We start from the raw sequence: 1153433 nt of genomic DNA on the forward strand, positions 1-1153433 counted from the left end.
CACTAACCACTGAGCTAAATCGGCCGAGGTGGGGCCAGTTTATTTTTCATCTTCAGAGATTTGCTTGTTTGACAGAGGTGTGGAGCCCTGACGCTCTGATTACTTCTTAAGTGAAGAACTTCCTCAGGATATCTAAATAATTCTCTTGGGTGGACGCCTGAAGTCAAGACCCAAGAAAACAGAAGCAAATTCTATTCAGTTCCTCAAAACCCCAACGCATAATTCAGGGTCTGGTTCCAGTATATATCTCCCCAATACATAAATCTACATTAATGCAGATTTGGGCTTACCCCCTATAATCTCTTAGCTAAGAAGCTATCTAAAATAATTTTCTGCTACGATGGAAATGTCCTATTTTATCATGTCCACCTGCTGTACGTAATTACTGAGCACGTGGCTAGCGCGTTTAAGGTACTGAGTATTTAAATTTTCATTTTTATGTAATTTAAACGTCCATAGCCACATAAGACTTATCGTTGGCCACCACGGGAATTGTGAAGGCTGGTCTGCCTCTCATTCGCATGCACATCCTTGGATCTCAGTTTCAATAGTTCATTATCGTTGCTGAAATCAAAACATTTGACTTTGCCAGGCATTATGATTATACTCGGCGGTGAGGGAGGACCGTGGAAGGAGAACAGTTTCTATTCTAGGCTTGCAATTTAAGGAAAGAAAAGGTCCGCTTTTAACCTAGAGATGAGCCAGATTAACACTCTCTGGGGAAACGGGCCCTTCGTGTTCCACAGTCAGCACTAGCGAGGGAGGCAGGCACTGTGCCAGTGCGACGAAGGGGAAGAAAGAGTCGCCTCCAGCGGAGGGGACACGCGGGGCTTACGGAAGGTCAGTTCCCCTCACAGCGGAGGTCCCGGCCCGGGGGCGCCGGAGCCGCTCCCTCTGCTTCCTCTCGGAAGTGGAGAGAGGAGGCCGCGCGGCCCAGGCGAACGTCTAATTTATCCACCCCGGAGGGAAACCGAGGGCCCCCTCCCCCACGGGACTGGAACTAGGATGAACGCGCGACCGCCCTCAACAATGTGAAAAGTTAAATCGGGTTTAAATGGATTGGGGAAGGATAAACCGTGGGAAGGGGCGGGGACGAATTGATAACGACTCCTACAGACAGAGTGGGCAACAGACACAGAGGAAAGGGCAGGAGGCCTCCAGCGGGGAAGGTGTGGGAGAACCAGGGTTCTCTGCAAGGTGACCCCAGGGTGACAGGAGGTTCGCGGCTCCACGTTCGCTGCAGCAGGGTCACAAGATGGCCGCTGCTTGGCTGGGCCTTTACGTGCAGGACCCCGGCGGGGCTGGGTTAGGGGCTACAGACCGGGGCAGTGGCCGGCCACGGAGAAGGAGTCAGCCGCAGGGAACTCACGCTAAGGAGAAGCGAAAACTCGCTGTCGGAAGCTGGAGAGGAAGGAAGCGCGCGGGCGCACGGTCAGGGGAAGGGGAAAGCGCGGGTCGCCACAGCCGGGGGCCTGAGGTCAGGCGGCGCGCCCGCGCGAGCGACAGCGGGGCCGCGCACTGGGCCTCGGCGCGGCGGCGGCGGCGGCGCGCGGGCCGCCGGGAAGTTGGGAGAGTGACGTGCGGGGACGCGCGCGCGCGCGCGCACGCGGGCCGGGCTGCCTGGCTCAACCGCGGTCGGCTGCGCTCGCGACTCCGCTTCTCCCGGTGGAGCGGCCGGTGGGTCGGCGTCCCTGTCAGCGGGGTTCGCGCCCAGCTGGCCGCGCCCGCTTCCTTTTGGTGCCTGGGCCGCCCTGAAGAGCCTGGGCAGGGGCGCGGCGGGCTGACTGGCCCCAGAGCCGGGACCGCCGGGGACGCTGGCGGAGGCGCACTGAGGCGGTCTCCAGGGTGTCCGGGAGCCGGGAGGAGGCCGAGGGGACCATGTCCGGGAGTAACTTCCACCTCTCCACCACCGAACGCGTCGTCAAAGGTGCCGAGCGGGCTGGCCTTCCTCGGCGGAGGGAGGGAGCCGAGGAGGGGAAGCGGGAGGGCGGCGGGGGCACCCAGGCTGCGCCTATCGGAGAGGAGGACCTGGAGCGGGGTGTGGGAGCGGGAGGACGAGACCCGCACGGGGGCTGCCCGCCGGGGCCTCGCGTGGTTTCTCTGGTACCTAGAGGCGTAGCTAGCAGGACTTCCAGGTGGGGTGGGGATTTCTTCTCCATCAGCCCCAAAGGGCCTGGATCCCATCTTTTAGAAAAGAAACCCTTCCTCCTCCTCGTCTCCCATCTGGGGAAGCCGTCTAGGGCGACGCGGGGAGGGGATTCAGTCGATTCTCCCGAGTCAGATCCTTCCGCCGCTCCCCGTGCCGCAGCATCACATCAGCTCGCCCCTTCCCCCACTTTCAGCACGAATACGGCGTACCTTTTGGCCCACTTTCTCCAGATCACCGCGAGTCACTGCCGCTGTTGAAAGAAACAGTGTGGTGCAGTAAATACAAATACAGCCGTTTTATGGTGTTTGAAAGGGTTTATAGGTCTCTTTGCACGATGTTGGTGTTTTATTTTGCTTTTGATCATGGAGACTTGGGAGAAGGATGCTCTCTGACCCAGAGGTCCAACATGAACTAAAGCGCTCCTTCCTGATGTCTGTAGGGTTGTCCGCTGTGGTGGTTTCTGCCCTTAAACTAAGAATAGTGGCGTACACATACCGACTGATTTATGTGCTGCTTTTGTTCAGCCATAAGACTTAAGTACAACCCTTCTGAGTTTTAGCAATCCGTTCGAAAACCCTGTTTTGTGAGAAGGGAATATACCTAGACCAGCTGTGTTAGTGGCCTTTGGATGAAGGGGTTAGCTGTAAGTGGGGAACGCTATTACAATACTTTTATTTTTTCATTTGGGTAATTAGAAGGAGAAATCAAACCAAGATTAGAGACAGTACTTTTTCTTTTTTTAAGTGGAAAAGCCTATGAAATGGTCAATGAAAGGGGAGAATTTTAGTGTTGAAGTAGATGTTTTCCCTCTAAAAACATTTAAGCATCATAAATATTGTCTACACTATGTCATTTTAGTGTGTAACTTAGTTTTCCCTCCTAAAAGGTCAGCATCGTAAGTGTTGATTGTCTACATTGTATAACATTTAGTAAACACAATGGGATTTTTGAGGTTACTCAGCATTTGTCTGGTATCATTAGGGATTTAAATGAATTGTTCATATAACTGGCAGCCCTTTAGCTGCTAAAGTATTTTGGCCATTTCAATGTCAGTTTTTATAATATATAACCCATAAAGAGTATATAACTGTCTCTTAAAATCAGAATATACTAAACATAACCTTTTTTGATAAATCAAGGTCATCATTATGTACGTTAATTTCTGTCCTGTGCTGTTAATATGGCCGGTGCATTCTACTGTAGAAGGGTGTTGGCAGTTTCCCCCTGTACTAGAATGACTCGTCGCTGCTATACCAGTTCAGTGCTTTTGTCTGTTTTTAGTTTATCTCCTCCAGTACTGTTCTCTGTCAAAATATGCCCTTCTCATCTACCACTTCTAAACTGAAGTAGACGGGAAACCAGATAAATCAGAATTGTGTATCAAGTCAGAATAAATGGGATGCGAACGAAGCTTAGTGGCAGTCCTCAGACTTTCATGAATCTCATTCTGATCGCCACTGTAACATGTAATTTCCACCATAACATGCCATAGTCTTAAAGGAAATTTTAAAATGAACTGTTCAGACCCTTAAATATAGGCGTAAAGTAAAATAAAATGCTGTTAAAATGCAGGTGCCGGCTTGTTGCTAGGCATGCTCACAGTTAAGTGAACACCCTCATAGTCTGTATGATTCATATTTGTTTTTTGGTGAAATTATAAATTATTACATGTTGCATACTTTATAAGATTACTCTTAAGTAAATGAAACATATGATTTTAGGCCCTTAGAATGTGTAGATTTAACTTGTGTATAAAAACTTTAGCATAAGAACTTGACCACAGCATTTTGACTTCTTGGTGACTTATGTTGCTTTTTTTCTGGGTTTTCCGGAGTTTGAAATACTTGAATTTTGTTCTAAGACAGTAAGGAGTCAGTTCATATATAGGTCCATTGTATTATACAGGGTGCTAAATCCTGATCTAACCATTATCTTGTCTGGCCAGAGTTGTCTGCATTTATTCACAACTGGAAATCTTTTTTTGAGGTGAGACCACACCCCAGTTGTTTTTGGTTCTGTCATTTCCTGTTAACTTTTAAGTCTACTTAATTGTTTTGTTTGAGCAAATCTTAGAGAAGAGTGGGTGGGTGGGAGTGACTTGTATTGTGTCTTTAAAAACAGCAACTTAACTAAAATGAAGGACTAGACTAGTGGTCAGAAAACCTAGGTTTTACTGCTGCTCCTGGAGCTTACTTGTGACCTTGCCTGTTTTTTGCTTTTGTTTTTTTCTAACCTTACATTTTTATTTAAACACTCTTTTGCTTCAATAATCTGTTCTGCAAAATATGGTTAATAATACTTTGTCAGACATCTGAGCCATATGAAAAGCTTAAGACAAGGTAGTATTATGAAACATGATACGTAGTTTGATAATAGATCGCTTACTATATAAGTGGTTAGAGAAATTACTAACATTTGGAAAATACTAGAAGTAGAACATATATAAATTAGAAAACTGTTCCCAGTCTCTGGGAAGTACCTCTTCTACAATATAAAGGATATCTGGGTGGAATCCCCGGGGTAACAACATGAATTGGCCAATACAGTTCTGTCTGGTACTTCCTTGGCAGCTGGTTTCTTCTCTAGCACTTGAAGATGTGTATTTTATGTTTAAAAATGTAACAATTCTTATGATTTCACTCATTAAATGTTTATGGAGAGCCATCTGCAATGTATGCCAAGAGATAGGTGCTCATTTGTTTCTTCTTTTTTTTTAAAAGTGACATTTCTGTGAGCTTCTAGAACACTGCATATGCACTGAGGCATCACTACTGGTATCTGGAGCAGAAAACTAGAATCTCAAATAATTGAACTCTGAAAACCTTTCAGCTTGATTTTTCCCCCCCTGGTTTCCAAGTTTCTTTTCCTGTGTGAAGGAATTTATTTGACAGATTTTGATTTTTTTAAAAAGTAACAGTTTATTCCTCTAGGCTTAATCTTAGAAGCAACAGGGAAATTTCACTAGGAATTATGTGACAGAGATGGCAAATCTATTGTCTCAGTTTGCTAGTTGGTGGTCAAATGGGATTTAACAGAAAAGTCAGACTTAAGTAAGATGCTGATACAGTTCTCTCATTCTCTTGGAATTCAAATACGTTGTATATTCGTAGAATGTAGTAATTTGTAGTGCACACAGGAAGCTACTAGTTTTTTAATATCCTGGCACCGTGAATAGCATGGCTAAGGCTTTCTTAAGAGATTGTAAGCCCTAGGCAGTGTGGCTCACTTGGTTGGGCATCCTCCCGTGCACTGAGAGGTCTTTGGTTGGATCCCCGGTCAGGGCACATGCTCAGGTTGCAGGCTCCATCCTGAGTGGGGGGCCTGCAGGAGGCAGCCGATTGATGTTTCTCTCTCATCAATGTTTCTCACTCTCCCTCTCTCCCTTCTTCTCTCTCTAAAATCAATTTTAAAAATATATTAAAAAAAGAATTTTAAGAAGTGTAGTATGGACAAAAATTGCTATTACTACAAGTATACCTTGAACCCGTTTCAGTCTCTGGTACCTATACCTCACTTATTTCCACAGCTCTTATCCCCTTTCCTTCTCTTTGATGTTATGAGGATTTACCAAGTTAAATTTTTTTTTTCTTTTAAATATAAGCTTAACCTTGCTAATTATAAAACTGGAAAGGTAGAAAGGGAAGAAAACAAAGATATATTCTCTCCCTCCAAAAACAATTGCTATTAATACTTTTGTTGTATTTCCATGTGCTCTGGTGTATTTTGTATTCAAAGGGAAATGGATCACATATACTAAAGCTTTTATTATGCAAATGTTTTCATATTATTTTAACAGAAATATTGTAATTTTACCTAAATTTTTCCATGATGGTTTCAGTCATCATGAAAATGGTTTGAAAGTGCTTATGTTAATATTTTGGTCCTTTATGTTTTCATTCATTTGCTACCATACCAACCCAGAAGAAATATTTTCAGGTATAAATGTTCAGTGTGAACAAGTTCGATTCTGGTCAAGGGCATGTACTTCAGTTGCAGACTCGATCTGTGGCCCTGACTGTGTGCGGGAGGCAACCAATCTATCGATGTTTCTCTCTCTCCCTTCCACTCTCTCTGAAAAGCAATGGAAAAAATATCCTTGGGTGAGGGAAAAAATAAAAAAGAATTAATTGGAAACCTTTTCCTAGGCTGTATTTGGTAATAGAAATAGAACATCCATTAAAGTGATATTTTGGGGAAAAGCTAATTTTTAATTTTTAGGCATATGTCTATAAGAGACAAACTTAGCTAATTCTGGTATTTGGAGTCACTTTAGGGCTTTGCTGCTACTTAATTGCCTTGATTGGGAAAACAAAAAGCTATAGAGGACATTTTGGGGACAACTGGGAAAATTCAAATATGGAGTATATATTAGACGTACCAGTGTTAAAAGTCTTGGGTGTGATAAGAAGGTATTGGAGAATGTTCTTATTCTTAGGCAATACCTGATGAAGTATTTAGGCTTAAGTGTCATGACATCTGCAGTCTGCTCTCAAATGGTTCAGAAAAAAGATTATTTGTTGAGAGAGAAACCAAAAGTAGCAAAGTGTTCATTATAGTGAATATAGGTAAAGAGCAAATTGGTGTTTATTTTACTCTTCTTTCACTTTTCTTTAGGATTTCAGTTTTTCCAACTGTAAAGCTGGGGAGAGAGAAAAAAAAAATTACAATTGAGAAGTGCCTTGCCCTGGCCAGTGTGGCTCAGCTGGTGGCAGGCTGATCCCCAGTCAGGGCACATGCCCAGATTGCTGGTTCAATCTCTAGTTGGGGTGCTTGTGGGAGGCAACTGGTTGACATTTCTCTCTCTCTCCCTTCCTCTCTCTGAAATCAATTTTTTAAAAATGCCTCAAAAGAGTTGGGCTTGGGAAAGGCAATCATCATATTTGAGGATTCAGTAGTGTCTTGGTGAGGGAAAGATAAAAAAAGACAATGAGTTTTAAAGTATATTATAGCCTATGTGAAGTGGAAGCACCTTGTTTAGCAGAAAAAGAGGTGGTTTCAGCTACATGTTGTGGCTAAACAGGCAGAAATAAGGATGGAGACGCAGAGTATACCTGCCTAAGGAGTAGACAGAATGGGTAAACCAGAAGTGTCAGGTATTGAAAGAGGTAAAATGAAGGAAAGGAGGAAAAAGGGACAGCTGAAAACTGCTAGAGCAGTTGACTGTGATTCCATGAAGGAATTTGGATTATTTGGATTGGCTATGTGTTACACACACACACAAACACACACGCTCTCTAAAGCTTAATTGGCTATTAAACGTAATCCAAAATTACAGCAAATTCAAACATCATACAAATAGATATTGTGAAAAGTAAGACAGACTTGTTTTTATTTTATTGGAGAGATTGAGGTAAAAAAGGAGGTAGAGGGATAAAGTAAACATTAAAAAGCACTAATAGGTAGAGGAGATAGAAAGGATTTTCTAAGTGTACTTCCCATCCCTGTTAATCACACCGCTTACCCATTTAGTCACTGGCTCAGATGACAAGCCTGGGAGTCAGGCCAGACTCTTTCCTATCCCTTTCACTTCAAATCCAGTTCCCAGACTCAGTTCTGTGGACTTTTGGTCTCTACATAACCTTCTACTTCATCTACTTGTATCACTTCTTGCTTATCCTATTGCAGTAGCCTCTTGCTAGGGCTGTTTAGTCTCCACTCTGCCATTGTGATCTGCAGGTGTAATGTAAAGGATCATTCTTGTGCTTGAAATCCTTCATGAGCACTTTCTGCCTATAGGATATACTCTAATTTTGTTGATGTGTAATTCCTTTCGTGCTAAATCTCTAACCTTGTGCAGTAGGCCCCTCTTATCCTCAGGGGGATACGTTCCAAGACCCCTGTAGATGCTTGAAATGGTGGATAGTACCAAACCCTGTATGTACTATGTTATTTCCTATACATACCTATAATAAAGTCTAACTTATAAGTTAGGCACCGTTAAGAGATTAACAATAATAAAAAAGAACAATTATAATAACTTACTATAATAAAAGTTATGTTATTTCTCTTTCTCTTACCTCTGATTTTTATATTTTTCAGTCCAAACCTATTCTTGAATCTGTGTAACCATCCCTTACTTGCAGTAAATGACTGGTATCACTTTGTTTCAGGGGATCCCTTGCTGAAGTCTCTGTATAGACACCATGCTTTCTGGTGCAACATGATGCTGTCACTTGAAGCACGTTTTCTGTTCAAGACTTCCACCACAAATTAAATGCCTTTTCCATCTTAACTAAGTACTTATCACACACTATGGCCATAATTTTGCAGTTTGAGGTGCAACTGCAAAACTAGCACAAGCTTCTTTTTCCTTCACAATTTCATGGATAGAAGATTTGTTCTTACTGTAGATCTTAGCAACCTCAGCATATGATTTTTTTTTCCTTGTTAGGTGGAGAATTTCACCTTTTCACGTACAGGAAGCACTTATGGCTTATCTTTGGCATATCCCAACTGACAGTATTACCACTCGTGCACTTTGGAGTCATTATTAAGTAAAATAAGTAAAATAAGGGCCATTATTAAGTAAAATAAGGGTTATCAGTGGCTCTGATAACCAAGATGACTACCAAGTGACTAATGGACGGGGAATGTCTATTGTGTGAAGATGCAGCACATCCCCAGTGGGACTGAGCAGGACAGTGCAAGATTTCATCAAGCTACTCAGAGTGGTGCACAATTGAAAACTTATGAATTGTTCTCTTCTGGAACTTTTCATTTAATATTTTTGGACTATGGTTGACCACAGATAATGAAACCAAGGACAGTGGAACCATGGATGAAGGGGGACCACTGTATTATTTTCTCTTCCTCATTTTCATACCCCCATTCCCAAACCTAGTTTACTAACACTTGTATTTCTCTAGAGTGCCATGTTGTTTTATGTATGTGAATGGGTTGTGTGCATTACTTCTGAGTAGAATCTTGCCCCCCAGCTTGACTAGCCTCTATTTCTTTATCTTTCAAGATTTAGCCACTTTTAAGATTTAGTCTGAGATGCTTTTTCTCTTTTACTAGAGAGTAATGATTTTAGAACATGGGCTTTGAGTTAGACATATATCTGGATTCAAATTCTGTCTCTTTTAGTAGCTGCATGACTTTGGACAACTCACTTAACATTTTTAAAGCTTCAGTTTCCCTACCTGAGGAAGAGGGATAATAAAGCCTAACTTACAGGGTAGTTGTTAGGATTCAATAAACTCCACAAAGTACAGTGGTAGGTACATAGTAAGTGCTCACTACATGTTAGCCACTATCATCATCATCATCAGGGTTAGATATTGCCTGGTATATGCTTCCATGAGCAATCTCATTGGTTTACACATGTCTTTAAATATTTTTGTTCCTTAATGCACATTCAGCTGCTCTCTTCAAGGATAAGAATTGAGTGTTCTTAATGCTCAATTCAGTGCCTAGCATATAGGTGCTTAGCAAATGTTTGAGTGAAAGCATAAGAAGCTTATTTTGTTGAAGACCATGTAGGAAAGAGCTGTGACTTTAGTTACTTTTCTTGCTTCAGGTTTAAATGGGAGATAACAGTAACTTCCTTAGAATTTAAAGATTGCATTTCATATTACATGTAAAGTGCTTAGCATAGTGCCTATACTGGTGCTTAATAAATATTAGCTATTCTTTATTAAATGAGTTAATCTTCGATCTTGGTGAGATTGGACAGCAGATCTGTTTGACTTTAAGTGGCATGTGTGAAGGTTTAAGAGTGTATATTTTCCAACTTTCATCTCCTTAGCTTTTGAAAGGGTTTAAACCTAAAATGCTTAATAAGAAAAATGGTGAAATTTTCCTTTTCTGTAGTATAGATAGAATTTTGGAAATCATGTATTCATAAACAAGTATTTATTGAGTTCCTACTATAGCCAACATGTTTCTGGTTATACTTAGAAGCTTAAATACTGTCTTGAAAAGTACTCAGGATAGCATATACCAGTGTAACAGAAATTTAGAACTATGGAGTTCCTATGACTAATACCACTAGGAAGAGCAGATGACTAAACTGTAGACTATATCTGGTATGAAATGTTTGCTCCCTCTCTCTATAAATTGATAATCCTTTCAAATTTAAGCTTTGGCTGTTGATTAGTGGCCTAAAGAGATAATACTTACTTTTTGTGGGTTTTTGTGTGTGTGTGTATGCCTAGGGACATTTTATTCTTGTTATCTAAGGCTTTGTGGAAGTTTCAAAATAAGAGGTTGGTTTTAATGAATGGCCAGGGTAATAAAGGTGGGTTTGTCTATGAAAGCAAGTTGGCTAGATTTTCACTATTTTATTGAAAACATGATATCACTATAAAGTTATTGATTCTGTCAGACTAACATAGTGGTTATTAATTAATTGGTTCTAGGAGGGTCAGTTTCTAATACTTTGAAATATAAGTTCTGTGACTATCAAAGAACGGAAGGAATGATCTCAAAGAGCTAGGGCAGATTATTGAAATAAAATTACTTGTTCTAATAGTTTATGAAAGGATATAAAAGGTACACATGACTTTCAGTAATAATCCATACTATAACCTCTTCAGTGGTTGTTAACTGGTTTATGATTGGAAAAGCAGGTGAGTAGATTAGGAAATAAGTCTGCAAAAGTAGGGCAGGCTTGCGGGCTTAAAATAGGAATGAAAGCAGAGTTATTTGCAGTGAACAGAGATGGCTATTTAGGTAAATCCTAGTGTCCCATGAAGGTAAGACCACACAATAATCTAATAGTTTATAGCCCTGTAATTTTTAAGGTTTACTTTTCATACTTAACTGCAGGATTAAAGTGGTCATTGCCAATGTGGCCTTTCTCTTTTATGTGATCTGCATCAGATGCTAGGTATATTTATCTGAAATATGTATCATTTATGTGGTAGATGTCTATTATAGTAGTATACTGAATTGAATTTGACTTGAAAAGGCTGCAGAATTTCTTCCTTGTACTTGAGAAACTTAGTTTTAAAAATTTGTTAAATTTTTATTTTGATAATTACAGATTTACAGGATGTTGCAAAGAAATGTACAGGGAAGTCCTATATACCCTCCTCTAGATCTCTGTCCTCCACAGTGTCAGCATCCTACATCATTACCATACTGTACCAAAACCAAGAAATTGACATTGGCACAATTCATACAGCTTATTCAAGTTTTACCAGTTACACACGGACTTGTGTGTGTCTGTGTGTGTGTAGCTCTTCAATTTCACATGTAGTCTTGTGTAACTATGATCACAATCAAGATAATCAACTGTACCATCACCACAAAACTCTTGGGTTACTACCCCTTTGTTGCCACACCCATCTCCTTCCCCCACCAGTTTTATAATTTGGTGGTTTTGAATCATGTGCAAACCTGGTTTGATTAGGGTTTTTGTTTCTGAGTTCGAGAATTTAAAAAAAATTTAAAATAACTTTAAACCTTCAGTTTATTTACAGCACTGTTGTAAGCCATATTTATCAAGCATAGCTCCATTTATGAGGTTATTTAATGACAGGCTAAAGGGTCTTTAAATTTGATTTTAATGAACACATTGTATAATAAAATTGGTTGACATTAGATGTAAAGCTAATTATCACTTCTCACTCCTCGCTGATTTAGATTTAGTTACCAAACAGTAAGAAATTTTGAATTTTGACGCAAAGATCTGTTGATAATGTATTGATGATCTTATTAATGTTCTGTAATCTTTCTAGCCTTGTAGAAACAGGTGGTGAATTTTCCTCTCTGCTGACATTTAGTAATACCCTAATTTCTGGGTGCATTGCAGCTGGATTGGATATTGGTAGTATTACTATTGATTGAATCATTTATAATAGAGTTATATACATTTCTAAATTCTAATTTTTTAAAAATAATACAATAACATGGCATAAAAGATTTATAAAGGTGTGTAGCAAAAAGTCATCTTCCTATCCTTAACTCTGGGCCACCAGTTCCCTGCCTTGGGGATGTTAAAGCCCACCACCAAAGACCACCAGGAACATACCCATAGTAAAACAAAATTTACGCTTATTTAGGTTGCTGCAGCAAGGAATAACACACCAGAATAACTGTGGGGCATCTCAGAAGGGGCAAGTTAGGAAAGGGAGGGGATATGTCGGGTTTCAGGAACTGAGGTTAGTCATAGAGTGATTTGGGGGTGGAAGTTAGTAATCTGGGTAGGGATTGGATAGAATATGTAACTCAGATGAGTTACTGGAACAGTCAATGATTTTATCTTCAGTATACATGAGTCCCTGAGGAGTTACTGTCAGTTGAGTGTGTCTGTGGTATTGGAACATAATGAGCTGATATTTAAAAAGGTTTGAGCTTAGGTAGTCTATAATGCACATTGTGGTTTGATTGGTTCAGTTTATCTGTTTTATATAGTGTTTTTTAGAGCATTTGTGAGCAGTCTGGTTTCTGTTTCAATTCTCAGTCTCCTCTTCTGATCATTTGTTAACTAAGCTGGAGGAGTTACCATTTAGGGGAAGTGATCAATCAAGATCTGAACCATTATTAGATAGGTTGTGAATGTTTATCAAGTTTTTGTTGGTAGTAATTTGGACTTCCATAAGCACCAGCTCATTTTGTTCTTTTTCTTAGATAATCATTTATTGAATCATCTGATATGATAATGGCTGACTATAGCCTTTAAGGCCCTGGTGATCACACACACATGGCATCTGCAACAGACAAAACCTCAAACAAGATTGTTATTAAAGTTTGAAATAATATCCATATGTCCCATATCATCTCTAATATGGATTATTCACCTTTGCCAGTGTCTGGAAAATTAGTCCTATATTTGGTGATTGTCAAGGATGAAGGTCTTGGTAGTACTAAGAATAAAGGACAGGATGTTTATTTATAGTCTAGAGTCTTGAACCAGCAGAGAAAAGAAAATAGACAAGAGAATAAACGGCAAAATTGTGCAACGTGTGTGGTGGTCAGTGGCTTCTTGCATCTGGGAGGATGTGTTCTGATAATCTTGGATGTAAACAGTCTATTCACATTGCCTTCTGCTTTTAGACCAAAATCGTTCTGGAAATCCTGGCTCAGCCAAAATCTCTGTCCATAGCAATGATGTCAGCAATATACATAATTAATTCTTTGTGGTATCAGTAGTTATGAGTGTATGATGCATACCTGTATGGAAGTTCTTTTGATAAATCTCCACAAGGCTTAATTTCTGAACTTTAGATGATCGCTGGGAATTTTAGGAAGAAACAGAAACTACTTGTGCATGTTGTTCTATAGGTTTTAGTTAACTTGTTTTATTAAACCATCATTATCAGAATGGAAGAGAGTGGAATCCTCTATTAAAGTAAAGTACATAATCAGCTTTGTAAGGAAGTTAGTCAGTGATTATCTAGGAAGTAAGGACATGTTATGAACAGAGAGGACCACTGACAAATCTCCAAGCCTTTGATTTATCCTATGAATTTCACTAATTAAGTTTATTTAAAGAGAGAGAGAAAATATTTTTGTAGATAGCTATAGTGTCATCTTTATATATGAATGTATGTTTCCTTTAACCTGAAAGATATACAAACATTGAAGCACATTTATTTTTAACACATTTTACTTATACATGATTAACTTAGGAAAGCAGAACTTCCAGTTTTATGTATCAAGTTTTTTTTTCTTTTAACCCAATTTTAATAAAGCAAAGAGTTCTCACAATAATTTTGAGTTAATTAAAAGTTGGAGAATGCCAAACAAAACTAATCGTTTCTATAATCCTTTAAAAATATTTTTAATAAGGTAAAGAACCAAATTTTTGTGTTACAACTGATCATTTAGTATAAACCCGAAGATATTGTAGATGTGAGAAACATCTTAACAGTTTTATCATTCTGAATTCAGAGAAGGACACTATCAAGAGAATTGTCAAATGATATGTCATGACTATCCAAAGGTAAGAAATAGCTGCAGACAGTATCAGTATCTTGAAAAACAGTACTATGTGGCAGTGATTGTTAGAAATGTTAACTTTTTCCCAAAAGTAAAGAACTTTAAAAAAAGATTTTTGAGTATGTGAGAAAGCACAGAGTTAACAGAATATTTTGATGATTTAGGAAATGCCTTATCAAGGCACAGAAATAACTTTGCTCTTTCAATGGAAAATAAAATTCTGGTTTTCATCTATTTATTATTCATGGAAGAATTTGCATTAAAAAGATCTGTAAAAGGATCTATTATGATAAACCTCCCACATTTGACCAATTTTGTCAAAAGTTTTACATATTTTATTTCTCTCTTGAAATTTATTGTTTTCAAACCCAGACAAAAAAAGTGTAGTTATTCGCAGACCTTCTACCCTTGTGGTATACTGTACTACTGAATTTGTCTTTCGCTATATTCTTTCACATCTTGGCATGAGCAGAAATTTCTCCCTTCTCCCAGCTTTATTGAGATATATAACATTGTGTAAGTTTAAGGTGTACGATGTGTGCATATATTTTGCAAAATAATTACCACCATAGCATCAGCTAACAGCATATTAATACAGACGTTTCTTATTTTAAAACAAAATTATCCTCTTTATTCCTAGATAAGCAAAGACACACCTAATGCTATGCATTCACATTCCTATCTTTGAAAGAATGTAAATCCTTCAAGGTCAGTATCACTGAAAGACATTGTTACAGTTAAAAGCTGAATAAGAGGAAAAGGAGGATTTTAGAAATTCCTGCCACCCAAGTAATCTTCTAACTTCCAAGAGTTACAGATTATAAGGGCTTTTCATTGTTTCTTAAGGATTAATTAATCTCTAAATTCTTTTTAGGGTGATACCGAATAGCCTTTTCCAGGTTTTGCATCTCCTGGTCACATCAAAATATGGACTAGTTCATAGAGATTCCGGAGGCCTATACAAGCCTGAGTTTGATAAATAGTTCTTTTTATCCTGTGGTTTGGGAATTCTTTCAGGGAGGCAGTTTTAGAATTTGAATTGCATTTGGAATCCTCCTCATGTTAATAATGCAGACCATTGGATATTCAGAATTCTGTTTCCTTTTTTTTGTTTTAGGGTGCATCTCAAATAAACAATTTTTTAAACATATATCTTTATTGATTTCAGAGAGAGGAAGAGGGAGAGAGAGAGAGAGAGAGAAACATCAATGGTGAGAGAGTCATTGATCGGCTGCTTACTGCATGCCCCCTGCTGGGGATCCAGCCCTCAACCTGGGCATGTGCCCTGACTGGGAATCAAACTGCTATCTCCTGGATCCTAGGTCCATGCTCAACCGCTGAGCCATGCCCAGCCGGGCTCAAATAAACAATTTTGTTCATGTTAAAAGTTCCCCAAGAGGTCATCTGTAATTCAGGTTTTTTTGGTAAAATTTTATACCATTTGTTGAGTTATATTTATAATTGAAAATGTGAAGGAAGTGAAGGAGTCACAGAGGAGACAGATTCAGACTGAGAAAACTCCATGTGACCTGCAGCCATTGGGGGGCCCATCAGAACCTCTCTCCAGGCAGACAGAACTAAGCAAAAACACTTCTCAGGATTATAAGCACTAAGGAAACTCTTTAGAAATTTTAGAAAAAGTGACCTAATGCAAAGTTTGTCTGAAGATTCTGATCTCACTAGCGAGACCTTCTGAACTTGTCAGCCTTTTGGGCTGGCTGGAAGAGACATTATTGTTAGGCCCATGTGTGTCCTCTGCCTGTGGACGTTCTCTTATAGATGAATCACACTCAAGATACTGAACAAGCAGGCAGATGATTAGGTGAAAGCCAAATTTCACTCAGAAACAGTACAATCTAATAAGACTTAAAGTCAGAGGACTCAGATATCACCTTGACCCTGAAGTAATAAAATTATTGAAGCTCAGATACCTCACTGTCAGGCAGAGGTGCCTTGGGCAGGTGGAAATAAAGCGGTCTCATATGTACATATTTACAAAGTCATAGGTCTCCCCAGAAACAACGAGGTCAGCTGAATCTTAACGGAAGTGCCAGTTGTTAAATGGTTTGGACACCCCAAAACCACCTACCAAAGACCATCAAGGGTTTATTTGTAGTTAAAAAAAAAAAAAAGTTAAGTCTATTTAACTTGCTACAACAAGCAGAGAAAACCAGAGGAACTAGGGATTGTACAAAAAAGGGGGAGGCAGTTCAGAAAGGCTCCTTTATTGGATACTGTTAGATTAGGGACTGTTAGATTTTAGGGTGAAAGTTTATAATCTGGGCAAGGATTAGTTAGAATTTGTAAACTAGATGAGTTGCTAGAACTTGAAATTTTAGTGTTAGGTCAGATCTAGTATCTCTGCAGGTACTGTTAAATTAGTTTGCCTGAGGTCTTATCATGGAACATATGGATTTGAAGGACCTGGTGGTAGAAAGAATTTGAGTTTAGATAGTCTGTGATGCATGTCATGGTTTGGTTTGGTTCAGTTTATCTCTTTTATGAGTCATATAGTACAGTAAGGTTGTGGTTTTTGTTTCAATTCTCAGAGGCAGCTGGTATTAGTTTCTTGTATATACAAAAGTGTACTTGTAATTGTTGAAAGGCCTTAGGAAAAAAACTTGTGACTAAGAATTCTGTATTAGTTTTCTGTTGCTTTGTAACAAATTACCACAAACAGTATCTTAAAACAACACAATGTTTTAGCTCACAGTTCTGTGGGTCAGAGTCCAGTACTAGCATGGACTTCTCTGTTTAGGGCCTCAAAGGCGGAAATCAAAGTGCTCACCAAACACTTTTTCATCTGGGGGAAGAATCTGCTCCTAAGCTCATTCAGGTTGTTGGCAGTTCCTTGTGGTGGTAGAATTGAAGTTCCTATTTTTTTGCTGGCTGTCACCCAGGGACCACTCCCAGTTCCTAGAGGCTGCCTGCATCCCTTGCTTTGTGTTCCCTTCTGTCTTCAAGCCAGCAAAGGAGAACTTGCACTTCCAACCCCTCATGTTTCAAATCTCTGAACTACATATCTGATCTCTAGATCTAGATTTAAAGGTCTCCTGTCAGGTCCACCTGGATAATCTCTCTATTTGAAGATCAACTGATTGGGGACCTTAATTATGTTTGCAGACTTCCTTCACAGCAGTACCTAATTATTATTTGATGGAATAACTGGTAGAAGCTTTTTATATATCATGGTCCAGGAAGCATCTACTTCCTGTCTACTATAACTTATTTTTAATGTTTTGAAGCATAAGCCACAGAACTTCCTCTGTGTTGTCTTAGTAACTCTTGGTTGTTATAGGTGTAACTTAAACTTGAGGTTGAATTTTTGAATATTGCTGTTTAAAGTCAGTTTGGGGTACAGCTCTGCTGATCTGAGAAAAGTCTTATTTAGTTATGTATAAAACTGATTAACATAGGGAAAGTTACTGCCAATGGAATTGCTCTTTTTTTTTGCCCTTGGCATGTTACTTTTAATAAAGTTTATAAAACTTGAAAAAATTAGAATGTAAGGCAAAGCAGATAAAAAAAACAAAGCCAACTGTAGTCCAAATACTCTTGCTTATGCTTTTATCATTTTCTTCCAGTTTTTATTGTTCATTTAAAAGAATATTATTGATTATCTAGTATATAAAATACACTGACTTCTTAAATATATTTTTTGTATTTCAAAAGTAATATAGGGTCATTGAGAAAGTTGAAAAATAGAAAATTAGGAAGAATAAAGTAATTTGGAATTTTGTTACCTGGAACTAATAATTAGGTATATTTCCTTACTGTCTTTTCTAATGCATTACTTAGTTACAGTTTAGAACATATTGTATGAATTTTTTATTTTTTAATCTTCACCTGAGGATATTTTTCTCTGTTGCTTTTCAGAGAGAGTGGAAGGGAGAGAGAGAGAAAAACATTGATGTGAGAGAGACACATTGATTGATTGCCTCCCACAGCCACACTCGACCGGGCCAGGGATTGAGCCTGCAACTGAGGTATGTGCCCTTGACCTGAATCGAACCCGGCGTCTTCAGTCTGCAGGCCGACGCTCTAACCACTAAGCCAAAATGGCCAGGGCTGTATGGATTTATTTTTAAGTAGAATTAACACTGATACACTTGTGAAAGATTTAAAATAAGAGTTAGTCCTGGCTGGTGTGGCTCGGTTGGTTGGGCGTTGTCCTGTGCACTGAAAGGTTGCTGGTTCGATTCTGGGTCAGGGCATATGCCTGGGTTTAGGGTTCAATCTCCGGTGTGTGTGTGTGCAGGAAGCAGTTGACAGATGTTTTGCTCTCACATCAATGTTTCTTTCTCCCCCTCTCTCTAAAAATCAATAAAAAAATCTTTTTAAAAATAAGAGTTATTTGACATACTACTTATCACCTAGTAGTTTTTTTTGTATTCTAACCTTTAAAAATGACTTCACTGATGCTATATGAATTTGTTTTAGATTATAAATGTGCCTTTTATTTTTAAATTTTTACGTATGTATGTATGTGTGTATATGTATGACATATATATGTAGGTTTATAATCAATACTTAATGAAATAGTAAAAAAAAAGAAGAAGAAGAACGAAAGAAAAATTGATTCACTCCCTACAGGTCCCTGACAGCTGAATTTTTATTATACCTTGTATATTATTATAATTAATGGACCGAGGACATCTGTGTTTCCATTGGCTCCCCTTGCCTCTGGCTCCTTGAGACAAGACACCCATGGCTCTGGGATCCCTATGGGGAACAGCAGCTCAGGAGAAGAAAATGCTTTGACGAGAGGTCTTAAAAGAACTTGAAAAGTAAAACAGAGCACCATATGCCTCCTTTCACCTCTTCTGGCTTCTTATACTAACTATAATGCCAAAATATCTCAGCTGAAGATGCAGACTAATACTGGACCTCAGTGCAATAGTATTTCCCTGCTGAAACATTGATAGACTGGGCTGTCTCTACGAATTTTTAAAGAGTACAGAAAATCATTATTTGAGTTACTTGGTAAGGAAAATTGTTTTGTTACTTACTATCCTTCTGCTTTTGAGGAGAGAGGGTAGGTAAAGACAAAATTTTGTTTCATATTTTTCCTTGCAAAGTGTCCAGAATGTGATTTGGATGTGCTCATCAACCATATCAAGAGAGATTTTTTTAACAGTGGGATGAAAAGCATCATTCTATAAACATGTCCTAGGATTGGGAAGAAGATGTGCACGTGAGTGAAAGTTTGGTCTCTGGGCTACATAATCTTTTTGAGATCACCCTGGACTTCTGAGTGTAGGGTTCAAAGTGAACAAAGGTAGATTTGAAAATCTTTGGTACCATGACTTCAGTAGTTTTTTCTTACTATTACTTCAACTCTGGCTGTGGTCAGCTAGACTTTAATGTTTTTGCATTAAAAAGTTCTTATAAAATTATTGAAGTATAATATACAAAAGTGCACAAATTCTAGATGTACAGTTGATGAATTTTCACAAAGGGAACTTACTTGTATAACCACATCCAAGTCAAGAAATAGAACATTAACTAAAGAGCTGAGTTTCAAGAAGGCTGTGTTGGTGATACATTTACTAGTCCCTTTGATTCTGTAACCTTCACACATAGCACGGATTATTTGGCTGTGCACAAAATTTACAAGTCACAACCTTTTCTCCTTAGAGATCTGTACATGTTATTCCAGGAATTTAATATTTCAGGGGGAAAAGCCTGTAGACCATTGTGATTTACATTTTTTCTTTATCCTTGTCATTCAAGGTTTTGTCAGGAATGTGCCATTTGATTAGCTTTCCCTGAAATGCAGTAATCCAATTTAATTAGTTTAAACAAACTTTCTAGCTCAGAAAAGTTTTCTAATTTATTTTGAGTATTTTTCTTGTTACAGTGGTTCTAGTTTATTTCGAGAATATCATTGATTCTTACTTTGACCCTCTATTCTCTGCGTGTCATCATCTCGCATCATTTTCATAGTTGTCCTTTTCCTTTGCACTCTAAAAGCTTCTCTAGATTGTCTTCCATATTACACACTTTTTTTTTAGCAGTTTGATTTCTGCTCTTTTCTCTCTCCCAGCAATCCTCCTTTTCTCAGCCACCCCTCCCTTCGTCTCATCATTGCCTCTGTTCCCATTACATAGAGGAGGCCATGCTGTCTTGTTTTTTGTTTTTGTTAGCTTCATAAACATGTCTTCTGAACCTTTCCTTTTCAGTGCTTTGCTCTTTCATTGAATCTTTGGGATGGTATTCTTTTTCCTTTGTCATGCAGAATTTTTTTGTCTTTTTTTTTAAACTGATGATCCCAAGAGCTTATTTAGTGTTTGGCACATATTTAGTGTTTGGCACATAGTGCTCTATAAATATTTGTAGTCTTTACTTAAGCTTGAATGAAGTGAGTTATTCCTGGGCTGAGATCACTCAGAGCCTGGCTCAGCTGGGATTATTGATGAGAGCCCCTGCTGGCCTGGAGAACAAGCATTCCAGGAGACCAAGGCAGAAGCTGAAAGTCACTTCTGCTGAAATATATTGGTTAAAGCAAGTCACTAAGGCTAGCTTGGATTCTAGTGGAAAGGAATTAGACACCACTCTTGGTAGGGGAGGGACAGTGTCACATTGCAGAAGAGTACATGGAGTGGGAAATGTTGGCTGCAGCCATTTTTGGAAAATAAAATCTGCTACAGACATTGTAACAGCAAAATAGGGATTTCTAAAAACTGGAAATTGGTTAAATAAATTACCATATAAGTAAATTATGATATCTGCCTATGAGGAAATATTTTATTATTTTAATAGGTATTTATGCATTAAGATATATATCTTGATCAAAACTCTATTACTAGCACATAGAACAGTGCCTAACATAGTAGCAGTTTTCAATAAAATTACTTGAGTGAATTCCTTGAAGATACTTCGTGAGTTGTCAATCATTTATAGTTTTTATGGTGAGAGCTTTAATTTTGTTCTCTTATTTTTGTATGTATTTTTGTTAGAAGTTAAGACCTATTATAATCAGGAGTTACTAGTCATTTTCCAGTGGAAACTACATTTTATTTTAAATCAAGTATTTCTAAAATGTGTGCTTTAGATCAATAGTTTATTTTTGCATTTTTATCCCTTTTTATTTAGTAGGAAAAATGATGAGTTTTTGTTTTGACAAGTGTCAAAACAAAATATTTAGTATATACAATGTCTGTTGTGGCATTCTAAATTATTTTGAACCATTTGAAAATAATCTACTTTAATATTTTTCCTATAGTAAGTTAATAGATATTTTATAATAGCTTGGAAAATATGGAATGGCCCATTTAAAATGGGGTCTGATTTAAAGGTATTTGTTAGAGGCATTGATGACTTGCCTTTTTTTTTCTTCTAAATAGAGAAAATATTGACAGGTTCTATTTTCAAGAAATGGCCACAGGAATATTTCTCGTCTAACATACTCTCACAGAATTTTTCCACTCCATATCAATAGGTGGAATCTATTTACTCTTCCCTTGAACTTGGGCAGGCTTGTGATTGTTCCAACCAATCGAGTGTGGTAGAAATGATGCAGTGTGGCTTCTAAGGCTATGATATAAAAAGGATACAGGTTCCTTCTGGCTTTCTGTTAAGATGAATGCCCTTGGAACTTAGTCACCATGGTGGGAGGTAGCTCAGTCACATGAAGAGGTCACACATAGATATTCTCATCCAAAACCTGAGCTAAGCCCCAGCTGATGGCCAGCATTAACACTTAGAGAAGTGAGTGAGAGGGCTTTCAGATGATCCCAGGCCCTGGCTGTCGTGTGTCCAGGGGAGGCCCCAGACATCATGGAGTAGAGACAAGCCAGCCTCACTGTTTCTATTATCTGAATTTATGGTCCAAAGAACCTATGAGAGATAATAACAATCATTATTGTTTAAAGCCACTAAGTTTTGAGGTAATTTGTTACACAGCAATGGATAATTAATAAATAAAAGTTCTAGAAACCTATCAGAGAAATAATCAGAGATTTGGATAAAGACATGAGAATGTTCACTATAGTATAATTTATAATAGTAAATGAAAAATTAAAAAATAGTCTAACCTGCCCAGTCAGGGTGGTTCAGTTGGTTGGAGTGTCGTCTCATATTCCAAAAGGGTTTTGGCTTTGATTCCCAGTCAGGGCACATACCTAGGTTGCAGGTTCTATCCCCAGTTGTGGCATATGCAAGAGGCAACCAGTTGATGTTTCCCTCACATTTATATTTCTCTTTTTTTTCTTCTCTCTCCCCCTCCCTCTATTTCTCCCTCTCTCCCTCTCCCCCTTCCTCTCTCTCTAAAATCAATAAAAATTTGAAAAAGATAGTATAATCATTCAAGTGTAAGAAAATGATTAAATTACAGTGTATCCATCATTTCTCTGTTTTCAAAAAGAAAGTTGAAACAATTGCTATACAGTCCTCTTATGATTGTCAAAACTCATCGAATTGTATGTTTATGTAAATAAAGATAATTAAGAAAAAAAGTATGTATCTAGTAAAGGACATATACCCAGAATATGTAAGAACTTTAATCAGTCATTGGAAAAATATATGAGCTAAATTTTTATTTAAGAAAAATGTTTTATTGGAGAGAGAGACAAACATACATTGGTGCATCAAAGTGAGTGAGAAACACCAATTGGTTGCCTCCTGTACACACCCCGATTGGGGATCAAATCTGCAACCTGGGTATGTGCCCTGAACAGAAATTGAACCTGCCACCTTTCGGTGCACAGGACAATGCTCAACCAACTGAACCACTCCAGCCAGGCCCAATTTTCCTAACTTTTAAAATTGTTTTCAAATTTCTTAAAATTTTTCTCTTTAAACCAGTTAAATGAGGAGATGATAGCTAATTTAAAAATGTCAAAAATATTTTTTGTTAAAATTTCTAATTCACCATGATGTTATATAACTTTATATCCAGCATAAACTAAAGTTAGTTGTTAGCATTTCCACATTAGAAAACACATCTAGACCTCCCATATCTGTTCTCAGGATTATGCTCTGTTATTATAGCAAGTTATTCTCAGGGAGAGCTTCATCCTATTAGTAGTGTTTTTGTTATCAGTAATATTTTAAGCAACTACCTTTTAAGAATGAAGTATACAGCTTTGATTCCTCTGATCAGGAACTGAAGTCAAAGTTCTGGAACAAATATTTAGTTTCCTTAGGTCCATTCTTTGGAAGAAGTAAATGCCCTTTTAGTGTTGTGATTTCTTTTCCTTTGTGTTCTTTAACCACAGTTTTATTTGTAACATCTTTTCCATAGATGAAAGATACTCATATCATCTAGTCCCTTGTCTTTTAGTTTATTTACTGAATCAACTTCAAATCTTTAATATTTATATGAAAAACATTATACTTTGTATACATATATCTCTTAAATGACTGACTTTAATTTTTTTATTATTGATTTGAGAGAGTCCGAAAGAGAGAGAGACACAGACATCAGTTTGTTGTTCCACTTATTTACGCATTCATCGGTTGATTCTTATATGTGCTCTGACCAGGCTTTGAACCCGCAACCTTGGTATATCAGGACAATGCTCTCACCAACTGAGCTAGCCAGCCAGGGCTTCTTAAATGACTGACTTTAACTGTGGCCTTTTAAAAAAAATTAGAACCACCTGGCCGGGTGTGGCTCAGCGATTGAGCACCGACCTAGGATCCAGGCGATCGGGGTTCGATTTCTGGTCAGGGCACATGCCCGGGTTGCGGGCTCGATACCCAGTTAGAGACGTGCAGGACGCAGCTGATCGATGACTCTCATCATTGATGTTTCTATCTCTCTCTCTCTCTCTCCCTCTCTCTGAAATCAATAAAGATATATTAAAAAAATTTTTTTAAAGCTATAAAAAAATTTTTTTTTAAATGAGAACCAATCATTTATAATATAAAGTGTTTTGGAATTTTTCCCCACATAGGTCTGGTGGTATGTATGTGAAATCATGGTGATATATTGTGCTTAATTTGTTACATTAAAAAAATGTGTTCATGGTTGTTCTCTAAAGTATTTTAAATGATTTTTTTCTCTTTCTCTAGCTGTCCCCTTCCCTCCAACCCAACGGCTTACTTTGAAGGAAGTCTTTGAAAATGGGAAACCTAAAATTGATGTCTTGAAAAACCATTTGGTGAAGGAAGGGCGACTGGAAGAGGAAGTAGCCTTAAAGATAATCAATGATGGGGCTGCCATCCTGAGACAAGAGAAGACTATGATAGAAGTAGATGCTCCAATTACGGGTATGATAAGTATTTGCATGGTGGCACTTGGATTTGAGCTAATTTAAGAAATGATCACAACCAACTAAAATGTGCTGTAATATTTCTAGGAATTATGAGACAGTTTTAGGATTGTTAAGTATGTTTTTTGTTCACTGAAGAAATACTATTTAAAATGTCTGTTATTTCTAGTAGGACTATTCAGTGTTGGTAAATTGACTACAGTTATAGAGAAGCCCAGTCAAAAGCAAAAGTGATTTAAAAGTTAAAGTGTGATCCATATTGGATCTAACACATAATTTTTTTCTCACCCTATGTCTTTTTTTTCCTAGTGTGTGGTGACATTCACGGACAATTCTTTGACCTGATGAAGTTGTTTGAAGTTGGAGGATCACCTAATAACACACGCTACCTCTTTCTGGGTGACTATGTTGACAGAGGCTATTTCAGTATAGAGGTAAAAATTAAACTGGATGTGTTGGAACTATCATATTGTCTTTTTTTTTTTTTAATTGCTTTCCGTACTTTAATAGAAAAAATTTAAATGAGAACATCGGCAAAATTTATAAACTTTGTTACTTTCAATCATTAAAGTGATAGAGAAATATTTTAATTGATATAAAAATTCTTTTTTTTTTTTTTTTTTTTTTTTTAGCCAGTAGAAAGTCTGACAAGTAGAAGGCTATATTAACCTAGCTTTGCAAATAAATTAAATGTTTACTAACCTTTCCTCTTTGAAGATAGTGTACAGGCTGTATATAAATGACATAAATTGCTATTCACCTTAAATGGGGCTTGAATTAACTGACCTTAATTATAAGACCATAAGCTGCTGGGCTATAATTAACTCTTAGATTAACTGCCAATGCTAAATAAGCAGGCAGTTAGCTTATTGAAGGAATAATTTCTGATGCTGTTACTTATAGTAAGCACTTAATGTTCATTGAAGGAAAAATGATTAAGTAGTGAAGTTAAGGTGAAACCTCACAATTTACTTTTATATATTTTTAAAATTGAATGATGAGAGAAAAAAGGTTACAATTAAAACAATGTTTTTATGTATAAAAGGTAAAACTATTTTAGAACCTAATGCAAGGACTTGAGTACAGTGGAACCACAACACATTCATATTTAATGTCCATTGATTCAGCTGTACATGCTTAGCAAATAAAAGAGAAGTAACTTTGAAATAGTGTGGGTAATTGAATTTATAATGTGCCCCAAATAAGCATGAGACGAAGAAATCCAGTCTGCTTGCTGTTCTTGTAGTCTTCAGTTTCCCCTCTCCCTCAGACTATGAGAATCTCACTGTACTAAGTGTGTTTCTAGTGGTTAAAGGTTTATTGTTCATGCAGCATCACTCCTAAATAAGCTCAGCTATCTCACCGGGTGCGCAGCCAGAGAAGCAGCAGCTCTAAAATTGCCCGAAAAATAAATGACAAGAAAAATAGACCGCACTCTTTAGTTAGATAAGCGGTCTAAATTCATGAATCAGCCCGACTGGGTGTAGCTCAGTGGTTGAGCATTTACCTGGGATCCAGGAGATTGAGGTTCGATTCCCAGTCGGGGCACATGCCCCGGGGTTGCAGGCTTGATCCCCAGTCAGGGGTGTGCAGGAGGCAGCCGATCAATGATGACTCATCATTGGTGTTTCTGTGTTTCTCTCTCCCTCTCCCTCCCTTTCTCTGAAATCAATACAAAGACATTTTTTAAAAATTAAAATTAAAACAAATTCATGAATCAAAGTTCAATATTATCTGCCAGTGCCTCAAATTCATTTAGTGTTTTCTATGAGGACAAAGATTAATGATAGAAACTAAGAAAATAAGCACATTTTTCCTACTAATCAATAAATTCCTACTCTCTAAATAGGTACCTGGGATAGGTAGAGATCATACTTGTAGACTATATCATTGAAAAACTGTCCTATTCCTATTTCCTATTCACGTTTCAATAGAGAGTGAGTCAAAAGTATGAGTGTTTGAGACACACATTGAAAGTTTACTTCTTTGTGTGTTTGCTAGCATGAGGAGGTTTTAGAGGCTGAAGAGAAGAATACAGAACTTAGTGAAGTTTTAATTAGTCATTTAATGAAAGAACTTTTTTTTAATCCTTATCTGAGGATATGTTTATTGATTTTAGAGAGAGAGGAAGGGAGGGAGGGAGAGAGAGGAAAAGAGAGAGAGGAATAGAGAGAGAAACACCAATGTGAAAGAAACATCAACTGGTCTCGTATGTGCCCCTACCAGGGATGGAAACTGCATACTTTCTGGTGTATGGGATGACACGCTAACCAACTGAGCCACTTGGCCGGGCTGAAACAACCTTTTTTTTTTTTTTAAATGTTTTTTATTGATTTCAGAAAGAGGCAGGGAGAGAGAGAGAAACATCAGTGATGAGAAAGAATCATTGATCGGCTGCCTCCTGCACACCCCCAGGAGATTGAGCCTGCAACCTGGGCATGTGCCCTGACCAGGACCTTCTTGTTCATGGTTCGACATGCAACAACTGAGCCACACCAGCTTGGCTGAAACAGCTTTTAAAAAGATAAATATTGTACCAAATTGTCTTCCAATTGTTAACTCATACTTTAAAAAAGTTTCAGTGCATCAATATATTCAATAAAGGATACACAGAAAATCCACAGTGATTTTTATATACATATAGTATATTCTGAATATTTTGTTATGTATTGTTTTCCTCACTTATCAACAAATGCTTCTTGAGTACCACCTTTATTTTTAATCTTTATTCTTGAGAGTATTACAGATGTATCCCTCTTTTTTCCCCCTTGTCCCCTACCACCTGGTTCCTGCCCCACCTTAAGCCTTCACTACCGTATTGTCTGTGTTCATACACAATGCATATATGCATATAAGTTCTTTGGTTAATCTCTTCCCACCCCTCCTCCCTCCTTCCCTTTGAGATTTTTAGTGTCAACTTTATGGCAAGCTCTTGAGAATAAAACAGTAAGATTCATACTGTCTGTAGGTGCTGACAGTCTAATATAAAAGATATACTTATGAATAGGTCTTTCAGTATAATATGAAAGTATGTATTTAATTATCAGCAGTAGTCTTCATATTAGGACCTTGTATAGTGCCTGACACACAGTAGACACTCAATTTCACCATTCCTCTGTGGGATAATTAGGTTTGTAGCAGGTTCTGCTTATTGCCTACCTTTTTCTCCTTTCTTACTGTCAGAATTCCTATTTTGTTCAGAGAAATGGAATGGGGTGTTCAAGGAGAACCTTTGATATCAGGGAGGGAAGGCCCTTATCCAAGTCCCAGGGAATGAATTCATGTTGGTCTGCACTGGTCATGACAGTCCATTCCCTGTCACAAGTGGATTGGTCTAAGGGTAAACATGGGTCCTGTTTTGCCCAGTAATATATAAAGGAAACTCTGCTAGGTGTTTGCTTTGTTTTGTTTTTTGGTTATTTGTGTGTGTTGTGTGTTTGTTTTGAAACATTTTTTTCCAGATAAAAAGATTCTTATAAGGTGAAAGCTTTTGGACCCCTTATTCCACTATGTCATTTTAAATTTGTACTGTAGCAGCTATTTTGTGACTGAGGAGGTGCTACAACTGGATGAAAAGCAGACCTGCTGTGAATCACAGATCAAGGAGGTAGAGAGGGCAATGGTTTTTGGTGGTGATGTTGAGCTGGTACACTAAACCTGGATATCCCACCTCTAGACTTCTGGTTTCGTGAGATACTTAAAAGTCTATATGGATTAAGCAACAGTTAATTGGCTATTATATCACTTGTACTGTAAGTGGTACAAGGTGGTTTTTCTGATTATTTCTGTACTACGTACTGCTACAGTTAACATCTTTTTAAAATACATCTTTGATGGCATTTCTGCTATTTCCTTAAATCAGATCCTTATAAGTGAAATAACTGGATGAAAGAATGTTGTCATTTTTAAGACTTTTGATACGTATTGCCAAATTGTTTTCAGAGAGCCTCATTCACTTTATTTTCTCTTTCCATACTTAATAATTTTGCTTTCCTTGAGTCTATCTGAGAGAATCAAGGCATGATGATTTTTTTTTTATGGCCAGAGTAAACATTGATCTTTCCTGAAGCAATGTGGGTTTTGATTAGTACACCAGAGACTCATCCAAATGTCACTGTTAAAACAGTGTAGTAAAGTCTCACTTTTTCTGAGCCCTTTGATGTTCCTTTTTCATTGGTACCTATTATAAAGTATTCCTCTGTGGTAGGGAAGCTAAATTTTAGTTTCCTTTAATTAATTTTGCAATAAAAGAAAGGGTTAAAAGGAACATTATCAGCATAGGATATACTAAGTGCACAGGAGCCACCAAAGAGAAAATGATATGAGCCTGGCCGGGTGTGGCTCAGTGGTTGAGCGTCGACCTAGGATCTAGGCGATCGGGGTTCAATTCCCGGTCAGGGCACATGCCCTGGTCGCGGGCTCGATCAATGACTCTCTCATCATTGATGTTTCTGTCTCTCTCCCTCTCCTTTCCTCTCTCTGAAATCAATAAAGTTATATTTTTTTTTAAAAAAAAGATATGAGATGTTCAAGTGATGTAAATGTTATCAGATGACCAACTGATGAACAATTGTTGACATGCAGAAATGATTCTTGGAGTAAAAAATCTGTTCACATAGAAATAAAGGAGTGATTGAGTGTCTGAACACATCTTTTGATAATTATGACCTTGTCATTGAATTGTACAAGATAATTATGCAATTGCATCCTGATGGATAATTTAAGGAAATAAAACTTGAGATTAGAGGCCGAGAAGTATGTCAAACAAATTACATTGTAGTGTGGATATGGATTATACTTTTATATATCTCATTACTTCAAAAAGGTGAGTTGGTTTTTTCAGGAGTCAGAAATAAAGACCCAAATAAATCAAAAGATATATAATGTTCTTGGTTTGGAAAGTAAGTATAGAAATGAGAAAGTGCTTTCTAAGTTTCTGTATGGATTTAATATAATTTTTCCTTGGAATATTTTGTGCAAGTTATGTCAAAAATAAAAGTCAACCAAAAAAAGTCATCTAAGTATATTTCTATGTCTCTCTATATTTAAGTTTTATAATGTTTATTTTGCATACTATAGATACTCTTTTGTACTGTGCGTTTTTCACTCAACATTATATCCTGGAAATCACTCCAAATCAGTTTAAAGAGATCTTTCTCATTCTTTTTTTTTTTAATATAGCTTCATAGTACTTCATTGTGTGAATGTATCAAAGTCTGTTTAACCTCTCTCCTGTGTATGGCCGTTTATGTTGCTTCCAGTATTTTGCTATTACAAACAATGCTACAACCTTGTGCATATGTATTTTCTTATTGTTGGAGGTGTATCAGAGTAGACTCTTAGAAGTTATCAAAAGTTAAGTGAATATGTAGTTTTGTCAGTGTTTCCCAAATTGTTTTTTACCATGCAATTTTTTAAATGTAGTCAGATTTACCCTATTTTTCCCCCTTCAGATTTTTAGTTATTAGTTACAAAGTTTTCCCCCACACTAAGGCTAAAGAAGAGCTCACCCATGTGTTTTCTTCTACAATTTTATGGTTTCATTTTGAAATGTGGCCAGTTGTCCCAGGACATTTATTAAGTACATCATTATCCTAGTGATTTAGGATGCCACCTTTATTATATGCCAAATTTTTATATGGACTCAGATTAATTTCTATTTTATTCCACTGGTATATTTATATATGTGCCAGTACCATTGCTTTAATTGTAGAAACTTTATAGTATGTTTTAACATTCAGTAGGGCTAGTCCTCCTCATAATTTCTCTCTTTCAGTGATTTTTTTCTGGCTGTTTTCTGACTTCTTGCATGATTTTTTTTCCATGTAAATTTTAGTATTGACTTGTTTAATTCTGTAGAATAGCTTGTTGGTATTTTTATTGGAATTGCAATGATATTATAAATTAAATTAGGAATAACTGTAATCTTTTAATGTTGAATCATCCTATCCAAGAATAGGGAATGTCTCTTTGTTTATATCTATTTGTGTCTCTTGAGAGGATTTTAAATTTTTCCTGGTATGAGATTTGCAAAGTTTTCCTGGTATGAGATTTGTACATAAATTTATTCCGATGTGTTTAATCTTCTTTACTACTGTTTTAAATGGAGTTTTCTCTACCATTGTGTTCTATTTATTGTTTGTGTATATGAAGGCTCTAATTTTGTATGTTAATTTTATATTCTGCCCTATTACTGAATTTTTTTATTATTTGAGTTTTATCATTGATTTTTCTGAAGTTTTTCAGGTATATTATCATATTATATTATCTGCAAATAGAGATAATTTTTTTCCTTTACCCATTCTTAAGCCTGTAATTGATTGCTTTTATCTAATTCTATTAGCTAATGCCTCTAAGTACAGCACTGAATAATAGTAGAGATAGTGGATATCTTTGCCTTGTTCCTGATTTTAGTGGAAATGTCTCCAGTGTTTCTCCGTTAAATAAAATGCAGGTTAGGAGTGATTTATATATTATGTATGTGTGGGTTGCTTTGTCACAGAGTTCTAGATAATTGTATAGAACATGGGAACAGAAATTAAGGAGATTTCTATGAAGGCTACTCTCTATGCTATGTCAAATTCTGGGGCAATGACATATCACATTCACAAGCTGAAGGTTTCATGTTTCAAGTTGGGAATAGTAATAAGATATGCCATTACAAGTCATTTGAATTTATATAAGTTATCTCTGTGCGTTGTCATGGTCACAAATAAAAGTTTTATGCTTGTATTTGTCTTATAGTGTGTACTATTTTTATGGAGTTTAAAGATTAATCATCCCAAAACATTGTTTCTGCTTCGGGGAAATCATGAATGCAGGCATCTTACAGAATATTTCACCTTCAAACAGGAATGTAAGTATAATCATGTCTCCAGAACTTTTCTAGTTGCCTTTACCCAGTCCCAAAGTGAGTCAAACATAAAGAAAAAAGAAACTAATGGAGTTCAAATGCTTCCTGTTTTGTTTTTTTCTGGCAAAAACCAAAATTCCACATTTTAACACATTTATTTTGAGAATAACTTTTGGGTTTTCCCCGTTTTATAGTGTTACATTTGTTATATTTGGAAAACAGAAAAGTCCAAAAAAGTTAAAAATTGTCCACAATCATACCAGTGAAAAATAATCACTACTATCTCAATATTTAGGATGCAGTCTTCTGTTCTTTTCTGTATACATAAAAACCTATCATGAAATAGTTGAAATACATATATGTATATATACTTTTAAAATAAAATTTGGCTCATATGAACTTTTTAATAAATTTCACTTTATGTGATAGCATTTTTCCATATCATTAAATATTTTTATGTGATTTTAAAATGTTATTTTATTGTTTTTAAAGTATTATGTGTGTAGCCAATTTAGTAACAATTGTAGGACATTTAGGTTGTTCCCAACTATATTTACTGTAATAATAAAAAATGTCTATTATTAAAAGTAGAATTTTTTGAAAGTCAAAACATTACTAGCCAATTAAAAAACAAAAACCCTCACTGATTTCTTTGACCAGAATATAGGTACTTATAATTGGCTCTTAACTAACATTCAGTGTGATGGTGACTCTATTGGGGATATTTGGAAGAACTTGTCCCAGGGCATTTATATGTACTGTTTCTTATTTCCCCAGAGACCTATCTGCTTGCAAGACCTATATCCTTACTTTATTCATGACATCTCTTCAGAGATTTTCTTCCCTGGTTGTTGATTCTAATTTTAGGTCTCATCATTTTACTCTCACACCCTGCTTTTTTTCCATAGTGTTTGGCAACACCTGAAATTTTTATGTATTTTATATATAAAATTTACATGGTTTTAAATATATTTACTTGTTTATTGTATTTATCTCCCACGAGAATTTAAGCTCCATGATGGCAGGGACATGTTTTGTTCACTGTTGTTTTCTGAGAACAATATCTAATAACTCATAGGAGATACTTACTAAATATTGGTTGAATTAATTTGTTGAGTAGAATGATCATCTATGATGTATCTTTAGGACAAACTCTCAGAAGAGAATTACTAGGTCAGAGGGCATGAACACATTTTTATATTTTAAAATCCTCACAAAATCGACAGAATATGTTTCTGTCGATTTTGGAGAGAAAGGAAGGAAGTGGTGGGGGTGGGGGAGAGAGTGAGAGAAAATGAGAGAGAGAGAAATGTCAGTGTGAGAGAAAAACATCTATCAGTTGCCTCCTTCACCGACTGGGGATCAAACCCACAACCTTTCTGGTGCACTGAACGATGCTCCAACTAGCTGAGAGCCACCCAGCCGGGGCAAAGGGCATGAACATTTTTAAAGCCTTAGGATTATTTATTTATTTATTTATTTATTTTAATCCTCACCTGAGAATATTTTTTCCATTGCTTTTCAGAGTGAGTGGGGGCTGGGAAGGAGAGAGACAGAAACATCAATTGGTTGCCTCCTGCACGTGCCCCAATCAGGGTGGGGGATAGTCTGCTACCAAGATATGTATGCTTGGCTGGAATCAAACCCGGGACCTTTCAGTCCATGGACTGACACTCTAACCACTGAGAAAAACTGCCAAGGGTGATTAATACTTTAAATAGCCCTCCAAAAATGTTATATATCAGTTTACACAGTGAAAGGAAAATATTGAAAAATTTTTTAAAATTACGCCTTTTTTGATTTCTAAAATGTTAATCTCTATAAAAACAAGAAAGGTAAACTAAATCTCTTGGGTCCTCTCTGGCTCTAAAAATCTTCCCTAAATAATCCTAAACATATAAAAATACTTTGGTGTTTATGGATTTCACTTTGTGTCCTGTTCATATTTTTCTTCAGATTCCTATCTTGGGGGAATATGTTCTAAAATATTTAAAGCTTTATTCCCAGAAAAATATTCAACATTGAAAAAAAACTTTTAAATTTGTTTTCAGAGACTCAGAGTTTATTTACCCCCCTCCACCCACCAATCTCTTTACTTGTAGGTGGGTTATAATTTAGTAGTGTCCCATATGCTCATATTAACTTTCATTGCCAGCAGCTTCCTGTATTGGAGTTGGTAGTTGTAATGACAGTTCTTCCTCCTAGTAGAGCCTAAGAGGAAAGGTAGTTCTTCTTATAAGAAATATTACAGTATAAACACTTTAAAAAATCCCTCTGACAGAAAAGTCAGCTACAGGTGGACAAGATACAGTATAGATCACTCCATCCCTTGGGACTTAATGGCATAAACACTGTAAATCACTAGGTAATAATCGGGGAGTTAGAAAATTAGATCTACTGTGGTGAGTTTGTTTAAATTGATGTAAAGTATTTGAAGAGCAATTTTGTAATATCTGTAAACATTTTGACCCAGTGGTTTGACTTCTAGGAATTTATAGTGCAGATTATATTGGTTTTTTAATGCTGCATAACAAATTACCCAAAATTTATCTGCTTGAAACAACACACTTATTACCTCACAGTTGCTGGAGGTCAGGAGTCCAGGCACAGTATGGCTGAATTTTCTGCTCAGGGTCTCAATGAGCCAAAATCAAGGTGTCTCCAGGTCTACAGTTTTCATCTGGAACTTGGAGTCTCTTTTTTTTTTTTTAAATATATCTTTATTGACTTCAGAGAGGAAAGGCGAGGGAGAGACAGAGAGATAGAAACATCAATGATGAGAGAGTCATTGATCGAGCCCGCAACCCGGGCATGTGCCCTGACCGGGAATCGAGCCCTAATCGCCTGGATCCTAGGTCAGCGCTCAACCGCTGAGCCACACCCGGCTGGGAGCTTGGAGTCTTTCTACAAGCTTGCTAGTCACAACCGTGAATGGAGAATTAAGGTCCCCATTTTCCTACTAGCTATTGGCCAGGAACTGCCCTCAGCTTCTAGAGACTATCTGCAGGTCCTTGCCATGTGGCTCCATAGATAGTTTATAGCATGAATGTCTGCTTTCTTCCAGGCTGCCCGAATGTACTTCTCTGCCTTCCTCTTCTGTGATTAGCCAGCTGGAGAAAACCCTCAGCTTTTCAAAGGCTGGCCTGATTAGGCGGATCTCTTTTGCCATAATGAAATGTAATCATGGGCCCAGCCAGGCGTGGCTCAGCAGTTGAGCGTTGATCTAGGATCCAGGCGATCAGGGTTTGATTCCCGGTCAGGGCGCATGCCCGGGTTGTGGGCTCGATCAATGACTCTGTCATCATTGATGTTTCTATCTCTCTCTCTCTCTCCTTTCCTCTCTCTGAAGTCAATAAAGACATGCTTTTAAGGCCCGGCCGGGCGTGGCTCAGCAGTTGAGCATCGACCTAGGATCCAGGCGATAGGGGTTTGATTCTCGGTCAGGGCACATGCCCGGGTTGTGGGCTCGATCAGTGACTCTCTCATCATTGATGTTTCTATATCTCTCCCTCTCCCTCTCCTCTCCTCTCTCTGAAATCAATAAAGATATATTAAAAAAAAAAAAAAAGACATACTTTTAAAAAAAAGAAGAAATGTAATCATGGGAGTCTCAACATATCCACAGGTTCCACTCATTCAAAGGGGCACAGATTATACAAAGGTGTAGGTCATTGCAGGGCGTTTTAGAATTATGCCTACCACACTGTCTACTCATAAACAGACAATAAGATAGGGATTTATATGGATGTTCATTGTAGTGTTAATTGTAATAACAAAAAGAGATATATGTCAATAAGGGACTACTTAAATAAGTGATAATACATTAAAATATGAATACTAGGCAGCTGTTGGAAGATCAGTGTGGATCTAGATGTACTGATATGGAGAGATGTTCAGGTATATTGTTAGGTGACAAACCATTTGCAGAACCATGTATAGTGTGATCTCCTTTGTAAATTAAATATATAATGTGCAGAAGAAATTGGTAATAGTGATTACCTGTGGAGAGTTGGGTCAGGAGGATTTGCACTGCTTAAATTATCTTTCATCACTACCATGCACTACTATTATATTGTTTTAAATGGTAACTTTAAAATTACCCAATTGGGGCCCAAGCATTTAAAATGCTTTTTAAAGTGCTCCAGGTAATTCTGCTACATGCTGCTGGTTAAGAAGGCCAGCTCTCGAGGTTTGGAAGGTATCTACTGCTTGTCATTGGAGAATCACTGCGCCAAATAGTTTTAAAATTGGAAATATTTTACATTATTTTTCAAAGCCAAATATTAGGGTATTCTTCATTCCTCTATTGCTTTACCTGTGAAAATTAAATAACTCATATCAAGCAGTAACAAAGGCCCTGGAATGCTCAGTTGAGAAGTAATGAGGAAAGTTGTCTATGGATGCCTCTGTTCTGAATTAAGGTTCAGTTTTTTTAGGTAACATTTTATCTAATTCTTCCTCTATTTTCTCAGAGATTTTTTTTCTTTTTTGACTAGTATAACTGATTCAGGCTATTTTTAGAAGATGGAACAGTAAGTTCAGGAAACATTGAACATGTCTCATTTTGCACAGCATACTCTTCACATGCCTTAATTCAGTTAAACCAGGTTTCTTTCTTTTTCTCTTATCTACCAAGATACTCTGTTTCATTCTGACGCTGCATCTAAAATGTAAATAAATCTTGGAACAAGCACACAAATTCAAGTACAATTTCAAATTTTATTTCTGTAAGGGAAGAACATGTGTGGTGCTTTGCATGATTGTTTTTACTGATAAATTGATCTCTTAAAGAGCCACCATGGCTTTTAGAAACAGCGCCTTATACTTAGTAATAAGTGATGCTTAGTTCCAGATTGTGCAGCTGCAGTCTTGTTAATATTTATAAAGGGGACAGATGGAGGCTTTTCTTTCTTTTCTTTTTTTTAAATTCTCACCCGAGGATATTTTATTCATTGCTTTTCAGAGAGAGGGGAAGGGAGTGGGGGGGAGAGAGAGGGAAACATCAATGTGAGAGAGAGACATCGATCAGTTGCCTCCCGCATTTGCTCTGACCAGGGCCAGGGATCAAGCCTGAAACTGAGGTACATGCCCTTGGCCGGAATCGAACCCAGGACCCTTCAGTCCGTGGGCCGACACTTTAACCACTGAGCCAAACCGGCTAGGGCAAGGCTTTCCTTTTTATTTTTTTTATTTTTTAAATATATCTTTATTGATTTCAGAGAGGGAGAGAGAGAGATAGAAACATCAATGATGAGAGAGTCATTGATCGGCCGCAGCCCGCAAACCGGGCATGTGCCCTGACCGGGAATCAAACCCCGGCCGGGCAAGGCTTTCCTTTTTATAACATCAATTCTTAAACTGCTTTATGTTGCAGAGGGTTTTTTTTTTTTATTTGCTTTCAAATCCAAAGATAACTTGAGTAGCAGAGAAATGTATAACAGTTAATTTTTGACACACAGGGTGTGGCAAAAGTAGGTTTACAGTTGTGTGTATACGAAACGGTTTATTCCTGTATTATTATTTATTAATTGTATTATTTTCCATATGAACAACTGTAAACCTACTTTTGTCTTACCCTGTATTCACCTTTGCAAAAACATTTCTTTATATATCTGGAAAGCAAGAAAACTAGTGCAGACACCAGTTTAGAGGTTTGCTGCCTCTCACCTCTCTTTTCTTCATCCCCTCCAAGTCACAGTTTAGGTACAAAGAAACAATCTCCACATAGGGCACTTTAGGGTGCCACCCTGGCTTAGAAGCCCCATGCATCACAAGCAACAATATCTCTAGTAAAACTTTCTTGGCATAGCTTCCGGTCCCAGAAAGGACATACCTTATGAGTCACTGCACTCAGAGAAGCCCAAAGCTATAGCTCCCTGCCAGGTAATTGTGTAACTTTTACCCTAAGCAACTTTGCCTAATAACACAGCTGACATTCACCTTATCAGGTTTCCAGGGCAACAGAGCTAGAAAGTTAATCCAAGGTCACCCTTGTATTTAGAGAAGGAGAGTTTGTTTACTCTTTATCCACAACTTTTCAAAAATATCTTTACAGCCCGGCCGGGCGTGGCTCAGTGGTTGAGCGTCGAACTGGGATCCAGGAGATCGGGGTTCGATTCCCGGTCAGGGCACATGCCCGGGTTGCGGGCTCGATCAATGACTCTCATCATTGATGTTTCTGTCTCTCTCTCTCCCTCTCCTTTCCTCTCTCTGAAATCAATAAAGATATATTTAAAAAAAAAATCTTTACAAAGATGATTGTGTTTTCAAATTTGCCTAAAATAAGTGGCTTTTAAGTAACTTCATAATCTTCATAGTCTTCTGGCCTATATCCTTTTTCATAGATGATAAATTTTAGCTTTTCTTCCTTTTGACTGTTTTTCCCTTTTTGACAGGTCGAATCAAGTATTCTGAACAGGTGTATGATGCATGTATGAATACATTTGACTGTCTTCCTCTTGCTGCCCTCTTAAATCAGCAGTTTCTGTGTGTACATGGAGGGATGTCACCTGAAATTACTTGTTTAAATGACATTAGGAAAGTAAGTAATCTTTTATTATTCTCATTTTATATATATATATATATAAATCTTGTTTTTTTGTTACAGACAACTAATATGTTTTTATTGCTGAATATTGTTAAATATAGAGAATCAGAAGTAAGAAAATGGAAATTTCCTGTGATTTCATTATTGGGAGATGACTCCTGCTAACATTTTGCTATATATCTTCCAGAAATTTTCTGTAATTTTCAATGAAATCTGTGTTTTTACCAACTAGAAACATAACATTTTTAAATATATTCCTGAAACTTTAAATTTTGTAGCAGTGCATAAGGAAGGAAACCAAGTTTCTAATCCCTGTCCTGCCATTGTGTAAACTTAACCAAATCACTTAACCTCATAGTCATAGTTTCTTCTTTGAAATGAGGAAGTCAGAACGGATGGTCTGAAGACTTCCAGCTCTGAAATTCATTGACTTTGACATTTTTAGATGATAGAGTTTAACTGCTACACTTCCTGACTTGTGATTATTATTTCTAGGATTCTGTATCTTCATAATTGAAAAAAGATGACCAGTCTTTTTTCACTTACATTATTCTACATTACCATCATTGCTCCTCTACCTTTGTGTATCTCACCTCTCTCATATAGGTACTAAAATGAAAGATATTTCTGTTTATAAAACTGGTTACTCTCCTTAGGGTAAGAGGTGTGTCTATGTGCACTGCCTTTTTTGCTACTTTATTGTCTTTTAAGTAACCAGCATTTCTCTTTTACATAGTAAGTCTTGAATTTTACAATTCTGAATTGATTGTATTAATTTCACTTAGTAGAAATTCTCTTCTTGGCACTCAGCTATTCTACTTATTTGTGTTGTTTTTGTTTTGCTTTTATGCTTTTAACCACAGCAGTGACTAAAGGCATAAGTTAATAACTTATATTGAAATGTTTCCATTGCATAGGATGAGAGCCCTTTACAAAATAGAACTAGCATGCTTTAAAGTAAAGAAATTTCCATTGGAATTAGGTAAACATAGAACAGAACCATTGTAAAACCCTCCCTGTTCTCATGGCAACATTGGCTCACCTAGTCAGTTGAAACAAACTCACAGTCTCTCTAAATAATAGTATATCTCTATAGTGGTTTGATTTCCCTTTCTAATTAAATGAATATACTGCTTATAGGATTAGCACATAAGGAGTCCTTTTCTACAAAATGATTAGATAATAGGGATATTTACTTAAAAGATACAGGGTGGGGCAAAAGTAGGTTTACAGGGTGTAGGTAAGTGTGGTACTCTCCTGGTCCCACAACCACATTAAAATTACAACTACACTGCAGAACAGCCATCATTCAGAACCACCTGAAATCTGGCTGAATGGAAGTCCTACAACTAGGGAATTAAAGAAGAAGCCACATCGAGACTGGTAGGAGGGGTGGAGATGTGGAACGGGCTGGTCCCACACCCACATGTGGCAGATAAAAATCAAGAGGGATATCTCAGCAACAGATGTACCCCCTGAGGAGCAAGGGGTCCAAGCCCAACATTAGGCCCCCAATCCCAGGATTCCAGTGCCAGGAAGAGAAGTCCCTATAACTTCCGGCTGTAAAAACCAGCAAGATTTGAGGCTGAAGGAGACAGAGGGCTGCTAGAGTTCCAGGCCAATCCTCTTAAAGGGCCAATCCTCTTAACTTACTCTGACTCACTCCCTTTGAGCTCCAGAGCTGGGGCAGAGAGACACCAAAGAGAGAATCTTAAAAGCAGCAAGAGAAAAGCAGTTAGTTACCTACAAGGGAGCTCCCATAAGACTGTCAGCTGATTTTTCAACAGAAACTTTGCAGGCCAAAAGGGATTGGCAAGAAATATTCAAAATGATGAAAAGCAGGGACCCACAAACAACATTACTCTACCCAGCAAAGCTATTATTTAGAATAGAAGGACAGATGAAACACTTCGCAGACAAGAAAAAGCTGAAAAGAGTTCATCACCACCAAACCAGTATTATATGAAATGTTAAAGGCTCTTCTTTAAGAAGAAGAAAGAAATTAAGATAAAAAATACGAACAAAAAAATGGCAGTAAATACATATCTATCAACAATTGAATCTAAAAGACAAAATAAACAATCAGAAACAGACTCATAGATACAGAGAACATTTTGATGGGTGCTAGATGGGAGAGGGATGGGAGGAAAGGGTAAAAAAAGTGAGGGGATTAAGAAGTACAAATTGGTTGTCATAGAATAGTCATGGGAATATAAAGCACAGCATAGAGAATATAGTCAGTAATATTATAACTGTGTATGGTATCAGATGGGTTTGAGATTTATCAGGGTGATCACTTAATAAGTTATGTAGTGTCTAATCACTGGGGTGTACACTTGAAACTAATACAATGATGTATGTCAACTATAATTGAAAAATAAAAATGATTTAAAAATTGGGGAAAAAGACAGGGTGGATAAGAAAACAAGACCCATGCATATGCTGTGTAAAAGAGACCCACTTCAGATTGAAAGACACACACTAACGAAAGTAAAGAGATTGAAAAGTTATTTCATAAAAATGGAAATGAAAAGAAGAAAAAAAAAGCTTGGGTGGCAATACTCATACCAGACAAAATAGACTTTAAAACAAAGGCTATATAACAAGAGGCAAAGAAGGACCTAGCAATTCCACTTCTGGGTACTTATCTGAAGGAACTCCAAAAACACTAATTCGAAAAGACATGCATCCATGTGTTCATTGCAGCATTATTGACAATAGCCAAGATATGGGAGCAACCTCAGTTTCCATCAATAGATGAATGAATGAAGAAGAAGTGGTGCATATATACAATGGAATATGGCTCAACCATAAAGAATGAAATCTTGCCATCTGCAACAAACATAGATCGACCTAGAGGGTATTATGCTAAGTGAAATAGGTCACACAAAGACAAATACCAGTTATTTGTCTTTCAGTTATATGTGGAATCTAAAAAAAATAAATGAGTAAACAAAACAGACACAACCTCATAGATACAGAGAACATTTTAATGGTCACCAAATGAAGGGGGGGATTGGGAGAATATGTGAAAAGGGGGAAGGGATTAAGAAGTACAAATTGGTTGTTACAAAAATAGTCTTGAGGATGTAAAGTACAGCACAGGGAATATAGTCAGTAATATTGTGATAACTGTATATGGTGTCAGATGGGTACTAGATTTATGGGGTAATTACTTTGTAAGTTATATAAATGTCTAATCACTATGTTATATACCTGAAACTAATATAATATTGTATGTCAACTATAATTGAATGATAAAAATTATTTTTAAAATGAAGCAATGAATAAAAAATTGTAGGTTTACAGTTGTGCATACACAAAACAGTTCTTGTAGTTTTATTTATTGATTATTGTATTATTTTCCATATGAACAACTGTAAACCTGCTTTTGCCTCACCCTGTATTATAAAAAATGATAAAATTGTGTATCTAAATTTGTTAAATGTTCATTTTCTTGCACAAAAATCCTTTAGGATCTTGTTACCTTCTCTCCTGATACATTCTTGTGGGTAGAAGGGTTTGTTTTTTTACTGATACGAGTTTTCAAAAGCTCTTTTGTTTTCATGATTTTTCTTCTTTTGGCTTTTGCTTGTCTTCTAGTTAGACAGGTTTAAAGAACCTCCAGCCTTTGGGCCAGTGTGTGACCTCCTTTGGTCTGATCCCTCAGAGGACTATGGCAATGAAAAGACCTTGGAGCACTATACCCACAACACTGTCCGAGGGTGCTCTTATTTTTACAGGTAAGCTGATCCTCAGAATTATAAAGTTGGGAAAGGAAATGGCAATATATTTAATAAAATTATTTTAAGTATTTTATATCTTGAATTCATGTAGTATAGGGACTTCTGTTTAATTTCTTGATAAATAGAAGGCAGAAAACTCTTGTTTATTTCTTTTGTTTATAATAGATTTATTAGGTATTATGCCTTAATAAGCATAATAGACTGAACATGACTGAGCAGAATATCTTGCAGTGCTTTAATGTTGTTGTCTGACTCTAAATTATGTAGATTATTTGTTTCCAAACGTCATCTGTAGACTTTTTAAAAAATTAACACTTCTTGGCTGTTCCCCCAGACATTCTGATTCAGTAGGTCTGACCCAGGGGAATCCTCTTATTTTTTTAAAAAGCTCTCCAGCTTTTGAAACTACTGGTCTAGGCAAAGATATAAAAAGAACAGGACATTGTGAACTCAGGACATTCCTGGAAGTTGACTGTTGTCTTAAATCTCATATGTAAGCTTTCATTGTGCTTTGCCACTTAAAAATAGGGAGATATAGGGAAGTTTGAAGTCTAAATTTTTGATCCCAATATTTTATTATGACAAATAATACATTTATTTAGTCCTGTAAAAATCTAATTGCCTAAGATAATACACTCATTAAATGAAATCCACATACAAAAAGTAAGAAGCTTCAGTTTTAACATAGTTTTAACATTCTTTAATCAACCTTTTTTCATTCTTTCCTGTCAACTATAGCAGTGACTAATATGATGAAATCATATAAATTTTACTTTTCTTTACAATGCTTAAAATACTTCTTTGTTGTTAGCACTATAAAAATCAGTACAATTTCTATGGAGGTCAACTTGGCAATCTCAATTTTAAATGCCCATGGCCTTTGATCCAGAAGTTCTACTTCTAAATCATAATCCTGTGGCTATATAGTTGATCTTTATTATTCACAAATTCTAATTTGCAAATTTTCCTACTTGCTAAGATTTATTTATAACCCCAAAATCAATATTCATAGCACTTTTACAGTCATTCACAGACATGCATGCATACAGAGTGGTGAAAAATCTGTCACCCCACATGTGTTCCCAGCCAAGGTTGAACAAGGAGCGCTCTGCCTTCTGTTTCAACTCTCATAGCTGTGAGCAGGTATTCTTTTGGTGGTCTTTTTAGTGCAACATTTTCCACATTTTTTTGTTGGTTATTTTGCTGTTTAAAAGAACTCCAAGCGTAGTGCTGAAATGCTGTCTAGTGTTCCTAAGTGTAAGAAGGCTGTGATGTGCCTTATAGAAAAAATACCTGTGTGTTATAAGTTTGGTTCAGACATGAATTATGGCATTGCTGGCCATGAGTTCCATGTTCATGAATCAACAATATATATTAAAGAAGGTGTCTTTACTCAGAAACACACATAAAACAAGGTTATTGATCGGTTGATAAAAGTGTTGTGACCAGAGGCTCACAGAACCCTAACTCTGTTTCCCTGGGAGCAGTATTCACTATTTCAGTTTTTGCAGCAACTTTACAGAGCATAGCTACTGTGAATAAAAAGAATCACTGTACTTGCAAATATGTAAAATACCTGTAACAAGGTTATTCATTGCTACATTATTTATGATAAAAGATTTAAAACAGCCTAAATGTTTAGTAGAAGACCAGTTAAATAAATTGGTACATTCAGACAATGGAATGTACTATATGATACAATGAAGCTGTTTTTAAAAAAAGAAAAAAAAGAAACCCTTTGTAAACTGGTATGGAATAATCACTAATGTAAAGTGAAAAAAAGATATAGTGTAGAGCTCTGTGTACCATCTGATAATATTTCTAGAAGTTGGAGTGGCTGTGCATGTGCATATGTGTGCAGATAATGCTTGAAGTTGCATAGAGTGTCTCTGAGAGTGTACCCAAGGAAACCAGGAGCATCAGTTGCTTCCAGAGTAGCTGAAAGATAGAAGTAGGAAGTAGAGAGGTGTTTCACTATTCCCTTTTGTATCTTTCAATTTTATATCGTGAATGTACAACCTCTTTTAAAGGTTAATTTTCTTCTAATGAGCACAATTAGAAAACAAAGATTTAAAAATAAACTTAGTAATTAACAGTTGGATAATTCCAGGATAATTTTGTATTATCTAGTTCTTCTTATCAGGTATTTGTCATTCAGAAAGATAATAGTTGTAAAAGAATATGTTAGGTGCCAGTACCATACCTTTCATTAGAATAAGGTTGGGTGTAATATTTGCATTTACACCTAAAATATTACTGCATAATATTATCTTGGTGTTGATGTTACCTGTGAAGCTATAAGTAGGTTCTTTAACTATTCTAACAGTTTGACAATTTGAAAATTGCATGTTCAGTTTTTAGCACCTATGAACACTCACACACATAGCCATACTACTTTTTAAAATATCAAGATAGCAAGAAAAGTTTTGGTGTATTATTATTGTTATGGGTTAAGACAAAAAAAAGAGGGGGAGCTCCATTTCTGTCCTAGGGTTGTCTATTATCTACATATTTGATCTAGAATGAGATATATTAGTGAAATGGAAAAACAGAATTATGATTGCTAAGCTATTAAAAGTTCAGTGGTATGTAAAACCTATAATTTCAAAATAAAATCAACTCATGTCATACTAAGTTACTCCCTTCCTCCTATTAAAAATCAGTTGTTTTTATTTTGGATTAATGTTTTCTAATTTTCTTTTTCAGTTACCCTGCAGTTTGTGAATTTTTGCAGAATAATAATTTGTTATCAATAATCAGAGCCCATGAAGCCCAAGATGCTGGGTAGGTTATATTAAAATTATACCAAATATCACTGCAGAGTTTTTGCCTTTAATATCAAGACAGATGGGCTGTCATTTCTCTTCCAGGTATCGAATGTACAGGAAGAGCCAAACAACAGGCTTTCCATCACTCATTACAATTTTCTCTGCCCCCAATTACCTAGATGTCTATAACAATAAAGGTAAAGGAGTCCAGCAGTATTTGAGTTTGACTTTGTGAGTAAATGTGAGCTCTAGTTTAATCATATGTTTGTGTATATGTATTTTTAATATGTATAAATTTTAAATAAGAAAAAAAGAGGTTTTAATTAAAATGAAGGCCAAGAAACTCAGAATTTAGGCTACTGCTTAGTTTTCATCTAAGGATTCTTGAGCTGTTTGTGGGTATAAATAATGATCATAACAGGTCTGATTTGTACTGCTGCATGAAAATATAAGAAGAATAAATTATCCCAGGTTCAAGTTAGAACTGTCAGTATAAATTATTGGTTTTACTGAATTTAATTTATTTATAACAATACCTCAATAAAATATCACCATTTGGTGTTTTAATGTTTGTGCATTATTAAACTGTCTTTGCTCTTTTTGAAGAACGGTACAGGTAGAATGAATACTATACCAAAGTGAGGAAAAGCTTAGTTTTAGTCCAGGCCCTTCCAGAAACTAATAGCGTGACTTTAGGTAAGTCACATAAGCTCTCTAATCGTCAGTTTCCTGAATAGAAAAAGAGGATTAGCTATACAGATGCCTTTCAGTGAGGAAATTCTATTTCTAAGACTTTATCCTATTACAGTCTTTTTTTTTCTCTTCTATGTTTTAGTTGTAATTCAAGTTTGGTCCTGGGAGAGGAGAGTATCAGCGTAGCTTCCACTCAATCTGCCACCATCTTGGAATCTCCTTTTTTTTTTAATTTAACTTTTATGAGTCATAGCTCCTAAGCTTTGTATCAGGGCAGTGGTTCACCTGAAAACTTCATGCCTCTGTAACTATTTTGTTGTTTATAAAGTATGACTATAAAATAATAGAACTTTTGAACAAACATGCCAGAACATATATATCCAAGTGAGTATTGTCCTTGAAAGTAGTTGCCTTGGGAGGCTATACACTTATTCCAACAATGCTGCCATTGTTCAAAACATTTTTGGAACTCCTCTTTTGGCATTGCCTTCAGAGTCTGCGACACATTCTTTTCATAATATCCACAATGATGGGAAATCTTCGTCCTTTGAGGGTGGATTTGATTTTTGGAACAGCCAAAAGTTATTCGGAATGAAGACTGATGAATGAGTAAGGTGAGTGACGAAGCTAGTCGATACCAGTTGGGGTCAGAAACAAGGTATGATTGTAAGGTAATGAGACTGGTTTTCCTTGTGTTGCTTATAAAATGGCTCTAGAGGCAATTCCAAAAGAGGAGTTCCAAAAATGTTTTGAGTAATGGCAGCATCTTTGAATTAAATATATCATAAGGCAGCAAGGTGTATTGAAAAACTAGGAGTCACAAGTTCTAGTCTAGTCCTTCATTTTAAATTCACAGTTAACAAGATAACTTCACTTTGCATTTAAGTTTACTTCACATTTAACAACACTTCCCTGAGCCTGTTTATTTTTAAAATATCTGTCATATAGGGTTGTTGAAGATAGGTTGGAATAATAAAAATGAAATTTAAATCATTAGTCAAACTGTAAATTGCTATAATACTATAACATTTTACTGTTACTGTGTCTGGTGTGATTACATCAAAGGACCATGCTCATCTGATATATAAGGTCTATGTGTTTGTAGTCAGTGGTTTCTTAAGTCTCATTACTTTATAGTCATACCTTGTATATGCAGTTGGGGAGAGAAGTTAAGAGAGGTCCACAATGCACTTACTATTTACTCTTTTTAAAAGTAAACTATGGAATGGCACATCACATTTAAATGATATTTGGATCAGTCATCTCAGCATATCCTTCAATGACTTGCTGTCCATTTTAAAAAAGCATTTTGTAGACTTTTCTTTCCCAGCCTTATGTTTTCTTTTTACTTCTTACCATCTTTTTCTGAGTCGTAGCAGTCCTACAGTGCTGTTTTTCTTATTTCACCCCCTAATGTTTCCAGTATATTAAGGGTTTGGTTTTGTTCTTGCCTCCTCCTGTATGAATGGTATGCACTGCTCATGTTGTTCAACTTACTCAAGGACACTTAGTGGTTCTTGTCTTCATATTTGTAAAGACTTTCCCTTCTCTTTTTTAAAAAAAATATATATTTTTATTGCTTTCAGAGAGAGGAAGGGAGAGGGAGAGAAAGATAGAAACATCAATGATGAGAGTCATTGATCAGCTGCCTACTGCACACCCCCAGCTGGGGATCGAGCCCGAAACCCGGGCATGTGCCTCACAGAGAATGTAACCACAATCTCCTGGATCCTAGGTCGATGGTTAACTGCTGAGCCACGATGGCCAGGCACTCACTTCTTTTTTTAGCCTTTACACTATTAAGAATATTGATTGCCCAGTGGATTTATCATGTGCTAGGTTGAAACTTGTCACCTAAATCAGCAATCACCTTACTAACTGCCAGCTCACTTTTTGCCCCATTCTAATCATGTTTTGTTCTTGATTATTACTTTAGTAAACTTTTGAAGTCACAATTCATTCTACATGAGTTTTCTGTAGACTGTGACATAATTGGTAACTTTATCTTGAAACAATCGTATTTCCCTTGGTTGTTCCTTAAGCATTTTTTTAGGGAAAAGGCAGAAAATGTGGCACCTGAATCGGTGGTTACACTGAGTTACTCCCCATACAAGTACCTCTTTTCTTGAAAGAAGGCAACTCCCTCTCTTTCTCTTACTGTGGCATTTCCTTCTTGAATACTCTCTAGACTTATTGGTACCAACAGGTATTTCTTAGTTCCATTGGTTATGTGAAAGACACTTAAGTCATGATCTTTAAAGATTTCTATTCCTGTTTTTTTGTGTCCACTGGAAGCATACCCCAAATCAGTTTTTAATTTTAATCATTCACTGTTGAAACCTATCTCCCACCCCTTTTCCTGTGTAGATTGGGGTAATTGTTGAATAATTATATATTCATCTAACTTAAGTAAAATACATGTACATGAAAATAATGGAACATGTTCATTGTAGTCAGTGTTAGGTTTTTAAGAGCTGGAGATACTATTCTCATGTATTTTTCTTTATAATCTGTGTTGTAGATTTTAGACATTTAATAACTTAAATTTGAGAACAGTAGGCTATTCTATAAGAAGCAAAGAAACAGGAGCCAGGAGATGACATATATCTGTCATTTCTGGAGAGATGTTACACCCTATTCTATTTACGGTCTCAGTAAGAATCATTAAGAGAACAATACAAACAACATTATATTGCTGATGATGAAGATGAAGGAATTGGATGTTAAAACTTTTCAAATATAAAAAATAAGTTTGGTACCAACAAATTTATGAACTGGTTAATATTAAACATTTATAGAGTCTAGCAATATACTGACTGTGGAGAGATGGACATTTTTTTATCCACGATTTTGTGTATAGAGATTATGTAATCTATTTTCGAACCTTGTAAATTACTCCAAGTTTACTATCTGTAGAAAACTGCTATGTTATAAACTCCCAGAGAGTTTATAAAGTCTTTGGCTCTGGCTAATGACTATCAAAACAGGCTGTGTCCGTTTAGTGAGAAATGTTTGCCCTCAAAGGAGAGTTGCAATTGTAACTATTTAGCATATAAAGGGAAATTATGATAAATTTTTCTCAGGTAGAACCTGAGATTTCTATAGGTAGTTACTGTGCAGTAACTCTTTGAAGTTTCAGAGCTCAGGGTTTTTTTTATACTTTTAAAATATGAGCTCTTCAGGTAACTTTGTTCCTTGGGATAATTGTTAAAAGAATGAACTATATATAAAATGCTTTTAGATTTTCCATCTGCCTTTAAATACTGAGTCCTAAATTTACAAATGGAAAGTAAGTTCCTGAATTCTGTGTAGTAAGTACACAACTATACGAAGCATACTGGCAGCCATGTCATGTTCCTTTGTGTCAAATTTTCTTACTTTTTACATTTTTAGCTGCTGTGTTAAAATATGAAAACAATGTCATGAATATCAGGCAGTTTAACTGTTCTCCACACCCCTACTGGCTTCCAAATTTTATGGATGTTTTCACGTGGTCTTTGCCTTTTGTTGGGGAAAAAGGTAAGAGAACTAAAGCATCTGGACCATCAGTTGTCTTAGCACACTTTTATATTTGCATGAGCCCCCTAATGGTTCAGAAATGTCTTTTTAAGGTGATCAGAAATGTTTTCTAATTTTCTTTGTTTTTCTATAAATGACACTTAATTGGTTTTTAAATTATAGTTCTAGCTGATTTATGCTTTTCTTCTTCCAAAATATCAACTTAAAAGTACTATCCTACTGTGATCAAGATGTTAAAATAACATGTCATTATACCATTCCTTCAGTGATTTCTTCAGTGATAAGAGATTTAAATAGGAAATATTGCCCTTAGAATTTTATTTGTGCACCTATACAAATACGCCATGCAAATATAAAATAAGCCTGTTTAATATAGGCCTGGCCTGGCGGCTTAAGTTCTTTGCAAAATAGGAGGAAGTCTTCTCATGTGCATATCATTGTAGAAAAAGGCTCTGGATAGTAGCCTAATGAAATCATGTAATTGTGCAATAGCATTTTCAAAGACTCCAGACTTTTACTGGAGCAAGTAATCTCCCCAAATTTTATATAAACCGGAGGTCTGTGTATAATGCTACTCTGTAGCTACTCTTAATAGCCTAATGACTGGTCTTTTAATCTGTGTTTATTTAGCAAGTATGTTTATTTAGATATCCATATCATTTTAAAGAAAGTACCTTATTATTTAAATTTGAGGCCTTTTTTAATGAATTTATTGTTCCTAAAATTGGAGCTATTTTGTTTATCTTGTAGTCACAGAGATGCTGGTTAACATTCTCAACATATGCTCTGATGATGAGTTGATTTCCGATGATGAAATTGAAGGTAAACTTGCCTTTTCCTCATTTGAACTAGAAATGAAGAAGTTTTGGTTTTGGTTTGAATTTGTTTTGAATAATTTTTTTTGTGTTATTAAAAAAGAATTGTTTTCAATGCAAAGAAAAAACAAAAGGAAGCCATAAATAAGAATTTTTTTAAAAAGTCACCAGTAATCCTGTCATCTCATATTCACTGATAACATCTTGGTGTATATATACTGTTAGTTTTTATGTTTACATATATTTTTGTCCATTCTTTTTTCTTTTTAACAAAAATGAGGTCATGTGATAGTATCATGACATGTACTTTTTTCTGTAGACTAATTTTTAATGGTTACTTAGCTGTCCATCTCAATTATCCTTTGTTTTAACCAATCCCCTGCTGTTAGATACTGGATTTTTTTTCAACTTTGTTTTTTAAGCCCATAATTTTGAACTCTTACAGATAATTCTGCACATTCTGTCAAAAACCAACATTTGTTACATGCTTGATATGTGTCAAGTACTGTTTAGATAAGTACTGCTTTCAATAAGCTTATATTCTAGTTGAGGGAAGCAAACAATATGTCAGATGTTGATTTGTTGTATGAAAGGAAAGAAAGCAATGTTAGGATATGAACAATAGTATTTTCTTGATTATTTCCATAGATAAATTTCTAGAAATTGAATATCTGTGTCAATTAGTACTTAAAATTTTAAATCAGATACAGAAAACCTCAGGAGAGGCCGTACCAGTTTACATTTCATGTGTGATGCATAGTTCACAGTACTTTCCTCAGTACTGTTTATTATACTTTTTATAGTCTGGTGTTTTTTAAATTTTAATTTGTATTTTTATGGTGACTAATGAAAATTTTTTCTTGTGTTTATTGACCATGTTTATATCTTTTTTGTGAATTGTCATTTCATACCTTTTCCCCATTTTTCTACTGGGTTATGTGCATGTTTGTTTGTTTTTCTTCTTCTTGGCCAGTGAGGGACTTAATATAGTAACATTTTGTTGCATGTGTAGCCAAGAATTTTTTTCCTAGTGTGTTTTGGGAGGTTTGATTTTATTTATTTATATATGTATTTAATTGAATTTAGAAAGAGAGAAACATCAATGTGAGAGAGACGCATTTATCGGTTGCCTCCAGTAGGTGATCCAACTGAAGATCAAACCCACAACCTAAGTATGTGCCCTGACTGGGAATCGAACATCAGAGGTGGCACTGCAGAGTAGTAGGGAAATGATAGTATTTTTCATAGATTGTTTGGGGATATTTATTTGAGTAAAAATTAAACTTGTCCCTTGCCCAGCCAGCATGGCTCAGTGGTTGAGCTTTGACCTATGAACCAGGAAGTTACAGTTTGATTCCCAGTCAGGGTACATGCCTGGGTTGCGGGCTTGATCCCCAGTAGGAGACATGCAGGAGGCAGCCAATCCAGGATTCTCTCTCATCATTGATGTTTCTATCTCTCCCTCTCCTTCTCTCTGAAATCAATAAAAACATACTATAAAAAAAATTTTCACCTGACCCCTATCATATTCCAGCCACAAAAATAAATTCCAGATGGATTCACATGAAAGGCAAAATAATAAATCTTTTAGTATTTATAATATAGAATATTTTCATGACCTTGGGGTAGAGAAAAATTTCTTCAACAGGATGCAAAAAGCACTAACCATACAGGAAACTGTAAATAACCTGGACTAAGGTAAAAGTGAGGACTTGTGTTTATCAAAAACTATAAAAAGTGAGAGAGAATATTTGCAGCACAACCAACAAAGGACTTGCCAGGATATATAATGAACTACATAGAGATCAATAAGATGAGATTTGAACAAGCACGTCACAAAAAAGTATGTTCAAATAGGGTAAAAATATTAAAATGGTATTCAGCCACATTGGTAATCATGAAAATGCAAATTAAAACAATGGATGATTTTAGACACCCACCAGATTGTCTCCAAAATTTAAAATGAGTAACACCAACTTTGGCCAGGATGTTGTACACTAAGTTTAAAATTGGTACATCCACTTTAGTAGATAATGCCAAACTGTTACCCAAAGTTGAACATACATGTACCCTATAACTTAACATTTTAATTCTAGAAATATACTTAACAGAAATACGTGCAGTAAAGACAAATGCACAGGAGTATTCACAGCAGCCTAATTAAAAATAACCAAAAATTAGAATCAGTCCAAATGATCACTGACAGTAAAAAGGAGAAATAAGTTGTAGCATATTCATACAGTGGAATTATTTACACTAATGACAATGAAGTACAGCAACAGGGGAAGCACAGATGAATCTTACAATGTTGAGCAAAAGAAGCTAGACACAGAAATACATATTTGATTGTTCCAATTACATGAAAACAAGCGCTTGTGGATGTATGCTCACATGGTAAAACCTACAAAGAACAGCAAGAAGGTGATTTCAATAAAATTCAAGAGAATGATTTTTTTAGAGGGAGAGAGGGACTATAATTATTAGGAAGGGCCCAAGGGGGGCATCTGGGGTTCTATTTATTGACTTGAATGCTGATTATATGTCCATTTGCTTTTTAATAAATCATTGGGTTACATGTTTGTGTACTTTTCTGTATGTTTATCATACTTCACAATAAAAAAGGTTAAAAAAAAAAAAGTGCCCAGTCAGAGTGGCTTAGTTGGTTGAGCATCATACGTCCTGTGCACCAAAAAGCTGCCAGTTCGATTCCTAGTTGGGGCACATACAGAAGGCAACCAATCGATGTTTCTCTATCTCTCTCTGTCTCTCTCTCTCTCTCGCACACACCCCCCCCTTAAGCATATCCTCAGGTGAGGATTAAAAACAAAAACAAAAAAGGTTAAAAAAGTTATAAACCTACAAACCCAGAGATTTCTATAGGACTTTTTGGAAGCTGAAAAGCAAATGAATGATTATTATTAACTGACTTAGCTGATTCAAAAAAGCTAAAGTTCAGCTTTCTAGTGGGGAATGCTGAGTTCCAGCACAGAATCCTCCAAAAGCAAAGGAATTGGTAGCACCAATTGAGAGAATTGGGAACTGTGGGTTGCGGGAAGGAGGGACTGAGCTTACATAAGGAGAATGGGTGAAAGCTTTTGGAAAGGCAGTTAAAGTCCTAGTTGCCAGTGAGCAACTGCCTCTTCTCCAAGTCTGGAGGCTAATCTCTAAAATGTAAACCAGTTTCTGGACAAGGGATACAATTGAGGGCATCAGTACCTTGCCCAAACAGGTGAATTAAGTGACCATATGCATGCGTACTCAATACTGAGAGAAAGAATTCCCTAAAATAGGCCCACTCTGATCATTCTACGTAAAGCTCCAAGTCAACAAAGTCAACAACCCATCCACCAACTCTGAAAGCTTTTTTAGTCCCTCATCCTCAAACATTAAGGATTGCCAGACATCTCAGGAAAGCCTCAGAAGAGAGACAACAACAGGAACAGCAAAAAGCAACTTGAATGAACTTGAGATTCTGAAGAAAATAGAAAATTTAAAAAAGGAAGAACTATAATATCTCTAGAAAAATATGGGAAGATATTGAATCCATGAAATAAAAACATAATGCTCTTACTAAGAGATTTGTAAGCTGTTTTTTCTGTGCTTCATTTTTGTTCCTTGTTTTCAGCATCTTTTTTTCCACAAGTAATATCTTTTTTTAAATCTAATTTTATTTTTATAATCTCTGGGGATAAAACATATTGGGTAATAATAGATGTGAATTAATGTAAAACCGTAAACTTTCAAGAAGTGGAAAAATGACAAGAAATCTGTAATTGAACATTCTGTCATGATAACAAGGATTTTTCTCCTGAGCTGGTGAAGATAACAGCCTGCTTCTCCCATTGCATTTCACTTTGATTTTTCTCTCTCTTCCATGTAAACTTAAATTGCTCTTCTCGTATTTCTATCTTCATCTCCTTGTTTCTTGGTGTCTCCTCTCCCTGAAGATCACTGCATTTCAAGCTATCAGCAAGGTATCTGACTAAAATGTGCTGAGAGAGAATGTTCGCTGTGTGCCTTACAGTCTGTTGGTTAGACCTTTTGGTTGTAGTTGAATAATTTCCGACAGGCTCTCCGTCTTCCCTTTGTTTTGATGTGTGTGTTCTCTCTGCACCTGCTGTATGATCCTGCAGGAGAACGAGAGCTGGGGTAGGGGTGGAGGGGCAGTCTGGAAGGAGAGGCCATGTTTCTTTTTCTGACTTTTAAATGTGGTCACATGGTGGTGCATGCTGGACCTTGGCTTCTCATGTGTGAGCTGTTTACTGAATCTTAGATGAGAAAAGGCCACAAAATCTTGCATTAACTTTTGTGATATTGCTTTATAAAAAACCTTAACTCATCATCATTTGTACTGTGCAGTTGTCTATGGTGGGAAATACCAGTTTGTAAGTGAGGATTATGGAGTGAAAGCCCTCACTAAGTTTTAGAGAGCTAGCTGTGCATTTGTTTACATGCAGAAGACAACTGCTCAAGTCATCACTTGCCATTCGCAGGCCACGCCCTGCATCCTCAGGTGACCCACAGCATTCTTAAAAGATATCTTTGCTGTCTTTGTTTATATGTGCGTGTTACACTCTTCTCTGTGTTCTACATTTCCGAACCGCAGTAAGTTCCCACCTCTCATGGCTGTGCCCAGGTGGCCCCTCCACTTTTTACTTCATCTCTTTCTCTTCTGGGTTTTTTCTCTTGCTCCTCAGAACTTCCTGAGATTTTTGTTTAAACAAACTTGGGCCTTGATTTCTTTCTTTTAAATGACAGTTTCTTTAACTTAGAAAGATACTTCATCCTGCATTTTTAAAAATTAATCTGTTAACACATTCCTTTAAGTCACTTGTTCTTTGTATTCTCAAAGGAGGCACTACGGTTCGAAAGGAGATCATCAAGAATAAAATCAGAGCCATTGGGAAGATGGCACGGGTCTTTTCAATTCTTCGGTAAGGATAAGTCTGTCGTTACAGTGTGGGAATAAAAGCCTTTTGAGAGTAAATTAGAAGCTGGTTGCTGAACAGTTTTTTTAGAATTGGAATTTGTTATTAGAACTTGAGTACAGATTAAAATCAGACCTGTATGTTGGAATGACTGGGAATGTTCTGGTAAACATTCATTTGGTATGAGCTCAAATGTAGTGGTTTAGTGTGGATTCTGGAGCCAGATGACCTGTGAATACATCCTGCCTCTGCCTCTTTTTAGCTGTGGGATTTTATGCCTCATTGTTCTTGTCTATAAAAGAGTGATTAAAAACAAACCTGCTTTATGTGGTCATTAAGAGGATTAAATGAGATAATATATAGCAAGCATTAGAATAGCAGCTGGTTATTAAGTGTCATTAATTGAAAAGCAAGACCTGGCAGGTTTTTTAAAATTGGAGTATTTATAGAAAACATCCCTTTCTTTGGGGCAGGGAGAAGGACAACCTGTCCTCCATCTCTGTGCATCTTAACTTCCTTTGACTTGCTGAATGGTGGACACCCTGTCATTAACGCAAGGCTTTGACCTTCCTTTGCAGGGAAGAAAGTGAGAGTGTGCTGACTCTCAAGGGCCTGACTCCTACAGGTACACTCCCCCTGGGTGTCCTCTCAGGAGGAAAGCAGACTATTGAGACAGGTGAGTATGAGGAATGCTCTTTTCAAGGAAGGTGTGCTGTTACCTTGCAGTCAATGTAGAAGGAAAAATTGGGGCTTCCTCAATAAAAATAATAAAATCTTGCCATTTTTGACAACATGAGTGAACCTGGAGGGTATTATGCTAAGTGAAATAAGTCAGAGAAAGACAAACCCCATATAATTTCACTTATATGTGGAATATTTTAAAAAATGAACAAACTAAAACCGAATCATAGATACAGAGAACAAACGGGAGGGGGATAGGCAAAAAGATGAAGGGGGGAAAAGGTACACACTTCTAATTATAAAATAAGTAAGTCACAGGGATGTAATGTATAACACAGGGAATGTAATCAGTAATGTTGTAATAACTATGTATGGTGACAGATGGTTGCTAGATTTATTGTGGTGATTGCTTTGTAAGGTATATAAAGGTAGAATCACTATGTTATACACCTGAAACTAATATAATGTATATCAACTATACTTAAAAAATAAAATAATTTTTTAAAAATTGGGGCTTCTTTCAATAAATGTTAGAGGGGGAATTAATCTTGACCCACCCCCCCTCCATACACAAAAATTAATTCAAAATGAATTATAACTTAAATGTAAAAGAAAGCATGGAGGGCATGCATTGAGGCAGATAAAGAGCCCTTAAATAGAACACCGAAAGTACTAACCTTGAAAGAAAAAAGTAATTAAATTTTATTAAAATTAAGAATTTCTATTCATAAAAATACATGATTAAGAAAGGGAAAAGGTAAGCCATAAATTAGAAGATTTTTGCAATACATACATCTGACTGTATGTATTCAGTCAGGACTATATTCAGTCAAGGACTGTATTCAGAATATAATATATAGCCTGGCCGGCATAGCTCAGTGGTTGAGCATCCACCTATGGATCCAGGAGATCAAGGTTCAATTCCCGGTCAGGGCACATGCCCGGTTTGCAGGCTCAATCCCCAGGGGGAGCGTGCAGGAGGAAGCCAATCAGTGACTCTCTTATCATTGATGTTTCTATCTCTCTCTCCCTCTCTCTCTGAAATCAATAAAAATAAATCTGTTAAAAAAAGAATATAATATATAAAGAACTACAACTCAATAAGAAAAATGCAAACAACTCACGTTTTTAAAATGGTCAAAAGATTTTAACACACATCACAAAAGAGGGTATCAAAATGAAAATGTCTGACAATACCAAGTGTTGGTGAGTTTGTGGAAAACTAGAACTAGATACATTGTTGGAGGGCTTATAAATTGGTTCAGCTACTTTGGAAAACTTTACTGGGCAGTAAAGCAAAACATGTCTACCCCTTAACCCAGCAATCCCACACCTGGTGTATATGAAAGAGAAATTAATGTGTATGTCCACCAAACGATGTGCATTACAGTGCTCACCTTAGCTTTACTCATAATAGCCCCAAATGGGAAACATCAATAAGTGTCCATCAATAAATAGTAGGATAGATAAATGTGTTATATGTATACAATGGACTACTACTCAGCAATAAAAAACAGCATTATAAATACACGTCAAAACATGGTTAAATCTCACAGACATGGTGAACTTAAAAAGCTAGACCCAAAAAGGACACCGACTGTATGATTTATATAATGTTCAGGATCAGGCACACTGATCAGTGGTAATAGAAGTCCAAATGGCACTTCCTTTGGTGGGAGAATATTGGCCCAGAAGGGACACAGGGGACTTCCAGAGTATTAGGAATGTTCTGTATCATTATCTGGGTGGTAGTTACACAGGTATAAAATGTATATGTATGAGCTGTACACTTCAGAATTGGGTGCATGATATTCCTCACTTGTGTATGTTTTATACCTTGATTTTTTTTGTTAGTTTCTTAGAGAGGGAATTTGTCTGCAAACCATATCCTACTCCAGTGCCAGTCACCGCTCCAACTGGAGTGTCCCTTCTAAAAATTATATGGGCATTGACTTCTAAGGGAGAGGGCTTTATGGAATACTAGAATGAAAAGATTGATGTTTGTCAGATTAACATATATCTGGTCAAGCAAGAGGAAGAGACTTGAGATCATGCCATTAGATGACTCATTCTGGGCATGAAAACTGGAGTTGAAGCATTAACAACTTAAACCAGAGTTTCATTGCCCCCCACCCCACACACACACACACTGTATTGAATTATTTCTACTTAAGTTTTTTCTCTTTTCCTTGCCATCCTACCATTTAGAGGAAGTAAAAATTCTGCTGTTGATTAATAGGAACAAGCCTCCTTTTCCCCCATTTAATAGGATTGAATTCCTCCTCTTTCAAATTGAATATTGAAATTATTAGTTTAGCTATTTAGAAGGAAGAATGAACATTTTCTCCTTGAAAGTATATAATTAATTTTCTTATGTAGTTTCATAGAAACTTTCAGATTGAATTTTTTCTCTCTCAAAACGTGCAGGTTTTTTGGTAAGCAAAATACTTTGTCATCATTACTTTGGTAATTAGTCATGTGAGCTATTCTGAGAGCAGCTCTGACAAGGAAATGGAAAGTTAGTAGGAAGTAACATGGGTAAAGAAAAAGAGGAAAGTCCTATAGCATCTTTACTTGAAAAGTTTTGAAAATTTGCTGATCTACAAAGTAGTTGTTTTAATCTGAACCAATTTTTTCTAAACCTTGACAGCAAATCTGGAAATCTGGGATGAGTAACAAAAATAATTTTATAGATATTATTTGGAGATTTATTTGTTTCATAATCCTTGGCCTACCTTTTGTTTTTAGTCCCTAATATATATATATATATATATTTTAGTTTCTAATATGAGTATGAGTGTTTCAGTCAATATAGGATTGTTTATTGATAGGAATGTTCAGGAATGCATAAGAAGAACAATACTAAAGTTGGAGCCAACTTTTTAGAGCTGCTTCTTTTTGATTGACAGGAACTGAGCTTATTTTGTCATTTTCCCATCAGAGTCTCAATTCCACGGGTTCATTGACAAACTCTGGAGCATTACCTGAATAAGACCTTTTACTTGTTCATATAACTTTACTTGGAGAGCTTTCAATCAACAATAGCCCATATGACCTTATAGCATATACTCATTTATGCTCCATCTTGTTCCTAGAGGGACTGGAGTAAATTACAGTATATGTACAGCACAGTGAAATAAAGTAAATATACTTGGAAACTGGAGCACAAAGCAAAACATACAAAAAAGCCAACAGGCAGTCACAGATGTGATTCTAAGTTTTTAGTAGCCAAAATAAAGAGGAAAGCCAAGAAATGAACAAGATTCACAAGGACCATAAGATAAAAAAACAGATCAGATATAAAGTGGACTACATCAGAATTAAAAACTTCTGTGCTACAAATGGAACCATGAAGAAAGTGGAAAGGCAACACAGAATGGTTGAAAAGATTTACAAATTATACATCTGATAAGGGATTAGTACCTAGAAAATATAAAGAAGTCTTATGACAATAATAAAAGGATAAATAACTCCAAAAATGGGTAAGAAATTTGAATAGACATTTTTCCAAAGAAGGCATACATATATGGTCAATAAGCACATGAAAAGATGTTCAGTGTCATTAGACAAAGAAATACAAATCAAAATCACAATGAGATACCACTTTAAACCTACTAGGATAGCTGTGACCAGAAGACAGGTAATAACAAGTGTTGGTGAGAATGTGTAGAAATTGGGACCCTCGTACACTGCTGGTGGGGATGTAAAATGGTGCAGCCCTTTCGAAGCCAATCGGACAGGTCCTTGGATGATTACACATGTAATTAACCATGTGACCCAGCGGTTCCACTCCTAGTTGTATATCCCAGAGAAATGAAAACATCCAAACAAAAAATTTTACACAGATGTTCATAGCAGCATTCATCATGATAGCCAGTAAGTGGAAACAACCCAAAAGTTTATCAACTAATGAATGGGTAAACAAAATGTGGTATATCCATACAGTGGAATACCATTCAGTCATAAAAAGGAATGAAGTACTGATACATGCTGCAACATGAATAAACCTTTAAAACATTATGCTAAGTTAGTAATTTTCAACCGATGTGCTGCAAGAATTTTTAAAACATGCAATACCTGACTAGTCCAGGGCACTGACCTCTTTTCCCTTAGATTGTCAAAAAAAATGACAACAGCCACCACAATAATAGATGTCCAGTGTGAATGAATCAAAAGTACACCTTTTTGGGGTTTTTTGGTCAGATCAGCAAAAAATGTATTTTTGGTGTGCCGCAGAATTTTAGTAACTAGTTTATGTGTGCCATGAGATGAAACAGGTTGAAAATTGCTGTGCTGAGGGAAAGAAGCCAGTAACTAAAATCACATATTGTATGATTCCGTTTATATGAAATGTCCAGGACAGGCGGATCTAGAGTTAAGAGGTAGGCGTGAGAGAAGGAAGTGGGTTTATTTTCAGAGTGATGAGAATGTTCTAACCATAGGTTATGGTGATGATTGCACAGCTCTAAATACATTAAATCATTGAACTGTATACTTCAAACAAGTCAATTTTATGGCATATGAATTGTATTTCAGTAAATAAAAAAGGTCAGTTTCTCAGTTTTAGATGACTATTTCTTAAAACATCCTTCAGTACAGGCCGTTATCATCTTACCCAATGCAAAAGGCAATTCTAGCAGGGCCCCAAACAATGTAATACTAGTACACATTTTGCCACATAGCTTTTAAACTCTAATTAGGCCAACACTCGGTATCAATTTTAGGCAATGCTTTGTTCTCCCACTTCCTCACAGTTGCATCAGTGATACACTGTTTGAAGGCACTATCGTTTTCTTGTGAAAGTTGATTTGTTCTATTTGAGGAGATTAGAGAGGGTGTGACATTGCTCTAACACATGCCTACATATGGTTGACAAATGTAAGCACTTGGTAAATTGATTCCAAGTTTCCATTTTCACATTGCATTAGGAAGTTAACTTTCCATTCTCTTTCCATCCTCTCATGTTGATACAGAAAGCCCGAGGAAGGGCAAAATGCTACTACTGTTCGTTACTCTTCCCTGCCGCCTTTTTAAAAGTTGGTATTGGAGGGACTGACAGGGTTCTCCTAATAGGATCTTTTTTGCTACTACAACCTATAACCTTTTCATATATTAGGGCTTTTACTGTCTTAACAGAGGATGCAAGGAAGTTTCCCCATTGGTACTAATAGCTTCCTTTTCTATCACTAAAGGAGAAGAGGGCCTTCTTAGTAATTGGCATGCGCACTCACACAGGGAATGGAAGCCATGTTGGTGGAAATACCAGCCTCTGCTGTATCTAATCCCTAATGGTACATGAGTTTGTAGCCTTTGCTAGCTTAGTACTTCATCCCCTGGACAAGAAATAACCCTTCACTTATAACCCATTTTTTTCTTCTTCCAAATGTCAGTATGTTATTCAAAGACCTTTTTGTTGTTGTTAAGTAATTTAAAATGACAGTTGAACTCCACATGAGTTGCTTGAGAGCAATAAGAAATAGTTTTAAATAAGTTTTTTGAATAGGACCCAGCAGCAGCTCATTTAATACCATCTGAGCTATTACAAACCCAAGAATGGTTGTAATATTAAATTGAGTTTTTTTGATATGTGAATGTCAAGACATAAATTAACATCTGTCTATTTAAAATCAGGGAAATAACCCTAGCCAGTTTTGCTCAGTGGTTAGAGTGTTGGCCTGCAGACTGAAGGGTCCCGGGTTCGATTCTACACATACCTCCGTTGCAGGCTTGATCCCCAGCTCCAATCAGGGCATGTGGGGGAGGCAACCAATCAATGTGTCTCTCTCACATAAATGTTTCTCTCTCTCTCTCTCTCTCTCTCCCCCCTCCCTCCCTCCTTCCCACTCTTTCTGAAAAGCAATGGAAAAAATATCCCCGAGTAAGGATTAAAAAGTAAATAAATAAATAAAATCAGGAAAATGACATAACTTGGTTTCTATGGTCAGCTTGACTGACCCAGTTGGCTTCTGTATAGATGCCATTAGCTAGAAGGTTCCCATGCTACCCGAAATGTTGAAACTCCCCACCTCACATTTCCCCTCTCCCCAGTTTAGTTTTGCGCAGTAATTCTCTCGCTTCTCTAACTAGTTGACTTTCATTATGGATGGGAATAAGCTAAAAGGTGGGACCCTAGGATATCTGCTGGCAGCATTGCTGTTGGTTTACTCACTCTTTGTCTTCATTTTTGCATGCCACTGCTCCTGCCTCTTACAGCCACAGTAGAAGCGGTAGAGGCCCGGGAAGGTATGGCCATATTCCTGTGATAGATGTGATCATGTGTCTGTCTACTGGTTTTAAAGCTTTGTCAACATTTGAAAACTTTTATTATTGCATCACCAGAACTGTAACAGTGAGAAAAGGAATAGATATTTCTAAGCATGCTCACAAAGTATCCTGTAGTTGTATTAATTTAAAGGACCCTCTCCACAGCTAAAGTCCTTTCTGGACTGTTTTAATACAATGGCTGAGGCTTAAGCAGCTGGTCAAAAGGAATCAAGTGGTTTAATCCTATAGCTCTTCCCTATATGAGAGACGTCCTTGTGATTATTCAAACAGGTCAGCCTCTTTATCTAATGGTTCTAAAGGATATCAGGAGCAGAGGCAAAAGTAGACAGGAATTTAGTTTGGTTTGTTTCTGAGATTGCCCTAAGGCAGTTAAGCTAAATTGTCTTTGTTTCTATGAAAGCAAATTTAAAGTAACAAATTATCTGTGAATCTGTGGATGAAAACCGTTGGAATTGATACTGTGTTACAAATTTGTTTTGTTAGGTAAGGTGGTTCAAAATGGGGATAAGTTTCCTTGACAATACACAAGTTCAATCTAAGAAAATATCTAGAAGCTATTGTGTAGATGGCTTTTAACTTATGTTCAGCTCCTGGTTGTGCAAGATAAAAAGCTGTCCTTCTAAACAAAAAGGCTAGTTCTTTTGTTGCTTTTTTTGTTTTTTGTTTTTTGTGGTCAATGTGATGTTTGTGCCAAAGTAACTACTCTGTTTAACTTGTTCTATTATTCTGTAGTGTTTCCTTTTTTTCTCTTGCATTGAGCACGTTTCTGGCCCATAAGAAACTCTTTCCCAAATGTACTGGGGCTAAGTAAGAACTTGTTTCCTTTTTGTCAGGTATATTTCTGCTATGATTAATTGTATTGAACTCCTATGAAAATTACTTTCGCAGTTTCAGCTGCCCTGGGGGCCTTAAGGAATTAGTAGCTTCAAGACAAGGCTAATTCAAATAAAATATTGACTGTTATCCTCACCAGACATGTGCTCCCTAGCCACCCTTCTGTGTTTTTCTCTAGGAGGCTGCTGTGTGCTAAGAAACTTTAAGCTTGTTGCTTTGCTGTCTAATTGAGTGCCTCCCTTTCCTGTTTTTCTGTAGCTATCAGAGGGTTTTCACTTCAGCACAGGATCCGGAGTTTTGAAGAAGCCCGAGGTCTAGACCGAATTAATGAGCGGATGCCACCCCGAAAAGATGGCCAGTACTCCGATGGGACAGGGAAATTCGTAACCCCTGTACAACCAAATGCTGCACACAGGAGTGAGAAGGGGAAAAAAGCCAGTAATGACTCAGAGCCCTCCTGTGGCACAGGTGGATCCAAAACTTAGGAACAAATTTTATTTATAATTGGAAAACAAAACAAAGCAACTTAACTTAAACCTGGAGGTGCATTCATAATACACTCTGCATTTATTCTGTAAGAAAGGTGACCATTTTATAAATTCTTTTAATTTATGCCTAATATACATATATAAGCATCTGTTTTGTTTTCCTTTTTCTTAATTTTTAGGAACTGATCTGATTGTCTGATACATATGTGAAGTCTTGTGCTATAAAGGGGACCTTCCCCTAATAAAAGGGCCTGGGAAACCTCCACCCTGGGTTTCTGACTTGAACTAGCCAGGCTTTTCTCTTGTCTTTAGAAGGTAATGTCTTTCATTGTAGACTAATAACTTTTCAAACACAAGGTTTTTTCCTTTCTACAGGGTACCAGTGAAGAAGATATCTTAGATTTTCGGTGGTTTAAACTTCTCTTCTTATGGAAAACTTGATTATAGTAGAATTTCTAAGTAAATAACCCAAACCCAGTGATTTTAAGAGCCAAGGGGAATGTTTTCCATAACCTACTTTCTTCTGGACTCTCGGTTCCTTTTAATATGTTCTAGTAAGGCAAAATAAAAGGTAATGAGGGATTTTCTTAGAATTGCTTAAAATGTGTTCACCGCCCTAGCTGGTTTGGCTCAGTGGTTAGAGAGTCGGCCCCCAGACTGAAGGGTCATAGGTTCAATTCCGTCCAAGGGTGTGTACCTCGGTTGCAGGCTCAATCCCTGGCCCCAGGGCTGCGTGCAGGAGGCAACCAATCGATGTGTCTCTCTCACATCAATGTCCCTTTCTCCCCCCCTTCCACTCTCTGAAAAGCAATGAAAAAAAATATCCTCAGGTGAAGATAAAAAAATTTTTTTTGTTGTTCATCTAGCTATGGGCATGATTGGTTTAAACTTCCCTTAGAACTTTGGAGGTTTCTTAACTGTTGCCAGGTCCTTTTGCTTTCATTTTTGGAGCCCAGGTGATTTATTCCACCTCCAAAGGAAGCTGCATGTCTACATATTTTATAAATGCCCTGTGTACAGCCCTCAGCAGAAGTCCCTGTGCCCTCTGTAGATTGCATCAGCTGTTAGAGCAGCTGTTCTCCCCATTGCTTTCTTCTGTGTCAGCATTTTCTTAACCCACTAGGGTAATGGAAACAGACTAGGGTAGAATGATCCCTTTATGAATTGGAAGTCTTACTAAAGGGTATTGGATGAGTGAGGAATTTCATATCTTCTATATCAATTGCAGGGTGTTTTTTAATCTTTCAACACTCGTCAGGTTGAACTGTGTGCCATTGTCTGCCAGCATATTCTGGAAGACAAAAACAAGTGTTCAGATGCAGTGTTTGAATAATCTCCCCTTGATTTTTCAAGTCACAACCAACTAGTGAAGGAATTCTTGGGGGTCCTCAGGCTCCCATTTTTGGTTTTACCTGGTGACAGGTACTATGTCATAATACTCATTGGTCAGCTTTGCAGTGAGTGTGCATATGTGGGCAACACTACACCAAAGTGCATATTTATGGAATTCTTTAATGTCATTTGGGATGTAGGAATCCAGCACAGAAGCAAGGATCTCAGATGGTAATACCTTATGTTGAGAGAGAAAGAAAGAGGGAAACATCGATGTGAGAGAGACACATTGATTGGCTGCCTCCCAAATGCACCCCAACCGGGGCCAGGGATCAAGCCTGCAACCAAGGTACATGCCCTTGGCCAGAATCAAACCCAGGACCTTTCAGTCTGCAGGCCTACGCTCTAACCACTGAGCCAAACAGGCCAGGGCTATCTCTATTTTCTATATCTTTTGCTAACAGTTCCCAATTTGTTTATGACAAAGATCAAAGCATTTCGAGGACTGGAATCTGGTGGCATCAATTACTGTGTTTAAAAAGATAGGAAGGAGCCCTGGCTGGTGTGGCTCAGTGATTGAGCGTCATCCCATGCACCAAGAGGTTGATGGTTTGATTCCCGGTCAGGGCACATGTCCAGGTTGTGGGCTTGATCCCCAGTAGGGGGTGTACAGGAGGCAGCCAATTGATGTTTCTCTCTCATCAGTGTTTCTACCTACCTCTCCCTTCCTCTCTCTTAAAAATATCAGTAAAAACATATTAGGGAAAAAAAGATAATAAGGATATTGGGGACAGAGATAAAAGATCTCTTGTTGGGTTACCAGTAAGACCTGTGCAAGAAGGGAGAAAAGTCTTTACCGATCGTCATTTCTTTAAAAGCGGAATTCATCACCTGGATATCCTCAGACTCTGCCCTCAGTCCCAGTGTAGAGAAGACCACTGTTTCGGAAATCTCACCGAAAATGAAAGACAGTCCACATGACGCATCTGGTAGATGGGGATCCCGTATTCCTTTCTCCTTTTCTTGGAGGTGGTTGTTTCATATACACAATCCACAGGTAGACCACTCTTACCGGTTTCAATCAGCAGGCAAGTACTGGAATAGTTGTTATACATCCATGTAAGCAAAAAATAATGTTGTGCTAGTAAAAAGGATGATTATTTAGGACTGTCTTTATTATCTTCTCAAAAAGAAGCAGTATGATTAAGCAAGTTTCCTTGACAGAGGCGTGGCCAAAGGATGTATCATAAGGTGCCTTTTGAGCTGTTGAAGGATCGATCACAGCAGAGAAGTGAGGAGTCTCATTCAAGAAAATTGGAGTTTAAAACAGCAACCACAGCTCTTGAAGGAAGTTAGGTTTGAAAATCCTGTTGAATTCTAAAGGAAAAGGTATTTCTTATATTCTGTAGAAAGCTGGGGTATGTATTTCAGCAATTTAGAAAGCTGTGTGTGAAGCGTGTCTGTAAGATGCAGAGAGCTTCTTAAAGCGACACAGTCAGTCAGTGTTCCTACATGGCTCGCACCTGTGCCTGAAGAAGGCATGTACCTCAGGAGTATACGGTCGCCCTGGCCGGGTGGCTTGGTTGGTGAGCGCGAGGGCCCAGCAGGCCAAGGTTGCAGGCTCGATCCCGGTCGGTACACACAAGCAGCGGCCAGTGAACGCATAAGGAGGAAGGATGACAACTCGATGTTCCTGGCTTTCGCTCGCTTGCTCTCTCTCAAATCAATCAATAAAATTATATATAATTTTATTGCTTTGTAAACATTTGTGAAACACCATTTTAGACATGATACTTCTCAAGTGCTTGTTCTTTACTCTAGACTTTGTTGAAGGGTTTTATCATGTTTTTAACGTTTTACTGTAACCAGTAGCTCCCCAGATGGCTGGCTGGCTGCCCTGGACTTACCTTAGGACTCCTGGTTAGCTCTGTGGTTTCCAGCGAGCACTCTAACTCGGTCAGAGATCTGAGCATCGCTGTTTCAAAGCCTCTTCTTTTAAGTCCTCCCCCTGCATGTCCTAAAGATACTAAAAATACTCTACTCTTGTTCCCATCACTTAAAGGTCACAGGGACCTTATTTTCTTCAACTTCTCTTATTGGGGGAAAAACTGAGGGCTGCTTTGTAAACATTTGTGAAACACCATTTTAGACATGATACTTCTCAAGGACAAGTTTTCCCAATTTCATCTACATCCACATCATATGAAATTTCAAAATGATCAGATGACTATTTTTTAAATAAATACTTAAAAACTCTCTCTGGCCAGTGTTGTTCAGTGGTTAGCGCACCGGCCCATGCACCAAAGGGTCAAGGTTCAATTCCTGGTCAAGGGTACAGACCTGGGTTGCAGGTTCAATCCCCAGCCCTGGTCAGGGCAGGAGGCAACCAATCCATGTGTGTGTGTCTCTCTCTCTGCCCCTCCCTCCTTCCCTTCCACTCTCCAAAAATCAATGAAAGAATATCCTCCAGTGAGGGTTAACAAAAAACAAACATCAGATCAAAACATACATCCTTTTTAAATTTGTGTTCTGAATATTTGGAGCAAAAAAACAAACCAATAAGCCATCTGTGTGTGTGTGTTCAATAGAATGCTAAAACAAAAGTAGCCTCAGCTTTCTTTAAAACCTCAAGGTCACACTGGTTATGGGTACAAACACTGTTGATTCCATGGCCTTTTGTGACTAGATACTAACCTGTGAAGTAAAAATTGCTTATCATACTCTGATGGGCGTGCTTGATGTGGCTTCTTGCCTAAGGACAGAAGAATCAGACTCTCCAGGAATATCAGTATTTTTCATATCCTTTTATCTCTGTTTACATTGCCTTTTCTGTTCCTACAGTTTCTTGTCCTGATTACTTAGGTATAAATTCAAAACAGGTAAAGAAAAACCCTTATTATTTTGTCACAGAATATTATTTTTTAATGACATTAAGGAGTAAGGGTAGGATTTCTTCAGTTGGATAACTCTGGGACCTTTCAGCCTTGGCGTTGTCCCTCAGATCCTCTTCTGAGTAATTTTAATACAAAAAGTTTGAGGCAGCTGCTTTCTGTAAGAAAACTATTATAAACCATGCCTGTGTGATACACAGCAGGGCGCACTGCTCATGGCATCACTTGAGAGCCTCCCCAGCCTCTCAGAATGATTAAGACCAAAAGTGGTTTCTTCTGCCCTCTTGTTTTATGTAAATATTGTAGACAATTGCCAGAATTTTTTACTGTGCCTTATCTATAAATAGAAAACTGTCAGTCTTGAGAATTAAGTTCATCCTGACCAATCTGGGTGAGCAGTCAGTTAAAATGGTTTTTAGGGAGAGCTTGCCCCAGGTTGACTGATTTAGAGTTTTTCTTTGTGTTAATTATCAGATATTTCCCTTCCAGTTTTGGTATTGAAAATTACTTCCAAACCCATAAAGACTTGTTGAGGTATTCTAGAATCCCCCATATTATTGCAGTTGTTATAGTAACAGTGGAACCCACTTTTTTCAAAGCATTATTCAGTGTTTCCTACCCAGGCAGAAAAGAATTCAGAGGGAGGGTGAACCCCCTAGTTGTGGGGATGAGGCTCCCGTTTTCTAAATTACTTATGGATGTAACCATGGATACCACCTTGTCTAGCACCTGGCCTGTGTCTTGTCTGAAATCTGCTGTGAGAGGGAGTAAAGGGCAGCCTCGGGAGCCCCAGCAATAGCTGGAGGAGGGTCTGGATTGCCGGGAGGACAGTTCCCAACGCTGTATTACCATAGTCCCTCTTCAGCACTGCTGTGATCAAGCGCTCGTAGGGAAGCCATAGAAAGAGCAGATGTGTGTAGAGGAAGAACGTTGTGTAGTCAAAAAACAAGGTGGTTACTCTTATCCGGAGTCGAGCAGGGAACTGTACTGACAGTAGTACCTCGTGCCATTGGCAGAGTGGGAAAGGGGGAACCTGTGCTACCCTGAGACTTGACCCGACCTGCCTGTGTCCAGCCAGCCGAAGTGAATGGGTTCAGGGTTAGCTGCCTTCATCTATGCAGTCACAAAGGTGAAGGTGATCCTGGAGAGTGTATTCCCTCGGCCTCACGCCCCGGCAACCTTGCTAAATACCACCTTTGTCTGAGACAGGGTTATGCATCGTCACTTCTACATCCTCATGACAAGTCTAGGTGGCTTCAGATCAAGAAATGAGGACATGGACATCGCCCATCCCTCTGAGCAGCTCTAAAGTAGGGCCATGCACCCTGCCTTCCCGTAAGTTCTTGCCCGGATTCCCTTCACTCCCTTGACACAGCTTTCTCCAAATAACTTTTTTTTTTTTTCCCCATGTTAAAGTGAAGTGCAAGTACTAGGGAGGAGGCCTACCATAGATCTTGATTTGCAGCAGTAAAGATGTGTCTTTTGTCTGTCAGGGAACTGTTTTGAAAATGCCAGCATGAACCCTCACTTTTCTTTCTCAGTGCTCTGCGACCAATAGTTGTTTTTCCTAATAGAAATGTCTGCAGGTATTTTCCAAGAAAGGATCAGGTTTTGCTTCCTAATGAGGGGGTCAGACATACGAGGTTAACGTGGTGTACTTTTTTTAAAGGTTTTTCTGGATGATGGGTTATTTCCTTGTGCTTAGAGATTACTTTTCAGTTACGTTAAAGAAAATGGTGGAAATGTTATTTATTGGCAGAAATCATTTATTAACTTTTGTGAACAAGAAATTGATTTGTTAAAACTTTCTTACTGTAAATTGGAAGTCATCTTTTAAAAACAAGAAAGAAAAACTCTTAAAATTAAATTATAACTTTATTGGCTCCCTGTGTCTTTGTTTCCTTTATTTCCTGGTAGAGGCCCTTATGGTTGGCTCTTACCATTCTGTAATTCCACAAGTCAAGGGAAAGAAAGCCTGCTGTTGGATGTCTGGTCTGGTCTCTGATGGTGCCAAGGAATCCCCCTCTTGAGGAAAGGAATCGCCTCACAGTGAAAGACCGCTTTCCTTCACCTCTTCCACCCTTTAGCTTCAGAACAGCTTGGTGGCTGCAGTGGGGTTTCTATTTCTCCCACTCAGAATCCACTCCCTTGCCCGGGCTCCTTCCTGGCGCTCTGCCCACTGCTAACTCACGCTCAAGACCCAGCTCTTTGGCTTCTCCGGGAGAGGCTACTCCTTACAGACAATGAAGAAAGACATTCCAGAAAACGAAATCCTTACAGAAGATACAAATAATTATTATAGTAATTTAATAACTCTGCACGTGATCCTAATAATAGACATGGATGAATTCCATTTTAGGAGGAGGAGAAGCCAGAGAAGAACTGAACATGGAGTTGAGTTGCACTGCTAAGGAAAGGAAGGGTCAGGCCAGCCTCTTGACTCCTCTGAGAAGTAGCAATATGCAGACTCACAAGGAAAAATAGCCTCCACCGGGCAAGGGGGTGGAGGGGTGGGGATAGGAAAAGCACCAGGGCCCTTGGAGTGGAAAACGTGTCCATGAGGGAATTCTTTCGGTTATGGCAGTAAAGGTAGAAAGTCTGAATCCAGGGCCTACCAGGCCTGAGTAAGGCAATTTTACTGTAAGTACAGCAACATCAGGCCACAGTGCAACTTACCAGAAAACGAGCCCAGATTTCTAATTTCAGAGAAGCCGAGTATGCCTTTTGGGATCTTCCCCAATAAATAGAGTCCTGACTTAGCAATGCCCTTATACCTCAGCTAAACCTTCAGTCAAGTGAGGTCATATTTACCCTTATTTCCAGTGTTATGAAAAAGAATGTTTTTTAAGCCTGGAAATTAAGAACTCGTGCAAATTCACATTTACCTCTCCCTGTACATCCAACTCCCACTTTCTTGTCTGCTCTATGTAATTGCATGGTCTTGTTTTTATATCAGGACTTCCCGGTTTTAGAAGGAAAGTCGGTTTAATTTTGATGCAGTGGATTAATAACTTAGTGGTAAGTGAGGCAGTCTTTATAATGTCGCTGCAGTTCAGGAGAAGGTTCATCACAGAATTCAAGGAGGTGGGGAGACAAGGCTATTCTTTGTTTGGAGGCCAGAGCACTACCTCACGATGTCCACTGGCCAACAACCCAGCCCTCTTATCCTTATCTGAGCTTACCCGCTCTGGGAAAGAAGGCTGGTGCAGACCTAGTTTTCCAGCGCCTGGTCTGTGCGCCCTTTGTGGCTGAGTCAACTTGGCTGGGCTTTCCCTCTGAGGTCATCACTTATTTATCCTTGCCTTATAAAATCTGCTTTCTCAAGAGCTGACAGCCACTTGCTCTTATTTTCCCGAGAACTAAAAGAGGTTCGTCCGTCCAACTCAGTTCTCAAAGACACCCCCCCCCCCATCTGCGCCTTGTGCTTGTGTGCTCATCTGTAAACGGAGGGAGAGAGCGAATGGCGGCTGATGTCAGTGTAAAGGCTCCCTTGAAAATAGACCAGATAATTGGACAAAAGGCCAAGTCCTTTCACAGCTTTCGGGACTTAGATGTGATTGACTCTGAGAAGCCTGAATAGATCCCTGTTGCATCATGTGCTCTATGGAAAGGAGGTCTGTTCTTGATTTGTACAGGTACCCACTCACCCTGGCTGCCTGGCCCTCACGCTGACCACACTTGACCTGGAGTGGGTGTTTTTTCGCTCACAGAGATGCCTTACCTTACAGGGACTATACCAAAAATCTTGGGATTCCAGATGGCCCAGGCCATGCTCTTGTCAGCTTAGGAGAGTCTCCCATGCCTCACAGTGGGCCTCTTGTGTTCCTCTTCTGTCGTTTCTGTTCCCACGAAGGTTTGGCGTGGACAAGGGCCATCAGGAGGACTCAGCATTAGCAGGAGCTGGAATCAGGAGAGGACCCAGGAGGAAGGGATGGGGCCCAGAGGATGAAACTTAGTCCAGAGTTGTACTGTCACGTCTGATGTGACTTGGTTTCATTCCCTCACGATTGGGCGACTGTGGTCTTCCTCTCTAGAGAAGTCCAAGCTCCTTGAAAGGGACAGTGCCTTCTTTGCTAATCCCCTGTGGTCTGCATGTCCAGTTCCCCTGGCAGGAAGAGAACACTTTTCTGAGAGCACAAATAAAAACCTGCTGAAATCCTAACCAAAGGGTATGTCAGAGTCCGTCCCTGTGGAGGAGGCGAGAAGGAATAGCAGGCGGCCCTCCGTTGTCCAGTACAGGGCCCGAGGCACAGTGCCGGGTGCCACTTGGCTGCTCAGGGTAGATCTGAGGGTGACATTTGAATGCCAGGCTCCCTGCGCCAGGTAAAGACACTCCTCAAGAAGTGAAAGTTCAGGCTTATGTCTTCTGGGAGCCCTTGCTTCCTTTTTCCCACCTGAGAAATAGAACTGAATTCTCTGCTCAGCCAACTCACAATAAAAAGCCACCTCCGTGCTATGCCCACTCATCGTTTCTCTCGGTCATAGCGGTTGGTTTTCAGAGTGGCCCGCATTCCTGTGCAGCCACCCTCTCCCCCATCCTTGGAAAGGGCCGCGGCACCTACGGCAGTCTCCTGGCTAATCACCCTGTTAGGGTCTTGGGCGTGGACAGACCTCGGTGGACTTGGGTGTCTTTGGGGGGTAATCCTCAGAACAAAAGGATGGGGGCAGGGCATACTGCTGACCAGGATCAGATAGCTAGGAAAACAGAGCAGTTACATAACTGTGTTTACTATGGCTCAGGTGGCTCTGAGAAGGCAGAGGGGGCCCCCTGACAAAAGGCAGCGCCAGAGCCCGGGAAGAGTGAGAGGGAGGGAGGGCCTGTGAGATAAGGGAGCCAGGAGATAATGCATTGGGATGAAAGGAATCTGCTCTGTTGCCGACAACAGCCACGTTACCCAGGACAGCCTTCCCTAGCCCCCGCCTCTCGCTAAAACCGCGCCAGGCCAGCTGTCCGCGGGTTGGGGCAGCAGCAAGTCGAGCTGAGGCTGGAGGGAGGAGCCCAGAAATCAGACACCTGGTTCTTGGCTGAGTCCCTGGACTTGGCTACTTTTTTCCCATTAGTCTCCCACTTTTCAAAGAGGAGGGATCCTTTTTCCCTAAACACAGGCAGAGAAGGAAGTGTCGGTCATGGTGCCTTATGCTCTGTTCCCACCGGTCTCTTATCCTCTCTCCTATGAGGCTGGTGGGCCTCAGGGAACAGGGTGGAGGGAAACCTGTATGGCTCCTCCTCGGGCCACACACACAGTCTAGGACTCTGGGAAGGAGAGCGATTTCCACTGGTACCAGGGCAAAGCCGGCTCTGAGCTGAGAGAGGTGATGAGCCCAGCAGAGTCCGGGTGTCAGCAGACAGGCAGAAGTCAAAACAGCTCTGGAGGAAAGCTCAGGTCTCCAGCAGAGCCTACCCCACCTCCTACAAAGCTGTGTACTGGGCTCCCTACTCCCCTAGAGATGACGCTGGTAGCCAGTCCCCCGCTCCTTGCCTGTGGCTGCCCCCCCCTTTGTGAGAAACAGGAAGTTGGGACCTTGGTCAGCTCAGTTGCACCCTCTACATTAAATATTTATCTTGGAGTCCAGGTCAGAGCCCTAGAGAATAAGAGAAGCTGGCTGCTGGTGAGAGGGGGGCATGGCCAGGATTCCTGGAGTTGGAAGATCTTCAGCATCACCATCTTTGGAGAACAAGGAAGAACACGAACGAGATGTGGCCCTTAGTCGCGAGGACCGTGACAGGTGGGGCACGAAAGCGGCGGCAACAAGGGGAATGGGCACAGCTCTTGTCCCCAAGAGGGGGAAGGGGATGGTGATAAGGGGTGTCCAAGCTGTGGGGGGGAAGCTCGCTGCCACCAGCCCTCCTCTCCGCAGCTGTCTCTCGGGAGGGCCGTAGGGGGGATCTCATTCAGCTCCCTGCTCAGTGCAGTAAGTGCCTCTGCAAAGGTACCTACCCCGCAGCCCGCAGACTCGGAACCCCTGTAATCATTTAAAAGCCCTTCCTTGGAAACCTTGCGTCTGCTTCCCAATGGTCTCACGTGTGCTAGTGCAGCCCCCCCAGACCCTGGAAGCAGCCAGCAGCCCCTCTCTCCCCAGCTTCTCAGCGTACACGTCCCTCCTGCCGCTGTCCCCTTTGTGACACTGCTTCACGCGGGTTCACCACCCCCGGTAGCCCACTCCCTGAGCTGAGGGAAGGTCAGATAGGACCTTACTATGCAGCGTGACCAGTAAGATGCCACTGTAGTACATGGCCTGTGTAGTCACGGTTCAAGACAGGGCATTCACACCAGAGGGCTATTGCTGTGCTGGCTGTTGTGTTTTTTCACTTGACAATCTAAGGGAAAAGAAGTCAGTGCCCCCGAGTAAGCAGGTATTGCATGTTTTAAAAATTCTTGCGGCACATGGGTTGAAAACCGCTGGGCTAGTGCATGGTGGCCTCAGGACATCAAGCTTACCCCCTAGTAGGTATGCGATGAATGTTTTCATATTTTCCTAATTTCTCCCAAAATAGATCTGAAATTGCCCAATACCTCTTTGCTATTTGGTTTGGGGCTTGGGGTACCAGAGCCAAGCCAGGGGCTAGGAAGTTCTCCGGAGTCTTTCGGGTTAGCAGTGAGCGGCCACTGAGGACCCGCACTTCCCACCGCAGCCCCCGAGCGCACAGAGCCCTGGGGGGGGGGGTGTCGGGCGGGAGCCAGGGGTGCGGGCTCCGGGGACCGGTGTCAGAGCAGCGGGAACAGCGGAAAGGCAGCGAGATCAAAACAATCGCGGTGTGTGGGAACACGGGGACCTGGTCACCCCGTCCCCGCCGGAGGGAGCCGCCCTCATCCTCTTCAGGGGCGTGGCTCTCCCCGGGGGCCGCTCCCGGCCGCGGATTTCCTCCCGGGCTGCCCTCCACGGGGTTTGCACGTGCGAGCATCGCCCGTTTGCCAGCGCGCGTGCGTGCCTGCGTGTGCCTGCCAGTGTGTGCATGTGTGCGCGTGTGCCTGGCCGTGTGTGTGCATGTGTGCGTGTGTGCGCGCGTGCGTGCGTGTGCCTGCCCGTGTGTGTGCATGTGTGCGCGTGTGCCTGCCCGTGTGTGTGCATGTGTGCGCGTGTGCCTGGCCGTGTGTGTGCATGTGTGCGTGTGTGCGCGCGTGCGTGCGTGTGCCTGCCCGTGTGTGCGTGCGTGTGCGTGTGTGCATGTGTGTGCGCATGTCTACTAGTGTGTGCATGTGTGCCCGCGTGTGCGTGCGTGCGTGTGTGTGTGCGCCTGCCCGTGTGTGGGCGTGTGGGCGCGTGTTTGCACACGCCCGGAGGCGCGCTTACGCAAGCCCAAGTTCTCTCTGCCTCCGTCCGCTAGGCCCCGCAGGGCGCCTTCTCCTGACCCCAGCCGGTCTGCGGCGCTCGTCTCTGCGCTGCCGGCTCCGTATCAGTTGCCGGCTACACCCACTTTTTAATCACTCGCGCCCTCGGTCCTGGCTCCGCCATGCGCCGCTCCCTTCCCACCCGCTGGAAATGTCGCTGGAAACTCTGAGTGGCGCTCGCCCCCCCCCCCCCCCCCGCGCCTGCCCCGACGCCAGCCGGCGGTGGGGGCCGGGAGGCAGCTGGGAAACCAGAGCGGTCTCCCTGGGGACCGCGGCGGCCCCTCCCGGCGCCTCCGCGCGGCCGGCCCGGCCCCCTCCGCCAGGGCCAAAGCGGCTCGGCTCCGCCGTGCGACCCGACGGAGGCCCCTTGCGCGCCGGGCCGCCGGCCGGAGCCCCCGCCCCGCAGGCCCCCTGCCGCCCCCGTCCGGGCTCGCGGTCCAGGTCGGAGGCAGGCAGCCGCCGCCCGCCCGCGCCTCTCCCGTCCTTCCTCCCCGCGCGCGCTCGGCGCGGACCGTCCCTCTTCCTCCTCGGGCGCCGGCCTCGCGGAGCCGGTCCCGACGGGTCACGAGGGCAGACGGCGCGGCCGGGCCGCTCCCCGCGCGCCCTGCCTCCCCCCGCGAGGGCCCGCCGCGGCCGCCCCGGGCTGCAGCCCGGCTGAGATGCTCCGGTCCCCACGGGCGCCCGCAGCCCCCGCCGCCCGCTCGCCCGGGAAGGTAGGTGTCGGGAGCAGAGGGGCGGGGGCGCGGTCGGGCGGCACCTGCGCCTAGCTCGAAGGGAAGGCGCAGAGCCCTTCCCCTGGGTCCTCGCCCCACACTCTGGGGTGGAAAGAGGTGAGAATCCACAAAAAGCTAACTTTGAGAAAATCCGTCCTGTCCACGTGGACTCAACTAGGAACTCCCCCGGGAAAGCACCTAGGGCAGACCTTTCCGGTGGGAACCAGCCCTGGCACCACAGCAGTGCCCCTTCCCCTCTTCCCGCCCTCTGGAGCTGGCTGCAGGGGCCAAGGGCTGCCTGAGCTCTGGAAGGACCCTGTAGATTTCCTGGCGCCCTCTGCCCTCTGCCAGATGTGCATTTCCCCCCATGCCTCCATGTCCCTCGGAGACATCTCCCTTAATGTCCCCTGACCGGACTGCCAGGTGAAAAACTCAGCTCACCCTTCCACACCCACCCCTGCGCGTCCCTGGAGCTGTGCCACAGGAGAGCCAGACTGTACCCCCACAAGAATCAGCAACCCCTGAAACAGAGGGTGCTGTAGGGGGGACTTCCTACCCTCCCCATCCTGCTGAGAGGGCTGTTCTCACTGAGCACAGCAGGGTGGGACAGATCTGGAGGCTGGGAAGGGGGCAGGGTGGGAAGGAGGGAGGGTCAGCTGACAGTAAGGACTGCTGATGCTGACCTCGAAACTTGGCCTCAAGCAGTCAGCTGGGCTGGGAGGGGTTGCTGCTAGGAACCAGTCTGCCCTGGCTGGGATCTCCCACTCTCCTCTGCCTCTATTTCCCCCACAAGGGGAGGGAGAGCAGCAGGAACTGGGGTGTGTCTGGGTGTTTTGCTTTTGGTGGGAGTCCTAATTGGATCCAGCTGGTGAGCTGCCCCTCCTCCAGCCTCAGCCTTCCTTCCACTTCTCCCTGCAGCCAAAGATGGGCACAGGAAAGCTATGTCCCCAATATGCCCTTCAAGAGTCAGAAGAAATCCCCACTCACACCAGAGACAGGAACCTGCCCCAGCTTTGTCTGAACCCTCCAGCCCCCAATGGCCTGAGCAGGGACTGGGTACATAGCCCCTCTTGTCCCTGCACCCCCTCTGTTTTCCCTAACTCTTGTGCTGCTCATATGACCCACCTCCAAATGGCACCCGCCCCCTCCCATACCTGACACCCTTCTATACTCACAACCCTCGTGCTGCTCACATGCCCCACCCACACCCTGCGGTACCCCCACAAGTCATATTCACAGCACTGCACTTACATTCCAACACACACACACACACACACCCCTCACCAGGCCCTCACAGCCCCATCGGGAGCCTGTGGACCCCACAGGCATACACAAGCCTAACTGAACAAAAACACCAGGATTGGTCCAGCCCCTGAAGGTGGTGATGGCTGGTTCAGCGTCTGGCCCAGTGCAACAGCACAGGTGAGGGGCCAGCTCTGTACCACCACTCTCCAGGGAGCAAAGCCCTGTTGGACAGCACCACCGCCTCCATCCCCTGGATGCCTGGAGCCCCTTCCCCTGAGTTAACCTTTGCAGGGGGCAAAAGAACCCAGATGGCCAGTCAGGCATACTGCTCCCAGGAAGACCCCCTGTTGAAAAAACAGCCTGGAGGTGTAGGAGAAAGTGGTGTGTGTGTGTGTGTGAGTGAGTGTGTATTGTGTGTGTGTGAGGGGGGGGATCAGCAGCACCCCTCACGCACAAGTCCAACTTTGCCCTGACCCGCTGCTTAGTTCTCTGCTCCCACCCTCACTGGCACCTGGAGCCCTCTGAGGCCTCAGTTCCAGCCAAAGAGGCCAAACTCAGGAGCTGATACTGCTCTGAGCTCAGGAGTGGTTCCTGCGGCCTGGAAATGCCCTCTCGCTCTCCCCCTCCCTGAACCTTGGCCCTGCTGGGCAGTAGGTGGGTGGCCTTGCTGTTGCCCAAGGCCTCTCCCCAGCCTGAGAAACCCCTCGTGCCTGCTGGTGAGCAGATGCTCACGCAGGGACTCGGGAAGGCAGAGGGAACTGAAACAAAGTCCCGCATGCCTCAGCCTCCTCCACCAGCTGCCCCAGTTCCCTCTGCTGTCCCTCTGGGGGAACGGGCTGACTGTGTAGTGAGAGCCCCAGAGGGGCTGGCCAGCAGGCCCGCCAGAAGCTTTGTCCAGCAGGCCCGCTCCTGGCCAGCCTCCCCTCCTCCTCGCCCGGCCTCCCCTCCCCCACAACCACCCGGAGCTCCGGCCCCGGGCCTAACAAGCAGCCCATTGTGCCTCTGGGAGCCAGCACTGGCAGCCTGCAGGCGGGTGCCCAGAGTGGCCTGTTTCCTGGGTCCTGGAGCTCCCACCCAGCTAGCCCTGACGCCCTCCCACAGCGTCCCCTCCTGCCCACCCCCAGGTCAAGCCCAGAGGGCACAGGCTGCTGGGTTCAGCAGGGCTTTTCCTTCCTCCCTCCTTCCCCACAGAGGACGCGCAGAGGAACTGCTGGCACACCCGCAGTCCTCTGACCTCGACCCAAGTATGCAGGCCTCACCCTGCAGCCACCCAGCTGGGCTCAGCCTGGACGACTTCATCCCTGGCCACCTCCGGGCCCATGTAGGGTCATCCTCCAGGGGGACTCGGGTGAGTGAGACAGCAAGGGAGAGGGTTACTGTGGGCCCACAGTTGGTGGGGACCTGGCAGCACAGGTGGGGAGCAGAAGGATTAAAGGACTGGAAGCAGGGATGGGGGTCAGAAGAGAATTCTAGGGATCCTCACTGATTTTCTGCAAAAGGGTCAAGCTGGCCCTGGGGCCCTCACCATGGGGTATGGCTGTGCCCTGGCAGCCATCCCTCCCACCCTTCTATGGAACCTTCTGGGCCTGAGCTGCCGCTCCTGGCCCCTCCCCACAGGTGCCTGTGATCCGGAATGGTGGCTCCAACACCCTTAATTTCCAGTTCCATGATCCTGCGCCCAGGACCGTGTGCAATGGGTACTTCCCAACGAGGAGAGATGCTTCCCGGCACCCAGGTGGGTCTGCTCAGGAAAACCTAGTCCAGAAGCCCCATGAGGGGTGGGGACCTCCGAGCTCAGCTAACTGCCCCTCCCTGGATGAGCATGCTGGCCTGTGAGAGTGAAAGCTGTGGGAGAGAGCAGGCTGACACATTCCCCCCACCCCTCCCACCCCCGCCCAGTGCCAGGGGAAGGAAGTGTGCAGGGACACTGCCGTGGGGGCTGGGGCATTTCCCGCAGGACAGGGAGTTAGCTTGGACTGAGGAATGGAAGGGTGGAGGAATGTGAGCATGCGTTGGCTGTAGAAGGGCATGGGGGCCCGAACCCGACAGCGGGCCCCTAAGGACTGCTGCAGTCTGTCCTCACCAGCCCAGCACGAGGTGGACAGGCGGCTCTGAGAGCCTGTCAGCTCCAGGGCTCCTGTGAGTCATTGCAGCCTGGGCCACAGGGCCCGGGAGATCCTGGGACCTCCTGGATGCGGGCCCACTCTGGGGCCCCTCTCCTGAGGAGGCTGGCATCTTTGTTGCGTGGTCCCTTGAGGCAGGCACTCTGTCAAGGAGTTTATTCCTTTAACAAATAATTGCTGAGCACTTAGACTGTGCTGAGCACTGTAAAGACGAGTCATAAGTCTCATCTTATTTAATCCCTCGACATCCTGGCAAAGCATGGGCATCTTCCTGGTGAGGAACTGAGTCTCAGGGAGTTTCAGGCACGGAGGCAGAACTGAGATTCACACCAAAGCCCTTAGGCTGCTGCCCTGGGGACCTGGGGGCTGAGGGTCTAGGGAAGCTGAGGGCACGGCAGCCATGTCTGGTGAATGAGTTTCTGTCCCTTACTGACAGCCTCTCTACTATGTGTCAGGCACTGTGCTGGGCACGGTCGCACCCACTACATCTCCCTGAATCCTCACCATGATGACCCTTGAAGTGGAAACTAAGGCACTGAGAGGTTGACTGTTGTGCCCAAGATCACATAGCTAGTAGGTGGCAGATCCGGGGTCTGAATTCTCTAAGCCCGGCATCTTTTCTGCCCCACCCTGCTGTCCCTGAGCTGGGACAGCCCCAGCATTCTCTGCAAGGAATGATTCCCAGCCCTCATTCTAGAAGTTCTTAGGACAGCCCCAGGAAAGCAGATTTCTCAAGACAAAATCCATTTTTATTCACTTTAACTAAAATATAAACAAACAGGCTCATGGTCCTGCTTGGAATGGGGCGGTTGGTAGAGTGAGTCATCAGCTCCAACAGACAAGGATGTGTTGAGTGTTCAAACCCACGGGGATCAATATTCTGAGGAGCTAAGGGACAGACAGTGTCAGCTGGGGCCCCTGCCCATTGCTAATGCTCTCATGCACACGCCTGCAGACCCTGCTTGGTATCAGACCTGGCCAGGCCCTGGGAGCCGGCCCTCGGGGACCCAGAAGACCTCCACCTCCCAGCATCCCCAGAACTGGTCAGCCACATGGACCAAGGACAGCAAACGCCGGGACAAACGCTGGGTCAAGTACGAGGGAATCGGGCCCGTGGATGAGAGCGGCATGCCTATTGCCCCCCGATCTGTGAGTCCAGGGCTGGGGGCCACGGACGGATGGGGCCCAGGGACCCATGCTGAGCACTTTTGTGAATTAAAGTCGGGGCAACTAAGACTGTACCCAATCATTTCAGACTAAAGCAGGGGTTCAACTGTGATGGGTTTCAGGGGTTCTGAGCCTCACAGGGTTTCATTAACCTCACTTGTGTGTCTGAGTTGCACAGAGATTTGTGGAGTAAGGGGTAATCAAGAATGCCCCCTGGCTCTCAAGGTGGAGGGCCACTGCTGTGAGGACTGACCCTGGGAGGGACCTCTCTCAGTTTCGGGTCCCAGGGCCTGGCACAGCACTCATGAAATGGTTGGGGAGTGGATGACTGGCTGAATGAGTGAGCAGAGTCCTGAGTGAGAAGACCTTACACCATGGATGAGCGTGAATGGATCCGGGCTCCAGGCTCCCAGGGGCTCTGCCCTCCTTCCATCCCCAAACCTGTCTGGAGCCAGCTACCTGCCTCTAGTTGAGCTCACCACTTCTTCATCTGAACCCTTTCTGCCTTCCAGGGCCATCTTGAGTGTCAGGTGAGGCAGGGATATGAAATACCATTTCCACCTACATTATTGTACTTACTTTTCATTACCTAGAAGCACATATTCTTTGTGGAAACAATGTGAAAAAAAATGTGAACCACCCTAAATGTCACAGCTTAGGGGTCACTGTTGGAGACCCTTCCCCACATCTTATTCACATGTGATGTGCTACACGGAGTCATTGCCATTAAAGACACCACACAGCCCACTGACTGGGACTCACAGGAAGAGGGCTCGGTAAGGAAAAACTTCTGTGGCTCGATATTGGGAGGGTGGCCTGACTTTGTCTGTTCTGATCCCAGAGTGTTGACAGCCCCAGGGACTGGTACCGGAAAATGTTTCAGCAGATCCACCGGAAAATGCCAGGTGAGACACCCTTCCAGGCCCCGTCTCTACCAGAGTGGCTTCGGAAGGGAGGGGCAGAAAGAAGAAGTTGCCTGCTTATGGAGCTCTTCTGCACCCCCCCCCCCCCAGGCTCTGTGATGAGTGGTTCCTAAAACAGGCGAAAGAAGTATCCTCCCAGACACTGTCCCCAGTATCCTCTGAAGGTATTGGGAATCCCTGAGGTCACTCATTCATTCAGTTAGTCCCTTGGCCATCCATTGAGCACTTACTATATGCCGAGCACTATTTTAGGTGCTGAAGATAAAACGGAACAAAAAAGGATGTCCCTGCCCCAGTGAAGCTTAAACACCTCGCTGACTGGCTATTTCGAGCCAGAACTCGCCCGTGTGGCCGGCTACTTTTCTGCTCTTTTAAAACTCTACATTGCTTTCAGGCCTTAAAATTACTTAAATTAATGTAAGCGCAGACACGAGTTACCTCGTGACCTGTCAACAACATTTGACACTGGAAGTACAAGTATACTGGTGACCGGCCAACCACATTCGGACACGGAAACACGTGTATACTCGTGACCGGTTAGCAAGGTGATTAAGACAGAGGAGACAGAGTAAACAGATAAATGCTCAGTATGGCAGCTGGTGGCCAGCACTAGGGAGCAAAAGGCTGGGGTGTACCCAGTGCAGGGAGGCTGGCAGGGAAGGTCCCTGTTATGTGGCATCGGAGCAGAGAGCTCAGGGAGTGAAGTAGAGCCCTACAGGGCAGGGGAGGAGCGCTGCACCAGAGATCCAGGGGCAGAAGCAAGGCTGGCATGTTCTGGAGCATCCAGGAGAGGTCGGACTGGAATGAGAAGGGGGCATATAGTGGGAGATGGGATTGGGTGCCAGAGGGCCTTTGGGGGCCATTATAAGGACTTTGGCTTTTATTCTGCAAGAGCTAAGGAGCCCCTGGGTGGTTCTGAGCAGCAGAGTGACATACTCTGACAAGTGATACCTGGAAAGGCTCACACAGGCTGCCAGATGGGAAAGCGATAGGGCAGGGGTGGAAGCTGGGGACCAGTCAGGAGGCCTGGCTTTAATCTAGGCCAGAGGCCACAGTGCCTCAGACCAGGGCAGTAGCAGGCCTGGTGGGATCTGGAGACAGAGTCCTGGAAATTTGCTGACGGATTGGATGTGGCACGAAAGAGGAGTCACGGCTGACTTTAACCTGAGCAGGTCAACAGATGGAGTTGCCACTTATAAATGCAGGGGGGACTGCAGGAGGTGTAGATGTGAGAGGCCCGCAGTTTTAGATGTGGTGCATCCAAGTGGACATGTTGAGTAGGCATCTCAAAGAGATTTGAGGCAAATCTGCCCAAGTAATTCTAATGTGCAACCAAGGTCGAGAATCCCTGGAACAGATGTTATTAATCCTTACCCAAGGATATTTTTTCCATTGATTTGCAGAGAGTGGAAGGGAGTGGGGGAGGGAGAGAGAGAGAGAAAAAAAGAGAGAAACATTGATGTAAGAGAGACACATCAATTGGTTTCCACCTGCATGCATCCCGACTAAGGCTAGGGATCCAACTTGCAACCCAGGTACATGCCCTTGACCAGGAACTGAAACCGAGACCCTTCTGTGTGCAGGTCGATGCCCTAACCACTGAGCCATGCCTGGCAGGGCTAGATTTTATTTTTTTAAGTCAGAAGACTAGATAAGATCACCTGGAGAGAGGGAGAGACAGAAGCCCAAGGACTGAGTGGGTGAGCAGTGGGTGGTTCCCAAGGTGAGCAGGACCTGGCCACACAGACTGAGAAGGTGCACCCGGGAGGCAGGAGGAGAACCAGAGTGGTCTCCCTGAAGCCAAGTGGAAGAAAAATTTCCAAAGGAGGAAGGGACCCACTGTGACAAATGCTGCCGATGGCCCCATACCGTTGACCATTTGATTTGGCAATGTGGTAGTCACTGGGTCCTTGAGAAGAGCAGCTGGGGCAAGAATGGTGGGGCTGAAGCCTGCCCAACAAGAAGGGAAACTGGAGACAGTGAGTGGGTTAAGGCCAGCCATTGACTGCAAAGGAAAGCAGAAAACTCCAGGAGTTGGAGGAAGGTGTGGGATCTGGAGAGGGGTATTTTGGTTGGCGTTTGAGGAGCTGTTGGGACAGGTCTGCCTGCCTAGGAGACTGAGTGGCTTGGCTGGTCATTTGCTTTTCCTAGGAGGCCCCAGAAAGTCATGAGCACCATGAGGAGCAGGTCTGGGCTAAGGGGGAAGGACAAGCATTTAGGAGAGGGTGCAAAGGGGAAAGAGGGAGAGGACAAAGTGGAATTTGCCCTGCCCCACATGGTGAGGGCAGGTCTACAAAGGTCAAGGAGAAGGTTTGTATGGGAACCAGGGAGGGAGGAGCAGGAGTTTTGGGCAAGTCCACTGCCCTGGTTGGCTGGCTCAGGCCTTAAGTCTGCCAAAGGCATTTCAAGCCCTCCCCAGAACTGCCCTCCTAATTCCTTCCCTCCCTCGGGACATTCTTCAGGCCCTGACTCAGTCCCTTGGCCCCTGCTCTAAGCAGGAGGGAGGCTGGGAGCAGCTGAGGCAGCCTCACGGGGCACACCGACCTCGCTTGTGTCCCATCCCTCACCCGGTCCTTTCTGCTCCCGCAGACCTGCAGCTGGACTGGACCTTTGAGGAAGCACCCAAAGGTGAGGGGGTGGCCTACCCCAGCTTGGCCCTGAGTTTGCCCCTCCCTGTGGCCACATCTGGCTCTAGGGCTCCCCAGTTGGCTTAATTCATCTTGAAAAGTTTGTATAGCCCATTTCTGGTAAGCTCCACAACCCGTTAGGTGGTAATTAAGAGCCTCAGCTTCACTGGCCAATAAATGCCCAGCCCTGGCTGTGATTTCTCTGGGCCTCTCTTTCCTCATCCATAAAATGGGAATACTACCTACCCCAGAGCTGTTTTGAAGATTTCTTAAAGAGTACAAAGTACTTAGTGCAAAGCCCACATTAAGTGGTCCAGAACATCACCCCTTTTCCCAGGAGCTACCCAGGAGTGTGGGTGGGCATGGGTACCTGAACCTCCAATAGTCAACCAGGTGACCTCAACCCCTACTCTCACCTCCCCCCACCCCTGCCTGTCTTCTACCTTCAGTGGCTTCCTCCTGTGCCACCTCTGCAGACTCAAGGAGGCATCCAGGGCCCCAGCAAAGACCTTCCTCCCGGCCAGGCCAGGCCTCCACTGTGAGCGGGTAAGCCTGGGGTGGGGACGGGGCCTGAGGGCTACAGATGGGCCCTGGCATCCTTGTGGGGACTCGCACCCCCTGGTGGCCACAGCTGGCACAGCCTCAAAGCAGGCGAATGGGGGGGTCTGGCTCCTCTGATGGCTCAGCCCCTTCTCAGGGTCCCCACCGCTCCAGATAGTTCCTTCCCCACCAGGGCCCAAGGGGAATGGCAGGCAGGGGAGGACTTTGCACCTATTCCTGGTCAGGACCCCTGTGATGCTTTTGTGGTTGGCAGCAGGATTCATCACCCCAAAGATCCCCAGGTAACGTGGGGTGGAGAGCCAGGTGTCCCACGACTAGGTGTGGATCTGTGGCCGTCCACACTGATGCCTGATAGAAAACAAGGGGTAGAGGATCCCAAGTTTCCTCCCAGATGCCCCTGAGAGAGGAACCTCCAGAGAGGTGAAAGATGTAGCTGATTTTCTCTGTGCAAACCACACAGGCCAGCCCCAGCTGCCAGACCTGGAGGGGCTCAACCCCACCTTGGGAATCAGGAGCTTTCCTCTCAGTGAAATCAATGAGGTTCTTATTCCTTTCTGGGGAGAGATTAACCACATTAACATTGCCATAACTGGCCTGTGGCTCTCAGCATCATCGATAAGATAGAGGCTAAGAGCTCAGAGTTCTGGATTCAAGCTGCTGTGGCTTGGGCAACTTAACCCATCTAAGCCTCAGTATCCTCATCTGTTAAGTGCGGATCATAGAGTGGTTGTGAGGATTAGGGCTCATAGCAAGTCTCCACAAACATTATTAATATACAGGCTTAATTATGACTAGAGCTTCCTTAAGTTAGGAATGACATATTCCAGTCTCATTATCACAAGTATTATTTTGAAAATAGAGAATAGTCATGATTACAGCCAACAAATCCTGACCCTGCAGTCAGACATTCCATCATTTGATAAGCTTGGTACAGTCATTCCACTTAGTGAACACATTCCAATTCAACAGAGGCTGGAACATTTAAACTAGCCCAGAAGGGACCCCTAGAGGGACTAGGGCAGATGTGACCGTGCAGTGCCTGGAATGTGGCTGGAGAGGTCTCCAGATGAAGTCACTGAATTCAGCACCCTCAGAGAACTGAGCCCCAGGGCTCTGAAATAACTTGCCCAGGGCTCCAGGGTCAGGGCTGCAGACTCTTTCCCTGCCTTGGGTTTTCCTCGGACTAGGATGTAGTCCCACACCCGTGGGCACAGGTGCAAGACTACGCGGTGTGGCAACCAGAAGGACCAGCTTCACCTAATAAGCACAAACATACATAGCCACAGTCATGGGGCCAGACTGAACACAAAAGCAGGCTACTCACCAAGGCCAGCAGGAAAGGGACTGACCACTCATGGAGCAGATGCCTGCGTCAGGCCTTCTCCTGGGCGTGTCAGGTATGTCCTCTCACATAAGATCCACCACACCCTTGTGCAGGTGGGAATCATTCTCACATTACAGGCCTTGAATCCGAGGCCCTGCCAGTTCAGTAACTTGCCAAAAGGTAGTGCAGCTAAGTAGCAGATCTGGGATTTGAACTCAGAGCTCATAACTTTCCACTATTTAACACTGCTTCAGAGCTTGGAGCAAGAGAGGATGGGGGTGCAGCTCCCTCTACCAGGGCTGTGTCCTCATGTCTCCGCTTCCCTGAGGAAAGGAAACTGAAGAGATGCATGCCCTTCCCTTTCTCTAGAAGAAGCTGGGGCCTCTCTGAAGAGTTTCCTAGAAGTACCTTCAACTGTAATGCTGGAGCACCCTCCTCTCTGCCCCAGACCCCAAATCAGGTAGCCCTCCCAGCACCCTCCCCACACTGTCCCCAGTGCCTTCTTGGCCAGGTCCCTCTGTGAAGAGAGCACAGATAATGTCCTTTCCGTTGGGGCCTGTACAGCTAGGCGAACCCAGAATCCTTAGCAGGGGACTGGTGGTCACAGGGGTGGGGCAGTGGCCTGAAAGCCTGCCCAGTGTCCCAGTGTCCATCTACTCAAGCCGATGCCTACCCACCTCCATGCAGGTGCCCAGACGCCGAGAGAAAGCGGACAATGTCTGGACAGAAGAATCTTGGAACCAGTTTCTGCAAGAACTAGAGACTGGGCAGAAGGTGAGTGTGGGCCTGGTCCTCTGGGAGTGGATGCACCCTCGCCAGCGCATTTTGGCAAGTGAGTTCATCCCCTCTGACTCACCCTTCCCATCCTTAGCCCAAGAAACCTCTGGTGGATGACCCTGTTGAGAAGCCCTCCCAGCCCATTGAGGTGAGTGCTGAAGGGAAAGTGGGGTGAGGGGAGACAAGCAGTGTTGGGGGACAAAGGAGGGAGATTCTGGGTGATGTTGGCCCCAGTCACCCTGGGCAAAGGACACAGATCCCAAAGCTCCGATCTTCCAGTCCCGTGCAGTTTACCTCTGTATCCCTGGCACCCACCACAGAGTGCCTGGCATTCAGTAGGCACTCAAACATGTGTGGAATAAATGTGTGTTGACCAAAGCAGGAGCTGAGAAAAGAGTGGTCAGTGTGGACTGGAATTTTCAGGACCTATTCTTAGAGGTGGAGCTGGGCTCTGAAGAGTTGGGAGGGTTTGGCCAGGCAGAGAGAGGGCGCTCAGGATGAGGGAGGTGCAGAGGCAAAGTCTGGACGGCGTTGGGATGGGCAGTGGAGGGAAAGCAGTTGGGTACAGTGGAGCCCGGCTGTGGAAGGCCATAGACGACTTGGTGGGAGAGGAAATGGGGAGCCCTGCAGGCTTTTGAACAGACAAGTGACATGACAAAAAATGGCAGTGAGGCACTGTCCGGAAGTCCTAAGGGGCTATCGTGGGCGTGCCAGATGGGTGAGTTGGGTCAGGAGGGTGGGGCCAGTGAGAGGGGTGGCAGGGCCCCCCTGACACCCGGAGGCACACCTCTGGGCAGGCACACAGGCAGGGAGCCTGTCCAGCCCGGGGCCCTGAGCCTGCCCTTTACACTAGGGCAAGCACCGTGCTCCGGCCGGCTGCCCACTGGCTACTCACGTCTGACCTTTGACCAGTGCCCCCCAGCCGTGCGCTGCTTCCCCTCCCCTCCCCCGCTTCCCCACTGTCCCAAGTCTCTCCCGATCACCTGCCCCAGGTCCTGCTGGAGAGAGAGCTGGCCAAGCTGAGCGCGGAGCTGGACAAGGACCTGCGGGCTATAGAGACCCGGCAGCCGTTTCCCAAGGTACCGACCCCCCAGCCCCCCCACCCGGGAGACTCCGCTGGGCTTGGGCGAGAGGGGCGGACGAGACGTGCCCCGCCGGCTGCACTCGGCGCGCGCTGGGGCGGACTTCACCCCGACCGAGCGCGCTCCTCTCCAAGGCTGGGCGCGGACTTTCCCGAGTGACTCCCGAGCCCTCCGACTCCGCTCCGGCCTGACGTCGGAGGCCCGGCCCCCGCCCGTCCGGGACCTCGGCCCGCAGGGATCTCCCCCCTCCCGCCCGCTCTCCCGGGCCGCCCCCCCCTTCCGCACCCCCCTCCGTGCGCTTCCTCCCCGGCTCCTCGGCTCCTCCCGGTCCCCGCCCCGCCCATCATCCCTCCTTCCAAGCCGCCAACTTTTCCGGAGGCGGTGGCCTGGGCTGCCGCTGCCTCGGACGCGGGCCCTGACCGCCGCCTCCCCGCAGGGTTCCCAGGTGCCCCGACGGCCCCAGGAGCCGCGGCCCCCCGCGCGGTGAGTGGCCGGGGCGCGCGGGACCCCGGGCCGGGGACGTGGCGCGGGGAGGGACGGGGCGGGGGGCGCCTAGTGGCCGGCGGGGACCGGGGCACCACTCGGGGCAGGGGGCCGTGGAGGGCGCCAAGTGGCCGGCCGGGACGGGGGCACACTGGGGGCAGGGGGCGGCCCCGCCCGGGGGGGAAAGCTGCCCTCCCCGGGCACCGGTGGCCGCGGCCAGCCCTTCTCAGCGCACCCGCCTCCCCGCGGGCCGCACCCTCGCCCGGCCCACGGCTTGGGAAGCAGGACGTCCTGTGGCGAGCCCGGGGGTGCCTGGAAGGAGGCGGCGGCCGGTGGGGGGGCACAGGGCGCTCAGGGCTGAGCCCGCGAGGGCGGGAAGCCAGGCAGGTGGCTCACTCGCTGTGTCCCCGCAGCCCAGCCTCTGCCTGGAGCCTCAGCAACCCGAATGCACTTTACCGGGGCTCCTCCTGGCCCCTGAGTCCCCACAGAATGGCGGATGGAGGAAGCCCCTTCCTAGGTCGTAGGGATTTCGTCTACCCTTCCTCAACCGGAGGTAAGGACCAGACCCTGCCCCTCTTCTCACCCAGGGGCCCTCCCCACTCACCAGATCTGGTGCCTGCGGGGCGTGGCAGGAAGATCCTAGAGCCCCGGAGCCTGTGGGTGGGAGGGACCCCAGCCCAGCCCCACCCCCGGGCATGGCCTTCCCAGGCTGAGCTCAGGCTTCTCCACAGACCCGAGTGCCTCTGAGCGAGGGGTCAGCCCTGCCAGGAAGGAAGAAAAGAAGGTAAGGGGGTGGGAGCCTTAGGGTCAGGGTGCAAGGGGAGCCTGGGGCGCCAGGGTCCTGGGGACTGCTTGACTGGGGTCACCCCCGTGTTCTCTCCCCCTGCATAGAGGAAGGCTGCCAGGCTCAAGTTTGACTTCCAGGCACAGTCTCCCAAGTAAGTGCCCTCCTCTCCCCTCCCCTGTTCCCTGGGGCAGGCTCTGCACTCTGGGGGAGAGGGGAGGGCGGGGGGGGGGGCATCCCCAGAGGTGGAGGGGACCCTGGGTGTCCTAGACAGGGTCTGCCGATGTCCTTGCTCTGGCCTGCAGGGAGCTGACCCTGAAGAAGGGCGATATTGTCTACATCCACAAGGAGGTGGACAAGAACTGGCTGGAGGGGGAGCACCATGGCAGGCTGGGCATCTTCCCTGCTAATTACGTGGAGGTGAGCAGGAGCCCAGGGGGCAGCTGGGTGTGCCGAGCCCTTATCCGTCCACAGCTTCTCCCCTTAGCTGGCTGCCATATCTTACAGGTTCCCTAAGATGTGACACTGAGAGCTCCAGGGCAGGGGCCATGTCTCAGCCTCATTCGTAACCTTGGCCCCCACAGCCTGGCCTGGCACTTTGCCTGTACTCAGGAAATGCCTGTAAAGTGAGGGCTAAAGGTGGAACCAGTCCAAGGGGGAGAACCAGGGCCTGCCAGCCCTGTCAGTGTCCCAGACTTTCACCAGGCAGAATCCATCTCTCTCAAGCTGTCTTTGGGATGAATCCTAATTACACCTGGCAAGAGTACAAAGTGTGCGATGTTTACAAATCATTCATTTTCATGTGTACAGCTGACCCTTAAACAATGCATAGGTTGGTCCGCTGACCCCCGCACAGTCGAAAATCCACATGTAACTTTGGACTCCCCCCAAACTTAACTACTAACAGCCTACTGTTGACCAGAAGCCTTACTGATAACATAAACAATCGATTAACACCTATTTTGTATGTCATATGTATTATATACTGTATTCTTACAATAAAATAAAGTAAGCTAAAGAAAAGGAAATGTTATTAAGAAAACCATAAGGGAACGAAAATACGTTTATTTTATGCATTCATGACATAACCTTTTTCTTAATTTTTTAAATATTTCTCAGCTACACCGTTCATGTGTGTGTTTTTACAAAATGTTGCAAATCTCCAAAAAATTTCCAGTATATTTACTGAAAAAAAATATGCGTGTAAGTGGACTCACACAGTTCAAACCCATGTTGTTCCAGAGTCATCTGAATTAACCTCCCTGGTTCCTCTCATTAACTTGGGAAAGTAATAAATCTGCCCCATTTTACAGATGGGCTTGCTAAGGTTCAGAGACAAGTTATTAAGTAGAAGATCCAGAATCTGAATCCAGACATAAGTTCTGGATTTGATAGATAAAGGACTATCAGTTATGTTTGGTATTTGTATCTTTTAAGGAATTTCAAGGTATCTAATTTATTATAGCTTAAGGTTGTTAATGATATTTCCTTATTATTCTTTTAGTGTCAGTAAAATCTGTAGTGATGTCCTTTCTTTCATTCCTGATATTGATAGTTTGTGTCTTCTCTAATTCTGACAAGAGATTTGTTAATTTTATTGATCTTTGCAAAGAACCAACTTTTGATTTTATTGATTTTTCTCTATTTTTGTTTTCCGTATTATTGATTTCTGCCTCTTCATTATTTATTATTTCCTTCTGTTTGCATTAGGTACAATTTTGCTCTTTTTTTTTCTAGTTTTCTAGAGTGGTAGTTTAGATGATTGATTTGAAACATTTTCCCCTAATATATGCATTTTTAATGCTATAAATTTTCCTCTAAGCACTGCTTTAACTGCATCCCACAGATTTTGATATTGTTTTTTCATTCAACTCAAACTATTTTCCCATTTCTTTTGTGACTTTCTCATTGACCTATGGGTTGGGTTGTTGTTTTAATTCAGGCTCTTGATTTGGCAGATATCAATAGGCCTCCCCTACCCTTAGAACTCTCTCTCTGATCCTGAAATTTCACAGAGTATGTAGAGTATTCCATGTCATCAGTCATTTACATCTCAGTATTAAAGAGTTTATTATCGCCCTGGCCAGTGTTGCTCAGTTGGTTGAACGCTGTCCCATGCAGCAAAAGGTCACCGGTTTGATTCCTGGGCAGGGCGCATACCCAGGTTGCAGGTTTGATCCTGGCCAGGCTGTGTGCAGGAGGCAACCGGTTGATGTTTCTCTTTCACATCCACGTTTCTCTCTCTCTCCCTTCCTCCCTCCCTCCTTCTCCCTTCCTCTTTCTCTAAAATCAATAAAAATAGCCCCAGCTGGTGTTACTCAGTAGTTAGAGCATCAGCCTGCAGACCGAAGGGTCACGGGCTCAATTCCTGGTCAAGTGCACCTACCTGGGTTGCAGGCTTGATTCCAGGGCCCGAGTTGGAGTGCCTGCAGGAGGCAACCAATTGTTGTCTCTCTCGCATCGTTGTTTCTCTCTCTCCCCACCCTTCCACTCTCTTTAAAAATCATTAGAAAAAGTATCCTCAGGTGAGGATTAACAAAAATAAATAAATAAGATAAAGTCAATAAAAACAGCCCTGGCTGGTATCTCAGTTGGTTAGAGTGTCATCCTGATACACCAAGGTTGCAGGTTTAATCCCCAGTCAGGGCACATATAAGAATCAACCAGTGAATGCATAAATAAGTGGAACAACAAATCGATGTTGTTCTCTCTCTTCTTCTCTGTCTATAAAAATCAATCAATAAAAATTTTAAAAATCAATAAAAACATTTTTAAAAAATATACTTAAAAAAATAGTTTTTTAGCTTCTTGATTTTTATGAGTAGGGTGAAGCAAAGAGAGCATGGAGATTCTGGGCAACTGGAAGGATAGAAGGGGAGGAGGAAGGAGGACGCTCGGTTCTCAGCAGTGGTAAAATGTTAGATCCTCACTTGTAGAACAGGCCAGCAGGTGTTCCCTGCTCCTTGGGACTTGTTTCCTTCTGCCCTCCAAGTTCAACTCTGTTCACTGAATTGGCTTCCATCTCTGCACTGCTACTGCCCACTCCAATAATGCCCACTCCACATACCTCTCTCTAGTGGAAATTCTTCCTCCAAGGGCCTTCTGGGGCTCACCAGCCCCTTGGCTGTGCTCGCCCTGGCCACCATAGGCTTGTGTCTGGTGTCTGCCTTTTCTTTGGCCTAGGAACAGAGCTTACCATACCACCTTCTCTTTGTTGCCTCACCCTCCCAGGAGCCCCAGGCCTGTGACCAATTAATGTCTAGGCTGAACCTTTTTCATGACCTTTCTCCCTGTAGGTGTTGCCTGCAGATGAGATCCCCAAGCCTGTCAAGCCCCCGACCTACCAGGTGCTGGAGTATGGAGAAGCCGTGGCCCAGTACAATTTCAAGGGGGATCTGGAGGTGGAGCTGTCCTTCCGAAAGGTGCGGCCAGGCCAGGCAGGAGGTGGGGGCGGGCGGGGGCTAGTGAAGACATAGGGAAATATGTGTAGTAGAACATTTTTTTAAAGAGTCAGGTGTATCCATCTTCATCCAGTATTTCCAATGTTTTTCTGGGTCTCTTTGCATATATTTCCCTTAATTTAGCCCATTTTTTAAAAGTCCAGAACTTCTAGAGTAGTTGTGCTTTTTTCAGTTCCAGGTTGGTAGGTTTTGAGGATCACAATCAGCATTTTTAAAAGAATAAATTGGAAATATTAGAAGGGCTTGCATGTAGCCCTGGCCAGGTAGCTCAGTTGGTTAGAGGGTCAGCCCAATACACCAAGATTGTGGGTTCCATCCCCAGTCAGGGCACATACAAGAATCAACCAATCAATGCATAATTAAGTGGAACAACAAATCAATGTTTCTCTCTCTCCCCCCTTCTTCTCTCTATCTAAAGTCAATTAAAAAAAAAAAAAGCCTTGCATGTAGAAAGGGTATTCTCTCAAATATTTAGGCATTTATACCCTGCCTGGTGTGGCTCGGTTGGAGCATTGTCCTGTGTACTAAAAGGTTGCCAGTTTGATTCCTGGTCAGGGCATGTGCCCAGGTTGTGGGTTTGATCGCTGGTCAGGGCATGTGATCCATCTCATATTGCTGATTATCTCTCCCTCTCTCTCTGTCCCTCCCTTTCTAAAATAAAAAATATATATATTTTTAGGCGTGTGTGTGTGTGTGTGTGTGTGTGTGTGCGCGCACGCGCTGGGTTACTATAGGCTATGTTCAAGAAAGCTTGAAAAATGTTGTCCTAGAAAGCAGGGAACTGGTCTCCCTTTGGTTGCTTTTGGGGGCAGAAGCCATGAATCCCCCAGAAGAGCTGGCCCAAGGGAGAGAAGGGACAGGAAGTGGCTGGATAAAGAGGTGGGGGCGGGAGAGGGCTGAAGACCATCTTCCCTAGGGCAGCCCCACCTGACCTCAGTCACGTGGGCCTGGGGAAGCACTAGCTGCCATCAGGGAGTTTGTTTGTTGGCAGTGGTGACAGGATCACTCAATGTGGAGGCAGGGAAAGGACCCAGTGGTGGTTAGTGCCTGTCCAGTGCTTCTTACCAATCTACCATTGATCTCCTTTGCTACTCACAGCAACAGTATTATCTTCACAAGTGAGGAAACCAAGGCTCAGAGAGGCAAAGTAAGTTGCCCAAGGCTACACAGCTTGAAATTGGCAGAGCCTGGTTTGGACTTGTGTTATTAGCCACCAGGCTCCCATATGACTGGAAGTCTGCAGAGAGAGAGAGCTTGGAACTCAGAGGGGGATGCATGTAGGCTGCCCAAAGAGGCAGGACTTTATCCAAACCCAGCGCCACATATTGTGGGCATTGTTTAGACTTCTGCTCGCTCGGCCAGGCAGCCTGGGTTTGGCTTCCGACGCCTCCATTTTCTAGCTGTGTGACCTCTGCAGGACCTGCTGACCCCCCCTGAGCCTGATGCCTCTGGGCATCCAGGTAGGCACCCTTGGGTACGTGGTACCCAGGAAGGCTCTCTAGATACTGACTTCTTTCTCTCCCCCAGGGGGAGCGCATCTGCCTGATCCGAAAGGTGAATGAGAACTGGTATGAGGGACGCATCTCAGGCACGGGGCGCCAGGGCATCTTCCCTGCCAGCTACGTGCAGGTGGGCCGTGAGCCCCGGCTCCGCCTCTGCGACGAGGGCCCCCAGCTCCCTGCGTCTCCCAGCCTGACCGCAGCCCGGCTAGCTGCCCGTCACCCCAGCTCCCCAGTAACACCACGCAGTCCAGCTGATCCCACCGATTGGGGGGGCCGGACCTCCCCCCGCCGCACCGGTTTCTCCTACTCCACTCAGGAGCCCAGACCCCAAACCCAGGTAAGATGATAACCTGTTTCAGGTGGAGAGCTGATCCCCGCTCCCTACCCCATACCCCCCATTCCTATGATGGGGCTGCACTTCAGAGCCCTTCCCAGACTGCTCTAGGACAGACAGGTGGGGTGACTAGGCAGAACCTGGCATTGCAGCCCCACCCTGGCCTTGTGGACCTCTGAGCCCTCAAGTTGGTTCTGGCCCTTGAGCTGCATCCCAGGGAGAATGGGATAGCCAGCCGGCCCTAGGGGGGACCCCAGAGCCAGCCCAGGCCTCCTGACCCTTCAGACTCCAGTTTTGTGACTTGCCTGTGTCAGCCTCTGCCACAGGGTGAGGCCAGGAGCTGGGGGTCTGCTGGTAACCTGCTGTGTGACCTTGGTCATATCATTTACTGTCTCTAGATGTGGGATTTCTCATCTATAGAGTGTTCCTCACCTGTGAAATGGGGTGATAATTCCCACTGCAGAGGGTAGTTGGGTGGGTTTGAGCTACAAGTTTATACTTAAGGGAAGTCATTGGTCCTGGTCCTGACAGCTCACAAACAAGCTCGTTCACTCCTGCAGTCACCTCTCCACTCAGCAAACCAGTGTGAGCAGGCACAGCCCGTGCGTGGGCCCCTCATGCTGGCTTTGTCCGCAGTGTTCAGAAACCAGCCACCTGCCCTACCTGTGGAGTGAAATGGTCACAGAACCCCTGTGCCATGGGGACTGAGGGGTCAATGAGCAGTGTGGGAAGCGCTGCCCCGGGGAAGTGGGAGGCCATTTCACTTCTCCGCCCTCATGCGGCTTGTGCCCACACCTTTCCTCCTGTGGTTCCCCAGAGTCTCAGCACCCCTGGGTCTTCTCTGTCCCATCCTGGAGGCTCCAGCCGTCCCCTGGACCCAGGGACCTCCTCCCACAACACCGCTCAGATACACTGGACCCCGTGAGTACCGCCTGGGGGTGCTGGGTCAGGGGTGGGAGCTGCCATCAGGCAGTATCTAGCACACCGACCCAGTAGCCCGCCCTGGCTCCCCGAGGTGGATTTGGTAAGCCCCTGATAGGTAGCACTTGTTCTTGCTCTCACTTAAGGGTGACTTGGTGGCTGGGGTGGGGGCTGCTTGTCTGCAGTGCTCCTGATCTGTCCCTGTCAGCCCTTTAGCCTTAGAGCAAGCCTCCCACACTCAGCCCCCAGCCTCAGTCTCCCTATTGGGTTTCCAGCCCTGAGGTTAGTGTGTGGATGCATGAAGTGTGGGAACTGGTAGAACAGACTGGAAGGCACTGGGAGTGCCGAGGAGGCAGGGTTTGGGTAGTTAGGGCTTGGAGTGCGGGGGGAGGCCTGGGGAAGAATGCCCTGGAGCCAGACAGAGCTGCCATCCCCGGACCTGGGCCAGGGCTGATGGGGGCATGGAGAAACCCTGGGAAATTCACAGGATGTGGCAACACTTGGGTTTAGACTCTGGGTCTGTCTCAGGAAGGGGTGAGGGCTCTGGGTTGCCATGACCGTGTCTCCCGCAGGTACCGGGCAGTGTACCAGTACAGGCCCCAGAATGAAGACGAGCTGGAGCTGCGGGAGGGGGACCGAGTGGATGTCATGCAGCAGTGTGACGATGGCTGGTTTGTGGGTATGTGGGCCTGGTGGGTGCGCTGGAGGGCAGCCTCGAGGGGGGTATCTCAGGGCCCCTTGAGGGGTATTGGTTCAGCACAGATTCATGGCCTGATCCAAAACACATGCCTTCTGGCCTGGCTCCTGGAGAGGCCTGGCCTGATGCTTCCCCAGAGCCAGCACTTCTGTTGCTGCCTTCATTCCTAAAGAGGGATGAGGCCCAGGTCATCTATTAAGTCAGTGCAGACTTGGACCGAGTCTCACACCTGTGTATCCCCCACTCCTACCCCCAGCTAGCAGCTAGCTCCCCCCAACCCCTTCCACCAAAAGGAGAGAGAGATCCTGGCCCTCAGGGCAGCTCAGGCAAAGAACTAATGCAGGAAGCCTCAGGCTGGCCTTGGCCTGGTTCAAGGTGACCAACCCAGCAGGTTTCACATGGCCTGCTTCACCAGAGTGGGCAGGCCCTGTGCCAGCCTCAGCTTCAGAGGCTGGGGCCGTCCTCAGAGACTAGTGAGCAGCCAGAGCGCCCGTGCTAGGCTGCGGGGCCTGAAGTGTTGGAGGAGTGGCCTTGGGCAGGGGTGGCCTCAGGGGCAGTCCCTTGACCTGGCAGCCCATCCTTTCTCACCTGAGCCCCAGCACCTGGCTGGTGACCAGGCTTTAGACATGCCAGTGATTATGAAGTACTAACTTGTTAACGTCCTTACCTCGGAGGGGTGTGCAAGAAGAAAAAGCACCGCCTTTGTGGTATAAGCTGCATGTGCTTTTAGAGGAAAAGTTTAGAAAGTTCAGTTTCTTGGTTACACTAACATACGTTATATGCTCAGTAGCCACAGTGCAAGTCAGGGAAGACTTCCTGAAGGAAGTAGGGGAGCTTGACCTTGAAGGGTGGCAGAGCAGAAAAGGGAGGCCCTCCATGCAAGGGAACAGTATCAGCAAGGCCTGGGTACAGGGTGGGCATGGGCTACTCATAAGGAAGTCAGGATGCCAGTGGGCCAGGACTTTCATTCACATTCCTATGTCTCCTAGCATTCCCCCTCCACACCCCAGGACACAGGTGCCTTTGGGGGTGTGGCAGGCCAGAGGCCTGAATTTTAGGCCCACCTCTACTCCTAAGCAGCTGAGTGCTTTGGGGGAATTCGTTTAGCCTCTTAGGCCTTATATGCCCCATGTCTAAAACGAGGTGCCATACTAGACCGGTGAGAGTCCTCAGGATTTAAGTTCTGTGATTTACCCTCCCGCCTCCTTGCTCCCCGGGGAAGGGTGGGGTGGTTCTGTGCTGTGTGCTCAGATTGGCGGAGCATTATTGACTTTAGCAAATGTAGCTTTGCTTATCTCGGCTCCTGCCACTAGGCGGCAGGAATGAGGCAAACGAGTCCTCCCTGGAACAGGGACTCCACCGGCAGTTCTGGCCACTGCCAGCAGGGGGCAGGGCCCTCGTTATTCTCTCCTTTCCTCTTTCAGGTGTCTCCCGGAGGACCCAGAAATTTGGGACATTCCCTGGAAATTATGTAGCTCCAGTGTGAAAGGTCTCCGTGGCAACTCAGAGCCCAGCCAGGATGGGGTGGGGAGCAGTAGCACTTCTCAGAAGGAGAGAGGACCCCCCGGCCTTCCCAACTTCTCCTCACCAGGACCTGGCAGCTGGCATCTGCAGACAACCCGGCAGCCTTTCCCTTGGAGCCCCCTCGAAGCCCCCTGGACTGATTCCCACCCAAAGCTCACAGGCATTCCTCTCACAGTCCTTTTATTTCCTCCCCTACCCAATTCCCCAAATATAGAGGTCTGCTTTGAAGTGGAGACTGTTTCCAGGCCTTATTGAGACCAGACCCGGGAGTCTCCCACCCCCACCCTGCTATAGCGTTTCCTCTAACAGGGACTGGCTCCCAGCTTTACCCCCATGGGGTTCCTCTAACAAGGACCAGCTTCCTAACCTAACAGAGACCAAAGGCCGCCGCTTGGAGGGGGTGCCTCCCCTTCCACTCCAGCTTGCCCGCTGCCCCCTTTGCCTTCCTGCTTCCAGCTGGGCCTGGGAGTGAGGTGGTGGGTGGACACCACACCTCTTTAGCATTTGAGGCCTGGCAAGAGGTCTTGCCTGAAGGCCCCCTCTTTCCAAAGGTTGCCAAGCCCTGGGCCTGGGCTGTGCATATGTCCTGCTGCTGTAGTGCCCAGGAAGGATGGGCCTCAGAGGTCCGGCCGATCCCAGATGTTTCCCAGGGAGACTGATGTGTGCTGCCCTCATGCCTCCCCTGCTCCCCCCAACTCTCAAGTCCCCTCTGCAAGAGAATGTAAAATAAATCGGGATACCAGGGGCCTTGCCTTGCACTCCTTTTTCGGCCGGGGGAGTGAGAGAGGGCTCCTCCTGTTTAGGATTATGGGAATTCTTTCTTCAGTGGGCTGTGCTGAATCAGGTGGCATGTGAGTGTGTGTGCGCACACGTGTAAGGGGAGGCTGGGAAAGCAGCACGATTATCTCTAAAGATCTTGGGCCTCAGGTCTCAGGCAGCATTGGGCGGCCCCCAGTATTAGGCAGCTGTCTGACAAGCAGCGCAGAGAGAGAGAGCACTAATGTCACAAGGACCACGGTGAGGCCCGATTGTGGGGAGAAACCAGAGATGGGAGCTGAATGTGGCCTTGTGTGCAGGCTGTTTTGATTCTGGAGCCAGCGTGGGGCTGCTGGACTGGATGACATGTCTCACTGCTCTGAGGTTCCTAATGTTTTCCTTCTGTGCGTTTATTTGCTTCTTTAGGCTCGGATTTTTGAGCAATAGGTGGGAAGTTGGGAGTGGTGGGCCACAGCTAGCCAAAGTGATTTCTCGCCCAAGGTTTCAGAGTCCTGGGGCTTGGTGGTTCCCGTGGGGCGACAGTGGTGGCACAGTCTGGGCTCGGCTGCCCTGCCCAGGAAGGAAAGCTCCATTCCTTGGCAGCAATGGGAGCTGAGCAGGGCATAAGGTACTACACACCCACTATCTGCCGTAAGCATCACAGCAGGCAGGGCTGACTCCACAGGAGAGAAGGCTGAGAAATTCAATTGTCCGGGTCACATCATTATAAAATGCTGAAGTCAGGTGCATGACTGTTGCCACCTGTCTGCACAAAGTCAACCAGGCATTCCTTGTCCAGAGGCCACTGAAGAAGGAAGGTCACGTATGAGGTCAAGGACTTCTGTAGGGTGGTCCCAGGCTGGGCTTCTTTTACATTCTTTCTGGCAATGTCGTCTTCCAGGCCTGTCACTTAAGGTGCCCCCACCCCAGGTGGGTGGGAAGAGGTGGTGGGGCCCAGTTTAGTTGAGGCAGGTGGGTGAGGCCTGTGAATGACAGGACTGTGGCCTGGCCCTGGCTGGTTCCTTGAGCCTGGGTGGGGCTGGGCCCCAGTGGCGGTTAAACAGCAGCTGGAAGAACAAGACCTGCGTGTCCTCCTTCAGCCATTCTGGCCACTCCAGTCCTCACCACAGTCTGCTTCTCAGTAGACAGGTCCACCCTATCCTATAAAAACAACCATTCTTCGGGACCCCGCTGGCTTGTTCCTGATTCCCGTCTTTGCATTCCCTGATACCCTCATGTAAGATGTCAGGGCTGAGTCTGCCTTTACCTGGGGCAGAAACCAAATCCACACCCTCTCTTTGATGCAGACCTGAAACCTTGGCAGCAAACCAGCCCTAGGCCCCTGGGCTGCCTGCCACGAGAGCCCTGATGTATGATGACCACTTCTGTGCTGTGATCTGGCACGATGGGGGAAGGGAGGGGAGGGTTAGAGGCCTGAGGAGGGAGGGGGATCTGAGGGGTCAGAGCCAGAAAGGACCGTAGGCCACTGGGCCGCTCCTCCCATTAGAGAGGTGAGGTGCCCAGAAGCACAGAGTTGCTTAGAGCAGAGCAGTACTCCCTTCTGTTCCCAGGGGTCATGCCTGCCGACTTTGTCTTTGTCCTGAGTTTTGTGAACGCAGAACCCACAGAGAAGAGATCCTATAGATGGACCTGTCCAAGGCAAAGTCAGGAGCACCAAAAGCTATAAAACAGATTGGGGGGTGGAAGGGAGAGATTAATCCGTTCGATCATTAAAACAATATTCATTCACCAAATATTTATCGAATGCCCTACTGGGAGGGAATGACTGACTGTGCTAGGCCATGGGAATGGAGCAGTGAACCAAACAAAAACGCAGCCTGCCCTCCAAGGAGACTGTGTAGCAGGCAGCTTTATATGGAAGAGCAATTGGTACAACTATGCATTGTCCCATTTTACAGATGGGGAAACTGAGGCCTAGAGGACATGAGGAACTTGTCCAAGGTCACACAGCTAGTAGAGGCAGAAAAGACCTGGCATTTGAGGTGAGGTCTGTGTGAGCCCAAGGCTGTGTTGGCCCTAACGGTAGCTTTCTGCTTCCTCAGGGCTTCCAGCCTGGGTGGGGGATTGGACAGGTGCATCAGGTGAAACAAGCACACCGCTAGGCTTGGGACTAGTTAGTGGGAGAGCTGCTTACATACACTGGGGACAGAGCTGTGGGAAGCTAGGGACAGGGGAGGTAGCAGGCTAGAGGCAGGCTGGGTTGTGTATGTAGAGAGCCAGAGACCCATAGGTAGGTGAGGGGGGAGGGGACGGGATGGGGAGGGCACTCCTTGCAAAGGGAACTGGGAGGGAATGACTACCTGAGGCAGGCAAGTTATAGCTGTGCCCACAGGTGTGCCCCCCTCCCCCGAAAACAAACCAGCCCCTCAGAGAAAGTGCAAAGTGGAGACCAATGGGAGATGGGGCCAGCTCTGGTGGGCCCTGAAGTCCCCAGGGGGAGGGTTGCTAGGTACGACTCCAGGGAAACCCTTTGCCAGATGGTTCTGAGCTGGTGCCTGGAGCCTCTCCTTGGCTGTCCCCTCCTGATCCCTGGAGCCTGGGTTCCAGGAGGCAGCAGACGGCTGGGGCCTGGGGGACAGACGAGGGCCAATGGAGGTTGTTGGGGTTGGCCAGCCCCAGGCAGGACAGCAAGAGAGAGTGAAGGCAGCGGGAATGGAAAAAGCATCAGCCCAGAGGAGGAAGGGACATGTACATCCCAGGAGGGTGCGGGTGACCTCCACCCGGAGTCTCTCCTCTCCTCCTCCTGGACCTGGCCGGTCTCCCTGAGTGGAGCCGGTCTGCCCGGCATCTCCAGCGGGAAGCTCTGCGCCGCTGCCCCCTGAGCCTCTGGCCTCGGGAAGGCGGGGGGGGGGGGGGGGGGGGGGGGGGGGGGCTGGTTGGGGATCTGAGGTGTCGGCGGCATCTGCGCTGGCGTGGGAGCCTGGAGCGGACCGCGAGCGGAGCAGGCCGGCCTCGCGGTCCCCGGCGGGAGCTCCGGGGCCCCTCGGAAGGGGGCGGGGCGCCGGCCGGAGAGCTCAGCGGTCGGCGAAGGGGGGCTTGTCACCGCCACCAGGACGCCTACCCTGCACGCGCGGGGGGGGGGGAGTAGTCAGGAGGATGGCAACTCGGGGAGGACAGCTGCAGCTTCTAGAGCGCTCTAGGGAGAGACACCCCCAACCCTCCCATCCCCCCCGCGGGGCGCGGACCAGACGGCAGCGCAGGGGCCGGGCTGCATGGAGGAGGCGGCTTCCCCGGCCGGGGCGGCGGCAGGGGCGGCCCCGGGATCACATGGGCGGAGGCAGGTCCCGGGTCCCGGGCGGCTCTCCCCGGAGTCGGGCAGGCGGCGGCGGCGGCGGCAGCGGGAGCCGCGGTGTCTCCTCGCCCTCCCTCCTGGACTCGCCGCCCAGCCCGCAGGTGAGCGGGGCCCGCAGAGCGCGCCCACCTGCGCACGGGCCGCTGGGCCCGCGGCCGCCTGGCTCCCGGCTCTCCCTGGGCTCTGCGCCCCGCGCCCCCTGGGCGCCCCTCCGCGCCCGGGCCTTTCCTGCGCCCCCCGCCCCTCTCCGTAGCCTCGCCTCGAGGATGGCGCCCCCCGCTGGCTGGGCTTCCCCCGTCCGGGGCGCTGGTCCTCCAGCCCCCCGCCCGCGGGTACTTTGGTTTTAAAGCGCAGAGGGCGCAGGAACTGGGAGAGCCGGGCGGACGGGCTGGGCACCTCCTGGCTGCGCCCGGCGCGGAGTCCACTGGCCAGCTCAAAGGTCCGGGAATCCAAGGCGTGCGAGTGGCCTGGGCCGGCCAGGGGACCCGGGGAGGGACAGAGGCCAGGCCTGGGCAAAGAGGAAGCCACAGGGCCAGGAAGAGGGCTGGCAGCCCCAATGGCCTGGGCGTGCACTCCACAGGCGCCTTAACGCGGGAGGTGGCCCCGGTGCCCTTGGATAGATTTGGGCAGCCCTTGCAGCCTCTGGGCCTCCCCAGGCGCAGCTCCAGGGTGGGTGCTGGGCAGGGTGGTGCCCTAGTCTGGCAATGCAGCTTTCTGCCTGGGTTGGCTCCTGACTCCAGACCTACAGGCTCCGGAAATCCTACAAGGGCCGGGTCTGCAAGGACACTCCCTTGCCCAGTGGAGGGGGCAGTGGATGGGAGGCCTGCGGCCCTAGCTCACGGGCAGCATCAGTCAGCTCACCCTGCTGGCCAGGGCCAGGGCGTGGGTGTACCTAGCTTGGCAGATGAGTTTACCCTTCTTTGAGTCTATTCAGAGGGCATCAGGCCCCTGGGGGCGGTGGGAAGCCCAGGCTTGCCTAGCTGGACCACATTGTCAAGGGTCAGGCACGTAGCAAGAGGCTCCTCTGAAGACCCTCACTTCTAACACTCGGGTGGCACCCCTGCTTCCTTGCTGTCACTTTGTTCCCACAGCGCTCCCCTCCCCCAAAGCGGGAGGAAGTACCTTGTGCTGTGGGTTTTGGGGACAGGAAGTGAGCACTAGTGGGACTTAGCCCTGATGGTGGAGGTGGGGGAGAGGAAATGCTGACATCTCCTACCACCTGCCAGCCCCTGCCACCAGTTCCCCAGCGAGCCCCTCTCTAACACCCTGAAGGCCTGCCTCCAGGGAGCCGAGCTGCTGAGCACAGTGAAAGGGAACTCGGAGTCATGCCTTCCCAGGGTGGGGAGGAGTGGAACTGGAGGGCCAGGGAGGGAGTTGGTCATTTCCTCCACTCCCACCCCCAGCCCCTGACTGGCTGCCCCATGGACCTGTCATCCCCTCTTCTCCCTTTGCTTCTCTCCTGCCCCCTTACACTCACTGTCCCTGGGGGGCTGGGGGTAGGCTCCACCTCTCAGCCTCTCTTCCTCAGGTATGGCACTGACTGTGGATGTCTTGGGGCCCGCACCCTGGGGCTTCCGTATCACCGGGGGCAGGGATTTCCACACGCCCATCATGGTGACCAAGGTAAGGGCTAGTTCCAGGAGATTAAGAGGTACCCCCATAGTTAGGGTCAGCTCTGTTTACCGGGTCCCCACAGGTACCTTTCTTTTTTTGTTCTGGAACCAGAGGTCTGCTTCTAGGAGTGCTGGCCCAGGGAAGGCTGGGACCCTGTTGCCATGGGGATGTGGTAGCCAGGTCAGGAACAGGCTTCTGAGTAGTGAAAGGGAGCTGGGCCCTGTAAGGGGCCTGCTGGTTTCCAGCATCGTACCTGCTGGTAGCCATTTCGGGTGGTTATGAGAACAGGAGCCCCCAAGTTCTTGGCAGTTTCCCCTTGACCCAGGCTGGCTGGGAAGCATTCACGCTTGTGTGTGGGCAGCCACCAGCACTGCACGGTTTGCATTGGCAGGGCTCACTATCCAAGAGTATCTCCAAGGACAGTTCCTGAACCTCCATCACCACATGTTCTTTGGGGGCCCCCATTAGCATGCCAAGGAGGAGGGGGGCTGCCACTCCAGTTTTGGAGGGCATTAGCTGATTAGCTAGACAGATACTAAAGGGCAGGGAGAGAAATATTAAAGGGAGACATGGGTCAGCCTGGTTCAATCCAGCTTCTGTGTTTCTTGGGCAGGACAGAGGGAAATGCCCTCTCCTTCTTCCCTACCTGAGTGTCACCACTGTCTGAGCAGGGGTGCCTCAGCCTACCTACACCTCATCCCCTACAGGTAACGGAGCGGGGCAAGGCTGAGGCTGCCGACCTCCGGCCTGGCGACATTATCTTGGCCATCAATGGGGAGAGTGCGCAGGGCATGCTTCACGCGGAGGCCCAGAGCAAGATCCGCCAGAGCCCCTCACCCCTGCGGCTGCAGCTGGACCGGTAAGCCCTCCGCTTCTGCTGGGCTGCCAGCATTCTTCTTCCCCCTGCCAGCATCCTGCCTGGGCCACCCTTCCCCCCCGCCCTGCCCTTTCAGCTCATCGGTGAGAAGGTCCCGGGCTCCTGGCCTGCAGCCTGCAGCAGGGTGGGCTGAGGGGTGTCCCTGTGCCTGGCTGGGCGTGTAGCCACAGGCAGGGCAGGTTGGCATCAGCCACCTGGATGCCCGGGTCTGACTGGTTCCCAAGTGTGTGGGGTACAGGGCGCGGGCATGAAGTGGGTTGAAGAGGGAAAAGGTGTGCCTTGGGCTGGGTCTCCAGGGCCTCTGCCACCAAGAGGGCATGACCTTTGTTCAGCTAGGGGATTGGGAGAGGGAGATGAGGCGTTTGGGGGGTTACTCCTCAGAGAACACTCATCTTGGTCCCTCCCTCCATTGTCTCTCCAGGCCCTGATGGTGGGGCTGATTTCTGGCTAGTGGGGTTTGCAGCCTAGAGGCCTGGGTTGGGGGGGGGGAACAGGTGGCTCCCCAGGGTGGGGCATCTCGGTGAGTCACAGGGCAGGAATGCTGGGAGATTCCCTCAGCCAGGAGAGCCCTTTGGTCTGGCCTTGAACCTGAGTCAGGTTCCTTCTTCCTCTCTGCCACGCCCCCCACCGCCAGGCTCTCCCTGGACCCCGACTCCCTGCCCTCTCCTGGCCTCGCCGCCCCACAGTGCTGTGGAAGTGGCTCCCACGGTGCTCTGGCAGCCCCAGCCCCTTCAGCAGCTCCTTCTTGCCACTCTGGCTCAAGAGGGTTTGCAGGAGTGGGACCTAGAGGAGGAGGGTGGGGAGTACCTCATGGCATCTGGGAAGGGGACCAAAATCTACAAGAGACTGCAGAGCGGGGCGGGGGAGGGGCAGAGAGCTGCTGACACCATCACTTCCTCTCAGGTTCCTCTTAGAGGGACCCAGCCCCTTAGGGAGGTAGACCTGGCCAAGTACCCCCAGGCCTCCAGCTCCACGTTGGGCAGGTCAAGATTCCCTGTTTCTTCTTTCTTTTGCCCAGCCCCCTCTTAACCCTCCTTAAACACCACCCTCCCCACCCCCATGACCTTTTAGGCACTCAGAGCCCTGTGGCAGGAAGCAGTACTCTGGCCTGGAGCCACAGCCCAAGCTCCCCTCACTGTGACTCCACACCCCTCCCTGGGGGGGAAGGGGGCTGAGGCTGAAGGGCTGAGGCTGGCGTGGTGTGTGGTTCCTGCTGACCTCTCTAGAAGTGGCCAGACATCCAGGAATGGTGTAGTGGGGATGGGTCATGGCCGGTGCTTTTCCTCAGCCAGCTCTCAGTCCCCCAATGGCCTCTTTAAGGCTCCATCCAGCTGGCTCTGTTGGGAAGGGCTTTAGAGGACAGTCCTTGGGGGGGTTGCGATACAGGGGCCCTCTGGCTGACTGCCTTGGTGATTGCGGGGGAGCTGGTCTCTAGGTCTTACAGCTGCCTGCCTGGCGGAAAGGGGAACCCTTGTTTTATGGAGGAGAAGCCTGTGGAAGGGACCAGGAGTGACTCTCTCAAAGGCATTCTGGCCATTGTGGCAGAGCTGTAAGGGACAGGCCTCTGGTTGGGGACAGTGGGCAGCTGGCCCAGCCAATCCTGGGCTTTAGGACTTTGGGTAACTCACTTTCCCTCTCTGGGCTTCAGTTTCTCCATGGACAAAAGATACAGGATTATTTTATGAAACCAGCAATCTCCCCCAAAATCGATCTACAAATTGATGCTGATCAGTGACAAAGTCTGGATAAAATGCCAAAAAAAAAAAAGCAAAAAAAAAAAAAAAGCAGGGGGATAGTACGAGGAGTTTTTTAATGCAATTGAATATATGGAAGTTTTTGCTGAAATTATTCCTTTCTACTTTTTGGTGCTAACCTGTCCTTTCTTTTAAGAAATAATGGTGGTTTAGGATGATAGTTGTTGATTTTAGATTTGACAAAGTTAAAAGTTGACAACCCACGGTCTGAATGTTTTGGACATTTTACTAGTCTTGAGAACATGGTATGGGGACAGCTGAAATCTATAGCCCCTACCAGCTAAGCAGGGTTCCAGGACCCCTGTGACACTCACCTCCTCTGTCCTCTCCTCAGGTCCCGGGCTGCCTCTCCTGGGCAGACCAACGGGGAGAGCTCCATGGAGGTGCTGGCAACACGGTTCCAGGTAGGATGGTGCCTCCGGCTGGGAGGCCTGAGGGACAGGGCCCAGGGGGATGGGCAGACCACTCTTTATGGTCCTTGTCTCCACAGGGCTCAGTGAGGACACACACCAATAGCCAGTCCTCCCTCTGGTCCTCCTGTTCCAGCCCAGCCTCCCTCAGCCCCCCGCCATGCAGCCCCTTCCCTACCCAGCCCCCCACCAGCCCGCATGTCCCTGCTGGAGAGGCAGTGATGAGCCGAAGGTGAGTGCAGGGGCTGGGCACCCTGGCTGCCACGCCCAGGCCAGGCCTCTGAGTCTCAACAGCTGTGTTAAGGGGACCCTGGAGGTACCCTCTGTTTTGGGGGGGCAGTCTGGAGGTGAGGCTTGGCACACACATTATGCATTTTCCCCTTCAGTTTCCAGAGCCTGGCACACACCCCGGGACTCACTGCTGCTGACCGCCTGCCCTATGGAGGCCACCTAGGAGGCCGACAGGTGAGGGGACTGTGGGGAGGAGAGAGCCTCTCAGCCCATTGATTGTCAGTGGTACCTGTGGGGCTGTAGGTGGTTGATCCCACCTAGGCAGCTGGGCCTCTGTCTCCTAGCAGCAGACACTCCCCTCTCCTGAGCCAGGAGGTCATCCTGTCTGCTGGTGGGTCACCTTGGCTGTTCCAGCCCTGCCCCACTGGTCCCAGGTGGCCTTCTACCACCTCGCTCCCACTCACCGCCGCCTCCCTGCTCCCAGCTCCCTACTCCCCGTTGGCTTCCTCCCTTCTTGAGTGTTTCTCTTGGGCCTGGACTGACATAGTTTTGCTGCTGTTGTTGGGATGGTTCCCTTTGGCTCTGGCTGCATCCCTTGAACACATTCCTCCCCGTTCCAGCCCCATGCCTGCCCCAACCCCACCACCCCAGCCCCTTCTTTTTCCTCTGGCTCAGCCCAGGGAACCACCAGCGGGACTGTGGTTCTGCCTCAAGTTGCACTTGGCCTACTCTCTGTCTGCCCCACCCTGCCTTCCTCCCCTGGGTCCCCCACCCCAGGTCCCACTGTCCACTAGTGACAGCCCCTCCCCCCACCCTTGGTGGTATTTCTCTTCTCTAAGGGCCAGGGTGGGGAGGTGAGGGAGTGAGGCAGCCAACTACTCTGGGCCACAGCTGCTGGGGGCAGAGTTGGGGGGGGGGCATGTCCAGCCTTTAGGGTGAAGGGGATGAGGCCCAGCTGCTGGAATCCTAACTCTGGTTGATCTGCATTCCAGAAAGCAGAACCTTTGGGGATGGTTAGGGGAGGGTATAGAAACTGGGCGCTCCAGAGAAGGAAGGGGGTGTCCTCCAGGGGCTCCATTGTAGGGGTTCCCTGGTGACCCGCTGTGGCCTACCCAGTGGCTTCCCAGGCATGTGAGCGTAGAGATGTTTTCCATGAGATCCCCTTCTTTAAACAATTCTAAATGTAGTTGTGGAGATAAGACAAACATACAAAACAATTTTGGAACAATTAAGCACCAAACAGTATGGTCTTAATTATAAACGCAGGCGGCCTTCTTGGAGGGGAGAGATGAGTGTGGACCAGAGTGGCCTGAGAAGGCTTTGTCAGGAATGCTGGAGGGTCAGGAGGTAGGGCTTGGGAGGGTTTAGATGAGAAGCTATGAGCAAGGGAAAGGGACAGCAGTGGTACAGGCTTGTCCTAGGGCATGGCTGGAGAGGCCAATCCATCCTGGCCTCCTTCCTTGTGGTGTCCCCAATCCAGGCAAAGGGGACATTTGGGTGCTACAGGGAGTGGCTCTCCAACCAGCAGCAGTCCCTAGGAACTTCTTACAAATGCAAATTCTCAGGCTCCAGCCTAGACCTACTGAGTCAGACACAGAGGGTAGGGTGGGGACACCAATCTGTTTTAGGGAGTGCTCAGGGATTGGATGTATGGGAAGATTTGAGAACCACCCCAGTGGCCCCAGCTGTGTAAAGAGGAGCCCTAGGCTGAGTGGCAGGAGAAGGCTAGTCTCACCTCCACTGTGTAACTTTGGATGAGCCCCTCCTCTCTCTGTCTATTCTTTGACCTGAGGCCCCTGGTCATTCCTTCAACAAATACTTACGAACAGGTACCATTCTAGGCTCTGGGCTTGCAGTGGTGGAAAAACAGAAATTCCTAACCCAGCTAAGTTTGTATTCTGGTCTATAAGCGAAACTGGAGTCAGATGGTGTAGGAGTCACAGGTCCCTTAGCTCCCTAGTGGGCATCACTGTGCACGTGGGCCCTAAGAAGCCCTAGAAGAGAGAAACACATTTACTTTTATTAATTTCCTCAACTTATTTAATTGCAAAATTTCTGATGGCCTGCCCCCTTCCCTGCCACTCACTTATTCATATCCTGTATTGTCCAGAACACATTTCCAGAGGTGTTGGCCACAGGCGGCTCTTGATGGGCAGATGAGCAGGTTTTCTGGACTTGGAGATGAAAGGTCTCCTCTGTGAAGGCAGGTGTCCCATCCTGAGCTGACTGAGAGGAAAGGAGGGAGGAGGATAGTGGGGCGGCTCTGAGTGAGAGAGCTGGGTGCCTCTCCACCATGTGTGCTGGTCTGGCAGGAGGGAGGGGGCGGAGCTGACTGCAGATGTGCTCCCGCCCCAGCCTGCCCTGGCCATGGCTATGCTGCTGACTCCTGAGCAGGCTGAGGCTGCCCTGAGCCGAGGCCCAGGACACCACCAGCCCTTGTGCCCTTCTGGAGACTAGAGGTTGCCCCTCCTGGAAGGCAGAAGCCTTGGTGAGCAGATGTGAAGTGGGAACAGCACCTCTCCCTCTGGCTGACATGAGGACTTGGCTTTTGAAGGAACCAGGGCCAGATTTCAGGCCTCCCTCTGCACTGGCCGGAGCGCCGTGTAGGCATGTGCAGGCCTGTCCGGGACAGCAAGATGGGATACCATTCTTGAGTAACTAGCTGGTATTGGCTGTCATTCTTGAGATTTTCTCACCATCCTCTGTTGACCACATGACACCAGCTGGCACCCAGGATCTGGGGTGTGGACTCCCAGCCCTGCCTCTGATGCCAGCTGCTTTGCCCTTTCTCACCCTCAGTGTCCTCACCTGTAGAAGGTTTTCCCAAGGAGCCTGAGAGCAGATGAATGCAGGCTGATGGAAGAGGCAGGGTGAGGGCCTAGGACTGTCTTCTCAAAGCTCTGATGTTTCCACTTTTAGCTTAGGAACTCATGCATTCAACCCCAGAATTCAACCCCAGAATTCATTCCTGACTTTGAATTTTAAGATGGAGGGGATTTGGCTTTCCAGGAAACTGTGCTGCTTGCTGCCCCTTGGTCTCTGAGGCTCTCCTTTGCATGGGGATGGGACAGAGAGGGAGCAGAGTTGGGGAGGCTGCGGAGGCTGCGGAGGCAGAGCAGCCTGAGGTGGAAGGGAGATGTCCAGGTGGGGAGCAGGTGGAAGAGCCCGAGATGGATGGTGCACACCAGGGAGGGGCCGCTGTGGCTGGGCGGTGGGCCCAGAACCGGCCTGACTCCCCAAGGCTGTGAGGGGCAGGACCAGACGCCCAGACCCTGGCCCTCTTAGGAGGGCGACCAGCGCATGTGGGAGAGAGGTCCTTTGTGCAGCTCCAGCCCTGACTCCCAGAGGGGTCTTGGCCCCTTCACTCCTCCCCTTTATGTTGCCTTTTCCTCAGGGCAAAAGGGTTGGCTTCTTTGCTTGTTGTGTCAGAGCAGCCAGGCCCCAACATGCAACATCATTCCCAACACATGGCCTGCGATAACAGAGGAATTTGCATTTTGTCTGAACTTAGCTGGTTGTTGCCCCCTAGCCTTTATTCTTCCCTCCCCCCCAGTCCCCTTGCAGAACCCTCCTGCCTCCATAGCCTCCACAGCCTCCACAGCCTCCACAGCCTCCATAGCCCAGTGCTGCCTGCCTCCCCTCTGGGACCCGCAGGAGCAGTCTCTGGTGCCCTGGCTCTCATGGCTGTGGTGAAGGTTCCCATGGAGGGGAATGGGGGAAGGGGGAGGGCGCCTGGCCATCGAAGGCGGAGAGCCCTCTGGTGTTGGGCCTGGGAACAGCGGCCTTGGCGCCCGCTGGGTGTGCTGGCCCAAGGCTTCAGCGCTGGCTCCTCCCTGGTGCCTCTCCTTCCCACAGGCTGGCCTGGGCCTCCCCGGCGACTCGGCTGTATTGGTGCTGCCGCCTACCCCGGGCTCCCATCCCTCTAGCCCCAGACTCAGGTACCAGCGGGCCCTGGAGGGTGGGTAGGATCTTGGAGGGCTACAAGGGACAGGAGACAGACTGGCTCCCGGAGAGGGATGGGGGGGTCCCCGCTCCCTAAGCCCAGGCGACTTCCCTCTAACCCCCAGAATCCTGTCCCTCTGAGACACCTATTCCCTGCCCCCATGCTCATCCTGACACCCAGACCAGACCCTCACTCCTGGCCGCCTCCTATCCCCACAGAGTGGACTCAGAAAGGGGAAGCCATCCCTTGGCAGAGAACTCAGAAGTCTTCAAGATGCTGCAGGAAAATCGTGAGGGGCGGGTGGCCCCCCGGCAGTCCAGCTCCTTTAGACTCCTGCAGGAAGCCCTGGAGGCAGAGGAGAGAAGTGAGACTGGGGCAGGGGTGGGGGCGGATGGTGGCCGTGGTGGTGGTTCGGGTAAGGGAAGGGGATTCCCCAGGACACCCCTGGACCCTGAACTAGCTAGTGATCCTTAAGTGCTCACCAGGGGGGTAGGCACCAAGAGGTACTGAAACCACAGGCCCTGCGCTGAAGGAGCAAGCTGGGATCAGGAAACTACCAAGGGAACAATAGCGGTGGGCGGTGGGGTCTCCAGGGAGGGCTTCGTGGAGGAAGAGGGATTTGATGTGGCCCTTAAAGATGATGCCTTTACCAAACAGCCTTCAGATGGTGGCAGGCTAACTTTGGAATGTGGAGACTGGCAGCCGGAGGGCTTTTGGGTGTGGGAGCAGAGGACAGCGGGTCTGGCTGGGGGAGGGTGGCTTAGGAGTGGCCTAACCCAGGAAGGCCAGTTAAATAGTGCCTGAGATGCCGAAGTGAGCAATACAGATGATTCTGGCTCTTGTCAAAAGTTTACTGTGCTCCCGATGGACCAGCCATGTGCAGTGTGGAGAGGAGAGGGGGTCAGGACCCATGTCTGTCCATAAGGAACTCTCTTTATTGGGGCTGACAGGCCTGCTTAGCTCCCAAGGAGCTGCACACTGCTGCAGGAGTTCTTGTGCTGGGGGAGGGGAGGACTACTGCCCTGCTTCAGGGGAGAGATGGGGAGGGCCTGGCCGGGGAATGGCATCAGGGAGTTAGAGGATGGGATGGCCGGGAGAAGTATGTGAGTGGCAGAATCACTAGAACCTGGTAGCTGGTTCCAACTTGGATGTCTGTCTCCTAGGGGTGTTCACAGAGGCAGGGGTTGGGGTGGGAGGGTTTGGAGACAGTTTTGTCCACCATGACACTGAGGGGGGACCAGGAAGAGGCAGTGGGGTGAGGAGAGTGCATACAAATGGTGACATCACCACTGGAGTCTCCGTGGTGTCAGCTGCAAATGGGGACCTTACCTGCCTTATCTTCAACTGAGCATGGTCCAAGGCTCAGAGGCAATAATGCACATAAGAGCCCTTTGAAAACTGTACAAAGGTACCGTGGTGCTGTTACCTATTATTACTGTCCATTAATATCATGAGTGGGCCATGTGAAGGGAAATGTCTGCCTGGCCTGCTGTGTCAGACACCGAACACAGATGCTCCCAGCTTGTTGCCTTAGCTCGGACAAACCCAGCCTCCAGTGTGCTTCCTGCACTTGCCCAGCCTCAGCCGAGGATCTGGCATTCCCCACGCTCACGCCCAGTGCGACCCCAGAGGCCCGCCTGCGGGTGTGAGCGGCCTCCGGGCTGTTGGAGCAGGTGGCATGGGCGTAAATAATCAGCCTGCTGCTGCTGCGGTGGACGAGCTCTGATGTGTCTGTCTGCCCTCACCCCCCCAGGTGGCACACCTGCCTTCCTGCCCAGCTCGCTGAGCCCCCAGTCCTCCCTGCCCACCCCCAGGGCCCTGGCCATGCCACCCAAGCTCCACACGTGTGAGAAGTGCAGCACCAGCATTGCGTGAGTGTTGGCAGCCAGGGAGGCAGGGTGGGGGGCAGGGCACAGGGTGCTCCCCAGAAGGGCCTGAATAGGACAACCAGTCAGGGGCTCTGGAGGGGCGTACTGACCAAGTGAATCCATGAGACATCCTATGGGCCATTGTCAGCCTTCTTAGAAGGCCTGCACTGGCTTCGTCCTGCCGCATCCCCCTCCTCCCCGATTTCTTTTCACCCTCCCGGTGGAGTAAGACATGCTCCTGCTTTTGATTTCTCTCCAATAATCTCTCCGCCTCTGGAGATCTGCCTCTAGATGAGGTGCCTCCTCCTGGAAAATCTTGCTCTTTCCTTCCTGTACCTCTGTTGGAACAGGATGAGTTTACCAGAAGTAGGTTCATTTTTCTCAGTGGGTGGCATTACATTGTAGCCACATTCTCTGGAAAACTGCTGAAAGGCTCCCCTGGAGAAAGTCCCTCAGTGCACAGTGCAAGGGGGAGAGGACTCATACTAGGCAAATCCCTTTGCTCCCTGGGCCTCAGCATTCCATCTGCAGAATGGGAGACTCCCCCTGCAGCGCTGACAGAGGGAATGTGTCCTACTGGGAGACTCTCAAAGAGCAGCAGCGGAGCCCCTGGGCTTGTTGGAACACTCCTGGGCCCGCACCCTTAGTTTCCTCTTCAGAGGGCCCTGGCCCCAGAGTGTGCATTTCCAGCTCATCCCCAGGTGATGTGATGCTGCTGGTCCTGGCTCCTGGGACCACGCTTTGAGAACCACTGCTCCATTAACAATCCAGAAGATTCCGGATGGAGTTTATCTGCCTTTGGGGGGGGGGGGGTGGCTTTTTGTTTTCTGTTGTTGTTTTTTTTTGATTAGTGGTACTGGGGGTGGAGGCTGGGGGTTGTTGAAGAGAGATTCCTGGGAAGTCAAGTGTCTGAGATTTGGGCATCTTCCCAGGTCCTGCCTCTGGGCTCTGGGGGGCATCACGCCTGGTGCTCCGGTCGTCCCTCCCGGGCTAATGAATGGCTTTCCGGCCTCCCTCCCACAGGAACCAGGCCGTGCGCATTCAGGAGGGGAGGTACCGTCACCCTGGCTGCTACACCTGCGCAGACTGCGGGCTGAACCTGAAGATGCGCGGGCACTTTTGGGTGGGGGATGAGCTGTACTGCGAGAAGCATGCCCGCCAGCGATATTCAGGGCCCCAAACCCTCAACTCCCAGGCCTGAGCGCCCGCTGTGCTCTCAGCCTGCCCATGACTTTGCGGGTCCCTCGCACCAGGGCCCTGCCAATAGCAAGTTGGCATGGAAGGGCGGCGGTGGGTGAAGGGCCCCTTCCTCCTCACTGGGTGAGGCCGGAGGCTGGGGCCTGTCTTGGGCTGTGGGCGAGGACAGCCTCATCTTCCCAGGCTTTTGCTAGATACTCTCCCTTCCTCCTGCTGGACAGGCTCTGCACCAAGTCTGAGGTGGACACTGAGTCAGACACCTTTGAGCAACAGGGGTTAAGCAGGTTGGGCCACGGAGATTAGTATCTAGGAGAGGGGTGGGCCAGAAGCTAAAGGTATTCACGGAGTAAAGTTTCTGACATGTGAGCTCAATAAATATATACAGGTGGACAAAATAAAATAGCTTCCCCTCTTTCCTGTCCTGACTTCTCCCTACCGCTGGGTGGAGAGGCTTTATTTACATATTCTTCCCCTCTTACTTTCCCCTCCCTCAACCTCTTGCCCTACCAGGCGATGAAGAAGCTTGTTTCTTCTGCCTGAGGGTCCTGCTCTTGGACCCTTCTGTAAAGATGCCTGTTTTACCAGGATGATCCCTGGTAGTTTACAGGAAGGAGTTTCTCACGGGGAGCCTGGGGAGGGGAGGGATGCTGGAAGGTGGGCCGCAGGCATAGGAGGCGTCCCAGACCCATTCTGCCCCGGCCCATCCCAGTGACCATCCCCTGCTCTGCCACCACTGGCTGGGCTGGCACTCTCTGTGCCCCTTGGTGTAGATGCTGCCAGTCCTGCTGACTTACCCAGAGGATGGGCAGAGAGGGGCAATATCCAAAGTACCCCCTCCATTCCCTGAGGCTTGTCTGCAGCCATTGGAGAAATATAATCACCAGAATCACTTTGGGACAGGGCTGCAGGTTAGCCTTGCCTGGAGGGGGACAACCCAGCAGAGGCCCCACCCTGAGGGGCCATCACCCACTGAGGGCCTCACCTCAAGCCAGGGTTGGTCTGTCCGCCCCTTTCCCTGGGGCCCTGCTGGCTTTATTGGTGGTCGATTTCAGGGGAAAAAACCTATATATATAATGCATGGCCAGTGCTATGTGTATATGTGTGTGTGTGTGTGTGTGTGTGTATTTGTGTATATAAAATGCATGGCCAGTGCTAGCATGCCTGTCCGGGGGTATATATGTTTGAGTTGAGGCAGGGGCAGTAATTCCTGCCAGATTTTGGGCTTGATTCACTGCCCCCCCTTCCTTCTAATCCCAGAGGACATTTCAAAAGGTGCATAGATGCTGCTGGGTGCTCCAGACTCACCCTGCCCCCAAGTCAGTGGAGGGATGGGCAGCAGCCTCAGCTTTATTTTCACTGAAAAGATCAAAGCTGGGCTTCAGAGGGTGCTTTGTGCTAGCTGGCCCCTTTTGGAAGGAATCTTGGCAGAGACTGTGTTGCCTCCTCAGGCACCTGTTGATATAATTTACACCTTGATATAATTGCCTCACCTTTTACCTGGATGGCTGCCTTTATTTTCACAGGAAAGATCAAGGCTTTCTGCGGCTCAGGAGTAGGTCTGGCCAGAACGCCTGGTCTGAAATGGGATACCCACCCTGGCGCCACCTAGTGTCAGGGGTAGCCTGTGGCAGGGGAGACCGCTCACTCACAAAAGGGGAATTCACCCTGCTGGAAATACTTGGGTTCCAGCAAAGTGGGAATATAGAAAGATCTAGCATTTTTCTTGCTCTTCTGAAGATAATAGTCAAGTGGCAGCAGCTGAGTGGCATGACTGAAATAATGCTATGTGACAAGTGCTTAAGAGCTAATGTGGAACACACAGGTGCCCCCTGTGAGTTCAGAGCAGTGGCCATCTGTGTGAAAGGCTGACCGGGTGGAGGCGAGAAATGCCGAGTGATGGGGGCAAGTGCAAGGGAAATGCTTAGTTTAGGGCAGTGTCTGAAGGGGATACTGAGATAAGATTGCAAAAAAAGGTGGGAGCCTTGAATGCCAGGAGAAATGACTCGAGCTTCACCTTGAGGCTCTTGGAACACTGAAAATTTTAAGCAGGGGAGTGACAAGTTGGAACAGGTGGGTTGGAATATTAACAGTGAGAACCTTGTCTATAACACACTATGCTGGGTATGCCTGTGAGTTGTTGAATGCCTTTCAAAGGCTGGATGGGCTCAAGTTAAAATCTACCTCTTTAGTTGTGGCAGCCAGCTCTTCTACCAGGGGCTCGAGGGTTTCCAGAGTTCTCGAGGGTTCCAGAGCTCTCTGCAGCCACAGAGCCAGCCTGAATTTGGGAGAAAACTTCTTTGGGAGATAGAGTTACTAGCCAAACCCATTTGTCAGCAGAGAAGGCTGGGCTTCACCTCAACCCCACCCACTTTGACTCAGACATGGGGTCGGGGAGACCAACTGCAATTTGTCCAGTGCAGTGCCCTCCTTATTTTTCTCTGCATTTGAGGGAGTACCTTCAGAAATGATGACAGATCTGAGTTAAAAGTCCCACGAGAGGGCATCTAATACAGCGCCCCCTTCAGTTGAAGGTGAGACAGTGACTTTCCCAAAGTTCCACAGCTAGGTAATGCTAAAGTGCTTTAGCTGTAATCCTCCCTGTTGGGTAGGTACTGCTGTGATCCTGTCTATAGATGAAGAAACTGAGGACAGGGAGGATGAGTACTGGTCTAAGGACTCCTAGCTGGTAAGGGGAGAGGGCCAGGGAAGGAACCTGGAGCCAGACTCCCCCATTTCTGGCTTGTCCAGGGGTGGGGGTGCTCTTGCCCCTCCATCACCAGGGGTAGCCTTCCAGGCCACAAGGGAGGTCACCATGGCTCCCAGCCACCTCGTCTGGCAGGAGCTACCCCCAGGCTCTTAGCTTTGCCTGTGGTCCCACAGGGCCTAGCTCAGTGCTGAGCTTGTAGGAAATGTGCTTCCTGACGCTGGGACTTCCCCAAGGAGGTGGAGGGGCAGTTACACACCCCTGGCCTCAGCCTGAGGGATGACTCTTGCTCTGGCCACCACATGTCTCAGGAACTCACGATAGCTGCTCACCCCTCAGGTGGCTGTGCTGCCCTTCCTATTTTAAGCATCACTCAAAGGGAGATGATTCTCCTCCTGCAGTCCTCAGGGTGGAGGAGAGACTGCAGAGGTGGTCATGTGGGGGCACGGGGCTGCCAGTCAGGGCAGCAGGAGGCAGATGGCAGGGAAGTGTGTACCTCCCCCATCCCTGCCAAGGTATCCTGATCAGCATGAGGGCCCTGCCATACCTGCATGGTGGGGAGACAAGGTCTGGAGTGGAGTTGCATTGGGGGGGGAGGGTGTATGGGGCGGGAGGTTCTTTTGAGGCCACACAAAGCCTTGTGCTGAGACATTGCATTCCTGCTGGCTGGCTTCCTGTCCAGATGCATTCCTGCCCTAGAGTCACCGAGGAGACTGCCGCTTGGAATTTGGCCCCACATTCTCCAAATTCAGGGTGAGATCTGGCAAAGTTTCCCTCCCCATCCTCTCACTTTGGAGGGAGGAAGTTACCTGATTGACTAGCCAGTCCTCCTACCCTCCGACCCAGGGAGGCCGGTCCTGGGGTCTGGCAAGGCCTGGGGGGGGGGTGTTGGTACCACACATCCTGACAGTTCCTGCCAGGCCCCGTGGTCTCTGTTTCTCTATATCTGAGAAAGAGGAACGGGGAGGGGTTGTTGTCCAGAATAGGGCCAGGAGGAGGCAACCCAGAGGACACACGGCTAGTGGGGAACGGGCTTGCTTGGCCTGAAAATCAAGTGTTAAGAATGGCCTGTAATTCAAGCACCCGGACATCATTCTTCCTTCCCTGAGCTTGGCTGTAGGCCTGTTTCATCACCTTATAAAGTTAGAATCTTGTAGTTTGTGGTTTTCTGATGAAGGCTGCTGCATAGGGTGTTTGAGAAAGGCTGGGAAGGGACCGGGAGCAGGAGAGGGGGGCAGACCCCGCCTCCCTCCCTTAGCAGCCACTTCCTCCCAGGCGACAGCTCCAGCCTCTGCCGCAGGGGCTCAGGTGCAGGTTTGCAGGTCCACCAGCTTCTCCATCTGCTTCCCGAGGATTCGGGTCCTGCTGGGATTTCTCCAGCCAGGTCACCTTCCTCACAAGGACGAGGTTTCCTTGGAGCTCCCCGGCTCCCCTGGTCACCAGGCCGGCGCCCTTTCCGCAGCTGCCTGGGCTCCCAGCCCCTTTCAGGCCCCGGGGTGAGGGTGGTGGGTGGCAGAGCTGGAATCCCACGGGGCAAAGAGGGCTGGGGTGGGGCCAGGGAAGCACCACATCCAGGCTGCTCCCCAGTCCCCAAGTCCCACCCAGCCCCGGCTTTAGGGTCCCCGGGGAGGGAGAGGTGTGGGACCAGGGCGGGGACCCAGAGCCAGGCCCGGGGCCCAGGGCACTCACTCCGCAGCTGTTGGAAAGGATTTCCCCCGGGCAGAAACCATTTCCCCCGTTTCAAAGCGCCAGTTTCTGAGGGGCGGTGCGACGGGCTCCAGCGCACAGCTGGGAGCGGGGCCTCCGCGCGGCCTTCCCACGGCCGGCGCAGCACGTGGGGCTCCGTTTCCTTCCTCGCGCCGGCCCAGACCCCGCCCGCCGCTGCGTTTCGGCGGCTGGAAGGTGGACTCCGAGCGCGAGCCGGGGCGCAGTGACCCCGCCGGGAGCCGCAGGGGACCCCGGGCGGGAGCCTGAAGGACGGCGGACCGGAGCCCCTCATCCGCACCCAGCCAGCGGGGGGGGCCGCCCCGCTCACACCTGCGCCCCTCCTTCTGCCTCGCCCACTCCTCGGACCCCAGCCCCGCGGGGAGCGTCCGGGGGCCGCGCCCACCCGGCCGGGACTCGCGGGTGAAGCCCCGGGGGCCGCGGGCTAGGGCGCCCCGTGGGGCCCGGGCGGAGCGGGGCCATCGGGGCCATGCTGGGCCGGCGGCGCGTCTTCGCGGTGGAGCCGCTCGGCGGCGGCCGGGGTGAGTCGCCCAGCCCCCGGCGGGCAGAGCCTCCAGCCCCAGCGTCGACGCCGGAGCCCTGCGCCCGGAGCCCTGACCCCCGGAGCCCTGCGCCCGGAGCCCTGACCCCCGGAGCCCTGAGCCCTGAGCCCGGAGCCCTGACCCCCGGAGCCCTGACCCCCGGAGCCCTGAGCCCTGAGCCCGGAGCCCTGACCCCCGGAGCCCTGACCCCCGGAGCCCTGACCCCCGGAGCCCTGAGCCCCGGAGCCCTGACCCCCGGAGCCCTGAGCCCTGCGCCCGGAGCCCTGACCCCCGGAGCCCTGACCCCCGGAGCCCTGAGCCCTGAGCCCGGAGCCCTGACCCCCGGAGCCCTGCGCCCGGAGCCCTGACCCCCGGAGCCCTGACCCCCGGAGCCCTGACCCCCGGAGCCCTGACCCCCGGAGCCCTGAGCCCGGAGCCCTGACCCCCAGAGCCCTGCGCTCGGAGCCCTGAGCCCTGACCCCCGGAGCCCTGACCCCCGGAGCCCTGACCCCCGGAGCCCTGCGCCCGGAGCCCTGAGCCCCGGCCTGCGCCCCTCCCCACCCCGCACGCCGAGGCGCCCGCCGGGTGGCCTCCCTTTGGGAGGGTCCAGCGATGCGCCTTGCGCGTGAAAAGCCTCTGAGTCCGGGCGCTCAGTCGGCCCCCACCTCCTCCCTCTCCCTCGACTTCTCTTTCCGACCTGGATCCGTGTCCCGCCCCGGCCCCGCCCGCCCGCGGTGCCCGAGCCCCCCCCCCGCAGCCCCGCGCGGCGGTCTCCGTCGCCCACTCCCCAGCCCGGGGGCGTGGCTGGCACCCGCTCCCGCCTGGCTGGCGGGGGTGCGGACGGTCCTCCGCCCTCTCCCGACTCAGCTTCTGCATCATTGGTAACGATCGGGGCGCCCACATCGTAGGGGGCCCGGCACCGAGGGCAAGGCCACAGCTCCTACCTCCCTTCCTTCCGTTTAAGTTTTTTCTTTTTTTTAATGTATCTTTATTGATTTCAGAGAGAGGAAGGGAGAGGGAGAGAAACGTCAGTGATGAGTCATTGATCGGCCGCCTCCCGCGCGCCCCCCGCTGGGGATCGAGCGGCCACCCGGGCCTGTGCCCCGACCGGGAATCGAACCCGATCGCCTGGATCCTGGGCCGACGCTCCACCGCCCAGCCCCGCCCGGCCGGGCTGAGTTTTTTCTTTTCAACTCTCCACAAAATCTTCACTATTTCTCACTGAAAAGAACAAAAGCCCCCGATGGTTATAGCTGTTGTTATTTTGAATTCCCCTCCCCCAGGAGCTCCAGCAGAGACTTCCTCCAGCATCCAGATGCCCCTTTGCACCCCAGGCTTCCCTCTTGATGCCTTCCCCCCTCTCCCTGAGGAGGGTGCACAGTCATACTCCCCCTTGGGGGACCGTGTAAGGCTTCAGCTCCCCACTTTTGACTTGGAGGTCTTAGGCAGACCTCAGGGGCTGGAGGGCAAGGGCTCCCCGGAGGAAAGCACCCACCTCCTCAAAGGAAGCTAGGCCACCCCAGGAGCTGGTGGAAAGGAAATCCTTTCCAACAGCCCACCACACAGCCCCTACCCTGGTGGGATCGCTAACAGTGACCGCAGTAAGAACCCCACGGAACACCTCCTAGGCAGGGCCAAGAGAGACCCGGCGGGGCGTGGCTGCCGGGCTCCTCCCTTCACCTCCGGCCCAGGACACTCCTCCCCAGGGAATGCTTTCAGCTGCCAGGAATGCTGCGGGTGGTGGGGGCAGCCTGCCCAGCCTGAATCGCTCTCCTTGCAGATGGGGCTGTCGAGAACCTGGCACGGGGCTGTGTAGTGCCTGGAGTCACCAGCACCTACAGACGGATTCCGGACGCCTCTCAAGAGTGCTCACTGGACTCCTGGGAAGGGGATGGCAAGCTGAAAGGTCTCCAGAGGCAGGTGCCGCTTCTCAAACTGGCCTTCCTGGACTCAGGAGTGGAGATGGCCGTTGGGAACAGCTCCCTGGCCACTTCTCGGGGCCTTTCTCAGGACTCTCTGGACATTCAGCCTGTGGGGAGTCCTGAGCCCATGGCTCTGCCCATGGAGCCTTCTGCTCACCTGGGCCGGCTCCTGGCCAGCCAGAAGCTAGAGCAGGTGCTGGAGCGGTCCAGCCAGCTCCTGACTTCGCCTGCCAGCTTGTCACACCGCCACAGCTCCCTGAAGCCTACAAGGAAGCCTGAATGTGAAATGCCCCTTTTTGGAGCAAGGGACCAGGAGGCCACCAAGGCAGACACTGACCTAGAGGCAGGACCGGAAGAAGCAGAGGTGGTGAGTGTCAACTCTTAGGCTGGAGGAAGAGTGGGATGGAAATGGCCCTTTCACACGGGGGCTGGTGGGCCCCCCTCCAGTTGTTTTCCCTGGAGCTCTCTTGGGGTGGGGCATTTCTGTCCCTAATTGATGGGTTGTGTCAGTTTCTTGCCTCACCCCATTCCCAGCTGTGTGGAGGTGGGCAGGGCAGGTATGAGGTTTGCCTGGTACCATGGCTGGCTGGGCACTGGGAGGTCAGTTGGGTGCATGATCCTCCATTTCCTGCCCATTCTGCTTCCATCTGATGGCTCCCAAGGGTGGGAGTCTGATTGAGTTCAAGTCTCTGCTACCTAACTCTGTCCCACAGGCAAGGGGCGTGGGGCCTGAAGCCTGGGCCTGCCTTCCAGGACAGGGACTTCGCTACCTGGAACACCTGTGCCTAGTGCTGGAGCAGATGGTGAGACTCCAGCAGCTCCACCTGCAGCTGCAGACCCAGAGGCCCCCTGGGGTGAGTGAGCCATGTGGTGGCCAGGCCATCGGGTGGGCAAGTGAGTGGGGGAGGCACAGGAGGGTGGGGTCCCGGCACCAGGGCTTCCTTCAGAACAGCCTAGGTCTCTGCTCAGGTCCTGAGTGCCCTTCTCTCCTGTGCACAGGACCCTGTAGAGGAGGAAGAGGAGTCGACCCGGGCCCCTTCACCTCTACCCTCTCATGCCCCAGGCGGTGAGGTGCGGGGGTCATGGGAGCTGCTCAGCCAGAAAAAGGAGACAGGTATGGGGCAACTGTGTCTCCCTCTGTGTTCTGTCTGCCCAGAGCCCCAGGCAGACCCCCTGAGCCCTGGGCTTAATGGTTGTGTTCCTGTTCCTGGCCCTGGGTAACCTGATTCTCTCTCTGAAGGTGCAAAAAGAGCTTCACTCCCAAAGGTAGGGGTGCCCAGTGCCAACCCTTCCAGGCTGTCCAAGGCCCCAGCAGAGCCAGCTCACACCTTTCAATCCTCCCAGAGTCACAAGGTAGGTGATGGGTATGTGTGGGGCAGGTGATAGGTGGGGGTGGGGTGCTTGGCATGTGTGGATACCCTAAAGGCCAGAAACTCTGGGAAAATGAGAGGATTCCTGTTTGGAACAGGTGACTTCTCCTGGCTGCGGTGACAGCTGTCTCTGGTAGTATGGGGTATGTTGTGAGGTGGGGCTCTGTGGTGACCCCTTCATTCTCTGCTCAGCGGGATCTCTCCCACTGGAACAAGGTCAAGGTCCTTCTCAATCGGATTCGCTGGAAGAGCCCTCAACACCCTGAGCCCCCTGCCCCTCCTGATGGCCCTGCTTCCAGGTAAGTACTGTGGCCCAGGCCGGGTTAGGGCAGAGGAAGGAGCCCGATGAACCAGGATGCCAAGATTGTACTCCTAGTTCTCTTTGTCCCTATGAAATAAATCTGAGTGACATAGACAGAGGGTGCTGGAAGAAACAGAAAGTAGTTTAAACTCCCCATTGATAGATGAGGAGGGTGGGGACTGAGGTGGGGAGAGAAGCCACTTTCCTGAGGCCAGACCGTGAGTCAGTGGTAGACTTCCCTGTATATGGGAAATCTCCTTATGCCAGCCTAGCAAGTCCTCAACTCTCAATGCTGAAACTTAGGCTACCTTCTTGGATTTGCTGGGCAAGCAGGGTGGGGGCAGAGACAAAGGATTCCACAGTGGATGATGGGTGGACAGCGATACTGAATAATTCTCCAGGGGGATGAGGCACTATGTCAATTACCATCCCCAGGCTCCCCACAGCACATAGGCAATGCTGATCCCCTCTGGAGCCATTGTTACCTTCGGTTCCTTCTCCTAGCCTAAGGACACCTTTTCTTTTTCACAGGATTGAGTCAAGGGACCTCCCCGAAAGACCTCCATGTCGCTCCCGCCGGAAGACCTTCATGCCATCATTAGTGGTGATGAAGCAACGAGCAAAAAACCTTTCTGTCTCCTGAGACCTCCTGGTGCAGGGACATGACTCTGGGTGGAGGGGTGTGCAGTGAAGTCTTCTTCACCTTTTGCCCTGTTGCTGTTTTGGGGCACTGCCAGGAAAAGCTGCTGATCCTCACCCTTCTCTCTGAGGTGAGGGCTGAGTCTTTCTCCTCTGAGCAGCTTGGCAGAGAGACCCCAAGGTGTGGCAGCTCCTGGGCGCCTCCCTGGCTGCCAGAAATCCCTGAGCTTAGACAATGTGAACTAATTTACCAGGCATCCATGGGGTGTCTTTGGCATGGTGATCTGTTGGGGCCCAGTGTGTTGCAGATGTGAATATATGCAAAATGATATATACATGTATCTCTGTGAGACTGTCACTGTTGTGAACTGACTGGATTCCACCATCTCTCCTGAATCACACACTCTTCTGGGTGAAGTAATTGCAGAAAGATGGAACTGACCATTCTTCAGGGGACAGTTACTGATCCTGGAGTTCTGCTTTCCTCCTCATACCTGCATGGGAAGCTCCAGGACAGAGAAAGGGCACTATACTGGGTGCCTCTGCATTGAGTCTTGCCTGTGGAGCAGAGTCCCTGAAGACCGCACCAGGAATGGGAGGGTTAGGGGAAAACGGGGAATAGCAGAGTAACCTTCAAGGTCTGTTCTTAGCTGCTTTGCTCCCTACTAGCCTTTACACATCAGAGCTGAAACCAGAGGCCCATACTAGCTTTAGACCTTGACAAAATCCCTTAACTTCTCTGAGCCATAGCTTCCTACTTAACCTCCCAAATGGTATAATGATGCCTGACCTACCTACCTACCTCATAGGCTTGTTTTGAGGATAAAATGAGATTAAACTGTCGCAAAGAGTGTTGTGAATGTTACATGAATAGGGGAGAGTATGGGTGTTGGAGGGCAGATATACTGGAGGGGTGACTGGAAGGTCAGGGACTGGAATTGGTAATGGGGACTGAAATGGCCAGTGATTAGCAGCAAGACTTCGAGCAAGTCATTTCATTGAGGTCCCTTAGGTGTCACATCTGAGAATTACGGCACTAATTCCTGACTTGCTTACCCCCAGCACTACTGTGAGGACTAAAGGTGAAGTCCATGAGAACTCTTCATAAATGTTTACCTAAGTATTGTGGTGGTTTATCTTACTATAGCCTGTTAGATTCCTAGCTCTTTGTTAATTGAGAAAGAGGAAAAGCTTACCCTGCAGGTACCAGTGGATGGGAGGGCTGCGTGCGTTTGCTACACTTAATGGATGGGCAGGGCTGGGGCTGGGGTCGTCGGCTTGAGTCAGAATTGGCCACTGACCAGGCATCCTCCTCTCGTCAGGAGGGTTTGGTTCTCTGGTGGCTGCAATCCTGGGGTCTGCTAGAATGAGGCAAGGTTGGGTGCTTCCTTAAGTCTGGGGTCAGCTCCAGCTGTCTTTGGATAAAGAACCAATTCTCTGATGCCCATTTTTCTAATGGGACACTTAAGCAAGGACACCACCAGGCGTGGCTTCCTAACGCCCATCGGGTCGGGGCAGGAGTACTTCCGCCCCCGGGTTGGAGCGGGCCGCAGGCCGGCGGGGGAAGGGAGACTTCGCTCGGTGGAGCGGAGGGAGGGACTATATCCGGGAGAGTGGCAGCTTCCGACCAGTGGTCGCGCTTCCGGAGAGGCGCTTCCGGTGGCGGCGGCAGCAGCGGCTGTGGTGGTTCCGGGTGTCTTTGTCCCCCCGGTGTCGCGGCCCTGGCCCGCAGGTGGGTCTGCTGGCCCCCGCCGCCCTTCTGCCCCTTCGCTCCTCCCCCAACCGGGGGGCTGCGAGGGCCTGGCAGCGAAGATGCACGGGGCGCGGAAGGGGCCGAGGCCCCCCTCGGACTGCTAGTCCGTCTCCCTGGCAACGGTCTCGGCCCTGGGGGCGGAGGGGCGGGAGGAGGAGAAACCGCGCTCCTCTGTCCTCTCACGGTGGGCTGGCCGCGGCCCGGGCCGGGAGATGCGGCACCCGCGGCTCCTGAGGCAGGAGCGAAGGGCCGGGGAGCGCGGGAGCCGGAGGGCGGGTGCGCAGCCGGATTCGAGGTCGGCAGGGCCACACAGCTCCCTCCTAGCCAGCCGGGCCGGGGGACAACGGGCCGGGCTTCCGGGGAGAGGACCCACACCATCTCTCTCCGGCAGCAGCCTCCTCCATTTTTTCTGGGCCTTGTGTGGAGCATTTTGGCGGATGTATTTGAATGAATGAATGTCTCCGGCCTCTTTCCAGCCTTCTAACCCCCCAGCCATCTGGGGTGGCGTGGCATAGTGAGAGGAGCCCTAAATTGTCGGGAGACCTGGGTGTGAGTCCCAGTTTTGTCACTAACTGGTTGTATGGCCTCGGGGAAGTCTCAGCCTCTGAGCTTCAGCTTGGTTTTCTTTAAAATCGCATGACAGCATCACCCGCCACTAGGTTATTTGTGAGGGCAAACTGGAACAATGTAATTTATTTTCTGCTACTCTTTATATTACCTTCATCCATCGTCTCCATTCATTCTACCTACTCCCCTCAAGATACTTAGTTCCTGTTTTGGGGTTGATGGAAAATTCCCCTATGAGCTGTTCATTTATTTCTTTTCTCATTGAAGGTTTTCCCCCCAAGACTCTGAAAGAAGACAGCAATCCTAATGTCCCAGTTTAAGCGCCAGCGGATCAACCCACTTCCTGGGGGACGCAACTTCTCAGGTGATCGCCTTTATCCCTGCCTGGGCTCATACTGGAAAGTATGTGCTTTGGAGTTAGTCTTGTAAAACTACGGCTTTTGGGTTTTCCCTGGCGGAGCGCAGTTTGCTGCTGATATTGCTTAGGAAAATAGGAGCTGACCACAGTGGTTGCCAGTGAAACCCTGTGGAGGAGTTGCTTGGAGCCATTTTGCCTTTTGGGTTTGCCATATCCTCTAGTTCAGCGATTTTCAACCGCTGTCCAGCAAGAATTTTTAAAACATGCAATACCTGACTATGAAGTCAGGGGCAGTGACCTCTTTTCCCTTAGATTGTCAAATAAAAAAAATGACAATAGCCATCCGGTGTGAATGAATCAAAATTATACCTATTTCTTTTTGTCAGATCAACAAAATATATTTTTTGGTGGCCTCAGACTTTTAGTAATTATATGTCATGAGACGAAAAAGGTTGAAAATTGCTACCCTAGTTGACTGTAGTGCTTGAAGATGGTAGGTGCAGTTCCTGGAGATTGCTTCTCTGTCCTCATAGGCACAGCTTCAACATCTCTTCTGGGTCCTCCTCCTGGTTTGCTCACTCCTCCTGTGGCCACAGACCTGTCCCAAAATGCCAGGCACCTTCAGGTAGGTTGGGCATCCTTTCTAGTGAGTTTCAGCCCTTGGGACCACCCCAGCATGCATGGATGCCTGATGCTGTCATTTTTACATCACAGTGTTCATCCTTCCTGACATTCCTGTCCTGGGCCAGTATGGAGGTGACTGGACACCTCTGACTGGGGAATCCTAAGTTTTGGTTCTAGGGAAATCTTTAGGGTGCTTCTTGGAATAAAAGAGCTGGGAATCCTAGAAGAAGCTTATGATGCAAGAATCAGCATAATGCCTTCCTCCCCAGGCAAAAAGATGGGTTATGTCCACTAAACATGTATGCTTCTTTCCATTGGAATCTTTTTTTAAAAAGTGTTTTTATTGATTTTTAGAGAGAGAGGAAGGGAGAGGGATTGAGAGAGAAACAACATCCATGGACTGCCACCTGCACGCCCCCTACTGGGGATCGAGCCACAAACCTGGGCATGTGCCCTGACCAGGAATCGAACTGTGACCTCCTGGTTCCTGGGTTGATGCTCAGCCACTGAGCAATACCGGCCAGGCTGACTCTTGATGCAGTACTCTGGTTGAGCTGGTTGGGAGGGGAGTGTAGCTCGAGATGAGATGCTAATGGCAGAATGTGGATAAATGCTATTTTAAACTGCACTCTTCTCTTATAGGGTGGGGAGAAGCAGCGGGTCTTCACTGGCATTGTTACCAGCTTGCATGACTATTTTGGGGTGGTGGATGAAGAGGTCTTTTTTCAGCTAAGGTAGGTTTGAGGCTGGTCTCCTTTTGGAAATGCTTGTTGGATTCAGTTCTGTCACCATGCTCATGGGGCTCCTCTAAAGTCATTGCTTTCCTGTTTTTATGCAAGGTGTGAGAAATCTTGATGGGAAGGGCTCATTAGGGTAGTCAGGGTGACTTGGCCAGGGTCTCCTGACTAGGCTTATGTGCTGGCAGTGTGGTGAAGGGCCGGCTGCCCCAGCTGGGTGAGAAGGTGCTGGTGAAGGCTGCATACAACCCAGGCCAGGCAGTGCCTTGGAATGCTGTCAAGGTGCAAACACTCTCCAATCAGGTATTTATCTCTCCTTGTCACGTGCATTAGAAAGGGCAGGGAGGAAAGCCCCTATGTCCTGAAAGCTGGGCAAGAACCTTACTTTTGTTGAGAGGATGGGGACACCAACCATGGGATGCCCTGAATTTCCTGGTTACTGTCCTGCAGCCCCTACTCAAGTCCCCAGCACCTCCCCTTCTACATGTGGCAGCCCTGGGCCAGAAGCAAGGGATTCTGGGAGCTCAGCCCCAGCTGATCTTCCAACCTCACCGGATTCCCCCACTCTTTCCTCAAAAGCGTGAGTACCAGTGGCATGGATGTTGGGGTGTAGCTTTATGGGGTACTCTGGATGAATGGACTTGTAACTATCAGGTTGCTGTTCTATGAATAGAAGTGGGTACTTCTGTGCACTGAAAGAAAGGGGCAGGGGAGTTAGATATTTAGAGTTTTGGAGTCACCAGCCATTTCCTCTCTGCAGCTCTGAGTCTCTTCCAAACATCCCACACACTTCATCTGAGCCACCTGAACAGATTTCCTGCTCGGGGCCCTCATGGCAGATTGGATCAGGGCCGAAGGTAAGAGGATGTTCAATAAGAAAAAATGTTTTTTTCTCTTTATTTGCCTTTAGGAGCACTGTCCCTTTCTTTGCCACCTGTTGATACTGACATTCTCTTCCTGTAGTTGGATCCTAGTCCCAGGCAGACACGTTGTTGGGTATATACAAATATTGGAATTTTAATAAACTGGTTCAGCAAGCAGGGATTTGATGTAGTTCATCTTTCAAAATAATCATATTGAATATTTTCTTAATATATAATTTACTTTTTATTTCTAGTTCCTGAGATTGAGATACTAAGAATCAAAACTATCAGGAGGCCCTGGCCAGGTAGCTCAGTTAGAGGGTTGTCCCAATACGCCAAAGTTGTGGGTTTGATCCCTGGTCAGGGCACATACAAGAAACAACCAATGAAGGCATAAATAAGTGGAACACAAATCAATATTTTTTTCTCTCTCTCCTGCCCTTCTTTGTCTCTTAAAAAAAAAACTTTCAGGAAAACAGTAATTGTCCCAAAAAAGTAACTTTGTAGCATATGTTTTAATTCCTAGTATAAAACATTTCTTTATATACATTGTATATATCAGTGTGGGTTTAGAATGTGTATGTTGCACTCTGCCTAGAAGTCTAGGTCTGTGCCTTGGACATGCAGACAGTTTCTTGGCCCTGTGGAGCAGCATGATGGATTTGGGGCTTTGGGGCCTCCTAGGCCATCCTGTATCACCTGTGAGCATTGGGGACTGCCAGGAGCATGCTACCTGTTTTCTCTGGCTCATAGGTTCTTTATCCTACCCTACTCTTTCCCTAAAGGGTTTTGCTTATATCCCTAGGAGTTAAGCTCTAGACTAGTTTGCTTAAGACTTGTTCTAGTTCTATCTGTTGGTTTTATTTTAACTTTTTTTGTGTTGAAAATTTCAAGTATATGCGTAGTAAACAGAAAGGGATGAAGAACTCTCATATCACTCAGCCTCGAGATCAACACCTGCCATTCACTTTTATCTCTACCTCTGTCTACTCCCTGCCTTGTACTTAATTTATTTTAGGTAAAATTCATAGGTTAAAATGCACAGATCTTAACTGGACAGTTTTGGCGAGTGGAAAATCCCATGTAACCCTCACTCACATTAAGATGTGGAACATTCCATCACTCCAGAACATGCTCTCATGTTCTCTTTCTCTTTTGAAGTGAGAACTGTACTGAGAAGGAAACCCTGATCCCAGATGTCAGTAGATTATTATATGGTCAGAGCTGAGAATGCAGTCCAAGGTGAACATTGAAAGGTTCCTGGAGTACCTCAGAACGTTTAGGCAATGATGTGGCTAGTCTCTGTGCTGAAGCTAGTGTGTGCTCCCTCTGGATAGGTCATTGTGAATTCTAACTAGGGGGATGCTTTGATTGTCCAGGGTTGTCTTCCAGTGTCTTCACTACTTTGTCCCATTCTCAAGTCACTGGTATATATTTTGCATACTCCCACATCTCTCATCTGGTGCCTCTTCCTAGTCTTCAATTTCCAGGACTTTCCACTTCTCATATTCTGCAGATTTATTAAAAACTTCATTACAAAATCATAGCACGTGTGCTCAGGGATGATGTAGCCTGGATGGAAATTGGTGGCTGCTATGAACTTTCTGCTTTGGTTTCAAGTTCAGTCTTTCTGTACAGTCAGTGGCATTTGATTGGCCTGGATATTTCAAGCTCTGTGCAAAGGCTATGTTATATTACTTTGGCTATAATGCTTCAGTGTCGTGGCTTCTAGAGAAAGTAGAGATGTTACCATCAGTAGAGAGAATTTGCCGAGTAGGAAAGGGGGTAGTAAGACTTAGGTCATTCTGGGGAGAGCAGCAGTTTATAAAGGAGTCAGCCACATTAGCGTTTTGGCTGGAAGCCAAGCTTTATTTTGAATTTTAGGCTTTGGGATGCAGGAATCAATGTCTCCTCCTGCTGATGTCACTGAGATGTGTTCCACTGGTACTACCTTGTAACCTGTTTCTGACAAGTCACAGTAAGGAGGGAAAACTGGTCTTCGGATTCACAGGATTCAGATTGACAGCATTTACAGAAGCACTCACTGCAGTCAGGGGCAAGCTGAGAGGTTCTTCTGTTAGAAACGTGGGAGCACTGACAGCCCATTAAGGCAGAATTAGAAGGCAGAGATGGATAGAGATGCAAATGAGCAGGGAAGTCACATGGGCAGACACAAGAGAAAAGAAGGAAAACTTTGTGTTAAATATAACCAACCTAGTTCCTGGGGTGTAATGACTAGGGAAGGAACCCAGGCAGGTCTGAAAGGAAAGAGCAGAGACCTGGGAAATATAATCCACTCAGTTACCTCAGCCCGAAGTGATAGTTTTTTTTTTTTTAATCCTCACTTGAGGATATTTTTTCCATTGCTTTTCAGAGAGAGTGGTGGCGGGGGGGAGAGAAACATTGATGTGAGAGAGACTTCGATTGGTTGCCTCCCCGTGCACCTGACGGGGGCTGGGGATTGGGCCTGCAACCAAGGTATGTGCCCTTGGCCAGAATTGAACTTGGGACTATTCAGTTTGCGGGTAGATGTTCTAACCACTTAGCCAAGCTGGCTAGGGCATGACAGTTGATTTTCATTCTTGAGGCATGGGGTTCCTTTGTTTTTTTTAAATTTATTGGGGTGACATTGGTTAATAGGATCATATAAGTTTCAGGTGTTGATTTTTATGTTACAAGATCTGTATATTGCACTGTGCCCACCACCCAAAGTCAAATCATCTTCTGTCATCATATATTAGGCCCCCTTCACCCCCCACTCCCTCCCCCTATCAATGTGGCATTTATAATGGTTTAAAGGTTTTTTCTCTTCTACTGTTTTTATTTATTGCACCCATAACAGTGATACAACGATAAATAATTTATTACAAGAATATATAGAGTAGTGCAGACTGTGATAATAAAGTTAAAAAACTATAAAAACTTTGAAGAGAAAAATTATTGCCACTTTTTTCCCCCACATTATTTTCTAGTCTTTTTACAATTTTAATCTTAGAGTTCAAGTTATTTTTATACATTCTTAGTGAACATTTTTCCATGTAAGCCTCATGATTGTTTTAATGGCTGCGTGATTATTTTACTTATTTATGATAAAAATTCAGACCTTGTTGGAAGTGAATATGGTTTTCTTACTCTCAGCTGGATTTTTTTCACTATATATAGCCTTTTTTTTCTTCTTTTGAACTAACTTCCTTGGGATACATTTTCCAGAGTGGAATTATTAGATCAGAGGGTTTGAGTATTTTTTGACTTTAATGTGGACTGCTAAGGGTTCATTATGAGAACTCTCTCTCTTTCTCTCTTTTTTTAATATGTTTTTATTGATTTCAGAGAGAGAGGAAGGGAGAGGGAGGGAAAGAGAGAGAAGAAACATCAATGATGAGAGAGTTATTGATTGGCTGCCTCCTGCATGACCCCTGCTGGGGATTGAGCCTGCAAACCAGGACATGTGCCCTGACCAGAATTGAACCTCGATCTCCTGGATCATAGGGGCGATGCTCAACCGCTGAGCCATGCTGGCTGGGTGGGAACTGTCTCTTTTAATAAAACTTACTTTATAGGACCCTTACCACGGTTCCATATATGTGCCTCTTGTTAAAAAAAAAAATTAGCCCTGGCCAGTTTGGCTCAGTGGTTACAGCGTGGGCCCCAGCATTGAAAGGTCGTGGGTTGGATTCCTGGCCAAAGGCATGTACCTGGGTTGCAGGTTTGATTCCCAGCCCCAGTTGGGGCTGATGCGGGAGGCAACCAATCGATGTGTCTCTCTCTCATCGATGTTTCTCTCTCTCCCCCCGTCCACTCTCTCTAAAAAAATCAATGGGAAAATATCCTCAGGTGAGGATTAGCCAAAATAAAAAATAAAAAAAAAATCAGTTAAAGTCTTTTCTGTTCATTTCAAAAAAATTATATGTTAACTATAATTTATAAAGTTCTGAAAGTAAAAATTATTCGTAAGTTTTATTTAGTCAGAGGCAACCACCATTAATATTTTATTTCTTTGCAGTCTTTTCAAGGTTTTTTTTTTTTGCAGTTGAGGCACTACTGTATATATAGTGTTACATACCATTCTTTTGGCTTAACATGAATGGTTATTAAAAGCATTTAAATACTCAATGTAATATCTTTACAACAATCTGTTATACGGCTATTAGTGTGGTTTCTTTATCTATTTCTTTAATACTAGGGAGTCAGATCATTTCCAGTTCTTTTTAGGCCAGTATATATAGAATCTGTAAGTAACTGTGGCTTCTTCCTTCTGGTGATGGCTCAACTTCCAGCGATGACTATGACTCCAAGAAACGTAAACAGCGGGCTGGTGGAGAGCCTTGGGGTGCTAAGAAACCGAGGCATGACTTGCCTCCTTATCGAGTCCATCTCACTCCCTATACTGTGGACAGGTGAGTGGCAAGGCTGGGGTAGGGGGCTGCTGCTTGCATCTGGTAACAGTTTCTTGTGTAAATGACATACAGTCTGTGTGAGAGTGTGTGTGTGTGTTCTTATGACCTTTCCTTTGTTTGCTGTTTTTGTTTTTTAATGTGACAAATTTTTTATTTCAAAACCTCAGATTTTTACCAGCAGAGTACCACTGACATAGGTGCCCTGATAGAACTTTATGATTTGATCACCAGAAATGATTATGCCAGGCTAGAATTGAGGCTTACTAATCAAAATCTAGGTGCCCAATAGCAGTTTTAATTCAGGTAGAAACCACATCTCATAGGAACGCTGGGACTGGTTTTCTGCATTATTTTTTAAGTGCTACAGTATGTAGCCTGCAAGCTTCTCACATGTGGAAACTGACTGACTAAGAGGTAGATGAGTGATTCCAGATTCCATCTAGCAGTGGAGGCAGGGCTCCAGCTGCTGTATTAGATAGACTCCCAAAGCGAAGTCCACTGAAACACCAGCCAAGGTGAGGGGGCAGCCTCCTGCCATCTCCTCAAGATGGAAGAGAAGGAGGGCTGTCCCTGCTCTTCCCTGGGTCACTGGTTCCCCTCCCCTGGCCTAGGCAGGGCCTCTTGTTCTCCAAGCTGATCTACCTGGCTCCCCTCTCCTCACGAGACACTGGTTTCCAGGTCACAGCAAGTCAGGACATGACTACTAACCATTAGCCACATACATAGCTGTTTTTTTAAACACAAATGTCAAATGGAAGCCTGCTGTACATACTTTGCTTTTTCGCTTAATATATCTTAGAATTTATTCCATATTAATGTTTATTAGCTTGAGCTCATTCTTTTTAGCAACTACATGGTATTCCACTGAATGGATGGACTGCCATTTATTTAACCAGCTGTCTTAACATTTTCAGTCTTCACTTGTCCTAAATATTATTGTAATAAACATCCTTCTGAATACATGTGGACAGTTACAAGCTTTTTATTGAGATAAGTTCCTAGAAATGGAGTAGCTGGCCGAAAGAGTCTGATTTTAAACTTTGATGGATATTGCCCGTTCTTTTAAAGAGGTCATATCCGTTTACATTCTCACCACTGGGGCTTGAAGTACTTGTTTCCCCAGGCCTCTGCCAACACTTAATTATCAAACTTTTTCATCTTTGTCAGTTGGATGGGTGAAAAGTGATATTCTGATTTGCATTCCTTTAATTATAAGTGAAATTAGATTGAGCATATTTTTATGGGCTTTTAAGTCTCATTTCTGTTGATGTCAGTTTTCCAAGTATTCTCTTAGACTTGTTAACTTTTGGTTAATGATTTTTGGGTTAAGACAGTGACCCTTTTCTTTGTTACGTATTGCAAATGCTTTCCTATTTTTTTCTTCTCCAGTTTGACTATTTTGCCTTTAAATGTCATAACATTTTGGCGGTCAAATCTAATCCATCTTTTCTTTCCAGATGTGTCTTATTTAGGAAGTTCTTTCCCAGATTATATAAAATAATTTGTCCTTTTATTTTTGAAGTTTTTTACGGTTCCATTTAATAAATAATTTAGTCTTAGCTCATTCTGGATCTCCTTGCTTTCTTCCTACAGCCCTACCTGTGACTTCCTAGAACTCCAGCGTCGTTACCGCAGCCTCCTGGTTCCCTCAGATTTTCTGGCTGTGCATCTGAGCTGGCTGTCAGCCTTCCCTCTGAGCCAGCCCTTTTCCCTCCATCATCCAAGCCGTATCCAGGTATCTTCTGAGAAGGAGCCAGCTCCAGACACTGGTGCTGAGCCCATCCCTACAGACGGTGACCCCACTTATAGTTCCAAGGTAAGTTGGCTGGGGTTCTGCACTTTCTCCCATTGTTGGAGGCTGAAAAATCTCTCAAGTATGTCCTTCCCACCACCCCTGCACAGGTACTGCTGCTCTCTTCCCCGGGATTGGAGGAACTGTATCGTTGTTGCATGCTCTTTGTGGATGACATGGCTGAGCCAAGGGAGACACCAGAACACCCTTTGAAGCAGATTAAGGTGAGAGCTGGAGTCCACGAGGCAAGATGCATTCATTGATATTGTCGTCCCTGCCGTATTTTCAGCAGCTCAGCTCCTATTCATGAACTCCTAGAAATGGAGTTTCAGAGCTGAAATACCTCTCATTTTACCAGGAGCATAGCATTGCTCAGAGGTGTTCTTACTTGTCAGAGTTATGTGGCTGGGTCGTGTTCATGGGTGGAGAAGGCACCTCCCCCACATTGCCATGTGGACTCTTCACCACATCCTGCTGCCTGCATTCCCTAGTGCTGGAAGACTGCCTCCCAGTGGGAGACCCAGGTAACTGGTTTTTCGTTTCTTATCCCTGATCTCATTTTGCAGTTTTTGCTGGGTCGGAAAGAAGAAGAGGCAGTGCTGGTTGGGGGTGAGTGGTCTCCTTCCCTGGATGGCCTCGACCCCAAGGGTGACCCGCAGGTGCTAGTCCGCACTGCCATCCGCTGTGCGCAGGCTCAGACCGGCATTGACTTGAGCGCCTGCACAAAGTGGTGAGTGGCTGCCCGTGGGCCAGCTATTGGTGAGTTGAATTGGCGACTGTTCAGGCACCTTTTTGGCCTGATAGCTCACCTCTGTTCCCTAGTCCCAGCTCATTGCTCCCTCCATCCCTCACAAATGGTCACCTTGATCATGAGCATGACTAGGGATGTGCATGTGGAAGGGCAGCTGAACCCTCCCCCACAAAGGCTTGTCAGATATGAACCCCCCCCCCAAGGACCTTCAGTGCTCCTCCTTGTTGCCTTAGCACCTTGGAGAGTAAATGTCTGCTTACTTGTGTCTCCCATCGACTAACCATTTCTTGAGGACTTGGTCTGTATCTTTTGTATTTGAACTTTCAAACCTGGCTCTCAGAATGTACTTATTAAATGTTGATTGGCAACTGAGGCACTTGCTTGCAAATGTCTTGGGTCATGACTTCCTTTTTTGCTTTGCTGTGAGCAGGTGGCGCTTTGCTGAGTTTCAGTACCTGCAGCCAGGACCCCCAAGGAGGCTCCAGACTGTGGTGGTGTACCTGCCGGACGTCTGGACCATCATGCCTACTTTGGAAGAGTGGGAGGCTCTGTGCCAGCAGAAAGCTGCCGAGGCAGCTCCCCTGGCCCAGGAGATGCCAGTGGTAAGGCATAACCTTACTTACTAACAGGTGGGGAGAGTAGGTACCCTGACCAGAGCCCAGGTGGTCACAGCTCTTGGCTTTTATCACAGGAAACAGAGCCTACAGAACAGGCAGCTGATGCATCGGAGCAAGCAGCAGACACCTCCAAACAGAATGCAGAGAACACGGAGGTCACCACACAGCAGGAAGTGGACACTGATCTCCCAGAGGCCCCTCCACCCCCTCTAGAACCTGCTGTCATGGCACGCCCTGGCTGTGTAAACCTCTCCCTCCATGGGATTGTAGAGGACCGGAGGCCAAAAGAAAGGATCTCTTTTGAGGTAGGTGTAGGAGTCTGGGGAGGCTGTGGGGTAGGGTGTGTGGGTGTGTGGCAGGTCTTGGAACACTCCCTTTTCCCTGACGCCCATGGGCTCTTCCCGCCTCTTTCACCAGGTGATGGTGTTGGCTGAGCTGTTTCTGGAGATGCTACAGAGAGATTTTGGCTATAGGATTTACAAGATGCTGCTGAGCCTTCCTGAAAAGGTGGTGGCCCCACCTGAACCTGAGAAGGAGGAGGTGGCCAAGGAGGAAGAAGTGGCCAAGGAGGAGGTGGCCAAGGAGTCCAAGGAGGAGGTACAGAGTGAGGGCACAGCCGCCGAGTCAGACGCCCCGCCGGTGAGGACCTTGGCCCCCTGTATGGGCTCTGGGGTTACACACGGTAACGCTGAACAGACAGAACTCGAGTGCTGCATGGTACCAGGCGCTGCTCTGGGCACGTTATGTTCTCTTAGAACTCCTCTCATTCACTACATGTGCTCAAGAGCCTGTGTGTCCTGTGTGTCGCATGGGGCTACACAGCTAGTGAGTGCTGTGCTGGGGAGGGAAGCGGACGGAGGAGGGAAGGGGAGCGTGGCTGGTGGGCAGCACGGATTTCCGCGAGTGAGTGTGCTCTGAGGAGCAGGGTGTGGTCAGCCAGCACACTGCGTTTTCTTAACCCTTCGTAGGCACATGGGGCTTCCTGCCTAACTAGTCTCAGGTCAGCATATTCTTTATGAACTGAGCTAGACACCTGAGGAGGGTCCAGGTGTCTGGAAACTGCCCTGGTCGGCTCTAAACCCCATGTAATGAAATACATTACAGAAGATGGTACATACAGAATCCTTAACAGTGCCTGGATGTGGTTGATACTCAGTGTTAGCTGTAGTTAGTGTTAGTAACTACAGGGGACAGTCCTCCTCATTTCAGTCTGCTTCCCTTAGAAGGAAGATGGGCTTTTGCCCAAACCCCCATCTTCTGGGGGAGAGGAAGAAGAGAAACCCCGGGGTGAGGCATCCGAGGACCTCTGTGAGATGGCCCTCGATCCAGAGCTGCTGCTGCTGCGGGATGATGGGGAGGAGGAGTTTGGTAAGTGCAGAAGGACGGAAGCAGGTGGGCACCGGCCAGTGGCTTCGGGACTCTGGCTCTAGTGCTCTCCTGTTGGAATGAGTCAGCCTGGCCGTGCGGTCCCTGCTCCGAGCTCATTTCAGGCTTTCTGTAGCAGGAGCCAAGCTGGAGGATTCCGAGGTCCGGTCTGTTGCCTCAAACCAGTCAGAGATGGAGTTCTCTTCCCTTCAGGACATGGTGAGACCTCTGTTCTGCCCCTCCGGCCTTAGTGACAGTGACACTCAGCAAGGCCTGAGTCAGTTCTTGGAGAGGGATATTTCCACCAAATGACTTCCAGTGTCTGTTGACTGACAAGACAAACTGGCTCTTGGCTTACAGAGCAGCACTTCTGCAGGATCTAGGAGACATTTCAGTATCTCTATCAGGGTAAATCTGAGCGAGATATCTAGTCTAGGAGCACATAAGGTTCCTCTGTGTGTGACAGCCGTGGGGCCAGAAATGCCCCAATAGGCCTTTGGTTATAGGCCCAGGGTCAGGTCTCCAACTGGAAGGTGGGCCTGGGTGTGACTGTCAACCAGACCAGTCAGGGCTATGTCCTGGGGGATTTAGCTGTTGAGAGAACTATTTGTAATCCTGCTCATCCCTGTTTTCTCTTTCAGCCCAAGGAGCTGGACCCCTCTGCTGTGCTCCCTTTGGACTGTCTTCTTGCGTTTGTTTTCTTTGATGCCAACTGGTGTGGCTACTTGCACCGTCGAGACTTGGAGAGGATCCTGCTTACCCTTGGCCTCCGGCTCAGTGCAGAGCAGGTGCCTTCTCTCACATCCCCCTTGGTCCTTTTTGAGGTGGCCTCACCTCACATAACGTGCACAGGCATGCATCTGACTTCCGTGGGGGACTTGGGATGCTCTAGTTCTAGGTTCTTCCACATCCTGGGGCAACGGCTTGCACCTTCTCATCAGAGGGGATCTTGGGTGTGTTTTCTGTAGGCGAAACAGCTGGTGAGCAGGGTGGTGACCCAGAACATTTGCCAGTACCGCAGCCTTCAGTACAGCCGCCCCGAGGGCATGGACAGTGGGCTTCCTGAAGAGGTGCTCTTTGGTGCGTACCAGTGCTCTGCAGCCTTCTGTGAAGGATGGGCAGGACAGGGCAGGCTGCTTTCTTCTCCTCAGAACCGACCCTTAACTCTTTTCATGTCTCTGCTAGGAAACTTGGACCTGCTACCTCCTTCTGGGAAAAGCGCAAAGCAAGGAGCTGCCCCTCTGGAACACAAAGGCCTGGTTTCCCACAACGGCAGCCTGATCAACGTGGGGAACCTGTTGCAACGTGCAGAGCAGCAGGACAGTGGACGGCTCTACCTGGAGAACAAGATTCACACACTGGAACTGAAGCTGGGTGAGTGGCCTGGTCCACAGGAACCTGTGGTGAGGGGCCTTGCAGACGTGCACATGGAGACCAAGGGGGCATCCTGCTCCTTAGGCTTTAGGCCTCTTGCCCTGTGCTCTGATCCTTAACTTAGCCCTAGTCTTTCTGGTATGTTCCCCACCAGAGGAGAGCCATCACCGTTTCTCAGCCACTGAAGTAACAAACAAGACACTGGCAGCTGATATGCAGGAGCTGCGCACCCGGCTGGCCGAGGCCGAGGACACGGCCCGCACAGCTGAGCGGCAGAAGAACCAGCTTCAGCGGCTGCTGCATGACTTCCGGAGGCGCCTGACCCCCCTGCAGCTGGAGATGCAGCGCATGGTTGAAAAGGTGAGCATGTAGGAGAGCTGGCATTGGTCGAGAGGCTTGGTCAGGATGACGCCAGGATGGAAGCCCCTTGTGCCTGTGCCCAGGTCCACCTCGCCTTCTCCCCCATCCATGGTTTCTTAGGGAATCCATCAGTCAGCAGTTTGCAAACTTGAGTCCCCCTGGAGGAAATGGGTAGTAGTCCTTTCTCCTTGGGTCCTAATTCTTGTGCCATCTGTTACAAACAGGCTGACAGCTGGGTAGAGAAGGAGGAGCCAGCACCTAGCAACTGAGGGGCTTGGCGCAGGAGCTGCCGTCCTCTGAGGTCAGCGATGGAGCCTGCTGAAGTTAGAGCCCTTTGGTTCCAGAAAGAAGCTGGAGCAGGACCTGGGAGCCATAGATGGGGCGGCTGACCCGTGCTCAGCCTGTGTAGGGGAGCTCAGGCCGTTAGGGTGGGGTCTGCCTGTGCTATGTGGGACGGACGAGTGAGGAACCAGTTCCACTTACAACTAAGTCCAACATCTTCTGCACCCCTCGAATGTCATTTTGCCCTCTACCTTGGGTTTCTCCTGGGACCCTTTAGTCTTGTGCTTTCTCCTGTCCTCTTCCAGTTTAGAGTAAGACGGGAGGAAAAGGCTTTTTGACTGTCATAAGGTCTGATGCCAATAAATGAAGAAACAGACACGGAATCTGGCTGGGGTAAGAGCCCCTTCCTCTGGATGGCACAAATCCTGCTAGGTTACAGGAGCAGGTTCTTGGGGAAAGGGTTTCCTGTGGCCTTTGGAGGAATGGAGTCGGTGCCAGCGAGCTCTCGCTGTTGGGCTGTTTGCCAGTGAACACTGTTCCAGCCGCCCGACTTGCCAGAAGAAACCAGCACTTCTGTTCCCTGGCTCCCTGTGTTCAGAATGTGGTATTGGCTCTGGCCCAGCCTTTTTCCCTGTTCCCCATAAGTCTCACCTCTTTCCATAATCCGTGGTTTCAGTTTGATTTTGTATATAAAGTTGGTTTTTTTTTTTTTTTTGCTTTTGTTTTTTAAATAAACCAAAGTCAAAAACAAACCAAGTGTTCTCCATAGCTTTTCCCTTCTTCCTCTTCCAGGTCTGCCTGTGCTCCCACCCTTCCTCCTGGCCCTCAGCCCAGCCTCTGCTGGATGGAGGTGTAGTCACCTCCAGAAGCCCTTTTGCCCTCAGGACGGGCTGCTAGCTGGTCAGGAGAGGATGCTGTTGGGGTCCTGCCAGCTCAGCAGGGGGCAGCATTACTGTTAAAAAAACCTGGGGTGGCTCCTCCTTTCCTTAGTTACAGCACAATACAAGGACATTTTTTGGAAAACTTTACTTGAAAAAAATAAAATTCCAAATATTCAGGTGAGAGAAACCCACTGTTGCTTTGAGGCCTGTGAATTGGACATTTACATGAGTTGAATCCATTTTTTAGGGAACCTACAAGATGGGAGGGGGTCTTCCCTGCACTTGACTGAAAGGACAGGAGTGGGCTAAGCCAGCCCTTGTGCTGGGAGCCTGGAGTGAGGGGCCTGTTGGCTGGCAGGCCACAGCACTCACATTCTCCAGAGCAGTGCTGTGGCCTTCTCCCAGAAAAGGAGAGATGTGGGAGGGCAGCAGGATGGGTGGACTCCCCAGGACGGGTCTTTTGGAGGTAGATGTAATCCCAACCATGCAAACAAGGTGGAGACTGCAGGTGAGCTGACAGAGCCCATGCCCTTTGCAGGCTGGGAGCCTGTTCTGGCCCTGGGCCAGGAGGCACTTTGGATGGTTCTTCTGGAAATAAGAAAGCCCCTTGGGTTTTTATAGGCTGCTTACCTGTCTGCAAGCTCCTGCTATGGGAGGGGAGACAGTTGCCTGCTTGGGGCTCCAGGTGCCAGGCTCATTCCAAAAGGCTGGTGAAGTAGGGTGGGGGCCACTAGCCCCACACTTCTCTCAGGGAGGGCCTTTCGCTGGCTGATGCCTGAGCCTAAGCTTGAAAAGGGCAAAGACTAGAGATGGTATGTTCAGGAGTCTTCCAAGGGGCAGGACTCAGTCATCAGCCACAATAGAGAGGGCTCTGAGCTCGCTCAGTTTAGCTTCATTCTCCCGCTCCCGCTGCTCGTCGGGGTGGCCAGGCTGGTCAAGCTGTTGGGTCAGGTCTCCAAAGATCTTGTGCATTTCAGAGTAGTACACGACCTGAGTGGGAGGCAGGAGGTCAGCAGGGGCTGGGCTCCGGCCACCAAGCCCCCCACAGCACTGTAACCTCTGGGTTGGTTTCCACTGTTCCCTCCACTGCTGCCCTTCCCCTCAAGTGCACAGTAACCAGGGAGGAGTGAGCCACTGCCTGATGTCCTTCAGGACTGTCCACTGCTTGGGGTGGCAATAAGTCAAAGGGCGAGGGAAGCAACAGACCCTTAGGCGGGAGGTGGAGGTGGGGCTGTGCCCTTCTCTCCAACCAGCACAGGGTGTGTGTGTGTGTGCTGGGTGGTGGAGGAAGACAGCATAGTCCAAGGCCGGGGCTGGGGGGAGTGGGAGGACCCTGGCAGGTCCAGGGGAGACCACGGACTGAGGCACTGTGACTAGGGGCTCACTGCTTCATAGAAGCTAGGAGAAGCCAAAGGCTTTTGTTCATGGGGAGAGGGCACGGTAGGCTCCCAAAGCCCTGAGAATTGGTCTTTAGGAGGTGAGAATGGTGACACCTTCTTAGCCTTCTGTTCCCAACTCATCTCATTGATAATCATGCCTAATGTGCACAGCCCAGAGGCCAGGCCAGGCCATTTCCACGTTTCCTTCTAAGTAGGCCCCAGAATGGGATGGGAGAGGCCTACAGGAATGAGAAGAATGGGGGCCCATCAGCAATTCTCAGATAAATGGCTAAGGGCAGCTTAGACCCAGGGCCTGAGCAGGCCCAGGACCAGCTTTTCCAGGGGAGGGGGACAGGAGCCATTTTTGCCTCAGTCTCCACCTCGTGACAAATGAAAGCGCTTATTTCCATGAAAGTGTACCACACTATTCAAACCCCTAAATTTTATCATTTCCAGCTCCAAGTTGTCTGGGGAAAAGGAACTCTACTACTAGAGAAATTTGGAGTGCTGCTATTGGCAACCAGGCCTAGTGGTAGGTTTGGTGGCAGGGCCACGGCTGAGCTGCTTCTAAGAAAATGTCTCACACAGCTAGATTTGAGTGGAGCTAAATCAAGGCCTTCACATCCTGCTGTCACATCAGGGGACAGGGGCCTAGGCTGGTGCTGGGGATCATGGGGGATGCCCCTTCCCCCCAGCAGCACTGCATAGCTGAGTCACTAGGAATGCTCACTTCTCCAGTGACTAATGGCAGCACAGCCTCGGGAGGGGGAGGCTGGTGCCAAGGATGCAGCAACACCCCCGGCCACCCCGCTGCTTAGTGACAGGGCATCCTGAGCTCCCAAACTGCTCCACCCTGGGCAAAGCCTCATACCCTGGAGCTTCCTCCCTGAGCAACAGGACAGAGGAGGCAGGGCAGTCTGCAGGGCCTGGGGGGCTGGGAACAGGGGCGATGATGGCGCAGGAGGAAAGGCGTGCAGGAGGGAAGACACAGGGCTCCTTAACACATCCCTCCAGGCCCAGGGTGAAGCTGCTGGAAGGAAGCTCTCACCTATAGGGGCAATGCTCTGTGGGCAAGTGTGGGAGCCTCCACTCCCTTGTGCCTGCTAGCTTTCTGCGTTTTCCCCTAGCGACCAAGGACATGGTTGCTAACAAGTCCCAGCTCCCACATCAATCCTGCTCAGGGTTCCTGATCTCAAGTGTCAGTCCCATGGGTTTGGTGTTCTCCAAGGATGGCAGGTGGCGAAGTAAAAACCAGGTTTTTCTTTGGGTGCCTGTGATCGAGAACTCTGCAAGGAATGACAGTGTCCACTGGAGGGCGCCAAATACCCAGGCCAAGAGCAGAAGTGGGCTGGAGGCACGTGGGGAGTGTTGAGCCTTTAGCTTTGTTAACCAGTGGGGACAGGTGGAAAGATGCTGAGCACCTGCAGTCAGCTGGGGGCTCCACGTGAAGGAGACCTCTTAGCTTTGGCACCTCAACCTTTTGGTCTTTTACAAACAGGAGGACTAAACCCTGCAAACGGCCTGAAGGATGGGCGGTGAAGGGGCAAGGAGGGCAGCAGCTACACCCATCGCACATTTGGAGTCCTAACACCCTTGAGTAGCAGGGTTGTGCGACCCTCTAACTGCCTGGCTCCAGTGCTACCGCTGCGCACCTCCACCTCCACCCAGCCTGCCCTTCCTGCTGGCAGGTGCACCATGGCCCAGGGCCCCTGAGCACGGCTCTCGCCAGGGTTCAGGACCCTCCGGGGTTGCTAGAAGTAAAGATGCTCTGTGGTCTCCTCCCAAAGGAACAGGAGTAACTAGGGTGGGGATGGAGGTGTTGGGTCCTCAGAAAAGGGACATCACCCCATGACTTCCTGAGCACACCAGGCCAAGAACCCATCCATTGAAGTGAGGTGCTGATGGTGCAGACTCACTCGTTCTTGTTGCTTGTGGTGAAATGTGAGAAAGAACTTGAGGGAAAACCTGTTAAACACGGAACCTCGTCCTAGGCTGGGATTAACCAAAGAGCAATGCAGGAGCCAAAACAGACTCCAGCAAAGCCGGAGGCCCCTGGCTTCCTTCCCTCAGGGCAGTGCCGTCCGGCGGCAGGGTGGCTGGCTGCTGTCTTAGCGGAGAATGGGTAAGACTCCGGTGTGGGGAGTGGGGGCTGGCATGAGATGTGTCCACAAAGCCCATGTCTCCCGAGGGAAGGTGTTGGGCCAGCGTTCAGGGCACATGGGAGCAGCCTCACCTGTGCTCTGATCAGGGACTCAAAGCTGGGCTGGAAGTAGTCGAGTCGGCTGTTGTAGAACCGTGGCATCTCGTCCAGGAGCTGCCTGTTCTTGGCCTCGAAGTCATCCCGCACAGGCCGAAGCTCTTCTCGGGCCTGGGAACAAGACCCTGGCTGTGAAGCTCTCACTGGCTCATCCAGCATTCCTGCTGGGGTATGGTGTGTGTGTCTGTGGGGGGGCTATCAAAACACCTGGTGTCTTGGCCCTACAGCCCTGAGTTGGTCCCCAGGTAAAGGAGGAGCTTGCCATGTGTGCCACCTGGCCCGCTGTCTACCTTCCACCCCTCTCCTGGGTACCTGGTGGAGTTTGGCCAGCACTGGCCCCGTCTTCTCCTTCTCCTCGTATTTCTCCACCTTGGCCTGAAGCCTCTTGTAGTCCTGCAAGGCCTGCTCCCGCCGTTTCACTGCCATGTTGAGGCTCGGGAAGACACTTCCAAACCTGCTGAAACAAGTCGGGTTGAAGCTGAGAGCTGGCAGCTGATTGTTCACTCAGGAACACATACTGAGTACCTACTAAGTGCCAGTTCCTATTCTAGGTCTTGGGGGTTCTGCTGTGAACGAGACAGATGAGGCCTTGGCCCCTGTGGAGCTCACGCTACGGAGAACCTGTCTTAGGGTCAGGCCCAGGGAAAGAACACAGGGTTAAGGTTCACGCCACTGGTCTGAGCAAGACACATGGGTCATGAATCCACGATGCCACTTATGTGGCCACTGCCCCTCCCCAGGCACTCAGGGGCCCTGTCCCACGCTACAGAGACCTGTAATGGAGCAGGCAGCGCTGAAGACTCCTTGTCAGTCATCTGGCCAACATCATCTTTTTAAAAAATGAAAGAAACTGAGGCCAGAGAGAAGACACGACATGCCAAGGCCACAGTTGGGTAGTGATGGTCCAGAAGAGAATTCACACGTCCCAGTCCTGTCTGGCACCTCCTTAACATCCCAGATGCCACCAGCAGGGGACAGAATTGCAATCAAAACCTACCCCTGGTGATCATTTCATAAGGTGGATACATGTCCCAGCAGTATGTTCACACCAGAAAATGGTACAATATCCTATATCCACGATCCTTTAATAATAAACCACCCACTTTTAATAAAGAAATTTCTAACAAGCTCCCCCAAAACAAACCAATCCCTCCCCCCCCCGACTCTTGGCCTATCCGACTAGCTGAGCATAGGGAAAGCAGGAATCCTCTGGCTCTACCACTGAAATGGCCAAACTGTCCAGCCAGATGTCTGAGGTAATGACTCAGGGGCTCTTCTACCTCACAGTGACTCAGGGCCGTGGGCCACTCAGAAAGAGCAGCAGCAGACGCCTCCGCATTTTTGGCCCTGGTGGGCATATCTTTGTGACTAGTGTCACCTCTAACTGGGAAGGTCAATGATATCTTGAGACTGATGAAGGCAGGACTCATCCCAGGCAGGGATGCTGCATGTCCCTCGACTCAACTGAGTCTGGACGAGCCTGCCAGTAGGGTTTCTGGAACAGGACAGGAGAACACGAGGCAGGAGGTGCTACCACGCAGCCAGTGGAGATCTGGCCACACAACCGAGGACAACGACAGTGTGGCAGGTCTTCAGGTTTGAGAAGCCTGGAGTAGGCGACCCAGGACCAGGGGAAGAGTCAGTTCCTCCTGGAGCAACCCAGAGACGAAAGATGGGGATGGGGCAGCTTCTGACTCCTGCCTTGCACCGTGCCCAGGCCAGGAGGGCGTCTGAGCTCATGGGTCTTTTGGTAGTTCAGATGCCATATGAAGAGTGATCTCCAAGTCTGCCTCTCAAAGGGACATGACCATGAATTTGGTTTTTAAAAGCCTCAACAAATCAAGATATATGTGACATAAGAGTAATGGATATACACTTGCCAGAGAATATAAACTTGACCAAAGCATTAAATGCCCCAGACAAAGCTTTAGACCCAGGCAGTAGATTCTGATGAAACGAAGGGTTTATCTCCGAGAAAGGTGACTAAAACGAAGTCTTCTAACTTAACAGGTGTCTGTAATGGGCTCCACTTCTAACTGGAAATGAGGACGTGGATAAGACCATGCAAACGTCTCTGAAGCCTCAGTCACATGCCCCTTCACACATTAATCAAATTAATATTTTTAAGTGACTGACTTGCCAGGCAGAAAATGTACACCTATTTGGTGCCAAGCAAACTGGCTGGGGCAACCAGCCACCTCCAGGACCAAGGGTCCCCGGGAGGAGGTCTGAACAGGTGAGACCATTGGGAGGAGCTGGATTTACTGCCTTTGCCACAGGCGGCTGCTATGATGGGGGCCTCAGTTGCTAGGACAGCCTGTTCCTTCCTGGGAGGAGTGTGAGCAGCAGCTGAGGGGGAGCAGGTGCAGTTGGGCCTGAGAAGCCACCATGCCACCTCCCCGTCCACCCCAACTGGAAAAGGGGCCACCAGCAGTCACCCTGATTCTCTCATTAGAAGCGATCTGCTGCTTGGGTGGCCCCAGTGCCTGGGCCTCTGCTGTCCAGGGGTGAGTAAGGTGTGAATCCAGTGGTTTCAGGTTTCCACGCAATGCCAGGCAACCGCAGTGGCTGTGTCCTCAGGATGCTACCTTCAGCCTTCTGGAAGCAAGACCACCTGTCCTCTGTGAGGACGAAGTGGTTTTCTTTACCATGATAACTCTGCCTCCCAAAGTAGCACCCCTCAGTCACACCAGAACGCCACACGAGGCTCAGGTGACTTAGTTCACTGTATATGGATCGCTAATCACTCACCACCCAGGTGGCTTTGGGTGCTGGCTTTGGGACTCTTGAGGGGTAAGGGCGGGTGTCACGCTTCTCACAGTAAAGTGAGGAAACTAAGGTCAGACAGGAAAGATCAGACAGTATATTCTGAGTGGCTGACAAAAAGAGTCGTGGGACTCTGCAATCCTGGTTCTGGGTTACTGCTTACTGAGGCCCTACCTCCCCATTTTCTACTCAGAGGCAGCAGAATGGACTTGGCCACCCCCACGTGTTGGGCGTATAAATAGCATGATGCTGTGTGAGGAGAGGAGCTCATCTGGTGGCAGGACCCCCTTCTCCATGTGGGGTGCTTTACTGCTTTCCTCCACCTTCAGATCAAGGGAGGGTCAGTGGTGAGGTGGAATATAAGTCCCTGTGTCAGGGCCCCAGGAGATTCTCAGCCCTGCACACAAGGATCAACTTGACACTTCAGTCCACTGACACTTCCCTCCCCTGCTGAGCACTGGCTATGACATTCCAAGAGTTCAGGTGGGAAAACAGACTCAGAGGAGCAGGACCTGGCCAAGGTGACCGGCTGGGTGGGGCAGGCTGGGACTGTCCGTCTAGCCAGTCCCCTACTCCACCCTGCCGCACCACCTTGGCAGGTGTTATAGTCGTCATTTCCTTGAGAATGTTATCAAGGTGTCTGCACTAGATCATGAGCTCCTAGGATATGTCTATCCTCAAAGATGGGAGAACGGGGCAGGGCCTACACCAGGCACTGACTGAAGCTCTGCCCATGGTGACTGCTGGTTTCTCGCCTGTCCTAAGGTTTGACAGCAAAGTGTCTCCCCTGGGTAAGCTTGGGGTGAAGAGGCAGTGAGAGAGGGAGGAGGGGAAGAGGGAGGCAGAAAGAGGCCGGCTGGGAGGTGGGCTGGGAGCAGCCGGCCCTGGTGGGGAATGCCTGCCATTCCTCAATCTGTGCCCACACAGCCGGGATCTTCCACCCACCAGGAAAGGGAAATTGAAAGCATCCCCATCCGACCATGTGAGTGTGGCCCAGGGACTAGGGATTAGAGGCCGAGCCCCTAGGGGAAGGCTGGGGGCGGTGGGGTGGCCATGTGGCAACGTTCTTCATCAGAGGACAGGAAAGCTGCAGTTTCCTGTTTCCAGTGCTGGGGTCCCTGGGAGCCTCTCTCCTGGCAAGAGGAGGCAACAGGCAGTGCTGGTTTTATGTGGTCGGGGGAGATCGCATGTCGGCTGAGAGGCACAGAAGCCAGCCTGGGTAGCCAGGCAGGCCAGGGGCTCACGCAGAGGTCAGCGGATCTGCTGCGGAGATGGTGCCCGCCCCCTCTGCCACTCACCCACCTTCCTGGCAGGTGGTGGGCTGCTAGGGTGGTGGGAAGCAGCCGGGATTTCTCTCCACTTGGCTCCAGTAGCCAAGCATCAGATTTCAAGGCCGCCTCGTTGGTTGTGAAATCGAGACAGGAGTCCGTCCCCCGTTCTCTGAGCTGGTGTCCCCTGCCTAGTTCTGCCAGCCGTGGGTGCCCATGGCAGTCTCCATGGCAGCCCCTGAGACCCCCATGGGCAGGGTCTGCTCTGCCCTTGCTCCTTCCCAACCAGCTCTGAACCCTTGGTCCTAGAGACTGGTCAGCAGGCTATGAGCAATGGAAGTCCATCTCATCTGATGCCTGAGCCACTGGCCTCCTCAGCACCAGCTGCTCATGTGACCCTGTGACCTGGGGCTGAGCAAGGTTTAGGGCCCAGGGGCCCAGGGAAGGAGCAGCGGTGCAGGGAAAAATCCCTTCTCTCACCAGATTCAGCCTCCCTACCATGGCTGAGCCTCAGAGAGCCCGACTTAGAAAGAGCTTTTCTGAACCCCACCCCTTGGACCTGAGCAGGGAGCGAGGAGCTCAACAACCCCAGCACCAGGGGCCAGAGGATCAAAACCTGCTCTCTCATCTCCCTCTGGGCCATGATCCAGCCTAATGGTAATTAGCAGAGCCTCATTACCCGGCCCTGGTGTGGCAACTGCCAGGGACCACCACAGAGAGGTAATAAAGTGCAGCTGCCGGGCTGGAGCCGAGCCTTTCTAGGTCAGAGGCTGCCTGGGAGAGGCCAGGGAAGAAGATGAAGTGATTCGGGAGCTTCAAGGCAATGCCCACCCCCTTAGGGGACCCAGGGAATAGGCCTGTCTGATCACTGACCAGAGTCTGCCTGACAGAAGAGGAGTCTCACAGAAGAATTTCTGACCCTGACAGGTCATGAGTTAGGGGACCTTCCCAGGCGGGAACCCATGGCTGCGCCCTTCCCCATGTGCAGCCACCCCCACATTTCAAAAGCCGACTGCTGCAGGCAGCTGCTCTCCAATCCGGCTGGGAGAGATGAAAGGCCTTGCTCATCTCCGCTGAGGGCTGGCCAAGATCTCTGCTAGCTTAATTCAGCAAGCTCTGGTCCCACTGGTCCTCCAACAGGAACAAAGGGAAAATGGCAAAACGACCCCCAGAGCAGTGGCCAGCTGCTGTGGAGGATCACACGCGCCCTGCTGTCACTGAGCATCAGGGCAGTGGCCGGCACTCTGTCAACCCTAGGACCACAGACCATGTAGCTGGCAACCCCATCAATTTCCTGTCCACCTCATGTCTAAGGACAGGCTGCTTGAAGTGACAGTCAGTCCCCAGGTGACCAGCTGACCTGCCTTTCCCATGAGTGCCCTGAGCTAGTCCCCAGATGACCTTTACTCACTTTTTCAAGGGTTCGACCACGGTCTTTTGAATCTGGTTCACCTGTCAGAAGAAAAACCCAATGACATCAAAACCAGGGGGAAGCCAGACTCTTCCTAAAGGGGGAGGCTCCAGTTCCTGAGAAGAGGAAGGGGACCTGTCAGGGGTACCCCAGGAACCCGGCAGGGAGAGGACCAGAGTAGGACAGGCAGGGTGGGCACCCCTAACTGCAGCTGGGGCAGGGCAAAGGTGGTGACCAGGAAACCTGAAGGGCAACAAGGAACAGTGTCCTTGTCCCTGTTAAGTTCTTATCCTGCCAGCTGCTGTCTGCCAAGGTCGCTAATGGCCTTGCTCAGAGAGAAGGCTGGTCAGGCAGAGCTAACCTGCGTCTCCCTCATGGCCTCCTGTGAGTGATGTGAGCTTGTGGGAGCCACCGAGAGCAGGTCCACCAGAAAGAGTTCGCAGGGCTTGGGCATACAGGCCTCAGAGGGTTGAGGGCACCCAGAGAGGAGCCTGGGCCCTGTTAAGGACGCCATGCAGGTGCTCCTCCAGACGGAAGTTACGGGAAGAGGAGACCCAGACCCCAGTCACCTTCTCCTGGTTGAAGGCGTCCATCCGTTTCATGGCTGTGTCCAGGGCTGTCACCATGTTCAGAAAATCCTGGTCTTGTTCACAGAGGGGATTGGAGAGCAAGTCCAAGGATATCTTCACCGCAGATTTGGACATGGCTGTAAGAAGTCAGAGTTGAGGGAACTTGTGAAGGGACAGGCTTCCAAGCCTTGTCGTCAGGGCTCCCCGTCTCCCTCAGTCCAGGGGCCTGCACCCAGATGACCTACACCTAAACTACAAACTACAAAGTATCACAGAACGTAGACACTAGTCCTTACTGCACAATGCTCATTCCTGACCATCTGATGCTGTTCTGGATAATTCTTTGGGGCAGTTTTACCTGTTGCAATGACAGTGTTCTAAACTCTGGGTTATAAAAGAATCACCTGGGTGGGAAGCTGTAAGAAATGCAGATTTCTAGCTGCAAAGATTCTAATCTGGTATGTAAGTCTGGAATCCAGGACTATGTGTTTCAGAAGCCCCTCTAGGTAGCCAGGAGGTGCAGTGTGGCTGGAGAACAAGGGTAACATAGCATGCTACACCAGGGCAGCAGACTTACTGTAAAGAGCCAGTGAGTCCAGATTTTAGGCTTGGAGGGCCATATGGTTTCTGTTGCAACTATTCAACTTTTCCACAGACAATACCTGAAGAATGGGCGTGGCTGTGTTCCGATAAAACTTTATTGACAAAAGAAGGCCAGGTTGGGTGTAGCTAGGCAACCCCTGGTTTCAGTGACACACAGTAATAAGAAAGGAAGCAACAGGTCACAGCCCTGGCTGGAAAGGCAGTAGGGAGTGATAAAGAAAGATGCCATCCAGGTAACTCAGAACTAACTTCAAAACAAATAACAGACGGTCTCCAAAAGCAGACCCTTGGCTTGCTGCACGCATAGTTTGGAGACGCTAGGGGCCAGGAGTGAGGGCTGTCATGCTCAGACGTGCCCACATTCTCTGGATCATACTGGCCTGAGGCTCTGAGGCACAGACCGCAGGAGCCAGCACTGCACCTGGCTGCGGTGGTGGCTGCTGTGCCCTGGAAAGGGGTGAGTGGGGCTCTGCTCAGTGAAGCCTGACCTCAGGCCACTTCTCAGGGACATCTGTTGGACATCTACATGAAGTAAGTTGGGCACTTACTTCAAAGCCAGCCCTAAGGTGACTGAGGGAGGAGGGCATCACCTGTGCCCCACCCAGTCCAGCTCAGGGAACATGCTACCTACCCAGGTCAGCATCTGTGCTCTTCTTCAAGTCCTTTTGCAGCCTCCTGGTCTGCTCTTCCAGCCTGCAAGGCAGGGGCACGGGCCTGGTACCTGGCATCGCCAACTGGCTTTGCCAATTGTCCCCTTTCTTCCCATCTACCTAAGGGAGGCCCAACTTGGGTACTCTGGATGCCCACCAGGAGGAGAAGGGACCCTTCTCTGTGGGAACTTTTTCCCACTGATTGAAGGGCCACTATAAGCTCTGCATAAGGTCAAGCACCCAAAGGCTATGAGTTAATGACTGCCACCAAGCCATCAGTTAGGGGAGACCTTCTGGCAGGTGGTGAACTGAGCTGCTCTCGGCTCCCGGGGTGGTGACAAGCAGAGGAGCAGCCTACTAACGGGTGAGCAGACAAAACCATGCGGGGAGTGAGTCCTGGCAGAAGGCTCTTGTCCTTCTCCAATCCCAGCCCCCATCCTTTTGGGGTGTGACACTCACTGCTGCAGTTTTCCATACTCCCTCTCAAAGTCTCTCTCCACCTGTAATGAGAGAGATAACTAACTCAATCATCAGAGAAATGACAACACATTGGAAAAAATCTGCCAGCCTCCCGACACTCCCTCCACACCCTCCCCTAGCCTACAGAAACAACACCGTCCAGTTCACACAGGCACCGGCAGGTCATTAACGACACAGTACCCCTGTGTTCCCAAATTAATTAAGTGTCTGACTTAGGGTGAGAGACTCCCCTCTCAGATGTGCCAGCCAGGCAAGTACCAGCGGATTGCGGCTCCGTTCTTCCACCACAGGGAGTGGGGCACTAAGCTGGGCTCCCTCTTCTCACCCTCCCTCCTGGGACAGGAAAATTGCTCAACATGTGACTGACATTCACCAGGGAGGCAGTGGGGGGCAGAGGCAAAGGGTGGTTATGGACTTCAGCTCTGTCTCTGCCACTTAGCAGTTCTGAGGCAAGGCCCGAGCAAGTCACCTCCATGGTCACAGGCCTGGTTTCCTCACAGGTCCTACCACCTGCTAGCTCCAGGGTAGATCAAGAAACATCACATATCCACGCTCTGTGCACTGGGATGTACCAAACACAAATATTATACTGCTGACTCCGGCAAGACTCTAAATTCCTGATTAGTTATCAGATTTCCCCAATGCCAGCAATATTTAAACCAAATGGGAGTGAGTCCTGGACCTAATTCTGCCACCTACATGTCAGGTGAGGTGAAGAAAGTGACTACACTTCCATGGCTGACTCTCCCCATCTGTAAAAAGGGGCCTCTGCAGTGGCTCTCAGGCACATGGCCAGTGAAGAAAGTGATATCTGAGAGCCCAAAAGAGGGATGGGCGAGAGGCTTCTCCTTCCTTCTCTCCCATGAAAGTGGTACCACTCCCTGGCCGCCTCGTCGAGCCTCTGGGCCGAGGCGCTCTGAGAAATAAAACCGGCTACGTTCATGGAACGCTTGATGCAGGCTTCTGGGACCGTCTTCACCTCCAACTCAGCCAGGAGGCAGGTGTACCCATGGCCTTCACTGTACTGCGGAGGTCATGGGGACAGAGGTGAAGTGACCCGTGCAAGGTCACACCCCTAAGAGCAGCCAAGCTCCTGGGCCTGTGCTCTTAACCGGCATTCCACTGAAAGGGAAATGGTGTTTGCTGAGGAATATAAGCCATGGCCTCAGGAAGATGGCTCAGCTGTGCCCCCGAGACCTGTCAGTGTGAGCCCTAGATCCTGACTCTCACTCTGGTACAGGCTGGAGGTCCGGGAGTACAAGTTTGCAGATGTCGTCAAAGCTACACTGCTCTTCACCTGCAGGCCCTCCCATCAAAGGTGCCCAGTGAAAGAGTCTTCTAATACCATCAGCCTCAGACTCCACGTTTGGATCTGGGAAAACTCCACATAGTCACAGAAGGGCAGGACATGATTCAGGCCCATTATTTCATGTTATACATGAAGAGAGTGAAGTCAAGAGAGGGATGCGATTCACATAAGGACAGCTACAATTCAGACTCCTAGAATTCAGGCCTTTTATTTATTTTTCTCGACTATATTTATTCATCCCATAAATATTTAAAGAACATCTATTAAGTGCAATGCATTCTGTCAGGTGCTAGGGATACCCTGATGGATAACAGAGACATGGGCCCTGGTGGGGAAGGTCAAACAAACACACACAGGTAACTGTGATCAGTGGGAAGCCCTGTGGTGGGCGAGGGCGGGGGCCATGAAAGGGTGATGTGGGCCAGACTCCGCTGAGGTTCTCAGGGCACGAGAGCGTGTCACCTTCCACATATGAACTGGGAAATTTAGAAGCAGAAACACACAGTGTTTTCCTTACTTTATGATCCTAGCATCTAGAACCCTGTACCAAGAGCAGACCCATTCTTTCTCTATCCAGGAACCCAAAGTTTTCATCATCGCCTTCCTTAGGATCCACCAAAAGCTACTCTTAAGAAAAAAATTCACTCCCACTACAGCATATGTACTGATCAGAGTTTAAAGTGTTATCTATCACAGGGGATTTGTAGTTGGGCAGGAATCAGGTCATAGCTAAAGGCAGGAAAGACCTCCGGGGGACTGCAGGTGGGAGATTTGTTCTGGGGCAAAAGGGCCCTGTAGAGTCAGTGCTGCAGCTGGTCCATCCTTTCTCTAGCAGTGTGGAAGGAAGGTGGGGAGAGGAAAGGCAGAGATGGGTAAGGCGTAAACTCGGATACAAGCCGTGGAGCATTACCTAACATTCTGAGTCTTAGTTTCTTGTCTAGTACTGGGATATTATATTTGGCCTCCCCCCATGTAAATTTCAGGGTCTGACAAAGAAATGGGGTAACAGTGTCAGCCTCACCTACTTGTCTTGAGGATTCGCAAAAGTACACATGGAATGCAGGGCAGGGAGCCTGGCCCATGCACGGTGCTGGACTGTTCCTCCTCCACACTGAGGTGGTGAGAGGACCAGAGCAGTCTGGGGGTGCAGACTGGTCTGTGGCCCTCTGGCAGAGAGGAGAAGCATCACGAAGTATGCAGTCCAGTGACAGTGAGGATACCCCTGATTTTGGCTAAGTCTGGGGTCCTGTGCGTGGGGGGCAGTACTGGGCCACAAATGTGTACTGGGACACATTTCTTTTCTTATTTCGTAGGATGTAAGCAGTGTCTTTACATAGCAAAGGTATTTTTCTCCCAAAAAGATGAGATTAAAATTAAGGATGTCCTGCCAGAATGCAGCTCTCCTAAAGATCAAGACCACAGAGTAGGTTCTCTGAGAGGGGAGGCTAGCGCCTGCCAACGCACCGGGGCTGCAGCCCTGGCCCTGCGCTCTCTGCTGCAATCTCCATGCTGGTGTGTGTGTGGGATGTCAGCGAACACCTGGGCTCCTGGCTGGGACTGCTTGGACTTGCACAGGGAAGGACTGCAGGTTTCCAACTGGGTTGGATCATTCTGGTTGATGAGAAACTCAAGGTCTCACACTGGAAACTGAGAAGCATGTCGGAGTGAGAGACTGGTCCTCCTACTTTTTGCCCTTCCAGGCCATCAGACAGCCTAAAAGAATGTTTCACCTCCTCGGCCATGGCTGCTTCTATAGCTCACAGTCCCGAGATCTCTCTCCTCCACTGGAGATAGATCTGGGGGACACCACCAGGACTCTAGCCCCTCAGATGGGGATTAAAGGGACATACTGGAGTCTCATTCCAAGGTCTATCCATTCTGAGGGAAAGAGCCAAACACAAAAGATCAGAACATCTCTGAATGCTTGATGCCTTTGCCAAAAAGGCAGCTGGACAGCAGTCAACAATGCGAGTGTAAACACATGTGCACGACTGTCAGCGGGTCAGAGCGGGCGGGTGGGCCAGAGAGGTTAGTGCCGGGAGAATCAAGCGCGGGATGCCGCCTCGGCTGCTCCCTGCATTCTAGCAGGCTCAGGGCGGCAGGGAGGGGCTGTGTGGCTCACTGCAATCTCTCTGGTGCTGAGGTCAGGCTGGCACCTTGCAGGAGCCCAGTACTTGTTAACTGAATGAACGGGCTGAGTTCCCACCCAAACCTACATTCCTGGTGACGTGAGAAAGGAGACCAGCTGAGAAGCCTCTCTGCAAGGCTGCTTGGCTGGAAAGCAGCTACCCTATGGCCCGTTACAACAGGACAGGAATGAGGCTGAGGGCCCCTTCATGTTGCACGTGGAAATCTTTCCCAGTGAAGGCTCCACGTGGTGGGACTCTCTTCTGCCTGACTTCACAGAGCGCCCACCTAGCTAGGGATCGAAGTGTGTGCTTTCCTCTGGGTGTGAGACCCAGGGTAACTGCATCAGCGAGCTCTCCCAGCCTCCCAGGCTATGGAGTGGGGTGTGGCTTCTTTTGGCCACATCAAGATGCTCCAGCTACTTTATGGGACCGGGGGAATGGAGGGGGCTAAGCAGGAGGTTAGGATGCGGAGTGGGGAACCTTCCATTTCAGTTCCACTGGTCAGCCCCTGCAGAGAACCAGGCCATTCCAGCCAAAGCTGTGACAATAATGGAATCTGCCTTAACAACCTGGGCACAGGAGAACAGTGAGGCAGACACACAATGCCTTCTTTGTGTCTGAAAGTTGGGTGTCTTGAGCCAAAAACCTCCTGAAACTCCCTGAAGATAACATGAACATTTCTTCCCATGACACGGTGCTGTGACTTCCAACAACCCAGGCAGCCCCATCTGCTTCCCTCCCTGAATTGCCTGGGCAGGAACAACAGGGTGCGTCACCACTGCTGGGGGCAGCTGCGAAGATGCTGAGAAAGCCACACAGCTCTGGCCTATTTGCGGGGCCAGGAGTTGCTTGGGAAGTAGAGAACAAGACTCTGAAGGGGCAGGGTCTTGCTGCAGACATCTGGTGACACCTGGGAGTTGAGGAAGCAAATTATCCCAGTTGACACTGCACTGGGGAATCTAACTGCTGGGACCGGCGTAGTCCTTGGTTGTTTATTAAACTGACTTTCTGCCTGCAGTGTAGTTAGTATTTATTGAGGCCTTACTATGGGCCAGAGCCTGTGTGAAGTGCTTCGTATACACCACCTCATGTGAGACTCATTAGACAACGACATAGGGCCTAGCATAACCTTCACTTTACAAAGGAGAAAACGGAGCCTCAGAGAGGGTAAGGAACTTGCCTAAGGTCATATGCAGCATGCCAGGGCCAGGATGGGGATCTAGGCAGGGAATTTTCCAAGTCTGGCTTCTTATCCACTACTCTATGCCTAGACTGTGCAGGGAGCTGATGCCACAGTTGGAGGACCACAGTTTCATCCCAAGTGAGACAGTGCTAGGAAGGGGAGAGGGAGCCATGGCCCACAGAGGGCCATACGGGCACAGAGGGTTTCCTCACACTGTGTATCTGCCCTTCCCCTAGGGAGTCCTTGCCACTCCTCAGACTAAAACACCCACAGATCTTCCCATCAACAAACTGGCAAAGAAGCTGGAAACTGCATTCTAGGCTGTATTTTCTGTGAAGAACAAGACCATTTCGATAAAGGTTGAGGAGTCTAGAGGGTTTCTGTTTGTTTGTTTTGTTCTCTGGTAGTGAGTGTTGGGAATAAAAGACCCTTTTCAAAACCACTTCCTTTTCAGATCTGCCCTGGATTAAACTCTGGAGACTCAAAGCCACACCTTCGCACTTCCTGTAGCCGGCTAGAGCCCAACACTTGCACGCCCAGGTTCTCTGTGCTTCGGCTGAGAGCCTCCACAGATGGTCAGCCTCTGCATGGGAGGTAAACTCTGAGTCTCTCCGGGCCAGCCTTTGCTTGAAAAAGGGGGAGGGCTCTCTTAACACGGGCCTATTTCCTTTTAAGTGACTTAACTTTGGACTTCCCAAAGATAGAGCCATTGGTCAGGTGTTTGCTGAACTCCCCTTCCTGCCAACTGAAGCAGTATTTTTCCTGTAGCTCTCAGTCCTAAGCTAAGAAGGGACAGAGAACCACCAGGGGCTGAAATGAGTCAAGGGCCTCCACCAGGCTTCCTGGTCCACCAGACCATTTTTACGGTCTCCCACATGAAAACCAAGGGCCTCGCTCAGACTTGCAGGGGTGGGGGCTACAGCAGCCATTCTTTACTAGAATCCCCAAACCTTGGGGGATCTTTACAGCCTGAGTGAGGCAGCATAAAACAATGGAAAGGGTATTGAACAGAGGCTCACACTTGAGTTCTAATTCCAGCTCTGTCAGCATTAGCTTTTTCTAACCTTAGAAAGTCACTGAGACTCTATGGTTTTGGGTTTCCTCATCAGGAAAAATCAGGAGGTTGAACTAGATGATCTCTAAGGGCTCTAGCTCTAACTTTCTAAGAAGCTATGATTCTCTTCCTCTCCCATTCTGGAGATAAAACTGTGTGTGTGCCCAGCAGGGTGTGGCTCAGCGGTTGAGCATTGACCTAGGATCCAGGAGATCGCAGTTTGATTCCTGGTCAGGGCACATGCCCAGGTTGTGGGCTCGATCCCCAGTCAGGGGTGTGCAGGAGGAAGCCGATCAATGATGACTCTCTGATTGTTGTTGTTTCTATTTCTCTTTCACCCTCCCTTCCTCTCTCTAAAATCAATAAAGATATATTTAAAAAACAAAACAAAACAAACAAAAAACCGTGCGTGTGTGTGTGTGTGTGTGTGTGTGTGTGTGTGTAAGGATTCAATTATCCCCTGTGCTGAGTGACTCTGGGTCTTGGCTAGGAATGCACTTAGCAGTGGAGGCAAGTGGATGTGGAGTCTTGGAGAAGTTTCTTGGTCTTTCATGTGGCCTGAGGTGGCCCAACAGAAAGGCCTGGGATGTGTCCTGGGCAGGGGTCCTTGTTTCAGGCTCCCTCTTAGGAACATGCAGACTGCATGCCAGATCCCAGAGATGAGCAGTCAGAAGCAGTGTGCTTCTCCTCGCCTGTGTAATCTGCCTCTTCCACCTGCCCAGGCTGAGCTGAGGAACGACGATGTCCCAGGACAGGAAGTCCCTGGGAGCCCCCGTCTATGCAAGGTTCTAGAGCTACACAACTGAGGATGACAAGGGCGAGGTTCTGCCTCTCCAGCCCCATGATGTGTTGAGTCAAAGCTCTGGTACTATGCAAAGGCCATGTGAGACAGCACTGAGTCTCAGAATGAAAGAATCGGTTACTCACTGTTTTGGGGACAATCTGTTTCTTGGGCTGCCCAATCTTGAAAGGAATCCTGTAAGACAAAGAGACAAAGAGGGATGTTAGGAGAAATGGGGAAGGATGTGGTTAAAAAGAACTGATGAAATACAGGTCTCTTATCCCCCAGAAGGGTAAAAAACAGTGGCAGTGGCTCGCTTCCCACCACTTGTACCACATGTCCTGTGGGTGTAGGACCATCAGCTGCCAGGATAGGCTCTGGGACAGTCATCCACCCATGGACAGTGTCAGATGGAGGTCTTGGGTACCACCTTCTGCCCCAGAGCATCTTTCCTACTAATAGTCAGTTTAAATACATTACAAAGGCAAAGACAGGAAAGGGGAGATACTGTACAAATAACAGTCACCATGAACCTTGTGTCTCAAGGAGCGAAGTCAGAAAGTACAAGCTCACTTGGGTCACTATTATCCTAGAAAATACGCCTTTAAAAGCACCATAAAAACCACATATCTGTATTAGGTGCTTCACCACTTCTCTTCAGAGGGACAAACTGTGGCTCTGAAGGGCTTCTTCTATGGCTGGGGAGAGATGACAAATTGTAGGGGCATTAAAGATCAGCCAGGCTGGGTATTTCCCGTGAGAACTGACACAGTCTAAATGCAGCTAGCTCCAAGAATCTGAAATGCAGCCCAACTTTGCCATGAACATGCTAGGAGACTCTGCAACTCAGGTTCCACACTTAGAAATGGAAGACAGCTCAGCATAAGGAAAGGTCATGATCTAGGAGTCTCAACCTGAGCACTAACCCTGCCTCCACCTCTGCCATGCAGGCTGCCCTTCGGCAGGTAACCACTGCCCTGTGCCTTAATTTCCTACTCTGTGAAGCAAAAGGTTAAGCTAGATAATCTAGAAGCTTCCTTAAGGTGCTGAAAATTTTATGATTCCACAATTCTGAGAAGAAAAGCAGTGTGGTCAGGCTAGAAAGCAAACATAGTGCATCCCAACAGCTATAGAAATGTCAGTTTCGCCCCCCCTTCCCCAGGGAGGGGTGAGGTAAGTACCCCTGGGATCAGCTCAGGGAAGAAGGTTCTAGTAGGAGCCCTGAGGGTACAGGTTAGACCACCACCCTCACTACTTTCAGTTTCTTTCATTCAAACCTCCCCTTCCCACTGCTGCACCCACCCCACCCAGCAGGCCCCTTCCCTCTACACCTTCTCCCCGAGCCTGGTTTCTCTTGGCCCAAACTGACCAACACTGTCGCTAAACCCAATGGTATAATTAACCACCGATAATAACCCCAGACAGTGATCTGGTTAGAGGATGGGCCAGCCTGAGTCACAGTGGTTTAAATTTAATTTCTGAAGGACATCCTGTTTATTGTTAACCCACCCCGTAATTTGGGAGTGTTAACCCTTTGGGGGCTGGCTGATTCACGTGGTCAGGCTTTTGTAAACAAATAATCTCTGGCTATATAATTACTGGGGGAAAGGTAAGCTATGGAACTAAAAAGGGAAGAAAAAATGAAATTGCTATTTCCCTTTCCCAAACCTAAAGAGGAAAGGGTATGGACAGATGAGCCCCTTGGTCCCTCCCTGGGCCTCCAGTTCCTTTCCCTCAACTTGGATTAGAGTTGAATGACACAATGGTTTTGGACAGTGAACAACTGCCCTCCAGGACCATTTTGGTGACAGTGCAAATGAGGTCCTGGTGGCATTGAGGAAAGATTGATCCTGTTGTGCATGAAGCATATGTGGTATAAAAAGCTGCAGACCAGGAATCAGAAAACCTGTCTCTGCCTCTGACTAGTTTTGTGATTTGAACAAACTGCAATCTCTCTGGAGCTGTTTTTGAAACTATGAAACGAAATAGCTGGAAGAGATGGTCCTTCCAGCTTATCTAAACTGAATCTCCACCCTAAGAACATGGAGTGTAGGATGAGACTGCTCAAGAATTCTCAGAGTGTTCTTCAGAATGATTCTAACTTGGAGTCTAGTACTACAGACTAGACCAAGAAATTAGGAACTCAGAGTCCATTATTTGTGGAGCCACAGCCTCTCACTCAATCTTAATTTAGAATCGCAGTATTTTTAGAACTGTGTTACCACAGAAATTTTTCCAGTTTACACCTCTCATTTGTAGATGAGAAAGCGATCTGGAGAGGTCCAGTGACCAGCCCAGGGTCATTCTGCTGGTTCACAGCAGAGCCAGGAACGCACCAGCAGGGCTGTGACATCCAGTCCAGTGTTCTCTCCACTACTCAGTGTCATACTCTCACATGCCTTTGTTATTACAGTCGTCCCTCGGTATCTGGTGGGGATGGGGTCCAAGACTCCCTCTGGAGACCAAAATCTGCTGATGCTCAAGTTCCTTATATAAAAAGGCATAAACAGTGGCCCTCCGTATCCGTGGGTTCCCACTGTTTTTAATATGCGGTTGACTGAATCCACGGATGTGAAACCTGAGGGTATGAAGGGCTGACTGCATGTGTTTTAAGAAACTATATGTATTTTAAAGAACACTTTATCCCTTTAAAAAGTAAAGCATGCTCGTCAGAGAAAACTTGAGAAATACAGAAAATTATAAGAGAGAAAAAGGTGGGAGTAGGGGGGTGGAGAAAGAAAAAACCCAAAACAGTCTACAGTCTCATACCTAAAAGATAATCAAGGTTATTGTTTTGGTGTTAATTATATTTTAAAAATTTGCAGAAAGAAAAAAATGAAAGCAAATGTGCCAAATGTTAGTAGTGGTTAACTCTAGGTGGCAAGAATATGATTACTGTTTTCTTTGTACTTTCCATATTTTTCAAATAAATTTTTAAAAATCCCCCTTTTTCTTGATCACAAAAATAAAATCTGATCAGTGTCAAAAACTTGGAAAACACAAACGACAAACACACACAATCACCCCAAATAAACAGTAATACCCTGGATTTCAGTGTGTACCTATATGTGTACACATGTATCTATGCACATTTACATAAATTTTAAAAATAGAGAAATCACAAGTGTTTTTACCTGCCAATATAGTTTTCATTGCTCTGACTTTTAAGAGCTTCCTAGTGTTTCATTATACACCTGTACTACTAGTTTTATTTTATTTTTTAAAAAGTTTAATCATCACCTGAAGACATGCTTTTATTGGTATTAGGAGGAGGAAGGGAGACGGAGAGAAACATTGATTGGTTGCCTCCCGCACTCACCCCCACTAGCCTGAAACCTGGGTATATGCCCTGACTGGGAAGCAAACCCATGACCTTCTGGTGTACAGGATGATGTGCCCACCAACTGAGCCACACTGGCCAGGGCTAGTTTTATTTTTGTAACCCACATTACTTACTGGTGATCTCTTGAACTCTTTTTTTTTTTTTTTTAAATATATCTTTATTTATTTCAGAGAGGGGAAGGGAGAGAGATAGAAACAATGATGAGAGAGTCATTGATCAGCTGCCTCCTGCACACCCCTGACTGGGGATCGAGCCCGCAACCCAGGCATGTGCCCTGACCTGGAATCGAACCGAGATCTCCTGGATTCTAGGCCGATGCTCAACCGCTGAGTCATGCCACAGCCGGGCACTGAACTGTTTCTTAGAATTGAAATTGCTGGGTCAAAAGATATATACACGTTCAAGGCTTTGATATATTTGCCAATTGCCCTAGAGACAGAATGAAACAGCTTGTTTTTTTTAAAGGTCAGAAATAGTTAACATTTTATCACTAGCCCTCTGGCCTGTTTATTGGGATTTTTTCCTGGCTAGGGGTTTGTCTTTCCCCTTTGGACATGTGCATGTTTAAGGTACAGAAGCTTTTGCTGAATATGAAGTCTAATCTAGCAAATTTATATTTTCCTTTATGATTTCTTCTCTTGGTGTCAACATACTGAGAAAGGCCTGCCCCTTCCACAACAGCAAAAAAATTCACCTATATTTACTTTATTACTTTTATGATTTCCTTTTATTAATCTAAATTTTACTTTTCTCAAACATATACATGGGAATAGTTTAACAAGGCACAAGGCTTTGTTAAGTAAAACATTAGGCTCTAGGCCCCCAAATCTCATTTGCTGAGACAAGCACTTTCATCTGTGCTGGATTTTTGGTCTGTACCTTTGGATCTCCACATAAAAATGCTTGTATTGCTACCTCTTGAGTATTTGGTTTTAGGCACTAGCTTCTGACTTTTTATTTTGGAGGAGGAAGATTTAAGTAAACAAAGAAGCCTTTTTAAGGTTTCCATCTCTGTAACACAAAGGCACATTTGCAACCCTCCTTCTATATTATGATTTGGATAGGGCAATACTAAGCAAAGTATTAGGAGCATAATGGGATGCATTTTCCTTCCTGCATGGCAGCCAGCAGTTGTTCAGCTCAGCCAAGCCTTCAGAAGACTGCAGTTCTGGCTGATGCACTGAATTGTAATCTCCAGAGTTCCCAAGCCAGATCCCCCAGACAATCCCACCTTCCCTGACCAACAGGTATTGTTTTGAGACACTAAGTTGTGGGGCAATTTGTTACACAGTAATATATAACTAGTAGCACTGCATAATTTTTTGCTTTCATTACAATGAGTAATTGTCACTTTTCTTTCACATGCTTAATTTTCTATGTATTTACTCCTAATTCTATCTCAGTTGTCTAAATCTATTCCCAATACATTCGTTTCTATCAGGTATTCTATTGTTTCTACTTTAGCCTGCTCCAGCCTGAATGGGTCATCTCCACCTGGTGTACAGCAAGCATCCTGGGCTCCTCCCTTCACCTTCCTCAGAGGTTCCTTTTACCTCTTTCCCAGGAATTTTGACGCCTGGATTCCATGTCTTCCTCTTTCTTGGTTTAATCCTCATTTGGATGGAGAAAAAGTGTGTGGGTGATAATTTTTGAAATTTTGCATACCAAAATGCTTTTACTCTACTGTCACACTAGTTTGACTGGGTATAGAATTACAGGTTGGACATAATTTCTTTCAGAATCTCAAAGGCATTGCTTCACTGGCTTCTCATTCCCCAATACGCTGTGATTTTCATCCTCTGTATGTGGCCTGCTTTTATTTTCTTTATGCACGCTTGTTGGTTCATGCACCTTGTGGGTCTAATTTCATCCATTGTGCTGGGGTATTCAACAGGACTCTTTCAATTTGGCACTTTACAATCTTTAGTTTTGGGATTAAAAAACCAACACCTTTGTTGTTATTGACCCCCCCACACCCATTTTCTGTTTCTTATTTTTGAAATTCTTATAATTTTGATGCTGACACTCCTTGGTTTGTCCTATAGTTTCTCTATTTTTCAATGTTTCCTTATTTTCTAACACTTCTAGAGTTTTTCATTTCCATCACATTTTTAATTTCTGAGAGCCCTTTCACATTTCAAGATGTCCTTTTTTTAAATTTTATGGTATTGTTTTTATTTCATGGATGCCTTATCTGAGGATCTTAATAATAGCTTTACAAAAGTTTCCTCTTCCTCTGTAGTCTGTTTTCCTTCAAGTTGCTTTTTTTTCCTTTTCTGTTTTAGTCTCCATTTTTCATACTGGACACTTCCCTTGGATGTGTGGTAATTCTTGGTTATCTGCCCACATATGACTGGAAGCTGTGAGCATGTGAATAATGTCTATTGTGTAGGGTGATCTGGCTGAGTAGTTTTGTGGTGAACCCCTGATGTCAGTATCTAGTCTTTTCTCCTGGGCAGGTAAAATTCCCTAGAGAAGATTCTTCTACTCTCTTCACTTGGGAATAAAGGCCCAGCTCAGCAATCTGGGAGCTCAGTGAGTAGAAGAGGTCCCGTGTATTCGTGTGTGCGCACACTGCATGCATTCATTCGCTTCACCCTCCTGCCTCAGTACAGGAGTCCTACCCTCAACTGTGCTTCACGTGGGTCTCAGTTTTGTGGGCCTGAAACTTATACAATGGCCTCTTAAAAAAAAAGAATACAAAATTACAAATATAAAAATAGGCATGAAAGTGAATATTTAGACAGAGAAAAGAGCATAATAAATTACAAGTTATAAAAGCTGACATGAACATCAGAAAATCAAGAATAACTTAATATTTTTATTAATCATCTGCCTGACACACCTCTGTATTTATTTCCCTGAGTTTTTTGGCTGCAAAGTCTATGATTGCCTCTTCATGTGACACAGAGTTGGTAACATAATATTCTTAGAGAAAAAAGAACGATAATTCAGTCTTTCCTCAAGTATGGTTGACAAATTTTGTCTTCTACTACTGACAGTTTAGAAAAGCTTTTTTTTTCAGCTTACTGGTAATATGTAAACATAATATAAATTTTAGGATTGCTATAAAATTTAGGAAAATTTCGTGTTTCTTTCATGAATTAAGATTTCAAGTTTTCTTGTACAGTGACTAATCTTAATGCTCTCTGAATTAATGAGTAACCAGTTTGTCATTGCTGCCCTTGTAGGAGAGTGTATCTTGAGTTCTAGGGTATCCATTATGCCTTTCATGTTAAAACCACCAGGAATTCACGTTTTATCAATGTGTTCTATGATTTGCTTCTCCTCTTCACTGGCTATCAAACAATCATAACTCCTATTTAAAATTGATCTCATTCTCTTAATTACTAGTTTTTGATATAATTAAAAAATGTTTTGTTACACTTTACTTGATTTTAGAATATCTATTAATTTAATGGCTCATCTCTATTATTTTGTGTCCCATTATTATTATTATTATTTAAAATATGTTTTTACTGATTTCAGAGAAAGGGAGAGAGATAGAAACATCAATGATGAGAATCATCGATCAGCTGCCTCCTGCTCGATCCTCCTACTGGGAATTGAGCCTGCAACCTGGGCATGTGACCTGACTGGGAACCGAACTGTGACCTCCAGGTTCATGGGTCGACGCTCAACCACTGAACACACTGGCTGGGCTGTGTCCCATTATTTTTGATCCAATTTTCCCCTTAGTTTTTAAATAAATTTAACGATGGTCCAAAAAGGTACCCTTTGTGTATTTCCAACTCAGGAATCTGTAATTTCTCACTTGTTTTATTAAAGTTTTCTAAAAATGTCTTTACAAATTACAGATAAAACAGCATACTGCCAATTCAACCCCCATCCCACCCAGTCCTATCCTCCAAAAGGCATAAGCTACCCCAAAGCTTCCTGACCTAAGGAGGAGGGAGTGAAGACAGAGGTTTTAACTGAGTGCAGTATAAATACATTGTGAGGTTTACAAAAACACAAGATCATGTGAACACACAGCTAGGGTTTCCTGCAGGGCTTTGGACAAGGCCCATGCAAGCAAGGGACCCTGAAGGTAAAGCTTTATTAGTGTCACACCAGTATATCTACATTTGTGTGCCCTGGGATAGAAACTCTGTTTCACCCTCACCAGGGGAGTCCCTTCTTCATTATTCTGCTCCCATGAGGCAGGGACAGTCTCCCAGTGAAATGGGGTTGGGGAGGAGGTGACAGGGCTCTGAATTTGGTCATGAACAGCTTCTAACCAATCCCCCTGAACTGAGTGCTGAGCTCATCCCACTTCTAGAGGCACCTAGTGCCACCAATTCCTGAACCTTTGAGAATTCAGTGGTGAAAGGTGGATGGCTCCTGGTTTTCCTAAATGCCAGTTTAGGCTTTGGCCTTCTTGGAACTGCTGAGTCAGTTACCTCATGTAAGTGCAATCCAGTTCCCAAATGTTGATGTCACTTCTATTCTCCCCAATTTTGCAGATTTATGCCTTTATTTATCAATTTATTTTTAAATTTTTTTGTTGATTTTTAGAAAGTGACAAAGGGAAAGGGAGAAACACTGATGTGAGAGCACAACATTGATCGGCTGCCTCCTGTACACCCCCTACTGGGGGTCAAGCCTGAAACTGGGGCATGTGTCCTGATAGGGAGTCCAACCAGCAACCTTTTTGGTGTATGGGAGGATGCCCAACCAACTAAGCCACACCGGCCAGGGCTTTTTATGCCTTTAAGTAAGTTGATTTACTGTGCTTTTTGTGGGATTTGTGAGGGAGATAAATTAGATGTATGTATTCTGTTATTTTTACTCAGAATCTGGTTTATTAATTTTTAAATAACAGCTTTTAATTCACATACCATAACATTCATCCTTTTAAAGTGTACAATCTGGTTGTTTTTAGTATATTCAGAGAGTTGTGCAGCCATCACCACTATCTAATTTCAGAACACTTTCATCACCCTCAAAAGAATTCCGTATCTATTTGCTCCCCATTCCCTCCCTCTGTCCCCAGACTCCTGGCAACCATTAATCTACTTGTCTCCATGGGTTTCCCCTTCTGGACATTTCATATAAGTGGAATTATATAATATGTGGCCTTTTGTGTTGGCTTCTTTCACTTAGCAAATGTTTTCAAGGATTATCCATGTTGTAGTATGTGCCAGTACTTCATTGTTTTTTTTTATCACCGAATAATATTTTTATCCATTCATCAGGTAACCGACAGTTGGATTGTCTCCACTTTTGGACTATTAGGGATACCGCTGCTATGAACACTCACGTACAGGGTTTTGTGTGTATATATGTCTTCATTTCCCTGGGGTACACCTTAGAGTGAAACTGCTGGGCCATATGCTAAGTCAATGTTTAACTTTTTGAGGAGCTGCCAGGCTGTCCTTCAAAGTGGCTGCACCGGCAGCATGTGAGGGTTCCAACTGTTCCACCTCCTCACCAACACTTTTCATTGTCTGTCTTTTTTCACTTTTGCCATTCTAGTGAGTATGAGGGCTATTTCACTGTGGCTTTGCTTGCATTTCTCTAACGACTAATGATGCTAAGCATCTTTTCATGTGCTTATTGGTCATTTGTATATCTTCTTTGGAGAAACATCTCTTCAAATCATTTGCCTATTTAAAAAATGGCCTTTTTTCTTCTTTTTATTGTTGAGTTAGTAAGAGTTCTTTATATTTTCTTGGTACAAGTCCCTAAAGATAGAGGATTTGCAAATAGTTTCTCTCTTTTGTGATCTGTTTTTCATTTTTTTAATGGTGTCCTTTGAAGCACAAAAGTTTTAGATTTTGAAGAAGTCAAATTTATTTTTTCTTTTGTTGCTTGTGCTTTTGGTATTATATCTATGCATTCTTTGCCAAATCCAAGGTCATAAAGACTCACCCCTATGTTTTCTTCTTAGAATTTTATCCCTTAAATTTAGGTCTTTGACCCATTTTGAGTTAATTTTTGTATATGGCGTTAGGTAAGGTCCAACTTATATTCTTTTGCACGTGGATATCCAGTTATCCCAGCACTGTCTGCTGAAAAGACTATTCCTTCCCAGTTGAACTGTCCTGGCATCCTTCTTAAAAATCAACTGACCATAAAAATACAAATTTATTTCTGGACTCTTAATTCGATTCTACTGATCTATATGTCTATATTTATGCCAGTACCACACTGTTTTATTTATTGCAGATCTGTAGCAAGTTTCGAGATTGGGAAGTGTGAATCCTCCAACTTTGTTCTTCGTCATCAAGACTGTTCTGCTATTGTGTCCCTTGCAATTCCATATGAATTTTAGTGGTTTATTTTTTATATTTAAATATTTGCTCCCTTTAGAGCTTGAGTACATGGCAAGCCAACTGTACCAACATGATTTAAAAAATTGTCTTTGAAAAATCATTGTGCCAGTGTTAAATACTTCTATTCCACACTGTAGACCTGTCTACTCTTTTGCCAAATAGCAAAGATTTAATTATTTAGGTTAATTAATTAATTAGCTCTTAATACCCAATCAAACAAATCCCTTCTCATTACATTTCTTTTATTTCTTGGCTCTTTTAATTCATTTTAATATTTAAGGTGAACTTCAAAATCATCTGCTGTGTCCCCTCCCCCCTCCTCAATCAGGATATTTATTACTGAAAATGCATTATATTTACAGATTAACTTTTGAAGAACCTACATCTTTACAAATATTAGGTTTGCTCATTCAGGGGCATAATATTTTTTCCCATTTTCATTCAAGTCTTTTTCTCACACCCTTTAGTCTTGAGAGATTTTTTTATATAGGTTCTCCACATTTATTTTGTTAAGTATTAAGATCCCAAAGTAACACATATGAAATTTTTAGCCTTACACATGTCTTAGGTTAGTTCCATGAAATTTTATATTTTTGGTTATATTGTACATGGAATTCACTTTTTCATTTATCTTCCTGGTACATAGGAAAGCTACTGGGTGTTAAATAAACCAGTCACCACACCTACATACTTAACCTATATAGCCCAAGAAATTCAGCTAGACAAAGACAAACAAACAAACAAGACCAACTGGGTTTTCCAAGTATTAGTCATTTCATTTGAAAATAATAAAATTCCTTTTTCTTTTCTAATATTTATTTCTTGTCTTGCATTATGGCATTGGCTAGAAATTATAGAAAAAATGTTTCTGACTAGTAAAAATACTTCATCTTTCACTATTAAATATGAAAGAGGGCGATGGTTTCAGCCAGAAAGCCTCCTGAGAATAAGGAAATATCTTTCTGTTCCTAGTTTACTAACAGATACAAAGATTGGATATTTGAATTCTATCAATGTGTTCTCAGCATGCACTTAGATGACCAGTTTGTTCTCCTATGACCTAGTATGGTGATGAACTATCAAATACATTTCCTAAGACTTAGCTATCCTTTTGTTACTGAAGTAAACTCTACTTGGGTGCAGGTTAACTAACTTTGATGTGTATATATCTGCTTTCTGATTATGACATATAAGCACCTCAAACGCAGGGACCAACTGTTATGCTTCTTTGTAACTCCTGTAACTCTACACTATGCACTGCGCTACTTTCAACTTTTCACTGAATAAGTATTCTGTAAATAAGGACCTCCTTTATGTCTAGCACTAGGCTAGGTCCTAGGGAATATCAGGATGAACAAGACAGACTCATTCTATGATCTCATGGAGCTTATAGCCTAGTTTTATGCACACAGTAAGCACTGAATGAGTAAAATAAGTACATTGCCCCAGGAGCCCTATATTAAGGTTCCTGAAAAAGGCTATTCTTGGATTGGGCTACATAAAGAACAAAGAAAGGTAATATCATTGTCTTTGGTTGCCGAACCCTTATCTTACTAAAACAAAACCTAAAAAGGGTATCACCAGCCATAAGTACCAGCTGGGGTCAAGGGAAAGTACATTTAGTGGAGACCAAGAAAACAGAGCTGGCCTTTGGCATTGGCAGGAAAGCCTGGTGAAGTTATCAGAGTACTGGTCAAGGGAAAACATTTTAAAGAGCCTAAGAGGAAAATACGAAGGGAGAAGAGTCTCAGGGTTTATTCTGAGGCTGCCAAATGGCAGATGTGTGCCACTCTGCCAGAGAAATAGCCAGAAAACTGGGGCAGTCACCCTGATGGATGGATCAGATTCTCTGTCACTGAAGTTGTGCATGGTGGTGAGGGGACAGTGAGAAGGAAGAGCAACAATGACACTTCAACTGGCTCTTCTGCCTCTTCTCATTGATTTCCAGATTCCATGCCTGGGGTTCTAGTCGCCTGCTGGAATGCAGGGCCTTCCGCAGGGGAAACAGCTGCTTTGGAAAGCATTGGGCAAGAGTGACAACATCCCAGCATCTCCCAGAGCAGCGTGGCCCTGACACAGCTGGGGCTATGGGGCTGAGGCTGGCAGTCCTCCAGGCCATGGACAGGCTCACAGGGCTTTAGGACTTCTGTTTCCCCTCCTCCCAGCTTTCCTCAGGGTTCTCCCCTTGGAATCGGGTGGGTCAGCAGAGGTCCAGAGAGAAGACAGGGCTTGTTCCCCAGAGAATCTCTGTGTTCCGGAAGAAATCAAGAGGGCTCTGAGCTCCCAGCCTCTGGAGCAGGATTCCTTCCTTGGTTCTGCTTCCCATTCCATAAATATGAGCACCAGAGGGCAGGAGAAGGGATATTTTGGTCTCGGCAGCAAAATGAAGAAAACATTTCTCTCAACCCTACTCTTCTCCAACCCCCAACATGCCCCACCTCAGAAAAGAAAAAAGTTCTGTGTACAGAGGAAAAAGGGGGAAAAAGGTTCTATTTTCCTTCACAATAAAGAAAAGTCAACAGGATGTTCTCCAAAGCTACAAATAATCTTTTTCAAACAGTAAATATCTCTATTAGCAGCATGATGCCAGTTGGCTAATTCTGTCTGTCTCAGTAAAACCTTTCCAAAAAAACTCCTGCTCTTGTGTAATTTCTATTTACAAAAACAGCTCTTTCGCATTTTCAATTTGCTAGGTTTCTCAATCTTTTGTTTCCCCACCCCCTCGACTGCAGAGGCAGAAAGACAAGAGGCAGGCCCAGATGGCAGTTGGGTGGGGATCTCCTGGTCACCCCAGCAGATCCTTCAAGCCCTGCCTTCTTTGGAGAGTTCTCCACTTCCATTTCAAAGAGTGTAAAGAAGCTAAAACCCACGTATTCTTCCCTGGTCTTCACTTGGCTTCCAGAATTTGTTTCTACTGAACGTGAATGAGCCTAAGCTTGGCTTGGGGGTGGAAAGAGCCTTGAAATGATTCAGTCTACCCCCTATATCTTTCTGATATCTTTAGCTGGGCAAAGATCGAAGTAGTGGGGGAAGGGGGGAGGTGAGGGAGGTGACAATGAAGGGAGGGTTGTGCGAAGAGTAGGCCGCAGTTGATAGTGGCTGAAATCCTGGCTCCCGGGGGAGTGGTCTGGGCCTGAGTCACTGTCTCGGCAAGAGCAGGAAGGTGGGCGAAAGGCAGCAGAATCTGCAGGCTGGAAGGACAAGCCCTCCTCCCCCCATCCTTCTGTTACTCGATCCTTGGGTCACTGCCTTGTCTGGTCTGAGGCCTCACCAAGGCTACCACCACCTTGACAATCAGAGAGAAAACCAAGGGCCTGGGCCAGGGCAGGGCTTATGGAGAGTCAGCTGGCTCCGGCAGAGCAGCTGCTGTTGGCTGCCATCCTCTCTGAAGGGGCCAGCTGTCCACAATGCCAATGGGCCAAGGAAAGTTCAGCCCAAGCAAGGACGCGAGAGCCCCCAACAGAATGGGAAATGACTTGAACTATAAATGATCCTTTTCCAGTGCCTATGTCCAAAGCCTGTCCAGCCCCACCTCAGCCCTTTCCCTAAATTAGCTGGATCCAAAACCAGAGCACAGGGAACACTACCCTGACTTGCCACCAGGCTGAGGAAATATGTGTGTGCTTAAAAATAAAAAGCATGTCTCTGTGACTTGGAAAGAACAATCACCCAGCTCAGCTGTGATCCCTCCTTCACCACTGTTCCCCAGGCTAACCTCTGAAAGTAAAGACAGAATGAATCAGAATATTGAGTGAGATCATCTAATCAAAGTAGCCATTTATTGAGTATCTGCTATCGAAGGTTTCTGTGCTTGGTGCTTCAGATCTGTCAGTTCATTTAAAGTGGTACACTACTGTATTTCACCCAAGAGAAGTTCACTGGATAAAGGTATGGACTCTGGAGCCAGACTGCTTGGGTTCAAGTCCTGGCTCTGAAAACTGCCAGCTGAGAGACCTTGAACAAGTCATCTCACCTTCCTGTGTCTCTATTTCCTTGTCTATAAAATCGGACAGTAAGCCTGGCCGGGTGTGGCTCAGTGTCAACCCAGGAAAGACCGGTCATGGTTCGACTCCCAGTCAGGGCACATGCCCGGGTTGCAGGCTCAATCCCCAGTAGGGGTGTGCAGGATCGATGATGTTTCTCTCTCATCGGTGTTTCTATCTCTATCCCTCTCCCTTCCTCTCTCTCTAAAATTCAAGAAACATATTTTAAAAAAAGAAAAAGAACAATACACCTATTTTACAGGTCACTGTAAGGCTAAATGAGTTTTTAATGCTTAAAACTGTTCCCGACATACAGTAAGCAGCCTGTAAGTGTTGCAAAGATGGTGGTGGTGGTATTTTCATGATGATCAAACTGAGGCCCAGAGGAGTGACTTGCACAAAGTTATACAGTGATAGTACAGTTGGCGAACCAGAAATGATTTTTTTGTTTTCGGGGCAAGAAGCGGTCTCATACCAGATTGCACCACTACCAGGCCCAAGTTAATATACTTGCTCAAAATTGAGTGGTGACTTCCTCCTGAGTAGTAAAAGGGTTAGTGAAAGAAATCTAGAGGCCAATGGAGCACCTGAAGGTCAAGAAAAGAGAGGAAGGCAGGCAATTCAGTGAGTTAGTCTGAAGTTTTTGTTTTTTCTTTTTCTGAAAGCTCTTTAAGCAACTCCTAATATCTGACAGACAAGTTATTACCTCTTTTCATTCTAACCTGTTAGGACAGGAAGAGGTAGAAAGTGGGTTTCTACATTTTACAAAAGGAAAACATAAAGGTGAGAGATGAATCCTGCTTACTCGACAAGCCAGAGAGAAGACCCTGACGGTTGAATGCCACTCTGAGGGTTTACAGTGGCTTAGACACACACAGACTCTGAGAAGCACCAGCCCAGCTGTTTAGCTTCTGAGGCACTATCTCTAATCTCATTTTCACCTACCAGGAATCTTAAAAAGAGCTTTCACTCTTCCTTTTCCTCTCTGCTGAAGGTTTGGCCCCTAAAAAGCAGGAGGTCGAAGGAGGAGGGCTGAGATAGAAGCTCACTTCCATCCCCACCTCCCTAGAGGAGGCAATAACTCTCTTGCTATGAACAGTGAGGTGAGCCCTAGCCACAATGCTTGGCTAGGCCAGGCATGACAAAACTTATAAAGTATTGTAGATAATTAGAAAAACTGTAGAGTACATGTAATACTACTGATGTACCTACCACCTAGCGTTGTCAAGTTCTCACACAAAGCCATACTTGTTCTTTAAGTGGTACAGCAGCACAGATCCTGAGGAAGCTCCCTGAGGGCTACAGCCTGATTCCTTTCCCTTCTCTCCCTCCTTACCCTAAATGTAACCACTACCCTGAATTTAGTGTTTAGTATTCCCACACTTTTACTATATAAGTTTATGTCTATAAGCACAATGGAGTATTGTTTTAAAGGTCTGAGCTTTATATATGTAGTACAATACTGAATGTATCATTTTGAAACTAGTTCAGCATTAGGTCTCTGAGATCTGTCCATGCTGATACACACAGCTCTACTTCATTCCTTTTAACTACTACATATTTTATTATGTAAAGATATCACATTTTATTTACCCATTCTTTAGAGGCTGGGCATCTATAATGATGAAGCAACTAATATCCTGTGTCCTTGTGCATGTTTCCTGTTGCACAGGTGCAGGGGTTTCTCTGGGTGAGGGGTAGGTCCGTCTCCAGCTGTGGGAGGTAATGTATAAATCTCCAAAATGGTGGCATCATTTTATACCCCTCCCAGGCCCCAGAGATGGATGCTGGTTCCCACCGCTTCTTATCCTCAGATGCTTGGAACTGCCAGTCCTTAAAATTCTTGCCAGTTTGATGGCTGTGAAATAGCATCTTATTGTTGGTTTAATCTGCTTTTCCCTGATTACTAACAAACCAAACATCTCAGCATAGACTTTCATCTACCTGGGTTTTCAAAGTGATTGACAGTTTGAAAATCTATGGAATAAGTTCTTATAAAGAACATGGCCAGTGTTTGCTACAGTTGGCCCTTTTGTGTTTCTTATTATAACCCATGGAAAACAAAGAAACAACACTATCTGTAACCTGGCTGAAGTCATAGGTGTTAGCTTATAGTCTGAATATTTGTAATTAACTCCTAGATAAGTGTTTTTCAAACTAAGGTCTATGTAGAGTATCTACCCCTCATTGACATGTAAAGTACTACCAATTAGTCCATTGTAAACGTATATTAAAATTAGTCATGAAATCAATTGAAGTGGGTCATTCTATAGAAAATGAAATAGAACATAAAAAAAAATATCAGAGTGCATTGCACGTATATTATGTGGAACTTCAAGTATGTGTGTGTATGTGCTGTGATATCAAAGGTATTTCTGACTGCAAGTTGGAGTAAAAATATTTTGGAAGCCATTGTGCAAGTTAGCCTCTTTAGCGCCATTCTCTCTCTTCTCTGAGTTATCCGGAGGACCACTGCAAAATTAACTTGATTGAATCATTGCTTTTGCCATTCCACTTTCCTGCTTAAAAACCATCCATTTTCAAAAGCCTGGAGTCAATTTCAATTCCTCAGCATGGCACTACAATGTGGCCCCAACCAGAGTGCCAAATCTCAACAAATCAATCCTCTTACTCAAGTCACTGTTTACCCCAACTGGCCTCCTGACTAGACATCCATATGCCCCAAATACTCTTGATGTATTCTGTCTCCACACACCTTTCCCCCACCATTCTTCTTACTCCCCACTGAAACAGTACATACTAGGGAGAGGGGAAGGTTCAGTCACAATCCCATCCTTTACTTGAAGTCTTTCTTGACAATGCCCCACAGACATTTAGTGACCAACTGTCATTCCTGTGAGTCCCTGACATCTTCCATACTCTGGCAAAAGACAGGGATCAGTTTTTATAGCCTTTTGAATGTCCCCCAACATTTAGCATGGGCCCTTGTACATTAAAAATGTTCGATATTCATTAAACCAACAAATATTTATTGAGCATTATCTATGTGCAATACACTACACTGGGCCCCATTTAATGGATTAGCCACCAAAATAATGGGTTTGTGAAAACAATTCTAATAGCCTAATTTCCAACTCTAAAGCTACCGCAACAGACTTACTTAAAGAGTAAAATACATAAGAAAACCTTTGACTAAGAAGCTGTGGGACTCAAGATACTTGACTCTTTATAACTACTTCAAAATCTGGAAAAAGTCCCTTCCCCTCTCATTACCAAGAGTGAAAATAAGAGTGAGATGTTTTATGTTTGTGCCCAAAGCAATGTCTCAAATACAGAATCTCAGAACCTCCTCACAGGGTCTCCACCTTTTGGACATTACCAGGCTCTTTAGAAGAGGAAAGGGCTTGGGAAAGCTTGTCATGTCCAAAGTCACAGAATGTGTGAGCGGTATGGCTGCCCCAGGTGGGGAGGACCAGAGTAGGAAGCAGCTGAGATGGTCCAGAATACCTGGAGGTCTGCCGTATTTCCTCTGTCACCTTATGTATGAAAACTGATAACTTCCTGTAATTCATTCCCAACCTGGTAGTGTCAATACATGCTAGCAAAGCGAAATAAGTTCCTTTGGGATCCAATCAGTTTGAGAATGGTATTCCATTTTGCCAATGTTCCTGTTCAAGCAGAAAGAATACTCAGAAGATGCAGGTTATTATTCCAGTTCTGCCAGGTACTATCTAACTGAATTCCAGTAAGTTGTCAAAGGGAGATAATAAGACTTGAACCACATACTTCAAAGGGTAAATGTGAGGATGAAATCCAATAATGGGTGGGACAGCCATTTAAAAAGTCAAAAGCACTATACAAATGTAAGATAGCAATGGTAATGCTAGAGGGAAAGAGACTCCACTGAGAAAATGCTTGAAACTGAATGGATGGTTCTGTCGGATCCAGTAGTCTGCCATCCTTTCTTCATATTCCATTCATTTCATTTCACAATTACCTATTAGGTACCTACTATGTGCAAGACAGTATGTGAACACAAAGATGAAGTTGTAGATCTTGCTCTCATGAAGTTTATGGGGGAGAGAGGTGCACATTTGTGATATCTAGAAGAGAGGGGAAGTTGTACAGGAGAAAGCAGTTGGGGGGGCAGGCAGACAGGAGGGGAGAGCACAATCAGAGGCAGCCTCACAGAGTCTTGGATGTCACCTCTTCCATCAGTTAATTTAACAATGACATTCTTTTATTTATTATTATTATTTAAAAAACATTTTTATTGATTTTGGAGAGAGGAAGGGAGAGAGAAACACTGACCAGCTGCTTCCTGCATGCACCCCAACTGGGGACCGAGCCCACAGCCTGGGCATGTGCCCTGACCAGGAATCAAACCAGTGACCTCTTGGTGCACAGGACAACACTCAACCAACTGAGCCACACTGGTCAGGGGCAAAGATGGCATTTTTTAAAAAATGTATCTTTACTGATTTTACAGAGAGGAAGGGAGAGAGAGAGACAGAAACATCAATGATGAGAGAGTCATTGATTGGCTACCTCCTGCATGCCCCCGACTGGGGATTGAGCCCACAATCCGGGCATGTGCCCTGGCTGGGAATCGAACCTCGATCTCCTGGATCCTAGGTCGATGCTCAGCCGCTGAGCCCTGCCCGGCTGGGCAACAATGGCATTTTTATAGGCTTTTCATTTCAGGAAGTAGGTTTTCCACATTTTTATCTTACAATTTTTCCTGAGCTAAGGCAAATCAGTAAATGGGAAAAAAGCCCTCATTCATACATTCAATACACATTTACTAACTGTCAGGAATAGTGCTAGGGAGACAGTGGTAGACCAAGAGACAGTCCCTCTTTTCAACAGCTCATAGACTAGTGGGTTTCCTGACAAGTAAACCAATAATTCAGTACAGACGCTAATGAGGTTCAGAGGGCACACAACCCAGCTTGGCAGGGTGTGTGGGGCCATTCAGGGAAGACCCTCGGCAGAGGAGGTGAAGCCTGCCCTGTCTTTTGAAGGATGAGTAGACATGGCCCGGTGGACAGTGGAGATGGGGAATAAAGGCATTCAGGCAGAGGAAATAGCACATATAGAAAAGAAGAAGCAAGAGAGACCAGGAAAAGTTTGGACACAGGACTAAAGAGACACAGCCACATTCAGAAGGGCCTTATAAGCCATGGGCCAAAGTTAGGCCTTTAACCTGAAGATGATGGGGAGAGTATAAGGGGTGAGAACAGGAAAAAAAAAAAAAGAGAGAGAGAGAATGGACCACAAGAAATTCTAATATTTGGCAGACAGAGGTAGAAGAGCCCAGAAGAGTTGGGAAGAAAACAGTATCTGCATAGTCTACATCATTTTCAAAACAGACCTGGGTGACAAAGTGTCAGCTGGGATTACCTATTCTATGCTATAGTTGGAGGAAACAAGACAGAGGAAGGTTAAATGCTTGACCAGGCCACACTGTGAATGAGGGAATCAGAACCTGAACTCAGCACTCGAACTCCTAGCCAAACTTGGCTGCACTGACTCTAATTTCCTTCATACTGAGTTAAATTCCTGGACCTCTAAGTATAAGAGTATTTCCTTCAATACTCCCTTTCTTTGTCGCTTAAGGTGTGTGGTTTCAGGGAAGGCTACAATCCCTGGAAACAGCTAAACCAGATTAACGTCACCATTCTTAATTCTACTTATTTCTCCTTCCATGCCATAATCAAGACTCACACACACACACACACACACACACACACACACACACACACACACACACACACACGAAGACAGAGGGGAGAGAGAGAAGCACTGGCTTGTATCGGTAATCTGAGATGTGAACATCTGTGCCTCCTTTCTAGCAAGGCACACCACTGGCCCACCTTGCAGAAAGGCGACGGGTGGATGAGGTGCAGGAAGGGGGCAGATACCCACTAAACAAACAGGGAGTGGGCGGGCTGCATGCACAGAGGAAGCAGAGAACAAAGACCTCTAGCTCTTCATGCAAAGTCCACAGTGTGCAAAGGGCATCAATATTGGACATTTCTCACTGTGACATTTTGAAAGCCCAGAACAATGGTTACCCTCTTGGGACTGTGGTCTGCGTGTCCCTAAGCCTTATTCAACGATAGCTGGCATATCCTATGTGCTTGGTGAACTTGACCTTGGGCATCAAACTCCCATGATGGCTCTACGTCACTTTGGTCGCTTCCCCCACTGAGAATTCCAGTCTCGGATGAATGGGTGGATTCATTCTGGGAGCAGAAAAATCACTCCAGGAGTGAATCAGAAGGATCTAGCCCCGGTTCCCTTGCCAGCCATTGAGCCAGGAACTGAGTGCAATTGTGTGCCCAGGCGCCGGTGCTGTTCCCCTCTCAGGGAGAGGGGGTCAGGGTCCACGCAAGAGATGACGTAGAAGCCCTCTAAGGAGGAAGAGAAAGGAATCCCAGCTTTGAGGGACAAAGCTGCCCTTTTGGTTGTGACCCTCAGTCCAAGGAGGTGCCAAGATGTGCATGTACTGGTAAATTAATTCTACTGGATAAAAATTTCAGCTTTTGCTAGACAGCTAGTTGTCAATTTCAATTTTCTCCAACCTGACAGACTTTAGAAAATAGGCTACTAGTTTTTCAGAAAAAAACTTCTGCAAGGCGGGTGGAAACAGCGTGCCTCGGATCACCCAGAGAATCCTTCCCCTTTAGCTGTTTCTGTTCTACTCTTCTCCTGATTTGTGAAGAAAAGATTGATTCACTTTTTTAAAATTGTAAACTCCGATCTAAACAATATGAAGCATCTGTACTTTCTGCTTTTTACCTTGAAAAATTAGGTGAGAAAACCAAAGTTTCAAGATGCAGATGGTAAGGGGACATCTATATCACAAGGTCAGGGGACCCACACTGACACTTTAAGAAGTAATTCCCCTAGGAAAGGGAATCGAAGGACTGCCACCTTTCCACCACTAACTAGGTAATAACAAGATGGGAAAGTTAGCTTTTTAAGGCTCCAGCCCCCTATTGGTCTCCTGGAGCAAAGGTGGTGGGAAAGGAGCAGCTCCTGCTGGGGCTTATTAGGGCATTGCTCGGGGCTTCCCTCCATTTGCTAGCCAGTATTGTCTGACATTTGTCCATCAATCTTCCCCTAAGAAGCAGGGGGAAGAGGGGACAGATGTTGCTTAAATTTTACATTAGAGAGCTGTCCTTGACACTGACTGACATAAGCTGCTTGTGGTCAGAGCTTTTAGTCTCCACTGATGGCCAAATGTGACCCTTTCTGAAGGGTCTTCTACCATCTTTGTTCACCTTAACTAGTTATTATGCACATACTTGGTGTAAAGAAATAGGCTACACTCTGAGGATAGGATGGCAAATGTTCCCTATGCTAATGAAACCTGGAGTCCAAAAGGGTTGATTCATCTTGTATACCCTCTGGGGTCCATGTACTCATACAAGCACACTTAGGATCCCCTGAGGCTTAGGTTTGTGGACATACAGGTCCTTGGCCTGCAGGTAAGGTCCTTTGGGCAAACTGAGTCTTACAAAATAAATCAACCATTAAACGTTATGAAGTGTTTACTGGAGCCAAGCACCATATAGTCCTGTAGCAACCTACTTTCCAGCTATGGAGTTGTGACTCTAGTACTCTGAGTCTTCCTGGCTTCTTCTCACAGCTTGATAGTTCCCATGATGTTTAAGCTTACCTATGTCTATTTTAGACCGAAAGCAGTGAGTGGGTAATGGCCCTGGAAATGATTAAAACTAGTCCAACCCTATTGTGGGAGTGTGGGTGTGGGTGTTTCATTCTGGCCCTTTCCAAAAGAGAAGCAAGTTTTGTCTTTGAAAGACTGTTAAATGGTGCAAAGGCTCGTCATCTGAAAGCAAGTGGGTTTTGATCAGTGAATGGGGGCCCAGGCTGCCAGACTGAGGGCCACAGCTCTGGTGGAAGCGGTGGACAGGTGCCCACAGGGGAGAAAGAAGACACTTCATCTCAACAGATACTTAAAAGAAAAGGGAACAAGGAAGCCCCTCACTTCTAGCAGCTGGGAGACGACGGGACTGGCTCCTTGGAACATTAAGAGTCACGAAACGAGAGTCAGACGCGGGATCTCCGGCCCCACCTCCCGGTAAGTCCTGCGGAGACGGAGGCTCCGGCAGAGCACCGGGGGAAGGCCACTCGAACGACGCTCGAACTGGGCGGAGGGTCCGAGGGGGCAGCGCGGGCGAGGGGACTCAGAGGGACGCAGGGCAAGGCTCCCCGTGGGCCTGGGGCTCCAGCGGCCCTGCCGCCGGGGCCTCACTCACCAGCTCATGGTCCCGAACCTGGCCCTGCAGCCCGGGTCCGCCGCCGCCACTCGGTCCTCTGGGATCACTTCCGGATTCAGCCAGTCTCCAGGAAGTGACGTGACCCCGCCCCTTCTGCCCGGAAGAGGCGGCTGGGAGGGCGGGGCCCGGGGCATTAACGCTTCCGGCGCCGCGGGCTTCCCCGAGAGGTGGCTCTGGCGCGCGACCCTCGCGTGTTGTCTTGGGGGCTCCGCCGGACTCGGCTGTGGCGGGGGCACGGGGATCCCTGGGCGCGTGTTCTGCCTTCAACACTGACTTGTAAATTCTCTTCCGCTGACTACACGCGTAGCTTAACCGGGTTATTGCCTTAATTTTTCTGTCTGTAAAGAGGTTTCTAATCCAAGGACAATCGCTTGGATTGTTTAGGGGGGAAGGAGCCAATGCGGAGGGAATCGGAGGGAGACTTAAATTCACTGTACGGTCTTTTGTCTCCTTTAAGTTTTGTTCCCCATACGTGCTGCTACCTGTTACAAGCCAACAAGTGGATCTTTTCCCGCCTTCAAGATGTCACGGGGCTGGTTCTGAATATAAACAGAATAGGTACTTTTCAGGTGGGAATGTTCCGTGGATTTACTCAACACAAGAGGACAAAGTAAGGGTTGATCCCTGTCTTCTAGCCCTTCCCTCTGGGCACCCCTCCATAGGACCGGAATGATGTGACGGGTCTCATTCTTTCTACTCATTCATTTAACAATTATTCATTGAGATCCTACAATGTGCCAGGCACTGTGCCAACCTCAAGGATACATTCATGAAAAAGAAGTATGGATCCTGCCCTTATGCCCTCCTAGACCTACTTACTTGGAGGGAGAGATAAACAGGCAACTAAGTCATAATAGGTGATGGGAAAGAACGCAGCTCTGGCAGCCCGAGCTGCCCTTGGGGTTTTAGTAAAGGCTGCCAGGCGGAGCCAACGTGTAAGCCAGTTCCTGAAAGCGAGTCATGCTGGCCAGGAATCTGAGGTGAGGGCTGGGGAGGGTCCAGGCAGAAGGAACTTATCTAGGCTGTGAAGAGGACTGAGTTCCAGGTAAGCAGCTCACTTGCCTTGGGTCTCCCAAAGTCAGAATTCAGGGCCTTAGTCTCTCATAAGCTGCCTGGGGTTCTGGGGCCTCCTCACCCCCAAGGACATCCTTGCCTTAGAAGTGAGAGGAGCAGGCAGTGGGGCCCGTGTGGGTAACTGCTGGGCCTCCAGAGGCCTTCTCTCTGGGAATTCTCCTCCTTCAAATGGACTCCAGTGTTTTATTGATCAAACCCCACTTGCTTGGAAAGTAACTAAGCCAATGAATTAGAGCAGAGGACATGTATAATTTGTTGTGACCTCCCAGGCCAGGGTAGAGGGCTTGGCCAAGAGGAGTAGGGGAGCTCAGAGGATTGTCCACAGGAGGTAGTATCTTATTTGTGTTTTCTGCTTCCTGTCTTGAGGGTCTAGAGTTTGACTCAGTAGAGGTTTTCCATTAGAGGGTCGGCCTCCAAGCATATCACACAGATCAGCTTCATCACCATGTTACTCCTCAGGAAACAGGCTAAAACAAGCAATAGAGCGGGGTAAAGAAGGCAGGGAGAAGTCACCAAAGGGCAGCCAGGGCAGAGAGTATAGGCAAAAGGAGGGACAGTCCTTGCTGCTTTGCACAGGGTGTGATGAATGGGGATTGAGGGTGCTGGGTTTTGTTGTGTTTTTTTTTTTTTGGGAGCAACAGGGTTGGACCCTCCAAACATGGGGAAATGGTTTCAGCATTTCCTCTCCCTGTACTACCAATGACCAGGACATGGGCAGCCCATGATCACTTTGGAATGCAGGTGTGCTGTTTTTGTGAGCCTCCTGGCACTTTAGCACCTGCGGAGGACTATCCCATCTGCTTCTTCCTTTCTCCATACTCTGTCTCCCTATTTATTGCCCCGTAGTGCTAAAGCATTTCCAAAACTGTTAGGCTAGGCAGCCCCCATATCCCAGGGAAAGTCTATTTCAGGGTTGGGGAGGGGTAGCGGACTTCCCCCAGAGCAAAAATGATGAGTTCTAGACTAAGAATCCAGAGGGGTCCTGGGCTATAGTTCCATCTTTGGTACTATGACTGACCTAAGACAAGTCACATCCCTCTCTGGGCCTTCCTTGGTCCTCTCATCTAGAAGATGAGGGGATGGATGACACCAGCGAAGTTGGAACATTTTGATGTTCCAGGTTAATGCTCTTGTTGACTTCAGAGGCCCTTGGGAAATAAGAGAATGGGGGAATATGTGAGGTGGGGCCTGAACAGAGAGCTAAGCCCAGAGAGCAAGTCTGAGTGATGTCTAGAGATGACGCCAAGCATAACCTTCTGGGAAGGAAGGATTCATCCTGAGGCCCAGCTGGGGCTGTGCTTCTTACCTCTAACCCTGAATCTTTAATGTAGCTAGCAGAAACTTTGGAAGAATGCTGGACTCCCAGGAGTCTGTCTGAAAAGTTCCTGCTTTGAGCTGAGCTCCATCTCCTTATCTGAGGCTCATTTGTTCAGCTTGATGTGTGCTGGGCTGGGATGGATGGTCAGGTATCCTGCTGTCCTGTGGACCAACAGTTTCCCTCTGTGAGCACGACGTGCCATGTAGCATTGATGCTGGGGAGGTGAACTCAAGGAAGCACAAGCACCTCCCACTTTCGTGGAAAACTCAGCTGCAGGGTCTGCAGACCCAGGCTTGGGAGCTATGTCTTTGTCTTTTTGGAACCAGAGGACAGCACCATACAGGTTGATCCTGCCCCTTCAGGGGAGGGATGGGAAGGGAACAAATGTGGTTTCTAAGTGGAAGCTGAGAGTGAAAGAGCTTTGGGTAGAGGTGGATGCTCCTGTTTTCAGGCCCGGTGAATACTGCTTTCTCCCCAGAAGTCTGAGCCTGCAGTTAAAGAGTGTTCAGGTAGCAAAGATCTACTTCAGGGGACAAAGTGGTTGACCGGAGGGAAAGCAGCTGAAGAACCAACTCTGCCACCAGACAGACCCCTGACCTCTACTTGGAGCTTTTCAGAGATTTGTAAGCAGGTGCCCCCACTGTCCTCATCTCTGGTCTTGTCTTATGTGCCCTCCTGCAGCCTTCCCCACACAGAGGCTGACCCTTTGATTCTTTCACCATGCTAACCCCTAATCAGCTAAGAGCAAAGATTCCAGGAATGGACCTGGGCCATTAGGAACTTCATTAGAGCATGAGGGCTGAGACCAAAGGGACTGAATGTGAAGGGACCAAATCAATGGGTGAGCTCCCTTGCAGCCCTAACGGTCTCTGCCTCAGGGAGGCTCCTGTAGCATAAATGAACACCCAGACCCTCAGGTTTCTATGTGGTTTTACTCCCCATTTCTCTCTGCTCTGCTCCTGCTCAGCAGATGTCTCAGAACAACAGCATCTTGGGCAGCCATGGGCCAAGGACATGAGAGAGAAGCAAGGGTGGGAGAAGCAAGAATTAGACTTTCCAGTGGTGGGAAGCCCACATTGATGGCTCTAAGGCCAGGGTAAAGTGACAAATCAGAAGCTGGGTCAAAGCAGCAGTGAGGGCCAGGAATCGCTGTCTGGACTCCGGCTTTGCCTTCAAGTAGCTTGAGGGAGTCTCTTCCCTCCTTGGGGCCTCATTTTCCTTGACTGTAATGTAGAGTCTGGGCTAGATCCCATGTGCCAATTTGGATCACTTGTTACTGGCTGCCTGGAGTGCTGTGTTGAGGATCCTGAGGAATCTGCTGTTGGTGGGGAAGTACTGTGATTGATTAGCAATGTCTGCCTTGGATGAGTAAAGGGGCTGTGATAGTACACATTCTAGTTCAGCATTTTGTTATTTTTATTACGAGTTAATAATTGAGCACTTACGATGTGCCAGGCACTATTCTAAGCAGTTCACATTTAATATTTGCAACAACTCCATGAGGTAGGTACTGTTATTATTATCAGTGTGGAGGAGTTGAAGCACAGCCAATAAATGGTGGAATGGAGAATCCAACCTGGCCAACCTGGCCCTCACCCTCATGGTTTTTGCCACCATGGCATACCACCTCTTGTTCATGATTCCTGAGGTGCCCGACAATCTATGGTTCTGCCAGGGCCAGGTGAGGTCAGAAGCCAGCAGACAGATGGATGGAGCCAGGGGAAGTGCAGCACTGAGTGGCTGGGTTGGGGGTGGAGGGAAGGCCAGCGCATGACCAGGCACCTAGCAAGGAATCTGAAGCTCGGCCTCATCCTGGGAACTTTTATATGCTTCCTCCAATTTGGAGATGTCAGGACCAGCAGGTGGCAGCACCTGGCAGGGTGAGAGGAAAGGGCAGATCCCGACTTGGCATGAAGTCCTTCAGGGATGAGGTAGCCCAGGTGTGGAGCAAAGCAAGAACAAATGAGGGTGTGGGAAAAGGCCATCCAAGGGTCCAAGGAGGAGGAGGGCCTGAGCTCAGACCCACAGGGAGCCGCGGTGGCCAATGCTTTAGTTCCACAGTCAGCGTGAACCTCTCAGCTTGCATTTCATGGTGCCTGCTGTGGGCTTTTTTTTCCTCCACTCTGGGAGAATGACTAACTTTAAGGACTAAAAAAAAAAGTGTTTTGATTACACTGCCTTTTTACCAACTGGGAGCATTAGTCACCGTGGATTGCTGCAGATAACGGGGAAGGCAAGCAGCATCCCCCTCCTCCCCCTCCTTCTCCCTGATTAGCTCACAGAAGCCAAGGAAGAGCCGCCTGTGAGAGAGAGTGCACCCAGGAGGGAAAACAATTCCCTCTGGACGACATGTGTCCCAGGCATCCATCCAGCGCTGCTTGGTCAAGGCTGGGCAGCCCCCTGACAGCTTGGCTCCCCGTAGAAGGCACCCATTGGAAAGAGAATTGGCAGGAGGAGCACTGCGCCCGCAGCTCCTGGGCTCTGAGTTGGCTCTAGGTAGCCTGTTTCTTGAGGTGGGTCCAGGGCACACCTGGGAAAGGGGAAGTCAGAGGAAGTCACTGAAGATGCAGCTCCTGAGGTGGGGCATTGGTGGCTGAAAGGGGTGAGGGAGAGAGTGCGTGGAGGCCATGATGGCTGTGATGTGGAGCTGGTGCCTAGGCCATGGCAGGGGTGGGGGATGGGGGGTGGCTAAGAACTGCTGCCTTGGGCTAGAGCCTCAGGGCTTGGACTGGGGTTAAGGAGTTCCTGCAGGTGGGGATGGCACCCACTTTGCCACACCCTACACTTCAACATTTTCCCTTCCTCTCCATCCCCAAGGAGGCAGTATCTGATGATTTGGGCTACCTTCCTACCCAAGTGGCCTTCTTTGCTCCTGCCATGCATGGTGCTGGTGGGGCAGGACAACTAGGGTGCTCGCCCGGTCTGGCCTGTTGGCCAGGGTGCCGGAGGTGGGAGCGCTGTGCTTTGTTGGGGAAGACACTAAAGCAGGGAGTGATGGAGCTGGGCTGCCTCCGGGACAGGCCAACCCTGCGAGTCCTGTTCTTTTGACCCAGCCCTTCAGCCTCCCCTCCCCATGTTGCTCCATCGTGGCAAGAAGACACTTATCTGAGTGGCCCATCATCTGGGAGGCCATTCATGGATATCTGTCTGAAGAATCCCAAGGATTAAGACAAATAACCTTTGGACTATAAAAGTAAAGAAAAAGAAACAATGCTATTTTGACATCTCCCAAGATTAAAGTACTTCATCTGGATTTTGCTGTTGGTGATTCTCTTTTAAAAGTAAAATATCCGCAGGTGTTTGATGTTCTGTGACCTCAAAAAGCTGATATGGCAAATGGGGTTGAAAGAGGAAGGAGTGGCCTCTCCCTCTGGGAGAGGCCTGAGAGAAGTCACCCTTATTCCCCAGGGCCAGAGCTGCCACAGAGGATATCCAGGTGTTGAGATGGCTGTGTGGTTTGTCCCATCAGTCCCGGCGTGTCTCTTCAGACGTCACTCTCCTGTACATTCTGCTGCAGGCCTTGGGGCTCCCCACCCCATCTCTGCCCTTTGTAATTCCCCAATAATAATAACTACCATTGCAGAGTCTTATTGGCACCGGGCTCAGCATTTTATATGTATTAGATAATGTATTTTTCACAGTAACTTGATGAGGCAGCTCCTCTGATTATCTTTTATAGATGAGGAAACCGAGGCTGAACCAGTTGCCCAAGGTCATAGAGTTGGCCAAGTGAGAACGGCAGGCATTGAAACCCAGGCTGTCTAAATTGCCTTGGAGTAGAAAAGAAAGTACTCAAAGGGGGCATACATACTAGAGGGAGCTGGCATTTATTGAATACTCATTCTCACATGGCATTTCGTTAACCCTTGCCGCCTCCCAGATGAAGGACAATGAGGCTTGGGGGCCTTGACCCCAGGAAAGCCTGTGATGAAAGTTGAGCTGAAGTCCTTCTAGCTACAAAGTCTATGCTCCAGCTGTGGCACTGCCCAGAGGTCAGCTTGTAGCCAGGAGGGGTACCCACTGCTATCAGAGGGCTGTATGGGGAGGTCAGGCTTTGAGCTAACTGTGGGTGATAGAGTAGCCTCAGGACTTTTCTCCCCTGGCTGGGATAGTCATCTACCTTCAGCTATAGCCACAGGGTGTCCCAGGTGAGCACAGCCTCCAAGAGATCATGGCTTTCCTAGGGAATTCTTGCAGGTCCCACACCTGGTGAGAAGCAAATCTAGGGAGTGGGAAGGACTGCCCTAGCCTGACCTCCAGGCCTGGCTACCCAGTGTCCGCCCCCTGCTGCTGCGGCCGAGACAGCCCCCAGACACCGGCAGGGCAGGTGGCAATTATCCCTGGGCACTGATTACACCACAGGGCCGGCCAGAGCCCCAAATAGCCCAGCAGCTCAGCCTGGTACAGGGAGTGGGGGAGGAGAAGGGTCCTGCTGGAGAGGAAGAGGCAAGAGCGAGGGGATGGGTGGGTTGGAAGTGTTTGGAAGAACTGTGGGGTGGGGGAGGAGTTTATATGCCAAGCTTCTGCCTCTCGGGCAGCCGATGACCCTCAGAGAAAGGGATGAGGTCCCCATGGCAGCTGGCCGACCCAGAGAAATTGGATGGGGCAGACACCACTACTCCAGCCTTCCGAGGGTCACACTGAGAAGATGGTGCCCAGCAGAACAGGGTGTGTAAAGAGGGTCACTTCTGTATAGGAGGAGCCAGTGGTGCCATTCAGGCCAGACCAGCTGCCCCCCTCCAGACCTGGCCCACTGTACCTCTGAACTGATCAGGAAAGAATCCCCAAAGAAGGCACACAGTATGTGGGGGAAGGCACAATGCCCCCTGCCCTGGAGGGCCAGGCCAAGGTCGGGGCACCGTCCAGGCCTCAGCTGTCTTCCAGCCTCAGCCAACCCTCACCTTGCATGGGACTGCAATTTCCCGGGTCCCATGGACCCTCCCTCAGGCCCTTTTCAAACAGACCAATGGAAAGCAGCTGCAGGCTTCAGAAATGAGTCTGTAGCTAGGGCCGGAGCCTTTGGGACGAGGGCCTTGCTAAAGTACCATAAGGGCAAGAAGGCCTGGCTTCTTGTTCTCCATTTCTAACCGCTCTCCCCTCTGTCTGTCCAAGTGCCTGGTCTCTGGACCCCTCTGAGGTCAGAAAGGGCTGAGACCTGTGGGCCAGCACCTCCACGGCGAGGGCCAGGGACAGAGGGGAGAACCCAGTTTCTCAAGCAAGTCATGAGGTTCCGTGGGCTGGACCCTGCAGGCACTCGGGTGGAGTGAGCCCCAGGTTCCTTCGGGGGCCTCTCTGATCCACCCCCACCCTGGATCTGGCACCTGTAGAGGCTCGCTTCCTGGTGCACCAGCATGAAGCCCAGAATGGCCGACTGGGAGGAGGTTTTGGATGGAGACAAAATGGAAAAATAGAAATATACCCAGCATGTACCCCAGCATCTGTATAAGTACAGGTTCCTCTGTGTTGATGCCCCCATCTGCTTGGAGAGTCTGCAACACTGCAGCATCCCCTCCTGTCAGGCATGGGAGGGGGCTGAGCTCTGGTCCTTTCCCCTCACCCAGAAGCTACAGCTGAGGGACAACCAGGGCAGAACTGTTTCCAGTATTTGCTAACTTGGGGACAAAGCCTGGCAGAAACCTGGTTTCCCAGAAGTCTCTGATTGGGGGGGTGGCCTGGACTCACCACGCCCAGCATCTGTGCTCCTTCCCTCCACCCCGTGGGACCCAGCACCCATGTGGCAGCACCTGCTTGAAAGCCACCGAACCCAGGCCAGAGAAGGAGACTGTCTGTGGCTCCAAACCACCTCTTCCAGCAACTCTGCTAATCCAAATAAGATAGGGAGAAGGCAGTGGGAGGAAATGATAGTTTCATGGTTATTTTCAGAAAGGAAACAAAAAAAAAAAATGCAAACAGGAGCACACCCTGCATTTTGGTATAAAATCTAGGAGTCGCGGGGAAAAGAACCTACAGTTCTTGCTGCTGCTTGTCCTCTCACCAGATGCTGGGGAGGGGTTCCTGGGCCGCTGGGGGCCTGGCTGCTTTTCCTCACTGGGGAAGGGAGGTGAGGGGATTAGGGAGGAGCCTCGGAGACCCTTCCTACCAAGGCAGGAGGAGCTGAGGCATCTTCGCCCTGTGGGCAGACAGGACCCACCCTTTGGAGGTGGAGGAGTTGGAGGGGTGGGGTGGAGGCGCAAGTGGAGAAGTGGGAAATTCTGGAGCTGATGCTTGTAAAGCGCAGTGGCATGTGTAGGATTGGTGGGCCGGGAGGGTGTGTTCCAGGAGCATGCTGCAGAAGGAGAACTGGAGAGGGGGAGGGAAAGCAGGAGAGACTGTGACTGTGAGAGAACCGAGTAGGGCTGCGGTGTGCATGTGTGTGCAGGGCACACACAAAGATCGAAGCCAGGCAACCTGGGCTGCATGTAGAAAGGACTGCTGAGGGCCTGCCAGCTCCAGAAGGCTGTGTGAACAGAGAACAGAGCCTGTCTTTTGTCCCCAGAGGGAAACTGGGCCTTGCTCTCTAACCCCTGGGTTTCCCTGGATAACGTGGGGGGAGCGAGGAGGGAAGTGGTGACCTGAACCTGTGTGTGGGGGGGTGTTTGTCTGGAGATCTGGTCTCAAGGATTTGATTGCATTCATTTGGAGACTCTTACAGGAAAGCTAGCAGTGATGGGGGTAGGAGGGTGTGGATAAGAGAAAGCTGGTGAACCCCAAAGAGGGGCTCAGTGGACTAAGAAAGTCCTGTGGTTGCAGAGGAGGTGTTCTGAGAGTAAGGAATGAGCAGAACCAAGAGAACTGGAAGGGACCTCAGGAAATCAGCTGGCCCAGTGTCTTCCCTGAGGTGGGAGAGGTATTATTATCCCCATTTTACAGATATGTCATCTGAGGCCCAGTGAGGTTAACTGCTGTGTCCGTTTCCATGAGTAGTCAGAATAGGGGCTGGGGTAGAGAGAGAGACAGCAAACACACGCACGTGACCTGTTTTGGGTGGTCTAGTTAGGGATGGGGGGTCTATAGTGCTGAGGACAGAGGAGGGCCCCCTAGGTATTGTTCTAGGGAAGACAGAGTTAGGCTGAATATCAGGAAAGTCCTGGTCCCAGGAGGCCTGTGGGTCTTGGAGGCTATGCACATGGAAGGGAAGGAGCCCTCCCTCCCAGCCTGCTAAACCAGACCAAGCCTGGGGACCTGGGAGGGTTGGGAGGAGATGGAGTTAATGACTCAAGCCATCCGACACAGGCTTGACCCAGAGGATGTTGGGTAACCCAGCAGACGCTCCAGTGGGGTGAGGGCTGGAATAAATGGGTGATGTTGGCGATAAGGGAGAGAGGTGTGTCGGCAGGGCGGGGCTGCTGGTTCCAGGCAGCATGTTGGGGGGAGGATGGGGAGGAGCACATTTGCGCTTTGGATTGAGAAGAAGAAATGAGGTCCCAGATCTCCTAAGAGGCCTCTCCTGAGATGAGGTCCTGGAAGGAGAGTCAGAGCCTCAGGTGGTGGGTTTGGGGTTAAATCCAAAAACAGAGGACTCCCAGCAGTAGGAATTCTCAGGGTAGAGACCCAAAGGCAGAGCCTCTGAGCCCTCCAGGCCCCTGCTACTCCCTCACCAGGGCAGTGGCTCCCTCCAGGAGCCAGCCACCCTCTGGGGCCTTCTAGTCCAGGGGTATGAGGCTGACCCATCCGTGCACCTCAAGCCACTGCTGAGAATATCTGGGTTGAATGGAACCCCAAACCAGGAGACTTGACTAAATGTCAGTTTCTACGTAGTTTTCAGGCAAATATGAGAGAAGACGGGTTAAAAAAAACACATTCCAAGAAACACAGCTAGAGAACATTCACCCCAAGGCCTCAGGCCAGAGGAACTAGAGTCAGGGAACAGAGGCCCCAGGGAGCTGGTGGGGATGGAGAGAGGCCGGCCCTTCCAAGTAGCAGGAAGCAGGATCTTTCAGTTTGGGCCCAGGAGGACAAGAGCAGAGGCCTCTTCCGCATCCTGTCCCTGCTGGGCCCTGGCTCAGCCTCCCAGCTGTGAGGTGAAGGGTGGGTCTTGTGTACATAGAGTGGTGGTCCTGGAGGTGCTGTCTGGATCTATCACTAGCACCACTCATTTTTCTCGCAGGGACTTTAAGACCCAGAGGGGAACTTTGACTTTGCCAACTAACAGCTTTGTCCTAATATCAGAGGCAAAGCCAGAAACCAGGTCTAACTCCTGATGCAGTGGAGCCCAGAGGTGTACAGCTGTTTGACAACATATATTCTCATTGGATGCAGATTTCAGCGCTTTAAGACCCAGAAGGTACAGTTTCCAACAGTGGATTAGGGAGCATTCCTGGGCTTGTCACCTCTGAGCCATCTGGATCCTGCGTGTGTTGTTTTTTTCTTTCACCTTACCTAGAAGAGTTTAGACCCTGCTCCTAGCTCTGCCCAGAATATCTGCCCAGACGATTCACCCGTAGAAGTAAAAAAGCATCCCTCAACAGTCTTTTTCAGGATTCTGGGTCAGGAATAGCTTTCTTTCATAATTTTACATTGCAGTGGTACTTCTCAACAGCCTTGTGGAGTAGATTATTAACCCCCTGTACAGATGGGAAAATACAGGCTCAGCCAAGTTATGAGACTGACTTACAGTCTAACACAGAGAGAAAGACAATGCTGGGCCTGAAGCTACAGCTTTGGTCTTTTGGCTGCGAGGCCTGAGCTCTTCAACCAGCAGCAAAGGAGAGGCAGGTGGGTGGGCTAAGAGGGGAAAAGGCAGAGGTCTGTTCATGCTTGGAACTGTGGAAACAAAACTCTAAGTGCCCAAAGGGAAGGAGACATGGGGGGCTTTTCCTCTCAGCTCACCATCTCAGGTCTGGTCTGAGGAGCAGGCAGAGAGGTCAGCCTGAGAGATGTTATGCAAAGAACAGAGAATCAGAAGCTGGAGCCCCCATCCTAACACCTTCCCTAGCCCTGGAAAAGTCTGTCCTATAGCAAGAAGCAGCAACCAGAATGTAACACAGGGAAGTGTTACCTGGGTTGGACAACCTCCACCAAGCCAGCTGGGCAGTCTCAGGAGATGCCAAGCTGCTATGTTGTTTCCCAGGGCCTGTGGGCCACTGGGAGCTTCTCTCCTTCCTCGAGGGAAAGGACATGAGAGTAAGAAGCCTCATAGACCACCAGGTGAGCATCCTGGGGTAGATCCATTGTACCTAAAGTCTGATGGTGTAATTCAGGAAGAGACCTTAGCACAGAGCTGGGCGTGCACTAAGTTCTCGGTTACTTAGTGGTTTCATTATTATTGCGGTATCTGGGAGATGCCTTTCTGAGATCCTCCAGGAAGTTTTTCCCTCACCCCCACCCCTGTCTCCCCCACCTCCCCTGCCTCCCACCAGACACTGATTTAGGCCCTCCCTATGAGGGACCACCATCACGTGACGCCAAGTGCAATGCCCTGAGATCGCCTGTTTATGTGTCTCCCTGACGGAATGGAAGATCTTTGAGGGCAGGGACTGTGTCCTATTTACGTTCATCTTTGTATTGCCTGCCCCGCCCCCCAAGGGGTAGGCGCTGTGCCTGGTTTAATACAGTTTTGCTAAATTAATGGATGAATGAACGAAATGAGAAGCAGCTCTGGATGATGCCAAGTTGCCAGGGAAAGGCAGACACTGAGGGAGACTTTTGGAAAGATGTGAAGTGGAAGACCAAAAACAGGTGGGTGGCGGGGAGGAAGGATTTTTCTCCTCCAGAATGAAACTGCTTAGATAAGTCTATAGAAATGATGCTACAAGATTAAGATTTGCAACAATCCAGGGAAATGAAGCTTGTGGTAAGGAGTATTATGGATCAAGTGGCTTTAGGGGTGTCCCGTCTTGCATGTTTAGGACCTGAGGTGGGGGTGAGAATGTGACCATATTGGAGGAACCTGGCCATCCACCAGCTCTTTTCGAAGGCAGGAAACATGGCCAATCCAGCCACAGACTAGAGGGAGCTGGCTTTGTGGGAGCGATTTCTGAGAGATGAGGCCAAGGGAGATTCCCACTCTGAGCAGGAAGAGTCATCCATCTGATTAAGGAACTTGGAACCAAGGCAAATGTCAACAGGAAAAGAAGGGGCTCTCAGGCTGTGGTTCTCAAAGGAGGCACTTCTGTCTCTCCTTGGCCCAGCTGGAGTTTAGGAATCATCAGTGGCCTCTGAGAGGACATGAAGGAAAGGTTAAGAAGGCTGCGTGGTGGGGGAGGAGGGGCGAGGAAGTCAAGCAGATGGGGGCTCTGAGGCTCTAAGGAGAGGCAGCTTGGGCAGAGGGAGAGGGTACTCATCCTATGGCCTGGCAGCCCAGGCACAGGTGGTGGCTGTCCCAGGGGGTCAGGGGTCTCTCCTGACTGTCAGGCTTCAGGGTGTGTTTTCTTTCTCCAGGATCTGGTCCCACATGCCTCTGACTCCTTCCTATGGCTAACTCCCTTGCTCACTTCTTTCCAGCCACCCTGGCTCCATGTGACTTCTTGGAAGTCCAAGACCACCATCACCAGGACCTTAATACTCGCTGTCCCCTCTGCCAGGAGCACTCTCGGCCAGATGTCCACGTGGCCCTCTCCGTCACTTCCCGCATCTGTGCACAAGGGCCCTTCCCCATGAGGCTGTCCTGGACCACCCTACATATAACTGTAACAACCACCCCAGCATTCTTACTCTGCTATACTTTTCTCCATAGCATATATCACAATCTGACATAACATCTATTGTGTTTTTCACCTGTTTCTGCTCTGGAGAAAAGTTTTGAGAACGGAGGAATTTTTTGTTCACTGCTATATCCTCAGTGCCTAGAAGAGTATGTTGCACATAGCAGGCCCTCAACCAATATTTATGAAATAAATAAAGCAATCAGCACATTTCCACGGATGCTCCAGTCTGGATCTAAAATCCTGGTTCTGCTCTTGCTGGATGTGTGATCTTGGACCAGTCCCAGAACCTCTGGAGGCCTCTGTGCTAAATAGCCTCTTAAGTCTTATGACTCTACAAATGTAGGGGAACCCACCCAAGGGGATTGGTGAGGTAAGGACTCTAATGTCCACGATTCTCTCACAGAACATCACTTCCATTAAAGCCCTGGATGGCATCTCTGCCTCAAAACTAGGGTTGGGCGAGGGCAGCCCCACCTGGCCTCAGACTAGAAGCTGAGAACTGGCCAGAAGGCTGAGGTCGAGGACTGATGACTAAGAACAAGCCTCAGATTCAGGGAGAGGGATGGATGGGGAAGAACTAGGGCTGCTGCGTTTTATTTAAATCCCTGATAAGGATCAGGAAGCAGGCAACAGCCCAATGACACATTAATTAACTTTGCAGATGATACTGGATCAGGAAGGTGTTACATCCACCCATCTAAGTGAGAGAGACAAAAGGACCTGGGAAGGGTTAAGGAACCAGGCCAGGAAATGGCAACAATAACAGCAGTTGTGGCCAAGAGGGGTAAGGACTCCTGTCCTCTGGGAGGTGGTGTGGAGGATCCCCCTTTCAGAATACAGGTGTCCAGTGGGTGGCTGGAGTTGGAAGTGGTGGTGAGGACAGAGGTTCCTCTGGCTGTGTTTGAATCTGCACTGATCCCTGGTGGAGACAGAACCCCTTTTCTTGAATCTGTGTTTGGAGGACGGGGAAAGAGGACAGGGGCAAGGGACAGGGAAGATAAGTCACATTTACGGAGCACAGACAATGAACCGGGCATCATATGGTAAGACAAGAAGGAACAGGTTCAGAGAGACTAAGAAACTTGTTGACAGTCACACTGCAAGAAAGCAGCAGAGTTGAGATTCAGATCTAGGATGGAGGTGACAATTTCAAAGCTGGTTAAGGGCCCCAAGGAAAAGCCGGAGTGCTGCTGGGTTATCAAAATGGCTCTCAATTTCCAGGACAGAGACTTGAGTAAGTAACAAGTGCCCCCAAAGAAGGCTTTCCTTAGTCCTCTGGGACCACACAGGCACCCGAAATTTTCTGCCTTCCTGCTCCCATGGCCTGAGTTTCCTAAGCAGGAGAAGGGAGTAAGGAGAAGTGGAAGACCTTTAGGCACCTGGACAAACTGAAAGGGGCAAAGTGCTGAGTAGAAAGTGCCAGAGCTCTTGCACCCTGTCTTTGAGAAGAAGACAAAGGACCTAGAGGCCCAGTTCTGTTCTGGTCACTACTCTCTCTTTGCTGGAGACAGGGACCTGATGCATTCTGGGTGGGGCCACCCCCTGGGGCAAGCCACCCCAGAGAATACAAGTCCACGGACAAGGGTAATTTCCGTTGTGGAGGGCTGGGATGTCCCTAGCCTCAGGGGCGTCAGACTTCTTTTTTCCTCCAGGGAGTTGAGAGGCAGAAGTGTTCCTGAGACAGTAACCAAGAACTTAGTGGGTAACCCAAGAGGGAACTCCACTCTGCTGCTGGTTGGGTCAGAAAAGAACAGTCTGTTTCTGGTTGGGTCATGATGTCTCCATAAAGCTTCAAGGTAAAGATGGCTGAAGGCCCAGGGCAGGTATCCCAGGGAAAGCCAGCCTGTGATCACTCTTCATGCGAAATGAGCAGGGCCCAGAGGACACCATTAGGGCAATGATAGAGCTGGATGATTGTGGAGTGCTGGCCATGAGAGAATGTGCTGGGGGCCTCCCTGGAGACAAGAAGTAGGTTAGGTGACATTAAAGAAACCATATGGTGGTCTAACTCCCATCCAACGTAGAAGTTAGAACGTTGAGTAGCCACTGCCATCTAGAACCTTGTGTTCTCTAATTCTTGTTTGCGGCTTTGTGGTCATGTTCTGTTTGCTTTAGCTTCTTAGTGAGATGGTTCAGAAGCCTTTCTTCTAGCCATCTGCATGTTTGCCTGAAGGGAAGAAATAGTATTTCCCAGGGAGATCAATGGACAGAGGAGCACTGTGCCCCTTGTGGTCAGCAGGGGCGGTGACAAGGCCACCCTTCCAGATCCCAGACAAAAGCAACCATGATGAGGTTGGGGAATGTAGATCCTCAGCAAGAGAGTCCAGGCCTGGTCCCTTCCTGCTTGAGCATGGATGTGTCCGAGGTTTTAGTTTAAGTCGGGGAAAGCCTCATCACACCTCTGTTCTTGCTGTGAAAATGTCCAATCCTTGAAAATATTACAGATGGGTTAGAGGGGAACCTTAAAGCAGAGAGAGTGGTGAAGCTTCAAGAGCTGGGATGCTGGGAGAAGCTGACAAGGCCAACCTGTTCCTGGCCTCGGTGGATGACTGAGGGAGAGTGATTGTGTCCTTAAGGCTGTCCTAGGGACTGGTGGGACCAAGGGGCTCTGAGATTCACTGGGATCCTTCCTTTTCCTCTGGAGACCTCAACCCTCTCTGCACAAAGAGTAGGTTTTCTAAAAAGAACCACTTGGAATAGATTTAGGATTACGACCTATTTTTGAAACCCCGTGGCACCATTTAGAAAGTCATTTTCTCCTAGTTAAGATTTTTTTCAGTATGATTTCTAGTCTTTGGGACACACAGAGGCCTCCTACTTTCCCTAGGTTTATTATTCCAGGACACCAGGGGAGCCAATCACGGCCAGGAAAAGGCAACTCACAACCTCCTCATCTATAGCAGGCAAATTCCAGACTAGCAAAAGGGAATCAGTAGTGACTGGCCATCAACTACTGCCTTCATTCACCAGAATCCACCTTGCTATTCCATTTTATATACTTGTGAATACTACATAGGCACATTCACCATCACCACCACCACCACCATATAAAGACATATGCCACTCCTTGCTCCCAGTTCTCACTATGTGTATCCTCATTTGTACCCAACTCCAGTTCACTGAGTGCAAATTTGTGGAGTCATTGCCTTCAGTATGCCACTCCCAAGGTCTGTGTGCGTGTGCGTGTGTGTGTGTGTGGGGGGGGGTAGTATCCTTTCGTTCATTCCCAAACACCTTAGGGGTTGCTTAGCAGCAGTGAGGCCTCTACCTCTTCTTTGTATTTATGCCTGATTTTGCTCCTGAGCCTCTCCTTTGGAAAGCCTCCATAGAATCCTTGTCATGATGCCACAGCCAGGCCTTTCTTCCACCATCTTCCCACTTCATCTCTAAGTTTCAGAGTTGAGTTTCCTCTCCCCATATTTACAAACCCAGGCAGGTTGGGTTGCTGGTGCGATGCCATCAGAGACGGCCTTATCTAGCTACAAAGCGTGAATCAGAGATTACACCACACAGGGCTGGTGCCAGCTAGACGGGCTGCCATACTGTCAAGTAACCCAGTGGTCGAACCAGGTCTGGTTGAGTAATATGCACCAATGGGAAGTGAGTTTATTAATCATGCAGCATAGTACACTGTTGACGAAAGTGCAACTCTGAGGGCCTGGCTTGATTGGAGAAGGTGCAGGTGGGGCTGGATGCTAAGAAGACACCCAGTGACGCTATCTTCCTCTGACAATATCCATTTGAAAAAACATAGAAATCTGGAAGGAACCATCTAGCTTAGCAAAGAGATGGATCATTTGCTCAGTCATTAGGACTTTTTGGCCATCTTGAATTCCCTTTGTTAAAAAAAAAAAAAGGAGGACACCTCCTGTGGCTGCATGTAAAGTTGTACTCTGGAATTTTGCAAATTTCGTGAGGCGAGAGAAGGGAATTCAAGATGGTAGCCGGTGACCTAGAATTGTGTGGGTGAGAAACTTTAAGATTCCATACTGCATTCTCTTTATTGATCTCTCACTTCAAAAACATTCTTTTCTAAAGCCACAGCCCTCCTCCTCTACCCAAGTCTGCCTTCAACTTCTTGGTAACTATAGCCAACCAGAAACACCACCCACATTTTTCACTGTGATGGGCCTGCACTGGGGCAGCAAGAGCAGTTTCTGAGCAGGGAGGCTATGCATTTCTGTCACTGTGTGGCTGGCCTGGTTTGTACCTCAGGCACTGAGACACCGCTCCCAGTCATATGCAGTGCTATACTTACATAGCTCAGTATCATGCACCAAGCCCCTAAACTTTGCTGAGGCAGGTAATATGGAAACGCATGGGAGAGAAGCCCAGGTGAGTGTTTTGGAGGGGAGGCAGGGAGACAGGGAGAGGGACAGGGCTCACTTGTCTAAAGACTGCTCTAGGACAAGCCTCACAGTGATAAAGGATCCTAAAGCCTACAGAAAATTAGGTGAGGGGGGTGGGCTGGAGATATTGACACAGGAAGGTCATGGGAGGTACATATCTCTTCAAGAGAAAGCTCTAGGGCTGGCAAATAAACCCAGTTAAGGACAGGGAAGTTTCTGGGGGAAGAAAGCTCAGGGAGGGGAAGAACCACTTTTACGAGAGACAGAAGTTGTAAGACGTGAGGGGTTAAAGCATTCCCTGTATGTTCTCCAAACCCCAAATGTTCTTTCTTCTCTTAAAAGCATCAGAACCCTGGGTAGTTCATAAAAGTAGTTTTTCAGCCAGGATCTACAAATAGTGAGGCCTAGAGAATCCTGTCCAAGTGAGATTGAAGTTATAGAACTTTAAACCTGACTTTCCCGTTATCCTACCACAAAAGAGCTTCCAATCTCTCTGGTTATCTGGCCAACCCTGAAGAACCCCTCTCAAGTCTCCACCTGTTTTTCAAGCTTCAAAAGCTTTAGCAAGAGCACCGCTCACAGTGGCTGTAGAGATCCTCCGGGTCCTGTTCTGGTGCTCCCGGTGATCATCAGAGAAACAGTTCACAGATCAGGAGACATCCTCCTTTCTACCCTCAAGCACCCACTGGAAGCCAGAGAGAAGGGCTCTAGAAGGTTCCAGCCACTAGCCCTGAATCCCAGGGGTTTATCTAATCTGTTCACCGAGTCTTTCAGCAGTTTGAAGCTCTCAGTAGGGTGGAGGAGAATTCTATTCTTTTGCAACCGCAGCGAACACGCAACACTGGAAACACCAGAACCACACAAAATTCTGACCAACTTCCAGTAACACTGAATTCCACGTTTCCACACTGAGAATTTTCAGAGCAAGAACGGCAAAGCCAGGCATAAGAACCTATCAAACCAACCACCAGCCAAAAACAAAACAAGACAAAGAACAGGCCAAACCAAAACTTTATGCTATGAAAACAAGAAATAAAATAAGGAGATTTATAGGCCGGCTGATTGTCAGCAAACACAATATATTTACTGTATTAGCATTTGCTCACAGTGCAAATGGTACAACATTACACCATTTCAATATTTCGGTTTTTAAAAATGCTGTTTTCATGAACTATATTATATTGGCATAACAATGTGACAAAGGAGCAGATGAAATGTTGGTGAAGAATTTCACCTTTTCACAATATCAAGCATATTTTTTAACCTTAGTATAAGGTACTATAAATCCAAGAAATAAAAACATCCACAAAATATATTACATCTGGTTTGTCTTTTTCTAAGTACTCAACTTTATACAAAAGTCTTCCAAAAAATATCATTCCCCATAGGTTTTCCTGTTTAAAACCTGATTTTTTTTTTTCTCTCAGTTCACATAAGTTAGAGTGCATTTTCTTTTGCTGTTTTTTTAAAACATGCAGACATATAAAAAAAATCTGGATAGCACAACCTTTTGGCAACAAAGTTATTTTTTCTCTTAGTTTAGCTTAAATGTCTGAGAACAGTTTTATTAAAACAAAGGAAAACTCAGAGTTATCATGCAGTGACATGCACAAGCCAGAAGGAGCAAGGAAAAAATATTAAAGGATATCTGATTCCTCCTTCCGGCTTTGAAGTGACCAAAATTTTTGTTTTTAATAATCATCACATTATAAAAAGTATTCAGCAAAATACTGTCTCTACAAAGAAAGATTTTACCCCTCAGCTGAAAAAATATGAGCCCTCCTGGCAAACTTCATCACCCTCCTCTCTCCTTCTACAAAAAGTCCAAGTACCTGGAAATCCACAATCCCCCTGCTTTTTAACCGCCCCCCCCTCCACTGGACTCCTTTTAGTATTATTATTATCCTCCACCAAAAAAAAAAAAAAAAAAAAAATCAACAAAGAAAAAACAGTGCTTTTTTTTTTCTTAAAAAAAAAAAAAAAAAAAAAGGTGGGTAATGCATAAAGTGACTTTAAAAACAGACATTCTGTAAACTCCAGACCTTTGTTCCTTCTCTCTGGGCAGCTTATTGACCACAGGAGAAATAATGCAAACAGGGAACAGTACATTCAGTCAGGGCTGTGCTGGAAGCTGTGTCAGAGAGCAGCCTTCCCTACTATTATACTTCCAAAGAGTCACCCTGTGTGGAGACGGGCTGGGGAGGAGGGGGTGCCTGAGAAGAGGTGAGGTAGGGCAGGGAGAAGGTGCGACTGGGGTATGAAAGAGATACGCCTCATTAACCAACACGGATTAATGCAAAAATCCCCATCTTTTGAGGAAAATTTGGACAGAGATGTGTATGTGTGTATATGTGTATATATACACATACATACATAGATAGATATGTATATATATTCACGCAATACACACATCTATAGATATAATCTCATCAGTTAAAATTTTCATAAAAAATAAACCATTTAAAGATGTATATGCCTACAAGTCCTTTATTCCAGTGCGCTGCACTGGATAGCCAAGTACCTTAGAGATTTTATTTTGCTAGGAATACATATTGTTTATATGTTATATATATGTATGTGGGGTGTGTGTACCCACCCCCCATATACATAAACTTGAAGTCTACCTGTTGGTGACCAAGGGCAAAAAAAGAGCCTGCTTTTTCACCAACGGTGGGAAGGAGAAATGGGTATGTGAGAGAAAACAATGGGTATGTGGTGAAATGGGGTGGCCGGTTGAGGCCTGCCTTTCTGGTAAAAGATTTTGAAAGAGATGGGAGAAGGCTTAGGGGGGAGAAGGGAGGAGAGGGTGGGGGAAGGGCAGAGGGCAAGCTCAGGACCTAGATTTTAAAAAGTGGGGCTGAGGAAATCCATTTTTAAAAAGGCAGGTTCAGAGATAGCTGCTCCTTTCTCCCCGCAGACAAGCTGCTCTGAGGCCTAACAGGCAAGCGCTCGGAAAAGGTGGGGTTCCGAGGGGCCAAACTCTACGCGGCGGTGCCGACACCGCCGCGGTGGCATCCGAGGCATTTCTGTGCGAAACATTATTTCCGAGCAGATGGAAGACCGTCTCATCTGGCTACGTGCGGGCACCCAGCCCGGGACAGTCCCCAGCGGCCTGAGAAGCCGACGTGGGGAAGAGTTTGGGGTGGACACAGCCCAGTTCAGCTCAAGAGTCTGACACAGACGCGTGCGCGCGCTCGCGCGCGCTCACACAAACACACACACACACGCGCACACGCACACACACTCACGCGAGCACGCACACTCGCGCGCATCCCCGCACGCAGGCGCGCGTGCGTGCGGCGGGCAGCAAGCTCTGCGCTTTGGTGCGCTCCTTACCCTCTCCCCCTCTCTGGTCTTCGAGGGGGAACCGAGGGAGACGTTCGGGGACCAGTGAGGTGCTTAGGTCAGGCGAGGCTTGGTCGGGCCCCGCCTTCAGTCCCCTGCAGTTCCTTGGCACGGCCCAGTGGCCCCTGGATCAAGACGATCCGAACTGAACAAAGCGGGCTAGACGCCACCTTTCCACCCCCGACGCCTTGGCTAAAGGGGGGTGGGGGTCAGCGAGGGGAAGGCGCCTCCTGCTCTGGCCCCCGACTGTTGGCCGGTGTGAAAGGGTGGAAACGGGGGACATCGAAGAGGGACAAGGGACCTTACGTCCATGGAGAGGCCAGGGAGGGCCCCTGCGCCTCCGTGGCTAGCTTTCCCGCTGCTTTCAGGCTGGCAGCAGGGAGACACTGGAGGGGAAATGTAGGAATCTGGGGGCCCCGAGCCTCAGGCACAGGTGGTGACCACAGGGGCCAGGGACACCGGGGGCGCTGAGGACGCAGAAGGCGCACCCCCCTTCTCGGCCTTCTTCTCCTTTTGCTTGAGGTGGATCTTCGCATGGCGCTTGCGCTCGTCGCTGCGCGCAAACTTGCGCCCGCAGAACTCGCAGGCAAAGGGCTTCTCGCCTGTGTGCGTGCGGATGTGAGTGGTAAGGTGGTCGCTGCGGCTGAAGCTCCGCATACAGATCCGGCACTGGAAGGGCTTGTGGCCCGTGTGGATGCGCAGGTGCCGGGTCAGCTCGTCCGAGCGGCTGAAACGGCGGTCGCAGCCCTCCGCGGGGCAGGCGTGGGGCCGTTCGTGGAGTGGGGTCTTGCTGGGTCGGTTGGGGTACTTGCGGGGCCGGATGGGCTTGAGTGTGAGCGGCGGCTGGGGCAGGCTGCTGAAGCCTGGGTGGATCTGCTTGTCTTTGAATGCCTTGATGGTCTCCAGGGGGGTAATAGGGGGCGGGTTCACTCGGATGGGGTCCATGCCCTGGAAGGGCTTGTGCTCCGGAATAGAGCCCATGTCGTTGGGGTGGTGGTACAGGTTGTAGTCGGGAATCATGGGGAAGAGGTTGCTGTCCAAGGCCGGCTTGGCCGATTGATAATCCTGGGGGGAATAGGCGAGCCCAGGGTTGCCCTGGGGATCGTGGAAAGACACAGGCTCCGAGTAGAGATCACTGCAGTTAGAATAGGGGGGCAGCGCCGGATACATGGCCTCCACGTCGCCCTGAGGTGGCTGCACCATGCTGGCCGTGGAGGTCTGCGTGCTGAGTGCCCCTGAGGCCGGGGGCACCCCCAAGATGCCGGCGCTCATGAGGCTAATGATGTTGTCCTGGCACCAGTTAGAGGGGGAGTCGAAGGCGAACTTTCCCAAGTAGGTCACGGTCTTGTTGCCCGGGGCTGGCTGGAAGGAGCCCGAGTAAGAGAGTTCCGGGTTGGGCTTCTCGTTGGTCAGACCGATGTCCATCACATTCTCTGCGGAGAGCGGAGGAGAGAGGGGAGGGGTGAGTGAAGCCGAGCCGGCTCCAGGGCCGGGGCGCCCAGGTCCTTGCCCAGGTGTGGAGGGTGCGGCCGGGTGGAGCGCGCAGCGCGTGGGGTAGGAGGAAAACTGCGCCCGGCGCAAAGCGGGCGGTGCCGCGCTCCCAGGCGCAACCTGGATACAGCAAAATACTACGGATCGGGGTGTGGAGTGGCTGCTGCACACACACCGCACACGCCGCGCACACACTCACGTACCACACACACACTCACATGCGCCCGCACGCGCGCGCGCGCGCGCGAGAAGCATTGTTGTTTCGAGGTGGGGCGGGCAGGTAGCTGCAGCTACAGGTAGTTTCAGACCCGGAGCGCGCCGGGCTCTTGCTCTCTAGCGCACACAACTCGGCCTCTTCCCCTAGCCTTGTCCACGCCGGGACGCCGCGCCTTTCCTGCCCGACCGCAGCCCTCCTTGCGCGCTGCGCTCGGGTCCCTGACCCCGAGAGCTCCGACGCGCTGTCCTCCTCGCGTAGAGGGGTGCTACCCCCAAGGGAGCTCGCCCACCGCCTCCCCCCGGCCCAGCCTCCTCCGGGCCTGAAGAAGCTTTAGGCTCTTGCTGGAGGGAGAAAGCCCAGCCCCAGCTAGCGAGGGTGGCGGAAAACCGGCCCGTGTTTCCACGCGGGAGTGGCCGCTCTTCCCAAGCTCCTCGGCCCAGAGATCGCCCCCCCGGGGCAGCCCCTGCGCGGGTGGGCCCCCTCCCTCTCCCCACCGTCCCCACACCCCCACGGGTTTGCTGAACGCCCCAGAAAGGCAGCGTCGCAGTACCTCTCCCACCGCGGGGACTCCACGCCGCGCTCGGCTCCATCCCAGGTGGGGGGCTGAGGGAGTAAGGGGAGAGAGCGCGGGTGAAAGGGACGCTCGGCTCCTCCTGGGAAAGGGGGCGACGGCACCACGCCTTGCGCGCAGCCCGGCGATCGCGCCCCCTGAGTGGAGAACCCCAGGGCCGCTCGCACCTACCTCCCTCCGGTCGGCGGCTGCCCCCACCCGGGAGAACAGAAGCCTCTACCGTGGCGTCGCCAACCGAGCCTTCCCGATTGGGGAGGGCGGGGGGGGAGGAGTGGGTGGGAAAAGCAACTCGCCCCCTGGAAAATTCCCAGCGCGCCCCCATCTCTCCATCCATCCATCCATCCATCCATCCATCCACCCATCCATCTATCGCTAGCTGGTGCCGTCCCTCGCTTCCTCTCCCTTTTCTTCCTCGCTGCTTCGCCGCCTCCCCGCCGCCCTTACCTGTAGCCATCTGATTGTAATGGGCTATTGAATCGTTGCTGCCGGAGAAGAGGTTGAGCGCGCTGGGGATCTCCTCGGGGTACAGATTGTCGGGCAGTTGGTTTAGCAAACTGCTCATGGTCACCGGCAGCTTCTCGGCTAGTTTGCCGGTCATAGCACTCCCGAGCCGCCGCCGCCGCCGCCGCCGCTCTCTCCTAACGCAGCTTCCAGGCGAGCGGCATCCGAGAGGCGATCCGTGGTGCAGGAGAAAAGCATGCGAGAGGGAAAGTTCGGGGGGAGGGGAAGGGGTGGGCCAGAGGAGGGGATCTTCTCTTTTTGGGGGGTGGGTGGGAGAGAGGGCAAAGAGGGGTGATCTTCTTGGGTAGCCTGGCCGGTGCGCTACGAGGCTGGGTCTTGGGCCGGGGGCGTGTGCCGGGGGTGGGCTGGGGTCTCGGGCGGGGTGGGGTCTCCGCGGAGGGCGTCGGACGCGGCCTCGGTATTGATCTTACAAACAGACTCGCGCCGGCGGCCCCCCCGCCCCCCGATCCGCCACTGCCACAGCCGCCACCGCCGCCACTGCCGCCGCCTCTGCCGCCGCCGCCGCTGCTCCCACCGCCACCAGCCCCGCCGCTTCCTAGCAAGCTCACTGCTGCCCAAAAGCTCCCAGCCAGGGAACTCCACCAGCCTATTTATCTGAGCCCCGGGAAAGCTCCGTGACGTAGCTGCCCATATATGGACAGACAAAGCCCAGCCGAAGGGGCGCGACGTCACAATGGAAGCTCCTCACAATGGAACATTAGAAAGCAGGAAGCGGGCCGCAGCCGCGGCGCGGCGTCCGCAAAGCTCGCGGATCTTGAAAAAAGAGAGAGAAACAGAGGGAGAGAAGAAAGGACAGTTCGAGAGAAGAGAGGGAAGAGGGATGCCGCTGAATGCAAAGCGCAAAGCGCGCGGCGCGGGTTTGAAAAAGCCATAGCCGTCTCTAGGTTTATTTTGGATCTGCACTAGGAGCACGCTCTGGGACAGCGAGGGGGGTCGCGGGAGGGGGTGCGTGTGTGTGTGTGTGTGTGGGGGGGGGGTTGTTTGCTAGTGGCCTCCAACACCCGTAGCGGGAAGAATGAGAAATGAAAACCTCGGGCCGCGTCCCTTGGCAGCCTGGGAACTTCTGGGGAACCCGGAAGGCGCGCGCTCCTGCTCCGCTCCCGCCGCTCTCCTCGCGCCCAGGACCCCGGGAGGCAGGAAGCGCGTCCCTCCAGGAGGACTCCAGCGCGTCGGGGATGCCTGGTCCCCGATCCTGAGAACTTCTGTACCGTCCTCTCTCTGATTCGCCGCCCACACCCCTGCCTCTCCCTGTGCCCCTGACCCTGCGCTGACTCCTGGCTGAGCGCCTTGGCGGGGAGAGTCGTAGCTGCAAAGAGGCTGCGCGGGAGGCGAGAACCACGCACATTTGAGGTTGGGGATGTGTGGTTTTGTTGGTGAAGAAGGAAAAACGAAGTTGAGCGGATAGGGAAAACACGTGCGCCAAACCCTCGGTTAATTCCCTAACGGTTCCCAAGCACCCCCTTTGGCCATGGAGGCCCTAGCAGGCCCGGGCGCAGCCGCTGTCTGCTGCCTGGGAAGGGCCCGCCAATGAGTTGCCGCAGGATCTCGCTGAACTCACAGCCTGACACGACGGGGGCCTCCCCGCGGCCTCCCCTAGCCTCTGCCCTAACCGTCACCCTCTGCTGGGCTGCCCCTGGCGCCCTGCAGCCGAGGGCCGTCTGCTCGCCGACCCTCAGCGCTGTCACCTCCCGCAGCAGCAGCAGATCCCGGGGGCGGCCGATATGTTCCCCGAGGCCTGCTCCCGGAGCGCGCGGCCAGGCCCGGGAAAGGGGGAGGAGAGGAAGGGAGCGTGGGGAAGCGACCCCGAATCACACCGGCTCGGCGTGGGAGGATTCCCTCCTCGGTGGCCGCGTGGGTGCGGTGAATCCCGTGTCCCCCGCTGGGGAGTCGGGTTGGGGGAGACGTGCATTTCTCAGGGGGAGTAGGAGTGTTGACAAGGAGGAACAGAGGATCCCCGGGCCTCATGCCGTGGGAGGGCCACGCGGGCCGGGAGCGCGTGGGAGGAACTCCCGAGCTGCACATCGCGGTGGGGGTGGATGGCAGCCTCGCTCTCCTCCCCGCCACTGCACTCGGTGGAGAACCGGGAGTGGGAGGGGCCAGTCTCCCCCGGATCTTCTCAGGTTCTTAGGAAAGGAGGGATTCCCGCCGCCAGCGAGCCCCTTCTCCCCCGCCCCGGCCGCCCTTCCCGCCGGGCTCCCCACACCTATGGCGCGGAGGCGCCGCGCCCCGGGGCTCTCCTCCGCCCGCGCCGCGCTGGGAGCGATTGCTCCGCAGCGGTCCCGGCTCCGGCCGGAATTAGGGCGTGCAGCGCCTCCCGCCCCCGGTCCCTCCCGGGGGGCGGGGGGGCGGCGGGCGGCCGGCCCGGGGACGTGGGCGGCAGTGTGAGCGGGGCTGGGCGCAGGAGGGGCTCGGGCGGCTGCTGGGAGGGTCGCCGGGCGGCGGGCCAAGCCGGGAAGAGCCATACAAGGAGCGGATCCGGTGACGCGCCGGCCGCGCCCCTTTCCTTCTCGATTTGGCTGTAGATTCCGGTGCCCGCATTTGCATATTTTGGCATCCAGTGGAAAAGGAAAGAAGAACGGAACCCGCAGCCTTTAAAGGAACCGCACAGGCTGTAGCGTCACCTAGAGAGGCGGTCTGGGGGCCGTGAGATCTTAGCCCTAGGCTGGGGCCGGAGGGCCGCAGACCCGGCCGAAGGGGCGAGGCGGGGAGCGGCGTGGACCCGAGCGCTTCGGCCGCGCCAGTCCCAGTCCCGTCCCTCGGCGGCGCCTCCTGCTGCGCGTGACCCAGGGGCGGCGGGGTTCTCTGCGGGTTCCTGCGGGCCCAGAGACTCCGCGAGGCCCGCGGCCTGGGGCGAACCTCAGGCCCCAATTTGACTGCAGTGCCCGCGTTTCCCCGCGGGAGGCACAGCTCAGCCTGCAGGGGTGGCGGGGAGGAAGGGCGAGACCTCCGGGCCGCCCAGCTCAGCTCCGGAGGACCCCCCTCCTCCCCACCAGCTGAGACCTCTCCAGAGGGCAGGAAAATGAGAAGCTGGAACCCCCAGTTTTGTTCCACAGAGACCCGCGTTAGAAAAGGCAGAGGCGGTGGGAACGTTTGGGATCCCTGAAAGCTGCTAGGGCCCCAAAGACCGTGGAGGAGGATAGCCTCTCCAGAGACGGCCCCCAAACACGTTTAGGCTAGCTGGACTTGTTACCCCCGAGGAGGGCAAGTGGGGCTTGCCGGCTTGCTCTGCGGCCTGCTTACATGTTGGTGAGATTGGAGTTTTTTGGGGGGACAAATGTCTTCCCCCTTCTTCCTGCTAGTTCTTGACACGAAACTGGAGTCTTCAATTAAATAAATATTCATTAAAACTTCAGTGTGCTCTTGGACAAATTTTTTAGCCTCAGTTTCCTTGTCTGTAAATTGGGATAATAATAGTACCTTAGAAAGGATTAACTTAGATAATCCTCATAGAGTACTTAGGCTAGACCCCCTAGCCAGCACTCGCTAAGTGGCAGTTATTACTGTTCAATTGTATTCTCCCTCACACTATCGTGTGACAGTAAAGCCCTTTCCTTTTGTGTGTCTTAGGAGTGAGTGTAAGTGATACAGGGAGTCAAAAGGGCCAGGCAGGGAACTCCATCCCCTATCAGTGTGATCATACACCAGAAGTATTAATGTTTATTATTTAGGGGGAAAAGGAAAGTTCTATTTGAGTGCCAGGTATCTTCTGGGTACTGCACCAATGTAGAGATGCTTAAGGAATGGTCTTCACTCTGCAGGAGCCTGGCAAGGACTGAACCCCCAATAACTGCGGTGAAATAAGGCAGGATACAAAGAAGTCACTCAGTTGCTCTAAAGACAGCACTAGAGCATCCTTCTAGACATTTTTGGAGGGTGGCTGTGGCTTTCAGGGTGGGGTAGGGGATTCTGGTACCCTTCCTTCCCTTTTCTGCTGTGGAAAGAGCCATGCTGGGGAAAGCCTGCCTCTGCAAGCATAGGCCCTCACTGCTGGCTCCTGCTCAGGTTGCAAGCACACACAGGTGTCCCCTGTCACTCGGATGGTGGTGGCAGAGGGAGGCCAGGATTCTGTGGCGGGAGGGGACAATCCTGGGTATGGAGTGGGGGTAGGGTATTTGGAGTGGCTGCTTGTAGAAGAATAGCATTTTCCCTTCTGGTTGCCGTTTTCCCTTCTGAATGCAGCCTCGAAGCCTTGAAGGAGAGAAAAAAAGTTTTTCTCCTCCCCTCCCTCCTTCTCTCTCCCCCCTGAACAGGGGCTGGGGTTGATTGTCTGTTTTATTGGCGGGCTCAGGTGAGATTGCCAAGGGCCTAATTACCTGAACTCCAAGCCCTGGACTTGTTGGGGAGCGAGTAGGCACTGGTTCAGGGCGTCCTTGCCCTGGAGATGGTGAAAGGCAGGCCCGACCCTCTGCAGCAGGGCCAAGGCCGTCCAGCCTCTGGCTGCTCTCTCGAATCCAGCTAGCTAGCCTTATCAGCTGTACTTATGGGCACTGTGGCTGCTTGTAGGGGCAGTGGGTGTGTTGTCTTGGTGAAAGGATAAAGGAAGGGGGAGATGTGGCCCTAGACACCGACCTACTGCCGAAAAAGGCCAGGTTGTTGCTCTGTCTTGCTCCTTAGTTCTGCAGTCACTTCTACCCTCTGAACTTTAGCTCCCCGTTTTGCTAAAGATGTCCAGGCCTTCTCTACTGTTTTTTAAAAAAGAAACCCCCAATTAACTCAGAGGTATTAGCGATTTAATGCATTGCCCTTTTCTGAGGGTATTTGCATTTCAAAAGGAAATGCTTAGAGAGGGTAATATATAACCCAATGGAGTTAAGCCCAATGTTTAGCACGATGCCTGGAAAATGGTAGGTACTTATATATGCTAGTGGAATGAGGTCTGATTGTGGGATATCAGGCCCAGTGACAAAGAGTGGGAGATTTGGGCACAGAAAGTATCTGGGATTCCTCAAATCACACCAGGCACGTATGTACAGGGCCCACCCTGGTGGGATTACTCCTGAATGATAGTTCTCTCGAGGGTCTTCAGATGCTTCCCATTTTGGGGTGCCACACGGGAGACTGGTAGGTTGCTGGTAGAATCTCCCTGGCCAGCCTTCCCTGGTGCTCTAGAGGTCACTGCCATTTCTTTGGTAATGACAGCCAGCTCTGAGGCTAGGTGGGTTTTGCCTAGAAGCTTGCAGAAGGGACATATTGTTGACAGCCAAGACGACTTTGGAGGGTGGGGCTCCTGGCTCAGAGCTGGAGCTGAGCCTCTTTTGGGCACTGCTGGAGGCTTCAGGCTTGCAGAGCTTCTGTACCCACAGAAGATGGGGTGACAGGGGCCCTGGGGACATACTTCATTTTCTTCATTCTTTACAACAATCACGTGAAGAAACTTTTAGGACTGCCCCCTCAACTTTTTTTTATTTTTATTTTTAATTTTTTTTAAAATAAAGGATTTAAGGCATTGGAAAGAGTCTGAATAGTTAGTTGGAAGATACTTGGCCAGGAAGTGGCTGAGTTGACATTTGAACTCAGGGCCTTGTTACTCCAAAGCTACTGCTCTTAATTGCACTCTTTGTCCCCATTATGGCTGTCAGGGGAAAAAACTGAGATGGCAGATGTGGGTAAGAGGAGGGCTAGGTATAAAACCGGTGAAAGCTATGAGTAGAAGAAAGGCTAGCTGCAGCCTTGCCTCCCTATACCCTTGGGACCCAGCGTGGGGTAGAGGAGGAGCCCTCCCAGGGGAGAGTAAGGGGTTACAGCACTCAGGGAGGTCGAGGGAGCAGCGTTCCCAGGACTCCCAGTGGGTGGAATGGCAACTCCGCCACTCTGAGCTCTGTCCTATTACCACAGGCTGTCTCAGAGGTCATAGAATCCTGTCCCAGCCAGTCATGTGTGTCCATTTTACATACCTGTTTGTGCCTAAATTCAAACTAACTCATTATAATCATGTTGAATTGGGGTGTTTTTTTATCACACTTCAAGCAATTTGAGGAGTCTGGTAACCAAAGGGAGGAAGTCTTGTTACCAAGTACTTTTGTTGGTCCTGGAGACCCCTCCTCAGACACAAATCCAAGGCAGTGAGTAACTTCAAGGGGTGGGGATGAGGAATGTCCAGAGGATGAGAGTTCAGGGCCAGGCTGGGCTGGGGCAGAGAGGGAAGAAAGGCCTTAAGATAGAAGGTGAGACTTGGAAAAATTAAAGTACAAGCCCTGATCTGGGGATCAGGAGTTTTGGGTTATGCCGTAAGTTATCCGTGTGACTTTGGGCCTTGCACTCTTGTTTCTGGGCTTCTGGCAGGGGCCGGACTGGATAACCTATCTTTAAGTTCCTTCCAATTCTGTTAATGCACAAGTGTCAGATTCTATTGTAGAGATGGTTGGGAGGAGACACATCTTAGTGTTCCTAATAAGTTTGGGGTCTTGAAAGGGTTGGGCTGGGATCCTCAGGGGAGAGGAGGAATGGGTCAGGGGATGAGAACTTGCAATGGGAACTTTTCAGGGGTTCACACAGGGTAAGTGGAGTCATGTGCTCAGATGACCTGTTATGCCCTTGGGGGCCACCATGGGACAGCCCCCCTACTCAGCTGGGAAAGGATGGTGTCTCTGCAGAAAGGACTCTTGGTGGATGGGGCTTTTTGGAAAGAGGAACTTAGTCATCTGAAATGAACCAGAAAAGGTGTGAGTGTGGAGGGACAGAGGGGGAGGCAGTCAGGGGAGCAAAGAGGGCCCTTGTCAGCCTCAAACAAGCAGGCCCTTTGCCTCATTCCTCACTGTGAGGAGTTGGAGGTAGCCTTTTGGGTTCTTTGCAATTCCATGCATTCAAAAATCTATCAAGGGAAAAGCAGTTAGTGACTCATTTGGGCCCAGAATTTGAGCTCCTCCGTCATGTTAGCAAGCTCTTTCACTAGACAGCTTAGGCGTCTTCCCCACCTTCACCATGCCTTAGCTCTCCTAGAACATGAACCGCTTTTTACAGCCACTGGAGTAAAGGTTGATGCTGCTCCTGGCCCCATCCCATCACCCTGAGGGCTAGGGGTACAACGCAGCGAAGTCTGCCCATCCGCATGAGCTTCCCTGCCAGGGATTCACGGCAGGTGGGCAAAGAGAAGGGGCATGATCTCTCAGCCTCCATACTGCAGAATTATTTGGCCCAAGATCATCCAGAAAGTCCCTGGAAGACAGATGTTATCAAGCTCCCGAAGGGCAGGGACAGAGTCTTATTCCTCTTTGTCTCCCCAGCACTACCCCCTGTCCCTGTCCCTGTCCCTAACGGCTGCTCCATCAGTTTGTTGACCCAATTCAAGCGTCCATGTTGGTAATTCTGAAACACAGTCTATCTGAGGGGCAGCTGGATCCACTTGGCCCTTCCCACCAGGTCCTTTCTTTTCTATCACCCAGCAGCACTGACTACCCCTCCCTGTGCACAGGATGGGGGTCCATTGCCCACCCAAGTTCCAGTGTGTGTGTGTGTGTGTGTGTGTGTGTGAGTGTGAGTGTGCTCTCCTAGGTAGGTCTGGGATTAGCTCTCTCTTTCAATGAGACAAACATGGAGGGAGCACTTCCTCTGCACTCTGTGGAGGGAACAGACTCGAGGAGACTGGGGTCCTGCTGTCTGTCAGGAGCTGGCAATTTAAAGGGAAGTGAGGAATGACACTCTGGTGGAAGTGATCATACGCAAGACAGTGTCTCAAAGGAGGTGTAGGCAGGGAGCTCAGAGGAGGAAGGGTCACTGCTGGCTGGCTGAATGGATTTGTTCGGGGAGAGGGGGAGTCCTGACCGGGAGTAGGGAGGCTTGATGAAGTCTTTGAGGTGGGGACTAAGACCTATAAGCGAGGAGAGGAGCACAGGAGAGGTGTGAGAGGGGGAGGGGAGAGGAGAAAAGGGCAGGGGGTGTTCTGTGCTAGGAGCTGTGATCCCCCCCACCCTCATTTTCATGCTAATTTTATTTTTTTTGTCTCTAAAACTAGGACCCATTAGCATTGTCCTTCCAGGACCTCTCTTAGTGCCTGGCCTAGCGCTGACTGTGGTTTGTTGTGTGGACAAGTGAGAAATCTTAGACGGGAAAAGGGAGGCAGCACTGGCCTGGGTGTGCTAGATCCCTGCAGAGAATGGGAGTTCCAGGAAGGCAGGGGCTTGGGTCTGTACTCCTGGCTGTTCTATCCCCGGGCAGAGCCGGGCTTATAGGGGTCCTCCATAAATATTTGTTGAAGAATGACTGCGCCAGACACTCTACCAGGCCCCATTCCTGATGCTGTTATGCCCTTGGGGGCCACCGTGGGACAGCACCCCCCTCCCTCAGCTGGAAAAGGTTGGTGTCTCTGCAGAAAGAACCCTTGGGGGATGGGGCTTTTTGGAAAGAGGAAAGGGGGTGTGTGTGGGGGGAGTAACTCCAGGTGTGAAATCCAGAAGAATAGAGCTTGAGGAGTCCAAGGCAACATGGATTCCAGGCTTGGGGTGGAGCAGGATTAATCAGACATAAACTCGAGTGGTAATAGCCCCGTTAATTGAGTGGTAATGATCCTTGGCATTTTTCATCTTCAAAGCCGGGAATAAACTGTAATTAATACTCGCTCCACCCCGGGGGGGGCAGGGTGGGGGGTGGTGTGGAGAATCTTGAGCTACTGCTACTCAGTCCGGGGAAACTGAGGCACTGGTGGAGAAAGTGGAGTTACGAGGTTGGATGCAAAGCTCAGCAGAGCCCGGGATCATCAGGGGGTGCTGAGCACACCAGAGCTACCCTCTTCCCTCCCAACCCCAGGCAGGGGGGGAACTGAGGTCATGAGCAGGGAGGAGAGGCGCCGGGGCAGAGCGAGAAGTCTCAGCACCGCCGGCCAGGCCAAGGGTGACAGTGGACGCGTGGGGTTTGACATCCGCACCCAGGCGGAGCCTCGTTCTTTAGGCCTCGCCCTGCGCTCCCCGAGGGGCGCTGGAGGGGCGCGCGGAGCAGGGAAGGGGGCCAGGCGCACTTGGTGCCCAGTGGCGGCGGGATCCAGGCACAGTCAGCGTGAGTCACTGGCGGCTTTCCTCATCGCAGTCTGGCTGCTCTGAGCCCCGAGGGAGTTCTTCATTAGGGTGATTACCCTGCCTTCATTAAAAGCCGGTAAATATCATTCAGGCACCGAGGGCGCAAGGCCGCCTCTGAACTGCAGCTGAGTTCACAGGCCCTGGGCCACCAGTTCCAATCCAGCGGGGGGGGGGTGCCAGCGCTCAGGAGCCCCATCCCGGCGCCGCGCCCCGCACTCCCCGCCCCTTTTCTCTTGGACTGCGATGTCCTGAGGTCATTCATCCTGCAGCTGGGTCACCGCTAACCCAGAAAAACCTTTTTTTCATACCCGTTCCAGGTGACACACCAAACACTGCTCCTAAGTCGCCTTAATCCTACTGACCTTTTTACATTTATTTGTGCAATGCTTTGATAAATGTCTGCCTGACACCCTCCTGCCCTGAGCCTTCCAGAATGTCCAGAAGCACTTCTGATTTTGCATAGTATTCCCATTGTAACCCTTCTCAGTCCACTGTACCTCCACCACCTAGCATGAGTGTCTGGTGTGTGGCAGGCCTCAGGAGTTTTAAATGAACAAGTCCCCACAAGGTAATAGGACTGCTTGATGACCGCCCCTCCTCTCTATTGTTTTCAATAGTTGACAATCATGTATTGTGCACCTGCTATGGGTGAGGTATTGGGAGCACAGCTGTGGGGAGAAGAACCTAAGTCTTTTCTTGCTGTGGGGAGACTGGAGATCTGATGAGTGGTCAGGGTGGGGATAGGCAATAAGGAAACATATGTGAGGTGGTGATAAGTGACACAGGAAAAATAAGTCAGTATAAGGGGAGAGAGTGATGGGAGTACATGTTGAGATTTTGGAGCCAACACAAGTACCATTGACCTTAAAGTCTTGAATAGGAGTATGTGGGTCCAGCCAATTTATTGGATGATCTTTAAATTTGTTTATGTAAGTAATATATTTGTTTAAAAAATTATATCGGAGTTCACTAAGGAAAATCACTGAAGGCAAAGTTGCCTGCAAAGTTCCCTAAAGCCCTCTGAAGGCAAAGTTCTCTAATCCCGGCATCAGCCCCTCTTCCCCAAGGCTTTTCCGCCTGCCACCAGGTGGCCTGAAAATTCTGACAGTGCATGAGGTTGCAGTCCGGTTCAGAGGCCTCCAGGGAAGGGAGGGCAGCGGGCCCAGGGTGACTGTGGCTGTGGGTACCCCAGCCCCAATCTCAGAGCCACACTCCCCCTCTTGCACAAACACTTTCTCAGATCATTGGGAGAACTTATTCTAGACCCCAAATGAAAGAAAAAGTCGCCGCAATGGAAACTAACCCTCCCCTCTCGCCCCACTTCCCTCCCGCGGTCACACTTCCGCCTGCAGACAACACAGGGTATTTTGGGTTCGAAAACAAAGCGTCAGATCTATTTGGGCAACTTTTTTTTCCATCGGAGTAGAAGCCCAGGGGCCTGTGGCCACCCTGGGCTCGGCCACTTCCCCAGGGAACTGACGTGTTTCCCCTTCTCCACTGAGGACCAATTTAGCAATTCAGACTGGCCACTTTTAGCTTCTTCTTTCCCTGACCTGGCCGCCAGGGAGGGCCCAGAGGCCAGGCTGTTGTGTCTGGGTGCCTTCCTTGTGGACTTCAGGAGAAGGCCTGGGTCCTCTCCTCTGCAGAACCTCCCCTTACCCCTCCACTTCCCCCTCAAACCCCTGTGCACACACAAATCCTCCACTGCTGACCACCTCCCATCCACTTGCTACATCAGGAGACTGAAAAGTGAGAGTTGGAGTTAGGCCTCCTCTGGTCCTTAGTCCAATCCAAAGGGCAGTGTGTCTGTGTCAATGTGGGCTGGTGTGTATGTAGGTTGTGAACGAAGTGGGTGTGCATATATGGAAGCTGCATGTGCGTGCAAATCCTGCATCGGCGATGGCCCAGGCTGAACAATGCACGTACACACAGCTTGCATGCATGTCTAGAAAGAGCTTGGCAGAGTCGAAACCTTGGAGTGTCTAGCGGGTGTGTACACCATGTGATTTTGTGTGGGCTGGTGTATTTACAGTGTGTGTGTGCAGGATGCGTATAGTAGAGGTGTGTCTAAGTGTGCGCGCATGTTTGGATATGTGTGGATGGGCAGGGCCTGGTTCTCAGGGTGTGGGGGAAGAAGGCAAGCTCTGGACAGTGGTGATCAGTGTCCTCGTGGGGGCGGATGCAGGTGCCATCTGTGGATCAGGGTTTGGGGGCAGGCTAGTGAACTGCAAGTGTGAGTAGATCCCTGCAGGAGCACTGGCTAAGAACCAGCCAGTTTTTTCTTCATGTGTGTCTTTCCTTCAGGACCCTCACTACCTTGTCAGGCCTCCCTCCTTGAGCCCCTTTCCCTCCACGGGCTGCTCCATCCCTCCAGCTGGAATGTCTTACCCTCCTACTTGCCAGCCTGTCTTCCCATCGCCCTCTTCTAGTGCTGGACCCCTACAGGACTCACAGTCACATGAGTCTTGACAGTCTGTGTGTCTGTCCATCCACATTCTCTCCCACCACGCAGGAAGAGCTTCTGGAAGGCTGAAACCTTTGAGGTTTCTCTTGTAGTCCCTTCAGTTCTTATAATACAGCCAAGTCCCCACTGCTACTAAAGAATGGCTGACTGCACGCTGGTGTCACAGCCATGGCACACGCGTAAGGAACCCGCCGCTTTGTGCTAACTTGCATGTGTATGTCCAATTATTTCCGTGTGTGTGTGTGAGCGTGTGAGAGTGAGTGACTGTCTGTGTGAGAGTGTGTTTGGGTGTGTGAGAGTGTGTTTGGGTGTGTGAGAATGAGTGAATGTCAGAGTGTGTGACTGCGTGTGGGTGAGTCTGTATGTGTGGGTGTGTGTGTTTGAATGAGAGTGAATTTGTGAGTGTATGAATGTGTGTGTGTGTGAGCGGATGTGTGAGTGTCGGTGTGTCAGTGTGGGGGGTGGAGGGTGTCTGACTCCTTTAGGGCACTGCCCATGCTTTCCCTTCTGCCCAGGCCCCAAGGGAGGCCCACTTAGCCCCTGGTCCCCTTTCTTCATGAGAATGAAAATGAAAGTTGGAACTCGGGGCCCTGCTGTGTTTCTGACGGGCTCAGCCTCTTGTCTTTGTATCCTCTGCTCCCTGCCCGGCTGACTTATGCCAGGGGGAAGCGGGGTGCATTCCAGCTCATGAAGAAAAACAGAGTGCTTCTGTACCCTGTCCCGGGCTGGAGTCACATTTCTACCCTGTGTCCCTGAGTGCAGCAGACCCAGGGCCTGTGTGCAGCTCCTGCAGCCTCTCCACCAGTCTCTGACTGGGTTTCCTGAGGCTGGGATCTGGGGAGGATGAGCTCTGTCACTGGCTGCTGCTTGTAAGAAGGATTCCTCTGAAATCCCAGGGTCTCCAGCTCCCACATCTACTAACTCCTCCTGGTTGGATTTTCTGGCTCCTGCAGCCAAATACTCCACCCTGTTCTGGTTGGTGGCTTCTAATCACCTCGCAGCCAAAGGGGTGGTGGTAGTGGCTTTCTCTACCATTCTCCCAAATAACCGTAGAGAATTGCAGAACATTCAGCTAGAATGGTGTCTCAGAGAACACCCATCCCCAACTATTTTATAGATGAGGAAATGGGGGGCCCAGAGAGGGCCGCTGACTTGCTCAGGCTTGCCCAGCAGTGGCTGACAGCACTGGTACTCAATCAGGCCTCCAGCGGTTCTTTCAGCTACATTAGACCAGATGACCACGTCCTTCTTTTCTGTTTCCTTCTCTTTCTGACTCTTTCTCTTCCTTTCTTTTTATATTAAAATATTTCCTTTTCCCTTTGAAATGCCCTCTCTGTGTTAAGCAAGACAGCTTGCATGTGGGGGCACCAAGGTGGCATTCGGAGCCAAGACCTCTGTCCTGGCAAAGTTTCCCATAATCCTTTCAAAAGGCTTTTCTCCCTCCTGGCCCCCTCATCCCCCAAGACACTCAGGGACCCCGTCTCCCTTCTCCCTGAACCAGGATCTTTGGCTCCTATTTCTCAGATAGGAACCCTGAAGGAACCAGATCCTCTTCCCAGTCTCAGTTTCCTGTCCCTAAAATGGACATGTGTGTGTGTGTGTGTCAGAAGGGGAAATATGGGTATTTGCGTGTGTGTGTGCATGCATGTGTGTGTGCGCGCACATGCACGCACCTCATGTGTCTCCCAGCAGCTCCTGGGGGTAAATGTGAAAGATAATTAGCACCGGGATGAAAGGTGCTGTGGGATAATTACAGGTAATATATCAGGACTGCTGGGAGGGTTGGGCAGGAGGCCCCTAGACCTCTGGGGGGTGGGCAGCCTCTAGCCTCCTCCTCCACTGAGGCAGACACCTGGAGAGGCGACAGGGTGGGGGAGGGAGCGTTCTGAGTGAAGGGTCTTTGTCTTTACAGGGGAATGCTTGTTAGTTGCTAAGGAACTGAGTTATCTTTCCTGATCCAAGCCGCCCAGTGTTTTGCTGAGCTTGGGAGGGGGATGCGGGGCTGGGGTTTGGTCCTTTGATGGGTCTCTTGGGAAGGACTCTCATCTGGGGAAAGTGACTCTTTCCCATTACTGAGCTGGGGAGTAGAGCAGGTGAGGTGGAGGCAGGAAAGGAGAGGAAAACCTGCATTTACTGAGCAGTCTGCGTGCCAGTCATTGTGCCTGGCTGCCACCTGTGCTATCTCATTTAACCATTGTGACAGATCTTTAAGGAAGGCACTTATTTTTGTTTTTTAAAAATTTACTATTTTTGTAGTTGAAACCCAGATCCAGAAAAGGTATGTTGCCTGAGGTTACTAGGAGTTCTCTGGTAGGAATTCTATGTGAATTTAGGTATACTAGGTAAGAAAAGTTGTGTTTTTTAAACTATACCATCTAATGCATTTACCAGGCTTTCTTCCTATGCCAAGGCTGCTCTGCCCTGATACCTGGACCCACCATCATCATCGTCATCACCACCACTACCACCATCAGGAAGTCTTCCTATATGGCTCCCCCTCCTTTCCCACCCCTCTGCCTTCCCTAAGAGCAGTTATCACACAGGAGGGAGGGGGGTGGTTCAGTGGGTGAACCGTTGGGGTAGTTACCTTGGGCAGGTGGGGTGGGGGGATGGTAATGATCTTGAGCTCAGCCAAGCCATTGCTGTGAGTGTCCAGGAGCTGGCCTTCTCCAATAGTCACACTTGGTTGAGAATAGCTGAAGCTGGGGGATGGGAAGATGCTTGGGGGAGAAAACCCTTTAAATTCTTCTGGAACTTCTAGCCTTCCCTCTTGGCCCATTTGGCTTCTGAATGAATGAAAGGTCTGCCTTTATTTTATGTAGCCCAGAGAGTAAAGTTAGAGTACTCTTGGCCTCTGAGCACTGAGGGAGAAGGCTTGAGCTAGCCCCAGATTTCATCATTACTACAGAACAGGGAGTAGGTTCCTTAGCGTATCAGAATGTCAGTTTCCTCATCTGTAAAAGGAGAGTAACAACACCTATATTATGAGGTCATTGTGACAACTGAATGAGAGAATGTGTGCAAAGGCCCACGGGCTGTGAAGCTGTGCAGGGATTCATCAAATGAGGCGCTGCAAGTTAGGCATTTGGCACAGTTCCTGGTATGCAGAAGGTGCTCAACAAATGGCATCTGATGATGTTGATGATAAAAGTATCAGCTCTCCTCATCCCTGTAGAAGGGTCGCTAATGCTCCCTGATTATTTTTCTTAGTTGCCTCATTAGAGATCTCCGAGCAATCTACGCGGCGTTTGTTTTGTTTCTGCCTGGAGGAGGCAGTGAAAAGGGACAAGGGCCCCAAAGTGTTGTGCAGGCGGAGAGAGAGCTGAGGCAGAGAGGTGGGTTTCCCCGAGGTCTCTTGGCCTCCAGGTTTTCTCTCCCTGCCACTGGGATCTCCTTTCCTGTGGCTTCCAGGGCCTGTCTGGCTAGGCTGTCTTTAGTTTAGAGGTTGGGCCAGCTTTGTTCTTTTACAGGGGGTCTCTCCTATAGCTGAACTAAAAACCCAAAAACACCAGGGGAAAAGAAAGGGGGGGGGGGAGGAAGGAAAGCAAGCCGATAATTTCCTCGAAGGATAAACATCCGTTTTTTTCCCTCACCCAAAATAAACACACTAGCCACAAGGAATTAAAAGCAGAAGAGGGGAGGATGTGTCTCGATCTGGGACTGCTCTAGGAAGCTGACCTGCTATTTATCCCAGCCTTGGGCCCCAACCGGAGCTGCCAATTACACTCTGGGCCTGTGGGGTGGGGGCTGCGGGGAGTGTGAGGTTTGCACACACCCAGAAAGTTCCTTCTGAGGCTGCCTTCCATGACACTGCAAATGGACACTTCCTTTTGCTTCTTTTAGCTCTGCTGGCAAGCTTGTCTGGTGGGTAGAAGGGAGTAGGGAATTTCTACTGCCTGGGCTGGCATCAAAGGACCTTCTCCAGAACAAGAGCTTGATGTCCATCACCTGGGCAGGGAACAGAATTTATCAACAAAGGGGGAAGCATAGTCCAATTCCCTCCCTATCCACACACACAGTCTCCCAGCCCATTGCGTTCTTCAGATCCCACCATGAAAATCTTCCAGTTACTTAGGAGTGTGCTCAGCTGGGCTGAGGGGTTGGCCAGGGCCCCTCTGTTTCCAGCTAATGTGGGTCCTGGCTCTAAGGGTAATAACCGCGGTGCCCGGCTGCAGCCTGCCCCTTTCATCTGGGGAGCTCAAGGCACCATGCACACATGAGTCACCAGCATTGCTGTATTCTAGTGAAGGAGAGGGGTGGACATTAACTCTTGGAGGGAAACTGAGCAGAGATTGGGGGGCTGAGAGGACTGGAATTGGGGGGGGGGAGTTGATGTAGCAGGGTTTAGGATATGAATGAGACTGTAGCTAAGAGGTGCCTCCAAGGGGTCCTTGGTGGGAAAGCCAAGAGATATACAGAGGATATCCAGGGGAGGCAGTCACAGAAAATCCTCTCTTTGCAGAAACCAAAGAGTTTCTTCATAGCTTTCTAAAAGCATAAATCAGATTATGCCCCCTCTCCCCCTCCAATCTACTTATCATTTAATGATTTCCCATTGCTTTCAGGGTGTAACCCAAAACTTTACCATGGTTGTAAGGCCTGGAATGTTCTGGTCTTTGCTCAGCTGCCCAGGTGTCCATACTACTGGCCTTTCATTTCCTGGACGATGCCACGCATGCCCCTGCTAACCATGGGAGCTCAGAGATATTCCCTCTCTTTGGCATGCAATTCACCCCTGTGCCCACTCATAGTTAATCTCTACCCTGCTTTTCAGCTCTGAAGCTAAACATCTCTTCCTCTGAGAGGCCTTGCCTGATCACTGCCTCCATCATAAAGTAAGTCCCCTTTGCACCCTCAGAGCGCTTGTCACATTTGTTATAATTTGCTTGTGGTCACCTGATGAAACTTCCCTCCCCTATTGGATTGCTCCATGAAGCAAGCCTCCTGTTCTGTCTGCCCTGTTCACTCGTGGATCCCCAGCACCTAGCAGAAGGTGAGGCACATAGTAGGTGCTGACAGTAGTTGTTGAATGAATGACTGGTGTTGAATATCGGAGCTGGAAAAGACCATGGTGATAAACCAGCTGCCCCTACCTCTTCTTCCTACCTCAATTTTACAGCTGAGGAAGCAGAACTCTAGAGAGGGTGAGTGATTTGCTCCAGGTCACACAGTGCGCCTCAGTGACGGTTCAGGGCTGGGGATCTCCACCTCCTGCCTATCTACCTATCCCCGCCATGTACTTCTCCGCACTTGCATTTACAGGCCCCAGTGCTGGACACTGATTGATTTCCTGTCCTTGGTGTTTGAGGACAGGCTAGGAAACAAAACATTCAACCAGTGAGCCCTGGGTGATTCTTTAATTCAGAAGAAAAGGTGTTCCATACCCGGAGGGAGTTCCATACCCAGACTATAGGTGGTGTGGACACACACCTGCAGCGTGAAGCCTGAGGTCTGGGAGGCAGTTATGTCTGTTTGCATATCTCGTGCGTAGTCCTGTTTCCTCCGGGAACCTGGGGACCTGGCGAGTCCATGTGATTTTGGGTCATGAACTGAGTCCTTGCTTCACTTTGATTTAGTTTGTAGCGACTCAGAAATCCTTCCAGTTGCCAAGCGCCTGGAAGGACAAACAGACCACAGAGAGGCAATGAGAGAGAACCATGGACTTGATAGCTGCCAAGGCTAAGAGGGAGGCCAGCTCTGGGGGAGTGGAGACAGCAGGTGTTGGCCTTGGACACTGGGCTGAGTACCTGGGGGTACTTCTGACTCCTAGCTGCAGAAATGCCCCTGGATATTAGCAGAGCACCTAGGAAGGGGCTGGGCCTGAGAAAACAATGTGGACACGAGTCTGGGCTGAGTTAAGAGCAGCCTTTGGTCTGTCCCCGGTGCCCTTTGTTTAGCATAACTCTGCCTCCTCACTCACATGCAGAAAGGAAATGCCCAATCAGGTGGTCTGCGCACTTCCTCCACCCACCCCTCTTTTCCTGCAGGCTCTCTTAGCCCCATGACTGAAGACTGAATGCTTTTTTCTTTGCACCTTGTTACCCCAGCTGCTGGGGCTGAGATTGGCAGAAGTGTGTGTGCTATTCACTTAATCACCTCCCAGGAACCCCAACCACCGCCTCAGGGACCCTGTGCAACAGGGTTCCTTTCCTGGCTGTGGCAGAGGTCAGTGGCAGGCAATATGGCCAGAGCCCCTTCTCCCTGCTCCTGAACACCTGGATCCTGGAGGGGAGCTGAGAGTAGGTGAGACATCCCCAGGCTGGGGCCTAGAAAAGGCCAGTCGGTGCCCAGGTTAGAGGGGCCTCCTCAAGGGGAGAAAACACAGGGGTATCGAGGGAGGTGTACCTTCTGGGGCAAGTGTGAACAGGCCTAGCAGCAGGGCAGGGAGGACACAGCCCTGGGCACTGGGGAGAGGCAGAGGGAAGTGGTCAGAGGCATATTCCCACGCTCTTGTTTCCCAAACCTTGGGCCTCAGCCACCCTTGGCAGATGGTACCAGAGAAAATACAGGACACCCAGTTCAACTGGCATGTCAGATAAGCAACAAATAATTTGTTAGTGTATGTTTCACATATTGCATGGAACATACTTATAATAAAAAATTATTCCTTTATTTACCTAAAATTTGAATTGAACTGGGCATCTTGTAATTTTTTTTCCCCTCTCTCTTTTTTAAATCCTCACCTGAGGATATTTTTCCCATTGCTTTTCAGAGAGAGTAGAAGGGAGAGAGAGACACAGAGAGAGAAAAACATCCATGTGAGAGAGAAACGTTGGTGGGTTACCTCCCGCTTGCACCCCAACTGGGCCTGGGATGAGCCTGCAACCGAGGTACCCGCCCTTGGACGGAATCGAACCTGGGACCCTTCAGTCTGCGGGCCGACGCTCTAACCACTGAGCCAAACTGGCTAGGGCTCTCTCTCCCTTTTAATCCTCACTTGAGGATATGTTTTTATTGATTTTAGAGAGAGAGAGGAAGTGAGAGAGAGAAAAACCTCAATCGGTTGCCTCCCGTATTTGTCCCAATTAGGGATCAAGCCCTGAAACCTAGGTATGTGTCCTGATCGGGAATCAAACCCGCAGCTTTTTGGTGTACAGGACGACTTTCCAACGGAGCCACCTGGCCAGGGCTTTCTTTTCTCTCTCTTTTTTTTTGTTTGTTAAATCTAGCGACCTTCCCTGGGTGGAGGGAGTGCTTGGGGAAGACCTTGTCCAGAGCAGAGCTAGGCAGTGGAGGGTATGGCCTGGACCAACAGAGAACAGTAATGCACAGAGAGCACAGTGCGAGCAGCTGGCATCCTGGAAATCCACAACCTGGGTATGTGCCCTGACTGGGAATTGAATCGGCGACCTTTCAGTGCACGGGACGACGACCTACTGAGCCACACGACCAGGGCTGATATAGAGCTTTCTATGTGCCAGGCATGGTTCTAGGAACCCCATGCATATTCAGTCAATTAATCCTCACAAAGGGAGACTATTTTTATACCCAGTGCACACATGGAGTTCTGGTGAGGTTGCTTCTTAGTGGTGATGGGGAAAAGGGTCTCTTCAGGTTCCCTCAAATTTTATCAGGCTCAGTGGCTGTGCACTCAGATTGGGCTGGAAAGCAGGAGTTTCAGGAGTTCTCTTGGGGCAAGGGTGGCTGGGCACTTGTGAGAGTCTCTCCTTCAGACAGGCTGGTGCCGGGCTGAGAGGTGTGTGACTGACGCTGTAGATCTTCCACTAGGAGGCCTGGCCATGGCCTTTACATTCAGGAAGCCTGGCTGGCTAAAAAGATACTGTGGTTCATGACCCTGGAAAAGTATGTGCACATATGTGCACATGTGTGTGCATGTTCACGCCAGGGGAAGGGCTCTGGGTGAACTGGTGTGTAGCAGGCATGGGGACAAGGGGGCCTTCCCCCACTAAGCAGGGCAGGAAGGAACCCGGGTGTCAGGGAGGGAATTGAAACTCATCACAAGATCAGTGCAATGACAGGAAGAAATCCCCTGTGTCCTGAGGGAGACCTCACTTCCCTCCCCAGCAGTGTGCCCTCCCCTAGCTCAGATGACTTCTCTTGATGGAGCTTGGAGGGCCTTGGCAGCCTCACAGCTCCTTCCTTGTCCCATTTCAGACAACCCTGTGGTTCTTGGGCTTCTTGGGCAGCTCCTCAGACCAGCCCCTCTGTCCCTCAGGAGGTAGCCACTAGCCTCCCGCTGCCTCCTCCTCTGGCTTGGCTGTGACTCCTTACACCCCCCGTTTCCTGCCACAAAGGGCAAGAGGAACTGACCCTTTGCAAGTTCTAGAAGGAATGGGGGTGAGTCAGGCCCTCAGGAGTGTGTGGGGAGAGATGGGGAGCTGGGAGGCTGTGGTTTCCGTGGTCACCGTGTGGAGGAAAGCCCCATCCTGTATGGCACTGCTGGTCCCAAGCTGCAGGGAGGCCACTGCCCTTGCAGGAAGAGTTTGTGCTGCTGTCTGAGGTCTGGCCACTCCCCTTGTACCCTGGACCCACCCAGGCTGGGCTCTTCCTGGGACAGGGCACGGGTGGTAAGTGCACTTCAAAGGCCTTCAGCTGGAGGGAGAAGGAAGCAGGGTGTCTGATGCCTGTCTCCTGAGCCACCCAGGACTGGAACATAGAGGTCTGGTCTCCTTGGGGCCAGGCTGCCACCTATGATGAGCAGGTGGGTCCCTACGCAACCCTAGGGAGCATAATTTCCATCTTGCAAAATCAGACTCAGGCATCCTCTCACCTGGTGGTTGAGGAAGGTGTTAGCAATGAGAGATTTTAGATGTTAGAGATGTTTCGGGAGTGGGCCAAGAGGAGAGTTAGGGAACTTTATCTAAAGCCATCAGTTCTGAGGCACCCCTGTGTGCCTGATCTCTGCCAGACCCTGGGGGGTGGAGAAGTGAATGACCCTTATCTTCAACAGCTGGGAGAGGGGCTCCCAGCTCTCAGAGACTCATCTCCTGAGTTGGAGTTCCAGGGATTGCCAAGGCTGGAATGTTTGGGAATGGCCCCAGGGCAGGTATTGAGAGTCACTGTCTCTACCCCCCAGGTTCCCAGATTTGCCTGCTTACCATGGTTTGGGAGTAGTTCGTCACAGTCATGCGGGCCTATTAGGGTTATCCAGGCACCAGGAGACAAAAAGTGATGCTACACCTAGTCTAGCAGTCCCCGCCCTTGTAGGACTCAGCTGAATGGGGTAGACAGCTCCTCTGCTAGAATGTGGAAACTTAAAGCTGAAGGGAATCTCAGACCCCGGGGTCTAGGCGCTCCATCACTGAAGCCACCTGCTGGGGTCTGCCAGGCACGGAGGGGAGCTAAATAACCCAGGCCCATTCTGGCCCTCGATGAATTGATAAGACAATTAGCACTGGACTAATAAGCTAGGCCTTCGAAGGGTGGCCTTGGCCAGCAGCTCAATGTGCCCTCCCATCCCAGCAGATGAGGTCTCACCCCTAGCAGTACCCCCAGAGTCTCTCCAGCAGGCCCACTCTTAAGACTTCCCCATTTGTAATATTTTAAACAAACAAACAAACAAACAAACAAAACGACTTCCCAACAACATAGGAAAGTGTTCCCTGAGTGTCCTTCTCTAGCCAAGGGACATTCCCCACCTGACCTGTCATTTGGTCCTTAGTAGGCCCTAAAGTGTCCCCCTCTCAGCCTGGGAAGAGGGGGTTGGGAAGCCCTCACTGGGAGGCAGGCTCCCATTCAGGTGGGCTGTAGAACAAGGGGCAGGGTACCAAGCCTTGGGTACCAAGCAGGGGTGACCTCCTAAAAGCCACCATGTGAGCTGCCTGAGTCCCTCTATGCTGGGACCAGGGGTACCTGACTTGGAGCTGCCCTGTCACCCTAGATGGGTGAACTGTGTCTAACCAAGGTGGCCCCTCTCTTCACTGGCCTGCCCCTATTCTCCCCCTAGGCAGGGGCACCATCGCTTCTTGTCAGGGGAAAATACAAAACTTGACTGCGAGCCTAATAACCGCCACCCTGAGTGTGGACTCGGCCGTAATTTGTCTGGCGCTTTGCCGGCTGGCTGTGGTGATAGAAGCGCTGATGCCTTCTGCTGAGATTAATGATGTCCTGGCGGTGGTGGGCGGGGGGGCCTGAGCCTTTTATTTTTGTGTGCCATTAAATGACATCCAGAGACTTCCACTCAGGAGCTGAAAAGCCCATGTTCCATCGCATCCAATTACTCCTGGGGAATATCTGCTGAGTGGCTGATGCTGCGGGCTTGAGAGGCTCAGGGCAGAGGGGACCACTTTGACTTTGGCAGGAGTGAGAGGTGGGGATGCCGGGGGCAGTTCCTGGGGTGGGGAGGGGTGAGCCCTGGCTCCTCTGGAGAGGAGACCTCAGGAGAATCACAGTAGGTGGATCACCCCCCTCTGTCCATCCTGTGGCTGGAGTGGGGATGGGGACGGGAGTGAGAGAGTGGAGACTTGAAGCTGTCAATTTAGCTCCCAGTTATCAATTCCACTATTTGGTGGTGGTGTTGGCTGGCTGAAGTTTGGGGCAGAGTTTCACCATTATACGTGGTTTCCCTGTGGGTGATGTGTTCAGTATGGCTTTGGACGGTTGGTGTTGGCTTGTTGAAGAGGGCTGCTTGTGGCCTGTGGAGAGTGCGGGCAGTGCCCAGCCAGTGTGCCTGCCTGAGAGTTGCCCAGGATGGCCCCATCTGAGTCGCTGCCACGTCCCCAGTCCTACCAGCTCTGCCAGGTGGGTGGGGCTCTTTGGAGGCAGAAGAGGGCTGCCTGACACAAGCCCACACAGTGACTCAGGGGCTGAGCCCTGGGGGGTTCTGGGGCCTGGCCAGGTGAACCACCATGGGAGGTCATGGCGGGGAGTAAGTAGGGGCTGTTTTGCGGTGGGCTGTGTGTGTTTGTGTCTGTCTGTATGTGTGTTTGGGGCTCGTTTCCAGGCAGGGAGCCCCCTTCCCTCCACCTTTGCCTACACTGGCTGCTTTTTCCTCACTGCTACCAGGCCTGGTAGATTTCCTCCCAGCCTTTGTCCCTCCACACCAAGGCCTTCTCCTTTGACGCTGCTTGGAGCTCTGCTGCGTTCATGCCCTTGGCCTGGGCTTTCAAACATTTCCACATAGCACCCCTCATCTGAATCACCCACGGTGTCCCAATGGCCTTTAGGTGCCGCGAGCAAGACTTAAACCCAACTGGAAGGCAAGTCTCTGCCTGTCTGTCCTCTTTGACCCCTGTGGGTGGGTGGCTCTTCAGGAGCTGCTCAATTCCACTGACTAAGGAGCTGGAGAGCAGATTGTGCCTGTCTAGTCCAGAACTCCAGACCCTTCTCTGCCCCTTGCATCCAATTTTGCTGGGAGCAGTCTCTCTGCAGGCCTCCGAGGCTGCCCCTGTGAGGTGGTGACCCAAGTCTGGCATGGCCCTGGTATGGCTGCACTGTCCTGGGCTCATAGCCTTGTAGAGGCTTCCAAAACAAGCTGTGGCATGTCATCCTGATGGACAGAGAGGGGATTTCCCTGGCTCACTTGCCAGAGGAGCGGGAGGCCAGCTCGTGACACCTCTGGGTGAGGTGGCTGAGGTGTGGCATGGCGCAGACCACAGCTCCACACAGTGCTCAGCCACAGGAAAGGGGCGTGTGGGTGCACTGCCTGGGGCGGCTGCTGCTGCTCGCCAGGGATGCCGAGGGCAGAAGATTGGAGTCGCTCCCTCTCTGTCCCCACACCAGGCCCAGAAGTCTGGTGGTCCGGGTGGGAGGAGAAGGAATGTGGGTGTGTTGGTGACAGGCACAAAGAGCTTTGCTCCAAAAGGAAGAAGAAAATTAATTTGCTATTAACTGAGGATCCTTGATCAACCAAGCCACTCACTGCTCTGGGCTTCAGTTTCCCCGACAGATGCTGTCCCTGCACAGTCAGGAGTGAGGGAAGGCCAGGCTGGCGGAGAGGCTGGGCATGTAAGTGGTCCTGCCTGTGCCGGCACTGGGACAGGGGGTGTGTGGATGCTGAAATTGTCCTTTGCAGGTATGGCACTCACAGAAGTGACTGTCTTTTCAGGTGTTAAAGGAAGTCAACGGTGAGGTGTGCTGGGAACGTGGGGGTGTGAGAATGGGCAGGTTCGTATGCTCAAGGCTTGTGAATGTGCATACATGGGTGTGTCCCATACACAAACACACTCATTGACAGCAAGTCCACAGTGGGCTGAGCACAGGGACAGGTGGTAAAAGGGAAACATAAGACAGAGGTGAGCTCTTCCCTCGAGGAATTTATAGGCTCGCGGTGGAAGTGGGGCCTATGCAAGTGAAAGATGATTGAGCAATACAGAAGAGATACAAGCAGGTGACTAAAGAAGCACAACAGAATGTTATATGAGCATCTCAGAGGAGTAGGAGAGGGTGGGTTGGGTCAACTGAAAGAAGACAGCCCGAGATAATGCCAGGTCCAAATTTGGGGAGGTGAACTGTGGCCTTTGGAGCACGTCAGTGAAACTGAGCCAGCGCTTGTCAGAGGGCACCAGTTCAGGCTCCATGAGCTTCAGCGCTCTCCTCTGTTCGGAATGTGGCCGTGCTTGAGCTATGTGAATATCCCCTTCTCTTTCTGTGAGCTACCCCAGGTGACACACACATCCATGGGTGAAGGGACTCGGTCCACATGGCTCACTTCTGTGCCCACGTCTCCTACAATGGTGTCCTGAACACGCAGCTCCTAGTGTTGTCGGAATAAATGTGGAGGGCATTTGTGAATCAAGCCAAGCATGGTGGGGAAAACGGCGTACACAGGAAGGAGCTGTGTACAGGCTGGAGGAGTGGGGTGGGAAGGTAGGAGGTCATAAACCAGAAGCAAGATAGTTCCGAATCCCCTTCCAGGGCTGTTGCTCTGGTCCTGACAGCCCAATAGCTGATGGAAGGCCTCTGCCGAGAAGTGTGTGGGGTGGCTGGGTGAGTCGAGCCTCAGCACCTGCTCCCTGCATCTGTCCAGAGGAGCTGGGACATGGGGAGAGGTTGGTAAGCTGGGAGCAAATCTGCTCAGGGTCACTCAGCGGTAGACCAACTAGTTCAACCCCTCATCTTGATGATGTAGAAATCGAGGCCCAGGGATGTGAGGTGGCTTGTCCAAGGTCACACAAGGGTGTGAGTGTCAACATCTTCCATTTGTTGACCCCATGTATGTCGTCCTGGAGTCATAGAACAAAGAGGAATCCTGGAGAGGATTCCAGCCCCTGGATCTGAGCAATCCCCCACCCCCAGTCACACAAGTTCAACTAGAATAATCTCACACTCCCTTCTCACCCCAAACCTGTTATTCATACCTAAGTCCCAAGGAGAGAGAGACCCAATAAGACTGGGTCAAGTTAACTATCTTCTGTGGATACCCTCTACCTTCCTTCTGCATACTGACCTTTCCCCTCCAGTCTCTAGAAGCTGTTTTTCCCTGTTCATCCAAGGGACACAGTGGCTGGTTACACTACTCCTACCCCAGGACACATGGCTCCTTCCACAGATACCTTCCCATGGAAAGAAAATTAGACCAAGGCAAGCCCCAGAGCCCATACCCATTGGCAGGGCTTTATGGTCCAGCCTAGGGCTCCACGAGTCCCCCAAGCTCTGTGTAGGTGCTGCAGAGAGCGCCAGGCCTTTTGGAGTTGCAACATTGTGCAAGGGCTGCTTTTGCTTTTGCAATCAGTCACCCCTGGGTTTATCCATGCCAGACGTCTCCATGCCCCTGGTGCCTCCTGTTCTCTTCCTCTGGTCAGCTGTGCCCACCACTCCAGCTCAGTCAGCTCTGAGGAGTGCTTTTGTGTGTTTCTTCTCCCATGGCCATTAGCCAGCGGCCCTCCATCGTGCCCATCAAAGTCACGCCTCTGCCTGGCTTTCTAGAACCTCCACAGCCTTCCTCAGTTTTCTCCTTTCATCACCATCCCTGCCCCCTCGCAAAGGGTACTCCTCACTTTTTCTTTTCTTTTTCACATCTTTGCGTCTGCAGGTTTCCCAGCCCAGAGCTCCCTTCCCTCTCTCCTTCCCTCAAGGATTCAAATCTCCTCCTTTTCCAGGGCCCAGCCCAGGCCCCACCTGCTCCTTGGAGCCTCAGGGCCACATAGGTTTGTAGATCATCTAGATCCAACCCCTCATTTTCTAGATGAGGAAACTGAGGCTCAGAGAGGTCAGTTGATTTGCTCAAAAGTCAAATCACTAGCTAGGGACTGGAATCCAGATTTCCTCTCCCTGCGGCAAGATACCTTTGCACCCTTCCTGGCTGAAGAGGGCAAGTGTCCTGGAGGGTAGGAGATGCTAGGAAGGGACAGGCCTAAATCTACACCAACCGCCACATACACACAATTAACTGCTTAATTATAGGCTGCTCTGCATTGTTACTTGAGAGTTTCCAAAGTAGACTGTCAGCCCCTTAAGGGCAGGGAACATTCCCAGTGCCATCTTGTCCTCTCCGAAGCCTCTAGCACAGTGCTGGACCTGTGGAAGGCATCACACGTGGGACCAGTGCCCTGACCTGGTAGGATAATCTTCCTGCCTCCATGTCTGGTGGCAAACAAAACAACAGAGAAGCCAAAGAGACTATCCCCTGATGCAAGTCCAGTTCTAAGTGCTCATGTAGATGAGAGGTGGATGGCGGCAAGGTATACAAGAAATCTTGGTTTTGACAAAGATCCAAAAGGGCTAATAATGGGTTTCAGGCAAGGAAGGTTTCCAGAATCCTTGCCTGCTTCCTTTCATAGGAAGGGCACACAGGCTGCTGTGTTTTCTGGAGGGTGGGCTGGGATCAAACCTCAGGACCCAGCCATGGCAGGGGTGAGAGTGTCTTTGGCACACACCCTTCCTCCTCTGTCCTCTTCACTGCTCCTCCTGGCATCGCCTAATGCTCTCTCCTTCCCCTTCTGTCCTGCCCGTGGAAAGCACTTGATCCGAGGGAGGTTCCTTCAGGGGACCGTCTGAGTCTTGTCCTGCCCAGGGCAGGACACTGGGACCCTGAGGTCTAACGTGGGACGCATAAGCACTGCTTTACTTCATGAGACTCTCATGTATGGGGAGCCAGGTGGGCTCAGGTGCTAGTTCCCGGCCCCAGAAATCAGGTGGAAGGGGCTCCATGATGTCTTAGGTGAGAAGGGGATCCAGGGATATGGAGAAATTGAACTTGGCCTGGGTAAGATACATTTCTTTCCTTTCTTTCTTTGCATTCAAACTTCAAAGCATGTCTTTGGGAAAGCTCTTGAAACAGATTTACAGATTGGCAAGGTGCTGAGGGCACCTGGGGAGGGTTCACCAGTGGAAAGGTTGCACCAGCTCTGCTTCCAGGGTGGCTGGAGCCTTCTGTGATTGGTGGCTTCCACTCAGCACATCTGAAGGGCTCCATCGCTCAACCAAGGCCTTTCTGGGCTCCCAGCTCCTCTCCTCTGGGGCCTCGGGCATCAGGCTTGTAACAATGCCTTCGCCAGCTTCCCAGTGGGTGGAGGTTGGTCAGGGTCACTGGGTGAGAGGAAATGGCTGACAACACCCACTCACCCTCCTGCCAGCCTGGGATGTGCTCTTTGTACTCTCAGGTTGGCATTTGTGTGTTCCACATTGTCTTCCCTTCCCTAAAATGGTGTGGTAGTAGAGTGTGTAGGAATTTTCTTTCCCTAAAGAAGGCCCAGAGAGGGGCTGTGGCTCACACTGGGACAGGTGAATCACCTGTGGCATTGCAGTGGCCAGGTGTCCGTGAATCTTCCTGCCCCCTGCTCTGGAGGAGGAGTGAGGTCAAACAGTCCGGGTTAGCCATTAGGAAGCTATGAGTGGTGGGTCCTCTCCAGAGTACCAGGAGGGCTGCTCAGAAAGCTGGCGCAGGGGCCATGGCTGGAGAAGTCTTTGCCCCACCACTGAGATGGCACCGGGCAGAAAGAGCAATTAAAGACCAATGAAGACAGACCCGCAGGGTGGCATTCCAGGGCCCTCTTGCCCAGATCAGACTCAATTACAGGGCACAATTACTTGTAGAAATGTTGTGGGGTAGCTGCCTGCACATGCCATTGAAGGCTGTTGGGGAGATGCTTTTCTCCTTGGCTCCAGTTACTCCCTTTGAGACCCTACCTAATAGACTCCCCCATCCAGCTAAAGCCACCATCTTGGTCTGTGGGACCATATCTGACACCACCAGCATTTCTTTTAGGACACTCATTCCAGTTCACTCCCAAGAAACGCCACCCTTTTACCTTAGCCTTCAAGGCTCATGGATAGAGGTCAAGGTCCCAACTTTCCCATTAATGCATGGAGCATCGGCTTTATCCCAGAACTCACCCTGGCTTTGAAGGATGGAAAGGCCTTACCTAGACTCTGCATTTCGTATTGAAGGAGAGTTATGTTCTTTTTTCCTTGAAGATAGACGGAGAACTGGTAGCGATGGTAGCCAGTTTTTGGTGGTGGGGTGGGAGGCTGGTAGGCTATGGGCAGAAAAGAGAGAGAGGGTGGGCTCCACATGCCACAGGACCCAGGAGCTCCTGGCTGCTCTGGGCAGGAGGAAAAGAGAATTATTTGTGCCTTTCATGGTCCCAGCTGACCCTCCTGGGGTCCCAGATGGGGGCTTACCCATTTCACACCATTAGGATTTGTCTTTGGCAGGATCTTGTCCTCAGAGGCTTCATTTAAGAAGCACATTTTTGGGGGTGGGTGGGAGAAGGAAGAGGTGTGGTCTGTTTGAAGGTCTCCAGTGCTGGTGGGTACCTGGGCCTTTCTGGGCCAGTGGGTGTTGCCCTTTGTTTTTTCTTTAGTCTATCCTGATAGATTTCCTGCTTTGAGAGAAACCCATTTTCCTCTCAGCACATTTGGCAATGGATTTTTATTTATTTTTTCAGCATTTCCTTATGAACTCAATCCCCAAAGAAGTAAATTTCTTGGCTGGATCTGGAGGATCTGGAAGTGGTTACGGGGGTGGGTCGGACTTGGTTCAAAGGCTTGATCATGGAAGCTGTAGGACCTGGGTGCTTGGGGCAAAGGGAACCAACTCAGGCTCTTCCGGAGAAGGCCTTCTCCCTTCCTTTCACTCCCTGCACAGGAGGCAGATCTTTTCTGGGAGAAAAGCAGAGTGGGGGACGTCTTTCATTCTCCCCCCAAGACTCTGAAGGGCCCCAGGGTTTTGCAGCTGGACCTGGCCATTCCAGCCTGGCCTCCTTCCGAGAGTGCTAGGCCTCTTCCTCCTCTCCTTGCTCTCTTCATCTCCCTCTCCAAGGAGCTGAGAATCTCCTGGGGTTGGGCGAGGATGGAGTGTTAGCAGTGAAGATGCTGGTGGGAGGGAGCATTGGTGCTCTATGGCCACCTCCCTCTCCTGCAGATCATTAGACAAGAGCTGCTGGCTGCTTGGAGAGCTCCTCACGGTGTGCTTCCGGCCACGGCCTCCAGCGAGCCCGCAGCCAGGGGCTTTCCTGACTATTCATCTCTCCCAGAGTTTTTGGACTACATCAGGGTGTGTGTATGTGTGTGTGTGTGTGTGTGTGTGTGTGTGTGTGTGTGTATGTGTGTTCAGAGTGAGAATAGCACAGGGTGTTCCAGGAGCTATGTGGGTTTGTGTGACTTGGGGTCTACACCGGGGCAGGTGTGGGTGCTGGAAGAGCCGGCTGTTTGGGAGGGTCTCTGTCAGTGTGTGCAAAAGTGGGCAAGTCAGCGTTTTGTCACAAACATGGCCAGTGCTGAGAGACTTCTGAGCATAGGTGGGTGCCGCAGTGTCTCTTCGCGTGCGTGGTGTGTGGAGGGCAGATGTGGCTGGGCCAGCTTTCAGCAAGGTAGGTGGGTGTGAGGGTGGTTGAGTGCACTTGAGGGTGGGTGTGTCCCATGCTGCCAGAGGCTGGTGACCGTGATTCCCTGTGGATAAGGTTGTAACTCACTTGTTCTATGCAGCTGGGAATTAGCCTCAGGGGAGATGCAGACTGAATCCCTTCACTAGGAAGCTTTCCTGAAGAATCCCCCCTCCGAAAGTAGAGATGAGAGATATGAGGAGCCAGGGAGGGGCACACAGGTTGGGCCACCTCTCTGGACCAGGCCTTGGCCAAGTGCTTCCCTTGTGACATCTCTTTAACTCTCCCCACAATTTGGTAGGGTGGCCGTTTTCGCCACTTTCTGGGTGAGGAAACTGAGGCTCTGAGAAGTTAAGTCAGGCTGACAGTAAGTGGTGGAGCTGGGGTTTGAATCTAGGCGTACTTGGTGCCTGAGCCTTGTTGATTTACGAAACCATGCGGTTCCGCTGGCTGTTTTGCTCAGCCCTTTGCCAGAGGCCAGCTTACCCCCTGAGCATTCCCTGTAAGTCAGTGGAGGGCCTGCTCTTGTAGCCGGGATCTGAGAGGGAGGGGGAGCTGGTGGTGAGGATGGGGTGAAAAGAGAAGGGCGTCAGAGGAGAGAGAAGTCTATGCAGCCACGTGCAGCCGCATCGTGGGACTGGGGGAAGGAAAGAAGAGACGTAGGCAGAGAGAAGAGAATGACCCGCCCACCCCTTCAGGGGAGCCGTTATGGGTGCTCTCCAGCCATCACCTGCATTAATACTGGCTCCGTCACACTAGCCATGTGACACAGGCACGTGGGTCTGGGCCTCAGTGTCATTCTCTTTAAAATGGAGATATTGATGGCAGCGACTTTAAAAGGAAATTGTGAAGATTAAATCAGAGTGTACACACAAACTCTTGGATCAGTGCTTTCCGTGTACACGGCAAAGTAACAACATGACATTGTACTGTTATCTGGAGATCATCATTGTTGCCCTGGCTGGGGGGAGGAGTGTTGTAGGGTCTTACTCACCTGATAACACCCTGCCCTGTATATTCCCCATCTTCAAGTCAGAGCCCTGAAACGAGACAGGCACGGGTGTGGGTAACTCCTGAGGCAGCAGAAGGCCACGCGATCACCCTTCAGTCCAAGGGGGCTCTGTTGAGCTCTCTCTCGGGGAATGGGATGAAGGAGGAGGAAGATGCATGGCTGCTTCTGGGACACCTTGCCAGAATGGGCTGTGGGGTTTAGAACAGTGCCTCAGGGGATCTGGGAAGAGAAGGCAGACACAGACTTTACTGAGGATGGCTTGGCCGTGAGGGGTGGGCCCCTGACCTCTGGAGAGGCCTGAGAGGACACTTCCTGATGATTTTCCCCACTCTGGCCATCTGCGCCCCCAGACTAGGCACAGGACACACTCTCATCCTCTGAGGTCTGGTCAGATCTGAGGCGGGGGCTGACAGTCCTCAGAAGCTTGCTAAGCCAGGTCATCCTTCAGGCTGTCTTTGGGCCTTGAGAACATTAGACCAGTGACCGGCTGAACAGCCAGAAGGAGAGGAAAAGGCCTGACTCTGAGGCAGATTCTTCCCTAGCCTCCCCCAAACTCAGCCCATACTCTCCAGGAAGATTCTTTGGCTGCTGGGACAGCCTCAGTTTCCCTCCTTCCTTTCCTTCCCCTCCCTTCTCCCCTCTGCTCAATGTCTGTGGGATAATGAGGTGATTCCGGGGGCGGGCGCTAATGAATGTTTGTGCAGGACTGGGAGATGCTCAGATGAAAGGGACTGGAGCCGGGCCCCTGGGTCCGTGCCACAGCTCAGGGCTCCGGGCCATGCCAGGGAGCCCTGCGGCCCCTAGGTGTGAGGTTTTATAGCCTTAATGATGGTGATTAGCGTGGCTCTTCATTGATTCTGCCAACACCTAACTGTGCCCTGGACATCTTTCCACCAGGTCCTTCCTGGTACGGCCCCGCTCCTCCCCAACAGAGGTTCTCCACATGGTGGTAGTGGTGGGGGTGCTCAGGGTGGTGTTGGAAAATGGGGGTGCTCAGGGTGGTGGTGGGGGATGGCGAAGAGTGGCAGGGGGTATTGAGGGGGAGCGTGAGATTTAACTCAGTTCTCTGTGGAAAATCGCAGGGTCAGCTCGGTGACTCAAGCCCTAGTGCGGTTTACTTTTTACAAAGCCCCACCCTCCCATTCTAGAAACCCCCATCTCCTCTCCTTTAGGCTGCAGCTTGCCCATTGACTGTTCTCACTTTGGGCCTCCTTTGGTCTGGGTAACCTTGGTTGGGGGAAAGGGCAGGAGACCAGAGGGCTGGGCCCCTCCACCTTGGGCCCTTTCCCACTTTGCTTTCACCTCACATAGGTGAGATCTCTTTCCTTGGATATCCTTCCACCTCCCTCACCCAGGTCCTGTCTGCTCAGGAGCATCCAGGCAGCCTTCAAATTCAGTCCCTCAGACACAGCAGAGAGTATTCTGGCTCTGCCCGGGCTCTCTCAGCTCAGTCCCCAACTCCCCCAATATTGGGTCTTGCCTTGTCCAGGGCTGGAATGAGGCCCAGGTGTGGCCAGGGGCTGAGATGCTGGGGCACCAGGATGAAGGGAAGGGGTTGTGGAATGGAGGGTCCTCAGTACTCATCTCTCCTAGGAAAGGAGCTAAGGCCTTGAGGTCTAGCAGCCACTTTACCAAAATAGCTCTCTGGCCACCCTAGCAAGATTGAGAGAAGGAGGCTGAATCCAGGGAAGCCCAGCCCAGCTCTGAGCTCCCAGCCTCCCCCTCATTCCTTTCCAAGTCAGTCCAGCCAGCGGTTTGTTTAAATAAAACAATAGCAACCTAAGCTGGCTGTTTTTTTTTCAATTCCCCACAGGCTTGGTCCCACCCAGAGTAATAAACAGGCCTCTCTCCTCTGTGTGGTGTGGGAGGGGTGGTGGTGGGGGCTGCGCGGGTAAGGTCAGGGAATTAGTGTGTGCAGAGCAGTGTGGAAAGTCTGATCTGCAGCTTTGATCAGGGTGGGAAGGCTCTCCTCCCCTCCCTTTCCCTCTGGGGAGTCTTTCCTCATCAGCTGGGGCCAGCTTGGCAAAGACACATGCAAACCCTGGGACTTACTGTGTAAAGCCAGCGGCCCTTCCTGCCGCCTTCACTGGGCCCGCTGCCCCTGAGCTCAGCGGAGGCAGCTGCTAGGGGGCCCTGAGCAGAGAGCTTCAATGGCCTTCAGAAGCTTTTGGGTCTCTCTGGACCTTGTCATATGGACAGGTGCTGGTCCCTGCTGGAAGGGGGAGCAGGGAAGGAAGGCTCTCAGGAAGGACAGAGCATGTGGTCAGGATGGCTGGTATTTGCTCTAGTTGGGTTGAGCATCAGCTAAACTCCCTTCTTTCACTGGTCTGTCCTGGGGGCACCTAAAATATCTACCATTGAACTAACACCTGGGAGGAGCCTTAGGAAACCAATTCAAAGAGTGAGAAAGTTGAGTCCCCAAAGGGGTCAAACTACTCATCCAGAGCCACAGGAGCAAGTGGGAGAATCCTAGAATGTTCTAGGAGGAAGAGGTGTTAGACCCTTTGACCTTTGAGACTCGCTAGCTCAGGGTCTCATGCCTTTGGACCTGCAGCGCTGTCTTGTGCTTTATTATTATTATTATTTTATTTTATTTTTTAAAAAATATGTCCGTATTGATTTCAGAGAGAGGAAGGGAAAGGGAGAGGGTTGAAACATCAGTGATGAGAGAGTTGTCATTGATCGGCTGCCTCCTGCAGGCCCCCGACTGGGGATCGAGCCCGCAACTCAAGCATGTGCCCTCACCAGGAATCAAACCTCAATCTCCTGGATCGTAGGTCAATGCTCAACCGATGAGCCACACCCGGCTGGGCTCTTGTGCTTTTTTTTTTTTTAATGTGATTTAAAAAATTTTTAAATTTATCTTTATTGTTGAAAGTATTACAGGTGTCCCATTCCCCCCTCAACTGACCCCCTCCATATTGCTCCCACCCCCTCCCCAGGCCTTCACTCCATATTGTCTGTGTCCATGGGTTATGCATATATGCATATAACTTCTTTGGTTAATCTCTTCCCACCCCCACCCCCCTTGCCTCTTCCCTCTGAAATATGACCATCTGTTGCATGCGTGAATGTCTCTGGATCTATTTCATTTGTCAGGCTCTTTTGTTCATTAGCTTCTTCTTAAAGAAGACCCTTCAGCCTTTCATGTAGTACTGGTCTGGTGGTGATGAACTCCTTTAGCTTCCTTGTCTGAGAAGCTCTTTATCTGACCTTCAATTCTAAATGATAGCTCTGCTGGGTAGAGTAATCTTGGTTGTAGGTTCTTGTTTTTCATCACTTTGAATATTTCTTGCCACTCCCTTCTGGCCTGCAAGGTTTCTGTTGAGAAATCAGCTGACAGTCGTATGGGTGCTCTCTTGCTGCTTTTAAGATTCTCTCTTTGTCTTTAACTTTTGGCATTTTAATTATGATGTGTCTTGCTGTGGGCCTTTTTGGGTTCCTCTTCTTTGGGACCCTCTGTGCTTCCTGGACTTGTAAGTCTATTTCTTTCCCTAGGTAGGGGAGGTTTTCTATAATTATTTTTTCAAATAGGTTTTCAATTTCTTGCTCTCTTTCTTCTCCTTCTGGCACTCCAATAATACAAATGTTGAGCCTCTTGAAGTTGTCCCAGAGACTCCTTACACTGTCTTCATATTTCTGGATTCTTTTTTCTTTTTGCTCTTCTGGTTGGGTGTTTTTTGTTTCCTCATGTTCCAAATTGCTGATTTGATTCTCAGCGTCCTCTACTCTACTGTTGATTCCCTATAAATTATTCTTCATTTCAGTTCGTGTTGCCTTCATTTCTGATTGGTACTTTATTATGTCATCGAGGGTCTCACTTGTTTTCGTAATAGTCTTACTAATATCCTTGAGCATCCTTGTAACCATAATTCTGAACTCTGTATCTAGTAGCTTGCTTGGTTCTATTTCATTTAGTTCCTTTTCTGGAGATTTCTTCTTTTCTTTCCTTTGTGACATGTTTCTTTGCCTCCACATTTTGGCTGCTTCCAGATGTTTGTTTCTATGTATTAGGTAGAGCTGCTCTGTCTCCTGGAATTGGTAGAGTGGCTTTGTGTAGTAGGTGTCCTGTAGGCTCCAGTGGTTCAGCTTCCCCAGTCACCTTAGCTTGGCCTTCTAGGTGCTCCCCTATGTGGGCTGTGTGCACTGTCCTGTTGTAGTTCAGCCTTGGTTGCTGTTGGTGTCCCTGGGAGGAATTGACCCCGAGGCTAATCAGCTGTGAGGACGAGCTGCAACTACAGCCAAAGAGCTGCTGTGCTGGAGACACCCCTGTGGAGCAGGATTTACTTCAGTGGAGCTTTGGTGTTCACCAAGTGTGCCCCTTGAATGTGTCACTTGTGGATGTGGTAGGGTTGTAATCCAGCGTGGTCAAGTCTGACCACCAGGTGCACTGTCTCTGGGGCCTCCTGGAAGGTGCAAAGTCAGCCTCTGCCTGGGCCTTGCCCAGGGCCACTCAGCATGAGCTACACAGCAAACTGTAGTTGGCTGCTACTTGTGCTGGGCTTGGCGTTGTCCAGGAGAGGCCAAGCTATGAACCAATACAGGCTGCCGCTAGTGCCAGGCCTAGGGCCACTTATCAAGCTGTATGGGGCCCGCTGCTGCTTGTTTGAGAGATTTTAGGAAAGTCCTAAGCATGAGGCTCGAGAGGCCACTTGCACAGAAAAGCCCCTGGAAATGGCCTGGATGAGCCTGCAGGTGGGGAGGGGCGGGGCCTCTGGGAATCACGGGGCGGGGCCAAAGGTGTGAGTCAGGTGCTGGCGATTCAAATATGGCGCCTGCCTTCCGGCTGTGTGCAGGGAGGGACTCCCCACAGGAGCAATGGCCTCTGCCAGCTCTTCTGCCTGGGAGAAAGCCGCCCCTCCACCTCTCGCCCCAATTTCAGGCAGGTTAGTTCCTCCCCAAGTGTCCCGGGTCCTTTCAGGCTGCTGCCCGGCGCTGGGGCTCAGAGGGAGCATGTCTGAGTCAGTGCGCAGGCCCTTTAAAAGGAGAACCTGGGACTCCCTCAGCCTCCATGACCCTCTGTGACAGTCCCCACAGGTTTTCACAGCCTGCAGTTGTGGGGACTTCTCTTCCCGGCCCTGGAGCCCTGGGCTGGGGGCCCAATGTGGGGCTGGGGACCCCTCGATCCTCCGGGAAATCACCACCACCGAGATTCCCTCCCGGGTTTAAACCGCGGCACTGGGCGTGGGCCGCAGTCAAGTCTCTGGGATTCAGCCCTGATCTGCCCGCATTTCCGCCCCTCCTACTGGTCTCGGTGCTTCTTCAGTGCCCTGGTTGTAGGGCTTCTGTTCGGTTAGATCTCAGGAAGTTCTGAGTGATGGTGGTTCTGTATTTTAGTTGTAATTTTGATGTGGTTGTGGGAGGCTGCGGGTGCAGCGGTTACCTACGCCGCCAGCTTGTTTCTCCAGTGATGTGTCTGTTGTTTTTTAGTTTGCATCCTTTTGTGTGTGTCTGCTTTTTCTATGACATCATGACAATGCCATCACTTCTCTAGGAGGATTTTTAAAAAACACACACCTATTATTAAATACACAGATATTACCAGGAGGGCTAGGGCTATGGTGGAAATGGTTTCCGCACCCCCCATGAAACATGAGCTCCCCTAAAGCACCTTTGTGGATGGCAGGGTCACATTTAGCCTGAGATCACCTTAGAAAGCTGGACATCTCTGGGGATGGATGGAATTCAGGGATGTTTCCAGAGGGCAGAGGGAGAAATCTATCATTCTGAGCACTTCTCAGGGAGACTGGACTGAAGGAAGCGCCCTGAGGATTGAAGATGAGCCCAGGGTTTGAGGGACAGACCTCAAACCTGTTAAGTCTGAGCAGAGAGGCGCTTTGGAACGAGAGGCTGCAGGAGGGGAGGGGCTGAGAGCTCATGGGAACCTTGCTGCCTCACCTGGCCTCCCACCCCTGGCCCCCAGGTATGCTGCTCCTCTTTAAGGTGGGCCCGGGGCACAGACAAATCCTCCTTTCCCTTACTATAGCTAAAACAGGTTGACATTTTCAAAAGGAACTTGTCTAAATGCTACGGTTAAAAAAAGGAAATAATTACAGAAATTACAAACGGTGTAGAAATAGTCAGCTTTCTGATCAAGAGCACTGAGAAACCCAGGATACTTTTGCAGGCTGTCAGGACAGGCGCACTCCAGGTATTTGGGCTTGGGAGTTGTCCTAAGCCTTCCTCCTAAGTGTCAGGGACTGGAGGACAGTGAGAAGGCAACTCTTTTCCTTATCATGAGATTTCCTCTCCAGCGCTCTCCTGCCTCAGTAACCACTGCTTCTCTGTCAAGCTAGTTTGGAACTGGCATGTGAGATGCTTAAGAAAAGTTGGGGCTCAACTGACAGTCATAGCAACTCCATTCTTGGACCACGGTGATGTAGATGGTCTTACCAGATTTGTTCTGACTGACTTGTCTTAGGCCAAGGAAAGAGCACAGTGCTGGAAACTGGGCACCTGCCCTGCCACTATTACCTTACATTGATAATGAGCTTTAAGTGTTTATTCCCGGGGGGGACTGTCCAACTGATGGCTCTCACAGCAGCCCTTGCATGAGAAGGGCAGAGATTGGTTTCCCCATTTGACTGAAAGAAACCCAGAGAAGCTTCTCAAGGGCAGGGACTGTATCCTGCCCATCTTTGTAGCCTGTAAGGTTTTGCCCATCATTGGGGTAGTAGGTATTGTTGATGCCCTGGCCCATCTCCTGACCCTTGCCATGTCAGTGTTTACCAGTTCCACTTCCAACCTGCTTCTCCTGGCCTCCAGAGCCCTCTCCACCACCTGTGCAATAGGGCAGACATGCTGTGGTATTAACAGCTCCTGGCAACAGCTCTCAACCAATGGCTGATGGGAACTGGAGCATGAATAAATACTTCAGCTCCTTGTCTTTCAGGGGGAATGACTGAGCAGTAATTTCACACTAGCTCCAGGTGCCCAGAGTGGAACTTGTTTGCTCATGAACCTTGATTGGGTCTTCCTCTTCCTGTCTTACCCATTCTGTTACTGGTGCTCCCTTGTGTCCCCTTGAAAATAAACTGCTTGCACTAGAATCCTGGTGTCAGGATCTGCTCCTGGGGGAACCCAAGCTAAGACAAAAAGGGTCCAATGGACATTTATGGAATGAATAGAGAGGTGAGTGAAGAAGACTTTGTTCCAGGTGCCACGGGTAGCTAGCCTCACTTCCAGGACGATAAATCTGTACTCCTGACCCTCTGCCCCAATCTCTTTAGACAGGTCTGAACTGCTTCATCTATACCTGGATACTTCCGTCCTTCAGGCCCAGGCCCCAGGGCTCCCTGACAGAATTGGTCCCTGATATAGTAAGCCCTTGGAGAACTACAAACAGATGAGCCAACTTTGTTTCTTGTCCCCACGCGGAGAGCCAGACAGCTACATTTTCTGAGAGAAATGAGTGTCCAGAGACACCCCTCACCTCCCCAAGCCTGGGGACCGCTTTAGGTAAGAGCTCTTTGAGACATGGTGGCCAGATTTGTGAGGTCTGGTGAGCATGGGGAAGGGGCCTGGCTCAGCCCTGAGCCCAGCAGGGAGGTCGGCCCAGCTTCCTCATTTCACTTCAATTACCTGCAGGCAACTGGCCGCCCACCTGGGTGTTTGTGAAGGACCCAGGTACTTGGGCTTGCTGACCCCCGAAGCGGAGGGTCATCTGCACATTTCCTTGAGTTTGAGGGAGAAGATTTAATCTCTTTACCCACCTCCTCTCCCCATCTGGACAGGAAGATTCAATTTCTTCTGCCCGACTGCAAACCCTAGTCAGGATGGGCAGTTCCACTTTTTGATCTCCGGGTAGGGGGCCATCAGAAGAGTCCTGAACTTGAGAGATGTCACAGAGATAAGGGCGAGTGGAGGGAGAAATGAGTGAAACAGAACACTCAGCGGTGGTGGGAAATGAAAAAACCGGGTAAAATAGAAACAGAGTTCCAGGCTCTGTGACACTGGCACCGAACGAGAAAGCTCCTTGCTGTTTTGCACAGCTGCCTGCAAGCTGCCAAGTGGCAAAGGAGCCAAGAAAAGGCACAGGATTGGGAAGTGCTACCCAGCAGCCTGTGTGTTCTGCAATTAACAAGGGCTAAGTGAGTGGAAGGCACTGACAGCTCCGGGGCTCGAGAGCCCCAGGGGCCTAGCACCAGCCTGGAGAGGACCCAGCCTCGAGACTGGAGCTTGCTCCAAGGGAAAAGCTGTGATCAATTAATCTTATGGCCTGCTTTTTTTGCCCCAGGGCCAGGGAAAGGAGGGCCAGCCACTGCAGTGGGTGGAATGGAGTCCGTGGGAAGTGGTGAGCAAGAGGCTCAGACCTGAGCCCTCCTGGGAGCATCTGGACTCCAGGATGTAGGGCGGCCAATTATTTTGTGCACCAGTTTCCCTCAAGTGTTAACGTCAAGGACTTGACGGGCCTCTTCCTGGCACCTTCATGGGCAGTGGGGGCTGCATGTGAATATCATTTTTAGAACACACCAACGATGGCCAGTAGATTCTGGTATCTTGGCACCGACTGGCAGTAGGGCTTGTGTGTTTTGCCTCCTACTTTGGCTTTGGATCTGGAGTCAGTTACTTCCCTAGATCTCCAGATGCCAAAATGGGGTGGGGTGTGGTGTGGCTGAAGGGGAATGATCTGCTTCCTGGAGTAAGTAGTTACCCAGATGGGAGGGGCTTCGCCACATTCCGTGACACTGGGTTAAGAGGCATGATTTCCCAAGGCCAAGGTTGTCTGTGACCTAAAAAGTACAGGCTGTCCAGGCCCTTTGTTCCAGGCCATGTGGAGGTGCATGTGGTTCCCAAGTAAGCCATGCGGTCTTGCACCTGTGTGTGTAGGATAGCATCTAGCAGAGACTTGGCCCCAAGGAATAATGGCTGAGGAGATGGGTCGGTAAATGAAGCAATGAAGGAGAAGCTGTGTGTTGGAGATAGAAATATGAATGAGACACATTTTATGGTATTGAGGATCTCAGGGTCTAGTGGGACAGGTAAATCAACAAAGAAATAACTGTCATAGGCCTAAATAATTGAAGTCTATAGAAAATGCTGGAGAAGCATAGAGGAAGGAAGTTGTCACTGCTTGGGGGTAGTAATCAGAGAAAGCTGTTGAAAGCATGCTATCTGGGCCTTGAAGGGTGTGTAGGAGTTTTTCAGTTTTCTAGTGGACAAGATAGGGGAGGGGAAGGGCAGCTTAAGTTGAGGAAACTGCATAAGCAGTATAAAAATATGTAAATAAGGCATGAAAAAAACACACAGTTGGGTCTGGAAGAAGCTCAAGATAAGGTTGGAAATGTGGGCTGGGGTTGGGCTTAAATGGCAGGCAATTCTTCTGACTTCTGAGAATCAAAGCTACCAGCCGATCTATAGACCCTGGACAAGAATTCTTTTGTTATCCAAATGCTCAGCAACTGTGTCCCAGGAAGGTCATCAGAAGGGGCTGTCGGAGCTGCTTCTCTGGTCAAGAAGGGATCTGGGTGGGGCCAGGTTTGGGGACACTGACTATGTGGTAGCTCAGAGCTGGATGGAGCTGAACCCCATTACCATAGCCTCACTCAGAGCAGGTGAGTCTGTGATCCCCAAACTCCAAAACCTTCCTTTTACAAACTAACTTTTTTTCAGGTCATTAAAGTACTTGTTCATTGTAAAAAAAAAAATAATAATTTTTAAACATGGAAAAATAAAACTAGCAGTAAAAAGACCCCTCATGGACCATTCCCCATAGAGATAACTGCCTTGAGAGGACACATGACTCTCTTTGCATTTGAGTCCCAATGTTTCTCATCACACAGGTGCCAGCTTTGAGCCCTTGGTCCCCTGGAGCCCATGTTGGCTAGACTCCCATCTGACCTCCTGTTTGGAGAAATTTGCCCAAGTTACTTTCAGTGTCTGAAGCTCAGAGACTGGTTTGGACCTCAGGAGATGGTGGACCCACACCTCTTTGGCCTTTGCCTGTTACAAGTCATCCATTCTCTGACTGTGGCTCTAAGGTAGAGTTAGGAGGAAGGTGGGAAGGAAAAAAGGAATAAGGAACACAATGCGCCATCATATTAAACCTGCTCCATTTAGAAATAGATAAGAAAAGCTGTGGGACATTTACACCATGGAATACTATGCAGCTGTAAAAAAGAAGGAGCTCTTACCCTTTAGGACAGCATGGAGAGTATTATGCTAAGTGAAATAAGCCAGTCAGAGAAAGATAAGTATCACATGATCTCACTTACATGTGGAATCGAATGAACAAACTAAACTGATGAACAAAACAGATCCAGAGTCATTGAAGCATGGAACAGACTGAGGGATCTCAGAGGGAAGAAGGTGGGAGGGCGGGAAGAGGTTAACCAAAGAACTTACACGCATATATGCATAACCCATGGTCAGACAACAGTGTGGGGAAGGCTGGGAGAGGGGTCAGGATTGGCGTGGAGGGGTCAATGGCTGGGGGTGGTGGTGAAGGGGACATCTGTAATACCTTCAACAATAAAAAAAGAAATAGATAAATAATATTAAGATAGACTGAAAGCAAGTATCATGAGTTGATAGCTAAGTATAATTATTATGCATCAATGTCAGTTTAGGCTAAAGACTGCCATTTCTAGAAGCAAGGAACAAAAGCTGAAGTTTTTAGTATCAACAACAGTTTGCTGGAATGCCTCATTTATCTGGAATCCTGTAGGGAATTGAGTATTCTTTACAAGCACACTTCCCTGATCTCTTGAATCTTATATTTTTAGCTTCCCAACAACTTTTATCTTAACTATTTTGGATAATGATCTTATTAAAACACTAGTTCTTGTCTTCTAATATACACACAGAGAAAACCTTATGTAATTTTTAACACCACTGTGGCCGTCGCAGTGAGTAACCAATTTTGCACCCTGCTGCAGCACCCAGCTGCCACGCTGAAAAATAAAAAGAATGGCCATTCGGGCTTCCTCCTGCTTAAACCTCCAGAGGAGCCAGTAATTTAATATTTATGTAGTCGTGGCCAGTACATAAAGAAAGAGGAATCACCTCTTGGGGCAGGCATTTTGCATTCAGCATCTTTACACAAGTTAGCTCAGTCTGGTCCCCGCCTTTCAGGACACTTTCTGCTAAGCTAAGGGACCTCAGGAGCTCCCACACTGGGAGGGCAGAGGCCTGCTGCCCTCTGAAGAAGTTGTGCTTCGTGGTCTGATTTCTGGCAGCTGCAAGAACTAGGGAAATCCGGCTGAGGCACCCCCACTTGATTAGGGACTGAGCTGTTACCACAGCCGTTCTAAAGGGCAGCCTGGGCTCTGGTCCAATGTCATTACCAATTAGCTACATGACTTTGAGCAAGACACAATTTCTCAGCGCCTCAGTTTCTGCACCTATCAAGTGGCAATGATAATGATACCTGCCCTGGTTTCCTCAGAGTTTTTGCGAAGACGAAATTAGGAAATGAAATATTCTAAAGTCCCGCAGTGCTGTCCAAGTGCATGGGTCATTATGGCTCCCCTTCCCTGGGCATTGCGGCCAGAACTCATCCTGCCAGCTTTCCTTTGCTGTGATGGGCCTAAGGAGTCTCCCGGCAGGGTCAACCTCATGAGGCTAATGGCTGTGCCGTGGGCTCAGAGATTACTCAGCTGTGAACGTAGGGCCGTCCTGCTGGGTCTGCACTCACCCAGTGTGCGCGGAGTGCATGGCACATAATGTTTATTAATATGCCTTGATGAGGGGCATTAATATCTCCTAATGACACCATCTGAGCCCAGCCTCCTTTCTTCCCTTGCTCCTTTCTCCTTTTTCTCCCCACTACCCCGGGGAGACACACACACATTCACAGAAAAAGAGCGATGGACACAGGCGGCCCAGAGAGGGTCAGGAGAGTGCCTGGGGAGGAGGGGGCTCGGGTGGAGTCCAGCCACAGGGGTCAGGCAGAGGGTCCTGGGCGAGGGAGGAAGGAAGAAGCCGCTGGCTCCGCTATCAGGTGGAAACTTGGCCAGAAACTGCTTAGTGATGGAAGCAAGGGAAGCAAAACAGTGGCAAGACTTTTCCAAAACCGAAGGGGAAGGATCGGGAGTGGCAGGGGATGAGATAGGAGCAGCTGGGGCTGGAGGCCTGGGCTCCTTGAAGGGAGAGGAAGGGAGGGAGACCAATGGCTGCTAGGTCTGAGAGGTGGGGGGCAGGGGTGAGAGCCAGAGAAGGGGAGAGCGGTGAGTCACACTCACTCCCCCTCACACATTCACACACTCACAAAGACACATGTTCACACACTCACACAACACTCACATGAGCTCACACTCATGCTCACATACACACACGTACAACACATTTACATGTACACTCAAACATGTTCACACACATGCTCACACACTTAAGCACACATGCTCACTCACCCATGCTCACACACATATGCACTCATAATGTTCACACATACTCACATATACACAGACACACACACATATGCTCATGCACATGCATTCACATACATATCCTCACATGCACATGCTCACACACACATATACACTTAAACATATTCGTACACACACACTCACATATGTACACTCACACATACACTTATACATACCTGCACTCATACAGTCACACACACTCACATATACACTCACATACAAACATAAGACACAGACGTATTTGCTCACACATACATATATATTCACATACACACACATATAACACCCTCTCCCAAGCAGCCTTTCACTGTTGGGCATGTCAGGGCTGAACATGAGGAGAGAACCAGGGTGGGGGGCATTTGGGAAAGGGCCAGTGGTGAGGCTAAAGATTGGACCGTGGGATTGGGAAGAACGGCTGGGGAAGAAATCTCCAGGCCCCTGGCCAGCTACCAGGATGGAGATGACTGATTAGGACTGAGGTCTGTGAGTAAGAACTGAGCTGGTCCGTTTCCCTCCTAGAATCTGAGCGCCAACATCAGGGATGTAGGAGGAAGGCGGAGCCTCGGTGGGAGCTGGGAGCGGCAGTCGCCCAGGAGCAGGCCCTGACCCTGCGCTCCTCTCCAGCCCTGTGCTCCTCCCCATGTGGTAGCGGAAGGCTGCAGATTGGGCTGCTCACCTCTCCTTGGAGCAGCAGGACAATTAGGAAATGGGTGCAGCTAATCCCCCTAACAAACCGGGTTTAGGAAATTATGACCCAATCAGAGGGGAGAGAGCAGCAGGGCTGCCTCCTCAGGCCTGGCTCTTATCACCTCCATCTCTCATCTCCAGTATGCAGTCTTTCTGGCTGGGTGGCTGCAACCCCAGGAGGGGAAGACAGGAGGAACTTGGGAGGACCCATAAGCTGAGAGGAGGTGACCTGAACAAACCTTGGTTTTCCAACTTCAGCTGCACATAGGGGGCCCAGCAGTCCCCTAGCCTGGGAAGGGTACCCCAGGGCTTGTGAATGGTCAGGGGGCCACTGTTATCTGGACTGCTCGCAGCGGTGTCTGTGAGAGCTGCATGGGGGCTCTCCCAGGTTCTATGGCGTGGGAACACCTCCCCAGGCTGCTTTCCAGAGCACCTGGCTCAGCAGCCTCCTCTGGCTTCTGCTGTACTAATCTTTCTGCCCCCTCTCTTTTTGCCTAAGAGGCGTCCCTCAGCCTCCCACCTTGTCCCACCCTGCTCTGTACTGCCACCCAGGAAACGGTCTCTGGGCTGCACTGCCCTCCTGAGTACCATCTATGAGATTTGGGTAGTTCTAGAGGACCCGGGCCACAAAGGCTGGGGGAGAGAGAATGGGTGGGTGGGGGGGATGGAGCAGGGAAGGGGAGCCCAGCAATCATGAGCCTCTCCATGGCCTCCTTGGGGGAAGCTGGCAGTAGTGGTAGGAGTAGGGCTCCTGAGCTCTCTTCTCTGCTTTGTCTCCCCCCTTCGCCCTATCTTAGGTTCCCATACACAGCTCTAGTGAGAAGATAAAGCATAAGCCATACTTTTGGGCCTCACTTCTCCTTCCCCACCAAAGAGCCCAGGCCTGGGGCTGCCTTGTGAAAAGGAGGGAGGGAGGGAGGGAGGAAGAAGAGAGAGAGAGAGAGAGAGAGAGAGAGAGAGAGAGAGAGAGAGAGATTTTCCGGGAAGAAAGGTTGGGGATCAAGAATTTTGAGCTAGAAAAGATGCTGGCAAGATTTGGAGGCTCTGTGAAACCCGGTGCTCCTTAGAAAGTGTGACAATAAGGAGAAAGAGTCGAAATTTCATTCCAACCACCTCTTGTTCTTTTTAGAGGGACTGAGAGTGACCTTGGTCCTAGTCCCCTAGTCCCTTGCTACTCAGAGCAACAGCGCCTGGGAGCTCTTTAGAAAAGCAGTCTTAGGGCTCTACCCCAGACCTAGTGAACCAGATTCTTCCTTTTAACCAGAACCTGAGGTCATTCCTATGCACCTTAAAATCTGAGAAGCGCTGCTCCACGGTCCTGCTCTCTGGTCCCTAGGGCCTCTTGAATGGGCAGGTAGCTCCTCATTAGACCTGTGGTGGCAGCAGTGGTGGGACCATCTAATCTCTTGTCCCTGAACATGTCCCCTTTTAGGTCCCTTCCAGGCTCTGAAGTGCCCTTGGCATCACCCTTTCCAGGGCAGCACCTGGCTGACCTTTAGGTCCCGAGGTGGCTCCAGCTCCCAACTCAGACTATTCGGACTGGTCATGCTCCTGGTCAGAGGAGGTGGGTAGACTGGAGGGGCTGGGGCTCGGCCAGGACCGGGAGACACCAGAGCTGGGGTTCACATCCTCTTCCCTGCACCCCTTCTTGGAGCTGTGGAAAGCACCCCCAGCTCAGTGACCCTTGGCACTGCTCCCTGTCCGAGCCTCTGAGTTTCTGGAGTTGGGCAAGGCAGCGGCTTCCACCTGTGTGGCCAGACCTGGATGTGCTGTTGATAGGTGCTCCAGGGAGAGAGACATTCTGGAAGAAAGACTGAGGATCGAGAATTTTGAGCTGACACACCTTCCCCTGTTCATGCTCCGCGCTTCCAACCCTATTTGAGGAGAGAAATGGTCCTTCCCCAGGAGTTCAGGGACCGTGGGAAAGGAGAAGGCAAGAGAGCATGGCTCTTCCTGGTAGCCTGCAGACCAGAGGAGGGTGTGTGAGGTGGCCTAGGTTTGTGGGTCAGGGTCTGCTTTAGGGCCCTGGACCCAGCAGGAGACCTGTGGCCAAGTGCCGTCCTCAGTTTTCTCTCCTCAGAGGCTCCTCAGCTAAGCTGCCATGCTGACAAACTGCCAGGCTGCTCTCACGCTCCTTGGCCATGCTTGGACCTATGTGGTGGGTCTTCGTGCCCCTGCCTGCCTGTGTCAGGCCAAGTTAATTTGTCTGGGCCAGGGGAGCAGTGATTGTGGCCCACCAGCAGCCTGCTGGGGTCCAGGGCCACTCAGACATTAGTCGGAACCAGGGTGTGCTCTCATTCTGTTGTGTCACCTTTTACAGTGCCTGGCAGGCAAATGCCAATCTGGGGAGCTTGGCAATTACAATGAAAAAACAACCGAGACTGAGCTCAATAAACTCCACCCTGACCTCACAGTTGGTCCCATCCATCTCTGGAATGCTTGGGGACTGACATAACCCCAGGGAGACGAAGGGAGACCTACAGTCCTCTCTGGCAAGGCCAGCTGAACCTGGGTCACTACACTGCCCCCTTAGTAGGTGGTCATCTGTTAAGGGCCACTCAGCTGAGCCCCATAGGCCAATGGGAAGGTTTGTGTGCCGAGGTCCCTGGCTTCCCCGGGAGCCGGTGCCCGCCTTCCTCCTGGCAGTGGGGAGCTGGGCTGGGGACAGTGGTGGTGCTTGGCTTCCAGCCCCACGGGAATCATCATCTCAGAGTGTGTTGAAACAAGTCTTTGCACAACCTTGAGGAGGGCCCAGCAGTTCCAGGTGATAGTGCCCAGGGCCATGAGGAGATGGGAGGAAAGGGGACAGGGTGACAGCAGGGAAGAAGCCCAAAGGGGTCAAGGACCCGTGGCCTTGGGCTCCCCAGCTGCTGACTCCCCAGGCTTCTGGGTCTGGGGCTCAGCCTGTCCCCTTTAGTCCCCACCCATGTGGCTGGCCCTCAGAGGTCTTCCACCTTAGGAGTCTGGGATTCTAGGCTTCCAGGCCCATCCCTAGGCTATGCCCCAGGGAGGTGACACAAACTTCTCCCCAGAACTTTGTGTTGTGAGCAGTGAATTGCCCTGGCATCCTAGGCTGCAATACACAAGCAAGGGGCCTTTAATGAATGCAGATGACAGCTGATTAATCTGCCAGCTCAGGAGTCCTACTCCTCTCTGTGGGGTCTGCCCACGCTTCATTCAGCCTCGTTGGCCTGCACCAGCGGAGTGAGCTCCAACCTATTACTCCTGAGGCTTCCAGCCCTAATGGGTAAGGGGGCAAGCCCCTGCCCCTCCTCTGCCTCCTGAGCCTGCGGCCCTGTCATGCATAAGGGGCTGGCTCTAGAGGAGTGGGCTTGCCCCCACTTGCTGGACTCTGTTACTGGGTGTTCCCCTGCAGGAAAGGGGCTTATTGCATGGAGAGACCCAACTAGCTGCTCAATGAAATTTGTGTGAAGGAATCAAATTTAGGAGGTAAGAGGGAGCATTGTCTAGACAATGGAAGATGGCTTGCTTTCCAGTTACTGGCTGACTATGGGCTTGAGAAAGCAGCCAGATCATCAGATCATTCACACTGTGGGAAAAGGCAGAGAGAGAATAACTGGGGCTAGGAGAGAGTCCCTCTTTTTATCCCAATTCACCTGCCCTGTCTCCTGGCTACTGTCAACACAACCCACTTTCATTGAGCTCCTGCTAACTGCCAAGCACGATGCCATGTGTGGGTAGCTTACAGTCTGGTGGGGACACAAGAGTAAAGAGGTAATTACAGGTGTGATGAGTTCTAGAAGAAGTCTTACAGAGGGCCTAGTCTGGGAAGCAGGGAGGACTTCCTGGAGGAGGCATGAATAGGCTCTCCACCTGAGAAGACTGGTACTTGGCAGGGGAAGGGGAGGGAGAGCTGTGTGCTGGGATGGAGAGGCCCCTATTTCCAGACTCCAGCTACCAGGCCTGGGATCTTTCAGGGTCTCCTCGTTCCCAAGAGGCCCCAGACCCTTATCACCTCCTCCTTGAGCTGCCTGACCCTCCCCTTGGGCTGCCTGGCTTCTGGGGAAGGAAGGATTGGGGTTGGAGGAGCAGAAAAGGGAGTGAGAGTCAGGCCTACTAGAGGCTACTGACCTCCTGGGAAGGCCCCCCAGACAGGAAGAGAAGCAGAACTCCCTTTGGGGGAGAAACATCTCAGTTTCTACTGCAATAAAGAAGGGGCCTGAGCTCTCCCTGCAGCCTCTAATGATGGGGTTGGGGTGTAATGAATATCTGTGTACTCATAAAACAGGCTAATGACCGTCCTCATTTAATGGACCCCTTTCATCCTCACCTGTTCCCAAACCAGAAGGGACCATCCTAGGGGCCCAGGCCAGGAGCCTGGTGGCAGCCACACACCTTAGCTGTTTGGGATAGGGGCAGTTGGTTCCTGAGCCTCATTTCCTTCTCCATCTCTTATCTGTTTGAACCAGCCCAAGGAATTTAGGTCGATAGCTGAGCAGCCTTAGGAAGTGGGCAGGGGATGGGGAGGGAGAAGCACACCCTGATTCTTTAGAACAGTGTCGACATAGTGGTGGCGGCAGAGAAAGAGCATTTAGCACCGCTGGAGGCACCACGCCCCTTTCCTCTGCCCAGGTACTGATAGGATCTCACAGAATCATCCCAGCCTCAACTCAAACACCTGAGAAGCCCTAGACTCGGGGAAGGAGAGACTGGCCTGCTGAATCACCAGCAACACCTGTGTTTTGCTTGGGAGGTCTCCCGCTCAGGGACTAGCCAAGCCTGACCCTGTTTGGCTTCCTGAGCTTGGTGAGATCACAGCCTGGGGTGTTGTGGCTGCAGGCCAGGATGACCTGCTATGCAGGGAGGATTTTTAAAAGGGATACTTGCCCCTGTGTTCCCAGGATAAGCTTAATGAGAGACTCAAATTGTTCTTTGCCCTGTCCTCCCCCCCCCCCCATTGGATTGTAAAAATTGGTCAGGGATCATGAAATCACTTAGGATAAAAATGTGTAGTGGAAGTAAACAATCCACTTGCCATGGACAAGCTTCTGGGTGGTTGTAGGGTTCTTGGTGACTGGTAGCATCCCAGGGAGGTGGGATGGGCAGAAGCAGAGTCCCCAAGTCCCTGAGGATGGAGAGACAGTCTGGTTTGCTTACCCCAGAGCTCTGGAACTACCTAACTGTGGTCTTCTGGTCATAGCTTGGACAGGAGCCATGGGCCACCATGACAGGGTCTGCCAGTGGCAAGAAACTCATTAATGAGTCAGCTGTAGCCTCAGTGTTCCCATCTGGGTGCTGGCCCAGCCCTGCCTCCAGGCCATCTGTAGATATAAGGGTCCAGAGAGGGGAGGATCCCAAGACTGCAGGTTCCTGTGCCCCTAACCAACCTCCCACCTTCCTCCCCTTAAGAGGCAATGTCCCCCTTACAATGTAGGGCAGAAAAAGCACTGTCCCAGGTCCCACTTAGCCTCTCAGCTGGGGCAGCACAGTATGAAAGGAACACCTAGAGAGGCACAGGTTTAAATCCTGGGTTTGGGAGAGTGGGAAGTAACAGGTAAGGTGAGTCACTCAGAGGTGGTGCCATGGGTATTAGAGAGTTACAACCACCATCCTAGACGCGTGGCAGGCACTCTCCGCTCTCGAGGCGTTTCAGGCACTTTTATGCCACTGTATCATTTAATTCTTCACAAGGAGGCAGAAAGGGCAGAGGTGATCACCCACAATCTGCAGGTGGGGACACGGCCCTGGAGGGGTTAAGTGACTTGCTCTAGATTCTAGTCCCAATCAGTGGCAGATCTGGAAACGGAATCCAGGTGTCCTGGCCCATGATCTAAGTACCTGACTCACAGTCCAGTGTTCTTTGGCCTGCACCTCACAACAGAAGGGGCTGTATTAAAGAAATCCATTCTGAAGAGAAGAGGTGATTTCTTTCCCCTTTGCTGAAATTGCTTGGGTGTCCTAATGTGCTCAAGCTGGGCTAAAAGACCAGTCTAGAACTTCCTCCATCTCTCCTGGGTCATGCCCAGGCTGGGGGCAGGAAGCTTTTTGAAGAGGGACAGGCACTTTCTCCAGCACTCTCCTGACTTGGAGGACCCTGAGTGTCACCCTGGGGAGGTCGGAGAGGGGTGTAGGCTTCACCAGCCTGGGGTCCTGCAGAGACGTTGGCCACCTGATGGGGAAGTGGGACCTGAAGGGACATGGGTGGCCAGGTGACTTGGGGAGGAGTTCCCAGGTGCCCAGTAGTGAGAGGTTTAACCATCTGAGGCTGAGGGCTCTCCTTAGGGCCCTTGTCAGCTGGATCAATAAGAGTTGAGGTTCCTTACGAGCTTGGCTATGTGTTTTCTCAGTCTCAAAGGCCCTCTTCTGGTTTTCCTTCTTTCTGGTCTGGTTCACACGTCTCTTCTGCTATGATTCCTTCCTCAACTGTTCGCCTCCCGTTGCTTCCTCCCTCACACTCTGCTTGGCTCTACGGTGGTGCGGGCCCCACTCGGCCTAGAACTGCAGCTGCTAGCTCTTCTCTCCTTTGGCCATGAGCTCCTCCAGGGCATCTTGTCCCCATACTTCTCCATCTCGCACTCACAGTAAGTGCCTGGGGCAGCAGGGAGGGTCCGACGCACACTGCCTTCTCCGAGATCCATATCCATTAGTGCCCTTGGTCATCCCAACGGCCCTGCAAAGCAGGAAACTGAGGCTGGGGGAGGGCAGCGACTTGTCCAAGTCATTAGGTGGCAGAACTGGAATTAAACCCAGGTATTCTGTTTTCAGACATGATGCTCTTTGCCCAGCTCAATGCTGTCTCTCAAATGTTTGCTTAGAAGAATGTGGGAGAAAGTGACAAAATGGATTCTGTCTATGGAATTGAATCAAGGTGTTGTCCACTGGCTTGAAAAATCCACCCAACTTGTGGCAGGAGAAGCAGACTCATTTCACTGGATTCAGCTTCCTCCCTCCTCCCCTCCCTTTCTTCCTTCCTTTTGTCCAAGAAACATTTTTGCTGCAGTGAACTGTGAAAGGGCTGCAGGGTCATCCCTGTTGGCTGTGTCCTCTTGTTGGAAGGAGCAGACCCACCTCTCTAAGAACCCAGGGACTCAAATGTAGAGCCACCCTGCGTGATGGAAGAGCCCTGGGCACAAGGGCTGATCAGTTTGGGGACAGGTTGGGCTCTTTAGGTCTGGAAAATGACCAGATGCTGCAGCTGTGGGTCCTGGCTGTGGGTCTGCGATTCTGTTTTCTGGCCCTTCCGGAGTAGGGTAGGGGGACAGTGTTGGGCCCCCGGACTAGGAACAGTTGGTTAGATCTCAGCCACACAGGAAAGAAAGCCACAGGATTGCCCTGCCCTTCTTTCCTCTCCTGCCTTATTCCAGCCTCTTCCTCCTCCTCTGCCCTCTCTCCTCTCTCCAGGCTCTTCCCCTTCATTCCTCCCCTCTTCTCCCTCTGTCACAGGGCACCCCAGCCCTCTATCAGGAAACGAAACAGCTCCTTCAGACCATCTGAGCTCCAAGTCTACCTCCTCCTGACCAGCACTGTCCAACAACATTCTGTGATGAAGGAAATGTCCCAGCTCTGGGCCATATAGTAGCTGCTGGCCACAGGAGGCTATTGTTGAGCACTTCAGTGTAGCTAGTGCTGCCAAGGAATTGCATTTTTAAACATTTCATTACATTTTAATTAACTTTCATTTTAGTAGGCATATATGGCTAGTGGCCACTGAGCTGGACATCAGAGCTCGAAATGATACCGAGTGCTGAACTCCCAGGAGGTCCTTGGAGGTACCCCTACCTCTGTCCAAGCCCTGACCCCCTAGCCCAAGTGCCTTTATAATCAGCTTCCTGATCCGCGACTTGTGAGAGGCCCTGGAGGCCTGGGTTCTGGGCTTGGAGCTAGGTGACCTTCACCACTGGATCTGTGAGCCTCAGTGACCTCTTCTGTAAAACAATGAGGATAATTTCTTGCAGGCCTCAAGGTTTCCTTTCAGCTTTAAGTTCCGTGCTTCTTCGGGTCAGAGCCTGCTCTGATCCGATCTGGGTGAGTCAGTTTGAGCAGCAGGGCAGGCAGTGTGTGTGTGTGTGGGGGGGTGGGGTGCTTGCGCATATGCATAGATGTGTGTACATGTGGGGAGGGGGCTATGAGGGGCAGCAGTGAGCCCCTAGGAGATCCTGCTTATCATGCCTACTGAGCATCCTGGGACTAAGAAAAGGGTTAAAGGCTCTGTCATTAGGGGAGGTTGCAGCCTGACTACACTGTTGGCAGCATTTGCCTGCTCCCTGGCCCCGGGCTGTTCCAGTGATGCCCCAGACTTCCTCTTCTACCATAAAAGTATCCCGGAAAGCCTTCCCACAGAGGCCCCAGGGGCTTTCTTAGGGAATGTGTAAGTGTGTGCGCGCACGCAGACGCTGTGGGGCAGGAGCCCAGGCCAGGCTCATGCTCCCCAGCCCTGGCACTGGAGGGATGTCTGTTCCAGCCTGAGTGGAGGGAGGAGGAGGGGCTTCACCAGGGCCAGGGCCCTGGCTTATGCAATGCTTCGCCTCTTAGTCAACTTGGACAACTTGGGCATGCGTGTGCATACACATGTGTGTGCACACACTGCACACACTGCACTGTGTTTGGGAGGAAGATAAATTAGCATTTGGTGCTTTGCCCCTGCCCAGCCTCTGCTGCAGATTTCCCTCCACATCTGGAAAGAAGGGGGAGATGCCCCAAGAGAGGGCTGTTCTTAGGCCCCGTGAGTGTGTTGGAGGCTCCAAGCCTGTGGCTGAGGTAGGAGGGACCCTGAGAGGAGGCCTCTGGGGGAGGAGAGAGAAGCCCCACTAGCCAGTCTGTGGTGGGACATGGCCAACAGCGTGGAGAGAAGAGGCTGCCTTCTCCTCTGCCCCGGAAGGTGCCCAAGCCTCAGGGATCCTAGGTCATAGAACCCGCCTGGTGGAGAGTTGCGTCAGAGTGAAACTGCATGCTAGATGCCTTGGGGGAGAGTGCACTGAGGGCTTGTGATCCTAATTTCCCAACCTTCAGGTGCTTAGGGTCAAATCCCAGTCCTCCAGCAGCTCTGCCCCTCCCCAGCATTCACTAGGCAGATGAGGGTGGTCTCTGGGGTGAGTGAAGAATGGGGGGGGGAGGGTGAATCAGAGGTCACCAGGCTTTAATCAGCCCTGAGTCAGAGAGGTGGGTGGAAACAACTTCAGGTAGTCTTGGGGATCCCCACAAACAAGAGCTTCCTAGGAAGAGAGAGCCCTGACTTCACACTAGGTCTTTCTCCACCACCACTGTACACTCCAGGGGAACAGAGGTCACTACAAGTGAATGATTTAGAAGCAGACCCGCCTGGAGGCAGGGAGTTAGACCAGAGGACCCATTGGGTTTTTCTCTGTAATTCCACACAGAGGACTCATCGCATGAATGTCTCTTGGTTCTGCAGACCTACACTGTCCATTGAGAGTTTGGGGAGGTCCACTGTTGGGTGGGTACAGAAGGGGGTACCCTGCAGATCTCTGTTGGACTTTCTGAATTTGCTCCAGTGTTTTCGCTTCCCCAGAAGTAGGTAAGGGAGAGGGGATGGTTGGAAAGGTCTGCAAGTTGCTCTTTGGTTACACATGGTCTTGGCAAGAAAGCCATGGGGTGTGTTCCTCCATTACTATAGCTGCCACCAGGTTCCCCACAGTACAGTGAATAAAAGCCCAAGGTCTGGCTGGTTGGTAAACGCCCCCTCCCCCCATTTCTGGGGGCCTCTGTGTAGCTCTTTTTGCTTAAATCTGTGGACAAGAGGCTCCCTCTACGTAATGTCAGTCGTAGGAGCACAGCCGCTTCCCTGGGTCCTCCCCCGCTGCCCTGCTAGAGCTGAAAGCTATGCCTTTCCCAGCCCCTGCCTCTACCTGTCTCCTCACTCCCTGGACAGAGGAGGCACTATCCAGAGCGTGGCCACCAAATGCAGCCTGTACCTCCCAAGATGATCCCTATCTGCCTCTTGGTCTGAACATTGCCATGCCTTTCCTTCCTTTGATTAGATTCCCCGTTTAGGTGGGTAGCTGCAGGCAGCTGTGGAAGCACAGGGGAGCCATGGATGACGAGATCTAAAAGGGGTTTGGAAATCCCTTAGCGAGGTCCAGTTCAGGGCCCCAGCACCACAAGGCCACTTATAGGGTCTAGAACCTCATTCTCCTGATTCCCAGTAGGAGATAATTTATAACAAATTAACTCTTTTAATTTTTTTTAGGGGCTTGGGTGTGCAATGGAGCTGGAATTTGGAAAAATTCATCTGGGCAGAAGTTTCCCTTTTTCCAAAACCCAGGTGGATGGTTCTGGGCACATGGCTGGTATTTAATAAATGACTGTTGATTGACCTGAATCTCTGGTGATTCCTCTCTCACCTTCTGTAGGAAGGAGGGGTTTTCCCTGGGGGAGCTTAGTTTGTTCCTTCCCTGCTCTCATCCTTCACATTCCCACTCCTGCTGGGCAGTCAGGAAGGAGGATGCCAGGTGGCCCATGTCCCCATCCCGTGGGTCCCACTTTGCTCTCTCACAGTTACCTTCAGTGCTAAGACCTGAGCGAAGGAGCCAGTCTGTACAGTGCAGCCACTCTGATTAACTAGAGAAATAAACAAGATGGTATTGTGCCAGAGGAGAGGAGTTACATCAAAAGTATCTCAGAAAGGAAGAAAGCCAAATTTTTATATGAGATGCATGGACAGGGGGAGAGTGAGAAAAAAATGCCTGGGTAATTAAGTTAATAGGTTTCTTAAAGAATGCCCTTGTGAGTGATGTTCAGCACATTCAAGTGTTGACAAGAAGGTATTGAACTTGACGCCCACGCAGCGGGCAGAAGCATGCTCTCGGCTCCGACACACCTTCTTTGTCTGAAACTTGTAGTAAAACTCAGCGCTGGGTTGTGAAATCTGTCCCAGGGGATCTGCGCTGCAGGGGCTCCAAGGTAAAGCCCCCTGCTTCTAGATAGGGTTGGGGGGGGCAGGGTGGCCACCCCGAACTAAGAGCCCAAGATTAAGATAGCAAAGGCTGGGGCCCACTCAGAAGCCTTGGAATGCTGTGATGCCCCTGTGAGACCTGGGGGTCTCTAGGGGCCCCCGAGACAAGCTGTAACCCTTGTGGGTGTTCAGATTGAAGCTTTGTCCCTTCCCTCTGAGCCCCAGTTGCCTTGGGTAACTTGGGTCTGATACTCAGGAACATCTCTTAGATCCTAGGGCTTCCCTGATGAACTAGTGGGAGAATCTAAGCGAATATGTGAATATGGATTTCCCCTTTCTCTTAAATCTGTAGCAGGAAAAGAAGCTCCAATAATTGGTGGGCTGGTGGAAAGGACCCTTGCCTTAGAGGAGGAGGAGCCCCCCCCCCCCGTCTACATATTTGTATTTAAAGAAAGCTTTGGGTTGAAATCACAGGTTATAGGTTGAGCATAAATTGAGCAATTTTAAAACAAAGTAGCAACTCCTTTTGCCCAGCAGCCTGCCTCAAAGGCCCTGGCTGAGGATGGGGCTCTTTGCCTGCTGCCGGCTTAGTATCTCTTGCTCTCGACATCAGCCATTCGCCCCATCTTCTCCTTTTGTTTCATTGGACTCAGACTTATCGGGCAATCAGAGTTTTCAGGTTAGGACCTGAATCTCAGGGACTCCTTCACAGTTACAGTGGCCAGGTTTGCAAAGTGAAAAAATGGTGACAATTTCTATCTTTGTGAAAGAAATTTTCTGTCTTAGATACATAGCAAAACACTTTGAAAATAAAGTAACCTAAGTCTACGGTTGTCTGGTCACCCTGAGGCAGCTCATCTTAAGGGAGCAATTTAAAAACACCTGACTCAGCGCCAGCAGCCTGGCAGAAAGACCAGTACTGCCCCTCACCTGAAGTATTCAAGGCCGCGTGTGTCTGTGGATGGGGGAGAGCAGAGTGAACTGGAATTTCCCCTCATTTACAAATGGCAGTCAGGGAAGGCCAGCCCTCTTGCACCTGGACAGCTTGGGTGAGCTCTTTGCTCTTGTTCTGGGTACCAGTCCTTGTTTTGGGGGCTCATTTCTGCCTGAGGAAGCCAGTTCCCACCCCACAATCCCACTGTTCAAGAGGTGTAGGGTTCTGGGATCTGCACACACTCCTAACACTTTTCTGTTTCCAGGAAAAGGGAACAATTTATCATCTTTCTGCCTAACTTTCAACGCATTAGGACAGAGTATTAAAGCAAAGGCTCTGGATTGAGTAGGGGATACCTGTTAACTTTACACTCAAATTTTCCATTCCTCCAATATTCCCGCTCTCACCCATTCTCCATCACAGATATCTATGGCTGCTGGTCTCTCCTTTTTCTGTTTGCCCAATTTGAGTTTCGTGTGAGCAAACTGAGATTCCCCACTTGCCCTGATGCAGCAAGCGGCCAGGGAGTAAGTGGCCTGGCAGCCCCGTTCAGCACACTTTTATTGGGTGCCTCCTGTGTACAGAACAGGGCTGGGGGCTACGGGGTTACAGGCCTGGCTCTTAAGGAGTGTTTGGCCCATGGGAGCCGCAGAGCTGCCTGCACCATTCCTATGGTCCCAGAGAACAAACACCCTGCTCAGGAGCCAGGAGGGAGCTGTGAGCACCCCCGAAACATGCAGGTTTCCAGACAAGTCACCTCCTCAGGTGATTTCCCATTTCTACCACCTCCCAGCTTAGAAACTGGGGGAGCTACATGGATTTTTGACAAGGAGTCAACCATTCAAGGGCACAGGGACAGACTTTTAGCTGGGACATCTTCTTGCATCTACTCTCTTTGAAAATAGTTTTTTCTTCCCTTGGAGACACCTAGGCAAGAGTGAAGCAGACTTCTTAGTCTTGACAAAATAATGACACCAGATCTGTGGTGTTGTTCATGTGTCTCACGTGGACAGATGGTGCTGGGAGAACTTGAGAGCTGGGCAGATGCCACAGCTGCCAAGAGGCTGAGGTTGGCCTCCAAGGCAGAGCCCTCCAGAGTGACTACGTTGCTGCAGTCCTGCCCAGATCACCATTCCTTGTGGAGCATGGTGGAGGGCAGCAGCCAGGGTCCTGGCCTACAGGCTTTGCTGTGCTGCCAGCGGCTCAACATTGGCTTTTGGACCAGACTTCCCCGCCCCTGTGTGGGAGGTGTGAGGGGCTGGAGCCGGGAGGCAGGAAGTGAGCACAGATGGGCTGCTGGGACAGCTGTGCAGGGAACAGAGCACATCTGTCCGGGTGAGTCTGGTGGGGCCCCACCTCACAACTTCTACACCCAGTCTACTGGTTCATTGATGGGGTGTGGACTGGGTTTGGGTCCCAAATGGGGAAAATGATGGAAAAGGAAACTCTGAAGATAGAGGCTGGAGCTGGGGGTTGCTGAGGGCCTATGTTCATATGAAAGAAAAAAAAAAAAAGAGTGTCGCTGAGCTCTCGAGGAGGACATTGGGCAAAGTGAAAAGTGGAAGCAAATGGGTCAAATTGCATCTGCTCAGGATGGGCTTCTGGCGACCAGGGTTCGGTGTCTCCTGCTCTGTAAAGCTGCCCAACCCCTCACCTCCCCAGTAAATGGATGGTCTCCCCTTCTTGCCGCTCCCCAAGAGCTTCTTTCCGTCTTACCTGCTAGACTACAGGTGTACTAAGACCAGAGACCCCATCTCCTTCGTAACTGAATGCTCACAGAGTAGATACTGTAGAAGTTTATTGAATGAGTGAATGATTTTGTGGCTTAAACTGACCCAAGCTTTCCTATTTAACCCCTTAAAATTTTCTCTAGTTGGCTTTAAGTATTGCTGGGAAAGTGTGTCCCAAGAAGACATCCGGAAAGATATCTGGGACGCAGAAGCTGGATGGACTTTTCATCAGGAACTTGCTTGCTTCCCCCATTAGCTCTTTTCTAGGGAGCTGAGCAGAGAGGAAAGGCTCATTGTTCTAGAAACTGTGCACAATGACTTGGCATCATGATCGTTTGCATGTGCTGGTTGGGGCAGTTGCTCCTCCTTCTGCGCAGAGCTGTTACTTTCCTGGGGTTGGGCCAGACAGGCAGGAATTGCGGATCAAGTGGACCTCTAGAAGTGGGGGGGGGGCTGGTGGTTTCCTCCCATCTGTCCTCCCCACCCTCCACCGCCATCACTTCTCTCTGTCTGGTTTTCACATTGTAATGAAAGGAGATGGGAGTTTGAATCCCAGCTCTGCTGTGCGGCCATGGGTGTGTCATTTCTCCTCTCTGGACCTCAGTTTTCTCACCTGTACAATGGGAAAGCTGGACTAGATGACCTCTGAGATCTCTTCCAGTTTTAATTGTCATAAACCTGGTAGGATAATAAGTAGGGAATGATGTTTTCCCTTTCCCTGGAGAGCCTGGGCTGGGGACTTTCCCTTAACTTAGGCTTGGGAAAGGGCGGAGGGGCCAGAAAAGGCCCCTCCCCACTCACTGACTTCTTTGCCCACCTCTCGCTGCAATGGGGACTCTTCCTGGATGAGTTAGTCCTGTTTGGAGTCAGAAGGTCTTTGTGAATGATTCTTAAATTTCTCAAGTGTCTACTCCTGTTTTCTATGATCTAATGAGTTTAACAGGAGTGCCAGTGGGGAGGAAGGAAGGATTGAAGTCCCAAGGGCTTGAGGCCAAAACAGGACACGTATACTCATCTCTAACATTTTCGTCATTGTCATCATCATTGCCATCACCCATTATTAATATTGTTAAACATTTATTGTTCATCATTTGGCTATGTGCAGGGGAATGAATAAATAAGCAAGGAAATCTGGTTACAAGAAGCCTGCACTATACTTGGTACATCTCAGGTCAGGGCTGGCTACTCTAACCCTCCCATGGGGATGGAGTCTGACCCACAGCGGGCAGTGGGCCAGTGACTTAGAGTTCCTCTGTGAGAGAGTGCGCTCCTCTTTGGGGGAAAGGCATTAGGATCCCAAGACCTTTCTGTTGCTGCACATCTGTGTCACACTCATCTTTGAAGCCCCGACAATGCCTTGAATAGAGCCACAACTAAAGGTGCTCACTAAATGCTTACTGGTAATTATTACCATGATGCTGTGTAATAAACTCAGTAGAGGAAGTGGGCTGGCAGTGCTCAGAGTGCTACAGAGCTGCCGTGAGCTGAGAAACATATTAATTCCTTGGCATTTTCCCTACGAAGGCCTAGAGTCCTGGGTTGTAAGACTAGCGTGGGATTGTTTGGAAGGCCAGGTAGCCGAGACTCAGACCGGAGGTGAATGGCTGGCGCCTCCTTCTGGCCCTGCAGAGCTGGAGCAGGCCTGGGGAGGGCTTGTGCCAGCACCTAGCCCCTGGGCTCCCAGACCCTTCACCTGGAAAGCCCAGCTCAGGAGAGCCAATGCAGAGCGAGGGAGGCTGTTATGCAACCCACTTAACTCCTTGTCAAAACTGGTGACTAATTCAGACCGCCTGGGCCAGATCTGCTCAGCAGCTTTGCTGTTAGCTGCAGGAGGCCTTGGCCAGCTCGCGGCTGCTTCTCACCCCCTCTGCTGGATGGATCTCTCAGCTTCCTTGCTGGCCTCGCTCGGCCAACCTCTACCGAGCCCCTTCACCAGTCCTCCCCACTTAGACCTTTTCCGTGTGCATCCAGTCCCCACCTTTATGTCCCTTCCTGCCCTGCTAAAAGAGGCCAGGGAGAGAGATCATTTATGCTCGTCTCCAAGAGCCATTTACCTGGGGCCCTTCATTCTGCATCCAGTGCTGTGGGAGCGATGGCCGGGCCGGGCCGAGGTCGTACTGTTGGGTTTAGAACTCAGGGGCTTCTCTCCACCACTCTCCAAGGGGATAGGGCTTCAGGGAACATCTGGCCTCATCCAGTCCCCTGGCTTTACACCCCTGGTCCAGCAGGTCGCTGGCTGCCTGGGTGACGCCTGGGAGAGGGCTATGCTCACTCACTCAGTTCTTATTTTTCTTTTCCAAACGGAGGTGCTTGGTAAGGCAGCCCATCCCGACTGCAGAAGGCTGCCCGAGAGGGACATGGGTGGGGGGCGTTTGCACTTACGAGACAGTTCATAGAGAAACCCTAAGAAGAGTCCTGACAGGGCCCACAGCATTCATAATTATGAGTGTCAGAGATTACTTATTTAATCTGTAACCAAACAGCCTTTGGTAGTTGGGCTTACTCCCATTTTACAGGTGAGGATATTGAGGCCAAAACTGTTTGGGTGGTTTGGCTGAAGCTGGGAAGGGGCTAAGCTGGGCTTGAACTCACACTGGTTCTGACACACTGCCTGCCCATAGCATTCCTGAGACAGTTCCCAGGCCTTTGAAATGCTTATACATCTTAGCAACTTCATGGCAACTGCCCAACTCGACCCAGAAAATAATGCTACCTTGTACTCCTCCTGCTGCTTCCTTCCACCAAGCAGCACACAGACATGATCTCATCCACTCTCAGAGTCCATGAGGGCTAAGGGGGTGGAGGGAGCATTGACTCCATTTCCTCGGAGGGAAGGGAGGCACAGAGAGGGACAGTGGCCTGCCCTAGGTCACACAGCCAGTTGGCAGGAGAGCTGGGACTGTTATTTAGCTTGATGGGTGTGAGCTAGAATCACCCCCGAGATATAGAAAGTTGGGGTGTTCTTGAGGGGTGACTCAGTGGCTGAAATAGTTCCAAGATACTGAGGCTTGTGTTGAAAAAGGAAATCTGAGATGCATATAAATTCAATCTGCATGAAAAGAGGGAGGCAGCTGGAACTAACAGTCACCAGGATTGCTCCCCTCATGGCCAGTCTCCTGTAGCCCTGCATCTGCCTCTGAGCCCCAGCTCCCCTCCCAGATGCCTTGGGGCTCAGGGGCAGCTGTGATGAAATGGAAAGAACACTGGCCTTGAGGTCATGGGACCTGGGGAAAATATTCACCAGGGGCCCCTAAATTACTCATTTCACCTCTCAGCTTTTCCATTTTTCACTCAAAAAATGGGGATTCTAACTACATGAAATAGATATCATGTGTGAAATACACCATCAGAAACTATGCATAGAGAGAAATCACTGGTGTTCTCTTTTGCTCAATTTCATCTCTACTAAAGACCTTTTTAAAAAATGGTTTTGAAGCTATGGTGACACAGCAGAATTGTCCTGGGCAAACGTCAGTATTCCTTACTGTGGCTTTTTCACTTGGTGTCTCTAGTACCCAATGTCCAGCACCAAATAGAATGTTCCATGGGCTCTAGTTCAGGGTCCAAAAACTTTCTGTAAAGGCCCAGGTGGTAAATATTGGAGGCTTGTGGGTCACGTATGATTTTGGTCACGTGCTCTTTTTTTGTTTTTCTTACAACTCTTCAAAAATGTAAAAACCACTCTTAGCTCACAGGTCCTACAAAAACAGGCTGATTTGGCCTGTGGGCTGCAGTTTGCTGCCCCTGGTCTAGTAAGTGTAAGGGTGGTGGGAACTGGAAATAGACAGAGGAGGCCTAGATCCCCAGTTTGCCACTTGCCTGGTTGTATGCCTTCGAACCAGTCACTTAACCTCCCTTGGACTTAGTCTGTCTGCCTTATGGCTGTAACAGTGCCTGCTTCAGAGGGCTGTTGTGAGAGCACTACACATAAAGTTCCTACCTCACAGCAGGCACCCAGTAGATGGGAGCAAATATCATTATTACTGTTTGATGAGAGGAGAGAATAGAGGACCTGGGGCCGGCCTGCCCTGTCCTTGCTGTGGCAGGGTGGACAGCACTCTCCCAGCATCTAGGATATTTTATAAGGTGACCAAAGCCTTGGCTAGGAGGGAAAGGTCTGGGTTTTCATGAGGAAAGGAAGACTGGAGGTTGTGTCAAGGGGCCGGTTGTGAGGGATGGAGACATGGGCGCCCCCACCGCCTCTGGCTTGGGCAGGAGGAGCGCTAGGGGTCTGCAGGGCTAGAAGAGACCCAATGCAGACCATGGCCCAGGGAGGCCCAGGGGGCTACCTGGACCTCTCGAGTCCTGGCTTCTTGTCAAGTGAAAAACCAGAGAAGGACAGCAGTTCTGAAAAAGGTGTGGACCAGAACAAACTCTTTTCACTAATAACACAAGCGACCTCGTACTTAGGGTCTTTGGTGTCCCAGGGCTGTGCTGGAGGCTGCGTGCTGTCCTCAGCAGACCCTGGCAATGCCGAGGGGTTAGGGCTCATGGCCGCAGGGGCCGGAGTGGGGTGGGAATGGACCGGAGTCAGTGGTCCTGCTGTCTCCGATGTCCTGCTGCCTCCCTGAGAGCCTAGCTCTGCCTGTGAGTTCACCTTTGGGTGGATACCCAAGCCAAGGGTGTTTGAGACCTTAACTCTCTTTTCGGAGAAATACAGTGCAAAGCGACTGGTTTCTAGGCTGTGGGAAGAACCCATTGTCACTCACCTGGAGCACCCCCTTCTGTACACCTGTGCAATCCCATGGCTTGGTTTTAAAGGGCTCACCTGGGACCAGCCTCCCAGGCTGTGACAGTGATTCCAGCAGTATGACACTGAGCTCAAGGACCATGTCTTCATATTCAAACACCTTTCTCAGCCCGCTCCCTTCTGTAACACGCTGTTCCTCTTTCTAGAAAGCTCTTCTGTCACTTCTTTACCTAAGTAAACTTCTACTTCGTCTCCTTTAAAATGCAGCTCAAATGTCACCTCCTTTGGGAAGCCTTCCAGGACTACCTAGGCACAGTTAGTATCTCCTTCTTTTACTTTCAGGCATTTTGATTGAGCTCCTATTGTTGCACTATTTTTTGAGGGGAGCAAACATTAGTTGAGCACTGATTACACCCTAAGCCTTGCACTAGGCACTTTACTGAATTATGTTGTTTAACATAAAAAAAACCTATGAGGTAGATATTCATACCTTCATATTACAGACAAGGAAGCTGAGGCTCAGAGCAGCTAAATAACCTGCCCAAGATCACTAGCTGTTAAGTGGTAAGGTTGGGATTTGACTCTAGTGCCCTCCCTCCTAACCGCTAAATTACATTGCCTCCCTTACACTACTTATAATTACCCCAAACTGTAATGGTTGGTTTATGGGTATGTAAATGCCTCATGTGCCGAGGCCATGACTTAATTATCTTTGTGGCCCTGGAATGTAACACAATGCAATGTACACAGTAGGTGCTTAGTGGACACCTACGGAATGAATGTTGAATAAAGAGGCTGTAGGTGTTGAGGCCACTGAAGGAAAGTGGGGTGCCTGGGAGTGGGGAAAGGAAGACCTGTAGGGGGAGACAGCTGAGGGGCCAGTGGGGGGCATCTGACCCTTGGGGGGGAAGGAGGTTCCTGCTGCCAGCTGCCATGCCATCTTGTCATCATGGGTCTGGCAAGAACAGCAGAATATGTGCTGACCCACTCTTAGTAAGCATCACCAGTATGCCAGGAAGTGCCTCACACATGGGCATTCTGAGTCCAGAATGTAGGAGAGCTAGTTCAAGTCCCTAGACGGCGCACACAGGCAGAGCCTAGAGCCCGGCTTTGCAGGACACACTTTGGCAAAGGTTCACCCTGGAGGCAGGGCCTGGAAGATGTGCCTGTGGATGCAGAGCCTGGCCAGCCTTTCATGAGTCTGGGGTGTAAAGGAAGTTGCATGTGTGTGAGTTTCCTTGTGTATGAGTCTCTCTTGCACTGTGCAGCTCTGTTTACAGTGGACTGAGCTTCCAGGTGAGCGGGAAGATGTGAATCAGGATGCCCCCCTTCTCCATCTCTTCATGGCCCTCTTCACCCACAGGAGAAGGAACCCAGCTGGCCCCAAAGCTCGCAGCCTCCCAGTAAGCCCAGGTGGGCCTGTGAGGTCATGCTTCCTGTCACACCTTGCAGGTGGCCCCATTCCGGGGAGCACCAGGCCTCAGGGGCAGAGGTGGTGGTGTGGTGTGTGGGGAACCCCTTTAGCATTCACAGTACCCTTTAGGGGCTGGTGGTGCCCCATGAAGCCAAGCAGAAAGCTCTTTTCTTGCCCGGAAGAAGTCCAAAGCCCGTGTGGTTGCTGGCACAGGGGAGGCGGAACATGGGGGAGGCAGGGAGAGGGAGGAGACCCCCCTGCAAGCCGCGTTCATACAAAATGCATTTCCCAACGTATCCCTCTGGCCTGTCGGAGCCCCTTCTGCTCACTGCTCTGTTTATACATGATAGACAACTAATTAACATCCAAACCTCTTGAAAGGTCTTTTCAGAGGTAATGTTCTGACAGATTATGTCAGCAAGGAGCACTGATTTGTCTAAGCATGGATCACATTGTTTCAGATTGAATGAGGTGAATATTAAACTGCTTTAAATGTACTCTTCATAAAGTACTAATTACACACTCCCAAGGGAGAACAGCCAAGGAATACTAAACAGTAGAGAAGTCAACAGAAGGTTCTTTTTATAGTATGTTGCTGGGCTCTGTGTTTTTCTGTCTCCTTTCTCGCGCTCGCTCTCTCTTTTTACAGTAAAATCACAGCACGCTAAAGAATACACATTTATAGCACAATGCTTCTCATCTAATTATATGGCAATCATTAGTTTTAAGCTGGATGCATTATATTTTCTTTGATATATTATGCCTGAGGCATAACTCTGCAGTTATTGCAGCTACAGGCAGATTCCAGTCCCCCCAACCCCCTTTCCCAGCCCCATCTCCTCTCTACTCCCCACCCTTTAACAAATTATTTAACCCCTACTATTAGTTTGCTTATTGTTTTGAGAGAAAAAAAAAAATCTCAATTTAAATTGGCAAAAATGGGAGAAACAACACACCCTTCGTTATTTAAAGGAAAAATAAAAAAAGAAAGGAAATCTTATGTGTTCTTGGGAGCTGTGCAATTTTTTATTAACCAGGTGATGTCCTGAATACATAATCTCTACCCCCCACCCTGGTGAAATTCCTTCACAAACAATTCCACTAGATCACACTGAATTCCCACTTGGCTGAGCTTCATTGTCCCTCAGGGAAAGAGATATTTATATGTATATAAATATATATCTATAAAAGCAACAGGGGGGTGGAAAACCATGTGTCAGGGAGCATTCCAGCAAAAAATGCAGGGTGGTCCTTCAAAATGCCTGTCTACAGATGTAGTCAGAATTCTGCTCCATTGGTTTTCCTGGGTATTTCTGACATTGACCCTGGCCCATGGTTAAGAAAAAAGCATGATCCACTTGAGATGCCCTAGACTGTCAGGTTCTCAGCCCTGGGAGGTAAAGGCCAAGTTCTATGGGGATGGGTGGCCTGATAGTGACCCAGCTTCTTTTTTCTTGGTCAGGCCTCCAATTATCATGCCTCTAAAGATAAAAGGGACTGCAGGGTCCCAGAGAGGTAGTAACTTCTGTGAAGCAAAATAGGGCCCTGTTTCCCTACCATAATCTTTGCCTCCCCCACACCAAGTCAAAGAAGTGTGGGATCTTGGAGTCGAAGGAATTAGAGATTTCCTATCCTCTTTGTTTTATGCTGAAGGATCCATGGCCAAGGGGAATTTTAATTCACCTGATATCATAGGGCTGCCTGCAGTTCAGGCTGGAACCTGGGGTCGACCCCAGGCCAGAATTCTTTCTACTTCAAATAGTAACTCTGAGCAACTCTTACCTTGCAAGAATGACCAAGGACAAAGGAATAAAAGGACAGAGTGCAACAGACTGAATGTTTGTGTTCCCTCCCCCGACCAACTCATTTGATGAAACTTTAACCTCTAGTGTGATGACGTTAGGAGGTGGGACTTGGGAGGCGATGAGGTCATGAGGGTGGGGCTCTCATGATGGGATTAGCGCCCTTCTCAGGTGACAAGAGAGAGCTTGGTTCTTCTCTGCTCTCTCGGCCACTTGAGGTTACAAGGAGGAGGTAGTTGTCACCAGACACTGGATCAACTGGCACTTTGATTTTGGAGCCTCCAGAACTCTGAGAAATAAACATTTGTTTTTTAAGCCACACCATCTATGGCGGTTGTTATAGTAACTCAAATGGACAGAGACACAGTTATCTTCTTTGAGAGCTGGGAGAAGTCTGGAAAGTCATCTAGTCCACCCCTCTGGTTGCTGCAAGACTCGATCCTTGGTCTCATGGAGTTAACACTCCAGAACTTACAGTCTGTCTGCAGAGCTTCTCTTCCCCAGGAGAAGTACTCATCAGTTTCTTTGTATGTTCCTCACTTATATTTTTTTCCGGCCCCTTTTTCCTTATGTGAAATCATTTGAAGAAATAAACCAGGGATGAGAAAAAATGGCAGCATATCTGAGCTTCAGTCCTTGTGTCTGTTACCCACACAGCCTATGGTGCTTGTTAAATAAAACTGGGATTCCACTGGGTGAGGAGGGCCCATGTATGGTTTTAGTTTTTAAAGCTCCTCATTCTTTAAAATTTTTTCAATTGCATTGACATTCAATATTATTTTATATTAGTCTCAGGTGTACAGCATGGTGCTCAGATAATTTTATAATTTATGAAGCGATCCTATAATTCTAGTATCCACCTGACACCACAGGTAGTAGTTCCACTATTATGGCACCCTGCCCACCCTCTTCCGTCTCATCCCGGCCTTCAGAGGAGACTGCACTGGGCTCGAATGATTGTTTCTGCAACAGAATAGTCGTGTGGCCTTAGGCTAGTTATTTCATCTCCCCAAGCCTCAGTTTCCTCATTTACAAAATGGGGATAATATTAACATCCTCATGGCCTCGTTGTGGGCACGGGGAGAGGCAGTTTGGGGAAAGTGTCCCACAGAGTGCAAGGAGTTTCCAGTTCCCCTGTAAGTCACACTAAGGTAAGTGGGTTTAATGGATTCTCTCCCCTCAGGAGCTCTTGCATTTTAGAAGAGGACCCTGGGGCTGTTTGTCAAAGCACAATAAATCCACTGGGAGGAAACTTCAGGGGAAGCAGTGGGGTAGAGGAAAGAGATATTTTGGGGACAGGAAATGACCTTCCTTTACCTGAAATCACACCACTTAGCCTAGCAGTTCTCAGCCTAAAAGCTGTGACACGCTGGTGTGGTACCAGCAGTTGAGAGATGTATCACAAATATGTTACTAATAATAAAGTGCGGCTGTTTTCGAACAATCCCCCCCTTTTTATGTAAATTAGAGGGAATTCAAGGTAATTCCCATGATATCATTATAAACACTCACATTCCTATGTGATTTTTCTAGTGGGATAGAAACGGGTGCACCCAGAACTGAGCACAACCTGGGCATGGAGGTCTGCAGAACATGTGGCCTGGAGATGACAGCTGCAAGGCACTGACTTGGAGAAGAACACAAATGTGAAAGCCCTTGAGAAGTTTAGAAACACTAGGTATACCGTGTAGTGAAAGAATGAGCCACTGTCTTCTACAACCCCGGGGTTGACCCTCACGACAGCAATCCGTGCAAGCAACCAGACACAGGGAAGCACCCATTCTATGGTCCCGTTTACGCGAGCTAAACAAGCCTAACTGATGTGACAGCAGTCAGAATAATGTTGCCTTGGGGTGGGGATGTTAACTGGGAAGAGGCAAGTGGGAGCCTTTTGGCATGTTGGAAATATTCTGCGTCTTTAACTTGGTGGTGGTTACATGTGTCATGGATTGAATGTTTGTGTCCCCGCAAAATGCATATGTGAAAACCCTACCCTCCAATGTATTAGGAAGTGGGGCCTTTAGGAGGTAATTAGGATTAGATTATAAAAGGGGGGCCCTTGTGACTGGGATTAGTGCCCTTGTGGGAGTCACAAAAGAGCTTGCTTCCCTCCTCCCTGCTCTCCTCCGTATGAGCACACACTGAGAAGTCGGCCTTGCTGTACCCTAATCTCAGACTTCCAGCCTCCAGGGCTGTGAGAAATAAATGTCAGTTGTTTAGAAGCCACCCGGTCTATGGTATTCTGCTAGAGCAGACGGAACTGATTAAGACAATGGGTAAAAGCCATGCAGTTTTACACTTAAGACCTGTGTACTTGGCACATATATTTATAACTTAATAAATTTTTTTGAAAAGCCCTTTGGAACCTTAGGCACACACCTGTCAGGGTTTTTCTACAGCACCCACTGAAAAGTCCCTAAACTTGCCAGGGCCTTGGTGAGGACATTTAGTATAGGAGACCTGGGAGTGCTGGGGTCACGTCAGGCCATTACTGGCAGGCACTGACCTGCAGTGGCTGGCCAGGAGCTCTCCCCAGTGCTCTGTGCTACTCCTGTCTGACAACTTTTGGGGCTGCCATCTCAGCCTCATTAGCGCCCAGTGCGTGCAGAGGCAGGACCCTCACCACGAGATAATGGTGATAATCTCCTTTCTCCTGGCAACACAGCTCCTAGCGGAGCAAGAGCGCGCATGCTGCGGTGTGTTGTGAAGTGCTCCTTGCCTGGGGCTTGGGGGGCTCATGGAGCCCCCCCTCGAGCAGCCTCAGCAAGAGGAGCCCCATGATGCTGAGGTGACTCTCCCAGTCACCCATGTGGAGCTCATGTTGTTTGCTTTGCGAGTTACTTTTCAACTACCCCTTCAGTTGCCAAGGAAACCGTGATGCAGCCTCGGGTGGGGCCTCAGGCTCAGTCTACACAGAGTCTTCTAAGGCAATGGTGGTTCACTGAGTGCTCCAGGGCTGGTGCAGGGGTGTAGGGGCAGGGCTGATGGGGACCTGGAGAGAGGTGACCCGCATGGAAGAGGTGGCAGGTTCACTGCTGGCTGCTGGGTGGCGCTAGTCAGGGTGCAACTTTTTGCTCAGGGGCCTCAAGAAACACACCCTTGGCCACGCACCCCAGATACAGGGCAGTGGTTCTAGAGGCCAGAGGGCGTTTGCATGACTTGGGACACCTGGTCTCCCAAAGCCCCTGCAGACCATCAGATCAGCAGCAGGCAGAATGGGTTTCTGGGCACTGACAGTGCATTTGTGGACAGTTGGGGGTGCAGGGCTTGGTTGGGAACTGAAATTCAGGGAGACCCTTCTCAGTGTGGGAAACGGTTCCTGTATCCTTCAGAGATGAGTTGCCTCGCTTTACATCCCTCCATCGCCATCACTAATGACATTGGGACCTCCCAGGCAGTGTGTCTGTTTCCTGTAGCCTCAGCCTGCAGGGCCTCAGGCCTAACGGCCTTCACTCCTGGCCTGGCTCTCTGTCAGCATTAAGTTTGGCCTGGCGTCCTGGCCTGGCCTCCTCAGGCTCACGCTTCTCAGACAACCAAGCAGCCCAGTACCAAAGCCTGGAGAGCCAGCTGGTCCTCAGGCGGGGGCTACCCTTAGGGCCTTGTCTTGGGCCTTCCTTTTAAGGGCCCTGCAGAGAAGGGCAGGTCTGGGGCTCTGGACTTTAGCATTTTGGCGAGGAGATCCCAAATTCCTTTCTCAACCCCGGGCTGTCCTGAAGCCTGGTGAGCACAGCCTCTCCCCTCTGTGCCTCAGTTCCCCCTCTCTGCTGCATGAACACCCCCAACCCCCACCGCCTTGCCTGCAGCCCTGGCTGCACAGTCTGAAGCTGAAGGGATCATTCCCCGGTTCTCTGGCTCCCGCACTTCACTTCCTTTCCTCTGTCATTTCCCACATCACCCAGTCTTGAAACCTGAGTTATTTTCGATTCATCTCTCTCCTTTATCACCCTTATCTAGTCACTTATCAAATTCTGTCAGTTCTTCCTTCAAAATGTCTCTAGCATATGTCCCTTCAATTTTTAATAAAAGTTTCATTGTTTTTCTTAGTATAAAAGAGAAATATGCTCAGTATAGAAAACTTAGAAAATACCAACAATCAAAAAGAAAAAACCCCTAAAATTACCCACAATTCCTCCCACCACGGCTAATGATCAGTATTATTTTGGCACATGCCCAGTTAGCCCCTTGTCCATCTTCAGACCTACCCCTTTCTTTCCGCGCCTTCCCATTCCTGCCCCTGTCCCCTCACCTCCATTCTACTCCCCCGTCTCTGACTCCTCCCCTCCGCCCGCCCTGCCACCTTGGCCAGGCTAACCTTTTTAAACACTGCCTTCCAAACATGTTGAATCGAGGGCAGCCACTAGCCGACAGAAAACAGGGGTCCCTCCGGTAGAAGCCTATAGCTTGGCAAGCATGTGGTGGTTGCCTCTGTGGGATTAGAAAGAAGGCTCCCCTTCCTCGGAGTGGAGGCAGCTCCTGGACTGGGTGCCCCTTCTGTGGGGGCAGTAAATAAGTGTAGGAGGTGGCCCTGATCAAACCTGCCCTCTGCCATGTGGTTGCCAAAGCCACCTTGTTAACCCCGGTCCCTCCCTTCCCCAGCACCGACCCTCTGGAGCTGCCAGACCAGTCTCCTTGCTGCTTCTCATATATTGTGCTCAGGCCCCTCCACGAGTCTTTGACAAAGACGTGCCCTCTACACCCTCACTCCCCCTTCCCTACCTTCATACTGCTCTTTCTTGAAGGCCTGGCCCAGGGGTTGTACCTCACATGCCTACAGGGTCCAGGCAGGTCCCCTGTGTGGGCGGGGTGGGGTCTGTGAGAACAGGAGATCGCCTGGGTTGCCAGATTTTCAGCCAGATTATTAAATGCAATCTCCCAGTTCTCAGTGTTGCCTACTGATTTAACACGTTTCCTAGACCATGCCCAGGCTGAGCAGAGCTGTCCAGCCCTGTCACTGCCCATCACTCCTCTGGAGATTTCCGAGTCCACCTGCCTCTCCTTCCTCAGCCTAGCTCCTCACACAGCAGTACCACATACCAGCTGGCAGCTTAGGTGACAGGGTTTAGTGGAAAGCGCACTCATTCATGCACTCATCAAGCATTGAGTGAGTGCCCATGCAGGTTTTGCAGTCAAAACCCTGGGTTTGGGTTCTGACTCCACCACTTTCTTGAGCAAGTCACTTAAATTCTCTGAGCCTCGTTTTCCCACCTGTAAAATGGGGTTTAAATAATTCTCAACCCACTCACCTATGAAACGGCATTGAAACCATACATGTGAAAGCATTTTGTAAACTGCATTTTGTAAAAATAGCTCTGAATTGCCACTGTTATCCAGCTTCTGTTGTTCTGGGTGAGCTAGCCTTATATCTCTGAACGGTGTGAGCAGGCTCCCTACAGCAGTGCGGACACTTCGGGCACTTGGTACAGTGGCTTCATTAATAGAAGGTACTTACAGTACCACAGCTACCTCTTTCAGGAGAGAATTTGTGTAATGAAATAATATAATAATAGTGACAAAGACAATGGAGCCCCTGCTCCATGACAGCTGCTGTGCATGAGCTTCTATAATCACTATCTCCTTTAATCTTCATAGTAAATCCATAAGGAAGGTGCTGTTATTACCCCCATTCCATAGGTGAGGAAACTGAAGCTTAGTGAAATTAATAATATCTCAGAGTTGTACAGCTGGTGAAAGGTAGGACAGGAGAGGAAATAGGGACATAAACTAACTGGTGAATCAGCCACATGGCTTTGGAGGGTTAGAGATAATACAAAGTCTTCTAGAGGAGTCCCAGGCAAATTGCAAGCACTCAGTAAACCTATACCTATTATTACTGGGTTCTAGGCCCATTATAAACAGGATTTTATTTGATTCAATCCCTATATGTCTGTCCATTTTGCAAATGAGGGAACTGATGTTCAGAGCCTCCACCAAGAGGCTGGAAACTGAGAGGCTGGCCTGGGACCCAGGCCCCTCTGTCCCCTTTACCCTGTGCTCAGCTGTTTGGGGCTCATGACCCTTTCCCCAGACAAATCAGACTGCTCCGATTACTATAATGCTGCTGGTGGTACTTCAGTGAGCCTGTCAGCTGGAGGGTCCCCATTAAGGCCTTCAAGGCAGCCTCTAGCAGAGCCCACCTGCCTCTCAGAAATACCTGGGCAGTTCAGGTGCTGAGGGCTGGGATCTCAGAACTCACGTGGGCCCTTTCTTTAAACTTCAAGGGAACAAAGACTTACAGAACCCATCTTGGCTTTCCCCACCCCCTACCCCCTTTTTTCCCTCCCCCAAAGAAAAATGAAAGAATCTGATAATTACTTCTATCTACCACCCAACTGTACTAATTACCAACCTATTTCTTCACAGTGTGACAGACACCAGCTCTGGAAAACACATAGAGATAAATTAGCACTAATTGGTTTTCCTCTGGCTGTTTGAATTAGTATTTAAAGCTCCAATTACAAAGCAGAATAATTGCTATTAATGTCCTATTGCAGTACAAAAGGCAGGTCGCTGGAGGACCAGCCCAGGTGTGCTATTACTCTGATTGCAGCATATTTAACCTGGCTTGTTAGGAGGAAGAGGGGGGGGACAGTTTCAATATGGCAGACGGGCCTCTTCCTGCGTGATGGAGAGCTGAGGACAGGACTGTGGCTCCAGGGAGGAAAGAGGAGGGAACAGGAGAAGGGAGAGGAGCGAAGTGGGAAAACCTGGGTCTGGAAGCCTGTGGGATTTCTTAGCAGGGCTCCTGGGGTCTCTTCCTGCTCCCCTCGCTGTCTCCCTGGGGACCTTTCTGGGTCCAGCCTGCCCTAGTCTGCCTGGCACCGGTCTCCTCCACACACCCAAGGTCAGCAGAGTGCCCCTCAGGCCTTCTGGACCCCTGTGTGGATGCTTGGGGAGTGCAGCTGCCGACAGAAGGACCCAGGGGATGCTCCAGCTGTTGGCATCAGACTTGTTACTAGTAAGCAAGTGGGGGCTCTGACCTTCACCCATGTCTCCTCTCCACGTTGGGTCTCTGTGGGGAACTTTGGGACGTGTAGTGTGTGCTTGCCGCCCCCAAGGGGGGGGGGCTTGCATGTCTCCCTTCTATCCCCCTGCACCCTTCCTGGCCGTGCTTCGTTCTTGTTCCCCTCCTGGGACTTTTCCTGTTCTAAACAGGGGACTGTGGGTGAACTGGCGAGAAGGCGAGCTCGCTGAGGGTACAGGTTCTGTACAAGGGAGGTAGAGAGAACTGGCAATCCCGCTCACTGCCTAGCTGATAAGTCTCCAAACTCCAAGAGCCTCCGTCTCTTCAGTCGTAACATGGGCACGTGAACCTCCCTCTTTCTGGCTTCACAGAGCTATGAGGATGGAGACAGAAGTGTTTTGTAAATCACAGAGGGCTGCACTAAATAAAGGGGTTTTCCCTGAGTCATCGTGAAACAGCGATGACCTGGGAAAGGCAGCCCACGAGGCAGAACGGAGGGGCCGCTCGCTGTTCCTTTCTGTCGTCTCGTCTCCTCTTTCCGTAGCTTCCCTTCTCTGTCTCCTTCCACTTCCTCCTTTCCTCTCGGCCTCCTAGATCTCGTCTCTATCCCCATTCACTCTAGGATGTAAAGAACTCAATGAGTTACCCTTTCCTAGAGCAGCTGGGATGAAAAAGGGAGGGCTATGTTTAACCCAAAGAAATGAGTCACTAATGGTGAACTTTCAGGCAAACTGAGATGATATTTTGTGGGGGAGAATGAGATGTCACAGCTCTCCTCAGAGCCCCACAGGCAGCTGTCTACTCCCTGACACCCAGGTTTGGTTTGGCCTTGTGCCAGGCTCAATGTGACAGAAGAGCCAGCCAGAGAGAAGCCCCTCCCTGGCAAGGAGAGGACGGCAGTCACCCATTGGGGGATTAACTGAGGTTGCTGACCTTGAATGCCGAGATCTCAACACGAGGCTTGGGGTTTCCTGTTCTGGAGGGGCTAGCAGTCAGCTTTTCTGACCCATCTGCCCCCACCAGGATGTGGTTCCTGAGCAGAGCTCTGGTTGGGTGTCCCTGAGGAAGTCCTAAGATGTACAGCCTCCCTACGCCAGCCACCACCCTGACCTTTTGTTGGCCCAGACTGTTGGCCCAGACCTCCCTCTCTGTTGTCATATGGGAAATAAACCAAGCAGACTTTCCCCATAAGGGCTCCTCAGTGTGTTTCACTCCCTTGTTGGTCCTGCCCTCGTGTGCCCTCCAGTCTCTCACTTGCTTTCCCTCAGAGGTTCCCTTCCTCGGGCCTACAGCCTCCCACACCCCCACATGGGGAGAGAAGCCACAGCATAAGGAGAATGGAGAACCGGCTTGGGCCCAGCTCTGGGTGACAGGTTTCCCACCTGTGCCGTGACAGGTGGGCTCCCAGAGCTCCTCTAGGGCACTGTTCTCCTCTCCTTCCTTCTTCATATCACCTGATATCTGATACCCAAACAGCCAGCCCCACTCAGCACCCTTCAGGGACCCTGGGGCCCCAAGAGCTTTGGCTGGGGGTTCCGGCGGTGGGCAACGGGGAGGCAGTCAGGCAGGGTCTGTCTGCCAGGGAGAAGCTGCTGGGTGGTCTCTGCCGGGTGGGCCCAGCTGGAGCAGCCCAGGAAAGGAGCATCACTGCCAACGAATCTCTCCTTTACAACCATGCTGGGAGGGACGTGTGAGGGCTCGTGGGTGGGTGTTCACGTATGGGGGGGGGATTTCTTTTTAAGAGACAAGGTGGGTGGAATGGGGGAAGCCAGCTGGCTGTGGGCTCTATTTCTACTGACAAGGCTTTACCCTGTAGGTGTGAGGAATTCCAATTAAATATGCAGCCTATTTGTCTGTGTGTGGGAGAGGGTTTGCTGGGAAGGAGGGGAACGGAGGCAGAGTCTCTGTGGCATACCAGCAAACCAGAAATTAGCTCCGTTCATCACAGGCGCACGGGGCTTCCCTCAGCCCTCCTGTGCACTCACAGGAGTCTCGAGAAGGAGACAGACAGAGGAAGCGGGAGAGAGGTTGGGGAGGCGGGTTCTCCAGACTCCAAGGGCTTCCGGAATCTCTGAGTGGGCAGGAAGGCTTGCCTGACTCCTTGGCTCTTGGGGGGGTTTCCCTTTCTGGAGGCGCTGGCAGTGAGCTTCTCTGGCCCATCTGTCCCCACCAGGACCACTTGGGCCCTCCCCTGCACCCCCCTCCCAACACCAGAGGAGCACTTAGAAAGCCTCAGTTAGAGGAACGGTTTCTCTGAAGAACAGAATCCTGAAAGGCTGGTGCTTGGGGGCTCACATGTTGGGTGGAAGGGTCACACCAAGGAGTTTTGGGGGTATGTGGGCCTCCAGAAGCCATTGCAAACCTTTTGCCATCCTTTCCTCCCTGTTTTTACTCATAGGTAGGATCTGGTAGAAAGCATGAATGCTCTCCGAGGTTCAAAGAGCAGTCCATGTTGAAGCTGGTCTTTAAACAGCAACATCATGTGGTTTCAGGGGCTTTCCATGGGTGGCCCACACGTGGGACCCTTTGAACAGTAGCTAGGCTGGTTTCAGGGTGTGCCGGGCCCCCTGGGCATGCCAGGTGCTTTGTTCTTAACCTCCAAACTACTGGCCTTTCGTCTAGGCGGCCACTCCATTCTCTTCCACCCTCCTCCACCAACACTTTCCCCACGAGTCCAGTCCTCTCTGCGTTTTTGCTGATCTTTTCTTGATGTTATTGCTCGTTCTGTCTTGCAAACGCTTGATTTCTCCCTAACTGTGATTCTACTGTCTCTTTCCCAACTGGTTAAAACACAATCATTTGTTGACATAATGAACTTAGAAACAGGTTATGGAATGGGAGATGGAGAAGACGTGGCAGGGAATTTTTCTGATCCAGGCATCCAAGGTGGTGGCCAACATGACCTCCCCTTAGTAGCTGGCCCTACCTGAAAGGTGGCATGGGGGCATGGCTCGGGGGTGGGGTGGGGTTGGGACACTGGGGTGGCATGTGACGGGTTCCAGGGAGGGCAGGCTTGGGTGGAAACAGGGGAAGGGGAGGGGGAAACACCAGCTGAGGTCTGAGGGGAGGGGTCTGCAAAAGAGGCAATTGTGCAGATAAGCAGCATGGACCAGAGAAAATAAGGGAAAGGCTGGAAAAGAAGTTTGGTTGGGCAGGTGCACCTCCTTCCCCGTTCTCTCTGATTTTCTTCATTCCAACCACTTGGCCTTGGTCCACCCTCCTTTCTCTCCCACTTCCCCAGCCATATCATTTCTCACTTTCAGAATGGAAAAAGGGGGTGCGGCCGCTCCAGGAGAACTTCTGGGGATGGAGGTGAGGAGACCTGCTGCCCTAGCCCGGAAGATGCTCTTTCAGAGTTCCTTATTCTGCCCCAAAAAGATGAAGGCTTGGGTTTGCCCAGGAGGACAGGTGGGCTCCTGCACTAGCAGCTGCAGCCCCTCCCCCTCTCTGCCTCCCCTCCCTTGACAGAGAGAGGCCTAGAGGAAAGGGGGGGAGGGGGAGGGGGAGGCAGGGAGGCAAGGGGGTCAGAGGAAAAGGAGAGACTAAGGGGAGGGAGCCGTTTGTCTGCATTGGGAATGATAAAATGGTAAAATCAGGCAACATGTAAGTTGTTTTGTTTTTGTTTTTTAGTATTTCCTTAAGTAGGTATAGGGCCAGGAGGGTGAAGAGCGAAGTGTGTGGGAACTTTGCTCAAAGGCTATTTTTGAGTGTCGGTGGGATAAACCAAGTCTTTTGATGTCAATGGAAACTTGGGAGACAGGTGAGTGCCTCACCCGAGTCACACAGCCAGGTGGCAGTGCTGGGAGACCACAGTGCAGTGTGGCTCGGGCAGTGCCCAGAATCTCCTCCTGACCCTCTTCTCAGGACCTGGGGCTGCAAATGATGATTTCAGAAAACATTTGGGTCTGCTCCCTGTTGGGCCCGCTAGGCCATCTGGGGTTGGTAGAGACACAGCACTGGGCTCCATTTGGGACAGGCAGTGTGGCAGAGGCTTGGCCGAGGTTGGCTGTCCTCGGTGGACATCAGTGACACTGTGTGACCCATGAGGTGAGGGGGCAGTGCCATCTCACTTTCTTGTGGCCCACTTCCCTTTGTGGAGCCCCTGTGATAAGTGATGTCAGGTGTTGTGCGGCTCCCACATGACCCAACCCTGCCCTCTAGGAACCCTAGACCCAAGAAGACACCTCTCTCTGTCGGAAGAAGTTCCTCTCTGCTTCTGCTCCCTAGACACAGGTTAAGCAGGCGCTGTGGGCCTTGGGTCCTAATAGTGCACAACCAGTCACTAACAGGCCTCTCTGGGCCCAACCTCATGAGGGAGCTCAGAGAGGTGAAGGAAGTGGCCCTGTCCTAGGAGCTCTCGGGCTGGGGATGGAGCACACGCAGCAGTTAGATCGCTGCAGGAAATTCCATCCAGATAGCTGTGGTCACTGCACGTGGATTGGGGAAGGAGAGAGCTCTGAGGGGCGGGAGGAATTTATATTAGATTGGGGGGGGGGGGAAGAAGCATGGGTGGGATCCCCTCTCTAGGCTGTGAGAGCTACGTGAGCCAGAGTGGGCTTGGTTCGGGGTGTAAGAGGGGCAGTGAAGACAGTGGGGATGCAGCCCTTGGACCCTTAGTGGAGAGGTAGGCCCCTGAAAGAGGTAGTGTCCTCGTCAGTGGGACTGCATTTGGCAGGGTCTCCAGGTAACAGCTCAACCCCTGGCTACCACCCTGCCCAGCCCTGCTGTGCCCTGCCTTGTGGTGGCCAGATTTCTATCCTCACTTACCCTGCATGACACTCCTGTCACTCCCAGAGCTGGGGGCAGTGACTGGGGGCCAGCAAAGTTGTCAATGGCAGAGCTCTCTGGGCTCCAGGGAAGAGAGAATGCAACCATGACACATTTTTCTGGCGCTAAGAATGACCTTGCAGGAGGGCAAAGGATCCAAATAGGGCAAACTGAGGAGGCTGAGGGCACGTGGAGATTTTCTTTTGCTCTCTGACTTCCCTGGGCCCTAAATGAGAAATTACAATCCGGCTCCCTCATTCCAGCCCTAACTACCCTTCCCAGAGCCATCATCACTTTCTGAGTCCTCTCATCACTCATCTCCCTGTAACTCAGGGTGGGACAGTCCCCCACAAGCAAGACACAGAGCTCCACAGTGGGAGACCCCTCAGCAGCACTCCCACCGAGCAGCCACCATGGTTCCCTTCATCTCCGCTGGCCTCCTGGCTCTGGAATGGGGGGAGGGCTGCCTCCTGTACCCGAGCTGTGTGCCCCTCTGAACCTGGGCTCTTCTGCTTGTTCTGAGCTCATCAGAGCTCTGCAGTGAGTGTCCATCTTGCCCAGCTCAGCATTGGTAAGGTGCCAAGTGACTTCATTCCCCTGGTGCCAGCGACCCCCAAGGGCCTCAGACAGCCAAATCAGTAAACCCAGGATCCTGTTGCCTCTAAGACATCTCTCTCAGTCTTCTTTGGAGGCAGTCATGGGCACACAGGAGCATGTGTACAGGAGGGTGAATGCAGCACACATGAGTCCCTCTGCCTCCTCTAGGTCTCCCCAGGTGCCCTGCACATAGTAGGAGCTGCTCTACCCAAATGATGTCTCTGCCTTTCTGCTGTCCCCACTTCCCTCTCTTATAATCCCAGGAGGGGGAAAGAGGCCTCTGCTGATGGAGCTGGGCTGGGACCACTCTTTCTACTGAAATGATCAGGCCTGAGGCCTGAGTGGAGATCGTCTCAGCAAGCCTCTTAGGAGAAGATTCTAGAAGTCCTGTCTTGTTGGAATGCTAGACACTGAGACAGGTTCCCAACCTTCTCTCCCTGCTCTGCTGAGGCCACCTGGAGGTGCCCTTTTGGAGAAAGCAAAGCCCTTGGCCCATTGTTGGCACCCCTTCAGGCCGGGGCCTGCCGTGGGGCTCAGAGTCCTTGTCATCTTGTAGGAGGCTGTCCTGGGAGGTGTGAGGAACTCCAATTAAGCATTCAGCCAGTCTGCCAGTGTGGGGGCCTAGGCTGTGGGGGCGGCAGCCTTGTGCTGGGCTGGCACGGTGACTAATCCTCACAACTCCAATGATGAGCCTCTGGAGAGGAGGTGGTGGGAAGGTGGTGGGAGGCGGGGGAGGTGGGGGCTGGGGTTCCCTCACCTCATCAGCTGCCTGGCTCCCTGTGCAGGCTGCTTGGGCCAGAGGAGAGTCTCAGATCCCAAGAAAGGAAGCCCATGTGGACTCAGACTCTGCACAGGAGAACTTTGTGCCCCTGTTGGGTCTGGGGTGCCCCCTGTTTGGACTCCCCTAATATTTCCCAAGGACCTTGGGCTATCCCAGGGTCCTCACAACCCCGAAGTTGCTGGTACTGGCCTCTACATACAGAAGAAGAATCTGAGGTTCAGAGAAGTAAGTGCCTTGCCAGAGGTCACCCAGCCCAGAAGCGGTCAGGCTGGATGCATATATGTCCCTGACTCCAAGACTGGTGTTTTTTATAGTTGATTGGAGGTGCCAGGCAAAAAGCTCTAAGAGTCTTAGAAGATCATCTAGGGTCCCGGCCATAAGTTGCACCCCCCCCCCCCAATTATATGAGGGGAACTGAAAGACCCTGCCTCCCCACTGCCTCCCATCGAGAGGAAGAGTAGTTCTTCTGGAGGCCATCCACTGGGAATGGTCATTGGCCCAGCGGCTACCTGTCGATTACTTATTTCGGGCCTAGTACCATGCTTAGTTAGTAGTGGGAAGGGCGGGAAGGGTCACATGAATTCCACAGCAAATGGCAGGGGTACTGAGGATCGCAGAAGAAAACCTACAGTCTGCTTGGCTGGGCCTGGGAGGAGGTGGATTTGAACCCGAGTGAGGGGCAGAGTGGAACAGGGTCTGCCAGTGGGCAGTGGGGAGGAAGGGCGGCCAGGGACCCAAGGTGGCCACACCTCTTCTCCCAGGGCCTCTGCTGTGGAGTCAGCCCAGCTGCTCCATGAGCATGGCAAACTTGTCCCCATGATCCACGGTGCCCTTTTGAAGTTCAATCCAAGAGAAATGCTGGGGACAGTACTTGAGAAGGAACTAAGGGCTTTCCCAACCCCTTGGACTTCCAGGAAATGTTAGGTTTCAGGCTTCCATCTCTAAATGATGTTTTTTCCTTTGTATTTTGGGCCTATGAAGTATAAGCATACAGAAGGTGATTAGCTATTTTTGTTTTCCAAGGAGGACAGATGAGAAGACATGGGGCTTAAATGACACCCCAGGGTATGTTGACTGCATGTGCAAACCCTCCTGAGGGAGAACCGGCACTTTGGCCTGCTAGGGATAGTATAAGTGAGGTCACTTTCCAGGTTTTGGTATCCTGTGGCAGGCGACAGATCACAACTCCCCCCTCACTTAGGCTTGGTCACTTCCATTGGTGACAGATGCCCTTGTTTTCTAGACCCCTTTCTCTAGCTTTTTGAGGCCCAGAGTAACTCATGCCTTGAAATACATTTGTCCAGAGTAATCAGGTTCTCTTCTCTCCCTGGGAATGCACTGGAGGGAGAAGGGAGGAGCCAGAGGTGCTTGTATTTCTGCCTAAACCACAGATAGGGGCTTGGGGGGCAACATCTCATGGATGCTGTGAGGTTCCACTGCTCTCCTGGGAACTGGGAGAATACCTGGGGTGGGAAATATGAGGCCAAGGCACAGGCTCACCCTGCCACATACCCACCAGGTAGATAAGGTGCCTGGATCAGCGGCCCTTCATCAGTGGACAGAAGCACTAAGGTGACAGACTCCTTAGATCCTGAGTGAGTCTAATGATCAGCCTCTGACTTTCCCTCCCATGAAGACTGGAGAATCTCTGAAGTTCTCCCCACCGTGGGGAAAGGAAACTAATGGGTGTCAAGTGCCTGCCCTGTGTCAGCGCTGTGCCTGGAACTGTACATGAGTTGTCTTAGTTTCTTACCCTAATAGCCTTGAGGGGTAGATGGTATCTCCCTCCCATCTACAGCCCAGGAAACTGACTCAAAGAGGTTCGATAACTTGCTCAAGCTCACAGTTAGCAACCAGCTATGCCAGGGTTCAAATCTGGAACTCTCTGTCTTGGGAGTGGACTAGCCCTGGATTCTGGGATGGCAACTGACCCTTTGCCCCTTGTTGGGCTGACCCTGGGTGCCCTGTTCTGAGCAGAGGTCCCCCCAGAACTGTCACAAGGGTCTCCTTTGGGAAAGGGAAGGCACCCCTCTTCTGTGCCCTGCCTGCCACCTTTGGGTGCCCTTGGCAGTGAGAGCCTGCCAGGGCTGGGGCTGGTCCTGTGGAGGAGTAGGGAGTTCCGGGGAGAAGAGGGGAGGGCTGGTGGAAACTCCCCGAGGCAGCAGGAACTGGGCTGGGAGTGGGGAGGAGGGACACGGGGGTGGGTTCCAGGCTTTTCCCCACACTTCCTCAGGGATCGCTTTACATAACCAGGGCTGCTTAGTCACTGCTTTTTACTTTTTTTTTGGAAACAATTTTCTCAGCATCACAGCTCCCATCTCCATCCCTTACTAGTCACCGGTGCTAGGGAAGTCCCTTTCCTTCCGTTCCCTAGGCAACCCAGCACATTTGCCTTCCAAATGATCCAAGGCCTGGGCGGGGGTAGGAGTTCCCTCCCCCTGTACCCGGCCTCCCACACAGCCACACCCCGCCTCAGTGGGCGATGTCATGTGGCTCAGCCACAGAGAAATCTGGGAGACCAAATGCCCTGCCTGGTGTCAGCCCCCATTCTAGACCCTCACATTTCCAGGCCTGGAGTGTGGCTTGGGCTCAGGGCTCCCAGCTCATGTCTAGAGGTGCCCAGTTTGACTTTAGACATGGCAGGCTCTCCTCATTTCTCTCTTGGGGGAGGTGGCAGAGCTGGGCCTATTTCAATAAGGCACCCAGGAAACCTAGGGCTGGAGCTGCCCACTGTGCCACCACACCTAAGAACAGGGCCTGTGGGCCTGGGTCCCCTCCTTACTCTCAATGTCTTCTGGGGCAGGGGGAGTAGGATTTGGGGCGATGTGTTCATTCTTTAGGCCCTCTCTGGCTCTCTTCATATTGCCCATGCCATCCTCGGCTCGATGGAGATGCCCAATTGCTAGTGAAACAGACTTGGGTGAGGGTGAGGTAGGGAGGCCCCTTGGGGTAGGCAGAGGACCAGAAGCCTAGGCCTGGTTTGCCCTCCCACACTCCCCTTTCAGAGGCCCTGATGTTGGTCCTGAGGATAAAAGGTGCTGACCACTGGGTTTGATACCACTGATTAAGGGCGATTGCGTGAGCTATGAAAAAAACATGGCGCAGAATCATAGAGCATGTGGGAGCTTTTCACTCATTCATCCAGCACGAATCTTTAGGGAACCTACTATGTGCTCAGCTTTGTGCAGGTTCTCGAAAAACCATCAGGCCAAGACCTCTGCCTCCAGAGCATGAAAATACCCAAACCATCCACCAGAGCATTTTAGAGCACTTCAATTTTTAGGCAGGGTCCATGCACCACATATAGAAAATCATATCCGGGCACACAGGGGTTCTAATCAGGAGAAGTCTCTTAGAACTCCTTCAAGCGGGAATTCTTAACCCAAGATTCATGAGCAGGTCTTCAAGGGAGTCTGTAAATGACCAGATTTACAAAATTATACACATTTTCATATGCTTGCATGTGTATTTCTTTAGGGAGAGGCCCATCACTTTAATCAGATTGGGGTCTGTGATCCTGAGAGGGTCAAGGACCCTTCCTGATATTAGAGTCTGGGCCAGCTTTGGAAGCAGCTGCCTTAGGGCACTCCTTAGAGTGAGAGCCCACACGCGTGGCATGCCTCAGGGGCAGTGCTACAGTAACTTAGTGATCAGCTTCCCAGGATCCCAGAGCTCATCTCTGCCAGTGTCACAAGAAGATGCATTGGCTCCCCTAGTCTTCCAACTCAGGCCCCAGCTCCCACCTTAGTGAGAGCATACTGAGAGGGCTCTCTTATCCCATAAGCTCATACCTGGCCTCTCTGCTGAGCAGGCCTCACTGAGGTTTGGGTCCAGGGGAGGGTTTCCTGCTTCACTGGGAAGGCCTGGGCAACCTGGGGCTTGTCAAGGCTCTGTCTCCCCTATTTTGACCTCACTTTGATTTCCTTTCTATATTTAGATCTTTTCTCAGTTTTTTCTTGAGAATAAGCAAATGATGCTCAGCAATTCACTTTGTGTTTCCAGTCCTCCTTCCTATAAGGAGAGATGGTCACATCCATCCAGTTGGGAGGGGCAGGAGTCTGCAGAAGCACGTCTTATGGGAGTTCTGCATGGCCCTCTCCCTCTGGCCCTGGCCCAGCTCAACTTCCTCACTAGACTAGGGTGCCCGGCTGCCCTGGAGAGACTCACAACGGGCCAGGTCCTCTAAGAGCTCCTCCTGCTGGCTTGCAGTGGCTTACTTATGGCTGGTGGTCAGGTGCCTGCGAGAAGCCTATAAGATCCAGGTGGAATCAGATTCTAGAATTAAACTAGGATTCAGGCAGGGCCATTGTGCTCCACAAGATCTCAGAGCAGTGATCACTATGAGTAACAGTCTCTTAATAAACCTGTTGTTCAAGTGCTTGTTGTACACATGGAGTGGACAAGGCACAGGCCTCAGAGCCAGGCCTGGAGAGTGAGACCCAGAGTGACTCTCACTGCTGAGTGACCTTGGGAAAGCTACATAACCCCTCTGGGCTCAGGAGGCCAAAGACACCCCAGCTCTGGGCCACTGTGACGATCACACAGATCACTCATATTAGTGCTCGCCTGGACCCTGGAGGCAGCAGGTGCTCCATCTTTGTTGGAGCACCTGCTTCCTTCTGTCCCCATCACTGGACACCCACTCCCAAAACAGTACACAGTGACATGTAAGGGGAGAAGGTGCCAGAGAGGGGTGATGGAACATATGAAGAAAGGCTCAGCAGTGAGGACCAGGTAGAACAGCAACGAGATGAAACACAAACACTACATTTGGAAGTGGGGATGGGTTCAGACTCCAAGGCAGGAAAAAGGACCAGGACAGCCAGGAAAAGACAGACTGTGGCTATCTTGCAGTTGTTTTTAAGATTTGTCATCAACGCCTATTTTTAAGGAAACTGAGGCAGTGAGGTAGCCGGGTCAGGCCTCCTAGCCTTGAATTCTTGCCCTGCTTCCAGCCGCTGGATGTGACCTCGTAGCCAACCTCCTGTCCCGGGAGACATGCCAGGCTTGGGTGCTGCCAGCTGGCTGCCTGATTTAGCGCACGCCTTGTTAAGAGAAGCTAATTAACAAACCTGCATTTAAATAAGCAGCCGCCTGGGTGTTTGTAACCACCGCCTTATTGAATTGTGACAAGTTATTAGCCCTTGCATGTTAAATGAAACAGAAGCATCCAGGAGAAACCCCTAAATCCAGTCAGCATAAAGCAGAAACCTGCTGAGAAAATGATGGCAGCCAGAACAGATTCACTTGCCGCTCTGGGGAGAACTCCAGGCCTCCCTTCCTTTGAGGTTACATAATCCTCTGTCAACAGCGATGACATCAGGAGAAAGGCAGGGGTGGGGGGGAGGACCATCAGACATGCTCTGAGCTCCATCTGGGGCTCCGCCACCTCTTGGAGATACTGGAGACACAGCCTGGGCAAGGGGGCCGAGGTGGGCCACGCAGCAGCACCTGCTCAGGCCACAAACAGGCCCCGAGGGCTTGTGAGCTGTGGCTGGGCCTGCTTCCTCAGTAATCAAAAAAACTCCCAGCCCACAAAAGCCCTGGTCCGGATGGCTTCACAGGGGAGTTTTACCAAGCATTCAAAGAAGAACTAACACCTCTCCTCCTCAAACCATTCCAAAAAATCCAAGAGGAAGGAACACTTTCAAGCTCTTTTCACGAGGCCAGCATTAGCCTAATTCCAAAACCAGATAAAGACACTACAAAAAGAATTACAGACTAATATCCCTCATGAACATAGATGCTAAAATCCTCAACAAAATAAGGTGTGTGGGCTTAACTCCACATGGGAAGCAGTCGAAGGGTTGAATAGGGGAGGGTCTCATGAGGAAGTCTCCAGTGATGGGCTAGAGGACAGGCTAGGGAGCACAGGGACTTAGACACAGGTGACCAGTTAGGAAGCAGCTGCTTCGCTCCCAGCCAGAGCTGGGTGAGGGCCTGCAAAGGAGAGGGTGGGACAAGAGACCCAGGAGGCATGAGGAAGAGGCTGATGGGAGAATGGGTGCATCAGGGGAGAAAGGAGACTCCAGGGTGAGTCACAGTTTTCTCAGGTGGCTGTGATAACTTCAGAGGACGAGGGGTCTGGGGCAGGGCGGTGGAGTAGAGTGGGGAAGAGAATCACTTTCATTTTGGATGCACTGCAGAGATACCCAGGCAATCAACACCCAGGTCTCGAGCTCAGGAGGAGGGAAGGGGTGTGCTGGAAGCTGTGCGAATGGACAAGCTCATCCTGGGAAAGCCCGATGGGAAAGGGATGCCAGGAGAACCCCGAGCAACAGCCCTTGGAAGTCAGATGGAGGGAAGCTGGGAAGAACATCAGAGTAGCCCAGGAGAAAGCAAGTTTCAAAATGGGAGATGTCATCCAAGGGTCACAGAGATGCCACTGGGATGAGAACTGACAAGTCTGCATCAGTTGTGGTAGGAAAAGGATCTAAGGAGGGACAGTTTCAGTGTGGGAGAGATGAACGGGAAGAGAAGGGAAAATTGTGCATGCAGCCTGCCTGAGAAGCAGCTTGGCTGGGAAAGGCAGGTAAGAGGCGGGGTGGCCACGGCTGGGGTTGTGGGGCTCTGGGAACCTGTGTTCTGGCAGTGGGGACTGAGGCTGGCAGGGCTGGGTTGGGGCATGAGCAATGTTGGCTGCTTCCCGGCTGAGTTCAAGTCTCACGCACGCTTGTGGGAGTGCCCAGCACACACATCTAGTCCCACACCTCCCGGGGCTTCCGTTTCCCATGTGGAGGAAGAAGGGGCTGGACGCAGCCTTGCGAGGTCTCCTCCTTTCAGCTCTAAAATCGGATGGTCCTGATGGTTCTTCATATGCTATTGGTAGGATTCTAAATGGACAGAATTTCTAAATTCTGGATGGCATTTCAGTAATAATTAACAAAAAGGCTTCAAATGAGTGAATTGACTTCTGAGAATTTATCCTAAGAAAGTCACTACAAAGGTGAATGAAAAGTGAGTATTCACAACTCTGTTCATTGTAGTGTTGGTAATAATATATATATAAAAAGACACAACCTAATGTCCAATAGTAAGGGATTGGCTGAGTAAATTATAGTACATCCATATGGTAAACCACTTCTGCACTAAAAAGCATGGTTTAGAAGAATATGTGTTGACATGGAAAATGTTAATGATATATTGCTAAGTAAAAAAAGCAAGCTACATCACAGAATGTACAGTATGATACATTCATTTAAAAATTTTTGATTAGGACACAGACCAAATCTTTAATTAATGTCATTTTTTTCTTCTCTTGGCAAGCAAGTAGAGTATTATCTGGAGTAATGTAACTAAAAATCTAAACAGAAAGACAGAGTTATACACCAAGTGCGTTTGTGTGACTTTTTAAGTCATTAGGATGGAAAGTAGGCTGTCACTGAATCAAGGAAGTGGAGAAAGTCTGAAATTATAGAACTTTAGAAGTGGAATTCACCCTACAGATCATGGGGCCCAAAGTCCTCACTTTTCAGATGAAGAAATTTAAGCTTGGGGGATGTCTAGGACAGTTACTAGTCAGGGAGGTGGTTGAGAGGGGCCAGGCCTAGACCAGTCTCAGGTTTATGCCAACACGCCACCCATCAGAGACACCCCCCCCCCCCACATGCTCACAAGGTGACTGCATCCTAAGCAGCTGGGGGGCTGTGGGCTCCTCCTCCCTTCAAGCCCCAGAGGCCTGTGCAGCTCCAGGCTGCAGAACTGTTCCTGGGTTTACTGCACACTTCATTTTCACCCAGCTGAACTCTGGAGAGACCAAATGCCCTGTTATGTTCGCGCAATGACACTGCAGCCCTCTTTCTAATGCAGGAGAGAGGGTGTTGGGCCTGGTCTCTTCTCTGGCCCCATGGCCAGTTGACTGCCACGGCCACTCCACCATCTCTTGCCTGGACAACCACAGCAGCCTTCTGACAGGCCTCTGTGCTCCTACCCCTCATCCAGAGCAGCCGGAGAGATTCCGCTAAAACCCAAATAAAGCATGCCCCTGCTCTGCTCACATGCCCCAGTGCCTTCCGGTACACACAGAGCAAGCCTGAGCCGGGACCAGGCCCTGCTTCATCTGGTTCCCTCTCTTCCCAGATCTCCTCTCACATTTCCTCACTTGTCATCCCCCACCGCTACAGCCACACCACCTTCCCAGATCTCACTTGGACACAGCAAGCATGCACCTGCCCAGGCTCTTTGCACTAGCTGGTCCCTCCTCCCAGATTTCTGAGCTTTGCTCCCTCACCTCCTCCAAGTCTTTGTCTCCATTCCAATCTCACCTTCTCAAGGAGCCCCACCCTGAGCACAGTTTTAATCCTGTAAACTGTGCATCCCCCCTTGCCCCGCAATCCTATTCTGCATCCCCTCGCACAGTACTTACCACTTTCTAATTCACCCGGTTCTTTATTCATTATGCTTACTGAGGCTTGTTTTCTCCCTCCTCTAGAAAGTAAGCTCCACGGAGGGAGGGATCTTTGCTTTGTGCACTGATGTACTCAAAGTGCCCAGGATAGAGGAGCACAGAGTAGCCACTCAGAAAATATTCATTAAATAAAAGCAACACGCAGGTAAAAGTTAAGAACTTAGAAACATTTTCCCCATCAGGATAACATCCAGAGGGAATTTAAGATTGCCCTCAATGAGAAGCAACTTGACGCTCAGGGGTAAAAACCCTGGTTTAAGTCTACAGGAAAGTTTGCCTGCCCCACACCTGGAGCTCTAACTCTCTACCCCGAAACCACAGTCTTCATTCCATGTACCTGGAATCCTCCTTCTGTTGGCCTTCAACAACCCAACCTTCAATTGTGTTTCGTCACTCACTCACGCACTCACTCGTGTATTCATCACACGTGCAGGCACAGAGCCAGGTGCAGTCACGCCCCTGAGATAATAGTCGGTAGGGGGTAGAAACTGACTGCCCCTCAAGGCACATGGAAGCACCTCGTACGGGGCCGCAGACGAGCCTTCCTAAGTCAGGAGGAGTTCGAACGTGCCTTGAAGTATGGGCAGGTAAGAGAGGGACGAGGAAGGGAGGCGTCTTAGCAAGCACACCTGGCAGAGGCTTAGCTGTGAGAAAAACACTAGAAATATTTTGGGGTTGCTGTGGCTGGTTGGGATGGTGGGCTCCTGTGGGGTTGGGGGAGGGGGGGTCGTGTAAGAACTGGGCTGGGGCCTCACCTTGAAGGGTCGGGCGGCTACCTTGGAAGTCTTGGTTTTCTTTTTCTGAATTTGTACATTTTACAGGCTTCTTTCTGGAGAAACAGAGAGTTGGCTCCTTTCTCAGCAAACAGACGGGGTTTAATTGCTGTTACTGTCAGTGTAGTTGCAAATACCATATAAAAAGGGCTTTTTGGCTAATTGTTTTTAGAATAAAAATTCAAGAACTATGTATAGATATTATGCATCCAGGGTACTTTAAAGATCAAACTGTTTATATTACCCTTAAATGCAGTCTTTAGCTTGAGGCGCTAGGATCTGTGAGGGACTGGGACACACAATGATCCTCCGGGGCTTAAGATGCTGGGACAATGTGACAGCCGCAACCTTTTTACTGGGGGTGGGGGTGGGGTCGGGGAGGGTACAGCCAGCGCCCTTTGGTGGGCCAGGGGCCCAGGAGAACAGGCAGCTAAGCTGGGTGATTCTCAGGCGCCATTAACCTAAAGTGCTGCCTTTATGCAGACCTCCCTCTCCCCTCAGAAAGCTGAATTTCATGGATTTGGGGGGCCAGCCTGGGGGGCAGGCGAGGAAGAGGCTGCAGGGCCCCGGGCTCCCGGAGCAGCTCGGGCTGTGGGGCAGCGGGGGCGGCTGGAGGCAGCCAGGTGAGCCTCAGCACTCCCCATCTTGCCTCCTCTCCTCAGCCCATATGGCACCGAGAGGATTTCTGAGCCACACAAATAAAGCAGACTCATATCTAGTCATTGCCATCCTGTCTTCACGTTCAAGCCTCTCTCAAATTTTAATTCGGGAGCTTTTAGAAAGGCAAATTTATCTGCGACTCCGTCCAAATTCTATTTTATTGGAGTCCTATTCTCAACGGATGCAACTGGCTGCTGAGAAAGCTGTGGGCTTCTCCTTTTGATACCTTCCCAAACTCCGTGTGCGGGTGCGTGTACGTGCGTGTACGTGCGCGCGCGCACACGCACTCACGCATGCGCATTAGTTTTAGGGTTCTTCGCTTATGGACAAACGCAATGCATTTTCACGAGGCGGCTACAGAAGTGTATATACATCATATATACCATATATATCGTATGTATTCATCGCATACATGTGTAATCCAGCACAGACTCCCGAAAGCCAGTATTGAAGTTATATTTAATTTCTTCAACAAGCCTTTAATCAGCACTTCCTATTCCTGAAACACTGTCCGAGCCCTGGGCGTAAAGCCACCCACAAGAGAGAGAAAGCCCTGCCGTAGGGGGCTAACTCCGAGTTCCCCTGGAACCCAAGCGCAAGGTTGCCAACCCATGTGCAGAAGTCTGCACCGACGGCCACCCGGCGAGCTAGCAGGACACGTCCCCTCCCGCGGGAGAGGCGGCCCTTCCGGGTGGCAGGTAAGGGTGGCACCGGGGCTCCCTGAACAGATGACCTCTCAGGGTTTCGGGGGCCTCGTCCTGTAGAATACTTCTGGGTGCTTTTAAGTGTTAAAGTGGAGCAGGCAGAGCTGGGGTGGGGAGGAGAGGGTGGCGTATCCCATCCGTGCTTCCGGGGGCGTGTCCAGGCCTTCCTCCTCCGTGAAGCCTTCCGTGCTCATCCCGGTCACCACTGACGTCTTCCTCTCAGGAGCTGACCCTACTGTGTGCAACTCGTCAGACACTCACCATGTCCTGCCTTACGTTGATAGGTATCATTTTTGTTCTGAGCTTATGTTGCGCTTTCGGAGAACACTCAGGGGGTTTCTACTCGGGCCGGGGCCTGGGCCTGTGCTCTGCAGGACACGCAGGCGGAGGACCCTGGGTCTGCCCATAAAGAACTCCCAGCCCAGGAGGGGGACAGGCGAGCAGACCTGCGATGACAGAGTGCGGGGGGTGCACAGGGCGCTGTGGGCGCAGCATGAAGGGGCGGGGCCGCTCTCATGGCTTTGTAGCCGAGGAAAAGCAAAGAAACTACAGGCTCCTGGGAACAGGGACTTACCTAATTCTCTTTATAGCCCCCATAGTTGTAATGATAGTATTTTCTTTCCCTGCAGTTTAATTTTTAAATAGTATTTTAAAGTCTAATTATATATATATAAAAAAGGTATTATAGGAAATTTGGGAAAATAGCTAAGCCCAAAAAAGAACGTAAAAGTCGCTCGTAATCCTACTACCCCGACCTAACTACTATGAATATTTTGGTGCACACATTTTCCAGTTTCTTCTCCTCATGCATATTTCCCATGCAACACATACGGGTTGTACTCTATATAATTATTTTTAATTTGTTTTTCTTTCCTCATAACAATATGGCACAAGTATTTTATTGTTGTCTTTACGTATTCATCTTCAGTCATTTTCATGGCTGCATAGTACTCCCTAGATCATTTACTTGCCAATCATCTCTTGTTGGACAAATAGGCTGTTTCTAGCTTTTCACTATTATAAGCAACACTGATGAATAGCATTGTGAATAATCTGCTTCTCACATCCATTATAATTTCCTTAGCACCAATCTCTAGAAGGAGATTGTTGGGTCAAAGGCTATATACATTTGAAGGTGTTTGATGGTTGATACATATGGTCAAATAACCCCACAAAAGGGTTTTTAACAATTTACACTCCCATCAGCACTATGTGAGAGGCCACTGGATGTTATTATTATTATTTTTAAAGAAATAAAGCCCACACATTGTCAATTTAATGCCACAGTTGGTGTGGCGCTTTCTTGTTTTCATTTGCATTTCTGACTACCAGTGTAGATTTTCATTTTTTATATGTTTGTGTTGTATTTCTTTTTCAGAATTTCCTATTTATGTCCTTTGCCCATTTTTCAATTTATTAAACAAATTAATAAGCGCTAACATTTATTGAATGCTTACTACATGTCAGGCATTGTCCTAAGCATTTTATATACCGCTTTATTTCCTTAATCCTTCCAACAGCCCCATGAGTTACAATGACTGTCTTATTGATTTGTATGTGCCTTATATGTTAAGGACAGTAACCCTTTCTCCTATATATCACTTTTGTCTTTCAAAATGTTGATTGTCTTCACTTCTTTGCAAATATATGTTAAAACATTTTCTTATCTTGAGATCAGAGAAATACATACTAATGTATATTTTCTTTTGGTTTCTTTATGGTCTAATTTTTTTAATCCCCGCCCAAGGATATGCTTCCTATTGATTTTAGAGAGAGGAAAAGAGAAAGAGAAAGAGAGGGGGAGAGAGAGAGAGAGAAACATCAATGTGAGAGAAAAACATTGATCACCTTGCCTCCCACACACACCTCAACCAGGGATTGAAACCACCACCTTTTTGGTGTATGGACTGATGCTCCAACCAGCTGAGCCACACCAGCTGGAACTTTCTGGTCTAATTTTAACATTAAAATATTTAATCCATTTAGAATTTATTTTGATTATGGTATGAGAAAGAGCTTCAACATTATTTTTTCCCCAAAGGGTTAGCCAGTTACCCCCAAACTAGTTTTGAAATGACTTCTTTACCAGCCACTGAGTATTTATGTTAATCTATTTCAGATCTTTCTCTTCTGCTTCAATGATATGTCTGTGTATTCTCTCATGAGTACCATACTTTTTAATAATTATAGTTTTAGAATATGTATTAATATCTAGAAGTAACCTAAAGTTCCAATAAATATTATCTTGTCTAGTTCCAATAAAAAATCCCTTTCTTATTAGCTAGGAGCACATATGAAAATTAATTTGGGAAATATTAATTTATATATTAAATACTTTATATAGTATATGTTTATCTATTATATATTAGATATACTATTATTACATAATATAGTTATATATAAAATATATTTATATAGTTAATAAATATATACAAAATTTTATTCATATTTATGTATTAAGACTTTGTATATTAAAATCTTTCATACTTTCCATAAGAGATTTAAATAGAAATTCTTTACATTTATTGGGCAGTTTATTTATCAGTATTTTATACTGTTTATTAGTATAAAATATAAATGGATTTATCATGTTTTCTGAACCAAAAATCAACACTCACATTGATAAGTTTTTTTATGCTTCTCAGTGTCAAAGACATTTTAGGAGGTACAGTTTGTATGCTGAAATGGGGTCATTTGGAAGCATTTCTATAGTTAAGAGGACAATATTTAAAATTGGGAATTTAAAATTTAGAGTGGGAATATTTAACATTGGAAGAGTATGGCCACATCCCAAAGGTCTGGTCTCCCAGCTCAGCGTGCCCAGTATAGTGCCTGCCGCACTATGGTAGACATCAATATTTATGGGTGGTTGCACATTGGCATAATGTCAGATACTTAGAATTGAATGTCGACAAATCCAAAGTAAGGATTAAAAGCAGCAAAAAGTTGGCTCTTTAACCTATAGTTTCACCCAGTTCCTTTGGCAGTTCTCAAATAGTATATATACAGACAGTCCTCTGCATCCATAGGTTTTACACTCTCCAATTCAACCAACTGCAGATGGAAAATATTAGAAAAAAACATTACATTGCTGCTAATGTGTACTATGTAGTTAGGCCTATGATGGTTGTGTCTGCACTGAACATGTACAGACTTTTTTCTTGTCATTTATTCCCTAAACAATACAGTATAACAACTATTTACATGCATTTACATTGTATTAGGTATTATAAGTAACCTAGAGATCATTTAATGTGCATAGGTTATACGCAAATACTATGCCATTTTACATAAGGGAGCCGGGCATCCTCAGATTTGGGTATCTGCAGGGGTCCTGGAACCAGTCCCTTCCACAGAGACAGAGGGACAACCTTACATGTATGTATGTGTAACTCATTTCTCCAGAGTTTTAAGTTCCTTGAGGTCAGGAATTTAATCCTAGCCTTTTCAAGTCCCCACAATGCCCATCAGAGAGCTGAACTCAGATGGAATGCTCAGTAAATCATGGTTGAGTTGAATGAAATTGTATCTTGTTATAACCAGTGACAGTTTGGTCAGTAATAAGCAGCTGAGGGGGCGTCCTTGGGCTGCACTCTGCACTGGCTCTGCGGTGAGGACAGGCCAGGCATAAAAGACCTATTCTTTGCCTACATGTTGCCTAAGAAGATACACTTTCCACTTATCAAGCAACAAGTCTATAGAGAATGTCAGCACCCCAGATGGTTAGAGCTAAAAGGGATCTAAGGGACCCTGTAGGCCAACTCTCATTCTACCTGGGAGGGCACCAAGGCTCAGAGAGATTCCTCTCAGCCAGTGAACTAGCTATCAGGAGTTCAGTGTGATTCTGAAGGTGACGTGGTAGGCATTTGGAAACTGTGGAGGCTTTGATTTGGGAAAGGAGAAGGGAGAGGATACTTTGGGATAGGGGATGGCAGAGAAGAATTTTGGAGGTAGGAGTAAGTCATCGATTGTGAGCAGAAGTGGTGGTCAGTGGTGGGTTGTCAGTTGGTGGAGCAGGCCATTGGCAGACTGCTGCAGGGTCCGTGTGGTCAGAAGAAGGAGAGAATACAGTCTTTCTGTTGTCTGTGGGTGGGACAATGTAGTATATTGTGACACACTGGCCAGGAGATGAGAGCATGAAAGACAAGGTGGTGAGGGTGACAACCCTGGCTAGGATGGTGGCTGGGAAGGAGTGATGCTGTGCAGAATGGTTACCCTCTGGGTGGAGGCCTGGGTGTGCCCCAGGGCAGGAGGTAGGTGAGCAGAATCTTCCCAAGAGGCTGGGAAACTAGGGCAAGTGCCCTGGGACAACTAGGAAACCAGACAGTGTGGAACCCAGTGTTCAATTGTGCGGCACAGACTAAGTGCTAAGTGGGAGGCTAGAGAAGGGGAGAGGTCTTGGAGTCATAAGGAAGGCATGCTGAATAAGGTGGATTTTGTGCAGAACTTTTTAAAAAGAGCAGCTTTCAGAGGGAAGAGCATTCCAGGTATATTGATCATGCTTTTTATTTTCTGTATTTTAAGATTCCTTGACATCTGAAGGCTTACTAATCCTGGAGAGACTGCCCTGGGCTAGCTCATTCCTAGAGAGCAGACGACTCAATTTTGAGCAAGCCTTTCATGCACAAACCAACCAATGCAAAGCCCATACCTCACCACCACCACCTCCTCCTGCATTTTTTACCCACCAAGCCAATACCTCCCCTACCCTAATCACCTCAGGGCCAGGTACCAGGCAACTAGAGAGCACTCCTATAGCCCAGAGCCTGCTGACATTATCCAAACTCTCCAATCCTAAACTTGTTCAAACTTGCCTGCCTGCCTTGCCCATTCCTTCCCACAGAAATCACAGTAAGGGCCCCGGGGCCATGCTTGCATATTCCTCCTTCTGTCTCCTGACCAACCCTGGTGCTTCCTTATGTGGCCCTGCATGGTGTGGCATGGTAAAGCATGGCAGGCTCCCTTCTCTTGGGAATTGTGAGTAATAGATGGCATTGATCTCTGTGTCATCACTCAGTCACTTCTATAAATTAAATTCTGGATACAACCAAAACAGTAGGAAGGGAAAGCCATCGTATTTTGATGTAGAGGAAAGAGCATGAACTTTGGGAGGTGGCGGACACAGCTAGGTTCAGATCCCCCTCCTTTCCTTTGGCTCCCATCTTGCTCAGTCTCCCCATATCTGACTTTCCCTCACTGCCCACTGGCCTCCTGCTCTGCTTTCCAGCCAAAGTTCCAATATTGCTTTTTGCTCATTCAAGTTTGGGGCTTTAGTCAGCCCATGACCTCCCCCAAGGAAGCAGTCCTTTCGGCCTCACCTCCAATCATGGTATGAGGCTTTCCCTGCTGTGAAGGAATTTTAGACACCTCTAAAGCCAATGGGAAGAGAATTGGGGAGGCAGGGATGGGTGGGTTGGGAGAACTTACCTAGAATTGCTAAAATTGTAGTCCTTGGCTGGAGGGCTAGGTGAAACCCACAAAATGCCAAATTTTGATTTTGAAAGGGAGAGGAGGTGAGAGTTGAGCAGCCCAGGGTGCATAGTCCCTTTCTCCTTCCCTGGGGACTTGGTTAATCACCCAGTGACTGCCCCAGGCCTGAGGGGCCTATGCCAGGTGGTAGCTTCTCTCATTCAGCAAGCTTGGGGCAGTGAAAGGAAAGAGCAGTAGGACTAAGAGTAGGGACACCTCAATTCTGGCCCACACTCTGCACTGATAAGGTTAGATGACCTTAGGCCTCAGCTTCTCCACCTGTAAAGTAGTGGAGTAGGACCCCATAAATCTGAGGGTCCTTCCAGCTCTGGAGATCTAGAAATCTGTGAGGCAGGGAACAGCCCCTTGGCCATGCTGCCAACCCCTCCCCAGCTCAGGTGTGTGGAGACTCTGCTGCGCATGGCAAAGGAAGATAAAGGTCCCCCTGTGTGGTACCCTCCCAGGGCACAGCTCCTGGGCAGGCTGGCTCCAGCTTGTTTCTCTGGGGCAAATGGCACCTCAGGCTGCACTGCATACATGGCGGGGCCACATGGGACTATTCCTCAGAGCCCCAGGGACGACAGTTCAGTTTTATTTCCTGGAATTGGAGCTGGCCTGGGGCTGGGTGAGTGTCCTGCCCAAGGCGGGGCTGCAGAGGGCAGCAGACCTGCTTCTTGAAGCCAACACGCAAGGCTCCCAGATCCTGCAGGAGTGCACCCGTGTCTTATTTACCTTTCATAATGTAGGAACAGTCCAGGATTTGGCCCACTTTGCCTGAAGAGATGAACATACACCCCTTTTCTTGTACATCTCCTCCCTGCCTACCCCAATCCTACCTGGCCTTCAAAGCCCCGCCCACTCCCTGCCCCTTCCACTCCCTCCCTGCCCACTCCCTCTGAGCGGCTGTAGCTCTTCTGTCTATCCAGTTCAGTACCTCTGGGTGGTGTCCCTGAGTTTTAGTCTTCTGTCCCCCCATCCCCCAAATGATGGTAGCCCCCCTGAGGGTAGGTTGTGTGTCCTAACATCGCTTATACCTCCCCCAGAACCTTGCACAGCAGGTACGAGTGGAACCTGGATGAACAGATAATGCCGGGGAAAGATTAACCTCAGCTCTGGAAAATCTTTGTGAGGTCACAGCTATGCCTGAGAGGAGAGACCACCCCCCTCCCTCAGCCCAGCAGGGAGGCTTGTCACGGGCAACATACATTTCATTTGTCATCTTATCAGCCCTGGGAAGTGTGTGGTGCTTCTGCCTTTTATGGATTGGGGCTCACAGAGGCAGGTCACTGGCTCAGAATCACAGAGCAGCCATATGGATGCAGGTCCACCTGATGCCAGTGTCCCTGCCTCCACCACTGCACCACACAGCATCCTGGGGCAGAGGGCCCTGCGTCCTGGAGCTGGGTCCTCCGGGTGCACCTGGTCCTGATGTACAGTAGGTGCTGGAACTGGAAACAGCAGTGGGAGGAAGAGTTAGAGGTGGAGGCAGGGCTCTTGGCCTCTGCTACCTGGAGGCCAGATCCTAAGGAAATGGAGGGGTTTTGCGGGTGTATGTGTGAATTTCTTAAGGAAAAGGCAGAATGAGTTTACTCCTTGAGAAACACTTTTACAAAAGCACACGCAGACACCCATCGACACACATATGCACACCACACACACACACATCTACACCCAGAGCCATGCAGCACAGCTCCCCAGCCACTGCGGCCCTCCCCCCACCAAACCCCGCTCTCCCTCCTACCCTATATGTGCAATCTTGTGAAAACTCCACCACTCTTAAGGTTAATAAGGCTCATTTGCTTAAGATAGCACCTGTTTCTATGGTGACTCTTGCCACCCAGAATCTGTTCATCAACGGAGACAAGAAAACAGTGACTTCCACCCTCTTTGAAAGGAAAAACCTAATTCTTAGCCAAGGGCTTGACAGGCCAGCAGTCCAAGGAACTCTGGGCGCTGTCCTTCCACCCCATTTGAGTCCCTCCCCGCTGCCCCTTCACCATACCCAAGCAGAGCCCCAGATTCTTCCTGAGCTCTGGATGGTGGCTCCCTCCTCTTCACCTTTGGGAAGCAGCAGAGCCCACTGCTCTGAGGGGGGCTGCTTTCTCCTGCCCCTCCGTCACCTCTGATGTCTCCACACTGACATCACCATGTGGTTCTGGGCTGAGGCAGGCCGGGGAGTGCCAGGAAGCACCCTGACCCTCCTCCCCATCCTGCACCCCATCCTCACTCAAGGCCTGCAGAAATCCAGCCACCCCCAACACGCCTCTTGTCCTGGGGTTGCCCTCCATTTGGTGCAGCAGGCTGCTCGCTGACTCCTTCCTAAACCAGAGCTGTTCAGGCCTCGCTCTGTTCACTGGGCTAGTCTAGTCTGCTCAGGTCTGTAGCTGAAGTTTGCAACACCCACCTGGGGTTCGCAAATCACTGGGGAAGTAGGTTCCAAGGCAGGTGTTGCTAATAAGAAAGCTCCAGCTAGTGATTTGCCTTTTAAGATAAATGGGAGCAGCTTCCGCATTCTCCCTCTAATAATGTCACTCTCTCTGGCGCTCAGAAATGCTTTGTTGGCTGGCAGAGCAAGTGTGCAGGGAACTGCCCGGAACATGGGGCTTGTTCTATGTGTGTGGCGGCCTAGGGGAGTGTGGTGTGCATATGAACAACATTTTGGCAGAGGACAGGTCGAGGACTGCTGGTCAGAGGATGACATTTGGAATCATAGACCCTCAGAGCTGGTCGTTATCACCCGAATCTACCTAACTGTCTCGTTTTGCATGCTCCCTGTGGCCTCCAAGGCCCTCTGCTCTCGTCCCAGTATGGTGCTCTGCTCGCAGCAGTCTGTGTCAGGCTCATTAATAAAATCAAAGCAGCTGAGAACTAGAGGAAGCTGCTTAGAGCCAATCATGCCCAACCTCTTGCCCAGTCCCTGGCAGATGGCTTTTTCTTGAACATCTCCAAAGACAACTTAGCCCACTCCTCAAGAGACAGCCTTAACCGGCTGCCGCTCAGCCCATGGCTATAAATTCCCCCAGTGTAGCCCAGGGTCAGGCATTTCTCCTGACTGCCAGACTCATTTCAATCTCCTACTTGAAATATCCAATGGAAATCAGAAGAGCACCTCAGAATTAACATGTCTGAGACAGAACTTTAGATTTCCTACCTTGCACCCCAACCTGCCCATCCTCCAGTGTGGCCCATCTCAGTAAATGGCACTGCCATTCATTCGCTCAGGCCCCAAATCTAGAAGTCATCCTTGGACTAGCCTACACCCTCCATACCTAATCCACTGGCAGGTCTTAATCTCAAAGCAGACCCCGAATCTGTCCTCTTCGTGTCCACTACTCTCACCATGGTGCAAGCCACGCTCATCTCTCCTGTTTAACGTCCTCTAATAGCCCATGTGCCAGACTCCTTGCACAGGCCTGGATACAAGGCCCTACAACATTCTCAATTCCAGGTGCACATTGTTCTTCATTATTTATTTATTATGTTAGGAACACTTAACATGAGACTTAATGCTATTAACACATTTCTAAGTTTACAACACAGTAGTGACGTTGTACAGTAGATCTCTACAACTTAATCATTTTGTATTACTAAAACTTTATACCCATCCAACAGCAACTCTCCTTTCCCCTTCCCTCGCCAAGATGCACATTTGTATCCCCTGGGGAGTCTTAAAAATAACCATGCCTGGGCTCCACTCCCAGAGATTCTGATTGAGTTGGTCTGGGTATGGACTCCCAGGTGAGTGTGCAGTCAGCCTCCCGGCTGCCCTCACTAAGCATATATCCTGTACGCTTCCCATAGATCACTCTGTTCCAGCCGCACTGGCTTTCGTTCTGTTCTTGGAAAACATCCAACCTGTTCCTACCCCAGGACCTTTGCTCCCGCTGTTCCCTCTGCCTAGATGCCCTTTCCTCACTTGTTCACCTGCTGAATTCCTACCTGCTCAAGGCTCCCCTCCCCTGTGGTGACCTTCTTCCTTGCCAGCCTTCTCTTCTTCCATGGTTCTTGGGACTTAGTTCCATCTTAACACTCCCTACTCTGTACTGTTGTCATTGATTTACTTCTCTGCTCCCTTGCTAGACACTGGAAGGGATCTGACTTTAAGAACTTTCAATCCACAGTGCTTGAATAAAACTATTGCCAAGGATGTGCTGAACACAAAATGAATGAATGAATGAATGAATGAATGAGCAGAGGTGTCTGACCAATGCAGAAAAAGGGGAACTATAATATTCAATGATCTAAAAGCCTCTACTTCTATTGATGTGATCTAAGATTATATTAACTTTCTTAACTCCTCTATTACGGTTTGACATTCTATTATTAGCTTAAAATTAGCTTAAAAATTAACTAAAACTTTTGTGATATTTTCCCCTGTGATGTTTCATGAACTCCTGCTATGCCAGATCTTTCTCATTCTGTCCTTGTGCAATTGATTTGGAACCTAAATATAGAACTTTAGAATAATCCCCATTAAATTTAATTTTTTTCAGTACAGGCCCACCATTCCAATTTGCCAGAAGTAACTGTTTTGTGCCACTCATCAGCTTAGCAGTTCCTTGAAACTTGTAGGTCCTGAACATTTGGTGAGCAAGCTATCTATAAAGATTCTGAACAAGGTGGGGCCTATGACAGAATTCTCTGGCATGTTGCCAGGGATTGCCATTAAGGTTGACACTAATTTATTAGTCGACACTCTTCAGGAATGGTTGTTCACAAGCCACAAACTCACCTAACACAATAGTCATTGAAGCCATATTTCTCCCCCTTGCCCACAAGGTTACCATGATTGACTTGGTCTAATGCCTTGGTTAATCAAGCTGTGCTGTGCTTACTTATAGCTTCCTCCTGGTCCACTAGACCAGTGCATTTATCAACAAAGAAATCTGAGTGGTCAGCTGTGATTTGTTTTCAGTGAACCCATGCTAACTCCCAGTGTTCACTGTTTTCTATATAGCCTCGAACCATCTGCTTATTAAATTTAATGGAATTTTGTTATGGATTGATATTACACTCACCAACCTAAATTCAGGAATCCACATTTTCCTCTCCTATTTCTGTAAATGACTTTGTGATTATAAATCTAAGTTCTTGGGTGGACCTCGAAGATGTAATTCATCTAGAAATCTTAGCTCACGTAAAGCAATGAAGTGTTTGCAGATTACAGAAGGACTTCCTAGAGAGGGGAACAGTGCAAATAATGGTCAACAGAGGCCAGAGATGCTCAGAAATTTGAGATACCACGTGGGCTGGTGGGGCAGGCAGGGGCCAGAGCCTCAAAGGCCTTGAATAAAACACTGACCAGATAGAACTCTGTCCTGAGACACTGAGGAGTCGCTGAAGGGTTTCCACTAGGGAAGTAACATGATCATATTTCAGTTTTAGAAGAATCACCTCTTGTAGGAAAGATAGATACTTTAGTGTGTGTGTGGAGGGGGTGGATTACAGGAGGGGGATGAGTTATAGCCTTTTGCAATAACATCTAGAGAGGTGATAAGGACCTTAATTCACTTAGCCATGTTGAATTTTAATTCTGTGTTTATGTTTATTTTTTCTACCCCAGTCAAATGTCTGAGTTTTTAGTTAGTCTGTTCCCTTCCTGGAATGCAGTCTCTTGTATCCTTTGACTTTGCCAGGGCTGCTCATAATTAAAGCCCTAACTCAACTCCTATCTCCACTGTGAAGTCAACACAGAATGATGTCACCACAGCTGTCCATCCACTCACCTACCCACCCACTATCCATCCACCCATCTATCTATTTCTCCCTTCATTTCTTATCCAGCCATTCTATTATGCCTTCACTCATTGACTCACTCGACACATACTGAGAACCTTCTATGTTCTGGGCGCTGCACTAAGTACTGGGCGTAGAACACGAATAAGACACAGTTCTGCTTTCCTGGAACGCACGCTCCAATCAGGAAATGGGACTCATAACTAATAACAAACCCATGTGAAGAGGGTACTAGTGAAGGTTTGACTGACCAGTAGGAGCACAGGGCAGGACCGACTACCTGTCTGGGGGCATCAGGGTGAGCCTTTCAGAGGTGACATTTTAACTGACACTTGAAGGAGGGGTTGCATCACCATAGAGGGGAGAGTGCTCTGAACTCTCACAGCCATTTGAGTCTAAAGAATCCAGTTGATGTTATACCCCATGAGTTCCTCTCTTTATTTCCTGTGTGTGGACCTTGTCTTTCCAACTGGGGAGCAGAGAAAACACATTTTGAATTCATTTAACGTTTATAAGTATTTGTCAAATTATCTTTTATCTATCTACCCACATATCATTTTTTAATAGCCACAATGCTGAGCACAATAAGTAAGTAAAATAGTTGGTCCCAACACATCCCTATTAAGTCCTGTGCCCAGGTGCCTTTTCCCCTCAAAAGCTCTTTAGGTGGTAACCACGCAGGCAGTTCTTTCTCCTGGCCAGGCCCTGTCCTAGCTCTAGGGGGCGACAAATGCTCCTCATCATCAAAGGCTCAATTTTCTAAGCTTCATGTGGGGGGATTTAGGGCAATAGCAGACTGAAGTAGAGAACTAGCAAATCTGTAGCACCTACTATGTGCTGGGTGCTGGGTGCTTTATAGATTCATCTCACTGAGTCCTCATAGCATTCCTGTGAGGTCGATGCTAGTGTCTTTTACAGGTGAGGGAGCAGACTCAGTGAGGTAAATAATTTGCTCACAGCAAGTCAGGGAATCGCCCTCCCTGGGTCCATGCTGCACCCCAAGGGTCAGGCTCAGAGCTGTACTATATGGCTGAAGAAGGCGCGGCCAAGAATGGAGGCTAAGGGCCAAGGGCCAGGAACCTCACACTGCACACCACTCACACCAGCACCCGTGCCTCCAGGAGCCCTTCCCGGCCCTGACATAAGCTGTCACACGAGCTGGGCCTGGGGAGTGGGGGTGAAATCTACCTGAACTCTGGAGAGGTGATAGGAGTCATGATTATGCATGTAGGCCCTGGCTTCAAATACCAGTCAGCCACTTGCTAGCTGTGGTTAGCTTAGCCCCTTTAGGCCCTAATTTTCTTGTTTATGTTACCTTTCTCTTTGGGCTTTTGTGAGGATTAAATGAGATATTCATGAAAGCACAGTGCCCATCACCGCATGCTAAGTGTACGAATGATGTTTTTTCTTTCTTCCCTTCCCTTTCCTTTTTAAAAAATTCTTCTTCTTTAATTATTATTGTCGTTAATATGTGATATAGATATAAGCTGTAAGAATAGTGTCTCTAGCCAGGAGAAGAAATAAGGCAGGTGGAAACATTGTTTGTAGATGCCAAGGGGCACATCTTCTAGGTTTTCTATCTAGCCTTCTACGCAGGGAGTAAGTTCGGGGTGATCCATGAATAAGTCCTTTCAGTGATAAAAAGCTTCCTCTCCTACAGAATGTATGCTCAGCTCTTAGGCAGTTTGAATTCTTAGAAAGTTTTTTCTTATATGCAGCCAAAATTTACTTCCATGCAAATGCCACCCATTGGATCTCATTGTCCCCAGTGGAGCACAGCAGGATCGTCCCCGTTTTCCAATTTGATTACTTCAGATCTTTTAGGAAATCCTTAAATAATCTTCAAGGGCAGTTCTCATGTCCTTCTTATCTCTTTCTGTTCTTGTTCACCTGATATGATTTCTTAGAGTCCCACTGTTCCGGTTGCTTTCGCTCACTATCTTTCTGACAATAGTGTGGCCAGAGCAGAAGACATTGCTTCAGGTGTGGCATAGGCGATGTACACTAAGAGAACGTTCCTGGGATTAAGGGTCACAGTTTTGAACATGCCGTCCCCACCCCCCTTTGTCTCTTCCTAAGCGAATATGCTCGGGGTGGAGGCTGAGGCCCATGGACAGCCATGAGCCCGGGGTCCCTATGTTAGGGCGGCTGGGTTCGGACTGTTGGTCTCAGTCTCATCCATTTTACAGCTTTTCCCACTGAGGAGAGCCAGGGTGCCGCCCTCTGTCCCCGTCAGAGCTGAGTTTAGAATTGAGTGAGCAAGACTGTGCTGTACCTTTTGGGCTGTCTATGAGTGTGTGTGTGTGTGTGTGTGTGTGTGTGAGAGACAGAAAGAAAGAAGAAGAGAAAGAGAGAATTTTTTTGCCCGATCCAGGAATTCTCCTGGATGGCAGAATTGGTTTCCATAACGACTTTCTGATATAAACATATTTGATAAAAATAAGTTAATAGCGGAGAGTACAGAATCTCAGAGTGGAGAGAGAGAGAGGGAGGGGGAGAGAGGGAGAAAGAGAGAGAGAGAGAATTTTTTTGCCTGATCCAGGAATTCTCCTGGATGGCAGAATTGGTTTCCATAACGACTTTATGATATAAACATATTTGATAAAAATAAGTTAACAGCGGAGAGCACAGAATCTCAGAGTACAGAGAGAGAGAGAGAGAGGGAGATTGGGCTCTTCGAAGAACAGCATTTTTCTTTTTTTTCCACCCCTCATGGTTGGCCTTTCTATACATACTTTCCATGAACCAAGTAAAACGCTTTGTTTACCACATTCCTGTCTGTCCGGGCCCCTCCCTGCCTGTACGCATTACATTCCTAGTCTCTCTCCCCCTCCTTAGATACCTGAAGCACTACAGTACGCATGGGATAATATGATAAATTCATTTCCAATTCACTGCATTATCCCTTGAATATTTTAATGACTCATTGAATGGAGTAAAAAAAGCTATTTCAAATGAACAATTATGCTGCATTAGTCTAAGGGCTGATTATATTTAAACACTGCTCACATGGATAACAGGACACGGTGACCTCAGTGTATGAGAGCTAATTTGGCTCTTATCTCCAAATAATTTTACACTGCAAATTACCATGAGAACCTAAAGGGCTTTAAAAACATTCAGCAAAAGATAATATTCCACTTTGTAGCAACATTTTATTTAAATTATTTTGAATGGGACCAAAGGCATCTCTGGGGTGGGACAGTGACAGCAAAGTGGGGACTGTGAGTGAGAAGGAGATGGCGAGGGCTGTGTTAGCAATAAAAGCTGCAAGTATTAGGGATGGAGCACAGCCCTGGGTGTGAGAAGCACACTGTGGGCCTAGCCTCTTGCCTTGGCTGTGGTCTGGGATGCCTCCAGGGGGCCCTGGCCTGGTCCAGAGGGTCACAGGGAATTCCCAGAGGCTGAGTTGTGGGACAGACCCCCTCTCTCCCAATTATGATCTCCAAAAAATAAGTATGGGTCAGGTCAGGTCCTGCAGGCTGGGCTGAATCCATCTAGACTCAACAGGCAAAAGAATAAGTGCCCTGCCCCCAGGGTTTGTGTGCTGAGTGTTGTCTAGAATTCTTACATGGCAAAACAGGAGTCCAGTAGCCTAAGGGGAATTGCTAAATCATACGTGGCTGCTGGGGTCAGATTTCAAAGTGGGGGTTGGGGGACAGAGAATCACATTTACCCAGGTCCTACTCGTATTCGGTTCTGGTTCAGGAGTCTTGATCTTATTGAGCCCCGGGAAATAGATATTATTATCATGCCCATTTCAATGGCAAGAAACTGAGTCTCAGAGATTACCATCTGAAAGTGGCAGAGTCTGGAACCTCCCCTGGTTCATAACCCAAAAGTGCAGGCCCTTTCCCCTCCCTCTGGCAGCCACGCACAAGTCTGGTTTACAACCAAGGCCCCTCAGCGTTGTCCCCATCACCAAATGCTCGTGCAAGCCCATAGATCTAAACCCATGTGCTCTTAGGGAGCACAAGCCATGCGTTGCAGGTGCTTATTACTTTTAAAACCTACCCTCACAGTACAGGGCAAAGCATGCACAGACAACTGCACAAGTATCAGCAGCGAAACTAAAAATACAGATCTAAATAAAGAAATTAATGCATTAATTCTATTTCCTTGGCCTGACCTTTTTGAAAATGTGGTCCCGACAAAGTTTGTTTATTCTTATTTTTATTATGATTAGCTTGCTTATGAGCATATAGAAAACCCGATTATGTAAATATATATTTTAAGTTTCTATAGGATCTACTGCTCAATTGATTAGAAACAAGGATACATTTGCCAGTTTCCACAGTGCCTCTCTCTAGGGAGGCTTCTCCTCTTTGCATATGTAATTTCCTTTTTTCCTTGTCTCAGTCTTGAAGAGAAGGGATTTGTGTCAGTTTTACAGACAAGAAGCAGTCTCAGAGAGGTCAAGTAACTTGCCTGAGATCTCTCAGGAATGGGAGTGATATTCAAAAACATAACTGGAAAGCAGGGGGCTGCAACCTCGGCCCTGTTCATTGGGTTTCCCATTTATCTCATTCACACTTAGAGGTCCCTTAAAAACACTTCCCTGATTATGGAAAAATCCAACCCTATAGAAAATTGTAGACAGAATAATGAAACCTTAGAGGTCCTTCTAATTCAACCCAGAATTGGTTGCACTTACAGCTGCCAAAGGTTGAGGGCACCGAATGAAAGGGAACCGCGAACTTGCCGTTTCCTTTTCTTTTTTAAAACAAAAAAGATATTCAGGACAAATTTTTGAATCACTGATGGTTTCTAGGAAGATTTTCTTTTTTTGGAAGAAAAAAGGTACTCTTGTCTCCTTAATTGTTCTTAGGGTTCTTTGTCACCAATCATGATATTCTTTGTGGAAAGTATTAATATACCATCTTCCTGTGTTCAATATTCTCATTAACAATAAAAAGTCTAATGAAAATATCTGCATGAAAAGCTCTGAGCACTACATTCAGAGACAAATAGAAGATGAACCAGTGTCTCTTCTGAAAGGAATGATGCAAATTAATTGATATCTTAATTAGGCTTTAGCATGAAGATCATTAGTTAGATTGAATCAGAACTGAAAAACATCTTAAGGAAAAGCTGAGGATGTGGCACTGGGGAGAGGAAGATACTATGTGTGTCAGTGCTCTGTTGAAAATCTCTTTTGCTCAAGGAGAGATTTTCCAAGGGGGAGCACGAAGGATGCACGTTTTATGTAGCAGTTACCTCCTGCCCCAGTCTGGCCAGGTTTGGGGACAGAAGCCTAGCCCTGTCCCTGAGCTCATAGGAAGTTCTGCCCGGAGTGAGCCCAGGTGCCCTCACAATCCCACCCCATGCTGCCACCTCCTTCCCCTGCCTCACCAGAACAGAAGCTCTCGCAGGACAGAGACATCCCCTTCTCCATTTGCCTCTGTAACCCCAGTGCTAGCATAGACCTGACTTCAAGCAGTAACGATGACGTCACAGCAAACAGGTATGTAGAGCTTACTATGCGTTCTGGTTACTGTTCTAAGCACTTGACTTAAAATAACTCGTTTAAGCTTCCTAACAACAGTGTGAAGTAGGGGCTACTGGTATCTCCACTTTACAAGTCAGCAGATTGAGACACAGGTTGAGCAACTTGCCCCCTGAAGTCATATGGTTAATAGAGGTGGATTCAGATTGGAGCCACAGCAGTCTGGCTCCGCAGTCCTTGCTCTTCTTAAACAAGATGCCACAGCAATTAATGGTCAATCCATATTTGTGAAATTACAGGAGCAATGCGTACCACATATGATGTGTTCCCTACTGATGGACTTCTCTCTAGTTTTTAGTTTTACTTAAGGACTACTCTGTCATAGACCCTGCCAGCCTCTCTGTGCAGGGCAGTAGATGCCACCTGTATTGTTAAGAACTGATTGCTGTCTTGTTTCAACCTGGACAGACAGTCCAAAAATTGTCCCTACTAAGGGGCTCCACCAGGCATGGCCCAGTCCATCACCCAACTAGGCCTGGGTCCCTAATATCCAGGCCAACCAAGGTTCCACCAAGTTTCCCTCTGTGGCCATTGTGAATCGCAGGGCCATTGTCACTCCATGTCTGCTGCGACTTTATGGCATGCCTTATTGCTGAGGCCACTTACTGCTGAGGGTAATGATAATATGTAGGGTTTACTTTTATGGGGTTCAAAATCCTTGTCAGGGGTACTTTATTTCCAAGATAGCATTCCCTGGGGAGATTGTCTGGACACATCCACCCATAAAAAATAACCAGAAATAGGGCCCTAGAATGGGGGGTGGGGGAAGCATAGAGATCACGTTTCCCATTTTGCAGAGAGCATGGTGGCATGCCCCTGCCACAGTGGAGCTGAAAGAAAAGACGTGCTGTGAACCCAGACCACAAGGTATGGCAGGAAATGAGTATGGTTTGGAGTTGGGGTCCTGGATGGAAGACCCACCTCTACAACCCACTGACTGAGACGCTGCATCATTCAATTTCTCCAGGCCTTGCTCTACCCATCTATAAAATGGGGATGATGCCCAGTTCACAGAGTCACTGTGAGGATCAAAAGAAAGTTTCAAAGTGCCTTTCACTTGAAAATTGCTCCTCAAATGGGTGCTATTAACAATGACCCAGGCATTCTGACACGGAACTCTTCAAGCTGCTAAACTCTTCCTGGATGCTCATTAAATGCAGATGCTGAGCCTTCTCTGATTAAAGTGGTGCCCTGGAATCTGCATTTTGATAAGCTGATTTGAATGTGCTCTAATATTTGAGACCACTCAGCAGCAGCTAACACCAACACAAAGGAAGTGTCTCTGGGTGTGATTAGAGCCCTGTTTTCCTTTGGCCAAGGTCCACAGCCTGAGACCAAAATTAGACCTGGTTTATGTGGGCTTTGGGGGCTGGTGGGCAGGTCAAGTGGATATAGCTGAGAGCTGCTGCTTCCTGCTGGCCTCTTGGATCAGTGAAAGTGGGTGAAAATGCAACCGAAACCCAAGCCTCCTCCGGCCCGAGCGGGAAGGCCGAGGGCTGTACCCGGGCAGGTGACCATGGTAAGTTCGGTGATTTAGCAGTCTTGCCAGACAGCTGCCACCTGCCACCTGCCACCTGCTCTGCTTCTGAGCTGGGCTGTTGAGGCAGAACCTATGCCTACACCACAAGGCTTGTGTGAGAGAACTGTCTTGAGTGAGGGGAATGGGCAGGAGAACTGCAGGCTTGGAAGAGAGGCAGCCTCAATGCTGAAATTATTTCACCCCCAACAGCTTCTGATTTCTGGCCTCAGAATTGCCCAGTAGAACCCTCTTAGAGACTGCCTTGTGTGGATGGTAAACTGAAAGTGTAACAGCTTTTTTGAGAGTTTCAGCCCCTTATGACCCCCAGGGAGTCCCAAGCACAGAAAATGGCAATGCTCTAGATTGGGGCAGGATCCAGTGTCTTCCTTTTGTGTCCTCAGCTCTCTTCCCTCCCCTGATGGCATGGACCTCTCCCAGCTCTGCACCTTCAGATGCTTATGGTGTTTCCAAGGCTCCTCACCAAACCGAGGGATGCTTGGCTGGGCAGCGTGTGGAGCAGTGTCGCTGTTTTTCCTCAGGGGCCCACTCAAGCTCTGCCCAAGGCTGTAGCCAGGGCTGCCTCAGGATAGCTGTCCACCTGAGCATCCTGTGAAGGACCTGTGGTCACTGGGCAGGGTTGGTTGCCAGGGTAACTCCCCCCACACCCCTTGGACTGCACAAAATCACCCTATGCCCCCCCCCCCCGAATTCAGGCCCCTGGCAGTGGTGTGCCAGAGACAATTGCTAAATTTTCAGAAATTGTGAGTCAGTCAATAAATCATCAATAGCTTGAAATTGGCCGTGGTGGGAGTATTTGCATTACAGAAATCAGCAAATACTACAAATTGGGGCTTCTTCCACCCCGTTATTCTGACAGCTTATTTGTCTGTGCACCATGGATCCTGGGGCATTTTTTGAAATTGTTAGAAAACTTGGGAGGGGCTGTAATAGCTGGGTGCTGGGGGTGACCTGATACAGAAGTCCTTGCTCATCAGAGTCCTCAACCCTCATGAATGAGAGCTGAGAACAGCGGAGAATGATAATAATCTTCCAGCTATAACCCCCAATGAATCAGAAAGTGCCTCCTGGCTAACTTACTTGGATATCTGCCACCAGCCAATGTCTCCAGTACCGAGCGAGGGGATTAACCCTGCTAGGGGCGTCTGGATCCACCATCACCAGCAGGTAGGTTGAATTCTGTAACACATTCACCAAAAAGAAATGTAACGTTATGGCTAGAATCGTGAGAGGAAAACTACCAGGTGCAGACCCTCCTTTACCTCTACTCTCACCTAGACTGGCTGACCTGCCCCTGTAACTTCCTACCCAGGCCATCTTGGTCCCCACGACATTCCTCTTGTGCCTCATGTTTACGCTCAGAGAAATGAAGCTCGTTAGGAAGACAGCTTAGTGAGTTGGGTTTCCCTGTGGGAAAAGGAACAAACCAGGCAAGCATATTTGCTCAGCACCTGCAAACCCCGATCATCATGTTAGGTGCTGTGGAGGAAACAAAGGAGCCTGGAACAGGGCTCTGCTCTCAAGAAGCTCACAGTGTAGTTGAAGCGACTTATCCATTAATTCAGCAAATACAGAAGAGCTTACTGTGCATCAGGAACTATGCCAGTTGCAAGGAATGCCGGGGCTTACCCCTTCAACAAGCATTTACTGTACACCTACTATGTGCCTACAACTGTTCTAGATGCTCGGATTCCAGGAGAGAACAAGACAGTGTGATCCATGCTTTTATTCTAGGTAAGAGATACAGATTAAAAAATATCTATCCCCCCTGAAAAAAAAAAAAAGAAATGTTAAGTTGTGATTAGTACTATGATTAGTAAAATAGGGTGAGAAGGAGTAGGCATTGCAAGAAGAGAAAATAGCTGCTGCAAAGGCTTTCAGGTGGAACAAAGTTAGGGTTGGAGGAACAGGAAGACCACCATGTGGCTAGTGGCAAGCAAGGGGGGTGAGGGTAGGGGCTGGCCTGGGAGGGTCGGGGAGGTGGGAGGGCAAAACAAGGAAGGCTTCGTGGGCCTGGGTGAGGAGTGGGGCTGTATCCTAAGTGCAATGCAGAACCATTGGAAGGTTTTAGGAGAATGATATGCTGTGATTTCCTTTTTTTAAAAAAAATATATCTTCATTGATTTTCAGAGAGAGGAAAGGAGAGGGAGAGAGATAGAAACATTAATGATGAGAGAGTCATTGATCGGCTGCCTCCTGCATGCCCCCAACTGGGGATCGAGCCCGCAACCCGGGCATGTGCCCTGACCGGAAATCGAACCCCGATCGCCTGGATTCCAGGTTGACACTCAACTGCTGAGCCACGGCCGGGCTGATTTCCATTTTTAAAAGATCATTTTGGTGGCTGGGAGGAGAATGAATGGTCGGCAAGAGGCAAGAGAGGAAGCCAGGAGGCCAGTTCGGAGGCTGCGGCGCTAGTATAGTGAAAGAGAGTGGCGCCTTGGACCAAAATGGTAGCAGCCGAGACAGAAACAAGTAGAACGATCAGGGAAGAGTTTCTTAGGTAGAATCAGCAGGACTCGCTGATGAACGGCTTTGCAGTAGGGCAGTGGTGGGGGGGCGGGGAGAGAAATCAAGGTTGGTGCCTGGGCCTTTGGCTTGAGCAGCTGGGAAAATGGTACCGTTCAATGGCGTGGAGAAGACTTGGAGAGGAGAGTTGTGAAGGGCAGCCTCCAGGGTTCTGTCTCAGGCATGGTAACTTAGAAAGGCCTCCTAGGAGACAATCAAGAATGTAAGTCGCAGTCTGGAGTTTGGGGGAGCGATCTAGACTAGATGTATAAATTTGGGGGTCATTAACATATAGCTGGGCCTACATCTATGGAATAGTGAAGCTGTTCATGGATTAGACACGGACAAGAAAAGAGGCCTCCTGACTGAGCTCTAACACTGAGAAGGACCCCAAGGGCAGGTGTCCTGAAATCTGAGACAGGGAGTGTTTTAAGACAGGGAAGGTGGTCGACTTTGCTGAACGCAGCCGAATGGTAGAGCACGCTGAGGGGACAGTTGTGACAATGTGGTTTGATGACTAGATGACTGTTATCTTGGCAAGACCAGTTCCAGTGGAGCAGAAAGGACTGAGGTTTGATTGGACTAGGTGGAGATGAGACAGGAGATGAGGAATTGGAGATATTTATTAAAGGTGATTTTTTAAAAGTTTTGATGTGAAGGACAGCTGAGGCATGGTGGTTCTTCTTAGAGGGCGAGGAAATGTCAAGAGATTTTTTTGAATTTTTATTTTTATTCTTACATTTTAAGAGATGACAGTGAGGCATGCTTGCAGGCCAATGGAAATGACCCAGTAGAAAGGGAGATTATATGCTATAGGAAATTAAATCGGGAAATATGAAGATAAACACAAAAAAATCTCCAAGAACTCAGAAGAAAAGGTTAAAGAGATGAAAATATTAGGAGGAAAGTAGGATTAAATCATAAATTGCCCGTGTGTGTGTGTGTGTGTGTGTGTGTGTGTGAGATCCCAATGAAATCCCAGAGAGAAATGCTGTCTAATTGATACACCCAGAATTTGTTCTAGCCAAGGCAATAAGAAAATAAAAAGAAAAAAAGTGTAAATACTGTAAAAGAAGAAAGAAAATAATCCATCCTCTCTCTGTCTTTTAATTAATTTTTTTGCAAATGACACCATTGCCTACATGAGAAATCCAAAAGAATCAGCTGGAAACAATTAAGCTAATATTTAGTAAAGTGAGTTGTTACAAAATGAACACAAAATGAGTATTTTCCTACAGTCGATAATAACGATCTGTTCGAAAATATACTTTAAATTTTTCATTTAAAATTGTAATAAAAAATATAAAATATCTAGGAATGAACTTGATGAAAAATGCAAGACTTACACAGAAAACAAAAAAAATTACTGAACGTACATAAAAACAAAACTTGATGAGATGGAGAGAGACATACTATGCTTTTAACTGAAATAATCATCAGCAAATTATGTTACTAATCCTTTAATTAATTAATCAGTTTTACACAATCCAATCAAAACCCTAAATAGATGTCTTGGGAAATTCATAGAATGATTCTAAAGTTCAGAATAAATGAAAAAATATTAGCCAAGGCAATATAGAAAAAGATCAAATGGGATAATATTGACTTTGTAGATATTAAAATATAAACTAAAATAATTACAACAATGTGATGCTGATTTAGGAATAAATAAACAAATGAAGCAAAATAGAAAATCTAGAAAGAAACCTATGTTCTAAATATAGGTGTATTTAATATGTGATCAAGCTGTCATCAAATGTATGATATTAAATCTACGATTGAGTTATTTCAAATCAGTGGGGAAATGGTAGATTACTTTATGTGCTATTGACACAACTGGCTCAACACGTGTAATAAATAAACTTCAGTCTCTATTTCTCTCATACACCCAACACTTCCAGATTTAAATGTGAAAATGAAAAAATATCTTTAAAAATTGATTTAAGAAAATTATAGCAGTTCATATAATGAAATACTCCATTAGCGTTAGAGTTTTATATTTTAATATGGGAGAACATTCTCAATTGTACTAGTAACTGAAATGAGTAAGTTGCAGAATAGTTTGATATCATCTAAAATGTGCAGGAAAACTTTATATATTTCACTATATATATATTTATAGATATATTTGCACATGCATAGGAAATGTCAGGAAAAGTACACACCAAACTGTTAACAGTAAATGGCATGAAGGAAAGGATTATGTATTTAGGTATAATTTTGAAACTTTTCTATGACAAATAAAGCAAAATAAAATTCAATGATAATAAGCTGGAAGAAAATATTTACAATATCCTTACTATATAAAGTAGTTTTTAAGTCAATGAGAAAAAGAGTTATAACCCAATGGAAAAATAGACAAGTGACATGGGTAGACAATTCATAAAATAAGAAACGCAAATGATAAATAAAAGTATGATCAATGCAAGTATGAACAAATGTTGATTTCAAAGATACACAAATAATAAAGTCTCATTTTTGCCTATAAAATTGACATGCATATTTTTTTTATGTTTGCCCCCAGAGTTTTTAAGGCATTGTAGAAACAATGGGTAGGTTACACAATCTTATATAACGTATGATCTCATTGCGTTTGCTACCCAGAAGACAGGACTAAAACGTACACCATGCAGCCAATCCGTGTGAGGGATGGCTCAATATGGCACAAGAGTGGTCATCCCCAGAGGCCAGCCAGCGTGCCACCCTCTCTGTAACTCGTGGTGCCCGGGCACAGGGGCTTTCTTGACCTGCAGGTGAAGTCTAGAGGCTCCGAGACCCCCTCCTTCCACCTTGCCGCGTGAGGAGCCTGTGCGTAACTGCCTTTCCCAGCGAGGAGTGAAGGTATTCTTTGGACAGAATATGACAGGATATCTGTGGGACCTGTATTGATCATGCATTTTGTTTTCTGATGCTTTGACATGGGGCCTTGATGACCCAGAAGAGGCTGCCGGTTCCTAGAGACAGCAAACACTCACCTGAGAGCGGACTCTTCAAACGCAAACCCCTACCAATCCAGAGCTTCACCCTGCATCACCTCCATTATTGGGCTGAGCCACTATCTCCCTGACATAATCATCCCAGGGCCAGGAGTCAGGAAACTAGGGGCAGCCCCTATGCCCCAGAGCCCACCAGAAATATTCAAACCAGTCAATCCTGAACCTATCTACCCTGCTAATCCTGCCTCACCCATTGCTTCTCACAAAAATCACAAAGTTTTCACCCATGCTTTCCCCTCGCTCCCTCTGCCTCCTGACGGACCTGGTGCTTCCCTGTGTGGCCCTGTGTGGCTCCCATGACTCCTGTTTCTGGGGACCTGTGAGTACAGACTTCTTCCTTCCTGACCATCACTTCCATCTGTGAGTCTTACCATACCCAATTAAAACAAACCCCAGGTACATTCCAGAACACGGCCTTTGGCTCCTTATGACTCAGATATTCATCCAGCTCATTTGGAGACCACAGGAACCTGGGGAGAGTCTGGCTTTGTATTTCTCTCATTTTCTGATATGATTATATATGCTGTTTATTGCCTACAGCACTCACTTATCCTTGAATGAGAGTCTGAGCTGAGCTGATAAGGTTCATGGTCAAGTTGAGTGGAGAGCCAACCTCTTCAAAGCAGTAGTGCTTACCCCTGACTCAATATCAGAATCACCAGGGGAGGTTTTCAAAGTTACCAAAGCTGGACCCTTGACTTAAGGGATCTAGAGTGGGGCCCAGGCATTGGTGTCAATCTGGAAGTTTCCCAGGTGACACTAATGTAGAGTTAGGGGCGAGAAATATAGTCCAAAAGTCTGGTTCCTGAAAGTCCCCAATCAAACCCACTACTGACTAAAACCCAGGTTTCTCTTCCTGGTTGGTGCACTCTCAGGGAAGACCATGTGTCCTCTACATAAAGACGACAGGCTTCCACGACCTCAGCTGGGGTCCCATATGCCGGGGCCCTGAAGATTTAGGGCCTCGGGCACTGAATTGAGAAGCGCTCCCACTATTCATTATGGTGTTGGTTGGCATACAAATTTAGCCGATGGTGGGTTGGTTGTGTTTGAGCCTCCCCCACAGAGTTCTGCATGGGAAATCTAGTTAAGAGCCTTCTTCCTGGGGGAGGCTGAGTGTAACAGCTGCTCCTCACTGGGCTGATGGTCCCACCAGGATGCGCTCGGTGGTGCCCCTTGAGCCTAAAGCCTTTCCTTTCCGAGGACGGACTCACATTTCAGGCTGGCATCCAGGAGGCCATCCTTTCTCTCCAAGCTGCTGACAAAGACACTTCCTGGGTTGTGCGGACAGAGGCATCTTGACCCCGGAGCTGGGGCTCATGTCACTCTTTGACACACTTGGGCAGAGGTGTTATGTAGTTACTGTGGATCAGCTACCCTTTTTCCTTGCCTTCCTCTACAAAAGAGGCTGGGAAGCTACAATACTGGATTTCCCAGCCTTTCCTGCACCAAGGGGAGGTCATGTTCTGGCCAAGAAGATGTAGGAGAAAGTCCCTGGGAAGGCACTGCCTTCTGAATACAAGACAAAGACCCACCAGGAGAAAACGGTTGTAGTTTTTTGTCCCTTTACTCATGCCCTTCTTCCTGTCTGGGATATGGACGTGATGTTGGATGTATAGCAGCCATCCTGTGACCAAGAGGGGGCAAGCATAAGGTTGAAGGCCTGTGTATTAAGGATGGTGAAGCAGGAAGATGGAAAGAACCTAGGTCCTTGAGCAGCTGAATCCACCCAGGATTGCCAGCCCCTAAAATTGATGTTGCATAAAACAAACCCCTCAAGCTCCTGTGGCAGGGATTTTTCTTCCTCGCACCCAAACACATTCCTACTTGGTGCATACTTCAGTTTTCTGTGCTGGTTTTGGCAAGTGAGTGCCAGAGGCTGCTCTTCAGAAAGGCATTCGATGTTGTGGGAAGATGACTCACGTGAATGACAGAGGCCTGAATGGTTCCGTGAATAGGCTGAGCGTGTGGGGCTAAGTTATTCGCTCTTACCAAGCTGCAGTTTACTGATCTGCAAAATGGCAATAATTTGTGTCTCACACAACAGGGATATTCTAAAACGAAAATGAGTCAAAAGTGTGAGAGTATTTTTAAGACTGTGAAGCAACGTCCACGGGCCATGTTTTGTCATTGTGAACAAATGGCCTCCGTGTCTGTTTCCAGCGGTCCCTGGAATAGCAGTTACCTTGACAGCCAGAAGACTTGCTCCAGAAGGCCTGTCTCCAGTGCCTGGAGCCTGAGAGACTGAGCTCCTGGCATCGCCAGTGCAGCCAGCCTGGGGACAGCGGACTGCAGAGATAGTGGGCCAGGTGACTAAGTTTGCCTGGGAATGGGACAGATCACAATACCCTGTAACAGTGGAGGAAATTGGGGCCACATTTCCTTTACAAAAAACCTAGTGGGCAACCACCCAGCACCGCCCTAGCACTGCCAGCCAGGGGTGTCTCTCATTCCCTGCGAATGTAACTCATTCAAGTACAGCTAGGCCACATCTCACGGAGCCAAAAACTGCCCCTTAAAGCTCACATTTGTTCCTGTTCCTTCTTTGAGAACCGCATAGAACAAGTCCTGTCTTTCTTGCACACAGCAGCCTCTCCCCTTTTGCGCAGGCTGAAGATCCCCATTTCTTCAATGAGTTCAGCTACCTGGCGCAACATCCTACACTCTGTCTATACAAAGATGCCCTGGCATGGCTCCCAGACCAACAAGGGAGCCAGACCCGTAAACAACAACAGTGCAGTATGACATGCTGGGGGGAGGCTTATAAAAGGGCTATGGAGACACAAGTGAGGGATAAAACGCTCCTGTACGGATTGTGGGTGGCAGTGAGGGTGCATCTGTCTAGAGAAGGTCATCATAGGAAGAATGAAAGATGAGTCAGCAGGGGCCAGATGTTGTCGTCAGAGGTGGCAGGTGATATGGGTGTGAAACAGTTAAGGCCATAATTTGGTGTGGCCAGAGTCCCATTACTGGAAACAAGGGGTCACTGCAGGAAAAATCCTCTAAGTAGAGGTTATTATTCTGAGTCTACAGATGGAAAAGTCGAGGCCCAGAAGGATCAGAGAATCTGCTGAGGCAATCTACCTTAGTGATATGAATCCTATCTAGTTACTGTGCAGCCTTGGGCAAGTTGCCTAAACTCTCTGGGCCTCGGATTCATTGTATAAAAGAGAGATTATAATAACCATCATGCTTTTCTCTTAGATTGGTATGCACATTAAGTGAATTAATAAATTGCGCAGAACAGCACCTGGCATGCATTAAGTGATCAATAAATGCCAGTCATTGTGAACAAGTGAAAGGCTTCTCCGGGACTTAAAACCATGTCCCTTGTCTCCCGATTCCACCCTTTTCTCCCTGCACAGACAGGCAGGCGCAGGTCAGGAGGCAGGGGGACAGAATTGGGCTTGACTCACACAACAAAAAACAATATGTTTTTTGTTTGTGTGTTGCCAATTCCTCTACACCTAGGTCTCTGGACACTTGTGTCATTTAAAACATACATACTACAAAGATGTACTTATTGGCAACATGCTCCAGCATCTCTGAATCAAATGCTTTCTGCCACTGCGCTGCCCAGTCCTCTGGGGATGACGGTCGCTCCGTAGCATCTGCCCACTCAAGATGGCTGGGGGAAGGAGAGCTCTCGCCTGGCTCAGCGGCTCCTGGCTGCATGCCAAGGGGACTCGAGCAGCGAGTGGTGAGTTCAAATCCTGCCGAGTTCGCTGTATTCTCCCCACTCCCCAAAGCCTGCACTCTGTCTCTCTGGTTCAATGCAACTTTTCTGGCTTAATAAAGCTGAGGGACTTATTTAAATCTCACAGCCTAATACACAGCCAAGCAGGCGGCAGAAGTCCCCACATTTCAGGTGAAGAATGTTTTATTATCCGTTCCGCTCAGTGGGGAGGTGAAAAGGAAACCGAAGAAAGTAAAAGGGAAAGGGGAGTGTGTGAGAAACACAGTGTGTGGATCCTTCCTTTAATTCGTTATCAGATGAATAATTCTACCTCCGAAAGCTACATTCGTCCATCCCACTCGCCAGGTCCTCCTCTGACTTACCTGTTTCTATGAATGGCACAACCATTTTGTCAGCCATCAAATTCAACATACGAATCATCTTCTGCCTCCTCCCCCTCCAATCATGTTCGACTCTTTTGGGATCCATTCTCTGGGATCCATTCTCACCGTTCCCCGTTCTCTCTGACTCCATGGGTGAGGTCTGACTAGCTCTTGCCTCTCTTATTTCAACGGCCTCCAACTGGCCTACAACCTGTCTGCCCCCCTTCCTACTCGTACCTGTGCTGCCTTCTACTAGAGTAAGCAAGGGGTGTCCTGGTCCACAAATTCTTTGGAAAACAAAGAAATAAAGAAACAAACATGCTCCCTGATCTGCAGCGCTAGCTCATTTCCGTGAGAGAACATTCACACCATGGTCCATCCAAACTGCCAACACGAGGTCACGGGACCCGCTTTTGCAAGCGCACAGCTGCCCAATCATCTTTCTGAGGGACGGCTCTCTACAGACTTTTGACTTCAGTGTAAACTTGGCGACCTGGCACTGGAGGCCTTCTATAGCTTGCTTTCAATCAGGCTGCCAGCCAGTCCCACCATCACCCCACACGTGCCCACGCGGACTGGAGACGGTTCTGACCTCAAGGGTGAGTCTGCTTCCCCACCTTTGTGCCCACCAGAAAACCCGTCCCGTTCTTCAGGACACATCTCAAATGCCACCCACCTCCTCCATGAGGACTTCTTCCGAGCCCCTTGAACAAGACAAGCTGTCCTTGCTATTGGAACCCCAGGAGCATTTTGTTCATACCTGTCCCCGGGCACTTACCACGGTCTGCTATGTACCTGGTTATATGTAGGCTTCTCTTGGTCCCTCTTATTAGATTTTAATTTTCTTGAAGGTGGGGACAAAGATTTCTCTGTTGTTCCTAAAGGGCCTAGCGTATTTTCTTGCACACAGTAGGTACTTAAGAAATATTTGTTGGAATAAATGTACCCATTTCCTCTGTCATGATAAGACATTGTGGTCTTTTTGTGTTCTGGAAGGGAGAAGACATTTTTGGTCCCAGAGCTGTGCCTCCCAGGAAGTCACGATCAGCCCAGCCAGACCTAACGCTTCCTCCCCAGAGCACCGATATAAAGTGCTGGTTGGATTGGCTCCTTGCTAGGGCCAGCGTTTGCCTAGAAGCTAGGTCTGGGCCTCAGCCAGCCCAGGAGGCCCTGGCATTTGAACCAGAGCTTGGGCAGTTCTGCTAGGCCGCGCACTGAGCTGTGGCTTGGCTCCCTCTGCTCTCGGCCTGAGCCACTGCAGTCGCCAAGGCTCCTAGTGTGAAGGAATTTGAGTTCTAACTTTAGGTGGCTACGTGGCTGATGGCTGTGTTTGTGAATATCTCATTCCTACTTTGGTTGCCCAGCTGGTGGGAACAGAACGGGTAGTCATGGGACTGTCATCATGTGCTGTCCAGGTTAACATGTAGCATTTCTATTACTATTAACAGACTTTCTGCTCCTCACTCCATCTGTTCTCTGAAATAATTGCAGTTGTACAGACCATGCCTTTGCTACAGGCAAGCTCTGGGGAAGAGGGTAGTGCTTTTATGAGAAAAAAAAAAGTGTTAAAAAATAACAGCAAACATGAGAAGAGAGTGGGAATGGAGCTAACAGCAGGTTTCCAATTTCTTTCGGATTCAGGCCTGCAAAGGTGGTGTTTTCACACTTGCTCGGGTGACCAAGCCCAGCCAGATGGGGGTGAATGGCTAGGCTGCTGGCTTAGCCTTTCGGAGGTGGTGTTGGTCACCAGGGGATTTGGCCCCGGTTCAGGTGGGTGGACCTGTGGTCATGCTGCCCAATGAGGAGATGCTGAGAAGGGTGGGGCCCTTAGGAAGAGACAGAAGCATTTTAGATGGTGTGGCATGTCCTGCTTGAAGAAGCGAGGTGATATCAGGGCCTGGAGGAAATTCTGGGGAATCGAGACGGGCCGGTGGGGACGTAGAGGTTTTAGCTAAATGGCTGGGCCATTTCTCACACAAGATGGGAGGGGATCATCTCAAGGACCTCCTGTCCTGAGGGACTATTAGGAGAATGAATGGGTTACTACAAAATATTAAGGATTTTCTGATGGAGGGTTAAGAGAACTATGAAGAACAATTAAGACTTGGTGTGTGAAATACAATAACTATTAAAAGTATGAAACCAATACGTGTGGGTTTGAAGCGCTCTGATTTGTAAGTATAGTCTGTGGGGTCTCCGTTTCTTTGTGGGGTGCTAAGCAAGGCATAACTAAGTATAATGGCTTGATGTGTCTTTGTTCTTGGGCCTTCCCTCCCACCGACCAGCTTGTTCATGTGAGGAGCCTGACTCTGAGTGTCACATCTCATCCTATGAAGCTGAAAACAGTGGTCTTATCCTCTTGCCCAACCCCCACTGGAAAGGTCAAGGGGGAAGGCACTGCTGAGATTTTCGAGTTCATTTGATGGGGAAAGAAAAAAAAGGAATCGAGAGAATACAGCCATGTGATTTCTAAGTCTTCTTCCAATTTCAAGGAAATATTTTCATTTGAAAGAAACCTACAGAATGGGACTGGTCAGCTGCAAACAAGACATTTATTGGGGAAAAAGTGTGTGTGTGTGTGTGTATTCAATAGTATCCTCCAAACCCATAAAACCATTTTTAAAAATTTCTGGAAAAGCTCAGGTGGAGAACAAGAGGGACCATCATCTGATGATGGTCACCGTGCCAAACATCTTCCAGGTATTTGAATAGATCTTACCTGTCTTTCCCACTTCCAATCACCCTCAAAACTGATCAGGACATTCTAGATCTACTATAAAACTGGGTTCAGTGAGTCACAGAGACTGACGGGCCTTCATCTAAGAATTTTCAAAATACATAGGTGTGAATGGATACACTATTGTCTGGGAAGGGGAGGGTTTTGAGCTACTTCTGTTAGGAATAGCTACATCTTCTTTGGCTAAAGACTTGATGGGAAGGGATGTGAATCAGTTCCTTGAGAGAATGTCTGTGTTAAAGACTAGTTACATTATATTAGCTTGCGGTGTGCTTGCTTCTATCGCCAGCCTTCGGACCAGCAGCTGAGTCTCAGGGTCCTCTCCATACATGAGATGTACACACATGTACGTGCTGAATGCATGAATAAAATACATAATTAACTGTGCTAACAACACGGAGTTCACCACTAAGTAAATGCCTTTCCATAAAAAAACAAATCCTGGATGTTAATTAAAGATTATCAAGCAAGTAATAGCTACCATTAATTGACCCCTATTGTATTATATGTCAATCATTTCATATATTTGACCTCATTTAATTCCAGAGCCAACATAGAGGCCACCGCTATTACTCCCACTTTAAAGATGAGAAAACTGAGGCTTAGGAAGATTGAGTAACCTGTCCAAGGGCACGTGGTTAGTAAGTGGCCAATGGAGACGTCACTCCAGTTCTGTGTGATTCCGGAGAGGGGCTCTCCCCCACTCTGCTCTGCTGCCCTCTGAGGAGGGGAAGTGGGACTACTCTAAGCGCAGTCATGCCTCCTCAATTGGTTACAGTTCTTTGAGGAGGTCAATAAATTAGTGGGAAATGAAATTGTATTTAGTCTTTCAAAAGCTTTTGACAAAGTTGCTTTCAAAATTATGAACTTTTGGTGCCAAATATTTTGTTATTGACAGGGAACTGCTTGGGGACAGCAATAAGCAAAACCACGGAAGGATCTCTTTCTCTGTTCACTTCTAGATTAAATTGTTTGGGGCTCCATTTTAGACCTTTTATTCTACACCTTTACGTAGATTGCAGTGAAACCCCAAGTAATCAGATGATGGGGGGAATCCTTTCTCAGGTGGAAATGCTCCTACTCCCCCCTCCCCCATGGGGAGAAATCCAAGCTGACCCTGAGAGGTTGTGTGAGAGCAGAGGTGGGCAGATGGGCTCCCGGCAGGCCTGTGCTTGGCTGGGCCTTGGCAGAAAGAGTCCTGGGTACTTTTGGAAAGACAACTCAGACAAGCATATCACAGTTGCTCGCTACAGACGGTTCTCTAAAGACACCAGCCCGAGGGGTCCCTGTGACAAGGAAGGACAACAGGCCAGGCTTAACTGGAAGGAAACACACACAAATGAGTGTGCTTCATTTATGAAGAGCCACCATATGCTTGCATGGAGGCACTGTCCTCAGTTTCCAGTGCTGCACAAAGGGGCCACTAAAATGGCCAAATAGAAGGAATGGGATGGGGAGAGGGAGAGGCCAGAGGAGGACAGGAGGAGGAGACATGGAATGAGCAAAGTCTGTCAAATCACTAAGAGTGTGAATGTTCAAACACAGTCTTGGTCGGCAAGTCCTGGAAGGCAGGACTGCAGGGAACTTTTGGCACTTGAAAAGGGGGCAGTTAGTACAGACAAAAGGAACTGCTAACATACACTGTGGGTGGTGAACTCATCCACTTCATTACCCAAGAGGTGAGACGGGTTGAAAATATAAACTGCTCTTTAAAAGGTTTGGAGAAACCTGTGGGATATGGCTGCAGCGGCTTCTTGGGTAGATTGTGACTTCTAGGAGGTGATCCTTGAGGACTGATAGCAGAACAGAGAATTGGGGCCATTAAAAGTCTCTGGGTGTGGTGGCCAGAGACCATCATAGCTGGACAGACTGTGGTTCGTTTTGACCCAGGGTGCCAATTCTGAATGTCTTGGACTGAAGGAGGCAAGAGCTACTGTGCATATAGTATGAGTAGAGTAAATATGGTTTTCAAAAAGTAATGCCTGGTTCCTACAATTACATATGAGCCCTGCCTCCCAGGGGTCAACACAGAGAGCCTGAAAAATCTGTAGGTTGAGTGTATGGATGGAGCTTTTTGAAGCTGTTGTGATAATGTAGAAGCATGTCTCTGACACCAGGACAGGATCCTCATAGCCCTGCAGAGCCATAGGGATGTGTGTGCAGGGCCACTCCTACTGCCATTAGGAGCAAGGCCTGGTCCACAGGCCCACGACCTGTGCAGCACTGAGAAGGGCAGGGCTCGGTTTAGTGCTCTGTTGTTTCCATCTTGGAATTCTCAATAATGTTTCAACTAGGGATCCTGCGTTTTCATTTTGCACTGGGCCCCTCAATTTATGTAGCCGGCCCTTGTTAGGAGCTACTCCGTTGGCATAAAATGGTGGTGGGGTGGTGTCCAAAGAAGGCTAAAGAGGAAGGCCAATTGAGGCAGCTGGACCCCAATGATACCAGGAAGTGGAACATGTGTAGAACGGACAGTTTCCTAGGCAACTAGTTGCTCTATCTAAGTGTCACACAAATGCTTTGCTATAAACATTTCCTAATGGCAGGGAATAAAACAGGAGAAATCAGGTCCGGGGGAACCTGGGGCACACCTGATGTTGCTCAATAGCCTGCTGTGTAGCCAATCCACGAACAGAATCATACAGAAAAGGGGAGAAATAGGTCTTCCTGGGCCTGGTCTCCAGTGCATGTTTTGGGGCTGAATGGCAGCCTTTTCCTTTTCTTGGCCTCACCCCTCCAAACATACGTATTATTCGGAAACATTCTTAAGTAATGAGTTTAGCTTCTGACAAGGGCCACTCCTGAGTTCTCTGGGAAGCTTGAAGACCTGGACTCTGAATCAGGAGTAAGAATGATATCATGGAATGAGAAAAAAGAGACACTCATAGGAGCCCTAGGCCAGGCTGTGCCTCTCCACTCCTCTCATCTCTCCTGTCTCCACACTGAAGTGACATTTCTAACAATCGCTCCACTCTCGGGGGCCTCGGCTTCTCCATCTTCAGAGCAAGTTATCTCAAAGCCTCCTCAGAAAGTACAAAGGTGCTGATTCTTACTAGAATCATGGTTGAGAAAGAAAAAGAAATGGAAATCATTAACTTTAGCGCTCATATTGTCCCAGGAATCATCGGGGAAGAAAAACCAAGAGGAGGCCCCAGAAATTCTCCACAGACATTTCTGCAACTCGAGACTGGCATTTTTCAGCTGAGAGAGAAGAAAGTTGCTACAGATTATGATGAGGTCAGGGCACAAGGAAATCCCAAACCACGAGGCTTTGCCCAGTTAGAAAGTTTCAAGTATTCCAATAAGGTTTTGCATGCTTTCTTCCTATATTTTCACTGAATTTATCCTACTTTTTCTTTTCTTTTTCATTTAGAAGATGAGCACTGATGGAGTCTCCAGATGTTGAGAGAGAGGGGGGTCCTTTCTAGCCGAGGGGGTGTTAGAGGTGGGCCCCCAACCCACTCACAGGATAGCCGCCTTATCTTGGTCCTTAGCTGATTGGACTACGGTAGACACTTGACCTGGGGCAGGCAATCCATAAACCAACCGGTGTATGCCCAGCACAGGAAAAGCTGAGCTGGGCCCGTCCTATGAACCAGACTCATTAGCACTGGGTGGTCAAAGTCAGGGCCACAGCAACTCAAAGTCATATACAGGTGAGAGTCATGAGGAGTGAGGGGAGCAGAGTTTGCCACCCCAAAATATGATTTTTGGGGGATACGGATTATTTTAAGTTGGTTATTTTAAGAAACAAAAGGCCCCCACTCTGCGGCCTATTGGGTGAAATGTTTTGCCATCCTTAAGGTAGAGGATCCATTCTAAATCCCATGGCTATTCCATCGGATTCCCCCTAATCCTAAAAGGATTTATAGGGCCTGCTCCGGGATAAGAGCTATTATCAAAGATAACTATAATTTAACACGAACTAGGTGTGATAGGAAGGAACTTAGCAAGGCCGGGTTTGTCAGTCCTCTGTGTGCCGTTGTTAAACGTGGCCCTGCACCATTTGCTTACCAAACATCTCCTTCTTCACCCCCATGTGAATTTCCTTCCTGCCCTTTGAAGTCCAAACCGTGAGCCCCCTTTCTCAAAGCTCAACGTGGCATATAAGCGTCAACTGCCACTTTTGTTTCGGAGCCCCATATCCTTATGGAACGCCTATCCATACATATGGAATGAAATTTCATTGGTTTTCTCCTGTTTATCTGTCATTTTAATTATTTTACCAGCCAGAAGAACTAAGAGGGGAAAAGGGAAGTTTTCTCCTCCCCACAGGAGCCAGAATGACCAGAGTCCAGGGGCGAGGACAGGGGTGCAGAGGGAATCCTGCTCCCAGGGCCACCTGGGGCCTGCAGGCCTTCCACTCCCTGTTGGGTCTTCATGAATCCCGCACACAAGCCTTCTTTTTCTTTCTCTAGAAGCAGGCTCCTCAGTGGAAAGGATGTGGCCTGAAGGACTTCCTGAGTCCACCCTTGGACCAGTGAGCAGACATGGAATGGGCTGCTGGGAGTGGGGGTGGGTGGGCAGAAGAGTAAGCTCGCCACCACACAGTAGGGATGTTGTAGGGGAAACTGTAGGCCCTCTCTCATTCTGCCATCCTATGAGTCTGTGTGTATTGAAAGGATGGTCCGTTCTGTACCTGGCCTTATGGTCTATTGGGGAAGGGCTTTCCCATCCCTAAGGTTGAGGATCCATCCTAAATATCATGGTTATTCCACCACCATTGCCCTGCCCTCTCACTTCCCACACCCCATCTCAACTTCTCATCAGACATCATTTCTTTAGAAGTCACGTCTATCTTCTGACTAGATCACGAGCTCCTCTGGGCGAGCAGACCAGTTATCCTTGGGACCTGGCACAATGTCTGGCCAGGTGTGGAATGAATGCATGAATCAACACATGAATGAATGATGTGGCTCGTAAGGTCTGGGATGTATGGGTTCCCTGCTCCTTTCCTCCTGCTTGTTAGGGTCAGACCTGCCTGGAAGATAACTTGGGTGGTAGAGTCTGGGACAGGGAGTAGCACATGGAAAAGGGTAGAAATGCCAGGCAGAATGCCCTTTGACTTGAGTTCAGTGGCCTTCTCCTACATGGACCTCCACCCATGGATGGGCGCTGGTGACGCCCTTCTCCTCTCCGTGTCCTCTGAATGTCACTCCCTGACCACACACACATGCATGCATAGATCAAGGTGTCTGGCTCCCTCCCACGGTCACCGGAGCCTCAGAGGCACCGGAAGAGGCAGCTTACACAGAAACAGATTTGTTTAGCAGGAGAGTCTGGTCACCTTAGCCACACTGACACGGGCTCCTCACCACCCCATCCTGAGAAATCATGTCTTCCCCAGCCAAGGCTCACCACCTCATCTGGCTGTTGAAGCAGTGGTACATGAAGTCACCTCACCGCCATTCTCACAGTCCTTTTCCTCTGAGAGAGGAGAGGCTGGAGTGACAGAGCGCCTAGGTCTGTGTCCGCCAAGGCCAGGTAAGAGGCACAGCACCAGTCCCCAAACATCCCAACTCTGCTCCCTCCTGAGAGGAAACCATGTGGGCCTGGGGGCTCCTGGTCCCTGTCAGTCTCAACCAAGAACCCGAGAGTGGCCAACGCTGGGCAGCTGCAGGAAGGACACTGGATGGAAACAACATGTTAACGCAAACACTATTTGCTCAGCCCTTGCTCAGCCCTTGCCTTGGGCTCAGGTGAAGCACAGACACATATGCAGGAGGCGATGGAGAGGAGCAGAGGAAATATATAGATGGGTATCTCGGTGGACTGGGCCTCGAAATATAAGTAACATGGCTCCTATCCCCATGAGTGATGTTCATCTCTGGTCCCCACTCCCTGAGTCATGTATTTTTCTTTACATTTCTTGACTACAGGAAAGGCAGGTTGGGCCCATCCCTTTGAGGCAGAGAGAAAGGAAGTCTGTTCAAATGCCCACTGTAGGGAAGTGAGGCTCAGAGCTGGAAGTTGGATCTTGTAGTTTTCTATCCTGTCATACCCTGTGGGTATGTGGGGGGTTTCTTCTGCTTTGGAGGTCTCTACACTTAAAGTATATCCTTGGAAAAGAGACCCCCATCACACCTACCCCCATCTCTCCGGTCCCTTTAAATCCCCATTGTCCTAGAGGTGTTGTGGGGTCTGGCTGGCAGGAACAACAGAGTACCGCCATGTGGCGAGAGGAACAGCCATCACGAGGGAGAGGACACCCCGTTCTAGTTCTGGTTTGGTCACTGACTGTAGCTAACTTTGGGCCTCCTCGTTGAAGAAAGGAGGGGTGTGTGAGGCCATAGGCTAGGTCCTCTCTGGTTCTCTCAGGCTTTACTTTTAAGTAAGTGCAAGAGCAGAGGCACCAGCCCCAGAAAGCATGACCCTGGGGAGGTGACCCCCAGCCCCAGTCCCCTTCCCGGTGGGGATGGCTACCACCCACTCCACCACTGTTCTGACACCGTGATGTCCCTTGAACACCATCAGGGAACACATTGTGAGTGGAGGAAACCAGACGAAGGCTTGCGTCCCATGTGGAGGAACACTCAGGGCCCCCCTGAGCGCCCAGCTCAGCACCACCCCCGCACCCCAAAATGCACCAGGAGAGATGTTGGGGTCTGAGGCGGCTGCGGAGATACTTGGGACCTGAGCTTGCCACTCTCAGTGGGGATAATTGCTGAACACTGTGAGCCAAACACCTGGAAAAAGCTAAAATGACTTTAAATGCCTAAACATTTTAAAACAAACCTTACAACACAGGCTTTTAGGGTGTGTTTTTTTCTTGCCCCAGTGCTAAAGCTCTTTCTCTCTCTCTCTTTCTCTGTCGCTTTCTCTTTTGGGGGGAATGAAAAAGCCGTTTTATGCCTCATTACCTGCACACTGTGAGTGATGTCTGTCGGTCCGTGTGCTGTAAATACCTTAAATCATGCTTCATTAAGAATATCTATGGTGCTATTAAAGAGCTATAATAGACAACGAGTTAACAGATGATTAAAGATGAATTCCATTTGTGTCAGTCACCAGCCAGAGAGAGACGAGAGGCAGCAAGTTCTCAACTCATTATCCAACAGGGTGCAGCTCTCCCGCCCCCCACCCCAGGCTGGATTTGCGAGGGGTGGGGGGCAGGGGAGGGCTGTCTGCCTGCCTGCAGCGGAGTATGGGCCGCATGGTGGAGTGGGCTGGACCAGGGCAGAACGGGCAGGTGGGACCCGCCAAAGGGGGATGGAGAGGAAATCCTCTGGGGGCTCAGAGAAGGGGAACTGTGTGTGTGTGTGTGTGTGTGTGTGCGCGTGCACTCACTCCCATGCACGTATGTCAGGAGCTGTGCTCACTGTCTGACAGCACCGTCAGCTCTGCCTGGCTGTTTCCATGCACATAGTCAAATTCCACTTGGCGCCGTGAGAAACAGATCAATCTTAAATGCCTGGTAGCCAGAGAAAAAGAGGTGAGTGGAAAGGACAAGATGGGTCCCAAAAGTGGAGACACTGGATTTCTGATAGTAGCAATGGCAGGTAGGAAGGAAGGGAGAAATTTCCTTTCCTCAGCTGTGTTTTCAGGGAAGAAAAGGTGAGTGTCACCAAGAAAAAAGGGGTGTGGCCAAAAAGGTGGGATGCCTGCTGAAGGAGTGGAATAGCTTCCCTTTGAATAACTATCCATTAAAGGCAAAAGTGCACTGTCTAGTCTCTGATCTCTTTGCGAAGCACTGGCAGCTGCCACTCCAGAGAGTCAGGAAGGATATCTCACCCCCCTCCGCCCTCAGTAGAGTTCACCGGCAGAGATCTGGGGAGCACCAAGCACCCTAATTCCTGCTTAGTGCTTAGGACCGCACTGACTTCAGGCAGGAATGGATGGCGAAGGTCATCATCAGAAATGAAGACTAGCACAAGGCAGTTATAATGGGTGGCTTCAGCATTCTCCATGGATGTCAGATTTTCCCCCATTCAGCCTTTAGGAGAGGATTCAAATTTTTCTCCCACTTTATACTTGCAGAAGGTAGTGGGTAAGAATGGATTATGGCTACTGCTTGGTGAATAGATATTAAGTGTCTTCTACCTGTGAGACATATTTCTGGCCTGGTGGAGACCAGAGGCATTGAAGACATGGTCCTTGCCCTTAAGGCAATTTACGGGGTAGATGTGAAGGTAGAAATGCCACTGCATGGGCAGGGGGGAAAAAAGCTACCCACCAGAGACCAATTAGAGGGCAGCAAGATGGGGTGGGAGACATGCCTCTCCATGTGAGCAGCCTTAGTGGAACGTGCGTGGTGCTTGAGCTAACGGTAACACACCAGCCCTTCTTGGCATCTCCTGACCCAGACGGTATTTCCATGCCCATTGCCAAGTTATACGAGCTCTGCTGGCAACGCTGATGTGTGGCATTATGCTATTCACGTCCCCACTGCTGCTGTCATGCTCCCTGACATCCTGTGCGTCACCTGCCATGCTGTCTTGAACGTGCTACTTGGCCTGGGGTGTTACTACAAGTCTTCACTCTTCACATCTACTTTTTATGCAGGAAAAAAAAACTATAAAAGATGTCAAAATCCAATGCTTCTGATTCCTTTCACATGGAGCCACGTGTCCGTGGCTTTGGTCTGTCTTCCCTTGCCGTGGAATGCAACCACCTTGTGGGGGTGGCTGGGAGAGGGGACCGGGCACCCACTGAGAAGGAGATGGCATGTGTGGCCATTTGATAAATGCCGGATGAGAAGCAATAGAGTGAATTAGGGTGGCGGTAGTGGGCACAGAGGGACTTGGTCTGGCCTGGTGATTTACAGTCACCAAGTACATCCACACCTATTGACTCACTGGATCCCCCAGAAACCCTGTGAGAGAAGACAGTGTTATTACTGTCCCCTTCTTAAGACAAAGAGATCTGTGGCTCAGATAGGACAAGTGGTGAGTGCAAGGACACGAGCCAGTGAGCATTAAGGCTGGGGTTGTTGCTCTTCTTAGTCTGAAGCCTCCCCCAGTTTAGGGTCAGGGTGGATGGGAGCTGCAGAAAGCCATGGCCATTGCAGCTGGGTGGGCTGTTATGGGGCTGGTCTACACTGGTCAGCATTTCCAATGAGAGTGATAAGACCAAAGGGACTGCCCGGCAGTGGGAAGGGTTTGAAGGAGGAACTGGGAAAGGAACCAAGCCAGGGCCTCCTGACTGGAGAGAGCCAGTCTGCTGGGAGAACTGTAAAGCCTGGGAAGAAAGCTGTGTTCAAATAGCCAGGAAAATACGCAACAGCAAACCAAAGTTATGATCTGGCCCAGGGGCTGTAGCTGCCTTTTTAACAAAGTGACTCAAAGGTGTGCCACCTAGAAGGGGCTCTCCTTTGTCTGAAAAAAAAAGCACATCTTCAGTGTGTGTGTGTGTGTGTGTGTGTGTGTGTGACGTTAGAAAGAGCTATAGGCCTAGGTCTGGATGTGGAGTCTGCCGTTTACTCCGTCTAGTCTTAGTAGTTCTTCATGTACATAATGGAGGCACCGATACCTTCCTCTCCATGCGGTTAGAAGATGATGGGAAACGGAGATGCATGGAGCAATGCCTAGTGCATAAGCACAAGATTGCCGCATGCATTCAGTGCCTACTAACGACAGCTTCCTGGGACCTTCGGGAGGGTTCGGAGGAAGGGGCCTCTGCTGCGTTCCCAAATCCTCTTATTGCAATGGGATCCAAGTTTAGAAAGGAGTTGGAATAGACTCGGGTTCAGATTCCACCGGCTTCATGCCATGTCCCACTTCCAGGAAAAGAAACGTGTGTGTTGGAAAAAGAAAACAGACTCAGAAGGCATCTTGGGCATCCAACAGCTCTTAGGAAACAGCATTTGGGCAAACATCACTGAATCAGCAACACTTGGATCCGGTTTCCATTGATAGCTTCATAAGCTGAAGAGGGAGAGGCTGGAGGCCTGGGAAGGCAACCTCTTGGAGACAATGCCAACGAATGTTGCCCTGGGTGATAGTCTCTACTTCCTCCCTGCCATCCCTGTCTGGCCTGCAAGCCGCCTCTAAGTTTTACCATGTGGGACTCCAGGGACTTCCTGAGGAAGGGGATGCAGTAGACCCCGGGTGGGGAGCCAAGCATCTGGCTTGAATTCCAGCCGCACTAGTTACAGGGTCACCGCATACCCTTTATTCATGACTTTGTCATCCAGTTTCTTCTGAATTACCTTTTGAGACTGAACACTCTCTTTTCAAGGAAATGCTTTGGGATCCTCAGCAAAATGCACTAAGACTCCTTGGGAGTTTAGAACTAGCTGCAGAGACTGAAGGTCTTCTGGTATATTGTACAGAGGAAGAAACTGAGGCACAGGAAGGTTAAGTGGTTTGCCCAAGGCCTCATAGCTAGAACACTCCAGTGCTCCCTTACAGTGCCAGCGCTGCACACTGGAGTCAGCTATGAAGCTGACAATGAGCAGAAAAATCCTCTCTCTTCTTGCTTGTTGGAATTTCATCACCCACAGCTGCCAGTGAAAGGGGACACCACACAGCTCCCCAGAAAACACAGGTGAGGACTGGGGTGGGGGAGGGGGAACATGCATTGTCTCTGATAATTGAATCTCGGTGTAGAGAGACAGCCAGGTGCACCGCAATGGAGTTAAGTGGAAAATGCCATTTCCGTATTGTTAGAAGCCTTCTCGGCCCAGGGCCCTGATCATTTACTCCAAGCTCCTGGTGGTCTCACGCATCTGACCCCAGGTCCCAGCTGAGCCATGGGCCAGCTGGGATCAGCTAAGTGGGGCAGGGAAAGAAATTAATTTTCACTCCCCAGGGACCACAGTCAGTAGCTCAGCAGCCAAGGATTACACAGATCTGGAGAGAACAGAGCACAGCCCTACTGGGGGAGTTATTGAACTCCCAAAAGCCACTGGTGGAGATGAGGTGAGGGGGTGGGGAGTGGGGGCCCGAAACAGACTTGATTGGCAAACCCATCACTGAGACTAAATGGCCATCTCTTGCTGGAGATTTTGCCTCTTACTGGTTTCTCTTCCGCATATTTAATTTCAAACTCCTGCCCTCCACCTCCAAAGTGGTAACCCTTAGAAAGTAAAAGAGCTGTTTCTTTCTTTCTTTCTTCTTCCCTGCTCCCACTTGTTGCTCTGAGATAAGAAATTGCTTTTGTGGAATAGCCTGCTCTGATTATACGAGCGAATACTGTGGGTTCCCATTCATTTCTGCCTTCAAGGAAGCACAGACCTCCCAATTTCTTCTCAGAATCCATGTAAAAAGGAGCAGGCCTGGGGCTACTTTCCGTCCGAGCCCACCTTTTCTATCAGTTGCTAAATGAACAGCAGTTAGAAACACAGCACAACAACGCCCAACCAGAAAGAGCCTAGAAAAATCTGTTTCCCAACACGCACTTGGTTCCAGCAGAATCTTTTGTGAGTGTGAAGAAAATATGAATTATGGTTCCTGGCCATGCAAAGTCCTCACTGGAAAGAAAATAAAATAAGAAAGAAAATGCTACATCTGTTTCCATTTCACTGGCTCACATGTTTAAATACATGGTTGAGGCATCCATCTAAATTTACCAGGTCTTAAGCAATTAACAATTAAAAAAAAAAAAAAAAAAAAAGAAGACTAAAAGATGATGGCAATGTTTTTGAAAAATGCAAAACACTAAGCTGTGCATGTTCATGCATTCATGCCTACCATGCTATGTTCCTCTGCAGTCCTGGCACTTACGTGAAAAGCAGAGTGAGGCCTGAGAAACTGGCACGGGGCATCATTAGTGCACTGAGATCCCCATGTCAGCCCGCAGCAATTACATCCTGAGAAGCCTGCAGGCCGCCAGGCACTTTCATAACCGGGGGACTAAAGGGGAGTAACGGGTCACTCACTTCCAGCCCCCATCTTGGGCTAAAACAAGCATTTTCCGCAGTAAGGATGCCAGCTTCGTTTACGTCTGTAATTGCTTTGCTATCGGCCTGTGTGGAACACAGAGGCTTCATGACTAAGGATTCTGTTAGTCAATAAGTTTGCTACTTTGATGAATCATTTAGTCAGCCCTCATTTTGGTCCTTCCCCCACGCTGGCCTGAGCGTGTCACAGATTTCTTTTCCCTTCAAGACCACCTGTTCAAGGCTAATTAGTTTCTCTAGGTCACAGAGGTGGGGTGAAATCGGTGGGTGCCAACGGGGAGTGTTATTCCTGCTTCCATGCTAAAGGAGGTCAGTGCCGGGCACCGGAGTCTACTGCAAATTCCTTACATTTATTTAAAGCTTTTAACTTTTCAAACTCCCTTAACATCTACTAGTTCAAGGCTCCTGAAGTAGGTAGGCAGAGAGAGTGTTGCCTACCTCTAGGCCTGTGCTTTGTTCTTTTAAATCCTTGGCCTCGGATATTTTTCCATTGATTTTTCGAGAGAGTGGAAGGGAGGGAACAGGGAGAGAGAGAGAGAAACATCGATGTGAGAGTGACACATTGATTGATTGTCTCACCCACGCACCCCATGCACCCTGGCCCAGCCAGGGATCAAGCCTGCAACTGAGGTACATGCCCTTGACTGGAAATCAAACCCGTGACCCTTGGGTCCTCGGACCGATGCTCTAACCACTGAGCCAAATTGGCCAGGGCTAGCCCTGTGTTCTTTCAGTTCTACAACCTCCCTCACAGTAAATTCCTTCCGTGGAGGAAACCCAGTATGGCGAGCCATTGTTATATCCCTTTGGGAATTTGGAGTCCAAATGCTGGACGTGGTTCTTCTGTTGCCTCCTGGAGGCCTGGCGCTCCTCTGAGCTAAATGAATTCTGGCCTAAATCCAAGGATGGTTCTTATCTTGTCCAGAGATACACTCCCTCCAGACCTCAGGAGGGATTGGGGCCCACAAATGAACAGATCATAGGAGATGCCTCAGGTTGGGACAATTATGCCAGTTACTGATTGTTTTTGATAAATTGGCCACAGGTCCCACTTAGCAAGAACAACCAACCTCCCCAACACTAGAATCCAGAGATGACAAGACAATGAAAAATATTCATAAAAGAAAACCACCCATCCAGTATAATTAATGTGCACAGTGATGACCACAGATAGGGGGTATCAGAACCTCACTATGGCAGACCCACTGTGATCCCAGGTGCTAGAGAACTATCTGGATGTAGTCCTGCCTTTAGGAATGTACTGTTACAAAGTGGCTTGGAGATTAACAGCAGCCTATAGGCAAGGGAACTGCTTCCAAGGTATCCATCCCACCATGAGGCCAGACTTCCACCAGAGATGGATCCTGACCAGCACTTTCTTTGTATTTCCCTGCATCTCCCAGGACTGCACTCATCACTGAGGGCACCAAATGCATGTTCACAACCTGCCTGCCTCAGGAGCTCTATTAGGGCCTGGCAGCCCCTCCCCCCCAACATCCTCTCACACAATCAGCACACACAACAGTGTCATAGAGGCAACTATGACAAAAGTAAGTGGTGTTGCTGCAGGGACCAGTCTCGGGAACATGCTGGTGGAAATGAATGTAAGTGTGCCTCAATGATACCCAGGAACCAAAACTGTCAGGAAAAGACAGAAGAATAACCAGGCGAGGGCCAGTCGGGCAGCAGAGGAGCTAATGTGTTTTTCCCCAGCTCGCTTAGGGAACTTGAGTCCTTGATCAGGCAATTTGTCAGCATTGTTGTGTATTTACTGTAATTACAGAACATCAAATGTGCATTGACGTAATTACCATAAATAGTGTAAAGACATTATAACGTGTAATTATGTCATATAATTCTTCAATAAAGCATGCAGAGGAGAACTTATTCTACACATGCTCAATGAACATCTTTTTCTTACTATTTCTACTGAATGTTTTCTTTGCTCCACTCTTCCTCCCCCTCTTCAAAATTACAGACTTTTTCCCATTTAGAATTAAGTAGCAGAAGAGTGAGGTTAGAAAGTGTGTGTGCAAGCTTGTGCAAGCGAGCATGTACATGTATGCTTACACACACACACACACACACACACACACACAGAGGAAAGAAATGCATTTACAAACCCAGTAGAGGTGTCAGGGCCTGGTGTGAACAGCACATAGCCTGCAGTCAGTGTCCCCTTTGCTGACGGTGCAGCAGGGCCATCATCATGGTGGAGGTCAGTCCCTCTGCTCTCTCAGTGCCTCTTCCACCTGTAATTGGCTGGGGTGACCTCTGCCCCTGCAGGGTGGACATGTCAGGGCACAGGCCAATTTGTTTGGTAACACAAAGAGCTCCTGGGAGGCAGATGTTTGGGGGACTTTTCTAAAGATTTGAACAAGAAGGAAAATTCCAGCCAGGATAACTACTGATGTTTAAGCAGACCCCGGACTTGTCAGGTGGTCACTGGGAGCCTAAAGAAGGTTTAAATTTCTTTCCTAGCCCTCAGAGAGTCTATGAGCCATGGGATCAGTGCTCAGACCTACAACTACATTCTCTACATTCCTCCCTTTTACGATGTAGGTCTTCTGGAGGCAGTTGCCTACCTGAAGTTCAGGATTCTGGAACTAAAGTAGCTTGAAGTATCATGTTCCTAGAATTCACAGTTAAATGAAATGAGAAAGAATGCTCTAATGAGTAGGGAAGGCCTTTCCAATCATGATATGAAACAGAAATCATAAATGAAAAGGAGTGATAGGTTAGACCATGCAAAATGTACAATCCCTCTACATCACCTCTCCCAACAACCCCCCCAAATATATATGTGCAAGTTATAATACCCAGAGTTGGTAAGGTATAGGAGTAGAAATTGGTTTAACTGTCTTGGGGCTGATTTGGCAATGAACATAAAAAACCTTGAAAGAGGATCTAGCAAGATGGCAGCAGACCTAATGGAAGCTACACTGACACTCTCCCAGGACCAAACCTGAATACAGCTAAAATATAGAAAAACCACCCTGAATAATCAACTGCAACTGAAGACGAGCTGGAGAGCACCCTCATAACAAGGACAAAAAGTGGAGACCGCATAGAGACTAGAAGGAAGTGTGAAGGTGCGAGAGGGCTGGCCGGGCTCCCACAGGCAGCAGATGAAGGTCCAGAGGGAGAGCTCAGCTGTGGGGGGTTCCCACTGAGGACTCTGGGGCCTAAACCCCAAGCTGGGCTCCCCAGCCTAGAGCACGAGAACTGAGAAAGGTGCCCACATAACATCTGGCTGTGAAAAACAGCCGGTTTCTGTCTGCTAGGGAGAGATGGCTGGAAATATAGGCACCCTCTTAAAGGGCCAACACACAAAGTTTTGTGTGCAGCCACTCATCTTGGGCTCCAGCAGATGGAGGGCAGTGTGGACTGAAGCTGGCTGGGGGAATAGATCTCACAGGACACCCATCTGAACCCTGGTCCTGAGTCATTCCCCCATACTGCAGAGTACATCTTTCTCAGGCAGACATTTATTTACCTTCCAACTAGCTTTTGCCGGGACACACACACACACACACACACACACAGACCGACGGAGGACACGGACCGACGGAGGACACGACAACAATTGCCCCACCCTGCTGGAAAACCTCTGGCCCCATGCTGTGGAGTCTCTACAGCTTGAGGCTCCTTAAGAGACTGATAACAATCAGCCACCCTACCCTGTGGAGCTTCGATAGCCTGAGGCTCATTAAGAGACTGAATAATAGCCTCTGGGTGCTTTTAGTCTTTGCCTGATTTGCTTCTGGACCCAGGGCTTGGAAAAGGAGACTCTGGTGCACATCTTGGCCCTGTCCAAATACACCCAGCCCTAGAGAGGGAATCACAAACTGTGGAGTGCAGAAAGCTTTAAACAGGGTACTCAAGGCCAGTCACAAAGAGCGTCTGACATTGGTCTGCACCAGAGACCATTCAAAAGACTGGGAGTCCTAGCAGATCTACCTAATACATAGAAACAAATCCAAACAGGCAGCCAAAATGGGGAAACAAAAAAAACAAGCCCCAAATGAAAGAATGAAAGAATTCTCCAGAAGAAGAGCTAAATGAAATGGAGATTAACAATCTATCAGATATAGAGTTCAGAATACTGACCATAAAGATGCTCAACAGCATAAGAAAAGAAATGGAAACTATGAAGGAAATTAAGAATGACATGGTAGAAGTTAAAAAAAACACTGGAAGGAATGAACAGATTAGGGGAAGCTGAGGATCTGATCAGTTAATTAGAAGACAGGATAGAAAAAAATCACTCAATCAGAGAACCAAAAAGAAAAAACAATTAAAAAACAGGACAGTTTAAGGGAGCTGTGGGACAACATAAAACATAACAATATTCACATCATAGGAATGCCAGAAGAGGTAAAAAATAAGCAAGGGTTAGAGAACCTGTTTGAAGAAATAATGGCAGAAACTTCCCTAATCTGGTGAAGGAAAAAGTCACACAAGTTCAGGAGGCACAGACAGTCCCAAGCAAGAAGACCCCAAAGAGGCCCATGCCCAGATATATCACAATTAAAATGCCAAAAATCCAAGACAAAGAGAGAATCTCAAAGGCAGCAAGAGAAAAGCAAGCTGTAACCTACAAAGGAGTTCCCTTAAGGCTGTCAGCTGATTTCTCATCAGAAACTCTATAGGCCAGAAGGGAATGGCATGAAGTATTCAAGGTAATGAAAAGCAAGGATCTGAAACCAAGACTACTCTATCCAGCCAGGCTATCATTCAAAGTAGATGGTGAAATAAAAAGTTTTCCAAACAAAAAAGGCTAAAGGAATTTACCACCACCAAACCAGTATCGCAAGAAATGTTAAAGGGACCACTGTAATAAGAAGTTGAAGTAGAGAGAATGAGAAACAAAGGCATAAAGAAATAAAATGGCAATAGATAAGTACCTATCAATAGTAACCTTAAATATAAATGGATTAAATGCTCCAATCAAAAGGCATAGGGTAGCTGAGTGGATAAGAAAACAAGACCCAAATATATGCTGTCTACAAGAGACCCACCTCAGAACAAAAGACTCACACAGGCTGGGAAAAAACAAACAAACTTCTGGAGGACTTTAAGGGAGAGATCGACAGCATTAGTCATAGTAGGTGACTTTAACACCCCCACTTACTTTACTGGATAGATCTTCCAGACAAAAAATCAACAAGGAAACAGTGACTCTAAATGACACACTAGATCAGATGGCTTTAACTGATATTTACAGAACATTCCACTCCAAAGCTGCAGAATAGGAATTCTCCTCAAGTACACATGGGACATTCTCAAAGATAGACCACATGTTAGCACACAAACAAGTCTCTACAAGTTCAAGAAGACTGAAATCATATCAAGCATCTTCTTGGACATTTACACCATGGAATACTATACAGCTGTAAAAACGAAGGATCCCTTACCCTTTGAGACAGCATGGTGGGACCTGGAGACTATTATGCTAAGTGAAATAAGCCAGTCAGAGAAAGACAAGTGTCACATGATCTTACTCATATGTGGAATCTAAAGAACAAAATAAACCGATGAACAAAATAGATCCAGAGACATAGAAGCATGGAACAGACTGACTAATCTCAGAGGGAAGGCAAGGGTGGGTGGGTAGGTGGGTGGGGAGGGATTAACATAAGAATTTACATGCATATATGCATAACCCATAGACACAGACAATAGAGGGTGAAGGCCTGGGGGGAGTAGTATAGGGTGGAAGGGGATCTATGGGGGAAAAAGGGGACATTTTAATACTTTCAACAATAAAGATAAATTTAAAACAAAAACAAAAACCTTGAAAGAAAGCATACCCTTTGACCTATTAATTCTTCTAGAATTTTATCCTAAGGAATTAAAAATATAATCAAAGATTTAGGTCTAAGTTTTCCTGATACCACATTATAATCCCCAGAAACAACCCAGTGTCCAAACAAAGGCGGTCAAAAGAAGTCTGATAGGATCATAATCCCATAGAATACCATGCAGCCATGCAAAATGATAGGTGAGTGTTTAGTGTCATGAATAAATGCACAATTTATGTGAAAAAATTAAATTATAATCCAGAATGTAAAGATATAATTTATAGATATAAAAGCTTGGAGAAATTTACACCAAAATATTATTATTACTAGTCATCTTTTAGTGTGGGAATAAGGGTATTTCCTTCCTTCCTTTTTTCCTTCCTTCCCTCCAAAAAGAAATTCTGGGTAGTCCAAAATCTTAAAATAAATATTTGGGCTACTTTTAAAGTACACTAAGTGGTATACACACACACACAGACAGACACACACACACTTTAGTTTACGGCCCTGATGTGGCTGAAAAGAATTCCTAATTTATAGACAAACCCTCCATACCACGTGGGGTTCCCATTGTACACCAAAGGCTATTTTCTTCTCTCTGCCTCTTGCTCTCAGTCACTCATTCCAGAAACACAGCCAGGGTCAAGTTCCTGGAGAACCACCTGGAGTGGAAGGGTAGAGGCCCAGTGTATTCTGGACGCCATGCAGTGAGCAAAATTCAAGTAAATAGCAGAACCAGAATTAGAAGCCAAGACTGTGGGCTAGGAGCTGGCCTGTTCAGTAAGGTCCCTGAACCCAGGACTGATGTGATGACTCATCTGAAGCCACAGGAAAACCTTAAGTTGGGGCAGCTTATAGAGTTGATTGTAGTGGGATGTAGAGTTCTAGAATCAAAGAGGAGGTGGAAGTGGGTTTCTAAATGGAAAAGCCAGTAATTGATATCAAATACTGAGGTATTCCTGAGGTACTGAGCTTCTCTCTCAATATCTTTCCTTTTGTACACGTTTAAGGCAGGGCACTGAGTCAGGCAGCAGTGGACCGTGGAGATGAATAGGAAGTGATGAGTAGGTAGGGTGCAAGAGGGGAGCCATCTGTGAGCACTACCTGAAATAGGGGCTGCCCATGGCTTGACATGTGGACGCTCCCTGGTATGTGGTGCAAGGTGCATAGTCCATTTTTAATGGACCACAGATGGGGCAAACTCTTTGCTGTTACCCCAACTGCCTCCTCCACCATGTTCTAGAGTGTGGGGCCAGGGTGGTAGAATTATTTGAGGTGACCAGGCCTGAGGCATTTTGTTCTTGCTGCTCTTACAACTAAGGGGGGATGTCTTCTCCATGTCCCAGTGAGAAGCTGTAGTTGACAGACATAGCTGGTCAAAGCGGGATGTGGGTGTGAAAATGGTGAAAGGAATATTTCAGATTCCTGCATCTCTTTTTATCAAGTTCCTTTCTCAGATGTTGTGCAGCAAAATCGCTAGGGCATCAGAGTTTAACTGGTTTGGTCACTGTGGCCCAAGAAGGAAACTAGCCTGGCTTTCACCAGTGAGCACTCTGTGTAAGGCTTATCCTCAATCTCACAACAAGAATTCTGTTTTCATTTTGGTAAATGTAGACATAGGGGCATACAAAATATACCCTCAGTGGCAAATGTTTAGTTCCAGAATCCTTGGAGAATGCATAGTATTATGTATACTTCCTGTTATTTAGATTTCAAAGTATGTCATCATCTCTTCGCCATTCATCTTGATATCCTTAGAAAGCCAGAAAAGGGTTATTACACTCATTTTGGAAATGAAAACACTGAGATGTAGAGAAGATTTTTTAAAAGCTCTAAAATTTCATGTTAAATAAATAAGAGAGGTACATGGAAAGGCCTGTCTGTGGCTAGCTGGTTCACAGCTCCATCTAGAAGTCAGCATGGCATGCGTGTCCTCATGACACCCCGACACTTAAAAAGTAAACTCCAAAATGTCATAAGCCAACTCATCTCTACTCTCTCAACAAGTAAGCCTTTTGTCTTACACTGAGAACAGCCCAGCCTATGAAGCAACACAAGACAGCATCTACCAGGGACCCTATCATCTGGCCATCACACTCCCCCGTGGGGCCTCACGCTGGGGTTGGGGGGAAGTCAGGGTGAAAAATCCAAGCAGCTTCTTATGCAGAGCCAGTAATTTGCCAAGTTCGAGCTTGCAGACTGAGGTTGCTTACTAATATTCAATTGGAAAGAAGTCACGCTAATCAGGCTGAGATCTCATTAGTTTTCATTAGTGCAGCTGGAGCTTGAACACCCCAGGGGACATAGGTTCAAACCAAAGGCAGCAGAGGAAGCCCCCCAGAGGCACCCAGGTGCAGTGGACCCTTGCTGACCCAGGTGAGGTGAGCCTTGGGGTCTGCTTAGCAGAAGAGGTTGGATTGGAGGAGAACTGGTATGACAGCTTGACATTTGTATAGCAGCCAAGGTTGGAGAGAATATTAGAAGGACCATCTCAGCCATATATGAAATCAAAGCCAAAATGTAAAACTCCATACTCCATGGCTCGGCATTCAAGGCCCATTGGTTCCATCTGAGCTCTTCTCCTACCATGTCCCTCCCTCCCTGTGCTTTAAGTTCTGACCCTAGCAGTCAATCATCCTTCCCTTGCACCTTCCCTAACACCTTTGTCTTTGCAGGTTCTCTTTACCTTCCCTAACACCTTTGTCCTTGCAGGTTCTTTCCCTATCTGCTTTTTATTAAAGTGTGCTAGAATACTCATAAAATGTGCCATCTTAACCATTTCCCCATGTACAGTTGGGTAGTGTTAAGTATATTCACATTGATGTGCAACCCACCTCCAGAACTTTTTTCATCTTACAAACCGAAACTCTGTACCTATTAAACAGCAATCCCCCACGCCCCTCATCCCTAGGCCCTGGCAACCACCATTCTACCTCCTGTCTGTAAGAATGTGATAACTCCAGGTGCCTCACAGCAGTGGAATCCTATGGTATTTGCCTTTTTGTGACTGGAATAATGTCCTTAAGTCTCATCCAGGTTGTAGCATGGGTCAGAATTTTCTTCCTTTTTAATGCTGAGTAATATTCTAGTGTGTGTATATACATCTTGCTATCCGTTCCTATGTTTTTTCCCTCTCAAAATCTGACTTTGTCTTCAAAGCTTAAAACCCAGGGTACCTACTTCCTGAAGCTTTCCTCAGACCCCCAGTTACATCTGGTCATTCACAAAGGTCCTTTGAGCATCTGTTCTGTACCGGCCACCATGCTAGGCAACAGGGACACAGGGGTGGGTGAGCAGCCACGACTCTCCCTCATAGCCCATCCAAGCCCAGCTACCTAGCATGGAATTTTAAAGCTTTAGTTATCTTCTCCAAGTCTCACTTTTTTTCATTTCTAAAGTGAGTGTAATACCCCCTTTCTGGCTCTCTAAGGATATCAAGAAGATGAATGGTGAAGAGATGATGACATACTTTGAAATCTAAATAACAGGAAGTATACATAATACTATGCATTCTCCAAGGATTCTGGAACTAAACATTTGCCACTGAGGGTATATTTTGTATGCCCCTATGTCTACATTTACCAAAATGAAAACAGAATTCTTGTTGTGAGACTGAGGATAAGCCTTACACGGAATGCTCATTGGTGAAAGCCAGGCTAGTTTCCTTCTTGGGCCACAGTGACCAAAACAGTTAAACTCCTTTGATGTCCTAGCTGTTTTTCTGTCACAGGGTCAATTAATGACATAATGACATTTTCAAAGTATGTCAAGGAATGACCCTGTGATATCCCTGCCTGTCTGTGTTCATGACGTACCATGCTGCCTGGACTCTGCTTGGTGGTTTCCACATTTGTTGCCTAACTTGTAAGCTCCTGAGGACCTGGGCCACATCTTATCTCAGCCATCCCAATACCCAGCACAATACAGTGAACATAAGAAATGATCAATAAATATTTCTTCAGATAGTTAAATTTTCACCCCTTGGGATGTGGGCTTCTTGACTTCTAAGTGACTAACCAGTGACCCAACTAGACAGAAAGCAGTGCCACCTCATTACCAGAGCTGTTTCCTGATCCAGGTGCAGAGCACCTGATGGTGGGGTGGGTGACTTTACCAAAGTGTCTTACCTTAGCCTACTGATGTCAGCTTGTGCAGAGGGAGACTTGGAGGTTCAATTTGTCCTGTGTTGGCTAATAAAAGTAATAGCTAAGATGCACTGGGCTCTTTCCTCATGCCAGGCTTTCTAAGTGCTTTCCATAGACTGAAAATCCTCACAACAAACCTAATGGGTTTTATCTAGGATAAATAAACATTTTATAAATGATGAAGCTGAGGCACAAAGAAGCTAAGTACCTTATCCTGTGTCTATACAGGAAATTAAGTGATACCAGATTTGCTGGAAATTTGTCTGCAAACTCAGGAAGGCAAACTTTTCATACTCTGCTGTCCTGGTATGAACATCTTGCTTTGGCAAGATCCGATATAAATTACATTTAGCAGAACCCACTGGAGGATCTCTTTAAAACATTAAAAGGAGCATGCTTTGATGTCAGGGATCTGTTTTCTGTTTTGGCTCCTTCAGTGTTTGCATCCCATCTCGAGTCCGATTTTCCTTAGGTCCATGGGATGTCAACTTGATTAAAAAGAGATATCACAAACTAAGAACTCCTGACAGAAAGGTGTGGGGTGGAGGCGGTGGGCAAGGGAGATGAAAAGAAATGGAGAGAAAATTGTTTCAGTTGCCATGTGTAATAACCTAGACCCAATTTTTCACTTTAGTAATAAGATCTTAGGAGCAATTTGTTAGGGTCTGACCAGCGTCCTGGCTGGTTTGGGAAAAGGGAGGGACAATAAGAGTGATTCTCTTCCCCCACCTCATCAATCCTGAGTTAATCTCTCCTGCTTGCTGGGCTAAGCAGCAAGTGAGCAAGGAGAGAGTGAATACCTGAGGTGTAGGAACGAGGGATGGAACTCAGGGGGCTGCCGTGGCCGCAGGGGGCTGGGGGGGGGCACTTTGAGGCAGGTACCAAACAGAATGGCCTTGAAGGGAGGGGTGGGGCTTGGGCAATGGAAAGTGGCAGGATGAGGGAAAGCTATAGAGATGGTTATTGTTCAGGGGTAAGGAGGCTGGTTTGAGTAGAATGGAGGGTTTACGTGGAAGAGAAGTGGGTGTATCTCCCACTTCCACTGTATCTGTCTGTAGGCAAGCTGGGCTTTCTCTTATCACCCATGGGCCACCATGGAAAACTTGAAAGGGGGCAAGGTAGAGATTTTGGAAGATTAATGTGTAGAGGTATGTCAGACAGGAGAAGGACAGAGACCACCAGGGGACTGTAGTGGTTGGTTTTATATGTCAACTTGGGTAGGCTACAGAATCCAGTTATTTATTCACTTAAATATTGGTGTTGCTCTGAAGGTATTTTGTAGCTGTGATTAATGTCCATAATCAGTTGACTTTAAGTAAAGGAGATTGGGGGGGGGGGGCTGAGAGAGCCTGATTCAGTCCCTTGGATTTTCCTGGAAGAAGTTCCGCCTGTAGACTGCAGGGTCAGCTCCTGCCCCTGATTTTCTAGCCAGCCCTTCCTGACAGCCTGCACTATGGACTGTGGGTTTGCCTAGTTGCCCTCTGCAACCTCATAAGCCAATTCCTTGCAATAAATCCCCAACTCTCCAGCTCCTACTGGGTCTGTATCTCTGGTTGAACCCTGACTGATACAGGGACAGATTGGCTGGACCCAGAAGTAGAAATGGAAGAGGGAAAAGCAAAGACCAAAGGGGTCAGGAAGGTGTGGGGTGGAAGCCCAGCAGGGATGATCAGGGGACCTGGGTTCCTGCCCTCCATCTTCCACTTATTACACAAGCAACTCAGTCTCTCTGGGTCACTGGAAAATGCAGCTTAAATTAGTACCTCCAAGATGTCTTCCAGCTCCAGCATTTGATGATTCCATATTTTAACCAATTCTCTACAAGGTGTCTCAAATCTTCAATCAAAAATGCTACTTTCCTTTTAGATGAAGCATATTTTTTTAGCCTCCGAAGATTGATCCAGTGACTATAGGGTCACTAGTTTTCTTCCTAAGTATCCAGGACTTAAAGGGAGGGACCAAGGGAAGACTACTTGGGATCCCAAAACAGCAATGCTGGTTGATTAGCTGGTAGAGGAGCTGGAAGTGCAGCCATACTAAATATAGGATAGAGGACTCTGGCCATAATAATAATAATTAATATTTATTGAGAGCTTGCAATGTATCAGACACTATTCTAAGTGCTTAAACAGCATTAACTCTTTTAAACTTCAAAATGACTAGTATAAACCCAATCTAAAGATGAGGAAACTGAGGTTTTAAAACGCTCAGTGAGTCACTTCTCTAAGGTCACATAGCTAGTAGGAGGAGCCTGGACCAGAGCCCACCCTCTTAACTAGTATGCTGACCTTTTATTACCACAGCAGACCTACTGGGATTTAATATTGGAAAGATGACCAGGGGAAGTGACTTGCAGTGAAAGGCAGCGGTGGGGATCTACTCGTACAGCACATACAACATGGAGAATTAAATGAGCAAATTCTTCCATTTCTGCCACTCCAATATACAAAACTGCTGAATGTGGGTGAGTCCCTCCAAGTTGCCCTCCTCTCTGTGCAGCCCAAAGCCCATTACACAAATGCCCATGTTCTGCACAGCCTGCTCCGGAACACATTTCAGGTGTCCTAAGAACAGTTCCATGATTTTTTGGTTGGAAAACAAGGCACTGAAACTGGTAAGGAGACTTCCTACAGATTCTGAAAGTGCATTCGTTGCAGTTGGCAGCATTTTCTGATTCTCAGTTAAGGTCAGCTTCCCAATGAAGGGTGCACTGGGCTTAAACTTTGAGGATGAGAGCCCTGCATGCCTACCTCCTTCTACCTGCAGACGCTGAGAATATTTCCCACTCCTTTTCATTACCCTTATCTGATTAAAGCGCCGTGCATTCAACCAGCCTTCCCAAACGCAGACTGTTTGCATCGCTGCTAGTTGCCATGGCAGAGAGAGAGGGCAGGTCCTACCCTCCAGGAGTTCCAGGCATCTAGCTCAAAAGGAAAGAGTACCACCTGAGTGATGTTTGCCCTGCTAGTATACCAGTGGGCCACGGGGGGGGGGGGGGGGGGGGATTGTATCAGCCTGGGTTTCCAGTTAAGTAACTGTTAAACATTTTCTCAGATGCACCCTGTCCTCTCCGTGGCACCTGAACCAGGCCTTTATAATCTCTAATTGGTCTCCCGCCTTGCACTCTTAACCTATTAAACTCACCCTGCTCCCAGCCAGCAGAATGAAGTACTTAAAACTCCAATCTGACCAGGTACTTTCCAGGCTTGCACCCCACCTCACTTCCCATCTCTTCAGGGGGAGCATTTTTTACCTCTAGCAACTCCAAACTGCTTCTTTCTCAATCCTGTTTTGTTCACAGAATGCCCATGCCTTTCTCTTGATTAACTGCAATTCTCAATTATAGACTCAGCTCAGATGTCACCTCCTCCGGAAAGCCTTACCTGGTTATAAAGTAGGACACTAATAGCACTTACCCACCCTCCCTCCCTCCCTGGGTAAGCCTTCTGTGCAGAAACTGCTCTGTTGGACCACCTATTTGTATTGCAATGGGTTTCTCTGCTCACCTCTCCACTGGACCTCAGCCCCCTGAGGAAACAGACCATGGGGCCGCTGAACTTAATGCAGAACCTGTCACTGACTGCAAAGTAGATGTCAGAAGGCAACGGAGAAGGCTGAACCACCAACAAACAGTCCATAGGAAACTGGGGGGCCCTGACCCGGGCTTGATCGTATCTGCATACCCTAACTCCAGGACTCAGTTTCCCCACTGGGAAAGCGTGGGGGGATGGGGAACAGGGAGCAAGAGGAATCTAAGTTACTCTGGAGACAGCAGCTTCCATTCATTAGCATTTGTAAAGGGCTCTGAGTGCTGCAGATGGAAGCTGCTCAGGCAGGCAGCTTGTTAGGACTAAAAATAGAGTTGTGTAGCACCTTCCGGGCGGAGAGCTCAGCAAAGGGGGTAAGGGGTGACAAAGGAGGTAGCCAGGGGTGGCAGAAGCTGGCCGAGTCCTCAGGGGGCGCACGCACCACAGTAAACCAGCGCGGGAGACGCTGGGGCCCCGCGAGGCGCTGGGCTCAGCCAGGCCCCCAGCGCGCGCCATCTGTTTGGGAAGGTCAGGGGCAGGTGCCTGTCGTGCCCGGAAGCTAGGGGACAAACTGTGGCCCTTTCAGGGTCCGAGGACCGGATGGCTGTCTCCAGAGGAGCTGTTTTCACAGCATGAGGGGTGTTTTTGGAGGGTGGGGAGGGTCGCTCCCCGGGAGGGTAGGCAGGTATCACAGAGGAGGTTGCGGGGTCCCGCAGGGTCTGAGGCCGCGGTGCTGGGGGTGAGTCGCCAGGCAGCGGCCCTGCGGGGGTTGGGGGTCGAGAGCTGGGCTGCAGGCGGGACGAGAATGAACCTCAGGGGGCGGGAAAGGGGGGGCACTTTCTCCTGTGACTCAGTTCTGACTCAGTGCCACTTCTGAAACAGCCTGGGGGCGCGGGGGTAAGGGTTTTGTGTGTGTGTGTTTTTTCAAAATGAAAAAACCAGCCCTGGCTCCGGGCAGCCCTGGCAGCGCTGAGGGCGGTGGGAAGCGCCCGGGGTCCCCCTGCAGCCAGTCTCCCGGCGCCCCTCCCCACCCCGGGCGGTGACGGCGGCGGAGGGACCCCAGCCTTGGGGTCCTGACACCTCCCACGGCCCGGCGCCCGGCAGCTCCGGTGACGGTCCCCGCCGCGAGGGGGCGCGCGCCGTCACTCCCGGCCGGGCGGAGAAAAGGAGCCTCGGGGAAGAGCTAAAAAAAGGGCCGGCGCTGCGGCGGGCGCGGCGGGCGCGGCGGGCGCGGCGGGCGCGGCGGGCAGGAATCCCCTCCGCCCGGCGCGGGCCCGCCCCGCCCCCGCCCCGGCCCGAGCAGACGGGCAGCGGCTTTCCGAGGAGAGTAGGAGGCAAAGGAAGACTCAGTTGGAGCCACACCTCCCTCCCTCCCCCGGCCCGATCCAGTGAAGAGGAGCCAGGATCCCCCTCCGGATCTGGTGGGCAGAAGGATGGCCCCGGGGAAGAGGAAGGCGGCGGATCAGAAGGTGCAGGCGGCGGCGGCGCGCGCAGGGGCCTCCGGGCTGGGACCCGGGCCGGGACTGGGGGTGGGGGCCCCCTGGTCCCCCCAGCTTGGGCGCCCCCCCCCCCCGCAGGCTGGCCGGGCGCCCGCGGGCCTGGCCCAGAGCCGCTGCTCCCGCTGGGTCCTCTCCCGAATGAGGGCGCGCGCCCCACTCCTGTCTGCGTTCGGAGCGCAGCGGAGCCCCTGGAACTTCGGGGAGAGCATCTTCGCTCACGAAGCTCTAGGGTTTGCAGAGCAGGTCCACGAAGCCGCCGTGCCCGTCCCACCATCGCCCAGCCCGCGTCTCCCTTTCACCCAGCAGGACGGGGGTGGGCTGGGCTGGGGGGCTCAGGAAGCTTAACTGGCCCGCGTCGGTTCGTAGGGGTAAAAAACAAGGCCGCGACCGCAATGGGTCCCCTGTCTCAGGAACTCTCCCCCGGTTCCCAGCGCCAGGGCCTTGTTCTTTGGGGGTCTTCCCCGCATTTAACATCTTGGGGTATCTCCTATGTGGGAGCGAGATGCTGTGGACAAAAGGGATGGACAAAAGCCGCTCTCTGACCTCAAGGAACTCACGGTTGAGTGAGAGGAAAAAAAAAAAAAACAACACAAAATTACAGATTAAAATTCGGTGTAAACCACACTGTTCTAAACACGGAAACGGATTCAGTAACTTGCTCAGGTCTCGGGGCTGTAGTGGTGCCGCCAGGATTTGAACCCAGACAGCCTGACTCCGGAGCCCACCCACACGTAACCACTGCGCTCAGCTGCCCACCCTTTTTTGCTTAACTCTGTAGCCTTAAGTGGGGAAAAGAGGAGATCACAAATCGGTATGTACGGTATGCTCCCAATTAGAATACATATAAACACACAGGGCGGGGAAAAGAAAAGATCGGAAGAATATATGTCAAAATGATGGGTGGCTTTTGTTTTCTTCATTATTTTATAAGCTCCATCTTTTCTACACTGAACATGGATTTTATAATAAGGGTGGGGGGGGGAAGCAATATGTGTTATTAAAGTACAGCTTGAATGCAAGGCTTCCAAAAAATGCTGATGCTTGACTTTGCCCTCAAGGAAGGAGAGGAGTTAGGTGGAAAGGCTGGGAAGGGCCCCTCTACCCCCAGGAGAGAACTGGGTACCCCAGAGGTGGGAAGGCATGGCAGGCGGACAGAGGCCCGCTGAAGAAATTGCAAGGAAGCCTGTCTGTGCGGTAGGAATGAAGAGGGTAAAGCTAGTGGGCATGAGGCCCCAATGGCATTTCTTGGGAAGCCCCTCCAGTAGGGAATTCCAAACCCCCAATATTATCCTGAAACCTTCCCTTAGGGGTTAAGTCCCTTGTGGAGGCAAGAGAGCAGTCCAGGAGTGGGCTGAAATTCTTGAAGGTTATTATTGTGTTATAAATCTTTTTTGTCTTTGGAGGTGAAAAGGCTGAGTGTAGGACGTAAGGCGCTGTCGATAGATTTGGGTCAGAAGGTGCCAAAGTGCTGGGTGGAAATCATTGAGGATGGGCTGTTGCCATGCACATTTTCATTAACCTGGCCCCGTTTCATAACTCAGTGTTGCTCTCGCTCAGATCTCGCGCCATGCTGCCCATCTCTCTGAGGTCCCTGGGCGCAACGGTTCTAATATCAGCCTCCGCTTATTAAAGCACTAGATTTTCAGGTTGTGGATGGCAGGTCTTGTCTTCCACATCCAGCCTAGGCTTCACACAGTGGCCTGCTTCCCCATTCCCTGTTAAAGAACCTGGGACAAAGGCCAGTTCACTGCTCTCCCTGCTCCTGGCCCCTCGCAGGCACATTCTGGGTCCTCGGATCCCACCCCAAGAGCTGCAGGGTTCAGTGCATAGGAGGCAGAGATGCAGCTTCTCCACTTCTCCACAGATTCTGAGTTCCAGGCTGCAAATAGAGGGGCCTTTGCTCACGTCATCGCATGAAATTCACCATCTGCCACTGGAACAAGAGAGACTCGGGGATATTGAATGTGAAAACACTGCTCTTGCTTGGGCAGTTGACTGTATTTCAGGGTGAGGACCACAACTGGCATGTTAATGAGGATTTGGCCTAATATTGGCCTAATAAGTGGTGAACCCATCGTCATAGGTCTTCTCCCTTTAAGCAGCTAGCTCTGTGCATGCCAGACCACAGGCAGCAGGACCCAGCCCAGCCTGGTGCTATCTGGGGCTGTTCTGCTGCTTGATGGGTGGCTAGGGAGCAGAGCCAAGGTTTCAGAGAGTTGAAATGACTACCCCTGCGGCTGGTGGGCCCCTCTCAGCCTCCCTCCTCTTCTTTTACCTGCCTTGTAGGTGAATGGGAAGGCAGGCGGACCGTGAGAAGCCCTTGTGATCATATTTAAACATCCAAAGTGTTTATTCTACTGCAGCTGGAGAAGGCAAAACACTACCTGGTTTCCCCTTCTAGTTACCTTCTTAGTTGTGGGCAGTCAAGGTGTCTTGGGGTTGTCTATCACCTGATTGCCTCTTTAGTGTAATCTGTGCTAGCTTGGGCTTGTTCACCTACCTGCCAGCCTCAAGAGAGGCTGGGGGCTCCTGCCTCTCTGGGCTGTGCCTGTTCTATGCGTTGCCTTCCCCACACTCCCTCCAACTTCCCAATGATTCCCTGAACAGAGGTAGGGGTGGAGGAACTCGGTTTTATTCTTCCTTCTGTTCCCCATAGCACTCAGCCCAGAGTCTTAGACACAAGCTCCCTGAACTGCAAATCCATCTATCCAACAGCCTACCTGGCGTCTCCACCAACATGTCTAATGGTGCACACTCAACATATCCAAAACAGAACTCCCGATCTCCGCCCCCACCCACTGCCACTGGGAGACCTGCTCTCCCCCATCGCCATTAATGACATACTTCCAATGGCTCAGGCGTCTTGTGTGATTCTCCTTCCTCTCACCCTCACATAGAGTCCATCAGGAAATCCTCTCCCGATCAGCACTCTACTCCACTCCAGCCACATCAGCCTCCTTGCCATTCCTCAGGCACACCAGGCGCACTCCTGCCTCATGGCCTTTGCACTGGCTGATCCCAATGCCTGATCTGTCCGCCCTCTTGGCATCATCGTCTTTGCTTAAACGTCCCTTTCTCAATGAAGCCAACCCTGTTTAGGTGGCAAATCTGTCCTATGCTGACATCTCTAATCTCCCTTGTTCTGCTCATTTTTTTTTTCCACATTGGACTTCTAGAAGGCTGTGTAATATGCTTATGTACCATTGTCAGTTATGCCTCAATGTGTATTTTTTAGTATGCCACCGCTACCAGAAAGTGTTCTCCGCAAGACTCGGAGCTTTGTCTGTTTTGTTCACCAATGCATCCCCGGGACTTAGCATTTGGCACAACGTAAGTGTTGAAGGAATGAATAAACATTGGTTTGAAGTGACCAGTGGTCACAGGCCCACACATTTCCCTAGGAAGCCATGCCCACTTCACAGTTAGTCTGGCTTCTTCGTATCTGTTGCAGGCAGATAAGGAGATGAGGGTCTGCTAGACACATAGCAAGAGGAAACAAAATTGAATGGGGGCAAGAGACTGAGAAGACAAGCCACAGACTGGGATCAAATCTTTGCAAAAGACATAGCTGATGAAGGACTGGTTCCAAAATATTCCAAGGACTCTTAAAATTCAACAATAAGAAAACCACCCAATTAAAAAATGGAAAAGATGTGAACAGACACCTCACCAGAGAAGATATACACATGGCAAGTAAGCATATGAAAAGATGCTCAGCATCATAGATGTTGCAGTCATTATGGAATTGCAGAATAAAACAACTTTGGAATACTATTAGAATGGCCAAAATATAGAAAACTCACAATGGCAAGTGCTGATGAGGATGTGGAGGAACAGGAGCTCTCATTCACTGTCCAGTGGCAACGAAAAATGATACATCCACTTTGGAAGACAGTTTCACAGTTCCTTATTAAACTAAACATACCCTTATCATACAATCCAACGATAGTGTTCCTTGGTATTTACCCGAAGGAATTGGAAATGTATGTTCACACAAAAGCCTGCACATGAATATCTATAGAAGCTTTATTCATAATTGCCAAGACTTAGAAGCAACCAAAATGTCCTTCAGTAGGTGAATGGAAAATAAACTGGTACATCCAGACTGAATATCATTCAGTCCTAAAGAGAAATGAGCTATCACGCCATGAAAAGAGATGGAGGAGTCTCAGATGCATATTACTAAGTGAAAAAAAGCCCATCTGAAAAGGCTACATACTATATGGTTCCAACTATATTACATTCTGTAAAAGGCAAAACTATGGAGACAAAAAAAAAGAGTGGTTGCTAGGGGTGAGTGGGGGGACTGATCAATAGTCAGAACACAGAAACCCTTCTATATGATGCTGTAATGGTGGATACGGTCATTATACATCTGTCCAAACTCACTGAATTGTGAATCAATTGAGTCCATAATGAAAACTATGGACTCTGGTGATAATGACCCTTCAGTGACAATTCATAGATTGTAATAACTATAACATTCTGGTCCAGGCTGTTGATAGTGGGGGAGGCTATGCATGTGCAGGGACAGGGGATATATGAAAACTTCGTGTATTTTCCACTCAGTTCAGCTGTGAACCTAAAACTACTCTTAAAAAAACAAAAACAAAAAAACTTGAGTGGGCCACTTGAGTGGGATTCACAGCCGTGTGAAGCTACTGCTGTGAATCCCGAGCAGTAGATTCACAAGCTCTGATTGGCTACTTCTCACCTATCTGAAGAAGACCCTGGTGTCTGCTGAGAAAGGGCTTTGTTCTGAAACAACACTCATCTGAAAATTCTCAGCATCAGGGGGAGCCCCGGAATGGGGAATGGGCAGAACACCCTGGAAGATGCTGTGCAGATGCCCTGGACTTGTTCCTTTCCTGCTCAACCGAAGAACTAGAGCAGAGGCATAAAAGAAAGATTCCCTGTTGCTGCCTCAACCCCCCAGTCCCAAAATTCCAGGGCTAAGCAGGACCCTTTAATCCACTGACATGTTGCTGGGCCCTGGGGGTGAGGGATGGAGAAATAGAGAAGCAGAACAGCTGGGACAGATGACCCCAGAAGCAGGAGCTGGAGCCCAGTCTCTGTCTAGAAGCCAAGGTCAAATAAGCGTCCGGTTTCTCTCCTTTCTTGCTCCTCTCTAGTATTTAGCAGATCAGATGTCCTAGTCCAACACTTTTGGACTTAAGAGCAGTTCACATCCAGGCTTGGGCCCACATTTTGTCATTCCCGTTGCTGTTGTAAAAAACATTTTTACTCCTGCCTCTCATGGGTACTAAAGACTGGAAAGGGCCTCTCTGGAATAGTCACAGTGGCCACAGATTGAGCACTGAAAGATTTGCATATACTATCTCAATCAGTCCTTGCAGCATTCTTATGAGATGGGTACTATTATGTATGAAATCAAGCTACTTGCCCAAGGTAATGTGGCTAGGAAAATGGTGGAGTCAACATTCAAACCTGGGGCTTCCTAACTCAAAAGCTGCTGTCAACTGCCAGCAGGGTTGAGCCATGTGTGTACTGCCCAAAGGCCCCTAGGCAAAGGCATGGCTGGAGCCTAAAATCCAGCTCTTGCTCCCCTTGCCAAACCACAACCTAGGGATGCATCAGGGAAATAGGCAGGACCCCTCTCTGTCTTTTCCACAAAGGGGCTGAGTCTGCTGGCCACAACCTGAATATGAGCAAGGAGCAGGGGAAGCCAGGGCCGTGTGTGAGTTTTCTGACAGGATGGGGGGGGGGGGACGACACACAGAAGTCAAAAGCCATTTCATAAGTACCTTGGAAAATACAGATGCAGAAAAGTGGTATATCCATTACTATAAGGAAGGGCATGGCCTCGGAAGGCTTTCGGTCCTCTGATTTTCCTGGTCAATACTCTCAGGTCCTGGTTCCTGACTGCCAAGCCCCTTTTGCTAGATTAGGAAAGACTAGACGCAGGAAGGGGAGAATTCCTACCGGCAAAGTTAAATTATCGTTTAAACTGAGCAAGGTTCCACCAAAGTCACTCTTCCCTGGGTGGGCATGAAGAGAAAGGGGCCAAGAAATTCTTCCAAAGCTGGGACGGGTACTAGAGAGGCTGTACCGCAATCGTTCTTCTTAAGCTCATTATAGTCCTACTTATATTTTTCTTCTTTCTCCTCATTGTCAACCGCGAAGGGAAAGGATGAGAGGAAAAGATATCTTAGGAGCCAGCTATTACATTTTTCCGTTCAAGTTCACGGGCATAGCATTAAAGTGACCCTGCTAACAAACAGCTGCAGACTAAATACATTACACTCGGTGCAACATCGTCACTGCCCACATCACCCCTCGCAGATTTTATTCTTGAGAAGGTAATGCTCTCATCAACACGCGGATAGTCACTTAATTCCTGGGGAAGAGGTCCCCAGCGCCCTGAGGAGTATATGCAGAATGGGGGGGATAGCCCCTGATCTTGACCTTGGGGGTGTTACGGGAGACTTAGGGGTCAGACCAATGTGCTAGCTTCAGGACTTGAAAGGTTCAGGCTCCCCACTGCTGCCTGGTTACCACATTCATCCTTCCCTAGGGGACAAATGCTAAGCAAATGGAGGTGAAAAGCCAAACCCAGCTGAGAATCCCAGGCCTCGCTGTCTCAGTCCCCCTCACTAGCTCTGCGGCTGTGCAGCCCACCCTGTGGCTGCCGAGGCTGTGGGAGGCCTGCACCCCACCCAAACACAGACGCCAGGAGCACAGACCCTGCGTCTCCCCGGCTGAAGGAGTTTCGATGAAAAGGAAAGCAGGTCAGGACAGGGGAAAGGGGGAAAAGTCAAGAGCCCCCCCTTTTAAGTACCTGGGAAAATGAAGAGGCAAAAAATTATTATTTCAATTACTATGAAAATGTATTTTATTAGAAGACGGGGATTCATCACTGACACTCAAAAGCCTGCAAAGCAATATCTGGCACTATAATACCCCTGTCTCCAAGCAGGGAATGAGGTATTAAGTCAGAAGATGAATGTTTTGCAGTTCGGTTAACTGCATCCATTATAAAGAAATGCTAGTTATAAACTTACGCTGGATCCCCGACCCTCCCCACAAAAGCTGCCCCTTGCTAGCCCCTGACGCCCTGTATCTCCAAGGATCTTGACCATCCACCTTCACATTTCTGCGGTATAGGGAAAGTCAAGACTGAGAAAGGGGGAAATCAGCAAGTTAAATGCAAACCAGAGGTGTTTTTTTTATTATTATTAAGAAAAACACAGTTGTGTATAGTTCAATTGTTGCAAAGTGCGACAATGTAAATGCGGTGCATTCTTATGTATAACAGCTTTTGCTTCCGCTCCCACAGCAGCCTCAATAACGCTGCACTTCTGTTCTGCATGAATAAATATGTATAAAATGTAACGCTGCCTAGAAATAAAATCCGATAGCTGAAAGATACCATTTCTTAGGTTCTGGGAGCAACATGAGGCACCAGCTTTTTGGGTTTTTTGGTATTTATGTGAGGAGCCATTGAAATGATAATGAGGAATTTATTATTTTATTTTTTCAGGGGTAAGTCATTTTCAGCTGCTCATCAGGGCTTTAAGAAATGGAGGTTTGGGTGGTCCACCTCCCCATTTCATTTTCTACGTGGGGTCTCTGGCTGCTTCCCTGCTTCCCCATTCAGGCCATATAGCCACGACCTCTCAGTCTCTTCCCTTCGCCGCCCTGGGAGTCGACCTTGTTAGTGAAATAATGAATTTATCCCTGGGAGCAGCTGTGCACAGACTGCTTACCTGTGAGACTCACAGGCAAGGATTCCCAAGCCTTGAGCGCAGACCTTGGCTATTAGGCACAATTCCCTGCCCCCAAATGGTAAATCCACCCCTTTCCTCCCTAGTCAAGAAATCATATAGGATGTTATTTTAGTAACAACCTTAAATATGAGCCAATTTTCTTTTAAAGCAGAGGAAATGGCTCATAAACTTTGGCACCTTCTTGTCTGTACCTCAATACTTGGAGCCCTTCTCACAGCCTTGACTTGCTCCTCAGTGTCTGAGAGGGCAGAGCTGGCAGGAGGGGCCAGGTTGTCCAATTCCAGCCCCCAAAGCCCCGGCAGGCTGGCCCTGCCCACTATCCTCCTCCCTCCTGTTCACACTGTCCTGAGCTCTCGAAGTCTCATGCTGTGCTTGAGAACACGTCCTGGCCTTCTGGGTCTTCTAGTCACTGCCTTTACTCTCCCCTACGCCTGGAACCCTCTTTCCCATCTTTCTAGACTTGGTCTTCTTGGCTTTCAAGACTCAAATGTCCTGTCCTCTGTAATCACTTCTTTGGTTACTAAGCAGCTCCTTACGCATCCCATTCAACTATAGCAATGTGTCTGCTGACTCTTTCTGCCAGGTTCCCCTAGAGCAGAGGTGTGTCTTACAACTTTCTGATCACCAGCACAGTGTCCACCGTGATGTTCAGCCAGTGTTGGCCGAAGGACTGAACGAGTGAATTACCCAGGACAGATGGTATCCAGTTCATTCTTTGGCTTCTGAGGATCTGTCTTTGGGCCGCATGCCAGGAAAGGATTTGCATGAGATTACTTAGGATCACTAGAAGAGCCAGAAACTCAGGAAAGAGGGAGGTTGTTATCCAGGGATGAGGTGTCTATGCAGCCGTGACACATGGCGTCCGGTCTCCACCTCAGTACACAACCCAGGCACCATCCACCAACACGCTTCACTGATGACAGTGCGTGTTTACAGTTCTCGGGTTGTGTCAATACGCAGGACTTACGTATATAAATGAGAAGTTAATGAATGAGCTAGGAATTGCTTCCTCCAGTATTTAAACAAAGCTACTTCTTGGTGGGCCATTAGCTTCCATGGAGCAAAGCCAAAACCTGTTCAGTCAGCAGGAAGATATAAACAAGTTTCTGTGACGTTCAAAGTAGAAAGGAAGACTCTGAGTTTCGATGGATCCTCTCCTTCAGCTGCTGTGTGACCTGGGGCCAGTGACTTACCCTCTTTTATCTTTAAAATGGGGTTGATAATAGGGCTTCCTTCATAAAGCCCGTTGAAGATCTAACTGTAAATCATATAGCACGTGTCTGGAATGAAGAAGCCCTCCCTGAACATTAGCTATTTTATTTATGGTTTGGGTTTCAGGGATTTTGTTCTGCCCTCAGGCATATATCAAATGGACATCGTGTTTAGCGGCTCTCCTAACAGTTGGAAGGACAGCCAAGCAGTGACGAGGCTCTGGGACACCTCTGTGCTGGGCAGGTTCCTTAAACTGAGCCCCTCAGCCTCAGGGATAAGGTTTCTGAACCATTTCTACTATTTTGGTGGCCTCTGCTTAAAACCTATACTGCAGGTCAAATTCATATGGAAACTATTGGAGAGACCGGAAGGTCAGAGGATGTGGAGAGAGAGGGGGCTCTGAGAGGTGGCAGAACTGGGTGGTACCGAGAAGGCTCCTGTCTCTGGGTTACACTTTCACACTTTTTCGGGTGTCAGTTTACCTGATGAGCTAAATCAGTGAGATTGCTGCCGGTGGAGACTCGGAGTCATTGGTTACTCCATTGTGATAAATCTGATTGCAAAGTAGACAAGGGAGCAGCGCTTGGCACTCCTGGAGCCGGAGCCAGTGGGAAGAGGGTCTCCTGGCTCCCTCTTCTGGGCTGCTCACAGGGCCTCTTCATGCCCGGCCAGCCCGAGCGGAGCACGAACAGGGTGCACTGCGCAGTTTCCTCAGAGGAGGCTCCGAGTGCATGGAATAGGTGGCAAACTGAACACCCCTGTCCACGCTGGAAGCCGAGGGGAAAATATCCCTCCTTTTAAAAGTGTTATTGCTCCTTAAGTGTAGTCGTCACCGTCAAGCTACCATGCGTGGACCCTCGAGGCTGTAAGGGGCGTTCAGAATGATTCAGAAATGACTGGTCTGAATTCTTATCAGAGAACAATTGTGTGAGCGAGAGCTACAAATTATGATTCTTGTTCCCAAGTTCGTGTGGCCCTGGGACCCACCCATGGCATCTCCTCTATGTACTTGGGGTAAGCAAAGAGCATGGCCCTTCCCCATGAGAAACGCTCCATCGTGATCTTCCCACAGCTGATGGTGTCACAAGGCAGGCAGCCCACACGACGCAAGTGCGTATCTCTGGAAAGGCACTCAGCATATTTTCTTATGATGTGACTGCATCTGGGCTGTCTGGCCCACCAGACCCAGGGCTCCCTAGAGGCAGGGCCAGACATTAGGCATCCATGTATTTCCAAGCCTAGTACTGGGCCAGGCATACCCCAGGCACTCAATAAGTGTGTCGTGGACACACGAATCAGTTAGGAGCAGAGACAAGATTAAAACCCAGTGGGGAGACATGACCAGCTCTCAAGGGGAATGTCAACTCCATGAAGCATCAAAAACGGTGGAAAGAACCTTGAGATTATTGAGTTCCAACTCCAGTTTACAGAAGAGAAAACAGATCCAAGAGGTTAAGCCACGTACTCAATCTCACACAGCTAATTGGGGGCAGGCCCAGGACCACCACCCAGTGCCCTGCACTCCCCCACTGGTTGCAGAGGACAGTGAGCAGGACGCAGGGGTGCTTCCCGCAGCAGGGGTAGGGGGAGCTGCGATTCCAGGCCTGGGGGGGGGGCACGCACGCTTGAAAACAAAACTGTGATTCACCACCCATGTGCAGCAGCAATGCAATTATCTCTGAGACCTGAGCGTTGATCGACGGAAGTTCTAATTACCAAGATCTCCTCCCCCTCCCCCACAGAAGAAAAGAAAAAAGTATTTTCTGGTATGTTTATTTCATCGTAAACTATGGACAATTCTGCACCACACAGAGGCGCATGCTTGCTGTATTTGCATAAAAAGGGGTGCTAAACACCCTTCTTTTTTGTTCTTGCAGCTGAAAATATTGTTCAGATTGCTGCATGCACTGTAGTTTGGCTGCAAATTGGAAAAGCTGCACCCAAACTTTGGCCTGAGTAAGGGACTGAGGGAGAGGTGCAGCCTGCGGTGCCAGGGCCACAGCGGTCCCCACTCCGGACAGGACTGGACCGGACCTGGGGCCTGGGCCCAGAGGACAGCAGATGATGGGGAGTAGAGGACAGAGCAGGGAGTGTGAAATCGGGGCCTGCAGGGGGGAAGCGCACACACACACACACACACACACACACACACACACACTCAGCCAGGAGAGAGAAGCTTGGATCTGGCGCCACCTGTCCGGGAGCACTGGTGTCACCTGGGCCATCTATGCACTGTCGCTGCCCACCTACCTCGCAGGGGTTTTGTGAGTCAGATGACTTGTGAGCTTATTCTGAGAGACTCAAGTGGCTGCATAAATGGGGGGTGTTCTTATTCTGCCAGGACCATGGTGATCGGGTCTGTAGATGGCCACCCTGGAGTTTAAAAGGAGAAACTACTCAAACCTCTCCTAAGGCTGCTATATTTTGCTTTACACTTGGACTGACTGTCACCACAGCTATCTGGGTATTTATTTTGTTCCTGGTACTAACTGAGGCACTTTAATGCGCGAGTCTCCACCCTCCACTGAGCAGGTAGGTACAGGCCCCGTAGTCAGCGCCTCCAGCCCTCAAAGACACCTCAGGATGCCTGTGCCCTTGTTTCTGGCCCTGCTTTTCACACTCAGGGCTGGGGGCGTCCCCACTTGCCCCTCCCCCTTCTCATCACGTCTCAGAGAGCCAGGGAGCTGGGAGAGGCCTTTCTCCCCATTCTGCAGTCTTCAGTGGGCTGTGCAGAGGTGGGATACAGGGTGCCCAAGGTGGGGCAGTGAGAGAGGGAATGGGCACAGGGTCCAATGGGACCCTGGTGGGGAGGAGCCCCAGCCCCAGACTCCTCTCGGAGCAACTGGTTTCCCCACGCGCCCCACCCACAGATGTTGTAGGCCCCAAGACCCTGATGTGTCCCTGCAGAGGAGGGGAAGTGTGGGGCCTGGGCCTGCTTGCTCACCATCAAGTCCACCCCTCGCCTTTTCCTGCTCTTTTCTGTGTGGGGAAGAGGGGCTCAGACTGGCTCCTGTGGGCTGAGTTCCCCAGACTTTCCACAGCATTTGGATTTAGTCTGGGCAGGGTCATGGAGAGACGCTGACATGGAGAGGTGCTGACAAGAGGGAGGGAGAAGCCGGGATATTTCTACCCCTCCTTCTTGGCTCTGGACAGTGTCTCCGGCCTTGACTGTGTCTTCCAGGCCCTCAGGGCTCCAGCATCCCCAGGGACACCCCAACCCTGGACTCTGGTGACTCCACATCCTCCAGTTGTCCCTCTAGCCTGGGGGTAATAGTGACCTTCTTATGTTGCTAATTTTGGGGTTGCCTTCTATCCTTTCTCTGGCTTCTCAGACATCCTATCACCTGCATAACCAACTCCCTGCATTAAATCCTCTCTGTTTTCAGTACTAACAGTGGTTTTTTTGTTGACCTGTTTCGAGCCTGTTGGTGGCTCCCTGAGTTCTAAGAGAAGCTCTCCTGGTCACTGAGGGCAGTGGCAGCCCTCTGGCCTCTGATGGAGGACTTCCCTGGTGTCCAGTTTTCTAGCCTGTAAGCCTCGACACAGGAAGGGCCAGGGCCTGCCCAGCTGGTGCTCATACAGCCATCATATTTATTCGTTCACTTTTCTCCTGTCTGTCCCCCTCCACCCGGCCGAGTGCTCCCCTAGTGCAGGGACCTTAACTGTCTTACTCAAGGCTGTGCATGCTCCATGCCTAGAGCATCTAAAGGACACAAACTATTTGCTGAGAGAAGAAATAAGTGAACCCCCTTAAGTTTGAAACAGTCTTCCCCACGGGGCAGTGCCTTTCCTTTGGGATTCATGCTCCCTCTTTGGGGTTGCCCGCCTGGAACTGATATCTATTGCTGCTTGGGACATACTCCATCAAATCCTTCTTGGATGACCCTGCCCATGACAGAAGAGGCAGCAGGGCACGGTGAGTAGGAAAGGGCTTTGGGCTTGAGACCTGGCTCTGTTACTCACTGCCTGTATGACTGCCAGCAAGTGGCGTAACCTCTCTCTAAGCCTCAGTTTTCCCAGCTATACAATGGTGCTAAGAGTAGCTGTTCCATCCTAGAGTTGCTCTAAGAATAAACAAGGTAATTCATGTAAAAGCCTGGCTGCCCTGCAGGTGCTGAAGTCCTGTTATTCTGATCATCACCATCATCATCATCACCATCAACACCACTATCACCATCATCGGGAGGGTCTCAGCTCCATGGGATGGATGCAGGAGGAGGGCTGAGGGGACTTGGGTGGCTTCTTTGGTTTTGTGGCCATCACTGGTTTTATGTGAGGATTAGAGACCTCCCCCCACAATCTCCTTAGTTTTCTGCTGCTTCTCCCCATCCTTTCCCCGAGCTTTTTAGAGAATTGAAGCATTTAGAACTGGATCAATCTTATTTCTTTGAAGGAAAAGAAACTGAAATCCAGAAATGTGCGGCAGCCTTGCCACGGCCACGTGGGCTTGTTGGTGGTGGAATTGAGAGACCAGGATTTCTGAGCCACACTCTAAGACAGCCTGGGGGACACGGCCGGTGCTGTCCACACCCAGGCAGCCCCAAAGAGGAGTGATGGGGAGAAGCTTGCAACGGCTCTGCCGGTCGAAGGTTGGTGAAAGTCTTCCCCCCTTCCTGACCCCACAGATCCAGGCTTGGGGGGGGGGATATATGGGGCTTTTCGTCCTGTGTGGGTGGTGAAGTCACCATGCCCTGTTTGCATCAGGGATCTTGGGGTGCTCCAACTGGCAGGAAAGGGAAGGCAGCTGATGGTGTGGGGCTATGAAAGTGTGTTAGTCACGTCTTTTAATTCTGAATTCTGAAGCTTTGACATCTCAGGATCTCGCTGACTCTAGGGGGATTGTGCCTCTCACAACTAGTGAATTCCTACAAGCAGAGCATGCTTTTCTTCTGCAAACCAGCCAATCCAGAGTCCTTACCCCTCAACTATCTCCTTTATCAGTTCTCACACTCTTGGCTACTTTCGCCTGCCCCAGGTCAGCACCAGACTACCAAGGACAGCTCCTACGCCCCAGAGCCCGCTGAAATCATCCAAACCAGCCCGTCCTCGGCGAGTTCACCCTGAGGCGCCCACCTCCTCCTGGGAAACCGCCATAAAGACTCTTGCTCCCTCTGCCTCCTGACCAACCCTGGTGCTCCCCTGTGTGGCCTGCTGTACCTCCTGTTTCTAGGGGCCTGTGAATATAAACTGCTTCCTTCGTGACAGTCATCCTCACGTCTGTGTGTCTTCCCATACCTGATTCAGACAAATCCCAGTACCCTTCAAAAAATGGGGGCACCTGTACAAAGCAGGGGTTGCGATGCTTATTTAGAGGTTCGGAAATTTAGGACCTGAAGGATCCTTATCACACCCTTAATTATACCCTTGTTCCAAATCATTTCTAATGTGGGAACAGCCCCTAAGAGTCAGTGAGGAGTCTTGTCTCTTTCACATTGAGATTGGCTTGAATAGTGTGTGTCACCGTCACCACTGTCTGCCCCATGCACGCCCTGTACACACCCAGCTTACCGTCTAATATTGGCCATTCAAAGGCTGACACCAGGGACCTCCCTGTGTCCCAAACCTCTACCCTGCCTTCCTCTCCAGGGACGGTTTTATCTGCACACACACAAAAAAAGTTGAGCTGAAGACGGCACAAAATTAGTCCCTCCGACAGACAAATTTTCTCCTGAAACACTCTGCCAACCTGCTAATGAGTCGTCTTGAACCTTACGTGGTGTTACCTCTAATTTTGCAGCCTGCTAGGATTTGAGTTCTGTGGACAGCCTCGCATTTGGTTTGGAATTATAGGCTGAATTGCTGCTCACTCCTATTATTGGGCTGTCAATCCCGCATTAGCACATTAGAATATGGTACATTGAATGCATCTGTTCTGTATATCACGGCGCCTCATTGTCATTTGTTGAATCATTTCATCTTATATGATTGTTAAGCAATTATTTCATCTTGGGCGGCTTAAACTCTGATTACTGTACACTATTTACGGGGAGCATGAAAAGAAGGGAAAAAACTCCACCATCAGCTGATTTCACCAGTCCTCAGCTCTGGCATCCACGCATGCTCATGTTGAAGTGCAAAGGCTCCCTGACACCTGGACATATGTCCTTGGATCTGGGAAAGGAGCTGGGGTGGGGACTCAGTGGCCACAGTTTGGTTCGAGGGCTGAGGAGTTTGCAAGTGTGGAGGCACTCGAAGAGGCGTGTGGGAAACGTCCCTCTTGCTCCCACACTGCAGAGAGGGCTCAGAGGCAAACCGCAAACGCAGGGCCTCCTTCCGATGAATGCGAAGTGCTCCCGGTTCTACCACCTAGTTAGAAGCAGTTAAGAAGGTTGAAGAGCTGCTATCTGAGATTCATAGCCCCAATCTGTGAGATAGGCTCTCCTAATTAATAAGACAAGGGAGGCTAGGAAGTTGCGAAAGCTACCTGGCAGGGCTTGGAGCCCGCTGTCCCCACCAGGGTATGAGAGCATTTCCTTCTGAGCTGAGCCTATTATAATGTCAGGGCCTGTGTTCCCGGATCCCAGTGGGATAGGGGAGGGCACTGGTTATTAGGTGGAAGCCAGTGCAAATTATGACTGAGTCTCCAGGAGAGAGGTTAATCAGGGAAGAGCCAGCTGATCAGATGCCCTCAGCTCACGACTGCTGAGAATGCCAGGAAAAGAAAAGGGGGGAGGTTGGCGTGCGTTTCGAGCGTCACCACCCATGCCCTTGACTTGACCAGTTCAATTCCATGCCGCCTCCAGTTTCTCCCAGTGTCCTCCCTTAATTTTGCTGCATCTTGCACTGTGAATTTCTGCCTCCAGGTCCTGGCTGTTCTTATTCCCTTGCCTTTTTTTTTTTTGTCTGACAAGCCTCCCCTTCCTCTCTGCTCATGTGAGCCCTACCCATCTTTCAAGGTGTAGCCAGGTAAATCGTCCTTCCAGGAAGCCCCACCCTGCAGTGCTATTCTGTCCTGACTCACAGTGACGTTACTGTTGGAAATGATCAGGTTACATCTAGCACGCAGTCACTGCCCTGCACACACACTGCGTGGAAGAGAGAATGGAACACAGGCAGCTGGCAACCCAAGTGGAGATTGAGATAATAGTGAGAAGTTAATAAGACAGCTCTTTCTTACGAGAGCTTGTGACTGCTGAGTACTTTATGTAAATAATCTTATTTAGTCTTTCCAACAATCCTGTGAGGCTACTTCTCTAATTTCTCCCTTGACAGACAAGGAAACTGAGGCTTAGTGAGTTTAGGTGACTTGCTCAGGGCCACAGAACTCACACTCAGGTCTGGCCTATCCTCTGAGATCAAACACAGAATCAGGTAGGCACTGGTCTTTTCCATGAGATGAGCTCTGAATCAGTTATGCCAGCTGCCAGTCCCCATTTGTCTACCCCTAACCCCAGGCTCACGACACTTCTGTGATCCCTCTCTATTCTTCCAGGAAGCGGACACTGCTTTTTTGCTGAAGCAAGGGAGCCAGATGAACTCTCTAATCCCATTTAGGGTTTTTTTTAAAAAATGCTCTGATTATGCCCAGCTTAGAAGGACATTCCACAGGCATCATCTCCAGTTTCCGGCCTCTGCCGTTATTGCTGCTGTTGAAACTGCTCAGGCAAATGTTGCCAGTGGCTTTCTGAATGAAGCCAGGACTTATGCATCCAAATGAATACTCCTCAGTGGAGTTCACTGGGGCCCCCTGGGGAAGCCAGCCTGTGTCCCGGGCACATCACCAGGATGCAGGCGTGTGGGAGCACGCGTGCCTGGGAATTGCCTTTCCTGTCAGTTTATAGGTCCCTCCAAGAATCTGCCTCGTGACTTCCACTGTGTGAAGAGCTGACTTATCCATCCCTTCTGAGGAGTCAGTCTCACTTCTCTCCTGTGATCTTTAAGCATAATTAGCATGGAAGTACAATTTAGGAGGGAAGTTATGTTTGTCAATTCACTCATTCACTCACTCGCTCGTTCATCAACCCTTTCTTCAATAATACAACCCTTACTAGACAAATACCAACTGCTGCAAATTAGCCCTCAGTTAGGTGCCAGCACCATCTACCTTTGCACTTTACAGATAGATTGGATGAGACCGAAAGCAGCCACCCACCATGGGCTTCAACAGGGTGCCCGGTGCCAGGGTATGAGGGATCATCTAGGGCTCCTGACCAGTGATCTGGCTACAGTTTCCCCTTCTCCAGCTGCAAGTCACCACATTTCTGGAGTATGTGAAAGACACTCTTATACCAGGCTGGTTATCAGGAGGCCACTTAGTGCAACCCATGGCTATTCGAACCTGGCACTCAGTTTCTCAGTATCCGATCACCCTGACTATTGGTTCGTAGCTGGGGGATGTTGAGGGCTTCTTAAATGTCTTGAGCCGAGACTTTCTCCTCTTTAAAATGCAGCTGGAAACAATGCTGACTTCATGGAGTTGTAAGGGTTAAATGGAATCATGGGTACAAAGCATCCAGCACTTCTGAAGGTCTCGGGTCAAGGCCAAGACACAGGGGCAGGGAGAGGCGGGACCCCTTTCTGTCCTGAGCCATGCGAGGCCCTGCCACTTGGCCACCCTTGGTGAGGAGACAGTCCCCCACCAGCCTGCCTGCCCCAGAGCAGTGGGGAGGGGCGCTGGCCACTCTGGGTAGTAGTCCAAATCCTCAGCTCACCTAGCAGAAACAGGATAGAGTGATAGCATCTAAGAGGAGGGGCCGCCTGAGATGTGAGAGCCTGGGGGAGGGGGACACTCAGGGGCCACAGCCATAGCCCTGGGCACATTGAAGCAGACAGGGTACCCTCAGGCAGGCGCAGGGGCAGAGGTCGGGGTGGAGGGTGCAGTTAGCAGAGCTGTCAGCTGCAGCAGGAGTCTAGTGAGAGAGGTAGAAGGGCTGGAGCGGGGCCAGGGACCACCCCCTGGGGGTGCTGCTCGAGTCAGGAAGAGCAAAGCTGGGAAGGAGCGCGTCAGTCTAACTGTGACTCAGCCTTCCTTACTTTACTCCTAGGACTTGTACTTCTTTATGCTTCAATCCTCCCAAGGTGCTGGGCCATAAGGAAACTCCTAGTATATCTTTATAGTATTTTACCAAATGAAGCTGTATGAGGTTCTCTGACTAAAATACTTCAGCTTTTGTTTTCTTTAGAAGAAAACTCTAAAACATCTCTGGAGGACATGCAAACATACAAACTGGTGACAGTGGCTGCTTCAGAGGTGGGAAGCTGAGCATGAGGCTCACTCTTCACTGTGACTGTTATACTAAGAAATATAACACCAGTGACAATGACAATAAAAAAAAAGGGAGTTAGTGCTGAGTTTAATTGCTTTCTATTTCTTTACATTTAATCGTCTTTCCCACGTGGTCTGTCTTCAATTGACACTTCTAACAGGGTGAGCTTCTGGAAGAACAGTCTCTGCCCCTTGCTCTGAGGCTGGGGCTTGCAACTGAGGCGGCTGCCCAGGTCTGCCCACTTCCAGCCCACCCACCTGGAGTCCTTCTCGGCAGGGCCATGCTGGCTTGCACGACCCCTGGCACAGCTGCAGGCACTTTCTCTGAGTCCCTGTATTTCCAACCAGGAGTAAATCTTCCTGAGCCATCATTTCCATGCTATTCTTATCTATATTCAACTCTACCAGGTGTCAGGGTCCTCCGCCACCACGTCCCACATGCCCATCGGGCTCATTCCTCACTTCCCCCCAGCACAGAGCCTGGCCTGCTCTTCTATCTGTCAGGAACATTCTGGGCTCAGCTTTGCTGGTGTACATTCCTTCTCCTTGTTCCCTCTGCAGGGAGGACTGTCACCTCTCCCCTCCCCTGGATGACCCGGGACAACCCCAGCTATCCCTCAAGGCCAAGCTCAAGTCCTCACTCTGCCAAGAAGCTTTCCTGGCTTTTGCCCACCTGCCATGCTCTTTCTCAAACTCCCACGAATGAGGGTCAGTCACTGTGTGATTTCAACACTGGTAAGTGCCTCCCCTAGTTCATTGAAAAGCACCTTTGTGGTGTCTCCCCAACTGGATTACAGTCTCCCGGATAGCCCTGCTCCTGCCTCAGCTCTTGGCGTTCCCACAGCACCTGCTTCCTCCATGCACACCTTCCGGCCTCAGAAACGACTCGACTTGAAGTCAGAAGATCTGGGTTTGACGTCTTTGAGCCTGAATTTGCACGGTTATAATGGGCTGAAAATGCACAGGATGGCTGAAAATCAGGGCTTGGGAGAGAGATCACATAGGAGGGTCCATGGTAGTGAGAAACAGCAGGAGGGAGGGGGCAGGCCGTGTGAACCCACAGGAGCCCCTCACAAACCAGAGCAACAGAATGGGGCTGCAGGTAGAAGGTGGGCTTTGGGGAGAGACCCCAGCCTTATTGGGAGAAGATGCTCCCCCTTCTTCTTTCCTGCTCTAAGGCCCTGGGGAGTTCAGAGTTTAGGGAGATGATAAGTAGGAGAGAAAATTAAAGACAAGAGAAATCTAAGGAAGTCGTCAAAGCACAGCCAGATGAACAGAACCCTGAAAAAGGAGGTAAAAGGTAATGCCGTAAATTATAGCTTAAAAGCCTCGTTTTGGGCAAATTGCTTTTTAACAAGCAGACAAGCTCTATCAATAGCATCTACCGTATGTTTTTATAAAGTGCAGAAATATGTTTTTAAAAGGCCAGTAAATAAAGTTCCTATCGATTTGAACTCCAGTGTAATCTGTTTTTCTGTCTGCCACCAACACTGGTAATAAAGCAGAATCATGTAATACGGTATTTCAGCTAATGCGACTATACATCACTGCAGGGACGCCCCGCTCAGCAGCGATCTATCATTTTCTATTGGTATTGCTTAGCTGCAGAATTTATAAACTTGCTCCAAATTGATGCAATGTTCAATTTTCTTTTCCAATTTATTTTTGGTTGAGCCAAGCAATATTGAGGTCTCTGAGCAAGCCACGAGCACTACCAGATGTTACCTGCAGACCTCACGCTCCTTGGGAGGAGTGAGGAGATTCAAGCCAGCACTCACCACCCTCAGCAGGCAGGAAGGCACAAGGCCCTTGAAGGAGATGACGATGGAGCAGAGGTAGCTCCTGGCCTGGGGACCCAGCAACGACTGTGCTCCAGAGCATCCAGGGGCTGAAGGGTGAAGGGTGGGAGAATTATCCAGCAGAGAAGCTACAGTACAAGCCCTCTAGATCCTGGGAATTCTGCTAAGATGTAGGTGCTGATTTGGTAGATCTGGTGAGACTGTGCATTTCTAAAAGCTCCCAGGGGTGCCAATGTGGCTAGTGCATGGGCCATACTTTGGGTACCAGTTCTCCAGACCATGAGTGTCCTTGAGACATGGAGTCACAAGTCTCAGAGCTGGGAAAAAACCCATGAACTAATCTGGTCCATTCCCTGATCTTCACATGGGGAAGGTATCATTAGCTCTATGTCCAACTCCCTGCTTCCCTCCTCTGCACTTCAGCACACTGAGGGCACCTTTGTGGCTCTTCTCACTGACTCACAGTGCGTCAGCCACTGGACAGTGAGCGCCTGGAGGCCACTCATGTTTGGAGACTACCTGGCAGGTGACAGGAAGCAGTGCAGTCAGGTGGAAAGAGCAAAGTTTGGAATTAGATAAAGATAGGTTTGAACTCTCATTCCACTTGCCGACAAGCATGTTACTTTACCTTCCTGAGTCCCAGCTTCCTCACTGGTGACTGGGGAATGAAGTTCTTTCCTCAAAACCTACCCATATTATTAAATAGGATGACACAGAGAGAGAGCTTGACTTAACTGGCTGTTCAAAAATGGCCATCTCCCTTTTGTGTTTATTCTGTATGCACCTACCAAATAAATGAATGAGTGAATACTTAGGCAGCTGAGACAAACAAAGTATAAGTGGCTCATACTAGATCCATACAGTAGAAAGGAGCTGAGGCAGAAGCCTGGCTCCTCCTGCTCTCCATGACACCCCACATGCTCTCTCCCACATCCTCACCTCCCTTCAGTGAACCCCAAGTGACAAATGCATAACATGTTCATTTTGACTTCTTGGTCAGCCACAAACAATTTATCATTCAGAGGGTAAAGCTGTTTTGGGAACAAGGAGTCTAGGTGTGGGAATGACAGTATGGTTAGGCGTGGTATTGCCTCTAGCACACAATGGGATGTTCTTTATGTAGAATTCACGGTTATGAAGGCAAATGTTAGAGTTCTTAGAGAGCAGTCTCAGGGAGATGACTAAGGCCTTTAGTAAAAGTTCAGTTAGGGGGACCTGCCTCACACATCTGAGGAGGGGTGAGGCTGGGATTATAACTGGGTCCTTTAACTCTGATCCATCATCTTTCCACCACATATTGTAGCCTCTTTCATATAGTAAGAAACCAAGAAAAGAGAAAGTAGATGTCCTAAGAGTTATACTACATTAAACCAACTTAAGAGAAATGAAAATTTAGCAGTCAGCCTATTTAGTGCTAAAATATTTGAAATAATTTTCCAAGTAACACCTTTTTTGAATTTTTTAGAAAAGATTCTTAAGTTGATTTCTAGAGAGAGGGGAGGGGAGAGGGAGAGAGAGAGAGAAGCATCCATCTGAGAGATTAACTTCAATTGGCTGCCTCCTGCATGCCCCCTACCGGGGATCCAGCTCACAATCCAGACCTGGAATCAAACCAGCAATCTTTCAGTGCACAGAAGGATGCCCGACCAACTGAGCCACACCAGCCAGGGCTCTGAATTGTTTTTAAGTGACATGTATAGGTTGTATTTTTTTTAATTGTGAAAAAATACATCTAACGTAAAATGTACCATCTTAACCATTTTAAATGTACATTCACATTGTTGTGCAACCAATTTCCAGAACTATTTTCATTTTGCAAAACTGAAATTCCATAGTCGTTAAACAATGACTTCCTGTTCTCCCATCACCTAGCTCCTGGAAACCACCATTCTACTTTCTGTCTCTATGAATTCGACTGCTCTAGGTGCCTCATATGAGTGGCATCGTGCAGTATTTGCCTCTTTGTGACTGGTTTATCTCATTTAGCATAATGTCCTCGAGGTTCATCCATGTTGTAGCATGTGTGAGAATCTCCTTCCTTCCTGAGGCTGAACAATATTCCGTTGTATGTATATAACACATTTTGTTTATCCATTCAGCTGTCAATGGATATTAAGTCATTTCTGCCTTTTGGCTATTGTGAATAACACTGCTCACATAGGTGTACAAATATCCCTTTAATATGCCACTTTCGATTCTTTTGGATATCTACTCATAACTGTAATTGCTGGGTCATATGGTAGTTCTATTTTTAATTTTTTGAGGAACCACCATACTGTTTTCCATAGCAGCTGCACCATTTTACACTTGCAACGCACCAAGGTTCCAACTTCTCCGCATCCTTGCCAATCCTTGTTTCCCCCCACCTCCTCCTTCTCCTCTGTAGCAATCCTAATGCATATGTGGTAGCATCTCATTGTGGTTTTGATTTGCATTTATCCAACCATTAGTAACGTTGAGCCTCTCTTCATGTGCTTGTCGGCCACTTGCATATCTTTGGAAAAATGTCTATCCGAGTCTTTTTTCCATTTTTTAAATTGGATTCTTTTTTTGTCGAGTTGTAAGCCTTCTTCGTATATTCTGAAAATTAATCCCTTATCAGATACATGATTTGCAAATATTTTCTCATTCTGTAGGTTGCCTTTTTACGCTGTTTGACTGAATCTTCGGATGCCATTTTAAAATTTTGATATTGTCCAATTTATCTATTTTTTCTTTTCTTGCCTGTGCTATTGGTGTCATTCCCACAAAATTGTTACCAAATCCAATGTGATGAAGCGCTTCCTCCATGCTTTCTTCTAAGAGTATTGTAGTTTTAGCTCTTGTGTTTAGGTCTTTGATCCATTTTGAGTTAATTTTTATATATGGTATAAGGTAAGGATCCTAGGTTATGTTTTGATGCAGGGTTGTTGTTTTTTTTTTTTTATATTACCTTTATTATCACTGTGACTATAGCAATGAAATGTCAATTTCAAGTTCCAAAATTTAGGAGGTAATATTTTACCAAAGAGTGGCAGGAATGTTAATAATAAAATAGGTACAGGTAAATAAGTCTACATTTCCTGGATTAAAATTTCTAAAGTTTTGTGTGTTTTCCTTCCATTTTAGGTAGGTTTTTGTTTGCTTTTATCATGATTCACAAATATATTATGTTGGACAAGCTACTTACCTCTCAGAGCCTCAGTTTCCATATAAATAAACTAGAGATAATTGTGTCTCAGCCTTCTGGGACTGTGATGATTAGATGAGATTCAGTAGAGTATGTGCTCACGTAATGCTAGTTTCCTTTTGTCTCTTCAGCCTCTGAGCTCTGCCCTACACCTTCACCTTGAAAATCCAGCCCTTTCTTCTTCATGACAGTACCAAGTAAACATCAAGTGGCTTAAAGGCTCATCTCTACCAAGAAGGCTTCCTTGACTCAGGGTAATCATTCTAGTCTTTCCCTCCTTTGTATGTCCTGGACATCTAAAGGTGACCTTTTTGCTTGCCCTGATTTATGGTAAGCAAAACCAGAAGAGGAAGCCCGTGTTCTGCTTCTAAAATTGGTCTTGACAGGCAGTGGGTGATCAAATCAGAGACTGTTTGCTGGCACGTAGCGTGATTCAATGGGTTAAGTGACCGCTGAGAAATCCAGAAGATTCCAGGCTAAATGATAGCTCAAGTACTAATTTAACATGCAATTAGAACAAATTCAATTTTCTTGAGCTTCAGTTTTCATAGCTTGAAAATGGGCATGTTAATACACTGTTGTGGCATTAATAAAACAACAGCTTCAAAAACTGCTCAGACAACATGCTTTGCAAAGGCAGAAAAAGAAAGAAAGAAAGAAAGAAAGAAAGAAAGAAAGAAAGAAAGAAAGAAAGAAAGAAAGAAAGAAAGAAAGAAAGAGAAAGAAAGAAAGAAAGAAAGAAAGAAAGAAAGAAAGAAAGAAAGAAAGAAAAAAAAAAAAGAAAGAAAAAAAGAAAGAAAGAAAGAAAAAAAGAAAGAAAGAAAGAAAAAAAGAAAGAAAAGAAATAGAGAACGAATTTTAAATGGCAATTTAAAATTGGGAATTCTTAACTTTTAAAAATCACAGAGACCTAAAGAGAATTTAAAAATATGGACCCCAGGAAACACTTTGCAGAAGTAAATTTGCAAATAATTTAGGGGGTTAGTGGCTTTTCCAGAACCTGCCCAGGGTCTCCAGACTATTGCTGACCCCCTAGGGCAAGGGCGTGCTCTGGACTAGCGAGCACGCCATCAATAGAACACCTATTAGGTGTTTCCTTTGCTTGAGGTGTTGCTTTTCTTCCTTTCCAATCCCTTTTAAATCAAGGTTGGCACTTGTATCAGGTTGCTGCCTTCAAGTGTCACTGCTCGGAGAAGAGACTAGGAAATTGTCACTAAAAATGTCACCCTAATTCTTTTTGCTGATGGATCTGGCTGTATATGGTGGTCCCTGTTTGTGCTGTCACCGGCTGAGTACTTGGGGACCACCCCGCGGTGAAGGCCTGGGGCGCACAGCCCTCCTCCATCTCTGGGCACCTCCTCACATTTACCAAGTCCCACTCTCTCTAGCCCACAGACTTCCTCATCACCACAGTGAGGACGTTTCAGATTCATAAATTCTATACAAGGAGACTATTAACAGGACACAAGGTAAAAAAAGCATCCAGCTTTGTCCTGATAAATTATGGTTCTGTGCATGTTAGTCCAACCTCCTGCATCCGTCACGTTCCTGAATCAGTCTCTTCTTTACTGAGTGGTGATTGTCATCTGGGTGCAGTTCTGTTTGCTCAGTGGGTTATCTGATGTCATCTGTATCCTATACTGAATGAAATTCAGGTGCAGAAATTCCTTGATTTAATATAAAGGATAGAATATAAATACCTAGAGAACTACAGAAATGTTGGCGTAGATTAACACATTTGGCCCCCTTGTGCACTTCCTAACTCTGACCCCTGAGAACATATTTCCTTCATGAGTATTCAGAAATACTTTGGTGAGGGGAATGCCAGCATTATTATTTTTTTTTCTTTGTTTGTTTTCAAAGTTTCTCTTTATCTTTGATTTTCAGCAATTTGACCATGATACGTCTAGGTGGGTTTTTTGGTGGGTTTTTTAAATTCCTTATTACAGTTCTCTGAGCTTCTTGGATCTATGGTTTGTTGTCTTTCATTACTTTACAAAATTATACAAATTCTTGGTAATTATCTCTTCAAATATTTCTTCTTCCCTGTTCTCCTTTCTCTTCCTGGGACTCCAACTATGTGTATGTTAGACCATTTTATATTGTCTAACAATTCTTGGCTGCTCTGTTCTGTGCCTTATACCCTTCTTCTCTCTCTTTATGTGTATTTAGATAATTTCTATTGATCTCTCTTTAAGTTCATCAATTCTCTAATCTGCTATGTCCAGTTTGCTCATAGACTGAACCTAGTTCCATTGCAGTAACCTGCCTAGTTTTCCTTGATGGAGGTTCTGCCGTTTTTGTGAAATTGCCCCTATGGGGATGAAACGTAGCCTTGAGCCCGGCCTAGTGGCATGGGCCCTGCTTCCCATGGGAAGCTTTCTTCATGCCAGCTTGCCTCAACTCCCAGTTACTGCCTGCCTTGTGCTCCCTCTGCCTCCGGGCAGGTCTGATGTGTGGGGTAAGACACTGTCTTAAAGTTGCTGGTGACATACTCATGGAGATGAGACATGTTTCCAAACACCACATTCTGAGGTAGAGTGAGATAAATGAGTTTAGAATATCAAGTCATACAGGTCCCCAGAGGAGGAAGACATACTGATCTTGGAGAAGACGCAGGGAGTTAGTTTAGAAAACCATTGTCATAGCCCAAGAGTGGCATAATGAAGCTCTGAACTGGAGCAATGATGGGTCAGGGCTAACATCCCTTAACAATCAGGATTTTTCCCCCTGCTTTTGGAGTTTTGCTCCTGCTTGCCTATCAGTTCTCACCCCAATGGTTTATTTACCTGATGGCTGCAATGTTCAGTGGGGATATTATTGGGGTTCCATCCTCCTTGCTGAGATTACCCTCAGTTTCCTTCCACCCCCTCACCCCATGGGTTCTTGGGCTGGCTAAGGTATGATCCGACACCAATTTTCCTGACATTTGTCCAGAAAGATTTTTCTGGTTCTGGATACCTAGAGAACCACATCATCTATTTCATTTCTCATTTCCCCTACCTGTCCTTGGCCTCTCTGACTGTCCAAACTGAGGCTCAGCAGTTAAGACTCTCCCAACAGCCCAGCCAGAGTGGCTCAGTGGTTTAGTGTCAACCCATACACCAAGAGGTCACTGGTTCAATTCCCGGTCAGGACACATGCCCGGGTTGCAGGCTTGATCCCCAGTACAAGGCAGCCAATCGATGTTTCTCTGTCATCGATGTTTCTCTCTCTCTCTCCCTTCTCTTTCTCCCTTCCTCTCTCTCTGAAAATAATAAAAAACCATATATTTAAGACTGTCCCAACCTAATTTGCTCATTGGTAGAAACAGCATTACACAGAGGTTAGGAGGTGACAATATATGATGGGGCAGAACTTCAGAGGTGTCAGATGCCTCAGCCATCTCACCATCTGATGAAATATGATGCCTGAAAATCCACAATTGGTGTTTCTTTTCTTTAGCACAGTAGTTCTAAACTTATACTGATGCACAGTATTATGATGGTTTTTTCTCTCTACATATATATTTTTTTACCCAAATATACTTAATAAAATGTATATTAATATATACATACTAAATAGACATACTAAAGCTTATGTAGATATTGATGTGGAAAGGAAAAATTTAAGAAAAATATGGGAAAAACCTTAAATTGAGTAAATTTTATAGTTTTTCTGCTAAATGAAAAATATAGCCCTTTTCCCTCTTTCTTCCCTTTTCCTTCTCTTTCTTCTTTTAATTTAAAACTGTTCAGTCTCTTTGCATGTCAAGTCCCTGGGGGAGGGGGGGCATTTAACATTTTAAGCTGCTATCAGCCACCACACTGGGGGTGGGGTGGAGAAGAAAGAGGGTGCTGCCATGTTTAGGGGGAAAGAGATGTGGGAAAGGACACGATACGCGGAGAGCCGATGTACCAAAGTCAAACTGTCCATGTCGTGTTTCTAGCCAGACTCATCTTGGCCATTTAACTCTCGAGAGCCAGCTCTCTTGTTTTAGCATGCATAAAAACATCACCAAGCATTTGGTTTTCTTATTCAAACCTTACAACAACCCCATGAGGTGGGTATTATGGATCCTATTTTATAGTTGAGAAAACTGTAGCTTGGAAAGGTTAAGTTTCCATTCCATTTGTATCTCCAGGTTGGGTCTCTTCTTTGAACATCGAATGCATATATAAAAACTCACTCATCATCTCTCCCTGGATGTCCGATAACACCTCAAACTCAGCAAGTCCAGATCAGATTACCTGCGTTCGGTTTAGCGCAGCATCCCCTAAACTGACTCTTTCATTTATTATGGACTGAATGCTTGTACCTACTCGAAATTCATATATTAAAGCCCTAACCCCAATGTGATGGTATTTGGTAGTGCGGCCTCTACCTGGGAGCTAACCAGGTTTAGAGAAGGTCATGGGGGTGGGGCTCTCATGATAGGGTTAGTGTCCTTATAAGAAAAGACATTAGTGTTCACGCTCTCTCCCTTCCATGGGAAGACACAGAGTTAAGGCGGCTGCCTGCAAGAGAAGACAAGAAGAGAGTTCTCACCAGAAACTGCACTGGCTAGCACCTTGATCTTGGACTTCCCAGCCTCTAGAACTGTGAGAATAAATTTCTGTTGTTTAAGCCACCCAGAATGTGGTATTTTGTTATGGCAGAAAATGTAATTCTAGCCTCGCAGTCATCAAACAGCTCAATCTAATATGAAGGGATCGCAACCAAAGTGCGCTACCCTCCGGTTTTGGGTAAGATTTGAAAGACAACCATAGATGTTCTTACCCAAGGGAATTAGGTGTATGCTCTCATGCTCTGCCTCCCAGGAAGAAGCCAGAGTGGTCCCTGGGATGTCTGTTACTTCCTCAGCGTTTCTCTCAGGTCTGGGGTATATGAGACACTGCTTGTAAGAGAAAATTTGTGGTTGAATGAAATACGACAGCCAGGACAGAGGCCTGTAAGGTAATGAATGGGTGAATTTTGAGGGGCTGAGTCCTGAGGAGGTTTCAATGCTCCCCAGAAGGGGAGCCAGAGAGGGATAGGCCTCACCATGGAAACTAGGCTAGACAGGGAAACTGAGCCCAACCAAGTCTCCCTTGGCTGGTCCCTACTGTGGATGTTTCCAGGGAAATGTGGCTTGATGAATTAAAGTCCATTGTCCTAAACAAGCAGACAGCATGGTTATTAATATACAACCTCTAGAGCCAGAACACCTGGGTTTAAAGGTTGGCTCTGATGTTCACTAGCTGGGGCAAGCTAACACCTGTTTTCTCATCTGGAAAATAGGGATAACAATAGCAACTACCTCATAGCATTGAAGCTGACACATCGAGTCAGCTCTTATCCCACCTGCTCTCTGGAGGTGCAAGAGCTGCCCTAAGTAAGCCGGCCTCAGACCAAGGGAGCCAAGGACTGCTGGGCATCTGGCCACCATTACCCTTTCTTGGCCCTTCCCAACCCAAGGCCCTTTGGGCAAGTGCCATCTGTTTTCTGGGGAGACTTGGCCCTGGGATGGCAGAGAGAGCGGGAGCCCGTGTCTCTGTCTGAGGGGTCTGAAGTGCTTGCATGAAGTAGCTGAATCTTCAAAATCATTCATTCTGAAAAGCCTGAGCATGACAAGCACCTCTGTTTTTCAGGCAGCAAAAACCTATTTGTTAGCTTTCTACCTGGAAAACTCTTTCTACCTGGGTGCCCTGCTGTTTAGGGCTGGATGCTGAGCTCCCAGCCCCTGCCACTCACCCCGTTACTGTGGTGTGTGCTGAGCAGCACCTGGAGTGCTGGCACCTGACCCTGGTTGCTTTCTTCCTAGCCAGGTCGGGACAGCTAGAGGAGGGTGTCAGCCATCACACCCAGCCACTGTTATTAGAAAGGGATTAAAATATTGCAGGAAAGTGGCAGAATTTCCATGTGTACTGCTTTTAATTTGTCAAAGAGCTTTCACGGGTTTCATGCCTCTTGAATCACATCGCAACGCTGGGATGGGAGGGGTGGCACATGAGGAAATCAAGAATGTGAAGAGGAGGAGAGAGGCACAGAGAAAGCTCAAGAAGATGGTCAGGAGATGTGGCTTCTAGTTTGAGCTCTATCCCCACCTGCCTGCGTGACCTTGGGCCTGCGTGACCATGATCCTCATCTGCAAATTGAGGATCATGAAACCCATTGCACCAACCATTATGAGAGGATAAGGAATAGGACATATAACCAGCTCTCCAAACGTAAGGCACAAGACAAGCAAGCCTGGGGGGCCCTCCTCCCACAGCCCCACTGTGCACAGCACAGCTGAGCCCAGAATGGCCGGAGGGAAGGCGAACACCCGCTATGGGAAAAAGCTCTCTGCACTGTAATTGGTTCCTACGAGTACATTTCTCCCTCAGTGCTCTCAAGATGGGTAGATATTATCCACTTTCAGAGACGAGGGAAGCGAGGCTAAGAGGTTGAGAAACTAGCTAAGCTGGTCAGGCACAGAACTAGACTCTGAACTTGAACATGTCTCTCTAGACCTCCACGGCTCATGCTCAACTTCCTTCTGCCGCTTTCCTGGTCCGTACCTTGAAAAGGACACACACGGGTATCTTATATATATCACAGGGCTCATAGGCTAAAACTTAGGCACTTGGCTCACACCCTCATTTTGAGCCTATTTACTCTTAGTTTAGGAATAATTCTGACATACTTACCAGCTTTCCCATCCTGCCACAGATCAGAAGGGACATAAGGATACTAATCATCTTTGACAGTAGCAAGAAATGACAGATGATGGGAGGAAAACAAATTTTTAAAATAATTTTAGCAGTGTTGGGTGGTTTTGTGTACAAGCAAATAACCCTAGAAATTTCTTTGATCCCTACAGATATCACTTGTGAATGATCTAAAAGTTAATTCCTTAGGAAAATAAAATAAACCTATATTCCCAAGGCAATCCTAACTCCAGAGAAGAATCTCTACATTGGACGGGGCAGCTCTGACTCCTCTGCCTGAGGTCCGTTCTCGCCTTTCTGAGCCCCTGTCCCACCTTCATATCTAGGGCCAAGCACAAAGAACCTGGGCCTTTGTCCTCAGTACCACTGTGCAATGAGAGATGCATCAACATAGGCACTGAAGACCCCGACACAGCAGAAGGGAAACCGATGAAGAGAATGACACGAAACCAGGTGATCTGCTGCACAATGGCCCTTTGTTCATCATTTACATAATCAGTAAACAGTGACCAGGCACCAGCCAGGTGCCAGCACCGTCCTAGGCCCAGGGCTCTCAGCTGTGAAGTTGACCAACCCTCTCCACCCTCTTGGAGCTACCTATGTCCTTGCAGGGAATGTGCTGTTGGGTTTTTTTAATTTATTTTTAACTTTTTACAAAATATATCTTTATTGATTTCAGAAAGAGGAAGGGAAAGGAAGAGATAGAAACATCAATGAAGAGAGAGCCATCACTAATCCACTGCCTCTTGCACGCCCCCGACAGGGGGTGAAGCCCGCAACCCGGGCATGTGCCCTGACCGGGAATCGAACTGCAATCTCCTGGGTCCTAGGTTGTTGCTCAATCACTGAGCCATGCCGGGCCGGGCTAGTGCTGTGCTAATCGGTCGTGGTCCTGCCTGCCTCCGTGTGGCTGAAGTCATCTACAATACCACCCAGCCACTCTACACTGCCCAACACCACTGTGGCATAAATAAGAAATACATATTTGGTCTTTGTCCCAGTTCTTGGCAACACAGCTCCAAAGACCCTGGGAATCTCCAGAATGAGAAGAGTGTCTTTTGTATGCTAATGAGACGACTGGTGGCTGGGGGCCCTTGGAGAGCTTCAGGATGAGAGCTGGTCAAAGACTTGATTAGAGAGTTGGGACTTTGAGCCCCAACTCCAGACCTCCAGGGAGGGGAGAGGGGCTGGAGATTGAGCTAATCACTGGTGGTCAATGATTTAATCAATCATGCCTTTGTAATAAAACCTCCATAAAAACCCCTAAACAACAGGGTTCAGAGAGCTTCCAGGTTGGTGAACACGGCGAGGTGCTGGGAGGGTAGTGTACACCCAGGGAGGACATGGAAGCTCCAGGCAACCCCCTGTACCTTGCCCTACGCACCTCTTCCATCTGGCTGCTCCCTCAGTTGTATCCTTAATAGTAACTAGCAATCATAAAAGTAAGCTGTTTTCCTGGATTCTGTGAGCTGTTCTAGCAAATTATTGAACCTGAAAGGGTGTGATGTAGTGGGGAGCCCTGATTTTTTAGCAAAGTCAGAGAGAAGTGTGGGTACCCTGGGCGCCCAATACTTTAGACTGGCATCCGAAGTGGGGGATGGTCTTGAGTGACTTGAGCCCTTAACCCGTGGGGTCTGACACTAAGCCCAGTAGTTAGGGTGAGAATTGAATTGAATTTTAGGACTCCATGTTGGTGGATGAAGAATTGGAAAACTGGTATTAGGGTGGAGAAAACCCCACACATTTGCTGTTAGACATGTAGTAGGAGAAAACCCCACAGAGCGACTGAAGTGGCCTCCAGAGTTCCAATTCCCTGTCCTAGAGGATTGATAACCAGGGCACCCTCCCATCAGGGTTGAGCTGGACCTGCCCACGGGGTGTCAGAACACAGCTCAACTTCTGCACCACAAAGGGCTCATACACAGCAAGGGCACCATTCTGTGACAGATGCTGATGGTGACGACATGGCGTCTTTTAACAGAGGTTAATTTAAGTGTGTTAGACTGTTTAAGAAGGCAAGGTCATATGTAATCTCTGTTAGAAAAACTGCCATACAAAACACAGTTAACACAAGAAATTTGACTATGTGAATGAACCAGGGTCAATCATCCAGAAGCTGAGGTTAGAACAGCTCACTCTCAAATGTGGCATTACTGTATTGCCATCTGGTCCTTAATAGACCACCCAAGTTCTCTCGGGTCCCCAGTGACGTTAGGCATGAGGCAGCATGTTCCTACATGCACTTGTGACCCTGGTGAGGATGTGACAACCCCCACGCTGCTTCATTTAGGGTCTGATGCCTCATTGCCTGTCCCAGATGAGAGCCTCTCCCTGCACAGCCTGGGTGCCCTGGACCCCAGACCCTAACTGCAGCCATGTAGCAGCCCTGGGCCCCAGTGAGTGCTGAGCTCAGGTCTCTGTCCAGCGCCTGCCTCTAAGAGGACAAAGAACTATGCTGACATTCTAGAGTAAGGAACAGCTCCTTTTCCTGGGAAGCCTAGGATTCTAACATTTCACAAAGGTTCAGAGAGCCCTGCATTTTCTGCTCCCTATATAGGCAAGAGAATTTGCAAAAGGCAGTCCCCAGGACCCCTGCTGGAGGGACGCTGTATGTGACACAGAGATTTCTAGTAAAACAAAAGTTCTAAACTCAGGGACCCCAAATCCTGCCAGGCACCCCTGGGTTTGCATGCGCTGCCGGTGGAGAGGAGGTGGGCACTGACCCCAAATCCTCTCTCATTACATTGCACAGACCTTGTAATTTAGAGATTTTGCAGTCTGATGGGCCTGAAGGAGACGCTGGGGTCTCAGGTGAGACAGATCCAGGATGGCAGTGATGTTTCAGGCACAAATGCCTGGGACACAGATTTCATCTCACTCCAACAGTGCCTTACACTGTGGTAGCTTGAGTGCAAAGAACCACCCCAGGAGCTCTGAACTATCAATAGCAGGATTCATTTACCTGCTCTCTTAGATGCAGCCAGGATTTTGTGATTAAACACACAAACTTGAGGACCACACAGAGGGCTTCACACCCTAGCCTGATCACTCACCAGCTGTGTGACCTTAGGCAAGTTGCTTAACTGACCTGTGCTTCAGTATACTCATCTGTAAAATGGGGATAAAAATGATTGTGAAGAGAAAGTGAGTTAATATTTCTAAAGCACTTAGAAAGGGTGTCTGACACATGTCAGTGTGTGCTAAATAAAACAACATAATCCAGCAATGACAGGGGATGGAAACGATGAGGCATTTCCAAGAAATGTCACTGAGGCTCACATGCATGGATTCTCACTCATGCTGACTCCTCGCCCCAAAGGCAGCGATTCCTGAATGGGGCTGTGGTGGAGGGAGTGCACGAAGGGTTAAACCCCCAAGTGAGCAGAAAAACAAGTTCCATCTGGTCGCTGGGACAAAGCGACAGCCTGCAAAGCCCCCAGCCCGGGCTCCTGCTCAAAGGACACATTGCTTTTTAAAATTCCAACTTGTGGCTGCCTCGATCTATAAATCAACCAGTTCTCCACACCCAGAGCTCCGAGCAGGATTCACAAATGGCAGCAAGACATTCACATTCTGAGTAAAGGCATATATGCAAGTGCCTCTGCACTCAGGGTGCCCAGCCCCCAGCTTCTGGAAGGGCCTGTGGCTTGTGACTCTCCTTCAGGGCAAGGATTGCTCTCTAGGTGGCAAAGGGAAGGACGGGAGACGGAGCAAATAATCAAGGCTCACGCTGGGACTGAGGCTTCTTTTAGATGCCTCATTTAAATGACTGTCCCTGGGACTCAGTTGCACCCCCATCTTTGTCATAGATACTAAAAGAAAAATAAAGTCACTTGCCCTACCTCCCCACACCACTGCTGGGAGCCCATCTTGGACAGCAGGCTGGGAGTGGGGCAAGGCTGATTAATATTAGAGAACCATCAACCACTCTGCCCAGGTGCTTGGGACCCCTATTTGGAGGAGCAGTGGGTTTCTTCTTGGCTCCCCAGCTGATGTGCAGCTTGTGCCCCAGCACCACCTGTGGGACACCAGGTCCCTCTGTACCTAGAAGGGGAGAAGGGGCCAGAATGAAACCTAGGGCCCTCCTGTGGGCCTTTGCTTAAGGCAGGGCCCCTCAGTTTTTTACCACCCCCCGACACATGCCCACGCGTGGGGAAGGCTGAATCTAGCCGGAGCACTAACCCCGCAGAGCAGGGAAGTAATTCACAAAAAGTTGGGCAATTCAAAGTTATAGTTTCCACAGCAACCAGCACTCAGACCATTTGGGTAGCTGAAGCCTTTTCCTCTTAGCATTCACTTTTTTTCTCCCCAAATAGCATTTTTTCCTTATTATTAAAGTAATACACATTCATTGGAGAACATATGGAAATTACAGACAAGTGTAAAAGAGAAAATAAAAATCACCCTTAATCTCACCACTCGAAAGGATCCAATGTGAACATTTTTATGTATTCTGTCTAGTTTTTTTTTTTTTTTTTGCATGCATAAAAAGATACAATTTTTGAAAATTGGGACTATAGTGAAATTACTGTTTTATCACTTGGTTTCTTTCTTAAAAATATATTGTAAGACTTCCAGTAGCCTCACATATTCCTCGAGAACATGATTTTTAATGGCTACACGGTACTTTCTCATATGGATGGAGCATATTCTATTTAGCCAACCTATTGTTGAATGTTTCGATGGTTTTTCTTTTGCTATTTTAAATAACACTAAAACAAACATCCTTTTACATACATTTGCGGGGATGTCTCTGATGAAGTAATCAGATTAGAATAAATTCACAGAGCTAAAATTACTGTTCAAATACCATGAACATGCTAATGATTTTAATTCAAATCATCAAATCGCCCTCCAGAAAAGACAAAACAATTTGTGCTTCTACCAGTAATGTATACTCTCTTTAAACTAACAGATAAAAAATACAAAAATCAAAGTGCAAATTTTATTGGTTTTAAATGTCCATACTGTTTTTTAAATTACAGTTTTTGAATTACAAATGGAATTGAGCTTTCCCCCCATATTTTCAATGAACTTTCTTCTTTCTATAATCTCCTGTTAACAAGCTTTGCCCTCTTTCTCTGTGGGGCATTCGTCTTTTTCCTATCGATCTGTAAGCACTCTTTACGCATAGAGATAATAGTCCTTTGCCATATTTGTGGCACATATGTTCTCTCAGCTTGTCGTTGGAATTTTATTTCTTTATGGCATTTTTTAAAGTGTAGAAGTTTCAAACATTGTTGTAAATCATACCCATCCTTCTTTTTCTTTATGGCTTTGCCCTTTGATTTTTATGCCCAGGCAGACCTTCTCTACTCTGAGATCAGATAAATATTTACCTGTATGTTGCTTTTCTAGTCATTTGATGGCTTTGTAGTTTTGGGGTTTACGCTGGGCCCTGGGCTTTTGCTAGTGAATGGAAGAAGTGAACAGGGAGGAGGAAATAGCTGTTCCACAATTACATGCCGGAAAAGGTACGCTTCGCATGGCTCTGGTTCCCTTCGGAAATGAGGAAGGGGGAGGATGGCGAGTGCCAGATGTATGGAGAGCTGGTGAGCAGCTTCCTTCTTAGCACGTGAGATAGAAATCAAGGGATTAGGTTCCTAACCTGAAATTAACCACTATTCAATCTGCAAGATGAATAATGGCAGTTTTGCTGGCATTATCACCTAATACCAGTTTTTCACGCAGAGGCACTGGTGGAAGAGGAAATCTGGGACTTCAGTTCCCCAGAGATGTGCATCTTCCCTCCAGTCCAACCCTCCCAAGGGGCCCCAAGAGTTGGTAAGTACCAGGTGGGATGGTGTGACCCTGAGCAGAGGGTAGGAACCTCTGGCCAGGAGATGGCTGCTTTTCATCATCCCTATTTCAATCCAGCCCCAAAAACTTTTTGCCAAGGATGCTTGCCCCAAGATTCCAAAATCAGCTCTGCATGTACTGGCAAGGCAAGGGGTTTGTTCATTCATTCTTCAGGTTTACTGTGTCTGCTATCTGCATAGCCCTGTGTCCAGCCTTGTAGATCTGTTCCTTTTCAACCAGGGATAAAATATTTCCCTTCCAGCTCCCCGTCTCCATTATCTATCTTTAAATCCTTAAAAAAAAAAAACAAAAAAAACCCACAACCCTCTACCTTGAATGCCACGCCCTCTAGTCCATTGCCTGCCTCAGCTTTCATGTTGCAGGCTGCAGTGGTCACCTGAGCTTCAGGAAAGAGTACCACCACCACCACCATCATCACCACTGTCATCACCATCACCACCACCACCACCACCACCATCATCACTACCACCACCATCATCACCACTATCATCACCATCACCACCACCATCACCACCACCATCATCACTACCACCACCATCATCACCACTATCATCACCATCACCACCATCATCATCACCACCACCATCATCACCATCACCACCATCATCACCACCATCATCACCACCACCACCACCACCACCACCACCATTTACTGAATGCTTCCTGTGTCAGCACTGCCAGACTTTACATACATAATCTCTCGTAATCTTCATCAAATAATCTTTATTCAACAAATATTTATTAAATTGCGTACTATGTGGTAGAGACTGTTCTGGTACTTACTTGGGTGAATAGACCAGAGATTCCTGCACTCATGGATCTCAGATGGTAACTGTGAGATGGGAATGGATAAAACCAACAGACAAACATAGTAAATGAAGAAATTATGTGTAGGTTAGAAGGTGCTAAATACGATGGAAAGAAGTAGAGCAGGTAAGGGGGCTCAGGAGTGCCGGGGCAGGGCAACGGGAGGGCCTCCTTGAGAAGATGACGTTTAAGCAGGGACTTGAAGCAGCTGTGACAGCGCACCACAAAGATGTGAAGAGGAAGAGCGATTCAGGCAGAGGGAGCTGCTAGTGCAAGGGCCCTGAAACATGCCTGGTGTGGTCAAGAAACAGAAAGGATGCCAGGAGGCCCGGACCAGATGAATGAAGCAAAAAGGATGATTAAGAGTTGAAGTCAGAGAGATGACCGTGTGCTGGCTTACGCAGGGTCTTGTAAGCCATTGTGAGTGCTTTTGCTCTTCCTCTGGTGACTTGGGGAGAAATGGAAGGATTCTGAGCAGAGGAGTGACATGATCCGGCCTGCAGATTTAAGGGCTCACTGTGACTGCTGTATTGAGAATATGCTTGGCGTTTGGGGCAGGCATGGTAGTTGGGAGACCAGCTAAAAGGTTATTGCAATAATCCAGGTAGAAGGGGGTGGCCCTGGCCAGGGTGTTAACGGTGGTGGAGAGAAGTGGTCAGCTTCTGGATATACTTTGAAAGTGAAGCCAAGAGGGTGTCCTGGTGGGATGAATGCATGCTGGAGGGAAAGGACAGTTGTTGATGACTCCAAGACACTCAATCGACACAGCTGGAGGCTGTAGCTGCTCTTTGCTGAGATGGGGAAAGAGGCAGATGGAGCAGGTTTGGGGGAACATAGAGACTTAGCACCCGGGATTGGACATGTTGCCTTCGAGGGGTCTATCAGATACCCCAGTGGCCCTGAGAGTAGGACACCATGTAGATGACACTTAAAGTCATGACATTGGATGAAACCACCAAGGGAGAAAGTGTAAATAAAGGCGAGAAGAAGGATGAGGTCTGATCCTCTATGCCCTGAACCTTTCGAGGAGGTGCTGGTTCACTCTCTCATCCACCCAACTCCTATTCATCCTTCAAAGCCCTGTTCAGCAGCATTCTAGGCTGGGCACTGGGTATGTGGGGTAGAGAGGGCTAGACACTGGAAATTCAGATACCAGCTCCCTCTTTCCGTCTGTCCTCTAGGCTGCCACATGCTAGGATGTGCCAACCAAGCAGCTGTCACGTGCGAAGCAACCTGGGTCACCCTGTGTCATTTTTTTAAGTTGCTGGTTGCAGCCCCTGAATTGATTTTATGACCACAGGTGTATCTGAGCCCTCCGTTCTAGAAACTACTCTTGCCGGTATCCTTCTGGAAAGCCATGGACACTGATCCCAGGTGCTCAGCACCTACTGATGGGCGGGGATCAGCACAGTGCCATACCTGGGAGCCCAGGATATCTACGTGAAGGAGACTGGGAAGTGAAGAAGCAGGAAAATCCAGAGCATGGGTCCCAGGAGCCAGGTGAAAAAATGTCACCTAGAAGGCGTAAGTGACCCACTGGATCAAATGCTACAGGTCAGTGAAAAAAGATGAGAATTGAGAATTGGCTATTTGGCCCTTGCCCAGAAATGGATATCATACCCATTTAAGGTGAAGAAAGGAATCTGAGGGCGAAGTAACTTGCTCTAGGACACAGATGAGCTAGGACACAAGATAAGGGCTGTGCAAAGCCAGGGCCTGGCTGCTTCCCTGCCCCCCCCCCCCCCGAGACTCTGTAAACCCAGGGAGTCTGCTTGGTGCCCAGCAGCGCTCACTCTCACTAGGCCGCTCACACTTAGAAAGTCTGCAGGTCAGGGAAACGTGATAAACAGAGAACCATCAGCACAATTTAAAACTCTTTCTAATGACGGCTGGGATGTGAGGAGCGTTTTTCAGTGCAAGTGGTTCTGCTCAGCATTCTTCCTTTCCTTTCAACGGAGGGGGGCACTTCATCCACCAAATTAGGGGCCTGGAGCTTGAGGGCATTTTGAGTTAGTGGCCCCTGGTTTAAGGAATTTCAGTCCAGGGATATTTATATTTGAATAGAAGAGCATTTTCACAACTGACTGGCAAAAGGAGTGATGGAGCGAGGGGCTCAGAGGTATGCATACTGGACCCTCTGATTCTCTATACCAGCCCGTCTCCTCTGCCCAACTGCCCTGGGCAATGCCTTCCTGCTCCAGAGGCCCATCAGCCTGCCTGCTCTAGTTTCATGGGGCAGGATGATGGTCACCTGTCTCCCCCTGGTGTCAGCTCTTCCAATGGCAGCCCCAGGAGATAGCAGGAGGCTATCTAGGCCTTCCCAGGAGCAGGCCTGGAGAGCCTTGCCTTGGGGTTGGCCTGGCTCTCCTCCCTCCATTCCGGGTCCCTCTGGGTCTTGTCTTTGTCCGCCAGGGGCTTGTCTCTACCCACTGGCATTGACCCTCTGAATTCCCAATGCTGCAAAAAGAACTCAGGGGCATTAGAAGGCCCGATGGCTTACCCAGACTCTACCTCCTGTTAGTGATGCGGAGAAACCAAGGATCTCTGATTTGTGCAGGCCCTGCATCCCTGCATGCCCCCACCTCCCTCCCATCTTTCCCTTCGCTAAATCATTTATTATCGCCAGGCCCAATTATAAAGGGAGGTGGTGGAACGAGGGGAACTCCACATCCCACTCCTTCCTGGCGTTGGCTTAGGGTCTAGCTTCTTCCCTGGACCTGCAGCTGGTGGCTGAGGTGACAGCTAGGAAACAGCTCAGCCCATCTGGGGTAAACACTTAGGGACTATGGGGATGGAGCAGGAGTAGGAAAGAGCATGGCACAGGAACCAGGGGATCTGAGTTCCAGTTTCACCACCCCACTTAATGTATCCGTGCATTGGAGCAAAACTAATGTCCATGAGGTTGTGAGAAGACTCAAATGAAGTGCGAGGCGGCATGTGGACAGGCGTGGACTCAGGCTGAGCATCTGCCTTCTCCTGCTGACCTCTGGCCTCGGATTCCCCACCGTGGACAGAGACACCTGCCTGGCTTACCCCTCAGGACTGTGGGAGAGAAGGACTGTCCTCACAGGGAAAGTGGTTTGAAATTGTAAAGCTTGCCCGGCTGGGCGTGGCTCAGCGGTTGAGCGTCGACCTGGGATCCAGGTGATTGGGGTTCGATTCCTGGTCAGGGCACATGCCCGGGTTACGGGCTCGATCAATGACTCTCTCATCATTGATGTTTCTGTCTCTCTCTCTCCCTCTCCTTTCCTCTCTCTGAAATCAATAAAGATATATTAAAAAAAAAAAAAATGAAATTGTAAAGCTTACACTCTTGTTACCAAGAGGCAGCCCCCTTACCCGGCACCCTGCACTTAGCTCCCTGCTGGGGAACTGGCTACTCTCTTGTCCATCTCCTAAGCATGCAGAGGTCTCTGCCCTTGGGGAATTTACATTCTAGCTGGAGAGACAGGCAGGAAAACAAAGGGTGAGAACACCAGCGTGGCCACCAGGGGCAGGAGTGGGTGGATCCTGTCCACTTCAATGTCTTAGCTTCCCCAGAAGTGACAACTGGCCACTCACTGGGTTGGGCAAGGATGGACAGTGTTACCAAACCCCTGTGTGGTGAAGAAGGTGCTAGAATTGGAGTCAAGGGGCTCAGGTTGCAGCCTAGGCTCTTTATAATCTGAAAAGGCTACACACTGTAGGATCACAACACTATGACTTTCTGGAAAAGGCAGAAAACGGTGGAGGCAGTAAACAGATCAGTAGTTGCCAGGGTTTAGCAGGGAGGGAAAGTTGAGAAGGCAGAGCACGGAGGAACTGCGGGGCAGTGAAAACTACTCTGTATGATACCGTGATGGTAGGCACGCGTCACTGCACGTAAGCCCAGGCCCACAGAAGGTCCAACACCAAGAGCGAACCCTAATGCAAACTCCCAGCTGTGGGTGATGACAAGGTGTTGGTGCAGGTTCGTCATTGTAACCAACATACCACTCGGGTGGGAGATGAGAGTGGGGAGGGTTGTTGGGGGCAAGGGGCATATGGAAATTTCTGTACGTTCTGCTCAATTTTGCTGTGAACCTAAAACTGCTCTAAAAAATAGTCTATTAAAAATAAATAGATATATCATTTCCCTCGAGCCCTGCCCTGTCGGCTCCCCACGGCTTCGGTTAGGGCCACAGGGGCTCTAAAATAGAACAATGCACCGTCTGAAGTTGGGGTGCCCTGGTAAGAGAGAGAGACCCCCTCAAAGTCCAGATGATATGACAGCTCCTCCCCTCACTGCTACCCCCCAGCTGCCACCCTGCCCTGTTCTTAGCCCCTTACCCACCAGGAGACTGTCAGACTGCAGTGGGTGCCTAGCAGCTGCTCCACCCAGGAGGGCCTCCTTACCTCCTCCTCTCCTCCCCTCGCCCCCAAGTCTACAAGCTTGAACAAATAGTAAGGGACATTATTACTCATTTAAAAATCCTCAAAACCTTTGTCTGAACTCTTTAGGCCACCACCTTCCCTCTTCAGTGAGAGCAAGCAGTGAGTCACTGCAGCCTTCAAAAGTTGACCGGTTGTCCATTTAAATGGCTCCAGTGAAGGCTGGGCAGCTATTTTAAAATCCCAGAAGCCTCTGCCCACACTCCCAACAGACCGCTGTGAACAGATCCCGAACCTGCAAAGAGCCCCACACAGACACTTGCCAAGTGACCTTTTTTTTAAGCCAGGACACAAACCCACTGAACTCTGCTCTTGGGTGCCCTCTGCCCCCTCCACGGAGCAACCCACACAGCTTTTCAAAGAAACATTATTTGATCTGAAAAACATCTGGAGCCCTCTTCCCCAGCACTTGCCTGGGAGCTTCTGGCTGACATCTGTTGCTCAACTGCAGAGCAAACATCCTGTGCGCCTCCAGGGGCACCTCTGGACTGGCGGATGGGGACAGGTGGCTTTATTACAAAGTTCCTGGAGGGCTGGGCCCAGGGCTGACCAGGGGTTCTGCACACCCTGGGGCCATGAGTATAACAGCAGGAGAGGCAATGGGGGATAAGGGCTGGGAATGCAGATCAAGGCCAGGCAGCTTCTGATGAAGTGCCCGGGGAGCCACAGACAGTCACACAAGTGCTTCTGAGTCCATTCTGTTCACAGTGACCACAGTTCACATTCTCACTACTACCAGGTGCCCATGTGGGCAGGGCTGCGGTTTGGTTTTATCTGTGTCCCTGGCTCCTGGAACAGTGTCTGGCAGAGGGGCAGAGAGGAGAGCTCCACCAGGATCTGCTCTGGCGAGCCGACGCGTGACAGACCCTGAGTCTGACCCTCATTGGGGACTGTTTCCCAGTAATCAGAGTGGCAAAGAGCAGGGGCTGGGAAACAGGAAACCTGACATCTTGGGCTGCTTCCTCCACGTCCCAGCTTTGGCAAGTGTGACTTTGGGTAGCGCCCCCAGTCTGCAGTTGTAGGGACCATCCCCGCCCTGCCAGCTCCCAATGCTGCTGGAAGGATGCTGTGGAATCCTGGAAGTTTCTTTGCAACCTAACAATCCCACTGCCATGGTTAGAAATGGCGATAAGCATTGCTCCTCTTTAACCTGGTCCTGTTGTGGTCACAGGCACCCCCTTAACAGATGGCTGAGCAGCCTGGGCTGGGATGAGACACAGATGGGTGATTTTAGCAGACTTTGACCAGGGACAAAGGGATAAAATGACATGTGAGCATTCTTGTCTAGGCGCTGGGTGCTGCCTCCCCAGGCCTGGCTCTACCTGTCACTCCACCCCCTCTCTATTACAACCTCACTGGCTCCTGCCTCTGGACCTCAGACCCACACAGGCCTCCCAGAGCCTCCCGCAGCCCAAATCCTTCTTCTGCACCTTCCACCCCTTAGACTACAAGGCAGCCTCTTATCACAATGACAACTAATGCCATTTATTTATTAAGTTCCTGTGCTGAGCACTGGGTTATGGTTGAATCTCACTAATTCTTCCCTAAACCATCACTGGTACATTGGTGGGCCCTCCCCACCTTGAGTAGACCCCTCACCCTGTCCTGACTTTACCCACTGTCCTGGAACTCTTGTCCCCATTGCTCAAGACCAGTGGCAGGCTGTCCCCCAGCCTGGCTGTGTGGGAGCCTCCCGGTTGTGTGTCTGACCTGACCTCTGCAGGTTGGCCACTGTTGACCACTCCATATCTTCACCTCAGTAAGCTCCGCCACCTGGAAGATTCCATTCCGCACCACCGAGTGCTGGGGACCCAAATCTAGGCCTCTAAGCAACACAGACACTACAGATGCAGGGTGGTGTAGGGAACTGCCTGCCCCTCCTGGTGGGAGGACAGAGTCACCTGCTTCCTGGGGAGGAGACCTAGGGCCTAGCTGAGCCCCATTAGAAAGCAGAGGGACAGCGGGACAGGACTGCAGTGGTCGGTGTTTTCCTTGAATGCAATGCACATTCCCCCGCTTAAAGGCAGTCTTTTCACTTCCAAAGGATTCCAGCTGCTTAAATTCAAGGTAAAGAATAAGCCCTGGTCAAGAAGCTTCTCGGGGGGCCTTTCGGTTTTCATGGGCTTGAGAAGGGACGCACTTTAAGATGTTTGCCTTACGACATACAGATGGCCAAGAGACACATGAGAAAATGCTCAGCATCGCTAATCATCAGAGAGATGCGAATTAAAGCCACAGTGAGGTATCACTCCATGCCTGTCAGAATGGCACCATCAACAAATCAACAAACAACCTGTGCTGGCGAGGGTGTGGAGAAAGGGGAACCCTGGTACACTGCTGGTGGGGATGCAGACTGGGGCGACCACTATGGAAAACAGTATGGAGGTTCCTCAAAAAATTAAAAATGGAGCTGACTTTTGACTCAGTGATCCCACTCCTAGGAATTTATCCTAAGAATCCTGAAACACCAATCAGAAAGGATATATGCACCCCGATGTTCATAGCAGCACAGTTTACAATAGCTAAGATCTGGAAACAGCCCGAGTGCCCATCAGTAGCTGAGTGGATAAAAAAGCTGTGGGACATTTACACCATGGAATACTATGCAGCTGTAAAGAAGAAGGACCTCGTACCCTTTGGGACAGTGTGGATGGACCTGGAGAAAATTATGCTAAGTGAAATAAGCCAGGCAGAGAAAGACAAATATCACATGATCTCGCTTATATGTGGAATCTAAAGAACTTAATAAACTGATGAACAGAATAGATTCAATGACATGGAAGCATGGATCAGACTGACGAATGTCAGAGGGATGGAGGAGGACGGGTGGGTGGAGGGGGAGAGAATAACCAAAGAATTTATATGCATATATGCACAACCCAAGGACACGGACAGATGTCCCTTTTTCTCCCCAATGATCCGTTCCACCCATCCCCTCCCCCTCCCCAGTCCCTCTCCCCACCATTGTCCGTGTCCTTGGTCACCCAGTCAGCCAACATGGGGTTTGTGATGCTGTTAGGGGCTGTGGGTGGCTCAAAGAAATACAACACACAGTCTTGTTATAAATGAGTTGAAGCTATGAATATACAACAACAATACAAAACAGAAGGAAGTAAACGCTGAGTTTGGAAGGTAGACGACATTGAAAAGGCTCAGAGAAAGAAGAGATCAGCTAGGAATGGGGGCAGATCCCAGAGGGAGAGAGGCAGTCAGGGAAGGCTTCTTAAGGAGGAAGCATTTTGGTGGGTGCAGGGTGCCCCAGAGTGCAGGGTCCAAATACAGGGAGTAACCTGAGCAAAGGTGTGGAGGCAGAGGCAACCTGTGCCCACTGCAACCCTCTCTCCAGGGCCTGGGAGCCTGCATATGTGTGTGTAGGGGGAGGTGCTCCTTGTAATGTCCACTGACATTCACTGCTTTGGTGACACTGCTTTAATCACCTTTTAAGGAAGGCATTGTCCTCTTCCATCAGGCCCTGGGCCCAAAGGAAATTCCTTTATCTTCTTTGTCACTAGGACTCAAGCTCCCCCCCCCCCCCCCACACACACACTTTTGAGCAATAGCACCCATTTCCCCTTCAACTTTCCTGGTCATTGTCTCTCTAGAGGTGTGTGTCCCTCTACCCTTAAAGAGAAGCTAGCCACTGTCTCATTTCTCACTGTCCCTGGACTGTCGCTATCTCCTTGCCACCACCTTCCTTAGAACACTGCTCTTTCTGTCCTAGGAAAGCATCTTCTCATCAAGCCTGCCCTGACCATGCCAGCTCCCCAGGGTGTCCCTGGGAGCCCTTGCCAGTGGCCCAGGGGTCAAGCCTCTGGAGATGGGTAGGCCTAGGTTTAAACCCTGTCTCTGCCACTTTCCAGCTCTGCGCTTAGCCTAGTTACTTCCTTCTGTAGAAACTCTTTTTTTCCTACCCAACACCTTTCCCATTCTGATAACCAGCATCTTGCTTCTCCTTTGGGGGAAGCATCCTCTTCTGCTTTTAGCCTTCATAGGTTAAGGGGGGCTGCCCAGTTCACTGTTTGGTTCAGGGATGGGCATGTGATCCAATTGGGACAAATCTTGGGACTTTTAATGGTTAGAAAGGGTCAATCTATTCCCACTGGGATTGATAAGCTAGTAAAACAGAAATCTGAAGCTGGTGAGAGTAGTCTTTGTCACCACAAAGAAAGTCTAATTTATACACATAACCTGCAAATTAAAAAATAGAGAAAAGGAACATAGATAGATAGATTCCTGGTGATGTTGTTTGAGCACCTGGGTACAGCAATGCCTGAAGGCATCCCCAGAGTTTTCAGTTTGTGAACCTATAACGTCTTCCTTTTTTTCTTTTTTTGGCTCAAGCTAGTTTGAGTTGGTTTTTGTCACTTGCCACAAACAATCTCAATTAAAGAAAAACTTAACTTGCAGGCTTGATGAGAGCATTAAATGAAATGACACATGCATAGTACTCGGCAAAAGCGGGTACCACCTGATGAATGGTGGCTTTTGATAACTAACTGAATCTGCCTTCTTGAAGGTCGAATTTCCATAATGTGTAGTTCTATAGTAGTACAAAGCTACTTTTTCTTTCTTTCCACCACTTCGACCAACCTTTCTCTGTGAAATCTCTGCCTTCCTTGACTTTCTTAACCGCAGCTCTGTGTCCTTCCTAAATGTTCAGGTCTTCTTTCTCACCCCACCTCAGGGATGAGACAGGATGGGAGATTCCAGGATCTGGAGTGGGTGATATCTTCTCTGCCTTATGTGCCCATACCCCAGGACAATCAGTATGAACTAAACCCAACCTAAGGCAAAGATTTTCCAAACTTACTTCAAATGTATCCCTCGCAAGGACACCAGGTACTCAGGGAAAGTCTACACTGCCATCTAGTGGACATCTGCAGCAATACCATGAGTGTCAGAATCCTTAACCCTCTGCTGAGAATCCCTCTTAGGACAGTTAATAGGCTGTAAAATCATCTGGTCCAACCTCCTCACTCCTTAAGTGACAAACACCAGGATGAGTGAATTAATGGTGAGCTGAGAGTTCTGTCCCACCAGGCGACATCATTCTCATCTCCAAAGGACTGGGCTCCTGCCCTGCTTCTTCAGCCCTCCACCCCCTGTCCCAAGAGTTAGAATCACAGCAACCTACATTTCCCCTGCTTCTCCCACCTGTCCATGGTGTGGCCCAGGCCAAGGGTCTCCACGGGGGGAGAGTTGACATTTGTGCATCAGTGTGCATGCGTGTGCAGAGGACTTGGAGGGTGGAGGGAGAGGAGACTCAGCAGGTCTCCTGGTTACTTGCTTGCTAGGACTCCCAGAGGAAAGGATTCTTGTCACATTTGCAAACACATACTGCCAAAGCCTGTCAACGCTTCGGTCCCTGATAGTGAAAAACAGTCCAAGAAAGAAAGAGAAACCTACCCCTCTGCCTCCAAGTAATCTGCGTGACCCCACCCTCACTGACTACCTTGCTCTGCCTGCTGTTGCAGGCTGCGCTGACAGAAGGGAGGAGCCTGCCATGGCCTCTCTATGTCACCATGCAGAGGAGCCCTGGAGGCTGGCCTTGGTGTGCCTGCCATCACACACTGATGATGACCCTTTGTCTCCACCCATTCGTGGTCTGAGCCCTGGACATATGACAGTCCTTGTTCCTGGGTTGACACCGGCACCTTCCACTAAAGCAAAGCAAAAAGTGAAGGTCACCTTTCACCCCTGGATGCTTTGGGGACTCAGTCTGGCCCAGGAGTCAAGGAAGAAATAAAGGGCGACCAGAACACTGGAGCAGCTCTGCCAGGACATGGCTCGGATACTGGGAGCAGCAGCCACAGACCCACTTCCCGGTTCCATGGCCCTTCCCCAAACCAAGGGAACCTTCCAGATCAATATGATACTAATCATTTCCCAGTAAAAGGAATAGTTATTTCCAGTTTCTAAAGTTCTCCAATCTTCTATTTTAGACACCTTCAGGTGAGCTTCTGAGCATGTTTCATATTGTGATGACTGAGTCCAGACACACTGACCCCCACTTGTTCAGCCTACATGAGATGTGCTGCCCTTTACAAACAAGCTCCTCCCCATTCAGAAAATCATTCTGAAAGCCCAGCCACCTTGAGCCTTGGGAAAGAACTCCCCATACCCCTCTCCTCCTTTCCCCTGTGGACTCCAAAGCATGCCCCGGCTGGTCTCTGCGATGACCGAGGGGCCAGGCTTGGGGGCTCAGGAACTGCAGAAGCAGTGAAAGGCCCCGGGCAGAGTGGCCCCTGAGCCTGGACAAAGCTCTCCCAATCTGCAATCCGCCTACCCACCGAATCTCCTCCAAGGCTGTGGGGCTGCTCTAAGGAAGGCACATGTTTATGGCAACAGCCATCTGTCACCACCAGACTCAACCCAGATGGCTCTGCACACAGCTTCTAGTCACTGAGATGAGCAAGCTCAGAGGCTCTCATCGTCCAGGCCAGACCTGCTCACTTACCTCCATGGCCTCTGGGAACGTGACATTTGGATGGGGCCATTTGGTGATCTTCTCCCTGTAGTTGTTGCATTCAGGAACATATATGCAGGTGAGATTCTTCAACTCTTCGTAGGAAATGTGAAGGCCCCTACAGAGAGAGAGAGAGAGGTGGTTGGCCCATGTCAGGGTTTTAGGGAGCCTGGGGTTTATAAGGCTTCAGTCTAGCACTGTTGGGAATGTAAAGTCAAGTGGGATTGAATCCTAGACCTGCCACTAACTAGCTATGTGACCTGTGTGGCCGGCCTAAGAGGTACTTAACCTCTTGGTGCCTCAGTTTATTCACCTGTAAAATGGGGATACTAACAGTATCTTAGTACAGGGTTGGTGCTAGAAGTAAGTGATTAGTGCAAAGAGATCAGGAAGTGTTAGCTATCATCAGGGTTTCCTTCTCAAAAAGAACATACATCATAGGCAAACATGGTCAGTGTCTTTAAAGTAGTATTTGATTTATAAGACTAGTATTTAAACATTGCTTTTCAGGAATTTTTTATCACATAAAGAAAGGTTTAGCAAATTAACACAGCCTTCTTCATGGGCACAGACTGTTCTTTCCCCTACACAATTGAGATCCTCTCAATGTTTGGAGGTCCCACCACTTAAGTAATCTACTTCTTTGGGTCAGGTATTGCCCATACCCTAGGCTCCTGAACTACTATTCATTGCACTTTCAAAATGCAAATATCTCTCAGCGGGTGAAATACCTAGTCACTAAGACTATAGTATGCATTTATTTATCTACTTTCTCTCTGAGAAGAATGGGTCTGAACAGCCTGAGTGCTCTGAGGATTGGACTCAATGGGAAGGCTGATCCCACACCACCACCAGGTGAGCCTTAAGGGCTCACCTGTATTTGAAACTCAGAGATGTAAGCCAGGCTTTCAAATAGATTTTTTAAAAATAAAATCTTTGTGTCTTTTTTTTTTTTTACTTGCTTCTTTCTTCTTGCCCTTCCGTGATGTTTTGTCACAAATACCCAGGGTCTCCATAGGGTTTGTCAACTGATGGTCATTGGTGCCAATTCAAAACCAACAGTAATCCCCAATTTGGGTTATGGTGAAGGAGACGACTTCTTCACAGCTCAGCTGTGATACAGCATGACTGTGGAACAGCTCAATAGTGTTACATCTCAATTACGAAGCAGCAAGGCTGCAAGGCACCCTGGGTGTGACGTGGCATGGCTCCTTTCCAGCTAGACAGCTCTGCTCCACTCAGGTAAATTCCACTCCGGCGAGGAGTAAACAGTCTTCGGTGGATAGAAAAAGTGTGCTCTCTGAGCTGGAGGAGAGCTGACTTCTATGCAGAGAAGTCCACATCCCCTGGTTAGTTTGTTCTCATGCAAAAGAGGACCCCAAATCCTCACAATTTGATTGGTCCAAAAAGCACAGTTCTGCCTGGCCAGGCGTGGCTCAGTGGTTGAGCATCAACCTAGGATCCAGGAAATCAAGGTTCGATTCCCAGTCAGGGCACATGCCCGGGTTTCGGGCTCGATCCCCAGCGGGGGCGTGCAGGAGGCGGCCGATCAATGACTCTCTCATCATTGATGTTTCTCTCTCTCTCCCTCTCCCTTCCTCTCTCTGAAATCAATAGATATATTTTTTTTAAAAAAAACACAAAACGCTGTCCTGATTGGTCAGAATGGAGCTGCTCTGATTGGTTGGTGAAGATGCTAATGAGGATATAGCTGTGCAGCTCCAATTGGACAGGAAAAATCTCATTCCTATTGGTTGAAATACAATTCGGGGAACTCCTTTATAAGGGCTGGCTCAGATGGCAGGAACACAGTGCAGGCGGGCAGCTTGCAGGCTTGTGTTAAAAGCTCCTGTTGGCAACAGCTGCTAGGCTCTGTTTATAAATTTTAGCCCAGTTAGCCACCAGGAGCCCTTCTCAACAGGGGCATTCATTCTCAGGTCAACAGATTCACTTGGTTAAGATGATTCATTGAGAGAAGGAGGTGTGAGTCCTCAGCCTTTCCAAATAGCCTAGCATGGCTGAGCAGCTCCGTAGCCCACCATTGGTCACCCAGAGCCGCCCATGGTTTCCTGCTGGGCATGATGCCTGAAGGGGATCCAGTGAAAATTTATTTGGGGTAGTAGACCTGGAGGGGGAGATCCCAAAGTCTGAACCTGGGAGAAAGGCAAGGACAGCTTTCTGGTGAGGAGCCCCACATTCCCCCTTCTGACCCCACTCTTCCAGAGGCTTCTGAGGTCTTATCTAGGCAAAGGCAGCTGGGACATGCAACACTCGTCAGATACAAGATTACTCCTCAGGCCAGCACCCCAATGCCAGCACGCAGGCCAACTGAGGCAGGACAATTCACTGATGCCACGTAGCTGAACCACTGGCTTGCTGAGCAAACTTCCAAGTTTACAGTCATTGCTTTTGGATGGCATGGTTATAATAGCTTTTGAAGAACTTTTAGAGGATGGGTTTTCATTTATCTTCACAGCAGCCTTTCAAGGATCATTTGGTTTGTTTCTACCACAACTCCTGCTGCTGCAGCTTGTGAGAACTGAGGCCAAGAGAGATATAGAGGTGGAGATTCATCACATGGCACAGAACTGGGAAAGGCCAAGGTTCAGGGAGGAGGGAAACTGAGGGCCAGAGGGGCCTTCCCTGGGGAACAAACAGGTCTCGTGTTTTTATCCGGGTAGAGTTGCTGCATGTGCTAAAGTAGTGAAATAAAATCAGCAGGTTGACATTTGGTGAATGGGCCTAAAGCCACTGAGAGTGGACTTGCAAGGTATATGCCAGGGGGCCAGGGTCAGTGCCCCAAGCCCCAGTCACACCCATGGGGCACTGCCAGGCAGGGTGTGAAACTTCCTGTTGCTTGACATAGCAGGACAAGCCAAGGGTCATGCACGAGCCTCTGTCCTGATCAGCAGCTTCAGACGATCAAACCAGCCTAAAAGAAGATCTGGACAAGCCGAAGATGAACGGAATCAAAAATTAAATCTAGTAAAAATACACTTTAAAACTTGCATTCAAGTTCATAAACCTTGAAGGGCTATCTTCCTGCAGTGAGTGCTTGCTCTGCTCACGGTATTCCTTACGTTGGGCATGTTCTAATCTCTACCCCAAGATTTGGGGCAGCTCCTGTTCTCTTGACAAGACTAGAATGCATCCGAGAAAGTGGGGGGAATCTCACCTTGGGCATTATCTGACACTGCAATACAGATGGGGTGGGGGTTCGGGGGAGGAAATGTCATTTATTAGACCACCCCAATAGATCAGGTGCATCACATAATATTATTCCATTTCATACAATAATATCTTGTAGCAGCTACTGTCATTGTTCTCATTTCCCAGATGAGTACACTGAGACCCAGAGAAAGCTAAGGAACTAGCCCAGGTTCTCATAATTCGTGAACTGAGGTAGAAAGAGGGACATGGGTGTAGCAGACAGTGTCCAAGATGCCTCCAATGATCCCTGTGCCCTCGTGTTACCCCTCCCCTTGAATGGGGGCTGGATTTATGACTTGCTTCAAATAAAGAGAATACAACAGAAGTGATAGGATGTCACTTCCAGAATTATAAGGAGATGATGGCTTGTGCTTGGAGGCCCTCTTTCACATGTTCTTCCTCTCAAATCCTTACTTTGAGCTGCTATGTTGTAAACAACCCAATGGAGAGGCCACATGGCAAGGTGACCAAGGCTGTCACAGCCACATGAGCAAGCGCAAAAGCAGAGCACCCCACCAGTCCAACCTTCAGATGAGACTGCGGCCCCATCAGCTTCACTGAAACCTCCTGAGAGACCTTGAGCCAGAGACACCCAGCTAAGCCAGGCCCGGAGGAAATGTGAGACAGCAAATGTGTGCAGCTGCTTCATTTCAGGGTAATTTGTTGTGCAGCAATAGAAAGCGACTACAGCAGGCTTGTCTACACTTTCCCCCCCATACCACACAGCTTCCCCAGGGAGTCACTTATCTTTTCCAGGCTTCTGTTTGACCCTTTGTCCTTGTAAGAATTGGATTAAAGAAAAACAGCTTCCCAGCTGTGCCCTTAGAAACGGCTCAGAATTCCAGCTGCCCGAAAGCAAGGGTGGAGATGAAGCTGCTTTCACAGAGGCACGAGGCTTCTCAGTGGGCAACCCCACCCCCTACTGCATGGTCCTCAATGTGAAAGTGTGGGATGCCACACTTAAAAAAGAGCAATGGGTCTGTGTTCAACCGACCCTTCCTGAAAGTGCAGGCCCAGAGCCAAGGCCCCTGAGGAGGAATTGACAAATGGAGGTGGAAACCCAGCTGTGGGGGAAGACAGGGGCAGGGGGCATGACATCTGTCTCCAAACATTCAAAGGACCATCCTGACCAGGTAGCTCAGTTGGTTGGAGTGTCGTCCCAATACACCAAGGCTTCAGGTTCACTCCTCAGACAGAACACATGCAAGAATCAACCAATAAATGCATAAGCAAGTGGAACAACAAATCAATGTTTCTCTCTCTCTCTCTCTGGCTCTCTTTCTCTCTTCCTCTCTCTAAAATCAATAAACAAAAGAAAAAAGAAGAAAGGCAGCCCCTTTCTTGAGATTAGGATGTACTCTGAAGGGTGGAGATTTTTCAGCACAGAAGAAAGGGCTTTGGGGCCACTTGTGTGGGGCAGCAGGGAGAGAGAAGATAGTTGAGTGGACTCACCCAAACAAAGGGGGTTGTACAACTATGGTTCTTTTGATTCTGAGATGGAGCCAGGGTTCTGACTCTATGTTTTTGTCAGTCTGGAGTAGGTGAGCTTTTGTTCCAGAAGAGCTTTTCTCTTAATGTTTCCAGCTGCTGTCACTATACATAAAATTCCTCCTTTATAGATCAGTCCCTTTAGGTATCAAGTTCTTACTTGAGGAATTTCCTGTTAGACTCTAAATACGCATAGGAGGAGTGGCTTCAGGTTGTGGGGGGTTGTCTCTCGTAGGTCAGAAGCCTGAGCTGAGTAGGTTTCTTGGGGCAGGGCCCCAGCGTAGGATGTACTGATCCCTGCTCAAGGCTCTGATGTGTCCATGATGTGCTCACATTCAGTGATGAGCTTTCATAAGCAAAAATCTCCAGCAGGAATAAAGATAAAGCTTCCTTTTTGCAACAATGATTTACAACCTGAAGACATTTCCTAGCACACAACTTTAGTGTCAGGAGTCTATGTTTCTCAAACTGGTGTGTTCTGGGGAGTCCTAAGAATGGCTCCTGCTATGGTCTGAATGTTCATGTCAACTCCAGTAAGCACACACATCTGATCATTTCTTATGCTTTCCACAGTGTGGGAGACACAGGGAAGCACAGAGGCACCCCACAAGGGGACAGTCACCATGGTCCAGCCCTGCATGCCCTGCCCAGTGGACCTGCCAGCTGTGGGGACTTGACCTTCTGCCTACCGGAGGAAGAAGTCAGTTCACCGCTGAAGTTTCCGCTCAGCAGAGCACCTAGAGGGCCGGCGCCCATGTGTGAGAGGCAGACATATTCCCTCGTTTCTCCCACACAAAACTTCACCCAGGACTGTTTCACTAGAGTTTAAAAAATGTACTGATGGGGACAAAATTTGTTGGGGGGGGGGCTTCAACTACCTAACTTTTTAAGGGAAAAGATGTATTTATCTTTCTAAAAGCAATGTCTGTAAGAATTCAAACATACATGAGAAGATAGAGAAAGAAGTTCCTCCTCCCTCTCTCACTTCTGTTGGCTTCAGTGGGAAAACACACTGGCCACTGGGGGGGTGGCAAAGTGGCTGGGGCAGCCCTCAGGATGACCCATGATGAGTAAGACTGACTTTTCTAACCAGCAGTCTATGAGGAGGGAGCTAAAATCCCACACAGCCAGAGAGAATCTCCTGCCCTGGGAAGGGAAAAATCCAGCCTCCCCACCCAGCCTCCTCCCTGGACAGCAACCAGTGGCCATATCCCCTGAAAGGCCAGCCCATCCCAACACTCTTGGGGCCTGTTACTGAAAAGCAAACAAGCAGCTCTCAAACTGCCACTTTTCTTTAAAATGCCATTTTGTGGGGGGTGGGAGCATTTCAGGCTATAGCGCAGGATGGTCTCTCAGGGTCCCAGGAAGGAGGGTGAGGCCTGCCCCTCAGAGCCCCAGGAAGGGTCAGCCACATCCACATACTGTCCTAGTCCCAGGAGAGCAACCCTCTGGAAGGCAGGAGCCCAGCTCAGAGTCCTCTATTTTCTCAGTGCCGTCCCCATCAAGGTGGTCTCATTCTCTGCCTGTCTGCAAAGGCTGCCTTAGGAGAAGGTGCTCCTCGGTTCTGGAAATACCCTTCCCGAGACCTCTGCCCAGCTGCTTTCTGGGGTCCCACCAGCCTTACGTGCAGAAGACATTATCCTCGGCAGGCAGCTGCTGGTACACACACACGTCCCTTTTGTCCCAGCCTCTGGTGATCATCATTGTGAGGCCCAGAAACAGGGCTGTCGTGACCAGCCTCATTGTCCAGCCCATGGGCACCTGGAACAGAAGGAGACTTTAGCTCTGCCAGCCCCTGTCACCTCGCAAGCCCCACCCCAGGAGCCCACCTGGAGGAACAGAGCCCTCTAGAGAGCAGAGGGAAAGCAGCGGGCAGCTGCTGGGCACAAGTGCTTTAGGAGGACCTGGGCCTATGCCAAATTGGACTCAGTTTGCAGTCTTGGCCGAGGCCCCTCCGCTGTCAGAGCAAGGCTCTTCTGTCACTCAATTCCTGGCTGCCAGGGCCCGGAGCAGGCTGCAAAGCAGAGGTGCTTATACAAGCCCCGGCACAGTGCTGGTGCATGCTGCCCCCTTTCCTGCAGCTCTACAAGCCGCCTTCTCTGGAGACAATTATTTTGGGAGAGTGCTGAGTTCAGCACTGCTGCAAGGTGCAGTCAGACGAGCCCTTCTGTCCTCAGCTGGCCCTTCAGCGCTGGCCTCAGGGCTGAGGTGGCCCTGCCCCACGTGAGCAGCTCCTCCTACACAAGATGGCTGCATCCAAGCACATCCACTACTGGGCAGCCGAGGCTGTCAAAACAAGTGAAGGAGGAACTGTGGGCAGGAAAAGCAGAGCTGTCCAAGAGGCACAGCCCAGCCAAACCCCTGCTTGAATTAAAACAACTAAGGTCAGGTTCTTGCAAGCACCCCAGAACCTGCCCCCAGCCCGAAGCCTGGGGTCACCAGCTTCCCAGGGTTTTCCTTAAAGCCAAAGGAGCAGGCTGGGCCTTGACCAACCAACCACACACAGGGCAAGTGGTGAGGGCAGGGTGAGGAGCTGGTCTGAGGAAGGGGGGCCCAGGGCTGAGACATACGAAACTCCTCCTCAGGAAACAGGCCTGCAGGAAGGGGCGGGTGGGACTCTGATTGGAAACAGAACTGGCAGGGGAAGGTCAAAGGCGGTTCTCCTACAGCCTTTCCAATTGATCTGCTCTATTCTATGAGATAGGGGTGTGGGGAAGTTCACCAGCCCTGAAGGGAGGAAGTCGGAGCTCTGCTCTGAGCTCCTTCAGGCTGCTGGTGGAATGGGAGTGCTATTCCACTCTAACATGCACCAGCTCCCCCTTTCAGAAACAAATAATATGACCTTGTGGCCCCTGTGCCTTGCTAAGGAATATGAGATTATAGCCATAAAGTTATGCAGCTAGATCTTTAGAGAAACTATTTCAGCATAGCTTGCTTTTTGGTTGAATTCCTGCTTTCAGGATTCCAGCTTCCAGCAAAAAGCCCTTCTTTGGGGCTACACTTCTTAATAATGAGACTCCCTGAAGTATGACGAGGGCTCCCCCACAGAGAACTCATTCCCAAGAACTCCCCAACTGGAAAGTGTCTCCTGGTAGCCTCCTCACAAAATGGTTGTGAGAATGAAATGAAATTAATTAGGTAAGGCACTTAGTGAACTACCTGGCACCTAGGGAATGCTCAATAATTTATGGATGGTATAGGTATTCTTCCACAGATCCATCCATTCATTTGCTCATTCATTCACAATCCAACAGGTATTGAGTGCATCCCCTGTGCTGGGCCCATGCCTGTCCCGAGGTATAAGGTTCCTGCCCTCATGGAGCTCACAGGACAGCCAAGCCAGAGGACAGTGCTGCCAGAATGATCGTTCAAGGTCAAGAGTCTCTTGTCTTCAGAGTGGCAGCCACTAGAGAAGCCAATACTTTCCTGGGTGCCAATAGCCCTTAGCACCAGCAATGAATGTCTGTCTGGAGGAGGGGGAGCATCCTCAGTGCAGGGTTGCTCCTGGTGAGCCCACTCACATCGGCAATTCCTCCTCACTCAGTATGCTCCAGGCTTTTATCATTGAATCCTCATGATGATCCTCTGAAGTACCAGAGACTTGGGTAGTAAGTGGCTGACCTGGGACTTGAACCCATGCTATCTCACTCCAAACTCGATGCTCCTTAACCACTCTGCTCTACTGCCCCCTCTTACAGCGTGGTTGTCCTCTCACTTGCTCCACTTCTAGTCCCTTTGTTCTTGGAATAGGCCCAGAATCTTCCACGTAGCCCACACTGCCCTGTTTGATCTGACTCTTCCTGCCTCTCTAGCCTTGGCTCTCTACTCTCCACTGCTCACTTCTTAACTCCAGCTATTCCCTCAAGCTCCTTCTTGCTCCAGGGCCTTCCTATGCCCTGCTCCACTTCCCACCCCCTTTTGGTAAATAGCAGAAGCTCATTTCCCTAGAGAAACTTACTTTGACCGCCAGGGTCCATTAGATTTCAGTTAGACAGAATTGGAGCCCTTGAGTCCTTTCCTTACTGTTCTTATATAAATTCTTTTGTAATTATTTGCTTAGTGATTTGCTCATAGTTCCAGGCAGCACTCAGTCTGTGTCTAGCATTCCAAGTGCAGTCCCCAGCCTGTCTAGATGCTTCATAAATTCTTGTTTGAATGCCTGACAGACTTGACACTTCTGTTTCTCATAGTCCTTCTATTCACTCAATAGCTCCTAACGCTCTATAAACATCTGTAGGAAACTAACCACACAGGTTGGCACCTGGCCCTGGATTCCTTTTGCTTATTTATCGAACCTTCTCTGGCTTGTTTTCCTACAGAGATATCTGACAGAATATAGTGGTTCTTGGTATTTTCAAATCTGATATTTCTCTTGGGGGTTCACAGGATTTTGCTTCATGTTCAGTCTTAGATCTAGGAGGGGCACATTCAGGGCCAGGGAGGCACAGCTCCTCCTCCCCATCACCAGTCTGTTTTACTCAATTGACTCACTTCTGGAAGCTCCCATCTCCAGATCCATCTCTGAAGCCCCTTTTTCTTATTTCAGTCACCTGGGCTGGGATGATTTCCCGACATCATCAATCAGGACAAACCTGTGAGCTTTTTGAGATGCCTTGATCCATCCAAACCCCGGGATCTGCTGGACCAGTGCTGCTGAACGCTTAAGTCCCTCTCTCATCCCTCCAGGCCTCCTGTGCCTGACACTCCCTGTCACTACCCAGGTGTCATCTCCTTTCTTTATCCAGACACAGACTCTTATCCTTTCCCTTTCTCCTAAACTTTTCCACTAATGCCCTCTAGAATCTCTGAACTGTAGTGACCAAATTCCTCCTGGATGCCAGGGGAACCAACCATGTGATTGGAGGGTTGAAACTTCCATTCCCCACCTATCACCACCACCCTCACCCCCATGGAGAATCAATGACTAGTAGCCAATGATGTAATCAATCATACCTATATGATGAAACTTCCATAAAAACCAAAAAGGACAAGGTTCAGAGAGTTTCCAGGTTGGTGAACACATGGAGATTTGGGGAAAGTGGCACACTCCGAGAGCATAGAAACTCTATGCCCCTTCCCACATACCTTATCCTATGCATCTCTTCCATCTAGTAAGTAAAATGTTTCTCTGAGTTCTGTAAGCCACTCTAGTAAATTAATCAAACCCAAGGAGGGGGGTCATTGGAACTCCTAATCTATAGCTAGCAGGTAAGAAGCCCAGGTGATAACCAGGACTTAAGATTGACATCTGTGGTATTTTGCTATGAAAGCCTGGAAAACTAATACATTTGTCTTGTTCCAGATCCTCAGGAAAATTTTTTCAGTCTTTTACTATTGAGTATGATGTTTGCAGTGGGGATTTCATATATGTTGTCAGCAGGGTTGGTTTCTCTTGAGGCCTCTCTCCTTGGCTTACAGATGGCCACCTTCTCTCTGTGTCCTCACATAGTCTTTCCTCTGGTGTCTCTTTGTGTGTCTAAATTTTCTTCTTATAAGGATGCTAGTAGGATTGAATTAAGACCTATCCTAATGGTCTCATTTTAACTTAATCACTTATTTCATCACTTGTATCTTCAAATACAACCATATTCTTGGCACTGGGGTTAGGGCTTCATCATGTAAATGCTGGGACGGGGGTGGGGACACAATTCAGCCCATGATAATAAGGATGCCCACTTTCACTACTTCTATTCAACACACTATTAGAAGTTCCAGCCAGAGCAATTAGACAAGAGAAACAAATAAAAGGCAAATTGGAAAGGAAGAAGTAAAGTTACCTCTGTTTGCAGATGACATGATTTTATATAGAAAACTAATAATTCAAACAAAGCTAAGAAGTGAATTCAACAAGGTTTCAGAGTACAAACTCAACACACAAAAATCAGCTGCATTTTCATACATTAACAAAGAACAATTTGAACAGAAATTTAGAAAAGAATTCCATTTACAATGGAATAAAAAAGAATAAAATACTTAGGAATTAACTAAGGAGGAGAGAGACTTGTACATGGAAAACTACAAAACATTGCTGAAAGAAATTAAAGAAGACACATATAAACGAAAAGAAATCCTGTGTTCATGGACTGGAAGACAATGTTGTTAAGATGCCAATACTACCTAAAGCAATCTACAGATTCAGTGCAATCTCTATCAAAATACCAGTGATGTTTTTCACACAATAGAAAAATCCATCCTAAAATTCATATGGAATCTCAAGGGAACTCAACTAACTAAAACAATCTTGAAAAGAAAAATAAAGTTGGAGGAATCACAGTTCCTGATTTCAAAAGTTACTACAAGTTACTTTAAATGTAAAGGCACAGGGTGGCTAAATGGATAAGAAAACAAGCCCATACATAAGCTGCCTACACAAGACCCACTTTCAGATTGAAAGACACACAGAGACTGAAAGTAAAGAGATGGAAAAAGATATTTCATGCAAATGGAAATCAACAAACAAAAAAAGTTGGGGTAGCAATACTTACATCAGACAAAATAGACTTTAAAACAAAAGCTATGAACAAGAGACAAAGAAGGACCCAGCAATTCCATTCTGGGTATTTATCTGAAGAAACCCAAAACACTAATTTGAAAGGACATACGCATTCTTATATTCATTGCAGCATTATTTACAATAGACAAGATATGAAAGCAACCACAGTGTCCATCAATAGGTAAATAGAGAAAGTTGTGGTACATACATGTAATGAAATATTACTCAGCCATAAAAAAAGAATGAAATCTTGTCATTTGTGACAACATGAATGTACCTATAGGGTATTATGCTAAATGAAATAAGACAGAGAAAGACAAATACCATAAGATTTCACTTATGTGTGGGATCTAAAAAACTAAATGAACAAACAAAATAGAAACAAAATCAAAAATACAGAAGACAGAATGAGGGTTGCCAGGTGGAAGGGAAGTTGGGAGAACAGGTGAAGGAGATGAAAGGATTAAAAAGTACAAATTGGCAGTTACAAAATAGTTACAAGGATGTAAAGCATAGCATGGAGAATATAATCAATAATATTGTAATAGCTATATATGGTGCTAGATGGGTACTGGAAATATTGGGGGATCACTCTGTAAAGTATATGCTTGTCTAACCACTATGCTATATACCTGAAACTAATAAAATATTGAATGTCAACTGTAATTGAAAAATAAAAAATATATATATAACAGGAAAAAATCCCCTAAGTCTCCCAAAATGCATCTGGGCCATATTTTTTTGTTATTGACTACTATTTATAGCTTTTTATGCAGCATTGATATCAGATAACCAAGTTGGAAATTGTCCTGGAATGTAAAATATCAAAATGTACTTTCTTTTGTTGTTATTTTATGAAATTCTTGCTTTCCTTCTATTGTATTTTCAACTGTAGATCTTTTAACTTATCAAACAGAAGATACAGGAATTGGTGGTGGTGACAGGGCAGGGTATAAGGCAATAGCAGAGAGAGCTCCAGAATCCTATTTTTTAGCAGGTACATTCCCTAAGAATGAGGAAACTAGGAGAGTGTCTATGGGATAAGCCCGGCGATGCCCCTGCCCCAACCACTCCTTCAGTCCAAGGGTTCTGTTAGACTCTGGCAGGAAGTTGGGGCCCTGGGCCACTTCTTTCCAGGGACAAAAATTCTCCCTTCCAGGAGCCTCAGTTTATTGGTCTCAACCATTAACTAATAAGCCCATTTCTTCAGCCACAAATTTTATTAGCAAATTACTTCATCCACAGGACAGAAGGCCCAGTGGCATTTTTCAGATTCATTTGCTGCCATCCTCAGAAGGTTGAAAATTTGTCTGTCCTCATGGAGTTCAGAATTGAACTCAGAGCCTACAGAGCTGTGTATTTACCCCTTCCTTTCATGAACAGATCCAATCTCTAGTTCTCCTTACATGTCTAAGGATGGGAGGAAATAGGATTCTTCCTTCCATGGAAAGGGAAATCGGGACCCCCACAAAGGATGGAAATTTCCTAAGTCTGTTGGAAGTAAGGCCTGTCTGAACTGAAATCAGCAATGCTCATCCTAGTCCAGAACTCTAACAGCAAGAAATGTGTCAAAGTGCCCTTTTTTGGGAAACGTAGATGCTCAGAGACAAGCATGCAGAAATGCCACAAGTCGCCTTAAATTATCAGAGTGAGGAAACCAAAATACCACCCTAAACACTAACTCCCTTAAGTTCTCCAGGTCACAGCTCTGTCCAGAGGTGTGCTCATTCTCTCTGTCTCTCTGACTGGTCCTTATGGAAAGTCCCTCCTCACACTGATGGGGAAGAGCCCCTGTCACTTACCCGGAGCAGTGTGGGAGTTGCTGGGTGGTGACTGCGGGGAGGTGAGAAATCTTGGCAGGTTTCTGGGCTGAAAAAGATGAGAATTCAGTTCCCTCCAGGATGCCCCACAGTTTAGGCCCTTAAGGCAATCAGAGTCTGACAGTGTTGAAGATGTGAGGGTGTCAGGGGCAGTTCCTGGAGTGGCAGGAGAGGAGAATGCAGCAGTTGGTCGTTGGGGAGGCAGTTGGAGAAAGTTCTAGAAAGTTCCAGGGAGGAGCTAATATGTAGGGTGGGAGAGAATAGGAAAAGAAGGTATTAATCTTCCTTGCTCAGTTATGAGTTCATCAAGAGCATGTTGTTCATTTTTGTATCTTGGGTGGGTTTTTGGCCTTTCTCCTTCCAAAGATTCAAAGGAAAAGAGTGGAAACCACAGAGATGATTGATTATCTTACCATTTCTCCCACCTTTCAAGATACACTGTGAGACATGAGGGAGAGGCACTAGAGAGGCACACAGAGAATGCCAAGGAAGGACAGAGGGAGAAACCATTGAGACCACTCTGGAGAGATGAACAGCATTTGACTGCATAGAGCAAAAGGTACATGAACACTAGCAGGAGAGAGATGGGATTGGGAATCTCATGCCAAGCAGCACAAGAGTCCCTTCCTCAATGAGTGTGACCTGGAGCCTCAGAAGATCACAGAACAATCCTGATTCAAGTCCAGGGCCTGCCAGGCCTGCCAAAACTCAGCAGGTAATGTTCTACCAGAATGGGCAGTTGATGCTCCTGTAACAGGCAACCAACCCAGAACAAGTCCCTGGTTTTCAGGAGCTGGGTTTCCTGCTGTGTTTTTAATGACCACATCTGGGACCATGGCCTTGGTTTCCTTCTGGAAAATTTCTCCCAGGAAATTCAGGGAGTCAGTGGAAATTCATGTACTCCACATGAATTAAGTCAGAATCTCTGAGGGTGAGGCCTAGACATCAGTATGTTTTAAATGCTTCTCATGAGATTCTAATGATCAGTCAGGCCTGGGAATCACTGTATTAAACACAGATTGGTGGCAGGCACTTGCCAGATGCCCAGGGTACAAAGATGAACAACATGATCTTGATGAACTCACAGCTCAGCAAGGAAGATTAGCATCAAAACAAACAACCAGCCCGGCCAGTGTGTTTCAGTGGTTGAGCATCAACCTATGATCCAGGGGATTGCGGTTCAATTCCCAGTCAGGGCACATGCCCAGGTTGCCGGCTTGATCTCCAGCAGGGGGCATGCAGGAGGTAGCCGATCAATGACTCTCATCATTGATGTTTCCATCTCTCTCTCCCTCTCCCTTCCTCTCTCTGAAATCAATAAAAATATATTTAAAACAAACAAACAACCACAACAAGATTGCCAACAGTGTGCTGAGTTCAGCCACAGAAGCATACGTAGGGTGAAGAGGAGAGTATAGTAATCCTGTATTGTATTTTATGCATTCTATCTTGGTTTGATATCTTGAGGGCCTTGCTGACTGGGGAGAGACTGCTCTTCCCAAGGTTAGCTGATGCCTAGAGATAGTGAGCAAGTCTCCTTGAAACATACCTTTCATATACAAACCAATCTCAAGTCTGTACCACAAACACCTCCTTTGTCTAACTCCCACCCACCAAGCCAATATCTCCCTGCCCTAATCACCCCAGGGCCAGGTACCAGATAACTAGAGGTCTCCCCTATAACCCAGAGCCTGCTGATATTATTCAAACTACTTCACCCTAAACTTCTTCAGCTGTTTCACCTGCCTCACCACTTCCTTACCTCAGAAAACACAATAACAGCTCTGGGACATGCATGCTCCTCATTCCTTCTGTCTCCCCATAGATTCTGGTACTTTCCCAGGTGGTGTGGTATGGTCCTTTATCTTGGAAACTATAATAAATTCTTCTTTCAATGGCATTGACGTCTCTGTGTCATCACTTGGTCACCTCTATAAATTAAAATCTCACTATTACAGTCAAGACAGAGGCTATGGTTATCTTATAGGAATGATGATCAGCAAAAGCTTTGAGAAAGGAACTGGAGAAGGGTATCTCATATGCAAAGGAACTGAGGCTTAGAAGGGCCCCAGGTGGACTAAAGCGATGGAAATGCTGGAGCGCTGAGCACAAGTAACCAAGTGGAGTTAGGATGGGAACAGCATGCAGGTCTTAGGCTGGATCAGAAAATCTCAGGGGCGTATTCTTTAACAAGATCGGTGGCGTAGGTAACCAATGTACCCACCACCTCCCACAACCACATCAAAATTACAACTAAAATACTGAACCATCACTCAGAACCTCCTGAAATCTGGCTGAACAGAGAAGCCCTACAACCAGGGCACTGAAGGAGCATTGAGACCGGTAGAAGGGGTGGAGACGCAGGCGGATTGGGGCTGAATCCCAGGGACGCAGACACGGGCCCACAGCCGGTGCCGCGGTTTAAACCCGGGAGGGATAACTCAGAGGCAGACGTTTCCCGGAGGAGTGAGGGGTCCCACCCTCACATCAGGGCCCCCAGCCCAGGGCTCCAGAGCCAGGGAGAGGTCCCAGAACTTCAGGCTGTGAAAACCAGCGGGGACTATGACTGAGGGTCGCAGAGGCTGCGGGTGTCCCAGGCTTTCCTCCTAACGGGCCCGCGCATGGACTCAAATGCACTACCTCTGAGCCCAGCGCCGGGCAGCAGCTTGAAAGGAACCTGGGACATTCGGGGAGGAATTAACCTGCCTGAAATTGGGGCAAGAGCTGGAGGGGCGGCTTTCTACCAGGCAGAAGAGCTGGCAGAGGCCACTGCTCCTGTGGCAAGTCCTCCCGGCACACAGCTGGCAGGCAGGCGCCATATTTGAATTGTCATCATGTGACTCACAACTTAGGCCCCGCCCCCCCAATTTGCAAGCTCATCCAAGCCATTTCTGGGGGCTTTTCTATGTGAGTGGCCCCTCGAGTTTCATGCTTAGGACTTTCCTAAAATCTCTCAAACAAGCAGCAGCAGGCCCCATACAGCTTGATAAGTGGCCCCAGGCCTGGCACTAGCAGCAGCCTGCACTGGCTCATAGCTTGGCCTCTCCTGGACAACGCCAAGCCCAGCACAAGTAGCAGCCAACTACGGTTTGCTGTGTAGCACATGCTGGGTGGCCCTGAGCAAGGCCCTGGCAGGAGGCTCCAGAGGCAGTGCACCTGATGGTCAGACTCGACCACGCTGGATTACAACCCCACCACATCCACAAGCGACACACTCAAGGAGTGCACTTGGTGAACACCAAAGCCCCACTGAAGTAAATCCTGCTCCATAGTGGTGTCTCTAGCACAGCAGCTCTTTGGCTGTAGTTGCAGCTGGTCCTCACAGCTGATTGGCTTGGGGGTCAATTCTTCCCAGGGATGCCAACAGCAACCAAGGCTAAACTACAGCAGGACAGTGCACACAGCCCACACAGGGGAGCACCTAGAAGGCTCAGCTCAGGTGACTGGGGAAGCTGAGCCACTGGACCCTACAGGACACCTACTACACAAAGCCACTCTACCAATTCCAGGAGACAGAGCAGCTCTACCTAACACATCGAAACAAACATCTGGAAGCAGCCAAAATGTGGAGGCAAAGAAACATGTCACAAAGGAAAGAACAGAAGAAATCTCCAGAAAAGGAACTAAATGAAATACAACCAAGCAAGCTACTAGATACAGAGTTCAGAATTATGGTTATAAGGATGCTCAAGGATATTAGTAAGACTATTATGAAAACAAGTGAGACCATAGATGACATAATAAAGTACCAATCAGAAATTAAGGCTACACAAACTGAAAAATAATTTACAGGGAATCAGCAGTAGAGCAGAGGATGCTGAGAATCAAATCAGCAATTTGGAACATGAGGAAACAAAAAACAACCAGCCAGAAGAGCAAAAAGAAAAAAGAATCCAGAAATATGAAGACAGTGTAAGGAGTCTCTGGGACAACTTCAAGAGGCCCAACATTCATATTATTGGGGTGCCAGAAGGAGAGGAAAGAGAGCAAGAAATTGAAAGCCTATTTAAAAAAATAATTACAGAAAACTTCCACTACCTGGGGAAAGAAATAGACTTACAAGCCCAGGAAGCACAGAGGGTCCCCAACAAGAGGAACCCAAAGAGGCCCACAGCAAGACACATCATAATTAAAATGCCAAAGGTTAAAGACAAAGAGAGAATCTTAAAAGCAGCAAGAGAAAAGCAATTAGTTACCTACAAGGGAGCACCCATGTGACTGTCAGCTGATTTTTCAACAGAAAACTTGCAGGTCAGAAGGGAGTGGCAAGAAATACTCAAAGTGATGAAAAGCAAGAACCTACAACCAAGATTACTCTACGCAGCAAAGCTATCATTTAGAACTGAAGGTCAGATAAAGAGCTTCTCAGACAAGGAAGCTAAAGGAGTTCATCACCACCAGACCAGTACTACATGAAAAGTTGAAGGGTCTTCTTTAAGAAGAAGCTAATGAACAAAAGAACCTGACAAATGAAATAGATCCAGAGACACTGACGCATGCAACAGATGATCATATTTCAGAAGGAAGAGGAAAGGGGGGTGGAAGGTGGGAAGAGATTAACCAAAGAAGTTATATGCATATATGCATAATCCATGGACACAGACAATAACGGGGTGAAGGCCTGAGGAGGGGGTGGGAGCAAAATGGAAAGGGTCAATTGGGGGGAAAATGGGATACCTGTAATACTTTCAACAATAAAGATAAATAAAATTAAATTAAATAATAATAATAAAAATCTCAGGGGCAGCACAGGATGCCTCCTTTGGCCTTGTCACACAGCTTACAACATCTCTAAGAGCTGGACAGAAGGTAAGAGAACATTCTACGGGTAGAGAAACTGGTATGGTGGGGAGCTGATCCTGAAAGAAGATTTTCTTTAAAAATTAAGAACAGAACTACCATATAACCTATCAATTCCTCTTTGGGGTATTTACCTGAAAAATATAAAAACACTAATTTGTAAAGATATATGTACCCCTGTGCCAAGTTCCTTCCTTTTGATGACAATGACAGCTTCCATTCACTGAGTACGACCATGTGTCAAGCAGTGTGAGGGCATGCAACCAGCACTATCTCACTTAGTCCTTCCCGTGGCCCTATGGCCTTGGCACAATTATCCTCATTTTGTAGCTGAAGCTTGGAGTTACACAGTTAGCCAAATCTCAAATCTCTCAACCAAATCTCCCTGAATCCAAAGCCTGTCTTCTTACTCCCGCACTAGAATATCCTGAGCCACCTACATTTCCCAGCTTCAGTCCAAGCGCCCATTGACACAGGCATCCCTTTGTTGCAACAAGCTCTATCTCTGATTCATGATTCACCCAAACTGCAATGGCCACAGGATTATTTGGATTCTCCCTCTTTGACACTTATCTCCATGTCTCATCTTGGCCCTTAGTTCTTTCTGTTGACAGACATTTACTGGGGTCCTCTCTGGGCCAGGTGCTGTGTACCTGTGAGGATGCATCACCCCCTGCCACAACTGTGTGCAATTAGAAAAACGTAAGTGCTAAACTGGGTCTGGAGACAACTTTAATTGGTCCCTTCTGAGAGAGGTGACTGGAATAGCTGCAAATTCAATTTAAACATCCACTGGGCCCATCATGTGCAAAGTATTCTAAACTCTAGGGATTTCCTCCAGGATAAATACAACACAATGTTTGCCTCCACAGTTTAATGGGAAAGATGGGTATTTACTTAACCAACAGTGAAATCAGGCAGCCTGTGATAAAAGCTATAATAAGATAGACCTGTGAACAGACGGACACAGAAGGGAAATGAGACCAGAATTAAGGAAGACTTCACCTGGAGGAGTATTTGCAATGAGTCTCTGAGGCTGCTTATTCTGAGCTCATCCATTTCCCTTGAGGGGGACTGGAACTCATTCATCAAATCCTCCAGCCTGCCTGAGCCCCGAGCTGTGACATCTGATTGTGTCCCTGCAGAGGCTCCTTAGATCAGCGACCCTGAACACCTCATACCTGCCGCTGGCTCATTGCTTCTGGTTGGGCCTACAAAGCACCTCTCCAGCAAGTCCTTGCACCAATCAATCCCTCTGAGCAATGTTTAGTTTGACGGCTGATTGCTTAGTGCTGCCCAGTGCAGGAGTGAAGGCATCCAAGTCATTAGGCCTGAAACCACCAACAGACACCAAGTGTGCTCTGGGAGCTGCCATAAGCCTAGCCCACCACTCGGGCAGACTGTCTTGTTCTATATGTGGCATATACGGGTGTAATTATTTTTCAAAGCAACACCAGGTGGATGTGGGCGGAAAGGCTGGGGAGCCTCATCCTCCATGGCTCTAGAGGTAAAATGGATCTAGTGACCAGAGGCAGTTTTCTGCCCAGGATAAAGCCAGCTCCCAACAATGGGATGGCCTGTCCCCCTCCTGGGCCATCTAGGGAACCACAGGGACCTATCAGCAAATGTTTAGACATAGGTCCCATGGTGCCAGGTTGGGGCCACGCAGAAGGAATTCCACTGTCAGGTCAGGGGTGGATTTGGAGCAGTGGCTTCAACCTGAATTCTGTGGAGCTGCTTCAGGAATGATTCTGCTAGTAAATATTTAAAAACTCACCTGAGCCTGGCTGGCATGGCATCGACCTATGATCCAGGAGATCATGGTTCAGTTCCTGGTCAGGGCACATGCCTGGGGTTCAGGCTTGATCCCCAGTAGGGGGGTGTGCAGAAGGCAGCCGATCAAATGACTCATCATTGATGTTTCTACCTCTCTCTCCTTCTCCTTTCCTCTCTTTGAAATCAATAAAGACATATTTTTAAAAAAAGAAAAGAAAAAAGTTGTTTAAACAAAAAAATAATAAAAATTTTAAAAAGCTCACCTGATTTATTAACTTATTTCTTTTGAGACTTGGCTATCTGCTCATCTACATTCTCTATATGTTATCAATTTTTACCCTCACAGCTACTTCATGAAGTTTGGAGTTATATCCCCATTTTTCAGGTGAGGATAGTAAAGCTCAGAGTGTGTGAGAAACTTGCCGAAGGCACACAGCTGGTGAATAGAAGTCTGAGCCTGAAACTCTATTTTTTTATTTTTTTAATATATCTTTATTGATTTCAGAGAAGAGAAAGGAGAGGGAGAGAGAGAGATAGAAGCATCAATGATGAGAGTCATTGATAGAGCCCACAACCCGGGCATGTGCCCTGACGGGGAATCGAACCCTGATCGCCTGGATCCCAGGCCGACGCTCAACCGCTAAGCCACCCCCGGCTGGGCTGAAGCCAGAGACTCTAGGCTTCTGCTCTTTCCCTCCATGTGCTCTTGATTCTTAGAGCCTCTCCAACTCTAAGCACTGGGACTTGGTGTTTCTGTGTTTATCAGATGACCCTAGACAGCATCATGAATACCTTCCCTCTGACAAGCCCTGTGTCCCACTTTCAGGGTCCCCTCCAGGCCACCAAGGACTTCCCCTGTTGATCCCATGGGAGAGGAAAGCAATCTGGTGGGAGGAATGGGCCTTCCTGAAAGGCCGGCCTGGGTCCAGCCCATTGCATCTACAGTCTGGGTATTTTCTGATAGATGTGAGAGGGAGAGGCTTCTGAAATGAGTGGCTTTAGGGGGGTTTCCTATGCTGGTTGGCCAAGGAAGGAGCACTGGTCACACGGGGGTAACTCTGACTGCCCCTTCTCAGGGAGAGCACCACTGTAGGAGCCACCTCCCAGTTCTATTCTCATGCTTGAGAAATAACATTTTCCCACAATCAGGCACCCCCACTGCACTGCCTCTGAGAGCCCTCTGGCTTACTCCCCACTCTGTCCCAGGGTGCCACTCTTCCCTGCCCCAGAATGCCCTCTGCCCTCCTTTATCTTGCTTCCAAAGCTGACCTCTCTCCAATGCCCACCTCATGCCTATTTCCTTCTTGAAGTTTTCCTTAAGTGGTCCTCTGGGACTATCTATAACTCATAAGCTGACATGTCATTACTTGACTTTCTACCTACACAAGTCTTGCCTTCTCAAGTAGATGGTAAATACCTTGAGAGCAGCTACTCTGTTTTCAGATTGACAGAGGTCCTTGGGAAAACCCTCCTTTAAGGAGCTTGCCCCCCCCCCCATGCGAATGCCACTTGGTAATGAGACTGTCTTCCTTTAGTCACCAAACTGTATACTAAATTAGAAGAGCCCTCAGACCTTGAATTATAAATGACACAATGGCCTCCCCGAGGGGACCCTTGAAGGAGGTTCTTCTCTGCAGGACAGCTAGTCACCACACCCACTGGAGCCCCCACAGATGACCAACTCAAGAGCATGGGGTGTCCAGAAAAGTGCCAGCCCCTCTCTGCCAGCACTGACAATGTACCCCTGCCCACAGTGGGGAGAAGTGGAACTCCTCACTCTCCTCCAGGCTGGGCTCCTCCCTTGTCCCCAACCTGGTTAAGACAGGGGTCAGCATTATGACTTGATTTTTCACCTGTTCACATCTAATGAGTATATCTCTTATCTTGTATCACTTCATGATAGCCTATTCTATCATACCTCTCTGTGCAGGGCCTATGGGGTTAGTTCCACCTGTGAAATTAGGAAATTAGTTTAGAGATGACCAGAGACTTTTACTTTTTAATTTCCCTGCTGCATTTTAGCACTGAGTGCTGCATTTTGCAGGTACTCAGTAAATATCTGTTGAGGGATAAATGGACGAATGGGAGCTTCTGGAAAGCTCATGTCTTTTCCTTTGTTGAATGAGGCTCCTTCCTTCCAGATGCTTAGTGTTGATTATACCACCAGCACAACATTGGAAAGGTTCCCTGTAATGCTGATGAAACATCAAAATATGTATTCTGCTTGTTTTTTCCCCTCACCATCCAGAGCACTGTCAGATGTACATGTGCTCTGTACTCAGGGTTGTGCTCCTGAAAAAGGTCTAAGCACTTGTGAATTGGATCCTATTGTAACTGCTCACATGGGAAAACCTATATGAGTAATTATCACCTAATAATCGTTTCTCTTTGGGTTTGCTTAAAGTTATTTGTCATTGATATGCAACTGTTAAAAGTATAATATTTAATAAGGGTAAAATCATCACTTTCACACAGATATAAAATGAACACGTTAAAATTTTTATATAAGTCATTATGAATGAGGGAACTAGTAAGCTCTTACAACCAAACCAGTTCAAAGAGTAACCCAAAGAATGGACACACTGATAGGTCAGGAATATTGAAAGGAACACGCAAATGGTGGCAAAATTGGTTTCTTCCACAGTGGGAGAGGGAAGTCAATTGACTTTCCACCAGGCAGAATTTATTTACTTGTCTATATACAAGAATTATTCTGCACTGCTTTTAGTTATCTACAATTTATGGACTTGGGTAATACCTGAAGTCAATGAAAGGCACAGAATCAGAGAACCTGGAAGAGTGCACTCTATGCAGTTTTCCATTGCAGGCACTCAGAAATCTTGTTTGCTTATTACAAACTTTCTACATGACAAAAATGATGTTCGAAGTCAATGGATAAAGGAGACACTAACCAATAAATGGTGCTGGGACAACTGAATTTCCACATGTAAAAATAAAATTAGACTATGACACCATACTTTACACAGAACAAATTTCAGGTGAATTAAAAAACAAAACAAAACATTAAAATAGAAATTTCTAAATGTTCAGAGGAAAATACAGGAGAGTATCTTTTTGACCAAAAGCTAGGGAAGGAAATATGATAGAAAAGACAAAAACTATATGACAAAAGATTGATAGATTTAACTATATTAAAACAAAAAAATCTTTTTTTTTTATCAAGAGACCCCACATATAAAATACTGCATTGCATATAGCCAATGACACCTCCATATCCAAAATTCATAAAAAGCTCATACAAATCAGATTAAGAAAAGATCAACAAACCAGCAGAAAGGAAAGGAAAACTACAGGAAGAGACTGGGAGTACAGGTTTCTCAAGAATTATTCCACCTGCCCCTCCAATGTCTTTCTGATGAGCACCAGCCCCTCAAACCATTCCAAGTAGCCCAGAGACACAGTGTAGCCTAGACATTCCCTCAAAACCACCTGTGTCCCACTCTGGCTCCAGGCCCAGTTCCTCAGGACACCAGACTGACCCATAAATGTAAACAATAGAAGTTTCTTGGAAGAGGGTCTTGGGTACTTACCTGAAATGATCACCAAGACCTAGTGGCTCCTTGATTATTATGCTAAGTGAAATAAGCCAATCAGAGAAAGACAAATACCACCCTGTGGAGTTTCTACAGCCCGAGGCTCATTAAGAGACTGAATAACAATCAACCTCTGGGTGCTTTGAGTCTTTGCCTGATTTGCTTCTGGAACCAGGGCTTGGAAAAGGAGACTCTGGTGCACATCTTGGCCCTGTCCAAATACACCCAGCCCTAGAGAGGGAATCACAAACTGTGGAGTGCAGAAAGCTTTAAACAGGGTACTCAAGGCCAGTCACAAAGGGCATCTGACATTGGCCTGCACCAGAGACCATCCAAAAGACTGAGAGTCCTAGCAGATCTACCTAATACATAAAAACAAATCCAAATAGGCAGCCAAAATGGGGAGACAAAAAAAAGGCCCCAAATGAAAGAACAAAATAATTCTCCAGAAGAAGAGCTAAATGTACTAGAGATAAGCAATCTATCAGATATAGATTTCAGAATACTGATCATAAGGATGCTCAACAGCATGAGAAAAGAAATAGAAACTATAAAGGAAATTAAGAATGACATAGCAGAAATAAAAAATAAAAAAAACATTAGAAGAAATACACAGCAGATTAGGGGAAGCTGAGAATCTGATCAGCGAATTAGAAGACAGGGTAGAAAAAAAATCACTCAATCAGAGAACCAAAAAGAAAAAAACAATTAAAAAACAGGAGGACAGTTTAAGGGAGCTGTGGGATGACAATATTCACATCATAGGAGTACCAGGAGAGGTCAAAATAAGCAAGGGTTAGAGAACCTGTTTGAAGAAATAATGGCAGAAACTTCCCTAACCTGGTGAAGGAAAATGTTACACAAGTTCAGGAGGCACAGAGAGTCCCAAGCAAGAAGAGGCCCACGCCCAGATGCATCATAATTTAAATGCCAAAAATCCAAGACAAAGAGAGAATCCTAAAGGGAGCAAGAGAAAAGCAAGCTGTAACCTACAAAGGAGCTCCCATAAGGCTGCCAGCTGATTTATCATCAGAAACTCTACAGGCCAGAAGGGAATGGCATGAAGTATTCAAGGTAATACAAAACAAGGATCTGAAACCAGGAATACCCTATCCAGCAAGGCTGTCATTCAAAATAGATGGTGAAATAAAGAGCTTCCTAGACCAAAAAAAAAAAAAAAGGCTAATGGAGTTTATCACCACCAAACCAGCCTTGCAAGAGATGTTAAAGGGACTGCTGTAATAATAAGTTGAAATAGAGAGAATGAGAAACATAGGCATAAAGAAATAAAATGGCAATAGATAACTATCAATAGTAATCTTAAATATAAATGGATTAAACGCTCCAATCAAAAGTCATAAGGTAGCTGAGTGGACAAGAAGACAACACCCAAATATATGCTGTCTAGAACAGACCCACCTTAGAACAAAGGACTCACACAGGCTGAAAAGAAAAAACTTCTAGAGGACTTTATGGGAGAGATCAACAGCAATACAATCATAGTAGGAGACTTTAACACCCCACTTACTTTATTGGATAGATCTTTCAGACAAAAAAAATCAACAAGGAAACAGTGACTCTAAATGACACACTAGATCAGATGGATTTAGTTGACATTTACAGAACATTTCATCCCAAATCCACAGAATATACATCCTCCTCAAGTGCACATGGGGCATTCTCAAAGATGGACTACATGTTAGGATACAAAACAAGTCTCTACAAGTTCAAGAAGACTGAAATCATATCAAGCATCTCCTAGGACACTTACACCATGGAATACTATGCAGCTATAAAAAAGAGGATCCCTTGCCCTTTGAGACAGCATCGTGAGACCTGGAGACTATTATGCTAAGCAAAATAAGCCAGTCAGAGAAAGACAGGTATCACATGATCTTACTCATATGTGGAATCTAAAGAACAAAATAAACCGATAAACAAAATAGATCTAGAGACATACAAACATGGAAGAGACTGACCAATCTCAGAGGGAAAGCAAGGGCTGGGTGCATGGGTGCATGGAGAGAGATAAACCTAAGAATTTATATGCATATATGCATATATGCATAACCTATGGACACAGACAGTGTGGTGAAGGCCAGGAGGGGGGTGGTAAAAGGTGGAGGGGGGAAAAGGGGACATTTGTACTAACACTTTCAACAATAAAGATAAATTAAAACACTTTTTAAAAAAGGCCTAGTGGCTCATCCCAACTCTACTTTGACTCCTGGTTACCTTGCACTTGGAAAATGATGTCAGATCCTGGTCCTTTTGGCCTGTATGTGGTCATGGTCTTTGTTTTTACCCTACCTCATGGAGTTTTGTGAGACATCATTGAGGTGATTTTTGCAAAGAGCTAAAAGGTGGGGTGGGGGGGGAAGTGAGTCCATAGTAAGGAATCCCTGAATGTCCACATGTGCCCTAGGAAGGTGGCTTTGAAAGTTCAACCTTGACTGTTTCTTCAGCCTTCCCAACAATTCTGTAAGTTATTTTCCACACTGACATAGTTTCCTTTCTGCTTACCCCAGTAAGAAGTACGTTATTTTCTGGAACTGAATCCTGACAGATGTGGGTCAAAGAGAAAAATGACCAATAATGTAAGGAAAGAGATATTATAATCATAGATAGAAAGATATTTTTAAAATTATGAGTACCATGTATAAGAGTATGCTAATCAGTTTGAAAACACTGACAAAACTAATAGCATTTCAGAATATAGAAGGTGTTCAAATTTATTAAAAATACAAAGAGACAAATAACAATGGAAAATTTGCAAATGTTATCAAATAATAATTACCTTCTGGACATGTACTAGACCCAGGTGATTTTATGAGAAAATAATTTCTAAAATTAGCGGAATAGTTTATTTAACATTAACTGATTTTTTTTTCTCATTAAAAGTGACTCCTGATTTCTCCTACTTTACCAGAGACTCATCACCCATCCTTAACTCAAGGGCACTCACCACTTTATGGCTACAGTAAGGAGAGTGGAACAGAAAGTTCTTGCTCAACTCAAAGTTTCAAAGCACATTTTACCTTATTGAAAAGATAATGCTTGAATGCCAAAAAACACTTGATTTTTAAGAGTTATATTTTTAAGGGGAAAAATTATTTTGATTGTTTTGTATTTCAGAGAACTTGACTTTACAAATGAATGGCCATTAATGAAACAAATGAGAATATAGAGTTTATGATCACAAAAGGACAGTTTTCTCACCCCAAAATGAATGAGGGTAACCAGCTGAGAGAACGGAAGGAGATTTGAAGGTGATATTGACACCCAAAAGAAGAGTCTCTAAGAGTTCTCGGCACCCCAGCACTCTCCTGGTTGAAACTGAGGGCAGAGTCAGAGAAATCCCGGGTAGTCTTAAAGGAATCCCAGAGCAGAGAGGCCCATAGACTGGCTTTCCACGGCCGTGAAAGCCTTGGAGGATCGAGGGTGGTGAATCAAATGGCTGAGTGGGTTGTCTGGTTGAATGGAAGCCTTACTTGCTCCCTATACCCTGGGCAGTTAAGGGAAAGCATCCAAGCCACAGGGGTCAAGAGAAGCAGTGAGTAGGCAAGTAGACAAATCTGAGGAGTTCTGTCATCAGGACAAGGATCTGCAGTGTTCACGGGCCCATGGCCAATCTCTAGAACTGAGCTGGGCACATGGCAACAGGACTCAGAGACAGTAGGTGGCACAAGGACCAAACAACTCACCTCAGACTAGAAAGACAAGCAAATCTCCTGAAATTCAGATCACCATGGGGAAGAGAGAGGAAAGGGGAGAAAATTGCATTGATTGCAGTTTATACTCTGGATTGACATGTTTTGGTACAAAAGTGGCAAAATTTATAAGAGTAAGTTTTCTTTCATTAGCAGAAATGGGCTGTCCTGAACTAAGTGTCTGTTATGAAGAAATAAAGACAGTTACATGTCTATATCTCTGAACCTCTGTCAAACTCATACCCACTACATAAACTTAATGGGTGCAGATATTCTCCATTTAAAAAGATCATTAAAAAAATATATAGGACGTTTCCTAATACATTTTTAAAGCTAGCACAAGTGTAAGAGCAAAACTTCACAAAGTCAAAAAGGGAACAATTACTGAGCTTTCTTATTAATAGAAAAGCAAAACTCCAAACATCCTGGCAAGTCAAATCCAGCAACATGACAAAAGAATAGTTGGCCATGACCAACCTTGTTTCCAAAAAAAACATTTGCAAAGATAACAATAAATCAGATATTATGACTCCTGGGGTCACAGAGCCCTGGTGTACCGTCCAGGTTTGGGTAAGTGCACTCTGTGACATTTGCACAATGACAAAAGCACCTAGAGACAGATCTCTCAGAACGCATCCCTGTCATTAAGCAATGCGCGACTGTACTTCAGTCCTCTCCCTCTCACTCAGCCCACCAGTTGTTTCTATCCTTTCCTGTGTCTTTAATCTCTTTCACCTTGATTCTTTCTACCTGTACTTAAATACGCTTATGACTCTTCCACCTTAACATCCCTCTGTAGTAGATGCTGTGATTCATAACTCCATGGCCCCTACTGGACTGAGGCATTCATTCTCCAAGCTGCCAGGAGTGTCAGCTGCTCACAGCTCACAGTTCAGTCCCCCTCTGGAATTGCCCAAGGTGACACACATTCTCCAGGGCAGGCCACATCCCATGACTGGTATTTAAGGATACTCAAGATTTGTTTTGTTTTTAAACAGGTATAGTAAGACATGTAGACACAGAGATGACTGTCATGAAGGAAGAGCTTTATACTCACAGATCCCTAGAAACAGTATACACAGCACATCACGCAGGGCCACACAGCACCTGATTTAGTCACAAGGCTGAGAAAATGAGGAGAAAATAGGGGGGAAATGTGCACAGTAACCTCTGTTATGGTTTCCACGGGCAAGGCTAGGGCCGGGCAGAGTAAGCAGGTTTAGGATAGGCTAGTCTGGTACCTGACCCTGGGGTGGTTAGAACCGGTGGACAGTGGCTCCCACTGTAAGTGTCTCTCAAGTGTGGGGGTGTGGACTCTGGATTGGTTGGTTTGCATCTGAAAGTTGTGCTCGCAGGGGAGTCAGTTTCTGTCTCTTGGAACTGGCTAGCTCTGGGAGGGGCAGTCTCTCTAGGATCAGCAAGGCCCCGGACATCAAAACATCAGAAAATAAAATGGTATGATTAATACATGTTGTAAAGGCCCAGCCCCACTTGCCTTGATTCTGGGACAACTCTGAAGGGCCATCATAGCTCCCAGCGCACTGCTGAGGCCTGGGTATCGCTATGTCACAGTCCAGCTTCTTCCTCTGTCCGTCATGCCGCCCCTGCTCTTGGGAGCATGCCCCCAATAATGTCCTGCCTGCAGACCTCCTCCGCGCATGTTTCCCAGGGAACCAACTTGACATCTTAGTCTCTTACCGCCACAACCCCACTAACCACCACCAACCTCTCTCCTTCCCTTCACAGCCGAGCTTCTTGGAAGTACAACCTCTACTCACCGTCTCACATCTACAAATTGACGCCACACTTTTTGCTCAGCTGTTCTCAAATCTGAGCATGAATCAGAAGCATGTGGAGGGGGGCTTGCAAAAACACAGACTGCAGGACTCACCTCTGAAGTCTCTGATTCAAGGAGATCTGAGGTGAGGCCCAGCAATCTGCTTTTCCAACATGCTCCTGTGTTAAAGAAGTCCCTGTATCAGCAGCCCCCCAGTTCTGTCCAGATGAGGTCCACACTGCCTCACAAGGCCCTTCCGGATGTGGCTTCATTTTACCCTGCCTGCCCCACCTCTCTCTGCCGGAGCCTGTCATCGGTCCCTCCACTCTGGTTGTTTCTCATGGCTGTCCGCTCTCCCTTTCACCTCTGGGCCTTTGCGCATATTTTGTTTGCTCTGTCTGTACTTCCCCCGCCTGGCTAGCCCCTTTCCAACTTCCCTGTTCTTCTCAAGTCACTTCTCCAGGGAAGTCTTGGTCCTCTGCTTGCCTCCCTTCATAGGCAGCCCTTACAATGTTACCCCAGAGTGAGTGTAAAAATGAATGCTGGGGGAAGCAACTCTCTTTAGTTATAGAAATCCCCCTCCTCCTGGCTGAGACAAAAATGGAAAAAACAAAAGAAGCCACTATGGGTAGTGCTGGGCCCACTGGTGGCCCCTGGGAAGACAGTGGGGAAAAGGCTACAGGAAGAGGGGCTCAGGGTAGTTTTACCCTGCTCCCTTCTGCTTCATTATCCCCCTTAACCCCTCAGCCCACCACTTCTCTCCACCCCTCCCGCACCCCCTCATGGGGGTCAGATGAAACCCACCCCATGCACCTGGCCTCCCAGGGGAGCCACCTCCCCACTCTGGTGCTTCCAGCCAGCTCTGATGGGAGTCATGTGATCACTTTGGTGTATGACAAGCTCCCTGGAGTGATGCTTTGATGGGTGACCTTGATGTCTAGGATAGAACCGGCTCTTTGTTAGTTTGTGAGGTGAATGGTTGGGCTGCTTCTTGGGCAGGGCAGGGTGGTGGTGCGAGGCGGGGGAAGGGGCAGACTCACTTTTTCTCTGGCCCTAATTTTCAAGCCCAGGTTACGTAACACCTGGGGAAAACTACACTCCCCTGTCACCCACACCTTCTCCCCTTCTGTGGAGCATTTCACAAGCCAGCTGCTTCTCAGAGAAGGTCTATTTTGGGAGCTGTTTTCATTTGACCTATATTAAGCACAGTCACAAGGCAGAGGCAAGTTGCAGGGTGCAGAGTGGCCTGCTTGCTCTTTGTGCTTTTTCAGTGTCACGGGTGAGAAAACCAGACAAGCTGGTGCCCAGAGCTGGGGAGCTGAGACTCAAGGGCATCAGGCTACAGATAACTGAGGCTTAGACAGTCTACCTAGTGCAGGCCCAGGCCCCCTTCCTATTCCATAATTCTGACTTGCCTCCCCCTGAGGTCACTACAGAACTGGTCTGGGAGAAATTTAGGTTCCCTGTAGGCCAAGCATCTACCAGGACAGGCCAAGAAGAGTTTGGGCCTGTGAAATGTTAGAAGAGTTTTAATTCCTCTCCATAGGGAATTCTTCCCTGAGTTAATAATTAAATCATATGACCAGCAGGGGGAGAGAAAGGGCTGCTGGGAGCCCTCTATGCACAAACAGGTACTACTCCAGAGTTCCCAACACTTTGAGGGCCTTGGATAAAATGACAACAGAAATGACTCACTAAGCATCCCACTTGTCCCTCTTCAATGGGGGTGTCTCCTGAAGCACAATTTTCTCTCCTGAGGCTCTTTTTATCATATCCCAGGAAGCAGAGGTCTGATTCCAGGGTCTAAACCTTTGCCCCATGCTACTGACCCCAAAACCTACAGCTCTGGTGCCTCCTCTCTCCTGAAAGTCAAGCACCTATCTCCAAACAGCTGTCCCACTGAAATGGCACATTCAAAAATTTCAAAGCAGAACTGCACACCTCCTCCACATGCAAGTCAGGGCCTCCCTGTGGCTGCTGCTGCTGGCCTGCCACTTCTGTATGCCTCATGCTATTTCTACCTTTGGGTAGAAAGGACCATGGTGGAGACTTCTCCAGCCAGCTGGGGAGATGCTGATATTGGAAAAGAGTCCTGGCTTTGTGCCACACAGCAGACAGCCAAGTGTCTGCTGCCAGAAACCTTGTAATCAAGTTGGTAGAGGGCTCTCTTCAAGATGCTGAGCTTCCCCTGCACACCAAAGCGATTATGTCACTCCCACCATAGCTCGCTGGAAGCCTCTGAGGAAGCAGGGGGATGACGCCCTGGGAGAGTTGGTGGCTGGCATGGGTGAGGAGGGAGAGGGACAGAGAGCTAGGGGGCTGCAGAGGTTGAGGAGGGCTGGACAAGGGGGTGTCAGCTAAGTGTAGAAGTGAGAGGAAATTTAAAAACTTAAGTTTGACCTCAAGGGGTGGCAGAAATGAGAATGGAGGAGAGAGTGGACAGCGCATTCCAGGCAGGGACACAGCTCTGAGAAGGAGCAGAAGCAGCTAAGGCACAGCAGGCCCATCGCACAGGGCATGTGGGATGCTCTGCGAAGAAGGGTGGGTTAGGATAAGAAGGTGAAGGGGGGGGGGCTTGAATTCAAATGTGTCATTCCAGCTGGGTGACTCCTTTCCTTCCTCTTGTCTCTTATTTCTTCCCATTCTCTGTGGCATGACAAAGCCTGGATGACCATCACCCCCAGTGGAAGTTGTAAAACATCATCTCAGGCTGAGATTAGACAGCTGTAGAAGAGGGCTGTCAACCCCCAGTCTGTGAGCCCACTGCCTCCCAGGACACCCCAGGCAGTAAATACTTGGGTAGGGCCTCCTCTCTCCAGGAGCAGGAATGCTCAAGAGGTGGGGAAGCCGGGACAAAAGGACCAAAGGAAAAGACCATGGAAGCAAAGTCAAACAGAGGCAATTGAGGGATTTGGGAAGAAAAATCCACTCTGCTTCATCAAGGACTAAAGAAAATGCAATATAATTTTCTACCCAATGAGATACCAAAACAAAACTAATGAAAAAAATCTCAATAAAGGGAATATTGTCATAGGAAAATAACTTTCACCCCATAATTTCAGTACTCAGCACTTTGCTGGAACATGGTAGGTGCTCAAAAAACACTTGTTGAAAACAAATTTGCAAAGGAAGAAATTTCTCGTTAACTGCAGGTCGGCGCTAGGAATACTGGCTAATTCCATACAATATCCACTGTTGGTAATGTTAGGCAATTGTTAAACAGGTATGAATCAGCAAATAGCTGTAAAAGATATTTGAGGACACTCAGGAAACATGAATAACAACTAGGTAGTAGATGACATTAGGGAATTTTTGTTAATTTACTTAAATGTGATGGTGGTTTTGTGGTTACATAGGAGAATGTCTTTTTTGAGAAAATGCATGTTAAAATACTTAGTAGTAAAGTGTCAGTATGTCTATAAGTTATTTTGAAACGTTTTGGCAAAAAAAAAAAAAAAAAGCAAATAGGAGAAATGTTAACAATTGCTAAATCTAGGTAATGGGAATATGAGTATTTATTGAACTTTTTTTTCATTTTTTCTGTGTTTGCAAAAATTTATAATAAAAAGATTAAAAATATGTATATCATACAACATGAGGCTAGAAGAAACAAAAGAAAGTATTTGTTTTAAGATTGATAAATAAAAAAACCAAAAATGTATTAAAAGCATATAACATGAAAATAGAAGATCTGAAGATAATTGCCACATCAACCAAACCAAAAGACAACCTACTGAATAGGAGAAGATATTTGCCAATGATACAGCCAACAAGGGCTTAATATCCAAGATATAGGAACTCATAGAACTTAACGTCAAAAAACAAACAATGCAATTAAAAAATGGGCAGAGGACCTGAATAAACATTTCTCCAAAGAGGACATACAGATGGCCAATAGACACGAAAAAATGCTCAACATCACTAATCATCAAAGAAACGCAAATTAAAACCACAATGAGATATCAGCTCACACCTGTCAGAATGGCTTCCATCAATATGTCAACAAACAAATGTTGCTGAGGGTGTGGAGAAAAGGGAGCTCTAGTACACTGTTGGTGGGATTGTAAATCAGTGCAGCCACTGTGGAAAACAGTATGGATTTCCCTCAAAAAAATTAAAAATAGAACAAACATATAACCCAGCAATTCCACTTCTGGGTGTTGATTTGAAGAAATCCAAAACACTAATTCAAAATACATATGCAGCCCAGCCGGCATGGCTCAGCAGTTGAGCATCGACCTGTGAACCAGGACATTGCGGTTCAATTCCTTTTTTTAAAAAAAATATATCTTTATTGATTTCAGAGAGAGGAAATGAGAGGGAGAGAGAGAGATAGAAACATCAATGATGAGAAAGTCACTGATGGAGCCGGCAACCCGGGCATGTGCCCTGACCAGGAATCGAACTCCGATCGCCTGGATCCTAGGTTGACGCTCAACGGCTGAGCCATGCCCAGCCGGGCAAACGGTTCAATTCCTGGTCAGGGCACATGCCCAGGTTGCGGGCTCAATCCCCAGTAGGAGGCATGCAGGAGGCAGCTGATCAATGACTCTCTCATCATTGATGTTTCTATCTCTCTCTCCTTTCCTTTCTCTGAAATCAATAAAGACATATTTTTTCTAGAAAATACATAGGCACCCCTATGCTCACTGTGGTATTATCTACAAAAGCCAACATAGGGAAGCAACCTAAGTGTCCATCGATAGGTGACTGGATAAAGATGTGGTACATATATACAAGGGAATATTACTCAGCCATAAAAAAATGAAATCTTGTCACTTGTAACAACATGGATGGACCTAGAGAGTATTACACTAAGTGAAATAAATCAGACAAAGACAAATACCATATGATTTTGCTTATAAGTGAAAGTTAAAAAAACAAAATAAACAAACAAACAGAAATAAACTCGTAGACAAAGAAAACAAAGAAAACAAATTAATGGTCACCAGATGGGTAGGGGGTTGAGGGAGTGGGTGAAAAACATGAAAGGGATTAAGAAGTACAAATTGTCAGTTATGAAAACAGTTGCAGGGATATAAAGTACAGAATCAGGAATATAGTCAATAATATTGTAATAACTATGTATGGTATCAAATGGGTACTAGACTTACTGGGGTGATCACTTAGTTAGCATATAAATGTCTAATCACTATGTTGTACATCTGAAACTAATAAAATATTGTATGTCGACGGTAATTGAAAAAGAAATTTTAAAAAGTTTGTTTCCATATCTATTTTCTTTTCTAAAGTTAATCATATTTGCATGTTCTTTGCCTATTTTTATTTGCTAAAAAAGTTTACTAGAAAATTAAAATCCTTCAGATTTTAAATGCCCAATTGTTGCATTAGAATATTTTTGAGGACAGTGAAAAATTGTGTATTTATCTTACCAGTGAGAAGAGAAATAAGAATTCATTTAATCAGGACAATTTTTATTGTTATCCTAGCTATCTTCAAAGTGAAAGTTTGAACTAATGTCCAATACCAAGTTTTCTTTAAAAACAAACTCTGTGGATATTGAAAATTAGAGCTCTAAATTCCAAGAAATCTAATCTAACAATTTTATGTGAAGTCTCGAATACTTTAGAAATTCCAAATTACAACTTTGTATTTCGATTTGATTACCTTAAGTGCATCTCGCTCCATAACTATGACCCCAAAACAACATTTTAAAAATTTGTTCAAATCTCCTATATTTAACTTTCTCTTTTCACCATAGCCAATAAAAAGAAACCACTAAATTGCTTTCAGCTGCTCCTTCTTTCAAGGGTGACACATCATGTTTGTAGAGATTAAAACAAAATAATTTGTTCACAACTTTGCTGATTTTTAACTAGTTACCAATTCTCTGAGATTTACAAGTATTTTCCAGAATTCTACTGCAGGATATATAAAAGGTCTGCTTGTCAAATATATTTTTCCCCTAGGATCTCATTTCCTATTGTAAAATATGCCTGGCACAGTGCCAGCCATAGCCAGTTCAATAAATGTTTGTTGACAGGAGTTGATTCAACCACTGGTATAAGTGAACCATCTCTTTAACTCTGGTTGTTTGACAATTGCTTCTAAACCTATGCTGAGTTTTATCGCTGACTGAGATGACTGAAGGAGAGCCTGGGGAAAATGTGGAGGAGCTACCCTCAGCTCAGGAGCCTCTTAGACTACAGTCACCTCCCCACCACCATCCCCACCCCACCCCCACCCCCACTTCCACCCCCACCCCACACTCTTCTTCGCTTAGATGGAGCCAGGAGATGCTCTCCTCACTAGGGCAGACCCCTGGAGATCTTTCCAAGTAGGCTGGTTTTGAGAACTGAGTCCTCTGCTAACCAGAGTCATTTGAATAAGTCACCATTGTAGTCTGCCAGGAATTCACAGCCGCAGCCGGGGCAGGCTCCTCCTCCCTGGTTTGGGTGGGGGAGGGGAGAGGGCAAGGGTGGAAAGAGACAGAAGGTAGGTACCATCCGCTGCTCCTTCTTCCTCCTACCTGCCCCTCAAGCAACTCCATCTGCTCTCCAGAGTTTGCAGAATGAGCAGCGGGCCCCCTCCGCCTGGCATGCGCTTACAGAAAAGTGCCAGCTTTTGCAGAGGAGTCTAGGCCCTAAGCTTGGCCCGGAGCCCAGTCAGCTGAGCTGCAGCTGCAGCGGCACCATGCTGCTCAGCCCAGGCAGCCCATATCCTGACCTTTTCCACTCAGGTGCAGCGGGCCCCTCTGCCCACTCCCCGGGCCCCAGGCCTCCCCACTGAGGCTTCAAAGGCCCCAGTCTATAAAAGGCTAAGAGCTGGGACCTAGCCAGGCATTTATTTCTTCAGCAGAGCTAGAAGAGAGGAACCTCCCCTTGCTCCCAGGGATCTCTGGTCCTGTCCTCCCACCAGTCCACCTAGCCCAGGTGCAGGACACTCAGGCCACCTGCTTGGCCATGGTTTCTGCTTTCAGCATGCAGGCCAAGGGAGGCCCTGGGCAAGATGGCAATGTCTAGTTTGGAACTTCTCCCCTAGCTGGCCTCTGCCCTTCCAGTCACTCCTGATTCTCCAGTCTTTCTTACATACCAGGTGGAACTATCTAACAAACTAGACTTGCGATTTTGTGCAAACTCCAATCCACTGGTATGGACACTGTCCTGTGGATCTGCCTGCCACGTGCATGAATGGAAATACAGACAGCATGTAGACATGTTTGCACCAATATGTGGACTACTTGTACACCAATCCAGTGAAACAGAGTCCAGATAGTTTTGCTAAAAAGAGCTGAAACTCTGAGGCTGATAGTTGGGCCACAGAAAAGCATAAACAAAATGGAGGGAAAAACAACTTGGTTTTGGCGATGGTCATGACCTATGTTTTTATTTCCTACCTAAGGAAATCAAGGGTTTTGGTAGAGGTATGACATATTTATCATTTAAGTAACTGATTTACGTACCTTGGATGATTCTGTTAAATAAATATTCAATAGCACAATTTTTTTCCTGGAATTGGAATGGGGCCATTTGGAATTAGGTTGTATTGTTGGCGGTTGTTGATGGTGCCCCTTCTCATGATATGCTTATTCCAGTGGGTGTATACAAGTCTCTCCCTGACCAAAGATATGGCCAGAAAGCCTTTGCACTGGCCAGGGTGATGGGCATGATCTGAAATCTTCTTACCTGTGGAGAAGGTTGCTCTTGAATAACCAGTTATAATGCTGGGAGACACACAAAGAAGTGTGAAACACACAGTATTTTTTCTTTGTTTACTTTCTACTGTCTAAATATTCTACTAAGAACCTGTATGGCCAGAAAAAATAAGATATAAAAAAGGATATAATGCTATATATATAGTGCTACACACATCATATTATAATAACTATGTAGTTTAGATATTTCTATCTACTGGTGGTGAAAATTGTAGTCGTTTTTAATTTTTTTCATATTTTCCAAGTTTGCTGCAGTTATTAATATTTATTAATGAACATCTGTGAATTATAGAACCAGGGAAATATTTTTAAAATAAAATACTGTTTTTTCTTATAAACAAAAACAAGCAAAACAAAAAAACACCCAACTGATAAAAATCAATTACAGATGGGAGATATAAACTATATTAAATCATCAAGGAAATTGATGATTTCCTTGATGATTTAATATATTTCCTTACCCCCACTCTTTGCTCCTCTGTATCTTCCCAAATGATCATGGTCACCACCTGTGGCTAAGAGGGAGGGAGGTGACATGAGTGCTGAAAGCATGCCTCTCTAGCGCCCCCTACTCTCCGGATCTACCCTACCAACGAGTAGGGTACTGGCTAGGCCTCAGGGCGTCATCTTCACTGACAGGCCAACTCGCTGGCCTGGCTGATGGGTCCTCTCACTAAAGTCACTTTTGGGGGCTGGCCAATGGTATGAGGACTTTGCTTTCAGAATCCACTGAGGATCTCTGTTGTTCCTTTTGTGCACTCACAGGGGTCAGTCAAGCCAAGTGGCACAGAGCCTTTTACTTCTCAGCAAAGCAGCTGGGAGGGCCAGAGTGAGCTGTGAGCCCTGGGCAGTTTGGAGAGGTAAGAGGTCAAGGACAGTCTGGTGAAGGGGTGGAAAGAGTCGTCACTTTCTGAAGGTGTGGAGGTAGGAGAAACATACAGAACAGGGGGCCCCTTTGAGCTACCTGTAGGAGGTGACTGCTATAAGGGCTGTGGGGGTGTCTGCTCCCTTTTCACTGCTGAGGTGCCTGATGGGGAGAAGTTGGGGTGATCGCAGACCTGGAAATGAATCCAGGTTTGCATTCCCAGCCCAGTGCATCATCATGACAACTCTCCCCTCAGTCTCACCTGGGGCCACCCCTCACTAATATTCAAAATGAGGAGATAACAGGGTTCAAGCTATTAGGAGTGATATGGAAGCTTCATCAACCCAGTAATGAGGCTGTCATTCTTAGCATTCAAAATTAGGGGCTAGCAAACCTTTAAGACACGAAAGAGTAAACTGAAGTCCAGAAACCCATTCTAAAAAGCACAATGGCCAGTCTTGGTTTTGAACTCAGTTGCTCAACAGTCATGAGTTTCCTGGCTCACCACTACAAGCCCATAGCTTTCCCACTCTCTGGTTTCTGTCGGTGTGCAGGTGAGCAGAAGCAGGAAGAAAGCCTTGCTGTCCACCAGCAGCCCTACCGCACCAACCTTGCTTGCTCAGCCTGCTTTCCCTCTCCACAACTCTATATAGCCCCTAGTTCAGGGGGCCAAAATTAGCCACCATGGGGTTGAAGCAACAGCACTGTTCCCTGGCCCCAGGCCAGGTTTTCAGGATGTGCGTCAGAAGTGCCCTGTGTGAAATTCCAAAGCAGTGTGAGCCACCCGGGACTGGAGGTAGAGAGGCCTGGGCAGAAGCTTGAATGAGAGCCTGCAGGCAGACCAAAGTGTGGCCCTGGGGATCAGAGGCTGGGCCATTCCAAGAATCCTCACCTTATTACCAAAGATGATAATATGGCCTTCAGGCAGCTTATCTCTGGGCTCTGCACAGCCTTAGATGGGGAGGGAACTGACCAGGAGGCTAGCCTGTTGGTCCCACTCCTGGATACAGTAACCATGTCCCTCACCTGGCTCCCCATAGGTTGGCTTTGGGTCCCAGCCCCTAAAATCCAAGTATCGTTTCATCATGCATTCACGCCCACTGACCTGGCCCAGAACACTATTTCTGGATAGGGGATCAGTTGGTCCCAGAGGAGAGGTAGCAGGTAAGTGAACGACTCATGCCCCACTAGACCACAAAATCCTTAAACCTGGGCCAAAAGCAGCAGCAATCCCCAACTCATCTCTGGTTACTGACACGCAGCAATGCTCAAGGGGGGCTTCAAGTTCAGGGTAAGCTGACCTTGACAAGAACACTGATCCCTCTAAGTATTTACTAAACAAACAGTGTCCACGCAGTGAGGCAGCCTAATTTAAACCAGCCTCATTGCAACTCGATTTGTTTTTAAGATGCCTGGTTCTGTGCCACCCGTTCCTTTACCTGGAAGCAGTAAACAGCAATCCACACTCACAATGGACCACCCCTGAGGGTCAACAAAAAGCTTCTCATCCCTAACATCCGTTATTAGCCCTGTGAGCTATAGTGAGATAAGCTACTGAGGGACAAAGTGGGTCAGAAGAGGGGAGACTGAAGGGTCCTGAACACATACCTCTTCTGTCCCCTCCCTCAGCCTCCTCCCTGGCCCCTCTAGAGCACCACAGCCACATGAAAACTCATGGGGGAACAGTTGGGGCTTTTTATAATCTTTATTTGATAACAGTTCAGGCTATTTCTTTCCATGCTGCAAGAGATGCCAATGCTTCATGAAAAAGTTGTGAAAACAAAACCAAGTCTATTTTGGGGTGATCAGCTTCCTCAGAGCTTCTCCCTTGCAGCTCTGCAGAGCTCCAGGAATGGGCCTGCCCTCTGTCAGGTCTGCAGCTTGCTTGAAGTAAAGGTTCTTAGTTCTGGACATGCTGTGGCTAGGGGTACATTTTTGCCCCCCTCTTATAACTTTTCTGCTTATAAAACAAGGCAGAAGTAGTAACAACATCTAGTTTCTTTCTGCCTGCCTGGTGGTGGTTTCCAAAGTGTCCTGTCCTAAGAAATTAACATCTGAGGAGACTGGAGGTGGATCATGCATTTCCCCCATGGCGTTAGTGATGGTGGTATTTGCAGCTCTTTAAAGACATAAACCAAGTGCTCACGTTTTTCTGCTGAACGAAGAGCTGCTTCAAAGCTGCAGTATGTGGAGTATATGGAGGCCTTAGCCAGCTGTGGCTCCCCCGGGAAGCAAGGCCAGGGTAGAGGAGCATGGGTGAGTGGGCAGAGGGTCTGCATGCTCATATGTCTACCAGTTTGGGTATGGATTTTTCAGTTCCTACCCTGAGCAGCCCTGCCAGCCCATAGTGTGGCTATAGGAAGTCTGCAAAAGGCCAGCTGGGGTTTAAGGATCCCAAGCAGAATTCTCACTTGTGTTCCCTTTACTGCCTCATCCTGTTTGTTCATTTCTTCAGGAGACCTACTAGGCACTAGGCCCAAAGTGGGCATAGATTTTCCAACCCTGCTAGTTAGATTCTCAGATATCCAACACCCCTCCCCAGTTTTGCCTATTTCCTCTGTGCTATCTGCTCTCCATAGGCAGCCCAGGTGGCATAGGCACAAATGGGGTTGGGTCCCGATTTACGCCCAGGTGCTAAGCATAGGTCTGTGAGGGGGAGCAGGCAGAAATGGAGGAAGAGCTAGAAGGATCATACAACCTCTGATCTCAGCCCTGGAAGGTGCCATGAGAAGATCATTTGGCCACCCCCTGTCTTTGGGCAAGTAATATTGTTATCTCCAATGGAGGATCAGAGAGCCTAAGTTCATTGTCCAAAATTGCACAGCCAATTCCTGGTGGAGGGGAGACTAGAAGGGCTGCTATTGCCCACATCTCTGCGCACACTTGGGGACTCTTCTTCCCTTGGCTTTCTTCTGTCTTATCACCATCCTGCTCCTTGGGGACTGTGACAGAGATGCCCTTCCATTACCCTTTAACAACCCAGTGCACACTACTTCCAGAGGTGTCGGGCTGGCCTCTCCAAGCCTGTCCTTGATTATGCCCTCTCTCTCCTGAAATTCTAGAAGTTTCTTTGTCCAAACTAGTCCCAATATTGTGACTGATCATTTAAGAAAATTGAAAATAGGGACTGAGAAAACAAGATGGCGGTGTAGGTAACAGCTGCACCCGCCGCCTCCCACAACCACATCAAAATTACAACTAAAATATAGAACCACCGTCACTCAGAGCCTCCTGAAATCTGGCTGAACAGAAGCCCCACAACCAGGGAACTGAAGAAGCACCAAGACGGGTAGGAGGGGCGGAGATGTGGGCGGATCCGGACTGAATTGGAGACTCGCAGCGGGCCCACACCTGGGAGGAACATCTCCGGTTTCCCGGAGGAACGAGGGGTCCCAGCCCCATAGCTGACCCCCAGCCCAGGGCTTCGGGGCCAGGAAGAGAAGTCCCCATAACTCTGGGCTATGAAACCAGCGGGGACTGTGGCTGAGGGTCATGGAGGCTGTGGGAGCCGTAGGCTTTCCTCTCAAAGGGCCCGGCACGGACTGAGACGCGCTCCCTCTGAGCCCAGCGCCGGGCAGCAGCTTGAAAGGAACCTGGGACATTTGGGGAGGAACTAACCTGCCTGAAATTGGGGCAAGAGCTGGAGGGGCAGCTTCTTCCCAGGCAGAAGGGCTGGCAGAGGCCATGGCTCCTGTGGCGAGTCCTCCCGGCACACAGCCGGCAGGCAGGCGCCATATTTGAATCGCCAGCGCCTGACTCACGCCTTTGGCCCCGCCCCGTGATTCCCGGAGGCCCCGCCCCTCCCTACCTGCAGCTCATCCAGGCCATTTCCAGGGGCTTTTCTATGCAAGTGGCCTCTCAAGCCTCATGCTTAGGACTCCTAAAATCTCTCTAACAGCCAGCAGCAGGCCCTGTAGAGCTCGATAAGTGGCCCCAGGCCTGGCACTAGCGGCAGCTGCATTGGTTCATAGCTTGGCCTCTCCTGGACAACACCAAGCCCAGCACAAGTAGCAGCCGACAACAGTTTGCGTGTAGCTCATGCTGGGTGGCCTTGGGCAAGGCACTGGCACAGGCTGACTTTGCACCTCCCTGGAGGCCCCAGAGACAGTGCACCTGGTGGTTAGACTCAGCCATGCTGGATTACAACCTTACCACATCCGCTAGTGACATACTTAAGGGGCGCACTTGGTGAACACCAAAGCTCCACTGAAGTAAATCCTGCTCCATAGGGGTGTCTCCAGCACAGCAGCTCTTTGGCTGTAGTTGTAGCTGGTCCTCACAGCTGATTGGCCAGGGGGTCAGCTCCTCCCAGTGACGCCAACAGCAACCAAGGCTCAACTACAACAGGACAGTGCACACAGCCCACACGGGAGCTCCTAGAAGGCCCAGCTCAGGTGACTGGGGAGGCTGAGCCACTGTACCCTACAGGACACCTACTACACAAAGTCACTCTACAAGTTCCAGGAGACATAGCAGCTCTACCTAATACATAGAAACAAACACCTGGAAGCAGCCAAAATGGGGAGGCAAAGAAACATGTCACAAAGGAAAGAAGAGAAGAAATCTCTAGAAGAGGAACTAAATGAAATAGATCCAAACGAGCTAACAGAGAGTTTAGAATTTTGATTATAAGCTTGTTTAAGCAGACTATTAGGGAAATAACAGAAAATTGATAACATAATAAAGTACTAATTTGAAATGAAGAATAATTTACATGGAATCAACAGTAGAGTAGAGGATGCTGAGAATCAAATCAGCAATTTGGAACATGAGGAAACAAAAAACACCCAACCAGTAGAGCAAAAAGAAAAAAGAATTCAGAAATATGAAAATAGTATAAGGAGCCTCTGGGACAACTTCAAGAGGCCCAACATTTGTATTATTGGGGTGCCAGAAGAGGCAGAAAGAGACCAAGGAATTGAAAACCTATTTGAAAAAAATAATTACAGAAAACTTCCCCTACCTGGGGAAAGAAATCGACTTACAAGTCCAAGAAGCACAGAGGGTCCCAAACAAGAGGAACCCAAAGAGGCCCACAGCAAGACACATCATAATTAAAATGCCAAAGGTTAAAGACAAAGAGAGAATCTTAAAAGCAGCAAGAGAAAAGCAATTAGTTACCTACAAGGGAGCACCCCTATGACTGTCAGCTGATCTCTCAAAAGAAACTCTGCAAGCCAGAAGGGAGTGGCAAGAAATATTCAAAGTGCCCACAGATTAGAGAAAGCTAAAGGAGTTCATCAACACCAGACCAGCACTTCAGGAAAAGTTGAAGGGTCTTCTTTAAGAAGAAGCTAATGAACAAAAGAATCTGACGAACTAAATAGATCCAGAGACATTGACGCATGCAACAGATGATCATATTTCAAAGGAAAGAGGGAAGGGGGGTGGAGGGTGGGAAGAGATTAACCAAAGAAGTTATATGCATATATGCATAATCCATGGACACAGTTAATAACGGGGTGAAGGCCTGGGAACGGGGTGGGAGCGAAGTGGAGGTGATCAATTGGGGGGAAAAATGGGATACCTGTAATACTCTCAACAATAAAGATACATTTAAAAATTAAAAAAAAAAATTGTCCAGAGGTAATCAACAGGATGGATAAAAGCAGACTGAGATAACTATTGTAATTGCCAGCAGTCAACATCATTATAATCAAACTAGCCTTGGACATGGAAACTTCCTTTGAGGACCACTCATATTACAGATGTCATCTCTTAAAACCTCTCTATTTTACAGAGGAGTAAATTGAGACAGAGCCCAGAGGTGTCTTGGGTACCATCTCCAGGGCTAGTGTCTTCATGGTATATTTCTTTCAGAGGTCAAAAGATACTGGTGAACTCCAGGCGGCAATAGGATCGGGTGGGATGGAAGTGGAAACTGGAGAAGAGGGAGCCTGATGATGGCAAACAGGTGCAGATGGCACCTGAAACTTACTAAGGGCCACCGCAGGCAGTCCGAGGCATAGGCTGCCCCTGCAAGGGTGGTGATGGAGAGAAGACCCCACGCGCTGTGAAAACTCCCAGGTCGGCAGAGGGCGTGTATAGGAAAACTGTCTCCCTCGCCCCACCCGCAAGCAGCGGAGGACTGGGTTCAAGGGACAGGTGAACAATGTCGAGTTCCCCTCCTCTAACTTGCATCCCTTCTAGGGCTGATTAGGGTGCCCCTTGGAGTTCTTTCTCAGCTTCCCGAAGGGAAGGGGCAAATCCCTTGGGAGTCCAGAGAGGGGAGGGGGGGGGTTTTTTTTTTTTTTTGCGCCTCACCAGGTAGAGAGAAGGACGCGACCCAGCAATAGGGGGAGTCGAGACTACTCGCGCCGGGTCCCTCCGGGAGGGGAGACAAAGGGAGGGAAGAGGGGAGCGAGGGAGCGGCGCGTGGGCGGGGCCCGGGTCGCCGGGGCTCCCAATCCCCTTCTTTCCCCGCCCCCCAGCCCTTTCCACCAACGGCGCGCCGCGGTGGGCGGTGCCTGTCACGCACCCTTCTGGTGCGATTCATCACCCCCTCCCCCGTGTTTTCTCGGGTTCATCTCTCTCACTCTCTCTTTTTTTTCCCCCCTTTCCTTTTTTTGTGAATGAAAGAAGGAGGTCGCGAGCGGTCCCCGGGACTGCAGCGCTAGGCGTCTCGGCGGCCGCGCCTTCGGAGCCGGCCGGGCCTCGCCCCCGTCCCCGCTCCTGCGCGCCGCCTCCAGCCCGGCTGCCCGAGGACCCGCGGCGGCGGCGGCGGCAGCGGCGCGGCCCAGCCGCCCGAGGTCGGGGCGGCCGCGCGCAGCCCGGGTCCCGCGCGCCTCCGTGACATTGGGCGCCCGGGGCGCGGGCGATGCTGATCCGGAAGAGGCGATGGCTGCAGTGGCGCGCGCGCGGCCGCTCCGGGCCCGCCGACCTGCCCCGGCTGCTCCGGCGGAGTTTCTGATCTAAAGCGCCAGGGCCCGGAGCCTGTAGCGGGAGCAGCAACAGCAGCAGCAGCTCGGCGGCGCTGGCATCGTCCTAACTTGCACGCGCGGAGTGACCCCAGACATTTCACTAAAATGAGCGTGCTTAGCAGGAAGAGATGTGTTCCTTACACTAGAAATCACCCCGTCACATGTAGTGGTGTAAGTAAATGATTAATTTCTATTATGGCCGGGTTGCAAGCAGCCTCTGGGAACGCGCCGCTTCGCCCTCCTGCGCCCTCCCGGCCCTGTGTGCGCCCCTCCTGACTTCCCCTGGGCTCCCACTCTTCCCTGGGCTGTAGTTTCAGCGGCTGGGGTCTTAGGTGGCGGGGGACTAGTCTTTTCCGGGTTTTTCTAGGGAAAGGAAGACGACTTGATTGCCTTGATGTGTGGAGGCCTTCCCCCTTCCCTCTTTAAAATTATTTTTATTTTGTGTGTGTGTGCAGAGCAGCGTGTCAGGAAAAACGGTCCAGAGTGGTGCAAATGTTTCCTTTAAAAACCAACGGGATTTGGGTGCTTTGCCTGTCGTTCCAGAGATGTTTATTTCAACCCAACTCCATTGCAGTCTGTGCATCTGAGTTCTGGCAAACTACTGGGAGAAATCCTTGGCATTGTTTGAGAAAGCTTAGTCTGGTTAGGCTTGCATTTTTGTTAATATGGTCATTCAAAATCCCTTTGGGCCTTGCTGACCACTGGATCTTCAGTGGGACTCATCTCTCGGTCTCCCTTCATATTACAATGTCAGAGACTCTGGTGGGAACCTCCTTTAATTCTAAGGCCACCCTCTCCGCTCATCTCTTCCCTATCCAGCCTTCCCACCCATCCTCCTTTATTTTTACCTTCATTTGTAGGATATTCCTCTCCTTCGCATTTTGTAAGATGTGGGGTGTGGGATATTGGTTGCTAGGAGACAAGCCAGGCTCCCAGGGAGATTCTGTCGTTTCCTTGACAACCAGACTAGGGCAGCCGCAGATGAACAAGCCTCCTATCAGCTGTTAGGGAGAAAGGGGGACTTTTCTGAGCTCTGCAAAGAGTGTTTGTAGGGGTGTGGGGGTGGGACTGGGAGCTGGTGAGGGTTGTAGATAATCTGAGCACACCTTGCTTTTTGGTCTGCCCTAAGTACAAAGAGCTGGGAGAGCAGTAGGCGAGAGGCTGTTTTGGGAAAGGGAACAGGGATCATGGGACCAAGTGGGGAGGGAGCATTTAGGTGACTCTAGGATCACTGAGGGACAGGAATGAATTGCGTGTTGTGATGCCAGGGAAGGGTGGCATGGAAGCTGTAGTTTATGGAGGTTGTTACTCAGGAGTCTCAGAAGGCATGGGGATGAGGCAATTTGTGCAGAAAAGTCAAGAGTCATTGAAGGAGAGAGTGCCAGAAGGAAATGGGAAGTTGACAAGCTCATTGAGTGGATTATATCATCATACATCATCAATGATACAGTAAAGTAGCAATATTTTAGAGCAAAAATCACATTATTGCTGGGGTGGCACGCTATCTTTGTTTAAGACTGGCCTGATGAGACTAAAAGTTCTGCTGACTTAATTGGGCCAGGCTGTATTGTAAAGAGCGATATAATTACACATATAGATATGTAATTTAGCATTATATAATCCCACATTACATAAGAAGGCAAGGACCTCCTTTCAGCCCAGCCTCTATTGGCACAAATTCACCAAGATTCAGGAGACTTTCTTCCAAAGCCCTCATACCCATTTTCCAGAAGGACAGACTGACACACAGAGAAGTGGAGTGATTTGCCCTTTCCTAGATATGATAATGAAGTTTAGCAGTCCAGGCAGTTGGGATGGGTGGAGGGGGTGGGAATGATGAAAATAGGGAGAAAGTGGAAGGAGTGGTAGGGGAAGGATGGGGAGAGGTGGTCCAGTCTGAGCAGCAACCAGCAGGTCTGGTGTCTAAACTCACAGCACAGCGTGTGCCACTCTCCTACTTGGGTGGCTGTCCCTACTTTACCCTAGACGTGCATAAGGCACTTTAAACTCAAGTGTTTCTGACTCGCAATTCCACATTATGTAAAGATCACACTGTCTTTCCAACACAAATGGTGAGGATCTTTATGGCCATGATGATCTGGAAAGGGAAACCCAGCCTTGAGGGGACTGATATAAAGTTTGGACCAAAAGCAGGAAGATGACCTGCTGGGATTCGTGCTGGTAGCCTTGCTTATGCACTTGTGCGTGAGGGTTTTAATCATAAACTTGCTGATCTTGGACCAGCTCTGCTCTGCTGTTCTGGCATCCTCCCCGCTATCAAGATGCTCCTGGACTTAAGAACTGATCCTCCTCCTCTGTGCCTCCTCACCGCCCCCCCAATCTAAATTTGAGAAAGAAGTTCTACTGGCTAGTGGGTTTTGTTTTTCTCCTATAGCTGTGTATATGTGTTCTATCTCTTTTGTTCTTCAATTGATACAACAGAAACCACAACCCAGAGGATTCCTCCCAGCTGCCTGCTTCAGTCCAGGAGCCGTCAAAGTAGGGTTCCTGGGCCTCAGCTCAGGAGAGATCAGGGAGGAGGCAGCATGATGATTAAAATAAAGGCTGCCTGCTAGGGAGGTAAGAGGGGGGTGGAGGAGGGAGAGGATGATGCAGACAGTTACCCTGGAAACTGGGGAGGGACCTGCATGGAGACCCTTGTTGTTTGGGGTCCAGATCCTGTAAAATTCCAAGAAGGAGGAGGCACTTGTCTCATTGAGAAGTCCTTGCTGCACATTTTGCTTAGGTTGCTGAGATGCATCCACTTGTTCCTTGGATATCTGGGCTCCGCATTCCTGCATGCTGGCATCCAGTTACAGCCCGGCAGGAACCGAGCTGCTCTGTTGCTGCCAGTGGCCTGGCTCTCCGGCTGGGTGGCTCAGCAGTGAGAGCACCTGGGCAGCCTCCAGGACTCCTCTGATCTCAGCCTTCCTTGGCCTAGGAAGGATTTCTCCAGCTTGCTCCAGCCCCCAGCGGACTTCATTCACACAGGGCATGTGAGCAGGGGCGGACCAATAACACTGACCAAACGAAGGCCTAATAATAATAATGCCTGCCTTGCCCCAGCTTCCACGAGGATGGTGCCAGCAGGGAGGGTGCCAACGAAAGCCCCCTCAAGCCAAGGGCCCCTCCTGGTGACAGCTTTTTAAACACTGACATGACATTTTGATTACAGAAGGTCCTTCTGATTGTTAATTTGAGCCATCCCTTCCTGAGGATGGACAAACCACGTCCTCTCTGCCCAACACAGAAGGAAAGTGAGGCAAACGTTTGCCCAGAAATTCAGGTCCGTTTCTGACCCTGCGCTCCCTCCCCCCAGCTACCTCATTACCCTTGCAGCCAATTCAGGGAGCATTCTTATAGGAGTGTCAGGTGTCTGGGGGCTTCCAGCCTGAGACTTCTCCCTAGGAATGGGGGGTGCAGAAGGGGGTGTAACTCGCTCTCCCTGCAGGAGAGCATGGAGGACAGGCCTGGATAGGGGATGGCAAGGCCTATGGGCCATGGAGCATATAGTCATAGTCCCATGGTTACCCCCCGCCTCCATCTCAAAACTGGGCCTACAGCTGAGTGAGCCAGCCACACAGGCCACATGATAGACCCAGAGGAGGGATGGGAGGCCTGTGGGCTGCTCAGGTGCATCCAGAAGCCTCCCCACCCAGAGAGGTTGGGAGGAAAATCTCTGGCATCTCCATCAAGGGAACTGGGGGCTTGGAATCCACAACCAGAGGAGAGAGGGCAAGGTGGAGGCCAGGAGAGCTGCCTCCCAGCTCTGACAAGTCCATTAAATTTTAAAGTGGCCCTGCCCTTGGGCGTGCTGGGAAGGGGTGGGGACCTGGCCCTGACTCTGCTTCTCTCAGCTATTTGTTGTTCTGCTGCCACAGCCCTGCCGCGGGAGGAGAGTGGGTGATGAGCGAGCTTCTTGGGCAGACTCTCCTCTTTCTGGGAGCGAGGGGACAGGTGCTGGGCAGGCTCTACCTGGGGTTCTCTCATGGGCTCCTCCATCCAGAAGCCCCGTTGGAGGATGGTGGCAACCAGAGGGAGACAAGTGGTTCATCCGGTAGAAAGGGTCCTCTCAGCCTGAATGGGCTCCTGGCTCCTTGGGCTCCTGCAGAGCTACTGCCCAGAAAGCTGCCCACTCCTTTCTCTTCCTCTCTGCTCAAATGCTGGAAGAAGGGGCGGCCCTGGCCAAGGAGAGCTGCTGGCCCTGGCCCTGGCCCTGGCCCTCTGGGACCTGGTGTGCGAAGCCGTTTTGACCGCTTCTCTCCTCTCCCTCAGGTCCCAATTAATGGATTCTGACATGGATTATGAAAGGCCAAACGTAGAGACCATCAAGTGTGTTGTGGTGGGGGACAACGCCGTGGGCAAGACCAGGCTCATCTGTGCCCGGGCCTGCAATGCCACCCTCACCCAGTACCAGCTGCTTGCCACCCATGTGCCCACAGTTTGGGCCATCGACCAGTATCGAGTGTGCCAGGAGGTAAGGCTGCAAGGCCACTGGGCAGGGGTGCATACCATGCCTCTGGGCTTCTTCCAAAGCCCTTGCTTGGTGTCTCCAACCTTGGCCTGTGCTGAGCTCACAGAAGCCCCGTGGGGGTAGGTAGGGCGGCTGAAGAGGAAGGAGCCCTGGAGAGAGGGCTGAGGAGAGCCCACCCCAGTGTGTGTGTGGGGTTCCTCCACCGTTTGTGTCTTGTATGGCTGACCTGATGCCTGGGCACAGCATCTTGTGCAGTTACAGCCCCAGTAATGGGGAGCAGTAGGGGGTGGGCTGGGGTGGGGGTTTGGAGAGATGAGAGCTGAGAGAAAGAAAGAAACGGCTAGCTGATACCAAAAGGTCAGAGGCTTCTAAACAGGTGATCTGCAGGTGAAGCTGGAAACAGGGTAGGCTCCCTGAGGGATACTTTCCACGCCCATGACCGGCTGCCCTCTTAGAGTCTCTTTCCTCGTGGTCAGCTTGGAGGATGCCCTTGTTACTGAGTCTATGGAGACGGCACCAGATAAAAGTGTTGTGTGGGACACACGGGGCAGTGCTACCTCCTCCTCTCCACTCATCATGCTGCCAGGATCCTTGGGGGTGGGCTGGCACCACCCTGAGCTGCCACGCAGGGACCCCAAGAACTCTTGCCTTTGAGTTAATTGCATTCTGTCTCCCCCACAGGTTCTGGAACGCTCCCGAGATGTGGTAGATGATGTCAGCGTCTCCCTGCGCCTCTGGGACACCTTTGGGGACCACCACAAAGACCGTCGATTTGCTTATGGGAGGTAGGGAAGCCTCTGCTGCTTGAAGGGAGGCCAGGGGTGGGTTTCCCAAAGAACAGAGCAACTCTGAGATATTCTGACTGAGAGGAAGGAGTAGAGCAGGCAGGACTGGCAGATCCTCACAGGGGAGGCAGCCTGGAGGTGAGAAGAAGGGGTTTGGAGTCAGGAGGCCTGGTTTCAGTCCTAGCCCTGCTGCCGACTAGTTCTGTGACTTTGGGCAATTAGGGGAACTATTCAGAGATGATTTTTCTTAGCCTCAGGATGGTAAAAATTGTATTTTCTAACAAGATAGCCATGAGGTCAAAATGAGAGTCTTTGAAAGCTCTAAAACACAAAATAAAAGGTACATAAATTAGAGGTACTGTTATTATACATTTTGGGTAAGATCATGTGAACAGATCATATGACAGATGTGGGACTGTCATGTAGGGGTGGGATAAGAATGCTTGTTGTCCCTTGTTCCAGGGGCAAGTAATCTACTGCTAGCTTTCTCCACCCCTAACCTCACTCTCCCACCCCCAGGTCCGACGTGGTGGTTCTGTGCTTCTCCATTGCCAACCCTAATTCCCTTCACCATGTCAAGACCATGTGGTACCCAGAGATTAAGCACTTCTGCCCCCGAGCACCTGTCATCTTGGTGGGCTGCCAGCTGGACCTGCGCTATGCTGACCTGGAGGCTGTCAATAGGGCCAGGCGACCCTTGGCTAGGTAGGGATGCTGGTGCCTAGGAAGGGGCAATGAGGAAGACAGAGGGAGAGGGTATGTGTCTCTAGCACTCTCTGCTCAGCCCTGAGGGAATCCACTTAGCCTTACATCTCTCCCTTCATTTGTAACAAGTCCATGTAGGGAGCCAACAAGAGTGTTCAGTCTTTCATTTACTCCACCCATCTATTCATTTGCTCATCTATTCATTTATCTCTCACACACTGTGTTGGTAATACTGGACTAAGCAGGACGAAAGAAGGAGAGAGGCAGTCTTTGCGTGAAAGGAGCTTATAATCTTGCTGGGAGATGAACTTCATATGAGAACATGTTAAAAAACAATATGGAGCCCTAGCTGGTTTTGCTCAGTGGTTAGAGTGCCAGCCTGTGGACTGAAGGGTCCCAGGTTTTCGATTCCGGCCAAGGGCATGTACCTCAGTTGCAGGCTCTATCCCTGGCCCTGATTGGGTGGGAGGCGACCAGTCGATGTGTTTCTCTCACTTTGATGTTTCACTCTCGCTCTCTCTCTCCCTTCCACTTTCTCTGAAAAGCAATGGAAAAAATATCCTCGAGGGAGAATTAAAAAAAAAAAAAAATGTGGAAAACTGCCTGCTGACTGCCAGAGAGGGAGTTAGTGCTAACCCTACTTTGGGCTGGGGAAATCTCTGGGGCCTGACAGATACTGAAGGCTTCCCGGAAGAGGAGGGGATTGGAGGTAGGCCTTGAAGGACTGGTAGGATTTGGTCAGACAGAAGAGAAAGGGCAGAGATTCATTAGAATTGAGCGGGGCAGGAGTGGGGCCAGGAACATAGATCTTGAACAGAGACTCTCCCCACCCCCAAGCCTGGTGAGCGGGCAGGCCCTAGGGACCTGCCACTCCCTGTCCCCCACCCTCCCCCACCAACATGACTTTGCTTTGCCCTCTTGAACGTCCAGGCCCATCAAGCCCAATGAGATCCTTCCCCCCGAGAAGGGTCGGGAGGTGGCCAAGGAGCTGGGCATCCCCTACTATGAGACCAGCGTGGTGGCCCAGTTCGGCATCAAGGACGTCTTTGACAACGCCATCCGGGCGGCGCTCATCTCCCGCCGCCACCTCCAGTTCTGGAAGTCCCACCTCCGCAACGTGCAGCGGCCCCTGCTGCAGGCGCCCTTCCTGCCCCCGAAGCCCCCTCCCCCCATCATCGTGGTGCCGGACCCCCCCTCCAGCAGCGAGGAGTGCCCCGCCCACCTCCTGGAGGACCCGCTGTGCGCGGACGTCATCCTGGTGCTGCAGGAGCGGGTGCGCATCTTTGCCCACAAGATCTACCTCTCCACCTCCTCCTCCAAGTTCTACGACCTGTTCCTCATGGACCTGAGCGAGGGGGAGCTGGGGGGCCCCTCGGGGCCAGGGGGCCCCCGCCCGGAGGACCCCCGGGCTCCCCCGGATCAGTACCACCACCACCACCACCACCACCATGGCCGGGAGTTCCTGCTGCGCGCCGCCAGCTTCGACGTGTGTGAGAGCCTGGAGGACGGTGCGGGCGCCGGGCCCGCTGGGCTCCGGGCCTCCACCAGCGACGGCATCTTACGGGGCAACGGCACGGGGTACCTGCCTGGCAGAGGCCGGGTGCTGTCTTCCTGGAGCCGAGCTTTTCTAAGTATCCAGGAGGAGATGGCAGAAGATCCACTGACCTACAAATCCAGACTGATGGTGGTGGTAAAAATGGACAGTTCCATCCAGCCGGGGCCCTTCCGGGCCGTCCTCAAATACCTGTACACGGGGGAGCTGGACGAAAACGAGCGGGACCTCATGCACATCGCCCACATCGCCGAGCTGCTCGAGGTCTTCGACCTGCGCATGATGGTGGCCAACATTCTCAACAATGAGGCCTTCATGAACCAGGAGATCACCAAGGCCTTCCACGTGCGCCGGACCAACCGGGTGAAGGAGTGCTTGGCAAAGGGCACCTTCTCAGGTAGGGACTGGGCTTAGGAACTCGTAGCCAGAAGGCGGAGGGGTGCCCTCCCAGTAGCCTTCCGAGGAGCCCAGGTTGGTCCCGTTAGCACTCAGCGGCTGACGTCCTGGAGGTGTGTTGGCTCTGCCTGGAGTTGGAGAGTGGTCGCATAGGGCTTCCCAGCTGCAGCTTCGGAGGGAAGCGTGTTGTCTGGGTGCAGTGCTGACCCTTGGGGTTGGTTGTCCCACATTCTTTCACCACACCCTCATGTGATGCTTCGTCTCCTCCCGGACAGATGTGACCTTTATCCTGGATGATGGCACCATCAGCGCCCACAAGCCCTTGTTGATTTCTAGCTGTGACTGGATGGCTGCCATGTTTGGGGGGCCGTTTGTGGAGAGTTCCACCAGGGAGGTAAGCCTGGCCGGGGGACCTAGACTCTTGGCGTCTGAGACCTCTGTCATTTAATGGTGCTTTCTTCAGCGTTCACTGTGTGCTAACCAGTGAGTGGTGGGCCTGAGGGAGGTTTATGAGATGGTTCCCATAGCCAAGGATTTTACTATAAACCTGGATGGAATTATAATAATATCTTGACTTTGTCGTTTAGAAAGCACTTTCAATACATTATCTCAGGTCACCTCATGCATGACTCCTGTACATGGCTTAGCATTCCCACTTTATACATAAGGGAAGCGAGGCCCTAAAAAGTTAATGACTCGTGCAAAGTTGTCTAAGTGGAAAGGAGGGGCTAGAACTTGAACTTAGGACCTCTGTTTCTTTGTACCTTGCTTTCTCCCTGACACATGTGAAACAACTAGAAAAAAGTTCAGGGTGTCCCAGGCTGAACCCAGCAGTGTTTTCAAACGTCAGTTTTATTATTGAGGCATGCTGAACATGACAGCAGATCAGGACGAGATTGCCATTGAAAAGATAAATTGTTACACTCAGATCTAATAAGCAATGACATGCACAGCGGGGTGGGGTGGAGTAGAGCACCAGGGTTGATCAGGGGACAGACAGAGCAAGGGGCACTGTGGGCTACAGCCTTTATTGTGGTTTCCCTGGGAACGAAGGGAAGGGAGAGGCAGAGAAAGCTCTCAGTTTGCTGGTTCGAATAATTTCAGCAGGCTCTGGGGCATAGGGACTGTCCTTAGTCACCTGGCCTGGGTGATTAGGGCAGGTGAATAGTGGCTAGGAGGGAGAGCTGATGAAGGAGGTGGTAGGGGCGTGGATTCTGGATTGGTAGGTTTGCACACAAAAGGCGCGCTTGTAGGCGATTTCTGTTACTGTCCCTAGGAGTTGGCTAACCCTGGGAGGGGGTCAGTCCCTCCAGGGTCAGCAAGGCTCCAGATGTCAAAGCATGAAAATACAGAAAATAAAAAGAAATGCTTTCCCTCTGATTACGGCCATTCCAACTCACCTTAGGCATAGAGAGTGTCAACAGAGTTGGAAGGGGCCTATCAGTGTGTCCGTAGAGATACTCTCTTAAGCCTGTTCTTGGCATTCTCCCAGCTAAGCAGAGTAGCCTAGGCCATGGCCCTTGGTTTTCTCCATCTTCTCTGAACTTCTGTAACATTAATTATTCATTAACTCAGCCTTGCTGTTAACAAGGTACTACTTTGTGCAGCTGCTTAAAGTGCTGAATGTCCACACACAGTTTTCCCAACTGGTCTGTGATGTCCTGAGTGCGGGGACTAGGTCTTTACTTCTGCCAAGTGCTCCCTCAGCCAGTGCTGGCCCCTTAGTAAGTGCTCACCAAGTACCTGAATGAAAAACCGGACTAAGAACAATGCAGCACCTCCCTGCGACACAGAATAGGAATTTCCTAGGAGCTCTGGGAAGGAAGCCCTTACAGAAGAAAAGCTAAGCGGAGGGTTGAGCTTTGATCCTTGAAGCGGGCTGGGATATGCTAAGTGAGAGACTAGGAACTCTGAAGCCCCAGGGTCAGCCAGCCCTGAGCTCTTCAGTACCATAGAAGCAGCTTCAAAGCTCTAGCTGATTCCAGCACGGCCTGAGAGACTTGCGTCTCATGAGAAAGCAGTTTTTGAAGCAGCGCTGCTCGGAGGAGTCCTGGAGGCCCAAAGTAGCGGCTTCGGGAAGCCAGCTGATGTTGGCTTGATCATGCTCTATTCCACTTGCGCTGCTCCCTGCAGGGTCGGGAAGGGGCAGGGTGTAGGTTTAGGTGATCGGAAGGACTCCTTCCGGCATCTTCCAAGCCAGAATGGCTTTGGAAGGATGCCAGTGAGAATCCAGGTCCTATTAAAAGCTGTTAGAGCCCTGCTCACTGGTGCTGCCAGCCGATGGGCTTAGCACAGGGTGTCTTTCTGGGAGACAGGCCTATGGGTGCTCCTCAGCAGGTACAGGGGCGGCACAGGGGTGGCTCCCTGCTTGGGGGAGACCGGCTGCGTGCGCCAGGGCTTTCTGAGTTTCTCAGAACCGAGCGACTCTTTTCGTAGCCCCGGCCCTCACTGCGGCTGCTGCCCTCCCCCTGCAGGTGGTGTTTCCTCACACGAGCAAGAGCTGCATGCGGGCAGTGCTGGAGTACCTGTACACGGGCATGTTCACCTCTAGCCCCGACCTGGACGACATGAAGCTCATCATCCTGGCTAACCGCCTCTGCCTGCCACACCTGGTCGCCCTCACAGGTAACCATGCGGGGAGCCTGCAGGAGTGGTGACTTCTCTCACCTGTCTCCTCCTTGGGGATAGACCGCGAGCACCAAGGGACCCGAATCCGTACAGGGAAGCATGGTGATGCGTATTGGGGTTGGGTGGGGACACAGATGTGAAGAAGTGTGTGTGAGAAAGATGCTCGATGGGGTCGCTGGTGGGTCATCTCCAAAGGTGAGTTCCGCCCAGCAAAATGGTGTCCAGGAGGTGACAGCGCCTGCCTGGTGTTCCATCAGCTGGCTTCACTCAAGCCTGCCTGAGAGGCCAGAAAGGGTCGGGCACAACGCCACCTTTCTACCCTGGTCCCCCGCCCTCTCCGTGTTGTTTGGTCACATAGCTGTGCTTTCCTTCCTGTTTATTCCTCTCCTCTCCTCCCTTCTCTCTTCCACCTTCATTTTCTCTGTCTTCTTCCAGAAACAGACAATGAACATTGACCCGCCACTCCTAATTCCTTGAAAAGATTGTGAGAGCTGGAGCTCAGCTTTTATTTTACTTAGTTATTATTTTTTATTTTTTAATTCTTACCCAAGGATTTTTTTTTTTTTTTATTGATTTTAGAGAAAGAAGGAGGGGGAAAGAGAGAGAGAGAGAAACATCAATGTGAGAGAGAAACATCGATTGGTTGCCTCCTGTATGCTCTCTGATGGGGGATTGAACCCACAACCCATGTATGTGCCCTGACCAGGAACCAAACCCACAACTTTTTGGTGTATGGGACAACGCTCCAACCAAGTGCGTCACCTGGCCAGGGCTGGAGCTCAGCTTTTATTTTATTTTATTTTTAATATATCTTTATTGATTTCAGAGAGAGGAAGGGAGAGGGAGAGAGAGAGAGAGGTAAAGAGAGAGAGAGAGAGAGAAACATCAGTGATGAGAGAGAGTCATTGATAGGCTGCGTCCTGCACTCCTCTACTGGGGATCAAGCCCGCAACCCGGGCATGTGCCCTCACTGGGAATTGAACCATGATCTCCTGGATCCTAGGTCAATGCTGAACCACTGAGCCACGCCCAGCGGGGCTGGAGCTCAGCTTTTAGAAGGGACCAACCTTAGGGCCTCAGATGGAGCAGGGACTGAGGCAAGAAGGAAGCCAAGCAGCAGGCAGTCAGGTCCAAGGGGCTGGAAAGAGAAATGGCGCTATCCAGACCCAGAGAGTCTGGGGCCAGCCATGCAGGCAGACAGACAGCCCCTGATGATACTGGAATTGGAATTTGCGTGATATTGGTGTTGGTGTTGGTACCTATGCTGGTGTTGGTATCAGGGTTGTATTCTTCAGCAGGTAGACTGACGGGCAGAGAGCAGGGCCTCTGATACTGAGTTGAGGTTCAGGGAAGTCCTCAGTGTCAGGGCTGCTGGGGCCCTGGGCAGATGACCAAATTTGAGACTCAGGTATGAAGGAAACATCAGTCTTATGATGAGAAATGGTTATAAGGTGGGGCTTGGTCGTAGAAAGAAGGCAGAATCATTGACCTGAACCAGCTGTTAAGTGCTGAGCCTGCAGAGGGAGTCCAGGGCCCCAGCTGGGGACACAGAGGGCGTAAGGGCAGGGAAATGAGAGAGAGGCTTCTAAAGATCACAGCTGTAACAGCATGTCATGCACGCTGTCCATGGAAAGGGGTGCCATCTGCCCAGAGCACATAAAGCTGTCCCAACCCTTGGACCAAGTAAGTCAAGTTTAGAAAGACTATCTCCAAAGAAATGACTCAAAGGAAAAAAGTATGTAAAGGTGCTTCTATGAGTTTGCTTTATTATGGCAGGCAATCAAAGACAAGTCAAATACGCACCATTGGTTAAGCACACATGGGTGATTTTCATGATGTAGCTGTTAAAAATTAACGGCACTGATGCATGAAGAGGCTCATAGAAAATAATGTTGAATGACTTTTCCCATGAAATGGTCTATGCACGCCAGAAAACATGGACAAAAATGTGTTGTACATATCTTGTCAAGGATCAGCAGAAAATGCTGGGTATGGTATAGTTGGTGATGCTTTCTGTTTTGTGGGATATGCTTTCTCTGAAGTTATAAATTCAAACTTAAAACTTTTTTGTTAAATACAATACAAATACACGTTATGTTCAGCTTAATGAACTATTATAAAGCAGAATGACCCATATCAGGAGCTAGAATCTTCCAGCCACACCAGAAGCCTCCCATCTGTCCCTTCCAATCACAGGCCTTCCCTCCTCCCCAGGAGTTACCACTTTGCCTATTAGACTTTTGGGGGGTGGGTACTTTTTATCGCCTCACTTCCTTGTTCTTCATAGTTTTATCATCTAAGTGTGCATCCTTAAACACTATGGCATGGTTTTATTTTTTATATACCTCTTAAGGTTTTTTAAATCTATAGGTACCTTGTTCATTAAAAAAAAATTTCCCACCCTGGCCAGTGTGACTCAGTTGGAGCATTGCCCTGTGCACCAAAGAGTCACAGGTTCGATTCCTGGTGAGGGTACATACTCGGGTTGCGGGTTTGTTTCCCGGTTGGGGTGCATATGGGAGGCAACTGATGGATGTTTCTCTCTCTCTCTCTCTCTCCCTTCCTCTCTCTCAAATCAATAAAAACATATCCTCAGGTGAGGGTTAAAAAAAAGAGAAAATGTTCCCTTGCAATTATTGGAAAAAACCCACTGATCTAGAAAATCTAGATTTTAGTTGATTGTATTTTTATAACGCACCATATTTTCTATAAACCGGTTATTGGATATAGAGGCTAGATCACATGCACATTCAATTTTCTTTTAGTAAGAAAACTTAATAGGTTGTTTCTTTGTTTTTTTCTCTTTTCATGATGTTACCAGCCATTGTGTATCATTGCCTGGATCCATTAACTTATTAGGTGTGAAATGGTAATGCTCCAATTCAATCATTCCATCTTTGTTTATCTGTTGGAATACTTCTAAAAAGAGGAAAGCTTCCCCACACCTACTGTTTGGTTAACCAGTGATATAATTGACACAGGAAAGGCAGGCGAATGCTTGATTCTTTCCTTTTATCTACCAGGTGTCAAGATAAGTTTGTTTCCTATTATCCTCTCATCCTTTGAGGGTGACCAATTAGGTTTGTTTTTTTAAAATATGTTTTTATTGATTTCAGAGAGAAGAAGGGAGAGGGAGAGATAGAAACCTCAATGATGAGAGTCATTGATTGGCTGCCTTCTGCCGCCCCCAACTGGGGATCGAGCCCGAAACCCGGGCATGTGCCCTGACCCGGAATTGAACCCCGATCGCCTGGATCCTAGGTCAATGCTCAACCCCCGAGCCACGCCTGGCTGGACCGTTTTTATTTTTAAGTATTATTATGAGCCCTTAGATTTGAACATACTTGAGTTTCAAATGTTTGCATTTATCCTATTGAAGCTCAAATACTATACTGAACCTTTAACCAGTAGGAGTCTCTTCAAGCTGGCTCCAGAGTCTCTGGTTATATGGAATGACAAGATGTTCCAGGTTCCTTTGTGTTCATTTCCTGCCCCAGACCTGGAGTCAGCCGTTTCTCTATGAGATCCTGGTTTCCAAGAGCTGGAAATGGCATTTCAAGGCTGTAGCCTGTGCACTAGGAATGCTCCTTGCTGCTGTGATGGCTGTTCTCACTGGGTCTTTTCCACGGACTGAGCTGGGAAATATATTTATATATATTTTTTTTTATTATTATTATTTTTATTTTTATTTTTTAAAATATATCTTTATTGATTTCAGAGAGAGGAAAGGAGAGGGAGAGAGAAATAGAAACATCAATGATGAGAGAGTCATTGATCAGGCAAAATATATTTATATTTTTAAAGATAAAAGACCTCAGTTTATACTGATACTGTTAAAATTCAGGAGTGCCCGGCCGGGCGTGGCTCAGTGGTTGAGCATTGACCTGGGATCCAGGAGATCGGGGTTCGATACCCCGGCAGGGCACATGCCCGGGTTGCGGGCTCGATCAATGACTCTCTCATCATTGTTGTTTCTATTTCTCTCTCCCTCTCCTTTCCTCTCTCTGAAATCAATAAAGATATATTTTAAAAAAAAAAAAATTCAGGAGTAAAAGCATTGGCTTTTTCAATGTAAAGGCTTTAACTTAAAATGCAACATTAGTACACAATTTGTTATAAAATTTAAACTAATACAAACAGCTAGGTTTAATTGGTAGTTCTAATTCATAGTTCTCAGCCAACCTGAGACTTCATACCCTCTCCTGGCAGTTTCAATGACTGATTCCATTGGGGGCTTTCATCCTAGGTGTATCAGACTATTTGGTGCAGCATATATAGCTTGAAAAAATCCTCTTAGACAATAGTGATATTCTCCTTCACTTCCTACCCTATTCCACTGCGGTAGTCTTGCTCTAATTCCAGTTTCCTCACTGGTGGGAGCAGACTTAACTCGCCTGTGGCCTTTCCTGGGCCTGTTGGGACTTGCCCTTGGCCTTGATCTCTCTCTGCCCTACAGTAGGCCTCTGCTGGGGGAGTATAAGTGAGCACATGTCCACTCATGTGGTTCTTCAGCTGATTCCTGGCTTTGTGTGTGTCACAGAGCAGTACACAGTGACCGGGCTGATGGAAGCAACTCAGATGATGGTGGACATCGATGGGGACGTCCTTGTGTTCCTGGAACTGGCTCAGGTATGATGTCAAGGGAAGGAATCTCTCCAACAGGCTCGACTCTGGGCTCTGTCTGCCCATCGGCAGTGCATGGGGAGGGGCTGGGAGGTGATGGGTAGGAAGGGAACCCATTGTCAGACTCAGTTCCCTGACTAGGTAGAGTCCCTCTTGTCCTCCAGGCCAGAGGATACACCCTGACCTGCCAAGAGGAGAAGCTGGCATGGGGGCATGGGGCTGAGACTTCAGGCAACCATAGGGCAGGGGAGCGGACCCCAGCCTCATGTGTAGACGTGGTTGCTGCCTGCCCAAGGTCAGTGAAGGGACACTGAGGATGCCCTCTCTAAAATTAACTGCCCACCTTTTTATTCCCATGCAAACTAGCAAAATCTCCCACACCAGCCTTGAGAGTGTCAGAAATTCTACCATTAAAAACTAGTTCTGGAGTTAAAGCGTGGCAGATTCGAGGCTTGCGGACACACCTGGGAAAGCCAGCTCTAAGCCTAGTCGCCGGCACCTTAGTACACACTGCTTTGGCCCTCGATGGGGAAGGGAAGTACATCACCTGGAGTCAGATCTGAGGAGGTGGACCTGGTAGGAAGCCTCCACATGGGGCTAGGGGTTTCCATGGATGCTGGCACAGGACAGAGCCAATCAGACGCGGTCCCCTCACAGCGCTGTGCGGATGTGCCTCTCAGGTGGGCCCTTTCCCGCTCACTACAGAGCCTTTGCCCCTGAAGCTTCCGCTCTGACAGCAACTGGAGCAGTCTATGCTGACCCCGCCCTGGGTCCCAGCACAGGCGCCCTTCTGTGTTTCCCCAGTTCCACTGCGCCTACCAGTTGGCGGACTGGTGTCTCCACCACATCTGCACCAACTACAACAACGTGTGCCGCAAGTTCCCCCGAGACATGAAGGCCATGTCCCCAGGTGAGCATCCCCGGCAGGACCTGCTGATCCCACGCTTCACGTTGAAGGGGCCTCAGCTTGGGTCCAAATCTCTGACCTGACCCCAGGGCACTGGGAAGCTGCCAAAAATCCTTGGGCCTAACTTGACATTGCGGGAGGGGTGTAGCCTACAAAGTTGCATCCAGCCAAGCAGAAGGGGGCCCAAGAAAAGCACTGGTCTGGTGGGCAGGGCAGCAGGGACCTATGGCAACAACTCACTCCACCTGTCTGGGCTTCTGTGTCTCACAGGTATAAAGAGGATGTTGGACTATAGGTATTTTTTTTTCCAGACTTCTTGGTGAGGCCTCTACACTAAGAACTACATTTTATATTGTGACCCAGTACCCATGTAGAAAAATACATAAATTGTCTGTAATTCTGCTCATGACCTGCTACACTGGTTTCACAGCCTAGGAATGGGCACAAGTCACAGCGTGGACAACATGAATCCCGATAGCCTCTGAGGTCCCTGGGGCTGTGCCTCTGCTTAATTAATATGTCAGGTCCTGGGGCCTAATAAGAACTGCACAGGTACCAGGGAGAGGTGTCCCTGGCCTTCCCGAGTTCCTGCCACTCAGTGTCCTTGAGGTCTTCACTGGACAACCTCCACTCCGCTGGGACCCTCCTCCCTGCTACCAGGTTGTCTCTGCACCCTTCCCATTCTCTCTCTTTCACCCTTCTAGCGTTTTCTTTCTAAGGCACAGCTCCAATCACACTCCCCTGATTCCAACCTTCCCACGGCCCCCTGCACCTTTCAGAATCAGTCCCAAGCCCTCAGCCTAGCCTTCTCCGTTCTGACCCTCCTGCTCCCCTCCAACGCCATGTCCCCCTTCCCCTCAGAACCTTAGCTCTGCCAGGTACCGCTGGCCCCCATGCAGCACCTGCTCCCTCCTTCATTCTTTGTCCCAGCCTATTTTATACCCAATACATCGGAAACTCCCATTGAGACCTTCCCATGGGACTTTGTTTAGGGAGCTCTGCAGCCAGACTGGGGGCTCTGTGAAGGCAGGGGCTTACACTTGTGGCCCCAGGGACTGGGATGTGTCCCCCACCGACAGGGCCAGCTGCAGGTCCCCAAGGCATCGGGGTGGGGGTGGGTATCCCTGGACACCCTCCACATCCCAGTGCTCCCCCCTCCCCTTCGCTGCCTTCTAACCAAGCCCCACTGCATTCTGCTCCAGAAAACCAGGAGTATTTCGAGAAGCACCGGTGGCCGCCGGTGTGGTACCTGAAGGAGGAAGACCACTATCAGCGGGCACGGAAGGAGCGGGAGAAGGAGGACTATCTCCACCTGAAGCGGCAGCCCAAGCGGCGGTGGCTGTTCTGGAACAGTCCCTCGTCACCGTCCCCTTCTGCCGCCTCCGCGTCCCCCTCTTCCTCCTCAGCCGTGGTCTGAGACGCTGCCACCCTCTCCTGACCCTGCTGCTCTTGTGTCCACCTGCCCTTGCTCCTCTGCTCTCTGCATCCCCCCCTCCACCTTCCAGGGACAAGGGGACCCACATAACCAGGACCCTAAGGGCCGGGCTGTTCTCACCAGGCAACATAGCTCAGCAGGAGAGGAGCCGGGCCTTGTGGATCGGCACAGGGACCCCCTTCAGAGGTCCCCAGTTCTGAAACAGGGCAGGGGACATCTCCTGGGAAGTGGGAGCAGGAAAGAGCTGAGAATACTGGCATCTTGTCCCTGGGTTGGAGAACCCTAGAGTCAAAGGGAAAACTTTTCCAGCCGTGAGAGCTATGGTCTGGGGAGGCAGCCCCCCCCCCCCCCCCCCCCGGTGAGCGGCAGTGCACAGGGAGGACCCTGCCTCTGTTGGCCATGTTTTTCCACCAGTGGACTTGAGCGTTGCAGACGTTTTGTGGGTATTTCCACATGGAGCCTACGCAGATCCTCACTGGAGAAGTCAGGGTAGACATTAAGCCTTCAGAGCGCAGCTCAAGGCTTCCACTCCTGGGTGCAGAGGCCACACGTGGAAAGGTTTGCCCTGTGCCGGCATGTCTCCCGGGGCGGTCAGCATCCAGGCCTGGTAAAGGGCGGTGGAGTTTGTTTAGCGCTCCAGGCCTAGAAGCAGGGCCTCTTGGTGCAATGGGAGACTTCTCCCTCCCCTCTCCTTCACCACTTCGAGACGGGAACCAAAAGAAACAGCTGGAACAGGGGGAAAGAAGGAAGGGGGTGATGGGGGTCTGGATTGGGGGTCTGGATGCAGCAATCCTGTGCTCCTCTGGGCTCTGCCCCCTGCCTCTAGTTAGCACGGCTTCTTATGGGGTGGGAAAAATTTAGGGGGGGAGGGGGAAGCAACAAAATCACCAACAGTAACACTCTAGCCTCTATCCCCTCAAAGAAAGAACAGAAAAAGACCCTATTATGGCTTACATTTTAATAAAACCAAACAGGGGCCCCCATGCTGAGAGAAAGTTTAGATTATAGTATTGTTTCCAGGGCCTATCAGGAAAGGACTGAGGATGGCCTGGCCTGCTGGCAGGCTGTGGGGCAGTATGAGTCCCATGCCTTCAGCCTGCTGGGATTGAGGGGGCGGGGGTGGGGTGGGGTGGGGATGGGAGGGACGGGGCGGCCTCAGGGTTTGAACATGGCATTAGATGATCACTGTTGCCCATCACGAGAATCAGGTTATCCTCACCTTCAGAGGTGACCCCACAGGATGTGCTTAGGAGGCAGGGTTGGGGTAAGGGTCAAGGGTCAGGAAAAAGGTCACTGACTTGGGAATAGGAATCTTGGTAATGAAGGATTAAAGGACAGGACCTCACTTAGTGCTGCTTTGGGGTAAAAGGGAAGGAGAAAAGGGAGAACTGAGGAGGAGCAGCTCCAGCATCAGTCCGGAGAAGAGGCTGGATGAGGCTGGAGGGTGAGGGCGGTGGCTGGTAGCCCCACAGGGAGAAGCTGGGCCACAAGGATCATATTTTACTCCTACATCCTTTTAAACTTAAAAGAGCGTCCCTCTAATGATGGTGGGGCCGAGGGACACTGAACTCCCAGGATCAGAGCTGGGGAGTCGCCTGGCCTGAGAAGGAGGGACTGGCTTTAGGTCCCAGGGCCCTGGAGTGGGTTCCACCACCAAGAGTCAGGCATTAGGTCTGGGAGAGAGCAAACTTAGAAACAAAGGAAGACTTTGTAACGATTTAGTGGTGCCAAGACCTAGAGATTTGAGGTTAAGTCTTAGTCAAAAGAAGAGTCAGGAGGTGGCAGGTGAAGCAGACCTAGAGCGGCTGTGACCCATGCTGTCTGAGCCCAACTTCCCCAAGGCCCTGGCTGCCTCCCCTGCAAGTCTCCTCCAGGGTGGCTGCTGGGTATGCCCGATGTGTACTGTCCTCTGCTGGCCGGTCCATGGCCTCAGGGAAGGCTGAGGGGCAGGGGGTAGTGTAGGGTGGGAACAGCTCTGCCCCCAGCACCTTTGTTCTAGAGCTGGAAACAGGAGGAGCCACAGGGTCTGCCAGGAACTAACGTCCAAGGGGAGGGGAGCTTGCAGGGTTGGAGCCATGGGCCAGTGTGGGGAGAAAGTGAAGGTGACCCAGAAGGTGCAGGAAGCCCACAGGGGAGGGACCACAAATCCACCCCAGCAACCAGGGCCAGCTCAGCCCTCAGGGACCCACCACCCCATCCCAACTGCTCTGTCAGAGATGGTCTGCACCATGGGGGAGCCCAGTAGTCCCAGGTGTAACCCACAGACACCACCTGGGAAGCTGTGGGGGAGCCAGGCCAGGACTGGGGTCTCTCTCCCAGGGAGAAGGGCATGGAGAGGCTATAATTCCAGTCCCTCATGGCCCTGACACTTGGAAATCCAGTTAGAGCAGGAAACCGGGCCATGTGGGGCAAGTCTGAAGGTATCATGGGAGAAAGGAGCGAGTCCCACAGCAATACACAGCCCTGTACTCCTCACGTCACTCAGAGCTGTTCCAGAAGAGAATAGGAGGGTGCGGAGGGAAGAAAACCCACACTTTTTTTTTTAAATGTCTTTAATTTATTTCAGAGAGAGAAACATCAATGATGAGTCATTGATGAGCTGCCTCCTGCACGCCCCCTACTGGGGGTTGAGTCCGAGAACTGGGAATCAAACTGGGATCTCCTGGATCATAGGTTGATGCTCAACAGCTGAGCCACGCCAGCCAGGCACAACCCACACTTTTTATATAAGGTTTCATATTTGATTTGGTCATGAATTCATAAATACATGAGTATTTTGTAAACAGTGGTCTTTGCATTGTTTGATATTTCCTTCGAAGGTGGCATCTTCCACTGGAGAGAAGCATGGAAAAATATCTAACCACTAATGAAACAGTAAGTACCTCTTATGTGCCAAGTGCTATTTGGACGTGATATAAAACAAAAAGGCTCTGCCAAGGCAACTGCAGGCAGGACTCGAAATTCAATAAATTCAACTAAGTGTTTGACCAAATATAGCAGGCTAATATTTTAAGTCCGATAATTTTGTATGACCTGAGAATGATGTTATAAATATCCAAATGGCCCTTGGAAGAAAAAAGGTTCCCCACCCCTACTTTAGATGGACACTTAAGTTCACTAACAGAGACAACTAAGCTGAAACCTGATTGATGGGGCTGAAGGTCACTAATATGACCTGAAATGGCATATGACAGAATGTATCTGGTGTGCCTCCCACCCTCATCACCCATATCCATAGCTGAGTTGTGAGTATGGAAAGTAATACAATTAATAAATAATAATACAAGAATAAGCTTTCACAGATGCATATCACAGTCATAAATAAATGGGCATACAGCAACATTGGTTTTACAATACGGCAACAAAAAAAGTGCAGGTCTATTAAAAATGAAAAAATACCACAACTAAAATAACTTTCAGTTCACATAAACATATAAATATCCATAGAAAACAACAAACATTGAAAAAGTTGTAGGACATCTCAAGAGCTGTACGCTTTTGGATTACAGAACTTCAAATACTGTTCCAGTACTGGTAGCTTCGTCCAGGGTAGTGTGCAGTTTTACACCCCTTTTGAGGAGAAAAGGTAAGCTAGGAAAGCTCTGGTCTCCTAAAGAGAGTCTTTTCACTAGGAAACCACAGAAGCTGCCTCACCTACTTCATAGACATACTTTCCAGATTTCACCAGGTGGTCGCAAATCCTCTCCTTTGCATTTCTGTTCCCCAGTCTTTCCAAGGCATCCAGCAGGGTGTTGACTGAGGCATCTCGCCCCCTGGTGCTGACCCAGGTCACCAGCATTTCATACAAGGCTTCCTTCTGGTCCGTGGTTCGTGCTCTGGCCACACAGATATCATTGTCCGTGAGGCCCATCGACCTCATGAGTGGGTTCCAGGAATTAAAGGGAATCATGTTTGAGAAGTCATCGAAGAAGTGCCTCAGGCCTAGATGGAGGGAAAGCCAGAGACAATTAGGCAAGGTACGGGTGCCCCCTGCTGGTTACCTGATCTCTGCGTCCCTTACCTGCTTCCCATTGGCAGAGAATCAGGCCAAACGGTCTGGGCCTCACCTACTCTCATGGCACTTTCTGAATTCAAAGTCAACAGGATTTTGCCCTAAGGGGAGGCCAATAGCCCACCTGGGAAGGGAGATGGAGATCAAGGGAAGGGAGAGCACTATGTGATAGGAGACAGAGGGTGGGACAGACTGTGGTGCAACAGGCCCTCAGAGGAGGGAACCTGCACTTATCCTGAGTGAGGTCCAGGGGGGCTGCCACATCTGCACCAGTGCCTGGAGGGGGGACAATCTCTCGCTTCACACCCAGCTCGGCTTCACCCACCAAACTGGCAGAGTGAGACGGAGACCAACAGACTCTGGGCAAGAATTTAACCCGTAAGACAGGGCAAATTCCACCCATTTCATGAGACTGTACTGAGGATTAAATGTGATGTGTGTGGAATACACTGCATACCACCAACCCACAGAAATATAAGGTGAGCCAGGAATACTTATTTATATTTTTCTAATAGCTGAACTGAAGAAAATAAAAAGGAACAGGTGATATTAACTTTAATACTATCTGGTACTAACTCAGTACATACATTTACATTTGCATGTTATTATATTTACATGCAATCAATAACAAATTTTCAGTGGGATATTTTATATTCCTACTAATATTTGAAATCTGATCTGTAGTTTATAATTACAGCTCTTTAAATTTGGCCTAGCTACAGGTCAGGAGCTCATAAGTCTCCTGGGGCTAGTGGTGCCCTGTTGGACAGCACTAGCCCCTTAGGTGCCCTCACTGTGGTGAACCTTGCCCTGAACAAGGGAAGGGGGAAGGCGGTGGAGGGAAGGACAGGGAGATACAGAACACTCGTGATGGGATGGGATGGTGTGCAGTGGGAGGAAGGCAGTGGAGGGAGAAAGGTGGGGGAGGGGATTTAGTGTCCTGAAAACGGATGGTCCAGAGACAATCAACATAGGCCCCCCTGTTTCCAGCATCCCTGGCTCTGTACTGCCCTAACAGCTATGGGACAGCAGTTAGGACACTGCTCCACATCCCCCAACAAATCACTCACTTTCTACGGGATCTTCGTCATTTGCTGGAACCAGTAGCCCCCTTCTCATCTGAGACCCATCCGTGCCTGCTGGTCTCTGTAAAATAGAGCGGAAAACCCCCTTGGTTCATCAGGAGTCCTGGATTCCATAAGTGAGCCTGTGACCAGCCAACTGTGACCAGGGGCAGCCACCTTCCCTCCTGGTCTCTATAGAGACAAAGAGGAACCTCCTTGCTATGCCTCTCACAGACTCTGTGCTTGTGTGCTCAAGGAGGCCCATGTTCCCTGGGGTAATATGCTCCTTAAGTGTTTGTTCCAGCTCTGAAAACTGTATACACCTGAGCAACCATCACCCAATCAAGACATGGAACAATTCTCACCACTCAGCACAGCCGCCTCCTGCCCCTTCTAGTCTACACACCCCACCAGGAAACAGTCACTCCCTCCCAGGTGTGTATATGACTCAAGGAATATATATGAGGGCACTTTGCAAAATCTAAGTAAGGCTTCTTTCATGAATGTGAAGGTGCTTCGATCAGTAATAATGTACCATATCAATAATCTAAAATAAGGAAGTGAAACTATTAGATTGTCTCCATGGAGACTGAAAAGGCATTTTGTAAAATTAAACATGAATTCTGATCTTTCAAAACAAACCTCAAAAATAGGGGGCTGCGTTGATAATGATAAGATTTTCTCTATGAAAACAGGAGTCCACATCATTCCTTAGGGGGAAGCACTGAAGGCCCTCCCAATGAAATCAAATCAAGATCAGAACAAGTGCCTTCTCTAAGCACCTCTGAACACTGTAAGTTCTGGAAACAAAAAAGGAGGCAGGACTGGTGGAAGGGGGCAGAAATAATCATCATTATTTTAGACGTGATTAAATATCTTTAAGACCCTATGGTTTAAACTACATTATTCAAAAATAATGCATGTCTTGATGAATGTTAATAAACACACTAAAAACAATACATTAGAAAACAGAATTGCAATGAAATCCAACCAGTAAGGGTAACAAAACCCATAAAAAACAAAGACACAGCTTTTACTAGAAATAGGAATCATTAATCTGAAGAAAAACACAAACCTTAATTGAGTCATAATAAAACCCCTGACCTGAAATGCTATCTTCTTTGATAAGAAAAATATTGAATATTGTAAGATCTCAATTCTTCCTGGTCTAATGTAAGGTAATATAAAAAGAAGTTCCAATGACTTTTATGGAAGGGGGGAGGGGAGAGAAAAATCTTTAAAAATAATTCTAAATTCTATCTGGGTAGAAATAATAAATTTTGGCAAGGTGAGGAGGAGGTATGTGCACTCTCAGATATTGAGACATATTAAAAAGTTTCATTTGGTAGAGTATCGTACATGGATGACATATGCACAAAGATTTCAGCAAAGAATCACGAAGAATGGTCTCTCAATGAAATGAAAAGGGTGAGGGGGCTGGAGGAAGACTGCAGGAGGCTCCCACTACTCCCCGAGTACAGAACCTTTCTGTACTATTCACTTTTTCTCACTGTGGGTAGGTACTACTTCAAAAAATGTGAAATGTGATTAATCAAGATTGAGGGATTATTGGCCTTTTTGGTTGGTTTGTTTCCTTTTATACTTTCTCTTTATTTAAAAAGAGCATACTGTAGGCCTCACTGGTTTGGCTAAGTGGTTAGAGCACTGGCCTACAGACCAAAGGGTCCCGGGTTCGATTCCCGGTTAAGGGCATGTACCTCGGCTGTAGGCTCGACCCCAGTCAGGCGAGTGTGGGAAGAAACCAATCGATGTGTCTCTCTCACATCGATGTTTCTCTCTCTCTCCCTCTTCCCTCCACTCCACACTCTCTGGAAAAATCAATGAGGAAAAATATCCTTGGGTGCGTACTAAAATAAATAATTAAATAAAGCATACTGTAGATACAGAAAAGGACATTCAAGGTGGAAAGAGATCTGTGTCTTCCTAAACATTTCACATTAGATAAAGGAGCAGCCAAAAGCAGAGGGAAACGAATCAGTTGTGAAATGGGGTTGGAGGAAAGAGACAGTGACTCAGAACAATTCAGACACTCATGTCACATCATGTCACAAAATCAATTCCATTTGGATAACATTGCTATATGCCAAAAATCATCATAAAATTTTAAAACTAACAAATTAGTGAATTTCATCTTATGTTAAGGGGAATGACTTTCTAAGCTTATGAGGAATAAAAAATTTAAATGTTCCTACATATTTACCATTCAATGTCATATTAAAACTGATGAACTGACATACGAACCAAAATTGTATGCACGCATATATGCGCATACAGTTAAAAAACATTCCTACAAGTTTACCCAGAAATTCTACTTCTAAATGCCACCATACACATGCGATTAGATATCTAGGCTCAGATTTATTTTCATATAGGTTCAATGTAATAATAATTTTGTAATAAAAAACTGATGTTCCTATTGTTAAGAGGAACAGCTTACTAAATTATTTTACAACTACACAGTAGACTATTTGCAGCCCTCATTCAATCATTCAGCAAAGACGGGGATGCCCATTCTGTGCTTGCCTATTTCAGACTCTAAGATAGAGTGACAACTGGACGGATAAGAAGACCCAGACAGTCCATAGAGCTGACAGCTCCCTGCATGTGCAGCCCCTTCCCCTTCAGGTCCTGATCTCCCTTTACCACCACTTCCCCCGGACAGCAAACCTGACCAGCATTGGCCTTTCCCTGTTTCTAACAATCAGAAAGGCCAGGGCCAGGCCTGGCTGTCACCCACTCACCAGCAGATGCTCTGTTTCTCCTGGGGACTCTACCATGACACCTGCCAGCTCTGCATGCTCCTGGTGTTCCAGTTCCTGTTCAGAGGCCAGCGTAGGTAGCAAATCTCCGTTGCTCAGGGCCATGTTGCAGGCATTGTCCAGAGCCTCAGGCCCTCTTGGGGCATGTGAGCACCAAAAAAAGAGCTTGGGAAGGCAAAGAGCTGACTCAGGAGTCCACACCTAGGCTCCCTAAAGAGTCTCAGGGAGCACGGTAAGTTCCACTGCTCCACCCCTCCCACGGCTATCCCTCTCCTCAGGCTGGCACAGGCTCAGCACATCCAGGACTTTGCTATTGGCACCAGGACCCTGATGCTGTGCTAAGGGGGTTCAGCACACCTGCCTGACACTCCCACAGCCCAGAATCCACAGCTGTAGGTGTGGGTGTCACAAGCAGCAGGAAGGATAGGGCTCAGGACCGGTACCCAGCCTTTGGGCTACTCAGCAGGCCAGCTGTTCTCTTAGTCAGCCCAAGGGCCCAGGCCATTTTAGAGAGCCAGGGAAAGCAGCACAGGACAAAATGGGACCATGCCCACCCAGGGCCTTATTATGGGCAGGAAGCAGTTCCTGAGGGCATTATGCCACCAGGTCCTGGAGAAACCAACTCACTCTGTTCCTGCACATGGTGGCCGCTCCAGAACCTAGAAGAGAAGGGGTGTCTGCCTTAGCAGTGAGGAGGGCCTCTCTGCAGGATCTCCCCCCACAAGGACAGTGCCGGGCACAGCGTATGGGCTGGGGCACAGACACTGAACAAGATGCCTTGGGTATGGTGACAGGGTATGGCAATCCAACTCTGGGACACCCTCAGAAAGGGGAAGAAAAGAGGGAAAGAAGTAAAAAGAAACACTTATCAAATCTCTGTTGGGTTCTGTTCTGACCAAAGCTGTTAAAAAAACAACACTACCTTGACCTTCTCCTGACTCTTGTCACCCAGTTGAGGCACTGACTACGTCTCTGCCTTGGCTGGGAGCCCTGAAGACATGAAGAACTGGCTTGCCCTCCCAGGCTTGGCCAGGGAGAGGATGCAACCATCAGCCCCAATGATCCTGGCCCTCCAAAGGTGCAGGTGAGGTGGGAGATGGAGGGGTGATCCCAGGGAACAAGATCAGAGCCAGGCCAGAAAGACTCAGAGGATTTGGGAGGCAGAGAGAAGGACCTTTCTGTCTGAAGAAACAAAGCGGGAAGTGAGGGAGGCAGCGGAGAGTGCCAGTGCCTGCCCATCGCCCCTGCCAGCCTCACCTTGAAGGATACAGCTCCTGAGACAACAATATACAAATACAGCCAGCCCGAACACCAGGACAATCACAACTATGACTACAAATGCGAGGATCACCCACTCTGGAGTGCCTGAGGAGGGAGAGAGAGCTGTGGGAAGACTGGTGGTCACCAGCTGTCCAGGATCCGGGGCGTCCCCATGGGCCTGGGTACCTGATTCTTGGTCCACACACTTGAGGTCGTTCCAGGGCGTACAGGACTTGGCCTCAACCTTGCCATCAGGGCACCTAGGTTCAGACACAGGGGAGATGTGAAAGGGTACTGTGAGGTAAGAAGAGAAAGAGGGAGCAAACCTCCCACCCAGTGTCCCCTGACCAGAGGGTGGAAAAAAACCAGCCTTCTCCTGTCTGTGTGATGGGTCCCCTCACCCTCTTGCAGGGTTAGGGAGGGAGCTGGGCTTGACACTGGTGCCCGAAGAGCTCCTGCTAAGTGTTCAGAGCTGCACCCTCAGGAGCTGGGCCTCCCTGGGCTTCGGGGGAGCCGAGTGAGGAAGTATCTCACTCCAGGGCAAGGGTCAGAGCCCTTTGGGCATAAGCTGAGCCTCACCCTCTGGTTAACCTTCAATACAAGGACTCTCCTGTCCTCTACCTGTTGACTGTCCCCACCAATCACAGCCACACGAGGTCAGAGAAGAGCAAATTACTACTGGTCCCTAAATCCCAATAAGAGGGAAAACACAGTCTTATTGAGGGATCAGGGCCCTGGGGGAAGACAGGTTGAGCTGGCTCAGGGGTTTGGGGAACCCTGAAGGACCTACAGGCTCTGTCTCGCTATGACCTGGCTGTGGACATTTAGGTGTTCAAGGGCCCATGCCTGCACCAAAAAATATTAAAAAGAACATTTTATGATTGAATTGTTAAAAAGATGATTATAGCCTGGCCGGGCGTGGCTCAGCAGTTGAGAGTCGACCTAGGATCCAGGCGATCAGGGTCCGATTCCCAGTCAAGGCACATGCCCGGGTTGCGGGCTCGATCCCCAGTGACTGTCTCATCATTGATGTTTCTGTCTGTCTGTCTCTCTCTCTCCTTTCCTCTCTCTGAAATCAATAAAGATATATTTTAAAAAAAAAAAAAAGATGATTATAAGCATGGCTGCATTCTACACAATTCTTTCCTTCTGATATTAAAAAAACCCTAAAACTTTGCATGGGCCACTGACAGGCTCATGGGCCCTACCTAGCAGCCTACTGTGCCCAGTGGAAAGGTCAGCCCGGCCAGAGGGAAACGGAGCTGAGGAGGGTGGGGAGAGGACACTGCAAGGGGCAGCGTGAGGACATGCAAGTGGACAAGAAAGGGCCACTGCCGGCTCAGAAGACCCCACAGACCCAAGGAAGCCCTGAGGGTGTGGCCAGGCTGCATGGAAGCAGGAGAGAGAAAGGGGTGCAGGAGACTTGGGGCTTCTGTGGTTGGGGGCCCCCTGGCACTCATGTCTTACCTAGGGCTGCACTTTTGGCAGAACTCAGTAGAATCTTCATCCTGGTAAGTGCCAGGTTTACATCGACACTGGGTGTTCCTCGTCCCGGTGCATGGAGCTATTTCTTCTTTATCTGAAGACAAAGGATAAGGTTTTGAGGAGATGTTTCCCTCATGGGTCCCTCAACCCTTTTTCATCACCCAAACCCCCTCCCACTCAGCTTCACTCAGTTCGCCATAGATTTGAGGGTTGGTTTCCGCAGCAATATGTGTGAGGCGCAAAAAGGGCAACCACTGCTCACCTGTCCCTAGTAACCAGGTGTACAGAAAACACCACAATTTATTACTTATTACATCAGGTTTCAGAGGAAATACCTATTGGCTTACAGGATGATTAGGAAGGGCGGGGTATAATCTGAGAGTCCCTGGGTGGAGAGGAACCCTTGAGTGACTTTCTGCAAACCTAACCCTGAGGAGGGGCCTTAGACTGTGAAGACCAAGGAAGGCGGAGCACTTGCCAGGAGGCACAGGGCTGAGAGGGGTCAGGCCCAGGACAAGACCCACATCCCAGCTCCAAACCAGCACGTTTCTACTCAGCCACATCTTCCATGCTGTGGCCATAGAGTCCCCCCATCAAGAGCAGGTTATTTTCCCACCACTTTCATCTGATGGTTTAAAAGATGTCCCTACTGTGTGGCATGCATTATAAAAATAATTTCTGTTTTCATCTTATTTTATTGACTTAAGTCATATCGTGAAAAAGGGTATGATGAAGACCACGCTGGGCTGGCAATCAGGTTTCTGACTCCCCGTCTGATACAATAATCATCTCATTGTCCAGCACCCTAATGTAGGCAAGGACTCCACATGTTCTTCACCTGGAGGGCATATAGAGCAGAGGTGGCAAGAAGGGAGGGTGTTCGAGTGATCGGTAAAATCCTCTTTATCTGTGCGTGTTGTACAATCTCCACTGTGTTTTGATAGATAGAACCCTGGGAATGGAGAGAAAAGCTGGTGAGTGAATGCCCACAGGACTCCTGGAGGCTGGCAGTGGTAGCTAAGGGACCACCGGTGGAATCCAAATGGAAATCCACTCATATACCTTAGACCAGCACTGCCAAAAGAAATGTATTACACATAAAATTCAAATTCATAGTTGCCACGTTAAAAGGGTGAAAAGAGGTCCAATTAATTTTAACTATGTATTTTTTAACCTAAAATACCCAACATAGTATCATTTCAACATGTAATCAATATAAAACATTGAGATATTTTAGTTTCTTGAATACCTCACTCAAAAAGTGAAACCTATGCCCCCCTCCAGAGTGTCCAGGGTTTGTGATCTGTTCCCACCTGCCCTTGTGACCACTTCACCCTGTACTCATCCCAGCTGCCCCCTAGCTTTGCTCAAACAAGCTCAGCTCCTGCCCCCTGGGGCCATAGTTCCTGGGGAACCCTCTCAGGACCACTGTACCTGGCTCTCTACACCAAAGACAGTGGCTCTCTGCATCAAAGTCACCATCCTGGGGACGCCTCACCAACCCAGTCTCTGTCCCATCCATCATCACTCAGTTATCATCATGGTTCCTATCTCATCTCTCTGTCACATTCATCTGTCTGTCTAGACATCATCTCAGAAGGAGAGCTCCAGAAGGGCAGGGGCCTCGTGCCCTCCACTAGCACAGTGCCTGGAACACAGAAGGCATCTAATAAATAAATAAATACCTGTGGATTAAGAACCAGGAACTTTGGAAATCATAGGGCTGGGAGGACATGGAGACAAGTGGGGTAAGGGTTGGAGATCACTATTAGAATGTACCTGGAGGACACTTCTCTGAGAGTGTGGCATTCCATCTCTGTGGGGCAGCTAGTTGCTGGTGAACTCTGTTCAGTCTTGTGGTTGTGAGTGAGGCAGCTAGCACCTGTGGGGACAAAGCAGGGACGGGCATCAGTGGCTTCCTGACTCTCCTCCCTCCCAGGATCCCTCTCAAGTTCTCTTCATCCCAGCTGCCAAAAGCAAAAAGAGCTGGGACCTTTCTTCCAGCTCTACACTCTGATTCTTCTGTTTCATGTTTGCCCTTTAGCCTTTGGGACTGACTAGCAAGTAAGTTTCACTTGAAAACGTTTCTGGTATTCTTTTCTCTTATACTAAAACAAAATATATTTATTCCACATGTGCAAACAAAATTAATCATAAAATTGTAAGAACCACTTCAACTATATCAGTAAATCCCCAAAACACTTCAATTTAATGGTAAAAATGCTTAGTATGGATGTAGAACAAGACCCAATTACATACTGTCTGTTAGAGATGCCATTTAAAAGCAAGACACAGATATACTGAACACAAAGGGCTGGGAAAAAGATATACCATACAAATAGTAAGCCTAAGAAAACTGCTGTGGCTCTCTTAGTATCAGATGAAGTTGGTTTAAGACAAAGAGCATTACCACAGGTACAGAGGGACCTTTTGTGTGTTAAAAGGGTTAATTCACCAGAGAGTCCTAATAATTATAAATGTATATGTGCCCAACAATAAAGCTTCAAAACACACGAAGCAAAAATGGAAAGAATTAAAATGAATTTATAACACCCTTTTCTCAGCTACTGATGGAATGATCTGGCAAAAACAGTAAAGTCATAAGAGATTTGGACACTTAATTGACATTCATATAACAGATGTGCAACATCTCCAGAAGACACATCCTTTTCTGGTGAACATGGTACTTTGCGAATCCAAATAAACTTAAAAGAAGTGAAATTATATCATATATACTCTGATCTCAATGAAAATACACTGGAAATCAATGTCTAGAAAGACCTCCAAGGTAAATAAAACCACAATGAAATACCATCTCACACTTATTAGGGTGGCTACTACCAAATAAGGCAAAAAAAAAAAAGGAAAGAAAAAAATAAGTGTTGGCAAGGATGTAGAGAAATTAGAAGACTTGTGCACTGTTCATGGGAATATAAAAGGATGCAGCTCCTATGGAAAACAGCAGGGTGGTTTCTTACAAAACTAAAAATAAGATTACCAAGTGATCCAGCAATTCCACTTCTAGGAATTTAAACAAAAGAATTGAAAACATGGACTCAAAGAGATATTTGCATACACATACTCATAGCAGCATTATTCCCAGTAGCCAAAAGGTAGAAGTGACTTAAGTATCCATTGATGGGTGAGTAGCAGATAAACAAAATATGGCCTGCACATATAGTGGAATATTAGCTTTAAAAAGGAAGGAAATTCTGATACATGCTACAACATGGATGAAGCTCAGGGACATTATGCTAAATGAAATAAGCCAACCCCAACAAAAACAAATACTGTATGATTCCACTTATGTGAGGTTCCTGGAGTAATCAAATTAATAGAGTCAAGATGTAGAATGGTGGTTGCCAGGGGCTGGGTTGAAAGGAGGGAATTGAAAGTTATTGTTTAATGGATAGAGTTTCAGTTTTGCAAAATTAAAGATCTCAAGATTGGTTGCACAACAACATGAACATAGTTAACACTACTTAACCATGCAATAAAAAATAGTTAAGATGGTACATTTTATGTGCTATTAAAAAAAAAAAAAAAAAGGAAAAGTGCCTTATAAGCTGGTCCCTAATGGAACCTGTCAGTGTCCTGCTAAATACCCAAGTCCCAGAATAGTGATGATATGGTCACAATTTCTGAGCTATAAATGACATAAGAATTGAAGAAATTTGAATGGAATTTGAGAACCGGTGGTAAATTATCTATGTTAACGTTCTGATTTGAAGGTTGTTCATGTTATTGCTGAAGATATTCTTGCTTGTAGAGAGTACACACTAAAGTGTTCAGGAATGCTCTTCACGTTAGCACCTGTTTTTCAAATGGTTCAGAAAAATTTCTGTATTGTTTTTGCAACTTTTCTGTAATTTTGAGAGTGTTTTAAAATAAAAAGTTAAAAAGTCAGAATAAAAACACTGTTGAGTGTAGTACAACCGACTGTATCTAAACAAGATAAAATGCAGCCGCCTTCCACAGAAAAGCCTTTCGAGTGTTTAATGACAGCTAAGCTCATGTGTGTCCCTCAGTCCTTCCTTTCCCAGGCTGGGCCTCCTCTGATGCAGTCTCCTTTCTCACTCTCACGGTGCTATTCCTTCCTGTGCTTACTGGCTCTGTCTCTTATCAATTCTTTTTTGTTATTGTTTTAACATAGTTTTATTGATTCAGAGAGAGGGAGGGAGAGAGAGAGAGAGAAACATCAATGATGAGAGAGTCATTGATCAGCTGCCTTCTGCACGCCCCCTCCTGGGGATCGAAACCACAACCCAGGCATGTGCCCGGGAATCAAATCTTGATTTCCTGGATCATAGGTCGATGCTCAACCGCTGAGCCATGCTGGCCAGGCTCTCATCAATTCTTTCCCTCATCATTTTATTATGAAAATTTTTACACACTCAGTAAAATTTACAGACTCATACAATGAACAGCCACAGAGAAATGAATATTTCTTAAGTGTATCATCAATGAGTTTATTAATTCATACATGTGTGTACCCAAATCCTCTATCTAGGTCATAGAACATAGCATGACCACAGAACATCCCCTCATGACCTCTCCTAGGTAATCCTAATCTGCAACACCATCCCAAAAGGTGATTATTTTTTTTCCAATATGGAATCAGTCTTCAATAGATGTTGAGCCTTTTCTTTGAATGACAGTTAAGTCAAGGTGGTTGATAGTATTCAGATTATGACTTTACCAAGTAGTATTCATCTAATTGTTTTTATCAATTACTGAGGAAGGTTTGTTATAATTCCCATTGAATCCTGTAGATTTTTGCTTCATGTATTTTGAAGTTCTATTACTAAGTATACACACATTGATAATTATTTTGACTTCTTGATAAGTTAATCCTTTAACACTACAAAAGGTCTCTATCTCTGGCAATATTCTTTGTCCTACATCAACTCCATCTGATATTAAGATAGCTGCAGCCTGCTGGTGTGGCTCAGTTGATTGAGCGATGTCCCATGCACCAGGAGGTCACTGGTTCAGTTCCTGGTCAGGGCACATGACCGGGCTGGGCTATGGGCTCAATCCCCAGCAGGGATGGTGCAGGAGGCAGTCGATCGATGCTTCTCTCTCTCTCTCCCTCTCTCTCTGAAACCAATAAAAACATTAAAAAAAAAAAAAGATAGTTGCATAACTTTTTTTAAGCTTACTATTTGGATGTTATTTTTTCCCCCAGCCATGACTTTCAATATATCTGTCTGGCTTTTGAACGGCATCTCTAAAAGACATTATACAGTTGGGTCTTGTTTCTTCATTCATTCTAACCTTTCTACTTTTGAATTATACTGATTTGGAATTAATACGATTACTGATAGGACTGAAGTAGATCCAGAAATAAATTAAATCACGCAGTTCCTGTTTCTCCAGTCTGTTCTTTTTCTTGTTGCTCCTTCCCTGCAGACTTTAGCATTAACAAAATATTTTTATTATTATTATTTTTTAGAATTGCATTTTAATTCCATGTTGGCTTTTTGCCTATACGTTTGGATTATTTTTTAGCAGTTCCTATAAGAATTGCATTACATACTTTTAACTGTTTACAGTCTGTCTATTTAAAGTTCTAATAATTGATTTAGAGGTATAATTGACACAATAAACAACATAATTAAGGAATAAAATGTGATAACATTTGACATATGTATTCATTTGTGAAAATCTGACCACCATCAAGATAATGACCATGTCAACATCACAACAGTTTTCTTTTGCCTCTTCTGCCCTATCATTCTCGCCCCAGGCAACTACTTTCTGCTCTCTAATGTTAGAGATTACTTTGTACTTTCTAGAATCCTATAAATGGAATCAGATAGTATGTTCTTTTCTGCCTGGCTTCTTTCACTCAAGACAATCATTTGGAAATTCATTCATGTTGTCATGTACCTCAATACTTTATTCCTTTTCATTACTGAATGGTATTGCTGAATTAATAGTGTTACATTAATAAAAAATTTTGGCTCTGGCCGGGTAGCTTAGTTGATTAGAGCATCGTCCTGACACACCAAGGTTTCAGGCTTGATCTCCAGTCAGGGCACATATAAGAATCAACCAATGAATACATGAATGGGTGGAGTAACAAATCAATGTTTCTCTCCCTCCCTCTCTCTCCCTTTCTAACTAAAATCAATTAAAAAATAAATTTAAAAAAATCTTTAAGCCCTGGGCGGTGTAGCTCAGTTGGTTGGGCGTCGGCCTATGCACGGAAAGGTTGCTGGTTCAAATCCCGATCAGGGCACATGCCCACGTTTCGGGCTCAATCCCCAGTAGAGGGTGTGCAGGAGACAGCCAATCAATGTTTTGCTCTCACATCGATGTTTTTCTCGCTCTCCCTCTCCCTTCCTCTCTCTTTAAAAAAATCAATAAAAAATGTTTTTAAAAATCTTTAAAATTTTTGAGATTTGCAACAACATTCAACACCTCCCATTCAACCCTGTCCCCTGCTCCCCACCCCACCATTCTTGTTGCTATTGGATTAACATGGATATAGTTTATAAACCTCACAAATAATGCATAATTTTTTTATGTGTCCTTGGCCAGAATCGAACCTGGGAACCTTTAGTCCACAGCCCAATGCTCTACCACTGAGCCAAACCGGTTAGGGAAGTGATGTATAATTTTTGAGAGTGTATAATATCACAGAATTAAGGGGAAATAACAATCCTTTACATTTGTATTTCCACTGATTTTTCTTCTTTCATAAGATCCGTGTTTCCATGGTGTTCATCCTAAAATCTTCATTTAGCATTTTGTGTAGTGCAGGTCTACTTGTCACTGGAAAGGGATGGGGCTGAGGTGGGTCTGTCCTGGCACATCTTGGAATGTGTGGGTTCTTGACTTTGTGCAGGAAAGAATTCAAGACACAAGTCCAGAGGATGATCTCAATTTAACTAAAAATAACTCACAAGGGTATTCACATCCTAGGCCCGTAGATTCCTTGACAAAGGTCAATCTTTATCTTAAGTAAGCCTATCTATTATCTTTTTGTATCTAAGATAAACACACCCTTGTAATAATGTCAGAGTAATCCTTGTTTCCCTCAGGGCACACATACCCACAACCAGAGGCCACAAAACCCCACGGTTAACTTATTCTCCAAATACCATCTCTATTTGCTGTAAATGTTCATTGTTAACTATCCTGTACCCATCAATGTAAAAGAAGTATGTGTCTCTCCATTTTACTCTTTATCTAACCTTAAAGATTTCCCTGCTTTGCTTCCTCCCGCCTCCATGGGTTTCATGGAACCCTCCTTTTACTCTAATGTGTAAAATAAGCTGTAAAACTGCCATTCTACAGAGCATTTTCTCAATCTGTTGAGATTTTGCTTCCCAGCAACTGTCGTCAGTGTGGTTCAAATAAACTCATAAAAATTCTCTACAGGTTTGGATGTTTCTTATGTTGACAGAAAGGACCGGAGGCACACCCAGGCCTGGGAAAATTGTTCATGTTCCCCTTGATCAGATCTCATAAAAGGGGTGTTCGATAGCTATCAGAAATTAGTTATTACATCCTTGGTAGTGATAAAGACTAACTGGAACCTTAAGAAAACATAATCAGCCCAGCCGGCATGGCTCAGTGGTTGAGCATCGACCTATGTGTGATCTAGGAGATCGAGGTTCGATTCCCAGTGAGGGGTTGCGGGCTCGATCCTCAGTGGAGGGCGTGCAGGAGGCAGCCGGTCAATGACTCTCTCCTCATTAATGTTTCCATCTCTCTCTCTCCCTTCCTCTGTCCGAAATCAATAAACATGTACTTTTTTTAAAAAAAAAAAGTTATGAACTCTCTGCTTACGTTTATCTGTGTTTCTATATGTATGTTCTAGAGATAGCATATTTCTACCATTGAATGTTATTGTAAAGTTATCAGAATTAAATAATACTTTTATTCTACCCGGGCTTATTAGTTAAGTAAATTCATGTTATCTCTGTTGCAAAATATGTCAGCAAGAAAAATAACTGGGTATGATAAATTTTTGGCCTCCCACACGTCCCCTGCTGGGGATCGAGCCTACAACCCTGGCATGTGCCTTGACCTGGAATCGAACCTCGATCACCTGGATCCTAGGTCGATGCCCAACCACTGAGCCACGCCGGCCGGGCAAAACTGTATGTTTTAAGTAATAGATGGCATAAGGTATGAAAATACATTTTTGAAGTGATTTAAAAAATGAGGTTTGTACTAAAATAAGGTTGGTTATTTCAGATTGAGTAAGAAGAGAAAGACTAAGAGGGACTAAGAAAGTTGTAGAGGGTTTGTGGAAAAGGAATCTTAAGAAAGAAAATTTTATGTGGAGTTTACTTCTTTTTCACTTGGTTAAAAAGTTTTTTTCCTGTATTTACTCTACTCTAGACAAGATATTATAAAAAGTTTTCTACCTAGAAAGCAGGAATTCTATATTTTATTAAAATAGTTTTGCTGTCTTAATCAGGTCCTTGATTACTTAAGAAAATTTCTCAATACTAAGAACTAAAGTTTTGCTAATCTGTGTTTTTACTTGATGCCTTTTTATTATCACTTTACATAAATGGGTAATTTAATGTTGTTTTATAATAATATATGATTAAAAAAAAAAATACTTCTTTATTGATTTCAGAGAGGAAGGGAGAGGGAGAGAGACAGAAACATCAATGATGAGAGTCATTGATCGGCTGCCTCCTGCATTGCATGCCCCCGACTGGGGATCGAACCTGCAACCTGGGCATGTGCCCTGACTGGGAATTGAACCCCAAACTCCTGGAGCCCAGGTTGATGCTCAACTGCTGAGCCACACCCAGCCGGGCAATATATCATCTTTTTGATCAACTGTGTTTGACAGACTGCCCAGGGTTCAAATTTTAACAGGAGACCTTTTTCTTAACCTGGAAATGGCTTTAAGTTGTTCCACTGGCTCCCTGGAACACCTGAAAAGATCTGTTTTCTCTCCTTGCAGGGAGTAGTTTTGAACTAATCAGGCCTATTTGATATGTTTAAATGGCACAGGAAGTTTTGTCAACTAAGGAAATAGTAGTGTTGTATTTCTGTGTATACATTATTATTCACTGGATATTACATATTGGAGATTATCTCCGGAGTCTACAAAGTCCTGATACAAGTTTCATATGGCTCCTAAGGCTGAGTTATGAGCCACTGTAAAGGAATTCTGTGGGGTAACTGAGGATCCTCACAAGTTTGCTGAGGAGTTGGATATTATTATTCAGGCCTATCGGTCTGGGCTTTCTGATTTATATCAGCTAGTTCTTTATACCTTAGTTGAAGGCCAGGCTCAGCACTGGGTGAAAATTGCCAGAAGGAAACATCTTGAATGGGACTTAGAAAAGTAAACCTCCAGTTTGGGGGAAGAAGCTAGAGAACTTGCTTGAAAACAATACCAAGCAATTCCTAAGGCTTTCCCAAAGCCAGGGTGAGGCAGGAAAGTTAAAATAGGAAACAAAGGCCTTAAGCTTTACCCTCCCCTTTTCTGTCCTGGCTGGAACATCAAAGGCATGACTTTTATTTACCACCTGATCTCCCACTTCTCCCTCCCCAACTTCCTATAGTTGAGACAAACAAATCTGAACTGGTCTCAACCAGATTCTACAGGGCCAACAGGGCCATTTGCATTGTGACACCCTGAATTGCCATGACAGTTCTGGGAAGACCAAAAGAGAAATTGCTATCTGGAGAGTAGGGACAAGGACAAGCCACGTCAGCAGTCACCCCCACCAGCATCAGAAGCTGAGGGCTACCCTATCCCGCCCTTGCCTATGTTTAATAAAAACCTTCCATCCAGACACCATCAGGACGTCTCGTTCTCTAAGGTCGCCCGCTCTCACTTCTTCAGTGTATACTTTTGCTTTAATAAATTTACTGTGCTTTGCTAAATCTTCCCATCCAATTTTGAATCCTTTCCTGGGCAGTGACAAGAACCTGGATCCAGTATTGGGCTGAGGCCTCCCTTGGCCTCCCTGGGCGCCCCCCTCCCCCCACTCCTGGGCGCCCCCCTCCCCCCACTCCTGGGCACCATTTTGATTAGAACAAAATTCAGACTTATTCACAAAAGTCTGATGAATGTGTTCATGAACGTTACAAAAGACTTCAGGCTGTTTTTAAGGAAAATCCTGGTCTTCCTTCAGATGTTGACTCTACTCGGGTAACTTTTAATTCTTTGTTTTTGAATGGGTTGAACAGAGATCTTTCCTTCCTAGTTGAGAGAACCAGGAGGGAATGAGAAACCACAGCCACCCTAGATTTGTTTAATTTGGTCAATCAGCTTGCCCATACTCTAGATGAGCCACCTAGAAGTAAGATTGCCAGAATTATTAATTTTCAGCCTTGGCAAATGAGGGGCCCTACGTGAAAGTAAAAGACTCCAAACTTTTGCTATTGTTGCAGAGTCAGTACAGTGGAAAAGGGATTACTGAACCATGTTTAATTATTTCAGACTCTCTCAGCCTTCAAACCGTAACCACGTAGAAACTTCACTAATATGACCTTTCCTCCTTTCTTTCGATTCAAACTAGCCTCACCCACCATCATAAATCACCTGCCTTCTTCTGCCCTGCACACTCTACTCCCGTATCATTAAGTTCTCAGGACAGTCAGATACTGGCCAGCATCAAATAATCTAGGAAGAAAGCCTCAGGACTATGGACCCCCAGAGACAGAGTTTCGTTCAAACTAGAGATAACATCTAGGCCTCAGTTGTGTTTCAGTTCCAGGTCAGAAAAGCAGCAAAACCAGATGAAGCAATGCCATGGTTGACATCAGGACCAGATACACTGGACATTTAAAATTGCCTTACAGGCCTGGCTGGCATGGCTCAGTGGTTGAGCATTGACCTAGGATCCAGGAGATCTCAGTTTGATTCCCAGTTAGGGCACATGCTGGGGCTGCAGGATCGATCCCCAGGAGGGGTTGTGCAGGATGTGGCCGATCAATGACACTCTCTCATCATTGATGTTTCTACCTCTCTCCCTCTCCTTTCCTCTCCCTCTGAAATCAATTAAAATATAAAAAAATAAAGTAAAACTGCCTAACGGACCATTTGAGGTTTGGCAAATAGATTATATACAGCTTCTCCAGTTCATGGATATAAATAAGTTTTAGTTATGATATGTATGTTTTCCCACTGGACTGAAGCTTTCCCTTGCAAACAAACTAATGCCTCTACAGTAGCTAAAGTCCTGTTAGGAAAGATTATTCCTACTTGGGGGACTCCTACTGAACTTCAGTGATCAAAGTACCCATTTTACGGGTCAAGTGCTACAATAAGTCTGTGCTAATTGGCCACTTCCACAACATTTTCATTGTGCTTACATCCTCAATTCTCAGGTTTAGCTGAACATACTAATGGCATTATTAAGATTCAATTGGCAGCCCTGGGTGGTGTGGCTCACTTGGTTGAGTATTGTCCCACGCACTGAGAGGTCACTGGTTTGATTCCATATTAGGGCACATGCCCAAGTTGCAGGTTCAATCCCCAGTAGGGCAGCTGATCAATGTTTCTCTCTCTCTCCCTTTCCATTCTCCCATCCTTTCTAAAATCAATAAAAAACATTTTTATTTTTTTTTAAATCCTCTCTTTTAAAAAAAATAAGATTCAATTGGAAACTTTGTAGAAACTCTTCAAATACCTTAGCCAAAAGCATTGCCATTAGTCCCTTTTGGGACTCATAAGCTTTCACCTTTCGAGAGAATTACAGGATGCCACGTGCATTTGGCTACTGCTACTTTTGATCCACAGTTGGTAAAGGAGACATATTTCAATATTGTAAAAGCTTAATTGCTTCTATTGAAAATAATCATGCTTTGGTAGAACAATATTTTCACAGTGCCCTCCAAGAAAATGAAAGACTTAAAATCCATACTCGACAACCTGGAGATTTTTTTTACTTAAACATATTGCCAAAACGACTGAATCTGGCCTGTACAACACTTACTTACTGTTCCCTTTTCTTTGAAAGGATTGTGCCCTTGTTTACATTTCCTAAGCTATTCTGAAAGGGAGAGACATAAAAACAAAAACAAAAAAAAAAGAGGGAAACTTTTCCAGTTATTGAAGCCTTCATCAGGAACTTGGACCGGCCCTGTCCCCAGTAGCACAGTTTACCTGATATGGATGGAGCAGTGCACCTAACACCATGTAAGGTGGTGGGTGGGTTCGATTTCCAGCCAAGGAAGGCTTCTAGTGTGTGCATTTGATTCCCGGGTCCAGGCAAGAATGGGAGGCAATGAGTCAGCTTTTCTTTCAGATCAATGTTTCTCTCTCTCCCTTCCTCTCTCTCTAAAAATCAATTTTTTTTAAAAAAAAAGAACTTTGATCTATCCAAGATAATAATGGTCTTTGTTTCATTATCTACAGGTTTGAGCTCCTAGTTTAAATTCATGTAGACTGGGTTATGTTGTCCTAATTCTGTTTTGAAATCTTCTTACACCTTGCTGACTGCCTAGCCCGTGAAGCTGGCTACTTTGGTCAGCAACATGTTTAATATTACTTAAGTTGCCAGGCCGGGCCTGGCTCAGCGGTTGAGCATCAACCTAGGATCCAGGAGATCAGGGTTCGATTTCCAGTCAGGGAACGTGCAGGAGGCAGCCAATCAATGACTCTCTCATCACTGATGTTTCTATCTCTCTCCCTCTCCTTTCCTCTCTCTGAAATCAATAAAGATATACTTAAATATATATATTACTTAAGTTAATGTAAGTGCAGACACAAGTTATTGAGTGACTGGTCAGCAAGGTGTTAAGCATGCACCAGATGCCTGTTAACCTTGGACAGGATCCATGCTCTTCCTCCTCTTTTGTGAGAGACAACACCTAGAAAAGGTCCTTCCTAACATGGAGGGGCAAAAAAGCTGAAATTGGAAGACCTGACTGTTGATCAGCAATGTTTTCAGAAAGTTCTTGATCAACAGAGGATGGGGAATGGTAAAAACTGGAACTTTAAGAAAACCTAATCTGTCGGGCAGTTGTATGACAGAAGCTGGGGCTTATCCAACGCTCTCCTCTACAGCAGTCTCGGGAGAATAAGGGAAAGGAAGCCTATGATTCAGCTTCCTCTTCCCATCTCGCCAGGCAAAGGGTGCAGGTGACTTACAACCATTTTCTTCTTTCCTAGTACGCCTAGTCAAGAGCAGCTAACGAATTTAGCCAAGTAAGGCAAATGTAGCTCAGGCATAAAATTTAAAAGCAAATACCTTCTTAACTGTGACCAAAACCGTACCCAAACCTCATTAAGAGAACACAACAAAAGCAAATACCCAGAAAAATAAAAGTAAAGGTCCAAGGAGGCTGTCTAAAGTGCTAGCCCACTAGGCTGTTAGGAGATCCTTTCTCCCTTTCCCAACTTCTCCCAGTTACTTGAACAGGAATGGCAGTAGATGCTTTCCCAGGCCCAATACAGCTGCTATTCTAAAGGAGATCAGGCAAAAAAATAATAAAATTTTTTTCCTTCCGACTCAGTTCCTTCGTGGGCAAAGTAGAGAGAAACTATCCCTAATCTCCCAGGTTGTTAGAAAAATTACATGGAATAATGAAAGCACAGTGCCCAGCTGAGTGCGGGACACAAGCTGCTGGAAGAGACTCAGTGCCTATTTCTGCTGCCCACTCCCCACCCTGATGTGGAAGGTATTGTAGCTTTTTCTTCCAGCCCAGGAACTACGCAGCTATAAATAAGAAGGATCGCCTACCGTTTGGGACAGTATGGACAGACCTGGAGAGTATTATGCTAAGTGAAATAAGCTAGGCAGAGAAAGACAAACATCACATGATCTCGCATAAATGTGGAATCTAAAGAACTTAATAAACTGATGAACAGAATAGATTCAATGACATGGAAGCATAGATGAGACTGATGAATGTGCCAGGGCAAAGCCCTGCTCCGGGATTTCTGAGTGGCATTTCTTCTGAAGTATCCAGCCAGCCCAGGGGGGACCGGGCAGGGCGAGGCGGGCTGGAGTGCGGCTTCGGGTCTCAGCCAAGGGTCCCCTCTCTTCACCACGACTCTGCTCACGGTTCGTCGTGCCCGAACAGGCTGGGGCAGGGACCCCCACCCCACCGCGTCTTGTTCCCCTCGCCTCCTCCCTGCCAGGCAAGGCGGCGGGCACTCACCAGTTGCAGGAGAGCAGAGACAATCAAGACCGGGGTTTTGGGTCTCCAGCGTCTACGCCTAGCGCTCACCTCCTCCGACCTCAGGGCTGGGGCGCGCCCAACGTGGCGCTGCCAAGTGCGCCTCGTGCAGCGGGAGAGCACGGGCGGCGGGGGGTTACAACCTGGCAAATTCATCAGGATCCTTAGTGTATTTCGGTGGGGGGTCGTGTCCCTTCAGCCTGCCGGAGGTTCGGTACTTAACTTGCGGGGAAAGCCTCCGATGTCACTCCAAAGTCTCCACAATGTCGGAGAGGCTTCTGACCAGTGCAGCAAGTTGGGAAGTCACCGGAAGCTTCACTTCCTCGTTGAGCGACAAGGGCGGGAGGGGCAATCTGATGCCCTCTGACACATCCAAAGGCAAGTCCTTAAAGGGAAAAGAGAATAAGAATTCTAACAGCTGTCTTTGGGGAAAAAGTTGGTCTCAGCTAGAGAGAAAGCAGCAATTGCTCCCGATTTTATCCTGGACCCTGATGGGTTCACAAAGAAATTTAACTGTTAGAACATGTAATCCTGGCTATTGTGACCTATTCCAATTAATACACCTACTGGTTTCTGAGAGCAAGGCAACAGAATGGCTGAATACAGTTCACCAGCATACCCCTGTAGAAGATTTTTTAAAACAGAGACAGATGGAATTAGCCCACCGGCTTTATCAAGCCATACCTGAGATTTTTCCTCAGAAAATGGACTGGACCAAGAGCCAGAAATGTAAAAGAAAGCCTGACAAACCAGTGCTTGATTTCTTTGCTTTGAAAAAAAAATTTTTTTTCAAAAGTAACCATCCAAGAGGTAACTAATTTCGAGACTCACTGAATGTTTGCTAACTATCTTCTCTTCGTTATTAACTTTCATGAGAGACTGAGAGACAGCTTAACAGGGTACCAGCCCTACTCGGAATGGCCTAAAACAGCCCAGAGACTTGCTGAGATGTCTCTAACTCTCAGCTTGCTACATATGTCTCTCTGTAAACAGGGAACCAGTCCACAAGACGTTGAGAGTCCCCTTTGGGGGTACATACTTGCCAACTGGGAGAAATTTGACTCTGTCCCTCAAGAAAAAGGCTAATCTTCTTTTGTAACATGGCCTGGTCCCAATAAAAGAGAGATTGGCCAGTTAATGGCACCATTAATTTTAATACTATCTTGCAGCTAGGACCTGTTTTACCATTTCCAAGGGAAATTGACAGAGATTCCATATATCTAAAAGCCTTTATGGCTTTCAGAGACAACCCAAAGCTATGTGTTTTCTGTAAACTAGAAAAATATACCCAAATGGGAAGAAACATTCTAAAAATGGGTGAATAGATTTGTCAGCCCGATGTTGAGGTATTAAAATAAATAAATAAAAAGTACTGTCCTTGTTTTACAAAGCAGTCTTTACTGGGACAGAGGTGTGACTCCAGAACATTAGAGCCCACTAAATCCTTTTATCTTCCCCAAAACCTCCCCTGTTTGGCTCAAAAGTTTATGAAACCAAAGTCCTAAGACCTTTGAAATGCAAATGCCTAGTAAACAAACAAACAAACATAAGAAAAATCTTTTATCTGGGCCATTTTATTTATTTATTTTTATTTATTTTTTTAAAGGTGAGCAATTTTAATTTTATTTTTGTTTAAAATATTACAGATGTCCCTTTTTCTCCTCAATGACCCACTCCACCCCGTCCCCTTCCCCTCCCCAACCCCTCTCCCCAACATTGCCCGTGTCCTTGGGTTGTGCATATATGCATATAAATTCTTTGGTTACTCTCTCCCTCTCCACCCACCCGCCCTCCTCCGTCCTTCTGACATTCATCAGTCTGATCCATGCTTCCATGTCATTGAATCTATTCTGTTCATCAGTTTATTAAGTTCTTTAGATTCCACATATAAGCGAGATCATGTGATGTTTGTCTTTCTCTGCCTGGCTTATTTCACTTAGCATAATTTTCTCCAGGTCCATCCATACTGTCCCAAAGGGTACGAGATCCTTCTTCTTTATAGCTGCATAGTATTCCATGGTGTAAATGTCCCACAGCTTTTTTATCCACTCAGCTATTGATGGGCACTTGGGCTGTTTCCAGATCTTAGCTATTGTAAACTGTGCTGCTATAAACATCGGGGTGCATATATCCTTTCTGATTGGTGTTTCAGGATTCTTAGGATATACTCCTAGGAGTGGAATCACTGGGTCAAAAGGCAGCTCCATTTTTAATTTTTTGAGGAACCTCCATACTGTTTTCCATAGTGGTCGCCCCAGTCTGCATCCCCACCAGCAGTGTACCAGGGTTCTCCTTTCTCCACACCCTCGCCAGCACAGGTTGTTTGTTGATTTGTTGATGGTGCCATTCTGACAGGTGTGAAGTGATACCTCATTGTGGTTTTAGTTTGCATCTCTCTGATGATTAGCAACGTTGAGCATTTTCTCATGTCTCTTGGCCATCTGTATGTCCTCTTTGAAGAAGTATCTATTCAGGTCCTTTGCCCATTTCTTAATTGGGTTGTTTGTCTTCCTCTTGCTGAGTAGTGTGAGTTCTTTGTACACTTTGGAGATTAGCCCCCTATCAGACACATCCTTGGCAAATATGTTTTCCCAGACCATGGAGTTCCTTTGTATTTGGAGGCTGTTTTCTTTTGCTGTGCAAAAGCTTTTTAGTTTGATGTAGTCCCATATGTTTATTTTTCCTTTTGTTTCTCTTGCCCTAGGAGATGTATCAGCGAGAATTCCACTACATGGGATGTCTGTGACTTTACTGCTTATGTTTTCTTCCAAAATTTTTATGGTTTTTTGACTTACATTTAAGTCTTTTATCTATTTTGAGTTTATTTTTGTGTATGGTGAAAGTTGCTGGTCTAGTTTCATTTTTTGCATGTATCTGTCCAATTTTCCCAGCACCACTTATTGAAGAGACTGTCTTTACTCCATTGTATGCTCTTCCCTCCTTTGTCAAATATTAATTGATCATAATGGCGTGAGTCTATGTCTGGGGTCTCTGTTCTGTTCCATTGATCTATATGCCTGTTGTTGTACCAATACCAGGCCATTTTGATTACAGTGGCTTTGTAATACAGTTTGAAGTCCGGTAATATGATCCCTCCCACTCTGTTTTTTTCTCAGGATGGCTGCAGCTATTTGGGGTCTTTTTTGGTTCCATATAAATTTTCAAAATATTTGTTCTAGGTCTGTGAAATATGCTGTTGGTATTTTAATAGGAATTGCATTGAATTTATAAATTGCTTTGGGAATTTTAATGATATTAATTCTTCCAATCCATGGGCATGGTATATTTTTCCACTTGCTTAAATCTTCCTCTATTTCTTTTTTCAGTGTCACGTAGTTTTCTGAGTACAGGTCTTTTGCATCCTTGGTTAAGTTTATTCCTAAGTATCTTAGTTTTTTAGTTGCAGTGGTAAATGGTATTGTTTTTTTAGTTTCTCTCTCTGAAAGTTCATTGTTGGTGTATAAGAATGCCATTGATTTCCAGATGTTGATTTTGTATCCAGCTACCTTGCCAAATTCATTTATCAAACCTAGTAGTACTTTGATGGAATCTTTAGGGTTTTCTATGTACAATATCATGTCATCTGTAATTAATGACAGTTTTACTTCCTCCTTTCCAATTTGGATACCTTTTATGTTTTCTTCCTGTCTGATGGCTATGGCGAGGACTTCCAGTACTATGTTGAATAAGAGTGGTGAAATTGGACACCCCTGTCTTATTCCTATTTTTAATGGAAATAGTTTTAGTTTTTGCCCATTGAGTATGATATTGGCTGTAGGTCTCTCATATATGGCCTTTATTATGTTCAGGTATGATCCCTCTATTCCCACTTTGCTGAGAGTTTTTATCAGAAATGGGTGCTGGATTTTGTCAAATGCTTGTTCAATATCTATTGATATAATCAAATGATTTTTGTCCTTCATTTTGTTTATGTGATGTATCACATTTTTTGATTTGCGATGTTGTACCAGCCTTGCATCCCCAGAATAAATCCCACTTGGTCATGGTGTATGATCTTTTTAATGTATTGCTGGATCCAGTTTGCTAGTATTTTAGTGATGATTTTAGCATCTATGTTCATCAGGAATATTGGCCTGTAATTTTCTTTCTTTGTAGTGTCTTTATCTGGTTTTGGGATTAGGAATGATCCTGGCCTCATAGAAAGAGTTTGGGAGCTTTCCCTCCTCTTGAATTTTCTGGAATAGTTTGAATAGAATAGGTGTTAATTCTTCTTTGAATGTTTGGTAAAACTCGCCTGTAAATCCATCTGGTCCAGGACTTTTGTTTGCTGGGAGTTCTTTGATTACTGCTTCAGTTTCATTAGTTGTTATCAGCCTATTCAGGTTTTCTGCCTCTTCTTGATTCAGCTTTGGAAGGTTGTATGCTTCTAGGAATTTGTCCATTTCCCCCATGTTGTCCAATTTGTTGGCATATAGTTGCTCGTAGTATTTTCTTACAATCCTTTGTATTTCTGTTGGGTCAGTTTGTTATATCACCTCTTTCATTTCTGATTTTTTTATTTGGGTCCTCTTTCTTTGTTTCTTAGTGAGTCTGGCTAAAGGTGCACCAATCTTATTTATCTTTTCAAAGAACCAGCTCTTGGTTTCATTGACTTTTTGTATTGTTTTTTTTTTTAGTCTCTACATCATTAATTTCTGCTCTGATCTTTATTATTTCCTTCCTTCTACTTCCTCAGGGCTTTTCTTGCTGTTCTTGTTCTTGTTCTTTTAGTTGTTGTGTTAGATGGTTCATTAGATCTTTTTCTTGTTTCTTGAGATAGGCCTGTAATGCTATGAATTTCCCTCTCAAGACTGCTTTTGCCGTGTCGCATAGATTTAGGGTTGTTGTCTGTTCATTTTCGTTACTTTCCATGAAGTGTTTGATTTCTTCCTTAATCTCATTGGTAATTCATTCATTGTTTAATAACATGCTGTTTAGCCTCCATGTGTTTGAATATTTTTGAGTTTTTTACAGTGGTTGATTTCTAGTTTCATGGCATTGTGATCCGAGAATGATTTCAGTCTTCTTGTATTTGTAGAGACTTGCCTTGTGCCCTAACATGTGGTCTATTTTTGAGAATGTTCCATGTGCACTTGAGAAGAATGTGTATTCTGCTGCTTTAAGATGAAATGTTGTGTAAAGGTCAATTAAATCCATTAGGTCTAGTGAGTCATTTAAGGTCTGTGTTTCCCTGTTGATTTTTTATCTTGATGATCTGTCCAATGCTGACAGTGGGGTGTTAAAGTCCCCCACTATGATTGTGTTGCTGTCAATACCCCCTTAAAGTCCCCCAAGAAATTTTTTATATATTTAGGTGCTCCTATATTGGGTGCATAAATGTTTATATAAGGGTTATTTCCTCCTGTTGGATTGATCCCTTTAGTATTATGTATTGACCATCTTTGTCTCTTGTTATGGTCTTTATTTTGAGGTCTATTTTGTCAGAAATAAGAATTGCTACTCCAGCTTTCTTTTCCTTTCCATTTGCATGGAATATTTTATTCCATCCCTTCACTTTTAGCCTGTGTGAGTCTTTTGCTCTCAGGTGGGTCTCCTGTAGACAGCATATATTTGGGTTCTCCCATATATCCATTCAGCTACCCTATGTCTTTTGATTGGACCATTTATTCTGCTTACATTTAAGGTTACTCTTGATATAAACTTATTTAATGCCATTTTTTCCCTTTATGCTGACGTACCTTTCTCTCACTATTCCTTCTTTTTCTTAGTGCAGTCCTTTTAGCATTTCTTGCATTGCTGGTTTGGTGGTACTAAACTCCTTTGGCCTTTTTTGTCTGGGAAGCTCTTTATTTCACCTTCAATTTTAAATGATAGCTTTGCTGGATAAAGCAATCTTGGTTGCATGTTCTTGCTTTTCATTACTTTGAGAACTTCATGCCACTCCCTTCTGGCCTGAAGAGTTTCTGTTGAGAAATCAGCTGTCAGCCTTATAGGGGTTCCCTTGTAAGTCACTGCTTGTCTCTCTCCTGCAGCCCTTAATATTTTCTCTTTGTCCTTGACATTTGCCATTTTAATTATGATGTGTCTTGGAGTGGGTCTCTTTGGGTCCTTCTTGTTTGGAACACTCTGTGCTTCCTGAGCTTGTGTGGTTTTCTCCCTTGCCAGCATAGGGAAGTTTTCTGTAATCATTTCCTCCACCAAGTTCTCTATCCCTTGCTCTCTTTCCTCCCCCTCTGATCTCCTATAATGCGAATGTTGTTGTGCTTCATGTTGTCCCAAAGTTCCCTTAGACTGTCCTCATGCTTTTTAAGTGTTTTTTCTTTTTGCTGCTCTGATTGTGTGATTTTTTCTACCTTGTCTTCTAAGTCACTTATTCTATCCTCTGCTTCATTGAGCCTGCTTTTAATTCCTTCCAGTGTATTCTTGATATCAGATACAGCATTCTTTATTTCTGTCTGATTTTTGTTTATGTTATGTATCTCTTTTATCATGTTTTCCCTAAAGTCCTCGATCTTATCCTCTGTTGCCTTGTTTTTCTCTTTAAGTTCCTGGAACATTTTCATCATCAATACTCTGAACTCTGTTTCTGATAGCTTGCTTAACTCCATTTCATCAAAGACTTTTTCTGGTGATGTTTCCTTTTCTTTAATTTGGGGGTTGTTTTGTTGTTGTTTTTTTTTTAATTTCCTCATTTCTTTCTTTTTTTTTTAACTTTTTATAATTTTTATTTTTGTTTAAAGTATTACAGATGTCCCTTTTTCTGGGGGTTGTTTCTTTGTCTCCCCATTTTGGTAGGTCTTAGTGTTTGTATCTATATATTAGATATATTTGCTGTCTCCCAGTCTTGTGGAATGGGATTTTGTCTTGTGGGTCCAGTGGAGCCCAGAGATATGTCTTCCTTATACTTCTGAGCTCTTTGCTCAAGGTGTGTCCCTTTTGTGGGTGTCCCTTTTGTGGTTTCTTTATGTTCTCCTGTTGTGGTTGGGTCTAGATTGTCATTGACCAGTCTTTGGGAGGACTCTCCTCTCAGGTTGGCTGTGTCTCAGCCCCAACTTCATCGTGTAAACTGTTGTACGGGTGCTGGCAAGGCAGGGCAATACACAACTAAACTTCCAAGAAACAAGAGGTATCTTACAAAATATCTTGACAGTCACAGTGAAAACAACCAAAGTAAAGATAGAACTGGAAGAGTAAAGGGAGAACACACACAAAAAAAAACAGAGAGAAAGAAAAGTAACGCTTAGAGACAGAGATGTATATTGTTGTTAACAGTGATGAAAATTTAGAAAATAATAAACTAAAATGTAAAAAATAGAGAAACTACTGGGAGATAACCGAGGCAGAGAAAAGATTCTGAAAGAAGGGCCAGCAAAAAATTAAGGGAGAGAATAGGAATAAATAGTTGAAAATGAGAAAATAAAAATACAATAAAGAGAATAAGATAAACTAACAATCAAACAAAAAGACAGGAAGACAGAATGGAGGATAACAAAAGAATGAAAGAAAAGAAGAAAAAGAAAAAAGAAGAAAAAAAGTTATGCCAATGGATCGAGAGGAGAGAGATAAAGCCTGGGCAGGGAGGGAGTCTGGTAAGAGATGTGGGGGAAACTACAGAGGAAAGCAGTAAACTTGGTTATAATGATAAAGTCCCAGTCATTAAGCAGGGATATCAAGAAAGTCTTGATAGTAGAAGCAAGGATAAAACAAAACAAAGTAAATGAATAAAACAAAACAGAGAAACAAAACTAAAAACAAGCTAAGCAAAACAAAATTCTTTTATAAAAAAAAAAAAAAATTTAGTTAAAAAATGTTTTTAAAAAAATATATATCTTTATTCCAGATAGAGGAAAGGAGAGAGAGAGAGAGAGAGAGATAGAAACATCAATGATGAGAGAGAGTCATTGATTGGCTGCCTCCTGCACGCCCCCCGGCTGGGGACTAAGCCCACAACCCGGGCATTGTACCCTGACCGGGAATCGAACCCGGATCGCCTGGATCCTAGGTCGACGCTCAACCGCTGAGCCATGCCCGACCTGGCAAAAAATGTTTTTTAAAAAATTACTATAAAATTTAAAAAAGAAAAAACAAATAAATGTATTCCCCCTTTCTCTTCTTCCTAAGGGAAAAAGAGAAAAAACAAACAAACACATACACAATCATTAAAAAAAAACCAAAACCAAAACAAAACAAAACAAAAACAAAAAAAAAAGACAATCAGGTGAGTTTCTTCTGGCAGCTTGTGTCGTCTGTGGCTCACTGTTTTGTGTGCTGATTTCCACTCTCCTGGGAGGTACTTGTGTATCAGCCAATGTCAGGAGCTGTCTAGGTTTGGCTCTGGTGTCCTTAGGTAGATGGTTAATCTGAAGCTCTCTGTGGACCACCTCCTCTTGTCAGCTACTTTCCAACTTTGTAGTTGCCTGGTCTTACTCCAGAGTCTTCTGTAGAGTCTTTAGGGTGCAGGGTGGCTAGTGTAGCTCAGGGTATCACTCCCCTTACTTAGAGGTTTCGCTGTCAAGCACTCACTGAGCGGGAGTTAGTCTCTGCTCCACCACCAGCTCCTCAGTCCCTACCCTGTCCTCTGATTCTAGTTCCCCATGCTCTGGCCTGCTGCAGTTCCAGACTCACTTCAGTCTGTTGCCTTTTCTGTCTGGGCCGTTTCAGCAGCCTGGGCTGAGTGGGTTTGATTAAAGAACATTCCAGTGAGCTCTTTGCCTGCCCAGCCCCCAGCAGGGGTTTTCATCATTTCCTCCAGTTCCCAAACAATAGTCCCTGAGAGTCTTATTCCTGTAAAGCCCTCCTGTGAGCTGCTCTTCCTTCCCCCTCAGGGCTGTGCCCTGCGGGGGTGTCTGGGGCCTCAGTGAGCCGGACCCCGCCCCTTTCCTGTTGGGAGCAGTGCTCCTGGCTGCAGGAGAGGCAGGTGGGCCCCGCTCCTCCCTGCCCAGCTCTGATTGGCTGGTCGCACCAGGGGTCCCCTCAAACAGTCTGTCCGCCCAATGCACACTGGGAAGGTGGGAGTTCCAATCAGAACTTAAAAAGGCACAAAGCAACGCACAAGCAGAGAGTCTGCCCTACAGGGTCCCACGCGCCAGGCACCCAGCGGGAGGGGACCCAAAGTCAGCTCCATGCAGCTCCCCACACCGCTGGACTCAGCAAAGTTGGGGTGGCTCCACGCGCCACCTGGGCACCCTCAGGGCTGGTCACAAATCCTAGACGCTCCCCACTGGGAGCTCAGGGCCACCACAGCACCCCTCAGGTCTGGTCACAGGTCCCAGCCTCTTGGCACCGGGAGCTCAGGGCAGGAGGGCTCTCCTCCCCTCCCCCACGCCACACAGATTCAGTGCTTTCTGGGGCTCAACACAGTGCCCCACAGGGAGCCAGAGGGTCCCTGTATGCAGCTGCTCAGCACAGTCCTCTGGTCCCTTACTACTCAGGTGCCACACACTTTGGGACAGCCTTTCCTATGGTCGGCACCTTGAGCATTAGATGCTGGTCGCATCCGCCACAAGCAGCTTTGTTTCCTAGGAAGGCACTGTCCCCTCCTCGTGGACTCACTGCTTCCCTGGGTCCCTCTGCCTACCATGCGGGGCGCTCCTTCCCCTCTCCTCCACTCCAGGTGTGAGATCCCCACTTTTGGAGGCCAGTCCACACTCCAAGGGGAGGGGAGGGAGCTTTGCAGCCTCCAAGCCTCGGAGCCCAGCACTGGTGTCAGGGGGGATCCCCCTTTCTACACCCCCCTCTCTTACCGGACTCTATGATATTTCTTCAATGCTCTCTACTCGCACTCCGTCCACTCAGGTATGTTTTTCTGGTTTTTCCAAGCTGGCTACATAGTATTTTAGGAGTAAATGGAGTCTGTGGCTGGGAGCGAGGGCCTCTGCTGCTTCTCACAGTGCCGCCATCTTCCCTTTTGGGCCATCTTTTAAAATGCAAGTTTCTGGGAGGTAGTCCTTATTGAAAGAAAAGCAAAACAAGAACAACACCACCTTAGCCATCAATTAAATAAACATATTTCAGGGTTTCCTTTTTATTTTTTTATTTTTAAAATATATTTTTATTGATTTCAGAGAGAAGAAGAGAGAGAGAGAGATAGAAACATCAATGATGAGAGAGTTGTTATCGATTGGCTGCCTCCTACACACCCCTGAGGGGGATCGAGCCCAAAACCCAGGCATGTGCCCTGACCAGGAATCAGACCATGATCCCCTGGATCCTAGGTCAATGCTCAACCACTGAGCCATGCCCAGCCGGGCCCTTTTTAAATTAGTGAATTTTAAAGTTACTGAATATTTAGATATTTTGAAATCACATGAAATACTAAAACACTGATTGCTAGACAGTCTTAAGTTTCTCACCTGCTTTTTTTTTTATGCCTTCAGGAACATGTTTATTGTGTTTGAGATGACACATCAGGTGCTCTCTGAGCTACAAAAGGTAAAAGGAAATCCTCTCATTACAAACTGAAAAACGTAAAATGTACAACATTTTTCATAGCAGCATTAACCACATACTCAGAAACAGATCTGGGTTTAATACAAATGACATAATTCCTAGTCATCCATAGCAACTTTTATAACTTATACAGATAATGAATTAGGCTAAAATGCACTATAATATCTGGTAGGCTTCAGGACCAGTATCCTTAGTACATCACAAAATACATTTTGATATCCCAAAGAAGCAAGACTTGCAAGTAGGCATTTTAAACATAACTAATCTACAGCTACAAAGTTCTACTATTGATAGCATTTACCTTTTTGGGGCGTCTCCCCGTCTCCACAGGATAAAAGCAGAGAGTAGAATCAGTATAACATATACACAGAAGTCTACATTGTAAAGGCTTTTATAAAGATTTGCAGCCCAGCCTGGCGTGGCTCAGCGGTTGAGTGTCGACCTAGGACCCAGGTGATTGGGGTTCAATTCCCGGTCAGGGCACATGCCCAGGTTGCGGACTCAATCCCTGGTGGGGGGCGAGCAGGAGGCAACCAATCAATGACTCTCTCATCATTGATGTTTCTATCTCTCCCTCTCCCTTCCTCTCTCTGAAATCAATAAAGATATATTAAAAAAAAAAAAAAAAAGATTTGCAGCACAGTGAGAAGATGCCTTCTGCTCCTTCACACTGCATACAAATTATGTGAATTATGTCACATATCTCTTGGTCCACTGTCTGGCTATCTTGTCATGTTCTGCTCTGTTGGTTAAATACTGAGTGGCTATGCTTCCAACCAGAGGATCTGCAGGGTTGCAGTCTGTCAAAAGAGAACAAATTGACAGCAAAACCTTTGAAACAGTCAAAGCATGACTCCAGTTGTCTTCGATGATGTCCAGACAGATGACTCCCTGACTACTGATGTTGCAGTGATAGATTCTGGTGGCTTAAATGGATAATCGGATGAAAATGTGATATCCAGAAAAAACACCTTCATATGCAAAACTTGGTGGACCAAGTATAAATGTTATCTCCTTTTGGCCCAGCACTGCAGTGAGGAGGAGGATCGGGGTGGTTTCACTAGCTCCTTCTGAATTCTTTTACCACTAGTGGATAACTTAGCAGTGGTTTTGCTAGAGTTTGGTGTTTTTCTTCTGCTGGGTGGCAGAAGGTTTTCTTTCTTCTTGTTTTTCAGGCTCTGGAGAGGCTGGGTCTCGCTGGTCTGCATCTGAACTAGCACTGCTGGTGCTGGGGCTCTCATCATTGGACCTTTGCCTGTCATTGGGCATCTTGATGAAGTTAGTACTTGGAAAACGTGGCCACCCACCCGACCAGCTGGCGGGCCACTAAGGTGTAGGGGAGGGAGAGAGATAAAAACTCTTCCTTCCCTCTCATCTACTTTTGTCTTTTCATTGCAGAACGTCCATAAAGTAGATTTGGAGATATTGATGTAATCGCTTGTGCTTTGTTGAAGGTGTGTTTCTTGAAAGTGAGAATGTGTTTAAAATGTGTTCATAAACCTTAATCTAAGGAATGCTGGTCATGTATGCTGTTATCATTGGAAATTGAGGCTTCTAAGAGTTAAAAGTTCAAGTTAAGTTGGAAGAAATTATATGGTTGTGATAATAGAAGGCATGAGGTATGAAGATTCATTTTTGAGGGAAAAGGAAGAAAGTAAGTTATTCTAAGGACAGTTATTTCTAAGTGGGTAAGAAGGTTTGTGAAAGTTGTAGAAAGGTTTGTAAAATGTTGTGAAGGTTATAAAAGTTTGTGAAAGTTTTTAAGTTTATATAAAAAAATTCTTGCATCTTCTCTACAAAAAGTAATAATTTGGATTACATATATGGTCTTTAGGTATTAGTATTCATGTGTACAGTCTTTACATGTTTTTCTGTGTGTTATATGTGGTGTGTTTTCTGCCTCTGGATGGCATTACTAAAGGGTGATATTTTATTGGCCTAAAAAGATTAATTATTTATATAAATTAAGCAGAATTCTGTGGTCTGGACAAAATATTTAATCTTAAAACTGGTTTAAGTTTGATTAATGTCTTTTAGAGTTATTACCATAAAATATATGTTTGTTTTTACCTAGATTTACAAAGAGTTTAAGATATAACCTTTTGGTTAAATATATTTGACAACCTTCCCAAAATTCAAGTTTTAGGAGACTTTTAACTGAGAGATGACTTCGAGTCATTCCAATGGGCCCTGGAATACCTCAGGGATTTATTCTCTCTTTTTATAAAAGAAATGTTTTAGAAATTTCATTCTGCTCTAGAAAGGAACTTGCAAAGATTCAGAGCCAAGTTCAAACAGGAAACTCTCAGGGGTAGCAGGTGTCTAGTCAGTGACACTGGGCAAGCCAAGAGTGATGGTTCCCTGTGGGGGTGTCAAGCAGTGGTACTTCAGACATTGGGAATCTATGAATTATTTCCAGTGCTCAATATACACTTCCAATAAGCCATGTACAACATTTTAAAAATCTTACATATTATTTGTCCTTTAATTTTTTTTTAAACCTCACCTGAGGGTATTTTTTCCATTGCTTTTCAGAGAGAGTGGAAGTGAGGGGAGGGGAAGAGGGAGAGAGAGGGAAAGAGAGAGAGAGAGAAACATCGATGTGAGACACATCGATTGGCTGCCTCCCACACGCTCCCCAACCAGGACAGGGGATTGAGCATGCAACGGAGCTATATGCCCTTGGCTGGAATCAAACCTGGGACCCTTCAGTCTGCAGGCCCGCTCTAACCACTGAGATAAACCAGCCAGGGCAAAAATAAACCCAGCCCAGGCGAGTGTTGCTCAGTGGTTAGAGCACCAGCTCATGCACCAAAGGGTTATGGGTTCGATTCCTGGTGGAGAGCATGTGCCTAGGTTGCAGGTATGAGCCCCAGCCCCCGTTCACTTGGGGCGCATGCAGGAGGCAACCAGTTGATGTGTCTCTCTAACATTGCTGTTCCTCTCTCTCTCTCCTTCCCTCCCTTCCATTCTCTCTATAAAGCAATGGAAAAAATATGGGTGAGGATTAACAACAACAAAAAGAATAAACCCAGCCACACCACAATCTCCTGTGCATGGATCCTTGAAATGCTTTTCTCAAGATTCCGTGGAAGCCCGGCCGGGCGTGGCTCAGCGGTTGAGCATTGACCTAGGATCCAGGCGATCGGGGTTAGATTCCTGGTCAGGGTACATGCCTGGGTTGCCGGCTCAATCCCCAGTTGGGCGTGTGCAGGAGGCAGCCGATCAATGACTCTGTCATCATTGATGTTCCTATCTCTCTATCCCTCTTCCTTCCTCTCTCTGAAATCAATAAAGATATATTAAAAAAAAAAAAGATCCCATGGAAGAGCCTAATTTCCCACCGACAACAACTTAACCATGGATGCAAGAGGCACCCTGGAATAGGGCCCAGAAGATGCAGCACCCTAATCCAATGCCCCACCTGAAGATAGCAGAAAAGAAACTAATTTGCAGTAAGAATGAAACTCTGGTCCCTTTACAAAAGTGAGACAGCTAATCTGTAATACTGGGTGGTACTGAAATTGAAATTCTCAACATGACAAAGACTCTGAGATAGAAGAGGATTTAGATTTAGAGAATCCCAGGACAACTGTCAGCATGTCAGTAAGAATATACTGGCTTGTGTGTCCCTAAGTTGTGTTGGCCACTTCTAGACACAGGCCCAACTTATCTGCACTAGTGTCAGGCAGAAAACCAGAAGGGAGGCTGACTTCCAAAACCAAGTTCTCAGGATAGAAAATCAAAAGTGTAGGGAGAAACTCATCTGGTTTTATTGGTGATTCGCAGTAGAGTTTCACCAAGTGCAAGAGATTGTCTGTCTGGCAAAGTCTACAAACTCCCTCTCTGTGAGGTCAGTGTTGAACAACTCACTTATAAAACTGTATTAGTTGGCTTGGGCTATCATAACAAACATCATAGACTAGGTGACTAATAATGGAGTACATTTTATGAAATGTTGCTGATAAGAAAACTCTACTGTGTATAAGGATTATGGTTGTATGTTCATATGTGTACTGAGAGTCTTTTAGTATATCATTCTTTTCGATTCATAATACTTTTTCATCCTAATAGGCTTGCAGTTTTTACTCATATTTATTATACAGTAAGATCCATCCATGTTAATAGGTATACATTTCCTTATGTCTAGCTATGGCTTAATACTATGGGATGTGCATCTTTCTATTTTTCTATTTGTTTATAGGAGGATGGAAATCTTGTGAAAATGTACTTATTAGATTTTTACATGGATTGATCAGAATGGGAATATGCAGAAAAAAAATGTAGAGAAAGGAGGGGAAAACCCTACCTGTGGGAGTAGCCTAGTGGGTCCCAGTTCTCTCATATGCTGTTTGAACTTGTCCAGGATTAGATGACTGGAAAGTTCTACAGGGACCACTCTTTTCCACTTGACAGGTGTATTTTTAAAAAATTTATTTAATTATTGATGAGAGAGAGAGACAGAGAAACATCAATTTGTTGTTCCACTTACTTATGCATTCATTGGTTGAGTCTTGTATGTGCCCTGACTGGGGATCAAACCTGCAACATTGGTGGATTGGGACAATGCTGTAACAAAGTAAGCTATCTGGCCAGGGCTGAATATTTATATATAGGTAGATGTTTACAAGTAAGCAGGGAAGTGGTATCCATGTGCCGAACTGTGTCTGGGTGTCCCTAAACTGAGCAGTCATGCATGGGTCACTTCTCATCTACGGATGTGGGTGGAGATGGTGAGACATGGGTTAGATAGGAGGTCAGATATGTTCCATGTCATGTACCATTTCCGGTCATGTTAGTGAATCTTCAGCCCCATCTGGCCTCAGGAGAGAGGACAGGGATCTGTTCCCGCTGTCTGCCCTGGTCCCAGAGAGGGAGAGTGGATGGATGGTGCTTCTGATTTGTGTTATGTGTTTGCTAACTTGGTACTAGATGAGTCCTTTCTCTTCTGGTGGTTTGTGAATCTGAGCCCCAGAACAACTTTTAGACACAGATTGACTATTTATGGATCTTAGCCCTTATGTAAGCATCTGTTCCTGAATGCAAGTCTCACACAGAAATACCAATTCCTAAATGCTGTGAGATCTGGCCTAGAATTGCTGAAACATTAGGTTTTGTCCTTTTACTGCTTTGTTTTTGTGTGTTTTAAAAATAAAATTCTTCTTCCACTAGCCCTGGCCAGATGGCTCAGTTGGTTGGAGTGTTGTTGTCCCATACACCAAAAAGTCTGTAGGTTCAATTTCCAGTCAGGGCACATACCTACCTTGTGGATTTGATCCCTGGTCAGGGCATGTATGGGAGGCAACTGATCAATGCTTCTCTGTCCCTCCTTCCCTCTCCCTCACTCTCCCTTCCTCTCTCTAAAAATCAATAAAAAAAATATCCTCAGGTGAGAGGAAAAAAATTCTATTCTTCCATTAAACTCTTCTCCATAGTATTCCATTCATGTCAGGATAATTTTACAGAGGAAGCAATTCTTGGGGTTCTTGTTTTTTTCCAGCTCAAGGCTATGTGTGTTGTCTTGTTCCAGGACTAGTGTGGCTGGGCCGAAAATGGAATTGTTTAAACATTTAGGCATGTTCAGGGTATGGTGTCAATGGAGTTTTAGGAAGGGGTGGCCCCTGTGGCCTTGGTGCTTACATGCCTCTCCCATTCCAAGGTTCTGCCCTTGATGGCCCCTCCCATTTCTTCTTTTTTTTTTTTAAATATATATTTATTGATTTCAGAGAGAGGAAAGGAGAGGGAGAGAGAGAGATAGAAACATCAATGATGAGAGAGTCACCAATCGGCTGCCTCCTGCACGTCCCCGACAGGGGATTGAGCACACATCCTGGGCACGTGCCCTGACCAGGAACCGAACCCCGATCTCCTGGATCCTAGGTCAACTCTCAACCGCTGAGCCACGCCTGGCCGGTCAGCCCCTCCCATTTCTGAAAGACACAGGTGTTTATTACCTTTGCTACTCCTTCTGTGCAGAATGCTCTGCTTTCATAGCAGCTCGAATACTGTGGTGGGGGTTGACACTTATAGTCAGCCAGCCTGAGGATCGACCCCATGCATGAATGGGCCAATAGCAACCAGGACTCAATTACAACAGGAGGGCTTACATAAAGCACACAAGGGACATTCCAGGAGCACCCGGCTCAGGTGATCAAGGAGACTGTGCCACTGGATCCAACAGGACACCTACTATATAAGGCTACCCTATCAAGACTGGGAGACATAGCAGATCTATCTGGTGCACAGAAACAAACACAGAAGGGCAGCCAAAACAGAGAGAGACAAAGAAATATGCCCCAACTGAAAGAACAGGAGAAATCTCCAGAAAGAGCTAAATTAAATGGAGGCAAGCACTCTACCAGATACAGAGTTCAAATATGGTTATAAGGATGCTGAAGGAACTCACTGAGAACGTCAACAAGGAGATTACAAGCATAAAAACGGACATAGAAACCATAAAAAAGAACCAGTCAGAAATGAAGAATGCAATATCTAAAATGAAGAATACGCTAGAAGGAATAAACAGCAGGTTAGATGAAGCAGAGGATCAAATGAGTGATTTGGAAGACACAGTACCCAATCAGAGCAGCAAAAAGAAAAAAATAATTTGAAAAAATGAAGATAGTCTAAGGGGACTTTGGGACAACATAAAGTGTAATGACATCGGCATCATAGAGGTACCATGATGAAAAGAGAGAGAACAAGGGATTGAGAACCTATTTGAACAAATAATGACTGAAAACTTTCCTGACCTGGTGAATAAAAAGACACACAAGTTCAAGAAGTGCAGAGAGTCCCAAACAAGGTGAACTCAAATAGGCCCACACCATGACACATCATAATCAAAATGCAAAAGGTTAAAGACAAAGAGAGACTCTTAAAAGCAGCAAGAGAAAGATAGTTACCTACAAGGGAGCTTCCATAAGACTGTCAGCTGAGCCCGGCCGGGCGTGGCTCAGCAGTTGAGCGTCGACCTAAGATCCAGGCAATCAGGGTTCGATTCCCGGTCAGGGCACATGCCCCGGTTGTGGGCTCAATCAATGACTCTCTCATCATTGATGTTTCTGTCTCTCTCTCTCTCCCTTTCCTTTCCTCTCTCTGAAATCAATAAAGTAAATTAAAAAAAAAAAAAAAAAGACTGTCAGCTGATTTCTCAACAGAAGCTTTGTAGGCCAGAAGGGGTTGGTATGAAATATTCAAAGTGATGAAAAGCAAGGATCTCAACCAAGACTACTATACCCAGCAAGGCTAGGATTTAAAATAGAAGGAGAAATAGAGAGCTTCCCAGACAAAAAACACAAACTAAAGGAGTTCTTTACCACCAAACCAGTATTCAAGAGATGTTAAAGGGTCTTCTTTAAGAAGAAAGAAAAAAAAAGGGGAGGAAAATAGTTATAAAGAATAAAATGGCAATAAATACATACCTATCAATAATCACTTTAAATGTAAATGACTTAAATGCTCCAATCAAAAGACACAGAACTGAATGGATAAGAAAGCAAGACCCATATATATGCTGTCTACAAGAGACCCACCTCAGAACAAAAGATGCACACAGCTAAAAGTAAAGGGATGGAAAAGATATTTCATGAAAATGAAAATTTTTTTAAAAGTTAAGGTACCAATACTTATTTCGGACAAAATAGTCTTCAAAACATCTATAATAAAAGACAAAGAAGGACACTACATCTTGATAAAGGGATCAATCCAACAAGAGGATATAACCCTTGTAAACATTTATGGACCCAACATAGCAGCACTTAAATATATAAAGCAAATTTTGATGAATATAAAAGGGGAGATAGACAGTGATACAGTCATACTAGGGGATTTTAACACCTCATTGACATCAATGGATAGATCTTCCAGACGGAAAATCAACAAGGAAACAGCGGCCTTAAGTGACACACTAGGTCAAATGAATTTAATTGATATTTTCAGAGTATTTCACCCCCAAATAGCAGAATATATATTCTTTTCAAGTACACATGAAACATTTTCTAGGAGAGACCACATGTTAGAACACAAAACAAGTCTCAATAAATTTAAGAAGTCTGAAATCATATCAAGCATCTTCTCTGACCATAATGGTAAGAAGCTAGAAATCAATCACAAGAAAAAAAACTGAAAAACACTCAAACACATGGAGTCTAAATAACATGTTACTAAACAATAAATGAGTTAACAATGAGATCAAGAAGAAATCAAAAGATACCTTGAAAAAAATGAAAATGAGAACACAACCCAAATCTGAGACACAGCAAAAGTAGTCCTAAGAGGGAAATTCATAGCATTTCAGGCCTAACTCAAGGTACAAGAAAAATCTCAAATAAACAATACAGCCTTACACTTAAAAAAAAAAAAAACTAGAACAAGAACAACAAACAAAGCCCAAAGTGAGTAGAACAAAGGAAACAATAAAGATCAGAGCAGAAATAAACAAGGTAGAATCTAAAAATTTAAAAAAGTACAAAAGATTGAGGAAACCAAGAGCTGGTTCTTTGAAAAGATAAACAAGACTGAAAACCTTTAACCAGGCTCATTAAGAAAAAAAAGAGAGGACCCAAATAAATAAATCAGAAATAAAAGAGGGAAAGTAATACCTAACACCATAGAAATACAAAGGATTATAAAAAAACATTATAAATAACAATATGTCAACAAATTGGACAATGTGGAAGAAATGGATAAATTTCCATAAACATACACTCTCCCAAAACTGAATAAAGAAGAAACAGAAAATCTGAACAGACTGATTACAACTAATGAAACTGAAGCAGAAGTCCCAAGAAACAAAAATCCTGGACCCGATGGCTTCACAGGTGAATTTTACCAAACATTCAAGGAACTAACAACTACTTCTCAAACAATTCCAAAAAGTTCAAGTAGAGGGAAGACTCCCAAGCTCATTTACAAGGCAGCAGCATTATCCTAATTCCAAAACCAGATAAAGACAGTACGAAGAGCCCAGCCAGCATGGCTCAGCAGTTGAGCATATCGACCTATGATCTAGGAGATCTCAGTTCAATTCCCTGTCAGGGCACATGCCTGAGCTGCAGGCTCGATCCCCAGCAGAAGGAATGCAGGAGTCAGCCAATCAATGATTCTAATCATTGATGTTTTTCTCTCTCTCTCTCTCTCTCCTTCTCCTTTCCTCTCTCTGAAATCAATAAAGATACAGTATATTAAAAAAAAAAAAAAAAAGCCCAGCCAGGTGTGGCTCAGCGGTTAAGCGTTGACCTAGGATCCAGGCGATCAGGGTTGGATCCCCAGTCAGGGCACATGCCCGGGTTGTGGGCTCGATCCCCAGTGGGGGGCATGCAGGAGGCAGCCAATCAATGACTCTCTCATCATTGATGTTTCTATCTCTCTCTCTCCCTCTCCTTTCCTCTCTCTGAAATCAATAAAGATATATTTAAAAAAAAAAAAAAAAGACAGTACGAGGAAAGAAAATTACAGGTCAAGATCCCTGATGAACATAGATGCTAAAATCCTCAACAAAATATTAGGAAACTGAATCCAGCAATACATTTTAAAAAATCATACACCATGATCAAATGGGATTTATTCCTTGGATGCAAGGTTGGTGCAATATCCACAAATCAATTAACATAATATACCATATAAACAAAATGAAGGATAAAAATTATATTATTATATCAATAGATGCAGAAAAAGCTTTTGACAAAATCCATCACACACTTATGATTAAAACTCTCAGCAAAGTGGGAATAGAGGGAACATACCTCATCATAATAAAGGCCACATTGGGGCATAAGCAAATAAATATCACTTCCATGACATGGTATGTTTGGATGACATTTTGTTCTTCGAACTCTCCAGATCTAAAGAGCTCCTAAAGTCATACATCTACAGTAGATATTAAATTTAGAATTAGAAAGTGGGTGCTAAGAAAAAACCTCATGAGCATAGTGTAGAAACCTTTAATTTATAGAGGAGGAATCTGAGAGGAAATTGGCCGATCTGAGGTCATACAGCTATTTATTAACAGAGATGAAACCTCAGCCGGCCCACTACCTGAAACCTCAAGTTAGAGGCAACACCACTTGCCGCTACCAAACGCTTCCACAAACTGACTCTGGAAAGGGCGGTACCGCTACCGACGCTTCTTTCTGAACCAAGCCGCTGCAAGAAGGAGCGACGCAGGCGCTGTAAGACTTCCGAAAATAGTCGCCATTCAGCCTCCTGGAGCAGGGCCACGCATGCGCCATAAGGCACGTAAGACACGTCACGCTGGGGCGGTGGTGACGTAATGACAGAGGGGGCGTTGGTCAAAGAACGGAAGCCGGGAGGGACCCAGGGCAGAAGGGGACCAGGTCCCGGCTAGTGTTTGGAGCCTTGGCCAGGCTGGGGTTCCGATGTGGTCCCCGGAGCGGGAGGCCCAAGTCCCGGCCGGGGGGGACCCGGCGGGCTTACTGCCCCCCGAGTGGGAGGAGGATGAGGAGCGCATGTCCTTCCTGTTCTCCGCGTTCAAAAGGAGTCGCGAGGTGAACAGCACCGACTGGGACAGCAAGATGGGCTTCTGGGCGCCGTTGGTGCTGAGCCACAGCCGCCGCCAAGGGGTGGTGCGCCTGCGTCTGCGGGACTTGCAGGAGGCTTTTCAGCGCAAGGGCAGCGTCCCGCTGGGGCTGGCCACGGTGCTGCAGGACCTGCTGCGGTGAGGGCGGGCCCGGGCCTGGGGGGGGGGGGGGCGGGATTCCCCCGGTTCTCCGACAGCGCGCCGCGCACCCAGCCCGGCGCCTGCCTCAGAGCAGCCTCTGTGTTTGTGCGTAAACGAAGGCAGAGGAAGACCGGAAGGAGGCCTGGATGGGCATGTGTGGAGGGGAATGGAGATGGGGTATGGGGATAGTCCGATTAGATGAGACCCAGATGGTAAGAGGAGAAGCCAGCCTGGCAGAGGTGACAATGGCCTGTCTGGACTGGAATCCCGTTATGGAGTTATTTTATAGGGCCTTCCAAATTTTAATTACCCCATAACGGAAGGTCTGTAAGATTTATTGAATTGAGGGAGGTCAGAGCTAAGAGGGCAGTGGTGGGGAAGAGGCCAAGTTGTAGGGATCTTGCCAACAACCTCAAGCAGAAGTCATGTGTCTGGCCTATCTCGGCTTGTCCTTGGCACAGGCCGTTTGGAGCAGAGTACATGACGGATGGTGAGGGCTTTACTAAATATCTTTGTGCTCTGAGAAGGTCCTGTAGGTGCTACCTGTGCGACAGGTACAGTGTTTTGAGGCAATAACGTAGATATCTAATAGATATATTGCACTTCACAGTGTGTAGATACTTTCACACGCACCGTTTCGTCTGACCCCCTCAGCAGTTCTGTGGACAAGATGATAGAATTATCCTCAGCAGACAGGAGAAACTGAGCCTGAGAGAGAACAAACAACTTACTTGGGGTTACACAACTAGTTAGAGATATAATGCCAGGACTGGACCCTTCGTCTTCTGATTCTAAATCACTTGCACTTCGCATTGTGTGTATCACCCTGAGAGCAGCCTAACCGGCCTAGTGCCTGCCTCCCTCAGCGAATGAAGAAGAAAGTCAACTTTGAAATGTTGCTTTTAGCTTGCTGTTCTTCCCAATTCGGAAGTGTCCCTTCTCCCCAGTACCTTTCCATTGGCTGAGACTGATGGAACAAGCTATTTCTCAAACTTCTCTTTTCTGAGCAAGTGCACTGTGGACAAAGTTTTAGTTCGTGTTTGAAGTGGAAGGCAGGGGAGGTGGTAGCTGAAGAAGTCACTTAAGGACAGGAACAGTCTGGGCTTCCTTGTTGCAGCAGGACCATCCTCTACCACTTCCAGTCCAGAGTCCTTTAATACCTCAGTTTCTCCTTTCCTGACTGCTGGCACTCTGCTGACGCTTCCTGGTGTTTGATGGCATCAGGCACCTGAAGAATTTCTTGAGAAAGATACGCTCCATGGAAGCGACCTTGCTTGAGGGCCAAATGGCCTGGGCTCAGATCCTAGTTCTGCCACTTGCTAAATTATGTGACCATGGATGAACTGTTACCGCAGACAAATTATGTACCCTCTTTACGCCACAGTTTGACCAACTATAAAATGGTGATGATTATTGTACCTAGGTTTATTGTGAAGATTTGAAGAGAAATTCCTTGCATAGCCCTTAGCATAGTGACTAGCCCATGGTAAGCTTTCAGTAAATGTAGCTACCACTACCAGTACCATGAAATGCTTATGTCTTCTCTCCACCCTACCTTGGGAATAGCAGAAAACCCTTTCTCTGACTTCTTTGTATTCTTCATTATGCCTTGCATTTCACAGTGATCCATTATTGTTATTTTCATTTTATCGTTTTTGAGCTTCATTTGTAAAAGTCTCATCATAGGCCCTGCAGCCTTCTATGCCTCTGCAGTCTTAGTGGAGAGCTTCTGTTTTGGAGCCAAATTATGGTTTAGATTTGGCCTCTCTCACCTTCTCACCTCTCAGTTTTCTCATTAGCTAAAATGAGTTGTGTGGCTTAGAGCTGGAGTGTAAACAGTAGCTGCTCATCATAGCTGGCACAGAGTGGCTGCCTAATAAATGGTGCTGATGGTGATCATGATCAGATTCCTCATTTGGGGTAAGAGGGATCTAGCGACTGGAATGGGACATTGCATTACGCCTACTGTATGCCCCTTTCTTTTTTTGCAGTCGAGGGGAGCTGCAGCGGGAGTCAGACTTCATGGCCAGTGTAGACAGCAGTTGGATCTCCTGGGGCGTCGGAGTCTTCCTGCTGAAGCCCCTCAAGTGGACTCTTTCCAACATGCTAGGGGATAATAAGGTTCCTGCTGAGGAGGTGCTTGTGGCTGTGGAGCTGCTTAAGGTAGGTATTCAGAAGGGACAGGTCTGGGTGTCATCTTGTGTGATCACAGGCTCCTCAGCATCTCTTGTATGTATCACTAGAAAAAGAACATATCTTTTTACATGGTGATAGGCAATAACTGAGTTTACCTGACCTCCCTTATTCTATACTTTATTCTGTAGCATGATCTGTGTATTCCATCTCCCTCTCTTTTGGTGCTCACCATCTTCAGCCTCTAAACCCACTCGAGTCCTGTGTGGGACCTGGGCCCTTGCCTAGTTCCCACTCTGTCTCTTTCTGGTCCAAGCTTTTGTTGTCACCACTTTCTCACCTCCCACACTCTCTTTGACTGAGTGCACACCTACTGCAGTCCTACCAGTCTGCCAAAACTGCTGTGGACAAGGTTATAGTAACCTTTGAGAGAGAGAAATATTACACTTGTACAAGATGGAAGTGCTTCTACTCTTTCCCCTTCCTGTCTGATCTGTAAACACCATATAGACTTATACTCCATATCATTGCTCTTTTATTTATTTATTTTTTTAAATATATATTTTTATTGATTCCAGAGAGAGGAAAGGAGAGATAGAAACATCAATGATGAGAGCGTCATTGATCGGCTGCCTCCTGCATGCCCCAAACTGGGGATCGAGCCCACAACCTGGGCATGTGCCCTGACCGGGAATCGAATCCTGATCGCCTGGATCCTAGGTCAATGCTCAACTGCTAAGCCACTCCCAGCCGGGCTCCTCCAGCATTTGAAAAACACAAATCCTTGCCCCAGCCTTGTGGCTCAGTGGTTAGAGTGTCTGCCCATGCACCAAGGGGTCTCTGGTTTGATTCCCAGTCAAGGTCATGTACATGGGTTGCAGGTTTGATCCCTGGCCCCGGTCAGGGCACATGTGGGAGGCAACCAATCGATGCGTCTCTCTCACATTGATGTTTCTCTCTCTCTCTCTCTCTCTCTCCCCCCCCCTTCCTCCCTCCTCCTCCCTCCCATTCTCTGAAAATCAATGGAGAAATATCCTCAGGTGAGTATTAACAAAAAAACATAAAACCTTTTTCTTTATTTTCTTCTTTAATCCTTACCCGAGGGTATTTTTTCCATTGCTTTTTCAGAGAGAATGGAAGGTGGGGGGAGGAGAGAGAGAGAGAGAGAGAGAGGGAAACATGGATGTGAGAGAGACACATCGATTGGTTCCTCCCACACACGCCCTGACCAGGGCCAGAGATCGAGCCTGCAACTGAGATATGTGCCCTTTGTCAGAATAGAACCCAAGACCCTTTAGTCCAGGGGCCAACACTCTAACCACTGAGCCAAACTGGCTAGATCAACACAAATCCTTTTTCTTTTCAAAGCCGTGGCTTTAGGGAAGATGTCTCGATTTTCCCTGTTCATGCCCTGCATGATCCTTGTTTGGAAGCAGGGGGTCAGGGCTTGCCGGGTTCTGTGGGTGGTGGTCAGCGCTTGTGAGCATGTTTTGCCTTGCCTGCAGGAGAAGGCTGAGGAGGTGTATCGTCTGTATCAGAGCTCACCTCTCTCCTCCCACCCTGTGGTGGCCTTGTCAGAGCTGAGTACCCTCTGTGCGGGCTCCTGTCCCGACGAGAGGACCTTCTACTTGGTGTTGCTACAGCTACAGAAAGAGAAGAGAGTCACAGTCCTCGAGCAGAATGGGGAAAAGGTATGGAGTTCAGCTGTTCATTCACTGACTCCCCAATTACTTATTAAGCATCTACTGACATGCCCACCAGCATTCCTGCCTGGGGATGTCTCAGCATTTGTGGTTGGGGCAGCAGTAATTTGTCCCTGTCCCTCAGATTGTAAAGTTTGCCCGGGGGCCACATGCCAAGGTCTCTCCTGTCAACGACGTAGATGTTGGGGTGTACCAGCTGATGCAGAGTGAACGGCTGCTCTCGCGCAAAGTGGAGTCCTTATCCCAGGAAGCAGAGAGGTAACTACCCCTGAGCCTAGCACCCCAACCCCCACCCTGCTGGCCCTCAGTCCCAAAAAGCATTGGTGTCTGTGGGCTCTTTAAAAAAAGGGGGGGTATCTTTTTTTGCTAATTACAAGAGTACTCACCGGTTAATACAGCAGTCATGGAAAGCACAGAATATCACAAAGGAGAAAAAATGAAATTTTTAATATACTTTTATTGATTTAGAGAGAGGAAGGGAGAGGGAGAGAGAGTCATTAATTGACTGCCTCCTGCCCTCCCCCCCCCCCCCCCCCGCTGGGGACTGAGCCTGAAACCCAAGCATGTGCCCTGACTGGGAATTGAACCAAGATCTCCTGGATCCTAGGTCAATGTTCAACTGCTGAGCCATGCCTGCTGGGCGAAAAAATGAATTTTAATTCTTCCTCCAAAGATTATGACTGATAACATTTTTATGCTCTCTCATGCTGGTATCCATTTAACCAATATTTTTTGAGCCGGGCCTTGTCTTGGGGACTTGGATTGGGGACTTGGGTACAGTAGTGAGCAAGACAAGTCTCTGCCTTTGAGAGGTCTCTGAGGGACTCCTGCTCTTCCCCTTGGATGACCGTACAAGGCATCCCTGCCAGAGGCACATGGACACTTCTCTAAAAAATAGGGTATATAGACACTGGATTAAGATTGATTTATTCACTCCATCCTACTCTGGGAGAAACCTAAGGGATATGTCCAAAGTCATTGCTGGTGTTAGGAATTGATTTCCGCTCTCCTGGCACCCAGGGGCCTTGTTGGCATGCTCTCTCCCCCTGTGGGAACTCAAGCTTATTTCTCAACTTGCTGCAAGAGTTTGGCAGTGGGCTGCCGGGCATCATTTTTCTTGCCATTGGGTGATATGGATTTGATCTTCAGATGTGGACGTACCTTACCTTGGGGACTTTTCAGTGCTACTCTTGGGGACTTTTCAGGACCCTGCCACCCCATCCTATGAACTTTTATTTCATAGGTGTAAAGAAGAAGCCCGTCGGGCATGCCGAACAGGAAAGAAGCAGCTGGTGAGTTTTCTTTTCCCCCCCTCCAACTGTGTACCTCCACCCTGAGCTGGTGACAGGTGCCCCAGAAGTTCAGAGAGGAACTTGGGGCTCAAGGGCAACAGTCTGCGGGTGGCCAGGCACCACAGCTTATTTTACAAGTGAGAGGGAAGGAGGCCTGGGATGATCTTAGCATCTGGGAATGGCTATCTTCCTCTGGCCCTTTGTTCTGCCCAATCTGACTCTGACCAAGTCTCCATGCACCTCCTCTAGGCACTGAGGTCCCTCAAGGCCAAACAACGGACAGAGAAGCGCATTGAGGCCCTGCATGCCAAGCTGGACACTGTTCAAGGCATCCTGGACCGGATCTATGCCTCCCAGACAGATCAGATGGTAGCCACTGCCCCTCTGCTCCAATACTTGTCTGGTCTCTCTGGCACCCACTCCTTATCCCCTCCACTGTGGCTCTGCTGTTTGGAGGAAGCATGGTTTCTTTTAGGATATGGTTGCCTTAGCCTCTTCTGTTGGGAAGTTTTGGCCTAGTGGATGTGGGGTGAATCAAGCATGGGTAGCAAAAAAAACAAACCCAAAGCTGTCTTTTGGAGGTGAAACAATATTATATGTATTTTTCCCAGTCTTCTTCATTTGCACTGATAACTGCTTTCTCCTTAGGTTTTCAATGCCTATCAGGCTGGGGTAGGAGCCCTAAAACTCTCCATGAAGGATGTCACAGTGGAGAAGGCAGAGAGCCTCGTGGATCAGATTCAAGAGGTATGGGAAGGGGCTGGGGAGGGACTCTGTAGAAGGAAGTTACTGAGGACAGATGGGACTATGCTGCACTTCCTCTTTTCCCAAGCTGGACTCTTTACCTTGTGAACTTGAGGAAGCTTTCCTTGATTCTTGGATGGGGTAGCATTACTTTGTAACCCTGAACACTGAGACCAAAGGTCCACAGAGACATCACCCGGAGTTCAAGGCCTGTGTTTTTCCCTTACAGCTGTGTGACACCCAGGATGAAGTGTCTCAGACTCTGGCTGGTGGGGTAACCAATGGCTTAGGTGAGTTGGCAAGGTGGTTCTTTCTTTCTTCCTAAGAGGACTTCATTCCCTTGTGCTGTGGTAGGTTTGGTCATGGATCTGCCTTTCCTGGTGCAGGCAGGGCTCTCCTGCCCTCCCTTCTCTCTGGGGCTTATCCACAGGGCTATTTGGAAGGAGTTGTCATCTCCTCCCACTGTGCTCCAGCATTCCTTACTAACTAGGCTTCTGACTGGAAGATGCTTCTTTAAGGGCAAGAGGAAGCAGGGTCAGTTCTGTGGGGTTAACAAAATATACCTTGTTAATGACTTAGCTCCGTGTATGGAAAAAGAGTGTTTGCTTGAAGGTGCCCTCTGCCTTCCAAGTCATGTGATTTTTTTGGTTTTTTTTAAACATTTTCATTGATTTTAGAGAGAAAGGAAGGCTGAGGGAGAGAGAGAAACATCAATGAAAGAGAAACATCGATCGGCTGCCTCCTGCACATCCCTACTAGGGATGGAGCCCACAACCCAGGCATGTGCCCTTACCTGGGAATTGAATCAGCAACCTCTTGGTGCATGGGGCTACGCTCAGTCCACTGAGCCACACTGGCTGGGCACATGATTTTTTTTAACCTGCAAGGAGGCCTGGAGTTGTTGTTTTTTAATCCTCACCCAAGGATATGTTTAGAGAGAGAGAGAGAGAAATACCAATGTAAGAGAGAAACATCAATTGGTTGCCTCCCTCATGCGCCCTGACCAGGGACCAAACCCACAGCCCTTTGGTGTATGGGACAGTGCTCCAACCAACTGAGCCACCTGGCCAGAGAAGGCTTGGGCTTCCTTTGTAAAGCTGAACTGAGATTTGCTGTCCTCAGTCCTTGACTCATAAATACATTTCCTCCCTGGACTGTATGTGTCCTCATATTTTCTTTTCTTTCCAGATTTTGACAGTGAGGAACTAGAGAAGGAATTGGACAGCCTTCTTCAGGATACCACCAAAGAACCTTTGGATCTGCCCAACAACCCCCATGAGTTGTTTTATACCAACAGTGTGCCTATCCCTAGGATCTCGGATGCTGAACTTGAAGCTGAACTTGAGAAACTGTCTTTATCAGAGGGAGGTATGGAGCTGTATTCCCAGGGTTGCTGGTGGGCATGGGGCCCTCTGGCTGACAGGAGCCACACAGGGTTGATGAATCCCAGTCCAGTTACTTAATTGGTCAGGGTACCAGAGCCCAGTAATGGAGCTGCGGACTCCTTATTTATTTATATTAGGACTCAATGCCTTAAACACTGGGATGCTTCCATCTTAAAGATCTTCCTGATACTGTGTTCATCATTTTTTCTCCTTGCAGGTTTGGTCCCAAGCAGTAAATCTCCAAAAAGGCAATTGGAACCGACTCTCTAAAGCCATTGTAGGACCCTCAAGTGAAGGACCTTCATATAAAAGAGAGACCAGGCTTGTATGTGTGTACATAGTTATTTAAATGAGAAACTCAGAATTTTTGGGAAGAGGAGGAAGGAGAACCACTCTGATTTATCTGGATGCTACTACTTACTACAGGACAGATACAGTTTCTGGAAGCGCGCTCCAAAGGCTTGCTCCCAGCTGGTATCATGGACCTGCCTTCTCATCTTTATAGTGCCACAATTTATACAGTTCTGTGTTTGACCTGTCGTCTCTCATAGCCTGCAGTTCTTGCCATTGGCTCAGTTAGGTTTGTCTTCACCCACCAGCTTTGTTCCAGCCAATGGAGGTGAAATTTTGCAGCTTTGCTAAATCAAAATCAGTCTTCTTCCCCCACCCCTACTGTTTCATAGAGGAATGTGTTCTGTCTGTAAGGTCAGTTAAACAGCTTGTTCCGGTCCCTCTCTACTTTCACTGCAACGAGAAGAATGAAAATCACACAGCTGCCACTTTATGCAGAAACATACAGTGTAAAAGGTTTTTCTCTAGGTCATTTGTCAAATTTTCCAGACATTCAGAAAAAGAGGTCACCCTGAGTGGCTGAGAATCATGACATTTGGAGGGGGCTCGTGGGGTTGATGGTCGCTGCTGCCTCTTCTGTCTTAGTGGAAGAAGATCTGACTGGAGAAAAGGTTATTCTTGGACTGTTGAACTTGAAGGGGAGAAGCCCAGGTGACTGCAGGGCCCCCAGTGTCCAAACCCCATATGCTTTTTTAAAGAGGCATAATCTTTGCCCTGCCCCATCATGGAATAACTTAAAACGTAACATATATATCAGAACAAGCCACACAACAACACACCTCCCCTTCTTGAGCCTGGCACAGCAACAGGTTCTTTGAATTTCAGAGGTATTTTGCTTTGTGCCCACTGCTCAGGGCAGGGGACCTAAGCCAGGCTGTGCAATAGAAGCAGAAGATTGGGGGGCCTTCTGCTGGATCTGCTGCGTACCTCCAGGCCCTGCTCTCCACCCATCCCTGCCTCCTCAAGCCCCATCTTCCTACTTCCTTTGATGAATGGGGGGAGGATAGCATAGTGGGACAGACAAGAGAGTCTGAATGCTGTGGCAATGGAGAAGAGAAGATGACAGCCACACTGCCACTTTGCTGCCACAGTGCAATGCAAGTACTTCTGCCTGGAGCCCACCCCTGGCCCTCCTGCCTGAGGTGGTGTGGAGCAGAGGGAAGAGCTTGCTCCAGGCCAGGAGCTCAGATCACCTTTCAACAGATTTCTCTCCCACTGGACCTGGGTCAACTGAAATGTTGGGGGTGAAGAGAAACAATCACTATTTTTTCTTTTTTATCTGGTAAATAATTAAAAGAAAAAACCCAAGTGCTTGTCCTTGTTCCTTCTTTAGGTTGCATAAAGTTTCTTGTTCCTTCATGCCTCTCCACTCCCACCTCCAACATTCACACTCACAGTACTTTCACTTGGGGCCACAGGAGAATTGTGCAGCTTCCTGGTGTGAGTGCTGAGCTCTTTGAAAGCTGGCGAGTCCCACTGGTGACTCGCACTGACGCTGTTCTGGGGGAGGCCGCGTCCATTGAATAGTCTCCTTGGTTATAGGAGTGTTCCGTCTTTGAGTTCTTTTACTTTGCCTGTTTGTTTAAATGACCCAATTTCCTCTGGCCATGGGATCCTACCATATTTTAGTATGGCAGCAATATTTACTCAGCACCTGCTACATGCCTGGTGTTTGTCACTGCCTGGGTGGGGGTGGGGAGGAGGGATGGGCTTTGTTTGAGTCTGAGTGCAGAGCTAGGAACAGGCTAGATCTGCCACAGCACTAGGTTCACAGCTCTAGGTAAGTCAGCAGGTGAACCAAACAGGAAAAGCCCAGAGCACAAACCGTTTAAACAGAGAAAAGTGAAGATAGGCCAGGTTCTCACAGAGGCTCCAGGAAATAGGGAACACTACCCCCCAACTTTTACTACCCTTATCCCCACTGTGCCCCCCTCCCCCGCTGAAAGCAAGAGATCTGGACTTGATGAGCGTCTCATCTGGTCTCATTCCTTGCTGACCTGAGCTGCTGAGGGGTCCTTGTTTAAATGTCTTGGCCTGGTTCTTTTCTGAGGTACAGAAAATTGAAAAATGTTGAGTCCAGGTTGAATCAGTTGAGAAAAAGGAGCCTCTGGCCAGTGATGGCTGCATTTTCAGCATGTGATCCCAATGGGAGGGGGGCAGACTCTTAATCAGGATTCTCCTCTCGAAGGAATGGATCTGGTTTATTAAGGGAGCAGATGAATTGTCTTCCATATGGAGAGAGATCAGGCCCAGAGGGACCAGGTTCAGATACTGCCTTTTTGAAACAGAAGTATCCTGTGGGGGGTACAGAGAGAGGTAAGGAAGTTTGGAGAATAAACACTTCAAGTTGGAGAGCCCAGGGATCTTCATTGAGAGATGACATCCAAGCTGTTGTTTCCCTTGACTATTTCCTTGGGTATTCAAAACCTTGTAAAGCAATCTACAAGTCTTAAAATCTTGTCTATGCGTGATTCTGCTGAGATCAAGCAGGGAGTCAGGAAATCAATCAGGTAGGGGCTGGTCCTGGCTGGGAACCAAGAAACCTGGTTCCAGTTTTCATCTCAGCCACCTTTGGAGACACCAGCCCCTCGTTTGCCATCTGTAATGTAAAGCAGATGACTCCAGAAGTTCTGATTGTCTTAGTGTCCCCCTGTGTATGGTCCACTTCTCCCTTCTCTTGAATCCCTGCTGCCTCTGGACAGATCAGAGCAGTATCATGGCAATGCCGAGCCTGGAAAGGTGGCTAGGGAATCCCCAGTCACTGCTGCCTGGGGGATGGTCATGCGGTAGAGAGAGAGGCGGTGTGGGAAGAGGGGAAAGTGTGCATTTGGGGAGGTGGGAGGAAGGGCGAAGTCTCAGAACCTTCTGGGCTTCTCTGAAAGGGGCTCTTAGCCATAGGCTGGGGACCTGGGTGGGCTCTGAGTCAGAAGCCCTGCTGGTGAGACGGAAGAGCAAGGGTTAAACTGCATCTATTGATCACTGCCTGCCTGGAGGGCAGAATTCAAGTTGAGCTGACTCCTGTACCTCTGCCCCCAAGAGGTGGAGATATTTTGGTTCAGTCTGCTGGAAATGTAATCGAGGCAATTCGGAAAGCAAACCACCAAAGCTCTTCAGAAGAATGAGGCTGCTGACAGCACTGCTGACTCACAAGGAACCAATGAAGCTTGGCTTCGAGGTTCACGGCTGAGCTTGGCAACCCTCTTTGCTTTTGAAGTATTTTACTGTTTCCTCACCAGCATCTCATTTTTATTCAAGTTGCAGCTACTCTTAGGAGAAAAGTGTGGTTCCTTATCTCCTCCTGCACACAAGCAATGCACAGTAAGAGACACCTGAACGTGAGAGCCGTAAGGAGCCCTAACAAGTGCAGAAAAAGCCTCCGTTTTACAGGTGAGGACACTGAAGCCCGGTGTCTTGCCTAAGGTCACAGAGCTTGCAGGACAACTTTGGGTTTGTTGGTTTCCAGTTTGGTATTCTGTTACCCTAGGCTTCGCTCTCCCTCTTTTTTATTTTTTAAATCATTTTTTATTTTTCAGTTGTCATACAGTATTATAGTAGTTTCAGGTGTGCACACCAGCGATTAGACATTCTATAACTTACTAAATGATCATCCTGATAAATCTTGTACCCATCTGCCACCATACATAGTTATTAGAATATTATTGACTATATTCCCTATGATGTACTTTCCATCCGCATGACTATTTTGTGACTACCAATTTGTATTTCTTAATTCCTTCCCCTTTTTCACCCATTCCCCCAACCCTCCCTCCCATCTGGCACTCATCAAAATGTTCTCTGTATCTATGAGTCTGTTTCTGTTCTGCTTGTTTATTTTGTTTTTTAGGTTCAATTGTTGATAAATGTGTATTTATTTCCATTTTATTGTTCATATTTTTAATATTTCTTCTTTTTCTTAAAGAAGACCCTTTAACATTTCTTGTAATACTGGTTTGGTGGTGATGAACTCCTTTAGCTTTTTCTTGTCTGGGAAGCACTTTATCTGTCCTTGGATTTTAAATGATGGCTTTGCTGGGTAGAGTAATCTTGGTTGCAGGTCCTTGCTTTCATCACTTTGAATATTTCTTGCCACTCCCTTCGGGCCTGCCAAGTTTCTGTTGAGAAATCAGCTGTCTTATGGGAGCTTCCCTATAGGTATCTAACTGCTTTTCTCTTGCTGCTCTTAAGATTCTCTCTTTGTCTTTAATCTTTTGCATTTTAATTATGATGTATCTAGCTGTGGGCCTCTTTGGGTTCATCTTGTTTGGGACTCTCTGTGCTTCCTGGACTTGTATGTCTATTTCCTTCACCAGGTAGGGAAAGTTTTTTGTCATTATTCTTTCAAACAAGTTTTCAATTTCTGGCTCTCTCTCTCTCTTCTCCTTCTGGCATCTCCATGATGTGAGTGTTGGTACACTTGAAGTTTTTCCAGAGGCTCCTTACATTATTCTCATTTTTTGGATTATTTTTTCTTTTTGCTCTTCTGATTGGGTGTTTTTTGCTTCCTTACATTCCAAATCACTGATTTGATTCTCATCTTTATGTACTCTACTGTTGATTCCCTGTAAATTATTCTTCATTTCAATTAGTGTATCCTCCATTTCTGACTGGTTTGTTTTTTTTATGGTTCCTATGTCCTTTTTAATGCTGTTGAGGTTTGCTCTAAGTTCATTAAAAGGTTGTGCTGAATTTGCATGTAGTGCCACTTTGAATGATTTGGGAAAATAGGTGTATTATCTCTGCTTATAAAAATAACATACATTTATACATATATTATAGAATTACACATATCCTATACATATAGTATAGAAAATTTGTGTCAGAAGTCTAAAGAAGAAAACAACATAATAAAACCACTCAGAGGGAGCTGAGGTGGTGGTGGCTCTGCAGGCCTCAGTCCCGGTCCTGGATTTGGCCCCAGCCCCACCATGGTGACGCTCACTGAGCTGATGGTGCTCCTGGCCACCCTGCTGGCCATGGCCTCAGGCTACTTCATGAGCATCTACGCACATGCAGAGGAGTGCTTCTTCAAGTGAGTCACCTCAGCACCAAGATGGGCCTCATCTTCGAGGTGGCTGAGGGCAACTTCCTGGACATCAATGTGGAGATTATAAGACCTGATAATAAAGGAATTTATAAAGGAGACTAGGAGTCCAGTGGGAAATACACATTTGCTGCTCACATGGCTGGAACATGTAAGTTTTGTTATAGCAATAGGATGTCCACCATGACTCCAAAGATAGTGATGTTCACCATTGATACTGGGGAGGCCCCAAAAGGACAAGGCATGGAAACAGAAGCTCACCAGAACAAGCTAGAAGAAATGATTAATGAACTAGCAGTGGTGATAACAGCTGTGAAGCACAAACAGGAGTACATGGAAGTTTGGGACAGGATACACAGAGCAATCAACAACAACACAAACAGCAGAGTGGTCCTTTGGTCCTTCTATGAAGCTCATGTTCTAGTTGCCATGACATTGGGACAGATCTACTAACTGAAGAGATTTTTTGAAGTCTGGAGGATCATTTAAAAAGCCTTTTCCTGATGATCCAAAACTCATAATTCACTGTTTACCAAACATCTTGGTCAGAATAATGTCATTAGTTTTTACATTTTTATTTTCAGAATTGTACATTCACAGCCTGTTTCTTTGTGATTAATAGATATTGGGGAAAAACCTTTTAAGGAAAAGGATAGTGAAAATTTGACATTTGATCAGCACAATTTCTTTCTTTCTTTTTTTAAAAAAATGAATCTTTATTGATTTCAGAGAGAGGAAAGGAGAAGGAGAGAGAGAGAGATAGAAACATCAATGATGAGAGTCATTGATCTAGCCTGCAACCCAGGCATGTGCCCTGACCGGGAATCAAACCCCGATTGCCTGGATCCCAGGTTGATGCTCAGCCGCTGAGCCACGCCTGGCCAGGCAGCACAGTTTCTTATTTGAATTCTGCCTCCATTATACAGGCCCTTCCAGAGCCTGTAAGTGATACGTAGGCACGTGGTCCTTATTCTCTCATCTCCTGTTTTCATAATAAATGCAGTTTGTTCAGGACAGTACTTTACTAAAACAACTGCATTCTATTGACCCCTTATCCTGCAGTTCAAGTCATTAAAGATTCATTTTGTTTAGTTCTTATGAGAAACAACAGTCTGAATCTTGGCATTTTCTGCTCACCTAATGGCAGAGCTCTGTGACTTTGGAGTGTGCTGCCAAGTTGGTTCTTTTGCACTTTGTCTATCTTGTTTTTGCTTTAAAGATAAGACAACTCAACAACAATTTCCCCCCTAAATTTTTACTTTGAATCATAGGACTTCACTTTTACTAAACTGATGACACAAGCAGCTAATAACCCTTTTGTGATTTCTGCCTATCCTTGTCTCTATTAGAGCCAGTTCTCTGGGTATTTCGGCTAATGGTAGCTCTTTTTCTTTCTGTGCTAGCACACACTTGCTCCACTCTTGGCATTCATGGGATTGGGAACCTGGGTTTTTCTTGATGGCAAAGGGTTAAGCCTCTTGGATTTCATTGCAGTGAGTGATATACAGCCACTATTTTATTTTTGATCAGTGGCATTTAGCCACTTGTTTGTTAGGGTCCTGACAGCACTGTTTGTACTAGGGTTTTTGTTTTTCTTGGGTCTTTTTTGGCACATGTGAATTTTGTTTTTTATAAAACGAAATGATGTCTTCTTGATCTCTGATGATGGTTTAAAATGGAAGGAGCATCAGGTTTGGTGTGGGGATGATCCAGGATTACGTAGTGGCTGATGTATATTAGTTACTTGTACTTTTTTTTAAATCTTTGCAAAGGTAAAACTAAAAGTAATGAGTTCTATATAATTAATTTAAATTTGTTACAGGTTTTCATGTTCAGGATGAAAAGTTTTTCCACCTTGGGCAAAAAAACTTGTACCTTAGGACAACTGTTGCAAGATTTATGTGTAAGAAAACACTTCAAAATTGAATTCAAATATGTAAATTTAAAATTGGTTGTGTATCAAATCTGCTCCAGGTTCAGTAAATTAACAATTCTTTCTAAAAACAAAAACCAAAACAAAACAACCACTCAGAAACAACCACTGCCCACAATTGAGTGTGTTTCCTTCCAATATTTTTTCTTGTTGTCGTTCTTTAAATAGAGGAGATTGATGTTGCTCCCCTGAGCTCTTTAAACAAAGGCATTTCCTATGCCATTACAAAGTCTTAATATTCATCTTTCCTTATGTCCCTTGGGGCCACTGAAGCAGAATGTGAAGTGGTGCTTGAACTGGGGACAATGGATGTGGGTTTGGAGGTGGGTGTGTAAACATCTGCAAATTCACATCACCATAAGGAGTCCCTTCAAGTCACTGTAAGGAGTTCCTGCAGGAGTTTGGAGGCTGAGATGAGGACATGCCTGAGCCCCACAGACCATCTTCGAGACTGCCCCGCCCCCTTATACCCCATCTGGGTTCCCTTACTCTGGCCCTTTAAGGAAGATGGAACTCTGGGCAGGCCTGATGCAGTGGTCTCCCAGGAACTGAGAGACAACAAACACAACAGAGATTGGGGGGTGGAGTGAGTGAGGGAGACCCTCCTCAGCAGCTTTTGCCACACCAGAGGCCAACCAGGTAGAGCAGGGACTGGGGGGTGGATTTCTCATTCCTTTCTTCCTCTGGTCTCTTCATGTCTCCCAGCTCTCTCTCTTCTCCGCATTTTCCTTGTCCCAACTTTCTCTACACCTTCCCCATTCCTGCCCCTTTCTGCCCTTCTGTTGTCACTCCCACATTCTCTGCTGCAGATGGTCTTCATTTCTGGAGATAATTCTTGCTTATAGTAATTTCTTATTTGATTTCTTTTGGACTTTTAGGTAGAAAAAAAGCAAATATTCTGCAAACAATGGTAATTTAATCTCATCACATTTCCAAACATCTCTCCCTCTCTCTCTCTCTCTGCCCCCTCTCTCTCCCCCCCAGCCTCCTTCTTTTCTTTTTTCTTTTCTTTTCTTTTCTTTTCTTTTCTTTTCTTTTCTTTTCTTTTCTTTTCTTTTCTTTTCTCTTTTCTTTTTCTTTTTCTTTTCCTCCCCTTCCCTCCCCTCCCCTCTCCTCTCCTCTTCTTTTCTGCCTAATAAATTTTCCTAGTGTCTCTAAAAAACAAAACAAAACAAAAACAAAATGGTAAATAATAGAGGTGTTAGTAGATATCCCAGTCTGGTCCTGAAATTAATGTGGCACCTCCAGTGTTTCCCTGTTAAGCCGGATGTAGTGTTTTGACTATTTCATTTAGATCCTTAAATGAATTTTTATAGAGTTGTTCCAGATGTGAGTTTGGTAAAGAATACAGAATGACATTTTGATTTTGAATCCATTTTAATGGTTATGATATCATTGAATCTATTCCATTTATGTTTTGCCATGAAAGTTTTTTTAGTGTTACTTCTATCACCGCTTTTCTGTTTGTTTGTTTTTTTAAGTCCCCCCCCCATGTAATATTTTGCTATATGGTGGGCGTTTCTTTATTAACCAACGTCCCACGACTTTGTCAGTTACTTGGAGAAAATAGTACTTGTTGACTTTGCTACAGTTTTATTCCCTTCTTTTCTCCTCCACGCTTTAGAATGCATTCTGATTCCTGTCCTAATCTATTATGATAAGAACAAATGCTTTTGTTTTTACATTCTGTAGCCCTCCTTTCAAGAAATATATTTGTATACCGTTTTGTTGCTGTGATTGTTTCAGTTAATTAACTGTTCAAGCAAGTTAAATGTTCATCATGATACGTTTCCTCCCATGACATCCAAGTTTGTGAGTCATTTAGTTTGATTCCTCTCTTGGTTGTCTGGATTATGTTTTCTCATAGCTTCCCAAGAAGGATAATGAACGTCAAAACATAACTTAGAAACATTTAGTGAGTTATATAACTAACTCTCAAGTACACCAAGGAGTCATTAGATTCTTATCAATGAACAAAGTAAAAAAAGGGGGTGCTAGTGGAGGGAAGGATTTATATAAGAAAGTGGGAGAGGAAAAGAGGGGGGGAAAGGCGCCAGTCTAGGAAGAGTGAATTTTGGTTTGTGATTAGCTGAAAGATGTCAAAGAGACCTTTAATAACAAACATAAACTGGATAGTCTTAAACTTAACCTTAAACATGAAGAGAATAGTTTGTCATCTCAAGCCAGCTGAGGTTACTGGGTTGACAGTTCAATGCCTGTATTCCATTTCAGGCAAGTTGAGGTGGCTTAGAGGAGACATGACACTGGGACAAAGTCTCCAGAGCTGCAGGCACCCACAGCGATCCTGCCCATGGCAAGGAAAGGTGTATTGGTCTATACTTTAGGGTCACTATGGCAGCAGGGGACTCTAGGTCCCTCCCTTCAGATAGGACTGCTTGCAACCCATGTCCCTGCATTAAACCTTTTCATGCTCTTTCAATCATGCTTCCTGTTTCAGATGAAATTCTACAGCACACACCTAGCATACTTCTCCAACTGCCTGATTCACCTAATTTATTGAATTCCTGACTTCTGCATCTGGCCACTGGCCAGAGTGTCAAGGCAATTCTAATGCCATTCTAAAGATAGACAATTTTAATTTTGTAGTGTTTAGTGGCAGTCAGGCTAGATCTGGATTTGAATGAGTTCCAACTGTGCTCTTCGTAGCTGGGTGCCCTTGGAGAGACCTGGGGTTATTTTCCTACAATAAGGGTAATGATCTCCATCTGAAAGGGCCGCTGTGAAGCTTAAACATGTGCAGTTTATATGGCAAGTTTTACATAACCAGTAGTTATCTTTATTTTCATGAGCCTTTTCTCTGAGCCACTGACTTGTTTTCAGCATCAATGGCTCTAGTTTCTGCTGTTGCTGTGATGAGCATGATTGCCTCTTTTACATCTTTCCATTGCTCTGACAGTTCTCTTTCATCTCAATCTGGTGGCTTATCCGTTGTGACATGGAAATCAGGCTTTCTTTGATTTCCTTGGGAATGTGAAGCAGTTATTAACTGAAATTTCCTTCTTTTTTTCCTCCAAGAAAATCTTTCAATACACTCTCCTCCTCTTTTTTCTGCTATGCTTTTCTTTATTTCTTTGCTGTAGAAATTCTTCTGCATATCCTTTGTGCTGCTCTTTTGTTGTTTACTTTCCTCTGAATGGGAACCATTCTATCTTCACCTGCTATTTGTCCCCAAACAGTGTGGGTAGATGCACTCTGATCCCCACTTGTTTAGGCATCCCACGGTGGAGATCTGTATGCTGACACTTCTTCTGTTCAGCTTCTGAGTTACCTGAAGAGGCTGTGGTAGAAACAAGGTTCATGGGCAGCCTTTCTCTGAGAACTTTGCTTCTTTCTTTTCTTTTTTTAAATCCTCTCCTCACCCAAGGATATTTTCCATTGATTTTTTTTTAATTTTTATTTTTTAGAGAGAGTGGAAAGGAGGGGCAGATAGAGTGTGTGAGTGTGTGTGTGTGTGTGTGTGTGTGAGAAAGAGAGAGAGAGAGAGACAGACAGACAGACAGACAGACAGAAACATTGATATGAAAGAGACACATTGATTGGTTGTTTTTTGCATGTGCCCTGAAAGGGCTAGGGATCGAACCTGCAACCTAGGTAACTGCCCTTGACTGGGAATTGAACTCACAACCCCTTCTGTGCACGGGTCAAGGCTCTAACAACTGAGCCACACTGGTCAAGGCTGAGAACTTTGTTTCTGAATGTGTTGAATTCCTCTCTCATGGGCCAGCTCTAAAGAGATGGAGGCGTGGCTTGTTTCCTGGGTTTTAGGTTTGTCCCTCCATTTTGAGGAGAGAGGGTAGCTTTGTTGAGAAAGTTGGGCCTTTGTTTTCCAGTCAGCATGTATATGTCTCCCAGGTTGTATCTGGTCCACAGCTGCTAACTGGGCTTGCCTCCAAGGCTCACAGGCTCACACCTATTGTCAGGAAAGCCTCATGGACAAAATAACACCATTATATGGATACTCAGCATTCTCTCAGGTCTGCTCCCACTTTAATTATGCCAGCATGGGGGGGGGGGGCCTGTCAGAGTCGGAACTCAAATGGGTGCCCCATGTCCTTCCTGCTGCCCTCTCACCCTTTGCCCTCCCTCCCACCCATCCCTAGGGGCTGGATGCCCCTCCAGGATGGAGGCTGGGGCCAGAGGACCTATCAAGCCTTCAGAATCTCCTCTCACAGTCATGCCTCCCACCCAAAGGATCATGACTTGACTCCTAAGTTCTCTTTGCACTTAGTCTAGGTCCTTTTTATTCCTGAAAAATTATTGGAAAGATAGTTTTTGTAAATGTGATCTAATACCACCATCATTTTTAGAAATACTCTGGGAAAAATTACAAGAGTGCAAAAAGCATCTTAATTTTTCTCAATTTTTCTGTTCCCAGTCTCTTCTCTCAGCCAGCCTTCTGAGGTATACTGACCTCGCCCACATAGCCTACATAACAGCCAACTCAGACTATCCCACCCTGTCCTAAGACCTGGAATTTACATGCTGGTAGCTCAGTTTCTGAATTCAGGATGACCAAGGGGCTTACAGTTCAGTGCCTTTCAGGGAACAGTAGGATGGATTTCAACCTTGGTCTCCTAGGTTACTATAGCCTCTGTTCCATGGCAAGAATTACAAGCCCTATTTAAGGTGGGTGCAGGAGTTTTTTCTAGATGTAGCAAGGTAGAATAATTTGATTGCCTGCAAATCACCATGTAAGTGGTTACCCTGGCCTGTTGCCCACAAGGCTGGTGCACCTTATAAGTGACTCTTTGATGTGGGTTGGACCTCTTTGCTGGTTCCATCAATGAGGACCAAGGAAGGGAAGTGATGCACAAAAAGTAGAGAAATACTTGGTGCCCTAATCAAAAGACATAGGGTAGCTGAATTGGATAAGAAAATAAAATGCATATACATGCTGTCTACAAGAGACTCACCTCAGAGCGAAAGATACACACTAACTAAAAGGGATGGAAAAAGACATTTCATGCAAATGGAAAGGGGAAAAAAGCTGGGGTAGCAATACTTATATCTGACAAAATAGACTTTAAAACAAAGGCTATAGTAAGAGACAAAGGAGGAATACATAATGATAATGAGAGCAATCCAACAAGAGGATACAACCCTTGTAAACATTTATGCACCCTCAATATATAAAGCAAACCTTGATGGACATAGGGGGAAAGATTGACAGTAATACAGTCATTGTAGGGGATTTTAACACCTCATTGACATCAATGGATAGATCTTCCAGACAGAAAGTCAACAAGGAAACAGTGGCCTTAAGTGATACACTTAATCAAATAAACTTAATTGATCTTCAGAGCATTTCACCCCAAAGTAGCAGAATATACATTATTTTCAAGTGCCCATGGAACATTTTCTAGGAGAGACCACATGTTAGAACACAAAACAAGTCTCAATAAATTTAAGAAGATTGAAATCATATCAAGTATCTTCTCTGACCATAATGGTATGAAGCTACAAATCAATCACAAGAAAAAAACTGAAAAACACACAAACACATGGAGGCTAAATAACATGTTACTAAACAATGAATGGGTTAACAATGAGATCAAGAAGAAATCAAAAGATACCATGAAGCAAATGAAAATGAACATACAACAACCCCAGATCCATGGGACACAGCTTAAATAGTCCTAAGAGGGAAATTTGTAGCATTACAGACCTACCTCAAGAAACAAGAAAAGTCTCAATCTAACTTTATATTTAAAGGAACTAGAAAAAGAACAATAAACAAAGCCCAATGTGATTAGAAGGAAGAAAATAATAAAGATTAGAGCACAAATAAACAAAATTAAATCTTTAAAAAAACAGTACAAAAGATCAATGAAACTAAAAGCTGGTTCTTTGAAAAGATAAACAAGATTGGCAAACCTTTGAACCAGACTCATCAAGAAAAAAGAGATCACCCAAATAAATAAAATCAGAAATGAAAGAGGTTAAGTAACAACTAACACCAAAGAAATACAGAAGATTGTAAAAAAATATAAACAACTATATGCCAACAAATTGGACAATCTGGAAGAAATGGATAAATTCCTAGAAACATACTATCTTCCAAAACTGAATCAGAAAAAAATCAGAGAATCTGAATAGACACATCACAACTAGTGAAATTGGAGCAGTAATTTAAAAACTCCCAACAAACAAAAGGCCTGGACCAGATGGCTTCATAGGTGAATTTTATCAAACATTCTGGAACTAACACCTATCCTTCTCAAACTCTTTCAAAAAATTCAAGAGCAGGGAAGACTCCCAAGCTCATTTTATGAGGCCAACATTATCTTAATTTCTAAACCAGATAAAGACACTACAAAGAAAGAAAATTATAGGCCAATATCCCTGATGAACACAGATGCTAAAATTCTCAACAAAATATTAGCAAACTGAATTCAGCAATACATTAAAAAGATCATACACCATGACCAAGTGGGATTTATTCCTGGGATGCAAGGTTGGTACAATATACACAAATCAATAAACATGATACACAGCATAAGCAAAATGAAGTATAAAAACCACATGGTCATATCAATAGGTGCAGAAAAAGCATTCGTTAAAACCCAGCACCCATCTGTGATAAAAACTCAGCAAAGTGAAGATAGAGAGAACATACCTCAATGTAATAAAAGCAATATATGGCAAGCCCACAGCCAGCATTATACTCAATGGGCAAAAACTAAAAGCATTTTCTTTAAGATCGGGAACAAGACAGAGATGTTCACTTTCACCACTCTTATTCATCATAGTACTGGAAGTCCTAGCCTCAGCAATCAGAGTACAAGAAGAAACAAAAAGCATCCAAATTGGAAAGGAAGAAGTAAAACTTATTATTTGTAGATGACATGATATTGTATCTAGAGAACCCTAAAGAGTCCACCAAAAAATTACTGGGATTGATAAATGAATTCAATAAAGTAGCAGGATACAAAATAAATATCCAGAAATCAGTTGCATTTTTATACGCCAATAATGAACTTTTAGAAAGGGAAACTAAGAAAACAATCCCATTCACATTTGTTTCAAAAAGAATAAAATACCTAGGAATAAATTTAACCAAGGATGTAAAAGACCTGTATTCAGAAAATTATAAAACACTGAAGAAGGAAATTGTAGAAGATACTATAAGTGGAAGCATATACCATGTTCATGGATAGGAAGGATTAACATCATTAAATGTCCATACTACCCAAAACAATCTGTAGATTCAATGCAGTTCCTATCAAGATACCAATGGTGTATTTCACAGAACTAGAACAAATATTCCAGAAATTAATATGGAACCACAAAAGTAGATGAATAGCCACAGCAATCTTGAGAAAGAAGAACACAGTTGTAGGAATCATGCTACCTGATATCAAACTATACTACAAGGCCATAATAATCAAAACAGCATGGTACTGGCATAAAAACAAACATACAGATCAATGGAACAGAATAGAGAGCCCAGAAATAAGCCCATGCCTTTATGGTCAATTAATATTTGACACAGGAGGCAAGAACATACAATGTGGTAAAGATAGTCTATTCAATAAATGGTTTGGGGAAAATTGGACAGATATGTGCCAAAACAAACAAATTAGACCACTTTCTTATATCATGCATAATAATAAACTTAAAATAGATTAAAGACTTAAATGTAAGTCTCAAAACCATAAAAATCCTAGAAGAAAAATCCTTTAAATAGGCAGTAAAATCTTGGACATTTCTCATAGCAATATTTTTTCTGATATATTTCCTCAGGCAAGGGAAATGGAAGAAAAAATAAATAAATGGGACTACATCAAACTAAAGTTTTTGCATGGCAAAGGAAACCATCAACAAAATGAAAAGACAACCCACTGAATGGGAGAACATATTCACCAATACACCTGATAAGGGATTAATATCCATATTTACAAAGAACTTACAAAACTCAATTCCCAAAAAACAAACAATCCAATTTAAAAATGGGCAGGAGAAACAAGATGGTGGCGTAGGTAACAGTTGAACCCACCGCCTCCCACAACCATGTCAAAATTACAACTAAAATACAGAACCACCATCACTCAGAGCTTCCTGAAATCTGGCTGAACAGAAGCCCCACAACCAGGGAACTGAAGAAGCACCGAGACCAGTAGGAGGGGCGGAGACTCGGGTGGATCCAGGCTGAATCAGAGACTCGCTGCGGGCCCACACCCGGTGCCGCCATTTAAACCCGGGAGGGACATCTCGGCGGTGGGGGTTTCCCAGAAGAGCGAGGGGTCCCAGTCCCACAGCAGGCCCCCAGCCCAGGGCTCCAGGGCCGAGAAGAGAAGCCCCCACAACTCCAGGCTGTGAAACCAGCAGGGACTGTCCCTGAGGGTTGAAGAGGCTGCGGGAGCCCCAGGCTCTCCTCTTAAAGGGTCCGCGCACGGACTCAGACGCGCTCCCTCTGAGCCCAGCACCGGGCAGCAGCTTGAAAGGAACCTGGGACTCTTGGGGAGGAACTAACCTGCCTGAAATTGGGGCGAGAGCTGGAGGGGCAGCTTTCTCCTAGGCAGAAGGGCCAGCAGAGGCCATTGCTCCTGTGGGGAGTCCTCCCCACACACAGCCAGCAGGCAGGCACCATATTTGAATCGCCAGCACCTGACTCACGCCTTTGGCCCCACCCTGTGATTCCCAGAGGCCCCGCCCCTCCTCACCTGCAGCTCATCCAGGCCATTTCCAGGGGCTTTTCTGTGCAAGTGGCCTCTTGAGCCTCATGCTTAGGACTTAACTAAAATCTCGCAAACAAGCAGCAGCAGACCCCATACAGCTTGGTAAGTGGCCCCAGGCCTGGCACCAGTGGCAGCCTGCATTGGCTCATAGCTTGGCCTCTCCTGGACAATGCCAAGCCCAGCACAAGTAGCAGCCAACTACTGTTTGCTGTGTAGCTCATGCTGGGTGGCCCTGAGCAAGGCACTGACAGAGGCTCACTTTGCACCTCCCTGGAGGCCCCAGAGACAGTGCACCTGGTGGTCAGACTCGGCCACGCTGGATTACAACTGTACCACATCCACGAGTGACACTCAAGGGGCACACTTGGTGAACACCAAAGCTCCACTGAAGTAAGTCCTGCTCCATAGGGGTGTCTCCAGCACAGCAGCTCTTTGGCTATAGTTGCAGCTGGTCCTCACAGCTGATTGGCCTGGGGCTCAATTCCTCCCAGTGATGCCAACAGCAACCAAGGCTCAACTACAACAGGACAGTGTACACAGCCCACACAGGGGAGCACCTAGAAGGCCCAGCTCAGTTGACTGGGGAGGCTGAGCCACAGGATCCTACAGGACACCTATTACACAAAGCCACTCTACAAGTTCCAGTAGACATAGCAGCTCTACCTAATACATAGAAACAAACACCTGGAAGCAGCCAAAATGGGGAGGCAAAGAAACATGTCACAAAGGAAAGAACAGAAGAAATCTCTAGAAGAGGAACTAAATGAAATAGATCCAAGCAAGCTAACAGAGTTCAGAATTTTGTTCATAAGGATGCTTAAGCAGACTGTTAGGGAAATAACTGAGAAAATTGATAACATAAAGTACCAATTTGAAATGAAGGCTACAGGAACTGAAATGAAGAATAATTTACAAGGAATCAACAGTAGAGTAGAGGATGCTGAGAATCAAATCAGCAATTTGGAACATGAGGAAACAAAAAACACCCAACCAGAAAAACAAAAGAAAAAAGAATCCAGAAATATGAAGATAGTATAAGGAGCCTCTGGGACAACTTCAAGAGGTTCAACATTCATATTATTGGGGTGCCAAAAGGGAAAGAAAGAGACCAAGGAATTGAAAACCTATTTGAAAAAATAATTACAGAAAACTTCCCCTACCTGGGGAAAGAAATTGACTTACAAGTCCAAGAAGCACAGAGGGTCCCAAACAAGAGGAACCTAAAGAGGCCCACAGTAAGACACATCATAATTAAAATGCCAAAGGTAAAGACAAAGAGAGAATCTTAAAAGCAGCAAGATAAAAGCAGTTAGTTACTTACAAGGGAACACCCATATGACTGTCAGCTGATTTCTCAACAGAAACTTTGCAGGCCAGAAGGGAGTGCCAAGAAATATTCAAAGTGATGAAAAACATGGAACTACAACCAAGATTGCCCTACCCAGCAAAGCTATCATTTAGAATTGAAGGTCAAATAAAGAGATTCACAGATATGAAAAAGCTAAAGGAGTTCATCACCACCAGACCAACACTACAGGAAAAGTTGAAGGGTCTTCTTTAAGAAGAAGCTAATGAACAAAAGAACCTGACAAATGAAATAAATCCAGAGACACTGACGCATGCAACAGACGATCATATTTCAGAGGAAAGAGGGAAGAGGGGTGGAGGGTGGGAAGAGATTAACCAAAGAAGTTATATGCATATATGCATAACCCATGGACACAGTTAATAACGGGGTGAAGGCCTGGGGAGGGGGTGGGAGCAAAGTGGAGGGCGTCAGTTGGGGGGGGGGGAATGGGACACCTGTAATACTCTCAACAATAAAGATAAATTTAAAAATTAAAAAAATTTAAAAAAATGGGCAAAGGACCTGAATAGACACTTCTCCAGAGAGGACATAGAGATGGCAATAGACATAAGATGCTCAAAGTCACTAATCAGAGAAATGCAAATTAAAACCATAATGAGATATCACCTCACAACTGTCAAAATGGCTATCATCATTAAATCAACAAGTGTTTGTGAGGATGTGGAGAAAAGGGAACCCTCGTGCACTGTTGGTGGGAAGCTGACTGCCCTGGCCAGGTTGCTCAGTTGGTTGGAACAACCCAGTATGCCAGGGTTTCGGGGTCTCAACCAGGTCAGGGCAAAGGCAAGAGTCAACCAATGAATGCATGAATGGGTGGAGCAGCAAATCGATCTCTCTCTCCCTCTCTCTCTCTTCCTTCCCGTTTCTCAAGACAATAAAAAATTTTAAAACAAATTAAAAAAACAAAGAAATCTTACCCTTTGCAACAACATGGATGGACCTGGAGAGCATTATGTTAAGTGAAATAAGCCAGTCAGAGAAAGACAAGTACCATGTGATTTTACTCATATGTAAAATCTAATGGACTAAATGAACTAACAAGCAAAATGGAGACAGAGTGATAGAGAGCAGGCTTACAGTTGTTGGGGTGGGGGTGGGGCTGAGCGAGTGGAGGGATTGAGAAAAAAAAAGTAGAAAAAACTCATAGACAGCTAACAACAGTGTGGTGAAGGGGGGGGATAGGGGAGATAAGTGGTGATGGACGGAGACTTGGGGTGGTGAACACACAATACAGTGTACAGATGATGTGGAATTGTGCATCTGAAACCTGTATAATTTTGTTAACCAGGGTCAATAAATTCAATACAAAGGAAAAAGAGAGAAATACTTGGCGCCCAGAAACTTCCTTTCTCTTTATTACTCTGTCACTTCCCAGGGAGAGAAACAATGAGCCCAAAATCTGGCACCCACACTACCTATTATTTAGGTGCCACTCAAAAGTGTTGGCTGGATTTAATTGACCCTAGGACCCAGTGAGCGTTCCTGGGTAATAAATCAATTACATGCCCTCTATTTCTGCGATGCCTCCCCCGGGCCGCGCGGTGGCGCTGCGCCTCCGCCGAGGCCCTGGCGAGAGCCGCGAAGGGGCGCGCAGCCTTCTGGGGATCCTTCAGCGGGCAGTGGCACGACGGGGGCCTGCGGTGAGTGCGGCGGGCGGGGATGGAGCGGGTCGCCTCCTTCGCGCCAGCTCCGCGTCTGGGGAGGGCCGACGGCGCCCGCTGAGAAGGCTGGAGGCGGCCCCGGCCTCTCCGACTCTCTGCCCCAGCCCAAGACCCCGTGAGCTTGGGGCGGGGGGGGGCGGTGACTGGGGCACAAAGGCCCCGAAACGTCGGGCTCGCGTGCGGGGGCAGCGTGCTCCAGCGGGGACCAGGAACCCCTCCAATGCCCAGCCGCTGTTGTGCCGGGAGACCTGGGCACGTCCCTTCCCCACCTCGGAGCCTGCTTCTCTCGTCGGAGGCGAGACCTGGACCGCGGTGCCTCTGAGTCCCTTGCAGCACCGACACCGCGGTGCTGGAGTGGCTGCGGTCTGTGCTCTGACCCCGGCCCTGGCCCTCTGCCCCACAGGCTCTCCCACCTATCACCCTGGCCCATCTTTGCTTGGATGGCGTTTTCCTCTCCCCGACCGAAAATGACTTTGTGCACCGCGTCCAGGAGGAGCTGGACCGTTTCCTGCTGGGGAAGCAGCTGTCAAAGTAAGCTGGAGCGAGGTGTTGGAGGGGCCCGCCCTGCTGCTAGGTAGGGCAGGGTGCACCTCGCCCCCTCTGCTCCCTTCCCCAGTGGTGCATCCAGGGTAAATGGCCTGCATTTGCCTTTGACCTTGGACTTTAGGTTTAACGATCTGCTCTCTGGCCTCTCCCAGCTATATTTTTCCTGTGTAATTCTGAGCATTACCTCCAGACTGAAGGCCCCAGCCCAGGAATGGGGATGGGACCAGTAACTCCCTGTGATAACCTCTATGCTCAGGTCCTTTGCACTCAGCCTGGGACTCAAAGGGGCAGAGGGAGCCTAATGTTAAGCCACCTTTAAACCGAGAGTGCACCTGGTGGGGGTCAGGCCTCAGAGGCTGTACTTGGAGCTCCTGCTCAGCACTCCTTCTGCCCCTTCCCAGGGTACTTCTTTTCCCCCCACTCTCCAGTCGCCTTCGGTACCTGATCCACAGGACAGCAGAGAATTTTGATCTTTTGAGCAGCTTCTCTGTTGGGGAAGGCTGGAAGAGGAGGACAGTGATCTGTCACCTGGACGTCAGGTGTGTATCCTACTGCCTTCGAGGGCTCTCTGTAGTCCCTTGTTGGTGTGGGCAGGTGAGTGATCTGGTCAGTTCCTGGGAGGGGAGAGCTTGTCAGGAAATTAGGGTGGGGAGCCCCCAGGCTGCTACCTCTATCCCCAGCCTCAGTTGCTTAAAGTCAATGCTGCCTTTTGTTTCAGTAGTGGTGTAGACGTGCATTGTTTGTGGAGTTCATTTAGCAAATTCAACTATACATGTTGGGCCAAAAGAAAGAGACAGCAGTTTAAGCAAAGAGGGTGTCTGCCCATGACGCGGAGCATTGGCCCCTGAGGCCATGGAATGAAAGTGAGAAGCACATCTGAGCCTTCACTCCTCTTTCCGTGTGCATCTCTCAGGGTCTTATAATGACTGTGAGCCTAGTGTTTGATTTTTTTGTTGTTGCCAAAACCTGGGATCAAACCGTGTTTAATATTTTTCTAATAACATAGTCCCTAAATGCAAGTATTTATCTAGTACGTAACTGGAGGTTCAGCCATCTCTAACTCAGTTTAAACACTGGAGGGAGCGTTGGTCTGCTTTAGCTAGTTTAGAAATAGCATTCCTCCTCCACTATGATGCCTTCCTAAGGTATTTTCAAGGGTTATTCTGGCGCTGTGTTTTGCCTAATGCTGACTTGAGGGCCTCATTTCTGAAAGGCAGGTAGCTCCAGTAAATTATTTTCCTTGGGGCGCAGACATGCTCTGATCACCTTCTCTGTTCCTGCTTCAGGTCGCCCAGTTCTGATGGACTCTCTGGCCCCCGCTGCCCTCCTGCCTCTCACCCTAACAAGTACCGAGGTCCTTGGCCCACCTCAAACCAGGGACTGGCTGCTGGTCCCCGAGGGGCTCGGGCAGGCCGGGGGCGGGGGCATCGAGGACGCAAGCCCGACCAGGCTTTGTATGTGCCTCGGGTACTGCGCAGGCAAGAAGAATGGGCGCTAACCCCTACCCAGGGGCACAAGGCTGATGTTCTTGCTGGCAGCCTCCAGGAAGAGCCTGGAGATGTTGGTGATGGGGACCCCAGCTCTGATCTGGAACACCCTGTGTTGATGACTCAGGCAACAGAGGACCTAAAGGGCTCGGGCCAGCATTGTGAGAATGAGCAGCTGCTGGACCCAATGAGCATTGAGCCCTCGGAGCCCAGGAGCCACTCAGGGATGAGAGACAGCCTGGAGAAGGTCACACAGCTTTTGCCCAATTTGCAGCTGGACTTGGAAGAGGGGAATGGAAGTGAGCTGGAGAAGAGCCTGGCAGCAGAGGAGGAAGAGGAAGAGGTGGAAGTTGGGCCTGGCAGCTTCTCCCAGGAAGATTACAGTGAGCTGCTGCAGGAGGTGATGAGCTCTTAAGCCCGGAAAAGGGAGGGCAGAAGTGAGGTGGGTGCAGTTCTGGGTGGAAGGGACCAGAGGTTGTGGTATGGAGGGGCTGGGCATGTGCTGGCCGAGCAGGGCTGTGTGTTGGGTGATAGGGGTCCCTTGGGAGACATGGGGGAAAGCATGGGACTTTTGCCCAAAGGAGTCAGGACTGACACAGTGGAGGGGAGGAAGCTCATGGATACTGGGTCAGGGGTGTGGATTTGGGTCCCAGCTCAACCACGTAGGAGCCATTTGACTATGGGCAAGTCATTTTGCTTTTCTGAGTCTCAGTTTCCTCATTTGAAAAGCAGATGATAATACATCCTTCCCAAGGTAACACAGATAGGACGTATGTGGACTTGCTTTGTGAGGGCCTATAGATGCTGGTCATGAAAATTATTCTTCTTTCTGAAGCTTTGTCTTACAAACCTTGTTTCCTTGGAACTGTGTTTCCCCCCGAGACTGTGGTGTTCAGTTTGGAGGGCAGGTGTCTTATTGGTATTTTATAGATGAAGGATGGAGACCAGAAAGACTTGCTTAATATCACATCATTAAGGAGGGAAGGAAAGATCATGGACTTGCCTAGCTCTGTCTCTTACAGCTCTGGCTCCCATGGGAACTCACCCTTAGCACTCTTCCCCCTGCGCACCCAGAAGCCCGCAGGACTCTGTGTGTTGTTTGAAAGCAGTTGTGTGGAGCCTTGTGTCAGAGCTCCTCTCGCTAAAAGGCACAATCTCACCCAGATAATGGACAACCTGACCCAGAAGGAGATTCAGGTAGAGAAGGTCCATGTGGACACATCCTTCTTCGAGGAGCTGCCCGGAGAGCAGGATTTTGCCCACGTGGTGGAGATCTACGATTTTGAATCGACACTCAGGACTGAGGACCTGCTGGCAGCGTTTTCCGAGTTCCAGTGAGTACAGGCGAGGCTTCGGGGAGGCAGAGGAAGCAGGGTGCTCCCTCTTAAGAGGAGCTAGGACATCCCTTTGTGGTTGGGTATACCTGCCTGCCCCTCTCCCAAGTGCCTAGCTATCTAGAAAGAAAGGCAGAAAGTAGATGCCATTGTTCTGGGCTCCATACTTCTGGGCAGTTCAGCCTACTGGCCATGACTGGGGAAGAGGAGAGCGATTTTTGGTTGTAGGCCTGTTCCTGAGGCCCTAGAGCTGGTCCTGCTGGTGCACGCACACCTCCATCCTGCCCCTGCATGCCTGCCAGGCCCCAGTGGGACCCTCTGTCTGGATGCAGGACGCAGGCAGTCCACCCCCCACCCCTAACCCTTGTTCCACATCCTAGCCACCCAATCAGTCGACAGACTGAGGGCCATCTCCGTGCAGGAACCACCTCTGGGGGTGCTGAGGTGGATGTCCTGGGAAGAGTCGGAGTGGAGATGGGAGCCGAAGGGATATGCTGAAGGAAAGACTTCTGTTCCCCCAAATTCCTTAAGTCCAACTTGTCTTTTCTCTTTTTCTTTTCTTTAATGTTCACTTTTCTTTCTTTAATACTCTTCTTTTCCTATGTAGGCTTTTAAAAATCCCCTTTCTTCATGGCCCCCTTTTCTGACTGCTTTGCAAAAGCCCTCCCATGCCCTCCTGGAGTCTGAGCTGGAGGGGCAGCTGGTGGGGCACGAGGGGCTCACCTGTTCTCGACCCCTGAAGGTGGCCAACCCAGGGCTACCCGTGACTTCTTCAGCCAGCGTAGTCAGTGCCCGCAGAGGAGCTGGGGGTGGGCGGCACTGCTTTGGGCCTCTCCTGGCCCTCAAACTCAGTGCTGCTTTCCTGAGCAGTGGGAAGAAAGTTGAGCAGGAGCAGGAACAGAAACAAGCATATTTTAGGTCCTGTCCCTTGTCCCTACCACATAACCCTTTTGTCTCCAGCCGCAGACCCCACGCCCTTGGCCTGGCTGTGCCAGTGCCAGTAGGAGCCCCCATCTCCCTTGGTGGTGTGCTCTGTGAGCTCTTTTAGTCCGGGCTTCTTCAGACCTAGGAATGAGGGCCCACCTGATCAGCAGGACTGATTCCTGTCTTTCTGAAGCCAAACACATGGTCTTCAGAGAAAGTCTGTTGCAGGTGATTGTCTCCTTCCCCGAGGAGATGGAACTTGTCTTGGGCTCCTAGTGTTTGAGGACTGGAGGTGGGAGGGGACTTCTTTTAGCACAAAGGGTTTTGCCCATTTGCTTTCTTAATCACTCTGCCGTCTCTTCCCCGTCTCAGGGAGGAGTTCAAGATTCAGTGGGTGGACGACACGCATGCTCTCGGCGTCTTTCCCTGCCTAGCCTCAGGTAATGCAGCTTCACGGTGGGCTGGGCCCTTCCTCTGTCACTGAGAAGGGAAGGCGCCTTGGTCTCCCTGATGCAGACCATCCATGTCCAGGTTGTAGCCCCCTCCCAGCCCACCTAATTCAGAAGTCCAGGGGCAGAGGGCTCTGGGCCAGCAGCTCACAGCCTGTCCTATTCACGTTAGTCCTTCAGTCCAGAGGCTTCGGGTTCAGGTGACACTGAACACATGTCACAGGCCAAGCCCTAGGCACTTCCACGCATTAAATGAAACAATATGAAATACTGTTTTTATAGGTCAAAAGTGTTCAAATACTGGCCATTTCGTGTGGTTCAAGCACACGCGTTCTTTTCCGTTTTTATTATATCCTCAAGAAGTGGGTCAGGTCACCTCTATTTTCTAAATGGGGAGACCGAGGTTATGAAGATCCTCAGTGTCAAAGCTGGGGACACGAGCCAGCCTCCTGTCACTCCAGTGTTCCTGCTCCCTCTTGGCCACTTTCCTAGGCCGCCCCCGTCACACCACTGCTCACTTTGGGTGTATTTATGAAGAGTAACACTCCTGCCCCTCTTGGCTGGGCTTCCAAATGCCGAAGCTGAGAGGCCATAGCTGGTGTGGGCTCCGTCCTCAAGAGAACCTGAGGGAAAGGGGGTGGTGTTTAGGGAGCAGAGGCCCGGGGTACAGTGGGGGCTCCAACCCCAGAGTGGGAGCTGACTGAAAGGGAGGCAGGGAGGCAAGGCCTGGAGCTATGGAAAGAAGGAACACTGGGCAGGGCCTGGCCAGGGCTGCCTGTGTGCTCTGCAAGCTGTGTGGTGTGAGCAGGTCATGCCCTAGCTTCAGTTTCCTCATCTATAAATGGGTGGCTTGGACATGAAGCCCCTCCTGGCTCTGACATACTGTCTGTAAGTAGCTCAGGCACAACTCAGAGTGAGGGTGTGCGCCCCGGGAGGGTCTTGAGTCAGGGGAGGGGTACAGTTTGAAGTCCCCAGGCTTTAGAAGGCGGAGGCTGCCTCTGCTGTGCTCCTGAGCAGCCCAGGGCGGAGGGTGGAAGCTGGAGTCTGCGGGTTTTCCTTCTGAGAGCACAGGTGGCCCGTGCAGGCATGTGGGGCTGGGGGCAGGGTGGGCGGATGACACAGTGGCCTCCAGGCTTCCTTGTCCCAGGACTTTGAATGGGTGCATGAAGCGGCTGCATTCGTTTTGGGTGGCGTGTGTGTTCCTGGGCCCTGAGGGGGCCTTACCAGGAAGAGGAGAGGATGGCTCCAGATCTGTTTTCTTTCCACAGCTGCCGAAGCCCTGACCAAGGATTTCTCAGGGCTCAAGATCCGGCCCCTCATGCAGGGAAGCAAGCAGTCCAAGCTGAAAGCCTTGCAGAGGCCAAGTAAGGGAGTGGCTGTGTCTCGCTGGGGAGGCTGTGTGTGGGTGGTTAGGCCGTGGGGCCTTTTCTGTGATTCAGCCCCCTTTGTTCAGCTCTCTGCTTTAGGACCCCCGGGCTCAATGGCCAGTGGGGTGCTCCTCTCACACTGCGTGTCTGGGGACGCCCTGGGACGGAAGGGCCCAGCAGAAAGGGCTGTGTGCCAGCTCCTCTGTGTAGGGCTTGCCCTCCTGTTCACACCTCTGCTGGGTGTTGCTCAGGGAGAAGCTTGGTCTTTTCTGCAAGTTCCTAGGAACTGCATTGTGCAGTGGGGTAAAAAGAGTCCTCACTGCGTGTGATCCTGGCTTTGTCACTTATTTAAATTGACTTTGAGTAAGTTACCTCTTGTTTGTCAGCTGGTTTCTTTCTCTATAAACTAAGCAGATCATACAGATTATGCTACAGGCATGGATTAAAGGGCCTGGAAGACCTGCCAGGAGAGGCGAGAGGCACACAAAAGGTGCCAAATAAATGATAGCTCCTCCCCTTCGCTCTTCTTCCAGAAAGCATGATGGGGACTTTTAGAGGCCAGTTTTCTGTGGCTGCAAAGCAGTGGCCAGAAAAACTGGCCCAGAAGAGGTCTGCTGATGCCATCCATGCTCTCGTGGATCATATGACCTTTCCCCCTTACTTTTTGGGGACTATAAATATCCTGTCTGTCCAAGAGCTCTAGGTGTCCCATCCTGACATGGTGATTTCCCTCCCAAATGGCCCTACAAAGCAGGGAGGAGTACTGTGCAGGTGGAGAAACAGGGAGGGCACAGAGAGGTAGCAGGGTTAGGGCAGGACCCAGAAGCCCTAAGTGGGCCCCCTCACTGCATCTGGCCAGGCTGTGGGCACAGCTGGTCTTAGAGGTTGGCTCAGATGGCCTCTGAGGCTGCTGTGTTGCAGGGAGGGGAGGTGGCCATGGCCTTGAATTCAAATCCCCACCCCATGGGGCTTTCCTTTTAGAGCTCCTGCGTCTGGCAAAGGAGAGACCACAGACAAGTACAGCAGTGGCCCGGAGGCTGGTGGCCCGGGCCCTGGGACTTCAACACAAAAAGAGAGAGCGGCCTGCTGTTGAGTCTCCTACCTCCCCGAGGCCCTGAGAGGCCCAGCCAGCCTGGATCAACACCCTCATGACAAGCTGGTGCCTCAACACCACAAGCCTTTACGGAGACCAGAATGGCCCTGTATTCCCGTTGCAGCGTCACTGTGGGGCATGGGCTTTAGCTTGGTTTAGTTCCAGAAGCTGAGAAAAAATAAAAACTTAAAAGTTGTTTTAATCTGCCCTGGCTGGTGTGGCTCAGTAGTTAAGAGGGTCGGCCCGTGCACTTAAGGGTCATGGGTTCAATTCCCGTGAAGGGCACATACCTGGGTTACAGGTTCAATCCCCGGCCCCCCTCTGGGCACATGCAGGAGGCAACCAATTGATGTTTCTCTTTCTCTCTCCCTCCCCTCACCCCCTCACACTCTCTCTCTGAAAAAAAAAAACAATGGAAAAAATATCCTCCAGTGAGGATTAACAACAAAAGCTGTTATGATTATTTCAAACTATGATCAACTGTGGGACACTAGGGGGTGCTGTTTGTCTTCCAGTTTAGACCTGGATGCTGAAGAAATTGGTCATTCCAGACTGGCGTGGAGGATTCCGCTGGGCCTAGAAATCATTTTTGCACAGAGCCTGTCACCTGTTGTGTGACACCTGTGCAGTCTTCCCTCACAAGTCAGGTACCCTAACCTGCCGCTGGGAGCTACAGAGCTGTGGGCTATGGCAGTGCTAATGGCTCTGCCCCGTGGACTTGTCCTAATGTTTCCTGTCAGTACGAGCTACAGAAGGGCTCCTTGGAGAAATAAACATGAACAAAGCCAAGAGGTAAAATCTGACGTGACCACTGAGTTTGCCTCCCTCACAAGAGCAGATGTAAGGACATCTTTGTGGGGACAGGTCCCCGTGCACTCATTTTTCTAGTTTGGATGGAGTCAGTGCCGAGGCTAGGTGTCCCTTCTCGTCCTAACACAACTGCTGTGCCTGCCCCCTGACACATTTCAATAAAAACTAAGAGCTCAAGAGAAGTTGTGACTTGTATTTTTGTTGATTTTGTGACCTCCTTGGACAGATCTCAAGGGGCAGGGTTGCTCCTTTGGGGGTGTAGGGAAGGGGGGCCCCTGTAGCCACACTGGACCACAGCTCTCTGCAGGAGCGGACCTGAGTGTACAAGGCTCCCTACGGCCCGCTGGGCAGGAGCTCTGCTGCTCGGCCTGGGTGCAGCAGTCCAAATGAAACACAGACGAGAATCATAGATCTTTTATTCCAAGTTTCAAGTATGTGTAAGTGTCCATGATGACACATGGTGTTCGGTAGTGTCCTTGTCACCCAGGACCCTGGTTATAGCACCGTTAACAGTTACCCGCAGAATCAGAATGACAGAAACGTGAGTCACTTACACAGGTGGGCGGGCTTTCCTTTTGAGCTATATTTTCAAAGGCCTAGATCGCCAGTATTAAATACCACTACTTTGTATTTCAAAGTCCATGAAAATATAATATAATAATGGCATCTTGAAAAATAAAAGGACGCAAGGGCTGGGGGAAGAAGCACCAACTCTTGAGCTCACCGCTCAGAAAACATGGCAGCTTATTTCTATATGTGAATAGAATGGGGTGGGGGGGAGGCAGTTCGTTTAATTGGAAGAGAGCTCTAGACATTCAAGTTGGCTGGAAAGGACCTAAGAGGGGGAGAAATGGGATTCAGCCTGACTACCTCGGGCTGGTAAGCCCCGTATGATCAGTGGTGAGCTGAGCAGGGTGGTGTCAGACTTGGCGGGGACGGGGGCTGGGGTTTGGATGGGACAAGTTGATGACAACCTGGGGTCCCGGACAAGATGGCTGGTGGCACTGCTGCCATGGCCTTGCAGACAAGCTCGTTCCCAGAGGCCTCCCAGGCTCTATGTAGCAGCGCCCAGCGAATGTCAGGAACACCCCTTCCTCCTGGGCTCGGACGCGGCCGCAGTGTTCAGACGGGGCAGGGGCTGGGCTGGGCGAGGGGGAGTGTGGCGATCCAGCCATCAGCCGGCGGCTGGGGAAGATGAGCTGTGGTCCGGAGGCAGGAGGTGGCCCGCGGGCTGCCTTACCGCGTGGACAGCTGGTTAGTCAAGAGTCCACCGAAGTGCTCGAACTTTTTTTCCGTCTCTTCACTGAGGGAACCACCTGAGGGGTGGGCATCAGAAGACAGAGCTTGGCAAACGGGATGCTCGGCCCTCGCCCTGGGTGGAGCGGCCGGCCTCAGGGATCCTGGAGCCACCACCCTCCACCAGGTGGCCCGCTGGGGCCACTTCTATGTCACGCCACCAGGACAGCGCTAGGGCCGGGCACACGCCAGGTGTTGTGTCAGGTTAAGCGAAGGAGTGAATGAATACAGTGTGCTCAGGTTGCCCTCCCCAAGTGAGGACCTGCACTCTTCCTGCAGAGGAGAAAGCTCCGCTTCCCTGCGTGCCCCAGGCTGTATAACGCAAGGAAAAGTTCCTTTCTTTGGGGCCAGAAGCCACATCAGTTCACTAGCTTCTAGTTCTGGACCGGAAAACTGATACACAGAACCACAAATCGCTGACGCCCACATTTTTGAGGTCACATGCATAATGAGGTGGTGGCCTCAGCTCCCGCCCTTAAATAGCTTTGGGGTCCATGCTGGGCCAGCCGGTTCTGTACCGCCCCCTTTGCCAGAGCTGGCTGTGAAAACCCAATCCACAACCAGGCCTTATGTCTTCCTGTGAGTGGAAAGGCTAGGCTGGCTGCATTCCCCGAGCTCTATACCCAAATTAGGAAGTGGCTCCGGCTCCTCGAGGAAGAAAGGAGGCTCTTGCCTGTCTCCTGCAAGGGGGGACCTAGTTGGCCTGGGGAATCCCAACCTGGGGTGCTTGTCCAGGGCCCTTACCTATGTGGCAGTTGTACATCCAGATGCGGTGGCCATCGTAGCGGGTCCTGCACTTCATGATGTTGTTGGTGTAGTCAGACTCTGCCACCTCGTAGTTAGGGTTAATGACAACCTGGGGGAGAGTCAGGACAGACTGGTTGCCGAGTCCTGCCTCAGCCACCCACCACCCCAGCCCAGGGCCCTGCTGAGGCCAGTGCAGCCTCCAGAGCCAGGTGACCTTAGGAAAGGGAGCATGACAGATACTGTGCTCCGAGAGGAGCCAGAGCAGGACTGGCCAGAGCCGAGGTCAGGGAGTGAGATATCCATGTACCTCTGTCTGTCTCAGTGTGATTCACACACAACCTACTAAAACAGCCTTTGAAAGGGGTCTCCCTCTCCTGGGTGACCTGGGAGGCCTGAGGTTGGTAGAGAGGTGGGAATTGGGGCTTGGGGGAGGGCACAAACAGGCTGTTGAGGAACAGAAGGGGGCTGGGGAGTAGCACATGCTGAGACAGGGTGGGGACAAGGACAGGCACTGCGGGGAGTGGGAGAAGGGCTGCCCTGAGCATTGGAGACCAGATACTGCTCCTGGCAGTGTGACTTTGAACTGTCCCTCCTGCTGTCAGGGCCTTGGGGTTGCTCTAGGGGCGATCCCCAAGCCCTCCCTGCTCAGCCAGTCCAAGGGCCTGGACCCCCTTGCACCCCTTCCTCTGATCGCCCCAGCTAAAGGGGTGTAGCCCAAAGGAGCCAGAATAGGGAGCGTCATCATTTAGAGGTTTCTGTGAGTGGACAGAAAAGGGAAATCAGAGGTGAGGAACCAAGAAAGGAGAAAGGGGAGGGGGAGGGGGGGAAGAGACAAAAGCTGCACCTGGGCTTTTGTGAGGTATGGGGGAAAAACGAAAATTTTCCTTTGAGGGCCCTGCCACGCCCAGTGGGCAAGAAGGACCATGCTGTCCAGGGTCTGTAGAGATAGAGGAAGCTGCATCCTGACAGTTAAGGAATAGTTTCTAGTTTGGGGCCCTAAGGACCCTTCCCTCCAGGAGGGCTTGGGCATGACCCTTTAGGAGGCTGGCTGGGCCTTCCCAGAGGGAAACAGGCCAGCACAGCCCCAGCCCTGTGCCGGCCATTCTTGGGCCCTGTATCTGGCCCTAGGCCATCTGGCTTGCCAGACCTGCCCTAGGCCATGTCCCACTTTGACACTGTCTCTTCTGCTAAGGCTGGTAGACATCTCACTCTGGGATGGCCTTACTTTTCTTTCTCTCTTTTCTACCCAAAAACCTTAGCTGTCCCGTCCCGTGACCCCAGCCCATGCATGGCCCATAGTGCCGGGCAAGCACACCCTGCACAATTAGACTTGTGCAGCTCCTTGCCCACAGATAGTTGTGCCCCCAGGGAGCACACCCAGCCACCCTCACAGTGCGGCCATCAGGGCAGTAGGTACAGCACGGGCTTACCCCAGGGGCACCAGGGTCAGCCTGACCCACTTGGGGGCAAGGGTGGGGACTGAAATGTGTGGTCTCCACAATCCCATCTGACTCTCATTCTATGATTCTAAATCTACGGGATGTGGCTGTAGTTTCTCAGACAAAAGATCTGCTGTGAATCCAGGAAATGATAAGTAGGAGGCTAGAGCAAGGCCACCAGGAACTAGTCACCCACAGAGCCGGCTTCTGAGCCTTGGCCCCTCTGCCTGGAACCACTTCGTCCTGGCCAGGCTCCCCCCGCCATGTGCAGGGTTACTGATGTCTGCATGGGGATCCATGGAATGGGGAGGGCCAGGGAATCCCAGACCAGGGCTTGAACACAAGTAAAGCTCCGTGTCTACCCCAAGGGAAACATTCTTTTTCATTAATCGGAGGCCTTAACATGCCCATAATGAGTTAATTTGTGAATTGCATAGTTTAGGGGTCAAGAACACAGAATGAAATACAGAGTTATTATGAGCTGGGTTTGCCTGGCTGTCAGGTGAGGGTACTAGCAATGGCCATTGCTGGTGATGACACAGGACAGTGCATCCACAGGGCTTCAGCAGGGCCTGCCTGCCATCAGTCTTCACTGAGCCACAGTTATTACACAGATGGCATTTGTCAGAACAGCTTGCACGATGATACATATTCACCCAGCAAAGTGACAGCAAACCTCAAACGCAAGCCACCCTCCACAGTGTACGTGCACAGACACCGAGCTTCGTTTTTAAAACACAGAGCACTCAGCTCTTTCGCTGGGCCTCTCCAAGTCTGTGGTTTTGGGCTTGTGGGTGGAAAAGTGCTTGGCTGTCTGATTTCTAGCCTCTGAAATTGCCCAGTGAGACTTTTAAAGCCCCTCTGTGGTCACTTCTCTGCAGGTGTTGGTTAATCCCAGGGCTGTCTATAGGGTAGAAACTATGGGCCAGGCCCGGGGCTGGCTGAATGCCCCCTTGGGAAAGCTTTCAAGGCACAATGACACATTTCTGGTCATCTACTTTGCCACCCATGGGGCAAGTTGGAAAGCAAGACGGGTGGGAATGTGGAGAAAATGAGAGGGTGTGAAGAAGCCTCTGTAGGAGCAAGTGCACCTGTGCACGGGTCAGGGCCCTGGCTGGAGCATCAAGCCATCTGCAGGAAGGTAGGAGGCCAAGGCTCCTTGGATCCTCCCCAGGGCTGGCGTTCCACCCAGACAGAGTACGTGGAAGCCCTGGCAAGTGCTCACACAGTCACTGGACAGGCTGTCTCTAGTGCCAGACATTCTACCATTATAGATGAATTTCTTTGCATTGAGAAGTGACCCCTCTGCAGATCCTCATTTACGAGGCAAACATTTCTGGGAGAGGCAAGTCACAGACATTTGTAAGAGCCTGTTTTTAAGGTTGCTTTCTACACTAGGCAGGGTGAGGACACCAGGAAAACCTGCATAGAGGTGAGAGTACAGCTCTAAAGGAAGCAAAAGGTATAGGTGGCCTTAGAGTCTGTGGGACAAATTCCTGGCCTGAGGATCAAATCTGGCTACAGATGCATTTTGATTTGAAAGCACCAGATGTTAAATGAATTGAGTGCCAATGTCTCAGGAGGTCTGCAGTCCACCTCCCCCCCCCCCCCCCGGCCTGCATACCCTACATATTCAGGTTACCCGACTGACCGCACAGGCCTCTGGGTATAGGGCTCCTGCACTTTAGACAGCCTGGCCTCCATGCACCTGTTTTGTTTGGGCACCAAGAGAAGGGAGGTTGCCTTCCCCTCACTGGGAAAAAGACCCTTCCTTCCACCTGCAGGGTCCTGGAATGCCTTCCCACGGCCCTCACCTGAAACAGGTAGTCTCCAGGAGGCACGTCGGTGATGTCCACCCACTGGCAGTCGATGTCATGGCGGTACACGTCCCAGCAACCCATGGTGATGCCCTGCTCACCAAAGTTGGCACACTCGTAATTCTTCTGGATGTCTGCAGGCAGGTGCCGAGGGAACCCCAGTCACCATGCACACATGGTGCCTCCACTCTGTGTGCCACCCCTCTCCAAAATGCACCCCAAACAGCCCTGCTAGGCAGGTGATATCCCAGACCCCACCCTCAGCATTCGATTCCTTCCCCAAGGCCTTTAGCCTCAGCTTCATCAGGGCTCAGCATCCCACCCACATTGTGTGGTGTCTAATCCTCTCTCCTTTCTATAGAATCCCTTGCCCGATTGTCTACCCACATCCCAGCCCTCTTTCCAGACCCAGCCAGGGTCCCCCTCCTCCACGAAGCCTTCCCTGACCACTGTGGCCCACTGTGGCCTTTCTGAGGAATCATTAGCCTGGGAATGAAGTGCATGCTTATTGGGGGAAAGCTCTGGTATTTATCATTTAGCTTAATGTGGGGTCATCTTGTCTCTCTCTGGATAATCAGCAGTTGAATTTGGCCTCGGGTCTGGTTTGTCTGTCTGACCCTTACTGGACCAACCGCTTGTATGGCACATGGGAGTTGCTCAAAACCCATTTGCTGTGTGGTTTCACGGCACATCAGTGGGAGTTACATTTACTGAGAGGCTGCCACGTTGGGCACTACTCTAAGCACTGGGTTTATCGAGAAGAATCATGTGTCTCCCCTTGAAGAGCCCCAGGCATGTCAGGATGGCAGGTGTGCTCACAGAGCAGGTGCGGTGGCCTCCTAGCAGTGTGAGCAGGGTGCTGCCTCTGAGAGAGTCTGGGAACTGCACAGGGGCTCATTTGAGCTTGATCTTGAAGGGTAAGAGCCTGAGGGGCAGGGGCACTAGGCATCGGGACACAGGGAGAATGGCTGTGGCAGCCAGAGTGGGAGAGGCTGTGTCTGTGGTCCAAGGGTTTGGGCCTTACCTGGGATACTGTGTGGCCCCACTGGTGCCCATCAGCATAACTCTGGGGGATCCAGGTGCCTTTTTAACCAGGCCCTGCCCACACCCCCAGCCCCAAGCATAGCCATGGAAGGCCCCATAGAGAAAGGTCACGTGGAGAGTCAGAGGTGGCCAGAGTCCAGCATCAGACCTGGGCTCTGGGCTGGGTGGGCACAGCTGGTAGAGTATTGCATCCCTCTGCAGCCCCCCAGCCCCCCTACAAAGATACCTCCTTCACATTCTGTGTCCTCCAAGCAGAAGCTGGCTTTGTGGCCCTCTGCCACCTTGGTGCCATTGAGATTCAGGAGATCATAATGGGTGAATACTTCCATGCTGTGGTAGTGCCTGGAGCGGGAGACAGGACCTGGGGGTCAGTTTGGGGAGCAACTGCCACCTGCAAACAACTGCCTGGCTGGCGATTTACTTCTGGGGACACCTTGAGTAGCGTGGCCCAAAGGGGTGGCCTGTGGGAGAGGAGGGGGTGACCTCATGAGGCGGTACCATGGGGCTTACATGGGCTCCGGAGTGGGGCAGCAGCTCCCCTTCCTAGGCCTCAGTTCTCTCATCAGCTAAATGGGAATAATAACGGATGGAATGCATGAAGTGCCGTGGGAATAAGTGAGGTGAACTGACGGGCACAGGGCCTGGCATAGAATAAGCTCAATGAACAGATATTTGTACTCAGTGCCTCTGATAACCCTCCTGAGCACTACAGTGGCTCTCACAGCCCGTTCCCTTTTGGTATACTTTCTGCAGACTAGAAAAAGTTACTTTTCGCTGTCTTTTGAAAACTTTTTAAAGTGGGAATATGGTAGAGAGGGGAAGAGAAGAGAATGGGGGAGGGTCTGTGGAGTGAGGGGGAGAGGCCGAGCCGGCACTAACATGTCCCAGGGACAGGCCACCAGGAGGCGGGACCAGGGTGGAAGGGGTGACCAGCCACAGCGGGAAGCCAGCAGCAGGAAGTCTTGCTCTTCGCAGGAGAGCAAATAAAAAAGAGGGGAAAGAGCTCGGGAAGCCTGTGGGAAGGAGTGAAGCAGAGGAGGGAGCTGAGCAGGCGGGCTGATCGTTTACATAACGGTGCCCCCTGTCCTCACTGGGCGGCCGGGGGCGGAATTGAGATCAGATGCAGATTCCTGGAAAGTGATGCATTTGGTTCAGAGCGCACAGGGGAAACGGGGCTGCCCTGGAGCCGGCCTGCTGCGGCACTGGGCTGGCCAGGCTGCAACGTGTGTGTCACAGTCTGCAACTACCAGACATGCTTGTCTCTCTCATTACAGGGGACATTTGGAAAATGGGTGTCTCCTGGGGAAGAGAACGGTCACATGACCCAGCCTTAGGCGTGCGGAAAGGACCCAGGAGGAGAAATCGCAGAAATGCCTAACACGCGGCAGAGACAGAGGGGTCCTGGGTACCCGTCAACTCCCTCATTACCACTCCTCCCTGCAGTGACAGGAGGAGTATTTTTATTATGACCCCCACCACTACCATTCCCACCCTTATTCCCAGGCCCAGGGTGCCTTCCTTGCCTCCCAGGCCGCCTGTGGTTGGCCTCAGGCTCCCTGTGCTGGGCAGCAGAAGGCCGGGGGAAGAGGGGAATTAAGAGGGTGGACTTTCGGAGAGGAAATCAGAGGTTCTTTTCCAATTCCTCCTGTGTTTGCCTTTGCTAAAAATAATGTCATAAGTTCCTACGCTGGGTTTTTCCCAGGTCACTCATGTTTCTGGGTAAACGATGCTGAGCAGTCACAGGGACGCATTTTGTGGCAGCTGAAGTGATGACTTTGAAAGTCTCTTTTGGCTTCTCGAAGGAGCAAGATGAGGCATGAGGTCTGACTCACTGCCTAAAACATGTCTGCATCTTTCAGGGAACAGCTTCTGTTACCCTGTTTACCAGCTGGAAAGATGGAAGAGAAATAGGTTTACGTTCCGTTGTCTAAACAGAACTCAGACGGAGACCACAGACAAACTGTTGTGAGGCTGACCTCCTCCTGCTCCCCCTGCTTCTGCAAACTTGATTTAAGAGTCTTCCCCAGCTCTTCAGATTTTCCCCTGTGAACCCTGCGAAGGAAACAGCTGGGCTGGAGCCTCCCAGCCGTAGCTAGCTGCAGTCCTGGAGCCCTCTGCTTTGCTCCAGTGTATGTGGACACCCCCACCCCCCGGGCCACGTCTCCCTCTCAGAGAGCCCAGGGGCACCCCACCCCACCCCACCACCCATACACGCCCCACCCCGGGAGGCGGGAAGGCGGGTGCTGGTGACGAGGGTACACCTCCTCTCTCCAGGCTGAGGTGTCCCAACCTTTGGAAGTCTGAGACGTGGACTGAGGGGGCAGAGATGGGAAACTTCACCTGGAAAGGAACCAGCACACTAAGGAGACCATCATCTCCCCCGGTGGAGGCCCCTGTAATCTGGATAAAGGGAGGACTGCCTTCTACCGAAGACCCCGGGGCCCAGTATTCGAGGACACAGTACCCCCTGAGGACACATCCTCGTGACAGACAGAACTGGACCAGAGAAAGGCAAGATGCTTGGGTATTTTCTTTGTTATCCTAGGTCATTGGGACCCAAATAGAACTTTTAACCGGAGAAGCGGCGCAGGTTGGAGGAGCTGTTTTTCACCCCTTGTCCTTTCCCACACCAGCCACCCGTCCCCTGCGCCCCCAGAACGGATGGACCTGGCTGCGCTCCGCTGAGCTGGGACAGTGCTCCTGCCCCCATTTCAGGATGTGTTCCAGTCTCAGGAGGTGCTGCCACTTGGGAAGGGACCCTTCCGCTCACTCCATCCTGTCTTCCTGATGTGAAGGCAGCCCCCCAGCTGGAAGAAGGCCCCCCAGATGTGATGAGGCCTAAACTTGGCTCACAGAGGCCACATTACATTTCTGGGGCTTTGACCCAACATAGGGTCTGCTCCACACATGGAGGAGGCAGGATGGAGCAAACAAAGGTCTCCCCTTTGTAGCAAAGACACCCCTGACTCGGAGGGCTGGCCCCGGACCTGGATGTCCACCTTCCTGCCTCTCCAGCTCCCAGCAGCTCTCCCGGGTTTTCCCAAGGTGGCAGGGCCAGCCCTGAGACACAGCTCTGTGTCTTGGTGTGCGCGTCTGTGCCCAGCTTGATCTTGGCCCTGTCAAAGCTGTGACGTGATATGCCAGGTAAGCACGTTTGGCCCCTCTACCTGGGGGCACAAGCAGCAGGAGGGGGACCTCTTCAAGATCATCAACCAAGGGCCATGCACGTGAGAGAGAATGATGCAGGACATTGTCCTCTGTGTCTCGTTGGCAAGGAGACTCCTAAGGTGGTCAATCTCTGTGTCATTTTGGGACTTTCAAAGAACAGAGCTCTGTTTCTCATTGTAGCACTAATTAAACTGGGACTGATAGTTTCCCCCATCTGCACTAATTTGAGCCAGGTTTCTCAACTTTGCATCCACAGATGGGCTCAGAGTATCTGTACATCTGCTGAACCAGGATGTTAAATATTCTAGAAAAAAATATTTTTTGAGTGGAGGAAGGGCCAGGTTTCATCAGACTCCCAAAGGGACCCAGTAGAGGTTTGGGGCCAGGAGTCCTGTCAAAAGGTCCTCCCACAGAGCCTGGAGAAGTCCCAGAGCCCTGGAGGCTGGGTGGGATCCTATGGTCACAGGGTCTCAGCTATAGACCAGCAGGGGAGGTCTGAAGGGACATATGCTTAGCCACATGTTCTTCCCCACCCTTCCCTCCCAAACCACTTACTGGAACATGTGTAAGCAAAGAAATAACACAGACCACAGGAAACACAGGGGTGGGGCAATCAGAAGCAGTTCCACGATGTCACGCTCAGAGGGGAGACCATTCCCGGGAGAGCAAGCATGTGTCACACAGAGGCTCCGGCCGTGCAATGTCTGGGTGGACCGCCATGTGTGGGGCAGAGATCCAATTACCTTCCCCTTATAGATGCGCAGACAGCGTCAGCCCTGCAGGCCCGGGCCTCCATCACGTGTCCCCAAGGAACTCAGGCACCAGCACGGTCATGACTGATTTTACCCTCGGCCTTCCACCCCGCAGAAGACCGACATGCTTCTATATAAAGAGCAACAACTCTGGCTGATGATTACGGCTTTCAGAACATACAGACAGTCATTATAAAGAAAAACCAGCACCCCTACCTTCTGTCCTAGTCCCTTCTTTTGAAACGAGTTGAACAACTCTATCGCCAAACCGATTCCAATGTGACTAGGCCACCGGATGTCACATAACAAAGCAGACAGAGAGATTTCTGACGAAGAGTCAGCAGAGGTGACAGAAAGAGCTCACACTTTGGGCTCAGACAGGCCCAAGTCGGGTTCCCCACCCATAACTTCTTGTGTTACACAAACACCGAGCCTTTGTTCCCTTCGCAGTGAAAATGAGGGTGCCCCGTGCCTGGCACTTAGAAGGGGTCAAGAAATGTTAGCTCTTGTGCCCCAGTGATCACCGCATTTTAGGGCAGGAAGAAGGCTAGAGATGGCCTAGATGGGGCATCTCAGACTGCGATGTGCACATGAGCACGTGGTGATCCTGTTAAAACGCAGATCCTAATGCACCAGACCCCGGGGTGCAGCACTGACAGACACACCAGCCCACGGGCCTCCCTGGGAGAAGCAGGGACCAGGTGCCAAAGCTCTGCGGTGTAGGTGGGATTCTGAGCACAGACATGGGCACTCACTGGACCCACGTCTGGGCCTCCCCCCTTCCCTTTTCAGAAGTGTGCTCGCTTCTGTTCCCTTTATCTGCCCAGCTCAGGTCTGAGCAGGAGAATGCGAATGAGCGGGGGCAGCAGGTTCTGGATTAGAGTGAGAATCAAGGCAAAGAAGAAAAAAAAATAGAAAGGCTGGGAGATGAACGGGGTGGCTTCTGTTGGCTCCAGCTAGGGCTGGCTCTAGGCTTTCACTCTGTTCTTGTCCAAGATTTACAGCCCTGGGATCAGATCCACAGACTGAGGCCCGGAAGGGACATCAGAGTAGATGACATGGTCCGGCTGTCCTGACACCACACAGCTGGTTAGAGGTGCAGCTGGGTTGAGAGACCAGATCTCATGACTCCTGGGGCTAGAACTGTACCTCCAAACCTACTGTCTTCCTAGAAATATTTAAAATACATACTGGTATTTAAAATATATTTCTAAATGAACTCAGAGTCCAATCACTGCAGAACCCCCAAGCACCCGGTAGAGCACGAACTTCCTGTGGACACACCTGAAAACCGATGACTGAGGTCCGTGGAGGGGCATGGGGTACTCAAAACAAAGCTTGTTTCCTAATGTTGGAGGCATGGGAGGCAAGAGAGAGAATGGCTCAGGGAAGGGGAGGTGGGCCAGGGCAACTGGGAGTGGAGAATGGCAAGTCAGTATGGCAGACAGACTCCCTCCAGCTTCCCATCTGGGCCCTGCAGCATGTTGGGGTGGGGCAGCTGGTGGACGGTGGAAGGGAGGCCTTACCGGTGGCAGTCGTGCCAGATCCACGCATGGCGACCGTTCTTGGGCCTGAAGTCAGACTGGCCATTGTTGTGGATCTGGGAGGAGAAGCGCAGCAGCCGTCGGTAGCCCGTGGTGGGGTTGGTCTGGGCGGCCGAGGCCGAGAGGCAGCTCTCCTCCATGGCGCACTGGAGTACGAACATGGGCCGGTCCTCCAGGTAGGTGGTCTGCTGGACAATGTCCGCGTTGAGGACCAGGTCAGGGGCGGCTGTGGAGGGCAGACACAGTGCTCAAGCAAGACACGAGACCCTTCCCCCCTTCCCGAGTATGTGACTTCTGATTCCTGAACTGGGACAACCCCCCAACCTTCCCTGCCTGGCACCACCTTCTGGAACTGACTCATGGTCTCCCTCTCAAGGTCACCTTCCTTGAGGAATGCCAGCCCCAATTCCTCCTCTCCTTCTCTGAGTGTCCTCTTGGACACCTCTGCAGGTATCAGTGCAGGTGGGCAAAATGTTGGAAATTGTGCAATCTGCGTGATGGGTACATGAGGACTCATTATAATATTCTCTCTACTTTTCAGTAGCTTGAGATTTTCGGTAATGAAAAGCAAACAATGACAAGGACAATGGCAAACAATAACAATATCCTCTGTACCCAGAGAGAACCCTCTTAATACCTTGGTCTAATTCTTCTGGGAGTGATACAGATCTATTTTTCAACATGTGCAATATTGTATGCAGATTTATAGTCTGCTATACTGTTTCCCTTCAAATACATCTTGACATATTTCCTTGTTAATAAATATCCATTACAACATTCAAAACATAGCTACATATTTAATTCATAACCCTAGTCCATATTTTTAAATACACTGGTTGCTGGGAATTTTTCCCAGTTAAACAGAAAGCTGCAACAAACATCCTGTAGTAAATCTGTGTATATAACTTAAATTATTTGTCTAGAATATATTTCTATCAGTGAAATTGCTGGGAGGAAGGGCTGCGTATCTTCAAGGCTCTGATGTATACTGCCAATCACTTTAACAGGTTCTTCCAGTTTCTGCTTGCAGTGGCTCTAGGCTGGGTTTTTTCAAAGTGCATCCTTTAAAACAGGATGACTTACTCAATTAGCACATTGCACATAGTGTTAAAAAATTACTGATGGCTACAATCTATATTTTCGGTATAAATATATTAGGTTTTACTTCTTTACAAAGGATGAACTAAGTTTCCCTTTACAAGTGGGATTCCATTGAATGTTTCTAGTACACGTCATATCACAAAAAATGTTGTATGTGAATTATTTACAAGATCCATCCATCTTTTTTTTTTTCTTCTTCAAAGAGAGGAAGGGAGAGGGAAGGAGATACATCAATGATGAGAGTCATTTATTGGCTGCATCCTGCACACCATTTGGAGTCATTACCCTTTTGCCAATATCTATTTTTCTTTCATCTGCTTTTATTTTATGCTACCTTGAATTTTATTTAAGTTTATGTTATCTAAATTTCCTTTTGGGGAAAAATTGGTATATTATAAATATAAATGGGTTAACAGGCCAAGCAAAGTCCCCTGACAGTGGTGAGACGGCTTCTCTCTGCTTGGGTGGCCGGTAAGGGTGATGCTCTCAGTCTCTCCTCTCGGACAGGATGCAGTAGCTTGGGATGTCTGCCCAAAGAAGCCAGCGCCGGCATCCACCCACAGTCCTGCCTTACAGGACTTAGGAAAATGCTGAGTGAGTCTTAAAGGGGTTGATGGGAGAATCGAATTGACTGAGCTCAAGGTTTAATCTTCTCCCTAGTTTTCCTTGATGGTAAAAGACAGCGCATTGTTTTTTACTAAGCACCTGCATAGATTCATTGTCATATTTAATTTTCAGTTTCTAGAAAAAAAAGACAACTGTAGATCATAGCAGTTAACTAACTTTGCCAAATCAGCAATAAGTGGCAGGCAGGGGCTGGCCTCAAGTTGCTGGGCCAGATCCTGGGCCTTCTGCTTCCTTGATTCACTGGGGATTGGTTTTATTAGGCCAGGGGTGGGAAGAGCAGAGTCTGGGGATCAGGAGAGTGACATGCCTGCAGGATGGCCTCTGGTCCTTTCTCTCAGCATGGAAGGGAAACTTCACAAGCTGGGTCATTCTGCATCCTGGTGGGGCTTCCCCTTCTATATTTCCAGTCTTTCTAGAATACCCGGGGAATCGTCAGGAAGGTAAATCGCCTCCAGGGTGTGAAACAGAAAATGATCCGGGGAGGAGGACAGTGGAAGGAAGAAAGCTGTGTGTACCAGGCAACTAGCATAGGCTTCATGCTTCACTAACCTCAGAACCACCTCCAAGGAAGGTGTTCTCTTCATCATTAACTGCTAAGAGCAAGGAGTTCGCAGCCATGTAATTTGCCCGAGGTCGCTTAAATAGTCTACAGTGGCTCTGAGATTTGAACACAAGGCCCCCAGACACCCCGGCTTCTCCCTCCTGTTTTCTTCTACCCCCTATCCGGCCATCAAGCAAGTTTCTGTGGTTGGGGTTGGGGGAGTCCTTTTTGCCTTTTGCCCCCACCTTCTCACCGCACAGGAATTAACCCTTTGCTTTCTTTTTTGACTCAGCTCATGGCAGAGGCCCCAGAGCCTTGCAAGGAAACACCAGTGAGACTGGTCCCTTCCTGGAGCCTGGCAGGGAGGGCGGATAAGACTACGAGGAACACTCACTTTCTGAGCAGGCGACTCCAGCCCCATACTGCATTTGGCCCTGGGGGCAGGCCACGTCCTCATCATGGCGACAGTGCGTCAGGGACAGCTCCGTTCCCGAGCACTTCACTCCGCTCATGACCACTTTGTTGGCATTGATGTTTTCGTGCCAATACCAGGTCTCCTGGAGAATCAACAGAAGAAATGGCCAGGATGTCACCGGCAATGCTCACTTTCTCGTATTCTATTAACATTCAGCCTCACAAAAGTCTCAAAGCTTAATGATCCCATTTTCCAGATGGAGACAGCTGAGGCACAAAGAATCACCTAAGTCATGCAGTTTGTTAGTGATTGAGTGAGAATCCAGGTCTTCTCACCATGAGAATTAATTATTTCACTTCCCACCCTCCCCCCTCTGGAGAGCATTGCTAAGGTAGCTTTGGTCAAACAACTGTTGTGTGTTGTGTGTCAGGAATGGCAGGCACCTGCAACTCATGCTTCCACTGACTTATCCTGACATTATGAATCAATCACGGCACTCTCTCCTCTAAGCCTGACTGTGATCTGAGTCCTTCTCAACACAGTGCTCCAGGAACACACTACCAACTGATCACAACTGGCAGGAGAGAAGAAATTTATTCATATATGGCAGTAGTTAGTTTGATATCCATACATTTTATTGGGTCTGTTTCTCTAGAGAACCTGACTATACATTCCTCATCTTCTAGATGGAAAACCGGGGCCTAGAGAAGGGACAGGACTTATAATCGGTGACTGATGTCAGGTGCAGGCCCATGTCACAACCTCAGCTGAGGCCCAGATGTCGTAGCAATGAGTTGACAAGGAACAAAAACAGCTGGACAGCCACTAGGCTGTAATGAGCACTGTTTGTCAACTTTCCTCAGAGAAACAGAGAGTACCCTGGCTTGTCCTAAGCAGCATTAGCAGAGATCCTATGCTGGCCCGGGAAGCTGGCTCCCAGAGGGCATGGGGAGCAATGTCAGGGGCCATGGGGCAGCCTCTGCTCAGGACTCACTGCCTGGACCTGGCCGGTAGTCAGGGTCAGCAAGGCTGCCAGAGTTCTTCCATATCTCACCCTCGTCCCAAGCAGGGCCACCTGGGCACAGGAGCCGGGGTCAGGGTTAGCAAAGTGCGGGAGGGGGTGCTCCAGCCATTTTCCTGCCCTGCGAGAAGCTGAAGGAAAGTGTTTAGAGCCAGGACACTATGAACCTGGGACTATTCATTCCGTGTCACAGGAGGGAAAGTGAGGCCTGCGAAGGTGGCTGCTTTGTCCCAGATCATTATGCCGCGGGCTGCTGGGAGTGTAGCTGGGAATAGATTCCAAGCCTTCTGTCCCCTGCCCCGCACTCCACCTCTGACACTGTTCTATGCTGTGGGTGCCTGTTCCCTCACAGAAGAGTCCAGAGGGAATAATTTTAGAAGCCAAATGCTACTTGTCTTTCTTCTGCTGCCTTTTGGGGCAGGAGCTTGGCTGCCCTCCGCTGAGTCACTCTCTTTGAGGAAGGGGCCCCTGGGAGGAGGGTGCAGGCGCTGTGACAAGGGTTCTGGAAGGGCTTTGAAATTTAGCAGCTGATCAACCAGAGAATGCATGAGCATGGACTACAGCTGGGAACAGGTTCTGGCCTGAGGGGCCTCCAGGGGAGCAAGCTAAGGCACATGGCATGTTGGGCCTTGGCCTGGGTGGTCTCCACTACCCCATAGGACTGAGTTGTTTCCCTCTGCAAAGGGCAGAGGACACCCCAAGATTAGCCCTCAGCCTAGGGTGAATCCCAGTGCAAGCTGAGTGAACTGGGAAACCAGTCTAGGCCCTCATTCTACAGAGAGGAAAAGCAGGGTGTGTGTGTGGGGGGGGATGACTCGCTCAGGGACTTGGATTTGTGAGGGGCAGAACTGAGGCCAGGATGAGGTTCCTGCCTCCCAGCCCACGGCACTTGGCTTTCCTCCTTCTGGGTAGCTGGGGAAGGTCTGTGGAAGATGGGGGCTGACTAGAGGTGGGCAGGATAAGACTGGATGGAGGAGCTGAAGCTGGGACTTCTCACCTGGAAGGCATTGCTGGCGAACCCCAGGCCCAGCTGCCGGCAGACCACCATGGCCTCCACAATGCCCCAGTTCTCACCACACACCGTCCCCCATACGAGGGACCCGTTCCTCTCCGCCAGCACCTCCACCCGGCCCTCGTAGGGGTTTCGGCCCCCATTCAGGCGCAGCTGTAGAGAGAAAGGCAGGCACGGTCACCAGGAGGAGATACAGAGGAGCAGCCCCATTGTATTGCCATCAGTCCCAATTCTCCCATGCCACAGGGTCCTGCCTGGGACACAGAGTCAACAGCATCACTGAGAGCCTACTGTGCACTTCCAATAATTCATGCCTTTGGGATAAGGCATGATACCTAAAGAAAGCCTCAGCAAGTTAAGCTGCCTGGTCAACAGTCCTTAACAACAGCACAATAGCTGACCAATCCTTAGCAACAGCATGGCCCTTGGGCCACAGGTCTTAATTCCTGTTATGGACTTAGGGGCTGTAAGGGTCAATGAGGTCAGCCGTCAAACAGACAAGCCAAGGGCAGCCATGATATTCCATCTACCTCCCAGGGTTGTTGAATAGATGAATGAAATGAGACAGTTCACAGAAAGAGCTCAGGCAGGGCCTGGCGCTCAGGAAGTGCTCGAGAAATGCTAGGCATCATCACGGCAATGATCCTTTTTAGCTGGGAGTCCCATCAGAAAACAAAACTTTCCTCAAAACAGATAGAGGGGCTCAGAACAGGCAAGAGGCCTGACCTCCAGGAGGCCAACGCTGGTCTTCCTGAGTGCCTCTGGCTGTGCTGTGGCTGGATAGACAAAACCAGTTCCAGCCTGTGGCCTTCATTAGCCATTCAATGAAAAGTCAACTGATTTTTCTAGGAATCATCTCTCTTGAGCCTATTTTTAGAGGAGCAAACTGAAGGCTCAAAGAGATTAAGGAATCAGCTAGTGAGTGATTGTTTAAGCTCATTTGTGTGTGTGGTGCCCCCCCTCCAATCCATATGCTGGATTCATACTCAAATCCCCCAAATGACTGTATTTGATGAGCCTTTCAAGAGGTAATTAGGCTAAATGAGGTCATACGGGTGAGGCCCTAATCCAATTTGACTGGTGGTCTTACCAGGAGAGGAAGAGGCACCAGGTATGCACAAGCACAGAGGAGAGGCCATGTGAGGACACAGTGAGAAGTCTGCAAGCCAAGGAGAGAGGCCTCAGGAAAACCAGACCTGCCAGCACCTTGATCTTGGACTTCTAGCCTCCAGAACTACGAGAGGCTACATTTTTATTGTTTAAACCACCCAAGTTTGTGGTATTTTGTTCTGCCAGCCCCAGCAAACTGACACAGTGATAAAACTTAGGAGTCTCGATTATTCTGCCCAGTGTTGTTGCCAGGACCTTTGGGGGCCCCAAGCCAGCCACACGGAAGCCTGACCATCTGCTGTGGCAAGAACTGGTGCCATAGGAATTTCTTCCACAGGTGACTATCCCCATTTACTTTCCAGGGGTAAGAAACAGATCTAAGTGTAAAACTCTCCCACACTCTGTAGATGAGAGCAGGGGCCACCTCCTGGAGCCTGGAGGGCCCATGAAAGGGTGAGGGCTGTTTGTGCTGGGAGTTCCGTGCCTCTGGGGCATCACTGGGCCTGGCTCAGCAATTCCCACCATAAAATAGTTCTGCAAAATTTCACTTTCTTTGGCCCAGATCTTTCATTTGGGTTGAAAACCCCACTCCACCCAACTCCAATCTGTCTGAAGTGAACGGTGCCACAGCAAGCCAGACTCAGAGCACGTTGGCTTTTATAGATCTGTTATGGCTATTAGAATGCTGCTGGGCAATTACAGATGGCCCAGCCCCTCTTCCCACAGCTGTGAGGCCCTGACCCACAGTCCTGCTCACCCATAAGCGAACGCATGGCTTGGCTGAGTCTATCAGGTGCACACCTTTGGCCTGTTGGGCAGTGAGTTGCGCAAGTTCAATAGTGCCTTTGGCATGCTGGTGCCAAGGTCAAGAATCACTGTCAGCTGGGGAACCATCCTGCATCCTGTTGTGTCTGAGTTTGCTCATTTTAAAATAAGCACCCAGGAAGCTCTTCCAACGTGCCACCCACCAGATGATGCACAGACCCGACCACATTCATGGCATAATGAAGGACATTAAATAGGACTTACTGGGCCTTTTGGTAAGACTGGATAGACTTCCTGGCAAGAGGAAGTCATCTGCTGGCTACTCCCGTGGGCAAGGACATCCAAGCTAGGAGACACTACATAGGTTTTTTGAGGCCCCATCTCAGGATAGGAAGGTGTGCCTCTGGCTTAACGCTGTTAAGGTTCCCTTTTCTTTCCCTCTGGTTACTAAAATACTATCTGTATTGTGCTTACATCTGTGTGACTTGCAGATCTGATGTCAGTTTGGTTCCTCTGGGTGCTTGGAAAAGGCCCATGCCAAGGGTGCCACAGGTGCTGTAGACCTGGAGTCCCTCAGAAAGAACTGTGTTGGGATCGCACATACGTCCAGCCCCAGTGCAGGATGCAGCACCCAGTGGACGCTCAACATCTGCCACTAAGGACAGTGGTGCTTATACGTATGTTTTCTCATTCTGGCACACTTACAAATGCTAGGTGGCAATGTCATGATAACAGCGGAGCCTGAGCCCTTCCTAAGATCATCGCCAGAGTACCCTAATACCACCACCTAGAAACCTTCCAAGTGAGGCCACCAGGTCTGTACTTTCTGGGGCCTCAATGACCTAAACATAACACAGTTCCGTCTGTGCGTCCAGTCTCTTCACCTTCTTCTGGAAGCCCATGGCAGGGATATTACATCTCACACCAGCATCTTCCTCGTGGTTGCAGCCCTGGGACTCGGCATTGAATTTGCAGTCTATGATGGACTTCTCATTCCCAGTGCACTCAATTTCATTGAGATGGATGGGTCCTATCCCTGGGGAAGAAAATAAACATGGGCTATGAAAGCTTCTGAAGGAAAGTTTCTGCAATTGGCAAGAAAATCCCAGATAATAAGAACACGTCTCTCCCACCTTCAAAACTCTCCCAACTGCCCTCCATGGTCAGCTCAATGACTCAGCCTTTCCTCCCTGGACAGAGTTGCTTCTTGTCTTGGGATCCACTTTTCCCATAAGAGCTAATGAGGGGTGTACTAACTTGTGTGACCTTGGCCAACTCATTCAGCCTCCCGAATATTGGTTTTCTCCCTTAAATTAAGGAGCTGGACTAGAAGACATCTAGGTTTCCTCCCCAACTTTCATCTTCCATGCATTTATGAACCTGAAAAGGGTGCCTATTGCTGTACAGTCTGGATCCCTTTAGGACACAGAGGACATGCTCAACTTGGATGATCTGAAGAAAGTTAGAAAAATAGACCTTTACAATAGAGGTATGAACAGGCTGTAGGGAAATCACAAAGGACAGTCCAGTGCTCGGGGTCTAATAGCACTAGGGCACAGATATCAGCCCCAGGCCTGCAGACGTGAGGGGAGGATGCCAATATCTAATCCAGGAGAGCAAAGAGCTGTGTGAAAAGGCACCTGATAAGAGCTGTTACCCTTGGCTGAGGGACATGGTGGCCAAAAGGGACCTTGCAGGGAGAAGAAATACCTGGCTTCTCTCCTCTCCGCACCTCCAGCCTGCCGCCAGGGCTCCCTGCTGGTCACACCCAAGCGTGCCTCCTCATTTTATGGGCAAGGGTGGAGAGTGGAGCTGGAGGGGCAGATGGAAGAATCCAGCAAATGACCTATGGTGAGCATGGGGGAAGCTTCTTTCACAGGCAGAGATAACAAGGGAAAGCCTCCCACTGCTGGGGAGAAAGAATTCCCAGGCTGACCAGCATTCAGCTCAACTCAGCTCATAAAACCACCTCTCTTTTGTCCAGCCCATCACGATGGATCAAAGCCCAGTTCCTCCTAGGAGCTTTGAGCTGCATCGACTCCCATCTTGGTCCCTGCCCTGCCTGTGACCTTCTCCCTCTCCTGATCCTCACCATCCTCCTGACCCTCATCACTCAGATACCTGCTAAAACCTCCCATCTTTATGACCACCCTCCCCTGCCCCCTACGCCTCCCTCTGGCCAGTCTCTTTCGTCCCCTTCAGGGAGAACTTCTTGAAAGCGACGTCTGTTTTGCTCTCTACTTCCATGGCCAACAGTAGGATCGCCCCCAGTCTGTTTCTCCGCCAGCTCTTCCCCACCCCAGGACACGGCTCCCCCACCCACCTGGCGATTCTCACCACAGCCCAGAGGTCATCTCTAGCACCCCTTCCTTTGTCACCAACAAGCAATCCATCACCACGTTCTGTTTATTCCCCCAAAGCCAAGTGCTTTTGTTCTTTCATTCCTGCCACGCGACACTAGTCCAACCCTGCCATCTCCCACTTGGACAAATTCAACAGCCTCTAGTCTCCCTCCCCGTTGCTTATTCCAAAATATTTTCCACACGGCGGCCCAAGAGATTTCCTAATGCAAATCGAACCAGGTCACTTCTTGCCTGAAATCCCTGCAACGGCTTCTCACTGTGCTTAATGGTAAAACCCAGTCACAGGGAGTCACCTCTACCTTTTACCACATTACATTACAAGTCTTTGCATGGCTGCCTTCAGATGGCCTACGAGGCCCTGCAGAATCTGACCTCCACTTAGCCGCCTGGCTCTGCCAGCTCCTCGCCTTTAGCCACATCGTCTCCTTCGGCTGCTCCACTGAGCCGAGTGTTTCCCTCTGCATGGACCCCCCTGCCTGGACTGTCTTCCTTCCAGTCCTCACCAGCCAACTCCTGCTCACCTTTCAGGGCTGGGCTTCAACGCCATTTCTTTGGAGAAGCCTTTCTGACCCCCTCAAGGCTGGGTCTTCCCGGGAAGCACCCCCCCCCCCCGAGCACTCTGCTTCACGCTCATTCAGGGGGCTCTCTGTTCAATGTCTGTCTGCCTCCCCACTAGGCTAGAGGCCCCACGAGGGCAGGTGCCTTGCCCTTGTTCCCTCTGTATTCCTGACCAGGCCTGGGCAAAGGGGAAGTGCTACAAACAGCATCTGAATGGATCCTGACTCCACTGAGAACCTGTTGTATGTCGGCCTCTGTGCTAGGTGCTGGGGACTCATAGATGAAGGCAGCCCCTGCCATGAAGACCTTACAGGTAGTTCATGGGGGAGGCAGACACTTATGAATAGACTTGTAAATATAATGTGGTAAAAGATGGAGGTGACTACCTATGTTTTCTCTTAAATCCGCACCTGAGGATGTTTTATTGATTTTATAGAGAGAGAAAGAGAGAGAGGAACCATCAATGTGAGAGAGAAACATCGATTGGTTGCCTCCCATACGTACCCAACGGGATCAAACCTGCACCTAGGTATGTGCCCTGACCGAGAATTAAACCTGCAAACTTTTGGTGTACAGGACAACACTCCAACCAACTAAGCCACCCAGCCAGGGCCTACCTATGTTTTGAACCCAAAGGAAGGGCCCTTGGCTCTGTCAAGGGGTTGTGAAGAAACCAGTATCTAGGCTCACTGAGGCCAAAAATTAACTTCTAAGACCAACCCATGTTGTAAAAGCCAAGATCCATTTCCTTGGAAATTCATAAATGATGATGCCTCCAATTCCTTGGAATTTTATAAAATTTATCAAAACACATCAGTGGCTACGGCTGGAAGCATCCAAGAACTCGGAGTGGGAGAGCTATGACAAAATACAGATCCTAACCAGGGCTCTTGGAGCAAGCGGAGGCCACAGCTCATGAATTAAGATGGGCATAGAAATGAGCAGCAACCTTGGACCCCAGTTCGATCAGACAGAAACTGTCTGATGATTGTGAGGATGATGATGATGGTGGTGATGACTGTGGTGATGATGGTGGTGATGGTGATAATTATTGTGGCGACGATGGTGGTGGTGATAAGGATATCTAATATTTATTGAGCCCTTACTCTGTGCTGAATTCCGTCCTAAACACAATGCTTCTATTAACTCATTTAATCATCTCAACAACCCAATAAAATGAAGACAAAAGATTAAGTAAAGGGCCCAATGGAGGAAGCAGGATTCAGACTAGGCAGTCTGACTCCATAGAATATCTTGCTAAGTTTCTGAAGCTCATTTAGGACAGTCCAGGGAGGTGGGGGGACGGGACACCCTATGTTGGAAAAGAACAGAGGTTGCTCCGGGAAAGAGCTGAACGTTCAGAAGCACTACGTCCTCTTGCCTCCTAGAGCACCTCTGCCTTCAAGGACACCTCAAAGCCGTCCTCCATGGCTCAGCTTGAAATGACCTCACCCTTGTCTAAAAGTCTGCAGTCTTTACTTTTTACAATGCTCCCTCACCAGGCAATGAGCCGGGCAATCAGCCTGATACCGAATTCAGCCTGCGTCTCCTTTGGAAATGACGGAAACTTTCTGATCTGCACTCTCCTCATCTGTAAAAAAAGCAATGATGTCTATCTTGCAGGGTTGAGATTTTGAGAAATAAATGAGACAAAGTATGTCAAGTTACTAGGGACGCTGAATACGGTAGGTATTATTTTCAGTATTATTTCTTACACATCATCACCTGTTAGTGTAAGTTATCTTTGGGGTTGTATCGTTTTTCTCCACTTGAAGTGAGCTCCTGGAGAACAGAAATGATTACTATAAATGATTGTGGAATAAATAAATTCTCCATTCCGCCACCCAGCCCAAATACTACTCAATGAGTGCTTGTGGATTGTTAGACTGTAGGGGAAACATTAACACAAGATCTTAGCACGCTTTAGACTCCAACTAACACCTGGTTAAGTCTCCTTCTGGCCTGATGTAAACTTACATGTCTTTCTCAGACCCTGGGGGATGTGGCCCAGAGAGCAGGGCCCACTTTCCTGAAGCACGCATACTCATGGGACACCAGGGTCAGAGCACAGAGATGGGCAAACCAGTGTTTATCACCCTTTTTTCTGCACCACCCGGTTCTGTGGTGGGTTGGGCAGGGCAGGAGATATCAAGAGAGGGCACTGGCCTGGGTGTTCAGCTGCAGCACACCCAGTGGGATCTGCAGGCCCCTGGCTTCTCTTGTTGACCTGGGTTTGACCTGCATCCTGACCCCCAGCTTTCCCTTACTCCTGGGTTCTGGACTGTACCCAGAATTGCTCCACACCTCCACCTTGGCCCTGCTCTTCCTACTTGTACAAGCCCTGGCCCCAGGTGACCACAGGGAACAAGGTATGGACTCCGGACTCACAATCAACTCAGCAGGTTACAACTAGATTTTTAAGAGCCCAGTAGAAGAGAATAGGACATAGCAGTGTTTTGCATGTTGTAAAGGTTAGCATTGTTTCACAAAGGGTTATTTCAGCTTTATGTGTATGGCATATACTGTCACATGTATTTCTGATCGGGGATTGCAAGCAAAAGGGTTTTAAAGCCAGTGCTCTAGAGCAGCGATTTTCAACCTTTTCATCTCACGGCACATAAACAAATTACTAAAATTCTGCGGCACACCAAAAATTTTTATTTTTTGCCAATCTGGCAAAAAAAAAAAAAAAAAGAAGGTACAACTTTGATTCATTCATACCAGACGGCTATTGTTGTGCTGGCTGTTGTCACTTTTTTATCTGATAGTCTAAGGGAAAAGAGGTCAGTGCCTCTGACTCAACAGTCAGGTATTGCATGTTTTAAAAACTCTTGCAAACACCTGTTGAAAATCCTACTCTAGAGCTTCCCTGTCCAATACAGTAGCACTTGGAAAGTGGCCAGTCCAGACTGAGGTGTGCTGTAAATGTAAAACACACCCTGGAGTTCAAGGAGTTAGTACGCAAAATGTCAACTATCTCATTCATAGATTTTTATATTGATTTCATGTGGAAATCAAAAGATTTCATATGTATTAGGTAAAGAAAATAGACTATTAAAATTAATTTCACCTGCCTTTTAAAATACTTTTATTGATTTTTTTAGAGAGAGGAAAGGAGAGGGAGACAGAGAGAGAAACAACAACTTGAGACTGAACACACAGCAACTGATTAGCTGCCTCCTACATGCCCCCACCAAGCTGGGCATGTGCCCTGACTGGGAGTTGACCCAGCAATCTTTTGGTGCATGGGACAATGCCCAACCAACTGAGCCACTCCAGCCAGGGCTCCCCTGCTTCTTGTTTATTTATTTATTTATTTTACATGGCTACTAGAACATTTAAAGTTATGTCTAGAAAATGTTAAGTTATGTATATGGCTTGCATAGTATTTCTATTGGACAGTGCAAGTCTTGAAAGTTGAAACTTCTTTACTAAGTGTTAGTTCAGCTGACCCTACTTATGCAACCGGAACGCATTCCTTCATTCCTTCATTGATCCGTCCATTCATTCACTCTTGATGAAATGAATATTCTTGGAGCACTACAAGCTGGGCACAGGCTCAGCACCAAGGACACAGAGATAAAAGACACAGGTCCTCCCCGCATGCAGCACTTGGTCATGGGGCCAGCGGATGCATAAACAGACAGCTGGAATGCTGTCCGAGTGCCGGGGTCCCGCAGCACAAAGGGCACCGCCTGACTCTGACCTGACATCCATCCTGGTGAAAAAGACAAGTTTCGGAGAATCACAGGAGACTGGAGTCAGACAGAACCTCAGGCATCATAAATCCAGTAAAGATTCTGAGGCCCAGAAGTCACTGTGCAAGTAGGGGCAGGGCCGGGACTGGGATTCAGACATCCCAACTTCCGTTGTCACCCTTTCACTGCCCTCACTTGGGTGTGGTCACTTGGTCCACCAGCCACAGCAAGGACTGAGGGACTGACCCCATCTGCTCTGTGACCTGACATTGAATGTGGACTTTCCCTTTTCTGCCAACCAGAGTTGACCACACCCAGTGTGGCAACAGACAGTAAATCATCCAATGGTTCTTTCAAGGACAGCATCAGAAATGCCAGACATCACATTCTCCCAGGGTTCCGCAGGCCCTCAGAAACTTTTGGCTGCTCTGGGCAGTGGAGTAATTAGGTCAAATAGCACATACCCAGGAGACATGGAATGTTTATGTCACCCAGGCCTTGTTTATTCCTCAGAATCAGTGGTCTCTGTCCTGTTGGCCTTGGGAGAGCCCAAACCATCACATCAGCAATCAATAAAATGGAACTGTAGGAATATTTGAGACCTAAGGGAAGCCTGAATTACTCACCATGACCAGAGAGGACTGCCATGAGGCCTAACAGCTGCTGAGTGGCATACTGTGACGTTAATGTCCACCCCAGACGCCAAACCAGTGCATGCCCAGGAAGTTTGCAGGGGCTGGAGAGTGCAGGTAGAGAGGTGTTCTGAATGCGAGCGCGATGGGGTGCAAAGGGGGAGGCCCAAATCTGAGTCAGAATACTGGGGTTTCTGTCTTTCTCTACCATTAACTATCTTGATGACCTCAGGCTTGTTCTCCTGAGCCTCAAATTCCCCATTGTTTGGATTAGATGGCCTGAGCTCCCCTAATCCCAGGACTGTCTGATCCCAGGACTCTCGCCAGTCCACTGGGCTATTATTTCCTCTCCGCTGTGATCTATGACCTCACCACATTCCTTTCTGTGGGGCAATGGCCCTGTCTGACAGCATGGAAACATCCTCTCCCCACAGGATAGGACACCGCACGCCTCCTCCCCAGCCCATTCTCCCTCCTCCCCAACCCCTTCCAGCCACAGCAGCCCCTGGTTCTCTGCAGCCTCCCTGCTGCTCAACACCCAGAGGGCTGATTTCCATTGCTCAGCCCACAGCTCCCCAGGAGAGGGCTGGGCACTCACTGGGCTGCAGTGTGTCGGGATGAAGAGCCTCCTTCTGAAGACCAGGGGCTTGCAAGGGTCAGTGGCCTTCACAGGCTCAGGGGGAAGGGACATTCTCTGTTGTGTTGTCATGTCAGGGTCATAACATTGCTCTCAGGGGATTGACCCGCTTGAAAGTTTCTTATATTTTGTTCTTTGCTCAAATGGAACATTTGTTCAGGACACTTAATAAAAACCAGGCCCCTTCTCCTTAGCATCTCATGACATCCGAAGGGGGGGCATCATGTTCCCAGTCTTCAGTGGCAGGGAGTTTTGTGGGGCTGTGCCAGAGTGGAAGAGTAAGAGGACACGGGACTCCTTTGTGTCCAGGGTGGTCCACAGTCTGATGAACCCTCAGCTCTCCTCCTGGAGGACCTTCCTGAGATTTCAGTTTCTCAGTGGGGCAATGGGAGCCCTGGGTTAGGGGTTGGGAGCCCCCATTAAAGTATTCCTTGACTGCTAATATGTTGTCTCATCTTGGTAACTTACTCCCTTCTTTGGGCCTCAGCTTCCAAAACTGGAAAATGGGGCCTCAGTGTTCCCTAAGGCCCTTCCAGGGAGAGGCCTGAGAGTCTCTAAGAGAAGCAGCTGCTGGGGGCAGGAGGAGAGCAAGAAGAGCTTGGGAAGCCCCAGGCCGGCCAGCCGGGCTGGGCTCCCATGCCATGTTCTCTGTGGAGAGGCTATGGGATGTCCTCCCTATTCCTTACCTTGCCCCAGCCGGGAGCCAACGATGGCCTCTTTGGCACTCCCAAAGCCCAGCTCTCTGCAGACCACGCTGGCAGACACCAGGTCCCACTTGTCATCGCAGATAGTACCCCATTCACCATTCTTGAGCACCTCCACTCGGCCCTCCCCGATGTTGGCACCACCTCTCAACCGCACCAGGGGCTGCTGAAGAGACAAACGATTCTGCTAAGTGCAGAGGCTGATGCACATTCAGCGGGCAGTCACTGCCCACCCCGTCCTTTCCCAACCACCCCCACTCCAAGCCCAGGCACCAGGCTGGAAGCAAAAACTGTACTAGGTGCGTGCGTGCATGCGTGTGTGTGTGTGTGTGGCAGGGCTCACTCACTCTGCAAGGTCGGCTCTGCTTCAAGTTCCCCTGGCAGTCTCTTGCGGCACTTTAGTCCTGGGCCACTGGGGAGCCCATTGGGACCCTCATCAACTCGTCCCCCCAACCCATGCCTGGCTCAAGGGCCTTACCACCAGCACCTCCCTCCACCCCTTTATCCAGAACCTCAAGCTTGAGAGCTATAGAAAGACACTCCTACCCCCCAAAGTCTGCAGACTCCAGACGGATCATCATTCTACCTGATTTATAACAGTGCTGTAAAACCAGGGCTCCTGCCTGGCCACCACTCTCACCCCTGACTCTATTCCAAGTCCAATCGGTCCCACTCTTCAGAAGATGCAGCCCCACAGGCATGCAGACAGGGTGGGTGGTTACAATTTAAACACCCCTAACTGCTCACTGACTGCCTGGAAGCCTTATCTCCTGTGGGGTCTACTTCATTGCTTAGGAGTAAGATCCACTCCCCACCAGCATCATGATCCCACTGGATCACATCTTCCAAGATGAGATCCAGGTCACTGGACTCCATCTGCCCACGTACCCTGGGCTGCATCAGTTTCTGTGCATCCATGAGTGTGTACCTGTGCATATGTGTTGGGGTGAGGGACTCAGAAGGCTTTGGGGCTCTGAGTTACTGCTGACTCTCATCCAATTCAACACAGGGGGAGTAAGGGGTGACTGTGCAGCTAGTCAATGTGTGTTGGATCAGACCAGTCACTGTCCTACTCTGGCCGTGTAATCCTCAGCCCCGGACTCCCTTCACCCTATCTCCAACCCCCAGCGATGGCCCAGGCAAAGCAGGCCTGGCTAGAGATGGTGTGTTTTGTTTTTTAAAAATATGTTTTTATTGATTTCATAGAGAGAAAGAGAGAGGGAAAGAGAGATAGAAACATCAATGATGAGAGAGAATCATTGATCGGCTGCCTCCTGCATGCCCCCTACTGGGGATCGAGCCTGCAACCCAGGCATGTACCCTGACTGGGAATCGAACCAGCAATCTTTTGGGGCACGGGACAACGCCCAACCAACTGAGCCACACTGGCCAGGGCTGGAGGTGGTGGTTTTTAAACATTCACCTTGAGGGCCAAGGGATCAAATGAAGCCCTGTGTCTCCATCATCCAGCCGAGGTTCCCACCCGGGCACATCTCTGTACCCCACCAACTGCGCCTCACGGCTACCATGGCAGGATGGGGTGCTGTGACAGCACCCAGTTTTACAGATCTCAGGGACTGCTCTGACCCTGGCTCTAGGGGGAGAAGAAAAAAGAGATGGGGTGGGTGCAAAATACCCTCTGGCTTCAGGACCCGATTCTAGCTTTAGAAAACAAAACAAGTACAGCTGTTGGCTCCGGCCCGTTTCCTGTAGTCTGTGACCCCTCCCATCTCCCACCCCCCTTCCCAAGCTGTCTAGCTGATGCCAGGGCCCCTTCCCATGGAACGGACTATCCACGACCCAAGCTTAATGGAGGCAGTGCCAACAGCCTCACCGCAGCCTGCAGTGGCCAGGCAGAGCCACTTGGCCCTGGAGGAAAGAGAGGAACCAAGGGAAAATATGATGTAAGGGTTCCCGGCCCTTTTGCTTTTTTAATTGGTTTGGTATGAACTTGATTCCTTTGCTTTAAACCACACAGTAAGAGGAATTTCCAAACAGTAGGACGTGGGATCTGGGTAACACGTGAGGAAAGCTCAGCGGCTCAGGCTGAGGTCACACAAAGGATGTGGCCGTCAAATCACATGGCAGGGGACCAAGTGAGGCTGTGGTGGGATAGCAGGGGGGGAACTGGCACTGTCCAGTGCGCCTGTGCCGCCAGGCTGCACACCTGTGTGGCCAGGTTTGTGCACTTCGGAGGCCCCCGTGGGGACTGAGGGGGCAGTGCTGGCTGCCCACCAGAAGTGCCAGGAAGGCACTCCAAATAGTTCCCACACCCTCTGGCTGATGCGGGGCTGCAGCCTTCGCTTCACCCCTTTCCTTGCAGGTCTCTTCTTTTGTCCAAATACACCATCCCCAGTCTGGGAGGGACCTTGGTGTGGTTTATCTGTCTCCTGTTCTGGTTCCCCTTTCCCGGTGGGTGAGCCGGTTGTTGATGTTAGTGGGGAGGGGCGATTGGAGAGGGCAGAGGGGAAAGACAGGAGGGCAGTCAAGGAGAGGGGAAAGGAGACAGAATAGAATGATGCTGCCTCGGCCAATAAAACCTGCCAGGTTTGGGGAGGGTCTGCTACTCCGGCCCCACCGCCTGGACACGCCATCTGCCCCTATCACGACCTTTCCCCCTCCTCCTACCCCTGCTGTGATCAGAGCGGACTTGGAACTCACCGCTGCCCAGCTGCCTAATTTCAAAGTTCCAAGGTTTTATCTGGCACAGGGAATCGTTCCCTAATACATGCTCAACGCTCTGGCCTACTCCTCCCTCTCCTCTTCCTTGTGCTATTTCCCACCCACTATTCCCAACCACCGGCCACGTTAGCAGTTTCCAGAACATGCAAATCCCAGGGACACTTTGGTGAACAGAGGAAAACAGAAGAGCAGGAAAAAGGAAAGTTTCTCCCTGATTCTCGAGGGAAGACAGAACAGTGCACGATCTCTTTCTCAGGAAGTGTCAAGCCCACTCTGGTTGGGGTAGTTCACTTGTCCTAGGAAATCAGTCTGTTGAAACGGGGGTGTTCATTTCTGTGAGCAGACGTGCAGGGACATCTCCTGAACACACTCACACACACACATGCACACACGCACAGGTGCTAGTGCACAAACATATTTGACTAATGGGTACAGGTAACATGGTAATGGCAGGTTTTCGTTTTCTATCTTTGTGAGAGTTTTTAAAAATTTTTCTCTGTTCTGTTGCAGAATAAACCAAAATATGCTTTGTGGCTGAGCTTAGGTGCTTTTGAGGGTTGTATTGCATTTCCAAAGGCTCTAGAGCATTTTCTCCTCTGGAAATTTGTGCAGAAGCACCAGTGTCGATGAGTCACTCTCCTCTCCTGGGCACTTGTCCCACACAGAGGGGACTTGGGTCTTATAGTGGAGCAGCGGTGGTGGAAGGGGGTGCTAACGATTTGGGGCAGGGGCTCGGTTGCTTGCCACACCCTGCAGGTGGTATCTGCTGATGAGGCTGGTCCTGCCCTCTAGAAAAGTGGTCTGAGTTGGGGCTGGCTCTCCTCACTCTCTCCTGGGGGTCCCTGTCTGTTCCCTTAACCGCCACCACCCACCCCACCCCACCCCAAGTGCCCAGTGGCCAGACTCCTGCCCCGTCCTCACCTCTGGCTTGTAGGCTTTCCGGAATCTCGAAGGTCCATCAGGGCTGAAGACCTGGCCAGGCACGCAACTCACCACAGCCGGCAGCCCATTCTCACAGGTGACATTCTTCACGGGGTCCCGCGTCACCTGCGTGCCCAGCTTGCAGCTGGAAATGTGGGCCTCTGTGCCCGTGCAGTCCATGGAGAACCGCCAATAGCGCTGCTTCTTCCGGGCGGCAAACATTCTGCAGAGGGCAGGAGGGGCAGGTGACCAGGGTGTCATGGCACCCCCCCCTCATTCCTTCTACCACTGGGCATTGGGCACCTGCCCTGGGCCAGCCACTGGGTTGCTCCTGGGGACCTGCTGGGAGAACCAGACGACATGGTCTCTGCTCTTGGAGCTCAGGTGGCTTCCCAGACAGGGATCTGCACAGCGTGTCTGCAAGCACTCCCTGAGCGCCTGTCATGCCAGGCTCTGCGCTGGGGAGCAGGACCGGGAGAGGGGCACGGCCTCCTGTCCCCCCCAGGCAGCTTACATGCTTGGAGACAAGGGACTAGCTCAGTGTAGTGAGATAATACTAAAGCCTATAGACACAAAATGCAAAAAGGGATATAACAGAGACGAGACCCTGTTAGGGTACATACCTAGGTTATGGGTTCAATCCCCGGTCAGGGCGTGTAAGGGAGACAACTGATCGATGTTTCTCTCTCTCTCTCAAAGTCAATCAATAAATAAAACTGTATTGCTGAGATAATTTTAACATTTTGCTGTTGTCTTCTGCCTTTATTTCCCTTTGTCTATGAACAGTATAGCTTGATTGTTAAACTCTCTCCTGATGATATACAAGATCCCCAACAATGTGAATCCAGTGAGAACAGTCTAAAATGACCCCATCTGCTGAGTTAAAGTATACTTTGCTTGGTAAAAAAAATTATAATGGTGATGAAACTCAGCCATGGGCCTTGTCAAATCTTTACCCAGGAGCAGTGAGGCTGTTTGTCTCCGTACCACGAACTAAGGAGGCTCTTACCTGTCCTTTTTCTGGAAGGCAGAATATGGATTAAGGTGAGTCAAAGTTTTTTTAAAACAATAACCAATCAATGAGTAAGGAACTGGTTAACAGAAAGGGTACTGTGCCTCAGTTTCCCCATCTACAAGTTAGAAGTAGCATTAGGATCCACTCAATAAGATCACCAGGAAAGTTAAACAAGTTAATACTTGTGAAGCACTGAGCACCATGTCCAACACATAGGAAGGGCTACATACAAGTTTGTAAGATAAATTAAAAAAAACAGAGAAGGGTGGGATCCCTGTGGTTGCAGTGACAAGGGACAACTTCACGGAAGAGCAGGGTTTGAACTGGGCCTTGAATGATGGTGTTTGTGACAGCAGAGGGCAGAGAGAACACCCGTCCTTTCATGCTGTCCTAGCTCTTTGGGGTCTGTGTGCTTGTCCCGGCTTGCCAGAACCCAGAGAGACGACAGAGAGAGCCAGACAGCATTGTTGCTGGCGGCTCAGTGGAGGAGCTCCAGGGCGGCCTGGCCCCTGGAGGGAACAGAAGCAAGGTCCTGTCCCTGCTGGTCCAGCAGACCTGGGAGTTTCTGCTTTGCCTCAAAATGAGTGGGATGTGAACACAGAGGGAGGAAGAACCCTACAGATACCACCAATATCTTTTCTTAACCAAAAATTGAGGCCTGTAACAATTCTAGTATACTTGCAGACACCCTGACACGGAATCTTTGAGAAAAGGACTGTCCTGGAAAATTCTGGGTGTGTGCTCAGCAGAGCTGCAGCCCAGAGTGAAGAACTACCCACGAGGGCTATTGACAATTCCCAGAAGCACTGCCCCTTCCCACTTCCTGCAGGCCCCTGCGCTGGGAGCCGAGGCTCCAGTGTGTTCCCCACGACACCCCCACATCAGGAAAGGGAACACGCTCCCGGTATTAGCTGTACAAGGATTGGTCAGCTCGCACAGGCTTGGAGAATCCTCTTGCTCTCAGCTTTCAGAGAACACCAACTCTGCCAGGAACAGATGTGCTGAATGCTGCGCCTCCCAGGCAGCCCCGCCTCCCACTTACATCAGCTCACAGTAATGCTCCCTGACTCTCCACAGGCTCCCATCACACAGCGCCCACCCCTCCCCCATGATTCATGCCAGACAGGCCCCAGGGGGTGCAGATGAGCCCTGGGGAGAATGGGTGGGCAGCCCACTCCAGGCCTAGTGATTGGAGAGGGACCGGGGTTAGGGGACAGCCATTGGTATGGATGGGAAGCCTGCGTGAGAAATAAGTGTCCATGTCTATGGCTGGGTAGCAAGAACACGGGGCTGGGCTGATTCAATTAAAAATAAAAAAAGTCCTGCTGGCTCTCTTCCAGCCAAGGGGAACCCTGCTTTTGTAGGAATTCTGCCAGCTGCTGAGCATGTCTGTTCCAATTACATACTTTGGAAGTAGGTGTGAAGGAAAAGGGGCCACATACTAAACCTGACACGCTCAGGGGAGGCCTGCATGGCAGCCTTACAAACTCAGAGACCTAAAGTAACCACACAGAATGATCTGAAATGAAAACTTTCCAGCTAAAAGCAGGTCATGGCAGGTAGTCATTTCCTAAACCGGTATCTTCCCTGATAAAGGTCAATCTTTACTTTAACTGAGCCTGTCTAGTGCCTTTTTGCATCTACCTTAATATACCTTTGGAATGTCAGGGTAACTTCCCTTTTTCCCCCCCAGACCCCCCCCCCCCAGGCCACAACCACTGCACAAAGCAGAGAACACAAATCCCCTGACTGTTATTGTTATCAGGTTAATTGTTGACTGTTAACTATCCTGTACTCACCTTGTGAAAGAAGTATCTGTTCCTTATACTTTTTATCAAATTCCAAAGATTCCCTCCTCCTTGGCTTTCTCCCACCTTCCTTAACGTATGAGTTGCATGTAACCCTCTTATGCCCCTTCCTCTTATTGTAATGTATAAAGTAAGGTGCAAAACTCCATTCTCCGGAGCATTTTCTCAGTCCATTGAGATTTTGCTTCCTGGCAATTATCAGTTTGGCTTAAATAAGCTCGTAAAAATCTTACCCATTTGGACGTTTCTTACGTTGACACAGGGATATTACACAGGATGGGGGTACAGGACCCACTTTGAGACAGACTTGAGCTGAAACTCAACTGATCACCTGACATCCATAACTCCCTACTCTGACTGGTGGTGTGATAGGCAGTTAGGCAGACCCGAGTAGAGCAAGGACAATGGGCCAGGTACAGAAGGTCACCAGCTGGGAAGCCCCAGGTGCCTAGCAAAGGACAATTGTAGGGTGGGACCTCGCCTCCAGGGTGACCTTTCCTCCCCTAGCACATCATTGGTCATTTGGTTTGGACCCCCTGACCTTTCCTCCCTAGAGGTAACATCTAGGACTCAGTTATATTTCAGCTCCAGGCTCAGAAAAGCAACAAAACCAGACCAGCGACCCCATGGCTGACTTCAAGACCAGCAGCATTGGGTAATGACCCTGGAGCCAACCAATCAATCAGTGGAGACCTAGACCCTGAAAGGACACACCTGGAAAATGGATGAATATTCAATTAAGGTCTTCTCCTGGGACTTGCCCTAAAATCTCCACCCTTAAAACCCTTAGGACTGAGGACCCAGTGCACTCTCCCTCCTGAGAATGTGCTCCAGCCTTTCCTTTTCCCTTCCTACCCCCAAGCCCTCAACCCCGAGTTACCATTACCTTTCTCACTTCAAGCTCCAATGCCCTTCTTTACCTCTATAACTTGTTTCCTAAGCCAACCTCTTCTATGTATTACTTTTTCCACCTCTGTGATTTTTCCAAATAAATGTTCTCTTATAGCTTGAGTCTTGGCTCTGAATTCTCTCCTAGCCAGAACTCAAGTACTGAGGTTGCTGAACCCAGGTCTGGTCTGACCCCACGGTTCTAACACACACCGCCACCTACAACAGTGGGACACAGTGACATTTAGGTCTCCGTGTCGTTTCAGTTCAGAGCCAGTACCCGGAAGTGCCCCAAAGTTCTGATTATTTCCTCTCTCCCAATGGACAGTTTATCCTGATAAAAGATCCTAGATCCCTTTGAGGAAGGCTGGGAGAAAGATTAACAGTATAAAATTTGAGCGGTGTACCAGGGTCCTTCCTCAAAGGGACCCAGCCTCCCCTTCATTCAATGGGCTCTGGGTCTGTAAATTGGCTTAAGTCTGGGAATTGATTGAGGGCTGTGACTCTCTGTTTTTATGATTCAGGTTAGACTTCCGTTCACATGACCCAGAACTTTTCTGCTTATACAGAACAAGTAAGTACTTAGTAGGCTTTCTATCTATAGTCATTCGCCACATAGGACTTTTGGCCAATGATGAACCGCATATGACGGTGGCGTACCATATAGCCAAGGTGTGCAGCAGGCTGTACCATCTAGGTCTGGGTGAGCGCACTCTGTGATGTTCGCACCTAACGACACAGTTCTCAGGACGTACCTTTGTTGTTGGGCAGCACACGACTGTACTTCACTTCTAGGAACACCATGATCATCCAATCAATGCCTTAGGTCTGTGCAGGTCAGACTACTTCTATTGCTGCTTTGACTCTGCTGTCCACCCCATAACCAAGCCTATCTTGCCTTTGGTGGCTAAGTGCTGCCACTTGCCACTGCCACCTCAGGATCAGTTATCCCCATTGCATTGAGGTTACCCAATTCAATGACTGTAGTCCCACTGTGAGGTCTGGCCTAAAGAGAAGAGCAATCACAGAGCTCTCCATGGGTTCCGAGACTCCACTCACAGAGTTAGTCCTCAGGTGTGGTGACAGGTATGTCCTCTGGACCCTCCCCGGGTGAGTGAGTAGGTCTCAAATGACAAACCCATTGTAAGCTTCCATTTGATGGACGAAAGAGGCCACCTACTAAACCTGACAAGCTCAAGGGAGGCCAGCACGGCAGGCCCTACAAACTCAGAGACCAAAAGTAACCACAGAGGGTGGTCTGAACATAAAAATTCCTAAATAAAAGCAGATCATGGAGGGTAGTCACATCCTAGGCCACACCAGAGTATGAAACCACAGAACCCCTCATTGTTATCTTGTTGCCCAAATGCCATCTTTATGTGCTGTAAACATAAATTGTTAACTATCCTATACCCACCAATGTCAAAGTATTTGTCTCTTCATTTTATCCAGTCTCAGAGATCTCCCTGCCTTGCTTTCTCCTGCCTCCCTAATCTCTCACCAATGGATTTCATGTAACCCTCACGTCTCCCCCTTTCACTCTAATGTATAAAATAGGCTGTAAAACTGCCCTTCTACAGAGTATTTTCTCAATCTGCTGTTATTTTGCTTCCTGGCAATTGTCCTCAGTTTGGCTCAAATAAACTCATAAAAATTCTACAGGTTTTGGACATTTCTTACATGATACTTTGAATTCCTTCCTCTACATCAGGGGTGGGGAACATCCGGCCCTCAGGCCATATTTGGTCTGGCCCTGCGAAGGCCTTACCAAAGAGAAGCAGTTCTAGCCATCATATTAGGGGTGAGTTAATTAAATGTTTGACCAAATATAGCAGGCTAGTTTTTAAGTCGATAATTTTGTATGGCCCTTGAATGATGTTATAAATATCCAATTGGCGCTTGGCAGAAAAAAGGTTCCCCATCTCTGCTCTACATGAAACCAAGAGAGGCTGGCATTTTCATTTCACTCATGGACCTTTGGTTCCATGTTTCAGCCAACCAACCAACCAAGCAAACTGTTAGAGCCCTTCCAAACTCCCCAGATGCAACGATAGATGAAGAATTCCTGTTAAGTGAGTTTGTGTCAATAGTGGGATGCTGCTTTCAGAAAGAAAAAGAAAAGACTAAGGTACAAAATGCTCCTGCCCCCAGGGTGGACCCTGAGGCTTCAGCTTCACTGGCTTGAAGGTACACGTGAGGCTCAAGAGCAGAAGTCAGCTCATAGCAAAGCAGCCAGTTTTGGGGAGCCCTGGACTCCACTCTTGGGCAAGTCTTGGGGTTAAGAAATCTTTGGGGACATGTGGGTAAGCCTCCTGGACTCCTCTGACTTGGAGGGCGGGGTGGCTAGCAGAGGCTCTGAGGAAGAGCTGCAGTTCCAGCCTTGGGGAGATTCTGAGTGGCCACCAGACCTAGGAGTCAGCAGAGGGAGCCAGGGTGGAGAGGCCTTGGTCCCTGCCCTGGTGAGTTCCCAAGCCTGCAAAGCTCCTTAGGGCCATGGTGAATGCACAGAGGTTACTAACACCATCTCAGACAGAATTACTTTTCCAACACTTTCCTTCCTAGAGTGAAAGGCTTCCCTGGGAAGCCACTTCCCCTGGCTGGGTGAGAAGGACATAGGGGAATGGGGAAAGACGTTACTGGCCACGGATTCAGGGGCCACACAGGGTGTGATCTTCTCTCTGGCTCCCAGGCTTTTGTTTTCCTCAACTCCTGAGCAGGGCTCACAGACATGCCATCCTCAAGCCAGCCCTGCTCCAGCTCTCAAGTATAACAGCCAGCCTGTGGTGGGAGCCTGGGCTGAGTGGCCAGAGCTGGAGCAGGGTCTGAAGGTGGAGGAGGCAGTGCGGACAGCTCTCCCTGAGTAGCCCTGCAGGCTCTGGCAGGGGTGGGCCCTGTGACCCCCAAATCCACTGCCCTTAAGGCCTGAATCTCTCATTGTGCAGACTGAGGACTTGGACCTGGTGACCTCTGAGGCTGACCCATGCCCCGAGAGTCCCCGCTCTTTGCTGACAGCTTTCTCCAGCTGGCTGCCATCTCAATCCCTAAGAGCACCACTGACGCACAGATAACTCTTCCCAGCGCACCTTTCTCTTTTGGGGCCCAACTGTCCGCTGAGTCCTGGAGACTAACACAAAACATCAGAGACAAGCAGAGAAGGTTTTGCCCCGCGCTCCTGCTCCTCCATGCCACCTCCAGCTAGAAGTCCTAAGGAAGAGCTGGTCTCAAGCAGCCTTAGGCAAAAATATCACCCATCACCACTTCAGATGCTCCCAGCCTTTGAAGTCCTTTTCTGCCCCCATGTGAAAGACCAAAGGCACAGACTGAAGAGTGGGAGGGCCAAGGAGGGGGTTTCAAAACCAGCATGTGAGAGAATCTGCTGCCTAAATAGATCTGAGATCCCTCCTCAAAATCAGAAAAAGGACTCTGGACCCGCCACAGTTGGGAAGATGGCTTTCAAAGGCCTTTTGAACAGGCACGTGCTGCTGGCCTCAGGTACCCCATGAACCCTGGGCAGGGCTGATGGCAGCCTCCCCAGGCCCGGGACTGGACTGAGACCAGTTGTCAGGCTAGGACACTGTGGGGCAGCCAGATGGGAGCTTGTGGGGGGTGCACGAGTGAGGTTTGCTTTTCTTGGCTCCAGGGGTAGAAAAAGCTGAGAAGGTGTCTCCAGGGAAGGAGCTGGCCAGCTGGCAGGAATTCTCCAAAGTATTCAGAGGACGGGAACCTTGGTGCAAACAGGAAGGTCTGGGCCACATCTGAGGGTGTCTGGGGTGGGGATCACCACTAGGATCATCCCTAGAGGGTAGGTGAGCCCGCCCAGCTGAGCAGCTCAGCCACCAGCACTCAGCCTCACAGTGGGCTGGGGACTCTGACCCAAAATAGCCAGGCCAAATCCAGGGACTTGCACTATGCCCTGACCCCAGGGATCTGGAGGGAGAGCTGGGTCTGGATCCCACATCTCCTTACTTCCCCAGGCTTAAAAGGAAAGAGCTGGGAGTCTACACTCACTCTGTAGGAAACTGGACCCCGTAGCTGGAGACCTATGTTTGGATCTTAGATCTGCCATTTTCCTCTCTGATTTCGTTTCCTCAACTGTAAAATCAACCCCTACTTCTTAATACTGTGAGGACTCAATGACTAAGAACAGAGCCTGGCTCGCAAGAAGCACTCAGAAACAGGTCATCATTAGAGACAGGAAGGCCCAGCACCAACCAGGACGCCCGCCCGCCACCCCCTTCTCATGGGGGAAGCCCCTTAACTTGGAGAATTACTCTAAGTCCCGATATCAACCACTCCTTTCCCCCCGGGAGACGTTAACCTTGGAAACCATAACAAAATTGTAAGATTTCATTGAGGTTGGTATAACTGATCAAATTTCCTAACAGTTAATTTTCCAGACATCGTTTACTGAAGGCAAGCAAACATCTCTCCTTAAGTTGGTGGTGCCCTGGTCCAGCCCCTGTGGTCACCGAGGTGGCTGTCAGCACTGAGAGAGGGTTTTTCTTGCAGGTCCCCTCTGCCGTCCCCTCCCCGCGCTCTGCCCTTGTCATCCATGTGGGTGTGTCTCCCACAGAAGTGTGAGCTCCTCAGGGGTGAGGCCCGCACATGACGGCCGGCTGGCGGAGGCCTCTGCCCAGCGCCCACCGCAAGAGCCGACTCTTCACAAAGCGGGCAACGGCCCACCCAGGAAAGCTCGCTCTGTGCGGGCCTCTTACTTGTACACCTTGGTGTTGTACGTCTTCTCCCCAGGGAAGCCAAACATGCCGCAGACCACGCGGGAATTCTTGGCCGTCCAGTGCTTGTCACAGATCTGTTTCCAGGCCTTGCCCTCCTTCACCTCCACGTAGCCCTCGGTCACGGGGGTGCGCCTGCGGTAGGCAGAGAGGATGGGTCGGATCCGGATGTCCTCCACCTGGATGTTCAGGTTCTGGGAAGGAGGCGGCACCAAAGGACACGGTTATTTTCCTGGCCCAGCCATGGAGAGGGGACGCATCCAGCCTGCCTCCACCCTCAGGCCCTGCAGGGGCTATGGGCACTCCCCATGAGCACAGGGCACAGAGCACAAGGCCATGGTGATAAAGCAGCATTACACATGGGAGGGAGTGTGACTGCGGGGACCCAAGGAGAGGGGGCAGGGGTGACCTGTGCCCTCAGAAGACTCAGAGGGCCCCAACAGCCTCCTCCTGCAGGGGGTCTCAAAATTACAGCAGAAGAGAGGTGTTCCTTGAATTTTCATGTTCTATACTAAAATTAATTTGGATTTTGTATTTTACTCCAAAGCATATGTGTGCACGCATGTGTGTGTGTGTGTGTATGTGTGTATCTTTCCTAAGACTGAAGTTTCAGGCAGATGAGCCTCGGCTATCCTGAGGCTGGTGGTGCCACCTTGCACACCACCTAGTATCCTGGGGAGGACATTCCTGAGTGAGAACATCCCAGGAGAGTATGGGTAGGGCTTGGAGAGAAAAGTGGAGGGGAGGAGTGTGTGCAGGGACCCAGGCATGCTTAGTGGAGGGACATGTTCTGGGGACCAGAAGGTAAGGGTGGACACAATCTGTGGCAAGAAAGGGAAAGATTCTGAATGTCTTGAGGCCTTTGGAAAGCACCCTCCTCGCCCCCATCCCATCCATCGTTCTGAGGCTGAGTGAGAGAGGCAGGACCCTGGGGAAGGAGGGAGAAGCTCAGTGGGGAGTAGACTCTTGTCTCCCTGCAGTGTGGGCTCTCCTCCCCATACCCTGACACTGAGCAGCAATGTCCCTGCCCCATACCTCCTCCCAGGTCACAGGGATTTGGCAGAAGGACAGGGGGCCTTGAGAGGCCAAGCTGAGTGGGAGGAATGGGGGGCTGCCCCAGAGCTTACGCTTCTCCAAGGCTCACCCAATCTGCCCTCAAACACCAAGGAAGCTTCCTCCTGAATCTCTCACTTCCAGCCCCTCCTCTCTGCCCCTGCCCCTGGCCCCACACATGGGGCCACCAGCTCTTGCGAGGCTTCTTGAGTCCCTGCCTCCATCTTTCCCCTCCACTCATCTGCCACAGGCCAGCCACCAGAAAACTCTTTGTAATCTTTTCCCTTGACTGCCCACTTTTGCCTATGTAGTAATGTCCAAATTACTTAGCGAGGTGCCCACAGCCCAACATGACTAATTCCACCTCCCCTCTAGCCACCTCACAGTCCCCAGCCCCAAATCTATACTCAGATCCGATGAATTAAAATGTAATAATAATAGTTACTGTGTGTGAGTCCTACAGTAAGGCTTCAGGTGCTTTCTCTCACTTAGTGCTCAAACAATAGAACAAGGTGCTTTATAGCTATTGTCCTCCCATTATCCAGGTGAGAAAGCTGCTTGGCTCCAATTATCTCCCCAGGACCACCTAGAGGCAGGAGCACCCGAGGTCCATGGTGAGAAGCTCTCTGAGCTGGGCCAGGGTGGGAGAGGTGGGGCTGGGCATGGGTGCTGGCAGGGAGAAACTCGGAGACCCAACCCAAATGCCAATGAAGGTTGCAAACGAACCACAAGGTTGAACAGGACCGTTATTTGGGTGCCCAGGGATTCGTGTTTCCTCACTACTGGCTTCAGGGTGCGAAGCCAGGCCTGCTCTGCCAGGCCTGCAGGGCGGCGGAAAGTATGTGGGCCGGTGGCAGTGATGGCATTTGGCCCTGGTTCCTTTCCACGAAGAGTGGAAGGAAGGAAAGCCGCCAGTGGCAAAAGGATGCTGGCCAGCTTGGATCCGAGATTCTTTACAGCTTCCATTCAGGCCACAGAACCCGTGCCACCAAGACACGTGGACAGCGGCAAGCCAAGAAAGTGCCTGAGGTCTAAACCAGCCCATGGGCCAGCCCCTCCTGCCTCTCCCCACCTCGGAAGCCAGGCTGGAATTCCAGCCTGAGATGCGTAATGCCCAGAGGAAATTTACCGCTGCAACGTCAGCCCTGTGGCTTCACTGGGCAGGCACAAGGAGGACTTGATTACATTCACAGATCCTCCCTCTCACCCCACCCACACCCCCACCCCCCACCATGGGGCAGCAGGCAGGCTGGTTAAGGGAGGTGTGTCATATGGACATCAGCACCCCAGTCAGCACCCCAATTACAAGAGAAGAAGGAAGTCCCAGGAGGTAGGCGGAGCTCAGAAGACCCCAGTACCCCTGGTCCTGATGGAGGACAGCATCCCCTAAGCAGAAGTATAATGGCTGAGGAAAGCCAGGCAGGCTCTAGGATGTGGAAAGCAAGCCTTGGAGAGCCCTGGCCAGTGTGGTTCAGTGGTTAGAGTGTTGACTTGCACACCAGAGGGTTAGGGGTTTGATTCCCACCCCTGGTCAGAGCATGTGTGGGAGGCAACCAATCGATGTGTCTCTTGCACATTGATGTTTCTCTCTCTCCCCCCCGCCTCCTCGACCTTTCCCTTCCACTCTCTCTAAAAATCAATGGAAAAAATACCCTCACCCCCCCCCCCAAAAAAGGCTTGGAGGAGTGAAAGTGCTAGAACAGATGTCACTGTTCTTGTTCTTTCACCAACTCACTGCTAGTGTGTGTGTGTGTGTGTGTGTGTGTGTGTGCGTGTGTGCGTCCATGTGTCTGCACAGGTCTCTGTGGGATGGGCCTTTTTGTGTGTGTCTGTGAGGGTGACAATGTATATGTGCCAGGTTGTGCATCTGTGTGTTTGAGGGTCTCTGTATGTGTGGAGTATGTGTCTATTTGTGCACCTATGCGGTCGAGGACAGAACCAGAGGGACTGGTTTCTTTCAAAGCCTTAGGAGAGTGGTCAGGGTAGGTTTATATTTGGTTCCTTCAAAATGAGTCTTTCCTTCACCCTCCACAGAACAATTCCTTCCCATTCTGTTAGACTCAAATCCATCTCATTTGCTCATTCATTCATTCATTCAACAGAATACATCTCTCTCCTTCATGGACCCTGCCAGGCTTCCCCCAACCACAGGGCCTGCCTCTTCTATGAATTATGACGCCTGCAAGGGCCCCCATTTATCAAACACCAGCCAAGTCGTTACACGCCAGGCTCTCTGCTCAGAACTTTCCGTCCATCCCCTCGCTCAATTCCCAAGACAGTCTATGAGAAGGCTAATGGTCTACCACACTCTAGGGGAAAAACGAGAAAAACTGGCAAAGTTTCACAACTTCTCCAGGCTTACACAGCCAATCAGTAGGAAAGCAAGAGCGAAAACCAAATTCTGACTCCAAGCCCGTGCTCTAGGCTCCTAACTACTGGTCTCTGGGGGGTACTTGCGCCCCCTCCCCCATGCCCTGTCCACTGCCTGCTGTGGAAGGGCTACTTGGGGAAGGGCCTGGGGCTCAGGCCTCTGGGTGGTCTCTTGGGGTCCTGCCTAGTGCTGTGCACATTAGAAGTCCACCCTGCGCCCGACTGGAGGAGCTGTGAGTCAGACCCAAGTGCACACACTTGAGGGCAGAGCCGCTTCCCAGCTGCTCTTGACTCATGGGGGGGGGCGGGAGCAGGGAAACCCTGCGTGGCTCAAATTCAGCGCTCACTGCTAGTTAAGGAGCTCACACAGGCTGCTCAGAGACTCCTGTATAGGAAAACATGCAGACACACATCACTTCCTTGCTTATTTCACTGCTGTGGAATCCCTTCCATAACCACAAGTGTTGGGATTATTTTCCCCAGAAGTTCAACTCCAAAAGAGAAGAAAAGACTTGAAACACTAAAACATACACACATTTTTCTTTTCTAACAAAGGGCTCTCTAGACTTGCTAGTTTTACATTAAGCTCAATAGCCCAGAAGCTGGTAACACATTTGGCACATTTAAAAATTCAAATTAAGATCTGAATTCTGTTCCTCTTTCCAGAGACAGTAGTTCCCCCAGCTCTCCTAAAGGATCTCCTCCAGGGAATCCACAGAAACCTTCTGTGTATGTCCTTCTCAGAGCTCATCACATCCCCAGGGAGGGCCTGAGCCCTGGGAGTGATTATCACCTGCTTCCAAAATGGAAAAGCCAGGGCGGGACCCGCCTGCTTCGCCAGTGGGCTGGGAAAGAGCTTGGAGCCCAGTCATGTGCTTGATTGATATTTCACACTTGTAGCTTCTGTGAATGACTTGCAAATTCTACAATGTGACTGTGTAGGGCTGTTGCCAATGAGGAAAAATCACTAGTTTTGAAAGTCTAGTTGGAGATTGCATCAGAGAAAGATACAGGGGGAGGCAAGGCAGCAACACAAACAAGCCTACAATGCACTTCAATCTGTCTGAAAACTGGGCACCAACACAGCCTTCCCATGAAAAGCCTCCCTGATCTTCCTCTCTCATTCCCTCTCTCCCCTTCTTCCAGCCAATGAGCTTCTCCCACTGCCGTGCCAACATCAGTCACTCTTTGAACACCCTGGGAGGCACGTTTGCAAGGACAAGGTCTTCGCCAAGGATCCTCCTTTCCTCTGCTAAGTCATAATTTAACATCAGCCCAGCCTTCTCACCTGAGATGGGAAGGAGGGGTGCTGGGGTGGGAGGACCATGATGGAGATACACCAGTCCTCCATCATCCCAACTGGAATGCACGACTGGCGAGTTCTACACAACCTCCGCTCACTCAGCAAGCCCCTTCCCTCTGCTGCTAACAGGTTTCTGCATCTTGCTCTCAAAGCCTGCAGCTTTCTTTATTCAGCTCTTTTTTAAAAATGGCCTTCCAGATAGAGATTCCTTTTCCCAACTGCCAGCATGGCACCTTCCTCAGCACCTCAACCCCAGCACATCCAGGATGCACTCAGTCTTCTCTGTTTTCGCTAAGAGAGGCTCCAGCCCATCCAGTTCACAGACCAGAAGCCTCACATGCCTTTTGCATGCTCTCTCTTCCTCACTCTTATAGCCCATTCTGCCCAGCAAGGCCTTTGCTATCCTTCCACCACCTTTCCATCCCCACTTCTGTTTCCCAGTCAGGTGTGCAGTGCAAATCGTGCAGGTAGAAGGGCATTATAATTCAGTCATTTCACGAGGGCCCGGTGTGTCTCCTCAGTCTGGGCGAGTTACTGGCACATTCATCCACCATGACCATTGTGTCTTCATGTGCCTTGCTCAGAACCTTCCTGTGACTCCCCAGGCCTTATGCTCCAGTTTAGAGTTTCCCTGATCTTTCCATCTTTCCCTCCTTTCCCATTTTCCAGCCAGTGAACTCCCACTTTCCAAGCTCACTCTCTGAATTCCTGCAATTCTCTCTTCTCTACCAGAATCCTACCGACCCTCAGGAACAATTTCATTCATTCATTCAAAAAATATCTGCTGCACCCTGGCCAGTGTGGCTCAGCTGGTTGGGCTTTGTCCCCTGCACCAAAAGGTTGCCGGTTAGATTCCCAGTCAGGACACATGCCTGGATTGTGTCTCAGTCCCCAGTAGGGGGCATGCAGGAGGCAGTTGATTGATGTTTCTTTCTCATTGATGTTTCTCTCTCTCACCCTCTCCCTTCCTCTCTAAAATCAATTTATAAATCTTTAAAAAAAAAATTCTGTTGAGGGCTATAACTTCCCAGCACTGTTCGAGGCCCTGGGACATAGGTCAATGAGGCAAGCCTTGCTGTCACTTATGACAGAGGGGAGGCCACCTACTGCATGTAGTCCCCTCAGCCAAATATCTCAACCACGTAGATTTGATTTCTCCTATATCCTTCTAGCATTTGCTTTCTGAGTTGCTCATTTAGTCCTTGGTTATACTGACTATCTTAAACTGCTCTTTATCTGTCCACATGTTTTTGCTGCCTCATTGGACTATGAGTCCCTCAAGGACAGAACTGTGCCTCCTTCATTTTTGTATTACCCACAGCTCCTACTGCCAGAGAGACACATAGTGGGTCCTCAAATATTTTTGGAATGAACCAATAATAATTTCTAAAATATCCAATTACAGGAATTCAGTTTAGCTAGAGAAGTTGGGCTCCCAGGCCAAAAATGTAATAAAGACTCCCTTTATTCTTTGTTTACTGCAACGTAAACAGTGAGGCAGCGCTTGCCTCCCTTCACGGCATGCGCACTACTTGTATGACTTATGGACAGACGAGGAGCATGTCTGCCCTTTATCCATGCGTTCTCTTGTCATCTGGCCTATTTAGCACCCTCCTTTCCCCCCTGAAACCTGACGTGAATAAACAGTTATTGAACTGAACTGAAAGTGGATCTGACCATCAGCACACATTTAGACAGTTTAGCTAAGTGGGTGTTTTTGTAAAGCATACGAGGCACGTTGTGTTAGAAGAGTCTGGCTATGCTGTGATTATCCCCTTTGATGATCAAATTGGGAATTCATAGTAGGAATTGACTGTAACATTCTCCAGCCCATGACTTGTGTCGGATGAAAGGGGAGAGGGAAGGCATTGCCAGGATGTCTGTTCCTCAGCTCTGTGATGGAGACTAGTTGGGCCAGTGGGGACAGGGCTGGGGTGGTGTGGAGAGCTGAGGTCATGCTGAGCTACCAGAGGAAAAAGCCACAGTCTGTCTGGGCCCTCCTCCTATAAATCAAAAGCTTTGCAATGCTGCTGGAAAAGCAAACGCTCTGTTTCATTTTCCAACCCAAAGCACTGGGATAGGTAACAGAGGCTGCTTCTTTGGAGAACAGGCAAGCCCTGCTGTCTGCAGGAAGCTGGCAGGACACCTGCTCCAGCAACCAGTCCCTCTGACCCAGCAGGAGGGCTGAGGCCACAGACCAGGCAAGTCTTGGGCCAGGCTCAACAGTTCACCACACTCCCAGGTGGGGTATCCAATGCTTCTCATAGCAATCATCGCCATGGTAACAAAGTAATGATCTGTGAAATCATCTTTCTCCACTACTAGACAGCAAGCTCCAGCAGGGCAAGACTGTCCATTCATTTCATTAATCCCTTTATTCCCAGGACCTAGCATAGGGTCTGCGCTCAATTGAAATATATTGAATGAATGAATGAACAGATACAGCATCCAGCTGCTTCAGCAACAGCCTCATGGGGATGGGGTGGGTGGATTCCATGGCACTGACCCCTCCAGCACGGCTGAGGTGACTCAAATGAACCACTGGGGCCCATTGTAGAGCCAGACTGGACACTATCAGCCTGCCCTAGTCACATCAGCAGGTCACCAGACAGAAGCATCCTCTCACCCAGCTCAGCCCCCACTCCTTCCACAGGGCATCCCTTATACTTTCTTTTCCCATTAATCTCTCCCTTTCCAAACTGCCACACAACTTACCATCTACCCCACACTGCTCAAAGTGTGAGTACTTATTTCATCTAAAACAATTTATATTGCTTCTTATTCATGTATTTCATCTCACAAACAATGATAATGGTATTTATGCTTTTGAGAGGGTTGCATGTGCAATGCCCTGGCCACGAACCAGATTCCCAGACTTGCCAGGATGTGTGTAATTTCAAACATTTTGTGTTCGCTGCATAAATGCCCTTTTGCTTTTCAGATGCTGTGACCTATTTTTAGTTGGGAAAATAGGTCACCTTAGAACGACTTCTCTTGTGTCCCTTGCGGTGGCTGGCAAGCCTGGCCACTTGGAGGCCCTCGATAAACAGAATCATGGAATGTTAGCACCGGACAGGCTCCGTCAGCTGGAGACACCAAACCCAGGATGGCTCGACAGTCCAGCAGGACTGGGGATTTCACTGCCTTGCTGAAGAGTCCGGCACACACTGCCCACTTGTTACCATTTCTCCTGCCACAGACGGAGGCCGTCCAGCTCTCTTGTGGCCATTCAGGGAAGCAGGTCTATATTTAGGCCTGGAGGGACCACCACCTTCTAAACTGTGCAGAGATGAACACAGCCTCCCTTTCTCTCCTAAACCACCCAGTGCAACCTGTTGCACCCCCTCTCTGGTGGGAGAACAAAACTCCTGGCTGGGAATATGGGACCTTTTAAGAGTTGATTACTCCCTTTGGGCTCCAGGCCTCCACCCCCAGATGCCTCCGATGCTGGTGAGATAAGGCTGCTGCTAAGAAAAAACACACTTGAAGCATTTGGCAGCTGTCTGTGACTAATAAAAACCTGGACTCCTGGAATTAACATTTTTGCAACAGCTTCAGTCTCTGGTTATGAGAAGAAAAAGCTTTTTCAGGTCTCAGTGCCCTTCCAGAGGGATGTGAGAGAGTGGAGGGCAGGGGCACCCGATCCTCCTAGCTCTGTCCCCCTCAGCCCTCTGTTGGACCCTGCAGACCACCGGGGCTGCCTGCTGTCACCAAGAAAAAACTGAGGCTCCGGGGCCACTGGGGGATAGGCCACACCTAAATCTCACAGCCTACAGATTTCCAATCAGTTCTGGTAACCTAACAGCTTTTGCAAAAGAGTCTTTAAAAAGGGGGTGGGGAAGAAGGTGGGGTGGGGAGGTAGAGAAAAGGAAAAGACTTGACTATTCCCTGATCTAACCACACATGGCCCCAGACGCAGCCCTTCTATGAGCGCATGTCTTAGCAATGCACAAAACAGCCAGCGCAGAGAGGTCTGCTCAGAGGGCATCTGGATTTGTAATCTCTCCTTATCTAATGCTTTTTCCAATCTGTCTACCCGCCACAGACAGGAAACAAAGCCTCTCCATTTAAGAACCTCTGGAATCCTGCGAGGCTTGGTTGGGGCTCTGTTTTCTAGGTTTGAAACAGATCTGTTCCGTTGGAACCAACAGCATTTCCCATTTTATTTTTTTCTCCTGCTTACCTCTCTGCAAGATTTTTGTGGTTTTAGAGTTTGAGACCCCCTGTCCCTATGAGAACACTATTTTACAGTGAGGTGTCCAGAGACAGAAGGGCTAGTCACTCCGGACATACAGCTGCAAGTCTCAGGCTCCACTTGGACCGGAACTCACGTGTCCTGCCTTCAGCTCTGGGGCCTAAAACTTAGAATACATAGCAAGAGGTGACAGAAAAGGGAGAGCTGAGACTCTGCCTGGCTAATTTTCTGGATGAAATGAACCCAGGCTGGAAATCAGTGGTAGGAATAACTCTATACAGTCTACAAGCATTTTTACAGAAGTCACTGGATTTGCTTTCCTTTACAGAACATGTAAAACTACCCTGTAGATGATGAATGCACACTGTGCCGATCTGATGGCGAAACCATTGCCACCCTGGATTACAGACCGTCATAGCTAGAAGGGATTGGATTCAACCCGCTCATCGTAAAGAAGAGAATGGACTTGCCCAGTGTCCTACCTGCTGGTCAACAAGTAGCTCAGGATCCACACCTGTGAACTCTCTTGATGGGGTCATTCACACAAGAAGGTGTGCTCTTTCCCTTCTTTAGAAAGGAATTTATGAAATGTCAAGGGGCCACAAGGATGCCCCAAGCAGATGCAGAAGGAGTCCACTGGGAGCAGTGAGCTCACTGAGTGAAATTCCATCAGCTAGGCCCCAGGGCTTAGTGACTCATGTCCCTGGTATCCCAGAGTGGGATGAACTTGGTCTAGACTGATGCAGTTATCTTCCACTCTTGCTTCAGAAATTCCAGTGTGTTCCTGAGGAGGCCCACGCCTATGAGGGTCATCTCTAATGGTCTGTGATCTGTCCCTAAACTCCAGAGGTCAAGGAGGATGGATATTATAGAGCTGGTTACATCCCTGCAAAGTATGGCTGTGAAGAGATGGGGTGGCCGCATCCCATTCATTGAACTAGTCCAGTCATTTACACCTGAGGTTCCAAGGCACAGAGAAGGCATTAACTGACCCTTTGCTTTGACCACACTCCACTCTTGGCCACTTGTGAATGTATGGGCCCCTAACCGGGGGAAATCGAGAGACAGCTTTAGCTCTTACACTTTGATGTAGAAGAGTGAGGGCAAGAAATCTGCTCCTACTTTCAAGGCCAAGGTTGTGAAGAGGCAGGGAGAGAGGCGAGCACAGAGCACACACACTACCGGCATCCCTTCTGTGTGTGTGTGTGTGTGTGTGTGTGTGTGTGTGTGTGAGAGAGAGAGAGGGAGAGGGAGAGGGAGAGGGAGAGGGAGAGGGAGAGGGAGAGGGAGAGGGAGAGGGAGAGGGAGAGGGAGAGGGAGAGGGAGAGGGAGAGGGAGAGGGAGAGGGAGAGGGAGAGGGAGAGGGAGAGGGAGAGGGAGAGGGAGAGGGAGAGGGAGAGGGAGAGGGAGAGGGAGAGGGAGAGGGAGAGGGAGAGGGAGAGGGAGAGGGAGAGGGAGAGGGAGAGGGAGAGGGAGAGGGAGAGGGAGAGGGAGAGGGAGAGGGAGAGGGAGAGGGAGAGGGAGAGGGAGAGGGAGAGGGAGAGGGAGAGGGAGAGGGAGAGGGAGAGGGAGAGGGAGAGGGAGAGGGAGAGGGAGAGGGAGAGGGAGAGGGAGAGGGAGAGGGAGAGGGAGAGGGAGAGGGAGAGGGAGAGGGAGAGGGAGAGGGAGAGGGAGAGGGAGAGGGAGAGGGAGAGGGAGAGGGAGAGGGAGAGGGAGAGGGAGAGGGAGAGGGAGAGGGAGAGAGAGACTGATTCACACAATGGTAGACACTGCCAATATCCAGCTGTGGACGCCCACTGTGTGGGCTGGGTGCATTTTCATAAGTGCAGGGTAACAAGGGATCTTAGAACTTGGCAATCACTTTAGCCTGCTTCCTTCTCAGTGCAGAAATCTGGCTGCAATTTCCCTGGTCAGAGGCCATCCAATTCCTGTTTGAACTACTCCAGTGACAAGGAACTTACCACTAATTGGGCAACATCATCCACTGCAAAAGGCCAGCCCTCGGTGTGACAGAATTTTGATGCTGAGCTGAAATCTACATCCCATTACCTTCCCATCCATCTTAATTCTGGGAGTTAATACAAATCATAAGCATTGTGTCTAGGGTAGCACTTCAAGAATTTGGAGAGAGCCACCATATCCCCCACCACCAGATTGCTTTTCTTGATACAATATCACTTTCTCATATGATACGGTTTCCAGACCTGGTCCCATCCTGCTGGTCCCTCCTCTGGGTGACCTAGTTAAGAGATGGCCCCAGAACTAAACCCTGCACTCATTTCTTGGTCCATAAAGCCAAGACTTTAGGAAAATAACTCTTCTATCAATGCATGAATTTATATTCACTTTTTTAGCTTACATCATACCTACAGCTTATACTGAGTTGCTAGTCAACCAATCCCCTTCAGGGATATTTTAAATATAATCAACACTTTTCAGGCATTCTCTCTAGCTTTTGCTCTGTGGTTGATTCTCTCCTCCATGAACCTTGATACAGGATCTTGTATTTATCCCTTATATGTTACAGGGCCTATTATTTCAGCCTATTGAGGTTTTTCTTAATCTCATTCCATAATGTTCTATTCCAACAAGCCCTCCTAGTTTTGTGTCTCTTATGAATTTGATCAGTACTCATTTTAATCTCCATGCACATTTCTGATAAATGATGGAAAGGCAGGAGTGGAGCCCTGGGAGACACCATAGAGCCCATCCATTGTGTTCACACTGACCACTCAGCAGTCGTCCTGGGTTCCATTAGTCAGCACACTGTGACTCCACCCAACGGCATGCCCACCAAACCTACATCCCGTCCTCTCATTCACAACGTTAATAAGAGACATTTCTTTACCTAAGAGGGGTGACTCCATCATGACTTCAGCTCCTGACACAGGCTATTACATGAGGTATTTCAGAGAAACTTCTCAGCAGCCCACAAAAATCCCTTTGGTGGTCTGGGCGGCTCCCTGCCCATCAGGCCAGTTCTGCCAGTAAACACAGGCTTTAGCCACAAAGTCCTAGATGGAAGAATCCTTTGGCAACTCCCAAAGGCTCTCCTCAGATGTCCTGAGATCTGGGCCCTTTCATGACCTACTTTCATCCGACACCACAGGGAAGAGGTTACAGGGCACTGCCCATCAGCTGAAAACTTCCTCAGTGTCTGTGGCTGGATGGGAACACCCCCAGTCTGGCTCGAGGTAACCAGTCTGATTTGCATGACAATAAGAGGGAGCCCTTCTAGGAAAGTGCAGAGCTTGGAAGGCTGTGGAAGTCAACTGGCCCTTCAACTCAGATGTCCCCCAGGTTGTCCCCTCTGAGTTACTGTAAATTCACTTAGGATCTAGGCTCCGTGCCTTGGAATTACCTTCCAGGTTTCTCTAAGGCATGTATCTCGCCTTCTCAGATTATAAGGGCTGGAGGACAAGGGCCATGCTTTCTTTCCCTAATGGTTTCCCAGACCGTGATATGCATGCAGCAGACACCCAACAAATGTCTAGCATTAAGGCAGGTACCAACATTTCCTATCATGGATTCTCAGCCCTTCCAGAATAAGGAAACACTATCCAACATATTTTTTCAGTCCCTTATCTACCTGTTCTTCCCTTAAGGTTTTGCTTTTCATATGACCCACCTCATTTCCCCTTCAAATGCTCAGCATTAGAACTGTCCATAGAGGTAGCCAATGAAACTTCTCTGTTGAAGCGATACGGAGTCCTTTTCCAGAATCATTTTCATATATTTTGGTCCACCTCCTTTGCTTCAAACCATCAGTGACTTTCTTATGCCCAGAACCCTGGATCTTTACTTGACAATCAAAGTGGATTATCCTGAGGCTCTAGGCTGAACAGAGGCCCATTAAAGGTGTTATAAATAAAATCACTGTCCTAGTAGGCAGGGCAATGCTGTAAAGGAATGACTTGCTTCTATGTACTTCTCATTGCCGTTTAGTTTGATATTTTATCCTGGGAGACATTTCACCTAAGGGGATAATGACCTTTGATTTGCATTCCTGGGAAGAAGGAAATCTGGGAGTTGGAGATACTGTTCCCATCAGGTACCTAGCATTATTTCTATTGGATAAAATGGAGACTTAAGATAGCACCCCTGCCCTCCAGAAGCTTCCAATCTCATTGGAAATATGGAACACATAAACGTGGGTGCTAAGTATTCTGTATGAGGTTATGAAGAGTAGAGATGAAAAGTGTGAAACTGGGCTGGAAAAGCCCAAATCAAAGAATTCATGGTAAAGCAAAGTTGTCATCAGTACCTGGAGCCCTAAATAAAGTACATCAACTCTATAACAATCTCTTCTAGTTATTCCTAATAAAATAGCAGCATTTGAAGAATGTTGGCTAGAAGTGGTCTCATCCTGCCAGCTGAGAGAAGGCTGGAGATCATTTTCCAAGCTACAATGCAGGTTTGGACAAGTTCCCAGCATGCTCTAGGAATATATGAGAAAAGAGCAGGACAGTGTGAGTCCTGAGAAGAAAACGTGAAGACCACAGTCTGGGGAGAACTTCCTCTGGAGCCTGCATAGGGCAATTTCAAGAGTCACCTTTCCTGAGAATTCATCTTGGGGTCAGCTGGAGGTTAAAGCACAGTGAAGGCTCCTTGGCCTGGACTCAAGGCAGCTCCCACTGCCCCTCGGGGGTAACATCCAACACACTCCTTGAGGAAGGAGTCTTGGCTGCCTCCTCCTCTGGCCTAAGCCTCACATTCCCTGCACAGAAGAGCAGCACCATAAATATCTGCTAATTTCATTGTTTAAGTGGGGAACTTGTTGAAAAGATAAATCTGAAATTAAGCCATAAATGTAGAAGAAGGGTCACGAGCCTTTTGCCGTTCCCAGATGCTGGCTCAGGTTAGGCTGGCAACATCAGAATCATCTGAAAGAGCTGAAAAAAATAACCTGGTCCCACAGTGGGAGGTTCTGATTCAGTAGGTCTGATGTGAGACCCCAGTGTCCGCATTTTAATAAAGAATGAATTGTACTTTTATACACAACTGGAACAAACAGTTTAGAAAATGTTTTCTCTAATTTTTTATCAATGTCAAGAAACTTTAATATACACACTATTTAAACCCATGATTCCATAAATCAGCTTCTTGTAAAAAATTCTATTGAAATTATAAAAAATGCAATCAAAGATTATGAACAGTATGATATGTATTATAATTCTATATATACTAATCTACACATGTCCAATAGGCAAGAAAGGTTAACTACATTATAGCAGGTTCATAAAACAGAATATTTGGCAACTAATAAAAATAATGGTTTGGAGAATACTTGATAATATGATAAAATTTTCATGATATATAACATTAAATTAAAATTTTAGATATAAAACTTTGAGTCATAAGATTTCAACATTATAAATATCACCCAGTATCTGCATTTTTATTTTTTTATATATATCTTTATTGATTTCATAGAGAGGAAAGGAGAGGGATAGAGAGATAAACATCAATGATGAGAGAGTCACTGATCGGCTGCCTCCTGCACGCCCCCGACTGGGGATCGAGGCCGCAACCCGGGCATGTGCCCTGACCCGGAATCGAATCCCGATAGCCTGTATCTTGGGTCGATGCTCAACCGCTGAGCCACGCCCAGCCAGGCCAGTATCTGCATTTTTAAAGCGATTCTTATCCCCAGCTAGATTTGGGAACAACTTGCCTATGGCAGCAGCCTCCAAGATGGACCCCAAGTGACCTACACCTCCTGCATTCACCCTCTTGGGTAATCTCTTCCCACGCTGTACACGGTTGTTTTGTGTAACCAACAGAATACAGCAGAAATGATGGGGTAGCACTTCCAAGATTAGCTTAGGAAAGACTGTGGCTTCCAAGTTTTGCTCCCTCTCTCTCTTTCTCTTTTGAATCACTTACTCTGGAGAAAGACAGCCGCCAAGTCCTAAGGAAACTCAGGCAGCCTACCGAGAGGGTGTGTGGAGAGGACCACAGGGCTCCAGCTGACAGCCAGAAAGAAACTAAAGCCTGCCAGCAACCACATGAGTCAACTCGGGAGAGGATCTCCCAGCTCCAGCAGACAGCCTGACTGTAACCTCATCAGAGACTCTGAGCAGAATCAACCAGCTAAGCTAAACTGATCCTGGAATCCTCACCCTACGAACTATGTGAGATAATATAAGCTTGTTGTGTGAAGCTGCAAAATCTGGGGGGATAACTTGTTATGCAGCAATTGATAGCTAATACATTTTCCTATTCCAAAGGGTAAAAACCCAAACATAGCTCAAAAGGCCTTTCATGCCCACCTTTCTAGCTGCATGTCTCATGACTCCAGATTCACACTTTTTCTTCAGCAGTACTGACCTGCTTATCCCCAGTTCACACCTCCACGCCTCTGTGCCCTTGCCCGAGACATTTCCCACTGATGCTCTTTCCCCACTGATGGCATTCCCTTCTCCAGAAATCCTCCCTCAACTGCCCCCACACCAAATCAGGTTGGCTTGGGTCCCCCTCCTTAGTGCTCACATACTTCTTGAAATCAGTGAACGAAAAGCGAGTTACATGTAGAAAAGAAAACGTCTACATGAAGGGGTCATCAAGAGCACATGACTTGCCTCTACGTGGTTGATCAATGAATTGTCGAATTTGAACCCAGGAATCCTTTTCTCACTGCACACCACACCCACGTCTTCTGTGTGCTGACAGTCGGTGACGCCCCAGCCATTGGAGGTGCAGGCTGCAAGGGTCGCCTCTTTGCCAGTGCAGTGGATATTGTCCAACCAGATGGGCCCTGAAGGAAGCCAAGAAGAGAAAAACCAAGCACTATGTCAAAGTAGGTTTGAATCTTTGGGGGCACCAAAGTCATACACAGAAAGAGAATTTTTCTCTAATCTTGGCAGCTGTGTGTGGTCATCAAGTGATTTTTAGTATATTAAGATATTGTATATACCTCTAGACCATCTGGATTCCCTTGCTAGAGGGATGTGGTAGATTGAACATGATCAGCGTAGAAATCAGAGTTGAGCCCGGATGTCACATGGTCTAAGAGAAAGAGCAGGGCTTTGGATACTAAGCTAGATTTGAATTCTGGCTCAGCCACTTAGCTATATAACCCTGGTCAAAGCCCTTTTATCTCGTCAGTAAAGTGGGGATAATAATGACACTTGAATTACAGGAGTATGTGCAGATTGGAGATAATGCAGGGCACGTGCCTAGTTTATTGTTGGCCCATAGTTACTAAAAATGATAGCAATGATGATGATGATTTTAGGTACTGACTATGGCACAAGCCAGACTCACCTTCCACCTGTAGCAGAGGCTGAACAGTGACCCCTCAGGGAAAGTCTAAGCTATCATGAGGAGACACTGTTATTCACACACTTCACAGATGCAGAGCGCTGGCTCAGAGAGGGCAACTCACTCTGCAGGCCACCCCCGGGGCCTGGTGCCCGGGTCTGGTCAGTGTTCTTCTCACTTCCTGATATTTCCATCCACTGACTCAAAGACTAACCCACAGAGCCGCCTCCTTGCATTTCAGGAGTCAGGTGAAGGCAGGGCTGGGTTGTAGCAGGGCAATCAGCCTGGGAGGCCCTGTGCAATTGTGCTCACCTCCTGTGCCTTTACCTGATTTGCACTGAGTAGAGTTCTGTGTGCAAAGCACTAGAGGGTTAATCACAACGAGACACCACCTCACACCCATTAGGATGGCTACTATAAAAAACACAGCAAATAACAAGTATAGGGCTGGGGGAGAGGGGATGGGGAGTGGCTGCTCAATGGGGGCAGAGTTTCAAATCTGCAAGATGAAAAGTGTTCTGGATATTGGTTGCACGACCATGTGAACGTACTTAACACAACCCAATTGTACACTGGAGGGTGGTCAAGATGGCGCGTTTTTAATGCTATGTGTATTTTACCATAATTAAAATAAAAAAAATTTAAAGTGCTACAGGGTTTTTCAAATAGTGATTTTTATAAGTGCCACTACAAAATGAAAGGAAACAAAATCAGGTAAAACTGTCACTTTTCTTAATGGCTGCATGTAGAACTTTATAGCATAATCGGGTCAGATACCCTGAGTTCAAATTCTCTCTCAGGCTTGGGTGCTTCATGGCTAGTCAGCTACTTAAACAAGCCTGTTCCCCATTTCTCAAGTGAAAACAATGATACCCAACAAACAGGTTGCTATGGATATGCAATGAGCTAATCTTGTTACTAGTACAGGTCAACCTCCCACTCCCCTTTCTGACCAGGAAGTCAGAAAAACAATGAATACTGTTGTTTGCATGATGTCAGAAGAAGCAGATAAAAGCAGTCCCATTGTAGAGATGAGAAAACCAAGAAGGCCCTGAGGCTCTGAAAGGTCAGGGAGGGACGCAGGGCCAGCCTCCTGACATCGAGGCCCTGATGAAATGTGTCCCCTGTGACAGATGGCTGGTCAGCGCTCCAACGAGAGTGCTTTGGACGCACGGAGGAGAACAAAGAGCTATTGAAAACATCTGGGCTGAGGTTTTCCAACTGGTTTCTCAATTTGGCCTGGTTTCCAAGCCATCAAGTTCCACTGAAACACATGCTCCCTAACCGATTGCTGTTTCAACAACAAACCAATGTTTGTCTTGCTAAGTAGCAGCAACGGAAAAGACCCTCCACGGTTGATGCAGGCCTCTTCCTTGGAATGTTCTGTAGCAAAGCTGCTGACGGGACAGAGGTGGTGAAAAGAAGCAGCACCCTTATTCCATCTGCAATGAGAGGAGCCACCCTCGCTAAGGGGGTGAGGAGCCAGACAGCACACAGCTAAAGGCAGCGTAAAGAGCTAAAAAACACACTCCAGGGCCTGCTTAACTTCTCATAAGGAACAACTGAAATTAGCCCCTGGAGTGTTCCTGGGAACGAACTTACCTCAAAGAACTGCTTCCTTAAGGAGCTTCAATTCACCCCCAATCATTCTACCCTCTGTATATTCTCACCAGTTATTTTTTTCTTAGACGGTGGAAATACAAATTTCTACTTAGCCCAAGATACCATCGCCATGCATGGTATTCTTGAATGGCCTAATTTCATGACAATTTTTTTCTGTATGCTCAATGCCTCTCAACTAGACTGGCCTGATTCCAAAGCAGCCAGCTCTGGCTCTGTCCACTGGGAGGCAGGGTGATTCTAGGCACAGTGCCATAGATGCCATCGCAGAGTTGCCAGGAAAGTGGCACCTGGGACACATATGGGACTCAAAACCAGGACACAAAAAGCCAGTCAATCAGAAGCAAAACTTCGTCTTACCCTTTCCACTCCTTTACTCTGATGAAAGGAGAAGGGATGTATAAACAAATTAACAGACCATTCAGAAGAGGAAGATCATAAGTGAATTTCTACTTGAAGGCCAGGACGTTCCCCTGGGCTCTGTCAGGGAAATGGAAACTGTTCAAGTTAGAATCCTCGGGGCCTCACTTGGTCATCTGCTGGCTTTGTCACTCTGATCTGTGTTGGGAATCAGATCTGATCTCAGATCTAAAGACAGGCAGAGGAAAGCAACCGTCTTAGGCTCAGGTGGTTGTGAGACCCACCCAGAGGGTGAGCAGTGGAGTGGGGCAGCTGTCCTCTCTAGAACCCTCTAACAGGGCTGATGATTTCCCTGAGCTCAGAGACACTTTGGGAGAAAAGACCCATTGGTAGGCAAGGCTGGAAAACCCGGGAACTGTGGGGGCTCTCCCTGGCTTCATTACTATACCTTGAACTTGAGAGGAGAAGGTGACAGTGAGCACTCCTGGAGGGGTGGCCCCTGAGGGGCACAGCTGCAGCATTCCCGGCTCACCTACAGAGCTGACGCTCAGGTTCAGCCCTTTGGGAACACACCTCAGGGCCCTGGTTGCGTTCTCTGGTCACTATGCCAAGTACTGTTTGCTGGATGTTCTTAATATTCTCCCAAATTGACATGAATCAATCAGCTAATATTTACTGAGTTCCCACTCTGAACCCAGTGCTAAAAATCCTAAGCTGATGAAATCAAATACATTTATATTTAAAAGGTCTCTCATGATGTAAACCGAGTTCCACATTATGCGGACAGCCTGATCCTTAAAGTTTTGGAGACAGGCCAGTTAAAATTATTTTAGCATCGGTTTCTCCCTTCCTCTCTTTGATACCTCTTGATATCAAACCGTCTTGACGGTTTCAATATCCACACAAAGACCTTTCCAGTCCTCTTGGACTCTGTCACTCATCCTCCTCTCTCCAGTGACTTTCCTCCCCACTATGTCAGCTACTATCCCATGGCCATAGCTTAGACCTTGTCATTACCAATAATCACACCCCTCTCCCATCTCCATTTGTATCCTGTGCTGCATCCACGCCCCCATCCCATCTTTTCAGCATACTTCTTCTAGCATTGCAATCCCAGCAGACCCACAATCCGTCGATCCCAGCTTGCAACTGTCCGTCACTCCTCCATGCAGTACCTTCTATGGACCATGATTAAATTCCTCTGCTCCCTTGAACTTTCCTCCCTTCGTCAGACCTAAATGGCACAATCTGAGCCAGGTCACCACCTCTCTAGCCACCCCATGTCCACTGCCAGGCGGGTGAACGTGGGAAGGGAGGACCCCACCCATCTTGTCTGATGACAGGTAAATTTTAAGTTTGGGTAGAAATAAAATAAAGTTGCCATTGGAAAGTACTTGTTATGAAATATTTAGGCTTAGACAGCCTGGAATAGAAAACACCAAGTTGACGTTACCCCCGGATTGCTCAACTAGCAGAATAAACGGGGATGTGGGACTATGGAGAAGTGTCTGGAGTTTTGTAAAGAAGACAGAAAACGGGTTTAAAAGCCCAGCATTTGCTAACTCGTCTTCGCTGCTCTTACCCTGGTCCCTGCTAAGGAACTCAGGGTCAGCGCCACAGAGCATTTCACTCTAAGTGCAGTTACTCCAACAGGAACAGGATATACTCAGTTGCACAGAGGTGAGATGTGTACGGTATGGGATTTCCTTCTCCTATGATTTCTGGAATAACAGAAAGCCAGGGTTGGGTGGGACCATAACAATGATCTAATTTAATGAATCCCAAACCTAGCTTCCCATACACCACTTGGGTGTTTTTCAAAAGCCACAGGGCCTTAGACTCCAGTTCAGAAGTCATGGGTTAATTCCCCCAGGGGATGCTTATGCCATCAGTGTGGCATTTCTCCATTAGTCCCAGGCAAGACTTGGGCACCTCCGCTTTCGCCCAGCCAGCCAAGGTGCTTTACCAACTCAAGGAGGGCAACTCTCAGTTCCTGGATTTTTAAAACAAATTTTTTTTTTTAAAATAATGCTCTTCACCCTTATCTACTTTCCCACTTAGGATCATAAACTGTGAAAGTTTCAAAAGTACTTGAGAGCCCAACTTCCAGATTGGGAAACTGAGGCCAGAGAGGATAAGCATCTTCCGCTAAAGGACAGAGTTAGTTAGGTCAGCAACAGGACTGAGCTCAGGTTCTAGGCTCTAACACCTCCCCTCCCTCAAAGCTGTGACCAAAAAAACTTAAATATATATATATCCAGGGGAGAAAGAAAAAGCCAACCAAAGTGAAAAACCCAAAGCAACTCTGTTCCTGCTATGGCCAAGCTCAAAATAGCATGTGAGTGTTGAACTACAGGGCAGGAGGGTGTGGAGAGTCAGAAAGCTCACCTATGGGCAGCCTTTGCGAGAAAGAGCAAAAGGAACTCCTTGGAAGGATGAAGGGGAGAAAGACACCAGTTCCCCTGGCTGATACAGCCCCAGGCAGGCAACTTGCTCTCGGGGAGATGAGCAGACTGACTTCAGCCCCTCCCTAAAGTCACCACCCAGTCTGGTTTGCCCAGGCTATCAGACTTTGCTGCTAGAACCAGGAAAGTCTGCGCAAAACAGGACCGCTGGTCACCGCCCCCTTCCCCAGCACCCTCCACTCCGGCCTTCTTCCCACAAACACAGAAGGCTGCCTAGATGGAGTATTATCAGGAATTCATACTTGACAGTAACTGCAGATTTCTTTACCAGGATAAGCGCATGCAAGCCCATTCCAGGGCTCCCAGGGGACACGAGCACTAGTTCCAAAGCACAGAGTGTTTACCTTCCCCCTTGCCATAGGAGGAGCTGGCCGTCCAGGACTTGGCCTCCACGTATCCCAGCTCCCGGCAGACGACGTGGGCAGCGTGGATGGAGAAGTCATCATCGCAGACGGTGCCCCACTGGCCTTGATAATACACCTCTACCCGCCCCTCGCTGTGCTTCCGCTTCTGTCCCGCCAGGCGTAGCTGGATCTTGGCGACATCAGAGGGCACCTGAGGCCGGTGGTACTCGGGAGCGGGCTGCTGGAAGTACTCCGGGTAGTGGTACTGCCAGTTCTCGTACTGTGCCACGCTCAGCAAGGGGCAGAGGCAGAGCACGGCCAAAGGGCTGAGAAGGCAGGCGCCTCCCCAACTCGCCATGCCTACCCTCTGGCTGGAGGGCCTCATGGAGGGCAGGGGGCCGTGGGCGCTTCTGGGTGCAGGCAGGAGTCTCCTAGAAGAGAGGAGAGATGTGGGTTACAGAAATCTACAAAACGTCCAGGGACTTCATACTCCTGTGCTTAGTATTTAAAGCCCTTCACATTCTAGACTCCAACCGCCTCTCTCCTCCCACCTTTCATTTCAGCCAGAAAGCTCTGTGCACGCCCACCTCTTTGCCCCCCTATCTCTGAAATACTTTTCTTCATAAGGCTCCTGGCAGGAAACAAAGCACACTGAGACTTAATTTGAGGAGAGTGTTTTAAAAGACTATCTAGAGACAGGAGCAGAGATAACAGTAATACCCTACTGGGGCTGGCCACAGAGAAGAGCTGTTACCACCCCCAGGCTGGCAGCGCTGAGGAGGGAGTGGCTCAGCTCTGAGGACCACCTGTTTGGAGCTGTGGCCTTAGTGAAGGGTCTCAGAGCCCACCCACAGCAACAGAGGCAGGGGCAATAAATACCTGACCTTACTGTCCTCCTGTCCTCTCTCCCTTTCTGTGCCTCCTATTGGGCAAACCCAAACCCACTGATGGAGTCTGCATGGGTTGGCCTCCTGGGCACAGGGGATAGTGTGGAGGGAGGGCAGCAGGTTGGCAGGGTGAGCAGAGGGTCTCCAGCACGCTCTCTCTGACTCCCTACCTCTTACACTTTCTCAGTCTCCAGGGCTCAGCTCAAATGCCACCTCCTTGGGCAACATCCCTCCTCCAAGACAGGACCATTATCTAGACATTCTTCTTACCCTTCTCAGACATTTTCATGTCCCCCAGCAGGTCACAGGCTTCTTATGGGCAGGACTTCTCTGGCTCCTCCAGAGTGAATACTACAGGTTCATGGCCCTGCTTCTTGAATGAGAAGGTGATTTGTTCCAGGGCCTGAGTCGCTGGGGAAATGCTACACTGACTCTCGGGTTCTGCCGTGTAGGTGTCCTCCCTCCCTCTGGACGTTAGCTGACCTGGATGGAAGTAGCCTCTTCTGGGTGCTGAGAATAACACGAGGAGGCTTGGAGTCTATCACTATTTGCTCACAGGCACATCTGAAGGCCTGGGGCTCTGCTTTCAGGCTCCAGGCCTTCAGACATACCAGCCGCACCTCTGATCATGGTATATCTTATGCTCTGGACCACAAGACAGCTGGGGACACTGAGTGAGAAGGTCAGTGGCAAAGCCCCTTGAACAGCTTGTACACAGGGCTTGTCCTTGGCTGAACTGTGGCTTCTGCAAGCAGCAGCCTCAGAGTGCAGCCTTCACGCACATCTCTCACCCTCGGCGGAGCCAAGGATGTCCTACTGACAAATCCATCCCTTTTCATAGATTCTGTCCCTGAGGGGTATAGGGATTGAGAGCAGCCTGCTCTTTGCACAGAGGGGAGGCATAAAGCTCTTTGTGGCAAAAGGAAAAGAGGCTGAGTGGCCTGTCATCAGGGAAAGGAGGGCTGGGCAGCAGAGTGGGGAAGAGCACAGATTCTAGAGCCAGATAATCGGAGTTTGAATCCTCATTCTGATACTAGCTGTGCAACCTTGGGCAAAATACTTAACTTCTCTGTGCTTCAGCCTCCTATCTGTAAAATCGGGACAATAATTGTATCTAGCTCATAGAATCGTTTTGAAGATTGAATAAATGACACCTAATAAACACTATAGGAGCATGTGATAAATAAAAATTTAAAGTTCTCAAGACCATGGTCACCATATCCAAATAGAGCCTGCCTCGAAGAGTTCCAGAGTAAGGTCAAATAACAATACCATGTGCCTTGGCCCTTTCATAATTCAGAGAGGGAAAAAATATTTTAAAGGGACTGCAGGTGTGTCTCATGGAAAAGGAAACAGACTTGGGATATGGGGCCCCCACGAGCAAAACCAGGACCAGTAGGTGGAAACTCATTGGTACATTTCATTTCAACCAGGTGCAGAGGGTTAGGCTAACCGTGAGGGAGGCAACCAATTGATGTGTCTCTCTCACATCAATGGCTCTCTCTTTTTCCTCTCTCCCTCTCTCCCTCCCTTTCTAAAAAAAAAAATCAATGGAAAAATCTCCTCAGGTGAGGATTAACATAAATAAAAATTTAAAAAATTAAATAAAAAATGTCCAAATTCCACCTGGGACATAGACACCTTTCAGTTTGGCATGTATCTACATTTCCTAGCTTCAGTTCCAACTACACTTCTCTCCCTGCCCCCACTCCAGCCCTTCATACGTCACCCATCCCATCAGATCAGCCAATATTTGGTTTAAGTTTTTCCATCTAAATCAAGGTACCTCCTTTCCTACCCCTCGCCTTCCCTCCCAGTAGTCTAGGTCATGATCCTTCCCATTCCTCAAAGAAACCTCCCAGATTCTAATGAATGTCTTCTCTGCTTCCCTTAAAAATAGCATTTTGCTTGTGCTTTACACTGTTGTCAAGTCAGGCTCTACCAAGCCCACAGCCCCAAGGGGCAGAAGCCATCTCTTTGTCATTTACACACGGTACCTCGTGTTTCTGGCTTCGGCAGACTAGCTTGTAGATAGACTGGGCAAGAACAAACTGGAAGGGGTAGATAACATTCTAAAAGCATATATTTGAAGACACTGGAAACCTACCGTGGCAGCAAGGACTCGAGGGCCAAGAATCCAGAGATAGGATGTGCACTGAGGTGAGCCTACCTACCGCCTCTGCGTTTCCCCTCCAGGCATCCGCCAATAGGCTGGGAAGCCAGCTTTGGGCAGCCTCCCAAAACAAAAATAGGGAGTTCAGGGCCTTCTAACAGGAGGCGGGGCTCTGTTAATCAGTCCCAGGCTTTCAGAGAGGAGGCCCCACAGGACCAAGACCAGAAGTGAGAGCACAGAGTTGAGTTCTATTGTTAGAAAGCTCTAAGGTCCACATACTTGGAATTCCCCAAGAGAGGAGAGAGAATGTAGGGAAGAACTGTTTGAAGAGCTAATAGCCAAGAATGATACAAAATTGATGACAGATTATCATCCCAAACGGTCTAGTTGACATAGAAACCACATCTGAGCACATCAAAATCCAGCTGCGGAAAATCCAAGCCAGGGAAAATCTTAAAAGCAGCCCGAGTGTAAGAGGAGTGTTACTTTCAAAGGAGCAGCAATAAGGCCAATAGTTGAACTCTTGACAGGAAACAAGGAACGAGGAAGGTGTTGGGATGACACTTTCAAAGGGAGGAAAGCGACAGCAGCCAACTGAGAATTCTGGAACTGCTGGAGAGAGAGAGAGAGAGAGTAAAATAAGGACATTTCAGGCAAACAAAAATGGAGAGAATCTATCAGAGGATCCACAAGATGTTAATAGTAAAAAAAAAAGTTCTTCAGGCCAAAGGAAAACTGATCCAAGATGTTAGTATGAAGGGTAGAGAAGGGGCAGCTATTGGGGTAAATCTCAATGAAGGTCAACCTTGTAAAAACAATAAAAATGACTCATGGGGTTTAAAATATGGGGTGGGGTATATGTATCATTGAAAGCACAGCAACAACAGCACAAAAGGCAGAAAGGGATTAAATGAACCGTGTTTCAAGGTTCTTGCCTTGTCTGGAAGTGGTAAAAGAACTATTTTCTATTAGAGGTCAGAAAGTCTAATAGGTGCATGCTGTAATCTTTATGTAATCACCATAAACAGAGGGGAAAAAAAGTGGAATGAACAGGGCAATAAAGGGAGGGGGGACAATGGAATTGCAAAAAATGGTGATTAATCCAAATTAAGGCAGAAAAAAAGTAACGCAAAACAGTTGTCACAATTAGAAAAAATAGTAAGATGGTGGATTTAAACCCCAATATATCAAGAATGACATTAGATGAGATAAATATTCCCATGAAAAGACAAAGATTGTCAGGATGGATTTAACAAAACAATATTACTTTATATTTCTTACAGAAGGCACAGAGGTTTAAAGTAAAAGGATGGAAAAAGATATTCAATGTACACATTAACCTAAGAAAGCTGGTACAAAGTCAGATAAAGTCACTTTAAGAAACATACTACTGTAGACAAAAAGGGACAGATGATGATGATGGAAGAGCTAATCTACCAAGAAGATAGAATTCTTCTCAATTTGTATACATAGACTCAATATGCATAAAATAAATATTGACAGACTTAACAGGAAAAAACTGAGAAATTGGTAATCACAGTGGGAGATTCTGCATACCTCTGTCAGTAACTGATAGAAGCAGCAAAAAGATCCTTGCACTGAAGATGTGAGAGGCATGATTAACAAACGTGACCTAATAGACAAGGCTTTATCAACTGTATTCAGCAACTACAGAAGACAGATTCACTTCAAGTCCACTGCAAGATTAACCAAAATGGAACCAATGTTGTGTCATAAAGCAAGTCTCATCGCATTTGATGAAATCACACAGAATGTGTTGCCTGACTATGGTAGGATTAAGCTATAAACCAATAGTAAGAGAATAGCTGGAAAATCCACAAATATTTGGGAACGAGATAAAAGGGAAAATAAACTATTACGGCATTCATTCACTTAATAAACACCATTATTATCCTCAGGAGGAAAATGAGGCACAGAGAGGTTTGACAACTTGTCTGAGGCTGCACTGATGGTAAGTGGCAAGCCAGGGTCTGAACGAGGGCAGCAGGCTGACCTGGGCTGTGTCCTCCACTGTGCCCTACCGCCCTGGGGCAGGTTCAACACAGTCCAGCCCATGACTACTACCTCCCACTGTCTCCCTCAAAGGAGAACTACAGAGACCTCCAGGTCTTCTATTCTTATCTCAAAAAGAAATGGAAACAAGTGTTCTTAATCTCTGGACTTGCATATCTATAAACTGTTCCATCCATCTTCTTGGAGTCTCTAATCTGTGGGAATGGCCCGTGTTCAACTCCTAAATCTTTCTAGAAAAGTGCTCCTGAATTTTTTGCTTCTTTTGTAGGGACTGCTCCTACTCTTTACTCTGGGGAATTGTAAGTGATTGGACCCAGCTGCTTCTCCCCTCTTTTAAAAATAACTTTTATGGGGTTTTGTTGTTGTTGTTTCTAATTGCAAAAGTTATATGAGCTGGTGATAAAAATGTGGAGAATGCCATAAATGAAAGAAAGAAAATAATCTGCAGCGCCACTGTCAGAGGTAACTGTTAACAACCCTGTGGTGTATACTCCTTATTGCCTTTTTTTCTGTACATACATATTTGCTTTTAAAAATTGGAACGGGTCAGGGCATGTGCCCGGGTTGGGGGCTCAATACCCAGTCAGGAGCGTGCAGGAGGCAGCCGATCAATGATGACTCTCTCATCATTGGTTTCTCTTTCTCCCCCCCCCTCCCTTCCTCTCTCTGAAATCAATAAAAATACATTTTTAAAAAATTGGAATGATCTTCTACATAGTACTCTGTAAACTGCTCTTCACATTTCACAGTATATATTGCAAACATTATGCCTCTTCTTTATGTCTATTCTTTTAGAAGATTTTTATTACACAGTATTCAATCTTATAATGTACTAGTGGGAATTGTAACCCACTCCACCATTTGATTGTTTCTGTAAATGCTGACTCTGACTAATATGTAGCTTGTAGATAAACAGCATGTTTGTATAAGAATTGCGGGAACTAACATCAGAAGATACAGACTCCAGTCTTCAGCCATCCCAGATTTGCTGACCTTCAAACAGAACCAGAATGACAAAGAACCAGGGTGATGAAGACCAGGAGGATGAAGACCAGGATGATGCACACCAGACCATCACTTGACCAGTTTCAAGGTCCTTATTGGAATGAACTGTGCTGGCTGCATGTAGAGAACGTTTCAACCCCCTCCCCTTGATCTCTTTGCTCTGTTTTGCCTCTCCCTTCTTACAAAAACTTCTGCCTACATTGAGATGTAGAGATGGACTTTGTGACAAGAGTCTCCCATCTCCTCAGGTAACCGGCACGTGAATAAAACTTTCCTTTTCCACCAGCACCTGTCTAACCAGTTTGGTTTTTGTGGCAGCAGACAGCAGAACTTGGGTTATGGTTACAATAATCCTATCACCATTTAAAAATTTTTTAAATTAATTGATTGATTTGAGACAGAGAGAGAGAGAAACATCAATTTGCTGTTCCGCTTATTTATGCATTCATTGGTTGATTCTTTTATGTGCCCTGACTGGGAAATCAAACCCACAAACTTGGCATATCCTGACGATGCTCTGGGGCAACACTCTAACCAACTGAGCTTCCTGGCCAGGGCCATCACTAATTTTTTATTTTTTATTTTACTGCTGTACAGATGGTTGAAATGAATATATTTGTAGTTAAACGTTCATAATCTTGGAATAAATTCCTAATAGTAAAATTGCTGGGTCAGAGGGCTGGTAAAAAGTGAACATCTTTGTATATTAACTGCCCTTGAGAAAGACTGTGCCAATATTCATGTTAAAGGCAGGATGTAGGTTCCCCACATCCTCAAACATTCTAGCTGTGACCATGTTTTCAAACTCTTTCCCACCTGATAAGCAGAAAAAGGTATTTTGTTTTAACTAGCATTTCATTTGTTACTAGTGAGGTTGAGCTTTTATTCCCAATGCTTATTGGACACTTGTATTGCTTTCTAAGGAAATTATCTCTTCATGTTTTTTATCCCTTTTTCTATTAAATGTTCATCTTTCCCTTAATGCTTTGTCAAATTCATTTTTCATGGGCATCCATGCAGACCTCAGGAGGGAAAAACCTTCAGGTAGAAGCCAACGTGAAAGCAGAGCCTGGGTGGATGGAGAGCAAAATGTCCGGTCCCCCTTCAATGAGAAGCCTTCATTCTACCACCCACTGAAGACGCCAGGCCTTGCCCCTCAAGCGCCAGTTTCAGTTCTGAGTTTGGGCTCAGGTTCAGCCCCTCCTCCGCCTAGACCCCAGCTGCAGGGGGTGAGGTGGCCTATAGGGAATCTGATCAGGGAGTTTCCACCACTACAGCTCATCGGATCACCTGGGCATTGGCAGCATGGGCCACCTGCGAGCCTGATGATCGTTTGTTTAAACCTGAGCCCTGGTTCGAGGTGCAGAGAAGACAGGTGGTGCAAGGTCAGGTCCAACTGTGTTGGGCGGGGTGGTCCTGTGGCTGGGGCGGCAGCTGCACATGTGAGCCCCTGGGGAGCAAGCATCTCCTGACCAGGGTCCCAGAATGGGAACTGCCCACAGGCTCTGTGGCTCGCTTTTTCCACCAGCCTGCAGCTGTGCTGGAGCTGTGCCCGGGCGGGCGCCTGCCAACCAGGCTAGGTCAAGCTGTTTCCTAGTGGCTGATATGTCATCTCTCTCCAAAAGTTGCAAGGGGCGCTATGCGCCGCCAGCCTAGCACATGTCCAGCGCTTGTTAAAAATGGGTTGGACAGATTGATGGTTGCCAGAGGGGAGGCGGAAGGGGGGCTGGGTGAAAAAGAGGAAGGGATTAAAAAGTACAAATTGGTAGTTACAGAATAGTCACCGGCATGTAAATTATAGCATAGAGAATGTAGTCAACATTATTGTAATCACTATGTATGGGGCCAGGTGGGTACTTGAAATATCAGGGGGACCTCTCTGTAAAGTATATGACTGTCTAACCTGTACACCTGAAACTAACACAAAATAATATTGAATGTTAACTGTAATTGAAAAATAAAATTTTAAAAAGCAGAATGCAAAGTTGTACAAGTTTTCAATTTTAAATTAAAAAAAGAAAAAAGAAAACCAAACAGAATTGCACTGTGTCTCTAATCACGAACAAATACGGAAAATTCATTCTCCTTCGATCCTTCTGAACATTTGATGACATTTGGATTGATGAAAGACACATTTCTCTTTGTCACACCTGCTATTAGTCCTCTCTCAGAAAGTTGTATTTCTCTAAAGACATAAAAAAGCCTGGTGGAGCCCTGGCCGGGTGGCTCAGTTGGTTGGAGCATGGTCCTGTACACCAAAAAGTTGGGGGTTCGATTCCTGGTCAGGGCACATACCTAGGTTTTGGGTTTGATCCCCTGTCAGGGCATGTGCAGGAGGCAACCGATAGATGTTTCTCTCCTTTCTCTTCTGAGTCAATAAAAACATATCCTCAGGTGAGGATAAATAAAAAAATTTTAAAAAGCCTGGTGGAAACATCTATCTAGTAAACAGTTGGGAGAACTTTTAAACAACAGGAAGATCTATTCTCAACATTCACCTCTGAAAACCTCCAATGTCATTGGCAACCCAAGAAGAGTCTGCACCAGTGAGATTGCACTACCACCCATCATGGAAATTTCAGGACCATCCTCTACCCTGTCCACAGCCAACATTTCTGCAGCTCATTCGCTCATACCAACCAAGCTCAGGTCTCACCAATCCTCTCCAGGTACACAGAGGAACCAGGCACAGGAGGAAGGCGCACCTTGGAAAGTATTCTGTGAAAACCCATCCAAGTGAAGTCTAGAAACTATGGCAGCAGATGGTCTCAATTTTTCACACAGTTTAGCTTGGGGGTGGGCCATTCATCAGAGGGTTACAGGCACGATGCCCAGGGACTACCATATTTGACTGACACAAATAAGAGCCAGCACATGCTAGAGGAGTGTGGCTATGGCTTAGCAGAAAGTGGTAAATTCTCTCTCCCAGTATTTTGTTACAGGGCTCTTGACTAAGATGTTGAAGACATTCTTACAATCAATTCAATCCACTGGAGAACACAACATTCATACAGTTGATACTAGTATAAGCTTTGCCTACAAGAGGCACTTGGACCTCAGGGGGTGTCTGGGACAGCTAGGGAAAGAATTTCTTCCTATCACTGGGATTCAAGGTCCTAAGCATTCCAGACAAACACCAGCTAGCATCAGTTCACCTTCCCCAAGGTCTTTGAACACCCCCCGGCATTCAGGCAGCCTGCACGTCCTTCCTCCACAAAGAAGGGGCTGGACAGGCGGCCCCCTCTCTGTTGCCAGTAAGAAAATTGGACCGCTGGCTTAGAGACACACAGAAGGGAGTTCAAATCCCATTTCTACTATTTTTTAGTTCTGCAACCTCAGGCACACTCAGATTTTCTAAGTCTCAGTATTTCATCTATAAAATGGAAATACGTACTTAAAAGCAAATGTTTTAAGGGAAAATGAAAAAACACCTACTTTTCAGGATTGTTTAAAAAAAATCAAAGATTATGTTTCTTAAATTCCTGACTCATAGTATGTGGTCAAAAAATATTGGGTAAAACATTTTGGTTCAAACATACACTGCTTGCTAGAATTGGGTCATGCTGTCCAAGTGCCAACTACAAGATGCTAAGCTGCATTATGCAGTTGGTTGTATTTGATTTTGATATTCAGATTTCCCCAAGTGTTATTTAGGGAACTAGGAACTCCCAAGAATGAGCTTAGGTAGTTCCTCCTGGATCCATCTCTTGCAACAATGTATTTGAAAACAAGAAATAAACATTTGCTCCAAAGAATACACACTATTAGAGAAAAGCTTAATTACTTAAATAAAAAGGTATCTTTGCTTGTGCTATATAAATTAGGCAGGTGACAAACTGTTTTGAGTTCAATGGGAGGGTGGGCTCCAAGGAGTCTGCAGTGTCTACAAATAAGACTTTTAAGGAGGACTTAAGTCAACCTGTGCTTCCTGGTCTGGTGAGAAGTTGAGGCTGAGAGTGTGATCAGAGGGGGAGAAAGAGGTTTTAAACCTGGATCCTGCTTAAGTTTCTCAATTGATCATGAAGAGTGCCACTTCAATTGTCTGATAATGGGGGACATCTTTAGTTTTAAAGCATATGTCACCCAAAGAACTTTCTAGTACATTCTGGAAACAATGATTTCTATGATTTCAGGAGTGGAACTGTACTAATGAATGAATGTTTGAAAATCCTTTATTTAATTTTGACCCAACAAGTTTCCAAAAGGAAAAAGAGAAAATGTAAAATGAGAATTTCCAGGGTCCTTTTCTTAGGTCACTAGTTTGACAGCTGAATCATTCTTCCTAGGAAGAAATGTGAAAGGTCTGATCCCAAAAATATCTCTGAGCCTCAAGATATCCTTGGGACTACTCAAATGTTTTTCTCCCCACACCCAAAAGCAATCCCAGTTAAATCACTTCACCACCTATCTGAAGAAGGCATTCTGTGTTGTAGAATTAGCCTATCTAATAATATTTTCTGAAAATCAAGTAGCTATTGACTTCCACAGCACATTCTTAAATAATATCACAAACTATGGCCCCTTACCACTGACATCTCATTTTGCAGCCCAGTCAAAAAACTGAGTGTGACCAACTGAGTCCTAGTTAGTAACAAGGGCACACACAGGTAAGGGGAAAAACACATTGTAAAAATTGTACACTATTGTGCATAGTGCATTTCATGCATTTAGCAAAAAGCACTGTTCTTACACAAGCTGGTTCTCTTAACTGTTCTCCCTCCCCATGCCCACCAACATGACTATCTGGGGCATAGGACCGTCCTAAAGCAAGCCTCACTTCCAGCTCCAGCTTTGCATGACAGCTCTGCTGCTTCTGAGGCCCCTGGTGGGGAAATGACTCATTCATCCCATCACTTGCTCCACACCGTGTGCTCTGGAGCTCCCAGTAACTGGCTTGTCTAATCCAAATGGGACACATCACATAAACAACCACGCCACTCCCCAGCCGGGATCAGTAGTCCACAATGTAAAGGACACTTGTTTACTGCATTCAACAGTAGAGTGTGGGGTTCGACTGAATTCTTTCACCCAGGTGGAATAGTCTGATCAATGTCTCTGCCAGATTTAGGCATTCAGATCTGGGGTTAGAGGGTGGGGTGGTAGCTGTCTCCTTCATCTAACATTCCCCCGAAGGGACTCCTGCTTGACCAGCGGCAGTGATGAATGATTCTCATTCAGGGCCCAGAGTGCACCGCAGAGGGGTTGCCCCAGCTGTGGTCCGGGTACTGCTCTGACCTCACACAGAACACATTCCTTTGTGAAGGAAGGCTGTTTTGGGTGAATGGGGTGTGCTCAGAGAATGAGGGAAGTGAGTGGCAGGCAGGGGGCCTTCTGAACCACATCAGACAAGATCACCGACTTTGACACCATGCTTGGTCAGGGCTGGTACGCTGGGCCCCTGGCCAAAGATTCCACCTCAGTCCCATTTTTTCTGGCCACATAGCAGGAATGTTCAGGGCACAATTTGATAATGAGAAGTTAGACATACAAAGCTGAATTTTTTCACCCCAGAAAGAGGCCTTTGTGAGGAATAATTTGTTGTGACCAATGGGGGTTCCCCACATTCCACCTCCAGCTCTGGGTGGAATCTCATTTTGACCAGGCTGTTTCCTGGGGAGGCTGAGAGTACAATTTCAAACACTTTAAAATGTGCCTGCTTGCAACTCTCAAATTGGATCAGAAAGATAGAACCAAATATATAGTATCAGTAAAAGACACATCTTATTTCTACAGCACATAGCCCATAAAGAAGGGGCAGGGAAAACCAAAATCAATGTTGCTGCTTAAAGGTAATGCTACTACAATATGCCCTGGCCAGGTAGCTCAATTGCTCAGAGCATCATTCTGATATGCCAAGGTTGTGGATTTGATCCTTGGTCAGGGCACATACAAGAATCAACCAATGAATGCATAAATGAATGGAACAACAAATTGATGTCCTCCTCCCCTGCTCCCTCTCAAATCAATAAAAATAAAAATTTTAGGGCATTTTCTGGCTTAAACCTGAGCATCTCAGTCCCCATTCCTACACACATGAAACTTTAGTGTCACTTCCAGCATTGAAATCGCTGCACCTGCATCTCCTACAGTGATTTAATGCTAAAGACTACTGTTTACTGAGGCAGAAGACCAGAAAAGAAGGAAGAGGGGAAAAAAGAGGGTTCAGCAATGGCTCTTTCACCGCACCTGTACAATAGCATGCATGATGTGGTTGGGGTTGAGCCTCAGAGTCAGCTAGCGTGAGGGGAGATCCCATCCACAAATGGGACAATAGCAAGCATGACACAATTACAACAGGAAAGCCCAAATAACCCACACAAGGGACATTCCTAAAGCATCCAGCTCAGAAGATCAAAGAGATTGAACCACTGAGTCCCACAGGACACTTACTACATAGGCCACCTCACGCAGACTGTGAGACTTAGCAGTTCTATCTAATACATAGAAACAAACAAAGAGACAGCTAAAGTGGGGAGACAAAGAAATAGGCCCCAAATGAAAGAAAAAGAAGAATATCCAGGGGAAAAAAGCTAAATGAAATGGAGGCAAGCAATTTATCAGACATAGAGTTCAAAATAGTGGTTATAAGGTTGCTCAAGAAACTTAGGAGAATTACAAGGAACTTTTTAAAAATATATATATATATATATATATCTTTATTGATTTCAGGGAGAGGAAGAGAGAGGGAGAGAGAGACAGAACCATCAATGATGAGACAGTCATTGATTGGCTGCTTCCTGCATGCCCCCCACTGGGGATCAAGCCCACAACCCAGGCATGTGCCCTGACCAGGAATCGAACCTCCATCTCCTGGTTCATAGGTCGATATTCAAACGCTGAGCCATGCCCAGCCAGACACTAAGGAACTTAATGGGAACTACATCAGTATGAGAAAGGACATAGAAACCATGAATAAGAATCAGTTGGAAATGAGGAATAAAGAACACACTGGAAGGAATTAAAATTAGGCTGGATGAAGCAGGTGATAGAATCAGTTATTTGGAAGACAAGGTAGAAAAACACACACCCAATAAGAGCAACAAAAAGAAAAAAGAATTAAAAAACAAACAAACAAAAAACCACAAGGATAGTTTAAGGGAACTTTGGGACAACTTGAAATGTAACAATATCTGCATTAGAGGGTACCAGAAGAAGAAGAAAGTGAGCAAGGAATAGCAAACCTGTTTGAAAAAATAATGACAGAAAACTTCCCTAACCTAGTAAAGGAAAAAGTCACACGAGTTCAGGAAGCACAGAAAGTCCCAATCAAGGCAAACCTTAAGAGACCCACACCAAGACACATCATAATTCAAGTGTCAAAGGTTAAAGACAAAGACGGAATATCAAAGGCAGCAAGAGAAAAAAACAGTTACCTATAAGGAAGTCCATAAGGCTGTCAGATGATTTCTAAACAGAACCCTTCGGGCCAGAAGGAATCGGCATGAAGTATTCAAAGTAATGAAAAGCAAGGACCTGAATTCAAGACTACTGTATCCAGCAAGGCTATCATTTAAAACTGAAGGCAGCCCAGCCGGACGTGGCTCAGCGGTTGAGAGTAAACCTAGGATCCAGGCGATCGGGGTTCGATTCCCGGTCAGGGCACATGCCCAGGTTGTGGGCTCGCCCCCTAGTCAGGGGCGCACAGGAGGCAGTCAATCAACGACCCTCTCATCATTGATTTTTCTATCTCTCTCTCTCCCTCTCCTTTCCTCTCTCTGAAATCAATATATATTTTTTAAAATAAAAAAAATAAAAATAAAATAAAATAAAATTGAAGGCAAAAGAAAGAGCTTTCCAGACAAAAAATGGCTAAAGGAGTTCATTACCACCAAACCAGTAATGCAAGAAATATTAATGGGACTGCTTTAAGAAGAAGAAGAAATAGAGAGGAAGATAGGTATAAAGAAAAAATGGCAATAAATAAGTACCTATCAATAATAACCTTAATTGTAAATGGATTAAATGATCCAATAAAAAAACATAGGGTAGTTGAATAGATAAGAACACTTGACTCATATATATATACTGTCTATAAGAGACCCACCTCAGAACAAAAGACTCACATAGACTGAAAGTGAAGGGATGAAAAAAATATTACATGCAAATGAAAAACAAACAAACAAACAAAAAAGCTGGGTAACAATCCGACTAAACAAACTTCAAAACAAAGGCCATAAAAGAGACAAAGAAGGTCACTACATAATACTAAAGGGATTGTTCCAACAAAAGAACATAACCCTTGTAAACATATATACAGCCAATATAGGAGACTTTAACACCCCACTATCATCATCGAATAGATCTTACAGACAAAATGCCAACAAAGAAACAGTGACCTAAACAACACACTGAATCAGATGGATTTCACTGATATTTACAGAACATTTCAACCCAAAGCAGCAGAATATACACTTTTTTTAAGTGCACATGGAACATTCTCAAAGATAGATCACATGTTACGACACAAAATAAGTCTTAACAAATTCAAGAAGATTGAAATCATACCAAGCATCCTCTTGGAACACTAGAGTATGAAACTAGAAATCAACTACAATGAAAAAAACTCAAAACAGTCAAACACATGGAGGCTAAATAGCATGGTATTAGCAATAAATGGGTTACCAAGGAGATCAAGGAAGAAATAAAAAATTATCTGGAAATAAATGAAAATGAACACACAACAACCCTAAATCTATGGGACACAGCAAAAGCAGTCCTGGCAGGTAAGTTCATAGCATTACAGGCCTACCTTGAGAAGCAGGAAAAATCACAAATAAACAATCTAACCCTACACCTAAAATAACAACAAGAAAAGCCCAGAGTAAGGAGAAGGAAGGAAATGATAGAGATCGGGGTGGAAATAAGTATCATAGAGTCTAAAAAAACAATACAAAGGATCAATGAAACTAAGAGTTGGTTCTTTGAAAAGAAAAACAAGAGATTGATGAACCTTTAGCCAGACTCACTAAGAAACAGAGGAACCAAATAAATAAAATTAGAAACAAAAGAGGTGTAGTAACAACCGACACCACAGAAATACAAAGGATTGTAAGAAAATACTATGGGCAACTATATGCCAACAAATTGAACAACCTGGGCGAAATGGACAAATTCTTAGAAACATACAGTCTTCCAAAACTGAATCAGGAAGAATCAGAAAACCTGACTAGGCAATAACAAATGATGAAATTGAAGCAGTAATAAAACTCCCAGCAAACAAAAAGTCCTGGGCCAGATGGCTTCACAGGTAAATTTTACCAAACACTCAAAGAAGAACTAACAACTATCATCTTCAAACTATTTCAAAAAATTCAAGAGGAGGGAAAACATCCAAGCTCTTTTTACAAGGCCAGCATTATCCTAATTCCAAAACCAGATAAAAACACTACAAAGAAAGAAAATTATAGGCCAATATCCCTGATGAACATAGATACTAAAATCCTCAACAAAATATTAGCAAACCAGATCTAACAATACATTAAAAATATCATACACCATGACCAACTGGGATTTATTCCAGGGATGCAAGGCTGGTACAATATCCACAAATCAATGGATAAATGTGATACATCACATAAACAAAATGCAAGATAAAAATTACTTGATCATATCAATAGATGAAGGAAAAGCATTTGTTAAAACCCAGCACCAATTTATGATTAAAAAAACACACCTCTCAGCAAAGTGGGAATAAAGGGAACATACCTCAACATAATAAAGGCCATATATGACAAACCTACAGCCAACATCATAGTCAATGGGCAAAAACTAAAAGCATTTCCCTTAAGATCAGGAACAAGACAGGGATGTCTGCTTTTACCACTCTTATTCAATATAATGCTGGAAGTCCTGGCCACATTGATCAGACAAGAAGAAGAAATAAAAAGCATCCTAACTGGAAAGGAGGAAGTGAAACTGTCATTCGCAAATGACATGACATTGTACATAGAAAACCCTAAAGATTCCACCAAAAAAACTACTAGATCTAATAAATGAACTTGGCAAAGTAACAGTACACAAAATTAATATCCAGAAATCAATGGCATTCTTATACACCAATAATAAACTCTTGGAAAGAGAAACTAAGAAAACAATCCCATTTACTATTGCAACAACAAAAAATAAGGTACCTAGGAATAAACTTAACCAAGGAGGTAAAGACCTGTACTCAAAAAACTATAGGACATTTAAGAAATAAATAGGGGAAGATGCAAACAAGTGGAAGCATATACCATGTTCATGGATTGGAAGACTTAACATCATTAAAATGTCCATACACAAAGCAATCTATAGATTCAATGAAATTCCTATTAAAATATCAATGGCATATTTTCATAGATCTAGAACAAATATTCCAAAAATTTATAAGGAAACAAAAAAAACCCAAATATCCTCAGCAATCTTGAGAAAGAAGAACAAAGTTGGAGGCATCACAATACCAAATATCCAACTATATTACAAAGCGACTGTAATCAAAACAGACTGGTACTGGCACAAGAACAGGCATATAGATCAATGAAACAAAACAGAGAGCCCAGAAATCAACTCATGCCTTTATGGTCAATTAATATTTGACAAAGGAGGCAAGAGCATACAATGGAGTAAAAACAGTCTCTTCAATAAATGGTGCTGGGAAAACTGGACAACTATATGCAACAAAAATGCAACAAGACCACCCACTTACACCATATACAAGAATGAATTAAAAGTGGATAGAAGACTTAAATGTCAGTCATGAAACCATAAAAATTCTAGAAGAAAACACAGGCAGTAAAATCTCAGACATCTCTCGGAGCAATATTTTTGCCAATATGTCTCCAAGGGCAAGAGAAACACAGGAAAAAATAAACAAATGGGACTACATAAACTAAAAAGCTTCTGCACAGCAAAAGAAACCATCAACAAAACAAAAAGGGAACCCACCATATGGGAGAACATATTTGCCAATGATTCATCTGATAAGGGGTTAATTTGCAAAATATATAAAGAACTTATACAACTCAACACCAGAAAGACAATCTTTTTCTAAGAGATGGCCCCTCAAAAGTGGCCAAGGTGACATCTCCTGAGCTCAGTTCCTAACTGATAGTTTCCCCAAGCCATTCCTGTTTAGCTTCTTCGTGTCTCAGGGAACGTTAATCATAGCAGCACTCGCCCTTGGCTTTGTACAGCTTCTATGCTTCAGGAGCTTCCAGGCCAGGCTCTCATCCAAGCGATGCAACCTGGGCCAACAGTCAATTCTTCATGCCTGAGCCCCTCAGACGAGAACGAGACCCGGGGACTCAGAGAAGGAAGGAGCAGTTGGTATGGAGACCACAGCCACATCTTTGGCTTGTGTAGAAATGTCTGGCTACCTGGGGTAGAGGGCAGGAGTGCTTTTCTAAAGTTTGTTAAGAGCCTGTGATCTGGGATTCTGCTGTCCATAGAAATACTGTCTCCCTTCCAGAAGCCCAGTGAGTAATAACAGGCACCAACTGCCACATCACCAAAGCTGGCCAGGCTCGGCTGCACAGTGCCAGCTGGTACTGTGTCACTGGCACTCATTCCTGGAGATAATGGCATCCAGAGAGTAGTGACATATACTTAAAGAGACCTATAAGTTCTTGCTCTTACTGAGGAAAGCAGACTTTCTCAGCTACCTTTGGGCCTGATCAGTGTTATACATGCTGATCATAAGTCTTTTCTGGGCCTCCTTTTAAGAATGACTCTAATATTCTTATTAGAATGGCATGGCATGGCTCCCACTAGCCTCCACTGTCTTAAGCATGACACACACTAGTTTTAACCCTGAACCCTTAGCTCTAGCCAAAGTGACCTGAGTGTGTAGGGTTTCCAGAGACAACTGCTTCTACACTACGCAGCCTTTGGACTTGCTGTTCCCTGTTCTAGGACACCACATATCCACGTTCTGAACACCTACTCTTTGTTTAAGAATCTACTCACATGAGTATGGTGGTTCCTCAAACATTTAAGAATAGTTACCATATGACCTAGCCAACCCAGCAATGCCTCTTTTGGGTATCTACCCAAAAAACTCAAAAACATTTATTCGCAAAGATATCTGCACCCCTATGTTCATTGCAACACCATTCACGGTGGCCAAGACATGGAGATAACCAAAGTGTCCTGTGATTGAGGACTCAATAGAGAAGATGTGATACATATATACTACCGAATATTACTCAGCCATAAGAAAGGAGGAAATGCTGCCATTTGCGACAACATGGGTGGACCTTGAGAATATTATGCTAAGCGAAATAAGTCAGTCAGAAAAAGCTAAGAACCATATGATTTCATTCATGTGGGATATAAAACCGAAGCTCAAAGACACAGACAACAGTCTGGTGGTTTCCAGAGGGAAGGGAGTGGTAGGTGGTGGGTGATGGGGTTTAAAAGGGAGCCAAATATATGGTGATGGAAGATGATTTGACTTTGGGTGGTGGGTGCACAATACAATATATGGATCATGTATTACAGAAATTTAAACTTGAAACCTATATAATCTTTTTTAAAAATATGTTTTTATTGATTTTAGAGAGAAGAAGGGAGATGGAGGAAGAGAGAGAGAGAAACATCAAAGTGAGAAACATAGATGGGTTTCCTCCTGTATGCACCCCAATAGGGATCAAACCCACAAGCCAGGCATATGCCCTTAATAGGAATCAAACCGATGACCTTTCAGTGCAAGGGACAACGCTCAACCAACTGAGCCACACTGGCCAGTGCAAAGCCTATATAATTTTATTAACCAAAGTCACACCAATAAATTTAATTAAAAATTAAATTAAATTAAAAGAAAGAATCTACTCATACAAGTAAACAACAAATCCTAAGGAATCTACTAAAAGACTGAGAACTGATAAAAGAATTCATCAAGGTTATAGGAACAAGATCAGTATGTAAAAATTAACTATTTCTATATATTTTCAAAAAACAATTCAAAATGAAATTAAGGAAATAATTCCATTTATAATAGCATCAAAAAGAATAAAATATATAGAAATAAATTTAACAAATGAAATGTAAAATTTATACTCAGAAAACTATAAAACATTGTTGAAAGAAATTAAAGATCTAAATAAATGGAAAAACATACCATGTTCTGGGGCTGGAAGACAATATTGTTTGGCGTTGTTTTTTTGAAAGACTTAATATTGCCTGGCCGGGCGTGGCTCAGTGGTTGAGCATCGACCTAGGATCCAGGAGATGGAGGTTCGATTCCCGGTCAGAGCACATGCCCGGGCTGCGGGCTCCATCCCCAATGACTCTCTCATCATTGATGTTTCTGTCTGTCTCTCTCTCCCTCTCCTTTCCTCTCTCTGAAATCAATAAAGATATATTTAAAATAAAATTAAATTAAAATTAAAAAAAAAAAGAAAGACTAAATATTGTTAAAATGAGAATAGATATTGATCTACAGGTTCATCACAATCCTTGTCAGAAACCCAACTGACCTTTTTGTGGAAACTGACAAACTGATAAGGAATTAGTACTCAGAATACATAAAAACTCTTACAAGTCAATAAGGAAGTAAAAAGCAACCCAATTTAAAAGTGGACACAGACTTGAACAGGCATTTCCTCAAAGACATACAAATGGCCACCAAGCACATGAAAGTTGCTCAACATCATTAGTCAGTAGGGAAAATGCAGATCAAAACAGCAATGGAACAGCACTTCACACCTTCTAGGATGGCTATGATTTTTTTTTAAAAGAACAGGAAAAAGGAGGTGTTGGCAGGGATACAGAGAAACTATAACCCTCACACATTGTTGGTGGGAATGTAAAGTGGCTCATCCACTGTGAAAAACAATTTAGCAGCTCCTCAAAAAGTTAAACATAGAATTACCCTGTGACCCAGTAATTCCACTCCTACTTATATACCCAAGAGAACAGAAAACAGATGTTCAAACAAAACTCATACACAAATGTTTAGAGCATCATTATTCATGATAGCCGAAAGGCAGAAACAACCCAAATGCCCACCAGCCACAACTGGATAAACAACGGGGTACAGCGAACAACGGAACATCATCTGGCCATAGAAAGGAGTGAAGTGTGTATACATGCCACAGCGTGGAGGAAGCTTGGACGTGAAGTAAAAGGACCATATATTATGATTCCATTTATGTAAATATCCAGAATTGGCAATATACCGACAGAAAGTAGATTAAAGGCCATTTAGGAGTGGGGATAGGGAGTTGGAGGAAAAGGGGGCGATGGTTATGGGGGGCCAGTTTCTCCTTGTGGTGACGAAAGTTCTAAAATGGACCGTGGTAATGGTTGCACATACCCGTGAATAGACTAAAATCCATTGACTTGAACACTATAATGGGTGGATTATACGGTATGTGAATTATATCTCAGTCAAGCTGTTTAAAAATTGACTTAAACGACACTTTAGTTTAGCAGCATCTATCTAGTGAGCACTGTATTGGGCACCAGGAATCCCCAAGGAGTCCGCAGTCACAGCACAGAAACAGGCACCGAAACAGGGCTGGGAGGCAGCAACTAGGCCTGGGGATGAGGGACAGGGAACACTTCAGACAGCTAACACCTGAGCTGGTTTTAAAGGAAAGTTTGAGGCTGACAGATTGGTGGGGGGTGGGGGGGTGGGGAGGTCATGCCAGGCCAGTCGGAAACAACACAGGGCATTCTGGGGGCCCCGTGGGGTCCAGCATTGCAAGGGCTGGGCGGCGGGTGTGGCCAGGGGCCTGGAAGGCGTGGGGCTGGAGAGCCAGCAGAGGGGTGAGGAAACCGAAAGGGAAACGGGAATGTCCTGCTGAGAAGTGGCCAGTTTTCCTTTGGGGAATGAGGGCAGAGCCAGGGAAAGGTAAGCGGGAGGGTGAGGGGGCAGACAGTGATCTAGAGCAGGAGTCAGCAAGCCGCAGCCCACGGGCCCAGCCTGGAAATAGTTTTTGTAAATAAGGTTTCAGTGGAACACAGCCACGCTCGTTTCTTTCCTTGTTATCTCCGGCTGCTTTCTCACTAACCCAGCAGAGTGGACCCGCTGCGACATAGGCTGTGAAATCGAAAATATTTGCTACCTGGCCCTTAGAGAAGTTGAACAACCCCGGCTCTAGAAATATCACTGTGGCTGTTGCATAAAGGTTGGTTTTGCACAGGTTAAGACGGAGGGAGGCGAGGCCAGTTAGGAAACAGGCAGCTCCCCAGGCAGTGGGTGACAGCTGGGGTACGTCCTGACGGCATGACACGGTTGCAACAGATGACGTAGGGGTTGGGAGTTGGGTGGAGAGGCAGGCCTGGCTTCGAGAGCTGCCAGGAAGAAAAAAAACAACAAAAACACGCGAGGAATATCAATTTCAGAAAAGGATGAGAGACCCCACAGGGTTTCGCTGATGTCTAAATTGTAGTTTTTTCTGCTCAATCATTAAAATGGTACCTAAACATCACGTTCAGCAGAGGGCTGTCAGACAGACCACCTGAATTCAGGGCAGCTTCAAAGTATTTTAAAAGATTATTCTTACAACTTGGTTATGGACATACCAGAGCAATTCCAGATAACCTGATGATTAAGGGGTTGGGGGGGGGGGGCATCTGTAATACTTTCAACAATAAAGATCAATTTAAAAAACAAAAACCAAAAGTCTGTCGAGATACATGCTTGGGATTGGTGGTGTTTACTCACGTACACCATCATTATTTTGGGGGGGTTGTTTACTTTAAAAATGTACTTTAATGTATATTTGTATTGGTTTTATAAAAGCTTTGGGAAGATATTTAGGGAAATATTTCTTCCTAGATCTTGGCATCGTGCAGGCACTCTGGAAAGCTGTGCTGTCTGTGCCAGGACAGCAGCGGTACCCGGGACAAGGCTGGGGGTGAGGAACGTTCATGGATCCAAACTCAAGGAGGACAGTGTAAAAAAGCTGTCGAAGAAAATGAAGCAGTTCACAAGTCATCGATATAAGTTATCTTCTCATAAAGCACATGCTTTACAAGCAAGCGAAGTGATTTCCTCAGAAGATATTCTTATTTAGTATTATGTTGGTGACACATCAAGGGGAACATATGGGAGTTGTTGCCCCGGGACATCCACGTGGCCAGATGTGTCTGCTTGTCTGACAGAGATTTTGACAATGAAAAAAAAAAGAAAAATCACCATTCACATATAAAATTATAATATTAAAGGTATTCCAAGGAAAGGGATCAAAAAGCCTTGGGCAAGAAGAACGTATTAGCTATTATCCTAATCACATCCTCATTACACACTGAGTTCTTACACTATACGTGCACTTGCCACACACAACTTGCCTGGGTAGATTGTTTCTGCCAAGGGAAATGCAAACATTTTTTAAAACTCTGGGCAGAAATCTTATCTAAACTGTCACCATCATGCTTTACCACCCTCGGACAAGTGGCTATTCTGAAAGGGTAGTCCTGGTGCCTAAACACTTCTCCAACACCGGTGGCACACCAGGTGTGTTCCCTGCCATCCATGCACCATGCTCGCTAGCAGGAGTACAGCTGGAATCGCTAGGATAAGACGGTCTGAAGACTCACTTCAATGCAGACACAGCTGGAGACTTAGGAGATAAGCAGCGCATTGCTGTGGCTTTGTCTCTGTGGACATCTGCTTGGCTCTGCCTTTCTGCCCACAGTCACCAGTCCTGTTGGTTCTGTGGCCTTGCAGCAGGACAGAATCCAGCCATGCCATCTGAGCCCTCAAGGCCCATCCAGGGTCCAGAGTGCAGGGGGCTCTGTGTGGCACTGCCATGAAGACTGGTATGGAGGGTTTTCTCCAGGGGGAAATAAACAATAGTAATTACAAGCTGTGCTTCTCAACCCAGGCAGGTCCCTGGACAGGGGAACTGCACCTCCTAACAATCCCAAAACTATAAAAGGAAGCTACTGACATTGATCACCTAGAAATTCTACCCCAAGGAGACGACAGCCTGTTAGCTAAGGGGGAAGAGAATGTCTGGTTGCCAGAAGACGGTGGGGTTCAAGGCTGATGTTTTGCCCCTTTTGAGTTCTGCTGCTGAATAATGGGGTTGGAGCAACCCAGTTCCTCCATCCTGACTGGCTGTTTTATGGAAGGTCTGCCCTTTCCCTGTCTGTTTCAGGGCAATGAACAGAAGAGCAGAAAAATCTAAGGGTGAAGAAATGAGATTCCATCTTCCTACATAGCCAGCCAAGGAAAGAGAATTCTGACTCAAGAGCCTCATGTATAAGATGTAAAAATGATTTATCACCCCATTTCAAAGTGAATGAAGTTGCTAAAAGTAAAAATTCTGCTGTTCTATATCCTTACCAGACAAAGGCAGAATAAGCAAAGTTTTCCATAAATGAAGAAGGACTGTGGAGAATGTAGGAGTCTCCGATTAAAGATGTCTCCTGCCCAAATCCCTAGTGATGATCAGCGAGGGGTAATTGCTCTCAATGAGATTTCTTTCTGGGGCCTTTGCCTTTGTCTCGTCCAGGAATTCCAGCTGCAGGCATTTCACTCATCCTACCTATTTTCAGATCCAAGAGCCAGAGGGTGGGGGAAAACTATACCTCCTAATTCAGAGGGCCACCTCTGAGCCCCTGAGACATAAGTTGCTTTTGTACAGTTTAACAATAAACTGGAAAAGAAACCCAGGCTTCCTGGCCTTGCAGCCAGTTTATCTCCAGCACCAAATGGCCAATTACTAAATATTTCCACAGGGATTTATCACGGCAGGTGTATAAGAAGTGATAAGCCCAGGATGAAGCCACAGCCAAAGTGAGTGCTTCAGAGAGAGAGCAGCTGATATTCCCTCACAGCTGTCCAGGGGTGAGGAGGTTAGGGCAGGTCCTGGCTCCATCAGTCGCCAGCTGTGCCATCTGGACAGCTTATCTGTTTGTCATTTACTCAACTATAAAATGAACTCAAAAATACCCATCTCAGAGGGTGGGTGGAGGAGGAGAGAGTAACCAAAGAATTTATATGCATATATGCACAACCCAAGGACACCGACAATGGTGGGGAGAGGGACTGGGAAGGGAGATGGGACGGGGTGGAACGGGTCATTGGGGAGAAAAAGGGACATCTGTAATATTTTAAACAAAAATAAAATTAAAAAAAAAAATAAATAAAGTGGTATTTTAAAGTTTACAAAAAAACACACAAAACTGATGTTTGCCAAAAGAAAAATGTTTTCAAGCTTAGAGGATTGCTAACAATGACAGGAAAAGTAAATAAGCATTTAGATGTACATATTGTTAAATCTTGTCAAGGAAATGTTAATTGAAGTCAGGACTTCTTTTTGAAAGCATAACATAAAATTTCCACCAAAAGACTAAAAAAAAAAAAAATACCCACCTCACTCTTTAGTGGGACGTTGCAAGACTCAAACAAGGAATAGCACACAATGTGGATAAATTATAAAAATCAACGGAACTCAGGCCATCTGTAAAAAGGCATTTGGGGGGAAATTAGGAACATTTTGAACATGGAACTGGGGATTAGATGATACCAAAGAATGATTGGTAACTTTCTTAGGTACAATAATGGCATAATGATTATTTAATATTTGTAGAGATGCAATGATTTGATGTCTGGGATTTGCTTTAAAATACTTCAGTGAAAAAAGAGAAAAGAGATAGATAAAGCAAGGGTGGCAAAATATTAATAACTCTTGAAGCTGGGGGCCTTCTCTCTATTATGGTGTATATTTGAAAATTTTCAGGAAAATGATTTTTAAATAAACAAGGCAGAATTTCTTGGAACATTAGATAGCTTCACTGATGGTCACCTCTAGAGCACAGAAAATCTGTTTACTTCACAAGGTCCTTCCACGTAGGCCAACCATTGGTCAGAGGACAAAGACTTGGGACAAGGCAGGAAGAGACCCGGCCAGGACCCCAGATGTAAAGAGATAGAGGGAAGTGATGTCATGGGATTTCTGATCTGCCCTGCATCAAAATGTCAAGCGCATACTTTGTCTTCGGACCTAACTTTCATATTCAGCTTTGCCACTTAATGGCTAAGTGGCCTTAGACCAAGTCACTTTTTAATACAAAATCACAGAAACAAACAGATTCGAGCTCACGTGCACGTTCTCTCTGTCTCACACACGCACCACTGAGACTCAATCCCCAGGGGTCCACGGGGTGTGTGGGTGCATTTTGCCATGGGTTTGATGGTCATTCCAAGGACAGATACTAGGGGCCAGGAAGGGAAATAGGACAAAGGGGTGAAGGGGATTGATAATTTAGCTAAGGCATCGGCGGGTGAGTCAGTCATGCAGCTGAGGCAAATGAACACTCAGTCTTCCTCTGAAACCGCATCCCTAACCATGAAGCACACAATACACCATAAACAAAGCGAAATAATTCCACAAGAGTGACAAATGGGCTTTGGGGGTTCCAAGACAGACAGGCTAGTCTGGTGTAAGGGATACGAGTTCGAGTCCCACCCACACTGACTACTAACCCAGTGGCCTTGATTTTCAGCACTTTTCCTCTTCTGCAAAAAAGAAACGACTGGACTGATCTCTACAGTTGCAAGATTTTGGACGGCGAAATTAACTTGGGGCATGTTTCTGACTTTCAGGCCTATCTCTCTGAGGTTTCCTACACGAGGAGTTGAGTCCCCCACCCCCACCCTACCGAGTCTCGCGCCTTGTCCCCTCCCCTCCCCTCCCCTCCCCTCCCCTCCCCTCCCCTCCCCTCCCCTCCCCTCCCCTCCCCTCCCCTCCCCTCCCCTCCCCTCCCCCCTGATATTTGGTGATGTTTACTGGGGTGGGAGGCTGAGAGAGAGCAAAGAATCCCAATCATGCTTCTTTCTTCCAATCATTTCTGTTCCTATTCTGGCGCTGATTTACGGCGCTACCTCAGGCAGGCGGCTACACCCGGAGGGCTCCCCGAGTTTGGCGGGTGTGGGGGCGAAGCGCAGTGGCCGAAGAGCCTGCGTAAAAGTTGCAGTCACCGAGGACCGCAGGAGTATCTCGTAAGGCTAGGATTAGCTCTCCCCCGGAGCGATCCTGCACACACGACCCGTGGGTTGTCTGCGCCGGTTCTGTCCTACTCCAGGGCCTCTCTGTCCTAACGGCGGGAGAGGCTCCCTGGGCCCCGGACGAGCCACGGCTACCGCGCCTCTCCTCCCACAGGACTCAGGGTGCTGGGGCGCTCAGCTGAGCCTTACTGGAAGGCCGAGGAGAAACTCGGGTCCGGGCAGTGGACGCTGGAGTTCCCAGGCTCAGCCCCAGTAGCCCCCACCCCACCCCCACCCCGCTCCGGCCCGGTGCGCTCCAGATTTCCAAAGCCACAGCGCACTGCGACCCCTGTCCTCTGCGCGCCCCACATCCCTCAAAGCCAGAACTCCGGGCACGAACACAGTCCCAGTGTCCCTGGCTCCACGCTGCACCCCCTAGACACCTATCGCACACTGAGCCTCGACTGGCTCCGTCCTGCCTGGTTGAAGGCGTCCCAGGCGAGCACGGAACCGAGCGCCCCACTCGCTCCCTGGGGCGCGCCAGCCGCGCCGCCTGGCCCCGGCTCCAGCGAGGTGGGGCTGGGTGGGTCTGCCCGAGTCCGGAGGGGGGACCCGCTGGCCTGCACGGCCCCGCATCTCTCTGAGCTAGAAACCTCCAGTGTGTGTGCCGCCGTCCAGGTCCCGGGAACCCCACGCGCGACGGAGAGACGGCCTCGCGGGGAGTAGAGCCTGGAGACCCCGCGTGGACGCTCCCCTTCCCCTCGAACCCCTGCGCTCCCTGCGCTCTTACTTGGTAGAAGGGGTCCTCCCTGGCTTGGCTGGGGCCAGGTTTTCCACGGTGGCCCCTGTCCGTGCCCGTCGCCGCCTAGCCCCTTTCCCGAGCCGAGGGGCCGTTGGAGAGGGCGAGCCCCAAATTCCCGGAGCCGCGAACTGGAGCAGCTCCTTCACTCGTTTCCCGGTACTTTTAAAGGAGACCAACAGCAACCCCTCCCCCGGCCCCACCCCCTTCCCGAGCCCGGCCCCACCCCCTTCCCGGGCCCGGCCCCGGCCCCCAGCTCCTTTTGTTGTAATTGCAGCGCGGTCACCCCCGAGGCCAACGGGGCTGCAACGAGGGCGCAGCCCAGGCGCCGCCCCTTTACACCCGGCTTTCGGGGCCCGAGTCTCGAGGAGCCAACTTTTCCTCCGGAAGGTTCCTCCGCTCCCCACCTCCACAACGCTCCCGGGATTTAACCCTTTGGCTGCCTTCTCTGCCAGCACGAGGGTCCGAGACTAATCCAGCTCCCGACCCAAAGAGCCCAGCACTGCCGGGCACCTAGACGCTCAATAAAACCCGATAAATAAAGGAGTTCAGAAACGTTCATCCGTCTCGCCTGGGTTTCTCCTCGTGGGGAAAGCAGATTCTGAGCGTGACACAAGCAACCCCCTTTCTTCCAGCAGACCACATCGCCGGTCTTCTCCAGAGATCTCTCCCTCCCCTGAGGATCAGTAACCTCCAAAGTCCACCCCGCTCCCGGAAGGGAGGCAGGGCCAAGATGAACAAACCCTGCTCTTAGGGGACTGAACAGGCCACAGCTAAGGGGCTGTGTTGTGCAGGGACATTCCATGCCTGCCTCAGAGGCTCACACGAGGGGCAGAGTGAGGAGGTCAGGAGGTTAGGGGAGCCCCCTCTGTGCTGATTCCCAGGGCTCCTAGAACAAGGGCCAGGCTTCACCAGGCAGGAAGCAGAGAACTATTTATTTATTTATTTATTTATTTATTTATTTATTTATTTATTTGGACTTTATGCAGCCCCAATGGGGCAAGAAGAGACTTTAATCAGGGGAGGGAGTCAACCAGAATCAGAAAAGGTACAGCGAGTGTGAGAGCAGAGGAGCCAGAGCGGGTGGGATAGGACTGCGCCGGCAGACAAGGCCAAGCTCTGGCCCCTCTCAGCTGGGAGGGCTTGAAGCGGCCCCTGTGGCCAGAGGTTGCCTGGCTTTCTGGCTCCAGCTCCTAGGCATGGCTGGTGGCCACTCCTTCGGCCCTTGTCCCCAACCAGATTTGGGTGGCCGTCTTCAGGCAGAGCTCAGGAAGCTGGCCACTGCTTCAGCTGGGCCCAAGGAGGCTTGAGGATGACAGGGAAAGGGAGAGGAGCTGGAGTCTGAAACCTACCTCCCTCCCCACATGGGGTTGCTTGGGGAAGGAACAGTTGGGGCCACTTTTAATGTGTGGACACTTCACGGAAGTGGTTGGGGACAATTCACACTTTCTCCTAGGAGGCAGCGCCCCCTCGTGGTCCACGTCTCATACAGCATTGAGCTATTTCAGGTTTCAGGGCCAAGTTATCAAAGAACCAGGTTCGAGAACATCCTGGCCAAGCCTCTTGTTTCGACATGGAACCAGACACCCAGAAAGCTGGCGACGGGACCACGGTCCCTCAGCAGGTTAGCAGCAGTGCTGCACCCAGATCCAGATCGAGGTCTTCTAACCCCTGGGAGGATCCCACATCTGCTCAGAAAGCACACGTGTGCCCTCCGGAGCGGTTAGGATACCTCTGCCTTTTCCCCACGAAGCGCGTTTTTATATTTAAAAAGTAATTTCATTTATAAAATCTATTTTCTAGGGTGTGAAAATTTTCCTTTGTTGAACACTATGGGCTAAGCTCCTCCCATTTCTTTGCTTTTCTTACTTTATTATTACCTCTCATAACAGCATGTTCGACGGTACAAAACAATTTATGTGGGAGCTTGAAGGTTCTCACAGCATCCTCTAATGGAGATACCAGGGCAAGGCAATCCTTCACATTCTGCAAAGAAGAAAGTTAGGCATAGAGAAGGGCAAGTTCATTTCCCATGATAACCTGCTGTTTCTGACCAGAGCTTGGGCTGGCAGTCACTGGGCCCCTGCCATAACCTCCCTTGCTTACAGCTTATTTGGGGCTCAGTTCAGCCTGATGTCACAGTGCCTCCCCTCCCCTGCAGCCTGACCAGGGTCAGCACAGTGGAGGAGCCTACATAAAAGTATTCCTTCCTCTCTTGGGTGTTGCTGTGTCTGAAATCCTGCCGTTAGAAATCAGTCCCTGGTGAACAAACTATCAATACACGCAACAGTATGGTTGAATCTCAAAAATATTATGCTGAGAAAAAAAAAGCCAGTCACAAAAGAGTAATTTACTGTATGATTCCATTCATGTGTGAAACTCTAGAGAACTTCAAACTTAGTATTAGCGACTGAAAGCAGACCCATGGTGACCCGAGGCTCAATGGGCATGGGGTCTGCCTGGGGAGGAGCATGAGGGGACTTGCTGGGGTGATGAAATAATTTTTTCTTAAATTTTTCTTAAACAATTGATTTTAGAAAGAGAGGAAGGGGGGGAGAGAAAGAGAGAGAGAGAGACTTGTTGTTCCAACCATTCACTCACTCAGTGGTTGCTTCTTGTATGTTTCCTGACCGGAGATGGAACCCGAAACCTTGGCATATGGGGACGACACTCTAACCAACTGAGCTACCCGGCCAGGTCAGAAGTGGCCTGCCTCTTGATTGTGGGGGTGCTCATATTGGTATATGCGTTTTTCCAAAATTCAAGAAACTGAACATTTTAAGTGGGTGAATTTGATTTCATGCAAATTATTCCTGAATAAAATTGATTTAAAACTTAGTCTTTTGTCCCCTCTCCCCCATGTCCTTCTCTTTTAAAATGAAAGCAGTTTGGGGGAGGGGAGGGCAGCTCAGGGCAATATGTGGTTAACAGTGCAGTAGCCTGGGTTTGAATTCTGACTTCACCACTTAGCAGCTGTGTAAACTGAGCACGTCACTTAACCTGTCCGGGCCTCAGTTTCCTCATCTATAAAATGCAGAGGTGCCTCACAGAAATCTTGTAAGGCTGAAAGGAGTTCAGGCATGTGAAGTTCTTAGGGTGCAGTGTTTGGTACACAGCCAGGGCCAGCTAGTTTTAAGCTAATTTAGGTGGAGTTGTAAAGGTCACTTCAAGGTCACTAGTTTTTGTTTTAGTTACTTTTTTCTTTTTTTTTTGAGCAGTGTTAAGTTTACAGAAAAATTGAACAGAGGGTTCCCATATACCTCCCTTCACACAGTGAATTTCCCTTATTAACATCTTGCATTAGTGTGGGACCTTGTTATAATTGGTGAAATAATACTGATACATTATTATTAACTAAAGTCCACAGTTCACATTAGGGTTCACTCTTGGTGTTGTACATTGTATAATATATAATGACATATATCTGTTGGAGGTGGCAGGAACGGGCACCATGTGTTAGACCAGTGGGCTCAGGCTGGACCTGGATTTAGCAATCTCGGTACTTGGGTTCTGGCTAGGAGAGAATTCAGAGCCAAGACTCAAACTATAAGAGAACATTTATTTGGAAAGTTACAGAGGTGGAAGAAGTAATTTGTAGAAGAAATGAACTTAGGAAACAAATTATAGAGGTAAAGGAAGGGCCCTTGGAGCTTAGAAGTGAGGAAGGTCAAGGTGACATGACTGGGGGGAGGGGAAAGGGGGAGGGAAAAGCACAGGCATGTTCTCAGGAGGGATAGCATGCTGGGTTTTCCTTCTGAAGCATTTTAAGGGTGGAAATTTTAGAGGAGGTCCCAGGGGAAGATCTCAATAGAGGATATTCAGCAGCTTTCCTTTCAGGGTTGTGGTCTCCACTGATTGATTGGTCGGCTCCAGGGCAGGAGCTCATTACTCAATGCAGCTGGTCCTGAGGTCATCTTTGGTGTTGCTTGTCTGGTTTTGGAGCTAAAATACAACTGAGGCCTAGATGTTATTTCTAAGGAAGAAAAGTCAGGGACTTCAAACCACTTGACCAGCCATATGCTGGGGGAGGAAAGGTCACCCTGGGGGTAAGGTCCCACCCTACAGTTGTCCTTTGCTAGGCACCTGGGGCTTTCCACCCTGGTGACCTTCTGTACCTGGCCCATCAGCCTTGCTCTGCTCATGTCTAACTGCCTACCACATATCCACCATTACAGTGTGGTGCAGATCAGTTTCATTGCCCTAAAAATCCCCTGTGCTTTACCTAGTCACCATTCCCTCCCTGAACACTTGGCAAACACTGGTCCTTTTACTGTCTCCAGGGCAAGTATGATAGGCAAGGGATCGATGTTTTTCTCTCACAGCGATGTTTTTTTCTCTCTCTCTCTCTAAAATCAATAAAAACATATCCTCAGGTGAGGATTTTTAAAAGTTTCTTTGTGTCTTTTCATGTCTTGATAGCTCATTTTTTTTTATTGCTGAATATTATTCCATTCTCTGGATGTACCACAGTTTATTTATCCATTCACCCACTAAAGAATATCTTGGTTGGTTCCAAGTTTTGGCGATTATGAATAAAGCTGCTGTAAATACTCGTGTGCAGGTTTTTGTGCGAATGTAAGTTTTCAACTCATTTGGCCAAATACCAGATTGTGCAATTGCTGGATTATATAGTAAGAGTATGTTTAGTTTAAATGGTATATACGCACAATGAAATATTATCCAGCCTTAAAAAGGAAAGGAAATTCAAAAATATGCTACAAGATGGATGAACCTTGAGGACATTATGCTAAGTGAAATAAGCCAGTCACGAAAAAAAGACAAACACTGTATGCTTCTACTTATATGAGATACTTAGAGTAGTAAAATTCAGAGACAGAAACTAGAATGGTGATTGTCAAGGGCTGGGGGGAGGGTGGGCAGGGTGTTATTGTTTAATGGGTACAGAGCTTAGTTTTACAAGATGAAGGAGATGGAGCTATAAGATGTCATAGAGAGTTACAGAGATGGGTAGGGGTGGTGGTTGTACATTACAAGTGTGTTTAATATCACTAAACTGTATGCTTAAAAATAGTTAAGATGGTAAATTTTATGTTATATGTATTTTACCACAATAAAAACAATTAGAGCTGTGGCTGGTGTGGCTCAGTGGTTAGAGCACCAGCCCTGGAACCAAAGGGTCTCAGGTTCCATTCCTGGTCAAGAGCATGTACATGGTTGCAAATCAGGGTGTGTGCAGGAGGCAACCAGTCAATGTGTCTCTCTCACATCGATGTTTCTCTCTCTCTTCTGCCCTCCCTTCCACTCTCAAAAAATAAAAATTTAAAAAATCAATGGAAAAAAATATCTTCTGGTGAGGATTAACAGCAACAAAAAAAATTAGAAAAAAAGTCACATAATTCAGAGTTACTGTGGGGGGGAAAAGAGTGTTTAATTTTGTAAGAAACTGCCAAGCTGTCTTCCCAAGTGGCTGTACCATTCTGCATTCCCACCAGCAATGAGCAGGAGTTTCCGTGGCTCCACATCCTTGCCAGCACTTGGTGCTGCCGGGTTCCAGGTTTGGGCCTTTCCCATAGGTCTGTACTGCTGTGTCATTGTTGTTTTAACTTGCTTTTCCCTGATGACATATGATGTGGAGCATCTTTTCAGGTGCTTGCTGGCCATCTGCTTATCTTTTTTGGTGAGGTATCTTTTCAGATATTTCCTCCTCTTTAAAAAAATATTTTTATTGATTTTAGAGAGAGAGGAAGGGAGAGGGAGGTTGTTTGTTTTCTTATTGTTGCGTTTTGAGGTTTTTGTATATTTTGGACACAGTCCTTTATTAGATTTGTTTTTTGCAAAGATCTTTTCCTGGTGTGGTTTGTCTTATTTTCTGAACAATTCTCACCAAGCACTTAAAGTATCATCATACCTTCCCATCTCCATGTGTGTGTGTGTGTGTATTAGGAATAAATAAAACTAATGCAGTACCCAACGGGTTCGCATTGTGATTTGGGGGAGAAGATAACATTGAGATGAAATGGCAATACAAAGCCATATGAGACGCAGCTCAAAATGCCTGGCAACATGCTCTTACTAGGGGCAGGAGAGGGAAACAGAACAGTGGGGACTAGCTATAGTTATAAGAAATATTAGCCATGGTCTGTTAACAGTGATAGTTTTGTCCTGACTAAGAAAGCACATTCTGACCTGGCTGGGAACTGCACACTCGGGGCCTGGGAGTTGACCTCTAAGTGTGGCCCATCCTTCTTATCCCAGAACTGCCAACCATCGTGGGAAGACCAGCAACCTCCTTGCTGCCGAAACAATGGAGTCCTGGAGGCGCCTGCCCTTTGCCTGGACTCTGCAACCATTTAACCGGTTCTTATTCCTTGTGCCCACTTCTCCATGTAACCTTTGTCCTACTCAATATAAGCAGCTGACTTGGGGGGGGGGGGTGTGAGCATATTTTTGTGGATGACCTGCTGCTCTCCCATGCATGCTGCCCGCAATATTGGAAAATAAAAACGCTCACATACTTTTCAACCCTCTCTCTGCTTCAGTGACTCAGGTAGTGACAGGCAGCCCAGACCCATTCGTTGTCTGGTTTCACAGTGAGTGGATATCTGAGGGGCTGAAGGGTGGGGGAGGAGTGAGAAGAGCGTAGAGACCAGGCGGGTGGGAAAGAAGAGGCAATCCTTCCCAGGCTAGGCCAGGTGGGAGCTATGAGAGAAAGACAGCTTAATCCTTGCTTAGGGAGGAGCCCTGGGCCACCAGGGAACAGGTGGGATACGGCCGGGCATAGAATGAACCCTGGAAATTTGGCAAAGGCACAAAACATGGGACAGGCTCTGAAGACAAGCTTTGCCCACATTACAATTTTGCTGTCCCCTCACTTCCCATATGCCCCCTTGACCAGGAAAGTCTCCTGCTAAGAAGGAGACTCACCTAGCACAGGGGGAAAAAAGTAAAAAAATAAATAAGTAAACTGGTTCAAATCTCATTTCCAGACACCTGGCTTCTGCCAGCTCTGACCACCTTGTCTCAAAGATGCAGCCAAAACAAGGAGGGGAGGCGAGGGGGGGACAGACAAAAAGGGAAGCTTTTCTGTAGCTCGATGCGTTGGCATCTGGCAGGGCCCCCACTCCAGGCCACAGACCAGCAAAGTCCTGCCGACTCCCAGAAAGCATTTGAGCGGCCTGCCCAGGTCACTTGGGGTTGGCTGAGGACACAGCCTGACTGTTCATTCCAGTCGCTGGCATTTACGAGGCATCTGCATGCCCAGACCCAGCCCAGCACCTTAGGGCAGGAAGAGGAGGTGAGGATCTCGCTCTGCTTACCAGCCCCCCAGCCCTGGAGGAGAGGGCCCAGGACAAGCCCACAGGGCAGTTACATTATTTTAAATATCTGGAGAAGGTAAGAGGTTCAGAAGAATCATGGTTCAGGAAAAAGTCCCCAAACCCAAATAGGGCTAGTCACCAAAATGCCAGGAACACTGCTGTGGACCGAACTGTGCCCCCCTAAATTAATATACTGATGGTATCTGCACCTGGCCTTTGAGAGGTAATAAGGGTTAGATGAAGTCTTGAGGGTGGGGCCCTCATGATGGGTTTTGTGGCTTTATAAGAAGTGGAGGAGATACTAAAGCTCCCTCTCTCTCCTCCTCCCATGCAAGGACAGAGCAAGAAGGCTTCCATCTGCAGGCTGGGAAGCAGGTCCTCACCAGGGGAGAGGTCCTGTGGTAGGCAGTTAGACAGACATGAGCAGAGCAAGGACGATGGGCCAGAAACAGAAGGTCACCAGGGCGGAAAGGACAATTGTAGGGTGGGACCTTGCCCTCAGGGTGACCTTTCCTCCCCTACCATTTCACTTATCAAGCAGTTTGGACCCCCTGACCTCCTCCTGACCTCTCCTTTCTAGAGATAACTTCTAGGCTTCAGTTGTATTTGAGCTCCAGGCCCAGAAAAGCAATAAAACCAGCCACAGCTGACCTCAGGACCAGCTGCATTGGATAATGACACCCCTGCCCTGGCCCCAACCAATCAATCAGTGGAGACCTAGACCCTGGAAGGACACGCCTGGAAAGCTGCTGAATATTCTATTAAGATCTTTCCCTGGGACCTCCCCTAAAATCTTCACCCTTAAAATGGTAAGAAAGGAGGACCCAGTGCCCTCTCCCTCCTGGGAGCAAGCTTATACCTTTCCCTTTCCCCTTCCTCTCCCCCTCCCCCCAGGCACATTATCATCACCCTCCTCATTCCCAAGCTCCTAGGGCCCTTCCTTTACTTTTAACTTGTTTCCTAAGCCCATTTCTTCTAGGAATTACTTCTTCTACCTCTGTGTTTTATAAATAAATATTCTCTTATAGTTTGAGTCTTGGCTCTGAATTCTTTCCTAGCCAGAACCCAAGTACTGAAGTTGCTGAACCCAGGCCCTGTCTGACCCTATCAGTCTAACACCCAGTGCCCTTCCAGCCGCCTACAACAGTCCCACCCTACAGTTGTCCTTTGCTAGGCACCCAGGGCTTTCCACCCCAGTGACCTTCTGTACCTGGCCCATCTCATGTCTGTCCAACTGCCTACCACACCTCCATGATCACACTCCCCTCCTCATACACAGCTCACTCACTGAGTCTCTGCCGCCTTCCCGCCAAAAGGATCTACCTTGCAAATTAAGGGACGCTAAGAGATGTGTGGACAATGCTATGTCTCCCCAGTACCCCTCTGTCGGCCACTGCCTTGACTTTCCTCCGTCGATCATCCGTCTTGAACCCTAATGCTCTAGACTAGCAGTGCTTCTCAAAGCCTCCTTGGGGGAAATGACTATGGGGGGTTACCGAGACCCTTCCAGGGGGTTCACAAGGTCAAGGTACTTTCATAATAAAACTAAGATCTTCTTTTCCTTTTGTGCTAATTCTCTGGAGTGGACAATGTGCCAGGTGCAGCCAGAGCCACTTCCTCCAGACTGATGGACCAAAGGCGAGCTCCAGGAACTCCCGGCAACTGGGGTTCCAGTCCCAGGCTTTCTACTCAGGAAACAAGGGGTTGAATTAGATAAGGCCCCTCCCAGCTATAAAAGTGGCATTGATCTCTTTGCTCTGTATCTTGATGTTCTTTCTTGTGCATTGAACAATAATTGTATCTTCCCCACATACCTCACAGGGCTGCTGAGGAGGTAGAAGGAATGAAACGTGCATGTGCTTTAAAGAGGAGAAGTTGCTCCTTTGTTATTAGGAGTGATTATGAAGTGAGGGGCAACCCAAGGGAAATCACTGTAGTCAGAGGCCCATCCCCAGCAACCAGCCTCTGGCATTGCTAGGAGACCATAGCAGGGATGCTCAAGCCAGTGCAGCATTTGTCTTTGAACATAGCCCCTCTCTCCACCGGCTTCTACCTGGAGAACTGGAATAATTTTCTCTTAAAGGATCATGAGTTTTCCTGGGCTGAAGTAAATTAATAATAATAAATAGTAATAAATAATTTTTTAAAAACAGCTGCCTGTGGCTCAACATAAATAATTTCTGGCCATTTGGTCTCATTCACCTGGTTTTTCCTTATTAGGCGGATGTCTAGATATCTCAAAATTTTTTAAGTTAAGACATATAACTTATACACATAAAAGTGCATAAAATATAAGTATGAGCATAATGAACTAATATAAAGCAAACACCCATAGAATTACCATCCAACTCAAGAACTAGACTATTACTGCCATCCCAGAAGCATCCCTTCAAACCACAAGCTCTTTCTCAAAACTGCCTCCCTGCCCTGAAAGTGAACATTCTACTTTTTTTTATGGTAATGACTTCTTAATGTCCAGGGGTCTCCAGGGCTCAGCATGAGTGATCCCATCTGGGCTCCTGGGTCTAACTACTTCTAGATGCTGCCAGTTCACAAATGTGTGCCTCCAGCCTGCCCTCTCCCAAATCCTTCAAACTCCTGTGTCCAACTCCATGCTTAACCTCACCACTGGGTATCTAAGTGACAACTGTGTTATGTCCCAAACTGTGCTCCTGACCCCCTCCCCCATATCTGCCCACGTCAGAAAGGGTAAGGCCATCCTTCCTGCTGTCTGACTCTTGATTCACTCACTCCAAGGCTCGTGGGCTCTGCCTCTGCAGAGCTAACTGGTCACATTCCCATATTCTCTGGCTCCCTATTAAGGAATAAGTGATGAAAACGAGATGCAGTCAGTATAGGTAAGCCGACTTAAAATGGAGTCTGTTGAGTCAAACTGACAAAACTGGTTCATATCAAATGGCCTGAGAGGCATGGGGAATATATTTTATTTTACTTTAGCCTGAGAACTTCAACTTTTGAACTTTCCAGTTGTGCATCAATGCCTAGGGAGACATACAAACCCTATAGATAACCCTCTGAAGAACTTAGGAGAGAATAGTCACGTATCCAGACCCACTGAGAACCATTATTCAGACCACCGGTCATCCAGAGGATGACCATCTCGGACCAATCCAGAGACTAAGAATGCAAGACTGATTCTTCTCAAGAATGTACTTTTTACTATGATAACTCTTAGCATTTCTTTCTGTTTCGGAACATTCTGCATATTGCATAGTTTTGTTTCTGGTCTGCAAACCCTAAAACCCTTGAAGAAATCTTTGCCGCTTATTTTTAGCCAAAGCCTCCTGGCTGCATTCCGTGGATACCACTAACAGTTGCAGCGATGGCTACTTTTAGTTCAGAGAGTGAGCGAGCTAGTGCCGACACGCAGCCACTAGGTGGCAATATCTCTTTCTGTAGCTGACAGCAGGCGGATCCGCCTGATGAGGGGATGCCCCAGACCTGCCACTCAGGCCCTTGGTCAGACTCTGAGTGGAAACTATCCAGATGGAATGACTGAGCTGCACCTGGAACCTTACATCCAAAAAATAAAATAAAATAAAGTGGATCTGAAACTTGATTGGTGCCTGATTACATGGAGAGAGAGGGTAATAAGAAATCATATAGAATGAATTCCAGGTTTCTGGTCTGAGTTGCCAGGTGGTGCATAGTGAGAACAGTGGTGCAGGAAGGGTTCCTATTTAGATATGAATTTTAGGATCCTATGGGCCATCTAAGTAGCATCTAGTAGGAATTCTTAAGAGGACTTTAGAAGGAAATGAAAGGCAGAGGATGGTATCGTGAAGGCAGGGGGGGTCCTTGCTGAATATCAGGCCCAGCATAGTGTAGTGATCTAGTGTCAGGGTTGGCAAACTACTCACCCACCAGCTGCTTCTTGTAAAGGAAAAACGTTTTGCTAGAACAAAGCCACACCTATTCGTTGGCATATTACCGATGACTCATTTCACACTATAAAAGCAGAGTGAAGTAAGTTTCAGACAAAAATCATATGATCTGCAAAGCTGAAGTATTTACTACCTGGCCCTGTGGAGAAGAATTTTGCTGACTCCTGGTCTAGACAGCACCTCTCAGTGTCCAGTGTCATCGTGAGTGACCTGGAGACCGTGTAACGTGAAGAGTCTGGCTCAGGTCTGACACTGGCTTGGAGGTTCAGCATTTCTATCGGGCCTCTGACTCTCTCAGTCTTTTTTTAGAAAAAGGTTGTGCACTTATTTGTTAGTGTCCATGTCCATTAAAGTGACTATGAACCACATTCTCATGTTCACTTTTTCTTTTCTTCTTGTTAAGCATTTGGACTCGCTCTTCTGTGAATCAACTATTACCTACAGCCCATTCTTCTTTCGATCTCGTTTTCTTGTTGATTTGCAAGATATCTTGTGTGATATATATTAATCCCTTTGAATTTTAGTCACTGCAAATACCTTGGTCTGCCATCTGTTAGCTTTGACCATGACGGCTCTCGAACTTCTGATGTAGCTAAATCTATCCTTTCCCCCCTTACATTTAATACCTTTGGGGGAAGGTTTCACAAGTAACTAACTTTAAGGACAATCTGAGTAACATTCTGAAGCTATGCTTAGAATGAGATCAATATACAGAAATTATTTTCTCTGGGATTCAGGAAACACTCATCTTACTTTGCCCCTGCTTATCACTACCTGGTCCTGGGGTTTCTCTTTCCTGTTTTTTCAAGACTGAATGGGTTAGGAAAGGAAACCACCTGAACCAAAGTAAATTTGGTTCTCCTAGTTTTTTCTATGTATAGCTTTATTTATTTATTTAAATATATCTTTATTGATTTCAGAGAGAGGAGAGGAGAGGGAGAGAGAGAGATAGAAACATCAATGATGAGAGAGTCATTGATCGGCTGCAGCCCACAACCCGGGCATGTGCCCTGACCAGGAATCGAACCCTGATCGCTTGGATCCTAGGTCGACGCTTAACCGCTGAGCCACGCCCGGCCAGGCATGTATGTATAGCTTTAAAATGCAACACTCTGCCCTGGCTGGTGTGGCTCAGTTGGTTGGAACATCAGCCCATGCACGAAAAGCCACAGGTTTGATTCCAGGCCGCAGTGTGTACAAAGGCAACCGATCAACGTCTCTCTCTCACATCCATGTCTCTCTCTCCCCCTTCCTGACTCTCTAAAAAAAAAAAAAAAATCATTAAAATGCAACACTCCCTTAATAAACTTTATGGTGGGGAGGAAGAAGTGGACAGATGACTGAGAAAGGCTGGGAATCCATTTCACCGTTCACATCACATTGTGTGTGATTTGAAAACTGCACAAAACTCTGCAATCTGGCAAGAAGCTTGAGAATAAAATATTTGTAAACTACTTGTTTCACAAACTCTAGAAACCTAGAGGTGATCTGACAAAGAAGCCAGGTTTTGATCACTATGAATATATATGAAGCACTACGTTATAAATATAGAAATATAGAAAGTTACCATGTCATGATCCTTGACCAAGGAGGCTCAGGGATGGTACACATACACTGGTAGAAAATAGGGCTACAGAAGACTGAAGAGAACTTAAAAATGTAATTTGAGCCCGGCTGGGCATGGCTCAGCGGTTGAGCCTCGGCCTAGGATCCAGTAGATCAAGGTTCGATTCCCAGTCAGGGCACATGCCTGGGTTTTGGGCTTGATCCCCAGCAGGGGTCGTGCAGGAGGCAGTCCATCAATGACTCTCTCATCACTGATGTTTCTGTCTCTCTCTCTCTCCCTCTTCCTTCCTCTCTCTGAAATCAATAAAGATATATATTTTTTTAAAAAAAGTAATTTGAACATTATGAGAACAGCCAGAAAATTCTCTTGTGCTGTCCTGACCAAAAGAAAGGATGTTACAAATGCTGAGTAGAGCCCATTAAACATTTACGAGTCTCAGCCTTTTTGAATGTATAATCTAGGGCTAGGTAATAAAGCTCATGCCAGGTGGAGCAGACAGAATCTTAGGAGGAGAAATGCTGAGTCTGGCTCCTGGAGTTTGTATCATCACAGGGAAAAGGAGGAGGACTCCATTTTTCAAAAATGCCCACTTCCAACTGATTATCATTAAGACAAAAAAGGGTGAAAGGTGGTATTAAACTACCAATTATAAACCTATGAGAAGAGCAAGAGAAGCCAGCCTGGGTACCTTCTAGACTTGATAAAGTGAGAGAGTAAGTCCCACACTGGGAATTAGGAAGACATTCTTGTTTTCTGATGACCTGGCCACAAACTAACTTTTCTCACTCTTTTCAGGAGAAAAACCAAAAACGTTCTTTCCCTCCTTTTAGTTACGTATTTAAACAAGAAGCCTGTCTTTTGTGGCCATCACTATTATGTTCTGTAGGAGCTTTCAGTATTTTCCTCAAAGCAGGAATCCTTCGTAGGGCCTGGTTTTCTTGTTGGGGCTTCTTTGAGTCTCTTACACACAACAGGCTGCTGACAGAAACCTCTAAGTGGCCATGAAATCTGGGGCCGAGACCCAATTCACCTGTCAAACAGGATCAAGGGCGATGGGCTCAGGTGGAAGGCCAGAACAGTGCTAGGCCCCTCTGTGGCAGATCTTAGTCAACCTTAATGGATATATTAATAGAAAGAGGCACTACATCTGGGAAGGGGGCACTAACCTTGTTAAAAAACAAATGAAAATGCCTCAACAGATCGCCTTCTTTTGTGAAGAGCAGGCGGGAGCACGGGCTGAGGCAGTCGGGCTCCGACAGGCTGGGCTGGGAGGACACTTCGAGGTATTGCGTTTCAACCTGAGCCTGAAGCTTCAGGCAAACTGCGGTATCTGCTGATTTGGTCTTTGGAATTACAGGTCCCTCCTGTCTTGTTAGGACCTTTCCAGAAGACAGTCTGACTCTGATAGAGATGACACTCACTTCTCTGCCCCCAGACCAGTGTAAGGGCCACAAACCCCTCTGTGCAGCCATTAGGATTTCAGGATCTCAAGAAAGAAAAAAAAAAAGGATCCACTTGTGCATTCCAGATTCATGGGACAAATGGAAACTGGTGAAAAACCAAAACCCAAAACCACTGTCTTTCAGATCTGTAACATGGCTAATGGTTGGAAACAGGCAGTTACTGCTCTTCAATCATGTGGAGAAAATGTAGGTACCGTTAGGTGCCTGAGATATGTATCTACCCTCAAGCACAGAGACCTATACTTATTGCACTGCCTCAAAATTACTTGAGAAAGTTCTCTTGGGACATGTTATCCTGGTCTCCCTGCCCTCAGTGGCTGAGCACTGTACTTTCTGCTCACTCACTCTCAGTGCCATCACGCTCTGTGCCAATGTGTCTGCCTGCCCCACCCCTCACACACATTTTTTAGGCTTTTATTTTTGTTGTTCTTAACAGCCGGTCCCCTTCCCTTTCCATCTGTCTCGATCATCTATTTTCAGCCCCACCTTCCTCCGCCAGGAAGACCTCTATTTATATATTCTTACAGAGCTGAAAAAAGCTCCAGCTTAGTAACATTAATAAGATTCATATTTCTCTGGAAATAAGCCAATGTCTTTATGCTTAGATTGAAATGCAAAATGGTGCAACATAAAGTCAGCATTTGTCTTTACTGTAAGAGGAAATATGTTCTTTTTCATTTCTTTTTCTTGTCTTTACATATAGTTAGCAGGTACTTTAAAATACCTTAGACAAAGTTGTCTTGGTGTGGCCTTTTGTGAGGAGTGCTTAGTACTGTACCCCTTGGTAAATACTTGTCCTTGTGGAGTGTTTGGTGTCTGTGCCCTGGGATATACAGACCCTCCCTCCAGGAAGCACATGGGCGCTTTGCCACATGCACACCGGACACAGCAAACACACAGAGTGCCGTCAGACTCAGACCATTTATTTTACTGAATTTAGAATCAAGTTCAACTAAGCATTGTAACAGGTAACAAGATTCAAAGGCCAGAGAAAAACCTAGTTAAATCACAAGAAAGCAAGCTCACACAAGTCTGTGGGTCACTGATGGACTTTGATTTTGATTCTCAACACTAGCTGATGTGTAAGTGTGGCCACAAGAGGTTACCAACAATGGAAAGTGACACAACACCACAACAATCCCCCAGAGAGAACTATTCTTACCTCAAATGGAAAACATCATTTAAATAAAACACACTGAAACTCCCTTAGCTTTTGTAATTCCGAACTGTAAAAATAACCTTAGAACAAAGAATTCTCCTTGATTGGTTGCATCATTTATTATTGAAAGGGATAATCAGTATCATAAAAACCCCCACTGAAATAGAAATAAATAATCAAATAACTTACTTGCAGGTAGTTTTGCTGCATTGCACACCACCACACAAAATCCTAAAGCTGATTTTTTTTAAAAGCTTGGAAAACACATTTGCCTTTTTGAGTTTCTTCTTAAGTGAGACGCATGCTTCTTATAAGGAAAACTATTCTACGTAGGCCTGAGTTTAAAATTTGAGTATCTGTTAATCTAGAGCTTTCCACAGGTGTGGACAATGGGAGGTGAACAAGTGATCTTGGCCTCTGGGGTGGCCAGACAGAGCCATGGGCAGCCTCTTCAGTTTACCCCCAGGTCGGGGAGTGCTGCCTAAAGCCAGGAGTATAGGGTGGAAATGTGCAAAAACCAATGGTACAAAACAGTATGTTTGTACTTTCACTCTTATTTCCTTAAATGGACTGTAAAATCTTGAGAACTCTTTCTGGGGGTCTAAAAGGAGCAGTACACAGGGTGACGGGACTAGCAGTGGCTGCTGCCAGGACTGAGCACAGAATGTTTTCCTTCGACAAGGCTTCTAGCAAGTGCCCACCAGTCTAATTCCTTTTGCTTTCTATTACAAGTATTCAGAGTTTATGGCCTTCTAGAACAACCCTTAACCAACATTAATTCTTCCCCTGAATTAAGCTCCCCCTGGCTTGCCTCACACAGAGGCCCATCCCTGCACCACTGAGAGGAAGCGCCTGCTGTCCCTTCTCCTGTGGCAGAAGGGGGTGAAAAAACAGGTGAGCTTCTCCCGGCTGCAGAAGTTTCAGCACAGAACAGTGAGTCTCCTGAAGAGTACTTTTTAAATGGGGGCACGACTCCTGGTTTATTGGAAAAATAATCTTGAAATTAATCTAGATGAAAAGTTTAGGGAGTGAAACTCCTCTGGTGCATGAACAAGTATTTTTAAAATTGAAGTTTCGTCACTTCTCAGACTTGCCCATCTGTTTTGTGTCCATAAATGGTTAACTCCCTGAATTAAGAGGAATTCTATATGTCCTTTCTTAAATGTGACTGTTAGTGCAGCGGTCAGCAAAGGGGCAGTTCTATGAAGGGTCAGCACATGTTTTAGGCTCTACAGGCCACAGCATCTCCATTGCATATTCTTCTTCTTCAACTTTCCTTTAAAAATGGAAACATTCTCAACTCAAGGGTCTTCCAGGCTTTCCCCATGGGCAACAATCTGTCACTCTCTGCTCCAGGGAGCTCTTTGGCAGGGAACATGGGCACTGGACTGTGCAAAGTCTAAGGCTGTTTGGGCCTTGGAACCCTAATTTGGGGATTTCTTTTAGCAAGTGAGGTGGCTCCTTCAGAGGGGTCCTGAGGCCAGAGGTAAAGCAGAGCTCTTGGGTTTGTCTCTGCACTGCTCCCTGAACAGTACAGAGCTGTACCAAACAGGCATCCTTTACTCAAAAAGCAGCTATTTATGGCAGGAAGTCTTAATTAAGGCCTCTTTAAATCTGTGCCTGTGCTGGCTTAGCCTCACCTTGATTGGAAAGGCAAAATCATGTACCCTAAGCATTTAAAATTCTTCCTCCTACAGTTTAGGGCCGTACTACTCAAATGGTTGGTGGGAGAAAAGCTAAAGTGTAAACTTAACTTCCTCTTTACCACTAATGCCACCCACAGTCTAAGAGCAAACCCATCTAAGAACTCAGAGGACACACATGCCAGCTCCTGCTCCCAGGGAATCTGTGACAGCTCGTTCATGGCTGGGTTCTCATGAGAATAGTGCTTACCAGGGACCACGGATTTACTATCTGGAGACCAGCATTTCAGAAGCTGGCTCTTTCATGTGACATTCATCTCCACACTCTCTGAAATAAGACTCTCTCCACATTAGCTGCTGTAACATCACACAGCTGCTCCAACCTTCTGAATATCTAAGAGGCAAATATTCTACCAATAATTTTTTTCCTTGTAAGACTGTTCACTTTGAGGAACAGAATAAGAGAACTTGTATCTTTCATAAATTTGTAATCTTTTAAATCATCACTATACAGGATGCCATAGTTTTAAGTAATTAACAAACAAAATTAAAAATCCCACTCAGAACCTAAATTCCTCTAATTAATGATTTTTTTAAAAAAGCAGCTGATGGTTCTCAAAATATACATCTGCTACCAATGACTCTTCTGGGGTTAAGTAGTGCGTGTGCGAGCATGTGTGCGTGTGCACACATAGGCACAGAAAATAACTAAAAAAGCTAAGAATCCCAGTGGTTCCAAACTAAATGAATAGGTGAAAAACTGATCTCACATATGCCTATCCAGTTGCCTTTTTTAGGTTTTTGTTTAAAATGTCAAACTTGTTTTCTTCAGAATGTGGATTTATTTTTTGTATTAAATTCAGACCCTTCTCTTAGTGTGGATTTAGTGGCACTGCCAACACAGCCTCACCCCCGAAGTAATAAAGAGAACTTACCAAGCTAAGCATGGGGTCTTTGGAATAAAACTGCTGAGACCCTTTTTAATGGAAGGGGGTACCAACTAAGTTGGAAGAAATTGGAGCACAATTAAACAAGCAAAGATGCACTATTCAGAAATACTGATGTTGGCACCAGCTCAAGTTCTAATAACATCAAACCAGTGAAACTACACATTTTCCAACTCATTCAAAAACAGTATTCCAAAGCCACCAAAAGATGGGATAAAGACAGTAACTACCTGTGGTTAGGAAAAGATAATGGCAATGGGGATTTTTCTCAATAAAATAAAATGAAACAGTAAATTCTGTTTCTAAAAGACAAAGCACTGCATTCCTCATTCTGTTTCCTCAGCATCTCTCTCTCTCTCACACACACACACACACACACACACCACTCTAGTCATTATTTCACATTTTCCAGGTCTCTTCACTATCAATTTTAAAAATAGTTACCTCCCGGTAACTAGTTTTCTCTATTTTGAATATAAAAGATTTTGATTTTTTAAACCTGCAAAGAAAACATAGTGACAGACCTAAACAATAAATAAAAACTAAACATCATCCTCTTTAGGTTAGAGCTTTCAAGATAGAGGGGCAAAAAGCATTTTAATTTCAGTCAATAGGTTTTTGGGTCTTCCCTCCAATATCAAAGTGCATCTGTTTAAAATGAAACAAAGAAAACTCAAAACGCGCCTTTCGGCAGGTGCGCTCTGCAGCGGAAAGGAAGGGACTCCCCCTCCCTGCTCCTCAACCTAAAGCTGGGCACAACCCAGGGCTAACCGCAGCTCTTCCAGGACAGCAGCTCACAAACAATGGACTCTGTTTTTGTTTCAAGGAACAAAAAGGAGAGGAAAAATGAAACCGAACGGAGACGGAGAGAAGAAACCCTGAGGCAAAAATGGCTTTTCCGCTGGAAAGTCTTCCGGGCGCTCCACCCGCCGGCTCCTCACGAGGCGCCCGCGCTCTTCTGGGCCGGAAGTCCCGCCTCCAGCCAGAGCGCCGCGGCCGCGCCGCCGCGGAGCGCGCGCCGGTGGATGCGCCGGAGCCGCAGCAGGTAGAGGAGGATGGCGAGCAGGACCACGAGGAAGCAGCCGGAGAACAGGCAGTGGTTGTACACGAAGGAGAAGCCCCGCCAGTGGGCGTGACTGGCCCGGAAGGCCTCCTGCTGGATATCTCTGCCCACAGGGAAACAAAAAGAGACGGACCAGGTGAGAGGCGCAGGGCGCGGCCGGCCGGGAACGGCTGACGGGGAACAGGCGGGCGCAGGGACGAGGCTGGGGCGGGCTCTGCCCACTGAAGCTAACCCTGCGGCTCGGTTTCTCACCGCTGAAACAAATGTGAGCTAACGAGGCCTAACGGAGGGCACTTGTCAGTATTCACGAGGCAGCATGTGGAAGTGGATTCGTAAGTCTGCAGCAGTTACCATCATCATAATGTGGTTCTAACAAAAATCAGAGAAATTTAGAACTGTGAGGGCTTCCCAATACCTGGAAGCCAATGTGGAGTCAAACCATGTTTCTGCTCAGTAATGCCCACTACTCTCAATTTTTGCAGTTAACCCAGCTACATGTATTGCGTACAGATGCTCAAGGAAATGAAGGGGGGGGGAAACTGAAAAAGTAAGACCCCATTTATTAGTGAGCCCGGGCGCTTATGTGGGGGTCAACTGACAGCCAGTCTGAACCTGAATGGGGAAAAACACCCATCTTTCTTTCATCCATCTCCGGCTGTAATGTAGTATTTCCACTGAACATGAATGTAGCCAACAAACTACTGTAGTCTCAGCATGATTTGATTTTGTTCCTAGTGAACTCAGGTCTTTCACTGGGGGTGAAATACCTTAAAATATCGACATGCATCCTACACTGAAATTACAGAAGATACCACTTCTGCTTCCAGGCCTTGTTATTTCATGTGTTAATAAAGAACATAGGCTACTACGTTACAACTTGTTTTCTGTAATATTTTGATAAATATTTTTCAATACAATGGTTTCCTCTGTAACCTATATTAATGTTATGCATTAAAAACGGTATTTTGAGCTGGGCTCCAAGGCCATAAAGGTTAAGAGCCCAAGAACTGACCCTTCTGTGGAGGGCTGGGGAACTGACACTTGAGATAATCAAACCCTTGTGATGCAGATGATGGGATTGGGGTGGGGGGGGGAGGATTAGAGTGGGGGGAGCAAAGTCAAATTCATTTAGTCTGCAATTCTGCCCAAGGCCAGTGCTAACAAGAGTGCCCCAGACACCCACACACCACAGCTGCCACGATGCATTACAACTGAAGAAAAGCATCTTGTGTTTGACTCTTGTTACCAAATTTACGTCCTTACCTTAAGGGTAAAAAGCGGGTCCTGTAAAGGATTGCTCCAAGGGTCCACTGAACCTCCTTGTCATAAACTTGCAAGGCTGTCTTTAAATTTTTATAGTTGACAGGAAACGAAAAGCCCCTGTGAAACACCTCGAACATCCAGGCAGATTTGAAGCACTGATACCTACAAACACCAAGCACAAACAGAAGGGGGACTGACTCACGTGTCAAAATAAACTGTACACAGAGACGGTCTTCCCTTCTGCCACCCGGAGGCTGCGAAGGCTTCACCAGGCCAGCGCTCTGTGCAGCCAAACCGGCTGCATACGTTTCAAGTTTATTTACTTGGTCTATTCTAGCTCCTTGTCCCACAACACACAACAATTTACCTGTCACATCAACCAGCTCATGAAACTTGGTTTCAGGATAATTTAGTACATTGGCATGACATATTTTTTTCTTTGGCATTTCAAATCTTTTATTCATTCAATAAATTCTGAGCAGGTTTCAACTTCTTAGGACCTCAGTTTCTTTATTATAAAATGAGAAGGGAGGAGGGTCCTTTTCTCTGTTATTCTAAGACTTTAAATATTTATCAGAGGCTTACTTTTTGCAAAGCACTGGGCTAAGCAAGTTAATAAGACATAATAACAAATAATAAGATAGTCAATGCACTTAAATAACTTACAATGAAAGGATTTTTAAAAAGTAACAAGTAACTATAAACAAAGCAGAAATGATAAACACTACAAGAGAGATGTACGGAGTGCTCTGGAGGCCCAGAGGGAAGGCTGGAGTCTGGCTGGAAGGGCAGAGGAAGACTCGAAAGGGAAGCGCCCAACTTGACTCTGATGTCTGGGCAGGACTTCAATAGCCAAACATGAAGAGGGGAATTCCAGGTGGAGAGACCAGCAAAAGTGAGCAAAACTAAGTTTGGAGCAATGTGTGGTTGGGCACAAGTATCTGTCATCGTGTATGAAAGGAGGCCAGGATAGATGAGGAGGAACAGTGACTACAAGGATAAACCTGCAGCTGGGGCCAGGGTGTGGCAAGGCAGGGGCCCTACGGAACCTCAGTTTCCAAAAACACCCTGGGCGTGGTCGTCCATGACTTACTTTAGCCTGTGGAGGTCAGCGTGAGAGGCATACAGTCCTCTGTCAAAGCGCTCTCGTAAGATTGACCACTTTGTTGCACAATAATCCTGAAAGAAATTTTACCCCAAATAAATCATCAGTAAAGGTTTACTAAAAATTGTTTTCATTACAATTTTTTTCCCATTTACCAAATTCATATTCAAAACAACTGTATCCTTTCAATTAGAATAGAAGCTTCACTTATATGTGTGCACCAAGCAGATAAGACATACAACCACTCAGTGAATACTACTGATTAGCAGAATGCTCACTCTTTGTCTTAAAATCCTGTCAGTTATCGTTAAAGAGAATTTCGCTGCCCACAACCAACCTTTCCAAAATGGCTTAGTCTCTCCCTCCAGGACTGCATGGGACAGACATAAACCTTTGGAAAAGTGAAGTGGTACTTAGCTAGTTCACACTGAGTAGCTATGTCTGTGGCTACACGGCACGAGGTTCTGGGAACACAGAGATGATACAAAAAGACTGTCTTTAAGACAGGGAAAGAGGCGCCACCTTTTCTTGAAGTTGATTGTAATCTTATTAATAGCTAACATTTATTGAGCACTGTGTAAGTACCTTTCCTGAATGTAACACTTAAAATGACTCAACATGGCTACTATTCTAACCTCTATTTAAAAGATGAAGAAACAGGCTCAGAGAAGTTGAGAAACTTGCAACAGGGAATATGGAGAACAGCACTCAGCCTGAAATGAGGGTAAGGACAGGCATTTCAGGCACATGAAACACCATGAACAAGATGGGAAGTAGCACAGACATGAGGGAAAACAAACAGCTGTCTGGCACAATCACAGTATAAAAAGCTAGGTGGGGAGATGACGCTATAGGGTGCGGATGATAGGCTAAGGGATTTGAAGTTTATCCTGGAAGGAAAAGCGGCAGCAGATTTTAAATAGGAGGGCAGGTGACCGCACTTGTGTTTTGACAGAACACTCTGGGAATTGCTGGAAGGTGAATGATGGAGGAAGACCAGATACAAGACCAACTGGGAGGCTCCTGCAATAGTGCAGCGACTGACAGAGGCCTGGACTAGGACAAACTAGGACAGAGCACAGGGAGGGGTTTGAGAAATATCTATGACATCAGGTAATGTGCTTGATTATAAGGGGGTGTCCAGCCAGGGATGAACAAGTGACAGGAGGAAGTCTATAATTCCTGTGTTTTCTGGGAGGGGGACTGGATGGTTAGTGATGCTGTTAACTGAGATCATAACAGGGACAGAGCAGGGAGGAAATGGTAGGTGTATTTGGAGTTGTGAGATACAGCAGGCACTGGGTGGGGGTCAGGACTACAGTCTCTTCTTGAGAGATAGCAGCAAATCATGAGCATGGATGAGACTATCCAAGAACTTGAGGGTCAGGCCAAGAATGCAAGTTTGGAATCACTCAGGTTTAAGGGGTATGAAGGGGGGAACCTTTGAAAGAGTCTAAGAAACTGTCAGAAAGGCAGGGCGACCAAGAAAACAGAAGTCCTGGAAGGCTTTGAGGAGCACCATGCGATAATAATTCCATTATTACACACCAGTGTAAAGGGCTGCAGTCTGGGTGCCACTGATGACTAGTTCATGGAGTAGGGGGCAGAAGTCAGCTCACAGTGAATTTCTTGCTCTTGCAGCGAATACTCTCTCACCCAACCAAGGGAACAGGGTTCCCAACGTGCTACCTGAGAACCTCCCAGCCTCCACCTTGCTCTTCTCTTGACCTGGGTCTGAGCCTCTAATCGTAAAGGGAGGACATGACCCACCACTGTCTACACCCGTCTCTCAAAGCACACAGAAGACGCTTTATTTGAAGGTTACCTTTGCAGCTTTAGTAAATGCAACCGCATTGTAGTCTCCTCCCATTCGTAACACATCCTCAGTGCAATAGTAGAATTCAGAAAAACCGTAGAACTCGCTGTTCTGGAAGTGAATCGGGGGCTGGTAGACCCCATTGAGGGAAGTCTGCGTCTCATTTGTTTTGTTCATGAAAGGCTGGAGAGTTTCCCGACACAGGTCAAAGTCTCCTGTTCCCCGCAGGTACATGGTCTGCCCATTTTGCTGGATTTCATCTTTAATGTCTAGGGGTAAGCAGGGGTCCAGGTATGGTGTATCAGGAGCTAGACCAGTCGGCTTCCCCAGGAGCCTACGGGATAAAGAGAAACTTTATCATGAGACTGACAAAAACCTGTTCCGAAGTGGCTCTAAGTCAGTGCCTCTCAGTGTGTTCTGTGGAACACGAGCCCTGCAAAGACTTCTATGGAACACAGAGGTTCCAGGATAATTAGGTTAGGAAACAACACACTTGAGCTCCACCTGGAGATTCATGATACACACTTTTATACGGCAGACACCTTAACAGAGTCCAGTGAAACAACTACCTGGTCAGGTGACCCAATGTCTTTCGGTCCCTGCACACAGATTGGTGTCCTCACTGCTCGGTGCTCGTGGTAAGCTCCTCCCACTCCTATGCTCACTACTGTCACATGCCCACCAACTGTGTTGTTCCCAGACCCATTTTTGCCACTAGCATTTGTGATTTTTATTATATAAAGATGAAATATGACTGAAAAAAAGTAACAAGTGAAAATGTGTCCTTTGAAATCTATGTTAGTTATCTTAGAAAAATATGATCAAGTCGAGTTTGACAGAAAACTGCTGTCAAATTAGGTGTTAGCAAGATTTTAAAAGAATTTAGAAAAAGGAGTAAAAATCTAGACAGATATGGTATCAAATTCTTCACAAATGTCTTTAAGTCCTTGGTGTTCTTTAAAGAAAGCCAAAATGATATGAAGTTCAGTGAGGGTAGAGCATGCCAGAGAAATGATGGACGTGGCTGTAAAAAATACTTTAGTCCAGAGCAAAAGACTGGCAAATAAACACGTTAAAACAAAATGCTTGAGATTTGATTCTAATTTTTATGATTCTCCACTTTAATTGATTTTTAAAAAATTAACTACTGATCCCAACTACTGCAGATAACAGCATGTCTATTGTATTACTTTGCTCACTGGACTGTACTATACTCACTAAACTTCCCAGTGACACTTCCAGGCATGAAGATCTGTCATCCTGCTATGTACACTTACTGTCAGGCACCTGAGAAACAGGGAAGAGCTCCCAACACTGGAGTTGTGTTAGTGTTTAATAACATGAAATCACAGGGACCTAAAAGGTGTTTAACCAGTAGGAGAGTACCTGATTCAACATTCTGTGACTGACAGTAAGTCAAGTGCTTGCTTAGTATTCAACTGACAAGTTGTTTATGCCTAAGATCAGGAGAACTCAAAATGCACTTGAATGTAATAAATTAAGGTCTTTGCTACTAATTAAAAACATTTAATTAAAAAAGCAATCACTACTAATGGCAAAAAGATAAATATGAATTTCAAAGCTTAATTCATAACATGTCAAAAGTGGTGACTACTATTTATAATTATTATAAAGTCTAAGACTAGTCAAATGTATACTTCACTCTACTGTTTTTAGTTGCCTGCCCTATATCTAAATTAAGAAGCACCACTCAATTGTCCATTCTACAAGTTTGTTGACATTAAACCAATTAGTAAAAAATTAGAGCTGCAGAAGAAGGCATTTTTCCAAAATTCTGATTCAAATATCACTTATAAAATATTCCTATTCTAGGACTTCTGTAAAAATAATTATACCAAAATGTGCTATATAATATACTACTTTAGGAAGTAAACCATGGGACTGCCAATCTTTTAACAACACTATTCAATTAATGTCTGGAGCAGACAAAGGACAAGTTTTCACTGCTTTTGTATTCACATATGTGGTTTTCTGGAAAATGTGGTACCAAATGGCTTACTTCTTGGTCTTCCTTAAAGTTCAGGCTTCCATAGGTTTAAGATTAAATTGATCAAGGAAATTATACTATCATTTATCTCTATGAATTAGAATTCCCCCCCTCAAAATTGTCTCATCAAAGAAAAGTAAACGAAATAGTAACTAATAGGATATTTTACTTAACTCCACATTTCAGATATTTTTATCCATCCAAATGGCTTTTCTGTTTTAATGGACTAATTTCAAATAAATAACTGTTATATACTTTAACTTATAAAATCAATTTAAACTGAGAGAGTGTTGCTTTTATTTGTTTTATATATTTTCTACACCAGAATTCTTCATAAACTCATTTTTAAGTTCCACTGATATGTTTAAAACCAATAACTGACTTCTAGATCATTTCTTTCTCCTGCATAACTTCCTTCACTATCTGCTGAATAACTGCATAGGCTGTTTTTCCAGAACATCCCATAATTCAGTTTTATCACCAGTGACATCTTATCACACTTCCCACAGGCTCCAGGACATCTGCTGTGGCCCAGGTGCTGAATTTCCCAAGGGCTCTGCAATCTGGAATGCATTACGAATGCATTACCCAGGGCTCAAAACTACTGTAATTTCCTGATAGTGAAATTTCTAATCCATCAGGGGAGGTGTAGGTCTGAGGAACAGCAAGGCTCCTTTGGAGCCTGGTGGAATGTAGGGCTGAAGGCAGGACCCTGGTGTCCTCTCACTTCCTCTCCCAGCTCAGCTGGCAGGGGAATAAAAGCTAACAGTGCTGACAGGCTTCTGCTTACCGAGGCCTCTGCTTTGCCTGAATATGTTTTTCAGGAGAGACCTGGATTTGAACGTGACTGCTGAGCCATGAAAAGTGCTTTACCTGTTCTTCTGAACCGTGTTGGCAAATATCTTATCTTCATATCTCTGTCGAGCAGCATTACCACCAAACCCAAGAAATGTGGCCACATAGACTCGGTACACATGCTCAGTCTGGTGAACATCACATCCAAGGTTAAATTCAGCCAGCAAATTCTTAGCTACTTCTTCCTGATGACGTAAAGATAACAAATTTTTAATATTTTAAGCAATACAAAAACAATTACCTTCTTTAAAAAGAAGGATCTAAAAAATCCTCATCTAAATGGAGTGAAGATTTCTGCTTCTGTATTCCCTTCTAAGCATCCCTCCTAAGTCAATGTGACAATTCTGACTTAAGAAATTTCATCTGTGGTATTATTTCACCCTCTGTGGTATTATTACAACTTTTTGAAAAAGGAAGTTAGCAATATAGTTCATATCTGCTAACCTAGTAAATCTATTTATGGAATCCTATGCTTTCGAAATAATCCTGAACATTGAAAAGTCTCTATACACAAAGATGTCCTTTGCAATCCTGGGACAGAATCCTGTAAGCTGGATGTCATTTAAATATACAACTCCTAGGAGGGTTTATAATTTATGCTAATCAAGTTTATGGAGGGTCATACTTATGTGCTGTTAAATAAGGACACAAAACTGCATAAACAGTAAGACTGTAACAACCATATTTTTAAAAACTATAAATAGGGAAAAAAGAATGAAGGGAAACACCACCAAAATGCTAACAATGATTTCTTCAGATGATGCATCCAAAGGAAATTTTTAATCCTGATTTTTCAGTATTTTTTCCAAGCTTGCTGTAAATGTATTTTAACTTTATTTTGAAGGGAATGACATGACTTTTTACAGAGTATAACAGTTTCTGAAGGCATGTCTAGGTGGGAAGTAGGAAACATACACTGTAATATTTGAACTTACAAAGCATTTTCCTAAAGAGATTAATAAATGTATCACTTATTGGGCGAACACTAGGCGCCCAGCAATGCGTTAGATATATTATACGCACTATTTCATCTAAACCTGGTAGTAACTCTATGTTAGAGGCACTTGCATTCACATTTATAGATGGAAACCAGCTCAGAGACGTTAAGGTCACACAACTAGCAAGGACAGGATGGCGCTGCAGCCTAGGCCTGTCCAGTACCACTCTTTCTTAACTACGAAGCTACGCTGGGGGACAGTGGAAGATAGGCTTTGCTATTAATTTACAGTCGAATGGAAACAGGGTGATAAGGACATGTAGCAATTCAGGAATATATCTGGAAATCCTTCTGCTGCTCTCCACACAAAGCCACCATCCTCCTGGGAAACTGCAGTGACAGTGAGCACTGCAGGAATGGAGAAAAGGCAGCAAACCCAAGTTCAGAAATGTGGAAGCAGAGGATACAAACCTCAGTCCTTTCCACAAAAGTCGAAAGCTATCTGAGCCATTAAAAAAATATTTTCCCCAATGATAACTTAAGAAATCTGATGCTATTCTATGTAAGTTTTATAATCCCTGATGAGAAAAGAAGTTACTGAAGAGAAAATATAAACAAAACTCAAGCATGTAACTGACACGTATACCGAAGAAAAACTCCATGTAAGTTCAGAAAACAAACCAGCAGATTCAATGAACAAACACAAACGGCTTAGGGGAGGTTTGCCTTGGCTTCCTGTCTCCTTTCTCCTGGGTTGAGAAGAGGTACCTCGGCAAGCACAGTAAAGACGTGTTCAGACTCAGAAAACAAAACAAAAATGGATGGAGACATGTTAAATGAAACCAAATCAAAAGAAGGAAATTTGTACAGATAATAACCTGCTGTGAGGAGGCAAAGCTTACAGTTTTGGGGACTTCGTATGCTATCTGAGTTGACACGCCTCCCATGTCGAGAATACCGGCAGTTCTTTTACGGAGAATGGCTTCACTGCTCTGACTACCAGGAATGTTAACTTCCACCACTGCCTGGTCATCTGCAAAGAATGAGAAATACCCATTGGAGCAGAACAAAGCCAGACAACTGGATCTTTGCAAGTCCTCTTGCTCTCAAGGTACATTTCAAGCATTTTTGGGCAGACCCAGCCGCCTCTTCCCAACTGAAATTGAGCTGTGTGAACAGCCTTCTCTCACTCTATCCTACACACTTGCTGTGTCATAAAACTTACCTCCTTTTTATCCATTAGACTAAATAGAAAAGCCCTGATTTCTGGTTCGATACATTAGTTGAAAACATGTGGACACTTACCATCTTCAATGTGCTCAAATCGTCCAAGGACAAAATTAATGCCAATCCAAGCGTACACACCTATTGACATTGCACAGGGTAAAGATAAGAACAGAGTTTTAGGATATTCTGTATAACTCTGATCAATGCTGTTTGTGCAAACATCTTATTTATTTTACTCCCTGACAACCTGTGAAAATACCATCTGAAATAACACATTTCTGCTGATGTATTTTATCTTTTCCTAGTTGATTTCCAAGAAATCTCTACTTAAAAAATTTAGTTTCATATCATTTACATAGGTTGAAAATGTAATTCCCTAGGGGCTGGGTTTCCTTAGTAATCTATAGGTTGTTTTCAAATACTGGCGTTTTTACTTTTTATGAAGTCAAACCTACCAATTGCAAGGTTGTACAAACAAGTTAACTGACTCTTCCACTTCCTCTATCCCTCACTTTCACTCATTTCCAACACCCGACTCTTTTTACATTTCCTACATCCAATCTTTACCCATTTTCATTACCATCTTGATTTAAGCTGTTAAAGAGATCTACTCAATCTTCCTACCCCTACTCTTCCACTCCAACCCACTTCTTTGTCTCTTCTTACCCTTTTTGTCTAGAAGTCTGTTTTGTCTGATGTAAGTATGGCTACACCCACCTTCTTTTGGTTTCTGTTTGCTGGGAACACCGCCTTCCATCCTTTCACTTTGAGCCTATATGTGTCTTTAGAACTGAAACGAGTCTCCTATAGGCAGCATGTAGTTGGGTCTTTTTTATTTCTTAATACATCTAGACACTCTGTGCCTTTTGAGTGGCGAGTTCAAACTATTTTCGTTTAAGGTGACTACTGATGATGTAAGGATTTACTACTGCATTTCATCTTTTGCCGTCTGCTTATTTTGTCTCTCCACTGTTCCCTTATCCTTCTGTTCCTGTTCACCTTTGTAAGTTAGTTGTTTTCCATGGTCATTTGCTCAGTCTCCCGTTTCTGTTTTGTTTTGTAGCTCTGCTCTAGATTTTTGCTTTGTGGTTACCATAAAGTTTACATAAAACATCTCATAAATAAAATAGTCCTTTTTTGTTGACCGCAAATTTATCTTCATTTGCTTATAAAGGTTCCATCTTTTTACCCCTTCCCCTTTTATATTTTTCATGTTACCAATTATCTCTCTTTATGCTGTGAATTTGTTACTCAACTATAGTAGAGTACTGGTTACTTTTAATTCTTTCCTTTAACTTTGATGCTATAATTGTTTGATAGACTATTCTAAAAAAGTTACAATTTTCTAATACTATTTTTCACCTTAACCAGAGTTTTGTGTACTTTTGTCTTTTCATTTCAGCCTGAAGAGCTCCTTTCAACATTTCTCATAAGGCAGGTCTGGTGGCTGGTGAAGTCCCTCAGCTTTTGTCTGGGAAAGCCTACATTTGTCCTTCATATCTGAAGGATAACTTTGCCGGATTAAGTAATCTTGACTGGCAATTTTTCTCTCTCAGTACTCTGAATAGATCATCCACTCTTTCCTGGCCCCTAAAGTTTCTGCTGAGAAACCTGCTGATAGCCTAATGGGAGTTCCTTTGTAGATTACGATCTTTCCCAACCCCCCCCCCCCAATGCCTTTAAAATTCTTTATCATTGATTTCTGGCAGTTTTAATATAATGTATCTTGCAGAAGGTCTTTTTGTGTTGAGATAATAGGGTGTTCTACTAGATTTGTACACTTGTACATGCAGTTCATTCCCTAGATTTGGGAAGTTCTCAGTTATTATTTATTTAAATACACTCTCCACTCCTTTTTCCCTCTCCTCTGGTGTACCCATTAATCTTACGTTAGCTCTTCTAATGGAATCTATAGTTCTCGTAGGATTCCTTCACTTTTAAAAACTCTTAGTTCTCTCTCCTCTTCCACCTGGTACATTTTTGTATTCCCATCCTCGAGCTCACTTACTCTCTCTCCCCCTGATATGGTTTTCCCAAGGTGTCATTCATCTCATTTATTGAGTTCAGCTCTAGAATTGGTTTCGTTTTTCAGAATTTTAGTCTCTTTGGTAAAGTACTTCTTTCTGTTCATTAATTTTATTCCTGAGTTCACTTCATTGCCTTTCAGAGTTTTCTTGTAGCTTGTTGAATTTCTTCATAATAGCTTTTTAAATTCTTTATCAATTAGATCACAACAGTCCATATCTTTGGGTTCAGTTACTAGAAAATTGTCATTTTCTTTTTGTGATACAGTGTTACCATAGTGTTTGATGAAAAGTGCCTCTGGTGAGCATTTCAAGTAGTGAATACCTTTCTTATTTAGGTAAAGCTTGGTTTATTTTGATTCTGACCATTTAAGAGGTTTCTAAGTAGGAGGCTTTCTTTTACTTTCCAGAAGGTGGCGCTATAGCACAAGTTTTTGCTTTCTCTTACCAGAGCTGAGTAGGTTGGGAGCTGCTCATAAAACAAAAAAAAGGTGGGGGGTGGGGAAAGGGTGGCCACAGAGTTAGTGGAGGTGTGTGCTTAGCACCTGGTGCTTTGGGTGTGTCCACAGACCAAAGAGGGGTATCTTCGAGTGGGGGTATCCCAGATGTCCGTGGGTGGTCCTCTTGCAAGAACACTGGGGCAGACTGCAAGGAGCTGCATTCCTTCAGTTTTCTTTGCCTTCTTCCCCTTCCCTTCCCCCAGTCACTGTGATGTCTTCTCAGAGACAACAGGTTCCTCCAGCTGCCTCACGCATGGCCAGGTGGACCCCACTCATCACCTCCACCCTCCACCTCCCTGCCAGAAAGGTTGTCCTGGCCTGCTGCCACCCCTGCCACTACTCGCCTGGCTCTGCACTCTTTGGCCTCCTCTAAGAGTCAATCCACCCACTTCTGGGTAAACAGACGAGTAGATCCCTCAGGTGCCCTGGTGTGCTGTGCAGAGGTGCTTTGTGTGTGTGTGTGTTGTTTTGATGTCTGATTATAAATCAAAGGGGAGAGAAAAAAGGAATGACTCGTGTCACCATGATGATGTCACCAACACCTGTCCAACTTTTACTATTATTAATACCTTTCAAAAGGGCCATAATACAAACTAAGTTATTTTTGTTCCTCCAACTATAGTGTTCTTTCAACCCGTGTTGACTCAATTTCTTCTGCCTGGAATGTGCTTCCTACCCCTCTCAGAGCCCTACCCATACCATGGTCTGACATGCTGTAACTACCTTGCCAGGCACAGTTCAAACATCATTTTCTCCATGATGCCCTTAGTCCCCATAGCTAGAAAAAAAAATTCTCCCTCCTTCCAATTTCCATGATACTTTTTCCTTACCTTCCTTATGGTACCTAAAACTGTACCTCACATAACAGTTAACTGTGTACCTCCCTTGCCTCTAAACATAACAATGGCAATATCTGAATTTCACACAATTCTGTATTCTCTACAGCGTCTTTCACAGAGGAGATATTTGCTAAAATGATAGATGATTCTGAAATAAATGTTTTTTTGATCTCCACTTCTAACAAGCTATTACCCAAATAATGTCATTAACTCATCATTTAATTCTCAAAAGAATCATGTCTTTGAAAACAGAACTAATATTTTCTCAGTGTATCAAAGTCAAGAATAATTTCCCCTTCTTAGAAAATCAATAGAAGGCTCCAATAGCTCAGTAATTATCGTAATTCCAGAAAGCTGTTTATCTTAAGGAGCACAGAACTTTCCTATCAAAATGATTCCAAAATTTGTGTGGTGAAGATAAACTAAGTTATTTTTTTAATGGCTTAATGTTTGGATAATAAAGGCCAGCCATGTAAGAAACTAATTTTGCCATTTAAAAATTACAACAGTTCAAGGCTATGGTTTTCCAAATTTTAAGATATTAGGAGTAATTTAATAAAGTATACACAGGGGGAAATGGAGGATTTAAAGCAACAGTTTCCTAAATTTCAAGGTGAAGACCAGTGTACCAACCTTCTTGTTTTCCTGAAATTACTTCTGCATGAGAGTCTGAAAACAGGAAGTCAAAATGCACGGGGATGTCAGTCAGAAGGTCTTCCAGGATGGCTTTCTGCTGGCTGTAAGGCAATCCAAAAACATACATATCAAAACATGAGATACTCAATTTTTGTTTTACAAGAGGAAAACCCCCCACTATGCCTCTGGTATATCCTATATAAAGTTTAAAACCAAAACAATTCATTGAAGATTGTTTATTTTAGGAAGAAATTTTCAAGAGTTGTGTGAATTATGTGATTCCTAGATATAAAACTACAAATAGTTAAACCAATAAAATAGAAAATTAGTTTTGTGGGTTTTTAAAAAAATATCTTAATTGATTTCAGAGAGAGAGAGAGAGGGAGGGAGAGAGAGAGAGAAACATCAATGATGAGAGTCATTAGTTGGCTGCCTCCTGCACACCCCCGAATGGGGATCGAGCCCGCAGCCCCGGCATGTGCCCTGACCCAGAATCAAGCCGAGATCCCCTGGATCCTGGGTCGATGCTCAGCCTCTGAGCCATGCTGGCCGGGCTGGAAAATCAGTTTTTTAATGACAACTTTATAATTTGCTATTTTCAGTCATAAACAAATATATTAGAAGATATTTGGTGAGTTCTAGCTAAGGAAATAGTTCTGGCATTATTCCAGATTTGAAAAGAGAATTGTGAATCTCTTCCTTTTGCGGACAGCGATGGGAGAGGGTGAGGAGGAGAAGGAACAGGAGGGAAAAGAGGAGGAAAATAAACCCCGCCCCGCCCTGCCCCACCCCTACAGCCTGGCCTTCCCTCCTGCGCAGGATCACCTTTCCGGAAGAATTCTCATTCCTGCAGTGCAAAGAATGTAGAGAGGGGTCTCTTTGTGTTTTGCCCGTGGCACATGCTCTGCAGCAAAGTTCAAGAGCGGAGAAATGTAATCACTGACTTTCTCTGGAGAGGTAGCAAATTCTGAAATGCCTACAGGAAAAAACACTTCTGTTAACAGCAGATATTTTAGTTAATAAGTTATACTTCTTCAATGTGGCTAATTTGAGAGAAATTCAGTCTATACACCATACTCTCCTACTTTTTTCCTATCCTCTGGCAACACCTTTCACAGTCTCTATTCTCACTCATCCAAAAAAAATCACAGACCTAATTGAGCATCTATTATGCACCAGACACTTGGAGTTGATTACACGAGCTCGTCCCGGCCCTTGGGAAACACGCTCCCACTTTCCTCACTCCCATGGTTATCATCACCAGCAGATTTATCAGATCTCTTCCCCAATCTGCAGATCAGTATGTGGTAACTGCCCATTGAACAAGGCAATATGCTTGTCCTCACTGCCCCATCATAACTCAACATATATAAATGTGAACTCAACATCCACTATAAACCTGCTCTTACTGCCTGTTACCCACCTCAGCGACCACTATCACTAGCTATCCAGTGGCCCAGCTAGTATCCCGAATAAAATCCCTCACCCTCACCCCAACATGTGTTCTGGGTTTCATCGATTGCTTCTCCTTGGTTCCTCTCACATTTTTTCACTTGTCTTCATCTCTTCTAAATACCCCCTGCCTACACATCCTACTGTCCAGCCTTGAAATTCACCCACCATTCCCTCTGCAAAAAGTAACTTTTCCTGGCTTAAAATCCTTTGGGGTTCCTCAGTGCCCTCCAGATGAAGCTCAACTGTGGAATGGTATAACCTGCCCTGCATACTCACCCATCCTGTCTCTTCCCACATTCCTTCTGTTTGGCTTCAACTATACTGAGTAAAGTTTCTACACCATACTCTGGCTTTATGGCCCCTGTACCCCACCAGTAGTAGCTGTCCCTTTAATTTCCTCGTACCCACTTCCCCCCTCTTTTTGTCTGGCTAACTCCTCATTCCCTGAGCTGCTTCCTCTACAGAAGTCTTCCCAGCAGAACCTGGAGATGGACGCACTCTACATTCTATGCTTACCCCAACCTCTAGTCGTAGCATTCATTACCTTAGCAAAATTACCTGTTTATTTCCTGTATGTCTCATTCAACAGGAAGTTTTCTCAAGGACACAAACTGTCTTGTTCAAATTTGTAGTCTCAGCATTAACACAGTGCCTAGCAAATAGTAGGTGCTCAGGAAACATTTGCTGAATGAGTACATAAGTAAATGAATATTTCTAACTGCCACTGAGCCTACAATATTAAAGATGAGGGGAATTTTAGAAATCCAAAACTTCCTTATTTCACAGACTAGCAAATTGTGGACCCAGAAAGATTAATTTGTCAAAGCAATCAGCAAAAACCAGACTAAAAGCCCGTGTTTTTGACTCCACGTACAATACTATTTCAATGGACATCAAGCCCCAAACTACCCAGAATCTATTAAGGAAATTTCTAGAGGGTTGCTGTAATGCTATACACGAGAGACCATGCTTCAGGACAGAGAAGAGCCATAGAAAGGTTCCTGATTGTCCACTTCAAGCACTTCTTGCAGCATCAGAGAGAACCAGTAAACCTCGTTTTAATGAGATTCTGGCGCCTGTCCTGGGATGCTGTCATAGCTGTCCCTCTCTCAAAGGGACACTGTAAGGTGTGAAAGTTTTTGTCTCATTCCACCAGAGCAGTTTAACCACGGATGGGACCTAGCATGCAGAGCTAGTGGAAATGCAAAGTGCTTTAGAGAGTTTGTTCTTGAAATCCTAGTGAATTTTTTATTTGAGCAGTATTACGTTAACCCTGAAAACGTTTCTAGATCAGGGATATGTAAAAATGTCAGGAGTGGGAAAATAGAAAAGTAAAATTAAAAAGTCATCCACTAAGACTTAAAGAAAAAATGCTTTGTTAATGAAAATGTACTCTGATATCAAAATAATGCTGTACAAGAGACTCAGATTAAGTTCCCTCTCTTTATCCTGAAAAATGGAGATTTTGAATTTTCTGAGCACTATGCTGCTGTCCAGCTGCCCAAACATCAGGGAACAACAGCCTGCTGGGGCTGCCTGCAGGAGGAAGCGCGGTCTGCATTAGTCAGTGAAGAATGAGGAAGGCTCAAGGGGTCCGCAGTCTATGGGTTAGGGACAGCTTTATGAGGACAAGTATCCTAGTACACTGACACGGAAGCTCCCTCCCCAGCCAGGCAGCTCTGTTGGTTAGAGCGTCATCCCGATACACCAAGGCTACAGGTTCCATCCCTGATCAAGGCACATATAAGCAGCAACCAATGCATGCATAAGTAAGTGGAACAACAAACCGATGGCTCTCTCTCTCTCAAATCAATAAAAAGGTTAAAAAACAAAACAAAACTGGAGCTCCTCTTCACTTGTTCTTTAAACAGGAGATAAGTTATGATCATTATTTTTATCAACATTCTCTAATATTTAAAAAAATTAATTCCTTGGATTGTCTGCATTTAATATTTTACTATCTAACACATTTGGCAAGATGAAATTAAAGTACTGAATCTCTAAGATCTATTGTTCAATGTTTTAAATCAGTGATTATCAACTGTCAAGACATAAAAGGCTATTTTGAGGTACTCCTGACACCTTCTATTCCTAATGCTATTGAAGAAGGGCACTGTCCATGGAAATGATATGGATACAGAAAAAGGTTGAGAATTACTGATTTAAATTCTCTAACAGGGAAGGCACATTCCAATGTTTCTATAACACACTGACTTAGAAATTACATATCTTTAAAAACTGGACATAGCCATGGCCAGTGTGGCTAAGTGGTGAGAGTGTCAACCTAAGAACTGAAGGGTGGAGAGTTCAATTCTCAGTCAAGGGCATGTACCTGGGTAGCAGGTTCGATTCCCAGCTTCAGTAGGGGAGGCAACCAATCGATGTGTCTCTCACATAGATGTTTCTCTCTCTCTCTCTCTCTTTCTCTCTCCCCCCCTCCCTCCCTCCTATCCCCCCTTTCACTCTCTGAAAAAGCAATGGAAAAAATATCCTCAGGTGAGGATTAACAAAAAAATAAAACAGAGATCAATTAGGTCCTGCTATGAGAGAAAAGAAAAAATGTGAAACATTACAGAGTATGAAAGGACAGAACGTGGTTATCAGTTAGGTATTTATCATTTACATACCTGGTTTTATTTTCATAACCACCGGCTTTCGGTTTTTATCCCTCATTTGTCTGATATCCAACAGATCATGAGGATTGCCATTATGTCTGGGCCAGCAATAGACAAATATTCGAGAGCCACTGCTACCACAGTCCACCACGATCCCATAGTTCACATTAGGGTTATTGGTGTCTGTAGCTTCAATGTCAGTAACTCGTGCCAAGTACCTTGTTTAGAAAAACAAACATATACTTTTGAGACAGAGAAGATCATCCTAAGCCTAAAAGAGTAAATGCAATAAACACCAAGTCAGTGATTTCTAAGTGCAGTTGCACCAATATAACATTTTTACAACTGCCAAAATAATCAGTCAAAAGAAAACAAAACAAGTGACAGTAATAAAGATAATCTAAATCAGATACACACCCATCATTCCTTTAGAAAAGTTCAAACAAGTTCTGAAAAGCAAAACGACTTCCAAACTATCAACATTAACTAAAAATCAGCTTAAAAGATATCACAGGAGAAGCTTATGTTAAATCCTCTTATGATGTGGATCTGCTGGTTAATGACTAAACAGTTTCAGACAGTTTAATTTTTCATGCCATGCTGTACTAAGCATCTGTTTCCCACAGCCACAGGCTCCTAACATTCCACCTAATCCCAAAGTCCTGAAGCCATGAAATGAAGGTGTGGCATCCCATCTAGAAGATAAATGTTTTTTCTCTTACCTTTGAAACTTTTTGTCTCTGGATAGTCGCCCATATTTATTTCGGATTATGACAACAGAGAAGTATAAAAGTGAAACAGCAGCAGCCAGAATACTAATAACAATAATTTGGCGTAAGTTGGTATTCAAAATTCGAGGACATCCCACTGGAGAAATGCTAAAATGCCAGGAAGCAGGAAAAAGACAGGAGATGCCAATTCTGAAATTCCAAAAAACAGATTTTAAAGCAATCTGCTCCAAAGAGGCCTCCCTTCATCTAAACTGCTCCAAAGCAAGACGTTCAGTTTGAGGTGCCCCTACTTCCCTGCTAGGAGGTACCTGTATACCAGCATCTTCCATATTGCTACTTAGCTACATAACTCATTACAGTCATGCGCTGCGTAATGATGTTTCAGTCAACGATGGACTGCAGTTATGACAGTAGTCCCATAAGATGATACTGAAGCTGAAAGATTCCAATCACCTAGTGACATCATATTGCAACAACACATTCCTCATATGTTTGTGGTGATACTGGTGTAAACAGACCTACTGTGCTGCCAGTCATATAAAAGTGAAGCACATACAATTATGTACAGGACATAATACTTAATAATGATAATAAATAAATATGATAATAAATGTTACTGGTTTATGTATTTACTATACTACTTTTATCCTAACTTTAGAGTGTACGCTTTCTACTTATTAAAAAAGTTTGCTGTAAAACAGTATCCCATGTTATGCGGACAGCAGTTTATTGCATTTCTTGATGACATCATTTTTTCTTGTGCATGATTTAATCTTGTGTTGTTTTGTACAGTAACATGCTGTGCAGGCTTGTAGTCTAGGAGCAAAAGGCTATAGTTTATAACCTAAGTACACAGTAGGCTCTGCCATCTAGGTTTGTGTAAGCGCACTCTGTTTGCACAATGAAGAAATTGCCTAAAGATGCATTTCTTACAGAGTATCCTTGTAATTAAGTGGCACATGACTGTATTATAAAATTATATGAATGAAAATTAAGCCCTGATGGTTATGACACTTCTGCATTTTCCCCCTTTCTTGAGAGAATTATGCAGATTATATATTTATATCCTGCTTTGTTCCAAAAAATTAGAGATAGCTTGGAAGAGTAAGTTCATTAACATAAACATATAAATCTATAATAAAATCAGATTTAAGGGTGAAGAAACCAAAAGACAATTTAGTACATAGGAATGCAAGTACTAAGATAGGCCTTGAAAGGTGGACGAGCATTCTCGTGGCCAATAACATTACCCATTAGATTAGAAACATATAAATATCTTAAAAGGAGTAAGATTTTCTTAACACTGAATTCCAAGGCAAATGTCTCCCTGATGATTAAGAAAATAGTATCTTTAACAATATCCCCATAACAAAGTCAGTAAATGAGTTACGTATGTACTGTGTTTTTGGAAATATTCCTGAAACATTTTTGCAAATACACACTTTTTGTCTCAGTTTATGTCAGGAATGTGAGACTTCATTAGGCTTAAAAAAAACAAAGTCTCACTTTAGGATAAATTTTACTGTTTTACAGTTAATTTCTATACTCTTCCCTTTAAAGAGTGCTTCATGGACTCACAGAAGGGGGAGGTATCCTACTAACCCAACAGAAATTTCCATTTGTAGTTTCCTGTCTCCATGTGGGTTCTTGGCCCAGACCATGGAATTATTATCCCCTCCCCACACCTCCAAGGCTTAGAGACAGTTATCCTGTGCTTAATGCAACCCCTTGCAGACTCCAACACACATGCCCTTTATGATAAACTAAATTCACTCCTGCAGAATCCACCTGGCATTATCACCTTCTTTCTGTGACAGGTGCCCAATGGGGCCCTGAAAGAACAAAGGTATAAAATAGAAGTGTAGCACAACTTTGAAGACTTTTTACTTGGGATTTACATTTTTTTCTCCCCCTCTCAAAACCTGTTTCTATGGCACCAAAATCTCAGGTTTCCACTGCAGTGATTAGGTACCATCACTCACCTCCCCATACTGACGGGTCATAGGTCAGGCAATGTTCTGGGGTCAGTCCTCAACCACCATTACAGAAACAATGAGATCCTCCTGGAGTCAGAAGCTTCCTGTTACTGGAAGTAAGAAAAATCACAAAATTGGCACAATCCAAGAAACATCTATGTTCTTTATCAACTGTGTGTTTAAATCCCACCACACACAATCTGGTACATGATCCTTGCACTGCAGCTGTTAAGAAGGGTTTATTTTGAGCATGTAGCTTCTGCATTAGCACCGATCTAGTCCCTATCTCTCTAGTCGTATCTCCTGACAAGAGAGGTATGTACCTTATGCTCCGGCCATCTTAAACACAAGCTGCAAGTCACTGAAATGTCCTGCATTCCTCTGCATTTATAGAATGACTTTTTTTGTCCGTCACTGACGTTCCTATGTAATCCTCATGACACAAATCAAACATGATTCCTCTGTGAGGACTTCCCTAATCCTCGTATCTCCAGAGTACTTGCTCATCACAGTAGTGGGCTGCAGTATTACACTTGTGGCTGGCTGACTTTCTCATCACATGGCAAGACCCTCATTGGCTGGGAGAGTCACTTATTCTTCTGTTTCTCCAGTGACAGTGCCTATCACACAAGTGATGAACAACCACTGTTTGTTTCACGGATGGCTGGGAATGGGAGATACAAAAATGAATCAGACATGGATCCAGCCCTTAGATTTATAATGCAGTAGAGGGGAAAACACACACACACACACACAGACACACAGACACACACACACACACACACACACACACACACACACACACACACACACACACACACACACACTATTAGTAAGGCCTACCTGACAAAGGGGACAAATCACTAATTAGTTCAGGTTTTAATATAGTGTCTACATTATACCATAGACCCAAAACTTACGACAAACAATACTTGTGATTTACAAGTTTACACAAAAAGGGAAATTCTGTCAGTTACCTAGGTATTTAAACGAATTTTAACGTTTTCATAAAGTAACTACCTTTTAGCATTTGACTACAGTGAGATTACTTCATTATAACTTTATTAGAACTCCAATGGCTCAAAGATTTAAATATTTAAAATATCCATTAAAATGCAAGATGAAAACGTAGGCAATTATTTACACAATCTTGGAATGGGTAAGGGTTTTCTATAATGATATTAGTTTGCCAAAACCATAAATGAAAGAAAATACATCTACACATGAGTCTAAAACTTCTGAATGTTTAAAAATAAAAATCCTTTCCCAAATACACATAGCTTGGGAAAATTACTTGTAACATACATGACAAAAGGTAAATATCCCTTACATATAAAAAGTTCACAAAATAAATACATAAGAGAAACACTGGAACAAATGAGCAAGGATAATTGTAAATTAATATAATAAGCAGCTAGACCTTCTTGATCTATCCAGAAGAGGATAGTTATTTGTAAAAATAACTTCATTACTATTTAGCGAAATAAAAATTATTAAAAATAAGACTTTACCACTATCAGACTGGCAGAAATGAAAGTCTGAGGATACTTTGCTAACAAAGGGGAGGAGAAAAGGTCATGAATACTGCTGGGGAGAATCTAAATAGGTACTAATCTTCTGGGGGCATATTGATAACAGGTATTACAATTTTTAATATGCTTACCTTCTGTACAACCTATCACATAACCTATCACACTTCCAGAAACTCATCCTTAGAAAATAACAGGGTAAAACTAAAATATGTATCAAGATGTTCATCATAGTACTGTGTATAACAGCAAAACATTGCTTCTAAATTAATGTGTATTATAGAGCCTGGATTAAATTAAACATGGTCCATTTATGCAACAGAATACAATGTGACTATTAAAGGTGGTCATGCAGATTTATATTTATTGACATGGAAAAGATGTCCATGATATATTAAGTGAAAAAAATTTCCCCATGCATAAGAGGGGGCAAAATGGAAGGAGAGAAACCAAAATGTTAATAGTGGTTAGTATTTTTGACTAGTGAGATAAATCTTTATTTTCTTCCCTAGTCTTACCTATATTTCTTAAAAGGCATATGCTAATTTTATCATCAGAAGAAACAAAAGAACTATTTTCAACAAGCTATCTTTGACTGATATCTTCAGTTTCCAGCATCAAATCCTCTTCTGGATAGATCAAGAAAGCCTAGCTTACAAACTCTTCATGACATAGGAATTCCGATCTGAATATTTTTTTGTGATAGTTGAACTAAAAAAAAAAAAAAAAAAAAAAAGAATGCTTTAGTTAACAGCCTAAAGTCAAGGTCCTTTGGGGAAGGAAGGCCTTTAATGATTCAGTGATGATAAGCACTACAAAGTGATATGAAGGGCACTGAGGAGTAACGAACCTAACTCTAGATGTCAAGATGTTTGCAGACTGGTTACAGAGAAAACACTAATACCCAGGAAATAATCAAGAGTATAACAGAAGGTAAAGTTAAATTATTTGGACTAACAGAGTTCAGAGAAGAGCACAAGGAACACTGGTAAATAAGAACAGCTTCCTGAAGGTTAGAGGCCAACTTTGGATGGGGGAGAACAGATAATACATTTCAAAAGATAAGATGCAGTGTTGGAATGATCACAGCAAACTTAGCAAACGTTATTTAATCTGGTGTTTGTCTTAGGACTTTTTTTTTGAGATGTGAGCATTTCGGCAAAAAGGATAGATACTTCTGTAAATTACAAAACTTGTATTTAAAGACAGAGAGAAAATAGAACAGCTTATAAGTTGCTGAAGTAATTACTTTTATTTAGGACAAAAGTATGGCTGAATATTACCCAGCAGTCAATGATATGGTAATTTGATCTTAAAATGTAAACTCCTATTGTATTTGCAGCTAAGAATCTTGGCACCAAAGTTTAGGGAGGCAAAGTCTTACTAACATTACATAAAAATCCCACGTTTTCAAAAGGCCTAAATTATGTTAGGCCTATTATCAGAGAGATGCACTAACTGCAGTATGATTTCAGCTAGTGCAGCCCTCCTTAGCCGAATACTCTTTAGTAGAGTAAAGCCCATCTTTCTCACTGAAGAAAACAATATAAATCAACTGTAAAGTGAAATGGTTCCTGTGGTAAAAAATGAATGATGCAATAAAACGGATATTGGCAAATTCTCAAATCATATGCAAACAAAAATCATAGACAAATGAGACTCTGGAAGAGCTAGACCTCTGAGTAAGAAAAGGTAAGATGACAGGAAGGGTGCTTTAAAAAGGAATGATATGAATATTGAAGGTTACAAGGGGACCTTGAAAAATCAAAAGGGCCCACAAACACTTAGGTGGGATTTTGTAAGAAATAACTGTCTTTCTGAGAGTGACAGGCGAAGGTAAAGTGGCACTCTGTGGCACTCGGTTATAGAAAAAATACATGAAAACAACTTGATTCATTGTTTTAAGAAGAAAGCACATAGTTGCATTATGATCTACATTTTCTTTAATATTTATTTTTAAATTTAAAATTTTATTTTACAACATCAAGTCCAAATGAAACCTCTTCCTCTCACTATTCATTTGCAAAATTCAGGTCTCCATTTTAAGAGATCTTTTTTTGGTTACACTTTTTCTGAATCACCTCTGCAGTTTCCCAAATCTGCAACTCTGATTTTCCTCAAGTTCCAATTCCATATCCTGAGCTTACTGATGCCTGTTACCGCAAACTCATTTAGTCTAAGCCTGCAGTGATAACCTTTTGGCACAAACTAATATCACCTTCCAGGTTCTCTAGGTCTAAGAGGGGCATCACCATTGACTAGAGTCACCTGGTTATTAACTTTGATTCCCACTTATCTGTGTGCTATCAATTCCTCAAAAAAAATCCACACATCAAAAATGACCACAGCTTTGTTTGGAATCTAAAGAACAAAATGAACTGATGAACAAAATAGACCCAGTGACACAGAAGCATGGAACAGACTGAGGAAACTCAAGGGAAGGCACCGGTGGCTGGGTGGGGAGAGATTAACTAAAGAACTTATAAGCATGTATGCATAACCCATGGACACACACAATAGTGTGGGGAAGACTGGGGGTGGAGGGTAGAAGGGGTGAATGGAGAAAAAAAGACGACATCTGTAATACTTTCAACAATAAAGATAAACTAAACAAAAAAATGACCACAGAACACATTACAAGACAGATCTCTAGGCAGGTCACCCATCTTCTGCTTTCACTGTGAACACCACCCTTCCAAAACAACTCTTTGTAAAACACTACTTTCAAAATATGACCAGCTCAAGAACCTTCTGGAGCCTATGGGGTCAACACCGACTTTTCCTCAACTGATCCCATCTCATTTCACCAATCTGTTCTCTTCTCGGCCCCAGGTAACACCTTTCTGCTCTAGTGAAGTGGGTCTCTTCCCTCCCACACAAGCTGTTCTCATTTTAGCCCTGGGCCTTTCTTTACTAATGTCACTTCCTCCTAATATGTCCTGCTCTCAACATTATACTTCCTTCAAGGCACAGGTCAGTATTTTTCTTTGCAAATATTTAAACTGTTATGCTTTCTAATGTTTTCCCACATTCTAAATCTTTGTTCATTTTTTAAAACATGCTGAATATGTAGGAAATAAACATTAATATAAATAAATATATAAATCCTCAGATGCACTTTCTTTGTCTCTTCTTTCTAGATTGTATACAAGGGTTGAGATCATGCATTTCTACTAGGGCTAGAAGAATGTAAACCACAAATTCAGTAAGCAACAGATACAAGTGATAAATCAGTGTTAAGGTAAACACAGAAATAAACTTCTTATACGAACTATTTCATTCTATAATTCTGCTCATGCGCCAAACAATGAACAAACCTGATACAAAGACAAGATAATGTCAAATATAAGATAACACAGAATATGATTCTTTTAAGTCTCTTCAAAGCTGGAAAATTAAGTATTATCATTACACAAGGCAGGACAGGCAAAACTGCAAAGTGAAATTAAACTAGGGATTTGAGCCGCTAATGTAGAATTCTGTAATAACCTCTAGTTTGTCTTTTAGCACGGAAGCTGCTGAATTGTAAAGCATCTCTTTGCTTTCCTAAGAGTGAAAAATGTTCTGCACCAGTGTTCATACAACTGGGTTCTGGGACATCACAGTCCCTAGGGTAAGAGAACTGTTCCTTTAAAAGGTGTCTGTGCATTACTCAAGCCTGAGGAACACTGCTCTCACCAAGACTTCATTGCCCAATCGGTTCCATTTTTTTCAAGGATGAAATTTAGCAGAAGCAAAGCAAAGCAGAAACGATGCTGCACGTGTAAACGTTAGGATAAGGCGCCAGGCGAGAACCCCGGGTCCTCGGCGCGGCAGCCCTTCTCCCCGGCCAGCTCCCTCCCCAGTGCGGGCCAGGTCCGCCCACACGACGTGTAAAAGGGAAAAGACAGCGCGGTCACCCGAGCCGGCGCGACAGCACGACCGCCAGGCTTCCCCTCCCAGGGCTGGGGGAGAGCACCTGCCGCCCAGAGTCACGGGCGCTGACGGCCCGGGCGCCCGGACGGGGCCGCGGGGCCGGGTGGCGGGGGCGGCGATGGACGCGGGGAAGACAGACAGCGGAGGGCTCGCCCCCGGTCCCCGACGGTCCAACGGTCGCCGCCCTCCCGACGTCCGCGCCGGGAAGGCCGCCTCACCTGTTCTGCAGGGCCTGACTCGGCGGCCCGGGCTCCCAGGGGCGGGGAGCCGTGAGCCGAGCGCATCACGGCCGCCACCGAGAGGCGGCGGCGGCTACGCGGCAGCGGCTTCCCGGGGGCTCCGCTCCTTCCCGGGAGCCACTCCGCCGGCCGGCCTCGCCCGCGTTGCGTCCCCGCGGTGCCGGGAGCGCGCACGCCGGGGGCGGGGCCTGCGCCGAGGGGCGGGGCCTGCGCCGGGGGCCTGGCGTCACGTGCAGAGCTGCTCCGCGCCGCCGAAGCCGAAGGTGAGTGTTGGCAACAAAGCAGCCAGCCCTGCGCGCTGGTCACCGCGGGCCCTGCCCCGCGTGGCTGTGGGCGGGGGTGCGCCGTGCCTGTGACGCTGCAGTTTGTCTTTCCTTGGTGCGCCTAAGGGTTATGGAAAGTAACACTTGAAAACCTAACTAGAACTAGGCATTTTTGCTCAAGTCTTGACATTTTTACCCAACCCTTGACATTTTTACAACGTTAAGCTAAGACGCAAACTCATTCCGTGAATCTCTTAATAGCCACATAACTAGTAAGAGCCAGGATTTCATCCTTGCCAAAACCTGCCCATATCGGCGCCTATTCTGGGGGAGACAGGCGGCCCCAACACACCCGTGAGGAGAACGAGAGAGGCGAACAGCACCGTTCCCGCGATCGACCCCGTGGCCTGACACTTAGCTCAAGGCCCCTCTCTCTAGCTTCACAAAAACCTGCCTTGGAGTCACACAGCTGGAAGAGACCTTGAGAATCATGGCTTCTATCTTTTCCCCCCTCTTTTGTTATCGGTGAATAAAATGCTTTCCAGAAAAAAGGAAATGACTAGCCAGCTACTTAAAAAAAATATATATATATATATATATATATATATATATATATATATTTTGTATTTTAATGAGAGCCCTAGAAACATCTACTCCGTTACTTTTGTCAAGTGAAACAAGCTTGGACAGAACTAGTAGGTATACATTTTAAGCAGAATCCTTCTTGGTCTGGCATCAGATTGGTCCATCTCCTCGTGGTAATGTTTCACCGCTGGATTCAGATACTCTTCATGGAAGAAGGGTAGCAGTGACCAGGAACCTTGTGCTTTAGAACTAAATACTACCTTTTTTACTATTGCTCCTCATTACAATCATAAAACCACAGAACGTTCTAGCCAAAGGGACTGCGGGAACTGGCTAGTCCAACCACCTCCTTTTACTGTTAAGGAACCTGGGACCCAGAGAGGTTGAATGACTTGCTCAGGATCCCTTGGAGGCAGAGGAGAAAGCGGAATAAATGGTTCCAATGTCTACTTCAGGGTCCATCTATGGTAATCTGTTGTTGTTTCTTTTTTTAAAAAAAGGCCAGTTTGAATAGCTTACACAATAGAAACCTCTGTGACGTGTACCTAAGGCTAGCTCTGAGGAGCTGAAGTAGCTGGCCTCTGACATGCTACCTCAAAATTATGTGCTCTTCAGAGTCCTTACCATTTGAGATACTGGTTTAGATTATGATAGGCTCTCTTAAGGAGGCCTCCACAAAAATGCCAGACTAGTATTATTGTACCATCAATATTTCCTGATCATTCATATGTAATAATTATTTGTTAAGAGCTGGGAAAGAAAGTATAAAGAAGTATGAAAACATGTAACATGGTGAATTAGTTTTCTAGGTCTGCTGTAACAAATTACCCCAAACCAGGTGTCTTTAGATGACAGAAATTTGTTCTTTCACAGTTCTGGATACTAGAAGTCTGAAATCAAGGTGCTGACAGGGCCATGCTTTCTTTGAAGACTCTAGGGGAGGATTCTTAGTTTCTGGTAGTTGCTGGCAATCTTTGGCATTTCTCAGCGACTTAGCTAATAATTATATATATTTATACAGCCTTTGTTTCCAAGGAGATCATAGTTCTTTACAGACATGATGTCGTTTATGAGCCCAGCATTCCTAAGGCAGGGAATGGGCCTAGAGAATTCTTATTTTATGGTCTTTTGTTGTGGAGAGCAAGCACTTAAGGTGCAGAAAGAGCAAGTGACTTGTTCAAAGCAACACCAGAACTTAGGGTTTTTTTCAACATTTTCTCATCATAGCAGTGTGACCAACTGTACCCTAAAGGGGTCATATGGGCTATGGATCATTAAACACACATGCGTAGGGAGAGGACAGGACACACCCTTCTGATTCTGGTAACAGTACCTTATATTTCCAAAAGAATATGCTCAGATCACACTCAGTCCATTTGAATCACCCAACCATGGCCCTGGGCTGGTTAAGCTGAGTAATTTCACCTCCTGACCACTGAGATTGGCACATGAATCATGCTGTTCTAATCAGATATAAAACACATTTTTCAATAGCAGCTTCAGCTGCACAAAAGATATTTTGGTTTTCTTACAGTTTTCATTTCATTTCTCAAATCGTCCAGACTTAGACAGGAAGCAGTAGGTTATTTATTGGACCCCTTGAATCTCGACACTTCTGTGTTCCTTTCTCATCCGGTCTAACATACCATTCTCCTTCTCAGCGTCCTGCATTAATTTCTCATCACCTCTAGGTGACGAGAATTCCTAGCAAATCACCTGTGGGAATCAGTGGGGTGATAAGATGTCATTGACAGGTGGGCCTCACACCCACCTCCTTAATGTGACACCCCAAGGCCATGACTGAGACCCCTCCAGCGTGTTAATCGTATGTCCTAACACTTCCCTGTGTGTTCCTTGTGTACTAACATGCATCACGACTTGCTTGCTCCCAAATAATTCCTTATTTTAATGCCTCTGTGTCTTCACACATGCTTGCTATGACTGAAATAATTTCTCTTTCTTAACTGCCTATTAAAAAAAAAAAAAAAAAAGTCCTTCAATTTGCCCCTCTGGAGCTATGTTATCCTCAAGTTTTCCCTAACCTCCCCAGGCAGAAGAGTGTCTCTCCTTTATCCGCAACAGTATTGTTTGGTTTAACTGTTCTTGGCCTTTGCTGGCTGCTGTCTTTTTTTGTGGTTATCAATCCTCACCGGAGGATATTTTTTCCCATTGAGTTTTTAGAGAGAGTGTAAGGGAGGGGGAGAGACAGAGTGAGAGAAATAGCAACGTGAGAGGGACACATTGATTCGTTGCCTCCCCATTGGTTGCCTCCCGCATACTCCCTGACCAGGACCAGGGATCTCCCAAGCTGTGCCCTTGACTGCAATCGAACCCATGCCCCTTCAGTCCAAAGGCTGACACTCTAACCCCTGAGCCAAACCGGCCAGGGCTTTGCTGCTGTCTTTTTCCCCGTGGTATTGCTCACCTGCAGCAAATGTGAGTTCAGTTCAACAAACATATTTCATGTACCCATGACCTGTTCCTCCCAGGCCCTGCGGAACTAATGAGACTCTAGCTCCCAGGCCTTCCACAAGCAGAAATAGGTGTCATCCCATTTCCTGCTACAATGCTTTTGCCCTATCTCCATATTCATTCCTGTTTGAAATCATGCTGTATTTTCTAGAATAGGTGCTCCGTAATGTCTACTTGAACGGAATCGAATATGTTTTCTTGCTCAAGTAGGGCTAACAGCTTCATCTGCCAGAATCTTTGGAACCCATATTTTCTTACCCAACTCATTATTCTTTTAGCTTTGAGTAACGCTTAGTTGCATATGTGTCTTTTTCCCATTACCTCTCCCATTGGACTGTAATCTCTTTGAAGACAGGGACTGTGTCTTCTGCGTCACACCGTCCAGAGTGCTTAGGACAGTGCTGGTGCGGAGGAAGTGCTCAGAACATGTTTGCTAAGTGATTATGGATGGATGAGTGAGTGAATGCATGAATATTATTTTCCTTCTTGATCAGAGAATTTATGAAGATAGAACTTGGCAAGAGAGGTCACTCTTCTGCTTACCACCCTTCAGAGTCACTGAAGACAGAGGACAGTAGAGGGAGAGAAAGCAGTGGATGATCCAGAGAAAAGCTCTATCTTTCCTCACAGTGCTCTGCGCCTACTTGCCTTGTGTACCCAGCAGGAAGTTCCTTAGAGTTTGGGGGCTTTGATGAAGCATTTTCCACTTGGATGATGCAGGTCAAACCCTACTTTTACATTTTCTTGCCATTTCAGTTGGAATTGGGAACAAGGAGTCAAATGTGAATTTTCAACCTAACGTCTTTCTCTGTGAGGCCTTCTGTGACCTTCATTTAACATTGCAAGCGGTAGCTTTGACCCCATACTCTTTATGCCCATTCCTGCCTTATTTTTCCTCTGTAGCACATACCCCTGTCTATTTTGTTAGTTTACTGTTCATCTCCCTATATCAGTAAGGAGACGGAAAGCACACAGGTTATTTCAACAGGAAAAATTTAATATAAATGATTGTTAATTTAATATAAAATCTATTATTAAGAATTTAATATAAAGCGGAAGGTGGTTGACTAGTAAGAGAAGTAAAACAAAATAAAAAAGATTTCCCGGAGGGGTCCAGAAGAAGTGGGTGCAGAAAAGCAGCTACTACCTCTAGGCTGGGGGAGAGTGGACGGGAAGGAACTGAGGACGCGAGGAACATCCCCAGCCCTTCTGTCCCCATCCCAGGCTGAGGTTCAGAGGCCTCCCAGGAGGGAATGGCTACCTAGGACTAGCTCCATAATATGCAGATTCAGTGCAAAATGGAAATGAAAGGTTCCTTGTTAGAAAATTACTGAGCATTTAAAAAGTGTGACGGCAGAACATGAAACCAAATGCAAGGCTAAGTGCCAGGCCCCGGGCGGCTGACACAAGCTCTGTGCAGCTCTGTCGCTACTGCAGGAACACAGAACCTGCTGCTGGCAAAGACACTTGCTGGAGGGCTCAGGCCAGTCTTGATCTGTGGAAGCCACTGCTGTGGCCCGAGAGCGTGGCCTGGCCGGGGCTGCTCTGCCAGCAGAAATGGGCAGTGGGGTGGAGGCTTAAGCACAGGGCTGGAGCCTTGACAGTTTGCTGTTATCAAAACCACAGCTGTACACACTGTCCCATTTTGTCATTACAAAGCAATATTTTTCAAGTTAGAATGATGAAACATTTTATTTACTCGCGTGTTACCTGGATTTATAATCTTAAACATTTCTAAACATATGCACATACTCTTCCCCTACTCCCACCCCCGCCCCCAGCCCTCAAATATCTGTGGCAAACCTGGAAGGGGGAAAGCAGAAGAAATAGCCTTCTAGAAAAGGTGGCACGAGATAGGATGCAGAAAGCAAAGGGAACAATTAGTGTGAGGAGGAGGAAAGACTCCTTTTTTATTTTTAATTGTGGTAAAATACACACAACGTAAAAATTTCCATCTAACCATTTTTAAGAGAACAGTTCAGTAATGTTAAGTATCTTCACATTGTTTTGCAACCAATCTCCAGAACTTTTTCATCTTGCAAAATTAAAACTGTGTCCCCATTAAACAACTTCCCTTTCCCCCTTCCCCCACCCCCTGGCAACCACCCTCCTACTTTCAGTCTCTATGAATTTGGCTACTCGATGTACCTCATATAAGTGGAATTATACAGCATTTATCTTTTGTGATTATTTCACTTGGCGTAATGTCCTCCGGGTTGAGCCATGTTGTAGCAGGTGTCAGCATTTCCTTCCTCTGTGAGGCTGGAATGAACACGAGTGTACAAATGTATTTTTGAGACCTGGCTTTCGGTTCTTGTGGATAAATACCCAGAAGTGGGATTGCTGAATCAGAGTAATTCCATTTTTAATTTTTTCATAAACTGCCATAGTGTTTTCCACAGTGACAGTACCATTTTGCATTCCCGCCAACAGGGCCCAAGAGTCCCACCCCGTTTTCTCCACATCTTCCCCAACACTTGTTATTTTCGGTGTGTGTGTTTTTATAGCAGCCACCTTGATGGCAGCTCATAGCTGGCCTCAGTGGTTGTCCGGTCCTCTAAATGTCCTTCACACCTGCACCATCATAAAGTGTCTTCGGACTATAACCTAGTGGCCAGGTGCCGTGCTTGCTTAGAATTCATCTCCCTCGGCCTGGAGCCCAGCCCAGCTCCTGTAGCTGCAGTCCTTAGAAGGCACTTTAGAAAGTGGCCAGCCCTGACTTCCCTTGTTCACGCAGGAAAACTGAACCGGGCCTGGCGTAGGTGGCTGGCCTGACACGGAGAGCAGCATAAAAACAACGAGTAATGCGCATCTGCTTTCACAGTAACCTCTCCGCAGCCGAGGATACAGGTAGAGACAGGCGTTGCTGACCCTCAGGGCCATGCCTCGTGCAGTGAAAGTTTCCCAGATACACAGAGGTGTCAAGTCAGGCTCAAGTGTGGCCTCCTGGAGCTGTCCCCACGTGGGAAGGGCCTGTGTGTCCGGCTGGATTCCTGCTGCCTGCTGGGGACGAGCCTGGCCTCCTGACCTGCCGAGCTGTTGTCTGTTGTGTCTCTAAACAGTATATTCAGACCCTCCGTCCTCAGCAAGGAGCCTGCTCCCACTCCTGCTCTGCTTCGGGACTTAGGGGCAGAGGTTTATGCTTCTTCCTGCCTATCCCTTAATATAATGGTTATTAACTGAAAAGATAGTTTAAGAGGGTTAAGTAGAATATTTTCTGTGCCCTAACATAACACCTTGCTTCATTTTTTGCTACATCTTTCACATGTATAGATCATTTCACATTTTCAATCTTGGGGTACCTCAGGCTACAGGGTGGAGAGTAAATGTACTTGGGCTCCCCTTAATTATTTGGTACTTGGTACAATTCCTGATACATAAAGGATTATTGAATAAATACTATTTTATAATATGCTGTTCCCATTTTGCATAATAAGAACCTTTTCCTATGTTTCCATATTATGAATAATTGTAAATTCTAATGGTTCTATATTGGCACAGAATAGTAATTTATTAAAGGCTTCCTTATGTTGGAATTTTGACTGTTTCCTTTGTTGTTTCTTTTACTATAATAGATAATCTTACAAAAATTTCAATGTACATTTTATTTAGAGTCTTTGGAATTAGTTTCAAATAAAAAAGAATTCCAAGAATGGAATTACTGTGCTAAGGAGGTTTGGACAAGTTTATGATTCAAAGAGTATTTCTTTAGGAGCCAATACCTCCTGGTAGAGACAACCCATTTGTGCCCTTTCTGCAGTACATACTCACATGTCTATTTCTAGAGTGTGTCTGAGTCAGTGATGAGGGGCACTGAAGCTCTCTGATGAATGATCCTGACAACAGGTGGTGTGTGTATGTGTGTGTGTGTCTAACACCAATGGAAAGCCTGGAAGGTGAAGATGTGGGCTGAGGTCACTGAGTTCAGAGATACGGATCTTGTGGCAACATGGGCAACAAATACGTTTCTGGGGGGAGGGTGCTATGATGGGTTCTGGGCCTGGGATTCAGGCCCCACCCATTACAGCTGACTCTGAATCTTGGTTCTTCATGTATCATGAAGGCGCCTTGGCACCAGATCCCTTTTCAAGCCCTGCAGTGAGTCTCTGCTCTCACCACTAGATGGCACCTGAGCTATGGCTGTCCCCCGCGGGGCAGTGAGCCCGCGGGTGCTTGGCGGTTTGAGGTACCCCTATGGACCCGGGCCTATCCCGTGCCTGGACAGAGTCACTCACAGAACTCCACCTGAGAAGACACAGGCACTCCTGTCCTTGCTTTTGCTGAATTCAATGTTAGCATCCCCTCAGACTAAACTAGGCACTTTTTGCTCCGTTTTCTAGATCTAATCACAGGTAAAAAATATAGTCCTTTTTGTTCCTGGGCCCTCAAAAGAAAAAGTGTGTCTTTCCCAATGAAAAACAAATTGTTTTGTGATTGTATTTTACTTGTTTATAGGCAACATAGAACCAGAATGACTTGTGTTTGAGTTTTGGCTCTCATTTTCTGGGCAGTCCTTTCTGGGCCTTAGCTTTCTTCTAAAACGAATCTAATCACCCTTGCCTGATGGGGTTGGGAACAGGGAACTGTGATAATGATGCAACGTGTCTAGCATGGAGCCTAGTCCTTAGCAGGCACTTTCTGTCTCCCACCTTCCCCAGATGGAGCAGGGGCTCTGTCCTACTCACCGCTACACCCTGTCAGCATCACAGTGCCTGACATGTAGACGGGCCTCTGCAGTGTTTGGAACAAATGAACAAACCAACTCATGAATGGAGCTTACCTTGACGTCAATCTACTCATCTCCTGGTACTGAAATACAAAGTTGTGTGGAGGATTTGGAAAATTCTATCATAAAACTCCAGCCTGCAGTTCCTAACAACCTGATTGGAGGAGACAAGACTAATCAAGGCACATTTCACACTGAACACAGAAGCTAAGAAATGAAAATAACTAAAAATGTATGGTACAGACTGCTTATAATTAAGTTTATGGTTCCTTCAGTAGGGCTCTGTTTCTCAAAATCTGCCATTCGTGGGGTTAGCTTACATGTGTACTGTTTGCTGACAGTAGGCTGTGTGTCACATCCAGGACATTGCGATGGGAAACAAGAGGACTCATTTTGCAGCAGGGGCATTGTGTCTGAAAGGCAGATGTGGGTGGAATTCCAGTAGGATCAGGAAGGCAGCAGGCTCCGAGGGATGTGATGGAGGTGTCTGGAGGCAGAAAAGAGAGTCCAAAAAGGGAAGTGAGAGGACATGGAAGACAACATGTAGCCGAGGCACTGTTTGGATGATGATTACTTCCTCTTTCCTATTTGTGGCTAAAGTCATAGAATTTAAATCTGGAAACTACCTTGAAAGTGTTTTGGCTGATCTCACCTCCAAAATAGAAACCTGTCTATATATCTCTGACTAGAGGCATTCAAATCACTGCTTAAACACTTTTAGGGACAGGGAAGTCAGCTTGGAAGAAGGCCCACTTCAGTAGACGTTTCTAATTGTGATTATTAGCTTGGAAACTTTCCTCTGGCTTCTACACATTGGTGCGGATTCCCCTGGAGCCACGTAAACAACATCTCCTCCCTCTTCCAGAGGTCAATTCTTCAAAGTGCCCAGAGCAGCTATCAGATATCCCGGTATTTTGGGTGAGAGTCTGTGAAGTGTGACGCCAAGATCTGAGCGCTGGCCCCAAATCACATAAGACTTCAGGTGAGGCTTAGTGAGAGGCCACTTTACTGCTTGGCTCCCCCCCCCACCCCGCTCCTGGACACAGCGCTAGACGGTGCTATGGCCAAGGGCCCATTCTGGTGCTCTGGGTACTCAGGACTAACATAAAGATTGCCCACTTCCCCTAAGAAATTATCATTGCCAATCCCATCATGCCCAATGCCACTGTTTTCCTTGGTGACCACCAGAAGTCTAAACCCCAGCCTCTGCAGCAATGCAACGTGACCCTCACCCTCAACCCTATCCGGTTCTGTGTGTACCTGATGTGAACATAGGACCCTTGCCTGCCCAGTACCCTGCCCTCTTCCTCTTGATGACAGCATCACAATTTTCCTGTGAAGAGCAATTCCCTTACTTGCCAACATGTGACTCTGGTGGGTTCTGCCCACCAGGCCTGGCCACGTGGAGATGCCCCCACACTAACCACAGTGGAGGGTTCAGCTTGAGTCTCACTGGTGTGATGAGGGAGAGGCAGGCACCAAAGACCATGCCCACCTGGAGCTGTGCGCACCATGCGCTGCTGTGTGGGGAGAGGCTGTCAGAGAAAGTAGCCAGCACTGGGGAGCAGAGCGGAGAGACTGTAGGAGAGCATCCTGGGACATGGTTTGCGTCCCTGATGCACCCGGGACTGGAGCCAGCAGCCCCGTTGGATTTCCAGGTGTATGAGCAATTCAATTCTCTTTTCTTTTGCTTACTCTAGTTTGACTTGGATCTCTGACATTTGAAACTGAAAAGTCCTAATATAATCCCTGAGCTGACACCACCCCCCCCCCGAGGCCATTTCAGTGTGCCCTCTTGGAACACATGCGGCATGATCAGCCCATTCTCCCCTATTCTCACCTCCTCCCTGAATGCAACCTCCCACCTCTTTAAGTGAAATCTGGCCCTCCCTTCACGACACTGGTTCCCCTGCAGGGTCCTCCGAACAAAGTCCATCTTCCCCCTCAGATCTTTCCCCTCACCGTCGAGTACCATGAAGTGGGTAGGAGCTCTCCTTGCTCTTTACTGCCATTTAAAAACCACTCTTTTCCTTCTGCTTCAAATTCCCCAGCTTCTTTCAAGCTCTGTCTCCACCTAACTGTACCTAACGATCTGCCAGTCACCGCCACACACTGTGAGAACTTCAGCTCCAGCTCACTGGCTTCCTCTCTGGCCCTCTCCCAGCCACTATTCTCAGCAAGTTCCACATCCGATTCTTCCAACATGCGGGCCCCCATCACCCCAGCCACCTTACAGCTCCTTGTCACTATGGTGTTACCATAGCACCCGAAATCTTAAATTCCCACTTTCTATCATCTTTTATCCTTACTGCTCGCTTACTTTAGCACCTCCAGTGCTAAACTAATGTGACCTTGAGACTGCCAACTAATGTGATTCCCGTATTCTGGATTCTATGGTCCGTCATTAGAGTCACCCCCCGGAAAATACCCTAAATTCCTTTGTCAGCCTTTTCTTTCATTATACCTACCTTGCCGTCATTTTATATTGATGACGTATTTATCCTGGGAACTTAGAGGTACACACAGAAGTGCCAGAGGTTCCAGTTAGCCCAGCTGGCCAACAGTGACCCCAGGCACACTCCAGACACTTCAGTGTGAACTACAGAAGCAGTGGTTATGGAGAACTGACACCATCCAGGGACTCCTACACTGGCCCTTTGTGGTCCTACTAAAGCAGCTAGGTGTGGCTGGCGTCTAGAATTCCTGCACATGCCCACTCATTCCCCAGTGCCAGGGCTGGTTAGTGGCTTTTCTCGGATCCATTAGCTCCAAATTTGGACTTTTACTTCTCCAGCCCCTTCCACGATTGTGTAAGGTCTGCTTACTATAATAAGCTACTTATTCCACAGTGCTTGCTTAGCACCCAGTGACCCACTTTCTTTGAGCTTGCCCCAGAGAGGCTGAATACTGCTGGAGAAAAAACACAACCTAACTGACTGTTACACTGTAATGCATGACACACACTAGTCACCTGACTTTGTCCAGAAGAAGCCGTTCCCTCTTCATATAATGACATCACAATTTTGCTGGGTGAAGTATCCACCCCCCACTGAACAGTCTTGGTGAGACTTTGAATCCAATTGTTCTTTGCCTCGGTCTGGCCAGTCGGATGCACTCTCCCTGGAACTTGAATGTGGAGGGATGGAACTCATTCACCCCAACAGCCACATTCTAGAACTGCCATCCCCGAGCTCCTGCTTGAGACCCCCCCCCCCCCCCCCCCCCCCCGGCACTAAGCTAGTCCCTGGTACTTTGCTCCTTCAGTTTTTCCTGTGACCATGTAAACTCTCTCTATTCTTCCAACAGATCTGTGGCCTTACTTAGCCAGAGCCAATGTCTGAGGCTTGCACAGACCTCAAATGGGCACTTGATTCTGCCCAACAATCCTGCTACATTGCCCTAGTCAGTATGGACTCTCACCTTCCAAGGCAGTGACTTGTACCTTTCCTGTCTTCTTAAACCTGCATGCTGCCCCCAACTCCAGTCTCATTCTTCATTAAGAATATGGAAGCATTTGACATCTTACTATCACCAAGTCTACAAACCTTCGGCAGCTGAACTCACATTTTCTGTTCTTTCCAGTTACAATGCTTCCCTTGTAAGCATTCTGTCTCTCTGCTCCTACCAAAGGCCAAGCCCCCCACCTGGGCTCTGCACCCATCTCCATTTGCTGTCTCAGAGATTATGTGTCTGCATTTATCTTCCCTCTCTTCTGATCATCACTTCCCCACCCTCTCCTGGATCCTTCCCATTAGCACCTAATTATGACCTAATACATCCCACCTTTTAAAATATATCTTTCCTTGACTCTATATCTGCCAGTAGCTACCATCCTAATCTTTGTTCCCACTCCCAGCAAAACTTCTGGAAAGGATTGTTTCTACTTTCTTACTTCCCCGCTCTCTCTTCAACCCACTCTCGCTCTCAATACTCCAACTAAAGCTGCTCTTGCGTTGTGGTCACAGATGACTTCCATCTTGCCAAATTCTGTGGTTGCTTCTCTGTTCTCATCTTGTGCTCTCAGCAGCACCCAACACAATCAAGCTCTCCCTCATTTTCTAAGTTTCCTGCCTGTATCTGTGACACCCCAAGCTCCTGATTGTCTCCTGCCTCATTAATTGCTCTAGAGATTATATCCAACTCTCCACGGTTTTCCCGCCTTTATTTCTTTCACACTATAATTATCTTGCTTATTTTTTTTCACATACTAGATTGTTTTCAGTCTTTTCCTATATTCACACCAGAATGTGAAGGTCTTTGGGATAGGAATCTAGTGTTTGTTGTCCACACTGTTCGATTGGCGTATAGTAGGTATTCGATAAATGTCTTTTGAAAGATAAACATGCCATTTCCCCCTGGCCTTTTGTCATCCAGGTTACCTTTCTTTTGGTATACCCAAGTTGGTCAGTATCCCTCTAAAAGTATGGCCCTGTTTGGAGGCCCAGAGGAGCATAATTACTTTGGACCCTGACAGAGATTCTCTGCTTGTCCTAATTCTACTCACACTCCTCCCAATTCTCTTCTCAACTAGGCCCTGTGTTCATCTCTGCTTAGTCTACTTCTAGCAAGAGTTCTGTTGGGTCAGTTTCGCGAAAATCCCTCACCCTCGAATTCTTAACCCTCAATACCTTACTCCCTGGCCTGCCTCCAGCAAAACTGCTGTCAGATTGGTTTAGCTGGAATCCCCGTTACCCCTGATGTTTCCTCTTAGTAAGTTTTCAACCACCAACCCTGCCTTGACTATACATTTCCACTTGTCATTTTTGTGTTCAGAGTTGAGCCCCTTTCCTCTCCCTTACTGCAACACCCCGTTATAGTATCCCCCTTGAATAAAGTCTGCTTCATCGTTGGTAGCAGTTATCATGAAAAAATTGTTAACAACACTGAAGTTCTATTAACACAGCCTAATATCACTGCAGCTTTTTGAAAGCTGTATTCAAGGTTGTCTCACAAGAAGTACGTGTAAATGGTGCCCCCTGGAGTTGTGCGACTTCTGGCTCCCTACGTTACATGTTCACCAGCACTGAGTGGGGGAGTTAAGTGCGTTTTCAAAACTTTTTTAGTAGACATGCTATAGGTTAGTGTCCTCCTTTCTGTGTATAGTTTCTTTCTTTTAACTTGTTGTTGTTGTTGTTAGAAAGGAAATCTCCACAGCTCTTCCTAATAGGAAGAGTTTTGGTCCATCCTCTGTGTCTCTCAAGTTTGGAATATTGCTTTTGTCATTCAGCGTATTAATTACATGCTACCTGAAACTTTTGTAATCCTACTTTACCCACCTTCCCGAAAATCCTGGATGGGATGGAGCCAAGGACCGAGGGCTGTGACACAGCAGTAGAGAGACCTTCCCTCTGATAATGAATGGAAGATCGATCCTCTTTCGGCTTCTCTCGGCGTATTATCATCTTGTGCACTTCTAGCTCTCAAATACTCAAAAAACAAGAATGATTCAGAATTAAAAACAATCAAATTGAATCGTGTGGAAGGAGCACTGGACCCGACGTACTAGGTTTTAGTTCTTATCTCTGAGGCTGAACTGTATCTATGAACTTGCACTCGCCGCTCACATTTTCAGAACAGCATAGCTCGTGTGTAAGGTGAGTGTGTAAGACTGTGAGCCTAGCTGCCGGGTGTGGATAGCAAGTCTCTGAGGGTACGTGAGTGCTAGAGATCTATGATCCCTGACTCCGCCTGCGACAGAGTCCTCCTCATGAATTAGTGGCCTTTCAGCATCTGCGTTAGTGTCATTTGTAAGAGTGAGGCTTTGGGGGGAATATCCCAGTTACCACCAATAAGATATAGATTATGATACACACACATTGGCGATTGTGCAGTAATTAAAAATCATGTTCTAGAAGGCTTCTTCAAGATGTGGAAAAATAAGTGAAAAATATTACTTTTATTTATAAAATAATCCCAGAAAAATGTGGAAGGGAGTATATAAAAGTGTCCAAAGTGGTTATTTTGGGGTGGGAGGACTATTGATTCCCCCCCCCCCATTCATTTTATTTAGCTCTATGACTTAACATTTTTAATATAAGTGTATATTACTCATAAGAAAAAAACTGGAAAAAATTTTGGGATGCCTAATACATGTACACAAAGTTTTATAAATGTTCATGCCCTTTTAACTACATGAATTCCATTGTGAGAATTTGACCTAAGGAAGTAATTCAAATGACAGAATCCGCTGCATACTAAGATGTTAATGTGATGCAAGTTATAATAGTGTAAAGTTGGGAACAGTCTAACAAGCAGAAAAGATGAGATAAAAACACATGAAATAATTACACTCAAAAGTGCACTTTTAAAATTGTGTATATAAAGTCCGTAATAGCAAAAGCTTATGAATCAATGTTAAGTGAGAAAGTAGAATAAAATTATATTCTGATTACAACTATATCATTTTTTAAAAAGCAAATAATAATGCACTAAAAAAAACTGGAATACAGAGGAGTGATTATTTTGGGTGATGAGACTCAAGGTAATTATAAATGTCATTTTGATTTTTCTATATATTTTTTTAAATATATGCATTTATTATTTATAAATAGAAAAATGTACAGTTATTTAAAACTAAAAACTACCTGCTCTATGAGCAGGAGACTGATAAGTTGAATTTATCTCTTTCTGGGGAGCCTCCTGGGGTTGGGTGGCAACCAGGCTGATAAATTGCTGTTCATATTCAAGGGCTCCAGGGCCCCACCCCAGGGGGGGCTCCCCAGCCCCAGTCACTCATTGTCAGATGGGACACATTCCCTCCCAGCTGGAGGCAGCCCAGGCCCTCAAAGTCCAGCCCAGGATGTGGGTCTCACCCATGGCTGCTTGAGATCCCTAGAGAGAAGGGAGGGGGCCTTCCACCCACTCACTCCTCCTCAGGCTACCCCAACCAGAAAAACCGCCTCGTTCTAGCATTGGCAAGACTGTGGAGGAAAGGGAGCCTTCATACACTGCTGGTGAGATTGTGACTGGTACAGCTACTGTGGAAAACAGTTTGGAGTTTCCTCAAACAAAAATAGAACTACCATGCAATCCAGCAATTCCACTTCTGGGTATTTATCCAAAGAAAACAAAAACACTCACTCAGAAAGATATATGCACCCTGGGTTCATTGCAGTATTATTTACAATAGCTGAGATATGGCAGCAATGGAAGTGTCCATCGATAGGTGAATGGAAAAAGAAGATGTGGTGCACAGACATACGGAATATTACTCAGCAATAAAAAAGAATCAAATCTTGCCATTTGCATCGACATGGATAGACCTAGAGCTTATTATATAAGTGAGATAAATCAGGCATAGAAAGACAAATACTGTATGGTTTCACTTATATGTGGAATATAAAAAACACAAACAAAACCAAACAGAAACAGACTCATAGATACCAGAAGCAAACTGGTGATTGCCACAGGGGGGAGAGGGCTGGGGACTGGGCAAAATAGGTGAAGGGCGGTAAGAGGTAGAAGCTTCCAGTTATAAAGTAAATGTCATGGAGATGTAATGTACAACATAGAGACTATAGTCAATAATATTGTAATAACTTCGCATGGTGACAGGTGGTAACTAGACTTATGGGATCACTTTGTAATGTCTATAAATATCAAATCACTATGATGTAAACCTGAAACTAATGGATATTGCATGCCAGTTATATTTCAAGAAACAGAAAAGAAAAATCCCCTTGTTCTGTCATTGTCACCTTTTTCTACACCTTCTCTATGGGACACTTTTGATAATCTTGACCTTAAACAAACGGACAGCCAGATATTTCTCCATCAAAATGGGTTTATTTGGGAACAACAAAGAATTGCAATTTGGGAAATGAGGTCTAATGGGGAACCATGTGCAGGTCCAGAGAAACAAAGGAGAGGAAGTTCTTTTTTGGATTGGGGAGGGGCTGTTGTAAAGGAAGAATGCATTGGATCATCCTATTAAAGAAAGACATGTGGTTGTTGTTAGGTAGGTTGATTTACTTGCAGCGAGTAAAGGAGACTGGGGATTCACATCCAAAGCTCTGTCTCTGGGAAGGGAGGCTTAGTTAGACATTACTCACATACACTATTTGGCTAATTACACATTGATTTCTTCTTTGCAGTTGGCTACACTTAATCCTGTTGGGTTCCTGTCAAACTCATCCTGTTTACAGCTTCATCTGCAAAATGCGGTGCCACGTTGTAACGTTTAACAAGAATCCCCTAGACCTTGAGACCCTTGTACTATCTTACACTTTTGCTGATGAATGTGGGTTTAAACAAAATCATACAGAAATCTACTTGGCATAGGCTAAGGTGTATGTCGTGGCTCTCATTAGGTATTGATCCACCTGCTTTGCAAAGCAGCTATGATCACGAGGGCTCTTTTAATAAGAAGGTAAGAGGCAGACCGTGGAAAATCACTATATTCTTAAAATGATGTTTACCATTTTTTTCCTGGTGGCAGGATTGTCCACTTTGTGAAGGCACCTTGGTAGGGCTCAAAAATGTATCACCTCTTACACTCTGTACTACAGTAGAATCATTACCTAGTTCTATCCTAACAATAGTGACTTGGAATTGGAAGAGCAGTTGGAGACATTGCTGAGGAGTAGCAGATGTGAAGCTTGAACTGGACCTTTGAAAGAGAGAGAGAAATATTGTCAGTTAGGAGAATACGCCCAGCAAGTGCGAGGTGGACCTGTGGGGTATGAGGCCTGCACTGGGACCCTGCTAGGAGCAGCTGGCATGCTGTGGACATGAATTTTGCGTCGCAGTAAATATCTTTTCTGTTGTAGGCTGTCCTCAGGGAAGGACATATATAAACCTGGCCACGCACATGTTTAAAAGGTCCAGCTCGTGTTGCTTACAGGTGGACACTAATGCACACCCAGAATGCCCAGGCCTGGTACCGGGTGGCCATCCGATGTCTCCTGCAGTCTAAGGCAGAGACCACCCCACGACACGTTCATGAACAGCCCAGGCTGGTACAAAGCTTACAGGGGGTGCATTTTCGGATTCTGTCTATATGCTTTGCTTGGGGGAGGTGTTCATTTGGAACGAGTGTACTCGTGGAAACTGGTATGAGAACTGTAGTCTGACCTGCTCTGGGCACGGTCAGCGCATGGCGTGGTTCTCATCGTTCCTCTGGATCGCGGTCACTGGGACCAAGTCCTGTTTGTCTGAAACACCCTCTTCCACACCTCGCCCGGTGCCAGGCCCAGAGGGGTGCACCGAAACCTGGATCAGCCCGCAAATACAAACCGACGCAGATGGGAGGACCTGGTGGGATTTTAATAGCAACCTGTGGAGGAAAACTTAGAAAGCTAGTGAGAAAGGAAAATGATTCTTTCCTGCTGCCCAAATCCTCAGAGTTGCTCTCCTTCCAGATTCTTGCCTTGAAACCACTGCTAGACACTCCCCTTTGCCCAAAGCCAGGCAAGTAGGTGCAGTACCTTCCGACACACTGGGGGCACCTCTAGAGCTGCCAGGGCCATATGTAAAATCTTAATGGCAACAGGCTATTGATAATTTCTTTTTGCTTCTGTCCCACCTGTGGGGGGAAAAATGCCTAAAGTTCATTTTACTCTGAGGCCAATGGAAAGATACATGAATGTCCTTCTGGAGGGTGGCCACGGGCCACTGAGCCACTCAGCGTGGACTGCAGGGAAGACGGTCCAGGCCTGCTCCACTCACACACAGAGCAAGGCCAGGCCAGGAGCTGCCAATCCAGCTCGAGCCTCCCCTTGTGACAATGTGGGCTGGGCGGTTTCCTCACCTGCAGATCTGCAAGCAGCGAGTCTGACTGCAACAGTGATCCGCCCTGACAACCGGACCCAAACAGGCAGAGGCAGGAAGGCCAGACCAAGCACTGTTTCTGTGGGTATCAGGGCAGACATGTACTGCTAAGCTCCCTTCCAGGAGCAAGGAAACCTTCCCCTTTCGGTGACATATGCCTCTTGTGGAAGGGGAATTGCCCGGGAAGGGGATATATATGCCTTGGATCATACAGTCGCAGGCAGTAGGTAAAATGGACACTCTTGGTCCATGACTTCTAACCCACAGCCTTGCCTGTTGGGCCACACCACCCTCCCCTGCTGACTGTCTCCTGGGTTGCCACAAAGTCCCAACTACTTCATCTAGAAAATGCTTTTTTGTTCATTACATTCCACCTATGAGTGAAATCATATGGTATTTGTCATTCTCCGACTGGCTTATTTTACTTAGCGTAATGTTCTCTGGGTCCATCCATGCTGTCGCCAAAGGGTAAAATTTTCTTCCTTTTTATGGCCAAGTAGTATTCCATTGTGTAAATGTACCACAGCTGTTTTACAGAAAATGCTTTCTTTTTTTCCCATTCTTTCTTTTCTTTTTTGTTCCCTGCCTCTATTTGTTTTTGTTACTATTTTATTTTGTTCCAGACACACTTGTTGGGGAAGTAGATTAGGGAGGCCCAAAATATTTGGACTGGGTGGGCTTCCTGCTATCACTTACAGACACATCTGCCTGTAGCCCTGACTCCGCCCTAACAGCTGGCATCTGGGACGGGGAGATGGCTGCTGCCTCCGAATCTGGAGAGGCCCAGCTGTAGTGTGGCCCAGCTGAGGACTGGCTTCCCCGCCCCTACAGATGGCCAGATGGTGCCTCTGGGGTGCCGAGCATCCCCACCCTCGCCCCAAACACACACAAGGCCCTGCAGCCCGTTTCTTCTCTCCTCCTGTGGCTTCTCGCTGCTCTTTTGTCAAGAATGAGAGGAGAGGCTCAGAGACTGCACTCTGAAATTACGTGACAGTCACTTATAGCCTCGAGCATTAAGTAACGGGTCAGGGATGAACCCCAAGATGTGTGGGCAAGGTGTGTGTGGAGCCAGATAACCTTCCTTCCCACTTGTGCCTCAGTTTCCCTACTGGAACCATTTTCCTAAAAACAAGATTATTCTCAGAGTAGAATGTCTGGAAAAGCCTGAAAAATATAAAGAAAAAACACCCCCAACTCTTTCATTAACATGTTACCGTTTTCACATATCTTCTATATAACCGAATCACTCTGCATATACAATTATGTATCCTGTTTTAAAACAATAACCTTTCCTTATTGTAAATATAATACATGTTCATTATGTGGCATTCGGAAAATTCAAACGCAAAGAAGAAAGGAAATGACTTTTTGTTGCTCCATTGAGAAATAACAAACATTAATATTCTGATGTTATCTTTCTAGTCTTTTTAACAAGCATTAATATACCACAAGGGGAAAAAGTATAGTAGACTCATACTTTAATTACTTTTTGGAACTTCTCTCTTCCACTTAACTCAGCATGGATACTTTTTATATCACTGAGTGTTCTTTTGCCTCATTTATGATGACAGAACACACAGATGTGCTATGTTTTAATTAACCAGTCTCCTGTTGTCAGACCTTTGGTTTGGTTCTAATTTCTTCTCATCATAATGAGGGCTATTTGGAGCAAAATCCTTGCATTACGCTGTTCTGCATTTACACCTCCGAATCCCCCAGCCCGGTGCCCTGCTAGATTGTGGCAAGACTGCACCTGGTAATGTGCATGAAAGTGCTTTAAGAAATACATACGTTGCTCTGCATATTGAGGGGTTATTGCTTGTCAGTTAATCCAGGGAATAAGTGTTTGTGGAAATGGTGCATGTACTAAGCAAAGAATGATTTTTTTTAAAAAGCAAACATATGGTACTTCCTAGGTGCCAGGTACTGTTCCAAGAGCTTCATTTTATTTTTAACATATTTAATCCTTATAACAACCCTATGAGGTATGGATTATGAATTAACTTAGCTTTCAGATGAGGACACTGAGTTAGGGAGAGGTTAAATATCTTGCTCAAGGCCACAGAGCTGGGAAGTGGTGGAGCTGGAATCCCAAACCAGTCTGGCTTCCAACTCTGCATTGCATGTCAGCCTCTCTTAAGAAGCTGGTTCCCGCACCCCTCCCCACCAGCCCCCAGGGCAGGCCCATGGGAAAAGGTGGAAGAGTGGCAGGTGGGCATGAAGTAAGATTTCAGTGCCCTGGTGACATCCCGTGTGATTGTAATAGGGGCCTGACAGACGCATATTTTAAAGGAGCTCATCAGCTTTCAGGCTCTGCCTCAAAGGTGGAGCACTTTGATAGTAGCACAGAGCTGGTCATTTAAAACAAGAGCAGCACAGTTTACAATAGCTAAGATCTGGCAACAGCCCAAGTGCCCATTGGTAGATGAGTGGATAAAAAAGCTGTGGGACATTTACACCATGGAATACTACGCAGCTGTAAAGAAGAAGGACCTCATACCCTTTGGGACAGTATGGGTGGACCTGGAGAAAATTATGCTAAGTAAAATAAGCCAGGCAGAGAAAGACAAACATCACATGATCTCACTTATACATGGAATCTAAAGAACTTAATAAACTGATGAACAGAATAGATTCAGTGACACAGAAGCATGGAACAGACTGGCGAATCTCAGAGGGAAAGTGGGGGTGGGTGGGTGGGGAGAGATTAACCAAAGAACTTATATGCATATATGTACAACCCATGCTCACAGACAATAGTGTGGTGAAGGCCTGGGATTGGGGAGTGGGTCCCGGGTGGAAGGGCTTAATGGGGAAAAAGGGGAAATCTGTAATATTTTCAACAATAAAGATAAATCTTAAAAAATCAAATCAAATCAATAAAGACATATTACAAATAATAACAAAAAAATAAAATTCATTTTTCAATAAAAAACCCCCCACAAGAGTCCTTACCTTTTAGAGACACACATTGTATATTGTATTATAAAATGGCATGATGTGTTTTGTTTGCTCCGAAATAATCATGGGGGGGGGGGGCGCATAATAAATGGAAGGAGTATAAATGATACAAAATCAGCCATGAATTTAATCTGTTCAACTGGGAGGTGGATATATGGGAACTCTCTCTTTGCTTGCAATTCCCTGGAATTTGCCACGCTAAAACATTTTTTCTTTTTAATCTGAAATAACTGGATAGTTTACTAATGCTCTTTGCAGGGCTATTCCAACCCAGAGTGTAAACGTTTAGAATAGAATATAGGAACTAACCCAGCTCTTGATTGCAGCTTTCTAAAAAAAAATTAAAGGGCTTCCCTAGTGTTGTTAGTGTGTGGAAACATCCCTTAGGGGCCCAGCTCCTCTGCAGGAGCCGTAGAGGTCTGTTCATTCATTCATTCATTCATTCATTCATTCAAGAACTGTTAGTTTTTATCTTGAGTGCAAGGATGAAGTGTGACACACTGCTGAGTTTGGGAGATAAGACACAGGCAGACCTCGTTTTATTGCTTTATTGCACTGAAGGCAAGACCCTCCCCCGGCAAGATTACAACTTGCTTTATTGTGATACTCAGCTTATTATGGTGGGCTGGAACCGAAACCATAATATCTCCTAAACCGTAATATCTCCGAGGTATGCCTGCATCGAAATAGAAAGTAAATAAAATAGAAAGCACAAGGTGACAGTTCAGCAAATGTTCCAGACCTTATAGGAGGCTGAGGGTGATAGGGGAGGAAGGCAAGGGCTGTGTTCCCTGACCAATGCTTAGAGTTCTGGAGGGAGGCAGGAGGTTGGGAAGAGGGAGCACAGCGCAGTCTCTTCCCCACTCGCATCCTTCGCATCTGAGGGCCCTGGGGCTCAGCGCTGAGCCTAGGTCAGGGCAGGATGCAGATGCTGCCACCTTTTCCCTGCCTCCCTCCCTATTTTTATAACCACAGCCTGGGCTCGGGCTGTACTCTTTGCAGAGGGAGACCTACTTTCCACCTGGCTGAATCCAAAGAGAGAGAAAGTACCCCTTCTCCCACACCTTCTCTCTGCCTTATATGGTGGAAAAGTTACAACAGACCAGGCCGCTTAGTATTTCTTCAGTGATTTAATTTGCCAAGAATAGCAGGGGGATATATGTAATCTACCCAAAAGGGATTTTACATTATTAAGGGGTAGATTAATAGAAAACAATGCCCCCAAAAGGTGAGGTGGGCCAGGCCCACTGACAGTAAGCTAGTTGAAGAAGCTTCTGTGTGCTGGAAGATCCTAGCTTCCCTTCTATCAGTAGAAGCTCAATGAGGGTGCACCTTCCCCTAACGCTCCTCTAGCCTCCACTCTCACTTGAAAGTCAGTGTTTAGTTCCTGACTTAACTCACTATGGTCAATGCCAGGATTTAGGGTAAGAGAGAAAACAGGCCCATAGTTCTGCAACCAGGCCTAGATTTCAAGCCGGGTCGATTTGTGAATATACCTGATTCTTCCTGTCTGAAGGCAGCAGGAGAGGGCCGGTTAGATGCACGTAGGGAGGCCAGCAGTTTCTTGATCTGCCCCACTGCTGTGTGGCGGGGGCCACAGCTCAGTGGCGAGTCACTGCAGCCGCCTGGCCATGCCTGCGGAGCCTGCTGGGGTGCTGATGGCCTTGCTCCGGAGGTGAGGGAAAAGTGAGCAGAGGATAGTACCCCAGGAGTTAGGCTCTCTCTGAATCACAGGGAGGCTTCCAGAAGAGTCCACCAAAAGCTCTCCAGGACCCCAAGGGTACCAGATGCAGAGTATTTGGGGTCCTGAGTATTAATTTCCATCTTGCATGATCAAGCACGGAAATTTCAGCTCTCATTGCTCCTGACCAATCCTGAGAAACGGAAAGTAAGGCTGAAAAGTGGCAACGGTGGGGTTATCAAATGCTTGGCCTGCCTGTGCAGGGACCTGTGCCTGGAACAAGTACCTGAAGGTGATGGCCCAGGGGTTTCGTCACTGATGGGCAGGCACCCCCTCTTCCCTGTGAGACAGCACAGGGACTTGGGTCCAGGAATGGGAAACACTGGGTGGTCAGAAAACCAAGTTAAGGCCTGGTGGTCAGAAGGAACTCCGGCAAAAATGTCACCCCCACCCCCACTCCCTACTCAAAAACGCAGAGGTAGCTGACTTTATCTCCCTTCTAACTTCCTGCTTCAACTACTGACCCACGTGGGCAGTTGATGGAGGTTTGACTGTTATAGGACCTTCCTAGGGTGGCAGGAATGAGCAGCTCACCACCTTGCCCCCACAGCCCAAGCGCTAAACATGGTTACCAGCCAATGCAGCTGGAAAATGAAGTCACCTGACCCTGAAATGGAAAATTCCACATGCCTGCCTTTTTCAAATAGCCTACTTTTTCCTGCGATCCCACTTTATCCTCAACTTATGAAAGCAGCCAAGCAGAGCCGGCCCCTGAGCCAGTTCAGAGGACCTGCCTTTACTCAGTGCTGCCCCCTTTTGCTCGAGCACAAAGCTTAATAAAATCTGTCTGGAAATTTCTCTGGGGTTTCCTCCCAGTTTCCATCTTGGGGAACCCAAAAACCCCAATCTGGTAACTCCTGAGTACAGACGCTTTCACAGCACCCACATTCCACAACAAAGAATCTTCCGTTTTTACGTGGAAAGGTCTTCTGTTTCCTTACTCCTGGCTTTGAAGGCTCCTCCCAAATGTCACCAAAGCCTATTAGGACCGCATCATCTTCCCTGCGAGGTTTGTTCTTCGCTATGTAAAAAGGGCCTAAGCTAATGTCTTGACGGCATGGCCAACTAGCTGAAGCCAGAGTCTGCTATCTCAAACACGAAGGTAACCTTAGGTGCTTTCACTTAAAAAAGTGCCAAGGAAGGAATGAGTTTCTTCCAAGTGACTGCACGGGTTAGATGGAATTTGGAGAATTATGTTAACTTCTGAGTTTCACTTTTCAAAGAAATGTTGGCTATTTTGCTGCATCTCCAGAGGAGAAAGCAGGATGTTGAGAAATCTAGACTGTGTCCTAAAAGGTCTAGCTTGAGGAATCAGGAATGACAAGACTGTGAAAAGATAAAACTGAAGGGAGACACGAGAGCCACCTCCAAAGCAGCGAGGGCCTATGTTGGCTCCAAAAGGCAGAACCAGGGCCGGGGGGTGGGGGTGGGGGTTGGAGAAATACTGGGAGACAGAGTTTGACTTTGTAGCAGCAAGAACCTTCTAATAATTAGGCTGTTTAAACATGGAAAGAGCTCGGTGAGGTGGTGAGTCAGGGCCTGGTCAGGCTGTCGCCGAGCAGAGTCTGCACAGCCACTCCTGTAAGCGCTGCAGGGCCATTCCTGCGACGGGCAGAGACTCACTCTAAGGCTCTGCTGCTCTGCAACTCTCTGAAATGCACCTTACATACATCCTACACAAGAGAAGGGGGTATACTGAAAAATCTCAGTGTCTTCTTAAAAACATTTGGCCTTTTTGTTTACAGAAATGAAAAATAAATGAAAGGAAACAAATGCAAACCATGGGTAATTTGTTTAGTTTACTTTCAGCACTTTGATTTCATGAATCTTTGTGTTCCTCTTAATTTTGGATTCTGTTTTCTTTCTTTTACTTCTACCCGTCTGTCATTAACGTGCTCTCTCTCTGTCTCTCCTTTTACACAGGTTTTCATTCATGCCTCAGATGGTATAGATTTGGTTATTTGTGATATGATTTAGATCAAAACATTTATAACTTGCCTAGTCAGCTGTTTCTTTATACTTTTTTCTCTCTTCTCCAACCACATCTTCTGGTCAAGACCACGTTTGGGTTTAAGAAAAATCATTAATGGACAACCCTTGACATCTCTTGGGCTCCCCCAGGGCACCCTCTGTTAGTGTCCCTCTTTGTTCATCACTGACTGTGAGTTGCTGAATTTTTATTAACTTTTGTATCCCCCTCTCCCCCACTACTTACTTTCAGCCAGATGTGGTACAGGGGATGCTCTCAATTATAGTGCAAATGAATTAATGAATGCATAATAAAGGGATTAGAAGACAGAAGAAAGAGAAAAGCCATTCATGCTCATAATGTTACAAGTATAGAGAAAAAATAGAGTTGAGAGAATGATTCTACAGGAATGCAGGTACAACCAAACTAACATGGAAACAAAGAGAAGAAAGAAATAATGAGGACTTTCCATAGTACTAGAAATGACACATACCATAATTACAATAATTAACATAATGCTGGCAAAATACACATCAATTAAAACAGAAACAGAAGAAAGTTTAGAAACAGACTCAATTTAATATATAATTAAAGTCCCATTTAAAACCAGTGAGAAAGAGGTGACTTGCTCATGAAATGACTAACTTTGGGGGGAGGGGGAGAGTCCCATCTCACCCTTCAGAACTAGGAAAAAAATTCAGAAATAAAACCAGGGGAATATTGGAAGAAAATATAGGTGAGCATTTATATAAATTTTGGAGAAAAGAACACCAAAGACAAAATCTGAAATGAGAAATATTAATATGTTTAAATAAAAATATCTGCATCTCAAGACACAATAAATAAAGTGTAAAGGCAAATGGCAAAACAAAAAAGAAAGTATTAACTACACACACGAAAAAGAGTTAATATCATAATAAATAAGCAGCTCTTACTAATCGATAAGAAAAAGAGGACTGCCTCCAGGGAAGACAGAACAAAGCCCAGGGAGAGTAAATCAACCAAGAAACAGAAACGTCCAATGAACATATGGCAAGTGAGTTTTGTGACTGATGGCCAATTGAGACTATGAGATTCCTTTTTTTGTCTAGCCAATGGACAACATATTTTTGTTTAATGTGAACACTTAATGTGGCTTCAGTTTGGGGAAGGAGACTCTCACATACTGATGTGTGGGTGAACTGATGCAACCTTTTTGGAGGTGTATTTGGCAATATATCTCAAAAGCCTTGAAAATATTCAGACTCTTTGACAAAGGAAACTTCTACTTATGGGCATTTTTTTCTGAAGAAGTAAATTGTATGCCAGGGGTTTGCTGTAGGAACGTTTGTTTCAGCATTGAGCAGAAACTGGGCTGGGGTTAGGGGTGGGGGGAAATACTGGGAGACAGATTTTGACTTTATAGCAGCAAGAACCTTCTAATAATTAGGCTGTTTAAACATGGAAAGAGCTCGGTGAGGTGGTGAGTCAGGGCCTGGTCAGGCAGTCGCCAGCAGAGTCTGCACAGCCACTCCTGTAAGCGCTGCAGGGGCATTCCTGCGACGGGACCAATCTAAATGTCTAACAATAGTGACTGAATTGGTTGGCTGAAGTTTGACATTTTCTATGTAGCTGCTACAAATGTTATAGAGGAATATTTAATCACATGGAAGTATGTGGATAAGGTATACTTCTGTTGCTGGTGTTGAAATAACTGTCATTTATTTATTTTGTTCTAGTTGGTTTGCTTAAAAAAGTTTGGTTTTGTTTGTCCTTTTATTTTGGTTTTTAGACGGTTGCCAGATGGGAGAGGGGTGGGGGGCTGGGTGAAAAAGGTGAAAGGATTAAGAAGTACAAATTGGCAGCTACAGAACAGCCACAGGGATGTTAACTACAGCATAGAGAATGCAGTCAGTAATAATATAATAACTGCGTATGGTGCCAGGTGGGTAATAGACTAATGGGGGGATCACTTTTTAAGTTACATAAATGTCTAGCAGCTGTGCTGTGCACCTGAAACAAATATAACATTGAATGTCAACTGTAATGGAAAAAATAAAATTCAGGAAAACTGGTATAATCTTTGAGTAAAACAAGTGAGATTTAGCCTGAAGCTCAAAGAAGTGGAGCGGAACTCCGGTGCCTTAGTGTCTCAAACCATCCTCCCTCCCACTCAGCCTCTAACACAAATAACACACTCGGGCTGGAAGAATGGGCCGGTAGCAGCTGGCAGCACTCCTGGGAACTCCTCACTGTCAGGTGGCTCCTGTTACATCTCCTCCAGGCCTGGAGCTGTGCTCGGCACTGAAGTGTAAATCCAGTCACATCTAATCCCTGTCACATCCTCTAGTTTACAGTAAACGTACCTTCAGGCACAAGTGCCCAAGAGCTGGCCACTATGCCAGGGCAGGCTTGAGGAGCCAGAGGTCTTTTTGGAGAGACTCTGTTTTCCCCCTGTTCCTCCCCTTCCCCTCCCTCCCCTCTCCCTCTCCCTTTCTGTCCCCTTCCCTGTGTGGTTTGTCACCTGATCCTCTGTAGGTGAAGCTCAGTCTGAGGGTTGGTTCCCCTTCTAGGAGATTTGGAACACCCGCAGCCTTGGGAGGGCATTGTGGATGCGCCTACACTTCTGGAATATTGGTCCTGGAAAGGGCCTGAAAGAGCAGTTCCCTCATTCTATAGATACAGAGACGGAAGCCCAGAGAAGTGAAGGGCCTTCTCCAAAGTCACACAGCTACTGCAAGACTAGGCCTGCAGTTTAGAAGCCCAGTGCCCTTTTCCCAGACTTCCTCAGAGTGGTGTCCTCTGCTAGCGCAGGTCCAAGTCACCTGGCGTGGGTATGGGGTGCAGGGAAGATGGTGGCTGTGTGAGGAGAGTGGCTAAAGTGCAGAGTCCCGGGTCCTACCCAAGCCTACTGAATCAGCCTCTCTGGGGGTGGTACCTGTATTTTAGTATGAAGCAATTCTTATGCAGCCCTGCTGTATTTCAGCAACGCCTTCAAGTGTGGCTTCTAAATGATCTATGTAGAGCAGCTACCATTTATAGACTGTTTCCTAGAGAACATAAAAAGAGCATATGCTCTTAGTTGCTACTGGACAATACCATGCCCTCAATTAGCTACAATGTATGCCAGTTAGCTCTTGTCCTTTAAGCCACAATCATACAGTTAAATATTCTGAACAATCAAAGCAAATAGGAAACAAACGAACCTATGTGGCCCCTTTAAGAGCCTTTATTTGCCTGGGTTCTGGGATGGGTGTGCTCACTTTGGCTGGTCGCACCCCGGCTTATCTCACCATACCTGCCACCTCGTTGAGACATCTTGCTTCATACAAGTATCTCTGGCCTGAGAGCAGATAGTTTCTCATACAGGGCTGAACCCACCCTTCCCCTAATCAACCAAAAGGCCCCGGCAAGTCCCTAGGAGATAAACAGAGCTGGGATCTCTCTGTCTAGGAGCGTCTTGGGGGAGTTAAATATGGCATGTGGACAAGTAATGCACAGGCCAGCAGCTTCCGCTTAAGGCCTTCTGAGGGCCCTCTGCACGACTTCATCCGCTGTGCTGGACCGGTGCTTCCAAACAGAATTAAATGGAATGAGAAAAATATCTGAACCCGGCTGGATCCCCGGGGACTCCACGATGGCTGGGACCTTGGGGAGGGCTCGTCTCGTGGTGCCCACGCCCCTGCTTGCGCCCCGCCTGCCCCCCAGCAGGCCCTCGCCTGGCTCCAGGCAGCCTCTGCAGCTCTCCTGGGGGTCGGTCCAGGCAGCATGCAGCCAAGACAGGGCTGGGCTTCCAGAATGGCCCCGTTAGCGGAGGCCACTCGTTCAAAGACAACCTGCCTGTCAGCAAGACCGCAGGCAGGCAGGACAGGACTACAGAAGTTTCCTTCAGCTGCATTTATTTTATTTTTTAAAAAGGTGTGGGTTTTTTTTGGCTTGAGAAAAGGTAGGAAGAGGCTGTTAATTTAATTTCTCTGAAAGTTGCAGGAGTAAACAAAACCGGAAGGCTCCAAGAGAGCAGGGGAATGGTGTCCCCTAAACCCAGCTGTGTCCCACACTAACAAGGTGCTTCACAACAATGTATCAATGGATAAGCCACTGTCTGGCGTGGCCATCGAGGGAAGGCCACTTCCTGCTGGGTGGCATTAGTGAACGCAGGGCAAAAACTTCCAGATGCAGAAGCCCACTTGTGTTGGTGCCCCGAGGGTACTTCGATTTGTCAGGGACTGTTTTGTATTTATCAAGCACACAGGATTAATATGTGGGGCTAGAATGCCAAGTTACCCCGGGGTTTACATGGAGAATTAAGTGTGCCCAGCCCCGGCATGTTCTCTCTCTGCAGGCAATCCTCTTGGGAAACAAAGGTGACCCAGATGGTGACCTGGTGACACTGAGCCAGACATAGGGGAACTAGATGAATCAGAGATTCTTGACATCAGGATGACTAAGGGGCTTTACACACTCGCCCAGCCAAAGGCAGCGAGATGCTGGCATGCCACTGGCACTATGGCCTGTGGGACTCGGCATCGGGGAGGCTGTGGAAGGATGGGGCCTCGAGGTCCTGCCTGTCTATTGCTGCATCAACAGGTGCCGCTGAGGTTTCTAACTGTTCCTCTCCTTTTACTTCTAGACTTTATAACCCTTTCTGATTAACTCCCCCCCCCCCAGTTTTATAGAGACATAAATGACATACGACACTGTATAAGTTTAAAATATACAGCCTAATGACTTGATTTACATGTATCATAAAGTGGTTACACAATAAGCTTAGATAACATCCATCTCCTCCTATAGTTACAAAAGAACTTTTTTCCTTGTGATGAAAGCTTTTAGGATTTAGTCTCTTAGCACTCTCAAATGTACTATCCAGCAGCGTTAACTGTAGTCACCGTGTTGTACATCACATCCCCAGGACTCACGCATCTTATAAGGGCAAGTTTGTGCCTTTGAACCACCCCCATCCAATTCCCCCTTCTCCACCCCTGCCTCTGGTAACCACAAATCTGATCTCTTTTCTTATAGGTTTGGTTTTCTAGATTCCATATATAAGATCGCACAGTACCCTCAAGTGCTAATGGACCTCAGTTGCACATCAGGCTTCTAGACAGATCAGTTTAGGGGCTTTTGTTTGGCCTCTTGCTCCCCTGCGCTCTCGGAGCTGCGGTGCATGCATAGTGCAAAGAGCTTAGGCGGATGTCAGTCAAAACCTCCAGCGCCAGCTAAGGAGGTCACCGTACTGAGGAAACTCCTGAGTGGCAATGTGTAGCTGGCACTGCTCTGGCCCACCCCGTTAGTGCCCACTTCCTCCTCTCCCTGTCCCTGCCATTAGCAGGGACACTCTAAACCTGCCTGAGGGGCCTCTGGCTTCCTCAGGGAACAGAAATGTTCAGCCTGTGACATCCAGCACATGGCAACAGGGAAAGCACCACCCAGAAGTCATGGGGAACACAAAACATTAGAATCAGGAGGAAGCGACAATCAGCACCTGGAACAGTGGTCAGGGCTCATTAGGTACTTGATACCTACTGTCTGAATGAAAGAAAGAATGAATGAATGGAGGAAACCGAAGCCACAGGGGATGTTGATTTGTTCTGAGTCACACAGTTGAGCGAGGGCACCCGGGACAGACTTGCAGGGGTGGAGAGAAGGAAAGAAGGGTGGGAATCAAGACTCACAAAAAGAGTGAAATGATTTTAAACAATGACAGAAGAGAACCCGACTGGCATCAACCTCAGAGTCTTGAGTCCTTGACGCCACCACCTTTCACACTGTCTCGTCCATGCCCCCTTCCCTCCAGGCTCGCCCTGGATGAGGCACCATCATTTGTCATTGTCACCTTCATCTGTAGTTTCTCTTTTCTTTGCCCCCTGTGGTCGATGTATACGATCCTGCATCCCATATGAAATGAGAGTCTCACTAGATCCAGCCCCCTCAGAACACGGCCTTATTTCTCTTTGACTTCACATCCAAGCCTTTGGGAAAGGAGACCAGCCCTGTGCGGCTCGCTACACTAGGCCCCGGCTCCATGCGGCTGGGAAGCACGCGACAGGAGGCCGGTCTGAGCCGGGATGGGCCGGGAGTATAAACACGCGCTGATGCCAAAGACGTGAAATATCTCATTAATAATTATTTTGGATAAATGGAGATTAAAAAAATATATTGCCAACACTAATTTCACCTGTTTCTTTTTACTTTTTTTTTTCCAATCTTCACCTGAGGATATTTTTTTTATTGCTTTTCAGAGTGAGAGAGGGAGAGAAGGAGAGAGAGGGAGAAGGAGAGGGAGAGAAACATCGATGTGAGCGAGACACATCGACTGGTTGCCTCTCACACACCATCGACGGGGGTTGGGGATCAAGCCTGCAACCGAGGTACGTGCCCTTGGCTGAAAGCAAGCCCAGACCCTTCAGTGCGCGGGCCGACGCTCTAACCACTGAGCAAACCGGCCAGGGCTCTTTTCACACTCTTGATGTGGCTACCAGAAAATTTAAAATCACGCATGTGGTATGCATTGTATTTCTGTTGGGTGGTGCTGGTCTGACTCTGCTTCAAAGTGATTAAAGACCACATCATACATAAAGAAAGCACAATGCTCATAAAATTGAAATGGGTTTTGAGTCTATGAAGAGCTTGTGTTCTCAAGCCATCATTTACAACCACCTTTTAAGCGAGGGAACACAGAGGCTGTGACACGGGGAATCGTGATGGAAAGAACAAGGTAACTTGCTAATTCACCAGTAAAATTGACCCTGAGAGAACAGTAGTGGTAAAGCCAATGCTGGTGCGGCTTCTGTCGCTTACGAGACAGCCTGGCCTTGCTAACAGCCTCAGAGGCTGCGGGAGGGTGTGCCCTCCTGCGGGCAGCTTAGGGCCCGTGTGACAGATCGGGAGCGCCCATGGGGGGGAGGCAGCGCGGAGTTCCTGGAGGAGCCCCAGACAGCATCTGAGGACTGGCCCTGACAGCCACTAACCCTCTGGGCCCCTCCGGGTGCGGCCTCTGCCCTGTAGCAGTGCGGTCTCTGGAGTGCCCATTCTTCCTCCTACACTGAGACCTGGGGGCCTCAGTAGGTTACCTGAGATCTCTCAGGCTCGGCTTCCCCGTTTGTAAGATCGAGACTATGATAGTGATGCCTTATGGAGTGGTGGAGTCAATGCGATCAGATAATCCATGCATAAATGTTAAAACAAATAAAAACTTAAGAACCGAAAGGGTCTTTAAGGGCCATCCAGTCCAACTCTTACCCAACTCAGGAATGCCTGTGCATTTTCCCTGATATCCAGCCCTACTTGTTTACTACCAATGGTGGGAAGTCCACCACCTCACAGGGCAGACCCTTGCGTACCTTAAATTTTATTTATTCTTATTGTGGCAAAATATAGTGTGTCCCCAAAAAATGTGTGCACACAGTTTGAATAATTATAAAGGCACTGTTTATTAAAATACATTTCATTTTTTAAATTGAGCTATCAGCTGTTAAAGTGTGTGTATATTTTTGGGGAACCCTGTTACATAACATAAAAGTTACCATTGTAACCACTTTATTGTTGTTGTTACTTTTCACCCGAGGATATTTTTTCCATTGATTTTTAGAGAGAGTACAGGGGAGGTAGGGAAGGAGAGAAAGAGAGAGAGAGAGAGAATCATTGATGTGAGAGAGACACACTGATTGGTTGCCTCCCTCACGAGTCCTGACCAGGGCTGGGGATCGAGCCTGCAATTGAGGTATGTGCCCTTGACTGGAACTGAACCCAAGACCCTTCAGTCTTGGGGCCAACACTCTAACTACTGAGCAAAACTGGCTAGGGCTCATTGTAATCATTTTTAAGTTTACTGTTCAGTGGCATTAAGTACGTTCCACCATCCATCTCCAGAACTTTTGCATCATTCCAAATAGAAACTCTGTACTCATTAAACACTGACTCCCCACTCCCATCTCCCTAGGCCCTGGTAATGACTCTTCTTCCTGTCTTTATGATTTTGATGACTCCAGGTACCTTGAATAATTGGAACCCTACAGTATTTGTCCTTTTGTGAATGGATTATTTCACTTAAAATCAAATCTTCAAGATCTATCCATATTGTAGCATGTGCCAGAATTTCCTTCCTTTTTAAGGCAGAGTAATATTCCATTGTATGTGTAGACCACATTTTGCTTATGCATTCATCCATTGATAGACACTCAGTTTTTTAATGTTTCTGTCAGTTCATCCACACAGTGAGCTTCATGAAACATGCCTTCCTGTGACCTACACCAATTTGCCCATCTCTGTCCTTGGGGCCCACAGCATCCAACTGGCCCCTTCCCACAGGATTCCCTAGAATTGAAGAGAGGTCCTGAATCCATAGTTTCCAGACTCTTTGCCATTACGGTTTAGGTTTTTAGATCTGCTTTAATTTACTGATCGCCTTTAAAATAAGAATTATCCTAAACTGAGCTAACCTGAACTCTACTCTGGGACTACAACTTCCCTTATCTCAACCCTTTACTAACACAGCCTATGAACACATTGCCTGTTTTTTGGCAGTGAAATTTCATTGATTCGTTTATTGAACAAGTTTTATTGGGTGCCTTGTAAAGGTGATGCAATTCAGGGTAGCAGCTTAGAGCTTGAGCTCTGGAGTCAGACTTCCTAGGTCAGATTCCAAGCTCCATCCCTTGCTATGTGCCATTGGGCACGTATATTAACTCCTCAGAGCCTCAGTTCCCTTACCTATAAAACGGAAATAATAACAGAGCCCGCCTCATTGGGTGGCTGCAAGGACGAAATGAAGTCGTGCACGCAGAAGCATTGCAAGAGTGCCTGGTGCTCAACGAGGGTGCCCTTCTCTGTGCAGGACACTGTGCCAGGTGCTGGAGGCACAGAAGTCAGCGGCAGACCAGCTACGGGCTCTTTGTGGTTTACAGTCTAGTGAAAGGGCTGGACAAGTAAACCACTACATGGCAACCAGAATTTATTCATGGGCAAACATGTAATTAAAGGATACCACTTTAAGTAGAAATAAACCCCAATTACACTATGATGTATTAAGTCTTATGATGAGAGATTTACAGGGTGATATGGGCGCTCAAGAGGGGGGCATCTCACCCTCATTTATTCACGAAAAATTAATACTTATCATGTTCCTACCATGTGTTGGTTGCTGTTGTAGATTTTGGGAAGTAGCAGTAGAACAAAACAAAGATCTCTCTCTTAAGAAGCTTACATTCTCTTGAAGCGAGACAGACAAAAGCATAAATAAAACTATACATAATAAAAATTATATAATAAAAAATAAATGCAACTACATTTACCCTTCTACTGGGTGGTAGAGCTGGTGTGATTTTCATAGGTTCCATGTTCTATGTGAATGACATTGGCGACTTCGGGATGACTCCAGGGTTTCTGGCTTGAGCAAACATGTGAGGTCATGATGGCTTCCAGGGGAGGTGCATCTAAATGGGGACCGGAAGGACAATAGCAGCTACCCCAGTGAGGCGAGCCAGGAGCTGGAGCTTACACTAAGCTTACGGGCAACTACAGTGTCCTGTGAAGTCTTTCCAGTCCAGGAGTGCTCTGTCCTGTCTGGCACATCCAAGATATAAGGGTAAGATTTTATTTTTAGAGATTGGAAAAATAGCCTTGACTTCTAGCATTCCAAGAAGCTGCTCCCCCTAGTATTGTGTCTTCTAACAGGTTGATAGATCTGCATTCCATTGTTTTCCCCAGTAGCTGATAAAAAATATATGGTTGAATTGAACCTGGTCAAGGACAGAGTCCTGTGTCACACCTCCCTTCCTGCTGATATTGGCCCCATTAATCAACTTTGAGGTACAGCTACAAATCAAGCCAACTGTAAGATACTATCACACAGCCTGCATTGCTCCATCTTACTAATAGCAGCCCTAAGGATCAAACAAGATAAGATATGTGACAGTGCTTGCAAGTTCTCCAGAGTTACACAACTGTTGTTACTTACTATGACTTGGCCACCAACTGCTGGGAACCGAGCGACGCGGGGACTAAATGAGCACGCTGTTGTCATGGAACAGAGGAGCTATGCCATATTTCTGCCCGAATAAATGTGTTATATTGTAATATCCTCTATGTGTACCAAACCTACCAGTTTTGAGGGACTGCTATTGCTCTCGAAGTTACTTTTGTGGATGTGAAACTAATGGTGGGAATCTGAATAGGTCCTTTTTATAACATTGAAATGAAATTGAGCAAGTTGTGCTCGTGCCCTGATTTTATATACATACTTGCATTTTTTTTGGGGGGGGGGAGAATATTTAAAAAGGAGAATTAACTGCTCCTGGAAGGCAGAAAAATCTTTGGTGAACATAAATATGCTATGAAATATGTCCATGGCTACAGTAAGAGGTGACAGACATTTGTCAAACACTAAAGGGGAACTGACATTAATACACACACACACACACACACATACATGTATACACATACATAAATATACTTTTTATAACTTCTCTTTAATCCTGTGAAGAATTCCTATGGTCATGTTATAACTGAGAAACTAGACTCAGAGATTCTAAGTAATTTTTAGCTAGGTAGGAAGTAGTAGGTTAGGACTTCTGACTTCAAAGTTCACCTTTTCTACTATTATCTGCTTCCTACTTAATCAACTGAGCACAGGTTTATTGCTCTCCTGCCATGTGCAGGAAGCTGTGCTAGGTTCTGGGGCTATAAAAGAGTATAAACCAGGGACTCTGCTCTCCAGGGATGTAAGACCTGGAAAGGGGACCAAGGCATGGACTGAAACAAACCACAGAACATGGTAGTAAATGACAACCGTCATGTGGGTGATGCAGCACACACACCCTAGAGAAGTTCCTTGGAGAGAGATGCCTGTGCACCGTTGGGGTCAGGGAAGGCTTTCTGGAGGAAGTGGCATTTTATTTATTCTTTTGCATCTCTTTTGTGATAGCCAACTCTGTACCAGGCATGGTCCTAGACACTGGGGACATAGCTATGAAGACATGACACCCAATGTCTAGTCTCTTGAAGCTTACAGTGTGTGTGTGTGTGTGTGTGTGTGTGTGTGTGTGTGTGTGTGTGTGTATGGGGAGGTAAAGGAGAGAGAAAATAAAACAAACAAAAAGATAATTTAAGAAAGCAATGGATGCTATAAAAAATGTGCTAATGATGGGGGATGGTTTAGCTTGTCTTCTCTGAGGAAGTGACTAGGGCTGCTATTTGAAAGACAAGAAGCCACCTGGGAAGAGCTGGCGCTGTGCATCCCAGGAGGGGAAAGAGCAAGTGCAGAGCCCCAAGGAGGGAGCCAGACAGAACATGGGACTGGAGCCTGGTGCGCGCGGGCCTGGGAGAGTGAGGGGCGAGGAGCTAAGCTGGGGATCAGACGATGCAGGGCCTGGAGAGCGGCTTTGGAGACTGGGCCTTCGGGTCCGAGGGCAACGGGAACTCCCTGAGGCTGCGCGCTCCTGAACAGCTCAGGGAGCAATAAGGAGCGTAGAGGTGCGCCGGGGACTGAGGGTTCCTCTGTTCCTAACTAGGGGATGATGGAGGGACAGGAAGGGGGTCGCTCTCGATCCAATTCTAAAGTGCTGGGGAAGCCCTGGCCAGTGCGGCTCCATTGCCGGTTCAATTCCCGGTCGGGGCACATGCTCGGGTTGTGGGCTCGCTCCCTGGTAGGAGGCGTGCAGGAGGCAGCTGATCGATGCTTTGCTCTCACATTGATGTTTCTCTGTTTCTCTCTCTCTTCCTCTCTCTCTAAAGATCAATAAAAATATTTTAAAAAATTAAATAAATAAAGTGTTGGGGGAGGAAGAGTTCTTCAATGAATCTTCCATAGCCCTGGTTCCCAGACACCTCACCCCTGTCTGCACAGAGGGAGGAGAGAGAATGGATAGGGTATTTTAGTTCTGGATCTGTCATCTCCAAGTCTCATCAATACATGGGGAGATATATTTTCCTTCCAAAATATGTAAATATTTCTAAATTTATAATTAAGTATTGACTTATACATACGGAAAAGTGTAGAAATCTTACAAATTTCCACAAAGTTAACATAACATACCTGTGTAGTCAGTACCCAGGGGGAAAAACAGAACATAACCAGAACCCAGAGGTCCCTCATGTTTCCTGCTGTCACAGGGTAATCACTGTGCCAATTTCTAACACTAACACGTAGTTTTATCTGTTTTTGAACTTTATGTAAAAAGAGTTATATTTTGCCCTGGCCAGTGTGGCTTAATCGGTTGGAGCATCGTCCTGTGCACCAGCGGGTCGCAGGTTCGATTCCTGGTCAGGGCATAAACCTAGGTTGCAGGTTCGATCCCCACTTGGGGCGCATATTGGGAGGCCAACCTATCCACGTGTCTCTACCACATCAATGTTTCTCTTTCTCTCTCCTTTCCACTCTCTCTCAAAAACATAATAATAGTTATATTTTGCCTATATTTTGTGTCTGGCTTCTTTTGATCAATATTATGTTTTTGCCTCGAGCTGGGTATCATTCATTCTCGTTGCCACATAACATCCCATTGTGCACTATATTTATTTATCCCCTCTGTTATTGATGGATGTTTTGGATGGTTTCCGTTTGGGGCATACTGTGCTGCCATGAGCATTTCTGTGCATGTCTTTTGCCACACAAAGTATGCATCTCTGCTGGGTATATATTAGGAGTGAACTGCTGGGTTAAAGGTTATGTGTATGTTCACTTTTAATAAATACTGTCAGGTTGTTTTCCAATTTGGTTGTGTCAGTGCCAGTTAGTTTTAAAAACCAGACTAAAAATACTCCTTCTGATTATTTGACTAAATACCCTGGTTTTTGATAACCTGTCCTAGATAGGCATATTTCTTGGGACAAGCTGCTACGAGGCATATTGCTACATAGACAGACTTTGCGAACTACCACATTTGGGCTACATTTAGAAGGACACATCAAATGGGACTCTGGTAATTAACAAAGCATAGTGAAAAACTTCACAGTTTGTATGTGTCAGGGTTTTCTCATAGCCTAGTTTTCTAATTTAGGGAAGAGGTATGTCCAACCCATTGAAGCAGAACCACGTTGAGGGCCTTGGGTACTGGTGCCCATCTCCTGACACAGCAGCTGGGGCAGGCAGTCCAGGAGCCTGAGAGAAGGGAGAAGACCTGGCTGTTTTCTGAGGCCACTCACAGGGCTCTTCCCTGCTACCATTCATTCTGAAGGAACTGTGGAGATGGGTAGCTCGGTGGCGATCCTTGGTTAACCCTTCGCCCTCATCTGAGAGACTCTCACTGCTAACTCAGCCTTTGCTTTGTTTGATAATGACCCTGGGCACTTCCAACAGCACTTGAAACTGAGGTCCACACTTGAGAAACATCCCATGCATAGCAGGATGCCTTGGACAGGAAAACCAGATAAGAAACCTAAAGGGAACATCACAACAGCTGGAGCTCCAAATCACAAAGGAGCTGCTTCTGGCAAGGCAACTCTGGAAAGTTAGTGAATCCCAGCCTGCTTCAAAGCATATGCTTTTTACTTTTATGCTACATCACCTCCATTCCCCTAAAGAGCATCTTTCCCAGAGCTGAGTGGTCTACATGAGGTATTGGAAACAGGCAACTATGCTGTTTGAAGGATCATGATCAACGAACTCTTATTAATGATGCTTAGAGCTCAGTGTAAAACTCACCTGTGCTAACGAGCTGTGTTAGGCAAACCTGGCCAAAGTGGAGAATTGACGACTATTGATTTTTACAGAGCAGGCATCTGAGATATAACTAATGACAGCAATAAAGAGGTCTTATCAGCCTTAAGTTTATTTCAAAGGTAGGTGAAGGAAAGAGTACTGAATAAAATCCGTTGTTTTTTTATAATCCCACTTCTGCCACTAACCACTTTTGTGTCCTTGGACATGTTACTTTACCTCTTGGATCTCTTTTGCTTACCTGTGAGTTGGGAACAGACTACATCATATTCTAGGTCTTTTCCAGTTCCTGGGCTTTGCAACTCTGTATTCCTAAGAAAAGTTGCATCCTAATTTAGCATTTGTGACATGCTCTTTGGAAGGAAAGGAAATGTCATTTCTCTCTTCTCCACACACTGTGTCCAGAGCTTCAGGATCTGAGGCACAACATGGTTTAATTTCCTAGAGATTATGCATGTTTGCCATAATATATTATATTATTATAATAAAATAATGCTCTTATATAGGAATATGGAGCTCTTTTGAAGGAAGCTCTTACTCCTTTTTAAAAAATAACTTTTTATTTTTAAATTCCAGTTGATGTACATATTATATGTTTCAGGTGTACAACCTAGTAATTAGACATTTATATAGCTTACAAAGTGATCACCCTGATAAATCTAGTACCCGTCTGACACCATACACAGTTATTATAATATAATTGACTATATTCCCTATGCTGTACTTTAAAACCCCATGACTGTTCTGTAACTACCAATTTGTACTTCTTAATCCCTTCACCTTTTCTTTCACCCATCCTCCCAACTCTGCTCCCACCTGGCAACCATCAAAATGTTCTCTGTATTTATGAGTATGTTTCTATTCTGCTTGTTATTTATTTTGTTTTTTAGATTCCACATGTAAGTGAAATCATCTGGCATTTGTCTTTCTCTATCTGATTTATTTCACTCAGCACAATACCCTCTAGATCCATCCAGGTTGTTGTAGATGGCAAGATTTTATTTGTTTTTTCTGGCTGAGTCATATTTCATTGTATATATGCACCACTTCTTCTTTATCCATTCAACTATTGGTAGACACTTAAGTTGCTTCCGTATCTTGGCTATTGTCAATTATGCTGCAATAAACATATGGATGCATATATCTTTCAATTTAGTATTTTAGGTTTCTTTGGATAAATAATCAGAGGTAGAATTGCTGGGTCCTTCTTTGTCTTGTTATAGCCTTTGTTTTAAAGTTTTTTTTGTCAGGTAGAAGTATTGCTATCCTGGATTTTGTTTGTTTCCATTTGCATAAAATATCATTTTCCACCCCTTTGCTTTCAGTCTGTGTGTATCTTTTGATCTGAAGTGAGTCTCTTGCAGACAGCATATATATGCATCTTGTTTTCTTATCCATTAAGCCATCCAATATCTTTTGATTGGAGAATTTAATCCATTTGCATCTCAAGTAATTGTTGATAGATATGTATTTATTGCCATTTTATTATTCATATTTTATATATTTTTTCTTCTTCTTAACAAAGACTCTGTGCTATTGCTTATAATACTGGTTTGGTGGTGATGAACTCCTTTAGCTTTTTCTTGTCTGGGAAGCTCTTTATCTGTCCTTTGAGTCTACATGATGGCTTTGCTGGGTAGAGTAATCTTGGTTGCAGGTCCTTGCTTTTCATCACTTTGAATATTTCTTGCCATTCCCTTCGGGCCTGCCAAGTTTCTGTTGAGAAATCAGCTGACTATCTTATGGGAGCTTCCTTGTAGGTAACTAACTGCTTTTCTCTTGCTGCTTTTAAGATTCTCTCTTTGTCTTTAACCTTTTGCATTTTAATTGTGATGTGTCTTGTCTTGCTGTGGGCCTCTTTGGGTCCATCTTATTTGGGACTCTGCACTTTCTGGACTTGTATGTCTTTTTCCTTCACCAGGTTAGGAAAGTTTTCAGTCATTATTTCTTCAAATAGTTTCTCAGTCCTTTGTTCTCTCTCTTACTCCTTTAATAAATATTTATTGTTTACTCAGTTTAAATCCTCAAGGAACTTAGAGTGTAATGGGACGGGAAAGACATGGTTACTAGAACTGTAGTATGAGGTGGAAGGTGGTGAGGACCATGAAGGATGCATGAAAAAGTGCCAGGGTTCAGCTTATGTCTTGTGGGTTAGGGAAGGCTTCATGGAAGGGGAAGCATTTGAGCTGAGAAATCAGTACCATTTTGACAGAGGGCGACATGGAGAGCCCTCCCCTAGAAGAGGGTGCAAGGAGGGGACAGGTAAAGGGTTAGGGAGATGGTTTAGGGATAGAAAGCAAGGCACGGCTATAAGTGGTGCGACCATTGTCCTAGTTTTCCCAAGACAGCCTCAGTTTATATCTCTGTCCTGGTGTAATTACCCACAATGCCCCTTTTCACTCTCAAAAGCACCCCAGTTTGGATAAATTATATAATCACCGCAGCTATAAGAAATGCTCTCTCAGAGGCTGAATCTATACATGGCTAATAGGATCTAAGAAGCAGGAATGACTCTAAGCTTTCCAGCTGGTTGCCTGATAAAACAGAGGTAAATACAGAAAAGAAATGGCATTAGAAGGAATTGCCAATTACAAGGAAAGATTTCAAATCAGTTTTAGATCAGAAAGATATAGCTGGAGGGGGCCCTGCACACTATTGGGTCCAACCCTTCCTTTCACAAACATATTCGACAGGACTGGGACTCAGACCTCCTGCACCTTCGTTTGCAGTTCTTGCCTCTTTACCTCACTGTACTGAGTTAAGGAGTGTCCCTCCAAATTCATGTCTGTACGAAACCTGCGAATGTGACCTTATTTGGAAATAGGCTCTTTGCAGATATAATGAAGTTAAGATAAGGTCATATTGGAGTAGTATGGGCCCCTAATCTAATATGACAAGTGTTCTTATAAGAAGAGGGAAATCTGGACATAGAGACACACTGGGAGAAGGCCATGTGACAACAAAGGTGAAGACTGGAGCGGTGCATCTACAAGCTAAGGAATGCCAAGGATTGCCAGGAACCACAAGAAGGTAGACAGAGGCAAGGGAAGATCCTCCCCTGAGAGCCTTTGGAGGGAGCATGGCCCTGTCAACACCTTGATCTTGGTTGTCTAGCCTCAAAAACTACAAGAGAGCATGTGTCTGTTGGTTCAGACCGCTCAGTTTGTGGCCTTTTGTGATGGCAGTCCTAGTACATTGATGCACTTTCTAAGCTTTAGGTTCAGGTGGAGTATTCAGATGGAGCTGTCTGGGACGCACATGAAAATGTGGGACTGGGATGCAGAGGAGGGTCAGGATTTAAAACAGAACCAGTGTTGGTAACCTGAACGTGGACATGGAAGAGAGAACCAAAGAGCAGCCAAGAGAGGAGCTCTGAGGACAGGGTATGGAGAGGAAGGAGAGGCAGAGAAGCAGGCAGAGGGCCCTGTGGGAAGGGCAGGAAGAGAGCAAGTGAGGGAGGAATTCCTGAGGCGGCAGAGGTCAAGCAGTCACACTGGGAGAAGGGGCTGATTTAGCATATGTGTTATGGATGGCCTTTTCAAGAGCTCGTTTAAAAAAGTGCAGGGGTTAGAAACTACCAGACCAAGGCTTCAGGAGTGAGTGCATTGTGAGTAAGGAGAGACTGGCAAGGAGAGATCATCCTTTCAGGGATTTCAGGATCAGGAGAGAAATAGGACCTTTAACTTAAGGTGAATAGTAGGGAAGAGGGATTTCATTAGGCTGTAGAGAATTGAATATATTTGTGGGAAAAGGTGAGGAGAGCAGAAAATGACAGATGTAAGCTCTTGGGGTGGGGGTGGGGGTGGCTAAGGATCACCCAAGGCCCACCCATGCCAACACACAGATATGTCATACCCTACCCAGAATTTAGCCAATGCTTTGCCTCCACTGGGGTCTCAGCTCTCCTCTGTCCACTTCTGGGGCCTTGAGCCATCGTATAGGGGATGGGCTCTTGAATTAGAGTGGAAATGAGAGCAGCACAGATTACAATGTGGCCCCTGATGTGATGAGGGGGCAGCTGGAACCATTGGGTCTCTTCAGTGAAAGTGCAGGGGGCAGCTGGCAAGGGGGATGGCACAGGAGTCAGAGGACTGTCTCACAGCAGTGGAACCTGGTCTACATCACATGGGATGACTGGATTCAGCAGGCATGTCTGTGGAAGGATGAGTCTGGCAGGCTCTTGGGAGGCAGGGCAGGTCAGTACTTCTCTCAGCCCCCAGCTCTGTCCCTGGCTGGTCAGTGCCCTTTGTAAGGAACATCTGGTAATGCAAAACAGCTCTGTGTTCTCTGCATCTGATGGCTCTTTCCCACTCGCTCCTTATTTGCCCTGGGGTTCCAGGGTGAGGCTAGCTTTTTGTTTCCATTTCTTCTTTCTCAATGGGAGACTCATGCCTAAGTATGAATGACAGATAAGCATTTAGCAAATACAGTGCCATCCTTGGGAAATCAAGTTATTCTGGGATTACAGGACAGATTTGTATATGAGGGAGGGATCCACATGTCCAGAGGCCCTCACAGCCCTCTCGACATATAAAGTTGACTTAAAATGAATGGGCATGTGGATGGCGTACATTGAGAAAAACAGACAGAAAGCACATTTTCCATCCTGGGGCCACACCACATGGTGCTCCAAGAGGCATTACGCCCGCTGCAGTTGCTTCATGGCCTCCTCTCTGGAAGAGCAATGCTAGGGCAGGGGAAGGGTGGCAGCATTGGCTAAATTCTGGGTAGGGTGTTAAGGTACCTGGGCAAGCAGATGGCAGGTCTAGAATAATTACTGTGAAAGAAGTAGGATTTTGGAGAAAGCCTGGGCCTCTTCCCTCTGCACCCGTAACTACTTCCTGTCCTCTTTCCTCCCAATCCCCCCAAATTATATACTTCATCATGAGACTTTTTTCTATATTTCGTTCACCATTTGTTAAGTATCAGTGCCCATGGTCAATAGATGAGGGAGCATACCAACCAGATGGGCCAGAGACAGACAGGTAGTAAATGGTAGAAGCAGGGCTTGAAGGGCCCATGACTCCAAATCAAGTGCTCTTCACCTGACACCCTCTGTAGCTTCCCCTTTCTGTGTGGAGCTTGGCTCCCAGTTGGGCCAGGGCAGTATAATGACATCTTCAGAACTTCAACATTCAGGAACTTTACGTAAGACTTGGGTGGAATGAGCAAGTCATTCTGAGTCTTTGGCCAAAGCACTGGGTTATAGTGTCTGGGATGTCACCCATCTCTCAGCAGGCTTTGTCTACTGTACACAATATTGTTGGAATGGGCAAGGAGCCGACCATCTGCTGGGCCTCCAGGGATAACTCTCAGATCCAAACTGGCCTCGGAAGGAAACCTCCACCACCTGGGTGAGAAAGGCCATCTACTGAAGCTGTGGTGCAGGGATCAGGAGGATGCCACCATCACTGCTGCCACCCCCACTGCTCCACTGCCTTACGACACCCATGAACATGGTGGCCAGACACTGAAATGCTGTTGCAATAGGGAAGCTACTGCCCACCCCAACAGCCCATGACCTTGTGTCTATGTGTCTATCCAAGTATCTATACCTTGCTACGCAACAGAACATCAACGCAGCAAGAAGGTGGCCTCTATCTCCCTTCCACCTACCAGAGCTGCCTAATTCATCTAATTGGCAGAATATAATTCACTCTAGACTCCTAGCTGCAAAAGAGTCAGACAATTGTAGTTTTAAATTTTCTAGCAACTGCAGTACAAAGAGGAGTTTAAGATGGATGCTGAGTGCCAGACCACTATACCTACTATATATGGTGAGAAAAAAATACTGCTTATTAAATATTTCAAAGATGTTTTAAGTGGTTCTGGATTAACACTTATTTAATAAAATTAAAGAAACTATGTCTCTGAAGATTATGGGCATGTTCGTATTTGCCAAGAGTCCTCTTAACCATCCCAAGGTTGACTTCTCTCTACCAGTATCACCATGGCAAAGTTCAGAGGGTTTCTCATCCATTGGGAGATTATTCCTAAAAAGAATGATTCATTTTCATGCTTTTCATTTTTTAAATTATGAAAGTAATACAAGTATTATTTAAGTATGAAAAGTATAGTAGAAATAGTTATCTGTAATCCTACATCACTATCACTGCAACCACTTCACTTCTTTGATGTACATATTTACATTTTGTAGGTGTAACATTTGTAAAACCTTTTGTTTTTTTTCACCGAACATGCACCAGTAACATTTCCCATGCTGCATAATGTAACCACAATTTTTAATGGCCCTATAGCATTTCACTAACACATGTGTCATAATTTACTTAGTAATTCCTCTCTAGTTGAATGTTTCGGTCATTTCCAATTATTTATGACTACAAATAATGCTTTGAAAGAACAGCTTCATGCATTTTCAGACTTTTGTGCCACATTTCCAGAAGTTGGATAATAGGTTAATATGCGCTGGTTAAGGGGTATTAAATGAGTATCAACAGCTCTTGATCAACGTTTCTTAAAAATCACGTTTGGCAAAAGCAGGGAAATTCTTCTTTCCAAATAGTAAACACAGAGCTTGTTTTTATCACATCCTTAGCACTCATTTTGGGAGCCACTATTGGCAGCTACCAAAAATGGGGCAATGGGCGCCCTTGGCCTTAAAGCCTCTATTGACAATACTCACATCACTGTATCTCAAATCCCTGAGAGCTGCCAGGGTTGTTGTAACTTGAACCTTGGGACCAGGGTGAGGGCAAAGTGTGGGCACAGCATCTTCAGGGTCTCCTCCCTTTCCTATCTCAGGGCCCAGCTTTCGTGACCAGGAGCTACCTCTGGATAAGGTATCTGGTGTGGTAGAAACTGATCAGCTAGAACCAAACCTTCAGCCCCTAACAAGTACATTTAGACTTGCAAATATCATGCTTCCATGGCGACTTCCATAAACAGGTCACTCTCCTACTTTCTGATTCTTTCCCCTTCCCACAGATGGAGCAAGACAGTACTATTTAGGTTAAAATAAAGCCAGCTTGGGCTGGGTTTAAGAACTAGGAGACCAGAGTCTTAGAAGACAGGCAAGATGTTACTCTCAGCCACGTTGCAGCCCTATTACAGGATCAAGCCTCTAAAGACCTTCCAGGCATATCAGCCCGGAGGAAAATGGGCTGGAGGTGCCTGCTCAGAAGGGACCCATCTTGGTCACTACTTACTGTCTTGGTCAGTCCAGGGCAGGGTGCATTTAGCCTCTCTGTGGGAATAAGGGGAGGAATGACTTTAGCTCTCTATTATGATGTGTTTGCAGTGAGAGGAAAAATTTCAAATAAATGGGTATTCTCCCCTACCAAGCAGCCTATCACAGGGCCTTGCGTTTTAACTCTGTCCCCTCTGGTATATGCCCTCGAGTTGCACAAAAAGAGGAGCATCCCTGCTATGGCGCGGCGTATTATCAATTCTAGAACCCCACTTCCACGTGCGAACCCTCTCCCCATGCAGCCACCATAACTGCTCCATAAGTGACACTGGCAGGGACTCCCTCCACCTCAAGGCCTTAGGAATGCCAAAGCTTGCCGAGCGATACTGTTTGCAGAACCCTGGGCTCAGGGGCCAGTTCCCCCTGAGCCCCTGTCCCTGCGCCCTGCAGCCCCAGGCACAGCCCCTGCTGGCCAACCCTCTCCAGGGACCGCCCCCACCGCCCGCCGGGAGCGAGGCGGCACCACCCTCGAGGGGGTACAACTTCCCGGGACTCCCAGACATCTCTTCTCGCCCCCCTCCGGTTGCTTGGAAATTTGCGCTGGGCAGTGACGTCACACAGGGAGGCGGGCCCCCGCCGGCCCGCACACCAATGGCGCGGCCGCCGCCCGCCGCTTCTTTTCCAGTGATTGGTGTCCCGGGCCCCTGCGCCCCGCCCCGCCCCTGCCCGCCATGGCGTCAGGCGCCGCAGCCCCGGGAGGTGGTTCCCACTTTAAGAAGTGAAGTTTTTCGTCCCCTCCCCCTCCCTGCCCACCTCCTGCAGCCTCCCGCGGCCGGCGGAGCTGGCGGATGGAGCTGCGCTGCGGCGGCATGGGGAGCCAGACGGTGGGGCGCAGGATGGATGGGGACAGCCGAGATGGCGGCGGCGGCTGCAAGGACGCCGGGTCGGAGGACTATGAGAACCTGCCGACCAGCGCCTCCTTATCCACCCACATGACAGCCGGAGCGATGGCCGGGATCCTGGAGCACACGGTCATGTACCCGGTAGACTCGGTGAAGGTGAGGCGCGTGGAGACTTTAGGGGCTGAGCGAGCGGGGAGGAGAGCGCGCGCGCGTGCAGGGTCCCCGAGGGAGGTGATCGGTGCAGCCTTGCACAGTCTCGCCACGCCTGCCCACGCGATCCGACGGTTCGGTGCCCTGGCTCATCGCGGCTCCCGCTCGCGCGCCCGGTGTCCAAGGCGCAGCGAGAGGAGTCCGCGGGCCGGTGCGGGGCGGCCCGGGCTGCCCACACGTGCGCGGGTTCCCGAGGGAGCCGGCCGCCGGCCGCCGGGGAGCGCGAACCACGCTCGCGTTTAGAAACGTGTCCCCCGACGGGCCGCGTGCCTTCCCGCCCCGGCGTGTGGCTGCTGCTCCCCAGGTGTTTTGGGGGCCGTGGGGGTGGCAGGGGTCCTATTGGGTTTGGCAGCTCTCTTGGGGGTGCAGGTTTGGCGGCGCCCTGTGTGATCTCCTGTCCTTAGTGTTTCTGCACCTCTTCCCCTGGAGTTTGAACAGCAGGGAGGCAATGAGACCTGCAGTGACATTGGCCTTCTCTTTCTGTAGCAGGGAGGTGGGCAGGCAGGGAGAGTGTGTGTTATATATCCCTTAAATGTGGGGTGTGTAATGGGCACTCAGTTTGCCCGACACTTCCTCGTGTAGTTTTAAGTGCATTTCTGCAAGGAGACAGCTTTAGCCAGGCAGATGCTGTATGTCTGACAGAGTGCCCTCTGTCAGTTTGTTCAGGACACGGAATGCCTAGGGATAAACTAGTGCAGGGAAGTAATGCTACTATAGACACATTGCATCTGTGTAGGCATAACTCATCTAATTCATACAGCAACCCTGGCAATTAACAGATGAAGAAACCAAGGTACAGAGAGAGAGGTGAACTGATTAACTTGCCCAGGCTCATACTCCACCTGTATCCTCTGACTCCAGCCCCATTGTGCTTTGGAAATTGGGGCCCTCTCTAGGTGGCATTTATCTTGAAAGGCAGGCTCACAAAGCCCTCCCTTCCCCTTCCCGGCTGCTGTATCTTATTGCTGATGCTGGCCCCACGTGAGCCTTGTGAAGGCCAGAATGTCTAACTCAGAGGGTTTCCCTGCCTGGGCAGCTCTCAGAGCTGGCATTCAGTGGCTGGAGAGGCACCGGTCCAGTGAGAGAAGGCAGGGGCATTCACAGTAAGGTGAGGCCCAGGGTCTGTGCTGTTGGGTCTGAGCCATCACCCTTTCGGTCCCTTCAGTGTCCCTGTGGGGAATTAGAGGAATGGTCCTTGCTTGCCATGGTTACGGAGGGGATGGGGGAGATCTTGTCTGTTAGGTTTACTGAGCTCCTCCACCAAACACCCTGGACAGAGACCAAGTGGCATTTGTATAGGAAAGAATCCCTCCCATGTAATAAAATTCCCCATATTTGAAGCCATTGTCTCAAGTGCCTTGGACAGAGTGTAGGGAAAGTTAGGAGCAGAGAGATGTTATTTGAGCAGGCATCAGACCCACAGGGTCGGGGAGATGAATGTTCCATCAAGGAACTCTACCACTTGGGACGCCCTTGGCCTCTGAGCTCCCTGAGTTTGGTTCAAAGCATCATTTTAGCTTATCTTTAGGATTAGTGAAAATTAGTCATGCCTTTTGAGCTCCCTTGGACACTGTAAAGAGACATTTGTCTCACGTATTTAAATTGTGTGATCTATGTTTAGTCTCCTCCCTACCCTCCTCCTGCCTTAGATGCCGGTATATTGTGTACTTAGTATTACTTTCCCTGGCAGTTTTCACCAGTGGATGGGTTAACATAGTGTGTGTGGTAGAAGGAGCTGGTCTGGCTGTCACCTTATGGGGTTTGATTGTAAAATGAAGGCATGGGTCAGCTAAGGTCTTCTGGGTTCTGGGAGTCTAACTCTGACCCTGAATAAATGACCCATAGGGTTTCTTTTTTAAGCATGCAGGTTTAAAGCATGTCTCACTTTTTGCTACATTTTTGGAAGGGGTAGCAAGGCTTATTCTTTTATATTTTTTCAGCTGAGACAAGAGGCACAGAGAGAGTTAAGTGTGTGAGCCCCTTTGCAGAACCCCAGTGAGGCTGCGCAGAGTGCCAAGGTCTGCCAAGATCAGCACAGTTGTCTGTGCCCAGCATGAGATATCAGGGACTCATCCATGGTTCAGTCATGGCAAAGCTTCACTTGGAGAGACCTTAGACTGTGTTTTTAAATATTTTGGATGATGGAGACTGTGAGTAATTGAGCCCTGGGTTGGATTTCAAGCCCTGCCCCTAACTTGCTTCATGCCTTAGGCACTGTTCTGTCCCTTAGTTTTGTCACCCGTAAATAAAATGGGGGCTGTGGACCAGTTCAGTATATCTCCCCATTTTTAACCTACCCCCCTTTCTATAAACACAGAACACCCATTGTCCTCTTTTATGTTACTTGAAATTTCAGGTAATTATGTCAGTTGAAGCCACATCAGCGTAAACTGCGTCTTGAAAGGAAAGTTTTCTGTGATTTTTCTAAGGCATGCATTTTTCACTGTGATGCTGAGAAGTTAAATGAGTGTCAGCTGGGCCTGCTTTTCCCAGTTTTTCTCTCTTAGATAGTGTGGACCATAGAGCTCAAACAAGCTACTTGGTTTTATGGTACATGTGCAGAAAGCTAGCCTTGATGATGCTTAAAATTATAATATTCAATACTCTTTCCCATAAAGTCTCATTCACCCCCAATGCCACTTAAAGAACTTGTGTATTTCAAACTTTGGGTCGTGACCCATTAGCAGGATCAACATTTTTAAAAAGACAAATGGGTGAGAGTATAGGATACAAGCATGCATGACATGCAGTAAAGGGAAGTGTTGTTCCATGAAATTCTGTTGGGTTTTGTGTGTATGTGTGTGTTCCTGAGTGGCTGTGTAAAGTGCTCTTTGGGCTGTGGGGTTATGGCCAAAAAAGTATGAAAAACTGAACCTGATGATCACTGATATCTCTCAAGCTTCCACTGACATCAGCCCGTGGTTACTAAATAGGTGTTGGAAGACCTTTGGCAACTTTTCTGCCCCTTTCTGTGTCCTCTCTCAGCTAGTTTGACAGTGGTGGGATGTGAGTGTTCACTAATCTGTGAACGGCCAGGCTCCTGGGACCCTCGGCTGCATGTTTTCTCCTGTCAGCTCTGAGCCCCCGCAGTGGCAGGAGGGAGAATGCATGGGGACTCTCTAGGGCTTTACCAAACGGTCAGCAAGTGCTTGTTCCTTTCCACCTGGGGTTTGCAGCTGGTTTTCCATGACCTTCCTGGTGCTCCAAAGTGACAAGTGGCGTGGTCGCCTGGCCTTGCACTTGGGGTGGATGTGAGAACCCCTGGTTGGGAGTGCAAAAGAGAGTGGGGAGAATGCCAGGTGGGCGGAGGAGGAAATTCCAGCTAGATTAGGCACACCGCTCGTAGGCCACGCTGAGTCCCGTGGTGGTGAAAGCAGGGGCCAGAGGAAACAGGAAAGATTTGAAGCGAGGGAACTTCCGCTGACCCTTTCACAGCCCTCTCTTGCTTTTCTTGTCGGGGAGACTGCTGCCCTGAACTCTGCTAGGAAGAGCCCTCCTGACCAGCCAGGGTGCAGGTGGGTGGCTGGCAGCGTTCTTTCCAGGAGCTGTGGGTGCTGAGCCATTTGGAAGCCTTGGGTTGGCCTCAGGGGTTTGTAGCTGGCTCTGCTGAGCTCTGAGCAGCCCTGAGCCAGGCAGGTGCCAGGACAGCCCAGCGTTCCTCAGCTTTCGAGTCTGCTCCTCGTGGCTGGAGCAGTGGGGTTGATTGGTCGGAAAGGTGCTCAGGGTGGTGAAGTCAGCTGCCAGAGTCCCCTCCCACCTATTTCTTTGCTTTCCAAACAAAGTACAGTGTGGTGGATGTCACTGAACTTCAAAAGGACGTGAGATCCCAAATTGCCTTAGTTCTTGCTGTAAAATTATAGTGATTTTCCTGTCTCTCTTCTCCAGTCTTGTCTCCTTCAGATTCCTCCCCTCCTTTTCTGTCCTTCAATGGGAGGTGCTTTTCTAAAAGGTGGATGTGGGAGGGGCACAGAGTCAGAAAAGGAGCATTCTTGAACTTCTGTCTTAGTCTTGGTGTCATGAACTCCCAGGCTGCATGCTGGTACCCAGTGTGGCATCTTTGCCCTGCAGGCCTGCCGCTGAAGTAGTGGGGGTGGGGATCTTCCCCAGTCCCAGTGTCTGCACTTGGACCCACATGGCCACTTTGCTGCCTGCTGCTAGCTCCCTCTGCCTGGAAACGGAGGAGGGATAGGCTGGGGCAGAGGGCTGGGAGGGAAGTCCCTAGCATTACAGTGGGCAGTGAAGGTGGTCTTAGGTGACTTCAGTTCTCCCATAGGGAGAGGCATTTGGGGCTTAATGGGGGGGTTGAAGTGACTGTGACCATGCAGGGGTGTGCATGTGGATGTTAGGGGCTGTCACTTGAAAGGGAGAGGGGTGCTCTGCGCAGTATACTTCCCATCCCTTTCCTGGTTTCCACTTGAGCATGTTTCAGCTACCTGTGGCCATCTCATTCACAAGGGCTTTTGTCCCATTGCTCTTTGGAGCAGTGACCCATCTCAGGACTTCAGTCCCATTTCCCCTTTGTGACAGGCTTGGGTTCTTGACCCCCTTCCAACTTCAGGAGGACTGCCTTTCCCTCACCCACTGGATGAACTGCCTTATGTGTGTTGAATGAAGCCTTTGAAAGTCTCATTTGAACCCTAGAGCTTTCTGAGTCTTTCCTATCCTAGTACCCAGCGTTTCCCTCTCAAAGAATTTTCTTTGTGCTTGTTTTTCATCTTCCACGAGTTGTCTGGTCCCGTGGGTGCTGACCATAGACATACTTGATGGAACACTCCAGGCGGCTGGGAGCTCTGCCTCTCCCACAGCCTGCCCTGCCCTCCCCTGCCTACCTCCACCTTGAGTGTTCACAGTGGACATTTTTCATAGGAGGGTTGTGTCTAATCACTTTTTCTTTGTTGAACTGTAATCCTTCCCTCTTAACGCCTTCTGAGCTGGGATTTCTCACTCTCAGAGGAAGATCTTGGGGACATTCAGAACCCAGTCTTTGACTAGTTGGGCAGGACACTTAGCTTTCCTGAGTTTTAATTCCCTTATCTGTAAAATGCAGATACTAATTTTCTTCCTACTTTCTCTCTCCCAACCCAACTTTCTATTGCTTCCTCCTTCCCTTGCTTTCCACTGTACCTGTGGAAGTTCTTTGTAACAAGCTCCCTTACCTCTACTGAGTGGTCCTTCCATCTCCCTGTCCTGATAGAAATTCAAATAAAAGTGGTTTCCATCAGCTCAAACCCAGGCACCTTTGGCTCTCGGACAGGGTGGGACTGCTTCCTTTTCTTCTTTACTCAACTGCCCTCCTATGAACCTCTCCTTCCCCTTTGAGGCTCCTGTCATCCACTGTCACCCGCATCAGCCCCTCCTCTCTTTTTTGTCATCTACTCACCTGAGACTCCAGCCATGCTGAGAGGCAGGAGGGTGGAATGGTTAGAGCATGGACCCTGAGCCAGACTGCTTGTGCACCAGTGTCTCACCTCTCTGTGCCCAATTCCCATCTGTAAAAAGGGGAAAATCTGGTACTGATGTGAGAGTTAAGTCCTTAAAGCACTTAGAACAGTGAGCAGTAAATGCTCTCTAGGTGTCATCGTCATCTTCTTCGTCATCACTTTCCCTCATTCTCTGTGGACCTTGGTGTTGGCTCACAGACTCTTCTCCACAAATCCCATCATCACCCTGAGAACGTGTCTTATTGGTCACCACCTGACTACCATGCAAATCTATCTGTTCTTTACACCCCTCAGGTTGATGGCCTTTACCTCCTGGAGCCTGGTCCTAATTCAGAACCTTCCTCTGAAATCCTAAATTTGGACATCTCATAGCCTGGCCACAACTTTCTCATGGTCACATTAGGTCCTCGCCTATGATCCTGTCTTGTCTTCTTCATCTAGCCTGGACCCTGCTGCCACTGGGCCCTCAGTTTCTCTGTCTTTGGTTCTTCTAACACTGGCTTGCCCAAACCCCGGTCCTTGACAGACTGTCTGGCTACTGGGCTGTGAGCCCTTCAGGAGAAAGCCATGGCCCTTGGTGGCTCTCCGTGTGCCCATGCCTCCCGGGCCCTTAGCCCGTCCTTCCACGTGTGCGGTCAGGCTGCTTCTGTCCTCCCCAGCAGCTGCTTCAGACCATGCTCTTGCTCCGTGAGCAGCTCCCATCCTGCCACTTTTTTCAGCCTCTGTGTGGCATCTTGCTTCCTAGTTCTTAGAGGAACCAGGACCCCAGTCAAAGTCATCTTCCTGTCACTGCCCATTCCAAATTGCCTTCTATCGTCCACCCCTCCTCCTACATAAGGTGAAAGGGTCCCTTCTTCCTCTTGGGTGAGTCAACGGGGGCAAGGAAGGGCGGTGAGAGGGAACCACCCTCACGCCTGTCATTGAATCCTGGTTGCACACCTGGGGCACACTGCTTGACCTCTCTAAACTCAGTTTTCTTGTGTGCAAAGTGGGGACATGAATACCAACAGCTACCTTCCAGGGTTGTTGAAATAGTTAAATGAGGCAACATATGCAGAGCTCCTGCTGCAGTGTCTGGTGCATACATTCTCCATAAAGGGCCATCGCGGTGGTTATTTTGGTCATCCCTCTCTTGGGTAACCCCGTTCCAGTATCTTGAGCTTCCCTGCATTGCTTCCCTCTTAATATCATTTATCCAGGCCAGGTCTGTCCCATGTAAAATAAACAAACCACAAACATCTTACCTTGACCCCGTGCGCCCCAAGTACCACCCTCTTTCTTCTTGGAAACAGACACACTCTTGTTGCTCTTTATTTCCCCCTCTCCTTAACATAATAGATGTTATAAAAGGATCATTGACACCCGGTCTCTACTCCCTTACCTTGTTGCCCTCCCCCGGCCTCTGGCTTTTGTCCCCACCACTCCGTTGCGACCTAACCGGAGGCTGGATCTCGGTGATGAACTTAGTCATTGTTCTGCTGCAGCTGCCCCAGCCCCTGCCGAAGACACCTGTGTCTGTGAGGGGTGTCTCGTGACCCTGTGACCCTGCACCCCTCTTTCCCCTTTGGGTCTGGCTACTGCCGGTCCCTTTGCAGCCTCTGGTCTTCCTCAGAATGCTGCCCTCCTCTCTTCTCTTCCCCCAGGACACGTCTCAGTTTTCGCCTGGGTCCTGATAACTCGCAGATCGGTGTCCGTGGGCCAGTCTCTTCAGGAGCTGGGTATCCAGTTGCCTCGCACACGTGTCCTCTTGGCTGCCTCATGGGCTCCTCGGCCTCGGCGTGTCCAGTGTGGACACCCTGACCTCCTCTCGGCCTGCGCCGAGCCTGCGCCCCTGTCTCAGGAACTTGGTGGCCGTCTTCATTTCTCCTCCGCCCCTGCCCCCTTCTCCCCGCCGCATGCTCCCTAGACCTGGCCATTCCTCCCATCTGTGACGCCTCTTTAGTTTGTTGTCTTCTCCCTGTCCCCACCGCTGTGACCTTGGTTCAGGGGATGCTGCAATCTCCTTTTCATTGACAACTTTCCTGACTACCCAAGACACAACCGAGCCCACCTGCCTTCACCCACCCTTCCCTGTGGCCTGGGCGGCTTTGTGTTTCTCCACAGAGTTTATTCCCTTCTAAAATATGGTACCATTTACTTACGTTTATTATTTCTGTTGTTTATATATTTCACTTGTATCCGTAATATTATGTCTGTTGTTTATGTCCTGTCCCTAAGTCACACGGAAGCTCTCAGCGAGCCCGAGTCTTGCTCTCTTGCCCTCCCTGGTGTCTCCCCATGGCCAGAAGCAGGAGCGGGCAGAGTAAGTTGCTCAGTGAGGTGTTTGTTTACTGAGCTACCGCAAATATGTAGCCAGCCCTGCTCACTCCCGCCTCGGAGCCCTCCAGCTTCCTGGCGGCCTGCACTTTTCCCTTCCTAAGTAGGGTAGAGCAGCGATTTTCAGTCTGTGTGCCGTCTTCAATGTGTGTGCCGCAGGCCTTTTTAAAACATGCTATGTAGCCAGGGGCACCGACCTCTTTTCCCTTCGATTGTCAAATAAAAAAAATGACAACAGCCAGCATAGTAGCTGTCCAGTGTGAAGGAATCAAAACGATACCTGTTGGGGTTTTTTGTCAGATTGGCAAAAATATATATATATTTCTTGGTGTGCCGCCGAATTTTGGTAATTAGTTTATGTGCCATGAGATGCAAAAGGTTGAAAATTGCAGGGGTAGAGTAATAGTGCCCGTCCTGCCCACTTAGTACATATGGGGAGAAAATGCAGCCAGGTTCACAGTGAACAAACCTTTCTACCGTTTAAAAAGTTATAAGGCTCTGTGTAGGTGCCAGGTCATGGTGTTTATTAACAAACTGGGATCCTGCTCAAGGAAAATCCAGCCCCCTTTTCAGGGTGTAGTGGAGACTGAGGGGGGGGGCACGGAGCAGCCCCGTGTCTGCAGTTCACAGTGGGTGGTGGCTCCCCACTACTGTCCCCCTAGCTGTCCCTGCTGCCTTCAGAATGAATGCTGAACTCCCTCATGTGGCGTGGTGTGCACAGAGACCCAGACCCCCCCATGCACAGCTGTCCATCAGGGCGAGGCAAAGGTGTTCTGTGAGCCGTGGCTGAATGAGTGAAGGCGCTGTTGTTTTCAAGGTATGAGGAAGAGAGCTCTTAAACAAACGATCGCATTTATTTTGCTTTGTTTGTGTTGGTTCCATAATGTGTCTTGGCCACAAAAAGACTTTTTCTGCTCTTTTGTTTGTCCCGAAAGCCATAGTTACATCCCAGTGAGACTATGAATTCACTTGGCCGCCCACTTCATTCATTCTACACATGCTGAGTCCCCTCTCTGCCAGGCTCTGTGCTAGACACCGGGCAACAAAAATAAGTCCCCGTTCCCCAAGTGTGCTCCCTATAATTAGACCCTGAGCTTAGGCAATAGGACCAGGTCCCTTTAAAAAGAAGAATGGCCCAACTTGATTTTTACTTTCAAATGGACATAAGGTCTGGGGTGTCTGGACTCGGGTGCTCAGGCTTCTCTTGAGGGTATAGAGCCTGCCGGGAGCATCACTCCTGGCTTCTCTACGGGGCACTCTTGAGTTGGCTCCTTTCCCTGTAACAGACAGTGGCCCTCAGTTGTACAGCATCCCCCCTCTCCCCTCCCCCCACCCTTCCTCACTCCTGAGGTCATTAGTCATTCTGGATTCTGGAAGCCAAAACTGGTTCACAGAAGACAGCTTTGAAAACATCCCCTACCCTACCAGTAATCCCAGACAGGTGGGAAGGGCCGTTGTCTGGTTACTACGAGGTGTCATGATCTCACATTCATGCTTTCTCTCCGAAAAGAAAACAGAATATGTTGAAATTGAGAGAAATCCCAGCAGCAACTTGGTTGAAGCAATTGTTGCACAATAGGTTTAGGAATCGTCTGGCCATTGTGGGTCAAGCTGGGGGTTGCAGCTTCGTGTCACTGAGAAGACTTCCTCTGGGGCTGCCAACCGGATCCACTGGACACATCCAGTGGGAGACTCAGAAAGCTGTGGTACCCAGAGGTTTGGCTGGCAAAAGCCCCTTACCTGGTCTCTCATAGTAGTCACAGCTTTTGTCTCCTGGCTACATTGGAGATGCTCCTATGGGTGGGGGCTGGGGAAGGATGCGTGAGTATTAGGCTGGTGCTGGTGTGGAGGCCTCTAGAAAGGGCCCCAAAGTGGGGGAGGGAGGGGAAAGCCCGTAAATTTAAGTCCAAGTTCCACCATTAACCAGCTTTGAAACCTTGGGGGAGTTATTTCTCTGTGCTGCTGTCTTCTAGAATAATATCATTCGTTTACCTATTTGATGGGCTGTTGAGAAGCTTAGGTGGGATCACATTTGTGGGTGGCTTTTGTAAACCTTAACATGCCCAGCTAATGACAGATCATATCAGAGGCATTATGCTTTTCAGTTAAGAATAGAATGATTCAGATTAGCAGCACAGGTACTGGGGCCAGACTGCCTGGGGTGGCACCTGGTCAAGGTATTGAAACCTCTTTTTGCCTTTTTTTCTTGTCTGTGAAATGGGAATAATAATAGTACCCACCTGTTGCTATGGGAATGAATTATGGCACACCTAGGGTGTTGAGAATGCGGTCAGGTACATGGTAAGCACTCAAATAATATTAGGTCCTATCATCATTTCTAAGAGTCCTGTTACTTGAATGCCTGGTTATGCGTGTATGTTGCTGTTGCAATTACATATTGCAATATTTTTGTATTTCAACCTATATTCTGTCACTCGATCCTCTTAGTTCTCCTTTGAAGGTGGGAAAAGGCATGTACTGTGTCTCATTTCATAGATGAGAAAACTGAGCTTCAGCAAAATAACATGCACTGGAACTCAGATCTCTTTCTGCTACACCAGTGCTGAAGGGAGAAATCTAGGAAGGGAATCGGGTGGGAGCAAGTGAGTGAGGTGTTGGGGTGCCAAGTCAGATGTTAACGACATCTGACGGAGCCCTTCAGCTGGGTTCTGAGAGAGAAGATAATGGAGCTCCAGCTGTATTCTTAGGAGGGAGGATCTGGAGTGGAAGGAGTGACAGCAGGAAATCAGAGTAGGGCATGGAACTTAGGGCTCTTAACATATAGGTAGGAGTTTCTTGGTCAGCTACTCCACTATTGAGGGCAAAGGGAACATGACAAATGGTTATTGCTATAGGTTATTTTTCGCCTTGTCTGGCTTCTCTGCTATTGTACCTTCTCATTTTACCAGGGGTGAAAATTGGACTCAATATAGTGATTTGAGTTTGGACTGGCCCTAGGATTCCTTTCCAGATCACAGCATAAAAATGGCCTTTTGGGAAGAGCACTAAATCATAATTACTTGGTCTGTTAGGGCTGCAGTTTTCTCTTCTTAAATAGGGAAGAGTAATAGTGCCTGTTTTGCTCACCTTTCAGGCCCACTTACTGAATCTAGGAAGAAAATGCATCCACGTTTGCAGTGAACACAGTTTAAAAATTATAAAGCTCTCTGTCGGCGCCAGGTCATGGTGTTTATTATCAAACTTGATCCTGTTAAAGGGGCGAGGTTAGCTTGTTGGAATGGAAAATACAGGCTCTCATCCCAGGGACTGTAGGAGTCACTACAGCTGTGTGGCCTTGGGCACCTAATCTCTCTCCTTACACAGTGTCTCCCATCTGTTGGGTAAAGACCAGGGTGGCCGTCTGCTGCTGTCTGTTTAGCTGGGTAATGAGCGAGAGCCAGTTATACTGTGAGGGCGCTCAGAAATACATCTAAAATTGATAGTGTAGGACCGGCGATGGGAGGAGCTGCATACAGCCTCTGTGATGAAGGCTAGTGAAGGACCAGGTCACCATCAGAGAGGACGGCAGTGTGCCCAGGGCAGTTAGGGCCCGGTTATTTCTGTAAGGTTATTTTATTTGTTCACTTTTACTTTTTAAACAAGTCTGCCCTTTTGAGTGCCAGGCGGATGAAGCTGGGGACATTCCCGCCTTGGTCCTTCCCAACTCTGTTTTCCTTTCTGCTCATGATGCTGACACAGTCAAGTAAGAGGGGAAGGAGGTAGGACACAGATGCCTTTGTCTTGGGGTCCCTCCGTTCTCCTTCCCTCATGCCGTCCACGTTGAGGGTTCGCTGGCGCCTTGGCAGCTGGCAAGGAGGGTACAGGGTGGGTGTGGCAGCCTGCAGGGCCATCCAGGCTCTCTGGGGCCAGCACACGCAGGCACTGCCCTCCCCGTGCTCCACTCCCCTGGAATAGAGGATGTCCCACGGGTGTCCTGGGGCTGGCGATAGTCTGAATTAAAAGAGCCAGTGGCTGGCTGATCAGATCTAAGAAGTCAGACTAGAGAGGTGGGGAACCGTTTCCAGAGCACAGAGGGTGCTCATGTCTGTGTAAGTGTGTGAGGGCAGAGGGTGTGCTTTAAAGAACCAAGGTGGTCTTTCCTTAGTCACTGTCTCCACGGCTTGTTTGCTGGATGCTGGCTTGTGTTAGCTGGATTCATAGAAATGTCTACTGAGGCAGAGAAGAAAGGTATTTGCAAAAATGCAACTTCAGCCCTGGTCTTCACTGTGCAACTCAGTTAATCAAGGAGTGGGGTTAAGTGGGGATGTGACCACATGGACCAGGCACTAGGGAGCCAGGAGGTGGACACCTCTGAGGTCTCTCCCCACAGAGGTCCCTGTCTGGCAGGGAGGACAGACGTATGGATGGAATATTCCTGAAGGGTGTGATGAGCCTATCCTCAGGGACCCTGAACCTCCTAGGAAGGGGTCCAGAAAGGGCTCCTTGAGGAAATAATATCTCATAGCCCATATCTAGACTGGAGGAGACATAGATGTTCATACAAAGCTGTATGATTCTCTCTGTTTCCCAGAATGTCACAGCCTGTCCCCAAGGTGCCTGGCCATCATCAGGATACCTGTGCGCCCCTGACAGTCTGATTTTGGGGGTTCTGCCCTGAGCCTTCTGACCATAGAATCAGCTTGGAAAATTTTTGTGGTTTGGGGTCACCACACTGGGGCCTCCCTCCTTTTCTGAAATTTCTTCTTCTTTCCCCTGTTCTGAAATTTTAATTCCCTCTTTGGTCACCAAACAACACTCTGGTGGCTTCCAGGGAAGCCTACCCCCCTCCCTGGATGGGAACTTTCACTGCTGAGCCCGAGGCCAGAGGAGGCTGGAAACGAAGAGGAAGGGAGGAAGGCTGTTATGTCAAAGGCCTTTCTGCTCATAATTCATTCTTAATTAATGGGTGACATTAGTGGCACATGCCAGCTGGAGCAGCTGCCAGATAAGTGGCTAAAAAATTAAATGCAGCCATGTGATCTGTGGAGGTTTAGGTATTGCCTAGTGATCTTTACCAGCCTAGGTCGCAGCCTACAGGGTGACGAGAGAGACTTGACAGACAATGTAGGTGACAGAGCTGGATCTGGAGCCCACAGCACTGTTCTGGACACTCAGATTTGTGTGTCATTCCTTGTCACTTTTTAAAGGCAACCGTGCCGCTGCACATTTCCCCTGCCCTCTTTCCTTTTTGCTGCTCTCTGGTGGAGCCTCCTATAAAATGCAGAGCTTCGGCTCCCTGGGCTTGTCCATCAGTCTCCACTGATTCTGGTAAAGGGCCTGAAACTGGGTCCTAAGATTTTTCTCTCAGCGTCTATATCAGTCCAGTAGACGCTTCTGGATCTTAAAGCTTCTGGAAACTGAGGCCCGTTTCTCCAAAAGGCCAGTCTGGTGACATGGGCAAGAACCAGCTGACCCCAAGGCCAGCTCTCTGTTTCTGTGTCAGTGGATTCCCTTGGCACAGGAGGTCTTTGTTGCTAAATCTGTTTGCTGGGTGTTTTAGGGAGGACATGTGTGGGCCTTTTTCAGTGTCGTTAGACAATGCTGAGCTGTTACCCAGACAAAACAGAATAGAAACAAAGATTTGGTCTGATTTAAGTTACGCCACAGAAAACACTGTCAGGGGAGAGGGGTTGTCAGTGAAAGGGTTAAAACCCTAAAGTGTATGTGAGACTAGAGAATTCTTTTGTAGTGTAATTGGATTTATTTTTTTTTTCTCCTTGCACCTTGGCTTCTCAATCAGTGTCCATTATTTATTATGTGGGCCAGGAAGGGTGATGTGTTCAGTGAGCTTACTTTGAGAATGACTGAAGACTTCTAGTTAACCACTAGAGCTTCGAGGATATCAGCTTCAGAACTGACTTTTCATTGTAAAAACAATATAATAACAACTGGGAATGTAACGACAGGTTGAAATGACTCTTAGCTCCCTCTTTGCTTCCAAAAAAATTCTTTCAAGTTTTGGAAGAAGGTAGAGGAGAAGTTGAAACTGCAGTTTGTTGTGATGGGGTGCCAGTTGGTACAATTTTAGGTGGCCGTAGGATCCATTTATCTTTGGAATTAGTGTCCTTCCCACCACAGGCTTCTGAGAGAGGGCTGGCCAGGGATGCTTCCCCTCCAACCGTGGGAAAGAATTCCTTTTAATAAGCTTCCCTTGAGTGTCTCTTCTGAGGATCTTCTGTATTTTCTCATCACCCATTCATAAGAAAGTTTCTGAAATTCTCCTGCAGATCCTAAAAACTGAAAGTTGCCACAGAGCTGGGCCTTTTCCAGAAGCTGCTTGAAACTGGAAGCAGATACCTGATCTCTGAGCAGCCCGAGTTTAAGGGTCAGCCCAGAAATGGCCACGCCCTGTGTTCTCAAGCAAGGAGGGCAGGGGACGAAACTTGGAGAAGCAAGGCCAAAGCGGGCTTTCTGTGTATGAGCATTCGTGACATTTGTGTTTGCATTTAAGGGTGAATTGTAATTAGGTTAAGACAACCAGAGGCCTACCAACCGAGTGACCTGGGAGAGACACTTCGCTTGTCTGAGTCTCAGTTTCTTTATCTGTAGAATGAATGGCAAGATTGAACCATGGTCTCGTAGGAAGTTTTTAGTTCTAAAATTTCCACTCCCTATTTCCCCACGGAGCAGTCTAACTTTGGGGCGCCCTCTTTTGACTTTGCTTTAGGGGACATACTGGAGCCCTTCCAGACATAATTATGATGACTTTGAATGTAAAGTATAGACTTAGAAGCACTTTTTTTGGGGGGGGGGGTGTAGGAGGAAGCTAGGAAGACCCGTGCCTGGAATTCTACCCAGGGCTGAGGAACAGGGAGAAGACCCAACTGCCAATATGCCATTTGGGGACCTTACACCCCAAAGCACCTGACTAGAAATTACAGTTTAATTTTTTGAAACCTCCAACTACAACACTTAAGGACTGCAAACCATTCATTCGGGCAATTCCAGAAATGCTGACTGGCCACAGCCCCACCCTGGAATCAGGGGAGCCAGGGAGCAGATGCTTCTGGAAGGCCCTGTTTATAGCTCTCTGACTCCTTCCTGACAGGCAGGGCCTTTTACCAGTTCACTACCAGGAAGCTGAGTCATCGAGGGGGTCAGCCGCACGGCCGAGGTCACCCAGTGTTGCCAGCAGCACAGATGGGGTTGGCCCAGACGCCTGAGCATTTTGGGGCGGTGGGAGTGGCAGGGTGGGGAAGGCTTGCAGCAGCGTCTCCCCCCATGGTGACAGGAGTACCACTGCTCCCCATGGTTTGTGCTCCCTTTAGGTTTCACAGAGCGAAACCTGTTTCATCCACCTGATTTCTTTCCCCATTCACAAATCCACGGCAGGGCGTCAGGACCAGACAGACTGAAACACAGCTCGAAGGACAAAAATGACCCTCCTGTGCCAAAGTTTTCAGGGCTCAGCGTGGGCGCTATGTCCTTATGCCCTTTTCGGGCTCATCTGCTGGTACTCAGCAGGCTGCCAGTGACCCCACCCTTCTCAGGGCCTCTGTCCCCATCCCACCTGCCAGTACCTGTGTGCCCAGGTAGCCCATTTTCTCCTATGTGTCACCTGCCTGGCTGCCCCCAGCCTGCCGGTCTCCATTTCAAAGTCACTCCAGGACCCCTTGCTGAATCTGACCTATCTGGGTCCCTTGCCTTTGTTCTCACTGCACCTCCCACTTTGCTTCTGGATGTTTGAAGTTTGTAATATGCTTATTTGTATGATTTTTGGTTTACTCTTTCTGCCCCTGCTGGTCTAGAAATACCTTGAAGGCAAGGACTCTGTGCCTGCTCTGCTCATCCCCAGCAGATACACTGACATTTTTGGAGCAGGGAGAACTTTTTTTACCAGAATGACCCTGTTTTACCAACTTGAGGCTACTGCAGTCTGGCCACTCACGTGCACTCCCAGCACCAATCTCCTCTCACTACTGGAAACCCTTCATCAGACGGCTGTGGTTTAAATCGTACACCTGAGCTCTTGTTTCCAGGGCGAGGGTTTGAGTCAGCAAGAAATCTCATCCAGGATTGAGGGTTCCTGCCATTCACTTTGGCATCCAGTAAAACTTAAAAATGATGCCCCACAAAGTTCATGAAATAATTTGTACCTGCAAATATTTGTGGAGGCAAGTGGGTTCCAGAGGTCGAAAGGTAAGTCTTCTGAATACTTCCTTTGGAGTCTTTCCCTGAGAACATCAAACCTGGTGTTTCTGGTATTTTATCATCTTTCTTGTTTTTGGCTGGTGTGAAAGGCCTGTGAAGAAAGCAGGAGAATGTCCCCTCCAGCTGTGACCTGGCCCCACCTACATGTAGATCATCCAGCATTATGGAAATAACTGAGTAGTCGTGTTTGTGGGAAATCTGGCCTCCATAACGTCTGGGAATTTTACCCTGAACACCTACTTAGACCTCCAGACCTCCCTGAGTTCTGGAGCTGGCTCTGATGGGCCATGTCCTTGGCTGTGTCCTGGGTGATAGACCCAGAAAATGGGGAGGTGCACCAAACTTTAACACACATCCGCATCAGGCCGATAGCCATTTGGGGAAGGGGCTTTAAGTGCCTGCTTTATGTATGCCTGTGGGTGAAATTTAGTGCATCTCCGAGTCCTTGACAATTGGTGGAGCGCCTGTTTTAGTCAAAGCACAGAGCTGGGGCCAGATCTGAGGCCACAAATGGATGAGGCTTTCCTTTCCTTTGTGTTTCTCAGACTTGAATGGGAGATAGGCCTGCAGACACGTCACCTGATATAATTCCAAGTAGAGGAATGAGCAATAGAAGGCTGGCGTCAGGGGTGCTTTGAAAAGTCTTTTTTTCCTGAGGATAATAGGTTAATAGTGGGGCGTGCTTTAGAAGGTGTGGCTTCTGTGCAGGGCGTGGAGGCCGGTATTGCAGAAGCAAGCTGGCAGGACCGCACTTGACTTGAGAACCAGCCGTGCATGGGGCTTCTGAGGTGCCTAGCTCCCTGGGTCTGTCCAGGACAGATTCCAGGAACTCTGTCGTCCCTGGCACTCAGGGCCCCTCAGCTCCCTGTCTCTGGTAGCAGGCAGTGCCTGGGAGCCGCTGGCATCAGCCCCAAGTCTCTCCCATTTGGCTGCTCTTCAGCAGCTACCTCCATGCCTGAGCAGCTGGAGTACTGATTCTGGGAAAATACCTCTTGGGGAGCACAGGCCAGTGTGTATCTTTGGGGCCAGGAGCCAGTGTGTGGGAAAGGGCAAGGATTCAAACTGCATCTTAAGCATTTCTGCTTTCCGTTCAATCTTTGCCTTCCGACCAAGAGCCCCTGGGCTGACCTTCCAGGTGCTTCCTTCCAAGGAAGGCTCTGGAGCCAGGAATACTGCTGTGTCCAGGGGATCACACTGCATGCACATTTGGGGCCCCTGGCTGCCTTCACCAAAAACAGACAAACAAAAACTGAGGAGATAAAGGAAACTGAGGGAGTTATTTGATTGTCACGGGATTTCAGACTATGATTAGATTTAGGATTAAAAAAAACTACAGTGAAATACACCAAACATAAAATTTACTATCTTAACCTGTTTTAAGTATACAACTCAGTAGTGTTAAGTATATTTATCTTGTGCAACCAATCTCCAGAACTTTTTTAATCTTCTCAAACTGAAACTGTATGCCCATTAAACAATAATTCCCCATTGGCCCCTGCCCGCCAGTCCCTGGTAACTACCATTCAGGCTTTCTATGAAATTGACTCTTCTAGGTCCCTCATGTAAATGGAATTATACAATACCTGGCTTTTTGGATAATGTCTGTCTTATTGCATAATGTTCTCAAGGCTTATTCGTGTTGTATCCTGTGTCAGAATGTCCTTCTTTTTTTGAGGCTGAATAATATTCCATTGTACATATATACCACATTTTATCTACTCACCTGTGGATGGACACTTGGGTTGCTTTCACCTTTTGCGTTTTGTGAATAATGCTGCCTTGAGCATGGGTGTACAACTGTCTCTCTGAGTCCCTGCTTCCAATTCTTTTGGTTATATACCCAGAAGTGGGATTGCTGGGTTGTATGGTAATTTTATATTTAATTTTTTTAGGAACCTCCATAATGTTTTCCATAGGGGTTGCACCATTTTACATTTCCACCAGCAATGCACAAGGGTTCCAATTTCTCCTGGAATTTTCTTTTTTATAGCTGATGTATAATAATGTAGATCTATCTTCCCCCACATAAAACACACCTGCACACGTTTTTCATAGGAGTCTTTCCCGGTTTCATAGATTGAGAATGTTAGAGGTCAAAAAGGACCTTCTTAGAGACAACCCAGTAACTCCATTTATTCATTCGACAAATATTTACAGTTGTCGTAGCTGGGTGAACAAAACAGAAGAAGTCCCTGCCCTCTTGGGTTTCCCTGCTGGTGGGAATTCCCGTTGGTGCCCAGGCAGCCCAGGTGAAAGGATTGCTGGGAGCTCCGTGGGGATTTGGAGGCAGAGCTCATGGGAGTTTGGGTCTTCTGACTCTTAGATCAGGGCTCTCCATTCTGTCATGTTCACATGCACTTAGGTGCATGTTGGGGGGATTGTCCCTTTTGGGAAAGTGAATCACACTTGGTGGAAACATCTGTGTTTTGCAGATTCTGGGGATTAATCCCCCAGAATCCAAGGGACCTGCTGAGTCCCTTTCAGGGTGACTGGAGCAAGGGGAGGGAGCAGAATCCAGAGAGGGCTCCCCTTGCCCGATCCTGTAGCTCAGCTTGGCCCCATCTGGCTGTTTTCTACAGTTTAGAGGCCAGTGAGTCCTTGAACAGGGAGGGCCTTCTCTATAGCAGTGACCTTGTGGGGATGGGTGCCAGTCAGTGGTGTCAGGGAACCTTGGTATTTAAGGTCCCTGCCCCAGCCTCAGACTTTAGCACCAGTTCAAGGTCTGCAGAACTGCTCTTGGCTCTGAGCAGTCAGACCAGGTGAGCGAGCTTCCGTAGCCCTGTCATCTTGGACCCTTTGTGCCTGTGTAAACTTGACACTGGTGATTTTCCCCTACCTCTCTAGCTATCTAAGTTCCCTTTGTTACATAACTGGGATTATTTTGTAAGCTGCCAGGTCCTTTCATATAGAAATGGCAAGGGAAGAAAGGTGACTGTGGGAGTGGCTAGATGGGAAGGACAGAGTCCCTTCGCAAGTCCCCTCACTTTTCTGGGCCTCAGTTTCTCTTCTGTCAAAGGGGCAGTGGACTAAGGGGGCTGCTCAGGCAGTCTTGACAGTGACTCAGGTCGTCCAATCTGTGTGCAATGATAGCTGGTGGGTTTGCTCCCAACCAGGGCTGATCCTCAGGGAGTGAGAATGAGAGTTTTATGAGGGAATTAGAGTAAATGTGACATCCTCCTAGGAATTCACTGTTGATAAGAGAAAAGAAATTAATAAAAAATAGGCATAAGTAAAAGCACCAGCAGCTATATGCCAGCCCTCAGGCAAAGGGCTCTTCATTCATTATTTCCTTTAATCCTCACAGAGACTTTAGGAGGTAGGGGCAACTCTGAATTTACAGGTAAGGAAACAGGCTCAGAAGGATTGGATAACCTGCATAGGTGCAAAGGCAGGAGGAGGAAGTGGCAGACCTGGAATGCAGAGGGAGGTGGGGCGGCCACTGTGAAAACTGGAATCCTCCTCACCTTTGTCCAGCCTCTTTCTGGTCAGAGGGAGTTGGGGTTGGGTATCATTCCTGCCCCTTCCCTGTGGGGTTGTATGAACTGTGGCCTGGAGTCCCAAACACCAGTGCCCTGTAGCTGGTAGCTTCCTTCTGGAACCCTGGGGTTTATGGCTTGTCCTGTTGTGTAGTCTGATGATTCATTCAAACCTGTAATGAGATCCTTTGTTTCAAATTGCCATTTATCAGCAAGCAGGGAAAAACACCCGCACTTTCTAGGCACATCAAGCTAGTTTTGGTGGTGGTTCTTAATAAGGTTTCAAAGCCATCTGTATTAAATAGGGGGTGGTTTAGGGGACATACTGGAGCCCTTCTAGAAATAATCACAACGATGATGAGCATTTATTGAGCACCTACTGTACTGTACTAGGTGATTGGCGTGCTTAAGTTTTCCCACTCATCCATTACAGTTGGCATGTGAGATAGGAGTTTTTATAGATTGGAGAGCGGAAGTTTGGAGTTCAGTTACTTCCCCAAGTGCATCCAGCTAAAAAATATAATGGGATTTTTATTGTGAGGTGGTTGAGGACAGGGGCCATCTTTGTGTCCTCAGGTCCTAAAACAGCCTCTGACATAGAGTTAGAAACTCAGTATGTAATTGTTGAGTGAATGGATGAACTGCAATGCCCAGGGACTGTCTGAGTATTGGGTGGGTGGTTGAATGAGGTTTCTTAGAGATTCCATGAGTGGAATTTTCAGCAAAATATGCTTCAAGGATGGTCAGATGGGCTGGGAGTTGGAGGGCTCTAAGATTCTGGCTCAGTGGTGATGAGCTCTGGGAACTTGGACAAGTCACATAACTGTTGCCTCACTAACAAAGCAAGTTGGGGTGAAGAGGCTAGGAGGGTGGCAGAACTCTGTAATCAAACAGGCCCATAGGGAGCTCTGTCATGCAAGACAGATGATGGCAGAGCTGCTAGGGCTAAAGTAGGGAGCAGGGACAAGAGCTATTGTGTAGAGAATCTTGGAGCATTCCTGGATTCTGTTCTTCTGCATACAGTAGGGATCCTGGTGCTTGGGGCTTCATGTGCTTATAGGACACTTCTATGTGGATTCTTGTATTAAAAGTTTGTTTTCCCATGTGGCATTACAATGCTTTAGCGAGTTGACCTATGTGCCAGGAAAGTAAAATGCTTTTGAGAATGAGGTGTTTCTCCAGTTCTGCCTCTGACATCTTGTCCTTACTTGTAGGCGGGATGTTTGTGAACCAGTGACATGGACAAGGCTGCTGAGTCAGGGGAGGCTCTGGGGAGGCCAGGACTAGCTGTAAATTAAAGCAGCCTGGCTACTGAAATATTCCCTCTTAGCCTTTGAATACCGATGGAGTGCCAGGCTTTCACTGGTGGGCAAACGGTTCAAGCATCTTTCAAGGAGAGAGAATGGGTTTGTGTTGAACCAGCCAGTTCCATTTGGGACCAGTGGTCAGGGTGATAACCGCAGTTGGGAAACAGTGAAGCCGTGTGACCTCCATGGGACAGTGCTTATGACTGCCTTGCGTGTATGTACACTTGCTTGCAGGGTGGATGCAGACAGACCCCATCAGGAGCTGCATACACTTAACCAGCGAGGATGGGTGACTGACAGTCAAGACTACTACTCCATCTTCAGAAGCACCCAGGGGGTCACATATACATGACTTAGCGTGGTCTTAGAGGAGGGGTGGGGAACATCTGGCCCATGGGCCGTATAAGCCCTGCGAAATCATTTGGTCCAGCCCAGTGCTCCTTCTGTCCTCTGGTCTACCAGTGAGGTCACCAATCCCACCCATGAAACACGAGCCCCGTTACCTGGAATCTTGGGAATTTGCCCATCCATAAAGCAGAAATAATTTAATCCTTTGGGCGGGCCGCAAACTGAATGTGTCCTGGGTACACTGGGCCTGAGCCAGGCACAGATTCTTTCATCCCTCCCTCCTTCTGCTGTAGAATTTTCTAGAGAAGGGGAGGAGTGACCAGGTTTGGCTTCTAGGATGAAGGAATGTGAAAATAGTTCAACCACAGGCAGGGTGGTGAGCTGCTGGTGCCCAAGGGTGGGGATGGGACCTCAGTGCATGTGCCATTACAGGGGCCTTGCAGGCAGCCACAGCTTTGAAGAGAGTGGACAGCCTGTAACGAGACCCATGGGGAGAGCTTCTGTTGCAGAGACCAGCTCCCTCCTCCCTGATGCAAGAGAGCCCATCGGTCTTGCTTACCATGCAGCTCTTTATGGCTCCCGATGTTCTTTGCAATAAGTAACCGTGGAAAACACTTGACTATAAAGTAAATTCCAGACGCCTTAACAAGTTATGCAGGGCCTCCCATAGTCCAGCCCCAACCTGCCTTTCTCCCAGCAAATATGTATTGATCATCTAATGCTCAGCCACCTTCCTGAGCTGGGGCTCCCTGTCCATCCTTACTTCACCTCTGCACCCTGCGTACATCCACTCCCTCTACACCCTCCCCTTCTTCCCAGGCCCCCCAGCACGTTCACATCCCCCTCACCCAGACTTGTTCTCTTCTTCTCCCTGCTCTCTTGGCCTTCTTTTTTTTTTTTTTTTTTTTGGCTCCAAAGTAACACATGCACACAGTAAAAAAAATCCAATGGTATAGAAGGGATTGTGATGACAACTCCATTCCATATCTATTGCGATGTCTTCCCTCTGTTTAGGTGCAGCTCAGATGGCTCCTCTGCCATCCCTCCTGGGTAGGCTGTGATCTGGGATCTGACTCTTCCCACAGTGGCCTGTTTCCAGGAGGAGTGGTGTTTGGTGCTGGGCTTGGCATTTTCCCTGAGGGATCCAGGAACTTGTTTTTGGTTGTCTTGATGGAATTTGTGTTTTCTACCAAATTTGATCCGTGATCCGTGGGTGGCGCCTCAGCGAGTGAGGCCTGTGTGGGAATGGGCTCTTGGGCCCAACATTCTCTGCCCTGGGTGGTCTTGGGTGGGAGCTGGGGTGTCATCAGCAGTGTCCCCTGGTGCCTGCTCCTAATGAGCCCTGGAGGTTTCAGGATTGTGGGTGGAGAGTGTTCATGACAGGTATGAACCCTTTGCAGTCCAGGCTTGCACCTCAGAGGCAGCAGGTGACAGAATGTTGGAGTGGCTGGTCTGTTCAGAAGGGCGAATGTGACTTCTGACATTGGGCCCGGTGGGACACAGTGAAAAGGCTGAACAGCCTTGATGGTTTGTTCTCACGTGTGTGAGCCACTTCCTCCCCCCATCCCCCCGTCAGTGTGACCTGGAAACTGAGGGTGTCTGGGACTCCTAGAGGAGATAGGGAAATTGGTTCCCATATGATTTAACTACCACCTGTCATCTTTTCTCTATACAGGTCTTCTGCCTGGTTTTCTCATGAGCTGGCCCTTTGCTTGCTCTAAAATCACGGTTCTCACCAGGGGCTTTCAGAATGGCTAGGCCTGGACTCCCCTGCACACCTGCCACCTGCTTCCGATCTGTAATCACTCCCCCAGCACCTCCTTTTTATTTGGGGGAGGCAAGGGCTGTTTTGATGAGTCATTTTTGTCTTGCTGATTCTTAAATTTCAAGAGGACCAAGTTTTCCTTTTGATTAAAGGAAAGAGAGAGACAAAGTATATTCTCTTTGTGCACATTTTTGCCAGTTTGGGAATTTATGAAGAGATATGATTTGGAAATTAGAACTCATGAATTTGAACACTTTGACGTTCCTCCGCGTGCTGTGAGTAGCCCTGCTCCCCTCAGAGGCTCCTTAGCTGGAGTGTGTGTGGGGGGCAATGCCAGTGGTATCCTGATGCCTCATTTTGGATGACTTCTGCACATATTTTGAAAGGGCCAGGCCGTGATTGTCGGAAGCACCATGGGGAGTCTGTCTTCTGTAACGAGCATTGTGGGGGCACAGGTTCGGAGTGGCCACTGGCAGATTTGACCTCGGAGCACTGAAAGTTTTACTGTGCGTGGTTCTCCTCCATGTGGTCTGTGTGCCTCCAAGGATTCTGGAACGTGAGACCAGGCTTTCCAAGCCCTCAATGAGGTCTGTGGCTTTATTGCAGAAGGCTGTCCTCTCCCCACAAAGCACTGTCCCAGAAATGCCTCTTCCTCCCCAGCCTAGCTGTGATCCATGGCTGGCATCTCAGCAAGTGAGGCCTGTGTGGGAATGGGCTCTTGGGCCCAACATTCTCTGCCCTGGGTGGTTGTTGGTGGGAGCTGGGGTGTCATCAGCAGACCCTAGAGCAGCAAGCACACAGTGCCGTGGTGAATGGGCCACGGAGAGCTGCCAGCCACGGAGTTATGGGTGAGGCCTGTAACTGTGGGTGGGGGGCTGGGGTTGGGCCCTGCCGTCATCTTAGACGTTTTGCTATGGTTCGACTTACTGACTGTTAGTGCTACTTGGCAACAGCTGGCAGACAGGATAGAATTGAACTTAGCAATTTGGTTTCTGATTCTGAAGCAGACACTGGGTGGCAGATGCTAACAGTATTTGGCTTTTTTTTTTTTTTTAGCACTTTCTAGGTGCCTGGACCTTCATTCCTTTCTCTGGGAGAACATATGGAATAGAAATTCCTGGCTGCCCCTCTGGAGTGCAGCCCTGGCCCCTGGGGGGGAGCCGTGTCCCTCTCTGTGCTGTGATGTTTGTTCACGCACACCAGGAACCAGGAGCCCCACCCCTGCCCCGTCTCCCCATTTCACCAGCCTCAGAATAGGGTCTCAGCAGATGCTTTTGAATGGGTCAGTGGGCAGATATTGTATTATCTTTTCCTGGTCCTTTAGGTACCACATGTGCCTTTAGAATGCAAAGTTTTTTTCTACTACTCTTTCTTATTTTGAGAATGGAGGGCTGGAAATCCCCAGCTGTGTCCAGGTCATGGGGATGGAGGGAGGCTAGTGAGGCTGCAGGGGCTGGGCTGGGTGGGGCTGTTCTCTGCCAGGATGCTCACTGGGGTCTGAGGTCTCCTTGCCAGGCTCAGCTCGATCCCTTCACTTTTGTTTTCTAGTCCTGGCCCAGACCCCAGATCCCAGATCCCAGTTCCCAGATCTGTGCCTCTTTATCTGAATGATCTTGGGCAAGTGGCTTTCTCCCTCGGGTCCCAGTGTCCATCTGAAAAGCCAGGTGCTGAACTAGATGTGCTCTGTGCCCAGGGCCCTTGCGACTCCCGTCACCTGATCCTGCAAGCTCACCTAGGACAGCAAGCGTATTTTCCACTCACTCCCCTGCTCCTCCCTCAATGAGAGGACAGGCCAGCAAGGCAGGCTGATCCTGTTTTGTCTTCTTGGGGGAGTATTTGAGTAAGGGGCTTGACCAACCCTCACTCCATTCTGGCCAGTTCATTGCTGGTGCAGAGTTTATATCATTGACGTGGCACCTGCCTATAGCATCACCGTTCTGGAACCAGAGGGGACTTGCTCAGGTCACACAGTGAGTGGCAGAACAAGGCCAGAGACCCAGGTCTTCCTGGTTTCCGAGCCAAGGCACTTTTCTCCATCCTTCCCCTTTGAAGGGCGGACAGCAGTTATGCAACTTGTGTGGAGTAACATGACAACACACAGCAGAGGGCTCCTCCTGCTTATTTCCACTACGCTTCTCAGGCCTGTCCGCCAGGCTGCTCCGGCTGACCCCTCTGCCGGGGCTGCCGGGCCCGGCTGATACCTGGAGCTGATCGGCTGATACCTGGAGCTGATCGGCTGATACCTGGAGCTGATCGGCCGATACCTGGAGCTGATCGGCTGATACCTGGAGCTGATCGGCTGATACCTGGAGCTGGTCGCTGCCCTTCCTGCTTCCGGGGCTCGCTGCTGGCTGCAGCTGTGTTTTCTCAAGCGCGCTCTGCGAGGTAGAACTGGTTCTTCAGTGAGCCACGGCTTCCATTGCCAAAGACAGACGTTTAAGAAGTGCCTCGTAAAACCAAGTTCAACAGGCTGCTTTCCTGAAGGACTTCCAGAGCCTTTAATACACCGATGTGCATGATAAATTTATAAGAAGGGAGAATTAAAATGCAAAGAGTGGGAATTTATTATTGGGAAATGGAGAGCCATGCAGCTAGGTCTTGAGCAGGAACTGAAACCCAGGACCGGAAAGGCGGTTTGTGAAATTCTGTCTCCAGTTTTTTTGGGTTGTTTTTGTTGTTTTTCCCCTACTCTGCCCTCTTTCCATGCATTCTACTTCATTTTATTTTTCCTTTTTTTCTTTTTTCACCTTCTCCCTGACGTTTTAAAAAATTATGGTAAAATGCACATAACATCATAGGAACCATCTTAACTATTTTTAAGTGTGCAGTTCAGGGGCCCTAAGTACATTCACATTGTGCTACTATCCCCACTGTCCAATGTGTAGAACTCTACAAGTTGCAAAACCAAAACTCTGTTCCCTTTAAATTTTTTAAAAAATTTGTTGATTTATTTTTTTAGAGAGAGATAAACATCAATTTGTTGTTTCACTTATTTATGCATTTATTGGTTGATTCTTGTATGTGCCTTGATCAGGGATCAAGTTGGGATGCTCTAACCAACTGAGCCACCAAGCCAGGGCAACTTTGTCCCCTTTAAACACTAACTCCCCCCTCTGTCACCCCTTTGGCCCGGCAACCACCATTCTACTCTTTGTCTCGATGAATTTGACTGCTTTAGGTACCTCATATAAGTGGAATCATACAGTATTTGCCCTTTTGTGACTGCCTTATTTTACTTAGCATCATGTCCTTTAAGCTCATCCACGCTGCAGCATGTGTCAGAATGGCCTTCCTTTTTAAGGCTGAGTAATAGTCCATTGTACGGATGGACTACATTTTGCTTATCAATTCGTCTGTCCATTGATGAGCACTTGGGTTGTCTCTACCACCCTGAATTTGTCTTCTTCTTTGGTCCACAGGTAGATAGAAAATGCCCGGCTCTCAGTTGTTTGTTTTACTGGCAGAATCATTGAACAGGAAAAAGAAACTAAACTGATGATTTCCTTTCTGGCTCCAGCCTCTTCTGCCTCACTTCTTACCTGGCTGCCCCCCTGCTTCTCTCGGCCTCCCTGCTGGAAGGCACCATGACTGTCAGGGAAGAGCTGATGTTGCAGCTCAAGTCCAGAGACCTGGTCACTCCTGGTCTCTCCTCTGAGCTCCTTTTGGGCACCCTGAACTGTCTGTGTTATTCTCCCCTTATCTCCCACTTTCCTTGTTTCCCCATGGACTTTTCCTGTCTGTGTCCTGGTGCCTGACCCAAGTGGGTGCCCCCTGCAAGCAGAGAAAGAAACAAAGGTGCTGTAGGACTAAAGAGGCTCTGGCCCAAAGCCTGGCCACCACGGCTGTGATGGGCCCAGAGGGGCTTTGACTGGATCCTCCGAGCTCACTGGCCACTTGCGTCTCTCTGTTCTAAGCATGTGTCGTTAAATGTGGCCTCCCTTTAAGTGGAACACCCACGGAAGATAGAGAAATCTGCTGAGTATGCAAAGATACCCAGTTGTTCTTCTCTTTCCCATAGGAGGATGGTGGGTTTTGGTTCAGTAATATTCACTCCTCCCATGTCTCACCCCTAATTTTGAAAGGGGGAGGTGAGAAATCAATCCGGAATTTCCCCTGTAAGTTTACATGAACAGCTTTGTAAGGGAGTGACCCTCCTGAGGCCTTCACATCCATAAAGGGTGGGTAGGAGCGGAGTTGGTCATTGTTGACTGCCCGTCCATACCAGGTGTTTCCATGTTACTGTAATCTGCCGGTGGCTCTTGGGGGGATTTCTTCATGCCCCCAAATTAAGGAACCTGCTCAAAGCTCCAGAGCTAGAATTCAGATAGATGGAGTTGGCTGGGATGGCTGGCTCTAGAGCCTTGGCACCATGTGCCCCACTGCTTTCTTCCTCCGCCCCCTCCACACACACTGCCTTCTCCCACGCACCCCCTCCTCACATAACCGGAGGTGACTCCCTTACTGCACAGGCTGGATGGAGGTCGTTACTAGAAAGTGCTAGGACTGGGAAGGGTCTGGTTCTCCAAACTGAGTGATGGTGGAGACTGGCAAGTTCAGTATTTGCAGGGCAGGTTGGCTGGAGACTCAGGGAAGAAAGAGTTGATGCTGCAGCTCAAGTCCAGAGACTGTCTGGAGGCAGAATTCTTTCTTCCTGGGAGGACATCAGTATTTTTCTCTTTAGGCCTTCAGAGGATTAGGTGAGGCCCACCCACACTGTGGAGGGTAACCTGTTTTTCTCAAAGTTACTGATTTAAAGGTTAAGCTCATCTAAAAACTACCTTTACAGCAACACCTAGACTAGTGTTTGACTGTGTTTGGTGCCAGTGTGGGTAACATGGCCTCACCAGGTTGAAGTATTAGATTAATGGCCACATCTACTTAAGTGCCTGGGAAGAATGATAGCGCTAACAGATGGGGAAAGCCAGTCTCTGCCTCCAGGAAGCGAGACTACACATGAAAAAATTAAGACCACCACCATTGATATTTAGGTGCTGTGTTTTAAAGACAAAGTGTAAAAAGTATTTAGAGGAAATGAGAGGGGTTCTAGGTATTTTTACCATAAGCATTTTCACTGCAAAAATTTTGCTGTAAGGCAGTTTCACTCTAAAAGATAAAAATAGCTAGTTGACAGTTCGGTTTACATTTTGGCAGGCATCATGTATTTAAGGTAGTTGTGAGTTTGGTTTCATTTCTCCATTGACAAAGTTCTCACATTTACTCTCATTTTTATATTACATAAATCTCAGCCCTCATAATGGTCTATACAGTGACAAGGTCATGTGGTGGTCTTAAAATAGTGGATGGTAACAAGTATGTATAAAGCAGATTACAAGACTGCGTGTGAAGCCAGATTGCATCCTATTGTAGAAAATGATCACGTATCAGTTTACAAATCCTTTGGGGACCATAGTCAACCCTCACACCTGTCAGCACCAAAAGTTTATCAAGCTTTGCAAATAGCAAAGAGTTCACTACTGATTCACGACAGTCTTCAAGAGCATTATTGATTTTTTAGCTGGAAACTGACACCTCTCGCAAAGAAGGAAGAAATTGTAGCAAAAAAGAAAAGGTGTGATGCCATATGAGGAGACAGATCAACAAGCAAATAAACATATCATACTAAAGACTTGGAAGACAATGCATTTTCATTTTGTGCAATAAAGTCTTAAATTTTTCATGTTTTATTGTGTCTTTTTTAATGTCCCTCTTTTATTTTTTAGTATTTTTTACAGCAAAATTGCCTTGTGGCCAGTTATAGTGCCACAAAAATGATTGTGGCAAAGATGTTACAGCAAAATGCTTATCGCAAAAATGCCAGGCATGGGCTGGAGAATTCTGGGGCAATTTCATGGTAGGGGCTATACAGGAGCTTTCAGAACATGAAGGTCTCAGATAAGTGAGGACATGGAAGAGTTTAGAACCAGAGTGGGAACAATAGGATAATAATAATGATACTCAGTTTTTTAAAAAATATGTTTTTATTGATTTTAGATAGAGAGGAAGGGAGAGAGAGAGAGAGAGAGAAATTGACGAGAAAAACATCAATCGGCTGCCTCTTGCATGCCCTCTACTGGGGATCAAGCACCACCCAGGCATGTGCTCTGACCAGGAATCGAACCAGTGACCTTTCGGTGCATGGGACCATGCTCAGCCAACTGAGCCACATCTGCCAGGGCAATACTCAGTTCTTATGTTTGACTAGGTAGGTCTCTGAGTTTATTGAAGATATTCATGTGCAGTGCTTCATTTAATGCTCATGAAAACCTGTTTTGTATTTTTAAATTTATCAATTGCAGTTGACATTCAATATTATATTCGTTTCAGGTGTGCAGCGTAGTGGTTAGACATTTATATAATTTATGAAGTGATTCTTCAGATAATTCTGCTACCCACCTGACACCATACATAATTATTACAATATTATTGACTCTCTTCCCTATGCTGTCCTTTATATCCCCAGGACTATTTAAAAAAATATATGTTTATTGATTTTAGAGAGAGAGGAAGGGAGAGGTTGAGAGAAAAACATAGATTGGCTGCCTCCTGCACGCCCCCTACTGGGGATCAAGTGTGCAGCAACCCAGGCATGGGCCCTGACCAGGAATGGAACCTGCGACATCTCCGGGTATGGGAGGACACTGAACCAACTGAGCCATACGGGCCAGGACTATGTGTTTTTGTTTTTTTTAATAGAGGATCTCGAGGCCCAGAGAGGTTAAGGGACTCATCAGAGGTCACACAGCTTGCCAGTGGCTGGGCAGGTCTTCCTACTCTGAATCCTGCCCCTCATCCTTACCCCCATTTGCTGGGTATAATGAAATCCTTGTGAATGTGCGTATGCCTGGGAGGGAGAAGTGACGCGTGAGCAATCCAGGAAGGAGGGGATCAGTGTTTTCTTCACCAAGAAATTTTGTGAAACTATGAAAATGGACTGTTTTCTCTCACTCTCTCTGGGTCTTCCCTCTTTACCACCCTCATTAACACCCCTCTTTTCTTGTCTTGCTGTCCTCCCCCAGACACGAATGCAGAGTTTGAATCCAGATCCCAAAGCCCAGTACACAAGCATCTACGGAGCCCTCAAGAAAATCATACGGACTGAAGGCTTCTGGAGGCCCTTGCGAGGGCTCAACGTGATGATGATGGGCGCAGGGCCGGCCCATGCCATGTATTTTGCCTGCTATGAGAACATGAAAAGGACTTTAAATGCTGTTTTCCATCACCAAGGAAACAGCCACCTAGCCAACGGTATTTGAAAGCATTTGTCTGGAGTTAGAAAGTTATGTCCTCAACAGACCCTTCCCCAGGGTTCTCCTCCCTGTGACCCAGCAGCCTGATGCCTCGTCTCCGCCACGCTTGCTTATGAATAAAGAACTCTAGAGTCGTGTGTGTGCGCACACACCCAAACACACGCACACGCACACACATGCTTTTTTCAGTTCCCCTTCTTCGCTTTTTGGAGCCTGGGGAAATTGGTGCCAGAGGTGTTTCAGTTTTCATTGTTGTGTGGGTTTTTTCGTTTTGTTTTGTTTTTGTTTTGTTTTTTTAAACATTCAAAAGCCATTAATGATCAGATCTAGGAAAAACACCCTGAATAGACACAAAACTTTTGAATGCTGGATTCCAAAACAAAAGTTATCTGGACAGCTTCTTTGAGACTATTTAAAAACTGGTTCAACAGGTCTCTACAACGTCAAGATCTAACTAAGCTTTAAAAGGTCAAGAAGTTTTATGGCTGACAAAGGATTTGCTCCAGCGCAGACGACCTTTCCCACCTTAAGCTTCTGGGGATTTGGGAATTTCGCCCCCATGCTCTTCTGTTTGTTTGAGTTGCATCTCTCTGCGATCAAGGGCTGACATAGTTTTCTTTTGTTGTGTTGAGGGAGCTGGGTGGGGGCTGGAGTTTGGAGCGCAGCTCTTACCCAGACATGTCTTACTGGGCTCGCTGAGTGGTTATTTTTGCTTCCTGTTTGGGGTTTGGGTTTTTTGGTGTCTGTTTGGATGTGGAATGGGACTGTGGATGCAGTATACGGTGTTCTTATTTTAACAATTAATTGTTAAACAATGGAGAGGTGGATGTGACCAGCAACAGTTTTTTCCCTTCTCTTTATGTTCTGCTCAGAACTCACAAGTGTCCCTCCCATCAGCCAACCTAGGCAGTAATAACTATAGCTGGCTGGTTTGCAGACATCTGTTTTGCTTTTTAAAAATTGGGCGTTAATTGCATTTATTGAGATGGTCTGAGGCCATCCCTGAGTCCAAGGCTCTCCTTTTGCTGAAACTGCCTTATGTAATGGTTTCACTCCTTGGTCACTGAACCCCTTGACTGTGGTTTGATGGCACTCAGTTTATGCCCAATTCTGCCCAGTGCGTTAACTACTTCCCTGTGGTGTGCGCTCTGGTTGCACTTTGATCTTTCTGGGGATAGTCATAAGTGTGTGTAGAGGGAGGGGGTGTATGTGCACTCCTGAAGCCTTATCCTGGGGTCCCTCATTTCTTTCACTTTCCAGCGGGGCACTCTTAATTAGTGGGCAAGTGATCCCCAGAGAGAGGAAACCCAAATCCAAGAGCAAAACCCCAGGCCTGAACCAGGCTTTTGAAATTCCTGGTTCTTGAAGCCAGGTGATTGGGTCAGCCATCTCCAAGACAAGTTCTGTCTTTGCAAATGGACCCTGAAAATCTACCACGTGCAGGTCTTCCTCTTCCTATGCCCATTTGCTTAAAAATGCCTTGGTTTTATTAAGAAATTTTCTTAAGGATTTTTTTTCTGGCGGTTTCTCTCTCCCAGCTGTGTACATGGTGTTGTTCCCTCTGATTGACCCAGCGTAAGGGCAGAGTGAGTTCATCGGTAGACAGAGGTGAGGGACAAGCTAGAATTTAAGCCTAGACAGTGGGAAAAGCCACAAAGTGGCATCCAGCATTAGCAGGTTGAACCTTTGCCCAGGATTGACTACCAGAGAGAAAATGAGGTTTCTACAAGATGAAAACGTGGGTACCTGTGCTTGTTCCCTTTTGCATTTTTATCTAGTGTTGCCATGATTACTTGAGGGTTTTAAGGGTCAGCGCTCACCTGGGTGGAGTTGGTAGTGAATTTTTCTGCTTAGAAAACTGCGCCCAGGGTTCCGTCTGATTTTTAGGTTCCAGGAACTTTCTCAGAGCGCCTGGTCCCAGAGGGTAATTTTCTGGAGTTTGTTTTACAGGGATAGCTGGGAGTATGGCCACCCTGCTCCACGATGCAGTAATGAACCCAGCAGAAGGTAATGTTTCATGGTCCCAGGGAGTGGCAGTGGGGATGCCAAAGGGGCAGAAAAAATGGGGGTGGGATGGGGGACGGACAGAGGTCAGGCAAGGGGACTCCTGGCCCCCAGCAGAATAAGCAGACACACACACACACACTTACCTCTGGCCTTGTCAACCTTCCTCAACCCTAGACAGATTTAGGGGGAATCCATCAAAGGTCCTTCATGGAGGCATATGTTCAATTTACTTTTTTAAAAGGAAGTTGAAATTATGGAGAATTTCAAACATTTGCAAATGTAGAGACGAGAGTATTTGAACCCTCACGTATGCATCGCTCTAGCGTTAGAGGACAGTTCTCAGCTGTGCGGACCTGAGTTCCATCGGCTTTATCTGTGTCCTGGTGGCCCCAGCAGCCTGGGTCTGAACAGCGACGCGCCTTGGGACCTGGTGCTGGCCTGCTTTCAGCTGGGTTAGGCTCTGTGAGATGAGGGGCTCTCTCCCCACCTTTCTCCCCCACAAAACAGCCCCTTTCCAGAAGGGAGAATTAGAGGTAAAAATGTCAACATTTTAAGTCTTGTCTTACAAGTTTGTTTTTGTTTTTTGAGGTTAAGATTTCTTATTTGTACTCAGCTGCCTCCCGTGCCCTAGCAGGCAGGGGACTTGTTCTGTCCTTCAGGGACGTGACGGGTGCGACTGGGAGGTGGGTTTCTCTCTCGTGTGTGTTTAAGGCGATTCATACAGGGACCTGGTCAGTGACCAGTTAGCCCACGCCAACCGGGCAGGAACTTTGTTTCTGTTTTTCAAAGGAGAAGAAAATGAGTTTCAACTCCCACATCTTCTCCTTGACATTATGTTGATTTAAGGACTTTGTTTCTTTAACAATAAAGGAAAGCAATCTGTGTGTGTGCATTTTGGCAATGCGTGGGGATGGCTGCAGCTCCAAGCTTGAGGGACCGCAGTTGGCTCGCATTTGCCTCGTGACCTTTGACCCACAGTTCCTTTTGTATTAACAAAGCCGGGTCTTCCCTGGAGGCTCTCAGTGGACGCGGGCTGACATCCTCCTAGTATCTTCCAAGAGCACCGTGACACAGGAGCTAATGACACTGCCAGACATACAGACCAGGAAAGAAAAGATGGGACATGTGTCCAGGAGATGTGTTAAGGCAGAGGGGAGCAGCAGGGCCGGGCAGGACTTAGGTTTGCGGTGGGAGTGCTGCCCCCGGCCACCTTCCTGGAGCTGGCCCCCTATGGTCTCGGGCTGGGGTGTGTTCTCTCTCTCTGTGACCTGTTACCAGTGTGTCTAAACTTGCTTGTTTTTCTTTATGGCTTGGCTTCCCATTGCACTCCGACCCGGGGTGGGCCCAACCAACCCACTGCCCCCTGCCTGCCCGTCCGCCCTGCCCCGCGCCCACTGCAGTCGTGAAGCAGCGCATGCAGATGTACAACTCGCCGCACCGCTCGGCCCTCGGCTGCGTCCGGGTCGTTTGGAGGACCGAGGGCTTGAGGGCCTTCTACCGGAGTTACACCACGCAGCTGACCATGAACATTCCCTTCCAGTCCATCCACTTCATCACCTATGAGTTCCTGCAGGAGCAGGTCAACCCTCACCGGGGCTACAACCCGCAGTCCCACATCATCTCAGGTGGGCTGGCCGGGGCCCTGGCCGCGGCCGCCACCACCCCCCTGGACGTCTGTAAGACCCTCCTCAACACTCAGGAGAACATGGCCCTCAACCTGGCCAACATCAGCGGCCGGCTGTCGGGCATGGCCAACGCCTTCCGGACGGTGTACCAGCTCAACGGCCTGCCCGGCTACTTCAAAGGCATTCAGGCCCGCGTCATCTACCAGATGCCTTCCACTGCCATCTCCTGGTCCGTCTACGAGTTTTTCAAGTACTTCCTCACCAAGCACAAGCTGGAGAATCGAACTCCATACTAAAGGAACAGGCTGTGGGCAGTGATTCCAGAATCTTGTATTTTTCAAAGGTTTTCCCTGCCTGATTCCACGTCCTCACTCACACCAAGATTATTTTCGCAGGGTGTTCTCAGGGTGGGCCTTCGGTCCCCCGACGCCTTACAGAGAGGAGAGGATGGGACAGCCGCTTTCCAGGAGGCCGTCCCATCCGCAGGGACATCCGAGGTGGTGGTAGGTGGGGAACGACTTTGGAAGGGGAATGTCTTCCTCTTCCCTCCCCTGAGAGGAATGTAGCTTTTCAGCTTCACTGGGGCAGGCCCCTCCCTAGAATCAGGTCACATGGGAGGCAAGAAAACGTGCAGTGACTGAACACATTAAAGCAAAAAGCAAACAAAATTATGTATATAAAAGTTCCAGGACACAGGATAAAATAGATGGATAATGTTTATTCTTTATTTTTCTATGTAGAAGTTTTTGGGTTTGTGTGTGTGTGCCTGTATGCGTGTACGACTAAGTGTGACAGCTGGGACTGCAGAGCTGTTTTTAGAAACAAGGGCTGAATTCTTCCATCGGCTTGAGTAAAAAGGCACCAAAGTCATACATTGCTCAGTGTGGCCTGAAGTTGTGTTGAGCCCCCAAATGGAAGTTTCACTTGAATGTAAAATAGTAAATAAAAGTTTATATTTTGAATTTTTCCTTTTATGGGGAGCGGGGGAAACGTCCGATGAAAACAATCAGAATAATATGTATGTTTCAGCTACTTTTTCTTCTTTCAGTCACCTTCGTGTGCCTTTAGCCTTTGTGTTTCCTTAAAATTCCAGGACCAGACACCTGGCCCTGGGACGTTTTCTCTCGCTGTGCGCGCACACACGTGCCGGGGGACAGCATCACACGCGGGAGGACAGGGGCCCCAGCAGAATTATGGTGACTAGGCTTACACCTGCTGAGACCATCTCCTTCCCTGGGGATGGGAGCGTGTGCCTCCCTGGGCCAGCACTTGGAAGCCCTTGAAATGCCAGCGTCTGGCTACTTGTTTTCAGGCAACTGGGATTAGTCCTTCCATTTCCTAGGACTGCTTTCTGCATCCACCTTTTAACTCAGGCGCTCCAGGTGTTCTTGTTTGTGTGTGTTTTGACTAAATCTCCCGATCTGTTGCCCTGTGCAGTTTTAGGGATTTCAAAAAACATAGCAAGTGTATCTACGACATTTGTCTGTCCCCCCGCCCCCGTCAGAGCCTCTGACTGAACAGTACAGAAGGCAGGCCCTCTGTCCAGGGCCCAGCTGCTGAATCGAGGCCCAGACCCTCGTGCACAAGTCAGGATGCCTCTGGAGCCTTCTTCAGCCTCCAGAGGTCCCCGTCAGCTGAGAACACGAGGCCTAACTGCCTTGTTTTCTGCAATGGTGAGTCTGAGCCAGTTTATCAGGGGGAGAGGGGGAGCCTATTTCCTCTAGCCACAACTTTCCATTGGCTGCCAGACCTTCAAGGGAAGACCTAATGGCTTCCTTTCGGAGCCCAGCTTTTAAAGGGAGCTGGAGCACTAGTGTGCTTCATTCCCGCAGGCCAGGTCCCAGCCTTTGCCCTTGGCCCTTGGCCTTAGGCAGTCAGTGCTGAGCAGCTCACTGAGGCTCAGCACCTGGCTCCTGTAACTTCCTGGGAAGATCTCAGGTGGCACTGGGACAATTTTCATCGTGGGACCCTGCGCACAATGTTGGTAGTCTCAGACGAGGGACAGGAGAGCGGCATGGGCAGGTCCCATGTGTGCCTATGAGCAGGGCCATTCTCTGGGCTGGGGGCTCAGCTGCTAGCCTGTCCCACCTCAGGGTTAACACCCCAGTGGAAACCACTTGCAGTAAGTATCTGTCCCCCTCAGGCTGCAAAATCCCATGGAGACCATGCTGTTGTAGGAAGTGTTTACATCTCTAAACGTCCTGTGTTAGTGTTAAATTCTGTGAGTGGGAAAAAACATCGAATTCTAAAATAATTATCCACCTCTCCCCCCTTTTTGTCCACTTAAGCTTACCACATTGGTGCATGTTTCTTTAAGTTCATATAGGATTTTGTTCTTGATATTATTCAGAAAAGAAGCTGTTCATTTCTCTGAGAAAACTCCTTGGGGGGGGGAGATGCAAGAAGCAGAGGAACGGGGTGGACTGCAGAGGTCTGGGCTGTCAGGAGGTCTGGTCTTGACCTTCCTCACTGTATGATGGATCCACTGGGAGGTGGGGGTGATGCCACCTGTCTTCCTGCCTTTCCCACTGGGTCTCCCTGGGGTTGAATGAGTACTAAACAAAGATAGTGGTCGCTGGGGAGGGAAGGAATTAATTTTCCCCCACTCACCCTGAGCTCCAGAGTTTGTATTGTTGCCTCATGCAGGCTGCAATCTACTTGCTGATCGTGACTTTGTCATTATGAAGCACTAAACAGGGAAGTGTTCTCCCCACCCCCAGGGACGGCCAACAATGTAATTGTGGCATATACTTGGTTGTTAGTATCTTTGGAGTGACATTGGCAGGCAGGCAATGCCACTTGAGTACAGTACTCAGCACTGTGTGTGTGTGTGTGTGTGTGCACATGTGCATACGTGTGCATGTGTGTGCTCAGACCGTGCGTGTGCATGTGTGTGCTCAGACCATGATTTGAGATTCAACCACATCAGAGTTTTATTTTTTAATAAAAAATTGATTTTCTTTTTTTTCCAAATGGGGTAAATGTTCAATCCATGACTATGTTTTTAAAATTTTGGGTTGAGTCTAGCTATTTACAGGCCTGCATCCTTTTGTCTGGTTTCTTTTTTTAATGCTGATCTTACTCCAAGCCCCGTCCCCCAAAGGCTGCATCTCCAACACGTTGCTATGCCAGTAACTTTATTTAAGGACGATTGTGCCCGTTAAATGCGAAGGTTCTGCTGCTTCCTACCCGCTGGGCGCACCTTGTATGTTATAAGGGTGTTGTTTCTTAACCGCCTGCAGTAAAATGTGGTCGTTCCTGCCTCAGTTGTTGCCAGATGTTTGAAGGGGGAGCTGTGTGTTTATGTAGGGGAGGGGTGTTCCTGATATGCTGCTGCTACAGTTGTGACACTGGAGCTAGAGAAAAATAAAGCCTTGGTCTTTGAAGTGTTGTGGGCTCTCTGGGCAGAGAGAAGCAGCGAATTCGTGGGGTTTGTCCCCATTCCAGCCTCGCGTGTCAAGGACCGGGGTCTATGGCAGAAAGGTCACTGTCCGCCCTCCTATGAGAATGGGAGCTGGTTGCCAGGGCGGCCAGCCCAGACAGGCACGTTACCGTGTCCGGACAGGGCCTGTGCTCCGCCTCTGGCCTTACTCATCATGCAGGGCGGGGCCAGCTGTTGTCCCCTAGTGTGGGAGCGTGAGCGCGACAGGCCCCGGGCGCGTGGTGTGCCAGCCCTGCTCATGCTATGCTCATGCCCGTTTCCCTCACACACACTAACCCCTGCAGAGGGTCAGTCACAGTCCCTCTAAGTGCAAGGCCCCGAGGGTGATCGGAATCCACAGTGCTTCCTAAAGGCCCCAGAGAGCGAACCCTTTCCCGGGGTGGGGTGGGGCTTCATCCATAATTGCCAAAATTGGAAGCAACCAAGGCTCCCTTCAGTAGGCAAGTGGAGAAATAAACTGGGGCCTGTCCAGACAATGGAATGTATTTCAGCACTGAAAGGAAAGGAGCTGTTGAGCCATGAAAAGACACAGAGGAACCCAAAATGCATATAAGTACTTGAAAGAAGCCCATCTGAAAAGGTTACGTACTGTATGATTCCAAGTAGATGGCATTCCCGACAAGTCGGAACTATGGAGAGAGCAAATCAGTCCACGGTTGCCAGGAGTTAGAGGGGAGGGATGAATAGACACAGATACATAGATGCGATAGAGACAATCGGGAAGGGAGCACGGGCTCGGGCCAGTGAAACAACCCTGCATGATATCTGATGTGGACATAGGTCACTATACGTTTGTTCTAACCCATAAAATGTGTTACACAAAGAGTGAACCCTATGGACTCTGAGTGATGTGTTAATGTAGGTTCATCAGTTGTAGCAAATGTACCACTCTGGTGGGGGATGTTGATAATGGGGGAGGCTACGCATGTGTAGGGTCAGGGTGTATGGGAACTCTACCTTCCTCTCAATTGTACTGTGAACCAAAAAGTGTTCTAAAAAATAACACATATATATATAGTTTAGTCATATAGACTCTGCTATAAAAAAGGGCCACAGAAAAACCACATCGTGTACAATGTGAAAATAAGGGCATTGGTGCCCTCACATCTCCCAAGCTGCAGTTACTCAATCTGACCTGTTTAGTTTCAGGCACTGTGCTGGGCCTGGGTTCAACCCAGAGCAACAGTTCTCACTCAGAATTTAGGTAGACATTTAGGCAAATTATTTAATTGCCATTGCACTGAGCTGTAGCAATTAAAAACATATAACAAACATTAAAAGGGAGTGAAATACACTCATATCCATCATTTTCCTATCCAAACTTCCTGGAGTTTTATATTTTATTTGTAGTTTAGGAAGTGAGAAGTGAAGTACAGTGAGCGATTTTTCATGGCGGGCCGGCTGAAAGGCCTGTGAAGATGCTCTTCCGAATCTTACATAAAAAGCACGTAAGCGTATTTTGGTGACAGACTTAAGAGACTGGATGAGACGCTATCATGGGCCATTGCAGCTGGAGGAACAAGCACCAGCCATCTGGCCCAACACTTTCGTTTTCAGGGTGAGGAAACGGTACACTGGAGAGAGGAAAAGATATGCCCGAGATCATTCAGGATCAAGCAACCATTTAGTGACCTGCAGGGCTAGTGCTCGGGCCTCTGGGCACTCTGACTGATCTGCCGTGTGCTCAGTGGGTAAAATGGGCCAGAGAAAAATTACTTCATCAAACCAACAACAAGACAATTATCCTTGTGTTGGTGTTCACTGTAAGGTATGCTTTGCAAACTTGGCTTTCAGGAACATGCAGATCTTAAAAGAGTTCTGCTCTAGAGGCCAAGGTGGAAATTCAAGAGAGCATCAATAAATATTGTTATTTATCTAAGTCAAATCGGTCAAAATAACCTCTTCAACATAGAAAGCTGGATCAGACCAATCCTGAGAGTAAGAATCTAAGAACATTTACAAATGAATCAGTGCTTTTGGTCATTTTACATGGGGACACCACGAGCCTTAAAACCTCGCGTTTCATTTTGTGTGAAGGAAGTTTTTCTACCATGATGACTAATAGGCTCAGGACATGTCCAGTCTTCCCATTCAGAACATTCTTTTTTTCTTGGCTGCTCCTCCCAGTATGGCTGCTTTCTCAATACTATTACATGACCCTCTTAATGTGTAATTTACCCAGATTTTACTCATATTATGAGCTTGAGGGGACACATGAGAGGGAGACATACATGACGATTGGCCCTCAGATCCTGCACTGTGCCTAAAGATTGTGAACTGATAGGGTTTCATTGTTATGGTCACAAACTAAACCAAGGATAAGATTACTAGTCGTGCTAAAGAAGCTGCCAGCACTTGGGTCTTACCAGCCACCAGGCTGCTGGTGGTGGTTTCAGTCTTGGACCTAAGGCTGTTGAAATTTTGACATTGCCTTGAGTCCTCGGGTATTTCTCTTGTCAAGGACTTTCATTATTGAAAGTGCTCACCGTAAAGCTGTGCCAATTAAGATCTTGAGAAGCCTAGTGCATCATTAACATTTTCACATTATTTTATTCCAAATTTTACATAGATATAATCAGGGGAAGGGAGAGGATTTGCTGCAATGTTGCGCTCACCTGGTTGCATTCAGCTGAAAGTATGAATCTTGGGATATATATTTGTCACTGCCAACCCAGATATCTGCAATAAGGCATGATTATGTTTATATTGACTTTTTTTTAGAAAAATGTTTTTATTGATTTTTAGAGAGAGAGGAAGGGAGGGATAGATAGAAACATCAATGAGAGAGAAACATCATCGATCAGCTGCCTCCTGTATGTCCCCTACTGGGGATCGAGCCCACAACCTGGGCACGTGCCCTGACCAGGAATTGAATCAGTGACTTTTTGGTTCATGGATCAATGCTCAACCACTGAGCCACACTGGCTGGGCTGAGCTTTTCTATTGAATAACTCTTAGTTTGAGGGAAGTTCTGAACTTTTCAGTACTCTCAAAATTGGTCACTTCCATGTGACTATAAAGTATCACGAATTATTAATTTTATAAAATATAAGTAGCTTAAAATATTTTTAAATGGAAATGTTTATAAAGTATCACAAAATAGAAATATTACAAATTATAAAATTTTAAAATTACTTTGTATAGACAACTTTTATCAGAGCATCCATTCACTTTAAAATTTTCTTTTTTCTTTTTAATTTTTAAAAAATTTATCTTTATTATTGAAAGTATTATAGATCTACACCCTTTTTTTCCTCCTATTGATCTCTTCCACCCCCCCCCCCCCGCCCCAGGCCTTCATCACACTATTGTCTGTGTCGATGGGTTATGCATTTATACATATAAGTTCTTTGGTTAATCTCTCCCCACCCACTCTCCCACCCACACCTTCCCACTGAGATTCATTAGTCTGTTCCATGCTTCTATGTCTCTGAATCTATTTTATTCCTCAGTCTGTTTTGTTTATTAGATTCCACATATGAATGGGATCATATAAAACTGAATCAGGAAGAATCAGGAAACTGGAATAGGCTAATAATAATTGATGAAATCGAAACAGTAATGAAAAAACTCCCAGCGAAAAAAAGCCCTGGTCCAGACGGCTTCACAGGGGACCTTTCTAATTCTTTAAGTTGTAGAGTTAGATAGTTCACTAAAAATTTTTCTTGCTTTTTGAGGTCAGCCTGCAGTGCTATGAGTCTCCCTCTTAGGACTGCTTTCACTGTGTCCCATAGATTTTGGGTTGTTGTGTGTTCATTTTGTTTCTGGGAAGTTTTTTATTTCTTTCTTGATCTTTTTGATTACCCATTCACTGTTTAATAACATGCTATTTAGCCTCCATGTGTTTGAATGTTTTTGAATGTTTTTGCTGTAGTTGATTTCTAATTTCATGCCCTTGTGATCTGAGATGCTTGATATGATTTCAAACTTCTTGAACTTGTAGAGACTTGTTTTGTGTCTTAACATGTGGTCTGTCTTTGAGAATGACGCATGTGCACTTGAAAGGAATGTATATTCTGCAGCCTTGGGGTGAATTGTTCTATAAATCTCAATTAAACCCATCTGATCTAGTGTGCCATTTAGTCACTGTTTCTGTGTTGACTTTTTGTCTCTAAGATCTATCCAGTGAAGTCAGTGGGGTGTTAAAAGTTCACGACTGACTGCATTGCTGTTGATCTCTCCCTTAAGGTCCTTAAGGTTATTATTGATAGGTCCTTATTTATTGTCTTTTCATTCTTTATGCCTATGTTTCTCTGTTTCTTATTATTATTACAGCAGTCCTTTTAACATTTCTTGTAATGCTTTTATTTCTACTTCTAATTACAACAGACCCTTTAACATTTCCTACAATGCTGGTTTGGTGGTGATAAACTCCTTTAGCCTTTTTTTTTTTTTTTTGTCTAGGAAGCTCATTATTTCACCATCTATTTTGAATGATAGCCTTGCTGGATAGAGTAGTCTTGGTTTCAGATCCTTGCTTTGCATTACCTTGAATACTTCATGCCATTTCCTTCTGGCCTGTAGAGTTTCTGCTGAGAAGCCAGCTGACAGCCTTCTGGGAGCTCCTTTGTAGGTAACAGATTGCTTTTCTCTTGCTGCCTTTAATATTCTCTCTGTCTTGGATTTTTGGCATTTTAATTATGATGTGTCTGGGTGTGGGCCTCTTTGGATTCTTCTTGCTTGGGACTCTCTGTGCCTCCTGAACTTGTGTGACTTTTTCCTTCACCAGGTTAGGGAAGTTTTCTGCCATTATTTCTTCAAATTGGTTCTCTATCCCTTGCTTTTGACCTTCTCTGGCACTCCTATGATGCAAGTATTGTTATATTTCTTGTTGTCCCACAGCTCCCTTAGACTGTCCTCCTATTTTTTAATTGTTTTTTTCTTTGTAGATCTCTGATTGAGTGATTTTTTCTAGCCTGTCTTCTAATTCACTGACCTGATCCTCAGCTTCCTCTAATCTGCTATTTATTCCTTCCAATGTCTTCTTTATTTCTGCTATGTGATTCTTAATTTCCTTCATAGTTTCCATATATTTTTTCATGCTATTGAGCATCCTTACAATCAGTATTCTGAACTCTGTATCTGATAGATTGCTTATCTCCATTTCATTTAGCTCTTTTTCTGGAGACTTCTCTTGTTCTTTCATTTGGGACTTGTTTTTTTGTCTCTCCATTTTGTCTGCCTATTTGGGTTTGTTTCTATGTACTAGGTAGGCCTGCTAGGACTCTCAGTCTTTTTGGATGGTCTCTGATGCAGGCCAATGTCAGATGCTGTTTGTGAGCTATCAACAACCCATGGCTTGAGTTCCCCTCCGTTGGGACTGGGTGCATTTGGACAGGATCAAGATGCACACTGAAGTCTGCTTTTCCAAGGCCTGGGTCCAGAAGCAGATCAGGCAAAGACTCAAAGCACTCTGAAGTCTGCCTCTGCCTGCAGGCTGATTAATCTGATTCTCTTAATGAGCCTCAGGCTGTAGAAACTCCACAGGGATAGTGTGAGAGGTTTTCCAGCAGGGTGGGGCAATTGCTTCCCCCTCAGGCAAAAGCTGCTTGGAAGGTAAATGTCTGTCTCTGTAGTATAGGGGAATGACTCAACACAGGAATCCAAAGGGATGCCCTCTGAGCTCTACCTCCGGAGCCCACAATCCTAGATTCTCCTCATGCAGCTCCAGTCCACTCTGCCCTCCCTCTGCTGGAGCCCAAGGTAAGTGGCTACACATGAAACTTTATGTGTTGGCCCTTTAAGAGGGGGCCTGCATTTCCAGCCATCTCTCCCTGGCAGCCAGAAACCCTGCTGCTTTTCACAGCCAGATGTTATGTGGGCACCTTGCTCAGTCCTGGTGCTCTTGGCTGGGGAGCCCAGCCTGGGGTTTAGGCCCCAGGGTCCTCAGTGGGAACCCCCCAGCTGAGATACCCTCCGGCCCTTCAGCTGCTGCCTGTGGGAGCCCGGCCAGCCCTCTCAGGCCTCCACACTTCCTACCAGTCTCTATGTGGTCTCTGCTTTACGTCTTTGGTTATGAGGGTGCGCTCCAGCTCGGCTTCAGTTGCAGTTGATTATTCAGGGTGGTTTTTCTATATTTTAGTTGTAATTCCTGTTTGGTCCTGGGAGAGTGTCAGTGTAGCTTCCACTCAGTCCACTAATCTCCTCTAAAATTTTCTTTGCTTATATAATGAAACCGTGTTTCACTTAATATCCTTGAAAATATCTGTGATGTCATCTTCACTCTTCAGAGATCAAAATTTTTCTGCGAGTTTTTCAGCGGTGAATTACCAACACTGGATTTAGGGTGAGGTGACAGCAGCCTTATGGATTAGAGAAGGCAGGCTTTATTTAGGAGGCTTGTAAATGTCTTGCGTGTAAATTAAGGATTATGTCTGTAAGGACATTATAGATTAGAGAAAAGAAGTGTTTTGAGGGTAAATGTGGAAATACACTGTCTCTGCTGGGATGGAGCGTGTTGCTTGTGGAATGTAATTCTACAAGAGATTCTCAAGAGCAATAAATTTTTTTGCCTGGCTAACTCTCTGCATTTCTACTTCTGGCCACAAGGTGGCATCTGATTTTCATTAATACACAAGTCACACACCTCATCTCTCACCCTTCAAAGTGGAAACACGTGTCTGACTCAGCTTCTGGACCCTTATTGCACCAGATTTTTTTTTTTCTTCTCAAATGGAAACATTTCTAGCAGAACTTGCATTACTTCTGTTTGTCTAGGAGCCTTGAACCAAACCTCTTGTATCTGGTAAGTCATCAAGGCGCATACGCTTATGCATTTTTAATTTTTAAATTGATCATTTAGTTGACTTTCCTTCATAGTTTGGGAACTTTGCCCATCTATTTCTTTGTCCTACAGCCAAGAGCAGAGGCATAAACTCTTTTGACATATGCTTATTATATGCCACATGTTATTTTGCTCGTGGGTGGGAGGATGCAAAGAGCCTTACTGAAAGATCTAGCTTTCGAACTGGGTCTAAACAAGGTGTGTGCATGGAATAACTATAAAGTAAAACCTCACGAGGCAAATTGTCTAAGTTCCAGGCCATTATTACCAGTAAGGTCTCTAGGTCCATGAGGGAAGGGATCAACTCTGATAGGTTCACCACTGTGCCCCCTGCACCTGGCACAGTGCTGGCTGGCACCTCGTAGACACTGAAGACGGGAAGTACAGAATGCGTGGGCGAAGGGGCCTGCGAAGGGTTTCACAGAAGAGGGGAGTGAAGCTGACTCTAGAATGATGGGCGCCAGTTGGATGGAGAAAGTCAAATTGGTCGTGTGTTGCAACTTGGGGAGACAGCACTCGGGGTGTGGGGAGCAGTGTGAGCAGGCCAGAGGGCACGCGAAGGAGAGTAGCAGGTCTGTGCTGGCATAGCCAGGTCTCAACCTGTGCCAGGCCCTGAGTGTCATGCCCAGGAACCTGTACTTTCTCCAGGGAAAAGTTGAGAACAACCTTAACAAAGTGTAAAAATGCAAAGTGCAAGAGACTGTAATCAGTGGGGGACACCAGAAAAGACACGTGATGTCTATGTCAACAATAATACAGGGCAATATGGGACATACGCCCTTCGGTGGTGCAAAACCTGAGCTGGGTGTTTCAGAGAAGGAAGGGATCTGTCTGTCTGGGCACATCAGGGCTTGTCACAGGGAGAGGGAGCCCCATAGCCAGGCCTGCTATAGTCATAGCTGATAGTTGAATAGCTTTTTACTGTTTACCAAGCATCTTTTCAAACACCAGCGTATTTATGCTCAAAATACCCCTGTGATGTCAGCACAGTTAGTGCCTCTGCTTTACGGATGGGGAAGTTGAGGCTCAGAGAGGTTAACCCTCTGGTCTGGCCCTGCTTTTTGAAGGATGGGCAGAATGGGGGCAGCAAGGGATCTAATGGACAAAAGTAAGATTTCCCCACTAATACTTCCCTGTATTATTATAGCCCAAAGATGGTGGCAGGCACAGCTGCTGCCTCAGTGAACAAAGGAAGACAATTGTGTTTCTTGTGCTATTTCCTTATCTGATGTTTTTGCCATATAAATGGTCTGAGGGTTTTACTTTTCAGTGAGAGCACAGGGGTAAGGGACTGACAAAATGCCATCAAGTTAAAACAACAAAGAGCAGATGATCTCAAGGTTTTAGTCAAAGTCATGCTAATATCTAGTTAAAACCATTTCCGTTGTTTTCTTTCTTCTTTTACGTCTTGGCACACAAGGCGCTTGGAGCCTTTTTTGCACAGAGAGCACACATGTGGTCACGGCTGCGGACCTGGGACTGGCGTGCACTGCGTCAAAGGAGCAGCCCTTGCTACGTCAGGGCTTTCTCTGAAGCTGAAGGAGGTCACTGGGCAGTGCCAGGTGTGACCTGAAAGTACAAAGGTGGATGGCAGGACTTAATGCCCCCCAAGGCAACCCTAACCCTTGGGGCAGGACTGCGTGGCCAGATGCCCCGGCTGCCCCCTTTAGTGGGCACACCGCCCAGGAGTGTTCTGTATGGCCGCTCAAAGGGTCCCAGTGGGTTTGAGGCCCACTCCCTCTCTCTTCCCCGGGGAAGGAGGTGACACTGAGGGGTGATTCTAAAGAAGGACCTCAGCATGGGAGGCTCCTCTCCCTTTGGAGAGGCTTACCCTCCGGATGACCCCACCCTGGCCTCCACGTGGTCAGCTCCAGAGCATGTTCTGCCTGCAGAGGGGCAGCCCGCAGTTCTGAGCAGTAGGCCTCATGGGTAAATTGAACATTTTTGATTTGATGTGGGAGGAGGGCTTGGGGACTGGGACCTGTGTCTACAGTGGTTAAGCAGCTCTGCTTCTGTGGCTGGTGCATTGGTGGCGTCCTCAAGGCTGGGCCTGGCTCAGCATGTCCCATGAGGCAGGGTCTGAGGCTGCTTGTCAACCCCGCTGACCTGTCCTCTCCTTCAACAGAGATCAGGCAGCATAGCCAGAGCTTGGTGGAGAGCAAGGGAGTGATTGGACCCGGGTTCTGCGGACGCTTTCTTATTAGTGGACACTCTTTGGCTTGTCAATAATAAGCTAATTAACCACTTAAATATGACTTACATTTTACTGTAAACATTTAGCAGTATTAATAGATCCCTTCCAGTTGAAGTGAGATTCCCAGAGTAAGAAATAATTAAACTCTAGGTGTATTTGGGCATTGTGAGAGGACATGCATATTATAATCTATTTCTTCTTATTTGCTAAATGCATGCTTTTTAAAAATATGTTTTTATTGATTTCAGAGATAGGAAGGGAGAGGGAGAGAGAGAAATATCAATGATGAGAGTCCCTGATCGGCTCCCTGCTGCATGCCTTCTACTGGGGATCGAGCCCGCAACCCAGTCATGTGCCCTGACTGGGAATCGAACCTTGATCTCCTGGTTCATGGGTCGACGCTCAACCACTGAGCCACACCGGCTAATGTAAATGTAAATGTAGGAACCAGGAGGGTGACTGCTGCACTGCTCCCCAGACAAAAATACCCACTGTGTACCAGTAAGGAGTAAGTAGCTAGAGAAACTGGCAAGTGCATGCGTGTGTGTGTGTGTGTGTGTGTGTGTGTGTGTGATGAGAGGGGAGAATTAGCTCCTTTACAAACGGAAGCTTCAGTCTGTAGGAGGGGCTTGCTGTATAGGGAACTCCCCGACGACGCATTTATTATGCTCCGTGACTGATAACAATGAGATTTGCACCTATTGTTTTTTCAGGAAGTGATTGAGCAAAGGAACACCTTCCTAGGAGGGGCAAAGGCAGGACTGTGTGTAAGTTTTTTGGAAGACTACTGACCCTGAAACACAGCTTGGGAAAGTGAGGCGTGAGGAAAGGTGACCAGGATGTGCAAATTGGCGAGCACAGCACCTGAGCTAACTGTGGGGCCAGACGGCAGCCAGGACAAGGTGCACACGTTTACCTCGTTTGTTGAACAGGTGTCATCTCTGACATACATCACTGAGCACCAGGCTGAGACAAAGGCAACTTCCTCCTTCTCATGGTGTTGCTGTTTGCCCTTGACATCAGGGAGCACTGAGGCTGGCAGGCTGAGAGGAGGCCTGTGGCCACGGGCTCAACAGGGCTCAGGCCCGGTGACCTTTAGCTGCTAGCACAGCCTAGCAAAGGGCATGTCCTTGTGCACCTGGCTGCCCCGAGCCCCCCTCCCAGTGTCCTCTTCACCGAGTTGGGGAGCTTGGGTTTCTCCAGTGGCAGGTCCTGGGGGACTTGGGACTGCCCAGGAGTGCTCTGGCTCTTTGTCTTCAGTCACGGCATTGGGAAAGGCTGAGAGAATGACTTACCCTATCTACTCTTGGTCAGAGCTGTCAGACAAAAACCTCAGGAAAGAATATCCTGAAAAATCACCAGAGTTGCATGCTCACTTCACCTTAGACAAAGCAAAAGATGGAGTCGACTACATAAAAATGTTCTGTGTAAGCATATAAAAAACATACAGTATTGCTAAGGGTGTATGGGAACTTGGCATTACCTTTATGACTTTTCTATAAATCTAAAATGATTCCAAAATGAGTCATGCACATACACACACTCAGACACACAATATCTTCAGAATTACGAATTTGTATATACTTTTCCACTTCTGAGAATTTATTTTCCAAGGTACTTGCACATGTGCAAAATGACCATTGTGACAAGCTTCTCCTGGCTCCATTTTTGCCAAGTTATTTGCAAGAGCAAAATATTGTATCCCACCTAAATGACAATTACACAGACATATTTAAAAATCACGGTGTGTTCACACAATGGAACACCGTCCAACTGTTCAACTAACAGAAGGGTGTCAAAGACACCCATTTTTTAAGTAAAAAAATTAAGATAGCTCAGCCGGGCATGGCTCAGCGGTTGAGCGTCAACCTAGGATCCAGGCGATCAGGGTTCGATTCCCGGTCAGGGCACATGCCCTGGTTATGGGCTCGATCAATGACTCTCTCATCATTGATGTTTCTGTCTCTCCCTCTCCTTTCCTCTCTCTGAAATCAATAAAGATATATTAAAAAAAAAATTAAGATAAAAATACACACACACAAGTAAAAAAAAAGACAAAACAAAGTTTTATACTATGTTAATTTTGGGTGAAAGGGGGGTGAGAAAATATACATTTATATATTTATTTCTGTGCAAACGAAGCTCTGGAAGGAAGCAGAACACTAGTGACCACGGTGGTGAGAGGACATGATAGCAGCTGGGTGGTGAAGGACACGCGTGGGGTGATGTAACTGAGCTAAAAAGTTATATTTACCGTGTCGGACCATGGAGGTGCAGTATTTATTTGAATAATTACGTTAAAAAATAAGCTTGAATGTATCTAGAAACAACCAGAAAAATACTCGGGGCTGCACGGTCAGTGCTCAAGGCGATTGAGCGCGGCGGACGGCAGGATTTCAGACATCTGTCGGGGGCGCGCATGGAGGAATGTTTTTAAGTCCTGGGACTTCCCCTCGGCACTCAGAACCTCTGATCACATCAACACCCATTTCCTCTGCCTCCCTGGAGGCTGTGTTTTCACTTCTGCGGCAGGCTGGCTATTCCAGACGCCATCAGGACCAGAAACCCCAGGATGGGAAAAGCGATGCAATTCCTCTCCGAGCCCGCCGATGAGCGCGCCCGCCCTGGGCCAACTGTCCACTTCCCTCCCCTCTCAAGGTGCAGCGGCCAGGAGGGGCTTCCAGCTGTCCCCACTGGAACGTGCCCTCCTCGTGAACTCAGCAGATCCAGCCAGACACACATACCTGTTTCCCAGGAACGACCATCTGGTGCTGGGAATGTGCAGCAGAATCATCTTATTTGCAACAACATAGTAGTATTTCTTTTTTCATTGAACTTGTGGGGGTGACACTGGTTCACAAAGCCATATAGTTTTCACGTGTGCAGCTCAGCAGAACATCATCTGCACACTGCATGGTGCGCCCGTTGCCCCAAGCAGAGTCTCTTTCTGCCCCCGTTTATCCCCGCTTTGCCCTCCCACCTCCCCCATCCCGCTTTCCCTCTGGCTATCACCATACTTGTCCAAAGCAGGGTTTCTATGACCATCTCCCCCAATCTTCAGGTGGTCCAACCCCTCACGCCTCCCCCTGGGCCTTGGGAGTTCCTGCAGTCTCACACAGGCCAAGATGTGCCATCTCGATCGGACCATTGCGTTCCCCTCCTCGGTGGCCTTGAACGTGATCAAGCGGCTTTCATTCTTTGCAATAATTCCCTCCCCAGGGTCCTGGGATGACACCGGGCTCCCAGCTCACGAGGAGCCTCCAGGTCTCTGCATCCAGGTGGCCTCATACACCCTGCCTCTGCGCGCCGACAGGGAAATACAAGGGGAGAAACTGCCGTCTCGTTACAACCTTGGGCTGTAAGACTGCAAAGCCCTGTGCTCTGTGTGAGCACCAGGACTCAGCAACCCTGGGCCCCCAGCCTCAACCGCTAGAGCCTGGTCAAGAGAAGGCTCCCAGCGCGTGCCTTGCTGTATTTACAATGAAAATTTCCCTCCCCCAGGACCAGCCATTTCCCCAGACAGTGCTGTGACCCTCCTCACCACGCCCCTGACCTGATGATTTCCGTTTTTATCCATTTGCTTTCCAGGCGAGTGAGGGGGAGGCTCTTGTTATAGGAAGGTTAAGAGTCTTGGCCCTGAGGGCTACGAGTCAGACTCGGGAGTCGCTGTCTAGCTTCCCTCAGGTGTCTGGACGTCACTGGGTTTACAGTGAGAACATGGGGTAGGCCTTCCCCGTGTCTCCAGCACACACACACGCACTGCAACAACTGTACACTTACGGAGCATGCAAAAGTGCAAACAGCTTCAAATAGCATTTAGATACCTTAATGGGTCACGTTGCTATCATCTAGAATCTCTTTCATGTTTTTTCCTCCTAGCTGCTTATCTCCGGATTTAGGGCTGAACTGAGACATGTGGGCACCCAGGCAAGCCAATAAATTAACATCCCTTTAAACCATTTAAAAAAAATGTTTACCATTTATTTAGGGGAGTGGCTGATGGCTCTATGGGGTAAGATCAGAGAATAGGAATGGTGGCAGTAGCCCCCAACCTCTTTAACATCCTCGACAATTCAGCTCTCCCCCCAAACCTGCGTCCCCCAGCCCTGCCTCCTCAGAGGAAATAAAGTGGCCATGTGTTGCCATTTGAACATGCGCCTTTCGAGTTTTCTCCTCACAGTTCCGCAGAGTTTTACTTCATTCATTTCTCATAGTATCCTGGAGAGAAGCATGTACATGCACAATCAGACATTTATCCATTTGGCTATATTTTTGGTGATATTTTGGTGCCCCTTATAATTAGCAATTTAGACAGCTACCTAGATTTCCTTTTCTTAATCTGGTCTCGACTTGTTGTGATCTCTCTCCTATGTATAAGATTGTATTTTTGTCTCTCAGCTTTATATCAATACCTTAATTATATGGCACTTTCTTAGTGAAGCCTTTTCGAGGAACCCAACCCCACGGCGTCCTGTGCTCCTCTGCAGGCACAGCCCTTCTCAGGTGTCAGCATTACATTCATGGGCCATCCAGCCATCTGTGTATCTGTTCAACAAACAGCTGATGGGACCATGATTGCTGGTGGGCACTGAAGATACTCAGATGACTGAGACACTGGGCCTGCCTTCAACAGTCTCATAATTTATAATCTGTCTTATACTGTTATTATTTATTTCTGTGAATATATTTGATTGTTTTAGTTAAATTGTGTCTTGAGATCATGAATCTGGTCTTTAGTTTCTTTGACCAGTGTTGCAAGTTGGGTTTCCTGGAAGCAGATGCTGAAATGGGTAGTGTGTAGGAGGCTCAGTAGGTGGTGTTTTGGGGAGAAGGAAGCACACCTGGGCTAATATGTATATATTTTTGCAATGGGATCTCTTAGTATTATCCCTAATATCACTGTAATAATCTTTAAAGTGTCTCTACAACCTGCCTTTTCAAATCAGACTTATCCTTTGTGGCCCAACTAAAGTTCACTTTAAACAAATAATACTGAGCATATACTATGTGATAAGTACCGACTGGGCCCTGTAGAAAGGTAACTTTGAGAGAGCTGCCTTCCCGACCTCAAACCTCAGGACAGGGAGGGAGGGAGGGACAGAAATGGGTACAGAAATATTAGAATAGAAAAATTATATACATGGGGTGCCCATATAATTTGAAGAGTGGGAAGACTGTGGATTCTGACCTGGACTAGACGTCTTGGCTCAGTCACATGCGGGGGAGGGAGAGGCCTCCGGACTGGCCGGCGAGCTGAGCGCTGCCATGAGCTGAAGCAGCGGGCGTTGGAGGAACAAGTCGTTGAGGCTGGTGGAGGGTGAGCTAGTGAATTGTGTTAGGTGCCGGTGGGCTCTTCTGTGCAAGGACAGAAGGTGACAAACAGCTGGGAGCTACCCTCTGGGGGCATGCTAAGGGAGAGCAGTGCAGCCAAGGCCCTTAAGTGGTTCCCGCGAGCAGAGGTGCGATATGAGGAGCACAGGACCATCAGGGGAAAGGCCTGATTGCCGGGAGGTGCCGCCAGTCCTTGGGCATTGCAGCTGAGGACAGCTACCCGCAGGAGGGTGGCAGAGTCCCTGAGATGGGGCCACAGCTGGGGGCTGCTGAGGCAGCTCACTTTCGACCCACCCATCCCGGGCTCCCTCTGTCACCATAGCAGAGTCACCAAGGATATCTCATCAAAGGCAGAAGCGGGTGGATTGTCCTGAACGTCAGTGCTGAGGAGCAGGCTGTCTGGTCGGCTGGAGGCTTAGGCACCGTGGAGCCCGGGGCCGCCCTTTCTCACCAGCTAATCCCTAAAATGATCAAAGGTATGACCATGGCTATTGTATCTGTGCTCCCAAGGACAGAGCAAAGGCCTTGGTATTTACTGTTTACACTGACTGCCACCCGGTTAGTCTGAGGCCTATCCCGCAGGCCAAAGTAACATAACCCGTGGTCTCTCAAGCCAAGGGCGTAGCCCAGAGGTGATTAAGGGCAGGCTCTGTCCCCTGAGATGCCGAGGCAGCCAGTCCCTGTCCTTCTGAGTGAGACGGGACGCCTCTAGTCTATTTGCCCCAGGCACTGACATCTCCTTCATGTCTAAGTAAGAAGAAATTGTGGTCTACTGGAAAACCTTCAATTAAGAACCAAAACCTGCTTTGAAGACCTGTGGGTTAGACAGCTCAGGCTGCCACAACAAATACCGTAGACGGGGTGGCTTAAACAGCAAACACTGATTTCTCAGTTACGGAGGCCAGGACGTCCAAGATCAAGGTGCCTGCAGATTTGGTTCGTGGTGATGGTCCAATTCCCAGCTTGCAGATGGCAGCCTTCTCTGTGTGTCCGCACATGGTGGGGAAAGGGGAGGGGAGATGGGAGAGGGAGAGGGGGAGAGAGGGGGAGAGCAGGCACCCGTCATCTCTCTTCTCCTAAGGGTACCATTCCCATCATGACCTCATCTAACCCTGATCACCTTCCAAAGGTCCCACCTCCAAGTACCATCATGCCGGAGGTTAGGGCTCCAACATACGAATGTGGGGGGACACAAGCATTCAGTCCATAGCACCTTGGAGCCTCTTTTTGCCTCATTTTGTCACTCGCTGGAAGCAGCGAGGCAGCAGGGGGGTGCTGGGGAGAACGGTTTCCTCTGTGTACTCTCTCTTTAAAAGAGAATCCTAAACCGAATAATCAAGATTAATCCCCATCTTAAGTGTGTCTCTTAATTGCACCAGAACACACTTTAAAATGGGCACGTCTTATCCCTGGAATGTACGTTTAGGATTACAATCAATTTTAGACATGTCATTTCTTTAGCTAAAGTGAAGGGAAAACAAATTTTATTTGATCTTCCATAAGATCTTTCCTCAGTGTCTTCTACTTGTCCTGCCATCAAATTCCTGCCTCGACTGAAAAGCCATGTTGAGTACAAGGCAAATTCCTTCCCTCTTTGCACAGAGATTAGCAATTCTGGGCGATGGGAGAACCTATCGGTTTAGCGCTGCCAGGACGAGGTGTGTGACCTTAGAAAATTTGCTGCGCTTTCTGGGCCTCGGTCCTTCATCCCTACATTTACAGGTCATCTTCATCACTGAAAATCGTGGTTACAAAACCTGCTCGAAATCGGGAACAAGTTAAAAGTGATAGGGGCTATATCTTGAAGAATCCAATTAAAACTCTTAAAAATAAGTTTATCTCATTTTGTATATAGGATATATATTTAAATTAGGACTGTGTTTGTTTCTTAGAAGGACCAAAGAGTGACACAAATATTTATTCTCTTTTGGAGTGTTGGACTCTCTCTGGCAAAAGTATACGCTGGCATAATAGAGCAGCCTCCACTTTTTGTCTGAGTTTCATTCTACAATGGCAAAAAGGATCTATATTGGAAAAATATTCAAGAACGTCATTTCTTTCTTTTCAAGGTCTTCTCTTAATTTAAAGATACTCAAGACCATCCTTTTTAGAAATAACGTTTATGCCATTATCCTTGCAATCTTCTTCTAATAGCCATTTCGTTTCTAGCAGCTTTTCATGTATCAACAGTTGGCATGTGATAGAGCAGTTCTTCAACATCAATTAATTTGACTGATTTTATCACGTCTTTCAGCAAGACTTTCAAGTTGATTTGCTACTGGTTTGAATTGCGCTGATGTGTAAAATGATCTGGGAAAGACTGACCAACAAAGATGTGACCCCAAGAGTGAAACCAGCCTGGCAGGTGTGGCTCAGTGGTCGAGCATCGACCTATGAACCAGGAGGTCATGGTTCGATTCCTGGTCAGGGCATGAGCCCTGGTTGTGGGCTTGATACTCAGTGGGGGGTAGTGCAGGAGGCAGCCGATCAATGATTCTCTATCATCATTGGTGTTTCTATCTCTCTCTCCCTCTCTCTTCCTCTCTCTGGAAATCAATAAAAACATACATATATATATATATATATATATATATGTATTTTTTTATATATGTATATATATATATTATTTTTTTTTAAAGAGTGAAACTAAACACTGGTGCTGAGTGAGGAGGGCACTAGTTTTTAAGTGGAAGTTCATTTAGTAACATTTTCTTGTGGAAGCCACTTTGCTTCCTTACACAGCCTCATAGCTTAGCCACCTGGATAATTCATGCTGGGATAACAAGAATCCCCTTTAGGTCTTAGTGCCTGTAGCACATTATTGCCGCCTCCTGAAGTTGACGTGGCTGAGACGAAGTGAGAGTTGTGTGGGTAGCAAGTCGGGTTTTTCTTAACCAACAAAAGTGTTAAATATTTAACATTTTCCTAAAACCTAACTATGAGTAATCTGCACCTACTTGAATGTGAACTCCCTGAGAAGTTTTTCCATCTTGGTAAATCCAACGTCAAGAACATGCAAATTCCTGACATTGGCAAGGTCTTCAACAAATGTTAGCTGAGGGCTCATGAAGGTGAAAACATTTAGGGAATCTCCCACTAATTAGCCATGTTATTTGTCAGTCTCTTAATCTCTCAAAATCTCAACTGTAAAATGAAGACATGGGGCTGAATAATCTCCAAGGCTGTACAGCTAGAAAATTCTATGGTTCGGTTCTATCTTAGGTATTTAGAGAAAATCACTCTTTAATGAATTTTCTAGAATCCCAGAGTAAGTCATAATCTTTGTGACTTGGAAAGAATCTTAGAGATATTAGTAGGCCAGTGAATTAGCAACATTAGAGTGGAAATTTATTAACTTGTTATTAATTTTTAAACTTAGTTCGAGTGATGAAAATTTAAGCTGCATGGACTTAGATTTTCAAACCTAGAAACTGCAGATATAAATGAAAAGATCCCAGCTAACCAAAAATTCCTGTGCCTGGACAAAGCAGGCCCCCACACCACTTCACAAAGAGAGAAGGGGCCCAGCATCAAGGTGGAAGAGCTTTGCACTGAGTAGGGCATTTGGTCCATGCCTTTCACAGATAAAGTGCCCATTTTAAGAATTTCCCAGCACAAATATGCATGATTGCCTGCTTCCCTCAGGCTGTCATTTGTTCTGGGAGAACAGTGAGGACTTAACATGCCCAGGGTTGGTGTGTGTTTTAGTATCTGCCCAAATGATCAGGCCTAGCTTAGAGTTTGTTTTGGCCATGACTCTACAGAGGTGTCAGGCCATCTCTAAGCTGGGGTGTAACCAGAATAGAGCTTTGCAACGTCTCATAGCCCAGCTTGTTTGAAGGTTTGGTTGCATCACAGTTGATGAACTAAGAATCCTTTTCTCCACCTGGCCAGTGGGTATTACTGGTACCGGGAACATTTCCTCAATGCTTGTCGTTCAACTAGCAGGTCACTGAAATAGAGAGTTTTGTTTTTTGGAACATTTTCTCATACTTTGGGCATAGTTTTTTTGTTTCTTTTTTTTTTAAACCCTCACCGAAGATATTTTTTCCTTTGCTTTTCAGAAGGAGTGGAAGGGGGAGAGAGAGAGAGAGAGAGAGAAACATCGATGTGAGAGAGACACATCGATTGGCTGCCTCCTGCTCATGCGCCCACCAGGGCCGGGGATTGAGCCTGCAACCAAGGTACGTGCCCTTGGCCAGAATTGAACCCGGGACCCTTCATTCCGAGGGCTAATGCTCTAACCACTGAGCAAATTGGCAAGGGCTGGGCAAAGTATCTTGAAGCACTTTTGGAGGCAAAGATTCTATAGGCTCTGTTTTCTCTCCTTTGGAAATGTTCTGTTTAGCACTTGGTTACACGTGGTTTCACCTTGCTTTGCAACTACTTCAACTGTGTAGCTCTTGTGTCCTTTCACCAAGATTCCCAATTCCTCCCGGGCAGGGACAGGGCTCTCTACACAGATTCTGTACAAGTCTATACCAATAGTCTTGTGAGGGTGGTGGGAACATGGGTCATTTTTTTCTTTTTCTTTAATTTTCCAAGATGTTTTATTATCATAGTTATGCAAAGATAAATTAAATATATTAAATACTTTGTGTTCTATCAGTTTGATATCTTCTACCTCCATAGCCGCACTTTAGCCATTTAAGAACACAGCAGGCTCATTGACTTGTCCCAGAATTTTACTAAAGAATTAATCATAAACGAATACTCTCCTTTTTCCATTCTAAAATATTTTGTCATAGAAAAGCATCGAATGAAAATATTCCTTTGTAAGTGCTTGAATCCTTAACTCCCTAATTCGTATTTCCTAAGGTGTTTTTAAACACCCAAATACCTACAGGAAACTGTAAAAAAAATCATTACAAAGACACGTTCCACCAAGACACAAAAATATGTAATCCAAGACAACCACTTGATGTGAACATAGGAGAAAAGAGAAAATAAAATATAAATAATTAAACCCAGTCTCTAAAGGATTCATGTCAATATGAGAAATTTTGAGTGTGAGGACCATAGGGGACAAAGGCCATGGGAGTTTGGAATTCACCTTCCATGGGATTGAAGAGAAGCCATCAGACCTTTCAGGGAATATTTGGACATTTATAGGATTTCAGAGATTATTTTAATTGTGTAGGGAGGTGGATTAGTAAATTTTGGGGAGAAAGAGCATGGCAGTCCAAGCATATAATGATGCTTTGAAGAAGACACAGGGATCGCGAAGTCAGTAACTCAAGTACTTCTTGAACTGCACAAGACAGATCATTCATTCAACCAGCGTTACTTGAGCACCAGCTATGTGCCAGACTCTGTCTAGGCACTTGGGTCCTTTACCTGAACTACACTCATGGGAAGGCAGTGCCATTAATCTCATCATGACACAGATGAAGATGGTTGTAGGGGAGGCACAGAGAAGTATATAACCTGGCCTTCCTCACAAGGAAGTATGGTTGAATACCCAACATTTACACATATGAAACAGCTGCTAAATAAAATATACTATAGTAAACATTAGCTTTCCAGAACTATCAAAGGTTGAGTCATTCTGGAGAATCTATCCAGCTGTCTGCACATCTGAGAGGTTGTCCCTTAAAATATAAGATAGTAGTATTAATGAACTTTAGTGATTGTACTTAGCTCCAGTAGAGTAGATCTCTCAGGACCTATTAAAGTATGTGTATAGGACAGTTTATTTTCTACACTAGAATTATTTGTATTTTAGTGTACCTATGTTTATGGTTTTTCTCTCTTCTCCCTTGTAATTGGTTTGTCAATGTACCTTTTAATTTGCTGATGATTATCTAGCATAGATTTGAGACCAAATAATTTATCTTATTGGATTTGGATATAAAATACCCCCTAAATTAACCCTAAGTAAGCCTATAGGTTTCTTCTGTTTAGAAAATTTTCTAACATTTGAACCAACTTCTCAGAGCCCCTCTGTTCCTTCTTGTTTCAAAACTTCTTATGTGATTCTTGGTTTTATTCTGGAGAACTGAGACATCAAGAGAACTAAGTAACTAGATGGAGAGGTATTATTGTATATTATATCTACTGAACTGAGTATAATGGGGCATCAAAGTATTACAGGAATGATTTTTGAAGTTATGAGTAGATCTCTTCTCAGCCTTTTGGCTAAGATCGAGTGAAGTTATGAGTAGAAAGCAGATGAACAATTTTAAGCAATGAGAGAAGAGCAGTAGTTGTGTAGGAGTCCTTTCTCTAGAAAGTAAAGAATCTAATTTTATTGGAAGCACGTTAGGAATTATCGATCCTCATTTTTTGAAGGGTGATATTGAAACAAATTGTTCACTTCTTGAAGCTCACACAGATGCAGTTCTAAAATCTGGTCATTTGACTCCTAAATCCAGTTTTTGACATATTTATTGTCATTGAGAAATGAATACCTGTTTCTGAATTGAACCAAAGAAAGTATATCTGGAGGCCCAGCCTTAAAGATTTACTTACATGATGAAAGAAGGAAATGAAGGAAAGAAGCCCATCATCAGAACCCAAACCCTCCCACTCCTCCCACTCTACTCAGAGCCTGAAATTCATGCTTCTTCTTCTCTTAGAGACTCTCCATTGAAAAAGTCAACATTGAGCATCTTTTCATATGTCTATTGGCCATCTGGGTGTCCTCTTTGGAGCAGTGTCTATTCAGGTCTTTTGCCTAGTTTTAAATTGGATTGTTTGTCTTTTTGGTGTTGAGTTCTATAAGTTATTTATAAATTTTGGATATTAACCCTTTATCAGTTGTATCATCAGTGAACATATTCTCCCATTCAGTGGGTTGTCTTTTCATTTTGTTGATGGTTTTCTTTGCTGTGCAAAAACTCTTTAGTTTAATGTAGTCCCTTTTATTTACTTTTTTCTTTTGTTTCCCTTGCCTGAGGAGATATGTCAGGAAAAATACTGCTATGAGAAATGTCTGAGATTTCACTGCCTATGTTTTCTTCTAGGATCTTTATGGTTTTGAGTCTAACATTTAAGTTTTTAATCCATTTTGAGTTTATTCTTGTGTGTGGTGTAAGAAGGTGGTCTAGTTTCATTTTTATTTTTTTTTGCATGTATCCTTCCAGTTTTCCCAACACCATTTATTGAATAGTTCATTGTATGTTTTTGCCTACTTTGTTAAATATTAACTTCCTGTAAAGACATGGATTTATTTCTGGGCTCTCTATTCTGTTCCAATGATCTGTATGTCTGTTTTTATGCCAGTACCATGCTGTTTTGATTGCTATGGCCTTGTAGTATAGTTTGATATTAGGTAGCATGATTCCTCCAACTTTGTTCTTTCTCAAGATCACTGTTGCTATTCAGGGTCTTTTGTGGTTTCATATAAATTTTTGAAACATTTGTTTTAGTTCTGTGAAATATGCCATTGGCATGTTGATAGGCATTGCATTGAATCTATGGATTGCTTTGGGTAGTATGGGCATTTTAATGATGTTAATTCTTCCTATCCATGAACATGGTATATGCTCCCACTTATTTGTATCTTCCTCAATTTCTTTCTTCAGTGTCTTATAATTTTCCAAGTACAGGTCTTTTACATCCTTGGTTAAATTTATTCCTAGGTTTTTTGTTTTTTTTTTTGAAACAGTTGTGAATGGGATTGTTTTTTTAGTTTCCCTTTCTGATAGTTCGTTATTGTTGTATAAAAATGCAAACTAAAACCACAATGAGATATCACCTCACACCTGTCAGAATGGTTGTCAATAAGTCAACAAACAACCAGTGTTGGTGAGGGTGTGGAGAAAAGGGAACCCTCGTGCACTGTCGATGGAATGCAGACTGGTGTAGCCACTGTGAAAAGCAGTATGGAATTACCTCAAAAAATTAAAAATGGATCTGCTTTATGACTTGGTGATTCCACTTCTGGGAATTTATCCAAAGAAACCTGAAACACTAATTCAGAAGGATATATGTAGCCCTGTGTTCATTGCAGTGTTATTTACAATAGCCAAGATTTGGAAGCAGCCCACATGTCCATCGGTAGATGAGTGTTTATAAAAGCTGTGGCACATTTACACAGTGGAATACTACTCTGCCATAAAAAGGAAGAAAATGTTACCCTTTGCAACAGCTTGTATGGACCTGGAGAATATTATGCTAAGTGAAATAAGCCAATCAGAGAAAGACAAGTACCATATGATTTCACTCATATGTAGAATTTAATGAACAAACTGAACTACCAAGCAAAATAGAAACAGACTCATAGAGAGCAGGCAGACAGCTTTGGTGTGTGTGTGGGGTGTGTGTGTGTGGAGGAATTCAACAAAAAAGAAAAAAAGAGAGAACTCATGGACATGGGCAACAGTGTGGTGATTGCAGGGCGGGGGTGTGGAGGTGGAAGAGGGCATTGAGGGGATAAATGGTGATGAAAACAAAAGAAAAGAAAAGAGAAACAGAAAAGAAAAGAAAAGAAAAGAAAAGAAAACAAAAGAAAAGAAAAGAAAAGAAAAGAAAAGAAAAGAAAAGAAAAGAAAAGAAAAGAAAAGAAAAGAAGTCAACAGCGGACTCCCATTTCTGGTGGTGGAGCCAGGGCATTGGGACCAACCCTCGGAAGCTGATACTGTCCTAAAGCATCAGTAGGCTCGAAAAGGAAGGGAAAGAGGGGACCTAGAGAAACAAGAGGATTATGGAAGCTGCTTTTGCCATGAGGGCATCTGCTGATTTGGGCCCAAGCAATTTTTATATTTTATTTTATTATTTTATTTTATTTTTTATCCCCACCTGAGGATATTTTTTTTCATTGTTTTTCAGAGAGAGTGGAAGTGGGGCGGGGGGGGGCAGGCAGAGACATTGATGTGAGAAAGACACCTCGATTGGTTGCTTCCTGCATGTGCCCTAACCCGGCCAGGCATCGAGCCTGCAACCAAGGTATGTGCCCTTGGCTGGAATTGAACCTAGAACCCTTCAGGCCGATGCTCTAACCACCGAACCAAACCACCTAGAGGGGGGCCGAGCAATTTTTAAATCAGCCTTATTGAAGTATAATTTACATTCAGTGAAATTCCTCCATTTAAGTGTACAGTTTGCTAAATTTTTACAGATGTTTCATAACTACTTCCACTATCAAGAAGTGTAATATTTCCATTATACCCCAAAGTTTCCTCATTCCCCCTTGCAGTCCATCCCCTCTCTTCACCCCAGGCCCAGACAGTCACTGGTCTGCTTCTTGCCACTGGTTTTGCCTTTTCTAGAATTTCATATTAGCGGAATCATACAGTATGGTTTCTTATGTCAGGCTTCATTCATTAATGTATTAATATAGTGAATTATATGGATTTTCAAATGTTAAACTGACATTGCATTCTTAGGATAAACCACACTTGGTGATCATATATTATTCTTATATTGACTTATTAATATGTTGTCAAGGATTTTATATCTGTGTTTATGAGGGATATTGGTGTGCATTGTCCTTGTAAAGTCATGTCATGTTCTTCTCTGGTTTTGATAGCAGAGTAATGCTGGCCTCATGGCATTTTGAATTAAGTAGTATTTCCTCTCTTCTATTTTCTAGAAGAGTTTGTATAGACTTGATTTTATTTCTTCCTTAAGTGTTCTGTAGAATTCAGTGAAATCTACTGGGCCTGGAGTTTCCTTTGTGAAAAGGCTTTTGATAATGAATTAAACTTATTTGAATTAAAGCTATTCATATTATTATGAATATTATTGTGTTAAGGGCTGGATTTTGTTGTATTACACTTAAGAGTATTGGACCTTAATTTAAGTAAGTTGGGGTTAAGTTACTCGTAGATCAACCTGATCCTTTTGAGGCTTGCCTGTTTTTATTTTTGTTTTTGTTTTGAGAGTAGATTTTGTTCTAGGACAAAACTACTAAACTACTAAAGCAAGGTTCTTCGAAAGACTCTACCCAATGCTTAGTAGTGTGCTGGTCAATATGTAACAGCTGGTCTCCAATAAAAAATAAAAACCTGTTTGTAGTGTTTATTTACTTGCTGTTATGGCCAGTTTCAATCTGCCGATGTGACAGCAAACACCTCTCAAAATCCCTGAATATTTAATAATCAGCTGTCTCAGGCCTGGACGAGCCAGCTCCAGCACACCACCACCGATGTCCCATATCCTAGGAGGACTCTCCACCCTCGCTGGTCAAAACAGGAACTGTTCCTAGCTTCGTGTAAGCTCCAAAAATAGTTTTGTCTGCTGCTTTCTGATGGTTCTTTTCCCAGCCTCATGGGATTTCATTCCATACATGTGCAGCTAAGTATTCAGCTAAAGGGTCCAGTAGACATCTCCGTGTGTCCCCAGGCTCCTTTGCTCTCTCTTTTTGTACAGCTCCCTCCTCTCCAGTACTCTGCCTCACAAGCTGTGGTCACTTTATCTTCCCCCGCCTCCTAAACTTAGAGAGCACCTGCTCTGTTTGGGTCCCCTCTCCTTTTGCTGTAGCTTTGAAGCTGTTTACCAAGGTAGACAGCAGGTTGGGTGATTGTAGGGTTTGCCTAGTTCGTTTTGCTTCTCTCAGGGAATCAGAGTCCTAAGCTGATTGTTGTCCAGTATCTGAAAATGATTGTTTTATGTTTGGTCCAGTTTTCTAATTATGTTAATCTAATTATAATTATATAAAATATAATTATTTTATATTAAGAGGCCAATTCCTTTAGCATTTAATCCTCAATTTGGGCAAATTTAAACTTGAGCATAAGTTTAAAGATGTCTCCTCACTTAGGTAGGTAGTGAACTGCCTTCAGCTCACCAAGGAAGCACGACCGACTGTCCAGTTTCTACTTTCCACCCATCTCGTCTTTTTTCTTTGTCAGAGAAAATGATCTTCCTGCGTAAACTGTAAGGGAAAGTAAAATTGAATTCAGCGAGGAAGCACAAGGTGCCTACTCTGAATGATTGCAAGTCTTTTGGCCCTAAAAAAATTACGTTGTGTGCCCCATAGAGAACTTTCGGTTGAGATTGCCGCTGCTGTTGCCAGTGACGTTTGAAGGGTCGCGGGGCAGGATCAGAAGTTTGGAGATGGGCAACTGTGGTTCGTAATAAATTCTGAAATGGTGAGCAAGGTATGTTGGTCAAATTATAGGCCAATGAGCTTGACATTGATCTTAGGAAAAGTTCTTGAATGAATTACTAGAGGAAGCATTTCTTAGAACCCGGAAAGTGAGTTAGTCACACTAGGCATCGACTTGGGTTCCAAAGAAACAAGTCATATCAGGCTGAACACGCACAGCGTCTGGCACATGGTGGGAACTCAGAAGATATTAATTAAGTGAGTGAATAAATTACTGACTGACCAAATGAATAAACAAATTCTTCTCTTTTGACAGACCACAAAACTAGTAGTCCAGGAAAGTACAGCAGAGAATTCAGTTCACTTTTACTAAAACATGGGATAAAGTTTGCACAGTTCAGTTTAACTTAGTTTATGGAGTGTTCACTGTGGACCAGACATTCTGCCAGTTATTGGAGATGCAAACATGACCAGTACATGGTTCCTACAATTTAGATTTAGACTTGGACTTATAAACAGATAGCATCAATACGATGCAGCAATGACATGGTAGAAGAAAGCAGAGGCTGCCCTGGGAACTCAGATGATGACCGAAGAGGCCATGGCTCAGTTTTGAGGGTTTACAGGAAAGCTTTCTAGTCTTGCATGACGCTGGCGTTGTCTCCAGCGCTGGTGCTGCTAATACGGCCTCCAGTCTGGGTTTTCGGTTTGGTACTTTCCACTCTAACTTCCTGATGATCCTGGGTAGGTTTTCCCTTCTCTTTACCTCCATCTGCCTTGTCTAGGGGAGATTCCCCCCAGATTTTAGTATTAGTTTCAATCAGCATTCATTTTCGTTTCTCTGTTCTCCTGGCTCTCCTTGGATTTTTGTTGTTAATCCTGACCTGAGGATATTTTTTTCCATTGATTTTTTTTTTTTTTTTTTTTTTTTTAGAGAGAGTGGAAGGGAGGGAGGGAAGGAGGGAGAGAGAGAGGGAGAGGGACATTGATGTGAGAGGGACACATGGATTGGTGGCCTCCTGCACCCACAGGGACTGGGGGCAGCGTATCAAACCTGCAACCCAGGTTTGTGCCCTTGACTGAGAATCAAACCTGAGGCCCCTTTGGTGCTCGGGCGGACGCTCTAACCACTGAGCAAAACCAGCCAGGGCTCTCCTTGGATGTTTTAATGGGACATCCAGAAGCCAGAGTTAGAGTCTGTGTCCAATTGCTAAGTGACTATTGTCATTACATTAGGATTATAGTGCTTCCAAGGACTGGGTTTTCTGAGTGGGTGTTTCCTTTATGGATTTGGACAGTGTGTCAACACAATGTAAATAAGAGAATCTTTTAAAACGCCCCCAAAACAGTGATTTTCAATATTTTCACCAGTAATCACTCCTTTTTTTTTCCTCTCCCTTATACAAACCAGGTTTTAAGAGATATCTTATAAATATTTTTAATAATTATAGAAATTAATATGAAACACACTTACCTTTCCAAATAGAATTTCTGATTAACATAACATATCTGGTTGGAATTCATGTAATTTAGCTATAAACAAAGTCAGCATAAACACTTATGAAGGACCCACTGAATGCCAGTCCCTGCCCAAAATGCTTTCTGTACTTCACATCAGGGAAGCCTCACAACCACCACACGATGTACATGCTGTGGGCAGCTCTGTTTACTGATGAGGAAACTGAGGTTCAAAGAGGTTGAACAAATTGGACATGATTTCACAACTCGTGAGTTGAGTTATAGGCAGTCTGGCTCCACATTCTAGACTCTTAACCTTTATAATGCATAGTTGAGGCTTGGATTAGGCCGAGTGGTTCCTTGAGGGTAAATGAATGATTTCTGTTAGACCGTCTGAAATAATGAGAATAGCACATAGACATCCATCACTTACCTTTAGAGCCTCTGCTCTAAAACCTATAATACTGTTTAGTATCCTGAGTCTTGCATTGAATAAAGGCTGCCTACCGTATGTCATCCTTAGGGAACCCAAAGGACACTGAGACACGATCAGATACAACCGTGATGAGTTAACTGGTCACGCACAGAAATGGGGGTGGCCTTGCCCAACGTGCTTGTAACCTCATCAGAATTTCCTTTGCAGAAGCTGGGCTTATTCAAAAGAGGAACACCTCGCCCAATAGCCTGCTATCCTGCAAATATGTATTTAGGGACATTTGAAGTTATTCTGTTTACCTAATCATTACTAATGGCTACTTTGGACCTCTGACAGCTGCATGTGTAAATATGGCTCTTAGATCTTTCTTGAGGTAGGACACTGGTCCAGTAGAGCATAACTGCTCCTTCAGAGAACAGGATTTCCTTAAAGCACCGTCGGCTGTGTGTCAAGCAGAGCTCATAGCGCTTTAGGGGTTTCTTGTCCTTTGGGGCTACTCTCCTCACAGCTAAATGTCAAAATCCACCAGGAAACTGGGTACCACTAAGAACTGAGTATTAATAAAGGCAAAAGCTAAACATGGATTAAGAAAGAATCGGGTCAGCATGATACTTTGTGGGCAATAAATAGATAATAGGGAAAGAGAAGTCATTTAAAAAGAGTTTGTGCAGCCAAACCAAATACACTCGGGGCAAAGTTACGGTAATTCTGATTACTAGACAGTAAAACAGAAATTATCGATCGTATCCACAGGAACACAGGTATTATTCCGGCGTATTACAGCGTGTTGAGAAATGATTAACTAAACTGGTGCAGCTCCCGCCTTACACCCTCTGGGGCCTGTCATCAGACAGAGTCTCCTCTCCCCTCCGCTGCGCCTGTGGGGAGGCAGCTCCGCTCACAGGCCCTGCCCGGCTCCCCTGTTCATGTGCCCGGCCTGCTGCAACAAAGGGCCACAAACTGGGGGGCTCATAACAACAGAAATTCACTGTGTCACAATTCTGGGGTCCAGAAGTTCCGAAAGCCAGGTGTCAGCAGGGCGGTGCTCCCTCTGGAATCTGGAGGGGGGCCGCCTTCCTTGCCTCCCCCTCGCTTCTGGTGGTGGCTGGCAGCCCTTCGCATTGCCTGGCTGGCAGCTGTGTCACTGCCTCTGTCACCACATGGCCTTCTGTCCCTGTGCGTGTGTGCATGTGTCACTCTTTGCCCTTCTTATGAGGACACCAGTCATGTGGGATTAAGGGCCCACCCTAGGACACTATGACCTCATCTTAACTAACTACATCTGCAAGGACCCTACTTCCCGACAGGTCCTGAGGGTTAGGACTTCAACATATCTTTTCGGGGCAGGGGGACACAATTCAATCCATAATAACTCCCATCTGTCCAATGAGACTCCCCAAGTCACTCTTCGCTCCCCATGCGGACAGCTCGTAGTCTGCAGCTCCTCACCTGCACCTGCCCCACTCATCTGTCCCTCGCCATATGCCCCTCGCGTTATTAGCTTTTAGAGCAGCCTGTGTGCCGTGTCTCCCTAACTTCACTGGAAACTCTTTGGTTGGTAAAGAATTTTTACTCAAACTCATTTCCACGATGCACTTAAAACAGTAACTTGATATCTTAGAGTAATCTATGCTTTTTAAAAAATTCTCTCACATAGATGAGAGATGGTGGCTCTTTCGATATCCCTCTGCGGTGGGTTGGCTCGCCGGCATCATCATAATTTTATATCCAAGGGAATTCAGGTGCAGAGAGGCGCAGTGACAGGCAGACTAACGAGATGCGTGGCTTGGGCTGGTCCCAGCTGCCTTTTATTGGAAAATTTCTCCTTCCTCTTTTCTCAGTCTCTGTAACTTAGTAATAAGCCAAGAGGCCCCCCGGAGGGGGGGTCTTACTCTGAAGCACAGTGAGTGAGCGGAGAGAGAGGAAACGTCTGCCTTTTCCATCAGCCAGACGTGCGCAAGGCCACCACGAGGCCGCCGGCCCTGCTCCTTTCCCTGCTAGGTGCTGTTCCTTCCCTCCAGCGTGACAATGTCCAACCTCAGCTTTCTTCAACTTCGGCTGCCGCTCCTACTCTCTCAGTCTAAGAAAATAGCTGCTCCTCCTGCTTTTTGTTCTAATAAAAAGTATCTGGTGGAAATCCCTTCAACATCTTCCAGCTCCTTCACAGATGGCTGGAGGTGGGAGGGGGAAGGAAGGAGGTGGGTGTGAGCAGGGACAGGATCCAGTGGCCTCCTACCCGGGGCCAGCTGGCCGGGTGCATCCCCTGCCTCTGTGCACAAGTGCCATGTCCCCAGGCTCCACGCCCGAGGGAGCCAGCCCCTTTGGCCAGGAGGAGGGGAGCCGGAGGAGCGCCTGTTTGGGGGGGCCTGCTGGGGACGCCTGTTTCCACTGTCTTCCTCTCCTTCCTGGGACTCACAGAGGAGGATTTGGAAGCCACAGTCAGCTTAGAGAAGGAAAGACAGGTCTTCCCTGGTGGGAGGTGGAGGGGGGAGGGAGACGGGTTGGGAGGGAGGGAGAGAGGGGAAGGGCCAGGGGGAGGGGGGGCAGAGGGAGAGGGGAGAGAGAGCCCAGAAGGAGATAGTGAGAAAATACTAAGGAGAAAGTGGTGAACTGATAGCTCAACTGCGAGGTGGTGCTTGCTACTCCAAACTGATGCATTGTAACTAGGCTCTTTCACTCTGAATTCCCTCCTGGATACTTTTGTCTCAAAACTTTCTATTCATATAGGCTGAGCATCATCTGCAGTAATGAGTAAAGTTATTGGAGAAGAGAGAGGGAGAGGAAATGTATCAACAACAATGGAAAAATTTAAGTCGAAAGCCATTCCAAGTTTAGAAGTACAACCTGGCCCTGGCTGCGCTGGTCAGTTGGTTAGAGTGTCATCCTAATGTGCCCAGGTTGTGGGTTCAATCCCTGGTCAAGGCACATACAAGAATCAGCCGATCAATGCATAAATAAGTGGAATAACAAATTGATATTTCTCTCTCTCTCTCTCTCTCAAATCAATAAATAGAAATATTTTTTAATATAAAAAAGTAGTACAATCTGCACAGACAAGGAATGCAAAGAGAATTTGAGGGCAGGCTCTTTGGGACTGTGGGGCAGGGTGAGCGGGCGGCTTAGATCCCTAGGAGAGTGGTGCAACCCTAAATAAAAAGACAAGTAGAAGAGCAAGATTTGCATGGGGTATGATTTTTTCTCTCTACACACCTGTCCTTGCCTCATGTGTGTGCTAGCACTGTGATGTGCATGCACACACATGCTCTCCAGTCTTCCTCGATGGTCCTAGCCTGGGGGTCTAGCTAGAATCCAAGGACTGGAGCACTGAGCAAGATCAGGCCAGGGGCAACTCCATGGCTCTGTGTCAGATAGAATCCGAAGATCCCCATTCAGAAGTGAACAGGGAGTCTTGGAAAAAAGATGTCAGAAGTCTTGAGGATTCCAGGAGCCTTTGAATTGGAAAAGTAATGAGGGATCCAGGCCATGCGTCCTTGGCTGTGCTACTGCAATAAAATAGATTGGAGATCATAAAAGGTTATTATTAGCCTGGAAAAGCCAGGAAAGGGCTGGAGCCCAGGAGATCTAAGTGCACCCCTACCTCTTCTCTAAGCAAAGATACTCTCCTGTGTGTCTGTTTCTCCTTCTGCAAAGTGAACTGTGTTCTCCTGGGCTTTAGGCCAGTGCTCCTCAGACTCTCATGAGCACACAAGTCATGCGGGATATTGTTCATGGAAAGTTCTGATGAAGGAGTTCTGGGTAGGCCTTGAGATTCTGCCTTGATAATAGGCTCCTAGGCTGCCTGTAGTCTACATGCCAACTTTGCCTGAATCAGAAAAAGGTGCCTCCCTCTGGGCAGCCCTGCAGATGCCTTCGCACAAACAATCCTTTCCCCTCAGGGTGTGGCTGGTGATAGGCAGGCTGGATTTTAGCGCCTGCCCTCCTACAGGCAGTGTACAAGCTGCCGACTGTGCAGGGCAGTCCCGACCACGCAGGCAGCTGTCTCCTGGCCTGCTGCTGGGACAGCCCTGCTTATGATCCATCACAGATGCTCTGCTCCTCTCTCCTTCGTGGCACAGCTCAGCCAAGCCCGTGGCGACATCCTTTCTAAATATCCTTCTGGCACAAGAATACGCGTGTGTCTTTGAGACGGCCAGCTGACCCATGGGCACGAGCTGATGCCTTCTTTGAAGAGCAGTTTGGCCCCTGGTTCCTCCAATGCCCCCTCACTCAGCCTGGAGCGCCGAGCAGGCCGGAGACCCTGCCTTTGGAGTTCTGTAGCTCATGCCGTTTGTTAATCCGGGATCTCAACAATTAAGCTCCTGTGTCTATTCTCAGTACGTGATTATTATCTGGTTTGCTCAAATCTTTTGTTTTTCGTCAAATATAACTCCTGCTTTATAGGGGATCAGACATGAAGGCAAAGGGCCAAGGGCCCAAAATTTCCCTAAGCTGCGTGTTTACCTTGGATGGCAGGACTCAGTGCAGTGCCAGATTCTGGAAAGTTCTCCTAGCCACACCTCTGCCCCACTGCCTTGTTCTCTCCCCTCTACCACTGGGGAGAAATCCAAAATTTGCCTGCCTCCCCAGTGTTGCTAAATTCTTCCCTTTATAGGAACTGAAGGTCAGGGTTGGGAGAAGCACCGGCGAGGCAGCCCTGGCTGTCTTCGAAGGGCCTGGTGCTGCCTAGCACATATCTCACAAAAAGAAACTTTCGGCCAAGGACAGAAAATTCTGGTTTCTCTAGTAGCAGATTAAAAGGAGCAACAAAGTAGACTATAAGATTGCTGGAGGTTTCGGTTCTGCTAACTAAGGCTGCTTGTCTTGATTTCTTTCGGTTATAGCTATACAATGAAGCAATAGAATTAAATAATGGGGAAGGTTTCCTCCGGTTTTCGAGTTGTAAGAATCTATGACATTTGGTGGTTTTAGCAATGTACCTATTCTCTGTTGAGCCAAATTTATAAAGATAAAAAACATCCTGTATATTAAGATAGTGGAGTTAATTTGTAATCTAAATGCAGCTACATTGTATTTTAGTTCAGAAATAATGAGCGTGGGCTTTAACAAGTTTTAAGTCTATTACTTTTTAGCCCCTAAATTTAGATGTTGGATTCCTATCGATAATAAAAGACCAACAACCCAATGGGGAAAACAGGAGAGATATAAACAGACTGCTCGCAGACAAACAAAACAAAAAGAAAACAAATGGCTCTTAGACACTTGAAAAGATGTTCAGCTTCACTCATAATAAGATAAGCGCAAAATGAAATTACTTCCAATGAACACTTATCACCTGCAAGATTAGTAGAGACCAGAAAGTTTGATAATACAACCTAAATTATCTACCAGGAAGAGAATGTTTAAATAAACAATGATACATCAGTACTATGAAATAATACATAGCTGTAAACAAATAAAAACCAAACCAGGAATAAGGAAGCTTTTCTATGTACTGATATGGAAATTTTTTTCAATCTCCGATATTCAGTGGTTAAAATATAGGGTCAGAAAGCAAGGTACAGCATGGTGTGCGCAGGGCACGTCACCATTTGTTCGGTTTGTGGAAACAGTTGGCCTGGATTTCTTTTTCGGTTAAAGGCATGTTTCCTCGTTAGGCTTCTTGGTGGGAGGGACGTGTCAGTTGTCATGTTTTTCCTCAAGGTGTGTAGATGCGACGTGCGCAAAATGGAGAGAGAGTGTTCATGGTATCAAAGGCCGGGCATGTTGGACACGGTGTGTCTCCCTCTCCAAAGGGGCTCCCCCCCTCTCCTCCCTCCGTGTCTGCTCTGTGCGACAAACTGCAGCCCTTTTAAACACGAACCTGCTGCTCTTAGACTCTCCCGCCCACACCAGGGAGCCCCGGTGGGGCCTGGAGCCCGCTGCATTTAGCCTGCAGTTAAATCCTGAGCAGAAAGGATGCCCAGCGTGGAGGGAGGGAGTGTGGGGATGGGAAGAGCCTAACCGGCCGCTAAACTCCAGAAAGGGCTGGGGAACTAGATTTGCTGAGCAAACGGAATCTATTTCCAGGGACCTGTGAGCCCAAATCCAGAACTTTTGGGGCCAGCTGAAGTCAAGAGAAGAGTTAATTCCCTTTCATTATGAGCCCTGAAAGTTGCCCGGGTGGCTCTTCCCATTTGCCCCAAGCAGGTTCTGATTCCTAAGTTGCCCCGGTGGCTCTTCCCATTTGCCCCAAGCAGGCTCTGACTCCTAAGTCTGGATCAGGGCCTGAGGTTCTTCATGTCTAACAAGTTCCCAGATAACGCCCAGGCTGCTGGTCGAGGGTTGCACTTTAAGTAGTAAAGGGCTGTATTTCCTGGCTAAAGGCAAAGACGTGGACAGAACTAGGACCAAAACCACATTCCCCGACTCTTATTCGACATGGTCTTTCTTTTCCACGCTGGGTAAAGCTTGGCGTCTCCCTTCCCTCCCCAAATACGAGCATAAAAGGCACAGAAGGGAGAGGGCGGGAGGGACAGAGAGCAGCTGCCTTTGGGTGGCGGGCATGGCCCGTAAGAACTCTCTAAAGGAGAGATTTCAATAGAAAGGGGAGCCGAGCACAGGAAGAGACGGGTGCAGAATTTGCAGGCTGACGCCCTGGGCTCCACACCCAGCCAGCCCAGTCAACTCGCTTTGGTTCTGGCCCAGAAAATGCTTGTGCTTTAACCTGTCATCTTGAGACTGTGTGATGCTTGCCCCAAGCAGGGAGATAAAATAGATTCCCACCTAAACTTTTCAAAAAAGGAACCACTGCTTTGAAATTTAGAATACGTATCTTATAAAGATAACCCGGCGTTTATCTGTTTACCTGTTGGTCACAGGTGTGCATTACAAAGTCCTCCCCCAAAGATGGGTCAAGTAGAAATTGATGTGGGCATTTTTTGCCTCAAGTAGAATCTTGGAAACACCAGTGATTAAATCGTGATGCATATCCATAAAACAAGGCCACAAAAATAGGGGGGAAAAACCATATTAGAACAAAAACATGCTCTTGGGAATGAAAAATATATGGTTTTAGAAATGAAAATATTAGGGGAAAGATACAGGAAAAAAGGTAGAGAATCATGTCAGAATGGTCAACATCAGATTAATAGAAATTTAAGAAAGTACATGGAAGGTGGAGGGAGGGCCTGTGAGGGTGTGGAGGCCACTGAGACAGGCCAGCTGAGGTCCTGCTGACCAGCCGGGGTAGAGTCCCACCGCAGACTAGAGAGATCTCCCTCTCATTCGAACGTCTTAACGACTCTAGCGTATTTACCGTCTGCTAACTGCTTTCATGTCAGTCCTCTCTTCCTCACCAGATAGTAAATTGGTAGAAGTCAGGGATCATGCTTTTACTGAGGCAGTTCTCCGCTTCATATTTTTCACTAGATATAAATTGCCTACATGGTAAAACTTTGTGTTGACTAAAGTGATGGCTGATTAGATTTTTAACAATTTCAGAGTATTTTTTTTTTTTTTCTAAAGCAAAAATTTGAAATTACTGCGATGGCCCTAATAAGGACAAGCTATCTCTTCAGGGACACTATACTTTGAAAGCTGCCAGACTTTTCCTTCCTTCCTGTTCCTCCTTGAGGTGACTTTCAGAAGTTTATAATTAGGGCTTTGTTCCTTTGGCACAAATCAAAGAGCTTTGTGCTGAGTGAAACACCTGGTAGAGCTCATCCATAAAGCCATCGCCAGTCATTTATATGGCAAAGTGAACGAATTCACCGTATCTTTTCCTGAGGGAGAGTTTTGCAAACGGGATCATCGAGGAAGAATTGGGCATGAGGTATCTGAACCCCTCCCTCAAATAAGTTGGCTCAAAAGCGTGGTCCTGAGGGAATTTGGGAGAAAAGCCAAAAAAAGGGCGATGAAGAAAGGAGGGCGTTTTCCCCACCTCACAGTTTTGCTAGGCCTGGCTTGGCTCTCACCCGAGACACCCATCTTGTTGGCTCCCAGGTCCCACTCTGCTGCCTCAGTTTACTCACTGAAGAAGAGCGAGATTCAGAGCGGAAACCAGGAGTCTCGTCAGCAGAGCCAGGCGGGGAGAGCAGAGAGGAAGCTTCTACGGGTTTGGGGGGAGGAGGTTGATTGGTTCAAAAGTGCACAGGACCGGATCGGGTGAGCTAAGCAAGTTTGCTCAGGAAGTGGCTACGAGAGAGTAAACAGGGGATCAGGATGCTCTTGATTCGATGGGTCCAACCCTCTCACTTGGACATGCATTCTTAGCAGAAGGAGCCTGGCTGGCACTCGGCTCTGCAGAGAGGCTCTAGCCAGGTGTGGAAGGCTCTGCCCCCACCCCACCCCCACCTTCTGGGCCTTGGCAGCCTCCCACAGCCTCCTACAGATCTCTCCTTGTAGCTGGGGCAGACAAGCCAACCCAGCGCTCATCGTTTCCTCGGTTGACACCAGTCAGCCGGTCCATCTTCTCTTGTATGTAGGCTGTGATTTTGGAGTCAGAGAAACTGGTTTCTAATCCTGGTTGCGCTGTTTGCTTATCTACCGAGTGGCTTTGGAAAATTCTAAGAGCTGGCACTCTGTCTGCCTAATGGAGCTGTGATGATGAAATCAAAGGATTCTTCCAAAGCGTTAAGCACAGTGCTTAGGACATAAAGTGTATCTTACTAATGTTAGTTAAGAGCCTATTTTGTTCTTCTGCAACCCAACCCGTTTCCATGCTTCTAGGTGCAGGGTGCCCAGTGCTGGCCCAGCCTTGTCTAGAGACGCAGACTCACGGGGACCTCCCAGTGCCACTGCCAACTCAACACAGCCCAGATCAAACCCCCAAATCTTCACCACTCCCCTTTATTTCAGGAGAAGCCCTGGTGCTGCTTTGGAGCCTACAGCCTCCTGCCCTGTTGCCCACCCTGCTGAGTTGCTAAACCCTGTGACTGCCCCCGGCAGTCCTGCCTCCCTTCCTTCGGCCCATTCCCTCTCTGCAGTCGCACTGGCTCAGGGGAAGATCGCTGCCTGCCGTAGCCTCCCAACAGGCGTCCTTTCTTCCAGTGCTTCTCTCCTTTCATCTGCTGATAGCCCAGCCCCAAAATATCGCCCTGAAGACTTTCCTAGTTACCCCAGTGCCTCTCCCCTTCTTCTCTCACTGGGAATGAAACCCTCAGAGGGAGGCGAGTCCCGAAAGAAATGACAAGAGCACTTTTTATGCAGTTTTTGGGGCTCAAACGCGCCGTTTTAACCAATAGCATACCATTCCGTATAACCTCTCAGTTTGGACTTGTTTTCACTCTACTTAAAGTCCTCTTTTCCTGTGTGTCTTTGAAAAGGGGTTTATGTGTCTTGGGGTTTATCCATTTAATGTCCCGGGTCTGACATGCAAATAAAACACTCCAGCTCAGTGTGTTCACCTGGAGAAAGGTTTTATTAGGTAAATACAGCAGTAAGAGTCACCTGCTCATCAGAATGCACACAAAGACAGTCGGCCTTTTGGCATTTCTTCTCTTTTGCCAAAGGAAACGATCCACTCGCTTCGCTGAGTTTCCCTTGTGTGGGTTCGGGGGGGGGGGGGCAGGATGTCCGCAGCGAGAGGACAAGTGCCATTTGCTGAAGAAGAGACTTTCTGAGTAGAGGCTTCTGCTTTTAACTTTGTTGGCTGGAGTAGGCGGTGGTTTCCTGACTGTAAAATGGGGTGCATTTACAGACCTGCGCCCAGGGAAGGAAATCCTCGGCCTACTACAGGCAGGAGGCTCGGGGTCCGCTCTTGGGAGTTAAAGCAGGAATGCTCTTGTTATAAAGGTTCAGTACCATTTTCCACAAAGACACAGGCTGGATTTCCTTTCTGTCTTCAGTTATTTGCTAGTGTTAAGATTCAAGAACGCAAGTTACGGTCCTGGCCTCAACCCCGGCTTATTGTGGAACTTTAGCCACATCTCAGCTGCACCGAGCCTCAGTTTCCTTCTCTGTTAAATGGAAATAATGATGATGAGAGTAGTAACGTCTTATTAGTTATACCTGTTCTAGTCTCTTCATAGATATTGGGGGATTTAAAAAAACATAATTTATATGAGTACAATTTAAAAATATAAAATTATTGCCCAGCCAGGCATGGCTCAGTGGCTGAGCATCGACCTAGGACCCAGGAGATTAGGGTTCGATTCCTGGTCAGGGCACATGCCCCCGTTGCGGGCTGCAGACGATCAATGACTCTCTCATCATTGATGTTTCTATCTCTCTCTCCCCCCTTCCCTCCTCTCTCTGAAATTGATAAAGATATATTAAAATAAATAAATAAAATAAAGTAATAAAATTATTTTATAAATTCCAATCATTAACATCAGGCTACCTTGGTGTTACTTGAAGTTCAAGGAATTGGTGCCTTAAAAAGGCCGGCACTCCCTATTTATATTAGTTCCTTAAAAGGTCAAAAAAGCAGAGCTCAGGGTTTCTGTTGGTGTAGATGAAACCCTGGAGCTGAAACCCTGCTCATCTAGGTGATCAGGTGTTAGCTGAAGAGCTTACGGGTAGGAGAGTTGGAGGTGCTGCTCTCTCATCCTCTGGGCCAGGACACAGCTCATCTCTGAAGTTCATGTCACGAGCCCTCCACTCCCAGTGTGTGGCAATGTGACTACAAAGAAACCACCTCCACGAAACACTCCCATTGGCAACATTACTTTGGCTGCTGCATTGAAAGTCTGGAAGGAGGGTTATAATAATCTAGCACTAACAGAGAGTGGTTTTGAAGACCTGCTTTGTAACTAGTTACATTGGAGCTGATTTATCTCTGTATGACCTTCCCGAGAAGAAACTCAGAGAGTGGACGAGGGGCCCTCCCCTCCTAGAACCCGAGGTTGTGGGTTTCTCCTGATCTTCTAGATCTGAGGGTTTCTGTGTTGGCATTTTCTCTGAAGAAAAAGCCCAAGTTATGGGAATATTTGGATTTCAGCAAGCAGATTATAAATCTCCAAGATATTTGTTTCTCTAATCCCCCCTTCCTTTCTATTCCAAAGAATCCCAAATCAAAGTACCCATGGCTCCCATCCAATTTAGACACTCGGCGTCTGTCTGAGGAACCATGGAAGTATCTGAGCTATAATATCCCAGGCAGAATCAATGCCACTGCCAGAGTTCACTTGGTTTCCCCTTTTGGGTATTGTGTTTTGATCAGAGTAGCAGAGGAAATTAGATTTGAACCACTGAGAACCACTCTTCTTTCCCAGGGCTCTGGAAGTTTTGTGGCAGCCCCTTCCTGTCCTGGAAAATTACTTCTTTGGGGAGGAGAGGGCAGCAGAGAGCCTTTCTCCATGACCCACAGCAGCAGGTGCTCGTTTGGAAATACCCAGCCCAGTTGCTGGGCTGGTCATGCGGTTGGAACCCTGGCTCTCCTGAGGGGCTGAGGTGAGCAGTTGCGTTTATTACTCTGTCGCTGCCCAGGGTAGCTGGAGAACAGTCGGGCATTATAAGGACCTGGGTGCGTGGGAGCTGAGAGCTCTTGACAAACACTGTAACTGACAAGGGACGCAAGTGCGTTGTGGGTGGGGCACATCCCTGCCAAGGTCCTTGCCTGGGATGCATTGTCTGCACTTGGCTACTTCACTCCCATGGGAGTGGGGAGGGGGGAGGATGTTGCGGTCTCTGGGTCAGTGGGGTATGTGGGCCGTGCACATGTAACATTTCCTGGGAGCCCAGCACTCCCAGGTTCTGCTTCTGCCTTGTCTTGGTATAGGGCCGAATTGGAGATGACTGCTTGATTTTCCTTCCCAGACACTCAGGGTCCCTTAAGGACTTTTCAAGTAGGGCAGATATTTGTGTTTCCAGACTCTTCCTGGCTCTGCCTGGGTGGCTTGTCCTGCTGGAGGCATGAATTAACAAGGGCAAAGGGCGGTCCTCCTTGCGGGCCAGCCAGCTTTGTTCTGTTCCACGGCTTTGGGCTGCACCTCTAGCTCCAATCTGGTAAAACGTCACAGGTAAATTAATGCAAATCAAATGCCTAACATAGCACAGACTTAGAGTAGGTATTAATCTATGTTTTCTCAATGAATGATGCAAGTCCCTCAGAGAATCATAGAATAACAATAAAAATGATTTTAGAGGCCACCCGCTGCATTCCTGGACAATACTATTTACAAGAGAAAACACAGTTCTGTCCCATTAGATTATCTGCAGTTACTATTTAACTTTGCTCAACCAGAGGCCTCGGCCATACAGCTTCTAGCTTTCTCTCACAGTTTCTTTCTACTTTAAACGCTCTCCTTCCACCTCTCCATTCCGGTCCTCCCCAACCTTCAGAGTTCAGTTCCAATCCCGAGGCTGCCATGAAAACCGCCAGACCCGCCAGAGAACAGCTTCCAATTGTCTTTATTGCTCTTCTATGATACTGCACAAAGTGATTAAGTGTCCAGTTTGCCAACAGCGTGGCTGAGTTGAAATCCTGGCTCTGTCATTTGTTATCTGTATGACTTGCCAAGTTACTTAACCTCTCTGAGCCTCAGCTTTCTTATCTGTAAAATGGAAATAATTGTAATGGTAATAATAATAGTATCTCCTCAGGAGGCTATTCTGAGCACTAAATGAGATAATACATGCAAGCTGCTATTAAACACATAGTGAGCATTTAATAAAGGTAACTTTTATTACTAATTGTTTGACACCCTAATCAGACAGCCTTGTATTACTGATATTACACGTGTGATGTTTTATCTATCCATAGTGTATAATTGCCTTGATTTTAAGTACTCTGTCATTCATTTACTCAATAAACATTTGAGTGTTTTATATCGTATATTTTTAAATAGACTTTAATTTTTGGAACAGTTTTATATTTTCAGAAAAATTGATAAGACAGTATAGAGTTCTCAGACACCCCACACCCAGCTTCCCTATTGTCAACATCTAATATACTACTATAGTGTGTTTGTTACAATAACTAACCAATATTGATACATTATTCACTGAAGTCAATTTTTAAAAAATTTCCTTAGTATTTACTTAAGATCTTTTTTCTGTTCCAGAATCCCATCCAAGATATTACATTGCACTTAGTTCTCATGTTTCCTTAGGCTCATCTTGGCTGTGAGTTTCTCAGACTTCCCTTGTTTTGTTTTGCTTTTTAAATATATTTCCACTGATTTTAGAGAGAGAAAGGGAGAGGGAGAGAGAGAGACAGAAACACCAATGATGAGAGAGAGTCACTGACCAGCTGCCTCCTGCACTCTTCCCCGCACTCCCCTCCTCTGGGGACCGAGCCCGCAACCCAGGCATGTGCCCCGAAAGGGAATCAAACCGCGCTCTCCTGGATCCTAGGTCGATGCTCAACCTCTGAGCCACACCAGTTGAGGAGTTTTGATCAGCCGTATTGTAGGATGCAGTTCTGTTGACATTTGTTTGATGTTTTCCTTATAAGATTGCAATGATGGGGTTTGGGGAGGAGGCGAAGTGCCATTTTCCTCGTGTCATATTCAGGGTACATAATATTGACATGATTTATGACTGCCGATGCTGACCTCGATCATGTGCATGACGTAGTGTTTGTGATGTAGTGTCCACTGCAAATTTGATAAGCTGTTTCCAAGCTGCACTTTCTGGAAGGAAATCATCACCTGTGGCTCATATGTAGGAAGTGGGGAGCTGTGTTCCTCCTCCTTGAGGGCAGGGTAGCTCCATTGATTATCTGGAATTGTGCACAGATTTGTCTCTTCTACCCAATCTATTTATTTATTCATTCACTTATTGTTATTAATATGAACTCATATGTTTACTTCATGCTTTGGGTTATAACCCACTGCTGTGTTATTTATTTATTTATTTTTTTTTAAATTTTTAAAAATATATCTTTATTGATTTCAGAGAGAGGAAAGGAGAGGGAGAGAGAGAGAAACATCAATGATGAGACAGTCATTGATCGAGCCTGCAACCCGGGCATGTGCCCTGACTGGGAATCAAACCCCTATCACCTGGATCCTAGGTCGACGCTCAACCTCTGAGCCACGCCTGGCCGGGCTGTGTTATTTATTTTATTGCTTTATTTCTTTATTCCAGCTTTGGTTATTGGAACCCCCTTCACTTGGATCCTGTGTCCTTGTGGGATCTTTTTATTTTATTACTTTCTTATTTTCTGGCACGACAGGATGCTCCAGGCTCATCTTGTATATTTCTTGTGCCTCTTCTAGAATTAGCCATTTCCCCAAGGGGTCCTAGTTCCTTTGATTGGAAAATGGCTAGAAACCAAGATCTATATGCTATTTACACTCTTGCCATTTCTGATAAGCCTTCTAAGCTGACAGAGTAAAGAAATACATGTTGTATGCTCACCCATGTATATACACGCATCTACAAATATTTCTCTATGTCACTCTGTGTATTTACGTTTAACAAGCTAAACTTGGCTCTTCCTGGTGTCTCCACCCCTGGTGAATTAGTGCATGAGTCATTTTAGCCTCTCTCCGTTGCTTATCGGTAAATGCCCCACCCCGTCAGTGGGGGACCCTTCCTCCAACGGTGAGAAACGGGCTCCCGCCATCTGCTAGTCATTTAATTAATTGCTCAGTCCAGCACACGTGCATAGCAGTGTCAGAATTTTAAAACTGTATCCCCGGTGGAAACAACTTTATCAATAAGAGTACAGTGCTGTGGCAGTTCATTTTGCCTTTAGGGTTTTTAATATATTTTTTCAATTTTTTTTTTAGTGTGGTAAAATACACCAACCTAAAACTGACCATTTGAAGTGTACAGCTCAGTAGTATTAAATGCATTCATACTGTTATGCAATCATCACTACTACCCACCTCCAGAACTCCTTTCAGTTTGTAAAACTGAAACTATATTCATTAAACAGTAACTCCTCATTGCTCCCTCCTCCCTGCCGCAGCCCCTGAAAACCAACATTCTTTCAGTTTCTAGGAAAGTGGAATCATACAGCATTCTCTCTCCCCCCCCCCCTCTCCTGGGAAAAGCTTTATTGTTTCTATTTGGTCCAGGGCACGGGAGAGGGCTCCAGGGTGGTTAAAAGGCCGCCTGGCAGTTGTTGGGAGAGTCTCTGGTAGAAGCCAGACACCAGGGGGTTGCAGAGGGGCCCCTCAAAGACCTCTGGGCTCCAAAGGCTCCTAGTTGTGCTTGAGGGGGAGCCTTTTAAAGAGACACGCACCCAGCCCAGCCTGGGGCCCGCCAGCCTGGGGAGGTGCCAGGTGTCGCCTGTCTTCTTGATGAGTTTCTCCTGCTCGTCCAGGAAGCCGGTCTGCAGGAGGTCACAGAGCTGAGGGTCTGTGCGGGCAGAACGCAGGGCCTGCGGATCCAAAAGGGCCTGGTTCAGGTTCCTCTCGAAGGCCCTGGAGGCTTCCATGGCGTCCTGAGTTTTAACCCACTCATCTTGGGATCACTTCTGCTTGTTCTGAAAGAGGTCGTGGCCGCCAAGCTGGTTTTGCATCTTTAAGAGATGCTTGGCATCCTCTCACTTCTCCTCTGTCAACTCACAGAAGAAGTGACCCATGCCCTCCAGAGTCACATCGTTGAGGTGGAAACAGAAGCCCAGAGAGAGGTAGGTGTAGAGGGTCTGTGGATGCAGGTTGACCAGGTAGTTTATGGCAATTCAACAATTGAATCTAAAAAACACACTAAACAAACAAGAAGAACAGAAACAGATTCATAAATACAGAGAACATTTTGATGGTTGCTAGAAGGGATGGGGGTTGGGAGGTTGGGTGAAAGAAGTTAAGGTATTAAGAAGTACGACTTGGTAGTTACAGAATAGTCATGGGGATATAAAGTACAGTATAGGACATATAGTCAATAATATTCTCATGACTATGTATGGTGTCAGATACGAGATTTATCAGGATGATCACTTAGTAAGTTATATAATGTCTAATCACTCAGTGTACACCTGAAACTAATATAATATTGTAGGTCAATTGTAATTGAAAAGTAAAAAATGATTTAAAGTAAAATTAACAGAAAAATAAAGACCCTGATTCTTCATAATATTAAAACAGTGAGTAAAAGAATAAACCATGAAAAAAATCTTTCAATTTAAAAAAATGGTGTTGGTGGCCTTGGAGACTGAGGATGGCTGAGATGGTTTGGAAGGTGGTGACTGGAAAAGAGATTAGATGGTAATGGAGGCTGGAAGAAGGGGTGTCCCTGGGTCTGTTCCATCCAAACACTGTTGAAACAAGAGACAGATCTGGGAGAATGCCTAGGGCGCTGCTGTATTGTGTTTTTGCGAATTGCTTATTTCACTTAGCATAATGTTATCAAGGTTCATCCATGTTATAGCATATGACAGAATTTTCTTCCTTTTAAAGGCAGGATAACATTCCATTGTATGTTTTTTTTTTTAATCACATTTTGATTATTCATTCATCTGTCACTTGGATTGCTTCCACATTTTAGCTGTTGTGAATAATGCTGCTATAATGTGGGTGTAAAAATACCTCTTTGAGACTCCGCTTTCAATTCTTTTTGATATATAGCTATAGAATTGCTGGATCATATGGCAATTCTATTTTTAATTTTTTGAGAAACTACCATGCTGTTTTCCATAGAAACAATGTATTTTACATTCCCACCAACAATGCACATTTCAATTTCTCTACATCCTCACCAACACCTGTTATTTTCTGTTTGTTTTTTATAGTAGCCATCCTAATGGGTGTGAGGTGGTATCTCACTGTGGGTTTGATTTGCTTTTCTCTGATGATTAATGATGTTAGCATCTTCTCATGCGCTTGTTGGCCATTTGTACCAACAAATGGTGGGGGAAAAGTAGATGTACAGTTGTTTGTATAGAAAATAACACAAGAATTAATAAATAATAATGTAACTCACCCCACCATTCTTTTGACGTTGTCTAAATGCTGACTCTGACTAATATGTAGTTTTTAGATAAATAGCATATTTGTATAAGAATCCTAGGAACTAAATTCAAAAGATACAGACTCTGACCTTCAGTCATCCTAGCCCTGGGAGATTTGCTGACCTTCAACTGTAAACCAGGATGATGAAAGCCAGGATGACGCACACTAGACCATCACTTGACCAGTCTCAAGGTCCTTATCAGAAAGGACTGTGCTGATCTGCATGTAGAGAGCTTTTCAACCCCCACCCCTTGATCTCTTTGTTATGCTTTCCCTCTCCCATCCTATAAAAACCCCTGACTGCACTAAGATGTTAAGAAGGGCTTTGGGACGAGAGTCCCCAATCTTCTCAGATTGCTGGCACTTGAATAAACCACTTTCCTTTACACCAGCACATGTCTCACAAGTTGGGCTTTTGTTGTGGCAGGCAGCTGAACCTGGGTTTTGGTTACAATAATACAAGAATAGCCCTGGCCAAGTGGATCAGTTAGTTGGAGTGTCACCCCATACACCAAAAGGTTGTGGGTTCGATTTCTGGTAAGGGCACATACCTAGGTTGCAGGTTCAATACCCAGTTGGGGAGCATATGAGAGGTAACTGATCCATGTTTCTCTCTCAAAATAGTGTTTCTCCCTCTCTCTCCCTTCCACTCTCTAAAATTAATAAAAACATATTTTAAAAAAAAAATACAAGAATAAACTTCATGTTTCACATATAACTGTAAATCTACTTTTGCCCCGCCCTGTATATCTTATTTGGGCAAAAGTCTACTTAAGTCCTTTGCCCATTTTTTAAATTGGGTTGTTTGGTGTGCTTTTTGTTTTGTGTTATTGAGTATAAGGAGTTTAAAAAATATATTCTAGGTATTAATTCCTTATCAGATATGTCATTTACAAATATTTTCTCCCATTCTGTGGACTTCCTTTCTACTCTATTGATAGTGTCCTTTGATGCATTAATTTTCATGAGGTCCAATTTATCTATTTTTCTTTGTTTTTCATGTCTTTGGTGTCATATCCAAAACAACTGTTGCAAAATTCAATGTCATGAAGATTTTGCCCTATGTTTTCTTTTTAGAACTTTATAGTTTTAGCTCTTATGTTAGGTCTTTGATCCATTTTGAGTTAAATTTTGTATTTGGTGTTAGGTGAGGGTCCAACTTCATTTTTTTTTTTTAAATGTGGATATCCAGGTCTCCCAGCACCATTTGTTGTAAAGACTGTTCTTTCCTCGTTGAATAGTCTTGGAACCTTTGCCAAAAATAATTTTACCATATATGCAAGGGTTTATTTCTGAGGTCTGTACTGTATTTATTGCTCTATGTGTTTGTCTTTATGTCTTTGTTTTGATTACTGTAGCTTTGTAGTAAATTGTGAAATCAGGAAGTGTGAGTCCTCCAACTTTTTTAAAGATTGTTTTGCTTATTTGGTGTCCCTTGAGATTCCATGGGAATTTTAGGATGTAATTTTTATTTCTGCAAAAATCATCATTGAAATTTTGATAAGGATTATACTGAATCTGTAGATCACTTTGGGTAGTAGCCAATACAATTTGACAGTATTAAGTCTTCTGATCCATGAACATGGGTGGTCTTTTGCTTTCTTTATGTCTTTTAAAATTTCATATAGCAATGTTTTGCAGTTTTTCTTGTACAAGTCTTTTACTTCCTTGATTTAGTAAACTTCTAAATATTTTTTGATGCTATTGTATATTGAATCATTTTCTTAATTTCTTTTTGTATATATGGCTTTATTATGCTGAGTTAGTTTCCTTCTATTCCTTGTTTTTGTTAAGCTTTGTCAGTTGCTTTTTCTGCATCAATTGAGATGATCATGTGTTTTTTTTCTCTTTATTCCATTAAAGTGGTGTATTACATTGATTGATTTCCATATGCTGAATTATTTTTACATTCCAGGAATAATTCTCACTTGGTCATTATGTAAATCCTTTAAATATACTGCAGAATTCAGTTTGCTAGTATTTCGTTGAGAATTTTTGCATTAATGTTCATAAAGGATATTGGTCTGTAGCTTTCTTTTCTTGTAGTATCCTTGTCTGATTTCAGTATCAGTACAACAATGGCACCATAAAATGAAGTTAGAGCCCAGCCAGGCATGACTCAGTGGTTGAGCATCAACCCAGGATCCAGGAGATCGGGGTTCAATTCCCGGTCAGGGCACATGCCTGGTTGCCGGCTTGATCAATGACTCTCTCATCATTGATGTTTCTATCTCTCTCTCTCTCCCCCTCCTTTCCTCTCTGAAATCAATAAAGATATGTTTAAATAAATAAATAAATAAAATAAAGTGAAGTTAGAAAGTGTCCCCTCTTCTTAGATTTTGGGGAAAATTTTGAGAAGTGTTAGTGTTAGTTCTTATGTACATGTTTCATAGAATTCACCACTGAAACCATCAGATCCAGGGCTTTTCTTTGTCAGAAGATTTTTGATTACTGATTTAATCTCCTTATTAGTTATAGGTTTATTCCGATTTTTAATTTTTTCATGATTCAGTGTTGGTATGTTTTATGTTTCTATGAATTTGTCCATTTCATCTAGGTTATCCAATTTGTTGTTGTACAATTTTCATAGTTACTATCATAATCCTTTTTATTCTGTAGAGTCAGCAGTAATGTCCCCATATTCATTTCTGATTTTAGTAATTTGAGACTCCTCTCTTTTTTTCATAGTCAACCTGAGTAAAAATTGTCAATTTTGTTGATCTTTTTGAGGAACCAATTTTTGGTTTCTTTGATTTTCTCTATTGTTTTCCTATTCTCTATTTATTTACTTTTGCTCTAATCATTATTATTTTGTTTCTTCTACTAGCTTTTTTAAAAAATATGTCTTTATTGATTTCAGAGAGAGGAAGGGAGAGGGAGAGAGAAATAGAAACATCAATGATGAGAGAGTCATTGATTGGCTGCCTCCTGCATGTCCCCCACTGGGGATCGAGCCTGCAAGCCAGGCATGTGCCCTGACCAGGAATGGAACCTTGATCTCCTGGATCATAGGTTGATGCTCAACTGCTGAGCCATGCCGGCTGGGTTCTACTAGCTTTAAGTTTAGTTAGTTCTTTTTCTAGCTCTTTAATTTGTAAAGTTAGATTATTGATTTGCGATAGTCCATATTTTTAACTATATGCATTTACAGCACTGATTTCACTGTATCCCATAAGCTTAGGTATGTTGTGTTTTTATTTTCATTTGTCTTAAGATTTTCTAATCCCCCTTGTGACTTCTTCTTTGATCTATTGGCTGTTTAATAGTGTTTTGTTTAATTTCCAAAATTTTGTGAATTTTCCAGCTTTCTTCTGTTATTGATTTCTAATTTTATCCAGTTGTCATTAGAGAAGATACTTTGTATGGTATCTATATTTTTAAATTTATTGAGACTTAATTTGTGGCCTAACATATGGCCTGTTCTGGAGAATGTTTCATGTGCCCTTGAGAAGAATGTGTATCTTATTGTTGTTGGACAGAGTGTTCTGTATATGTCTTTAAATCTAGCGGACTTATTTTATTGTGTGAGTCCTCTATTCCTTATTTATCTTCTGTCTGGTTGTCTTAGTCATTATTGATAACAGGGTATTGAAGTCCCCAAATATTATTATAGAATTTTATATGTAATGCAAAGGGATTATTACTATTATTATTAAGCACCAGAATTTTCTTTAGAAAAAAATTGCCATTGTTTGGCAAATCACATGAAGGCATGAGCCAAGGCAACAAAGAGGGTGGCAATATACCTGGCTTAAAACAGAGAGAGGACTCTCTCTGCTCCCAAGAAGGAAGATCCAGAGAGAGGGAAGGAAAGAGAAAAAAAGGAGGAATTAGCTGATGAAAATAGACTGAGGTCCACATCTGATGAAAGAACCAGTAGACATTTAACAGCTTAATGTAAGGGATTTCTGAGGTTTAATTTGAAAATCTTCATGTTGCCGTGGGATGACACTCACTTTCGTCTCTCACCAGCCACCTCAGCTCATTTCTGGGAAGGTCTACCGCACTTATGAATGCTATTGTGGAAGTTTTGTTTTGTTTTAGGAATTTGAGGAAGAACTTGAGTTTCACTTCTGCAGTGAAGAATAGAGATAGCACCTGAGGAAACGGAGGATGAAATGAACCTGCTCAAAATGAGCAAGCATCTTGCTGAAGCTTTGGATTTTGTCAGGGCATGAATGAGGGCTTGAGCTAAGCTCATCTGGTTCTCACGAGCCCAGGAGACCCAGCTCAGCTAGCATGTGCATTACACACATGACAGAAAGAAACTCCTTTATAATCCTCAAATTACTCTAATGTCATTATTTCTTTTGATTGTATTAACAATCATGAAAAGCAAATCCTTTCTTTGGATTGTGTGAATTTAACTCTACCTGCATTGGACTGGACATTGTGACAAATTGCTGGGAATCTGCTTGTATGACATCTTATATGCAAACTTAATTTTTACATTTCAATTTATTCACACATATGGTAATAGGAAGCGCTTCAAAAGTGGAAGAGAGATCAATAAGCATAGACTGAAACATAATATCAATAAACATAAAGTCAATAAACATAGACTGAAAGAAACCTCAGGGAAGACTTTACAGATGAGGAAGCTAAGGTATAGGGACATGAACACCTTTCCTAAGGTCACTCAACCTTTGAGCAGTAGATTTGTTGGGTCGATTTGAAGAGAAAAGTCTTGTTTTCCTGGCTGGGGGAATGTCTACCATGGGCCACCTCCCTGACAGGACTCAAAGATCTGACTTGGCCATGGAAGAGAACTTGGCCAGCTCCAGAAAGTTTATGACTTTAGATTCTTTCTTTTTTAAAAGAAAACTGGAGGAGAAAAGAAGAAAGAAAGAAAGGTCTACATGGTCATAAAACACTGAAATCCAGCTTTTTCAGAAGCCCTCCCTTGAGCCCAAATTTTGGAGGACTTTAGTGGGTGAGACACTGGCAAAGAGCAAGGTGGTACAGGAGGCTTTTTCCCACTTAGGCTTCTCCCAGGACTGGGGACAGCCAACTGAAAACCAATCAATATATGTTTCAGTTTTGTTTTCTGTGTAAATAGTTGGCTTATCTGAAATAACCTTTTCCAAGAGCTAATAGACATAAATTTCTGCAGCTGGACATGTTTAGAAATGCCTCTTAGCTATTTTTGTTGATTTATTTTGTCTGTATTTGTGCAATCCAGCTTTGGGCATGGAAGCAAGCAGCCCTGGTCAGTAGTCCTCCACCTTTAATGATTTAAATGGAGGGGACATAGTGTCTCTCCTGTGGGAAAGACCCCATGTGGAGTCCCATGGAGTCACAGCTCAGCCCAGGAGAATTTACATCTTGGAGAATTGTCTTCAATTCTTTCTGTGGAACATTAGTGTGCATTTTCCCCTGCCTGTTTTGAAATCTCCCTTCCTTCCCTCCTTCCTTCCTTCCTCCCTTCCTTCCTCCCTCCCTCCCTCCCTCCCTCCCTCCCTCCCTCCCTCCCTCCCTCCCTCCCTCCCTCCCTCCCTCCCTTCCCTCCCTCCCTCCCTCCCTCCCTCCCTCCCTCCCTCCCTCCCTCCCTCCCTCCCTCCTTTCTTTCTTCCTTTCTTTCTCTTTCTTCCTTTCTCTACAACTCCAATGTCCAATAGTATGGCGGTTTTATGTTGTACAGTATTAACTCACTGGCATATCAAAAATACAAAAATTAAAATGCCAGTACTATTTGCTATGTAGCTTCATGGGAAAGCATATAAGAAATATGTTAAGTGACCGTTGCATAGATTTCATTAGAAGAGGCAAGTTTTATGTACACACTTAGATAAAGTTTAGACATTTTCTCAAAAAGAGGAGTGAGCTGACAATTCTTTTGTTGTTGTTGTTAACCCTCACCAGAGGATATTTTTTCCATTGATTTTAGAGAGGACGGGGGGGGGGGGGAGAGAGAGTGAGAGAGAAACGTCCATGTGAGAGAGACACATCGATTGATTGCCTCCCAAACACGTCCCCACCAGGGCCTGGGATTGAACCTGCAACCCAGGTACATACCCTTGACTGGGAATCGAACTGTCAACTCTTCAGTGCCCAGGCTGATGCTCTAACCACTGAGAAACACCGCCCAGGGCAGAGCGGACAATTCTTGATGACCCAATATATGCTGGATTTATCTCACTTAATCCTTAGATAAAACTCTGTAAACAAGGTATTATTACCTCCATTTAGAGATGAAGAATCTGAGCCTCAGCAAGGTTAAATAACTTGCCTAAGGTCATATGCTAATGTAAAGGTACAAAGGGCAGGGCCACGGGCCAGTCCTAAAGCTATGTTTTATTATGCCATGTTGCCTTCAGAAAAGTCTAAGCAACGACTGATTTAGGCAAAGGGCTTCCAGTTACAGTTTTGGTTAAAAATTAAAATAAAAAAATATGAAGTTCTTTTTGTCCCCTCCATGGTCACTGGATTACTAATTTCTGAGTTGGAGGGAAGGAAACACGAATGATACAATAGAAAGCTCATCGCCCTTCTGTCCTTCTGCTTCTAGGCAATGTTGTTACCTCTCTCTGGGCATCCATTTCCCAGGCAACAATATACATGTCTGAGGTCTAAAGTCAAAGGCTTCCATAAAAAGAATACCATAGTTTAAGCCCTGAATGTAAGACAGAGCAATAAAGCAATCAGTATGGGCAGGACTAAACTTAGATGAAATTCAGAAATAGAAATTTATTTTTTCTTTCCAAGCCTCCAGCATTTCTCTTGTGCTTTTCTCTCTCTCTTACAGTGATTCGGTGTCAGTATCACAAGTTGTCTCTGTTGAAATTAAGAAACTTATTCATAGTTGGTGACTAATGGTTCGTCAAGTTTAATTCATTCCTTCTCCCAGGAATATTCATATTTTAGCTACAGATGGATTCTTTAGGTTGAAGCAGATATCAGTCAGTCAACAGATCTCCATTCTCTCTGAAATCGCACGGTTGTTTGTTTCCATAATGAATCGGAGGTGAGACCTGTAAAGCCGATTCAGTTCAGCTCACACCCTAAGGACTAATTTTTCCATTCAGTAGAGGAGCAGCTGAAAACTCAGGGGAGTTGGGGAGATCGGCCCTCACCCCACAGGTAGTACGTGATAGGTTAGAACCCAATTCTTCTCTGTGCAATCATAGAATGAGAGGGCTGGCAGGGATCTTAGAGTGGCACCAGGCATGCCCATTCTCCTCATGACCTCCTCACCAAACAGTCATCACCTCCTCAGTGACGGAGAGCCCGTGTCAGCCCAGTGATTTTTCATGTGTTGCTGATCTGAGCTCTGTGTCACCCTGATTCCACCTAGGGCAGCACAGAAAAGGTCTAATCCCCTTCTCTGGTGCCCTTGGCCCTGACTTCCCTTTTCCAGGTTAAATGTTCTTAATTTCTTCAATTCTCCTTCACGTGAGTCTTTCAAAGCCCTGGACCGTCCCCACTATGCTTTTCTGAACTTGCTACCATTTACCGCAAAGTACGGTGCTCAGAACCCAACTCAGTACTGCAGGTGAGGCCTGCACTCACTCACCCACTCATCCACTCCCTCCCTCAGTGCCAGGCTCCTCTCAGGTCAGTGCAGAGCGGGACAGGTGCCAGCTCCATTGCTCGGGACACAGTACCCTTTTGGTTGCCGCCCAAGATCAAATGAGTTCTGAAGGGCTCACTCTCTGAAGCCCTTTCCCATGGCCTCCTGGTGTAGCACGTGCCTCGATCTCCACCAAGCTGTTCCTCTGTGTGGGAAGCTGTAAACCCATCCTGCTCCTCTGGGGCGTGTGCCTGCCACAGGCTTTTATAAGACTTATTTGGGTTGTAATGAGAACACCTTTCCTCAGATCCCCATCCAGCTTTTGTTCCTTTGGGATGCCAAAGTTGACATGCCCTCCGTCTGTCTCCGTCATAAAACCTAATCTCCAGGACGTGAAGCCATCTCTCCACTCAGGGGTCAATCTGGAGCCAACGAGAGGGGTGGTGAACTCACACATGCATAGAGACGCTTCACAGACCGTGGAAAACTACTCGACCAGCTCCTTCCCCGCCGAGCCCACCCTTTGTTGCCCCCCCTCCCTCGCCTTGGCTAGTCACACGCAGTTGAGCTGGCTCACAGGACAAAGAGGCAAGAGCCCAGTAACAGGGGACACAATCTCAGTCAAGGTCAAAAAGGCATTTCTGGAGTTGGGATTCTGGAACTAGGAGGCTCCAGGACTTGGACCTCTATACCGGTGGAGTCTTTCGTGTGTCTTCCCCACCCATGCCTTTGATGAGTCAGATCTTCCTTGAAGGGGAAAAAAAAATCATCAAGGATCTAAGTATAAACAAACTCTCAGCGTAGAGTGAGGGAGAGATTCCAAACTTTTCCATGAGAGTGACATCTCCTCCCCATCCCCAAGTTCATGTTATGAATATTCCCTGTGTTTGCTCCATAAAAGAACTCAGCAGAGCTAACTAACGCATTTCCACCATTCTTGCTCTCCGATGTTGTTTAGGTCAGGTTTAAACTTTTCTGGCTTTGAGCTGGAGTTCTGATGCCAACTCCACATTTATTGCATATGAATTTTAGTCAAAAGCTGTGTTGTCACAGGCATGTTCCTTCCCTCGTCGGGGAGCCACCCTCCACCTGATCCATCTCTGCACACACTTTTTTTTAAAAAAAAAAAGTTTAATATTGCTGATTTGGCAGAAGGAAGTGTAAATGTTATGTCAGTGCTAAGACACTACTTAATCCTGATAGATGAGTTGTCAGGGAAGCGTGACACTAACTGACAGATGTTAAATGACACCCGCTGTTCCCAGTGGTGCACAAACAGGCTCTGCAGTTCCAGGATGTGTCAGAAGGGCAGCTGGCAACTAGACTTACTGTGGTGATCACTTCTCAGTCTATACAAATATCAAATCATTAAGCTGTACCCCTGAAATGAATACAATGTCATACGTCAATTCTATCAACAAAGAAGCTAACAAAACAACCCTCAAAGACAAGAAAAAAGCAGAGATGAGGGTGGAATCTTTTCTGTCTTCCACAAGCAGTCAGTCCTGATGGGCCAGGGCTGGAGATGGGTAATAAATTCTCATAAATGATCAGATTAGCCACACACCCAGGCAGTTTGGGGCCCTTTGGCTTGGAGAGGAATTACCTGGAAGGAGTTTGGCTTTCCCGGATTACAGAGGGCCTTTTGATGATGTCAGAAATTCCAAGAGGAGGAGGCTTGAGAAGAAAGGAAGGAAAAGCTGAACATCTGTTCTCTGTAAAAAGAAGGAGCATGCCAAAAAAAAAAAAAAAGTCCCCCCCAGCTCCTCCCTTCTGGCTCCTCCAGGTAGCTCTCTCTTGTCCTGGCACCTGTGAGGCTGAGTAGGCAAACCAGTTGGAAAGAGGCAAAGCAAGTGGTTTGTAATCTTGGACATTAGTATTAAAAAGAAAATACTGATGACTGAAACCCTACCTGTAGAGATTGTAATGCAATTGCTGCTAAGTCGGGCTGGGCTTTGTATGATTTTATGAAGACTCCCAGGATATTCCAACGTGCAGCCAGTGCTGACGCCATGGGACCGAGGCCTATCCTGCCAATGCAAGAGACTGTGGGGACCACTGGTGTTTGAGATTAAGTGCTGCTGGGCTTCTACCTTCTACAGGGCAAAACCAGCATTGACTTCCCACACACTACCATGGTTTCTAGGCTTTAAAAAAAAAATCCGTAAGTATCCTACCATCATTCCAAGGAGAAAGTGAGACTTTCCCCTATGTGACACCCCATCCAGTTCTAATGAAAACCATGCCTGTTACTGGATGGGCTGGAAACAGGTGGAGGCTGCCCAGTTAGAAGACGCCACACGGGGGATCTAGCCTAAAAATCTCTCCTAAATCTCTCCTATACCCCATATCAGGCTCAGAGCGGACTCAGGAAATAAGTCAAGGTCATACGTGAAGCCTTTTTGGAGGTGAGAGGAGGACATTGTGTGGAAACTGAGATTCCATCCTTTCCCTTGCCGACTTTTGATGGGTATCCTGTCTGGGAAAATTTACATGAAAGCCAAGTCTATGGCTAAACTAGGAGCTCTTTGTGTCCCAGAACTATTGCTCCTGCCCCTTTTCTTGGGCAGTAAATAACTCTGGACTTGGAAAAACAAGCCCTGGTGACACGTTCACGGAGGCTGTGGGAGGGGCAGAGTGTGGACGTCTGAGTGCAGAACTCAGAGCACAGAGCCTAGTTGGACCTTTCAGACTCTGATTTCTTCACTGCAAAGACTGGTGGTGACCGTGGCCATGTGAGAGTGACCAAGGTCCTAAGAGCGACCAAGGATCATATGTTTTAGAGTGAATTCTATGGCACTCCACTGAGCCCCCAATACAGGGAGATGCACCCCACAGCTGCTGGGAGTGTTGATCTTAATGACTCACAGCTGTGTGCCTCTGTGGCCAGGCCTTACTCAGAAAGGAACTGTTACCCAACTCAAGGGGCTCGCTGCCTGGGGTGTTCCATTCAAGAATGAGGCGTGGTTGTCATCGCTCTGGAGTTTTATTTACTTGCAGCAAATAAAGGAGACAGGATTCACATCCAAAGCTCTGTCTCCCTGAAGGAAGCCTTAGCCATCACTTATATACACTATTTGGTTAGTTACATGTTGATTTCTTCTTTGCAGTTGGCTAAACTTATCCTGTTCGGTTAGGTCAAGCTCATCCTCTGCAAAATACGACTATATTTTAACATTTAGCAAGAATAGCATTCAGTAAGAACTGCCCAAACCTTGAGACCCTTGTCCTATCCAGCAGAATTGCATTGCCTCCGGTTACTCCCACTTTCAGGAGATGGCTGAGGTGGGGATTACAAGCGCCCAGCCCTTCCCTCAACCTGGGACACATTGGCCTTGGAGCTTCTTAAAGTATTGGGTGAGGCCCCCGTTGAGCCTGCGTTGGTGGGTCAGCTCCTCTGCTCAACCCTGCAGTCCTCACTTCCTCTTGGGCAAATCTGAGCTGAGCACACTCTCAATAAACCATCTGCAGGCAACTCTCCACAGGGCGCCTGAGCTAAGGGACGCCCTCGTCATGGACTCTGTTCCCTCTGAGGTCAGCTTTAAGATGAATGGTATTAACATCACCCTAGAAAAATGACTTGCTTTGTAGTTAAGAGGAAAAAGCTTTCTTTCAGGTGTAAATCTCTGGCATTTATTTCCCGTGACAGCGATGGCCTTCCTAAGGAGGCCTGGAACACCAGTGACAAAGCTACAGTGACTCTAGAAATTTGCACCTGAAGTAGTTTGAGAGACAGACTGCAAAGGGCTTCCACAGATCACAGACCTGAGGCACGCTGAGAGCTGCTGGCAGAAGACTGCGTGAGACCATGAGATGGGCAGAGGCACTGAGGGAGAGTTGGAAGGGGGGCAAAGAAGACGAGGCAGAGAACTTTCTTAAGAGATGAGAGATTTTTGTTTAATTTCCTGGATTAGTCGCTTTTAATGGTTTAAAAAAATCCACATTGTTAATTTACTGCCAGAGCCTTTGTAATTTGAGAGCTGAGGGCCTTCCAGGAGAGCGGGGGATGGCTGCAGACTTGTGCAAAGAGTTAAATCTCATCATGTGAACATGCTGCAGGGGGGCCCCACCTGTGTGTACAATGTACTTAAAGGATTAGAGCAGACTTTGAAATTATGATATGTTTTACCTCGAGTAAGTACCTTATTCCTTAAGCTTCCATTTCCTTGAAGGAGGGGGCAAGAAACCCACCGATTCTCTCAGATAATCAGTTGCATGAGACGCTCTGCTTTCGGGCTTCAATGGTTAGTTCAAGGGGAGGCGGGTGAAGGGTGTGTTATTTATACATTTTATGTTAAACCTATTTTCAATATGTGTGATTTCGATTCAAAGGTGTTGATTATAAGAGGTCTATCTGCCCTGAATGAAGGTGACATCTTCAGGGAGGTACAGGTGCCAGGGGGCCAGCGGAGAAGTTGTAGTGTGAGGGGCCAGTGCAAGCTGAAAGGGGAATTTTAAAAGGAACATTACTGTGGTCTATGCGTTCCTGTCAGGGTCTTCAAGAAATGTAAGTAAATACCCGATGTTCTCTATTTAAACAAAAGGTGCTCTTGGGCTGCAGCAGGTGATTTTTAAACTGAAGACAGAAATTTCTTTCCCCTGCACATGACTTACCAGGAACAGAGGCCAGCACCTTTATCAAAGAATGACCGTTGTCTGCTTTGGCTAAGCTACTGCTTTTGATTATTTGCTCCCCATAGATTTGTCAGGCAGGCTGAGGCTGGGGCTGGGGCTGGGGGAGCATGGTAACGAGAAATATGTAAGTTCAGTAACATTTGGTCTTTGGGAAACAGACAACCACACATAGATACGTCTCATAAAGACACAGTCCTTTATTTTAAAAACACTCATGTTGCAAAAAAGTACATAGAAAAATAAAGTTTGGTTGGGATACTTTATTAAACTTCAAGTCACAGACCTTGACATGTTATAGATTAGAGCAGAGCTTGTTATGCATGTGGAGAACCCAAACTGATTTATTACACAGAAGGAAAAACAGGCCGTCTGGGTGAAGCGGTCTGGGGCACCCTCCAGTCTGCCCATCAGATACCGACACGCTGGCTCTTCAGATGTTGCTCTACCCATCCAGACACGGCGGGCCGACCAGTTCCAACCAGGGAAAGGCAAGGTGGAGTCACAGACCAAATAATTTTAAACAAAGACTGTTGTTTTTTTTTGGCAACACAATATATATCACAGTAAAATGTTTAATACCTGCAGAATTGCAGGTTGAAAGAATTAAATTTCAAAGGTGGGAGAGAAAGGGGACTGAGCAGAGAGTGAGCACTGGACGCTTATCTAACGAGACACGGGAAAGGGGAAAGCTGTGGAGGCTCCGCTGCCTTCTTCGCTCGCCGGTCTTGCCAGCAGCACGTGGCATTTTACAGTATTTCAATGTGCAGCCCGAGTGATAGAAACGGGGGTGAAATGGGCCAACTTTCTATCAACTTAGGCAGTTTTGCCACCAACAGTAAATTGGCTCTTTTAATAGGAGGAAATTGAAAGGTTTCTCACTAAAGAGAATTAAGTGGTGGGATCAAGAGATTTCCAGGCCTCAGGGTACCTCATTAGTGACTGGCTTTCTTAATTCGGTCTTGAGTCTACCAGGTCACCTGAGATAACAGAATGAAAACAGAAGGGTGGCCACATTTCTCCTTTACCCTGTTCTTATTCTCTCTGAAGTCATGAGGAGACTCCTTTTTTTTATTTTTTTATTTTATAGGCATTAGACACAGTTCCTGAAGCATTTGGAAAATTATTTTTTGTTTGTTTTGTGATAGAAGTCACAATAATGCTGTGCTTTGAAAACTGTTTTTTTCTTAGCTTCTTTCTGCAAAGTGCTCTCAGGCCCATCAGCTTGATCAAAGGACTGGGCTCTCTCTAAGGCCCCACCGGTGAGCCCTCAATTTCCACTGGTCAGCTCAATGGTACTGACCCTGCATTTTGCAGTTTTCCCTTGTGTGTGAAAGCCGGTCCTCTTACCTCCTCTGCCTGCAGGGATCCCACAGGGTTGTCAGACTTTGAACTGTAATAACAGCCACCAGAAAGTCCTATAAAAGCAGCAGTGACCTTCTGGAGCTGTCAAATCTTTAAATAGGATTTGGGATTTAATGCTGTATATTTTTAAAAGAAAAAAATAAGAATTGTTAGATACCAAAAAATACATGTCTTTTGGCCAATTCAGAATCTGTCCTACCCCCTTTTTCAACCCAGGAAAGATACAAGTTTTGAGGGGAAGAAAAAAAAAGCAAAACTAGACCAGATCTCAGGCTAAATAAGGAAGGCGTGCATGTTAGATGCAGCCAGACTGAAAGTCTGGATTGAAAAGAAGCCACTCAGGAGGTGATTGCTGTGAAAAAGGAACAAAAAATATAAGGAAGGAAGGTGCATAAAGAATTATGTGATCTGTCTCGACGTGGTATGCAATATAGCCCGAAAACTCCAGGAACCTTCTCATTCTAAGTTCTCAGGCCCAGGGCAAAAGATTGAGAGGCTTTTTTTTTTTTTTAACCTTTTGCTAATAAAATTACAATGCCCCTGCAGCAGTGTGGAGACTTCTCCTTGGACACGTGGAGATTCTTCTGGCCTGGGCCCACTGCTTACAGTAGTGCTCTGTTTATACAGCTTGTCTTAAACCCACAGCAAGTGCTTCTTGGTCTACGGGGGCCACCCTGCAAATACTTAAGTTGGCATTCTCTTTAAAAAGAATGAGAAGCTGCTTCTGTTTTCATCTCCTACCGATCTCCAGAGTCCAAACCCATACACGCTGAGCAAGACAGGCTTCTCGGCGAGACCTCTATTCCCCCCTCTCTCACAAAGAGAAACCTTGGTCGTATTCCAAGGCCAGGGAGGGTTTTGAACTTAAGTCTAATGCAGCAGGTGACATCCTCACCTTGGCTGCCCCTTCTCCCTCAGGTTTGCTCTTTCAGAGTCAATGCTCGCTTACATCAGAGAATGGAGCTGTAGAACGAAATCCTCAGGAGCAAAGTGGACAGAGCACACAGAATCACACAGTGCTGGAAACAGCACTTGCCTCTACCCCTCCCCACTTCAAACAGGTCTCTAAAAGCAAAAAATGCCCTACCTTACGTGTTGGGGGAACTACCTGGACATGAAATTATTCACTGGTCCAGATCTCTCACTGGCCCACCAATGAAGAATCTGGAATTCCCACGCAAACCCCCAACAGTTTTGGTCTGCGCGCCTCTTCCTGCCCAGTCCTCCCGGACCCTGGCTCCCTCTGCTTTGCGGAAAGACAGCCCGGGGAAGGCAGTTCCGATCACGCACGCTTGCCGTCCCGAGCTGGCGTTACCAGAAAGCTGGGCTCCAGCCCCCCAAGCAGTACAGGTAGGGGTAGTGAGGATAGCTGTTGTACACGGAGATGAGGGCGGCCCGGGAGAAGCCCTCGTCTTTCAGGGCTGGCAAGGAGGGGTGCTTCTCCAGGCCGCCCAGGTCCGAGGTGAGCTGCTTCCGCTTGGTCTTATAGCGTCTGTTCTGGAACCATATTTTCACTTGGGTCTCGGTGAGCTTCAGGTTCTTGGCCAGGTGAGCCCTTTCAGGGGCTGACAGGTACTTCTGGTGGCTGAACTTCCTCTCTAGCTCAATGACCTGAGAGTGGGAGAAGGCGGCCCGAGAGCGCTTCTGCGGCTGCTTGGGGGCCTGGGGAAGGCTCGGCGAGGAGCCCGAAGTGTTTTCACAGTCCAACAGATAAGTCTCCAAGTGCCGATCTGGAAACAAGAGGGGAGAAAAGGGCCCGGGAAGGGAAAAGTTACATGTTTGGAGCAAAGGGGACAGTAATTCAACCCACCCTTATCTCCTCCCGGAGTGAACAAACAGCCCACTGTCATCTTGGATACATTTCACTTTTTTCACATGACTAAGGAGTTCTCCCGAGTGGGGAGTGAGTGGATGTGTATACTATGTATTAGTTTTCTAATGGCCATCAAGAACCCAAAGTAAGAGGGGTTAGCGGCAGAACTTCCTGCCACGTTGTCCAGGAGATTAAACAGGGATTCTGGAAATGTATCCTGAGGGTGGGGGGGCAGGAGGCCAGGAAGACACGGAGGCATAAGATGCCCTGTGAAGCACCCAAAAGCATTCAGGGTTCACATCCTGGCAGCAAGGGAGGGCTTGTGTGGCCGGAGAGGCTGCGAGCCCTGCAGGCAGCACCTTTTCTGGCTTAAATCTTCCCCCCACCACCCACTTTTTTTTTTTTTTTCCCCCTGAGTGAGGCGTTAGGATACCTCTTAAGGAGTGATGGGAAAGAAAATAAGTCTACTTTAAATGTTCCAACGGTGTTGTATGTCCTGAAGACCAGAGGGAACTCCCAGATTTACTGTTTCACTGCTCCTGTGATTGGGAAGCCAAAGGGGGCGGGGGGGGGGCTCTTTGCTTGGCAGATTCTAATTTATTCACATCAGTTAAGTGGTTTTCAGTTGTTTGTGACACATCAGTTACTGTACATGCCGAGAGGTACGCGGGGCTGGCACCGGTGGGTGGAGTCGGGGGTGACGGGGAGCCGGGTGGGGTTCACCTGGGCGGGGGCCGGGCGGGGGGCGCTGCGCGCGCTCCGGCTGTTGAGACCCCGGCGCCTGACGCACGGCGCGGGCGAGTCGGGCCGCCGGCCGCGGGGCGCAGGGCTGGTCCCCAGGCTCACCCGCGGCGGGAGGCGGTGGGGTCCCTTCGCCCGTCGCCCCCGCCGGGCCGCATCCCCGCAGGGCCCGAGGTGAGCTTTGGACCCGCCCTCCTGCCCGCGCCGCCCGCAGGCCAGCTCGCCCGGCGGGGCTCCACCCGGTCCCGCCCGGCCTCCCGGCCCCGCAGGGTTACCTGGCTCGGTCTCCGCCGGCGACTCGGCCTCCCCGGGCGCGGCGCGGGGCCGAGGGCTGGGCTCGCTTTCCTGCGCGCCGGCACCGCCTCTCCCCCCGTGGGGCTCCGGCTCGGGGTGCTGCCCAGGGGCCCGCTGGGGCAGGGGCAGGGGCAGGGGCAGGGGCCGGGGCGGCGGCGGGGGCCGCGGGCTGCCCATGTGGCCGCCGCGCCGCTCCGCGCCGTCCCGCAGGATGTCCTGGATGAGAAAGGAGGTGAGCGGCTTGGCCTGCGTGGCCGCCCCCGCCGCCCCGGGCCGCGGCTCCGGAGCCCTGAGCATCGCGTCCCTGGGGCGTTGGGGCTCCGACGTCCGCGCGGGGTCGGGACGCGGGAGCTGCGCCCGCGGCGGCCGCCCCACTTTCACTTTCCGCCGCCCGCGTGCGCTTATAAGCCCGGGGCGCGCGCCGCGCCGCCTGCCCATTGGCCGCGGGGACCTGGCGGCGCCGCTGATTGGCCGCCGGGCGCTCCAGGTGAGGGGGTGGAAGCGGGGACCTGCGCTCCGCTCGGTCTCCTGGCTCTCGGAGGGTTTCTTCCCGATCCCTCCTTCCTCGCCCCGCTGGCCGGCCTCCGCCGCCCGCAGTCGCTGTCCCAGGCTGGCGGCGAACACCGAAGCCGGGCTCCTGCGCCCCAGCCCGCGATGGGCCGCTTCTGGGGGATAATGATGCAGGCGGGAAAGACTCCATTTAGCTCTTTCAGGTCGTGAAGGCGCCTCCGCTCACAAAGAGACAGGTGGGGCAAGTGCCGGCGTCGCAGTCTGCAGAGAGAATTCCGGTGCCCGTGCCGAGGGGAGGTGGTTGGCACAGCCGGGTCTCCCGAGGCTCTCGAAGCGGCTGGGCCGCTAAGGGCGGTGTCCGACCCCGCGCTGGACTCTGCGCTGGAGAATATTGGGGCCACTGGAAAACGTGGAGCAGGGATGATGGGTTCAAGTCCTGAATCGATGTTTAGCTGCCTGGAGTTGATAGCGCCACTGTGATTGTATAAAGGAGTATTCTTAGGAAACGGGCACTGCAGGGGCGCAGGGACAGAGCCCACCGACCCCCGAGTGGTTCGGAAACACTGGTCCCGATGGGTCTGTCCCTGGTACCGCCCGGGGAGCGCAGGGAGGGCTGGCGGACCTGGCCTGCAGGTGTCCTCGGGAGCTGTGCGCGCGCAGCTCTCCTGCCGTCCCGGCCTAAGACACCTTGCGTTCCGCTGCAAACTTTTCAAAAGGATAGTATGTTGTGTGTGTGTGTGGGGGGGGGGGGGAGATAGGAAGTAGGTTATTGCGGATAAAGCAAGCGCCGGAGAGCCACCCTGTGTGGCGGGAAGGTCTTTGGCGAAGATGGTTTTGTTCTGTCAATACAAAAAAATTAAACTTTTTTTTTTTTTTTGGAAATACTTATGGATTCACAGGAATGTGCAAAATTAGTACCCCCAGCTTCTCCCGGCGATGACGTATTATGTAACTGTAATACGATTTAAAGATCAGGAAATGGGCGGAGATCAGCACGTTACTGTTAGCTGCACGACAGACCTTATTTTTAAATCGCTTTTAAACCTGCATTCACTTACGGGTGTGTGTAGCTGTATGCAATTTTATCCCATGTCTAGATTCTTGTAATGCCACAGTCCAGATACAGAATTGTCCCATCAACACAGAGGAACTAACTCCCTCTGCTATCTCTGTAGTTAGGGGCCCACACCCCCTTCTCTCTGCGCATGACCCCAGGCAACCACTGATCTGTTCCCGGTTTCTAGAGTTTTACCACTTGGACAATGTTATATAAATGGAACCAAGCATTGTAGAGTAGGTAACCTTTTTGAATTGGCTTTTATCACTATGCGTAATGCCCCTGAGGTTCACTCAGATCGTTGCACATGTTAATAGTTAATACTTTTTTATTGCTGAATGGTATTATTTCATTGTATGGATCTGCCAGAGTCTGTTCAACCCCCCCCCCCCCACCACCACCACCACTTTCTAGTTGTTTTGCTATTATGAATGAAAGTGCTATGAACATTCATGTACAGGTTTTTTCGTTTTTTGTTTTTTTAAATATATCTTTATTGATTTCAGAGAGAGGAAAGGAGAGGGAGAGAGAGAGATAGAAACATCAATGATGAGAGAGTCATTGATCGGCTGCCTCCTGCACGCCCCCCACTGGGGATCAAGCCTGCCACCCGGGCATGTGCCCTGACCAGGAATTGAACCCTGATCGCCTGGATCCTAGGTCAACACTCAACTGCTGAGCCATGCCCAGCCAGGCCATGTACAGGTATTTGTGTGAACACGAGTTTTTATTTCTCTGTGATAAATAGCCAAGGGTGCAATTGTTGGGTCATATGTAACGGCATGTTTAGTTTGGTAAGAACCTGCCAAACTGTTTTCCAGAGTGGTTGTATCATTTTAAATGTCCGCCAGCAATGTATCAGAGTTCCAGTTTCTCTACATCTTAGTCAGCATTTGGTGTCATCATTATTTTTTATTTTAGTCATTCTAATAGGTATGTAATGGTATGGCATTGTGGTTTAAAATTTTAATTTGCATTTCCCAAATGGCTGAAGGTATTGAACATCTTTTCATGTGCTTCTTTGCCACCCACTTCTCCCCATTGGTGAAATATTTATTCAACTATTTTGCTCATGTTATAATTAGATTTTTTTGGATTTTTGCTTTTGAGATTTTTTTTTTTATTGATTTATTTGAGAGAGAGAGGAAGGGAGAGGAAGAGAGAGAGAGATTGATCAATTTGCTATTCCACTTATTTATGAATTCATTGATTGGCTCTTGTATGAGGTCTGACCAGGGATTGAACCCACAACCCTGCTATAACCTACTGAGTTACCCAGCCAGGGCTTTGTTGTTGAGATTTGATAGTTCCCTATGTATTCTATTTGCAAGTCTTTGTCGAATATGTGGTATGCAAATATTTTCTCCTAGTCTGCACCTTGTTGTTGTTTTTTTAAATCTTTTTTAACAGGGATTTCACAATACAAAAGTTTTTAATTTTGGTGGAGTCCAATTTGTTAATTATTTTACAGATTTTGCCCTGGTATCTTGTCTGAGAACTTTTTGCTTCTCTCTAGGTACTGAAAATGCTCTCCTGTGTTATCTTCTAAAAGTTTTATATTTTACCTTTAAATCCATGATTTATTTTGAATTAATTTTTGTATATGGTGTGAGGTTTAAATCGAGGCAGCCTCTTTTTATTCTTAAAATTTAGAGCTAGGTGGCATTTCAAATCAGTGACGAAAATATGAATTATTTAATAAATAATACTGCCATTTGGGAAAAAATGAAGTTTTATTCTTATAACAAAATAAATCTCAGCTGGCCCAAAATTTTAAAACATAAACAGGCACAGGAAAAAAAAAGTTTAACCACACTCATCATTAGAGAAATGCAAAACAAAACCACATTGAGATACCCCTTTCCCACCTTTCAGATTGGCAGAGTTAAAAAGATGGATACGATCCAGCATCGGTGGGGTGTGGAGGAGCATTATTCCCATACAGATTTGAAGGGAGAGTAAATCAGCTGCATATATTTGGATGATGGCAAACTCTGTCAAAATTAAAACGGGGCGTATCCTTTGACACAAATATTCTATGCTTAGAGATTTACCATTGCACTGACTTGTGAAAATATCCTCAGTTTGGTCAGAGACTGATTTGAGTTGCAAGAAAAGTTATAGAATGAACCTATTGTGTGTAAAAAAAAAGTGACAAGTTATCAATGTAATATTTTACATTTGAGCATTTTAACATATAGAATATATCTGGAAGGATATAAATATCTCAATGGAGCAGTTACCTCTGATCAGTGAGATGGAGATAGCAGATTGGAAGAAGGAAAGGATGGGAGCAGAACAAGGGGCATTTCCTTGTACTAATTACAATTTTAAAAAATAAAAAATTTAGATCTGGAACTGAGCTTGGGCTCCCCTCTGCCACCACCACCTCGTCAGATCTCAGATGTGCCTTCAGAATACAGACACAGCACTTTCCCTTCCCTTGCTTCTCATGTCTTTCCTTTTCTATTTTGTGTTTTGGGCATTTCTGTGGATGGTCCTCTCTTTATTAGACTGAGAGCTCCCTGAGCAGGACTTAGTCATTCTCACATTTATATCATCCCTAACACCTCGCTTAGTTTTGGCATACAGAAGGCACTCACCCAGCCAGGCGTGACTCAGCGGCTGAGCATTGACCTAGGGTCCAGGAGATCGGGGTTCAATTCCCAGTCAGGGCACATGCCCAGGTTGCAGGCTCGATCCCCAGCAGGAGGCAGCCGATCAATGACTCTCTCATCATTGATGTTTCTATCTCTCTCTCCCTTTCCCTTCCTCTCTCTGAAATCAATATAGATATATTTAAAAAAGAAAAGAAAAGAAGGCACTTAATAAATGCTTGCTGGGGCCCACAGGGTCAAGGCAAATGCCAGAGTCAGGTCGATGCTCTTTCCTGTGCCATGGTTCTGCAGCTTAAACTGGGTGAAATGATCAAGGACAACCAAGAAGACACAAAGGGGCTGTGGGGGACCTCTTTAGATGGAACAGAATTCCAGAGAAGAATATCACCCGCACCCCAAGGATAGTCCCTCCCCCAGCCCTGTAACTTGTAAATGTGCTCTGCAAAAGGCAAGGGGGAGTTAAAGTTGCAGATGAAATTAAAGTTGCGAATCAACTGATCTTGAGATGAGAAGATTATTCTGGATTATCCCAGTGGGGCTGATGTAATCACAGCATCCTAATAAGTAAATGAGGAAGCAGAGAGTCAGAGTCAGAGGAGATGTGATGTGGAAGCAAGGTTATGGTGATGGGAGGTGAGGAAGACTCAGCTGGCCTTTGCTGGCTTTGAAGGTGGAAGGGGGAGCAGAGTGTGAGCCAAGGAGTGTGGGCAGCCTCTAGAAGCTGAAAAAGGGAAGACATAGATTCCGCCCCGAGAACCTCTAGAAGGAACGAGCTCTGTTAACACCTTGATTTTAGCCCAATAAGAGCCATTTTGGACTTCTTACCACAAGAAACATATACCAGGGCACTTATAAAAAGATACAGAAATGATGCAGGGAGGACTACCAGCTCTGCCTTGATATGAACTTTGGGTCCTTTTTTTAAAATTTGAAATATACATTTTGACCCATAATCTCATCCCTTCATTAAAAGTTTCTTCTTTGTGTATTTTCTTCTAGTCTTCAGCCATGTTCAGTTGTAGGGTAAGTGTAATTTTGTATCCTGTTTTTTCCTTCCAATTTCATATTATATCAGAAGCACTTATAAATTGCTCCCTTACCTATTTTAGAAGCCATTTAGATCCAAAGATATTTAAATCTAGAAGGGACCTTGGGATCACCTAATAAAGTTTCTTGTTTTTCTAGAAAAGAACCTGAGATTTACAGAGACTATAGAACCATAACTGGAAGTGAAGTCTCATAAATTTGTAGCCCAAACACTTCCCTGGCATCACCTTCCACCCTTCCGCCCACCCGACCTGCCTCTCTTGCTACCATCTACTGTGGAGAGTGGGAGCTGTGTTTATAGAATTGTCCTGTACAAACGTGTTGTAAAATATACCTGGGTTTTGTTACAAGCAAGTATGGTCACACATGCTGACACAGAAATGACTGTTGTGAAGGAAGAAGTGTTTATACTCACAGGTCCCCAGAAACAGGTGTTACAACACACTATGCAGGGCCACAGGGGGCAGCACCAGGGTCAGAAGGAGACGGGGAGGAGAAAGCATGGGCACAAGCCTCTATTGTGCTTTTGTGGGGAGGACTGGGCAAAGGTGAGCAGGTTTAGGATCGGAGAGTTTGAATAATGTCAGTGGACTTGGGGCTATAGGGGTGCTCTCTAGGTATTTGGTACCTGGCCTGGGGTGATTTGGGGGAGCAGGAATATTGGCTGGGTGGGTGAGAGCTAGATAAAGGAGATGATTGGCTTGCATATCAAAGGCATGCTTGCAGCCAAGTTGTTTGCTGTGTCTAGGAATTAGCTCACTTTGGGAGGCCCCAAGATATCCTAGCATCATAAAATGTAGGAAAACAAAAAACATAATTAATACAAAGTGCTCATTAGCCTACATCATTTTCACAGCACACATATTTCTTTTCAAATATGTTTCAAGGCCTCTTGAGGCTGCCACACCAAGTTTAGGCCTTACCTATACACATCAGGATGTGTGTCTTCCAGGACGGCCCTTCGTGTTGGCTTTGCTAATTCAGAAAGGCCAAAAGAAAAGGAGAGAGAAAAAGAGGGGTCGGTCACAACCACCACCACAATAAAAAGGGCTGTAAGCCTTCCACCAGCCAACAAGGTTTATAAGACTTCCGAGGAGGCGGCAGCCCCGGCTAATGATGTCCAGATGGAGGCTGCAGAAGCAGAGGAATAACCCCCGGCCCGCTCAGCTGGTGGCCGAGCTCAGGACACATGTCCAGGTGTGCAGCTAGCTCTCTAAAGGCCACCTGCTCTTGGCCTAGCCCGGCTGGGGTTTGGTCTCCTTTCTTCTTTTTAACCTTTACCCGGGGATATGTTTTTATTGTTTTTTTTAGAGAGAGAGGAAGGGAGAGAGAGAGAGACATTGATGTGAGAGAGAAACATCGATTGGTTCCCTCCCGTACGCTTCCTGACCCAGGGTTGAACCCACAACCTAGGTATGTACCCTGCCTGGGAATCCAACCTGCCCCCTTTTTGGTGTATGGTAGGATATTCCAACCAACTGAGTCCCCAGGCCCAGTCCCCTGCTCCAATTCCCAGTCTCGGGGTGTAGGTGGGCCTCAGTGAGGGCGGACGCCCTGACCTGCTCACAGTGGGGACTCTCACCACCCTCGCTATAAAACAGGCGGCCTGGGCACAGTGCCAGTCCTTCCTGGCCCTGCTTTTCTGGGTGGGGAGTTTAGGAAAGTTCCTCAGCTCTGGTAGTTCAGGGATGTTGGAATTCATACTTGTCGCTTCATTGTCTTTCTGGCTGGACTGGAACATTAAAAGACACGGTCTGTGTCTTGTTAGAAAGGGTCCTGCGTGTTTCCCCATCCCCGTGTGCTCTCTTGCAGTAAAACTGAAGACTTTTTAGCCCGTATGGAGAAAGGAATTTTTGGAAGCAGCTTCATGGAGTCAGGGTGTCTTGGAACCCCAGAACAGCTGGGGGAAAGGGTAGGTTTTTTTTGGAAGGAAGACAGTGGCTATTAGAGTAGGTTCTGGCAGTGGGACCTTGGGCATAACCTTTCTGAGCATGCCCCAATTTCTTCATGCAAAATGGATACAATACTACACACATACCCATACACACACACACACACACACACACTCACACATATATACACACACACACAGTAATTCTGTGACATGACGGCTGTGTTAGCTAATGCTATGGGGTGATCATTTTACAATATATAAGTATGTCAAATCAAAATGTTTTATATCCTAAGCTGACACAATATTATATGTCAGTTATATCTCAATGCAACTGAAAAAAATGGGCACAAAAACAGCATCCTCTCAAAGATTACTGAGCAGAATAATAAGCCCACTCATGAAGAAGACACAGAGCCTGGCATACAGAGCATGCCCAGGAATGGCTCATTTCTACTAGTAATGTCAGGTTCTAGTCCTTTCTGCACAAGCAAATCAAATTTGCTTTTCCCAGGCACACTGCAAAGAGGCTAAATAAATAGGAGCTCTGAATGTAGGAGTCCCTAAGAAAACTGAGGAGGAGAGGGGCAGGAGAGTGGGTGAATGCATGAGCAAGCTTCAGGTCCAGTCCAGAGACACTGGGCTCCACGACAATCACTTAGTCATGAGAATTCAATATCCCAACTCTGTATCCTGGACGTCCAAGGCCTTCCTCACCTGGGCCTCTGCTTTCCTGCCTGTCCTTCCCCCTGCCCCCCCCCCCCCCAACTTTCTCCCTGCCTCTGCTGACTGTCTCCATCCCATCCTGACCCCAGTCCTGTCTCTGTGCATGCTGTGTGTACACTTGCCATGTCTTACGCATCTTCACTGGTTCAATTTCCACCCAAAGAGAGTCTACCTCTCTGGCCCCTGTTGATGGCTCTGCTGCTCCTTTTGGCGTTCCGTCCTCTGTTGCTTTGGAGTGTGTGATCATTTTATGCTTGCCAATTTTGTTGTTAGCCTTAGTGAAGGCCAGGGCTGAGTCTCAGTGCCTGCTTTCCCTGCACCATTCCAGGAAAGGAGAGAGAAAACGGACATACATTGAGTGCATACTTTGGGCTGGCTCAGTATAGGCATTAATCTGCACTATGGCCCACTGGGGATTATTTTTTTTTTTCACAGATAAGGAGACAGATGCTCAGAGACTGAAGGTAACATGCCCAGGTTCTCACCACTGACCCAGGCTGGCCCGACTCCAAAGCGGGTGACTTCCTCGCCAGGTGCACAGCTGGGGTGCAGTAGACACCTGGCCTGGGGTTGTCCCATCGCTTCATAGCGTGCCTTACTCAGCTCGCCCTATTTCCTTGCTCCTCTCTCTCTTCTCCCGTGGGAGCACGATAGGCTGAGCCACTGAAAAGCGGGACAGTTCAAACACCCCTCCACAAGGTCAGCCTGCATCACAGGCACCCGCCCCCGGCGTGGCTCAAAGGCACTGGCTCCCTGCTGACATCACTCAGTGCCCTACATTTTCCCATGTGGCATTTGGGTTAAGATTGTCAGGTGTTAATGTGAAAATGTTCCATGTGCTGGGTGACACACTAAGTTGCCTTCAGTTACACAATGGCATGAACTAGTCGGACTTCTGATTTCCAACTGGTGGTTGGCAGAGTGCAGAGCCACAGGGTATGAGGGAGGAAGGTGAGGACCCAGAAAAACTGGTCTGAGGGTGGGGGGGGGCAGGAACAGCACTCTGGGCGGTTAGACCAGTGCTCCTCAGACTTGGAGGTGCACATGCATTACCCAGGGGGCTTGTTAAGATGCAGGTTCTCTCTCCTTCAGTAGGTCTGGGTGGGCCCTGAGGGTCTCACTTCCAACAAGCTCCCAGGTGCTGCCACTGCTGCTGGACCAAGGACCCCCCCCCCCCCCCTTTGAGTATCGAGGAGCTGAGGCCCTGAGCAGCTCTGTGGAGAGTGGAGGGAGCCCTGAGGAGGGGGGAGGCCACCATAGACCCAGGCGATCCACTCCATTTTTCCTTTGAGGGCTCCAGACCTCGTATGTGCCCGTGCCCTTTATTTCAGTCTGAAGCCATTCATGCTTCAAGCCCCATACATGCTGAAAGGCCTCTCTCCCTCCATCCTGAGACCCTTTAAAAAGGTCTGTTCCTCTAAACTCTGTAGCTGTTTATGCCAGTTTCCCCGCAGGCCTTTCTGTATAGAAAAAGGGGTAAGGCTTGGGAAACTGGGACAGCAGAAATAAGTCAACCTCGTTATTCCCTCTTCAGTGCTTATCACCCAAGAAGAACCATCAGGGAAGATTTATGGGGCAATAGGAACCTAAGAGTATTTTGCTAACAGTGACCCTGGTCACCTCCCCGTGGCCCCCTCCATGGCTGCCTGCCTCTGGAGAGCCCAAGGCTGCGGGGCTGCATCTGCAGAAGCTGCCCTGTGTGCTAACTGGGTGGCCATGGTCCCTCTGGGCCTGGTCTGCTCAACAGCTTAACAGAGGCCTCACGGGGAGACGCACTGGGGGCTGTTTGTCTAGCGAAGGAGGCGCTGACCTTCTCACATCCCTCGGGCTGCCAGGAGCAATTTGAGACCTACTCTGTCCCACTTCCTCCAGCTCTCGGCATTCCCCACAAAACTGATCAGGCTGCCATAAATGGTGCCCCAAAATGATGGTATCCAGGGTAGGTGATTATCTGAGAAGGGGGTAAAGCCAATTTCTAGGGATGGGGTGGGTATACATCCCTGTGTGTGAGGTGCTGGGGGTTAAGACTCTGTGTGTCTCACAAAGAAAAAATTCCTCTTGCCAGTGTTTTGTTTCCATGACATGTCAATGGACATGTTAAGGTCTTTAAAAACCACCTGCCTAGCAGGTGTGGCTCAGTGGTTGAGCATCGATTTCCAGTCAGGGCACATGTAGGCTTGATCCCCAGTAGGGGGCGTGCAGGAGGCAGCTGATCAATGTTTCTCATTGATGTTTCTATCTCACTACCCCTGGTCCTTCCTCTCTCTCTAAAATCAACAAAAACATATTTTTAAAAAACAAAATAAACAAAAAACACCTGCTCACATATCCTCTTGTCAGAACCAGCAGGTAGCTGAGTAGTAGGTAGAAAAACTGAGAGGTCAGATCAAGCGTGACACTGCTCTTCCTCGGAGACCCGTGGACAGGACAGTTATTTCCTCCACAACTGCTGACCAGGGTTTCTCGGACAGACACCTCCCTGAAAATTATTTGGGACACGATAGCCACAGACCACTGGGCAGGGAATGCATCACTGGGCCAGGGGTTTGTATTTGTCTTGAAGCAAGTCCTGCCCTGCAGGGGGTGACACAGGCAAGACTTGCTGGTGTTTTCACAGTTCCTGAAGGAAATAGCCAGCCACCCAGTCATGTGGGGAAGGGCAGACCCTTCTAGACCACCCGCAAGGCCCTGATGCCTGAAATGCTTTGAGCATCAGTGAGGCCTTTCATCTGGTTCATATATTTACCCAGGTTCCCATCTTCCCCGCAGGGCCTCGGGGGAGAGGAAAGAGGGAAAGTGGAGAACATTCCAGAAGGCATGCAGACAGGTGTGCTAGAGAGAGGGAAATGTCCAGACCAGGATGCATTTCCATTTCAAAATCCACAGATTTGGATATTATAAGACATTAACCAACCCATTTTAGAAGTGGGGAAACTGAGGTTCAGAGACTCTAAATGACCCATCTAAGATGACATGTTTGTGACTAAGTCAGAACTTTAACCTGTGTCTCTCAATTTGTAGGTCAATTTTATTTCTATATCCTAAACGATGTGATTTTTATTATAAAATGTTTTAAACAGTCCCAAAATGCAGAGGTAATTGCTATAATATATTTATGTGTATATTTTAAAAAGCAATAAAATGTTACAGGCACAGCTGAAGTCCCTTTGTCAGTGTTTTAGTTCTGTGACATGTCAATGGACACGTTAAGGCCTTTTCAAAACACCTGTTCAAGCACCCTCTTGTCAGCACCAGCAGGTAGCTGAGTGCTAGGTAGAAAAGCATGACACGGCCTCTTCCCCAGAGACCTGGGGCAGGCCGGCCCAGTGGGAGGAGTTCAGCCTAACCAGGCCATCTGAGAGACAGGGCTGGGGGTGGGGACCTGGCATCTCATTGCTGAGTTCTGTTCAAGGCCCCTGAGAAACTAGGCCCACCAGGCACGGTGGGCCCAGCGCATTTCTGAGCGCCATCTCCCTCACACAAGGACAGGAACCATTTGGTGCCGTCTGAGTTCTGAGCAGGAGAGAAAGTGGGAAAGAGTGGCTGAGGGTGGGGAATCCAAGGACAGGAAGGAGGCCAGGTGAGATACCTGGTCTCCATAGACAGACTCCCCCCTCCCAGGGAGGGCTCAGTGCCCAGGGGGGAGGTGGGGCCACAATACCCAGCCGTTTTAGTGTGACCTAGCATTTCACGGGGACTGCACGAAATAGGTCTTTATACTAGTGAATCTCAGCCATATAGGGTGGCTTGACAACAAAACCATAGTCACTAAAATTTACCAGACACTTAAAATGTGCTGTTTAAAGTACTTTTCTTGTATAAACTCAGTCTTCACAAGAATCCTAAGAATAGATATAACTGTACCACACTTCACAGAAAAAGAAACTGAGGCACAGACAAGTTGCCGAACTTTCCTGCAGCCACTCAGCTAATAAGTGACCAAGCCAAGATGCACCCCGAGCAGGCTGGCCCGGATTTGGCTTGTTTAACCAAAAGGCGATGCTGCTTTTTGTTGGTGTCACTTCTGGCCAGGGTCCCCGCAGAGGAGACAACACCACATCCTCAAGGCAAGAGCGGAAATTGTCCCTGGAGTCAGCATGTGACATTCATTGGGAAGAGAAGTGTATGTTTGGGGGTCAGAGAACATGCTGTCTGGTCTGGCCGGCGCGGCTCAGTGCTTGAGTGTGGACTTAGGATCCAGGAGGTGGCTGCTTCTATTCGGGGTCCGGGCACAGGCCCACATTGCAGGCTTGACCCCCACATTGCGGGAGGCAGCCGATGGATGTCGATGTTCCTTTCTCATTGATGTTTCTATCTCTCTCTCCCTCTTTTTCCCTCTCGCTCTAAAACAATCAACAAAAACATTTAAAAAAAAATTCTATCTGCACTTGAGCTTGGTCCAGACCTTTCCCCTCTGACGACTGTCTCTGAGGTTGGGATGGAAATGTTAGGATCAGAAGGACAGCAGCAGCATCAGTCAGAGAGCACTGTCGGGTGCTCAGTCATGAGCAAATGTAGCTGCACGTTTAGGAAGGTAAGCAACAGTGAGGAGCAGCAGCCCATAGTGCGTACGAAATGGCAATAGAATATAATGGAAAGTCCGTGAAATTTGGAGGCTCAACTTCTACCTCTATTGTTAGTGGTGGTAATTTTGGGTAAGTTTCTTAATCACTCGGAGCCTCAGTTCCCTAATTTGGAGCTTGTTGGACTCCTTGGACCCTAGAATTTAGGAAGTGATTATGGTGATTAAATGATATAATGTAAGTCAAGCACTGAGCACTTAATGTGAGCTTAATAAATGTACGTTATTTTTCTCTACCCACTGACTAGTCACCTCTTCCAACTTGTCCCCCACTGCTCCTCTACTGGTTCCACTCAACTAGACCATTATGTTAATATTCACGGAGCGCTTCTTACCTGTCTGCATCGCCCTGCCCTGGACAAGAAAGTGGGAGAAGGGAGGGGTAAAAAAAATTGCTAAGAGGTGGTGAGAAGATGGAGGAACCAGAACTTCCAAACATTCTTGGTGGAAATGCAAATTAACACAGCTACTTTGTATAAATGGAAGGATCTACTAAGCCATATGCATGCTTCATGACTCCGAATTCCCACATCTAGAATACGCCAACGGAAATGTGCTCATATGTTCACCAAAAGAAAGACATGTGCAAGAATGTTCATGGCTCCACGAATTATAATAGTCTCCAAGTGGAAGCAGCCCAAGGGACCATCCAAAGTGGAGAAGACAAATCCCCTGTGGGACATTCATGCCACGGGAGCTGAGCAGCAAGAGGAATGAACAAACTGCAGCCCCCCCACCCCCCACGAATGCGTCTGCAAACATAATGCTCAGTGAAGGAAGCCAGACAGAAGAGCATGCGCCACATGATTCCATTTAGATGAAGTTCAAACATTGGCTAAATCAATCTATGGTGTTAGTAGCTTCCTTTGGGATAGGTGACAGCAAGCAGGTCCAAGGGAGTGGGGCTGGAGGGGTGTTAACATTCTGTTTCATGACTTGGGTGCTGAGTACATGAGAAATTTGCTTTGTGAAATTTAAGTCTACATAAACTATTCATGCACTTTTTTCTATATATATTATACTATAATAAAAATTTATAAAAATAAAGGAAATTGGATAAAATGCAGATGTTCAATCAAGAAGCTTGCGCTCTTATTGAGGCACAATTAAAGAAATGGCCACCTTCAATCCAGGAGTGAAATATGTGCTAAACAGGGACAAGCCATGAGCTGTGAGAACCCAGAACATCCCGACCAGGAGCCCTGGCCCCACAGCTCAGGGAAGACTTCCTGCAGGAGGGTGGCTTTGAGCTGGGTCTCAGGGGCCAGAAGTGCAGCCATGCCTAGCAGGCTTAGGAAAGCCAGGGCAGCTGGCCGGCTACAGCGGAAGGCGTGCAGAAGAGCCCAGCAGGAGACAGGCTGGAAATGTGGGTGAGAGTCAAATTCTGGAGGCGCTTGTGTGTGAGGTTAAAGACTGCACTGTATTTTCAAAGTGCCTTCATCAAGGAATAAACAATAGGGGTGTGTGGGTGTCTGTGTGTTTTAATCCTATAGCAGCATGAGAAATGGGCTGGAGAGAAGGGAGTGGAGGCAGGGGACCCTTTAGAAGGCAATTGCATGTAATCAAGCAAGAGGTGATGTCTGAACTTAAATACAGTAGTAGGGTTGGGGACCTAAACTAGGGCAGGCAGGGGAGAGGAGAGAGTGAAATTAACTGAATGTTCAATTAACTGAATGAGTGGTTTTTATGTTTATAATGCACCTTTTATAGTTTTTCTTACAGTATATTTGGCTATATAGGTGTTTGTTGTACCCACAGTTTTGCAACCTTCTTGAAGACAAGGACTTTGTCTTATGTGTGTTGTGCTTCTCTGATCCCATAAATATTTTTAAAAATAATACTGGTCTTATATTCCCCCACAGTGATCAGTACATAATGCTCCTCAGTACTAGCTAATTAAAGTTAAGTTAACCTACAAGAGAATGGCTGGAAGAACACTGTGGCCATAACTGCTGGCTGGCAGGAATTCTAGGGTCCCTGCTATCAGGGCTCAGATGACCCCTGCTAGAAGACAGATCCCTAGCCACACATAAGAGGACTTTTCCCCAGAGGATTCTGACCACCAAGGAGCCAGTTGGAAACCACGGGGTCTTTCATGCAGACTTGTGGCTTCCTTCCATGCAAGGAAGCAAGACAGCAACCACTCACTCATTCGATCGGTCAGCAAACAGTATTGAACCCCTGCTCCATGGTGGGCACAGGGTGTGTTGGAAACACACTGAGTCTGAGACAGACATGAAGCTGATTGTTAAGAAAGGACAAAAGAGCCCTGGCTGGTTTGGCTCAGTGGATAGAGCGTTGGCCCATGGACTGAAGGGCCCCAGGTTCAGTTCTGGCCAAGGGCATATACTGAGTTGCAGGCTTGATCCCCAGCCCCCAGTTGGGGCGAGTGCTGGAGGCAATCAATCGCTGTGTCTCTCTCACATCTCTCTCTCTCCCTTCCTCCCTTCCACTCTCTCTGAAAAGCAATGGAAAAAATATTCTCAGGTGAGGATTTAAAAAAACGAAAAAGAAAGAAGGGACAAGAGGCGTGGAGAATGATGCATTGTGATGGGGATGCCCAAGATGGCCCAGGAGCAGGTACTGGGGGGCCCAACCCATAGAGAATGTCCAGGGGAGGCACCTGGGGCCCAGAGACAGGAGCCATCACAGGAAAAGGTTCATCTTTGGCCCACTCAAGTCCTAACTTTGGATTCCAATTATGTGGGTCCTAGGGTTTCAGGCAATTAAGCTGGGCTGGTGACAGGAGGAAGCAGCAGTCATTGAGGCATGGGTGGGGGAAAATTGGTTTTGACTGAGACCAGCTTATAAGGACAGCCCCGTAGGGACTCAGATAGAAAGAGCTCTGAGGCTTGCTGCCAGGCTGCTGGGCATATCTGCTTTTCTTAGAGTGGAATCTGGACTGTGTCACTAAGACCACATCTTGCTCTTGGGCTGAGGGTGGGGGGACTCGCTGGAGTCTAAACAGAGTCAGGGAGGAAGCAGAGAGACTTCCCACGAAGCTCTCTCTGCGGTGGGGGAGGTGAACTCCGGAGGACAAACAGCTCAGGGCTGAATTCTCCCCCTCGCGCTCAAGACTGGGCAGCTGAAAGCAGGCATGAATGAGGGGCTCTGGGGGTTCAAAGTGCAGAGGAAAACGTAGACAAAGACGAGCGAGAGGGATGCAGAAGCCAGAGTCTTTAAATATTCTTTCTGCCCCCAGTGTCTGAAGGTGCTGTGCCCCTCTCCCAGCCTCCACCCACCCTTTCTGTCATCTTGCTTCCTCTTGATGCTCTCCAAAAGGTTTCCACCCCTCCCTCTGAGGCATTTTGCCCTCGAGAAATAAAGAAAATGGTGTCACTCAAGACCCCCTGATTTGTGTGAGGCCTTGAACTTCCTGCTAGGATTCCGTGGAAGTAACCCAGGGCCAGAGGGGCAGAGGGCCTGGGGTCTAGTCCCACTTCTGTTACTAACTCACAGTGTGGCCATCGCAGAATGGCCTCTGCGAATGGGGACAGTAATATACTCTGCCTTAGATGGAGGTGGTAAGTGTGCAATGAAATCAGACAAAAGGGTATGTCAACGTGAGGCTACTTGTTAAATAAATAGAAATCTGTCAGAGGATTGGAGCCTTGCCCAGCAAGTCAGTTCATAGAGACCAGGACAAACTCCAGCCAGAGAACACAGCTGTACCTGTGGGAAAGGGGCCACCAGCGGCACTTTCTGTTACGGTCCCCAGCTGGAAATTACCTGCATTTTCAGTAAATACATACACTGAGGTACATGCATTCAATGGGTACAATGTAGCAATAAAAAGGAGCACACTAATGCTCCACACAACCACGTGGGCAAATCTCACAAAGTTGATTAAAAGAAGCAAGTCATGAAAGAGCACATCCAGTAAGATTCTATTTAAGTAACATTCACAATCAAGCAAAATTAAACCGTATCATTGGGGGATGTGTCCATAGGGGTAAATCCAGAAAAAGAAGCCTATAAATTACTATTTCAGAAGTCAGAATAGCTGGTATCTTTTGGGGGGAAGGATGGGAAAAGGGTTTTGCATTCTGGGAAGAGCATGGGGAGAGGGTTGCTGGAGAGCTGGCACCCCGTCCCTTGCCTTGAGAGGGGGTTACAGCTGTGTTCACGTTACCATTATTCTTTAAACCTTACATATGTTTTATGTAGTCCTGTGGATTTATAATCTATCATACAGTTAAAAAAAAAAAAAAAGACATCTGAAATCAATAGGGAGCCAGCAAAGATTAGAATAATAGCCTAGAGATCGACCTCCTCAATTTTATAAATCAGGAAACTGAAGCCCAGGGAGGTTACAAGTCTTGCTCAAGGTCACATAGGGTGTCACTCGTGGAACCTGGACTAGAATGAGGTCCCACAGCTCCTGACTCAGTGTTCCTTCACCACCTTCCATCTCCCTGAAGAGGTCTCTTTAGGGGAAGGTGATGGGGTGGGACACGGCTTTTCTGCCTGAGTGTTCCCTTGTTTTGTAAAAAAAAAAAAAAAGAGGGCAAAGCTAGTGGGGCTGATACAATAAAGAGCTGGTGTAAACTCAGGATTGTAAACACTTTTCAAATGGAATTTTAAAAGATTTAAGTGTGCCCCCCTCCCCCCACGAAGTTACATCATGATGATGATAAAATTACAAAAAATAAATACCAGAAATCTCTGGCAACTCTGAAATCTAGAGTTTGACTTGTGCTCCATCTGATTTGCAGATGGTATCGAGATGAAGCTGGCTCGAAGGGGCTGAGGGGGTGGGGGGAGGAAGGACAGGGAGCCAGGAAGTCTGCAATTTTATTGACTTATCCACCTGGCCTAGGTGAGACCCCTAGCCCTGGGACAGTCCGAAAAGGAACCTCTGCTATCTCTCTGAGAGCTTTTTTTGTTTTGTTTAGAGGTCAATTACTTCCCATTTGGGGAACTTGTGAACATTAAGAGGTGACTGGAGTGATGGGACTGAACGATGCAGATAAGAGGCTGATGGCTTACAGAGCCTGGTGAAAGCCGTGCCTGGGATAAGCTGTGCTCGATGAGACACACACACAAAGGGGCAGCTTTCAGTGCAAAGGAGAGATTACAGGATGGAAGATGGGCAGCTGGGGGTGGGCTTGATGAGCGGGGAGAGGGAATGCGGTTCAAAGTGATCCTGACAGGCAGAAAGGGGGGAGATGGGAGAAGAGAGTTTCCTTCTTTTCTTTCCTTTTGTCCTGTGAATCTCCAACTTCCATGCTCCCCTCAAGAAAAATCCACATGGAATACACACGGACAAGGCTTGTTATAGGTTTATTTGTTTAGTTTCGTTTAGACCATCAAACGTGGATGCCACAGTAATCTGGAGAGAGAAACAGGCAACATCGCAGGCCAGTGGAACATTTAAAGCGATCTTGGGCATATATGAAACCAACACCCCCTCCAGCCTCACCCTGTCCCTTCAGCCAACTGAATACAATTTACAAATTCCCAAGATCTAGCCTTGAGTTGTATTCAAATGACCATAAAATACAACACTGGCTTCAGCATGTGCCAGTTTACTCTTCTCCATCCCTAAGTCTGAGACCTTCCTGGGAATTCCTCCAGGAAGCAGTGCATTCCCACCCTAATCTCCAGGCTTCACCCACCTCCTCTGAGCACCTTCCCTAAGCACCCCAGCTCACGCCAGATTTTCTTTCTTCCTAGAGAGCTTATTGTCTGTCCTATCTGACAGGCGGCATATTCCACCTTGTATTTTTAGATACGTTTCTCATGTCAGTCTCTGCTATCCAATTAGATAATAGATTCCTTAAGGGCAGCAGCCAAATCTTGCTTTCTCTTGTGTCCCCAGCAGAAATGTTCAGTGATGACTGAGTTACTGATGACCCAACCGAGCCCTTCTCCTTCACTCACAGCCTTGAACGCAGCCATGGCTCCTCCTCTCTGCTTTTCTGTGTGGTCAGTGGTGGTGGAGGGAGCGTGGGAGGCCTGTTCACAGCATCACAGGTCTGGCCACTGATTCTAGGTCCCTTTACCATGTTAGAAGGGGTGGGAGGGTGGAGAGAATACATTTATTAATTTCCTACTCTGTGCCAAGAACTTTGCTAGCTCCATACTATGATGACCTACATTTCTAGGGTAAGGGGCCTTACCCAAAGGGCAACAACAAAGGATTTTTAAAACTTAATTCTGTGTACAGTATTTTAGAATCTTGGAAAAATGTAATCTTTGAGAAAATGTAATACAAGTCACTTAACGCGTGAAAGGAGAGAAGGCAAAATGGAGGGAAAATGTAAGGAAATGGTAGTAAGAAAAAATATAAACAATTATTCATGTTTTTAGCTTAAACATATAAACTTGAAGGGATGTAAGCTATGGGAAATAGGTATAGTTTACAAGGGACCAAGCAGTGTCTCTCTTTCCCACGTCAGTAAAAACAACCAGTGCACATTCGGAAATGAGAAAATGCTGGGCCATTGAATTTTAATTAAACATTAGAATTTATTAAATAATACACTTTAACTTTTGACAAGTTAGTGGTCCAGGGGATGAAAAACCAGAGTTTTCATTGACTAAATATGTTATTATTTAAAAATCCTGATTTTCCTACTAGTGCCTGCCAAAGACAAATGTTCCCATTAATAAAATGAGCTTGTTTATAGTCTTCAGTTTGCATGATTTCAGACAGGTTTGGGTCTGGGAAGTCATAATTTCACCTCAAGTTCAGGCTCCCTACTCCTCATGTTAGGATTTAAGGCCAAGGGGAGGCCTACCTTTCCCGATTGGCACTTAGAAACCTATTATGATCTGGAAGAAAACCTAGGGAGGAAGAGGCCTGGGAGAGAGGAAATCAGGTAACCCAGCGCCAGGGCCAAATCCAGTTTGGTCTGCAGGGAGTCTGTATGTACTGAGGACTCAGAACTTGTGAGTTTCGTGTTTACTTTAATTCAAAGTTGTTCAGAGTTGAGGAGAGGTGGATAGATTCTAATGGCCTACACACATGCGAGCACACAAATATATTTCGTGTGTTTCCTCAAGATGCTGAGCTGTATACAGGAGATAAAATACACTGACACGGAGGGAAAAACCAGAGGATACTTCTCGGAGAGCAGCTGAGATCCCAGAAAAGAGCTCTCCACTGGATTAACCAGAGTTTCCAGAGCGCAGCGGGTGTGTGTGTGTGGGGGGGGGGGAGGGCTTAAATCCCACAAGAGCCCCTCTTCCTGATCCCCTGGGTCCCCCACTCTTAACCCCCTTCCCTCCCTGGACTCTTTCTCATCCGTCCCCCTACCTGTTGCCCTTAACTGGAGAATGGAGGCCCCACCACCCCGCAGTCACCTCCGAAAGCCCAGGCTGCAGCAGGCACATGAAAGAGCCCTCCAGCCCCGAGGCGTGAGAGCCGGAGTCACCGCCCTCAGGCCGGCCCTGCCACGCGAAATGCCCGCCACCCCGCCTTCCCTCCTCCCGCCAGCGCTGCTTCGCGGGCGGCTGGCGAAGGCCCCACGTCCTGTCTCTGAGGGGGAAGAACTAACTGTTCCAGGGCCTTCACCCCCAAGGCTCCTGGGGGCAAATCACAGTCCCCGGGAATCGCTCAAGGGAGAAGTGCCGTCCGGGTTGCCGCTTCGCTCCGATGCAGAGGCCCATCTCCGCCGCTGCGAGCCCTCGCGGAGAGCGGGCCCGGCGCCTGGCCTTGGTGGGTGTGTCGAGCCAGGGCCCTCACCAGGCCGGGACGCCCTGCAGGGTGGCGGGCAGAGGGTCCTGCGCGCCGACGCCCAGGCCGCCCGCGCCCAGGCTCACGCCGGCCAGGGGCCCGGGCGGTGCAGGGCCCGGGGGCGCGCCCGCGTAGCCTCCGCCGTAGCCCGCTAGGTAGGGAGCGCCCGCGTAGCCGCTGAAACAGGAATAGGGCGCCGTGGCTGCGCCATAGGGACCCGGGAAGGCCGGCGCGCCGGGGCCCAGGCAGGGCTTGCCGTCGCGCACGAGCACCGGCACCGCGACCCGGCGCGGCGCCAGCGGGTGGCCCGCCAGTTCGAGGGACTTGTCCTGGCGCTGCCTCTTGCATTTGTAGCGCCGGTTCTGGAACCAGATCTTGACCTGCGTGGACGTGAGCTGCAGCGCGCTGGCCAGGTGCTCGCGCTCCGGGGCCGACAGGTACCGCTGCTGCTTGAAGCGCCGCTCCAGCGCCAGCACCTGCGCCTGCGAGAAGAGCACGCGCGGCCTCCGCCGCCGCCGCGCCCTCGGCGCCTCCGCGCTCTCCCCGCGCGCCCCGTCGCCGCCGCCCGCGCCGCGCGCTGCGCCCCGGGGCCCGCCGCCGGGGGGCGAGGCTGCGCCCAGGCCGGGCTCTGAAAGCAGGGGGAGGAACAGCGTCAGCGCCCCGCCGGCGGCCCGCCGGGCCGTTCTCGCGCGGCGTTCAAGGACCGCCCCTCTGCCCAGGCGGCCTTTACCCCTCGCCCCCTTCTCCCCTTTCTGCTCCCGCCCTAGGCCGGCCTGAAGGTTCCTTACCCCCCCCCCCCCCTTGATTTGTACCTGCTGGAACTTATGTCAACTGTGAAATCTGTGGTCCCGGGTGTACAGCTGTTTCCCAAAAGGTAGACTCGTGATGAAGAGTCTAAGACAATTTCATTTTCCTCTTAAAATATCTTTTTTTTTTTTTTTTTTGGTGGCAGTGGTGGTGTGGAGGCAGTTTGCTGTGATTTCTAGTCTAAAGTGTTGTTGAGTTTGAGGAAGCCTTTGCTGCAAGGATCCAGAATAAGGGACTTATCAGATGGGGGCTGACTTTGGACTGCCCTTGGTGTAAAGAGAGAGGAAGGGGAGGGGGGAGAGGGGAGGGAGGGGGGCAGGCACTTTGGGTGACCTGCTTCCTGGAGGCTCCATTCCGTCTGTTTATCCACCGGATGCCACACAGGGCGGGATACTTGGCTCCAAACTAGGAGTCTCTACTGCCTACCACCTTCACCCTATCTTGGCACACACCCTTGTCTTTTTGGTCATCAAGTGCTCCACTGGCACCAGGGACCAGCCCCATATTTCTTGGACGTGAGGTTCTGTAATCCACAATAACAAAATAAAATAAAACAACATATTTTCTGACTCCTGACTCTTGGCTGAGAAACTGCAGTTCTCTTGGAGGTGTATGTTGAGATCCACATATGACTTTTTAAGAAAGTGACCTCTGTGGTGAGCGGTGGTGTTGGCTTCACGCTGACTTCCTCTCCCTCCCCACCCTGGGCAGCGCCCTTGCCCACACACACAGAGTGGGCTCCCACTGAATCAGTTAAAACAGGGCCAGAGACCACAGCCGCCAAGATGCAGCCTTCCAGCCCTCTTCCCATCTCTCTACTGTGCGGGCTTAAGCTTTGTTTCTCCCGAAGGGTGGGTAGAGCGGAAATGCAGAGTTTTCGTGGAAACTCACGCTGGCCAGGAGTAAACCAGGACAGTAGAGGGGATGCAAGCTCCTGAATGGCAAACAGGACATGCCTAATTAGACCTGGTGCCGGCTGGAACCGACTCCAAATCGCCAACCACGCTGGCTCAGTCTCCTGGGACGTGGGCTGCTGGGCACTTAACATTTGAAGAAATATAAACTTCCTTCAGAGAAGCCTGTACTCAGAGAAACTGAAGACATCTCTTCTTGAAAAGAGGAAATATATTCACGAGGATTTGTTTTCTTAGCAAATCATAAAGTAACGTCTGACCTTCAGCGACTGTGTGAAAGAGCAGGACCCCACTGGAAAGTTACTGGCCACGCAGGCCGACGGGGCTGCAGGGCTCCCCGGGTGTGCCAGCGCCCCGTGTCCTTCTGGCCACAGTCCGGAACCTCTCTCGCCCTGAGTCCCTGAAAGCAAGGTGGGTCAGGTGGGGATGGACGGGGCGCGCCGAGGCCACCTGGAAGGCCCCTTTCCTGCGTGATCGCCGCCGTGGGGCTCGGGCCCTTCTCGGGCGTCCCGGGCAGCAGGAGGGGAACGCGCTGCGGGCGCCTTGGGCTGCGAGCGGAGAGCAGAGCGCCGCGGTCCGCGGTCCGAGGAGTGTGACCCTTTCTCTCTAGAGCCGAAGCGAAGGCCGAGTTGGCTGAGTGGCGCCGAGGGAATCCAATGTTTAGGGTCGGCTGCGGGAAAATCCACAGGCTTCTTTGCGAACAGAGCGAAGTTGAATGTTCTCCAGGCTCTGGAGTCGGTAAATAACCAGCCCGCGAGTGGATGCATAGCTCCCAACTAGTCTCTTTATTTATGTGGTCAGTGGGCGCCTTGAACGGAGGGGCCTTGGCACTGCCGGGCAGAGGAGGCCCGGCCTGCGAGGTGCCTCCCAGGGCCCCCAGACCCGCGTGGAGGCTGCGGATCCAGGCGCAGCGGTTGGACCAGAAGAAGAGTGGCATTTCGTTCCTCGGAATGTCGCGCCTCTCGGGCACAAGCCTCCCGCTGGACGGAAGTCAATGCAACACACCTTCCCGCCGCCCCTTCCCTTCCTGCGGCTGGACACAGGGTCTGGGGCCTCGCTGCCCGAGCACCAGTCGCGCCTTCGGAGACCCGGCGCCGAAACTGCGCGCAGACTGCGCGCAGCGACTCCTCCGCGCAGCTCACACCCGCGCTGCCCTCGCTGCGCTCCCGGACGCGGAGGGCCCGCCACCGGACCCCGCAGGGCCGGTCATGTCCCGGGGCCCAGGCATCACCGAGTCGCCACTTCTCTCACTTTTGAGCCGAGGAGCCGGCAAAGGATAGACGGGGCCGGTCAGGCCACTTTGCAAGCCCCACGGGAGAGGGCCGGCCTGGGCTTGACCCCGCAGCTGTCAGAGTTTCCTCTCCCAAAGTGCCCAGCTGCTCTGATGGCTACACCTTTGGCAGAAGGGGTAGGGTGGGGAGGCTCCGGGGTGGCAGGGAAGGGGAGCGGGAGGAAGCACAGCTAAGACAGTGCAGTGGTTTCCCTGTGAGAAAGAGGCTGGCGTTCCCGCACTGCGGCTCTGAGCGGGGTGATGTGTTTGGGGGGATATGAGAATTGCTGTGGGAATAGTAAACTCGAAAGGTTCAGGGCCTGTTTTCCTTAGGGGAGGTGAAGCACGCTGGGGATCTCGAGGGGTGGCAGAGCGGCCTCAGAGCCTGTCTTTTGGACCCTTCAAATGAGGGGAAAGAGGCGACGCCCTCCTGAGTGGGGAGACCAGGGATGCGTGACCTCCGGTGCGCCAACTGGTAATGACCCACCCCTACCCTCATGAGATCTCCCCGTAGGTGTCAAGGCCTGGGCGCGTACTCACCCACCCGCTCCGCGTCCATCTCCGCGGCCAGCTCGCTGGGATCCCCGGGAGGCTCCGACCCGCTCTGCCTTCTCTCTCCGCCGCCAAGGCCACCGGCGCTGTGAACCTCCGACCCCCGCGGCTCTGGCACCAGTTGCATAAACTGAGAGCTTTCCGGGCTCCTCGGTGGCCCCCGGAGTTGCAAGGCCTCAAGGCCAACTTGTTCGCGCTCTAGTCTCAGGATGTCATTGACGGAGAAGGGCGTGGAGGTGACAGGGTTCTGCAGCATCCCGAAGGCGGAAGGAGTAGGGCTGGGGGCCCCCGGGCCCCGCGGAACGCAGCTCCCTGAGCTTCTCGTCTCCTCGCCGCTGGCACCGCAGGCCCAAGGTCTGGGGCAGACGCCTAGCGTCCGGGACTGCGCCTTCCTCAGGGCCATCCCTACGGGGCCGGCGACCAGGGCCGAGTGACGAGTCTGCCGACCCCCATTGGTTCCTGCAGAAACCACGTGCTAACCCAGCGGCACCTTCCTCCCAAGCGCGGTCCTCCCGCGCCCGTCCAGCTCCTCCGCAACCCCCGCCGCGCGCTGGGGAGGCCTGGTGCGTCCCGACGGTTCTCAGCAGCCAGGAAGGAGAGCGCGACGGTGCGGCGCGAGGCTCGCGCCTCGGTGAATACGGTACCGGCGCGAGCTCCCGAGGTCAACGCGGGGTCTGCGGGGACCTTCCCAGAGGCCCGGCGGGGATGGGGGGATGGAGCCGGTGCTTTGCAACCCGAGCCGGCCCTTCCGGCCCCGCAGCAGCCTAACCCTCCGCTCCAGCTGCGGAGGAACGCAGGTGGGGCGCGCTGGGCACCGCGGGAGTCTCCGCGCGCGCAAGGCCGGAGCCGGCCCCCGGGAGCGCCTTCCCCGGAGCAGGGCTCGGGCGGCGAGGAGCGAGTCTTGACCCGCCACGGCCCAGACGGACGTGGAAACAAACGTCTCGCTGAGAGCGCGGACCCGCCGCTTCCCAGGTGGAACGTGCCAACCCCGCAGCCAGGAAAGCGCGAGGGAGCTGTATTGGGGGATCCCCCGGGCTCTTAGCAGGCTCCGCCAGGGGGTGGGGAGGAGGCAGAGTAAAAGCGATGCCAGACAGGGGGTCCCCTTGCCCTTCACGTCCCGCGTTCCCTCCCCCTCCCCCTTTCTCCCTAAAATAGCCTTGAGCCCGCGCGCGCGTGACTGTGACGCGGCGCCCTCCGAGGGTGGGCAGTTTTGCTGAGCGTTAGCTCCCGGGACACCGCCGGCACCAAGTGCGGGAGGCGGTGCGGTACAGTGGGGCCACGTCCAGCCTTGCTCCGGGGCGTCTGAATTGCGGGCTTGGGGCAAAGTGGTAGTTATCCGTCGAGGCGCTGGAGATGCCGATGTGCGCCTCAGAGGGCGGTCGTGAGGACCCAGTGGGGTGACGTGTGAAACCCTCAGCGGGCGTCCACTGCTGAATTTCTCCCGCTACGTGGTTCACGCAGGACAGCAGGCCCCGGGCAGGAGTCTCAGCACAGTCTAAGTCGTTTAAAAATATTTTAAAACCGAAGTGAGTTCTCAGTGGAGTTCTTTTTGGGATTTTCGATCGAATGTTTCTTAAATAAACCTTTTTAGGCAAATGCGATGTTACCAGGACAATCTGGGCATTATTATTTCTTGAAATCCAGATAAACTGGGCTCATCTGCCCAGGCTGGTGGGTGCAAACATTCTTGAAAAAATTCACATAAAATTTCGGCAAATCGGATGGTTTAGCTAAGTAATGATTTCTTATACATCTTTTTTTTTTAAAAAATATATCTTTATTGATTTCAGAGAGAGGAAAGGAGAGGGAGAGACAGAGACAGAAACATCAATGATGAGAGAGTCATTGATCGGCCGCAGCCCCGCAACCCGGGCATGTGCCCTGACCGGGAATCAAACCCCGATTGCCTGGATCTTAGGTCGATGCTTAACCGCTGAGCCACGCCTGGCCGGGCTTCTTATACATCTTATCATTTAACCTTTACATCAGAACTATTCCTGGAGCTCTAGTGTTTTCTTTTTTTTTTTCCCCCAGCAAGGAATCACGATCAGAGAGGTTAAGGAACTCCCAAGGTGGCCCAGCAGGTCAATGCCAGGGTGCCCCCAGACTCTGGTTTTGCCAAAACAGTACCCTTCCTTTTTTTTCTTTTCTGAAAGAGACATCACTTTGTCTCCAGAGATGTCGAAATCTTGCAATGACCCATCATTTATTTAAATTTAATTTTTTTTCTGATTATAAAAGTCATGCACACTTTGGGAAAAATGGCAAATAAGGAAAAGTTGGAAAGAAAACAGTGATCCATCCAGAGACAACATCTGAGTGCACTTCCTCCTCTGTCCAGCGTTGCACATGTGGGTATATGTGAGTTTGGAAATTTTAAATTTACATCATAACCTTGCCCAGAACTTTGTTAGAGTTTTTACAGATATATTTTAAAATGGCAATATAATAGTCCATGTCATGAATGGATCATAATAGACCGTGTTTATACTTTTAGATTATATCCATTATATCTAATTTTTCTCGACACTGTGAAGGCTCAGGGAACATCTTTGTGACTTCATCCTTGTCAACAATTTGGATTATTTCCTCAGGATAAATATGTAAAAGAAACATTAATTAATCAAATGTTTTAATGCTCATAAGACATCCCAGGACTTCCTTTAAAAATAGTGTGATCTTATCTCCCTCTTTGCAGAGTTGCAGGCAAAGGTCTGGTAGGTGGGTGTTTGCAACGACTGGTTTAGGATATTTCTGTGCAGAGGACCACGGATAGGCCTGGCCTTTTCCACACCAGTAGCTCAGCTGGGTCCTCACCTTCCAAGCTGGGGCCAGTGGGCAACCCCAGATTCAAACAGCCAACTGAGAACAAAACCAGTGCCTCATTCCAGGTGGGATTCTGTCATGCCCTGTGAAGTCATAGAAGAAGGACACCTTGGGAGACTTGGCATCAGAAAGCCTAAGTTCAAATCCTGCTCTCAGGTCCCGGCCTTGCCTTTCTTTCCTGCCTTGCCTCAAGGGTCAAATGAGGTTTTGGATGTGAAAAGACTTTATAACCCCTTGTAGGTGGTGCAAACACGGGTTTTCGTTAAGCTAAGGGCTTAGGCCCTGGCGCACCCGGGGCACACATGGAGAGAGGTGCTCAATCCCCTCTCGCCCAACCCTGCAGGAAGCGGGGAGTCATGGCACTGGGGTCTCAGCTCCCAGCACTCTCCTCCTGCCTAGGGCTCGCCCTCCTGGAGTCGCTGGGGTCTCAGCTCCCCCACTTTCCTCCCTTTCCAGCGTGAGGGCTCACTGAGAGCCGCCCACTGGAGAGTGGAACCAACAGCGCTGATCTCTCCTGATCCGCCCCATCCGAGACAACCACAGCCACATTAGGGACTGTCCCGCTGCTGTCAGGTGAGCTCCAGCGACTGGCCAGCTTGCCGAAGCTCAAGTGTCCTGGAGGGGCAAGGAAGAAGCTAGGCCGGGCGTTCAAGCAGAAAAGCTGGGGAGTCCCGGGGTTCTCAGGCAGGACTTGGCCCAGCCCAGACTGTGTGGTGTCAGGTGTGTGTGTGTGTGTGTGTGTGTGTTTTGCTCATTTCTTGCTCATGAGTGGAGAAGTCGTCACCTCTCTTCTTAAAATGAGATGGAGATGGCCCTTGCAGGGGTGAGTGGATCTGCTTAACTCCACTCAGGTCACACAATAAAAACTTAAACCAGTACTAGGTCCACAGATGTGTTTTGAGTGCCTGAGCACGGAGGCTATGAGGGGTCTCAGTCCTTTTATCTTATCCCATCCTTGCACAGGAGACAGATTTTAAATGATTCCCATGCAGGGTGATACTTTGCACAATCATATGGAATTTGTGCACAATATTTTTTGAAACTCTACCCATCCGTGGTTGACAAAAGTTCTCCCTCCCCCCCATTTCTTTCAGACTTTCCTAATACTTAAAAATTCCCCCTTTAAAATTCAGTATACAACAGGCGCTTGGGTCCTGGGCGCTTGCGGGGAGACCAACTGTCTCTAAGGTCTGTAACTTGAGTGCAGGGTCCCATTAGACTAGACTAGGACTCTGGGTTTGTTGTCGGAGCTGTGTCCCTAGGGCCTAGGCTAGTAACCAGCCCCTCCTAGATGACCAATAAGATTTGTTGGTTAAAGGAATCTGCCTTGTTTGGCTGGGGATAGTCCCTTAGATCCCCTGGTCCAGAGGTGCCTGGGCCGCCTGGGGCTGGAGACCGAATCACCCCACCATGGCGCTTTCTGTTTCGCCATGGTCTCTTTTGCTGGCACCCATTTAAAAATATTGTAATAACTTGTTTATTTCTTGAGTACATAAAGCATTAACATAATTCTAAAGTCAGAATTTTGCAAAAAGATGTACTCAGAGAAGTGGTCACCACATGTTCATCCTTTCTGGTCCTGTTCCGCTGACCTTTCCTGGTTCCCACACACTCCCAGTCTCCTTCATTTATCCTTTCTGTGCTTGTGCTTTTGCGCAAAGAAGCTGATACATGTGTATTTTCCTATTTTCTCTTCTTCCTTATAGGACGAGGTAGCATAATATGGGCACTCTTTCTTGTTGTTAAAAAGCTGTGACATTTATTCAGATTTGTGTATTGATATTAGGCTTCTGATTGCTCCTTGCGGCCGCTGCTCTATAACAGGATGTCACCGCTGCCAGAATGTCTATGGATTTCCTGCTCATCTGTCCTCTGCTCAGAATAAGCTGTGCCCTGTCCCTGGTAAGCTCGGGACACTGAGAATCTGTCATATTTCTGACTTGGCACAGCTCTTCGTAACCATATTTCCACAGAGTGTAACTAGTTTTAAAGTAAATCCTTTCAAAACAACGCATTGAATTTTCTCATTTTTTTCTTTAAAACAATTTCTTTTAAATGATGACTCCTCTTTTTTTTTCTTCTTTTAGCTTAATTGTCTGTGTTTTACAGATAAAAACACCTTTTTTCCCCTCAAGAGGTGAAAAAAGATTTGAAAAATAACTGGAAAGAGTTTTGGGGGAAAACTGGGCTATTTTATGTGTAGTTTCCTCTTTTATTTTCAATGCACGTTCACATCTTATCTCATTGATTCCCCAAATAACTGTGTGTAAAACAGTTATTATTTCTAGTTTACAAACAAGGAAACCAAGACAAAGAAAGGGTAAGGAACCTGTTTTGGGTCATGTATACCTCCTGATTTTCAGTACACTGCCCTTTCCTTTGGAGCACCCTAATATGACTAAGATGAGTGCAGCTGATGAATAATCATCTTTTATTATGTTTCTTTCTACTTCACTTAGTTTTCCTAGCATCCTTGTTTCTAAGAAAAATGCTCTATACATTTTAAAATTTTACTGAAACTATTACTTCAGTATTTTCCAAATTATTCCATTCAATTCAGTAGATATTTCCTGAGTGCTCATTGCATTAGAAAAAGCTAGTTATATAATCTATCATCTAAACCTGGATATTTTTATTTTATTTTTAAAAATTTTATTGAGAGATATCATGGATGTGAGAAAGAAACATCAATCATTGAACCTGTGACCTGGGTATGTGCCCTGACTGGGAATCCAACCTGCCACCTTTTGGTGCACAAGACCACCCTCCAACCAACTGAGCCACACTGGCCAGGGCTAACCTTGGATATTTTTAAAAATAAAGAAATATTAACTGGATGGGATGTCAGGCACAGACCACAGTCGTTCCAGGCAAATCAAACATATGGTCACCCTACCTATAAGGCAGGCAGGACACAAAGATAAATAGCACACATTCCAGGACTCTCCAGGAGGGGAGAAGACAGGTGAACTTTCATTGTAGAATGTCACCAGCACACCTTTATCTGGCCGGTGGACTGGCATTAATATACCTAATTTCACCTCCTTGATGAATAAGGACATTTTTACTTATAATGATATTTTCATGACCAAAACCTGTGATGTGGATGTGATTATCACTTTTAAGACACTGATTGATCATTGGCACGTCTTTTTTTTTTTTTTTTTTCCTGCCACAAGGCAGGCACACCTGCAGTCCCACTGGTAAGGTCCCCCACTATCACAGGCCCTACCCCCAGAATGAGGGCTGCTCCCAGCTCCCATTCCTTCTTATAGATACCCTTCTACACTTTTCTTTCCCCCCCAGCATCTTGCAATTACAAATAATAATAATGTTGTAATGAATGACATTGTTGCTATGTGTTTTTGTGTTGTTAAAAGTGTATCTTCAGAGCATATTCCTAGAACTGGGATTGTGATTCAAAAGTAATTGCATTATAATTTATTAAGACATCGCCAGGTTCCCCTCCAGAATGGCTCATAGGTTTGCATCCCACCAGCAATGTAGCAGAGTACCTCCCCCCCCCCCCAGTAGTAAGTAGCCTGGTCAACAGAATGTATGGTACTTTTAAAAAATTATTATTATTATATATTATTTTAAAAAATATATCATTATTGATTTCAGAGAGAGGCAGGAAGAGGGAGAGAGAGAGATAGAAACATCAGTGATGAGAGAGTCATTGATTGGCTGCCTCCTGCACACCCCGCACAGGGGTGGAGCCCACAACCCGGGCATGTGCCCTGACTGGGGATCATAGGTCAGTGCTCGACCGCTGAGCCATGCCCAGCTGGGCAGAATGTATGGTACTTTTTAATTTTCACCAGCCCCCTTGGCCCCCCTTCACCCAGCCCCTGTCCCACCCAGATCTTCTCTCCTATTGTCTGTGTCCGGAGGCTATGCATATGTGCATATAAATTCTTTGGTTAAGTCCCCCCCCCCCCCATACCCATCTGAGATCTGCCAGTCTGTTCCATGCTTCCCTGCCTCTGGACCTATTTTGTTTGTCAGTTTATGTTGTTCATTAAATTCCACATATAAGTGAGATCATGTGATATTTGTCTTTCTCCGTCTGGCTTATTTTGCTTAGTGCAATAATCTCCAGGTCCATCCATGCTGTTGCGAAGGGTAAGAGCTCCTTTTTTACAGCTGCATAGTATTCCACTGTGTAAATGTCCCACAGCTTTTTTATCCCCTCATCTACTGATGGGCACTTGGGCTGTTTCCAGATCTTAGCTATTGTAAACTGTGCTGCTATGAACATAGGGGTACATGTATTCTTTCTGATTAGTGTTTCAGGTTTCTTAGGATATGTTCCTAGCAGTGGGATCACTGAGTCAAATGGCAGCTCCATTTTTAACTTTTTGAGGAACCTCCATCCTGCTTTCCACAGTGGCTGCCCCAGTCTGCATCCCCACCAGCAGTGTACAGTCCTAGGGTCCTCTTTTCTCCACACCCTCTCCAGCACTTGTTTGTTGATTTTTTTTAAAAAATTTATCTTTATTGATTTCAGGGAGAGGGAGAGAGAGAGATGGAAGCATCAGTGATGGGAGAGTCACTGATGGGCTGCCAACTGCGCTCCCGAATGGGGATGGAGCCCCCAACCCCGGCAAGTGCCCTGACCCCTACCAGGAACCTGGATCCTAGGTGGATGCTCAACAGCCCGAATGTTCCCCGATTTATGGATCATAGCCAATTTATTGACCGCAGCCATTCTGGCAGGAGCGAGATTTCTCAGTGTGTCCTGTACTGACGTCAGCGGCTGTGTCTGCCTGTTGCCGATATTTTCTTCCCGTTGTCTCTGATTCTCTCTGGCTGCTTTTTGTTACGCACTTTTCAGTGTATCACAGGACTTCATCTTTTCCTGTATCCCCTGGATTTGAGTCGGAGTGAGGAAACCTTTCTCCCCACCGAGGTTAAAGAGGGTTCACCCAAATTTCCTCCTGGGTGAAGAAAATTTAAATTTCATTTAAATTTATTGGGAGTGTATCTGAATGTCCGGCGTGAGCTGAGGATCTCACATTTTCTCTCCCCCCAGGTGCTGCCCGGGGCCACTGTCCCTGCGCCTGAGGCCACTGTCAGCGGCGCTCGCCCTGAGCCCCTGGGAAGCGGGGGAGGCGCGCGCGGGGGAGGTGGAGGCCGGGCGGGCGGGCGAAGGGGTCCCTTTTCTTGTTGAGAAATCAGCGCGGGTGCCCGTTTCTCAGCGTCGTCTCCCCACAGCCCGCTTTGGGAGGCGGCAGTGGGCTCCTCCTGGGGCGCGGGCGGGCGCGGGGCGGGCTCGGGGCGCAGCGGGGTGGCCCCGGGCGTCTCCCGCGCGCGCCCGCGTCCCCAGCGGCGAGGCCGGTCACCGGGGCCGGTCACCGGGCCGGGGGCCAGTGGGGCTGGTCCGTCGGGGGCCCAGGCGGCGCGGCCCGGGCGCTGCTCGGAGCCGCTTATCTGCTCGGCGCCCCCAGCTCCACTCAATTAACATTCCAGTGCCCACGGCCCGCCGCTGATAGCGCCCGGCCACCACGCCGCCTGAGCCTGGGCAAAGCCCTGGACAAATAAACTCTCCGCGGCGGCCGTGTGTGTGTGTGTGTGTGCGTGTGTGTGTGTGTGTGTGTGCGTGTGTGTGTGTGCGCGCACCGAGGCCTCCTTGCTGCTCCGCCCTGAGTCCTGGTTGCGTTCCCGGGATGTGACACCCGGTGGCCCAGGCGCCGCGCGCCCCGCTGCGGGCCTTTTACCAAACCGGTCGCGGGCTCTTGCTGAGCCCTCGGGATACACCCAAAGCCATCACTGCGTCCCCGGAGCCCGGCAGAGTCGTTTCATACACCCTGCTTGACCTTGGGGGTCAGACAGACCCTTTCGGGGCTGTCTTTAGTATCTGGTGTCCGGCTCAGCCTGGGCATCCATGATCTCATTGATGTCCCTTGGAGATAAGGGGGCAGCCGTCATTATCTCCATTTCAGGGATCAGATGTTGAGGCACAGGTGGCCCAGTAAACTTGTTTATGGCCATTTGCCTGGTGAGGGGCCATGACAAGTCTGGCGCTCAGTGGCCTGGCCACCAGTCCAGGGCTCTGAGTAGCTCCTTCCTCGAGAGGTCGCCAACCTGCATGCTGCTATGCCTGGTTTGGTACCATCCTCTGTTGTCTCCTGCAGATGTAAAAGCTGTCAACACCTCAACAAACACAGACAAAACAGAGGGCCACCTCTTACCTGGGTGTATGTGTGTGGGGTGTCCCAGGTGGAAAAATTCTACATGGAATCTTTCTACAAAAACAAAACAAAACCCACCACCATCAAACAAAAACAAACGAAACCTTAATAAAACATCAAAATCCTCTTTATTTCTTTAACATAATTGTAAGTTGCCCAAGGATTGTCCCAGAACTCACCATCCACGGTCCTTCCATTGCCTACTAGAACCATTCTAGGCTTCTGAAATTGCTCTTTTAGTTAATTTTTTTTTTTTTTTTGTAAAATACAGATAAATGAATTGTGTTTCGTGTGCTTAATTTTAAAAAGACAAATTAAACACACCCTTCAGGAAAACTAGAAACCTGCTAAGGTGTGGTGGGTGATGACTAGGCTAGAAGGAAATAAGTGTAAAGCGAGCTTGTTAGTTAAATAGCATCCTTTGCAGGTTCCTGGGCTCCCAGCTGAATGGAAGTGGGAATGGGATACTACACCACACACTATCCTTCACAATCTTTTGTCTCGATGCAAAATTATTGAGTCCTAAGGAATTCCCAGTCAGCCTCCTCTGAGGCAACCACCATGTCCGTAGCCGTTTGTGGGGCCGCCATTCCTGGTGGGTGCCTTGCATATAAGCAATTTAGTTTGTAATATAATCACAGGTTTCCGTGATTTTTAACTCTGGTTAGATGCTAAAGAAAGTGGAAACTCTTTTGAGATCTCCCCCCCCCCCCCCCCCCAGGGAACTTGTGGATACTTCCCTCAAAACACAGGAGGAAGGGCATGTGGGCTCGTGGGCTGGTGGAGAGCCCGGGGCCTGGGGAGCCTCAGGAGCATGGCCCATTACCTTCTCCCCAGTGGGCACTCTCCATACATATGTGGCCACGAAGGGGCAGCCGCCTGGACAAAGATAGAGCACGCAGGCACAGCCAGCATGTTGATATTTGGTGCCACGTAGATAAATTATACTGATAACCAAGTGCATTTTCCCCTTCCACCTCTTCCCAGACAGTCTGACGCTGGGCAGATGCATTAGAGAAGAGTACGGCTTATTTAAAAGCCAGCCTAGGGAAGGTCTCCTGTTTTGAGCAAGCCCACTTTACACAGGAAAATATGCCCAGAAGGCTCCCACTGTACCAATGAGCCCTTCATCCAGCTTTTTTTTTTTTTTTATAGCAGGGCCCCTCCAGCCTCTGCTGTCATTTGGGTTTTCCTCTAGGGCCCGGATGCCGCAGGCTGCCCTGCCTGCTTGGAGCAGGGCTGAAGTGGATCTGTAGCCATAGGGCCCTAGGCTTGTTTGGGGTAGACTGGAGGATGGTGAGAAATTTATCCCAGCAGAAGTTGGTAATATATCCTTTCTCAAGTCCTGGAAATCTGGAGAGACTGCAGAATAGGGGATTATAAGAAAAAGATATAAAGTGTTTGACTCTGATCAGTCAGGAAGACTGTTAAATATCTGAATCTTTCAAGTCTTGCTTTGCATTTTCTTATGATCTTCTGGGGGTCTTGGAACTGAGACAGGAAGGGAGGTGCTAAAATTGTGCTTGTTATAAAATAGAGAGAGCGTCAAACCAAGTTAACACAGAGGATGAAGTTGACAGTCCTAACAGTGATGGTTATTTCCTAATTCCCAGGAGAGTCGCTGCATCAAAGGCTAAGGCTTGGCCATTAATTTACCAAGCTATAAGGCATTATTTTTATCAAACAGCTCCCTTAGTTTTGCAGACAGACCCAGAGAAACTGAACGATGTGGCAGAGAGCACATGCTCAGCCTGGGAGAGTCAGACTCCTCATTGGATCCACTAGGCCTGATTAAGTGTCTGTGAGGCAAAAGCCTTTGATATTTACCCCCTATTCAATAACGCCCCCTTCCAAGCAGACTTTCATAAATATAGCTGGTTTAACAATAACCCATTCGTTAGGATTCTCAGCCTTCCCCGCCTTGAATGGAGGTGCGGACTCAGTGATGCCAGGCACTGTGCCTTACACGGGCTTTTCTTAGGTACCTGTACAATGTATTACCCATACCGCTGTGCTCTTCTTCCAGGTGTCTTCATGGTTCCTTCAGGCCTGTGTTCCGGTCACCTCGGGTCACCTTGATTCCTGCCTTCAGGTGAGAGATGGAGAAAATAAACTACATGTAACACATAGATAAATTGTATAACACGTTAGAAGATGATATATGATATGAAGAAAATAAATAGATGTTAACAAGTAAGGGGGATCAGAAGTATGCTGATGGGCACACACTCAGGTGGGCAACTGCAATTTTAAGCTTGGTTAGAATAGGCCTCTTTGAGAAGATGGCCCAAGGGAGGGAGGGGGGGAGTCATTCAGATGGGGAGGGAGAGCTAGGACAAAGGCCTTAGGACAGGGTCATGCTTGGTAGGTTTGAGAATCAGTGTGTTAAGTAAGAATAGATGGGTTGGCGTGAGTAAGAAGGAAGGGGAAGGGGCATCGAGAGATGAGATAAGGAGGCCTTGGTAGGCAAGGGAAGGACTCTGGCTTTTACTTCTGAGGGATATTGAGAACACTGGAAGGCTCTGAGTAGAGGAGTAATGAATGCGACGTACGAACCTCCTGATTTCTGTGTTCAGAACCGCTAGCTGCAGAGCGGAGATGGGAAGAGGGTTGTTAGGAGGCTGTTGCAATAATCCAGACAACAAATGATGGCAGTGGACCCGGGATGGAAGCAAAGGAGGTGGTGACAAGCGGTCAGGTTGTGAACATGCCTGAAGTCTGAGCGAACAGGAGTTCCAGACAACTGGATGTGGAGTGTAAGTAAGGTACAGCGAGTGAGGGGTCAAGAATGATTCTAAGTTTTTTGGGGTTAGACAAAGGGAAATTTGGAGTTGCCATCAATTGAAAAGGGAAAGTCTACAGGCAGAGGATGTTTTAAGGAGAGGACCAGGCATTCAGTTACAAAATCTGAGACATCTAGGAGACCTCCAGTAAGCAGCTGGAGTCCAGGATTTAGGAGACAGGCCTAGGCTGAGAAAATGCATGTGAGAGCTATATTTAAATATGCTATTTAAAGTCACAATCCTGGGTCAGATCACCGAGGGCAGGGATGTAAATAGAGAAGGAAAGAAGTCCAAAACCAAATTCTCAGCAGCCCAAAGGTAAAGAGATCAGGGATTCAGAACAAAAACATTCACAAACCAAGCGGTCTGAATGCTGCAAAGAAGTCAGTGTCGTTTTAAAAAATGTGCTGGGCTGTTCTACACTACAAGAAACAACAGAGATATTGCCACTAAATATATTTCACAAACCCGGACTGAACGCTGGATTAAAAAAAGATACAAAAGACATCTGTGGAACAATGGGGGAAATTTAAATTTGAATAGGTTTTAGAGGACAATACAATTGATATTAAGTTTCTGAGATGCGCTCAGAGTAGAGTGGTTTTGTTGGAAGTGTTTGGGCTGAAGAGTCACGAAGGGTGAACTTCCAAATGGTTCAACAAAATACAAATGGGGAGAGAACACATGTGGCAAAACGGTAACAGCTGGTGAATGGTTAGCTGAATAATTCGGGGAAGGGTATGTGGGCATTCACTGTACTGTCCTTTCAATTTTTCTGTAAATCTGAACATTTTTAAACTAAAAAAAGTCCGAGGAAAAAAGGCTGGAGGAAGAGAAGGAACCATAAAGGAGGCTTCAGAGAGGAAAACCTGGAAACCAAAGTGAAGGTGGGTAAAGCCGGAGGGGACAAAAGACGTGAGAAGCGCTGCTGACAGGCCATTTCTTGGATCTAAAAACAGCATTAGTGGTGACTTTGGCAGGGCAATTAGGGCCTCGTGGTGGGGTGACGGCCACCTCTGCTGGCGAAACCCTCAGGGGTGAGCCTGCGACTCAGAGGCTGGGCTCCCAGAACTGGGGTGTGTGTGTGTGTCTTTGTGAGGGACCAGTTGTAGTGGGTGAACTAAGGGGCTGCGCCAAGGGTGGGAGGGGGGCCGGGAAGGAGGGAGGGGTTTCTGCTTTCATCTGCAGAAGGTGAGCAGGAAGAACGAAATAACTGGACCCGGGAGCACATTTACTTTATTCGTTCGGTTTCACCGCTCTGGGCAGCACCTACGGGATGTGGGGGTGATCTGAGGACAATTAGGATTAAAAAAGAAATTCCTGCCTTCTCAAAACAGGAAGCAGCCGCGGTCTGTCTGTTTGTTTGTTTGAATCTGCAGCTTGAATTACCCCAGTGGTTGCCTCCACTTAGTTTTCTAGGGAGGCAGACGTGGGCTCCGAGCTGATGGTATGGAAACTGGCTTTGATGACAGGCCCATCCGTCCTGACCCCAACGAGTCACAGCAGTTCTGGAAATGGCTTTACTCTCCATCTCTCTCATTTTCCCTTCTTTTCCTTTCTTCCAAATTAACTAGATTCTTAAAGCAGGAGTACAGCCTTCGAAAACAAGGGAAAAAGTAAGGGAAAACACAGAGAAAGAAAAATCTCCTAATCCCATTACTCAGAGAATAAATTTTGATATCCATTTTTTTGGTGTAAATTTAGAGATTGCATGTGCGGTTTCTAACCTACGTTTTCCTTAATGTTATATGATGAAAAACGTGGCATGTCATCCATCGTTCCTCTCTAAGGATTTGAGGGGCTGTATAGTCTTTTATCCTATGGATATATAGGATTTTTACAGTTTGATTTCTGTTGTGGGATATTTAGGTTTATCCCAAAATTTCCCTTTAAGTCCTATTACTATAAACATTCCTGCAATAGACCTTTGCAGGACTCTCCGGGGGATTGTTTCTTTGGTATCGAGTTTGCTGGGGGGAGGGGGGCCATTAGTTCTTCCAGAAAGGCGGTGTGCGGTGGCAGAACCTGCAGGAAAAAATGGAAACCCCTCGGAGATTCTCCTGTAAAGTGTTTCTGGGCAGCCTGCGCACCCACGCGCCCGGGTCCCCTCGGAGGGGGCTGGTCCCAGGGGACCGTCAGGGCCCAGCCTGCCCTCTAAGGGCTCCCCCGCGCGCTCCCCCTCTCCCTTGACTCTCGGGAGACCTCGGTTTCTAGAGAAGGTGATCCCATGGGACGAAGGGAAGGCACAAAGGAAGTTTCGGTGGAGGGTGGGTTTGGACTCCTGACGGTCTCGGTTCCCACAGAGTGCCATGGCCTGGGGAATGGCTGCTGGAGATTGAAGGGCACCCGGTGCGCACCCTGCAGCTGAGGGTGGTGGTGGTGATGGTGGGGCGCTTCCCCCCACCCCGCACTTCCACCACACCCGGCGCCAAGCAGAAGGTGGGGTCCTCCGGGCCGGTTTCTAACTGCCCTGGGAACGCAAGAGGCTAACATGGGGCTCCTTGGGCTTCGTCTTTCCGTTTTGAGAGCAGAGTTTGGCTTGGCTACACCGAAGCCGTCGGGAAAATGAGTTTTCCGGGCCGCCTGGCCCTGCCCCACCTCGCTTCCCCGTAGCCAGTGGTTACAGAATCCTGATGGTAGCAGCCTTGCCCGCCTAAGAACACCTGGCAGGTGGAGAGTCTTAAGGCAGTGACTCCAGACCTCACTGCTATCCCTTAACGTGAAAAGCAAAACATTAACACTTATTAAAAAAAAAAAAAAGACATAGAAGAATATTTATTTTGGTGGCAGGGAGGGGTTTCACATAGGCACAGTCTACGAAGAAAAGACTGGTAAATGTGACTACACTTTGTTTATCAAAAGCCAAATGCTAATATAGTGAAAAAGTGAGCGGGAGTGGGAGATGTTCCCAGCGCCTCCTGGCAATGGGCTGGTATCCAGGATATAGACCAAATTCTCCCAGATTTATCACAGGAATAGAAAAAGTGGCCAACGGCTTTGTTTTCACAAAGACGGAATCTAAACGGCCGATAAGCCTAAGGAAAGGCGGCCCATTCATCCTCAGCAGACTAGACTGCCTGAAACGAGTGCCTCAGTTTTTCCAAAGCAGCCCACTGATTCAGTAAGTTAATCACGCCCTTGGTGGAATAAGTCCCTACCCCAAATTGGGTGTGTTTTGAGTCAAGGAGGCCAGCTGCCTGCCTGGGTTCCAGCCCCTGGCCCAGGGGGACCCCGAGGCAGAGCCTGTCCCAGCCCCTTCTCCCCCTTCCCCAGGGAAACCCGGGGAGCCCCTGGCGCGGGGAGCAGCCCCGTCAGAGGCAGGTGACTGGGGAAGGAATCCCCAGAGAGCCAGGCAAGGAGGGTGGGCTCGCCGACAAGGCAGCACTTGCTGGATGGTTTAGTTCTTAATATGGAAAGAGAAAAAATATTTGTATAAAATTTACCTCTCTTTTGTGGTTTCACATGCTATGTGTTTCTTTTATTATTATTTGAACGCAGTAGCCGTACCTTTAAGTCCGTCTCTAGAAATAGACACTGAAGCACAGGTAACCTGCTCGCTTTCTCAGTCTCAGGGAACCTGCTCGGAAACCCTGCTGAGCGCAGTGCCGACGCTCCGCCCGGCACCGGGTCGGTGACTCTGCACCTCGCCAGACCTTTACGAGCTCTGTACGCCGCTTCCATCCGGGGAAACTGAGGCAGGGGGAGCCGAAGTTCTTTATCATCCCGAGTTCCAGAGGCTGAGTTCTTCACACCACCAGACACCGCCTTCCAGCCTTCCAGCCACCCCAAATGAACAATCTCAGGCTTCCTGGGTTAGCTTCCTCCGACGCGGGGAGGTCGGACCCCGCGGATCAGGAGCCCAGCGCGGCCGCGTCCCCAGGCTCGCGCGGCCCGGGTCCCCTCCCCGACCAGGTCCCCGGCGGATTTCTAGAAACTGACAGAGACGCAGAGAAAGCGGGGTGGCCCGGGTCTCGGCCTTAGACTTGCCGGTGTCCCGACGGCGAAGCTCCTGCGACGGGGCGAACGGGAAGGACGCGCGGTCAGGAACCGTACGTAGCGCAAACTCGGCAACGGCGGTGAAACCTTGGCCACCTCGCCAGGCGTCTCTCGTGATGGCGACAGTGGCGCCTGCTCTTCCTGCGGTCCCACTTCGTTTTGGACACATTGTTCTCCCCACCCCTCCCCCCGCAAGGCTGGGGTTGGGGTCCCCGCCGCGCGCCTCCCCCCCGGGTGCGTTTCGCTGCGCGCCGCCGCCGGGCGTGTGTGTGCGTGTGTGTATGTACGTGTGTGCATGTGTGTGTGCATGTGTGTGTGTGCATGTGTGTGTGTGCATGCATGTGTGCGTGTGTGTGCGCGCGTGTGGTGTCCTCCTCGGGCCCGGCGCCTCCCCGTGTGGCCCAACACCAGCCGCAACCCGACACCTGGCGCTGTTGACGGCGCCGGGGGGGGGCTCCCGGGCGAACCCGGGCGCGCCTCCTGGGTGTCATCCTTCCGCGTGGAGACTTAGGGACATGAAACCGCCTTAACAGAGGCGACCGGGAGGGAAGCCGGCGTTCCTCCACGTCGTCGGGGGCGGTGGACCGTCGCGTTGGCGCAGCTCCCGCGCCCCCAGCCCTGGTCCTTTCCCTGCGGGGGTTCGGATTTCCCTTCGCCCTGCTATTAACAGTTTACGTTATTAGACCCACTCTGAGAAACATAAATATTTATTTTAACCTGACTCTAGATAACAGTGTCCGTTAAAGCGCTGGTGTGAAGGGTTATATTAGCTAGCACACATCGCGTTATGGACATAAATGTAAAGAAATGCTCGTGTGTACAACTGGCCTGCCCCCCCCCGCCCCCCCGCCGGCCGTGACTTGGCAGCGGTTCCCGGGAACAACCGCTTTATTCTATTTAAACCCCCCGCACCCGAAATAAAAACCAGCGCCCTTGACAGATGCGGCGCGCAGTCGGCACCCTTCCTGGGGCTGGAGAGGCCCACCTGCTTCGGGCGGGCGCCCGCCCTTCCCGCCCTGCTCCCGGGCGCCGCGGCGCTGGGTGCGCGGGCGACACCGGCCCCGTCCAGGCGCCCGACGGAGCTCGGCGGCTGCACCGCCCCGGGGCGCGGAGGGGTCCCCGCGAGGCCCGCCCCCGCCGCCTGCGCGCGCCCGGGACCGAATCCTGGGTTTCGGGCGCAGATGTGGGGAGCCGCTCCTCGCCGGCTTTCTGTCTGCCTTTTGCTCTAAGGCGGGCCCCACCCCGCGCCAGGGCCACTATGCAAAAGCTGCTCCACTCTCCTCGGCTTCTGTCCCCTAGAGCTGGCCCGTTGCACCCCGCCTTTGCTGGCCCAGCCCCGCCTGCCCAGCGCCTCTGTTTAGTTCCTGCCAGGAGGTGACCCTTTGCAAACCAGCGCGACGAGCTGATTTGCTGGCACGGGCGGTCTGGCTCAATCTGCCCCTCAGTTTCCAGCGTGCACTGACGGGAGACCATGTCTTACCCCGAAGGGCTGAGTGTGTCTGTCCCAGAGCTCCTCAGACATCGATGTGACCATGGGACCTTGACAAAAGGCAGGTTCTGATTCAGCAGCGTGGGGCCTGAGGCTCTGCATTTCCAACAAGCTTCCAGGTGCCGCTTTGAGATGTAAAGCTTTAAAGGATTCAGACTTGCCGGCTGCCTCCAGGGGCAGGAAATTTGGGCCTGCGGCTCTTCCCTTTGCAACACCTTTGCCCCAGGCAGGTCTTCTGCTTAAGAATTGATTAAAAAGACAGTGAGGCCGGAGACTAAGAATAGTCTCAGAGGCCAATCCATTTAGTTTGGCTCATACCATTGCTGCAGGAACTTGGCTAAGTCACATAACTTTAAATTTCTGTTTCCTCACCTATAAATGGGTGTAGAACCTATCTCCCTGGGTTTATTTGAGGTTCGTGCTGGAAAAAACATGAGTGTGCTTTTTTTTTTTTTAAAGATGCAAACTAATGTAAAAAAAATATATTTTATTCCATATGGATCTGCAGTACTTTCACCAAAGTCAGATCATAATGTGGTCAAACACAAATAAAAGAGATACTAAGTATTTATGCATGCACACAGAGCTCTTTTATTCTAGAGCAAAAGCTACACTCTTCTCTTTGAAATGACTTAGGGGTCATGGCTCATTTTCCCCCCCATATATTCATATATTTAAATATATATATTTATTGTTGACAGTATTACAGATGTCTCCCATTTTCATTTTTATGAGGTATCAAGATTCTTAGGCAAAGGCATAGAAAGTAAATGACAGTTTCTGAGGGCATTGATTGCTAGCTGGGGCGGGCTTGCTCAGGGGCAAGGTGCACCCTCTGGATGTGGGCATGGGAAGGCATTATTGATTATGCTGACCATTGCATTTGGTGCTTTGTTAGAACTTGTACCAGGTCATTTTTAGAAGTGATCATTCTTTTATTCTGTGGATCTTTTCCCTGTAGTAACACATAGCTCAGAACCAAAACAAGTTTTGTTTGGGCCTATCCTTAGCCAGGCTGATGACCCTGATGTTGCAGCAAGGTGGGTTGGAAAGAACTTGGAATTGGAATTGGAGGCCAGAATTCTAGTTTTGATTTGACCATTAACTATTGTAGTTGTTAATGGCCACTTATTACATCTGTCTCTTTTCTTTGTTTTGAAAATGGGGCTTGCTTGTATACTAATGGTCGCTTTGCTTCTTTTAAGTAAGGGTTACCTAATGTTGGGTCTTCAGAGACGGTGTACTTGACTCACACTATTTGTTTGAAAGTTTTATATTAATAGGCTTTTTAAAGAGAAATTTTATGTTTGCAGGAAAATTGAACAGAGAGTATAGAGAGTTCTTACATTAACCACCTCCTAATAGTATCCTCTGTTATTAACATCTTAAGTTAGGGGGATACATTTGTTAGAATTTATGAACCAATATTGATACATTATTATTAACCAAAGTCCATAGTTCACATTAGGGTTCCCTCTTTATATTTGTTGTACATTCTATAGGTTTGCACAAATGTATTACAACAAAGAGCAACCATTACAGCATCATAGGATTAGTTTTACTGCCTTAAGCACCCCCGCACTCCACCTTGTCATCCCTCCTTCCCCCTGAATCCCCAGCAACCACTCATCTTTTTACTGTCTTCATGGCTTTGCCGTTCCCAGCGTGTCATATAGTTAGAGTCCCGCAGTAGGGAGCCTTTTCAGACTAGCTTCTCTCCCAGTAATATGAATTTAAGGTTCTTCTATGTCTTGAGAGTTCATTTTTTAAAATAAATATATCCTCATTGGCCCCAGAGAAAGGAAGGGAGAGGGAGAGAGAGAGAGAGAAACATCAACGATGAGAGAGTCATTGATCGGCTGCCTCCTGCACACCCCTGAGGGGGATGGAGCCCGCAACCCGGGCATGTGCCCTGGCCGGGAATCAAACTGCGATCGCCTGGATCCTAGGTCGATGCTCAACCACGGAGCCATGCCGGCTGGGCTCATTTTTTTAAATTTATTGCTGAATATTATTATTCCATCATCTGAATGTACCAGACAATTTGTTTCTCTGTTCACCTATTGAAATTCTTCTTGGGTTTGAACTAAAACATACTTTTAAATGAGCCTAGTTCCACAGGTGTACAAGCGAGGATTTTATCATGTGTTTCTGAAACCTCTCATAGAGAACTCATTTGATAATTCTGGATAAAATAATTTAAAGAATACTTTAAAAGGCACTGGCGGTCTCTGAAGAAAGTATAGGATCCTCAGAGGTAAAAAAAATAAAACAAAATAAATTGAAAAAACAACAAAAAACACAAAACCCAAATAAGCAAAAGCAGAAATCTGAAGAGGTGAGTAGAACATTGAAGGCAGCACTCACCCAGGAGTCATTGCTAAAGCCTCATGTGAACTTGAGTTTTTATGGCCCCAGGAGTGAGATAAAGTTTAAGGCCCATTGGGGGAGAATCTAATAGAAGACTTCCTGCAACGTTGCTGGCAGCCCTGTGAAAAACCCATGGTCTGGAGGACACAGCAAGTTAATCTGTTTATGAAGGCAGACCATAAACACAGATTACCTGCAAAGTCACGCGTCGGGCTGGCACTCACATAGCTTTGCAGCATTAATTCACATTATCAAGATGGTCTGAGCATCGAGCTAATAATTTAGTTAAACAAATGCTTACAGGTTTATAATGCCTCAGGCTCCTGATGGAAGCAAACTCAGGTGTCCAGAGGGGAACCTTTAAGGCTCAGAATTCACACAGGTAAAAACTTCAGGAATGTGAAACCACGGGCAGAAGTCAAACACACACACACACACACACACACACACACAGGCAGATAAGGAATGCCGAAATAAATTTCAAACAGATGCAAAATGGGTCAATGATCAGTTTCATTCAACTGGACCTAAGGTGCATTTCTATGGTCAAAGTATTTTGCAATATTAGCATTTTTTTAACTTGCGGAGTTATAAAATAACTCAAAGACAATGAAAGCAGAGAAAACCTGGAAAGATTCCCAAGACAGGACACCTTTTTTTTTTTTGACACATTTAAGAAATTTTCAAAGTTGTCGCTGGCAGGATTCTTCCTCATGATCACAATATTATTTAGCCTTAAAAAGGAAAGAAATTCTGACACACACTATGACATGGACAAACTTTGAAGACATGGTAATACATGAAATAAACTAATCACACACACATGAAACAAATCCTGAAAGATTCCACATATATATAGAGGTACTTAGAGTGGTCGAATTCATAGAGGCAGAAACAGGACGGTGTTTGCCAGGGGCAGGAGGGCATGGGGGATGGGGTTATTGTTTAGCGGATACAGTTTCAATTTTTCAAGATGAAAAAGTTCTGGAGATAGATGATGGTGATGATGGCACAGTTTAAATATACTTAATGCTATTGAACTTTCCTCCTAAAATGATTAGGATGGTAAAGTTCATGTTATGTTTATTTGATCATAATGAAAACAACTAAAAAAGCATATGGAGAAAACTCAAGTAGTTTTATAATTACGAAAGAAATCAAGTCAGTGATAATAGCAGCACATGAATGGCAATTGCCATGGTCCAGGCACTATTCTACATGCGTAGATGGGTTAGATTATTTAAGGTAGGAGGTGTTATGATTCGTTCCTATTTATTGATGAGTATACTAAGTCACAGATCAAGTAACTTGCCTCAGGTCGCATGGCTAGTGGGAGGCAAAGCTGGAGTTTAAATGCAGACAGTTTAGCTTGCAGGCCTACCCTCAGTTAGTAGGTAAAAACACCGTCCTTCCAAGAAAGCAGCAGTCCCACGCGACTAGAGCAGAGTCCTCCAAATGCTCAGGGAGTTGCTGTCGCAGAGCCTGTGTGAGGGCCGATGCTTTTACCCAAGGAATGCAAGCCCGGCTTAACGGTAGGATGTCAGTGAGTGGAATTTATCACTGAGCAGATCGTTTTCAGAAATACATTTGATTATAATTCAACATTCATAATAAAAACCTTTGCAAAAAAGGCAACTCGCATAACCGGATCAAGTGCACTCCTCAAAAGCTTGCAGTGTAGACGCGGAAGACCAGGCAGAGAAAGCTTCCCCTGTGACCTGAGGACGAGACAGGCTGTTTCCCACCAGGCCTTCTTTAGGGCCTCGTGCCCGCCGTCCTAACCCGGGCTGGAGCCCCCAGAAAAGGCAGATGACAGAAACTGATAAACTAAAATATATTGAGTGTAAACTGTAATTGAAAAATAAAATGAAAAAATAAAAATAAAGATAGGAGCAAAAGCAGGCAAAACACAGGGACTGGAAAGGAAGAAACCCAACGGTCCTTAGTCACAGGTGGTATAATTGTACAGGGTGAGGGTGTCCCAAAAAAATGTACACACACTTCAACAGCTGAGAGCTCAATTTTGAAAGTGAAAAGTATATGAATAAACACTGCCTTTATAATTATTCAAAATGTGTGCGTGCATTTTTTGGGACACCCTATATATACAAAAAATCCAAATGATTCTACAGATACTTTCTTAGGATTGATGAGTTTAGAAGGTTTCTAGGTGTAAAGTCAGTGTTAAAGACCCCATTGCATTGATATCTACTAGCGACAAGGAGAAATGAGATAAAAATATGTAATAAGATCAAGAAATGAAATACTTCGAATCTTTCAAAATATGTGCAAGATCCTCTGTCCAAAGCATCGGAATTGACCCTAAGAGACCAGAAATTGGATCTTTATCGCTTTTTAAAGAGAAATCAGTTTACTTGTTAAAAATGTTAATTGAATTCACACAGCGAACCGTATGTGACAGGGTCATCGTCCCAGCGTCTTGGTGACTAGTGCTTGGGAAGGAATTTTCCTTCATGCTCCTCTTTTCCCCCTCTCCTCCCTCTCCCCAACAGCCCCACACTTCGACCAGGTTTCACGCTGATGTTTCTTCCTTTGTCACTTTTCAGGCTTCACAGACTCCCCCCCCCCCCCCAACCGCTGGGTGACTCACCCTGGAGCCCTGGTCCAGCTACTGCAAAGTGTGTGGGTCCAAGACCCTTCGAGCGTAAGATTTTCTAAGAATGTGCCTGAACCACGATTCTGTTCCCTTGTCCCTTAGAAACTTCTTACTTTAATAAGGAAAGCCACATTGCTTTCAGCAAGTGTATAATAATTTAGAGAAATGAGGGGGAGTGGATCATTTTATCTTCAAATGAATTCATCTGGGATAAAGAAAATCCAGGCCTTCTGCCTTACTGCTCATACAATACCTTCTACCTGCAGAATATCATGTATCTTGACGCTTTGCCATCCAGACGGACCCCCTTTGGGGGCAGGAGCCTGTCTACTTAAAACAATTGTGGGTCTTCTGTTGCCTTGGAGATGTCCCTCTTCCCCAGATTTCGTCTCCCCAGCAATACTGGACCTCCCTTCATCCTGGCTTGGATTTCATTTAGACAGATCCTCACTGCCTCTGAGACCCAGACCTGAGTAACTATTCTGCGCTCACTGGGGGGCAGTCATGCTGTTGCCCCGAGACTTGCTTGCTACCTGCCCCAGAGCTGACCCATCGGTTACCTCCTCCGGGGGCTTCTTTAGCTTTTGAGGGTTGGTTTTAACCTCATATTATTTTTTTTGTTGCCGTTGTAGACATGTGTTTCTAGTTGACCAGGGAGCGTTATCTTTGAAAGATTTATATGCAAGAGAAATAGTTAAAACGAACTTTACAGCAAAGTGATGATAAAAGGGACTGAGTTGTAATCTAAATCGCCTCTTGTGTCCCCCGTGCCTGTTTTATTTTATTCTTTTGTAATTAAATGCCATGGTGGGGAGGAATCTGAATTTCAGTGAGCAAGCTGCAGCCATGTGGTAGCCGTGAGGTTGAGCAGCGTGTGGGTGAGTCTCAAGCAAGGCTTGAAGCTGCGGTAGGTGAGCAGTGGACAGAAGGGTTGTGGTTCTCGCCGGGAAAACCTCAGACCCAGGTCTTTAGGGAGAAATCAAGCCAGCTTCTGCTGCCTGGGAGGCTTCCTGCGACCCACCACTCTGCCTTTGATTTTTTTTTTTTTTGCAAAATACAGTTATCATTTATATTTCCATATGACGTTTAATCTGCTTAGATGTAAAACAAATCTCTTAAAGACGTATTCGTGCTCCGCCCCCCCCCCGAAATTACGCACCCGAGTTTTGTTTTCGTTCTTAGACGCCTGCCTTGGGCGCTGGGACTTCAGAGGCCCTGAGGGTTCCGAAGTCTCACAGTCCTGAATCTCTCCTCACCACTTACTTGGGTCCAGCCTGAGCCCTTTCTTTGTCTCTCACCTGCTTGCCCTTGAGATAGTGGCCTCACATTCAACAAAAGTTCTTTTCGAAAGAAAACCTTCCCAAATGGCTCTTTAAACAGGGTCTCTCCACTGACACTCATATCTAGATTTTTGTCTCAAATTGGAACCTCGCTGGAGCCTACAGCCTGGATGCGATTTGGCAATAACTCAGCTTCCATGTGTTGCATGAGAAGCGGACACAGTTCAACTAAATGACACCTTTTTACCTGATCAGAAACGAAGGGCTTGGAGGAACCTACGAAGTCTGGACCCCAGGAACCAGGATGAGATCTTTGCCTTGCAATTTTTTACAAAGTTCATTCTGACACTTCAAGAAAAAAAGTTTAAATCGAGTTTTAGAGAGAGAGAGGAAGGGAGAGGGACACAGAGAGAAACACTGATGTGTGAGCGCAACATCTTCCGGCTGCATCCTGCACGCCCCTCGCCAGGGCTGGGGCCTGGCACCCCCGGCACGCATCTTCCTGCTGGGATGCAACCAAGGGCCTGCGCAGCTGGTTTTCTGATTTTTATATGCAAGAAGTGTAAATTTACATATGCAGATATGTAAATATTTACAATTTTTCTATCTTTGGTAAGACAGATAAAAACAACACAAACACATTTTAGAGGTGAAATAGTGTGAACAATATTGTTTTGTAGTCACGGAATGGTTTAGTGGCCATGAGAAAATTCCTGTCTCAAACACGCTCATAACTGGAAAAATAACACGATTAAACCAACTTTATAACAACAACAAAAATCACTCTAAACTAAAAAAAAAAAAAAGCCTCTGTGTACTTAGTATAAGTTTTTTATTGTTAGCATTATTAAAATATATATATATATTTTTAAGTGTTTTTGTTTTTTGTTTTAAATATACCTTTATTGATTTCAGAGAGAGGAAAGGAGAGGGAGAGAGAGAGATAGAAACATCAATGATGAGAGAGTCATTGATCAGCTGCAGCCCACAACCCAGGCATGTTCCTTGACTGGGAATCGAACCCTGATCGCCTGGATCCTAGGTTGATGCTCAACTGCTGAGCCATGCCCGGCCGGGCTATTGAAATACATTTTAAAGCTATTCAGCATTTGATTGAAAGAGCACATAAAACTACAAAAAATAAGACAAATGAATGCATTCTTTGACTTAATCCTGTGTTTGCATTCTACAGAAAGAATACATGATTACACAAAGGTTTGTGCTCTAGAATGCTAACTGGAGTGGTTTTTGTAACTGAAAAGCTACAGAAGCCTAGATATTCACTAGTAGACATTTTGGTGATGCTACAGTGGGACAGCACGCAGTCATTTCGAAACTGTATGGATTTGGAAGAAAGATGTGCATGATATATTTTTAAGTAAAAAATGTGAGTTGTAGATAAAAGAAATATTATATGATTCCACATTTAGAAAAAAAAGTTTGCGTGTGTGTGCGCGTGCACACGTGTGTAAGTACACAACAAATTTGTGTGTTTAAACAGGAACAAGTTAGGAAGGATACAAGTGAGATGTTAAGTTCCTAACCTTGGGAGCTGGGATGGCTAGGTGGAGTGCACTTTACAAGTTCAAACAACAAGTGATGGGATTAGGGTTCATTTTGGGTACCTTTTTTAAATTATTAAAAAAGAAAATCCTAAAACAGTGCTGTAGAGCCGGATGAAAAACTTTAGGCCAAGGGAAAAAAGGCTTGGGAAAACTTTGAGCCAACACTGCCCTCTGCTGGTCAAGTTGTGTCACGCACCGGCCGCGCACCTGCGAGGGCTGCCGGCCAGAGGCCTCGGACAGCAGGGAGGCCGCCTGGGAGGCGGTGTGGTCCAGGCACCTTCAGTCCTGGGCTGCACGTCGGAGTCACCCAGGCTGCCCCTACGGGAGCAGGTTTGCCTTCGAGACCAGGAATCTGTATTTATGGACCTGGGTTCAGCAACCTCAGTACTTGGGTTCTGGCTAGAAAAGCGTTCAGAGCCAAGACTCAAAACTGTAAGAGAATATTTACTTATAAAATCTCGGAGATGGAAGAAGTAATTCGTAGAAGAAATGAGCGGAGGAAACAAGTTAAAGGTAAAGGAAGGCCCCTTGGAGCTTGGGAGTGAGGAAGGTAAAAATGATGGGGGGGAGGGGGAGAGGAAAGGGGAGGGGGGAGGCACAGATGTGCTGCTGGAGGGAGAGTGTGCTGGGTCCTCTGTTATAAAGGTTTTAATGGTGGACGTTTTAGGGGAGGTTGCAGGGGAAGATCTCAATAGAATATTCCGCAGCTTTCCAGGGGTGTCCTTTCAGGGTCCAGGTCTCCACCGACTGATTGGCCTGCACCAGGGCAGGGGTGTCATTACCCAGTGCAGCTGGTCCTGAGGTCAGCTGTGGCTGGTTTTGCTGCTTTTCTGGGTCTGGAGCTGGAATACAACTGAGGCCTAGATGTTATTTCTAGGGAGGAAAGGTCCCGGGATCCAAACCGCCTGACCAGCAATATGCTAGGGGAGGAAAGGCCAGCATGGGGGTGAGGACCCACCCTGCCATTGTCCGTTGCTGGGCACCTGGGGCTTTCCACCCTGGTGACCTTCTGTACCTGGCCCATTTTCCTTGCTCTAACTGCCTACTACAGTTGTAGGGCTTCCGTCCATTCAGCTAGAATTCAGGCGGTTCTGAATGGTGGTTGTTGTGTAGTTTAGTTGTAATTTTGACGTGGTCGTGGGAGGATTCGTGTACCGCATTTACCTATGTTGCTATCTTGACTAGACCAGAGCTTTAGTGTTGTGTGTTTTTTCCCACTAAAATGAGAGATTGGATTCAATAGATTTTTTGGAGTCTCCTTTTAATGACCCAGATAGGCTTGGCAGGTAGTGGGCTTGCTGCCCCCCACTCCCTCAGGAGTCCTAATCCTTGGGGTCCTCCCCTCCCTGGCCACTCAGGGGGCTGAAGGGGTCACCCTGTGCTCACTGCTGGTGGGCACATTCCTAGCAACCCCAAAGAAAGAGCTCTGCCCCCTAACGGTGGGGTTGGAATTCTGAATACAAGTCAGATAATGCCCAGGTCCTTTTGAAACTGAAAGGTTATAGTTCCAAAGAAAGTACTGAATTCAATTGCTTGAGTATGAAACTATTACCCCCCCCCCCCAAAAAAAAACCCAACTCCATTTATTATGACTTGGAAACATGGATCTTCAATTTTTTGCTTTCCCAGAATCACAGATGTTTCCCCAGAGGCACTGTTGTCCCATTCCCCTGTCCCTACCAGTCTGAGCAGGAATCCCCTCCACAGTGTCTCTCTTTTTCTTTTATTGTGATAACAATAAATATTTAAGTGTACAGCCCAGTCTTGCTAACTACAGGCACAGTGTTCACAGCAGGTCTCTGCAAACTTACCTTGTGTACCTGCAACTCTGTGCCCTCTGAGCGACAGCTCCCTCCCTGTGTCTCCTCCCCCAGCCCCTGGCCGCCACCACTCTATCTCTGATTCTAGGAGTTTGACTATTTTAGATGTTTTATGTAAGTGGAGTCCTGCAGTATTTGTCCTACTTGCTACTGTGCCTTATACGCAGTTTTCTGGACTCTGGTGTTGCTCTGACGTGTCAAACGGATGTCTGGACGTGGGTCCAAGACCTCAGGTGTGGCCGCCTGGCATGGGCCACATGGGCTCACAGTCATCTTAGATCTGGGCTACTGTCACTGAGGCCCTAGGCAGGGGTTAGCATTTAGTTTTCACAGTCGGAGAGAAGTCCTGGGTTTGTATTTGCCAGGAAAACAGTTTTACCTTGTAAATCCTCTAGATGGTGCCACTTGTCAAGTGTGAGTGTCTTGTTCGGTCTCCCCACCCCCCACCCCCCTTTTTTTCTTTATTTCGAATCACTTGGCATCTCTCTGTGGCCCCCAGGCCTGAGTTAGCTTCCGTTGTCTTAGTGGAAAGTTACAGTTGTGAGCCTTGGTGAGGGACGTCAGAGATGATTTCAGATGGAAATAATCCTCACCTCTGGGCATTTCAAAATGGTTTACAGTGGGAACGTGATGTTGGGCTTGTTTATGTTTGTGGCGCTGGCTCTCATTCTTTGCGGCGTGACTGTATGGTCAGCGATCCTGTGCGCACGGAAGGTGGTTGATATTTAGGGTGATGTGACGGGGGTGGGTGGGAGAAATGAGATGTCAGAGTTCAGGTAGAGTCCATACCCTTCCCTCATCCCTTCCTCTGCCTGGTTCAACTTTTCCTTAGATGAGAAAACTATCTTGAGATCCTGATCCATCGCAAGCCTCCAGTGTCTCTCTCCCTTGTCTGTTCTCTACACTCAACTGAAATGCCACCAGGGCATATTCATTTCTTTGCATCACTAGGAGCCTTCTTATTAAATATATGTTCATTCACACGCACAGCTAGCTGCAATCATACTGACCCGGGAACCAGAATCTTGATAATGGAGATGAAAAGATGAACTAGATGCTTAGGGAAACATTTGTGATGGGGCAGGAGACTTCAGACGGGGGTGTTCTGGTGGGAAACTGGGGGCTTTTGGGAAGGTGGGTGGAGACCGGAAAGGAAGCACTGAGATGGGAAGCGGGAGGGAACCAAGCACACACTTTGCCAGGTAACGCTGAGCACTGCTGAATGGGACGCTCCTGATCCAACGTGGACCCCCTAGGAACAATCTCTTAGTAGAGAAGATGTTCACTCTGTTTTGCTAGGGGTCTTGATACACAGCCATGTGAACACTCACCAAGTTACAGGCATCTTATTTCTTTCCAGGAGTTGCTTCTTGTTGAGGAAGTGACTGTGGAGTGAACTCAGAGTCTTTGGAGGAGAAAAGCTTGGTTGTCCCTTGGTGGAAATGGGTGGGCCGCAGCTCTCGGTTGTAAGTTATTAGGTGTTATTGGTAACATCCTATGGCTTTGTTCTGTCACTTGGGGCTGTAGGTGGTCATCTGCAGGTGAAGCAGGTCATCAGGAAGACTGTGGGGCCCGAGCAGGCTCAGGCTTCCTGTTACCGGGGTTTTACAGGTGGGAAATGTGAAGGCAGGAGAGAGATGGTCAGAAAAGGAACAGTCATCAGCCAAGCAATTAGTCAAGTTGGAGTGATAGTTTTCAGTTTTCTCTTTGCTGTTAATTTCCGTGGTACAGTTTGAAGTAAGACTTATCTTGACAAAAAGAAGGGTAGGAGAGCTGAAGAGAGAAAGAAGGCTGACAAGTGAGCAGAGTCTCTTTCCACCTATGGTGTGTGTCCTGACCCCAGGGTGCAGGCAGGCAAACCTTGGGTTCTATCCTTTATAAAGGGGCAGTGTTGTCTGAGGTAGGTGATGGGAACACAGTCTGTGCAATTTATCTGACTTCTTGGAGAGGCCCATGGTTCTAGTTTGTCTTACTTGCACATGCGGTCAAGTTCGTCTAAGATGTTGGCTGATAAAGGCTTAAAATATCACTCCTCTTAGGGATCTTTGCGCTTTCAGAACTCTTGAATGAACTCTAAATTCCTTAGCTTTTTATTCAATGTCCTCTATACTCTGTTCCACGTCTAACATTCTTACACATATTTCTCTTTTACTTGCCTTTCCAGCTAGCCAGGCCATTGGACAGTAAGCTCTCCCAAGGCAGGTGTGTGATTTACTATTTGGTATTTGTGGTATATGTCCAACGAATTATGCTTCCCTGAATTCATACCCTGTATCATCCCCTCCTTCCCTGGATCTGGATTGACCCTGTGTCTTGCTTGGGCAATTAAGATCTGGTGATCTGGTAGAAGTGATCTTGTGCTAGTTCTGGGCCTTGGCCATACAACGCATTGTAGCATTTGCTTTTGCTCTCTTGATTCCATGTAAGAAAACCTGGCCCAGCTTCCTTGAGGATGTGAGTTCTTGGGGAGAAAGAAGCCCTGGATTATGAGAGACCATGAAGAGAGGGAGAGGGACATTTAGCAGCTAGCCCATTCGCAGTCATCCTGGCCGAGGTGCCAGACGATGGATGTGTGAGGCCTTCCTGGGTTTTCCCATCCTGGTGGAACCATGAGCTGATGTGGAGCAGAGAGAAGCCATGCTCTCGAGTTCAGTGTAGGATGCAGAACTGTGAACAATGAAATAGTGGTGGTTGTTCCAAGCTCTGAGCTCTGGGGTCTTTGTTGCTCAGCAAGAGTTGGTGGTATCGTAGCAGAAGTCATCTTTGTGTTGGTGTGACAAACAGGGCTTCACTCGTTGGCTCACTGTTTCCCAGGCATGGCTCACGCATTCACACCGTCTCGCGCCCCCATGTTCATGCTCCTCCAACCTGGAGATCCAACTTGGAAAAATTATTTTTCCCTTTTGTCGATCACAACACAGTCGGTCCTCCCTTCTCTGATGCCCCAACTAGAATCGACCCTTGTCACTCTGAGCTCCTTTGGCTCCTCTTGCTCTTTGGCATATCCTGTCTTTGTGCGTACGTCTTCTGAATATGATTAGATGTTAAATCCTCAAGGGCAGGGTCTATTTTTTAAACCTCTTTACTGAGCTATAGCTCACATACCAACAAATTCACTTTGAAGCATACAATTCGATGGGTTTTAGTATATTTGCAGAGTTGTGCAACTATCACCACGATCTAAGTTTAGAAAAAAAAGTGTAAAGTCCAAAAAGAAAACCCACACCCATTGGTAGTCACTCCCCATTCAAACCAACCCCAGCCCAAGGCAGCCACTAATCTATATGGGTCTCTACAGATTTAGGGTCTTTTTGTTAAAATTTATTTTTATTTACTTAATTAATTTGTTTTTTTGATCAAGTAGCAGAAGTCCAATGGCTCTGTGTTGGGGAATTGAGTGACACCTTTAAAACCTTTTGAAGACCCCAAGAATGACTGTGCAGCAGTGGCCAGTCTCACAGTTCAGGTTTGGTGACAGGAGAAGAGCTGATTTCGTTGAAGAAGGTTCCCATGGCAGCTCATACTTTGCCCCACCTCTGCATCTCTGTTATTTTGTCTTCAGAGATAACCGAACATACTAGAAAAAGAGCGCGGTGGGATCTCGGGTCGAGCCTTGCCTCTGGTGGTAGCTGGGGTGGAGGGCCTGGAGGGCCAAGCTGCCATCGAGTCACTGTACAGTGAGAGGGGCTCACAGGACAAGCGTTAGGCGAAGGGCAATAACTTTGTTGGTACAATGGGAGGTCTCTCCTGTGTGTCATCTCATCTGGTCCACACACTAACCCCACCAAGTCTCATCACTGAAGAAATCCACACCCAGAGAAGCTGGGCAGCTAGCCCTCAACATCAGCCCGCCTGGTGGCTTCTGTGGGTTGGAGGCTACCTCCCTGCATATCTGGCTCTGCCTTTGGTCAGAAGGGCTCAGAATGAGCCTTGTTAGCTTCTTCTCAGCCAGAGCCCGAGGGTGAGAGAGAGCAAGCTGCCGTGGGCACTGGCCCTGCGTCAGAAGTGCAGGAACAGGGGCTGCGTGAGCAAGAACACGCAGGAGACCGTGTCCTAGCCCTTTGATCGTGTTCCCCCCCCTTTGCACTTGCATACCCCCGCATTCATAAAGATAGGAAGCGATGTCATCACACGTGTGCACGCCTCCCCTTCTGAGATGCCTCCGGGTCACCGCTTCCTGTTTCTGAGTCATCAGGAAGGTAATTTCCCCCTGGTGCTCAGTATCCCCAGGGATACTCTGATCACTCAGCATCTACCCAGTTTCCTCTCCTTCTCTCCCTTCTTTAACTGCCCCCCCCCCAAAAAAAACCACCCCACTAAATAAACACAGTACAGCTGCTGATCCGAGCTCTGCAAACTCACAAATTGCACGGTGGATTAGGGCCCTCAGCCCTATTAGGGAGGATGGCTGAGTGCCTGGGTTTAATTGGATAGGTAATTACAAGTGAGGACGACTCGAGTGCCTCTCCTTCTGCAACAAGATCTGTCCTAGATCTTGCCTACTAAGGGAAGGGGGGAGGTATTTGGCTGCCCCCCAAAATAATGAATCAAACTGCCAGAATAAAATGCTCCAGGAGGCACGAGGGGACACTGGGAGGATTTGTTAGTCAACTGATGTGAATCTTCAAGGGGCCAGCCCTGTAGACAATGCACCCCCCCCCCCCGCATTTCTCCTCTCTTCTCTTCTGCTCCCCTCCAGTCCCTTCCCCTCCCCTCCCCTTCCTTTCCAGACCTCCCTCCTTCCCTCTCCCATCCTACTTCACTCATGCACCACACTCGCTCTTGGCCTATTTCTCCCTTTCTGATTTTCACAGAAGGGGAGGGGCTGCTGGGAACAGGAATGTGAACCAAGTGCTTGGGGCTCAGTAGTTCATTTCTCAACCATGTATTGAGTATCTACTGTGGGACAAGTGCTTGGCGAAATACTGGGGATACCCTCCACAGTCCTGGCCAGTGTGGCTCAGTTGGTGGGAGTGTCGTCCTGTGCACCAAAAGGTGGTGGTTTGATTCCCGGTCAGGGCACATGCCCAGATTTTAGGTTTGATCTCCGGTTGGGGTGCATACAGGAGACAACTGATGGATGTTTCCCTCTCACACTCTCTCTCTCATCAATAAAAACATATCCTAAGGGGAGGATTAAAGGAAAAAAAGAACCTCACAGCCAGCGTGGACATTTTGTTTAGCCATTCACCTGTGGATGACACTGGGATTGTTAAGTGATATTTTAAATAAAACACGGGCACAATTTGAGGCCGAGAAGGTAGGGCTGAATTCAAAACTAGAGAAGAGACGGGATCGTGAGTGTATCTTCATCGGATTTGCATGGATTAGAAAAGGGGCATCCACTCTGCTCAGGCTGTGGTAAGAAAGCCAGCGGTGGAGATGGGAAGAGGTAGGTAAATTTGTAAGGGCCCGGGACCCAGACAGAGTTCCTACCTGATAGCCTCAGTTTTCTTGGCAGAAGTTGCAAGGGAGGCGGGACTGGAGAGGGGGCCCAGTAGAGGTGGGGTGAGAAGAGCAAAGAGCAGAGGAACCCTGCAAGCTTTGCTGGGGGAGTTGGGGTGTGCAGGTTGGAGACCCAGCTACACCCTGTGATTTCCTTCTGCCACCCTCCCTGGGACTCCCACTGTCTTCATAGTCTCTTGTTTTCCTTGCTCTCTGAGCTATTAAATTATGATTGGGACTAGAATTGAGAGACTTTAAAGTCTGCTGTGAAAAACCTAGAAGAGAGAGGAATCTGGAGAACTCCTTGGAGCCATCTTTCGGAACGCCACCCTGCCTCTCTGCGGAGGGCAGCCTCTGCCTTGTGGCCACAGCCTGGGCCTGGGGACAAAAGGACTGTCCAGGCCCCGATGCTGTGTGGACCCAGGCAGGCTGTGAGACAGCTCCCAGCCTGTTGTCTTCATCTGCCAAGTAGAAATGATCACAGGAGCTGTGACACAGGGTGGTGGGAGCCTAAATGAGAATGATGCAGGAAGAGCTTGCCGCACAGATGGTGGCCACCCTCAGCGTCCAGGCTGTTAGCTGCCGGGTGGCCAGCGCAGGGCACAGTGCTTTGCAACTCTGCTGTCCTTTCTGACCAGTCACGCTTTGGCCTCATGCACTGGAGTTGCCCCCTGTCCACTTAATCTTAATCCACTCCTAATGGCCCTGGTGGTGAGATGATCTCAGGTGTCACGGGCTGGGCTGGTGAGCGCCCCTCCCATGCTGTGTGCGTCTTCTGGGTGCGGCAGGCCCGATACAATTTCACGTATTATTTGGGCCCATTCACTGGGGTTATTCTGAAAGCTTGGCTTTGTGAGGCTTCTGGAGCCTGGCTGGGAATTATGCAACTGCTTCAGTCGGGCACACTGAAGCCAGCGCCTCCGATAGCCAATGACCTTAAGCCGGCAGAAACTTGCTAGGAAAGCTGGTGAAATGGAGCTGCTCAGGTTCCCGGGGAGGGAGGGAGGGAGGGAGGCTCTCCTCTCTCCAGAGACTTGAGAGAGTCTGAAACCCATTACACAGTTTCATTAGTACCACTGTCTTCTTTACTCAGCATGTTCTGGTCACACTGGACATTTTCTTTTCTGCCTCAGAACCTTAGCATATGATTCTATTTCGAATCTTCATCTGGCTCATTCATAGTCATAGGTTGAGTCTCCCCTTAAATGTCCCTTCTTTATGGAGACGAGACGTTGGCTGCACTTTTAACTCGAATTAAACCATCCTTGTGCCTGGAGCTTCTCAGTAGGCAAAGAAGGAAGCACAAAGAGTTACAAAGATCCTGTCAGAAAGGAGAGAGAAGGCTAGTTCTTCACGGGGAGCCCTTTCTTTGGCACTGTTGAAGGGCCATGGCATCAGCCTGCTTAGTGCTGCCGACGGAACGGTAGTTGCCGTCGTTAAGGAAGCCTCTTGTTACGTGGCAGGGAGCATCGGGAGGTCAAGGGCAGCCAAACTAGCTGCTGGACACCATGAGGCGGACGGTAACCCTCAAGGATGGGCACACAATGTGTAACCCCAGCACCTGAGTTCATCACAAAGCCAGTTGTGAAGCCAGTGGCAAAGAGAGCCAGCACCTCCAGGGGATGGACAGATAGAGACAGGAACCCCCAGGTGCTCAAAACACACTCCAGTGATCTGTTTGTCAGTTGGCCGCTGGGCTCAGTGCTGGTTTGGTAATCAAGACAGGGCCACTACAGGGCTTTAGCTTCAGGCTATGGCCAGAGATGTGTTTCCACGTGATCTCCATGTCCCCCCAGGAAGTAATGAGACCATGGGTAGCTGATGGACTGCAAGCCTCTCCGGTCCTGCGCCGGTCACCCACGCACAGCTCCAGCGCACCCTCTGCCACCCAGCTCTGGCCTTTGGCACGGCGGATGTTTGCGTAGATGAACTGGGACCGAGCCGGGCCCGCCCTGACAACTCCCCAGCCATTGTGCGTCACCACCTGTAGCTGGTAGTAGCTCATGTGGCCACAGTGAGCTACTGGTTGATCCCACGGCTGTTGGCCGCTTCCACTGTCCTGGCTGCAGCACAGCCCTTGGGAGTGGAGCGGCCCTTACGGGGTTCCAGCGTTGCGCCTGGACAGAGGGCCTGGAACCTGCGTCACCAAGGCCTCCTTTCTCAAGGGCCCACAGCACCCGAGGCCACTAGTGCAGGCCGAGGCAGGGACAGCCCCGGGGCCCCCAGACTCCTGCGCCACCAGGTGCGCTCTGACATCGCTCACCATGGGTCCCACCGTGGCTACTCCACTTCCTCTGTATCCACCCAGACATCGATCAGCTCTGCCCAGCAGGGCAGGGGGAGGGTGTGACAAATGAGGGGCTGAGGGGGCGCTTGGTGGGTGAGCAGAGGGTGAGGGGCCGCTTAATTGCTTTGCCCTGGGTGCACTTCAGTCCTAAAACACTAACTTCCTCTGGCAGTGTCTGACCTTAGCCCATCGGGTTATCACCCATTACAGTGAAGGGAGCCACAGAAAGCCTGCCTGGCTCCACGCGTGTGGGAGGAAGTGGGAAAGAGGCACTAGAGAGGGACGAGGTGCTGGGCAAGTTCATTTAACAGTCTGTTCCAAAAACATCTGACTTCGTTTCTTTACATTGTCAGGAAGGTTTTTAAAGCCCAGCTGCCTCTTATTAATCCTGTTTGGGCTGCTCCCCTTCCCGCCAGCCTTGCTCTGGGCTGTGCCAGCATAAACGGCCCGGTGGAAGTGGAGGGCACGCCGAGTGACGTCAGTGCCAGGGTCTGGCCTTCAGATCTCAGCCCAAGCAGCTGAGAACACAGCGCCTTGGTCCCTCTCCAGTGAGAGTGTAAAAGACTCTCCCGGCCGCCCTAGCCTGCTGGCAAGGCTTGGGAGGACCCACAGGGTGGGAGGGAGAGCGTAGGGTGCCTACTCTGCACCCATTATGGGGTGGCCTCTAGACCCCCGGGCTATAAGTGCCTCTCAGCAGGAGGCGGGAAAGGAGCTGGGCCTTTGGGATCACAGAGCCTGGATTTGAATGCAGGCGCTCGCTAGCTGTGTGATCTCTGAACGGTGTTTCCTCAAGAGTACCGTGTGAATGATAACACCAGTACCCACCTAAGAGGGTTGTTGGGATACAGTATGTTTCTTTATGTAAAGGGCCCGGCACAGATAGGGTCTGGTGCATAACAGATGCTCAAGAATGTTTCCTCTCTGCCTCCCTCTGTCCTTTCTTCCCTCTCCCCCCTTCTCTCTTTTCCTCTCTCCCTCCCTCCTTCCCTCTTCCTTCAGAGAAAGCTAACACCTAACTGTGGGGTGGGGCAGGGGTGAAATCATTAAGGAACGTGCCTTCTTGTTGTGCAAACCCTGAAAGGCTTAGGAATCAGAGGAGCCAGGTACCTGTGGAAGGTGAGGGACTAGGAGGAGGTAAAACCCAGAAAGGCTGGTGGGAATAGGAGGAGGTAAAACCCAGAAAGGCTGGTGGGAAGCTTGCATCAGGAACTTAGACACTCATATTCACACTCCAGGTCACCAGGTAACTGCCCCCCCCCCCCCCCGACTGTGATGTAGTCTGACACTCCGGCAATGTACTAAAAATGGGCACTAAGTGAAGCTTTGTACACTGACCAGTGAGATCCCCTTAGCCCCTTCTCCTGTGAAGCCCACTCAGTGGGCTCAGGTGAGGAGACTGGACATGGTGTTCTGGGAAAATTGGCCTGCCCCAGGCAAAAGCCTGAACAGAATAGATGGATCCCCCTCAAACTCTGGTCGAGTTCACCGGGCAGTTAGCCCTGCCCAGGCATGAAGAACCTCTAACATATGTTTAGTTCCTCATCACTAGGTCTGAAAAGAAGACGTTAAGACTCACCAGAGATTTGAGGCAGGATTAAAATGGTTAAAGTTGGAGACCCTGACAAATAAATGAATGGAAAAACAAAGCCACAATGTAGGGGACGTAATAAAAATTAAAAACACACTGATCAATGCCATCCAAGGGATAAGAGGAAATATATCTATGAAATAAAAACAGAGTGCTATATTAAAGAAACATTCAGAGAATGGAAAGGGGCTTTCAAAAGTTGAAATATGATAGCAGGAATTTTAAGTCTATAGATAATGTTGAGAAAACCTCCCAGGGTGTAGAACTAAAAGACAAAGTTAGGAAAAATAGAAAAGATGGGAAAAGTAGAGAATCAGTCCAGAAAGAAGAAAGAAATAGGATTAATCACCAAAGAAATGGGAACAAAATTTCTGAAGTCCTGGATTTCTAGTCTGAAAGGGGCCAGTAAGTGCCCAGCATAATTAATGACAAGCAGTCCTCATGCAGGGCACATCATTGTGAAATATCGGGACCTGAGGATAGAACTTTCCCAAGGCTACCAGACAGGAATGCAGCAGGTTATCTACAAAGGACCAGGAATCAGACTTCTGGCATAAGACTTCTCAGCAACTCAGAGATGGGGTAGCAGCACCTTCAACATTCTGAGGAAAAATGGTTTCCAACCTAGAACTTTAGTCCTAACAAAATGATCACTTAAAAAACAGGTCTCAAAAAACAAAAAAACAAAAAACAAACAAATAGCCTTCTTGCATCCTTTTTCAGAAAAACTACTGTAGGATGTTTTCCACCAAAATGAGGATGTAAACCGAGAAATAAAGAGACTTAGAATCTAGGAATCAGGGGCAACAAAACCTAGAGAAGTAAAGGAAATTAGTGGGATAATGGTGAAGGGACACGAAGGACAATAGAGAGCAATCCTTCCGTATGAAAGTGATGATGGAGGGATTACATGAGAAAAACATTTCAACTGGTAGTTTTCCTGATGTGTTTCTCCTATTGAGAGGAGTTTTATTGTTTTTTTTTGGAAAGTGTGGGGCTGAGGTATAGATACATAGAAAGATAGATTGAAAAAAAGGCAATTATGTGAAACAAAATGTGTACAAGGAAAAGCATAGTCATAGTATACTCAATGTGTGAAAAAATATATAAACATATTAATATAAATGTTGAATAATAATTTCACCACTCATTAGATATAACTGTACAGGGAGGCTGGAGGGAGGGGAAAGGGCTCTTTGTATGCCTGGTGGGGGATGGTAAGGGATTGGTAAAGGGAACTGAACATGCATCTTCCATAGCAGGTCAATAAAAGATCTCAAAAGTTAAAATAGAGTATATACATGGGCCTTTTAGAAAAATGGGGTTTATAGAAAAATATTTTAAAAATTATTAAGCCTTATAGCATTGTTTCACTTCAAAAGCTATGCCTATGTATTATTTTGATTATAAAATGGAAGGTGAGCCTGGCCGGTGTGGTTCAGTTGTTGAGCTTTGACCCATGAACCAAGAGGTCCCTGGTTCGATTCCTGGTCAGGGAACATGCCCAGGTTGCATTGCACAACTAGGCTGTGAAGACCATCAACTGGAAGTGGGGTCTTGAGTCATAGAGACTTCTTTTTTTTTAAAGATGGGAGAGGCTCAGGTGTATTTATAAGCTAAATTCTGAGGGGAAGGATAGAGAGATGAAAAATCCAGAAAATAGAGAGTGTTGCAGGCATAGGATCTAAAGCAGAGGTAGGTAGATGGGTTAACTTTAAAAGAAAGACCCAGGGAAGGAAGGTAGGTATAGATATATACATTTGGGAAACAGAGCTTCCACTCAAAGGTGTCTATTTTCTTTGTGAAATAAGAGGCATAACGTTGTTAGAGTGAAGACGTTGGTAGGGAGATGGTTTGAGTAGAGTGTTAAAGTTAGGGTTAGGGTTAGTATTAAAAAAAAAGTTGGAATCATTACTGCCGAGATAAGGGACACCTGGAGCAGATAACAGCTGAGAATGGAACTGCACATTTGGAATGGTCGAATCTTTCCAGTTGTGAATTTTCCCCGGTAATCTTTGCAAACCTGAGGAACATGCCTGGTTGGGATATTGGGGTTTTCTAGATGAGCATGGAACAAAGATTGGACAAGGAAGCTGAGGGGGATGGTGAGCGGGGGTTGACATTCTGACGCACAGGGTCTAGACGAGACAAGGGAGGAGATGAGGTGGAGAAGTGTGAACAGACTTGGAGGAAAAGCTTCAAGGGCCCAGGGCACTCTGTGAAGCTGGAAAGTAGAGGAGGGAAAAGAGAGCAAGGGAGCTTCAAGGAAAGGGGGTTTTCCCTGGAGGTGGGTCCGAGAGTCTGAGTGGCTACCGTTTTGGCAGTTTCAGTGTGGACAGTCAACCTGGGGACGATGAGGCCAGGGTTCGGGGAGGGCTGTCCCCCAGGATCAGGGCAGTGCTTATGGTGGGGAGAAGCTAGTGAGCCAGTTTGATGAGACTAGGCAAGAATTGCTAGGCCGTCAGGACAGGAGTGCCGTGAGGAGGCTCAGAGGGTGGTAGAGCCAGATAGCGTGAGAGTCAAAAGGGAAGATCAAAACTGACAATGAAAAGCTGGGAGAGCCTTGGACAGTGCAGCCAGATGGTTAGAGCATCGGCCTGCACACCAAAGGGTCCCAGATTCGATTCCTGGTTGTGGGCACATACCTGGGTTGCAGGTTCGATCCCTGGCCCTGGTTGGGGTACGTGTGGGAGGTAACCAATTGATGTTTCTCTCTCTCTCTCTCTCTCTCTCTCTCTCTCTCCACCCCCTTCCCTTCACTCTCTCTAAAAATCAATGGAAAAATATCCTTGATTGAGGATTAACAACAACAAAAAGCTGGGAGAAATATAGAATATGGGACATAGAAATATGTGCACTGCACATTCTAGAGAGCTAGAAGGAAAGATGTCCTGACGAAGGTCAGCATCAGATGAGAGAAGCTGATGCAGAGAGCACCTTGCAAAGTTGCAGATGGGGTTTCCAGAGGGTGTGGTTTGAAAGTATTGGGAGGGAGGTTAGAGGAAGCAGATGAGTCAGCTAGGAGCAGGGGGGGGATGCACTGTGGGTGGAGGTCTAGGATGGATGAGAGGCATAGCTTTAAGAGTTTGATTTAAAAACTCTGATGCAGAAACGTTTTCTTTTATTAGAAGAGAAACAGGCCTCCAGATGAGGTGGGGGGAAGGGCAAAGTGTAATGCATTGCCTAAATCTGGCCCCAAGGAACTCCCAGCATGGAAAACAAGCAAATACATTCTACAGATGCCAGAGCGCAGGGAGATCCTGTGCTGCTGAGCTGGCTGGAATCTGACCAGTCCTCTCAGTTGAATACTTTTTAAATGGCTAACGCAAAGCTAGCTGCTTCTGATTGGCATGACTAAGCTCAGCTTACTCGAGGACGGTCTTTCTAAGAATCTTGTCTATTTCCAGGTCTCAGATCAGGCTGGGAACCTTAGGAGGGTATTTTCTTGAGGTGAGACTCTAGTAAAATGAAGTTTGTCATCTTCTGGAACTATCCCACATGAAGCTTCTTAATTTTACTCTTTGACTCCCAACACTGAGTATCTTCCAGGGCTTACCTGACAGCGTCCCACTTCTCCCCCACCCCATTCCCTGCTTCCTGAGTCCTGCTGGAGCTAATCACACAGTTGGGTGCATTAATATCCCATAAATACACAAGGGCTTACTTCCTATGTTATCAAGAAAAATTGAGGCCAAAAGGCATGACTTTCTTATAAACTTTCCTAACTTTTCTCCAGCTATACTTTCCTTGCTATTTTCTGCAGTCTTAGAGCTTCCTTGTGCTTCAGGTTCAACTGCTTTGCCAGTGGCTTTGGCCACATCTCCTGTCACAGCTGGCACTGCTCCCTCAGTCGCCCCCCTCGGTCCTCCCCAGCTTGGCTACTGTTCTCAGTCTTTCTCTCTCTTAACAGTTCCTTCCTCTCAGTCTATAAACATAGTAAATTCTTTCTCATTCCAAAAACACCAAGGTCCCCCAAACTCTCCCTTGATCTCTGACCCCCCTTAGCCACTTCCCCTCTCCTGCAGACTGCCACTGACATCACTTTTTGGATGGCAACGATGCCTTCCTAATGGCTGTGTCCAAAGGATTAAAAAAAAAAAGAGTCTATTGATTTTTAGAGAGATAGGAAGGGAGAGGGATAGAGAGATAGAAACATTGATGAGAGAGAAACATCATCAATCTGCTGCCCCCGGCATGTCTGCTACTGGGGATTGAGTCATGAAGTTATGGCAGGGAATTGAACCATAATCTCTTGGTTTCTGGGTGGACACTCAACCACCGAGCCGTGCAGGCTAGTGGATTTTTATTTTTGTCCTGAGTTTTCTTTAGCTTTCTTCTGAATCTGACAGTATTGATGACACTCACTTTCTTAAAGTGTGATGCTTTTGGTTTCCAGAACTCTACAGTCTCCTGATTTTTCTTATTCTTCTCCAATCATTTATAAACTGTGTCCTTTAGGAGCTCCTCTTCCGTCCACCTTTTCAGTGTTTGTGTTTCCTTAGGTCCTGTCCTCTGCCCACGGCCTTTATTCTTGGAAGAGCTCATCCAGACCCGGGACTTCAGCTACCACCTAGATGCAGGCAACTTCCTGGTCTCTTTGGGGAACACCAGACATACATCTCTACTTGAGTTCCCACAGACACCCCAACTCACCCTCTTCAACACTTGACTCATCTCCATAAACCAGCTCTGTTCCTGGGGACTTGAAGGCCACATGTGTCCCTCTCTCACATACATCTAAACAATCACCAAGACCTGATAAGTTTTCTTTCTAATTAATTTTTGGATTTGCTCCCTCATCTCCATTCCTGTTACAAACACCCTAATTTAGGTTTTCATTAATTTCGACTTACTATTGTAACAGTTTCCTGACTTCTCTCTGCCTCTAATCCTGTCCCTGTTAAACCCACTCTTGACATATCTGCCGTGGTGATCTCTCTAAAACACGAATGGTTCCACACGGTCTGCAGGAGAAAGTTCAGACTTCTTAACACAGAATGCAAGGCCCAGCCCAAACTAGCCCGTCCAGATCTCTGCGCCTCCGCAGCCCTTCCTTCCCTCCCGCCTGCCTCACGGTTACGCTCTAACAATACCCACTGCCTCAGTGTTCGCAGCCCATGCCAGGCTCCTGCTTGCATCTGACTTTTGCTAAGATTGTGCCCTCTGTGAAGATGGTCCCTTTCTCTTGCCTGACCCTATTTTAAATAATTCATACTCATGCTTTAAGATCCAGTTCAGGTGAAACCTTCTCCAGGAAGCCCTCCTTGAGCCCTTAGACTGCTTCTGCCCAGAGTCCTCCAGAGTTTGTATACATGTGACATTTGGAGTAATAAAAAGAATTTTTATTCTTTTTCATTCTTTATTCTTTTTTTCAATTTTGAGTTTTGGGGATGACAATATTATTTAATTTATGGGGATACTGGAAAGATGATCTTAAGTAATGTATATGTTGTGCCGGATATATAGCAGGCACTCAGTAAGTGGTAGCTATTGTTACCACTTACATCTACATCATTGTCTCTACCACAATATTTTACGTAACCCGGGTGTGGGAAAGATCTCTGTTCATCCTTCTGAACTCTTGGTATTTTTCATTTTTTAATTTTTAAATATATCTTTATTGATTTCAGAGAGAGGAAAGGAGAGGGAGAGAGATAGAAACATCAGTGATGAGAGAGTCACTGATCAACTGCCTCCTGCACGCCCCCGACTGGGGATCGAGCCCGCAACCCGGGCATGTGCCTTGACCGGGAATCGAACCCCGATGGCCTGGATCCTAGGTCTACACTCAACCGCTGAGCCACGCCTGGCCGGGCTGAACTCTTGGTATTAATGCCTGAAGGACTACCTGGGAATTTAGTCTTACTGCCTCTTGGACACAGGGCTCTTCTAGGCAGCTGTCACTAATTAATGGTGACTTTGCTCTGTGGAGAGGTGGCCCCTGAGGGGTGAGACACGGATGCCCCTCCAGGCTGGGCTCTGCAGCGCGCCTGGGGGGCAGTGTGCCCGTGTCTTCCTAGAGTTTTCCCAATCTTCTCCAGACCAGACACTGTATCGCGCTGGAATGACAAGAAGTCTTTATGGAGGGGCCGTGTGGCTCTCCAGCGAACAGGACAAAGCAAACCGCGTGGAGATCATATCTGTATCTCAATTGCGTGTTCCCTTGTCCGTGCCCGGGAAGGGCGTTACAAATGGGAGACTTTGAAAAGAGGATGTCCAATGTGGCTGCTTCCTGTCTCCCAACCTGTCATCTCCTCCTGTGCCCTTCTAATGTCCCCGAGCCCGCAGCCCCACCCCTCCCCACAGGAAGTGCGGGCCGCCCTCCTGCGCTGGGCAGACTGCGGTGCCTCTGGCCTTGGCTGGGCGCTGGTGCAGTCGTCCCAGTTTTTTATGGCTGCCTCTGGTTGGTGTGAAGACGGCTCTGATTCTCAAAATACGGGTGGAGTGTGTGCTCAGGTTTCAGTGCGATCTCCCCACCAGTTAAAACTAAAACCAAGCTCCCCTTGCCAAGGTAAGAACACAATTAAGGCTTATTGGAGGGAAGTCTATTCCTTCTCCAGTCTGTTGCAAACACAATAAAACCTACCATTAGTTTGCTAAGCAGGATTCTACCATGGTAGTCACAAATGCCCTCAAGTCTCGACCAGCTGGCAACAGATTTTATTAGCTTTTTCTTAGTTTCAAAATGCCCTCCCCATGAAATGGGGGAGGACGGTTCCCCTTAACTTTGACACGTGTAGTGATCTTCTAATGCCTTACTGTGAGCTCTGGCGAGCAGGCCTCCTGTTTTATTTATCCTGATGCTCTCAGGCTCTCTCACAGTGCTGGCCTCATAGGAGGCTTTCAGTACGTGCCCTTGGACTGTGCCAAGGTGTCCCGAAGCTTAATGAGAGTTTTCTAACCTTTTGTTTCTCTTGTCAGTAGTGTAAGTCAGGTTCGGAGCATGGATTTACAAGGGTTTCCATCCAGCACAGGTCTCTTCTTCCTGGGAGGTTCAGTATCAGGATGGGAGGACCTGTGGGATTTTACATCAGGCCTGTAGAACATTTCCAGGGTAGAGGCTTGGCAAGTGTTTATTGGGGTCTTACCATTTGCTTGCCGATGTGCTGGATGCTGGGATTACAGGAGGTGAGTGAGAGACAGCTCTCCTAGAATTTACAATCTTGCTCGCGATTCTTAATCTCTAGGTTGTTGGCAGGGTCAGTTTTGATAGAGGAATTCTCCCAAGCTCCAGCCTGGTATTTAAAATGGACTTTAGAGTTGTACTGTTGATCACTTCAATCTCTTTTATGTACAACCTACTGGACAGATAATAGCTACTAGTGTTTAACGTCTTGAATGGAAAAAGGAATTGAGCTCCGTCTTCAATTTGGGAAGAGGGAAGACAGTGAAGCTCCGTGGCTACTGTGTTGGGAGAAAGGGGATGGTACTAACGGGGCAGGGGGTGGATGATGGGTCTGGAGGCGGTGGCCCCAGCAACTGGCCTGGGGGCTGGGCAGTGCAGTGTAGAGTTCAACAATCATGGGGACCTCAGTGCTGCCACTCATGGGTGGGTTGATCTCTGGCAACACCCCTAAAAATTTCATAGTGTGACTAAAAATCTATAACATGGAAATTATAATACTTCATTTGTAAGAGTTATTGTTCATTTCTTTTTCACCTCTAAATTTGCCTAGATCTGTATGACTTGTGGGTAAAAGTATCTTTCTCTGTTAAAATGCATATACTCTTGGATTAAGGTATAGAAAACTATTATTAACCATAGGCATACTGGTAGGATTTTTTTTTTTAAATAAAAGCTCTCACCTTGGAAAATAGAGGCAAACTCCTAGGAAATGCATCCCCTGCTAGATATGCTGAGAAGATAGGATAAGGTTCTTACGTGGATATAAGCTTGAGTTTGTTCTGCAGAGAGGAGAGGACTTAAGGAGGGAAGGAGGGCTCTGCACATGGGAAGAGGGGGTCCTAGAGTTTGGGATGGGAAATTGAAGCTTGCTGTCATGCCTCTTTCACAGTTTGGAAGGCTCAGTGCTTTATTTCTCTCTCTCTCTCTCTCTCTCTCTCTCTCTCTCTCTCTCTCTCTCTCTCTCTCTCATCATCAATCATCTATTATGTCTAAATCTATTTTTCAATCTTTTGCATTGTTTGAGATCCTCATAAGAATAGAAGTTGCTTTTATGAGAATGTCTACTTCAATCAAAGACAGCATTTTGCCCTGGAGAGAGATATAGAGAGATAGAGGCAGAGGTAGGGACATGGAGAGAGAGACAGAGAGAAAGGAAGAGAGAGAGGGAGAGAGGGAGAGAGAGAAGGAAGGAGGGAGGGAGGAAGGGAGAGAAGGAGGGAGGGAGTGAGGGGAAGAAAAGAGAGGGGAGGAGGAAAGGGAAGGGAAAGAAAAAGAAAAAAGTAATGAAAGGACAGGAAAGATATATTTGATGGTCAATGTTAGATCAAGGACAATATACTCTATCCTGGTCCCGCAGCAACTTGAATATTTTGTTCCATTCGTGGGTGCCACATTTTAAGAAGGACATCAGTAAATCTGAGAGTAACTAAGATTGTGAGAAGACAGTTAAGAAATTGCTGAAGGAACCAAGGGTGCTGAAGTTGGAGAAAACCTAAGGACCCAAATGAAAGGTGTTTTCAAAACCCCTGAGGCAGCCTTGGGGAGACAAAGCAGGGCTCGTCCTCTGTGCCAGGGATCTCTGGGGAAGGGAGAGCCCCTGCTGCTGGAGTCCCCCATGTGGCCGGGCCGACTGGCTGTTAGGGGTGCTTCTGTCTGTGGGGAGTTAGGCTAAATGACTCCAAAGCTCTCTTCTGAGTTTAAACAGTTAACAACTAATTGCTTCAAGTGTAATGAGACGTAGACCAACCTATTAATAAATACTACTCTAGAATTTTGTTATAAAGGCACTGGATATGCATTATGAAACATTTGGAAAGTAAAATTATAAAGATGTAGAAAAAGTGAACTTTTATCATCAAATCTATCAACAGTTTCTTGTGTGGAGTCTAGATTTTGTAGCAATAACTTCTTCCCTCCAAGACTATATATAAAAACTGGCATTTGTCTTTCTGTTATGCTTCATTTTTAACTTTACTTTGATAAGACTGGAGGCATTGCTTAAAGTTCCTGTCCCCACCAGATGGCTACTTGTATGACTACATATTACTTATCTATCTTCTCAAAAACCAGCAACCAAACCCCCGAACAAAAACAAACAAACAAAGACGTAGAAAAAATATTGCTCATATCCTGCCTGATGACGACAATTCCTAACATTATGACATGTTTGCTTTCAGTTTTTTTCTTCACATTTCAGGCCAAATCGAGAAGCGGGTGAGGTCTGCTTGGAGCTCTTGCCGTCTCTTTTGGCCTCCGTCTGTCCTTCCTTTCTGCCCATCCGTCCTGCTCTCAGTTGTTTCATACTTCCTCCCACTGGCCATTCTTCAAACCTGCTCTCGAGAAAGGATCACATTCCTTTTTAAAAAATGTCTCGTGAGCCTGGCCGGTGTGGCTCAGCGGTTGAGCCTCGACCTAGGATCCAGGAGATCAAGGTTCAGTTCCCCATCAGGGCACATGCCCGGGTTCGGGCTCGATCCCCAGCAGGGGGCTTGCAGGGGGCAGCCGATCAATGACTCTCATCATTGATGTTTCTATCTCTCTCCCTCTCCCTTCCTCTCTCTGAAATCAATAAAAACATATTTGGAAAAAAAAAAGCCTCATGAGATGTAGTCAGCATCATTTCTACCAAAAATGTCTGCATTCTAATCCTGACTCTTGATGGTAGAAGCGAAGGCTTTGTTCCCACTCGAGGGCCGTCCTCCAGCGCCAGCGCAGGGGGTAGCGGCATTGCTGGGCGATGCCAGGATCCTCCCGGGAGCCCCTGAAACAATAACCGTCGCTCCTGGGCGCTGGGCTCCAACCCACTAGCTCCAGCCTTGACGAGGAAGCACTCATTTCTGCCAGTCGTGGCTCTTACTTACAAATAACAGAACCTCCTCTAGTTAGTTTGAGCAGAAAGGGATTTATTAAAGAATGCTATGTACCTTACAAGTCTCTGCCAAATAACCAGACTGGGTGTTCCACAACCGAGGACACCGCATCCAGGAACAGCGCGTCCGGGAGCCACCACGGAACCGTTCTAGCAAAAACGCCGCCACCCTCCACCTGGCACAAATCATACCCGAGGCTGGATCCAGAGGCTTCACCGTGGCTATCCCAGGACCACACACCTCAGCCCCCACACTGCCCCCAAATCTACGTGCCCGCACTCAGCCATGGCACAGGCAGCCCCCTTCTGTATCTGCGGATATAACTGGTCACTTGCCTGTGACTGTGCTGCAAGGCAGTCTGGGAAATGGAGTGCTTTTTAACTTTACTTTGGGAAGGTGTATTAGAGTTCTCCAGAGAAACAGAGCTGATAGCATGAGGATTATATCTATCTGTCTATCATCTATCTATCTATCATCTATCTATCATCTATCTATCTATCTATATCTATCTATCTATCTATCTATCTATCTATCTATCTATCTATCTATCTATCATCTATCTATCTATCTATCTATCATCTATCTATCTATCTATCATCTATCTATATCTATCTATCTATCTATCTATCTATCTATCTATCTATCTATCATCTATCTATCTATCTATCTATCTATCTATCTATATCTATCTATCATCTATCTATCATCTATCTATCATCTATCTATCTATATCTATCTATCTATCTATCTATCTATCTATCTATCTATCTATCTATCTATCTATCATCTATCATCATCTATCTGCCGTCTATCTAACTAGCTACACACAGTTGACCCTTGAACAATGTGGGGTTTAGGGGAGCCAACTTCCTGCACAGTCAAAAATCCACATATAACTACAGGCATGTCTACACATACATGGATTCTTAACCTTGAAGTTGACTCTTGAAAAACGCTGTTTTGAACTTTTGGGTCAATTGAAAAAAATCCACCTGTGAGTGGACCTGCTCAGTTCAAACCAGAATTGTTCAAGGGTCAACTGTGTATATACAGATGGAGAGAGCACGAGAGAGCAGGGGAGGGAGAGAGAGCTTGAGAGAGAAAGCACTCAAGAGAGGGAGAGAAAGGTGTTGAGATAGAGAGATTTGGTATATTATGAGAAATTCACTCAAGCCATTATGGAGACTGAGAAGTTCCAGGACCTTCTCCCTGTAAGCTGGAGACTCGGGAAAGCCAGTGTGGCAGTTAAGTCCAAGCTTAAAGGCCTGAGAACCAGAGGAACAGCTGGTGTGAGTTCTAGTCCAAGTCCAAAGGCCTGAGAATAGGAGGGCTGATGGTGTAAGATCCCATCTGAGGGGAGGAGAGGGCTGATGCCCCAGCTCAGAGAGGCCGTCAGAGTGAATTCTCCCTTCTTATACCTTTTTGTTTTTTTTGACCCTCATCAGATTGGATGAGGCCCACCCACATGGCGGGGGTAGTCTGCTTTAGTCAGTCTAATCTCTCTGGAAACACCCTCACAGACATAACTAGAAATAATGTTTAACCAGTTATCTGGGCACCCCGTGACTCAGTTGCATTGACACATAAAATTAAGCATCACAGGAGAGACTCATAATGCTGGAAGTAACAAAGTGTGGGGAGGGCATTCCTTGGTTTATAGAGGTCACGTGGATGAGTTTTAGGGATCAAGTACCAGGTTCAGAAACCGGAAGTTAACCCTGACGTCTGAGCCTTTCCCCTAACTGATGTACCTCCTGGTGTTCGCCTGTGATCTTGGACTTGTGGTCGGATGGCTTCTGCATTAGTGCTGACTACGCCTTAGTTCATAAAATGGAGCCCCACGCAGCTGGCTTAGGTGGGTAATGTCGCTGCCGTATTTTTCAGTTGAAGTTTGTGCCTATTACATATTTGTGACATTTTTTTTTTTCATAAAAACTTATTTTATTTATTTACTTTCATTTTAAAATAGAGGTAACACTGGTTTATGACATTAGGTAAGTTTCAGGTGTGCAACATTGGTCATTCGACGTCTTGTATATACTACGGTGTGCCTAGTTTCCATCTTCTTTGATTTGAAATGATTATTAGACGCTCTCAAAAGGCAGATCTATGGGATAATTTTGTAGCTCTTTAGTTAATATGACTAGTTCTTCCATGATAAAACCCAATTTTTCTAGGGCCCCCACGCATATTCTCTATGCCTCTCTAATACTTAATACTGCAAGTAGTGATTTTTTAAGTAAACTGACTTTTTTTGGCTTGTTATAAAAATATAAGCTTCAACTCAGTGTTAATTTGGGAAGGAATTCAAATCCTGCCTTCACAGTTTTACAATGAGGAATTCCAGTGTTCCTCTGGTGGGTGGTTGGATCTCAGGTCACAGAAAGGAGCTGTTTCCTTCATGGTTAATTTAGGCAGCACAAGTGTTTTGCTTTTCTATGATGATCTCTGAACATGACTGGTTAGACCTGTGTAAGGTTTTTAAAAAGTGGCAAATTTAAGAATCACCTTTCTTTAAAAATATTTTTTAAAAATTGTTTATTTAATTTTTAAAATTTCAGCTTTATTGAGGTATAATTGAGAAAGAAAATTGTAAGATATTTAAAGTGATGATTTGATATACATATACCTTGTGAAAGGATTCTCCCCATCTAGTTAATTAACACATCCATCACCCCACTTTCTTCCTTCTTTTTTTTGTGAGAACATTTAATTCTACCCTCTTAGCAAATAATGCAAAGTGCAGTGTGTAACTATAGTCACTATGTTTTGCATTAGATCCATGTTTTATTTTTATTTATTTTTTAATATGTTTTTATCGATTTTTAAAGAGAGAGGAAGGGTGAGGAAGAGGGAGAGAGAGAAACACTGTTGTGAGAGAGAAACATCAATCTGCTGCCTCCACATGCACCACGACCAGGGATCCAGCCCACAACCTGGGCATGTGCCCTAACCGGCTACAAACCGGTGACCTTTTGGTGCATGGGACAGTGCTCAACCAACTGAGCCATGCTGGCCGGGGCTAAATCTATGTTTTAAAATAAAATGACCTTATTTATTATATAGCTGAAAGTTTGTACCCTTTGCCAACCTCTCTCTATTTCCCTCACTCCCAGCACTTGGTGACCACTTTTCTACTCTTTTTTTTTAGATTCCAAAAATAAGTGATACCATGAAGTATTTGTTTTTCTCTGTTCGACTAATTTCACTTAGCATAATGCCTCAAGGTTGCAAATGGCAGGATTTCCTTCTTTCTTATGGCTGAATAATATTCCATTACCTCGTCTTCTTTACCCATTCACCTGTTGTGGACACTTAGATTGTTTCCATATCTTGACTGTTGTGCATAATGCAGTGAACATGAACACACAGATATCTCTTCGATATCCTGCTTTCCGTTCCTTTGGCAATATATCCAGAAGGGGAATTGCTGGATCATACAGTAGTTTCATTTTTAATTTTTTGAGGAACATCCATACTGTTTTCCACAGTGGCTGCTCCAGTTTACATTCCCACCAGCAGTGAACGAGGGCTCCCTTTTCTCCACATTCTCACCAACACTTGTTTTCTCTTGCCTTTTTTTTTTTTTTAAATATATCTTTATTGATTTCAGAGAGAGGAAGGGAGAGGGAGAGAGAGAAACATCATTGATGAGAGAGTCACTGATCGGCTGCCTCCCACATGCCCCCCACTGGGGATGGAGCCCACAACCTGGGCATGTGCCCTGACTGGGAATCAAACCTCAGTCTCCTGGATCCTAGGTTGGTGCTCAGCTGCTGGGCCACGCCTGGCTGGGCTCTCTTGCCCTTTTGATGATATCCATTCTAACAATGTATGAAGTGATATCTCATTGTGGTTTTGATTTGCATTTTTTTGATTAGTGGTGTTAAGCACCTTTTCATGTACCTGTTGGCCATTTGGATGTCTTCTTTGAAAAGATGTCTATTCAGTTCCTCTGGCCATTTTTAAATGGGGTTGTTTGTATTTTTGCTCTTGAGCTGTATGAAGAATCACTTTTCAATATGCAATGAGGCCAAAATTGACACCTCATTTAATCATAATCACGGATACAAGCTGACCCATGCCTGGGTCACTGTTTACTGACATTATACAAGTTAGTTCCTGTTTATCTTAAGGCACAAACTGTCCATGTTTATGATTCTGGGTTCCTTCAAGGCCTTTCCCCTATTTCTTCTCTGCTCCTTTCTCTCCCTTCCCCCCCATCACTCCCCCAAAACAAAAACCCTAGAAATATAGCAAGTGCGCCCCACCCCCCCACATACAAAAGAAACCCCCACCTATAAGTTTGCATCTTCTTTCTAAAGTGATCCTTATCCCGAGGGTCTGACAAATGCTAGGCTTTGAAAGTTTATATAAAAGATGAAAGTTATATAAAGCCTGGAATATGGAGTATTCCCTGCCCCACCCCTATATCTCACTTTGTGACCCTGGACTGACATGGAAGGGTTAATGAGCTGTTACAGAGTTTTTCTGGATTGGACACACTGCTTCCTGCAGCTTTGGCATCAGTCCTTTGCTAGGGTTTCAGCCTGGGCAAGGGCACCGACAGTGTAGAGGTGGCTGGATTGTCCCACATTGGTAGGTGCCCTGGCCAGCACCCCGTGTCAGGCTTAATAACAGCAGAGTGGAGTTCCGGAGCCCGCCATCCCCGGCGGGGGTCAGGCCAGTTGAAGGTGAGGTGTACTTTGGTCCGCTTCCCCAGATTTTTCTGGCATCCCTGCGGGCAAGTCCCCACTGGAGTCTTTCTCTAGGATTATTTTGCTACCCAAAGAAGGCTCCAAAGGTTGATTGATGAGTGCTGGAAGACCTAGGTGAGTCCGTTTTCATTGGCTGTCTCTTCAGGTTGGTAGTTTGTTTGAGTGTCCATTGTTTCCTGTTGGAGGTGGCACAGCAGAAAGGGCCCCAGATGAGGAGCCTGGGACCCGGCTTTCTCACTAGGCATGTGGCCTTGGGTAATTTGCTCATCCATACAGTGATGAACTTAGACTAGTAAGTGACATTTCACCTGGGCTCTAAGATGCTTACAGATCCATGAAATCCTTTATATATATTTTGTTAATCCTCACTGGAGGATATTTTTTGCATTGATGTTTAGAGAGAGTGGAAGGGAGGGAGGGAGAGGGAGATAGATGATAGATAGATAAACATTGATGTAAGAGAGACGCATGTTTTGGTTGTCTCTCCCACACACCCCAACTGGGGCTGGGGATTGAACCTGCAACCCAGGTACATACATGCCCTTGACTGGGAATGGAGCCTTTGGGCCGACGCTCTAACCACTGAGCGAAACCGGCCAGAGTTCATTTCAATATTTAAAAATGACTCTTAAAAATCATAATTTACCTGTGAGATGGCCACGCAGGTTAAATAAAGCCACAAGATTTGTTGCTGATGGATGAATTAGATCGCAGTCAGGTGGCAGTGTTATCGCCTGTCGCCCAGAGGCTGTGATTGTCTGTCAAGCTCATCATTTCTGGAACACACCTGGTGAGTCAGACCAGGCATCTGTTAGATTACCACGCTATCTGAATTAAAACACTCCTGTGAGTTCTGCTCCTATTATTGATAATGGTGTCTTTGGTGGGGAATCCCTGAGGTGCCTCGGAGCTCTGATGTTCTAGAAATTTCTAGGCAGGAGAGAGGAAGATAAGGCTGCAAGGAGAACCTTCTTGAATAATATGGTCACGTGAGGTGTCTAATTATGAGATAGGAAAGCTTACTTCCAACAACACAATGTCTCTCTACTCCTGTTTGGTGCCTTTAGCAGCCTCCTTGCTCGAGTCATCACAGATTGGCATGTTGCATGCTCCAGGAACATCTCCCTCTCTCTCCCCTCACCCTACCCCACGGACACTTATGTGTTCACCTGCCAGGTACCGAGGGGCTTCTTAAATTCTTTGTCTGAATGTACTCTGTGTAACCTAGAGTACATTCAGAAGGACCAATAATTCATAAATCTTCCCTGGGGACCAGCTGTCTGCATAGATAACCCAAGTGTTCAATACACACGTGTTGAAGTAAGTGATGTGAGTGCAATTTGCCTTGTCAGACAAAGCTAGTTACTTCTGCCCGAATCATTGGGAAGTTTGATATTTAAAGGAGGCTAGTCTGCCACATTAGTTTCTTAGCAAACCTATTCTTCCTGAGGATCTGGATAAATACTATAAAAAATACTGAAAAAAGAATGCTTAGGATACCCAAGCTCCCCCCTCAGATGCTTTCAGACCCACTCTGTGCTTTGGAAGCTTACTTTGATACTTCTGGAATTCATTTTTAATTTTTAAAGCAGTGCAGTGTTTCCCACAATGCAAACAAAAGGAGAAAAAGAGGAAGGAAGGAAGGAAGGAAGGAAGGAAGGAAGGAAGGAAGGAAGGAAGGAAGGAAGGAAGGAAGGAAGACTGTAGTTTGGATTCTGCTTCCCAGAAGTGGTGGCACCTCAGACATAGCTAATGGAATTCAAACAGAACATAATCATAAAAGTATTTGAGAAAAATGGCAAACTTACTCTTTCCTCTTAAAAAAATGTTAAAAAAGTCAAATGTATTAACATAGCACTAACTGTATTTGTAGAAAATGTTTTACTGACACCAGTATTTAAACACTATCTATGAAGCAGCTTTTTGAAAGATATGTGACGGCAGCTACCTTAACACATGTGGTAGGCACTGCCCTAGGCATCTTACATGCATTATTGCATTTAGTCCCCTCAGCCTGTCAATATTTTATTTTATTATTATTATTTTTTATATCTTTATTCATTTCAGAGAGAGGAAGGGAAAGGGAAAGAGAGAGTTGAAACATCAGTGATGAGAGAGTCATTGATCGGCTGCCTCCTGCACGCCCCTGACTGGGGATTGAGCCCGCAACCCAGGCATGTGCCCTGACCGGGAATCGAACCGAGATCTCCTGGATCCTAGGCCGATGCTCAACCACTGAGCCACGCCGGGCCGGGCAGTACTGTTATTTTTAACCAAGACTCAGTGGGGCCTCTAGCTTGCCTAAAGTTATATATCTAGATAGCTGTAGAGCTAGAACTGGAATCTAGGTCTCAGTGATTCTAAAGATTGTGTCCTAACCTGTAGTCACTATTGTTCATTGCACACGATTGGCACTTCCTCATCAAAGCTTTTCTCTGCTGCACAAACTGTATTCCATGAGCCCACCTGACTACCTTCTCCTGGAGGCAAAGCTGCCCTCACCTTTTAGGAAGGAATGAGAGGATCCAAGGTTTGAGAGGGCAACTGCAGAGAATCTGAGGGCAAGGGAATCGATTGAGAATTATAAAAAGAATTGCCTTCTACTTATAAAGTGAATAAGTCCTGGAGATGTAACTAATGTACAGCATGGTGACTATAGTTAACGGTACTGTGTTACATATTTGAAAGTTGCTAAGAAATTAGATCTTAAAAGCTCTCACCACACACACACACAATTTGTAGCTGTGTGTGGTGATGGATGTTAACCAAACTTACTATGGTAATTGTTTTTGCAATGTGGACATGTATCAAATCAGTATGTTGTACACCTAAAATCAATACAATGTTATACAGCAATTATATCTCAATTAAAACAGTAAATTTAAAAAGGTATTGCCAAGGAGCATTGAAGGCCCACTAGTCTTCTTGAGTTAGGAAGCTAAGTGTACACATTCAGTAGTGGACTGTGTCCAGCAAGTTACCAGCTATGAGACCTTGTTGAGATCTTTGTAATGACTCTGGCCACCACCTTTTGAACAGCCTGCTCCTAGAGTTAGCTCCTCAATATTGTAGTTTCTGCTTTCAGAATGACCTCTCCCTCTTTCTCTTTCTTTCCCCGTGTATATCCCACAGAAGAAAGAGAGAAAGAACAGTGGATAGAAAGTCTCCAATTATAAGAAGTACTTCATGTCATTTTATTTGTTTGAAGCGTAGATTTTGTTAGTGCCTTTTAAAAAGAAAAGTCAAACATTTCCGAATTCCTTTTCAGGTTAGGAATTGATGGAAATATTTTGGACATTATGTATAAGTAGTTAAATTCCTTTAGCATTCCATAGCAATCAGAAAGTTTTATAGACATCTCAGGAAGTGTTTGGGGAAGGTATTTCCTCATATGTGTGATATGAAGCAGAAATTTGAAGAATGTTTTAAAATTGAGATTCAAGCTAGTATCATGACATGTGGTTTGCGTATAAACAAGTGATATACTTTTAAAGCATTCCATTCTATTTTTTTAAGCTAGTGGTTTAACAGCATCTGCTTTTGTTTAAAAATTTTAAATTATAAATAAAAAATTTAGTAAAACAAACTTGGAAGTACAAAAAATATAAAGGGGCAGAAATTAAAGACCTGAAATCCTACCTCAGAAAGGCAATTGTTGTTAACATTTCCTTCCAGTCTTTTTTTTCCTGTTCATGTGTTAGGTAGTTGCTATGATATAGGATAGGCTTGGCTATGATATGATAATAAACACCTCCAAATTTCGATCTTGTAAAACTGCAGAGAATTGTTTCTCACTCTGCTACGTGTCCACTGTAGATCTGTTGGAGATCCTGCACCCTTGGTGTGTCTTCACTCAGAACAGTCACTACCTGGAACACTTCTGGTGACTGTGGCAGGGTGGAAAGAGTTCTCCAAACGGCCATCCTGGAGATTGACTGCTCATGACATGTTACTACTTCTTCTCACAAATCAATGGCAGCAGCCAACCACAAGGCCTTACCAACCACAGGGCACCATGATATCATGTAAATTTTATTACAATACAATTATTATTAAGTGATATTTTTAAAGCCTAGTTTGAATTGTATGAAGCTCATAAAATTATACTTCTTTTCAAATTAGTCTATCTATAGTTCAGACTTTCAACTAATCCCCATTGCATTGACAAGGGTTTATTTGTATTGATCATATTAATTATACTTGGGTTGGAAAATAATAATGTTTTTTTGGTCCCCCCTCCCATATGTTGAAAGAACCACCAGTTTAATACTCTTGTACTCTAGTGACTTAATTTGATTGCTGAATTTGGAAAGAGAAATTGGGTAACATAGCACAGGCCTTCTCTCTTTCCTCTTGAGAGGGAGCTGTCCACAGGAAGTGCCATCTTCTTCACCCCCATGCTGTTGGGGCAATCGGCACCAGCCCAGCTGGGGTGACCAGTTGTCCAGATTGGCTCAGGCTGAAGGGTTTCTTTTAATGGGAGGTTTTCAGTGCTAGAACCCAGAGAGTGTTTTTCTGTGACCAGCTAGTCAAACCTGGATAATTCTGGGCTGCAGGGGTAGGAAGCCCGTTTGTTCCATATTTACCACATCTTCCTGCTACCATGTTCATCAGGAATATCTGCCATAAAGCTGATACTTCAGTGTTCCATCAGAGACAGGTTTTTGTCTCATTTCTCAGTTGACCCAGAAGCCAGGCAAGTCAGAGAGATGCTATCTATGGATCTGCTCAACCTGAGCGCTGGGCTAGCACCATCTCCACTCGCTATTTTTCCTGGAGCCTGACCATGGACTGACTTGGCAGCTTCCTCAAATAATGAACCCAGATCCTAAGTTGCACTTCTCCAAGATAAACATCCCCATGGGGCTAATAAGCTTGATCTCATTGAGGTCTAAGATCAGAGTTTATTTATCTATTTGGCTTCTGTAGTGTAATTTGTCCAAAGCCCAGCGATGTTTAGAGAACCAGACCCATGGTGATTAAGGGAGGGTCAGATCAAAGTAGGGCCAGCAGAGCAGGGGCAGAACGTGAGCGAAGGAGGGTGAGCAGGAGGCCAGCCCTCTCACCCTGAGGAGGCCCCGGCTGGGCAGGCCGAGAGCACTTTTTGATTCCTTAGTGTGGGGGCAACAGAGACAGTGACTGGCTTCACTTCAAACATGGGGAACTGAGGGAGCGGCCAATATGCCTAGAGAATGACTCTGGCTTTTTCGACAGAAACATTGCCGCATATGCTGCCTTCTTTTACTTCTCATAAATCACCAAATACTTCACTTAGAGCCACCGTAAAAAGAAACAAAATCTCCTTCAAACAGTTAAGTAGCTTCCAAATGTTTCATATGCATAAACGTTTCTGCTGTGCATATTTGCATATCTGTCATTTGTCCAAAGGTAGTCTCTTAAGTATTTTTAAGATCTACTGCGGCTGATAGTCAGCTGCTTTTAATGTATCCATGCAGTGGCGACATGCACAATATTTAACAAGAGCACAGGCCCTGGCCAGTCAGAACACATACTAGATTGCCAGGCTGATTCCCACACAGGCCACCCTCAGCCCCCTCCCTGAGCCTTGCTCGTGTCCTTCCTGGGTCTGCAGTGTCCTCCCAAATCCCTCAAGGTGAAGTCCATGTCCCTCCTCGCCAGGAAGCTGTGCCCTGCCCACAAGTCCTTGTTGGTTCCTTTCTCCTTCGAGTTCCTACGGCACCTACAGTTTGGGTGATATAAGCTTACACTGCCCTGTGCTGTTTTTCTCTCATTTCATGCCTGTTGACCGATTCTTCTCAATTACACCAAAAGGTCAAGAACCAATCCCCAGCCTTCTCCTAAGCCCCAGAGCACTGGCGTAAAGCTGAACAAATCATGGTGTACTGGTGTTCGTGCAAGTGAGGTCGCCTTGAAAACCAGCCCCGAATACATGTGAATTACCTTGTCAACACCTCTCTGCAGGGACCTTGGGCGCCTAAATTCTCTGACCACTGCAGCACTAAGCCTCCATACCTTTTTATTCTTCCTGCTTTTTGTGCAGTGTTTCTCCAAGAGTGGTGCTCTGGGGAGCTTGTTAAAAATGCAGATTTCTGGGCCTTTCTTCAGGGTCCCTGGGGGTGGGGCCAGTGTCAGGCCTCTCAGATGATCCTGATGCAGCTCTGCTGGCTTCTCGGTTACTAAAGGCACATACATTATACTGCAATGTGACTGTTTACCTCCTGCTGTTCTCAACCACTCCCCCCTTTCATTTTAAGATTTGCTGTCTTGAAGGTGGGGCCTTATTATTGACATTTTGAGACTGTCACCTTCAACTTAATCTGGCCTATCACCCTCTCACTGTCTCCAATGCCATGGGGCAAGCCTCTCCAAAGGGAAGCCCCAGACAGTTTTGGTTCTCACTTTCTTGTTTGCATTTGAGGCTTTATGGATTAAGAGAAGAAAGGAGGAAAGAAAAAAATCGAGCCCCCTTGTTTGGTAGGAAGGGGCAGGTGAGGTGCTAATTATTTTATCAGGAGTACAGAAGGCAGGTCTTAGTTTCCCCCCCTCCAGGCCAGCTTCATAGTCAACGAGTTTATGCTCAGGTTTATTCCACTTTAGGCCAAGACTGTCAGGGAGCTGGAGGTTTCTGTAACCACTGGGTTTTTGAAAGCAGGCTTTAGCATCTTCCAGCAGATTGCGGGGTTGGGGTTGGAGGAGCATTAGCAGCGTGCATGAGCGAGTCTGCACTCAGATGTGGAAAACACCCGCTGTGTCTTCCACTTGGGTCCCCAGGAGGCCTGTGGAAGCATGTCGGCCGGGCCCTCTGCAGACTGTGAGGCTGGAGGCAACCGTTGCTTCCAGGACGAGTAGTTAGCATGCCATTTACAGGCCACTAGCTTTATGCCAGAGCTCTGGGGTTTAGGAGGAGGCTAGGGATTGGCTCTTGACCTTTTGGTGTAACTGAGGAGAACTGATCAGTGTGCATGAAATGAGAGACAGAACCAGCACCGGCAGTGGAAGCTGTAGGTGCCATAGGAACTCCAAGGAGAGAGGAGCTAACGAGGACTGGAGTGGCAGGGCACAGCTTCCTGGCGAAGGGGGCCATGGACTTCACCTTGAGGGATTTGGGAGGACACTGCAGACCCAGGGAGGATATGAGCAAGGCTCAGGGAGGGGGCTGAGGGTGGCCTGTGTGGGAATCAGCCTGGCAACAGCGGCGAGGGCTCAGTCTGGGACCTGCGGGGTGGGGACAGGCTGAGAGGGCCCCTGAAAGGCAGGCTGAGAAGCTAAAAACAAAACAAAACAAAACAGGAAATAGGGGGTAGTCAAATGTTTCTGGGTGGGGGAAGTGACATGTTTAAAGAAAAGCTTTTGTGGTTTTCTGGAAATGACTGTATGACCCAGGATTTTATCACAGTTCAACAATTTAGCAGCTACCTTGCTGAGCTCTGAGGAGTTACCATTTGACTCAGAGCCGCTTCCTCCTCTTAAATTTGGTTTTTCTGATTTATCAGGTGATGATGACAATTATTTTTTTTGTAGTCCCCCCCATGTCCGGGCATCAGCCAGCCTGAAGGATGGGGCTTTGTGTTGTTGGAGCAGGTTCCTGAGTCATCCCTTTGACCCAGGGGTTAACCTTTTACTTGCTGTATCATGGGAAGTGTGCGTAACTCTGGGGGAGGTTTAGAGGGAGGTCAGAGAAGTGGCTTTTTTAAAAAAAACAAACCATTTGGGAAATATTTAAATATGTTAATGGCTAGTGTAGCTACATTAGAGAGGACTGACTGGATGTCAGCTTCTCATTCATATTTCGTTCTTGGTGATAAGTTGTCTTCATTTCACAGCTGAAAGTAGACAACAGAGAGGCTAAATGCTCCATTCTCCATCAGACAACATGAAAAAAATAGTTCTGCATTAGATTTATCCCTTGGTTGACAGCTTCTGTTTTATCTTGGTAAAAGATTTCCTGAATTTTAAGCCTTTTCAGAAAAAGGTTGAATAGAAATAGGGGAGGAGAACAGAGATGGCAAGAAGCAGCCAGCATTTCAATAAATAAATGTTTTCACCCACAATTGATTGCAGAGTGGGGGAGCCCTGTCTGCAGGGAGGTGTTTGTGCTGGTGGGGACCTCTTTCATGGGTCTCTGCACCTTACTGGGGAATGGACAAGTGAACGATGAATGAGTCCGAAAAAAAGGGGCCCAAAGGGAGAGCTGAGCGACTCCAGTTCTAGCTCCAGCTCCTGTATGAACCAGCAGCCGTCTCTCTTTCTGGGACTAATTTCCTTGCTTCTGAAGTGGAGACAGCCATTCCTACACTCCACTGGTTATGGAATCTCATGAGATTATGACTGTGTGTGTCCTGTGAGCATTAAAATGTTATGCAAAAAAGCAGCATTCGGTGTCTTTCCTCTAACTGGCTTGGTAACTTTCTGTGTGTTTTCTAGACAACCATAGTCCAGGTAATTAATCTTTAGTCATCAGAGTTGCCTGTTTTTTTTTCTCTCAAGTGGGCCTTTCCTCCATGTGAGAGTAGTTGAAGTGGGTGTCCGTTCTCTCTATTGCTAGCTCTGTGACTGTTTTATGGAGCCAATGAACTTTTGTGGGACAGGGGAGCTCCAAGGCCTGTAGAGGTTTCTTGGGCAGATTTCACAAGTCAAGTCCTGTGATCTGATGCTCCCTGGGGTCTCAAAAGAAAACATGGATACCTGGGAAAATAGACTGTTGTCCATGAGAGCCCTTGAGCATCTGACCATTGACAATGAGCTTACATTTCTCTCAGTAAAATAGTCCCCTGCAACCTGGGTGATCCAGAAAATGGGTTGGATGTTGGTTGGGGCTCCCACCAGAGTTGAGTCATCAGGCAGCCAGAACATCCTCCTGTCCAAGGGCTAGATGTGACCTGGGGTACGGATTGTTCTGACTTCAGTTTTCTCTCCTCTCCTCATCATTTCCAGGCAGCCCTCTCCCTGACATGAGAAATATGGCCTCAGTTTATGGAACTTGTGTACAAACTTAGACTTTGGGGTCCTTGTGCATGCAGCAGGGGAAAGTCTGGTTGATGCCACCAACCAAGGATCTATGTGAACACCAAGAGGAACTTGGATTTGGGACTAGAACATCCCTATTCATGTTCTAGAAGCAATATTCAGTGGCTGTGAACATCAGGCAAGCCTAGTTGGCCACTCAAAAGTTTCTGAGCTGTGAGTTTCATGTCTTGAATGAGAATGAGAATCTTTGTCCACCCCGTACCTTCCCCCAAGGTTTGTTGGAAAGATTAAATGAGATACTGAATGTTTGAGGAAGCACTTTTAAATCATAAAAAGAGTGACATAATGTAGGATCTTATTGCCATGTAACAGGAATATTTAGGGAAAGGAGGAGCACTGACTCCTTAGATACTGCTATTGTGAAACTTTAGGGATATGGTCAGGGTCCCTAGGGTATAATTGGGTCAGCTTGACTGTCCCTCAAACCTCTGGGAACCTGGGAGTTATTCATGTTGCCAGGCAAGGGGGTGGGACAGCAGCCTCTTCCTTTTTTTCTTTCTGGGCTGGCCTCATTGGTGTGCAAATGTTGCTTTAGGGGCCTGTGTGATGGGGTGGTGGTGCGCAAACAGCGTGGACACAGCCTGGTAGATGAGCTGTTCTGGTTCCAGTCTAGAGATAGCCAATAGCTGCAAGTTTTTAAGGAAGGGGAGCCGGCCATTATATTATAGCCTAGGGGGCATACCTGCCCTTAATCCCATTTCCAGAAAAGATGCAATTGCTCTACTCCCAGAAAGAGCCAGAGAAGAATTTTCCCCTGGGTTGGTTCAGAGTTGTGTCTCAATTGGCATTTTTTTAAATGCACTAGATTGGGCCAAAATTGACTCTACCAAGTCCCTTTTCCTTTGTGTGTGTGTGAAAGGATATAAAATCTATGTTTGGGCCTATTAACACCCATTCATCATGGACTATTGGCAAGAATTTTTATCCCAGAGTGATTTCCTGCCTGGGGACGAGGCCCATCCAAGGCAGTGGGCTTCACCCCTTGCTCTGCCCTTGTCTTGCTCTGTGACCTGGGCTAATCTCCATGTCCTTTTTGTTACCCTTATCTTCAGCCTTAAAAGATAATGTCCTTTTAATTTTAAAAGCAAAAACTAAACAAAACCCCAAACCCACTAATCTTCCAAAACAGAAAAAAAATATGCCTTTGGAAAAGAGGAAATTGCTTTTTATTAGGTGTAAAGACCAACAAAAAAGCTCCCAACATCTCCAAAGGCCTGGGAGTTGCCATGAACCGCCGACCCCATTCTGTGAGGTTGGCAGACAGTCTTCCCAAGCCCGCCATCCAAGCAAAACATGGAGCCTGACTTGTGCCACAAACAGCCTTGCCTCACATCACGTTGAGAGATGTTGCCATGTCCTCCCGAGGGTGCCGGTATCATCTTGGTACATGTCCTTTATAAGGGACATTCATTGGTAGATTCAGAAAATATGCAAGCATGGACCTTGAGGGACAATAGCGTAATTATGTCACTTGAGAAATGAAGAAGAAATAGCAGCCCAGAAAGGGAGTCATTTGCCCAAGTCCAAGGAGGTTGATAGAAGAGCCGGGACTGGAACCTCACTGCTGGCTAAGTGCTCCTCTACCTGTCCCAGTGCTGCGGCTGGGGCTAGATGACTAGGTCTTGCCAGTGGGCTCTCAGCAGAAATGAACAAAAGTCGACATGAAGCAAACATCTGTGTGTTAAGCCACTGAGACTCTGGAGGCCTTTTGTTACTAAGGCATAACCTGACTTTCTCAGATCTACACACAAACCAACTTTGCCAAGCGCCCCAGGAAAGCTGACTCGGAAGGTGGTGTAGTATCTCACCCCAAGGGTGGTGTCTTTTATTGACTGGGAGGCAGTGTCGTGCAGCGGTTTTAAGACAAGCTTTGCTTTCTACAGGCTTGGGAATCTGGCTGCGAGGGTGTCTCTCAGAGCCACTACTAATCAGCTGTGCTATTTAGGGGCAATTTACTTAACCACTTGTGTCTCAGTTCCTCATCTATCAAGTGGGCATATTAATAATGACTCTATCGTTGACTTGTTGGGAAGATTAGATAACATAGGGACAGCCCTTTTCACAGTGCCTACTGTAGAACAAGCATTCAATATACTTTAGCTCATATTATTCACTGAACCTGTGCATTCTGTAAAAGGCACTGGACTGGGCTCTTCGGATACTCTCGGAATGAAGTGACCTGAATCCTTGTCATGAATCGCCATTCAGTAGCCCAACAGCTAGATGCATGTCACATAAGACAGATCCAGTCTACAGACATGGAAAATAAGGGCCCTCTGGGTCGGGAGCCCTAGGTCCCATGCTCTTTCTGTGACATCATCACAGAAGTGATATTGGAGTACGCCTCACAGAGGAACCGATTCAATTTTAGTATTCACAAATACCTGCGTTTAGACAAAGATTGGTATTTGAACTTAGGTTATATAATAACCAACGTAAGTAGATTTCAAAATACCTAAGGGCTACGGTTGAAATGAACGAATACTCTTATTTTAGGGAAAAAAAATCTTACAAGGGCAAAATAATAAAACGCTAGTTCAAAATAGATGGATCATATACCCTGGTTCTACTAAGTGCCTATATACTTACATATTTATTTAAATATATCTTTATTGATTTCAGAGAAAGGAAGGGAAAGGGAGAGAGAGATAGAAACATCAATGATGAGAGAGTCATTGATCGGCTGCCTCCTGCACGCCCCCCGCTGGGGATGGAGCCCGCAACCCGGGCATGTGCCCTGACCAGGAATCGAACTTGGATCTCCTAGATCATAAGTGGATGCTCAGCTGCTGAGCCACGCCAGCTGGGCAAAATATATATTTATTTATTAAAGAACATCAAATACTCTACCATTATGAAGCTGGCCTTGGTTGGGGAGGGGGTCAGGAACGCAGGGCTTACCCACCAGCTCTGGTACCTTACACATCGCTTGGCAATAGCCTGCACCATCTTCTAGCCCTGCCTCTGCCCCACAGTCCATCAGAATTCCCCCTAGGAATCCTTACATCTAATGTTAGTTATTTTCCACAGACTGAAAAGGAAGGAAAAATCAGAACATCGTCAGAGAATCCCTGGGCTATTAATTCTAGAGTAAAGATTGTGGCCAGCAGAGCGCTTCCCTTTGTTTCTGTCGTGTTCTGTCACAAACTTAAAAGCAGCTCAAAAATGAGGACTGCCTTTTCAGCTTCGCTTGTATGTAGGATAATTTTTTAAATAGCAAAGGCTCAGTGTGACCAAGGATCCACGTGGAATAATTCCTCCCCATACTCCTCAACAATATCCTGTCATGCGAACCAACTTGTCAAAAATATTCACAACTGGCCCTGGCCGGTGTGTTCAGTGGTTAGAGCGTCGGCCTGCGCAGCAAAGGGTTGAAGGGTGGCCAGTTCCATTCACGGTCAAGGGCACGTACCTGGGTTGTAGGTTCAACCCCCAGCCTGGATTGGGCGTCTGTGGGAGGCAACCAATCGATGTGCCTCTCTCACATCCATGTTTCTCTCTCTCTCCCCCCCCCCCCTCTCTTTCTTCCACTCTTTCTAAAAATCAGTGGAAAAAACCCCTCCGGTGAAGATTAATAAACAAACAAAATTCAGACCCTGTGCATTCCACTGGATAAAGATCACCCTATCAATGAGATGAGCTTTGCATGTGCCTTTCTGTCTCTGTTTCTTTCTGAGAGGTTTTTTTAAAAAAATTACACAATAAAATCACTACCCTGTCTTGGAGATTGTTAGAAGGTGAGTCTGAGATGGGAAAAGGGTCATAAAAATTTTAAAAATAGTGCTTTTCACCCTTCAGAACACTCTCCTTGTCCCCGTGTCAGTTGGTTTCCCCAGCATCTCTGTGAGGGGTGTCGAGTGGACATTTTCATCTGATTTCCCAGACAAAGGAAGCGAAGCATGGAGAGCCTCAGGAACTCAGGAAATCAATCTCAAAGTCAGAACCCGAACCAAAGGCAATGTTCGAGGGAACAAACAGCTCTCTGTGGAGCCTCAGGGGACCTGTGCTTGATTTCTTATCTGCCGCTGCCTAGGAGTGTGATCTTCACCAGGTCACTTACAATCCTTGAACCTCAGTTCTCCTCGTTTCCACAGTGGTGGGGCTAGATGAATGCCCTTTAAAATTCCAAACTTCCAAGGTTCTTTCCACCCTGTAAATTGGTTGCAAGGGGTGGGGTGGGAGGGACCTGTCCATGCAGGGAGGGATTGGAGTAGCCAGGTGCCTCCCAGGAGAATAGAGGGCCTCCTCCTCCTCATGCCTGGCCATGTCTGGGCTCCGCCTTTTCCATCTCAAGGTGCGTGGCCTCTGCGAGGTGCCCAGCATGCCAGACATGCACAGGACTGTGTTGACCAAAAGCTTTTGTGTCGGACGGATCTCTAAATTGGACACACTAGGACGTCAGAGCAGGGCGGGTGACGGGAGCTATCAGGAGTAGGGATCGCTTAAAAAGCGAGGAAGGGAAATGTGTTGCCTTGGCTGGGAGACCAACACTGAAGAGGCCCTGCGTTCACAGGAGGAAGTTCAAAGTGAAAACAAGACTCACTTCCATTCTTTTCCCACGGGGGTGGCAAACATTGACGGATTTAATTCTACCCCCCTTAATAAATGCTACCATTTTTCTTGTTGGCAGAGATTTATCTTCCCCTGGATCTCCTGGATCCTTTGGAAAATGTTGAGATAGTACAACAGAGGACATGGCCCTCAAAACATAAGTGCCTACTTTTCAATAAAGAACTGCTTTCAAGTAGAGTGGTTTAATGAAAGTAGCATGAAAGGGCCCAAAGAAAGGGCTTTGTCTGTCGTTTTGGATGGTGATCTGGAGTCAGTGTGGAGGGAAGGGCTGGGCTCTGTCCAGGGGGCTGATGAGAGGTAACAGAGCAGAGGTAAAGGCCCCTGGTCAGGAGGCCTGCCACCTGTGTCCATCTGCTGTTTATGGACTCGTGGCTGTGTGAACTTGGATAAGTCACTTCTCTTTCCTAAGCCTCAGCTGATTCAACTCTAAAGTGAAGGAATCAGAGAACCTATTCTAAATTTCCTGTGATGCAATCTTTAATTCCAATGTGGCCCCTTGAAGTTGCTGCTGCTTTTGGCTGTCCCCACCCTCCCCCTGCCCCTTGATGAGTCCCCCCTGAGGTGAGCTTATGACCTCTCAGAACAGCTTCCCCAGTGAGTCTGGGTAATTCTTCCTGAACAGCTTCAAAAATGGCAGCTTTGAAAATGCCCACTTCTGACAGTTGAGTAGGTTCTTGCTTGGAGAAGGGAGTGGCTGAAATCTGTGGTTCTCTAACACTCTGGAGGCCTCAGAAGAATCAGAATCACCTCATTCGCTGGTTAACAAAACAAAACAAAACTGACTCTGGTCCACCCTCCATTCCCATAGAATCCCTAGGGGTGGTCTCTGAAATCTATATATTTAAATAAATTTTGGATGTTGGGGCCAACTGCTAGGTTCTCTTCTGGCTCCTTGAGGACAAAGCTATTATTAGCAGAGCTCCCTACATTGAGGTGAGGCAGGACTAGCCAAAAAGTTGACTGCCACCCCATCTCACAAACCTGTCCCTGACTGCTGCTCTCTTCGGGTTGACTTCTCACAACCCCTTGCCACCTGTGCTCACTCCCTCCGTCTCTGTGCTCATGCTTTTTGCCCCACCTCAGATATCACTTCCTCTCCTCTTGGACTTTCTAAGTTCACCCAATTTATACAGTCCGGCTCAAGTTCCTTTTCCTCCAAAATACCATCTCTAGTTGTTCACCCAGCCCAAATTTATTGTCTTTTTTTCTTCCCCGTGAAATCCACTGTGCACTCACACATTGTGCCTTGGCAAGCTCCAGCTTGTAAGTCTCTGCCTTCTGGAGTGTGAGCAGAAGGCAAGTGCCTGGGCTAATCTTTCTCTACATCCTTGGGGTCCTTTAGGAGGAGGAGCATCCTGGGGGCCCCTGCTCTCAGGACTAGCTGACCCAGCTATAGGACCAGGGATCAGAGTGGTAGGGAGACGGTTGGTGGCTGGACGGGGACAGGGGAGGCAGGTAGAGATAGGGGAGGTGAGTGAGACACATGCCTTCAGTGCCTGGAGGAGAGTATCGGGTATGCTTGCAGTCTCTTCCTGGCAGCTGCAACCCATGTGCTCCCTCTCGCTCCCCCTACAGACACATGACCACTTTCTTCCCCTTCAAGCATGATGTTGATATTTATTGTAATTTGATTTGCCAGCAGCTAAAAGAAAGGGAGGGTCAACCCTACATATCGTCGCTTAGCACATGGTTAAGTACATTGGTGCTGAGTTGGTCTACATCTGAGCTGTCCAATATGGTAACCACTAGCAACAGGTGACTATGGAAATTTAAGTTAATTAGCCTTGGCCGGTGTGGCTCAGTTGGTTGGAGCTTTGTTTCATTCATTGGACGGTCATGGGTTCAATTCCCAGTCAGGGCACATACCCAGGTTACTGGTTTGGTCCCCGGTATGAGAGGCAACCAGTCAATGTTTCTTTCTCTCTCTTTCTCTCCCTCCCTCCCTCCCTCCCTCCCTCCCTCCCTCCCTCCCTCCCTCCCTCCCTCCCTCCCTCCCTCCCTCCCTCCCTCCCTCCCTCCCTCCCTCCCTCCCTCCCAAATCAATAAACATATCATCTGGTGAGGATTAAAAAACATTTAAGTTAATTAAAGTTAAATGAAAATTTTAAATTCCATTTTTTAGTTACACCAATCATATCTCAAGTCCCAGTAACCACATATGGCGAGTGGCTACCATATTGAACAGTGTGATAAAGAACATTTTGATCATTGCAGAAAGTTCTATTGGACAGCACTGGCCCAGGCTATCTGGTTTCAGACACTGGCTTCTTCATCCACTTGCTGTGTGATTTTTGAATAAATTACTTAGTCTCACAGTGTTTCAGTTTCCTCATTTACAAAGTGGAGAAAATAATGGTACCTACCCACAAGATTATTGAGGTTCAAATAAGATAATCCATGTAAAGTGAGTGGCAGAACATAGAACTCAGTGTTAGCTGTAGCAACAACAGCCCATAGACCCTGGCCGGGTAGCTCAGTTGGTTAAGAGTGTCCTCCTGATCCGCAGGGTTGCGTGTTTGATCCCTGGTCAGGGCACATACAAGAATCAACCAATGAGTGCATAAATAAGTGGAACAACAAATCGATGTTTTCTCTCTCTCTCTCTCTCTTCCTCCTCTTTCTCTCTAAAAAGATAAAAAATAAAAATAAAAAAACCCCCACAGCCTATATTATTGGCCCTATTATATCCGAATCCTCTCTTCCCACCACAAAGGATGGCTCTAGTGCCAAGCACTAGGTAGCCTCTCAATGGATATTTGGATTTTCTCTCTGCGTACGTGCAGTGACTTGGATCTGCTGTTGAACCAGGGACATTCTGATGCTTTCACCTTTTCTGAAAGGACAGACATTTCCCTGACTGTGGGCTGTTAGCCAAGGGTGAGCATGTCTTGACCCTCTCTGATTCCCTCTCTCTTTTTTCCCACACTGAAAGCATATTCCTTCTTAACAGGAAGTTTGCTTTTCATGTCCTGGAAATTTCAGGCTCCCCAGAGGGCTGAAGGGTGGACCTGTCTCAGTCAAATGTCTCTTCCTCTGATGCAGTGGGTGACCCTCCTGTTTTCTTGAATGACATCAGCTGAGCTGTAATCAAAGTACGCACGCCTGACTCACCGTGCACTGCGGAGAATTGACTTCCAGCGTAGCAGGGTGGGGGTGAGGTGGAGGAAACGGCCCTTGGCATGTGAATGACTTTTGGACTTTTGACTCAGACATTATAATTGTGGTCAGACCCCAGCAGTCCCCTGCTTTCTCGGAGCATCTGTTCATTCCCTTGAAGCTTCTTGACTGAATTCCTTGCCAGTTTACAGCGAGCCCACCCGGGGCTGCACAGGTCACTGCAGGACAGCTCAGGGGTTGCGTAAGGAGGGAGCGGAGTGTCTGGGTACTTTGCAGGATGTACCAAGATGCTGGGCTCTGAATGGGAAGTTCCCACCAATGCACAGGAGCTCGAACACTTGAGTTGATACATTTTGGCATTTGGCGATGACTTATGGGGGGAGAGAAGGCAGCGTTTGAGATTTCAGGGGCGAAAGAGCATTAGGGGAGCTAACCTTGAATTGCTTTCAGAAGCAGAGATATTAGCTGTTTCCCAGCCTCTCAGCCATCTAGTCTCCCTTGTAATTATAACTCATTGTTCCACTGACTTCCTTTTCCATAGGACAGTGTCTCAAGGGCGGACCTGGCTCGGGCCAGGGCAGGGCTTCCAGAAGCAGTCCTAGAGAGTGCTCCAACACGTGTGCTGAGATTTTCCCAGAGCTCCTTAAGGTCTGACTGATGAGTTGTCCGAGAGCCAAGCCCAGCCTAGCAAAAGTGAAAATTCGTTTACCATCGGGGCTCTTTCCCTGCTGACACTACTGATAGCTCACCACCTCATCTATCATCGGGAGCTCAGCGCTCAGAAAAACGTCCCCTCTTGCTTTCTAGTGCACAGTGAGACAGACCTTTCCACTCTAGGGCATATTTCTTTTTAGATTTTGACTTTTGGGGGTAACTTTTTAATTTTTATATAATTTCAAAGTTCCAGCAAAGCTGCAAAAATAGTGCAGGGAACTTTCATGTGTCCTTCTGTACCAATTCACCAACTGTTGACATTTTCCCCCATTTGTTTTTTGCTTTATTGTTTCTCTCTCTTTAAAAAAATATTTAAAAAAAAAAAAATCTATTTTTTTTTCCCTGGAGACATTGTGACTTTTTCTTCTTTGTTTTATATATGTGTTTTAAAAGTAATTTTAGAGAGAGAAGAAGGGAGAAGGAGAGAGAGAGAGAAGCACTTATGTGAGAGAGAAGCACCAATTGCCTCTCACATGCACCCCGATGGGAGATCAAGCCAGAAACCTGGGCATGTCATCAAACTTCAACTCTTCAGTGCACGGGATGACACTCAATCAACTGAGCCACACTGGCCAGGGCAACCATTTTACTTCTAAATACATCAGTGTGTATTTTCCAAAAGTAAGGATTTTCAAAATACGCCCTACCTCTGCCACCTAGGTGTATGCACAGGGTTTACCGTAGACTGGGTAAAACAGGCCTTTCCTCCTGAATCTATAAACTCTGGAGCCTAAAGATCACAGACAGGAAATATGAAGGTGACACCCATCGTTGTGGATGCCAACAAGTGTCCCCTTGGATTTTCCCCTTTATTACTTGTGGCCACTTATACCCAAAGGGAGGCCCATCTCCTCACTGGCTTGAACCCCTTTTCCTGCCCTCAGTCACTCCCTCCCCCAGGTATATTTTCCACATCGTGCTCGCCAATAACTGCAACACCTCCATAGTCTCAGCCTCAGGCCCCCCCCCCCCCCCCCAGCACCACTCTTCTCTTTCACTCCTTCTAGTGGCCCAGCACCGAGCATCTCTCTGTCCCAGCAGCACCCCCAGTCCACGGGTCCCCCTGTGTTCCCCCGCCCCTCCTCCCCTTGACCTCCATTCTCTCTCCGCCTGTCTTAAAGTCCGCGCTCAATTACTGTAATCCTTGCAGATACCTTTCATCCCCTTTCCACTCTTCCTAATATTCACGTGGCCAAATCACAATCCTGGTGAAATCCAACTCATTTTCTGCTTAGTGCCTGCACCTAAGCTTGGAGAAATATAGTTGGAGGAAAACATAATTACACTGGCTAGTCTCACGTTCAGATCATAGCCTTGAATCTAAGGTGGACATTTTAACGCTGAGAAATAATCTCACTCCTAAATCCTGGTCATTTCACTCTTTCATTTTTTTAGAATTGCTTCACAATCTGTCACAAATAATTTCAACCCACACACTCCCTCCCTTGCAACTTAATTTTTAATTGAATTGTATCAAAGAAAAACATGTAATGGTTTAAAAAGTCAACAAATAATATTAGATATACAATGAAAAACACAGCAGTTCTTTGCCAAATTTTCCTTTACTTCCAGCTCTCATACTTTTGAAATAACACTCTCAACTCTTTTACCCGTTTCTTTTGTTTCCTTCCCCAAATGCCATGATCACGTTAGCATTTAAAATTTTTTTCAACGATATATTGTCTTTACACAGACATGCAGATACATACGCACACACATGTTTTCTCTCCCATTATTCCCCCCTTCTTCCAATACAGTTTTCTCAAAAATTTTGCTTAAGCCCCCCTTCAGTGTTCAGATTATTTCTGCTCTGTAACTAATGTTCACAGCCGAGCCACACAGTATGCCAGGAAACCATTTCTTCTTCTTTTAAAAAAATAACTTTACTTTTTTTCCTTATTATTATTTCACTTTTTTTATTTGCTAAGTTTCATTTCTTCCAATCACTAAATTCCCCAAGTTTTCCTCTGAAACAAATCGGAAAAATCTCCTCCGAATATGTCAGGTGTCTGTCCCTCTTCCTGACCTCCTTCTGGGAGCCCCCCTCTCCGCTTCTAGTGCAGCTGGTTTCCCTCCAGCCTCCTGCACAAAGGCCACCCTGGGCTTCTCTTCAGCACCATTCTGCGGGCCCTTCTCCCCTCTCCTGTTTTGGGGCCCTGTTGCTCGGACCCCGTGCCTCCCTCTTTCTTGCTTAACTTTTTTTTTCTAAATGGTGTTTTATTATTATTATTATTTAAAATATATCTTTATTGATTTCAGAGAGAGGAAGGGAGAGGAAGAGAGAGATAGAAACATCAATGATGAGAGAGCCATTGATTGGCTGCCTCCTGCACCCCCCCCCGACTGGGGATCGAACCCGCAACCCGGGCATGTGCCCTGACCGGGAATCGAACCGCAATCTCCTGGATCCTAGGCCAATGCTCAGCTGCTGAGCCACGCCCGGCCGGGCCTGCTTAACTCTTTACCGTGGAAGAGTGGGCCATCCAGTAGCTTCCTGGGGTACACGGAATGTCTAAAACATCTTTATTTCACCCACATACTTGACTGATGGTTTGGGTGGGGACATAATTCTAGATTAGCATCAATTTTCTCTCACGTTTTGGTGGCATTGCTACATTGTTTTCTAGCTACAAGCAACGCTAAAATTTTTAATGGCATTGATACATCTTTTGTAAATGAACATAATTTTGCTGTCCGTATAGTTTTGGGTTCTGTTCTTGTCCCTGGTTTTCAGAAACGTGACATGATGCACCTTTGGAATTTTTTATACGTTGCACTGCTTTCTAAGTGGGCCTTTCAATCCCAAAACTCACATTCCTCAGTTCTGGAAATTATTATTGTTGTTGTTATTATTATTGTATAATTGCTGCTCACTTCCCTACTTTCTTTTTCAGAACTCCCGTTTGTTGGCTATTGTACATACTGGATTGATCCTATAATGCCCTTACTTACCTTGCTAATTTTCTTTCTCTATTTGTTTTATTTTCTGGGGCCTTTTCTCAACATTATTTCTGAACATTTTTACTGAACTTAAACATTTTGTTATCATGCTTTTACTTTTCAAGAGCTCTTTTCGTGCATTCTGAATGTTCCCTTTTTAATAGTGCCATGTTCTTGTTTCATGGACCCAGTATTTCTTATTTTTGGGATGATACCAATTGTAAAATATTGCTTTTAGTCCTGGGCACGATACGCAAACAAACAAAAACACCCTTTTTAAAGAACCCAGGAATGCCTCTGTGCCTTGGGATTCAGTGCTCAGTGCTGGGCACGAGATGTAACCCGAACATTTTCACGATGCTCAGGTTTTCATGATGTTCAGGTTTCATGATTAAATCCAGGGAACTATTTCTTCGCGTCTCCTGCCCTAAGTTCTTAAAACTGAAGGGAATTGTCTTTAAAAGCTGTGAAGGTCTGTCTGGTGGTGTCTCTAAGGACTTAGAGCAGGGAACTGTTTAGGTGAGTGGGGAGGATGTGAGTGATGGGAGCACTTACGTAAATGTGAAAAAAGTTATTTTGTCAGTTTTCTCAGATAGCATGAATGAGATAGGTTCTTGCATAATAAAGTATCATTTTCCAATAGTACCCAATATCCATTTCTTGTTTCTCTTCAGGTTTAAATTGTGGTTTTGGGATTATTCACCGATTAGCATAATATTTGCAACAGTTGCTCATAGCAGCTGAAGAACATTTTGTAATTTTAAACAAAAATTCTCTAGAATTTGTGTATGTGTGGGTCTAGACGTAACACTGCGAAACACGATACCAAGTATTCACTGGCAACTAGATGGACATTGGATTGGGAATAGGTTTATTTTTATAAAATATGTCATAGTGAGAGGTAATTACATTTTCAAAAAATTAAAGCCAGCTTTACTTAAATAATTTTGATATAAACTTTAAAAATTTTTATTGAAATTTTATTTTTTTGTCTTTCAATTTTAATAGATTATTTTGAAAGCTTTAGGAAAAATAATTTTTGAAAATATGAACATTAAAATTTTTTTGACAGTTGCTTTATGCTTTTATTGAAAATACATTAGAGTTTTGTAAACTTTAATACAATTATATTTTATTTTGTAATATTATTATACAAGAAGTGACCAATGACCACATAAATAAGTGGAATATCAACTGATACTTCTCTTTCCCTCTGTCTCCCCCCCTCTCTAAAATCAATTTAAAAATTAAAAAAAATAGTTACAATATTATTATGGTCAACAGAATCCAAAACATGTAAAAGTCTTAGTTATAACAACATTGGTTTACTAAAATGAGGACAAGAATAATAAAGTTTATAGAATAAATAAGTAATAAATGAGTTTTGTATGACTTTCTTACTGATCATATCTAACCCAGCAACAGAATAGCTGAGAAGGACAGTAATAATTATACTCAGTTATTGTTGATATTTTGCTGACTTTCAGGCATTTAAACCCTAGCTGTACACAAATTTTTCAATTTTTTAAAATGAGGGCCTACTCATCAAGATAAGAGGAGAGAGCATGTTTCATTGAACAGTTTTAGAACTTTAAACTATTTATTTACATTAGATTTATTGGGATAACATAGTTTAATAACATTATATAGGTGTACAACTTTATAATATATCTGCATACTCTGTTGTGAACATATAGTCCACAGGGGCTTCATCTGTACTTCTGCCCCAGACGCTTTCATCTGAGGACTCTTAGGGGTTCTTTTATTAGGGTTAGGCCTAGAATTGAAGCATTCCCTGGGCTCTGGTTCTCCATCTTCCTTCCCCTATCATAAACCCCTCTTCTTAATGGGACTAGGGAGGCAGAGACTATGGAAGTGAAGTGTATAATTTATGTTCTAACACTCTATAGTGTTAGAACACGCAATCAATTGCTTGTTGTGGAATGAAATGCCCTGTTATCTTTGAGATGGGGGTCAATGAAAATTACTAGCTCCTTGGGGATAGAGGTTCTGTAGAACGAACCTTTCTTTTTTACAGTATCTAGCAAAGTACTGTGCAAATTGGGGACTGTTTTTGGAAAAGGTGAGGCATTTGAAGGCCTGGAGGATGGGTAGGATTTGCACACAGAATCTTGGAAGCACCTAGACTGGGAATGCAACTGGAGCAAGGTGCAAGGGTGTACATATGTGTACATGTGTGTATGTGCCCACATGTGTGTGTGAGAGGGGTAGGGTAGGGTGGGAGAGAGAGAGAAAGATTTCAGTTTGGGTGAACCGGAAGGTGTGCTGGGGAAGAGTGGGGGACAAGATGGGGTAAAACAGGGCCTCAGCTGATGTAAGACTTTGGGGAAAAAACCTGTTATTCTCAAAGGACATTATGAACATGTAGAAGAGAGAGGTGGTGCCATTGAAAAAGGTGATTGATGGGTAATTGTGAATTATTGTAATTACTTTCAATCAAGGAAAGCAAAGAGGAATGATGAACAGAGTGTCCACATGTATGAACTTTGAGTATTAATATCTGGAAAGCTATGAAGCAGAAAGCAAAGTGCATCACCAACTTCACAACCAGGCTCTTTCTCTAAAGACATTTTCAAGAGCCAATTTTTTGAGTGTCTTTGCTTAACTATAAAGAAAGCAAAGAGAAGCAGGAAGGGTGAGGGCCAGGAAAATTTGAGATGATTTTTCCCTTGTTATATAATGAAACTTAAAAAAAAGGTAGATAAGAGCATCAATCAGTAATCAACTTCTTTGATTTTGGACCAAGTTGAAATGTCCTCTGTTCTGTTTGCTTATTTTAAAGAGCTTAATGTTAACAAACTCTAATCCATTCAGTTCTTTATGTTCTTAGAAAATACAACACCTGTCAAAGAAAATCTTGTGATCAGTTTTTATGAAAATGAACACAAAAAGGAACTGGGGTGAATTAATCTTCAGCACTGCTTTCTAGCCCTAAGGGGTATTGGGAATGTCTAGGAGAAAGAGCAGGTCCAGAGCTGTCCTGTTTTATAAAATGCAAACCCCATAGTTAGAAAATTACCCTGTAAATGAAAGTCATTGAATAATAGCAGGGAGTTCCAGGACTGACTCCACTATTAATTGACTGTATGACTTGGGAAAACTATTTTTTGGGATCCCATTTTCTTTTCCAAACACAAGGAGTTAAAATAGATTATTTCAAAAGTATGCTTTAGGAAAGAGATATCAGGGACTAGAAGAAAGTAGGAAGGGGTAATCAAAAAGAAGAGGGAGCAGGAAACACTAGGAATCTGTGTCTACACCTGAACAACAGTAGTACTGGAAGAATCTCTGTGAGGTAAATATTTTGGAACCCTGGAGTTATTTGAATACCTGCAACTTCCAGGGGACAACTTGGCTGGTAAATTGCAGTTAATTTTGGTAAATTTTAGCCATTATAGTGTGGCTACCCATTCCTCACTCTCAGCCCTATTGTAAGTAGTTGTGGGGATGGCAACCTGTGTTTTTGGTGCTATCTGCTGTAGCCATGGTAGGTAATAAGGACCTTGTCCCTTCAAATGTCAGAATTCTATGTTCTAGTTGTAGATTGCTGCTCTGATTGCTGAGGCATGGGCATGGAAGCTGGCTGCCATTGTTCTAATCCCCATGAACTGCAGTGATTTCCAGGATATTTAAAGGGCTATTGGACATTTAAAAACAACTATGAATGTAGGGAAATTTAGAAACCATCACATATGCTCAGAGAAATACATAGACTCAGAAAATATCTGAAAAGGCATTCAACTTTCACTTTAGGCTGATCCTGGCATAGAGACACCCTATAAGAATCAGAAAGACAGCAAACTCTGGGACAGGAGGAGAATCTAATTTTCATAGTTACCACCTTTTAAGGTTCAAATGTTTACTTTACAAGAAAAATTCATAAGGCATACAAAGAAATAAGAAAGTATAGTCCATTCGAAGGAACAAAATAAGTTTACGGAAAATGTACCCAAGGAAGTACAGATATCAGACTTACTAGGCAAAGCCTTTAAGTCAACTTTTAAGTCTGCTCAAAGAACTAAAGAAAGTCACAGAAAAAGACAAGAAACAATGTGTGAACAAAAGGAGAATATTAATAAGGAGATAAAAATTGTAAAAAGGAACCAAAAAGAAATTCTGGAGCTGAAAAATAGAATAACCAAAATGAAAAGTACAATGGAAGAGTTTAAAAGCAGATATGAAATAGCAAAAGAAGCAGTGATTTTAAAGATAGCACAACTGAAATGATCTGAACAGAAAGAAGAAAAAGTGAAGAAAATTGAGCAGAGTATCAGAAACCTGTGGGACACCACCAAGTGGACCAACATACACATTATGGGAGTCCCAGGAGAAAAAGAGAGAGAGAAAGTGGCAGAAAGAACATTTGAAGAACTAATGGCTAAAAGATTCCCAAATTTGATGCAAACTATAAATCTACAAATCCAAGAAGCTCATAAATTCCAAGTAGAATAAACTCAAAGAAGCCTATACTGAAAGACATAACCAAATTGTCAAAAGTCAAAGACAAAGAGAGAAGCTTGACATCAACAAGAGACAAATGATTCAGCAAATACAAAGTGTCCTCAATAAGATTATCAGCCAAATTCTCTTCATAAGCCTTGGGTGCCAGAAGGTAGTGGGTCAATATGTTTAAAGTTCTGAAAGAAAAAAAAAGCTCAACTAGGTACTCTATAACTGGCTAACTGTCCTTCAAAAATGAGGGAGAAATTCCTAGATAAAGACATTCCCTGCTAAACAAAAGCTGGAGTTCATTACCACTACACCTGCCTTGCAAGAAAGGCTGACGGAAGTTCTTCAGGTTGAAATAAAAGGAAACTAGATAGTAATTTGAAGCCATATGAAGAAATAAAGATCTCTGGTAAAGGTAAATACATGGGAAATTGTAAAAGCTAGTGTTGCCTGGCTGGTGTGCTCAGTGGTTGAGCATCAACCTATGATCCAGGAGGTTGCAATTCGATTCCTGGTCAGGGCACATGGCCAGGTTGCAGGCTTGATCCCCAGCAGGAGTCATGCAGGAGGCAGCTGATCAATGACTCATCATTGACGTTTCTATCTCTCTCTTTCTCTCCCTTCCTCTCTCTGAAATCAATAAAAATATATTTAAAAAAAAAAGAGTATATTGTAATTTTGTTCTGCAACTCCACTTTTTACTTTGTACATGATTTAAAAGAAAAATGCATAAAAATTATCAATTCATGTCATTGGGCATGTAATGTATAAAGATGTAAACTATGAAATCAATAACAGAAAGATGGGGACAAAGCTGTATAGTAGCAGAGTTTTTGTATGCTAATGAAGTTAAATTGGTATACATTCAAATTAGATTGTTATAACTTTAGGGTGCTAAATGTGATGCCCATGGCAACCATAAAAATATTTATAGAATATACAAATAAGAAAATGAGAATGGAACCAATTTTTTCTCACTGGAAAAAATTAACCAAACACAAAAGAAGACAGTAATGGAGGAAATGAGGAACAAAATGGCTATAAGGCACATAGAAAACATAGCAAAATGGCAGCAGTTTCTCCTTATTAGTAATTACTTTATTTTTTTTATTTTTTATTTATATTTTTAAATTTTATTTTTGTTTAAAATATTACAGATGTCCCTCTTTCTCCCCAATGACCCATTCCACCCCGTCCCATCCCACTCCCCAGTCCCTTTCCCCACCATTGTCCGTGTCCTTGGGTTGTGCATATATGCATATAAATTCTTTGGTTACTCTCTCCCCCTCCACCCACCCACCCTCCTCCATCCCTCTGACATTCCTCAGTCTCATCTATGCTTCCATGTCATTGAGTCTATTCTGTTCATCAGTTTATTAAGTTCTTTAGATTCCACATATAAGCGAGATCATGTGATGTTTGTCTTTCTCTGCCTGGCTTATTTCACTTAGCATAGTATTCTCCAGGTCCATCCATACTGTCCCAAAGGGTACGAGATCCTTCTTCTTTACAGCTGCATAGTATTCCATGGTGTAAATGTCCCACAGCTTTTTTATCCACTCATCTACCGATGGGCACTTGGGCTGTTTCCAGATCTTAGCTATTGTAAACTGTGCTGCTATGAACATTGGGGTGCATATATCCTTTCTGATTAGTGTTTCAGGATTCTTTGGATATATTCCTAGGAGTGGAATCACTGGGTCAAAAGGCAGCTCCATTTTTAATTTTTTGAGGAACCTCCATACTGTTTTCCATAGTGGTCGCCCCAGTCTGCATCCCCACCAGCAGCGTACAAGGGTTCCCCTTTCTCCACACCCTCGCCAGCACAGGTCGTTTGTTGATGGTGCCATTCTGACAGGTGTGAAGTGATACCTCATTTGGTTTTAGTTTGCATCTCTCTGATGATTAGCGACGTTGAGCATTATCTCATGTGTCTCTTGGCCACCTCTATGTCCTCTTTGGAGAAGTGTCTATTCAAGTCCTTTGCCCATTTTTTAATTGGGTTGTTTGTCTTCCTCTTGCTGAATAATATGAGTTCTTTGTACACTTTGGAGATTAGCCCCTTATCAGATACATCCTTGGCAAATATGTTTTCCCAGACTGTGGGGTTCCTTTGTATTTGGAGGCTGTTTTCTTTTGCTGTGCAGAAGCTTTTTGGTTTGATGTAGTCCCATATGTTTATTTTTTCTTTTGTTTCTCTTGCCCTAGGAGATGTATCAGTGAAAAGTCCACTATGTGGGATGTCTGTGACTTTACCGCCTATTTTTCTTCCAGGATTTTTATGGTTTCATGACTTACATTTAAGTCTTTTATCCATTTTGAGTTTATTTTTGTGTATGGTGAAAGTTGGTTTAGTTTCATTTTTTTTGCATGTATCTGTCCAATTTTCCCAGCAGCACTTATTGAAGAGACTGTCTTTACTCCATTGGATGCTCTTCCCTCCTTTGTCAAATATTAACTGACCATAATGGCGTGAGTCTATGTCTGGGGTCTTTGTTCTGTTCCATTGTTCTATATGCCTGTTGTTGTACCAATACCAGGCCATTTTGATTACCGTGGCTTTGTAATACAGTTTGAAGTCTGGTAATGTGATCCCTCCCACTCGGTTCTTTTTTCTCAAGATGGCTGCAGCTATTCAGGGTCTTTTTTGGTTCCATATAAATTTTCAAAATGTTTGCTCTACGTTTGTGAAATATGCTGTTGGTATTTTAATAGGAATTGCATTGAATTTATAAATTGCTTTAGGTAGTATGGACATTTTAATGATATTAATTCTTCCAATCCATGAGCATGGTATATTTTTCCACTTGTTTAAATCTTCCTCTATTTCTTTTTTCAGTGTCACGTAGCTTTCTGAGTACAGGTCTTTTACATCCTTGGTTAAGTTTATTTCTAGGTATCTTATTTTTTTAGTTGCAATGGTATTGCTTTTTTAGCTTCTCTCTCTGAAAGTTCATTGTTGGTATATAAGAATGCCATTGATTTCCGGATGTTGATTTTGTATCCAGCTACCTTGCCAAATTTGTTTATCAAATCTAGTAGTACTTTGATGGAGTCTTTAGGGTTTTCTATGTACAGTATCATGTCATCTGCAAATAATGACAGTTTTACTTCCTCCTTTCCAATTTGGATACCTTTTATGTTTTCTTCCTGTCTGATGGCTGTGGCTAGGACTTCCAGTACTATGTTGAATAAGAGTGGTGTAAGTGGACATCCCTGTCTTGTTCCTGTTTTTAATGGAAATGGTTTTAGTTTTTGCCCATTGAGTATGATGTTGGCTGTAGGTCTCTCATATATGGCCTTTATTATGTTGAGGTATGATCCCTCTATTCCCACTTTGCTGAGAGTTTTTATCAGAAATGGGTGCTGGATTTTGTCGAATACTTTTTCTGCGTCTATTGATATGATCATATGATTTTTGTCCATTTTGTTTATGTGATGTATCACATTTATTGATTTGTGGCTGTTGTACCAGCCTTGCATCCCTGGAATAAATCCCACTTGGTCATGATGTATGATCTTTTTAATGTATTGCTGGATCTGGTTTGCTAGTATTTTAGTGAGGATTTTAGCATCTATGTTCATCAGGGATACTGGCCTGTAATTTTCTTTCTTTGTAGTGTCTTTATCTGTTTTTGGGATTAGGATGATGCTGGCCTCATAATAAGAGTTTGGGAGTTTTCCCTCCTCTTGAATTTTCTGGAATAGTTTGAATAGAATAGGTGTTAATTCTTCTTTGAATGTTTGGTAAAACTTGCCTGTAAATCTGTCTGGTCCAGGACTTTTGTTTGCTGGGAATTTTTTGATTACTGCTTCAATTTCATTAGTTGTTATTGGCCTATTCAGGTTTTCTGCCTCTTCTTGATTCAGCTTTGGAAGGTTGTATGCTTCTAGGAATTTGTCCATTTCCCCCATGTTGTCCAATTTGTTGGCATATAGTTGCTTATAATATTTTCTTACAATCGTTTGTATTTCTGTTGAGTCAGTTGTTATATGGCCTCTTTCATTTCTGATTTTATTTATTTGGGTCCTCTCTTTGTTTCTTAGTGGGTCTGGCTAAAGGTGCATCAATCTTATTTACCCTTTCAAAGAACCAGCTCTTGGTTTCATTAATTTTTTGTATTTTTTTTTTAGTCTCTATGTCATTAATTTCTGCTCTGATTTTTATTGTTTCCTTCCTTCTACTTCCTCAGGGCTTTTCTTGCTGTTCTTGTTCTAGTTCTTTTAGTTGTTGTGTTAGATGGTCCATTAGATCTTTTTCTTGTTTCTTGAGATAGGCCTGTAATGCTATGCATTTTCCTCTCAGGACTGTTTTTCCGTGTCCCATAGATTTTGGGTTGTTTTCTGTTCATTTTAGTTACTTTCCATGAAGTGTTTGATATCTTCCTTGATCTCATTGGTAACCTATTCATTGTTTAATAACATGTTATTTAGCCTCCATGTGTTTGAATACTTTTGGTTTTTTTTATAGTGGTTGATTTCTAGTTTCATGGCATTGTGATCTGAGAAGATGCTTGATATGACTTCAATCTTCTTATATTTGTAGAGACTTGCCTTGTGCCCTAACATGTGGTCTATTTCTGAGAATGTTCCATATGCACTTGAGAAGAATGTGTATTCTGCTGCTTTAAGATGAAATGTTGTGTAAATGTCAATTAAATCCATTAGGTCTAGTGATTCATTTAAGGTCTGCATTTCCCTGTTGATTTTTTGTCTTGATGATCTGTCCAATGCTGACAGTGTGGTGTTAAATTCCCCCACTATGATTGTGTTGCTGTCGATCTCCTCTTTAAAGCCTCCCCCCCCAATTTAAAAAATATATTTAGGTGCTCCTATATTGGGTGCATAAATGTTTATAAGGGTTATTTCCTCCTGTTGGATTGATCTCTTTAGTATTATGTAGTGACCATCTTTGTCTCTTGTTATGGTCTTTATTTTGAAGTCTGTTTTGTCAGAAATAAGAATTGCTACTCCAGCTTTCTTTTCCTTTCCATTTGCATGGAATATTTTACTCTATCCCTTCACTTTTAGCCTGTGTGTCTTTTGCTCTCAGGTGGGTCTTTTGTAGACAGCATATATTTGGGTCCTGTTTTCTTATCCATTCAGCTACCCTATGTCTTTTGATTGGACCATTTATTCTGCTTACATTTAAGGTTACTATTGATATCAACTTATTTAATGCCATTTTCCCCCTTTATGCTGATGTACCTTTCTCTCACTGTTCCTTCTTTTTCTTAAAGCAGTCTTTTTAGCATTTTTTGCAATGCTGGTTTGGTGGTACTGAACTCCTTTAGCCTTTTTTGTTGTTGTTGTCTGGGAAGCTCTTTATTTCACCTTCAATTTTAAATGATAGCCTTGCTGGATAAAGCAATCTTGGTTGCATGTTCTTGCTTTTCATTACTTGCAGAACTTCATGCCACTCCCTTCTGGCCTGAAGAGTCTCTGTTGAGAAATCAGCTTTCAGCCTTATGGGGGTTCCCTTGTAGGTCACTGCTTGTCTCTCTCTTGCAGCCCTTAATATTTTCTTTTTGTCCTTGACAGTTGCCATTTTAATTATGATGTGTCTTGGAGTGGGTCTCTTTGGGTCCCTCTTGTTTGGAACCCTCTGTGCTTCCTGAACTTGTGTGGCTTTCTCCTCCACCAGCCTAGGGAAGTTTTCTATAATTATTTCCTCCACCAAGTGCTCTATCCCTTGCTCGCTTTCCTCCCCCTCTGATCTCCTATAATGCGAATGTTGTTTCGCTTCATGTTGTCCCAAAGCTCCCTTAGACTGTCCGCATGCTTTTTAAGTGTTTTTTCTTTTTGCTGCTCTGATTGTGTGATTTTTTTCTACCTTGTCTTCTAAGTCATTTATTCTATCCTCTGCTTCATTGAGCCTGCTTTTAATTCCTTCCAGTGTATTCTTGATATCAGATACAGCATTCTTTATCTCTGTCTGAGTTTTGTTTATGGTATGTATCTCTTTTTTCATATTTTCACTAAGGTCCTCGATCTTATCACCTAGTGTCTTCTTAAGTTCCTTGAACATCTTCATAATCAATACTCTGAACTCCGTTTCTGATAACTTGCTTAACTCCATCTCATCAAAGTCTTTTTCTGGAGATTTTTCCTTTTCTTTAATTTGGGGGTTGTTTCTTTGTCTTCCCATTTTGGTAGGTCTTAGTGTTTGTATCTATATATTAGATATATTTGCTGTCTCCTAGTCTTGTGTGATGGGATTTTGTCTTGTGGGTCCAGATGAGCCCAGAGGTGTGTTTTCCTTATACTTCTGAGCTTTTTGCTCTAGGCGTGTCCCTCTTGTGGGTGTCCCTTTTGTGGTTTCTTTATGTTCTCCTTTTGTGGTTGGGTCTAGATTGTCGTTGATCAGTCCTTGGGAGGATCCTCCTCTCAGGTGGGCTGTGTCTCAGCCCCAACCTCGTTGTGTAAGCTGTTGTACGGGTGCTGGCAAGGCAGGACAATACACAACTAAACTTCCAGGAAACAAGAGGTATCTTACAAAATATCTTGACAGTCACAATGAAAACAACCCATGTGAAAATAGAACTGGGAGAGTGAAGGGAGAACACACACACACACACAAATGCTTAAAAAAAAGAGAGAAAGAAAAGTAACGCTTAGAGAGAGAGACATGTATATTGTTGTTAATACTGGTGAAAATTTAGAAAATAATAATAAACTGTAAAAAATAATAATAAAATGTAAAAAATAGAGAAGCTACTGGGAGATAACAGAAGCAGAGAAAAGATTCTGAAAGAAGTGCCAGCAAAAAATTAGGTGAGAGAATAGGAATAGAATAATAGTTGAAAATGAGAAAACAAAAATACAATAAAGAGAATAAGAGAAACTAACAGTTGAACAAAAGGACAGGAAGACAGAAGGGAGGATAACAAAAGAACGAAAGAAAAGTAGAAAAAGAAAAAAGAAAAAGAAAAAAAGTTATGCCAATGGATCGAGAGGGAGGTAGTCCGGTAAGAGATTTGGGGGAAACTATAGAGGAAAGCAGTAAACTTGGTTATAATGATAAAGTCCCAGTCGTTAAGCAGGGATATCAAGAAAGTCTTGATAGTAGAAGCAAGGATAAAACAAAACAAAGCAAATAAAACTAAAAACAAGCTAAGCAAGACAAAATTCTTTTATAAACAAGAGAAAAAAATTTAGTTCAAAAATGTTTTTTTAAAAAATTATTATAAAATTTAAAAAAGAAGAAAAAACAAATTTTCTCCCCTTTCTTTCTTCCTAAGGAAAAAAGAGAAAAAACAAACAAACACACAAACAAAAAACAAACAAACAAAAGCAAAAAAACCAAAAACCAAACCAAACCAAACCAAACCAAAAAAATAGAAGAAAAAAAAAGTCAATCAGGTGAGTTTCTTCTGGACAACTTATGTTGTCTGAGGGTCACTGTTTTGTGTGCTGATTCCCGCTGTCCTGGGAGCTGCTTGTGTATCTCCCAATGTTAGGAGCCGTCTAGGTTTGGCTCTGGTGTCCTTAGGTAGATGGTCGGTCTGAGGCTCTCCTTGGACCACCTCCTCTTGTCAACTACTTTGCAACCTTGTAGTTGCCTGGTCTTGCTCCAGAGTCTTCTGTAGTCTTTAGGGTGCAGAGTGGCTAGTGTAGCTCAGGGTATCACTCCCCTTACTTAGAGGTTTCGCTGTCAGGCAATCACTCTGCGGGAGTTAGTCTCTGCTCCACAGCCAGCTCCTCAGTCCCCACCCTGTCCTCTGATTCTAGTTCCCCATGCTCTGGCCTGCTGCAGCTTCAGATTGATTTCAGCCTGTTGCCTTTTCTGTCTGGGCCGTTTCAGCAGCCTGGGCTGAGTGGGTTTGATTAAAGAACATTCCAGTGAGCTCTTTGCCTGCCCTGCCCCCAGCAGGGGTTTTCAGCGTTTCCTCCAGTTCCCAAACAACAGTCCCTGAGAGTCTTGTTCTTGTAAAGTCCTCCTGGGAGCTGCTCTCCCTTCCCCCTCAGGACTGTGCCCTGCAGGGTGTCTGGGGCCTCAGTGAGCGGGACCCACCCCTTTCCTGTTGGGGGCGGTGCTCTCGGCTGCAGGAGAGGCAGGTGGGCCCCGCTCCTCCCTGCTCAGCTCTGGTTGGCTGGTCGCACCAGTTCCGCCCCTCAGACCGTCCACTGCACAGACCCCAATCCCAGCCTCCTCTGGTCGGTCCTCGCAGTGCACGCCGGGAAGGTGGGGACCAGTTTCACGAGCAGACTCACGCACAAAGAAACACACAGGCCGAGAGTCCGCCCGGCAAGGTCCTGCTGCCCACGCACCAAGGCCCCCAGCGGGAGGGGACCCAAAGTCAGCTCCACGCAGCTCTCCACACCGCTGGTCTCAGCAAAGCAGGGGCGGCTTCACACACTACCAGGGCACCCTCAGGGCTGGTCACAAAGCCCAGACGCTCCTCACTGGGAGCTCAGGGCCAGCACAGCAACCCCTCCGGGCTGGTCGCAGGTCCCAGCCTCTCCGCACAGGGAGCTCAGGGAGGGGGGGCTCCTCCCCCGCGCCCCGCAGAGTCAGTGCTTCCTGGGGCTCAACACAGTGCCCCACAGGGAGGCAGAGGGCCCCCGTGTGCGGCTGCTCAGCGCAGTCCCCTGGTCCCTCACCACTTGGGTGCCACAGACCTTGGGCCAGCCTTCCCTATGGTCGGCACCCCGAGCACTAGACGCTGGTCGGAGCCGCTACTAGAAGCTTTGTTTCGCTTGGAAGGCGCCGTCCGCCATTAGAGGCCCAGTTTCCCAGGAAGGCGCCGATCCCTCCGGGACTCACCGCTTCCCCGGGTCCTTCTGCCCTGTGTGCGGGGCGCTCCTTCCCCTCTCGTCGCTCCGGGCGTGAGATCCCCGCTTTTGGATGCCGGCCACACTCCCGAGGGGAGGGAGCTTTGCGGCCTCCAAGCCTCCGAGCCTGGAGTCCAGCACAGGCTTCAGGGGCCTCCCCCTTCCTATGCCCCCCCCTTACTGGACTCCGTGACGTGTCTTCAGTGCTCCCCACTCGTGCTCCGTCCACTCAGGTATGTCTCTCTGGTTTTTCCAAGCTGGCTACGTAGAATTTTAGGAGTAAAGCGAGTCCATGGCTGGGAGCAGGGGCCTCGGCTGCTTCTCACAGGGCCCCCATCTTCCCCTCTCCCCCTAATCCTTTTGAATAGTTCTTTCCCTGGCCTCAGGAAGTCTTTCCAGAAGCATGTGCCGATCAGTATTCTGCTGAAAACTCAACGGGGACCTGCTGCAGATCTCCAGAGTTTTCCCCCTGTGCAGCTCCCTCCTTTCTGATATTCTGTCCTATGAATTTTAACCACCTTGGGCAGCTTAGTTTTCTCAGTTCCCTGGGCTCCCCTGGGCTCCGTCAAGTTGCCCCTCCCCTCATGCTGTGACCTGGAAACCCCCTTAAGGCAGTATCCTAGGGCCATGGTGGGGCTCACCTCATTTGTTCCCCATCTTTCAGGAATCACTGTCCTTCACCACCTGATGTCCAATTGCTTGAAAACTTATATTCATATTCTGTCTTTTTGTTTGGTTTGGTTTGAGTGTTTCAGGCAGGAGGCTAAATCTGGTCTTCGTTACTCTGTGTTAGATGGAGGCCGAACATCATTTTGATCACTTGTTAAATACTTGCACATAATACAGAATTAAAGAAGATATACTGCAAATAAGCAAAAACATCTGGGATTGCATTTAGCCCTTAGGTCATCAGTTTGTGACCTCTGAAGAAGAGCATCACATGGACAGGCAAAAATGGCACTTTTTATACAATATGGTAAAGCTAAGATAGAAGTTGCTGTGGGAGCTCATAAGTGAGGCTGTTCACCCACACTGGGCGTTGAACTACGCCTTCTTAGAAGAAGTGACGCTTGAGTGAGCCTTGAAGACTGGGCAGGTGTTACCCAATAAAGCAGACATGGTGGGGAAAGCGGATGGTTCAGGCCAGAGGTCCTCCATGACTAAAGGCATGCTAGTGTGGAATCGCATGACATAAGTTGTGAACGACAAGTAGTTTGATTTTACAAAAGCGTAATAGACAAGGTAGGAAATGGTAGAGTGAGACTAGAGAAATAGGCTGCCACATCATGACAAGATTCATATGTCGTGCTAAAGCGCTTAAACTTCATCTTGTAAGCCATGGAGAGCCACTCAAGTATTTTAAGGGGGGAATTATACGTCATGTTAGCATCTTACAGAGGTCACTGTGGTGGCAACGTGGAGGGTAGAATTGAGGTGTGAAGATTGACTTCTGGGAGGTCATTACATTAGCCCAGAGAGGAGACAGTGGGGCCTGAACTATGGTGTGTGGCCAGGGGAGGATATTCAGGGAGAGATGTGAGAATTCTTTAGGGTGTAAAATGTCTGGACATCTTGACTTACTGTGTGTGAGGGAGTGAGGAAATGGGTATGGATATAAAATAAGTTCCAGGCCTTTGACTAGAATTGCCAATGCTGAGATGAACTGTTAGGAGGTGTTATGGGAGAGGAAGAGTTCTGGGATGAGAGTTCGGGATGCTAAGCAGGACATGGCTCTGAGAGGATACTGTTTTTGTGACCTTTGACCCTTGCTCTTACTCTCTCTCCTCCTGCCCCCATTCATCCCTTTTGAAGTTAAGCCTGCCATAGTGGTAGGGCAAAAAAAAAAAAAAGTGGATTTACTACCTGGTTTAGTTCAACTTTGTCCCCAAATCAGTTTCCTGGTTGTAGAACTCTGGTCCTTGGTACTTTCATCCATAGCCTCTGGGGAAGTATTCTAGGGCTGCCAGGCTAGACTATGAAGATCGTCTGCGGCTCTTCTCTGGAGCCATCATTCATATTGCAGTTCAGTGACTGATGCTCCCTGGAATTGGACAGGCCGCGCTCTAAGCAGCTGTACACGGCGGCACATTGCTGTGTCATAGAGACAGCCTGATCTTGGCTCTAGCTGCACCACTTACGTACACAATGGGAGACCTTCGTCAACTCGCTTATATTTATGACTTTCAGTTTCCTTGTTTTACAGGGCTGACTGTGAAGATGAAACATGTTGCAAATTCTCAAAGTGCTCCCCATTATTCATATTTTCATCCCATCTTTTAAACGTTTGATGACAAGCTTTGGATCACATATTTGCTCCATGGCAAAGGTGGCTGCAGCCAAAGTAAAAGGGGAGGAAAGAACAAATCAAGATGCAAAACCTGAGGACAGAAGTGCAACAAATCTTATTTCTTTTTGCTGCCTTCCCTCCTTTCCCCAGCCACCTGATTTCTAAATCTCCCTAAAGCTTCTGCAGGGGCTTGGGCTTGCTCTGAAAACGGTCTGTAAAGGCTGACAGTTGTTTTTAACTCTGGAAGCATATTAAAGCACATGGAGAGCTTTAAGAACCACTGATGTAGGAGAATCACCCCAAGTGACTGTGATGTGATAGGTCTGGGGTGTGGCCTGATTATTTGAATATTCGAATGATTCACGAGTTTAATGTGCATCTGGGAAGCCAGGGTTAAAGTTGATGCTGGAGCAGGGAAGGGCTCTATTTGTTTTCTTTTTGTTTTGAGGTGACTGTTTGCTATTTGGAGAGCCTGGGGTGGAATCTGGGTATGAAGATAAGAAGGGGGGCTGGAGAGTGAGGCTTTTCTAAGCTCTGAGCTTTTTACCTTAGGAGTCTTGTTCTGAGAAAAACACTGGACTGTGTTTATGAAATAAACACATAAATAAAAAGACACCCTATGTTTTTAAGAAGAATAAAATTAGCAGCTGATGTCTCCCTGTTCTAATGTTGGATCAAAAGTCATATTTTGACTGTAATCATAAATGGGTTGTCATTGGCTTAGGTTTTGGGATTAGTCTGGCTCTGAAAGAAAGAACTGAGTACTAAGTAGCCCGCAAAGCTGTTTTAATAACATGATCTCTTACATTGATATAATACATATGCTTTTCCAAAGTACGTTCACAATGCATTCTTTCATGTTTTCCTCCAAACCACCAGAAGTTTAGCTCCCATTAGCCATAGTTTAACAGTGGAAAAACCCAAGGGCTAGAGAAGAGAGGCTACACTGAAGTCCCCAAATGGGTTGGTATTAAATAAAGATCTAGGTTGGTATTATATATATATATATATATATATATATATATATATATATATATATATATATATAACATTTCCTGCTTGTAGCCCATAGTCATCTCTAGATGAGGCATTAACAGTCTTAAAGTAGAGGTGCCAGGGTTCAGACTGTGTATGTGTGTGTGTGTGTTTGTATACACGAATGTGTGTGCCTCTGTATGTGTGTGTGTGTGTGTGTGTGCGTGTGTATGTACATGGGCAAGTAATTGTTACTGTGTTGACATTTCCTAGCAAGAGAGGAATAACCTGCTTACTAAGTGCCTAATCCTGTGAGTTTAAGCCAGGCTACTCTCCCCACTCCACACTTCATAGCTGAGAACGGAATAGAAGTCAGCTTTGGGCATCACAGCTCTGGCAGAGGCATTTCTCTCTGCCATGCTCACCTCACTTCAGGTCTTGTTTCCCCCTCTGTCACTGCCTCTCTTTGCCTCCCAGCTCTTGGGTTTATCTCCCATATCTGGACCCACAAAGTCAGATTTCAGGTTCCCGGGTTTCATCGCCAACATCCTCTCGCTGCAGCCTGACTTGCTCTCACCCTCCGGTATTTGCTGTTTATGCATCTTGACTGAGCTCCAACACGACGCTGGAGGGGAAGCCAGCCTGCTGGTGACTTGGTGAGCTGACACTCCAGCCAGGGCAGGGCGTTTGAAAGAAGCAGGTGGGTAATAATCTTGATCTGTGAGGGGGTGCTTTGGCAGCAGCCAGTTAGCTAGAGATCCTCTGAAACTGGTCTGTTGGCCATTTCTGGGCCTTGTCGCCGCCCACCTATCAGCAGGGAGTGCTGGAGCACAGTGCAAACCCCCGAAGGCAGGAGCGTCCTGCGACTGGCTCTAAGTGTTTACTTAGCCCAGGGTCATGTACATAAGATCCCTAAAGTTTACTTCTTCAGCTGCCAGCAAATGTTTAATAGACATTTTATTTTATTAATTTGTTTTCCTTCTCTTTCTCCCCTGTTCTCTTTTTGCCCTCTCTTTCCCCCTTTCTCTCTCTGCCTCTCTTCCCTACCTTTCTCTTTTCCTCTCTCCAATCTTGAGTCATTTGGATGGAAATAGGGAGCATACTACAGCATGGAAGGTACAGTTCCATCCAGCAATATTTTTTACTTTTCCCCACTTCATATCCATTATGCCCCAAACTCAAGTACTCAGCCAAACCTGGAGATGTCTCTACTAGCTATGCATTTTATCAACTGCTTTGAGCTAAAGGGTAGAATAAAGTGGTTGCTTGCATTGGAAATGCGTACTGACCCTAATACTAAGGAAAAGCAAAAGGCAAATGGGGGTTGTGAAGTAATCATTTGTATACTGGTCAAAGAAACTTCCTGTATTTACTCCCAAGTCTAAAACTATTAGGAGAAAACCATACACAGGAGCCCAAATTCTCTTGGTACCAAGTAACTTTGGAGTTGGAAAGGGTATTGTAGACCCTGAGATATTAAATGAGGTATAGTCAGGACACATTCAAAGCCCCTGGGCTTTATGACCATCTGCTGTTACAATATACTTCTTTTTATTTTCTGAATTTTTAATTTCACTCTGTGAGGTTAAGAAATTTCAAAATAATGTGGTGGAGTTAGATTAGGGGGGACATTCCAGCTAAGAGTCCATCTCTGCCTTCCTTTAGGATTTTGTACTGTAGGGCAAATTCCAAACTCCTTGCTTGGCCATTTAATGTCCTCCAGGGGTGAGCTCTACCTGCTGTTTCTTCTAAACTCCTGATGAATGTCATCTGCTTATGCAGATTGGTTCCCTTGCTGGCCACTGAATACTCCTCATGCTTTGCCTCCCCTGGATCTACCTGTATTTCTGGAATGGGCTCCTCTCTCCATACTCTACATCCTTTACCATCTCAAAGCCCAGCTCAGAGGTCACCTTCTCTATGAAACATTTCTGACATCCTCTAATCTCCTAGGACATTTTTGTCTGCACCATTCTTTGAAGATTTATTATATACCAGGAATGACATTCAAGATAGTAGGCACTGATTGATCAAAAGGACACAGCTCAGGGCTCTCAATGCTCTCCTTGTACGTCAGATACTTCCCCTTAATTGCTAGGAGCTGAGGAAGTCTTTAGGAACTGGGAGACGGGCCAGAATGGCCAGAGTAACAGGAGCACAGAGATGGTAGGGCTTTGGGACAGATGACATTTAACATCCAGAGTAGAGACATTTCAAGATTTTAATAGTAAGCTATACAATAAGGCCATAGTGATCAAAACAGCAGGGTACTGGCATAAAAACAGGCATATAGATCAATGGAACAAAATAGATAACCCAGAAACAAACCCACGCCTTTATGGTCAATTAATATTTGACAAAGGAGGCAAGAACCTACAATGGGGTAAAGACAGTCTATTCAGTAAATGGTGTTGGGAAAATTGGACAGATATATGCCAAAGGAATAAAAAAGATTTTAATAGTTGGCATAGACTCAACAGTGTATAAGAAATGAATATCATTCTCCACATATTATCTGATTTTCTTAACCTGCTTTATCTGTGTATATTTTACATAGTTTTAGAACTAAAAATTTATTTCAGAAATCATCCAGTCAAGGGGTTCTTAGCCTAGGGTCTGTACTATAGACTCAAAGGGAGTTAATAGCTTTCATCAGATTTTCAAAGATATGTGTAACACAGAAAAGGTTAGGAACCAATGGTCTGTTCCAACACTCCCATTTATGGATAAAAAACTATAGTTGAGTGAGGTTGAGCATAAGTGCTCTGCATGCAATAGTTTTCAGGGGGATGTTTGCTGCCTGCAGTCCAAGTGCTGGTGGAGGCACCACCTCTCACCTAAAGCAATAGGTGAGGCTTGCACTGAAGTGGTGTGGAGACTACCCAGCCTATGGGGAGATGCATTCAGAGACCCAGAGCAAAGAGTCTAAAGTGGGTTGTTAGGCCATGGAAGGGGTTGAATGCAGATATTAATAGTTTATATCTTTTCTATTATATTGAGCTGCTTATGCTTTGTGACAACCTTATGAGGTGGGAACTGCCATCTACCCTCCTACAGATGAAGGATTTGAGGCTCAGAGAGGATATGTAACTTACCCAAATTCATACAACTGGGAGCACTAGGATTGGAGCTGACATAGTCTGGTTCTAGCGTCTTCACTTCCAACTACACCACCAGCTACTGCGACTCCCCCCTTCTCTCTTTTATTTATTGTTGTCAGTATTACAGATGTCCCCCATTCCCTCCCCCCTTTGCTCCCCTCTACCCAGCCCCCACCCTACCCCAGGCCTTCCCCGCACTATTGTCTGTGTCCATGGGCTAGGCACATATGTGTATATGTTCTTTGGTTAATCTCTTCCTGTCCCCCCCCCCCCCCCCCCCGCTCTGAGATCTGTCAGGCTGTTCCATGTATCCATGCTTCTGGGCTTCTTTTCTTTGTCAGTTTACTTTGTTCATTAGATTCCACATATGAGTGAGATCATATGATATTTGTCTTTCTCTGTCTGGCTTATTTTGCTGAGCATAATCATCTCCAGGTCCATCCATGCTCTTGTAAAGGGTAAGAGCTGCTTTTTTTTAGCTGCATAGTATTCTGTTGTGTAAATGCACTACACCAGCTACTGCCTCTTGAGCCGGGATGTGGAGCCAGGGAATGAAAAGCAAGGAAGTATAGGTTTAAGTGGCTGGTCTAGTGGAGGTTGGGGTGGGGACGGGGGGACTGGCAGATGCCTCCATCAAGTGCTGTTGCCCACACCAGCTTTCACGTGGTGTGGTGCTGGGATGCTGGCCAGGTGTAAAGGGCAGTGATGGGGTGGATGGAGTCTTTTGAGTCTGAGAGCAAATGGTATTCACTTATTCATCCATGTAGGTCTTGTGCACATGAGATGCATCTACTGCCTGAAAGAACTTGTGGTTCTTTCCAAAGGGATAGAGAACTGAGAATCTGACAGTTTAACTTGGGGTTACACCATCCCCTTTCTGGGGCTGTCCTGCCTCTTGATACCTTTCTCTTTGCTATCCTCCATGGCTCAGTGCCCTCACCTTGGCTTCTCCTCTGCTAAACATCCTGCTCTCAGCAAAGGTAGGGAAACCCTGAGGTGTATGTAACTGAGGGAGCACAAACTATTATACTTCCTGGATATTATTTTAAGCATGTTCTGCCCAGCTCTTCACTTTGAATGTCTGTGCCTCCCTAAAGAACCATGTGCTCATTCCCACTATAGCTAAGCTACAAACACCCCTGCCTCATTCCCAACCCAAGCCGTAGGCCCTCCTCCAGCACTGTGTCTGGCCTTACCTCCCCTTTCTGTTCCTGCACTCCTCTTGGATCTGATGACAGCATCTATTTCTTTCCTGGCACTGCTTGGCTGCTGTCCTTGTACCCCCAACCTGCCCTAGCTGTGTCAGGATGAACCTGGCTGGGAATGGGAACTGGGCTGGGCTGACTTGTGCCAGGGCCGCTACCTAAAATGCCTGGGATTGGGAGCAGCTAGGGGATGAGTTGGACCATTTCTGAGGTCCATCCAGCCTCTGGAATTTACATACTTGATCTTATCTTTCCAATAAGACTACGTGGCCACTGTTAGTGATCTGATGAAGGAACTGAAGATAGCTCGTTTAAGCTTACATAGTGAACAAATGGCAGAGCTGGGACTCCACCATTCTCTGTCCAATTGCAAAGAAGAATCCCATTGTCTAGTCCCAGGTGGTAAGGACCAGAAATGAAAAAGAAAAGTGAAAGGGTTAGAAGTTGAGTGGATGCTGAAATGGAGCAGCTAGGAAAAACCAGTGAGGGCAAGGACAGAACTAGAAAGTCCAAGACAATTACAGTGAATGGAGCTAGAGTGTCTGAGGCTTTATACATTTGGGCCCCATGGTTTGTGGGAAGGGCGGCCTGGCATGGGGGCACAGGACAGGGTGAGAACTCCTCCACCATGCTTTCACCCTCACTCCTGGGCCTGTTCTGCTTACAATGATCATTTCCCCTGACTCAGCTCCAGCCCCCAGGACAGTGCAGTAAGATAGGACAAAATGGGAACAGGGACTGTAAGCCCACGAGTAGACCTGGCATCCCAGGATTTTAGACATTAGCAAGTTTGTAGGGAAGATATTCTTTTTCATTGTGGTTGGGGGGAGCCCTTCTCAGTATCCCTAAAACCCTACACTGGGTGGGCAGCTCCCTGTTTTCCATAAGCTTGAGGCTGGCCTCAGCTAAAGTTATGGAGGTGACATTGGCTCTGTGGATGGTCACATTTTGGTTTTCTGACTCTATAGTTCCTTTCTAGGGAGAATGATAGCCTCCCCTTTCCTCCCCAACACTATATACTTCCTGGCTGAGCCATGCAATGGAGTCTACAGATGGCCTGGAGGAGCCCCAGTGGTCTCCCGGCTTGGCTCTTGAGGCTGGAAGAGGAGGATTCCGGCTCTGCTCTGAGAGGCAGACTACACTCATCTCCACTTACAGGGCTCAGGGTTGTGCTGTTCTCTGCTTTTGGGCTTTAGGCAGTGTCTTGAGAACCACATGGCTGAGAGAGAGGAAACAGGTGGACACCACGTGGGCTGGAGGAAGCTTGAGGTCACCAACTCCCCCTGGGCCAGGAGGTGATTGCTCCCTTTGGAGAATGGTGTGTTAATCATCAAATCTGGGAGATGTCAGGCTGCAGAGAGAGGAAAGTTAGAGTCAGGGCTTGTTAGGTTTGCGATCAGGAACCAATTTAGCACCGGCCAGAGTCACTTTCAGTTCCTCTTGTCCTCAGCAGTGAGTTAGATGTTGGAAAGAAATGAACATTGTAATTTACATCAGGCAAATTGCAATGCACTCTATAGTTCCAAGGTGCTTTCCTAGAGCTGTAGAACTTGAAAGCTGCAGAGGCTGCCTGGTCCAGTGCCGGGTACGGAGTGGCTCTCTATCAATGTTTATTGAATCATAATTTTCTGGAGAAGGGACGTGACCTTCTCAAGGGTGGATAGCATATTAGGGTTTGAGGAGGCGGGTCTCGGGCAGGGATGCCCTTCTCCACAGGGGCTCATTGAAATCCAAACCCAGGGAGACCTCTGTCATAAATAGGCTTACCAGAGTGAACTGAGTGGAAGGGCAAATGCAAATAAGAATTTCACACAGCACGTGTTTTTTCCTATGGACTTGTTAATGTTACAGCTAATTTATCTCATTTATTATTTTTAGCATTACTAGGCATTTAGACTTCTAATCCTCCCTTAGCTGCGCTGCCAGGTTTGTTTGTTCGGCATTTAATACTCAACAAACATCACATGTTCTATGGGGGTTACATATTAGTTGGGGAAGCAGTATGGCTTAATGGGAAGAGAACTGGGTAAGGAACTAGGCAGTCCTGGGGTTCAGATCCTGTCTCCACTACGAAATTTCTGGCTAGTTTCTTAATTTCTCAGCATTTCTGTTTTTTTTTTGTCTGTGAAATGGTAGATAGTAAGAACCCTTTCAACGGGTTACTGTGAGGATTAAATGAGATAATACATGCTAGGTATGACACCTAGCACATAGTAAGCCCTCAATAAAGGTTACTGATATTTAAATTTAAAACGGAGTCTTTAGCATTAATTTTCAGGAACTTACAGAAAATCTTGTTTTCAGTGTGGAAGCCTCCCTGCCCCCGCCCCCCTTTTTAAAAATAACCATATAGTCATTGCTTTGTAAAGCTGAATGTTCTTATATTGGCTCACATGAATGGAAATACACATCTGTATTTTAAATAAGATCACCTGGTGTTTATAGCATCTCTAGGGTATACAAAGAACTTTTACATCAGTTTTGTTTAGTTTTTTTAATAAGGTCATTAATTTTCACAGCATTCTTATGAGACAGAGATTAGACATATTGTTCACGAGTTAATGAAAGGACAGAGAGGTTTCGGCATTTGTCCAGCATCACAGAAAAACCAGTGACAGCCGGGAAGATCATGGCCATCTCCAGGTTGCGAACTCAGTGCTGGCTTACTGTGAACTCACGGTCTTCTCTCCTGCACTCGGGTTGTGTGTATGCTAGGCCCTCTGTGGTGGCACCCAGGGTGTGAAGGTACAGTGTAGCCTCTATCAGATACTGACCAATGACCCCCGCCCTTCTGGAGCATGTTCTCCTTCCTCTCACACTCTATTCCTGGGGAAGGCATTCTCTGTTCCTCCCTCTCTCTTACTAGTATCTTAAGAATCATCGTTTATGAAAGCCATGAAGTTCTGTTCCACAACCAAAGGTATTTCAGGCATTGGTGTGGTGGTGGTGGCAGAGATTTTGGGGACCAGCAGTACCATTCTCTGTGTTCCTAAAATCATGTTGTCAAGATGGGGACCTTCTTGCCCCTGGGTGAGGGGTGCTGGTTGAAATCATGGCATCAAATACTGGGCTTTTTGTTTTGAGGGTGGACACAAGCTTCCCTGTAGCAGAAGAGGTCTGGTTCTCACAGGCAGCCTTAGAATTGACTCTGGAATGACCAGGTCACCACCTGCCCGCATACTTGGTCTCTCTGTTAGTGCTGGCATCTCAAACCCTGGGGCTGACTCGTGGGCTCTTCCTCCTCAATGTTTTCTGCAGCTCTATTGTCCTTTGTTGCCTTGCCTGCTTGTTAGACTTGGGACTGGCCCTAGCTCTATTTTGCCTGCTTTAACTGTGTTTTGATTCCCTTATTGTAGTTTCCTGGCAGTCTAGACTTGCACCATCCCTGCTTTTGGCCTCAAACACCCCTCTTGGTATTGACTGCTTGGTCTTGCCTCTCCTGGCTATAAGATTAGAAGGAAAGAATAGTACCAGCCGATGATTCACATGAGGTTTCCTGTATGAGGTAGGAATTGAACTGGGTCTTGAAGTTTGAGTAACATCCCAACAAGCGGAGGGTGTTGGGGAGGTGTCTTCAGGCAGAAGGAACACGAGTGAGGCAGTGTGGCAGGTGTTGTAACAAAAGCTTGGGTTGTTGGACAGAACTGGGCCCAGAGTGTGAGTGGGACATGTATGCAGACATTATGTATGTTCTAATCACAGTAGTTTTCTTTCAGAGTTTGGGTCATACAAGTTTGGGTGCACCAAAGAAAAGGCCACAGGAAATTATTTTCTCTTCCTTCAAACTAAATACAAGATTGAGGCCGTGGTTTTACATGTTTGTATATGCATGTGTGTATATAGCTTCTGTAGCCCATTTTTTCATCTAATGAAGTCTTTACGTAATTTGTTTTTTTACTGTAAAAGAAGTGGCTTCTGAAAAATGTACCACTAGAGCTTTGAGTGTGAGAAATTGTCAGAAAGATTCTTGGGAAGATCTCTTAACTTCTCTGGACCTTGGTTTTTTAATCTGTAAAATGAGGTAAAACAACTCACTTCTAAGTGTTGTTGGGACTGTTGAATAGTACATGTGAAAACAGCTAGCTCAGTGCCCCAGTAGGTTCACAAAACATGTGTATTTTATGTTATATCATGCTGCCTGAAATGCTGACTTACTTGGGCAGGCTGGAGAAAACCAGAGAGAGGGAAAAGCTCCTGTTTCTGCTTCACTCTCTTGCCTGGCCAATTTTTCAATGCTGAGCAATGAGAATGTTTCCTCTACAGATGTGCCTGTTCCCTGGCCCAGGCTTGAGTGTCTTGATTGCTAGAACTTGTACACTGGGATAATGATGGGTTATCCTGCCCTTGTTAAAACTCAGCCTAGGGATGTAAAGTGATGTCAGCTCCTTCCTCTCCCAAGTGCCCGTGTCCCTGTCTTCTCTTCCTGTGATGATAAATTGTAACTATCGATGACCTTGTTCCTTTAATGCAAGGTATAGTTGTAGAAACTCCTGATTTCATTGAGTTCACGGTGACCTGATGTTGGGAGTAGCCTGGACTCTTACTACTCATTTGCTCTTGTTAAGTAGATGTGCTTGTGTACTTATGGGGACACATCTTGTCCCAGCTCCAGAACCATGGTGTTTGGTTACAAGTCCCTTCCTCAGCAGACCATCGTGTCCAGCTTGCTGCTAACTACAGCTCTTTCTGTATTTATTGATCACCTTTTCTCTTGCTGGGTTCCAATTTTTGCTCTAGGATTTCTGTCTTTGGACTTGAACCTCTGCTAACAAGATGTAGTCATTGTTCATGGTCTTCAATTCCTAACTTTTTATTCTTACATTTGATCTAGAAGCTCATCGGGCCCCATCTTTTCTCTTTAATAACTGAAAGTGCTACTGATCCCTGTCCAGGTACCAACACTTGGGGCTCTGATACTGGATGCCCAGGATTTTTCAATTCTGTTTTTTCAGATGAGTTCCTGGATCCAAGCCTTTTATAGGTCAAAGTCAATCTGACCACCTATATCCATCCAGTTGTCCGGAAATGCTCGAAGTGCTTCTGCACTCCAAACTCTAAGCCCCAGCACAGATTCTGATTCTGATTCTGAAGGTTGGTTAGAGAAGGGGCTGGGGTGATGGAGAACTAAAGGGAAGCGGAGCCTAGACCTGCCTGGAACTCCAGGTGCTTCTGATGCAGGTGGTTAATGGATCATTCACTCTGAGCAATACCGACCAATTTCAAACTTTCTAGAAGTCTGACTTTCATATCAAGGGACATGTCATGTTGGCCAACTGTGGTTGAAAGTGACAGGTAAGAATGGCTTGCTTTAAATGGGAGTTTCCTTGGGGACCGAAAACAGTTTGATTTCCTAAGTAAGCTAAACCTTCTCTCCATCAGTTTGTCTATTGGAGGCATTCTGTTCGATCGCTCTTTTCTTCAGAGGAAACTAAGGGAGGTGAATTTCAGGCTGTGCTTTGTTCAAATAACTTTAAAATTTGAATTTGTTCAAGTGTTTATTTATGAATTGTGCCTGGGCTTACAAGCTAGAAAGTGCATTCAGAGGTACTATTGTCACCCCCCCCCCCAATCCTTGCCCTTAACCTGCCCCATACTCTAGCTGGCTCCCACTAAATGTTAGTAATGTCTTTTTGATAAGTGCTTCATGGGTGATCTTTCTCTGAGCCATATTTTTAGAGGAAGAGATGAAAGGAGACTGAAAAATTAAAATCAAGATAAGCGGTCTCTCCCTTGGAATGTTATTAAGAGGATGTGGTCATTTAAAAAGTATTTTTCCCTCTTCTCCTCAGCGTTTGAGAGCTGAAGTCATGGAAGATGCTATCACACCTGGCTTTATTAACATAGCTAGAGTCACCTGTTTCAAGAAGCCCGGGAACATTAACCTTAAATGAAAAGAAAGTGGAACGAAAGGAAAGATAAAGGGAAACTAGGTTTTGGCAGCGGGAGACGTAGGCTCTCCGCCAGGCCCCTGCAGCTACTCTGTTAAATGGCCCCATGAATTTATTTTACAGGGAGATAATTTCCACTATCTGAGTGTACTGAGTCTGCCATTGTTCAAGCAAGATTAAAAAACCCGGTTAAGCTGTATAATGTTGGTCTTCCAGGAGAATGGGGAGGGAGTTAGTGAGTTAGGAAAGGAAATAGATGGTGGGGATGGTCAAGATTGGCCTTGTTTGGAGCCCAGCAGGCCTTGCTGAGAAGGGTCAGAGGGTTCAAGAGAGGTTGGATAGAGGATTATATACACTTTGCCACAGCCACTGAGCCTGAGGCCAAGGGCGTGTGCTGGCAGAGCAGGGCTTTGGCAGGAAAGGCAAAGTGCTGAGCTGGGAATGTGGGCACTACCACAGCTGGCAGGAGCCTCAGAGCCAGCACGGTGCTAATTCTATTTCTTTGAATGTTCCTAAAGGATGGCTGGTGTAGGGATGGGGTATGAATCATCATTTGGGGTGTGACAAACCTTATAGCCCAGATTTTATGAGATTTGCAGATTCCCAATGTCCTCTTTACTGACTTCATACTCCACCTGTCAAACTATATGCCCTGATTTGGGGGTTGGAGACCCCCATGCTTTGTTTCCCTGACAGTTTGGGACACAGTGGCTTTGGGACCTGTAAAACTTCACTTCCAGGTCTGCTGTTTCCCCCATAGAGTCTAACAGGGCAAGTGATTTTAGTACATTAGAATATTAAAATAGTTACTCAGCAGAATAATGCAGACTGAGGGATGTTTTGATCACAGGTGGGACAGTTGGTTTTGCTGTTTCCTGAGCACAGGCATAGCCTCCCTAAAGCCAGCTGCCTTTGTCATAGCCAAAGATAGGGTGAGGAGGGGCAAAGATCAGGTGTGGATCTGTTTTCCCTTTTGGGAAAACAGCTTCATCATCATGTGGAAAGGAAGCAGATTTTAATTCATACGAATTAAGAAAAAAGTATGAACTGTTATTATTTTATTGAGTGAAGGGGGTTATTATTCCTGGACATTGATGAGCACAGAGCCCAGCACTTAGAAGGATCTGGATACTGATGTTGCATGATGTGTAAATTACCTTGACCTTGAGTTGTGTGACTCAGCGGTTTTCTTGAAAAACAAACATCCCTCTTAAATGTTAAAAATCATTAGATTTATATATGAACAGCTGGTAATTAAATATGTCAAGGGAGTTGGCTATGTTATAGAGGCCATTTATAGAAATATATATGGTGAGAACATGGTATCAATATTTTGGATCCTTTAAGGTCAAAATAGAGTAGTTTTACAGCAATAAGTGACTTATTTGTTTAAGGTCTGCTTTTTAATTTTTATTAAAAAAAATAAATAATGTCTTATAAAAATACGGCATTGTAAAAATACTGAAAATTATTTTACACTCCCCAGAAAGCCTAATGGCAAGTAACTCTATGGAACAAAAACAATCACTATCAACATTTTATTATGTAACCTTTTAGCCTTACATATGCATAGATATATGTGTATACATACTATATGGGTATATTTTAACAAAAATGAGATCATATTTTATATACATTTTGCTATTCTCTTTTCACTTATATTTTTAAACCTTATGCCTATAAATATTCTTTGTATCCTTTTTAGTGATGAAATATTTCATGACTAAATATTCTTTAATCAGTCTATTGTATATATAGTTTTTGTTTATTTGGTAACAGAAAAGCTTTTGTGATAAATATCTCCATAGTAAAATGTTATATAAGGATATTTTCTTATACTACATTTCTATATGTGGAACTTGTAGTTTAAAGGCTTTGTACAACTTTAAGACATTGTACGGTATTGATAGAATATTCCCCAAAAAGTACTCCATTTTGTATTCCTGTCAGTAGTATTGGACAGTTTTTTTCCCTTCAATCACTGATCAACACTGGAAATTATTATTATTCATTAAAGCCTCAGCCAAGGATATGTTTTATTAATTTTAGAGAGAGAGGAAGGGAGAGAGAGAGAGAAAGAAAAACATCGATGTAAGAGAGAACCATGGATTGGTTGCCTCCTGTATGCACGCCCCACCCCAGGCTGGGGATCAAACCTGCAACCTAGGTATGCACCCTAACTGGGAATCGAACCTGCAGCCTTTTGGTGTATAGGACAGTGTTTCATCCAACTGAGCCACCCAGCTGGGGTGGAAATTATTATTTACAAAATCTTTCCAGTTAGATAGGTGAAAATGTACATATCTTAAGCCTTTTCATCTGCAGTAGCCTATTGTACTTGCTCTTTTGGAACCTGCTTTCTTATTTCCTTTGCCACTTTTCCTACCAGAGTGTTTATGCTTATAGATGCTAAGAGCAATCTGTGTGTCTCACATATGTCTTCCTGTTGTCCTAGAACAAAATCTTTTGGAAAGATAACGACCACCTTTTAAAATTAATTTAACCGATCCATGGTTCTCTCTTACAACGATGTTTCTCTCCCCCCTCTCTCTCTCTCCTCCTTCCTCTCTCTCTAAAATTCTCTCTATGACACACTGTCATTCAATGAAATCCAACAAGTATTGAATACCTATTATGTGCCAGGCACTGTGCTAGCCAATAGGCATACAATTTTGAAAAAAGACACTGACCTGGCTCTCAAAGAACACATAGTTTAGTGAGGGAAGAAAAACATGTCAATAGGCAATTTAAACTCTCTAATAGAGGAGTAAGTACTAGAAGCTCTAATGGCAGAGAGCTCAGTTTTAGGTAGTCATAGAAGGCTTCTTGGAGGAAGTGATAATTTCACTGAGTCTCAAAGGATGACTAGCCATTAGCCAGACATGGAAACATGTGTGTGTGATAGAATAGTACTAGCAAAGTATTATTGCATTGTTAATACGAGAGGTCAGGGAAGCAAGGTAGGTGTACGGAACTGCGCAACCTACACGGCTGGAGCTCAGGGTGAGAGGAGGACAGGGGTCGAATTGGTTAGCAAGAGATGAGGCTGAAAAGTAAGAAATGGTCAGATTACCTAGGATCTTACATTACATACTGAGCAGGGCGCATCTTTTCATTACATACATACTAAGCAGGGTGCATCTTTTCCTGATGTTTTCGAGTTGCCATCGATGGTTTGCAAGCAGTGGAGCCACAGAATCAGACTGACCCTCTGGAAAGTGTTTTCCAAAGCAGGGAATGGATGTGCAGGAAAGGGCAGGATGTTCCTAGAATATGAGAAAGGATCTGGGAGACTTTTGAGAATGGGTTCAAATCAAGATAGTAGCAATGTGAATGTGGATAAGTAGACAAATTAGAGAGACAATTAGGGGGAAAACCAATGATTATTATTTGCCAACAGGGCCAAAGAGAGAGGAGGCAAAGATGGTACCTATATTTCGGGTGGACGGAGATGCCGTTCAGTGAATTTGGGAAGACAGAAGAGGAACACATCTCTTTGCGAATGAAGGCGTTTGAAGAGTTCAGTTTTGGATATGTTATGATCTTGGTGGCTGTCGTACATCAGAGTGGAAGTATCCAGCTGGATATGTGTTGGATATGTGGATCTGAAGCTCAGTAGTTTTCAAGGAAAATACAGAGTTTTGGAGTTATTAACACACAAACAGGAATTGCAATCTGGGAGTAGGGGATAGTTCCAAAGAAGAGTATGTAAAGTGAGAAGAAAAGAGGGGCCTGCGCAGAGAGCTGAGGAACTTCAGTATTTAAGGGGTGGGAAGAGGAAGTAGAGACTGAGATGGAGCATTTACAGGGAAAACAAAACATTGTCATGGAAAGTCATTTAAGGAGGACATGTTTTTCAGTGCCAAATGGTGCAGGTTAATCACATAAGATAAGGATTTTGGATTTAACAACAAGAGGTATTTTGGCCTAGTTTAGAATCATTTCAGTAAAGGTGGATATCAGATTCTAAAGAGTTAAAGATCGAATGGAAGGTGAGGAAATGCAGGAAATAAATGTAGACATCTCTTTAAAGAAGACTGGTTGTGAAGCAATGAGAAAAATAGGGTGGCAGCTGAAACACGAGATGACTCTGAGAGGAAGCAGAGAGGGAGAGGCTGCCGATGTAGGAGAGAAACACCTGAAGGCCAGCCTGCATGATGGGGAAAATGATTGGGATGGAGAACTCAAGCGACTTCATTATCCTGAGACAGGGAGAGAAATTCTGCCCCTTTTGTGGCAGGAACAATAAGAGAGGATAGGTGTGGACAGGTATGGTGGCAGAGTATTGAGGGAGTTTCCATGTGATAGTTTCTATTTTGTCTGCAGTAGAAGGCTTTAGAGGCAGTAGGGAGATGGGTTTGAATGGATTGGAGAAGATTTTAATTGTTGCTGTGATGAGTGGAAAAGGTAACTGAACAGGGATGGATGAGAAGATTCCCAAGCATCACTGAAGGTCCTGTTGAGCTTGAAGCTGACAAACTTTAAGTGACACCAGATCTGTGTATGACTTTATGGTTTTTTTTTTCTCTAGCTGAGAAGGCAGACTCCAGGGTTGAGATTTTTCCAGTTGAGTGTGACAGAAGATTAATGGGGCAAGCTATTTGAGGGCAATGCAATTGCATGGTTGAAATGATTAACCATGGGTTCAAGGCTGGGCAGGGAGAAGATGATGAGGAGGGGTTTGAAGGGTCAGGAGGTCCCTGGCTATGTAGCTCTGTGGGTTAGAGTGTCATCCTGCTACACCAAGGTTTTGGGTTTGATCTGGGTCAGGACACATACAAGAAGCAACCAATGAATGCATAAATAAGTGGAACAACAAATCAGTGTTTTTTTCCTCTATCTCTCCCCCTTCCTCTCTCTCTAAAAATCAATAAATAAAAATTTAAAAATAGATGAAAATGTAGAAAGGTCAAGGGCATGGAGGCTGGAGTAATGTTAAAGAACTGGTGTAGTACAAATGAATGAATCTGAGAGCTATAAGGGAAAGAATGTTACACTCAGAAGGAATTTTGGATATAAGATTTCAGAATTGTACTGGTTTCAGAAAAGGGTAATACTCAACATATTTAACTGGTCTGATACGGACAATGACCAGTCAGAGTACACCAGGCAGTCAGAGTAAACCAGGCACAGCCATATCGGTGTGTACCTGCTGATTCCGGGGCGTGCATTTGGGGTGGGTCTGAGGAAGGATTAAGAGTTTGAGACATGGATGAAGCATTTGCATGAATGTTGAATTTGTTCAGACTGATGACGTGACTTGAGATGATGAGAGAAACCATAAGTCTGTTCCCAACATCATCAATAAATGAGAGGCAATGCCTGTCAATATCATTCCAAGGTAATTTTGGGCTAGACAACAGTGATAAAGATAGGAGGAAACTGGTATAGCCAGATGGCCTATGTCTTAGTCCCCTGGGACTGCTATAACAAAATACCATGGACTGGGTGGCTTATAAACAGCAGAAATTTATTTATCACAGTTCTGGAATCTGGAAGATGCTGGCAGACTTGGTGTCTGGTAAAGGGCCACTTTTTGTTCATAGATGGCCATCTTCTCACAGGGTATTTATATGGTGGAAGAGGTAAGGAAACTCTCTGTAATCTCTCTTATAAGGACTTTAATCCCATGCATGAAGGCTCTACCCTCATGACCTAATCACCTCTCAAAGGCCACACCTCTTGATTCCATCACCTTAGGAGTTACTGTTTCAGCCTATAAATGTTTTTTAGGGAATACAAACATTCAGATCATAATAGCCTAAGCCTCAGTTTATAGGACAGTGGCAGAACCTGGAGAAACATTGGGAGAAAGAAGCATGTGAACCCCACTTACCAACTTGAGATTTGGAAAAGTGAGCAACCATTTGGGAAGACTTGCAGGGGACAGTGTTTTCTGAGGAACCAGGGTTCACTTCAGACATGAAACTGAAGGGGATATTAAAAGAGAGGGTGAAGATACAGTGGGCTGTATTTACCCTGGGACGGGCAGAGTTTGGAAGAATGAGAACAGTAGGAGGTTGATGCAGGGAGGAGGGACAGAAAGCAAAGGAATATGAGAGCATGTGGACAGGAGGGGCTCGATGTCGGAGAGGCTTAGATCTTGAGTGGTGACTTTGGATAACCAGGATATAATGCATGAAGGGATTAGCAAGCTGCAAGGTTTCCAAATAATTAGGCCTAGCAGTCTTCTGATGGATAGGGGATGGAGTGGAGAGGAGCTCAGGCAGTGTGGAGGGAGTGAACCGTGGGCTGGAGTGATTGTACTCTCAAGAAATCCCAAGACAGGTGAGCAGACTGTCATTAGAATTGGTTCCAAGGTTTTGACCAAATGTTGGAATCACCCACAGTCTCTTGTGGGGCCTATACTGTATCTGGTTTTTCTACAGCAGATTACACCTGCAGTGTGACTTAATTGTGTTGGAGTTGAGATTAGCATCCTGTCCTCAACTGGAAGCTGCAAATCCCTTAGTACAGAGTGGGGAGCAGAGATGCATTTAATTGGCAAGCAAAGGTTTGAATTAGTGAGTTCTCAGCTTAGCCTTCTGCATGCTGCCTCTAGCTACAGTGTCAGGTAGCACATGGGCCCTCAGTTGATACTTATTCAATAATTGGGCTTCGATTAGTTATTTGCAAGATGGAGTGATGTGTGTAGCTCTTTGTAATTCGCAGTAGAGTGGTAGGGTGAGCTTAGCCAATAATTCACTCTGGCCCTCAAGTTCTTTGTTGGGGTAAAAGAATCAAAAGACCAGTCCTGGCTGGGTAGCTCAGTTGGTTAGAGCATTGTCCTGATACGCCAAAGTTGTGGATTTGATTCCTTGGCAGGGCACATACAAGAATCAACCAATGGATGCATAAATAAATGAAACAACAAGTCGATGTTTCTCTCTCTCTCAAATCAATAAAAAAATTTAAAAATCTTTAAAAAAATCAAAGGATCATAGGGAATGCAGTTCATGGTGGGGCTTGAGTATAGGGATGAAGAATTAGAGAATTCGGGGGTATTATAACAGTAACTACATGAACAATCACTAAGGGCATAAGAAAACATGAAGTAGCTTGACTTGCAGATGGTCATATTCCTTCTAGGTTCAGCTCTCTAGTCTGATGCCTTGCACAGACTTAGCAAATACCTAACCATGTTTGTTGATGACTCTTTTGTTGCTCAGGTTACAAGGAGAAAGTAACAGCAAGTGTACAGATTTATCAGGGCTAGTGCTGGAAAGAAATATAGTTAACATGGTCTTATTACAAGCTGGCAGACTTAAGGATACTGAAATGGCACCTGGAGTTAGTTTCTCTACTCACCATGGCAACATGCCCTTCATTCCCCAGCATCCTACTGGAGGAAAAGTCATGGATTAGTTGTTGGTGGTGGAAAGATTCCCTCCCTCCCTCCCTCCCTCCCTCCCTCCCTCCCTCCCTCCCTCCCTCCCTCCCTCCCTCCCTCCCCTCCCCTCCCCTCCCCTCCCCTCCCCTCCCCTCCCCTCCCCTCCCCTCCCCTCCCTCCCATGCTTAGTGTGTGACAGCTTCGTGTTAAGCACGGGGCATACAAGGATGACTAAGTCCTGTCTCCTTGCAAGCAGTCTGCAGTGCGACTTGCTATAAGCTAGGCCATGCTAGGTAAGGCTGCCCAGGTAATGCGGGCTTTGGTGAATGAAAAGGGGTTGGGCAGAATAATATTTAGAGGAAATGATAAGTGTGAAGACAATATGTGAAGGTAATTAGGCAGAAACAGTCATGGTGTCTTTGGGGGAAAAATGAGAAGTTAGCATTAACCGAATCGAAAGCACATGATGTAGAGAATGGCCCAGATTTTCAGGGGCTTACATTTGAAGTCCGCATGCTTGATTTTTGTCTTCTAGGCAATGACACTTTGCTTAGTTTTTGCCACTAAAGCAAGGAAGTGAAATGACCATAGTTGCACTTTAGCAACAGTCTTGTAGGGGCTGCGTGGAGGTCTCTAGGATGGAGAAACTGGTTCAGTCATGCTGGGACAGCTGGGGCCTTGCTACCCAAAGCATCCTCCATGGAGCGTCAGCATCAGCATGTTAGAAATGCAGACTCTTGGGCCCCAACCAGAGGTACCAAGTCATTTCAAGGAGATTCCCAGGTGATTTGTATGCTCAGTAAATCTGAGTATCTCTGATTCAGTGGCTCTTATGGCATTGCTGTGGGCCCCTGGGAAGGATGACCTGACCACTTTTCCTTCTCTTATGTCACAGATTCACAGACCATTAGTCATGGACTGTTAATATGTGAATGGGTTCCGGGAGGTGCACACAGAGAATCTCCCATCTGTACTATTGTATTTCTTAAGCTTGGTGATGGGATGCAGGTGTTCATGTATTATAATTTGCCATTTTTGGTAGATTGTAATATTTTATTCAAATCCATAAAATCTTGATTAAAAAGTAGTTTAGTGACCTACAAAAGGAAAAAGAGCAAAGCCCTTCATCCAAAATAGGACTTCCAAGACCCATGTCAGGGGTGAGAGTAGAATATAAACGATGGTGACAGTATTCATGTAAATGGTAAGAGTTACATTTGTTAAGTGCTCAATAAATACTATTTGTGGGCACTTGTTATATGCTAGACACTGTTTTAAGTGCCGTATATAGAACTTACTCAATGCTTACCATCCTTCTAGGAGGTAGGGCCTATTATTTATCTCTATTTCAAGGAGATATTTTCATAGATAAAATAAAACACTAATGCCTGAAGATATCAGGCACTTGGCACAAGGCCACAGAGATAGTTGAGGAATGAGGATTTGAACTCAGTTCATGGAAATCCCAGGTCTACATTCTTAACCACCACACTATAGCATAATATACAGCCTCTCTGCATAAATAGACATCAGTAGAAGATGATTGAGAATGAAGGGTCTTAATGAAATAAATGTACTGTTTTCCTTGGTCAGGTCAGAGAAAAGTAAATGCAATACATTTTTAGCCTCTGAGTGACATCTCTTGTAGTATTCGTTAACTGTCCTATGTATATCTGAACTTGGGAAAATGCAGTTTGGAGCTAGGAATGAATGATAGTGAGAAAAATGTCCCTGTTTGAATTTAAAATATGGGGAAAATCCACACAATTATGATCCACTAATTAATCCACTAATTAAATCCACTCATTAAAAAAAACCTTAAGTGAAAAACTGCACCACAGAAGGTCCCCCATTTTCTGTGACTGAACTTGTAACCATCCTTCAAGACCCAGGTAAACGTCATTCTGTTGTGAACCCTCTTTCCATTCCCCCCCTGCTCTCATCCCCTCTACTTGTGATGATAATAGCCAACTTATTGAGCATTACAGCTTATTGGACTTGTTATAAGCACTTATTTTATCTCCTTCTAATAGCCTTTGGATGGTTATCACTATCCTCATTTTTACAGAGGAAGAAACTGATGTATTTTAAGATTAAGTAGTTATCTGACATCATGTAGTTAATAAGTGGCAGAGCCAGAATTCAAATTCCAGAAGTCTGACCCTGGAGCTGGATCCTTGTCATCACTGAGCTGTCTGCCTCCCTGGTCACCCTGATTCAAGTGTCCCTTCTTTCAACTCTTTCTGAATCACTCCTTTAGAGCACTGAGGGTATCCTGCGATCTGGGCGCTGTTTCAGTGCTGGGACCACATTGGTGAACAGGCAAAGGTGCTTCCAGTCTAGGCGAAGCGTGTAGGACAAGGTTCTCTAGAAAGTGAGAAGCATCAATAAAGGCTTGGAAGGAGTGAATCCTTTCTAGACCTGCACGGCTAGAGTGTAGAGTCCAGTAAACGGAGGAAAGGTGAGTCTTGAGGCTGGTGAGCTGAGCAGTGTCCAGACCATAAAGCTTCTTCTGAGCTTGTAAAGAATTTGGGCTGCAATTTTACTAAATGATATTAAGGAAATTTGGAAAATGTTGATTTTAACTATGTTCATTTACATATTGATACTTTAAATTAGGGTCAATTAGTGACTTAAGAAACTAATCAGCCATTAAGTTCATATTCAGAAAGTCTCATTCAAGAAGTTTTTAAAGAATAACAATGAAAGACATTGGGGGGAAAAAACAATAAAACGTAACACTTTATTATTATTATTTTTATCTCAGAAGGAATTCACCAAAGGTTTCATATTATGCTATGGCATCTTTAATTATAAAAATAAGCAAATAAAATAACTTGCATCTGTCATTACCATGATATGTTTCATAACCTTTATATGCACATGGAGCTTAAAAATGTAATTTAACAATAAATAATGACATATACCAGATATGCTCACTGTTTATTCCAGTACTCAGCCAAAAACCTAAATATCATTTAAATTATAAATACATAATGCAAATATAATGGCACAAAAATGTCTAAAGTGCAACCAAATCACAATAGAAGAATCATGCAAACTGGTCTAGGTCAGCCCGAATCACTCTGTGCAGGAAACACAAGATGAAGCTCTGGAGGTTTCAGGGCGAGTTGGGGAGAGTGGGATGGGCAAAGAGAAGCAAAAAACTAGCAACATTGTGAGAACTGCTTCTTTCTGGATGTGTAGATATATGTATTATAAATACATATATAAATATCACTGCGGGGGGGAAAAAGGGGTGGGTACCACGGCGTGAAGAGGTCACAGCAAAAAAAGAGAATCTACTGGACTGAAGAGAGAATTTTGCTAGGAATACTCATGTACTACTGTCGCATTGGGGTCCTGGTTTCGTGGGTTTGCGAAATGGACACAACACACACACTTTAATAGCTTTTCTGGTTTGGAGAAGTCAGCGTTGCCTGGGGCTAGGGGGTGGGGCTGGGCGGAAGGGGGAGAGTCAACTTAGAGTATGGTCTACCTGATTTCCAAGAGGCTAAGGCAGTGTCCATATGTCTGGGGACCTGGGGATAGGGCAGTTCTGAGTATAAAAATGCTCTTAACAACCTGATGTCAGCACGCTTAGAGGCGGTGTGGGGACAAAGGCAGCAATGCTTGTGCTGCTGCTGCTGGGTCTGCTGCAGTCGTTCTTGGTCCTTGAGCAGCACGTTACTGGTTTTAAAGGCTTTATGGTAAAGTTGTATTGCTTTTCATTTTTCTGGAGATGTGCCCTCCCTTCTCCCACCAGGATCCCTATCACTCGATTTGGTCAAATCTTGAGTTTAGCCTAGTGAGAGTCAAGCACCAATAGTTTCTACCTAAGCGAGTTTGGAGCGGCCCCTACAGTCCTACCCCTCCTCCCTCCTCTTCTTTTGACATTGACCTTTGGTGGGCAGTGACGCTCATAAGGGACTGTTGGGTTCAAGGACAGTGACCCTGAGAAACTACTGTTGTTCATAGATAGTTTAATCATTTGGCTTTGGTGGTCGCCATCTTGTAAACATCACGGCAGAAATGATCCAACCACCAGCTCTTTTTTTCCCTCCCTCTCTCTCTCTCACTCTCTTTCTCTCTCTCTTTTTTTGGCAATCCTACAGAGATGGCCCAGCTGCCAGGACTACTTTGGCAGGCAGCGTGCTATAGGACAAAAATGTAAGAGGAGTCTATTAAGGCTGGACAGCCCAGGGTTATTTATACCCCCTCAGCCCCAAGTCCCCCAAACTAAAGACCCAAAGGCTCATTGACTCATTCCTGATCAATTTCATGGAAAGTCTCCCACCCCATCATCAGTTTGCCAGAGCACTAGGCACCGATGAAAGGTGGCGAGTCAAGAACTGCCACGTCCCAAGGTATTGTAGGCCTTCTCGCACTCTTAGTGGTTCAAGCCAAAGGGATGCTCTTTTTGGTTCCTGTCATTCCCAGTTGGATGTGACAGAGCTGTTTCAGGATAGGTCTAAGTCAAGAGTAGCCTCTGGGTTGAGGTGGGCTGGGAGATTAACATCTTACCTGGGGTCCTTCAGATAAACCTGTTGGTTTTTCCTATCTCATACAGGCCCATCTTAAGTTTTGATGTTGACTAAAACTACTTCTACCCCCTTAGTTATAAAAAAGGCCACAAGGAGCATTTATGTGGATATCTGGAAGTGAGATAGTTATTCCATTCCCAGGAAAAGAAAAATAAAGCTAAGTTACAAAACTAAATCTATATGCAATAAAGTTATTATATACTGCTTTGTTTAAGCAGAGTCCTCTGGAAATTTATGTACAGTACATTAGTTTTCAGCTATTTATATTCCACAGTTAGACCTTAAGATTCTCTGGTTTTAAGACAATTGTTAAAGATACTTTAAAGCTCTGAGCAGTTACAGTACATAAAGATGTTAGCTTTTTGTTTTTCATTAGATGCAAGAAGAGGCAAGCTCAAAGCCTGGTTGGAGAGCCAGGCTTGAGCAATTTGGTAAATGTGTTGGAAAGGAAATTAGACATTGGAAGATTAAGACCATAAGACACTAGCTCATGAGAGATCAAGAATTCAGACATGACATTCATATTCGTCCATGGCCAGCACAGATTCATAACACGAATTCCATTTAACATCTTTATGAGCATTTAAGACATGCATTTAAATTAAGTTGCTTCTTATCAGCTAACTCTACTGGGGTAACCATTCTAAAGGGCTCCACATCTTCAAATTACAATGACTGGGGAATTACATGAACGTTTTGCATTTGAGAGTAGTTTTGAGGGGAGACATGGTAGAGGAAAGTGATAAAAGAGGGTGTTTTTCTCCTGAGGAGAGGCAGAAAGATCACACATATTTTGTTGGTGGGAATGCTGCCGTCGCGGAATGTTGGAATATTGGTTACAGAAGCCTAGTTTCATGCAACTTTTCTTTAAGGGGACTAGAAAATAGGAACTACTTAAAAAAAAAAATCAAACCAGGCACAGTACACTCAAAGTTGGTGTGTGAACACCCTTAAATGACACTAGTTTGGTGAGGTTGTGAACACCTCTCCCTGGTTATGCACTCTCGTGGGAGGCGCGTTTGCTGTGGGAGGGAGAGGCCACCTCACCTCGGAGGTTCCTGAGCAGGACTTTCAGCTTCTGTGGCTCATTGGTGCGCCTCCTGTTGAAGTCAGCTCGCGGGTGTGTTTGGGCACAGTGATCTGTCTGCAGGATGTGAAAGAGGCTGGCCATGTTGGGCCCGATTTTCTCCATCAGGCTGTCTCTGATTGTGCTGACGGTGTCTCCGTCACATTCCAGTAGGCTGCGGACAAGTATGTTATAGTATCTGCATTGGGAAAGAGGACAACGGGAGACAGTCATTCAGTGAGAACAAGGCAAGACCGGGCTTTCATCCAACACCCATCCCGAATGGCCAGACCGCTCGAACCCAAATGGTTTACTGCCTGACAGTCACTGGATTCTAATCTTTGTGCAGCGTCTTCTTAGTTTGAGTGCTTCCTGGATTTATGACACAATGCAAGACAGGCCTGTCTTCATGCTTCGAGCTCAGGGAATTTACTTTGGATAGTAGGCTGATGACAGTGCATAAAAGTTTTAGAAATAATTATAGAGCTAGATGGGGTTGTAGAGATCATTTAGTGATGATTTCGTCATCTCATTTTGCAGAGAAGAAACTAAGGTGGGACAGCGAAAGTGACTTGTCTAAGGTCACACACTGGGTTAGTGGTAGAAGCAGGACTTAGTCAAATATCACGAGTTGAGCCCAACACTCGACACATTAATAGTCACTGCACATCCCTTCACCTTTTGCACCTAACCCCGCAACCCACTCCCCTCTGACAGCTGTCAGCCTGCTCTCTATGAGTCTGTTTTTATTTTGTTTGTTAGCTTATTTTGTTCATTAGAGTCAACATATGAGTGAAATCTTATGGTACTTGTCTTTCTCTGATTGGCTTATTTCACTTAGCATAGTACTTTCCAGGTCCAGCAATGCTGTCGCAAAGGTGAAGGGAATTAAGCAAACAAACAAACAAAAACCACAAAAAACCCTCAAGGACACAGACAACAGCATGGCGATTAGCAAATAGGGGAGGGGTATGTGGAGCATGTGGAGATAGAAGAGGGTAAAGGGGGGATTAATGGTGATGGAAGGAGACTTGACAAGGGGTGGTGAATGCCCAATACGGTGTATAGATGATGTGCTATAGAATTGTACACCTGAAACCGCTATAACTTTATTATCCAATATCACCCCAATAAATTCAACAAGAAATAAAAATAAAAAATAAATTTAAAAAATAGTCATTATACATAAATTTGCAACTGTTTTGATGCCTCTTTGCAATTTCCCTTTTTCTTGGTGGTGGGCATATGAGCACATATTCAGACTAAACTCTAAAGGAATCTCCCGTTTTCAGCGTCAGTGCTCTCCAAAGGTATATTGTAATGAGAGGGCCAAATACCAGACAATGAGGATATTGAAATGGAAAGATTAGTGGTCTTTAATGGTTCATGCGTCGCTCATTCCAAGAAGTCTTCTCTCACTGGTCTAGCTTTAGCTGGCCTCTTCCTTATTGGACTGTTTTATAGATATTTGGTTAGCATCATACAGGTCAGCATTTGGTGGTTTTGTTTTCCTGGTTAGACTCTAACCTCATTGGAGGCAGGGTTTGAGTCCTTGTTTTCTACACCCTTCATGTGCCAGTATCACAAGGCAATATTGCCCACTCACTGTTGATTTGTGATTTAATTTTGTGGCCACAGAGGAAATGGAGCTTTAAAAATATAATCGTTTCCCATAAGTCATGATTCTCACACGAAAAATTATCTGTAGGTCTGGTGAGTTTTACCCCAAACCTTGTGCTTGGTATAAATTACCTTTATCTTTGGTGCAAGCCCTTTAAGCATCTCCAACACTGCAGCTGAGTGTTATGGCTCAGAAAGGATTAAACTGTCTAATATTTACAACGTATAAATTATTTATCCTGTTCTTTGGGAAGACAGTTCAGGAATTTTCAAATTTGAGTTGGGATGCATTTGCTCCATTTTGAGGTGGTGACACTTGTCAAAACCCATTAGCTCTGTGTTCACTAATAAGAGACTGTCCTGATGAGAGTGATCTGTAGTATTTATGTGGAGAGACCCTTTCCTCAGAGGAACGTGAGGATCGCTGGGGCCACAAGATCTTCTGTGAAAAGAAACCTGTTTATTTTTAACTCACCTCACAGAGCACAGGATCAAACATCTTTCCAGAATAACTTAACCCCCCAGAGAGGTCCTTTCAAGGATGTACAGTAACTAGGATGGAATGTGGGTAATGAAGCAAAGCGGTCACCCTTCTGTGAGTGAGCAGAATGAATTTGGGGACCGAAGAGGTGTCCTGTCTGGGTGTCAGACACAGTCCTGACCCCATCCTACCCACAAGGCGGGGTTATATCCAGCTGTGGTTAAAATTGGGATTCTCTGGCACAGAAACACATTTTCTACCCTTTGGAATGATAAAGCACACGAGTCAAAGCAGATCTCACTTGGATGGGAAAGTGGGGAGAGAAATGGTTTTGGAAAAACCGAGAATAGCTTCAGAAGTCTACAGCCCACATAGACCCCCAGGCATCTCTTTACTTGTGAGTTCTGCTAGGTCATGGGTCCCCTGGATCTCTGTGTCTAGTTCACAGGGTGATTAGGTCCTAGAGAAAGAGGTTTCTGACTCTCACTCCCCTGTCCCCCGGCGAGGACTTTATAACTTAGAAGTTAACCCGTCCACTTCTAGAAAGAACTGTTCACACCAGATGACCTCCCACGTGGACCGGAGAAGATGGCCTTTCCTTAGATGAACACTGAAAGCTCTTGTCTGGCTGAAGAAATCTACCACCAGTGAGGAAACACCACTTCCGTAGCTGGCCTTGCCTCTTTGAGGCCGGTGAGTCCCTCTGGCTCCACCTGGTCAAGGCCACTCTCCTTCTCTGAGGGCTGCTGCCTTTACTGTTGCTTTCTCTGCCAGCACAGATAAGACACCTGTGCTTGGTGTTTCTTGGTGATGGCCCCTGCCAGCCTGATTGCTTTTAGTGACTCCCCCTACATCTACCCTTAGTTTCTCTCATGGAGCTTTATTAGCTCAACAAGGGCAGGCTAAGAGAGCTCCTTGGAACAGAAAATGCTCATGGCTCTATTAGCAGCACTTCCAAGTGTGGGAAGTCTGTCAGGCTCTACATTTGCTGGAGCAAGCAGTAGGTCAATCCCGACCACCTCCATTTAGGGCTGGACTATGGCATTGACCTCTGGGATTGCGTGAGTTAATGAGATAGACCTTTCCTATCTAAGCCACTAAGTGAGATTATCGAAGAGATTGGGTCTCCAGGAAAAGTTGACTTAGTAATTGTCACATATTTACTGTGCACTGTCTTGTATCAAATAAGATGTGTCTTCTCTTTGTGGAGAGAATGTATGCAAATCTAATTGTTGATCACCCTAGGGCACATTTATTCACTTCTGCTTGATATTCTATTTTTAGATTGTGGATGTATCCTGCAGGGTTTACTGGCTGCCATTTTTGAAATAGGAATCAAATAGCTTGGCTCAAGGCCACGTGAGTTCTAGGCCCAACTCTGTCATTTACCAGCTGTGTGACCTTCAGCAGGTCACTCCCTTCTCTGGGCCTCTGTTCTTTAATCAGTTAGTCTAGATAACCTCTATGGTCATCTTCAGCTGTGACATGCTATGTTTCTAGTGATTCGATCCATACATCCCTTCTCAACTTAATAAAAACAGTGCAGCTCTGTCTAAGGCCCATCCTTTGCAGGAAGAATTAGAACAAATCAAGATTTCTTTCTTCATCTTGATGGGGGTGGGGTGGAGAATCTGCCACAAAGGCTTGAGAGGCTAAGTGTTCGGATCACCCTGCCTAGAAGGACTTTTTAAAGCATGCTTCTTCCTTCCTACTTTAAAAATTCCACCACTAACTTTTTTTTTCCTTGGTAAAGAGTAAGATCAGATATTCTCCATAGCTACTGTTTCAGCCATGCTTACCCAAATACACACACACTGCCTAGGAACGTTCTGTGTGAGGGTTTATAAATAGTCCTTTGTTTCCCTGATCAATATTATTCTTCTGTTTCCTGTTCCCTATCCATGCCCTAGAGAGCTGGAAGCGCCGTCAGTTTTCCCACTCTGGACGCGGATCGCTCTAGCTCCTTCCCAAGCCTCGCACGCGCTGTCCAACCTGCCTGGTCAGTGTCGCTAGCTTCTCTCATGGTTGAAAGGATAGTCTGCACATTCAGCCAGGGGGGCGCTCCAGCTATCCTTTCTCTTCTAGTGCATTTCTCTCACGGAAAACTTCCCTGTTCTGGTTCCTGCTTCAGCCACAGGCTTTTGGATTCTCTCAGGCCCAACTCTCAGGCTAGATAAGTCACAGGAAGGTGGAATGAACCTGTAACTACTTCCTTTCGCAGCTCTGTGCCAGTTGGCACAAGTTAGCGTGTATCTATGGTGGGACAGAGGCTGGGAAAGCAGGATGTTTCAGGAGGGTGAGGAGCTTAAATAGAGCAAATCAAGCCCAGAATGGAACCGGAAATTTCTACAGTTCTCAGCAGGAACAATATTAGCAGCTGAAGTGAAATAATTGGAGAAAGGTAAGAGTTGCATGGAAGGTTCTGGTCTTTCAGAGGTGGCTATTTCCCCCACTTTCCTAGTACTCGTGATTCCCCTAAGATTAAAAGAAGAGATGTGACCATTTTCTGAAGGTGGAGAGAAGAAGGCGCTGAGAAGAAGGCGCTAATTGAAAGTAATAATGGCCCGATTAAAACAATTTCTAGTCTCTTCTCAGATAGTTAGGATCACCAGTCCAGAATCAGTACCTCCTTTCCATAGACCTCTCCCTTCATAACGGAGGGGCTGCCTCACTTAAAATAGATTAGTATTGCCTCACATTGGTTACATGCCACATAATAGATCATGAATTTTCACCAGATCCTTAAAGATCAACGCTTATAATAATGGCTTTTCTAACATACCTCTGCCCCCCGCCCAGCTGCTACACAAACAGCATCCTTTATCCCTGGCCCCATGTCAGACTAAGAATTCTTTATTTCTCCTCTTTATGGTAAAGGGCGTCTCCAACAATTAGCGAGGTTTTTTTTTTTCTTCCCAGATGTAGTAAGAATCTTCCTAGGAGCATTTAAAGACCAAGGTCAATATAAAGAGACAGGCCATTTGAGATAAATGCTGGATTTGATTTTCCTGTTCTGAGGAAATCAGTTAGGACCCATGGCAAAGTGGCTTTTAAGGACTGAACAGATGATGTTTATAAATTGACACTAGGCTCTGAAGAGCACTGACCTGTAGTTAAGAGCGAATCAGAAATTTTACAAAGTTTTAATGTCGGGGATGGTGGTGGTTAACCTTTCCCGAGGGAGGAGCTGCTTTCCTCTTCTTCCAGTTGCCTCTATGGACATGCCTAAATCACTGGGAAGCCCCAGAAGGGGCTGTCGCCACTGTCTGAAGAAGGGTGGCAGCACCTGGCTAGGAAGCTCATCAGGTTAAGTCTGCATTAGCTCCCAGGTGGTCAGAGTAACATGCACAGGACTGATCTTGGTGAACATGTGCGGATTTGGTTGGAGAGACAAAGAATCAGAGCACTTCAGGACAGGGAGTCAAGTTTTAGTCCAGGGGAGCATCATAGCAGGCTGAACTTGACCTGCCGGTACTGCCCTGGCCATACCTCCATGCCAGCCCCATCAGCATCTCTCTTAACATGATCACAGATGGGGAAGCCCAGGTCGTTCTGGGAACCTTTCTAGACCATGGAACGAGGGTGTCAGCTCTCTCATGGGGTAGATGTTCACTCCTGGCTGGTAGGGACTGAGTCAGGGGCACAGATAAACAGGATCCTTTGATATTACCAGCTCAGTGGCTTTGGGTTGCACTAGACTGCTAAGGTGAGAACGTGATCTGGGCAGTCACTGGAACGTCATTCCAGGAAATCTAGGACTAGAGGAATGGGGTAACACTGGCCTGGAAGGGAACATGAGAATCACCTAGATTAGCCATTTCACTTTCCCCAGAGCAAATGTCAGTCCCAGTGAAGTGAGATGGCTTGCTCTGGGCTACCTAGTGAAGTGTCTGATTGGGCTTGGGGCTGACTCAAAATACACGCAGGCTTAAAAGACTGCATTATGACATTTGACCAGGGTTTTTATAATGGCCAAGTGTACTGTGCACAGTCATTCAGCCAAATTTGATGTCTCAAAAGCTTGTTTCCATAAACTTCATAATTCCCTTCAGACTTATGGCAAGAGTCTGACCATGAAAATGTATCCAGGGATGCTGCAAATGAAGCTTTCTATTAGCTGCATGGGAAGACTTTTCCTAAAACAGTAAAAAAAAAAAAAAAAAAAAAAAAAATCTAGCCTGCTTAAGCTGTCACAACCAATCACAAACACATTTTTTTCCTGCAAAAGCTGGGAAGACTGCAAGCTAAAATAAGAGCATGACTGTGGCAATTTAAACCCCCTTCTGTGTCTGGCTCTGCCAGCCAACCACTCCCTCTTCCACCCTAATTGCGAAAAAGTGGATTCATTTTGTACCTGTTGGAGAAGTGATTGGGGAGCTGGACGACTTCGGTAATGGCTTCGGGGTTCCGCTTGGCAATGCTGCACACGTTCAGCTTGCTGTAACACTCCTCCTGCACCTCAGCAATCATCCTCTGGAAAGTGGAGCACCTCCGAATGGCGAGGAAGACCTTGGCCGTGACCCCGTTGGCGATGCACTTCAAGCTCTCTTTGACAAATGCTTTTCCCTGCCAAGGAAAGGAGTAGGAGGAAAAGCTTTAGCTTGAGCTGACAAGAGAGGACAGGGCATACAGTGTGTGGAACTTAAGGGGGCTCTTGGCACTGTGCTGTGGCCATCTGCATGTCCTTGCTATGAGAAAACTGTATGCATGGCCAGGATAAAAAAAAGGTCCCTACTCCCTGAGACTACCTTGAGAACTGAGCTCCACAGAAATAATATGAGACAAGAGAGAAATAAGGGAGGAACCATAAACAACCACGGTGCAGCTTAAACATAGCCATAATATGGCTTTGGATACCTGGGATTGAGACTTTGATAACTCAAATCACAAGCTAGCAGCTAGTATGCTGGATCATACAGTGAGAATTTCTCTGTTAGAAGAATATTTTTATTTCCCCTTGAAGAGGCAAAGTTTCCTTCTCATCAGCCCTGCCTTATAAGACAGCCTCTGTCAGCTGTCTTTGGGAGTGTCTTCTACAGAACCCATGTCCAGGCCAAACATGTGTGTGTGTGTGTGCACACTGGAGATGAGAATTTAGAGTGGGGAGGCTAGGAAGGAGAGCGGGCTCCCTATAAGACTGGTTCCTAAGAACAATAGTCTAACACACTGTAAAAGACAGGCAGCCAGTGGGAGTAAGGGTCAAGGTCTTATTACCTGAGTGTCAAATTTAGCAGCGCTGTACAAGAAGGATTTACAGATGTCATACATCCCATCTGTGTCGCAGGTGGAGTTTTCCAGGCATGCAAAAGCCCCACAGCCAACCTGCAGAGCACTGTTGAGGCAGCGAACCACTTCAGCTGAAAGACACAAGTCCATCCAATCTGGGTCAGACAGTGGGGGTGGTTCCAAGGGGCCAAGTTGTTGTGGTGGGAAAATTCAAGGACATGGGGTCAGAAGAACCTACAGTAGATGTGTGTGATGGGGCCAGTAGATAGACTCATTCAGAGGGGTTGGGGGTGAGAAAGTCAGGGGCCAGGCAGGTCCCTTTGGCCTGGAAGAGCCTGGGCACGTGGAGGAGAGGGAACGTGTTTTCGTTCTGAGCTACATGCTTTGGCCTCACCGTTACCACACAGTTTGGGTGGCTGGAGAGGAAGGCTGGAGTCCGTGGGATGCACGATGCTGGAAACAGCTCTGCAGTGCCAAAGGGCATCACTTAGTCTTAGAGGCTGAAAGCATGGGAGGCAAAGCAGAGGCTGGTGGTCAGGGTTAGGAGGTGGAAGGGCCAGGGAGTCCATTTGGCTCCTGAAAATGCACTCCAGGGTAATAAGGATGGGATTTTAGTCTAAATGGCAGAGAAGAAACTGCCAGGAGTCCCTTCCGAATTAGGGCTTTTAACTTACCTTCATATTGGCAGAAAGGAATCTGATCCGTTCATGTTTCACCCCCACCCCCCACCCTAGGACAGTGTTAGAGGTGTGCATAATGTGTCTCATATTAAAAGCCATTTTTTAAAAAAGAGAGAGGGAAACACAGGTAAGGAATAAAAAGGCCGAGGTACCCCTTGCGCAAGACTGGAAGAAAACCGCAAAGAACTTGCACGAGGCCTTCTACATTCTGGATAAGATCTCCCATAAAAGTAATTTCTCTCCTACAGAAGGGGGGTGTTCTGGCAGGCAGCTCGGCGAGAAATGATCTGCGGCCTTCATACCATAGGATTCTCCTCTGAGATCAAAAGCGTGGTTCGGTTAGGCTTCCCCTCCCCCTCCCACCACCCGCAGCCTCTGGGATGTTACAAGTCATTTCCCTAATTATATATTTTCACGGGTTCAAATTATAACTTTGCTTTAAGCAGTTTTAATATGCATTAGGGTTGCTATTGTTTTAGGCAAGCTCGAATTGTGAATCACTGCATCTCTATAGCAACTAAGTACAAAAGGAAGTGAAGCAGAGCCCTTCTCCCGGCAGGGACCTGCTCTTGCGAGGGGAGCGTCATCTGCAGCATTTGGACACCTGCGATCCCATCTCTGCTGACAGTTGGGGGAGCGAGGGCAGCAAAGGATGAGAGAGAGAGAGAGAGGCAGACGAGCAAAGTCAAAAGGCAGAGGTGTCAGCGCCGGCGTCCTAAGGACTCTGTTCCTTTAGAGGCCAAGCTATACACAGTTAACTGCTCCAGGAGTCAGGACTGGAGCGAGACCTTCCCCTTGGAGAAACAGCTGCTACGTTTCCCAAATACTCCTTTTCCAGGGGCTCTCTGGCCAGGAGCTGCATGGGCGACTGAATGGAGCCCAAGAGAGAGCCGGGAGGAAGAGGGGGAGCGGCGTTGGGGGTGGGATGGGTAGGGTGGTCCCTGAATCTGCTCTGGATTTGTCGGACTTGAGGGCTATGGTTCTGTAAATCGGTCTGCAGAGGGGGATTTCGGTGTGCTCTCCGAAGGGGTGGGGAAGTCAAGTTATAGGGTCTTCGGGGTGAAGAAAGAGGGGCATCGGCCAAATCATGTCTCACCTTAGGATCGGCTTCAGCTTCTGGAAAGTATAGAGAGCGCTTTGAAGCATGCCAACATTCAAGCCTTCCCCCGCCCCCTCCCCCCCAAGAGGGTACGTGCCAGATTTCAGGCAATCAGGCTAGGCTTATGCAATGAAATACCCTCAGCAGAGCGCCCAGCTTCTTCGTCAGTTGCGTGCAATTTATTAAACAAAGGAGCTCCACTTCCTAAGGCTATTGGATTACACTGGCAGTTTATTGCCATCAGGCATGAAGCACATTTATTATCAAGATCAGCCGTCACAGACACAGTTGCAAAAGGGAGAGGCAAATGAGGACAGCTCTTTGGGGGAGAAACCGGTCCTGGGTTTGCCGCTTACCTGAGTTCTGAGCTGCCACCCGGGATTTCCTGGGGCTCACAGAATCATTCTGCTCCGCCTCATGGGTTGCAGAAGCACTGATCACCAGCACCAGGAGCACTGCTGAGTTTTGGAGCATTCTCTGAGAAGTTTCCGCTAAGTTGTTGGGTTTTTTTTTCCTCCCCCCCTCTCCTCTTTCCCTCTCCCGGCTTGAGGGAAGATGTGGATCTGGATACACTAAGAGCCTAGGTGAGGATTTGATGAGGATTTTTTTGTTGCTGCTGATGCTGCTCCTGCTGACGCTTCCGCTGCTGCTGCTGTGGCTGCAGTCGCTGCTTCTTGCACCTCTGGCTTTTGCAAACTGGGGGCCCAAGAGCTGCACCCAGGGGTTTTATAGCCGTTCTTATCGGTCCTTAGGATCAGGGACCAATCAGGTCCTTCAACTGGTCTGTCTAGCCAATGGGAGGGCAAGCTCATTGGGCTGGAGCTGTTTGACTTCTTAGAAATATTTTCCAGCAAATTAAAAGTACCTGCTGCCAATGTTTCATATGTGTGTGTGACTGTGTGTGCATAGATGTGTGAAAAAGCTATTTTCATGGAATTAAAGGACAATTATGTATTCCTCGAACCAAAGGAAAATCATATGACAGTCTCAACAAGGGGCTTTGGAAGTCTGTCCATCTTTTTAAAAAAAAATGAGCTGGGGGTTGGGGATGGGTGTGGAGAGCAGGATGGGGGAGTGCGGTGTCTTTGGATTTTCAGTCAACCTCATTAGAGCAGTTTTACGCTAATTTTAATGGCACATTCTCTGTTGTAAGCTACATACACATTACCTCCCCATCTTCTCAGCATGTGCATGTTCACAGGTCTGTGATGCATTTTGATTGTGTGAGAGTATTCTGAGTTCTCACTCACATATAGGAGCCCTCAAGGAGGGACATATATGAATGGAAGGGCCCTGATGAACAGGGGCGTGACAGCTCTGAGCCGTGACTCCAAATTCCCTATGGCTTAGCTCTATGACCCTGGTCAAGTCTTTTTACCTTGCTCTACCTTTGTTTTTCTAGCTGTGAAATGTCAAGTTTGGAGTCTGGCATTCCTTAGGCCTCCTATGATTCTCTAGTCACACAAATGAACCTTGACTCCATCTCTTTAGGTACACACATGCACTCCTACATACACTACACCCAGCAAGGAGACATCATGAATGCCTGGAAAATTAGTAAACTGTGTGTTCAAGCCCAGCAACTTCATAATCGCTTTGAAACAATAAACTGGCCAACGCAAGACTAAACCTGCTGGGGAAACAAGTTCATTTCTTGGGATGGGGAAGGGGAGGGGGTGGAGCAGCAGGACTGGGAGGAAGGGGTAGGAAAAGCCCAGAATGTGTAGGAGAGAAGACTGATAAGCTCTAGACTTAATGGGAAAATTACAGTGGCATCACAAATCATGCCTAGGTAGAAGCTCGTATTTTCTTATAAGTAGGCTGTAGGCAACACTGAATCTTGTCCCTAACTTGTGAAGGTGGTTAATAATTTAGGAGGGGACTTAATCAGGGTGGAGAAGTGGTCATTAGGACTGGGGTGAAGTGAAGGAATTAAGCAAAAAATCCGTTAAAAATTTTCAGGGGTTAAATGAGAAAGGGCCGTTGGAGATTCATACAGACACAGGCAGGATGATCTTGCAAAGAAACAGAGCCAACCAGTGGTTTCAGTTTAAATCCTAAAATCTTCAGGCAAATGTAGAAGAAAGAGTACCAACTTTATGAACTACAAACCAAGAATCAGCTCTATATGTGTGTGGGGAGTGGACTTGCTGAGTGATTATAGCCCCCCTTGCAAAAAAGAGGGTTGTTTGGGAAGCATGAAGAGACAGAGGAAATGAAAGAAAAAGGAAATATCTAAGGAAAAGAAAGACATTTTTAAATTTCCATGAAATAAGAAGTACATTTCAATGATATGAACTAACCTGATCGATATTTCTCAAGTATGGTCGAGGTTGAATGCTAGGGGTTGAGTAGAGAGGGTAAAAGAGATGAGATACAGAGGAAGGAAAAGTAATGATTCTTGTCGTCGAGGTGCTTGCAGTCAAGCTGGGCAGATGACCAACCTCAGTCATATCTCCTGAAGGTTCAGGATGTCAGAACCCGGCGTGCTAAGAGAAGGGTATAGTCAACACCGGCTAGAGACGTGGGGGAGGATGTGAACTGCTGTTATTTATTGCTTTTCAAGAATTTAGGAAAAAGCTATAATATTTCCTTTTTAAAAAGGTCGTGTTCTGGAAGTCTCAGAGATTGATTTTATTGGTTTTAGGCAGGAGTGGTAGGTGTGTGGCTATATCTAGTTGAATGTTCTGTTGTAGAAGAAGAAGACAGATGCATGCATTTCCCCCCCAAGGATCTTGATTTCTGTTCCTCAGCATGCTCTACCTCCTTAGCCTCTCTCCATTGTTAAATGCAGTGCTGTTGGTTTCTCTTGTTGGACTTGCCCTGTGTTGATCTCCTGGCTTAATATGACTTTCTTCCCACCATCCACATTTTTTCTGTCTGGTGCTCGCAGCAGAACACATTGTCCTACAAGAGTCAGGATGTGGTTTGTGTTTTCTCTGATGTTGATTTACTGTTCCTCCTTATTTCACTCCCTACTGTCACGTGCCTGGATGCTCATCGCTGGGTGTGCGAAGTGTCTCACAATAACAGACAGAGAAGCTGTCATCTGAAGAAATCCAATAGTGGTCAGCTGTACTGGTTTATGTATAACTAATTTCAGTGCATTTCAGGACCTCATAGGACTGAGGTGGAGTCTAAGTAGAAACACCCAATGTCAAGTTTCTCCCCAGGAGTTTATGGATGTTTGAATGTCCATAGTCATTGAGTTCCTGGTTTGAACTTTAATATAGCAATGATAGGAGAGTCTTCGGAACTCTGCAGGTGACATCAGCTCTTTTGCAGCTTCTCCTGGGGGGTGGAGGGTGGGGTATGAGGGATTTTAGAGGAATCTGAATATCAGATTTCAGAGTTCAGATCTTATCCTGCAAGCAACAGGAGTCAGGAAGGGTTCTTGAGTAAGAATTGTTAAGTGATGTGTTGAGATTAGTGTTTGGGGAAGATCTTTTGATCACACTTATGATGGTTTGAGGGAAGAAAAGAGCAAAGGTTATAAGACTAGCTAGAAATATCAGTTTGTGTCGATGAGGTCCTGGACAATGATGTAGCAGTAGGAAAGGAAGAGAAGAAAAATATGAGAAATATTTTAAATAAAATGGAAATTGTCAATTAACCTAAGAACTCTATTGGGGGAAAAAAGCTTTCTCCCAGTTCAATGATAACAGAGATGATGTATACATTCCTTCTTCATTTATTGGTTATGACTTTTAGTTGACAAGACTATCTGGCATCTCCATTAGGCGGGCACTTTCTGGCATTCTGTTAAGGTAGTAGACTTGCCTAACAAAAGACTTGGCTGGGCTGTAGATAGATGAACTTTCCCAAGCCTGGCTCTGTGAGTTGGAGGTGCCCTCAGGTGCAGCAGTGGGAGGGGAGGAGAGCCTTTACCATTGCTTTCAGGCAGGAAATTTGCAAAGAAGCGGGTGGGAGAAGCTGCCAACACCTAAGGCTGGGTGATGATGCCCTGGCTGGCTGTGCCCATGCAAGGCTAGTATGAGTTCGGTGAGAATATTAAGCCAAAAAATAAAAATCTCTGGAGCTTTGTTGGATTTGGCTGGCTTAAAGCTAAGCAGTGAAGAGCTTCTTGCCTTTCTACTGAGAGGAGCCCAGGAGCATGGTTTCTTGGTAAATGTTTCTTTTGCTGAGAAACCCATCAAGGTTGTTCTGACATGGAGACCAAGGTTGGAGTGTCATTGCCATTCTGTTTTTGGGAATTCTGGACTGACTGCACTGTTGGACTGTTGCAAACTCTCCCCAACCCCCCAGTGTATGGAGGGTTACTGAGTGCCTGGCACGAGGTCAGGTGTTGTGGGAAATGCAGGGAAATGTTTGACCTTTTTCCTGTGCTCCATGGATTCCCAAGCTATTTCTTAATGCATGAATGTTGTATTTGAGGAAGAATGTCTGTTTTCTGGAAATATAATACAGCAAGTGGGTTGCAGTAGAGTTTACAGGTTTGGATTCAATTAACGTTTACTGGGTGTCTATCTCCTCGATGCCAGGCATTACTACAGATGTTTCTTATCTGTGAGAGAAGAAATGCTACCCTCTCTCCCCACAGGAAGGGGAGCCAGGTCTCCTGAGATTTGCTTATTATAGGAGTAGCTTGGGCCTTTCAGTTGTGCGAGCATCACAGCGGAGGAGGGGGTTTGTACGCTGAGAGCACTGCCCCTGGGGGTGGAGGTATGTCAGGAGGAAAAAGACATAGACAGGATGACCTTACATGTTAAACCAGAACAAGTAAGTTGAAATTAGCCTCTACTCCTGTGAACATGGGCTTCTCATTTTTTTTCTAGATCTAAGTTACGATGTCACTTTATGTCAGGGAAGACAAATTCATAGTTCCAGGGCAGCCTGCAAATCTTCAGTTGCACACAAGGCTCCTGAAACAAGTACAAAGAGGATATGCTATGTGTCGTTGAATCTGCCATTACCAACAGCCCTTTGGCAGAGCTAAGGTGACATTATGCTGTGGAGACACATGAGGGCGCTCGAATCAACCGACGATGATGATAAGTTCCTTTTATGTTAAAAAAAAAAAAAAAAAAGTGAATCCTGGCCGTGTTAGATTGGCCATTGTGATGCTTTTTAGGGAGATAACGTACATTTATTGTCTAGGTCACTCACCAGTAACCTAGCCGGTGAGCTTACCAGCTGGCCCGGCACATTTGGGAGCTTTGGAGTATATAACACTCTATACACCAGCCCCGCATTGCCTAAGAGGCAGCCAGGCTGCAGAATACTTGCTTAAGTTTTGTACCCCAGCTAAGGGAAGGATGGTATCTGTACCTACCTCTTCAGGGCAGATAAGATGATGCATCAGATAACACCCATGTGTTACTTTAAAATCCTTGGTTTCAAACAGGGATTGTCTTTCTAGGTGGTAGTGAGAATTGCTCCTCACGAGTGAAGAAAATGTTTCTGACCCGTGTGTCTACTTAGCAGTCTTTCTCCCAGTGGTCTGCAGGCAGAGGCCAAGGCTGAATATTTATTCACTCTATTTCTGACACTTTTTTTGTGCGCCTATCCTACTGCTTGGCAGTCTTCCAGGGGAGCCTGGGAGGGGACGCGGGGGCATATCCTTGCACGAATACTCTCCTGCTTCTCGGGCCTGCCCGCAGGCACCTTTGCGAAGAAGACATCTGCGCTCTGGTTGATGCGGGGACTGGTTTGCCACGCCTGAGAGATGGGGCAGGCCTGTCGCACGGCACACGCGTGAGAAAGCCTTTCACCCAGCGCTTCATGCAGATCCCTCCAGACAGAGATCAGGGCCCACCACTTGCAGCCAACCAATCCATCCGTCGGTGTGCACTCCTTAAGCCCTCTGTTCCTGCCCTGGTGTCAGCGCTGTGAAATTATGGACAGTGCAGTGTGGCGGGGATATGGTGGCACGGACCTGAATTCAAGGCAGCAGATACAGTGTTCAACTGAGCTGTAGCGAGTGAGACTGACGGATGATGCAGAAGAGTTAGTGAAAGAGAACTAAAAACCCCAAAATCCACTCCAACAACCGTGCTGAGGCATCATCCTGACGTATTTATCCTAAAGCCAGCTTGTCATTTGCAAATGCTGTTCAAGTATAAAGAAATGTCTTGCAGCCATTCCCGAGTGCTAGACAAATCTAATATTACTAGTTTATTGGCTGAGAATGGGGGATGTGGAGAGGGAGCAGCTTTTATACAAAGTTACCTGGCAAGTCAGCAAAGGGGCCAGAGTAAGGGATTATAGATTTTTTTACTTGATGTTTGGAAATCTTGCCAAGAACTTTATTATGGCAATTGAAATGCATTTTATAATCAAGTTGCATTTAATATGCTTTAGGCTAAAGTGCAATTAAGATAAACCAGTTCCCGGCTCTGGATGGGTATCATGGCAGTATCAACATATTCTGATTACTCTATCGGAGTAATAAAGGGCAGAATGCAAAGTCAAAATGTAAACTGCAAGGCTTTTACGATGGTAGCAAAATGGTCACCGAGTGCCATTTTGTTTGCTTTCACGGAACATGTTTTTTTGTCAGCTGTTTGGGAAATGGACTCTCTCAGCCCTTTTAAAAATTAATTGTAAGGAAATTTAGTGGAATAAATGGAAATCCAAGTGCAAAGGAAACACGCTCTCTGGCCTCAAGGCAAGCATTTTCTTTAACATGTCACTCTGCATTCTCCAGTGACAATGGTAGGAAGGGGGAGGAAGAGAGAGAAAAAATTGCAGCTTCAGAGGAAGTGGTGAAATCCTTAAGGGCAAAAATGTCATCGGGGAGTCACTGTGCTAAGACAGGGACATTTAGCTCAAAAGATCGTGGAGCAGTGGAATATTCTTCTTCTCAGACAGCACATTTTAATAATAGTTCATCGCTTCTTTTTATATTTGTACTTATAATAATTTTATAACAATTTTTTTGCACAGTTGTAATTCATTGTCATTACTTTTTCTCTTGTTAGATTAACAAAGGAAGGGCAGTTTCCTCTCTCTCTCTCTCTGTGTGTGTGTGTGTGTGTGTGTTGTGTGTTGGGAGGGGCTTTATTCTTCATTTGGTGTTTAAATCACTCACAGCAGACTTTGGAATATGGGAAACAATGAGAAATGAGCCTCACTGTTAAAGTCAAACATTAGAAGTGAGATATTAAACAGACCTTGAAAAACAGATTGATTTGAAAGAAGGGTCAATGCCTTGGTCTTTTTTAGTCATAGCTTCTCTCTCTCTCTCTTTTCTTCCTCCAAAGAAGTGGAGAAATGGACTGATAGTTTAGACTTATTGTATGAGTCTCGACCACAGAGAAAGGCACACAGATACAGAATCCTTTCTCTTAGGATTCATTTGTTCTCATGCTCAAGTTCCTTATCTCAACCCAGGCTGACCCTGAGCTGGACGTGAGGTACCCTGAACCAGATGTCTCTGTCCACAGGCTCTGAGAATTTGTACCTCTCCTAGTGTGTCTCCTTTCAAACAAATGAAATCTCTTTAGGAGACCTTTAGAAGCTCTAAGATTTTCTTTCAGTCCCTCTCACACCCCCTCCCCCCATACTCCTTAAACTATTGCCTTTTGCCATGAATTGGAGAGAACCACTGAAAGCCCAATGCTCCTTTCAAAAGCGACTAATGCAAAGCCATCAGCTGGAAAATAGGTGCCTTGAATGGCTTTTCACAGGGTGGGATAGGATTCACCCAGAAGAAGCTGTGCCCTGCTGCCGGATTCTGTGACTATTGCCAAAAAGGATTTGGTACATGGTTAAGAATTCAAACCCACTGACTCATTGGGCACTGTGGGCTTGTGGAAGGTGGGGGCGGGGACCCCCAACCCAAATCACTGTTAAGTGACTGAATCCAACTGCTGTGCTCATGCCAGGGACTTGGGTTATAATTTTGGTTCTTGAAACTTCTCCAGCCCCAGGGTGTGTGTGTGTGTGTGTGTGTATGATTTAAAGGTATGGCCCTTATCAAGGTAACCAACAGGCTTTTAAATTGCTAGGCTCTTGTCCTAATGGAGCCCCTGAATCACAGCATGGCAAACATGTGACGATGCACGCACATTCCATGAAAAGTATATTTTTATGCAATTATATATGATGTGTTGAACAACAGTTGACTAGTTGACATGTTAGATGTTGTATATGTTTACTAAAATATCCATTTCAAATTTCTTATTGTATTTTTTCTTTTGGAATCAGCAAATTTTCTCCTCAGTTCTCAATCATCTTTAAGAGCTTGAAGAGCTTATAGTCACTGGGCACCATCCTGTGGGGCCATGTACTGAACCTGACAAGCTCAGGAGATACCAGCATGGTGAACCCTACGAACTGAGACTGAACATAACCACAGACGATGAACATGAAAAATCCTAACTACAAGTGGGTCATGGCGAGTAGTCACGTCCTAGGTCTATAGGTTCTTTGACAAAGGTCAATCTTTATCTTAAGTGAGCCAGTCTATTGTGTTTTTGCAACTAAGATAACATAGCTTTGAAATGTCAGAGCAATCTTCTTTTCTAGACCTCTCAGGGAACAACCTCACACCAGAGCATGAAACCACAGAACCCCTCATTGTTAATTTGTCACCCCCATCTCTATGCGCTGTAAATGTTAATTGTTAACTATCCTATACCTACCAATGTAAAAGAATCATGTTTTTCTCTTTTGCCTTTTTATCCAGTCCCATAGATCTCCCCATTTTGCATTCTCCTGTCTCCTTAACCTACCACCAATGGATTTCATTGATATTTCTCCTTACATCTCCTTCTTTTATTCTAATGTATAAAATAGTTGCAAAACTGCCATTCTCCAGAACATTTTCTCAATCTGTTGAGATTTTGCTTCCCAGTAATTGCTGCCAGTGTGCCTCAGATATAAATATTCTCTACAGTTTTGGGTATTTCTTACATTGACAATGCTACAGTGCCTAATGCATAAGTTGGTTCTGAGCTTTTGGTTTAAGAAGGAGTTATCAGACAGGACCCAGAGATCCATTCATTTAAGCCAACAGTTCCTAGAGTGTGTTCCAAGAGGCAATAGTCCTATAAAGTGCACCAAGAAAAATGGATCCCACGCTCAAATCCATTTTGGGGGTGGTAGTGGTTTCCCATGAGTATCAGCATATTAAAATCACCTAGAAAATCCTGCCATAAGAAAGTTTTTACATTGTATAATTCAATGTTCCTCAAATGTATTATTCACAGAACTTTTTAAAAAATGAGTACTACTTATTAATATCCTGCAGGACCAGTGTTCTTTGGAACTACCTTTGGGGAATGCTGGTTTTAAACCAGTTAACTGCCACTCATCTTCTCTAAGGTTTCCTTGGTGCTGCTGTGAACCAGCTTTATCCCTGTGACCTCAGCTATGCTCCTGGTTAGACCTCTCCCTTCTTTACTGCTATGCTCCTAGTTAGACCTACCATTAATTGAGTATCTATAGCACTTCCGGTGTTTGACCTATCTCATTTAACCTTCATAACAACGGTGTAACACAGGTATTATTATGCATACTCTACCTACAAAGAGAGTGAAGTTCAGAGAAGCACAGTTATTAAGAAGTCATGTCTTGATTCAATATTGGGTCTGTCTGACTCTAGAGTACATGATTATAACAAATGGTATTCTGTAGAAGAAAACTAAAGCACTTTATTCAGATATAAGTATATTTAGGAAGACAATAGAAACCATGTGTTTCTCTTTAGGTTCCTGAAAACTCTACTTCAACCAACCAAAACTTCCAAGCTGCCTGTTGAGGCAGAGTGGAAAGGGAGGGAGCACAGACTCTCCTGAATAATATTTCTCCTCCAGCTTAGTTCTTCCTGTTGCTACCAGTGATTCAGGGCTGTCAGGCCAGGCTGAACCCAGATATTGAGGAGTGCTGGTTTTTTAGAGTTTCTCTGCTGAGTTCAGCTCCTCATTGGCTGTCTCCCCACACTGCTTCTTCTAGTAATCACTGCTGAGTTTGCTACTGGCTACCCAAGATACTGCAGCCAAATGACATCATCTGGGTTTCCCTTGTCGGTGTTCCTTTTGTTGTTCTATTGAAATGGCTCTTGGCCCTTGCTAGGGAATGGTTGAACCTCTGATAGAAGGTTATTTTCTTGTCTTGAAAAAGGGGAGAAAGAGCACAATGGCTGCTTTGATGAGTCTGGGAGAGTGCATTGGTTTCATGGCTTTCTTTCTATTTAAATATCTTTGGAGTTACAGCTATTACTGCTGCTCACTTGAGGAGTTCCAAATCCTCCTTCCTCAGAACTTCTGGGGAAATTCCGAGAGTATGCCTTTCCCCATCCATATGTAATGTAGTGGGTGTACACCTGGTAAAGGTTATGAAATCTAACTTTTTAAAACACCACTTTCATAGAAGGGCATCTGTGTGTCATCTAAATAGGGGATTCTGCATTAGTGAGGTTTTTGGTCTGGATTATAAGACTATGTGTAGTTATGGTCTTCTTATGCCTCTTTTTGGGAGAGTTATAGAGAGAACAGAAATTTGCACATATATACACTTCAGGCTTTATAACTCTGTGAAATGACAAATTTACAAGCCAAGTTATTGAAATTAAAAGGATTATTCTTATTATTTTCTTTTTTCTTTCACACTATGTCTAAGCCAAGAACATTAGCAGGAATAGGGAGAAAATATGTTAAATATTAAATAGGCATTTGATATGTTATGGGGGTAAAAGTCCAACCATATTCTTATGTATAACTCTATGTTCCAACCTCTGTGAATATCATTAGTGTGCTTAATGGCAGTTACAGGCTAGCATAAACAAGTAGTCATGAATGTGCTAAATGCTGCAATTCAAAAATTCAAGACAATGATCAGAATGAACCTGGGAGGGTGGTCAGAGGTTTCCTAGACAAGGAGGTGTTTAAGCTGAAATCTGAACAATAAGATGCAGTTAGGCAATAGTGGGGCTAGTGGGGGTAGGGAGGTTGGGATCACCAATCATGCCTACATGCTCTATGCATGATGCCCTCTAGTTATTCAACACTGATGTAGAAGTGTGTGAAGTGGAAGAGGTTTCTAGTAAGAAGGAATGGCCATCCTGATGCAGGATGAGATGCAGTATGATAGGGCCAAGGAACTGAAAGATGCACAATATGGTAAAACTTAGGGAGAGGAAGAGTGATATTAGACGACACCATAGATGCTGGATGGGACTAGGCCAAGCATGATTTTGTGGTCTATGTTAAGATTTTTCAACTGTTTCCCAAGGCACTGAGAGACCATTAAAGGGGTGTAAGAAAGCAAGTGTTGTCGGCAAGATTTGCATTTAAAAAGTGTATATTTCATACTAAAGTTTAAGAATGGATTGGTTGGGAACTAATGTAGAATATGTACACTAATAGAAGATGAGTGATAATGAATGATGTTTGGACCACAGTGTTAGTGGGGTTGGAGAAAAATGAATGGATCCAAGAGACGTGTAGAATACTGGATCAATAGGACCAGGTGATTGATTTTTGGGGTGGGCACATAGTGAGGTGAGAGAGAGTAAGAGAGGGCGGATTCAAAGATAATTTCTGGGTTTCTGTCTTGAACTGGATGGACGACAGTGACATTTTACTGAGGAACACTAGTGGGAGAGAGGTTTTTGTGTGTGAATGCAAAGTGATGATGTCAGTTTTGAACTGAATTAAAATGCTAAGATGTCTAATGGGAAGTTTTGAGTTGGTGGCTGGATATATGGATCTAGATGTCAGAAGGGGAATCTGAGCTGGGGCTATAAATTTGGCCCTTGTCAGGGCATAGAAACCATGGAAGTGTTTGAGATTATTTAAAGGTAAAGTGTTGAATTAGAATCAAAGAAAGCCAAAAAAGAAAGATGTTTGTGGAAATCACACATGAAATGGTTGGGCAGAGAAGGAGGAGGTTACAAAGGAGATTTAAAAGGTGAATCCAGAGAGATGAGAGGGTGCAATCAGCATAAGCAAGGGAAGAGAATGTTTCATGAAGGAGGAAATAGTCAACTGTTAAGTGCTGTTGAGAGATCAAGGGTGTAGGGTAGGCCATCTTCAGCAGCACATGAACACTCTGATTCAAACTTACTTTAAGAAAACAAGATATGTATTGATTTTTCTAACTAGAATTTTAGAGCTATCTAAGGCTTCAGGTTCACCCTCATTATTCTGTATTCCCTTAGCTGTAGCCTCCCTCGTGGGTTGGTTTTATCTTTAGACTGTTTCCCTTATGGAGACAAAATGGTTATAGTTGCTTCTGCTGTCACATTAGTACTTCCTGGTGCCAGAAGTAAGAGCTTGTCTCTTCTACTAGCTTACGGTTGAGAGTGAGTAAACAGTTTCCAGAAGCCCTTGGCACACTCCTTCTGGCTTATTGGACTGAATTGAGGTACATGCTTTATCCTGAACCAAATCCTGACCAGAAAAATACCTTGTATTGAATGCCTTCGATGTGAATTCCTAAAACTCTTACTGCGAAGGGGCTGAAGATAAATAGACCAATAAGACTCACTCCAGAAAACAGGGATGGAGTTAACTTCTCTTGAGGTACAAAACTGGAGTTCTTTTGGGAATGATGAAGAAAAGAGTGGATATAAGTTGAGCAACCAACAATGTCCACTATATCAACATAAGCAAGGAATGAGAATTGTACATTGGAATTTAAAAAATTTACACATACTCATTGAGATATGGTTGATATGCATTACATAGTATATATCTAACCATGACCACAATCAATATAAAGAGCATACCCACAAACATGGAAGTCTTCTCATGACCCTTTGTAATGATTTCCCCTTCTATCTCCCCATGATACCCTTCCCTCCTTGTCCAGTCCTCAGGCAATCACTGTTTGTGTCTTCTGAGTGATTTATTCCTTTTGTCTAAGTTGTCTCACTCATCAAATTGGGAAAATTTCAGCCATAATTTCTTCAAATAATTATTCTGTCTCATCTGGCTTTATTATTCTCCTGAAATTCCCATTACATATGTTAGACCATTTTATATTTTCCCACAGCTCCCTAAAGATGTCTTCCTTTTTCTCCAATTATTTTTTAAATTATCTTTCCCATAGATTAAATAATTTCTATTATTCTGTCTTCAGACAGACTGGGATAAACATTCAAGATGACCCATTCACATGACTAGTAGTAATTAATGCTGGCTGTCAGCTGGAAGCTCAGTTAGAGTGGCCAAATATACCTACATGTGTCCTCTCCATGTATCCTAAACACTCATACCATGGCAATTGCATGAGTGTTCCAAGATAGAAGCTGTAGGGCTTCTTATAACTTTGCCTAAGAAGTCCCCATGATGTCACTTCCACTGCATCCTATTGGTCAAAGTGTTCTAAGTTCAGACCATGAGAGAGTGGCAGAGTCACCTTAAAGAAGAGCATATAGGATGGAGATATTGTTGTAGCCATCTTTAGAAAAGAAAATCTGTCACAACTTCTTCAGAGTCTTTGCTAAATATACCATGTGGGCCATCTTGGTTTTAATTTCTACAGATTACTTTTTCCTTGGTGATAGGTTACATTTTCTTGTTTCCTTGTGTGTTTAGTAGTTTTACGTCGAATACTAGACATTTGGAACAGTACACTGTAGTGACTCTGTATTCCGTTAGCTTTCTCTGATGATTATGGAGGCATGTTTTAGCAGACAGTGAAATTACTGGCTGATTGTTTTGAATTTGTGTAAACTCCATTTTATCCTTTATTTGGGTGGATATTTCTCAACAAATCTTGGCAGTCCCCTATAACAGGATGGATTTCAACTTCCAAACTCTCTCTTCCAAAAAGATATTGTGAGAGTTTTGTTTAAGGCATTGTTTGCTGTAGGAAGGCCTAGAATAAATCTCACACTAGGGTCTTATCCTTGTTCCTAAGGAAAGCTTCTCTGGTAATTCAGTCTGATGTTGGGGTATAAATGAGGACTCTTCACTCCAGCAGAGTTAGAATCACCCGGTGCTGCTCTTTTCTCAGCAAAACCCATCTCTCAGTTCCGTTCTCAACCTGAAGCACTTGCTATCTGGTGAGCCTTGAATGGAACTGTCCTGTGCAGGTACAACCTTGCCTTTAACACAGAGGTACCCAACACAGGTTTTTGGAGCCCCCCACTCTGAATATCTTTCTCTCTCTCTCGTCCCTTTTCCTGTAGAATCCATCATTTCAGCTGCTCTGAAGTTGGATTTTTGCCTTCTCAGTTCAGCAGGCCTGCCAAGTTCTGCTTATCTCCCGAGTTTCCTTTTTCCTAGAAATTACAGTCTTGTCCTACCTGTTATGTAAGAACCTTGAAAGAATTGCTTTGTATATGCTGCCCAATTCTGTAGTTGTTAACGGTAAGGAGACTAATGTAGTACCAACTGTGCCATCATGGCCAGAAGCAGAGATTCTATCAATCTTGTTATTTATGACTTCTCAATTTTATGTTATATTTAGAAAAATTGTCTCCATTCTGAGATTACAATAAAAAATTCTCCCACATTTTTTTCTGGTACTATTTATGGTTTTAATTTTTAAAGATTTTAATCTCTGATCTAAGATTTATTTTTATGATATATACTATGAAATATGGAGCCAATTTTATTTCCCCTCAAGATGGTTGTCCTCAAACCATTTATTTAAAAGAATCCTCAATTTTTAACCACTTCCTTGAAAGGCCTCTTATATAATTTATTGTATTTTAATACTTGAATATATTTTTTCACTTTCTAGTCTGTTACATTGGACTATCTGTTCATATACAAACATCACTGTTTAATTGTAACTTTATACTGCATTTCAATCTATGGTAAAGCTATTTCCTCCTCAGTAACCTTCTTTTTCACAATTACAATAGCTCTTCTGGATTATTTTCCATATCAATGTGCACTTTTGAAAAATCCCATTGTTATTCATTCAGTTTATAAATTAATTTAGCAAGAAGTGTCATCCTTGTGATGTCATTCTCTTCAAGAATGCATATTGCCATCTTAGTTAAGTATTCTTTTGCATCACCCAGTAGCACATTTCTCATTATATTCACATATGGGTACATCTTTGATGTGTTGTTTTCATATAGGTCATTTTCCCACTGTACCTTCTAATTGGTTGTTGTGTATATGAAAGCCTTTGGCTGAGTAATATGCCATTGTACATATCTACCACATTTTCTTTATTCATTCATCTGTAGATGAATATTTAGATTGTTTCTACATTTTGAGTACTGTGAATAGTCTTGCAGTCAACATAGAACTGCTAACATCTCTTTGAGATCCTGATTTCAATTCTTTTGGATAAATACCCAGAAATGGGATTGCTGGATCATATAGTGGTTCTATTGTTAATGTTTTGAGGAACCTCCTACTGTTTTCTATGGCAGCAGCACCATTTTGCATTCCCACCAACAGTGTACAGGGTTCTAATTTTTCCATATCCTGCCAAAACTTGTGTAAAGTTTCACTTTAACAAGCTGAATAAATTCTAGAGATCTGATGCATACAGCATTATAACTATAGCCAACAATACTACATTATATGATTAAAATTTTATTAAGAGGGTAGATCTTACATTTATTCTTACTACAATAAAATAAAATTAAAAAAAGAGAAAGTTTTTGGGTAAAATGTGGGTATTGGTTCCTCATTTTCAACTAGTTTTTAACAACTCCCTGTGATGATATAAATGGTACCATTTTAATCCAGCAATATCACATTTGCAAAATTAAAAAGAAATCCACAAACAATAACAAGTGATATTTATCATAATGTAATCCATCCACTTTGAAAAGTGAATAAATAAAACAAATCCCCTCTTAGCTCATGAGACACTTGGGGTTTGTAGATGCTTTTTACTTCATATTTCTCAGTTGATGAGATTGTTGTCATTTGGTTTGTCTCTGCCAGGACTTTCAATTTTTCTTCCTGAACACTTTTCTCTTAATGGGATTCAAGCCAAAAACCTGTTACTTGGAGCTCAATTCACCTGAATATATCATCGAGCACCAAGGGTGATAATCATGGGCCATCAGCAATGGGATTGGCAGATATATTCAGCATGGCCAGTGCATTCCTTTTATCCATAGCCACATATGGATCTCTAGGAAACAACCTATATGCCTTCAACCTCTTTCCCAGTCTTTCAGTGTAATTTGGACCCATTGCCTCTCTGAGTGCTTTGTGTTCACCTCTAGCTACTTGATCAGCTCAGTAGCAGATGCCATAGCTGAGCTACACACTCCCACCTCCCCTGTCTGGGCCTCTGAGACATCCCTCCTACCTTCATTTTTATCCAGGGAAGGTAAGAACCTGGCTGCCAGCATTTCTGGAAATATTGAGGAAGAGGGCTAGAGTCTCATATTCTATCCCTTTGTGGGAGGTTGCTTTCTAGAACCCTCTGCATCCACACTGAGCATGATGCATAAAAAAAGATAATGGGAGACCCTCGTGTAAGAACGGAAGGTGCTTAGCTCTAGAAACATTGTTCTAGGAGGCAAGTTTCCTCTCTTCGATGCTAATGATATCAGTGACACAATTTTCTCTATCTACTGCTACTATTCCTGTCACACTTTTATGACTTCAAACCTGAGAATGTAGTGGATGCTAAAAGGGTCAGAACCTGGAATAACTCATGTACCTGAAGTTAAGGGGTCATTGTGATGCAGTTTTGGATGCAATGCTTTTCTCCATGTGCCTGTGGGCCACGTGTCTCCTCAGCCATTGCCAGGCTCATCCCACACCATGGCCTTCCACCACCTCAACTGGTGTCCTTTCTCCTATGCTTTAAAAAGGACTTGTATATCATTCAAGTTTGAGAAATGCTGGAGTAAAGCATTGTCTCTAGACAGTCCTAGTAAAAATGCCAATATGTTCCATGGCAGGATCAAAGGTTAATGTACCTCCTTCCAACATTCACCAATGAATCTGCAGATAGCTAGTTATTCTGTATCACAACCTAAACAGGGAGTTTAACATGGGGACAGCTGAATGTTAATGAAGGGTCAGAAATTACCAATCCAAACCATGTGGTGTTTGTCTTAGTCTGTTTGAGCTGCTATAACAAAATACCACAGACTGGGTGGCTTATGAAAAATAGAAATTTATTTCTCACAGTTCTGAAGTCTGGAAGTCCAAGATGAAGGTGCCAGCATGGTTACGTTCTCTGAGGGCCCTCTTTCTAGCTCAGCCAGCTCCTTCTGTGCCCGCACATGATGGGACTGGCTAGCGATCACTCTGGAACCTCTTCGATATGGCACTACTCCCATTCCTGAGGGATTAAGCACTTCCCAAAGTCCCACTGACTAATATTATTACTTTCAGCATTAGGATTTTAATGTTTGAATTTTGAGGAGACACAAACATTCAGACCACGGCAGTGCTCAAGAGGAGAAATGAAAGAATAGCAAAAGGCAAGGAAAAGCCTTCTCTTAATCCACATTTTGCCTTTGTATGGGCCTAATTTAGCAAACATTTAATCAATATAAGAATTTACATGGCTGTAGATAGCCCTTTGTTGGCGAGGCCAATTTTTATCCCTTCACACCCACTTTCGTCTTTACCTGTTCCTCAGGTGAGCCTCAGTTTCCCTCTTCTTTGTACTCTCCACAGCATTGCATTGGGACCACTAACCTGGTTACCGCATCATGTTATATTGGAGGAAATTCAGTTCAATTTATCTCCAGCTGACTTTCCCAAGACCTTTTCATGACCTGCCCAAGATCTCTTACCTGGTAGCATAGAATAGTCTCTGGCTCCCTTAAAAACACTAAACTCCTGTCCTCTAAGGCCCTGAAGGACAGATTCCCTTGTGAGGATTCTCTTTCTAAGACTAGCTTCAGGGAACCAAAGCACAACTTTACAAAAGTTGCTGGTGAGCTTTCATGCATGTGTTTTGTATTTTTTTTTTTTTGAACTTTTGGAATTAACTTTAGATAGAGCCATGGCGACAGTGAGAGCTTTTGACAGTGACAGTCTTGGGTTTAAGGGGACTCATATGAAGTAAAAAGAGATTTACTAGTGGCGAATGTAAGAAACTGTTAGGTAGCTAGATGAGCTGATGCCAGGTGTATATGCAGGGAATAGAGATTTGTATTTGTTTACCCAATATCTCAGGGTGAATGTTGTCTTGAGAATATTGGGAGAAAAGCACACTATGGAAGGAAAAAAAGCTTCCTAGAGAAAGACCTTAACTAAAGTAAGAATAAAGTCATGATTTGTTGGCTTCCCCATGGCCTTTTCTTCTTTCTTCTTTGATTACCAACAGTTGCTTTAACTTTGTGTTGGATTCTCTATCTTTTCTTTTCTAACAGAGGTAATTTTCAAGCCATTTACCTATCTACTTATCTATTCAGCTATCGGTCACTGGTGAAGGGATTCTTGTCCCCCCTGCCCCTTCACCCGCCAGGGTAGAAACCAAGAGAGGAGGTGAAACAGATGCAGAAAGAAAGAGGTTTACTATAAAACAGGTGAGATGAAAAGGGAGGGAGAGGGAGCTTGATGCATCAAAGAGCGCACACTGACAGAGTCTGGCTCCCTGAACTGCTGCTGGGGTCTGGCTTGTAGAGCACTGGGGTTCTTTGTGCAGAGTGGATCTCTTTGTTTTCCGGGTTCCTCCCTTGGACTGGATTGACTTGTCTAATCTTATTTCGGACGGCCTCAAGAAGGGACCGAAGGCCATCTCATTCATCTAGGAGAGTCTCCGTCTGCCTTATATCCATCATCTAGTATTACACTTTGGGCTGCATGACATTTTTTTATGGGTTCATTTCTTTTTCATATTATACTATAATTGTCAGATTATATGTATTTTTTTAAACACTAGACTGAATTCTTTGAGGAAAGGGTCCTTGTCTTATTTGAATTCTATATCCCTGGGGCCTAACAGAGAGAACTATTGGATGAAGGAATGAGCTCATAATATAGAGAATGGAGACTACACACCTTCACTTAAATTTTTTTTTGGTGTGTATATAAATTAAACAGTTAAAAGTGACACCAATATAAACTAGTAGAAGAGTTGAGAAGAATGAGAGAGGAAGAAGGTGTTACAGGGATTAGGCACTCAGGTAGTCCTTGAAAGATGGAGAGGAAGTGGGTCAATGAAGATGCCAGAAGATGTTTGAGGAAGGGAAAAAAATGTGAACTAAGGCTTGGAGCCAAGAAAGTATAAGTGTATTTGGGGAATGGTTTGGATCAGTGTGCTCAAGGTGGGTGATTTGTGTTGGGAGACAATGGGCAGAAGGCCCGAAGTTTGGTTTGGTCTGTGAGCATCTTGAATGTCTAAGATATTCTAACTTTAACTTATAACCACAAGCGAGAATGGTGGGCTATGAAGTGGGATGGAGAGAACTGTCCCAGTGAAAACAGAGATAAGAAAGGATTTGAAAGCACTTTGTTCCTTTCATACAATCTTCTATGCCATGCACAATGCTAGCCGCTGGGGGATGCAACATTGAATGAGAATCATGAAAGTCAGTGAGTATCCACCCTCAAGAGCTATAGAAGAGGAAAACAGACATTTCTAATACACGTGATAAGTTGTTAAGGGGTCCATATGAGATAATTGGCCATTAGAAGGAACATCTGACATATCCTTGGAGGATGGGTGGGGAAGGTTTCCCAGAAAAAATGACATCTCAGCTGAGCAGTAAAGGATTAAATACAGAGTTGCCAAGTAAAGCAGGGTTTCTGAAAGGAAAATCCAGAGTGCCATAGAAAAGAGTGTGGCATTTCCAGGGCATTCCAAATAGTTTAGCCTAGTTTGAGCATGGGGAAAAGAAGGTGGGGGTAGGGAGAATGTGGGGACCGGGAAGTGGTGACTGATGGAATTAGAACAGTGAGAATAAAGGGCCTGGCTTACAAACCTAACCAATTAGAGACTGCATTATTAATATTTAAAATATTTTCTTCCTTATACTCCCTCCGGGATATTTATCAGATTACTGTTGTTTTTTTTAATGCGATGTCATCTAAATTCATTGCATTCTCTTTTCCCCTTAGAGTAAGGGCTTTATCTAGGTACTCAAGTCAAAACCACTATCAGAGGCTCTAATTTTCTCCATTGATAGTCTAAATTCTTTTAATAGATTTTTTAATATTATTATCATTCTTGAGTTCCTGGAATAAAACTCATTTTATTAAAAAAGTATTTTTCTGATAATTGGTAGATTCATATATTACTACCCTATTCAAGATTTTTGCTTATATATTTTATCAAAGAGTTTTTCAGATGTGATTTTTGAGTGCTCAGATGTCAGGGAGAATAAGTAGAACTTGGTGAAATAAATCACCAAGTAACTTTCCATTATTTTCTATGGCCTGGTACATATTAAACAGTATAGGAGTGATCTTTCCCTGAAATTTCTAAAGCTTTGTTATTTAGTAAGAAAAGCTTCTAATGGAGTCTTTAGGATTTTCTGTATATAAAAATTGTATCATCTGCAGATAGAGAAAATTTCACTTCTTTCTAATTTTGATGCCTTTTTTTTCTTTTCTTTTTCTTGCCTGATTGCTCTGGCTAGGACTTCCAGTACTATGTTGAATAGGAGTGGTGAGGGTGGGCACCTCTGTTTTGTTCCTGACTTTAGAGGAAAGCTTTTAACCTTTTACCATTGAGTATGATGTTAGTGTTTGGCTTATCATATATAGTCTTTATTATTTTGAGGTACCATTCCTTCTATACCTAATTTGTTGAGAATTTTTATCCTGACTGAATGTTGAATTTTTTCAGATGCTTTTCTGGTACCTGTTGAGATGATCATATGATTTTTTTCATTCTATTATTGTGATATATCACATTTATTGATTTGTGTACGTTTAGTGTTAGTGCCTGACAGTTGGCTTTTTTCATGGTAATGCAAGGTCATGACATTACGTTTTTGATTGCTGAGGCATCCATTTCAAAGACAGCTGTCTTAAATAAACATGTTGCCAACCACAAGACTAGACAGAGAGCCAGGCTACCCCACCCTGACATTTTCTTTGTTTTAGAGATCTCTGGCTGATTTAGACAACAATGTTTGACTGCTTATTTTTACCTTCCTGTGCTTTAATTCCTGTTCTTATGTTTTAAATTCACTAATAAAGAGTGAACCTGTGAAACACTAGACACTCCACCCTTGACCTCAAAAAAAGCAGAACTGTAGACCCATTCTCTTTCTCTTTTTTTTCTCTCTCTTCCTCCCCTCCTTCCCTCCCCTCCCTCCCTCCCTCCCTCTTGCTCTCTGCCCTACCCTTTCTCCCTACATGACCTCACTGTGTGGCCTGAGGCTTGCTGTATACCCTCTAGGACCTGTGAGCAATAAACCTTATTTTTTTCCAAAGTTCCTTGATGGTTATTGCTGAAGTGTGTCTTGCAATCATAATAAGAACCATAGGGCTGGTCCAGCCACAATATTGGTTCCAAAAGGGAAAATGTCTGTGGGGGCTTGCCGTGGGCCCAGGTGAGTGCCCTCAGAAATTTCTAGCTGATACCTCTACTCTGGATAGGCCGATACCAGTACAAAACATTATATTGAACCATCCTTGCATCCCAGGAATAAATCCCACTTAATCATGGTGAATGATCTCTTTAATGCGCTATTGAATTTGGTTTGCTAGCATTTTATTGAGAATTTTGGCCTGTAGTTTTCTTTTCTTGTAGTATCCTTATCTGGTTTTTGTATCAGAGTAATGCTAGCCTCATACAATGAATTTGGAAGTGTTCCCTCTTCTTGGATTTTTTTGAAAAGTTGGAGAAGGATTAGTGTTAATTCTTCTTTAAATGTTTGGTAAAATCACCAGCAAAGCCATCTGGTCCTGGGCTTTTCCTCTTTGAGAGATTTAAAATTACTGATCCAATCTCCTTACTGGTAATTGATTTTTCAGATTTTCTATTTCTTGCTGATTCAGTCTTGGTGGGTTGCATGTTTCTAAGAATTTATCCATTTTTTTCTAGGCTGTCCAGTTTGTTGGCATATAATTGTTTATAGTAGTCTCTATGATCCTTTGTTTATCTTTGGTATCAGTTGTAATGTTTCCTCTTTCATTCATGATTTTGTTGATTTGGGTTCTCTCAGAAAAGCTTTCAGTGATACGAATTTTACTCTGAGGACAACTTTAACCTCCAAATTTTGTTCATTTGTATAGTGCTTGTACCTTATTTTTCACCCAAATAATTTTCAGTTGGCAGTTGTATTTCCAATTTCATACAAAAGTTGCTTGAAAGTGATTTCTAGTTTTTAAATTTGTTTTCCCCCATGAATTAAAAATGGTTGCTGTAATTGTCTTTCTTTTTTAGAAATAATATTGTGAAAATATATTTTGGTCTAGATTGAGATAAGCAAATTTTTGTGAAGGGCCAGATAGTATGGCTTTGCAGGTATATAGTCTCTCTGTTGCAACTGTTCAATTCTGCCATTGTAGCAGGAAAGCAGTCATAGAGAGTATGTAAAAAAAATTATCTGTGTTCTAAATGGTTATGTTCTAATAAAACTTTACTTGCAAATGATAAGCTGAATTTTGTCTGTGGGTTATAGTTTGCTGACCATTGGTCTAGACTACTTTTGATTTTTGCAATTTAGTGACTTAAAAAATCTTCATGCATGATTAACTTTTATAAATATTCCCTGATATTTCAGCAAGAAGGTGTAGTCTAAATATGTATGGTAAAGTGTTGATCTTTTAAATCTTATTACATATAACTTAAGCTATTTTAACCTCTTTTTAGGGGTCAAGTTGCTCAGATTTTGACAAATCAGTTAATTTCTATCAATTATAACAATTTTATTTAGCACAAATAAAATTTTTTCCAGTTGTCCTCCAAAAATTTTCAGGAGAACATCAAAATGTCTTTTTAAAACAGACTGTGAATTGGTAACTCATTCATCCATTCTGTTATTTTTGTTTGGCCTTCACAGTGGTTTTTTTCTTTCTTTGTTTTTTGCTTGAATTAGTTGCCAACATTTAGATATCTGGAGATTTCATATCCCATACTCCATTAAATCTAAGATGCCAGGATTCACTTTAATATATACCATTATTTTATATAGCAAGAAGGGAGAAAAAAATTGCTGTCAATTAAAAAAATGTTAAGATGTGAAAAAATTGTGCATCTTAGTATCAAAGAGCTATCATAAAACTCTGGATTTGTGGCTTTCTTTATACATGGGAGGATCTAATAGTATTGGGATGACATTGTCATATCACAGTGATGACGCTGGAGTTGAGTACTAGCTGCTCCTTTTGAGGGCTCTGAGCTTTGTCCGTTCCACAGTCCCCATCTGGCTCACTAATTTATGTAAGTTGCCTGCAGGTGTGACCTCTGCTCTATGATGATAGACCCGATCCAGAGGCACATTCTCCCCCATGAAAATAGATGGCTCCTTGCAATATTGGAGAGAATATTTCACATCTCATCCTGCAGCATTTGAATTGCAATGACTTCACTAGTATCTGGAGCTTCCTTGGTGAAAGAATAGGTACTTTAATAAAGTACAGCTGTATGATGAAGGGGCTCACCTTGAGGTGCCTCCGGAACAAAATTTGTCTGCCCTCTGTCTTTAGATATATCCTAGTTTGTCAAACTAAGAATCACAGAAAGCATGGCTCTTGCTCTCTTAGGATAATGACTTGGTCCCTATTTCCTGCTACTAAAAGGTCAGAAACAGTGAGGTCCTTTCTCAGTGTAAGGATGGAATATTTCTTTAAATAATTAAAGAAATGGACATTTATGTGTCTAGTAAGCTTTATTTTTAAAGTAAAGACAAGAAGCTAAAATATTTTACTGTTCAGCTTAATACTAAACATCTAGCAATCAATTTACATATTCATTGTGAAAAATTCCCTTTAGCACTGTAACATAATCCTCTTTGGAAAGTTTTATGCTTTTGTCTTTGAATTCTAATTTGCTATAAATATAGCTATCCCTAGTTTATAAATGGCATATCTTTGCTTGTTCTTTTATTTCAGAAATTTCTGGGCCACTGTGTTTTAGGTCTGTACCTAGAACTGATAGAGGATGGAAAGCGTGGCACTTCCCAGCATGCTCTGCTAGTAGGGTTGGTCTTGACTCCAGCATACAGTGCTTTGGGCTCAGTCCTGGATGGCATGACTTGCTGCCTTTCTTCTTTCAGCCACTTACTTCTGTAAGATGTCTTTTCTTGCTTGTTTCAAAGTGCAAAACCTGGTTTTGCCATGAGGAGAAGTCTTGATTGGGTGTTTCCAATCCATCGCATCTTTGCAGAAATTCCCAAGAGTCTGATATTACGTTGTCTCTAAGCATATGTTTTGGCGTAGTAAGTTTTCACATTTCTCTGTACTCTCAGGGATGTTTTAGTGTGAATTTGGTAGAGATAGGCACCATTTTAGCCAAGAAATTTCAAGGTTGTTTTTCAATACTGATCCTGCCTCAGCTAGAAAGGGAGCTACAAGGTGTGGCTTAATGTTTCTGACTTAAATCTTTTTTTTTGTTTCAGCATGAATAATTTTGGGGAAAACAACTTTATTTATTTTTTTTGCTTAGCATTTCCCTTTCCAGAAACATCAGTACATTATGGCCATTACTTAGAAACAATGCATAGTTTGTTTGGGTCTTGTGTGTTTAGTATGTGTGTTTTTCTAACCAGATGTTGAGTAAAATCTTCAGGTCATATGTGAGGCAGAATACTTAGAAGAATGCTTCAGAGCCCTGCCAACTTTAAACAACTTGTTAAATCCATTGTTTGTTAAAGTGAAACAATGGAAAAGAGGAAGTGGTGGAAGCCTGCTTGGTTAATATTAAATGAAAGTCATCCCTCTCCCCGACATAAGACATGTCAAACCACAGTGACTTATAAACTAAATGAAGTTTGGGGAGCTGGTTCAGGAATCTTTGAACCAACCAAACCAAACACAGCCTTACTGGCATAAGTTTCATGTGAAGTGTTTTGCCAGGTTGTTTTCTATAGCCGAGCGATGAACCTGTAAGAGGTGGATTCTTGGGTCAACCTTGGGACCGAATTCCAAATAGAAGAGGTATGGCTGGGACAAGTCTTGAAAGGAGTGGATTTAGGAAGACAGGGAAGATTTTCCTGTTACAACAGAAGATCTGGCACCACTTTAGACGGGCTGAGTGCTTGTTTTTTCAAGTTCTTCAAGTAAGACCAAACATCCATTCTAAACAGGTTACGACCTCCCCAGGAAGCTGAGACAACCAGGGAGAGGAGTCAGGATTGGAGGGATAAGAACAATTCCCGGTTTCCATACTGTGATGGTTAATTGAATGTGTCAACTTCATTAGGCCAAGGTACCTAGATATTTGGTCAAACACCAACCTAAATGTCACTGGGAAGGCATCTTTTAAAAATGAGATATGCATTTAAATCGTAGACTTTGAGTAAAGCAGGTTATTTATTCTCCATAATGTGGGTGGGCCTCATCTACTCAGTTGAAGACCTAAAGACTGTGGCCTCCTGAGGAAGAAGAAATTCTGCCTCTAGTCTGTCTTGGACTCCAGAGACCACATCAACTTGTATATAAATGAGGATTACAATATATACCTCAGAAATCAGTTGTAGGGATTAAGTGAGATCATGTAATGAGAAATGATATAGCTTTTTGCAAAGCAAATTAGCATGTTATTTTGTATTTTTTCCCCAGTAACTAGTACCATGCCCAACATATAATGGGCATAGTTTTTTTAATGTTATCTGTTGTACATATGAAGTATATAACTTGTGGCCCTGATTGGGATTCTCACAAGTTTGTTTCAGAATCAGACCAGGAAAAGAGTTTGCAAGCAGAATATCTGAGCTACATTTTCTCTCAGTGAGAATTATATTCTTTACTTCTGAAGACTAGACTCCACCCTTTCCCTTTGCCCATTAGTACACACACCTTATTTTTTAGCACCCTTTATTGTCACCTGTTGGATATAGGCAACTCAGCAATTCTTTTCTGAGGGCCTCTGACTGATGACCATGCCAACTCGAGTGGACCATGGCCAAAGAAGGCTTCTTGGATCATAGTTACCCAGCCTATGTTTTCATTGGCCTTTGGGGACTGCCCATGTTGTAGCCTCTTTCCATGTAGGAGATTCTCCCCCTGAAGCTGTGCCAGCTGTTGCAATTTCTTTCCCACAGAGAGGTCATTCCAGTATTCCTAAACCCATATCACTACTCATTTTTAAATGTTCATCTGATTTTTAAGAAATTGTCCCTCCTTTCTTGAACTACAAGAAGAGAAGGGAGTTGAGTTTAGGGATGAAAGGCTAGTATTCAGGGGGTAACAATGAGATGAAGATAAGGTCAAAGCCCATCCTTCTGCATGAGCCCTTGGACAGCACAGAAAGGACCCCACACTGAACTCAGCCACCCTATCTTGGGCATGTGCCACTTTGCCCCATCTCCCTGCTGGCTAGTGGTCTTTCAGAGCCAGTATCTCCTGAATATGCCTTGGACAATGGTAATTAGCAGACCCACAGACTGTAGATGGATAGTCGCATTGAGGGGATCTCTTCAGGAAGGAAACGATCCTACAAAACATTGTTGCAGATGCCAGGGTGTGCTGGATATTTGGTACTTTGTCTGTGTAATTGAGTAGCATGTGGTATGGTTGGTCCCCTGGCATGATGATTAATTTCATGTATCAACCTGAGTCGTGGGGTGACCAGATATTTGGTCTTACATTATTCTGGGTGTTCCTGTGAGGGTGTTTTTGGATGAGATTAACACTTAAATTGTCTGAATCAAGCAAGTTGTTGACTGTACAGTGGTGGGTCTTATCCAGTCAGTTGAAGGCCTGGATAAATAGAACAAAAAAAGCTGACCTTTCCCTGGATAAGAGAGAATTCTTCCTGCCTGACTGTTGTCAATCAGGACTGGACTAAAACTGAAACATCGGCTCTCCTGGTTCTTGAGCCTGCTGGCATTTGGACTGGATCTGCGATCATGCTCTACTTCTTAGGCCTTCTGACTCAGACTGGAACTAAGCCATCAGCTCTCCTGGGTCTCTGGCTTGGCAGCTCACCCTGCAGATCTTGGGACTTAATGATCTCCAAAGTTCTGTGAGCCAATTTCTTATAGTAAATCCCTCTCTATATGTATACATCTTATTGGTTCCATTTCTCTGGAGGACCCTCTGGTTTCTCTGAACAGCTCTGCGCTCTGCCTGAGAGCAGTGATGGGCCAGCATGATTGATAAAGACGTGAAGTTCACAGGGAGGTTATTCATCCAGCTCATGCGGCCCTGGCTGGTGTTTCCAGTTTGGCAAGATCGAATTTCTGGAACTCCAGCATGACCTGACCTAGGACCAGATCCTACTCTGTTCATGTCTTCAAGAAGGGGATTTTCTAGGCCACTAGGGAAGCTGAGGCCTCTCTGACAAAAGGGATGGAGAGAATCTCTGCCTAGTGGACCTGGAAGGTGGCACATAGAGATGAAATCAGTAGCATACTGGGGCTTGAAGAGAGCCAGTATAAGTAGCCTAACAGGAACCCACCTAGATTTTCTGAAATGCAATTTTCACCCCAGTTACACTTCTTGGTGTGTGTTTCTTAAACAACATGGTTTTGTTTTGTTTTGTTTTTTAGTCTAAGACTCAATATTTGTAAATGTGAGAGGTTCAGACACTTTCTCCAACCGTGAATGGCAGGAGAGTAAGTGGGGAAGAACTCTGAGTGCTGTTTATTGAATCATGAGGGTACACGTCTAGAACAAGTCTAGGGTAGGATGGGGGTCAGTGCAATAGCTTCTAATTCTATTTCTACTTTTAAATTAGGAGATGACCTTCAGAGAGTCACTTAATTGCCCTTGTCCTCTTATGTCTACATGTTTCTCAAAAAAAATAGTCCTCTTGGCAACTCTCAAGTATATAATGCAGCATTGTTAACAAAAGTCCCTATGCTGTACATTAAACTCATACAATATTATATGCCAATAAAGCTAGGGGGAAAATAAAAAATGCAGCAAAAGAAAAAGGAAAGAAAAAGTGGTCCCCACACCAGCATCCTCCACATCACCTTGAAGCCAGTCAGACATTTAGAGACATAGAACCTCACTCTCTGCCCCAGCCCTACTGAAGCAGATCTGCATGTTAGCGAGATTTCCAGACGATCGATGCTATATTTACAGGTTAAAGTTGGACAAGCACTGGCATGAAGGAAGAAGCATAACACTGTACTTAATTAGAAACTACTGTTTTCTTGGTCCAGGCACTCCTGTGTGACTTGTGGACATGTCACTAAAACTTCCCAAGCTTCAATTTCCCTATGTGAACACTAGGGATAAAAGTCTGCCTGATGGAATTTTCATAGGATCAAAGTAATTTAAAATGTCATACACACATATTGAGTGACTTCTGTGGGCCTGGGCCTGTGCTAAGCACTGCAGGGGAAAGAGATAAGTACAACACAGTCTTAGTGTCCAAGAACTCAGCCTCCAGCAATGGGAAAATACGTATGAAAGCACTTTGTGAATGCAAAGGGCTACCCAAATGTTAGCTATTATTAGTATTAATGGAGATAATAATACTTGCCCTACTTATGCTGCATGGTTATTATTAAGCTCAAGTGAGATAAAGCATGCCAAAGCCATTTGAAAAGCTGAAAAGTACTGACGTAAGAACATATTATTAGTATTATTATTGCCATCACTGAGTGAATGATAATTAAGTCCAGTAGGGGAAAAACCTAGATTTAATTACATTTACTCAGGTTGCAGAGGATCCTGGAATTTAAATACCAAACTTGGGACTCCTAGTTGAACAGGTAAGGAGATTCTTGCTTGCTTTTGGTTCCGTAGGGGAGCTGCATCGAAAATTAAGAGCCTGTTAATACTTCTGCTATTTCAGACTATCTGATCCTAGAAGCAGGGATTTATTTGCAGTTTGTTGGCAACTCACTGAAATGCATCCACCTGTGAGGTGGAATGTTCTATCTGATGGGCAGCCTGACAACAGCACTACACTGCCGATTAGGATGTGGTCAGGTGGAAACAAATACAGGAGGCTTATGCTCTGCGAGGTCCTCTATCTGAGCACGTACTGAATGGCAGTCCCTGCTCTGTGTATTACATCTGCGGAGACCATGGCATCATGCTGGAACCTGGGTGCTCATGGTGGGCAAAGGAACTTAGAAATCATTCAGTCCACTAATCCAGTCTTCTTCAGGTGAAGACTCTGGCTTAGAGATTTGACATGTCATATATACCTTGCTCTGGACCCACTTCACATTGATGGGGAAGGAACCTGAAAACTCATTTCTTTTAACTCCCAGTCCAATGTTCCCTCACTCTTCTTGGTATCCTGGAGGATGCTTTTTTGTTGTTGCTTCGAGTAGTGAAATGTACCTGCAGTTTTGATCTGGATGTGTCCACGTACCTACTCTTTGCTCTGTCCTTGATAGTGCAGGGGCAACCCTGCTCTCCTTCCTCACTGGCTGTAGATTACTCTCTGTGGCATGGTCAGTGCAAATGTCAATGAGGGGAGAAAGGGCAAGATGAACATTTCCCTCCCTGCAGTCCTCATGCATGTTGTTTACTCTTTTGTTACATACTTAGAATGCTCTGCCTTGATTTCGAGTTAGTCATATATGTGTCTATCTCTCCCACCAGATTATAAGGCTCTGGGGCTCTGGAGGTGGCAGCTCCACTGTTGTGATCCAGATCTGTCACTTGGTAGTCCTGGGCAAGTGACACAATCACTCTGAACCTCTAAATTGAGATATAGTAGTACTGACTTTACAGATGATGGAAATTAAATAATACATGTGAAGCCATCAATCTGGTATAGTTACTGCTATGTCCATCTCTGCTGCTCATAGATGTGGTTGAGGTGGGGGGCACAATGTTTGATTAACTTCAGCCACTCCTTACCTTCCCACACTACACTCCTGCAAATGGACTCCCAAAACAAAAGTGGCCTGCACTCCCAGCGTTACAGATCTTCCAATCACTAGTGGGTCACTTACTCTGACTATTGGTTCTTTTTCAAGGATCTTGGGTCAGTTTCCTCATGGACCCTTGACTACCATTTATTTTGACCTTTGGTATTACTTTTCAGCCCTGATGTCTCTCATCCTCTCACTGCCAAGTTCATTCACATTTTGTTTTGAAGGCTGGTGATGAATCATTCAGGAGAAAAACACTGCTTGCTTACCTATATGTGGAATAATGTGGGTTGAATTGAGAAAAGCTTGATGCTACCTGGCTTGGGACTCTTACCTGGGCCTCAGCACATGGCAGTCAATGTTCTCCCATCCTGTAGCTCACAGCTGGAAGTGACCTCTTACTCTTTTGACCCTGCCAACCTAGACTATGTTCAAGGGCAGGCATACCTTGTACTGATCCAGCCCCTCTGTTTCCCCCAAGCACTTTGAATCTAGCGGAAACTCAATGACCAGTTGCTTGATTCCTGCCTCTTGAACTTGACATACCTCCTTTAATTAAAAGGAGATGTTTCCCCTTAGCAGTGGATCTTAGAATTCCTCTGAGAGAGGGTCTCAGCTCCTTTACTAGGAAAATGACTTCTTAGCCCACTTTGGGTAGAAACTGAGCCTAAGAGCCTGAATGTTGGTGCTGTTTTATGAAGGAGAAAGGAACTTTGCATGACAGAGAGAAAAGATACTTTGCTGGGGGAATGGGATATTGGTGAGGGAGGAGAGACACGAAGTGGTGAAGGAGGAGGGGCAGAGAACTGGGCAGACACCATGAACATGAAGGCAGAATGCAGTGTCCTGGGTATGATGGTCTCTACCCAGATCTCCAATAATTGGAGAAGCCTGGCTCTCCTATGGACGTTGGCAAAAGGCTGATTCTGCCTGTGGGTGGATGGGAAGGCAAATCTCAAGACCACACAGCTCTGTGATTTCACTGAAACCTGGAACTTGGGAAGGAGCACAGATAATAAACGAATTTTGATCTTCTCCAGGCCTTGGAAACAGGTCTGAGGCAATGTGTGTGGGGTGCGGCAATCCAAGTAATTTGAACCTAGAAAGCAAGGAGAAGAAAGCCCTCAGTTTTGCTCTGGATTATACTCACATTGAGTCTGGCACAAAGGGATGCATTTAAAATGATATCCTGCCAGGATTTTTTGTTTTGTTAGAAAGGGATATGGCAAAATTTCAATGGGAAACTGTTGATACCAGAAGGCCGCCTTGAGTCCTCCCATCTAGGGCTCTGTGCAAGCTCCCATTATGCCCAGCCATTAAGCTAACTTTAGGCACTTGAGCCACGGCGATTCTCCCTCCTGTCCTCTATCTCAATATATACAGGTGGCAGCTACCACTGGCTACCAGGCACTTGGGGAATCTTTATCTTGCTTGTGTCCTAAGTGACTATTACTTGCTCTAAATGCCTCACCTCTTCCATTGAGAGCTGTGGAGCTAGTCTGGCAGTGGGTCCTGCAAACCTGAAAAGTGGTGACTAGAGCAGAGAGTCCATGCTCAGTTTCCTTACCTGTAAGATCAGAAAGAGGAGACAACTAACCAAACCCAGAATGAACAGATGAAGGTTTCTGAGTTTCCCAAGTTACCTTTTCAAAAAGCATCTCAACAGTCTTTCCTGGGCAGCTTTGCCACTGGCAGCAATGTCTGTAAGATCATAAGAGGTTGATCAATATATATATTTTTCAATGTGCTTTACCTACAGCTGTTCACATATTTAGTTTCTTCTAATGTTTTGTTTTGTTTTTTTTTCCTTGTGGACTTAACTAGAGGAGGAGTTTCATGAAGCATCATGAAACTCAGTATAAATGAAAATTAACACTAGACATTTTAAATTTGAAAATGGCCTTAAATAATTCTTGGGTTAACAGAGAAATCAAAACTGAAAGCTTCGAAAAGAACCAACAATGAGAATACTGTGTATCAAACTTATGCCGATGTTGTTCTCAAGGGAAATGTCACTGCAGCGAATGCTTTCAGAAATAAACTATAAAAAATGGACAGAAACTAAACTGAGAAATGCAAGAGGTTAGATGAAATATACACTTGAGGAAAGCCAGAAGAAAAATTTAAAAGTTGATGTTATTACATTGGGATTCCTAGGGGTAATAAAATGGATCAACAAATCTAATAGGTATTTCTTTTAATATAATAAAATAGAACAAACTCTGACTAATGTAAATTACAAAGGTAATAAAAGTACAAATATTTAATATGATATATAGAAAGGTGGATATACTCTAGGGAAAGAGGTGATGTAAAGAGCAAAAGAAGTACTGTGGACAACTTTATGTTAGCCGTTCTGGAAACACTACGTAAATGAATAATTTTCTTATATCTATACATCAACAAGTTGACTCAGGAAGAAATAGAAAACCAGAACAGGACAGTAGCCATAAAGTAATTGGGGAAAAGAGTTTAAAGGACTACTTCTTTATTGGGATGATCACTTAGTAAGTGATCTATGTCAAAAAACAAAAACAAACAAACAAGCCCAAAACAACAACAACAAGGAAAAAAATCTACTTTTAAGAAAAGTTTTCTGGTCTGTATAGTTCTACTGTGTTCTTCTTTTAAATTTTTTATGAAACCCAGCAATCATAAGAGAAAAATAGAGAGATTTGATTACATAAAACTTAAAAATGTATTAGGACACACGATGTAAATAAAGTTCTGAGATGATAAATGAAGAGGAAATATGTGCAATATATAAAAAATGTTTACTATTCTTCGTATACTGTGAGTTCTTAGAGATTAATAAGAATAATCACCTAATAAAGTAGAGTTTATGAACAAATAAGAGAAAAGGAAATACAATTTGTCAATAATGTGTAGAAAGATACATACACTTGCTAGGAGTTAGGGAAAAACAAAATGATAGTGAAATACTGTATTTCACCCATCAGATTGGGAAACTGAAAGATTTATTTAAACCATTAAAAGGTCCGTTGCTGAGATGGAAATAAGGACACCGGTAACCTCACACATAGTTGTTGACATTATAGACAATTACAGGTTCTCTAGAAAGAAATTGACAATCTTTTCTTAAAAAGGCAAAAGGTGCCTATCTGTAGGTTCAAAAAGCCCAGTTCTAAGGCTCTATTTCTCAGAAATAATTACTAGTTTTTAAAGATAAATGTATGGGGATATTTATTGCACCATTGTCTTAAAATTCCAAATATTCTGGAAACAATCTGAATATTCAGTATAGGGGGATGGTTATAGAAATGACAAAGGTAGTATTAACCAATTAATTTCTTAGGCTTACATCTCGGGAGCCATCCTTTACTTCAGTTTTCATGCGTACGCCATATCCAATCCATTAACAAACTCTGTCGGCTCTCCCTTAAAAATAACTCCAAATCTGAGCACAGCTCTCAACTTCCACAGCTCCCCCTGGGTCGGAGCCCGACCATCTCTATCCTAAGACTCAATGGTTTCCTAGCTCGTTTCTTGGCTTCCATTCCGCTCACCCTGCTGTCTGTCATGTGCACAGGTGCCAGAGTGCGGAATTTAAAATGTAAAAGAGGCACCACCCTCTTGCTCAGAACTCTCTAGTATCTCTCTTCCCATGCGCTTCCAGCGATGTCTATAGTCTGACAGCAGTTTACAGGGTGTTACTTGATCCTGTACTTGGCCATTGATTAACCTCATTTCCTCCCCTTACCCCCTAGCTCACCTCTCTACTGACAGTGGCTTCTTGCTGTTCCTTAATCATGTTTAAGGACCATCTTTTTTAAAAAAATATATCTTTATTGATTTCAGAGAGAGGAAAGGAGAGGGGGAGAGAGAGAGAGAAACATCAACGATGAGAGAGTCATTGATCAAGCCGGGAACCAGGCATGTGCCCTGACCGGGAATCGAACCCTGATCGCCTGGATCCTGGGTTGACACTCAACCGCTGAGCCACGCCAGGCCGGGCTAAGGACCATCTTGATGTGCCATCTGCTTGATGTTCCCCTAAGTTATTAGCATAACTGTCTCCTTCACTTCCTTTGCATCTTTGCTTAATTTTTACTCTTCTCAGACCATTATATTTAAAATAGCAACTCTTCTGATCCTTTCTACACGATGATACATTCTGAGGAAACACAAGTCCCAAGTCTGAGAAAGCATTAAAGTGTAGTTTAAATCATTGCTAAATTCTTTCTGTCAACTCCCAGAGGTGAGTGACAGTAGTGTCCCCTACATCAGTTTAAAGTGCTTACATGCCAAGATTGCTTACTTTACACAGATCATCTCATTTAATTTTCACCACAACTCCTTTTATTATTATTCCTCATTTATAGGTCATGAATCTGAAGCTGAATGCAGTTAAACAACTTGGCCCTGATTTCCTGCAGTGTAAGCGAGGGAGCCAGGATTTGAACCCTGGCAGTGAGGCTTGGCACCAGCAGACTGGACCGCTTCACAGGGTACTAGGCATTTCTCTCCTCCTTGCTCTTGCACTGTCTCACAAAGCGCAGCAGCTGTCTTTAATCTCTTGTTTCACTCCTTTGGAATTTCGCAGTGTTATGTTCCCATGCTGTTCTTTACAGCTCCATGACTTTTCTGTAACTACCTATCTGAATTTCTCAGTCCCTTTACCTTTTTTCACCCAGTCCCCCGATCCCCTCTCCTCTGGCAACCACCAGTCTGTTCTCTGTATCTATGAATCTGTTTCTGTTTTGTTTGTTCATTTATATTGTTCTTTAAGTTCCACATATAAGTGAAATCATATTGTAATAACTATGTATGGTGCCAGGTGGGTACTGGAAATAAAGAGGGGGACCACGCTGTAGAGTATATTGTTGTCTAACCACTATGCTGCACACCTGAAACTAATACAGAATAATATTGAATATAAACTATAATTGAAAAAATTTAAAAAAAAATTCCCAAAGCTTCTTCCTAAAATCCAGCCCATGCTGGCTAGTTGCTCCCCCATGCCCTCCTTCCTTTGTCCTGGGCCTCTTCCTCCCTGGCCACGTCCACTGTAAAGCAGTCCGGTTTCATGAGTTCTCCATCACTAGCCACTTTGTCTTCATTTGCATAAAAAGCCCCAAAGGCAGCCTGACTGCTGTGGCTCAGTGGTTGAGTGAGCGTTGACCTATGAACCAGGAGGTCACAGTTCAATTCCTGGGTCAGGACACTTGCCTGGGTTGTGGGCTCGATCCCCAGTAGGGGGTGTGCAGGAGGCAGCCGATCAATAACTCTCTCTCAACACTGATGTTTCTGTTTCTCTCTTCCTCTCCCTTCCTCTCTCTGAAATCAGTAAAAACACATATATTAAAAAAACAAACAAAGAACAAACCCAAAGGCAGCCCATTCTGTCACATTCTCCTACGGGGGGGGGGGAGGGGGGACGGGGACTGGGGATTTGAACCTTGTCAGTTACTTTCAAACTCCTAGGAGATGCCTCTGTAGTTCTTCAGTTTTGATCACACACTTGCTGAAGCACTACAGGTAGATATGATTTCACTGCCCTCTCAATTTTTATAGAACATATTACAGTTTCCATTCATTTCACCCTTGTGTTTAGCAATACAGGGCAATTGGTAGTTGTGCTGCCTTGAGCAAGTTACTTTACCACTTTGTATCTCAGTTTCCTCCTTCACAAAAGGGGAAAATCATACCTACGTTTTGGATTCATCATAGGGATCAAATGACAAAAGATAGCTATTAGTACCTGAGATGTAGTTGACACTTACTAGACATGAGTTGATTTTGATTCAGAAGATGAGAGCAAAATATGTATCTTTCCTCATACTTGCAGTGTTGTGTCGTTGTATTAGTTCTGAGGAAATCACTGGAAGAGTACCTCAATTTCATAGCCAAGGAAATGATTCTATCAAGATTAATGGTAGCCCTGGCTGGTGTGGCTCAGTGGGTTGAGCATTGTCCTATGCACCAAAAGGTCATGGGTTTGATTTCTGGTCAGGGCACATGCCTGGGCTGCAGGCTCCATCCACCATAGGGGGCATGCAGGAGGCAGCCGATCGATGATTCTCTCTCCTTCTCCCTTCCTCTCTCTCGAAAAGAAATAAAAACATATATTTTTTTAAAAAGATTAATGGTATATAAAAAACAAAAGCATGTAAGCTTGCTTCGAACTCTCCAGGACATGACTTCTAGGCAAGACATCTCTGAATGTAGCCTTTGTGGGCCCCTTTGAGCATCAGTGCCATATGCATAGTGTGACGGTTAAAGGAATGGACCTCTGAGACAGGGGATCTGGGTTCTGGTCCTGCCTGCTTCTAACTAGCTGTGTGATCCTACTCAAGGCACTTACTTTCCATAGGACTCTTTTGGTTTTTTTTGGTCTTTTAAACAGGAAATATCCCCCAAATAAGCAACCAAACAACAACAGAAACCTTCTCTGCTTACTTTTTAAGGTGGCTGGGTCAAGAAAGCTAACCTATATAAAAGTATATTTGTCATCCTGGCTAGTGTTGCTAAGTGGCTAGAACATCAACCCAAGCACCAAAGGGTCACGGGTTTGATTTCAGGTCAAGGGCATGTACCTGGGTTGCAGGTTTGATCCCTGGCCTGGCAGGGCTAGGGCAAGAGGCAGTCAGTTGATGTGTCTCTCACAATGATGTTTCTTTCTCTCTCTCAGCTGTAATAAACATTTCCCCCAATGTCAGATTGCCAGGCAAATTCTGTAGATGTTGAGCAGCTTTCATTCCTTTTGGGGAGATGCTGCTCTAGGGTAACTGTGTCAGCATCAGGATTAGGAAGGGCGTGATCAAAAACTGAATCTTGGACTATAACTGACCTCCATAGGCCATTAGATTGCTCCCTCTGCCTCTGACAGGAAGGTGACTCTGCTTTGGGGCAGCAGAGGGGAGCAGTGCCTGATGGCCGTGGAATGATCTATCTATCTATCTATCTATCTATCTATCTATCTATCTATCTATCTATCTATCTATCTATCATCTATCTATCTATCATCTATCTATCTATCTATCTATCTATCTATCTATCTATCTATCTATCATCTATCTATCATCTATCTATATCTATCATCTATCATCTCTATCATCTATCTATCATCTATCTATAATGTATCATCTATTTATCTATCTGTCATTGATCTATCAATCATCTCTTTCTTCTTTTTTTCTCTTTCTTCCTTTCTTTATTTTTCTTTCTTCATCTATCAAACATCTATCTTTTTTTCTTAAACCATGGCAGAGGCTCTTGATCCAAATTCCTCTTCCTGCAAAAGCTAGGTTTACTCATTGTCATAAAATAGGAATGCTTCAGAATGGCTGCTTGCCACATAACCAAAGACAAATATCTCTCTATTACACCTGTGTCTAGCTGTCTGCCTGTCAGTCCTCTATCCATCTGTCTATCCATTTATCAATTCAAACTCAGTTCAGCCCAGCCACTCAGTCCTACCTGCTAATGTTTATCTTTTTTTCTTTATCTTTAGTCTGTCTTTGGGTCCAACCTGGAATAGGAACTATGGCTTCCATCCAAGGAAGCTTCATTCAACTTGTTCTCAGCCAAATAGTGGTCTAAATTTGGAATCCCACAAGGTTTTGAGAATGTCTTTCAACCATTGAGTGATTATCTGAACTCCATCCAAACCTTCATGCTTGAAGACTCTGCTATTGTTAATTATGGCTCCTGTTCACTGCTGGTCAGTCACCTGGCTGTTTTCCTTTTGCCTGGGAAATGACCTTGTACAAATTCCCTGGATTGTTTAAAACCAGCTGCATGGCAGAGGCTGGTTGATGATGGGTGAACCAAAGAAGGTTGATAGCTTTCAGCTCAGCCTTCTCTGGACCAGGGCCCAAAGCTCCCGGCTTGCAGAAACTCAAATACCATTTACCTGAAGGGCAGCTTTCCTTAACAATTGTTTATGGTACAGTCTGAGCCACAAAAGCTTCATGAGAACCAGAAAGCACAGGGATGGGCGTGGCCAAGACCAGCATGGGGATGGGATAGCTGACTCTGGGATACACGCCCTACCCCATCACCAGTGTAGCTTTGGGTTGTTGCCTTGATTTTAGTACACCTCAAATGAATTTAGTTTCCTTTATTCTGAATTCTAGTTGGGGACTTGAGCAAGAGCTTTTATTTCATTCTTGGTTTTAAAAAAAATACGGGCAATATGTTCTTTTAAAAGAGAAAAACAACAAAACAGGTTTTGCAAGGGTTGAATTTTCAGTTCTTGAGTTTCCCACACTATCTATGAGTGGCCTTGGCAAGGGCAGCCCATGGCTATTTAAGGCGAAAAGGGTAAAAATAACATCTTATACTGGTGCAGAGCTTTATACTCTGTCTTTTCAACAATCATTGATTGCATACATAATCTCTGCTGGGCAATGTTCTGGGTAAACAAAGGAATGAAGCAAGGTCCTTCCTCTCAAGAAGCTCAGAGCTTAGTGGAGAGAGATCAACACTGAAGGAAAGAGATGAAACAACCCACTCACTGTTCAGGCTCCCAAACAATGTGACTGCAGGGCAGAGGGCAGAGCAGACAGTGCTGCTGTGTTGAAGGTAAGGCCATTAGAGAAGTAAAACATAAATATTGTAAAATCTTGGAGCTTGAAGGGACTTTAGGTTTTACATAATCTTGCATACTCATTTTAAAGATGAAAGACTAACTTTATCCCAGATGTGCAGCGACTTGCCTAATGTCATACAGCTTGATTAGCAGTGCAGTGGGTCTAGGGTACTAGTCTTTAAACTCTCAAGGCAGTGCTATTCCCCCACCCCACCCCCAAGTATCTTGTATACTCAGGAAGAGACCTGAGCACTTTGAGGGGGCCCTGGATGGTGCAGGGGTAATTCATGGCCAACTGGGCCTCCACTCCTTACTCCCAGCCTTTCCCAGTCTCTTACCCACCAGTGGCTCGATGCTCAGGGGCTCTCCAGGAATCAGATATCCTCATGTACCCTGAGGTTAATGACTTTGTTTTGTAATCTCTCTCAGAGTATAGCATTTAGTAGAAGGTCTTAGGAAGAGTAGTTAACAGTAGACTTTCAGGCATGCAGTACAGATATATTTGGCGGCAGGTGAGTTTACCTCCGTCCTCTCAGTCACACTATAACAAAGAACACCCAGAAGCTTTAGTTTTAGGGGCAGTGAAATTGTGGGGATAAAACCTCTGCTCTGTTGTCAGAACCCTTCCTTACCTCACGGGAGTGCACTGGGAACCCACTCATAACCATTGCTCCCAGGTGAAACTAGGTAGAGGAGATACTGGTGTCTCACAGAAGACCCAGAGAAATGACATAGATGTCAAGGTCACACAGCTGGTATGGGACCTTGGTGCTCATGCTGCCTGGTGAAGTATTGGTTTCCTGCTTACCAGGCTCTGAATCAGTGCAGACACCCGCAGGTGCTGGGAAAACCATGACGCCTGAGAACCAGGCTGGGAGGCAGAGGCTCTGCGTGACTGTGCAAATCCACCACTCGGTGCTCACCCTTCTCCCTTGCACTGGTTTCAGAGAGAAACATGAGCAAAAGCATCCCACCCCCACCCTGATTTGACCAGCACTCTATGTTGTGGGCCTATGCTGTTATTTAATTCCTTGTTGCTTTTTGGCTCTATTAGCTGAATATTAGCTCCTGGGACAGGGTGTGTGTGTATGTGTGTGTGTGTGTGTTAATTTCTATAGTCAACACACTCAAACAATAAAGTCCCACAGTTTGATCCAGGCGTCTGAGTTTGCTAGTATTTGGATTCCGAGGGCCTTGATCTCAGAATATTCTAGACTAAAAGTTTTTCAAGCTGTTTAAAGCCATAGAATCTTTTTGCATCTAGTGGTTAGAACCCAGGGATGCTATTAACCACCCTACAGTGCATGAGGCAGCCCCCACGGCTGAGAATCCCCGGACTATGGTAGAACAGTGGCATGGATCCTTCGCCTAGATGACAACACGTGCACTGTTTGCCTTCTGTCACGACTCTGATGAATTTGGGGATCAGTCTTGCTGTAGAGTACACATAAAGCTAGAAGAGGAAAATATTACTCATCTCAGAAATAAAAGTCTTTGAATACTTTAAAAAATATTATGATGTTGACAAAATTATATTAAAATAACAGAAAATAAATGCCTAAGATAAAATATTTCTTAATCCCATTGCTTAATTAAATCATCCCCATACATACTTAAAACGTGGGGCATTCATAACCATCCAAATCCTAAATTTATTAGTAAATATTCCCCTGATTCTAGGAAATGGTTGTGTAATCCTAGACAAGAAACAAAACATCTTAGAACACTTGTCACAAGTCTGTTCAATTAAGGAAACAAATGGATGCTTGGATTAATTGGATCCCTGGCTAATTTGAACCGCTATAATTTTATTTAACAGAAAATATAGAAATGGCAAAGAAAATAAATTCATGAAGGGATTTAATTGTGGAGCAATTTCCAGGGCATTTTCTGGGGTCAGTAGGGATTCTTGCACCCCTGTAGGTACTGGAACAATCTGGTTTATGATATAAATGAAGAGCCTGTTGTGCTGCAGTTTCCCTGGACAGATGTAGCTTGACTTTGCCAAGGCAGGAAAGTAAACGGAGAAAAAAATTGTAGCAGCATGAAGGACTGGGGAAGAAATGTTGCAAACATGTTTTCTGGGGGTTCCACATTAATAGCCTGGAAAAATCAACACGTCAGGTGCTCTAGTTATTTAATAGGCTTTTATTGCAAAACACCCTGTATACGTGAAAGATTGAGTCGGAGGTTTGACAGGGTGTAATGAATGTACATTCCAGCATGTACCTTTTATGGAAGCTAGAGTTGACTGCAAGAAGCTCGAAGAATCCATCCTTGGCAGAGTGTCCTGAGAGGTGTTAGGCTGGGGGATGTTGGATGACAGCAGCCTCCATGAATTCTCCCCCTGAGCACGCTCAGAGTGTGGCAAAGGGGTTTTGCCTTTTGAGGAGGAGATTCAGGGAGGTCATGAAAAGCTCTGAGCAGTGGCTCGGCAAACCTATTTTTAAAAATTATTTTTTTTTGGTCAGAGAAATTTGAAATTCACAGAAAATTTAAAACCCTCTATAATGTTTTGAAAATTGTAATGAATCCTCACCTAGATTTTTCCAATGGCTGTCATTTTGCTACACCACCTCCATAGACCTTTCCCTACATAAACACACTGCCTTGTACCAAACCACTCAAGCCATTCATAAGTAGCCTGCACACACCGTGACACTTGGCTCCCAAATACTTCAGCACGTATCTCCCAGGAAAAAGAGAACTCTCACGCACAACCTCACCGTTACAAAGGCCAGGAAACAACCACAAATTGAATATTATTACCCAACCCACAGTATATACTCAAACATTTCCAATTGTCCCAACAACATCCTGTATAACTTCTTGAGAATCTGGGGAGAATGTCAAAGGTGATGATCTTTTTCTCTCTCTTTTTTCTGTCTCGGTGATAAGCCTTAAGACCAGAATGCATTCAGCTTAAAATTCACTTAAAAATTTTTTGTTGTTGATTTCACAGAGACAGAGGAGAGGGAGAGAGAGATAGAAACATCAATAATGAGAGAGTTATTGATCAGCCGCCTCTTGCACACCCCTGACTGGGGATTGAGCCTACAACCCGGGCATGTGCCCTGACCAGGAATTGAACCTCGGTCTCCTGGACCCTAGGTCATCCTAGATCGATTCTCAACTGCTGAGCCACCCCCAGCCAGCTTAAAATTCACTTTTGATTCTTGATAGCTAAGAGTAGTAGTTCTCAAATGTTTTGATCTCTTACTACATAAAAATTACTGAAGAACCCTAAGAAGTTTTGTTTATTCAAGTTATATTTATTGATATCTACTTAAAATAGAGAAAAATTTTAAATATTTATTAGCTCATTTAATAGCAACAAAAATACAACCATTGCATGCTATCTTAAACAACACATTTTAATAAAAGGGACTATTTTTTTTTTTTTTAAAAAGAATGTGGCCTGGCCAGGCATGGCTCAGTGGTTGAGCATCGACGTAGGATACAGGTGATCGGGGTTCAATTCCCAGTCAGGGCACATGCCCAGGTTGCGGGCTTGATCCCCAGTCGGGGCTGTGCAGGAGGCAGCCGATCAATGATGCTCTCATCATTGATGTTTCTATCTCTCTCTCCCTCTCCTTTCCTCTTTCTGAAATCAATAAAGATATACTTTTTTTAAAAAAAGAATGTGTAGAGTGGCTTTTTTTTTTTCTTTTTGCAAATCTCTCTCGTTTAGTACTTAGGAGACATCAGCAATCTCATACCCACTCTTGCATTTAATCTGCTGCAATGCATCGTTTTGCTTAAAGTATATGTCACAGGAGCTCCATACAGGTATATGGAGAGGGGAAGACTTGACTAGCTGCTTTGGATAACTCTTCCTACTCCTAGATACGGCACCAGAGCTTAACGAGTGGTAGTTTCTTAAAGGGCCATACAGTATGGAATGTGAAGCCTTATTGTACCAGACAGGGGACCTGGCCCTGAGGGGGTCTGCCTAGGGCCAGGTGGTAGCGTGTGAGTTCTTGACTTTGTGCGGGAAAGCTCTCGCAACTTGAGTCCAGGTGACTATGAGGGTACTTTGTTAAAGCTGGGGATGGTGAGACAAGGAATGGCTTAGCATAAAAGAAGCAACAGGAGGGCCTAGGCTGGGCTGCCTCGGCTCACTGGGAAGTCGGAGAAAACAGGGCTTTGGAGACAGGTTCATTGGGTTAGCCCAGGACAAGCTGCAGCTGCCCATTGCTCCCCTGGTTGCAAGTCTCCTGAGGTCCCTTAGAGTTTAGGAGATGTATGCTTGTGGGGGAAGGAGAAGGGGAGAAGAAAGGCACAGGCAGGCTCCCCGGAGGGAGAGCTTGCATTGGGTCCTTTGTCCTGAGGTTTTCATCTCTCTCTCTTGCTGGCAGGAATCTTACTGGAGGGCTCAGGGAAGGGTTTCAGCAGAATATTCATCAGTTTTCCAGGTGTGCTCTTTCAGGGTCTAGGTCTCCACTGATTGGTCAGTGTCAGGGCAGGGGGTCATTGGCCATTGCAGCTGGTCCTGATGCCATGTACCTGGTTTTGCTGCTTTCCTGGGGCTGGAGTTGGAATACAACGGAAGCCTAGATGTTATCTCTAAGGAAGTGACTTTCTGTATCTGGCTATAAATTGCTAAGCCAGTTTGTTCAGCTATCTGTCTCAGTTTCCCTATTCCACTTGTCCTGGCTTGCTGGCTGTCTCATTATTAATGAACTCTTTGTGCTCTGTGAAATTGAAACCTATTGGTCTGTCTTGAATTTCAATAATCTTTATTCATGCATGAAAATATATCTTTTTCCCCCTGCATTGGTTATTTGGAAGATATGAGTCACCAAATCATGCAAATTTTTCAAATGTTGACTTGTTTCATTAAAAAAATCACATTTATTAATCACTAACCTCATCAGAAATGCCTCTAAGTATTGGGAAGCTATCAAGCTCATGGCGGATACAAGTTTTCTAATATTATAATTTTTCTTGAAAGTTCAAGTTTTACCATTGCCACCAAATACTGATGAAGGTTTCTCTTTAAATGACAGTCTCGCTTTGTTCATTTTCAAGAAAATGTCTGCCAAGAACTCACATCTAAATAAGCATAGTATGATAGCTAGTCACTTTTTCAAATAAAAATGGTGCTCCATGAACCGTGTAAATAGTTCAGCTCAAGCTCAAACAATCACACATGTACTTTTCCTTGAGATAACCATTGTACTTCAGTTTGTACCAGAAGTGCTTTATGTATACCCCCCTGTTTGCCTCATTCAATATTCTAAAGACATGTACTCTGAGGTCAAAATCTAATGACATTACTACTTTGTTTCTCCTGTTTCACCAAGGCTATTCTTAAAGAGAAACTGGCACTTTTGTCCCCTTACGAGTATGTGGGGTTGAAGAATATGACTATGGGTAGCATTTAGTGCCACTTTCTGGATTTATTTTAAGTCACCAGTAGTTTTATCTACCATTGTTATTGCACCATCATGCAAATGTTAACATAGTTGGTCCAGGATAAAACATGAGATATTTAAAAATTATTCAACACTTTGAATATTTCAATACCACTTGTGTTTGCTGCCACTCATAAAACCTCTTTGATCATTAGTTGGTGCTAATGCCAGACAAATTCAAGCAAAACTACAAGTCTAGCCATATCTATAGGTTCATCTTGTTATAGATGAAAAAGTATGATTCTGCAGATGAGACTCTAACTCAATTTTTATGTTTACACCTAAATAAGTTGTCAAGTTGCTATAGTTATGGAAATTGGTGGTGTCAGAGGAGTGTATGGCCTCTTCATGAATGTGCTTTACTTTGGATTCTTGTAATCTGAGTCTCACCTCCTTATTACAATTCATTAAGATGCCTCCTAACTACCAAGTCTAGACCAATTTCAATCCTGAATATTTGGACAACCTTCCTTTCTCAGTAGACAATCATTCAATGTTGGTGGAGCATCTACTAGGCAGCCTGCAAACTGCTGGGTGCTTTGGAAGATAACATGTCCTCAAATAGCTTAGGATTTAAATGAGAAAAATGCAGTTAAAACCCTGCTGCCAATCTAATAGAGTGTATGTTAAATATCAGATGAATGGTATAGACATTAAGTGCTAGGCTAGTTCAGAGGAGGGAGGGATGCTTTCCAGCTGGTGTGATCCAGCTGTTGCGATTAATCAGCAGGAGGATGCCCAGGGGGATGGTAGCTGGGTTTGTTTTCTGAGGCCTTTACTGCATACTTAGCCATTCCAGGAGTGAGAAAACTTACTCCAGTGGAAAAGTCCCAGTCTAGTTTCTTTTCTAGAAACATGTTGGCAAGTGGACTCTTTATTGCAGTTCAATGAACAGCAGCTTGAAACAACTGTCACTGTGTTCTGTTTATTATTATTATTATTATTATTATTAATTTAAAGACAGGTCAAATAAAATTTTTTTAATTAGCTTCTCCTGGATGTGAGTTAGATAGTTAACATAACTGCATAATGTAGTTAATGTAACTAATAACAATAAGATTCTGGTTACAATTTTGATGTGTGTGGATTTTCCTCATACCACCAAGTGGTTCTTTGATACCACGTGAGTATACTACAGTTCAAATCAATTCTTACACTGTCTACCTTGAGCTAGCATCAGATCCCACAGGTTGAGGTCCCAGGCCCACAATACAGTACCCCCTTCAGATGCCAGTCACAAGTCCAGGTTGTCACCTGTGCTTCTGACCATGACCCCCTCCTTTTGATTGATTAATTTGCTAGAGCAGTTCATAGAACTCAGAAAACTCATCTACTTATTAGGTTACCAATTTATTACAAAGGATATTGAAGAATAGACAATAGACAGATGAGGAAATACAGAGGGTGAGGTCCTGAACAAAGGAGCTTCTGCCCCCCTGGAGTTTGGGGCTCAGCATGGTGGGTTCTGGAAGCATTCTGTTTCTCCAACCTGAGGGATCTCCAAACTCCCTCCTTTTGGATTTTTATTGAGGCTCATTTCAGAGGCATGATTGATTAAATTATTGGCCATGGGTGACTGATTCAAACACAAGCCCCACTACCCTGCCTGGAAATCAGGGGTGGGACTGAAATTTCTAACCCTTTCTTCATGCTAGGTTCCCCTAGCAACCACCTCCCCCCACTTTTAGGAGTTTCCAAGAGTCATCTTATTAACATAAACTCAGCTGTGGTTGGAAGAGGCTTGTTATAAATACCAAGATACTCATTTCACCTTTATGGCTCTGCAGCTATTTCAGGAACAGGACAAGAGGCAAAATATTATAACAAAAAATGCTCCCATTGCGTTTATCACTCAGGAAATTCCAAAGGTCTTAGGAGTTATGAGCCAGGAATTATGGACAATAACCAAACATATATTTTTATAAATCACAATATCACACATAGTTAATGTCAAGAAAGAAAGATATAATTTGTCATGTACTGAATTGTGTTTCCCCCAATTCATATGTTGAAATGAAACCTTAATCCCCAATGAGACTGTATTTGGAGATAAGGCCTTTAAGGACGTGATAATAGTTAAATGATGTCATAGGGTGGAGCCCTGACCCAATAGGACTGATGTGCTTGTAGAAAAGGCAGTGACACCAGATCTCTCTCTGTCTCTCTGTCTCTCTGTCTTTTTGTCTCTCTCAAGCATGCACAAAGGGAAGGTCGTGTGAGAACATAAGGTGGCCACCTACAAGCCAGGAAGACAGGCATCACCAAAACCAAGACAGATTTTGGACTTTCAGCATCTAGAACTGTGAGAAAATAAATGTCTGTTGTTTAAGTCCCCCATTCTGCGATATTTTGTTGTGGCAGCTCTAGCAGACGAATATATCTATGCTGCTACATAGCCTGTAAATCAATCTTTCAATGGCTGAAATATTGGTCATTTTATCAGAATTCCACAGAAGACTATTGGATAGAATGCTAGTCACGGGAATGAGGGACAATGTAATAAACAATTAAACAAATGAATTGTGTTCTGTGGTCAAGTAAGTTTGGAAATCACTGGGCTAAGTAAAATGAAGAAGTCGTCATTGCTTTATGGCATTCTGGAGCCTCTACTATGCTGGGGCTCACTGTCAGTCCTCAGGAGGCTGCACTGCTGTAGAGCATTTCTCTGAACTAGTATTCTATGGCACGTGGTTCTGCAAACTTTGAATTTTGTACATATTTACTGAATTATTTTTCTATTTGGCATCTAAACTACTTTTGTTAATACACTGTGATGAAGGAATAAATTAATACGTTATTATGTTCCCTTTGCAGTGTAAATTTGGGTTGGAGTTGTAATAAGTAATGAAGCTGTATGAAACCCACTTAAGGGTTTTTATACTTAACTGGGCTTTTTGAGATTATCATCTACTGGATCCCTGTTATTTTGCCATGAGCTTAGGAAAGGGCCTGAATAAGGGGAGAGATAGATTCTTCCATGAAATACTTTTAATGCTGAAACAGTTTAATTTAGATATGCTCTTTGGGGTATTGTAAGGGAGAGTGGTATGTGTAGACGGAGAAAAATAATGTCGAGTTGTTCAATAATCTGAATCCAAGAATATGTTTGTGTGCGTATTTTTTTTTTTTTGAGAATTTATGTGTTCAGAGGTGGATACTACGGGGTAGAGAAAGGGTTGTTGTGATATCTGTGGGAATGGTTAATGTGTCACAGACCCCTATTCCTTTCCCGTAGTTCTCTGTTAGGTGATGGGCTCTTTGTATATGTACCTGTGAAACTGAGAGCAAAACTGACACCAACAAACCTTGTAAGTCAGTAGGGCACAAGGTGCTCTGCTCTCCTCGGTTTAATAGTCTGGGCTCTAGAGTTTTGCTTGAGGAGGTAAGTCAGACATCTCTCTCTCTCTGTATCTACATCTATAACATGTCTATAATCTTTCTATCTCTATCATCTCTAGCTATATCTGCATCTACATCAATTTCCAGATACATCAAAGTCTATAACTGGTGCTTTCATTTGGGAGATTTTAAAGGAAGCAATGTGATTAATTCAGATGATTTAAACCACACTGTGAAATTAGAACTATAAATACTCCGGTAGACAGTTAACTCAAGCATAGCCATGTACAGTCATGACTTGCATAATGATGTTTCAGTCAGTGGTGGGCCGCATGTAGGGTGGCGGGCTCGTGAGATTACAATACAGCTGAAAAATCCCTATCGCCTAGTGCTATAGTAGCGCAACTCATTACAATTGCCTGCAGTAAGTAGTACAGTAACCTGCTGTTCCGGTTTATAGCCCAGGAGCAATAGACTATACCATAGAGCCTGGGTGTGTAGTAGGCTACGCCATCTAGGTTTGTGTAAGTGTATTTTGTGATGTTTGCACAACAACTTACGGATGCATTTCTCAGAATGTATCCCATTGTTAGGTGACACATGGCTGTATGTGCTAGCAACGAATAATTGGGGCTCTGTTTCTCTTTAGTTAGGAAACCTTTAACCATAAGTGGCTAAGAAAATAGCTCCTGTTTTAGTCCTATCCAATTCTCTTCCTGCGTTGTCAAGATTTTGATAACTCTCCTTAATGTGAAGGACATGATCAATAACCACTATGCACAATCAATCAGGCTTCACGTTCGCTATGAGCCCTTTTAATTGACTCCTTCAAGAGCACTCTCCCTAGACCTGGACCCGCTTGTTCATTACTGTGAGGTGACTCCTTCACTTTCCCTCGGACCCGCTCCCACTGAGGATTCCGTGCTTGTGTTTGCGTACATATCCGTGTCTCCATTTCTCTGCAGAAGATTACTCCCTCATGTGGATTTTAGCTGGGCAGAAATGTGAATCCGCGTTTCCTAGACACAGTGTATAGTGCCCGTCGGCCAGCACCCCGTGCTAAGGGACGGTGCCTCAGCCCAGGCCCGCGGGGCAGCAGTCATAGTTCGTCCTTCCTACCCTCACCCCTCTCACCACAACCATGCATTTGGGAACATAGCAGATAGGTGAGACCCAAAGCTTGGTGTTTTGTTAGGGCAGAGAAATAGTGTGTCCTGAAAGTAAACGCTTGGGTTATTTATGAGGTGCGTTTCTGTGATGAGCCTCCACCCAAATGGAAAGCGAGGAGGTTCTCCTGGCCTGCGGTCTCAGGGCAGTGGCGTTTTGACAGGACTCTGTTAGGTACATTGCTTCCCGTACGGCCGTTTCCTAGAAATATTTTACCGTGGGTATTTATTTCCTGTTATTTTAACATGATTTTGTCAATGTCATAATACTTTGTAAATGGTAATAATATCTTTAACTGTTCCTGAACACTTTGTTTTTTAACTTATGGCTTTATGATAACCGTATCATGAAAGGATGCATTGAGATTAACTACATTAAACATACGGTTCACAAAGCATGAGGAGATATAAATACAATCACCAATAGCATAAGGTGGTTCTACTGTTAACACCAATCTCCTGCATGAGAATGAAGAAACCTTTCCCCAAGTATGGCAGAGAAACTGTCACTTGCTGGTTCTGTATAAATCCCCTTTTTTCTCTGTTTCTAGGACATTCTCCTTTCCTTTTTTATTGATAGTCTCAGGCAGGTTTGGCTGGGGATGTTTGTTGCTTTAAATTAGGACTTTTATTCAACTCACCTCTCAATTTGTAGAATTTAAGCACAGAGATCATTTAAATTGCATTTTTGAAATCAGGCAATCTGGGTTTGAATTTTGGGCTCTGTTGCATACAAACTCCATGACCTGGGACATATTTCTCTCTTTCTTTATACCACCTTTATTGAAATATAATTAACATACAAAGCTAAATGTGCTTAATGTATATAACTTAATGAGGTTGGAGATAAGTATGCCTTAATAGAACCATTACCACAATCCATGCCATAAACACATCCATCACCTCCAAAAGTTTCTTCCTATCAACTTTGTTATTATTATTAATTGTGTGTGATAAGGACACTTCAGCATTAGAGGCGGCCATCAAGAGGATGTGACTATGGTTGAGCCACGAGCTGGACCCGGGCAATTGGAGGCTCTTCACTCCTACCCTGTTCTTGGAATGCACGTTCTGCCCACCATTTCCACACTAGCAGCTGCTTCAAGGATGTAGACTTAAGAGTAAGGTGTTGTTGAGACCATCTAAATAGTACATGTGATTGGGCCCAGTCAAGGTCTCCATATAAACTTTTAGGATTCAGGCGGGCAAAGGGCGGGGATCTGTGCATCTTGTGGCCACCCGAGACAAGCCTTGTGTGTACGTTCCCTTGCTTATTAAACCTGCCCCATGCCAGTCTCGAGCAGTCTGCCTCTTTCTTAGGTCATTCCTTGCCCAGTTTCAGATTTTGCTCAGGAAGCTCCTGAGGTTTCAAACCATCATTAAAATAAGATCTAGTAGAATGGTGGTTGCCAGAGGATAGGGGGAGGTGAAAATAGAGAAGTATTAATCAAGGGGCATACATTTTTAGTTTATAAGATGAGTAAGTCCTAGAGATGCCGTACAGTAGATCTTAAAATGTCCTAAGAAGACGTGCTTCTCTGTATACCTCAGTCTCTTCACTTCTTAAATGGACATTACAATAGTCTAGTAGTGAGGATCAATGAAGACAGCCCCATGTTTACATTCAGTATGATCTCAATAAATATTAGTACCAAAGTAATAATTCTCACAGTACTTCTAAACACTGCAGTGGCTGCTCTGAGGCAGCTACACGTTCTGTGCAGTATTAAGCTCAGGGCCATGCATTTCTTCTCCGGTCTCTGCTTAGACCCACAAGAGACTTCATTCTACATTGATTTGCATTCTGTGGAATCTCAGCAGGATAATTATTTTATTTTGCTTATTTTTGGTAGAAAGAAGACATTTGCTGGGTCGAGTAAGAAATGGAAAAGACCCTGTTCTTTCTCAGCTCTCCCCCACACTCACGCACTGCAGTAAGTCACTGTGTTCTGTTTTGTTTTATTTTTCACCATCACAAACTCCCCTTTGGATGGAATAGCCTGGGGGATTGAGTGTCCTTGTTGCCTCATGGACATTAAGTCTACACTTGTATTGCCCCAAACAACTATTCATTCTTTTTTAAAAAATGGTCAATGAATTTCTCCATTGAGTTGACCAACTTTTAACTACTTACTATAGGTTTTTTAATTTTTATTTTTATAGCTAGCTGTGTGTGGGCAAAATTAAGGAGATGACACATCTTGTATTTATCCTTTCTCAGGTCCTTTTTTTAAAAATTTTCCTGTCTTCCTCTGCATCTCCCCTCCACAGGTTCTAATACCAGAGTGTCATTAAAGTTACACACATTTAGTTTAAGCAGCTATCATCAAGTTCATCTCACCCCCTCAAGATATATCATATTCTGATCAAGAAGAGAAGCTGAGATCTTAATCACTTATACTCAGGAGTCAACAGTTTTCATTTCTCTCATTGTAGGACAATTTTCCACAAGACAAAGAAAGGAAATTATGATGCATATAACAGGAAAGAATCAAGGAAGGAAGAAGACAGGTACCTAGGGAGGGCCACCAATGTGACAGAATGCTAGGTATGGTCCCCTTTGGTATTTATTCACTCCCAGGGACATTGTGATTTGACTATTTTATAGGTTATATATTACAGAGATGAGAGGGCTTTTCCAAGGATACCCAGGTAGTAAGTGGTAGAGCTAGGATTTTAGGCATCAAGCTTGTCTTTTCAGATTTGGCTGTACCTGACATCCTACCCTGGGCAACTGACCTACTCTGAGTATGTACTCATATTGGTGCTGGAGGTTTCGGGGGCTGCGATCAAAAGGTACTTCTTGGATGTGCAATCCTATTTTCTGATGGCAGTTATGGGAGATGAGATGGGAAAGGGTTAACAGATGGTTTGCAGTTCCTTCAAGAACCCTGCTGACTTTTGAACAGTGAAATAATGAAGTTCCAATTTGGGAGCGAGTTTGCTACTGTGACACTAATACAGCTCCAGGCTATTAGAGGATTAGATGAGCCCAAAGCTTTATGAGCCATCAGCTGTGGCACTGGAGGGTGATTCAGCACATTGGCTGTTGGGAGCAGAGCTATTAATTGGAACAGGAGAGAGAGAAGGAGCCCTGGTTTGGCAGATTGGGTTTAAATGGGTGGATTGTCTGACGGAGACCTTTTCTGTTTTCTCTTGGCTTTGGTTCAATGCTTATAGCCAGACTGTCCTGCTCCCAGCTGGAATTTTCTTGCCTTGAAATACTTAATGTCTCTCTCTTTCTCCCTCTCTCCCTCTCTCTCTCTCTCTCTCTCTCTCTCTCTCTCTTTCTCCCTCACTCTTTTGGTGTCAGTATGTAGCTCTAGATTTCACAAGGGCTTGGGTGAGTGAGAGGCAAATGCAATATAGCCAACCTTCATCATTTGACTGTGAATTCTCTGGAACCCCATTTTACTCTCCAGCTCATTTCCTTCTGTCCCGGGCCCCTTCCCACCTAGCCATAGAACAGACACCAACTGCAGGTTCATCTTTAATGCAGTTCAATTCAGCAAGAGTTTAATTTGGTACCGAGTGAGATGGAAGAAGCAGAGGAGGTGGGAGCAGAAGATCTGATTTCAAGAACTGCTTTTCCTACTTGGATGAATGACTCGATTGCTCAGCCTTCACTTCCTCTTCTGTAAAATGGGGGTTATGAAAATAATATTACCTGGCATGTTAGTTTTCAGCTTTTAAGAGAGTTTTATGCAACCAAGTGGTAAAAACTCAAAGAAACGAATATCCTCTCAATATTTATGAAACTCAAGAACCAAAACTTCTATGAAACCTATTTAAAAAAAAAAATCTCTTGGGCAGAAAGCATCTCCTCCTTTTTTAGGTTCCTGAGCATGAGATCTCTAGATGGCCACCTCTTGTGTCCCTACGTGGGTGTAGATTACAGAGAGCCACACAAAGGCTTTGGAGTTCAGAAGACTGAGCAGTGTGATGTGGGGAAAGTTACTTTTTCTAAAACTCAACATCCCTATCTTTTAAACTCATACATACCATGCAGGTTGCTGTGAGGAGTAGAGGTGAGGCCCCTACAGAGCCTGGCACATAGAAGGGGCCAGAATAATGCCTCTTTCTCTTCCACACCTATCTTTTTATTCTTCGTATCACCTTCCTCTCTACTATGTCCAGAAAGGGTTTATAAAGTACTGCTTGAACACGGAATTTATCAAGTTTCCTCCCTTTAACTTTTTAAAAAAATGAAAATTAATATAAATTTTATATCATGTATAAGTCAGTTAGTACTACAAATCATCTAACAAATGAAAGCCTTCCCTACCTCTGATTTTCGGCCTTCAGATAAATTCTAGCAACTCTTTCTTATGATGGTTACCTCTTGCATTTATTAGTATTTTCTGATTTTTTCATTTTAGACAAAAACCGATTGATTTCCTACTATAGAAGATAGTTCGTCTATTATCTAATACTCACCCTTGTATTAGTTTCCTGTGGCTGCTGTGACAAATGTCCACAAACAGTGGTTTGACACAACAGAAAACATTTATTCTTTCACAGTTCTGGAGGCCAGAAGGCCAAAGTCAGGATTGCTGGGCCAAGTCAAAGTGTTGTCAGGGCTGTTTTTCTCTAGAGGCTCTAGGGAGGAATCCATTCCTTGTCTCTTTCAGCTTATGGTGGCTGCAGCATTCCTTGGCTTGTGGCCTCACCACTGATCTCTGCCTCTGTCTTTGTATTGTGCCTTCTCCTCTGTGGGTGTCTGTGTAATCTGTCTCCCTTTTATAAGGACATATATGATTATATTAAGGCCCACTTGGTAATCCAGAATAGTCTCCTCATCTCAGAAATTCTTATTTTAATCACATCAGCAAAGATCCCCTCTCCTTTTTCAAATGAGCTAACACAAGTTTCAGGGATTAGGGCCTGATATCTTGGAGATGGGGTGGGGTGGGGGGGTGGGGGGAGGAGGGCATTTTTCAGCCTTCTTTATGACCTGCATTCATTATGGGTTTATTGGATGCTTTTGTTCAATTAGTATTTTGTGTTGGCATTCTTATGATCATGTTAACATTCACAGCTGAACCATTTAGTATACGATGATGGCATTTTCTATCTTGTGCAACATGTGTCTTCTTTGGAGTAAATAATTTTTTATTTGTGCATTTTATCAGTTTTTTAGATGCCATTCATCAAATCAGCCTCATTCTTTCCAACAGAATCATAAAACTATTCTCAATATAGGTAAGTGCATTATGGAATCTTTCATTCTCCTTTTTCCAGTTGTATGCTCTTTCCTGGAGCCTCTCTCCTCCTGCTCCAATCTGGACTGGCTGCTCTCTCCTGCAGCACAGCGGTCATCCCAAGACTTCTCTCCACCACTGTCCCCAACTTTTCTTGATTCCTTGCCTCAGTTGGAGCCACTGTTTCCTGGACCCCATGTCTCCTCTCTTCATGTTTTTATCCCTTGTCTTGGTAAACTCATGCTTACCAAGTTATATGGTTTTCTGGGTGCACGAGAGAGAACATTTTAGAGACCCTTTATTTCTGAAAATGTCTTTATTCCACCTTCATCTTTGATTGACAGTTTGGGTATAGGATCAATATTGTACCAAACAAGTCCCAGAATTCTCTGAAGGCTTGTTACATGCATCATTCCTGGTACGAAATCCTATATCAGCCAAGCTTCAGTCAGAAAACAGAAACCACAGTATTTATTTTAAAGATATAATTTAATATAAGGAAGGTTAAATGGGTGCTGGAGAACTGAAGAAATGAAAAGGGAGTACTAAGGTAACACAAAGACAATAGCTGCAGGAGGCAGCTAGCATACTTAGGGCAACAAAGGGCAAGAGTTGGGCTAAACAGAATCCAGAAACTTGAAAGGGGAACCCCATGGTCCTAAGATCCAGATCTCAGAGGAGGAGGAGTTGCCAGCTAGTGCTGAGACATGAGGTTGGTTCTGGAGTTCCAGAAAAATAACATACCCAAAGCCTGGCGTGTGGCCAGCTGTCACAGCCAGGAGAAGGGCTGTTACAGAGATGACAATGATAGGCATAGAAGGAAACAGGAAAGAGCATGTCCTCGCTCGGTCTTCAGACTTTCCTCTGTGCCACTTACTGACAGTCTCTAATAAGGAAGCCAGCTAGTAAAGGAGAAATGTGGTTGGCAGAATCCCAGCTGGGTGGACTGGGACTGAGAGGCAATTGCTTAATAAATGGCGTGGTTGTCTTCCAACTCCTCGTGTTGCTAGAAGTTTTAGAGTCCTTCTCTGTAACCTGGGTATTATAAAATTTTACATGAGTTACTGTGGGGTGGAGTTTTCTCTCAATGATTGAGTTAGGCCTTGGTGGGTCCTTTAGATCTGGAAACTATTCCGTTTTTAAGAGAAATTTAAGGGGAATGTCTTACATCATTACTTTGGTAACTTTAACCCCTCCACTTTGTTTCTTTTTCTAGGATTCCTACTGTCTATCTCATTTACCTCTTGGAGTGATTGTCTGATTTTCTTATATTCTAGCCTTGTATTCATTTCTTAACTCTTCTTGTGATGTGTGAGTCCCCCCCCCCCTCAAATTTCTATTCTCTTTTAAATTTCTGTAAGCATATTTTTAAATTTTTAAGACTCTTTCTGAATCATATTCCTTAAACAGCATTCGGTTCTTATTTCATAGATCTTGATCTTGTTTCATTCTTTCTTATATCTTTTATGCTAGGTTAAATATGTTTAAAAATCCTTTCTTCCATATTTATTGCTTTTTCTTTGTCTGTCTTTTATGCTATAGGCTTTTCTCAAGTCTTGGATGCCCGTGGCCATCCTCACAGGCTAAGTGGAACAGCTGCGTGTGTGTGGGCAGGGCTGTATGATTACCGGATCTCACTATAGGGAGCTCGAGTGAGACTCTGGATAATTTATAGGTGATTGAACATCAATATCTATAGGTATCTTTGCTTTCCCCCCTTGGGCCTGTCAGCTTTAGTTTCTAGCCTGGGGACTGAAGGCCTGGTTGCCACTTTTCTGAGAGTTAGCTGGGGCAAGGTGGAGGGGTGGTGCCGGATGGCCCTCCCACCCACCACGAAGCCTTTGTGACTGTCCTAGTTCATACTGTCACCTTCTTTCTAGTTCTAAGTCTCCGGGGTGCTGCTGCCTGCGCTTCCCCAGGTCATCTTCTCACCTTGTGCCTAGTGTGATTTATTCATCTTTTTAGGTATTTTACTACTTTTACCCCATATGGATGATGGGTACTTTGGGGATGGTGGCACTGACTGCACTTGTTCATACTCCCCCCATTCTGTGCAGAGCGTCTTATACGCACACACTCACACACACATTCACACTCACGCTTAAAAAATCCACCCATCGCCTTCATCTAGCAGTTATTTGATTATGAATGAATAATTACTGAATTACTGAGGGGAATATTAATATTACATGTATACAGTTTTTTTACTTTATAAAAAACCTTCACATGCTTTATGTCACTTTGTCTTCATGACATCGGGAAGGAGTATGGGTTTCCTTTTCTGGTAGCTGAAAACACAGAGGCTCAGAGAGGTGAGATGACGTCCAGGACTTTGCAACCAGACCTTCTTTCTGAGAGTCGCATACTTTTTATAGTTTGCACACAGATATTCACAGCAGCTTTGTGCAAACTGGAAACAATCAAAATATCTACCCATCTGCAGGAGAATGGACAAGCAAACTGTGGTAAATCCATCCAATGGAGTACTACCCGGTAATCAAAAGGAGCAAACCATTGGATCAATCTCAAAATAAGTGTGCTGAATGCAAAAAGCCAGACAAAAAAGAGTACACACTGCAGGAGCCCATTTATATAAAATTCTAGGAAATGCCAACTAATGCACAGTGACAGCAGATCATGTGGTTGCTGGGTGGGAATGAGAGGCGAACACTCTTTGGTACCAACTATAGCCTACTCTCGCACGGGAGAGGCCCGGCCCCAGCAGCACCGGAGTGAGGGATGAAGGGGGAGGTTAGTGGCGCTGTCCCCGGACTAGGCTGGCAGAGCCCAGGTGTCTAGTCTCCCAGGCTACTGAGCCCCCACTTCCTCTCAGACGAATGTGGGATTGTTTTGTCATAAAAATACAAGTGTAGTCATAAAACATGCCTTTGTGGGGGAAAAGAGTTCCCAGGCCTAGGAATGTGTGTGTGTATATGTGAGACAAGCTAGGACAGGTGTCGCTGTCCCCCTCCCCCGCCCCCAGGGCCAGCGCGGCCAGGTGTGATCTCATGCTAACCTACAGCACGAGGGGAGCCCTGAAAGGCCAGTGGCATCTGATACCCCCGATATCTGGCTCAGAACAGTTTTCCAAAAGGCTCTGCATTCCCTATGTCAAGAGCTCCTTCCCCCCCGCCCCTCAAAAAACATGTGTATTTCAGCAGAAATTTAATCCCTGGGGTTCCCACTCCTTCACACTTACATCAGTTAAAATGGCATTTCTGAAGGGACATGCGATCCTGCGGAAGCCTCCAGGGACTAAGCTCAGCTTGGTCTCCCTTCTCGTTGCTTGACCTCAAACAAAAAAAGAGGAAGTCACGTTTCGTTTTCAGAATGATCCTGACAAAGTCTTGCCTTCAAACTGGCCTGGGCTGAATCATTTTCTCTCACGGAGTCTCTTGCCACACTGTCCTCTTGCCTTGCATGACAGAAGCAGCTGGGAGACCTCAGGCAGTGGCCTGCGGGGCACGGCCCTGAGTTCAAGCTGCCCGGCTCCTCCGCAAGAGGATCAGACAAGTTTTAGTTCTGCAAGGACTCTAGAGGTTGTCTTTCAGTTCCTTGCTCCCCCTTCTAGAGATGAGGAAACTCATGTCCAGGGAAGGAGTGCTTTCCTAGGATAACATGGTAATTAATAGAGATTCCCATTTTTTGAGGAGCTAACCTGCCAGACATCATGCTTGAATGTTGTACATTTATGACCTCATTTATTTGCTCAGTATTTCACTAGTAACTCACTGCTCTCCCGTTTCAGGGATGGGAGAAATGAGTTCTAGCAGAATTAGGCAATTTGTCTAAGGCCATACAATATCTGGGGCAGGATGGAGATTAGAACTATGTACCCACAAGTGTACTATTGGGCAGGAATGGGGGTTGGGGACAAGGACCAACCAGGACTCCCAACATCTGTCCTCTAATGTCTTTTGTGATTTTGACCTGAAGAATATTTTATATGACCACTGGACTTCAGTCTGCATGTCTAGTTCCTAAAAACTGGCATCTGTTTTCACCTGGTCTTGGTGTTCTGAGAGCTAATGCTAGCTGTTGTTGTTGGGTAGGCTTTCAACACAACTGTTTTCTTTCTGCCCCACTCTAGCCCTCTCAGAGCTCCCCCCTCACTGTCGTCCATCCCTTGCTGGCACCTGGTTCCCTTTTCCTTTTAGAAACAGTTTTCAAGAAAGGATCTCTTATTGGTGATTAATAACTCAGTGTGAACTTAAACCATTCAGGGCCTCTTGTAGGGGTATTTGTCTTATCGCCGATGGTGGAATGGAGAGATTTTTAAGAGAGAAGGAAAGAAAGTAAAGAAACTACATTCACAGACATGTTTTTTGAGTCAGATACAGTATTGTGCTAGATTCTATTACATAACTTTACTTATAAAACGCTCCCCTTTTCCCCTCTCCCTTTGTACTGAAGCATAGAGAGGTTAAATAACTTGCCCCCCAGTCATCATGGAATGACTCTTGTTTGTGGGATTCTTGCCACTGTACCATCGGCTGGAAGGGGAGGATTCTGAGGGTGATAAGGTCAGGAGGGAGGGGCTCCTCTGTGTCCTTGGATCATTTGTGAGAGGCTGACCCCTACTGGAGCATCTAGCACTTGAACATCAAGAGGAAGAAACACTTTTCTTGGCCTCAAATGGTCTTTTAGTACATTTTGGAGAGGAATCTGTTTCACACAGGTATGCCAAGTCCTGCTACCTATGAAACACTCGATTAAATGACGAGTTAAGACAAATAGAAATGGATTGGCCTTTGTAAGTCACAGTAGGGACATAATGTGAGCATCCTACACCCAGTGTGGTCAGCATCACCAGGGAGGCATTTCCAAAGAGCAAGAGGCAATATTGTCTTCTAGAGGGACCGGGGGACTCGGGACTCCCCTAGCAAAGAGCAGGCCTTCTCTAGGTATACTTTCCTCATATCACGTTCCATGTTTTATGATATGCACACCTGCATCCTGGGTCATTATTGTGTCCCATTGCCCATTTTTTATTGATTTTTTAAACAGCCACGTTCACTGAGAGTCACATAAAGTGGGTTTGAGACACAGAGAACGGACTCTTATGCGTGTCTTATTTGCTTATCTATTATTCTTATCAGTGGCCTTCTCCCCTGGCTCTGGTTACCTATTTCACTTAGCTGGCCAACTGAGAATTAGATGAAGGATGGAAATAAACTGGCAGATTGCCTTTAGCTGCTAGACAAGGGTTCATTCTTTCTGTGGCTTAGTTTCACAAAGGGTTTTGTAGGCATTGGCCGCTTCAGTACAAAGCAGCATGGTCTAAAGTTTGCAGCCCAGAAGGGTGAATGAAGGGGTCAGTGTCCTTGGCTTCATGTAGCCGCCTTTTGATGTGACAGTCACTTATACCTCTTAATGTCCCATTCCTGCACTTGGAAAAATTATTTTGAATTATGGTAGGTTATTATTATTGTTTTACATTTTATTTGAGAATAAACTCTAAGTTACCAGAGAGTGTGCGTAATGGAGTGTACAGTGCACAGCCTGGGTGGCGTCAATTAGCAGCTCAGGATCATGTATAAAATCACTCTGCATATAAAAGAAACCGTTTTCTATTAATTGATAATGCTTTTATTGTGCTTTTCTTAATACGAAAGTATTTCATGCAGAAAACTTGAAAAGTACAGATAAGCAACAAATAAATACATAAAAACCACTTGAATCTTGTCACCTAAAGATATCCACTGATAACATTTTATATTATCTTTTAGGCTTTTCAAATGCATATTTAACATAAGCAGTATTATGCTGTTCACAAGATGTTCTGAATTCCTTTTTCTCTCAAAAATACACCTAAATATTTTTCCATGTCATAATATTCTAGAACACCATATTGTATAGTACTTTGTAATATTTCGTTGTAATTTATTTAACTATCCTTTTTTAAGGAATATATAACTTTTATCCAACATTTTGTCATTTTTAAACACTTCTGCCCCAAATATCTTTGTTGTCAAGTCTTTGTGCATATTCATAATTTATTCTTTAGGATCAAAGTCTAAAGATACCAAAAATTTAAGGGTTTTGATATTTGTTGCCTAGTGACCACAAGAAAGTTGAGTCAGTGCATGCTCCTGCCCATTGAATCCTACCTGGGACAATAGTAGGTGATAGATTATTTAAAAACTCTGCCAACTTGATAGATTAAAATAGTGTCCCATATATATTTAAATTTGTTTTATTTTTACTGAAATTGAAGCTTTTGGATTTTTACAATATACTTACTGATTTTTTAATCTAAAAAAGCTCTTCATTTTAATTTGTATAACAAGGTGCCCCCCCAAAATGTGTATGCACTTTGAATAATTATAAATGCAGTGCTTATTAAAATACATTTCTTTTTCAAAATGTAACAGAATCAGCTGTTAAAGTGTGTATAGATTTTTGGGGACATCCTGTATTTACATACTTAAATATATAAGGCATGGGCTCTGGAAACACACTGCCGTGTTGGTCCAGTCCAAGCTCTATCATGCTTAGAAAGACCCTATTAGTATAGGCCTAATACTATATGAATATTAATCCCTACTTTTTTTCAGGTACTTTTGGGAGCAATTTCTGCATTTCTACATTTAAAAACCTACCTTAGAGGCTGCATTGGTTACTCTCTATTTCTCCCTCTAGATTCCCTTCCTCTCCATTTCCATCTCCTCTGTGTCTCAGGAGGCTCCAGGAATGGGCTGCCTCGCCTTCAGGCTTTCTGTAGGGTGCAGAGTGAAAGTGAAAGGAAAGGGGGAGCTGGAACACTGGATTTCATCTGGGCAGAGTATAAGAAGGTGAGAAAGATCGAGAATTTAGTGACTTTGAGATATATGGTAGGTTTGGCCTTCTTTACCGTTGGCACTACTTTCTCTCAGGCATTTACCAATATAATAGTTAGGGTCTAAAAATTTAGCAATAGTAATTGTATTGACTAGTCACATTGGAAGTGCCTTTAGATGTGGTGTAATCCAATTCTTTTATTTTGTCCACAAGGAACCCAAAATTTAGATCCCCCTTACCATTCCCTCGGTCTCCTCACACTGGGAATCTTTTGGTTTCTGTGAATAAGCTCCAGTAAGTACTATGTGAGTAACTAGAAGGTGCCTAATAAAATTGGACAACCCCCATCATGAGCCCTGGGGCTCTCCTCCAGCCAGCTGGTGACTTCTCCAATTCGAAAGCACCTCTTCAAGTTTTACATTTGCTTTTATTACTGAGGGTGTTGATTTTGGTGCAGACTGAGCAAGTTGGGGCTCTGTAGGGAGCTATGATCTTTGCTCAGTGGTGTTCAATAGAGGAAGTAGAGGAGGAAGTACAGCTGTGACCTTTTGTGACAAAAAGGCAAGATTCATCTGGAAAGGTCTCTCTAAGCAGCAGAAATCCTGCAGGATTCACTCCTTTTCAATACAAAGTGCTTGTAGGACTGAAAGTGCTTGCAGCTCTCACCTTCCTTTGGTTCTAAAATTTCCTCTTGGTCTATTTCTTCATTCTCCATATGACATTTTCTGTCCTAAATGTCTTTGGTACTCAGAGAAACTTATTTCATATGTATATATCTATATCTACATCATAATTTCTAAAAGAAATAAAATGATGGGGGGAAGCAGCTCTGAAAACTTTGTGGGGCATTTTTAAGAAGATTGAAAGGAAAGCCCTATAAACAGCATTTCCTAAAGTGTTTTGTGGGAAGCAATCTTGGAAAAACCATTCCCTGGCCAAATACATTTGGAGTGATGTGCTCCAGCCCCTTCTTGGACACTTATAAATATCCATTAGGGGCTTTGGAACTTTCTGCAGGAAAATAAAACAAAACAACAAAACACAAAATTTTGTCTCAATTCTTTTAACTCGATGTTTTGAAACCTGTTTGACCTAGATTACTGTTTGGCATCTCAGTATTCCAATAAGACCCATATTTTGTGAGACATACTTTGCGAGCGTGTCCTTAAAAGAGTTTTACAAAAACTCCTTGGAAGCCTTGGGTCTCAGGATAGCCTTGGGGGGCCCAAGGCACGCAGCATGGTGGTGCCTCTTCTCTCCCCTGTTGTCCAGCTGCACAGCAGTTAAAGGGGCGACCAGGGCTTGCCTGGAAGGGGAAAAGAAGCCCGGAAACCATGCAGCTTGGAGCTGGAGGGGAAGTGTCCCAATGCGGGAAGGTCAGACTGACCCTGCTGGCAGGGGCGACGCCTGCATCAGCGCCCCCTCCCTTGGCCGCTGACTTCCCGGAGGAGCCTGGCTGCAGCCGCTCCCCCAGCCGGGAGGGGGCGCTTCTCTTCTCTGCTGGAGGCCCCGGGGTGGAATCTGCGTCCCCGGGTCCACCCTAAGTGCACCGCGCGCTTCCAGGCACCCAGGGGCCGCCGGAGGAGCCGGCCTCGGCCTGCCCGACCGAGCCAGCAGCCCGGCTGCGGAGGTGAGGCGTGCACACGAGATGTGTCAGACAGGACGAGGCGACGGTCCTGGGACATCAAGGCTAAGGCGTTGAAATGGCAGCACTGAGAGAAGAGGAGGGCGGCGGGGAGCCGGGGCGGTTAGGACAGACTTGCCCAGGGCGGGAAGTAAAGCGGGAAGAATGCACAGAATTAGGAAAGAGAGAGAGATGGCCGGGACAGCAACCCTGCAGAGCAAGGCCGGGAGAAACGCACGCGGCCAGGGGCAGAGCTCCCAAGGCCCGGCTGGAAGCCTCAGGCCGCTGCGCGCAGGTTTTCATTTAGATTAGAGGCCCGAGTGGACCCGGCGTCTCCCCTTGGAACCGCCCCTGACCGCCCCGGGACCGCCAGCCCTTGGAGCCGAGCAGCCCGCGTGTTCCCTGCTGCCGGCTGGCTCCTAGGCTCTGCGGGTTCGTCTTGCTTCCTGGCGGGCCCGGAGCTCCCGGGGGCGCGGGCACAGGGCCTCCCTGCCTCCCCAGCCTCCCCAGCCTCCCCAGCCTCCCCAGCCTTTCCTGCCTCTGCCTCTGCCTCTGCGCGCCCTGGGCGCAGTGACCAGCGCGGCCGTGCCCCGGCCAGCGTCCGCGGGGGGGCCGTTGCCTTCTGAGTAAGACCCGTGGCTTCGCTGCACCTCTGTGACCTCGCTGTGTCGTCCCCGAGTGTTAGTGTCCCCGGTTCTTGGGGGCGGACCAGCAGACACCCGAAGGTTGCACCACCTCGGGTAGTTCAAGAGCCTCGTCTAAAATCGAAGGCTCCTTGGATGCTGAGGAGGCCTCTGCCTGCTCCACTCAGTGTAACCGCACACTTTTGTGGAACCCTATCTGAGGCCGGTGTGCGAGTGAGGGGTGTGTGTGTGTGTGTGTGTGTGTGTGTGTGTGTGAGACACCTGCGCGTGTGTACCGGCAGGAGTGCAAGGGGAAGGAAAAAGTGCAAAGATGACCAGGACCAGTCCTGCCCTCAAGAGGGTGCACTCACTGTCATTTATGGAGGGCTTGCCAGCCGGCCTTTTGGAGGGTCGGGCGCCTTGTAGCTTGTTAGAAATTGCTCGGGGTGAGTGGGGCTCCTTTCTGTTGCTCTCCTCAGCGCCTCTTTCCCCGCTGATGCCGACTTGCCTGCGGGCCACCCGGCCTTCCCTGGCCCCGTCCACCCTGGAGCAATGACTGGCAGTTTGGGCAGCTGCTTGGCAATTCCTGGGCAGACGCTGTACCTCCAGGGACAGTCCACCAGATGGTGCAAAACAAATGAAACACCCGTCCTCCTTGAGGCCCCTTCAGCTTATCAAGCCTGAAATTGGACAGCTGAGGGGAGGACTTTCTCCCTGGGAATTTTCCACTTCCGAGTTCAGCCAGAATGGTATGAAAATGTGCTCTGGAGACATGAAGACAGGGTCTAGAGCAGCTTTAGGAATTAAAAAACATGTGTGTGTGTGTGTGTGTGTGTGTGTGTGTGTGTGTGTAAGAGGTAGTCTACATCAGCAGACAGGAAGCGCTTGCTTGCCTCCTGCCCTCACCCCAAATATTCTTCCACCTCCTGGCTCAGGGCTAAACTTCCATGCCACAAAACCGTAAAGGAGTTTAGGTGCTAATACCCTGGCGAGAAGAAATAATGCCTCACGTTTATTTAGAGCCTTGCGTGTACTTTCGTACCTATGGTTTCATTAGAACATCCTATGAACTCTGTGAAGCAGGTGATGTTGTTATAGTCATTTTATAGATGAGGAAACTGAGGGCCAGAGGCCGAGAGAATCCTAGGCTTATACGCACGGTCAGAGACAGAGCTGCTGGATCAGATGGAGGTCTTCAAGGGTCAAACTTCTTGCTCTTTTTACTCCAGTTGTCTCTTAAAATGAGTAGGATCCAGTGTTTTAAAAAGTAGATGGTGAGAGGGAGAAGGAGGAGAGTAGAGGGAGGTGAGCTCTTGAAAGAAAAGAGAAAGGGATGTGTAAGAGAAGACTACGGGCCCAGAGACAAAATGTGCTTCTCCAAGTTTTCTAGGTATGACTGTGTGTGTCAGTGTGTGTGTGTGTGTGAGAGAGGAGGCAACTCACACATCCATGCACACAGCGAGCATTTCCTTCTGTGCATACCTCTTTATTCAACTTGGTTCCACCGGGCTCCTGCCATAGCAGTGATCATTTTTACTTTCATTCTTGACAACCTTAAATGCCTCCCCTATTTCTCTTTATCAAATGGTAGCTTTATTGAGATATAATTCACATACCACAGCGTTCACTCATTTAAGTTGCACGATTGAATGGTTTTTATTGTATTCACAATGTTCTGCAACCATCCCCATTGTTCTGCACTGAACTGTGTGTCCCTAAAACTCTTATGTGGAACTCCTTACCCCAGTACCTCAGACTGGCTATATTTGGGGATAGGGCCTTTAAAAGCTAATTAAGACGAGCTCATATGACTCAATATGACTGGTGTCCTCCTAAGAAGAGGAAATTAGAACAGACAACCCCAGACTGAGGGGCTAACACATGAGGACACAGAGGCCAAACAGGCCTCAGAGGAAACCAAATCTGCTGATACCTTGGCCTTGGACTTACAGCCTCCAGAACTATGAGAAAATAAATTTCTATTGTTTAAATCACCCAGTCTGTGTATTTTGTTATGCCACCCACAGCAAACGAATACAACTACAACTTAATTTAATTTTAGAACATTTCCATCACCCCAGAAAGAAAACGCATATTCATATAAATGAAACCAAATAGTATATGTTTTTACAAATTGGCTTCTTTTACTTAGAATAATGTTTCCAAGATTCGTCCATGTTGTGAGCATGTATCTGTAATTCATTTCTTTTTATTGCTGAATGACGCTCCATTATGTGGACATACCACCTTTTTTTCTATCCACTCATCTGTTGATGGGCATTTGGGTGGTTTCCACTTTTGGGTTATGAATAAATCTGCCATGACATCCATGTATAAGCTTTTATGTGTGTGAACATATGTTTTTATTTCTTTTGTGAATATATCTTGGAGTGGGAATGCTTGGTCACTTTCACATATGGTAACTTTACGTTTAACATTTTGAGGAACTGCCAGACTGTTTCCAAAGCAGCTGCCCCATTTTACATTTTCATCAGTCATGGATGAGCTTTCCAATTTCTCCACATTCTGGATAATACTCGTTATGGTCTGTGTTTTTGATAATAATTATCCTAGTGAATGGGAGTGATATCTCTTAGCATTTTGATTTATATTTTTCTGATGACTAACTTTTGTTTTGTTTAGAACATCTTGTCATATGATTATTGACCCTTTTTATATCTTCTTTGGAGTAATGTCTATCCAAACTTGACACATTTTTAATTAATTTGTCTTTTTATTATTGAGTAGTAAGGGTTTGTTATATGTTCTGGATATAAGTCCCTTGTCAGATATACGACTTACAATTTTTTTTTCCCATATTGTGGGTTGTCATCTTACTTTCTTGATAGCGTCTTTTGCAGCTTGATGAAGTTAAATTTATCTATTTTTTTCTTTTGTTGTTTGTTCTTTTGGTGTTCTATCTTCTAAGAAACCATTGCCCAATCCAGGATCATGAAGATTTACTCCTATGCTTTATTCTAAGAGTTTTATACTTTGAGTTTTAACATTTAGGTCTATGACCCATTCTAAGTTCATTTTTCTGTATGGTTTTAGGTAAAGAGTTCTATTTCTTTCTTTCTTTCTTTTCTTTTTTTTTTTTTTGCTTTTAGGTATATAGCTTGTCCCAGCACCATTTGCTGAAAAGACTTTTCTTTCTCCACTGAAGTGTCTCCTGGCACACTTGTTGAAAATAAATTGAGCATCAATGTAAAACTTTATTTCTAGACTCTCAATCTATTCCATCGATCTATACGTCTGTCTTTATGCCAATAGCATTCTGTCTTGATTACTGTAGCTGTAGAGTAAGTTTTGAAATACGGAAGTATCAGTCCTCCAACTTTGTTGTTATTCTTCAAGATTGTTTTGGCTATTCTAGGTTACTGCATTTCTATATAAATTTTAGGATCAGCTTGTCAAGTTCTGTAAAGAAGCCAGGTGAAATTTTGATAGAATTGTATTGAATCTGTATATCAATGTGGGGGCTATTGCCATCATACAATATTAAATATTCTGCTCCATAAATGTGGAGTTTCTTTCCACTTATTTAGATATTCTTTATTTTTTAAATTTATCTTTATTGTTGAAAATATTACAGATGTCCTTTTTCCCCCCCATTGACTCCCTCCACCCCGCTCCTGCTCCCTCCCCAGGCTTTCACCTCATTATTGTCTGTGTCCATGGGTTATGCATATATGCATATGAGTTCTTTGGTTAATTCCCCTCTCCCCACCTCTCTTCCCTTTGATATACATCAGTCTGCTGCATGTTTCAATGTCTCTGGGTCTCTTTTGTTCATCAGTTTATTAAGTTCTTTAGATTCCACATATAAGTGAAATCATGTGATACTTGTCTTTCTCTGACTGGCTTATTTCACTTAGTATAATACTCTCCAGGTCGCTCCATGCTGTCTCAAAGGGTACGAGATCCCAGCAACCCCACTTCTAGGTATATATCCTAAGAAGCTGGAAACACCAATCAGAAAGACTATATGCACTTCTATGTCCGTAGCAGTGTTATTTACAATAGCTAAGATCTGGAAACAACCCAAGTGCCCATCAGTAGATGAGTGAGTAAAAAAACCTGTGGTATATTTACACAATGGAATGCTGGGCAGCTGTAAAACAAATATCCTTTATCTTTTTCCAGCAATGTTCGGTAGCTTCCAGTGTACAAGTCTTCCACTTCTTTTGTTAAATTTTTTTCTAAGTATTTTATTTTTTAAGTCCTATTGTATTTGAAACTGTTTTTGAATTTTATTTTTGGATTGTTCATTGTTAGTTTACAGAAATACCACTGACTTTGAGTATTGATTGTGTATCCTGCAACCTTGCCCAACTTGTTTCTCCCAATAGTGGATCCTCAGGATTTGCAGTGCACATCATCATGCCTTCAGTGAGTGGGACCAGTGCTACTTCCTCCCTTCTAAGCCGGATCTCTTTTATTTCTCTTTCTTGTCTAATCGTCCTGTGCAGAGCCTCAAGTAAAATGCTGAATAAAAGTGGTGAGCAGACATCCCCATCTTGTCCCTAATCTTAAGGGGAAAACATTCAATCTTTTGCTATTAAATATTATGCAGATTATGGGTTTTCCATAGATGTTCTTTATTAGGTTGAGGACTTCTGTTTTGTTCCTAATTTGTTGAGTGTTTTTATCATTAAAGTTTGCTGAGTTTTGTTAAATGCATTTTTTTCTGTGTCTATGGAGATGATCATGTGGTTTTTGCCCTTTATTCTAATAACATTGGGTATTACACTGATTAATTTTCAGATGTTAAAGCAACCTTGTATTCCTGAGATAAAATCCACTTGGTCATAATGGATCATTCTTTTACATGTTGCTGGACTTGGTTTGCTAGTATTTTGTTGAGCATTTTTGCATCTATGTTCATAAGAAATATTGGTCTTCAGTTTCCTTTTCTTGTGACATCTTTAGTTTTGGTGTCAGTGTGATACTGGCTTTATAGAACAAGTTGGGAAGTTTTCCTCCCTTTTCTATTTTCTGGATGAGTTTGTGAAAGATTGGCATTCATTCCTCTTTGAGTATCTTTTAGAATTTAACACTGAAGCCTTCTGAGTATAGGCTTTTTTTTGTTGGAAGTTTAACAATTATTAATTAAATCTTGTTGTTAAAGGCCCATTCTTGTTTTCTGTTTCTTCTTGACAATTTTGGTAATTTATGTCTTTCTAGGAATTTGTCCATTTCATCTATGTTACTTAATTTGGTAACACATAGCTGTTCATAGTATTGTCTTATAATTATTTTTATTTCTGCAAGGCCTATAGAGATGTCCTCTGTTTCATTGCTAATTTTAGTAATGTAAGTCTTCTCTTTTTCTTGTTCAGGATGGCTAAAGGTTTTTAAAATTTTGTTTATAATGTCCAAGAACCAACTTTTGATTTTCTTGATTTTCTCTATTGTTTTTCTATTTTCTGCTTTATTTATTTCCACTAATATTATTTTCTTCCTTCTTCTTGCTTTGAGCATAGTTTGTTTCTATTTTCTCATTTCTTACATCAAAGGTGAAGTTATTAAACTGAGATCTTTCTTTTCTAAAAAAAAAAAAAAATGCATTTACAACTATAAATTTTTTTCTAAGCACTGTTATATCCCATAAGTTTTGGTACGTTGTATTTTGCTGTCATTTGTCTCAAAGTATTTTCCATTTCCCTTGTGATTCCTTCCTTAACTCAATAGTTATTTAGGAGTGTGTTGTTTAAAATCCATATATTTGTACATTTTCCAAATTTACTTCTGTTATTGATTTCTAATTTCATTCCATTGTAGTCAGAAAACGTACTTTGGATGATTTCAGTCCTTTTAAATTTGTTGTAGCTTCTTTTATAGCCTATCAGATGTTCTGTTCTGGAGAACATGTGCTTAAGAAGGATGAATGTTCTGCTGTTGGTGGTGGAGTGTTCTACAGTTGTCTTTTAGGTTCAGTGAGTTTAGTGTGCCCACATTTTCTATACTCTTGTTGATCTTCAGTTTAGTTGTTTATCCAGTATTCAAAATAAGGTGGTGAAGTCTTTAACTATTATTGTTGAATTATATATTTCTCCCTTTAATTCTATCCACTTTTGTTTCATGTATTTTGGGGATCTCTTGTTATTGTTATATCTTCTTGATGGGGTGAGTCTTTTAAAATTATACAATGTCTCTCTTTATTCCTAGGAAAAATTTTTTTGTTTCAAAGTCTATTTTGAAAATAAAATAAAGAGAAAAAAAGGTCTATTTTGTCTCAGAGACATTCTGTCTCATAGGCACAGTATAGCCAATCTGGCTTTCTTAGAGTTGCAATTTGCATGATATATTTTTTCTGTTTCTTTATGTTCAAACTACATAAATTTGAATCTAAAGTGTGTCTCCTCTTGTCTTTTTTTCATTCTGCCAGTCTGTGCCTTTTAATTGGTTTGTTTAATTCATTCATATTTAATGTTCATAGTGACATGGTTTGATTTTTGTATGCCATTTTGCCGTTGTTTTTATATTTCTGTACTTGCATAGAGTGGATATCTTCTAGTGTAACACTGTAATTTCTTTAATAATTTTAAAAACTATATCTTTGAGCTAATTTCTTAGTGGTTACCCTAGAGATTTCAGAAAAACTGTTACTTTATCAGAAAAAAATATGTTAATATATCAGAATCAGACTTTTATTAATATAATTCCAATGAGATAGAGAAACTTTACCCATATATGGTTCTATTCCCCCTCCCACATTTTGGCTATTATTTTATAATATATCATGTGTATAGCCCAAATATGTCTTGTTGACATTATTATTTTATATATTTTACTTTTTTAAATGAGCTAAGAGAGAAGAGTAAATACATATTTATCAATTTTTTTTAAGCATTATTTACCATTTCTGATTCTTTTAATTTCTCCCTGTGGACTTGAGTTACCATCTATGTTACTTGCTTACTTGAATACAGCTTTGTTCCTACAAATATTTGTCAAATATGTTACATTTCTTTTTTTTGTAGGTCCAATAATAAAATGATATACATGTTGTTATATACAATTGCTTTTAAAATCACTTCAGAGAAGAAATAAAAGAAATATTCAATTGCACAGTGTTTTTTGATTAACTATATTAACCATTACTGGCACCCTTTGTTTTTTTCTGTGGATTTGAATTACTGTTGGGTGTCACTTCTTTTCCGTTTGAAGAACTTCCTTCAGTCTTTTTTACAAGATAGCTCTGCTAACAATGATCTCTCTCAGTTTTTGTAATCTCGGAATGTCCTAATGTTGCCTTAAGTTTTGAAAGATAGTTTTACTGTATATAATATTTGGCTGCTTTTTAAAACCAGTACTTTGAGTATGTTATCCACTGACTTCTGGCCTCTGTTGCTATTTTCTGAGAAGTAAGCTGTTAATCTCATTGGGGCTTCTTTCCATATATAGAATTGATATTTTATTGCTGCTTTCCAGGGTTTTTCTTTGTCTTTGAACATTTGCTTATAATGTCTCTTGGCACAGGTCTCTTTGCATCTATCCTACTCTGAGTTCCTTGAGCTTTTTGGATGTGTAGATTAACGTTGTCATCAAGTTTGTGAAAATTTCAGCTATTTTTATGCTCCCCTCTTCTTCTCCTCCCTTCCTAATGCTACTTCCATTTAGCACATGTTTCAGTGCTTAAAGACTGCTCCATATTTGCCCAAGGTTCTGCTCATTTCACTTCATTCTTTTTTCCTTTCATTTTCAGTTTGCATAATCTCCATTAATCTATTTTAAAGTTCTCCGGTACTTCCTTTTGCCAGCTTACATGTGATAATATTACTAGCCCAATAACATTGATAATAAAACACATTTCTAAAGTCAAAGATAGTAAAAAAAGAGAATGATTCTAAAATAAAGAATTTATTTACGAGAGCTTAAATCTACCAATTTTATACACTACTGCGGAGGAAATATTGCAAGGGTGGCTGGATGTCAGGATGCCTAAATTCTGAACTTGGACAGGGGACCGAGCAGAAAGTGGGAAAGAGGCCAAGCTGTTTCTTTAAATTACTTTAAAGAGGAAAACAAAGAGCTAACTATAATGCAGAAACAGTATAAGAAAATCCGGCACATAACAGCACAGCCACTTCTGTACCTTGGCTGTTTCCTCTGTAAATCCTGCCCCTCTGGGACTTTTCTGCACCATCTCTGCGATATCTGCTGCTGTACTTTGCATCAGCACCTTGGTCTGCCGGTTAGAGCGCCTCCTGCTGGAGGGGCTGCTCTTGCCACTAGTAGCGCAGGCCCTGTGGGCAGGTTCCCCAGTGCTCCTATCCTGGAGCTTTTCTTTCCTTTACTGTCACCTGTCACGGGTCTTCCCTGCCAAGCCTCCCTCTCACGGCTGCCTTTGTCCTTTGTGCTGTGTTGCTGGGACCTCTGCTGATAATATGCCAGAGCCTTTCTGATGCTTGTCCCCTTTCTGTTCTGCTGCTACTCTAGTCTCTCCCAGAGATGACAGAACTGTGTCTTCCCCTCTGGCAGAAAAGTAAATTCTTCAACACCTCTTTCCACCCCCCTCCAAGCAAAAACAAACAGTCTGGCCTTGGTTCACAAACATGAATTCTGTTGTTAGCTTTTTAATTCAGTGCTTCTCAGGGCTCAGAAAGCAGAGAATCTCTGGATCAAAAACAAGTGCCAGTTTCATAATATCAGGCTTTCCCTTTGCTCTCTCACCAGAACGAGGAGGGGCACACTGAGTAGCCTGACACTCCCTGCGGAAGCACTGGATGAGGGCCCATAGCCTCTCTTCTTCTATTTTTTTAATTTTAATTTTTCAATTACAGTTTATATTCGATATTATTCTGTATTAGTTTCAGATGTACAACAAAGTGGTTAGAAAACTTAACACCAGGAAAACAAGCAACCCAATGAAAAAGGGTGCAGAAGACCTGAAATAGACACATCTCCAAAGAGGACATGCAGATGGCCAAGGGACGTATAAAAGGTTGCTCAGCGTCACTAATCATCAGGGAGATGCAAATCAAAACCACAATGAGGTATCACCTCACACCTGCCAGAATGGCACCATCAACAAATCAACAAAAGCTATTATCACATTAGGATGTGGAGAAAGGGAACCATGTGCACTGTTGGTGGGAATGCAGGCTTGTGCAATCACTATGGAAAAGCGTGGCTCCTCAAAATTAAAAATGAAATTGTCTTATGACCAAGCAATTCCACTTCTGGGAATATATCTGAAGAATCCCCAAACACTAATTTGCAAGAATATAACCCCCATGTCCATTGCCCCGTTATTTCCAATAGCCAAGATCTGGAAGCAACCCAAGTTCCTAATAGATGAGTAGATAAAAAAGCTGTGGGACATGCACACCATGGGGTACTAGGCCGTTGCCTTTCTGAATCCTCGATGGGAGACTACAGTCAGCTTCATACTCTTACAGCTATAGTTCTGATGTCCTATCACATCTAGAAAATGTACTTTTTTTTCATCTTCCTTCCTATTTCGTTTACTTCAATAGTCCCACCTGTTTTAAGAGGAAAACCCTCTTTATTTCTTCAATGAACTTGCTTTATGGCTCCAGCTGCTCCCTCCAAAAAACCCCCCTCCACATGCAGTTCCATGAAGTCACATCATCATGGCCTCCCTCATTATGAGCAATCCTAGACTATCAAACTTTCATGTGACAGTTCGTTTTGGGGGGTTTCACATACTGAGAAGACAGTGATCCTTCTATGCAGAGCAACTTTGGCACATCTGCAGCAAATCTATTCATCTCAACAGACTCCTTCAGCTCTAAAGCTAGAGGCGCATGCAGTGTATAGGTAACTGACATTACCTTCCTCTGAACATCCACTGTTTGAACATCAGGAGGCTGTGAACTTCACTTTTTCTCCTGTTTCTCAGAGACATTCATGGACTTGCACATGATAATCTGTACATTTCATATTCATTAGAGAAAATGGGGGAGAGAGAAAGGACACCCAAGTAGGAGAGAATTGAGAGAAGTATTTCAGAGTTTAGGAAATCAGTTCTAGTACTTTGTTTCATTGCTTTTAAACAAAGATTAAATTCCAGAGAAGGGTCAAAAATGACCATGGAAGATGAACAAAATATGACAGATTTTAGGAAAGCATTTTTAATACTATAAGGCTGTATAAAGGTCCTAAGGAAACACACCACCTTTTTGTTAGCGAGGAAAGGATTGGAAAAAAAAAAGAACTTGAAAGAGCAGCATTAATTTTTTTTTTTTAAAATCAAAATGAATGACACATATATCTCACATAAAATCTGTGTTGGAAAGATTCAGAATACTTCAGATTGAAGTTCAGTTGGTATTATTGAAAGCTTATTTGAGGCTTACCCATATGTGATCTGGATCGAGCGCCCAAAGTAATTTTATGGAATTGTCATCATCATGCCCATTTACAGATGAGAAAATTGAAGCTTCAGTCGTTAAATTATTTCCCCAAAGTCAGAGGGGAGAGTCAGATGAAATCCTTCCTAATGTTCTCCCCCGCACCCCAGCTGTAGTTAGGTATAATCTACAAGTAAAATTTAAGATATTTAAAGTGATGATTGGAACAGATTCCTCATTGAGTTAACACATCCATCCCCTCACATTTTATCTTATCATTATTTTATTTTTGGTGAGAACCTTTAAGTTCTAACCTCTTAGTATATTTCAATTACGTATACAGTGTTTTAATTAGAAATGCAATGTTTCAGTTATAAATACAAAATACAAAACAGGGTTGTCAACTCTAGGCACCATGTTACAAATTAGACCCTTAGATGTTCTTCAAGCTCATAACTTATATTTGAAACCTTTTACCAACCTCTCCCTATTTTTTCCACATTCCATCCCTGGAAACTACTTTTCTACTCAGTTTCGATGAGTTGGACTTTTTTTAGATTCCACATATAATTGATGCCATCTTCCTGATGTTCTTGAACTGTTGTAAAACCAGTACAATTACTGAGACCCAACAGAAGACAAGGGAAGTGACTGACAGTGAGCAGTGAGCAGGAGCCTTTCCCCGGTGAGGAGGAGTAGCAGGCAGGCAATTACACTGTTGCCTTGGGGGAAACCGATGCTTTCTCCAAGGATGGTGCGGAGCGATTGCCAAGGCCGTGGGGTTTCAGAGGGGCACCACATCCAGGCCTGAGATCACAAAGGCCCACCGGGCAGAAGCGAGGGCACTAGCAGAAGGGCTCATGCCCACCACCTCACAGAGAACAGTGCTCACAACCCTTGGAAATGTGACAGAGCTATACAAAACACATGAACTCAACCTCATAAATTGTCGTGTCTTTTTGGTGACTGTGTAAGAGAGGCAAGTATTTCATCAGGGTGGAAAATGAAAACAAAGTAAAACTATGAACACTTGTATAACTCCTGCTGCGATTGTACCAGTCTTCTGGCCACCCCCCAGCCTGGGATGGTGGGCTCAGGCCTACCCCTCACATGACTGGCAGTTCACAGTGACTGGCACACAGGGGCCTTACTCCTCTTCGGGTGTTCTTCTCTTATGGAGAAGACCCCCCACATTAAAGTCCCCTTATGGAGAGACCACTCACATTAAACTACTCTGAGTGCAACCCTCCGTCGAAATGAACATTATATTCACGCTCTGTGCCCCTCTCCACCATCTGTAGGGGGGAATCCTTTTATTTCAAAATGAGGACACTGTTTGAAAAACAATTGTCTCATAGAGTGCAGGCATCATAATACCTCAGATTCGAGTGAAAGTAACTGATGGCTAGCTCTTTTGGAGGGCAGGTTTGGGAAAAGCCAAGGAAAGATCATGGTGGAAGGTTAGTCTAAGACAACTCCGCTGGCCTGGAAGTCAGGAGATGGAGATGCCAGGTCTGGTATTCAGGGTTAATGGGTGATTTTAAACAAGAGGTTTCTATAAAGTGGATCTATCAGTATTAATGAGGAGATAGGTAATAAAAAGTGTGTGAAAGCGTAAGAGCCTTAGGTATGGAACCTGGGATATAAAAACCCGAAGGCACTGATGAACGGAAGATGGGTTGGCAGTGGCAGAAAGGGAGCACAGGCTGAGGGTAAGGTGGGCAGTTGAAGACCTAGTCACCTGTTTGGTGGGGTTTTCGAGGGTAAGCTCCAGGGAGCTCAGAGATGGAGGTTCTGAATATAGGCTAGTTTCCTTCCTCTTCTTTTATCAGTTGAGTGAGCTTGATGGCCATGGATGACATTGATTGTTCCAATGACACAAATGCCTGTGGGTTCTCAATGCTCAAGGACCCCTGTGTCAACCTGAGCACAGGAAGAAATAGTTTGTGACTAGATTCTCCTTCCCCAGATAGGCTCTAGACCTCCCAGAAAGAGCACAGTTCACTCCCTTACTTACCTTGGGAAAATGTGGTGTGATCCCGTGTGAAAGGAGACGATACTTACAAATGCGAAGTAATTAGTCCTTGAGCGTGTCTTCTTCCACAGTCACTGACGTCAGTGCAGCCTGGATGCACGTTCCTGCCCGAGGCCTCCGGAAGCCTAATTAACTATCTCCTGTAAAGTGCTACGAGATACTCCAGATGAAAGGTGGCGGGTGGGAACCAAACCCCAACCTGAGCAACATTTGATTGTGCCCACCCCCGGGCTGCTCCATTACAAGCCTGGACTGACGTCACTCTCTGCAGTTAGCAACCCTTCTGCCTGGGGAAAGATGTAATGGGAGTGTTAAGGCTCCATCGGTTGACCCGTTTAAAAAAAAAGAAACACCCCCAGACTTTTGCTCGTGGGGCTGTGCTTGGTCATAGACCCTAAGAAGCAGACCCTGGTTCCCCAGATTGCACACTGACAGCATAACTGATCTCTCTTCTAAAGCCGAAGTCATTTTGGGTAGTAGATGAGTCACAAACAGCAATGTGGTTTCACTTGTTTCGAATGCAGTCTGTTTTTTTGTTTTTCCTTTTTGTCAAGTTGAGCTGGTCTTCAGGACAAATGTAAGAAGAAATGGTGGTTTTATCTTTAGCAGGTGCCTGCTTTCTCTTTCCAAGGCCCGTTGCTCTTCCTTAGGACCCAGCCACTAAGCAGGCCACCCAGGGCCTTGTTCCTGTCCCTTGGGCCCTCCTGCCCTGCTCTGTCTAAACCAGGACCTGGACTCATTGTTTCCCCTTCTCATCTTTAAAACTGCTTTCTCACAGTTGGTATCTTATAAAAATTTTTTCCCATTCCCTTTCAGCTGTGAAAGCTGTAGTGGTCCGTCTCATTTGTTCTTCTCTGTGTCTGGGCATTCATGAACTCAGCAGCTCTTATGTATCAGTTAGTGTGCTTGGTAGGCAATGCACAGGGCCCCTGAGGTAAGATGTGCCTCTTTCCGTGGTTCTTTTTTTCCATCTGTCCTTCACATGCTCATGTTCCCCTGTTTTCTATTCTTCTCATTCACTCACAGAATGTTCTCCTCATTCCACATGCTCTCCTGAGAGCGGCTGCACTTGTCTGTGAACGTTATGAATTGCACAACCCCAGGGACAATGGATGGAGTTGAGTTCTACACTGTGTTGGTTCTGCTTTTCCTGAGAAGTCTCATCAAGTTCTAGGCCAACGACTCCCAAACCCGTATCTCAGGCCCCTCTTTACTCTTGAACCCCAGGCCTAGATTTATTTTTCTTTTTTAAAAATTGAGTTAACTCATACCTCCAGTAAAGTGTGCCAAGGGCACGGTCTTATCTTGGGATGCTATAACAGAAATACCATAGACAGGGTGGCTTAAACAACAGAAGTTTATTTCTTACAGTTCTGGAGGCTGGGAAACCCAAAATCAAGGTGCTGGCTGATTTAGTTCCCGGTGAGAGGCTCCCTTCCTGGTTCCTCTTCTCAGTGTGTCCTCACATGGTGGGGGTCAGAGAGAGAGGAAGCAAGGTCTCAAGTCCTTGCTTCTATGGCACTAATCTCATAAGGAGGCTCCACTCTCATGATCTAATTATCTCCCAAAGGACCCTTCTCCAAATACTATCACACTGGGGATTAGGGTTTCAACATATGAATATTGTGGGGCTGCAAACATTCAGTCTATGGAAGGCATTAATCTTAAGTATACAGTTAATCAATTTTTTAAGTGTACAGAGAATTGGTGTGTATTCTCTATCAAGTTCAAAATATGGAACTTGCCCAACACCTTGAGAAGTCCCCTCATGCTTCTTCTCAGTTGGTTGCATCCTCCAGAAGGAACCATTTTTTAAACTTTTGGACCACAGATCAGTTTTGCTTGTCCTTGAATTTCATATATGGAGAACATAGTATTTGCATTCTTTTTTTGGTTTGGCTTGTTTTGCTTAACACAGTCTCTGAGAGATTTATCCTTGTTTCATAAATCAGCATTCAGCCCATATTTCTAGTAGAATAATCTTACCTGTATATACTGCTGGAAAGTCCGATGCCACAATCCACAACCAAAAATGTTACTTCTACATTTTTAAATATGATTGAGGGTCACCCCATCATCAAAATAATTAATACTGTTCTTTTAGAATTGCTGGAATATTTCAGTGAGGTAATGAACATAAAATGCTTAGCATAGTCCTCAAGTAGTTAAAATCAAAGAAACTATTCAGAGTTGGGGAAGAGTGACATCCTTGTTGGTCTATTTTAATCTTAGCTGTTTACTTTCTGTTTATGGTAGATGAGCCCTGAGCCACCTGATGGTCATGTTAGTATCTTCGCCTTTAATAAGTCTAAATAAAATGATTATTTTTTCTGGAGATTCAGAAATACACTGAGGTCTACTTATTTGTACATTTGAATGTGAGTTAATGTCTTAGGAGCTACACATCAGGCTTCACTAGTGACTTAATTGACACTTCAGTTGAGAAAAATAATCTAGATGTGTTGTTGCCTTTAAGCATAAAGTGACACGTTTAATCACAGAGAGAATCTTAACAAATAAATAAAATAGGAGTACCCCTATGGGCAGCCTTCATTCCAAGTAAATGTCAGACTTACTGTATTGCTAGAGTAGTAAATTATTCACTTTAAATAAGCATAATGTGAATTTATGGTCCTCACTGAGGTTCTATCCAACATTATAAATATCTTGACAAAGGAAAGAAGGAAACAAAATTCTGGGAATTTGAAGAATGGAGTCAGGGACTCTCCCACTATGGGAACAAATCCTAGGATCTGGGAAAGCAGATGAACTGCAGATGTCCGGAGTCAGGAAAGAGTTGGGAGCTGCTAGGAATTCTACAAAGGAAAGGTTGATGCTGAACTGGAATCAGCGCTCCACAAGTCTTTGATGCTGTCATTTTAGTCACTGCAGCTCTACTGCTGTGATGAGCATTTAACCTGCTGTATAATTGGCCAAATCCAACCCCTTTCCACACCAAACATTGTCAGTTCAGTCTCATGTAAAACTTTTATCATCATAACACATTAAAAAAATAGAAACAATAAGGAAATAAGATTTACTTTACCCAGATATGTTTCCCAGCTCATTCTCTGGTCACAGAGTTATTCTGTAATATAGAGGATGCCTGTAGTGAAAGGAAGCACTGATCTTTCCCCCAAACTCGCTTATTTCCCAGGGAAATCTCCATTTCTCCCTCTCTCTCTCTCTCTCTCTCTCTCTCTCTCTCTCTCTCTCTCTCTCTTCTGTAAGTGCTGTAAAGAGAATATAAGAGTGGCACCATTATGGGAATGGAGAGCCTTCTGGTGGCCAAGTACATCAGTCGACTGCCGAGACTTTGGGGAGGCAGCAGACTAGCTGAGTGAGCAGCTGGGACAGAGGGGCCTGGGCTGCTTCTAAGCAGAGGCTGTGAGGACCTTCAGGATAAAGGTGCAGGACCCTCTCTCAGCAAGGCAGAAACAAAGGGATGGGTAAGCAATTGCCCTGACCTCTCTGTACCTCTGTTTGCTTCTACAAGTTGATGATATTAATGATATTCGCCTGACTATCTCTACCGTTAGTCATTTATTGGATCTTACTTTACTTCCTGTCTGGGATACTGTGCTAGGTATAGGGCAACACAGACATGCGACAAACATGGCAACTCCTATGTTATTGTCGCTGCTGCTTTATCACGAAGATGACCTCTCTCATGACAAGATTTGTTGGCTTGGAGATGAAAGAGCCAAACCTAAGGGCTTTGGCTCACGGCTTTGTGGGCAAAGGTGAAGGAGAAAGAACGTGTGATGGAGGACACACGGCAAGGTGTAATGCTAGAAGCCTGACGAGTAAATCAGGGTTCGATCTCACTTCCATGCCTTCCTAGTGAGTGACCTTGGACAAGTTACTTGCACTCCTGAAGCTTCCCTTGTCGAATGAAGATGATAATACCTACTTGCTGGAACTGGGATGGGGGTCAGTGAGGTAATGTATGGTAAGGTGGAGGAGAGGAAGAAAAGCAATAATAATCATTTTTTAATTCATTGACCAAGCACCTATTCTTTCAGCGATTCCTTTTGTCCGCTTACTATGTGCTAGGGCTCGAGATGCTGTAGCAGAGAACAGGACAGTCCCCTACAGCATGGAGAAGGTCCAGCTGCTGGTGCACACCTTGGGGGAAAATGTGGCTCTCTTGGGGCTGGGCTTAAAACTACTTTACCTTGATGGCCTGGGGCCGGATCTGTGCTGAATGGCAGGTTAAGAAATATGAGCCATAACAAGAGTTATCTTCACTCTGTTTACATAAGCGGTTTATGTTTTTCATCACATATTTTTCTTTGCCATTAAGAGCATTCTGGGGATGATTGGTATAAAACAGGGAGGGAAGGAATAGCTAGTATGTCAATGTGTAGGTATCTGTTCAGGTAGTCCAGATATTCCTACAAGACTGTCATTAGCTTTCAGGGAAGTCTCTGTCTCTGAATTAAACTTCCAATGTGCAGAGGGCTTTATTTTGCACAGCTGTAGGTTTCCTAAGAAGTAACATGCAAACTAAACACACACACACACACACACACACACACACACACACACACGTAAAAAGGAACCTTATTTACCCACTAGGGCAGTTATGGGTTACAGATGCTTAGGCAGTTCTAAACATATAAGTAATCAGTCCCTAGTTTATATTAATCTGGTAAAGTTAGATGATGGAATCTTGGATTTTCTCAGAGTGAGAGATATCCTTGTATTTAGTAAGGAGCATGAATAGATACCATGTGGGCTGCTGGGGCAGCTGAGAGCAGGTTATTCAGCTCCCGCTTAGATAAACATTGGATAAGAATGTCAAGTCTCCACCACCCCTCCCCCCTTTTCCGGCTCCCAGCACAGCCACCCAGCTCTCCCAGATGTTTCAGATTCCAAGAATGTTTGCATTGATTAAACATTCTATTTTTTGCTCATTTCCCCATCCCAGACCTTGGAAATGTTATCTTTACTTTTATTACTTGAGATCAGGGCTATTTCTGGAAGGTGTGTGGTTCAGGGAAAACCACATTTTGGGCTCTTCCCTGGTTCTTTCCTTTCATACAGGTGGAAGCTAACACAGCTTCAAGGGCAGCTGTTGTAGGTAGAAACTCTCCAAAGTCTATCCTTGAAAGATTCTGCCAGAATGTTCCCTGAGTGAGGGATAAAGAAGTGTTTATGGGCTCGTATGTAATTGATTCAGCCTCCTTGGTTAGGACCCTGTAGCCTTTGTTTAGCAATTTGGAGCATGGGGTGAATCTCTGGGGGTGGGGTGGGGTGGACATGTGGGGAGGATGATCATGGTCATATTCCCGTATCCTGGGGAAGTAAGGTCAACAGTGCTGAGGAGCTGCATTTTGGAAAATAAGCACGATCTCTGGGGATTAGCCTATCAGTCATCTAGCAGTCTAATTTCAACTCTAATTCACTTCAGTGATTTGGTACCTAGGTCATTGCCTTCCAGTTATGCTCGGGCCAGCAATTAAAGGCAGCTCTGGGATCTAATACAACACACTGGGGACTTGAAGCCAGGAGGCTTGGAATAAAACTGGGTGCTGCCACTTCCCAGCTCTACACCCTTGTTCAAGTCAGTTACCCCTCTGACCCTCAGTTTCTTTATCTATTGAAATGTGGATGGACAACATCTGCTTCATAGGGTTGGCATTTCAGTGTTCTCGTGAGGATTAAACATAATAATAACAACACGTGAGGAAATACCAATCCAGTGTCTGGCACACAGTAGGTGATTTGAGCTTTCAGGAATTTTGAAGTTCATAGGGTGCCCTTTGCTTCGTGGGGCATCTATGCTCCAACATTTTCTTTTAAATGACCCTCACCTGTCTAAAAATGAAACTGACTTGGAAAATTCTGGGTCAAGGCTCTATCAAAATGGAAATTTATAGTCATATTTCATCAGGGGCTGTTCTTTGTAAAGTTTCCCTCACTCGCTATTCTGTAAAATAGATGGGGTTTCCCAAGGCTGGGTCATAGTTTTAAGAATATTGGGGAAGCTTTATTTCCCCCAGTCTGGAGCATCTGTTGGAACCCATGAATTGCCTAGAGAAGGTGCAGATGCTCAGGCCCACCACAGACTGCTTAGGCAGCGTGTCTGAGGATGGTGCCTGGGAACCTGCATGAAAAATCAAGTACCCTTGACATTCTGGTGAACACAGAGGCTGAGAGCCGTGTTTACACTGCCACTGGTCATCCTTATTTAGGCTGAGCGTGGAGTTTGAGCACAGATTTTGATTGGCGTGGAAGGAAGTTGGGGAAGGAGAGTTGACCGGGGGTAGAATGGGAATTGGGAAGTTGAGGTAGGAATAGCTGAAGATCAGTTTTACTGACTCTGCTGGTTTGAGGCTCAGTTCTTTACTTCATTAAGAAAGATCATATTCTAGGGAGCGAGAGCAGAGCTGATGCCCAAGCACTTGTGCCTGGAACGAGTTAATAAATTAACTTGCATTTTTCCCCCCTTGATTTTTTGAGTTTGCTCAAGGTCCTGACAAGCTCAGTGTTGTGCTCATGGGTACATGGTAGAACTCAAGAACGTACTCTGACCATGGATTGTGTCAGTGGGAACTTTTTTTCCTGTCTGGTAACTTTTTTGAGCCTAAATTGCATGTTTTCTGGCAGCATACGAAACAGGCATGAATTAAGTTACTGTATTTCCTGAGTTTAACTCTGCCTTTGTAATACCCAGCCCGCATGAATAAGGGATATGTTTTCCTCCCAGAGACACGTCTGCTGGTCCTTCTACCTCCCACCCAAACATCCTTCAAGAAAAGGAAGAGAGCTTTAGCACCAAGCACAATGCGGGTGCAGACAATTTAGCAGGCTGCCGGGGAATTCCTGGAATGGACTGGAAAGCCCAAAATAGATATCCGGGAAGAAGGGAGGAAATGGCGACGAGGAGCTTATTTAAAACTGCAGGACCCTCCTTTTATTGCCACAACTGAGTCACATGAATCTTTGGTCTCTGCCATCTAGAGGGCTGTTCCCATGGATCGATTCACGTTCCTTGTTCCCTCCTTGAAGGAAAAAAAAGAAGAAGAAAAAGAAACTACTGATGATCTGAGTAATCCCAGCCACCAGAGCAGGAGCTCTTTGATCTCAGGCTCGCACCAAAGCCTCCGTGCGAGCTTCGAGGTTCTGGTCCCGTCTACCGAATGCCTACTGGATGCTGTCTCCAGCCCTGGGACACAGAAACTAATAAGAAATTGGCCCTGTCGTTAAGTCTCTTTGTCTATGGGAGAAGATGCAAAGTAAATGAGAAATGTGATAAATTATGAATCTACAGGACCATGCCGATTTTCTCTATGGTCCCTCACATGGCTACAGCCCTGTGAAATTCAGCAAAGAGAAGGGATTCACCGTTTAGTTGCTCTAGAGGGTGGGTTATATAGTGTCCTCCCCAAATTCATGTCCACCTGGAAGCTCAGAATGTGACATTATTTAGATATAGGATCTTTGCAGATATAATTAAGTTAAGACAAGGTCATACCCCTGCCGTGAGTGGCTCAGCGGTTGAGCATCAATCTAGGATCCAGGAGATTGAGGTTCGATTCCCAGTCAGGGCACATGCCCAGGTTGCGGGTTCGATCCCCAGCCAGGGACGTGCAGGAGGCAGCCGATCAATGACTCTCTCATCATTGACGTTTCTATCTCTCTCTCTCCCCCTTCCTCTCTCTGAAATCAATAAAGACATATTAAAAAAAACAAGACAAGGTCATATGTTATTGGGGTGGGCTCAGAGTTTGATGATGACTGGTGTCCCTATGAGAAGAGGAGTGGGTACACAGATATCCAGGGAGGAAAGCCACGTGAAGATGGATGCAGAGATTGGAATGATGCCGCCACAAGCCAAGGAGTGCTAACGTTTGCTGGCCACCACCAGAAGCCAGGATCGAGGCATGGAACATATTCTTCTCCTGGGCTCCCAGAAAGAACCAATGGGGCTGACTCCTTGATTTCAGACTTCTGGCCTTCAGAACTACAAGAGGACACATTTCTGTTATTTTGAGCCTCCCTGCCCCCTTCCTCTGTTAGCCAAGGCAGGCCTAGGAAACCAATACAGTTGCTTTTTGGAAACTCTGTGCTGTCGTCCACTTCTTGCTTTGCCCTTGAATCTACTGAAACTCACAGGCAGCGTTCCTCTTGGTATTTGAAAACTGACTACTCATAAAACAGGAGAACATCAGCAATGCAAAAGTTCCCATGGTTACTTTCTTCTTTGTCTTATACTTTGGTATTTTCTAATCAGGTTACTCTGGCTGGTTCTTAGCCCCTCAATACTGGCAATCCCCTTGGCTGTGCTTGTCTCCCTCTCCATTCTTACCTGCTGAACTCCTCCACTTTAGAAACATCCATTTTAGAAAATCTCCTTATAATATTCTCTAGTAGCCATCCTCATGGACCTGCCGACTCATGGTCCAACTGTGCTGCCTTGGCCTCACCTCCTTGATAAAGATTAGTAAGAAGGTAGTGGCTGTGTGGATAAACAAGCCACGATGGGCTTCTAGCTCTACTTGTAAAAATGTGAATGTTGGGGGTGATAAATCTAATACAATTTTCAGTTGTATTGATACAGACTTTGAGGTGAGTATTGGTGGTTTGTCCCATATCCCATAACTGGTCAGCACAGAGTTGAGATTGAATGAAAGGTCCTTCCATCCACCTCCCACCACGTCAGGCAGAGATGGAGTGGCTATTAGTCCCCAGATTCCAGTGGCATTGATGCCAGAGACAAGGATTTCTCTGTCAGGTTGGCTTATCTGGGAAACATTTTTAAAAGTTGGCTTCTCTTCCCTTCCCCCAGACTCATTATTAAGCAGATGCCAGATGGTGAATTGCAGATTGTATTTCAGTTTCTTCATTCACTGAGAAATTTTATGACCTTGGTTTTATATCCACAGGAAAAAAAATGCTTCCAAAGAAACCTGAAAATTATTGAGGGGATTGAATGTGTTGTGCCCCCCCACCCCAGTAGACCCTTGGGATAATCTATTCATTTCTCTTATCTACAAGGGCTACTGGGAATGTAGTTTGGAAAGAAAAAGTATGTTAATTTAGTCAAAGAAATGGCCTGAATGATCCCTAGCTACTCTCTCCATTCACTCTCCCCAAACGTGATCAGCACTGGAACTTGTGCTAAAAGAAGATCCTAGGATTGTGAGTGGGCCAACCACCTACCTTACTTCTGCTTTACACCACCAGCACCTTGTATTACTCTGCCAGCTGAGAAATAGGCCAGCCAGACGTCAATCATCACAGCAGCCATAGACACCCATTCCCACTGCTGGCATATGCCTGGCTCCTGGGGGCACTGCTAGTTATCAGAGGTGCCACTGTGTGAAAGTTCCTTAACCTCTTTGGCTTCAGTTTCCTCATCTGCCATATGGCGATCATCCTGTCCACTTCTCGGGATTATTATGGGAACTAGAGATAAGGTACATAATGTAGTTTTTGGCCAAGAGTAAATACTCCATAACCAGGAATGATGTTTATTATTATCATTATCATCATCATCATTATTATTAATCCTCACCTGAGGCTATGTTTTGTTGATTCTAGAGAGAGAGAAAGGGGAGAGAGAGAAATAAGGATGTGAGAGAGAAACATCGGTCCTGTACTTGCCCCGACTGGGAATCGAACCCGCAAACTTTTGGTGTATGGGACGACTCTCCAACCAACTGGGCCACCCAGCCGGGGCTTTATTATTTTTAAATTACTGTGATCACTTGAGTATAGTATTTGTGTATAGCCTTGATCCCTATGAAATCTTAAATAGGAAGCAATTTTCTTTAGGCATATCAGTGTATTTAAGAGGTAAAACATCTTTGAGTCACCCTCAGACACATTGGGTTTCTTGCTGTGGCTCATTTGCTTACTAATGTGTCTGCACTTCTCAAGGATCCTAGGAAACTGCCCAGCCTCAGGTGTCCGGTTGCAGGGGCTGGGTGGGGGAGGCAGAAAGAGGTGGTGAGCAGGGCCCCTCTTCAAAGCTTGCTGCACACTTGGCGGAGTTGCTTCAGCCCCAAAGATCACGTGCCTTACAGGAGGCCTCTCATCACGACAGAGAAGAGCAGCTCACATAGAAACAATGGGGACGTCTCATCGCGCCGCATCGTGCTAGAGACACGTTCTCTGCTCTGCAGCAGTCACACCGGTTCTCTCTGCAGCTGTTTTAGAAGCTGTTTGTGTCTGACAAGACCAGGCACTCTTCCCCTTCTCATCTAAGAGGAATTACAGTTTGTGTCTCTCTGTGCTTAAGGGAGAGAACATGGAGAGCGTGTTATTAGGCTTGCTAGAGATTATATCTAAGATTAAAGGAGCACTTACCTAATATCTCCCGTAAGAAATCAGTGTGAACAAAACACTGGGTATCTAATTATCAAAAATTGGGACCAGTGGGGAAAATGGAGGGAGTTACGGATAACAAATGAAGGGTTAGAAATGAAATGGTCACATCATCTGCAGGCATGTGAGTTTCAGCCCGAGCCTCTGGGCCACTGTGATGTACTGGAGAGGACACTGCATTTGAAATAAGGAAATTTAAGTTGGTTTCATCTCTGTTTCTAGTGCCCTTTCACTGGGCAAGACCTGGGCCTTGGTGTCCTCATCTATAATTGGGAATTATAATACCTGCCCCACCTGACTGGTTGTGCTGATCAAATGAGCTTAACATCTGTGAAAGTTCCCCATACATCACAAAATGCCACCTGAATATTATTGTCTGCTTTGGCTTAATTAAAAGGGGTTTTCCGTCTGTTCGTATGTACCCAGTTCAGAGCTGATCTTGATCTCCAAGTAAATTGGGATCCACTAATGAGTTTATATAGAAAACGAAAGGAAAGCGTTTGCAAAAGTCAAATCGCTGTATATGGCAGCTTTTTGTCGTTTCCGAGTGTATCCAGGAAGAATTTAGCAGCTGAAGCAGTTTCGCTGCTTCATTGGCTTTCAAAACCTCAAGTCATCTGGAAAATTGCAGGGTTGGAGTGGCTAAGGATGGGAAGCCACCGAGGAAAGCATTTCTGGAGAGCCCAGGGGCCTGGTGCTGCTGAGGTCGGCTGCAAACCCCACGAAGCTGGCTGCTTTGACCAGGGAGTGGGTTTGGGGAAACATAACTAACTGGAAAAGCCATGCTGTGTTCAATGCCAAAAAGCCTCAAGAGGAAGTTCATTTGCTCAGGCTCTCTCAGGGCCTTTCTGGGGCAGTGGGGGAAAGGGGAAAAAAAAAAAAGTCCTTCGTGAATAGAAGGAAGTGAAATTTGGAATTCTGGAAACTGAACTGTGGAGCAAGAGGGACCCAGCATGTGACATGGAGAATCAAAGGTAGCTCTCCCTGGACTCGGTTCCTTGATTTCCTTCCTGGCAGGATATGCAGAATTTGTTTCCCTAATAGACTCTGTGAAAGAGTACAGCCAACATGCGGGCTCAGGTCAGAAACACGCTATGAGTGGCTTCCCTTCATTGCGTGCTAGCGGTGGGTTCTGTGAGGCCTATGAGGCATGTCTCCCACGGAGTGTCCAGTCGGAGGGATTAATGCCAACTTGAGCTGTTGAGTCCGTAATGGTTCCCGTCTCTGAGCCTTGGTGTTAGAGAGCCAGAAATGTTCTCAGTACTGAAAATTCTTTAGGATTTGATCCACTTCGAGGTGGGGGAGAAGGGAGGTGACTGGCTCATGGTGAACAGACAGCGTGCCCCAAGCAATAACAGCTTCATTTATTCACTGGGTGCTTTTTTTTTTTTTTCTCATTTACTCCTAGTAACAAATTTATAAGGGAGGTATTATTACCCCATTTTTCAGAAGAGAAGACTAGTGCTGACAGAGGTTACAAACTAACTCAAAGTCACACAGAGCCTGAGTTCAGAGCCAGGACTTGAACTGCACTGTCTCAACAAAGGTTTATTGAGAATTCCTCAGTCTGCATCGAGCTATTGAAGACGCTGTGCCGTCCTACTCTGTGCCTTCAGTGAGTCTTTCATCTCATAGGATAAGCAAAGAACACAGATACTGTAACATAGGACCTAACATGGTAAGTGACTGAAGGATGGGTCATTGTCACCAGGTTGTAACAGTAGGCAACTGACCAATCAGAACAGGTTTTGGCATGAACTAATTCGTCCTGCTACATACCAGTGATATCAAGTTATCAGCAGTCCTAGTGTTAGAAAAGTGGTTTGAAAGCCATATACACTACCAACTGGAAAAGAGCCAAAGGGGAAGCAGGGTAATGAGGCCACATAAATTTAATCTTTTGCAACTCTAAGTGTAATTCAACAAACACCCCTGGCATTGCTTTGGGAAATTAGCTCCCCATCCTACCCCAGGCATCCCCCAGATACTCCCTAGAGCTCCCCACATGTGCTTGTGGAATGTCCCATGGGGTTTTCATCCCTGGACTCCCAGACTGCTGGGCACAGCTGTGTTTGGTGACTGACACCACAACCCCCACCATGGACCCCGAGGAGAGGCTCTGGTATCCCTTCACCTGCGATAGACCCATCATCTTAGGAGTGGGTCGACTCACAAACCATTTTGCTGTTTAGACTGTATTTTATTCAACTTTCAGGGATCTTTAGTCTCCCTTAGCTGTCTCAGAGAATGCCAGCAACATGGTTTAACTCTAGCATCATCCTTTCAAGCTAATTTTAAAAGGAAACTTTATCCCTCAGCCTCCAAATCACAGAGTACACACTGAGCTCTTACTATTTACCCTGTTATGTGCCATGTCAGAGGCAAAAAGGGGAGGTGTGTTTTAACTCTTGAAGAGGTTTTTACCCTTTCTAGACAAACAAGATTACACACATACATGCTCTGTTGGGGACACAGCATTAGAGAACTAACTTAGAAATCAGCTCTGCCCTTTGCTGCTGGTGTGACTTTGCTCAAGTCACTCAACTTCATGTTGAGCTTTCACATTACCATCTGAAAAGACAATAATTGGTCTAGATAATATTTCATTGCCATTCAAGCTTTACTTTTTCTGATTCCGTTAAAAACACAAGGCAATGGTGCTAAATAATTTACAACCTATTGTGAGGATATCACACAGACTACATGTGTTCCAAGAAAGAAAAGAATCATGGTGACTTGGAGGTATCCCTGGAAGACTTGATGGATGAGAGGGGCCTCATTTGGGTGTTAAAGGGTAATTATTAGCAATAGGGAGGAAAATTTTGGTCCATTAGATCCAGAGTATAAGTGGATTGGGTTTGGGGAATTACTATCTAAAGTGAAATTTTACTTTGTAGGGATGGCATGTGGTTGGGTGGATTAGGTATACACCTTGAATAAATTTCCTATATTTCTGTCCCCAATTTGTTATTCTAAAACCCAAAGGGTCAATTTTATGGTGAATCATATCTCATTAAAAAAAACTATTCACAGTTTATTGTGCTTCTTTTCTGCCCTCTAATCAAAATATAAGTGGCAGCACATTGTGTGTCTGTCTGCGTGTGTGTGTGTGTGCGCACGTGCACGCATGCACGTGTGCACATTTCACCAATTCTTGCTCCTGAGTTCTAACGGAGAGAAAAGTTGCTGTGTGTATTAATAACGGCCTATTTTCTTCCTTTCTGGAATTCCCTCCCGGTATCTTCATATTATTCTAAGGGTTCCCCCAGGGGTAAAGAGTACAGTGTTAGTTAGTCTTCAAAGAGCAGCACCCTCAGAGAACCACACCCCACCTTGATCACACCTCTGTATAGCTTTCTCTTCTTGAATCTGGACTGTCCCTGAAACTCACACTATAAAGAAGTGATTGCTGCATGACTCCCAAGAATAAGTCATAGGGAGTCTTCATGTTTCTTCCTTAGTCTCTTGGAATGTTCAGTCTTGAAAAACTCCCTGTTGGAAAATAGCCACCATGAAAGAGGTTAACAACTAGGTTATTCTGAGACGATAAATGCCCAAGTCATGTGAAGCCCAGGAGGGTGAGACGCCATGTGCAGAGAAGGCCAAAGGGCACCTAGATGGCTGACATGTGGCAAAGAAGTCACCTTTGAAAAAGGTTCTTCAGCCTAGTTGGTGTCATGTGGATCAGAGGCAAGTCCATCAAATATTTCCTAAATTCCTGACCCATAGAAACATGATAAAAAGAAGTGGTTGTTTAAGTTATAAGTTTTGAGAGTAGTTTTTAAGCTGCAATGGATAATTGGAACAGCTATCATAAAGCCATATCGTATTCTGGAAGTGATTGCTGCATGAGCTCGGAAGATATAAAAAATGTTAGTGGAGTGTAAGGTTGGAGAGAGAATTCAAGCTGGACTGTCTCATTCTAAGACATTTGGATTTTTCTTCCATTAGTAATGAAAAACTTAAAATTTTTGATGAGGAAAATGACCTATTTGAATTAAAATTTTACCTAGACGTCTGACTGATGCATCAGAGAGAGAGAGAAAAAAAATGGAGCCAGAGAAATCAGGTAGGAGCCCCGGGAAAGGAGTAAGGAGAGTGTGGGTAGGAAAATGGCAGTGGGAATGGAGAGAGGAGTGGGCAAAGGATATTGCAGCATCACTGTAAACAGGCCTTGCCAACTAACCAGGTCAGGGGTGCAAGGAATCGGAGGAGATTCAGAGGATCCTTAGTTCGTAAGCCTTGGCGATTTGAAAAGATGGGTCTGTTAATAGAACCAGGGGACTTCAGGGAAGGATTACATTTAGAAGTGAGGGGGTGGGGAGGAAGGATAATAATGAATTCATTTTTGAGATGCTTTATTAGTTATCTCTTGCTGTGTAACAAAGCATCCCAAAAGTTAGTGGCTTAAAACAACAAACGTTTATTCTATTATCCCACAGTCACTCAGGTCAGGAATCAGGGAGTGACTCGGCTGGGTGGCTCTGGCTCAATATGTCTCCTGAGGATTCAGTCAAGCTGTCGGCAAAGGCTGCTGTTATCTAAAGATGTGACTGGGTCTGGAGGATCTCCTCCAAGCTCCTTGACGTGGCTGTTAGCAGGAGGTGATAGTTTCTTGACACGTGGACATCATCCTAGGACTCTCACAGCATGGCTGCCCCGAAGCAACTGTGGAAACAGAGGCAGAAAGAGATGGGGGTGAGGGGAGGAGGGAGGGGAGAGGGGATGAGGGAAGGAGAGAGGGAGAAAGAGGTGGAGAGCCTGAGCCCAGATGGAACCCGCAGTCCTGCTGTGGTCTATGTCCCCCTGAAATTCATATGTTAAAACCTAACCTCCAAGGAGATGGTATTAGGAGGTAGGTCCTTTGGAAGGTGATGAGTCCTCGGGAATGGGATTAATGTCTTTATAAGGAAGACCCAGAGAGATTTCTTGCCCCCTGCTACCATGTGGGACTCTGCCACCTGGAAGAGGGCCCTCAGCTGACCATGCTGGCTCCCTGATCTTGGACTTCCAGCCTCCGTAACCGTGAGAAAGAGATGTGTGTTGTTTCTAAGCCACCCAGCCTCTGGTATTCTGTCACAGCAGCCTGAGCGGACTCAGACAGTCTTTCTATAGTCTAATCTTGGGAGGGACGTAGCGAAAGTCCTGCTGCTTTCTGTTGTTAGAAGCCGTCAAAATCCAGCCCATCCTCAAAGGGAAGGAAATGAAGCCCCACCTCTCTTACAGCGAGAGTTTGTGGACATATTTTTAAAACCACCCTCGATGTGGTACATTTTAGTTGCTGAGAGTCAGTGTAGGTGAAGACAGTCAATGGACCCTCGTGTGCATATGGAACTCAAAATTAGAGTACAAACCAGGGAGCGGTGAATTGTTTTTTGATTCCCTTCGCAGTTATGTTTTCTTGAGCATCTCCAATGTGTTGGGCACTCTGCTGAATGAAGGGGAATGTTAGCAAATAGAACAGACGAGGTGGCCCTGGCCGGTTTGGCTCAGTGGTTAGAGCATCGGCCTGTGGACTGAAGGGCCCCGGGTTTGATTCTGGCCAAGGGCATGTACCTCGGTTGCAGGCTCGATCCCAGCCCCGGTGGGGGCTCCAGTGGGAGGCAACGACTCAGTGTGTCTCTCTCACATCGATGTTTCTCTCTCTCTCTTTCCACTCTCTCTGCAAAAGCAATGGAAAAAGTATCCTTGAGTAAGAATAAAAAAATAAAATAAATAAAATAAAATAAAACAAATGAGGTGCCTGCGTTTATCAGGCTGACAGCCTAGAGGAAAATTCAGATAGATATGTAAATAAGAAATTAAAAATAAGAAGTTATAATACCATAGGGAAAGGAAACGGGGAGTGAGGGGGTGAAGTTTAAGATGAGATCTGGAAGGTGTGTAAGAGTTCACTGGATGAAATGGGTTAAAAAGAGACATAAGAGGACAGGGTAGGGATGCTGTGAAAGTCAGGAGGAAAGGACGCTGCCGAGGAGACGGGAGCTGAGTGAGGCAGTGCTCTCTACCTGGCTGCTCATGAACAGAATCTGGCCTGTAGACTTATTTTATCTGGCCCGCCTTCTGGTTTTTTAAAAAATGAATAGTTGCCAATGTTTAACAATCCTGGATTTCTACTTTCTCCTGAAATTTGCAGCCTCAGGTGGGATGCCGTGCTGGTGCTGAGACGGGGCTGCCTTCCTCCAGGGGGCGTTCAGCCTGGTCTGCCGCACTCTCCACCACTCTTAGTTGATGCCCCTGCCATTGGCTTTTGCTGTCTCGTTTCCCTGCCAGACGGGCTCGTTTCGTTCGTCCACACTCTCTGCCTAGCTCCTGTTGACAGTCAAGGTTGCAGTCCTTGATTTGCTGTTCGGATGTACCGTCCTTCATATAGATGTTGAAATCATACTGGATGATGGCAGATGTGGGACCGGGAGAGAAATTTTCCCAAAGAAGAGGATTCTAGGGCGCAAGGAAGAAAGGCCTGGCAGGGAGGAAGGCTCGGAAGAGTGGTCAAAGGAGCAGAAACATTTCTCCACAGAGGGTCAGATGCTGGAGAGGACAGTTTCTGTGGCACTGTAATTGAGGATGACAGAGAACAGGGCTGTGAGACTGTAGAGGGCCACTGCCTCTCCAAAGGAATGAGTCCTGGCCAAACCCTGAAGATGTTGGAAGTAAGAACAGCCAGTCGAGGCTGAGTGCTAACTCTGTCTTAGGCTCTGTTCCAGGTGCTTCGTATGCCTTATCTCTATTCACCCAACAGCTCTATGAGGCGTTACTAGTACTATACCTGTTTTTTAAAAAATATATATCTTTATTGATTTCAGAGAGAGGGAGAGAGAGATAGAAACACCAGTGATGAGAGAGAGTCACTGATTGGCTGCCTCCTGCACCCCCCCTGCTGGGGACCAAGCCCATAACTCCGGCTTGTGCCCTGGTCCGGATCTCCAAACCTCCATCTCCTGGATCATAGGTAGATGCTCAACTGCCGAGCCATGCTGGCCAGGCTATACCATTTAAAAAAAATTTTTTTTTTTTGCAGACAGGGAAACAGACAGAAAAAAGTTGAGCTACTACAGTGAGAAAATGGCAGAATTGTGATTCTATCCCAGGCCATGTGACTCTGAAGTCTGAGCTCCCCTGCCCCCGCCAAATGATAGGGGATGAAATTTGCGAGTAGTATCAGAATGAGCCAGCAGACACCTGGGTTAGCTGCATTTATGAGGATGCCTCTTTCCCGGCAGACGCAGAGACCCCGGTCTCTCTGGAAGGAGGAAGCTTTGCCCTGGGGTAATTGCGTGTTCTCGATTTTAGTTTAATTTTTATTTTGGGGCAGGCTCCAGGGAGAGGCTGTCAGTCTGAGGGCCCCAGCAAGCGGATTCCCAGGACGTGATGAGGGGCCTGGTCTCGTGTGAGAAAGCGTCCGACAGCCTGCCGGTGGCCGAGGGCCTGGTTTCTCAGAGCTGACAGTGCATAGCCCAGTCCAGGATTTTTGCAAATCCATACTTGTTAGTCACAAGCACTGTCAGTGGCAGGCCTAGCCTGGAGCTTGGTCTGTCGGGGTCTTGGGTAGCCAAACATGGCTTGGGGTGTGTAGCCAGCAGCAGGGTGTTCGATGGGCTGTAACGAAGCCTCAGAGTGTGTCCTGTCCTTGGTCTGCCAACACGACTGGAAATATTCACAGCCTTCAGCTTCTGCCTCCAGCTCCGTCTTTAGTGATAACTTTATTCTAGAGTGTAAATCCTGAAATTTTTATGGCTAAAACTTCCTCCTTCCTTGACCAGGTTGCTCACAGAGTGGCTAATTGAATTTACAGAAGCCCTTCGCTTCAACTGTAAACACAGTTTCTCAAAGCAGATCTTTGTGGGAGGGTTTGGTTTATCTTCTGGCCCATCCTAGGGACCCTCTAAAGAACAAACATAACCCTTTTGGTCCTTGATTTTGGTAATTCCCCTTAGCACTGGCTGCCAAGATTCCTTCCTAGCTGTAGGGTGCCAGTTTTCTTTCTCGTTTTTCCTTCTTTTGCTGAATCAGAAAAAGGCTCAGTGTAGAAAATTTCTTTCTCTATTGCAACATTTGCCCAACATATATATATGCATTTCAGAGTGACAGCAATATTGCTGGGGCAGTTTGAACTTCCTTGAAATAGCCTTTTCATAGCTGGAGTTATGCTTAAATAATAAAAATGGTTGTCATCCTTGGGTTATGGGTGAAGGAGCTATTTATAGATGAGCAAAAAATCCCCAATGTGATAACTTACATTCTTGTACAAGGACAATGGAAAATTCTCTAAGAGACAGCATAAAAGTGGTTTAAGCTCATCGTGTTTTATTCATCAAGACCTTAAGTTCTCTTATTTTTTTATGAAGGCAATATAATTTTTATTCCATTGCTTCCTTTAAAAGAAGAGAAGAGCAAGTCATTTAAATAATTACAGCAGGTCACAAGCTCTGGTCATATGGTCCTCTCCCGCCTAAAGACTTATTTGTTTTGTTCAATAAATATTTAATAAAAATTCAACTTAAATCCTTAGGCTGGGGTTGGGCTACCTAGTTCCCTACAGTCCACATTGCTCCCCACTGCAGCGCCCTGATAGTCAGTCTGGGTCTGCACAGTGTGCACTGCTCCCCACTGCAGCACCCTGACAGTCTAGGTCTCACAGTGTGCACTGCTCCCCACTGCAGCGCCCTGACAGTCTAGGTCTCACAGTGTGCACTGCTCCCCACTGCAGCGCCCTGACAGTCTAGGTCTCACAGTGTGCACTGCTCCCCACTGCTGCACCCTGACTGTCAGTCTAGGCCTGCACAGTGTGCACTGCGTCCCACTGCAGCACCCTGACAGTCAGTCTGGTTCTGCACAGTGTGCACTGCTCCCCACTGCAGCGCCCCGACTGTCAGTCTGGGTCTGCACAGTGTACACTGCTCCCCACTGCAGCACCCTGACTGTCAGTCTAGGCCTGCACAGTGTGCACTGCGCCCCACTGCAGCACCCTGTCAGTCTAGGCCTGCACAGTGTGCACTGCTCCCCACTGCAGCACCCTGACAGTCAGTCTGGGTCTGCACAGTGTGCACTGCTCCCCACTGCAGCACCCTGACAGTCAGTCTGGTTCTGCACAGTGTGCACTGCTCCCCACTGCAGCACCCTGACTGTCAGACTGGTTCTGCACAGTGTGCACTGCTCCCCACTGCAGCGCCCCGACTGCTTTGGCTACCCCAGGGCTATTCAAGGTTGTGACCCCCAGGTTTTCCTATGAGCTGTGCAGACCAGTATAGTCTGGGCCCCTGCCTGGCTTTGTGTGTCCTGCCACGTCAGCTGGTGTATCCCCCTTACCTTTGCTTCTAATTCAAACCTCATATATTTTGTACACTGCTTCCAGGAAGACCCCTCAGGCTATATTGGCTTGTGATGATCTCTCCTTCTTATCTTCCCAACACTTCCTTCCCGAATATTGGAGAAAGAGAGGAAGCCTGATAATTAAAAGGCGCTATACTTCTATTATAATGAGCTTTACGATCCTCGAGGGCAGGCCCGGTGCCATCTAACTGAAAGTGCGCACCTCAGCTTCAGGCACAGCTCTTGCACCTTGGAGTCCTGTGGGTCGCATTGCGTTTTGGTGAACTCGGCTCGTTTCTTTTAACACTTCAAGTAAGGACCCACTAAGTATTGAGATAAAGGAAGAAAGCAAAAAAGGAAGTAATGAGAGAAAGAGGGAAGGAAGGAGAGAAAGAGAATAGAAAAGGAAGGAATGAAGTGGAGGAATATCATCTTAAAGACTCATCCAGATTGCAATTTGATCAGACCTTAAAGAACATCTAGTGACCCGCCCTCGTTTGAGCACAGAGAGTCGAGGGGACAATTCAAGGTCAGGCTGCTAGTTAATGGAAGGGTGGAGCTGGTAATGCAGTGCGCTGGTTCTTGTTACAAGGTTGTTCCCTCCGTGCTTCCCTTCCCCCCTTCCTCTCCCCAGACCCGTGTGTGTGTGTGTGTGTGTGTGTGTGTGTGTGTGTGCGCGCGCGCAAGCACAGGCACAACGGTATACACAGAGAGTGCTCTGGATGCCCCTCCAAACAAAAGCCCACTGATACATCTTCAATCTTTTCAGGCTCATGGACACTGGATGAATGGAAGGTGTGACGTTAGGAATTTATGGTTAATTGGAATTGAGAAAGAAAGTCCAGGAATACATTTTAGAAAAGCTCTCATCTGTGATGGTTACACAAAAGTTGATGCTTAAATGTGTCAAAACCCTAGAAAGCTGGATTGTCCAGACTGGCTCCTTCCCCAAAGTTGACTTAATATAGTTAAGCTTCCATTGCAGCTGCATTAGTTAGGGGACACTGGGCCTCAGCCTTCCTGAACCCCGGGAGCTCCAGGTGGAGGGGGTGCCCTTGCAGAGGCTCCTCTAGCCTTCCTGCTCCGTCTGTTTTGGGGATTGATATGCAGATGTTCTCCAGACGCCGGCTCTTCCCCAGAAGCAGCTGCGGCTCAGCAGGGGCCCCTTCTATCAATGTGACAACCTGCTGAGGGCTTTGGAGCTCTTCCAGATGTGAGGCATGTTGAGGCTATAAAACGTAATCATTAGCGTTATCTCCATTTTCGTTTGCGAGTCTCAGCTGTTCACGTTTCTTGTACAGATTTAGGGCTTAATTGTTCTCATTTTTCTTCATAGGTAGCTTCTTTTCGACAGCATGGGATCTTCCCTTGGAGCTGGATTTCCTAAAAAGAAAGAAAGAATAGCGTATGAGTCATGTTCCTTGCTCCTGGCAGGCTGGGAAGGCTGTGATTAGGGAGCAGTCTTTTCCCAGCTGCAATTAGATGCATGTCTGTGAGCTAAACATAATGGTCCATGGCTTTCTTTTGCTGAATCACAGGCTTTCTTTTGCTGAATTCACTGGGAATCAATTTCTTCTTTCTTTCTTTTTTTCTTTTCTTTTGTTAACACAGGCCCTATCTTAACATATTTACTGGAGAAAATCTCTTGTTACATTCTTCTTCTTGGGATATTTGCTCTGTTTAAGGGGGGGGGGATATATTTTTGGGGGTGTGTATAGGGAGGCGTTACTTGAAGGTTAAAAAGCTAATGTTTCTTTGCCCCCAAAAAGGGGCATTTGATATTGAAGGTAGAGAAAATTGGACACATGGAGCTTGAAGGTCTGTGAAAATATTAACCAAAGAAACAGATAAGATAATGACCTTGAATCTATTTGTCCATAGAAATTCATCTTGTTGGTTTATACTGTAGTCCTTTTGCCTTGAAAATCAATTCCTCAGTGCACAGCCCCAGAGTCACACTGAGTTTCAATGACAGGATTAGAAATACTCGCACAACTCACGCTGATCTTCACAGGCGGCGATTAGGGCAGCAGCAGGCATCTCGCGCCAGAAACTGCTGAGAAGCATTTGCTCACACAGGGAGCTCAGGAACTGGCCAGGAGACAGAGACTTATGCATACTGATATCTAAATTTCCTGCAATGTTTTACAAGTTTGTATTAGACATTCAGAAGGTTTTATCAGTTTCCCAGACAGTTTACAAAATGCTGGGCACACTCACGAGGGGCTCTCGAGCACAGAGCCTTCCTGAGGCTGGGCCTGGGCTAGGTGGCCTTGACATCTACTGTGAGCCCATCTTTTCCAATGAGCTACAGCCTCTGTGGAGAAAGATGTGGAGACTGGGCAGTGGTGCTGAACTTCAAGTTAGAAACTCCTTATTTCACTTAGCAACATAAAATAGCATGCATAATAAGATCCCATTTTTTAAAAAAAAGCAAGACACACATTGTTATCTATCTATAAAATATGCATTTAAAGAAGATTTTAAGACACACATTTTGGTCTGGGTGATAGGATTATGGATCATCTTTTCCTTTGTATTACAAAGAAATAATATTTTAAATTTATAGCTCATTGTAGTTTTTAAAGCATTTGCACATACATGACCTCAGTTGATTAACCTTGACAACCCTCAAAGATGTCAGACTAGAAATTACTATTTTTAAATTTTAGAATAAATTAAATTCAGCCAGGTCACATAACTTTCCCAATTCCACTGTTAGAAGTTGGATCTGATATCTCTGACTCAAAAAGGACCCTTGTTTCTTATTTCTACTTTTGAAAAACTCGATTAACCACAATCCACCATATTAATGGTTGGGGATGCCCTAGATAAATGAACACCCTGGGCCTTCCCCTTATGGAGTCTGCATTACCTTCACGCTCCCCATGCCTCACTGGTCTGTGGATTCAAATGAGACCACTGTAAAAATAAACATTTCTCCAGATCAGGTGAATTCCCTGAAAAAGGTAGGAATTTAACCTCCATACAATTCCCCACTACCCTCATTGCTCCCCACCAAGGTGCTCCCTTTTGAGCATGTTCCGTGGGTGCCCATGAACAGTCTTCTCATTTTCTCACACTCAGCACCCAAGCGCTTGATGTTCCTCGGGGGCAGCCCCAGACTGCCACCATTGCCATCAGTGCCCTTCTGGGGTGCTGTGTGCAACAAGGGTGCCCTTGCTCTGTCCTCGAGATATCCATCTGGGAGGGACCAGTCACAGGGATGGTACAAATGACTGGATCTGGAGATTCAGAAGGGAGTCAACCCAAGTATGAAGACTGGCCATGTAAGCTGTTAGTAAAGAATTTAGCCCATTTGTCATTGAAGGGGTCTGGAATTCCTTCTTTCTTTCTCTCCCTCTTTCTTTTCTTTTCTTTTCTTTCTTTTCTTTTCTTTTCTTTTCTTTTCTTTTCTTTTCTTTTCTTTTCTTTTCTTTTCTTTTCTTTTCTTTTCTTTTCTTTTCTTTTCTTTTCTTTTCTTTTCTTTTCTTTTCTTTTCTTTCTTTCTTTCGAGATCCAAATGTGCTTTTGGTCGTCCCAACCCTGCCTAAGCCTCCCTGCTCAGCTGAGACCCTGAGAAGCAGGTAGTGTGCTTGGCTCACCTGTTTCCTGTTCTCTGTTGTCTTTATCCTGCAGGCATCAAAGCAGAATAGCTTGGCTCCCTTGCCTCAAGGCTTGCTCAAGAAAAGTATCCTTCAGCCCACTATCAGATCTCTCTGTTGGGCTCAGACCTGAATCCTTAGGCCGAGCAGGAAATTAATATCTAAAGTCAGTCACCTGCCCCCCCTCCCCCAGTTCCTGGTCTTCCCCTGGCCCATCCTGGCATGCACACACCCACGTGCTCAAAATCTTCTTCAGCAAAAGCCATATATGTATACACCTGAAACTATTATAAAATAATATTGAATACCAAATGTAATTGAAATATAAAAATTAAAAAATAACTTAAAAAATACCTCATATGCAAATAACTTATGGTGGCCACGCCTATTAGTCTGGCCAGAGTGCTCAGACATATCAAATCTCACTTTTGGTTCAAGCTGGACCTCTGCCTCATTACCTACCCAGCTGGAGCAACAAGACTAACACCCATGAAAAGATTAGCGCACAATCCAAAATAGAATGTAATCAAGTGCTAGACAAACCATATGTACTGTGCTATAGGGTTTCAGGTCCAGAACAGGTCCCTGTGGGCTAGTGTTGTTAAGAAAAACTGTACATGAGGGTAGAAGTGAGTTAAACCCTAAAACAGTGGTAAGGATTTCATAGGAGGGTCCCTGTGTCCCATTAATTCTACTTGAGGGATAATATTATAAAGGTCATTTCATGAATTTTCTAATTTCAGGTTTTCAATTAAAACCAAATTGCCGGCCTTTCCCCCCTGTGTCTTCTGGCACTAGAAAGATGCTTTCCAATTCCATGCTTTAGTGTACTGAAGTGATCCAGACAAGAGATGTGGCTCCTTAGACCAAAGCTGAAGCTACAGAGACAGTAAGAAGCCACTGGATTTTTGTAAAGGGGAGGGAAAAGAAATGAGTTAAAAATGATTGACAGAATTTTGGCCTGATCTATTGGAAAGATAAAATTCCCATCAATTGAGATAAAAAAGATTGTAAGTTGAAGATGTTTTTGAGGGGAGAAAATTAGGAGTTCAATTTTGGACATTTTCCATTTGGCATCCAAATGGAGATACCCAGTAGCCAGCTGGATATGAGTCTCAAGTGTTAGAAGTAGAAAGGTTTGGGATGGAGATATAAAATTCAAGTCACTGGCATAGAGATGGCCTATAAAACCACCTAGAAAGTGGGAGGAGATGGAGAAGAGGCAAAGTCCCAGGACTGAGCCCTGAGCTAAGGGGTCAAGCCACCTTCCTTTCCTTCCTTCCTTCCTTCCTTCCTTCCTTCCTTCCTTCCTTCCTTCCTTCCTTCCTTCCTTCCTTCCTTCCTTCCTTCCTTCCTTCCTTCCTTCCCTCCCTCCCTCCCTCCCTCCCTCCCTCCCTCCCTCCCTCCCTCTTTGATTGATTTTAGAGAGGGAGGAAGGGAAAGAGAGAGAGAAACATCGATGAGAGTGAGAAACATCAATTGGTTGTCTCCTATACATGCCTCAACTGGGAATCAAACCTGTGACCCACGTATGTGACCTGACTGGGAATCGAACCCAAGCACGACCTTCCAGTGCACCAGACAGTGTTCTAACCAACTGAGCCACACCAGCTAAGGTGGCAGGCAACATTCTTAATAATCAGTGTGTATTCCCATCTTTGAGCTTCCCTTCCCTGCACGCCATCTCCAGCCCAGCTGCCATCCCGTGTCTGCTGGGCACTGAGCAATTTTTTTCTGATATGTAGACACTCACAGACTCGCTACCTGGGCCAGGCGCCACTGCCATCTGCTGGGCACTCATGGGGCTTCTTCTGGGTACAGCTGCACCCTCTCGATGCCACAGTGCTATCTTCTGCAGAGTTGGTGAGGCTCTGGGTGCTTGAAGTCCCAGAGGTGGGTGAAATGGTAGTGGTGTGGATGTGGGGCAGGAGGTTTACCAAAGCAGTATAGGTATGGGCCCAAATTTAACAGGTGAAAACTCCAAATTCTCTCTCCTGCAGCATCTACCTTCACCACATCCATGGGACTCAAATTCTAGTGACAAATACCATGATGACATTATAGCTGTCTGTTCCCTGACCCCATTGGCCATGCTTATCTGTTTGACCTTCCCTTCCCTTGGAATGAGTTCTCCCCTGGGAGCTTTCTTCATCCCTCATTCAAATAGACATTTGGCAAGTCTAGCACATGGTTTTGCAAGACATGCCTAGATATGCATCGGTCCCAACAGTGGGGCTTTAAGGCATTTATGGGGCCCAAATCCAGACTATTTCTACTTTATATGAGAACTCTGAAGTCCACTTGTTTAGAGGGCCATATATTTGATTTATCATAACACACAAAAAGATATATTTTGATGTGTAGGTATCTTTTCTGAAACCTCTGTGATCATTAGCCTGAAGGAAACAAAACTCAGTTGGCATCAGCGAAGACAATTACTTGCATGGCAGTTGATGGCCACTTATTTAGCCAGTTTAAGAGGTGACATGTGAAAGGCTTATCCACAGGGACTTTGGTTTCTCTTCAGAATTACCATAAAGAGGAAAAGTAGAAACTTTTGCTAGTGCATATTTTCCATAATTTTAAAAAGTGACGTCTCTCCTCATTATGGGCTTGTGTATTTGGGAAGGATGTCTTATCTAAAAGGAAAAATTAGGATGTGAATTTATAGGCTGATGCATAGGTTAGAGGAGGGGAGTGTTTTGTGGGTGATGACAGGTGTGTGAGGGATGTGAGGCTGGGAGCAGGTGTGTGAGAGGGTGTGATGGAACACAGTGATGTCAGGCTGAGTAACATTTCCTCTCCACAGGGTAATTTACTATGGGACACTTGACACAGCAGGAAATGGGGGAGTGGATAGTGTAAGAACAGCTGGAACACCTGGAGAAACTTTATATTTGGAGGGAACCAGGGATTCAACATCTTTATTTCGTTTGCTACCTGGTATTGTTTGTTATCTTTCTCTGGGTGTATTTTTTCTAACTCTATGCCAAGCTTCCCAGATGGAAGGAATGGTAATTTGCCTCACTTTATCTCTGTAATGTCTCGCCAGTGCTAGGATCATTGTATGTGTTTAGAACCCATTGTTAATGGCTTGATTCCTGCCATTCCCAGTGGTCATATATCTTATTTCTCCATAAGCTCTAGCTAAAAAAAAAAAAAAAGACCAAAAAAACCAAAACACAAAAATCCATGAGCCCCATTAGGGGAAATCAATTAACAGTCACTGCTTCCCTTAACTCTTGAGGAGTCCTAACCCAGTAAGGCTGTCATTTGGGTCTGCAAATAGATTTTTAGGAAAAATTTTAATAAAAACTGAACAAATGTTTTGGAAAGTCTGGCCAAATTAGTCTCTCTCTAGAAGGTTTTGTTTACCTAACCTTCATCATTTTATAGACTTAACCATTTCTTTTCTGAGATTTGCCCCATGATCCATCTCACCCCAGATTTTCACAATTATCATTTGCTAGCAGCAGACACTCTCTAGTGGCAGACAGTAAAATGCAAGCTCCACGAAGGTAAGGACTTGGAACCAAAAAGATGCTTGTGGTCAGTTGCAAAAATGGCCACAGATTCTTCTTCTTCTTCTTCCACAGCCCCTTGCAATTACTTTACAGTTCTTATCAAGTTTGGAGCCTCTCTCTCCACTCCTTAGATCTAGGCTGAACTGGATTTTGTCAATGGGACATATACTAACATGATGCAAGCAGAGACTCAAAAAGAGCTTTATTTCTGAGCCTTGCTACTCTTGGTATCCCAAGACGCATGTGAACAAGCCCAGACCAGTTGGCCACATAAGAGCCATGTGACCCAGTTGCCTCTGTTGCCCCAGCTGACATCCAACCAGTCCTAGAAGCAAAACCACATTAGCTGCCTGACAGCTGATCATAAACACATAAATGAGCCCCACTGAGACTAGTAGAAGAACCACACAGCTGAGCCCTGCCCAAATTGCCACTCTGCTGAATTGTGAGCTAAATAAATGGTTGGTGTTTTTAAAAATACTAAGTTTTTGGGGTGGTTCAACAGCAAAAGCCAACTAATATAGCACTCACTATTCACTAAAAATTTCTTCAATAGATAAATAAAATGAATGAATTAATAAATGAATGAAATGAGATAAGTGGATATTTAATTCAGTCTTCCCATTTCACAAGTAAAGAAACTGAAGTCAGAGTAGTTAAAAAACTTGGTTAATATTAGGCAGCAAGTCATTGGTGCTACCAGTATAAAATATCTATTATTTATTTCTTTTAAAATAATGGCCAGTCTCCCCAGTGAAATTGTAACCTCCTTGAGACCAGGAATCACTCTTTGTTTAGATCAGCAGCGTCTAACAAAGTATTTTATGCATTATCTATGTAAAAATCACTTATGAGTATAGAATACATGCACACAACACACGGAGTTTAAAAGGTACAAAGGCTTCAGTGAAAAGTAAATCTCTCTCCCACCCCTTTCACGGAACCACCCAAAATTTCCTCCCAGAGCCATTTACTGTCAAAGCTTTTTGTTTGCTTGTGGGTTTTGTTTGGTCTGTTTTGTATACTTATGTATGAAGTCTATCGTACATTTGGTATGGGTGTTGGTGACTAAAACCCAGGGCTCGCTTGTTTGTAAAAATCAGGGAACAGAGAGTGGAGGCGGCAAACAAAACCCAGCCTTGCCCCTCCCGCCAGCCATCTGCTGTGCCATCTACAGAGCACACCATCCTAGGAGGTAGAGTTAAGACAGGAAAGAATCGGGGCTGATCAGAACACTCAGAGTAAGTGTACCTTCTGGGTTATTGTGATCGATAGTCTAGGAAAAACGAAAGAAAACAACAGCAATGGGAAATGTAGAGTTTTTCTTGGACGTTGGCCGACATCCATGTTCTTAAATATTTTGTCTGGATCAGAAACAGTTAGGACATATCTCCAAAGCACAAGGTCTGAGGGTTGTACGGGTGTTACTGTACTCTAGGCCTGCATGGTAGTTCAGCTAGACGGCAGGCACAGCCCAGGGAACACAGACGCCTGCAGGCGGCTGGGAAAGGCAGGACAAAGGGGAAAGGGAAGAACCCCCGAAGTGGGGAGCGGCGGGACTTTCAACAGTTTAAAGGGTGGCAGAGAAACTCAAGGGACAAAGCCAGGAAAGGGGGTTGGAAGGAGCCTATGGAGATACACACATTTCAATAGCAGCGAAGTTGTAGAAGCCAGAAGGGTGGGAATTACAGGAAGAAGTGGGGGAAGGAAGGAGAGGACTTGTGGAGACACTGAAGGCAGCAAGTGGAGACCATGTGTGCAAAGGCCTGGGGCTTTCATGGGAGAGTGAAAAGCGGGATGGTGGTAGAATAGGAGAAGGCACTAAAGGGAGGTGGTTTTTAAGATCGGGAAGTTGAGAACATGTTTGAAAATGGAAAGACGCCAAAGAAGAAAGGGCCAAAGAGAGAAAAACTGTGGAAAGATGTCAGTCTTGGGTAAAGAGGGCACATTCAGTTGTACTAATAATATGGATAACATTATTCTGCCCAAGTGCTTCAGTGTACTTTATCTCACAGGTATTTCCTATTATAAAAATATTTCCATGCTATACAAATTTATAGTTATTTTCCTTGGTTCAGCAAGCCAAACATTTTTACAATTACATTTCAGCTCTTATAAAATAAAAAAGTAAAATTTTCCTCTCTTTTCTTCTCTTTCTCTTTTTCCTAATAATTTCTCCTCTTACAGTCATCTCCTTCCACATATGCCTCCTTGTTTCGGCATTTGTCCTGAAATGTCATGGAGTGTCATCCCCCTGACTGTCATTTTCTTTCACTACAGCTCTACAGACTTGTTCTAGCTTCAAATGTTTCTCCAAATTTTCACTGTTAAAAGTTTCCAGTTCGCCTCTTTTCTGCAAGCGTACTTCAGGCGGCCTGTTCTCCTCCTCTGGGGCGATGTAGGTCTTCACAAGCCCCCTGATATGACCTTATGACCTTCCCACACCATCTAGCCTTTCACTGTGATGGCCGTCACACGGGACAGGCTGCCTTGACCTTAGCTGAGTCTTTTCCTACCACCACAACAGCTTAGTTTTGTGTAGTGAAGGTCTTTTAGGTCCTGGTGGCCTTTTCACGTGTGCCAGCATTTCCTGAAAACAAGACAACTGAATTTTTTACTGGAGGTGCCCCTGGAAACAGGCCCTTCTCAACGCCCCCCTGCATTGGCTCATTCTTGCCTAGTCCTGCTGCTTTGTGTTAAGGTGTGTCTTCTCTTTGGACCCTAACCAAAGTGTGGCATAAGACATTTTTCCACAACAGAATGGTACCGAAGCATAAAAATCAGAAAATCCCAGAGATACTACATTCTGGAGATTTCATGGGCCTGGGAAGTCAAGGAAGTGGTGGCTTGTTGTCGGTGCTCCCAATGTCCCTCTTCAGCATTCGGCTGTGTCCTGCCACTTCTCTCCTGGAAGTGCTCTTGCTGGTGAAACTGGAACGAGCACAGCCCTGAGAAGGTGTCGCAGCTTGAGGGAGAAGGCAGATGTCTTAGACACCACGGGACCCTGACAGAGTGCTACATGTTCTCCGGTGACCCAGTCCATTCTCACCTCTGCTTGCTCCTAAGGTGGCTCTGTAATAATTTTTGCTACTCATGCAATGGCTCGGGGCTGCCTTTTCGCCGGTACTCTGCTGAGCGAGAGCTTCTCTTACCCTCCCCGACCCCTCGAAGCTGCACCCTGCTGGGCCTCATTGGCCTCCTGCACCTCAGGGTTGAGTTTGTCTGTATGTTCTATCTCTGGCAATTTCCCTGAACTGGGAAAGGAGGAAGAAAGAACCCAAAAAATTCTCCTCGCTGAGAATTCATTGCAGCAGACTTACCGGGCCCTGGGCGATGGCACCCAGGGTCCCTCCCACGGGCTGCCTGGGGCACGGGGACCTGGTGTCAGCTTTGATAAGCACTGGTGTGATCAGCGCGGCCACAGTTCTCTGGCTCTGATTCCCCTTGTGGCTCTTCATTCCTGTTGATAATTAAAAGAAGCTTTTCTTACCATGCTGAAGGCTATATAAAATATGTTAATAAGTAATAGAGCAGCTGCCGTGGGGCCAGGCACTTGCTGCTGCTGGTACGTTCCCATCCTTGTGGTGTAGTTACTGAGGGGGAGCGTGGCTCTCAGACCCAGCCCCTTGACTCGGACGGCTGGGAGAGTCCACTGGGCCCCGTGCTCTGCTAAAAACGCGAGATGCATGGAGAATGTTCTGTGAGAGCGGTTATAGGGGCTTGGCCTTTGAATGAGAGGGACCATTGGCCTTTCTGATCTTCCCATCTAGTCTTCTCTTCTTTCAAACCCTAGATTTCTTAATTCTCTTTGTCATTCGTATCACTGGACAGCTCAACTCCTATTTTATTAAGTTTAAAATACATGCAGTAGGGCCTTGAGCTCTAAGTAGTATGAGTGCTCAGCCATCAGTTTCTTCTCTGCCTTTTCGGAGTTTTCGTGGACACAGCATTCATGAGGAGTGCCTTGCAAGAGTGCTGTTTATTTTGGGGTTACTGTGTGTTCACTGATGCTCTCTTGCAATGGCCATGGGTCATTTTCCTTTTCCTGGAGGCCTTGGCTAAACCCTCTGCAGTGAGGGTTAGGCTCCATCACAGCCAAGGAAGCTTCCAGTGAAGTGTTTGGGCCGGGAGGAGTGGGGGTAGCGGGGAACCTGTTTGGATCAGTCACAGATGCTTTAGTTGCAGCCAGTCTGCCTTTGGCACAAAGGGAGAGAATAGTTGAGGCCATTATTCAGGTTATTTTGTTTAAAAAGAGTATTTCTGTACTCAACTTCCCTGTCAGTGAAGAAGGTGATTTTGGTTGTGAATGAGCCAAGATGTGTGATTCAATGAATGAGTGCGATGCTCAGGATATATATTTGCTTTTATCATCTGCCCACCATTGTTCTCTGGCATAGAAAAGGCACAACACTAAAAAGGATTGGGGGGGGGGAGCAGTTCCAGGAGCATACACCACACAAAACCTCTAAGGCAGCGATTTTCAGCTGGTGTGCTCAGTAATTTTTTAAACATGCAGTGCCTGACTCTTTCTTTAGTCAGGGGCACTGACCTCTTTTCCCTTAGATTGTCAAATAAAAAAATCACAACAGCCAACACAACAATAGCCGTCCAGTGTGAGTGAATCAAAATTATACCTATATTTTTTGTCAGATCAGCAAAAAATATAGCCTATTTTTTTGGTATGCCGCAGAATTTTAGTAATTAGTTTATGTGCTGTGAGATGAAAAAGGTTGAAAATCGCTGCTCTAAGGCAACCCCTTCGAACTCTCACAGCTCCCCAATCCACTGGCAGCTAAGTAAGGTGCTAGCAACACTCCTAAGTGCTACCCTTGACTCTAAAGTTTATTCTGGAATCATCTATAGCTCATCTCTGGCTTCTGTTCTTGACGCTAAGCTTCTGGTTCCATACATTTCTCTCCGTCTTTCCTTCAGCACTGTTTCATGGCTACATTCCAAATCTTATCAGTAACTCTTTTCCTTCCCGAAAGCTGAGGAATCATTTCATACTTGTTTCACATGTACAGTCACATACAGAGGTATTCTTGATCAATTCCGAATTTTTCCCTTGGTTTTCTACCATAAATTGGCTTCAGACTCCAGATCTTCTCAGGGCTATTCACTGTGCAACTTGACTGCAGGGCAGGTGATGAAACAGTTACCACCACACATCTATTTGCTGACTCATCCCGGATCCCAAAGATATAATTATGATAACTTCCACTGGAATTACTCAACCACATTCTACGACCAGGGCTGCCACAAGGCGCACCTGCAGGGGACACAGTTCACAAAGAATGCAGTGGGCATGGAGCTTCCCAGGGCTGTGCTGTGTAAAGACTTGAATGAAAGCTTTGCCCATGGAAACCAGCTTTCTCTTTAACCCCAGTAGGCAGAACTATATTTCAGGAGAGGCTGAAAACTGGCCTGTTGAGAATTTTAAGATCAGACTTGCTATAGTTAACTGATTTATTATTGTCTTCTGTGTCTACGCTCTAGACACAGAACAAGCCACATTCAAGCTGATCACGCACCGTATTATAAAAACAGAAAGTAGATTACATATGCTGACACCCTTTTTTTCTGCATCACCCCAACACACTTAGGCATCTCTGTCCCTAGTTTTCTCAGTTGTTCTCAACCTGGAATATTCCCTGGGATTTTGTTCTATTTTGGGTTAATCTCCTTCCTAACACATCCTGCATCCTGACTCTCTCTTCTTTTTGTCCCAAACATATTTCTATGAAGGTTTCTCTTACTGGATTTCTTTGCTGATGGGCTTTGGCGATTTTGCAGAGTAGTTATAGTTTCTCATGTAACTTTTGGAATTTTTTGTTAGAGGCCTGGGAGAGATGGGCTCTTTTACTATCAGAAGAAGAAGGGGATGGACTAAGCTATACACATATATTTTCTGTGTAGATATATGACTAGTACTTTGATGACTACTTTATATCCCTGTATTTATTTTGTTACCACCACATAATTGAACTTTATAGCTCCAATGATATCACTAATCATTGAACATATTACATATGGTGAATTAGTACTTTTTGAGTGCCTACTATGTGCCAAGTTCTATGCTAGAACTATAATAGCAAACAAGAGAGATGTGGATCTGATGTTACAGCAAAGGAGACAAATATTTCACAATTAATTCTAAAACATTTCATTATAGTATCTTTAAAGTCTTTGAAAATAAAGTATAGTAGGCTGTAGTAGCTGATAAGATGGATACTAGCTTGTCTTGAAGGCAAGGGAAGACTTCTTTAAGCTGGAGTTGAGATTTGAGTATAGTGTAAGAGTTAATTAGGCAAAGAGGTGAAATGATGGTGATGAAGGAATGGGAAATAGAGGTGAGCTGGCATTAAGTATTCCAGGTAGAGTCTAAGGCATGTGAAGATCCTGAGGCAGGAAGAAAAATGCCATATTCAAGGACTTGAAAGAAGGCCAGTGGTAGAAATATAGAGAGTGTGGGGAAGCATGGTATAGGGTCAGCAGAGGTCAGATCATGTAGGAACTTCTAGATCATGCTAAAGATATTTTACAAGTCGGGCTCCCCAAGAAGCATACTCTGAGGTAGAGATTAGATGCAGGAAGTTTATTGGTGAGTATTCTAGGGATCAACACTTATGAATGAATGAAGAAAATAGAACTAGGCAGAGAGAGAAGTTGGGCTATAATGCAGTCTCAAGAAACATATTAGTCTATCCAATGAAGAAGCTAGGAGGTCTCTTTAGAGTTGTCACAAGTTTAGGTAAGAGGGCTGTCTTTATATTTTCTCAAAGGCCAGTCGAGAATGAGAATTTCCCTAAGAAAGAGTGTGTGATCTTGGTTGAAGTGGCTGTCTTTATCTGAGGGTAAGTTTTGGAGTGGGATTCATTTGAGAGCTATAGCTTCTACATGCCCAGCAGCTGGCAGAATGTATGCCTTTGTCTAGATGGGGAGGACCTCAGTGCACAGCACGACATCACTATATACAATATATTATTCTAAGTCTGGTGAGAAACTAATGAGAGGTTTTCAGCCTGGAAGTAATATCATATTTGTGTGAAAAGATTCTACTGGCTGTTGCATAGAGGGTGGACTGAAAGGGTGGCCAGATTGGCTTCAGAGAGACTAGTTATGAAGCTATTATAGTGACTGAGGAAACAGATGAAAATAGATTGGACTGGATGGTGGCAGAGGAGGTGGATGAGTACATATGTTTGAGTGACCGTAGGTCAAATATGGAAAAAGGGATCCAACAACCGATTGGTTGGGAGAGACTGAATGATAGAGAAATTCTATAATAGTGCAACTGCTGAGCTCCTGGCTTATAGTTCTGGGTCAATGGTAAAGCCATTCTCTGAGCTTCTTCTTTGAGAAGGAGAGTAAATTTTGAATTCAATTTAGGGTAAGTTAAATTAAGGTGTTTGTGAGACATTCAAACAGAGGAGGTAGATATATAATTCTGGAGCTCAGAAAAGATGTCTGGGCTGTAGATGGAAACTTTAGAACTCTCATGGTGTTTGAGAGCATGGGCTTAGATAAAAGATGACCTAGAAAAGAGTATGGAGTACAAAGTGAACCTAAAAATGACCCTAGAGGAGTGCCCACATTTCCAAATCAAGGGGACAAAGAGCTCTTAACTTAAATAGAAGAGGAATGACCAGAAGGGAAGGAAGAAAATTAGGAGAGCACAATATAACAGAGAAAAAAAAGGGTGTTATGATGAAGAGTGAAATGCTGTGTCTGTTGTAAGTTTCAGTCACCTTTGGTATTGTTATAAAATGCTATAATCTAAGGATGTTGTAAATGTGCATAAAAATATGGTTACGTAATTTTGACTTTCTTGTTTAGGGCATGAGTTACTATACTCAAAGTTTTCAATCTGTGATCATATATCATACTCCTAGTTAAAGAAATTCTTTATCCTGATGCAAAGAAGGGAACATTCCTTTTCTGTCGTATCATAAAGATAAATGCTTGGTGAGAATCTACCGTCTACTATATTCCAGCACTTGGGTAAGTGCCGTTGGATACATGGAGTCCAAAAGCTTAAAACCTAAATGAAAAAATAAGACTTGCTGCTTCATTAGCTATGACTTAGTAACAAACTAATGGTGCTACAGCACAGCAGGTAAGAGCCCAAATGATAGGATAGCTAAGTCAAGAAAGGCTTAGGTGGAGATGTTGACGTTTGTACTTGATTCCGAAGGTTGGGTGGGGTCTGGATGGTAGGGGAGATACTTCAGGTGAAGGTAGAATTTATGAAAAGGTGGGGAGGTTGAAATATACAAGATACATTTAAATAATTGAGAAATGCATCAACGTGGAGGTGCTTGAATGCTGTTTGAAATAACTGCCATATTCTAAATTCTAATCTTGCTTAAAGGCCTTTAAGAATACTGACATTCAGCTGGCAACATCTTTTGAGGTTCTGAAATGTTCTGATGAAATATTTTTATTTGCATTTCTTTTGAATTTTAACCAATATGTGCTTTACTTTGTGGTTTTAAATTTCAGATTTTCTAATGGGACATCAGGCCCTGAGAGGTTTCGTCTGAAAAGCAATCCAGTGAACTCCCACATTGCACTTCATTCCTTTATCCCTACCCCACCCAGACAGAGCGTGGCATGTGCTTTTATTGATGAGTTATAGACAACAGGTTTGGTGATGCTTTAGAGTCCAGAATGAGTAATTCTTTGAAACATCTAAAACCTTTGCTTATACTCTTTCCACATTTATTTAGAACTGATAAACTATAAAAAGGGGGAAATATGAACAGCACATTTATGTTGAAATAGCAGGCATAGCTGTGCAGCATTACTTTTATGAGAATTGAACTTATTTATTAAGTGGCAGATTGCTGTCTGGCTCTCTCCCAAACATATGACACTTAATATCATTTCACAGGTTTGTAATCTTCAAACTTAAATTGCTGGAAGCTTATCTCTTCATGCCTGCTATGACTGCAGCCAGTTCCAAAACAGAACAGCTCCAGAGAGCACCACTGACATCATGCTTTATGTAAATCCCACCACCTCCCTCCCTTCCGCAGTGTAGCCTGTGCCACGTATAGTAACTGTGCTTGCAAATGGTGTAGCAGGTAGAGGCGATTCCTAGGCTATGCCTTTACGGTAGGAACAGTTAGGTTCCCCATAGTCACAGGAGGAAGTGATGGTTCTAATACCTAACCCGATGTAGCATAGGCGCACACCAGTCTCTCCCTATTCTAACACTTGATTGATAGTTTGGTTGAATGAAGAGCTCTAGGTTGAAATTTATTTTTCCTAAGAATTTTAAAGACTGTGTTTCTTTTTTTTTTTTTTTTCTAGCATGCAGTATTTCTATTTAAAAAACTGATATACTTTGATTCTTGATTCTTTGTATATAAGCTTTGACTCTTTAGTTTTAGAATCTTCTCTTTGTTCCCAAGGCTATCAAATTTTCTGGATTCTGAGTAATTCTCTCTTGGGTTACTTGTTTTGGTAAACAGCATTTCTCAATAGCTTGGGAGGTAAATTAGCCAACACATTACATATATGAAAATATCTTCAGATATTTTAGTTTTTGTTTGATATTTTGGCTAGGTATAGAAGTCTAGGTAAAAAAAATTTTTCTCTCACAATTTTGAAGAATTGAATCATAGCCTCATCACTTCCAGAGTTGCCATTGAGAAGGTCATTGCCCTTCTGATATCTATCCCTTGATGGGATTTGTATTTTCTCTTGGAAAGTGTTTTGGTTCTTCTTTTTATCTTGGGAGTTTTGGAATTTCATAATGATATGCCAAGGTGTAAATATTTTAAAAGATATTTATTAATGTTTGAACTTTGATAGGCCCTTTCAATCTGGAAACTCATAATCTATAGTTTTGTGAACTGTTTTGTATTACCAATATATTTATTTTTCTTTCTGGGTATCAGACTCTTTGGATATTGAATACACTCGTCTGATTCTCTCAATTTCATAGCTTTTAGCTTCTGTTTTAAAAATCTGTTTCTGTTTTTTCTTTTCTGCTAGCTTTCTTATACTGAGTATTTTATCTGTGCTTTCACATTTTTAATTTCCAAGAATTTTCCTTGTTCTTGGAATGTTCTTTTTTAAAAATAGCATCATGTTCTGTTTCATGAATTTAATATCTTTTCTTATCTCTATGAGAACATTAGTGATAATGAAAAAATTTTTTTTTCTTTTTCCTTCAGTACCTTGTTATTTGTTTGTTTTGGTCTCTGTCCATCATTTTTCATGTTTTCCTCAAACATCTGGTGATCCCTGGCAGTACTTAATATTTGAGAACGAAACTCATAAAAGGTAACCTCTGCACGAGGCTTGTCAACCGGTGGACTCCTTGGATGACTGGGCCAGGCTCTTTCACTGGGCTGGTCCGTTTACCAAGAAGTGTCTTTCTTTTTTCATCTTTTTTAGAGGCTTATAAACATGGCTGTTTTTATTCCAGGAGTCGAATAGAGGATGGGACCGCGAGCCTCACAGTTCAGTGTCTAAATTTTCCTGTAATCTCTCTGTTGGACTCTGTCCTCAGCTGTGCCTGGCATTCCTTTAAACCATTCTTACTAGAATGTCTAGGAAAATCCAGCCTTTACATTGTTAGGGAGGGGAAAATAGTGATATATTCCTATTGTCTTTGGTCTTACGGATTTATGCCTTTTTTAAAAAAAACTTTTCATCTTGTTTTTTAATAGATATTTGATAGGCATTCAAAGATGATCTTTGTTTTTAACCTCCCGTGGTTAATCTGTGGCCAGTGGCATCCTCTTTGGAGCCCAGGGCCTCTTACCCCCTCAGGCACCCTCCAGGGCCATGATGTGGATGTCAGATCTCCAGATCTCTGCAGCCACAGCAAATTTTATCAGAAGGTGATGATCCTTAAGCTTCTCTCTACTATCTGTGCAGAGTCTGCCTGTAGGTGTGGTAGTTTCTCACCCTTAACGGCGACCTCCAGTGGCCCTCTTCAGAATCACCCAAATAGCACCTCAGTGACATTCTGTTTGGATTCCAAAGCAAACAAAAGTTGTGGTATATTGGCCAGATCACATTCTGTCAGTTCACTATGCCTCTGGTCCCCTGGAAGGCTCAGCTTGCCACAAATGAAATCTCTAGTCCAGATGGTCCGAAAGTTACCTTGACTCTCGGTCACCATGTCACCTACAGTGCAGCCACTCCAGTCCTCTATCTTCCCACTTCCTACGGTTCTCACCCCTGTGCTCGCCTCCACATCTCCCTTCTCATTGCTGCCCTCCCGCTCTGCTCCTGTGTTAGAAACAGCGCAACATCTTCAACAAGCTTTTCTTTGTCTCCAGTCTCTTCACAGAAATCTTTCTAACACGTTCTTTAACTTTGCTTAACTTGACTGCATGTTTAAACTTATGAGCCTCCTTTGCAACATTTCATGAATCTTTTGACCCTTGTTTTTGGAATTTTAAATTCCATAAAATTATTTTTGAGTGGTATGTAATAAAGAAGTGCTTTCAAGGAAAATCTTTTGTTTATGTCAGTATTTCATTGAAGTTTCTATTAGAAATTTCATTAAAATATAACTTCTATATTGGATTCTCAAATCAAGAAAGGGAAAAATGAAATATATATATATAATAAAGATTATTTATTATTATTTATTTAATATTTTCTCATATGTACATTTTAACTTTTTCCATTTAAAAATGAGGCATACTCTTTATTTGCCTGGAAATTGAAACATATATTTTAGAAACCAAATTGAAATTTAATCATATACTGTATTACTTCATCAGGAGAGCACTCAGTGGCCTGATGTTTGAGACTACTTTGCTTTCTATTTTAACTGAGACCTAGTTCTTCTCCTAAGAATGCCATCTTCTTGTAACTCTTGAGCAGAGACAGCTGTTCTCTCATCTCACAGGGCAAAAATATGCCATCATCAATTGTCGCCTCCCCTTTGCCAATCTGACCATTGCTATTGCCTGGATTTCAGGCATCCTCCTTAATCGGTTTAAGGTATTGTCATCTGACTCACACTCCTCTCCTATCCTCAACAGCATCATTTGCTATGATGGATGAGTGTCGTCTCCAGTCTCCGGGGAGGAGTGTCGCATCCCGTGAATGTGACAATACTAGCCTATGCCCACTCTGCATCACCTCTGAAGTCATACACGTCAATAACCATTCGCTACCCACAGTTCCAGGCCGTTCGTCCTTCCTCTTGTACTTCCCCAGTACCCTGGGCTTGGACCTCACTATGATCTCCAATCTCTCTTTTCCTTCCCTTTCAGACCCAAGGGAGACAGAAGGTAGAAATATTGTATGGAATCATTTTTTATTTTTTTTTCTGGAACATCTTCACTCTAATATAAATTGGAATGCTAATTTTAAAGAAGAAATGGCCTTTAAAATTTTTTAATTGTCACTATTTTTCTAGAGAGTGGAATAAATTTCAATATATATATATATGTTAGAGAAAAAGTCCTGATTTCTACAATTCTTTGTCCCGTGATTCTACATGTCCATTTACTACATGTCTTGAGTTTAGTAGGTGCCAAGTATATGACTGATTGATCTTGTTTTAGCTTCACTACACACCACTCTCCATTAGCTTATATTTCTGTTGCCAGGTAACTTTCAAAGGCTTCATTCTATAAGAAACAAAGGTGAGAGAAAAATAAAAAACAAATATACTCAGGATTCCCTTCCCCTCCCAAGTATCACAAAGTAAAAGAACAAAACATAGAGAGTCGTAACACATTGTGGAGAGATTAATTTTAAAGAAGTAGGCCTCCCCTCATGCCTGGCTTTGGCTAAGCCACGGTGCATCGGGCTAAACTGTATGTGGCCAGGGCAGGCCAGTGGGAAGCCCCTTTACAGGACTGGCTGGGCCCACGCCTGCGCAAACACCCTGTGAGAAAGGGTGCAGTTACATTTGGTGGCCAGCCCCTCATTTCTATTTCATCCGGACTTGCTCTTGCTTTTCTCCATTTATCCAGCGTGTGTCTTGGCGAGCTGATCTGAAATAGATGTATCTGTGGCTTTCCTGGGACCTTGATGTTGAAGATGCTGGGGGTTGGCTTCTTAAGGTTGATAAAAGAGTGTCCTTGCTTGCTTGGAAACACTGAAGCCTCAAGTCTCCCTCGGGTCTGTCTGAAGGTTTGCACAGCTGTCTTATGTTCGGGATAAGGTGACTCACCACCAATTATTTTGTCATCAGTATGTCCTGACATCGTAAAATTTTGCCACATGGGCAGAGAAAGAAAATATGGGAATACACTAGTACTTGTGGCCTAGGGAGAGGGTGACATGCAAACTTCAGCTTTATCTCAATATTAGGCAGATCCATTGTTTTCTGAGGAAATCGGAATCATTACTTTTCAGTCTCCATTTTTATCTCCCAATTTTCTCTATTCCTTTATAAGTCTACTTAAAAGCATCTCCTGGTGGCAGGCATGAAATAGGACAGGCTCATGTCTGGTCACCATCGTTTGATGCCTGGACATCTGTTCCAGTCTATAGGCTAATGGGTTTTAAGCGGCCAGGCAATCCTAAAGAAGCTGGTCATTATTACATGAAATTCTACACTTTGGTTATTTGTCAGCAAGTGAGCAGTGGAGCTGGAACCAGGTTAAATGCATGCTGATTGAATGATTGAAAAAGGCAGGAATGTTCTTCTTAATAATCTCACTCATTTCCACATAAACACTTGATATTGCATATTAAATTAAATTGTATATTAAATTAAAAGACAACCATTTTCAAACGAGACTTTTATTCTTTCTTATTAGTTGATAGTCATTTTCCCTATGTTCATTCTCTCCACAAATATTTATTGAGGGCCCTTTAATGACCAAGCACTGATTTAGATTCTGAGATTACAGCAGAGAAAAACAGGCAGTCTACCTGAATTCATAAGCTTATATTTGAGTGAGGCGGAGATGTGTGTGGTAGAGATAAAGTCTATGAAGAAAAGTGAAGCAGTGTGAGGAGAGGTAGGGCTGCATTTTAACCAGAATAATCAGGGTAGGCCTCTCTAAGGAAGAATTTTCCAGTGGAGATCTGAATGCTGTGAGGGAGTGAGCCAAGAAACCAGCTAAGGAAAGAACATTGCACAAGTTAAACTCTACAGTCTGCGTGTGTATAAATGCATATAGCTACCTAGTTTAAAGCAAGTGATAAATATGTGCATATTTAGATTCTATACTTCAGATTTATCTGTGATGATTAATATGATGTGTTAACTGGACTGGCCAGGGGTGCCCAGATTTAATATTATTTCTGGGTGTATCTGTGAGATTAGCATTTGAAAAGGTGAATTCAGTAAAGTAGATTGTCCTCCCCAATGTGGGTGGGCGTCATTCAATTCATTGAAGGCCTGAGTAGAACAAAATGTGGAGGAAGGAAGAATTCACCCCTTTTTTTCCTGCCTCACTCTTGAGCTGCGACATTTCATCTCATCTTCTCCAGCCCATGGGCTGGGATTTACACCACTGACTCCCCCAGCTTTCAGACCTTTAAGCTCAGACTAAACTACACCAGCAGCTTTCCTCGGTCTTCAGCTTGCAGAAGACAGATCCTAGGACTTCTCAGCTTCCATAATTGCATAGCCAGTGCCTCATAATAAATCTCCTTTATTTACGCACACATACTTTATATATATATATATACATACATATATAGAGAGAGAGACACACACACACACATAAATACACATTAAATGCACTTATATAAATACATGTATAAATGTTCTGTTTCTTTGGAGAAGCCTGACTGATAGTTTATCTATCCCTCTACATTTCTATCATCTATCATCTATCTATGTATCTATCATCTATCTATCTATCTATCTATCTATCTATCTATCTATCTATCTATATCATCTATCTCTCTATCTCTCTATCTATTATCTATCTATCATCTATCTATCTATCTATCTATCTATCTATCTATCTATCTATCTATCTATCTATCTATCATCTATCTATCTATCTATCATCTATCTATCTATCATCTATCTATCTATCTATCTATCTATCTATCTATCTATCTATCTATCTATCATCTATCTATCTATCTATCATCTATCTATCTATCTTCTATCATCTGACCTATCAAGTATATTGCTGTATCGGTTTGAATCTGTGCTTGTTTGAATGCCTGGTGACCTTGATAGCCATTCAGCCCAGGTGATGGTACAAATATATTCATAGGACTTACTGGATCATACTCTGGAGACTCAGGAGTGACCTACAGCAGTAACTAGGGGCTGAGAAACTTCAGCAACCAAGGAAGAGGAGAACATTGCTCACCGAGCCCAAGTGATCTGAGTGGCCACAGTGGTCAGGTTCTGTGGGCTAGTTGTGCTCACAGCCCCCTGGGAGGCAGAGTATGCTCTCCACTGCAGCACTGGGCTTGCTAGTCAGGCATGCGAGCCCTTCAGCAGGCCCTGCCTCTGCATGGTTGGCGGCCTGTGTTGGCTCGAGAGATGCACTCAGCAAATAAAGGGGGGGAAGGCACCTCTGGAGGCATCAGCAGGCCAGTTTCACTGGAACAAAGGTTTTGAAGAAAAGAAGAGTGAGAGAAAGTGTTGAGAACGTAGGTTAAATTGTGGAGGGCCTTACACACAGTGCTCTAAGCAAGGCTTTATAGGTGAGTAAGCCTTAGTTACCTCATCCCTAAAATGGGGATAATAATACCCATCTCGTAGGGTAGGCATGAGATGACGTAATAACATAAACTGTCTAGCATTACACTGCACACATGTTAAGTGCTTAATGAAGAGTTACTGCTACTATGGTAATGAGAGTGGTGTTTAAAGATGACTAACGCGGCCACAGTGTGTAGGATGTTAGAGGAGGGAAATAGTGGAATAGGGAGCCCGGTTTCAAGGCTGTCTTAACAGTCTGGGCATAAATCTGGTACTAATGAGGCTGGGAAAGAAGGGGCCCCTGAGAAATCACGTGAAGAAGCATTAAGAGGACTGGGAATATGCCAGAGAGAGAGAACTTCAAGATAACGGGGACTTGGGAGCGTGACAGGCAGTTCAAAGTACGGGGCTGGCATTGACTAGGATTGTGCAATGACAGGTCACCTGGACAGGGTGGCTGTGAGAGAGACCACAGCTAGAGCAGGAGTCACACTGGAGGAAGGAGGGTGGGGAGTGTCAAGTGAGACAGACAGTCCCGAGAAGAATTGCCCAAGAGCAAGGCCTAACGGTCAGAGAGTGACAGTGCCAAGGACAGGCTGCCTCGCCAGCTGTGTTAACTGGAACAGAGAATAGAGGCCGGCTACGGTCTGGGAATTTCCGCTGGAGGTTCTCAGCACACACAGATCCTTGCATTTGACTGGTAATTAATAACATCTGTTGAGTCAAATTGGTAATTAATACCTGATGCTTTTTTCCACATCTACCTGAGAGGTGATAATACGCTCTCGGGTGAAATACTGTATACAGTTCTCTTAGAAAGGGGAAGAAGCTCAGATTTCTTGTCCTTTCCCTGCCTGGCCTGGATTTGCTTTTTAACGTGACCTCAGCAGTCGTGTTAAGCTTGGTTTTCTGTGCGAGACCCTGGCCCGAGCCTGGGGAGAGCAGCACCCTCTGCTTATTGGGTGACAGTAAGTAACACCGTGAAGGATAACCATGCAGCCAGGTGTCAGTGCCTTCCTCAGCCTCAGGTTTGGTATGGAGGCAGAGAAGGGAGCACTTTTGCTTGGCTAAGCCTCACCTCCTGGCCACACGACAGTATTTGATCCTGGGGATTAATGCTGCCCTTTCGGAACTTTCCCTTTCCTCGCTTCCACCCTGACCTCTGCTCTCTATCCTTTGCAAGCTCTTTTTCTGTTTTCTTTTTTCCTGTCCCTGACTCTCTCCCTCTCTCTTTTAAAAAATATGTTTTTATTGATTTCAGAGAGAGGAAGGGAGAATGAGAGAGAGAAACATCAATGATGAGAGTCATTGATCGGCTGCCTCCTGCACGCCCCCTGCTGGGGATCGAGCCCGCAACCTGGGCATGTGCCCTGACTGGGAATCGAACCTCGACCTCCTGGTCCATAGGTCGATGCTCAACCGCTGAGCCACGCCAGCCAGGCCCTGACTCTCTTTGTTCTTTGTGTTTTTATGATTTCTACAACTTCTGTGGCTCTAGCTAGGATTTCTAAGAGAATTTCTCCTGACACATCTTTCAAGCCCAGGCCTTCATCAGGGCACCAGATCTCTCTTTCTAACTGTCCTCTGTGATCTCTACACGGACATCCCACTGACACCTTAAACTTGCCTTCCTGATCTAAACTCGTTGGGTTCCTTCATCTTTTGGCAGTTTCTCCCAACTTCTCCATTTCTGTCTAGTCGCACTTGAAATACCAGATTCAGCTTTAATGAGCATAATTAAGGCGAGGTCAGGAGACATCAAGGAAGTGTCGGTGCTGAGGATCTTCCCCTGTGGTTTCCTCCCAGTTGTGTCCTGTGTTTGCTCACTCCCTCCCTCCTGCCCTGTTCTCCACTACCTCTCACCTCGGCTCCTGCAGCAGCCTCCACTACTTTCTCTCTGTGTGACAGAGGAAGAGATGAACGCAGAAAATTGTCCTTAGCTTTTCTTTCTCATTTTCAAATTCCCAAATCACAACTAAATATGTGGGGGAAATCCTCTTGCTTGGCAGTTGTGTAATAAAGCTCTTGGTGGCAGCTTGTGCGGCGTGGGCTGGAGAGCATAAACAAACGGAGGTCATCCTGCCTTCTGAGGGGTTATTTTAATATCCAAGATTTTTAAGTTCCTGCTTGTTTTCCCTGCTGCTTGCCTCAGAAGCCCCTCACAGCTAAATCCATTGGTGGCTTCCACAAAGCATAAATCCCAGAAAAGAATGCATAATTTATTCACGGGGGAGACACTAAGCTCTTCAATCAAAACATAGGTAATAATGAATTAGACACATCCTAGCACATGTAATTACCTGGTTTTGTGCAGCACATGGATACAGCAAATTAGATTTCTGGAGGGAGAGAGGACTGCTGATAATGCCAGGATTTGCTGATATTAAGAATGACCTTTCAGAAGGAGAAAGGGAAAGAGAGGAAAGGAGTCAATATGGTTTTTAAAAGCATTTTACATTCACTGCTCAGTTAATCCTGACAAAAACTCTTATTTAACAGATGAGGAAACTCAAACTCAGAGATGTTTAATAAGTCACTCAAGGTCACATTTATGCAAGAACTAGAGATTCTAACCTGAGCATCTTGGACTCCTACAGCCAATTGTATCTTTATTACACCAGCATTTTCCAAAATGGTCCATGAAATATGAGTTTGTTAAAATAATGGCAGGTATTCTGTGAAAAATATTGGTCAAGATATACAGAACAGTCTCAGCTATGCTCTTTTAGAGTCACCTTCTCTTCCTATCCCAGCCCCTGGGGATCACTGGTGTCTTCTCCATTCCTCTAGTTTTGGCTTTTCCAGAGGGCATATAAATGGAACCCTGCAGTGTGCAGCCTTTGGTTTATTTCTTCTTCTTTCACTTAGCAAAGTGCATTTGAGATTCAACATGTTGTGTCTATCAATGCTTTGCTCCTTTTTATGGCGAAATAGTATTCCATTGTATAATGTACTTGGAAGACATCTAGGGGGTTTCTAGTTTTTGGCTGTTGTCAATAAAGCTGCTATGAACAATTGCATTTTTCTCATTTCTTCCCTTTTTTGGACTAATTTAATATTTTATATGATTTTATTTTATCTCCATTATATACTTTTTGGGATAGCTCTTGTTTTATTTTTTGTGTGATGTTCTAGGGTTTACAATATTAATCTTTAGCATCACAACTTACCATTTTATGTGCAATTAAAGACCCTTACAACATATATTTCCATTTCCTTCATTCTGGCTTTTGACTTGTACAAAATTTAAAACAAGATTTATTATTTGGGTCCGGTCATTTGCACTATAGCATTTGGAAAGATGTGCTGTGATGGACACCAGGGATACTAAGACACAGACCCAATTTCCAAGGCACTTACTTGAGAATATGGTACATATTTATTTATTATGATTATTTAAAAAATATATATATCTTTATTGATTTCAGAGAGAAGAAGGGAGAGGAAGAGAGAGAGATAGACACTTCAATGATAAGAGAGTTGTCACTGGTCAGCTGCCTCCTGCACACCCCTTACTGGGGATTGAGCCCGCAACCTGGACATGTGCCCTGACCAAATCGAACCACAATCTCCTGGATCCTAGGTCGATGCTCAACCACTGAGCCATTCTGGCCGGGCAGAGAATATGGTACATATTTAAATGGAATATAATTATAACAGGGCAAAGAAATACCAGTCTAATGACCAGGACAGATACCAAGTACAACATGAAGTGAGGGAGATTGGCATGGATTGAGGTGGCCAAGAAAGGCTCCATCAAAGGGAATGAACTGAAAAGAAGGATTTAAAAAAAAAAAATTATTAATTGAACAGGAATGAACAAGGTGGCAACTCTGGGATTTGGTAGTAGTCAGGTGAAAATAGACTTGACTGTAATGACGAATTCAAGCTGCAAATGGTAGAATATAAATTTGGAGAGAGGTTGGCATAGTGATTTTGTAAAATTAGGGCAATATTTTTTGCAGAACACCATCTCATTATTTATGAATTGTATTTCTATAGCGTTGTCCCTTCAAGCTATTCCACCCACTCTTTTAAGTAACAGTGAATTGTTTTACAGCTTTCCAGAAGTAGCTCTACTTTCACAAACCTCGTGTCTAATATCTGTTTGCTAATGAATTACCAAAATAAAGAGAGCAGAGGTGGGAGGCAGAGATTTAATAAGTGATGGAGAAAGTAAAATGGGTCTAAGAGAGGTTTTTACTTTTAGTCTTGACAAAAACTTGCTTGAAAAGGAACAAATATTTCTAAGTTTCATTCTCTTCTCAGTTCTTCTGCTGTTCTGCATGTTAGATTTACCACTTTTCAAAAATCTATCTCTGCCCCGGCCGGGCCTGGCTCAGCGGTTGAGCGTCGACCTAGGATCCGGGCAATGGGAGTTCGATTCCCGGTCAGGGCACATGCCCGGGTTGCGGGCTCGATCAATGACTCTGTCACCATTGATGTTTCTATCTCTCTCGCCCTCTCCTTTCCTCTCTCTAAAATCAATAAAGATATATTTAAAAAAAATAAAAATAAAAAATATATCTCTAGCTCATCCCTCATGTCACAACTCACACTCCTCCTTAAGCCGTAATGAGAATTCCAATGACCCATTCAGTGACCTCACTCCCCAGGTGCTGCCTGAAGCCAGATGTGGGGGTGTCTGTTACCTCTTTAATGGAATAATCTGAGTGACAGTGCAGGTTTTCTAGTCTTCGTTTACTATCTCATGACACTTCTCAGGAGAACATTTTAGCAAAAAGATAATTCTCATGGATACTTGGAGACTATTTTTAGTCAATAGTATATTGTTTCTATGTAGCCAATGATATGTAAATGCATTTCCTGCTTGATTGCTAACCTGGCACTCTGCCACGGCCACTACCACCCCCAGCAGTCACAGACACTGCCACAAGCCGCTGCGGTCACCAGCTGTACCCCCACTTCCTTCACTGCTGTCGCCGTTGGATATCACGCCAGTGCGGTGCCAGGCCCTGTCTCTACGCTGTTTCCCACCATCCGAGAATACTTCACTGTTGTCCTCGTGCTACTCAAGCACAGTGATTGTCACACAAATTAGGTCATGTGCTCAAAGCTAGTGACCCGGAAAGCCAGGAATTAAGCCTAAATTAGTCTGATTTTAAAGCTGAAGTCCTTTTAAATATCACAAACAGCCTATCAAGCAACCTCTGTTCATTTAACAATTAATTAAAAAAAATTTTTTATTGATTTTTAGAGAGAAGAAGAGAGAGAGGAACATCGATCAGTTGCCTCCCACACAGGCCCTGACAGGGGGTCGAACTTACAACCTAGGCCTGTGCTCTGACCGGGAACTGAACCCGCCACCTTTTGGTGTACAGGACGACACTCCAACCAACTGAGCCCCACCGGCCCGGGCAACAATTCCTTTTTTAAACCCTACACTGGATGCCCACAGTGCCTCTGCTTATAAACCTATTCTTGATATGTCCACAACTGTCTTCCTGATTGTCTTAATGTTTTTGTTTTGATTTTCTTTCTTGTTCTTTCTATTTCATTTTTACTCCAAGTTAAATGTCCAATTCAGAGTTGGGGGCCTCTGTGGCAGTCGGTGATCATTCCAGTGAACACTGATTTTATTTGAAAGTGCTCTTTGGCACCATTTTCAATGTCAGATCATCTCATAAGAGTGAAAGATTGGCACTTAAGTAGCTTAATGTTCTTAGAAGTGGTGGCATACGGCAGACAGAGTTTGAGTCTTTTTTCAAGGGGCAGGGAGGTGTGATGGTGCAGGATGGCACAGGTTGCTAACTTATTGTAAACACAGTCACATTTCCACACCAGTAAGTAGCCAATAGTATCTACTCTCAGGTTATGCCATGTAAGTGTTTCTTATAACACATACAAATATGCTGCACTGCTGGTTTTAATTATTCCATGCATTGCCACCCACCATAGCTCCCACCCCACACTTCAAATTGTATTCATTTTCTGTGACTTCTAACCTCTTGGATTTCCATCTTGTCTTGCTACTTTTTAAATTTTTATCCTGCCTCCTTCAAAGGAGCAGGCACTATTGGTTGTCCTTAGTCTCACTGCTGGCAGGATTGCAAGCTTGGCTTTCATCTCATCAGGGAGGGGATGGATCCTGACCACTTTTAACCAATTATAGGTAATTCTATTGCCCTGGACAGTGAATGATTTAAGCACTGACATTTAATATCATTTTGGCTAATGAGACACGAAGGGGGGTCTGTTGAACAATTTTTCTCATTGGTAAACATTCTTTTTTCTACTCTCTTTCCCCGTTTTCGTAACTCCTGTGATGCACGGAGCTGCAGCAGCCATCTTGTGCTGATGAGGCACAAGCATGAAATTGAATGAAAACAGATCGAGGATTCAAGAAACTGTGTCCCTGCTAACGTTTTCAAACCACTGAGTTAATAAATTCCAAAGCTGATGTTAATACTCATGTGAGATAATAATAAGACCAAGTGTGAAATTTGTTGGCGTTAATAAGCTACCAAATCTTGAGAAGGGGTCAGTTTTTCTGCTTTCTTTTTGCACTGCAACAACTGTCAGAGATTGAAAAACTGGTCGATCAGTGAGAAAGAGGCTCATCAAGCGGGAGGAGGTGGGGACGTTACAATTATTAGGACGTGAATATCAGCAGTCATTTTTTGTTGTTCTTACTATGAAGAGTTTCTAGCATATGCATCACTATTAAATGTGATCTAATTATTCTGGCCTTTATTATTCTCATGCGATAAAAATCTCTAGAAGGAAACCATGGTGATAAAGTTTTCTGCTGACCTCAAAGTCTCCCGGAAAGTGCTTTAGGCGACTCGTGGCATCAACTCAGTCACATGTGCTTTGCCAAAGAAGGTTGTTGCAGGAGGCGCAGTTGGAAGAGCTGGTTTATGTCACCCTTCGTGGCAAAATCCCACACCCAGGTTTAAGTTGTTTTAGAGAATAAATAAGAATGGCATATATAAGCCTCACTGATTACAGAATTTTAAGAAGTACACCGATTTGCCAAGTCCTGCAATCGTGTGAGTGACTAATGCTAAATCGTAATGATAGCTAAGTGGATAATTGAAGCCATGAGCAGATGTGCTTTATTTTTTTCTGCACGGAACATTCTAGCCGATCTTCTTGTTTTCCTCTAACGTTGTCTTCAAGACCTAACTCTCCTGAGAACCCTGGTCCTGTATCTTTTCCTTCCTCTCTTTGAAACCATATCTGTTTTGTCTCTCGTTGTGTCAAATGTTGGAATTTACTTACAAATTGAAAATAATATGATGAAAATACAAGATCATCAAAGTGGGACGTCAGACCTGGGTTCTGGACTCAGGGAGGTCATTGTCTCACTGTGTAACCATGGAGATGTTAAGTAAATTTATTCTCTAAGTGACATAATTCAAAGCCAAATCGAACTGACTTTTGGATAAGCACAGCTTCCTCCGGCAGTAATGAATCACTGAGAGTCGAGCACAGACTCAAACTTGCGTTGCTAATCATATCATGCAAACCCAGTGCTATTTTCTCACCATAGATTGTGAAGGCCCCTGACCTTCAGTGCTAATAATAATACACAGGCAAAGCTGATCAAGATATGGTCTGGATCCCTGGGGCTGAGTAAAGCTTTGTCCCACATGGACACAGAGCATTTTACTTGTGAATCCTAAAGGTCCACCAACTGTGTTTATCGGCCTTGCTGCGTATCAGCTTGTTGTGGATATCCATGCCCGATGGTGTCGAGATGGGCCCGAGATACTGACCAAACGCACACACGCCATTAGTGGATCTGCTAAGGACACTGAGCTACAGAGCTGCTTACATGCTGCGTGTCACGTCCAGGCTAATGCTGACTTTGAAGAGGGCATCCGATCCAAGCTGCTCCCCTGCTTCTCCATAGTTGATTTATAACCTATTGTCAAGTCATAATTTGATGAGATTAAATTACGTTTTCTAGAGAAATAAGCCTGCGTTGCCACACTTGAGGAATTTTTATGTCGCACCCGTATTCTGGATGCTGCGCTTACAAATGAGACTTGCACATGCTGGACTTTTATTATTTATTAGCAAGGCCTCCACTGGACCTTTTCAGACAGCTCACAAACAAGGGTTTTCATGTGATATTTAGGCCAGCACAATAGGATGCATGTTTGTAAAGGGTTATGCAAGTGAGCTTACTTATTAGGGAAGAAGAACTTGGGAAACCAAGGAGGAGAGAACAGGATGGAGGACTGGGCGAGGGCAGAGTGAATATAACTAAATACTAAGAAAAGTTGTCCTGCAGAAAGTGATAGGGAGGAATTGTCTTTTAAGAGTTAGCAGATAGCCCAGCCGGGCATGGCTCAGCGGTTGAGCGTCGGCCTAGGATCCAGGCGATCAGGGTTCGATTCCTGGGCAGGGCACATGCCCGGGTTGCGGGCTCGATCAATGACTCTCTCATCATTGATGTTTCTCTCTCTCTCTCCCTCTCCTTTCCTCTCTCTGAAATCAATAAAGATACATTAAAAAAAAAAAAAAAAAGAGCAGATAATGGTCTCCTATACTTTTTATTTTTATTTATTCTGGTCCCACTATTAGGTTTGTGAAGCCAGATAGTTCATGTGCTGAATTTGAGTATCTCAAGAAAACACTAAAATGTTGAAATTTTAAGAGTAAGAATGCAGGGGCTTTGTTGTTTTTTTGTTAGTTTTGCACCTATGTTTGAGACTCTACTCCTAGATATTCAGTTATTGGCTAGAAATGCTGTACAAATGAAGTGATGAGTGTGGAGAGAAGACATTGTTATTAGCATCATCCAAGCCATTTAGCGTGTGACAGTTTGAATGGACAGAGTTCTGTAGAGAGGATGCTGTTGGGGGTCTCTTCATTGAACCACAAAATGACGGAGCAGGAGTGTGGGCCTTGGTGATTCTGAGGATGAAAGAGATGAGATGCTTTGTTCAAGACCCCATGAAAAATTTGTTTCAGAGCCACCAGGATATTAGGGAGACCGAATGTCAAAGAGTGTAGGTGTATGGATTTTGTCACTGGACTCTTTGAGCCGAAGTCAAGGTTCTGCTGCCCACTAACTATATGTCCTTAAGTAAGTTGCCTAATCTCCTTGGGACTTAGCTTCATGCACAACACAGAGATATTACTATTCCATGGTTTGCTTTACCTACTCCATAAGGTGAGTACCTATGATAACATGTGTAAAATTATCAATATATGTGAAGCAAATAAATGTATGCTTGGGCAATACCTAGTTAGTGCTCAGTAAACATTAAGTACTATTAGTTATTATTATAGCAACTAGCATTTTATATTTACTCAGATGTTGATAATAGTAAAGAAGATTCAAGGTTATAGAGAGCATGCTACATCATTTCTGAGTGTAAATACTTATGATCTGATTCCAGGGTCAAGAAATAATGCCTGAATAGCTAAATAGCAGTGAAATGTAGTAATACAAGCTGGTGGCCCATAGGAGCTGATTTGCAAGTTTATGCAAATGAGGGCATTTAGGATGGTGCAGCTATGGGAGAGCAAGTAGCCTTTTAGGGGGTTTTCTTTCAAAGCTGGGGTCCTGAGCAAATGGTCCTGAGAAGAGCTGGTGATTAAGTAGAAGCACTGAAGTAAGGATGTCACAAAGACCCCAAGCTAACTTGGAAGCCTCAGAGGAAAAAGGCTCAGATTTAAGGATCTGCTGGCTGCAAGCCGCTTATAATGGTGCGAGTCAAGTAACAGGTTTTCATTGTTGTTGTCGTTTATTTCTTTTCTCTTCCTTTCCTCCAACCTCAGAGAAGGGGACCAGCATTAGCAGCTGACATGTGAAGGGTAAAACGGAGAGAGAAAGGGAAAACTGATCTGCAGTCCCTTGCCTCAAGGCTCATGCCCTATGATCAGTGAGGCTTAGCTCAGGGAAGGTGAGGGGTAGTCTCACTTCTGATCAATGCAGGTAATTAGGCTAGATAATTTTAATTACTGAACTGAGAGAGTGTTTGTGACTCAAATGGATAATAAGCATTTTTATTGCCATAAAGTATCTAGAGGAGCTAACTGAATTTTAATCTGATGGCAGAGAAAAATCCCTAGCATTACTAGATACCATTAAAGGGACAGTGGACAGAAGAGAGAAAAATAAAGTTGCTTTCTGGTTATCTTCCTAAGTTGTCATATTTAATATTTTGATCCAAGTTTGCTATCAGTTGACAATTTATTCCAGTCAATTTGATGAAAACAAAAACAAAGAGAAAATACTGTAAGCAGCAAAAAATGACATATCATGTACTAGGCATTCTTAATGAGATTCACAGCTGACTTTCTCATCAGAAACCATGGAGGCTGGAAAGACAGAGATAATAACAGTGTTAAAAGAAAAAGATTGTCAACCAAGAATCCTGAATCTGGATAAGCTCTTACTTAAAAGTGAAGAAAAATTAATATATTTTCCGATGAACAGAAATAGAGAATTTGTTGCTTACAGGCTTACCCTACAAGAGATACTAAAGAAAATACTTCAAGCTAAATTGAAAGTATACTACACAGTAACTCAAATCCACATGAAGAAATAAAGAGCACCAATAGAAGCAAACAATACCTATTGTAAACAATAGTATAAATGTATTTTTGTTTGCAACTATTTCTTCTTCCACCTGTTTTAAAAGACAATAGCATAAATCAATAGATATAAAAGTATTTGTTACAAGTACATAAATGTACAAAGATGCACTCTGTATGACAATAATAGTGCAAGAGAAGGGATGGAGTTATAGAAGAGCAAAGTTGTTGTATACTATTAACATTTTGTTGGTATTAATTTGACTATATTATTATAAGTTAAGATGTAAATAGTAATCCCCAGGGCAATCACCAAGTAAATAGTTTTTGAAAGTATGTAATAAAAAAATTGACAAGGGAATCAAAGTGGAGCACTAGAAAATAGCTATGTAACACAAAATAAGACAGAAATGAGGAATAAAGAAGAATACATGACATACAAAAAACAAAAAGTAAAATGGCTCACATGAATTTTACTTTATCAGCAGCCATAGTAAATATGAATGGGCTATATATACCAATGAAAAGGCAGAGATTAACACATTGATCTTAAAATGCATATGGAAATGCAAGGGACCCAGAATACTCAAAGCTATCTTGTAAAAGGAGAACAAAGTTAGAGAACCCACACTTTGCAACCTTAAAGCTCAACCAAAACGTTAGAATTAACAGTCTCCTCAAGGGTACATGGCACATTCTCCAGCATAGAGCCTACTCTAGTCCATCAAACAAGCCTCAATACACAGTACACCCCCTTATCCGTGGTTCCCTTTCTATGATTTGTTACTCATGGTCAACTATGGTCTGAAAACATTAAATGGTGTGTTGCTCTGAGTCATCTGATAAAATCTCACACTTTCCTGCTTGTATTCAAGCCAACTTTATTTTACTTAATAATGTCCCCAACGTTGAAAAATAGTGTTGCTGGCAATGTGGATGTGCCAAAGAGAAGCTATAAAGTGCTTCTTCTTTTAAGTGAAAAGGTACGCATATATAGGAAAAAGCGTAGTATATAGAAGATTTGGTACTGTCTGTAGTTTCAGGCATCCAATGGGGGTCTTGGAATATATTTCCAAGTGGATAAGGGGGAACTATTGTATTTAAAAGATTTGAAATTACTTTCTTTCTGACTGGTGTTTCAGGCTTCTTAAGATATGTTCCTAGAAGTGGGATCACTGGGTCAAATGGCAGTTCCGTTTTTAATTTTTTGCTTCCCTATGTTCCTAGCAGCTTTATTTACAATAGTTAAGATCTGAAAACTGCTCAAGTGCCCATCAGTAGATGAGCAGATAAAAAAGCTGTGGGACATGTACACCACGGAATGCTACACAGCTGTGAAAAAGGAGGGATCTCTTACCCTTTGAGACAACATGGAAGGACCTGGAGAGTATTATGCTTAGCGAAATAAGCCAGTCAGAGAAGGACAAATATTACAATACAGCATGTAATTCACATAAAGATAGACTTGTTTATCATTGGAATAGTATTGGGAGCCCAGAAATAAACCCTAACATTCATGGTTAATTGATTTTGACAAGGTACCTAGAAATTGAATTGGGGGACTTCTCTTTTCAGCCAGTGGTGCTTGGACAACTAGATATCCACATGCATAAGTATGAATTTGGTTCCCTACCTCACATGATAAACACAAATATTATTCAAAAATATTCAAAATATTATCATAAAGCTAAATGTAAGAGCTAAAACTGTAAAACTACTAGTTGAAAACAGTTGTAAATCTTTGTGATCTCCAGTTAGACAATGGTTTTATAGATATGACACCATAAGCATCAGTGACAAAAAATGATAAATATGACTTAATCAAAATCGAAACTTTTGGGCTTCAGACACCATAAAAAAAGTGAAAAGGTAATGCACAAAATGGGAGAAAATGTTTTTGAATCATATATCTGATAAGAAATTTGTATCCAGAATATATAAAGAATTCTTCTAACTCAACCATAAAATTACACATCATCATATTTAAAAATGGGCAAAGGGTGTGAAGAAACACTTCTTCCAAGAAGATATGCCAATTGGCAAAAGATACTCACACCCTTCATCATTAGGGAAATGTAAATTATATCACACCCATTATGACGGCTAAAATAAAAGTGATGGGAAATACTGTGTTGTCCCTCTGGCCCATGTGACTCAGTTGGTTGGAGCATCATTCTGTGCGCTGACAGGTCTCGGGTTTGATTCTTGGTCAGGGCACATACCCGGGGTGCAGGTTCCATCCCCGCTCAGGGAGCATTCGTGAGGCAACCGATTGATGTTTCTCACATCAATGCTTCTTTCTCTCTCTCTCCCTCTGCCTTCCCCTCTCTTTAAAATCAATAAAAAAAAATTGTGTTGGCAGGAATGTGGGGAAACTGGAACCTTTATATATTGCTGGTGGAAATGGAAAATGATGAAGCCACTCTGGAAAACAGTTTGACAGTTCTTTGAAATGCTAAACATAGAGTTTTTATGTGATTCAGCAATTCCACGAGAAATAAAAATATATGTCCATAAAAACTTGCACAGGAATGTTCATAGCAGATTTATTCATAGCCAAAAAGTAGAAATACCTAAATATCCATTCACTGATGAATGCATAACCAAAACTGGTATAGTCATGCAATGAGGATTTTTTTAGCAGTAAAAATGAATAAAATCTTGATACATGTCACAACGTGGGTGAACCTTGGAAGCATTTGCTAGGAGAAAGAATCCAGTCACGAAAGGTCACTTATTGTATGATTCCATTGTCTAGAACAGGCAAACACATGGAGACAGACAGTAGATTCATGGTTTCTTAGGATTGGAGCAGGGTTGGGAGCAGGAGTAGGGAATGACTGGTAGTGTGTATGAGGTTTCTTTTTGGAATGTCAAAATGTTCTAAAATTAGATTGTGGTTATGGTTGCATAACTCTGCTAATATAGCAAAAACTACTCAACTGCACACTTTAAGTGGGTGAATATTATGGTATGTGAAATATATATCAATAATGCTGTAAAAAAAATGATCTGGAATCCCAATTCCTACAGACACCTCTTTTCATATGTATAGTGAGCCTTTGTGGAATTACATGGCTTGTCCAATGTTATGTATGTAGAATGTGGCAGATTCAGGACAGAAACTGAATCTGTCTAACATTGGAATTGGTGTTCTCAGCCTTTGCTAGATGTTTACTGGACAAGAAGATCTTAACTGAGATAACCATTTTATCCAGAGTTGCAAAACACTTGGTGATTTAGAAATAATCTTGGATATCTACCACATAGCATGCTAATGATTAAAAGGAAATTGATATAATTATAAATCATCTGCTTAAAAAAAGAATATAGATATGCATTTTCCCCACCTATATGATTTAGATTCTCTGTTCCACATTGATAGAGTTTGATGAAAAAATTTTTTAAAAAGACTACGTAATAAAGATTTTCCAGCTACATAGATGTTTGTGAGGGTGTGTGCATGCATGGGGTGTGAAACATAGGTTTATATATATTTTGAAACCCCTGTGGCATTCAGTAGAATGTTATATACATGGAGAACCATCAGTGACCCAGTTTTTTTGTACTGTAAAGCCCATATTTGATGACCCAGTATTACAGGCTCTCCAGTAGCTCTTCAACCATTTCATGCGTGTCTCTCCTGTAATGTCTGTTCATACAGCAAATGTTACAGCCAAACTGCCTATGGGTGATCCTTGGTCACACCTTGAGCTTTAAAGGCTCTGAACAAGGACACAACCTTGGGAAGTGTTTCCATAAGGATGGAGACAGAGGGAAGAGACAGAGCAGCAGCTTCAGAGGCAAGTGCATTATTACAGCCAGACTACAGGTACTTATTGAGCACCTACTATGTACTCACCGTGGCAGTAATAGAAAAATTTTAGGAAAACAAGGTAGCCAGGCAATTTATTATGGAAAGATACATTAATTTGGAGATTAATGGGTGATTTGGGGGAGAGCCATTTCAGTAGAGATGAGAAAAGTAGATTGTGTTGGATTTTGTGTTGGATTGTGAGTACTGGAGACAATGATTGTATGAATTTGACTGTGAAAAGAAATCAAGTTCTCAACTCTAAGAGGGACAAAATATTCTGTGATGGGCTTTTCAGGCTAGAAACACAAAGTGCATTTAATCAGAATGGAAGGGGAAAATAAAAAGGTAGGGATGACAGATTCTGATTGCAGCCTGTCTGGAGGATATGTTAACAAGGCCATGACCAAGGGTTCAGTTGTCATCCAGGCCAGTTAGTCTTACATAATGGATGCTTTGTTTTTTGGCCACAGCTGCACCCTTGACCTTGGGCAACCAATTGACAATTGCATAACTTTTGACACAAGGAAAGTCAGGCAGGCAAGAGCTGTGAAAGTTTTGATGCAGATCCATCCAATGGAAAAGGAAACTTGGACCTATACCCTACAAAGTTAAACAGGGAAGTGCAGTAGAAATCCCTCTGGACTTGGATTTCCAAAACTGGATTGCAGTCCCTCTCTGTCATTTGTTCCCTTAATAATATCAGAACATTTCAGAATCCGTCGGTGTTCTGATTACCTTGTATGACTGGAAGTAGCATAAGAGTCCTCACTGAGACAACCCAGCCTGTCTTTTGATAAAAATATAGGTGCGGCACAACCTGGCATGACAGTGAAGTGGGTGTCTGCCACCTGCCAGCGCTAGATGAAGTAAGGGGAGCGCAATAGGTGAGAAGATAAAGTCCCACAAAAAATAAAAAACAAGTAAACAATAAATAAGTAAGACTTTTAGGGATTGTGGTAAGTTTTATGAAGGAAACAAGGCAGGTAAGGAATCTGGTTAACTGAGGGCAGCCTCTGCAGACAGTGCGTCTCTGCTAGTTTGGGTAACTCCAGCAGCAGATTCCGAGGTAAGAATTTGAGTGCGAGTAGTGTTTGGGAGGTAATCTGAGGAATCCTGGAAGGACAGTGGGTAAGTGAGACAAGAAGCAGAAAGAGCAGACAAGGGCGCTTTATCAGCCATGTTATCACTTGGGCAATTGCAGCTGAATCCCCCTGGGGAACTCCTGGAAATGGTGTTGAACCCGGGCCTCGGGGTGATCCCACCGGAGGGGAGAGAGAGCTGGGGTATTTATAAGACAACTGTCAGTTATTGGTTGAGAGCTGCTGGGGTGGAGGGCATTAAGGAGGGTACTCCTTCGCATTTCCTGCCCGCTGCACATGTGCCCAGAGAAAATTCCTCAGTTAAGGAAATGCAGGTGCAAGCAGGTGGAAGTCAGGCCTGCGCGGAGGGGGTCAGGGGGTGTGGGCAGGAATGAAAAAGTCTGTCCCCGCTCCTAGGTGATGACATTGGAGGCACTATTTGAAGGATCAGAATAATGCCACCACCTGAAGAGCTGGCAGAGGAAACCTCAAGTGGAAAGGTCAAGAGGTGACAAAGGACTGATGTGCTTGAGACTAAAAGGCCAGTGTGGCTGAGCATTGAGACTTCGGGAAGGTTGTATATGATGAAATAGGTGGGAGGATCCAGGTTAGCTTAAAGACAGAGAAACAGGGTTTAGCGGTTATTCCAAGAGCAAAGGGGACCGATTAAAAGTTTCAGGCAAGGAAATGGCATAAAAAAAATCACTCTGGCTTCTTCGCGCTGAATGAATGAGAACAGGGTAAGACTGAACAAGGATGGTGGTGATGAAGATGGAAAGAAATGAATGGGTTTGATATTTGCAAAAAAATATGTCTAGAACTGGAGCCCAAGGGACATGACTTAATAAGAGGGTGAATGAAATACAGGACAGAAGGGTGACTTAGGCTTTGGTTTGAGCAGCCTGGCATATGGGGGTGTCATTTCCTGAGATTGTGAAGACCAGGGAGGAAAGAGTTTGGGAGAAAATTAGGTTTCTTTGTGATGTTAATTAAACATTCAGCTGGAGGTGTTAGGTAGACATTTGGCAGATGAGTTTAGCATTCAAGAAAGAATTCAATTTGCCATGTAAATTTGGGAGTCACCAACCTTAGTTGAACTGTAGGATTATGAGGCTAGATTAGTTTACCTAGGAAGAGGGCAGAGATGGAAGAGAGGAGAGGTCTTTTGCACTAATAAGCAAGGAACATTATTTAATAGTCAATTGGAGAAGGAGGGGTCAGCAACAGAGACTGAGAAAGAAGAGCCTGAGAAGCAGGGAAAAAACTGTCACGGACACTATTGAAAAACACATTTTGGAGGCAAGTGATGATTTAAAAAACTTCTCAGTTGGCGTAAGCAAAAGACGGTCATTTTTGAACTGTGCGATTGAAAAATTTTAAGATTATCCAGCTTCAGGCATGGTAGCTCTAAGTGCTCACGTGATGTCATTTATTATTTTTGGCTCTGTTTTCCCTTTCTCTCCCCACTTTATTCTTAGGCAGGCTCTTTCTGCATGGTCACAATATATTCTTTTTTTTTGTTAATCTTCACCAGAGGATTTTTTTCCATTGATTTTTAGAGAGAGTGGAAAGGAGGGAAGGAGGGACGGAGAGGGGGGAGAAGCGGCGATGTGAGAGAGATGGATCAATTGGTTGCCTGGGGGCCAGGGAGCGAACCTGCAACCCAGGTACGTCCCCTTGACAGGGAATCGAACCTGCAACCCTTCGGAGCGCGGGCTGACGCTCTAACCACTGAGCCCCCCGGGCCAGGGCACAATGTGTTCTCCGGAGTTGCAAATTCCAGTGGTGAGGGAGCTTCTCCTTCCCAACACTCATCCCTGAATCAATGCTTGTGATCAGGGAGTGTGAGAAACAGCGTAGCACAGTGATGAAGGGCACGGTTTTTAACTCGGCTCCATTATTTATTAGCTGTTGGAACCTGGACTGGTCAACTATTCTGTGGTTCAATTTTGTTATCACTGAAATGTGTCTAAAATAGTTCTTACCCCATCCAACTATTATTAGGTGAGTTAATGTCTAGCGTTTAGAACAATGCCTTGAACATAGTAAACGCTATGTGCTGTTAGTGTTTGAGTGTCCGGGGCTGGAGTGGGGGGCATCTTGTCTGAAATGGCAGGACCAAGAGAAGAAGTGGGGTGTGAAATCAGGATACTGTTACCAGGTAGGAGAGCGGATCTCAGCGACAGCGACTCAACAGACACCCAGAAACTGAAGAGCGTTTCAAGAGGCAGGCGCAGCAGACTGGGCTGTGTGCTGCTCAAGAGACAAGTAAGGTGAGAACAGAGAAGCATCTCCTGGATTTGGAGACAGGAGGTCACTGGACACCAGAAGTCAGAATGAAGGGGGGCGAGGGGCAAGTGGGGGGGGGGTGGCAGTGGAGAAAGGGAGTGAAGACAGCTGTTGAGTTTTGCTGTGAGGTGGTCAAAGAATCTGAGCTGCCCCTGGTAGGAAACGCGAGGGTTGAGGGATTTTTGGCTTTGCTCTGGTTTTTAGTGAGAGATATTAAAGCCTGTTTGTATCCGACGGTAATGGCCCAACGGAGATGGGGGGACTGCTAACACAGGGTGCAGAGAAGGGCGAGTCTGTGAGAGAGTGAGAAGGGGTGCTTTCCAGATCTCGGGTGGCAGAAGCCGCCTTGGGTCAGACAGGCCCTTGCTTCTGATGAGGCAGTTTTTCTTAATGGCTTCCTTTTATAGTGGAGTTAATAAAAGAAGTCATCATCTGAGAATAAATGTGTGCTGTTGGCGGTTAGATTCTGGAAAGCGAGAGGAGAGAAGTTCTGATATAACCTGAGCAGGGCCGAGTGGGAGCAGATTGTCATCATGGGATATAAGACTTGCTCTGCTGGTGGGAGGACTGTGAGGCCGGAGGCCCTTCTGAGGTTTGGTCACCACCGTGGAGGAGTCCTGGCATGTGGCAGGGAAGCTCATTACGGGGGTCAAGTTACACGGGGCTGGAGTCGCTCCTGGGTGGAGAAGCTGAGCAGGCTTTACTCCCATGATCGCTGAGATGAGCCAGAATAGTGACTGGCTCAGCATAATTCATAAGTAATTGTATCGATAGGTTTTTTGAAAAGTACATTCAAATATATAAATTTAAAGGGAGTATTATGAGATAAAGATGAGATAAAAACCTTAATATTTATTTGAATATATTTAATTTATTAATGGCACTGGATACCTTTTGCTCTCACTGAAGTATTACTAATAATTATGATTAAGAATAATATATTTAGTAAGGGTAAGCTGAATGAATATTGTGTTTGGAATGAAATGGAGGTTTTGGGGCCCTGAAAGTAGTTTTTATGAGTCTAATTTTTTAACCTTGAATAGGTCCAGGTATTGGAACATATTTAACTTGGCTTTAGCCAAACTTTACCTTGAAGCCATGATCAATTATTCCTGAAACTGCAAAGCAGATCAGGGCAATCCAGAAGACTGGCCAACTGGGCATGGGATTTTATTCCAAGCTTGTGATTTAATTTAATGTGTACCTTTGCTATTTTACCATTTTCTCATTGCCAAAAGTCAGTTATTTCCTGAGCTAAAAGATTCCCCCATGTCATTTACAAGCTCCATACAGTGTGCTGAGGCCATTTGAGGTAAAATATGTTGCTTTCCCACTTTCCCACCTTCTATTGAGGCTATAATTACCAAGGTCAGGTAAGAATGAAAAAAGACCTTATAATCCATTTTTTCTCCCCACATTTTAAAAAAAGTAGGTAGTATCAAAACATTGATCAAATGAAGTCAGAATGACTGGAAACTGCTTTTTCTTCTTCTTTTTAAAATAATTGATCATGCTAGATTAGGTCAATGTGGGAGAATGTTCCAGACTGTGGAACTGATCACCTACATTCTATCTCCATCTTTGATTAAAGGTATACCATTTAGGCATGGCTACTATGAAGGACACTTAAAAAAAATAGACAAGCTAAGTGAGTTCAGTCTTCTTAAAGGGGGACCCCTTCAAATTTATACCAGTAATACTGTCATTGCCCAAAACAACTTTTATAAGTTTTAATTTTTGATTGTCCTATGAATTTATCAAGTGTGACACAGTGAAACCAGTGCTAGTATATTAAGCCAACCTTAATTTTTTCTAACTAAACTTGATTGCATGTAATATTTAGAAAACTCACGTTTGAATATATTCAGACTGTTTCTGAAAATGCTGATGATACTCTCAAGAACATATGACAAGTTCTAAGCACAGTTCCAAATGAGACAGCTCAGCATGCTTGTTTGAACATGTAATTTAAGGGCTAGGGGACAGGGGTCTGAGTTATTTTCAGGACTAAAGAGTCGCATACAGGAGCCAGCCCGTACAGTCTGGCGATTGTTAGGTACTTAACAAATGCTATGTTGTTATGGTGACAAAATAAAATCACATTTCCTCGTTTTCCCTTTCCCCTCCCCCTCCTCCATTCAGTGCCACTCCCAGAGGCGGCTGTGTGCTTTCTGTTCGCCCATTCACACTGCCCACCCCCCGCCGGGCTCTGGCCACCGGGGCTGCTTAGCCTCCCTGCTACCCAGACAGTCCAGAAGCTCCTGGAAGTTAGTGTCCCCCAGGTGGCCACAGGGGGGGAGTATGAAAGCCCACCTTCTTTTCCTTAATCAGACTTAAGCCTCCCTCCACGGGTACTTGGCCTGAACCCACATACTTCCCTTTTTCCCTGGGGGTTTTCCATAGAGGCACCGCTTCAGTGAATCACTTGCCCATGAACCCTCCCCCAGGATCTGTTTCTCACACACCCTCCTCGTGGTACATTTTTATTTAACTCAGCAGTGATGCACAATTACTGCTACCGTGTAAATTCACTGCAGACAACTCGCTTGCTACACTTTTATTTCCTTTAAAAATTTCCCTTTTTATTATGTCATATTCCATGATCATAGACCTGATATTTTTCAAATGCATCGCTCGATTGTCATCCTAATGAAGCCTCTTTAATCTAGGTCACTGTCATCCCATGGTCCTTCAACCCCTCTCCTCCATCTGCTATTCCTCAGGCGCTTGTGCTTGCTCTTCTCTCTGCTTGAAGGCTCTCCGTCCAGATCTTTACTTTCCATTTATGAGACTTCAGTTAAAATGTAAGTTTTTCAGAGACGTCTCCCCTGGTCATCATAATGAAGTAGATGACCCACCTCCCAAACTCCTCCATTACTTTTTATCTGTAGTTATTTTGTTTTATTTTCTTTATGGCACTTACCCCATCTTTAAAACCGCCTCTTGGTCAGTGTGTTTTTGTTTGTTTGTGCGCTTGTTGGCCTGAATCCAGTGCCGCCCCTTCCAGGGAAGCGTAAGCTCTGCGGGTGACTGAGGGTTGTTTTCCCTCCACCCTTCTTTCCCTGAGGTGTGGAACCTCCACGGCTGGTGCGGAGGAGGCCCTCAGAGCATGTCGGTTTAGTAAATGAACGAATGAACCGAAAGAGTAATGAAAAGTGAAAAGGGCAGGCAGGAAACAGCCCCAAGCAGCATCAGGGCGCTGGAATAGAGTGAGGAAACAGAAATGAAAGCACCCAATATTATTTCAGGACAATTTATAAAACACAAATTATTCCCTGCCTAATGCGCTCCACTGTCCCTAATGCCCAACCCCCTTCAAACAGCTTACAGGGCCCTCCAGGATGTGGTCCTTGCCCACTTTGTCTGCCTGATGAGCGCCACTCTCCCCTCATTTCGATCCCCCAGCTATTCTGGTATCTGTCAGCAGGCAGGCTGCACCCTCATTGTTCCCGCTTGGTGGCTTAGGCATGCAGACCCTCTGTCCCATTCACTCTCCCCTCTCTGCCTGCCAAGCTCTTTTTCTAGGCATTCTTGGGGTCTCAGGGAGGAGTTTGTGATTCTCCAGGCTAGCATAAGCTCCCCTCCCATAATAGGCTCTTAATAACACTAGCGTTTCTTTTATAATCATCAGTACTTTAGTTTTTTCCTTCTGGTGTTTTATTACATGTAGTCTGAAGACAGCCTGGATCAAGATCATTTGTGATTTTTATTTAGAAAAAATTCAGATCCTCAAAACCCACCTTTAGAAGTACTGCACTGAAATCTCTCGAAGTGGGGAAGACAAAAATAGCATTTTTAGCAAGCTCTCCAGGTGCTGCTTTTGCCCAGCAAATTTGAGAACCTCTCTCCTGGTCAGTAACATCTAGAATCTATATATATTGGTCCCTGTGCACCACCAGGATCTACGATGGTACCTGTAGATGCCAGTGAATATTGAAGAAATAAGTTCCTGGGTCATAGTACCAAAGTCATAGAGAAGATGAAACAGACCCTAGGTCTAAGTAGCGGTGGAGGCCCAAGATCAGGATACATGAGAAGAGGGTCAGAGATACTGGTGGTGTTTGGTTGAGGAATCAGTGAAGACTCTTCATTCAGTTCTAAGTGACAGAAGTCAAACAGGCTTAAGCAAGGGAAGAATTTGTTGGATCACGTAGCTAGAAATTTAGGTGCATATTTGTCTTCAGGCATGAATGGATTCAGGGTCTCAAAGGCTGTAACCATAGAGCTCAGTCATTCACCTTTCTCACTCCAGATCACAGCTCTGTTTCCTATTTGGTGCAGGTTCTGTCCTCTTGGTGGCAAAATGACCCCCAATAGCTCCAGGCTCATATGGTTCAGCTCAGCAATCTTAGCCGAAAAAGAATGACTCTTAGGTAGTAACTCAGAAAAAACCTGAACTTGAGACCATTTGACAATGTGATTATCTGACCATCCCTACATTAGTCAGGGGGATGGAATTGATTGGCCACCTCTGAAAAAATGTACCCACTTCTTCAATGAATCAGGTGCAGTCAATTCACCTGATCCATATAGACTGAGGGGAAGGGGGTTTCGCAAGAAAACTGAGGATGTAGTAAATCTCTATTGTTGGAAAATCATTTAATCAACCATTACTCATTGATCCCCATGCTGTGTGCCAGGTTGTTTTATGCCCTAAGCATACAGCAGGGAGCAAGACAAAAAAAGTCCCCAAGTTTCTCTTCTTATGGAGCTTAGAGTCTGTCCAGGAAGGCAGATGATTCTATAATAATTAGAATAAAATTGGGTGGTAGAGCGTTCCCATGGGTATTTATCGAGGAGTTTATATAGGCTACACAATTAAGGAGGGTGTCTTAGAAAGAGTGAACTTTGAGCAGACTCCTGAAGATTGATTAGGAGTTAGCCAGAATTAGTCAGAAGATAGAAGAGTTCTAGGACATGACATAAGTGCAGCGTGAGGGACCAAATGGTCCATCTCTGTGGTCTGAGCTAGTGCCAGGCAGTCCTTTTGTGGCACCAGCTTCCCCAGACGCCTGAGCTTATGAGTTCTGGTAATAATGTCTCTCCCTGGGTCCCTTCAGTCCTGGGAGTGGTCATGACTTCTGGCTGAGGTTAAATGTCTGGATGGCTTCACCGTCCTTCCTCTGGCTTTCAGTTCTTCCATCCAATTTCCGGTATCAAATGCTCTCAGCCTGAAGTACCTAAATGGCTTTTATTTTCCCCACTGGACTATGGTAGAATTTAAAGCCATAAATGGTTGCCTTGTTTCAGTGCTGCTATAAGAGCAAAGCCTTATTAGAGTGGACTCAGGACAAGAAGAAGAATTCTGTCTATGGTTTGCCTAGTTTTCATTTCTGGTATTTCAGAGTTTCCTCATTGATGTGCTAGAGTTCTTTACATATTGATATTCCACTATTAATCTTTTGTTCATAGCGTAGGTTGCAAATATTCCTTCAAGATGTTGTTGACTTTTCATTCTTAAATCATACTTTTTGATGTCCTGAATAAAAATGTAAATAAACCTGCTATTTTCTGTATTCAAATCTAAAAAACTCTGAGAGCATATATTTACTTTTCTTTCTTTTTCTTTCTTTTCTTTCCTTCCTTCCTTCCTTCCTTCCTTCCTTCCTTCCTTCCTTCCTTCCTTCCTTCCTTCCTTCCTTCCTTCCTTCCTTCTTTCTTTCTTTCTTTCTTTCTTTCTCTCTCTCTCTCTCTCTCTCTCTCTCTCTCTCTCTTTCTTTCTTTCTCTCTTTCTCTCTCTCTCTCTTTCTTTCTTTCTTTCTTTCTTTCTTTCTTTCTTTCTTTCTTTCTTTCTTTCTTTCTTTCTTTCCTTCCTTCCTTCCTTCCTTCCTTCCTTCCTTCCTTCCTTCCTTCCTTCCTTCCTTCCTTCCTTCTCTCTCTCTCTCTCTCTCTCTCTCTCTCTCTCTCTCTCTCTCTCTCTCTCTCTTCTTTCTTTCTTTCTTTCTTTCTTTCTTTCTTTCTTTCTTTCTTTCTTTCTTTTTTTCTCTTCCCTTCTCCAAAGAGCTATGATCACTCTATTCTTGTGCTATCACATGTTTGAATCCTAGTTCTCCATCCAAGTTTCCTAAAGTTGTATTATATTTTTGTTTCCTTGACATTTACTGACAGTCAATAGAAGAATATTTTATTAAATGGTTTCAATATCTTCTGAAAAACTAGCTGAAGATATTATATATTAATCATATTAGTACGCATCAAGACACTCAGGGGATAAGTGTTTTCTTGAGTTTAATTAAAAATGTTACTTATCTCATTATATTTTATGCAGATGGACTGGAAATGAATTTTTTCCTCAGGATATAAGAATCATGTAGCATACCACACCATTTAACCAAAATGTGAACATCTTTTGCTCTATATTATCTGACACACAAATATTTAAGCCTTTCCATTTTATAGCCTAAAAAACACTATTCTTTTATTTTCATGAGAAATACTTAATTTAGGTTACTCATAGTTTTTAAGATTGATCTGCAAACTTCCCTCAAATGAAATAAATTTGGGAGACACAAATAATGACAGTAACTAAGTTCTTTAAGATAACAGTTTCATCATAAAGCATGGTATGAGAGTGTAAAGTGGGACCATTTTTACAAATATATAAATGAGTAGATGTTGTTTAGGCTTGTCCTTTATCTAAAAAAAGTCAATGCTAAATGGCTTATATAGGAATAATCCATGAGCTCATTATCATTCAAGTCTAATTAAACTTTAAGCATCTAGAATGCATTAACTCATTCAATCAAAAAAGCAATCAACAAATTTTATGCTGAAAATATCAGTTAGATGTTAGAGATGCAAGAGTAAACAAGATATACATGGTCTCTGCTTCCAAGTAATTTCCAGTCTGGTGGGAGAAATAGTAGATTATCAATGGGATGTGAGTAATTAGTGGTTACTATTTAACACACATGGGAACTGCATATTTTGGGAGGTCAGGGAATATGCCTCAGAAGAAGCTGCCCTTGGAAACCCAAAGGACACAGTAATGATGGGTGCTATATGCATGTCCCAAGACAAAGAAATGGGCTATACAGAGGCTCCATAAGAAGAATGTCGTTAAATTGAAAATAGTGAGTATGGCTAGATGAGAGACAATAATAATCATCAGTGCTATAAACCAAATTAAAATATGTGTCTTGAGGGCAGTAGGGAGACACGGCAGGGTTATAAGCTCAGGGGGAGGCACAATTGGATTTGCTTTTTTAAAAAAATATATCTTTATTGATTTCAGAGAGAGGAAGGGAGAGAGAGAGAGAAACATCAATGATGAGAGAGTCATTGATCGGCTGCCTCCTGCACGCCCCCGCATGCGCCCTGACCGGGAATCGAACCCCAATCGCCTGGATCCTAGGTCGATGCTCAACTGCTGAGCCACGCAGGCTGGGCTGGATTTGCTTTTTGTAAGCCCCATTTCGAGTCCACTGAAGAATGAATTAGAGAGGGGAGGCAAGAAGGGAGGTGGGATGACCAGTCAGGAGGCGCTTTATTAGGGCGGTGGCATGGCCACATGAGGAGAGCAGACAGTTTCACGAGAGTTTAAAGGAGAATCTATAGGACTTGGTGACACATTGGAGATGGGACAGAGGAAAGAATTCAGGATGACTTAAGGTTCCAGTGTTGTGACAGTGAGTTTATTGTAATTGCAGTTTATTAACATGGTGACTCCAGGAAGAACAGATGCAAGAGAGAAGGTGCTGGGTTCAGTTCTGGACAGGTTAAATCCAGGGTGACTGTGGGACATCCAAGTGGAGCTGTCTAGTAAAGATTATGGTGCATGGATCTAGAACTCAAGGATCAAGGTGGCATTGACCCTGAGAAAGGAAATGCCTACCAAGAAGGGCTCCTGGCGGTTAATTGGGCTCAAAATTAAAAAAAGAAAAAGGCAAAACAAAAAAACCAGAGTCTAGCAGCCATTCTTAAACAGCCCCCGCCCCCCCCCCCCCCCCCCCGAGCCCTGGTTGAGGGACAGGCCTGCACTGAGCCTGCTGCCTGAGCACCCTCCTGTAAGGGAGTTCTTGGGGTTATATTTTAGCCAATATGACTGAGACTTTCCCCATCCAATGGGAGCCCAACAGCTGCATCTTCATCAGCATCTTCACCAACCAATCGGAACGACTCCATTCTGACAATCAGGACAGTGCTTTTTGGGCTAATCAAACTGAGGATTTGGAGTCCTTATTTGCATGAGGACAGGACAATGCGGGACCTGGGTGGGGACTTGTCTCTCTGTAAGCCAGCTCCCTTCTCGCCCTGGGAGTGCACTTCCCTTTCCACCAAAGGCTCTTTCACCAGCTGGAGCTGAAACCCCCAAGTTGTCTCCTGGCCTAGAGCAGAGCAGAGGGGTCCGGGCCAGCAGTGGGGCTGGGCTGTCTAGCTGAAGAAGCAGCTCTCTCCAGGGCTGCCCCCAACTGTGCCCTGCCACATCCGTGCCCTGCCACATCCGTGCCCTGCCACGTCTGTGCCCTGCCACAGCTGAGCTGTATCACAGCTGAGCTCTTTGGAATGAATAAGTTCCCATCAGTCACAGCATCCCAACCTGGGGATTCCTGTTGGCATTGAATTGGCACCAGCAACCATTGGTCAACAGTGAAGATTTAGGAATCATCAGTATATGAGTGGAGAATGGCATCATGGAAAAAACTGGGATAATTTGTTGTTGTATATTTGATTATGTTCACTCTGGTGGGCAGGACCTGCTACTGAGCAAATGGCATTACGCCTTAGCACTATAGGACTGGTTCTGAAGCACAGGCAGGCGAGTAATATTCTGCTTGAACAATCTGTGAATTTTTAAAAGACAAATGCAAAACTGCAATCTTTTAAACCATGCATGTGCAAAAATATAAATTTAATATGTTATTGAAGAAAGACAATTTAAAAACATCTTTTTTGTCCGGTGGTGTTCCCCAAAACTTAGAAGACTGCCTGGCATACAGTACACCTTTAATAAATATTTGATGACTAATTGAATGAATTACAATTCTATAAAAAAAATACTATTAATCTATCAGCACAGTACGGTCTCTAGGCTTTTAATGTTGTTAAAAGTCAGTAAAGGACTCACTGAGTGTTTCTTTTTTTATAATTTAAAAATGTCTAAAATGTGAACTTTATTTTGTTTTTTGAAAATAAAATTTCTATATAGAAAAGGGCACACATCGTAAGTGTAGCACTTAAAAGGTGAATTTTAAATAAAAAGTTTCAGAGTGTAAGCCCCAGAACCCTAAATCGCAGAGCCAATTCTTATACCGGGTTTTGCAGTGGTCCCTAACATCCCTTCTAATTCTGAGATTCTAAGATCTGGTGAAAGGGGAAAACAGATTACATTGTTTTCCCACAAGCTCATTCTGACTTTCCTCTCTTTATTTTCCCTGCAGATTCTATCCCTTGTAATATCTGCATCCACCTGTCTGTCCTGAGGTTTGGAGAAAATAATTCCTTTTCATGTATACCTTGGATTGTGACTTTTCCATGAGATATTCCAGCTAAAATGTATTTTTCCAACCTGTTACAACTTCCTGCCCTTTGTTTGAAAAGAATGAAACCACAAGGACTTTACTTTTTGACCTTTGAGCATTCACCAGGGACAGAGGGGCGACGCAGTAAGAAGGCCTGGGAGAACGCAAGCCCGGTAAACTGCAGTCACCCTGCGAGCCTCTGAAAGGCCAGGCCTGTTGCTAAGGAAACGGCTGCTCAGGGAGGGCTAAACACACGGTGACTGTGGTGGCAGGGAAGGAAAGGCACAGACGAGTCAGATGCTTGGGGGAGGGGTGACACGGAGTGGCCTGAGAACTTCTAAACCTTTATCGCTGGGAGCACATCAAAGGCTGGGGTGTGGGGCAGGGTAGGAGGGGCCCAAGCATCCGTCCTAGAAAATAACTAGCCGGTATTGAAAGGCATCCTAGGCTCCCGTGAATCTAGTTTTGCCCAGAGCACAAGCAGGAAGACAAGTGGCTGGTGACTTTTCATTAATCTTCAGGAAGTTTATAGCAGTTTTTCGAGTTTAATTACCTTCATTTGTAATATGCGGTATCATTAGAACAGATTTACAATGCTCCAAAGCATCTGTTGATTTATTTTGAAGTCAGTGCTTAACAGTAATGGGATAAAATACTATAGATGTAGTCATTTTGGAAATTGTGTGAGTTTTAAAAATTGCATTACTCTCAACCTTTCCTGAAAGAAAAATAGTTATGTCCTTCTCAGAGAATGATGCTTGACACGGATTTTCTGTTACTCATTTCAAAACAATGAGTCTTGAGTCATTTAAATGACTGAATCAGCTAAATTGTGAAATATTGGAAAGGTTATTTTTAACTTTCTACTAAAAAAGTAAGGACTATAACTGCAGTGTCATTTCCTATTATTATAAAATGTCTCCTTTTTACACCAATGAAAAATGGAATGTTCTGTATACAATGAGTTGGCACAGCATCTAACATGAACAATCTTTGGCCTTTCCATTCTCTGGCTTGCAAAAAGATGTGCTTGCATCAATAAATATTTTCTTCCCTTCCATTCTCCCCTCTCCCGGAATAAACTAACTCATTGGTTCAGAGTAGCTATCTAGGTCCTACATTATTGAAGCTAGATTGTTGCTTAGCGATAATGTAATTCAAGCCTTTCATTTAAAATATGATCATATCTAAATGCCACTTTTTTTTCTTATTTCTGGGGCCATTTCCAAATACACTTATAAATAGGTGCTCATAAAATTCCAAGCTTAAATTCATATGGACACCATCAACACAGTTAAAATTTTGGCTTTAAAATATCCAATTTTTGTTACTGTCAGTAGGCTTCGCAAAGATTTTCATTTCAAGGGTGTTTTACCAAAATAAGAGCATGCAATAGAGCAATAGGAATAAAGACAACCCTTGGTAAATAACAAAAAGTTAAGCCGAGCTGTACAGAATTGAATGAGAAGGCAGCAGGAAGGTCAGGTAGCGTTCACACCCCCTGCCACCGCCGCATGTATGTGCAGATGCCCGGGCAGAGCAGGGGCGCGTGTGCAGGCGTTACCGTGGGTAGCTAGATACTAGGAAGAGAGCAAAGGGAGCCCGACACTGAGCTTGTTTGCTTCACCAGGAAGCTACAGCTTCACCCCCCCCCCAAGACACCCCCCCCCCCAGGGGATCATAGCATTGTCCTTCTAAGGAAATTCACACCGCTCCATTTCCCCCTCTGGTACCTGATCCTGGATAGTTGGGGAGCAGGGGGAGATGAGGACACGTGTAGTAGAAGTTAAAATGGCCCAGGGGGCCAGCCGGCATGGCTCAGTGGTTGAGCATCAACCTAGGATCCAGGAGATTGCGGCTCGATTCCCAGTTGGGGCACATGCCCTGGTTGCAGGCTCGATCCCCACTGGGGGGCCTGCAGGAGGCAGTGGATTAATGACTCTCATCATTGATGTTTCTATCTCTCTCCCTCTCCCTGAAATCAATAAAGACATATTTTTAAAAAAATGGCGCAGGGGGAGGTACGTGACAATAGAGGCCTGTCAGTCTAACCTGGGAAAGGGACCATTGGTCAGGTAGTGGACCCATCAGAAGGCCAGCAAAGCTTGGGAAGTTGATTGGTTATTTTGAAAAGGCTCCTGGTTGAAGCCCCAGGGGAACAAAGAAATTCTCTCTCTCTCTCTCTCTCTCTCTCTCTCTCTCTCTCTCTCTGTCTCTCTGTCTCTCTGTCAGTGACACACATCCACCCTTTTTGTGTGTTCTCTCTCGCCCAGGAGCACACAACTATGTGGGTGTAGCAGCTAGTGGGGCCCTTGTCAGGCAGTGAGGGCTCCAAAGGACTAAGGAACTCTGACCCTGGCTTTTGACTTGGACTTGCAGAAGACAAGATTGGTTTTTTACCATGGTGGGATGAATGGAGATGGGACATTGGAAACCCTGGGGCAGCCTTCCCAAATAAACCTGCCATACCACAGTCTCCCATGCATGGGTGTGTGAAATGCTTTTTTTTGAGGTCCCATGGAAGAGCCTGATTTCCACCGACAACACAGATGTGTGCAGCTGTGGGACAGAAAATGAAAGAGAAATCATAGATACAAACCTAGTTTTGTTGGAACCCAGAATCCAACTAGGTTACTTGAAAGAAAGCCAGTTCATCATTAATAAGAGTTTTAGTTTAATGGTACTTACTTCAAGAGAGATGCAAGTTGTCACCTGAAGGTTGTTGTCACTAATTCAACACCAACAGGAGTCCCCAACTTGGGGTGTAGTGAGGGGAGGGACTTTATTCAGTGAAAACAGCTTAATTGTAAAACAGCTTGGCTGTGGAACAGCACAGCCATGAGAGCTCAGTTGTGGAACAGCATGGCCATAGAACAGCACGGAGGTGAGGCGGTTGGGTTGAGACAGCCCCGGTGAGGAGGCTTGGGTGTTACAGCTCAGCTCTGGTGTTGTAGCTTAGCTTTGGTGTTGCAGCTCCAGGTGGACAGCTGCTGGGGAAAGTGTCTAAGATGGAAATTAAATGTGCTCCCTGGAGTCAGAGATGAAGCTGGCTTATATGTAGAAGAGTGCTCGTGCCCTGCTCCCCCCATCTCCTGCCCCTGATTAATTCATTTATATGCAAATGAGGACTCCAAATCCTCACAGTTTGATTTGTCCAAATAGCACCATCCTGATTGTGCTCTTGTCAGTGAAGATGCAAATGAGAATATAACTGTGCAGCCCTAATAGACCAGGGCAGGTCTTCATCCCATTGGTTGATTTACAAGCCTTTATAAGGGTTGGCTCAGATGGCAGATACAAGCTGCAGGAGGCAGGCAGGTCAGCGAAGCTTTTCCCTAAAATGAAGCATGTGTGAGAGGCTCTGCAAAAGATGGCTGCTGGGTTCTGGTTATGAACTGGAGCCCAATTAACCACGAGCAGTTCTTTTTTGGCAGGTATATTCTTGGGGCCACCAAAGTAAACCTCAAGTGCACACTTTGATGAACTCTGCACATGAGGCCCTAAAACCCCTATCCAAACCTACCTTAACTAGACTTTGTTTATAAGGTCAGTGTTTGACAATATTACATAGACAAAGTATAATTTTATGGCAAAAGGATAACTTTGTTCTCTTTTAAACCGATGCTAAATTTCTACCTCAGTATTTTCTTGAAAATATTTTGAAAGAAATTCTTGAGTTCTTAGTGATATTACTAAGGAGCCTTAAGAAAAATCAAACAGACAAGCATCCTATATAGTCCTACCTTATTTAAGTTAATTGTAAAATTGAAAAGGGCAGGAATGACTTAAAAGAAAAAGGAAGGTAGAGTAAAGGGTTATTATTAAAAAAGTGGAGTTTAATAAGGTTTTAAAAACAGTTATATCCATTATCTTGCCTGACTTGCACAATGTCAGTGCAGAATTTATGACCTCATTGCATAGATATAAATGTTGAGACAAAGAAGTGAGTGACTTTCTCAAAGTTATTTGGCTAATAAAAACTAGTTCTAGAGTTTATATCTGCACCGCAAATGCTCTTTTTTTTTCTTCTATAATATCCACTGCCTCCTGGAACTATATTTGCAGTTTATTTTTTTAAAGACTACTTATTCTGATTCTAAAAGTATTATATTGTATACATTTTAAAGTGAAAATAAGAAGTGTTATATCATCATTGATTTTTCTTTTTATAGAGACTAAAATATATACAATATGGTGTACAAAGTGCACCAATCTTAAGTGTACAGGTCAATGGAAATTAAAAAATATCCTGTAAACAGCATCCAAATTAAAGTACAGAATACTTTCACAACTCTGAAAGCTCCATCATATATCTTTTGAGTTGATATGTCCTTTCCTTCTCCTGCACTGATCCTCACAAAAGTGTCTTGGAGAAGGTTTTGTTTTTTTTTTTCATTGAAGTAATAGGGTTCTCTATAAGCTTTGTGAACTTGAATATTCAAGGCTCTCCTCAGGTTTGGGAATTTTCAGTTATTTCTTTAGATAAATTTCTGTCACCTTCTCCCTCTCTTCTCCTCTGGAATCCCAATTATTCTAATATTTGTATATTTGATGTAGTCCCATGGATCAGGTAGGCTTTCTTCCCTCTTTTTTATTCTTTATTGTTCTCCTCTGATTGGATCATATCAAAGTTCCTATCATTTAGATTACTAATTTCATCTTCCATTTGTTCTATTCTGCTGTAGGTGCTCTCTATTGCATTTTTCATTTCATCTCTTGACTTCTTTAGCTCCATTTTTTTTTTTTTTAATGATTTCTATTTCTTTGTTAACTTTCTCCTTTTGCTTATGTATTATTTTCCTGATTTTTCTGAATTGTCTTTCTGTGTTTTCTAGTGGCTTGCTGAGTTTCCCCAAAACAGCTATTTTGAATTGTTTATCACCTAGATGACAAAAATGTGTGTCTTTGATTTGAGTTATTGAATTATTGTTATCTTTAGGTGATGACATGTTTCCTTGATTCTTCATGTTCTTTGTAGATTTACATTGCTGCTTTTGCCTTTGAAATACAAATCTTTGCTAGTTGCCTTCAGGTGGGTTATACTGTTGTTGATTCTGTTATATTTGATGGGTTTTTTTGACCTTGTATTCATACACCTGTTCCACACTTCTTGCTCCCTCTTGTGGCAGAATTTTTAAGCCGTTATGTCTTTGGTTTTACAACTCACCCAGCTGGCCACTAGAAATCCCTCTTTTTAAAAAAAAATTTTTTTTTTTTTTTAGAAAGTGGGCTATAGCTCAAGTTTGAGATTTCTCTTTTGCCTACAGACCATGGTATGTTTTTCTGAGAACATTCTGTTTACTGGTGCTTGCTCTCACTGTTGCACTCAGGAGTATGCAAATGCAGTTGGCTGCAGAGTATGGGGGGGGCGGTTTGCACTAATCATGTTTGGAGTGCTTGTAGCCTGGATTGGGGGGTCCTTGCATGAGATCCTCCCAGAGACTTGTGGTAGGCTTCCACCAGAGTCCTGAATAGTTAGCAGGAACAACATACTTTTAATGACCTTTGATCTTCTTATCTTTCTCTTTCTTATCTCCACCCTACCCTCAGTCATGGAAGTCCCATATTTTCAGTGCTGCTGAAGAGAATTGGGTTTCTTCAGCAGCATCCCACACAGCTGGGGCAGTTGTACATTCACTTACCACTCTCCTTTTTCCCTGTGCATGAGACAACCCCAGCTAGTTTAACCCCATGCTGTGTATCCTTGGAGGAAGGGTAATGTTAGCAAAGATCCTCTTACCCTCTCCTATACAATCAAATTCGTATTTTTGTTGTTGTTGTGGAGGTTCCAGTGGTGTGCTGGAATCTCCCCTTGGGAAGGCTGGACTTCCACAAAGTCTCTCATGTTATTGGGTATATGCCCAGTTCAACACTCTTCAGGTTTTTCCTGACCATGGCCTAGAAACATTGGGGCAGGTTCATTGGTTTCTGCTGGTTCTGCAGCTTATTACCTGCAGCTGGTTCTGTTTGCCTTTTACCAGATTCACAGATGGGCAAGACTCCTTTCAGGTCCCTTGGTGTATGGTGCTGGATTCCACAACTCCCACAGAGGTACTTTTGTTCATGGATGGGTGCCCAATTAGTTGTTAAAATGGGGGCAAAAAGGAGGGACATCTTACTCCACCTTGATGCTGATGTCACTGAGAACCTAATTATTACAATAGTTATCTTTTCGATCAATTAAGAATAAGAAAAATAAAAAAATTTGTTACTCCTATTTATTCTTTCTCCAGTGCTCTTCCTTTCTTTATGTGGGCCTAATATCTGACCTATGTCATTTTTACTCTGCCCCCAAAACTTATTTTAACATTTCTTCAGGATAGATGTACCAGCAATGAATTACATCAGATTTTGTTTTCCTGAAAAAATATATATATTTTTCAATTTTGAATGGATAATTTTGTCGAATATAGAAGTTTAAGTTTGTATTTTTAAAAAATATTTTATTTGATTTTATTCTTGCTTGCAAGGTTTCTGATGAAAAGCCTGCTGTAATTCTTTCCCTGTTCCTTTATGGGCAAGTTGTTTCTACCTCCCACCCTTCCCAGCTTCTATAAAGATTTTGTCTTAGTCTTTGGTTTTCTGCAGTTTGAATATAATATGCTTAATTGTAGGTATTTTTAGTATTTGTCCTTCTCAATGTTCTCTGAGCCTCCTGGATCTGTGGTTTGATGTATGTCATTACTTTTTGAAAATTCTCAGCTATTATTACTTCTCTTCCCTGGCTGCAGCATTCCCAATTTATTTCCTTGAAGCCCAGATGTATGTTAGCAATGGATTTTTCTCTTATGTGAGACAGGAATGGTAGAGGGGGCTAGAATAAGAGGTATACCCATCAATGCTCTATTTGGGATAAGGCTCTGGAAAAATCTTTTCACCTGGAGAGTAGGACTGTGTTGTGGAGAAGAGTTGTCATATTTTCAACAATTACTCTTTCCTTCCCCCTGTTAGAACCACAAGGAGATTTGTTTCTGGTAGCAAAGCTCATTAAAATATGAGGTGGGGTGATCCTTTAATGATGCATTCCCAAGTAGTTTTATTTCTCTCCCACTAGCCCACAATCAGACTCTAGCAATTCATCAAAAATATCATTTAAGTGTTCCTACCAGCTTATGGCTCAAGCACCTTCTGCTGCAGGTTAGCAGGTCTCCGATGTGGCTCTCTGGATGCACTTCTTTCATTGAGGCGGTGGTTTTCCTTGTAAGTTCATTAAGGAAGGTCATTGATTTTTATTTTGTCCCACATGTTCTCATTGTTAAGATGGGATTGATGACTTCTGAGGGTGGACCTCATTGTGAGCTGATGATTCTGCTGCTCAGCACAAGCTGAAGAGGGGGGTGAAGATATCATCCTCCTTGAGTGACTCATAATTTTCATCTCTATCCTTTTGCTATTTTTTCTAAGAGAATTTCTCAAGTTTTTCTTTGAATTTATAAATACAATTTCTGTAATAATTAGCTTTTAATTGTCCCAATTATACTTTCAAAATTGTGTTCCTAATTTTTGTTAAATTTTCAAAAATATATTCCTTGATCTCATAATTTTTCATTTAAATTATTGTCTCCGTCTGCTTAGAATTTTAATGCTTTCTTGAATTTCATTAAAACTAAAAATTAAAGATGTTCTACATGTTCTTTTTTTTTGTTCTTTTTTAAAGCAACAATTTGATAAAAGAAATAATAGTTCTAATTTTTAAGGTTGTTTCTTTAGTTGAAAAACAGAACACTTTTTCTTATACTGGACTCAACCTGACAAAGGGGGTCTAAGTTGATCTAATTACTATTGAGACAGTCTGTCAGAGATTATGTGATTTGTTATTGGAAACTACCTTTACTGGCATATAGGTTCAGCTACAGTTGTAGAGTAAAGGGAGCTATAATTAGCAATATCTAAGTAGAAACCTTTATCTTTAAAGATAAAGTCTTTTTTTGTTTGTGATGGCAAACTCTTTAAGTGCCAAGACAGTTCTTGTTTAGAGATAGTCATGCCAACCCTTTATTATATTTACTAAGCAGCCCATCCATGCCCTGGGTAAGCTATAAGTAATCCCTGGAATAGTGAGTTTACTTTTTTAAAACTTTTTTTCTGTGATATTTCTTTAAGGCCTTAGAAATATCAATATTTTTCTCAAAAAGCTACCCCATAGACTTAGTACTCTAAATTTAGGGTAGCAAAAACATTATATTGGTGGTTTATTCCATTTATTTTCCCAGTGGATGTTTAACACACACTTATGATTAATTTGAGATTGGTCATCTCTCCATCTCTCCAGTTTTATTTGGTTTATAGTTCTGTCATTTTCTGTAATTGTATAGATTTCCCTTTATTTTCATTTGTCTATTCTAGAAAAATTTGGAAGTGGACAGAGAGAAGGATGGTTTTTAATTCTGTGTCCTTAAAAAAAAGTTCCAGTTTGATCCTTAAATCTTCTCTCCCCCCCCCCCCCCCCCCAGCCTCTAGGCTAAATCCCAGGTTTGAGAATTTTCAGGTTACTTGGGGAATATTATACTTTCAACTTATTTAAAAATTGTAGAGATTAATAAAGTAGCCCCATCAGTGTTGGAGATTATAATCCACAAAGCAATTATTTTAGTTGATTTATGTTTATCTGACCTTTTACTTGCAAATTGACATGTATCTTACATATGTTGTGTGTTCTGAGACTATTATGTGCACTGAGCAAGACCTAAGCAAAACCTAAACATTAGGTCATTATCACTAGAAATGCAAATGTCGTGGATGGTGAATGTGTACTATGTGTTAGACTTTATAAGTCTTTTGCATGTATCTCACCTTAAGGTGAAATCTTTTAGGAGATATAGCTCTGAAATTTCAAATTGCCCTATTGCGAATGCTCTTGAGGTTGGAGAATCTATTATAATGCAATTTTGCTGAGCAATTGTCAGCCTGGAAAACTTGCTGTCAGAGAAAATTAGAAATAGCTTCACACTGCCAAATTAAGAAAGGAATTTGGCAATATATTTTGGTTGCCTGCCCAATGCTTAATATTACTTGAGGGAATGTCTGTTTTTAATGAAAAATAGATTTGTGGAGTGAAAGAAAATTTTTATGTTCTCCTTTATAAAGAGTAAGAATATGAATAAAGAAGAAAGCTGTAGTTTTGCATATTTGTCTTGAGTTTCGCACATCTTCTCTGAAGTTAACACAGCTCATGTCTTGAAGAAGAGCATCCTTATTTTATTCCTGTACAGCCTATCCAAGACTGACCCTCCGTGAAACCGTGAAAAGGCTGAAGATTATTTCCAACTGCACTAGAGTAGCTAAGGACATGTAATGCCTGGTGAGTCAGCAAGACCTCTGGGTGAATCTTTCCGAGTTTCAGTTCCTCAGCTGTACACTGAAGATATCACCTATGTCATAAGGTTTTGAGAGGATTGACTGAGACAATGCCTGCAAAGCACCTAATACTGTGCCTCTGACTGAGTAGAGGCTCAATAAATGCCATTTTTAGCATTCTTTATTAATAAATGCAAGTTGCCTTAGCCCATCACTTTTCCTCCAGTGCCCGCCCCCCCCAAGGAAGTGAAAGGAAGCCATTTAGGAACAATGATGGACTAGCTGTTACAGCTTTAGACTTAGGCTAAGGCAGAGAATCCCAAACACATGTCTCTGTGCAACAATTTTTTTTTTGTTTCTGCACAAAACAAAGCAAAATAAACACACACGCACAGAAAGCGTGGCATGGAACAAGGCATGACATTTAATAACAATAGCCAATAAATTTCTATTAGAGTCAGCAAGGTAAAATAAATTATTTCTGTGATTCAAAATGGAAATGCCGTTTTAATTTTAATCCCAATAATTTTAGCAATTTCGACGACCAGATTTGTGTGTGTGTGTGTGTGTGTGTGTGTGGTTCTTTCAGTGGAACTGCACCTTTCCCCGAGCACGTGCCAGTGTGGGGTACAGACTAGAGAAAGGGAACAGCTTTTATGAAACTGGCAATTAAATTTGCTTCATCTCATTCCTCTCATTTCCCCCATTTTTTTGGATCAGAGCTGTGGTTTGGATTAAGTTCAGAGGGAGAGGTTTTTCCGAAGTTGAATTGTTTATGTGATTTCAGGAATTTGTGTAAACTCATGGGTTTTTTGCCGAAGCCTCTTTTTCTTCACACTTCTTTTAGAACCAAGTCCAAATCCTTTTAACGTGGCCCACAAGGCCTCTCCTTTCTTGCCAGCTCATCTCTCCCCTTCTCCCCCTCTCCCCGTCGCCCTCTGTGACTTGGCACTTGTCAACTTCTTTCAGGTCCTTGAATCTGTCGTGTCCCCTCCTACATCCAGGCCTTCGCAGGTGCTCTTCCCTCGGCCCGGAAAACACTCGCACATTCTCTCTGCTTTGCCTCCCCCCTCATCCTTCAGGTGACAGCTTACAAGTTCCTTCCTCCAGGAAGCTTTCCCTGACTGCCACGGCAGAGTCATGCCCCTCTTGTGTGTGCACGTTGCATTATAAGACACAGGTTGGGCTGCTGTTGACAGTTTGTAATGTATGCCTTTCCTGTAGTGCAATATGAGTATTTTCGTGTTCTTAGAGCCAAACAAGGTGCCTGGCACTCAGCAACTATTTGCTAAATCAATACACGTGATCTGCATCTTAAAGAATGAACAGACGCTTCTGAAGGTCCCACAGCTCAGTAATAACATAGGTTTAAGTTGCTTCTTAGCTATTCCTGGTCCTTTCTTCCCATGCCTCTATCATATCGTTTTTCTGAAGTGTTGGTTATAAGTAAAATATTAAGGAACTTAATATTACACAGACAGGCCTGTGTAATGATATTGGGGACTTAGGTTTCTAAAGTGTATACCTGAGAAGGAGAAATAGCGTAGGTGTTAAGTGCCAGGGTTGGAGTTAGGCGAATCTGTGTTTAAATTCACTCTTCCAGGTGGCGCTTCTCAATAATTTAACTTATCTGTGTGACACTTAGCTTAATCATCTATAAAATCAGAATGATAATGCATAACTCATAGGATTTCAGGACATCGACATGAGATACCTTATGTGTTACCGAGTCATTGAACATTATGGGCTCGGCGGGGCATGAGCAGAAAGCCACTTACCTTTGTTTTCTTGCCGGTGCTCCTTCAGAATTGTTCTGTGGACACCTGCATTCCCCCCAGATGAAATCTCAAGCAGATAACCATGGGTTTTCTGATAGCTAGTTATTCTTTTAATAGCATTTTAAATTTTTTAAAAGTAAAAATCACAGGAAAGTTGCAGTATTGTGATGTATTCTTCACATAGTTTCACGAATTTTTAGCATTTTGTCACATGTGTCTTATTGCTGTCTCTCAAAATACATAAATATACTTAAAAAATTTTTTTGTTTTGTTTTGTTAATCTTCACCTGAGGATATTTTTTCCATTGAGTTTTAGAGAGACTGAAAGGGAGAGAGGGAGGGAGGAGGGGAGGGGGAGAGAGAGAGAAACATTGATTTGAGAGAGACACATGGATTGGTTGCCTCCAGCATGGAACCTGCAACGCAGGTATGTGCCCTTGACCCTTGACTGGGAATCGAACTTGCCACCCTTTGGCACATGGAACGACACTCTAACCACTCAGCAACACTGTCCAGGGCCATAAATATACTTTTTTTTTTTTTTTTTAATGATGAACCATTTGAGAGTAAGTTGCAAACATCATGACTTGGTGCCTCTACAAACTTCAGGATAAATTGTGTTGTGTAAATCTGATCATTTTTAAAGTGTTGATATATAGTCTCATTTTTAGGTACTAAAAAGTCCAGTCCATTTTCATTTCAAACTTTCCTTTCTCATTGAATTCTGAGCCTTTTCATGTGCCCAGCGTGGGGCTGCCCCAGCTTAGGACAACCATGGTGGGAGGAGGCCCTGGTGAACTTGCTGGATGCTGGGGGGCTCCTTTCCTCCTCCTGCACCCCCACTGGGCTTCTGTTCTTAAGGGCCGAGCCTGAGGCAGGGAAGACAGTGAGACACAGCCAAGGGTTTTCTTTAGCTTAGCTTTTCCCTGTATTGCTGCCTTTCTGATGTGGTGGAGGAAAATACGGGCCATTTCTCTCTTGGGCTCTTTTCTGTGTTTCTCGGAGGATCTTGTTTCTGAGGCTCTTGCATCTGACATTCTCTGAATCTTCATGGCCGGCTGCTTTGGAAGCCCCTCAGGCCATTACTATCTGCTCCAGATGACTGCCTTGGAGGGGCCGTACCCCTCTGAGCCTCCCTTTTGGACAGAGTTCCCTTCAGGTTCACTCATATCTGGCTTTTCTCCCCGGGCCTGCATCTCTTCGTGTTCTTGAATCTCTAGAAATTCTTAAAGTACAAGATGTTCTCAAAGTGACCTCATCTTTTCTCTGGCACACCAAGCTGCTCTAAATAGCTTCTTGCTTTTAAAACATTTCTGTGTGTGTGTGTGTGTGTGTGTGTGTGTATGTGTGTGAGGGGGCTGGGTATAAGTCAGGTATCAAGCCCAATGCCCCCCACCCCAAACTTTAGAAGATGCATATCAAGACTTCTGAAACCCTGTTTATTTGGATGGGAGGGGGCAGGAGAGGGAAAAATATAACATCTTGAAATGCTCTTGCTAAAGAAATGCTTCCTCCCTGGCACCTCCTCCCCAGTTGTCAAGCATCCTTGGTTGTCTGTGCCCTCTAGGTGGCCCAGCGTTGGCTAAGCCTGGTCGTTGGACCACCTGTTAGATGGCTGCTATGTCTCATTAGAATTTTGGGTACTCAGCATCCCTTGCTTTCAGATTGGAGGTACCAGCCTAAATGAACACGGTAAAATGTCCCATTTAATATCCTGTTGCACATGTAAAGTTTACGTGTGATATAGTTAATTAATAAGTGCTGTAGTAATTAGCTTGTTTTTAAAGCAAAGCAGATGTGTCAGCATCAATCCTGTCATACTGAGTCATTCTCTCTTTGAGGATGGTGGGAAGGTTTCAGAACTGGATGTTGCCCAGCTGGGCGTGGCTCAGCCGTTGAGCATCGACCTAGGATCCAGGAGATCAAGGTTCGATTCCTGGTCAGGGCACATGCCCGGGTTGTGGGCTCGATCCCCAGTCCGGGGTGTGCAAGAGGCAGCTGATCAATGACTCTCTGATCATTGATATTTCTATCTCTCCCTCTCCCTTCCTCTCTCTGAAATCAATAAAAATATATTAAAAAAAGAAAAAAGAACTGGATGTTAAATAAAGGTAGGCTGACAGAACACTCTATCTATTTCTGCCATAACCACCACAGTAACTCCCCACTGCTGTTAGAGAAAGAAACGGCAAGGAAAGATTTTCATTTCCTCAGATATGTTGGGATTTGATTCCGCAGGCTATTTCTTTGGCCTGGAATTTCCTTTTATCTACCCCTTTGCCCATTTGCTTAAAAAATTCCTGTCTATTCTTCAAGACATAGCAAATGTTTTATTATATTTTAAAGGTTTTCCTTCATAATCTTATCACACTTCATGCAGACCTTCATTTTGACACTTAGCCAACTGTATTATATATTTTTGTATTTATGAGATTCTTAAAAATAAGAACCACTCCTTCTCATTCTTTCCTAGGTATATAAGATACTTAAGGGGGACCCAAGTTGGCTTCCAATAAATATCTGTAGCATAAACAAGTCTACCACAGCTAATTGACTTGCGCTGGCTCTCTAACATCGGAGTGTTAGCGTACGTTGGAATATGCAATAGAGCTTTCCTTAGAATAGAATCTTGGAGGAAATGTTATAGAGTGAACTCTACTAGGAGAGAGATTTATTTGCTGTCCCTGGAGAAGCTAACCTTTCTATCTTTCTTGTCAAGAAGCATCTCAGCTTACTCTACACCTCACACTTTGCCCATGTCAAGCTTGGAAACCATCCCAGACATGCCCTCAGTGCTCTTAATAAGCAGAGCCAGGGTATGAGGACCTTCTTTTTACACAGTAGATCGGGTAGGGAGAAATATTTTCCACTTTTGATACAGGATTTGCAATATAGTTTATTTATATTATGACCTTCAATAGGTCAATGGAAATAGTAAACTTAACATTTGCAAAGAAGGCTGCTGTTTCGAAAAACAGTTATCATCATTACCTGACTTAGTTCTTAATTTACTATGAGGTAGTGGGCTTGTCATCCTCATTATGGGAAAACGGAAGCCCAGAGAGTTTAATAACTTGCCCAACGTCACATAAGTAAGAAGTAATTCATAGGTTCATTATTCAGATCAGCTCTGCTGACTCTAAGTGCCATGCCCTTCTCATTGTACTAAGGCTCATTTGCACGTTACACAATTAATAAGTGATTTATTGGGAAGAGACCTATTGCATAAATCTATTTATAGGTACCCTTACCAGAGAGCTAATGTTCAGTGCAAGAAGTGGTGTTAAAATACTGTTTATATGTATACCGAGTTTTCATATTACATAAAACTTAGTACTTTTAAAAGTCCTTCAATTTCTCAACTGCTTCTCATAATAATCCAAACTTGGAGGCTTATTCCTCCTTTATTATCTTATTAAATCATAAATATTCTAAAAATAGGCGTAAATCCAAGCATTTTGTGACATTTCATAATACAGAAACTTGATTACAAGGCTTTGAGAAAGTGAAGCCATAAATTATAACGCCATTTATGGCTTTGGAAGGGGCACCTTCTTCGGTGGTGAAGCTATCATTTATCCATTCCTTCACTAATCAGCTGTGCTCCTAGCACAGCCTAGGAGCAGCTTCTAGAGCTGCAGAAAAGATGAAAGTTAATAAAGTTTATCTTTTGCTAACAATTGCCTGTACTTGAGATTAAATTATGACATAAACATTTAAGAATTCAAATATATAGTAGGAAAGGAAAAAAGGCTAAAGAAGAATTGAAAAAGGTCTGTGGGAAGAGAACGATATTACCTCAGGGAGTCAAGAAAGACTTTCGGGGAAAGAGCACATTTGAATGAGACCCCGAATGATATAGGCAAGAGAAGGCAAAGTGGAAGCTCTCCTGTCTCAGCAAATAATCAAGTCAAAGGCAAAACAGGAAAGCCCGGGCCGTGTTGGAGATGATCGGTTGGGTTACAGAATGTTTGAAAGGGAGCAGGGGGGACAGGCCCGGGAAGGTATCTGAGGCCAGAGAGGGAGGCCACTGAAGGACTGTGGTTAGGGGAGTGTCACAAGTTGGGAGCTGTGATCTGTCAACCTTTTGACTTAAAGAGTGGAAGAGGCGTCCATCCCAGTGGTCATAATCGTCAACCTGATAAATATACTTCTACGTTTTTAACATTCCCGAGGAGATCCACATTCCTTCTCTTTCCTACCTCTCCACGCTCCCTTTTCTTGCTCCAGCAAGCCACGCTCCCCCACTTAAGACACTTTCACAAGTGCTGTTTTCTCTGCCAGAAAAATGTTCCTCTGTCTTCTTACCTAACTTCAAGAATACGTATAAACTTTATTGCTTCAGGGAGATCTTTTTGTTCCTCTACAAAGCAGAACTCCCGCTATGTGTCCCCATAGCACCATCAACTTCTGTTCGGATGCTTATTGCATTTTATTGTGATTAGTTGTTTAATTTTGTGTCTTTCCAGTTAGATTGCAAGCTCTGTGGGAGCAGAAAGAGTGTCTGTCTTGTTGAATCCTGTATCTTGAGCAAAGTGCATGGTTCATTTCATGGAGGTTGCTCTAAAATTATTTGTGGAATTTATAATATAATTAATATAATTTATAATATAATATAATATAATATAATATAATATAATATAATATAATATAATATAATATAATATAATATAATATAATATAATATAATATAATATAATATAAATCACATGTGGAAAAACTCCTAGAGCAGCAGCAAAGATATACATGCTATTTTATAACAAAGAATGAAGAAGCTAATAGCAAATGGACATTTTAACAAGTTACCTGATCTGTCCTTTCTTATATGGATTAGAATTACCAAGATTTTGATTGAGCAAAGTCAAATCATATCTACTTCTGTCCATGGTGCTAAACATTAATATTTGCCCTTTAGAACTGTTATTTTTCTGGGTGACAGAGGATAGAATATTTTTTTGCTCTTCTGCATGAATTTACATGTATGTGCCTTCTATCTTCATCATCATCATTATCATCATCACAGCAGCTCTAATTTTCTGAGCAACTACAATGTGGCAGACCTTGTGCAAAGTGTTTTATTTCTCTAGTTTCACTTAACTTAAACAACAATCTGAGATAGTCTCTGTTTTATGTAATGTTATAAATGAAACGATGGCAAATTAGAGAGATTATGTCGCTTGCTCAAGATTACACAGCTAATAAGTGTCAAGATTGGAGTTGAGGCTCAGGTTTCAGAGAGAGACCCCTGAATCTGCTCTTCAGCACTGAATAATAAGACTTTCCTCAGTACAGTCATTTCTAAGCTCAACTCCACAACCCTCTGCTTCTCTTGGCAATTCCAACTTAACAGTATAAATCACTTTCCCATACATGGTTTTGTGTAATGACAGCTTTGTAAAATTGGTGTGGCTGATGGTCTCTCTCACATCTTACAGATAAGAAAACCATAGGACAGAAGTTCGGTGACTCATCCAAGATCACACAGTAATTGATAGATAGTTCAGCTATCCACGCCCCTGGACAAGTTTGTTTTTTCCGCTATGTTTCCTACATACATGTATGTAAATGTATTGCATAAAGTTTAACAGAATGAGACGCATTAGCTGCATAAATATTTTTTTACTCCAATAAAACAACAAAATGATTTCCTTGCCTTTTATGTCCCTCAGTTTGTATCTGAAGCAGAGGCTGCTGACTGACCTAGTATCAGTTCCCCCTCATCTTTACTAATGGAGCTCAGCTTTGCTGGGTGGGGACAGCAAACCAGCTAACGTCTATGTCTAAGCCGTCCTTTCAGACATAGGTGGCCTTGTGTACAGCTCATGCGAGCTAACAAAATGGGACAAATACTATTTTGCATAATGCTTCACATGGGCTGTACCAGAGTGATAACGGCCGTACTTGGATGACAAGTTGTATGTGAGATGATTATCTGATTTTGAAATTGTTGAACATTAGGCTCATTGAGGTCAAAAGACTCACTGCAAGTCACTTAGTTTGTAGGAAAACTACAATGTAGATTATTAACTTTAAGTCCATTCCAGTTACCTTTCCTTTCTCTGATTTTCTCTCGGTCTCTCTTTGTTTTGGTCTCTGCTCTGTCTTTACCTCTCTCTCTTTATTCATTTGGTACTTTTTAAGAAAGATTATAGGAACTCTAAAATGACGTTGGTTTGGAATTGTTAATTTCCACAGGCTCTGCAGAGTTATTTCTTTGAGACTACTGTGCTCAGCTACATATATGCTTCTGTGGTTATATCTGTGAACCCCACTGACTATTAGAAAATGGTTTTAAAATATATTTCTTCTGTAGAAAGATGGAAAGATCATTTGGTGTTTTCTTTAGCATGGTTGATCAGAATTCATTTTTCAACTGGTAGTTTAAAAAAGTTCAGTTCAGCTCTGCAACTCATTTTTGGCAAAGCTACCTTCGGTTCCTTACTCAGAGGCGAACCCTGGGAGCAGTTCAGCTTCGCATCCCTGAGCATGTTTCCTGCATGGAAGCTGGTTCGCACGGCCCAGGGCCCACTCTCTAACCCCTCTTCCTCCCTCTGCCCGGTCAGAGTCTGTTCTGTGGTCCAACATGTTATGAAGATGCTGTTTTCTGGTTCCTAGCAGGGAACAGAGCAGTGACTCCTTCAGCAGTTCCTCTGAGGGGTGACATATAAGGTCTGGCCACTTGCTGAAGTCCATCAGTGACAGCTTTTTGCTGGAAGTTGAACCTTAGGGCAGAACCTGGTAGGGATAGGAAAGGACCATGGTCCTCAAATAAGAAAGAGATAAATAGACAGGAATTGGACTAGGGACTGGCAGTGGAGGCTAAGAGCAAAGCCTAATGAAATAAACTGGAGCCTGCAGTGATGAGGGACTAGATGGACCTGAGCGTACTCTGGGAACCGGTGAGAGGCTGGGCTTTATGGTGGAAAGTCAGCAAGCAAAGCAGTGAAACTGGGGCATAGTCGAGAGTGAAATCAGGCAAAAGTATTACATTCGTTGATATATATGGTGTCTCTCTAACTTCTAACTTGAAAGGAAAGGGAGCTTACAGTAGATGCTAGATACAGTGGCAGGGACATTTATGTATATTTTACTTCACTTGACAATCAGAACAACTGAAGGTAATGCTATTGCCCCCATTTTTTCAGATGAAAAAAGCAGTTTGCAACATGATTCTTGATTTCAGCCAGAAATCATGTTAAAGTAATATGAGAAATCTGGTGAAACAGCAGTTTCCTTTGTATTGTGATCACTTTAGATATGAGCAGTGTCATTCTCTTTCCGAGATTTCTTAAGTAGCTAGAATTCTTGAGACAAAAAACAAAAAATCCAGTGCAGTCACTATCTGATGCCGGGAAGTTGTTTTTCCTTAACACCATGCCAGAGAACATTTTTGTTCTGTGAGCTGGTGCTGTGTGAGCCTTAGCCCTGGGATCAAACACTTTACATGTGTTGGCCCTGGGAGAGTGCCCATCTCCTCAAATGTTTGGTTTGGTGAAAACCAGTTGGACCTCAATGGGGGGGTCATCTGACTGACCATAGCTAAGATGAACACAGGCCTGGGATGCGCTCAGCAGTCGGGAGCTCTCCCTTGTTTTCTCTGTCCACCCTGAAAACTGAGTATTGGACGACAAATCTAGGCTATCTTTAGAATAAATCTATGCAGTGAACAAAGGTTTGGGTTAGCCTATGGCCAGTATCTATGTGGCCCGACCAAGTCAAAACTCGCATAACAAAATCACAACATTGGAAGGACAGAGAAATTATGGCAATCTTGAGGTTTTCCTACACATTTACCTTTCTTTATAGTCGCATCACATTATCTGGGCACTAAACATCACGAATGTCAAATATTGACTTTTCTAGGTAGATTTTTTTCTCCTTATTGATGGCCAATGAGATAGGCTTTCTTTGAGCAGAATATCATTTTGGCAGGATCCCTAGCATTGCACTGATGAATGGAAGGCTCTAGATTACACCAGCACCTCCATGCGACAAACGCTGCTGCAGTGTGTGAAGTTGGCCGTCCAGTGAGGGAAGAACGCCATGGAAAATTTGGGACACTGGTGGCTGTGTTCTCAAGCTCTATCACAAGTCCTTTGCCTCCAGGCAGTAATTTGGGAGCAGTAGAGGAATTCAATCTGTACACTAACATGTCTTATCTTTGGGATATATTTTTTCCCCTGCTCAGGAAAATGGTTACCTCGAGATTAGGATCACGAACCAAACTGTGCGGTAATGTAAAAGGTCCTAATGTAGGTTAGATCTTTAAAAAGGGTCTCTGAACTGCAACACTTGGTTTTATAATTTCTAAGCTCTGGAACCATTTTGTTCAACCTATTACCTTATCCAGAACCCTCTGTGACAGATTTTTTTAAAAAAAAAACCAAGAATCTAAATGACAGCTTTATAGCCAGCAAACATTTTCCCCATCACAGTCAGACTTGTAAAACTATGAAGGCATTTGGTGACTATATGGGGTCACAAAAGGGAGAGATTAACAGGGCTTTCCATATATAAAGAGCCTTAAGCTCAAGCCAGTCTAGGAGCTTGATTTTGGCCAGTGGGAGGCAAAGAAAAAAGTGATCAGGTAGAGAAGGAAGGAACAGAGACATTTATGAGAATAACTGGCCTCCTGAGGTTATCCATCTTTGTCCAACATAAAGTCAACAAAAGATCATGACACATATGTGCCTTTATTCTGGCTGTGTAGACATTTACAGTGGCATAATCTAACATGGGACATATGACAATAGGACATTTATGGTATTAGCAACATATTTTTTTAAAAAAATATGTTTTTATTGATTTCAGAGAGAGGAAGGGAGAGGGAGAGAGAAATAGAAACATCAATGATGAGAGAGAGTCATCGATTGGCTGCCTCCTGCACGCCCCCTGACTGGGGATAGAACCGTGACCTCCTGGTTCATGGGTCGATGCTCAACCACTGAGCCACACCAGCCAGGCTTTGCAATACTTTTAATTGGGTAAAATGGCAGAATTGATTTCCAGGTATTTAAAAAGTTGGAGCAGCATGAGGGCGAAGCTACAGTTTAGGAAGCAGGTGCCAGGCTCCTGGAGAACGGCACTGAGAAGACAGCTTGGTGGGGAGTCTAAGCAATATTCAACCCAGCTGGAAGTTCAGACAGATCTCTAGGTCCAACAGGGATCTTAAGTACCAGGTAGGGACTATAAAGCAGAAATCTAGTTAGATGCATTGAACCGACCTAGAAGGGAGAAGAAAAAGCTTCCACCGGCTATGGAAACAATCCAATGTATTAGGAACACAACAAATTTTTAAATTTCTCTTGCTCTGAGGCTGCAGTTTCTAAAATACTCCTGGACCTGAAAGGAGGCTTGTTTGTGAAAGGTTTTAGGACTTAACATTCATGTTTTTTAAACTTTCTTTTCAAAGAAGCTGGGCCACTGTCTCCCACCTATCTTCTAGTCCCCCTTTCTGAAGGAATAAAGAATTGAATGATAGCCTCGATGAGGAACTCTTTACACAGGAGTTCCCCATATCTGCATGTGTGCATGTCTGCACGCTGAGTCTCCTGGATAGAGTATGGATATGGAATTTTCAGTAAACTCTGAATTCCACTTTTAGTCATTTTCCATGCCCCCTCCCCCCCGATTTATTAAGATACGGTTGATATGTAAATTGTGAAAATTTAAAGTGTGCAAGGTGATGATTTGATACATGTATATATTGTGAAACAATTATGACAATTAGGTTAGTTAAAACACTCATCACCTAACATAATTTTTGTGTGTGTGTGCTGTGAGAACATTTAAGATCTATTCTCTTAGCAACTTTCAAGTATATAAAACAATATTTTAACTGTATTACATGCTGTACATTAGATCCCCAGAATTTATTTATCTTATAACTGGAAGTTTATACCCTTTGACCAACATCCCCACCCACCCCACCAGCTCTTGGTAATCACCAATCTACTCTCTCTTTCTATGAGTTTGGCTTTAAAAAACTTTTACTTTTTTTTAGATTCTACATGGAAGTGATAGCATACGGTATTTGTATTTCTCTGTTTGAGTTATTTCACTTAGCATAATATACTCTAGATTTATCCATGTTGTCACAAATGGCAGGATTTTCTGCTTTCTCATGGCTGAGTAATATTCCACTGTGTGCATATGTCAGACATTATCTTTTTTCATTCAGAGAGAGTGGAATGGGAGGGTGAAGAGGGAGGGGGAGAGAGAGAGAGAGAGAGGAACATTGATGTGAGAGAGACACACAGATTAGTTGCCTTCTGCATGCCCCCAACTGGGCCAGGGAATGAACCTGCAACCCAAGTATGAGCCTTGACAGGGAATCAATCCCGAGACCCTTCTGAGTGTGGGCCGATGCTCTACTACTGATTTTCACAGATTTATAAACTCTCTGCTTTCCTTCTATTATTGATTTCTAGCTTCATATCATGGTGGTTGGAAAAGACACTTGGTGTGATTTCAGCCTCCTTCAGTTTCCCGACTTGTTCCGTGATCCAGCGTAGATCCACCCTGGAGATTGTTCCCGTGTGCCTGGGGAGAATCCGAGCTCTGCTGCTGTTGGACGGAACGGCCTGTGTCTGTCTGTGGGCCTTATTCTTAGCTTCTGTAAACCTGAGGAAGCCGTTCTGTCCTGCAGCCTTTCTGGGCAGTTGGGTGGGGCTCCCGACTCGCTTCCTTGACCTGCTAGGCTGGAGGGTGTGCTCCGCGGCCGCCTGGAAGCGTCGCTGGGTGGGGCCGGGCAGTTGCTCCCCTGCTCAGGTGGGGCCCTGGCGTGGGCTCTGCGGCCAGGACAGCCCGCCAGCTGGAGGCCGACTCAGCTGCTGTTCACCGAGCGCCTCAGCCAGATGAGTCCACCAGAACTGGCTCCTGCGTGATGCTGCAGACTTCCTCCAGGCGCTAAAATGGGGTAACATAGGACTCTTTTAGTTTGGGTTAGCAGTTTGGCATTTAGGGGAGTAGTTTTTATGATTTCATCTGTTGTCCAGTGTCAGAAAACTTCTGTTTCCTGTATTTGGTCTGTTTTTTAAGGCAGGTGTATATATCTGGATCCTGTTACTCCATTATAACTGAGAGCATAAGCCACTTCCTTTGGTGCTTTTTACTTACAAAGTCTTAATAATATCCATATATTCTCTTTCCACCAGGATTCCAAGGGAATAAATTCTAATTTTAAAAAATAGGTTTTACTCACTTTAGTTTCTTTATGTACATTTTACTTATAAGTCAAAACTGTGGAAGTCATTAGTCACGATGGCAAACATTTTTTAAAATAAATGTTGAATCTTTCAACATTATCTCCTATGAGCTTATAAAAACTTTTGAATGTAAATGGAAATTTATTTGCCTTGTTTTCACATCTCACTTTTTCCCCACAAAACCATCTTAAAACAAATTAATATATGTACCATTTCCTATTCATATAAAAGGATTTTGATTAAAAGACATATGTTATTTTAATTTTTATTTTTTTAAAGGAGTATTTTGTGTGTGTAAAATTCTAGCTTTAGACTGAGAGGAAGGGACTTTGAGAGGGTTGGCACAGTTTAGATCTTCTAGTATTTTCAAATTAAAATAGAAGAGTAGAAATGGTTGGAAAACTAAGAGAGAAACAAGAAGACAAGCCAGGTTGACAGTGTCATGTGAGGTTGCACACAGGGGTGAAAGCAATGAGAAGGTCTGAGCAGGTAAATATCAAGATATCCTTAACTTGCAACTGAATGAAGTTGTGATTGGGCTCTTGACTTCAGTCTGATTCTATTTGTACTATATCTAGTAGGACTTCTTTGATATTTGTAAATGTGGGTTATACTCTTCTGTGGTTCAGTTCTCATGCTCTTGGCCTTCATTTTCAAGCCCTTTTGGTTATTTTGGCCTATATATAACTTGAAAGGAAGAGAGCGGGAAGGGTTAGCACCCCAAGGAGAAAATAGAACCAGCAATTGCGAGCAAGTTCAAAACCTTCTGGGGTTACATATTATGAGACATTTCATCTGCTATATGAACTAAACACTTCACTCAATCAAACAACATGTACTAGGACTTGTTATTTGGTAGACACTCTGCTAAGTACTGGCAATACTGGGATGATTATTACATGTCTTCTACCTTTGTAAATGTTAGTTTCTGGTTGGGAATATAGATATAGAAATAGAAATAATTAACTGCACTTAGTATCTCTGGTATTAAAGGCACCTGTGAAATGCTTAGGAGCCCAAAAGAGCAATTAGCAAGGTTTGCAATGACTTCCAGTGAATGCATTGATTGCAATACTGGACGTCTTTATCACATAATGTACCAAGACACTCCTATTTTGATTGATTGCCTATTATTTGTAATTTACTGACAGAAAAGGACATGTTGCTACTTTCTTCCTTGAGCTACCAATTTTATTCTTCCTTTTTTTGATATGGAGTAAATTATTATTTCGCTTTCCTTGACTTCGATGTAAATATGTTTTAGAAGTAGCACTTTTAAAATATAAATTTAATAGTCTACGTTTTGGGTAGTTGGAAGAAGATATTTCTAATTATTCTTAGCCTTGGAAAACTGATTGTCATTTTTAGCACTTTGTGGCATGAGAGATATTTTTCCTTATTGAATTACTAGTCATCTAAAACAGACAGATGTTGGCTTAGTAGGAGCAGATCACCAGATAATTTCAGGACCGGTTGCAGGCAATTTTTTCCCATTATCAGATTGTGAACTAGTGTGCTTCCATTCCCCTCCCTCCCTCCTTCCTATTTATTTCCCCTCTCCTTTGGGGCGCACTAGATTAAGCTAGCCTGACTCCTTCTGAGGCACAGTAATGAGAAAGCCAGTTGCATCAGTCTTACAACAGAATTCATATGAGGGCATTAGGATATTTGAGAATAGTTTCTCATGGAGAATGCTACATCAAGATGGTCCCAAGGTTTTGGGACCTTGGTACAGTATAAATTTTGGGGTAAAAGGATAAACTCAGGTTTCTCCCAGACTGGTAGTTATAGAGAGCAGGGCAGCAATATCTGAAATAAAAATCACTTTGAGAGATGGAGCCTGTTTCACCAAAGGAACCCATGAATTACTGTGGTGAGTCAGTTATCATTCATCCATCCTGGCACCTGTCCTTTTAAAGCTTCCTGAGATGCACCTAGTGGGTGTCCTTCCCCACATCATGTTCATATGGGATGCATGCTGGGGAGTGTAGGATCAAACCAATGAGAGAAGAAACCGACCAAACCCTGCTGCTGGCACCACGTGGGCAACCAGGGAATCCAACATTAAGTAGACTGGCAAACAGTGTAATATTATCAGGCGTCCATATTTGAGAAGGCTGCATTCAGCAGGTTGGGACCAGCATTGAAGTCAGGAGACAGGGGACCTCTGAAGTTGGATGAGGAGGAACTGAAGGTATGGGGAACAAGACCAGCCTTTCAGGAGGGCTTTCAAGGATGTCAAGACAGGGTAAGCTGCAGCCAGGGAAGCCAAATATCCAAGACTGGACCAGCACAGTGGGGACAGGATTAGAGGAAGGCTGTTTGTGTATACACAGTGGGACTGGGGAAGGAAAGGGTGCACAAATATGAACAGAATGTCCACTAGATGACATTTTATGAGAGGGACACTGATTTCAGTGGCCACTGTTGATATATATATATATATACACACACATATATATGTGTGTGTGTGTGTGTATGTATATATATATATATATATAGTTTGTTTTTGTTTTTCTGGTTTGAGGTGGATTTAGAAACTAACCATAGGTGGACCTGCAAAGGAGGAGCTGAGACAGCCAGAGCTGACTTTTAGTGCTCATGACAAAACAAGGAAAAAAAAGGGGTCCTACTTGAATATCTGATTTTCCTCATATTTAGTATCCTATTCCCTTTACATCTTTTTATTTTCTAATTCTTGCTTATGTTGCATTTTACTGGTAAAAATTTCCTGTGAAAAGTAAAACTTCATTTTATCGGTCTTATAGAAGGGTTAAATTACTAAATATCTGAAAGTTCTCATCTAGCTCTAAACATCTACAATCTGGGAGATATATATATATATGGAGTCATACTATCTGTTTATAGAGATATACACATATAAATGATATGTTTGTATACATATATACAGAGAGCAAAGTCTAGACTGAGAAGACCTCTTATTGATGTTTATTAGTTTCATAAATGTAAACATTTCATATGTAAAAGTTATGTAGATATATTTCTATATGTAAATATATATTTTGGAAAAATATCTATGGGGAGAGAGAGGATGACATCATTTACATTATTTAAGAGACATATTGTAAGTCACCCTACTCAACGGCAGGTGTTTTTGCCAACAACCTTTCATATTGTCAATTCCTGTCTGTACCCAGCATGGCTGCGGGAGATTGTTGATTTATTTTTTTCATTCAACAATATGACTAGCTATCTACTACATGGTCACCACAGCACTAGGCTCTAGAATAAAAGGAGAAATAAGATATTCATTTGAAGCCTTGTAACTAAGAGGCACAAAAGGATTTGATGGGTCTTCATTTCTAGGCCAGATGGGCCTCCTTAATCTATAATGGAAGCATCTGCTGATGTTACCAGTGTTGTCAGGTGATCGGCAGCTCTTGTTGCCTAATCTTGGACCAGTCCCTTTGATGAGCCTAAGAGATGCTTATTCCAGATAAGATTCATGTTTGGTTGATTGGAACTGATGATCTTTTCCTGCATGGGGACAGTCCTCCCTGTAAATGTGTCCTGGTTTCACCTAAAACTAGTCCCAGCTTGCTCTCTCTTTTTGGCTGGCAGCTCCCAACACGCCATGTGGTTTTAACAAAAGCCGCATTAAGAAAAAAAAGTGATTAAATTTTATTTCTAGGCTGTAAAAAAAGGACAAACATGTCATTTTATAATCGTTAAATTCATGTTCATTTCCATACGTGATTTTTTCCCTTTTTTGGTATCTGATTGTTATCTTCCTCCTCTCAGACTAAAAAATAAGACATGATGGAGAAGTTGGGACTCATTCAAAGAAGTCGAGCTATGAGTGATAGAGGTTAGGAGTTTTATGACAAGATGTAGACCTTATGCAATGGTGGGAGCTGAAGGAGGAATCTATGCAATGCTGGTGTCTCTGACTCGGGGTTGGCCTTGAAACCGTTATGGGTCAACAGGACATATTCAGGAGCAAGGTATTGAAACCAGAAAGAATGAACCCATTAGGCCAATCTGAAACCTGTGAGTGTCTCATCACTTGGAGATTGTCCCATGGATGACCCGGAGGAGAAGCTAGCACCTGTTGCCATGGGTTGTGCATGTTCTTGTTGCAGGACTCAGAGCAATAGAAGGAGGAGATGGGACAAGATCAAGAGCTGCTGTGGGTTCGGGTGCTGCCCACTAACAAGGTGATCAATGGGAATGTATAGATATCATTGACATGTGTATGAGCTGCAGCAGCACCTGGTCTCTCAGTGACCCCCAGAGAGTAACAAAATAACTGGCTCCACTTCCACTTTTCAGACCTTGTGCAAATATTGGTCACTCCTTACCCAGAGACATATAAGGAGAGAATAAAGGGGGAAATGTTGTTCTAATTTGGCTAAATTGACCCAGTGCAAAGCTGCCTCAGTCTAGCACTTGTCAGATTGGTACCTGTACACACTTGTTTTAACCATACTGAACTTTGAAATAAAGACAATAGCAAAATTACGCCTTTGGCTAACATGATGCAGCTGTCTCATGTATAACTGAAAACGCACTAGCCCTGTCCCCAAGAGAGGATACAAAACTCTTTTATCCATCTTTGATATTCATTCATTTTCTGAGTTTTACTCCCCCTTTGAATATCCTATAGTTTTCATCCTGATATATAAATTAACTGATATTTACACATCTTATGTTAGGTGGTAGGGAAATGTGGGAGAGGAAGAAAAAAAACACTTGGATAATACACACACATTTATATTAACATCAAAATAAGAGAGAAATACCATAATTTTTACAGTCTCATTTCTGCAATGGGCCATGCAGTTACAGCTGTTATTCATAACTTTCTTTTCCCACTATCCATTTTGCCCTCAGCAATCAACTCAGTTGTTTATGATTCCTTTCTGGTGGGGTGACCCTAACCATTACTGTTGAAGTGTCTGGGTGAGCAGTCTTGCTTCTGTTAGGTTACTGTAGTGTCCATTGATTTTAATCATAACATATGAAGGTACTATCAAGTCACCCCGGGGATCTCCTACTTTATAGACATACCCCTCAATATTTTTGTTATGTTGTAGCAACTCAGTGTCCTCTTGAGTTAAAATTAGTAACCCCAACCAAAATAGTAACCTCTTCACTGGCTTACTCACTAGAATGATGAGCCCAAAGCGGCCAGGTGGTAGCTTCAACCCTTCTGTTGAGTAGAACTATTGCCGTGTGTCCTGGTGGAAGTATTCCTTCTTCAGTAATGAAGATCTCTAGTCCAGAGGAACTCAAAATCATAAGAATTGGAAGCAAATATTTTGGTCATTAATAGATCTTTAGGGTAATAGTTTAAGAAGCCATGCTCTTTCTACCTCTCGATTTCTACATCCATGAATACTGGTGACAGGAGAAATAGCACCATATGTTGGCCACTGCTTTCAAGCATAGGTCACATTCTAGTGACATTACTCCAGACTTACAAGGTGTTGCCACCCAACTAGCATCATGACAGAGTCTCCAAAAGGCCATTCTACTAGTCTATCAGACTTTCAGGGTGATGGAAACATTGTAAGTCCAGTGAGTTCTATGTCTACGGGCCCATTGGCACACTTCACTGACTATAAAATAATTTCTTTGGTCAGAAGCTATGCTATCTAGAATATTATGACTGTGAATAAAATGTTTTATAAGTTCATGGATGGTGATTTTGGCAGAAGTGCTGCAGGCAGGAAGGCAAATTCATCTCCAGAATAAGTGTCTACTTTCTAGTGAGAACAAAGTGCTGCTCTTCTATGATGAAAGTGGTCCAATATAATCAACCTGGTTGCTGGCTACCAGGTAGTTGGCTAATCCTTTTTGGGAATGCAGTACTAAAGGATATTGTTGGTCTCCACTGTTGGCAGGTTGGGCACTGTCACTAGATCAGCTTTGGTGAGTGTATTTAGAGTTTTCCAGAGGAACAGGACCAATAGGATATCTCTATAGGGAGATATTTATTTTTAAGGAATAAAATAAAATTGGTCATGCAGTTTTGGAGACTGAGAAGTCCCACTATCTGCCATCTGCAAGTTGGGCATTAATTAATTGCCAGGAGCAAAGAGGTCAGGAGAAGATTGATGTCCCAGCTCCTGCAATTAGGCAGGAGGGTCTGAATTCATCCTTCCTGCACCTCTTTGTTCTAGCCATGCCTCAAAGAATTGGACAGTGTCCACACACACACTGGTTCACCAACTTAAACGCTAATTTAATTCAGAAACATCCTTACAAACAAACCCAGAAATAAAGTTTAGCCTGGACACCTCATGATTCAGTCAAATTGACACATAAAATGAGCCATCACGGGGAGTAGAAATCCATGTTGCTAAGTACAAGCATAATCTACATCTTGCTGCCACAGTCACTCTAGCAGTCCATCAGGCAAGGAACATGGCAGTTAGGAAAACAGGCTGGCTGATGCCCATGAAAGGATAGTTTCAGCCATCTGATTAATAAGGTCCTCTTCTGCTGAGGGCATTTTTTTGGTGAGCATTTATATGGAATACAAATATCTCTACATTCTGTCCACTTGGGCTGTTCTTTCCACATTCCTCTGTCCAAGATCTCCTTATGGACAATTTTCTAATCTTGTTCCTTCAAAATGCCTGATGGTCCAGCTAAACCATTAGTCACTGTCCATGAATTGGATGCTTGTGGCTATCTCTCCTTATGCTGTCAGGATCTGCCTAAATATATCACTTTCATTTGATTATGGAAGGCTACTATGTAGAACTAACTTTTTGGTTTTGTAGGTCAGACAACCCCAATAAATGATGGGCAGCTCAAGTCACAAGATAACTTAATGGCCTATGATTAAGCACTCAGTCTCTACCAGGGACCAGTAGTGAGCCAGAATCTGTATCGTTAAGAAAAAAAGAAAAGTGCCCGGGCTGGTGTTGCTTAGTGGATAGCGTCAGCCTGAGCACCGAAGGGTTGTGGTTTCGATTCTCAGTCAGGTGTACCTATGATCAGTCGGGAGGCAATCAATTGATGTGTCTCTCCTTCTCTCTCCCAACTTCCCTCCCTTCTACTCTGTCTAAAAATCAATGGAAAAAATATCCTCAGGTGAGGGTTAATAAAACAAAACAAAACAAAACAAAAAACAAAACAAAACAAAAGAAGTATAATTTTGCTCTAAAATCCTAAAGACCTGCACTGTAATTCTAGAGATTCTTGCCAAAGGCTCCTTGCAGTGTGCCGTCTGCCTCAGACGTTTCAAGCACCATCATAACTACTGGATCATGCAGCCTGATGACAGAGCAGCTGGCTGGACAGCTTTGGACACTGCACAGCCTCTTCTTATTCTGTGCCCCACTCAGTATGCTGACAAATTAAAAAACTTTCTGAGCTTAGGCTGATGGACAAAACTGGAGTTTTAAAAATTCAGCAGGTTATAGATACCTATGAAGTCTTTAGAAAAATAGCTAGTCAGCTTTTTCCTGGCCAATATTATGCTCACATTGCTTTTTCTGATCACTTTGAGAGTAGTTTATCATTTTCTATGTTTTTTTGTTTCAAATCAACGAAAAACCTTAAAGCATTTTTTTTTAAGATTTCAGATAAATTTTATTTTTAGAATAAACATTTATTTTCACAGAAAAGCTATAAAGGTAGTATAGAGAGTTTCCATATGCCCCACAGGCAGTTTTCCCTATTATTAATAGATTTTATTAGTATAGTGTGTCACAATTAGTGAACCAATATAGATATATTATTATTAACTAATGTCCTTTTTATAATTTTATAACATTTCCTTAGTGTTTAACCTAATGTCCTTTTTAATTTGTTTGTTTCAAGATCCCACTCAGGGCAACCACATTGCATTTAGTTGCCATGTCCCCTTAGGCTCCTCTTGCCTGTGACAGTTTCTCAGAGATTGTTTTTGATAACCTTGAAAGTTTTGAGGTGTACTGCTCGGGTCTTTGGTAGAATGTCCTTCCATTGAAATTTGTCTGGTATCTTTCTCATGCATAGATTAGGGCTATGTGTTCTTGGGAGAAAGAACACAGGGGTGAAATGCCATTCTCATCACATGTTCTCAAGGGTAAATGCTATCAACACGACATCGCCATCAAGCTTAACCTTGACCACCCAGTGGAGGTAGGTAATGTTTTTCAGGTTTCTCCACTATAAAGCTATTCTTACCCGCTTTCCGTTCTGTTCTCTTGGGATGGAGGTCACTATGCAGAGCTCCCATTTAAGGTGTGGAGAGCTTTGTCCCCCTCCTGAGGGTGGAGTGTCTACATGAATTATTTGGATTTCTTCTCTTCTTCCTAATTGTGATTTATTCAGTATTTTATTGGAAAAGTATGTGTTCATGATGATTTATTTTGTGCTTTGGGTTATAATCTAATACTATATTTATTGTTCATACTGTTCCATTTTTGGCCATTTCAGTTGGCCTCTGTGGGTTCCTTTGGGACATCATATTTATTATGTGTTTTCTCCTTACTTTCTGTCACTACAAGAGGCTCCAGGCTCATCTTGTATGTTTCATGTATCAGTCCAAGTATTAGCTATTTCTCTAAGGACCCTTGGTTTCTTTTATTGGAGAATGGCATTAGAAAGCGAGATCTGGGTGCTAAGTGTGCTCTGTGCTTCTGTGGTGTCATTGTTTCTAGGCCCTCACAGCTGACAGGGCCAGAAAATATATTTCTGTATACTAAACTGCACCTGTACTTATGTATTTCTATATGTCACCATCTACAGCTATCTTAAGTTAGATGTGAGTTTCTACCCATGAACTCTAATCCATTACGACAGGGATCAGTTTACCCTTCCTCCTATGTCTGTAAACTCCAGCTCCAAATATAAGAAGCCTGACTTCCATTGCCTGTAACACATTTACCTAATTTACTCTATTTATTCCAGCCTATATGAACTGAATGATTTTTGTCCCCGCAAAATTTATATGTGGAAGCTCTAACTCCTAATGTCACTGTCTTTGAAAATAAGGTCTTTAAGGAGATAATTAAGGTTAAATGAAGTCATAAGTTTGGACCCTTATCCAAAAGGACTGTGGTTTTTTGTTTTTTTTTATAAGAGGGAGAGAAAACCCCCCATCTCTCTCTCTCTCTCTCTCTCTCTCTCTCTCTGCACACTCACAGAAAAGAAGTCATGTGAGGACACAGGGAGATGGTGGCCAGAGAGACCTCACCAGAAACCAACACTGAGGACATCTTGACCTTTGACTTCTAGTCCCCAGAAGTGTGAAAACATAACTGTTTCGTAAGCCACCCCATCTGTGGTATTTTGTTATGGCAGCCCGAGCAGACTCATACACATATAGTGGTTTCAGAATTGTTAACCAAGCATGTATTTCCACGGGACACAACTTTATCAACTAAAGTGCAGTGCTTAGGCACAATGTGTTTGCTTTAGTCTTATAGTTACGTAGGTCAACACTTTTCCTCCCTATTCTCTTCAATTAAGTGATTTTATACATTAATAATACAGTTAGATTTTCTTGTCACAGTCTGCCTTCCACCCTAGGATTCCTCAACATCTGAAATAATTTAAACGTTTGTACATGTATTAAGGTTTACTGTTCGTGCTGTAAAGCTCAACAGATTTTGTCAAATGCATAGTGTCATGTAGCCACAACTGTGGTATCGGACAGGAATGTTTCCCTGCCTTGAAAACATCCCCTGTGTTTCACTACTCATGAACCTCTGGCAGCCTCAGATCTGCTCGCTGTCTCTGTGGTCTGCCTTCTTCAGAATGTCATATAAATTGAATCTTACAGTTTTTTCAGACCGATTTCTTGTGCTTAGCCATATGAATTTAAGAATCACCCATGACTTTGCAGGGCTTCATGGTGCAATAACCACATTTCCTAGTTTCTGTACTTGATGCTTTGACATCTTGAGGCCTTGCTGACACTTGAGGGATTGCCCTTCTCAGGGCTGGTCAATTCCTGACAGGCCTGAGGATGCCACAAGGCCACCTAGGAACAGTCCTTTCATAGGCAGAGTTACCAATGCAGAACCCATATTCCTAACTGCCTTCTTTGATGAACTCATGCATTTTAAGCCACCATCTCTTGCCCCAATTACCTAGGACCAAGCACCAGATACCTGGGGGCAGGCTGACACCCCAGAGTGAGCTGAAATTATTCAAACTAGTTAACCCTAGTCCTGCTTAGGCTGCTTGCCCTGCCTTGCTCGATCCTTCCTTCAGTGCTCCTTTGAAACCACAATAAAGGCTCTTGCCCACATTTCCCCCCACTCTCTGCCTCCTGAGTGGCCCTGGGGCTTCTCCATGTGCCACACCATCCCCACGGTGTACCGCGCCCTCCTCTTGAGATTGTATACCACGTTATCTGTTCCATGGACGTCCTCTTCTAATCTGTTAGCCTTGCTGTACCTGAATGATAAAAAAGACCCTACATTTAAAAACACATCATTTATTTTTTTAAATACTGAATGGTATTCCATTGCATAGGATTACTACAGTTTGTTTATCTGTTCACCTACTAAATAATACGTTAGTTGCTTTTAGTTTGGAGCAATTATGAATAAAGCTGCTATAAATACCCATGTGGAGGTTTTTATGAGGGCATAAGTAGTTTTTTAATCTTGGGTAAATATCTTTGAGTGCCATTGCTGGATTATATGGTAAGGCTATGTTTTACTTTGTAAAAAAACACCAAGCTGACTTCCAAATTGGCTGTACCACTTTGCATGCCCACCAGCAGTGACTGAGAGTTCCTGTTGTGCCACATTTTGCCAGAAATTGGTATTTTTATTATTTTACAACTTTAGCCATTCTAATAGGTGTGTCCTTTTAATTTGCTTTTCCTAATGAAAACGATAGTCACGATCTTTAATACACATATTTGCCATCTGTATATTTTCTTTGGTGAGGTGACTGTTCAGATCTTTTGTCCATCTTTTAATTGTTTTTTATATTCTTATGGTTGATTTTTTTTGCATATTTTAGTTACAAATAATTTATCAGATATATGTTTTGAAAATATTTTTTTCTCCCAGTTCGTGGTTTGTATTTTCATTTTGTTAACATTGTATTTCATAGAGCAGATAATTCTAACTTTAATTAAGTCCAACTTATTAATTTTTTCTTTCATGGATCCTGCTTTCTTGTTTTGTACCTAAAAAAAATCACAAAAACTGAGGACCACTTAGATTTTCTTCTGTGTTTCCTTCTAGAAGGTTTATAATTTTGAATATTACATTTGAGTTAATATTTATGAAAAGTATGAGGTTTTTGACAATATATTTTTTAAAATTTCACATATGGATGTCCAATCATTTCAGCAGCCTTTGTTGAGAGGCCACCCTTTCTCTAACTGAAAAAAAACAAGAAAAACAAAAAGCTTCATGCACATGAAAATTAAAGACACAGAGAACATCTTGAAAGAAGCCAGAGGGGGGAAAGAAGCCTTATCTTTAGAGGAACAAGAATTGCATTGGATTTTTGTTCAGAAGCCACGCAGGCAAAAAGCTAGTGGAGTAAAACATTTATAGTGTTAAAAGGAAAAAAACCCCACCAACCTAGAAAACTGTATTCTGAAAAATGATCCTTCAGAAAAGACGGGGAAACAAATATTTTCTCAGACAAACATAATCTGAGAAAGTTACATATACATAGACCTGTCTTGCAGAAATTTTTAAAAGTTTTCTTCAAAAGGAAGGGATATGGTACAAGTTAGGATCTTAGATCTACATGAAAAAAGAAGAGACTTAGAGAAAGAATAAATGAAGATCAAATAAAATATTTTATTTTACATATTCTTAATTGATCCAGCAGATAAAAATTTGCTCAAAATAATCATTGCAACAATATATTGTGCTATTGTAGCTTGTGGATAAGTGACATGGATGATAGCAGTGCTGTAAGAGATGGAAAGGGGGCGCTGGGAAAGCTGTTACAAGGTATTCATAGAACCCATCAATCAGTATAATGTAATCTGAAAGTAGACCTGAATTTGTTGTAAATATATATTGCAAACTCAAGAGTAATTATTCAAAAATTTTTAAAAGAAGTATAATTGATATGCTAAGAGAGGAGACAAAATAGAACCATATAAAATGCTCAACTAAAACCAGAGAAGGCAAAAGAGAAAGACAAAAAAAAAAAAAAAAGGAAACAAAAGACAATAAAGAGAAAATAATAACAAATAAGATAGCTATTGTCCAAATATATCAAAAATCACTTTAAATGTCAGAGGTCTAAATGCATAAATTAAAGGGCAGAGATTGTCATGAGGAATGAAAAACAACAATACCCAAGTGTATATTGTACATAACAAACTTATTTTATTTATTTATTTATTTTAAAAAATATATCTTTATTGATTTCAGAGAGAGGAAAGGAGAGGGAGAAAGAGAGATAGAAGCATCAATGATGAGAGAGTCATTGGTCGAGCCCACAACCTGGGCATGTGCCCTGACTGGGAATCGAACTCCGATCGCCTGGATCCTAGGTCGACGCTCAACCGCTGAGCCACGCCCGGCCGGGCAATAACAAACTTATTTTAAAGACATAATTATTTGAATATTGTGAATAACACTGCAATGGACATAGGGGTGCATATATTCTTTGGAATTAGTGTTTCAGGTTTGTTTGGATAAATTCCCAGAAGTGAAATCGCTGGGTCATAAGGCAGCTCCATTTCTCATTTTTCGAGGTAACTCCACACTGCTTTCCACAGTGGCGGCACCAGCCTGCATTCCCACCAACACATCCTCACCAATATTTGTAGTTTTTTGATTTGTTGATGGCAGCTATTCTGACAGGTGTGAGGTGATATCTCATGGTGGCTTTAATTTGCATCTCTCTGATGATTAGCGACGTTCAGCATTTTCTCATATGTCTCTTGGCCATCTGTATGTCCTCTTTGGAGAAGTGTCTATTCAGGTCCTTTGCCCGTTTCTTAATTAGTTTGATTTTTGTTGAGTTTTATGTACAGATGATGTGTTGTAAGATTGTGCACCTGAAACCTGCATAATTTTGTTAACTAGTGTTACCACAATAAATTCAATAAAAGGGAGAAAAAAGAGATTGTGTAGATAAAACAAAACAACAACAAACAAAAAAGACATGATTATTTGAAAACTAAAGGGACAGAGAAAGATGTACCATGCTAACAATAAAACAAAGGAAGCAAGAGTAGATATATTAATATCAGACGAAGCAGCCTTCAGTACAAGAAAGTCATCAGTGGTTTCCAGAGTTTCTAAAGGAGAGGGAGGGCTGCGTTGGCGGGGCACAGGGGATTCTGGGGGCTGTGACACTATCCCGTGTGACAATGTAATGTGGATACATGACATCATGCATTTGTCAAAGCTCGCAGACTATGCACCACAAGGGTGAGCCCTAATGTAAACCACGGACTTTTGTTGATAATAATGTGACAATATTGGTTCATCAGTTGTCACAAATGCACCACATTAACGCATGGCATCAACAGTAAGGGACACTCTATGAGGGAGGCAAAGGCCCACATGCGTTCTCTGTGCTCCAGGCCGCAGTGGGCCCTCTCCACCGGCCCGGTGCCTGTGTACATGAGCTCACTTTCTATTTCAGAGCAGTGAGGGAAAACTGTTTCCTAGAGCCTGCTGGCCTCCCCTCCCCCAGCCCAGCTGATCTGCCCTGGCTGCCGGGTACCTGTTTACCTTAGGGACAGGACACTCCGAGGGTTCCGAGTGTCAGTTGTGGCCCCAGGACATGGGCACTCAGAGACAGCGCTGTGAGCCCAGCAGCCGTGGCGCCTGCTGTCTGCCACCAAACCCACCTTCCAGCTCTTCCTGGAGCCCTGCGGGTGCTCTGCTCGTGGTTTCTGAAGGCTTGGGACCCCCCAGGTCTCCGTGCGGCTCCCTGGGAGGTCCCGGCTTGTGCTGTGTGTGGGTGTCTGATAGTAAAGCGATGACACGCTTTGAGAATGTGACCGCAGTAGCAAATGGTGTTCTGCTCGCCATGAAGCCTGTGGAAGATGCAGTGAGATTTTTGAACCAGTGACACGCCGACGACTCGCTGGGGTGCCTGCAGTGGAGGCCACTCCTCGGGCTCGTTAGCGTTGGATACACATCTGAGCAGTTTGTTGCTTCAGGACAAGGTCGACTCTCTGCAAATGGCATGGAAGAGCCCATCTCCTAAACTTCCCCAGCTGACTGATGAAAAACCCATCTCAAAAGCACCAGAGATCGATGGAGAGCAACTTCAGAAGAAAATAATGAATGATTTAATGAAAACATTCATTTTTCAGAAAGCCCACAGCTGCTCCGCCAATGAGATGGAATTAGCGAGTCCAGGGAAAGGGGCAAGAGAAAGACAGGCTGGAGCCGTGGGCCACACACGGAGCAGGTCCTGGGAAGTCAAATCAGCCAATAACAGCAGCGGCTGAAAAACTGCTACAGACCGGCCTTCGCCTGGGTTCCTTAGAGGTCACTTAGGCCACGTGTCGTGGCAGGTTGAACCAAACAGGGAAGCAGAAAATGCGGCCGCCCCGTCTTTCAGACACAAGTTGATCTGAGGGGTGCCCCTGATAATCCGACTTTAATGTGCCCCTTCGAAGTCCTGGAGGAACATCACGAAACAGCCAGACAGCTGCGGGAGGAAAACAAGCGAATGAGGAGCTCACAGGACAGATAACCGATCCCCAACTCGAGGAGGCACCTTTGCGGCGTGAGTATCCAGACCTGGAAAGTGAGACTCGGCAGCAGAAGCCGAAGCTTCGAGTTCTGCCCGAATCACATGAAGATCAGTTCACACAACTTCAGAAAAAAACTGAGGAGGAAACGAGCTGCTTAGAAATGGAGAAGAAACTTCCCAGCACGTCTGTAGATACATGAACTCCGCGTATCAGATTCGCGGCCTCTCCCGGAGGTGCCGAGGACCTGGGCAGGGACTGGAGGGAAGCGCTTCCTACCAGGGAAAGGGGATCGTCTTCCATGCGAAAGGGCTCGAGAAGCTGGAACGCGGCCCCGTGGGCTGAGAAAAACCATGGAGGTGAGGAAAGAAAAGATCACAACAGGCAAATGCTGGCCAAGGTCCCGTCCAGATCCAGCCTTTCCCAGGTGTCCCTTTCGCTCCTGCTGCTCCACCCGCAGCCCCCAGAGGCCCTGAAATGTCAGGGGATCCCATGGGTCATTAGGCCCCCCAGGAAGGAGGAGGGTATGGAAGTAAGAGCTCAGGAATCCAGGGTGATTTGCAGGTTTGACTCAGTTTCCATAGCAGCTGGGTCCTGGACACCCACAATCATGGCAGAGCATTTGCATTATATTCTCTTGAACGTAATAGTAATTTTGATGAATCTCTTTTTAGTTTAACTATTATTATTTAATTGATGCTACAATTCATCTTATTCAAGTAGATATGATATTATAATTCTGAGTTATTATTTGATAATAAATATTCATTTTACAAAAAGAAAGGCCACCTTTTCTCCATTGACCTGCCTTTGAACCTTCGTTAAAGATTACTTAAGTCTACTTGTGTGGGTCTATATCTGCTCTATTCTATTTTATTGATCTATATGTCTTGTCTCTTGTCAATACCACACTGTCTTTATTTATATATTTTTAAAATATATTTTTTTATTTTTCAGTTACAGTTGACATACAATATTATATTAGTTTCTGGTATACCACATTGTATTATTGTAGCTTTATGGTAACTTTTGAAATAGGATAGTGTGTGTCCTTCAACTTTATTTTTTTCAGAATTGTGTTGTTCTGTGCATTTTGCCTTTCTATGTAACTTTAAAATTAATTAGTTAATATCTAAATCATAGTTTACTAGATTTGAGATTGTGTTGAATCTAAAGATCAACTTGAGAAGAATTGACATCTTAATAATATGGACTCTGTTTGTCCATGAACACGGGATAGCTCTCCATTTACTTAGATCTTTCTTCTTGGATATTCTATTCTTTTTTAAATTTATTTTTTTCTCTTTACATTTCAGTTGGGCAGGTTTCCGCTGACCTGTCTTTAAGTTCCCTGATTCTGTCCTGCACTGGGTCCAGTCTATCAGTAAGCCCATCAGGGACGTTCTTCACCAAGGTGGAGTTTTAGTGATATTTAGTGTTTCCTTTAATTATTTCTTAGCGATTCCAACTCTTTTGTTACCAATCAGTTCCTGCATTGTTGTTTATACTTATTATAGTTACTTTAAAAGCTCTGTCTGATAGTTCCAGAGGCTGAGTCATATCTGAATCCAATTCTGATGCATGTACTTTCTCTCCAGACTGTGTTTTCTCTTGCTATTTACCATGCTTTCTAATTTTTTGTTGTAAGCCAGACAATTTTTCGAGTAATAGAAACTGAGGTAAATAGGCCTCTTGTGTGAACTTTTATGTTAATCTGGTAGATGTTGGGATGTTTAATATTTTCTGTAGCTATTGGTGCCAGGAGCTTCAAATTCCTATTGTGTCTTTATGTCTCCCTGATTTCTTGCGGTTTCCCTAAGAACTCTATTTTAGATAAAGTCTATGTCTTGTTGCTCTTAAAGTTGTATTATACTGTTATACCACCATTATTATTCTAGAGACTCATTGGTGTTTTGTAGGAATGGGGAGGGGAAGCATTCTATAGTCATGATTAAATCTCAGTCTTCCAGTTGGACTGTCTCCTTGGGCTGTGACCTTCACAAGTGTTTCTTAGTTTCCTCCTCTTCAGGTTAGATAGGAAGTCTAGAGGGGGCTTGGGTCAGAGAAGTGACCTTACTCTACTTGGGATAAGACTGGTAAATCTTTTATTCTGTAGAGTAGGTCCTGGGTATACAGTATTTCACAATAGAATTCCCTCCTGACCCATGACAGAGCCTTAATTTTTGGGTGTTCACAATGAGAACCTCGTGTGTTTCTTGAAAATAAAGCCCAGGGAAGTTTGGCACCCGCATAAGACTGTGGCTTCCGAGTTTCTATCCTGCACGCTAGCTATATTCAGCTTCCAAGAATTCATCCAAGTTGTCACTTAAGTGTTCCTATCAGTTTATGCCTCCAGAGGCTTCTGCTCAGGGCAAGCAGATGCCAAGTTTAATTGCCTGCGGTCGCCCATTTCTTCAGATTTTATGGTGGCAGTTTGCCACAAAACTTGTCATATGCATCAAAGAAAAGACATTGGTTTGCAATTTCTGCACCTTTTAGTTTTTGTAAGGATGTGAGTGACAACTTCCAAGTTCTTTACATGCCATAGGTAAAAACAGAAGTTGTGGTCATATAGGTTTAATTGCTCACATTTTTATTCTTTTTGATATTAAATTGTAGTGCTGAGTAAATGTGTTTTTATTCTTTAAGGAATATATTATCTATCCGGAGAAATTAGAGTCACTGTATAGTAGTATTTTTTATTAGTTGTTTAATTTGGTTTTAGGATTTTTATTTAAAAAGGTACTGCTTCCCCCCGCCCCCCACAAATGGTATACTTAGCCATTACCTTTCTTTGAACTGAGGTGCTTATATCCAAGATGTTTTCCAAGTTGTTAAAAATCTTGATCCCTCAATTGACATATTTGTCTAGCTTGGATATGGCTCTGGGAAATGGCTTCAAATTTTGGTAACTAAGTAAAGTGTTTTTTCCATAAAGTTTATTTTTTTATCCTATAAAAGTTAAATTTGCTGAGGAATAAAGGAAAAATAGGCCAGAATAACTAAAATCTAAAAACCGATCAAAGTTATGAGGGGAACACTTGAAACCTTTTTTCTGTGTGGCAAAGCATACATATGTGTCTTTATTAAATGGAATTACTGCCCAACGAGTCATAAAATTACATGATATAATGTCCCTGCACTACAGAGCTTCCTATGACTCACAGATATGAATGACCTTGTGTTTAACTAGTACTTTTTTTTCTAATACAAACCAAGAGCCAAATTAGTTATTAAGCTTTCAGGAAAATAAACAACATTGTCTTTGCTCTTATTATCTTTAAAATCACTAATTTCACTTGATGTTATTTCTCCTTTCTTTCCAAATAAGAATTTCTTGCCAATTTTGATAAAAATCCGAAGCAACTGGCAGGCATTGATATTTCCTCCCTCCTCTGCAGGTCTCATGAAAATAACCCACCAATATGGTTCTGTGTAATTACCTTCTCCATCTTTGGCAACCATGAATAACACTAGTGCTGTTTTAAAAAGTAGAAGGCTCACCTGCTTATCAGCTAGCTTGGCAACAGTTCCCCTGAAAACATTCAGCGCTCTAACTTCCCGCTTGCAGGAACTTGACTGCAATTGTACCCTTGGTCGTAGCATATCAGAATTTTATCTGTATCTTTGACAATATGATAATGATAGTCCCAATTTATTAAGCGGCTCTACTCTTCTAGAAATTTCTTACACAATTCACTCAGTCAAATTTTGCTGCAATTCTATAAATTAGAGGGTTAACAGGGCTGAGATTTGGCAGGTTCGTCCTCATATGCAACTAGACGAATTGTTTTGAGCATCACGATCCCATTTTAAAGATGAGAAAAGTAACTGTCTAGAGATTAATTACCTTACTTAAGAGAATCCAGCTAGTAGTCAGCAGGATTGGCCTCTGAATCAGGTGGTTGTGCCGGGCAAAGTGATGTCAGATCACCTCACTTTGCAGGAGGCAGGCAGCTTCCAGCGGGAAGTGAGATTTCAATTGGAATAGCAAACACAAGTGCTATTTTTAGATACAAAGACTGCAAAACAAGAGAGTAGATTCTTCTACCAGGGTATCAAAAGAAGTGCAACTAACGATCAAAACCAGAACAAGTTCCCATGGCTAAGACTATGGCCTTGTTTCCCCTCCCCTCCCCTCCCCTCCCCTCCCCTCCCCTCCCCTCCCCTCCCCTCCCCTCCCCTCCCCTCCCCTCCCCTCCCCTCCCCTCCCCTCCCCTCCCCTCCCCTCCCCTCCCCTCCCCTCCCCTCCCCTCCTCCCTCCCTTCCTTCCTTGTCTCCTTTCTTCCTTTCTTTCTCTCTTCTCCCCCCCACCCTCCCCTTTTTTTAACTTGTGCTGAAAAATCATATGGAAAAATTGCATTTGGCTAAGTGGGTTTGCAGTTGTTAGTGTGATAAATTTTGAGCCCGAGTGCATGGGTCAGCATATTATGGTCCATTGGTCAAATCCCTTCTGCCACCTGTTTATGTATGGCCACATGAACTAAGAATAATTTTTACATTTTTAAATGGTTTTAAAAAGCAGATTAATGTATTGTGACACATAAATATTGTGTGAAATTTAAATTCAGTGACCAATAAATTAACCAATGTCACTCTAATAAATTTAATTTGAATAAATAAATTTAGTGTCCACAAAGTAAGTTTATTGGAACACAACAATGATCATTTATTTATGCATTGTTTCTGGCTCCTGTCCAGTGACAATGAAGAGCAGAGTAGTTGTAAGAGAGACCACATAGTCTATAAAGCCTAAATTATTTACTATCTGGCCCTTTATAGAAAAATTTGCCAACTCCTTTTTTTTTTTTTTAAATATATCTTTATTATTTCAGAGAGAGGATGGGAGAGAGAGAGAGATAGAAACATCAAGGATGAGAGAGGCAATTGAAATTAATTATAAGGTGTTTCATAAGATTCTTTTTAAAATAGTTCTTAGCTCTGTTATTCCTCACATATCCTTTCCCCTTCATCTCTACCCTGTCTGGGGTCATTTGTCACTGCAGATTTTCTCATACCATAATTTTTTTCTTTAGTTTTTCATTAATTCTGGGCTGCTGCTACTGGTTTAAATTGTGGTTTTACTTTTTCCTGGTTAAAAAAAAAATAAAACAACATGTAAGGAAAGTTATCCATACAGATGACTCAATGTTGACAGATCTTTTGATGAAGAAAGAAAATGCCTGGCCTTCTGGTTCCAGGGGAGAGGGTTGGGGCAGTGTGGACCTTGAGAGAGGAAGAGAGAATTTCTAAATTCTTTCATGCTATGGGCTTCTAGAGAGAACCACTAAGGTTAAACCTACACAAAACCTGTCTCTGTAGCTTTGCTTCTCACAACCCAGAGATATGGCTTATGAGAAGCAGACCTCTCAGTCAAGTCAGAGAAAGGAGCAGCAGTGAGTGTTAGGTTAACCTACTGGTGATTTTCACTTCTCCTATTAGACTCAAGGACAGTTGCCTTCTCTATGTTCAAGGATAGATAGCAACTGGAGATAATTTATGTTTATGATTAAAATTCACAGATGAGATCATTATCAGTTTACCTAAATTGCACTATTGAACTATAAGGCAAACCTATTGACCCCTGTTGGTTCTTTGTTTCCCTAACATCATTGTTTAAAACATAATAGGCCTTTGGGATATGTATTTTAACATCGTTTATCAAGCAGATGCTACTAAATAGGACAACACCTGACCAGAGTATAAAAACCTCAGGAAATCTCAATATTTCCTTTTTTTCATCCCAACTATTGTAGGCATGAAATATTAGATAAAAGCAAATGTTAAAGGCAGTTTTCAAGAAGAAAAGATGTCACAGAGAGTAGAATCTATAAAAGGACAGGGTGGTGAGGAATTCCAGCTCCAATTTTTCAAAATCTAAGTGATATGTAAGCTTACCAAGATGCAGAAGTGTCCCACGCATAGCTGGCTGGGCACTGAGCATGGACTTGGCAGCTCTGTCCGTCCCGCTGCCTCCTGACTGCTGAACTGAGCAGAAGTAGCCATTACACACGCAGACAAGGAAAAGAGCTTCAGTTTCTAGAAGAAACTGAAAATGTTCCAGAAGGGAGTTCGGTTCAGGAAATTTTATGATTTTTTTTTTTTTCAAAATATTAAGGCAGACCCAAGGCCTGTGCCACTTAATCTGTTTATTTTACCAAATCATTATAATGTAGATACTATATTTGGGCAAAGGTAAGATAGATGAGAAAGACATGAAATTCACTGATGAATACTCTCTCTCTCTCTCTCTCTCTCTCTCTCACACACACACACACACCCCTATTAAGCATCAGGAATTACTGATGTACAGATTACATAGGGCACGAGTTAGAGAGAGCCTGGGATGCGTCGCCCCCCACCAGTGGTGCTCGGTAATCAGCAGCAGCTAGAGTAAGGGCATTTTGGGGAAGGCAGAAGGAGCAGTGAAAATGCTAAAGACGGAGAGAGGTGTGTTAGTGGCTGGCTTGTGGATGTGAGAGGCTGCAAAGTGCAGCGAGTAAGGAGGAAGGCAGTGGGGGCCTCCCCCCCCCCCCAGACAAGCAGCAGGGAGCCTGGTGCCACTGGTGTGTGTGTGTGTGTGTGTGTGTGTGTGTGTGTGTGTGTGTGTGTGTGTGGAGGGGGGAGGTCAAGACCAGCAGCATCAGCCTCCACTGAGAGCACATTAGAAATGCAAAATCTCAGGTCTCCTCTTTTTTTTAAATCCTCACCTGAGAATATTTTTTTCCGTTGCTTTTCAGAGAGAGAGAAAGATTGATGCAAGAGAGAAACATCGTTCGGTGGCCTACCACACATGCACCCACTGATCTCCCATTTCCTTCTTTAAAAAATGGAGATCCTGATATTCTCTTTACAGAGTTGGGAGGATTAAAATAATGTATATAAAATATTCTAAACACAACAGTCATTCAAAACATGGGCGCTATAATTATTTTCTTTCTCGGCCCTCTTCTTCCCTGAAAACCATGCCACGTAAACCTTAAAGACACAATTCTTATGTAGTCATTTTGTTTCGATGTAAGAAAAGGGTAAATACAAAAACACAAAGACCTCAGTATTTCCCAAGAGAGTCAAGTGGGTCTTGAGTTTTGAATGTGAGCATAAAGCCAGGCCCTTTTGAACCACAGGATCTCAGAAAAGTTGGGTGAAATCTAGGACTCAGTGCTCCTATCCATCCAGATTTTCCGAACCAGCCACTCTGCAAATGCTTGGTGCTGAAAACTCAGTTTCTGGATTCATTTGATTTGTCAGAACTAAATGAATCTCAAATGACTTCCAGCTCTTCTAGGACATAGTAAGCGCTCAATAAATGTTAGCTATACTATATTATTATTAAGCAAAGATACATTGGCTCACCTGGGCCAGACACTGTGTGAGTTCCTAGAGATTTTTTTTTTTTTTAATTATATTGTTTCATACTCATTAAAATTGTGGTGAATATTGAGGGTTGGCTTACTCAACCTTTATTCCACCTACTTCTACCATGTCTGTCTTAGGTCAGTTTCCCCAGCAAGCAGGTTCTAAGTGAACACCTTCTTGTACGTAGGAAGTTTACATTGGGGAGTGACCATGAGATCAATAGGTGTGGGGAACAAAGGGCACAGAGAAAAGAATTGAACCCTGAGGCAGTCACAATGGACTCAGTCAATCCCAAGAGGTCCTCTGAAGCCGAGATGACTTTCAGAGACATCCTGCCTTGAGGCAAAGGGTGTGGTTCTCACACCCTCAGGTGAATCGGCAGGTAGGGGTGGTGTGCCCGGGAGCCCCCCGAGCCTGGGTGAGGTAGCTCCCTTCAGTGGATGGGAAGTCCCAGAGAAAGATTTAGCTGAGAGCCGTCAGCTACCAAAAATCTCCGCAGGTGGAGTAATGTGGCACCACTCCTGAGGGGGCTTGTGGTCAGTGCCCCAGACAGCATGGGCCACAGTGCTCTCCTGAACTAGACCTGCTGTGAGTCCAAAATCCCAGGGTCTTTCACTCCCCTGTAGCCAGAGAGCTGCGTGTGATTTTGGTTCTAGCAGTCAGAGGTACTCCTGCGAGATTTCCATTCAGAACTGAGTAAAGTAATGCAAAGAGCAGGTGGTAAACACTCATTCTGCAGAATGCTTCCATGGCAGAGGCATGGCATTTTTTAGTTGATGGCTTTGTACTGTGGCGTCTTCTTTTACTGGTGGTGGCAGCTCCCCTGTCATCATGACAGAGGCACGGTGATGCTGAGGACTAGAAAGTGTTCCAGAAAGTCAGCCTAGAGCTGGCTCTTCCAGCTTTTCTATTTTTTTAAAGCCACTTTATACCTGATAATACATTAATTCTACTTATTTAGCATGAGGCTGAACATTTTGCAGTAGAAAGCACACTAATTATAATAATCTCACTGTTTTTTGTTTCATATGTAAAGAGAGATACAGTGAAGTACACAGGATTGTAGAGTTTGTAGGTGGCAGAGCCCAGATTCAAATCTAGATACTCTGGCTCCAAATGCTGTGCTCTTTGCCTATAGCTAGGTTAGAAAATACACATGATGTGTAACACCACTCCAACTCTCCTCTCTTGTCCAAAAATGGGGTCACAGTCCTTAGCACAGGGCTTCAGAAAGCCACTACGAATTGACAGAAGTAAGAATATAGAAAAATCTATTTTTAATCTGGCTCTGTATCGCACAACATATCACTACACTGCAGTAGGAAGTCTTGTTTCTACTTCATTTAGCCAGAGGCTAAACATTTTGCAACTGTCCCCACACCAGTTATAATAATCTTATTGTGTTTCCCCCTCCCCCCCCTTTCTACCCTCATCAGTTTTAATATATTTCATGACTTCTTCCCAGTCTCATGCTCTCAGATGTCAGCAGCTCTTTCTCTCTGGAACAGTGTTGCCCATCTAATGTTTTATCCTAACACCAAGGATAATGACACTTAAAGGAGGACCTTCAAAAGAAAGAAGGGCCGTGCTTAACGCTAAAGAAGGAACTACTAAAAGAGGAAGTTTAGAATACTTTAAGAGCGATGTTTCAATAATTTCTGGGGACTGGCACTTTCCCTAATATAACACTTTGCATCATTTTGCTCGATAAATATTTTTTTGATTGGATGCTTTTCTAATTTGTCTGCTAATGGCTATGTGGGCAAAAGAGAAGACTTGGATTCAAAACAAAGAGCAGTATTAGGGTTAAAGTGATTTCTTCCAGGGATAGCTCCCAGGGTAATATTCTAGAGCATAAATTTAACTTGGCTGGTTTTTTGTGAAGGAAGTAGAGGAGTCTTTATTTATTTTGAAATGCAATAGCCAAGGATTTAGCCTTTGATTTCTTTCCAGATATGGTTGGAAGTCCTGAAAAGGTCTTCTGGGTGCCTTGATCTGGCTGCCCCAATGTGAATCTTCTTGGTGTCTCTCCTGGGTAGCTATGATCTGCCTTTGATCTCTCTCCCTATTTCTGGGTGTGTGTTGATATTTAGAGTTGTAGATGTGTTTGCTTCCTTCTATTTGCTCAATTGATCCATTTTCAGCTGGGGTCAATAACTAAAAGCTATGACATTTGGTGGCAGTGCCACCCACCCCCATTCTTAAAGCGAACATGTGTTTATTATATAAACAGGGTGGCATTACCCTCCCTGGAGAATTTGTATCAAAGCTGTGTGTTTTTTCAGATGTTTTAAATAAAATGTTCTTAACTGCATTGGTAGTTTAAAAATGGTTTTAACCTACAAGCAAGGAGATTTAGGCCTAGTAGGAAATGGGTAAGAGAGCTAAAATTTATTGAGCCTTAATTGTGCTAGGCACTCTGCTAGGCATTTGAAATACACAAATTTCGTTTAATCTGCAGAATGTTTCGTGAGGTAGGCGTTATTTTCCTGAGGGATAAAGTAACCCAAGCAAGGGCACAGAGATTTGCCTCTGCTTGTAATTGACTTCTCAGGATATCATTTTGCCTCCTACTGGTCCGGGTAGTTCCAGATAGACCTGCTGAGGGTGAACCATGAAGATCTGCTGACCAGGCAAGGTATTAGGTTATATTTTCACTCTATTCTTTTGTTTATGTCCATGTAAGGCCAGGAAAAAGTGAACTGGGAGTAAAAAAACATAAATTCCTTTGCTAACATTGTTATTAGCTAACATTGTTATTAACTTGCTATATAGATAATGTTGGGCAAAATAATACTTTCCTATCTGGACCTCTTTTCTTCATCTGTAAAAGAAGTGATTTAGGCTAAATGGTTATCAGTTCTCTTGGACAGCTCTCCTAGCTACCTGGAGGTTGATGGAGAATGCTTTATAAAGGATTTCCACAAAAATCTCAGTTTTAAAGTATGTACAAGAGTTTACCAACAAAGGAGAGTGATATCTTTACTGAGAGAGAAAACGGAATGCTCACCTCTATGTATGTGGTGTGAATGGAGACTGTTCACCTCTGTATGTGTGGTGTGAACAGAGAAGGTTCACCTCTATATGTGTGGTGTGTGGTGTGAACAGAGAAAGCTCACCTGTATGTGTGTGGTGTGAATAGAGAATGCTCACCTCTGTATGTGTGGTGTGAACAGAGAATGCTCACCTCTATATGTGTGATGTGAACGGAGAATGCTCACCTCTATATGTATGATGTGAACGGAGAATGCTCACCTCTGTATGTGTGGTGTGAACGGAGAATGCTCACCTGTATGTGTGTGGTGTGAACGGAGAATGCTCACCTCTGTGTGTGTGGTGTGAACAGAGAATGCTCACCTCTGTATGTGTGGTTTGAATAGAGAATGCTCACCTCTGTGTGTGTGGTGTGAACAGAGAATGCTCACCTCTGTATGTGTGGTGTGAATAGAGAATGCTCACCTCTGTATGTGTGGTGTGAACGGAGAATGCTCACTTCTGTGTGTGTGGTGTGAACAGAGAATGCTCACTTCTGTGTGTGTGGTGTGAATGGAGAATGCTCACCTCGGTATGTGTGGTGTGAATAGAGAATGCTCACCTCTGTATGTGTGGTGTGAACGGAGAATGCTCACCTCTGTGTGTGTGGTGTGAATGGAGAATGCTCACCTCTGTGTGTGTGGTGTGCTTAGAGAATGGTGAGAAGCTAAGTACACGAGTAAAGTAGGTGTGAGATGTGAGGAGAGATAAAGCTGCAGAGGTAGTAGCTGAATGGATTATAAAGTGCCTCGGACACTCATTTAAGGAGTTTGGATTCAATCTTGTCAGTAGGAAATCAATGAAAATCTTTAATTTGTGAAAGTCATTGTTGAACTGTATTTTAGAAAGAAGACTCTGACAGCAATACTGAGGATGGACTGGAGGGAGGAGAAATGAGATGGGAAAAGCAATAGGTTTTCCATATTAATAGACCAGGCAAAAGGTGATGAAGGTTTAATTAGGATTTTAGCAGAAGGAACAGAAAGAAAAAATGAATTTCTAAAAAATTTCCTTATCATGCTGATCTAAATTTTCTTGTATATTTTACAAATTCTAAATGCACATTTAGAATTTTTTAAAAAAATTTTGAGTGAAGATTTTTCTTACCGTTGACTTGTCTTGACTTAATTGGCACAGTATTTTTTCCTTCTAAATGCATGAAAACAACAGTGAGTGAAATGAGCTATGGTGTTTTACCTATAATAAAATTAAGTGAGTAATGGTCTCCTTATTAACTGTACAAAAGCCCTCTAACGTCTTCTAGTCCAGTTGAGGTTGTTTTTAAAAATTGTTTTTTCTTTGTCAAATGAAGCAAAGTAAAAGTCACTTTGACTCTCCCTAGTACACAGAGAGTCAAGTTATTTATTTGTTTTTTAACATACAAACTCTCTCTCTATGGCAGCCATTTGTTTCTGGGTGAAGTCAATTTTTTTCTCTAAATGAAACAGCCAAATAATCAGATTCCTGGTGAACAGAAGCACCATGAGATAATGAAAAATATTTGTCACGGCTCTCATTTTGAGTTCTGCATTTGGGGGACTGGTTGTGAGACCCTAGGTGAGTCATTTCAACTTCTTTAAGCTGCTCAGTTGTCTCAACAGTGAAACAGAGTTACCTGATCAGTCTCATAAAATTGTTGTGAGGCTCAAATAGGATAATTTGTTCACACAGATAAAATAAGAGCACTTTCTCCGTTTATCCGTCATCTTATGTGAGTATTTTGTAAGCTTCAAATTACTGTGCACAACTTAGACATCAACTGCTGAGCATATCTGAATGCCCTCGTGGTGTGTTCGTAACCTATCTACCACCTCGTATCTCAGACCTCCAGAGAGTTCGCCTGTCTAACCTAGTTTGTGATTTGGCTCAGAAAGCACATTTTGGTGGCGGATGTGGTATTGCAAATGTTCTAGAGGGGAGGGTGGTTTGCCAGGAAGCTCTGCCAATTGAAAGCAAAGTGAAAATTCAGAATTACGGAGGTTTAATTTCCTGCTGAATAATTCTCCACAAGCTGTGTAAACTTCTCTTCACTGAACAAATACTCAGAATAAAATACCTTAGATGCTCTTTTCCTTTTTAATAAGAAAATGTTCATATTATTTGAGAGTGGGGCCAAGGGAAGAAGGGCTGGCGCTCCTGAGCTGAGTCTGTGTAAGTCACCAAGAACCCTGCTGTGCCCTCGACCTGCGGAGTTTGGAAGGTTGGGTGAGAAGGTCCATTTTTTTTTTTCTTTGCAAGAGCCACACAGATTGCCCATGGGCTAGTTCCTTGCAGCCTATTTAACTTTATAATTCTTTAGTGAATCAACCTTTTCTAGAAGATGTTTTGAGCACCTACAATGTGCCAGACCTGGGGTAAGGTGAATAGCAGAATAGGTATGGATACCGACTTCCCAAAACATAGTTTAGGAGAGGAGTCAATCAACAAAGGTTCACACAAATAAATATAAGGTAAAGATTGTGGTAAGTGTTAATTTATGTTAGTGCATTAGAGAGAGACACCTGAAGAAAGGACATTTGAACTGGAACCTAAAGAGTAAGTAGGAGTTGACAGCTGTCGGATGTGTAGACGAGTATTTCAGCCAACGGCAGTCTCGCCTGCAAAGCCCCTGAGGTGGGGAAACAGCTGGTGCATCTGAGAAGCTGAAACATGGCCAGTGTGGCAGGACACGGTGACTATGAGAGAAGGGTGCAAGGTGAAGAGAAATGGTCAGTTCTCAGGGATCCCACAGAAGGGTTTAATCAAGGGAACACCTGATCAGATGATGTTTACGAAGATCACTGTGCCTGGCGTGTGGAAACCTGCTGAAGAGCAACCCATATAAGCAGAGAGACTAATTAGAATGCTTTGGTCATTGAGGTGGCCTAACCTGGTGACAAACGTGGTGGGGAGCTGAGATATCTTTGAAGTCAGGACTCACATGACTTGGTGCTTAACTGGATGTGAGGAGGGAGGGAAAGGGGGTGGTCAACGTCGAGTCTCGGATTTCCAGCTTGAACACTGGCTGAGCATATAGGAGAGCCATTCACTGGCTCAGTTCCGCTGAAGGAGGCAGGTTGGAGGGAATAGCTTCAGAGCAGCGTTAGTCACACTGAGTTCAAGCTTCCAAGACTTCCGCGTGAAGTCCTAGGTTGTATGTCTGGAGCTTTCAGCCTAGTTCAAGCTTGGAGTTCTCAGTTCGGCAGTTCATCAGCATATGGATAGTCTTGAAAGGATGGCATGATGGAATCCCAGGGCACTGTCACTAGAAGAAGTTTGGGCATGTGCTTCTTTCTGGGTTAAGAGCTTGGATCAGTTGATGGGATCAGGCTGCTGGGACCCAGGCCATGATTTAGGAGGTCAAATTGATCCTTAAGCAATAAGAGCAGTTAGGAGTCAGGCACAGTTTCATGCTTTTGTCACGGTGCCCCTCTTCAGGGCAGTCATGGTGGGGAAGGAGAAAGACTGAAACCAGAGAGAGATCTGTTGCTGGGAATTAACCATGAGGGTGACACCTGCCCAGATGAAGGCATATATGGGCAATAGTAAGGCAAGAATTTGAAGGCACATTTTCCCCAGAGTTGGTTGGAAACATTAATATTCTGAAAACTGCTTAATATATGATGATTTCTAAAAGTCTGGGGCAGTGTAGCTGGCATGCCATTGGAAAACAATTAGCAATTGGGAGTAGTGTTGAGAACGCCAACTCCCTTCTGCATCTATGAAAAATGCAGAAGCGGCTTTTTATGGATTTGAACATTAACTGTCTAATCCAGCTTCCTTTGTGAGAACATAATGCCTGCAAATGTAATAAAATGTCATAGAAGGTTAAATGGTGACTTACTAGCATGACGATTAGACGATGAATTGAAGAAGAAATCAAACCTCCCTGCTTGATCCCTTAATGGATACGACACGCGTTCAAACGGCAGCCTGCGCTCTGGGTCACGCGGGCACCCTGAGGCTCCGCATTGTCCCAAGGACCTGGCTGGTTCTACTTTGTTCCCTGTGATGTGCTTTCCTCTTGCTGATGAATGCATTACTCATCTTTGTAATGTGCATATAATCACTGAAAGTGAATCTTTCCTCCTAAATAGGAGTACTTCCCTATGTGTTCTACTCTCTCCCCGAGTGAAAATTTGATTTGGTGGGAAGTTGCTTTAGGAAGGTGAAGGTATTAAGCAAAAAAAAAAATAAGTCACACACACACATATATAAATATAAAATGAAACATATAGACACAGGCAAGGGTGTGGTGATTGCCAGAGGGAGAGGGTGGGGGCTGGGTCGAGGTGGGCAGAGTGGGGGACGTGTGACTGAAAGAGACGTTGCTTGGGGCGATAGGCATATGATGAAGTGTAAGATGATGTTTTGTTGAGTTGTACACTTGAAACCTGTGTGGCTTTGTGAAGCAACGTCACTGTGATAAATTCAATTAAAAAAAAAAAAAAAAGAACGTCTGAATAAAAAGAATAGTCTAGAAGCTTACAGAGATCCAGGAATTTTGCATTTTATTATTGTCTCCTATTGTTTTAGGGATGAGTTCTCATCTACTTTGAACTAAAACCTTCATGTCTTCTTGATAAGCACTTTACACCCTGATAAAAAGCTGATATAAAATGTGCATTCCCTTCCTCCTTCCATTAGAAATTATTTATAAACACTTGTCAGCAACCATCTGGTCAAGGACCTCCTCCATGGGGCTCGGGCCCACCTTGTCTGTCCCTTTTCTTGCTGAAGCCATGCTTCCTCAAGGGCTCTGTGTCACAAGTAACCAGCCTGCAGCGGAGCACAGAGAGGGTAGGATGACAGCGCCACGCCGAGTGAAATGGGCACAGAAAACGATTAAAAGTAGGGCCAGTCATTAGGCTCCTTGGGCCAGAACTCATGACCTCAACCAAAGCCAAGGGACAGTTTAGGTTTCTCTGTCACTGGTTTAGTGAGCATAGCTGTACTGGCTTCTGTTTATGTTCGCAACTGAACAATCCAGGGGGTCTTTCTCTTATGAAAATCTTGAGCTATGGAGTGAGGTGGCTGGGGTACCTCGCTGGGCCTACGAAGAGTAATGATTAAGGCCACTGTGGGTTCAGAAGCTCCGCTTCCATCCTGGGCGTCCTTTGCTGCGCAGGCTCTCCCCCGGTTAGGAAGCCTTTCTCCCTTTGTTGTGGTTTTTACAATCATGGCAGAAGTCAAGTGGTTGAAGGGAATTAAAATGTTCTCAGTGATTTCTTTCTCAACAGGCTCTTCCAGTCCACCATTTGTCCAGCCAGTACTATTTTCAGGGTGACATGTGTTTGTGCTTTTTTTGGGTTTAATATCCACAGTCTGGCCTATTTCCCTGGCTACTAGCCCCTTCCTTTTTGCTCTTCCAGCAGAAACAGAGCTGCTTTTCACTCTTTGTGACTTCCTAGGGACAAGTGCCCAGCCACACTCGCATAGTCTATATTGCCCCGCTTATAGGAGAATTAAGATTTTATGCACATACACGCATCTAAATCCTTGTTGCCTAGGGTTGCAGATTAGGATTCAAGTTCAAATTTTTCCATTATTTTTATGCAACTCTCATAGAAGGGATAATTTCCTTCCGTTTTCTTGATCAGTCACATATGACAATGTGCCTGTGTGTGTGTATGTGATTGTGTGTGTGTATTTCAATCTCATAAGCAAGAATCTAGTCTTCCTAGAAAGGATGCCTTTACACACTCTCCTCCCTTTCCCTAATGCAACTCCTCCCCACTTACCCCCAAGGAGATCTCGTGTCCGTTCATTCTTTTGCCTCTCATCTATTGACCCTGCCATTATTATAAGAATCTGCAATTCCTGGTGGCAGTTGGAATCTCCTTGACCCTTTCAGCTGGAGGGATAATCTGAGGTATAATCCCAGTAGATGGATTTTTCTGTCCCACAACCCTGTGTTCCCCAGTGTAATTCATTAAATCCATTTGAAATTAACTGTGCCTCAAACACAGAACCTTCCTGTCTGTCACCCCTTGTCGGTATTGTAAAACATATGTAATTGTTGTGGGGATGTCAAAAACCTGTTTCCAGGTCCGAAAAGCTACCTCAGAAGCTGATGATTTCACAGGCAGAGGAATGAGATAGCCAAAAGACTATAGTCTCTGGGGAAATTAAAACCATAGTTCTGGCCACTCAATAACTATGTGACCTCAGGTAAATGACTTAATCTCTCTGACTCACAAATTTATCATCTTAAAAATAACAGAATAGTGCCTATAATATAGAATAGTTGCAAGGATTTCATGGGGTAATACATATAAAGCACCCACCTGTGTGTCTGTATATTAAATGCACTTCTCTATCGACCCATTCCGATTCTCATTGTTATGTGTGTGCGGAGCATGTCCTCACAATGTCTGAGATGAAATTGCAGCCTTTCAAAAGGATTTAATAAAGAAAACAGGATCAAGGAAAGAATTAATAAGAAGTGTTATTTCAGGTTACAAAACTCTAATATAAATGATGGGATTGAGAAATTTCCCCTGAATATGACCCTTGATTTCTGACCCTGGTTTCCTAATCTAGGGAAGTTCCTTCCTGTTGTTCTGGGAGCATTGTTATAATGGAGAAAGTATGTAGATGTGTTATTTCTACCATCATGTGTTTTAGGCTGATATTAACTAGGTCTGTGTGTACATATAATCAATGTAGCTACCTCAGTGAAAATAAAGGTTAGATG

At 46.1% G+C, this 1153433-nt stretch overlaps 18 protein-coding genes and 2 pseudogenes across 55 annotated transcripts; 10 read left to right on the plus strand and 10 right to left on the minus strand.

Moving 5' to 3' along the window:
• Window positions 1–1504: 1504 nt before the first annotated feature.
• On the plus strand, window positions 1505–62694 carry PPP3CC (protein phosphatase 3 catalytic subunit gamma). 3 transcript variants are annotated; one of them, XM_081136335.1, is made up of 15 exons: window positions 1568–1927; window positions 24053–24250; window positions 24562–24686; window positions 30997–31108; window positions 37501–37646; window positions 41256–41395; window positions 44105–44182; window positions 44269–44363; window positions 48253–48378; window positions 49129–49200; window positions 53141–53167; window positions 54046–54127; window positions 54700–54797; window positions 61016–61045; window positions 62180–62694. In XM_081136335.1, the coding sequence occupies exons 1-15, from the start codon at window positions 1879–1881 to the stop codon at window positions 62404–62406; spliced, it is 1605 nt and encodes a 534-aa protein (XP_080992461.1). In that variant the 5' UTR covers window positions 1568–1878; the 3' UTR covers window positions 62407–62694. The 3 variants fall into 3 exon arrangements, with proteins under 3 accessions (XP_080992462.1, XP_080992461.1, XP_080992463.1); XM_081136336.1 differs by lacking the exon at window positions 53141–53167 and having other exon boundaries at window positions 1505–1927; XM_081136337.1 differs by lacking the exons at window positions 53141–53167; window positions 61016–61045.
• A 9510-nt stretch (window positions 62695–72204) lies between these two features.
• Window positions 72205–96444, plus strand: SORBS3 (sorbin and SH3 domain containing 3). 12 transcript variants are annotated; one of them, XM_081134419.1, is made up of 21 exons: window positions 72205–72359; window positions 77113–77269; window positions 77539–77656; window positions 79000–79193; window positions 80053–80116; window positions 82724–82762; window positions 83238–83307; window positions 85016–85106; window positions 85334–85420; window positions 85518–85571; window positions 86416–86502; window positions 86942–86988; window positions 87402–87541; window positions 87720–87772; window positions 87880–87926; window positions 88078–88192; window positions 91069–91194; window positions 92761–93072; window positions 93887–93990; window positions 94563–94669; window positions 96112–96444. In XM_081134419.1, exons 1-21 carry the CDS (start codon window positions 72256–72258, stop codon window positions 96171–96173), a joined length of 2178 nt encoding a protein of 725 aa, XP_080990545.1. In that variant the 5' UTR covers window positions 72205–72255; the 3' UTR covers window positions 96174–96444. The 12 variants fall into 12 exon arrangements, with proteins under 12 accessions (XP_080990545.1, XP_080990549.1, XP_080990541.1 ...); XM_081134423.1 differs by having other exon boundaries at window positions 72210–72359; window positions 82597–82762; window positions 83211–83307; XM_081134415.1 differs by having other exon boundaries at window positions 72210–72359; window positions 83211–83307.
• Window positions 96445–100190: 3746 nt separating this feature from the next.
• Window positions 100191–112586, plus strand: PDLIM2 (PDZ and LIM domain 2). 3 transcript variants are annotated; one of them, XM_081134716.1, is made up of 10 exons: window positions 100191–100381; window positions 101809–101903; window positions 102602–102753; window positions 104860–104929; window positions 105016–105167; window positions 105322–105400; window positions 109022–109104; window positions 109328–109473; window positions 110863–110980; window positions 112001–112586. In XM_081134716.1, exons 1-10 carry the CDS (start codon window positions 100201–100203, stop codon window positions 112176–112178), a joined length of 1254 nt encoding a protein of 417 aa, XP_080990842.1. In that variant the 5' UTR covers window positions 100191–100200; the 3' UTR covers window positions 112179–112586. The 3 variants fall into 3 exon arrangements, with proteins under 3 accessions (XP_080990842.1, XP_080990843.1, XP_080990844.1); XM_081134717.1 differs by having other exon boundaries at window positions 100234–100381; window positions 101781–101903; XM_081134718.1 differs by lacking the exon at window positions 100191–100381 and adding an exon at window positions 101459–101618 and having other exon boundaries at window positions 101781–101903.
• Window positions 112587–116976: 4390 nt separating this feature from the next.
• On the plus strand, window positions 116977–122443 carry LOC308557117 (uncharacterized protein C8orf58). Its single transcript, XM_081137176.1, has 7 exons — window positions 116977–117124; window positions 118905–119413; window positions 119760–119900; window positions 120046–120160; window positions 120287–120399; window positions 120609–120715; window positions 121249–122443. The coding sequence occupies exons 1-7, from the start codon at window positions 117073–117075 to the stop codon at window positions 121358–121360; spliced, it is 1149 nt and encodes a 382-aa protein (XP_080993302.1). The 5' UTR covers window positions 116977–117072; the 3' UTR covers window positions 121361–122443.
• A 551-nt stretch (window positions 122444–122994) lies between these two features.
• CCAR2 (cell cycle and apoptosis regulator 2) lies at window positions 122995–137948 on the plus strand. 7 transcript variants are annotated; one of them, XM_081136225.1, is made up of 21 exons: window positions 122995–123088; window positions 123944–124040; window positions 124568–124659; window positions 125301–125392; window positions 125584–125698; window positions 125846–125975; window positions 126156–126252; window positions 130536–130655; window positions 132249–132471; window positions 132558–132671; window positions 133014–133177; window positions 133629–133800; window positions 133890–134120; window positions 134233–134454; window positions 135039–135183; window positions 135317–135399; window positions 135822–135968; window positions 136149–136260; window positions 136366–136554; window positions 136709–136914; window positions 137139–137948. In XM_081136225.1, the coding sequence occupies exons 2-21, from the start codon at window positions 123983–123985 to the stop codon at window positions 137181–137183; spliced, it is 2757 nt and encodes a 918-aa protein (XP_080992351.1). In that variant the 5' UTR covers window positions 122995–123088; window positions 123944–123982; the 3' UTR covers window positions 137184–137948. The 7 variants fall into 7 exon arrangements, with proteins under 7 accessions (XP_080992351.1, XP_080992356.1, XP_080992354.1 ...); XM_081136230.1 differs by having other exon boundaries at window positions 135320–135399; XM_081136228.1 differs by lacking the exon at window positions 122995–123088 and adding an exon at window positions 123148–123212.
• BIN3 (bridging integrator 3) lies at window positions 137925–177842 on the minus strand. The gene is made up of 9 exons (XM_081136232.1): window positions 177770–177842; window positions 156063–156111; window positions 149440–149480; window positions 148962–149023; window positions 147728–147864; window positions 147159–147199; window positions 142026–142167; window positions 141690–141824; window positions 137925–139067 (listed from the first exon to the last, which is right to left on the minus strand). The coding sequence occupies exons 1-9, from the start codon at window positions 177775–177777 to the stop codon at window positions 138921–138923; spliced, it is 762 nt and encodes a 253-aa protein (XP_080992358.1). The 5' UTR covers window positions 177778–177842; the 3' UTR covers window positions 137925–138920.
• An 18401-nt stretch (window positions 177843–196243) lies between these two features.
• EGR3 (early growth response 3) lies at window positions 196244–201399 on the minus strand (the record flags this gene model as incomplete). Of its 2 annotated transcripts, none has more annotated exons than XM_081135229.1 (2): window positions 196244–199955; window positions 201246–201399. In XM_081135229.1, 2 exons carry the CDS (start codon window positions 201397–201399, stop codon window positions 198946–198948), a joined length of 1164 nt encoding a protein of 387 aa, XP_080991355.1. In that variant the 3' UTR covers window positions 196244–198945. The 2 variants fall into 2 exon arrangements, with proteins under 2 accessions (XP_080991355.1, XP_080991354.1); XM_081135228.1 differs by lacking the exon at window positions 201246–201399 and adding an exon at window positions 200781–200833.
• Window positions 201400–218134: 16735 nt separating this feature from the next.
• PEBP4 (phosphatidylethanolamine binding protein 4) lies at window positions 218135–429567 on the minus strand. Its single transcript, XM_081135308.1, has 7 exons — window positions 429466–429567; window positions 400670–400806; window positions 394339–394465; window positions 309007–309105; window positions 231516–231561; window positions 229061–229174; window positions 218135–218409 (listed from the first exon to the last, which is right to left on the minus strand). Exons 1-7 carry the CDS (start codon window positions 429484–429486, stop codon window positions 218258–218260), a joined length of 696 nt encoding a protein of 231 aa, XP_080991434.1. The 5' UTR covers window positions 429487–429567; the 3' UTR covers window positions 218135–218257.
• Window positions 429568–438337: 8770 nt separating this feature from the next.
• On the plus strand, window positions 438338–458723 carry RHOBTB2 (Rho related BTB domain containing 2). The gene is made up of 10 exons (XM_081135309.1): window positions 438338–438606; window positions 442711–442912; window positions 443591–443694; window positions 444214–444399; window positions 445330–446348; window positions 446623–446741; window positions 448822–448972; window positions 453516–453604; window positions 454403–454508; window positions 455708–458723. The coding sequence occupies exons 2-10, from the start codon at window positions 442721–442723 to the stop codon at window positions 455920–455922; spliced, it is 2181 nt and encodes a 726-aa protein (XP_080991435.1). The 5' UTR covers window positions 438338–438606; window positions 442711–442720; the 3' UTR covers window positions 455923–458723.
• Window positions 458485–501279, minus strand: LOC308556182 (tumor necrosis factor receptor superfamily member 10A-like). 3 transcript variants are annotated; one of them, XM_081135312.1, is made up of 13 exons: window positions 500813–501274; window positions 490970–491039; window positions 490361–490564; window positions 480639–481041; window positions 468321–468423; window positions 467380–467493; window positions 466524–466635; window positions 465243–465316; window positions 465054–465161; window positions 464424–464455; window positions 463779–463961; window positions 461023–461098; window positions 458485–459882 (listed from the first exon to the last, which is right to left on the minus strand). In XM_081135312.1, exons 4-13 carry the CDS (start codon window positions 480810–480812, stop codon window positions 459569–459571), a joined length of 1290 nt encoding a protein of 429 aa, XP_080991438.1. In that variant the 5' UTR covers window positions 480813–481041; window positions 490361–490564; window positions 490970–491039; window positions 500813–501274; the 3' UTR covers window positions 458485–459568. The 3 variants fall into 3 exon arrangements, with proteins under 3 accessions (XP_080991438.1, XP_080991437.1, XP_080991436.1); XM_081135311.1 differs by having other exon boundaries at window positions 465054–465179; XM_081135310.1 differs by having other exon boundaries at window positions 465054–465316; window positions 500813–501279.
• LOC308556538 (ubiquitin-conjugating enzyme E2 E3 pseudogene) lies at window positions 491757–492883 on the minus strand (annotated as a pseudogene). Its single transcript has one exon. The product of its transcript is annotated as a ubiquitin-conjugating enzyme E2 E3 pseudogene (transcript).
• A 43-nt stretch (window positions 501280–501322) lies between the features above and the next one.
• CHMP7 (charged multivesicular body protein 7) lies at window positions 501323–510668 on the plus strand. Its single transcript, XM_081133986.1, has 10 exons — window positions 501323–501744; window positions 503739–503910; window positions 505386–505571; window positions 505708–505841; window positions 506827–506875; window positions 507125–507244; window positions 507524–507622; window positions 507849–507909; window positions 508808–508987; window positions 509222–510668. The coding sequence occupies exons 1-10, from the start codon at window positions 501446–501448 to the stop codon at window positions 509272–509274; spliced, it is 1353 nt and encodes a 450-aa protein (XP_080990112.1). The 5' UTR covers window positions 501323–501445; the 3' UTR covers window positions 509275–510668.
• Window positions 510669–514534: 3866 nt separating this feature from the next.
• LOC308556941 (transmembrane emp24 domain-containing protein 2 pseudogene) lies at window positions 514535–514849 on the plus strand (annotated as a pseudogene). Its single transcript has one exon. The product of its transcript is annotated as a transmembrane emp24 domain-containing protein 2 pseudogene (transcript).
• A 13068-nt stretch (window positions 514850–527917) lies between these two features.
• R3HCC1 (R3H domain and coiled-coil containing 1) lies at window positions 527918–535460 on the plus strand (the record flags this gene model as incomplete). Its single annotated transcript, XM_081135479.1, has 8 exons — window positions 527918–528037; window positions 528462–528589; window positions 529006–529143; window positions 529891–530491; window positions 531256–531425; window positions 532722–532789; window positions 534067–534162; window positions 535147–535460. 8 exons carry the CDS (start codon window positions 527918–527920, stop codon window positions 535281–535283), a joined length of 1458 nt encoding a protein of 485 aa, XP_080991605.1. The 3' UTR covers window positions 535284–535460.
• A 1008-nt stretch (window positions 535461–536468) lies between these two features.
• LOXL2 (lysyl oxidase like 2) lies at window positions 536469–623005 on the minus strand. 2 transcript variants are annotated; one of them, XM_081137009.1, is made up of 14 exons: window positions 622830–623005; window positions 596080–596510; window positions 590609–590784; window positions 575089–575300; window positions 566663–566885; window positions 563042–563225; window positions 555352–555503; window positions 552578–552745; window positions 550539–550701; window positions 547858–548101; window positions 542638–542753; window positions 541365–541501; window positions 538109–538220; window positions 536469–537384 (listed from the first exon to the last, which is right to left on the minus strand). In XM_081137009.1, the coding sequence occupies exons 2-14, from the start codon at window positions 596462–596464 to the stop codon at window positions 537305–537307; spliced, it is 2352 nt and encodes a 783-aa protein (XP_080993135.1). In that variant the 5' UTR covers window positions 596465–596510; window positions 622830–623005; the 3' UTR covers window positions 536469–537304. The 2 variants fall into 2 exon arrangements, with proteins under 2 accessions (XP_080993135.1, XP_080993134.1); XM_081137008.1 differs by having other exon boundaries at window positions 563042–563222; window positions 622830–622913.
• Window positions 623006–637957: 14952 nt separating this feature from the next.
• On the minus strand, window positions 637958–667713 carry ENTPD4 (ectonucleoside triphosphate diphosphohydrolase 4). Of its 8 annotated transcripts, none has more exons than XM_081137413.1 (14): window positions 667512–667713; window positions 662173–662513; window positions 661856–661959; window positions 659865–660062; window positions 659155–659360; window positions 655898–656048; window positions 655070–655173; window positions 651152–651211; window positions 650725–650879; window positions 648928–649094; window positions 646056–646380; window positions 644219–644304; window positions 643126–643287; window positions 637958–641965 (listed from the first exon to the last, which is right to left on the minus strand). In XM_081137413.1, exons 3-14 carry the CDS (start codon window positions 661861–661863, stop codon window positions 641737–641739), a joined length of 1851 nt encoding a protein of 616 aa, XP_080993539.1. In that variant the 5' UTR covers window positions 661864–661959; window positions 662173–662513; window positions 667512–667713; the 3' UTR covers window positions 637958–641736. The 8 variants fall into 8 exon arrangements, with proteins under 8 accessions (XP_080993539.1, XP_080993542.1, XP_080993543.1 ...); XM_081137416.1 differs by having other exon boundaries at window positions 650749–650879; window positions 667512–667691; XM_081137417.1 differs by lacking the exon at window positions 667512–667713 and adding an exon at window positions 663897–664089 and having other exon boundaries at window positions 650749–650879.
• On the plus strand, window positions 641911–748557 carry SLC25A37 (solute carrier family 25 member 37). Of its 4 annotated transcripts, none has more exons than XM_081137422.1 (4): window positions 641911–641998; window positions 743733–743961; window positions 745914–745970; window positions 747371–748557. In XM_081137422.1, the coding sequence occupies exons 2-4, from the start codon at window positions 743739–743741 to the stop codon at window positions 747889–747891; spliced, it is 801 nt and encodes a 266-aa protein (XP_080993548.1). In that variant the 5' UTR covers window positions 641911–641998; window positions 743733–743738; the 3' UTR covers window positions 747892–748557. The 4 variants fall into 4 exon arrangements, with proteins under 4 accessions (XP_080993548.1, XP_080993549.1, XP_080993547.1 ...); XM_081137423.1 differs by lacking the exon at window positions 641911–641998 and adding an exon at window positions 713519–713858 and having other exon boundaries at window positions 743733–744431; XM_081137421.1 differs by lacking the exon at window positions 641911–641998 and adding an exon at window positions 713519–713858.
• Window positions 748558–807342: 58785 nt separating this feature from the next.
• On the minus strand, window positions 807343–811726 carry NKX3-1 (NK3 homeobox 1). Its single transcript, XM_081134728.1, has 2 exons — window positions 811354–811726; window positions 807343–810254 (listed from the first exon to the last, which is right to left on the minus strand). The coding sequence occupies exons 1-2, from the start codon at window positions 811667–811669 to the stop codon at window positions 809836–809838; spliced, it is 735 nt and encodes a 244-aa protein (XP_080990854.1). The 5' UTR covers window positions 811670–811726; the 3' UTR covers window positions 807343–809835.
• A 19763-nt stretch (window positions 811727–831489) lies between these two features.
• On the minus strand, window positions 831490–835283 carry NKX2-6 (NK2 homeobox 6; the record flags this gene model as incomplete). Its single annotated transcript, XM_081135480.1, has 2 exons — window positions 831490–832112; window positions 835016–835283. 2 exons carry the CDS (start codon window positions 835281–835283, stop codon window positions 831490–831492), a joined length of 891 nt encoding a protein of 296 aa, XP_080991606.1.
• Window positions 835284–943109: 107826 nt separating this feature from the next.
• STC1 (stanniocalcin 1) lies at window positions 943110–955793 on the minus strand. Its single transcript, XM_081135844.1, has 4 exons — window positions 955457–955793; window positions 953310–953452; window positions 952450–952661; window positions 943110–946193 (listed from the first exon to the last, which is right to left on the minus strand). The coding sequence occupies exons 1-4, from the start codon at window positions 955572–955574 to the stop codon at window positions 945923–945925; spliced, it is 744 nt and encodes a 247-aa protein (XP_080991970.1). The 5' UTR covers window positions 955575–955793; the 3' UTR covers window positions 943110–945922.
• Between the last annotated feature and the right edge of the window lie 197640 nt (window positions 955794–1153433).

Source organism: Miniopterus schreibersii, assembly GCF_964146895.1.
Source record: "Miniopterus schreibersii genome assembly, chromosome: 4".
NCBI lineage: Eukaryota > Metazoa > Chordata > Mammalia > Chiroptera > Miniopteridae > Miniopterus > Miniopterus schreibersii.

Bases quoted from the DNA above. Each gene is read 5' to 3' on its own strand.
- PPP3CC (XM_081136335.1), top strand. From the start codon at position 1,879: ATGTCCGGGAGTAACTTCCACCTCTCCACCACCGAACGCGTCGTCAAA. The intron at 53,168-54,045 runs GTATCTGACTAA...GTATTCTCAAAG, and splicing joins CATTTCAAGCTATCAGCAAG to GAGGCACTACGGTTCGAAAG. The intron at 54,128-54,699 runs GTAAGGATAAGT...CTTCCTTTGCAG, and splicing joins CGGGTCTTTTCAATTCTTCG to GGAAGAAAGTGAGAGTGTGC.
- SORBS3 (XM_081134415.1), top strand. From the start codon at position 72,256: ATGGCCAGGATTCCTGGAGTTGGAAGATCTTCAGCATCACCATCTTTG. The intron at 85,107-85,333 runs GTAGCCCTCCCA...ACCTCCATGCAG, and splicing joins TGCCCCAGACCCCAAATCAG to GTGCCCAGACGCCGAGAGAA. The intron at 87,927-88,077 runs GTAAGTGCCCTC...TCTGGCCTGCAG, and splicing joins TTCCAGGCACAGTCTCCCAA to GGAGCTGACCCTGAAGAAGG.
- PDLIM2 (XM_081134716.1), top strand. From the start codon at position 100,201: ATGGAGGAGGCGGCTTCCCCGGCCGGGGCGGCGGCAGGGGCGGCCCCG. The intron at 104,930-105,015 runs GTAGGATGGTGC...TTGTCTCCACAG, and splicing joins TGCTGGCAACACGGTTCCAG to GGCTCAGTGAGGACACACAC. The intron at 109,105-109,327 runs GTACCAGCGGGC...CTATCCCCACAG, and splicing joins CCCTCTAGCCCCAGACTCAG to AGTGGACTCAGAAAGGGGAA.
- LOC308557117 (XM_081137176.1), top strand. From the start codon at position 117,073: ATGCTGGGCCGGCGGCGCGTCTTCGCGGTGGAGCCGCTCGGCGGCGGC. The intron at 119,414-119,759 runs GTGAGTGTCAAC...TCTGTCCCACAG, and splicing joins GACCGGAAGAAGCAGAGGTG to GCAAGGGGCGTGGGGCCTGA. The intron at 119,901-120,045 runs GTGAGTGAGCCA...TCCTGTGCACAG, and splicing joins AGACCCAGAGGCCCCCTGGG to GACCCTGTAGAGGAGGAAGA.
- CCAR2 (XM_081136225.1), top strand. From the start codon at position 123,983: ATGTCCCAGTTTAAGCGCCAGCGGATCAACCCACTTCCTGGGGGACGC. The intron at 133,178-133,628 runs GTGAGTGGCTGC...TGCTGTGAGCAG, and splicing joins TTGAGCGCCTGCACAAAGTG to GTGGCGCTTTGCTGAGTTTC. The intron at 134,455-135,038 runs GTGAGGACCTTG...TGCTTCCCTTAG, and splicing joins CCGAGTCAGACGCCCCGCCG to AAGGAAGATGGGCTTTTGCC.
- BIN3 (XM_081136232.1), bottom strand. The intron at 147,200-147,727 runs GTGACTGGGGTC...TTCTTCTGACAG, and splicing joins ACGCCTTCAACCAGGAGAAG to GTGAACCAGATTCAAAAGAC. The intron at 141,825-142,025 runs GTACCCAGGAGA...TCTTGTTCCCAG, and splicing joins TGCTGGCCAAACTCCACCAG to GCCCGAGAAGAGCTTCGGCC.
- PEBP4 (XM_081135308.1), bottom strand. From the start codon at position 429,486: ATGGAGTTGCTTGAGGGGCAG. The intron at 229,175-231,515 runs GTGAGTAAGACC...TTCTGCCCATAG, and splicing joins ACAGGGCAGGGTGTTATCAG to CCTACCAGCCTCCCACCCCA. The intron at 218,410-229,060 runs GTAAGGCCTTTC...TTGTCCTTCCAG, and splicing joins ATACGAAATGCAGAGTCTAG to GCGCTTGGCAACTGGAAGGA.
- RHOBTB2 (XM_081135309.1), top strand. From the start codon at position 442,721: ATGGATTCTGACATGGATTATGAAAGGCCAAACGTAGAGACCATCAAG. The intron at 444,400-445,329 runs GTAGGGATGCTG...TTGAACGTCCAG, and splicing joins GCCAGGCGACCCTTGGCTAG to GCCCATCAAGCCCAATGAGA. The intron at 446,349-446,622 runs GTAGGGACTGGG...CCTCCCGGACAG, and splicing joins GGCAAAGGGCACCTTCTCAG to ATGTGACCTTTATCCTGGAT.
- LOC308556182 (XM_081135310.1), bottom strand. From the start codon at position 480,812: ATGAATTTGCCAGGTTGTAACCCCCCGCCGCCCGTGCTCTCCCGCTGC. The intron at 465,317-466,523 runs GTAAGACATGAG...GTCTGAACCTAG, and splicing joins TGCCAAAAGTGCAGCCCTAG to GTGCCCTGATGGCAAGGTTG. The intron at 459,883-461,022 runs GTGAGTGATTTG...CCCTCCATCTAG, and splicing joins TGACGAAGATCCCGTAGAAA to GCCTGAGGCACTTCTTCGAT.
- CHMP7 (XM_081133986.1), top strand. From the start codon at position 501,446: ATGTGGTCCCCGGAGCGGGAGGCCCAAGTCCCGGCCGGGGGGGACCCG. The intron at 506,876-507,124 runs GTGAGTTTTCTT...CACCTCCTCTAG, and splicing joins GAACAGGAAAGAAGCAGCTG to GCACTGAGGTCCCTCAAGGC. The intron at 507,910-508,807 runs GTGAGTTGGCAA...TTTTCTTTCCAG, and splicing joins TGGGGTAACCAATGGCTTAG to ATTTTGACAGTGAGGAACTA.
- LOXL2 (XM_081137009.1), bottom strand. From the start codon at position 596,464: ATGAGGCCCTCCAGCCAGAGGGTAGGCATGGCGAGTTGGGGAGGCGCC. The intron at 555,504-563,041 runs GTAAGGAATAGG...TTTCTTCCCCAG, and splicing joins TGGCTCCCGGCTGGGGCAAG to GGATAGGACCCATCCATCTC. The intron at 548,102-550,538 runs GTGAGTGTTCCT...TGCCCTCCACAG, and splicing joins TGGAGTCGCCTGCTCAGAAA to CCGCCCCTGACCTGGTCCTC.
- ENTPD4 (XM_081137413.1), bottom strand. The intron at 643,288-644,218 runs GTAAGTCATGGA...TGGTGTTTGTAG, and splicing joins GCTGACCTCCACAGGCTAAA to GTATCAGTGCTTCAAATCTG. The intron at 641,966-643,125 runs GTAAGGACGTAA...CCCTGTGGGCAG, and splicing joins ACCCGCTTTTTACCCTTAAG to AGATATCCAGCAGGAGGCCT.
- SLC25A37 (XM_081137421.1), top strand. From the start codon at position 713,649: ATGGAGCTGCGCTGCGGCGGCATGGGGAGCCAGACGGTGGGGCGCAGG. The intron at 713,859-743,732 runs GTGAGGCGCGTG...GTCCTCCCCCAG, and splicing joins ACCCGGTAGACTCGGTGAAG to ACACGAATGCAGAGTTTGAA. The intron at 745,971-747,370 runs GTAATGTTTCAT...CGCCCACTGCAG, and splicing joins AGTAATGAACCCAGCAGAAG to TCGTGAAGCAGCGCATGCAG.
- NKX3-1 (XM_081134728.1), bottom strand. From the start codon at position 811,669: ATGCTCAGGGCTCCGGAGCCGCGGCCCGGGGCGGCGGGGGCGGCCACG. The intron at 810,255-811,353 runs GTAACCCTGCGG...TCTTGTTTCCAG, and splicing joins GCCGGCGGAGACCGAGCCAG to ATCGGCACTTGGAGACTTAT.
- STC1 (XM_081135844.1), bottom strand. From the start codon at position 955,574: ATGCTCCAAAACTCAGCAGTGCTCCTGGTGCTGGTGATCAGTGCTTCT. The intron at 953,453-955,456 runs GTAAGCGGCAAA...TGTGTCTTTCAG, and splicing joins GGTGGCAGCTCAGAACTCAG to CTGAAGTGGTTCGCTGCCTC. The intron at 946,194-952,449 runs GTACAAAATGAA...TTCCCAATGCAG, and splicing joins CCCAATCACTTCTCCAACAG to ATACTATAACATACTTGTCC.